At 38.5% G+C, this 1,117,921-nt stretch overlaps 8 protein-coding genes and 3 long non-coding RNA genes across 17 annotated transcripts in view; 7 read left to right on the top strand and 4 right to left on the bottom strand.

Annotated features, from left to right (window-relative positions):
- Nucleotides 1–2,646: 2,646 nt before the first annotated feature.
- Nucleotides 2,647–12,256, top strand: POGLUT2 (protein O-glucosyltransferase 2). Of its 2 annotated transcripts, none has more exons than XM_066176426.1 (10): nt 2,647–2,871; nt 4,310–4,515; nt 4,925–5,130; nt 6,399–6,476; nt 8,551–8,723; nt 9,674–9,911; nt 10,488–10,697; nt 11,063–11,152; nt 11,684–11,788; nt 12,000–12,256. In XM_066176426.1, exons 1-10 carry the CDS (start codon nt 2,696–2,698, stop codon nt 12,015–12,017), a joined length of 1,500 nt encoding a protein of 499 aa, XP_066032523.1. In that variant the 5' UTR covers nt 2,647–2,695; the 3' UTR covers nt 12,018–12,256. The 2 variants fall into 2 exon arrangements, with proteins under 2 accessions (XP_066032523.1, XP_066032524.1); XM_066176427.1 differs by having other exon boundaries at nt 2,842–2,871; nt 4,344–4,515.
- A 1,050-nt stretch (nt 12,257–13,306) lies between these two features.
- TEX30 (testis expressed 30) lies at nt 13,307–18,705 on the bottom strand. The gene is made up of 5 exons (XM_066176425.1): nt 18,650–18,705; nt 17,548–17,778; nt 16,069–16,120; nt 14,790–14,998; nt 13,307–13,692 (listed from the first exon to the last, which is right to left on the bottom strand). Exons 1-5 carry the CDS (start codon nt 18,665–18,667, stop codon nt 13,519–13,521), a joined length of 684 nt encoding a protein of 227 aa, XP_066032522.1. The 5' UTR covers nt 18,668–18,705; the 3' UTR covers nt 13,307–13,518.
- Nucleotides 17,656–18,326, top strand: LOC136285357 (uncharacterized). The gene is made up of 3 exons (XR_010719429.1): nt 17,656–17,745; nt 17,932–17,985; nt 18,089–18,326. It is a non-coding gene; the product is annotated as an uncharacterized lncRNA (long non-coding RNA).
- A 32,533-nt stretch (nt 18,706–51,238) lies between the features above and the next one.
- Nucleotides 51,239–59,459, top strand: METTL21C (methyltransferase 21C, AARS1 lysine). The gene is made up of 7 exons (XM_066176423.1): nt 51,239–51,310; nt 51,395–51,469; nt 51,568–51,644; nt 55,431–55,582; nt 56,455–56,597; nt 58,146–58,263; nt 58,800–59,459. The coding sequence occupies exons 1-7, from the start codon at nt 51,239–51,241 to the stop codon at nt 59,192–59,194; spliced, it is 1,032 nt and encodes a 343-aa protein (XP_066032520.1). The 3' UTR covers nt 59,195–59,459.
- Nucleotides 59,460–59,545: 86 nt separating this feature from the next.
- On the bottom strand, nt 59,546–110,162 carry TPP2 (tripeptidyl peptidase 2). 2 transcript variants are annotated; one of them, XM_066176421.1, is made up of 30 exons: nt 109,929–110,162; nt 103,998–104,126; nt 102,199–102,294; nt 101,676–101,780; nt 100,893–101,017; nt 100,014–100,177; nt 98,657–98,811; nt 97,565–97,641; nt 96,909–97,036; nt 94,961–95,060; nt 92,818–92,966; nt 92,581–92,696; nt 90,843–91,011; nt 88,815–88,972; nt 88,229–88,305; nt 87,301–87,407; nt 86,378–86,532; nt 85,179–85,295; nt 83,526–83,626; nt 81,503–81,599; nt 81,079–81,216; nt 79,026–79,270; nt 78,746–78,824; nt 76,840–76,878; nt 70,116–70,267; nt 69,921–70,017; nt 68,972–69,102; nt 67,498–67,705; nt 61,074–61,193; nt 59,546–60,449 (listed from the first exon to the last, which is right to left on the bottom strand). In XM_066176421.1, the coding sequence occupies exons 1-30, from the start codon at nt 110,088–110,090 to the stop codon at nt 60,360–60,362; spliced, it is 3,786 nt and encodes a 1,261-aa protein (XP_066032518.1). In that variant the 5' UTR covers nt 110,091–110,162; the 3' UTR covers nt 59,546–60,359. The 2 variants fall into 2 exon arrangements, with proteins under 2 accessions (XP_066032518.1, XP_066032519.1); XM_066176422.1 differs by lacking the exon at nt 76,840–76,878 and having other exon boundaries at nt 109,929–110,161.
- Nucleotides 110,163–180,658: 70,496 nt separating this feature from the next.
- On the top strand, nt 180,659–565,907 carry FGF14 (fibroblast growth factor 14). 5 transcript variants are annotated; one of them, XM_066176418.1, is made up of 6 exons: nt 438,341–438,519; nt 439,130–439,146; nt 470,279–470,389; nt 478,552–478,655; nt 556,317–556,515; nt 559,038–565,907. In XM_066176418.1, exons 1-6 carry the CDS (start codon nt 438,341–438,343, stop codon nt 559,172–559,174), a joined length of 747 nt encoding a protein of 248 aa, XP_066032515.1. In that variant the 3' UTR covers nt 559,175–565,907. The 5 variants fall into 5 exon arrangements, with proteins under 5 accessions (XP_066032513.1, XP_066032515.1, XP_066032514.1 ...); XM_066176416.1 differs by lacking the exons at nt 438,341–438,519; nt 439,130–439,146 and adding an exon at nt 180,659–180,866; XM_066176417.1 differs by lacking the exon at nt 439,130–439,146 and having other exon boundaries at nt 438,341–438,533.
- On the bottom strand, nt 565,718–694,690 carry ITGBL1 (integrin subunit beta like 1). The gene is made up of 11 exons (XM_066176414.1): nt 694,284–694,690; nt 692,800–693,011; nt 640,604–640,750; nt 637,611–637,733; nt 634,322–634,462; nt 631,460–631,600; nt 627,063–627,209; nt 583,764–583,880; nt 573,583–573,729; nt 568,595–568,708; nt 565,718–567,121 (listed from the first exon to the last, which is right to left on the bottom strand). The coding sequence occupies exons 1-11, from the start codon at nt 694,364–694,366 to the stop codon at nt 567,030–567,032; spliced, it is 1,464 nt and encodes a 487-aa protein (XP_066032511.1). The 5' UTR covers nt 694,367–694,690; the 3' UTR covers nt 565,718–567,029.
- Nucleotides 694,590–696,725, top strand: LOC136285353 (uncharacterized). Its single transcript, XR_010719428.1, has 3 exons — nt 694,590–694,840; nt 695,110–695,214; nt 696,512–696,725. It is a non-coding gene; the product is annotated as an uncharacterized lncRNA (long non-coding RNA).
- Nucleotides 696,726–706,668: 9,943 nt separating this feature from the next.
- Nucleotides 706,669–944,755, top strand: NALCN (sodium leak channel, non-selective). Its single transcript, XM_066176413.1, has 44 exons — nt 706,669–706,812; nt 713,811–713,957; nt 716,247–716,429; nt 733,779–733,862; nt 735,428–735,567; nt 736,332–736,460; nt 755,044–755,198; nt 785,340–785,482; nt 785,606–785,710; nt 788,360–788,446; nt 825,436–825,567; nt 831,129–831,296; nt 835,696–835,887; nt 843,576–843,713; nt 848,834–848,908; nt 877,618–877,754; nt 879,677–879,818; nt 894,531–894,604; nt 904,505–904,606; nt 905,043–905,112; nt 906,358–906,449; nt 906,611–906,733; nt 909,172–909,228; nt 909,620–909,740; nt 909,842–909,973; nt 911,669–911,836; nt 912,991–913,095; nt 913,811–913,917; nt 915,859–915,979; nt 916,066–916,164; nt 919,548–919,641; nt 920,180–920,286; nt 920,689–920,763; nt 929,630–929,749; nt 930,744–930,812; nt 932,971–933,119; nt 933,815–933,908; nt 934,736–934,868; nt 935,388–935,503; nt 937,793–937,950; nt 938,601–938,751; nt 940,324–940,473; nt 941,151–941,265; nt 942,537–944,755. Exons 2-44 carry the CDS (start codon nt 713,850–713,852, stop codon nt 942,728–942,730), a joined length of 5,214 nt encoding a protein of 1,737 aa, XP_066032510.1. The 5' UTR covers nt 706,669–706,812; nt 713,811–713,849; the 3' UTR covers nt 942,731–944,755.
- Nucleotides 779,281–834,643, bottom strand: LOC136285350 (uncharacterized). The gene is made up of 6 exons (XR_010719427.1): nt 834,495–834,643; nt 796,934–796,979; nt 792,315–792,344; nt 784,060–784,178; nt 782,464–782,527; nt 779,281–780,889 (listed from the first exon to the last, which is right to left on the bottom strand). It is a non-coding gene; the product is annotated as an uncharacterized lncRNA (long non-coding RNA).
- Nucleotides 944,756–1,106,758: 162,003 nt separating the features above from the next.
- Nucleotides 1,106,759–1,117,921, top strand: part of TMTC4 (transmembrane O-mannosyltransferase targeting cadherins 4) — a 54,262-nt gene continuing 43,099 nt past the window's right edge. Inside the window, exons 1-4 of the mRNA XM_066176412.1 lie at nt 1,106,759–1,106,854; nt 1,109,151–1,109,366; nt 1,113,950–1,114,065; nt 1,116,131–1,116,347. Of these exons, the coding sequence (XP_066032509.1) occupies nt 1,109,205–1,109,366; nt 1,113,950–1,114,065; nt 1,116,131–1,116,347 (495 nt within the window). The 5' untranslated portion in view covers nt 1,106,759–1,106,854; nt 1,109,151–1,109,204. The remainder of the gene's footprint in view (nt 1,106,855–1,109,150; nt 1,109,367–1,113,949; nt 1,114,066–1,116,130; nt 1,116,348–1,117,921) is intronic.

The raw sequence follows: 1,117,921 nt of genomic DNA, 5'->3' as shown, positions 1-1,117,921 counted from the left end.
GGGCTCGGCGCGGAGTAGTGAAAAACAGGCTGAAGGCAGATGGGCCTGCGCAGCCTCCAGAAGGGACGGCTGAGAGGGGATCCCATCAATGCCTGTAAGTATTGAAGGGAGGGTGCCAAGAGGACAGAGCCAGGCTCTGCTCGGTAGCGCCGAGCAATAGGACGAGAGGCAACGGGCAGAGACTGATGCGCAGGAAATTCGATCGGAATATGAGGATGAACTTCTTTATTGTGCAGGTGACCAAGCACTGGAACAGATTGACCAGAGAGGTTGTGGAGTCTCCCTCACTGGAGATACTGAAGATTTGTCTGGATGCAGCCCTGTGCAACGTGTTGTGGGCTCCCCCTGCCTGGGCAGGGAGCTTGGACCAGATGACCTTTTATTTGCACCAGGGTTCTCTTGGTTCCCCTGACAGTAGTAAGAAAGATGTAACAACAATGCTTCTGTAAAACTGTATGAAGGAGCAAAAGTTTATTTCAGGTAACACTGTCTGGAACTGCTGACAATATTTGTCATCTTATCCTTCACTGCAGTCAACATGAACTAACACAGTGACACTGAAGATACAACTGGAGCTGTTCTGGTACTGCCGCAAATATGTAAAATTAATTGGTTTTTTAATATTCAGATTTATTTTATAACAAAATTGTTGTAAAATTTTAAATAAAATATCAAAAGTTATGTGATGATAAAAGATATCCTTCTGATTCACTCCTGGCAATTACAACACTGCCCTCAGTCCACAGAACCTCTACTCCCAACAATGCTTTCTGTGAGAGGTGCTTCTATTAATGGAAAAAAACCCAGAATCTATTATCTCCTCAATTGTTAGTGTTATTTGATAGTTCTCAGTAGTTAGGCAGAGCTGAGTTGACAAAGTGCTCGAGCAGTTGTGGGCACAGCCGTGTTTGCCATCTGCTGGACATGAGAAGGTCTAGATCACATTCAGTAGTTTATGTGGTTTCATCCTGAGGCAACCTGCCCCTTGTAATGGAGAGCATCCCTTACGCCTTTGCCAGCTGGAAGCCTGTTGAGCCTTAGTCGGCCAACAGCCTTTGATTTAATTTAAAAAATCTGCCTCCAAAGCGTTCTTAACTGAGCCAAATTATAGGCATTAGGATAGCAGCGATGTTGGCTTTCCCAGCCAAGACTAAAATTAGGTTGCATGATTTATCTTATAACTTGTTTGGGTGCTGACAAATAGTGCCAAATCTCTGCACAGATTCCCTGAGCTGCACTTATGTGGGGGGAAAAAAAGCTGGAGGAGAGAACATCAGGAGGGTGGAAGTGTGTCACCTTTACTTCATCGCTCCTGTGCTTTTTTTAACATGTCAGTGCCATCCTGCTGAGAGGAGGAAGGTTGATCTGTGAATTCTACAGCTATCAATTTTTTTTTTCAATAAAAAAACATCTTTGAAGTTCTCTTCCACTAGAGGAGACTGGCTTCTCTCATACAGCAAAATATAAGCTGAGGAGTGTGATTTCTGCCTGTAAAACACATCAGGAGAGTAAAGATGGGTAAAGGAGAGGAGCTAAAGGGTCATAGATAAACAATAGAGCCTGTGTGAATTTTTAAACTGGAAATTCCAAGTCTTATAACTGTTGAATGTCTTGAAAACTCATGTCAATGAGAACATAACAGGGCAAAAACAGTGTCTTTAAAAGCTGGAGCTTGGTAATATTTAGAGTGTTTTGTCATGAGGTTGTTGATTAGAAGACTCTCTTCATTGACTCAAGTTGTCATTTCTCAGCTTGCAATTTTCTCCAAGCAAGGGATTTTTGTGTGCTTTTCTCTAAGCATATTTGCAGTATTTCAAAATGTAAAATACAAAATCTCTTAGAAATTCATGAGTCCTAGCTGATGAGTTTCAATTTTCTGTATTGTTTGCCTTAACAAGAGAGGAGCAATAGAGAGCCAGGTTGAAAGTATCTTGGAGGTCTTTTCCAACCTAAATGATTCTGTTCGTAGTTAAGGACAGCGTTGGTGTTTGGGACTAGCTCTCTGCAATCGGAGACTGGATTATTTCACAAAGGGCCATGGAATCCCCAAAGGCCGGCACTGGGCAATTGCCCAGGTGGCAGTGGGTGAGGTGCCCCCTCATCTCTGCTCCAGACAATCCCAGACCTGCACTACCGGCAGCCACACATCACAGAGTCACAGAACTCTTAGGGGAGGGAGGGACCTCGGGAGATCATCTAATCCAAGCCCCCTGCCAAGGCAGCGTCACCTGGAGCAGGTGGCTTGGGAACAGGTGAATGGAATGCGTTCCTTCCAGAGAGGAAGACTCCACGGCCTCCATGGGCAGCCTGTTCCACGGCTTTGCCACCCTCAGCGCAAAAAAGCTCTTCACCTTCAGCTGCTCTGGGGAGGATTTTGAAAACACATTTTCCTGATTGTAAATTCCACTTCCCACGCTAATGTTTGGGAACGGAGTGAAGGGAGGCTGGTGGGCGGGGAAGAACTTCAGCTCCTGTGGCAGGGGTTAAGCAGCAGCTCAGAGATGTCCGGATCCTATGTCAGGAACGCTTTCCACGCGCTGGGTCCCAGCAGCTCCCGGGGGCCCCTCCTCAGCGCCGCCCCGCGATGCCGCGGCCCCGCCCCATGGAGCCGCGCCGGGGGCGGGACTGCCCGGCGGCGGGCCGGGGGCAGGAGGCCGGTGCCGGCGGTGTCCGTCCGTCGGGGGCAGCGCTGCCGATGCGTGCGCTGTGGCCGCTGTGCCTCGCCCTGGGAGCCGCGGCGGCGGCGGCCGAGGGCGGGGGCGGGCGGCCGAGCGCCGAGCTCAGCGCCGTGTGGGGGCCCGGGCTGCGCGCCGCGGCCGCGCTCCCCGCACGGTACTTCTATGTGCAGGCCGTGGACGCCCAAGGGCTGAGGTGAGGGCGGCGGCGGCTTTTCGGGGAGATTCCGGGCAGGGTCAAACCGAGAGGGTTGCGATTTGCACGCAGAAAGAGCAGGCTAAACGGTCTCTACGTGACTCTTTCTGGATATCACTTGGCAAGAGCTAATTAATCTTTTCAAGGAGCATCAAATAACGACGCGAGGGGGTGAGATAAGAGGTTGAAACCGTTCAGCAGCAAAACATATGTGTTAGTCAGTGGAAAAATTCATGATTTATTCTCCTTTGTCAAAACTTCAGCAGTGACTAATACATTTAATTTTGTTAGACTGAGGCATCCTGTTTGTTTCCACTGTTGGGAAAAGAAGTATTTCTCCTGTGTGCTGAGGCACAAGATCAGTAGAATCATTCAGGAGTTACTCCATGGCCCAATAGGTGAACTTCGTAGGAATGAAATAGGATGAGGAGCAATGGCCATAAACTAAAATACAAGAGATTTCACCTCACCATGAGGAAAAACTTTCCCCTGAGGGTGGCAGAGGACTGGAACAGGCTGCCCAGGGAGGTTGTGGGATCTCCCTCTCTGGAGACATTGCAAACCCCCTGGACACGTTCTTGTGTCACCTGCTGCAGGTGACTCTGCTGCAGCAGGGAGACTGGACTAGATGATCTCTGGTGGTCCTTTCCAACCTTTACAACTCTGTGATTCTGTGATTTTCAGAGGATACTCATTGCTTTCCATTTATTTAGGAAAACTGGTCATACAGTCTAGGTAGGAGCTCAGAATGCTCGATCAAGGTCATCCAGATCAAGTGCACCGTGACTTGTGTGAGTATGGAAGCTGCCAATTCAGCTTAACGTGGATAGTAAATATTTCTTGCATTTAATTGAACTGGCAGTTCTCAAGTATGTCAGGTCTAGTTTTAGGAAAGGTGGTGGGAGTAGCTGAACTAAGGAGTTACAGCCCAAGAGCCTGGTCACTGCCTGGAAGAAAGGTGGAAGGAAGCTGACAGCATTTTGCCTGCACCAACTTTGTTAATACCTCAATGATACGTGATAACTTCATGAGTATTCAGATTATTTTATTTGGTTTTATGGAGGCTTTTCTGTGTTTGGTGTATGGTTAATTTTACCAAAATATCTCATTTACACATTGAATTATGTGATCCCCCTATGTTTTTCCCTGTTTTTTTTCCCCATATAAGCTACCATAATGATTAAGAAATTTAACTTTGTTCTTTACTTCTTGAAATAATACCTGGAAAATAAGGTAATCTGAAAACATTTGGTTTCTTAATGTAAAATAAGAGACTTATTGACCTGTCAAAGTGAACATGAGGATGTGCTTGTAGAGGCCTAACATGGCTCAGAGAAGATTCACTGGAAATCTGTTGACTTGCAAAGGAATGGACCAGACTAAGAAATCTGTTGTACATTTCCTTTGTTTATTAAGTTCCCACTTATTCTCTGGGTAGGTTCACTTCATCACCAGGTGAAAATGCATTCCAGGTGAAGATCACTGCTCCTGAAGAACAGTTCACTCGTGTTGGTGTGCAAGTATTGGACAGGAAAGATGGTTCCTTCCTCGTGAGGTACAGGATGTATGCAAGCTACAAAAGCCTGAGGATAGAAGTCAAAACTGGGGATAAGCATGTTGCAAAGTCTCCATATATTTTAAAAGGTAAGAGGCACCACTACACACAGGTTTCCTCTCATGGCTCACAAAGTGTATCCCAGAATGTCTTCTACTACAAGCATAGGATTCTTTGGGACCTCAGTACTTCTCTGGACTAACAAATCCCATTGGAATTATGGATTCATTATATGCATCCTACACACAGTATTCAAAATAATAAAAGGAAGGAAATGCTGTGAAGCTGTTGCGTAATACAAGTAGAGGGCTCACGCAGAAGCTGATGTAGGTTGACATGACTCCATTAGAGTTAAAAAAAAAATCAGACATGTCCACTTAGAGTTGCTGAAGTTTTGGCCCTAAGCAATGAATGTTCAGTGCCTGACCCAGTTCTGTGATCTCAACAGCTCAATATTATGACTTATTAAAAATAAAATAATAATTGTGTTTCCAATAGGACCTATTTACCATGAAAACTGTGACTGCCCTCAGGAGGAAAGTAGTGCATGGCTGGAGGAGATGAACTGCCCTCAAACCATTTCACAGATTCAGAGAGACCTAGCAAATTTTCCCATTGTTGACCCAGATAAGATTGCAAAAGAAATTCCACAGAGGTTTGGACAAAGACAGAGTTTATGTCACTACACCATCAAAGACAATGAGGTATGGAATCTGGTGGATCTGAAATCCATATGGGAGTTTGGTGGCAAGCCATGTTAACTGGGCAGTTTGTTTGTTCCCAGTTGTAAAAGCTTCTTGTAGTGTGTTCTTTGAGAACAAGACTTTGCTTGCTTCTCTGTCCTTGAATACTTTGCAGTTTGTGTGTGAGCTCAGCAATGTCTGTCCTACTTTGTAAGTGCTTTTTTGTCCACGTTACAACTGAAACACTGTGAAAGCAAATTACTTTCCAGGCAATCAATATGAGTACTGGGCACACACCCAAGTCTCCTAAATGCTAATTCAGTTTCCTGTTCTCTGGGCAATGCTGCTGTGAGGTTTCAGGATCATCTAATTTGAAGTGCATCAATAAATTACATTGTGCATAATTCTGAGGTAAAGAAATACCACTTTTAGGTGCAGTGAGGATCAGACTTACAATTCTTTATAACAAAGCTGTACTCACTTCAGTGGAGGTGTAGTGGTTTGAAAGCAAAACAAATGAGAGGTTCTAAGTCAGAGATACAATTTAATAGGAAAAAAGGAAAGAAAATAAAATAAAATAGATGCAATAATACAAAAGACCACTGACAGAGTCAGAATACAACCTGAGCGGAGTGATGGAAGCAGTCCAGATGAGGTGGTTTTCCTGAAGCAGTGATCCTGTAGAAAGGTCTGGTAGCTCGGGCCCTCTGGGAATCCAGTGGGTAAGCACTGGTGTTCAGAGTCTCAGCTTATGTCCAGGCTGGAATGCTTGGTTCCTCTCTCTGGGTGGAGCATCTCACAATGGGATGGTGAGTCATGTGAGAAGGCCTGATGGGCCCATTAACAGGAGGTAGTCCAGGAGGGGGTTATCTGTGAGTCGTGTGGCAAAGGTGCTGATGGGCCCATTAACAGAAGATAAGGCAGAGTGGAGGAGGCAGGGAGCACTGCCTCACCTGGTTTCAACAGTTCATGAAGATGGTGATAAAATATACTTCAACCCAGGACAGTAGGTTTTTATGAAAATCAGAAGAATGGAAATAGGCAAGAGTTTCTGTTTCCATGAAACAGACCTCAAACATCTGCAAAAGCAAGCAGAGCTTGTAGGGGGTTTTTTTGGTCACTTTTCTGTGTTTCTATTTTCTGAGATTACTATTGCTTCCCAGCTGATTGATAAATCTATACAGCCATATAATCTGTCTGACTAGTTACTATGCAATTAAAACAGCTCTTAATTGTGGCAGCCATTCTCTGAAATGAAATCACCCAGTAAAACTTTTGTTTATTTTCAGGTTTATATAAAGACATATGGGGAACATGTTGGCTTTAGAATTTTCATGGATGCCATATTGCTTTCTTTGACAAGAAAAGTGAGTACATCTGTACAGCCACCTATTCTGCATGTCTTAATTTATAGAAGCCCTGGCTTAAATACATGTCAGCATATTTGTTGCTGTTTCTGTTAAAATACTCTTGTTCACTGATTCATTATGGAAGGGTCATGGATTTTCCTTGTTTGAAGATGTCATGTTCTAGAATGCCATCTGATTGAGTATCACAAAAGTTAATTGAATAAGCAGGCTTTTATAGGTGAGTTTGATAAGCCAAGACAGGGTGTGTTGGTTTGGGGTTTTTTTTTTCCTGTAGAATAAATAAATCATCCTGTAGCATCCAATAGAAAATTCTGTCTCTGTAGGTATATTGCTGCAAAAAGCTGAACACAAGTTAACATAACATGTTAAAGAAATACCAAGTAACCTTTCCACTATCCTCAGGATTAGTAATGGATCAGCTATGCTACTTTGTCTGCCTTTGGGTGTCATGCTTTAAGGATTGCTCAGTTGCTAACATTGCTGAACTAACATTGCACAGGAAAATAGGACAGATGACTAAATGTACATTAATTTCATCAACACTGTCTACAGGAGGACATGATGTCTAAGGGAAGACATTAATGTAGGCTAACAGTGTCTAAAAGATTGTTCTCTGGAAGATGGAAGTAAACTTTTCTTGGTGTCAGTAATGTTGGACAAGAAATAATGGAGTTAAATTTCATGTAAGGACTTTAGACTAGAAGTTGAAAAAGGATTTCTAGCTCCAGAACCAGAAACTGTTTACAGATCTAGAAAACACAGTTTGTCTCAGTCCCATTAAATACCATTATATAAGAATTTTTATTAGGATAGTATCACTGAGTGACACTAGGTAGCTGTTTGGAGAAGCAGATTTAAGCTGCTGAGTGATTCTGCTGCTGAGGATGTGTAGAAAATACCATTGTAGGGTTTATGCCCATTACTACCATTAGATGGCACCGTCGTAATGAAGTTTAGTGCTGAGCATTAGACTGTAGCAAACACCCTTTGAAGGGAAAAGAATATCTTCCACCATTTAGAAGAGTGTTTGATATTTGGCAAATTATTAATTTCTTTTCCTTTGAAAGAGGCAACTGAGGGGGATGTATTGGAGATGTACATTTTTTTAAAAATGAAATGAAGAGAGTGAACTGAGATAACGACATTAGTTCTGCACTGATCTTATACGCGCCTTCAGGGTACTGTAAAGCACAGCCATATGTCATGTTTTGCTTTTTGCTCTCCAAACTGAACTATCCCACCAGCTTCAGTATTTCCTCACAAGGCAGCTGGTCTTTTCTTTGGAAAACTACAAAGCTGCCTTTCTTTGTACCTTTTCTTACTTCACTTGAAAATACCCAAACCACACACAATGCTTAATATAGGGGTGCATCACAGTTTCATAAAGCAGCAGAACTGTGCCCTCTGTCCTGCTTCCTGGCCATCAACAGCATTTTCCTTGCTTTTTTGGCTGTGACAGTAATTTCAGGTATGGTTCCACACTACCAAATATTTTAAATAAGTGATGATGTTATGCTTAATAATTAATCGAAGCACTGACTAAATGTGGTCTTCCCGTCATGGCTGTTTATTTTTGTTTCTTCTCTTCTGTTGTATTCAGGCATCCTGCAGACACAGGGTGAGTCAGATCACTGATGTGACAGAAAACTGATTTACCAGCCAGCATCAATTTTTCATATAGTAACAAGGTGATCTAACTTACCTGGGGACTATATAGTTGCTGACTAGGTCCCAGTGCTAGCCTGATAAAAAGATTGTGTGGCCAGTCATATAACAGGAAACTGTCCTCTAACAAGTGTGCTCCTATGCCTTATGTGACTTTGTACAAATCTTTTTTTTTTTTTTTTTTTTTTTTTTTTTTTTTTTTTTTTTAATACTGTTTTGTAGGCTTTACTCTGTGGTCTCAGTACTTCTAACAGGTTTCTAAATGTCAAGGATTTATTACAGGTACATTAAGTGTATTAGACACCTGGCTATTTTTCCTCTTAGTGAGGTTGTTTTCAAAATGCAAGATGCCAGCAGAATACTGTTTTGTGTTAAACTGCATTTGTGCCTACTTGCTTCTGTCTAGGTAAAAATGCCAGATGTAGAATTTTTTGTTAATTTGGGGGACTGGCCTCTGGAGAAAAGGAAGCCTCCACAGAACCTGCACCCAATCTTCTCATGGTGTGGGTCCAGTGAGTCAAAAGACATTGTCATGCCAACATATGACCTAACAGACTCAGTTTTGGAGACTATGGGACGGTAAGAAATGGCTTAAACTTTTCACAAAATTCACAGTGAATTATCTTCCATAGAGGTCTGTGTGTTAACAGTACATTAACTGTTTTCATTTACCCATGGAGACGCTGGCACCCTAGGTAGGCAGTGACTAATCAATATATTAACATGATACTTCACTGTTTCATTTCAAATATCTAAATTTATCTAAACATTGTTCAAATCACTGAAAATAGCACTTAAGAGTGTTTCAAGACTAGACATTTGATATGTTTGCTTTGTTTCTGCCACCATGAACTTGTTGACAACTGGCCAGGTGTCTTTTTAGCCTGATTTTGAATCCTTTTTTTGTGTACCTTTCAAAACCCAACATAGCTATTGGGAATTCTCAAACTAGGAGCTAGCATCTCCCACTTTGATTACTGACCATAACTAGCCTTGGTGACTGCTCTGTTCTGTCTTGAAGCACTACAAATACAGCTTGCTTCTAAGAAATCTTTGTAATCCATCTTGAACTTGTTTATCATTTTGCTGCATTTAGTTCAGGTTCCTTTTTTTTTTTGTGTCAGGACTTTTTCTAAATTTGCTATCCCTTGCCTTCCCAGTTTATATGTTTAATTTCTTAACATTTTTAAGGATGTGCAATATGTTTTATCAGGCAAGTTACACTACCTTGCATCACCTTCTCTGGCAACCATTTCCACTTCTACCCATTTTTTCCCATGACAGCTGACAGATATTGTTTCCACATGCCATGTTGTTGAATGATGCGGTCATGCCACACGCCTGTGAACTTAACATTCATTATCTGTTTCTATTGCTGCAAATGATTGATACAGTAACACATCATGGTGTGCTCACAACTTGCCTTCATCTTTGCTCTCTGCCTATAGGTACTGTGAACTCTTGTAAGAAACTGCACTTTAAAAAGATTCCAGTAGGCTTCACTGTTAAATCACTTCTTTCTCCTGCAGAGTCAGCCTGGATATGATGTCAGTCCAAGCAAACACTGGCCCATCGTGGGAAGACAAGAATACCACAGCCTTCTGGAGAGGACGTGACAGCCGCAAAGAAAGGCTTGAGCTTGTAAAACTCAGCAGGAAATATCCAGAGATCATCGATGCTGCTTTCACAAACTTTTTCTTCTTTAAACATGATGAAAGCCTCTATGGCCCTATCGTTAAGCACATTTCATTTTTTGATTTTTTTAAGGTAAGCCACTAATCATTTTTCATAGAACTCAGTTCTCACTGTTTCCCATTGTCAAATAACTTAGTATGTATTATTGAAAATATAGTGATTTTCAGTTTTTCAGGACACCACCAGTAACAAGCATGACTAGACATCCCTTCCAGTGGTATTAACTGCTATGTAGCTCTTACCCTCAGGATAGTAATGTCTGATTTACATCTAAAGGTTCTGTAGAACCTCGTGTAATCCATGTAACTTCAAGTTCCTTTTTATCTCTTTTTCCTGATTCAGCGATCAGGACTACTAACATAACTAACATAGTGGGAAAATCAGTGGATGAAGTGGCACATCTACCCTCACATCCGAGGATGAGCACCTAAGAATTCCTGGAGAACTTAATTGATGAAGCTCTGTGTACCCTGCACTGTGATGATTCCAAACTAGATAATAAAAGCTTCTTAGACATTGATGCTTGCCTAGCCAGTCCTACCAGTCTCAATATCGGCAAGTCAGTAGCACCAGTGCCCTCAGAATACAACCTAAACAAGCCACTAGGATCTTGTGGTTTTTAATAACTTCTGGTCCTTTTCTTTCCAGTATAAATACCAAATTAACATTGATGGCACAGTGGCAGCATACAGATTGCCTTACTTACTAGCAGGAAACAGTGTGGTGCTAAAGCAAGACTCCATCTACTATGAGCACTTTTATAACGAGCTGCAGCCATGGAAACATTACATCCCATTTAAAAGTGACCTGAGTGATCTTCTAGAAAAACTACAGTGGGCAAAAGATCATGATGAAGAGGTAAAATACGCATTTAGAAGTACGCAGTAATGTTTCTAGAAGAGAACAAAAAATTAATTTCTTTAAAACAAAGCAAAAAAAAAAAACTAGAAGGACTTGAAATTTATTTTCATCAACTCTACAAACAAGAAAAACACTTAAAATGCATATTATTGTCCTTAATTTGAAATCAAATTGAACTTCAGGAAAAAAAAAAAAAGTATTTTCCTAACAATACCTTAACTTCTAAAAAGAATGTTTTATTTGAGTTATCCTAAACTGGCAACATCATTTGTAACTCCAGAACCAACAGTAGCACCCTGAAATAAATACTAGTTCTGGGCAATAAAAAAAAAAATAAACCAAACTTTCATTTCCTTTGACAGGCAAAAAATATTGCAAAATCTGGACAAGAATTTGCAAGAAACAATCTCATGGGAGACCACATTTTTTGTTACTATGTCAAACTTTTCCAGGTCAGTATATTTTTAATGGCTACTGGCACAGAAATAGAAATCACACAGCAAGAATTTAGGGCAACAGAGCTGCTGGAAATTGGCCAGCCTGGTCTTGAAGCCATGAAGCAAGCAGCAGCAATTAAAATCTTCATTTGGTTTACAAACATTGTATTCAATTATAACCTATGAAACCCCTTAAGACTACACTGGCTCTTTGAGAGGCGGTGGGATCCCATAAATCTTGATCTAATCTGCCGGAATATGTTGCCCACAGTGATCAAAGAATTCCACATCAGACGCGCACCCTGCGAACCACAGCTGAAAATATCTGTGCATTAGCACCGAGATACCAAACTCCAGGGAGGCACCCAAAGGGGCTGCCGTCTGCAGCTGTGCTCCCCCACCCTGTCTGTGACAGGCTGCAGGAACACATTGTGTAGCCCCAGAGTTAGTGCAGAGTGGCTCGGCTGAGTTGGAACAGTATTGGCAACCAGATGTACAGCCTAAAAAATTTGTGACTTAACGATGCCTTCCTTTTCTTAAAACTAGGAATATGCCAGCTTGCAAGTGAGTGAACCAAAAATCAGAGATGGAATGGAGAAGGTGCAGCAGCCTGATGATGACCTTTTCCCATGCACCTGCCACAGAAAAAAGGTACAGTACATGCAGAGTTAAATCTAAAGTGCTGAGTTCTTACTCAGCCCCGCTGGAGCAGGGCTGCTCAGTGCCCCACAGTATCAGTTATCAGGCCAGGCCATTAACACCTATCGAACTTAGAAACACTTCTTGATGTATTTGCAGGACTAGACAGTGAAAAATTAGGCTTCCATTTAACTGAAACATGTTTCTTCCTTTTTGACTGCAGGCCAAAGATGAACTCTGACAAAGTAAATTCTTTTCAGTATTTACCTACATTCAGACTGTCTTCTTAAAGAAAGAAGAGAACTCTGGATTAGTATGGCCGTGGATAATGTCAGTGGGTATTTTAAAGTTTACCATTTCATGATTAACATATGGAAAAAAACAAAGCACTCCCAATTTCCTTTTTATCATGCAGTGGTGGCAGAGCCTTATTCAAACACATTTTTATAATTTCTTTTTAAAATAAAACCCATGTTTATATCAGTCATGTGTTCCTGTCCTGAGTTACCTTGGAAATGCAGATACTTTTTGCTCATGTTTGTTTATAGTCTTTTCACAAGCATGAAATTGTTCTGCAAAAAAGGGCAGATGAGATTTGCACATCTTCCCCCCCTACTGTCTGTCTGTCTATCTACCTATCCCATCCAAAGGCATCTTTTTTCAGACCATAACTTTGCCCCTTCTGAGACAATCTCAATAATGCTGTGGGGTTCATAATAAATCTTGTTACCCTGAAGGAAAACCACAATTCCAATATTGCTGTAAGCTTGGTTATACCAACAGGTTTCTCACAGCCCATAATGAGAAAGGCTGCAGCTGCCAGCACACACAAAGTGTTTCATTTGCTCTCCAGTATCAGAGCTCAGAGGGGACCCAAGTTCCTCCTGTTAATGGGTAGTGAGGTGCAGACCCTGGCCTGCCTCTTTGGAGCCCTCTGGATAGAAGGCTGATGGTGTGACATGTCACAATGGATGCAGAACTGGTTCCTGCTCCAGGAGTTCCTCCATCACTAAACACAATTTGTCTATCACTTTTTATTGATCAGAGAGCCCCTGTGATCAGTCCTGTACACAAAGGACATTGGTGAAGGGGAATTCTCAAAACTGAACCATGTTTTTTGCTCCTTATGCTCAGCTGTGCCTGCATTACCTCCTCCTCCTCCCCACACAGGCAGAATCTGGCTCCCTAAGTGGCAGACACTCCAAACAACCAGAGATTCCTCTCCCTGCCTCGCTGGTTTGGAAGCACCTGGGAAGGCCAGGATACAGCACCAAGGCAAAGTAGTACACCAGGCTAGCTAGCCTCAGGGGCTGTGCTGGCAGAACCCCACAAATCAGTAGGTTTTAACTGCAAGTGAGTACAGCATCAGTTAAATACTCAGAAACTGAAGAACCCTAAAGATATGCTGTCCAAGTAGATTTTTTCCAGTACATTACTTCAAATATTAGTCCAAAGCATTACTTAATCCTCTGCATTCCCAAGTGTTGTTTGGTTATTTGCATAGAAACACAGAGAACAATGCTGCCATGATCTATTTTCTCTCCTCCAAGTAGTTCTTTATTGTTTTGTGTATTTTTTTCATTCATACAAAGCTTTATTTGCATTTGCACTTAGACCTCTGAAAAGATCAGTTTTTTTTAAAAAATATGCCTTTAAAAAATAACAAATCCCTCATTTGCCATATTTGGAAAAAAAAAAAACAAACCAAAAACTAAATGAAGATGCTGCTTGAACACTGCAAGTTATTTGTGCTGCAGTGGAACATTCTCTCTAAGCCAAGAAAAAACTTGTGCATTTATTTCTTCCATGACATCGCTTGTTGTTCTTCCTTTGACTGCCATCCCATGGTTTGCTTTATCAATCCAATGGATTTTTTTAGGGGCTTTCATTTTGCTCACCACACCTTCTAGCAATTGCTGTGGAGAAAACAGGAATGCAAATATTAGAGAATATGCTGCTACAAACTCTGAAACACCTAGATGGCTCTTGCTTTGCCTGTGTAAGGCAAAATAGGCAGCTCCTAAAAACCAAATGGATCTGTATGCACATGAAAAACACCGTGATGGGAAATGGGATGTATTCTCTATTCAGGAAATGAATACTGGGACCTGCTTAAAGTTTCCCCCCCACTCAAACAGAGAAGAGCAGAAAATTAGAACTTAAAAGGAGTCAATTTTTACTGTCAGAGGGTAGTGCTGGCAATAAAATGACAGAAGACAGACTTGTCTGCAGAGACTGAGTAGCAATGTAATTCCTAAGGGACTGGCTTTGACCCTGTTGAACTTTCTCAGCAAACAGATCAAAGAACCAGCTCACAAAGTCAAGGATTTCCCCATTAAGAGGGCACTCCAAGGATCTGCTGGTCACTGGCCCAGTATTTTGGCCACAACTCCTCACAAAAGCACTATGACTCCTTAGAAACTGTCCAAGCACGGAAAATGCCAATTGCACATAGCCCCAAATTCACACTGACCTGTTCAAGAACAATAGATACCTGTCTGCAAGCAAACAAGGCAGAAGAGCACTCTTGCCCTGCCTCTGCACACCTGCTTTTCATCTCTACAAAAATATCACTTTCCACCACAGAAGCCTGACTTGGGGGTAGAACTGCTTTGCTAGAAGCATTTGCCATGAAAATGTGACCAATGTGAAACTGGTGACACAGCGCAGGTTTAGTAAGTTGAAATGGTTAAAACAAAATAAAAATAACTCGCTCCTTCCATAGGCCACTTTTCATTTGTACAATCCTACCAACACCATTTAAATCAGTGGTATTTCAGTGGCCCAAAGATGAGCTTGCTAAAGTGACAAATCAAGCATAAGCCTTTAAGTTTTAAGCAGCAAAAGAAAGCACTACCAGGCTTCCTTGTGTCTGATGAAGTTGCCTACCCAAGGCTTCCTTCAGAAGACACCAATTTAGGGAAGGCTGTTAATCAGGTGAAATCCAGGCATCACTGAGGCTCACTGCTCCTCCACACTGCCCTTTCATAGCAGGATTTACGAGGGTACTCACTTTTTCACACATCTCATCTGCTGATCCTGAGACAAACAGCACTGGGCAGCTGATCAGTAATAAATCCTCATCCCGGAGCTTGGACTGCAGTTTTGGTCGATGCAATGGGTAAGACAAACACAGGAGTCCTTGAATGAAACCGTCATCATCATCATCCTGGCTCAGCTGACGTATCACAGAGGCAGCAGCTCGTGAGCCCATGGAACGGCCTTTCTCCCGTGCAGAAATACAGGAAAAAAGTCTTATCTGCTCACCTCATCCACATTCTGATTCAGTAAACAACTCCCAAAACCAAGCCAACCCCGTGTATTTCAATGGTACAAAATCCTAGGGATGTTCTACTCCATGAAACACATGAATCCTAATTTCAACAATTTCTGCTAAGATATTTGTCTAGTTGTAACATTTACATCCCTGTTTCAAAAAGAAGGGGAAAAGAAAATATAAACGGATAGGGATCCTTTGTAATACTGGAAGGAACAACAGCCCATCCTGGGGCCAAGGGAAGAGAGGGACTGCTCCTATGCTGCAGAGCCTGGAAATTTGAGATAGCTACAATATTATCCTGCATTGTTATTTTCATGCAACCTCAATTTGCTCAAATTCAGAACAAAATTCTGTGCTCAATTTCACTTTCCTCACAAAAAAAAATCCAGCAAGTGTTTATGCACACCTTGAACTTCAGCCTAAAAGTAGAAGGTAAGGGAAAAAAATGTGAACTTGTAACATAAAGTCAGACAGTAACAGCAAGGGAATATCAAAATACCTCCTCAAAGAGGAGGCATATGAGCTGACAGTGCGCTGTAACTGAGTGTTACAAGTGGCTGATTCTTACAGCAGCACAGATTTGGTTTCACTTAAAAAGAAAACTTAGAATTTCCCCTATCAAGATATTCCTAATCACTCCCATCTATCCCCCTTTTCACATAACACAGCTGACTTTTTTTTTAATCTAGGTTTTAATTACCAAAACCTGTTCCGGGAAAACTGTTTTCCATGCATCAGTAAGCAGAATTGATCAAGACCTGCAGTAATAAAGTGCACATGGAAAATCAGAAAACTCATGCCCTGTAATTTCTAAGTGACAAGGAAGTTTTCTCCCAAAGTACCTGGAAAATACAATCTATTGCTCTTTCTTTCCTCCTCTGCAGTAAGATCTATGGTGTTATAAGGAGGGCTCATTCACTTCTCACCAAAGTGGGATAGGCTTGGAATACTTAGAGATCGCTATTATTAGAGACAGTATAAGAGAGAAAATTATTGATAATAAAAACAATACCTGCAAGGAAAACACCAGAAAGTTTATAATCATCAGAAAGTTTTAAGTATTCCTAAAGAAATAAGAGAAAGAAGCATTTCAATTCAGAATTAAGACAGCTGGGAAGTGGGGATCTCTTCTCTTCATAGCTACTACACAGACAATAGGAAGGTCTTTCAGCATTGCAGATTAAATAAAGAACGGATACATACAAGGTGCTCTCTTGGGGTTTATCACACAAATGGTTTCCTAACATTTTGCAGCAACAACATAAGCATAACCAATTTCCCATTAGCTCTCGGTAAGTCTAAAATATCAGGTGCCCTATCACGTTCCCAAAACATAAGTGATTACTGTGTATCAACTCAGTTATAGTAACAGAGCCCAGGCACACTCTGGGCCCATCAAAAGGCAAAGCAGGTTGGCAAACATGCCCTTCATTGAGCTTATGTATTTCCAATTAAAAGTTTGTGACATGATCAGCTCAACAGAAAAGATAAAATTTAGCTACATTTTTTAAGGTTTTAGGAGATAACTAACCAGATGCTATCTTTGCAGATGCCTTAAAATTACCTTTAAATAGCAGCATATTAATATAAACACATGAACAACGTTATACTTCTTCCAAAAAGAACAGAGATCTACATTAAAGACAACAAAGTCTGACTTCAAATTAATGTACATATAATCACAATGACATCATACAAAATTCCTTTAGAACTGGACTTGTTCCGCTATAAAAATGCCTCATGCTTGATGTAAAGTTCCTATGCCCCATTTAAAGTCCCTAGATAATGAGGAAGAAAATCCCACTCCTTCCTCCATGCTCCAGATCAGGGGGATAATCTTAAGCTGATAGTCTTGCAACAAAAGGCTGCTTATTTTAACAAAACCTAGGTACCTAAGGACATCTTTTGTAAGGTAGCAGCAGAAAGAGATAAACACATGCAGATAACATTTTTAACTGATTTTGGAATCAAAGATTACTTTGTTTCTAAGGCTGTCATATGCTAATTCCAACCTCTCCCTTCAAATCCTGCTGTGGCCCAGTCCCTGACTCCCCCAAAAGCCTATTTCTCCCACCTGAGAACACTCTAAGGCCCAGCACAATTCTCAGATCAACTTCCTCTCAAAACTGCTTCCACAGCTATCTCTTTTCATCTCCCTCCCCTCACCAAGCCCTCCCAGATCACCCAGCTCATTTCCATCCTACATTCTTCCATTTTTTTTTTAAGCTGTAAGTTTTCCCATGAAACACCCTTGCCTTTTGTCAAGCTTTTCTTTGTCCCTGAGGTCAAACCCACACACTTGTGGCAGCTGTTCCAGCTGTTGCCCATCTAAGGACTGTTTCTGTTCACACACAGGGCTCCACTTACCTCAACATTGGTTCTGATTTTCCCACTGTTGCCTGACTAATCTCTGGCTGTAATTTAAGAAACCTGGAAGAGAACACTCATGGATCTAGGCTTTGGTCTAAGAATTTGGTCACTCACTCCTTACCACAACTGCTTTGAAAGCTTTAGTCCTGTAGGCAACATTAAGGCCTTTACAAGTAAACCGCAGGCACAGAACTCCATGGGATGCAAGATGGGCTGCCAAGGACACTAAGTGAGGGAAATTCATGTCTCCTCCAGCTCCATGAGTAAGAATCACTCCATATGTTGGTTTCTTCTCTGGGACAGAAAAGATAGCATCAAGGTATTTGTTCTCAAAAGGTATTTTCACTTTAACCTAGAAATGAAACAAAACCCAATCTTATTGGAGGAAAAAAAAAAAAAGAGAGATGTCCCCAAGTATACACATCTACACATTATTACAAAGAAAAATGAGACAATTAAGAAGTAAACCGAAATTTCAAGCCTGTTTTTATTTCTTCTGTTTAAGAGTACTAAATGAGCAACTGCACCTCTGGTTCAAAGATCTTCCATACAAAAATGGGTAAGTCACTTTACAACTCCACTTCTTATGTTCTGCATTAGAAAATGAAGCTTCAAAGCATAAACTAATATGATTCTGACCCTCTCTCTGTATCTATGCCTAGCTTTTCCAGACCTAACCAGCTGCCTAAACCATAAGAATATGTCACTAAGACACAGCCTAGCAAACATTTTGAAATCACACAGTGGTAACCACTGAGTGAAGCAGCAGCCTGCACAGAGGCAAGGACAGAACCTTCCCCAGGGACAGAAGGCAGCACAGGTTCAGCCAAAGCTCCAGGGGGACACAGGGCCTCCATCAGCACAGACAGCTGGAGGAGCTGATCCAGACACAAGCCCTGCTCATGTTCTGCGGAGTGAAAGGGGACGAGGTGCTCAGCGGCCTTGCTGACCCGCTGCCCCACAGCCCCCGGAGGCGGCGGGCAGATGCCCCGCAAGGGGCTGGCGGAAGACACGCGGGACAGCCAGAGGCCTGCACACAGCGCTGCGGCCGCCCACCAGCCATGGAGACACCTCTCCTGGGCAGGCAGAAGCAGCAGCGCACCCACCCCGCCCCCCCTTGAGCAGCTCCAGGGCCTCGTCAAACGGGAAGGGCAGCTGCCACGGGCCGCAGGAGCGCACACATCCCCAAGGCTGCAGGCACCAGACCACAGCGGCGGCCATACCTCCACCTGCCCGCTCATGCCGGCCGTGACGTCACGTGAGCGACAGTCCCCCGCGCCAGTCCCGCCCCGCGGCCCGGCTGCCGCAGCGCTGATTGGTCAGTTCCATCTTAGTCCCGCCCCGCGGGGCGGGGAGGGGTAGCGGCCTGCGCCGGGGCTCGGGAGTTGTGGGTGGACGTGGGTTGGGCCGTGCTAAATAAATAAAACATCCGTAAATTGGTAAAGCCCCGCATAAATTGTTTTTATTCACCCGTGTGTACAAAAGCTCCACGGTCTGCTAGGTGGTAATTCGGTACAAATAAAGCAAATTGCTCAGGGATTGCTCGGAAAGTTAGGTTCCTACTGACTTCAAGGAGTACAGATGAAATGCTTATGGTGAGTTACAGAATCACAGAACCATTTAAGTTGGAAACGACCCCTGAGACCATCGAGTCCAAACGACGACTGAACACCACCACGTCCACAAGACTGCAGCACTGAGTGCCACATCCAGTCATTTCTTGTGCACCTTCCAGGGATGGCAGCTCCACCACCTTCCTTGGGCAGTCCACTGCAATGCTTTGAAACCCTTTCCATGAAGAAATTGCTCCTCATGTCCAGCCTGAACCTCCCCTGGCACTGCCTGAGGCCGTTTTCTCTTGTCCTGTTGCTGGCGGCTTGGGAGGAGAGACCAGCCCCCCCACCTGGCTACAGCCTCCTTTCAGGTGGTCGTAGGCAGTGATAAGGTCGCCCCTTTTCTCCCCTCCATCTCCCTCAGCTGCTGCTCAAAAGACTTGTGCTCCACACCCTTCACCAGCTCTGTTGCCGTTTTCTTGGCTTGCTCAAGCACCTCAATGCCTGTGCGGAAGTGAGGAGCCCAGAATGGGACATGGGATTCAGGGTGTGGACTCAGAAGTGCCTAGTACAGAGGGAAAGGTTAGATGTCCAGAGTGACATCAGGGAATTTTTTTTGGCAGCTGTCAGCACACTCGATCTGTGTGACATTGAGAAGCAGGGGAAAGACAGTCAGTGGCTGGTTTTCTAGGTGCCAACACACATCTGTCCCCTGGACTGTGCTCTGTTGTACTGTAAATAACTTACTGTGTTCAAAACACAGCCATCAACTGGTGGAAGACAGCACCAACAATATACAATAGTGGTTGCAATATTTATATATTGAGTATTTCACAGGCCAAAAAAAATTTCCAAAATCCTCTATTGCAAAGTATTTTGCCAGAGCACGTTTCCTTCCAGTATCAGTGTATAAAACTCATTCATATCAATTAAGATGCCCTATTACTTAGCTGATTGAAGATGTCATCACCAAGCAGAACTTTGTTTTTCATATGTTCACCTGCTGGAAAATAAGCACACTTTGGCTTCTGCTCTGAGTGTCTGACTGTCAGCCTGCCAGCTGGACATTGTCAAACACTGGGATTGAAATATTGCAGCCCTCTGAGAAGTGAACCTGGCAGGGTAGCTCAGGTTCTGAGTTGCTGTCTCAGTGACCATCCTGCTGCCTTGCAGGCCAATTCCCAGTCCAGGCATTATCATAAGAAGTGTGAAAGACAGAAGTAGAGAACCTGGGAGATTTACAGGGAGATTTATTTGTCTGGATTTCTATCTTGCCTGGAAGATGTCAAATTAAAGTGAGTTGCAGAAGGGTTAATCTGAGTGAAAGGCATTGGCACAGCCTGCGGCAATTGTGCACCTTCCAGTGGGAGCTGAACCACAGATGGTGTCCAGGCAGCTGCTCCTGAAGCTGTAGCTCACATCTGAGGAGTCCAGCAGACTAAGGAAATGTCAGATTAATTTATCTTGATTGGAGATCACATTATTCTAGTTAGTAGTTCCCACCAGTTAAGCCTATGTGAATAAGATACTTGGCAAAAGTGGACTGAGGAGATTTGTTGTCCCAAAGTAGTTACAACCTCAATCTAGAAAATAGGCATACAAGAAGAAGGTTAAGAAAAACTTCCTTCTTATTAATTTCTGAGTTTTTTCATCACTGCTTTCGTTTCTATACCTAATGGGTGTTTATGTGCTCTGGTATAGTTTATATTTTTGGTGCTGTTTTGCTCCTTTCTTGGTTTGCTTTTTGCATTCTCTTTCTTTTTAATTTTTCCTCTCTCTTCCATCCACCTGCTGTATTTGTCCTGCTTTACTCACATATTGTCTCCAGAGCAGTCCCTGAGGGACATGTATCCCATTAAGTCTACTCATGTGTAACCCCTTCCCACTGGAAAACTACTTTCCTAAGCTTTCTGCATAGGGCAAGCTTACTTCTTATTTTCTCTGTTCGTTTTCTTGGCCCCAATCTCCTTTCAACACTTGAAATTCTTCTGTGCAGAAGCACAGTCTTTGAGGTAGGGTAGCGAATACCCAGCAGAGTGGAGAACAACACAGGTGCCAGGCTGGATGGGGCCCGGAACAACCTGGTCTAGTGGGAGATGTCCCTCCTCACAGCAGAAGGGCTGGAACCTTAAGGTCCCTTCCAACGCAAACCGTTCTGCGGTTCTGTGATAAAATGAATGTGTGATGAAGGAGAGACTCATCATTCTTTAATCCTCTGGTCCGTGGCAATAGGGTTGGATCAGTACATTTTTGCCACACTTTTCCTGCTGTAACTTTCTTTCTGGAAGATATTGACCCCAAGTATTGCTAGTATGTCAAAGGCTAGGAAATTATATTATAAATACATATATTAGATTCCAACTCATGGGTAAATTCTTTATGATGGATAAACTCTGGATTTATTGAGTTCTGCAAATCTGATAAAAATGCATTAATTAACATGCAAATGATTTTTTTAAAATTTGGCATCATAAAGTAATTCTTATATTAAACTATTCTCGACGAGGTCTTTCTGGTGTAGGGGAACATTTAAATAGATTCTTGTTGATTTTCAAGTGTGCTGAGTAACTACTCCAAAATCCAGTTGTATTCCCTTCCAGGAGTGTTGAAAATCCTTATGCTTTTTTTTTACACACTTAAATATGAATTAATATTCTAATTTAAAGCTTCCAAAAAAACCAATTATGAATCTTTTCTCAACTTCTGAATCAATATTTTTAATTTAACATCTAAGAAAACATGGTTTCTTAGGAGCGTGGCATCATTTCATAACTTTAACCTTACATCACTCCTGGAAACAGAAGTTTATTCTGGAAATGACATAGTGCATAATAATGCAAGTCTGTCACCAAATATGAAAATCATTGAAGGTATGTGATTTGCCATTTCTCAATGGGAATATATGTTGAGTGTTATAATAACCTATGCACTGCTGTAAGCACCTCTGACAGATTTGATATGCCAAAGGCAGCTGCGTGTGAAGAAACAGTGGCTGTTTATCAAAGAATGACATTATCCCCGGTCTAAACTTGGGACCTGATAACTTTCAGTAGCACATCAGACAATCCATGTTCTTGTTTTTGGATTATAAATACAGCATTTCATACCGGAGACTTAGATTAACACACAATGGGAACAACAGAGATGACCTTTTCCATTAATCTTTTGTTGGAATAGATTTGTTCAGAGGAATAATTATAAAAGTATAAAAACATATGTTGGGGAATGTTCTGTATTTCAGTGTAAAATAAATAACAGTTTAAGGACATTAGGATCAGAAACATTTTTGTCTTTTCTTAAACTTTTTAATAGAAGACCATAAAAATTGTTTGTTTGTTTTAGGCTGGAGACACACATATTTGTTCCAAAAGTTCAGCTTTCCCTCTAAATTAAATCTTGCCTTTTGAGCAAGAACCTTCTTTTTATTTCTTTTCCTGAGGATGTGGACACTCACCAGTACATGGACATGCTATGTTCACAGGTATCAAAAGTAACCTTTAATAATTTTCTGAAAGTGATCAGCCAACTATTACCTGATTAGCCAGTATAGTTTCCTGTGTTTTAAAGTGGTGATATCCATAACACTGCCTAATTTTTAGCTATTGCATCACACTTCTTGAGGGTCTGAAGAAGTTTTGAGGTCCTCCATGAAAGAGGAAGTGTTGGGCAGGTGATAAGCAGAACCACTCTAACATGTAAAAAAAATACAGGACTTTAGCAGGGCATCTGTGAATCCCCATGTCTCCATGATGATCTGTAGAACTTGGTCACTGGCACTGGATGACTTTCTCCAGGAAGGGTGAAGGAGTAAGCCCGCCTGTTTTTAGTCTATTTGGACTGTAATGTTTCAGTAACACGCTTACTACACTTACTTAGTGTGTTACTGATACGCAATGTATAATGTATAATAAATATATTATGTGCATGTGCTTTTTTTCATAGTTTTTTTCATAGTTTTATGAAACTATGCCATGTACAGAGAACTGGTGCCTTTTGTAGCACTATATAGGTCAAAAACTCTGGGAGCACAGATAATGTCAGGTGACAAATGTGCAGTGTGTAAAAACTTCTCTCCCTGCGCACGAGTCTCTTTGGGAACATTTCTGGCTTTGTAGTTGTGGTGCTAAATGGAAGTTCCTTACTTTAATTAAGGAAGGTGTCATCACAACACATGCTTCTGCATGGCAAATTTGAATGCTATACATTTCTGAGAGTCTTTTGTTAGGGATTTTGAATTCCCTCATTGTTCTTGATTAATGCAACCACTTTGTTTTCCAGTGGCAGCTATTCCAGTTTTTGCGTGTGCTGGGACTGCACGGGGCACTGCTGGCAGGACGTCACTCTGGTTATTCTCTCCCCTTGGCTGACTGTGAACTGACCTGGCCACAAGCCAGTGGAACAAACCTTTCTGTTCTCATGGCTGCAAGGAAAGAATTAATAGTTTTGGCATGCGCATACAGTCTTTGAATGCTGAGCTCAATTCCATGTCTGTTTTTGTTCTGCAGTTTCACTCTACCTGTTGCTTTTTTAAAAGGTTAGCATGGTTAGGGATGGTAAAGAATATTATTGCTGCTGCTAGGGTTACTTCTGCAGTGGACGCTGTTTTCAGATTTGAGTCTCTTTAACATTTAATTCTCAGTTCAAAGATCAGATACCCTCTGCGGTGATGTCATCAATTATCCAAGTAAGTTACTTATCTGGAGTTTATTGATAGTTATAATTGTAAACATCATGCTATAGACCCTAAATATGGGCACTGTGTACATTTTGCATCTTGCTGCAAGATCCTAGGTCATTTTCACTTCTGTTAATATGATTGTTAGGAGATGCAGGAAGTGACATTGCACTTGTCTTTGCCTTTAATTCCCACATAGGTTCACCGAAATTAAGCCCTTTGTTTTTCCGTAAGTTGTCAGAATGAGTAGCTGCAGAGGCTCTGCAGATACATGTTTTACCTTCCTCAACGATCATTCCTCCAGGTCACTTCTTTCATTTAAGCAGACAGAATCACAGAACCACAGAATCATTTAGGCTGGAAATGATCTCTGAGACCATTGATTCCAACCTTTAGCTGAACACCATCATGTCAACTAGACCATGGCACTGAGTGCCACGTCCACTTGAAGGGATGATAACTCCACCACCTACCTGAGCAGCCCATTCCAATGCAATCACCCTTTCAGTGAAGAATTCTTCCAGATGGCAAACCTGAACCTCTCCTGGTTCAGCCTGAGGCCGTGTCATCTCATCCTGTCACCAACCCCCAACCTGGCTACAGCCTCCTGTCAGGTGGCTGTAGAGAGCAAGAAGGTGTCCTCTGAGCATCCTTCTCTGCAGGCTAAACAACCCCAGGCCCCTCAGCTGCTCCTCATAAGACTAACTTATGATGTTTCTCTTTTCCAAATCAGTCCGGGAATTCCTTTTAGTCTCACATTAACTGTACAGTAAGAAGTACCTTATCTACTCTGGAGTCCAAGATATTTCTAAACGTAGTGAGTTCAAGAAAAGAGTGCAAGGAACTCTATCTGATTTATTCTTCTCTTCCAACAGAATATCAGCCTCAGTTTCATTACTCAAAAATATTTTCTGGTTTTGCATGTGTGCTGTTGAAAGTTATTGTATGCTGTGACTCTAGTCTGATAAAAAGAAGCAGTGGCAAAGTGTAATAAAGTCAACATCTATTTCTGTTCACAAAATCTACTACACTGGGGTAGGAGGAAAAAATTATTTGATTTCACATAATTTATCAAATCCATTCTGGATATTGTTCCGCTGTTAGTAGATTTCAGTGTACACAGAGAGTGTGTATTTGCTTAGTGCCTAGAACTGAAGTCAAACCAAAATGTCTGATTATTACCTTTTTATTTTTCCCTTTTATCTTACATGCTGTCATGAATTTACATGTGTACTGGGATCTAGTTTGCTACCAGCTATATACATTTGAATATAAACATTCATACTCATATACATGCACTCTAGAAGTGTTACCAGCAAGGAAATGAGCCTGAAGACTGACACATACTGCTGTGGTTGGCCCTAAGCAGGATTTTTAAAGAACTGCTACTTCTCAGAGCAGTCTTCTAGCTCATTATGTGTTCATAGGATAGTTCATACATCTTCTAACTGTGCTCAGTGAGTCTTAGGTGGAGTAATGCTTGCAAGGCTGTTGCCAGCTCTTTTAAATCCTCCTGGTGTCATGCAAAGCTGCACTCAGTGCTCAACCAACTAGTGAATTCATCTCAGGAATGGCTTGGGTTAAAAAACCTTAAAGATCATCCAGTTCCTGCCCCCCCAACAAGGGCAGGAACACCTTCCACTAGACCAGGTTGTTCAGAGCCCCATCTAAGCCAGCCTTTAACACTGACAGTGATGGAATATCCACTTTGGGCAACCTGTCCCAGTGCCTCACTACCCTTGCAGTGAAGAATTTATTCCTAACAGCCAATCTAAACCTAGTCTCTTTCAGCTTAAAGCCATTGCCCTTTGTCCTATCGCTACATGTCCTTGCAAATCCACGTAAAAGGACGTTCTTAAGTCTTGCATTTTGTGCCATATCTAAAACCAGTCTGAGCATATCTGGGGAAATGATATTTGACCACCCTTCTTTCTTATCTGCAATCTCCCTCCCAAGGAAAGACCAGCCAGAAACATTTTTCAGGATCTTTCAGTCCTGATCAATTCTCACCTCAGTTCTCAAAAGTGTAAGATTTTCTTCACATCTTTTACAGCTTCCTGGAAAGCAATGGTTAAACACGGCCTGAGTGATCTCTCCCACACCTGTTCATTCTCTGCAGTTTTGGTTGTAAAATTTTCAACAGAGATGCGTGGAAACTATAACGTTAATTGGTAACAAAACTAAGAATGCTCTTCCAATAAGACTAAAAGACCTGCTCTCATCATACTGGGCTTTTTGTGCCCTGCAGTCACTCAGCTGGAACTCGTGGGAGTTAATGGGTCAAAGCTGTTTTAATGCTGTATGGATATGGCTCTTGCAGCCATTGCAAAGACTTTGATAGGCTGGAAGACTCAGGAATGGTGCAACAATATGTGTGTTACTACATATTGTACATGGACTCATTTAAAATCTATAATTTAAACAAAACTGAGCCTCATAAGTACTTCTCTGATACACCATTAAGTGTGTCCTGACCTATTTCCCCTCTGAGAATTTCCTGCTAGGTGTAGTAAACCATGTCAGGTATCTGACCTCCACTTGAAGATGTGTTGCATGTCAAAAAGTTTCTTTTACAAGGGTGCTTTGATTGCCAAGTAGAAGATCTTTCACAAGATGCTGTGGGGGCTACAGATTGCTGAAGTCCACATGACAGCTTTTAGCCCCAGACGTGTCTGGCTCTTCTTCTTCTCAGCTCTTATAAAGCAATAGATTATATGACATGGATAAGTTCAAGAAGATGACAAGAAGAAAGGTGAAGCACAGGATTTCATCCGCTATGCGTACTCCTAAGACCCTGTAGCATTACAAGACTTTTATTTATGTGGGATTGGTCATCCCAGGGTTAACCTTTGAACTTTTGGACATACACCATTGTCTTGACAACCTCAATACTGCAGCAAGCAAAACCCTTTGGAGATTGGATCTAAAACCACAGGTCTCTCAAATGTCTGTTCCACAATTAATCTCATTAAGTGAAAAACAAATACAAAAAAAGAAGATCATTACACTGCAGCATTCTGGGAAGACTCTAAGGATAGTAACATTACACTCACGAGTTGGAGGACTTGTTTTCATGGGGAATTCATAGGTCTTTGCCAATTGCAGCAAATCAGACAGAGGATGTCTGAGCAATGACATCAGGCACACTGTGGAGTCAAGAGGCAAGTTGGTGATAAAGTCAGAAGGAGGCAGGCTTGGCAAACTGCATCATGCCCATGCCAGCTTGTGCCAGGGCACAGGCGAGGTTTTGGCCGTGTGCTTGATAGTGTGATGGACAGAGACAGAGCTAATGAAAGGGGTGGTGAAAAGATGACCTAGGGAAAGGTCATGTGCAGGATGGAATTTATGGTGCTATTTATTTTGTGCTTTAATTGCTGCTTTCAGTCCTTCCAATTCTATATGCTCCCTGTGGGTTTTATTTTGATTTTGGGGTTGTGGGTTGCTGCTTGGTTTTAGTGGGTTTTCTTTCGTTTTGTTTTGGATTTTGTTTATTTGTCTTGTTGATGATTGTTTTTCTTGTTGTTGTTGTTTTTCCCCAAAGAAAATAACTGCAGGGTTTCTGGCCAGTGAGTTTAGAATATTGATCCTTAAGAAAATGAGCCATCTCCAGGTTAGGGGAAGCCCTAAGAGGAGCCCTAAGAGAGGATCTCAAAGCCCTCAGTTTGGATCAAGATCAGATTTAGCCCAGAGTAGAACTGTATCCAAATCAGGCTTAGGACCCAATGGTGGCAAACTGTGTTTATGAACTTGTCATTCTCTTAGATGCTGTTTTCCCTTTGAGCTCTTGGCCTTGGCTAAATGCTGAGCGGAAGTTATAGGCCCTCATGTGGTCAGTAATTAATTTGTATCTGCAAAAAAGGAGGTCAGATCAATTGATCAGTGAGGTAGGTCAGTTGATTTGTCAAAGAAGAGTTGGATGAAAGTAATGGTTTTGCATTGATTTTGCATCAACCTGTTAGAATTCTCAAAATCTTCCTTTCAATATTTACTAGTGGAAATGAAATGCAGCAGAAATCTATCTCCATAGATCTTTGTCATCTGCAGTTAAGTATTTTTTACACGGCAAAGGCATTTTCCTAGGACTGCAGAAATGAGAGAATCCAGCTATGTCATCTAGCCCTATTCCTGCCAGTGCAGCATTATATGACATTTCCAATTGTCAGGATCTTTAAAGACTACATGATGGCAGCAGCCCTTGTGTTTGCAGTGACCCAGCCCACAGAGGAGATGGAAGAGGCTGTGCCAGTTCAGGCACAGTAGATAATTTTGTTTAGTCCCTGCAGCTGTCTCACTCCTGTAATTTTCTATCAAAGGGTATCATTAAGATCAGCTGTTTGTCCTCTCTCACTCTGCCTAGAGGAAGTGTGCAACCAACCTAATGCCATTTTTTTGAAATGGATTGCTTGTTTTCTCTTTGCACAAACAGTGCAGGGTAGTGCATGTTTAATGTTCATATGACAAAGTGTTTATGTGCAAGGTCCCAGTCCCAGATCTCACCTGCATAGTAATGAATCGCTGGCCCACAAGGTTTAATATAGACCTGCACTTACAGTTTCACAATGTTTTTATTCAGCTCTCGAGAGCATTCCTCCTTTTGTTTGGCAGGGAAAGCAAATTTTCTGCAGACTGGCACACATGATGGGCACCCGAACTGGCCTGACCTGAGCAGGGTGTGCTGACTTTTGACCAGGCAGGGCCCTCAGGTGACTCCAGCCAAATCATTGAAGGAGAAGCTGGAGGATGCAGCATGTCATTTTGGGTTTTTGTCTTTCATAGACTGTTCTCTCTCTGTCCTCTTTCTGATTTGTTTCAGTGGTGCATTGTAGGGAGGAGTTTGGTTTCTGCCACTCTACTATTCCTTGACACTTGCAGTCCCATCTCCGTATTTTGGAGTAGCAGAGTGGTAGGAAATATCACATTGTCATCTCTTAAATATGTCCCAACATTGTTTGCTACCAAAGAAGTGAAACTGGATAGTTGGCAATCAAATGATCAGCAACAAAGTGTCTCTTCTGCCAGCCCACTCTACTGGTTATGCTCTGTGTGTAACCGAGGGGTTTCACCTGCAGACCTTGCCAGGAGCCTCTGATTCTGGGCAATATGAAGGCAGAGATTTCATAGTTTCATGAAGATCTACTCCCTTAAATTCCTGTGCCTATGGATTCTTGTTCTGACCTCCTTTCACAAGTTTTCTAGTTTTATTGTCTGAGGCTGATAATACTTCAAATGTGTCAGGTGTTGCTTTGCCTCCTCTGGTTGTTACATCCTTTTCTTTAGCTTTCCAAGGACACTCACCACAACTCACTCTTTCTTTCTTTCTTTCTTTCTTTCTTTCTTTCTTTCTTTCTTTTCTTTCTGTCTTCTTTCTTTCTTTCTTTCTTTCTTTCTTCTCTTTCTTTCTTCTTCCTTTCCTTTCCTTCTTTCCTTTCCTTTCCTTTCCTTTCCTTTCCTTTTCCTTTCCTTTTCCTTTCCTTTCCTTTCCTTTCCTTTCCTTTCCTTTCCTTTCCTTTCCTTTTCCTTTCCTTTTCCTTTCCTTTCCTTTCCTTTCCTTTCCTTTCCTTTCCTTTCCTTTCCTTTCCTTTCCTTTTCCTTTCCTTTCCTTTCCTTTTCCTTTCCTTTCCTTTCCTTTCCTTTCCTTTTCCTTTCCTTTCCTTTCCTTTCCTTTCCTTTCCTTTCCTTTCCTTTCCTTTCCTTTCCTTTCCTTTCCTTTCCTTAAGAGCCTTGAATTCTCTACTGCCTGTAGCTTTTTTTTTAACATCAGCTTGAAGGTTTATTCATGTGCTACGTGTGCCGACAGTTTCCCATGCTACGTGCAGGCAATTAGCCTGCACTATTCCTGCTCATTCTGTGGGTTATTGGTCCAGCAGAAGCACCAAAGGAACCCCAGTGGTAGCTGTATTGGTAAAGCTAACACACGCTGAAAGTCAGGTGTTCATCTGCATGGATGGCCTATTTCTGGCTCTGCATCCTGAAGTGCATGGTCTTCCCAGAGCCTACTGAGTTCCTGTCTTAGCCAGAACTTCAGGATTCCTTCTGCATCTTACAGATGTTGAGAAATTGCTGAGAAAAAATCAAGGGGAAAAAAATGACTGAAATATTAATCAAGAAGGTCTTCTATTTCCCAGTTTACTCCTTCCAGTCCCTAACCAGCTGTGAAAATAAGACTGCATCTTTGGCAGATATATGTACATTCGTTTAAATCCACAATTTATATGACACCAGGTCTTTTAACTAATCTGTAGGCAATTGATGAAAGGATTTTCCAAGCCACAAGGACAGGTTAGAGCATCTTGAGCCTCAAGGGACCACAGGGATCATCCTTAATGCATTCTGTTCTGTGCAGAGGAGGCACAAATGGACACTTTCAATACGAACACATTGGTGGCATATGTTCACAGTCTTGGAACTTCCCATTCTTCACTTGCAGTGTTAATGTTGTGCTTATTGCAGCCAATAAAATACAGCAGGAAAAAACCCCAAAATCAAACATCCCTTTTCATGTTTATATTTATACCATTTAAGCTTTGGTCAAAAACTTAATGGGGTGCTTTTTCAAATACCAGCCCATGGGAATACTCACACAAATGTGCAGATGTGCTGATGCATATACAAAACAGAACTTTTTTTTAAAGCTTATACCAGAATTCTTACAAGTTCATGGGCTGCAGGATGAAACAAACTTTCCTCTGGACAGCCTAGCACAAATTCAGCATTCAGGTCTCATTAAAGCCCCAGTCTGAGAGGATAAATAGCATTAAATGTTGCAGAAGCCCTCATGCCACATCTCTGCAAGGGGAGTGGGTGGAGTTCATTTACTGTGAAGTAATGCTTGTGTTAATAGTTAGAGGTAGGATGACCAGGAATCCATGCCTGGAGAACCTGTGATCTTGATGATTTCAGTGCCCTCTCTGGCATCCTGTGAAAAATCTCACATGACAGCTTTGAAGGTGGCTGGATCCCTTGCCAGTCAGCTGCTCCCTTTAGAAAATTCTTCCCCAGATATTCTCTGGATGGCAGAAATCCCCATCAAAACACTCGTCAGAAGGGAAAGAGCAGTGGCACTGCGTCAACAGCCTGGGGAGTACCCTCATTTCAGATGAGTCTGTGAAAAACACTGCTAGGTCAGTAACATCAACCCATTAAAATGTTGCAGCACTGGAGCTCAGGTTAAACTGCTCAGTTCATTTCTGGGGTAGGGATGAAGCCTAGACTGCACCCCAGGCTCCTAGGGGAAGCTTGTCCCTAGTGCTTAGACGAATGAGCTGGAAGGTACATCTATGGGACAGAAACACCTACAGAGTGACATCCTTTGGGATCAATCCGTCAGGATTATATAAATAAATAAGTATTTGTGCAAGGGACACTACCTTTATGAAAGGCATCTGGTCTGCAGCTTAGGTAAAAGGGCTGTGGAGGTGAGGACAGCAACTCTCCATGTGCCCCACAGGATTTATGGATAACTTTGGAAAATGCCTGCAGCACCTGGGCAAGGCCATGCTCACCAGCAGCAATGCCCTCCTTGCATGAAGCACACAGATGCTGCAGGATCAATGTCCCCCAGGTAATGTGACTTCTCAGAGCTGTTCCTGAGGCCATGCTTGAAATACGTAGTGTTGGTAAGCAGCCTGTGAGGCAGCTCTGTGAGCAAGAGGTCAGCAAGTGAGGGAGTTCTCTCTGCTGATACAAGACTGCGTCTGATGACATATTTGAGATAGAAGAGGCCTGAGTAGCACAAAGCCCTTCTCAGTATCCTCTTCCCTAAGACTTGCAATGTGTAGCTCTGGAGGAGCCTCCCACCCTATTGCCAGCATGTTCCAAACAGTAATTTCAGGCTGCTTGGCCTAGCAGGATTTGAAATGATGTCAGGATATGATTAATAAATTTCCATTTGCTTGCAGGAAGGGCAAGGAAAGCAGTGCTGGGAACAGCTGTGGAAGATTGTCAAAAGCATGAGGTGACATCCATCATGGCTATGGTTGAGTGTCCCTCCAGGCAGCAGAGTGGGACTTGAAAAAGTCTGACTGGATCTTACTCCACAGTTCCCAGTCCCTGGATGGACTCTCCTTTTCTGGACAAGCGGGCACTGACATGTTGTCCTCATCAGCCTGAGTGCCATTAGCAGTCAGTCAGGAGACCTGACAAACCTCTTGGTGGCAGGAGGCAGCTCCAGTGTGCTGAGGCCTCTGTGATGGCTGTGGAGGAGGAGATGATGGCTGGTTTCACCTTTGTTTCAGTTGCTGGAGAAGAAGGACATTCTGCCTCCACTCTCCTGGGGCCTCCTGGGTGAGTGAAAGCACTCCAGCTTGCTGAGGCCAGGACACCCCAAACCTGTGTGAGGGAGTGAAGACAAAAGCACTCACAGGCACATGTAGCAGATTTTCTTTTGTTGCTGCTTATTATGAGAAGTCAGGAAGTGGACTGTTCTCAGGGTATTTTTGACCATGCAGGCCTTCTCACTCAGCAGTAATCTAATCCCCAGAGAGGCAGGGGGATCCTATATACTGAGGTGCAGAGGGTAATGCCTGCTGCCATTCTTTGTGTCAGCCTTTTTAACTTGCTCAGCAGCTTGCCACAGACTGAAAAAAGCAAGCATAAAAAGCCATGCCAAAGAATGTGTAAAATGGAATAAAAATGGGGGAAGGTAAATTGTGTTTCTGAAACTTAGTGAGGTGTCAGATATTGATCAAGATAACTTTAGTTTTTGACAGTGCTAGACAGTTTAATTTCCCCGCTTGTATATTAGCAAAATCTTTCTGGGTATAATGTCTCTTTTACTTTGGAGGAATAGCAATGCATTAAAAAAGTCCTCATTCTCAATTTAATAAAAAAACTTCTCACCATGATTTTACATATTTCGAAGCTGATTTTAAAAATCCCTCTTTCCCAGGAACAAAGATTTCCCAGCTTATGGAAAGGCAACATCAGTTTTTCCTTGGTTGCAAAGCTCATTTTTTGCTATACTTGGATATTAACACCTCTGACAAGGCAATGCTCTGGCACTGAACTGGCAGGTCGATAGTTGAGCTCATGACAGGGCTGCAAAGTGCTTCTGACTTCAGGTTTCAGTTTCCCAGGGGAGGCCCATGCCAGGGTATTCCCTCTTTCCTCAGAGGTGTGGGGAGCAGCATCAGGAGTGTGCCTGGCTCTGTCAGGTGTCCAGCTTCAGTGTATTTCCTGGTACCACAGGGATGCACAGTTAAAAGATATGGATATCTGTGTGTGCTTGTTGTGAGATATTATAGAATATCTTGATCAGGAAGGGATCCACAAGGATCACTGAATTTCCTGCTGCTGGCCCTGCACAGGACAGCCCCAGGAGTCACGCCATGTGCCTGAGTGCATTGTCCAAACGCTTCTTGAAATCTGGCAGGCTTGGTGCCATGAAAAATCCATTCCTAATGTTCAACCTAAACCTCTCCTGACACAGCTTCCTGCTGTTCCCTCATGTGTGTCAAAGACTTTGTGCATCCCTTTCTTAAAGAAATGTGTGTGTGTGTGTGGGTGTGTGGGTGCGGAGTCCATGTACACACATATGGATATACATATTTCAACGTAAACTTGATTTCTGTTAGGTGTATGAACAGTCACTGAATGTGATAGTGAGGCTACTCCTCATGGGTTATGCATCTGAAGCACACTGAGGTAAGGAAACATGTTATTCCCAACACTTTCAGGATCCTTCTGTACAGTAAAGTCAAAAGATTTTAGAAGAAGTTGCTGAGGGAGGCTGGGAAGCTCCAGGATGTCAGAATAGTTACTTGGGAATGGTTGCACTCTGTGATAGAAATAAACATTTACAGGCTCTTTTAAAGTAAGGAATAACCTTAAATGAAATGAAGACCCCTAAATGCATCCGCAGTTTATTAAACAGCTGCTTTCCAGGCCATATTTATCTGAAGAAGGAACTACTTACATCACATCCACATCAGATGCAAAGGAGTTCACATCTGGAGGGCAAGGTCAAACATAAGCTGGTAGGCACATTCATAACTTCAACAGGCATTACATGATGGTTATGGCTACCCATGCTTGAGTCATGGGCTACATGTGTACCACTGTGACCTTTGTCAAATGAGAACTTGGGGTGCTGGCTTAGTGACATAAAATAATGGAAGTAGGTGGCTTAGTTTGTACAGTGAGCTTTATTCTAACAGGACTGTGTTTCCATTCCAGCACAGATGTGTCCCACTGCCCAGGATTCTTTGAATCAGAGGTGTTACAGAATGTGTATATTAAAGTCTATAATGGAAAGGATTCATTGCTTCCCTCCTTGCCTGTGTCTGAAAGAGGAAATCCCTGTCTAGATGTGACAGCTGCATGGGATGAAAGGACACTTGGCTGTGGCAAGCTCACTATGTTGAATGCTTTACAGGCAGACAGTCACTACTGAGGAAAACTAAACACTATATGACCCAACAGGAAGTCATTGACAGTAGAAAGTGAAAATGAATAATGCAGTTGCTGAGGTACCAAATCAGCAGGCTTGGGCGGGTCAGAGTCTCTGGTCTGCTGAGGCCAGGTTGCATTGTGGGTACAATAAGTAGTGCCCTTTCAGTTTTTTTAAAATTACATTTTAGTCTTGTCTTTCCATCAGGAAACTACAGTTCTCTTTCCATAGAGAACTGATAATCCTAGTGCCTGGAATCTCACCCCACCTGGGTGAGATGGTATGACTGGTCTGGCAGCCCAGCAGAAAAGGCAGCCTGACTTAGTCACTGTCCTCTTGCACTAGAAGTGCCACAATAGACGTGACCAATGATTGGGTACCTGGTCGGGGGTCAAAATGCAGGCCTTTAACGCAGGGAGAGGGTAAGATTAGAAAAGCTGCTATTCCTGTGAAACAAGGCTTTGCTTATGTTACACTGTGCCAGTGGAATTTTCTAGCCAAGAAATGAGGAGAGTGTTCTGGGAACACAGCAGAGTAAGAGGGAGGATGGGGAAGAAATGGACAAGTGAGGTGACTTCTCAACATCTCTATTGCTGTCAATGTACAATGCAAATGTGTTGTAGCTGTACTGAATCTGGCTGGCAGAGGGGCTGCAGCACTCCTGCACAGGACAAACCCTCAAGCCACAGGCTTCATTCCTGGTGTGTGAATACCCCACCGACTGATTTAAATGAGGCAGCTGCAGGACTCTTGGTGGGGTGGGAGCCTCTGTGCCAGCACAGAACCGTGAGTGGAAATGGGAATGTGGCTCATCTTCCTTCTTAACTTCTGTTCCTCTTCCCACTGCTTCCCACCACACAGTGCCAGTGTTTCCTTGCCCTTAGGTGCTGGTCAGCCACTGTGGCACACACAAACACTCTCCAGGAGAAGACCCCTCTCCTGTGGGTAGAGGCTTACCAAGCTCAGTGATGTCACAGTCAGTGAGTGCCAGGGCCACACAAAGGCTGGGAGGTGACTGGGAAGGCAGGCACAGCCGTGGGGACCAAAACTTCCTGCTTGCAGTAGTGGGAGCACCAAGGGCATCCACTTTTTGATGTGGAGTTGGGTGAATAGATGGGTTCTACTCTGCCAAGCTCCCAAGCACCTGGATTGCTGATGGCTCCTTGTGGAAAAACCCTTGAGCTGGTGGGAACCATCCCAGGTGCCCATTCAGGCTGTCCCCTCCTGCCTTACGGGGAGCTGAGTAGGTCAGGCCTAGTGATTGCAGTCAATCGAGTGATTGGAATTTTGATACTTGACTTAAGAGGGTCTCATGGCTCATTTGAAACTTAGCCTGAGCTAATTAATTCAGCAGTTCAGAATTAACCTGTCTGGCTCTGGGTGTCTTGGAGGGAAAGGATAAGGAAAGCTCATCTCTCCCATTCTGTGCTCTCACCTGGCACACGCTGTGAGGTGTGTCTTAGCTGGCTCTGGCCCAGCTCTGCCTTGTCTGCCGAGGGGTGAGGCATAAAGATTTCCTAAGTGCTTTCCTGTGAGTTATTTTGGCTCTGCCAAAAGGCCTATTGTTTTGTGTTCAACTACTGTCATTGTTCCCCTGGATTAAAAACCAGAGCAGGTTCTCCCTGCACCTGCTGGGCACTGTTTGGTTAATCTCAGGTACTCAGCCCAGCCAGCTCTGGCAGCAAGAGCAGAGCCTGCAGGGCCACCATCTCTTCCCTCCTGTCCCTGGGGGAGACATGAAGTGAGGCAGCCCCTGGCCTTTGCTTCACTTCTGTCCCACCTTTCAGCAATGCTTTAGAGCCCTAAGGATAGGAAGGGGGTGTAGACAGGGAACACCAGGCATTTCAATGTTTCTGGTAAATTGGGACTCACAACGGAAAAGAAAATAAATAGCACATTTGTATCCAGAGATCAGAGCAATGGAATAAGAACACAAATTATTAAACAACCATCAGCCCAATGCTATAATTGGTATTATATATATTATGTAAACCATTATATATATTATATATAATTATTTCCTTCTTACGCTTAACAGCTACTTTCTGATTTTTCCTCCTCTGGATGAGGCAGGCTGTTGCTCTCTTGCTAGCTTTATGATTTTTAACTTGGCTTCTGCAATGAAATAAAAAACCAGTCCTCACTTTAAAAATATGTGGTCATGTTTCTTAAATGAAACAGTGTGATGCTGAGAGTACCAAGACTGTAACTCAAGTTGCTGATCACAAACTGCCAAAGTGATTTTTCTTTCAGGATATTGCCTTTCACTGAACCTGAAGATTGACTTACAATCTGTTGGACCAAACATATCTGTTGGACCATGGATATCTGTTACATTTAGGAAGAGTGATTAGCAAACACTGGCAAGGCATTCTCCTAAGTAATATGACACCATTGCTCACTGCTGAGTTTAAATGAAAAGAGAAATATTACATGCCACAAGCCTAGCTGTATGCAGGTTTTGCTTCTGTTGTTTATTACATATTTCCAAAGTAGCAGATAAGAATTCTGGTGTTTTCAGAGCTGTATTTAAGAATCAACAAATCAAAGATCCTTATTAAGGGAGCTTCTTCTATTCAGAGCAGCAAAGGCAGATGTTAAGTTAGAAGTGCAGGAAAAAAAAACTTTAAATCACTGCAGGATAAGAAGTGGTTTTGTAGAAATTGTCCCCTTCAACTGACAACAGAGGCTATAGTTGCTTTGTCATTAAAAAAAATAATTTAAAAAATAGAAAGTGCTATTCTTTTAAAGGTATTTTGTACTGCTTTGGCTATTGCTGTCCTGGTCCTAGGAAGCAGCTGACTTTAAGGAGCTGTGCTACAAGGCTCAAGAGAGTCATGCCAGCAGCACTGCTCTTAGGAAGATGGGTTTTGTCACCAAGAACAAAGGCAATGACCAGCTGGTCCTGAATTCTCCCATAAGTCAAGCAGCAGAGAAACATTTTTCTAGTCAGACCACACACAAACCAGGGACATGGCTTTCTGCAGGAGAGTGGCCACTCTAAGAGGATGCTCTTTGACAAGTCTTCCTGTTTGTGCAGGTGTATCAGAGCTCATGAGACTGGTTAGGTGGTAGCCTTTAGAAGAGAGTCCCTAGCAGTCTGGTGTTCAAAAGAAGGGCTTAAAATTATGGAATAGCTTGAATGTGCATGGGGAAGCTGAAAGAGTTGGTAGAGGCAACCTTATCCTCATTAGCAACATCTTAAATCACTGCATGAATGTCCTTTCTCATGTTTCCTGCACAGATGCTGGAGATAATTCTGAGTCTATAAAACTTTGCTGGATATAGCTCTGTTTGCAGGCTCTCATTCCAGTTTTGAGGAGTAAGTACATTCTTGTCCGGTCTTCATAGTGATATAGTTTGGAAAAAACAACATGCCAAAGCAGTTATCTTCCATGTGGTCCTCCTTCAGCATAGATGGCTGCAATATCTGTGCCCGCCAAGTGAGTCACACACTCACACCTTTCAGTTTACAAACATTTTGAAATGTCGTGGGGATGGGAGTACGGTGTCTGCCTACCTATGCTATTTTTTCTCTTTAAATGAGCATTTGCCCTTTAATCTTACTAAGCAGCACAGTTTAACTCAGAGGACACTCAACCATGGAACTTGTTGGCTCATAAGGGGTTGGAGCAACTTCTTGCCATATGAGTCTCAGTCTGGTGAGGTACCAAGGATATGGAAAGGTGTCAAGTAATGCCACCTCATGCTCAAACACAGTTGTGGTTGTCATTCAGCAATGTGCTTGCATGTATTTTTCAATTTAATCTTATTGGGTTTAATGGGATTTGGAGTGTCCCCAGTGTTTGTGCTACAGCTGTGCAATCATCTGACTTGGAGCTTCAACCAGAGGCTGTACAAAAGCAAACTGTGCAAACTTGCTGTCACCCTTGCACCCAGCACCTGTGACACTCTGCTCCTCACAGACCTCAGTAAAATGAAGACTGCACCTCTTGGCTGGTCTTGAAAACCAGGTTAATCAAATGTCTGCCAGGAATGGCTCAGGTGTACTTTCTCCTGCCTTGGACTGGAAGAATGACCTTCCACAAGCAATTGCAACCCAATTTTCTGAAATTTCTAGAAAATTATACCACCTAGTTATGGTTAGACTATTAGGTGGATGACAACTACAGCTACTGGCTAGTAGCCAAAATTAAAACAAATCTTAATTATTCAGATTTTTCTGTAGCTGTTAAACTTTTCTAACTTTACTTATGTATCATTTCCAAGAGGAGAAGACTTGGGGGAAAACGAATGTTTTCCTGTTGGAATGAGAATGCATTTCAACTTACTGATTAGAGGACATACTTTCCATCCCATTTTACCTGTCACTTCTCTCAAGTGTTGACACAGAAAAAAAGTCTAAACCATAACAGGCAATCATAAGCCTCTTGGGCAGCCAAGTCCAAAATGCCAATCTCGTGAACTCCCGCCCTAAGCTGTTGATTGTCTCTGGCTAAATCTGCCCTGTAGCTCTGTTTCTGTGGTAGAACTTCCATCTCATCAGATGCTGGCCATAGATGCAATTAGTCAAATCCAAATGTTTTTGTCTGAACAAAAAAAAAAAAAATCTCTGGTGAATTTCCTAGAGACACCTTCCCATCTCTTTCACCTTGCAAGAGAAAGATTTAATTTTAAATCTACTTTTTGCCTCCTGTCATACTTTGCTTTTGAATCCCTAGTTGAACAAATTTGTGACATACTTATCTAGGTGACAAGGGATTCTCAAGCCTCTTTCACATCAGGGGTGCAGTTACAACAAGAAGGATTGTTAAAAACTGTCTTAAAAATAATCATCACCCTGTGAGCTGGATTGTCATTTGGGGAGGTAAGAGAAGGATGAAATAAGAGACAGTTGCACCCATAAATCACCTAGTTGTCGCTTTCATTTCCCAAATCTTGTTATTTTTCCAGTGAGATAGCTTTATTTTGGGAATAAGGCTTGTATCTTATCTTAAAATTTAATACTTTAATCAGCAGAAATCTGTTTGATGCAGTCAAGAGAGCCTGGGGGAGGAATTAGATGCCCTACCAGCACAGACGGGTTTCAGCTCTTTAATGTTGGCTCTTCCTGCCATTTGATACTCCAGGGCAGATGAGACATCTGCACAGGGGTGGTAGACATGATGCAAGATGCAGAAAGCCCACGTTCTTTTTGGTGAAGCAACTGGATGCCAGCTGGGATACTCCACAACTCCTAAAATAGCATTAGACACTTGCTTTTAGTCTCCTGAATCCCGGGTTTAGAGAGTTTAATTATTTCTAGATTCTATAATTATACAGACTAGATTTCCATGGACTGGAGTGAACTGAACTCCCACATTGATGCCTGAGTTTAGATGTTCTCACCTGGTATTGAATCTCTTCTCCCAGCAGGATTAAGTGGCCTAAATATTGGTGTCTAGAACAAGTGAGTCTTTCATTAGTAAATTTGACGACACTAGGCTGGGAGCATGTGTTGGTCTGTTGGAAGGTAGGAGGGCTCTGCAGAGAGACCTGGAATGGTTGGATGGATGGGCAGAGTACAATAAGATGAAGTTTAATAAGTCCAAGTGTCAAGTCCTGCATTTTGGCCACAATAACCCCCTGCAACGTTATAGGCTGGGGACAGTGTGGCTGGACAGTGCCCAAGCAGAAAGGGACCTGGGGGTACTGGTCAATAACCGACTAAACAGGAGCCAACAGTGTGTCCTGGTGGCCAAGAAGGCAACAGCATCCTGGCCTGGATCAGGAATAGTGTGATCGGCTGGAGCAGGGAGGTCATTCTTCTCCTGTACTCAGCACTGGTGAGGCCACACTTCAAGTGCTGTGTCCAGCTCTGGCCCCTCAGTTTAGGAAGGACATTGAGACGCTTGAGCGTATCCAGAGGAGATGACAAGGCTGGTGAGGGGCTTGGAACACAAACCCTGTGAGAAACGACTGAGGGAGCTGGGGTTGTTTAGCCTGGAGAAGACTCAGGGGTGACCTTATCCCTCTCTACAACTTCCTGAAAGGTGGTTGTAGTCAGGTGGGGGTTGGTCTCTTTCTCCAGGCAGCAACTGACAGAATGAGAGGACACAGTCTTCAGCTGCACCAAGGGAAATATAGGTTGGATACTAGGAAAAAGTTTTTCATGGAAAGTGTGATAAAGTGCTGGAATGGTCTGCCTGGGGAGGTGGTGGAGTCACCATCCCTGGATGTGTTTAAAAAAAGATTGGATATGGCACTCGGTGCCACGGTTTAGTTGAGGTCTTAGGGCATGGGTTGGACTCGATGATCTTGAAGGTCTCTTCTAACCTGGTAATTCTGTGAAATGAAACCTTCTTCCCAAGGTGATGAAAGATTTCCATTGTCAGTTTGACACAAGCACATGAGTGATGCAGGAGAGCAAAGATGACACCCAAGCTTAAAAAGGTTTGGGCAAACTTGTTATTTGAGAGCACATTTCTGTGCTCTCACATCGTCCTCTGCCTCTGTGACATTGCAGAATCTGGTCAGTGAGGACTGAAAAAGCCCATCACAAATGCCTTTGCAATTGATACTTCTACAAGTGCATGGCAGGAGGACCAACAGCTGAGAGAGAACCACATCCATCAGCAATGGGCAAGCACCCCAGGCTGCTCACTGCCTCCTGAAACACGTGCAGGGGGAAGCCACTCCATCTGTGGAGGAGCTTTACTGTTTAGTTTGCATGGCACTACCACTAACAATGTTCTTTAGAAGAGCTACATTGCAGAAGTGATAATTAAAACCAAAGCAAGACTATTATTCTTCTAATTGAATTTCATAACTCATGCATGGATAACTGCCTAGGAAACTAGGCATAACTGCATAACATCCATAATAGCTATTTCCATTTTAAACAGCTGGAGAGAACTCCTTGCAATCTTAGCAGTCCATTTCAGTGTTTGACCAGAAACAACATAAAAATATCCACAAACAGCACAGTTGTTGTGGAGATAAGTGAGTAATATTTTCCCCACAGAGAGGATTCATGAAGAGCAGTGACAGCAGGGCAGGTCACAAACACTCAGACAAGTTTGAGCATCACTCCCTGCCACCCAAGGACACAGGAGCAGAAAGGCAGAGCACCTGCCAGTGGCAGCAAGCATGCAGACAGGAAGGCTGGAGCTCTGGGATGGAGGAGAGGATGAGCAAGCAACAAAAACCCGGGTTTGGAACACCAGATGTAACTGTCCAGGATTGTTACTACTGTAGCACTGGATTTGCCTGTGCTCTGTGGCACGAAATTGTTACTCATGGCATACATTTCATTTGAAGATAATTTCCCAAACTGCACAGCTGCCCCTCCTCTGAGCTTCTGCCTGTGCTGCACTGCTGCAATTTCAATCCTTAAAGGGCTTTGAAAACAACTGTGGTTTTGACCAACTAGCATGAAAATGGAGGCCTTGGACCTCATCCTGGGAGGGGAGGAAGCCAACAAAGTATTTGTGGGGCCCATCACCGGCATGAAATGCATAAAGTAACCCCTCATCTTTTTGGTGGTGCTGGCAGGGAATCATTTTAACCTTGATTAATAGCTATCCCAGAATATCTTTTCTGAATAGCCTTCCAAAAGCTGCCAGGCAAATCTTTCATAGTTCTAAGCACAGCTGGTGCTTTCCAGATAACGTAATTCTGCTTTTTCTGGGCCATTCCTAACATATTACAGGCACACTGCATGGCTGCAGAGGCAGTGGCACAACAAAAGATTTGCCAAGGCTGACTTCCTCTTTGGGACTGAGTTCCTGGGCCATCTGGCCTCTCACCTTCACAAAACACACCAATAAAGTAGGTGAAGCTGAGAAAATAAGCTAAGATTCAGCTGGCCCTCTGATAAAATAAAAAAAGCCAACTATCTCCCTTCAAAAAGTCAGACTTTAATTTATGTCTCTAATTTGTGCTTCTGTGGACTAAAACCAGGAACTAATTTTGATGTCCTAAAGAAATCATGTTGCATACATTGCCAGCAGTTCCCTCTTTAGTGAGCTAGTAAGGACTTAATGATCATTTCTGACTGATGATGTTTGTTAAACATCCATATTGCAATCCTTTTAAACTTCTACAGAGCCAAATCAGCATCCTATTCCCACCTACGAGATGGACAGCACAGCACACCTGTGAAGCAGGTGCACAGCAAGACACAGCAGATAAGGATACACTGAATTTATAGCCCATTTATAGCTCCAGCTACCAGTTAAAAAGACGTGATGATAAACACTAGAGCTCATTCGATTTTTTAAAAATAAATATTATTAGTGACTCAGGATTAAATTCTGCAGTTCTTGCTTGGACAAATCTGCTGAGCTTTCAGATGTGGCATACAGTAGCACAGAGGTGTTGATTAAATCTGAGTGAAACTGGAGGTCTCAAAACAATCCCTTTTGCACCCAGACTCATTCTATTGATGGGAAAAAGGAGAAGCAAGAAAAAACTTTAAAACTCAAAAAAAAAAAAAAAAAAAAAAAAAAAAAAAAAAAAAAGAAGAGGCATAATGCCAAATATACAAGAGCACTCATAAAGATAAACTTGAGAAAAAATATGAAGTATATTTTTTGCAGTCCAAGGCAAAAAAGCCCACTGTCTCCAGTGACAGAAATTTACCTTATGGTAACCATCTGACATTTCCACTATGGTTTCAGTAATGTCATCAAGAGTCTGAGCACTGATTTAGGCACAAAGCTGCTTTGGTTTGCACACACAATAGTTAAGGAAACACACTTTGTATTTGTATTGTGCATCTGTATGGTGAAGCTCGTGCATGTCCAGGTTTGTTAAAAATCACTGGGATTAATGGTGGGCTTGGCAGTGCTGGGTTAACAATTAGACTCAATCTTAGAGGTCCTTTTCAGCCTTAATGATTCCAGGATTCTAAGTCAATAGAGATTCTTCCATGTAATTCTTTTTTAAATACTTCTAGTATTAGTCTGCAAAGTCTGATTTCTGAAAACTTATTCCTGTTACAAAACAAATTGTTTCATTATAATATTGGTTGAGCTACTCATTAGTCATTCATTTGAAATGACTTTAAATACACTTTTATTTTTCTTCTAGAGAAACACCACATTTTTCACAAGTGGAAGAGAATCAAGGAGTTTCTTCAGTGGAGTACCATTAATCAGAATCTGCATTCTTGTTATTCAGCCCAACCCTCACCCCAACAAAACCCTCATTGGCTTCAACAGCTTTACCTGAATAAGTATTTGAAGAATTTATTGCTTGGCAAATATTATTACAGCAGGGGATAATTTCATATCCCACAAAAAAAAAAACCCCAAAACAAACCCAAACAAACAAACAAAAAATCCAAACAAAACAAGAACAACAACAAAACACACACAAAACTCCCAAAACAAACAAACAAACAAAACCCCACAAACCCAAAACCCAACAAAACAAAAAATCAAGTAGCCCAAGAAAAACAACAAAGTAAGCCAAAGCCTGTAGCCCTGAGAGTGTTCATCCTTGACTCAGCCAGTTTCAGTTGGTCCCTCATTTGTGTATATAGTAACCAGCCCCAAACAGATCGAGTAAGGGCAGCCCCTGCTGTTAAACTTCCAGTTCAGCATATTAAGACCATCACAATCTTAGCTCTATAAAAAGCCACATGGAATTAGTTCAAGATCTTTCCTTGCCATTAGGAAAAAATAGCAGATGGCATTGAGTCCTTCTCTAAACAACTGGCTGAGAAATGGTAGAGGGACCACAGGAGGTAAGACAACACCCCATGGCAAGGGAGGGGGCTCCTCGGTGAAGAGCTTTGAGAGAGTTCAGATGAAAGTTCAGCTTCAGTGACTTCTCTCTTGGGAGCAGCAGCTCTCCAAATAGGTGGGATGAATAAGCAGATGAGAAAGAGGTGGCACCAAAGGGAAAAATCTGTCCCTATTTAAAACAGAGGAGAACTGAGATCAATGACGAAATTCAAATTAAAACAATAAGGCAAACAGCTTCAGATTTTGAAAAAATAATTACAGAAGGCTTGAATATATCCTTAAAACTCATTGTTGAGGGAAGTTGAAGTGGGTGAATTTATAATTAAACAGGAATTAATCAGTGTCAAAAAAAAAAAGAAATTCATGGATGAGTTACATTGCCTCTGCTGTCAAGATATGAAAATGAGAGCAAAGGGTCTGATTTGCCCTTGACTTCTTGCAGTAAAATGCACTTTTCACATCCAGCAGTGCCAATACAGATTGTGCCTCTCTGTTCCTTCCCTGCCTTCTCTCTGCAGTTGTACTTCTCTGGCCAACCTCTTCATGCAAGTGCATGGCATCTAAATGATCTTTAGCATGATAAGAGACACTCACAGAAGCTGGGTAAAAAACTCAACAAGGAAATTACTAGTTAAAAAAAACCCAAACAACCTGTTAATTCTGGTATTACAATGTGTGGTCAAATAATACTTAAGGGCTCTTCACTTAAAGAAAAGTGAAGGAAGGTCCTACTCAGCCCACCAAAAAATTTTGACTCACCTGTCCCCTTATTTTTCTTGCAAGACAGGAAGAGCTCTTGGTTCAACAGACAACATAAATGGACCCAGAAGGTACAGAACCCATCTATCATCACATGAATGAGATTCTTTAGGCTCATCCAGAGCAGTTTAAGTTACAGAGGAAGGTTAGATTATGGAAATAAGCACTCAGTTTAGAGTCCCATTCCTCACCATCTTGGCTTTTGTGATAAGTCCAAGTGATGCAGCACTGGTTTCCCCAAAAGCTTTGCTAATGAGCTGCAGTGCTTGCGCTGCCAGGGAAGGACAGAGAAGGCATTAAATGCACTATACACAGCTAACAGCAGCCAGGAGCTGGTGACAAGGTGAGCACAGCCTGGTGTCCCTCCTCTCAGCATAAAATCTTGGAGCATTTCTTCACTCTTTCATGCTCCTGAACATAAAGATCCCCTATGTGTCAGCACAATTTAAAATTATTACTTAAAATCACGGAATGGTTTGAGTTGGAAGGGACACGAAGATCATCTAGTTCCAACCCTGCTGCCACGAGCAGGGACACCTTTCACTAGACCACATTGCTCAGAGCCCCATTCATTCAAGGCTGGAGGCCTCAAACACCTCCAGTGGTGGGGCATCCACGGCTTCTCTGGGCAACTTGTTCCAGGTTACTTACCTAGCAACACTCAGCTTTGCTCCCTACTTTGAGACGTGTGTCATCTCATTGTATGTGCAAATAAGGTTAAGCCTGATGAACATGAAACATTGAATCAACTAAAAAAAAAAAATAAAAATTTGTCAAGCACTGAAACCGGCTGCCCAGCGAAGTGGTTGAGTCACCATCCCTGAGCCAAAGAAGGCAAGCAAAAGAAGACATCTACCTAGGAGAATGGATTTCTTATTCTAAAAATAATGAAGACAGTGTGTTTGGTTTGAGGTTCACATTCAGTGTTATCCTACACTTTTCACAGCCCTTTTTCAGGAACGCCACTAGAATTTACTTTAGGTATTAGTGACCTTAAGCTGAGAATTCATTCCACAGCCATAATGAATTGGAAAAAAAAAAAGCCAAACACTAAAGATCATGCTTTGGGCTGGAAGAGATCTTTAAAGGTCATCTACTGCAATCCCTCCTGCAATGAGCAGGGACATCTTGAGCTAGATCAGGTTGCTTAGAGCTCTGTCCAACCTGACCTTGAATGTTTCCACAGATGGGGATCTGTTGGTCCCCCAGCATGTATTGGCACCAGGGGTTGCCCTGACCCAGATGCAGCATCTTTAACTTGATCTTGTTAAATCTCATGAGGTTCCCATGGGCCCACATCTCAAGCTTGTCCATGTTCCTCTGGATGGCATCACATCCTTCAGGTGTATCAACTGCACCATTCAGCTTGGTGACAGCTCCAAATTTGCTGAGAGTGCACTCGACCCCTTTGTCTATGTCATTAAGAAGATATTAATTAACACTTGTCCCAATACGGACCTCTGAGGGACTCCACTTGTCCCCAATGCCCATCTGGGCATTGAGCCATTGACCATTACCCTCTGAATGTGACCATCCAACCAATTCCTTAGCCACAGAACAGTTCACCCATCAAATCCATCTCTCTCCAATTCAGAAAGGGTTGTTCTTGGGGACCTCATCAGAGATTTTACCATAGTCCAGATAAATGACATCTGTAGCCCTTCCCTTGTCCACTGATGCAGTCACTCCATCATAGAAGGCCACTGGGTTGGTCACGCAGGACTTGCCCTTGGTGAAGCTGTGCTGGCTGTCTCAAATCATCTCCGTCCTCCGTGTGCCTTAGCAGAGCTTCTAGGACAATCTGCTCCATGATTTTCCCAGGCACAGAGGTGAGGCTGAGAGGTTGGTAGTTCCCAGGGTCCTCCTTTCTACCCTTTTAAAGATGGGCACTGTATTTCCCTTTTTCCAGTCACCTGGAACTTCACCTGACTTTTTAAGTGTCATGGGGAGTGGCTTGGCAACTACATCAGCCATTTCCATCAGGACTCTGGGATGCATCTCCTGGGATCCCATAGACTCATGCTCAATCAGATTCCTCATGTGGTCACAAACCTGATCTTCACTAATAGTGGGAAGCATGTTGCTCCCTGTCTTGTGGTCCACTCACTTGAGAGGTGTGGGAAGAGAGGCTGTCAGTGAAGACTGAGGTAGAAACATTGTCGAGTACCTCAGCCTTCTCTTCAGCTGTTGTTACCAGTGTGTCAGCCTTGCTTGTCGTGAGTGATAGCTTCTTTGATCCTCCTTTTCTGGCTGAGATATCTACAGGAGTCCTTCTTGTTCTCTGCATCCCTTACAAAGCTGGGCTCCAGCTTTGCCTTGGCCTTCCTCACCTCATCCCTATACAGCCAGACTGTATCCCTGTACTCTTTCCAGGACACGTGCTCTTGATTCCACTGTCCACATGTTTCCTTCTTGCCCTTTAGTTTAACCAGCATGTCCCAACTCAGCCACACCAGTCTCTTGCTTTCTTGGCCCAGTATCTTGCTCCTGGGAATCTCAATCTCTTGCACTCTGTGGAAGGTGTCCCTAAAGATCTACCAGGTCTGTACTGCTTCCTTGTCCCTGAGGGCACTTTCACAGAGGGTCCTATTTACTAACTCCTTCAAGAGCTGAAAGTTGGCTTTCCTGAAGTTTGTTTTCCTGAGGTTGAGGGGCCTAACTTTACTGCTGACCTGACCCATGTCTCTCAGGATTGCAAACTCCACCAGCACATGATCACTGCAGCCGAGGCTGCCTCCAATACTGACATCCCAGAGTAGCCTGCTTGTGTGGGTGACCACCAGATCTAATATCACATCCCCTCTGATAGGGCTGGCTATTACATAGGTCAGGAAGTTATCCTGCACGCATTCTAGGAGTCTCCTGGATTGCCTACAGCCACTGTGCAGCTTTCCAAGCGGATTTCAGGATGGTTCAAGTCTCCTTTGGACAGGCAGGACAAAAGCCTGTGAGCACAATGCCTCCTGTAGCTGGAGAAAGAAGGGTTCATCGATAGGCTCCCCTTGATCTGGGGCCTGTAGGCACCAACAAGTTTCTCTTTGCTGCCTTGGTCTCTGGTTCTTGTCCCAGGCTTTTGACTTGCTCATGTCTGTTCTTAAGAGACAACTCTCCACACTCAATCCAGCTCTTGGTGTAGAGGGCAGTCCCAGCACCCCTCCTTTCTCCCCTGTCCCTGCTAAACAGCCTGTAGCCATCAACAGTTGCACTCCAGTCATGGGATTCATCCCACCAAGTTCCAGTAGTGGCAGCTAGGTCATAGATTTCCAACAGCACAGTGGCTTCCAACTCCTTCTGTCTGTTTCCCCTGCTGCCTGCTTTGGTGTAAAGGCACCTCAGCTGAGCTGTTGGCCATGTCGAAAAATCCCTTAATTCCTGTGAGATATTTCACTGTTGTTTCCCTGTCAGGGATTCAGCCTGGAACAAATTCACTTTGCAGTTGTTTATCCTTCAGCAGATCATGCCAAGACCATGCTGTAGACATTTAGCTGGCTGCTGACAGATATCTCCAGCAATAAGAATGAGGAGAATCTGTCCTAGAAGTGTGACAGCCATTTTTCATCAGTCATTCACCAGGTCACCCAGGACCTCCAGCAAATCCTGCAGGAGCTCCAAGACTATGAATGTTTAAATCAAAGACCTGAGGCACACACTGAAAACATGAGATAATATCTGAATTCCTGTAGTGGATAAAACAATGTTCCTTTTTCAGTTTTTTTTGGTTGCTTAGTTGGTTGATTGGATTTTTTCCATTTCCTTATAAAAATGCAACAATCCCTTTGAGTTTTTGATTAGTGGTTTTGCAGGTATATAGCTATGGTATATAGTAGTCTCTGGCTCCATGAAGATTTCTTTCCTAGGTGCTACTGAGTTAAGAGACTGTGTATTATGTGGTACTTGTCAGCACTGAATTTCATTTATCATACTATCACCTCTCATGACATGCCAGAGATCCTTCTGGAACTCTGCAGCTTATTATTCTTTTCACTGTCTTGAATAATTCTACATTATTGTCACCACATTACTTTCCACTACCTTTTAGGAATACACTCAGCAGCACAGGTCCTTCTGGGTCATTGAAAACCTGACCATTTATAGCCTCCTTGCTGTTAAATTATTAAAACAAAATATAAAACTCCTTATCCTGACAAAACTCAATTTCTGTAAGGATCTTTAGTGAGTGACCTAGGCAAAGCTTGTGGAAAACCACATACACTGTAAACTGGAGGACCATTCATGACATGCCTGTAGACACTGCCAAAGAACACACAAAACCTTCTTTACAATACTTCTTATTTATCACCAGCACTGCTGTTCCTCTCAGTTTAACCAGCAGAGATGTCAGACTTACTTACCCCACTGTTCCCTATATGCCTCCAAGGCTCCCTTAGAAATACAACTCACATTTGTACAATTTCCTGTGCTTGGTTACCAAGCCTACTTTCACATGCAAGCACTACACTTTGGTTTGGAGCTAGTAATACCACTGTGGAATTCTGAGTAATTACCATCTGATCATGTTCATCTGTGGTTATCAGTTTAATTCAGAAGAACATCATTTAACTCCACTGGTTTAACTCTGCTGTCTTTTGGCACAAATCTGGCAGGCTACTTGCTCCTGATGGGTTTAATGACTGTAACATTTTCATTCTTGTTTATCACAACCTTTTAAAGTTTTGATAATTTTACATCATTTTTATGCTGTAATTGGTACTAGTAACAGCAGAGGAACTTTTAAATTTGTTTTAAAATATTCCAATAATAGGAATATAGTTTTACTCTGCCTGTACACTGAAGAGAATGCTTCTGCTGAGTTCAGTGACACAGTCAGGAAAAATACTCTTCCCAGCTTTCCTGATAGTTAGCACTGAATGGGAAAAAGACCCATACTACCAATTAGGTTTCACATGACCATACTTCACACGGCCCCAAACCTACGCAAGCTACACAGTTCACACTAAAATTCTGAAAATACTTGAAGTTTGTTTTACTTCATCACATTTGGCAGTCTGTTGCATTTTGTCTTCCACCCATGGTCTAGATGGCAAAATCCCATGAGTGTTTAGAGAAACAGAAAAGCTAACCAAATAATTCAGAGATTCGTGGAGTTGGATGTTGAATTGATAACTGAAAAATGCCCTTTTACACATAAAACTGAGGTGCTGTATTGCCCTCAGCCTGCCCATTCACAGAAGTCTGGAGAAATTTTAATTCCATGGGACCACCCCTCCAGACAACAGTCATTTTCAATGTTGAACAAGAAATATTTGGAGATTGAGTGTGGAATCAAAAGTATTTACAGAAAGTATATAGTAAATATACGCCAACAAAAGCTAAATTTCAGAGTATCAGTGTTGATTCCTCCATGAGTTATAAACAAGAAATTAAGCCATGCCTGTATGATTCATAAATAAGCGGTAACACTGTCCCTACAGATTCCACCCTTGCTACAAGAGACAGAGTAAGCCAATTCCTCAGATTTCATTTAACAAATAAACTGTTTATGTCCAGCATCAGTCCCTTTCCAAAGCTTAGGATAGAGCTCTGATAGCAGCACCAGTCTGAGCTGCATTCATCCCTGGTGACAAATACAATAAATATTTTCAGCAGGAACATGCCTGCTGAAAGGACCACATCTTAAAAAAAGTCATGGCAGTCATTCCAACAGCAGCCTATCTTCATTTCCAATAACAGCTATTCACCTACCTCAGGACCACTCACTTGCACTTGATTGTAAAATCAGGCAAGTCTGTGGAATGCAAAGTTTACAATATCAAATTAATACAGTTGGTATCTTAATACCAGTTCCCAAGTATAAATTAAAAATTATCTTTTAACAATCAAATTTCAGAGGAAAGAAGCTAGTGAGCATTTGAACATGGAGCCAAGTGTTTCCTATCCTTGCTGTGACTCCTAGAGACACACAGCAGCCCATGCATGGAACAGCTGCCGTTACACAAAAGGTTAATTTTTTTAACTCTGCCACTCTTCAGGAGAGCATTTTCTAAATTCAAAAGTTTTTCACCCCAAAATGAAAATGCCTATAAATTGAGTTAAAATCCACATTTCCTCTGCCTCCCCCATTTCTTTTGCCAGCCTTCATCCATTCATTAGCCAGGGGTTATTTTCTAGCTTTATGACTTTCAAAGTAGCTTTTAAATTTTTCTGTCTTCTAATGGGATTGAATTTCTTTTGGCAGAATCTTTGCAAAGAGGGAGAAGGGAGGGCAGAAGGGCAGCAAAGGAATAAATGCATATAAACCTCTCCAATTCTTGAAATGTCTAAGGAATACACATCTGGTTCATCTTCAACATCTATGACATCCATCTGTTTTAAAATAATCAGCTGGAAGATCTTCTGATAAAAGTGGGATTTCCATTTGTTTTTCAGTGGATACAATATTTCTATGGTCATGACCTGCAGTGAAGATGATGAGAAAGTTGTTTTTTCCTTAGGACTGACACTTCCCCATTCTGTTGGTGACTCAGGGCAGGGAGGGTACCCAGAGCTTCCCCAGCCAGACGCTCAGCAGGGCAAGGAAGAGCTGACCTTTTCCTACTAGTGGGAGCTTCATGAACTTTTCCCTGCACTTGGGCTGCTGCCAGGTTGCCACACTCATTATTTATGCACGAGTTTGCCCACAGTGAGTTGCTTGCTTGGTTCAGCTCTGCTGACGTAAGGCGAACACAGGGAACAAACGCGTCATCTGCAAAAGCAGAACCAGTCTGAAGGAGCCGAGAAAGGTTCGTATGCTTGGGACTTCAAAGTCTAAGAGAGTTTTGATTTTGTACTGCACATGTGGAAGACTTAAGTGTAACATGGTAAGTTCTTTGAGCACTGCCTGGTAATGTTACTCTAAATAACCTGCCATCTGACTGGCTGGAGGGGAAAGTTATTCTTTTCAGGTGCACGCCTGTATAAAAAACCTCTGGAGTGTGCATCCACCCACGGGAAGCTTCCCATGCCCTCTGCCACATCAGGTACTCACACAGCTGCCCAGCTAGCCTTGTCTGATGTGCCTTTGTGTTCCCTGCTAACTAACAACAGAAATATCTTTCTCTGAATTCTTGTATTTCAGGTCAGCTCTGTGAGCCAACAGAATCCAGCTCTCTGTTTCCTGCGGAGTGACGGTCACTGCTGGCTTGCGGTATTTGGGTGGGTTTACCTTGTAGATTCAAAAATCACCTGGATTTACTATAGTGATGTTCCTAACATTGACATTTCCTTTATTTCCTAGCATCTGTATTGTTGGTGGGTTTTTTTTTAAACTTAGTGCACGGTAACATGAGAAAATGGCATGAGCTCTAAGAAACAGATGTTAATGTATGGTACAAGTATGGTTAAGCCCGATCTTGCAAAGAACAGGCTGCAATTGCATTTTCCATGTCAGCAAATGAAATTGGCTTTTGCCCAAATATTTCAACTAACACAGACTACACTGAGCGACTCTGTGCTGAGATGAAACACATTTCAGCAGAGTTGTGTTTACAGCTCAAGACCCAGTGACACAGCACTGCTCACTAACCTACTTTTTTTTTGGCCACGTAATTGGATATTAAAAACTTTCTGAGCAATTGATTTCAGCAGTTTAAGAAGCACAATGTTTATTCTTACAGGGGATAAATTGTTACCGTAAGGTTTATCATCATCTTAAAATTTTCTCCTAAGTGTTACCTTGTTAATTTTATGTAATATTGTCAAATAGATACACTTCTGTGAATTATTCTTTCTTCCTTAGGTTATGAAGAAATCAAATGTGATTTTCTAAGTTTTGTTCACAACAGCTTAAGATTATTTAATGAAGACTAATTTGGAAAAAACCTGCTAATATTCAGAAAGAGCCAACATTTTTCTAAGGGAACAGGTTTTGCTTGCAACATTATCAAACCAAAATTCTTTTAAAGGTATATAGTTTTTAGTAAAATATGGATCAGACAAATGTCAAAACAGTGAGAAATGGTTTTTTTTTAATAATTCTATGAGCACAGCAGCAACTTGAACATATTACACATAGGAAATGCAATAATGCAAACACCACCTATTTACAAACAGCTTCTCAATATTCACTTGTGCCTGTAGCCTTCAGGAACATTTTGTCATTTGAAATGATAAACAAAGCTGTGCATCATTAAGGCCAAGACGCTAATATACTTGAATTCTTGAATTTATAAGACTAAAACTGTCCTACAGTTTGCAGCTATAAAAAGACTTATTCTTAACTCCTATGAAATATGTCATTGAATAATTATGGCAGTAGAATGAACATGCATATATATACATATATACACAATTATAAACTCCTTTCTGCTTAGCAAAAGCTACACCTCTACCAGATTTTATTATAGCATCAAGAAACTCCAGCCAAAAACCAGAGTCCAGTGTGTCAGGTGACATACAAACAAAGAGTGCAGAGTGTTTATCCCCCCAAATCACCACCTAGGAGCTCAGGCAACTTATGGACTTAAGGATCACACAAGCAGCAGGGTAACCACTGGTGTGGATTTTAGGCCTCCTGATCATTTTAATGGACTTAGAAAAGCTGGCCAGGTTTCTTTACAAATATTTAAGCAGACTCCCCTTTTAGGGGAACTCAAAGGACAAAAGTGAGGGAAAGCATAATGATTTTTAATTTGAAAATGTAACATAACATGTCTAATCGAGTTAGAGCTCAGTCTGAATGAGTGATAATAGGGTACACATATATATCAGGATCAGAGACAATTTTATTTGCTGCAGGTACTTAATAGCTGATCAACAAGTTTGTATTTATTAAGCATGTTTTCAAGCTATTTTCTGAGATTCACTGCCACCCACAGCCAACTGCAATTTTGGCCTGTTGTAGTAAGAACTTGTTTAAGCAAGGAAAAAAATACAGGGGGATCAATTTCCGCCCAAACTGACAAATTAAGAGTTTACTCATTAAACAAGCCTTCTGGTTTTATACAAAGTAGAGTACTGGACAAGGTAAAGTTTTCTCCTGCCAGAATTGGCTTTTACACTTAAATAGCACAAATCATGCTACAAGAGCCTTACAAAAAACCCCACCAAAACAAATACTCACCTCAAGCCCCCTCTCACTACATGAGAATGTAGTGCTCTGCAGGTTTCAACATAAAATGTTCAGAAGACTATGTTTTCAACCAAATATCTTCTGGCTGTAGCCATCACCAGTTCTGACAGATTCTTCTCTTTTCATTATATACCTTCCCAATTGCACAAGTCTGAAAATATTTTTCACAGAGATTTCCTAAAACATTAAAACATGAGCAGATTTTATTCTAGCTTAAGGCATGAAAAGGAGACATTTCTCAAATCCAGGAGCCTACTTTTGATTGAATGAAAAAAAACCAACATTGCTGTTGGAAGGAGGCACATGGTGGTGACACATGGAACGTGAACATGGATGCACTCACTCATGTCAGGGAATGCAGTGATTGCACCATTAACTTCAGTGTCTTACCTACCATTGTTGTACCTCAAATCACACACCATGAGGGAAAGCCAGATCTTGTTACAAGCCAGATGGAGGCTCTCTGGAGAAAAAAAAAAAAAAAAAAGGAAAAAAAAGAAAAAGGTGCAGAAATCGATTTAAAGCACTTTAAAGCACTCTTTTCTGTACCAGTACAAAATCACTGCCAAGATGAAGCAAATGCAGTGTGAGAGGAATTAGAACAGAAATCCTGTCCTTGTGAATAAACACAGCAGCAATAAGGAATATATCAGGTATCAGTAGAATTGCAATGGAGTCAATATCATGTGCAAATTAAATCACTCACATAAGTCAGCAGTCACACTGCTCCTTAAAAAACTACCTGCAGGCATTGCTAAACATCTTGGCCACTGCAAAAGATTTATCCCTTCCAGTGAGGATATGTAAAACAGCCTGCTGCTCTATGATGCAACCCAAATGATACAACACTTCATCTGCAGAGCCTGTGGCTGGAGAGAGCAAATATGCAGTCTCAAAACTGAGCAGAATGGATAAATGTTTTTATCATAAAAACACAGCTCACTCCAGCCATCATGTTATGTGGGAAAGGTGAACTTGTACAGCCTCTGGCCAGAGCAAGTTAGGAACCTTTTGCCCTTTACATACAGATGTGTCTATATCTATACCTATATCTCCACGCACTCACACATACATGCATATACATAAGTGCTTCACTGAAGAAAACTAGTCAAGCAAAGAATTTCACTGACCTACATCTCTCCAAGCAAATCTGTATCAAGTCCTGTTCCTGCTTTATTGATGTCAGCTGGTATCAATCAGTTCCTTCTTAGACTGGGTGCTGCCCTGTACACTGGGGATGTACAGAGAGAGTTATCCCAAAAGCCTTACGGACTCAGTCTTCTCTCTGCAATGATTCCCTGACTATCATCTTCATCATCTGCAGTTCACTGCATTTCACTGTAATTGAGTTAGCTGTTCTGCAGGAAAAGACAGGCAACTTTATGCAAGAAGACAAAATCAAGAGCACTGACTGCAGCAAACGAAATAGTTTTATCTCTGGAATCATAAGTCCCAAGTTTTTTGAAAATAGTAAATTACAGATAAAAAGTCACAGATCTTAAAAGACAGTTATCTTTCTCAGCTATTGCTTCAGCTTATAAGAGTAGCTCAATTTTCAGGCTGACTAGTGGGATCAATTCAGTGACATAATCCTAAGCTTCTGCATAAATGATAAAACACAACAATAAAAATGATAAATGAGAGAGAACAAAAATTCTGACAGCACTACTACATTCCCAGAAACAGCTCGTACCACCCAGTGGAGTGAGGATGTCACATCTCATCCCGTTTCTTCAATCCATCACTGAAAAAAAAAACCCCAAAAGGCCAGCAAAGACCACCTAAATTACTCACTGTCTTTTTCCAGTCGTATTTCATATAAGAGAGTGCCTGCAAGATTTTCTAAGATTATTTTTCCCCTTCTGTTTCAGCTCTTCTGCCATGATCTCTGCACAGCAGCCACCATTCCCCAACAAAATTCAAAGAACAATGGACTGCCAATCTGAGGAGGATGAAACCTGTGAAGAGCAGTATGACTCTGAAAACTGCATTTGCAGTTCTGAGCATGCAGATTCTGATGCAGGTTTAATCAAATTTAAATATTGCAGTTTCTATGGCATGCTAGCATATCATACTTTGGTTTTTATCAGTCTTCAAATAGTAGATGTCATCATTTAAATTTGGCTTTGATATCAAATTTTCCCCATTATTTCCCCTTATGTTTGCATATTATCAGATCAAATCTACAAAAAAATACCCCTCTATATCCATAATTAAGAAATATATTTAAAAAGGCCTTTGAATTTTACTTAGACAACTGAGAATTGTTTCACAATTACAATCTCTTACAAAAGAGATATGGTTAAAATACGCATTGATTGGGCTAGCACTGTTGAAGCTGTGGTATTACAGATTTCAACAGGCTAAACTGCTCCAACAGCTACTAAGGATTCCAGGCAGGGATCAGCTGAAATCCCTGCAAGCCAGAGCAAAGTTTTCCCTTGCAGTTAATTCTACACACATCCTTGCAATGAAACTTCAGTCATTCAGAACAGTGTCCTTGTTTTCAAAGAGATCAGATGAAACAGCCATCTGAAAAACCTCACCCAAGAGCCTCCTTTCTGGGATGAGACATCCTAGGACAACTGTAGCACTGACTTGTTTTTTGTTAAAAAACGGCCACTAAGAAAGAGCTAGGTTTTCTTCAGTGTAGGATGTAAATCCTGTGTCCTTATGTAAAAAGCAGCTTGCTGTTCCAGAGGTGCTGGCCTCACAAACAAAATCTACAGCACAAACACCAAAATACAAGCTAACTTGGTCCTGAAATTTTTCTAGCTGTTATTAGCAGAGTTTTATATTTGAAGTCCACGTGCCCACATATCATTTTTGTAAAATACTTTTTGCCCTTCAACAAGTTGCACACAAACCCATGAAATTTCAACTTTTCTCTCACAGGCTCACCAGTAACTCTTAAAATACTGCAGAACTGGGTTCCTAGAGTTTCACACTATTTTGACAAGGAGCACTATACGTATGTTGGCCACCAGATTGTCATTCAGGAGTCCATAGAACATTTTGGAGCTGTGGTATGGCCAGGGGTAAGTACACAAGACCACACACAAAAAGCTCACGTGACACAAGAGCAAACCAGGACAGCAGCACACAAATATTAGGGAAGCTTTCTTAGATGACACTTCTGACAATGGACGCTTCCCTATGCAGAATAAAGTTCTTCAGCAGAAAGCTCTGCCTTGGGGTAATTTGCAAGTTCATGCAGAAAGGGCTATGGCATCAAAGCATTTGTACATTGGATGTAGGGAATGAAAAAAAAAAATTCAGTAAGGGAACTCAGGAAGAAACATTCAGCTTCCTCCATGCTTCCAATCAGTCACTGCTGTGAAGTAAATAATCAGCAGTAGAAAAAGAGAGGCTGAAAAAGGAAACTGTGAGAGATTAAAAAAAATAAGAGACATTATAATGACTAAATATGCTTCTTTTAAAGAAAAATCTGGAAGTTTCATTACAGTATGGAAAATCATACTTGTAAGCAGTTCTTCAGTCTCTGCTTCTCCTACTCTTTAAAAACAGAATTTTACACAGAATAAGAAAACTGCCTTTGACAGAAGAGAGGGTCAACTGATAAAGACAAGAAAATCAGGATTTCAAAATCTTTTAGATCCACATTTATTTAAAAAGCTCACAAGAAAATGGCAGACAATTTCAAAACAATAGAGAGAGAGAGCATATGGGTGGGTGAAACAGTATCTTATTTTGAAATGTCAGATCATCAATTCGCACATTAATCAAGTGTCAGAATGCAGATGGTAAAACTCTCCAAGAAAATTGAGAGGTTGCACAAATTGGACCGGTGATTCATTAGCTGTCAGCTTTCCCAGAGCAGGAAGACAGTGTTGCATTATGAAAAGCACAGGAGTTAAAACAGTAACACAACTCTAAAGAGAAGCAAAAAGGGGAAGACAGTTTCTTTGGCATCAGTTTGTGTTGTTAATAAACAGCCCAGTTATGTTCTACTAACTGACAAAATCTTTACAAAGGCCTGATAATATTTTTATACAGTGCTGTTTTGTTTTTTTCAAAGGTTATATCATTAAACAAGCGTTGAGTTTGTAAATAACCAATTTTTAATATTTTCTTTGCTAAAAAAGTTGAAACAAAAAAAAGGTTTTTCAAACATCTCTGCTGAAGCCTAAATTTACTTTATGATAGTGGTAGTATAGCCTAACATTTATGATAATAAAGCCGAACATGATTTCCTATGTATTGTTTAACTTTGCTGTTCTGACTGTATGGTTCACATCTTAACACTGCCTATCCTTGTGGGTCCCTTCCAACTCCGCTTATTCTGTGATTCTGTCTTGAGCTGTTAGAGGACTCATGCAGGAGTGTGTAGTAAATCCATATCACATAATTCCTATCACATAAACTTAAAACTAAACTGCTTTAGTTCTTTCTTATATTAAAAAAACCCAGGATACATCCCAATTCTTCCCATCTTACAGTTTTGCTACACCCTTCCGTGTTTCTCATTATAGTAAAAAAACCCAACACCTTTGTATAAAAACATCTAATGAATTTTTGTGCAACTTAGTTGTTACCCTCTTATGGATATGTGTTAACCATTTTAGGCACTGGCTTTATCTCAATATCTGGAATCAAATCAAGAACAATTCAACCTCAAAGACAAAAAGGTTTTGGAAATTGGTGCTGGAACAGGCTTGCTTTCCATTGTGGCCTGTATCTTAGGTTGGTAAATTTGTATTTCCTTTCGGATTTCCAGTGAGCTCTGCCGTTGTCACTTTAAGGCAATGAAACAACAGTTGAAGTAAATTTTGTCACCGTTTGTTTGTTTTTAATGAAAATTATTGTAAAATACTGTTTTGTTAACTAAACTACCCTAGTTATTGGGGAGGGGCAGGCTGGACCACTTATGTAGATAAAGCTTCATACATGTTGAACTACATACCTAAGAATTTTGCCCTGTCTCAAGTGAAAGGATGAGAGGAAATAGCCCTAAGTTGTGCCAGGGGAGTTCAGATTTGATATTAGGAAAGTTTTTATTTTATGGAAAGGGTGGCTGGGCACTCTTGAAATAAGTTGACCAGGGAGGTGGTAGAGTCACTGTCTCTGGAAGCATCCAAGAGGTCTCTGGATGTGGGACTTGGGGATATGGTTCAGGGGTGATTATGGTAGTGCTGGGTTCATGGTTGGACAAATGATCTTGAAGGTCTCTTCCAACCTTAGTGATTCTGTGAATTGAAACAAACTCATGTTTTCTTTAGGAGCTCATGTTACAGCTACTGATTTGCCTGAAGTTCTTGACAATCTCTCATATAACATTTCAAGAAACACACAGAACTTGAATATGCACAAACCTGAAGTGAGAAAACTGGTATGGGGAGAAGGCCTCAATGAAGACTTTCCTGTATCAACTTACCATTATGATTTCGTACTGGCAACTGATGTTGTGTACCATCACGGAGCTCTGGACCCTCTGCTAGCAACAATGGTGTACTTTTGTAAGCCAGGAACAGTATTACTATGGGCAAATAAATTCAGATTCAGTACAGACTACGAATTTTTGGAAAAAGTTTGCAATATATTTAACACAACCATTCTAGCAGAATTTCCAGAATCAAATGTCAAGCTGCTTAAAGCCACAGTAAGAAAGAATTAAAGAGAAAACTATTACTGATCTTGATTTAGTGGCAGCACCTCAAAGACTGGAATGCTTTCCAAGATTATGTTTCACCTTCTGTGCATTTATGGTTATAAAGCTGCAGTTACATCTGAGTTTTGCATTGCAAGTATTAAAAAACCCAGCAAGGCAAAACATACAGCAGTTTGTCTCTGGTTGATACATATGACCTGTTAAAACTGACCAACTCCCCTCCACTGAAGGAACAATGTTAGTAAGAAGGCTCTAACAAAAAGCATTGATATTCTGGGCTGCACTGAACCTCTGCTGTTTGTAAGCTGCTTTCTTTCAGCAAGTTTTATTTAGGTACTCATCCAGAAACCAATACAATTTTTAGCTTCAGTATTTTTATTCATTATAAAAATCTCTTAAAATATCAGAGTGAACATGGTGGTTTTTTGATCTTCAACTTTGCACATTTATTCTGCTGTGTTTTATATTTTTAACATTAATAAACATCTATGTATAGCTTTACAATATCTGATCAAGATGTAACTGTCTGGCACTTTTATACATGTATCAGCCTGTCCTGATACTCAGCTTCATCAGGATTTCTGAGTTTGCCTGAAATCACTCCAAAATGAAGAGTTTTGAAAATTTACAAGAGTACCTAGGCATCAGCAATTCTGAGAAACATTGTAACATTTTGAGAGGTTGAATTTTTCTTAAAAACATTAAATGTAAACTCTTGCAAACAATACAGGTGTCCATTATTTTCTTCTAGTAAGATTTTAGCTACTCTTGAAGTAGCTTTAAGGCCTTCATACAATTGAAATTAAGATCAAACATGTTAAAATTCAGTGTACCATAAAAAATACAGAACTTTTACAGGTTTGCAGTTAAAAGTAACAGTTCAGAACCTAACACACATGCAGTAATTCTTTCCAAACAAATTCCAAATCCTTGATGTTGGCTGTTCTGGCACATCCATTGCCAGCAATGGGATGCACAATAAGGAAACTCCCTGATGACAGGAGTTAGGTTAACAGGTATTAAGCCATACCCAGGTGCCTTTACTGATAAATACACACAATTTAATAATCAGCATTCAGTAATGAAAACATGCGTTCGAATAAAAAGTCAAACTTCTCTTTTCCTATCCTGTCCCATATAAAATCATCTTAATTTTAAAATTGTTGATTCTCTAGAATACACAATAATCAGGTGGATACATGACAGGAAGCCAATTTGCAGTGAAAGTTGCGCAATGAGTCCATCCAAGCAACTTCATTAGCTGCAGAAAAAAAAACACACATTAAAAAAAATGGGTCTTAGTCTTTTTAACATCTAAATCTAAACAAACACTGCACTGATACCAACATTTTACTAAAAATGTCTATTATCAGAAAGACAACAGACTAGAAATCTGGTAAGCTTTGAATTTCTCAGTCCTGAAAGGGGGACCCCTCCTCCCCACTGTATATGACCCACATTCTTTCAACATAATGCACAAGAATTTAATCTTAGGAATTCCCATTAATTCTCCATTAAGTTCGACAAGCACTAATTATTATTAATAATAATAAAAAGTAACAGTGGTTAAACAGGAACATAAGGGGATTTTCATGCAGATATTTTTGACTAAGTTGTCTCTCCTTTATGCCCCAAAGTAAGTTCCAAAAAGTAAATCTACTAGAAACAAGTTACTCACAAACAAGTTATTCTAGAAAAAGGAAGGAAAAAAAAAATCACTGTTTAAAATGAAGGCTGAGTTACAAAACCTGGATAAAGTTAAAATGTTACATTTAGTGCTTTCTAAAATGAGAAGAGTACAAAAAAATCCAGAAGACTTATATCTTACTTCTGAAAGCTTATGCAGCATGAACACAGCCCCATTACTTGACCAAACACTCCTTACCTGAATGCAGTTTTTTAAGTTGTCCTTTGTTGGCTTTTCTTCTGCAAGTTTTGTGGCAAACTTGAGACCTCTTCCATACATTTTGTTTACCAATGCATGCTTATAGGCAAAAGTCAAAACCTATAATGCAAATTAAAAAAAACCCAAAGCAAATTAGGCACTTTAGTATCTTACAAGGCTTTAAGTAATATCAAATTCTGTTCAGGTAGCAGAAATGATTCAAAGTAAAATATTTACACGAGATATTTGCAGTATAACAGATGATTCACAGTCGTAGTAATAAACATGAACTTCCTAGAGACTATTTCTGACTTCACAAACATATTTGACTTCAGAAGTTATGTAACACAGATGTCACTATTTTAATTTTTTGTCACATTTCTAGCTTCTTTGGATTTTCATTCTCTACAGGCAACTGTATGGCATATTAAAAAGATAATTAAGGAATCACCAACCAGGCAGGTATACTTTTGACCCAGAGAAGCAAAAACAAAATTGAGAATTTTAACTCCTAGCCAGTCACAAACTTACTGTAGAAACAAGTATGAATGTACACAGTGAATGATATATACAGACAAAGACAGAGAAATGTACATAATTATAAACAAGCAATGAAGACACGTAAGCATGAAGACAAGCCTCAGGTTTCAGGTCAGCTCCTCACTACTGGTAATTTTTTAAAAAGAGATTATAAAAAACGCTCCTTCTTGATAATATTATTTCTAAAAAGCCAGCTTACAGTCCTTATCAATGCAGTAGTTCATGTGAGAAAATGAATGTGTCTGCCTAAGACCTAATGTAAAATAAATCAGGGTCTTAACACCCAAACACTGACAGCATTCAGGGTGTTGCAAGATGGTTCAAACCATTTCACCAGCTGCAGCACTAAGACAAATCAAGACACTTTCATTTATTCCCTTTGGAATACTCATAGTAAACAAGATATTTTTTTGATTGTTTACTGAAGAGTGACATAGCAGTAAAGCTGGTGAACATGGTGGTGTGTCTGTTGTTGGCCATGTTTATGAAATCTTTTATTAGAGCTTGCTATTTATTCCCCCTCATTCATTTCAACATTTTTCCTTTGCTCTGACTCCACAATCAAGGTTGAAGATTTCCCACTTAAAATATCCCACTAAGAAAAGCTAACAAAAACCCTTCAAAGATATTCAGAAATACATTTTGCATTACAGAAAAAAATATTTCTCAAGAATATAAACATTAAGGAACCAGAGATCTGAATCTTGCAAGGAGTGAAGAACCTGTCTAGTTTTAGCAGCCTGAACATTTCTACTTAATGTTAACCACATGCACAAGTCTTTTCAGGATCAATAAATAGTTAAAATATAGAAAAGAAATAAACTTAATTATCAAGCAAGTCAAGGTGTAATTTTGAAAGTTCAAGATACTATGCCAAAGTACTCAAGAGCTGCTCATTCTTCTTCTGTCTTCAAATACTTATTTTGCTGTGTTGAAACAGTCACTTAAGCTGTTGTAGCTTACAACACACACATATATGCAACAATGAGCATACAGCACCATTCACATATACAATTTTCCAAATATTTCTATTGGAAAAATACTCCGCATGCTGCATTCTCAATCCAATTATTTTGGATATTTTCCTAAAGCAAAACACATTAGCAAACATTTCTGAATAAGTGCTCAGTGGATCCATTAGCAGATTTGGTTGGCTAAACTAAACTTAAAAAAAAATTCTCTTCTGTAAAAGATGAAAGAACCACAAAACAAAACAAAACAAAAGGAAAAAAAAAATCAAATGAAAAATGCATTGGAGCTCTCAGCAAATATAACATTTCGGAGGCTAACCAGAAATAATGTCACTGCTCTATGAAGAAAGCTCTTACCTGACCCTGTAAGTTTTGAATGGCTACTGAACATCAGTGATAAAGGCAGGAGGAAAGCCACTTGACAGCATTTCTTTCGTAACAGGGCTTCCTAGAGTTTTTGCGGCAAGAAAACAAAGCATTTTACGAAATACCCTTGCCCCGGCCAAATAAAAGGTTGGGTATTTCTAAATGAGAAAAAGGTTCTCTGCTGAACCAAAAGGTTGAAAACAATGCTCCAAGAGCCCTTGACAGTAATTTCTGTCCTAATGTTCAGGAAAAACCCCCAATCAACTGTATACAAGTTCAGCAAAACTACTAAAACTTCATTAGCGCTTTAGAAGTTACGAACAATGCATGAGTTGCTTTACAATCAGAATTTGTTTACAAACAAAAGATGTTAGTTAAGAAATAGTACTTTACAACTTGCACACATATTGGCCAAATTAAGCCTTACAGATAAAATACTGCAAGCTTTATAAGATCCCAGAAGTAAAAGTTATGATTCCTTGATATGTGTAAGGAAAATATAAACTGGAGTGCTATTAAGATATAAGAGAGAAAACAGCTGCTATCTGAATGTATAAAACCATCAAGTAAACCTACTTGTAGCATCCAAAACCAAACTGTTAGATGAAAGAATAGTAATGACTTTGGAGTATTTGATATTATTTCATAACTATATAATGAAATAATAAATTATGTAATAAATATAATGAAGGCCAGCTTTTGCATAAGAAGCAATAGGGGCCAGAAATTGTACAAAGAGCAATAAAAGGATATTGAGAAAAGGCAATGTGTACTTCTGGGATACTAGGGGGGGGGGAAAAAATCATCACTGTTAGATACTTTATTCCCCAAGCTAATGGCCTGGAATATTACATGTGCTAGGAGCCAAACCCATGAAAGTGTTTGGATGTCCACCTCCTAACTAGCTGCCTAACTTGCCATTGGCTATTAAGATGCATATTTAGGACAGTAAAACGCTGAAATGATCTCTCCAAAGACTTTTGTGGGGCTGAAGTTTTTCAAAGCTAAAAAACACTCTTTAAAAGAGTGTGTTTGAATCAAGAAATACTAAAACACCTAATGAAACTTTTCTAGTAGCCTAATGTCGTTACCTATGGAAATGGACTTACAGAATAAATTAATTCATCATTTAAAGAGCTGATTAAAATAAACTTACATTTACATATAGTTAAACCACTAGGTTAAACAATACAATCTTTAGGTAACATACTCCAGCTATCTGTAAGAACACTGAAGTTGTAATGTTTACAATTCCTAACAAACGAGCTTTTTAAGTTACATATACATCTATAGGAATAAACTAGGCTTTCTTAGCTATGTTTGCTGATTTTTCTCTGCTCTATCAACTGCCCTATTACAAATAAAAACTACATTAATAAGAGAAAAAATATTCATTTTCAAGGGAGCAAGGGAATCAAATATCCAGGAACACATTCTTGGCAGTGACTGAATAAAATCAGCTGGAAGCTGCATCTGACAATGCAAACAGTATCAGGAAAAACAATCCAGGCTAAAGATATTTAAAGGTAAGATCGAAAGGTATGGGCCTTTCACTTGTTTTTAAACTTATTTTTAAGTGTGACTTTTTGCTTTTCCCCCCACAGCTAATAAAGGTTGAGGGACATTACATTTTACAGACTGGTCATTCCCAATAACAAACACACAACATCCTACTACTCTCCAGTAGCAGTCGTGTTTAAAACTGAGGATTCTGGCCTACAAAATTTAAAGCCATGCTCTGGAAAAAGACCTAAAACGCTATAATAAACATGTTAGCATAATCAATCAAATACTTGCTGAATGAAGCTGTCTTAACTGGAGTTTATTTGAAATGCTTTTTTGTACACAGGGGACAAATATTTTCTTCCATGTTTAGTTTAAAGTGAACCTTCAGACAACAGCTGAGGAGAGTATGAACAAATGCACTTACTACTAAAATTAAAGTTACTTCCCTACATACTTGCTACAATATAGCGAGACAAGCAGGTTACTTTTATGACAAACAGACAATTCAAAGGAACTACCAAATGCCGTGTGGTGCTCAGGTGCTACATCTGCAGAGGAGAGATGAAATAAGGGACAGTAAGAAGAAACACAGAAAAGTGATGATGCTCCTGATTCCACTTTAGAAACATCCTAAACGAAAACATGGTCTCTCTTGGTTTTCAAAAATTTACTTAGCCCTCTAATTACTGACAGCTGCATGAACTTTATAGGAAGCTTAGAACTAAACACACTTAGAGCAATGCTTCTATCTGAAGTAATATATATACACATAACTGAATGATCAGTGCACTATTTAAATGCCTGATTTCCATCCTTTCTCACCCAGATGTTCCATCTTTTGAGTGTCAGTATTACACAGCCATGTCTACATAAAAGAAGAGCTCCACATTTTCATTTCCAACACACTGTTTCAGAATAAGCTGGCTGTCTCTTGGTACCTCTCCTCTGAAGGCCATTCACACAAGGTCTATCCTCTACCTGACTTGACTACTCCACTTGCAACCTGTGCTGGTTTAGGATGGGCTAATTCGTATTCTTCATGGTAGCTGGTAGGGGCTGTGCTTCAGATTTGTGCTGCGGTGTTGGTAACTCAGAAATGTTTTAGCTGATGCTGAGCAGAGTCCAGACCTCTTCTGCATCTCATCCCACTCCACCAGTGAGAAGGCTGGTGGTGCACAAGGAGCTGGGAGTGAATACAGCCAGGACAGCTGACCCCAACTGACCAAAGCGATATCCCACATCATGTGACACCATACTCAGCATATAAAGCTGGGTAAGAAGAAGAAAGGGGGGAGGTTTGGAGAGATGGTGTTTGTCTTCCCAAAATGTGGTTGCATGTGATGGAGCCTCGCTTTCCTGGAGATGGCTGAACACCTGCCAGCCCATGGGAAGTGGTGAATTTTGGTAGCAAATTCCTTGTTTTGTTTTGCTTGTGTGCAAGGCTTTTATTCTACCTACTGAACTGTTTTTGCTGCCTGCAAGTAGCTCTGTAGGTCTCATGACAGTCGATCAGTTTAGATTTTAATTTGAGCAATAAAACTCAAAAAAGTAGGAAAAAGACAACAAGCATATTACATAAACAAGACGGAAATTATTTCCATATGAAATGCTACAAAAATCTAGAGAAGTTTTGATCTTTTAGTACCAATTTAACAATACAGAAGAATCAATTTTCAGAGCAAAACCTGAATATACACTTTGACAAATCCATGGTTAAGACAGTTAAAGAGAGAAGTTCAATTCCTAATCCACAGAACTCAAATCAGAGTTACTTATTCCAGGCCCAGACCACACTGCTCAACAATGCTATCTGTCTTGATATAAAAGCCAAAGAGTGAAACTCCCAACAAAATGTCTGTATTGGCATTCTTCTACTGAAATTACTCCCATCAGCTTTAAAAAATAAAAAACAGGAGACAGAATTAAACTAGGGGTTACTACGCTGGAACAAAGTATTGCATTTACAAACAGACAGCAAGAAAATCATATGCCAAACAATATGGTTGAAGCACAAAATCTGCTACCACATGATATTATCATCAGTTAATGATTAGAGGAGATATGCTGAAAAGATGTATGCGTACAAGGACATATACATTAAAGTGAGAAGGGTAAGCACCATCAACCTTCTTGATCAGGCCTTCACCTAAAGCACACGTTCTTACTGAAAGTTTATCTATTGTCAAGAAGTTAAATATTTTATTTCGTTTTTTTTCTCTACTCTTAAAAGTTTTTCTTTTGTAACTATCTGAAGTGCTTTGCCAATTTTACATAATTATCAACAAATACCCAAGTCACTCTATCTTCTACTAAAACACAGCTATATGTGACAGTTAAGTTCAGAAACTAATTAACACTGATAGCTCAAAGGTTAAAAATACAAAGTCATAACCTCTCTAAATTAAAAGCAACGTAACTAATCACCTACAGTGGATTTTTTTTTTTTTTCATTCTGGAATTGCTGTCTTGAATGAAGGAGAAAAAAAAATTCAGCTCTCAGGATCAGGAACTCTGAAATATCAGAAGTCTGTGCTAATAAATATGTAAGTGTAATTATTTCCAAGGGTTTCTTCCTTTACCTCTACAGACATTACTGACAGCAAAACACAAAACTTCTCTTGTTCATAGTGTGGAAGAGGCTACAGCTTGCAGGACTGAACAGGGTAGGGATTCTGTACACTTCTGGGTATACAGCTACAAGAGTGCAGAGGTTAATCAAAAATATTCCCTGGAAAGTACAGAAAGAAGCAATTCAATAAAGGAAGCAGCTTTTCCTGCGGAAATCTGGTACTGCCTTACACCCTTCCCTTAACCTCTACATTCACTTGAACAGAGATGGGCTTACCATGGATTTGACAGGCTTGGCAAAATCTCTGTGGAAAAAGGTCATAAAGGAAGCACAACAACAGGGACATCATGGAAAAGTAGAAGGGAGGAATGTACAAGGCTGTGCACACAAAGGCAGTGCATAATTCCAGAAGAAACCATCAGAAAACCCAACATGCAAATGAAAAAAAAAAAAACCTGCTCTGGTCTCTTACCTTGCTGTCAGAAAGATCAGTCCATTTTGTTGTTTCCCAGAATGTCTCTGTCAAAGCTTCTGAGCAGCTATCATGATCCTCATCTTTGCCTTCTGCATCACTGGAAGCAGCCCCTTCTTGGGTCTGCAGATGAAGAAGTTGGTCAGCCAGAGCACTTCCCTTTCGACAAAGTGCATCCACTAAAGTACTCTTCTGTTTCTCCATTTCACTAGGGAGAAAAAAACCAAAAACAGTATGAAAAATATTCAGAATCTTTTGCAGATACTTACTTAAGAACAGAAACAGTGCTAACTCAGTTTAAGCTAAAAAGTTTACGGTAGTTAGTACACACAAGGCTATTTACTATAAATTAAACTAACCATAAAAGATTACCTAAAGACACTATGCATTAAAGATACCCAATCATTCTTCTAAGTATGAAATGCTTTAGATGACTCAAGGCAAGGGCAACACAGCACTCAAAGTCAGTCAGCATCCAGAAATACAGCTTTATAGTTCCTGGCATTATAAACAGAGAGTCAAATCCACCACTAACATAAGCAGATATAATTCTGCTGACATCAAAGGAATTGCATCCATTTAAAGCACCATTGAATTTGGTGTTTAATTTCAGATGTTATATTCAAAACATATGACCTAGTGGATCAACTTACAAGAAATGTTTAGAATTAAGTTTATTATGTCAAGGCTTTACTTTTATATCAGCAATTCTAGAATTACACACAAATCTGGATTCAAGAGAGCTAGAACAGACAGGCTAGCTTTACAACTGAAATCTAGTATTTTATAGATAATCATCAAAGATCCAACTCCCATTTTAAGGGCCTAATATTTAGATCTTCTTCTGTTACTAAAACAGCACCATGCTACACACAGCAAAATCCATCACTTCTTCTCCAGACTAAAGTGTCACCTACAAAATACTATCTTCCTAAGGATAAACATATTGATAATACAAAGGAACAATCTAAAACTGAAGAACAATGGGTCTCAAAAATACTTGGAAGCATGGTCACCATGCTTTTCACAAATGAAATCTCTTGCAAGTAGTTACTTCTTAGGCTGCTCTAAATTTTGTCTTCAAATACAGATGGGAAAGGTTGCAAAATATAAAGGAAAGGCAAGTAGCATTCAAAACAGATACTTCTACTAATACTCCAGTGGTCCCTCTGAGGGAGGGATTAAACTTGACACAACTTAATATCCCATTTTTCTGATACATTCAAATCCTGAAAGAACCCTGGTTTATTTTATTGAATAAGTCAACAATTGGAAGTTTCAGTGTCCTTGCATTTCTGGAGATATAGTAAGAGAACACAAGAATTGTGTTGTCATATTTTAAACTACCTGTGCCACAAAAAAAAAAATACAAGTTATCAAAAAAAAGATACAGTCATTCCATTTCTTACATGCAGAGACAAAGTACATAGACTACAGAAATAGGATGCAGGAAAATTATTTACTGGGTAGGTACTTTTTTATAGTAGTTGCATCAGGCCTGGGATCAGTCTTCATGGCAAAATATACCGCTAATGCTGTTTGATCAATATGAGAGATTACTGTATTTGCAGCTTCAACGATTTCATCAAGTCTTTTCATTCGTTCCTAAAAGATGAACAATAGAAAGATGTTGAGCACCATGAAATCACACTACTTCACTGCTGACTCTTCTAACATTAGGGTGATTACAAAGCTATGCAGAAATAACATTTGATAATTCAACACACTCTTTTCTCCACTTTGTTCAAATTTCGCTTAAAACACCCCAGAAAGTTTTCAAGATTTCCTGCATACTTAGTCCACTTCACTGAAAACAAACTGTGAAATATGAGGATGGAATATGCAAAATGCAGAGTTTACAGAAAGAAAATCACCTTTCAGTACAAATCAGTACTCTTATATAATGTAGCAGTTAATCAATTCAGAAATAAATATGAAATCAAAACCAAATGAAAAGAAAAATTTTCATTTTCAAAAAAATGTCCCATTTTTGAGGACAATGTTGGAAGCTTGATTTAGCTGTGTCACTTTATGGGGTTACTGTCCTCAGCTGTCTGAGTCATGTTGCTGGAGAAATTACCAGTCCAGAAGAGGAACAGAATAGGATGTATGCTTGTCTCAGCAGCCGCCATTCAGAATAAAACTGCTGTAGACTAAATAAGTAAGAAAACCTAAAATGTGTTTAACTGAACAAGGCATAACTTGATGAGCAAACACACTTTGGCTAAGAATACTTTCTTTTATTCTGCTGTGGGATTAGGTAAATCACAGTCAAGGGAGGCACCTTTCACTCTAATTAGAAATTTCTGCTTTTTAATACTGTGTACAGTCACTTCACGTTCAAATGTACACAAAGAAAGACTTCGTTGTTTAGGCTACACGGGTGTATTGAGACAGATCAAGTTGAAGAAGTGTTAAATAACCTTTTCAGAATCCAGCTGATGAAGTCTTGCAACATACAGAGGAAGATGATTAGGAAATGCTTCTTTCAACTCACTATACATGTCAGTGGTATCCAGCCTAGAAGAGAGGAGGATAAAGCATAAAAATACAGATTCTGAGTATTTTTGTCAACGTCAAGCTGCTTCAAGCTTGTGTAGTAATGACAGCAGACATACTTGGTCATCCACTGTATTTTTAGGTCTCTTAAAGCTTCAGCAAATTCTTCTTTTGCATCTTTTTCTTTTTCCTGTTCTTTTTCTTTCTCTTTGCTGCCATTTTTACTCTTTGATGGTGATGGTATCAGATGATAATGAACAGTAAGGACATCCTGGAGATGGGAGAAGAGACACATACTCAGAGGGATACACTACACTTTTTTTGATGTCATATGAAAGCTAAATCATAGCCAGCAACTACTGTGAGCTACACATACAGTGAGTAAGGGTACTGAGAGCAAAGATACTAGACAGTAAAAATTCAGGAACTGCTTTAAGTTTTTATTCTAAGCAACACAAGGATGTAAATATTAAAAGAGCACACTAGGTATAAGAAAAGAAAGCCTACAATTTAGTCACTTGGACATTTTTACATTCACATAATTTTACATAATATTAGTTAGGGAATAAGGAAGGTGGTTTTCTGTTTGTTGATAAAAAAGCAAATAACTTGGTTAAAAGGGCAAGTGAAAAAAGTCAGAGCTCCTATCCTACAAATCTGGCAATAAACAAATTCTTAAAGATGGCTGAATTCTAAAAAAATAATACCACAGTAGGATAAACATGAAACATGTCACAGGATATGTTTATTCCTCTCAAGACACTATTTCTTCCATGTGCATACTGAATTAGCTGATGCATCCACAGTCAACTTATTTCCAGTTTGCTGCCACAGACTTTCCAGTTTCGCCTGTATCTCAGCTCTAATTAAGTAGACACAACAGCAACTTTTTTTTAAACTTTAAATGGTAGCATAGAAATATCACTATAGTTTGAGTTCATGTTATACTAGTCAATAACCACAATGAGAAAATTAGTTACAGCTATTTAAAAGGAAAATCTTAACTCAGACTATGTTCTTGAAGTCCATTTCCTGACAATTTACATATGAGTTTGAAAATAAGGTAGCAGTAGATCCCACCCATTGCTTCTCAAACATCAAACTGCAGGGTGAGGCCATTTGGTCCTTTTGGTTTTAATGTTGCAATCTTTAAACAAGCCTCTCCCTGAACAGTGAGGGCACATGTCCCATTACTTTACATACAAGGTACTTCAGAGAAATCACATAAATTCAAATCCTCTAGATACCACTATTCTATTGCAACATAATGAGTGCAAAATATTGAGTTGCATGCTCAATTACTGTGGCAATATAATTATTCTTACCAATTGCTCCAGAATACATTTGTGGGAATGCTTCCCATAAACCCAGGTCAGTGCTGTGTAGTAAAATGAACCCTTGTGTACAAGATGAAGTTAAAGTTACTTGAATAGCACATAAAATGGTGACAGAAACTGCAATAATGGACTTCAACACTGCACTTCTGAAACATTCAAAAACCATGCTGCAAAAAAATTTTATTTGAACTTATAGTTCAAATAGACCAGCATCTTGCTGTGGGTTACTGAACACAATACTGGTAAAAGTGATTTCAATACTCCCTTAAAACAATTTTTACAGCTACTTATACATATTACTAGTATGAAATCACAGAATCACGACAACGACATTTAAATACTTTTTTTTAAAAAACTAGTTTAGACAACTAATCTGCATGGAAGTGTAGTTTTCACAGGGACTATCCTGCACACATGCATTGCAAATATAAAGTGCACAACCTAATGAGGCTAAATGAGCTCATTATACATAATATAATACACCTAAATGAGCCTCCAGCAAGACCTAGGCCAGAGCATGACAAAACAGGTGACGAAGTAAGTACACACAGGAAGATACAGAGGTCAGGAACATGGTGTGGGGATCACTAAGGTAATTAGAATAGTAGAAAGCAACAATATAATTCACAAAAGCAAACCAAACATTTTAAGAAGTCTAAGAAGCTAGTTCAGCACAAAAATCTCAATTTACAGTATTTTCTAAAAGATATCCTCTATGGAGGCTAGTATTTTCCTAAGAAAGAAACCTGCCTTCCTAAAGGAATATTCTTCCAAGAGTTGAGGATTTTCTTTCTGAAAGTCCATTTTCATTTCACTTGGCAGCATATTTTTGGAGTTACATTTCTAGATGACCTCTTCATTCTCAAGCCCTGTCTATATAAGAAGGCTCTACAACTCTGGTTTAAGTTTCAAACCAAACATAATAGGATTAACAAAATCCCACTTATGTGGATGAACACTTGCATTTTGAGAGACTAACCCTATGTAGCTAAACCATCAACAGTAAAATGTCATCTCCCCATTCTCTCACAGAGGTACTTTTGGTCTCATGAGGTTCTGCAAGCCTTACAAGCCATGACCACTGAAAGGAAAACAATGGACTTCAGACCCAGGCACCTTCCTCTCTCAGAAGAGCTTACAGAGCAGACTTCTCCACAAACCTAAAACTCATTTCATGGGATTAATGAAAATTAGGCTATTATCACATTTGCCTAACTATTACAGGGCATTAAGATGGACTGAAGGCTTCTTTATTTATTTTATCTGCAAACACTAGGATCTTTTATAACACTTGGTAACTCCCTAGGTACCAGAAGATCTCAGAATGACACAGTCATTGCCAATACAGAAACATTCATCATTAGAGACTAAGGAGAAGAAAGGCAGCTCTACATGATTCAGCACTCCAATCTGTCTTCTTTCTCAAACAGACAGAGAAAAACAAGTGAGCATATTATCCACTGAAAAAATTACTTAAAGGAAACTTTCAAATTCATCCTCTAAAAAGAGATGCAGTATTGGGAAATTGGGAAGCATACAGGATATGCACTTTGGTCAGTGTACTTTGTGGAGTCTCGTAAGCCTCACTGGGTTTATTTTTAACTGTACTTCAAACTACACACAAAAACAAGCACAGTGCCATCAAAACAGTCACCTCTTAAAAGAGCTTAATTAACAGTTAATTTGGCTTCAAGATTTCAATTTAGATTTGTGTCTGGTGTTTTAACATCTAGTACTTTATATGTAAAACACATATAAAACTACTGTTATTTCCACTTCAAAGCATTCACAGCAAAACTAACCACAGGGAAAAAAACTCCCTCCAGTAACACATCCCAGGTCTCATTTTCCATTTAATAAGTATCTTCTTATTAAAGCCTATCTGCACATACAGATGAATATACATATGGAATTTGAATCTGCTTTAAGATGCATACAATTTGTGCAGTGTTGCTTATTTTTATGGTAACTCTCATTTAATGGGAAATTAATTAAGCTTCTTGAAGTTACCAGGCAGGCTTACACAAAATTGTATCAAGACACATACTTCATCCTAGTTTTGAACACCTCATGATTAAAGAAGGATAGTGTCTTAATGCTCAAAGGAAGTCACCCTTTTACATGTGACTTCACAATGGTATTTCTAAGTCTTCCACTAGTACTTACCAATATCTGCATAATGCATTTTTTGCTTTAAATTGGAAGAAAGAATAGCAGAATAGGGAAAAAGGTGTAGAAACTTTCCAACCCTTGGCTAAACGTTATACATTGCTGTTCAAAAGCTGCATTATGTAAACCAACAAAAAATTATTCTCAGAGACCCAAGAAAGTCAATGATATGTTTTTCATTCTAACTATGTTCTGGACAAAGCTTGGAGACAAGAGAAAAAAGTAATCAGATTGTAACTGCATTACAAATGAAAACAAAGACACCTGTTTATTATGTGGGGAGAACCCCTTGACATTGTTGTACAGTTATAAAAGAATTAACTATCTTTGGAAAACTAGGCTGCTATTTCCTGGCATAACCACAAACTGCTTTTATGCAAAACAGAGATGAGATGCAGTCAGATGGATTGAAACCTGCTCAACGTCCAGGCCCAGAGGGTCATCAGTGACACGCAGCTGGAGGTCACTAACTAATTGTGTGCCCTAGGGGTCAATTCTAGATTGAACCCTGGTTGATGCCTTCACTGATTACCTGGATGATGGGCAGAAGACACCCCCAGCACATTTGCCAGCGGCACCAAACTGGGAGGAGTGGCTCGTATGCCAGGGAATCTGCTGCCATCCAGAGGGATCTCAAAAGGCTGCAGAAATGGGCTCAACAGGAGCCTCATGAAGTTCAACAAAGAGAAGTGCAAGATCTGGAAAAGAATAAATCCAGACACACTACATGCTGGGGGCCATCCAGTAGGAAAGCAGCTTGGCATCCTGGTGGACAACAGTTTGAACATGAGCCAGTAGTGTGCTCTTGTGGCAAAGAAGGCTACTAATCTTACAAGAGGGCTTGGACCCATCTCTGAAAAATACGAAAAATCTACACATACTTTTTTGACTGACTGCATCACTGAAGAAATATATAAACAAGTTTTATGTGCTGGAAAACATCTTAACTGCATGTAAACTTACGACAGGGCAGAGTAAATACCAAAATTTTTAAACTAGAAAGGCCTCTGAGTCGCATTCTCAGAAAAATGCATTAATTATTGGAGCTCTTACAGAACAACGCTCTGAAATACACTGTGTTTTGTTTCACAGAATATGCTGAGTTGGAAGGCCTCAAAGGATCATCAAGTCCAGCTTCTGGCCCTGCACTGCACTATACCCACTATCACACCATGTGCCTGAAAGCACTGTCCAAACGCTTCTTGAACTCTGTCACGCTGGTGCTTTGACCACTTCCCTGGGGAGCTGTTTCCAGTGCCCAACCACTCTCTGGGCAAAGAATCTTTTCTTAATATCCAACCTAAACCTCCCCTGACACAACTTCAGGCCACTTCAGGTCCTGCCACTGGTCACCACAGAGAGGAGACCAGTGCCCATGGCCCCACTTTACCTTGTGAGGAAGTTGTGACTGCAATGAGGTCTCCCCTCAGTCTCCTCCAGGCTGAACAGACCAAGTGACCTCAGCCGCACCTCATAAAGCTTCCCCTCAAGGCCCTTCACCATTTTTGCTGCCCTCCTCTGGACACTCTCTAATAGTTCCACGTCTTCCTGATATTGTGGCACCCAAAACTGCACACAATATTCAAGATGAGGCTGTCCCAGCATAGAGCAGGGCAGGACAATCCCACTGGTGCTGCTGTGCCTGATGTCTCCCAGGACACACTTGCCCCTCCCGGCTGCCAGGGCACTGCTGAATCATGTTCAACTTGCCACTGACCAGGAGCTCCAGGTCCCTTTCCATGGCACAGCTTTCCAGCATCTCATTCCCCAGTCTGTCCAGGGTTGCCCCATCCCAGGTGCAGAATCCAGCACTTTCCCTTGCTGAACTTCACATGGGTTGTGACTGCCCAGCCCCTGTTTTGTGGAGGCCTGTCTGCAGGGCCTCCCCCGCCCTCAAGGGAGACAACAGCTCCTCCCAGTTCGTCTGCAGACTTGCTCAGTATCTCTTCCAGTCCTGTGTTCAAGCCATTTATGAAGACGCTGAAGAGCACAGGGCTGAAGATGGCGTCCTGCATTAATCCCCTAGTTTATGTGCTGCTAGTACACTGATGAGTAATAGATGGAAGTGACAAGAAGGACAGTTTTTATTTTGGCTTGGGTGGTTTTACTGCTCAGATCTGAATACAAATCTCTGTTCAAAAACCAAAAAAAAACCCAGAAAACCCCCAACAAAACCAACCAACCAACCCCCAAAACCCACAACCTCTGGAATCTGTTTAATAGGTTTTGTTATTTGAATTGTATTATTTATTATTAGAGTTTAATTCCCTTGTTAGAAATTCACTTAGTGAAGTTCTTATACCCTATTTACTAGGAAGGCATGCATTCACATGGGATTTCAAATTATCTTACTGAAAGTGACCTGCATGATTTCCAGGCATGAAAATAAAACTCAGAATATACACTAAAATCTCTCTTGGAATGCCTAACTTCATTCCCACATGGTTATTACACCAAGACCAGAGTAAGTTAGGAGGTTCAGCTTCCAGCTTACTATTCAAAAAATAATGGAATACAATTATAAACTATGTTATTCGTGGTTCTCAGGTCTTATTTCTAACAGGAACCCTGACTAATTTGCATGTCACTCCAGGACAAAATACCTTGAAATCAGCAGGAATTAAATGCCTTTACAATTTAAGAACAAGAAAAAACCCAGTAACCTTATGTAGGTTGTCTAGTGAAATATATTTTTGCATTTTTAAACAAGCTATTTCACACTGACTGCTGGCAAGATATTCTATTACCTGATGTGAAAATACAAGAAAACACAATATTAAAGTGAAAGTCACCCCACTTTCTAAACTATCTTATACATGCCCCAAAATGCATTCTGTGAATACTACTACCTGCTACATGACTGCATAAACTCTAGCTTCCTACTGTATGTTTTTTATGACTGTAAAGAAGACAATTCTCAATTGAGTAGACTGGGAATACAGTTAGATATTCAATTATTCAACTCTTAAGTGTTATGTTCACATTTGATTTTCAATCTGCAGACAATAGGCAGAAACACTTGCCACAGAAAGTCTTTACCACAAACACTGAACATTCCTGAGTACTTAACAAGAAAAATTGCAGACCACTAACAACACATGCGTTTTTACAGCACTTATTGCAGAAGTATACAGATGCTCACATGTCTCTCAGCTATATGTTACAGTAGTGTTTTATCATTCTACCAGTAAACATATTTAAGGTGCTGAAGTAAGTAACTGAGGTCTAAGCAAGTAGATGAAGGAGACAAGTTAAAAACCAAGACTGGTAGACAAATTCTTTAAGTCATATGCAAAAAGACTTCAGTATATCTTTTTCAAAAACTAACATTCAGTACCTTTTTAAATTTTCCTTGTCGCTTTGCTGCAGACTGCCCCTGGGAGTTAGAATAACATACTGTAAGAAAACATGCACACACCACATAGGATGGAGACACCTTCTCTGTACAATTATAGTTATACTTCTAACCTACAGATTTCCAACTTTTAGAGATTCACATCTGTGATCAAACATGCTCTTAAAGCATGCTCTTTTAGGTTTTTAAAATGAACAAACCAATGCATCACTGTATATACAATCCATTACTCCTGCAATATAAGCAAGTGTTGTTAACCACTTAGCTTCAATTAATAAATTACAGAAATTCAGTCTCAAAATTTTAGATTTTTGACTGTTTAGTGGCATTGTTTTTTTCATAATAAATATAGACAAATTAGATACATTTTCCCCTACCTTGCATCCATCCACTGACTTAGAGACAACTTTGCTGCCTAGTCCTCCTTTTTTGTCTCCTGGTACATACTGAGATTCACTAAAGGCAGCAGAAAGTATCAGATGCTATTTGATACCATCCTTTTTCCATTGAAATATGACCATAACAGTAATGCCTTGCGCTATGACATGAGAAACATCTCAGCTGGAATTTCTTTCTGTGTAAGATCTTAAGTATTCTCCATCACATTAAATTTGACAGACTGTATCTACCTATCTCCTGCTTCTTATCCCAGAAATCACTGTACATAGCCACTTAGTCTGGTTTTAAATAAAACATGCAAGATTGCAACCAATAGTTCAAGGAAGTGCACAATTCTAGCTAGGGAAACTAAATTACACTAGTGTAATGGATTTATCATGGATTTTATAAAAGCACATTTGAAACCTCATAGGAATCACAAAGAAATATAAACTAGGTATTTCTGAGTTCCTAGTTACTGGGTTTTTCCTGATACATAAATTCTCCTGATACATCCTCACCTGCAGTTACATGCAATCTGCCCCAAAAGTACAACCAATTCAGACTGAATTAACTAAACGTTTATGCTCAGCAAGATATAAACCTACTCACCGAAACTTATTTTCTATGAAGACATACTCTAGTTTTCTAAGTGTTGTTTAGTCACATCTAGTGAGATATGGACATAGATCAACTACTTCTGAGTACTAACGATCACTAGGATTGACTAAAATTTAGTCTCAGGCTTAAAATCTGTTTAAAAACAGCTAAGGGAATCTTCTAAACACTGTAGCACCAGATACACAGAAAAGTGACATAGTTACTATAATCACTGTTGCATTACAGTCATACAAGTTAAAAAACTTTCACAGCATGCTGTGTTATGAGCAAAAAAAGATCCTTCATCTTTTTTTTTCTAGTCTCAAACACAGAGCTCTTATACCATTCTGTTGAAGCATACAATCATACTAGTGGTTGACAACATCAGTGTGTAGCAGGTAAGAAAATCTGTTTATGTATTTGAGTCAGCAAAATTTCTACTACTTGGTAACAGCAACATTTATGTGTTTAGAAAACACGGTTCTTGCTGAATATTGCATGCATGCAATGAAGACTATTACAGAACCAACATGCACATAACACTCTATGCACCTGTTTTTCATTCAAAATTTACATTAAGCTAGAGAGTTACATAAGGTCAATTTTAAAGGCTCCACACCAACAAGAATGCAGTTGTTTCTAGAAATAAAAGATTTCAGAGCAAAATAATTAAAAATCAAAATTCAGAAAATGCAATTATATTTGAAATTAGAAGATGAAAATAATAACAGAACTATTTAGAAGTTATGCTGACTTTATAATGAAACAACTGCTTCTAAAATGTGTTATGTTACCAAACCTAATGCTCTTTAAAATACTAATCCCATACAATACAGCACTTTCTGGCATGCCATTTGCTTGCTAGAAAAAATTTCAGAAAAAATCCCCATCATCCACTCCATATACTCACAGCTTTCTTTCCAAGTTCTGTTTTAGACAGAGTAAGACTTCCTGCAAGATAACAGCCCGGTCCTGCTCCTTTTGGTATTCTGTTCAAAGAAAGTAAGCTCAGTGTTATAACCAGGTTCACTAAGGTTCCATGGAAACTACAATAAAGAAGCCAAACAGGGGAAGAGCAACACGAGGAATTACCAAGCCTGGACAGGCAGACATCGTTCAAGTATCATTTTAGTGAGGTGCAGAAGCAGCTGCCTAGATGCAGATGAGCGAAACAACACGTGGTAACTTACTTGTCATCAGGAAGAGATGTAACAAAGAATGGCTGACTGTGTTTTGGTGGTAAAGTCAAACTGTTGGACTTCTTCTTCCCTAAGAGTGCAAGGCTATGGTTTTCATAAATATCTAAGCTCAAGGTACTAGACAACCTATGAGAAACAATAAATGGCAGGTCTTTGATGCGATCCAGCTCACTGTTCTGCTCATGACGGATTTGTAACCGAATAGTGTAATCTCCTTTTTCCAGCTTCACAGAATACTGAAAGAAAGAAGTTCCCATAAATGTCACGATTAAGTATTTCACCACTCATAAAAAAATCCTCCAAACCCCAGAAATAAGACTGTCGTGTTCTTGATCCATATAACTCTAGCCATTTAAACTATACTAGATTGCTTGGTTTTGCAATCTCCTGAAAACAAGAGTACTTTTAAGACATGATAGCAGCCAAAACATATTGGTATTGACTGGAAAAAAAAAAAAGTTTTCAGACCACAAAACAGACTGACATAATTTGTTCCTATTTTAATACTGTTTTAACTGTTAAAATAATAATGAGAACTCCTGTTAAGCTTTCAGTGGAAAACCTCTGCAGGTTCGCCTTAATATACTTTCAATTTACTATGTTGGGGTGCTTTGCAGTTTAGATCACAGAATATCTCCTGTCTCAAACACTGTAACAATTTTCACACCAAGGGACCTAGTATTCCTGTGAGAGGCAGTTTAAAAAGCTGACAGACTCTTTGTCCTGAGCTTGTTACTTAGGAATATGCAGAAAACATAATCTCCATTACTTAAAAACTCAAAAAAACAAAACAAAACAAAGAATCCCTCCCCACCCCAAATCACCCAAGAAAAAACCTACAGACTCTGAAATGTTTAGTTTTGAAAACACAGTCTCATTTTTATCAACCAACAGGGCAACGTGTGGCTGTTTTGAGCAGTAGTATGCTACGCCTCCTTTCTGATACTGCTGCAGTAATACAGAAGGCAGCCCTGAGTAGAAAGGAACAGTAAGTCAGAACTACCCTGCTCCCAGAACCTCTCTCTCCTGGACTAGTGTCATGCTTCCTGTTGGTATTTCTTCCTGGATTAAATAATTTTGAATTGCTTTAGAATTGTCATATGATGTACAACACCAGAGATTTACAGCATCATAGTCTACCAGGTCAAAGCACTATGGTGATGTCTACATTTCACAGCATCTTAAAAATGCAGGTTAAGGAACAGAAGTTTACACAATATAAATTGTTTTCAGAAATTGCAATCTTTAAAGCATGTCTCTTGAAACTATCTTTTGTACACTTCCAGAATGATCAGCCTATCAAAATAAACATTACTTTGATGATGTTCAACTGTGATTTTAGGTTGGTAAAAAACAGTTTCAAAACAAAAAATTATGAAAAATGTGTCTTTTATGACCTTTTTTCCTTTTATTTTTATTTCTCTCTACTTCCCCCATGACCTAGACACACAGTCTGTTACAGCAGAAAGATTCCCATTAAGGGTAGAGTATCTACAAGTGTTGGGCAAAAAACTCCCTTTCAAAGATGGCAACAGGAAGCAAACAAAGCTGAAGCATGAAAAAGGCTGTTTGAAGATATCAACAGCACAGAGGACAGCATTCATGAGTACAGAAGCCTCTATTCTATCAACACACAAGTCAAGACTACAGGAAAAATAATGGATCCTTTCCACCTTGGACAGAGAAATTTAAGGTATTGCCTTTGTAAAAAAACCAAAACAAAGAACAACACTATTTTAAATTTGTTTCTTGAAAAGCACCAGGCAAAAACACAAGAAATCAGAAGTTAACAGCTTTTCCTCTTTCTCCTTCCTCAGGAGAGAAAAAAAAAAATCATGTTCTATTTTATGGACACATATTTGTCTTTTTTTGATACAAATACATCACCATTGAACCTTGTATGTCTTCTTGTGGATATATAAGAACATGAAAACTATGCATCAGAAAATGTGGAGAGCCAACAGGAGGCCTCAGAGGTGAAAAAGAATGAACACTTTCATAGCTTGCAGTAAACAAAAGGTAAAATAAATACATTACTCTGTACCTGGTGTGGATAGGCATCTCCTGAACCCATCTGTCTTTTGTTCTGGTCAAAAATAATCCAGAGTTGACTATCAAACTCAGATTCGTACAACAATTCACAAAGAAGTGGACAGCTTGGAGTTACTTCTCCACTCTTAGGCTATTAAAAGAAAAGTAAAGGCATATAATCTACTACAGAATACAACAAGTACAGTCCTTACATGCATATTCAAAAAGATAACTGAACTGTAGCCTGTTTCAAAAAACAGTAGCTTTCAAAGTGGACCAAATCAGAATTTTGACTATAGAGAATCTAGAGTGAGACTCCATACCTCCTCTCTCAGAGAAAGCCAGTTTAAATTAAGGCCTGGTTTTAGAAAACATGCTGTGTTTATTAATAATTTAAAAAAACCCCCAAAAAACCACACAACTACAATAACCCTTACCTGATGGAAGTTATAGGTCAAAATCATCTCATACAGTTGACGATTATTTGGTAAAATATCTCTGGAGCCCAAAGGTTTTATTTTTGCACTCACCGGTCTGCAGTTAAACAACAAAAGGTTCTCTTGAGAAACACATATCCTCTATCAACATTTGTCTAGCTTAAGTAGAAACATGTTCTGAGGTACAACAGAATTCAGCACATGCCATAACATCTCATCTATTGTAACTATCCAAGCAGCATAAATTCCTCAGTTAAAATTTACGTCAATCCAAAAACAAGATTTAATGACACTACAGACACTTCCAAAAAAAAAAATCGAAGCCAAAATAGTAAACGTGTCTAAATGCTCAAAATTACAGGCCACTAAAAAGTTTAAGGAAAAAAAAAATCAGGTTATATTTCTAATATCCATGCTGAAAACAATACTTGTATTTGTAACTGAAAGATTAATGGGACTGCAATTAAAAGACAGAACAATTGATAATTCCTTGTTACAGAAGGTTGTGTCTTCAGAGAATGTACGAAGCCTTACAGCAATCTGAGCTGGAACACAGAAGAATGTACACTACAGAGTGTTTATGTTAACTGAGATACAGTTGGGAAAAGCAGCCAAAGTTCAGGGCAGCCAAACATCTTAGACCTCAAACGTCAAAGAATACAAACAAAATAATAATGATATAGGAAAAAAACCTAAGCTTCAGAAATAAAGAATAGCAGAATCAAGGTGGTCTGGCATCATTTAAATTTACATTTCATTCATTAGATCAGATAAATTCTGATCATGTAGTTAGAGGTTGTCTCTAAGGTTCTGCCAGCTCTTTCATCAACAAGAGCACAGACTAGTCACCCAGTAAAATATGGGTGCTGGGTCAGACCACAAGTCCATTTAACCCACGTTTCGTACTCTAGCAGACACTAGATAGACTGCTGACAGAAGTCTTAAGAACTGAGGAATATCACACATGATATGTTCCCCTAACATTCACCCTGGTCTCCAAGCATTTGAAATAAGAGACAGAATGAAATGCCATTCGGCAATTTTCCCTGTGTTGTGACTCATTAGTTCATTCAAGGGACACTATTCCTACCTTAATTTAAATACATAAATATTTCTCCACAGTTTACTTAATTGCAGTTCATTTACTGTCAGATGAGTGCCTTACAAAGAGTAAAGAGCATTTCCATTCTTCCAACCAAGAATGAAGCCAAGCTACATTAAGGGACTGTTTTATTTTCTCCTTTAGGGTACATCAAATGGATTATTTCTGAATCTAACATTAGGCGATATGTTTATTAAACTCCTGGCAACCTCAATTCCAGTTACACCAAGGTCTCCACCGACAGGCCCAAATAATGGAAAACTCTGGATCAATGACCACTGTGAAACTGTCTGTCCCACATTTCAGAAGTATCACTTGAACCACATGGCATTTCTTTATCCTTCTGAAGCGACCAATTTTAATCACTGCTGCACTGGTTAGAAATTTTCCAGTAAAGTTCTTACTCCAAATCAGCATGTGTCAAACTAACACGGTAAACACAGCTTTCCAGAAAAAAATCTGCACCAGATTCTACAGGAACGCTTTTAACCAAGCAAGAGAGAAAGCACAGTCTTCCCAGGTCAAAATTTGGCAGGATCCCAAGCAGCCACTTCAAAAAACACCCCTCAAAAAACCAAAACAAAACGAAAAAAACAAGACAACAAACAGTAGCATGGAATAACCCCAATAACGCTACCATATTTTTCTTTAGATATTAAGTGTCTTTTACCTCTAAGTGTTTGCAAGCAGTGGAATATTTGTGTAAATTTTTCTTCTTTCAAATTAGCTTAAGGAAAGTAATTTGTATGGGAAAATTGACTGTAAAGAAGAGAATGTTGAGAAATTATTGGTGCTTCCAAAGCTACTTTGAATTTGACAGGAATATTTTTGTAATCCTGAATTTCACTGCTAATATGTTACTGTTTTAACTCTACATTTGAGTTTTCCCAGTCTCCCCAAACAGTTCCCCAGAAACTCTACCTGAGTGTTTGAACCCAGCTTTTCAGATTTATGCATGGAGCAATATCTTCATATTTCAGCAGGGACTGAACATCAAACCGTACGATGCCTTCTGAAGCATGCTACGAGAAGAGTACAGAACAATTATGTTTCTGTGCACTTACAACATCAGATGGGGACCACCTGTTAGGACCCTCAAAAACACAATGTAAGCTGTAATTGTTTATACTTTAACAATAATTTTGAAAGTGTCACAAGTGCATCTCTATTTTACAACAGCATGTAATACTGGGACTTGCAAAACTTATACAGATAAAACTTAAGCTCTGGTGGTTCATTTTTTTTCTGTTCCTAATTTGAATACTTTGTGCAGAACTGGTAGGTCATACTTCAGGCAGGACTGCATTTGTTTGTGTATTTAGGATGATTTACTTTCAATATGTAATTCAATATACATAATATAGAATATTAAAACAAGTATTTTATGGTGCTTCCTAGGACTATCATTACAGAATAGATTAACTCTGCAAAAGAGAAACAACACTGCATACACAGACTTGATGATGGGCAAAATAATTTGAAAAATTTATTTCTAGCAGTGTCCCATGACAAAGACACTAGTATATGAGCACTCCTGAAATTTATTTTATGAAAGTTACTGGTGCTCATAAAGGAAGAGCAAGACTACTTGTATTCTCTGATTTTTCACTGTCCATTGTTCATTCAGTATAATCCTGCTGGGTTGAGGGCAGCTTCTGTGCACATCATCACCAACAGCTCTTTCTTTTCCTGTTCTACCAGTTCAAGACCTGGTACCTTAACACACTGCCCCCACTCTTTCTTCTTCAGTTTATTCAGCACTTAGAGCCTGAACACATCCAAATTCACCCATGGAATGGCTACAATTTGCTCTGGTCTTAAGCAGAAAAAAAGGCAGGAGCCAAAACAGATTAGCATGGTGCTGCTTTATGTAGGTACCAGCTCTCAAAGAGCTCTCTCCTGACGGAGGCAGTCACAAGCCCAGCCAGGCTGCATAAGACAGCAAAGAACACAGAACCAAGACAAAGTACTGTGGATATCACACTAACATTTTAAGCAAGTTTTTTAATCCTTTATTATCACAGACCATTAGGAATCATGACACTGCCCCACCCACTGTACCTTCAACTGCCCTAAATGATGAATCTCAAGCCAATCACCACATCTCAACAGAACACTGAATAGAAAATAAATTTTAACAAAATTTTACTCTGAATATGGGATTGAGTGCTGTTGTTTTAGCAATGGTAGTCTAGATATTCAAGAACTGTGGTCTTGAAGCGAAGTTTATTTACATAAAACACTTGGTACTGTGAGCATATTTTTATTTTCAGCCTTTTAGTATGTTTTTTCTACTGGTGCTGAGTTCAGGTTTTTTGTTTGGGTTTTTCCCCCGTTTTTCACTACTGGTTTATAAGGAAAAGATATAGAAGAAAAATCATAAATAATGGTAACTGGCATTTCTCTGGGACTGAACTCCTATTTAACATTTTTTAAGAGAGAACATGAAAGTCTCACATACAAAAATATTTTCACTGTTTCTAAATACAGGCAAGAAGGAAGGAAAGCCGTTTTTTTTTCTGAGAAACCATAGGATTTCACAATAATTCAACATAAGCACTCTGGAAAACTTACCATATTTAGCTGAGGAGCACCACAAAGGACACCATGAAAAGAGATTGTGTAATTAATGCTAACATCGCTAAGGCTTGCCCACCACCGAGCAACACAAAATTCAATGGTTTTTCCAGCCTGGGTAACAAAAGCACAAAGTTAGACTCCAGGTCCCATCTTCCTCTTCTATTGACCCCAGCCTCCCTAAACCCAAGCCAAAAAAAAAAAAAATCAGAGTACAACTCAAAAAAGACCTTTTATGTCCAGTTTACTCCAATTGTACAGATTTGTACAGTACCAAGAAAGACATTATTTGGTTCAGAAAACACAAGACAATTCCAACAAAACAGCACGACTGACAAATGCTTCAAAACAAAGAGTGCCAGGGTATACCCTATACAGAAAGGTACTCCTTTCAAATGTTCAGTCTTCCATTCTTATCCCTCAAACTAGGCGTGTGTGTCCCCTAAAAAATGAACTTTAGAAAAAAAGATCTCACTCTCTCTAAGTAAGAGGACACAACTTGAGAGGTTTGGGTTAGCTTTGGTTTTGCCTGGTTGGTGGGGTTTTCTGGGTTTTTCTTGTTTCAGTTTTTAAATAACACAATGAAATAATGTATCAATGGGACCAACACACCTTATGGTCCCCCACAGGCTATTTCCACAGAGGGTAAGGGACTGAATTGCACAGAAATTTGTAACTACTCTTTGGGCATAAGAGCTATACAACTAAACTGAGCAAAGCAGAGGACGAACCTGAGAAGGAGACTCTGTTATCCACACCCCTGAACTCCTGGCTCATTCCCTGACTGTTTTGGACTCTTGAGCTAGCATTATCTAAGCTAAGACTCCTGTACTTAGGATGTGTCAATGTGAGCCAGTCAGTTACCCTGGGTTCAAGAGGAAGATTAACCACTGAAGGCAAAATATGCTCAACTATTCAACAAGTCATAGCTCCTATCTGAAATGGAAACAAACTGCTTTATATAAACAAGTACAAACAAACTGAAGATACTAATATGTAGTGACTGTATTGCTAAATAACTCAGAAACATCAGCTATTAGAGATATTTTCAAAACTGAAAATCTGATATGTTAACTACTCTAACAAACATACAGTGTCTTGGGTTTCTGGTTTTTCTTAGGGAAAAAAATCCCAAATAAGTTATGTTATACTGCACTGATACATTACTTTATTTAGCCCACCCTGAGGTAACTTACTAAGACAGGAAATGCTTCAGTCACTGAGCCTTTTTCTGGTAAGGATGAAAATTTGTAGAACTCATGACTTCTGTATGCTTTTTGTTTCACGAGCTGAACGGCATGAAGCACAAACTTGGCAGTCACATCAGCTGAACATGAACACACTGTCACTTCTAGATTAAAGAAAAAGAAATTTAGTCTGAAGACACAAGAATCTTAGAAACAGAGATTCACCAGAGAAACACTAGTTACACAAGTAATTTGTAATTTAAAAAGCTATGCATTGCTCCAAGTGGGTAATGTGAAAAATGCATATATATCAGTTCATTTCAAAAGCCCTTTCAGCTTTAAGGAAAACCAGCTAAGTTCAGAGAATGATTAAATGGTCAAAATTAATCAGACAGTACAGATGTATCATCTGTATAGGACAGACTTCTGAATTCCAAATTAAGAGTCTTATCACTAACTTCAGTCTAAACAAAAGATTTTTGAAAGTATTATTGTTTAGTAATCTCACAAAGACAAGGAAAAAAAACCCCTTTTTTCCTTCTTGAAAAATTTTGAGCTTTTTATCCATTGTGAAAAATCACATTTTCTTCAGTTATGACTTCTTTCAACACTACATCCATAGACCTTATAAACTAGGTAAGCCTCAGACAGTGATACGTTCCAATAAACATGGGGCATTCCCCAGGTATATACAACCACTTCAGATTGTTATTAGCTGCTTTCTTTAAGACTTAGAATCAAGATCCTACTACATCAAAAAAACATGAAATAATTCAAAATTACTCATCTAAGAGCTCAAAAATCAAACAAATACTTACATATTCATGGGCCAAAACCTTCAGTATTTATTCAGGCAGAACTCAAAATTATTTAAACCTTGTCAAGTCTGACAGAGGAATTTTTTATTTCGTTAATGTGGTTATTTTCCTTACCAGCCCATGTAGCTCCCTGTGGAACGTCAATGAAGTGCCTTCGGATCTGACCAGGTTTAAAATGAACATCTGTGTATGTCAGGTCATAGCTTGATGATTCATCTACTCTGTATGTCAAACGGTAAACACAAACAGTAGTCAAACAAGCTGTGAAGTCATTTTTGAAGCATTTCAAAATGCAATAATACTCTAAGAATGTGTACAATGAGGATATTTAGTCTTTAACACCAATTACTTTAATCCTACTAATACAGAATCTGACAGCACAATGCACCCAAAAGATTTAAAATATCAGCTCCACCATATTATGTCTTCCCCGCTTCCCTGAAATTACAGTGCCTAAACAGAAATATCACAAAATCCTCATTTTCAGTGGATCCGCTCTTCCTGACTGAGTGAATTGCCACTGAAGAGAGCTAAGGTATGGAAGCAGCAATATTTCCACGAAGGAGTTAGAGAACAGTTACTTTGTCTTTCCCCCTCAGGGCAGATTATCCACCTAACAGGTTTAATAAAATACTCTCCTTCCTTATCAACATCACTTAAGTCTTATGTTTAAACCAATAATGGGAGCAATACCAACTCTAAACTCACTCTATTGAAGTCATGATCAAAGATCATCCCAACGTATACAGTGGCCAAATAATGCCCTCTGGCTCTATGTACCCTAGTTCACCAGGCAAAAATGAAAAACCAAACTCCAGCTGACCTACACATATAAACAGTACATTTACTGATACTTTGGTCAACAAGTCAGAAGGCATCCGATGGACCAGGAAGCTGCTGCCACTGTGGCAAAGCCTTCCAGGACACACTGCCGTCACGACCAAAACCATAAAAAATGTCCCAGCTGCCTAAGTCTGCAGTAAAAGTCTTTTCAGGTGTTTGTAGACTGCCCAGGAACTCTCAGAGTTCTGGATTTACTCACCTTGTTGGTATAACAACAGTGACTGGAACTCTGAACAGAGGGCCTGCATTAGGCATTGCTGTATCATATCCACACACCTAACAAAATGAAATACAACAACTCAAAATCTTTGGTCAAAATCAAACTATAGAAGATAGCATTCAACTTAAACTAGTTGCTGAGTATTTTGAATCTTTGTAGTTGTCACTGAGAAGAAAACGTCATTTGACCACTGTCATTCTAGAAACAGTAAAATACCAACAATCACTGAGGGGAAAAAAAAATTTCCCATTTTGATTCATTTCACCAGAGGAAAAAAACTTAATCAATGATTATTTATTTGGCTTATGTTTTCTATATGGTTTTATTTTTCAAGCACAGATGTTCAAAGTTTGACAGGCACGTGCTCGACATCATCATATAGCACAACTATTGCTGAACCCTGGCTTCAGTCTGTATAGTGAAATACAGTGTGGCATTATTTTCTGGTCTGTAAAGCTCAGAGATTTTACTTCCTTAAAAATTATTTCTATAAAAAGTTGATAGAGACCCCATAAAGGTACACAAGGGCAAAAAAGTCTTACTCAGAGCACCAGTACTTCCATACCTCTGTATAATGTACTCCTCCCCTCAGGCCACGTGGATCCACACGAATATTTATGTGTCGACACTGGTTCATGAGTTCTAAATGACTAGGACACTGGACCCATGGTGCATTTGAAGTTAAAGCTAAATGAAGCTGGAGAGATATTCTTTCAGTGTTTTCTGTCAGAAAACAAATTATAAAAACAATTCAGTAACACAAATATGTGCACATAGTCCACTGTAACAGTATTTGCCATTAAAATGTACACACTGGTAAAATATAATAGGAATCAATTCCCTGGGGCCCCTGGATCTGATTCTGCACAAAGGGAGTATTCTACATTACTTCTTTTAACTTGAAAAAACCAGAATAACAGTAAAATAAAGGTGGTACCCAGCTTTGATATTCCTCTCCCCTGAAACAGTCAAACCTGACAAAGTCAAACGTAGGTTGGTGAGCAATGCTTCAGTTACTCACAGCTTAGTATGGAAGCACATATAAACTTCCTTCTACAGATGAAGTGTTGCAGAGAAATACAATAAAAAAGCAATCACATTGATTCTGAGTGCTATGCCAACTACCAAACTACATTATAAAGCATACTAAGCAAGAGGTGAAGTCTGTTAAAATTATTATGATAATCTAGTCAGATTTTGCAGTCAATCTGGCATATTCTGTAAATTAGCTTCTATGCCAAAAATGCTATGTACTAAGCACAGCTTCCAGAAAAACAACCAGGGCAGTTTAAATGTTTTATTTATTAGCAGCTTCCTCCTGCTCAAAAGATGAATGACACTGAAGAATTTTTTCCTGTTTCTTAGTCCTAATTAAGCTTATCTTGATTTTCAGACATTTCATCACATCAAGATTAAGCAGAGAAAAGAACACTACTATAACTACAGGAGAAGCAATAAAAGCTTCAAGAGAGCTTCAACAGACAAACTGAGCAATCAGCCTCCCTGAATTCTTACACTTTCTCAAGACTCAGACTTATTGAGGACACCAGGCACAGCACAAAAATAACTAGGGAAAACAGGTACTAGGGAAAACTAGGGAAACAACATCTACAACTACTATGCGCCAGTCATCCATTGCAAATACCTAATTGTTTTTAGATTGCCTATTTCCTCAGAAGTCTGGTGAACAATTATTTTGTGTCACATGTTAAATTTAAAATGTACCAATTGCAATGTAAGCTGTCAAGCAGTAAAGTTATTCAGAGTCAGTAACCTGGCCCAATCCATACCCTTCCTGCCTCTATATAAGCTCATCCCTTTGTCTCATGCCAACCTTCTTACTGATCATTGGTTTTAGGAAAGGAATAAACTCATTAACAAGCCCTCAAATGGCTCACTTTTTGAATACAACATAATTCAGTCTCTCACTGACTTCCAATTTTTATTAAATAAAGCAGGGCGTAAAGGTTTGTAGAAAAAAAAAGTCAAAACTTTATTTTGATCTGCACAAGTTATTTTTACCCTTTTAGTAATAAAATCTATATAAATTCCTGTACTGCCTTTATATATCTTTATTAATTATTAGATACGGAATGGAAATCTAATTCATTAAACAATATCTTTCTTAGGTTGTGAAAACTCAGATGAAGTCCAAATCTAAAATTTATAGTCTTTTAGTAACTGAGAAACTTACTTTTGGTTATCAACCTTTGCCAAGAGTTATCTACAACACAAACCCTGGAGTTCTGTGATTTCATGAAAAATCATGGATCTATGATTATTGCTTTCAGTTTCTCCCTAGCCCCCCAATTTGACTTTAAATTTCTATAGAACAAAGAGAGATCTCTTTTTCTTCAGTGAGAGGAGGCATGAAACAACAGTCTCCCCAAAAAACATGAAAGTCCTGCAGATGTAAGTGTAAGGCTGGAATGAAAAAGTTGCTTATTTGCACATCCTCCTTTACCATGAAACTTTGGGTTACACTGACTCCTCTTACAGTACAGCTTCCTCTCACTACCTATTATCACAGATTTTTGCTTCAAGTTGACATTTGTATTTCTCTGCATCTCCACCTACAAAAGCTCTTTCCTACCTGTATTCTCAGGAAAGACAGGTTCTATGCCAACCCCATGATCAGATGGTGCCGCTATCTGGGCTGGATCTCTGAGGTAGATTCCACGGTTGCTGCCGACAGTAACTGTGAAGCCAATGTTACTTGTGAATGATGAATTCTGAATGAGGTAGTCATAAGCTTTATCAACCTGTTAGAAAGAGCAAGTTCTAAATTAACAAATTTCAACTTAATAGCAATTTATGCATATTCTCTTCAATATGAAGTGTTGAGCAAGCACAGCAACAGTGAAGTACCTTACATGCTACCTGTGCAACATGTGATTGCATGACACTCAGTACAGAAAATGGGGAATTTTCACAGTCTGCAATGGCCACAGAGAGCCCAGAAAGCCAACAACATTTAAAAAACCAAACAAGGCCAAGTTGTCTTTGCTATAAATCCATCAAAAGATTCCTATTCAGAGATGATTTTGAAGAAGAGGACTTCAAGGCCCAAACCTACTCTTCTAACTTAGGTGACTTATTCATAGGTGGAGCAACACTAGTTAAAACATTTAAAACTTTTACACAGTACTTGAGCAATTCAAAAGAGCCAAGCAATGGAATACTCATACAAGTTTTATATATTGATATGAAGTAAAAGAATCAGCTCATGAAATCCAGCCCTGGGTCTAAGTACATGAGCACTCACAATAAACTCACATGACAAATTCACTTTCTTGTTTAAAAAAAGACACCCTTCTACCTCACTTGCTATTTTACTGACTACAAAAATCTTAAATTCTCTTATACCTGACAGCAAGGCACCTTCACCAACACAGGCTAGGGTGCTCTCCTTTGAGACAAGTGGATATACAACACCTCATCTCTCAGATAAACTCGAATCCCATTTTAACATACAATTTAATCACAGGCTACTAAAACACGAAGTGTGATTGGTGCATTTTATTTATTTGATATGGCTACCACCACTGCTGCCTTCTGTATCAAACTCAGCATTACAGACTTGCTTAACAGGCATTGCCTACTAGGTTCTATCATCTCCACAACATGAGTTTTGGGCTAAGTATTTAATATCTGGCATCTTAAAGCACAAGAGAAAAATCTTAGTACTTCTATTAGACTAGGACAGGAGTGACTGCAGGCAAAAACCAGACCCAGCTCTGTAAGAACATAAGCTTATGCATAGGAAGACACCCAGTCAGTATGCCTTCATCATACAGAGGATCACATCATGGATTTTCAAGCTACTCTGAAGCCCACAGGAAACGATGAGCACTCAGACTGCTTAGGGCAGGCCTGCAGCAAAGTCACTGTATAACTGCAGCTGTACATCTTTCTGAACCAGCGTGGGTATCTGTTTTCACTGGCCAGAACTTAAAGTTCCAGTTTTTGTCTGGAATATACATCAAAACATATCTGGATGTTAGGACAGAATTTAGGCACCCAAATCCATGTGTGGGTGATAAAAACCTACATCCCACTTTTCTGTCCACGTATCTTTTTTGATCACTCTAAGAATGTGTCCAGTTATCACATTTATTTTACAGTAACTTCATGCCAAAGCTGCAAGAACCTTCTCATTCCTCCTCCCCTCCCACTACATTCCCTCCCTCTCCCCCAGAGAGATTTGAGAATCAAGTAGCATGGAACAAACTGTGTGAGATCACCTCAAAAGCTGCTTTTCTGTTTTTTTGTGGGTTAGTTTTTTACCAGCAGTTATTTATATTACACAGGGTTTTTTTGCTTGCAAGTACCTGAATAATACCATGTCCTTGTGCAAATACTTCTATGTTTTCAGCTTTCACTGCAGTATTTTCTAATGCTCTTCTGACAGAATGAACAGTGTAATGAACATTATTAGCTTTGAGTCCTGAAATTAAAAATAAGGGTGTTACTGGATACAACAAAAAATTGAAAAGGGACAGGATTTTTTTAAAAGGAAAAAGTATCTTTTAGATGCTGCATCTATGTTTAACATTGTAGCACTTTACCTGACAATACTAAGGCAATGCCTCCACATGCATTGGGAGAAGACATGGATGTGCCATTCATGAGTTGTGTTCCTCGCAGAGTCCAGTTGGGAACAGAAGCAATAGCACCTCCTGGGGCACTGATACTTACTCCAAGGGCTCCATCAGTGCTAATGATAAAGAGCAATGGTTAAAACACCAACTTTTTTTTTTTTTTTGCATGCTTTAAGATAAAGTTGTCGGTACATTTAAAAAAAAAGGTTCACTTTAGACAATATTCACTACATTTTACTTCACAAAGTCCATTAACCCATAAAACCTAAGAAAAAGCATACCACCAAGTAACAATTTAAAATGTCATGTTAATCATCAGCTGTGCCTGTTTTACAGTGAGAGGCTTCTCAATTTCCACAGTGAGAGGTTTCTAAATATCCTCCACCAGGCTTCAGTTTGGCCAGCCGAATACTTTCTGGGATTTGAATTGCAAAATGCACACAAACCAACATATTAAACGCTTCAATAAATAAATTAGTATTCCACATACCTTATTCAATGGTTATTACTTCCAAAGAAAAATAGTAAAAGGGGGAGGAAGGCTAGAAAAGATTCAAAACCTAGACTTCTAATTTTGCATGCTGACAGTTCACTACCAGGTCAAATTTTGAATTACAAGCCTGAGACAAGAGGGCAAGAGGGGAATACATAGAAAGTCAAAAGGTAGGTCAGGATCAGCTGGGCCTGATCCCTATACCCCACATTTTCTTTCACAAGCATATTTAAGAAAAGACCAACTGCGTTACTATGGCACAGTTAGAATAGCACCTAGTTTTCAGCTCCAGGAGCCAGATAAGCTCCATCTTCCTTGCTCTGGACAGACAAAAATGGAATGTCCTGCTTGAATAAGGACAGCCCTGTCTCTGAGCTATTAAGTTCTGTAGAGAAGCAGGGTATTTTAGGGTACTTATATCTTACACAAACAATTTCATATGTCAAAAATCTGTCTGAAATCAGACTATTCCAAATATGATAGTGCAATGTGATATTTGGAGGTATTTTATGATAGCTGTATATAAACCCATAAAAAGGTTCTGCATCCCAACACCTCCGGACAAGCAGTCCTAAGCACATCTCCCCGAAAGCCTCTACTGCTTACTAGGACAGACTAATCCCTACATCAAGACTGCTCTAGCAAACTTCAGGAACTCTCCAGTCATGTGGATACTGCACCCTAAACAAGGAGAATCCTCCTTGGGCCAGACTTGGCCCTTCAGCTGACTATTTTACAGGGCACAGCAACTAATCACACAAAAAGCAATCCATCTATGTGTGTATATCAATCAAAATAAATTACAAATCGATCTGCCTTTCTCAGCTGAAGGCAGAGAGCACACTTCTCTTTACCCTATACAAAACATTACAATTCTTCACAGTAAGATTCCTGAAACAATATACTTGTCTGTAAATATTCAAACATAACAGCTAGAGAACAATTCCAAAGTCTAAACACAGGCAGGAACTCAAGAAGAGATGTTACTATCGCTTTCTTTGTCTATCACATTATTATTAGATGCTTCTAAGACATGAAATAAAAATTGGAGTTTACATTGCCCTTAAAATTTCTTTAAGAGACATTTCAGAAAATTTTCTGTAGTGTAAGGTATAAAGCAAATTTTTCTGCCTACTCACACCTCTACTGAACTTGAGTAAGTTACTTGAGTAAGTTATGCCATCACAGCAATGTCACTGAAGCCAGAAGTACCACCACTGCAGTAACAGCATTTATTTTAATCTTCATCACTCACAGCACATTCAATTTCACTACACCAACTTTATGAAATAAATGCTATAGAAAAAAGTAAACTAAAAAAACAAATCCAAAGAAATTTCCAAACAACCTTTCAGTAACTTTTATCATCTTTGAATAGATCTGCATCCAAATACTTTCCTGGAAAATACATGCTGTGCTGAGGCAGTTTCATGCTATTCCCTCTTCTCCAGGAGTTCTAGAGCCCAATATACAAAGGTGTTACCAGAACAGCATGCTAGTTATGCTCTTTTCACAGGAACGAAATACTTTTATTTTGTTATTAGTGACCAATTTTGGATTTTGAATTGTATCATCTGAACATCAAAGTAATCAATCTGTTCTTGGAATATAACCTACCTAGGCCCTCTGGATGACCATGTGTACTGATTTGCTGGCAGTTTTTCTCTCAAAGAGTATTCAGCTACCATCATGTCAGGTGACACGTAGGCACCAACACCTGTAAAAAAACATTCAAACGTTTTAGATATAATATGAATTTTTATTAAAAACTAAAGTAAAATACTTCTGTGGTTTAAATTCTTTATGAGAAGAATTCTTGCTTGACATTTAAAATGAAAACACACATTTTCCATCTCATCAAATCCAGATATTTTTGCAAGGCAACTGTAAAGCATCACATTATGCAGTAACAATACTGATGGGCACACTGTATAATAGTAAATACCATGCAAACTTCTCGGTTTCACTTTTATTCAGCTGGAATATAACCTTCTACACTTCTTTCACAATGGGTAACTTGTAGATGTCTTCTCCTCCTCCTCCTCTCTAACACTTTCCTCTGTTTACACTGCTCTGCCAGAAACTGCACCTCGGAGCAATCCATGTGAATCAGTTCATGTTCAGGTGGCTCCCAGCTAAACCCCCTGGAGCACATGGCCACATCCACACATCTCAGTCAGGAGAGTCTTTACTGGCTATCAGCTCCAAGCCCACAGAGTATGTAAATGACTACAGCAAAGCCTGATAAAGTAGAAGAGAATGCCAAGCATGCATACTGCAGCCATGTCATCTACCTATTTGAAATGGTAACACTTCACTTTGTTTACCGCACAAGCATTACCAGGGTGGTACAAAACTACCACAGCAAGCTGACGAATTTGGCAAGGCCCACGTCTCTGTCTGTGTGAACTAAGCCAACCTGTCAGCTGTATTTTGCTTTACCCTCAAAAAACAAAAACTCTATCTGGTTCACTCCAGATGGAGAACAGGAGCAAGCTACTTGGCATGTGGAATGAATAATCACCCAGCCTCTAGAGTGATACAACTAAGCCAAATCGACAGAGTAGATGCACTTTAAGAGCAAAGCCAGTGTAGACCTGAAAAGAGCTTGTTAGGTCCAGTTCCAACCCCCAGTCTCAGTAGTGAATTAACAGATTAACTTTCAGAAAGTAATCAGTGTTAATTCTACCAGCTGCCCTGGAATAGCAGCTCTCCAGCTTTCAAGGTTTCATGCTAGTCTCCTTTACACACTGGTCTCCTTGCATAAGAATTCTCAGACTTAAAAAGCATCTTGTGTAATGCACTAGTGAGACAATAAAGGATTTATATAAAAATTAAGACTAAGGAAGTTACCCCTAAATGCTAGATATTTTGCTAAATTTTATAATTCAATCTTTCACTCAAATATCAAAACCATATATTAGCCCATCAGAAAAAGAATTTTAATAACAGTACTAGACTTGCACAGCAGTGGCACTGCATCTGGAAAATTTCCTCCCCTGCAAGGACTTGTCTAGATCCTGACATGGGATTATTTTCTATCCAAATTAAAAACAACTGTTTCACTAAAAATAAAAATCAGTATCTGATGAAGATAGATGACCCAAAACTGTACTTCTGACAATTCAGAATGCATTGCAAGACTTTTCAGAAGATTAATTAAAATCCAACTTACAATTACATTTTTAAAAGTTGCATTTACCACCTGCTATTGGATGGAGCAAAGTGGTGTGCTTAGACAGTTGTAACTGAAAAACTAATCCTGAAATATTCAAATAACTTAGACCACAGATTTCTTTTGCAAATTTTATTCAAGGCCACATCAAATCAAGGCCATTTGCCTCCCACCTCTTTTCTACATAAGTAAGGTCTTGAATTGTAAGAAGATAACAATCTAAATTTGAACACCTAAGCTTAGAGCAAGTGCATCTCTCAGAATTAACGTTGTAGCCCAGCAGGCAATTTTTTAGATTCAGTTCAGCAATCACATAAGTAACAAAAGTACAAAGTTTGAAAAGCCAGAAGTTGAATACTGTAAAAATTCTTTTCTAAATGAATTATTTACCTATTACACTAGAGGTAGTTCCACCAGGACATCCAACTGTAGAAAGGCAAGGACCATTATTTCCTGCACTTGAAACATAGATTACATTGTGTTTCCACACTGCTTCATTAATCACTTCACAAATTCTCCTAAAGTAAGAGAAAGAAATGAATCATTTACTCAACAATATTGCTTTCTTCCCCAGGACAAAGCTCCCATTTCTAGTACAACCTCTGACCATTCACCAAATGAGGAATATCATGCAGCCCGCTTCCCACACCTAGCAGAGGCGGTTCCAGCAGAGAAGCTGACCACAAAAATATCTTCTGGTTTCAAAAAGGAGAGACAACAATGTAGTGATCCTAGGTCTTCAAAAAATACCCCCCAGATCATGTAGTGTTGCAACTATAAAAGTTCTTTATTATGCTGAAATACTATTTGTATTCATATTATAAATCTGTGCATTATGTATTTGTGTACATATTTTAAGTTGAAAGCTTTTTTAATGAGTTTACTTCTTTCAAAGTCAGTTTAAAATTTATACTGCACAGTTTCTAACATATGAATCACATGAGCCTGGATGATTCACTCTTAGCCACTAGCTGACTTACAGAAAGCTCAACAAATACAATTCCACCTCTGGGAAATTAAAATATTTGAACCACAGTACTACTCACCCAGAATTTGGCCAGTGTGTTGCTTCTCCATAGCTGTAGTTGACAAGATCACATTTGTATTTTATTGTTTCTATCATCTGATAAAGTAAAAATGAAAGTCAAAATTTGTACTAGTCAAAGAATGCAAGTGACTTCAGAAATGATGGAAAACATCTGCTTAAATTGATTTGTTACACATCTAAGAGAGATAGATAAATCTCTTGAATCTAGAAAATAATTTACTGCAGCCAGTTAAGTGCTATTTTCCCAAAGAACAAAGAAAATTTAAAAAACCTACTCCCTGAAAAACCTTACTCTTGCCATGTTCCCAGCCATAAATTAAGAAATTACCCGAAGAGAAAACTGCAGGCAGCAGACATCATCAGTATTGTCTCAAGAACATAAAATTCCTTCCTCTGCAGTTTGGTTGAACTCCAAAAAGTTGCAAAAAAGTCACTGCTCATGGTGCTACATCAAAATATCCTATGGACCACAAATATAGTCCTCTATTTTCAGATCCTTTTCTTGTGTAAGATTTTTCCTTATCAACTCATTACACAGAAAAGGTCTTGGGTCTTTCATCATTAAAAAGAATGATATTGTTCCTCACTCTTAAGAAAAAGTTAACACAAACACAGCAACATAGGTAGATACTCGTCTCTATTCTAGATTCCTATGTCTTCTATATTTATATGAGTAACTATAAAAGATTGACAAGACAACTTCAAGCAAGTATGCACTTAACTTCTCTCAGGCATCAAGCTAGTCAGACTGCAAGTTTGTTAGCCTGGAGAAACTCTAAGTGCTATATGCAACAGAAGTCTTGTTTTATATTAAAACTCTAGTCTTACAATATGCTTTAAAATACATTCCAGCTGTTTTAAGGGGTTTTGGCTGTGTTATTTTTGCTTGAGAGTGTGGGGGTTTTTTTTTGGTTTTTTTTTTTTTTTTTGGGGGGGGGGGGGGTGGCAGCCTGGTTGCTTTTTTAATCGTTGGTAATACTGTAGAACCATAAAAACAAAGCCTATAAACAAGCAGAGCATGAAGTTCCACAATATTCTACACATTCAAGTCACACTGCTGAGATTATCATTTATTCAGTGAAATACCCACAGCTCTTATTAGACCAGTGCCAGTTTCCATTGTACTTAGTCTTGTATCACCAATCTTGATTGCAAGAATCTGAGCTCCAGGAGCTACACCATTCCGTTCTGGTTCTTCTGGAAAGTATCCAGCTGCAATACTAGCCACATGTGTTCCATGTGCTCCTGTGCAAATGAAAAGTATGTATTTTTGGTGGACTTCATTTATAAGAATTCAATATGCTACAGCTCAATTAATTTTCACTTATGGGCTGTAAGCATGTAAATCCAGTCAGTGGCCAGTCACCAGTGCTGCTGATACCAAAAGGGTGACAGTGTTCACCAGGACTCAGCAGTGGAGGCAGCCCTGTTTAATATTTTTTTGATGATCTGGACAAGGGGATTGAGAGACCCTCAGCCACTGTGCAGACAACAACAGGCTGGGCAGGAGTGCTGTCAGCTGGAGGACAGGAAGGCTCTACAAAGTGATATAGACAGGCTGGACCAATAGGCTGAGGCCAATTGTACGAGGTTCAACAAAGCCAACAGCTTTTTAAGGAGAGAAAGGAGACAGCAGGAAGAGAGGAACAAAGTATTAACTTAATTCCACTAATAAAAGATACTTTGAAGGCTCAACACCTCCTACTCAAAGCTATGAATATTACACCTGAAACAACTCAGATAGGAGCGATTAAGAAGAGAAAACAGAACTGCACAGAAACATAGAAAGGAACATCTCAAACCAGTTACCATCTATTTAGAAACCTGAACTGCTTACGTAGCTCTACTGAGATGGGATAGTTTCACGAGGAATTAAGAGCATTCTTCAATGCAAATGCATCCATACTATCCTAATCTCTCAGTTTGCTTCCAAAACAAAACATGATTATTTAAAGAATGCTCTAAAACAGGTTCAGAGTGGTTGGAGCGACAGCTACAATGACACAACAAAAAAAGTTTGCATAAACATAAATTAAGATCAATACCCATTTTGTTCATTGATATTATATTTAAGATTCTTAAAGTATACAAGTACAAAAGAGAGCAACTAAAAATCAATCAATCATCACTCTACATTTAACAAACAAAACCAAAAAGGTTTTTTGAAAGAAGGTTCCCTTTAGTATGCACATTCTGTGTGTACATATTGAAGTACATAAAGTTAACAATACTTCAGACAAAAATGCAAGCAAATTTGGGAGTGAGCTGTCCTGATAGATTTAGTTCAGGAAATATGAGTATTGATCTTAAAAGCCATTAAAACAAATTCTGTACCACAACAGCTGCCTTGAGCCATCCCAAGTATCAGAAACAGGACCCAATACAAATTACTGCTTCTCATGATACCTACTTAGCAGCAAAATGTTCTTAGGATTATTTTCATTTACCTCCACTTGTCACAATGGAAAGGAGGTTTCCATCATCATATATATTCACAGAATAATTCAACATCTCAGATGTTCCAAAAGATCCATATTCCTGAGCCTCCTTGTAGGTTCTCAGCACTGTACAGTTACTCAAGTCACCACTCTCACTTGTATCTATGCAGGCTCTGTTGACAAAAACAAACAAACAGGCAATGTCCCAGCTGCTGCAAACTTGGGTTCCCTACCCCCTCCCAACTGAGCACAGCACAAAGACTTCAAGAAGTTTGGTTCTGTATTTATGGTATCTTTAAATAGTTCTTTAAGCAACTACTTTAAAACTTGGTTGCTTATACTTCAGATTCAGAAACCAAAAAGTTATCTAAATACACTGATTTTCAAACACTACTAAATTCAAATAAATCTCTATTTGAAAAGCAAGAGTATGAAAATTCATGCAGGTTCAAGGAAGAAGTCTTACTAAAGGCAGAAGTTCAGTGCTGGTACACAAATATTTGAAGTTCTACTGCTTTGTACGATGCACATTATCAGTCAAGAAATGTGCCATGTTACATCCTGAAGTCTGTGCACAGACACCTGTTTTGTTTTGGCTATTTTTTTTTCATATCACCAAAGGGTAGTGAGAACAGTTTTATTCAGCTTCAGAAGAAAAATCCCATAAGCTTACACTCATATCACACTGTCTTCAATAAGACTTTATTCTACCCCATCTTCACTTGGGAACAGAATTTTGTCAAGAAACTCAACTGATATAGCAGGATTATTTTAAAGCGAAAAATACTTAAAACTTCTACAAAAGAGGGCAGGTATAAAAGATAACAAGTCTTCAATGCAAGATATTGTTTTATGCAAAGGAGATTTTAGACAAGTTTAGTCATTTACCTCCAAGTCTCACCGTCATTCCACACTACACAATCATATACTGGGCCAGGATCACTGTATTTTTTCTCAAAAGAATTCAATAATTCCACTTGATTTTGAAGTTCTTCCTTTATTAGTTTATTTACCTAATAAGGCAAACAAAATTCAGTAAGAGTATTTCCAAAATTATTACAAGATAGGTAATCCTACATTCTTTTCTAGTGAAATACATCTTTTCCATTACTTTCGCAGGAATGTTAGGCTATCCTAGGAGTCACAAACATCTAGAAGTTCAATGGCTTTCAACAGTGCACTATCTATTTTTGGCCTGTTATGTACAACTACTTCTAATTTCTGTAAACTTAACATTTAAAGCCATTATTTTCTTAAAGACTGTTACATGATAAAGTAGTATCTGAGGCATTTCTAGTACTTCATTGAAATGGTATACAGTTTACAAAAGAAAGAATATGTTTAGAAAATTCCATCTTTGAACACAGCAAAGATGGTGGCCTCAAAAAATAGCACATTAAATTAAAACTTACTGAAAATATCCAACAAATTTTTTGAAGTACTATCATTTTCACATTTGACACCAACTCTCAGAAGTGAACAACACTAAGCAAACTAAACAACCATGCATGTAAAGCCTTATAAAATTAATCAGAAGATACACTGGTAAGTTATCTGTCAAAATACTCACAACTACCTTTCCTTTACTCATCTAATGAAGCATTCTAATCCTGTCAACCAGTAACAAATTGTTGCAAAGAACAAGTTTTTAAATTTAGACTTAATGTAAACCTGTGAGGGAGAGGTATGAGCAGCATCAAATTCTTCTTGCTTCCTACAGGCTTCTGCTAGAGCCAGCCTGTGAACAGGATCCCAGAGCTTTTCCTTACGCTCTTTCTGTGAAATAAAACAGAGGTTCCTCAATATACTAAGAAATAAATGTCAAAGTATGAAGAATATAAAGATAATTCGAAAATTCTGATTTGAGATAATGGTTAAAAAAGTGCCATACAATAGTATAAATAAGTAGAAATTGCCACACAATTTCAAAAAAAAAAAAGGGTATCAGTAATTTCTGTACTTTTTGCCTCAATGGACCACTGTGAGGAGGAGCACTAAGCCACCGCCTGTGCTCTGAAAAAAATCACAGAAGAAATGGATGAAGTAAATAATAAAAATCAGAGAGAACAGTGCTCAGCGGCTGGTTAGCAGTCTAAGGATGTTAGCAAATCACGTGCTGTGGTGCTCTAACAAAATTAAGAAACAACTGTAAAGTATGACTATATACCAGAAAGAAAAGACAATTCCTCCTTACCTGAATCCTCTCCTTAAGGGCTTTAGGATAGATATCATAGCCATTTTTTATGCCAATGTGATATTTGCCTGAAGGATTTACCCAATTTGCTGGAATCTACAGGAAAGTATATTTAGAGATAGATTAACTAATGGCATTAAAAAAACTCCATAAACAAAAAAGCCCAACACTGTAAGAGAGCTTAGCAGAACAAACCTGCAAATACTGCCAATTTAATTCCCTGTCTCCATAACAGTAACTACTGCACTGTTCCAACATGACATGGCATTTTCAATCCAACTCCCAAAAAATCAATATCAGTTCCTGTGACACTGCCACTGAACATCTTTAAGCATTAGTTGCTCTGATAGTCTACTTTCAAAATACAAAGCCCCAGCTTTACTGAATTTACAGCAGGGCAAAGGTCTGGGGAAATGATAGTACTGTAAATGAAACCTAACATGAGTATGGTTGGCAGTAATGACAAACATCTGAATACCTCATTTCACATCTTGCTGCAATTTAGACTCAGTATATCAGGATCTGCTCATCCTAGTAACAGGAAAAGAGCAACAGATTCAGCCTTACAATCACCTTCCGTGCAAAATTAAGAAGAAAGCTGACAGCATGAAGAGATCCAAAAATGTGATGCCCCACATCACATCATCAATCCAATCAGGAAATCAAGAACATGTTAGCAACATCAGCTCTGTGTACCCAAGACCTCTACTAGATTTAGTGTCCGCTCTGAAAACCTACACCGTTTCTGTTCTGTGCATAGTGAGAATTCAGTGAGTCTACAACTAGGCTCTCACTATTTTTCAGTCTCTAAATCTATCCACCATGAGCTTAACACAATTCCTCTTGTAGTTTATGCAAATGTGGAAAATACTAGCACTTTTAAAGACACAGCTGTGTCTGATCTTTATAAAGCATATTTAGCACATTTTCTACAGCCCATTTTCAAAGCTTTATCAAATACTGTTTCAAACAAATAATTAGATCATTGTCAAGCCCCCCAAAATGTCCTGCGCACACCCCTATTCAGCTACAGCAAATATTAGAAATAAAGACATATAAAAATGTAAGAAACACTAAGCAATCTGCATGAAGATGAGCAAATGCAGCATTAGGTTTGGGTAAGATCAGGTTTGCTGGTTTAGGTTGGGCTAGGGTTGATTTTCTTCACAGTAACTGATATGGGGCTATTTTGGATTTGTGCTGAACACTCTTAAAAACTCAGGGATGTTTTTGTTGTTGCTGGGCAGTGCTTGCACCGAGTCAAAGCTTTTTCCCCCTTCTAGGCTTTTTCTCTCACCCATCACAAACAGTGTGCCAGCTGGAGAGGCACAAGGATTTGGGAGGGGACATAGCTGGGACAACTGATTGCAACTGAGCACAGGGATACTCCATACCACATGGCATCATGGTCAGCATGTAAAGCTGGGGAAAGAAGGAAAACAGGAGGGTCATCCAGAGTGATAGCATTTATACTCAAGTTATTTCCTGGAGATGCCTGAACACCTGCTTGCCCATGGGAAGTGGCAAATGGATCCCTTGTTTTTTTCCTTTGCTTGCATGCAAGGCTTTTGTTTTACCTATTAAACTGACTTTATCTTAATGTAAAAGTTCTCAATTTCATTCTTCTGATTCTCTTCTCTCCATATTGCCAAGGGAAGCTCTATGGTGCTTAGCTGTCAGCTGGGTTTAAACCACAACATCTGGTTAAAAGAAATTAAGTTCCGTAAACACCAAAACAGGTGCTAAATTAAGCAAAGAAGATGATGTCCAGTGGTGTCTCTGTACCACCAAATACTCACCTTTAAATTTCTTCCAGAAAGACCAGTAATTTCTCCATCTTTAGGTTCCACAATGGTACATGTTGTTACATCACCACTGCCTGTAGTGTCAATTATATCAATTATCTTCGGTTTCCCATCAGTTGTAATCTGAAAATATGAGCACAGAAAAATTGAAAATGTACTTGATTACCCTTTAGCACATAAACCAGGAAAGTTTTGTTGTAAAAAATATCAACTAGCTTTCTCAGACACCCAACATTTAACTGAAGGACATAAAACCAACTCAAACTCAAGACAAATTTTCAAAGAACTAAGATGAACATGTCCATCTTTCTGGTTCATACAAATCCACCTATTTCTAAGAAAGATTTAGAAGAGAAACAAGTAAAAACACTGTATCAACAAAGCACAGACAGCCTCAATTTAAAACCAAGCCTAAATTTGCAAAAAACGTATTTGCAAGAGCTACTATTTGTTTTCATATTATTTTCTGTGTTGCTTCTGACCCCTCATTCTGGACAAATTTTATAGTAATGAATGCACAAGTAAGAAAATGAAAGGTGCTGAAGTACAGGCTCTCACAAGCCGAAGTCTCTTAACTGAGTCTAAAGGAAGCTAAAGGGAACACAAGTTATTATTGCCTTATTCTTCCTGTTTCAAAGATTCTGCTTTGCGTTTTAATCCATCTGAACTGTTAGTATCTATGACTATAAGGAGTCTGGAAAGATGTCATAGCAGCCTCCCAGGACTTAAAGAGGGCCTACAAGAAACCAGGAAGCAACTTTTTACATGGCACAGGCAGTGATAAGACAAGGAGGAATGGCTTTAAACTAAAGGAGACTATCAGACTAGTTATAAGGAAGAAATTTTTCTCTGTGAGAACAGTGAAGCACTGGAACAGGTTGCCCAGAGAGGTGGTGGACGCCCCATCCCTGGAAACATTCATGGTCAGGTTGGATGGGGTTCTGAGCAATCTGATCTAATTGTCCCTGCTCCTCACAGGGAGGTTGGACAAGATGGCCTTTCAAGGTCCCTTCCAACCCAAACCATTCTATGAATTGATCATATATACATGTATTTACAAGTTCTATAGCAAAGACTGATTAAAAAAAAATAAATAAATCATCTTCCTAGTATCTCCTATACATTAACTACACTGAAAGTGAAAAAATGCTTCATATTCAGAAAAGCAGCAACATTTGTTTTTTTCTACCCTTTATATATGTGGTATTGTTGCCTTTATTCTCTATCAATAATTTGGATGTTAGACATAAGGGTGGAAGGTTGTTCCAATAATGCTCTAGAATTGTGGATTCAGTTACAGAGAGCTATCAACACATTCAAACTGTTTCATAAAAGTCACTCTGATGCTGCCAAAAGGACAAGAGTCAGGTTCTTATCACATCTCAGCACACAAGGATGGGCTGCTTCCAGGGTCTCAAATTCTCATGGCTTAAAAAAGCCAAACAACAAACAAAAACCAATACAACCTAAAAAACAACCTCCCAAAAATTCAACAACAGGAAACCAACCCAGAAGTGATAAGCAACACTCCCAATGAAAACAGGCTTAAACAGTTTAAAAAAAATCAAAAGAACCAACCCCAAATATTCCAAATGCACATCAACCATAAAAACAGCATCAATTTTGTTTCCCAGAAGGTAACAAATGCTGCATTTGAATAGGCTTGCTAGGGAAGAACTTTCATTTACAAACCAACACTCTACTCTGTTTACAGAAATTCAAGTTCACTGAAGAAAATCTTTGAGGCATCTTAACCTGGTGAAACACTGACTGAACAACAGTTACACAGTAGTAAAGTTTACTTGGGGAACAGTGTGTAGGCACTAAACCATATACTTTTCAAGCATTCATAATTAATGTCTTCAATGTTGGCCGCAATTAATATAAAAGTCAAGAGCTGCTCAAACACTAAAGCGACTGCAAAAGCCAAACCCGAAATTAGCTGCACTGGACGTTTTTCAATATGCCCCTAATCAAAGTCAACTATTCAGTGATCAAAGTACAAGAAAACAAGAAAGAAAATGTAATCTAAGGTGACTGGTTTGAAGGAGGCAAGTTATACAGCAACAGGTGGCCAGAACACAGATTTATGCTGCAGCAAGCTTGGGTAGCTGTAGAAGTTGTCTCCTAGCCTGAAAGACAAGGTATAACTCCTACACTCTACGGCTCTGCCTCCTAGCTGAAACCTAGCAGGCCCACACATGCACATGAGTTTGTACTGCCAGAACCAACAAATCAGAGCCTTTCAGTCAGACACAAGAAACTGAGAGTTTCAGCTGGTGTAAGGTTCAATTCCTAACAGCAGCAATCCAGACAGGTCCACGGTAATTTAGCACAAGTAACCGATACGGCGGCTCCTGCTGCCCTGAACTGCTCTTGGGCACGCTGCCCACCTGCAGCAACGCCAGAGCAAAACTCAAGAGTTCAGCTCAGTTTTCTTTTCCCAGTCTTGTAATTCTGAGTTTAAAATAATAAAAAATAATCAAGTGACCTTGATGAATTCCCTTATGTGAACAGAAGAGTCCTGAAGTAATTAATTGATTAAAGACAGGAGGTACATTTTAGAATCTTTCGCATTAAAATTAAAAAATGAGAATTTTTATACTATTAAAAGTATTTCATACTGTATTTAGAAAAAATATCCCCAATCCTGCCTTAATCATCATGGCTTACCTATAGGCATTTGAAAAACAAATTAGTAGTTTAAAACTGAAAACTGCTGTTTATACATTTCTGCTTGAAGTCTGAAAATCCTATTTACATGTTAGTTCTAACTTTGTAAAGCAGATAAATTAGACTGAGAACACTAAAATTAATCTATGTGCATAATCCTGACAACTGATCAGTCATAACAGAAGTAGAGGAGCACCAATACCTATGACAATCACAACAGAAAAGGGAAAGCCAGATGCATTTGAGCATATTTTTGCCAGCCCATACAATTACTGACTCCAACTGACAGCTACTGCAGCCACAACAGATGAACAAGTTCTTCAGCACTTTGGTCACGGGACAGCTGATCATCATCATCACAATCACAAATAAAATAAGCTAATTTTTTTCAACTCAGTACTGAAAAGCAAGCAAAACCAAACTAGCTGCTATTGCTAAAAAGTTTCCACAAGCTAATGCTAGTAAATATTAATTCCAAATGCTAGTTCACAAAATAAATAAATATGCAAGAAGTGAAACGAATTGACTTATCTATCATGAAACATGGGAGGCCACAATAGGAATGGAAAGGACAGGGTGGAGCTGGGCAAAGACTGTACATATCCAACCACTCCATTAAACACACCTAAAATTTCATCAGTCACTGTGCCTTAATGAGGAATTACAAACCATGACTTAGCAGACAGTAGGAAATACATTCGACCAAGAGGACTGAAAAGGGAAAAAAAACTTCACATGAAAGAAGCAGACAAACTAAACTTTACAGTTGGTGTCAACTGGTGGAGAAGCCATGGAAGAGGAGGTGAAAGGAATTCCCCAGAGGGCATTGGTTACAAGAGATTCATAAAGAAAAGGAAAATAAGTACAAGCTAGATTAATGTTTTACGTATTAAAAAACCCCCAACCAACAGGCAACAGATCTAATTAAGTTTGTTAAGCTTAACAACTATTCTCTCTATAGCAGCAAGCATCCAGGGAAGAATAAAAACATAATGTTTCTGTGTTAAACTGTCCCCAAACCTTTCTGTCCCTGGAAATGGGAACAAACAGTGCTATCGATGTTTACAAACCAGGTCACAGAATCAACAAACAAAGGAACCCCACCCAGGAATGAAAGACTGGGGAGCAGCAAAGAAATTAACTGTTTTGTTTTGACTAAAAACTCCACTATATTCAAAATAGGGTAGCTCATTTTAGCCTGTAATAATTATTGTCATTAACCGGAACTCAAAGTTGTAATACCTATTAACCTTGTTACAGATAATGTCTCCTCTTCCCTCTAAGCAACTAATTCAACTCTTACAGATCTAACTCCACGTCAGGCCAGGAACTGACAAGAAGACTGACAGTAAGAAAAATCAGTAGCAGCAAAGAGAGGGGTGTAAAAAGAAAATTCCAGAAATTGGCCCCAGGTTAGAAACTACTTGCAGTACAGCTATGCTGTGTCACTGCCTGTGCACAGGACACTGATTCATTGCATCCAGGCAAAATGTAAACTGGCAAATACTCCAGAGAGTGAGGACATTCTCTTGCTGAAGAAACACCTACAAAGCTATTCTAGACTGGGCATTGCCTATGCCTCCTTTATAATTCCCTGTGCAGTAAGTCTCCCCAAGCTGTAATTTAGAAAGCCCCTTTAGCCAGGTCTATTAAGTGGAACTGTGGAAAGATCACACAACTTCTTTACACGTTTTTCTAACAACCCTGCAAACTTACTTCTCTCACCCACTGCAACATGAATTCCACATGGTGCCCTCCAAATCTCTTACTTCTTTTACAAATCTTTTACTGCACTACCTGAAATTTTATCCTGAGCGTTAAGAAAACAGGTTGGAGAAAACTGATATGGTCAAGACGGAGATCATGATGCTTTATAAATATCCCTTACGAGCCTTGTTTATAGCAGAACAAAGCTTCCCACTACTGCCAATAAATTCATATTGGGATTTTGTTGTTGCTGCTGACCACTATTCATTCATAACCTCTAGAAACTAAGGGGGTTTTGCTTTCATATGTGAAACTTCAGAACTATGCACATCATTCAATTTATATTCACATCTTCCTAATTGTCTTCCATTACTTTGTGCTCTGCCCACGGTATTATCAGGCTTTCCTTTTGGCTGGCTTTCATTAAGCTTACCAATAACTCTTCCACTTACTCACAACTTCTTTCCAAAAGCACCAGCTTCATTTCAGCTTAAATCAATCAAAGTTACAGCTGCCTATTCCTTCCTTCCACACAACCTGCCCTCTTACCTCACCCTCTAGTTTAACCGAATTCCATAAGGAGTCATTCCAGAACAAGGAACTAACGACCTGCCAGGGTCAGGTCCCTGAATGAGGTCACTTAGCAGTCAATTCTACACCAAAGAAAGGGTAGAAACCAACACAAGTCCTGCTTAGTCAAAACAAAACAAAGGGTTCAGCGTCCAAGTGAGTTGCATACAACTCTGAATCATTCTTCACCGACTCTTCTGCCATCACTCAGAGAAAACATGTTGACAAGAAATCAAAAGCAGCAGTGACACAAAACGCTGCATGCAAACTTAGAAGATAAAGAAATGTTAAGAGACAAGAGTTAAAAGAAGTAAGTGCTGAGAAATGTCCAAACTGATATGACACACAGAAATTTACAAAACCGACATAGAGACACAAAGTTGGCAGATCAAAAAAAAGAGCTGGCAGAATCGAATTTGATACAGGCTGTTGCTGCAATAAAACGCACGAGAAATTAAGAGAAAGACGGGCATGAAAATTGTGCCAGAAATACACTTCTCATGTAAAAGACCTAGGCGGCTGTGCGTAGCCTCGAGCTACCTGCTGCCGAAGTACTGCTAAGGTTTAACAAAAACACAAAGCGTTCTTTTGTAATGAGCTCTGCGTGAGAGAAGGCAGCCCAAGAGATTCAAGTGCCAGAACACGCCTGTGGACGGCTTAGGAGGAGGATCCTCACAGCGGCACCCCAGTGACCGCTACGGAGCCCCCGGCCACGGCACCTCCCCGCCCTCCCGCACCCGAGCCCCGCTCACGCGTGCTGGGCGGGAACGCCGAGCGAGCACACAGCCACGCGTCCGCGCCGCGGGGACAGTCCCCGCCACAGCCCGCCGGGGCCTCCCCTGCCCTCGCCGCCCGAGTGCCATGGCCGCCCCCGTACTCGTCCCCGTCCTCCCGGGGTCGGCCCGGCGGGACCCGGGAACTCCTCGCCGGCCACGGCCGTGGCCGTGACCCAGGGCCGCCGCCATCCCGCTCTACCTGCATGCCGGGCGCCCCGGGGTCCACGCCGGTGTCCAGCACGGCCAGCAGCACCCCCCGCCCGTCGAAGTCGGGGAAGCGGGCGAGGAAGGCGGAGGCGCCGGTCTCCTTTTTGGGCAGGAGCCCGTGGAACGGGAACGGCTCCTCGGCGGCGGCCGCCATGGCGCGAGACCGGGGCGCGGGGCCGGTGGGGCGGGGGGGACAGGCTGCGAGAGGCCACGGGAGGGCGGCGCATGCGCGGTGCCGCCCCACCGGCCCGCGGGGACGCGCACCCCCTCGCGGCCCGCGGCGCGAGCAGCACCAAAGCTAAACTGACCAATAGAGGGCCGAGGAGGGCGGGGCCTGCTGTGGAGGCAGCCAATCACGGGAGGGACGTGTTCCACGCGCCGGGGTTGTGGCGGCCACGTACGGCGGCGGCGGCGGGAGCCGAGGGCACCTTCCAGCGCCGCTCCCCGCGGGCGGGGCCCTGCGGCCTCCGCGGGCCCGGGGCCGCCCCGCCTCAGGGCTCCCCGCCGGCCTCGGGCTGCCGCCTCGGGCCTTCCCGCGGCGGTGCGCGGGGTCCTCCGAATCGAAAACGGAATCACGGAATCACTTAGGTTGGAAAAGACCGCTGAGATCATCAAGTCCGAGCTATGACCGAACGCCACCATGTCAACCAGACCACGGCACTGAGTGCCAAGTCCAGCCTTGCCTTAAACACGTCCAGGGACGGTGACTCCGCTATCTCTCTGGGCAGTCCATTCCAGTATCTAATCACACTTTCTGTGACGAATTTCTTCTTGGTGTCCAAACGGAACCTCTTCTGGCACACGTCTTGAGGCCGTTTCCTCTCCTGTCGCTGGTTGCCCGGGAAGACAGGCCGATCCCCCACCTGGCTGCACCCTCCTGTCAGACGATGGTAGAGAGCACTAAAGTCACCTCTGAGCCTCCTTTACTCAAATAACCCTTGTGCAAACATTTACTTAGTGATTTTTTTTCTTCTTCTTCTGCTGATTCATTGTTCAGGACAAACAGGTGCCGTGGTGGCCGTACCAATGCAACTGTTTAGCAAAGAGCAGAAAAAACTCCCAAAACCAAAAACCAACCAACCAAAAACCCCAAACAAACAAAACCCCAACCACACAAAAACAAACAGCAACAACAAAAAAAAACCGAGGAAGGAAACACACAAGAAATCTCCAACAAGACAAACAAAAAACCCCCCACCACCAACAACAACCTAACCCAAAAGACTACCTAAAGAGGGGAAAAAAACCAAAGAAACCGAACCCAAACCAAAAAGGCTAGCTAAAGGCTATAGGGAGCTCAAAATAAAAATTTTGGTGAAGTTGTTAAGGGAAAATCTCAACTTTGAACAGAGGTCAGAGGTTCCAAAGGTATTTTTATAGCTTTCATGCTCACATACAAACTTGCAAAAGAACTTGAGCTCTGGAGTACCGGAAAACATACACACAGAATGCCTTTTGGCAAGGTGCCTTGTTTGTAGTGCTGACATGTGCCTCTTCAGCCATTTTAGCCGGTAAAAGTGTAAACCTGGTTGATTTCTGGGGGATCACTTTGCTTTCTTCAGGCAAGTTTCTATTTGGAGTCACCTTGGCAGACAAAGGTGTTGGTGAATCAACATGTTCCCTGTAAAGCAATGGGGATTTTGACTTCCAAAAGTTTTTCTGTGTATGTGTTTGTATTTCACAGGTTTGATGAGATTATTATGGGATGTTTGTCAGACATTAATCTTCATTGAAATGGAGCTGGCATTTGTTCTTTCTCTAGGAGCTGGAACAGGGGTATTTCATTTATTTTCCCCATTTTGTCAGCTATCGTCAGCATTGTCTTCCAACTCACTAATGGCTTTAGAGATCCACATGATTTTTATTCAAGTACTAAAATAAACCTGAAGAGCACTGCCCTAAAAAGGCACAGTATTTTAAAAAATGTGAAAGCTGTACCATATGAACGTAGTATGTAACTCAATCTGCTCACCACTTTGGTTTTCAATCATAAATCAAAATTTTACATTTTGATGTCTAGATACCATGTGCTTCACTTTCTTTGAATGCTGATGGTGTCTGACTGCTATAATAAGATTTTTTTAAAATTACATAAAACTTTGACTGATCTTACCACAGTGGAGAGAATTATTCTGACAGGATGGTTGTTCATTTGTTTAATACCTAATTCTCTGCCCATTTAAGTTTAGTTTTGCTTTTGTTTATCATTGCTAGTGCATCTCAATGGGAGAATCTTGTATTTCTGGCAGCATGTTAACATGAACAGAAGTCTCATTTGTCCTATTCCTAGTATACCTTGAGGCACTAAACTACAACAAATTCTCAAAATATTTCACATCCCATTCAATGAAAAAGCTGCATGTTAGTATTTGGAAACATTTATTACTAGCCCTGAGAATTTCTTCCCTGTTCCGTTGCCTTGGTCTCAAAGTTATACCACAAACAACTCATCTAATTAGCAGGTACATATTGTTCAGGTATGTATAAATTATATGCAGTGCCAAGTAGCAGGGCAGGTTCTGCAGGAAAACCCAGGATTTGAGGAAGGTGTGCCAATCAACTTTCAACAGACTTGAAAGAAAGAAAAAATGTAATTTCTGTGACAATCTTCAAAATGTAACTATTTTGTTAATTGTATGATTACAACTGTAGTGTTAGGACATGAGCTTAAGGATAAAGTTGTGCATCTTACTGAGACTCTGCAGATCCTGAGCAAGCTGAGAATTTTTGAATTTTAAACTTAATTCTGCTCTTCTCTTGTTTCTTATGTTTGGTGTGCTAGGTTAACAGTTGGACTAACACTCCCAAGTCCTCCACTAAAGCATGTCTTTAAGCACCACATCTATACCTATCTATTCAAATACTTCCAGGGAGGGTGACTCAACCACTTCCATCATGGCCAGCCTGTTCCAGATGGGGAAAAGCTTTTTCTCAGGACCTGTGGCAATAAGGCAACTAAAAGAGGGTAGATTCAGACTAGATATGAGAAAAGTTTGTTTTACAATGAGAGTGGGGAAATATTGTAATAGCTTGCCCACAAGAGGTGGTGGATGCCCCATCCCTCGAAACCTTTAAGGTTACGTTTGATGAGGCTCTGAGCAACCTGATCTAGTTGGAGATGTCCTTGCTCATTGCGGGGAGATTGGACTAGGTGTCCTTTCAAAGTCCCTTCCAGAACAAACCATTCTATGATTCTGTGAACATCTGACCAGTTAGCTGAATTCCCATGGGCATGTGATGCTCCACACAGATTCTTCTCTGAATACTCCCAGTATGGATGTTCTTCTAGGTCTACATCTGAGACTTGGCAAAGCTGTTCCGATGTTGACAGCCATGAATGATTCCTCATATTGCTCATGTGTCAGGCCTGTCAGGATGTGGAGCTGGACAACAATCACCTTTGATTTCATGTGCAGCCTAATGCACTGTGGATGAGAAAGCTGAGGGCACCTACTGCATTTTCTGCCTGGTGTTACATCCAGAAGTCCCATTCTGGGCCTCAAATCTCTTTTCTGTCTGAGCATACATCTTTCTGCAAATGAAATGCTCTAGCTGCTGCATGGTTCTCTCTGAGTCAGGCAGTTCTGTTTTGCATGGAAACATCCCAAAGTGAACCCGAAACAACATGACCTAATATCTTTCTAGTACAGGCTTTTACATGAACATAGAAGTACTGCGCTGTTTGTTCTTTCTCTAATTAATGTTAAGTTATTCTATTCAAAGTATCAATTGGAGTTGCACATGAACTCTTTAAATTTCAGTTGCAGCAATTACCCTAGTCACTGTGTTTCAGTTTTCACCCACTCCTTCTTTCAACCCTGCCTCAGTTACAACATGTGGAGAGGAGGAATCATCCTACCAGTTAGAACGTGAGAGGATGTGTTTGATCAAATTGTATTAGGCAAGGCAGGCACTTCAGTGTTCTGAGCGAGGTCATTAATTACCAAGGTACTCAGCAGAGACCCTTCCTTATTCCCCCTTTATGAGAGAGGACTGGTTTCAGGGAGTAATGGGGATAGATGATCTTTTAACAGGGTGGATGTCGAGATTTGACTTAATTCCTGCCATTGCCTTCTGTCTCCCTTCTTTTCCCACTGGCTCCTGTTATTGCTGTGTAAGCATAAAACAACACTAATCCTGCAGAAGAAGCAGTTTCCCGCTCCTTCCCAGCCTCATCGTTGGCTCTTCACTCTCATTCTTCTGCTTTCCCAGTCACTTGTGCTGGTGTGGCTTTGTGATGGAACTGATAAAGAAATAAACCTGGCTGAAAATTATCCCACATAAGCAGTTGGGAGCTGATACCTGAGACAGGCTCCTGAACCACTTCTTCCATGCTTATGCTGGTGCAGGGTGGAGATGATCCAGCACAGTACTCCTCAGTTAAACACACCATGGAACTAAGGTACTTCGTGAGGGAACTTGGCCACTGCATGTGGCCCACAACACACTCTGTCAGGGAAACTGCGTTTACAGGATTTGGGGTTTTTTTACTGGGTCCTGTACTGAGACTTCTACAAAGTGTCTGGAGAGCTACGAGCCTGTGTAAATTTTGTGTGTATCTATTTAATAAAGATTTTCCGAGAAGACACCACCCCAGTTCTTTTTTCTTTGTTTGCTGCTGAACAGTTCAGCATGCCAAGGATATCAAATCTGCAGAGTGGACTGTTTGACGCTCTTTCTTCACAGAGAGGAAAACATTTACTCATCTTTTAGTTTTGTTAACTAATCCTCCTTAATGGACAATTTATCTTCAGCTTTGTCTTCAGGAAGTTATTTACTTGGTGAGGTCAATTTGTCATGTCTTTCCCCTGATAAATATAAAACGAAAAGATCATTGCATACGTATAAAATTATGAGATCATTAGTGAACAACATCTGGCATTACTCTCCAGCATAATCACATCTCAGATATGTCTGTCGGAGTTACCAGAATGAATTCTTATTGTTCTCTGTCATGGACTCTTGAGGTCTAGCTAATGTCTTTAGGATGTGTTTTCATTTACAAACTTGTTTTAAATTGTCTGAAATCATATCAATATGCAGAGGATATAATAAGAGGATGTAAAAATAAAGGTAAGTTCGTATATTGCTTTAAACATTTTCTCAATAATGCTGCTCAAAGAAGTTATTAGTCCTGAAAATTCAAGAATTTAGGGTTCATTTAGCACTGGCCTCAGCAAAAAGCTGCAGCTGCAGTTCAGTATTGGAAAATTTAGTGGTTTTCTGTGGCAAAGTTGTTAATAGGGTTGCATTTAAAAAACACATTTCTGTGAGAACAGAGTCACTCTTTAACTATGCTGCATAAATGAGCAAAGAAATTACTGACTATAAATACATACTTGTTATTTCTAGAGCTGAGCATGCATATTCATTTTCTATGTTTCTCTGAAGCTTAAAACATAGTTCAGTCTTTTTCTCAGACTTGGCCTTGTATAACTTGCAGAGATTTGTGATAGAAATACAAAGATTAGAATGAATTACGGATGGAATTGTATGTATATAAAAGCACCAAAAGTAACAATATCAAACAAAGGTTAAAGAACGTCATGCAGTGATAACCAAGGACACAGTTAACATCAGCCAAAGGGGTGAACAACGAGGAATCCATTGTTTGTGGCGAGACCAGGAGGCCTGAGTTCTCATGGGGCCACAGCGTGACAACATTTAAGTAGAAGACTAGAACTCTGCTAGCAGGAGGATGACAGCAAGGTTTTAGCCACAAAGATAGTTAAATCAGGATACACAGTCTGTGGGTATCAATCTTTCAAGAAGTATATGGAGGAGTCTTTAAACAAGATTCTGAAGCGTAAGTTTATGCCATAGTGACTAGCTCACTAAGTGAATTAAAGCTATGTCTAAACCCCATTGTCAGCAAGAGGAATCCAAGAGGTTTAATTGGAAGTTGATAGCTAATGTCCCTTGTCCCTGTGTCATGTATAAGTGAAATTGGCCAGACCACTGGGATGCACACATCTTGGTGCAAGTGAACTTGAGAATGCAGAAGAACAATCCATGAGATAATGAATAAAAATGGTCAAAATTGGTTTCATTTAACATAGGTAGCATCTTCTTCCTCCAGCTGGTTTCACACTGATTTTTGTTGTTTTAAATTTTTGTTGTGTCAGGAATACTGTATTAATAGGGTGATTGCCACAGCAGTTAGTATTTCAAGTGCTATTCTGTTACATGAAAGTCACTTTGGAGTTTATAGGCTTTTAATTAGTTGGATTTTGTAAGACACCACAACTGCCTTTCTTTTTTAAATGTATGAAGTACAAATACACTTATGCAGACAAAATTATGTCATTGTTTGACCCCAGCTGACTGCTAAGCCAAATGCAGACTCTCACTCACTCCTCACTGCTGGGGTAGGGGAAAGAATCAGAAAGGTAAAATTGAGAAAACTTATGTGTTGAGATAAAGGCAGTTTAATAGGTAAAGCAAAAGCCATGCACACAAGCAAAGGAGAACGAAGCATTCATTCACCACTTGCCGTGGGCAGGCAGGTGAAAGCTGGACATCACACACAACAGGTACTTGGGAAAACAAACACCATCACTCCAAATGTCCCCCACTTCCTCCTTCCTCACAGGCTTCACATGCTGAGCAAGACACCAGACAGTATGAGATATCCCTGTGGTCAGTTTGGATCAGCTGTCCTGGCTATGTCCTCTCCCAGCTTCTTGTGCACCCCCAGCGTGCTCACTGGTGGGGTGAGGTGAGGGGCAGGAAAGGCCTTATAGACTCACAGCATCTCCCGAGTTGGATAGCATCCACAAGAATCATCAAGTGCAGCTTCTGACCCTGCACAGGACAACCCCCCAAAAAAGGCTTGACTCTGTGTAACCACTGCTCAGCAGTAGCTGATATATCCTTGTGTTATTAGCACTGTGTTCAGCACAAATCTAAAATACAGCCCCATAGCAGAGCAGCTACTAGAATGAAAATTAACTCAACCCCAGCCAAAACCAGCAGACTTTTACAAATTGAAGTGCAACAATTAATGCTTATTTATGATGGAATAGAAATCCTTCCAAGCTCTTTCTGTAGATTTCCAATGTCTGTTTAAACTCCAAGCCCCCACCTTAGAAAGGGCTAAAAAATACATCATGTATCTGCATACATATATGAAATAGGTACATATTCCCTATAATGGAACTCAGGAGCTTTTTGTCTGAGAAATGCTTTATGCATTTGAAAGTAAATATAGGAGGCATTTGAAGCTATGTTTTCTTAGTCAGAAACTACATAATATGGCAGCCAGGAATATTTCCAGATTTTTCCATAAGCAATTTTACGATGTTTTTTGGCAATATTTTTGGTTGTTTTTTTTTTTTTAAGTTGGTGAGCCTACAATAAAATGGAAACATCATCTGAGATCTAAAGTTCTAGTTCTTATCTCTAAGGGATAAATTTGAATATCAAATGTCTTTCTTTGGCTTACTTAAATAGGAAGTGGGCATTGGTTGAATTTTGGTAGTCAGGATTAACAAATGTACTTTAAGGACCAACGTACCCTGAAATAAAAGAAAAAGAAATCTTCATCATGGTAAGAGAAGTTATGTGAATTCCCTATAATATAAGAGGTGCCTTTTGTGAAATATCTCTCCAAATGGCAGCAGTGGTGTCCCTATGCCCTTCATAATTCTTTCTTTGTCGTTGTACACCATGCAGTAGTACAAATACTAAGTGACAGTTTGCCTCTCTTTTAAAGCAGAGGCAAACTTGTTACAACATGTAGCAACACATGACATTGGAAAGTAATTTCCCTAATTTTTTTAGTGACTACTTGAACACATTACTAGTCCTCAGTGGGGATATTTCTGTCTCTATTGAGGGTCATAGGGAGTCAAGTCTGTGACTTGAAATAATACGTTGACAGTGGTGAGGTGATGGCTATCTAGTGTGTGTTTTTAATTTGTATCTGATTTAAAAATATGAATAATTCTAAAACCAAGTTTTTCAGACTGCAGTCTCTTCAACAATGTAGTCATCTGGAGGTTTAATGGCTGGGATGTGTTTCTGTTTTGCAAAACATGAAAACAACACCCTCTCAGTCACTGGTTTTGAGTAATGTCATGAATTAGATACTTGTTAAAGTTCTCCTCTTGAGGGCAGCAACCATTCAGAATGAAACGCCACTCATGTCTCTTAATAGTGTGATAAAGAATATCCTGGATTTGAAGTAGACCAGAGTTAGTTTGTCCCTTGCAGAGGTTTAGAGAAGGATTCACTTACAGCTCTACAATTCTTTTACAAAGCCTGAAAGTTCAAGTGAAAAACACAGCATATGAAATCAAGGCTTCAGCTTATAAACCAGCTGAGAAATAAAGGAACCAAGAAGAAACATATAAAATCATAGAATCATCAAGGCTGGAAGTGACCCTTAAGACCATCAAGTCCAACTGTCAACCCATCCCTACCATCCAAAAGTTCCAGCCTAAGTTCTCTGTTAAACTAGATCAGCCTTTTCTTCCAATGACTTATCTTTCCACACATGAGGATGGCCTGCTCCTGAATATTGAACAATTCTTTTTTAAAGTATACCCAGCCTTCCTGAACTCCTTTGCCCTTCAGGACTGAATCCCAAAGGGCTCTGTCAATCAATGTCCTAACCAGGCCAGTCTGCCTGCTGGAGGTCCAAAGTGGAATTTCTGCCGGTGCTTCTCCTTATTTCACCCCTTATAGAAAACACTAATATTTCATGGTCATTATGCTCAAGATGCCCATTGACCAGCACATAATCCACTTGTCCTTCTTTGTTCACAAAGGTCTAGCAGGGTACCTCTGCTGGTAGGCTCCTTCACCAGTTGTGTTAGGAAATTGTGTCCCATACACCTCAGGAACCTCTTAGACTGCTTCCTCTCTAGTGTGTTGTACTCTCAGTAGACATCTGCCAAATGTGTTTCTGTGAGTACCAGGGCCAGCAATCATGAGATTTCTGCCAGCCACTTGTAGAATGTCTCATCAGCCTGTTCATCCTGGTTGGGTGACCTATAACAGACTCCCACCATGATGTATGTCCTGCTGAACTTCTTCCGTGATCTTTACCCATAGGCACTCAACGTTGTCATCTTCATCATCATCCATTCCAATACAATCAAAACACTCTGTAATTTACAGTAATGTAAATCTGTAATGTACAGTAATTTACTCTGCAATGCACTCCTCTCTTACTTCACCTGTCTCTTCTCTAAAGCTCATAGCCATCCAAAACCAGTCATTGTCATAAAGTTTAAAAGGAGCTTTTCAACATGACTTCATAATAATGGAGCTCGATTGAAGTTGATCTGAGGAGCTCAAGGTGGCTTGGGCGTTTCTGATGGTTCAGGAACATATTCACACATGCCCAGCCAAGAAGGATGACACCTGTGGCTATGTTCTGTTTACTGTGTCTTTATCATGGACACCGTAAAATATCTCCAAACAGAGAAAAGGAAACAACTACCAACCAGACAGCAAAAACTACTGACATATGTTGTGGGTTTGCCTATTTATTGCTTGTACGTCTCCCATGTGGCTCCATTCTTCAGTGAGGTCTCCTACTGCAAAACCAGTAAATAAAACTTATTGCAGTGGTCAGTAAGCCTGTGATAGGTTTCAGGAAATATTTCTGCACCTCAACACAACACCTGTCTCTGTTACTTCTTGTGCTGGTCAATGTGCTGCGCCAACATCATTGTGCAAACTCAACTGTCATAGGCAAATTCAAGGCAAATGTAAAGAAATAGTCTTTCTTTCCTCATTCATTAGTTAATAAAATAATACTTTGAACTGATGCACTGAAAATCACTGTGAATTCTGTGTAGTCTTTGAATGAAGCTAGATAAAAAGTTAAATTAGATAAGTTTAAGTGTAACCTTTACTACTGGCAATGCTACAAATACACATTGGTATGTCTCATTTTATTGTTGCCTAGATTTTATTAATAACTCTGTTTCAGAACTTCTCTTTGCTTTTGGCCCAGAATGTATGCCTGAGCTAGGAATGACCTGCTTCCCTTGAATTTACTTCAGGTACTAGAAAACATAATGCTCTTCAAACTTGGAGAGTGATGCAGAGATCCTGGTAATTATGAAAGGAGTTTCATTCTCCTCTGCTTGTTCTTTGGCTTATTTCCAGCTTCCAGGAAAGCTGGATATCATTCTCAGTATGGTATTTCTGGTTTGTTCCAAATCACATTCTCAAGGAGTACTTACTTGCAGTCTTGTAGCAAGAATTTATACTCTGATGTGTTATCCAAATCCCATACCTCAAATCCCCAAGTAGGTTACATCTATTTGAATTCTTCACTCGTGCTATTGGAGGCTTCATGATAACACAGAGAAAATAAGGGGGAAAGATCTGAAAAGAGTATCGTGTAGGCCAAAGGAATAAAACTCGGTGTGAATGAAGTGAAGAGCAGTGAGTATCCATGTAGGCTTGTGAAGGAAACCTGACCTTGCAGGGTATTCCATATGGTGTGCAGGGTGAGCTGCATCTAGGCTGGTGAGAGAGCCTAGCCCCCATCATATGGAGCCTCCTCCTGCCTGTGCCTGGGAGACAGGCCAGAGGGCAGGATCAGGATTGGGTGGATCATCACTTCATCCTGCATAGGGCTGGACTGGGGACCCACACTCTCCCTTGTTCGTACAGAGTGCCATACACTCTCTTTTGTTGAGGAGCTCAAAGACTGGATGCTGCTGGTCATTCTTCATTGGAAATTAAGGCACTGATGGCCCTGGGACAGTCAGAAGGCCAGGTACTGTGGCAGGTGACTGTGCTGGAAGCTGGGGAAATCAGTACTGCCTCCATGAAATCCTTCAGAATGCTGGCCATGGGACCCCTGTGTGATCCCCAGAAAGGTTTCTTTTTCCCTTTCCTTGTCTGGGTGGATCCCTCTTTTGCAAGAAGAACAACTTATCCAGGCTAATCAAGATTTTTGTCCCTATTCATGCCCTGAAGATTTAGTTTAAGGAAATGTCGTATGTGTCTGCTTGCTGTAATATATGGCAAGCCTCTGCTTTCAAGGATATAAAAACCTCAAATCTTTGATTGGTCTGGCTATCTTACCATTTTACATATTACAGCTGACTAGATTAATAAATGGCATTATAAAATGCAAAAATCAAAATGTTTTCCGTGCCCATAGGAGTATTTTTAGTGCTTTCTGACATTTTTCCTTACCTCTATTTGTGTTGTAGCATTTTTTGCTCTAACAAAATTCAGAATTATAAAGTATTGATTTTTGCAGACATATGTGTGCCTTTCTTATATGGATATTTCAAATTTTATCAATGTGCCTACAACTTAATTCGAAAATAATAGCATTTGATACTCAATATAAAAAATGTCTCTCAGATTAGCCGTGCAACGTGTATAGATATAATTAACTTTATGGCCACTAGATGTCAATGTTGCTCTGTGTATGCATGACTGAAGCATCTCAGCTCTAAATCGTAGTCTCCTAAAAAAATCTGTGGTATAATTCTACAGCTTTCTAGTGCTCTGTCCTTAATGCTATACATTGAGTATTCACCATTTCTCTTAACAATTACACCTTAGAATTTGTAAGGCAATGACAACACATTATTTCATTATTTTGAAGTTTTAACCATTAGATCTTTGTATTAGAAGAAAGATATTATTTCTAGAAAAATAAACTGGTTAATCAATTAGTAGATTTTTGCATGGAAGATCTGCTAGATGGTTTTTCATTCTTTGGTTTGATTAGATGCTCAAAATATTTTACAGTTTAGATACAACTGAAAAGTGAAAAACACATCTCTTCATCTGCCAATTTATTTCCTCTGACTCCAAAATAACCCTTAGGCTAATTAAAAATGCATTCGATAATTTTAAATTTTTTTCCATCACACCAATGAGATGCCTATTTGTTCTTCCTAGATAACTAGCCCAAAATGTCTCCTGGAGTCAGTCTTCTATATATTCCTGCCCATGAATTAGTGAGGAACATGCGTGGTCAGCAAAGTGGAATCACAAAGGAAAATTGCAGATCATTGTGAGGTAAGAACCAGTTTGGAATGGGATTCAAAAACTTTAGAATCCTTAAAAATAAAGGAGCTACTTTACATGAGCTTTAAGAGGTTGTGAGGCATAGGCATTACATGTTGATTTTTAGGTCAGTGCAGACAGTCCACAGATTTTAAAATATTTTTTGTTAACAGCAAAGGTGAAACTTCAGAGAAGATTAAATTCATGCCTATTTTCTCTTTTTCTCCCACTACACATCACATTGGATAGTCTGACTCCCATCTCCTCAAGCTTCCTATAGATACTGGGGTAGCTGTGCAGTCCAAAAAAAGCTTCCCAAAGCCATCTCTGCCCCAGGCTGGACAAGACCTCTCTCCCAGGGACTGTGCTTAAGACCTGACCATCACTGAACTTGCTGCAGTTTATTGATGCCTTTCCTGTGTTGGAGAACAGTATCTAGATGTAGGTAGTGAGTGCTGAGCAGAAGGGGACAACCAATGCATCCCTGATCTCTTGGCTGTGATCCAGGGATGCAGCCCCATATGCCTTTGGCAGTCTCCACTGCCAGGGGATGCTGGTGGTTCCTGTTCAAGTAATTTGTTGGAATAAGAAACACAGCACAGGAATAAGTTCTCAGCTCTTTTAATTTTAGGAATTCATAAGTGAGTTCTGCATGGATCTATGTGAAACATGTACATGCACCTGGAGAAGGGAAGTGGCAAAGTAAAAGTTTTCAGATGATACTTGGTTCTTGAGGTAAATGAAGGAGGAGTGTATCATACATAAATCATTCAGGGGAATGAGGGTAAAGAAAGAGTGTATCATATATAAAATGCAGCATTATACATATATGTATGTATATCTACTCAGAAGTGCCATTTTGAAAAGTTCTGGATGCATTGATGAAAACACTAAATCTATGCCTGACAGAAGTCAAAACCCTAAATATTAAATTGCTAGCAGGTACAGAGAGTGAGGCAGAATGTCATTCTGCCATAGCTGTATGGTTCATTACATACAGTTCTGCTTGCTTCATCCCAAAAAAGGAAGAATAAAACAAAATGTTCAGGGGGGAGAAATAAGAGGACAGAAGTGGAAGAAGCTTCAGAGAAGAGCTACAAATATGACCAAGTTCATGGATTGCTCAGTAAACTGAGATGCTGGAAGTAGTCTGGAAAAGAGGGAAATTGGGGGCATAAAGCAGAAGTCTAAACAGCTGAATAATGTGCTGAAAGTGAATAGGAGTAAGTTCTGCTCTGTATCCCCCAGTGCAAAACCTGGCATGCAGCAAATAAAACTGGATGTATATTTCTGCACACAGAATCCATTTTCATGGCATGTTGTGGCTATTAAAATTTTAAGGGATCAGAGACCTCATGGTTCTTAGTCAAGTAGCAGTTATTAATGCTTATAAACCACTGACTGTACACAGGCCACAAAAATTTGGAGGAGTTTATTGTACAGGCGAAACATCCTATATGTTCATTGTGTTCTTTCATATTTCCTTGAGCATTCCCCCTTTTTACTGCCAAGGACAAGGTACTGGGCTAAAGGGACCTCCAGTGTGAGTCAGCGTGGCTACTGTTATTTCATTTTTTAAATAAAAAAATGCATAATATGAAGAAATTAAGAGTGACTTCTGTAAAGACTGCTTCATGAAAATTCAAAAGTTTATTTCTTACCTGACTATTGAAGGCCCTATAAAATGGCATTATAAGGAAAAAATAACTGTAAGAAAATCGTACAATAAAAATCCATATTAAAATACTATCTAGTATAGTGTCATAAAGACCAGTAATTACAAAATTAATGAAAATTATATTTCTTAATAATTTTCAAAATGCTAAGTGTGGATCTACTACTGGATGCCTTACAATTAAGATTATGAATACGGACTGTGTACTAGAACATGGCTTCCAAGATGGTTTGCAGAAGCCCTCATGTAATTCCACTGGTTATCCACCCAAAAAAGAGGGGTTTGGTCTATCAGTTGGAAATGACTCTTTGATCCAGTTCTTCCCTTTTAGTGTTTTGACTGCAGACAAGGAATTTATATATTTTTCTTAGAAGGTTCAATTTGTCCTTTAAAAATAAATATTCCACATGTTCACACTGTTTTTGTTTCTTTGTCTTAAATTTTTTTGCAGTATTATCTTTACCTCTGCATGCCTTTACATTTCAGAACTCTTGTTGTCTGTCCTAAGGGAGACACTCCTTTTCAGAATTTTGTGAGAAGTTATTGTTATTGGTTTTTTTGTCTCATCATCATCTTGTATATCAGTTTTTCCAGATTAAAATACAACCCAAATACCAAATCCTATATTATTTTATCAACAAAGAACCATTTTTTCCTCTGAGAAATACTCATGTTTGCCCCAGCTTTTAAGATATATGTAGGTTTTTTCATTCCTGTTATAAAATTATGCTAGAATGGAATAGAATAGAATAGAATAGAATAGAATAGAATAGAATAGAATAGAATAGAATAGAATAGAATCATAGGATCATTAAAGCTGGAAAAGATCTCCAAGATCCTGGGGTCCAACCTTGGACTGAAACCACTTTGCCACCTAAACCATAGCACAAAGTGCCATGTCCAGTTGTTTCTTGAACACTTCCAAGGATGTTGACTCCACCACTTTCCTGGAAAGTCTATTTTAATGCCTGAAAAGCCTTTCAACAAAGAAAATCTTCCTGATGTCCAAGCGGAAAGATTTTTTTTTTGTCCCTTTTGTGATTAAATAAAATTAAGCGCAACGGGAGTTTTGTCACATTAGTACTGCAAGTATAAATTACTGTAACAGATTGTGACAGGCTAGTGTTAATGACAGGTTAGTAATTTTTAGTGTAACAAGATAGTTAATGAAAACAGAGGAAAAATATAAAACAAATGTAGATCTCATTTTTCTCACCACTATGAGAGATGAACACTCTTGGTGCCAGTTTCACTACAGCTTTAATACAAGTTTCAAACTTTATTGGCAGTCCCTGGGCTTCAAACAGCAAAATATTGGGTTCTGTTTCTGACATGTTTGTAAGCCTATAATATGACATCTTGCAGGGAAGGCTACCTTTCATCTCCCTTTGGGCAGCTTAGAGCTCCAGGTATCCCATTGAGGGTCTTCCATACTTGTGTGCTGTGAAGTCTGCTCAGTCACCAGTTTGGGTTTTTTTCCTTTCCTGCCAGCAAGAGCAATGGATAAAATCTCAGCGGTCCCCATAGTTTTTCTCAGTCCTGTGACTAAACTCTTCAAAGTCCTACTGTAAATGACCCACCTTCCCATTTGTGAACAGTATTAAAAAGCCCAAATAAATTGTTTAGATGTAGAAAAATGCTCTACCCATGACAATTTTCAAAATATTCAGAGTAATCAATCACTTCCTTTGGAGACTATGGGGAAAATTATCACCATCACCTATTAGCAACTCTTCTGCTGCCTACCACCACTCTCCAAAAACCTCACAGGATTTCACAAGATGTCAACTAATTAGATATTGCCATGTGTCTGAACCAGCATCTAATCCCTCTCCTTCCTTCTGGCTCATGGCATGTCATCTGCGCTCTAATTTGACTAACTGATCGTGTTCTGCCTGATTATATGGCATTAAGGAAAAGGATTAGGGGAAAGAGGACAGTGAGAGAATTAAAACTGAGACATCTCTTGAAATATGCCTGGAGGAGTTGTGGGAACAGTAAAAATCCATTGAGTGAAATTATATCTTCCAGGTGATAACTATAAAATAAAGACATTTTTCAAAGTCAAAAATGAGAGTTAAAGCCACCCATTTTGGAGAAATGAGATTTGAGATGTTCCTTATGTGGACTGGGTGAGGCTCTGTCAAAGCAATCCTAAAACATGGATGCATTTTGCCTTGAGCAATCTCAAGAAGCATCTCTCTGCAATTAACTTTCTAAAGGAATGCATTGAATGGCTGTGGTTAAATTGTCTTGAATTTCAGTTAGGTATTAAAGCCACTGGGCTAGAAGCCAGTCACTCTCCACACTCTCAACTTAATTTTCACAGGATGGGGTGAACGGATTTAAAGCCACCACTGCTGACTGAGAAGTCTTGCTTCCTTTTCAGCCTGCCTTGTTGCCTTCTCCAGCATCTGTGCTACTCCTGCTGAGCTTTTGGAAACAAATTTGTATTGCTACAGCAGCACAAAGCAAACAGGATTTTTCTTTTGTTTGTTTGCCTGTTGTTTGTTTGGGCTTTGGTCTGTTTTATTATGGGAAGGGAACAGGACAGAACAGCAAATCCACAAATCCACCAACCTTTTTGGTGGTGAGAAGCTATTAATGAGGGAAGCTGTCTGTCAGGGAGAATGAACCCGAGAAGTCCAACGAGACGTAGTTGTTGCTGAGTGTGTTTAAATGGCAGGTGCTGGCTGGGAGCACTGAGACCTCCAACTCTCAACCCCTGATGAAGAGAGAGAGTTTCTGTCGTGTGCACACTGATGGCATTTCCCAAGCTTATGTCAAGCCTGTCTGGCACCTGCAAAAACGCAACATGACTTGAAGGCTTAGGGTTTCAAGTAGCTTTGGGACTTGTTAAAGGGGAAAGCCCAGGCCCCTGCAGCCCCTCAGCATGGGCTTTGCCTTTCCTGCAGCATTAAAAGTATGGGCTTGGTGGGCTTAGATGGGTTTGCTGATCATCTCACCCACCCTGGAGGAAGGGTCACATGGACACAGAGCAGATCAGTCCACCCAGGCCTTCCTGGGGAATGGCCCAATGCAATCTCCATCTCACAGCACTGTGTGCTGGTTTGGGCTGGGATAGTGTTCTTCACAGTATCTGGTAGGGGCTGGTTTTGATTTGTCCTGAAAACAGTATTGACAACTCAGGGATGTTTTAGCTGTTGCTGAGCAGTGCTTGCACAGAGGCCTTTTCTGCCTCTCACCTCACCAGGGAGTAGGTTGGGGTGCACAAGGAGTTGGGATGGGACACAGCCAGGACAGCTGACCCCAAGTGACCACAGGGATATCCCATACCATAGGGCACTGTGCCCAGAATATCAAACTGGAGCAAGAAGGAAAGGGGGAAGTTAGGAGTGATGGTGTTTGTCTTTCCAAGTCATGTTGCACATGATGGAGCCCATCTTTCCTGGGTATGGCTGAACACCTGTCTGCCCATGCAATGGACAGTGAATGGATTTCTTGTTTTACTTTGCTTGTGTGGGTGGCTTTTCTTTTACCCATCAAACTATTTCTCACTTATACTCTTCTGATTGTCTCCCCCTTCCCTCTCTGGGAGAGTGAGCAGCAGTTGCACGAGGCTGATCTGCTGACTGAGGTTAAACCATGACAACAGACTGGAATGAAATGTGGGCCAAGGCTCACTGTAGACAGCTTGGACTAAAACAAAGAGAAGACAGCAAAGCAGTGATCTGGTTTGCCCAGCAATCTGCTTTGCCAGCAGTGGAAGGGAGTGACTGCTTGTCATAACTCTTTATGTTCACAAGAAAATGGTGAAGACCAGCTGTTTATTACCCTAAGCCTTTCCATGGACATTTACAGACCTTTGGGTAAACGTGCCTTGTAAGCACCAACAGCACTTGCTCAACTTCTTCCTCTCCCGCTCTCATCAGCCACATCACAGCAGTGATCCTTGTGTCCTGGCAAGGTCTGCCTCATCTTGCGGTTCAGGCACCTATAGATCAGTGTTGTCCCTGTGTTTCTGGACCTCACTAAATTGCTACTATCTAACTCAGAGCTGACCCGGGCTTCAGGTCTGTGACAGATAAGAAAAGCCAAGTTTTATGTTTTGTAAGAGCTAAGTATGGAACACCTTTAAATTATTAAACTGTTGCGTGCTATTAATGGGTTAATCTGGGAGACATGGCAAGGACAGATGAATAAAACTAAAGTTTTAGCTGCCATTTTCAGTATCTACTTAGAGAGGGATGTTCGTGTTTAACCAAGCAGGGCTGCATAGCCAAACTTACATCTATCCACTACAGATGCTGAGCTCATTGCAGATACCTGCTCTTCAGAAGGTGTGAACCTGAGCTGCAGGTAATGTAGTGTACAACATCTCTGAACTGCAATTAAGGGAATTCATATGTTTCATGGTGTGCTTCTGCTGAAGCTACAAGCAAAATAAATGACTGAATGAATAAAGTCTCTTTATGTCAGTGGAGACCGAATTATCTAACAAATTAACAATAAATACCTTGCTAAATTAAATCTTATTTTCTTCAAATAGCCACAAGGAGTGTGAATATTCAGCGTCAAGCTAAGTGTCTAGAAACAAAGACATCTTAGACAAACGCCAAAAATTGCAAACAAGGTATCATTTGACATCCTGATATTCAGATAAGAGTATATGAATGTGATTCAGACTTTACATAAGCATTCTCTTTTCTCTTTGAAGGAAATCAAAGGCACATCTCAAAGCAAAATGGTGCTTCAAGTCAAAATTATTATACTAGTAAAATAGGATTTTATAATGAAATATACTTGTATCTTTCTATACAACACATGCTTCCTCTCAATGAGGTACAACCTACTGCTCACAATATTACATTGCCCATAGCTATTTCCTCTTCTCCCCTATGGATATACACATAGATGTATGCATGCTTTCCTATCTAACATGGAGATACTCTCATCCAGTGCTTTCACACATCCTCAAGGGCTTTTTCAACTAATGGAACATGCTGCATCCTTAGGCTGACATGAAATATTCAACACCTTACAGAGGTTATGCAATGCCTTTTTTTATATGTAATTAAACTACTCTGGTTTACATGGATTAAAAAATTCATAAATACTTCACTCAGTTAAATTTACTAGTGCAATGGAGTCACTCCATGCAAACACTGGATAACTTTCTCATGGTGGCAGGGACCTTTTTTTTCCCTTTCCCCCAGAATAACATGAAGAGACTGATGTGAAAGTTGTCATCCTTTTGTACCTTTTTTTTTCTAATTACAGAAGCAACAGTGTCTGAAGCAAGTTGTCTGTAAACAGTAATCCAACTGATTTACTGGATGCTTTGTCCCCTCATTTGCTTTCCCCTGTATGTCCTAGCTCTTAGTCCCCAGACCTCAATGCTCCTTTGCCAGAGGCAACTCTACTGCAGGTCTCTATCTGAAGGCTGGCTCCCAAGCTATCACCAAACCAGGTGTATTGCTGCTGAATTTTGCCAGACATTTTTTGAGTGGGAAAATTAATATAAGCCCCTTTCCAGAACCACCAATTTTCATATGGTTTACTAGACTTCTCTTATTTTTTCAGGTTTTGCTAAAAATGCCCAGTGGATTCAATGGTTTTTGGTGAGTGTGGGACACACTTGGATGCACAAGCAGGTAGGCAGAAAATCTAAATTTTTTTGGCCTTGAGAAAGCCAACCCAGGAAAGAGAAGAGATATAAAATCCTGTTCAGGCCAAACTACATCTATTTATTAAGAGGGCCTGGGAATAGAGATCCTACTGTGGGGAACCACTCTATTGTGGACAGGTAATTCTGTCTGTAATTACAAGTGCTTTTCTTGTTTCAGTTACTGCTAGAAATAGCGTACAGGCTAACTGATTCTATGGACTGATCAAAAAGGACAGAAATACTTCCATCTCTTATACAACATAAAGATTTAAAAAAAAAAAACAAAAAAAAAAAAAAACGGAAATAGTAAATGGTTCTCCAAGCAGCAGTACTGTTGGATTCTGGTTTGCCTGGTATCTGATATATTTAAGACTTCACCTAGTCTGTCAAAATGAATTAAGATTGACTGGTGGCTTCAAAAATTATTAGACAGTGAACAAACGGAGAGGTGAACACAGAGGTGGATAGGCAAGACAAAAATACCTCTCCTCTCCAATATATACCTAATCAAAGTTTAATTAAAGTTTCTCATGAAAGTCACCTGGATGAGAATCCTGATTTATGCTCCCATGATTTAATCATATCATCATCTGACTTTCTGACTGAGAAGTTTAACTATTATTCTAAGTGTAGAGCAACCCCACTAAGTTTCTTGCCTAAGCATCAGAAGTCCTCAGGTGCTGGTTTTCCAAGCTGAGAGTAATATTTTAGAAATAAGTGTGTAATGGATTTTATTTCCTCCCCCATGATGACTTGTCCCCCATTACTAAGTTACATGAATGAATATGTTCTGTTCATAAAGAGTGACCACGCAAAACAATTCATAAGTCAGAGACAAATCCTGAATTCAGTTATCAGAAGCTGCCTCACTTTTCTTTTTCTTTCAGCTTGCTCTCTTTAATTACATTTTAAAATCAGAATAATGTTTATTATAAGGTCCTTAGTGACTTTGTACTGAGTAAAAGTGATGGAGAAGTTGTTCTGGGTGTGGGCAAGAGAGGGAACAAGCCCATGCAGGGCTTTTCCCGGACCTCAATACAAAGGGCTTGACAACAAAAGTATCAATAATATAACTGCTTTAATAAGACAGACTAGAAAGAAATGTATGTAGTGAGTAGACGTTATGTTTTTTCAGACAGAGGGCACAGGTGTTAATACAGCATCAGAGCTAAAACTGAATGGAATTTCCCCGTCATGCTATGCAGAGCTGTTCATGCCTGTGGAGGGAAGGTCTTCCTTGTCATCCATTTGAGCAATTGTATAATACAATAATTGTACTGTATGCAAGAAAACTACTGTATTCCTACAGGATGCTCACACATTGACCCTTTTTTTAGATTAAGTCAAGGCCAGGCAGGTGCTGTGTTCGATCAGCAGAGTCAGGTAGAAGCTGCCTGCAGGCTCCCCTGATACCATGAGCTGGTGGAGCAAATCCTGCACTCAGTGGACATAGATGGTACAACAGGGCCCGGAGGCCACGCTGGACATTCAGCCCAGTGTATACTGGCCTGTGCCTGCTCAAGTGTGGTGCTTCTCACTCCCTCCTCAATGAGCAGTGCTCTCCTGATCAGGTTCAATGCACACCACCCCTTGATCCATGTGGAGTTTACCTTTCCCAAAGCTATAAGTTGCATATTATATTAATAACATGGGGACTTCTCAAGCCCTAAGCGTGAGCCCTAACAGAGCAGATGAATCCTGTCCAAGATCACTGACTCCTTGAATGCAAAGTCTTCAGCAAAGTTCCCTGTACAGATGTGTGTCTTATAAGGTTTTCCTCTGCACCTTCCATTTAAAAATAAATTGGTACATATGAAGTGTGCATGAATCATTTAAAAATGTCACCAGGGAGTTACATTAAAGGGTAATGTAATACTCTGTAGAAATTAGAAATAAATCCCCTAGCACAGAAAACTGCTGTACTGCAGAACAGCAATTACAAGCAAACAAAGGGAAACAATAAGATTCTTGAATATTCTGGCTGTATCTCCAAACCTAATTAGTTCAGCCTCGAACAACATCAAAGAGTGCTTCATTAATGAACCTCTGAATCATCTGTACTCATCTGTGACTGATAACCATGACTCAGTTCTACCAGTGACGAGGATGAGGTGGTTTGGTAATAAAGACATTAAATTGCCCACTATCTCCAGGCTCTGCCATGAGCTTGCACGGGCAGGCTGTCATCTCTGCATCTCAGTTTTTCAGTGAAAGGCAGTATTCCTCAGTACTGTGACATTTATATTTCTCATAGAATGGATCATGCATTGCAATGAGCCTTGAGCCCAGCAGAGTCTCCTAGGTAGTCCTGGAGCACTTGAGAATGCAGAGAAAACATTCGCAGATGGGGGTCGTCAAATGCAGAATGACCTAATGCTCCAGATATTTCACAAGGAAGAGATTTTGGAAGCGTCTAAGTTGTAGCAGTTGGAATATCAGGAACATGGTTTTAAGGAAATTATATTTAGGAGTTCATAGGAGAAGAATGAATAAAGGGGAAGAAGTAGTGAGCAGAGCTAAGTTTAAATGAAGAGAGAAAAGACTGGGGTAACTCAGGGAAAGAAAATAAAGTTGCTATCAGATTATGCAGAGGGAGATGAATGAGAAAAGTGAACAGAGTTATTCTGATAGAGAAACCAGAGAAAGCTGTTTAACGAACAGAGGAAAAGACTACCTCAGATAGTTAATTAAAACAGTACTGCTCCTGTACGATACTAGGTAAAACTAATAACTACAGATGCCGTTGTATTCAGAATTATACTGATGACAACAGTACATTTTAGCTGCTTCTTTTCTTGCAGAGACACATCAATAATGCATACTTTAATTACATTCAACTACATAACCTCTGTATTTGAGCAGTGACACTTCGGTGATGGATAGAGACGTCCATCAATTTGTCATTTTGCCGAGTACAGTACAGGGACAAGCCTAACTTACCTGTATAGGGCTATGAGTGCTACTCTCTAAAGGAAAACTTGAATGTATGCATTAAAAAGTGCTTTCCGTTGAATATTAGGAAGTCCCTAAGATAAACACTAGGATGAATTCTGGCCTCCTCATTGTAACTAAGATATACTGTTAGATGTATCTGAAGCACAAACAGTCCAAAGAGTGACCACAAAACAGAAAAAAAGAGACGATGCTTCTACGAAAAAAAATGTTGCAAAATCAAAGATCTGCTAACCTGAAAATTAGCAAAAATAATGAAAATATAACACTTCAGGAAAACATTATTACAGTTTCAGAAATTTACATACTCTAAGCAGGTTTATCTGATTTTTCTAATGCTCTGGTAAGTCCATCACGAAAACAAAGCTGAAGCTGTCTTTACATCACATCTTTTCGAGTGGCATCAACAATTCTGCACAGGTTTTTTTGCATATTGGCATATACCCCCTACACTGCTGTACTGCTAACACACTTTTCACAATACAAGAATGGTAAGATTGCCTGCCTGAGAAGCTGTCAGGCAAAATCCTGTTTACTCTAGCATGTCATAAAATCCAAGTATAACAAACTTTTCTGTCAGTTTTAGATTTTGAATATAGCTGAATCTGACATCAGTTCCCTATATAACAAATTTTGACTGTCAGTTTAGATATTTTAAAATTTACTTGTTGTGAAACTAAATTGAGATAGCAATGTTGGCTTTTCATTTCTTTTAAGTATGAAATCTAAGGTTAAAATTTCTTCAACCACAAGTACTCTAACTGGAGAGCAGTAACTGATTGCTGTTTGACACCTGAAACAATCCTGCATGGCAGGAATAAAAGTTATTTATTGCTTTCCTTTTTTTTTTTTCTTTTTTTTTTTTTTTTTTTTGCTTGACTGCAGACAAAGGCATGCTTTTCAGATTTTGCTTCTGGTGCAAAGGATTTATTTAAATGTGAAATACTGGAGGTGGACTATATAGGCTATGTCTGTGACATCTAGGAGAATAGGAGAATAGGTAGGAGAATTTCCAAAATCATCTTATCATCTTCAGGACATGATGGCATACAGCTTGTGTTGGCCTAGAGACTGTCTTGTGTGGAGGTAGGAGTGTTGAAGAGTGTCTGCTTTTGTACAGTTGGGCATTTGGTCTCTGTCACTCCCTTCAGTCCTTGCAACAACTTCATATCGTGGAGCTTCCCACACCCACAGGTTGTCTTCATGGACTTCTGGGGTCTGATGCAGCTCAGGGCCCACCACACCCTCATGCACACAATCCCTTAAAAACGGCCAAAGGGCGAGATGCAGCTTTTCCATTTCTGGGTGCTAGTGATGTTAATTCAAGGGTAAACTCCCAGGAAGGAGTTGTTCCCTTCCCTCCTGCACAAAAATTTTGAAGCTGGACAACCCAGGCGTCTACAGAGGCCAGAGCCTCACTCATGATGGACATTGTCATATGTGTCAGAAACATTGTTCAGAGCGGGCTCCATGACATAGAATGGCCCCACCAGGGACAGTCAGCATGTGATACTTTCAGACCCCCTACTTCTGCCATGCACTAACCCCCTTGGCAGCCCCCCAGATTTCTGCCAGACTTCTCTAGTCCTTCAGCTAAGCTGCTTTATGTGCTTCAATCCCTGCAAAGTCCAAGTCATAGAAGGCAAGGCCTCTCTTCGTATAGGGAAATCTCCATGAGGGTGCCTCATATGGGGTCAGAGCGACTCCATGACAAAATGGCAGTATGAACAGCACCCCTAATTACTGTTCACTCAAGGTTTTCCCACTCCCCTTCCGGGATGTCTGCCAAGCCCTCCTCACCTCCTAGCTCACAGCTGAGTGAAAGCTTTGCAGGCATTGTGGAGTCATGCATGGCCCTGATGGAGCCTGTGGTGCCATTTGTGCAAGGAAGCTCTCCTATCAATGGAGCTTTCAGACACTTCTGTGTCTATAAGTGCTCACTGCCTGTGCCAAATTCTAGTTCCTTTTAGACACATGTAAGCTGCTAAATCTAGGAAACTTCTGTGTGCAAAGAGATGTTTGGAGAAGAGACTACTTCTGAGTGTTAGCTTTCAGACAACTTTCTGGGGTACGGAGTTTCCTGACTCCTCCAACCTACTTCCCACCTTCGTTTCTGCATTTCTGAGAGATACCTCTAGGCTATCACCTGATGTCAATGTGGAAACACTGCAGAAAACTGAGCCAGATTTATTGGTTATGCCCCTTCTACCACTGAGATGTCCCAGACCAGTCAATGAAGTAGAAGGGACCACAGGAGACGTAAATCCTAGACTCAGTTACTTGTTTGTAAGGCCAAGACTTTTGACACTAGTGGAACAAACATGAAAAGTCTCTATTGGAAGCTATCTATGTAAAGAAAACTTTCAGTGCTGAAGAGATCTTAAGGAAGTTGGTTTATGTCAGTCCTGTTATTCTCTGCTAGGGAACTGGATATCTAATATTAAGTTTTACTTTACTTCACTCCTCTAATAAAATTGTCTTATGGTCAAGTTTCTTCTCCTTTCATTTCCAGACTGCAAGAACCACCAATCAGACACAAATGTGGCATTGTCCCCTCTATCAGAGCACTGTAACATCTTATTTTATGCTTGCTCTCTCATCTTTCCTTGAAAGCCCATTCATGTTGGCTTTTGTTTTTGTTGAACATCCTCAATCTTCCCTTTCTACAAGTCTGAGTTCAGAGAACTTGAAGCATTTATCATCATGTGAGATTGCACTGGAGTGATGTGAGGTGTTACCACTGAATAATTTTTCATTCTCAGTAATCCATCATATGAAGTCAGACAGTGAAAGCAGCACAAGTTTTGTGTGGCAGCAACAAAGTTCTGCAGTGACAGAAAAATAAGATGAAAAGATCATATAGTAAATCTTGTAATTCTTTATTCATCCTTAACCTTGAATATAAATACCAAATGGACCCTTCTCCCCATATTGAGGTAGTGAAGAAAGAGTGGGGACTTTTTGTAAATGAAAAGGAAGATGCTGGTGACTAAAATCTTCTATTGCTTTTTCCTGTCAATAGTATTCCAGACAGAATACAAATTCAACAAGGCCAGAATTTTTGGTCAGTGAGACATGGCAGTAGATGCATGGAATTGCAGTGAGTTTGTGGGGGAAAACGACTGATCAGCTCAAGCTATTTCATGTGGAGTGGAAGTCCACTAGAACAGACGAGTGCTAAAATGGATGGGTGTCTTCTCTTCTGTATGACTCCCTCCTGGGAACTAAAAGTACAATTAGGACAAAAAGTGCTGTTCTCAGGAAGGTAGAATAGTCATTCAGTGTTCAAGTGAGCAGGAAAAAAAATGTGTTTTGTAATGATTGTTTCATTCTCTGCAACTCTTGTGGTGCAGAATCACTCATTAATATTTGGTCTGTCATTTAAATCTAAGACAAATATTTTAATCAGAACATTATTCTTGCTGAAGTTTAAACATAGAACCAAGGAAGGTTAAAAACCATCTCATGTCATGAATGCTTTGATATTAAAAATAAATCTTGTAGAAGTAAAAGCTATAGGAAAAGTGCAATTTGAAGCAAACACATAAACCATCATGTACAAGTGCCAAAATTATCAATATCCTTCAGATTTAAAAGGATAAATTGCTCTCCACAGCAATACAGCCTGAAAATGCTGTGGCTCCTATCCACTAGGCAATGACCCAGCGAAGCATTATTGGACTGGAAGGCTGGAGATATAGGGACACGTTCCTTAATGGACTCTAAGAAAATTACAAAGCAGAGGGAAGGTAATAGAAGGAAACACAGTAGGTGGCTGGCCCAACAGTGGTTGCTGTCTTTGCTTCCTTCCATAGTCAGTGGAGAGAGGAGGAAGGTCCTGCCAGGCCAGCTGGGAACAGGAACATGCCATGATGTATTCTCCATTGTCCACACCTCCACTCCTTAATCTAAGAGCTACATTAAAAACTTCCAAAAGGGGGAGAAAGGCAGAGAAATGAACAAAGTATGAAAATGGATGGAGAGCAACAGAGAGGCAGTACAAGCCAGAAGAGCACTTGAATGAGAAGGCTGACAGTTACACAGCAACTTGGTTTTGCTTCTCTCAATAGGAGAGAGCAGAGTTAATGCTTTACCTTGTAAGAGGTAAGGAGCCAGTCGAGGATCTCAGATCTCATGTTAACTGTAGTTTGGGGCAGAATTGAATGAATGTTTCAAATTGAACAATTGTAAGAAGAAAATGTTCAGTGAGAGAGACTAGAGACTGTAAACTTGGAAAAAACCCAAAGAATTAAAAATGACATTAAGTTTTTCTGGTGGAGATGTAAAGAAAAGGATGGATTTTGAAGGATGTTGAAAATGTAAAGTTGACCATGAGAAGCCTAAGACAGATCAGAGAACCGCACAGCTGGTAATTTGAATTACTGGAAATACATCTAAAATGCCAGTGACAATTACATAAAAGAGGGACAGGAAGGAAGAAAATTCAATTTCAGTTGCGTTAAGCTTAGGAAGTACAGCCCTAAACAATATTCTCATGTCTCCACCGTGAGGGTCACAGAGTATGGCATACCATGTACCTAATGCTGGCTTTTATCTTGCATTTAAAATTTAGGCAGATAGGGCCTCCTCCTGAAGGCTTTTAAAAGTACACTCCACTCCACTAGATATACAATTTACAAGAACTGATGAGCTAGGAACATAAAATTGAGGCAAAAATCTGGTTTCTGAGTTATTCAGTCTAGATTCATGTACCTCGTCCTGCTCCCCTTTGCCCCAATATTTGGGCTGTGGAGTAGACATAGGTCTATGAAGCAAGATTCCACAAAGGAAGGAGAATCAAAAATATATGCCAGCAATATGCTGATTGAGGAATAGACTGCAGAGCAGACAGGATATGACATCGAGGAATGATGAAACAGGGAGAATCTGGTGAAAAGAGTCAGTGACAAGAGCAGGAAGAGATACTTTTGTACCTCAGTTACTCAGAAGGATGACAATGCCTTCAAAAACAAGTCAAAATTTGATTTCAGTAGAGCTTAGCAGAGGATCCCAAGTTTTTTGTGCCCTGGATAGATCAGTTAAGCAAAGAATGGTTGTACCTTAGTAATTCAACTAATCTGAGTCACATAAATTCAGATCCAGTTCTAAATTTCCCTTGCCCACTTTGAAGGGTATTTCCATTTGGATTTGATTCAGTACTATTATTACTTTTAATGGAACTCCAGTGTATATTGAGATCTGGTGATATTAATAATTTTAACGGCATTTTGATTCACATTTAATGCTTATTAAAGAAGGGGATGTATAGGATTCATTTGAATTGGAACTTATTTTGTCAGTAAGCTATAGCACTTACAATCAATTAGATCAGCTCATGTATACATTTGTCAATACTATGAAGATAAATGAAAGCTGATCATGTAGATTAGAGAGTAAAATTTGGTTGCAGTTCTGTAGACAAAGCTACCCCTCTGCAAAGCATCGAAGGCAACTTCTCTAAAGGAAGCAATTTTTTTTTATTCCACAAAAAAAACCTGTTAGAAGTCTAATGCATCAGAGATGGTTCCTGCGGAAGTGCAGTTTGGTAAAAATCTGTTGAGAAAGTCAGTCTACCATGTTTTCACAGCAGTTTTCACTATTCACTACTGTTATGGTGAACTGCAAAGTAGCAGTGTATAATCACATCCTGCTCTGACGTAAAAATGGGATTTTTAAATTTAAAATAGCAGTTCTCACATTGCCTTCTCACCAGCAGAATATTTTTAGCAGTACAGCATACCATGGTGCTCCATGCTATGATCTGTAATACTAAAATTCAAAGAGTAAAGAAAGGAGATGCCTTAACTATGAAGTACATATGTTATTGATTATTTTACTCTAAAGTATTGACCTCCATAGGAACATTGTCATCAGAAATTAGGTGTGATAGCTTAGAAATAATATTTAATCAGTGGAAGCCTTTTTAGAGTCAGCCTGAAGAAAATACATGAGATCACCACACCTTTCAAAAAACCTCCAGTCTATCCCATTTGTGTAGACTTAAAATCAGTGGGAAGTAACTAAATGACACATCAATTTTTAATGAAAAATATTTTAGCTAAATATATTTCTTTGGGAAGCTACAACAAAATGAATTATACAGTTCTTTCACTGTACAACTCAAAAGAGAATACTTAATAACACTATGCAGCATGAATTGTGCTTGCATAGAGATTTTCACAGGATGTCTTAAGGAAAATTACACATAAAGAGTAAAAACCCACAAATTTAGATCATTGAGTGGAAGCTAAGGAGAATAAATAAAATTTAGGGCTGGATTTATAGTCAGAAATTGAATCAACAGAACAAACCTCAGTAGGCAATATGCTCCAGATGTGAGAAATAGTACCCCAGCAAATCTCTGGCTTCCAACAAATGTTGTCATACCATTAAAACAGCTGAAAAAATATAGCACAGTTATTACCATAGTGACATTCTGCCACATATGTGAACAAAAGGCTGTGGGTTGTGCTAGGTTAAAATAGCACAAGAAATGAAAAGTAATATAGCACTTTTCATAACAGACATACTGGCTGAAAAATGGAATGATGAACAAGAAGATACTAAACAGTGGTAATCTGTCTTGGTTAAACATGTGTGTTGAGGTCCTTGTAACAAACCAAAAATGGACTAGTAACAGTGATTCCAAAAGGAGTAAAGTTTCTGGACCTGTTGGTGTTTATGTATCAGATGATAATGCAAAGCTGAGTTTTAATCTCAGCAAGCCTCTGAGATAGTGACTTCCCAAGAAGATCCATGGTTTTCTAGATACTTTATACACTGGTGTCATATAAATGTAATGTTTTCACTAACCAATAACTAAGCACTCTGTCCTAAGTAATAGAGTTGTGACCCAGAAAATTTTGAACTATCACAATGCTCAGTAATTTAAATAAGTCTTTAATCAAAACTTTTAAACCTTTGAACACAACTGGGAAGGTATGCATCAGAAACCAAATGTGATATGACAAACACCTCTAACAATACTCCAACCACATTGTATGACAAAACATTCTCTCTTCCTTTGCCAGCAACCTGTAGCTGAGTTTTTCTAAGCTGGCCCTTTCTTCACTGCCTCCTGCACGAGGCTCAGATACATGACCAGATTGCTGCAGGGTACGACGTTAGTACACGTCTGCTGAGAAGCAAGAGGCACTGGTGCACACATTCCTGGGTGCACACATTCCATGGCAATGTGCAGGAAGCCCCTTGCTGCTATTCTTCCTCACTGTAGGCTACATTGTATGCTATTGCATGGCACTTGTCTTGAGCTGGGGCACGTGTGTCAGCTCAGCCATCCGGCTGTTACAGTGACTGTGTCTGAGCTGGGGCACTGACACTTCCACACTTGCTTCTAGCTGATGGTTGTGACAGCTTCCCAATTAATGTCACAAAGCACTCAGGACATCAATCATTGTATCTACCCAGAAAAATCACAGATGTTAAACTTAAGGAAATTTATCAGCAAACTAGTTGATTACTCTCCAAATTCCAAGAGTTACTATTAGGGGAAAAATACCCCTACCAAACTCACAAAACTCTACAAATATGTGTGGATGGAAAAAGAAAAGAGCTAAACATTTCCTTTTCATGTGAGGCTGAATGCGACTGGAAAGCTGAAGGGACAGGAATTTTGTAGTGTTTTATCATTAATTTGGAGGGCCATGCTTTTGCCTCCTTGCAGCCGGATAGGTGACATTAAATGGTTACGGTAGGATGGTATCACACAAAAAATGGGTAATTCTACCTGCCTCTCTAGGTCTGATATATTTTCCTTTGGAAGAGTGGTTTGCACAAAATCATGGAACATCAATGTTTGAAGGAGAACAATTGAAGTTCTACTGAATCTGTGGTTACTTTTCGTCATGATTAATCAGAATGTCAAAATATAAGGGTAGTTGATTTACTAAAAGGGGAAAGAACATAAAAGATAGCATATTAAAATTTACATCAAAATGTCAATAAATCAGAGATGGAAAGTGAAATTTTGTGGCTTTACCAGAAGAAAAACAAAAATAATCTATTAATTTTGCATCCAGTAATACACAAACATATATTAATTTAAACACAAAATACTACTATCATGGTAGATACAGCTTGTTTCAGATAAAACCAATCTGCTTTGCTGTCTCCAATGTGTGGTATTGCACAGGCAATGTGTGGTTCCATAGGGAATACAGAATATGAATTCATCCATCTCCCCAGGGCTGGAACTTTAGCAGATGATGAAATGTACATGACTTAATCAACAAAACTTTTGTGGTCTCTATATGGGTGAATATTGAAAGGCTCACCATGGCTAGACCTTGCATTAGCATGAATGAATCAAGCAACAGTAAGTCAATAAAGTCATCTACAGAAGGGGTTTTTTTTTTTTTTTGGTTGGTTGGTTGGTTGGTTTTGGGTTTTTTTTCTTTAATGTCAAACATGATATTTTTTTTGCGAAATTAGGAAGAAGAATTGCAGGTTTCCTTATGGACGTGTTATATTACTTTGACAATTTACCTACAGCTATAGGAACAAACATAATATTATGAAATGTTGCTGAATAATAACAGCCAATTTGCTGCACAGTTAACCTGTCAAAGTCATTCTTTTACCATGGTATTTTATTAAATAATTAAAAAATTGATCACAAAAAGAATAATAGAGCATAGTACTGATAATTAGCACTTTGTGAGAAACTGAAGTGTTTAAGATGTTTGTTTCTTGTGAAGCATCTTTTCTGATTTACTTGTGGAGTTATAAAGGGCAGTAATGATGCTTCAGAAATCTGTTTCATTCTTTCATTGAAGGATGAGGATTTAATTTTTAGAAGAGAGTACTGAGAGTTGAAAGGCCTGGATATTTGAGGAAATTTCTTCATATCTCAAAGTCTTGATGCCACCCATTTCCTCAGTAATCTTTGGAAAGTGCCAACTACATGAAATTAAACACTGACAAAAATACTGTTCTTAAAAAAAATTCCTTATGTCTGATACTTACAGAGTTGATTCACCATTAGCTGGGGATTAAAAAAAAACTGAATGGCTTTCTGCTGCGTGAGTTTTCTTCCAGACTTCCTCTTTCTCCTCACACATTTCACAAATGTTACAGTAGCAGGATTTGTAAGTTCATTAACAGAGGCCTTAATTGTGGCTTCATTATAACTAGTGAGAGAAACATCTGGAAAAGTTGGGCCAGCAGTACCTTAGTATAACTTTGCAGTTTCTGTATTAAGGCACACAAGTTACATGAGCTTAAACACTCAAATGTTATCAGTATTACTAATGTTAAAACTGAAACCTGAGTTGATATCATCTCCATTTCATTCCTGATGGAACCCTTAATCCTGACATCCCTCCCAAAACAAGAAGAATGTCAGGTCTTAATAAACTCACAGGAGTGTTACAAGTCTCCAAGATTTTGTAAAATGCTTTGAAAATATCCGAAGTTTAATGCTAAATTAATGCTAACAGTCCTTATTACAATAATTATTAACTGTTTACAGTTTTAATCAGGTTGCTAAATGCCCTGCTCGTTGCAAAGAGGCCGGAAAAAGTTCAATTTGTTGCATAATCAGCTATCTGCTCTTCAGTACACAAGCTAAATATAGTAGAAGATGTCAGCTACTAAATATGTAAGACTTGACGAAACAGCTCCTCTCTAACCTCAATTCTTCCAAACAAGTGTTATCAAATTCTGCAGAATTTTAACTTTATTTAAATATCAGTATGGAAATAAACAGGCTCATGCCTGTGTAATTTAGATGAAAACCCACTTTACATGACCAGAGCAATGCTGTCTTCCTTGATGTTACAGGCACACAGCTGCCCGTGATTCTGTTGCAGTTTCCAGCTTTCCAAAGTGTTATGGTTGGATGAGGTCCTTGACACTTATATCTGTCCTAGATGTCTATTTTAGAATAGATGAATTGGTGCTGCCAGGATTGCTGTGGACAGTGGCAATGCTGGGATCCCTGGGGACAACTGAGCAACTGAGAAAACTTGGGTCAGAATCATCCTCCATAAGCTTGGAGGAGCTTTGAAGAAGAGTCACAGTCTGGAACTATTTACAGCAGCAGGAGATTCAAAATAGGATGAGAAGAGAAAGACAAGAAAGACAAGCTGTGGCTTCCTGCTCAACAATTAATAGTTTTGCGTTTCCAAAACCAAAGGTGGGAGAAGCAGAAAGAGAACGCTCCATCTGGCTTGAAGCAGTTGGGAGAGCTGACGGGAAAGAAGGACTTTCGATTATTTATCAGACTCCTGCTGAAAAATGCAAATAAAGGGTTTCTCCAGCAGTGACAAAAGCCAACAGCTTCTTAAGAATCCATGTGTTACATATTAAGGAGGGGAGACCTGATATTCCCTCAGACCAATAAGAGCTTTTGTTCGGAATCAGTTTTATACAAAGTGAGAAAAATGAGAAAATTTTAGCCTAGCCCACAGAGTTGGCAGATGTGAATGGACTATTAACCTTTTGTTTATTTGTTTGCACAGGTTTGGATTTGCCTACTATGAATTCAGATTCAGCATAGTATCCTCATTATTCTTGGAGAATGACATTAAAGTGTCAGATGACACCTGCAAATGAAGGTGAATATTTTTGGAACTGCTTGTGTTTCTTTGCCCTTCATCTGATAGTGAGGAGGGTAATAGTGAATAACTCTAGTTGGGATGGGATTAATTTTGAATTCAGACACTCAAATTCTAGACATGTGCAGAAGGGTCACTCAGGTAGTGGTAAAAGGTCTCAATCGCATTTCCTTCTGGATTTAGTTCAAGACATAAATATTATCTGCATGTACCCAGATGCAAGAAACGAGTAGGCTGTTTCCAGACCTTAAAGATAATACTAAAAAGAGCTGTAAGTTGAGGTAAAACTTAACTCCAAAGAAAGCAAACCTTGCCAAGAAATGCAGGTATGATTAACTGCAGTAACAGTGATCGAATGGACAATTATCAGACTCAAATAAGGAAAATTATTAGGAAAGTGCAGTGCTCATAATAACCATTTTTAGATTTTTATATAGGGTTATCACCAACAGGAGATGTATATAAGAAATTGTAGGCATAGATGACAGTACCTCCTACAGTTCAATTTTCCTGACACATTCCTGTAGAAGAGACTGTTTCCAGTTACTTAAAATTTTACCAAAGATTAACCAAAGTTCTGGACTAATTCTTTTCCCCAGGATTTAAATGTATACTTTTTGACAAGATTTTATGTAAGAATGACCCTAGGGACAAACTCTTTGTCTTTCTGCTATTAAAATTATATTTGTGAAGAGTTTATTAATGCTCCTACACTGTAAAGAAGTACCTTCAAGTTTATTGGTAGAGTGTGTTTTTTCTCCCATAAGGATCTATACAAATTTAAACATTTAGAAAATCACCAAACATTCTTTGTTTGGTAGTAAGGCAATTGAATTTTACCATTGCTGTGGCTGAAGTTATTACCTGTACAATGCACTGGATAGAGGGATCTAGAGGGTTCTCTGCATCCCACAAAATGAGTGTTGTGGGTTCACTTTAGAAAGAGATGCTGCATTGAGAACCCAAGACAAGCATTGTGATCCTCCTCTGGCTAGCACTCCAGAATTGTTTCAATAGTATCTCACATTAACTTTTATGAAGCTGTCCTCAATGCCTGCATGTCATGGGCTGCAAAACTCTAACAGCTTTGAAATACCATAATCTGATTTTGTCAGACTGAGCACCAAAATCAGTGGTGCTGATACCAATTTACGCCTGGATGTCTATGCCTAAACAATAAAGGCCAGATTTGCCTCCAGCTTCAGGCGGCACATTCATATCCAGCCATGTCTGGCCTTTACATTAAGATAAGATCTCTGTCTGTGTTCCCTCCATTCCCTGCCCACAGGGTCATTTTCTGTAGAAGAAAAGGCAGGGCAGAAACCATAGGATGCTCAGTAGTTTGGTGTGATGGTCAGGAAGCAAAATTGGGAACTTCTCTGAATCATGATCTGTTTCCTGTCCCTTTATGTGCAAATAGCTTCTAAAACCTCTTCCACCTTCTCTTCTCATCTCCCTTGAATTTGGCTCTACATGCTCAAGCTGTTTGTGGTGCTGCCCAGCTCTGTCATCTGGGAGAAGATGGCTGGGAAGGAGGTAGGTCATAGAGAGTGGTCTTACCCATCCCTTAACTTGGCCTTTGCTTTTAAGCCCAGGGTTAATTGATCATTATGCTTGACCCTTTTAAGCCCCAGGGTTAACAAGACCTTATGTTTGTGACTGAACTACACAATGGGAAAGGCAGTTCTCACTCTGGTACCACATAAGGCCTGGCCTCGCTTTGCTGACTTATGTTCCTAAACTGACTTTGACCCTGCCTTGTTGCAGTGAGCTGTCCTGGCCCTCTGAACACTGGTCTAACCTGGGTGACTACTCCTGGACTTGCTCTGCTCCTCTGTGAGTGCTGTGGGTCTCCAGCAGGTGGGTCACAGTCCTGCCACACTGCCACCAGCTCCCTGCCTGCAAAGGTAGCACCTGCCCTGCTTGTTCCCTGTCAAAGATTGTGGTCTGATGTAAAGAGCAGCACATACCATTAACACATAAACTCTCCCATCCACATTGAGATGGTTGGTTGGCAGCCATAATGGACTTTAAACACAACCTAGATTTAGAAAAAAACAAAACAAACATTCACACAAGAGAAGGTAGTACCAAACATACCAGAAGTCCAAATATCCAGACAAGGATCCAATGAAACTTACTATTAGTCTTGTAGTTCACTGCTGTTTCTCCCGGCAGTGTGGAGTTTGGGAAAGTCAAGAGGGATTGAAGCTCTTTCCACACAAGAGCTGAATAATAAAACTGCTCTGATGAAACTGGCCACCTTGCAGGGGATCTTCAGATATCTGAAACTAAAGTTAGAGGTCACTTAAACCTTATGGACACAGAGAGAGCATAGGCTTTACAAGTGAAGCAAGCTGAAAGAAAAATATAGGAACACAGAAGCAGTTTTGTCAACCAGTACATACCTTTTAAAGTTAAATATGGAAAAGCATTAATTCTAAGGACTTAAACAGCACAGTTGCCTGTCTCAAACATTGTTAAGGCCACAGAAGGAGTTTGCCATGAGATAAGCAGAGAATGGAGCAACAGGATGGCTTAGCTCCAGGCCTGGTGGAAATGAGATCTGGTTAGCTCATCCTGGTTCACACACCTGGACAAAAAATCCCACTGTGGCAAAGTATGTAAAGAAGCACTGGCTCATACACATTTCACCGATCAAATAAAGATGACCTCAAGTTATGGGACAGGTAGATGACATCTGCAACCACCAATGAACACCAAAGCCCCCCAGAATATGCTTCTGTGAATACATGGAACTCAAACTGTAAATTAAGCCACAGCAAGAACTTGAGATGGGAAAAATGTGGTACTATTGTCCAGGTTTTGACTCAGACTTATGGGGAGGTTCACAGAGCTTGGGGAGAAGAATCTGTCACTGATAATGGACACAGAAATTTCAGAATTTAGGGGCCAGGAGGAAAGCCAACTCAGGAACTGTGCTAAAATCAGTTCTTACGGGTAAAAGGTAATTCTGTGGGAGATTGTGACCAGTGACTCATAGCCCACAACCCAAGAAACAAACCAAAAGAAGAGAACGACTGAGTGTGTGGACTAATTAGCATAAGAATGAGAGAATTAGCATTAGAAGTGAGGGAATCATTTAACAAGTAGAATAAAATAACTATGCATTCAATGAGCATTAGTTCCTCTGTTTGCTAAATCGTATAAATAGTGAAAAATTTTGAGTGACATTGGGTGGCCCAGCATCAAGAAGCCCAGGGCAAAAAAGAACCAGTGGGATGCCACTGGATCCATGGGTGGCAACTTTTTTCCTCCTTCTCCTTCTCCTTCTCCTTCTCCTTCTCCTTCTCCTTCTCCTTCTCCTTCTCCTTCTCCTTCTCCTTCTCCTTCTCCTTCTCCTTCTCCTTCTCCTTCTCCTTCTCCTTCTCCTTCTCCTTCTCCTTCTCCTTCTCCTTCTCCTTCTCCTTCTCCTTCTCCTTCTCCTTCTCTTTTTTTTCTTCTCTCTCTCTTTCACCCCCCTCCATCCCCCCCTCTTTGATTTCCCTCTGTCCCTCTACCTCTCATTTACTGTTAAATAAGATCTGTCCTACTGATTTCAGCATTTGGTCTCATTTACACCTTAATCCGGGCAGAGGCATCTTTCACTATTCAGATCTTAACAATAATGTCTGCCTTGTTTGCACATAGATATTACCAGGACACCCTGTGGGATCAGCACAAAGCAGCGGCAGAGAACGATAATCATTCTGTTAACGTGAGTACACTCACACAGCTTTGAAAATACCGCATTAGCATACATGAGAAAATACTACAAATTTCCAAAATTCAGCTGACCAAATGTGCAACTGTACTCACTACTCAATGGAGACGCATCAGCCATTTACCAGGAGCTACTGGCAGCAGGTATTGTTCGTACTAGCCCTAGATAGCCCTAGATGCTAGCACTAGACTACTGAAGTGCAAGTGTAAATAGTGAAGAAAAGAAGAGAATAAAGAAGAACAATTTGAGGATTTGACTAACAGATTCAATGTCTAAACAAAATGATTGATTTTTTTCCAGACAAATGAGTTTTACAAAATCAAAAAGTTAGCAAACACCATTAAGTTTATCAAAAGGTTTCAGCTCTTCATTGTGAGATGCTTCTTGGAAAGTCCAAATTCTATGTGCTTTCATGAGAGGGACCATTCACAAGCTGAAATCAGACTGTGTCAATCTCTGCATTAAACTCTTCTGGCACCTGTATATTCCTGAGCCATGAACTGCACTTGAAAGTGACTGAACTTTGGCTGCCTGATAACCTCCACACAATATAAAAAATGAGAAAAGTAGAAATTTTATGGAGTTACTTATAAGCTTATCTCCTCCAGAAAGCCTCATTTTTTAAGTCAGTCAGTAGCAGAAGTCAATCCAAACCTGACAGTGACACTATTCTTGTAGAATAGCGTGTGCTAATGCATCTGGAAGCAAAGAGAAAGTAATGTCAAACTCCAATATGTGCTAGCAAAAAGAAATCCAAAGAAGAAAAGAAGCCGCTGGTAGTTTTCTTTTCACTTGAAATTCTATTTATTTTGTTAAATCATTGAGTTACAACTAGAAAATCAGAGTAAGCTCTTGTTCTCTCTCCTCCAAGGCAAAGGGTAGTCTTGAACATGCCTTGAAAGCTGACAATTTGGAAAAAAAACAACCCACATCTCACTGAGCACAGTGTTTAAGACCCACAAATCTATCACTGTAGCAAAGTGCTCTGTCCCTTTCCTCACATTGGCTGACACCTGACTGTTGTTTAGAGCTGGTACTCCACACTTAAGGCCAACATGGAGCTGTATGTTATCCTTCCATGCCTACTATGTCTTCCTTTCTTTCTCACTAGACTGGCCTAATAAGCTGTTTGCTCTCTCTCCTTCTCTATGTTCCTTACGCTTGGCACTTGGTCTGCAGATCTCAATTCTTTCAGTCTTTTGACTTTCCTTGCCCGCTGCCCTGCTTCTGTTTTTTGTGCTGTCAGTCCCAGCCCTAGTTCAACTTCATCTCTCATCTACCCATTGAGTTTATTTCTGAACCTTCTCTCTATTTCCTGCATGGTACACTTTTTCTAATCGCAATCATATTTTCTTCTCTAACATTTTCTCTACTCAAGGTCTTCTTTTGCAGCCAGTCTTTTCAAATTCGGGACAAAAAGTAGTACCCCTAAAACCCTTTCTCCCACTTGTTTCTTTCAGCTAATCTAAATTGAGATAACTGTTCAACATTTTGAAGACAGCAAGTTCCTACAAGTATTTCCTGTTAGGTGGGGAAACAACCAATCCATGAGCAGAAAAGGGAGTTTGTTTCTTCAGTATCCAAGTGCCAGATTAGCTGAGTTCTCATATAGGAGATCTGCTGACCAATTTTAAGGAGATTTTGACTCCTGCTGATGTATTTGAAAACCAAACAAGTCTGAGAAACTAAAAAGGCTTTAGTAGAAATTTAGTACAAGCAAATGTAAATATCTGTAGCAGTCTTCTGTTGTTTCACTCTAATGAAGGTTAGGAAGAAGAAAGACATAAATTCAATATAGATAATAAATTGATAAAAAAATAAGCAAGTATAAATACATAATAATTAGCTATACATTAGTTATATAGCTAAACATACAAAATTAAAAATATATCAGTTATAGTAATGCAGTCCTATCCCTTAAATGTCCCAGTTCAAGAGAGGGGAAGAATTTTTTTTTTTTACTTTCATGGCTGTTTTACACTTATCCCACTTTATGCTTGCACAGTGCCTCATGCAACAGAATTCTGCTCTGCCCGGACACTAAAATAAGAAATAAAATTATTATGTATCCACAATTCCACAAAGAATAACAATGAAGAACAGTAATTTACAGTACTGCATTTATAATTTCCTCCTGTTTTATATCACTACTGGAAGTGAAAAAGGTGAGGTTGAAACAGGAACTCTGAGCCTCAAAGAACAGCACTGCCATTCTTCATTCAAAGCCTTTATCAGAGACAGAAAGGGAGCAATTGAGTAAGACAGTTTTCATCACATGCTGCTTCACCAAACAGGCTTTTGACATAGTCATATTTTGTATTCCCCAAAATAGCACTTCAGCCTGCTTCAGTTTATGAACTTGTTTTTTTTAACTCCTTTGAATTTAATTAGGCTATTCATCAGTTTGGTAAATGAAAAGAACCTTTTAAAAGGAGAGCAGTGATTGATTTTTAAAGTGCTATAATCACTCCATCTAGCTATTAAAAATACTTTCCAATATATTTCAAAGTATATTAATATTCACTTTTTAAAATACAACATCTTCTGTCCTTATTTTAATATATAACCAAGAAGCTACCATATCCCTAGGTGAAGTTCTTTACCCAGCAAAGCTCCTGTATAAAGCTCCCCTTAACATCTATTCTTCATGTGAACCTTGCTGACACAGGAGAAAATTTCGGGAGTCAAATAAATTGTCCTACAGAGTCTGGATCTGGGTCTGAATGAACTCACATGCAAACTAAAGGTATATGACTATACCAGCACATTTCCCACTAGTACAAACTACCAAACTACCATTTTCTGCACCTAAATAACAGTTTGAGAGGGGCCTCAAGCATTTCCTTGTGTGACTGCACTGAGTAATGTTGAAAAACTGCAGAAAAAGGGAAGCCCAGAACTGGCTAATTTGCCAGCGACCCTGAGGAATCATGTGTAATTCAAGTCTCTCATTTTGCAGAGTCTTGTACCAAATTGCATCAGAAAACTGCTTTATATACTGCAGCATTTGTAACTTACTTAGTCCCAGGTATGGAATTCACCTCTGAAATCTGTGTATTCTAAATGTTTTCAGCCATAGATGGTGTTACAGACATGTCTCTGCTGCAGAAACAGAGGTTGTTGCCTCAAAGGGAAGGAGTTACTATTCAGACGATCAGTGTGATGGTTTGCAACTTTTATGTTCTTGGCAAGGCCCAAACCCAACAGCTCAATCATCAGGAGCATTGCCTGTGTGACAAGGCTGACTGACCTCCGGGTGTATTGTCACCACCACAAATCTGACTGCTGAGACCTCTGACAAATACAATGAGTACAGTTCTGCTGCGTGAAATGCCTGCAACTCTGCCTGGGGCTGGCCAGCTCTGGAGAGAGAACAAATACTTGCACTCTGAGAGGCTGGTCCTCTGCAACCAACAAATGCTGTCATGTAATGAAAGGAAAGGCAGTGGGACACCTTCAGAGTCTCATTTCCATACAGCAAATGCTTCATAGCACTCCTGCACCCCTTTTCTGTACCAGCCTGAGTAATTTACTTCACTGTCTCTCACTTCAGCTGTCTGTCCTCCTCATTTATCCCTCTGCATAGGATCAGCTCTTTTCCATCTATCAGTAGAGTGTAATCCTTCACTTTCCCTATGTATTTTTCTCTTGCTTTGTCATTAATAGCATTTCTTCTCCATGTGTTCCTTCACATTACTTTGTTGCTGTTCCTCACCTTACCTTACCTTACCTTACCTTACCTTACCTTACCTTACCTTACCTTACCTTACCTTACCTTACCTTACCTTAACCTTCCTTTAACTTGCCTTTGTTCCAACTTGACTTGATCAACATACAGGCAGACTTGATCCCATTCCAGCCACAGCCCGTAGCCAACTGAAACCCCGCATGACCCATGAGGAGAGTGGAGTGATGCGGTGCACACCAGCAACCTGCCATACTTTTAGCAAACAAGAATATATTCTACTCAGCCCATGGATATTAAAAATTACAAAATGTGTGTGGGAGTGTAATTGCCATTCCTCTCATTTTACTGTTGGGTTTAAAGCATGTTAAATTGACCACTATAAAAGTATTTCAATTATGCCATTAACAGCAAAAAGAAATCCAGTCATGAGTCACACCAGTAAATTTTAGGGAAGACAAACAGACTCATACTGTGTGCACACAGACCTTTTCTATTGATATAATACTTGATAATCCTGAAGTGTCTGACTCAGTGTTGCATGTAGAGAGAGCTCAGGAGCCTTCTAGTGCTCAGGGATGCTCTCACAGCAACTTTGACCACAGGTATTCTCCCACAAAGGAGCCTGGGGGGAGTGAAGCACAAGGCAAGTGCCCTCCCAGCATGCAGAGCAGGAGGAGATGGTGGCACCAGCCTAGGCAGGGTGTTTTGCAAGAGCATCAGTGGATGATTTGGGCCTTGAGAAATGAAGCAGGCTTATAAAACTGAGAACTGTAGCCCAAGCATTTTTCTTTTATGAGAAAACAGCGTGCAAAGGGACACGTAACCGCAGCTTTTACTGAGGTTTATACTCCTCTGTCACACATCTGCAAAAGAACTGTGCTTTTGTTTTGGGAGGGAATTCCAGCTCCTTTCAATGAAGAGCACTGAACAGCAAGTGAACTCTCTTCACTCTACTACTTTTTATCTGATAGATCTAAATAATTCACATAATAGCTACAAAAAATCCCAGAAAGCAAAAGTGTTTTAAAATTTGCTTCCATTTACGTACTTCAGGCTTCAGTGAAACACAGTGAAACCTGTAAAATACAGGCCTATTTAAGCTGAAAGAGGACAATTTTGGGGGTTCTTTCTCAAAATACTTTAACTCTCAGAGCAGACTGCTCTGAGTGATCCTTTTTTCCCTCAATTTCGTTGCTACAAATAGCAAACTCTTCTGCCTCCAAGCTGCATCACCTTGAGAGAACAAATGCTGTTTACAGGATTCAGAACACTACACATGCCATCAAAATATTACAATGCATTTCAAGTCTGAAGACAACACCATGGAAATATGCCCCAAGAATGCCAGAGGTAATGAAAGGCTGATGAATAGTACATGAGATGGAGGAGCCCTGCTCAGTCGATTTTTTTTTTTTTTTTTTTTTTTTTTTGGGAAAGCTGATATATTTTCCTTTTTTTCCCCCCCAAAGAATAAGCTTTTTTCATTCATTACAATTTAGTCCCTCTGTTATGCATACCATGCCCATACTGGTTGCAGGATGTGTAGTGCTTAAAATGGATTCTGGTTGCAAAATTAATTCCTGCTTTCATTCAGATTACAGGAAGTTTTAGATACATTTTTTTTAATATGATTGACGCAGATACCTTGATTAGTCTGTTAAAATCATTGGATTCTGTTCTTACATAACAAAAATAAATTTTAGAGGTTGTAATTATTTTCTTAACAGTAAACCATTTCCAGACATTTAATAAATTAGCCATTAATGAGGCCAATAAACTTCTAACATGAGAAATTAAAGGGATCATTGTATCAAGTCAGCTTAATTTAGCAATTTTCTTGTACATACATCTTCAGTGTCTAACAAAGGCAATTCTTCTCAAGCAAGTGCCAAATTTTCCTGTATAGACAATTAAGGTGCATCATTGACTTTTATGATTTCCAGAGGGAGAGAGATGCCGTCTCTCAGAGCTGAATGGCCTGGACCCTGAGTGATGTAAAGCAGGAAGAGACTTACTCTATGAGATCCTATTATATTGAAACATTTTTGCTTGCAACTTTAACTAGATAATTACCTCTACTTAGAAGATTTTTAAAAGGAGCATTTTAGCAAGCTCTGGAGCTCTTTATGCTCGTACACACTTTCAGTTTGTTGCCTTTAGCTGCTGGAGAGTTAAGAGAAGGCACTCTTTCATCATGCCACATTTTGCAGAGAAGAGCTGCATGTCAAGGATTCATCCCTGACATCCTACATTGTGCTTCATGACATCCATTTGTACCAGGCTTGTTGTATTCTATCTCATGACCTGGGATAATGAGGTGTATGGCTGGTGTGCCAGGACTTGATGTGTTGCAGCATGGCATTATCTGCCTTGGGAAATGTGAAATGAAGGCATTATCTGCAAAAATATAATTAAGGAAAAGGCTTCTTAGCCCTTAATAGCAGAGCATGAACACTACCAAGACTGCTGCTGTTTTTTGAAAAGAAAGAGAATAACTAATGCCATATGGAAATGGTTTTATTCTTCTTTGGTTGGAGGAAGCATTTTGGAGAATACAGAGCCTCAAGAAATATAGAATGAGCTGAAGCAACTGAAATCAAGGTTATATAGTTCTCTTGAAAACCTAACTGAGCCTTTGTGTTGGAATAATGTGTTATTATATTTTCACATCACCTGCAACCCAGTAAAAGGAGTTATTCCTTGAAAATAAGTATTCAGAGAATTCATATCCTCACAAAGGAATCATGTCATGAGAATCAAAAGCAAAAGGTTTGCTGGATGATCAGAATTTGGCAATAAATTTTTCTTGTACTACCAGCTCATGAAATCTGCCTACACTGCTGCTGAAATCAGAGGGCTTTTTTCATAGAAAAAACACAGTCATGTAATTCGTGGTTATACACACAAAAATGCACCACTAATCATGTGTTCTTATGACTAATGGGAATGTTATTGTCTGTAAGGCAGTGGCAAGTAGAAGCAGCCCTGATATGGATTTGGCATCCATATCATTTACCATCCTGGAATGAGGTTACACAAACCAAAGGATGACATGTGCTTGGGAAAGCTTACAACCTAACTTGACATAACTAATCAATGAACATCATTGGTAACAAATAGGGGGGAACATGGAGAGAAAGAATACAATGCAGAGAATAAGAACCATATTATATAAGTGAGCAGAAATGCTCATTACTTTTCTTTCTCGAGGACCTTTGAGAAAGATAAAGCTAAATGTCTGTTGAGCCTCATTGTATGGGAGGATATGAGAGATGGGCAATTCCAAAACCAAGGTATTGGCAGGGATGCTGCACTTCCCATGAGAGATCAATGTTTGACAAAACCCTAGAACGTGGTTTAGCAAAGGAGAATACAAGGGGGAAAGATAAAGCAAAATGTCCCAAAGGTGAAAATATTTGCAGGATCAGAACCTCGTTTTTTTATGCTCTACAGAGTCCTTTATATTGTGTTTAGTGCAATTTAAAAGCCATCCTCTCCCTTTAGTTATGGGATGAAGCTGTATAGAGATGATGAGGCTAGTTGTGCTAATGAGGTGAACACTATTTGCTCTCATTGGCCCATCAGGGCAAGAATATGTGAATTCCATTTTTGGGGTATGACAGAATAGAGTCTGTTGAAGGTACAGCCGCACTTATTTTTAAAATCCCTGTATTAACATCTAGGTTAGTGTGAGTGAGTGCTTTTATAAATCAGAATTAGACTGTGAGCATATACATTCTTCTGTAGTCCTTTCCTCAAAGGAATGAAGCACACACATACCTCTGATAGGATGGCTTTAGGCCCCACATTTCAAGAACACCAGCTGACCCATTGCTGCTTCTTATGGTCAGAAATAACTTCTTGAAGTAGCACATATAAGTGGAGTTAACTGGCTCTAATTAGGGTAATATTGTCAGTCAAGAGTGCATTGATAACATCTTAACAGGTTCCTCACATTGGTTATGTATATCATCTCTCCTTTAGGTTTTAAATGTTCAGTTCTGACTTTTTGAAGGCACTTAAATACAAGAACCATGCAAAACACAATGTCCCACTGCCTGAAGTCCTAAATATTGATGACAGCACAACTGAAAAAAAGGCAGCAGTTCTAATTTTGTCCTGTCTTTATCTTGCATGTGTTGTTGGACATCCTGTAATTGTCAAAGCAGTCCATTGACAGATTCCAGTAAAGTGAAATTGCTTTCTCAACAGTTACAAAATAGCATTCACCAGGCTTTGGAGAAAATAGCTGAAAATTGGTGACATGAGTGCTCCAAAACAGTCACTGATATAAAAGAATTGAATACTTAAGGTGCTATACTCTGTTACCCACCAACATGCACAGAAGATATCTGTTGTCCAATGCAGCAAATGTTGAATAAATTGACTTTGCTGCAGAATATAATTATTTCTGTTAATAACAGTCATTAAAGACATTCCAGGCTCTGACTTTTTTACATCTGTTGAACTTTCATTTTTTTTAATAATATATGGAAATTTAGCCAATAATATTGAATTCACACTGAACCCTTTCACAGATAAGGTCTTTTACATGAAGAAGGGATGCAAATTTTAAAATGAGTTTTCAAGGTTTTCATGATACACTGTTATATTACTGTATAATTATTTTGAAAGCAGAAATTGAGAAAATTCACACCCAGGGTAGTGGAGTCTGTATTTAAGCTTTAAGCAAGGGTTCAATTCACACTTTGACAGTGTACAAGTCCTCAGAGTTGACCATGCAAGAATGAGGGTATGCCCAGATGAAAGGATGCAATTATATCCCTCAGCTCAGGGGTCCTGGACCACCTTTGCCCTCGTGGCATTCCATCATCTGCCCACATGCCCTAGATGAGCTCTGCCCATCCCATGGAAGCTCCCTTTCTTTGTACTGCACAAATCATGTAACTTCATGCTTTGAACTGTCTGTCATTTAGAAAAATGTTCAAGTGAAATGGGCATTAAATTACCTCACTGAGAATGTCACTGATCAATTGTTGGTGTTAGTCTATTGTTAGAAATGCCACATTGGTTCTGGTAATTTCTAATATATATCTTTTCACACCAGCCTGTAGAAGTGAGCTGCAGCTTCTGCAGGTATTTACATTACAATATACCGGATTTATCCAGAGGAAACAGCGAGAACAAAGAGCTACATTTATCTTTCACCTTGGCATGGGCACATATATCTTATGCTAGACCCTGCATGAAAAAAAATTTCAGAGGGAATCAGGAACGGATCGAAGGAAACTCACTGAAAAGATTCCTCCCACAATTTTCGCAGGAAGTCACAGAATATGTGTAAGATATTTTTAAAAGCCTTTTTACTACTTCCGTTCTTTTTCTGGTGGTTCACTTCTCAGCTGACAAAGTAATTTATTAACTGTCCTTAAAAAGTTCCATTTCATTGAACAAATGATAAATATCAAAACCTAAAGTCTGACCCAACATCAATATCAAACATTTGCAGACTGGGTTTATTTTTCAAAGAATATACAAAAGGAGAATGAATGAATGAATGAATACTCAATATAAGAACAAATTAGAAAAGAATTATTGCTAGCCACAGTGACTGGAAGACTCAACTCGCTGTCTGAATTCCACTAGAGGCAGATGATTATCACATTTGAAAATTGTGAATTTCAATTCCTCCCCTGGATAAAGAGCATCCATGAAGAAGGAAATGTTTTAATTAGCCAAATAAAGCAAAACACTAACCTGTGTCCTACTACTTCGCCTTCTCCTACGCCTTCATTCACCTTGGGAATGTCATGTGACAATTGGTGTTGTCACTTCTGTTAAAATTACAGAGAGGTGTGACTTGGTGCTCCTGCAAGTAACTACAACAGGGAAGATGGTGTCGTTCCCAAATACACACATCCACACACCACAGACACACACACATTGAGTGCAAAGGAATAAACTGGGAAGCAGTCAGAATTCATTCATTCATAGAAAATGTGATTTCCTGCTGTTCATGAATGCCATTAGTTTTATTTATGCCATTTATAACTCCTTCATTGTATTTTAAGCTCCAGCCTTCCTAAATTGATCTTCTTTTCATTTCAACTACTGTTTAAATAAAAAAATACATGTAAATATGAAATTTTTCACAGTTTTTATTCTACTCAGTTTACATCTTGCTAATGCTTGTTGAACTGGCTGTCAGAGCAGTTAAGAATGGAAAGGATCAAATAGTACCCAGCTGCAGTGACACGTGGCAATTCACTACACCTACCTGTGTCAGTCAATTCAAGCCAACAGTCCTAGAAGAAGAATGGAAAATCCACATGATCAAGTGAGACTTCTTGCAACAGCACCATTACCTCATTTCATAGACATAAATTTTCATTCACTCCTTGGAAGCTGGTGGAGGGCTGAAGAGGTCCAAAACCCTCCAGAACAGATTCAGAAATTTTGTAGCCTGTAGTTTCTTAAATTGCACTTCAGTACCAGTAGCCGAAGAACAAATGGTGCATGAGTTTCATCTGTGGGACTGTACATACCGTTTTCCCCAAGCAAACCCTAGTCACTACCAGCAGATGATTTAACAGCATAAGCCAGAATACCTTTAGGCTCTTGGAAGCACAGCTACTCTGAACATTTCCTGGTGTCCATATGGCACAGCAGCATGCAACAGAAACAAACTCAATTTTCAGAAAGAATCTGGAAAACCATTCAAGGAGAAAGGTTTTTTGAGTAGAAGCAAAGGGTCAGGAGTGGAGATCCTGTAGTCAAAGAAGCAAGAAGCTTGAGGCAGTCAGGGCAGATTCCTCCACTGGAATACACACTTCCCAGGTGGAAAGATGACCAGAGAAAAGGCAGGTTTGAACCAAAACTAAGTATTAAGGGTTTTCCGGATTTATCTCTGAGCTCAACTTCTAAAGGAACCATTGCACAAAAATATACACCTTAGTAAATTAAATATTAAAATTTGATTCTACTTAAGCTTCTCAGAAAGATGAACTAGAGGAAAATTTTTGCAGCTCAAGAAATACTGAAGATACTTATTTTCAGTTACTCTTGTATAGGTCTCTACTGTGTCAGAACTGGCCGAGACAGAGAAGCCCCTGCACAAAAGCAAGGAGAGGATAAGAAAGAGGAGAATGGCATTCTTCAGTGAGACAAAAATAGAGCATAGACAGAAAAAAATGAGTTTCTGACCTGTTTTTTCTTCTGTGAGATACCAGATTGGTAAACAGTAAGTGTGGCTTGTCTCCCTGGCACTAGCTGAAGGCCAAAGATAGCACATCGACCTTCTCCAGGGTCTGCTGGGACTGGAGTAACCTTCAGGGTCAGGCTTGTCAGATTTGCTGATATCACAGGAGATTGTCTCCATGGCTAAAACACAGGCTGCTGTCATATATCTTTTTGCTGCTTATCCAAGTGACCATGAAGAAAAAAAATCAATTTAGTTTCTCTGAAGCAGTACTGCACAAAATTCATGTGGTTGGAAAAGTGTATGGCTAAATGGTGTTAGGATTTGTCATAAGAATAAATGCATTTAATTATGCAGTCTAGTTCTCCACCAATTTTTAGATTCCTACATAATAATAAGAAACTCAATTTATGAGAACAGCTACAGTGTCAGGACATTGACAGAGCCTGTGACAGGTGCTTCTGGGGAGGGCAAACCAGAAAGAATCAAGAGTAATAGTGCTATGCAGACTGGAAAATTTCAAAGGCAAACCCTCTGCTTCAAAGGACCATACTCAATAAGCTCAGAACACTGAAGTCACAAGGAAGAGAACCCTGTTCCTGAGCAATTCCATGTGTCATCCAGGTCCAGCTTAGTCACAACCAACTCACACCAGTGTTTCAACCCTCAGTATCCATAGCTGGATACCTTCTCCACAATATTAATTATCAGGGTTACTTTATTCCTTAGGCTTTGCCAGAAAAGTGAGGACTGTCTCTGTTCCTGAAAGTTTTTGAGGCCAAGCTGGATGAGACTTTGACTCCAGATCTACTGGAAGGGGTCCCTGCCCATGGCAGTGAGGTTGGACTCAAAGAGCTTTAAAAGTTCTTTCCAACCCAAACCATTCTGTCAGATTCTTCCGTTCTATGACTTCTGCTTTAACCTCCTCAAATAAAGTCAGAATACAATTATAATACTTCAGCTTCAAATTTGAATGGTGGAGACAACTCTATCATTTTGGTTTGTCTTGATTTTATTGGTTTCAGAGATCAGATCCTTTTGAGATGATTAGTTTTCAGTCTGAGAGCTTCTGGTAGGGACCCATCATTTAGAACTGAAAAAAATCATCAGAAATGCAAAATCCCATGGAGCCACACTCCCCACTGATATCTCGGTAGAAAGAATACATATTCTTCTAAAAGAAAAACGCTCTTTTAAGATCATATGATTGCAGGAAAGATTTTTAAGTGTGCAAAAATCATTTAAGGATCTATTTTCTGGAGAGATATGGTGGAAATCATGTGTCTAACTAGCATTTGTATCTTCTGAAATTTTCCTCTTCTGTGAATATTCAGTTATTCAATTTGCCAGCATAGATGAACAATTTCATGATCTACTTAGGCAAGCATATTGTACTGAAACCTGAAATGGTTGCAAATTATATGTATAGCTATTTTATTTTTTTAAATCTGGAAGCAGTCCTTTCATGTAGTTGCTGCTGATTATTAAAGGAGAAAAACATGTTCTTTACATTTCATATAGGTGTTAATGAAGTGATGATAAATAGGTTCTGAAATATCTATCATAAATGGCTGTCTTTGAGTTTTAATTTTTCTTCTTTTTTGGAGAAGAAGTGTCCAATTATTTTCTGTGTTTTTCCTGATGGTAAAATATATCCACTTTATCACATAGCTCAAATAAGATTGCTTTGTTAACTACATGCATTGAAAAATATTTTACTCTAATCTGACATGACATTATTATAAAACTATAATTTTATAAATTATCTTGAGAAATATCTCTAGCAACATAAATCTGTTTTTCTTCAAACCATTTGGATGAGATATGTTTTGGACACACTGGAACTTTTTTGAACTTTGCATCTAAATTTTAAGTCATCTACTTTGTCAGGAAGCTAAATACATTTCCCTGTAAGTAGTGCACTTTACAGGTTTCAAATGTGTTTTCAAAACTACCTCTGGCAAAATCTTTGCTATCAAACATGGCATGTATTCAGCTTTTTTCTTCCTTTTGGTTCTGAGCCTCTCTCCAAGAAGAAGAGTGAGGTAGTCAATATTTCTTCTCTGTTTGATTTTTTCCTTGACCTGTCCTTGAATCTTAAAATGTTGTGATTTCTTTTTGGAGAAGCTGTAATAAGTTCACAATGACATATCAGTTAAGTAGTTCGTTCTGGTTTCTTTTTAAAATATAATATAAAAACACCCTAATTCACCACTTTCACAATGACTACAAATGGAATTTCTTCCCCCCCCACCCCCCCAAATATTTTTAAGAAATCTTTTTCCAGAACTTAGAAACAAATTGAGTGGGTTTTTTTGCTTACTCAATGGCCATCTTTATCACTTTCCTTTCAGCTTTCAGTGTCACACTGCCCTTAGAGATATCAGCATCACCCTTGAACAAGGTGATGCTCCTCCTTGACTGAGGAAAAAAGAGGGAGCATCAAAGGGCAGGGGAGAGATTCAATATTGCCTTTGCACAAAGGAGCAACACGCCACAGCAATAGTTCTACAATAGCTGTACTTCTGTGCTGCAGCAATGTGCTGTGCTACTGTAATATGCTGGACTACCATAGCAGCTCTGCTATCCTCGCTTCCAGAGGAAGAGTCATAAAATGAAATTGCTAAAAATAACTCTTCAGATGAGAAGCTGTTCCTATTCAGCTTATAAAAAGGAGGCTGAGATAAGATCTTGCGTAGCTACTCATACATGTAGGGGGAAAAAAAGATCTTACAAGTGTGTAGTTCTGGCTTTTAGGAAAGAAAGTAAAACTGGAAGTCGATTCAGTATTATATAACATGAGACAACCAGATCCAATGAGCAGAAGTCAGGCAAATTCACCTTGACATATGATGCAGTTTTCTAACAGGGAAGATGATAAATTAACACTGATTTTGGAGGGTGGTGCAGTCACTATAATTGGAGGGTGACGTTAGTTGCTGTCCTAAAGATAGGATTCGATCCAGCTTCTGAGAGAGTGAAGATAGCACAGGCAGGTACCAACGTAAGCCTAAGAGGTTGTGGTCCTTTCCTTGGACTTTGTGGCTTTAAATACCACTCTGCCATTCACTTCCAGCCACATATTCCTGGGGTAAGGAAGGTACATCAGTCCTGCCTGTGCAGTGCCACAGAAGTGGCAGGTCTGCAATAAATTACTGTAATTTGTTCCCAAGGTTCCTCATTTCAAATTTTGGTCAAATTTTCTTTTCTCCATTTTCCTCCCTTATTCTAAGACATCAGACTTTTACTGGAGCAGGACAACAGATGAACTGGTATTCTGAAATGTACCTGTCAAAAGATGGATGATTGACATTTACTTAAAGTCAAACCAAACATCAAATTTGGGATTATAGAGAAATGCTTCTGAGAAGAGAAATATATTCATACTGGAAAGACTCATGGCACTTTTAGCAATTTAAGTAAAAGAGGTCCTTTCAGTTGTAGTAGATTCCCTTCGCTGTAGACTGATGCCTCAATCTTGTCTGTTCCCACTCTGTGGTACAAAAGGCTTTAGTTGCTTGAGGATTGAAATATTTAAGTCTAATTGAAGTCATTGTGTTCAGAATGGAATGTGTGGGTGACATTTACAAGCCTTTAATACATGAGAAGTCAGTTTAAGTAATTTAACAGTCATCTCTGGCCTCTGAAGATGACATACTCCATGAAATGGTGAAATCACTACTTCTCTTAATTGATCTCCCTCATAAATACAGCATCAAATTCAGCCATCTGGTGTCATTTGTTACCCTAAATGTTTTTGCTTACTGAGAGCCTTTTGGGCCCTTCTTAATCCCATCTTCCTTTCAGTTTCTCCTACAAGGTGTGCACCCTGCCAGCGTGGGTGGGCAGAGCCTCTCTGCATCCTCATGGGGGAATCTGTGGGTCTCTCAGCCAGGAGCAGGGAACTGTTTCACTAAGCCATGCATGACTTCTACAACATCTGGAGATAGCATACAAGATCCCAGAATCATCCTGAAACTGGTACTTCCACCAGAAGCTAAAGGGTTTAGACTCTTAGCTATGAGCAGGAAAAGGGTGTCACATCTTATGGGACTTACTAAGTTTGTCTATGATACCAAATTGAGAGGAGCTTCTGACTCCTTCGAAGGCAGAGGGGCTCTGCAGAGAGACCTTGAAATAGTTGAGGGTTGGGCAATCACCAGCCACTGGGAATGGGACAACCCCGGATATATGGTACAGAGAGGGGAATGAGATGCTGGAAAGCAGTGCCATGGAAAGGGACCTGGAGCTCGTGGTCAGTGGCAAGTGGAACATGAGTCAGCAGTGCCCTGGCGGCTGGGAGGGCCAAGTGTGTCCTGGGATACATCAGGCACAGCAGCACCAGTGGGATTGTCCCGCTCTGCTCTGCACTGGGGCAGCCTCACCTTGAATATTGTGTGCGGTTCTGGGTGCCTCAGTATAAGGAAGATATGAAATCATTAGAGAGTGTCCAGAGAAGGGCAACAAAGATGGTGATGGGCTTTGAAGGAAAACCTTATGAGGAGTGGCTGAAGTCACTTGGTCTGTCCAGCCTAGAGAAGACTGAGGGGAGACCTCATTGCAGTCTGCAACTTCCTTGAGAGGAGAAGAGAAGGGGCAGACACTGATCTCTTCACTGTAGTGACAGGACCAAATTGAGTGACAGGAAGATGTGCCTCAGGGAGGTGTGGGCTGGATATTAGGAAAAGACTTTTCACCCACAGAGTGATTGGACATTGGAACAGGCTCCCCAATCCTTACAGAATTCAAGAAGTGTGTTTGGACAATGCTCTCAGGCACATGGTGTGGATCTTGGGATTGTCCTGTTCAGGGTCAGGAATTGTACTCAATGATCCTTCTGGGTCCCTTTTAACTCTGCATATTCTATGATTCTACAAAAGAAAGTAAGAGCCCAGCAGCTAAGAAGCTCTGAGTGCTTGTCTTCATGATTCCAAGAAAAGGAGCTTCCAGAAGCTATAAATACATTCATAAAGCAAAGATAAATGGAGAAGACACAAGCAATCACAGGAACAATCCTTCTTACACAGGGAAGAGGTCTCCAGCACCTTTAGCATGTCTGCATCGGAAAAGTAAACAATTGATAATGGGATCTGCTTTATCACTTCTCTCCAGAACTAGTACAGTTGTCCAACACCACAGATTCAGCTCTACTAGGACCTGTTTTATCTGGATGATCTACACCCTCACCTTGGGGCATTGCTTTCCATCCCTTTTCCTAAAAGACCAAAATCCCACTCCTTGTTTTTGGTCATGCCTTCAAAACTTGATCCAAGATAAATCCCCTTGGAATAGACTTTTCAATCAGGATTAAGGAAAAAAAAAAAAAAAAAAAAAAAAAAAAAAAAAAAAAAAAAGACATCTTGAGATTAAAAAACAGCCTGTCATATACAATCCCATTAGTCATAGCATCCCAGAACTCCACTCCCTGCCTGAGACTCCTTTGAGCTAGAGCGGGTAGAACACTGAATAAAATACTGCCATGTCACAGACACTTACAATTCTTTGAGCATTATCTTAAAAAAGCCAGGGAGTCTGGTAGATAGTGTCTTATATTTACTTTGTGCTGTACAAACAGGCTAAAGAAAGTACAGGGAGTGGACAGTCAGGTTGGTTCCTCGATTCCTTGGAAGTCAATGAATCATTTCACTGTATCCTGAAAGCAAATATACACTTATATACAAACATACATATACAAACATATATACCATCTGATGTGACACAGAGTGGTTTTACAATGAGAGTTTTAAAGTACTTATTATAATAAGTTCTGTGGAAGGGGAGTCTGTGCAAGCAAAACACAATGTGTCTAACTTGACGTATTTGGCCTGGCAGGAGAAAAGAGAGTGCCTACATTTCCTTTAGAGTTAATGGTGCAGGGTAGGTGTCTCTGAAGGCAGCGGAAGGGAGATGCAGCCTCACTAAGTCAGATCTTTATCTTTCTTCATTAGTTACACAGAGACTAAAATGTTAGATGACTTTGCCTCTTTAGAATCCACTCCACATAGTTCTCTTTGAAGATACCAACCTAATAAAGCATGACCAGCTCTTTTTAAAAAATAAAATGATAACCATTTTGTCCCACTTTTCTATCACATAGATAGAAACAGAGCAATTTGCTCCAGAGTGGGACAGCCTTGGCTGTGCACTCTGATAGATCCAGGGAAGTTTGTCTTCATCTTTCCTAGGAGGATCTCCTAACAGGTTCTGGGGTAATAAATAGAGGAGAGTATCTCCTCTCTTTGTTCTAATGTGGAAAGGTACCAGGTGAAAAAGGACAGTCATGGAGTTTCGTATTTGCACACTGTTATCTAGGAATTTCTGTGTGTAAATTCTGTCATTTTTGATGTGATTCCCCACCTCTTTTCCGGGAAACAACACAGATATGCCAGGTGATTGAGACTTCTCCCTTTCCAAGTTGCAAGCAATAGCTTAACAGCTATTTGTGTAGTCAGCCATGCCTGTAAGTTGCTAATATACATGAATGGGCTATGGCCCGGGGTGGAGGAGGGCATAATGTATGTAACACAAAGAGTAAAAGCTGTAACATATCCCCTGAGCTTTAGCTACTAAGAGAGGTAGCTAACTTACCTCACAGGGACTGGTGCTCTTCCCTTTGCAGTGATGTGCTATCTGCAAGTTTATTGGCTGGCTTTCTTCAAGCCTTTCTAACCATTATGAATAAAATCACATATCCATCATAATATCTGAGACGTTCATAAAACAACATTTTCCACAGCAACTCAGTGGTGAACAAGATCAAGCAGAGAATCAGAGCTGTTTTTGCAAAGGAGAAAAATACAACTATCATTTTAAGATTGCAGGTTAGGAGGGCCATTCCTCCCTTCCTTCTCCAGCTGTCAAAAATAAAATCCAGTTTGTCATAAAAGTCTCCTGTGTGTGAGTTTGCATGAATGGGGTCTACAGGGACACATAGACTTGGATGGAGAAAGAGTTACTGAAAACAGCCATTCAAAGGCAGGTGATGAAACTGAAAGGGGGCATGTGAGGGTCTCCCAAGAGCTGAGGAAATCCCAATCCTCCTCCAAGCCCATAAGAATGAATAAACTCTTAACACCACAAGTCAGTGGAATTTGAGAGTGGCTGCCCATGGGCCCCATCTTCAGCAGTGGGTGAGGTGTCTCAAAGGACGGGGTTGCCTCCCTGCAAAGGCTGTGATCAAGCATAACCCTGCCCCACGGGGCCGGGAGCCTCAGAGGGTGCCAAGCCAGGCTGACCCCGATGCCCTCAGAGCGAGCATGTGGCTGGGCAGTCGATGGATAATTGTGGCAGTCTGCCTCTGTTAAGAGTAATGGCTTCAGTTATACTGAATATCAGATACTAGCAGGGCTTTATCTACTCTGATTTGGCAGCAAGGAATGTTCAAAACTTCCAGCCTATTTTATACTAAAAACCATCCTTTTTTTTCCCTGCAAAATTACTTTTTCTTTTCTCAGCCTTTCACTTTTAAGGCTGTCTTTACTACCATTTGGGGTTTTCAGTCATTTATAATTATTGCTGTTTTTTTAATTTACTTCACTGGAAAAACTGTAGATGCGGGAAGAAAAGGCATCTTGTCAAAGCATTAAATGTCCTTGTTTTGTTTTTCAGGGATAAATAAAAAAATGTGACTTCAATTTAAACAGAGGGCTTGTCTGAAAAGAACCAACACTTGTCACTTAGCTCTGTTAGGAAATAATTGAGAGGCCTCCTTGAGCATACTATGATAGGAACAAATCGATACAGCTGCGCAACTGCCCACATGTTCTGGGTAGAAGAGGGCAGCAGATGGATTGTACAAGCTGCTTCTTTTCGCAAGATTCACAGGCATTTTAGGCTTGGAAATAAGCTCAGGTTAGTCTATTAGGAAATGAATAAATTGTGAGATCACTTCAGAGGCTTTTTGTAAAACTGAATCTTCAGCAATCCTAAATATAAATCCACATTCCTTGGTACCAATCTTGTCCTGCCCTATCTATGGTTAGAGTTTGTCTGTATATGGGAATTTAGCTACAAGATAAAATAGTCCTTTATATAAATATCTTATGAGTCAGTCCCAGCTGTAACTTCGAAGTGGTGAAGTCGTTAAGTAAATGCTGTTAAGAGAAATGTTAAATGAGCTATGATTTCTTCACAAGAAAATGCTTTTATGGCATTTGATAAAAGAAAAAAGGTTTTAAAAAAGTACCATTGAACCCCATGTCATGCTGCACAAATGACTATTTGAAAAGTAACAGGGTTAAAATAAGATAAGAATCAACATGTCTGGCATAGCTCCCCTGATAGGTTTACATCAGTCACACTGTGGTATCCTATGATGCTTCAGTAGATGAAATCTTACAATATTTTCATTATAAGAGAAAAGGATCTTCTATGAATATGAGAAATGATGTACCCTGTGCATAATGTGTTTCTGTCTGTAGATAAATCTTTGTATTATTAGCTCATCAAACTTAATCTGTTATTCTATTATTAAAACTGGTTAAATTATTAATATAATTTTTAATCAGTTGAATTAATGCTTATAATGGTGGCTTGTGGTAACTTTAATTTCTACTTTTTCTCCCTATGAATATTAAAAAAAATTATAATTAAAAGACACACCATATTTCTAAGTTTCTTTTCCCATCTGTGGTATTTCCTGGAAATATAAGTTATGCATTTTTTATTTTCTGTCACAAAACAGTTAATTCCTTTGTAGCTGCATCAAAACTGGACTGCCTGGGGAGAAAGCCAATTTCATCAGCAATTAAAAAGGTCATTCTTTTAGGTTTTAAAATATACTGAGTAACATTTTTTACAGGCCATATGTTAAAATAGAACCATGTTCTGATAACTGATCATCATGTACACTGGCTTCATGGGATTCTAATTTTTATTGTTCTTTAATGGTTTTATTCCACATGTGTTGCTTTATAACCAAAGTGTGCTTGCTAGCTATGCTGTGTTTCTTAGGTTTATAAAGACAGCTTGGGAAACAACCTCCATCAGCAACAAATTTTGTTTCAGTTTCATTGCCTTGTTTAGATGTTCCTGGATGCCACTGAATTGTCTTCTAAGCTGCCAGTAGCTTAAAACCAGTAAAAGAGCCTTGTTCCTTTGTGGTCACACCTGGCCTGCGTTGCTGACACTATCAGAGAGCTTAGAAGCACTCCCTTTTGATCTGATGCCTTTATGTAAGGCCCATTACAGGATGAGGATGGTTGCCTCACAAGCAGTGACATGGAGAAGGTGTTTAACACGTTGTTTGCCTTTGCCTTCAACACAGATGATGGACCAAGGGCGTCTCCAACCCTGAGCTGGAGGACCATGACTGCGGGACTGATCAACCTCCAGGTGATCCTGAACTTGTGAGGGATCTGCTGCTCCAGCAAGATCCCTACAAATTGATGGGGCCTGATGGGATACATCCAAGAATCCTCAAAGAGTAGCTGATGTCATCAGAAAACCTCTCTCAATGGTTTTGAGCTGTCTTGGGAATCTGGAGATGTCTCAGCTGACTGGAAGCTGGTAAATGTTGTCCTGATTTTCAACAAGGGCAAGAAGGAGAACTCTGGAAATTACATGCCTGTCAGCCTCACTTCAGTGCCTGGTAAATTTATGGAGAAGATTGTTCTGTGAGATCTCATTGCACTTTACAACTTCATCAAGAGCGGAAGAGGAGGGGAAGGTACTGACCTCTTCTCTGTGGTGATCAGTGACAGGACCTGAGAAAATGGCCTGAACTTGTTTCAGGGAAAGTTTAGGTTGGCTATTAGAAAAAGGTTCTTCATCCAGATGGTGGTTTGGCAGTGGAACAGCTCCCCAGAGAAGTAATCACAGCACCAGCCTGACAGAGTTCCAGATGCCTTTGGACAATGCCCTTGGGCACATGGTGTGTGACTCTTGGGGATTGTGCTGTGCAGGGACAGGAGTTGAACTTGATGATCCTTGTGGGTGCCTTCTAAGTCAGCTTATTCAGTGATTCTGTGATTCTGTGAACTGTCTTGGTTTTGGTCGTTAAACCACAACAGTAACCAAATCAGCATTGAGAACAGATCTGTGACTGATGGCACTCCTGGTGTCCCTATGATGGAAGCAGATTAAGTTCACACTTTCAAGTCAGGAGGCACTGTACAAAGAAAAGGTGTGCCCATTTTCCAGGATACAAATTGAGGAACGGGTCAGTTACAAAACTAGGTTCCCTTCTTTAGAAATGAAAACTGGACAGAAAGTCAGGCAGAAAAGAGAAATGGCTGCAAAACCCAAGACTCCAGACCAGAGGGGAAGGCAACAGAAACAACGAAGATGAGGTATGAGCATAAGCAAAGCCCATGAAATCTGACCTCTTTCCCAGGAGGGTAGGTGGAAGTTGAGTGTTGTGTGAGGGTCAGCACTGTGAGTTACTGAGACTGACCTGCTCAGTGGCTTAATTGCACCTGTACATGCAAATGACATCAGCTCTCTCAGGAGAGAGGTGAGGGTTAGTGGGGTAACCTGCTTGGGCTAGCTGGCCACCATCAAGCAGCAAGGAACAGAGAAACACTGCAGTGGTGGGAATTAGGAAATGTGGCTATCTGAATCATTGTTTGTACCACTGCAGGGCCATTTTCCAAAGCCTTTACTTTTTATGGCTATGACAGGAAACCCTTTACATGGAACAGGTAATAATACTAGGAAATTGTGCCAAAATGGTCCTTAGCTTTTTTGATGAGGTTTAGATCTGGAGACAAGCACTGCTGCTACAAGTTGCACTGTCCAACTTTCTGCAGAGCCTGCCTATGTTCTTTGAAACACCACTTTCAGCAAATGCAGCCTGTGCTACCAGAACTGTTCAGTTGGAGAGAGATTATTTCCAATTTGTTTCTTTGAATATAAGTAAGTGTCAATTTGGTCAGAGTCACACCCTTGTTTAACAAAAGAGAAATGAGAATTCAATAGTCATGTTTCCTCTAGGATGAAAACCTATACCTTCTAAATACGGTGACTTAAATTTAAAGCATCTGAGCTTCAAGATGATAGTAGGAAAATATTATTCACTAACACTAGTTAATCTGTAAATGTTTTCTGAGTGTTCAGAAATTGTGTAGGTCCATGTAGCAGTTGGTGAGTAGTACTATTTCTCTCATGTGAATCCCTGCAGATGCTAGGGTAAGGAATGTTTATCTCAGAAGCTGCTCCCTGTCTCAGAAGTGCGTAGTCAGGCTTTGTGAGGTCCTGAGAAAGAAGCAGGACCAGACAGTATCACACTGGAGACATCACTATTCCAGTGGATGTGAAGAGGGGCTTTCCTTTTCCACCTACATAAGCACATAAGGGGAACACACAGAATAACTGCCAAGCTGCCATGGACAATTAAATACTTGATCTGGTGTGATAGGTTCTGAATGATGTAGGTCTGGGAATAAGATGTTTAATGCATTCTTGGGATAGCTCTGATTAAAAAAACAAACACCTCTAAAAATTAACTTAGATTTTGTAAAGAACAAGGTAATTGAAGCAGATCTTTGTATGGGATCCAAATAATTATCACACTGAGAAAAACCATGCCTGAGGTTGAGCTATTGAGTGCAGGGTTGTGAGATGAGAGTTGAGATGGGAATACTGTATGTCCAAGTGCATTTTTGGTCATGTGTTTTTCCAATATTGTCTCATTCAGTCGTTCAGCTTGAAGTTGACGAAGAGAAGAAAGAATGAAGAGGTGAGTGCATAAAGGGGCCCTGAAATTTTGGTCCTACTTTCAGGCATCCTGAGACAAATCTTTGCAAGCTGCTTGCATCTGTGTACAGGGAAGAAATTGTCTCACAGCAGCAGACAATGGAGAAGTAATAAAAAAATTAAATTAGATAAAATTAGTTTAAATAATAAGAAAGAATACAGAGGAAATGATCTCAGAGGCAGGTGCCCTTTTGAGAAAGTAGCTTTATTAGATTTTGATTTAATTTATTAAAGCTAGGCTGATGGTGTCCTTTTTTAATGCTGTGTGGAACGTTATCTTTTACTCCTGTTGATGGACAACGACAAAAAGCAGTGCATTTAAAATTGAGTGTGGCTAGAGGGAGGAACTGAAAGTTTTGTTCTGTTTTTCATCTTCTCTCCATATTTTAGCCCTGTGTGTCAGTTGATACCTGATAAATAGGCTCACCACAGAAAAGCAACTAAGTCTTACAATTTTATGATACCTTGTGGTAACTAACTTGGAAATAACCTCTAAAACACAATGAGACTTAGATTTGCTGCCTAAATAGTAGGGAAAAAAAAAAAAAGGAAAAATTATAAGTCTAGTAGTTATTTTAGTTAAAGATTTTTCAAGTCTAACATGTTTTCAGTTGTCTAACATATTTTAACTTCCTGTCTCTTTCAAATGAAATCCAAAAAAATATTATGGGTTCTTTCTATGCTTAGATCAAGGATGACCTAAACATTCTTTTTATCAAGCCATACTTCTTGGTCTTACTTCCTTACAAAGCATGTTTTAAGAAGGAAGAAATGGGGCCCTCATTCATAAACCAAACTCCTTCCATTTTCAAATGGCAATATGCCTATACAAGCTCTGGGCACATAGCAGCAGGGCTCCGCCCGTTTTTTTTCTACTTGGTGTCTCATCAGTCCCAATGCAATTTCATTTCTTTTTAATATAGGGTTTATGAAGATACTTGCAAATGAAGCAAACTCAAATTTTCCCATATATATATATTGCTCTCTGCATTGTTCTGTGACTCCACAAGAGTTTGTGAATGGTGTGAACAAAGGTGAGTATAAACCAGAGCAGGAAACTATTGAATCAACCCGTGCTGACTATTTACTTTCCTCTGTGTCATTCCAATACATTCCAGGGATAGTTAGATCTAGATGTCTAGATATCTAGACAAGTCTGTTACTTCCTACAGTCTTATTCTCAGAAGATGCTTCCTCAGCCTCCACTCCTGCTGACTTCTCACCCTGGAAAGTTTAGAAAATGTTCTTTGCTGCTCCAATTCAGACAGTCATGAGATGGGATTCAGAACACACAAGGAATATATATGAATAAAAAAATATGGGACTCTTGGTTATTTATTAAAGAGCACAACTATTTTCTGCTTTGCCTGGTTTTCCACAGCAATATTTTCATCCTTGCCATCTGTCACTTAAATTGGATTCTTTCTAGAACTCTATTGAAACCTAATACATGTTGGAGGTGGGATTAATAAATATAATCAGTAATCTATTCACTCTTAAATGACTTCTACTAGCCTTATCTTGCCACCATGCAATGTGAAAATGAGCCTTAACTGAAGAACTAATAGCAGAAGTTTTGCACCTGCTGCAACATCCGAACATACATTAATATTGGTTAAGCTGATTTCTGTGTTTCTTGATTTTGCTGGTCTAGATGTGATTTCAGACGTGTAAATGGGGTTAAGCAAATGGCTTTAGTTGTTTTTAATGCTTTGTTGCTTTATCTTTTAGATGAAAGTCAATGAACCGCTGCCCCTGAGCAGTACATTTTTTTCCTTTAAAAAATGGTAGCAGAATGGCTCAGATGTCTCTACAGAGGATGGTAAGACCATTATTCGAAGCAATCTTCTGCTTTTAACTTGTATCCCTAATCAGAGATAACAACTCTAGTGATTCAACAATGATTCCAAATTATTAAGGATGCATATGGGAAACAAACTTGGGCATTTTTTTTCCAACAATGCTCACATTTTATCATACCTCATTTTGAGGTACGTTTTTCTATGGTTCTGTGACACCTGAACACATGCTGGTATGTTCTATGCCACAGCATAATCATTTAGTGTAACATAAATGCAAGATCTAAGAGGTGAAGTAGATACATTGTCAGTCTCTTGTAATTTATTATTTACAACATGCTCTCATTCATTTGCAGTACAAAAGTACATCACCATGTGCTCTAATTTATTAAAGAGTAGACTGTTGCCTCTAAGGCCCATGCATCAAGTACAAAGTAAAGCTTTTAAGCGAAAAATTTTTGGTGATTTCTGTGCAAACTCTGTGCAGTACAAGCGGCTACTCAAAAAAAAAAAAAAAAGAAAAAAAGTTAATCTAGCTGAAAAGCTGATGAGTTGCCCAGATCAGACCTGAAACTAATAATTTGGTTGGGAAAAGAATATGAAAAAGGTGTGAACAACTCTAAGTAAATATTTTTCCTTTGGGAAAAAAAAATTAAAAAGTTGTTTAGAAAGATGTTCTAGATCAACAGCTTTTTCAGCACAAACATCTACTAAATACAAAGAGAAAGATATGAAGAAAGAAGTTATGTGTGTTTTATTTGGCATCTTCCATTCTAAGGTAAGATTTGGTTTATTTTGCTCTCATCATTTTTACTGGAGGTTTTTTGTTTCTTTTTTTTTTTTTTTTTTGAATAACAAAATTAAATCCATTCTAGACCCTTCTCTTTTTCCATAAAATATATATTCGCCAAAAAAAAAAAAGGACTTAAGACATTATTCTAATTTATAGATATGCCTTGCTACTTTATTCTTGCAGAATAGAAAACGTTAACGTGTGAATTCCTTCCAGATTAAAACCTTTCATACACTAGAGAGACAAGTGAGAACGGCTGACTGTAAATCAGGGTAGAAAATGCCTTTGGAAAAAACCTTGCTTTCCAATGCTCTGTGGTCACCTATTTACACCTCTTCTATAGCCACTTATACCTAAGCAGAATAAATGTAACATAATGATGAATCTGAGGTCTGGTCTTACTCAATCATTTACAACTCTCTCTGTATGTGATAGCACAAGGAGAAAAGCAAAGGGGGGCTTGACTTCTGCATGGTGCAAATCTCTGCCTTCAACAGCAACAGTATTGAGAAAATATGTGGAAAGGACAAGCGTCAAAGAGGGACCACCCCTGAAATCAGTCAGAAGACTGTAATGCCAAAATCTGTAGGAGAAAAAAAAAAATTCAACTAGTAAAAAGCAAAAATGCTAACTGGAAAATGTTGACTTGAAGAACATGGAATAATAATCGTAGGACCTGCTTTCTTTTCTCACTGAAGAAGCTGTGCTAACATTTTCAAGCTGGATATTTACATCAACTTTGCCACAAAGCAATCTAAATAAATGTCCCAATTTTCAGATTTGATGTACTGTTGCAGTTTTTCTTGGCTCCAGAAAGATCAAGAAGACCTCAGAAGATCAAGCTGTTTATGTAGGAGGTGATTATAGTAGAAAGTGAAACTGATGTGGCTTAACTTGCACATGCAGAAATCAGCATGTCCACACAGAGGGCATTTTTCAGGAGTTGATGTCTGTCTGCCTATTTTTTTATTCATTTGATTGCCAGTATGATAATTTTTGAAATTAGACCAACTTGTTTTCATTCTCTGTTCATTGGCACATCACCTATATGTAATGAAGGACTGGACTCAACTTGCAGATTAAGGCTTTTAAACATAATCTCTATGATGGAAAGCTAGGCAGAAGGGTCAGTGAAATCAATAGTGGTTTTCACCTGATGCAGTGCAAAGCAGACCTAGTGTCTGTTTTGAGAGGAGCAGGAAAACACTAGACTACAGTCTACTCTAAATTCTTGACACTCCGTTCACTGTGCTAAGGAAATCTCATTGACTCTCTTGGGAACAGAGACAGCTATCTCACATATAGACGTATATAGATTATGTGCAAATACATGTAGACCTCTTGCATTTAGATATTTTAAACTGGGAACTGAAATCTACTCACAATCACTACCATCAGGCATAAAAGTTTTATTTCAGCCTTGAATAGTCTCTTTATACAACCATTGTAGAATAATTGTATTCCTTAGACGTTAAAAAAAATGTCCTATTACAGCTGTCCCCAACAATGATCATATGTTAACATGCTCTCAAAACTAGAGCATATAGAAAAATTACACAGTAGAAAGCACAGCTTAAGAGCCAAAGAATAGATAGTTTTTCTGTTGTAGTCTTTACCAAGAAAAGAGTTTTTTTATTTAAGCAGGAAGAAAATGCAAAAGTGGGTCAGCTGTGGGGACAGATTTCCAAATCTCAGTTGTGTCTCAGTGGCACAGCAAAATTGCCTGTCAAGGTACTCAAACTAAATCTGAATTAGTTCTGTCTTGGGTACGCCTTGGATCCTTTTATGGTCAAGGGAAAAAAAAAAAAGGGGAATAAGTATCTTTATTCCTCTTGATTGCTTCAGCTCTGGAAATGATTTGTGATAATAAAATCTGGTATGTAGAGAGTTTGCACTGAAAAAAATCCAAATGACAACTCTTGACACTGTCTCTGCTTACTAAGCTCTTTAATTCATTTATCTGCTTTGTGGTTTTTTTTGGTCTTACTTATGTGGGCAATTCACAGATTTTTGTGTCATTACATCAGACATATACATAACACAGAAGAAAGAAAAAGCTCCAGTCAATGCCTGGCTCATGTGTGCTTTGCTGTACTGGACTGTTGTTACAGAAAATAGCAATGACAGGTCATAGGGATTAGATTATCATTCTCTTTATGCTGAAGAGAGCCCCTTGCTTCCAGCTCTACAACTTTGGCCACTGGTTAATTTTGCAGGTGGGCTTGATTCCATTCTCTGTATAACCAGTAGAAGATAAAGATACTCAGGTAGGATTTCCCTTGTCTCTCACAGCAAAGTCTCTAATTTTTCAGTGAGATCATTTTCTATGTCAGGCAACTATATAGGTGAGTTGACTTCTATCTCCAGCTATTTCTTACTTATCTATTTGAAAGCTACTGTTTATCTTATGAGTTTGATATTGCTGGCTGAGTTTGATGCACTACATAATCAAGTCAAGCCTGGAAAATAATTTGTTCTAAAGAAAGACACATGTACTTTTGATTAAGCTTTTGAATGGTTTGGATTCTATTCCTTTAGGGGACTCTGATTTCTTCTTGTGGATGATGATTATTGTTTTGGAGAACATGTGTTGATAAGAAAACACTGCAGATTAAAACACTTCAGGAAAAAAGTCCTCTGTGTCCAGCAGGTAGATGTTTGCAAATCCCCCTAGTCTGCTTTGATGGCAAACAGATTTGCTCTGTTCTCTGGTGACCCAATTCCCATAGAAAGAGTGCTGCATTGTCTTCACACTTCACCATGATTTGTTTAAATAGCCTGGCAGCCCACCACACCACCTTTCATGCCCACTGCTTTAATTGGCGCAGCTGCTGCCTTAGGGTGCCCTACTAAATGTGCCAAGGCAAAGACAAACAATTTGCAAATGTGTTCAAGCTTGTCACCACTGTACTTCTCTCTATCTCTGCAGGAACCGAGTCCCTGCTTCCTGTATCAATAGCACTCTCATTCAGATTGATATGTACTTTATACTTGTTGGATCATGAAGGTCAAGGTATCATGCTAACCCTATGTTTTCATCAATGTTTGCTGTTTGTCTGTTCTAAGTATCTTTCAGAGACTTTTTGCTTCTACTGCTCAGGTCAGTGAAAAAAATCACTGTAGTATCTTCTCCTTTCCCAAACAGTTTGATTTCCTCACGTTTTTCAAATACTATAAACTGCAACATAAAATCTCTGCGGAAGCAGATTTATTTTCTTCCACTTAGCCACTTAAAGCCTTTTGCTGTCCTTCACTGACACCATTTTTAATTTGGCCACAGAGCTGTAGCACAAATGCTTTGCCCTTTAGGAACTATAAAAGTTTCACCAGTCAGTCCTTATAGCAATTACACATATCTGAAATTAAATCAAGCAGCTACAGATACCAGACCATTGTATCACCTAAACAACTTAGACTAAGCTATTTTAAGTCTTTCCTCTGTCCTAAAACCTGCAATATTTGCTTAGTTTCACAGTTAACTGCTTCTTCAATGCCATTGTCCTTAAGTCCACGAGACATTTCTTGCAGTTTATTTATCTTAACTGTACCTGCTTCCTCAATGTTTTTATATTTCTCAAATTACTATCCTCTGACCTGTACTACATGCTGCTGCATTTTATGAAATTCCTGTTATTGAAGGAAAAGAGGGCAAATCTGCCTTTGAAAGCAGTGCCTCGACCAGGTTTGTTTAAAAATTAATTCCTTCTGCTCTATTACCCATAGCTGTATTTTGTTTGAATGATCACAAAGATCTCAGATTTTCTACAGTATATGGTCTCTGCAATGACAGATTTGTGTTTCCACAGAGCAAAAAACTGAAGAGTTAGCCTTGCAATTTAAACAGGGATGCTTCCCAGCCTCATGCCATAACCAGAGGGCTTTACAACTGCTTGTATATAACAGAGTAGCCAGGGCTCTGCTCTCAAAGTTTTGGTGTGTTGAGGAGGCTCTGTGCTAAAGCCATCAGGAGTTGGTACCAGGGCAGCCCCCAGCAGCACAGCCAGCACAGCCAAAACACGTCTGCGGGCTGAAAAGCTCCATCAGCAAATCCCTCACCACTTCCTAGCCCCTGCCCAGTGCCCTAAGGGCTTTCACTGCCATATGGGTGCCACAGGTCAGGCAGATGCCAGTATGGCTATGGCAACCTGCTTGAGCAAGTCCGCTCCATGTCTGAGGGGAGGAATTTTAATGGGCTTCCTGAAGACAAATCCTGCATTCAAATCTACATGGCAGCATACGCTACCCCATTTGCTGACCCTGCACTCTGCCAGGTCTCCTGCATTTAGCCTCTCCTTTGGGGGAAGCAGGGGGGGTACACACCCAAGTGGACTGATACATGATTATGGCCACTGGATCTTACATTTGCTAGGGAATATGTTCATGTAGTTAAGGCACGCAGGAGCATTTCTGTTCCTTTGAACGTTGCTCACGTGTTTTACAGACTAATGAATGGATCACATTTTGTCTAATGTGGGACAATATCTGAGCTGTCTCAATCCAGCCGCTTCTTCCAATTTAAGTCTTTTATTCTCCCCTGCAAAAATAGATTAAGTCCAGGCACACTCTTTATGTTTTACCAGACCCAGCATGCCAGAGTCCTGACCCTTGAATAAAGCTCCTTTTCCACATTGCTACATAAAAATCAACAAATTGTTCAGTAAAGAAAACTTGGCACTTCCTTGTAAAGCCTCTCATGGAGCTTCCCGTCCAAAACAGGGTACCAGGCCAGGGCTTCTGATCTGGATTTCTAACCACTTCATGTATCACTAGATCCACATCACACTCATATCCCATCCACCACCAGGTTCATGTTTCATAAAATCCTATTATTCTCTATGGAAACAGTAGGATTCCTTCCACAATTGCTCCTGCTGAACATTGGGACCTTAGGCCTCCACTGAGCAGGCAGCTTCAGGCTTTTTCTCCTATGCACTTAGCTCATTCTTTCCCACACAAGCAATGCTGTCATGAGATACCAGCTTGGTAGGACAGAGCCAGGCAATTGAGGACAGCACTCATGCTCATGAAAATATCCACTTGCTTTAGTAAACTGAAATAATCCCAGGCCCTCTGTGTATGTTCAGCTTTATACAGGCTACTCAACCAGGCATCACCTCTACAGGGCACCAGTGCATCACCAGTTTAGGGCACTGTTCACCTGAGCTGCCACAAGAACTCCTTGCAGCTCTTTCACCACTGTGGAACAACGTGAAAATCCGGATATTTGGTAGCTTCTTTTTGTCTATATGGAACAATGGATGCGGCCAACATCTGCTTGTAAGAATATGGTCTATTCCCCATTTTCTCTCTTCCTTTCTCAGATAAGACGTTACCCTTCTAGTCCTGCAGAAATTGGTACTGGGCTGGAACTGGTGGATCAGCATGTTCAAATTTGTTCAAACTCATACTCTTCATTCACTCGGGGCAAGTGCACCTATATGCTGAATCAAGGGAGATTGACAATCCCTCCTTCTTCCCTTTCCCACTAGGAACCAGATGACATTTCCAAAAAGGCTCAGTACCTTTATCTCTCTTACCCTTGATACTTGGGAACTCCTTTCTGATGTTCTCTCTGTGGAATAGTCAATAAACTCTACTATGAAATATGATGGTTTCATCCTCCCTTTCTCCTCCAGACACTGCCCCTGGCATAAAAGAGGAAGAGGTGAAGGTTTTCAGAACCAGCAGTCTCCATGGATAGCCAGAGTCTACAGGTAAAAACATTTTGTTTGGGATACAACTTGTAGGCAAGATGCCTAAACTGAACTGTGTGTGTGTCTGTGTATAAACTGAGTATCTATGCCCCCATGCAATCAATAAGAATTCAGAAGCTCCATAAAATAGCTTATCCATAGGGAGCAACCACTGTCCTTTTGAGATTCTCTAGGATGCACTGTGTGGTCTCCACCTGCAGCTCTATACGGGCCTTGGTCTCCCATAGATCCAGAATCAGATCTTCCATGCCTGAATTTGTAAAATATCCTAGTACATCTCATCTAGGATGGCTCTAGAAGTCTGAGTTCTTTTGGTTTGTGGGTGTCCTTTTGTGGTTTTTTGTGGTTTTGTTTTTGTTTTTTTCACATTAGGTCAACTCTTCTTTCAAAAGCCTAATCTTGCCATGACTTTGACTTTGCATGAAGAGGAATCCTGAATAAATTCTTGCTCTTGCTCAGGTATTTCTTTTCAGGCCTGCCATGTTTTGGGGGCCTTTTTAAAGCCATTAAGTTATCAGACAGGCAAGGTATTTATTTGTGGTCTCAATTGAGATACGGAATTTCTGCTTCTGTTATAATTCTGATAAACCCTAAATCACGTTCCTACCATCGGAACCAGCCCCCTTGGGTTCCATAGCCACAATTCCTGACAACTGAATAACAATGAGATGCTGCAGAGAAGTTTTATTCTCATTTAGAAAGTCGGCAGTTACATGCTAGCCAGAGGGATGCATATACCAATTACTTGGGTGGGAAGCTGCTAAATGACTTTTTGTTTTCCACAGATCACAGACTGTGCCCAGCTACATATTGTTGGCTCCCGTGGTCAAGAAAAGATAGACACAGACCACAGATATCTTGGGAATACTCTAGATCAGTTTTATGTTTTGTGGAGAGTTGTGACTTACGAGCTACCATGAATAGTACCAGGGCTGTTGTGAACTCCCAGCCAGCTGGCTGCAAGGTGGCCGAGCCAGCTTGTCTTCCCGGCAGCCTGTGGAACATCCACACGCCAGGCAGGACAGTGCATCAGCTCAACAGGCAACACAGACAAGGCGATGGAACAAGAGACCAAGGCACTTCTTTGCAACAAGCAGTATCACCTCTGTACCTTTGCCTCAGTCTAACTTTTCTTACATTTAATCTATCAAGCTTTGCTTCCTTTTTTTTTGTACAAACTTGGGTGCTCAGAGGTAGGAACTCTCCAAAGTTCTGCAAACTCTGTGTACTACTTCTCACAATATAGCACTTCATTCCTGTGTGCAATTCTTCACCTTTGTAAAACAGGGTACTGATACTTAAATATAATGTAGATGAGGATCTAGTAATCAAGCTGCTCATCTATATGTATAAATCCAGAATCTTAATGAAATTAAAACTATTGAAAATTTCTGTTTCCTGGTGGCTTTTTTTTTGGTGTGCTGACCAAATGTTTACTATAAGCATTTCTCAGTGTCGATAAGCAACAGATCCCAGCAAGGCAGAGAAAGCACACACACAAACCTCTGCATTTTTCATATTTTAGTCTTACACTTCCTTGAACAATGACAGCTTCCATGGGTTCAGGAGAAAACACCAACATCTGACCATGTCTAAAGGAATGTGAATATTATTAGAGATTCCATACATGAAAACAGTGTCCTGGTACTTCCAGTTTGTACTCTGATATTGGAAAAAGTGAATGGTCAAAGAGCAAACCTTTCTTCAAAGAGGTAAAGATGATCATGAAGATATAGGTTACTTTGGCAGTGAAGGAGAGAAGAAAGAGAGAGGGTGGAGGCGGAGATGGAGAGAGCGAAAGGGACAAGGAGAGGGTGATGGAGAGGGTGATGTTCACTGTCCTGTGTTCTCCCACCTGCTTTCTCCTTCCATCCTCTTCTCAGCAGCTCCTTTTTTTATTACTACGTCGTAGTATTTTCCCTCATTCGTTCATGCTCTCTATCAGATCTCCCAACATCTTCCAGCATCCAAACAGTCCCCAGAGCTTCTACAGGGGAGAGGGAGAACATGGGCATCAACTTACAGCTCTTCCAGTGTCACTACTACCACGCGTGGGTGCAACCGCTCCGGGCTCGGCTGGTGCAGCCCTCTGGCAGAGGCCAGGGCAGCGCTCCCTGGGCGGGCCTATGGAGAGCACTGACTGGTGCTGCTCAGGAGCCGGTCCGTCTGTCCATGGCCGTGTTGTCAACCCGGCTGTGCAGCAGGTGCTTTGTGGAGCTATGTTAGCTCCTCTGCCTCTCTGGGGATTTGTTGTACTTGGGAACCCCAGTCCTGGCCCAGGACTCCACCGTTTCATGGTATCATCACACCATGAGACATACGGCGCTTGCCTCTGCTGGGGCAACCCCCAGATGTCACCAGGACACTTTCTAGGTTTGATGCCAGCAGGTCGCAGAAAGAAAAACCCCTCTCGGGCTGATTTATTCTGTTCGCGACTGCGTTGGTCATCCGTGACCGTTAAGACCATGGCATGGCCGAGACGGGCACGAACCACACTCGGGGGAGGGACAGATTTCAGGGGCCGGGGCACTTCGGGTGATGGGGACAGGGCTGCGCGCTCGGCGGCCGGCCCCGGGGCATCCCGCCCGTCCTGCCCGCGGGCGGTGCCGGGCCGGGCCGGGCCGCACGTGGCTACGTGACGGCGATCGGGGCCGGCGGGGCTCGGCGGCTCCTCCTCCCCCGGCGCCCGCCGGCGACTGGGCGCCGAGGCTGCGGCGGGCGGCGCGGGGCGGGGGTGCTGCCTCCTGCGCGGCGGAGCGGGCGCAGCGGCAGCCGGGGCCGGAGGCGAGCGGCCCGCGCGGGCGAGGGCGGGCGGCGTCGCGGGGCGGCGGCGGGGGCTGCGGGGCATCGGCGGGGGCTGCGGGCGGGGTCCGCGCCCGCGGCCGGCAGCGGTCTCTGCGCCTCAGCCGGGCTTCGCCGGGTGCTGGCGGTGCGCTCTCCCGCCGCGGGGCTGCACAATGGCAGTCGTTCAGTAGGATGGATCCTGCCGTGGCTTTTGTTCTGCAGATCCACCCATCCTCCTAGCAGTCAAGTACCAGGCTATGGTTTTCTCTCTGGGGATCTTTCTTCCGCGTTCTGCTGGTGTCTCCGATGAGGTTTTGGCCTCGGCTGGGATTTCACTACCTTACTTTTCGTTTGGCTTCACGCTGAAAAAAGGGATTTCTTATATTTGCTCTCCACGCTCTTGGTTATAATCCAGTGTTGGTCTAGGGGGAACAACCGTTCAGCCTGGCTGAAAAAAAAGCATCCGTTGAAAAGTCTCAAAGAAATATACCACGTGAGGAAAAAAAACTGGGAGAAGATCGGAATATAATCGTTTTTTCTATGATAAAACTGGTGCCCCTCTTCAGGAGAACTGATCTCAATTTATTATTATGCAACCACAAGGATCTCTTCTTTCTCAGGGTGTATAAGCTGCTGGATTGCTTTTCGCCCAAATCAATGTGGTTTCTTTGGAACATTTTCAGCAAAGGATCGCATATGCTGCAGTGTCTTTGTGGCAAGAGTCTTAAGAAAAACAAGAACCCAACTGGTAAGCAATCCATTGCAATGCGTTGTTTTTCTTTAATGCTACCCTGTCTGTTGCTCGCCGAGGTAGATCTGCAATCCTGTTGAGGGGAGAAGGGGGGATATATCGAGGCCAGCACGGACATGCATGTGCATACGTGTATGAATAAGCAAGGAGCGGTTTGTATTAGCTTCAGCCCCTGTCACCACCGAAAAGGGGTAAAAAAATAACATCAAAGGCGACCCTCGCCCAGCCGGCATCTCCTAGTTCCTATGTGCTATTTCCAAGGAGGAAACTTTTATATCACTACCATTCTTGAGGGGAAAGCTGTGGAGCCCCCCACTCCCGACTCCGATGCAAGCCCCCCCAGTCAGTTTTGGGAAGAGGAGACTGGGTCTCCTGTGCTGGTGTTAGCCGGCCCTGCCTGCGGTGGGTGAGTGTGCCGGGGCTCGGGTCCTGCACAGCACTTTCTGAATAGCTTGCAGTATGTCACATCACACGCACACACACCCACCCACCGCCTCGCTCGGCTTTCTAAAGTGAAGCCAGACACCCCCCTCCCCCGGCCCGGGGGCTCCCCGTTATCACTCACCCCCGGCACTCTAGGCCGGGGGGGTGGTGGGTGGTGAGGAAAGGGGACGGACACTTTCTTGGGGCTTGTGCCCAGACGGCAAACTCAGCCAGCTCTGCCGAGTGGCAGCAGCAACACCGCCGGGTTGGCTGTGCCGCTCCTCCGCCTCTCGCTGCCGGGATGACCCCTCTGTGCCACACACCGGTGTCTCTGCGTCCCTCTCTATGTCTGCCTGGCAGCCGGGATCATGCGCTTCGGTTCAGCCCGGCTCCGAGGGGGAAACTTGCAGTACATTACATAAGAAATGCAAATGCAGGTGCTCTGGGCCGCCTGGTCCCTGAGGGTCACGCTGCTGCTGTTGCATCCCTCTTGCTCGGGGCGTCCGTGCGGCCAAGCCCGCGGCTTGGCGAGCAAGGTGGGCGAGAAGCGATGCTCGGCGGGCGGGGGAACCAGGAGCTTTTCTGAGGAAATACCGGCCCTTCCCGCCGGCCTCTGGTCCCCGCAGCCGCCTTGCCCGCTCACCCCGGCCGGCAGGTTGTCTGCAAGCACTTGGGTGCCTGGGGAGGCGAGAGCCGCTGGAGCCCGGGCTGCGAGGGGAGGGATGCCGTGTGTGCGCGCTGGTGTGTGTGTGTGTGTGCCGGCTGCCCTGCAGTGGCAGCTCCCGAGCAGGAGGCTCCTGACGCTGGCACTGCAGTGTAGTAGATCATAGGCTCTCGTTGCCTGACACCCCAACATCAAAAAGCAGCAGCCCTGGCAGCCCGCACCCCTCTCCTTAAAGGCAGCCGGGGTGCCGGCTGACGCTTTGCTCAGCTCAGGTCCGGTGCGGAGTCTAGGTGGGCACCTCGGTGGATTTACCCTTCCCCGCCCCCGGCTTCCGTTTGCCAGCTCGTCTCGCCCCTTTCCCCTCCGCCGCTGCCGCAGCAGTGAAAAGCAGCCACTTAGCATACCAAAGAGGCTGAAATGCCCCGCCGGAGGCTGCGCTCAGCCTCCCTCAAAGTGCCCTTCGTTTCACTCGTCCCTTAGCACTGCAGCCAGTCGGGGGCCACTTCCCAGCCGTGTGCCCCCCGGGGCGGGATGGGCCAGACAGGGCCAGGGCTGCCGACCACCTCCTCTCAGCCCCTGGGGATGCCCCTCTCCGCCTGCCCGGGGCACGCACGCAGGGGCCGCGACCGCGGGGAGAGAGCAGAACGGCGGCGTGGCCCTGCCTGCCCTGCCCGCCGCCGTGGCTCCCCAGCCCCCGGGGAGCAGCTCCAGCGCCGTGGTGCTCTGGGCAAGAGGCGATGCCCCTGAGGAAGGGATTTGGAGGGGGTGCGGCAGGGGGAGGAAGAAGGCTGGTTGTTTCTAGGCCTCTTTCAATTTCCATACCGGGGGTTCAGGCGAATACCCCTCCGCACACACACCGTGGTCCACCCCTAAGGATTCGTGCCCTTTCCTTGCGGAGGGCAAGCTGTCAATACCTCGGCACCTGGAGCCGAGTTGTGTCCCTAGGACTGCCCGGCCACCGCAGCACATCTTTCCACCTCCCCGGGGACTTTGCCGCACTTAGCTACTCCCTCTGCATGGGACGAGTGGATTTGGGTGGCAGGAGCGGCACTACACTCCGCCGCCACCCTGCCTGCCAAGGGCTGGACTGGCCCGAGGAGGGCTGACCCCCTCTTCCGAGGGAGTGGAGGGAGCACGTCTAAGCAAGCGAGGTGGGCAGGGGGAGGGGAGCGGGCTGGGGGCGCGAAGTGGGGCCCTGGGGGTGCTCCCCCTCCGGCCAGGTCCGCGGTCTCGCTGCCCGCCCGCACAGTCTGCGCTGCTCTGCTCCGCTCCGGCTCGATCCCGTCAGAGCAGCCAGGACGCCGAGCCTAGCCGAGCCGCACGCCCCGTCCTGGCACTCCGCTCCGGGAGCGCCGAACTGCGGCTATCTGTCTGAGGAGGCTAATAATCCGCTTGGCCGGATTAGCTGGTAGCTCGGTCACAAGAGCTGTTGCTCTGACGGCAGATCATCTCCATCAAGGCCGGGGTCGCCCGCGGGAGCCCAGGGAGCCGGTGCCGCGATGTCCATCCTCGCCTGGTGCCCCCGGGCCGTGGGGCTCCCCCTCTGCGGCAGCTCGCAGACCCCCATCCATCCCCGCTGCGGCACAGGGCGCCGCTACCGCCCCCGGCCCCTTTTGCCCGCCAAACTTTTCGGGAGCCGCTGGGCTTTTCAGTCTCAAAAGGCATCAAATGAGCGAGCATCTGCCGCTGATCCAACCGTGTGGAAAATCCAGCAGGTTAGGCAGCTAACGCTGGCTGTAATTGCAGTTTATTTAGCTATTTTCGGCCTGCTGCACTTTTTTTGGTCCCTTCTGAGAGCTGGTCTATTTCCAGAAACGGGACTGGATGGCTCCTTTCCAAATATTCTCTGTTTTGCGTTTTCTCCTCACCGCTGGCTGCAGCCCCCCTCCATGTGCGGACCCCCTCCCGGGCTCCCCTGCCATCCCCGGGGGCTTGCCCCGCCGGCACCAGTAACTCGAAGTTCCAGAGACGGGGGACAAGTGCGGCAGGGAGGGATGGGGAGTCCGAAGGGCTGTGTGTAACCCTCTGGCAGGGTTGCATCAGGAGGCTTTGGTTTTATGGTTGGCTGAAACCCTTGGTTTCAAATTTGATATCCTCGATAGAGGAGCTGCGTTTGATTGCTGCAATTATTAACTTCTTTACGTTTCTTCATAAGGAAAAAGAAACTTTGGGAATCAATAGGTGTGGCTGTGTTTTCAGCTACTGAATTTTTTTGAGTGTTCCTGAGTTTAATGGTACTAAAATCAATGAAGCCCCACATGCCTGCAGTGTTCTGTCTCTCGTGAAAATGTTTGCCATGTGTCAGGTTTCCTGGGCCTCACTTGCTTTTTGCAATTATTTCTATCTAACTGCCCTTCTTGCTTGTCATACACACAGAGAAGACTTTAAAAAGTGCAGGACCAAAGGGACTTTTTCTCACAAAAAGTTAAAAACTGCTCCAAACCACAAGTCCTGAACCAGGGCTTGTTAAAATAAGACACTGTCTTCCTGGCTTTCCCACCGCCATCCCCAGCCTCCAAACTCGGTATTTTCAGCTAGGGAATGGCAAAGTCATGGGGAGAATTTGGGGCCAGAGGAGAAGTGGGGATGGAGATTACCTCTGGTTGCTTTTTGAAGCAACTCCAGCAAGTGAATAGATTTTTTTTTTTTCCCGAATGACTACTGTTTGGGTGCCCACAGGAGGTGTGTTGGCTGGAGTACTTAATGCCCCCATGGCGGGAATTGCTATCACATTTCACTCCTGGTGGCAACCCAACAGAGGATGGATCAGGTTTCCTCTCCATTCATTACCAAGGAGAAGCATCAACGCAGTCAGGGATGTTGACAGGAGAGTAGATGGCAATTGACATTACTATAAATATATTACTGATGGAGGATTTAGTTTAGGAAATTAGTATCAATCTCACATCAATTTCAAATGCAAAACCTGTTTAAAAAGCAATACGCCTGAAATCCAGGCTGCAGCTGAACTGGAATCTCTGCATAGTCCCATGTTAATTTCCTACTCCATAAAATAGCTTGGCTGGTATTTCCTGGTTGCTAATAATTTTGAAAAAGTTTCTAAGCACAGCCATGTGAGGATCTGTTTGAAATGAAAGTTTGTGTCCTGCCCATATGTGCCTTATCTGAATTCTTAAAAAATTTGGCCTCCCCAATGCTTTCCTTACTCACAGAAAACAAACCTCCCACTAAAAGACAAAGACAGTAAGAGCTCTGGGATCAGGTCCTTGAAGTTTCTTTCGTGTAGGTCTGAAAAGCAGCTCTGACTGCTTAAATACCATAATTCCTGCAATGGGAATTGAGGCATGGTCTGTTTCTCTTGCTCAAATGTAAAACTGCCTATTTACATGTATTTCACCTATTGAAGTTTTGTCCTCTATGGAATACATTTTCTGAATTTATACAAATTTAATTATTCTTGATCAAATTAAATTGCATACTCTACTTATTAAGGGGTGAAATTTATGCCTGCTCATGCATCTCCCTACTGTAATAAAATGTTTGCACCTAGTTCAATGTCTGCTAATGACAGGCCATTTATAAATGAATTCAAATATAAAAAGGATGACTTAGGTTTAAGAAAAATACAAAAAATATATTTACAGATACCATTGGTTTAAATATTTATGTGTATGCATTTTTCGTTTGAGCTTGATGGTTATTCTATTTAACCTTCTTGGATTATATTAAGTATATTAATTTTAAGCTAAAGTTCCTATTGACTTCAAATCTAAAAAAGGAGTGATTTAGACATTCAGAATTTGCCCCTTTGTAAAGATTTTCTGTCCAGTAAATGCCTGTAAAAATATAATCTGGAGATGAGACAGTTGCTTGAAATTGGAAACCAGTTTTTCAAGAGGACTTCATGAATCTAAAGAAATGGGAATTGGGCCCTTACACTGACTGAGGGTGCATTTTGTAGCTGGTGGGATCCCTACTGAGGTTTTCATAGGAACTGTCAACATTTAGGATAAAATACTCTGAGTCTAGGTTGCAGATGAATAAATGAAGTGATTGTGTGCAAATTAAACTGAATATTTACAGATGTTTGCCAAATGTGCCTCTAAACAGTGAGTCCTGCTGGAGCATGTTTCACTCAGTCAAGGATGATCTTATTGCTTGGGGAGCAGTGATTTGTTTCTATGCCTAGTTCTGGTTTAGATGGTTTCTGTGATTTTGGACACACCATTAATTACCTATGCCTCCCCTTCCTGCTTGCTAGAAATTGCAGACAACGTCTGAACACTGCACAAGTGTGCTGTTGGCCCTTTTGTTTGTTTTTCGCATTTCAGTGAATGATAGCTTTTCAAAGATAAATTACTAGTTTACTGAACAACTCACTGAGTAACAAAACATTGAAGGATCATAAAACTTTACAATCTCTGTTGTGAAAAGACATTGCTGAGATGTAGTGCAAGCCTTGATGTACAATTAATGTATCCAAGAGCTACTTGCCACTGTAGAGAAAGAGTGTATATGTGTATACAGCAGAAGAACAGTTTACCTGGAAATAAACTTTGTAGGACTGCACCCAAGTTTAGTTCAGAAAGAGACCCCTTCTTGCACAGTGTGCTTCTATTGTCAAAGCAAATTAAGCTGGGAAAAAATCTTTTTATTGGAGACCATATAATCAAGTGCTTAAAAGAGTATATTCATCTTCAGACTGGCTATTACAATAAAATATTTATTGTGTTTTTGAAGTGGATCCATACAGTAGATCCACCAAGAAGTACTGAAAATAATAATTGCAAAGGGAACTGATGGTGTTTGGTACCATGATGGACTGAGCACACAGCAAGCAAAATGTAAGTGATATGATGTTTTTAATATAGTCTGCAGCAATGATAAATAGCATGTTAATAATTAACAAAGATGTTATCCCAAACAGGAGCACACTGAATCTGAAGAACTTTTTGAGGCCAGAACCTCAAAAATCATTAAGTGAAAGGCATTTAATGGATACATGGAATGCAGGCTTGGTGTATTTGTAGCATATGCTGTTAGAAGCATTCACATTAAGTAGTAGCAAGGAAAGTAAACAGTTACTGGTGAAACTCATTGAGGAGTCAGAATAATAATATCTGTAGAAATATTCAATGCAGAAGCCAGATTAATAACACCTTCTGCAGTAAAATTCAATGACTAGTTTAGGTACCATACTGTGGTGAACACAATCAACATTTTAATAGTTTCTGAGTTAGTATTGAATGGTTGTGTGGGTCAAATGACAATAGGTAGCACACAGTTGCTGGCAGAAATTGTTAGTCTAATTTTAATGTCTGTATTTTGTTGTTTCATTCTGACACATGCATATTTGACTTTTAACTGGAAACAGCATGAGGAATTGCACTGAACAAGTTTGGCGCTTGCATATGGTAGGCACTGTCTCAGAAATTACGTGACTTAATCTTTTGGTGGCACTAAAATGAACCTGGACCTATCAGACAGTGGAATCAAACCGAGATTAAACATTTTAATTCCATTGGAATTTTTTGGCTTTTGCTCGAGGACAGTGATACAAATAAACTGTAATTCTCTATGGAAAACGTTGTTCTAAGGAGATTCCCAAAAGGCCTGTATTTTACTGAGCTGAGGGAGCTTTTCACTGAAATTCATTGTGTCATCCATGTTTTTTTGTGTATGGTTTTGTCATCTGGAAAGATAGGAACATAGTGAGGGTACAGAATGTGCAGGATTTGTGTCTTAGCTGTTGAGGATGTCCTGTCTCCATCTCTGGGCATTAGGTGGTGTAAGAAAAAACACAAGACATGGGCAAACCTTTGGGTTTGATCCTTCCCCTAATCTGTCCTCTCAGTTTTCAGCTGTCACTGGACTATGAAGTTGGAGCTTGTATTGAGGTCATTGTGTGTAGTAGCTTCTGAAAGAGCTACGCAACTTCAGTTATCAAACAGAATTTCTATTTTGGACTTCAAAAAACTTTGCATGGCAGTGAGCTCTACATGACCATGTGCTGTGTAGAAAGGATGTGGAGGGGTTTGCACTTTCTGTGGGTACTCCTTGGTCCTTCTGTTGAAAAACGACGGCTAACACAGCTATTCCTGCCCTCTGTGTTTACTGAATATGGAGAGCTTTCCAGGTGAAAAGCACTTCTTTCACGGTGCCTTCTGCTTCCTTGAACTCTCCTGAAATCCTGGACATTTCTATCATCTTGGTTCCTGTGCATTATAACTTGCCTTTGCTGAGGGTATAGGAGGACAAAAATGAGGCAGCAGCTGATACAACCCTTTGCATGTGCTGCTTTTGTCCAGCTAAAAGAAGTTAATTTCTATGGATTTTCTAGGCCTGTGGGATAAGGAAGTATCTCCTGAAAAGGGCATGTTTTCACAATGTCCTTTCTCTTGAGGGAAGAAGTGGAATATTACTCCCTTGAAGAAGCTTTTAAAGAATTAAGCTCTAGTGTGACTGAAAACTAGAATTTCCTGCCATTGTTGAATAGTTTGAACAGGAGAGACAGCTTGAGTATAAAAGCAGACTTCTGTTTGCATATAAATCTCTTGCTTCTCACCAATGCTAGCAAAGGAAATATACAGGAATTTCATTGTCCTTTAATGAAGTTTGAGATGAAAATGCTAATTTAAAGAAGTTTGCCAGACTTGTTACTCTTTCAGTAAATGTACTTCTAAGCATGTCCCGCTTCAGTCAAACAAAATGTCCAGATTAAACAGTTCCCAGTTCATGCTTCTCATTAAAGAAGTGTACTATGGAGCACTACCATAGCTCAGTAGTTTCTACACATACCACTCTTTGCTGTATAGGTACATTTATTGACATTGAATAAGATGAAGAGGAACCACCGGTGCAAAACATAGGGGAAAATACATGAAAAAAAAAATTAGATATAGGAAAAATGTGGAAAAACTATATATCAGGGAAATATTAAAAACATCATTTAAATCATTAACACAGTAGTATCTCATAGAGTAACCTATCAGAATTATTTTAATGAGGATTAATTTGTAGTATTAATGACACAAAGAGCCACTTTCCAGTTCTGATATTCTTGGAACTGGAAATTGCAAGTCAAACCCAGACAGTTAATAGTTCCTGAGAAACTGAACCTAAATATGATGCAGGCAGATTATTCCACTAGGAGATCAACCCAAGATCTCAGAAGTGAACTATCTTTATGATTTCTAAAACCCAGATGCAATTTTGTGGCTTGGACTCTCACTAAAATCCATATTTTAAAGTAGCATTAACAAGTAGATTAAAGTTTGTAAAGCTTTGCACCCGTGAGAGACTTCTCCCTAGTAATTTGCTGGTTTAAATCCTTTTTTTGTGTGTGTGTGTTTGTTCCCATGTGAAGGAGACTTTCTGCCTCAAAAAATCTGGTTACACAGAGTTTCATAACCAATATTTTCTAGTCTCCCAGCTTTACTCAGATGTTTATTATCTCTATGAAAATGACCTTGATACATCCCAAACTCTGTGATCTCTGTTATAACCTCTCACATCTCTTTACATATTTTCACCTTCTCCTTGTGCAATCATCTCACCTTTTTACTTTGGATAAGGTCTTTGAGGAAAATTAGTCCTTAATTGTATTTCTTTGACATATTTTTAAGTCCTCTCCACCACTTTGTATAATTAGCTAGTGGCCATGGGCAGAACAACTGCACAGGCTTATTTTATTAATGAAATAATAGGTATTTAGGATGGATGAAGGGTAGGCTGATGGACTAACCTTTTTTTATTGGGCATGAACTGTATACATTGTTGTTTTCCCACTTGCTGCTAATTTACAGTAGCAGAATAATAGCAGAAGTAAAGGAATGCAGAGGCCATAAAGCAACTGTGATTGATTAGGAAAAGACAGTAAAATCAGCAAGAGGGTTTAGAAGACCTAAGAGCAAATGTTATCCTTTTCATTTGTTTTGAGGATCATTTGTGGATAATACTTGCTTGAGGATAAAATGGTTTGTGTGAGATTCTGCTGTTAAAGGAGGACTCCTCAGCATCCAGGGAAATTTTCTGGATGTTATTGCTCAGCATTTCTTGTTTGTGTTGGTAGGGAGTTGGTTCCAGCTTTGTGGAAGCTTTGTGTGTTCACTTAGGTGCTATGTATCTCCTTGAAGCTTGTGGCCATGGCACCCTGCAGAAGAGATCCCAGACAGCTGCAAAACCTGTGTGGATGCAAGGCATGCCCCGTATGTCCATACCCTCAGCAGGGTACGGCCAGAGTAAACCTGTGGTTTAGATCTTGCTCACTTTTGATTCACCTTGTTCACCTTAGAAGTCACTTTTGATGGCCTAGTTTAGAGATGTTGTATGAGAGGATTGTAACCTGCCACTTCAGCGCAACATGTTCCAGGATTTCTGCTGACCAAGGATATTAGTAGCAGAGCCAGTGACTATGTGTTTCTAAACCCTGTGTTCTCAGCTGGTGAGCTCTGGCTATATGCACAAAGTTTTGAAATATGGCAGAGATGAGTTCTCTTCCCTTTGAAACTTGTAGAATGGTATCTTCCATGGAACAGGGTATCTGAAAGCAGTATGGGATTATTTTACAGCAAATAAGTCATTATGTAGAGTTTGTATGGAAGAGCCACATTTTTTGAAGGTGATCTTATTTTGTTTTCAAACTGGACTTTAAACTCGGATAATGTTTGTGGAATAGTGAAAATATAATAGAAAAAAAAACTTGATGTAGTTTCCTATGTAATACATACCTGGGTAAAATAAAAAAAGTTTACTCATGATAGAAGAAATTTCCACCAGAGAAGTGGGAATAGAGGAATTGTGATTTTCTGTTCTAGTGTCTTTCTTAATTTTGATTCATTTTTGCAGTTTATGTGAAATGATGTATTTGAAGCATTACTGACATGGAGATGAATCCAGTGTGCCACAGTAAGATATTCTCTCCTGACTGAAAGTTTTCTGTGAAAGAATGTCTTTGAAGACATTGGCTTTCTTCGTGCTTCAACATCATGGATGTTGATTTTGACCATGCCCATACACCATTAATGAAAACACTCTCCAAGTGGTTCCTCAGGATAGCTACATAAATATGGTGCTCTCATAAAGAAAAAAAAAAAAAGTCTTTAAGTAAAATGAGAAAAAAAACCAATTGAACATAAGTATATGAAGGTGAATATCATGGTGGTTTTTACTGTAGGGTTACTAAGTTTCTCTTAGATTCTGGATGAGAATGTTTTTATTCCAGTGCCAGCTGCCATTGAATGAAAGTGGAAGTTTAAGTTTTGGACCTTACAACTAAAGCAGAAATAAGTTGTACATTGTTCAGTCTGGGTTAAAACCTTTTAAAAAAGTATCAGGAGTAACAGCAAAACAAGGGTTTGTTGTGTTTTCTGGAGCTCCTTTTTCTTAGATTTCAGTGGCTGTCTGGAGTAACTGTGGTCTTGGTTGGCTGCCAAAAAGAACACCTGCTAATAGATTTAAGACAGAAGATGAGGAGAAGATAAATACTAAGCCCTTGTAGTCATATATGTAGGTTAAGAATTTGGGGGTGGAACTTGCTGTAGTTAGAACAAAAGTAAGTCAGAATGTGATGTTAGCACATTAGGTGAGGTTTTATCAGGGGCTATGTGGATGATCTGTGAATAGTGTGGGATGCTCTCTCTCCCACTTATTCTCAGGGGGAGATGAAAAACCAGAATGACAAAAGAAATTATAAAGTAAATAATAAAGGGATTAAAGGAGTCTGCAGTCATTTAGACAGGTTAGTGATAGAGAGTCCGACAGGCAAGCAGAATTTAGAAATTGTTGAAGCTATTTATCAATTGAAGAGCAAATAGATCTGAAATTTAAGGACATTTTCATGGAAAACATCTCTTTCTAGAAGTGTTTCTTTCCAAGGACATATAAGAGAGTTATATTTGAGAGTCCAGCTTCTCTCAATTTATTCCATTTATAGCTATCTTGCTAAAGGTGAGATATCCCTGTAAACATTGCTTTGCTATTATACATGAAGGTGCTCCCACACTCCCCTGAGTCTACCAGCTGTCACTGCACAGCTCTGAAAAAGTGGCCTCTGGGGTGACCTTAGGCTGAGTGTCCAGGGCCTCCTGCCTTCCTGCTGTCACATGGATGCCCTGAGAGCCTCCTGTCTGGCAGCCCTCGATGCTTTGGGCCTGCATGTGTGTGTGGAGTCCTGTGTGTGCTGCAGCTGCCAGGGCTAATGCCTGTTGGCTCACCTGCAGGAGAGATGATGGCACAGGAGTCAGCTCTTGAGGGCAGCCCTCAAGCTAAACTGAGACAGCCTGTGTAGTTGCCACAGCAACTGCTGGGGAGAGGAAATGTGTTATCCCCCTCCAAACTGTTTTACAGTGCAACTTTTAAAATGCAGGATAGGTACTTCCATGGATCTCAAGCTGTGTAAATCATTGTGCAAGACACCATGTCCTGGACGGTACAAATTATAGAAGAAGTTACTATAGGTTCAGTATTAATTTGCATTTTTCTTCCGATAGCTTATTAAGTTCACAGTCAAACAGGTCAGGAATGTTGGGTGCCATTCAGTCCTGGTAAATGACCACAAATCTGCATCAAGAAGCCTACATGGGAGATCTTCAAGTAACTTCAAAGGGAAAGCCAGTCTCTTCTTTTCGTCAACAGATGGCAAATCAGAATTGTGAGTAAGAACTGTCCACCTTCAGTTTGGCATTGATATCATTCTCCCACCTTAAACTCCTCCTAGTTGTTTAGGAACAGAAGACTGAATTTATTTTGCTTAATTAAAAATGGCCGGGGATTGATCCAAGTCCAAGTGGCTCTGGCGGGCTCATGTCCTCACCACTTACAGTTGCCACCCTCCCTGGCAGATTAGCTTGGAGAGAGCTCACTGAGGTGGTGCCTAGGCCTTAAGGAAGAGTGTGGATGACTAGGGCTCTAGTCCTGCTTTAATTTAACAATCTGAACACAGCCAAAGAGGATCAGAAAAAGCCTTTCTTACTCCCAGTAAGAAAAGTTAAGGCAAGCTCTGCTTGCAGGGTGGTTTACATGTGCTCCCATCTTCAGAGAGGAACCTGGACTAATAACAGCATAACACCATCCTGGACCAGCTTAGGGGTTATTAGAGCTTCAGTAAAGTGGATGAATCCCAGCTTCATCCTTTGAGTAAGTAGCACCTAGAAAGGGGCTTCTTATGGGCCCTTGGTTAACCTTGTGCGAAGCTGTGGAGGAGGAAGAGCAGAGTGTACCTGCTTCTGAGCAAGTCTGGCAGCTGAGCAGCAGAGACCTGAGTCTGCAGGGAATGAATCATAACAAGTTTCTGAGGAGGATGAACCAGACAGGAAGGAAAACTCAATCTTGCTGGGGAAAGGATCATATCTCCTTTTTTTTCTCTCTTTCACAAGAAGAAGATGGAGTTCCAGGGCAAGAAAGAGATGAAGGATAGGAGATTTCCTCTGTCTCTGAATATTTTTTTTTCTTCTGCTTCACTGTCTTGTACTTCCTTTCCTTCTCACTGACCTTATTTGGGATCATCCCTTCATTTGTGTGAGCATGTGCAACAAAACTTGTCAGCACTATCAGTCATCTCAGTAACCTGTTGCCTTACTGCCCACCCACTTTCTATTTTCTGAGCTACATGGGCATCAACCTGAATTGTTGCTGCACATACTTCTTGTTCTTCCTTTAATTAAAGGATATGTATTCCTCCCTACATGGCCACCAGTTGCTCTCTTCCCTTATATAGTTGTGAGGAGATGAGTAAGGAAATAGCTTTTTTCTGATTATTGATGCTTTAAATATGTTGGCAGACTAAATCTGGTCACAGTGAATTTAAGGGGTCTGGCTTATAGTCTGACAATATGGTCCAGAATATTTGTGTGTTTTTCTTAATGAAAATTAGACAGCATAGAGCAGTTTGCATTTGGTTTTTGTTTGGATGGTGGTTTTTTAAAATAGTTTCAGGGAAAATCAGTTTGTGGCAGTTGGAATCCTTTGATTCTTCTCTGTGAGGATGCACAGTGTATATTTACTTATGCATTTAATGCTAAATGTGAAAAGATTGAATGTAAGCAGTAAATTCTTCTTTTTTCATCAATCCCTTGAAGACCGCTTAAGGTGACTGTTCCTTTACAAGTTGAGTATCTGAAAAAAACCCAAATATCAGTGCTTATTCTGGGGCTAAGAAGGGTGTTGAATTTAACAGAGATTTTTATGTTTTCATTGCTTACAATAAAAGCATTTATGAAAAGCCCTTATGATGGGACACATTTATGTTTTGCTTTAAAATAAGGCACAGTGGGGGGCTGTATTCATCCTGTTAGCTTGTAAGAAAAGGCTGGGATTTCTGAAACTGTTCTAAACACCCTGAATTTGAAAGTCAAGTCAAATCTTCTAAGCCAGTAAAGTCCTCTTAGCAATAGAGGAATAAAGGACTTTCAGTATATATATATATATATATATATATATACACTTCTCAGTGTATTAGGTATCTTGGAAACTTTCTTCTGTTAGTAGAACATTAATGTACCATGTCTGGGGCTTTTCATATGTCCTGGCAATTGAGACAACTTGGGCCAAACTAATTGCATGGAGGTTCTTTTCAAGATTGAAAGTACCTTATTTGCAGTCCTACTTCTAGGCTGGAGAAATTAAGTTCTTTGGTGTTTCTGCGTTTATAGTGCTTTTCTCTTTTGTCATGCTAATTGAAAGCACCATCTTTAATCCTTCTTCTAGGAAGTTTCTTGCTATTTGCTTTTTATGGCAGTGCTCCACTGTCATATTCAGGTCATCAAAGATGTGTTTTACGGGAGGTTAAAGGAAGCATTCTCTCCATGGCCAGAACATGGGACTATTCTTGTGGCGGTAAATGATCTTTACTCTCAGAAAAAAAAAAAAAAAAAAAGAAAAAAAAAAAAAAAAGAGGTTTTTTCACCTTGGCACACTGCTTTGGGTTTTAAAATACTCAAATCCTTTTTTGCTAATCCCCCACTCTGTGGCTTTTCTAAGGGAAGGTTCCTCTTTCTGTGGAAGACAAAATTTTTCTTTTACAGATTAAATAGTTCTGCCCTTAATTTACTATTACTTGACTAATTCTTACAACATCATCTTCAGTCTGCTTCTTTTTCTTGTCATTTTATCTTAGAGTGACTAATTTGCAGAACAAGCATGCCCTCCCATTTGCACTCAAGGGCATTAACTAATCTAGTTAACAAACTAATCTAGGTCTAGAGAAAACAAATAGAACAAGAAGCAAATGAGCAGCTGAGAATGAGCAACAATTTCCTTCCACGTGGACATGGTTCTCTTGGGTTTTCCTCTGGAGAGAACTGAGCTTTTTCTCAGAATCCCCAAGTTCTTAGTTTTGTCATTGCCCAGTTAGGTACAGGCAACAGTGAAAACCAGAACAAACTGGAGGTTACACAAATAGATTTCAGAAGTCTCAATGTGTCTTCAATGAAGGACCTCAAAGCAAATTTATTAAATGAAAAGCTGACTTGGCAGGAAGTTCTAATCCTTTTGAAAAATACTTCTAAAAAAAGGAATATCAGAGAATGAAAGTTCAAACTGCCTACATTGCAGTATACAAATTAGTAAGCGAGTCACCTGGTAGTCTCCTTGTCCCTGGTACATGGCACTAATGTTTCCTCCCTCAGGGGTATGTACAGTACCCTAAGTCCCTGACAGAGTGTTATCACTTTTTTTAAAGTTTTTTTGTTGTTGTTTTTAATGCAGTACAGAAAGATCTGGCTAGTATAGAAATATGTGACATCAGTAGATCTTAGCAGTACTTTTTGAAGAATAGTTAAACAAATATTCATTCTTTTGAGGTTAGATATGGTGGTGAGTATACAGAGCTTCTGAAGAAGCACTGGTGGAAAGTCCAGTATGTAAAATGCCGCCCACTAAACTGCAATACTCAATAATTATGAAATAAAGGTCCATCACTCAAACAAAACGCAGCAATTTTTGCTTTAAGTTCATTGATATTTACCTAGGAGGGCAGTAAAGCCAAAAAACTCCATTATCTTAATGTGGTACCCTCTGTAAGTCCATAATAAGCCTTTTGAACTGAGAATATATTGAAACAGGCAGCTGAGGTAGTGAAACTGTTTTCTGGAGTGTTTATAGGAACCAATTATATGCAATTTGTTTAGATTAGTGGTGAGCAGTTCTACATTAACAATTGTCTTAGTGCTAGTAAGTAGGAGTGCCTGGAATGTGGCGCTTTGCATCCTCAACTCCGTATCTGCACTTTCAACACACCCATAGCAAGAGGATGGAGCTGAATCTTTTCTGCTCAGATTTTTTTACAAGCTCTTCTTCTTTTTTTCTGTTTTGTTCTGGGCAAATTGTTACTTCTCTTTGTACAAGATAATTAATTTGCTGTTGCTCCTATATTTCCTGTAATAACCTTTTTAAAAGGCACCATTTCTGTCAGAATATCCCATGGCTAATGACTGGGCAGATTGTTCTTACCCCTAGATGCTGTTACCTAATTAGAGATTATCCTGTTAGACATCACTTTAAGCTGTATTTCCTTTTCTTAGCCCACAGAGAACATAGAATCACAGAACAGTTGGGGGTGGAAAGGACCTCTGGAGATCATCTAACTCCTCTGCTAAAACAGGGTCTTCTAGAGTGAATTGCACAGGATCATGTCCAGTCAGGTTTTGAATACCTCCAGAGATGGAGACTTGAGCATGGGAAAATTATTTGTCAGTGCTGTGACCTCTACTGCGTCCATCTACTTACCTTCCTCCTTCTGCTTTCGTCTCTCTCCCCACCTTCCTTTCGAACAAATTTATTAGACAAAGAGTGAAAATCCTGCTTTATAGCACTGAGTGGGGAAATTTTTCCACCTGGAGATGGCATTTGGAGCTTAGTTTCCTCACCACTCTCTCTGCTTCTGTGGATACTGTGCAAAGCTCCTGTCAGTTCACATCCTTTGCTGTAGTGCAGAGCTCCAGCAGCACTGTGTGTTTCCCTGTATTTTAAACTGTGATGGATTTAAAGAAGACTGAGAGCTAGGACACTAATGCTGGGCTCCATGAGAGAGCTCATGGTCTTGCTCCTGTTTTCCTTTAGTGCTGAGAGGAAGTAACCAGTGACAGCGTTCAACACCTTAGTGGCAGTGACCATCTCTTGAGCACAGTGTGTGGCCCCATCACCTGGTAAGTTTCAGCATGGAGGTTTTTCCTAACAGGAGAAGCCTTTTCCTTAGGAGTGAAGAGGTTCTGAACTTTGACTTAATGGTACTCTGAGGCAAATACTGCCCTTTTGAGACCAAGATTCACTCAGAACAAATCAGGGTGTATTTGAATAACAGATGGGGTGGGAAAATGCTTCTGAAGTTTCTCTACAGAGAGCACAAGATCTGCTCACTGTACCATCCAGCCTGTGTGCAGAGGGATTTGTGTGAGTGGAATAGAGGGAGGAAAGAACAAAGGCAGTAAATCCGCTGGTAGGCAGGCGTTCAGCAAAGGAGTTTCACATTTTGTGGCTGAGAATACAGATTTTTGTGTCTTATTACAGGAAGTTCTCTTCTTTAAAATGTGATAAAAAGAATTAGTTTTTGTTTTATTATAAAGAGCCCTTCTGCTCATCCATATACTATACTGACAGTATTCACTGTATTATCCTCTTCCTGCTCTTCCCAACTCATGGGTACCATGAGAGTGTTAGTATTTACTAAAGGATATTTATTTGATTCTTTTTCATCATGCATAAGCCATTTCAGTTGTGTCCACTCAACTTTGCTCCACTTTTGGCAGTACTGTAATGAGGGTTTAAGATGATAATGTCAAAACAGAACCCAATTAGCCATATTTATGATGGATGTACAAAGAACTCTTAGAGAACAATTTTGGTATTACTTCCCTGATATTTCATAGTTTGGCATATACAAAAAAGCATGAAGGATTTGTCAGAAGATGCTGGTTCAATTAGATTTTGGGCTTTTTGCAGGCAATTTTTAGTTCAAAAATTCTAGTGAAAATCTGAGAAATAAATAGGTTAATGCATTATACAAATTCTCATTCTGCTGTTAACAGATCTCAAAATGTTCCTGAAGCTGAAGTGTAATGGCAGGATAAGGCTCAGGGCCTAGTTATCGTATCTTGGAAAATCAGCTGTGTTAAAAAAGAATTCCATTTGTTCGGGAGTATTCAGCTTCAAACCAAAGGTTTTTTCTGTAAGTGTGAACATTGCCCTTGGCTTGGATGAGTCTTGGGAAGAAAATTTTCCTATGATTATTTAATGAATGGGAACTATTCGATCAGCAACAATATGAAATGGGAGGTGCCACTTGCCTATTTGGTTTTTTTGGTTAGTATTACCATTCACTTTTTTAACCGGCTTTTCCCAACTGTATAGTCTTACCAATGCATTTCAGTGTGTTGAGAGGTTTAATGATGAGCTCAGTCATTCAAAGATCATATTAAGTCAATAATAGAGTGCTCAAGGCCTATCTATGTCTCACATTTTAGCCAATGAAGATGCTAACTACAAATTCACTGTTTTTGAGATGAATTGTTTCTGTAAATAATCCACTTATTTGATTAATCCTTGAGAAATGAAGAAATTATTAGTTCTGAGTCTATTCTATTCTATCCTATTCCTTTCATTTATTACCATTTTAACTTACAGGTTTTTTATTTGCATAAACAGGAAAATACTTCAGTAGGAGAAAAGTATTTCGTCTTAGTAATGTCTTTTAAAAGCTAGAAACTACTCACTGTTTATTCTAGCTAACCTTGATGCTAAGTAAATTTCTATGTTATTTTTCATCAGTCTTTGTAAATGTTCCAGAGGTAACAGGAAGGTAATGCTTCATTTGTCTTATCAGTGGCTTTTTCTCTCTTATCAACAAAATAGGTCACAGTACCTATAGGAGTGGAGGGCCTAGAGCCATGGTCATATACGTCTTCACTTTTAGAACCAAGACTGGGAACCTGTCTTGCTTGGAATACTTTTTCAGGGACAAAAATTATTTAGAAAAATGTCACCATACAGTTAAAATAGGGTTTTAGATGGTCACTGGTCTTCATCCCAGCACCCTACTGTACTTAACTGCTTTCTGTCCAAATTCAGGTTCTCCCATATGTAGTGACAAAGGGTAAGATTTTATTATTGAGTCCTCTGCTTTGGCATAGTGTTGCCATGGTCATGAAAAAAAAGCACAAAAATTACATGCTGACTCTGCCAGATATATCCAAAGAAAATCCCTGTGCAATAATGTGCACTCATTCAAGTTGTGCTATTCATATGGTAAGGGTGAGATTATACTTTATTTCTGCACTTGGCATGCCAAGGACAAAGTAGTGCTTAGCTCATTCTCTCCCTCATCTTCCTGCGGAGTGGCTGGCACAAACGTATTTCTTCTATTCTGGGCATAGAGAGATGTCCAGGAGTTTGATTTTTGACAAGGTGGGAAGAGCCATGTCTCTGCTGTTTCTGCAGCAGCCAGAAGGCCAGAGGTAGAGCCATGGGCTGCAGGATGTAGAATAATACTGTGTTTCTTCCAGTTACAATAAATCCATCTCTTGTGTCACATGGAGTGCTGCAATCCTGCTGATTAAAAGGGCACCTAATTCACCGATTCCTAATGGCACGTGGGATACAACTGCAAAGCCAGTACTCTGCTTTAATGTGGATAGCAATTAAAGTTGACAACTCAACCTAATTTTTTTTTTGTAATATTTTTTGAAGTGTCATTAGACACTTTCTGCTCCTCATTCGTCCCTGTGCTGTAATCGTGAGTTCTACTTAAATGACAATTGAAGTTTCCTCTTTCCCTCATTTCCTCCGCTCAGTTGACAATATACATGACTGTCAAATGTTGCAGAAGTTAAAATAATAAGTTACAGGATGTTGTTTAAAATATTTGACAAATAGTGACTTTTAATGGCACCTACTTGTATGTTTAAGCAGGTTAATTAATGGTGAGGGATTTTAGCGTCCAGAATTTGGGCTGTAATTCACATAGAGTTGCTAACATACAGTATTTACACAAGTGGAAGCAAATTACCTGTTCTACTGCACTCTGAGCACCTGTTCAAAGACGGATGTGGTTGATATCCAAATGACTTGAACACAGCACATGCGATGTGGGCAGAAAGACTGAAGTGTATTTTTAGCTGTTTATGCTTGAGTGAGAGCAACTTTGGAAATCAACAAAGTGAGGAACAAAGAACCGCCTCCTGCCTGTTGCAGAATTGGGATCACTCCTTTTTCTAGTATTTCTGTTTTTTTTTTTTTTCAGATCAGTTCCTTGACTGTGGTCATGGCACAAAGCTAATGCACAGGCATATGATATAAATAAATATTTTCACTGGAGACATGCATTTCTTGTCTGAATGGCTGAGATGGCAGTGGGAGAACAAAGAAAAGAAGTCATGCCCCAGTTCCTTTGGCTGCAACCTTCCCTCTATGAGCATGTGAAAGGAAATTGCCCAGGAGTCATAAGCATGTCACTATCTGATGTGGACACAATGTTGAAAATTCTCCTATGTTAAAGCTACTGGATCTGCAGCAAGATATCAACAGCCGCAGGAGAAAAAATAGCCACATCCTCACCATAGAGAGTGTCTTAGTTGATGAAAACTGAAAGGCTTTCTTTCACATCAGTGATGTTGTGGAGATTTCCTTCTGTCACAACAACACTTACTTCCTAGAAGGACTGCCACATAATGTAATATCTGAAACAAGCGCATTACCTTTTTTTTTCTGTATGAATAGAAGTAATCAGAAGAACTCAGGAATATTTTGCAACTGTAGTGATTTTTAGGAGAAAAGGGTAGAAGTTTTTGACAGGTTTCATTGATAATTCCAAGCATTTTGATATTTTTGAGAGGGCAAAAAGTATAAAGGTAATGCGTGCCATGGAGATTATAAGATGCGTAGTAGTTTTACTTTTTTGTTTTCCCCTTTAAAATTAGGTCTATTTAAATGCATTCATTAAGTGCTGTGCTGAAGGCTCTGAGAGAACAGGGCATGCACCAGGAGCTTTGTATTCCTTTGGTCACTACGTGGTATATAGAAATTCCAGTTTGTAACGTGCAGGCTTTTTTCAGTTGCACTGTAGAAAATACAGCCAATAAAAATTAATTTCTTTAATTTTTTGTATCCATCCCTGATCATAAATTATTATGCAGGTGTTATTTATTACGTCCAAAATTTCTGTGGGCTAAAGTAGTCTTACTAACCTCTATCTATTTAGAAATAAGAAAAGAAGGACTAGAAAAGCGTAATGATTTAACATTTTTGTATAATGCTCTTTCTAAGAAACTTATTTCTCAATGGCTTAACCTTAAAACCATCCTTTGCTCACTAGCTTTAATACTCTGGCATCCAGATATCTGAAAAAATGTAAATAGCTCCCAGGGATGTGAGGCAAGTTAAACCTGATGCATGTAAGCACAGGGCTTGTTTTCAGCTTGTTTTTGTTGCTGCCTGATGATATTTGTCAATATATCATTAAAACAAACAAATAAATTAAAATTCATTAAAAGGAGCTGCAAAATCAAGCATTCAAATGTTAGTTAGGTCTAATTGACTTTAGAAAGCCGTAATGCCTCGAATACTTCAGCAGGATTAAATCCTGTAGTTTTGAAGGGCGTTGTACCAGGGAGAAGTAAGAAGCCCGAGTATAAAGCAATCTCGGGTGTGTAGAGTGGTTAACTTTCTCCTTAACTGATCTCCCTTATATGTATCAATTTTGTTTGAGTGAGGGGCTTTAATTATTTGACTGCCTATTGTTTTTTTCTTTGTCTTTGCTGCCTGAGCACTAGAGCCATACAGTAGGGACTACCTCATGGGCAGCTTGGGAAAGGAGATAGAAGCAACCAGAGAGAAAATTCTCCTTACTCACCAATCAAAATCCTGGGCTGAAGCATGCACAGCACAGCCAGAGATTTTAGTAGCTGAATTCCAGTAAGTCTGTCAGAAGAACACAGTCTGGAGTTTTCTGTGGTGCTTCTACAGCATCTGGATGTGCTAGACCTTTTCAGGGGATTGACTGAGAGTTTTTTTAAATATGGGCAAGATGTTTCCAGACAGCTCAAGCTGACAATAATAAGTCTCAGGAGGACTTATTAACTCAGGTGTGATTAGAAATCAAGCTGTCTCTGTGTACTTGTGCTGCACCGTGGCCAAGTGAATAATGTTTCCTATTACGTGGTGTACTGAAGAGTGCAATACATAAACATCCAAGTGGCTACCACCAAAGCTGTCTAGATCCTTCTGAAACTGGTACTCATCTGGAGCTAAAAAACCCCTGATGAATCAAACTGATGCCATGTAACCTCATGCTGTTTTGTCACTGGTGTGAGCATAACTTTCCATATGCAGAAAGTAATTAATGTAGGTGCCAGTTCCGTACCAGGAGTTCAGTGTCCAAACACTTTTCAGGGTTGAGGACTGCCGCCTCCTTAACTGCAGAGACTCTGAGGACTTTGACAAGAGAAATGGTTGCAGTTGTAGTTTGAATTTACTGCTGCTGTTTTAAAGTGACAAAAGTATCCAGGATTCATAATTCATTTCTTCCCAGATTTTCTTTATTTTTTTCTATTGTTTCCTGCTTTATCACTTACATGTCAACGTTACCAGGCACAGTATTTTCTTAGTGGCAAAACTTTATGCTCTGTTTTTATGAACTAAAGCGTAAATTTTCACCACAAAGAAAATGAACTATGGTGACCATGTTATTTAAAGTTGTAAGGGGATAATAAAAAATGAAAGGTGATGTTTCACTGCAGAAGCAAATGGATTTTATTTATGACACTGGGAATGAGTTATTGGTTTTTGTTTTCTACCCCCTAATAGGAAGTCTTTATGGAAGGCTTATTTTTATCATAGAATCATAGAATATGCTGAGTTGGAAGAGACCCTTCAGGATCGACTCCAACTCCTGACCCTGCACAGCACCATCCCCAAGGGACTCACCATGTGCCTGCGGGCATTGCCCAAACACCTTTTGAATGCTGATGCTGTAACCACTTCCCTGAGGAGCCTGTTCCAGTGTCCCACCACCCTCTGAAAAAGCTCTCTCTGATATCCAGCCTAAACTTTGCCTGACTCAGCTTCATGCCATTTCCCTGAGTCCTGTCACTGGCTATAAGAGATCTGTACGTACCCTTCTGCTTCCGTTCTTGAGGAAGTTGTGACTGCAGTGAGCTCTCCCCTCAGTCTCCTCCAGGCTGAACAGATGAGGAGACCTCAGCTGTCCTTTTTAAGGCTTCTTCTCCAGACCCTTCACCATCTCTGTGGCCCTGCTTCGGACACTCTCTAATAGCTTAATATCTAACTGCTTGGTGTTTGTCAAATGTACATAGGCACCTATATATCAAAGTACTGGCAAAAAAGTCAGTGTAACCACAGCAATGTTTCCCTTTGTGCACGTTCTGAAATGAAGCCTGTTTTTTCCTCTCTTGTTCTTTTCAGAAGTGTTACACAAACACACCCAGGACCTTGTATGGAAGTCCTGAAATGAAATCTGTTTTTTTTTTTTTTTTTAACTAGTGCTTTTAAAAATGGCGTCAGCCCTCAGATATTTCACTTTGAGCAAAGTACAGCATTCAAAATTCTGCTTGAATTACTGTAAAAAAAAATGTAACCAATTTGATACAGCTTTTCTTATGGCAGTATTTGGCAGTTTGCACAATGCACATTTATGGAATAAAGAATGCATGCCTCTGGAACCACAGGAGAAGGGAAAGGAGAGCTTTTAGTCTTGCCTAACACATGGATGTACATTGTTTTGTGTTGCTTCCCTATTGTTTTTTATTCTTTGTCTTCACTGTCTGAGCACCGAGCTTTGCCTGAGCACTGGAGCTGTGCAGTAGGGACATGTGCTGAAGAGTCTGCTTGTTGAGCCATGGGTGCCAGGAAGGCACTGAGGAAAGTGGGGTGTAGGTGAAATGAAGGCAGGTGGTTTGATCTTGGAAACCAGGTGGTTTTTGCTTTTGCTGGAAGTTTCTGGTTGTTGTGAGGACTCAGTGATTGGGAAGATGGCTCAGATGGGCTTGCTTATGTTTGACTGGGAAGAAAGCTCTGATCCAGGTTTGGGAATGGGGTGAGTTGGAAAGGCATTGTCATATGCAATAGCTTGGCACGTAAAGATGCAGACTGGATCCTTCCTCTTGTGTTGAAAGTGTTTGTTCTTCCTTACTTTGACTTCACTGGGGAGAAGGGATGGGTTGGGATGCATCCATGTGGCTGCTGGGTTAAAGGGGCCAAGATGTCAGCTGAGGCTGCCATGTGAAATAGATGTTTGGCAGCCCCAGTCACAGTCTGAAATACAGCATTTGTCATTCAAGCTTTCACAGGTAAAGGTGAAACAACAGCATGTCAGAACCAAATTCTTCTGCAGGGTCAAAAAATGTGACCTCAACTCTCCTACCTCAATCTTCCTGCAATGCCCAGTTCCCAGTGTCAGAAAATAAGTCTTGGTCTGTCTGGCAAACATGAAAATCTTGTTTGAGTTCACTATAGCTCTTACACTCTAGGTTGGATGGCAATTACGTTTTTGGCCTTCTGACACCAGCTGTGTAGTTGAGCCAGAGCAGGTCTCCCATCTGTGCCTAGATGTAAAACCCTGGCTCCTTTCCTGTATCGTGATCTCAGTAGTTTGAACTCAGGCTAAGGGCATGTAGGGGATATATAAAACTGCCCCTGAGAATTACTTCCATAAGCTTTGATTAACCAGTTTTTTTCTAGGGAAGTGGGTGGAAGAAGAGGACTAACTGTAGGGAAGTGATCTATTTCATTCTCTGGCTGCTTAAATAAAGATGAAGCTGTCAAATTCCTTTTTCACTCCTATTACTGTTTTTCTCTTTTTGCTTATAACTCCCAAGCAATGTGAAATAAAATGTTACAGTTTCAAAGGAAAATTGGATTATACCCACTTGGAGGGAGGGAAGGAAGAAGAAAACAGGCTTTATATTTTGACAGAATTCAATCCAGACTTTAAAAAAATAAAATGAATAATTTTGCAATATTTTGTAAGACTGTGTTTTCTAAAGACACAGCTAATCAGATATGCATGCAAATTTAACACGGGTTGCCAACTCTCATGAATTCTTTTTTTTTTTTTTTTTTTTTTCCTACAATTATGCGGCGTAAAAATTGGCCTCTTGTGAGAAGTTGCTGACAGCTCAGCAGTTCTGCTTCAGTGCTGGCTGCAGAGGGTGGGATGGCTGCCAGTGCAGGAAAGTGGAAGATGGCTCTGGACTGGCATGCGGGATGCTTCCAGTGGAGGCAGATGTTGCATAGCCTGCACCAGTTTCTGCTGTCCCAGGAGTGACAACCTGTGTGGCAAACCAAGAGGCCTGCTGCGTCTCCTCACCCATCCTTTCCTATTACATAGGATGAAGTGAGGGAAAGAAAAGCAAAGCAGAAAGCGTAGCAGGTGCCCAGAATCTCTGTATTTTCCCATTTTACCCTCTATTTGCATGTAATCAGATCCCAGAGGAAAAAAGGGGAGGTGATGGAAGGGATAAGAACAGTTTCGAAATAATATTCCTAATAATATTAGTTTTGCTTGTGGGCTATAATCCTGTGAGTTTGGCAAGGCTATGTGTGTGTATAGATATACACACCCCTGTATAATTTGATAAAATTTGCAAGTTGAAAGAAAATGGGAGGCAATAAAGCATTTTAGAGTATTTCTCCACTACTGTGATATTTAAGTGCCGAAGACATAGCTATACTTTTATTAATTTGGTCCCTTATTTATTTGAACTTTGTACAAAATACCCAGTTACCACTTCTAGGTAGCAGTCTATTGATATTAAAAATCCTATGCACAAGTTTACTGCATTTAGAAGAGAGATATAGTGTAGTTCATTTTTCTGTTATATTCTCACACATGCTCATATTTATTTCAAGACAAGAACAAATCCTATTTATCCAGTATTTTTACCTGTAGTAGGTTCTGATGAATGGCTGTGTGAGCCAACAAAGTCTGTACAGAGATTTGGTCAATACAGTGATTTGGTTTGTGCCGAACAATGGCTGGAAGACAGACCTTCATGGCCTCACTTGTCTCATTACAGGGTTCCTCTTGGCTCCACGGTCAGGCTGGGAAATTCAAGCCATGTTAGACAGGTAGCTGAAATGAAGACAACTTGTTCGTTTTTACCAGTCTGCAAATAAGAGTGAGAGCTAGGTGCTGGAGTAATGAATGCTAGGCTGACTCCTTTGCTGTTGGGCACAGGGTGAGGCCTCCTGCAGTTGTGCAGAGCACAGATACCAAATCTGACCATCTACCTACTGCACTGTCATTTTGCACAGCTGTGAATTGCCTGTGGCACGGGGTGAGGACCGGCAACTGAAACAACGTATGGGCTGGGTATGTGCCACAAGGACCTGAAGCAGATTTGCTTTACTGCCATGTGGCACTGTCATCTGCAACATGACACTGTTCCCCAAGTCCTTGGGATGGAGGCTGGGTGTGTAGTACGGCGTCTGTGGCACCATGCTGCAGCTCCAGGCTCAGAGCCCACGTTACGCCCAACCTGGAGCTGCTACGCCTCCTGAGTCTCTACCTAACAGGGAACATCCCATTATGGGAAGCTTTTTGGGTGTTGCAGGGGAGAGTTGTCACATGTTGTAATTGAAATGGTGAGATTTGTTGCTCGAGCTATAATTCCCAAAGTGTGAATGTTTTGAAGCAACTAATTTTAACTTAAAGACCAAAGATTTGAAGACTATTTTTAACTTGAAGACTTGATTCTCTTTGTGCTAGGAAACTAAAGATGGATACAGTCAAAGGATGTTATAAATACAGTGTGCCTATTCTAACTCCTCGCTTTCTATTTTGATCGCATAATGAGTATTCAACCTGAGTGATTTGTATTGTAAGGGAATGTTGACTTTTTTTGCAAGTTATAATTGAAATTAAAAAGGGAGAGACGTAAAACCTCAACTTTGTACTAGATGAGTGGTTATATTATGGCTTGAAAAAGATAATGGTCCAGAAAGCATGTATGGTACTGCAGCCTTTGTACATATTTAAGAGGGGTCTTTGAGGCCAGACAGCATATCAAAGCTGATGAATACAAAATGGATCACTTATGTATTTGCTAAGAAATCACTAATGTTTGAAATTAAGTGTGTGTCACATCAAGACAGTAGCTCGTATTTTTAATTTACACATACAGAAGAGAAGCAGAATTATTTTAATTTCATGTCAAACACGCCGTATTTTTCATCTTTGGAACTTTATAGTCAGTCAGATTTCAATTGTGTATAGCCACTTGAATTTGTGCTCAAAGACAGAAGAGAGCTCAGTGAAGCTGTTTTACTCTTATCTCCTGCTGTAGGTAGCTTGAATCTTTTCAGAACATGGTTACTCAGTGAAGTAGTTAAAAAAAATTCTTTTTACAGATTATTAGGACATATTAATGAAAAGTAAATATGGAATTCAGACTCATGAGTGAACATGCTGCAGATCAGATGAGCTATGCTTGTGAAATCAGCAAAAGATACATTCAGTTTAAGCTCAGTCAAATTAACTTTAATTTTGAATTGTGAGTATTCAACTTCTGATACATCCTTGCGATGAGCAGCTTATCTGTAGGAGAAGATGCAAATGCATAAAACATGCTCAAAAGAATTTTGAACAATGAATGCATTTATGGAAAACATGTTCTGTTCCTAGGCAATTCTTGTTGAGTAATAAGTGCTAAATTTGACTTAATTGCTGGCTATTATTATTCCTTACTGTTTCATGTGGTAAAACCATTGAAAATGACCCAATTTTGTGAATTGAGGATTAAATGAAAAGAAAGTGAAATAGCAAGGATGATTTATTTCATTTTGTTCTGAGAAAAGCTTTCTAATCCACTGTGTAAAAATGAGTTGAATTCAAAATATCTTGGTAAACCTTCTCTGAAAAACAGAAACTTTAATATATTGTAATGGCATGAGATTAGATGCAGCAGTGCAGTCAGTATGTGCAACCAGCAGTGAGAGAATGACTTTTGCTCTGAATTTTACCCAGGACACCTCATTTGATCTACTTCTAGCTGGGCAGTGATCATTAGGGCTAACTAAGATTAGTCCAGTTGGACAAGCATGGTAAAAAAATTAAGCTGTATTTAGGTAGCGAGTACATCTCTCACTGCTTTGGTAGCTCTTTGTTCCGTGTACATGAGCAGGTGTAGATGGGCATGTACAAGACACAGAAAAGCTGTAGCTGCATACTATACCTGTGGCTACTTTACAGTGTTTCTCCCCTAGGAAAATGACATTTATCAGTTATCGTACCTAAGCAAAGCACTGCATTTGTGGACTAAGGGAAAATGACTGACCACAGTCATATCTTTTGTTGCTGCTCTTTTCAACATGGAATACATTAAAGATTGTTAATGTTTAGTGTATCTTATAAAAATGTATCAGTATATAATTACAGCATTGTAACATATATATGTAACATTATGTACTATACATTATATTAGCCATGTCATCTTTTTTCTAAAATAGAAATTTTATATTGCCAAGCTAACTGTTATGATTTCTCAGAAAGAGGCTAATGGGTTGTTAGAGATCATCGAAAGAAATGTGACTTGCTCTGAAAGTGGAAGGTGAACCCCATCTCTGGTGTTGATGCAATTCACTGAGAAAAACTTTAATGTAGAAGGTTCCATTCTGCCAGAAGAATAAAATTATTTGCCAAATCCTTACAGTTTTTGAACTATGAGATATCTTGATGCTCAGTCATGGAGATCTTTAAAAATAGGGATTAGGGCCTTGAACCTGATATTGCATGGAAAATGCATGTAATCCAAAACCAAATCTGATAATCAAGATGGGTATGGAGATGTGCTCCATTAAGGTGTCTCACCTGCTATTCACTCTTCTGTAGAGATTAGGTTGCTGATCTGCAGCTGAGTGGTGATGAAACTGCAAACATTCTAGGGGAGCGCAGGCCTCCCCAGCTGAGAAGTGAATGAATCTGTTTCATTGTAGTAAGGAAAATCAAGGGAAGTCTACTGTCATCCTTTTTCCAGACAGACCTTTGTGCTGCTGGTCTCTGTGTGTGTACACACATGCTCTCACACACATAAACATATGTATGTATTTATATGTGCATCATCTTTTTACAGCCAGTCTGGAAGGCAATGTGAAGAATTTAATGAGATTCTATGTGCCATGACTTGTGCATACGTAGAGCTTTGTGGCAGAAGGTAGTTTTTATGGTGCTCTACAGCTTGATTATGCATTGGTGCCTTTGAACACAATTCCTGAACACGGTTTGACATGTCGAGAGGTGCAATTAAAAGGTGAGCTTTCAGATTAGCTGTTCATAAGAATTGGAAGAGGAGGGTGAGCCTTATTGAATTTACATTTATAAGTGTGTGCAACTGCAGGTTTGATAGAAATAAATGTAGTTATAATTAAAATGGTCTTTCTATAACATTTTCTGTTCATGCAATTAGAAAAAGAAGGCTAACCTTTCTGTGAATCTTTCTTGAAGAATGGCTTCCTTAGGGAGAAACTGAAATCCCTATTTTAACTCCCAGGCTTAATTACAGTTGCATGTAGCCTACATGGCAAACCTCTCCTTTTATTCTGCCTTTGTTTTTGCATTAATTGTTGGAAAAGATATCTTCTTTATATGGCTAGGTGAAAAGTCATAGAACAGAGCATCACCCCTCCATAGCTGAGACAGTTCTGGAAAATAAATGAACAGGATTACAATAAGTAGTCATCAAAAAAGGCTGAAGCTCTTATTTTGAGTTTTAAAAGCTTGCATTTTTTTCTTAAATGCGGGGATCTTGATGGGCAGTGGGCCAAGATTTTGAGTTTCATTTAATATAATCTGGAATAAGTAGTCTAAATCAGAGAGGAGTCATGACCGTTAGAGTAACATGCAGCTGACATAAGCAAAGAGACCTTTCAGACTGTGGGTTGGAACCTTTAACCAGAGATGAAATAATTTCTCTGTTAATGCCTTAACCTTATGTCCCTTACATGACTAATGTAAAAACTTGTAGCATACTAATATTTTAGATGCATTATGAAAATACTATTGTGTATTTCTTTTGCTTTATTCATTAGAAAACATTGTTATGTAGCCAAGTTAAGTTCCCAACAAGCCCTATTTACTTTTATATTAACAGGAGATTTTATGGATTAGTTTGTAACTAGGGGCTTGATTCTCTTTGCCATTGTCTCTTGCTGATTTAATTCTCTAAGAGACAGTGAAAATAATCGATTCCTGAGAGAGTGAAACCAAAAGAGTCACACCTGCACACATGAAATCATCCATGAAGGCTGCTATAAAAATTTCTCACTAGAGGGCAGGCTCAAATACATGATTAATATTGATTTTGGTTTTTTTTTTTAGTATATAAATGTATAACTCAGGTGTGTTCAAGATTTCCCTTTCTCCTGAAGTTACAGTTAATGAGATACTTCTGTCAGAAGGCAGTTCTGGTGCTGCAGAAGAGCTGCATTTACTACATCTGAGGGGGAGGTGAGATTCATATGCTGTGATTCATGGTGTGACTCTTGGGGATGGTGCTGTGCTGGGCTGGGAGCTGGACTCGATGATCCTTGTGGGTGCTTTCCAACTCAGCTTATTCTGTGATCCTGTGATCCTGTGATTACTGACTGGCGCAATGTGGAGGGGGAAGGACAAGGCCAACCCTTTTTTTTTTTTTTTTTTGAGGGCTCAAAGTGCATGTGATGTGTGTGTGGGCAATGAAGTTCAGGCCAGTTGCTGACTGTAGGCACCCGCTGTGTGCTGAGCTCACAGGCTGCCCCTGGAGGTTATGCAGGCTCCATCCTTGGAGGTATTCTGAAGATAACTGGACAATGCCCTGAGGAACCTGCCATGATGTTGGAGCTGACCATGCTGTGTGGGGGAGGTTGGACCAGAAACCTTCTGAGGTGCCTTCCAATCCCGATTGTGCTCTGGTCCTGTTTAGTGACCAGCAGCCGACTGCTGTTAGCTGTCCTGTGGCAGTAGCACAATCTCCTGCCTGTGGGCAGGACCCTGTGTTCACACAGCCAGGGGGGTTCTCCAGTCATATCCTCACACACAGCTTCAGCCATGGAGCACACCAGCAGTCCAGTGGGAATTTAAACTTAAATACAACCTCTTCCTTACAGTAAATGGTTGGTGTTGGCACTGTGTAAGAAATGAACTGGATCTTAGCATGACTTGGAAAAATCTCAGGATTTTCCAAAATGCTGCCAGACTGTCATAGATCTGACAGGTCATTTTTCCCAACAGACAGTGCTGGAATATTATTTTCTACTTTTTTTTATTTAGATCTCATTCTTAGTATTTGGAAGCAGTAGGACACAATTTTTTCTATATTTCGTCTAGCAAACTCTCACACATTGGTTATCACTGCATTAGGTTAGTCAATTCCAATTGGTTGCACTTACAAGTTTTTTTTCTTTTTTTAATTATCAGGCAAAAATATTATTCCCCATAAAGTTCATTTAAACTGTATTTTGTTTGAAATAAATATTCAGGAGTGGTTTTTCCGCTTGGCTCTCAGATGAATATAAATATGGTTCTGTTGCAAAGTGTTCTTTGCCTCGGGCCCTTTTTTTTATAATATTGCACTTAGAGTATAAATAATTCAACAAGTAGACATATCAATAGATGCTGACAGTTTTGGCCATCAGGCACAAAGAAAATAAAATAAATTCTTTATTTAAATAAGGCAATTCTAAACATGGGACTTTTTTTTTTTTAATGTTTAGGGATCAAGTGGCATTCAGGTGGTTCTCTTCCTTTTATGAATTCCACTGAAATTTCCCTTTTTCACTTTACAGGGAGTTCCTAAGTTCAGTTAAATTGTGCAAGAAATATTTTGCCTTAATTTGCTTTTAAACATCATCTATATATCAGATTCTATGAAGTAGCTACATCTCCACCATAGCTTATTTTTTTAGTAACATGATGATGTAGGTAATAGAATGAACCTATTACTTACTTGCACTTGAATGCACTTGAATGCCAAAAGTTTTGTATGAAAGCCTTTCTTTTTTATCACCTTTATCATTTAAATTTTCATAAATATGAATTTCCTTTTTATTTTCCAGCACAGTTGTTTATCTTATCTGAATAAGTAAGATATCCAGCCTCATACAGACAAGTTCAATGCATATCTGTAAGCAGAAATCTTCCAGGCTAGTATTTAGATAATATGGATGCAGATAACAACAGTTTAAATCACTCCATGTACTGATGGTGTGTTCACTGAAAAATCAGATATATTTGAAAATATAACATTAAATTGTTTAAAAGTATTGGGAAGCATAGATAACGGTACCTTTGCATCTGTGTCCGTTTCAATATAGCTGAAGTATAAAGGGAGAGATCCTAAAGGACAAAGGGTATTGCAAACTTGATGATGTCTTCACACCAAAGGAAGGTGATATGAAGAAGCTTCATTCTGTGCAGCACCTCATACAAAGTCTGCTAGAGTTTATAACAGATCCTTAAAATTTCTGTGGATTTTACTTCAAGCTTGTGAACCATATGTAATACACTAGATCTGGGGATTTGCCTGTTGAGTTGCAGGTCTGGAACCTACTAATAGCTTTCACTTTAGGGTTGGCAAAATATTTACAGAAATTGCCAGTGTCTGCTAGAACACTTTGATGCTTTGCCATGGAAATATACTTAATGCAGCATGTTAGGGTTTTTTGTTTGTTTTCATGGATTATTTGTTCACAGAAGATAGGGCATATCATCCCAGTTTTGTAAGAAACTGAACTCTTACTGACATTTATAGGAGTAGAAGTCACTCAGTACTTTATAACACTCAGTATCTTGCAATATCACAGTTTATGTTGTTGGAACAAAATATGACAGGATAAATTGAATGGGATTTAAACAGTGTATGCCATTACCAGTTCTTGTGTTGGAAAGAGGAGTGGTGAGCAAAGCTTAATGCAATGAAGCCAAAGCTTGGTTTCAAGCACAGCTGTCAGTAGTTCTGATGATAAAGCTGTCCAAAGAATGGCAATTCTTACTGGCAAATACTTTCCTGCTTGTCAGAGACTTGCAGCTTGGCTAAGTTATCTAGCAGTGTTCATGACCAGGCTGAAAAATGTTAGACTCAGGATCATCGCTGCATATGTTTCCTTTACAGATTCAAGGATTGGATTTTAAGGGACTAGTATGGTGTTGTCATGGAAATTAATCAGGAAAAGAAAGTCAGGGTTGGGAACACAATACATAGGAGAAGTCCATGGTTTTAATTTGGTATAACTGCAGTGTGATATACTGTGTACTACAACTAGTACATGACATTTTCAAGCAATAGGCAATATTTACAGTATCCTTTTGGGATGCTTATTTACTGGCTCCTTGAAGCTTGTGGTTATTTCCCAATAGAAGTATTCTGTAATGTTGTAATAGAAGAATACTCATTTAACACATTAACTAACAGAATTTACACTTTATTTTAAAAATTGGAACTCTGCATTAGTCACACCATAATTTTGTGAATGTCTTTATCTGAATTGTGGGAGACAAACAGAGATCAAACACTATAATTCTAAATGTTGCAGAGTGGGGTATTTTGGTGTTTGAAATTTGTGAAGTTTTGTTATTGTGTTAGATTATATGCTTGAATCAAAATAACAAAAAAAAATTCAAACCACAATGGGCCCCCCAAAAGCCACTTTCTGATAACTCTGAGACCTAACCTGCACATGCAGGCAAAAAGAAATTCAGAGATTTGGGGAACACAGCATCTTCTGTGTCTGAAGAGTATAACAAACCCAGCTGTTCAGAAAATCCTTGTAAAAAAACAGATAAAAAAGTGAATTACCACTAATCCACTTTGAGGCTACTGATAATGTGGATTGACACATGGTTTGTACCAAAATTTCAAATTTAAACATCAGAAATCACGCTGGATGTAACATGAAGGATGGTAGCTGGCACAGCAGGGACAAAGTATGTTCCTCTTACTTCTGCTGATTTTCTGGTGGGTTGGGATAAACAAAGCAGCTCTCTTACGTCCCCCACTACAAGAGGAGGATGCCTTTTTACCTCAGAGTGGTATTGAAAGGATAAATATGTGCTGGATGATGTGCTCAGAAGTGATGCAAGATGTTACTGTATTTATGCTATGACTTCTGCAAAGTCTTTTCCTTTTGACTTGGGTAGGATGGTGCCATTCTAATACAGACAAATGCTAATAATTTATTAAAGTACATGGGTTTGGATACAGTTTTTTGAGGACTTCAGCTTCTTGCCTTCACACCAGAGTGTGCACATTTGAAAAAAAACAATAGATTTGCCTCAGCTGTGAAATAACTTGTGGTTGGGAGCCGCATTGATTGCTTGACAAGGCGGAGCAATGCCTCAGGGGTTTCTGTGCATCACATGTGTGTTTTGTGAAATCTGTTTCTGGAACTACTGCTGTGCTGTATTTCTGTGACTAAAGAAAGGGACAAAGAAAACATGACAGAAGTCAGCACTGCTGTTGGAAACCCACTGGAGTGTAAAGGATCAGAATATTGTATGGATATCCCTATATCAATATCATGTTATGAGTTATGGAACTCATTTTGGAGTAAAATGTGCCTATGCGGGTCATTTAGCAACCTTAATCTCATTTTATAGGAGAGTAATTTATAAATGTCACAATCTCTGAAGAAATGAAATTGCTTTGTATATACTTTGTTTATATAGGGTTCACTCACAGGCAAAGCATTGCATGTATTGTAATTTATTAGTGCTATGTTCATCATTCACTCTAATTTAAAGCTTATAACTGAGCATTGCCAGCAGTCTTTACAACGATAAGAAGGAAAGTCTGAAAATGGTACATACTTTTTTTTTTTTTTTTGGTACTTTCTTCCAGTTGTTTCAGGCTCTGAATGTCTCTGAATGTGTCTTCTCAAAGATCATGCAATCTTATAATTTATTGACAGGTACAGCAGATTTCAGGTGCATTGCAGGTACTTTGCCTGCGTTTCCTTAAGGCCACGCAAAGCTGTAAATATCAGAATTAATTTGATTGCATACATACTGCTTATGTTTTAATTATTCTTAGCAGTAATCTGTCTATTTCAGTGGCAATACCCAAATGCCCGTGATTCGAAATGTGTAATTCATAGCATTTTATGATGTATTCAAAACTCATGGGCGGCATATAATACCCACGGTTAAAGCGTCATAGTGCTTAGTACACTATTAGTTTTTTAAGCTTTTTAAAGGCTTCTGCCATTAAATGTATTTCCTATTATTGATGTTTAGCCTATATATTCAGTAACCAATGCTTTACAATTACTAGGAGTTTCTTGTTTCTAATTGACATATATTTTCTAAATACTTATACAATTTACATTCTTAATTTTTAGTTCATTCCTTTTAATTGCTTTGTTAACATTTGTAATAATGCTAAATATTGTGTCCTTGCACAGGGTTGAACAATGTCAAAGCAACGCCTTAAGTGAACAATTCCATGCTGCTGAAGCACTGTATTACACAGTAGGCGACTAAGCAAAGCACGTGCATTACTCTGCTTATTTAGTTTCAGTCACAATTTCCTTTCTGGAAAACAGTGTATTTTGATTTTCATCTTTCCTATTGCTGTAGCTGCTGCTGTTCCTTTTTTTAATATTATCATTTGTACTGTATTGTCTGGTCAAAGTCAGGCTTTGTCACTAGCAATGTTTTGCACCTGTATACTTAAATAATATCCCTAAGTCATTTGTTATTTTATTATCCATGAAAAATTGCAGCCTCTTTTCTTCATCCACTTGCAAGCTGCTGTGTCCGTCATTCATCCTCATTCTTTTGAAAAAAGCTGAAAACTGGGTGTGTGTTTCCACCTTCCCCAGTGTCTGGGGAGAAAGATCAAACAGGTATCTGCTGTCGGGTCAGTCCTGCTTGCTTTTGAGGAAATGACCAGCAATTAGGTGCATGGGCATCGATTTTGGTGGGGCCACACAGATGAAATGTAGAGCTGAAGATCTTCAGTGAGCTCAAGGCTAGCATACAAGGCTAGCTCAGGCTGCTGTACACACCTCTACCTGTGGAAAGTTGATTGTATTTCTCTGAAGTAGGACAGGAGTGCCAAGGACTCTTTGGAAACATGCAGGTAGCATAATACTTGGTTTATGGAAGTCTCTTCTCTGTTCTCACAGTTGTCCACACTCAGGCTTTTTGTATATTTCTCTCAGAGAGGAGGTGAATATACCAGTAAACCAAGAAATGTGTTTATGTCCATGTGGGTGTATATAAAATCTTGAATCTGTCATTGGTTTCCAAAGAAGAGAAGAATTTTCCATAGAAACCCTGATAGCAATAAGACTGAAAACTGTGATTTCTTTGCAGAAAATTATAGAACTATGGAGGCATAAATCTGTGTTAAAGATTAAAAAGACCATTTTGGAGTCTGCAACTGCAATAGCAGTGTTTGCTTTGGATCAAAGCAATTCTATATTAAAGGGGTCTTTTGGTGGCTTTTAGGAAACTTTGCTTTTTTGTGTAACAGCTTCATTTCTACAGTAATTTCTGAAAAAAAAAAAAGGCGTGAAAACTCATAGCTATTTTCCTGTTTCAGGTTCTGACAAGAAATATGATGACTCATGTGATTTGTACCTTGTACAGAAGGGAAAAGAGAGACAAAAAAATCACAAAAGTAGCTTGAGCTTAACAACTGGCTTTGTCTTGGCTGTGTCCATTGGTGAGCATCAATAATGCCAGGAGGATCTTTTCTGTCTTCCTGCTTTCTGCCTATCTCAGCATTCATAGGCATTACTTTATGCATTTCCTTCTTCACTTGTTGGTAATCAGATCAAGTAATATAGTTATGCTTTGATCTGTAGAGCCCAAGTGCTCAGAAAGAAAAGCAAAGGTGGATCTTTCTCTGCTTATGGCTTCATTTCAGTATTACTCAGGTACATCACACAACATAAAAAATGTATGTCAGTGACAATTACTGTCTCTACTTCCAAAATAGTAACAGACCTATACAATTCTTTTGATTTCCTTGGGGACAGTAGATTTTACAATTTTCTGTGAGGGTTGATCTTTTTTTTCTATTCTAGGAGTTATTTCCAGTGATGTCAATGTAGAGTTCAAATGCTTTTATGAATTTCACTGTTGAAAATGGCAGCCCTATTGCTGTAGTGGATACGGGTGTTCTGGAGGATCACATGAAGTTAGTTTCATGACACTCAGCTTCTAAGGAAGAGAGTTTGATACTATGGAATTTAACTCATCATTTAACAGGGCAGGCAGGTAGTGATGCACTTAATCACATGCTATTGATTTCTCTGTTCTGACTGAATTAGTTCCTTTAAAGATTAGAAGCATCATAAAGAGATAGGTGGATTTTAAAGGCTGCTGAAAACTATAGCTATGTAAATAGTATGAAGACCTTACATTTGAGGGCATTCAAGCTCAGCTTTCATTAGACGAGATCAAGTCCCACCTTCTTTAAGCCCAGGAAAGAGGAAGGTATTTTTATTGTAGTGGTTCCAGTTAGATATTCAGAAGCAGAAATAAATTCAAGTGAACAGCCTAGTTACTGAAGGTCTTCATGATCTCAGGGCAGAAATTCATTGTAGTCAGTGTTGTTAGGGAAGAATTTGAGCACTTCCATCTGCTTTTCTCCTTGTGGGCATCATTTTAGTCTTCCTAAGATTCAGCTCTTCAGGAGTCTGAGCCAGCAATGCAAAGTATATTGACCAGGAAACAGTTACTAGCAGGTTTTTGTGAACCATACTAGGCTTTATTCATGTGTGTATGTTGGAGACAATGTTCCATACTCAGGAAAGCTGGTTGCCTCAGCCTGGCAAATGCAAGAGTTTCCAGTAGGAATGAGGACATTGCGATCATGGACAAATCTGCAGTGCAGCATCCTCTTTCCAGGTTTTCATGTGGATGAGCTGAAAGAGAAGAAAATAACACTCCATTAGGGGGCTTATAATACTCCATTAGGAGGCTTATATTTATTGTATTATTCTTGACAGGAGAATGCCTTTTGGTTTAGTGAGGGAGCTGAAGGGACTTTTATCTCTCCCACTCAATTAATGATAGCCCCTGGGCTGTAATACAGTGCTTGTTGTAGATGTCTTACTCTGGCAAACTCCTGGCATGCTGCTGAAGGTTCCAAGACAGACTACTGAAGAAGCTATTTGCACCAAATTCATGGTTACTGTTCAACTCCCTTGTTAAATGTTGCTTGATTCCTTCTGTGTACTGCCAAAGAAGCATGAAAGTCTTGAATACAGATGAAGAATTTAAGCAGTGCTGTGGATGAGTTTCATATGTACTGAGGGCATATGCAAAATGATTGTAAGCATGACAAGGTTGGCTGAATTAAGAATTCTGAATTAATTTATCATCTGTCTGATTCCTCTAACAGCCTTGGAATGTTTGCTTTTTCATAGCAAATACTTGTAGCTGCCATAGCTTTACTGTTTTATTTTCAATCCACTGTGGCTAGTCAGAAAAAAAAATTAGCATCACATTCTTTCCCTCTTCTTGTTTATGTCTATGTCTTTGGCTCAGAGAGTATTTTGCAACAAAGAACTCCACTGAGTCACAGCAACATGATGGTTACCTCATCACAGTGTGACACAACATCTTGTAAATGCACAGGTGGTATGGTACCTTCTTAGATTGAATGCCACATAGCTAAGAATCCATTTGTAACATTTTACTTATTGCAATCCAGTGATTCATACTGGAATAAAAACAAAGTGCAACCTACTGCAGAGAGCATCCAAAGAGCCACCATCAACTGCAAGAGAAAAATCAAGGGCTAAGCATGGAAAGCAATGAGATAAACATAAGGAGCCAGTCAAAAACGTGCACATTGCTTATGCTTCAAAATAAGTCCCTATTCTACAACATGGTTTGTTTTGTAAAATACAGGTTTTGTGTCTTGTGTTTATTTCTTAAAATAATAATAAAAAAAAGAACTAGACATTTGATAGGCCTTGGCTGATTGTGAATCTATTGATACATGTCTCTGCCTCTCACAATGCTCATTTCTGCTTCCTTGCCCCTCTGCTCCCCAAACCTTTGCTAGTAATCATATGTTGGAGGTGTGAATGGCTTGAGCAAATATCAGAAACCCAGACTTCTCTCTTGGACGCACAAAGCTTTATGATTTTACTGCTCTAAGGGCACCTTCTGGCCATGAGTTGCTTCTAGAAAAGATGTCTATTATCTACTCATTTGGCCAGTAGCTAAACACATGCATTTAAAAACCCCTCCTGCTTGCCAAGGCACATCCTCCTGTAGTATGGGATTCAAACGCCAGTCATAGCGGCTTTAATGAAATTAACTCTTTTCCAAGAACAAGTAAACTATTCTAGGATTTTTACTTGCTATTACTGTTAAGAATGTGTCAGAATTTTCACTGCAGAAATGTTTCATGTTTTGATGGAAAATAATTTTCATCTGTCTGAAATTTGGTGTACTAGCTCAGCCCTTAATTAGACATCTAAATAAACAGATTGGTTTTATCAAAATATTCATCATACTATTCAGCACACTATAAAAGTAGAAACCATTGCACCAAGATTTGGTTTTCATCACTTTTGGAAATATGTCACTTACATTTGACATAGAAAGGTGACTCTGAACAATCATATTTTAAAAGTTTGAAATTTAGTGCATAATAATATGTGGTTCAGGGCTCCTGTGTCAAGAAGACACCATCCTAAAATAATCTACTCTACCAGCAAGCACGTCTTTGTCTATGGCTGTTTTTTATTGCAATGCCCTGGCCTTTTATTGCAATGGCCTTTTTAAAAAAAATTTATTTAGACATTGGAAAACTGGTTGCTCCTGCACTTGAAATAGATTTTTTTCTACCTCTTTCGAAGCTGTGTCAAATGTTCTACATTACAACCTGCACTGTCAAAACATCATCAGTGTCTTGACACAGTTTTAAAGTGGGAAGTCTCAGCAGCTGAATGCAGATTGGCAGTGCAAGTAATGCTATCTGGGGACAAAGAAGTGAAAGAGAGAGGTTGAGGGATTTCAGTAACATATCGTTCTGATCTGGGTTCAAGATAAAAATGAGAAAGTTTACTAATTTTCTAGGTGCTACCTGATACATGCTAGTTTCCTTGGATTGAGGGGTCTTTGAATTGTTGTCAGCAGATCTCAGGAAGTCTTTGAGGCTACAGTAAGTGCCACAAAGCTGTCCTGTGGAAGCAATCAGATTTGTCTTTACTGACATCTCTGCTGGTTCTAATATAGCACAGTAGACACTTTAGGTCTTAAGTGGTTCCCCAGAGCCTCAAACTCTGTCATGCTGTTGGCTGAAATGAAAAATCATGGAGTAAGACATAGAGGTAAGAAAGACAAAGAGAAAGATCCAAATATGCTTAAGAGGGTCTAGCAATGACTTTTGGAGACTTTTCATAGCGTGCTGTGAAAGTTGCTGTTTTTTGCTTTTCAACTAGAATGGAACAGAAAGTGATTTCAAGAGAAGACAAGTCAAATGAAATAGTCACAGGTACAAAATGGTAGAAAAACTTTTTACCTTCACAAGTCTCACAGGGTAGGAAGTAAAATCCTCATTCAGGGTACCACAGGCTATGAAAATGAGGCTTAAACTTAGACCAAATCTACCTGGAAACATGGTGACATCCTAATTACAACAACATATCGTAGTTATAGTACAACAGCTTAATTTTCATTATTAGGTAATAAAAGATGGGCTTTGTCCTGCAGCAGTGTTCTTCTGGCAATGACTCATCCTCAGTTCCCAGATGCAGGCACAGAGGACACCCTCTTCATCCCAGAAATGGCATCTTTAGAGAAGCTAAGATTTAGCACAAAAGGGCTGGATGACTGCTTGCTAAAGTTTATTGACATCTTTCAGGTTGTATAAATGTTATACTTTTGATAAGTTAATAAATTTAAAGATCTCATATATTTTTTTCCTGCAGTGCTTGTATTACTTGACTTTGGTTTATTTGTCCCATTCTGCAATTAATGTTTTAGGTAACAGTCTTCTGTGGATTGCTTCATTTCATTCCAGAGCTCGTTTGGTGAATAGTTTTACATTCCTTCTCATTTAAGAGTCATCATTTCTCTTCTGCCTATAACTCAATGTGGTGGTAGGCATTCTGCTTAGTTGTTTGGGAGGAATGTCAAGGTTTGAAAGCAATACTTTGGCCCAGGCTGGTTAGGAGCTGCTAGTTAGACTGAACAAAATATTTTTTCATAGCCTTCTTAGGCTCCTTCTCTGCAAGTGCTAGCTATGTAGGTTTGTAGTGCTGAAGCAGGTCAAAGGGCTGTGCCAAGTATATGTAGGAAGGTGTGGGAACATTGCTTTAGAAATATTGAGTCAGACAGAGTAGTGAAAGCTGGCAGCATATGCCAGAACTAAAGGCAAGGTAACTCAACACAAAAAGTCCGTCTGCTTAATGTAATTGTTGATTGATGGCTTTGGTATGCTGTGGCTGAAGAAATCAGCCTAATAAGCACATAGTGGTTGCCTCGATGTGCTTAAGAGAAGGACATGATACGATTAATTTCTGTCAGAAATGGTCTGTAGCTTCAAAGTCTTTCATTATTTCTACTCTAAGAAACTAAAAATTAGAAGGTCATCCTGTACAAGCATTTTGAAGAAGTAAAGGAAACGAGGAGTGTGCAGCTGTAGCATTTCTTTTGTTTTATTCAATTTTTTTTTTTAAGGGGCATCCTGACCCATATGTAAGAAGTTGTATGTATAAGAACTTGACCTGCCATGTAACATGCCATGGAGATTGCTGGTTCAATTTCTCTTTAAGGCCTGACAGCCCTTTTTTTTTTTCATTTAAATGATCAAAATGAAGTGTCAGTTTAATGGAATAGATATGTCAAATTTTGTTGTTTTTCCTGCCCTTTTTATGACAGAAAAAAAGAGAAATTCTTGGATGTTTTACTTGATTTATCTTTTTAGCAGCTGGGGTTGCTTAATCACACAGCTATACTTTACTAGAATCTCCATATGGCATATGAATGTAGGAAAAGCAAACTATACATCACATGATTTCTCCTCTATAATTTATAGACTAGAATATAATAGAGAGGGTCAAAAGAATTCAATGGAATAGACTGTTTCAGTTGGAAGGGCAGACACCATCTATGTAGTCCTGCTGCCTGACCAATTTGAGACTGACCAAAAGGTAAAACGTATTTTTAAGTACATTGTTGAAATGTCTCTTAGACGCTGGCAGTCTTGGGGCATCAACCACCTCACTAGGAATCCCCTTCCAGAGTCTGAGCACCCTCTCGGTTACAAAATGCTTCCTAGAGTCCAGTCTAAACTTCCACATGCACAGCTGTGAACCATTCCCACATGTCCTATCACTGAGACCAGGGAGAAGAGATCAACACCTCCCTCTCCATTTCCCTTCCTCAGGAAACTGTAGCAAGCAATGAACTCTTCTTTCAGCCCCTTTTCTCCAGAGCAAACCAGCCTATGAGGGCTTTAGTCTTCCACCTCTGTTTCTCCAGCTTCCTCTGGAAGCATTCTGTGGTCTTCACATCCTTCTTAATTTATGGGAACCTAGGCTTGCTTTGATTTATTTTCTTTTCCCAAAAGTTGCATTTTTCTATTTCTTTCCTTTCATCACCTTCCCTTTGCTCTTCTGTTCTCTCCTTGTTCTAACTTTTTTATTTTATTCTTTAGATATGGCTACACTCATTTTTACACAGTAGCTGTTGATCTAATAGTGTTACCGGAAGGTGAGAAGCTGAAACAATGAGCAGTGCGTCACTGGTAGCTTTGACCTTATTTCCTTTTAATTCTATTCTTATAGTCTGCGTAAAAATCACTCAGAGGAGTTTGAAGAGGACACACCTGTGTACTTTTTCAACCTATTTGCACATGTGAAGGTGGCTGAGGAAATCTCTGGACATGGCTTCCAGTTCCCACCTTCCCACCTCAGCTTGTGATTGTTCGGGTACAGGCAGTCTGTGGATCCATTCTGCTCACAAAGACTGAGAAATAAGCTGTGTTAAAGATAATTTTTCAGAAAAAGTGCACAACTGATGCATCTAAGAGCTGTGGCAGATGTACAGGGACCTTAAGCCAAAGCAGGCTTTGGCATTTCTTAAAATGACTTTGCCTCTGAGAACAACTGTTTGTGGAACTACATCCTGACATGGAGAAACACACACAAACACACAAAGATGTCCCTCGTGCAGTAATGCAGGGACTGTACAGTTCCCTACCACCCCTTCTACTATGCTGCACAAAGCAGGTATCTACGGGGACCTCCCTTTGGCAGGTGGGACCAGCCCTTCTGTTTTGCACATCTGAACTGCAGCAGCCTGAGCAGCATGGTCTGGTGGCAGGGAATGGCAGCTGGAAGGACAGGCTGTGACAGGAACCCCCCATGGGGGTCCCAGTACTGCCCACCTGGGGCTTGGGATGCCTGCCAGAGGGCTGTTTGCAGGGGACACTTCTTTTCCCACACATCCTGCTTTGAGGCTTTCTAGAGACATTCAAAGTGTTCCACCTTGGAAACCAGTGTTTTTAAGGAGACTCTGGAGTGATAAGAAGTAGCAGGACTTAATGCCACTACCATAGGAAAGAAAAACCTTTGACAAAACATTTCTAGGGTGTTTTTTTTTTTTTTTTTTTTTTTTTTTTCTCCTCATAATACTGTAAAGCATTTGTTTAATAAGAACTGTTTTCACCCATGATAATCTTTTTTCTTCTGTTTGGACTTGCACTTCAATATCTGTCCTTGAGACCTTTCCATTCATTGTTTCTTTTAAACTAGGACTTTATGTTCTGAAACTACTAATGTCAAAATAGGTCAAAATAATATTAATCATCTTCCAAGATACTATTACAGTGACATATACATAGTTTTTTAGAATAGCTCCCTGCATGAAGGAAGTAAAAGAGCTGAGATGACCTTTTCTATTATTGCTGTTTGTTTTTCTCTGGTGATTGTTGAATATTTGTACACTTAGCAGAGTTGTCTGGTTTCTAAAACAGCTTCTTCATGTATGAAATGAAACCCTTTTTTTCCTTTTTAGTATTTTTTTCTTAAAAGTGAAATAATAAAACATCTCATAAATTAAGACCAAATTAAATTGTATTTGTGGTAGAGTCATTAATAGTAGGAACACAATATCTGTATTACACCATTAAAAAACCCGAGAAGAAATGCAAAGACATTTGGCTTTTAGACAATGTTTTCTGCTGTACATTCTCAGATCAGATGCAGGCTCATAGCAGATTTTTGTGCAGGTTGATGGCAAGAGATCACTAGGCAAAAGTAATATATCACCTTCATATGTTACTTTGGTCACCTGAAGCATGTGTTGACAGAGAGAACTGTAAAATGTATTCCCCTGTGTGGTTTTTCCTTCCTTCCATTTTCTTCTTATCACTTTCACTGATAGAAAATCATGTCTCATTTGAAATCCTCAAAATTTCTTAAAAATCTGCCTTGAAAACTGCCTACTGACTAGGTTAATATAAAAGAAATATCTATCTTAGCTGTTGATAAAGTGTTTTTTAAAAGTGTTTCTCACTGTGATATCTAGATGCTGAAACTTGATTAGGAAAATTACCAAGATTCACTGGCTTCTGGAAGGGGCAATAATGGGTTTGAATGCTGTGAGATAGCATGATTTCATGAGATTTACAGAGAGTCACAAATGTAAGTCACTTGAGAAACAATTTAGAAAGAGAGAAATTGAGAAACAATTTCTGAGCATTTGCTATCAAGCTACTCATGTTTCTAGAATTTTACTGATTAGAAGAACTTAAATACCCAAGATATGAAATACTGAAGATGTGGTATTTTTAGTTTATAACAGTGAACAAGGAAAGTATGGAAAAAACCCAAACCTGCAGTAGTAATCCTTTGAAATTTTGACTATTAGCTCTTCTCTCCACTCTGTGCTCAAAGTCTGAGTGATCAAATACTGGCTGTAGGTTTCAGAACAGCAGGACCTTCCTGGCACTTTAGAGGAGGTCCCTCACTTACCTGCAGAACCTGAGACTGAAATTCTTCCTGAGATGGAGCTAGTCCATTGAGGGATCATGGTCACACATGGGATGCACTGCAGAGTCCTTACTCTGCTGAAATCACCATCAGAAGCCATCCTCATGCGTGTCAGTGGCTGTTGGGGTGAAAAACTCACCAAAACACCTGACCGATGGGGTTGAGTCCCAGTGCTGACCACAGTGTTAATTGTTGTTAATCTAGGTTAACTATAAATAATGCTTGCCTTTTCAGAAAGACTAAAATCTGTTCAGTTTGAAGCATTAACAGAAAAATCTTTTGCTGCTTGACAAAGAGAGAAAAAGCACTACATGCAATATTTAATATTATGTTTTTCTGATTAGCATTGCAAATTTTATTGATTTCTTTGTAAGATTAATAAAGTTTAAATATCCTTTAGGTTTTGAGAAAAATTTCTTTGTTTCTTGTTTCTTCTGAATATCTATCAATGTTCAGGCCAGGTAAATATTTTTAGATCAAACTATGGTGTCAGAGAGACACAAGGCAGTACTTTATGTATGGGGTTTCATTAGTACTCTTGCCAGAGGTTAAACTTTCCAACTGGTTGTTATTCTCAAATTTTAAACCACATTTGAATATAGATTCTACTGGCAGAAGTGACTGTAGAGGGCACACATACACACACACACACACACACACACACATCTATTTAAACTCACATAAATGTAGTTTAAGAGGTGAAGAGACCTCCTGTTCTTCTTTGTTATCTACAGTTTTGTCCTTGCATCACTGGTACGTAGTTCTTTATATTGTCAGGCATGAGTAAGTCAGCTGAAAATGGTTTAATACCAGAAGAGGCTCTCAAAAGAAGTGTTTTAGTAGATTTATTGCACTGTGTATTATGCACTTTTTTGGTTTCAACGAGGATGCATCATATTAAAATGCAGTGTCCATGTGTCTTTGGAAATGGGATAACTTAGAGGATGGGAGCTGAATGGATGATAGAAAAGGTAGCTGATAATAGAAGATTTTGCAGGGAAAAAAATCATCTTTTTTGGTCCAGAATTAGTGCATTGTCTGTTAGTACAAAATTTCATGTAGTATTTAAAATTATTTGGTGTAGTAGCGATAGAGAGTTTGGATTTGGGGTCTTTTTCCCCCAAAATGTGATCAATCTGGCCATGTAAACTTCACAGTCAAGAAATGAGTGGAGTCAATGCATTCTGATGTCTGTTTGTTGCATCCAAATGTGTTTTATAACTTCTGCATTTTTGAAATAAATTTCCAATTTTTTTTTTTCAGTCCGTCTATGTATATTTGGGTTTTTTCCCCTCTCAGGTTCTCTCTTGTCCTGTCAGGGAAACTGAGGTTTATACCAAGATCCAGTATAAATTAATCTTATTTTATTTGCCTATGTAATCTCTGATTTCTCATGAATTATTCATCTATGGTTTTGATTCTGTTAGTTTAAATGGGAATAGAAATGGGACTCAGCTATTCAAGTTTTTAATCATGGAAAAATGATAGATACAGCGATTATCATCTTGCTTCAACATTATTTTTTGTTTTTCAGAGGTGTAAGCAATAAAATTCTAGTTATGGACATTTTCTAATATTTTTAATAAGGTCTAGAAATTTATATGATGTTTCACATAATTAAATTTCAGTCCCAGGAGAAACTTCATAAGGTTTACTGGAAACAATTAAAAGTTAATTCCTTAAGCAATAAACAAATTTGCCCTCGAACTGGTTTGCAATAATGTCTAAATTAATTCATAATAAAGTAAAAAAAAAAAAAAGGTGACATTCTTGACTGCTTTCCAAAGCTCTTACCTGAAAAGGAAGGGGAGAGAGTCTTTTTTTTTTTTTTCAGATAAAATATAAGTTATATGAGGAAATGTTGTTCCCAAGCAATTACAGAATTTCATCCAGAAATTCCATACCAAAATTTCAGTTCCTTAAATATAAATAAATGAAACAGAGCATTAGAGTCTGGCATAGATATTTCAGGCATTTTTTTAAAGGTTGTGTGATGCTTATAATTCTTTCTCTCCAGGAATTAACTCCCACTGCTCTTACTCCAGGTGGAATGCAATGTGTTTATAAATTTATAAAATATGTGTTTATAATTATGAAATGTATTTATAAATTAGTTTGGACTTCACTAGGAAAGTCTGCTATTGCTCAAAACTGAAATCAGTTTAAAAATTAATCTAGTATTAAACCATTGAATAGCTGCTTTTTCTAGTGCCCACCTGTGAACAAAAGAAGCAGCCAGTAATTGTTCTTTTGGCAAAGACATTGGAGGTGTGCTGAAACCAAAACAAGAAAAGGATTTTTAATGCCATTTTGTAAGTTTTGCTTTTGGACAGGAGTGTGGGAGGAAAACAGCTGTTAATCGGTGAAAGACAAGGTCCACTAGAATAATATTTGGGAAGCAAGAACAGAGGTTTGAGGCACTGATGTGATTGAACAGGGTACATTTGGAAGCTCAGTTTTTCACCTCCCGTCATCTCACCAGCAGCTTTCAGCTGACTGCCTGGCTGATGGCTGATGTCTAGGCCAGTAGAGAGATCTCGAGAAAGTCTGCCTCTTCTCTGTCTTGGCTGCACAGAGCTGTGTGATGCTGGTGATGGAAAGCAGAAGAATTTGTGTAGCTGTCTGTCCAGTGTCTGCCAGAAATTTTACTGGCTCCCAGTGGCCATCTGACGGGCTGTGAGTTACCGATGAGGTTTATCCAGATCTTCCCTCCTATTTTTTGCATTGCTTAAGGAGATACATGAGAAACATGGGAGAGAGAGATGGTTTTTCCCTGTAGTAGGGGGGATTTTCTGGTACAGGGTGTAAAACAGTGATGGAACTATGTGGGGAAACTGGCCTTTTCACAAAAGGGCTAAGGATGAGCCGCCAGCACAGAACTACAGATTGGTCTTGAAGCCATTCAGCTTGTTCTACTTTCAGTGCAGGTTTGTATAATCTATCACCATGCTGAATGGTTTTTTCTCTTCTTCGGTTTTTTTTTGTAGAGGCAAGGGAAGGGAGGAATAAGTTGGGTTGTAGCTCTTCTGACTTCATTTCTGGTAGTAAAAAGATTGTACAGAATGTCCTAAGAATAATGAACATATACATCTTAGAAGTGTAAATATAATTTATTTCAAGAAAGCAAAAGTATATTTTAATAGAATAGAGTAGAATACAATGCAAGATAATATTTCTGTTGTAGGGGACCTACAACAATCATCTGGTCCAAGTGCCTGACCAATTCAGAGGTGACCGAAAGTTAAAGTGCATTGCTAAGGGCATTGCCCAAATGCCTCTTACATGCTGACAGACACTGGGAATCAACCAACCCTACATGATGCTGTTCCGGTTTTCAACCACCCTGTTGGCAAAGAAATGCTTTTTAATTTTCAGTCGAATCTTGCCATTTGAACTCTGGTGTTGTACTTCCATGGGGACGGGCTGGTGCATCAGTGACACATTGTTCTGAAGCAGGTCCTCAGTTCGGAGCTGGGGTGTCTTGCTCTGCTCCTATGAAAAAGTGTGGGAGCTCAGGCCTTGATTCAAGAGGTTCTGGGCTCCATGAGCTGACTCATCTGAGGACATACACTACTTGAATCCTGAGTGAGGTGACTTATGACACAAATCAAGTGTCTTTTACTTAAAAAAATATTTTGTAGAAGCTGTCTTGAAAGTGACTGAAATGAGACCTTTTTTATATTGTCAGATGACAAGAAAAGGATAAAGAAATGCAGCATGCATTTTCTTAGGAAAAATATGCATCAGGGTGTGGGCAAAAGAAAGTGGGATCCAATCTTGGTATTTGGTTTTGGAAATTTCAAAGGCTTTAGAGCCAAAAATTTTATTCAGTGTCAGGACATCCTACAAAGATCTGCAAGGGGTAAGCAGATGGATGTTCAGTGTGTTCCTTTTCCCACTCCCTTGTTGAGTTTGGACCAGTTTTTATGACAATTAGCATGCACCCAGAATAACAAGCTTTAAAAAGCTGAAGGGAAAGAAGAAGCTTAAGCGTATGTTAGAATATTCTGAGTAGACATAAAAACAAGAAGGAGGTTTTGCCTCTTTTCTTGGTCTAGACATGATAGAATTAAACCTCTAAATTTGATCTGGTAGTCCTAATTTAGTTTCATAGCTGGTGGATGGAAATGGGCAATTTCAGACAGTGTTTCTTTTGACCATTTTTAGACACATTGTTTGGACTGAGCTGGATTCCTCTTTGCAAGTGCTGGTTTATTTCCATTGGATAAGGAGTGATCAGGCTGATTTGCTCAGACCTGGATGTCTAACATTGTATTCCTGTGTTATACCATGTGAATTTTATCGGGATTGTAGGGGAAAGCTGATCAATGACTTGATCAAGAAATGTGTTTTATCATGATAATTTCATTCTAGCCCATCGGCAGTTACTGCGTGACTCAACACAAGGACTAGTCAATATTTCCCTGCCTCATTCTCAAAGGTAGACTGTTTCCATGCAAAAATAAAAATCAAACCAAGAAAGAAAGAAAATATAAGCAGCTTTGAAAGACAAAGATGAAGAGAGAGGAGATCACTAGAAAGGAAACGTAAGGTTTCCATTAGAAAATGTGAGACCTCGTTGTCTAAAGTGATTATTTCTCAACAGATCCTTATTAATAAACTGAGACAGAATAGTACCAACTTGCTTACAATTTTGGTTCACGTGCAGCACTGTGACAGGCTGCCACACAGGATTACTGGAGTCTGGGCAGGGTTTTACAGTGCCACATTCTCCCACTTACCTGTTTCCTAAACTTAGCTTTATGAGCACACTTTGTGGCACTATGGGCTGTTTCCTCTGAACATTATTTAAATTTATTGGAGTCTTAGCCCCTGGGAAACAGGTTCTCATGAGAAACTAAAATATCTAGTGCAGAGGGACCTCTAAGGAATATTGTGCAGTGTTCAATGTTACCTCTGCACCAAAACTTAAATCCTAGCACTGTGAATGCAGCAGAAGACTTGCCACACATATTTAGTGTAGGTATCAAATTCCTGTGTTGACTTGAAACATTAGGGTTTTTTCTGCTGAGATTAAAACATGTTCAATGAATTGTTAACGGAATGTATTATAAAGAGGATACATTGTCCCACAACACAAGGTTATGTGTCCTGATTGTATATTGCAAATATTTGGGCACAATATGACCTTGATTATCTTGTTTGCTGTTTTGTCTCTTGGGGCTTTCTCCTTCGCATTGACCTGTATTTGTAGTTCCCTCTGGGAAATGTGGGGGAAGAAAAGAGGTAGGCCTTGCGTAGTACATGCACACATTTACCTGACACAAAGTTATTTTTCTGCGTACTGACTTGGACTGTATTCCTGGACCCTTCATCTCTCTGTGGCATCCTTTATCTTCCCTCTCAAGGCCCTGCATTATCTGTCGTTTACTGCTAAGACCCAGTTGGACCAGGATGCTCAACTGTATCTTTAATTTTTTAAATTTTCAACCAAGCATTTTTGACTTTCCCCTTAATCTAGGAAAGGCTACTTCCTAAACTTTTTCAAAACTCTTTATGAACCTTTATGTGGACAATTAAAGTGCTATCAAAAAAGTGTTTTTTCTTTGTGAACTATAAATTCTAGCCTCTAAAGCAGAAGAGCAAACTCCAGATTTATGCAACATTTCATTCAAAATTTTCTTTTCATTTTATGGCTATTTAGTCTTGTTTATCACCCTTTATCACTATCACTATAAATCAAGAAAGTGGATATAAGATTTACTTTCTCATGCATTCTCTCTCTTTAAAAAATTTGTTTAGGATTTTTTTGTTCATTTTCCCCTACCTCATTGAAGTATCTCCCACTTAACACCTTAATATCTTTATTCACCATATCTTCTGGTTTTAATATATATGTAAGCTCTACAGGCTTGGGGTGGAGGGAATTACCTGCATTCTCTGTTGCTCTTCTTCCCTTTCAGAGAACAAAATATGGTGTTCCAATTAAGCCTGTGCTGGTTCACACACAAGCTTTATAATCGAATCCAAAATTACTTTTTCTTCAGATTGTATCCCTGCATTGCTTGTTTTATTGATTTGCAGGGTGAGCAAGCGTCTTCACTGAACTCTTCTGCAGGATGTCCATGTTCTTCTCTCTTGAACATTCTATCTGTGATAATTTCTTCCTATTGACTACTTATTTCTATTGCCTAAGATTAAGTACCTATTCTCTGACGCATATAAATACTCACTCCTTTCCCATTTCTCTTTTCATTCTTCTTTGGTACTATTTAAAGATATAAATATTGGTATTTTACCACCTAAACTATTTAAAAAGCCCAAGTTTTCTTCATACTGTAGTTAAAGTGTTTAGTGTATTCACTCTCCTTCTGTGTCTTTTTGATGATTTCTTCACTTTTGTTTTAAAAAAATACTCCTCTCAGAAGACTGGTGCAACAATGTCCTTTTATGCTATGATTAATCCATGGAGGAAATTTAACTTAATTGTTTTTTGTCGCTGTTACTTAGTGGTTTGAAATTATTTCTTAAACTGATTACAGTATCTTTAAACAGAGAAACCTGAGAATAGCTCCAATTCCTGCACACTGTGAAAGAAGCTGTTCTAAGGAGAATTATATAATCTCTAATAATTTTAGAGATTAGGCGTATGTCACATATTTTGCGTGTGGAGCTGAAATATCTTATGGTTCTTTTTCTTTTATATCCCTTAACTTTATGAAATTGACTTCATTCTCTTGGTCATTGGCTCTTGAAATGTAAGTACTACAGGTGAACCAGGACTTCTGGTAAATGATGGAAAAAAGCTCAGTGGGCCCTTCCAGAAGCTCCCTTAGTACACTGAAGTGGATCTCATCTGGCCCCATAGGGTCATGTGTGTCTGAGTGGTGGGACATTTATTTTCCATTTAACAGATTAAGGACTAAAGAAATGTTGGCAAAAGTGTCAATCCAACATGGCTGCAAATATAAAATATATTTATAAAATATAAAATTGTTAGCATGATTCAGGACAAATACATTGTTCAAAGAATATTTTTTCTTGTGCTTGAAAAAAAAATTGGGCATTGTATTCTTACTACTTGAAAATAACTTAGACATTTGAATTCTGGTTCATAGGCAATTAGGATGGTAAACAATGTCTTCTAGGGAAAGGCAGTTTTAAATCACCAGAACTTGTAAGTTGATTGGAAAGCTATCTGCAACCCTGGATTTAACTCTCAATGCATATCAGAAAAATAGTGCATTTGAGAGAATTATCACAGGGAAACACTGCTTCAGCATCAGAGAAAAGTAGGTTTTCTGATATGGGTAACCATAAATGGGTATCAGCACTGGGCAAAATAATGAAAAAGTTGATACTGGATGTAATTAATAATGTCTTAGAGGGTAAGAAGTCAGTTAATACCAACACAGTTTTATGGAAAACAAATCTCATCAAACAACCTTTATTTCATTTTGAAGAAATTACAAATTAGTTGAAAAGATTAAAAGAAAGCTGTATAGGTGAAATCAAGTTTCTTAAAGCTATTGTTTGTTTCTACATATCATTCTAGTTTTTTTGGGTTTTGGGACCTGAGAAGCTGCTTGTTTTGTTTCCATTAACTTTCAAGATGAAATTTAAGTTATTGTTGATTTAATACAATCAAAAAGAAATAGATCATGTCGGGAGAGCTGCAGCTTCTGGGAAGTGTGATCACAGGGCATGACTTGGATTGTTTGGGAAGGCCTGTCTGCTAGAGCAAATCTACTCTGGGACATAGGATGGAGACTCTGTAGAAAGGTAAGTTTCCAAAAGCAGCGTGGGCATCAGGGTAAGGGAGGGAATTCGGCCCCTCTGCTCTGCCCTGGTGAGAACTTATGTGCAGTGCTGCATCCAGCTCTGGGGTTCCCACCATACTAAGAACATGGAGCTGCTGGAGAAAATCCAGAGGAGGCCACCAAGATGATTACAGGGATGAAGCACATCTCCTGTGAGGAAAGGCTGAGGGGATTTGGATTGTTTGACCTGGAGAAGATTTTGGAGTGACCTAATTGCAAGCTTCCAGTACCTGAAGGGAGCCTGCAAGAAAGATGGAGATGAGCTTCCAGCAAGGGTATATGGTGATAGGACAATGGGAATGGCTTTGAACTGAAATCAGATATTAGGAAAACATTCTTTCCTGTGAGAGTGACTATGCACTGAAACAGATTACCTAGTGAAATTTTGGATGCTCAATCCCTTGAAGTGTTTAAAGCCAGGTTGAGCAAACTGGTCTAGCAGATGTCCCTGTCCATGTAGGCAGGTTGGAACTAGAGGGCTTTTGTGATCCCTTCCAACCCAACCCAATCTATGAATCTATTCTATGATTCAAAGGCATAGGAGAAACTAATATCTGGTTGCTGAAACTGGACAAAGTCCAAAATACACATAATTTTGTTAATGATCAAAATGCCTGATAGATGGAACAAATTATTAAGAACTGTATTTTCTGCTTCCTTATGTCTTCAAATCTAGACACAGTACTTTTCTGGAAAACATGCATATGTTAAAACAAAATTATTTAATTTGGTAGCTTTTCTAAATTGGAATTCTCCTTGAGTCACCAGACACCACTCAAGGCACAGAGAAAGGTTTGTTTTATCTTTGTCCACACTAGGCAAGGGTCTGTATGCTGTCTTTTTAGCTAATGCTGTGAATAACCTCTCCTAGGTTGTTTTGTTTTGTTTTCTATCTTTTTTTTTTTTTTTTTTTTTTTTTTTTAATGCTAGGCTGGTACCCTACTATGAAAATGGATGCATTGTCATAGCTTTAGTCATTGAAAGGAAGGAATTGATACTAGTAACAGAGGAATTTTCCTCTTGTATAGCCTGCCTCCCTTTCTGTAATTCCCCTTTTCCTTTTGGACATCACTAACCTGAGAGTTTACTCTACATTATGCTTTGGAAATGCAGATATCTCAGGAGACACAAAATTAGCTTTATTTAAATCCAAGTCTTTTCTTCAATTAGAGTTTTGAATTAAAGGCTATGAGAGAATTTTTAAAGAAATTTCTAAGCGATTTGACTTTTCTTTATGCTTTCGTCTTTTTTTCTCCAGCACCGATATGGCTGATATGTCTGCCCACACGCATAACAGAAAATCCACCCTAGAAGCGGATGTAGGCTTTTTGGCCTCAAAGATTAGGCACATTAAAATTAAACACATTTGTTGCCTTTCATCTTGTTTAATGTATCTTACATGCTACAGGGTTTCAAAGTGACATTTCTCTATAAGCTCTTTGACAGACGCTCACATTTCTTCTGACCTTACTTCTAGAACATACCCTTATTTAATAAGGGGTCTTTGTGATTTCCTATATTAGAAAGCTGAAAAAGGATTTGTCAGAACACCATTTCTTTGCAGACATTCCTAGGGAAAATAAGCTCATCTAGGTTCCTTTCATGTTTATCAGCTGGGTAGATGAACCCATCACTTTAGTGGTGTCATCAGTTTAGACTACAACACTCATATCCAGGAAGCTTTTTGTCTCAATCATTAGGTTTTGACTGTGTTATCACCTCTAATTAAAAACACAACATTAAATTTGTGTTAACAAAGATGTGTGCACATACTAATTTTACTTTTAGGGGTTTTAATGCGTTAGAGTATCAGAGGGAGGCTGTACCTGTACTTTGTACTTTTCTTGGTGGATTGTTTGTTATATAAGTATTTTTCCTGCTTTTACCCAAAACTACTAGAAGGAAACAAATGCCTTAGTAGGCAATTTCTATTTTCTTCTCCCCTAAATGCCTTCATTTTGGCAGGGAAGAACCATCTGCACAGTACTGTAATTTCTTCCCACTAATGTATGCTCTGATGAGAAACATAGAGGAGAAAATCAGTCCCTTTTATAGACAGATTTAGGGGGTGGTATTAGCTTGACTAGAAGCCTCCTCACTTCACTTTTTTAAAGCTTCATAGTAATAGTGTTTGCCATAGGTGTCTCCTGTGTCTAGGTGGCCTTGCCAGTTGCATGAAAAGTGATTAATGACAACTCCTACTATTTGCATTTTGAATTTTACATTTTGTGTGCAGGCTCATGTTGCAACGGCTTTTGCAAATAATTTCTAGCTGTAACCAATGAATGCTTAGACAGGTCCAGTCACATTAAAATCTAGATACTTTATGTGATGTCTTCATTTCTTTTAATTTGAATCTTGGCATTGTATTTTAGATTTCTCTTTGAATATGAAGTTCAGAATTCTGAATTAGCCTTATTTAGTCTTACGTTTTAAAAACTCTGTTCCCCTTTCTGCTTTACAAATCAATACCAGATCTATTATTCTTTCAAGTAATCTTTCAGCCATTAGGAATTCTCATCTTTTCTGTCTCCATACTCAAAACATGTCCCAGTTTAACAAAAACTTCTGTGAGTTCAAGCTCTTCTGTGTTGATATAACATGGAAGATGGTCAGATATTTAAATACTTCCAATGGGAAATATAAAACAAATTCATATAGGCAATAAGAAGATATGGTTTTGAAACTTAAGGAAGACTGTGATTGTCCAAATCTGAAAACAAGGAGTGTTTTTTCAAGAGCTCCTTTTCATTATTTTATAATAAATTTACAGATCTCCTGTTTCCTGTGAGCAAGGGGTAAGTTTAGGAACAAAAAACTGTTGCATTTGGGTATTTCCTAATCACGGTGGCCTTGGAGGGTTTATAGACTCCTTGATTTGATTTGAGGCCTTGCCTTCTATAGGCACCGTATGTACACTTACACTTGCTTCCTTTTAAGGAGAAAGGCTTGCCTTTCAATACATCCAAAAGGATGCATTTAAGATACATATTACAGAATCATGGGGAAATTTAGGTTGGATGGGGCCTCTGGAATTCATCTGGTTCAATTCCTGCTCAAAGTGGCCTGAGCAGATAAGGTTGCTCAGGGTCAATGTTGAATATTTCCAAGGATGCCAGTAACCTGTCTGGGCCACCTGGTTCAACATTTGAACTCCTTTTGTATATTAGCAGACAAATGAAGGTGTTTAATAGAAAGGCTCATCGTTTGCACAGATTGGCATTACAGAGCATCTTTTTCTGGGGTACTACATCTTCAACCTCAGTGAATCAAGGGAATTTCTCACCTTTCTTTACCACTGTCAGGGCAATGCGTTCCTGTTTTTTCATGGATAAACCATACACTGGAGTAGCAGAGGTCTCGGTGATGCCTCACTTTACTTCCTTCCTGTCAGTTGAGTTATCTGTACACTGGCAGGGCAGACCCATTAAAGTTTTGTCTATCATTTTGTAAGGCCAAATTTTGTATGTTGTTTGTGATCCTCTGGAGGCATTTTTATCTGTCTTATTTTTAGTTTGGATAATGTCTGATCAAAGGAAACAGGGTTAAGGTTGATGCAGGAGAAACACTCCTTAAGGTAATTCTGTGGTTACTCAGGAGAGCATCACTTCAGAAAAATGTTAGAGTATAGGGAAAAATGAGGTGTGCTCGGCAAATTAAAGAGTTTTAAAATAATTGGTGCAACAGCAGAACAGCCACACAGATTTTTTAACATGCTCTGGAATAAACTTACAGGGAATTATACAGATACAAATTGGAAATATATAGGTACAAGATGGAATTATACATACAAGTACAAGTCATACAAGATAGAAGTCACTTGAAAAAAGGGAGGGAGGGAGGGAGGGAGGGAGGGAGGGAAGGAAGGAAGGAAGGAAGGAAGGAAGGAAGGAAGGAAGGAAGGAAGGAAGGAAGGAAGGAAGGAAGGAAGGAAGGAAGGAAGGAAGGAAGGAAGGAAGGAAGGAAGGAAGGAAGGAAGGGAAAGAAAGGGAAAGAAAGGGAAAGAAAGGGAAAGAAAGAAAAAGGAAGGAAGGAAAAGGAAGGAAGACCCTGGCTTTGGAAGGGGCAGAAAGATCTTTTCTTTCAGTGTGCTATGCTGAGGAAATGGCATGCTGTTTGTTTACTAATAACAACAGAAAGGTCAAATATTGTTCCTTTTTCTGTCAGCAGTTTGTTCTGCCTGCTGCTGCCCCTAGAAAATTCCTAGGGCCTACATTGAGAGAATGAAGGTCATGTAGTAAGTTCATATCAAAAAGATGGTGATGTTTGCTTCAAGATGTTACTTAGGAAATTACAGGCAAAATGAGTACATCTTGTAATTTGATTATAGGTGATGTGTGTCATGGATCACAAGGTCAAAGGCATTGGAACAAATTCCTTCCAATTTTAACACATTTTCTAGTATTTTAATATTTATAAGTAAAGTGTTAAGACTGTACAAAGTTTGTGTAGAGTGCTTGCAACAAGGTTGAAACTTTTCAGTCAGCTGGTGCCACACAAAGGTCTACAAAGATCCCATACTTTCCCTGTGCATTTCCACTTCAGTGCCAACTTCCTTATGTGGAGCCTGGAAGAGGAGGTACGTGGGACCTTGTTGTATGTGGGGCAAATCAGTAAAGCTTTTATTTTTTCTCTTCCTGGGAACAATGTGGAGGATTCTGTGCTCTGTGTCAATTAATATTATTCTAGTGACAAGTGAGGGGGTTTTTTCCACTGTTAAGAATATGACTGAAGATCAATGATAAGGTTTTTTAAAGAATATAGGAATAGCAGAAGCAGAGAAGTCATGAAGGGGGAAAAAAGTGATTTAAAAGATTGTGACCACTCAGTTCAGAAAGGCTATGGAGAATAAAGAATGCAAAGTGCTGAGAAAGGTAAATTGAAAGCTCTGATTACTCAGAGATGCAGGGACAAGCAAACTACTGGACAACTAAAAGAAAAGCAAATTAAATATTTGTACTGTAAGAAACTCATGTATATCAACAATTCAAATGGATAGCAGTAAAGAAATAAATTAGGTTTTAAAAGGTTTATACAAAGTATAAAGCAATCAGACACACCGCAGAGATTAGAAAGTAACACCAGTAACTGGGCTGGTCCCTCAGCCATGACCTTCAGCACTGTGGCAGCAGCCTACATGCTGGGGATCCACCTCTGTGACTGGAAAATTCCAAATCAACACTTTGAGGCATGAGCCAAACTTTAATTAGTACTGAGGGATTAGAAAGATTTTTTTTTTTTTCCCCTAAAGAGTAATTTAAAAATTCCTTTTGTCGTTAACTGAAGAGCTCCGAGGGTGCTGCTGTAGGAGACGTTCCTGGAATAGTCACACCACCAGACAGGCCTTTCTTACTGTTTCTGGGCTGTGCTGGAGCACAAGCTCTGTGTGTTTAAAATGGAGCTCAAGCCTATTTAGTAGTGCAGTGTGATAATTACAGTGTCACCACGATGCTCTTGAAATAGGATTTAAAATTCTGCAAACTCTCACAGCAGCTTTCATAGGACCAGATGCTTTAGCTCAATCTGTGTTGACTCAGCTCTAGTGAAAACCGCTTGAAGTTTTTGCAGTTGACAAGGAAGAAGTTGCTGTCTCCGGGAAAGAAAAAAAATTAACCTCCTTTTGCAGGTTTAAGAAACTGCAATTTTATTTTGTGAAAAATCTTTTTGAATAGACTTTCACTATTCTGTGTGAACAAAAACCTTGAACTGGCTTTATAATCACTAAAATGGACAAAAAAAAGTGTTGTTTTTCTTTTATAGATTTAGACACTCTTTTCAGTTATGTAAATATTTATCAAACACACGTGACCAGATTTCAGTTGCAGAATCATAAAAAACAAGTTAAAGATCTCTTCTAGGTTCCAGATCTATCAGTATTCTCAGTATCCCTCTCCCTCATCCATGTAGCTCCTTTCAGCTGGAGTGTAGCTTGTCAGAGACAAGCAAAAATGACAAGCAAAAATGATCACATGTGACTTTAATCACTCAGGCTTTCCATCATTTCATGGTGGATGACATTATCTGAGTGCAAAATGCAAGAAGATATTTGTTACTGTAAATTATTTGTTAAAGTTATTGATACTTTCAAAATTTCATACAGTGCTTTTTGGGGGGAGATTTGTTTGAAGGAAGGGATCATGACTTCCCTGTCAAGTGTCATTAAGATGTAAATCATTGATTCCTTAGAAAGAACAAACATGATTTAGTCAGTGATGATTCACTCTGAACTATATATGACCAATATTCTTGAAAGGCTTGTCTTTTTTTCCCTTTTTGCTTCTGTTTTGAGTTGGTAAAAATTGGAATAATTTTTTATACAATAAGTCATCGCAGCTTCCTGACAGTTCAGATAATTTTTGTAGCATTCTGTCATCCAGAGGATTTGATGCATTTGGTATGAATAGAGATGGGAACATTTTGTAAGTTATAACCGCAAGATAATTTATTCACACGGAGAAGGCATTGTGTTTGATAACTGATAAATTTCGTTCTGTTTTCATGATAAAAGCAAAAATGGGTGTGTGGATTGCAGCTGCTTGCTTAATACTGTTAGTGATGACTAAGGAGTGAATGGATCTTTCTGTGGGTTATGTACTCAGTTTAAAAGCTCTCCACACTCTGCCCATAACACTTTATTAAAAAAAAAAAATTAAACAAGAACCCATGAAAGAGAGATCTTTTTCTTTTTGAATCACTTCTTTTAGATAAGTGTAACAGCCAGATAAAGATCTGGCAAGAAGTATTTGAACAGTATGTCTAGGAATAATTTTAAAAGTAAGCTCTGAATCATGTCTGTATTTAAATGAAACTAAATATTATGTTTATTTAGACTAAGAGATTCTCATTTAGGAAACCATGAAGGGAAGGGTTGAATATTTAGCTCACACTAATTAGGAGCTTGCTTGGAATTATGATAATTATTAACAACTGAAGGAAGTAGTGAGACAGATCTTTTTTCTCCATACACTAGGGGTTAGTGCTTCCTAAAATTGAGCTTTGACTGAAACAGTGATAGCCTACATAAGCAGACAGTCCATAGGGCATTTGAGTAGTTTCTTAGCCTGGGATTGACTATTGGCTCAGCAAAATTCTAAGTGTATGCTTATCCTCTGTGACGGTGTTTGGAATGCACCACATTTACACCTACTTATATTCTCTTTAAATGGAGCAGCAGAAAAAGCCCAGAAAGAAGAAGAAGATGGGTGAGTCCATAAAGATAATCTCCAGCAAACAAAGAAAAGGAGATATTTCAAAAAATGTGGGCTTGGGTGTTTTGGGGTTGGTTGGGTTTGGGTTCTTCTTCTTCTTTTTTTTTTTTTTTTTTTTAAGGCAAACACAGTATCAGAGTAGAAGAAAAACCTTTTATCACATAAGCCCAGAGGTATCTTATCATCTCCAGGGAGAATGAGGTTGTGTTGGCATCACTGGTTTTCCTCCCTAGACCCAAGACAAGGCAAATGCAAGGAACAGACATTGGCATTAAGGTGGTAATGGGAGATTTCCCCTTTTATTCCCTTGCATGGGAACAAAGTCTGTCACAAGTTTACCCCAATCCAGAAAATAAACCAACAAAGAAAACCAAATATCTGGTTGATTATGATGGGGAACAATGTTAAAAGAGGTAGGTGGAAGAATCCCACCACAACAAAAACACTCCCTGGTATTCCTCAGACCCTGAGCTTCATCCTGTGATCAGGCACATAACACCACAGACAGCCTGTATATCTCCTACTGCCCACATTTTTCTTCACTCTTTTTTATCATAATAATAATGATAAAACATATAATAATCATAATAATTTAATACCTTGGCTACCTCAGGTGTAGGATGGAAGAATTATTCCCATCATCTGGTAAAGCACATTATCTGGTCAAGTAGAAAGTGTCAGAACAGCATTGTTGAATACTTCTGTTGGGTTATTTTCTACAAGGCATTCTATTTTTCTCTACGTTTTCTTACCACTTTACCTTTATTCACAGGATGTTTTGGCTTCTTGAGGGCCTTTTGTATTTTCCATAATACCTGAATGGTTTCACAGATTTACAAAAAAAAAATTTCTTTGGTGTTAATCAAAGATTAGACTTGGACAGATCAGGCTTGGACAATAATTGCTGCAGACTGGCTGAGCTGTACAGATCTACCTATGTGTGATGGTGATGTGTAAATGGCAGGGAGAAAGGAGAGAGACAAGAGATTTTTAATAATAATTTTGTGACACTTTGACAGGAGGCATTTGAAAGAGTAGAAAAACCCATTGGTAATGTGAAAGTGGTTCTGTCCATTTCCAAATCCTTTTGTGCTCATTTGTTTTCCTTATATGTGATACTGGCAGCATCCACTTCTGTCTGAAAAAAAATGGACAAGTATGTGCTTCCAGGTCTGGAAGCAGTTCCAGGAAGTTTGGAGAAAAATTGATTCCAGGAAAAACCTACCTGTACATTCAGGTAGTGTTTCTCATCTTGTTCTTCCGTATGATTTTCATCATCTCAGAAGATATTTTGTAGAATTCCAAATCTGGTGATGCAACAAGGCTGGTAGCAGTGCTGACAGCAATCAATACAGTAATTCTGTGACAGTGGAGGGCCTCAAATACTCCTGGAGAGATAACTTATGAAAATGTTACTAGAAACCACAGTTTAGCAAGAAAAGTGTTGAAGCAAAAGCTTCCAGCAGTCCTATTTCAATGCACTTGCAAGCCTAGTTTCTTCTTGGTTCTGCCTCCCAGGCACAGGGGAAGTCCTGCAGTGTTGGCGACTTCCGTACGTAGCACATCTGCTCTGCCTGACTGTGCACGATGAGTCCTGCAACCCAGTTACCATCTCTGTTTTGTGAGGGAGCAGCTCAGATATTTCTTCATGCACTCCAAAGCACCATGAGAGAACTAGAGCAATCCTTTTCAGCTGTTGATTTCTATATTAATAAATAAGTATAGAGGTTTATAATGTTTGCTGCATTTGCCTAACAGAAAGTCATTTTGTAATTATGGAAAAGGTACACTGAACTGCATGATCTTTATGCCCAAACACTTTGGACTTACATGAAAAGAAGAAACAAATAATATTTTACTGGTCTTTACTGCTTCTCTGGTCTGCAGATAACACTAAGATTACAGCTGTGAACTGAGGAGTTTTTCAGAAATACTGAAATTTTTCACATTAATCTCTATTGAAACTGTTAAAAATTTAGTGTTTTTGTTAGGTAAATCATTCAATGGATACCATATCATTTATCATTTTCTGAGATAGCTGAGGCATATATATGAAGTTTGAAGGGTCCATTAGCTCATATATTGCAATATTGTGTTGACTGACAGGAGATTAAAAGACAAATAACAGTCCTGATCACTCAGCTGACCTCATTCCATGTCATTCAGTTATGGGAGACTCTGTCTAGGAAACCTGTGCAATGATAATTGCATTGTTTAATAAACGGATTGCAAAGAAGCGTGTTTAGCTTCTAATATGAGTGTTAAGGTAGGGCATTGCCTACCATGGTCAGAGTTTCCCATGCTTCCTTGTGCTGTGTGGATGTGAAGCCAGGGCAAAGCCATTCCTTACAAAAGCCGTGTCTGTAGGTAACCCCAAGTGGGTCTGGCATAGAAGGAAGCAGTAAACACTGTCATTTCAGGCACCAGAATTGCTGGAAGAAGTGTAAAGTTGAGAACAGTATGATTTGCAGCAATCTCTGGTATTTCTGCCTTTGTCAAACAGCTCTGGTAAGAGAGGATGGTCCCATCACACAGAACAGCATTCTACTCTGCCTGCAAAGATGTAAGGCTCTATCATGCTTGTCTCCTGGAAACACAAGATCATTTAAAATATTTCTATAGGGAATTATTTTATTATGACTTTATTAATGAAATAGTACTGACTTTTGTTTTCAAACCCCTAGAAAAAGAGGTTTTTACCTTTTCTCTTGCCAAACTACTTTATGACTGGACCCAAGGTATTTTTTCTGGAAAGATACATACATTGGCTTCTTACTCATTTAATCCTAACATTTAATTGATTTTTCTTCATTTTATCTTAAATCAACTCTTTTCACAAATTGGCTTTAGTAATCTTCAAACATTTGTAGGACACTGACTGGGTCCCCAAGAGAAGCAGCTATTTTATAGTGAATGCATGTAGCTCTTTTTCACTCTAAACAACTTTGTGGTGGTTTCACTCTAAACCACTTTCCCTCTTATCCTCTTTTTCTGATTTAGCTTTGGTAACATGTTGCCACTAATTGAATCTGAGGATTCAAAGGAAATTACACTCCAGTACTAAAGAAAGGCACTCACCAATTGCTAAGGAAGGTGTTTTAAAAGGATAGGAAGTGATTCAGTCACCAAGATAATCTGGAAAGAAATAATCTTTTACTTTACTAACTTTAAGCTCAGTATCAGTAAAGACCTTTATTTTTTTAAATCTTTCAAAATTCAGGAGTGGCTGAGTTGAAAGTTACATATGCCTTCCATTTCTTAAGTAAACTTGCAAGATTGCTTACATCTCCTTTATTTTAATATCCTTCCTAAAAATTCAAATGTTATGGATTTTTTTTTCCTACCTTTTCCTATTTCCAAGGTAATTTGTAAATTTATTTTTATGGAGTGTCACTCTCTGATGAGGTGCAATAACACCAAAGATATGGCAAATTCCATTTTTTTTTTCTTTTAAAATAAACTTTCTGTTTTGGAATAAATAGTTTCTTGCTTTTTTCTATTATTCATGTGCTTCCATGTGTTGCATGTATCTTATGTAAATCCACAATATTTCAATTTTTTTTTTTTTCTTAATCTGATACTTAGTTTGGAAAAATGTGGTTAAAATTACAAAGCATGTATTTTGGAGCTGAATCTTTCAGGAGAGATTTTTTCCTAGTACCTTCATGAGTTCCACAGCAGATTTTATCACCAGAACAAGATTGCAAAGGGTACTGTTAGGGAGTCCTAGAGAAAAAAACTTCATGGTCCTTTCTTCTCCTTCCTGGGTGGAAAGGATGAGATCCTCAGCAGATATAAACAGTGGAAGTTCTGCTGTAGCTTTAAGCAGTATAAAATTATGTTAAGGTCCATTTTAGCACTGCAGAAAACAATATAGAGGTGCCGTGAATTCAAGAGCATATACTAGTCCTTTGCAGAATGAGCCTGTTTAATCTGGGGTAACAGTAACTACGTACGTGCCATTTTGTTGATCTGGGCACGAGCAGAATGTTGAATACTTAAAAAAATGCATCAATTTTACCACATCCCAAAGCAAACAGCCTGTTCTTTTCAGAGGCAAGCGTCCCAGGATGGGAAGACTATGCTTGTGCAGTGTGGGTCTGACCCATATTTATGAAATGGACATTTGCCTATGGTTTTCTGAACATGTGGCCATCTGGCCAGGGCTCCTGCTACTGTACTGTTTCAGCCTGGCAAACACTCAGACTGCTCTCATGGACACCTTTGGCTGTTGTGTTGCTATATTGTCTAGGTGGAAAGAGAGGTGTGTGTAGAGCACATGTACTCTGTGATATTTGTCTTATGTTTTGCAGGATAATGCTTGATGAGGTGAGCCAGACAAAAAATTGCTACTTTTGTTTAGCATCTGAACAGGGAGCGAGAGCACTCAAGGTGTCATGGCAGGTCAGAAAGTGAACAGCTTCCTGAAAGTAAACAGGAGATTTTTAGACTTGGCTACAACTTGGATTTGATGATATCAAAACTTTAGACTAATTGACACTGAAAATCTGATGTTTTCAAGAGCTCAGTTGCAGCAGAGTTGTTCTGTTCCATTTCCTTTTCTTAGTCATTCCTGAATTTTTAAACTTGGACCCTAATTTGTACACTTTGGTTGTAGATGTATAAAAATCTGCTTTTGCTCTCAAATGCTGAGGCCAAGGATAACACTGATGTGGTGAGTGACTGAATCTCTGTTCTGAGAAATATTTTATCTGAGGTATTGCTGAGATAGATTATCAGTGCTTCTGGGGAGATTTTTGCATTTCTGCCTATAATGTATCACCTGTACTGATAAATCTGTTCTTGCTGTAGTCGACAGTATCACTTTTTCAGACAAGAGCTTGATTTTTTCTAAGACTTGTTTATTTTCTAAAATAAAAAATAATCATTATGCTGGTCTAGCTCCAAGAAAAAAGAGTCTCAGCTCTAGTCAGTTATTCAAAGCCTGTTGATGCCTGTGTTCAATAGCAAATAGTTAAAATGGGGCCAGTTCCTAAATTTTTTATGCCCTTGGTTCCCAGATGAGCTGGGTACTTTAGATTCACATGTACAAGAGAGCACTAAATAAATACATTTCAGTAAATATACATATAACTTTTTTGTTCTTGTGGGATATATAAAATATTTCATGATTTGCTTTGTGTAAACTGAAAACTTAGCAAGAATATCAAAATGTTTTCAAGAAATTACTTCAAACAAGCCTATGTGGGTTGTGAAAATGAAACATATCAGGTGTTGCATAAAAACTGAACTCCATGGGGCTTGTGCTTTTCCTCTTATTTTCCCAAAATGCTGAGAAAATTGAGTGTTTATTTGTTTTCTGAAGAAGCCTATCCATAGAAGGACATCATTCAAAATAGGTAAAAATTCCTGAAAATATTTTTTCTGTTGGTATAACAATAGTAAGGGAGACACTAGAGACATTTATTTTGCTCTTGTGCATTTTAGTACCCTAAACTCTAATATAGATAAGCTGAAATCTTGGTGAAGCAGAGGAAATGTTTTGCTACCTAAGTTTCTTCTGCAGCTTCAAGAACACATAAGGTCTATGAGTGGAATCCATTTTGCTTGATTTTTGAAATCTGTAAGGCTGAATGTGAGCTATTTCTCCTAAGCTATTTTTGCAATCACTAAAGAGAAAAAGACAACTCTAGAAGATGGTACTTGCCATACCAAAATAGACACCTGTGTTTTACCAAATGAATAATTAATATCTGATGTAAAAATATGAATGCCTAATTTTAAACTACAAACTAAGCTAAGTTAGATGTAGTCCAGCCTAAGTCAGGAAACTATTCTTCTAGTTCAGTAGCACCCATGTAAGGAGTTCAAGTAATATTTTACCTTCAGTGGGTAAAGTTCAAAACCAACCCTTTAAGTGGTAAAGTTCGTTTACCTTTGTGCAGTTTGTTGTTGAGGCAGTAGGCCAGGCAGGTATTTACAAGGTGAGGATGCACTATGGCTTTTTAAAGAGTGTCATTTTACTGTGGAAAGTTGTATTTGGTAGTTCTTATCTAAAAATCAAAAAACCAGTGTTAATAAAATGCAAATTCAAATTAAGAATGTTATAACAAACACAAAACTGCTGAGAAATGTTCCCTATGAAATCCCTGCCTGCCAAAGTTTAACCTAAGACAAATTTAATGTTTGACAAAGGCAAGTCTTTGCTTAGTCTGATATACAATTTGATTTTCGTAAGGTAGTAGTGCCTGGCATGTGGATAAAGGGAATCCTTTTGTAGTATTCTTTTAAAATTACTTTCCTAAGAGTGCTTGTGCATTTGATTATCTTCTATTTTCTTATTAAACTGATGTTAAGAAAATGTTAAAATCTTTTTAACTCATGCCGTGGATTCTTTACCATCTTATTCATATGAGAGAAAAAGTGTAGCTTATAATTAGCTTTAGGTGCAGATAGAGAAAAATCTCACTTTCCAGATTGCACGTTCCTTAAAAAGTTCAGGTGCATAAAGTGGCTCTTTGCCATGCAGGTCTGACTTGCTTTGCAGGACCAGAGAGAAAGAAATGCATGCCTACAAAGGAAATTGTGACATAGTAAAGAGAAATGAGAGCTTGTCTAAATTAGCCCTCTATTACTACTGGAATATAAATCAGCATTCAGTCTGAGGGTCTTTTTTCATCACCAGTGTGTCTGTGTTCCCAGAGCTCCTGTACTGCCACTGGCTCTTCCGTGTCTGTGTTGGACAGGAGGACTGGGGAGTGCAGTGCAAAGGACTGTGATGGCTTGGATTCACCTGAGCCTGGATCAAACTATTCAGATTTTAAAATAGGGCCAAAGCAGGAGTGGGGAGGGGAAGAGAAAACACATATGCACCCTCCATACAGCAAGAGGAGAAGGCAGCAACAGTAAGTACCTCCCCATACAGCTCTGAAGGGAAGACTCTGTTTGGTTGCATATCCAACAACATTGCTGCCCATTCTCTGCCCCTTTGGGCCAGCACAGAATTAGGTCGAGTGCAGGGGCTGAAGTGGTCTGCCTGCCAGAGCCCAGGGACATGGCTTGGGAAATCTTTTGAATCAGATAAGACAGCAAACAGTAGCAGCTGGGAAATGTCTCTGTAGTTTAAGAGCTTCAATACGTAATCACAGTACAAATGAGTGATCTGGCCAAATCACAGTACAAATGAGATTAGTGGATTGTTACATCGTGCTACTTGATTTTTCTTTACTAATATATTTACTTACTTGGAGGCTGCAATAGAACACTGCTTTTAAGGTATTTCCTTACCAGACATTTTACACAAGGACAGTGTGCCTTGTCTGTTGCTTTTAAGCTGTATTTTATAAAAATAACTGTATTAAAAAATAAGTAATACTGAGAAATTTTCTAGTGTGTGTGTATTAAGCTTTCTGAAGAGAGTGATTTTTCTTATCCTGATAGAGGTGATCATGGTTGGCATGTGAACATCAAATGAAAGAAGGTGCTCCAAAGGAAAGCAGGAGGGATCAGTCACTCTCTATGATAGGTCAACTTATTCCTGCCCTACAGTCAGAATAAATCAGTTTTCTTCTCATTGATTCTGCTTCTCTGTAGTTTTAAGTTGTCCCAAGGCTTAGTTTATTTAAACATACGTTGCGTGACACTGGACATCTGATGTGACTCCTTAGCACTGTGGGCTTTCTCCCTTCAGGCAGGATTCAGAGAGCATTGCTGAGAATCTTATGCAATGTTATCTTCAAGGGAAAAATACTTCAAATTTTCTGCTTTCTAATGAAAAAAAAATGTTTTGAGGAGCATGTAGCAATTTGCTGAAAATGTTTTTGCGCCAGTGAAAATGTTTATCTAAGTTGCCTGCCAGGTTTGTCTGCAGAAATGCTAATGCTATTTTATGAGATGATTTTGAGCTTTGAGGTGGGTTGGAATGGACTGCTGCCATGTTATGCATTTCTTCACCCTTCACAGGAGCCTGATACAATTCCATACCATTGCAGAGGTCTCTACATGTTACTGTAATACCACTTCTTAAAAGTTAAGGTTTCCTTTTCTTTTTTTTGGATTCAGGTTAATGAATCATGTTAGTTTTCTTAGTGTTTTAGATGCTTACTCTTATAATGACATGAGTTTGTATGGCTTTCTTTCTCTTCTCATATTTTCAGAAGTCCAAACAAATTTCCCTCTGGCATTCAAGTGAATTTTACACTAGGAGAAACTAAGAAGAAAAGAGGTCTCATCATTCTTTACTGTTCTGATATATATATATAGACTAGATAAATTCAAGGAAATAGTGCTAACTGAGGAACTCAAACATTTATTCATCCTCAGCACTCAAATTTATCTTGTAATTAACTGATTTCACTGTTCTTAAGGCTTGTACAAGGTGAAAAATATTGATGACAAAGAAGGTAGCCTTGAGGTGGTTGTCTCTGAGCTAAGATCAGATGCTCATGAGTCCTCAGAATACAAAAAAAAATGGCATTTCTGACATTTATCCCTTTCTTCCATTTTTCTGTCCTTCATGCTTTGAGTTTCTTCTCTTTTCCCACATTTTTACTGTCTTTTCCCCATCATAGAGGGAAAAAGTTCCAAAACTTAAACACAAACACAGGTAGCAGCCATGAGCACTGTTTACATAGAAGCTAGGTGAGTGCTTTGTGAGCATCCAGCAGCTGTGGAGCTGATAAGGCAGGATTCAGGGGAAGCAGATGAATTATACTTAAACACTGTTGAAAGTTCACTAATATGTCCCTTTCAGGGACATCAGTTTTCTTAACCTCCCACCTGCTTCAGGTGGCTGACCTTGAATAAATATCCACTGCTACAAATAATTTGCTTGCTTCTGGCAATTTTTGGTACTCTGTCCTCTTCAGTACAAAATATGCAGCCACCCACTGCATTTTCAAATGATGTGCAAATTTCATGAGTAAGAGTAAAATGTTTGGTCCCACAGCAGTAAAGGTTTTGTTTATAGTTCTTAAAGGTCTAGGACATATGCTTAGCAAATATTACCTAATTAGAAGCCTGCTATCAGAAGGATAGTACACTTAAAAGCTGTGACATTTTTATAAGTGAGATTTTCTCTGTATGTGTATATCGGGCTACCTCTCAATGTTAAGCATTTGAACTTATTTTGACTGAAAGATCTTCTTTAAAAAAACACATCCTAAGCAACATTTATAATTTTAGGAATGCTTACATAAAATATTAAATGCATTTGGTTTTCAGAAATTAATGAAAGAAAGCTCAATAGCAATAGCTGTCCAAGCAAACATACCCAGTGTAGTAGAATGATAAAAACACATCTTATAAAGCTAAGGCAAGATAACAATTTCTAAAGGAAGTAAAACAATTGAGTCCCTATTGTTTAATATTTATTGTCTCTATTTTATACTCCAATGCCTTTCTAGTTAACCAGAAAATTTAAAAGAACTAAATAAACCCAGGGCAATGCAGGAACCCCTGTATGTGTGTGTATGTGTAGAAAGATAAAAAAGTGGTAAATTGCTGCATGGAAAAGTGATGTAACTGTGATTTACTTGTAATACTTTCAATTTACAGGCTACTTGAGATGGCTTGTAAGCTGCCTCTTAACAGGAGATAACACAATAACACTTGTCTAGACTTTCTCTTCTTGAGACATGTTCTCTATCGAAAGGGCAAGGAGGAACTTATTTTTATTTAATACTCTTGGGTTTCCTCCTTCCAGGGGCATGAGAATGTGTTATTCGAGAGCTTCATAACTTCCTGTGCTGTGTTTCCACCAGATGACAACAAATCCCGGAAATGTGTCATGCATGTCATCCTCCCTTCTACTATTCCCTTCTATTACCTACCTACCCCATGTATGTAATAGAAAAGAATAGTAAAAGGGAGGATGACATGCATAGAGCTGCTGTTCTAACAGCAGTGACTGCTTAATGATATGAGGGATGCTCAGTTTGCAGTAATGTCAACCCATGTATCCAGAAAAAAGCAGTGAACCCACATGCACCCTTGACCCTGGTGTGTGAGACTGAGCACTTGCCTGCAACTTCTGACTCTTCCGACTCTCAGGTGAGAGCTAAGATTCACTGCCTCTTCCCAGAAACCCAGCGGTTCTCACATAACGTGGAAGTGTAGCTGCTACTGCCTTTGGGCTGGGAACAGGGCTAGGTGCTTTCTCATGTTTCCTTCTGAGGGAGTCCTCAGGCGCTGAGCTCCTCTGAACATGAACTTTCATTTCCCTCATGCCCACTAGAACCACAGCAGTTTCTGAACAGCTAAGGCGTTTTTTAAAAAAGGCTCAGTTCCCTGATCTTGTCAGTGTGCCCTGTTTCTTTTCTGCCGTGAGGGTGAGCTATGCAGGAAGCAGTTTGCAATACCTTGTCTATTTGTGATCCATTATAGCCTGTGTACCTGTAAGGGGATCACTGAGACTTAGCAGAAGCCATTAATGCACTTATGCCTCCATTTACTTGCTCTTTTTGCTAAAATCCTCTGCTTTGGAGTCAGATGAAGATTATACATATCATTGTTGGAATGTGTAAAACATTTACAGGATCAGAATTTGATTCCTATGCAAGCATGAGGCTCAGAGATATAAACAGCATTCAGTGAATCTGCCTGCTTTGACTGAATAGCACGAGAAAAGAACAGATAAGGTACTTTAAGAAACAGATCTTCTCTAATCTAATCTACTCTGTGTATAATTTGATTTTATTCAGACTCAGAGGAAAGGTAATTTTTTTTTGACATCGTTACAGAAGCCAGATCAGCAGTGTTTCCACCCTGAACACAGTGTATTTTAATTAGTTTAATAGCCTAAAGGCTGCAAATATAAGTCCCTTGATGTGAAAGATGAGGAGTCAGGAAAAGGAGATGTCACAAAGCATGTCCATACATAGCCTACAGGGTAGTAGTCACCAACTTCTGAGGATCCTGTTGGGAATACTCCACCCTTCTAAGGGTTTTACAGACACCCTTACTAAGTCTCATCAAAACTACTGTAGCATATTTAGGCCTCCAAGCAGCTGACTCAGCAGGACCCCTAAACAACTTCTATCAAGGCCCCCCCAGTTTGGTTATAAAGTCCATCAAATAAGCAAAATGAGAACTAAGCAAAGAGAAACCTTTTCCAGGAAATGGCATATTCTAGCCTGTAAGATTCTCAATCCTCCTACATAATTTGGCAGCAGAATTAAAGGACTTTCAATTCATTTTTGGGGATGCAGATCTGATCTTAATCTTATTGGCAAGGTGCCCCCTTTGTATAGGGCAAACCCTTCTCCTTTTCTGTACTTCCTTCTGCAGCAAGGGTCTGCATCCTCAGAGTGCTGGTTCCAAGACTTTTTTCATGTTTTTCAGACACCAAGGCTACATCTACTGCTAAATAAAAGAACACCAAGGATCTTGATAACCACTTTTTTTAGGATTAGCTTTGCCAGAGCTGGCTGGCTGGCTGGCAGCAGCATGGTACCTGTTATTGGTTCTTCTCTGGGCCCTGCGTGGGGAATGTGTGGCTGCCTTTCAGAGCAGCATTTTGATGTGTGATACTCAGGCTGCTGCAATCCCTGGCTAAGGAGCATGTGCTTAACGCTGCAGAACTTGGGTCATAGTTCGCATGGTCTTTGTTTCTGTTTGGCACAGTTTGAACTTTATAAAGTGTCCACAGAAGAGTAACTAGAGTTTTTTTAGAGAGGAGAGTAAATCCAGGATTCAGTTGTGTGATGAAATATCAAAAAAGTGATGGGAAGACTTCTGTGATTTAGCTGTGTAGGTGTACCACAAGAATCTGGCAAGTTGCGATACAATGTTCCAAGCCTCCCTTTGAGCTGTGTGGTTGAGGTGGCAATGTAGGCTCTGGAGATTTTTTAATTTTGTTGCAAGAAAAGTATCTGGGGGAAGTTCACATTAACCCGGCTGCCCTAAGCACCAGCACTTCTTCCTACAGTCATGACCTGTAGCACTTACGGCTGGATCTTCCCTTGACTGTTTTCCCATTCTGGGGCTTTCATCTACATCTAAGTCTTTTGAATAGCCTGTCTCTTTGTCTATGCCTTCTGAATATGTTGCATCTCCACTTGGTAGCATATGTGTAGTATATGCTTTCTACTGTTTACCCTCAGTCCTAGGCTTTTCTCATTACTGCAACCTTTCAAATTTTGTTGTGATGATCAAATCAGGAAGTCCAAGCAGCTTGAAAAAGTGTAATTTTTGTCTTTCACTTATCTCTCTGGATTTTGAGTCCTTTGCAAACTGCACCTTGGTAGGAATAAGTAGATGATATGTAACTGTTCCACCCAAGGGCTTTCCAGCCATGTATAGTGATTTCTGATGTCTCAGATTCTTACAGTGAGCTTTGAGCCTTTTTACACTACAGTTTATGATTCCCACTGACCTTTAAGAGAGACTTGTAAAACAGTCATTACAATTTTTCTGCTGGGACAGATTTTATTTTGCTTTCTGCCATAACATATTGAAGGTAAAATGGAAAAATAAAGTTGTTTTTGTTGCTATCCCTCAGCAAGTATTTGGCATTTTATCTCATGGCTGAGAAAAAAGTCAAGGTTGTGCTATTCAGTTCCTCACTATTATCCCATTGCCCGGTTGGGCATTAGTGTGAGATATCACTGGGAACTTTGTGTGGCAAAATCTGCAAGCAGATCTCTTTTCTTTTACAGTGTCTGAAGGGAATACAGAAGGCAGTGTCTTCATGTATATTATTTAACACTGTTGATAACAGTTACAGTCCTGTTCAGAAATGGTCAATATAAATCTCTGATTTAAGTAACTTGTGGCAAAGAGGTCAGCTGATTTATGTGTGGAAAATTCTGGGTTTGTATATTAAGAGGTATCCTGCTCTTGACATGCATTCCTTTTCTTTTCCTCCAAGTGTAGAAGGTGATTTTTCAAGGTTCTTGATGTCTTCTTCTAATTTCCCATTCACAGCTACTAGAATTGATAATGGATGAAATGTAGACCTTCATTTTGTGTGTAGATTAAAATGTACTAAGGCTGTAACTCTTCTGACGGAATCAGAATTCACAATCATCACTGAAAAGAGGTTCTTTTGGTCCCCGTCTTCAAGGCATCTGAAAGGCATCTTAAAGAAGAGGTTCCAGCTGGCTTATGACCGCTCTGGCCAGTATTTCTTTGCTTCCTAAGATGAATCAAACACTGTAGTATGAGCAATAGTTTTGACAATTATAGTTTAGTAACATATTTTGCCTGAAAGGCAAATTGGTTCAGTAGAGGAATAAAGGTTAATTATTTGATGGACAAACTTTGTAGTATAAAATATAAAGCTTCAAGAAATTTTAGATTTTCTGCTCATTTTTCGTCATAAGATGAATAAAAAATGGACTGTTGCAGCAAGATCAGTGTAAGGAGTGTCTACTAATTGCTCTCATCCTGAACTGTAGTTCATTCTTTTGTACACTTAATCAGGATTTTGCAGTCTTCATCTTTAGACAAACTGTTAAAGCTTGAAGATGCTTGTCCACCTTGATTAAGAATGGGAATGCAGAGAATATTTTCAAATTAATGTAATAATATATCATTCTCCAGTATAACAGGAGCTTCATAATCAGTCTGGAACTACTGAGTAATAAGGGGGTTTATGTGTGTGTCTGCTTGTTTGTTTATTTTTAACATTCTTATAAGCCCAAAAACCACCCTTTTTTCCCCCCAAGAATTCCTTATCTTCTGTTAACCTCAAATCTGCCAAACTGTTAGCAGCTAAGCAACCTTTCACTATAGTCTGATCTGGGAAGAAAGGATTTTCTAAGCTTCCTTTTCACCAAAGGCAATTTTTCTCATGCAATTTTGCCAATCTCTGTCTTTCTCTCTTGACCTTCCGAAAAGCTGCAAGGGGATCTCACTAGCTAGCTTGATGTCTTGATCTGGATCTTGAGATGTAGGCCCAAGGGGATCTCAAGAAGTTTAACAAAACCAAGTGCAAGGTTCTGCACCTGGGCTGGGGCAACCCCTGGTGACAACACAGGATGGGGGATGGACAGGCTGAGAGCAGCTCTGTGAGGGCTTGGGGCTGCTGGTGGATGAGAGCCTGCCCGGCCATGACCTGGCCATGTGCATTTGCAGCCCAGAAAGCCAATCATATCCTGGATGGCACCAAAAGCAGGGAGACCAGCAGGTCAAGGCAGGTGGTTTTGCCCCTCTTCTCCACCTGCAGGGCTGCATCTAGCACAAGAAAGATATTATTGGAGCAAGTCCAGAGGAGGACTTGGTGAAGGACGCCAAGATGAATAGAGGCATGAAGCACCTCTCCTATGAGGAATGGCTGAGAGAATTGGGACTATTCAGTCTGGAGAAAAGAAGAATTTGGAACAACCTAATGGCTGCCTTCCAGTACCTGAAGGGAGCCTACAAGAAAGATGGAGAGGATCTTTTTACAGGGCCATGTAGCGACAGGACAAGGGGAATATGGCTTCAAAGTGAAAGAGAGTAAGTTTAGATTAGATATTAAGAAGTTCTTTACTGTGAGAGTGGTGGGGCACTGAAACAGGTTGCCCAGAGCAGTTCTGAATGCCCCATCCCTGAAATGTTTAAGGCCAGGTTGGATGGGACTTTGAGCAATGCCTTATGTTCTATAGTTCTAAGAAATCTGTTCAGCTAGTCCTGCTGCAGCTAAATAGCTGTCCCCATCCCCACTTCTTCCAAAAGCTCAGTAGTCACTACTGAGTCCTTACAGATGCCTTTCCTCCCTGCCATGACTCTGTCACCTCCTCCAGGTTTCATATATGACCTCTAGTCAGATAGTTTTGGTCAGAGGTTTGGATTTCAGGGGTCAAGTATTTTCCAGGATTTTCTTTTCAGAGTGAATGGTCCAGCTGGTATCAAAGGGTGCCCCTCCCGGCCTCCTGCAAAGTCTCTCTCCAATCACTGAGTTAAACCACCACTTTAAATACACACTTCAATTCTCAGCCAGATCCTCTTCAACGATGAGGAAACTATGGTTCCTAGTAGTGAATTCACTTGGTAGCATATCCAGGGGTTTTTGTGTTCCTAATGGAAATGACAGGACAAGCACAAAATGGCTATTAGATCATCTAGTATGGCGTTTTTACTTTGACGTGAATTATTCCATCCACATTCCATCCAACTGACATCCAAGGCAGGGTCAGGCAGCAGAGACGTCCAGAGTACATATGTCAATTCTCAATTTATATAGATTTAGTATTTCATTTACCAGACATCATTAGTAGCATTGTCCTTGCCAGCTGCTTGCCTAGATGAGAACTGTGCATTCAATCAACAACAGAAGTAGGGATATGCCTTTACAAATAGTAGAACAGGACAAAAAGAGATATTGGAGCTGACTGGCTTATCTTGAAAATCTGTACATTTGTGTGTTTTCTTTTCTCCCAATATTATGCTGACACTGTATCAAGTGTCTGCCCTAAATACATAGGAGAATTGGGAGGAAAAAATTACGTAAGTGAAAGACTAGAATTTACTGTTGCCTTTGAGGAAATAGTGAGTTTGACTTGTTCCTTACAGACATAATTTATTGAGATGAAATTATTCATTGCTTAGTCTATGCTTTTTGCTGGGATTTTTTGTCCCTTTCATTGTGGATCCCCATTTCTTTTCTTTCTTTTTCTTTAAGGGCTTGATTCAATGAAAAGACAAATTGGTCCTCCCCTGCATGTTTCAAATCTCAAATGATGCAGGATGCTCCAAGCCATATGGAAGATATATACTTTGATATGCTGGGAATATCAGAGTTTATACACATGATTTACAATACAGCTGGAATTGCTAGAGCTAAGAGGAGATGAGGATGACAGATATGCTGAATAATAAAATGTATTTCATGTCAAAAGAATACAGAAGTGACAATTGCTCATGCATCTTATTTCCTGTGTGTGGTTTGCTGCAATCTCTCAATGAAGAGCTAGAAAAAAAATGAATAAATTAACAGGATGCATTCTGCGGCTGATTGCAGGACATTGTATTCCAAACCAACAGCCATCAATAACAAAAGAGGGTAAATATCAAATTGCACCCCTTCACAACGGATCCCTAGCTAATTTAGTGATCATAAATGGTGCTGCAAAGGGATGTTTCCCTGCCATATGGTGCTCTGCAAACAAAAACACACTTGCCTTAAACTTCCTTTATTTTGGGAACACTCCAGTTCTGACATTCTTTCTTGTTTTCTCTTTGACAAAAAAAAAAAAAAAAAAAAAAAAAAAAAAAAGGCTTGTGGTCTCTTAATGACTTCATGACTTCAACATAACCCTGTAGTTTTGGCTATGTTATAGACAGGGTGGGCTGGGGTCCTGTGAATGCACTGTTGGCCCAAAGTGGTACTATGAGGGGGTTTGGGTTTTCCTATGGCTCCCTGAGATGCTGGAGACACCCAGCACCCCCTTTTCAGGAAGTCCAACTTTCATTTAGTACAAGAGGCTATAGATCCAGGATCTGGTTTACTTCTGTGTGTGCTGAAATCCCCTTCTTCCTCTCACTTAGAGCTGGAGGAGAGTCTATCTTTAAAAAATTCAACTTTGTTTTCTAGTTTAGCTCAGTAGGAGACCTTAATAGCTGGAATGATGTTACTTGTCTCATAATGGTTTACTTTTTATTTTTAAACTCCTCAGCTTCATTTTCCTGACCTAACCAGCTTCTTGGATGGTGTTCTCATTAAACAGAAGATTTTTCAATATTCAAGAATATCCATTACTTAGTGATGCCAGCACTGCCTTAGATTTCATATATAAATGGAAGTAAAAATAATAATAGATACGTCAGGTTATTATAAAAATTAAAATACAAGCTGTCATTTAAAAAAGGTATACTCAGGGAGCTCATAAAATCAGACTGGTTTCCACACCTTCATAATACAGTGTTCATATGACCCCACAGTAATTATATTTTATGAACTCCACCACATCAAACTGTGAACACGTCTTAAATTTCTGGATATTCTATTACCACCTGCAGCTTTTCAAACAGAGAAACCTAATAAATTATCAGCAGAGGGATTCAGGCAGTTGCAGAAAGAGAGCAACTGTGGTATTCATAAAGTCTAGTAAAAATGATTTTATCAATAGCTGTGGTAAAGCAGGGAATTTCCTGGGGTTCAGCCATTGTACAACAACTGTTTACTGTAGAGGATGACCAGTCCATTGACAGGTCTGAACAAGCTGAAATTAATATGATTTCAGTCCCTGGACGCAGCTGAAATTCATATAGAGGCTCCCTGTGCCTCAGGCACTTTTGTGTGCACTCTGGCCTTGTCTTTTTAAATGCTGTATCAGGATGATATGTAGGCTCCAAAATTACCTACTGTCACTGAAAGTATTGCCCTTTACTTCCCGTGACCTTTTTCAGCTGTAAGAACCCATGCATTTTGGACTTTTATTTTTTATTGTTGTTTGCCAGTCTGAGCCCTCATGTTGCCAGCACCAGAGTAACCATTCAGATGGACAGGCAAAACTGCATGTTTTGGTGGGACTGACTTTAGTTCCAGTTAAAATCAATTCTACTAGTTCAAAGAATGTCTTTTCTTGTTGACACTGGAAGATATGTTGTTGAAGGCAAAAAACCCAGCAGATTATATTTACCTGTACTGAGGAAAAACCCAGGAAGAGTGTCAGAGTGATGCCTGAATCCCTTGTCTTAAGCCGCTTATGAGAGAATCCATGGAAATAGATCCTTGTATATTATAAAATATTCACTAGCAAAACCAAGTCAATTTAGACAATATGCTAATTATTCCACCATTTACCCTCAAAGAAAAGTACAAAAAAAAAAAAAAAAAAAAAAGAACATTGAGAAACATGAAAGAAGTCATAAATGTATTTTATCTGCTGAAGACTTCTTCTTGTCTTTCCTATAGATGCTATGGACATAATCAAAACCTTTTTTTTTTCCTTTTTGTCACAAATTATTTTATAGACTTCTGAAAGAAAGTCCCAGATGGGACAGAAATGTTATAGAATTATCAATGTACAGGAATGTACATTTTTCCTCACAATGTAGCCCTTGCACTCTCAGCGTCTGATTCAGGATCACAGGATGTTGATGTTATGGAGGTTGTTCAATTAATCACAAATAACATGGAAGAAGAATGAAACTTTGTGCCTGTGTGTTGTTAATTACAAATAACTTGATTTCAATTTATTTTGCACTGTATTTTATTTGTTTGAAAACATTAAAAATGCAAGTTTAGAAGGCAGTAGTTGGCCATGAGAAGGTATTCAGTTTGCCTATGTATTAAGGGGTAAACCTGGTAAACCTCTCTTGGGGATTTTTAAAGGCACTTACTCCATTGATTGTATCAGCCTCTTTAACAGTTCAGTTGTGAAAAGTGAAAGTTTAGCAGTGCTTTAAAACATACATGCAAGTTAGAGAGGCCAGATTCCTGCCTCCTGCTTGCTTTTCATAACAATGCATATAGCTTTGGTTATTTTTTTATTGAAGGAGAAAGATATGATCTGAGCGGGCTCAGATATTCCTAAACTAGTGTTCATCTAAGTCTGACAAGGAGATGCAGAAGCACAGATACACAGCTACAATCTTTTATTGCTGTACTTAAGCGTTATCAGCACCTGAGCTCTGCTTCTGCCTGTGTCGTACAGATTTGGCCAGGGAAAGTGCAGTATACAAATACTTAAACTGTCCCTGGAAACAGCCATTATTGGCTGACCAAATTACCACCATTTGTGCAGTTGGTTCTCATTAGCCATATGTGAGCACGCAGATCTCTCTATTCAGGCTCAGTATTCCCTTTCCGTCCTGTGTGGGAATTTTTGGGCTATTCTCAGCAAAAGTAGTGCATTGATTTCCAAGTCTCTTCAGAAGAAACTTGAACATGTACATAAGAGGCATGAGAAGATGATGGGACTGTAACTGTACTGAGATATTTTAATTTTCTCCCCTTTACTTCTCTCCATACTTTCACATCTTCTTTGTAAACTCCCTGCTTTAAGCTTAGAAGTAATAAAAGCAATGATGACTTCTTTCTTCTTCCCATACTCCCTCTTCACAACTACTCTCAGGAATAGAAAAGTGTTTTGTATCATCATTCCACCTCACCTTTAGGCAGAGCAGCTGTCCCTTGCAATCACTTATACAGAAAGGAAAATAGTTTTCTTGGCTTTGTGTTCTGCAGTTAAAGCCTGGTGATTACACAGATATTGTACAATTGTTACTAGTTGTGTCATTTTTATAGGCTGAACAATTCTGTTTCTCCTACTGTAGGGCAACTTGCATTTAAGGTAGGGGCTAAGGCTGCCATCTCTTGTGACTTTTTGGTACAGAGGAATGAAGATTATTCCTCTGGAGGAAGTTGTTTCTCAGTATTATTCAGTCCTTTCTGATCTGTCTGTATAGTATGCAGATGCAGCAATGTCAGATCTAATGCAGATGCTTTGTTCTGTGTCTTACAAGTACCTGTACCTGACTGAGTAAAGTCAGATGGCTTTTGTGTAGAGGATATGTTCTGATTATAATCTCCATCATTTGTTCTGTTGTGGTGCCTTGAGATCTTGAGAACTTTAACTTCATAATAGAAATATTTGAACTGAATGTTGTAAGACAGGTACATGGGCTCTTGAAGTTGACTTTGATGCTGTTGTGGTAATAAAAATAGTAATACTCAGCAGACCATCAATATCAAATATTTTTCCATGACAACATGTAGCATTATCTGTAGTGGAAAACCACCTTGCCCTTTGGCTTGTCATATTACAAGGACCTACTTTATGTTTGGCTAGTTTATGGTTTACATTTCTCCTGGCCTTACTCTTGGTGTCGGTCTTCAGCAGACACTGGAAGTACGAGGTATCATAGGGAAATCCTCACAGCTGTCTGCAGCTTCACAGTGGATCTACACTCCAGTCCCTTTGAACAGAATTTGCTGAGGTAGAACACAGAAGCTGTCATTCTAAAAGGCTATAAAAAGAATATGACTACATATATGTGTAGTGGGGGTAATAATAACTATTTGCATTGCATTTTTGGTTCCATATTTAGGACAATTTGCCATTCAGAATATCTTTAATTTTCCGATTTCCTCCCTTTCCTTTAAAACATAGAAAACTTGCACAAAATCTTAGTGTTGTAACAAGCTGATTATATCAGCTGCACTCCCAAAACATTGATATTTTAGTCAAAATTAGTGTGATACCTTAAGCATTTGAGATAAAGCAGCGCCAGGGTCTGAACCATGTATAGGAGGTATGACTGATGCTTTGTAATATCTATGTGGCATTGGCTTTTAGTCCTCTACATCTGCCTTCAAAATGTATGATTGCAGTGGGATCCAAGGGCTGTGTTCCTCTCTGTCATTTCAAGCAACAAAAATTCTGAAAACAAAGGGAAGTTTAACTCTTCTTTGGTTTGCTTTGGCACCTTAAAAGATTATGTCATTAACCTCGATGGAACATTTCATGACACCGGTTCACATTCAGAAATGTCTGGTGTATTTTTGTCTCCTTGTCAGATCATTTTGAGACAGCACACATTTGGACAGACTTTGAGCTTCACGATCAAGTGTAAGCATCCCATTAATGCTCATTTTTCTCTGAGAAGATTGATCGTCCTTGCTGACCTCACCACCCATTTTACAAGTAGGAGAATGTTTAAATGACTGGCCTCCATGAGATGACCTGACAAGTTCCTTGTAGCCTGTCAGGTTGCCTTGCTTTGGAAAAGGATTGAGCATGAATTATTTTCTCTCTGAGCCTAATGCTTGTGGGAAGGTTGGCAATGGATACTGCAACATTATTGCAACATTTCAGAATCTTTTGAAAAAAGAAAATGAGAATCTGGAAGAATTTCTTGTTAGCCTTTGTTTCCAAGCAGAAACCCCTATATTTCAAGATCCTTTTGAATCCTGTATACTTTCTTTATCTCACCCTATTGCACTGTATCATAATAGGTAGCAACTCCTGTTGCTGCCTTTGCCTCTGTAAAGTGACTTCTGCTGCATGTCTCTCCCATGTTACTGCAAAGGAGAAAGCCAGGCTTGTGCTGGCATCAGTGCAAGAGTGAGGAATGTGTAACAGTATTATATCTGGCAAGTCATATGGATGCCTTGTTTGATCACATCAATCACTGACTTTGTGGCTGAGACTTTTTAATGATAGTACCAAGCACATTCCAGGAATCTGACTGAAACAGAAAAGGCTGGACCCAAAAGGATTTTCTGAGCATCTAAATGTGTCTCACACAGAATTCAGAGAAGTTGTGATGTGGATACTGCTGTTCATCTCCTCCCTACTCTAGGAAGGGCAGTATAAGTTCTTCTCTCTTGGACTACAGAATTTCTTGGGCATCTGTAGTCTAACTTCTGTGAATGTAAAGGCTCTATGATAATTGATATGATCAAATGGCTTGCACTTAAGCAACATTTGGATCCAAAGCTTCTTCTCCTTTACCCTCTGGAGCACTGCTAATCTGATCTGAACACATTGAGCTGCTCAGGCAGCAAGGAGCAAATGTTGGTTCAGTTTCCTAGTGAGCCAAACCTTCCAACTCCCAGGAAATTGCCCAGTACCACTTGGTAGGAACAGCTCAGTAAAGAAATGGGAAGCTTCTCTTCTTTCTGACTTCCTGTTTCCATGCAAAGCAAGCTGTTTACCATATTTGAGGGAGCTACTGTGGTTCCAGACTGAGCTGAAAAATGTTCATCTAATGTCATTAAAATTAATCTTCAGAGCAGGATCTGGCATTTGCCCGCTCTCAGGTGTGTATTGCAGCTACAAAATACAGTGTTTCTAGTTTTCAGGTGGCACTGCCTGGTATGAGGTGGGATAATTGTTGTAAGTGAAAAAATGGATTGAGCTGTGAATGCCATGAGGGGGCAGATAAGTGGATGCACTCATGTGCGTGGATGAGTATCCCAAGGTGAGTTGCTGAACTCTTGAGCAGAAACCTGCTACTTGCTGGCTGCAACCAGTGTAAGTTGCTTGTAAACTTTGATAAAACCTAGACTAAAAAAAAAGTGTCTTGTCCTCAGTTCTTCTAAGAGAAACATGAGCCAGGAACAACAATTCGGTGTCTGATCACACACTTCTGCACTTAGATCAGGAAAATTCAGGGCTTGGAGTGCTGGAAAGAAGAGCTGATGTCAGTAAGGGTTTCTGAAAAGGAAAAAGTCTCTGAAAAAAGAAGAGATCCTGGAAAGATGAAGGTGAAGGACTTGGTTGGAAGAAAGATAATGGAAGTGATCCTGAAGCCCAGAAATCTCACAAAGACCCAACTGGAGATGGATGCCAGGAGACACCCATGGACCTTGTCTTGTAGCAACCAACATGGAGTGACATGGTAGGAGCTAATGTGACTTTCTGCCTGACTGTCCTGAACCAGCAGCAATATTCCTGCTGGAAACAGAGGGCAAGGTCTAGTAGCTACGGCAGTGAGGGCGATGGGAGCAGTGGAAGTGTGACTGCCTCATAATCAAGTAGAGTAAAACTCTTGTCTTAGTGGTTGTTAAGTAAACCTCAGCACACAAACCCTCAAGGGGATGCTGTTCACTCTGTCATTGCACTCTGAATCATGGATCCTGTGGCTGTCGGGGTCCTGGTGACTTGGAGCAGTCTTACAACTGCAACTCTACCTTTCCTTAGGGAGCAGGAATTTCTGAAGCTGGAAGGATTTTTGACCACATCCATTTTGCCTCTGTCATTCATTAGCAAAGCCTACAGCTATTTCAGGCCAGGAACTCATATGAAGTTAGCATTTTCTACTAAAACTGGGTCTTTGGAAGGGCTTATAATTATCTAACTCAATGATGCGACCTGAACTTTTGTAAGACAGATGGTTTTAAATATAAAAATACACTTCCTGTAGATACATAATATATTTTTGACTTATTTCTCCTCTCCTCTCCTATGTGAGTGACAAGTATTTAAAACTTGCAGATACCTCAGTACAACTATAGCATGGCATTCTCATTTTCTTCACCTTTCTTTCCTTCCCCCTTACTTTTATGTCTTACATTTCTCTGCTTTGTAATCCCCCTTATTCTTTCTCACTGTTCTACCATATCGTCAGGTATCCTCTTTCCTTAAGTGCTAGAAGGCTTTTATGAATGCAAGTCCATTGTCACGGAAGAGTCTGTGAAATACTTCCTATGTCTATCTATACTCTTCATTGAGGATCTATAAGCAGAAAAATTCAGTGCACTGTCAAAGGAGGAAAGGCATGTATTTTCTTTAGTTATGGAAAATCACTAGCAACAAATTTAGCTTGTCTATAATAATGCCATTGGTGTTCTGCAGGTTATTCCATTTTATTTGATTAAATTTCCTGACAGAGATACATCTGGTAGAAGTCACAGAACTTGTAAAACTATTGGACTGATGGTGCCATATAAGTAATGAGCAGTGTTTTGGTATCAAAATGAGAACAGAAAGAGGCCATATGGGACACTGCTAGTAACACCACTGGAGGTACTTCTGGCATGAGAAGTGTACATGTGCTAGAATTAGGTCATGCTCCTTGTCCAGCTTCTAGCACAAAATTGTCTGACCCTGGCACTTACCCCAGTGCACCTGAGGGAGAGTGATCTGGCCTGGCATCTGTCATCAGTTTTAAATCTTAAAATCGAGATTTATGATAGTCTGTGGAAAAATCAGTGCCTCGAGCAGATCTGCTGTGGTCTGCATTACCTTTCCTGAGGGTGTCTGTGATTCTTGACAGAGTCTTGGTTGTTAGTAAGAAAAACAGGAAACTGGAGGGCGTTTATTTGAGGGAAAAAAAAATCTTACAGGGTTACTCTAAGTAGAACATTATAAGAAGATATGTCCCTATAAAGAAAGACTCAGAGTGCACAAGCTGGGTATCCCAGCTCTGAGAGACACAGACTTAGGGATTTTTTTCAGTCCTTTGCTGCAGCACAGACCAGAGGTCAGCAGCTGAAGTCATCTTGGTACTTCTAACTGACTGGCTACTTGCCATTGCAAAAGTATTGGATGTTGTCTACATGTCAAAATCTCCTGTTCTCTACATATAACAGGTGATTTCTCAGCCTCTTTGTAGATTGAATTTCTTATGTCTTTACTGGTAAATAAAGTGAGCCAGGAGATGGCCTCTGGCCATGAAGACAACTTGTACAGCTTGCTTTGCATCCTTCGAGTGATGATCTTCCTTTTGAAAACAAGGCTGCACACACCTAGCTAAAGCCTTGTAAGAAACAGCATCAACATTTTAATACTCTGAAAGAAAGTTTGCCAATGCCCAGACCTGTATATTTATGGCCAATCTGTGCATGTTTATCTAACCAAAGTCTCGGGACCTTTTCTAGAGGTGTTCGTTAGCCAGCTAACATGCAAAATGTACCTGACAAGATCTGTTTGTTCCTGATTAGGGATATGGAGAATGCCAGGACAATCTAAACATAAGAATAAATGGGCACGTAAAAGCTGTAATAACCCACAGGTGCAATGTAAAGTGTGTATGTGGCTTCTGAATAGACCTTCTTGATATCCTGCATCCTCTGCCTGTATGTTGGATTGGGATTTGGATTTTAGATGCTGGGATTACCATGGTTGATAAAATTACCTGGCTGGTAGGGGAGGCAAATATTATATGTTTCTTCTCTGAAGAGGCTTCTCTGTGAGTTCTGTTACTAAAGCTCTTGTAGAATTAATCAGATTTCTATGTGTTAACTGCACAATCATTGATATATGTATTATAAGTATTTCAACACTTTTTTCTTTAGTTCCTGCAGCGTAACATGACATTTATACTATTTATTGCCCAGCTGATCCTACCTCTTGTAAAACCTTGTGATCCTCTATAACAGAAAGTCCTTGTGGGCCTAATGGCAATGGTGCAGATGAAGAAACTGTCTTTTTGCTCACAAAAGGAAGCTTCTGTGCAGTGAAAACCACATTTTTTTTAAATTTTTTCTTCTGCAGATCACGTAATGTTGGATATATAACAATGAATGGATACCACAGCAAAATATTACACCCTTTTAAGATGATTAAATGAATGCCTTCCCTGACTGATGAACAGCTTAATGCTAGAAATAACTTAGGAGGCTTTTTTATGTCAGCCTGCTTGTAGAGAGAGTGTGGCAGTGTTTTAAGTAGTGCAGTATGTTCTGTGAGTTTGGTGCAGTGCAGCAAGCTTGTATAATATTAGCATCATCTTGATGTTACATTTGGATCTTAACTTAGAGAAATGGAAAGCATCCAGTGTTTTGCCTTTCTTTTCTGTGTCTCTACCCCATGTCTTCTTTTCTTAAAAATAAAATTGCAGCTTAAAAAATGAGTTCCAGTATAACATTGCTACCAGCAAACCCATGCTGGGGTTTGATTTCTGTCTAGATGGTTAAAGAGTTTTGACCAAACTTTGGGATAACCCTGGGAATTAATGGATCTAAATTGTGTTTTAGTCCCGTGTAAGTAGGGAACAGGATGGTAGGATGCTACTGTGCTTTTCTCAGTTCAATATTCTTAAAAAACAGTTTTAGGGTCAGATTCATTCATTGTCAAGTATTATCAAAATTGCCAGAGGTGGTAGTTCTTGCACTACTAGTATTTTATACTCTGCTTTCTCTGAAATCTTTGGAAACGTCCATATAATTCATTTTCGTTTGGCTACCCGGTTTGATATTTTCTCACTTGCATTTGTTTCAGTGTAGTAGGACTCCACAACCAAATTCTTGACTTCTGGAATGTGAAACTCTTAAAAGAGTAGAAGTCTTTACCTTCTGTCTTTGAGATTTTTCCTGCAGTAAAGGTGTGTTTTTCCAGACCTTTTTCTGTGGATCTGCTTAGTCTCACAGTAATCTTTTCTGCTTACTCATAAAGGGGCAATCTAATTTAGATGGCTGTTTCTCTTGAAAGGTAATTTTTTTATCTGCCAATTCTACCCTTTATTTTTTTGGAATGAAGTCATCTTTTTCATATAAGGACTAAAAATAATGAAGATTTAATTTATAATTTATTTGTCCAGGCAGAATAAAGCCCTTTTTTTTTTTTCTTTTGTTATCAGGATTATTTCTGAATTAATGCACCCAGAACACAGTCAGCACTCACCTTTCTTATTTTCCTCAGTTCCTGCCATAATCATTCATTAAACTGCATCTTTTAAATGTAAATATACTGCAACAAAGTAAAAGTGTTTTATGACCATAAATCTCATGGGTATTGTTGCTAGGCTGTTTATGCACACTGTGATTATTCTGCAGCTCTTAGGAGGGGTAACAGTGATGCAGTAATTTATAATCTCAAAAAATATAATTTACCAATCATAAGATTCAAATGCCTTTCAATAATAAAATCTTAGGGATTTTTTTGGCAGTGCATCTGTCCCTCAGTATTTTCTGATGTCAAATGAATGGTAGGAAAAAGAAAAATGGGTCAGGTAGGATCTTTCTGGTATATTGAATATATCACTATACGATATTTTATAAATGTTGTTACATATTTTCAATCACTTTGCACCCTACTCTTTTTTTTTTTTTTCAATTTCTCTCTCCTTTTAAAAAAATCTATTTATTATTTCAAATCCTAATCTCCTTTCAGTTTCTTGAATCTAACTACTACCTGCAGAAGCAGCAATTTCTGATTCAGTTCATTGTTATGTAGTTTCTACTAAAGGAAGTTCATTCTTAAATGATTCCTGTAAATTAGCTTTCCAGCAGAAAATGAGTCTTGATGTTGGATGCTGCACCAAAATCTGATGATGCAAAGACATCTGGGCTAAGGCAGAAAGGAGATTTAAAGCTGACTTTTTTTCTTCTGAACTCATTCTGCTCTCCCACACACATACATGCAGAGTTTCTCTCCTCTGCCTCCTAGAACATTTTCCACCTCCTTTCTTTCTTACTTCCCCCCCCCCCCCCCCCCCCAATAAATGTCTTAAAACTGGAATTAGAGACTGGTTACAGTCATGTTGCATTGATTGTAAAAAGAAGCTTTGACTGCCCTGCCCAGGGAGCAAAAATCCGCATTTCTCAAAGGACATGGCATGTGGTGGTAATGAAGAAAATAATATTGAAATTCCACTCAAACCTCTAATCTCTATTTTTGATAGCTTCTTATTTTCAAAGTTTTCATTTAAACTTATATTTCTAGTACTTTTAACACTGAGTGTAAAGGATACTGAATTTAAAGACAGTTTGCTCCTCTGTTAAAAAAGACAGTTTTTTTCTTGACTGTGCTTGGATATGTTCCCCACAGGATGAAAGCTGCATGCTTTCTTTAGCTAAGATACTGCAGAGCCCTAGTGAACATAAGGGGGTTTTATACCTCCCAGACAGAACACAGATCAAAGGATAGATTCGGGCGGAGCCTGGAAGTCATAAAATATTTTTAAAACTACCGGAGTCTAGTCTTCATCAGTACTTCATCTCAGAAGTAGCTACCACAAAAATACAGATGGGTTTCTGCTGACAAAAGGCCGTGTGAAAGAAATAGAATCTGTCTGATATTCAGAAAACTTCTAAATGTTAGCAGCCTTGAATGCAAAGGCTTGGGAAGAGCTGCTGACTATTCCAATGGTTCCTTGCTTGGAATGCCACCTTTGAAGGCATTATGCTTGTTTGTTCCAGAGGAAGGACCCAGCTGATGCTGTTACAATCCCCAAAAGTGTGAGCCAAGTGCAACTTACATCTGCCATTCAGAAAGGTGATGCCAGATGTTCAGAAAGAAAGCTTTAAAAATGCCACTAAGATCTCTTCTCAATTAACTGTAATTTTGAATTCACGTGATTCTGAACCTCTGCCTTTCTCAATAGCAGTATTATATTTTTTTTTCTTCTCAAGCTCTCTTAAGGAATTTTACCATCCTCTGAAGAAATAGCAATTTTTTCTCTGTGTCACTTAAAGGAATTAATTTTAGGAAGACTTTTGCATTACTAAATATCTTCTTTGGTCCCTTTGAGGTTTTCAAGGTTTAAATGTTTTGCATCTGCTGGCCCTTTTTTGTGGATATCTCTTTGTGGTACACAGCAAAGACTTAATGTTAATTAGATCATGGCAGACAGACCGATATGATGGTTAAGAAAAATATCCCTTTTCTATTATCTAAGACATCTAGATATGTGGTATAAAATCGAGATGACTCCTCCATTGTCTGATCTTGGCCAAATTTTCTAGCAGTACTTTGGTGCAGGTAAGGCTTTGGGTCTCTGGACACAGTTCATCTTTGCTTTTGTCCAGTGTCAAGCTAAACGTGGCTAAAGATTTGGGAACTTTGGGAGAATATACCTCCAGTATTTTATGATATCTATTTTCAATTTATTTCTGAGAGAAAAAAATATATTATTTAATTATAGTGGACAAAGATTTTCTTATTCATTTGTCCTATGACCATTTGGAAAGCTCAATCTGTCAAACGTTTGTAGAACAACATGAAGCAGTTCAAGCATTTAATAAATCTCCTCTTCAAGGTAAAATGCAGCCTGAGAAGAATGTTTTGGATAAAAATCAGCTACAAATCTTTAATGCAGAGAGGCTCTTTTCTCTTATTTTGGTCTGAAATGTGACAAGGGACTGAACAACTCTGTCTAGTAAAATCTGGATTTTTCCTTCTTCATTAGCACTCTCAAGAAATTTTCATCCAGTCTCAGCCGGCCATATGCAGAAGTATGGGAAGGTAATTTGTACTCTGGTGCTGATTTATTCTTAGTCACTAAGAAGATGCTGGAATGAAGGTGCCAAATCAGTGAGCAAAATGGGCACCCCGACAGGTATGGGCTGAATGCAAATTTTGTAGGAGAACTGCGGTGAAAGACTGCTCCTAAACATCTCCCTAACTTTCAAAACTGGGACTACAGGTTGGGTGCTGATTGATCTAACAAAAAAGAGATATTAAATTCTGAAGAAACCATAGATATTTGTGCCCTAAATTTGAATTCTGATTTATTTTTTTATTTTGGTTGGCCGTTCTTTCTTTTCCCAAAAATACCCTGCCATTCAAAGTTGAGCAGCATATATTTAATTTGAGATAAATATGGTATTAGGTATTGTGTAGTTAGATACATACAGGAATTTAAGAATACCCTAAACCAGTCTAAATTTCCTCTTCAAATTTATTAACAGATTACTTAAATATGAAAAGATAAATAAAAATTAAATGTATGCAATATTAAAGGCAGGCAGATTACGGAGGTGAATGCAACGTTTTCAGGGTGCAGAATCTCAAGTCTGTTGAACGTGAGGGATGAAAGAAAGAACATCTGAAATTATTAAAGTCTACATTTTGATATTACAAGAATTTTCTTAGTCAATCTGTTCATATTTATATTCAGTGCTACCATGGTGGTAACATCACACTGGTGAGTCAAAGTACAAAAAGAGAAGCTTTACTTTTTCAGAAGTGAGTAGGAGAGCAGTTTTCATGCATCTGCAGAGATAGCAGTAAGACTTACTGGAGTTTGTGCAGAATAAATTTCTCAATCGCTGGCGAATGACTGTCAGATATAGGGCAGCATGCAAAACAAGCAGATCACAAACCCAACCCCAGCACAGCTCAAGAACAGAATTCTTGAAACTTCTGCAGTAATAACATTATAAAATAAGAAAATACAGTACGTAATAAAGAAGATTCTGGAGTAAGTATCTTGGTTCACTCATATTATGCATAATTATTCACACTGATGAATTAACCATGGTGAAAAATAAAGTACTGCTGTTTGCCACACAGTAGGATAGAAACTTTATGAATAGTCAATCATGTAACACTTCTTAAAATTAATTATTTGTTTCAAAGGATATACTTTTCTCTGTGACCACTGATGCCTCAGACCAAGGAAACACCAAAATTTTTCTATATTATTTGGTGTTACATAATGTCAATGAAAAGAATCTGTTGTTTCCTTGGTTATATTTTAAAATAATTAGTAATATCTTAAAATATACAAATGCATAATGTATAAACTTTTTCCAGTTTTGACAGGGTATCTTCATCTGCAGCTAAGAATACTTCTATTTGTAGACACTATCTGAAGACACTATCTTGTCTAGAGATAAGTGAAATGTAGGAAGAACATTAATTTCCAGGTATTTACCAGGTTTTTTGCACCAGCATTCAGCAAAGCCAAACATCCTCCATGGAAAGCTGTGTAGTAAATATTTTTATTTCCTTGTTGTTATCAGCTCCAAAAGCGTCAGACCTGTTTATATGAAATTTCCTCTGGCCTCTTTCACGCTCTTCAGCCCACAATCAAAAGCATATAAAAATATTTTCCAAGTGGTTTAAGTTGCTTTCTACTTTGTATGAAGACACAAATTTAAAAATTCTTAATGAAAGACGGAGATGAAGAGATGCTGCCAATGACATAATACTAATTTCTATTTCTGTCACAATATATTTAAAGTTTTTCTGAAGGAATTTGGCAACTAGATAAAACCCCCCTATTTTATACATGACAAAGTTTCTGACATAATATAGTCATCCGAAGAGTTAATAGTAGTTAGTCCTTCCCGAAAAAAAAAATCTGGCTATTATTTTTTCAGTATATACATGTTGTGAAGCAGCAAGACATAGATACTTTAATTCTGCAGTGTATTAGCACATAAATGTCTGCCTCCAAACTGTAATTTCAACAGGAAAACGTACCTTAACTTGATTTAGCTATTTGCTCTTATCTTGATTTTAGTAATTCTGAAGTTATGGTGTTCAGTCTTGCCTCAAACACAGCAGTGGGAAGTTATCTAAAGAGATCTGGACAGACTGCACAACCTGCTGAATATTGATTCTGTTAAGCCTGAGCTCCCAATTAAAGTTCAGTTTTTCATACAGACAGTCTTGTGGATGAAGAAAGATGTATTCAAATAAATTAAAACTGATAAGGGCTACTTTAAGTAATAAATTTATTTCTTTTTAATTATTGAACTCTCTGTTTGTAAGCTTTGGAAGTGTACATTTCAGGAAAAGAACATGTTATACGGCATTTCTTGGACAGATCATATTTTATTTCATTGTCTTTTTCCATCCAAGGAATAATTTGCCTCCACTTTGACCTTATCAAAATAAGAATTAGTGGTAAATTATTATACTGGGGAAAATCCAATAATCAATAGGAAAATCTTCCTCAGGCTTAACTACCTGCAATAAACACATCCTGGAAATGATAGAAATTGATGTTTAAAAAGAAAATACAATGCGATTTTGGGGTTTTTACTTCAGCAAAAACAAAATCAGATCATGAACTAAAGGAACTCATCAGATACACAGCATGCAAAATGCAGATATACAGCATACATAGAGCAAAAGGAAATAAATAATTTATTTTTAATGGTAAATTCTCATTTGTTTCATAGCAATTTAAAAATAAAATGTAAACGTTGGCTGTACAAATAAAAGCCTTCTTTGAAAGGGTTTATCTTTAGGATGACATCATGCTGAAATGCATCACTTTTTTGTAAGCTGATTCATTTGACTTCTATTATTTTATTAACTGATTATTTACGCCTTTATGAAATTTTCTTCTAAAGAGGTTTGGTGCTAATTTGTTTCTTGTAGCATTACTGTTTAATTATGCAATCAACTTCGTGTCTACCTGCTGGTGGAAAAAAAAGAAGTGACAGCCTTACACAATGTGTTAATTTAAAACTACAAAATATCAACTTGAACTAAAAACCCCAAACGGGTTTAAAATACACCTGAGGATTGTTAATGGTGTGATTTTTATGTTAGCACAGCTCCATTGCTTGGGTATAACTCATGTTTTCTTGCATAGAATACAAAAGAATTTTTTCAAATAAAGCATTATTTAACTGGGTAATCCTTCTGGGGACTTGTAAAATCCCTGAAAATCTCATGTTTAAGTTTGACCAGATTTTTCTTCCTTTACTCAAGTCAAATAATGTCTCTTATCCTTTAAAATTCTTACTGTAATCCCTGAGATCACTTGCAGGATAAAGTGATGCCTATGCTCCCAAGAATGTGAGAATTCTCAACATATTATCCTTTCAAAAGTGTAGCACATAAAGTCAGTAAATTTCTTCAAAAGAGAAGAGCTTAGACATGTCTGCAGCATACCAACAATTTAAGGATTTCTGGGACAACATATGGAATCAATTCCCAAGTTGTGGACCTCTTTTAAAAAGAAAAAAGTCCTGGTAACTTTTTTTTTTTTCCCTGTATTGAGAAACCTGAAAAAACATCAGTGAGAGCAATTCTCTTCAAAACCTCAAAATGCAGTCCAGAGTAGCTCATTTTGGTTACACAATGTAGAAGAAAACAGAGCTACCAAACATTTTCGAGCCCTGGGTCTCAAATTATTTTACACCTCTCTCCACCTACAAAGTAAGTGGAATCATAGCTATAAGGAGTTTAAAGGCTTGAAAATTTATAAGCAATGAAAAGGCACCCAAACCCTCTTTTACATACCTCTCGAGTATATGTAATATGTTGCTGTGGAAAAAAAAAATTTATAACTTCTTTTTACCCCTTTTTCATGTGACATTTTCAAGCTTTTCATCATGAACATGAAGACTATACATTTATTATACTTTTTAATAAAGGGCTCTCATTGTAATGTACTATTCTAATTTCAAAATTTGAAGGAAAAAAGCTCCAAAATACTGAAAGAATTTTTATAAAGTAAGGAACAATTGAGTTACTTTATTACTGGTTTGCTATGGAATTTCTAGCTTCAGGAAAGGCCACAGTTTGTGGCAGTAGAGGAGTAAAGAACTTTCTCTGTTCTTGCATTTAACTTACTTTTTCAATTAAGGATCTTAAAAAAAATCAATGGTTTAAAAATGAATTGTTCATACAGTTAATCATCCCACTGAAATGGGGTCTGGCATTCTTTCATTTGATACTTCAGTAATCTTTGGAAAGCTTAAATCTTCTCACAATATGTTTCAGTTATTGGCCTAATTAACATACAGCTTTACATGATTGAGTGATCAGTGCAAATTAGATGCCAACGGGGCCATTGACCTAATGTGCAGACAATCCCCGAACTAGATCCTCAAAAATTTTAATGACTTCAGAGTGTGGAGTTAGCACCATGTAGCACTGTGTGGCTGAGCTCTGGGGTTAAAAATATTTCTCCTGCAGTTAAGAAAGTGGAGAGGACTTGAGTGTGCCCAAAACACTTCATGGTGTCTCACTCCTATCAATGAATGGATCAGGAGAAGGAAGATGAAAAGTGACCTCAGTCATTATTGTTATACCATGGCAGAAGTTAAAATGATGTTTTGAAGTGAACCGTCCCTTTCTTTGGGAAAGTCAGCCCTTTTATGATACTCATTTTACTGGAAAGGGGTGAGGGGAGATAACATTAAATTTACATATTTGTAACAAATGAAAAAGTGTTTATACTTCTGATGGAAAAAAAAAATCTCTGAGCATTTGTAATTATTTGGTGGACTATTACCTTAAAACTGTTCACAGGTGTTGATGACGAGTTTTCAGCAGGGGGCAGAGCCAAGGGTATTTGCAAAGCCAGAGCCAAAGCCAAGTGGGTATCTTGGCTCTGCTTAACTCCTTTCTAGGACTTATTTTGAGAAATACTAGGCCTGATGCCATTGGATAAGGGTCAGAAACATTTCTGTTACTAAAATTTGGGGAGGAGGGATATGAAAACACACTTCAAAATGCATGCAAGAATGCCTGTTTGGTTTTTGTCTGTGACACCTGCCTGTGATGGTGTGTTTTAAGAATAGCTAAGCTATGTGATACGTAAAAGTGTGGCTTGCCTTGTTAGAAACTTTACAGTTTAAGCAGTTGTTTGAGCTGCTTACCTTATGTCCTTACAACAGTCATGCAGAACCTTCTTCCCTGACTTCCCAGTTTACTCCATTATAAGCTAGACCTGTCACCCAGGGGTGACAAGTGGCACAGTCTACCAGGCCCACTCTTACCCAGGAAGTACCTGGACCACCAAGTCTTTGCAGGTGTCTGAAAGCATGAATGACATCAGTTTTTGGGGTTTTTTTTCCCTGATATTAAATGACCAATTGAATCACATCCCATTTGTTAAAAGGTCTTCTTGGCAACTGAAGCCAAAATATTCTTTGTAACACTTCAGAATGAATAAGTGTGCACTTCAAAACACCAGCATAGGGTTGTCTTTCATTTTTTTGCCCCTGTGTACAGCTTCACAAAAGGAGACTTATTGGAAGAGGCTTCTCATGTTTTCCATTTATTTATTTATTCACTTGTTCATCCATTCATTCACGTATTTTGAAAAGACTCTGTTAATTTAATTTGTGCATAGCAGATAAAATTAATTACTGCACTGCAGATAATAGCACATAAAGGTCATCCTCAGAATTGTGTTTCACTTTTGTGTCTTTATCATGCTTTGAAGATAATGGTTTGATGTTGTTTGTACACTGTGGAGTGCACTTCTATCCCTTGGGAAGCATACTGAGAAAACAAATAATAGTAACAGAACAGCACAGCAAAGCTGTTCTGCAGTGTTTGTCCCTGCTTTAAAAGTCTCAGCTGCTTAAAGCAGTGCCTGTTGACAGTGCAGAGTTCCTTAGTCCGTAAACATGAGGGTATCGATCTGAAGACACTGAAATTGATGTATCTGTGTGTGTGAGAAAAGGAATGTGCTGTTCTGGCAGCTATTAAATTATTCACAATGATTTGTTGCTGTGGTGCATTTTTGCAGCATTCTTCCTGTGCATCCTCTTCTCACCCAGTGCTAGATTAGTCAGTTTTCAATGGGTCTGAGATCATAGAAAGGTGTTTTGTTTATCAAATGTTTTTCCCTATACACAGTGCAGGAGTATAAATGAGGTTGCTTGGGAGAAAAGTGTTAGATTACATCAGTATTCACACAGAATTGCTACCTGTGGACAAGTGCTGTGGGTTTACTAATGGTCACAGAGCATATGGTTCAGCTTCCCCACACTGAACTGGGTGACAAATGAGGCACATCCTCAATGAAGATGCAGACAGCAAGCAGCATGTGTTCAGGGCCTGCTTTGGGAGAGATTTCATTTTTTCTTTTCGTATCTGTGAGCAGGGTGAGATTTAATTGTCACATGACGGAGTTAGCTGGGTGTCATCAAGATTTTTGTTCATACCGTGGGCCTGTGTAGTCCCTGTGCTGGAGGTGGTCTGACAAGCCAAGGCTCCTGGGCCAGGAGAGGTGTGTACATGTGCCCTGCACACGTAATCCCAGCCCTGGTTGTGGTGTGGCTCTGTTGCCTCCCTGCTGGCTGCAAAGCAGGGACTGTGGCAGGGAAGGGTGAAGATGAGGAGCGAGGAGTGATATGAGGAACTCGGGGGTTGAAGCTTGATAAGAGCTTAAGCTCCCTTTCTTCTTCTTCTTGGAAATTAGCTCCTGATGTTTGTTAGAGGTATGTTGCTGCTAAGAGGTGATTGTATAGCTTAGAAAAGCATTTTTTGGATACATGTAAAGAATATGAGAAAGAAAGGTGGCCCCATTACAGCTTATCTTCTAATAAGGAGTCTGTAGAGTTCAAGTAATTTGTGACCTGTGAAAAAGCAACAAATCTTAATTTTAAAGATGCTCTTTTTCAACTAAAATCCAGAGTACACATTTTAAGTCATCTGGGAGGCTTGGTAGTTTGTTAGGAATGGTAATAATGTTTGAAAATTTCTCCTTGTAGATATTGCCCAATTCAGATTGTTTAATGCTGTGCAAAACTCTAAGTAATTTATCCAATATCTTATTGAAACTGTGATGATTTGCATACAGCTTTCACTGGAAAGATGTCTACTTAGTTTTTCATTAATTAGCAGTTAATGTTCGAAGTATGGTTTAGAGAAAGAACTGGAGTCCTAACAGTAGTCATGACTACAACATCTTGGTGGACTACTGTGAAAGGCATCTGTTTATGGCCATGCAGTTGTGGGGAATATGGCAATCTTTTTATCAAGGTCACAGTCATTCTTCAGAAAAACTGAGATAACTCTCAGTACACCAACCCAGTATCCAAATAATATGGCTTGCAAAGAAATTAATTATAGAAATTTAAAGAGAAGAAAACACCATCTAGTGCGTAACTTCAGCTGTTGTGGGTGATGGGATAGGTTCTTTCTAGGAATATATAAGCTATTATTGTGGTTTAAGCCCAGCTGACAACTAGGCACCATCAGCCACTCACTCAACCTCCCTCTCTTCTCCCCTTGTGCCCTGGTGGACAGGGGAGGATAATCAAAAGTAAGACTTGAGGGTTTAAGTAAGAATAGTTTAATAATTGAAAAAAAAAAGTAAAATATAATAAAGATAGTAAATAATTTTAATAGTGGTAATAAAAAAGGAAAGGGAAAAAATCCAAACATGTGATGCACAATACAGTTGCTCATGAACTGCTGGCTGATACAGGCTCTGTTTCTGAACCCAGATTGGCCCCCCTTCCATGAAACTCTGCCAGTTTATATACTGGACATGGTGTTCTAAGGTGTGGAATATCCCTTTTGCCAGCTCAGATTACCTGTCCTAGCTATGCTCCCTCCCATTGAGGTGTTTTTTTTCTGGTGGACCTCCTCAATGGCAGAGCAGGAGGGCCAAAAAAAAAAAAAAAAAAAAAAAAAAAAAAAAAAAAAAAAATCTTGATTTACTATGAACTTGACTTATAAAACTCAAAACATCAGAGTGTTGTCCATGTCATTCTCATTCTGTATCCAAAACACAGCACTGAGAAGAAATTAACTCTATCCCAGCTGAAACCAGGAAAGCCATAAAAAAGAGATACCCCACTTTGCGTTATGAACAAGTGTTGTATAGGACAGAGGTGTTAAATTTGAAGTGTTTAGAGCGCATCTGGGTGATCTGCAACCAGGAAAGGATGCAGTATAACCAAAGTACTTGTAATAGGCTACAAAATATTTTGAATTACCTCTGATGCCTTTGATAATTACAATGTGATCCTTGGCTATTGATAGATGTATTTCAAAGGAGACATAGCACTGAGTCTTGAGGACATTGTTAGTGGTGATGAGATTGCTCATAATCAGTAAGTGATTCATCATGCTCTTAAAAGCCAGTTGGGGAAGCCAGAAATACAGAAGAAAACCTCAAAGGAATGGTGTCACTGTGTGTCACATTACTCATATCATTAGATGTATTCTCGTAATAGCTTTTTGTCTGGAAATAATTCTTCATGACAAGCAATATTTGTGTCATTAAATGTTTGTGCCATGTAATAGGACCCAGACTTGAAGAGTGTAAGAGAAAAATTAGTGAGATATTTTGAAGCTCAGATTCACGCTCCAACTTTTTTCAGTGAAAGGACAATAAGATGAACATGTAATTAGAAAAAAAATTCCAAAGTAAACTACTTTTTTTTTTTCCATCCCTAATTTCCTACATTTATTTAGAACAAATTCAGTGTGTTTTGACAGTTGTTGCCCTGCCAATAGATTATTGCTGTCCAAAAGGGAAACGCATTTCTCCTGTAAGTGCCCCTTCAATTTCGAGAAGTAGCTCTTTACACAGTGGTTACTAAATCTAAAGGTAATAAAAGCCACTGTGTAATTTTGACAACCTTTCAATGATTTTTAAGAGGTCCAACTGTTCTGAAGCAATGGAACTTAGCTGTTCAGGTTGATGTGTTCAAGTTTATTCTTGTTGTTAGTTTTTTTTTCCTGTAAACAACTGTACAGAGTGGTTCTTCCAGGGTTGGTTTATGCTCGGTAGCTACTCAGTGACTGGAGAATCTGTAGGGTGCTTTCTTCTTCACCAACTGACCCCATCCATTTCCTAAAAGGAAATTGTCAAATCAAAAGCAGTGCAAAAAAAAGGAGATTATTTTAAAATCCAGAATGGCTTAAAAATAATCAGTGATCAGCTGGTTGGTCCGTTTGTTTGCCAAGGCTGCACCCCAAAAAGGCTGTTTGTGAGTGAAGGCCCAGCAGTGGTTTAAATGAAAGCTGGGCACTCACCTATCTGTGAGGATCTGAGCCTTGTTGTGGATGGACAGAAAAAGATAAACCCCTTAAAAGTAGTGTCTTTCAGATACTGTGCATCTCTTGAAGGTGTGCCAGAGACTAAGTCATTTAGTGAGGTTATTTGATCTGTTTTCTTTTCTCATGAAAATAGATAAAAGTGCACTTCCTCCTGCAAATCTGCACAGCAGAGCTCATTTGGGCAAAATTTCATTGTTCCATACCCAATAATTCTCAAGTCTAAAGAGAAACAGTAGGAACACCGTAGGTTCAGGCCTATTCAACACCACAGGAAGCTGAATTGCTTCCAGAGAGCTTTCTTTGTCTCCTGGCAGACTCCCCGAGACAGGATATTATGGGAAGACACCTCTGTCCCTCCTCCACCGCCCATCTTCAGCCCTTTATGTAAGAGATTCTTCACTCTTTTGTTTTTGCAGCAAAGAGGTGGCTCTGTGGAGTCCCTGGGTGGGGGGGGGCACTTTCAGAGCTTTGCTCCCCAGCAGGGTGTGCAGGAGCTGTGAGTATTAAACATTAGGGGACCCATACAACTGCCCCAAAGCAGGGGGCTGTGGCACATCCGTGGACAACCTGTGGCTCTTTGTAGGTCCAAGAACAAAACTCCCCTGTGAAACAACACCAACACCTGGTGGTCCCATGAGGGGCAGTAGGCAGCACATGCTCATCCCTCCAGCCCTTCCAGGGGACTGGAATTAGGTCTCCTTGTGGCAAGCCCCAAATGAAATACTGGGCTGTGCTTTCTCCAGGGCAAGCACAGGCACCATAAGCTTTTAATGCGCTTCCTGCCAAACCAGGCCATAGGCCTGCTCATCACCTTGCTTGATCCACTCGTTGCAAAAGAAGACTAAGGGTAACCAGCTGGGTCTAGGCTGGGAGGATTTTCTTTGCATCAGCACAAGACAGGCAGCTGTGGTTGTAAGGGAAATTGTGTGAAGCATACCTAATCTCTCCTACTCACACGTATCTGCTGATGCCTTAGAAAGGCATCTGGCTTTTAGATACCAAATCACATTATCCAGCATGCTGGGCAATATATCTCGTACTGCTCTGAGCTCTGCTCCACCACCAGAGCGCAAGAAGTGCTGAAATCCAGGTGCTGAAGCAGTCAGCCCCTTCTTGAGGTGATCACAAATAGAAACAAGCGTCTTTATGTTATTTCCAGCCACCCATAATTTGAGTCAGAACTCTTTTCAGTCTGACCTGAAATAGCAGTATCACTTTGTATCTTCAGTACTATCTCTTCTGTGTTTCTGAATGTGACAGTTGTTCCCACTCATATGGAGGAAAGAAGTACATCTGCACCCCAACGTGCCATGGTAAGAGCAGAGGACTCATAAATTCCTAAATTCCTATTGGGCTCATAAGGCTGATGATAAACCTTTCTCCAAACTCATGAGACGGTATCACCTAATCTAGCACAACAGCTTTTGTCACTGCCATGGCATCAACTAACTCTGGGCTTCATCTTCAATTTTAAACTTGGAAGATTTATGTCTCAGTGAAGTCTTGGATGTGCCAGTTTTCTTCCTAAAAGCCTCTGTCTCCACTAGATGAGGCAATGCTGAATATTTTAGACCCTGTGAGGCTTTTGTGCCTTCACAGCTAGATTGGTCCAAAAAAACTGATGAATTTGTGCTGATAGTTGGTTTAAGAATTTATTCTGCTTACTCTGGTGAAATCATTATAGCTATGCTATCACAGATCAGTTGCTACAAGTGAGGCCTTGCCTACTAAAACGCTCTAAAATGGCTACTATTTTTGTACCAGAAAAAAATTTGTAGTTAGATTTGGACCACTTCTGCTAGTTGAGATCTGCAGACAACTGTTCTTTTTTGGAGCAGAGCTCAGTGCTAAACCTTAGGACACACATTTGGATTCACTGCCCAGATTTGGTTAGTTAGGAATCTCTGTTCAACTATCCCTCTTTTTCCCTAAACTTTGGAGATATGGGAAGTTCTTTGGTAAGCACCTTGGAATAGGAACAGAAGATCGTTGAAGAAAGAAATGAGAGTTTCTTAACAGTATCTGGAATTTGATGGGAAACACTCTCCTTTCATCATTACCTGTATTCCTGTTTTCTTGCTAAAGTCTCTTGCCTTTGCAAATAGCAAGGTTACAAGAAATTGAAATTTCTTCCTGGCTAATATGGATTTTTAAACTCATGACTGAATAGATGTTACAGTGAGTTTTTAAATGTTTCCATTAGCACAACTCTTCTGTTATACTGCAGGTGTTCACCCAGAAGGGATGCCAGTTGCCCTCCTGTTTGATGCTGCAATCTGCAATTGCAGTGTGTTGTTGAATGCTTGGCAATGCCACAAAAAGCAGTTTCTGCCTTTTTACACCATGGAACAGATACTGATCACCACATTTCCTTCCAAGTACTGTCATGCTCAAACCTTCTCTCTTTAACCTTGAAAAGTCAGGATCACACAGACCAGTACATTCTACTGCATAACTCATAAGGGAATCTAATAAATGTATTAGCATTTCCTTCACTTTTTTTTTCAGTGGAGTACTTCACAAGAAAACTTTGCTTATAAACCTTCCTGTGAGCTTGGTGGCAAAGTAATATCACACTGGACATATAGTTGGGACACCTTTGAAGGGAACTCTAAATTTGGTGAGGGAAGGTGTCTAAACTTCATAAGCATCTGTAATGGACTTTACATTTTGTGCAATTGGAGTGCTCAGTGATTATTAGACAGCTGTTAGGCAGAGATTTAAGGCTTAATGTAGGTTTCACTGTGTTTGGTTTGACAGAGGCCAAGCAATTTTTGTGTAACTTTTATAAGCTGATTCAAACACTTCATGCAGGCATGCTGTCCAAGTTTTCTTATTACAATTGTGCATAATAACAATACAATTATATGAAAGTGATAGTACTTGGGTAATCACAGTACTGGGAGCATTTTTCCTTTATTCTGAAGAGCAGAGAAGTGGAAAAGTGCTGGATATGGGGAATAATATTTGCCCTTGCAGAACACTCTCCTTCCACTGGATTTGCATACAGCTCGTCATACCTTTTATGCATCCCACTTATGCTATGTCCAGTTCAGCAGGAGAACTACTTCTGTTTGATGTTGGGGAACCAATCTGAACTAAGAAAAATTAGTTTTGGTTATTCTTGTGGGAGAGTGTGCATAAGCATACAATGTTTTTTCTCTGATTGCCCCAGTCTCTTAATATTCAAGTAGTACTTAGCATTGGTCTGACTGGTGGGAAGATCCCCAGGGTACAGGGGGACAAACACGCTGGCTGTAAACATTCAACTTTCTAGATAAGCAGTATTTTCTGTAGTGGCTTTATTCTCATGCTGTAGGTCTCTTCTGTGGCCCTGGGCATTAGGAAGTTTGCCTGTGCCACAGCTCCTTCCAGGCCTCTGCAAAAGATCCTAAGCAAAACTGCCCACGGAATACATGGCTGCTCAGCACCATAGAGTACATAAGGCAACAAAAATGCTCACTTGTTTCAAGACTGATTTTAACCTATGTGACTTGGGCAGCCTCCTTTTCTTTTACCCTGCCAAAATATGCTCTAGATGCTGAGTAATGGGGTCTTACTTGGTGATCAAAAATTTTGCCCACCCATTCCAACTCTTCCTGCAAAGACTGGTGAAACCCAAAGCATGACTTGTTGACTCCTCATGTGTAGTTTCATCTGGTCTGGACTTCCTTTTCTTTCTTCTAGTGAAGTCCTCCTTCAGTGAAATTGTACTGAAAATAGGTGTTGGCTTCTGCTCCAGCACCTCTTTGTGTAACTGCTGAGTGCTGGATGCTGAAGTGAGGATGTCTGAACTTCTCCTTCCAAAGAAGCTGCTTAGACCTCCAAAAGTATTAATTACATAATATTTAATATGTAAACCCATGTCATTTTCCACCTGGTTAATACTGAGGTTGCCTATACTTGCCTGTTACTGCGTTTAACAAAAAATACAACACAGTTCTGAATTTTATGTATCATGAACAATTTTTGGCTAGCTTATACTGTTTTTTGAGACTTTATGTACCTTAGCAGATGGTGTTAAAGTTTCTGTGAGTAGTTTAATTTAATTTCTTCCCACCTTCTTAGCATTACCCTTTGCTTTGAATTATTTGCTTGCAAACTAGCTGACACAAACTAGTTGAACACACTGATGACAATGGATTGTAGTAAAAATATAAATTTTAAGATGTCAAGATTTAAGCATTTGACTGTTTTTAAGGAAAAACTTTTCAAGAATGTGTCAACCTCTTTCTTACAAGTTATTAAAAATAGCAATAATAATTTAAAAATCCATTATAGTGTTATATGATAGATATTCCTGAAATTTGGCTGCATATTATCTTGGACACACTCACATTGAAAGGGAGAAACACAAAGATAAACTTTATCATATTCCAATTCTGCAAAAACATCTTTTTGTGTGGGATCCAGAGAGTTAGGGCCTTTATCAACAAAAATGCTGGGAACAGATTTTTACTCAGTTATGTCAGAATCTCATTTTCAGACATCTAAATATGTAGCATTTTCCAAGGTGTACAGTGTGTGCTATTAATATGGTTCAGAAATATCTGTAGGCATTTAATTCTGAAAGTTAATTATTTCAGGCAGGAACAATATAGATGTGAAGTGCCATTAAATGTACTGCTGGCTAATATAAAAGAAGACTTTTAGGAGACTTTTTGGAGTCCTGGTTAAAGTTAAATAGGACACTTCATGGTGTCTCAGACAGTGAATTCAGGATCTGACACAGTGGGTGCTTCCAAGGATTGATCACTTTTGTAGTCATGTACATATCAAAGCATGTACATTGCATCCAATCATACTAACTTAATTTTAGACAGTAAAAAAAAAATTCTACATACTAAATTACTTGCATAAGCACACCAATATAGTGAAAAAATTCATGGTTATATGTTCTAAAAATAGTATTCTTGTTTCCCTATCTGTTATTAATGGAAATCTCCACAGCTTACAATCTTGTATTTCCTGCATCATTTGCTGCAGTATAGAATGTCATGCTTTTAACAATCTGAATTTGTCAATATATGGAATAGTTTCACAAGGTAGTGTTGATGACAGTGGTGTGTGAGTTAAAAAAACCCATAGCTTAAGAACCTTAAGTTTCAGGTGATTTTTTTGGTTAACTTCCCTGGAGCCCAAACCTGAATCCAATTGAATTTTAATAATGTAAATAAATAAAAAGAAATTAATGCACTCCAACTGATGGCAAAAAAATATTCCTTCTCTCATGATTGCAAAATATCCTAATATTTCTCTTCTTTTAGAACTTTCTGTGCCTTTCAGCAGCTATCTTTTACACTCCTGCAACTTTTCAATCTGCTTTTCCACAACTACCGTTCCACTCCTTCTCAGCTCCATTAAAAAGCATCTTCTTAGTTCAGCAGTGAAGCATTAACTTCTTTTACCTGGGCACCAGCATCATTTGCCATCAAATAAAAAACCCTGGTCCAACTACTTTGATAGAGTTACACAGGTTTCTGGTTTTATAAAAAAGGAACAGCTATATTTAGCTACAGCTACATTTACTGAACTGCAGCCTGAAGCTGAAATCAGTTTTCATTTTGATGTTCTGTTTTTCCCCAGCTATAGTACTGGCTTTCAATACTGGCTCGACATAAAAAAGACCAAATTCATGCTGGAAGCAGACATTAGTGTCTTCTGAAAATTTCAAAATGAAAAGAAACTCATCTTTGCGTCATCCTTGTCTAAAGTTCTGACTTTAAACTGTCCATCTCCACGGCTCAAAATAGCCTCGTATTGATATGCCAGAATGATTGTCCTGGCACACCTCTATGGTAACTGCACTATAGGAACATCAGTTGTATCTGAGCAAGGCCCCTAGTGGTTCTGCAGTCTAGAGTGTGTGGTTCAGTTCTTGCCTCACTAGTGGGAGTTTTTTCCCTGCTGCAGAAGCACGAGAACATTATTCTAAGTATGCCCATGGAAATATACAGGGAAAGCTATAAATATGAACATATTAATTAAATGCTTATATGCTCTGACATTTAAAGACACTCAGTAGTAGTCAAAGCTTATATGGCTGTGAACAACTCGGTCTATTATAATTTTTCCTTTTATTTACAAGGAATGTTGCCTATCTCTCCTGAGCATTCATTTTTTTTCTTCTTGCAGTTGCTATCAAAGGTAAATTGAGACCATTTTTTGCTCCTTTCTGTATAACTATAGAGCTAAGATGGGGTTTGTATTGGTATTTTGACTTGCCCATGGTGTTTTTTTAATTTTGCCTGGAGAAGAAATACAGAGTTTATCTTAAGTCACTGTGAACATATAGTTTCAGTAGAGTCTTCTCATTTAAAGAGCTTCAGATATCTTTCTCATGAACAGGGTGTAGAAAAAAGAATCAAAAAATATCTGAGTAGGAAAAAAACCCTAAACAAACCAACGAAAGAACAACTAGCAAAGCTTAAATACATAATGACATCCTTTGTATTACCTAGGAGATACACATAGTGGAAGCATTCAGTTGCAAAATCTCATGCGCTTTAGCATTTTTAAAATGTTAATAAAATGTTATAGGGACATTACTGGTATTTTTATACCCACACGTACCTTTTACTGGTACTGCTGTACCTGTTTTGCCCTTCATACTTGGTCTAATAAAAGACCATGAGTAGTTACAATGAATAATACATTTGAAAAATGCTGTCCTTCTTTTTCCTTAGCCAGTTGCATGTTCTTCCACTTTTCCAGCACTTACTTGCCTGTGGCTTTTCCAAGACAGCCGCACAGTATGATAGGCTTCATCCAAAGTAGCATTCGTTCTTTCATCTCTATTTTCTCGGTAGTTTTTATTATGGTATCGTCACTGCTTTCTGTTTATACAGACAGTTTTTCTCTATCTTCCTAAAGGTGCATTTGGAAAGGGATCTCAGTATCACAGTCATTACTGAAATCATTAATTTAATCTCTCTTTCCATTTATTAAAATATCTTCATCTTTTTGTAGTTCCTCAGTTTAATGTTTACAAAAGCTCCTATTCCTCTTAACCTCTGTGGAATAAGAAAAAAAACGTAAAAACTACACTATAAGTCATGGGGTTTTTTTCTTTTCTCTTTTCTTCCACTGATTTTCACTCAGATTTACTGGTCTGTTAGCGTGAGACTCTCATCACCAGGTTTCTCATGAATACCAGAACACCTCTGTCTAAATTTTCTGCTCAACTGTGCATCCATAACTGAATGCATTAACATCACAGAAGTCAATAAATATTTAATTAATAGCAATATATGGGATTGAGGGGTCAGAATTTGTTGCAAGTAGGTGTTGTCATCAAACAGAGCTTAATAAAGAGGACTTTTACCTAAGATGGGCTTCAATTTTAGGCTACTGATTCCCTTAAATTAATTTAATCTGCCAAACTATTTTCATAGAAATACAAGAGGACAGAGTTGGATACCTGAGAAGTATCCAAAGGCAGAGCCATTTTGCTGGAATTTGTGTATTTATGTTAGACAGGTGTGTTATCCTTCTGCAGGAATTTCCTGTTCTCCATTTGCAACATGAAGAACTTTTTTATTTCCTTGGATAACGGCTTCATCACCTGAAGTTTGAGTGCAAGTTATCTGCTGGGGTCTGGCAGATTGTGCCAACAAGGCTCAGCACAGGCACAAAATCTTGCTTCAGAGCAGCGTAGTTTTCTTTGCAAAATGGATGTGAAGTTTTACTGTAGATTGCCCAAGATCTGTGCTCAGCTCCAGCTCAGCCTACACCGTCACTTACATGGTTTAAGAATTGTACATGGCCCAAGCACCTGTGTTAAGAAAGCAGAACAGACTGCCCTAGGAAGTCAGTGGGGAAGGAATTAAATTTCCTTGTCAGAGAGCAACTGGGATTGTCTTTGTTTTCACTTGAATTTCAGAGCCCTTTTTTATTATTATTATTATTTTTTTCAGCTTGGATAAGCTCAATGCATATTTAAAGAATGGTACAAGAGATAATATTTAAGTGTGGAAAACTGTGAAAACAATTTAAACAAGTCTTTCAGTTAAGCTTGAAAATTGCTTCCTGGCATGTATCCAAACAAGAAAAGCACACAGAAATGCCTGCCGTTTTATATCCAGTCCATTATTTTTGGAATAACAATAGCTGAAAGAATAAAACTCTAACTGAAGATGCATATACATGTGCTTTCACATGTGCTTACAGTAACAGATGCAAGCTTTTACTCTTTTGCAACTGCTTATCTCCATTGTTTTTCAACTGTGTATTGACATGTTGGTAAGAAGAACTTTTGCTTAAATGAGAAATGTCAATTATTGTTGCAGGTAGTTACCAATGGAAAATAACACTCTCGATTCTGAGCTGTTTCATGATCAACAAATATTTGCTCTGTAGAGATTAATTTCAATGCAGATTAAGCTTAATGCATTTTCTGTTTAATTATCTGGTTTTGTAAATGGCAGGCACAAAGCCTCTGGGTTATGGCGCACAGCAAAAGAACTTTTCTAGATAGACTTAAAAGGACTATGTTGCCCACAGGCATTGAATTCAGCACTGATTAGGAAATTTTCTTAAGGTTCTAGTCCTTAAAGCAATATAAAATCAGAAATTCACTTAAAGTATTTAATATATTCTTAGCTCTAGGGCCTGCAAGAGAAAAGTCAGGAAATGATTCAAAAGTTCTGTTTCAATGTTCAAAAAATAGAAAGCACCCAAATTCTCCCACCTAAACTCTGCCTAAAAGTTTGTGGGGAACTGGTTCAAAAATTATGGAACCAGTAATAATGTGAAGGGTGTGGGAGATGCTTGGGCTTTCGCACACATGCTCACACACCCAATGTATTGATGAATTTCCTCTTCAGAAAAAGAGAGAACTATTCTTTGCCACAAGAGTGGGGGACCTGCTGATACTGAGTAGATAACAGGCTGTAATGCTATAGAAAGAATGAAAAAGCTGTACTGCTTGTTCAATCAAATAAATTAAAAGAAGGAGAAACAGAAACAATGAGTACTGAAGGAAATAATCACTGGTCCCAGGGCTTTCTGCATAGTGGTGTCATACTGGCATTGGAGAGATTTGCATTGGCTAGAAATCTTGAACACCTGCCCCAATTCTGAAAGCCATTCATAATCAATAGGGAAAATTAAAAAGAATTTTTAGTTGTTGAATTTTTTTTACTCTGCTGGTTAAGATTCTATGGACTGAGTTTTTCATAACCTTAGTATAGCTTCAGAGATACCGAATGGGGAGATGAGGCAAAGAAATAGTTATTTAAGTTATTTGATTGTGTTGATACTTGCACATGTGCACAAATAGACTTGAAGAACTCAGGGAGAAATCTGAGAGAGATGATAATTCACAGCAATATATATAATAACTAATGTACATTTTTATTTCTGACACTTAAGGACAAAGAATATTAAGCAAAAGCACTGACTAAAAAGGCTGAAGGAAAATAGCTTGATGACACTCAAAATGGACTTGGAAGATTATTGCTGCTATTTCTTCTGGGCAAATTTTGTGCAACTAAACCCCACACAGCCACTCACTCACTCACTGTCCCTGCATCAGGATGTGGGAGAGAACTGGAAGAGTAAAAGTGAGAAAACTCACAGGGTGCGATAAAGGCAGTTCAATAGGTAAAACAAAATCCATGCATACAAGCCAAGCAAAGAATTCATTCACTGCTTCCCATGGATAGGCAGATGTTTCCATCTCCAGGAAATCTGGGGTCCATCGTGCCTAATGGCATCTTAGGAAGACAAACACCATCATCCCAAACTTCCCCCTCTTCTTCCTTCTTTTCCCAGTTTTATATGCTGGCCGTGACACCATATGTTATGGGACTTCCCTCTGGTCAGTTGGGGTCAGATGTCCTGGCTGTGTCCCCTCCCAGCTCCTTGTGCATCCCCCAGCCTGCTCCCTGGTGGGGTGGGAAGCAGGAAAGGCCTTGACTCTGTGCAAGTGCCGCTCAGCAATAATGTAATCATCCCTGACTTATCAACATCAGTTTTCCAGCACAAATCCAAAACACAGCCCCACTCCAGCTCCTGTGAAGAAAATTAACTCTCCCACAGTCAACACCATCACTGCAGATAACTTTAGCAGATAGCTGTAGACAGGATTGTAAGAGACAGGATAACGGTGTTGGCACATGGCCATTGGAGAGCACTTAGCAGTATCAGTTTGCTCCAAGTCCCATCAGTTGTATGCTGATACAAAGATGCCATTTGTTTCGTTTCCCAAGAATGCATTTGGCCAACCTCAATCAGCTGCAATCTCATCTTTTTATTCTGGTGGCTGCATGAACTGTGAATAAATTTTATTGTTATAGATGTCAATCTCCTCAACAAATCTCATCTAAGCAATCTCATGCAAAATAATATCCTTCCAGTTCATTCTTTTTTCAATTTCCCACTTAACAAAACATGAGGCTGTCCTGGAAACTCAAAAATCTAGTAGAAAGGAATTATCTCCTGAGAACTTTTTGACAATTTGCACCTTTTCTTTCCTCATTGAACTGATCTACAGAGCAGTCCTATTCCACCAGATTGCAAAAGAAATTGCTGATTGTGACACACAGTTATGGTATTTTAGCATGAGTGATAGTAGGTACTTCTTCTGATGGATAAATATGATTTATGTAAGATGTCTGTTGGACATTGTTGTTTTTCAGTAAGAGACCCTGAGTTATGCCAGTTTAAAAATGTCTTAACAGTCAGGTTTTGAGAAATGGTGTGAAGCTGAGTTTCAATTTTTTTTTTTTTTTCTGGAGGCAGCCACTCTATGAAAGGTAAAGACAGTACCTAGTACCTGTCCCTTAAGTGTAGGAAATCAAATGTCTTTCTGGTTTTCTTACCTAAACAAGGGGCAGAGATTTGAAGCAGCCCCAGTATGCCAATTACAGGCTTTTAATAAAATCTTTTAATGTTTGTTTTGGACACATTTCTTTTTATTGATCATTCAAATGACTGGCAGTACTCTTGTTCCTTAGTGCTGAATAATAAAACTATATAGAGACAGTTAAGTTAAAAAAATATTTTGCCATGGAGCTACACTCAAGCATTCTTACTCTATTGAAATTATTGTTCCATTCATGTGTCTGACACTTTCTTCTCAAGAGGAGAAAAGCATGTTGAATCCAATGATGATAATTTTTGCTACCTTATAGTTACACTTGCAGATCTCATAAAATGATAGGAAAATTCATTGGAGTTGCAGGTTTTGAAATATACTTTACCATGAAATAGGCTGTAATCCTGCAAGCGTGCACTTAACTGAATGTAAATTAATAGTTCCATTTATTTCAGCAATACTTCCCATATACATAAAATTAAAATAACATCCTAATTTTCATAGATGAACGAACACAGAATGGTTTGGGTTGGAAGGGACCTTAGAGTCCACCTAGTTCCAACCCTTTGGGAAGTAACATGGGCAGGATCCCTTCCATTAGACCAGGTTCTTCAGAGCCCCATCCAGGTCACTGAACACTTCCAGATGGTTTCCATTTTGTACGGTTAAAATCTAAGACTACTCTATGCTTTTGTTTTTCATAAGGGCTGGATGAGTTGATGACTTGGGGTTGGAAAAATAAGGCTTAGAAACAGAAAAAAAACCAATCATATATTATAGAGACAGTAGTTATTCTGTTTATTGTATGCTTTTCACTCTTAAATGGTAGCTACTCTTTAGGCACTAGGAAAACTTCACAGCGATTAGGATTTCATACAGAATTTTAAATATTTTATAGATTTATTTTTACCTTCATTTCTTTTTCTTTCAGCTACACATAGTGAGATTTAAAATATGTATTTTCAGATCAAAAGAAAAGTGATTGGATGCTCTTCCTTTCCCCAAATTGCCTTGTTCTTCAGAACAGCTTTATTCCTTTACAGATTGTAGGAGTCTGTTCATTCCTTAATGAATTATGTATTCATGAGGCACTGTCTTTGTTTTGTGAAGTTGTCTGTGCTGCTGTTTTGTGTTGCTGCATAGTATTGTGACCTCTAACATGTGTGAAACACTGTTGACTTTTTTTTTTTTTTTTTTTTTGCCTGAAGTGGCTCCCCTCGGAAGAAAAAAAGATGCAGTTTCTTCATTCGTGCAGCTTCCTTCTGTAAACTTGCATGCTTCATTTTAATAATGTCTAAATCGCTATTACTATGCTACTGTAATATATTCAGTATTACAGTAGGGTTCTAGAAGATTAGAATAATTTTTGAGGGAAAAAACGCACAAATTTGTTCTTATTTCAAAAGGAGACAGAAGTGTTAAGCCTTTACATTACATTTTGTCACTTCTGCAGACCGTTTCCTCCAAGAGCAACAAGCTAACATGCTTTTCAGTGTGCACAGTGCAGATAAATGCTAATAAAATATCTGGTCATGGTGTGGAGTAGGGTGTACAAGCTGTTTCAAGCAGAGAAATGGTTAACATAAGCACTGGCAAGACAGCAGATGGGATGATGAAATGCAGCTGCAAGGGATAAATGCACTCAGGAGAAGGCTGCAGAGGAGGGGAAGTGCCTAAGGAAGTAGGGAGAGCACTTAGAGGAGTGCTGGTAGAAGGGCATGCTGTGAGGTTCAAGGTGACATGAGCCTCTGAAATTAGGGAATAGGAAAACAGTTATGTGGAGGGGAAAAAATGAAGATGCACTTTTGGGAATGGGTTTGAGGATGAGTAAATAAAAGCCCTTTTTTCCTAGCAAGGCTGCTCCTGGCAAGGATGAGTCTCAGAAGTCAACCTGTTTGTAAGGGCGTGGGTAGGGTTCAGCTCCCCAGACTTCAAAAGTCTTTTATGTGACACAAGTTTGCATTTGAGCTTGTTGGTGTTGGCCCCTTCACTGTCAATGGAAAGAAACAGATGCTTTTAGGGCATGATTCATCTGACCTATTTTCAACACCTGCCTTAGGAGGAGTTGAATCATACCCTAGAACTGTTTCTGTCAATTGACTATAAAGAGAGCCTAGGGCAACTAATTCAGATTTAAATACCTATATAATAGATATCTTGGCTTGGCCAGGTATAAATGGTCCCAAAGAATACCATGTAAGTGCAGAAGTTAGTGTTAGGATGTCATCATTGCGACAGCTCTAGAGCATGAGCACTACAGAAGTTTCTCTGGATTTACCTTGAACTCCACTGCTTTTTTTCTATACAGGAAATGGACAGTTGGGAGGAGGTGGCACAGCCACCCATTGCCACTGCATGTATGCTGAGGTCTGATGGCTGCTGCAGAAGCCTATGGCTCTGCCAATTGCCCCAAAGCTCTGCTGATTCTTAGGAATTGCTTCCCTTAGATCTTCAGGCGAGAAATTCTCAAAGGAGAGAGAGGGAAAGAAACTCTCTAGGTCCTTCCTAACAGTGAAATTTGGCAAGGCGACCAAGTTTTTCTATGTGCTAGACTATCTCACAGCACCATTTTATAGGAGCACTTCACTAATTAGGAGGAAGAATGGAAATTTTGCTGTGGAAGGGACAAGGTGATCTTGCAGTGAGATTTTTTTACATGAGGGAGGTAAGGTTATCTTCACATCAGCTATTTTTCCCATGAAAATATGCTCAGTTCTGTCTGAATGGCAAGCTTCCACATACCTCAGTTTGCCTAAGTTTGATTTGGTGTTTGTGGACATCTCACACAATGTCACTGTGTTACAGATTCCTAGCTGGGAAATCAAGATTGCTACTATAGCCCTCACTTGCAAAGATGAATTGTCCTGAAGCCTTTGTTTAGCATAAATGATGGCAGTCCTCAAAAAACCCATGAGGAAATTAGTGGCAGTTTTTTCAAACTAGGGGTTGAATAATTTTTACACTGGGTTAAGCATCCAACAATAATTAAATGTTGCATAAATGTTCATCAAATGTCCACCATGGAACTGATGTATTTACAAAGGCATTGTAGAAAAACATTTTGAAGAAATGGGCTCTCCTAACTCTAGCATATCTGAAAGAATGGGCCCACCTAATTCTTCAGCATTTCCTAAAGGCCGAATATGAGTGAGTGACTTTGCAACCATATTAATATTCTTTGATGAAACAGCTTCCTGGATGGATGAGGGGAAAGCAGTGGATATTGTCTACTTTGAGTTCAGCAGGGCTTTTGACACTGTTTCACAAGATCCTCATGGGCAAACTCTGGAAGAATGAGTGGACAGTGAGGTGGGTTAAGAACTGTCTGAACAGCAGATCCCAGAGGGTTGTAGTCAGTGGCACAGGCTCTTATTGGAGAGCTGTCACTGTCAGTTCCCCTCCAAGGTTAAATTGTGGGCTCAGGCTTGTTTAACTTGTTCATCAGTGGCTTGGATGAAGGGACAGATGTCTCCTCAGCAAGTTCACTGATGACACAAATCTGGGAGCAGTGGCTGATACCCCAGAAATCTGTGCAGCACTTCAGAAGGATCTTGGCAGGCGGGGGAGATGGGCAGAGAGGAACAATCTGAAATTCAGAGAACGCAAATGCAGGGTCCTGAACCTGGGGAAGCAAAATCCAAGGCTGGGAGCCAACCTGCTGGAAAGCAGGTCTGCAGACAATGACCTGGCAACCCTGGTGGACACCAAAATGTCCATGAGCCAGCAGGGCTTTTTAGGACGAGCATTGCCATGAGGTTGAGGGAGGTGATCCTGCACCTCTACTCAGCCCTGTTGAGGCCACATCTGGTGAGGCCACTTCCAGATCTGGTCTGCTCAGTACAAGAGAGACAGGACCTCCTGGAGTGGGTCCAGTGGAGAGTGACAAAGATGATGAAGGGGCTGGAGCATCTCTCTTATGGGTAAAAGCAGAGGGAGCTGGGCCTGTTCAGCCTTGAGAAGAGACAACTGAGACAGGACCTCATTGATGTTTATCAGTGTTGAAGAGAGGGTGCCAAGAGGATGGAGCCAGGGCTGTGCTTGGCAGTGCTGAGCAATGGGACGAGAAGCATTGGACAGAGACTGATGCACGGGAAGTTCCACCTGAACACGAGGATGAATTTCTTTACTGTGCGAGTGACTGAGCTCTGGAACAGACTGAGCGGACAGGCTGTGGAGTCTCCCTCAGTGGAGACACTCAAGAACCATCTAAGCACAATTCTATGCTCTGGGATGACCCTGCCTGAGCAGGGAGGTTGGACTAGATGACCTGCTGTGGCCCCTTGCAACCTGACCCATTCGGTGATTCTGTGATTCTTTAAATTAAACATTTATTTGCAATATCAAAATATCTTAAAAATAAGGTTTATAAGGGTCACAGTAAGGGTGTGCATATAATCTCTAGAAACATAACTTTGAGACTGTGATTCTGTTTATAATATTTCTGCTTAGAAGTGAAATATCTTTTCTTATTATCAAGCTTAAAATCATTGCAATTTTTCTATAAGCTCAACACACACCAAGTTTGACATATATCCTTTTTCTGCAGTAGAAGCTTGAGTATTTGTCAACCCATCAGACTTCGCTAGAGGAAGTAAATTTAGGTCAAAATACAGATCTATATTCTATATTTATTCTTTACATTTACAGTGAGATGATATCATCACTAACTTTATAGATGGCAATATTTGTATAGAAAAATTAAAGGAATTGATTCTTAATTATTTTATAGTTTAGAAAAAGTTCTACCTACTTTTCATATTAATTACCCTATTATTTCATACCCAAAGTACAGGAAAGAAAACTTTTCAATATCACAATTTTTCATTAAACCTCACCTTTAACAAACCAAAGCACAAAGAAACAAGTCCTTCACCATTACTATATTTTTTGGTTTTCAGTCTATGTTTTGCACATTTTCAGATATTGTGCTTTTCTTTCACAGGCAATTCAAGTGAATCAAGAAGAATTAAGTCTTTGCTTAATGAGTAGTAGACAAGCATGTTTTCAGAATTGGAAGAAGTGAATTCAAAGCAGGAAATATTTTTGTCAACACAATATACATTCTCTCCAATTTAAAAGAAAATTGTCCTGATGCTGAAGCTTTCTTATAGCTAAAAGGGAACTCATCCAACCTCCTGTTCTTGTAACGGGAGTAGAGGCAAGCCTGACTAGGAGAAAAATTTTAGATGATCCAAAAGTGTATTCATTGCTTATTGTATTTGCCATACGTATCAAGTTCTCTTTAGTTCCAATGTTGAATGAAAGGACCTGAGGCTTAGATTTTAAAAGACAGGGATATTTAACTGTATGTAATTATTAGAAATATATAAAATATAAATATAAAATATAAAAATTCCCAGATTACAAGACATGCCTCACTGCAGAAGCCAGGTAAAAGAGATGATGTTATTTGATGAAAAGGTTGGCAGAAAGAAGAACTCTCCCATCCAGATAACCAAGTAGTTTAGCAAGGCTGCCTAAAGCTCCAGTTAAAACTGTCTCAGATTGTTTAATATATTTCTCTTTTGCATAAATAAAAGGCAAAGCCAGGAGTACTTCTAAGAAAGCTGACACTGCGTTTTAAAGGTATCTACTTTTATATATAATCACAATTGATACGTTGGTTTAAAATCTATTATTTGAAGGATGAGCCTTTTCGAAGAACAAACTATCAGCTTGTTCTTTGTTGACAGAAGTTTCTGACTCGTTAGCTGAACACAATGTACTTGTGTATTTTTGTTGTTACTTGACGCTACTCATCAATAAGTCATAATATTGTTTCTGACTTCTGACTAAGAAAATATCTGAGGCAGACTTATTTATTACTTTCATCACCTTAAGAAATGAATTGAATATGAAAAATATGTAGGGAAAATGACAATTTCCCATTAATCTGTTCGAGCAAATAGTTGCTACTCAATAGTAGCGAACTCTGCATTAAGAAACATGTGGATGTAAATGAACCTCATACCTGGGATCTTGAATGTTTGTTCGTATTTATATCCAAACTTACATATGTAGAAAAATTTTTTGTTTTCACATGAAACTTCTGGTCACTGTTAAGGCTTCTTTCATTTACAATATGAAATTTATATTTTCCTTTGCTGGGATTTTGCAATGCTGTATCTGAAAAAGGTCTTCATCTTTGGTATCTAGTGGACTTAGTCCACAAGATTGACTTGCAATTGCCAATTAACTTTTTTTCCAGAAGGAAGCTGTAGCATAAGTCTGCCCTGTATTCGATAAACAGGTCTGACACACACTTTAAAGACTTACTTGAGAAATTTGTTGTTAGTGTTTTGTGATAACAACAACAGAAGCTGCATAAGACTTAATAAGCTGAGGGAGTAGAAAAACTTCAAGAAAAGAGAAAAAATAAAGTAATAACTAAAACTTTTGAAGATTTGGAGCTAAGTCCTAATAATTTGTATTCTGGTTAGTACATGGCCTGTCTGTCAAAACCTTTGTAAACTCTCCTGTGACTTTTTTAGAGTGGCAATTTTTATATCACTAAGGACAGGCAAAATGGGTTAAGTGAGTCACTGTCCACCTGGGTGTTTACCTGAAGTCCAATCATAACTGATTTTTTAGTAATTTCATTGCCAATTAAATATAGAATATGAGGGCATTTTTGAATCCCTGTATGGTAAACATCCACTCCCCCTTCTGCAATTCCAGCCAGATAAATGCATACTTTTTGAAACTTTTTTAAAAGTACCTGAGGTGCTTGTGGCGCTCAAGAACAACCTGCTTACAATTTCTGTGTGGTGAGTTTAATGAGTAGGAAGGCAGGTCAAGGTATAACTCTCTCTGGAAGCCAGCAGTTGTACCCATCACTTGTCCTTGTGACCCAGGAGCACAGGAGGAGTGACTGTGATAGTAAGTACTGGTGATCATGCAGATTTTAGTCTGACTTAGCACTGATAGGTGGCTAGGCCTCTTTTTTTCCATTGTGATGTAAATGGACAAACTAAGAGCTGATTTGACAAAATATCCATAACTTTAGAAAAAAAAAATCCAAAGTCTTAAATGCCTTTTTGTGTGATGTGGTGGGACAGTTCTATTTTTTTTCCTTTTTCCTTTTTTTTTTTCAGTTGCTCATAATTGCTTCCCTTTTTGGTTATGAGAGCAACCACTATCATCACTGTAGTAAAACAAGTACATAATAATAACTTTATAGGTATAAAAGTCAAAATGCTATTAGTGCTGAGAGGTGTCATTTTAGCAACTGGGTCTTGTGTGTAAGAACATAATTTTTAATAATATAATTTGTTAATGTTATGTATTCACAAAGTTAATAGTCAATGAAATTTCCCATACACTGTCTTTTTTGAACAGAAATATTTTTGCCTGTCAAGTGCTATGTTATTAAAGAGCATTAGTTAAATTAAAATTCCTCCTAGGCTGGGAGTGTTCACAACACCTAATGGACTTTTTTGCAGTTTGCTTCCAAGTACTTGTCTACTAAAAAGATTACAGGCATATTAAGATGAGTGTGTTTGGGGGGGGAGGGGGGAAATTGTGTGCTTAGAAAATAAAACCACTTTCAGCTGCATGTCTTTTGAGCCATAAATTTATCGTGGAGATGGTAAAGCAAGGTAAGCATCTCTCCTGCCATTGCTGCCGTACTCTGGCAAGGCACTCAGCTGTAGCAAAGGGGAAGTAAGATGGGTGACCGCCCCAGGTACTCTGAAAGAAAAGGCTTAAATAGCAGTGAGGTCTGAGCTTGTCCTGCAAGAAGGGTGGTGTGTCCTCAGTGGCAGGCTGGTGACAGGCAATAGCTGTAAACATCTGGAGGTAGAAATGTGGAGAATCACTCTCTGGAGAAATCAGCTCCCCTCCTTCCCACCCCATCTTTATGTCACAATATTTTCTAACAGTTCTTCTGCAATAACCTACATTTAATGAGAGCTTTGTTACACATTTATGGTCTTGTGCAATTTGATAACTCCTCCAGACAGCAGAGTAACTTTCCACAATACAAGCATATAATTTCCAAAAATTATCAGGGTCTCAGGAGACTTCATCAGTATTTATAAAATGTCTTTAGATGTTTCTGTGAGAGGTGTTTTATACTGTGATAGGTGTTGTGGAACAGGCCCTCCTCACTCCCTCCCTCCCTCCCTCCCTCCCCACTCCAAACAAACATCTCTACAGTGGCAATGAGATTTCTATAGCACTGAGACAATATTTTTTTTGTCAAAGGTCTGTGCCACGTGTTTTATGGGATTCTCTACATTGATATTCAAGTCTTTCTGTGGTAGCATGGCAGAGCTAATCACATCAATACAACACTCTGAACGAGGTCTGAACTAAAGATACCTGATTGACTCCAAGTTACACAGTCATTTTGTCCCACTCTAGTCTCATCCTAAACTGAACTTCTCTCTATTGCCTCCAGTACACAGTACCAGGAGAGCGAAGACACAAAAGAGGCAGTTTGAATTGCTGCCGTCCTCGTGAGACTGCCTCAGTGTTCCTTACCTGCACGTTTTTCAGCTAAACATCTGGCTGGTTCTGCGTGGTTTTTCTTTGAATTGCTGTGCCAGCCTTTGCCATGCCGCATATTCCTTGTTTCATATGAGCAGCAACCAGACTCTGTTTGTTCAGTTGTCTTGTTCTGGATGGGTCACTGAATTGTTTTCTAGACTATGTCTCCTGTCACCTGCATTGAATGGAAACAGTGTTTGGGGCTATGAAGTACAGAGAACTGGCAGCTATACCTGTTTATGGTTTGCATCTTTCAAAGAGAAAGAATTGAGATTGCACTTTCTAGCTTCAATGTGGAAATAAATAGACCCTTTCTAAAAATGTCATATTAGGTTGAAATCAATGGGAACAGCACAGAGGGAGATCATGAGAGTAAATGTTACAAATCCAAATTAGAAATCCTACAGAATATGTTTCATTTTTATAGTTTTCTTTCCTTCTTTCATATATACAGATTTTAATATGCTAATAGCCAAGTTAGTACTTGCTGAAGATGTCAGAATTTTTGAATGATAACATCAGAAAGAAGTCTTGCTTTTATTAAGAAACTGAGGGACATAGCAATTATTTTTTCTTCTTTTATAGCTGGAAGACTAAACCATATCTTGAAAAAATCTGCAGAGGTTAACCCCATGTACAGAAGCTAATTAATAGATTTTTAAAATGACCAACGTTGATTTGACTGGGGGTTTTTGTGGTGGTGGTTTTGGGTGGGGTTTTTTGTTTGTTTGTTTGTGGGGTTTTTGTCGTTGGTTTCTTTGTGGTTTTGTTTGCTTGTTTGTTTGTTTGTTTTTGGTGTTTTTTTGAAAGGACTGTGTGCATTATGTTTCTCACCTGTACCTGTATGAATAACATTATTTGCATAGTTTTCAGCATTCAGTGAACTGCAGCTGTCTACAAATTAATAGCAAAAGGAAACAGATATTTCCTAACTACAAGAAATCTGAAAATCCTTGTTTGGGGCAGGTTAGCCTTTACATTGGTCCAAATAGGACAACCAGTGGGAGAGATTAATTTCTGGAAATGGATGATTCAAATGTGCATGTGCAGCACCATCACCAAAGGAACCTTAGGCAGCCAGGTCATCCCTGCATGACTATATTGGTTCCAGGAAATAGAAGCAGTACTGCTATTAACAGGTACTGTAAATCAGTGTCAAAATGAAAAATCTTGAACAATTAGAAAGTAATAATATTGTACTGTTGAGAAAAAATACTAAGACTCAGCAATAAATTTACTTGAGTGGAAGATCCATATGTCCTCCAATAAAAAGACTCATAAGCCTTCATTTCAGTTAAAGATTTATAACTCATTACCATGAGAGAAAGACTGAACCATAAATTCTGGAGGAAATTTAGAGACTAGCCAGCAAGAATTTCTTTTGGGATTTTTTTTTTGTATGTATACAGATTGAATTATAAAGCTGGCCTCACAACATTATTTTTAAACTTGGTGGTCATATTTTTGTCTTCCAATTTCAGCTTGTTTTGTGAATTTACTTTTTTTTCCGCCCTAAATTACACTTTAGAATATTTCTTCTGATTTAAAGAAAAGTGACTTCTTGACTTTAATAACGTGGCATACCAATGGCTTGCAACCTTTATTAGGAGGGAAGTTCAGATCCATGTTTTCACTTTTGGGTTTTGGGTGTTTTTTGGGAGTGGAAGGCATACTTGGAGAGATTTGGTAACAAGACAAATCTGTACAATGTGTCATCTTCCACAGTATCATGTCTCTAATTGTCAGCTGTAGCAGTTGCTGGAGTCAGGACAAACATACTGTGAACTTTCTTTTCACTAATTATCCCAGATTTCAACAGTCAAAATTTAGGAGGCTTTCCTTTCATACATTCAAGGTGACAAAATAATTGCTAAGGGTCAGAACAGAATACACCTGGAAGATTTCAAAGAAAATAGATTTTTCCCCTAGGCAACATCAACTGCTTTTTAGCATTTCTAACTTTTCAACATCCGGGAATAAACAGTCCTGGAGTTTAGTGTTATGCTAGCATTAATGTGTTGCTGCAATACTAATGCCTTAAAAATAGTTTATTGTTTCTAGACTTCTTTTCCAAAAAAGATTAATAGACAATATTTGTTATGTCTCAGAAAAAATAGAATAAGATATGTTTTTCAATTTCACTGCTGTATTCTCAGGGTTGTAAGTTTGTCTTCATATGCTATTTTCAGTTGATAAATTATATTTTCTCTCTCTTATTATATACAGACCTATATATAGCACGTGGTAACTTCCCCCCTCATATATAAATATATATATAAATAATTTCTTCTATACAAATGTAAATTTTAACGTATTTTTCAAAATCAGGCAAAGGGAACAGGCATTAACCAGGAAGATAATGTACAAAGGAAACAGACCTTTTCTTTCTTTTTCTATAACTTCCAGCCAGCTTTATATGTCTTCAAAGCTCAAGGCAAGGAGTTAAAAACAGCCACTGAGGTCAACAGGTAATTATTAGTAGCAGGCAAGGTAAAATTGTCTATTTTGAATGAAATGTTTTCGTATAAAGACATCAAGAGGGCCTCCAGCTTGCTTTCAGAGCAGGTTTTTACTAGATAGCAGATAAGTACCCTTGAAGAAGCTGCATTCCACAGAGCTGATTCACCTTTCTTCAACAGTGCTGTCATGATGTTTCAGGTGGATTTGAAAGAAGGCTGAGTGGTTGTTCACCTCTGCTTGCCCCCTTTATACCCTGGCCTCTGGGTGCTTGGGAGGGAGAGCTGTATTAAATTTTCCCTCTTCTGTGAAGCAATTGTTGTGCTTTTCAAATTTCTAACTTGCTTTTTGGGCCACATTCAGGTATTAACCCAGTAAAGATAGGGCTCATTTCCAGGAGGGAACACCCTCCTGCTCTTTTCATGTTAAAGCCACCTTGCTCCTTATTTTTGAGAATGCCAGCCAAGTCTTTAACCTATTCCTGCTGGCGTCTGCAATAACTTGTGCTTGTATCAACAATAGTGTGACCAGCAGGATTGGGTCAGATCCACCCTGCCATGCTCAGCACTAGTGAGGCTGCACCTCAAATCCTGAGTTCAGTTTTGCGTCCCTCATGACAAGAAGGACATTGACACGGTGGAGTGTGTCGAGAGAAGGGCTGATGAAGCTGGTGATGGGTCTGGAGCACAAATACTATGAGGAACAGATGAGGGAGCTTGGGGTGTTTAGCCTGGACAAGATGATGCTCAGGGTAAATCTTATCTCTTCCTACAACTACAGGCAGGAAAGGGGGACATGGTCTCTTCTCCCAAGTAACAAGTAATAGCATGAAAGGAAATGGCCACAAGTTCCACAAGGTGAGGTTTAGATTGAATATTAGGAAAAGTTCTTCACAGAAAGGGTTGTGAAGCATTGGAACAGGCTGCCCAGGGAAGTGGTGGGGGTCACCATTTCTGGAGGTATTAAAAGATGTGTAGATGCAGCACCTGAGGACATGGCTTAGTTGTGAACTTGGTAGTGCTATGTTAACAGTTGGACTTGATGACTGTAAAGGTCTTTTACAACCTAAAAACTCCTGTGGCTTTATCATTCTATGATAGTGTATAATTTGTATTTGTATTTTCATTATGCACCACTGACCTATATAGTCATATAGTTACTATTTACATTTTGTTAATGGAGTTACAAGATGCAGGAAAATTGCAAAGGTTTTTCATCCTGACAGAAGTTCTTTTATGTGCAAGTTCATAGCCTTTACATGAAGATCACCTTTCTCCTTCGGATTTATTGTGTCAAGAAGTCTAATCCTAAGTCCAAGTTGTCGGTGTGTATAGGATTTTGTATATAAGTAATTTTCATATTAGTATTTGATAAGTAAGGATACAAATCCTAATTTAGAACATAAATGATATCTTTCATAAATTTAAATTTAATTTTAAAATGCCATTTAGTTTCTGAAAATCAGGTATAGTAATGGCCACTGTAGAAAGGTAAAGACAGACATGTAATAAGTAGCATAGTGTAAGAGGATGAGAAGAATATTTGCATAATATGGATGAAAAAAACCAGAGTTACCATATACAAAATCAAAATCAAAATATTTCTGTGAGTGGAGTATTTGGCAGCTTGTTCTTTTCAATGGCATGCTTATCTAAATCTCCCCTTGTAAATACTTAGAGAATAATTAGTCTGAAATCTGTCATAGTTTTCCTACAAATGCATGCTGCTGATTATTCCAATACATTTTAATTTATTGCAATGCTAAAAGCAGTGTAGCTGGACTGTACTCTTTCTATACTGCTGAAGTAAAAGCTGAAGTAAGTACAAGAAAAATAAAATATATTAGTTATTACATATCTATCACTTTTATAACCTAATTACACTTTTAGTACTTCTTAATGTGTTGGAGTAGAAAAAAATGGTAATGAAAATGCTTGAGTTAATTTTAAATTGAGAGGACCATAGTAGAAGAAAATTTAGAGGGTGACAGTCAGACTGCATCTGGGGAGAAAATTTGGTCGGAAATGACAGGATCAGCTGGCATTTCACTAATTAGTGAGAACCCAGATGGAACAGCTATCTGCTGTTGTGTTCAGAAATTCTATGGTGTAGAGAGGGGAAAAAAAGGAACACCCAAAATTAGTAAATTAATTTTCCTACAAGAAGAAATATATTGAAGTAGTTCCTGTATATCTACCATTGCATTCACAAAATGCAACTCATCAGCTTAACCTGAGTGTAAGAGTTTTTGAAGAGTACAAAACAGTTAAATATCTAGGAAACTATTTATTTTCAATAATGAAACTTCTCCACTCTGAATGGATTTGTGGCTGAAGTTGGTCTCTTATCTCTAGTGAGGTGTTCCATTTGGGTAGATGAATGAATGAACTGTATGGGTAATCATAATGGGTGGACAATATTGAGGTTGTAAAGAAACACCAGGACTAAGTGCAGATCTGTAGCATTTTAACAAAGAGTTTTTTTCCACCTGCCACACCCTTCAAAGCAGTAAGCTGTATAGCAGCAATAATGAATACAGATTTTGGGTTCCTCGTACTGCTTGGAAAGTTTCCCGGGTTTTAGTCCACGTTTATGTGCCCAGAGCCCTAGAGCCCAGTGTAGGCAATACCAATACATCTTGTGCAGGCCACATGTTAATGTTACCTGAGTTATAAAATTGGTGTGGGGCAGGACCAAGTGGTTTGTGTTCATGCTGCAATGAAGCGTACAAAGGTCTGACATTTGGCTACCTATTGCAAATACCCTGGAGCTGCAATATTAGTGATGGAATAAGGTAGGACCATAGAATTATCGTAGAACAGTTCGGGTTGGAAGGAACCTTACCAATCATCCAGTGGCAACAGCCCTGCCATGGGCAGGAAACCTTCCACTAGACCAGGTTGCTCAAAAGCTTGTCCAGCCTGGCCTTGAACACTTCCAGGGATGGGCAAGCTTTTCTGGGCAAGCTATTCCAGTGCCTCACTACTTACAGGATTTCTTCCTTATGTCTAATCTTAACTTGCCCTTTTTCAATTCAAAACCAATCCTTCTTGTCCTATCACTACAAGCCCTTGCAAAAAGTGCCTCTCCAGCCCCTTGTAGGCCCCCTTTAGGTAATGGAATTCTTCTGGAAGGTCTCCTGGAGCCTTCTCAAGGTTGAACAATCTCAATCATCTGAGCCTGTCTTCACAGCAGAGGTATTCCAGCCCTTTGATCATCTTCATGGCCCTCCTCTGGACTTGCTCTGACAGGTTCATGCCCTTTTTATGTTGTGTCCCCCAGAGCTGAGTGCAGGACTCCAGGTGGGGTCTCACACGGCAGAATCCTCTCCCTGGACTGTTGGCTGCTGTTTGGATACATTTGGCTTCCTGGCTGCAAGTGCACATTGTCAGCTCGTGTTGAGTTTCTTGTCAACCAACAGCCCCAGGTCTTTCTTATCAGGGCTGCATCAAGTAGCGTTAGATGGAGTTGTGGGGTCCCTGGTTTCCACTAACGTTTTTTAGGTTTAGGGCTGAAGGAAGTGTGCGACAGCTCCACCAAAGGTCAGTTTGAATTGTCATCAAATCACACCTGGAGTTAATTCATTTACCCTTCTAGAAAAGTCCCTCCATTTTTGTCTGGATCTGACTTTGCTACCCCTCTGCTTCTCTAGCAAATGTATCTGTAGAGACACAAACTTACTCTTGGGTTTGGGCAAATTGCACTGAGCCTATAACACAGAGACATTACCATGAAGTATGCTAAATAGAGTGAGGTGTAATTCTTCATGCAGCTGAAGTGGATCTAAATCATACTGCTGTAGAAGGCGGGGTGTTGACATGGCCACCCCACCTGCCAGCATACTCTGACCTGGGCACACAGCTTGTGCTTGCTTAAACAAAAACCAGTGTGGCCCAGCAAGGCCACCTCACCCACCCAGCTGAAAACCCCCAGCAGAATGGGGATGGACTTTAGTTTCTGGTGGCTGTGCTGCTGCATGAATACCTCTGCACCAGGCCCTCTTGGCAGCTGATGCTGGTGAGACATGCCACAAGGTGGCTGCGTTGTGTCTTCATGATCTGGCATTTGACTTTCCTTGAAACAGCTGTAAATTCAGCCTCATCAGCTCTCCTTTGTAGACAAGCCTTCCAGCTTGATACAGTGCCCCTTTTTTTTTTTTTTTTTTTTTTTTTTTTTTTTTTTTTTTTTTTTTTTAATGTGTGTATTGGGGGGAAGAACAATGTATGCTTTAGTTTTGTAAGTTTGCATCTCAAAAGACTTTTGGATCCTTGATGAAAAAAGTAAGTATTAAATCCACAAAAATCTTACTGATTATAAAACTGAGGATTTGAGGAAGGTGGTAATTGATGTGAGAATTGGTTGCTATTCCAATCAGAGTTATTAAACTTACAGGTTTTTTTGGGCAGGAAGTCAAATCCTTGTTAATATTAATGTCATTTGTAAAGAGTAATGCTCTAATTCCCTTGGGTATCAAACTTAATTAAGTGTACGTGATCTTTAAACTACCTGGCAGGTGGAGTGAATGGAAGCTCTGGTGATTATCACTTGCTTGTTGGACTCACCTTATTGCTCTTTCTTTCAAATCTCAAGTTCTGTTTCTTTCATGATGTTTAATATTTTAAAAAGTGTCAGTTGCAACAATATGTGGAGGGAGCTGACAGGAATTAACTGAAAATGCTATCCTTTTCTTTTTTGTGACCCCGTAAGTGCTGTTATGGAGATTCAAGCTCTTTCTTAGGATGAGGCATAAACGTGTGCAGAATAACACCACCTGGGAGTATCTGTTTAGGATTGCTGCAGGCTGATATTTTCACCTACTATGCACCTAATCATTGCATTAAACAAAATTGTATTCTTTTACTTCCCCTATAACTATTCTTTTCTTCTTCCCCAAGCCTGCATTTTTAATGTTTTGCCTCTTAATTTGATATTTGCATCAAAAGTCTCAGGATTTTTGGTCACAGATGAACACAATACAAAGTAATAGATTTTTCCTGATTGACTTCATCTGATATATCATATGTATGTAAATTTTGTTCATGTGTATAGGATGACAGGTTACTAAGGTTTTGGTGCAATCATTCTCTTTTTTTGACACGGTGAAAATCTGAATAGGGAAAATTTTCTGATTTGTAAATGCAGTATTCATGAACATATAAAAAGACATAATAAGTTAGAGAAATATCACATGAAATAAAGAACAAATGAAGAAAGATGAAACTCTTCATAAAAATCATTCCCTAAGATTTTTTTCCCCATTCCAGTGTTTTTTCATAGTGTCAAACTGGATAAACTTCTTGATTTAATATTCTGTGAAGTTGCCAAAATAGGAAATCAATTAAAAATAAGATGTTGAACAAACTTTTTGAGGGAGACAGAAATTTAAAAAGTTTCTAAAGGAGAAAACAACTAATTTTTAATCCTGCTTTATTTTCATTTTCGATTGAGATTTCAAAAAAATGGATTCAAATCATGGTCCTTTTCCAGAGCATCTCTGTAACTAACGGGGGTTTGCATAGTGCAGATACTACACCTCAATAGAAAGGTCAAATTGCAAGGAAACCTTCAGCGCTCTGGTGTCACCTCTCAGTTCCTTTAGTAAGAGAATGAATGTCCTAAGAGAGAAACAAATTTTAGTTGCCAAATAATATTTTCATATTAAACAAAGCTAAGAAAGCTTTTGGGTTTTGTATTCATTTATTGAATAATAATGCTTAAAGTCTTTATTTTGAAAGAAGCATTAAGTAAAGTTGTTATAATAGAGATTCTTTAGAGAAAATGAAAAGAACTTTTATTCTGATATAAACATTCTGACAGTTTGGGAGGATATTAATGTTTTAGTGAATTGAGGTTTATTATAATGCTATACTTATCAAATCTGTCTCAAATAACTCAGAAGGTATAGCCTTGTAACATGTGCACCTCTTACTTCTTTTATAATTTATTTTATAAGATGTTTGTAGTTCAATTATTTCTGCAACAAACACGAAGTGGATGAAGAAATGTACCTTGCTTTTTCACCCTTTCTTTAATACCTGGAATTTGGATAAGAAGATCCTCACAATTTACTACATTCCAATAATAGTGAATATTTATTTTAAATGTTCTGGCATGGAAAAAGCAAGCTTATTTTTGTCTTATGAAAACACATTAGTCCAGGAAGAATGATTGAATAGCTGTTGTTTCTCTTGAAAGCATAAACTTTATCAAACTCTCATTCACTAGTTGTTTCTTGTCTTCTTGGTGTCAAGTTATGAGAAAAGAAAGCTCCACAGTAGTTATATAGTTTTAATTCCGGTGAAAGAATGATTGCCTTAGCTTAAAACAGAAAAGAAACTATTTCAGTAGCTGAAAACTTCTGAAGGGCAGAATTTCAGGTAGCAGGGCAACTGAGAGGTTCTGTTTCAAATTATTAGGCACTTGAATAGATATAAAAAATTATATTTTTTATTTTTGGGCTATGGAGATTCTTCAGTCACTTACAGCACTGTATGAGAAGTTAAATTCACTGATGTATTTTCAAATTTTTTAGGAAGAGGATTTTGAGGCTTAATCTCTCATTACTGAACTTTTGTGCTTCTAGCTAACATGGTGAAGTTGTACATGTGAATAAATAAGTGAAGCAAATGAGTATTTTGAAGTGGTTCACTTTTCTGCATAAATTATCTCGTTCTGTGGTGCTTGGGGTCCTTTCACTTGCGTGTTCAGCCAGGAAAAGATGAGCAAACCTGTAATAGGAAAATGGCATACAAGAATGAAAGTTTGGGAGGTGCAAAGAAGATGAATTGTTGTAATATAGGTAGTTAGAGACAGGGTCCTGAGGAAGGAATGAAGCAGACATCACTGTGAGACTAAAAGTAAGCAAATTTTCAGGAGCACAAGGGTCTCTTGGATTTGCAGCAGCACTGTGAAAAGCTGTACCAAAGCAAGAGGAGGGTAAAGACCTTTCTAGGATTATATGTTGAGAAGGAACTTTGATACCCAGAAGGGGCTTTTTGTTCCTTAGGTTTTGCAAAATTGCCAGCTCATCCAAACCCCACAGGTACAATCAACTTCTGTGATGAACGATGAAGCGGGCTACTTAGGGTGCTGGCATTTCTCACACCTGCACTGAATCCCTGTCTCAATGTCAATTGTCAATGATCAAGGATCACTGAAAGGCAGCAATGCATGTTATTCCACCAGCACAGCCCCATCTTTCCTTGAGCCCCAGGCCAAAGTGAATTGAAATCTGTGCTGGAACAGCTGCTTTGCACTTTGTGTGAAACAGTTCTACCAATAATAACTGTATGGAAAGCACTATCCTTCAGGAGCAGAAGTAGGGGTCAGACCCAGTCCGTGGTCTTTCTGTGCCTACCAAGTGTGACCAAAAGGTTGTTAAAAATTCAGTCTGAGAGTCATATTTTAAAAGTTTATTTTGTATCCTCTAACTTAGGGACTAGGTTTTGGGTTAGATGCTTCCTTCTTGCTGTTAGTCAATAAAATATTAAATGTTGTAGTTCAAGATTTCAACTTATCTAAACCTGCAATTATTCTCATAGCACTTTATTTTAGAGTTGAATTCTCAACACAAGGTAATAATAATAACCTAACAACCAAGAATTGCTTAATGTAGTAGTGTCCAGGAATGCATAAACCTAGTAATTCTGATATTGTGTCTGTGTGTGCTCACGTAGCGTTTAGATTTCTTTCCTCACCCATCTAAATAAGAGAATCCAGCAGATCTTCAGGGCGTTACCTGGTAGCTGGATTTGGAGCAGGGCTATTTTGATCCTAGAGGTCTCACTAAGTGCTTTGCCCACTGCTCTTCTAAGGTCTGCATACCTCAGCAAGGCTGATTCAAGACTTGCCCTTGCATTAATGTGGTTGTACATTGTCCGAGTGTTTTTATATTGACCATTGTGCACTCAGACTAGGAACACATTTGCAAGACAGAGTTCTTTGGCTACTTCTTGCCAAACTAAAGGTTGTCCTGGAAAGAAAAAGTTTCCCATCATAAAAATTCAGCTACAGCCATGTACATGAGTCACTCTAAGAAGGTTTCTCGTAGTCTAGAAGAGAAAAATAACTGCATTTGAAGAAGGAACTCTGATGGGATTGATTCATCTGACCTGACATTCAGGCAGGTGTTTACAAAGCACATGGTTGATCAGAGTATTACTCAGCTGTGAAAAAATATATACTCCATATTTGTCCCACTTCTTTGTAGATTTTCAGCCAAAAATAAATTTATTTTTGAATTAATGTGTACCATACTCTGTTTGTTTGTAGTACTTTTTTTTTTTTTTTTTTTTTTTTTTTTTTTACAGATCACACTCTTCTACAAACTGCTTTGCTCAAATCAATATTTGCTACATTTATTTTCCAGGGTGTGAGGTGATGCTGTGACATCCTTATATCTTGAAAGTGCTGCTGACATTCATGTCTGTTTAAAATACTGAGTATTTTGCAGCATTGAACTCTGAATACCATTTTACTGTCTTTGATCTCTGCATCTAAGTCTCTCTGCTTGAGGAATCTCTCATTTCTTAACATTATTCTTTTCAGCTTGTGTACTGTTGTTTAGTGAAAGTTTAAAATGTGCATGTAAAGGATTTGTCTGTTGATTGCATTGAGTCCCTTTCACAGCACTCAATAGAGTTGCTTGCACTGTTCCTTTGCATGAACTACCTTTTTCCAAAGGACAACTGAGGAATAAATCGTCCCCTATTCCCCTTTTGCCATACAGGGGTTTATTGATTGCAGTGAAGATAGATATATGCTAAGTAGCATGCAACATTTGTTCTAACAGAGCATTCAGATTAAATTTATGCTAATTTAAATAATCTTTGAATTCAGACATAGTCTGAGCATATATGGAAAGAAAAGGTTTACTTGAAACATAATTACTTATCTTGAGTTACAAACTTCCCAAGTCCTGTGCTTAGTGTTTAAGGCTACATATATAGATATATATATATATAAAGTATATTAGAGAATTAATTAATAAACTGATACATGAAGTCTCTCTTTTATTTTAAAATAAAACCCTAAGATTCTTAGACTTTGAACAAAACTCCCTGCCTGCCTTTCCTAAAGTGAGCCTTGTTGTGTCTACATAATTTTCAGGTAGGAAAAACACTATTTAAGGGATTTGCTGAAAGGCTAGACAACGAAAATATGACACATTGGTGAATAGGCTGGGTGATTTAGTAACAGCAGCCATGGCTAAGGCTGTTAGACCCAATGTCTTCTTGCATCTTAGCACAGGATGAGGACAGGACCAAACTGGCTGCATTCAAGGCTGCTTAGAGACCTGACTGATGTGCTTGTAAGGCTGCCTTCTACCATCTTTTAAGTCAGTGAGACCAGGGTAGGTTCCCAATGAGTGGAAAAGGCAAATGTTGTGCTTGTCTCTGTAAACAGCGAAAAGGATGGTTTGGGGAACTAAAGAGCCTCACTGTGACCCCTGTGGGTGTTTTAGAAAAGGTCTTTTTAGAGCACATTTGTGGGTTCATATAGAAGGTAACTGGGAGCTGCCAGCATTAATTTGCCAAGAATAAATCATGTCTGACATACCCGACTTTCTTTTTTTGATTAATTTATTGAATTGCTGGGCTAGGGAAGAGCAGTGAATGGCATTTACAACTTAAGCAAAGCTTTCTGCACCATCTGCCACTGTATTCTTCTCTCCAAGTTAGGACATTCCAGACTAGATAAGGACTGTCAAATGGGTGAAAAGATGGTCAGGCTAAAGTTCAGTGGTTGTGCTCTACCTGGAGGTAAGTTAGAAGTGCACTGCTGCAGGGGTCTGTCCTGGGTCCTGTCCTGTTCAGTAACTTTGTTGATGTCCAACCAACTTGGAGGAGGAGGTGGAAGGCAGCATCAACAAACTGAAGTCTTCAATATGTTGGAGGGTTGGGTGGCCATCCAGAAGGGTGTAGGTAAACAAGAGGATTCATGAAATCCAACAAGGCCTTATCTGAAGGCCTGCAATAGGGATGGTCAAATTGGTCAGTGCTGTGGTAGGCTGAGGAAGAGTGGCTTATTCAGCCTGGGGCAGAGATGGATGGATTCAGAGGACCTAACCACAGGAGCATGGTGCCTACAGGGAGGGAACTTAGGAGTCTGAGCCAGTCTCTGAGGCAATGTCCACAGACAGAAAAATGGGAAAAGTGTCATCCTTTTATAGGAGTGTATTCTATGTCCTTCTCAGGGGGACACTTGGGCAGTGGGACAGGGCATGCCCATAGAGATTGTGTAGCGTCATTCTTGAGGGTTTCAAGATGTAATACAGTAAAGCCCTGAGCGACTTGCTTGTACCTCAGCGTTCACTCTCATATGAGCAGGAGGTTGGACTATAAACCTTCTGATGTCCCTTCCAACCTGAGTGATTCCATGAATGAAGAGAAATAAAATTATATTTAGCTTTCACAGAATGTAAGGTAATATATCAATTTTTGTGTGCTCAGACAAGATTTTTAAATTGGGAAGTGAAGGATTGAGCTATCTTAATCTGTAAAGTGTGTTCTTTCCAGAGTTTGAGTATCAGTATTAATAGGTGCTGGGTATGCAGAGGCAGAATAGATGAAAAGAAAGAGATTTATCTTCTGAATTGGTGGTGTCTTCACTTCATTTCAATCATAAGAAAGTATTTTACTTAAGAGCTGGAGCCCATACACTTCAATTTCTTGGAGATAAACTGATTCCAGTGTGATTATTTACTGGATGTGTTCCATCGAGTATAGTGTTTAATGTTTCTCTGACTGATTATTCTGACAGAAATTCCTTATGTACTCTTATAAAAATAAAAAGGGAGGTAGGGAGCTTGAGTTAGCAGCCTTCCAAACAACAAAATCATAAATCCACTACTGGGTTGCTTTTCTTCCCTTAAGCCTGACATTGTTTTCTTCTGAGTGAATTTATATCTTTTGAAGGGTGAAGAAAAAAATTGCAACTGTGTTTTGCAAATACAAGAATCTGTGAGCTAGAATAAATTGCCAGCTATTGGCTTGATTCTGAAACTTGAATTCAAGCACATGGTTGGTTAGTCATACAAATATTCCTCAAGTAAGTCAGCACCCTATTCTCAGGTGTTAGGTTTGGCTATGATGTGATGAGCAATTTAAGATATTTCGAGTTGATTTGAATATTACAGTTGTAATATTCAAACACTCATAACACCCTTTGAGTGTTTTGAAAGCACAGACTTTTTTTGTATAGGAAAGGTACATGCTACCAAAAGATGTGGCAATCATATGGAGTATATAAGGTATCATGATGAACAGTCCCCTTCTCCCTACTTGCCATTAAAATAGACAAAATTTTAAAAGACCAAGGCCCTAATCTGGTGTATTCGTTACTGCCTTAGATCTGCCCACAGCTGTCCCTTGAGGCATGCAGAAAGATTTGATAAGCAAACGTTGCCAGATGGCTAATGCTAGAAGGGAACGTTTTCCCACAAACATTGCAGAGTACAGAAATGCTGAGGCGTAGCAGCCTTCTACAGGCGTGGGACTGCTCTGTGCTCATGTATCTCATCTCCTGGAGTGGGGTCACAGGCTCAATCAGCTTTTCCAGGACCCTTGGCACAGCTGATATTAGCATGCATGTTTGTGGTCTTGACTGAATTAAAATGTGAATACACTCTAGGGAATTAAGGTGCCTCTAATGTGCAGGTTCCTCAACATCCTACAGGTAAGCAAGGGTATGGACAGGGAGGAAGAAGGTGTAAAAAGGACAGGAAACTCTGGAAAAGTTGTTAGCCTTGAGTTGATACTGTGCTGGACACACAGTGAGTGAGGACAGGAGCTTGTAAGTGCCAGCTTGTGGGTGTTGGGAGAGCAGCATTTTCTACCTCCTCTGTCCCCATCCCTGCCCTTGCATACAGCTGATGCAGCCAAGCAAGAGTCTGTTGAGTACAGCAAGTGGTCTTTTGTTCCTTCGTTGTTGTGGATGTGTCATCAAAATAAGCTTTTTGCGGTACTAAGGCAGCCTCTAGAGAGGGAATATCACATCCTGCAACATAGTTGTGCTTGGAAAGGCACTTAAATCTTCAAAACAGATGAATGAGGAGAAAATAAATTCAGGTCATTATTGTGTATTTGTAATTTCTTCTTTTAGAAATTGTGTTTGGGGATGAATAAACTAAGAATATTGGGATTAGATATATATAATCACTATATATGATGAGTTTTCCCTATCCTATGATACCATTTCTAGTAGATTTTGGACATTTGCAGAGAAATGGGCCTGATTTTAAAATCTAAGGATTGAGTCTTTAGTTGTAACTTCTTGCCCATCAAGTCTGGAAGTGAAAGCAACTAGTGTATCCATCTATGCTTTACATCCCTAAGGTCTTTCATCGTGTTCAGCATGGATTTTGACAAAGTGGAGGGAATGCAAGGTTTCCTACAAATATTCAGGTCTATGGTTCTTGGGGGAACTCTACCCAACCTGTAGTATAATATTGTGGTCTGAGGTGATGTTAGCATCCCTTCCAAATTTTCAAACTTCTACCTAATTTGTTTGCTACTTTTCACCTCAAAGTAGCTTAAAATTCAGTTCTCAACTGGAGAATTACTATAGACAACATTATACAAATCTTAGACAGCTGAATGCACTCAGTGATCTTGGAGATCTCTTCCAACCTTAATGATTTTATAATTGTATTATTCTAAGTTTTACATCCTTTTCTGAGCATGAGGGGTAACAGTGGAAACTGAGCTGTTGTATACCCGTTGTTTGCAAACACTTTTGTAATATATTTTCTAGCCTTGAGATGTTGGAAATGAAGTAAAACATCAAAGGAAAGCAATAACTTTGGATGGTTGTGTTACTGGAAAGCATCCTGTAATTGCTCCCTAAAACACTTAACCATGAAATTCTTTGCTTCCCAGACTTTATGTAAGCAACAGATCACAGGTCTGCTGAAAAAAAGAAACCTCAGTAAATTGCAGAGGAGTTTTATTGTTGTAACTTATGGAGCATCTCTTTCTTTACTGTTCATCAGGATGACCTTCTTAAGAAGTCAAAAATTCATTTTCTTCAAGGCATGAAAACGATTAACATTTATAGGATGCAGGTGTTTTTCACCACCTTTGAACAGCAGCACATTTGTATCTGTAAGTAGATATTGTTGGAAGATATCGTGTTTCAAGGAAATTTTACTTGTTGGTTGTGAATCACACCTGAAATGAGTGAGTAATTGATAATTTGACAGGCAAGCACCGTTAAGTTACAGAAAAATGTCTCTAAATTTACTGCAATATTAAAATGCTTGTAAAACCAAATTTGAAGCATATTCCCCTAAATGCTAAAACAAATTTTCTGCTACACTTGCAAAAGCAATGAACGTGAACATCTTTATTCACATGAAAACCTTTTTCTTATAATATGAAGTAAAATCTAAAATTAGTAGTCTATTAGGACCACATGACATGTTTCAAATTTTAGCAGTTATTCCTGTAGTCTTTCCTTAGAGGAATAAAATTAGGATAAAAATATCAGCCTAGAACATTATTTTTCACTGTTTGACTTTTGAAGGCAAAGGAAAATATACTGTAAGAATACCTACAGAGCTACCAATTAGTGCCTGGTAAAGCACTGCATAGTGGAAATTACTTGCAGGATGAGGGAGCCAAATACTGGTACAGATCATATTGATAAATAATGTACCTCAGCAGCTTCCTGTGGTGTTTAATCTTAGCTGTTTCAAAATGTTTTCCATAACTGTATGAATAAACCGCTTATTACACGCAGTAAAGAGTATTTCATTATTTTCTCCCCTGCATTTTTTATGGTGGATCATGTAGCATACCTCACCTCTAGAAGAGAAGAAATGGAAAGCCAGCAATGCATGCAAATCACTCTTTCCTAAAAGGTGGAAGGTTACGAATAAGTGGCACAAGTGTAAACAGCATTCTAAGTCTCTTGCAGAAACAGGAGTGGACTGGACCAGTGAGAATTCTACACCCTCATAGTGAAAATGCTTCTGTATTTCAAAGGGAGCCTCAGCTCAGGCCACAGAGCCCCACAGACCACTGCTGAGACCTTGAAGAGTATTCACAGGCGTCAGAAGTGTTTCAGGTACAGTCTTTCTACACAAGGCAGTCAGGCACTTGCAAAAGATTATTTAAATGAGAATTGCAGTCATAGAAACATTAAATGCCTTTGGTTGGAAGGGACCTTCAAACCCCCCTGCCATTCACAGGGACACCTTTGACTAGACCAGGCTAGTCAGAGCCCCATCCAGTCTGGTCTTGAACATTGCCAGGGATGGGGCATCCACAACTTCTCTTGAAAACCTTTTCCAGTACCTCACCACCCTCACAATGAAGAATTCCTTCCTAAAATCCTAATCTAAACTTACTCTCTTTCAGTATGAATCCATTCCCTTCTGTCGTCTCAATACATATTATGGAAAATAGCCTCTCTCCGTCTTTCTTGTAGGTGGTGCATTGCAAGCCACACTTAATTTTTTTTTTTAATAATTTTTGTATTTTTAGGAGAAATCACATAAGGAGTTTTTTTTTTTTTCCTTGTTTTTGCATTGGAAGGTGCTATTTTTAGTAGTTTACAAGTTTAGCAAGTTTAGACACAAAAGGGAAACTATCAATGCTGAGTGCTTGCCTCAGAATATCTTTGGTTTGCTTACTGATTTTTTTTTTTTTTAACCTCAAAGGATGTATGTTTAAGGGAGCAGAAGACATGCAATTCTGAGGAATTTCAAATTATATGTACTTTTGCAGGTCTTTGATGATCTGTAGCTGAATGTGAGTCATCTTAGGTCTGAAATGGTGCCATGTTTTAACCCGTCATGTGCTGAACACCACACAGCTGCTCTCTCACCAACCCAGTGGGATGAGTGAGAAAATTTTGGGAAACAAAAAGTAAAACTCTTGAGCTCACATAGTGACCATTTAATAGGACAGAAATTCTTCTTCTGCACCCCCAGCCTGCTCACTGGTGGGGTGAGTTGAGAGACAGAAAAGGTCTTGTCTCATCCTAAATCCAAAACACAACACTGTACCAGCTACTAGGAAAAAAATCAACACCCATCCATCTGAAACCATGACAATACCCACCCAAAATTTTATGCCATTTCCATCATAGCCAGGTCCCAATATTTCCAACACGTTCTTTCCTATCTTTTGATATATACATGCAGATATAATTCCCTTAGTCTATGGGCTATTCCTCTAAAATTTCCACTGCCCAGATTTATCAAAATTCATTCTTCACTAATCTGGGCAACTATTCCTGTCATGTGATTGACATGAACATATAGGAACTGTTGTAGTGAGGACATACAGTATTATATAGCAGTTAACATAATGTAATTCGAATCACTGGCTGTTACCTGAAATCAAATCTCACTGAGGCACAGATCAGACTTCCCCATCCTTCCTCCTTACCTACCAAGTGCACCCAGGTCCTTGAGAAAAGCCGTCTCACAAATGCGTTTGCCGTTGCCTGAAGCAAGGGTAACCTAGACTGTCTTATGCAGTAAATTTTTATGTGCACTATAGTGACTTTATCCTCTTCCATAATATGTTAAAGTTTTGACTCAGCAAGGCCATTCAGTTGGCAAATTCCTTAGAGTAAACTAACCAGGTGGCTTTTTCTTTATGCGTACCACAATATTTGAAGGTCCCACCACCCATTTCTCTTAGTGTAGTCTTATGATTTGATTTTCCTGGAGACTAGTGTATGATGGGGGATGTCATTTACCCACTCAATGCCGTGCTCTCTGGACCAGGTGTCTATGAGGTTTTTTTTGGATTGAGTACCTGTGTCTGGATCAATTCTTTTTAGGGTGCTGTGTCACCATAAAACTTGTTTTTAAGGCCCAAGATGGTGTTCTTGGTGGTGGTGTGGAGCAAGGGATATGGTTCCAGCCATCTGGTGGTTTCTTCCAATATTGTAAGCACATGCTGCTTGTCTGGGAGGTCTTGAGGAAGTGTGATATAGTCAATGTGCCAGACCTCCCCATATTTATATTTCAGCCATCCTCATTCATACCAGAGAGGTTTTAAGTGCTTGGCCTGCTTGATTGCAGCACATTTCACATTGATGAATAGCCTGTGCAAGAGCAGGTTCAGCCCAACCCATCTATGGGCCCATCTTTATGTCGCAGCTCTTCCTCGATGGCCTGAGGTGTCATGAGCCCACTGGACTCTAAAAAACCCACCCCTTCTTTTGCCAGCTCAGATTCAAATGAGCCACTTCAATTGTAGCAGCCTGACCCACCTGCTGATCTGGTTTTACATTTTTTGGTGGCCCGGCTCTTGAATACAGAAGCATCTACATCTACATGACGCAGTTTTACAGCCAGCAGCAGTATTTTGCCATAATTCAGCAACACAGACGGGTTTAACTCTGTGCTGTCTGTTTCCACTGCTGTAACCACCCTCACAGGACATTTGCCACTATCAATGACTTATTCAAAGTATTGGTCATTTTGCTCATTCAGCAATGTCTAAAGCCAGCTTGATGGCTTTCAGCTCCACAAACTGACTCAATTTACCTTGTCTTTCAGCAGTTTCTGTGACTTGTCATGTGAGATTCCACACAACACCTTTCTACCTTTGATGTTTTCCTACGATAAGACAACCTATCAGCGAATAGGGCATACTGCTTTTTATTTTATGGTAGTTCATTATACAGTGGGGCCCATTCAGCACAGTGTCCAAAAACCCCACAATGCCTAAGAAAGCTTATGTTTTCTTTTTGCTTGTTGGTGAAGACTTTGCCGTTATCTTGTTAATTTCATCCATTGGGATCTGACAACCTCCATCTTGCCATTTTATTCCTAAAAACTGAATGTCTTGTGTAAGCCCATTGACCTTACTTTGTTCTATGGCCAAACTGTCTTTCAGAAAGATTTGGACTGTTGTCTTCCCCTTCTCAAAAAGAGGAAGATGTTTTGATGTGTTGCCCCATACAATAATGACATCCATATGTTGCATGTGTTTCAGAGCTTCACTGTATTCCAGTGCAGTCTGGATCAGACCATGGCAGGTGATAGGGCTGTATTTCCACCCCTGGAACAGTCAATTACAGGTCTTCTGGACACTCATCCAAATGAAAGCAAATTGTGCCCTGCATTCTGCTACCAAAGGGATGGAGAAAAATGCGTTAGCCTACTTGGCTACCTTAATCTCTAATTCCAGGTTACTGGCACCATTATCCCAACATCACAGCAGCCAGATGACAATGTGCTCACCTGGACAGCACTGCAATTCTTTCGCATAACTCACAGCTCACACAGGAATAGGGGTTGGGTAGTTACTCGTCTATAAGATCTACCTCTTCCTTCATCTCCCTATCTTCCTCCTCCTGTTCTTGTGATGTCCCTACATGGGAGTAGTACAGGGTGGGGTTTTTTGCTGCTTTTTTAAAAATAATTTTGCTAATAGTAAGTACCTTTCATATGTGGAAATGAAAGTGCAGTTAATGACTAATATATTTTGCCTGCAAAGAAAACACTGAACTGCAATTTTATAGATAAGTTTCCTTTTTGAATACTCTCCCTTTCAAATACTTGTTATTTGAAATTTTAGCACACCTATACAATGATTTCCAGTGGTAATTTTATGTAAGCTGGGGTGATGTTTAAGATTTGGGCTGTTCTTTGTGTTATCCTGTGGATTGGTCACAAATGTATAGTGCAGACTGAGAAAGCATAAAACCAGATCTCCCTCTAGAGACAGTTTTGGTTTGTATTTTATTGAACTTTAAGCAAAACAACATGAAAGCTTGGTGAAAACCTAACTTCTTTTGGTAAGAAAAAACCTACACCAGTGATGGCAAGCCTGGAGATGGGTCATTTCCAAGTAGGTTCTTCTTCCAAATAAGGATTGGTCATGAAAATTTGTTTTACCCAACTGCCCCTTTCTTCCATCTTCTGTATATTTTTTGAATTTTTTTTCTTTTACTTTTGCCATTTTTTCCTGAATGTTAAAGTTCACTTAGAAGACTGAATCTTCAATACCACTTAAATATGGAGGTCCAAAACAAGCAGGGTATGGCATGTTTGCAAAGGCATGCCAGTTGTAATAGCTGGCTTTGCCAGTTACAAAATGCCCATCAACACAAACACTTTAATTAAAATTCCTCTTTAATTGTTTGTGATATATATTAAAGAATGTGATTTTTTTGGAATGCACCTATAGAGAAATGAAAAAAACCCCTATGTATCCAGCAAACATAGAATTGAAACACTGATCCAGGAACAAAGTGTAGGCAAAGATATCTCGAAAAAGAAGCTGCAGTCAGATTCCAACCCCCACCGCAACAAAACAGCTGATGTGTGAGCTTTAGCAAAGCTGAAGTAGTTTGGCATCGGTGTCTCTTCTGAATATACTTTAATAATGGGAAGGCTTACATAGTAATATTACTTCATTACCTTGGAAATTTCACTGCTAAAATGGGTAACTCTGAAATCCATATAATGTTTGTTTGGTGTTACTAATAATAGTGTAACACTTTCTTACATAGAGGAAGAAACAGAGTTACATTGTGTTGCTATTAATAAACCTAGAGAATTAAAGGCGTTCAAAGTGTCTCTCTCATTGTCGGTAATGAATTCAGAGATCATTTCCCGTATTGAGTAACTGGGAGTGCACCTAGATCAGCTTTTTAGTGGATGTCAAGTCCCTAGAGCCAGCCTCTCTGTTCTACAGATCTGTTCTTGTTACAGGGGACTACATGCTACTGTAGATGTCAATGGGAACTGTGGGCTTCTTTCGTATTAGCACAATTTCATCTGTGCAGGATAGGTGAGAAAGAGGGGAACAGGTGAAGACAAGAAATGGGAATGTTAAATCGGAACTGACTTCCATTTTTGTAGTTTTGTGTTCCTTTTAAAATTCTATTTATTTTTTCTAGAAAGTGTGTGGGTTTATTTTGTTTTGTTGCGATTTTGGTTTTTGTCTTTTTTGTTGTTGTTGTTCTTAATGGGTAAAAGTCCTGCTTGAGTGTCTTTTACTATGTTTAGAACAAATGACCATTTGACCGTTCCCTTAGGTACTGGGGAAGGGACGGAGGAGAAAAAGTTAGTTGAGATGGACTGCTGGTTTAATTTTTTTTTTTCTTAAGACAAAATGTACTAGAAGAAAGAAGCAAAAATAGAAAAAGCCATTCTTGTCTCAGGTGCTGGAAAGACGTAGGCAGAACACATGGTCTCATCAGCTGCTCTGTGATGTGGTGAACCTGTAGCAGGATTGATCTGTTGAGACTATTATTGAATTACCTCAATTGTCACAAATTCACAGAAATATTGTCCTGTAAAAGAGATGGCCTTGCATGTCAATATGAGACTGTCAGGAGAGAAATAGGCAGCAGTACAAACCAGGTATCTCCCAGGACCTGCTCAAGATTTGGCCAAAGGACATGAGTGTGGTAGTAAATCTACATCCCACCTCTCTGCCAAGCCTTACTGGGACAGCACTCGTAAAGTAGGAGATTCCTCACTGTCCTGATGGGTCTATGGCTCTGGGAAAGGATGAAAGGGGTAGTGAAGCGTGTTCATCCTCTTAGTTTCCTTGCTTCCACAGTTTTCCTTCCCACATAGTCTTCTTCCATCTCTCCTCTGACCCCCAAACCAGCGATAAATTAGTCAAAAATAAGATAAAATTTATTTTCTTCTTTTGGATCCTTTATTGTTGTTCCTTTACTCACTTGTCACAATTTTTATTCTTTCTGTCAAAAGTATTAATTTTTTTTTTTCAGATTAGATCTGCTGTCCTGCTCCACTTTTGTGCCTTAATCCATTAATATCAGGATGTTGGGATGCACTATGAGTCTTCACACAGTTTTCAAGAGGGCAATCTGAATAATACATACTCTTATATGGTGGTCCTTATTTTAACTAGGTGTCTTGTAAAGTTGTAGTGGTCACTCCTTTGAAATAGTGTTTTTAACTTTAAGGATGTTTGTATCTCAGCTGGGATAGCCAGGTCACCTGGTTTTAGATATTTAACACGGATTTACACTGTGGCTTTCTGAGCAAGAAAGATGAACCCTGAATGTGGAGGATTTCTGAATTATCTTTGAATTCATAAAAAGCCCCACAAAAGGATATTCCAAAATGACATATCATAGTGAGGCACTTAGAATCTCAAAGCTAGTTGGTATAATGATTTCTTTCCTAGCTCTGGTCTGTCAATTGCTCTCAGTCCTGCCTCTCTCCTCAGGGAAAGTTCAACCATCAGTATTGACATGATTTGAACATGGCGCTGTGTTCCTGAACCTTATTTTTTTTCTCTACTTGCTCTTTCCCACTCCTCTTCTGCTGTCCTGTCCCACTGTGTTCTTTCTGTTACTTTATTTGGTATAATATAATGAAGAATGGGCTCTGGAAAGAAATCTCTGGGCAATAAAGCCTTTTTTTAAAAAACCATGTGCATAAAGCAAAAATAACAAAAACTGTCTAAAGAAGCTGTTAGTGTGAATGTATTTATTTACCTTTGGGGGAAAAGCTTAACTGTGCTGCAGGACTTCAGGACTACAATAGACAGTAATTTCTATTTGAGTAGAACATCTGTTTCTCTTTTGAAATATGGGACAATCTGAACCCCAGGTTGTCAGCTGCTTTTACAAGTTTCAGGGGGAAAAAAAAAAGGAAGAAAAAGATAGACCAGCTATTTTTGAACCATTTATCAGTCAATAATCCAAATCCCTTTCAGGAATGGGGTTAAAGCATACCTACAGTATAAGTGAATACAGTGGAACAGCTTCTGAGTGGTGCCAGTACAGTGTGGGTTAGAAACTTTGACTCAGAACTATGTTCCTGGAGGTAAGGGGAATAGGGTCATTTCACAAGTAAGGAGAGACAGCATGGGAAGGAAAGAGATTTTCCAGCACATCCTGCGGTAGCTCTTGTAAGTTTATGACTTTCCACTTCTTGGGACTGGGCTGCCCTGGCATCCCTGTTGCTATGCAGCCCTAGTGTCCAGCTGTACTCACCCAGCCAGTGCTGAGCTGTGCACACACCACCGGTGGTCGCCCACATCCCCTGGGGTGGGGGAATCGCTCACATGACTGGAATCAGGAACTGATCTGTGGGCTGATTCCTCTGTTTGGAGACTGGCTGGGAGGAGAGGAGATGCTACGGAGATGTGATTCATTCCTGATAACGAGTGGGTGAAACTCGAGCAGGCAGAAAAGCTGTGATTCAATGAAGCTCCTGTACGAAGGGAGGACAAGGAAGAGAGCAGCCAGCAAGGGTGCTTTGAGAATGAGCTAGCGTGTACCATTTAAAAAACTATACCATTGTGTCCCCTTGAAATAAGTTTTTTGGAGGCAATCACAGCTCTTTATAACACCCAAATGTTACAGTAAAAATATGTTCCTTAGTGCATGAAGACATTTCTCCCTACAATTTCCTTGATTTGCTAGATAATGGATTTATTCACACATTGTATGAAAAAATACAGACTAAAAATAAATAAATCACCTCATTAAAAAGCATGTGGAAACATTTTTCAAAATTTGATCAGAATGTTATTTTCTCTGCTGCAGTAAGTTCACTATTGTAAACCTGCAGGGGGAAGAAATAAGCAAAGAGAAATCATACAGCATGCTGCCAACTTCATAGATCTTGGGTGGGATGAATCAGACAGAGAAATGAAACCCAGAGTTGGAAGTCTATTTAGCATCTTAGAAGAAAAGTTGCTGATGAAGAAGGAACAGAAGAAATAGGCATAGAAAAAAAATTATAAAAATTTAAATACCTGAACTTGTTTACTTGCATATCTCCCACCCTGACACTTTTTATCTGTAGCTTTTCTTTTTAAGTACCAAGTTTCTCTCAATTTCATGAGCAGGAGCAATAGACTATGCAGAGCTTCATGGGTATTTCAAGGGGTTGGCACCAACCAAACAGTCGTGCTTATGAATTTCAGTGTAGCATCAGATTGCCAGAGGGTGTAGTCTCTAGGGCAGAGACTATTAGCCCTTCATTTGTGCTTTGTTGAGCCTATTTTAGATATTATCCCTGGGCAGACAAGGGCTCTGTTCTGCGGTTGCAAGGCTCTGGCTGACAGGACGCTGACACTGCGGCACCGCTGCGTGATTACCCTCTTGTGCTGCCAGATTCCAAGGAGTGCTGATAAGAGTCAAGCATGGACTTCATTTCCTGGACTTGGGAGTGAGATGTGGGTCAAAAGAGCTTTGCCTTGGCATTTTCACTTGCTGTATTTCTAGCCCTCACCTTATAACACTATATATATATATATATATATGTATATATATATATATATATATATATATATTCTTTTTCAGTGATGTGAATTAATTTGTTGCTAGCCAGTTTGTCATTTCAAGATAACAAATACATTTTAGGACTGTTATTTAACAGGTAGCTGTATAGAACTCATATCTGGAAATCAAGATTAATATTAACATGTCCATGCATAATATTAGTTTATATTTAGACAAAGTCAGCAGGCATTTCTTTAAGAACTAAATACCTATAAAGTTAATTATTCATTTTCTTGCTTCTAGACAACAGTGTCCTGATCTTTCTTCCAAGTTCTTGGAAAGCAGTAGTGATAGAAAGTATACATCATGAAGGAAAAATGAGTGGCCAAATGAAACTGTAAAATACTACCTTGTAGGCAGTATCCTATTATTCACAGGCACGGCTATTAATATGAGGAAAAAATTTTCCACGTACACTTCAATAGAGGCAACCAGATGCAGCACGTTATTTATTATCATGGGGCAAGTTATATGATGTGCAAATATTTTGGCAGCTTGGAAGACTTCTGCTTTCTCATATTTATGACCATATCCTTCTCTTAAGGGATAACAGAAATATGGACTGTTTCTCTCACCTAGCAATATTGATCAGTGAAGCTACTGTTTCCATGAATTTATTTAAAAGTGCCTTTTCTGGAAGCTTCTTCTTTTGGAAAAAAAAAATACATATGTATGTAAAACTGATGTAATACCTTATATCTTAATTTAAAAGCCTGGAGTGTTCATACAAAACAATTACAGTACACTATAGAAATTTACACAGTGGACAGAGTGAAAGTTTATGGGTGCTCTAAGTAAGTTGAGAAAATCCAGAGTCCAAGGCTTGTATTCCTGAAATGAAAATTTTTATTTAGGAATCAGTATGTATTAAAATGCTTCATTTGAAAATAATTTTAAGCTCTTAATATAACTACAACATAGAAATCCACTATATCAGTGCTGCTTTGTATTCTTTGTGTATCTGTAATACTTTGTATGTTTAGGGAGTCTTTCAATGAGGTTTCTGAGCATGTTAGCCCATGCTGAGAATTCACCTTCCTCTGAGCATTTTGGAAAAAAAACTTTCTTTAAAAAGCATTGAGAAGCCCACTGATACTGCACTTGGAGCATTGGGTTTGGTGTTAGTACTGTAAATCTAAATGATTGTACTGTAAATGTCGACCCATTTGCAGAATTCTTCTGACCTTAGCAATCTGTACTTCATGGCCCTTTTTGTCTGCATTCAGTAAAGCTTTCTATTTTAATCAAAACAGTTATGGTGGCAGACTGCACACTTGGGCTTGGCATGTGGAGCTGTTTTGTCAGGGCATCCTGTTCTCACATTCGAAGTAGAAGCTCAGTGCAAGCACTGCTAAAAACACATGAGGAAGCTGATCTGGGTATTCTCTATTCGGGGCATGAAAGTGTCAGAAAGGAGTTTCTGCAGAGCATGGAGAAATAAAGTCTGTGATAAAGGTTCAAGGGAAGATTGTGAGATTGCGTGGTGGCTGTTTTCATGGCAAAGTCCTGAGTACTTTGGCAAAGGTGCAGGGAGTTACTGCTGCCTCAGCAACAGCCTGGTTAGCTGGATACCAATAGCAGGATGGGAGGCACGCTGTTCACGTGGGTAGAAGCCCATGGGAGGCTGAAAAAATCTGTGATTAGACAGGGAGTCTGGTTGTCGGCAACCATTGCTCCTGGCACACAGCATGTCTCCAGATTGCTGTGCTAGTAAGGGCTCAGGTGTCTTCACACTAGAGTTAGCAGCTGTAGGCTGGGTTGAGCATTAGCTTAGCTGGCCATTGGTGCAGGTTCAGTAATTCCACGGCAGTATCTTTTCCCTGTACACTCTGGTTGTTCTTTCTGTTCATTTTATTGATTTGCACACAGGTCTCCTAAACCTGGACTCTGTTTCTTTAGAGATTGGTATTATTTGAAGAGCGAGAATCCAAATTCAGGTTTCTTGGTTCTTGCTGTCCCTTTAGGGCTCCACTGTATTACCTCTGACCGTGGAAGGCTAAATGTATGAGGTGTCTACTCCCCCTGGACTGTCTTAGAGAGCCTAGTATTTGCAGCTTGCCCAGGTGCGAGTGTGGTGGCTTGAGCAAATCTCCAGCTTCAGGAATTAGCTTAGCTGCCCACAGTTATTTCAAAAACAGCAAACCTAGTTCTAATTTAAATTTCTTGGCTTTGTTACCTTATTTTAGAACTTTCCAGAAGTATGCTTTTCTGCTGTGCTTTATAGAAATAAGTCTACTTATGATTTTGTATTTTCTTCATGGAATTTGATGGCTGTTTTCAGAGAGAGTACGGGTCTCACAGGATAATCCAGTCCTGAAGCAAAAACTAGCTGTTGTTTTTGGTGGTGGTTTTTTTTTTTTTTTTTTTTTTTTTTTTTTTTTTTTTTTTTTTAACTGTTGCCAACCACAATCCAATGCTACAGAAGACAAGCAGAGCAGTGCCTGAGAGAAGTGCAGTGAAGGCATTTTTGTCATTTGGAAAGCACAGAAACTAATGATTCTCTTCTTTCAAATAGAAGTTTTCCCCAAAGGAAACTACTAGGACAACTAGCTGGTGTTTGTAATTGTGTACACCTCATTTAAAGTAATCTTTATCTTGATTTTGAAAAGGTTAGAGGGAAGAAGGAAAAATGGTGCTGATTGAAAGCAGAGTTTTGGGTTGGACATTTTTGTTGGTTTGTTTCTTTGTTTCTTTGTTTCTTTGCTTTGCCTATAGTGATGCCATTCAAATTTCACTGGCAGTCCTTGTCCCTCTGAGCAGAGGTATTGCAAAGCACAGATCTTCAAATGTACCAACAATGTAAATGGATAGATCCAGTAAATACAATCCTGAGAACAAGGGTGAATTTTTGATCTTGCTGGGATGGGGGTGGGAGAAATCATAACTGCTTGCCAGTGAAGAATTTGAAAAAGAGGCAAGTCTGGGAAACTCCAAGTCTCCTAAGGAAAAAATAATAATGGCTTTCAACATCATTCTTTAGTAGTCAGTCCCTAGAAAATAAAATTATTAAAAGATAAGACACTTTAATACTTTTCTTGTCATAGTATTTTGCAAAAAAAAGGTTTTTAATAACACAGCATAGAAACCAGTCAATTTAGAGAAGATGGGAATTAACATGAAAAATTCCAATCAGAAATGGGTGAAGGATACGGAGACCAGTTGGGACTGAGAGAAATGTTACTAATAGTTGCTGGACTGTGTGCATAAATATGCAGGTGAATAAAAGCTTAGATTAAAAGACAGAAATACATTAATTGCCATTGGTTTTTTCCAGTTGGAGGGAATAAAAATAGTTAAGTCACAGATACTGAGTTTTGTTACCTCAGTTTTAGGCTAACTTCATACTTCTCAGAAAAATCTTGTACCTTATCATATTAGTTATATTAGTAATTTCTGTGGTTTTTTTATTATTTCCACTACAAATTAATCTTTATTTTCCACTCAATTCATTTGTGACTGAGAGTCGTGTAACATGTAACATTATTTGTGTAATTTATCCCTTTCTAAAACAAAATCAGAAATAAAGAAGCAAATGGATTAGCAATTCTCTGTACTTAAATGGAAGAAGGAATATTGTTAAACAGTCATTATAATATCCATTTGAGCCTTCCAGAGCTATTAAAAACTTACATTTCACATTCAATATTAGCACACACATGCTGCAGACTACACGTGTGTGCTGTGCTAGCAATTGAATGGGTACTATCTGCATGAATGTCATTTTCACTATTTAATTAGATGCTTCTGAATGTAAACCTAAAATTCTTTTTTTTTTTCCCTCAGTGGGGATCTCTGCAGCTTGGAGGAACTTGTATCCTGTTTTTCTATTCTCTGGTTTAGGGGTCAGGAGGGACAGTAAAGCTCCTAAAAAAGATTTAAGTTCATCACTATTCAGAGGAACATTGTGCCTGACAGTAATTTGCTCAAGTTTTTCTCACGTGTCTTTTAGATGGCTGATTCTTGCTTCCAAGTAATTTTAAAAATATTTTTCCTGTCTTGACTGGGTTGAAAGTTTCTTAATAAATTGGTCAAGCCATGACTTTTCCTTTGGAAAGAAAAATTTCAAAAATCTTAGGAGATATTTTCTAAGATTTTCTGTAATCATTTAGTCCAAAAGTTCAGCAGAAAGCATGAAATAACTGTGATAAAGAAGATGGAAGCAAATGTCTTTGTAAAGGGTATAAAAAACCAAACCAGGTCAACTCGATGGGTTCAGTTGAACATGGTTTGGCTTGCTTTTACTTTGACCTTCTTCCTTCTCAACCAAGTATCTCAGTCTTACCTGATATAATTAATCCTTCCATCTATGACATTACTCAGTGTTTAGGGATTACAGACAACCCAAAATCTAGCAGAATCAGTGAACTGAAGAACAGTCTCTTCATATCATGTTTCTCACTAGAAATATCTGTAGGGATTTTTAGTTGATAAACTATAGATGGACCTAAAAGTAGACATTGCATCAGTGTGGGGTAACGCTGATGTGAATATTTCTGAACTTTGGAGGGTTCTAAAGCACACATCTTTCCTAAGTACATCTTGTCTAAAACTGAATTATTGCAAGCTCCAGGCAAGGAACAGGTAATACTTATATTGCCTCTGGAGCAGACCAAAAGTGAAATTAACTCTCATGTCCAAAGACTCGTGCCAAGTTTTTGACTATTATATTGTAATAGTGGAGGTGTGCTTTCTCCAGTCATCCATCTATTCCAGCCCTTGAACAGTTCTTCACAAGTTATTGAAAGACACTTCTGAAAGATAATCCCATAGTCTGTATCATTCACAAGGAAAGGCTTCCTGCCTAGGCTGTATACCTTCATGGTTTTGGATAGTTCTTCTCCCTGCCAAAACCTCCTGAGTATGCCCTTTTCATGGATTTTTTCTTTTGTTTTACACCTCTGACTGCATCATTCACTTGTGTTATTGAATGAAAGAGATAAGCACTTAAATCTTTCTATTTAGGTAGTTCTCAAATCAGATGGATAAATCATGTGTTATTGCAGAATGTTAACTTTTGAATTCTTAATGGTTTACAGTTTTCACAGCTCCTCTAAGAAATTAGAATTCAGAAGCAAGAAGGGATCATTTGTGACTGATTAATTTCTTGATTCTCTCAGAATGTGATGCATGGATCGCTCATCAATTTTATGGGGTAATGTTTCATGCCACTTATAAATATCTCATTATCTTCTCTACGCAAACACGTGTATCAGAAATACTGCAGTTGAATGCAAGCAGGATTTATATTTCCCTCGAGAAAATTAAAACTTCAGACTCATTATAGCATCCCTAGACCCAGTTGGCTGGCATACCAAGCATCACCTGGTTTGCTGAGTGCTTCTTATGGGTTGAGGCTGGCAGTAAATGTATGCTAATCAGGGTATTAGGCAAGTATTTGGCTAAGTCACAGGCAAATAAATGGTTTTTTCTTATTTTTTTATGGGAATTTCTTGCCTTTCTCCCTTTTACTGTATGATAAAAGTTGAATTAATACATGAGGAAAAAGCAATGCTTTACTTGTAGGGCTTGTTTACACAAGCAAGAGCCATGCAAATGGCTTGAACATACTTGTTATTTTCAGCTTTTTACTACTGCTAATTTTCATCCCAAATATTCCGTAAATACATGTTTAATCAAAACCAGAGGTATAGTAAGATAGATAATTGGTGATTTTTGCAAAGAAGACTGGAAAAACCTCAATTTTTTGGAAAACCCATAATTTCACAGAGGCATTATTGATTATGACAGTTATTTTTATGGATCTACGATCACAACAATCAGACAGTATCAAGTGCTAGGAATGTATAGGAAAATAACAGAAAACTATAAAAGAACAAAGTGTATGTTTTCAGGTCTGTGGTTTATCCATAACTTGAACACTGTATTGTTCATATTCTCTCTTCTCAGAAAGGTCATATTGCAGAAAAGGAAATAATCATGAAATGCCAATGAACAGTCAAAGGCAAGGAACGGCTTCCATACAAGCTGTGACTTGGTGGTCTGTCCATATTTATTGGGTTCCCACTGCAAAGTTTTGGAAGCAGGGTGAACTGCAGAGGTGGCTTCTCCTAGAAGATGCCAGAAGGTTCCCACGTCTGATAGAGCAATGTCACCTGGCTCCAAGACAGACCTGCCACTAGAGACCAGGCCCGCTTGTGATGATGGTAGTGATTCTGGGATAATGTATTTCAGAAACAGCAAAAACCGCTGCGAAAAAGCATCTGGGAGAGACCTGTGAGAATATGTGAGAGAAGCAGCTGTGAATACATGAAGAATGTGAGGGAGGACGTGCTCCAGGCACCATAGCAAATATTCCCCTGCAGCCCATGGTGAGCCCCTGCACTCCATGGAGGTCCGTAGTGGAACAGATATCTGGAGGATCCCATGCCAGGGAAGGTGGGGTACCAAAGGAGACTATGACTCCATGGGAAGATCATGCTGGAGCAGGCTCCTGGCAGAACCTGTGAGGGCACAGAGAGAAGAGCCCATGGTCAAGCAGGTTTTCTGGCAGGACTTGTGACCCTAAGGGGGGCCTTCACTGGAGCAGCCTGTTCCCAAAGGACTGCACCCAGTGGAAGGGTTCCCTAAGAACTGCAGCCTGTGGGAAGCAGTTCATGATGGACTGTATCCCATGAGAGTGAGCCCATGCTTGAAGAGTTGAGGAGGAAGGATCAGCAAAGACAATGCATAAGAAGTTGACTAAAACCCCCATTCTCCATCTCCCTCTTCTGCTCACAGGGAAAAAGGTAGAGACGTCTGGAGGGAAGTCAAACCTGGGAAGAAAAGGGAGAGAAGGAGAAGTTTTTAGGTTTTATCTTATTTCTTAGCTATCTTATTGTGTTTAATTGTTAATTAATTAAATTAATTACCATAAGTCAAGTTTTTCCCACAAGAAAAACGGAAGTGTGATCCTTCCCTGTCCTCATTTCTACCCATAAGCTTTTTTTTTTTTTTTTTTTTTTTTTTTTTGGCTTTATTTATTTTTTTCCCTCCAATTTTGTCCTCTATCCTTTTTTAGGGAGAGGGAAATGATAGAGCAGCTTGGCAAGCAACCAACAGCCAGCCAAGGTTAACCCACAACAGATGCCACAAATAGATGATATGGAGATGGCAGATATGGAGGAGACAGGCACATAATAATTCTAAAATCATGAATGCCATGGCAAAAGGAGACACTGCATGCTGCCTCTTTAAATACAAGAACTAGGGGCATGAAATTAATCTGAGAAGTTCTTTACAAAACAGAAATAAAGGAAGTTTTTCATGGAATTGGAATCAGAACTGAGGAGCTTGCTGATAAGCAACGTTGTGAGTGATTAAAGGTTACGTGGTCTCTAGGAGGAAATGGACAAGTGCTTGGAATAAGCATCTATTTGGGTTAGTAACCCAGAAATCACATCAAAGTCTGTAAATTATCCCAGTGGAAAACATCGGGAAGCTAGGAAAATACTCAGAGGAATCCTTTTCAGGTAAGGTTATGGATGGGGCTCTGAGCAACCTGATCTAGTGATCTAATGAAAGGGATCTGTCCCTGCCCATGGCAGAGTTTTATTAGATGATTTTTAAAGGTTCCTTCCAACCTACACCATTCTATGATTCTATGTGGTTGTCCCTGTTTTCAGTCTCATCAAGTGGGTGGCTATAGCCATAGAAACAGAATACAAATGCAGATGAGTCCCTGGACTTACAAAATGCTAATATTATTAAGAGGAAAAATAAGAATGAAACTTATAGATAGCTATACTTAGAAAAGATGGGTCTCACTCAAATTTCTGGAAGGAAAAGTCCAATGTGCATAGTTAAGGGAAAAGAAAGGGGATGAAGATTCCTCCTGGAAAACGCATCAGCTCTGACATCCCCCTTGTCCATACAAGCAGACATCTGGGCAGACAAATAGTGAGCAGGGTTTGAAAGCGCTACTCTGAAAAGGCTGTACAAACACTGAGAAGTACAACCTTTCAACATATTGAGAATAGGAGCAAAGTGCAACACACAAAAAATTCTCTTTTCTAGGCCATTTCTAGTAAACTTTCTTCAAAGTTCAGGTCATTTAGGTAAACCTGCACCAATGAAAGAAACAAGCAAAGAGGCAAACACTCCAACACATGAAAGAAAAGACATTGGAATTACCTCAATGACTGTGAGCAACCTATTTTCAGGCAGGCATTTTGGCATTATTTATTGCATTAGTAATAAATAGTTACGTTAGTATTTTCATTTTGCTTTGAATAATAACTTTTTTTTCTTTTCACCTGTTGCATTCAATCTTCTGTTGAATTAATAATCCAAAATTAGTGTCTGAAGGAGTGTTCTGTGAGGGACATGGGGGCTGAAATTCTTACACCACAGTCTAAACTATTATTTCAAGTATTGAAAAATAGATTAGTCATATTCTTACTGATGAAGATAAAATTACATCTGTATTTCTTAAAATATAAGGTCTCTTTCATTAACTTTTATGAATTTTCCCTATATATAATCAAATAATCATTTAGGTGGGAAAAGACCTGTAAGATCATTGAGTCCAACTATAAAATTAACTCTGCCAATTCAACCACTAAACCATTTCCCCGAGTGCCACATCTGCGCATCTTTTAAATACCTCCAGGGACGGTGACTCCACTACTTCCTTGAGCAACCTCTTCCAGTGCTTGATAACTCTCTGATGAATAAATTATTCCTAACATCCAATCTAAACCTCGCCTGGCCCCACTTGAGGCTATTTCCTTTTGTCCTGCCACTTGTTGCCTGGGAGAAGGGACCTTGCTACAATCTCCTGTCAGGCAGTTGTAGAGAATGTTAAAGTGCCACTCATGGTCTCTTTTTCTTCAGGCTAAACAACACTGGTTCCCTCAGCTGCTCCTCATAAGACTTGTGCTCCTGACCCTTCACCACCTCTGTTGTTTTTCTTTGGGTATGCAAATCTAATTACCATCTAAGCAGCTTTGAAAAACTCAGCTTGCATTTACCCTTTCCAAGTATTTTGGCAGTTTTGTATGGAAAGGTTACTCACTACTGCTGGTAAATGCTGATTTCATCCCTGATTTCTCTTAGAACTGCTTACTGTATGCTAGAGGGTTTTTGCAGTTTACTACTCATTGCTGTAAAGTAACTGTAAAATATGACAGAATTCAGAGGTATCCTTTACAGAGTCCACCCAAAATAAGAGTTTCAGCATGGAATTGTGTCCAGCTTTTTTTTTACAGTGAACACTAATACAAAGAACTTATTTTATTCTCTGCAATTCTGTCCTTTGTCATGTTGCTCGAGTACTTTGATCAGCCGTTTGCCTTACAGACTTTGCCAAACTTCTCGCTACTTATGTGTTTGAAGAAAGATTTTCTATTTAGTTTAATTCCCTTTGACAGTTGCACTTCAAACCCTATTTTTGGCTCTCTTGGTTATGTTTTTATATTTAATGTGCCACGGTTCATGATAACTTCATTTTTCTTAGGTTTGACACAGCTTTAGTCTTCTGATGGAAAACTTGTTTCTAATTACCTCCCTAACCTGCTGTTCAGTCATCATGAGTTTTATACCCTTTCTAAAAATACTTTCAAAAAAATCTGTGGTATGCATTCATCAGTGTTCCTCCTTCAATAATCTCCACGCTGACTGTCAGGTTTTAATTCTCTTAGCTGCCCACTTTAAACAAGTTTTTTTTGTCTTTCTGTGGCTCTACCTCCTGAAATAGAGCAAAACTGTGGTGTATCCCTTTCTCTGTTGTTGCTCTTGTAAGGGTAGAGTTTGTCTTGATTCACATGTGCAGTTTTGAGCCAAGTCACGTGTCATAGTGAGGACAAGGTTAAGAGAAGTGTCCCAGTTTGTGGGCTGCCTTCACAGCTGCTACAGGATGTACTAATCGATTGCCTTGTAAAAATGTGTTCTCTGTGTCATGTTCCAGTGTGAATCTTCATAAGGGTAATTACTACTGTTCTGCCGTTTTCTGCACTTTCTGCCTCCAATCTCCCATGGAATAGCAGTTAGTGCTGCCATCCTGTCTAGGTGGTCACTAATGTCTTATGTTCTTCCTATTTAGGCCTTGAATTTTGGTCTCTAAGGACATCAGAACACTTGATCAGGTAGATAGTCTGTCAGTTTTGATTTTTATTAAATTGTGTTTCTCCAATCCAGTGACTGTGGGGAGGATGAGTGTAGACATGAGAATGTGAGACAGGAAGGCAGCAGCAACAGAGTTCAGTGAAAGGAGCTCTTGCTTCAGGAATACGCCCAGATTTTCTCCACAGTCAGAGAAGCTAGAGGAGCTCTTCTAAATAACATTTTGTCCTACGTTCTTTAAAATAAGACTAGCCAATTTATTCTCAAACTTAGATTGGCTGCTTCTTAGTTATTTTTCCAATGGCAAAATATACATTGGAGGTCTTGCTAATGAGGGATTTAAGTGCCTAAACTGTGTCTTCAGGGAATAGAGGTCTGTGATGTAGACTGATTGGTTTGCTCTCCTTTCTCCTGCTGAAAGTGGTCCAATTAAACCTTGTAATTGTTGAGGACAGAGGTCCTTAGCTGGTAGGGCTCACAAGGGGAGGGAAACAAATGGGATACCTTGGTTCTTGTGCTTGGTCTAAGGACCTACTTTTATATGAAGTAGTTAACGAGTAATTGAAATCCTTGGAACAGAGATTGTCTGTCAATAAATTAACTTTACATCTTAGCTCTCTCAGTCTTGCACCAGTACTGCTTAAGCTTGGAAGCACAGGTCCAGGTGCATGAAGGATTTTGAAATCTAGATTTTGAGGGCTATAAGTTTTACTTTTTTCAGGGATAATGGAACATTTCTTTGCATAAAGAGAGAGAGAGATACATGAGATTGGAAGAAATACAATGAAAGTTGTATTTTTATGCCTTATGCTTATAAAAGTACTTAATTCCCCTTAAGTAGCTCAGAAGAGATATTTTAGTAATTTAAGAGGTACATACCAGTTACATGGATTCAGCAACAGAAATAACTGGGTTCGTGTAACATATAAAGCTTAATAAGTGACTAATTCAAGACTTTTTCTGTGAGACAGTGAGCCATATGTGCCACTCCATCTGGGAAAGTGCACTCACTAAACCATCTCTGGTTTGAAGATAAGGCAAACTATGGCAGCCTATGACAGCTGATGAACAGCCTATAAGTACATAGAAGATGCTTCAGCAGCTGCTGTGACTTAGCAAATTTAAAATCAACTTCTTATGCATTGGAAGTAGAAAGTACTTTTTTTACTTTATTTTATGTTCCAAATAATATGTCTTTGCAAGTTTTGGTCAATTTCAAATTTAGCAGACATTCCACAGAGTACTAGTATTACTGCCTGAATTGTTTTATGCTAGGCTAGAAGTAGCTCCTTGTGGGCTTCCTAAGAACAGAGTGTGCTGTTTTGTTCTGGATCTTTTTTATGACCGTACTCAGAGGAAGTACTTAATGGGTGGCAATTCACAGATTTGAAGTCAGTTTTCAGTGTACATGATTCTGTGGACTACATTTCAAAACAACATCATAGGGCTGTAAATTATTTCCTTTAAAGACAGAAAAAATAGAAAATTTTATACTGCTTTTACTTAGGAAAAATATGAAGCTTCCACTGGTAGGTGTGCTCCTGTTTAAGAATCCAGTGAAGCTGCTTAAACTGACAACTTCCACTACAGTCAGAATTATTCTTATCTGCGATCTCATGTATCAAAGCATTTATATTCTTTTGCTTCATTTCATGTCATGTAAATTTTCATTCTGAAGTGTCTGGGAAGCTTTCTGGAGTTCAGAAAGAATTGTGACTAGCATCCATCTTATCTATTCTTGCATCTATTCCTTACGGGAAAAATGAAAATAATGGAGATGCTTTGAGTTTATAAATGAAGTCAAAGCTGAAAATAGCTTTTGCACATAGAGATGCCCTTTTGTTATTCAGGAAATGCATTCCAAACAGTTAGCCCTGGAGAAAATGATGCCTCTAGTGCAGATGAGCTTTACCCTCACTGTAGAAAATTTCAGCATGTCAGAGTAGCACTGCTGTTGGCAACGTTGCTAATGTTGGCCTTTCACTTATCCTTGCTTGAAACAATGATGTACTTGAAGACAATAACAGAGTCCTTGGGTGAGAATAAATATTGTACAGAGAACTGGTTCAGGAAGCAGAGGACAGTTTTGCTTCCCAAACAATAGAAAATTATATTTGAAGGAGGTTCTATAGCATTTTGAACTTCCTAGTGTTTTCTAAGTGCTGAAGGCTATGAAACCAAATCTGCTGTGTTACCTCACTCAGCTCTGAATTCTTCATGAGATAATATGGTCACTGCCCACTGGCGTGAAATGAGGGACTTCATGTCACTACAGGAGAGCAATGCAGCTGACAGACTGATGTCACTACTGGCTGCCTCCAGCAAAAAGGATTATTTCAGGCTGACTTCTAGGTCTATCCTGATAGAACACCAGCTGTAATGCCATGCTTTGACTAAATAGAAATACTACTTAGCTAAGAAACAAGATCTAGCTGTTTTCTGGCTAGAGGAATTGCTTTTCTGGAATGAGTAACTTGCAGCAGTCTGGCCATTAGAAGAAGCATAAGGATTAGTCTGTCACCTTCCCATATCCTGCACTTGATCTAAATAAACAAATAAATAGCATCCCTCCAAATATCCAAGAATTAGTCTCTCCAATACAGTTTTTTCTCCTAAGCTGTGTACGTGTTAGTTTTAACCCTGTGGGAGTTGCTTTTCTATAACCATGTCTGGAATTTGGCCCTTAATAGTGACTGAGTCTTCACTCTGTAATGTAGGTCAAGAGAAGAAATTAAATGATGACATTGTGCTTGCTTGCTGTGGCATCCCCCAGGAGTTGGTATGGTCCCTACTGATTGCCTTGAATCATTAATCAAAGGGAAGCTGCATTGCACAGCCTACAATATATTCTCAGCAGGCACATGCATTGATGATGCTGCACCATGAAAAAGATTTAATTGCATTGACAGTACATTTTTTTCACAGTTTAGAGTGTTTATCAAAATTGTGCTTGTAGCATCTAAAAATACTGTAATTAATGCAGCTTTTGGCCTCTTCACACACTGTTTTCTTTTTAGTTTCTTCTGTTAAAGAAGACAGCTGTTTGCTAGGAAAACAAATTCATCTCTTTTCCTTCTCTCTCTCGCCTCCTGTTTTGTATCTGAGTGCATCAGTAGGAGGCTCACAGTTTGTTGTAAATGTTCATTCACAGTTTCTGCAGATTCCTACATTCATATTCACAAAGGCAGAATATTTCAAGATGTCCTTCCTATCGAGTTACTGCCACTTCACATCAGACATGAGGAATATAAAATATGGGCATTGCTTCCAGAGGCAAAACAATGGAAACAAAAAAAACCAAAAACCAAAACCAAACAAACAAAAAAACCCACCCCAAACCCAAACGATAAGGTACAAACCCCACTGTTCTCGAGGAGAATGTGACTATTTGGATCAGCCATTTCTTCATTGTTAAACTGTTTCCTTTCATTGCTGATCTAAGGGTGGCTTGTGGATATTAACTTGTAGAGTATATTACAGAACAAGGAAAGCAAACCTTCTTTGATAAGATAAAGCATCTGCAAGAGAGGGGGAGGGAGATGCTTGTGAGTCGGCTTCTGACACCACTAGGCAGCTGTTCCTTGGCTCCTGGGCAGACCAGGACAGTGTTTTCCTTTCTCCTCTTAAATATTCAGGCTGTGAGAGCAGGAAAGGACATGAAAGCATGGGTCAGCACCAGAAGCTGTTGTTCCTGTGCTGGGCAACCCATGTGCATGTGGGGACCTGCAACCCCATAAGAAACCCAACCTACTTAGTGGTGAGCAGACTCGGAGCGAGGGAGCATCATCTGCTGTCCTTTGCAAGAGCAAAGGGAAAGAGTTAAAGAAGACACGGCGAAAAAAATTATATATTTGGGCATTAAGGAAAAAGACACTTAACATCTGTTTTCCCCACACCTCTACAGAAAAATTGTATTATCATGACTCATTTTTGTCATCCATCTGCTACCATTAACTATGGTAAAATGCTCTGTAGCTTCAGACATCCTCATCAGGTTTTAAAATGTTTCAGTTCTACATATTGCCTTGTAAATCTTGTATTACAGTGAAGAAGACTGTGTTTGTAGCAGAGCTTTTCAAGGCTGCAATTTCACTGAAATTACTATTATTACCTTATAGACTGCAATAGTAAAGCTCAAGTGGTGCAGTATATGAAATCCTAAGGTTAAATAAAGGATTTTACCATGACATCACACTGGACTTTGTACTTCTGCTGCTGATGTAGGACTTGAGCTTCTATTAAAACAGGAGCCTATTGAACATCTTTATCATTGTCTGGCATAAAAGCCTGCACTGTGTACACACACAGTGTGAAGGTTCAAGATCAGAGACTAAGTGGAAGTATCTTGAGTATATCAAATGCTTTCTACTCTGTGAATAAAGATATCTGGAGTCAAGCTACCCTTACGCTGCTAGTTGGTGATGTATGTGAGAATGGGATTCACAAGTGATAGCAGAACCAGAAATGGTCCTGTGGTGAAGCCTGCACTTAAGCCTGTAAGCACCACAAAGTGAATTAATCAGGAAAACATATGAAGCAATAAAAAAAAAAATCATTAAAGAAAAAACATTCATAATAGTTAACAGAGAAAATTAATGAAAAATAAATGTATTATAAGTAATTAAGATTTTAATGAAAGTTCATTTAAACCATTTTTTCTCCTTCAGTATATTAAAGCAGTAGTAAGTATAGGATGGAAGAGCTTGAAAATTTCTGGATGGTTGTCTTCAAGGATATTTATTGAGCAGACAGATTGTTTAAGCTCCTGGTTGCTGTAATCTTCCAGAGAGGATTGAGTTTAATGTATTTGGAAAAGATCAGGCTGCTTTCTTTTCCAGTACAAGCTTTACTCTTAGAAATGCTGTTTTACAGATTAGATTAAATTTAATGCATTTAAATATTGAGTTTTGAAATCATTGAAGAAACAAGGTGTCCCTAGAATAGAAGATGCAGGTTTTGCTGAGGATGCAGAAGACGCAGTTCTTTTCATTTCATTCATCACCAAGACAGCATTAAAGTGCAGAGGCTATGTCACTGCTAATAAAATTACATGAGGGGTGAAGAAACATGGACCCAACATTCTGTACCTGATTACAGATCAACTGTTGAAATTACCATTGGCCTTTACATTGTAAGATCTTTTTTCTTGTATAATGTGGAGAATAACGGCTCTATCTTATTAAATTTCCTTTGTCTATGATTTGGAAAACCACAGAAAAACTATTTTGTAACTGAAAAGTATTTTCAGCTTTCAAAAAGCGTGGTACAGTAGAGTGGTGGATAAATAGGAAAGAATCCTTCCTTTGCATTGAGCTGCTGAGATTTTTCCAGCCTTTCAAAGAGGCTGTCACTAAGGATGAGAATTCTGACATTTGAAAGCCCTCTTACCTGCTGATGGAGGAAAGTGCAGAGACTGACTTGTCTCTTCCCCAGCCATGCCCAGCTGCCTTCACTTCTTAGCAGAGACACCCTTGTCTTTCAGATTAGCAGAGAAACAGAAATGGCAGAAAGGGAAACCTTGGTCACTGAAGCTTACCCTAAATCTTTGTGGATCTTTGAGTGAGTAGCAGCTTTTTTAGCTACCTGTCTGTCATCCTCCTTTTTCACAGTGTCCCCCAGATGGGGGCAATGAGGCAAGCCCGGGGCACCCCAGGTGCCTTCAGAAAGCTGCCCACAGCCCACGAGGACCTGCTGTGCTGAGGGCAAAGGCTCTGCTTGCAGCCCAGTATCTAGCCACCTGCAAATGCCCTGACCCACTGCATGAACACTCGTGTCTCTCCTCTTTCCCCAATTCACACGGGGTAAATGTCTTCCATGGCACAGCCACGGGGATGTTATGATTCCATCTCACTGCAACCGTGTATTCCTGGCTCTAGTGTCACAGTCATCAGTAAAAGAGCAGTAAATAACGGGTGGGGTCAGCCCGAAAGGGAAGCCGCAGTTGGCAGCTGACTGCTCACTCTTTGTTCAACACAGGATCATCTTCACACAGGCAGGCTCAACTTTTTCCTGCTGTCCTTGTACCTTCTGTGGTCCAGCAATTTACAGAGCCTTTGAGAAAGACTATCAATTTTAATGAAAATACAGGGATAAACCAACAATTTAAGTTCAACTCTAATATTACTGTAGTAACTCTAATATTACTGCTAGCTTGTTTCATTTAAGCTGGCTTTTGTTCTGTGCTATTTTAAAAACTCTTAGTAACTTCAAATGCTAAAACACAGGTGCTCTTACTGATTTTTAAGCTGTTTAACTTACATTGCAACTGTTAAAATATTCCGGTCTAATTTTACCATTGAGATGAAGTTTGGGTTGTAACTCCACAAGAATCAGTTCTGGAAAAGCAGAAACCAGGGCAGGTTGCAAACAGTTCCTATCAAGAAGCCATTCAGATAACTGCAGGGCCAATTGCTTTGCAAAAAGCCAAATTGTTATTTTCAATAACTAACTCCTGCACACTATGTTTGCAGGTTACAACATGGAGTAATAAAAAGTCATCCAAGGCTGATGATTTTTATACTGAAAAAAAAATATGGAAAGGCTGATTTCTTTTTCGTGGGGTATGCACTTTGAGGAAAATAGCTTTAAAGAATTTACTGTGTAAAATTTTCTTCCTGCCCTTAAACACAGAAGAGAAATTTTGAGAGATCTTTCAGATATTGAAATCGGTAGATTTCTAATGTTGCTAAGGGTTTTTATTCCTTGTATAAATCATACACTAAGCTCCTTTAGCAGTCACAGGAGTTATGGGCAGTGCTGAATGCTTTATCTCTTTTTCCTTACTAGCCTAACACATAATTTTGTGTGTATGAATGATATATGAAAGTCCTTAGTTAAAAGAAATGTAAAGTTTTTTCAGCAAAACCAACCGACATTTACTACAGCATCTATGATATTTTGCTTTTCCTTCATTCATTTAATAATTTTCACTCATTCAAATGGTGTGAAATGTCTTGGCATACCGGAATACAGTTGTGAAACACAAGGAATTTACCTGAAGTCACATCTCTTCCCTTGAAATATAGAAACAAACTTATACCCGTACTACTTTCAAGGGAAAAGGGGAAATAAACCAAACCAAACCAAACCAAAACAAAACAACAAACAAACAAACAAATAAAACCCCAATAATAGACCAATTAAAAAAGAAATTAGATTTCTAAGACTGAAAGCTTCTCTTGTCCTTGTAATACTGTGGCCATGGGTTTTGGCAGTCTAATAGCACAAGGTGCTGTTTGTGGAGTGGCAGTGCTTACTGTCCTGAAAATCAGACTCCAGATCCTTTCATCACTCTTTGATACACTGGTTAATTGCATAAGCTGGGTCGTTGAACTAATACTCCATAACCACTGGGCTAATAATAGTGGGTCACAACCCTTTCTTAGCCTCATTTGGACATTCATGTGGTTTCTGTCGTTTTTGATCCTAACATAAATGTATTAATCCTTCTACAGCAACTTATCTTGAGCATATGTGTGCAAACTTCTCTTGTCACTCATCCCTGAGCATTTCAGCTGGTGCTTTCACTGCTACTCACCACTGTAACCAAGATTGCTACAGGGCTTTCTGTTGCTGCATTACCCCTGCACAAACAATTATTATTGACATCCAGACTAAGATCATTTTCTCAGCCAGAGATCATTACTTAAACTGTCATTTTTCTCCTGTCTTGCTGAATACAATGCCGTCACCCCTACCCAAAGACTTGTCAAACTATGTTGTGTCTCTCAGGCACCCAGTACCTTTCAAGACTCCAGTAACAGTGGCAAACTCTCTCAACAAGCTAGAGCCACTCCTTGCATCGGCAGTAGGATTGTTTCTGTATCTCCTGGCTAATTATACCTAATTCTGCTGTCTCCCAAAGGGTTGAGCAAGTGATTCTGCTCAATCTTAAAGCCTAAATATTCCTCAGATAGTGAAGCTGCAAGTGTTGAGTTTGTATTGCTGGAGATCTCCTGCTTTTGGTTTCAACACTTGACTCTTGAGATCTCTTTGATTTCTAGCATACAGGTTTGCCAACTTGTGCATGAAGATGGTTCTTGGTTTCTTATTCCATTTGGCTTTATCTTCTCCCAGGCATTCAATTTTTAATTTGAAACAAAATTGTTCTAATTCCAATGTCATCTTCATGACTCCTGCAGAATTCCTGGAAAAATAAAAACACGAAAAACCTTGTGTGTTATCCTGCAGTCAAGTCCCATATACAGAACTGCAGGGGTCCATCTTGTCTTTACTTTCCACTTGCTTGTATGTCTTCAGGATCTGTATTAACAAGCATTAAAGCTGCTTGCATCTTGTACTTTTGTACATATTTGCCTTCTCCTTTTTATTAGATTCCTTGGGGTCCACTCCCTCCTGAAGAGTATTCCCAGCCCTGCCAACCTGTTCTTCTGAATCCAGACTGTTTATGTTAGCAGGGTTCAAAGAACCCATAACCATGTGCAAGGGACGAGTGGATCCTCCAGCACTGCAGTTTTGAATGTTAGCTCACCCTAATTGGACTGCATCTCCCTCTGGCACTCATCTAAAAACTACAGACAATAGCTGCTTTTAACATCTGTCTCTGGACCCATATGGCTTTTGTTCTTTCAAAAAAAGCCCTGCAGACACCATTTCCAGCTGCTTTAACACACCTCAACTCTGGCTGTATGCACAGTTCATTTGCTGTGGCTGGTGTTTCTCGTGGGTTGCACATGAACCATTTTGTGGCTGCACAGGCTGTTTCAGACAGGTAATTTTACCTGCATTGGTCAACTGGGGGCAATTTGTGTTCACAAGGAGCAGTACCAGGTGGACAGGGATCATTCCAAACCCCTCTGTGCCAGTCATCAAGACCCTGCTTTGCTAGCTGTCTTCTGGTTTGTACCGCTCTATCCATTTTACCTGTCATTTCTGTGTAAGCTTCTCAGTTATCTTCTTGTAAGAGTTGTGATTCTCACCTTCTCTTCTCCTATCCTCCCCAGTTTCCCAGCACCACTTGTAACAGTTACCTTAGCCAACTAAGTTTACTTTTTTCCCCCCCTCACATTTTGTGATATCTGAAATTTCTTTTTTTGGTCTTTCCTTCCACCCTCACCATCCGCTCCTCGCAGCAGCAGATTTTAGCTCTTCTGCAGCAGAGGTACATTCCCCAGCCTTGTATTCCCCAGTGTGATCCCCACAGCAATTTTTTCCTTCCGTAATGCCCTGCTCTTATCTTCACATTGCTCTCACTAGCTGCCCAACATTCCTCTAGCCCAGGCTACCCTCCCCGTTAACTCCTCCCTTACCACAAACAATCCACTCTTCCCAAGACTCTCAGAAACTTACACAGCTTTATTTTAAAGACTCTGAAAAGCCTCACATGTCTAGGCATGAGGATAAAAATGTACTGCCTGTTCTTCTACCATAGAAGCCATGGTAGTCTCTCTCCTTTAGAGGTCATGGCTGTATTTGCTGCTGGGTTTGAAAAGTCCTTCACAGTCCTGCTTTGGCATACATGACATGGGTTATGACCTTTTTACCAACTTGGTATTTGAATGTTCTTGTTTGCTGTGTGTGACAGTGATACAATTTCTATTTCTGCTCCACTCAGGCTCCCACATTCTTGCTCTCATAGCCTCGGTTGTTGAGTTCTCCACATTCTCTACCAACTTGTTACATGAAAAAAGAGGCCTCTTGGTGTTTGCAGGACTCATCTGGTGCAGAGTGGCTGAAAAAGAACAGGACTGATTTTTTGCTTCTTTTACTAAGCAAAATTGAAAGAAACAGATAATTGCTAGCATTTGTGTTGTGCTAGGCATCTTTGGGGGTTTCATTCATGTGTTTCAATATGCACAAAGCCTCAGGGAGGAGACGATTAAAGAATAAACAATTTTCGACTGGATTCTCAAATGGTAGGTGGACTCTTCCATATGGTGCTCACTGTGGTGTCTATGTACTGTTTTACCTTCATGTTGCTCTTTCTATAATCCTGTTTCACAGGAAAACACTTTTTATGTGGTCTAATCAAGTTGGTCTTTTAGCACAATTGACTTTTCATATAGTTATGTGTACGACACTATATTATGTTTTGGTGAAATGTTGTTTTGTAAGGTGGCCTTAGTTTTGCAGCAACTTTTCAACCTACTCTATCTCAAAGCATTTAGTTCCACTAATCCTTTAAGATCCCAAGAGTCCATAGCAGCTGCATTCTGCAGTGGAAATAGTTGTGGTCAGCAGCAGTAACCAGGATTTCCTGTGCTGGACATTGTCCACTTGCAGTAAAAATTAAGTGGAACTGAAGTGGTTTGTAGGCTCTTTTAGCTGCCACAGTTCATGAGAACTGTAATTGTATTTCTCATTTAAAGCTTTTGAATATTAACAAATCTGTCAAGACATTGGAACTATTATGAAGTTTCATTAATTCTTTCTTTAGCAGGGAAGAGCTTGGCATGGAAACTACAGGTAAAATGGCTCTGGAGTAAGAAGAAAAAAGTTTGGTTTACTTAAAGTTCTGTTGTGAGTTCTGAAGTGGGTCTGTCTATTGATTGTTAGTCCTATACTCAGCTCTACAGGGGGCCTGCTTATAAGCATTACTACACAAGAGTAAATTTCATCATGTTTTTTATCTTGTCGCTGTGCAATTTGCCATTCAGTTTTATCAAGATTGAGAAAACCTATGGAATTAGTGAATTGAACATAATTTCCCATGTATGGAAGCACTTTCAGTTTTTTATTACTTGCCATCACAATCATATTTGGCTTACACTTAGCAAATATCCTCTGTAATGTGCTGGTTTTCAGCTGCTCCTAATAGACCTAAAATTGTGAAGACATTTTTGTTCTCTTGCTGCCAGTTTTGACAAGGAATATACACTGAATTTGCTTTGTATTTTACACATGCTTTGGTCAGCCAAACTGATTTCATCTCCCTCCATTTTTCCTTATGGTTGACAAATGTGCAATTCTTGAAGCCTGAGGTTATTACACACCCTTTTCCCACCTGCAACTGATATATTGGGCGTAAATCACCAGAGATTATTCCTTGCAGGTTTGCTCTGTAGGACCCCCAGGAGTCTTAGTGGTATTTGTGGGTGGAAGAAACTGCAATGCCTGTCTCAGTTTACCAGAGCTTTCTGATTAACGGTGGTTAAAGTTCACCAATTAACACAACTTGATTTAGGAATTCCAAAGTAATAGGGAAATTGCTACAAATCAGATAACTTGGTCATCTTAACCAGCTACAGATTTTAAAAAAATTATTAGGAAAGGGAAGATTTTGTTGATGAAAATGGAAACTAAAAATTTGCACATATTAGTATGGAAATTACTATGGTTTACTCCTTAACTGTTTCATACTGGCTAATCTTCGAGGGTGGACATCTGAAGTTCTTAGGATCAGGAATGATGTAGTACTGCCAATGGAGAAGCTTTTAACCTGGAATCTCCTTCTTTCTTTTGAGAGAAAAGAGAAAGACTATAGATAGGGAAGGTTAATATAGCTCATTTCTTATGAATTCCCTGTGCTCGTTGCCTTTGTATCCCTGCTGCTCAAGACGGAATGCCTTTTCCTTCTGAGGTTTCCTCCCGGAGGTTATAGCAAAGTTAGAAGGAGCCTTGTGAATGGTCACAAAGATGTCACCAGAACTATGAGAGTTTTTATTACTTTTTTCATTTCTTTTCTCTCTTTTTGTGGAAGAGATTCGCATGTGAGTTGCATGGTTTGCGTTCATGACTTTTATTAGAAGGTGGCTTTGAATTTTGGGATGATTTATCATATGCATAATCACATGTGTATCTAGCAACATATCTGAAATCTGTTTCACTCTGTCTCCAACCCATGCATTTTAAACATGATACACAAATGAGTATTTACACTGAAAAGTCAAGTCTGGATTAGTTTGCATCATATCGTCCTGTTTAATTTTGGACAACATTCTGAAAACAAGAAATATCCTTTCATCATGCATCTGCCTAAAAAACTAGTGACTCACAGGGTGCCAACAGGGACTTTGTCCCGAAAACTGAAGCTTGCTATTAAAATTTGACAGATTATTCCTTGGAAAAAAAAACAAACACAACAAAACGACAAACCAAACCAAACCAAACAAAAAACCAAAACAACGACAACAAAACCCCCAAACAAACAAGCAAATCCCCACCCCCAACAAAACAAAAACAAAAACAAAAACAAAAACAAAAACAAAAACTAAAACTAAAACAAAAACAAACCAAAAAAAAAAAGTAAAAAAGGCAGAATACCAGCAGTCATTATCAGAAGTGTGTGTTTCAGATAGCATTTGCATCACTGAACCATAAAAACCCACCTTTCCTTATGGAAAACAAGGGTATATGTTTCCTGGTTTTGGTAGCCAATGATTCTGACCCCTCAAAAATTTTGTTTTGTTTTACAGTTAGAATATTATCTTACAGCAAGAATATTTTGCTGTACATGCATTAAATGCACTTCTCTTCATTGAGTATGCTGCCATTATTGGTTGAATAGAAGCACTATGATTTGAACTCTTCTAACAGCTCAATTGATTTTATTTCTTTTTAATAACCTTAAACTCCACACTTTCTCTGTTTTGATTTTACGTGGTTTCATTTTTACTTAGTTTGCTTCTTCTTTTGCATTGACAAAGAGTTTCAATGTTTCCCCGCATCAACCGCAGAAGTTATTGGTCCATCTGGGCTTTTACATGATACCTGCAGATTCCTAGGAACTGACTTTAAAAAACAAAAGAGAACTTCAAGAAACTACTTGAGTGTACTTAGGTGAAGATGTAAGAAAAAATTCTGATTACAGACAGAAACTCTGACAGTGTTTGTTTTCCATCCAAGCCCTTGGTATTATCTCATATCATGCACACTCCTCCCAAACTGGAATAACCGTTTAATTTTATTTCATTCCCTTTCAAGGGATCTAACCCTCATTCTACAGATTCTCTAGATAATGATGTATGATATGCTACTGGGCAAATGGAAGCCCAAAACAAGAAACTGAAAAAAAGAAAGGGCAGCTTAGTGTTTTCAGGAAGGAATTTTTGATTCCACGCTGGTTAAGGCTTAACATCAGAAAACCCCAAAACACCTAAAACCTCAAAGGCTATGTTCAGAATGTGTATAGCTGTAACCAAGAGTTTAGCTGTGATTTTTGGGGGGTTTTTTTGTTTGTTTGTTTGTTTGGTTTTTTTTGTTTTGGTTTGGTTTTGGTTTTTTTTAGGCTGGGCAGGTGGATGGCACATGGCACCCCAACCAGACCCCTGAAAAGGTCACTTGCTTCAAGTAGCACACATCATTCACCCAAACTCTGGAATTTATTCCTCTCAACTCTCATCCACAGTATTCCCCTTTTATTAAAGTTTATCTTGTTTAATTAGCCAGGTTCTCTCCTCACATCTTTCTTCTCCGTTCTAGGGTCTCTCATTTCATATTCATATTTGTACCATTTTGTTAACCCTAACAAATTTATCTGTATGGGTGAAAATATTAAACCCCCTTTTCTTGAGTCTCTCTCCTATTCTCCATTATCAGAAGTCCTCTTCCTTCGAATGTGAGGTCATCATAGCTTTGCATCTTTCAACATATGTTTTCCTTTGGCTTTGATTTCAAGTTGTTTTCCTTTGGCTTTGATTTAAAGTCAGAAGTTCCCTTACAAAGCTTCATATATATGATATTTTTTCTTTATGCTCTGATATTTGCCTTTACTTGTTTTCACCAGAATGCTTTAGAAATAAGATTTTTTACCGGTAGTGGCTAGAAACAAACTATTATATATTCCCCTCTCATATCTAGACACATACTATTTGTAGTAAACTAAATTAAGAAAAAAAAACCAAAACATGGTAACAAGAATACAAATCTTAGTCTTTCCGAGGTACCTTCTGAAATGCTGTTGACGATGAGGACAACAGCCTCCTGGGATAATAAAAGTAACTTTTTTTCACTTTTTTTTTTTTTTTTCCCCTCAGTAAGCATTTTGCTCCTCTTTCTTAATGTATTATCACTGTGAAGATATCTCTTTGCAGTTTTTTTTCAAGATATCTCATATTTCCTCCTGGTTTCAGACAGGGTGAAATCTATAATGGAATTTTGTAGAAAATTTGATTCATTGCTGTGTTACTCTGCCTAAAGCCACTCTAACTCTGTCCAGCAAAATTGAATTGGACCAATTCCTGGGAAAATTGCTATTATAAGAGTCATGTGAAACTAGTGCAGTAATACATCAGACCTATTCTCTTTTTAGTTGTTTTCCTGCGTTGCTCTTGATGCTGCTCCTAGTGGTGCACTTAGTAACTCCTGGCATTCTGAATGCTATCTTTGTAGATTTCCTGGGTGCCTTGAGCAGCCATCTAGTAAAATGTGCTGTGGTTTGTTATTTACATGGCATTTAACCATGCCTTCATAAGCTTCAGAAATATAACGGAGACCAACACTTTCTGGTGAGCAGCACACTAAAGCCAAGTTGTACAGCATGCTGTATCCAACTGTTAAAGAAATGGAATCTATATTTAACTGTAGGGAACTTCCATTGCAAAATAAGAAAGTTAATTCTTACTTTTGCCTTGTATGATTTTTAGTTTCCTGGGGGTTTTTTGGGTTTTTTTTTCAAAAGGATGAGTCAACCTCAGCAGTTGCTTTGAACTTTTTACCTTAATTCTCTTGCCATTTCTGGTTTAGATAGTCTTTGCAGACATTCCATCTTGTGAGGGGTTTTTTACTTCAAATTACGGGAATGGGAATGCTGGGAATGGAGTCATATTGACAAGTTCCCCAGCATAATATACAAAGGATTAAGGCAAAGCTGTTAATTTTCTCTGCTTCCATTGATGCAATTTGGAATCATCATGACGCTGACAAAGGAGACTATTTAATGACATTGTTCTGTTGCTATTTATAAATGACGTCTTATTTAAATTTAGAACACAACCTTCCTGGGTGGAAAACTGCCATCTTGTGTATCCACACACAGTGCAGGGCAAGGGATCCAGTCTGACCACTGTCAATATTGCTGCTGCAATACAGACAGCAATAATGACAACAGCACTGAGCTGTCCTTAGGGCTCAGTTCAGCAACCTTGTTACTTCTGGGCCTATGCACTCAGCAGTACATGGAGTTTTACAGAGAATTTGTGTTTAAATGTATGTGTTCATCAGGAGTTTTGGGGCATCTGTTGTTTGTATTGAGGTACATCAGCGCCCCAAGGGGTGTTTCCCAGCTACACCCAGGCAGCACCTTGGGGTGCATGGAAGATGTCTGCCTTTTTCTTTCCTCTTCTCTTCTGCTGTCTTGGTTTGAAAGGCAGGTGTCTGCTAGGGAAGGCAGGAGCCTCCCTTGGAATGGAGAAGGTAGACCCCCTCCCTCCAAATTATTATAATTTTGAAATTAAGGGGCTCACAGGCAAGGATATGAGGCGTAGGAATAACAGTTCTTTACTAATGTGTGTAGAAGGCAAACAAACAATAACTATGGCATTAATAACAAAACACTAGAAACCTTGTGACGGCCTTCTTGGCTGAGACGAGAAGGGGGTAGAGGAGAGGCTTTGCTTCACAAAACCCTGGGGGCAGTCTGGTCTTGGCTGCAGGACTCTGAGGAGCACCAAGCTGGAACGGCAGGAATGAGCAGGAATCCCGGGCTGGGGATGAGATGTATCAGAAGCTCCACGGTGGTAGCTGGAACTTCGGGATGTCCGCACAGGGCAGGGGATGCGGGGCTACAGTGTAACAAAGACCCAGAGCAGTGCTGAAGATGCAGTGGGATTGGGACAGCAGCGGCCCAGCTCCAGAAGGGTGGGAAAAGTCAGGATTCCTGGACACACAGGCAGAGGGTGGTAGGTTCCTAGGTAGGACTGGACTCCAGTGGTGACAGTGAATTCTCCCCGCAGCAAGCAACAGCTTGGCTGTCCTCCTTCCAATGCCGAGAGTGAGAGGGAGAGGTTGCCCCCCAGCCTCATCCTTCTCCTGCCCCCAAAACTCATTGTATCTCTCCTCTAGGAGAGAAACTCCCAGAGACAAAAGAAGTGCAGCCAGGTGATACACTCCTCTCCCCACCTTAACAACTTCTTTTGTTTTTTCTTGAGTACCCGTAAGTACCCAAGTAGTTAGCTTCCTAGCAAATTATGGGAAAAAAAATCTATAAGTAAAAAAAAAAAAAAAAGGAAAAAAAAAACCTCCCGACCCCCCAACACCTGCCAACCCTCTCCTTCTTCCCCTGGGAAGCTGGCTGGGCCAAGGAGAGGTGGGCATGTGAGGAGCACTGGGCTTTTTCTGAGCAAGCACTGCAGTTTTGGTGTAACTTAGGGAATCTTTGTGTTTGCATGGCTCCCTGAAAGGTAAGATGATAAAAAGTAAGGGTTGCTGCTTTGATGCAAAGTCACAGAGAGGAAATTATAGATATTAAGTAGGACTATTTGTAGCCCAAACTAGATATTTTGTATATTGTAGTCAGCTCCTCTCAATCCGGGGGAAGTCTCAATAAAGTATGTAAGACTTGAAGTCTTGAATTCAGCTCTGCTTTTACTATTCCAAATTCATGTAATTTGCTAGAAGTAGTGATCTTCATCTATGTAGAGCAGGCAATCCTTGCACTGATAGTGATTTTTCAAGGATATAGTAAAAAACATCCAACAGGTAGTTGGTAGTTGCCACTTTTTATTTAAGTTGATAGGGAAGAGTACATTTATGAAGACTTATGAAAGATCTTTATCTAATCTGTAAATGCAATATGCTAGAGGCACTTATCACTATTTCAAAGCACCTTATATTTGTAAACAGTGCTTCATAAAAATTGTTTGAAATGGTCATTTGCCCCGAATAAGAGATGCAGGAATCAGAAAAATCATGAACTTATCCAGGCATTTTGAGCCACATTTGCTCCATGTGGGAGAGATGGCTTGTCCCAAGTCTAAACTTAAGTATCAGGTATGAGGTAATTGATATTCAACACTGGTTACATGAAAAGAGTACAGTCACATAAATCACAATAATTTGACCACCTTGGATTAACAAATTACTGCCTGCCAACTAAGCAGCACTAATGTGCCAGGTAAAAGTCACGAAGATGATTTTTTTACAGTTAGTGTAAGTTTATTATAATTATTCTTGGAACATGCAATAAAAAGCTACATTAATGTTCAACTTCTCTTGACACAATATCTACTTGAACTCTTAAGACATCACAAATTGCTTATGTGTAAATCCATAATATCAGTGTGTCCTTTTCCTTTAAATAAACTCTTCTTGTATATGAGAGTTCACATGACAGTTCAGAATCTGCTGTTTGCATTATTACAAAATGGGTTTTCTATCTTTTGACTGTGGTAGTTGTAGAGGTATTGCATTTGTAAAATGATAAGAATGATAAGAACAGAAAAAAAATTCCATGTTTGGAAGCAATTTTCGGGAAACAGGGATGTGCTCTAACTACCACTAGTATGCATTTTTTTTTGTTCAGGATTGGAAAGGGATTTAACTACCACTAGTTCTGAAAATTATAAACTTGCACTGCTGTAATTGACTTTGCTGTGGATGCTTGCAGTGGACATAGTGGATATTCCTGATTTTCAGGTTTTTTACATGCATTTGAAAAACTCTTAAACTAGTATAGAAAAACCCAAGTTCAAAGTCAAGAATTCAATACCTGTCTGAATAAACAGGTGAAATCTTGCACTACAGGGATCAGTTATAAAATTTCTATAAATTCAGTGGACCCAGGACTTTACCTCTAACTTAAACTTCAGAGGCTATGTACAGAGGATAGGTGTAACTTCATCTTTACTAAATGTATTCCAACTTATCTACTTCACTGGCTGGTCATTTACATCACTGCTAGTTTATTAATCAGTAAGTGATATTAAACTGTGAAGACTTTGAAAGATCTGAAAACTTCTTTCTAACTCTGGAACATGGAAAATATTTCCTTAATTTCAGCCTCTCTCTTTAGACTGTCACACCACAAATTCATATCTTTGCCAGAAGTGCAGACTTTTGGACTGTTGAAATATGCCTCTGGCACTGATGGCTGCAGAAGATGTTCAGAGACTGCTTGCTTAGAACCATTTTTCTTTTTGAAGGGGGCTTGCTCTTATTTAAGGGGCATGCCATAAAAGTCTAGCTTAGCTGCAGGATCTGTCCACGCTCATCCAGTTTTATGATGTGTGCCCTTTTTTTTGTTCATAGTTCATTACGAAGTTTCTCTTTTCAAATTCAGATGTGGAAATGAAGACAGATGATGAAACGTGATGTTCAGTACAGCTTGTGTCACAGTGCAGCAGTGCCTTCTTGCACTTGTGTTTGCTCAGATTTCAATAATTGGAAACAGGACTTTTATCATTCCAAAATGTGGTGAACCTTCTCCCTGGATATCCACTAACAAGTTGTGGGAAGGTCTTCCCAGCCTTTGTCATGGGTAGGAGTGGGAGCTTCAGACAAAGTTAGAGAAGCCCTGTTGTTGAACCTTGAGGTTCAGAAAACACCTTTGTGTTCTAAACTCCTTCTGAGAGAGGAGCCTGGGTCCAATCAGCCACAGATTGTCAGTGATTTAAGGAACCTTGGCCTGCAAGATTAAAGATATAAGTCAGATATATTTATATAAAATGAATTATTTATTATGACAAATGATTAGACAAAAGATCTCATTCAGATTTTTTTACCTCAGAATAAAAGCTGAAACTACTAGTAGTGTCTTGTATATTGTAGTGTAGACCACAATATCAAAGTAATTTTGTGCTAATGCTAGCAAAAATAAACCATTATTAAGTAGAGATTGATGTAACTCACCTAGTCAGGTAACGTCTAAGATGACTGGAAAAAGTGAAACTTTATCCCTATCTTTAAAAATGGGTAGAAAGGAGGACCCAGGCAGCTATCAACCTGTCAGCCTCAACCTCTGTGGCTAGAAAAATTGTGGAACAGATACCTCCTAGACACTATGGTAAGGCGTGTGGAGAACAGGGAGGCAATTTGAGACAGTCAGCACAGCTTCACAAGGGCAAGTCCTGTCTGACCAACCCAGTGGCCTTCTATGATGGAGTGACTGCATCAGTGGAGAAGCGAAGAGCTACAGCAGTCATTTATCTGAACTTCTGTAAAGCCTTTGGCACTGTCCCCCGCAACATCCTTCTCTAAATTGGAGAGAGATGGATTTGATGGGTCGGCTGTTGAGTGGATAAGAAATTGGTCAGACAGTTGGATCCAGAGGACAGTGATCTATGGCTCAGAGTCCCAATGACCCTCAGAGGTCTGAATTGGGACCAGTGTTATTTAATACCTTCATTAATGACATAGGCAAAGAGATTGAGTGCACCCTCAGGAAATTTGTGGATGTCACCAAGCTGAATGATGCTGTTGACACACCTGAAGGATGTGATGCCATCCAGAGGGACATGGACAAGCTCGAGAAGTGGGCCCATGGGAATCTTCTGGGGTTTAACAAGAGCAAGTGTAAGGTGCTTCACCCAGGTTAGATGAGTCTTTGAGCAACCTGGCTTAGTGAAAGGTTGGAAATAGATGGTCTTTGAGGCCCCTTCCTACCCAAGCCATTCTAAAATTCTATGATTTAATGACAATGTTACCTGTAGACAGAGAAAACAGATCACCTCCTTCTGCCTACAGCATGCCTCCATGCCTAAGCAACAAAACCACTGCCTTCCAACAGTTTTTTATATCCTGGAGAAATTTGATCCTCAGGATCTATTAATTTTGTAGCTTGGAGATTGCATCCAGTATTCATTCCTAGTTTTTAAGTACATAATCTGAAGCACTACTTTGGTATTTGAGACATTAAAAAAATCCCAGCTGTGTCTGTGCCGCTGTAAAACCAGTGAAGGGGTAGGGCATAGGGTAGGAGATTTTAGATAAGGTGAAAAAATGGCCCCGTAATGACTTCAATTATATGGACAGCACATCTAGGGAGGTAGGGAAAATAGGGCAGCTGTAATAAGTGAAAGGGAAAGTAGCTTACTGGCTATTATCAAAGCCCATAAAAGGAGGTGAATGGGTGGGCAGCCAGATTTGTTGAAACAGGTGTTAGTTACAGACCAAGAGCTGGATGGGGAAACCCAGCAGTACAGTGAAACTGAGGGAAGATAGCATGTCCAAAATGAAATGGTAATAAACAGAAATGAGCTCTGTTTTGCTGAAGTCAAATAGTAGCAGGGGCTAATAGCAATGAGGGTGAAAAAACAGTTTCAGAAAATGGAAAGGAAGCTCATCCCTTTAATAGTAAAGTTACTGAATTATCATGTTCAGAGATGAGGCATGGACAAAAACAGTGAGTTTCCTTAAGAACAAATGAGCTCCTGATGGGCACCAACATAAGCCAAGCTTGCACATCCACTGTTCATCTTACCATTCAAGCTCCTGTGGGCTTGCCTGAACTCTGGTTTAAGTGAAATAGCATTTTAGATAAGCAAACTTATACTGAGGACCAGCCTTTCCAGGGAGTTCTGGTAGTGGGATTAATTTCACTGACCTGAAGTTTAAGTGATAGCACCATCTATTTTTTAAGTGTGATGAGTCTCCTTCAGTACGTCTGTTCCAAAGTTAGCCAATAAACTTTGCCTGGTGGTGCTGGGAGAGGGCAGGCACTCCTGGAAGACAGTATATCCTAATTCTTCTACTCCTACTTTGGAGGGGATGAACTGTCTCTGAGACAGGCTTTTGTTTTGGTTTTTTTTTTCCTTTTTCTCTGGGTGTAGAAAAACCCTGAAATACTGTCACTAATGAGGGGTGTGGTTCAGGTCCAAACTGAGACATTCAAGAGGATGCCAACAGGAACAAATGCCTGGGCACCTGTTAGAGACAGTGGAGAAGCAGTAAATATGCCTGGTGGAACAGAGGCTGCTGTTCAGGTGGTCGGAACCGATGGTTACTCATGGTGAGGTGACTCTCCTTCTCTCCCCACTGGAGACACTGAGTAGACACTGACACTGACCAGAATGTGAATGATTACAAAGGGACTACAGGAATCCAAAGTCAGGTGTCTGAATTGAGACCTGTAATCCAGCGTAGATGCCTAACTTCTAAGTTACTGAGCAAATTGAAGTGAATTAAGGCATAGAAGAACAATAAAAGCCTTTTATCTTCATTCCTAGCTCAGGATTTTACTTTTCCAAAATGTAGGTTTTCTCATTTCCCTGCTTTTACCGTAACATCTGCCTTTAACATTTCATTGCATTTCCATTAAATTAAAAATGTACCTATAACTACAAAAGGAAAAAAAAATAGTAACAGAACAAAGTCTGTATTTTCAGATGTTGAGGTGAAAGTATGAATTACCATAAAATAGGCAGACATTATTTTACACATTCATTTTTAAATTTTCCACAGACTTGAAACTTGTCAATCTTTACCCAGAATACATCTTCCCTTGAACAGTTTGCCTACATGCTCTGCTAGTGGGGAGGGGTTTTTCCTTCTTTCCTCTTTAGCATACATTCTGGTAACTGAATGAATGATATAGGTGACTGGCAGTCTTTTCCTCTGCTTAAATGTTGACTTATTACTTGAATCTGGAGCTTGGTCTGAGAATTGGGCCCTACTCTTGCAAAAGATATATGTGTATTCTCTACATTTTATGACATGAATAGTTCCACTGAGAACAGTGCAGTGTAAAAATTAAAGAGCTATAAATCTTTGCAAGATGAGGCTGTGGCAAGAAAAAATTAACTAAATGCTTATAGTGAATCAAAAGTAGACATATGTTAGGTTGGTAAGTTTGTTAGATCTGTCTGATATATTGGTGCTCTTACATTAAGGCATTTAATTTGTTTGAATTAATGAACCATCATATTCTATCATTTGTCTAATAAGAATAATTTGGTGGGTTTTTTCTCCTTTCTTTAAAGAAATCCATTTGCCAGTAATGAAAGCTTTAAGGTGAATAAACAGTGCTAATTAAAAAAAAAGTTATAATTTATTATTATGCATTCAGTTTCTTTGCTCAAGTTCTCACACAGATGAAAGGCAGTTGCGTATGTACAAAATTATTTTTTAAAAAGTTTGAGAAGTGTCCTTGTTTGCCCATGCATCAGTGCTTCTATTCCAAATATGCTTTGATTTCTGTTTGGATCTTGGTAGGAAATGCCAAAATACCAACCTTTCTACATGATAGCTGTCAGGTTAAATTTACATTTGAAAAGTTGCTGTGATCTTACTGGCTTTTTATAAATTATTTTTATTCTTATTAGGAGTGCTAGCTCTACTGGATGTCAAAAACTATTATTTGTAAAAGCCGTTAAAATGCCCAGTCATGTGCAATATCTGAAGTGGCTCGTGTGTCCCACAGTTTCACTTATGATAAGGTATTATAACATGAACTGAAAAGCTAAATTTTTCATGTTTGTAACCTACCTTTGGAGCTTTTCTTCAGTCTGTATAGACTTAATTACGAGATTCTCCCGCTACCCCGTAAACATTCATGGACAGGCGACAATCAAGAAAGCAACTCTGTAACTTTGACATGCTTTGTGTACAGATACCTGTTAACATTTTGTGCCTGTCACAGAGCTGATAGATGCAAGAAACAGAATGGAGGATCTATTCTATAGAAAATCTTCTGAAAGAGCTTTACCACCTGTGTGTTCCTGTCAGGGGATGGTAATGCAGGAATAGTTGCTGTCTGCTTTTGCAGGCACTGCTGCTCCTGTCAGCTCTTGGTACAGGCATTTATCATCCTTCTTTCTACCTTGTTTCTAAGCAAGCAGCATGCATTCTGGTTTCATTGTATGGTTAAACATACAATGTTTATATAATCACTTTGCTAGTAATTTTTTTGGCCTTCAGTTCATATTTTGGGGGGGTTTTTTGACTTGGTTTAAAACAGGCTTATATTTTCTTGAGCTGACATGGTGAAAAAAATGAAATTTGAAACTCTTTAGAGGCAGGACACTTGCAGAGACCTGCTTCTTCTGTTGATTGTTATCACTAATACAAAAAATATGGTTGTTTGTTGAATCTTTATCATGAAGATTTTTTTCTTTGGAAATTCTTCTTAGCAGAAATCAGATGAGAAATATGAAGTTGCACTAGCAGTATGATGTCCCTTTTAAAAATTTGTATCCTTGGTTTAATGATGTGCTATTACATAAAGTTTAATAGGAGGTGCAATACCTTAAGGTGTAAAAAACATACTCAAGTGTCTCATATAATTGAAGGTTCATCTGTCTGTTTTCACACAATCCTAACACACAAAGGCAAATTAAATGTATACCAAAGACTGCATTTATGGTAGAAAACTTTGAGATAAGTTTTAGCTTTAGTTTTAATTTAGAAAGTCTGTCACTGGTCAGCAAGTTGTTGCCCTAGATAGGTACAAGAACAAACTGTGGAAGCAGCATGTGCTAAGAAGTTGTAATGGTGGGGATTTTAGAACTTGTTTGATAACCTTTTATTACAGTACATGGACTCAGATCCTTCCCTCGGGTTCTAATGGGAAGATCCCACACCCAGGTCTACCTACCTCTCATTCAACCTTCCAGCATCTCACTTCAGCTTTTACTTCCACAATAAAGTTAGTCATCAGTCCCCTGGATAATACAATGGGATTTGAGATAAAACAGTAATTGTCCCACAGTAGCTTTCTTCGGTTTCAGTCTCTCTTTTGTGATGCCTGGAGCCTTGGAGGAAGATGCAAGCCCATGAAGATGGCACTTTACTGCAACTGTAATTACCAATAGGGATGCCTGTATTACCCTTTCCACTTAGTCATTTTGGAGGCATGTCTTTTTGAGTAAAAAGGAGGGGATTTCCATGTAGAAGGAGCCTATAAGTGTTCTTTAATAGATGTGATTCTGAAGAATTGGAGTTTTTCAGTAATTTGTCAAAACACACCAAATGAAGCGAGGGGTGATATCATATTTTTCTTGCTGTAGCAATGACTTATTTTCTCTGGGAATGAAGCTGGGTGACTTTAGACAGAACTGTGTCTCTCTCTCTGCTGCATTATTTGATATATGTTAGATTAAGAAGAGCTGGTTTTAACCAGTTGTATCTTGGCTGTCACAACTATGATAGATGTGCTGGTGAAATACAGCATCCATGAGCCATTTGGCTTACCAGCACCTATAATTTAAAAGATACTCTCCACTCCTCCCTGTTATTTCTTCTGTGTGTAATGTTTTCAGCCTTTTTAATTTCAGTGCCACTTAATACATTAGCAACTTTTAGAAAGACATGTTATCTTCTAATACTCTCTTGAACAGACTCTCAGATCTCTGCCTTTTTTCCCCAGTTGTGATGGGTAATATTGAATTTCTTTATGAAGAGGAGATGCTGCACCATTAAGCACAGATGATTCTCCCTTCTCTGGTGTCCTGTAGAATAGTTAATTTCTCTCTGCAGCCAAATCTGAGAGGGAGTAATGCTTGTTCCTTTTCCCTGTGCGTACTGATTGTTTCTCAACACAATGTTCATTAAAACTCCCTTTGTCTGACCACTTTTCTAAACCCAACATCCTTTATAAAAGAATGGAGGAGGTCTCACTTCCACTAGGGCAAGGCATATCCCTGTTCCCAGATCCAGTTTACTGAGGAATGATCTGGTATACCACGATTGCAGCTTTAGTTCCTTTAATGGTCTGTGCTAATACATCATTATTGTTAAGATACTGGACAACTACCACTGTTGAAGTAGTATTTGGCTACAGGAATACATTCTCTCAGTGATTTGTTATTGGAAACATAAGGTTTACAGGAGCACCACTGTTCTCATGTAAAACCTAGTAACTGTCGTAAACCCAAAATGTGTGCAGCAAACTGTGGCCATTTTATAATTCTTCTACCAAACACTTGGCAAGTAATTCTAAAAGAAAGAAACTGAAACCATGTAAATATAAAGAATATCTTTATAGAGTAAATTTGAGTATTTTTTGACAGTTGCACTAATGAAACAATCTAAGCAGTAAGAGAAATAATATTAAACCATGTTAATGAAACTGCAGAATTTGAAAAAGACCATTTCTTTTTCCAAATGGAAATTTCACTAGATTTGGTACTTAATATTTTTTTTTTCCCTGAGGCTACTTAGTGGGCTTTGTGTTAGAAATTGTTGGGATGGAGAAGCAAAGCAGGATCTGAGCTGAATGGGTCTTTTGAAAGGACTTGCTGCTTTGAATTCAGTCTTTATGCAATCCTTAGACTTGTTTTATTACCTTGATACTGTTTGAAATTAATTTTTTGAAAAAGATCATGGTAAGAACAATGTTTAAATTTGACGGATTGTGTGGTTCCCATCCTTCCTCAATGGTTTAGCAAGATGAGTGGACATAAGATGAATGGACATAAGTCTTTCATGAAGTCTTAAAATGGATGATGTAGAATTGGTTTAGATCTCTGTTTTCATTGAATGTCTGTACACTGTGGGATTTTTTTTTTAACAGACTTATTGAGTCATGTATTATTTTCTTTCTTTGTGGGAAATGAGCATATTTGTATTATTGTCACAAATAACTTGCTATCAAAATAATCTCACACTTCTGCAGAATTGGCAGGGGGAGTTTTGGAAGGGTGAGAGTTTGGAATTGAAACTGTTATTTGCTGATATTTTTGGCTTTATACCAGAATTACACTTTTCAGGGTGTTTTTTTTTTTGTGTGTGTGTGTGTGCATGTGTACATGGTTTCAAGTAACATGACGTGTTAAATCTGTGGTGTGTGTCTCTTGGCAGCTACTGTAAAAATTTAGCCCAGAGACACTGCCCTCATCTCAGCCAGCCTGTCAGTGGAGTTCAGCAATCTCACAGGATGAGCACTAGCAACCTGTTTCCAGGGTGTCTTGTAATTTGTTACAGCTCAATAAAACTCTGCATGAGCAGTAAAATATGGGCTGTAAATCTATCCATGGAATCATCTAAGCCTTGCATTTAGAGCAAAGGATAGTAATGGGCTTTGCAGTGTGTCTGTGTGTGCAGAGTTGGCTGGGTCTTCCCATTTTCTTTTTCAGCAGATAGGTTTGGATCTCTGTCCCAAATCCTCTTGGGTCCCGTCATTTATCCAGGTACATATAGAGACCACAGGTCCTATAAGCAAGGGAATTCATTCAGTCTGATATTTTTGTATATATTAATAGTGAAGTTGTCAAGAATTCTAACTGAGAAAAAACTAAAATGTATAAAGTGAAACTCTGTTAGGTGAAGATATAAGTGAAATTAATACACTCTTGTCTTTATAATTCTTTAGTCTGCTGCCTTCTGTAATTATTGGTCAAATGCTTGGAGAAATAATTAAGAAAAATAAATATATTAAAGTATAGCACTTCTTGAATTTAACTACTTTTACTGAAAAGATGTTTCTTCCTGTGAGATCTGTGCTAGAAGGAGCATATACAAAAGACTGATCTCTAGGTCAAAAGACTGTTCATATGACAGAGTTTACCATTTCAGTAATAAATAATGAACATGTCTGAAGGTAACTTAGAAGAATTGGTAAATCTTGTTATCTTCAGACACAGAAAAGCCTTATGCTTACAATACCCAATGGAAATGTAATCTTCCTCTTAAGATCTCACTGTCATTGTGCCTGAAATGTTCTTTTCTAGAGAGAGAGACCTGTAAGCATAAAGCTTTCACACTGTCAGGGGATGGTATCTCTCCCCCAAAGCTGAGCTTTCTCTTTCAAAGGGATGCCATTAATGTTTTGAACACCTACATTTGCATCTCCTGTGAAAATGGATTTAAAAGACAACGAGAGCCTACTCTAGGATTAGAGAGGCATTTCTTTTTGTTTTGCTCTGTTAGACCCAGGAGTATAAGAAATTAGTTATCTCCCAGGTAGAGTGAAAAGCAAGTGAAGCTAATGGTTTGAAACAAATTTTTGTTTTAGAAATCAGCTTTCCTAAGGAAAGGAGAGGAAGGTCAGTAAAGAACTAAAGAAAATAAATAATACCAGAGTAGTGCAAAATGCAATGAAAGGTAAAATGACAACTTTTAAGATTCTGCTTTTTGTTTCGTTTTGTTTTTTTTATTTTTTTGGTTTTGCTTGAGGGTTTGGTTGGTTGGTTGGTTGGTTTTTGGGGTTCTTTTGTTGTTGTTGTTTGGGTTTTTTTGTCCAGGAGAGAGCAACTAATCAATTTGTGCCCACAACAAGACCAGAGTATGGATTCATTTCTAAATTACTCTGAAATTCTTCTGAGTCCCATGTAAAGGAAATTGTGGCCTGTAATCTCCAACAGCATGGTGTTCTTGAGAATATAGACATGTATTTGTAGTTAGCGTGGAGGATCTTTAAGGAAATTAGAGAAGACCCATATTTAAACTCAAGGTGGATACTCTACCGAGTGCCACACTGTATTTTTTGCACTGCCAATTTGAAATTTAAATGAGTAACAGTTTCACACATGTAAGTTATAGACAGAGCCTTTTTTCAGAAGACTGTTGCAATACAAACAGCATATGGCTTGTGCCCTTTGTCACCCTTGTTCTGCAAGTGACTGCTTGACACCAACAGTTACGGTGACCGAGGGACATAAGATCTCTAGAAGTCTGTCACCTTGTGCTAAACTGAGGTTCCAGTGACTGGAGAGCTCTGTAAACTCTCCTGTTTGGGCAAGTGGAAGTGAAAACAAGCTTTATTATGGATCAGCATTTCTGGAGTCTTGAGTTCTTTGAGGCAATAATTAAGTGATGGTTGTAGGAAGAAATTTCTGTGTCAGCATTATTTACTGAGGCAGAAGACATTCAAGCATTTTGTTTCTAGGCTCATTCTTTTAGCACGGGGGACTGGTGCATAATCTGAGCAAAGTTTTAGATTGCCTAGGATTTTGTCTTTTTTGAAGGCATATCTTCAAGCAATATCAGATGAATTCATATGAATTTTACATTTAATAGTGCTTAGAGCCAAAAGTCCTCCTCAGTTATTTATTGCACTAATAACTATTTATTGTACTAATAACTAGACACTTGGTGTCCTGATCCAGCTCCTTTACAAATACTCCTGTGTTTAGCAGTCAATGATGTGATTTCGCCAGCTTTTCTCCTTGAAGATTGAGCAACTTCAGTGTGACCTTGAATTCTGGCATGCATACCCAGATTTGCCTTTTATTGTCATTCTAGTTGTGTGTATCAAAACCAAAACAATGCCCTACTCTCAAACTGGGTAGGGTTTTGGTGAAAGGCTTTTTTTAAATAAATGGGAGCTTAAATTTTTTACTGTTTATTATTTTATGCTTTCTGAAGTATTTCAAAGGGGCTATTTCAACCTAGTCAATCTAAATTCAAACCAGTGCTTCTGTGGTGAAACACAACACATGAAAACAGCACAGTTTTCTCAACAGTTTCTCTTTTTTTGGTTGATTGCTTTTTGGGTTTTTTTCTTTCTTTTAGAAGAACATAAGGTGTTTTTTTTTCTCTGCCCCTCAGATGATCATGTTTTCTATTCGGTTGGTTTTTCCTTACTAAAGAAGGAAAAGAAGAAAAACCTGTTGAGCATATGTTGTAAAACCTCTGCCAGATGCACGAAATAGTCAAGAGTAAAAATAGGGGTAAAAGAAGAAATTCTTTTTCCTGTTGAAACTGCTAAATCTATCCTTAAAGAGACTTGTCACAGTGTGACTGTAAGCTTTTCCTTGAGCACCTAAACCCCAAGGCTGTCCCTGCTATAAATCAGCTTGGAAGGGGATTAGGAAAGGTAGAAAAGTTTTGCATTTTTTCATTGTCTGAGACAATGATGATGTGACAACAACCACTCATTAGGTTTTGATTTTCAGTTTCCTAAATATTTTTCTTGCAATTACACTTGTCTATTTTATACTTGTTGCACTACTGTCAGCACTGTTAAAAGATGAAATTTGCCCATTTTATATGATTTCCTGTAAGCTGTAGCAATGGTCTTAGGGAACAGGATCTAAAAGTCAGTGTTTGGGGTATGGCCAGCTGTTGTGCAGCTGCATCATTGTCTCCCCTGGCAGTGTTGCCTGCAGGGCTTCAGGGGAGACAGGCTGCATGGTACAGCCCATTCCCAGCCTGTGACTCTGGTCCTTGGTCTATGGAGTGCATTGAGGCCAACAACAGCCCCGAAGGGAAAATACCTGAATTCTGGAGCTCACGGAAACAACATACCCCTCCCTGCCTCTAGCTTGTTCCTTAGAAAGATGAGTTGTGGGCACTGCTTGGCATACTGAAATCCGGACCGCTGGTTCCAAGCTGACTTAAGAGTCAGAAGCTCCAAGAAATATGGCTTATTTTTCTTGTTAATGGTATTTCCCACTGCTTAGTTTTTGATGACTTGCACTTGGAGCATGAATCTCTTACTTTATGTCTGATTCTCCTTGGGCATTTTATGCTTGCTCTCAGTCTAGCTCTGAATTTTCTATTCTGCTTTTTGAACAAGATTAAAATAATTACACATTATTTAGACATTGCCATTTAGATATGCCTAATTTAAGACAGCTGTTTCCTTCAGTGGACTATTTTTAAAATCCTTTTATGGATTCAGGCCCAGACATTTTTAAGTTTTGGTCTTCTGATGTCTGGTGTTAGAATATTCTCAGCCACTCTCGTAGATTTAGTGGCAATAAATTATCTTGAGACATTTACGGGAGAGCAAAAAACTGAGTCTGCATCCAAGGCCAGGACTTTAATCAAGGACTCTTTCTGGTGGCATATGGCTTTCTGTGTTGCTCTTCTTGTTCAGCTGATGAGTCTCAGTGCACTACTTTGCAATTAAGCAGGATTCTTCATGTTGTGTTTCTGAAACTAGGATTGGATATCTATTTAGCCAAGCTGGTAGCATCAGTAGTCTGACTATTAGGATAAACTAAAAATCAATAGTTGCCTGACAGTACTTATGTACAAGGCCATCATCAGAAATAATTTTCATTATTTTCATGACCAACAAGTGGCCTGCCAAAGTTGTTTTCAGCTTTTCTGGGGTGCAGCCTCTTCTTACAGCTGATCAAAACTAACTGTGGGTCTAACCCCCCACCTGGACCCTCAGGGACTTGCGGCTTCAGTCCCCTCTGCACTTGTGCAGCATGCAGATGAGTCATATTGATTTCTCTTGTGGATAATTAACTAATGAAAGTGTGGGATCCAGGGTTTCATTAGATCACCAACCTTATCCTATTTGCTCTCCATCCATGTGTTCACAAGATTTAGCAGGAAGCAGAGTAGAAACTTGTTTTTGGCAGGAACATGTGATTAGGTGTAGGCAGGTGTAACACATTACACCTTCTGCCAGAGAAGGCAGATGTTTGTGTTAAGCAACATTGAGTGATGTTATTTTTAGGGTAATATTAAGTAAAATTAGGTAATATTTTTAGAATGGCATTTTTTAGATCCCTTAAATAAATTGGTACCCAACCAGCCTAAGCATAGTACAAACATGTAAGAAAAGGATGATCCACACAGCAGAGCAGTGTTATAATCCTAAGTATAGGTTATAAAAAGTGCTCAAGAAGCTTGAGAAGAAACCAGGAGGAGCGTCAACAATAGGGAATACGGAAGTCTTTCATTCATTATTGATAACTGCACGAGCTCTCTCTTAAGGTTATGTTACTGAAATAAGATATTATGACACATTAATAACTAGTTAAATCAAAGTTTTAACCTGGTTTACCAAGATTTAAACAAAGGTACATTACTTCTGTAATTTTGGACTTTTAAAAACATTTTTTGCTGGCATTATTTTTCATTTTGCTCTTGCAGGATAACAGCTGCTGCAGCACACAATAAAATCTGTGTGGCCCATTTGCTGAAGTATATGGTGAATAGTGTGTACTTTCAGAAGCTACAACATGCTCTTTAGACTTAGTATTTTAAGTGTATTCCTTTTAATAATAGTTTAACCTCAGAGCATGTTTCTGGATAGTACAGGGGAAACATTATGCTACAAGAAAAGAAAAAAAAAAAAAATCCTTCATTTGCTGGTTGCTCAGGGGTCTGTCAGGCCCATATCTCAGCTGAACACCTGCATATCAGAACACCTCGTAGAATTAACACCTGTTTTTATTTTTAGAACCATGCCTTATATCATTCACATAATGTACAATATTTTTGAGACCATAAGACAAAATTACAGTGTGTTTCTACCACATATGCATTGTTTTATCTCAGTTTTCTCAGAAGCTTTGACCTCATGCTCTGTGAATATTAATAAGTGTCCTATCACAATTGCATCTTAACACTTTGAGTCTGGTAAAACCCCCTATATTTATAGAAAGTAATGGGAATTTGTGATCAACAGGCTTTCTCCTTTAGACCTTCCCTGTCCTGGACAGTACCCTTAAAATATTGGGAAGCCAGAATATTAAATGGCTTACAGTTTCAACCTGAGAAAATGTAACTGAATCTGATAAAGGTGATCTAAGGACATCTGAACCATCTGAACTGGGAAAAAGTCTCAATGAACAATTAGGCATATTTTACTGTATCACAAGGTAATTTAGTTCCTTCACTGCAGCATGAAGAAAGCTGCTTTTTGTTAGAAGGATTGGAGATAAACTTTATTTGGTATGCAAACTCAAAAGACGTCAGACCACCACGTGGCACTGAACCAGTAACTATGTGGGTACTGAAACTGTTCTCTCTGAAGTGTGAAAGCCAGATGCTTTTCTTTCTAAGAATGTCAAAAAGAAACATGCCTATTAGCATCTTTCATAAAACAGGTCTTTATTTTTTTTGTTGTTGTTTTTTTAATTATTGTTAACATTCTCTTTTACTTTTGTTCAGTCCCAGAAGGGAATGGGGCCTGATTATGTTTTCACCTGTGCTAGTGTAAATATTTTAATCAAAGTATCTTATCTACAAGCAAACAAATGCTTCTTATATGTAGTGGGCATCTGCATGTGATACTGAAGGTATGTAGTAAAATACCTATTGTATCTGTAGGCATATGATAAAATCTAGTTAGTTATGTGATAGACGCACTGCCACTCTAAAACCAAAAACTGAAAGTGTTTTGCCACTGTAATTGCTTTTTCTTCTTTGTTACGGAGAAGGTACTGTTGGTTAACATTATCATTCTCTCTTGCTTTATGATGGATTTGCTTTTAGCTTGTTTTTCTGAAACTTCATATTGCAGGGATAAAACTAGAAGGTAGCACACCATGAAATCAGAGTCTTAAATATATGGTTAAAAGTTCAATGTCTTCTACAACCTCTGGACGTTTTCTTTCCTGAGTCAGACTCATCTGGCAGTGAATAATGCTTTTCTAAATGATTTATTGCATTACTGATGGAATGAAATATTCTTTGGCTCCATGACTGTTGGGAAGTGGCATGATCATGGCTAAGTACAAACTAAAGAAAAAAAAAGGGGGCAGTGGAGAGGTGAGGGAGGGACTGCCTCTCAGATTCCACTACTGCATGGTTCTTTGAAGAAAAACTTTATTTAGAGTTGGTCTTAACACCCCCCACTAACTCGTATACTTTTGTAACTTTAAATCATATGAGACATTGAACATATGCGTGATATTTTGAGAAGTAGCCGTTTTATATCTTGGCCCAGGCTATATTGGAAGGAATGGAAAATAATTGCAAATCTTTCCCACACCCCAAACATTTTGTCATTGTTTCCTGAATATTTATTATCAGCTTTACTTCTAAAAGAAATCCAGTCCATCGTCCTTTGTTCCTACATCTTCTAGGAAGAGCCTTGGACTGGCACAAACCCTTGAGCAGTAAGCAGAGCTGGAGAATTTCTTCAGGTTACAAACAATCTGGTGGGACTGAGAGGTCCGGGTTAAACCATGTAAAGGGTTCTCTGCTGCAAGTACTTAGTTAAACTTCATTGTAGTATTAACAGTAAGAAAAAAATAAGCAAAAACTCCTTTGTTACACAGGTCCTATGACAAGTCCTGGTTTGTAGAAGTCTCTTTACAAAGATCTTGACAGGAATCTTTACTGAATTGCTACATCATCGATGCAAAAATGAAGCCTTTTCCCAGCTGCTTTAAAATGTCAGGAAATTGTTGCCAGGTACAGCAGAGAGCTAAAGCGCTCTACTTTTCTTTCTCTCAGCAGGTTGCCAGCATTGAGGACTGTTGGGGAGGAAGTTTCTCTAGGTAGTAATAAGTATAATAATAAATGGCTGCTCTCTCTGACACAGAAATGTTCCTTTTTGCTCTGTTTTGGTGACAGAAATAAAAACGAAGAAAGTGAAGGTTTCTAGTAATCCATTTCCTGAAAAAGTCAATCTGATAAATACCCACATCATCCATGCTAACTTTCCCCTCATACTTTTGGACAAAAATGGAGCCTATGATGCTTCTTGCTTGTTTATGTTTTGGCTCTTTAACTGTGGGAGGGCAGATCTATGGTGTGGTGGCAGCTTTTCTCAGTAGTCTAAGTTCTACATCAATTCCTTGTATGGATATAGCTGACTGTTCTGTTCCTTGAGGACTGTAGTTTCATATTTAACTTTTGCCTGTATGGTAGGGAAGCAGGGATTTTGTGTAGTGTCCACCTGTTTTTCTCCTTGTTTGACAGGCTTTAGAAAAACAGTCAAACCTATTTTAGTTTGTTTGTTAATTTGTTTGTTTGTTTTTGATTCTGAGAGTCCTCTCCTTGGTTATGGATTCATTTGGGTATATGTAATTACGTTTAACTTTCTTCCAGATGCCAGCAGTAAAGGTGACCAAGTTCAGGCTTGCTAAGAGCTCTTCTAAACTTAAATCCACGTGACAAAGAGCTTTTCCCAAAGCTGCCTGTGCTCATTTTTTGGTACTGGAAGTTAAAACAGAACCTCTTTGAGTTTCTAACTTTCATTTGAACGTAATTAATATATTTATTAATGTGCAGAAACAGAAAAAGAAATTTTTTTGCTTGAAGGGTAAAGTAGAAGAAAATGGAATGTGAGGAAACTTCCACCAAATATATAATAAAAAAAGCTAAATGTCACTTGTATTCAGGAATCTAGCTCCCTTCATAGATACAACTAAATTCTTTGGTCTCATTCTATCACAAAATAAATAAACCTCTTTGGCAGATTCTTGGCAGTTAAAGACAGCATCCCACACTTTCCTTCCCACTCTTAGTGCTCTTGCACCACCAATCACCACTGAAGGTGCAACAGGCATTTGTGAATTTTTGCAACATTTATGAATTTTTTCAGCATTCCCATTCTGGCTCTCATAGGCTTATTCCAGAAAAGCTATTAAAATAACTAGATAGAAACAAGAAGAATATTTATTTGTCCTCTGGACAGAGTGTCTAGTCAGTGCCCTTTGATGCAAGGGCAGATCCTTTATGAGTTTGAACTAGAGGCCAGTTTGACAGTCTGGCTTCTCCTGCAGAGTCCCTCCCACCAGCTGATTGTGTTGTGTAATAAATGCTCTTACATGATGGCATTACATGAACTTGCAGCTTGAAGTTGGTCCATGATGGAATAGGCTCATCATCCTCTTTTTCCTTTGATTACTGAAAAAAAAAAAAAAAAAGAATTTTCTCAGATCAAGGTGACCCACTTGTCTATTCCTGTCCTGTTGCAGCAGTCTGTGGTATTGCACATAGTCAGAGCTTGAATTCCTGGTAGTACTACAAAATGTCATGTGTAGCTCTGTGTTACCCTCAGTCACATCCAAACTAGATCTGGTGAAATGATGACTTCCACTCAGAGAGGGAACCTCATTCAGTCCCCTTAAACTTTGTAGCACCAGACCACACACAGATCAGAAGTGATCCCTATTTTGATCTATAAACAGGATTGCAAATCCAGGCCTCTCTGTGAGGCTGTTTGAGATTTTTGAAGTTTCCTAAGAAATGCCCTTGAGACTGAAGGGACAAAGTTTTCCTTTAACATTTCCCTTCCTGCTTTAAGGAACAGTGGTGAGTGTGCTGTGAAAGCAAACAATTTCTCCTGAGCACATTGTAAAGGAAAATGATGCAGAAAATAGTCTGTAAAATACAGTGTGTTTTCAGTCTATAAATAAGGCTTTTCATGGGGGAAATAGAAAAACATGTCTCATGATTCCATGAGACCAAGAGGAAAATAAGCTCATGGCCTTGTTTGCTAAATGAAAAGAAAAAAAAAGGGGGGGGGGGTTGGGGGCTGGTAGAAAGCCTTCCCAAACTGAGCTGGGGGTCAGATCTTTGTATGGATTTGAAGGATTGCTTCCTGACCTGCTGCTGCTTCAGTAATTTCACATAATTTATTTCAACATAAATAGCTTCTCCTCCTGGATGCAGTCTCATTTCTTGCACAGTTCCTTTTTCTTAACAGTTTAATCAAACTAATTGTGACAAGCAGTGTATTTGTATAAATATTTAAATGTGAAGCATGAGGATTGAATTATTTATTCTGCAAATGTAAGCTTAATGTAACTATCTTTGGAAACCATCTCATTCTCATATGGTTGTGCAGTTTGGTCATGCATGCTCTCTGCTCAATTCCATGTTTAATGTTGCAAACGGCTCAAATAAATTATATTATTTGCATAAAAGCTAAACAAGATGCCTGAAGAAACAAAACACAGGAGGTACCTTGGATTAGCACATGCAAAAACTACTTGTCTTTCTAAATTCAACCATCAAGGGACCCTAGATTCCTGAAAATGGGTTAACGAAGATACAGATGATGTCATTCATTGTCCAATCTTGTCTCATGCATGAAGAGGCATATGTTCTGGCTAGATTTTTGTCTTGTCTGATTTTGTGACTTGCAGTATTTCTGTACCACTCCTTTCTGGGGGGAGGGGGGGGGAGGGAGAAGAGCTGTATGTAATAGTGCATCACACTGCATAGATGAGTTATTGGTCTTTAGGGAAAACAGCAGTGCCAAACATGAAAAAGATATCACGCCACAAAGCATGCCACAACCCAGCCAGTGGGTGACTGGTAGAGTCTCTTGCTTAACTGCATGCATTAAAGGGTGGCTTAACAGTGCAGAAATATTTCTTCCTTGCACTTTTCATCCCAAGACTGGAATCAGCTGGCCCCAGCTGCCATCCCAGCAGCAGAGGTTACACTCCAGCTGCTGCTGCTGCTCCCCTGGGCTTCAGCCACCAAGCCAAGAGCTGTTTCAGCAGCCATGCTTCAGAAGAGAGGCAGGGAGGAGGAGACCAGGTGCGAGAGGGGGAATAGATCTGGTGGCATAGATATGAATCAGTATTTGGTGTGCTTATTTTCACCTTCATTAGGCACTGCAGCAACAGGGTCAGTATCTCTAGACTGAACCTTGTGCCTCCTTACCTTACACTTCTAATTTACTGGGATCAGGGCAAAAAACCTCAAGGGTATTACAGTGAGCTGAAACTAGTTAACAACAGTATACTCCAGGCTCAGAAAGAGCAGTAGAGAATGTGTTTCCCAATCCTGTCCCTCCAACTCCCCAAGTATTCTTCCTTTAGAAGTTGTGGAAGCATTTTCTTAGGGGACAATGTTCATCTCCCACTGATGGCCCCTGCTGCTGATATCGTCTGCAGCGTGTTTGGGAAACACTTTTACTTTCTCACTTCTTTGCTGTAGAAAAGAGCTGAAGAAAAATAATTCTGTTCTGCTTTTGAAGACACCTTATTATGACGAATTTCTTGTTTAATTAATTCAGGATGTCAGCCCTACTTCAGACAGGTTTACTGGTTAATGTCAACATTGGGAGTTTTCAGTGGGAGGTGAAGCGTAATCCCAAGGAATTATGCTACAGAAACCATTGGGTAGATACAAATCCCTTCTGAGCTCCTTTTTTTTTAACTTGTATTTTTATTTTCTCTGAATAAAATTTGTACTGATTCTCAGTTGTCTTGATCAGAGACCCAGAGAAGCCAATTTTCCTGGGCACAGCTTGTTGTGGGACTGCAGTTTTATTCACAAGCAGCCAGGTTTTGCGACAATCTTATTGTTTGAACCCCAGAAACCTGTCCTAGTGCTTGTACTCAGATCAAGTGCTGAAGGTACGAATTATTTCTAGTTAGCTCTTACTCTAGTATCTCACTTGCCTTTGTCAAAAACCATCAAATTTTACCAAAATCAAGCATGTCTCCAAACTTTTGATGGGGTTTTCTAGGACCTAATTTATTTTTTAAAATGAGACAAGTCTCTCTTGGAATAAGTGGCATTTCAGAGTTCAGGCTATTTCTTCGATATGTGAGAAACCTAGGCACATGTGCTTGTGTTAGATGTACACTTCTGCAGTGCCTTTCTGGCTCATGTGCTTTTGGTGGAGAGGAGACTTTTTCACGAGATGTCAAAACTCTGAAAATTGAGGGAAAGAACTTTCAATACCTTTTTGTGATTTTTTTAAAATTTTTTTTATTTTTCATCCAGCTCTGCTTCTGTCCTTCAGATGATTTTATTTTCTGAAAAGAAATTGTGTGGCTATTTCTAGAGTTGCTTCTGGGCTTAATGACATAATTTACTCAGTTTAGCAGAGCTGCAGAAGTCTGAATTAACAAACCACTGTGCTCTGGTGCTAGAGCTAAATCAACAAAGAGTGTTTTCAGTGAAGTATTGCTACTTTTTTTCTCCAAGGTTTCTTTCACTGGCAGGGTATCAATAGGGGAAGGAGAGATATTGAATGTACAGATCAGAGCACAGCTAAAATTTTACTATATTACAGTTTTAGAGGACCTTTATTTCTCTGTGCCACAGCTGCTGATCATTTCCATTAGAACTGAATTTCCTACAAAGATGCCAGTTTTAATTGTACTTTTTTAAAAACCCAGCTCTGCCTCGGAGATTAACTTCTCTCAAAGGAAATACCTGTTTCAGTCACGTGTTGGCAGAGGATGCTTTACAACACCCACAGCAGCATTTTGGGGATGTTGAGAGAGCATGAGCATGAACTGAGCACGTCATGCAGAAAGCTGCAGGAAGAAGGGCTTTGGCAGCACCTGGCCAAAGCTGTCTGAAGCCCTGTTGGTTTTTCTTTTCTCATTAGGGACAAAGACAGACACCTCCTCAGAGGACAGAGCAGAACACCTCTGGGTTACCCCCCTTATTTGTTCCTGCTACTTTGCAGGTATAAAAGAGCCAAATAGCCTCCTTGTGTTTTTCTCGTTAAACAATTAAAATTTTCTGCTATTCAATTCCTATCTAGCTGAAAAATATTTTCATTAAGAAGGTGTAGAAATTAGACATTTGTCTTGTATGATGAGACAAGGAAACCACTGTGAAACTCTTCAACCCAAAGCTATGTGATGAAAAGGAAAGTATTCTATTGAATCCTGTGCTATTTCAAATGACAGCAAAATTTTGGCCATAATGCTGAAGTAGTAGAATTTATGCTTAGATCTCATTTACTTAAAAAGAAAACCCAAGAAACCAACCGATATTTCTGCTTAATTTACACAAAAATTTTTGATAGATACCCCGTAAAGAAATTGTTCCAAAATAAACCAGTACTACTCTTCTTTTGAAGAAACATAAAATTAAATAATAGATGTGAAGGTACAAAGGTCATTTTGATGGCTTCCAGAAGAAAACTTTTTCTGACCAATTAGCCTGTTTACACAGCTTCTTCTCTGGGCTGCAGCTTGTCTCAAGCCACTTACAGACTATGGCTGCCCAGAGCAGCAGTCTGTGGGTTTTCTCACTTCTTTCATCTCACTTCTTGAAGTTGGGGTACTGTTAACTTCAGCTGGGTCTGAAGATGAATCAAACTAATTGTGACAAGGCATAAATGATGATTGGCACACATTTTTCAACGGGAAGGAAGAAGTTAGGAAAATATGACACAAGCTTTGGAGGGCGTAGCTCTTGTGGGCTGTGTGCTGCTATACTCCTGTCTGTTTTTAGCTCAGTTAGACAGTCCCTCGAGGGAATGAAACTTCTTACTTTTATAAAAATGAGAATATTTTTGTATCCCATCATTAATTTTTTTTAGTCTTACATTATTATATTTTCCTTTTGTGTTTATATTTAATCTCTTGACAAAAATTATGAAATTCTTCTATGCTAGAACCCCAACTGATAAACTAGTTTAGCCAGAGAATTTCAATATGGATTTTCTTTTAAAACAGATTGGATTTTCAAGCTTTCTTTGAGTAAGGAAATAATTCCATAGTAGAACAATATGCTCTATAACATCAAAAAGAAATCTGTAAGCTTCCATATTATGATAAATTAAACTGAATGTGAAGGTGACAAGGCAAATGTGGTTGCTTTTGTAATAGATGCAGTTTATATACCATTATATGCCATGACACTGTGACTGGTTTTGTTAAAGGAAATTATAACAATGGAGAAATGTTGCAGGAAGCCTTGAAAACAGGCAGGGCTTTTGGGGGTGGATAAAGGAAACTGGAAAATAAATTAAGCCTGTGTTTGGGGATTGCTGGTAAACAGCAGTTGTCTTACTCAAATGTTAATATTTTTTTCATCATACCAAGAGTACATCATGTTTACTTGAAGTGCTGTTGGGACACTTCACTGTCTTTCATGGCAGCTTGCAAAATTGCAAGATTGAGTTCTTTATGCTGTGCTGACATATTATGTGACTGCTTCTCAAATGGTAAAATTGACACAGTCAGAAATTAATGTCTGTTACAGGCTATTTGTTTTGCAATTGTTAAACCAGCATATACCTGTCAAATCTTCCAAAATATTTCAGATTGAGATTTTTTTAAAAAATCGTAACTGCACTGAAATTCTGAAAGCCTGTTTTATTTTCCTAAAAGGAGATGGAAAATGACAAAATTCTGAAATTTAAAGTACTTCTTTATATGCAGGGTTGTTAGTATAAATTCCATTAATTTAATAGAATATATTCTATGTACAAGTGATAGCTGATGTGACTGACGTTACCCAGACTCCTAAGGAATATTAAATAATGAGAATAAATTAATTTAGGAAGAGAAGAGTGAGTGACTGGAGCAGTTAGACACTCTAGTAAAGATTATGTGCATAGCAAGTAGTTCAGTTAACGTATGAGCTCTGACATATCAGAATTTCTGCACTGATATCAGTTTGAATTATAAAGTTACTACGCATGATGGAGAAAAGGCAGAAATAATGAATTGTTTTGCTTTAAGGAAAGCTGGGAAAACGTGAGAGCACTAGTGCCAGATTACCTAATTAAGAAGTCTGAGGGGAAGTTAAACATCAGCTGAAAAACAAAGAGTATTTTTCTACATGTAGATTTGGTAATTTATACTAAAGATGTTCAGAAAAACTGACTACAAAGTTCTGAGTCAGTGACAAAGTTAAAAAATTCTGATGCTAATGGTGAATGTATGACAGATGGAAAATGCAACGGGTCAGTACACTTTATTTCTTTTTAAAGTAAGAACAGACTTGTAGAGAACACTGCAACCAGGTTAGTTTGCTACCAGAGCTTAAAGACAGCACAGGAGATGCAGTGACTAAGATATCAGAGGGTGAAATTTACTTGAGTCAGTGAGCATAATTTTATGAAGAATGGGACCTGTCACAAAAACATCAGTGATACCATGTCATGCAGATATAACAATGCTGCCTGCTGACAATATTTCAGAGTTTTTGTTAGGCTCTTGATTCAGTATCACTTGTATTTTGATTTTAACAGTCCCATGATGCAATGATTTGGTCCCCTTATTAAGATTTGTAATTTAATGGGCCTTCTTAAATATACAGTGGGTTTTTTCTACATTGCTTAAACTCCTTATTATAACCTCAGCTAGTTTTTCTTTAATGACAGAGTTTAATTTTGAGGCCCCTGAGGCAAAGAAACAGAAACTTCAAAAACTTGGAGTCTTTCCGCATTTAATCAATATTTTTTGAAAGTCTGAAGCTGATGGACTATATTTTATATCAATTTGTAGTTAAATATTAAAGGAAAAAAATATGTTTTGCAACATTTCAATATTATGTTAGATAATATTGATATTATATAACTGGTAGTAGCTATTAGAGATTTTATGGAAATCCGTTCTTAGTTTCAGTTCTGCATCCCAGTCAAAATTTTCTGTTAGATAAGAAGTCAGCCAAATATCTTAAGTGAAGACTTATTCAAGACTTCTGTTTGCCAAAATATCTGTTAAATTGACTTGCCTTTCATTGCAAACTGCAAGAGTTGACATTTGGATGTACTTTGTCAAGTGAACACTCTTAACATCCTTGGTGTGTTGACACAAGTTGTTTGACTGTGAATGGAGGAAAAGCAGCGCAGAGAACATCCCTTCCTTACAGGAAAACACAGAGGTCAGTAAGTGACACTGAGTGCTTGAATCTTGGTGCTTTCCCACACACTGAACAACTGCTTGGGAACCTGGATCATCAGCTATTCACAAAAACTTTGCAAGTTTCTGGAATAAGGTTGAAAGTGAGATAGTAAAATGGAAACATGCTTTATATGCCTTATTAACAGGTTGAGACAATTCATTTGTAGGATACTCTGTACATTTTTCTGGAGAAAAACCCCAAAACATAGATCAGTGTAGAAAAAACAATTTTTTTCCTCAACGTTTTCTACACAAGAGTAGCCTGTTGCATTCCTTTTTCCCATGCATCAATCATCTTAGATTATTTTTCATCCATTCTATATATGCTTAGGAGCTGCATAACAAATGATCAGTGTAGATTCTTGTTTATAGTACACCAGCTGGCAGGATTTATAAAGGTCTGCCTGATCCGTGTTGATTTGTAAGGCAGTGACTTTACTCTGTCATGCTGCTTAGTCTTCAAGGTGTTACTATCATATGCAAAAGGTAAAAACAGATTTCAGGATAGTGACATGCTTCAGTAATATGTCTGTTATTTCATTCTTTGGTATTCTAAATAGCCTTTTTATTGACAAGTTTTAATATTTAATACAGAAATCCTCAGTGGACCACCACAGATTCTTAAAAGAACATGATGCTGAAGAATAACAGTAGGAAAATACTGGCAAAGACAACAACTCTTATTAAAACCGAACATTATACCACCATTTGTGATCTGTGATATAACAACCTGTTGGGCTTATCCTTTGCTCACTGAAAACAAAAAGTTTCCACAGTGCTATCTAATGTGCCTCAGAGATTTCTTGAATCTGAAATGTCATCTCTGGCAGACAAACTTCAGAGAGGAAAGATTTATTAAAATCTTTTGAGGGAATAACTAAGTAAAAACTCTGATTCTATCCACAGCAATAGAAGAATGGTTATTTACCTCCTCTTTCATTCTTTTGTTATTAATTTCTAGTGTTTGGCAAACCTCTGAAATAATTTTGATAAAACCACAGATGCGTTGGAGAATGTCATCTTGGTCACCCTGAAACACGAATGTTACAATCTGGAGGTCCTTGAGGGAGCTCATGCACTGAAAGAGGCAGGAAACTCTTCTAAGCAGGTCCAGCCTGCCCCAGCTACTGCCAGAGTGGCAGAGTGGCTTTTGTCAGCTGCCTGCCTACCTCTGTCATGCTTTCTTGAAATGCTTGAGTCAGTCAGAGGGTGAGAGAAAGAAGTGACTCACAACTGTCACCTCAAGCACAGTCCTTCTGAGAGGTTAAGGCATCCTGGTGTTGTCCACAGCCCCTGAGGCTGAGACAGGCACCTTTTGGCCTCTGTTCCCCATACATTCATGTTCTTTAACTTGCAGAGATTTCTCAGGAGATGATGCTAGTTAGACTCAGATGTTATATGAAGATGCATATATTTATCGCTTTTAAATATGTGATGTAATAACAATTAAATTCTAGAATGCAGTTCTATTTCAAAATACTCAGTGTTAAATTCAGAATTTCATTGGTATATGTAGATTCTTTGTATGATTTTTAAAACTTCAAGTTTGTAAGGATCTTGTGTTTTCTTTAGGGTGCGATTAATGTACAAAACTAAAGAGCAATATATGTATAAATAAAAGTACCCAACTCTGTTAAAAGGTGTGTCTTCAAAATATTTCTAGAAAGAGTTAGCAGTGAATGTTCCCCCGGAATTTAGTGCTAATCATTAAGTTGGGAAAAATTAGGTATCTACTACTTGCAGCTAGGTGCAGCCTATTTGTAACACGTTTGGCAGGAGAGACTAGCACAATACAGTTCCCTCAGAGTACAATATACCCGAGGAGTTTTTTTTTACTTTAGAAAAAAATGTGGGAAGGATGCTCTGTTTCAACCTCCTTGCTTGTATTCAGAATCTCACCTGCTCACTTGACCAAAAAACTAATCTATATTTTTACTCTGTAAAGGGGTTGAACTGAATTCTAGTCCACCTTATACATCACCAGAATAGTTCTTCAAATAATGCCTGTTATTTCTGAGTAAAAACAGTATTATTCTGCACAGGGTTTGTGCACCATCCAGTCCAAATTTTGTTGCTACTACAAGCTCCTCCACTTCTCTTCTTGGGTAACTGATTAATTATGTCTTTGCCATAACAATTTGTAGTATCTTCTTCCTTCCATTCTGATATTTGTGGCAGAGAAAATTTACCCTCTCCAAAACTCTGAATTCATCCTTTGCACCTGTATTTAAGGGATTTAATGTCTGCAAGCTGGAAAGCCAATATTAGCTTGGTTACTGTGGTAACAGACTCATTTTCAGCACCCTGTAATGAATGCTGCTAGAAGCAGCACTGCTATTCTTGAATTTTATTTATGTAAATGTGTTTTAAACACCTTTCTCCCATATCATATCTCCTGCTAATAATCTCCAAATATGAAGGTACTGGAATTTGAGGCTTCGTCATAAAGTTCAGGTTTCCTTGTGGTGGTGCTTTTGGGTAATATAAACTCATATGCTTTTGCAGAACTTTGGCCTATCACCCCAGTTATACCATAATGAAAATCTACCCTCGGAACTGGGTGCCTCATTGAAGTTTCGCTCCTCTTGTCTGTTTTACAGAAACTCGTGGATTAAAAAGCCTTATGCCCTCTTGGTTTTTATCCACACTTTTTGAGAGACTGAAGGTGCCTGCCTATCAATGCCTTTGAAACTGGGCATATATCTCAGTTTAATAATGATGTTGTTGGAGACGGGAACATTGTTCCCTGGATTTCTTGTAAAGCAATAAAAACTCTATAAATCACATCACAAAAAGCCAAACAAAAAACCCCCCAAAAAATATTAAAAAGGATTGCTCATCATTTATAAATCTTCCAGTACCTTTATGGGATGCTTTTGTTTTCACTCTCGGTGCTTAAGTCTTTTTGGAGTTAAGTTTTCACAAATTTCACAGAAGTTTACTCATACCAAAACCTAGAGACAATATTCTGCAAGCATAACCACCTTGAAACACAAACCAAATTTGTTAGTAACAAGAGAAACAATTAATACAACACTTAAAACACGGGTAAAAACATTATAGTATTTGTTGACCACTAGGCCTTTCTTAGAGGGACTAATTTATTTTAACTACAGAACAGCTGAATACGGGAAATAAAACCAGCATAATTGTCAGTGTCATAATTACTTTCCAATATGTGAACAATCCTTAAGGGATTTATACAAAGATTACAGAAAGTTAATTATGAGAGCATGATGTAGGAATGAAATACAGATGCCTGCATTAAATTAGTTCGTTGCTCAGAAGAATTTTAGAGGATGTTCCCTACCCAGTAACATCCTCATGAACTCAGAACGACACAAGCCTGGCCCTCAGGCAGAGGGAGGTTGGGGCGGATATGGTGGTTCACTACAATTACTCAATCTTTAAACGACAAACCTACCAGCCGTGCTAGTAGCACCAGTATGTTTTTCCTGCCCGCTGTGACAAATGCTTTCTATAACTTGGCAGGATTATCACTGAAGTATTTCTCCTTTGCGTGAGGATTTTGTCTCCTCTGACCACACCTGAAAACATGCTACGAGACAATATTTTAAAAAGATATGTTTGAATTTGAGCACAGGGGTCTCCAGGGTCAGCCCCAGCTCACCTTCTTTCACATTGCAGTACTTCTCTCAGAGTTTGTAGGTACAGTAGGAGGGAGGGACAAAAGCAGCAACGGCTGTATCAGAGTATTGCTTAGCACCACAGAATGATACTTAGGAAATTCAGGTTATCTATTCAGTACAGGAGTGGGTTTTTTTCACTTTCTTGCTTTTCTCCTGGAAATCTCTAGTAACATTTCTTCTCACTTGCTGCTCCACTTAACTTGCAGAGAAGCAAGTGACTTAACTTAAGAGTTAATTAGTATTACCTTAAGAGTTAATAATGTGTTAGTTTTACCAGAAACGTGCAGGCCATTTAAACAAAACCGAGCCCCTTTTTTTTATTCTGCAGTCGTAGTCTGTATTTTAAAGTGATGCTAGACATTTGCTAGAAACAAGGATCAGACATCTTATTCTGTAACAGCATCTAACTTTCTGTCCTCTGAGATTCACATTTTAAATTTTCTAGTTAAAGGTAAATATACTCACCAAAGAGTCTTTTTCTTAGATGGGAGGACTTTTCACTAACCCTAGAGAAACAAATTGTCAAAAAATTCCTCAGCTGCTTTATGTTGTGCTGCAGCATGTGTGGATTATGAGGGCTAAAGTGCTGTTATGTTCAACTTTCTTCCAGAAGGTGATGCTTGCTGGGGACACGCACACAAGTGCAGCAATTTGGTATGGCTGGCACTGCAGCACGCAGAATTCATCAAAGAGGATGATCTGTGCCTCTACTGCAGTGATCGTACACATGCTCTGCCAAGTACCATTGCCTACTGGCTCAAACAACTTTAAACATTCATAGGATAGTGTACAGGGATCTGGGTTTTTTTATTCACAGCAGAGAAATGATGGGTGTCAGTTCTGGAGGGCCAGCAAAGCTCTGTGATAAATTGCTGGTTAGAGCAGAGGCCTTATGTGCATATGGAGAGCAGCAGAAAATGCATCAGCAATACTTTCTCTTGGGGGGATCAGTGAAAAGACACAGGGTGAACAGATGTCTCTGGCTTCTGCGGGCTTTTGCTAAGTTCCTCACTCAGACTGTTTAGGACTGAATCTGCTCACAGACCTTGGCACAAAGCAACCTGTGCCAGAGCAAGCCTGTACTCTCTCTGCTCGTGCTTCTTCACTGGCCAGGAGGGGCCAAATCCTGCCTGACAGGGGACCAGGAGCTTCTGTCTTTCTGCTGTTCCAATTCATTTTTGTCTCACTGATTATGCTGTTGTCTGCACTCATGACACAGATCGTGCGAAGCTGTGATTGAATCGTGGGAAGTGATGCCCAGAAATTATTTCCCATGCCCAGAAATGGAGAGGCTGGAGCAGGGCAGACTCCAGGGCTGTACCACTGCTTCTTTATTGAGGCTAGTTTTGGTACACATTCAAAATTTTAAATTTTACTAGGAGACAGAACACAGTCTAATCTTGTTCTACTGCTTTCATGGCCTTGGCAGACTGCATTATGTTGCAGATAAAAAGCTAAAAACCTGAATTTAATGTGTGATTCTTCAGATAAACTCTCTGAAAGCACACTTCTGCAAAATTGAATAGATGGTGAGGTTCAGGTTGTAAATTATGCTGTTCTTCTACTCGAAACAGAGATTTATATCAGGATGTGAAGGGAATAGGGAGTTGTTTAAATATTCTGAAACATCTTAAAATTGTAACAATCTTAAAAATACTGTGCTTTAGGGAGTATAAATATCTGGGAGTGATAATGAAAATATTGGTGGTAACTGCGTTTGAAAATTATGGATATGAGTAAAATCTTGTGTGTAGATATTGGAGGTTATCATGTGCTTAATATGATCTTGATGTGGAATTGGGATAGGAAAAAGAAGATAAAGAAACTTCTCCTTACCTATGTCCATTCATAGAATATTTATTTCTTTATTTTTTATTAGTAGGCTATCTCTGCTTCCCTCCTTCCATCCACAGAAAAGTACTTCAGGGAACAATTAAAAGCATTTGATTCTGCTTTGTGTATTTTTTAACAATAAATTAATTCATTTTTCCAATGCTTGTGTCAGTTAACTATTTTAAGTTCAAAACCGAAGCTCAGCATCTCACCTCCTTACTTTGAGAAGATAATGAATGGGGAGTTTTTCCTTGCTAATAAAATTTAAGAAGTGATTGTAGGTGTTGTCTCATTTCAAATTCCCAAGTCATTACTGAGAATGAAGTAATTTGGTAGTATTGGTATAATGAGTAAGGGAAAAATTGATAGTGTTACAGAGGCTTCTTTGGGTCCTTGATAGCAAGAGGGCATGGAGTCTGATATTTTTGTGGTGTTTTGTTTGTTTGTTGTTTTGGTTTTTCTTGCTTATTTTTATCTAGTATTGATAGCATCTGCTTAGCCCTGAAGTCTGGTTTTGCCACTGCCACGAGTATCACGATGACCTCAGTCAGGATTGGCCTGTAAAAATCTTACAGTGTCTCTCGCAGTCCTGCATACTGCATAACTGCAGATATCAACATAGATCTCTGCTTTAGTATGTCTCATTGATATGATTTATTCCTAAGCACCCTTGCTTCAAGAAAGTGGTCTTGGGTGACCACTGATCAGTCACCCCTCCTCCAAAAAAGCACTAACAGTGAATCCTGAAGGACTACCTAGCTAGGCACATTTACTGTGTGGGGCACTGTATCACAAGAGCCAATTTGAGTTTCAGTGCAGGACTGTGAGGCACTGGGACATGCTCACAGCTTCTAGACAGAGATCGAGGAGTAGGAGGAGCAGCCATAGAGTTCCTAATGACATATTGCAGAGCCAGTGCAGTGTGAAAGCTGCAATTACTTCTGTGTACCGGTAAGAAATCCTCATGAGTATCTGCCTCCTGCAACATCCAGGGCCTTCTGTCTCCAGTGACATATCTGTTGTCCTGGCTGCTGAGGGACGTATGAAGCTTACTCTAATGGACACCAAAGCAGTTCACTGCCCAGCCGAATGAACTGTGCAAGCAGCAGAGTTTTCTCGTGGAACCTCATTGTGTTATAGAAGCCTGTGGCGTGACTAACACCAGCCCATTGCAAGTTGCACGAACAGTTGTAATATTTAAATTCAAATACTACTTGATGTCAAATTTTCAAGGGAATGAAACAAGCTGCCAGCTTCCAACATTAACAATTTCTTGTGTTTCTCTTTTTCCCTGATGAAGAATTCTGTCATAGTAACACAGAACCATCATGCGTTTTATTTAAACAACTGAGAGAGAAAATTTGTAATCAATGAAAATAGAAGTTAAAGTGTCAGCAGTAAGACCTCCACTACAAAAAAAGTGACAACTGAAAAAAAAGAGAAATTTTATTGTTTTGTGGTTAAGCCTTTATTTGCCCCATTTCAAGGTTTTCTGGTAATAAAGCAGTATGTATTTATAAGGCAGTAACAACCCTCGACTTAATGGCAGGATATACTTGAAGAAAAAAATAATTTCTTTTTAACACCTTTTCTAATGAGCTGTCTGCCATAGGGAAATTGATCCTAGAAATGTGAACAATTGATAAAAGACTGTTGTATTTTCTCTGTCATAGGAGAGAAATGATATACGTATGTAAAAGACACAAAAATGGGACTAGTTTAAAAATAGGGTGATTTTGTTTGAAGGCATTTGCTTCCTCCCTCTGCTGTTTATTTTATTTTAGGATGCGTTCCACAGTTTTCACCCTCACCTTCTGGAACTTGTACATCTCTTTAAAGCAAATTGTTGTAAAGCATATTTAGTGTCTCCAGTATTAATACCAAGCTACATTATTCATCGAAATTTCTACTAGCATCCAGTAAGTGATTTAAAGGAATGCTACCTCAAATAAAACCTGCTCATTTAAAAATAGCACATTTCAAGACCCTGATTTTATTGCCTTTTGATCAGGTTTTTTTGCCTTGGGAGAGTTATCAGTGGGGTTTTTTTGTTCGTTGCCTTTTGTTTTGAGAGAAGAGCCAACCAATTGGAAAGAAGTGCAATGCTCTCCATGTGCAGACCTTTCTCTAAAGCTCATTTGGATGTGTTTGATCCTTCCAGTAATGGTTTTGGTTCAGCATGCTGGTCAATGGGATGTACACATGGCAGTGTCCATCTCATGCGTGTTGTATTCTTTGTGACCACGGTTTTGTTTTGGTTTGGGCGGTTTTTTTGGTTTTTGGGTTTTTTTATTTTTTGTGTGGTTTTTTTTTTTTTTTGGTTTGGTTTGGTTTTGGTTTTTTCAGGGTTTTTTTTGTTTGTTTGTTTGGGGGTTTTAGGGTTTTTTTGAGGGGGGGTTTGGGGGGGGGTTTGGTTTTTGTTTTTTGGGGTTTTTTAAATTATTATTATTTCTATTGTGCTGACTTGGTCTGTTTTCCTAAAAGAAACACTGACTTTTGCTATTCTAAAGCAAATATCTCTTGTAAACAGGCTCCTGATGGACCTTAAAATATACTAGCATATGATCAGCAGCAGGACACTCACTGCTGGCACACTGTGGGAGCATGATTGTCCTTCCTGCATGCTCCTCATGCTTCCTGGTTCAGACTTGTGCTGAGAGGAGGAGGGAGAGGCAAGCTGAAGTCCTCTGTGCTTCCCTGCTGCCACACGTGGCACATGCCATGTAGCACATGCCGTGTAGCACAGTGATGGCTTCCGCAGAGACCAGAGCTGTGCTCCCTTTTTTATCTAGATGGGAATTTACTGTTTGGGTTTGATGATCTTGGTTATATTTATATGGTCATCTAAAGGCAGGTATGTAGGCAGCATTACGTAGCACGTTCAAATTTACTTGTTCAAACCAGAAATCCATCCAACTCTGTTTGCCATCACTCAATAGTAGAAAATTGGAAAACATTAAGAACAGGGTGCGCAGGTAGAGATGCTTTTCCAGAGAGTAGTTTTCCACTAACAGGAAGTTTATGTGCTTCTTGAGTCAGAGGCACTTTTATAGTTTTATAATAGTATACTTATAGACTTTTATAGTTTGATTCAGAAATTTTGCCTGAGTGCTGGTCAAATCAACCTTCAAGTCTGTTGATGTCTTGATTCATCTACAGCATTCAGTGACAAAGAGCTTGACCCTGAGATTTAGTTTCTTTCATGCCTGTCCTCTCACAGCTTCAGCTGGTGTCAGAGTTCTCATGCACTTGCTCTTTTTATATGTTCTCTGTGGCACTTTTGAGTTTACAGAAAACTTATCCTCCCCAGAGACAGCAGTAGTGCTCTCCATGCTGATCCTAGTTTATGCAACGCTTCTAGGTAAAGCAATTAAAATGCTGGGTTTTTTCTGGCATTTCCCAATATTTTCATCAGAATGTATTCTGAACTTTTACCGAAAATCCAGAACATGTTACGAGAATGGAAGCAACCAGTGTCTGAGTTTGGGGATTTTTTTTTTTCCTATATCAACTGTTTCTTGGATCTGACTGATGCATTTTCTTTAAAAGAAAAACACAAGCATCATATTCCACCAACCCCATCCAACCTGACCCCTACCCTCCCCTCTGAAAAAAGAAAGGAAACTAGCTGTGCATCCCAACAAAATCTTCCTAAATTTCATTTTCCTTGCATGGGATCTAAATTTTAGGCTGCTCCATTAGGAAAAAAAAAAATTTGTTTTACTTTTATAGTTCTGCATGTATGTATGAGAGTGCATGAATAATAACAAAATTTTTCAGCAGTTGCTATGGAAAACAGTTTTGTGTGGTGAATCATACCTTGACTTTTGTTGAATAAAGTCATCCTACTTATTTTGTAATAATTTTAATTACAAGCATTTGTTGAAAATTAAAATGTTAAGAAGTAGGATGTATGTTTAAGTGAATACACTTTAAAGAAGATGCTTTTTTTGTTGTCCATTGGATGACGTGTGGCATTTTTAGTGCCACTCCAGAAAAAGAAAAGATATCATAGAATCCTAGAATAGCAGGTTGGAAGGCACCTTACAGATCATCTGGTCCAAATTTCTTGGTGAAAGCACAGTCTAGAAAAGATGGCCCAGGACCCTGTCCAGGCAAACCTTAAAAGTGCTCCATTCTGGAGAATCCACTACTTCCCTAGGGAAACTGTTCCAATGGTTGATTGTTCTCAATGCCAAAAATTTTCACCTTCTGCCCAATTGGAATCTCCCCAGCAGAAATTTGTACCCATTGCCCCTCAGCTTTCCCATATGACTATTTGCAAAAAGTGAGTCTCCACTTTCTTTTTAGTCGTCCTTTAAATAATGGAACATGGTAATGAGGTCTCCCCTAAGCATTCCTTTCTCAAGGCTGAGCAACCCCAGTTCTCTCAGCCTTTCCTCATATGGCAGGCTTCCCAGTCCTCTGATCATCCTTGGTATAAAGTTCTTTGAAGTATAAGTGGTATGTAGAAACATTTGGGAGGGGTGGTTTCCCTGTCCATAGGACATGTCAGAATTTAAATTCATTCTGTTCTGCAGCACAGCTGAATGACTGGAGATGAGCTAGCTGGCACGTGCATATGTCTCAGAATAGCTAATCATCCAGTTAAGGCCTAACTGCAATTTGTTTGCCATTTTACTATATTTAGTCGTTGGACCAAAAAAAGGCTGGTAATCAAAATCCACTGGGGAGAACAAGGTTAAAAGGTTTTGCATGAAGTGGATGTTATATGGGGTGGCCATATAGCATGCGTTGCACTTACTGGAGATGTGATTTAAGTATTACTTCTCCAGTCTGCCTTTTTTCCCCATTTTTTTTTCTTTCCACTTCCCATAAAAATAAAATTAAAAATCCATTCTTGTGAAAAGTGAAAAATATATTCCAGCCAAATATTTAGATTTGGCAAATGATTATTTCGACATCTTTTGACATCTGCTCCATATTGCTAAGTTTTTTAAAAATTTATTTTTAAAAAGACAATATCACCCTTCAATTCACGAAGATACTGCTGATAGGTTGCTTTTAGACCACTAAGTGAAATAAACAGGTTGTAGAAGAAAACTCCTAATTTCAATTAACATTTCTGAACACGGGGTAAGTTGGTTTAAATAGCCAGTAATAAGGAGTGGAAGGTTGTCATAGCAGACTAGTGTTTTACAAGTCAATTTGTGGTAAATAAACCCTTAAGTCTTTATTTTTTTTTTTTTCATTCCCCATCAACTCCCTTTACTGATTTTATCAAATCTGATATATGTAACCTTTAGAGAAAGGACAAAGAAGCCAAAATCCGACAGAGCCATCTTCACACCTATTCCTTCCCCTATACACATTTCTTCTTTTTGAAGTTGGTTCATTAAAACCTTGACATTTGCAGCTGGAATGAAAAATAAGAACTGTTAAAAGAAGGTCATATTCATTTAGACCTGTTAAATCCTTTTTATTTTTTACTCATGCATGTTATAAAAAATTCAGCAAGTTATCCAGCTGGGAAATTTAAGTTGTCCTAGCACTTATGAAAGAGAAACTAAAATAATGAAAGATGGACATGCATGTGAATAAAACAAGAAATTCCTGGCAGTATTAGATGCAGTTCAGCATCTGAACTGCAGAAAGCTTATAACTTAATTTTATTTAGAGGATAAACTAAATGCAGGTCTTGAAAGATGTTAGTGTCTGTCTTACACCTCTACTTATGTAATAGCTGTTCTTCATCATCAGAAAAAAAACAACAAAACAAAACAAAAAGCCAAATGAATCACATATAATTTCCATTTTAATCTTTTCACATTTCAGCCTTTTTTTTTCATTTTCTTGAGCATCCTTTTCCAAGTTTTAATTAAATATATCTATAAATGTTTCCATAATCTTTCCATTATTTTTTTCCTGTATGGAATCTGAACATATTTGTCTTCACCTGAATTATCTCTATAAAGCTGCAGGATTCTCTTCCTACCATCCCAAACCCATCAAGACCTTCCTTTTTGAGTCCTAAAAATCACATAAAATTTGTAAGGAATGGAAAACTGAGACTGGAACTCTGAGCCTTATCCCTTCTAATTTCATGCCCTTTGTGATATTCTTCTCATTATTCTTGTTTCAGATAGAGCTCCTCTAGCTCATTTATTTTTCTCTTGTTAACAGAAGGAAAAACGTTTGGTGATAATTAGTGATGCATGGATTCAAGTCTTCAAATAGTATATATCTCAGTGATCTAATAGCAATTGGATTTCTTGTCTCAGGATATCACTTTATTATTCTAATTTCTTGTTTCGGCATAAGCTGAAGTAAACAAACAAACAAACAAAGAAACAAAACCCAACAACAATGAAGCATTATGGAAATAAATAACTGTGATGCACTGGATTTACCCTGAAAATTTGTGAAGTTAGGCTGGTAAAAATACTTGAATCCAAGTTAATCCAATGATGCATGAGTTGGATTAACAGAATTTATATTAATGAATAATTTCTAGATTAACAGAATTTGTATTAATTAATCTGTATACAGGAAGAAGACTATTGTGCAAAGTAAATTCAATTTTCCCTTTTTATGTTCTTTTTTTTCTTTTTATTTAATGTTTTAAATGTCATTTTTTATGTAGACTGTCTAACCAATAATACTTTTTTATATTTGCTAATGATTCAGCAATAAGTATTATATATTACCTAATAACCTGAAAATAGCTGATCTTACAATTTATTGAATGTTATGAGTATAATGTGCGGTCCTTATTTTTATTTCCAAATAAAACTTCTTCAACAGTAAGTAAATAAAAAGGAGTACTGGTGGGTTCTATTTCTTTTTTAACAGAAAAAGAATGGCATGTATTGATCAGGATTGTTGCAGCGTTATGGTAGTTTCAATAATGTATCTTCTGTTCCAGATTATTGAATCTTTCTCAGAGCTCTCTGTTGTGTCATAACATTCTGTAAGTGTAATTGAAAAGGTGCAATCATTGTCTTCCTTAGGGTGTTTTACAGGTTTGTTATTTTGCTAGTGCATTTAGAAGAAAACCAGAATAGCTTATTGGACAACTCCTTTAGTTTTAGTTATGCTTCTTATTCAACATTGCCTAGAAGAATTTAAAACTTTGGCTGTAGTGATAAAAACCATAATACCACTGTTGGATCAAATTCAGTTGAGTGGGACAAAGTGTGGAAAATAACAAAAAGATGGTGAAGCAACACAGAGGAGATGGAGTGTGTGTACTTTGTTTCATTGTTTTGATGGGTTGCTTTTCCAAACACACACCTCACCTGAATCATAGTGGGTTGGTGGAGATGAGGCATTGAAAAAAGCTGTAAGCACGTTCAGAGGAATACAATCTTAATTTTTATCATTCACATTTTGAGATTTCTTCATGGGAAAAAATGCCAAACCATTGGACATTGAAAACTGTTTTTATGTGCCAACAGATGAAAAAAGTTTACAATTTCCAAAGGCACATCCAGAAACTAGCTGAAAATGCATTTTTTTAAGTTTAAATTCTGAATGCCTCTATATTATGTATATGCCATTTGACAAGTGAAATAAGGATCTACGTTAAGATTACAAGTTTGCAATGCTTTTGCTCTAACAGAGCATATGAAAGTTGGTAGGTTGGTTGGTGGGTTTGTTCCTTTCTGCAAATGCTTGTTTTCATTAGACAGTGTTCTTTTCTTTTTTCATTACATTTCAGACGATTAATACCAATGTTTTTTTCTGAAATATGATTCTCTATGGGCATAAATATGTGAACTCATAGGATCATGAAAACATAGAATGATTTGGTTGGGAAGCGAGTTTAAAGATCATCTCGTTCCAGCTCCACTGCTGCAGGCAGTGACACCTTCCAGTAGACTCGGTTGCTCAAACTTGGATAAATAAAAAAACCCCGAAACCCAAACCATTAAAGCCTGACTTTCTCAAACGTTTTATATTTCAAATAATATTGTGGGTATTTATCTGTATAGCTATACACATCAATATTTATCTACTGCAGATAAAATAAAGATGATTTTTGAAATAGCCAAGACATTTTTTTCAGGGTCCACGTGAACATTGTAGCTACATTCTGCTAACCCTTGTCAAGCCTCTGTCTGTTGAACTTGTCAAAAGACAAAGGATTCAGCCAGAATCTCCTTTGTAGTATCTTTTCCTATATGCCTGTTGACTGCTTTATCCATCCACTCTCTGAACCTACTTTTCAAGTCTCAAAAAATAGTTTAGATTAAATTAATTTTATTTCTTTGGTGTGCTTTTTCCTCTCACTTTGCCAAAAAGCAGTTGGGGCAAAAAATAAGAAAATATAGGAGGAGTCAGAAGTATTTTTAATGCAAGCAGCCATATATGTTGTCAAGATCATGGACTGCCAGAATAAAATTACATTTTCAGTGGTAAACAGGCCATGATAATTTGTGTGCCTTAAGTGCATAAAGGACAGTGTGCTTTCCCTTATATGCTCTCTTCGACCGCCAGTAAAAATCTTTTTTTTTTTTTTTAATTACAAAATACTCATTTGTAATTAACACTTATAAGCCTATTTTTTGAAGAGACAAAAAGCCATGAAAATTTAGAAAACAGGAATAACTGGATTTTGAGGACCTGTCTCATGATGGCATTTAAAGATATTCGTTTTTGTGCGACATGTAAAACCTATATAAAACCTATATATAAACCTACATATAAAAATATTTATATGTACTTCCAGAACATATACAAATAATGCTATTTTAACACTAGTAAAAACCCCACAAAATTGGTTTGTTGGGGGTTTTTTTACTAATTATGTGTTTTCTGGGATTTTTGCCCTTAACCATATTTAGCACCATTCTTTCCTACCTTTTCATCCCTTCCTTTTTCCATTTCTTTATACCTGAAAATATAGTTTTTTCAGATACAACTGCACAAGACTCTTTTAAATGCAGCATTGTATTCTCATAAACAAAATCTGGCTTTATTCCAAAGCTAAAAAAGTGTTTTCTGTGGCTTCTCACAGTGGCTGCATGACTGTATGACCTATACGAGATTGGTCTCTGATTTTTCTCTTCTTTCTGCTTTTTTCACATATTATTGAATATAGATGAGTAGATGCAAGTTTGAATTATCGCAATTTTTCTTCATTGAGCACTCTATACATTTAAATGAAGTGTTTAACTGCATAATATTTCCATTACATGACCGAAAACAGGATCACAAGCATTTTAAACAAGCTCTTTTTGGTTTTCTTAAAAATGCTCAATCATTTCTGTTTAATGACTTGCTCTGAGATTGCTCCAAATTTTTATTAACTAAAATTAATCCCCCTAAATACGTAAATCATCATCTCTCAACTTTTGCTCCCGTGTTAAAGTAGATATTTCACATCTATTCCTTGTAACCTCATACTGAATATGTAGCAAGGCAAAATTATGAGGCAGTAAATTGCATAGATCAGTGCATGCAAAGGTATGCGTGCTTGCATACATCAGTTTGGCTCGTGACATGGTTTGTGTTTTTCCACCACCATGATGTGCAAGTCTCCTGTTCCTTGCACGTGGTCCTCTCCCTCTTTCCTGAGCAGAGGCACCAGGCGAGGGGGCGTATGGAGTGGGGTGGATGCAGTCAAGGAGGAGGCTGGAGAGAGCACAAAACAACCCCCGTGCTTTGTGCACCCCATCATCATTTCTGTTCTCTTAAAATTATCCTTGGCACTTCCCTGGCCAGATAAGAGTGATTTTTTCCAAACCCTTTTATCAACGGGGCTTTTATTTTAGTGTTTCCAAGTTTATCTGATATCAGAAACCGTATCTCTACTTATCAGGGACAAAAACATCAGTTAATGTGAAATTGTAAACACCATGCTGGCAGTGCTGAATTTATAATATTGCTTACAGTGCTCTTCTGAATGATGTTACAAAACCCCACATAAATGGTGTATCAAAGATGCATTTAACTGTGGAAGACAAACAGTGATTTACTGCTGTGTGCAATGGTGCTTCGCTCATTGTGGGGAATAGCTGGGTGTTGTGGTTTTCTGAAAGGCCGGAATGCATTTGAAATGTTTCAGACTTTAATGTTAATAATAATAATAATACTGAGTCACAAAACTGAAGGTGGGGAATCTTAGCAATATAGAAAAAAATTGCACACGGGACTTTCTCATATTACCTAGGCATTGAGACTTCTGTTCAAATTCAGTATGTGTCACTTTCTCCATAAACATTGCAGCTAATATGTGTTTCTGGACAGATGGGTGCAATAAATAATGGTTGCAATTTCAGAGAACCTGTTATACCTACCAAAGGTGTTCTTATGAAAACGTTATTTACAGAGTGTAATTAACCTCCTGCCTTTTTAGGTTCCTGCTGCATACAAGTAACTGAAACAAATAGCTTTGTTATAATGATCTTCCTGCACTTTCTTCCTTCTCATTCACCTTAAAAAGTTGCCACAATTTTCACCTTTTCATGTTTCCTATATTATTTGCAAAATTTTACTATTTTGGCTTCACTCAAATCTGAAGATCATTTTGTCACGTTGTAATTGCCAGGAATTTAAGAATACAATGACTGGGAAACTTGTGCAGAGTTTCACCCTCTTATTATCGCAGGCAGCACAGCTATCCATTTTTCATTTTTTCCCATGTCAGAAATTGATATTTTTCTTCTTTTTCATTACTCTTCTGAGTAAGATGTTCTAAAATAACACTAGTCTGATATCTAAAAGGTTGGGTTTCTTTTTCTCCACAATCCATTTGCTCCTCCATAACTTACATTCATATATTCTTCAGCCAATTATGTTGTACTTTTATCCTAAAGGAATGTTTAAAACTTCGAATACTTTTGAAGAGTCAATTTTTTCACAAAATCAAGTCCTTGTTTACTGGAAGAGTATATAAGCTCTCAATTGATTTTAATTTTAAAATAAAACCTCAAATTATTTTTTTATTTTGTATTCAATACAAGTGTTCAGGCTTCTCACCTTTAGGGTCCAATTCATGGTACAACACTGAGTTATAGCTCAAAACAAAGAGCATATCTGCTGTCTTTGCAATGATATATAACTTAAATATTTTTGCTAGAACATGAATGTCCTTTGCCCATGAATGTCTTTTGGTGGACCAAAGTTGTCAAGTCAGTGATGCTATTTTGACTGTGCTTGCTGGACAACTTCAGATTTGCCTTCCCAGTTTTGGTTTCTAGGAGAGATTTAAAGACTGAGAAAATACACGTCTCTGGGAGGGGAGAATGGAGAATAAGAAATAGATTGGTGAGCTTAAATGAGATAATGGAAAAGCTGTAAAAAGATGGAAGGATGAAAGAGAAGGGGTTTATGAAGACAGCAAGGATTACAACAGTTATACCCACCCCCCATCACAAAAAATCCAGTGAAAATGGAATAAAGAGTTTTATTGTCATTTATCTTGTACCCTTTGTCAGTGACCAACAAATACTTGTTAAGATGCTATTCCTTCGTGTCTAAAATCCTGATAATGATGTGCCTAACTGCTGTGTCCAAGGCCCCAGATTTGGCTCACGCTGATGGGTCTGATTTCTGTTGTCCTAGTGTCTCTTGCTGTTTTTTACCTGACCCTAAATTGCAGGGAGAGCTAAGCCTTCTGATAACTCCTGGTCCATCAAGAGAATGAAAGAGGTGTAGACAAAGAATTACCGGAGCTCTGGAAGATGAAGGAGAATTCAGACATTTTTTCTGTGAAGCTTAGACTGTTATCCTCAGCAGCAAGGCAGTTGGTTTATACTGGATTTTGGAGGCAAGGCTTTTAAGGAATTTACAGGAATGCAAAATTTAACGTGATTAATGATGTTTAATAATTTTACATTTTGGAAGGTGCTCAGGAGTGCTTCATATTGTGGATTCTGTACAGAAATACATGTGACTGGTTGCACTCCTTGAACTCTTACCTCCTCATAATTTCAGACATGATAACTGTGTATTTTCTCTCAAATTACTTTGGGTGATGAACACTTAATGTCCATTTTGGAGTTTGACCAAATTGTAGGTCTTTATAGCATATGAAGTCTTATAAAGGTCTTATGAGAAGCATATAAAGGTCTCATGAGAAGAAAATTCTTAATTTCTTCTATTTTCTCCTGGTTGCTATTTTTCATGTGAGTGGGGATAGCGCAATTGTTGACATGTCTTGTTTTTATCACATGCTTTGACCAGAATGAATAGCTAAATATTTTTATTCCTTTTCTTCTGATAATGGTAAATTAATAACATCTGGGTAACTTTCACTCTGTAGTAAATTGATTCCCTCTATAGTAAAATTACATATTTTTTTAAGCTTCATTAAATACCTTGTGTTTTTGCTCTTCATAGAAAGAATTTTTTTTTTAACCCTCAATCAATGGAAAGAATTTTACAAATAATATAATCTCTTGGGTTTTGTTTAGTTGGGATTTGAGAAAGTGGAATTGAGAGGTACTCTAAATGAAAATATAAAGAGGTATCACTTCCAGTCTTAATTTGGGCCGATTTTCTTAGAGTATCTTGCTAGGATGAATTTGGGCCCAAATGAGGAAGAGAGTAGTTATGCACACTGAAGGTGTATGCACAGAAGAAAACATTTTGTGAATGCTCCTTGGCATTGAACTGTAAATCATGCTTAACACAGAGAGAAACACGGCCGATAGTCAAATTCTTCAAATACAGCAGTTCTCCCAATTACTAATAACAAAAGGAAAAAAAAGAAAAAAAAAATCATCTGACAGGCTGCTGAAATTCTACTTCAGAAATCCCATGAAAGAGGCATTATGAGTCTGAAAAAGTTGCATTCACATGCTTCAAGTGACTTAACATGTGGTAGTTTCACAGTGGGCTGAGTTTGTCCATGTGAGGACAACATGTCCAGAAGGTTTAGTGTTCTTGCACATAGAGTCTCCTTGAAGTGTGGCAGCATCATCCCTCTATGTCAATAACAGCTGATTTCCTCTTGCTTTAGTTCAGGAACAGCTCATTTGTCACTTTTCCTGCTGCCAGCTAAGAAGGACATATTCTCTGGGAAGAGAAAGATCTTATAGCTTTTCTCTTCTTCTTCTTCTTCTTTCTTTTTTTTTTTTTTTATTTTTTTTTTAACTCCTTAATATATTCAAAGAATTTCCTAGTAGTATGAGAAAATTTTAGTAAGATTTGGAAAACTTATTTTCATGTAGAACTCAGTGAAAAATTTGAAACTGGGTAGAATTTGGAAGTTTTCTGTTCCCCAGAGCCAAAGATAGTAGTTTACAAGAGAATAATTTAACTATATTTTACACTGCATTTTTAAAAGTGCTGAAATCAAGAGAATGTGCTGAAACTGTTGTGCAAGATATTGATTAAGATGAAATACTGCTGGTAAAAAACTCTGGTTCATTTATCAACCTAAATTTGATGTTGAATATAATGATTAAAACCCTAAAATTTAGATGCAATTCTTTCATAATTGTCCGGTGGTCATCCTTTTGATTTTCCTAATACTTAGGTGTTAACTGTGATGATACATAGTGAGTATCCATGCAGGATTTGTAATTTGAACCTTCAGCAACCTATATCCTACTATAACTCTTTGCATATGTGTAAGTACAGAAGAGGTTCCTTCTGCATCAGCAGGGGGGAGTGATGGGGGTGGTGACATTTAACATTTAAGATGTTAGCTAAAGTTCTCAGCTGTACTTCAGTGTCAATATTACTCTTCCTCTAAGTGTTGGATTTAGTTTGTCTTCATGCTACAGAAACAAGTTCCTAGTTCTAATGGATGTGTGTGTGATTGATTTGCTACAATCAGATTGCTCAAAGAAGAAAAGTAAGTGTTTATCTTTCCTTGTTTACAAAATTTTTATTTTTTATGTTTTTAATCACCTTTAAAAGGGAAGACATTTGACTTACGATTTTTTAGCTACAATATTCCAGACTGAGATGTTGATGTTATTAAATTAAGTGTTTTTCTTTTTTGCATGGTAGAAATCTTTTTTCCAGGTTACTTTATATTTTTGAGATGAAAATGGAAAAACAGAACAAATGCTGTTGTTTTCTAACCCCCCCTAAGACTCTCAGAGGTCTCTTTAAATTGAAGACCCAACAGGTCATCTTGAGAAGTGCTAAGAGGTCTACAGATATTGCAGGGCACTCTTCAATTTGCAGGCCCCGACTCCTTCAGCTTCAAAATGCTTATCCTCTTTCTTGCAGTGCCCAGTGCTGCTTCCCTTGAACTGCTTTGTTCAGGGATTAATTTTCCTCTCTGGTGATCGCATAATGCTGGATTTAATCCAGCTCTGAGTCCTTGCCACAGTTGGAATATTCTACAATGTTCTTGGGATAACATCAGAAATCTGAACATTTGAGCAGATTTTTTCCCTGGCCAATTCAATATCAGTCTGCTGCAGAAATTTAAGGGAGACTGTGGACAGTCTGGCATAGGACCTCCCTGACTGTCAACTGTTGCAGAGGTCAAGAATGGAGATTACTGTCATCCTTAAAAATATCTGTCCTATATTCCTCTGAGGAACCTCCACCAATGGATTGGTTGGAAACACTGTTGGCTTCAGAAACTCGTGATGTGGCAGGACCCATTTCCTAAGCTGCTGCACATCACCCGGCTCTTTGTTCATGTTCCCTGATATATAAACAAGGGTCATATGTGAGAAGAGGGAAAGCACACCCTGCACACATATTGGGGTGCTGAACTCTCCCATTCCCAGGTGTTTACAAATGTTATCCATTGCTTAATGATCCACAGGATGGCAGGAGCAGTGTTACAGGTCAGGGAGGATCACATACATCTTGGGGCTCATCTGTAAGAATATGGACAGCCTGTCTTTGGGCAGTTTTGCTGCAGAAAGTTTATTACATGGATAGTTACTATGCTGACTGATACGAAGTGAAATTCTGTTATGTTTGCCTTGTTGAGAAATTTTGAGATTCTTTGAGGTGGAAATCCATTCAAAGCTTTTTCTGTGAAATATTCAATAGTGGGATATGAAACCAGATTACATTATACTCTTTTGAAGGACATCTGGTAAGGAAATTAGAATCTTCCATCAGACTAGGGTAATAAAGTATTTAACCCAGATGATTATTTTGTTCTACATGTTAGAAGCTATCATGCTTTGTTCGCTTGGTAAATATACTTTCAGAAGCTCTGAGTACATTTAGGTGAGCAGGTTCTTGCTTTGCATCTTAATTTGATTAAGTCTTATGCTGTCCTTCCTCATAATTTCACAAAGGTAAGAGTGTGTAGCAGGCTATATCTTTTTTCCCACTTGTTGTGTTTGCAGAGCTGCACATAATGCTGGAAATATTGATCAGGTCCTAATTAATTACAGTACTGCTAAGGTGATTTTGTTTTGATGGAAGAAGATTAGGTTTCCTAAACTAGATTTTTCTTTTTTAAAACACTGGCAAAATACTCCAATCTTATATAGCTATCAAAATAAGACATCAATTTTTTGGAATATGCTAAATATGTCAGCTGCTAAGCATTTTGGAAAATCTTTCTCGGTACCTGAGTGGAAGCTGGGAAATTACAAAAATCATGCACAAAGAATCTCTTAATGGCTTTTCTTTTTACAACTATCATGTGGAGGAGATAGATCAGTATTCATTTATTCACTTTTTGGAGAACTATAACAAATCCAAGTGAGTGTGCACAAATCTAGTCTGTAATCATTAGTCCATGTTACAGCATGTTACAACTTACAAAGTTTTAGTAATACTTAGCCTAAAAAGAAGGGGCTTTAAAATGTACAAAAGGCACGTTAATACTTAATTTTCCGTGGAGTTTATGGTTCTGAGCTTATTCTTGAGACTTTTTTAGTAGTAGAACAAAGATTAAAAAAAAAAAATAAAATAGATTAGGAAAGAAACCAGACATTTGTCATTGTGCACAATGTGTTGGACCCGTAATAATTGCTGATGCAAGTTAGGTAGCACTCAACAGCTGTCTGATATGCAGACTGGACAAAATGCCAACCCTGGATTCAAGCTGTTACAGACCAACATAATGTGTTCTTATTACTTCAGCACATAATATACTTTAAAGGAAAAGTAGCCAAGCAATGTACTCAGGGCACATAATCAACACTTCTAAAACTGATAGTAGTTAACTTAGCTCGTATTCTAGTGCTTGGGAGGTGTTACAAGTTAAAAACCAGCCTAGTTCTTACATGTTATTGTGAATTATCATAGCATAGAGAAAGACCTCAGTATTCAAATGCAGTTCCCCAACCTTAGGCATTTATTGTGTGTCTAAACACACAGATGTATTGTATATTTTTATAGCTTTCAAAAACTATTTTTGGCAGTCAGAATAGTGTGCTGGTGAGACCTACAGAGAAATGAGATTTCTAGAAAGATGTTGAGGTTTCATTTATTTCTCTGCTTTCTACTTACTCTGTGGATGTTTCTTTCATGTATTTCTTCTTTTTGAGACTAATTACAGGTTTTTTAAAAATCTATTTTCAGCTCTTTCAAATGCCTGCTTCCCTCATCTGCTAATTGTCTTCTATTTTAATTTCTTCTGATGTTAGTCTCCCCCGACACACACAGGCATGCACGCACACACACACCCCCACACCCACACACTTTCTGTTATTCTGTTGTCTCCAATTCCTTGCTCTCCTCCAAGTGTAAGTCCTCACTCTGTTCATATGGGGGTTCAGCTTGTGTAGCTGGAAATAAGACTTTCTCCTCCAGATTAGGTATCTTGTCATCAACACTTTTGACTTTCATGTGGAACCAACATGTAACTCTCTATCTTCTCATCACGTGTTCCTGCTTTTCTTTTTTATAGCAGATTTTGCATCTTTTCTCTAGAGTATTTTCTCTTGTCTTTCATGATGGCCATTGTATATTATTTGGGGGTGGTTTTATAACTATTTTATCAGATTCACGCCTAGATTACTGGTTTACATTAAAAAGATAATCATTCATTGCTTATTCTCAAACACGCAAAAAAGTATGTTTATATTGTCAGAAAGTCAAAATATTACAAGTAAGTGTTTTTATCTTGATGTGAAATTAAAAACTCAAGTAACCTTTCCAAATAAATGATGGACAAAGAGCCACAACTGAATAACTTTGTGCCAAGATTGTATAGTTAGACGTGTTACTTGTACTGTAGCAGTACCACAAAGGCCCGGTTGCAGTCCAGAAATACACTGTGTGCTGTAAAAGCAAGCAAAGTGGCTTGTCATGCTCTAGCTTTCGTACAACTGGGGAATCACATCCTTCTGTGAAGCAGCATCTCTCTTAAATACATCAGTGTAGGAAATATAATGGAGGTTAGCAGCAATATTGTGTTATTCTAGTATTTGTTGTATGAGCCTAGTAGCATAATTTTTTTTTCTGAGTTTTTTGTTTTCCTTTGGTGCCCAGAACCATATCCCATAAGACTTGCATTTAACTATAGTGCTTATATCCTAGAAGTTCATGCTATCTTCTTTCTTCTATCTTCCCCAAGACATCTTGTATGTAATTGTCTTCATGTAAAAATGGCTTAAAACAATAAACATGATATTATCAAGCCATAATTGTTTCCAAAGCAAACTGGGGAGAGCAAAAGGTGCTCATTTATAAATGAAGTAAACTCATTTAGTTATACGGCTGCATTTCTACAGCTGGTATTTGGTTGAGGCATTGCCTGTCCGCAGTACTTGTGAGTGATTAACTGTGGTGACTAGGCAATAATCATCATTTATATTGCAATTTTTGAGCAGTTATGTGCATACATGATAACTTTGATTGTTCTATAAGGGCTGTTGAGCCAGAGGAGGTTAGTTACCTTTCCAAAATTTTTGAAATGTCTACAGTTCACTGTAAGCTCCAATATGTACATTTATAGTGAGCTAACGAGTACACAAGCCTAGCTGGCCCAAACATTAAATACCCAGTCTAGAATCTATTAACCCTTATTTTCACTGTAAGGATAAGAATTTAAAAATAAAAGGACTCTGGAGAAACACAATTGTGTGGTCTCATGAAGGCTTGTTTACATGCCCATCTGAAATGTGTCTGAAAAATGTCTGGTCTTTATCATTTAGTAAATGCTACTATTGTTGTAGATTTATAGTTTTTTTACTTTCTGAGCAGTATTGTTATAGAAGTAAAGGCCTGAAAACCAAACTCCGTATTCTCATTCTAGTATGTGTTTTCTCCCTTTTATTTTCCTTCCTTTCTTACACCTCCAACATGTAAGATGCTGCTGTTGGGTGGTAATTGCAGTACTGCTCTCTCCGCTCATCTTTCAGAGATAGCTGAACCTTACATTTTCTGTCCTATCTTTCAGACTGCATCTTAATTTTATTTTCATATGTTACTTCTTACCTTGGCCCGCAAAATAACTTTCCTTACAACAAGCAAAATTGCTCCACAAATTTGAAATGAGGAAACAGGGAGAAAATTGCATAGTGGGGAATATGAACAGTTCAGTTGCACGCCACACTAGCCCACTGGTTCGCTTAACGCTTGGGCTTCTGAGCTGAAGGCTTTGGCTTTTAAAAGACAACAGGGTGCTCAGGCATGAGGTGTATCTCTTCTTGTGCATGCCTCAAAGATACCTGAGGGGAAAAAGAAATCATATTCAAACTTTTGTCAACATCATTGGCTCATGTGTCACAGGTTGCCCGTCGCTTGCAGAAGTGTGGAAATTACAGTGTTCTATCTTTGAGCACTGCATTTTGCCCCAGAAACATCCAGTATCAGTGATATCCTGGCAGAGAAGTTGGCTTGCAGTAGCTGTCTCATTTCCTCGTTCTGCTTCTTAATGTTCCAGGGTTCATTAGTTAGTTTTTGGTAGGTTTTTCCTTTTTGTTTTCTATTTTTAAAAATCTTTTCTCCTCCTTTTTCAAATAGACTATCAAGGAAAACCAAAGTTCCAGTATTTGAATGGTATTTTTGGAAGTATGTCTTCTGGTTGTGCTTATGTTAAAATTCAGGCTGCAGATATAGCTGAGCACAGCATCTTTTCAGATTTTGTGAGAAATTTCATTTTTGCTTCTCCCTTTTTTTTTTCTTTTTTTTTTCATGAAATGATCTGTCAGCAGCCTTTTTTTTTTTTTTTTTTTTTTTTTTGGTCCTTTTATGGTCCTTGGGTCTTTTTCTTTTCTTTTGTATTTCTTTCCCCTTCCAAAGTATTCTGGTAGCTGATGTGTTCTTTACAATCAATATAACTGCCCTTCATCTCCATTGTCCTAAAGGTGGTCTTTTTGTAACTGTTCTTATTGTTTAGTCATTCTCTTTTTAAAATAGGCATTCACTTCATACTCTTTATTCTGTGCACATTCACCACTTGCTAAACAGAGCATGTCCCACCTAGAAAAGACTGTCCCTCCTGCAGAAATAGATTTCTTGCTTTTTGTGTCTGTACTGCCTGCTTCTGATCCAGCATTGTGGCTGGCTGCTATGCAGACCAGTGGGACCTGTTCTTCAAATAATTAGATTTACACAGATAAAAATAACTTTACTAAAAAAACCCAATTGCTTTGCAGATTGGTAGGGGTACTTACAAATGGGATAGTTTTGTTCTGAGAAAGAAAAATCTTTCCAGAGCTTTCTATACATATTTTCAAAACCCTTTAGGTTATGATATTTAGTACCAAAAACCAGCTAATTCAGATTTTGATTGAGTACAGTGTTTTAGCTGGTATTTCCAATGTTACACCTTTTGTATGAGGAAATCACTGCAACCCATGAAACTTCTGCAATAAAGCTGCTTAAGTGCAAGCATTTTTTCTGAAGGGGAAAGAAGATGAATTATGTATTTCAAGTCACTTAAAATACGTTTTAATTAAATGTTTAAATAAATTAATATGCTTTGCTGATTTTTTCCTAAGATACAGATTTTGCACCATAGGAATTCCTAATATATAGTTTTGGCTAACTTTTCATTCCAAGGAATCTTCCAGATACCACCAGAGAACAACATCTCTTAATGTGCTCTCTGTGTTTTCATGGCCATTAACATCTCTCTGGTGAAAAAATCATGTGTGTTATCTGGAATGAAGATGACTAAGTGCAGAGTTTACAGGCCTAAGAGCATTATACTCATATTACCAGCTCTGTGTTGTGAAATTTGGGCCTCCTTGGGTACTCTGTACTACATGCTCTGTGCAGGCTTTACTCCAACTAATCTGGACAGGCAGCGTGTATCTGACAGAAGATGATGAAATCTGACTGCTGGGTCTACAAGGATATTGCTGCTGAAAAAAGAAGGGTTTGAAGGGATGGAGTTTGAACGCCCATGGGAAATCCAAGCTTACTGTCTTTTGTCTTCAGTGGCCGTTGTGTATAGCAGGACTTGATGGAACTCCAGGAGCCTATAGGGTCAAAACAGCTTCCACAGACAAAAAGTCAGAAGAGCAACCCCATGTTTTGGGTTTCATTCCAATTCCTTATTGGAATTTCTGCCTTTCTTTTCTGGTAAAAAATCTGTAGGTACAAGGGCAGAGGTGTTGTGTCCTCTGCATCTGTATAGCAATCTATATCATCACAGAATCATAAAGTAATAGAATACTTTGGGTTGGAAAGGAGCTTAACAATTCTTTGGTTCCAACCCCCCTGCCAGAGGCAGGAACACCTGCTAGACAAGGTTGGTCAAAGTCTCATCCAGCTTGGCCTTAAACACTGCCTGGCATGAGGCATCTACAAATTTTCAGGGCAACTCATTCCAGTGCCTCACCACTCGCACAGTGAAAAATTTCTTGCTAACATGAAATTTAAGCCTGCTGTTGTTCAGTTTAAAGCTATTTCCTTTGTTTGCCTGCCCTTGCAAAAAGAGCCTTTGAGCATGGCTGATGGTTCTGGTTCAGGTAAAGCAGACATGAATGGCATATTTGAGCAGCCAGAAATTGCTGGGTATTACAGTAGCTGTATCATTTGCCGGCTACTTGGAACCTCTATAGGATCCAGTTTACCTTGTATTTCCTAACCCAGTGGATCATCTGGTTGTGCTGCATTCTTTTGTTCTCTTGTGATCTGTAGCTTTCCAGTTTTCTTGACTGTCATCAGCAAGTATCTTCTCTTTGCCACATGAAAATAGAAGTTTACAGATTATTTTGTAGCTACAATAAGGCAAACATGTAATTTATTTTGCCTTCTAGTTTAATTCCTCTGTTCTCCAGGAACGACAGTACATTTCTGTTTTCTCACAGGTCCTCTGATTCTGAGTTGATTTCTTTTTTTTTTATAGATTGGGTTATTTAATCTTCAACCAGCCTCAACATTTTCTTCTGTGGGTTTACTACAAAGAAAAAACAGTGATTTTATCTTCTCTTGGATTTTGCTTCTTCCATCATACTACTGTTTCCTCTTGCTCTTTCTACCTGCTGTGACTTAATTATTTATCATCCTAAGGGAGAGTTCATAAGGGGTTGAAGAATTTTAATTTTAAATGTTCAAACCTTTACATCTTGTGTAGGTAAAATTTTTATAAAAATCATTTAAGAAAAAGACCACTCTCTAAAGTTTGCAAGCTTCCCAGTACTGTAACATTTCAAAATGTACAGCTTAACTATATTCCAGTTTCTATGGCTTAGTGAATGAACTGTAACTCCTATGGGAAGTGATATAGAAGGATAATTTCTGATTTTCTTGGAACCAGACAATTTATGATCCAGAACTAGCAGTTAGAAGATGCATTCATTGAACATGTCAGGAAACTTTGTTTCTAAAGCTTGTCCTGTTGTAATATTTGACCAGTGATTGCACAAGTATCTAATTTGCCCTCTCCTCCTCTTTGGCTTTTTTTCCTACTTTAATGTGTATGAAAGTAGTGCCATAACCTGCTGCAGAAACGTATGTATTTCAACAAATATTCTTTCAATCTTCTTGAACTTACCTACAGTTCTGGTAATAATTACATCCTTTTTGGCTTATAGTTGCAACATCAGTTTCTCTTTATATTTTTTAGCATTGGCGCTGTTTTACATCTGTTGAGGTCTCTTATTTTAGGATGGCTTTGTTATCAAGTGATCTCTGACTGGGTGTTAATTCCTCCTTCCAGTAAGATCATCAAAAAACTCTCTTTAATGTTCAAGAAGTTTCTGTGCCTGCTGTATTCCAGATGTGACACTAAGCAAGTATATTCCTTATTTCAAAATATGAATATTCCAAAATATTCAACATAAAAAAGTTTCTTTGAGCCCTATAATTTCCTTCTACACAAACAGCCATTGGAGTCAAAATTCATTCAATTCATTCTTTTTCTCAACTAATTACTTCCAGATGAACTGTGTGTGGTTTTCTCCCTCAATTTTCAGCATTACACATGAACTGCTATACCTCTTAGTTGCTTAAGAGCAATCAGATGTACTTGCATCATCCCTGACCTAGATCACACTCATATGGAGAAGAAGAGGTCTATTTCATTCCATGAGAAAGGAAGTTTTTAGTGATGCTAGAAATAAGCACTGCTATGAAAATACTCAATTGGGTACAGAAAATCTTTGGTATGTACCTGTTCATAAGTAGCCCATTGGAAGCATTTTAGTCTTCAAGACCAAGGACTGAGGTAGCAATATTTGTTATATGCAAATCTGAGATTTGATCCTTCATATAGTTCTTGCCACTGTTGTTATCAAGACCTGATGCTTAAGACATAATTTCATTGAAGAATTCTTCAGACTGGCAATTTAGACAGTCCTGTGTCCCAGTTTCATTTCTTACCACTTCTGCTTGTTTATGGAATCTTGTTTTGTAGAATGGGAGGAGACAGAAATTAGAAAGGTCTAAATTCCGTACTAGTAATTGTCTTTGTCATAGTCTGGTTTTCTGCCATCCTATCTTCCTCTCTCTTTCCCCTTTTTACATTATGCTGACTTCCTCCATAATAGTATATTTCCTTATTCTAAAAAAATTTTCTTTTTCTTTTTTTATGGACTGCAAAGGGGAGAAAGGGTGGAAGTTTTCTGTATGTAATACCCCTGTGATTGACAGTCTTTTTGCCTCCTGCTTCCTAGTAGGTAGATAACGCTTGCTGTATGGGATCTTGTTTTGTAGGGTGGAAGAAGAGGGAGGACTACAACAAACACATATAGTGGTATGTAATTTTCCCTTTCTCCTTTGTCTCTCCGTACTCACCAGTCTTAACGCAGAATTTTTTGAATCACATGGTGATACACTGTACTACTATTTGCTGCTTTTTATAAAAACACATCTTCCCAGTTTTTGTTAGTTAAACCCCTGCAGCATTTTAAGAAATTATGCCTACACAAAGGTAGTACAACACAAAGGTAGTGAATCAAACTATGCTTACTCTTGGACACAAATTGACTGAACTTAAACTGACCAAGTTCTTTAGCACATTGCAATATGACAAGTCTTCTAGTCATCCAGTATCTTTAAAAAGATTTAACAGGCTAATGTACATGGAGATTTCGGAGAAAACAGCTGTGATGGGGAAAGAGTAATCATCCTATTTAAACTAAAATCAGCTACATGCATAGACTGCTATCTTTTTGTAAAGCTAATACTATAGAGCTGATAGAGAATTGCCTGATTTTCTGGATCAAGTTTCATCAAAATGTTTCATCAAAATTCAACTTAAATTCTAGTTGCAGAATCTTAGTTTGAATGATGCAAGGAGATGGTACTCATCTAGGCATAATACAGATTATCTAGAGGTAAAGGGATCATTTTTGTAAAATAAAGGGGAAGATTGCTACTAGACAGAGAAATTGAATTATTTCTAAGGGTAGGACAGCCCTTTAGAAAGTACTGTGCAGTGTAGTGTTCGAACGTTTCACTCAAAAAGGCAGAAGTTGTTCAAAAGTCATTGTCATTTGGTGTGGGTTTTGGTGAGATTATTTTCTGCCATAGAGTTCTCATCTTTGCCCTCTCATTAAAAAGGTACAAGTTGTTTATCAGAGAGATACATACAACATCAGAGCTGTAGCAAAAAAAAAAAAATGGGGAAAGGCTTTATTGAATTTAGTTATCAAAAGGAATAGAGAAAAGCAAATGATGTGTCAAAAACTTGTTTCAAGGAAGATACGATGTTCACTAGACGTATTTTTCTTTGCATTGTTCTGGATTGTTGGTTCACTATTGACTGAGAAGGAACATGTCTTCTCAGTGAATCATTCCTAGTTTCTATGACACCCCTAAGATCTGCACAGTACAGCTACAGCAAAAACAAGTCATATTTTCAAGGTCTGAATAGCTGTGATAATTAGGAAACAAGAGCTGCATTTGTATTTACCATGATGATGGGAAAGCTTTTCCATTGCAGTTGAAAGCAAGAACAGAACACAGTACATTCTCAACAGCACAGTAAATCTGCACTTCTTTCGGTAACAGTACATAAGTGATCGGATCCTGTACATTAACTGATCTGCACAGATTGTGTGTCAAAAAACTAAATGGAAAAGGTAGAATACATTTTATCTGTCTGATACTCAGTAAAATAGAACTTTTTTTTCCTGTGAGAAAAACATGTTATAGTGGATTACTTTAATCCTCAGCATGTTGTTATTGTTTATGGACTGACACAATGCAAGATTATTTTTTTCTTTCTACTGTGAAACCAGAAACAAAGGGATTTTGTGTGATCTCTCTGTGGTCGGTCCATTTAAGAGGAATATAGTGCGTAGACCCTGGCTGGATGCCAGGCACCCACTGAACCCACTCTATCACTCCCCTCCACAGCTGGACAGGGGAGAGAAAATATAACAGGAGGTTCATGGGTTGAGTTTAGGACAAGGAGGCATCACTCCCCAAATAGTATCCCAGGCAAAACAGACTTGGGGATATTAATTGAATTTATTACTAACAAAATCAGAGCAGGATAATAAGAAGTAAAAGAAATCTTAAAAATCACCTTCCTCCCATACCTTCCTCCTTCACAGCTCTACCTTCTACCCTGCAGCAGTGCAGGGAGATGGGGAATGGGGGTTATGGTCGGTTCATCAGGCATCGTTCCTGGAACTGTTCAGGGAAGGAGTCCTTCCCCTGCTCCAGCATGGGGTTCCTCCCACAACCAACAGTTCTCCATAAACTGCTCAAATGTGGATCACTCTTCCATAGAGTGCAGCCCTTCAGGGACAAGGTGCCCCCATGTGCGTTTTCCACAGGGTCACAAGTCCTGGCAGGAAGCATGCACCAACATGGGCTCCATGGGTCTGCAAGTCCCAGACAGGAGCCTGCTCCAGCACAGACTTCTCCTGGGTTCACAGCCTCATCTCAAGCATCCACCTGCTACAGTGTGGGCTCCTCCACAGTCTGCAGGTGGATCTCTGCACTCCCATTCACCTCCATGGACTGCAGGGGCACAGATGCCTCACCATGGTGTTCACCATGGGCTGCATGGGAGTCTCAGCTCCACCATTTGGAACTCCTCCTCTCCTTCCTTCTTCACTGGCCTTAGTGTTTGACAGCTGTTCCTCTCATTCTCTCTTCTCAGAGAGCAATTACATCTATCCAATACTTTTTCCCCATTATCTTATCTTATCTTATCTTATCTTATCTTATCTTATCTTATCTTATTATCTCAGAGGCATTACTATCATTCCTGTTTGGCTAGGCCTTGGCCAGAAGTGGGTCCATCATGGAGCCAGCTGGCGTTGGCTCTGCTGGACATGGGGAAAGCTTCTGGCAGCTCCTTACAGGAGCCACCCCTGTGTTCCCCAGCTGCTAAAATCTGGCCACACAAACCCAATACAAGGAAATTCCGACTTTCAGTGGAGAGATTCTTCTCAGACTAGGGTAAAACCTAAATTGACATAGTCAACATGGAGCAAAACTACTCCATCATGATGGAAAAATGAGTCCCCAAAGTGTATTTCATTTAAATAACTGTATATTGTGGAAAAATACGAAATAAGATGATAAAGAACTAATTAAGATCTAGAGGTTTTGTACTGTTGGCATTTGCAAAAAAAAAGTTAATTGCTTTTATTCTGAGGTTCATAACATTATCATTAATTTTCATGATAACTTTATTGCATAGACATGACACATATTGAATAGAGCTGTCTGTTTGATAGAAAATGCATGGGCTACTAAGATGCCAACAATAATGGCACTTTAAAAGTTTCAAAAGGATGAATAATTATTATGGATTAAGTTAAATTTGAGCTGGGTGCAGAGGGGTTTTTTCTTTTTTTTTTTTTTTTCTTTTAATGGGATTGTGATTCATCTATGTAATAAAAAAAAAAATCATCTGTCCATGCAGCACAAAACGCTGTCCATTTTAGTTTCAAGAGTAGTTCTTGACCTGGAGTGGAGGGGTCACAACCTCCAGGTTATACTGGTACATAATATCTTTATGTTGGCATGTGAATGAAAGATATTGTAATGGGAATGGGTGTGGAGCAGTGATTCTTTTATCACTTGGAGTGAAGAGGAATAGTGGTATTTGGGGACTCGTAGAGAGTCCTTTGTAACTCTGCATCACCTAGAAATCTGTGCTAGCAGCAAAGACTCCAGTATCCATTTTGTCTGATTTGTAAATAAAACATATATGTTGCAGCTTCTCAGTCTTGTATTTGTTGTTTTCTGCATAAAAAATTTTGCAACAATGCTCCTAATGTGGTGAATTAGATACATTAGTTTGATAAGAATACAAAACCCTTATAAGCAACACTTTCCTGTGGGCATAAATAAATACTTAGTAGAAGGTGTGTGGGTGTATTTTCTTCCATTTCCTAGATTCTCATAATTTTTCTGTTATAAGTAATGAAATAGAACACTTAACAATACTGAGGGGTAGGTTTTGAGACTGAATGTATACATTATGAAGTTAATTTAAAAAAATTCTAGTTCTTCAGTCATATAGAATTTTTGCAGTGTAAATTAGAAAGATTTCATGGTTTGAATTGCATCAGTACCTGAAAACTGCTGTTCTAGTATAACAAATCAGATTATTTGGAGTCCTATGCTGATGTATATTTATTTTGAAGCTGATATATACTTTTGGTTGGCTGTCCTTTGACCTGTAGCCTAAAATTTTCTTGCCTTATACTAAATATATTATGTTTATTTTACAATGTGATTGTTGCCTGTAAAACAATATTTGGCCCTCTGCTTCTGACATTTTAGTTTAAAATGAGTATAACAAGTTTGTAAATATGCCCATTCATTTTATTCCTGCCTTTTTTTGGACAGATCCCAGAGGGACACAAACAGGGTTATGATTCAGCTTAGCACCCTTTATCCTCACTAAGGTACAGGGCTGCTTATTCATGCTCAATAGAGAAAGGGACTGGCCCTACCAGAAGCTGATACTTCCTAACAATCTGAGCAGATTTAGATACTTGTCTTAACAGCATTCTTATGGCGTGGGTGTGCAGTAAATTATTATTTCACAAATCCATTCAATAAATATATAGGTCCAAAAGTTCTGCTGGTTTTGTTCATGTGACTTTTAGATAATTTCTTCTGCCTGTGTAAATAAATATGTTTATTAAATTTTCTCTATAAAAGAGACTGGAAGACACAAAGTTTCTCATTTAAAGATCACCTTTTTTCCCAAAGGAAAGAACTATGCACTTTATTTATACACTTTGTGTATGTAACACAAAGAAGGATAAGTTATCTTCAATAAAAGGTAAATTTCTTTACCTTATAAAGAAGAAAATAAACACTTTATCCTTTTGTCTAAGGAACTCCATGCTATTATTCTGTTTTCTGGTTGGGAAATTGGTAATGGTCTTCCTCATAGACTGACCTTTCCGAAGTTACCTTACATATGCTAACCTTCTCTAAAAAGACAGACTAGATATTTAATAGTGAATTTTCTTCTCAGTCTTTTCAAAACATAGTTTATCTCATGTTTAATAAATTGGAAACATATATCTTCAGTGATATATAAAAAAAATCTTACCCAAAAAATAGTCCGTTATAAAAGAAGGGAAGCTTGCAGCAATGTTAAAAAACAACCAACCAAAACAAAACAAAACAAAACAAAACAAAAAACCCACCTACATTTTGTAAAATTGTTGTTTGGGAGTTGTTTTGAGATACCGATCCTGAGAAGTGTTGAATCATCAAAGATAGCCACACATTTAGTAATTTCTCTAAGGTAACTTACAGAGTTCTCACTGAAAAATATGAATAATTTAATGCTGTGCAGCATAGGACTCAATATTTCAGGTTTCTTTTTCAGATTCTTTCTCAAGTTTCCACAGTAAATATTCTCAGTTTAAAACACAGGTGTTCTGCAAAGATTTCAAAACCTACAGTACTGGCCTAGAATTTAAGTGTCGTTACAGTTTCTCCACTCTCCTTTTGTGACCATCAACAGATTTTTTCCACCAACGTTTCTGGTCAAGCTACATGCTGCTGTCTCCTCTGTTTCCAAATGTCAGTCTATGACACACTCTCAATATTTTTTTTTTTTTCTCCTGAAAGCATTTACTTTCAGGGCCAAAAAAGTATCACTGAGGTAGACATTTGTCTTGTATATGAACACACATTGAAAGCAAATAATTTGCTTATAAAGGAGCCTATCTTGTATGTTCATTGCAGAGAGCAGAACAGAACTCTCTAGTCTTATGCTCTGGACTTTGAAGGGAGAAATCAACAGTGGTACATGCTTGAATGAGGGATCTGGAAAAAAGTAGTCCCATGCTACACTCTTCAGGTACACCAAATAACTAGATTCGCAAAATAGAAGCATGACCAAAGAAGTTTGTTCTGATTAAATATTTGGTAGGACTTCGACTATTTCTAACAGAAAATAATACTAATTTTATACTTGTGATGCAATTATACTGTTCTCTGGTTTAGAGGAGAATTCAGAAAAGTTACTGATATGTCAAGATACAGACATAAGGGAGGCCTGTGTTTGAAAGAACTCTTTCTACTATATTTGTCCAGCCTGGATCATGGTCAGTACAAACCCAATTGTTGCTGTTCCTCTGAGTTCTTACCTTATTTATTTGGCTTAATAACTGTGATTACATTATTTTAATTTGACCCACAGAGTATAGAATGTTAAACATGCTTATTAGATGTATTAGAGTCAAATGATTTACCATGGAAACCGAGGGTTTCCCTGTCTTCATGCAATACTCTTGGAAAACATCTTACCAATAATGGAGTTCATTTTGCCATCTGCTGTAATATCAATGAATTTTAGAGAAGCAAAGGAGGTGAGATGGGGTATGTGGTTTTTAAAATGAGTTCTTGAAAAAAATTGGAAAATAAACAGTGTCTATCAAAGGCAAAAGGACAACTGGTTAGCTTTGTAGCTCAATCATTTTTCACACTGTTACTTATCCCCTCCTTTAAGTTATCAATATCACATGACTAATTTTACAGAGGTTCTGACTGGAACTCTGAAAAGTCGGTAAGAGCTGGGGCAGTCAGCTTTCTAAAAATAACTGGCCTGATTTTTATACTTTAGAGGAATTTTCACTCAGGCAAAAAAATTTTCACTGCCAGATGGTGATGGAAACATTACTACAGCAAGCGAATGTTAACAAAGATGCACTCAGCAAAGCAAATTGTTGCCATAGCAACAGGATGCTAAGCATTTTCATATAAATAAATAAATAAAATTAGAGAGTATTATTTAGATACCACAATGGCTTAAACCCCCCAAAAGACTGGCATGATTTTTTCTTTTTGGAAATAGATGTGTTTTTTCTACATTTTGCTTAAAACTTCATTACAACACTTTCTTGCTGACTAGGTGCAGTTTTTTTCAACCTAAATACCCATTTCATCTGTATTCATTTTTATTCCAGAACAAATTCTGTTATTTAGTCCCTTTCCTCTCTACATTCTTCCAACACATTTTTACAACATAACAGTACATAGGATTTTCAAACACTCTTTAGGGTTTGGTAGCAGGATATGACAAGCAGCAAAATTAATATTAGTGTTGTAAGAGCTTCTCAGTATCCTCAGCCAGTGACTGCCCTCCCACTGCTAGTTGCCACACAGAATTTCATAGAAATGTGGCTACACTGAATTTGGTCTCAAATTTGGTGTTTTGGCCCACCAAAAAGAGGGCTAAATGAAACCTTGGAGGAGGGAAGAGTTTGCGGTGCACAGAAATGTTAAAGCAGGCGTACTTTCAAAAAAGGAAGCAGTAGGGATGTATTTGTCAGGCACATCGCCAGCTTTAGTACTGGAGGGGTGGGCTGTGGTAGTTGTGTTTTTTCTCAAAGTCTTGTAAAAAGTTGTTTGAACCACACTGAAATTTGCAGAACATTTACAAACTCCCATATTTACACCAAGCAGGGAATGGAGGGGAAGAGTAGAGAAAGGGGAGAATGCACATCTTCCTTTCTTAATCATCATATACCACTTCTTTAAACAAAAATTTCAATCCACTAAATCAAGAACACAATAGGCTAAGGCTAATGTGGAGGGTTTTAGAGGAAAGAGATTTCTCATCTTTAGAAATGAGAGCAAATGGCTCAGTGGAACAATTTCTTGGTGTATTTGAAAAGCGTCCTGACAAAGGCATGACGATGTAGAGATTTGGCATGTGGTGGTTCTTGAACCAGTTTGAAAACTTGTTGGTTCATGTAGGAAGTGTGGCAATTCTATTGCCCTTGGGACCAAATCATTTTCTGTTTAATGTGTTCTCCACCAGCCTGAACATATGGAATATTGATGTTGCTCCCATAGTTAGGCTCTCTTTCCTGCGGGATCACACTGTGTGTTGTATTGGCACCATCTGTCTCTATTTTAAATATTTAGATTAATGATCTAACACTAATCCAATGTCTCAAACTATTAATTGCTCTAGATGCGTAGAGAAAGACAATGAAAAAATTATTTCCTCCAGGAAAACTCGCTCTAATTTGATTTTTCACTTAAAATATTTTTTAGATCAGGGCCAAATACTCTTATGCAGTTGGAGCAAGCGAAGTGTTCAGACGTGAATAATCCATGAATATACATAATAAATCATAGTTAATTACATTTTGATGTCTGGATAGAATCCAGTATGTTTTGTCAAGTCTCATAGGGAAACTGCAAAGGCTATTTATGCATCATTTCATAAACTGTTTCACCACCAGGCCTCATTCTTTTCTTCAGGCATGTTTTAAAGTAGGCATCACTTGTTAAGACCAGCACTACTTCAGAGGAAACACAAATTTCAATATAAAACACCAAAGAATAATCCAATGAGGTTTCACTCAGTATATCCAAAAATATTTCCCCTCCTCTTGGGTTTGTCTTTTCTCACGATGTAATAAATTTACTCCATTGATACCTGTTGATAATATGTTATATTTGGTAGTGTTAAGTGCAACCTCTTACCTTCTTTACGGAAGTACAATTATAAAATTTACAAATAACTTTTCATCTGTAGAATGTCAGCATCAAATCTTGAGTGAATGTGGTACTTGCCTTTTACAATTTGTTAGCATTTAAGAATCATAATGCATAGTTGTCCTGAAGAATTGATTTGCCATCTGTCTGCAGTGTGCACCCACATACACACCTTTAAAAAATGTAATGCTGTTCCTTAATGATATACAAGCCTATTCTAGCTTTTTCGCTTGATCCTTTGCTTGCTTGGTCATTATTTGGGATGCAGCCTTCAAAAATTTGACTTTTAATTACTTATTACTTGTCTTCTTTGCAATACTAAGTACCTCATTTTCTGTGGTTGCATAAATGTGTGAAGCTGAAGATTTCAATTATATTTCCAACTAGGGCAAGAGTAAAATCCAGAGAAAACAAGGTATTTATTTTTTTTTTAAGAGTAAAAGTCATTATATATATAAACACATTGCTACTTTAGCCATTTACTAAAAGCATTTATTTAATGTAGAAATGAGAGAATATATTTCTCTTAGCCTAAAAATCAGACATTCTTTTCAGTCACTAATTTTCATGAATATTTGGTCATTATGACATACATACTTAGTCTTGCTAAGATAATGCTTTAGTTTAGTAAAAAAAAAAAAAATTTCTTACACATGTAATTTTCTTCATTGTAAGAGACAATAAATTAATTCAGCTTTATTTGTCATGCAGGCCTGCAATCCCAAACAAATTTAATTAGGTAAATCTCACTGAACCAGTATCAGGAGGGTTTTGGAAATGGATGCTATAGCATGACAATAGTATTTTAATTTTTGATCACTGGCCATAAATCTGCGTTGGTATTAGGTAGATATTACTGCTGACTCCAAACTGTGTGAAGTCTTGAAAAAGATGTCTCCCCTGAAGTATTTAGACATCCATGTCGCAAGTACAGCCATCTCTTGGGCCAATTACTTCCTTCAGTGGGCTCCTGATCTCCAAAAATATTTGGTTTCTTAGCTGAGGCATCGCAGTCCTTCTTCCTCGGGGTTCTCCTCCCTTTCCTATTGATATCGGCAGAGCATTGCTGAAAGCCTCAACCGTTCATGCCACTTTCCCACTGTCAGTATTTTTGTGTCCCTCATTAAATAAATTATTTCTCACACAGTTTGATATCGAATTTCTGAACCTACTCAGAGAGAGTTTCTTTAGATGGAAACATCTTTTTGGTGTTTTACACAATATAGGTGGTTTTCTATTTGGTGCTATATACATGATTAAAATAGTTTGAAATGAAAATTAAATTTCATCCATCACAAATTGTCAAAGTTGGATTGCATTATCTAAAATTATTACTTTAAAAAACCACTTTTACTATTTTGGAGTAAAAAAAAGTTGAAACTGGAAAAATAATGATTGGTAATATGTGGATATATTTGAGGGCCCTAGAAAGTATATAATATGCAGGACACTTGCATTAATAACAGCTTTGGTGGCAGCAAGGATGGTGGAGGAAGAAGGTGGGAAAGCAGGCTTATCATCTGTTTTGGGGGGGGCACTTAGACTATTAAATAACATGGGTAGGTGCCATCAGAATAATTTTTATAAGTATTTTTAACTTCAGCCATAGATTTTATTTTGTGTTTTACCAGACAGTGTTCTCATAATTTGTTTGATAAATACCAACTGTTTAATTTCATTTGCCTGGTAGATTCAGTAAAACTTTCGTAAAAGGAATTTAGATCAGATAAATATCTGTATTCATTCTGTTTCTATTGAAAAAAAAAAAGAAGGAAACATATATGTTTGTTAAATGATGAAATCTATGTGACAGCTTGTGATTTTTTAATTCCACGTACTTTTGCTATTGCAAAAACAAGGCACTGCTTTGTTATTTTTCTAGTTCTAACTGTAGCTGCTCAAACGTAACATTATCAAAGTTGTACTAAGTGGTAGAGGTTTAACTTAAGATATTTGTGCATGAAAGTAGTGCTCACTTTCTCTCAAAATATGAAACATGAGGTGGTAGCCTGGCTGCCCTGTATGAAAAATTGTATTTTCTTCCTTGTGACAACCTTGCCTTTATTTTGTGTCATCAGGCTCATTATAGGTACTTAAGCTTTCAAAATGTTAGGAAGGTGCATTTCCTGAAGAAAAGTGTCTTCTTGCAGTGTTTTCTCACAGTGTTTTAGAAGTAGCTGACTGCATCATCATCACCACCATGTTCCTGGTTCCTCACCCTCACCTTGTGTTTTACAGACAACTTTGCTCCCTGTCTGGGGATCCTGGGGACCATCCTGGGCTTGGACAGTTCTGCCAGTGTTGCTGTGAAGAAAGGGGGCATTGAGCAAACCACATAGGCACACAGTGTGTAGTTTGGGCCTAGCTAGAAGACAACCAACTAAAATTGGAGCTGACTAGCTTTTGTGTTTAGGCAGTGTAAAGATGCATGGGAGAATCAGGCTCATATCCCAAGTTTCTGCACTGAGTCCTGCTGTGAGCCCCTCTGTTTGCCAAGCTGACTTTGTTTATGTTTGTATCCAATACTTCTAAGTGTAGGGCTGGATCCAAACATTTAGGCATTTGATAGTCCAGTGTCAAAGAGCCTACAGAACCTGGATTAGTTAAAAATTTTAATAACTTAGGGTTTGGACCTAATGTCTAGTGCTTCACTAAAGACAACAGACTTCTTGTAAATGAGTCAAGAATTTCCATTTGTCTTCTCTGAATGAAGTTCTTCATTACAGCGTATTTCTGCTTACATAGTTTTATTAAAGCAATGTAATAATAGCTCAAGGTTGCAAATTGTTGGAAGCCTCATGAGTTTTAAAATCCCAAAGAATGTCACTATTTTTTTCTTTAGTTCTTCTTTCTTCATATTCTTGGAACTTTTTTTTCTTTATTTTTAAGAATTTTACTTAAAGGAAGCCAAATATAAGATTCCACTCTTGTGCATGCACATGCCAGCAGCTTCAGTTCTCTCACAACAGTTTCCAGACAACCCAGCTGGCATTTTTTCCTATTGTTCATTCTAAAAATGTGTCTCACATTTGCATTATTCCATATTTTGGATTATAAAAAATTATTATGAAGTCAAAGTTCAAACCATATTCAAAACTTTTAAATAAAGACTCTATCCATTTCTTGCTGACCTTTATAATTGTGTGCTTAGTGAATTAAATAGAAAAAGTGCTTCACTATCACAGGAACAGTTTGATGCTGAGTGTTCTTTAAAATCATCTCATTTACATCAGTAGCCTTTTTTCCCTGCTCAATTCAATTAAGTATTTTGAAATGAAATATTATATCTAATGGAAAAATTGTGGTAGCTGTTTTTCAAAATACCTTTCATATTTGTAAAATAAAAGTTACACCAAAATACACCCTTTTCTAGTTTTAAAGCCATATTTAGCAATTTAGAAAAGGAAATACTAATATTTAAACTTCAAATAATTCTGAGTGTGTGATGCATTTCATTATATCAGAAACTGTTTTGAAAACAAGTACAGAAATGCTCGGCAGTCACATTTACTTGTAAAAACAGAGCTACCTTAAAATATCAAGTCTCCTGCAAAATTATTGAGTGAGATTTGATAACCATAGAGGAAAATATTTGAACTAGTGTCTTTATTTCTCTTGATGTACAGTTTTACCTCAGATCATTCCCTGATTAGCTGCACTGGGCAGAAGATTTAACTTTTCATCAGTTTGGGTAAATGAATTTTGAATTTTGGCAATTAACTTCAAATGACTATATGTGTGTGCATATAATATATATTTTATCGGAAAAATCTTCAATTATTCTCTAAATAATGGTATTTATATACCAGATATAAAAGTCTTTTCAATTTGAGGTTTACTGCAGTAAGCATGTTTTCGTTGTGCCTTTTAAAGATATTTCATTTTAAAAGCATTTAGCCTGTCCCAAAGTTTTATTTTTGCTTATAGTGCCCTCACCTGTAACTTAGGGCCAACTGCAGAACTTCAGCAGTAAAAATAGCTATTTTTTTCTTTGAATCATAGCTTGTCTTGTTTTGACAGTCAGAATAAGTGAATGTGTTCCAGCTGACTTCTAGTAGTTTGCAATATTACACTTGAAATAGTACTGTGGTTTTTAGTGTACCCTAAGCACAGCTTACTTTTATGTCAAACCTCAGCTGTGTACTTACTCTAGAATGGAACCTGCAAACACTAATGAAACAATTAATTCATACTTTAACTTCAAATACCATCCTTAATTTAATTTTTTATCAAGTTGTGGGATAAAACAGATCAAAATAGAAAACAACTAGGGTAGGAAAAAAAAAATCAGTGTAGCTGTATTTTTGCTGCTTTTTAATTTTTTCTTTTCTCACTTCTATCACCTTCCCAAAAAAATCTCTCGAGTTCACAAGAATGATAAGCACACTTTTCAAAAACAAACTTCATTTAGGCAACTTTTCAGAAACAAAGAAAACCAGGACGGCTAACCAATTTAGTCTGAATCCTTTCACCTGGATTTTTTAAAATTTAAGATTGTATAGAACAATTCTAGTAGTGTTCATTTATATCTGAACACAGACTTAAGGGGATAGGCCTATAGGATGTAAAAACAGTTTTCTCATTCTCAGGTGATCTCGGTTTGGTACACAGATAGCAGGGGACACTTCAGTTTGCACTCTGACTCCCAGTTAAGTACACAGACGCAAGGTGATAGCTGATGGAGTACAAATATTTTTCTAATTCCAGATCTGGGTTGCAATGGCTTTTGTTTGACAGGGGAATTTGAATCTGGGAGGATCTTGCGTTATAGGTTCCCAGGATTCCTTTTTTGGAGGAACTTTTCTCTCTACACTGGTTTTCCAGGCTATGGATCTTCAGCACCTATGTTGCCAATAAGGCTACAGAAGCAACTGGGGGCACAGTTGTGGAATGCCAGGTGAAAATTAAAAAAAAAAATCTTGTGTTGTTCTTTTTTAAGTGGAAAATTTATCACACAAAAATTCAAGATTTTGGTCTGATGAAAAATGGTGTAAGGTGAGAAATGGTGTAATGAGGACTGAGCCTACAGATCAATCACTGGAATTAAAAAGGTTCAGATTTCGGCAAAATTTGCAGACAGATTTCTTTGAGTATGTTTTCCAGTCAGAAGCTGACTGTAATTTGGGGTTGCTCTTGACTAACTCTTTCTCTGAAGCTGAAACCTATATCCTATAAATCAAAGATTGCGCCCTTGCATACCTGCACATTCTCTTTCCCTCCTCCCCTTCCCTGCAAAATCACCGTTCCATTCATCTTGTTCATACTAACCTTAATATTTTGCTTCCAAATTTCTGCTCTGTCAACAGTGGAGTGTTTAAGCTCTTCTTGGGCCTGATTACACAATAGAAGGTTGTGATTAAGGACAAATATCTGATCTTCATGCAGATATATTTCAGGGAGGCATTTCAGGGACATGGGAGAATGGATATGTGGAATATTACACGCATTGCTTCCTGTCTGTTTGATATATGTGTATGAATATTTATGCATGGTTACCCTTCTCATCTAATACCTCTGTGTCTTGGGCCAGGACCCCACTGTGCTGAGGCTGTTCCAAACAGTCTTTCCATGTCTGAAAGCCAAAATTAATGGGATATGTGGGATCACAGCCAATCTAAATTTAGTTTTCACCATATGTATTCCACTGCCACAGATTTAAATTATCCCCCACCCCCTCTTTTTTTTTTTTCTTCTATTTGTAGTTTTGTTCTACTTCCCAGTTCTCAAGCATTAACATTATGCTACAATAGCTGGACAATGAAAAGTGAGGACATATTTTTTAAAGACAGTTCTTTCAAGAAATTCTTATTTTGTGATTTTTTTTCTCAACTTAGGTTGTTCAAAAGGTTTCTTTACATCTTCCTTATGAGCTAATTTACACAGGCAATGATTCCTATAAATATCATTTGTTATGTCTATCTTCCTCAACACTCATTCCAATCACTCTTTTTTTGATTTTCAAAACATGAGGTTATATTACAAATGATGTATGAGCTGCTGACTATTAGTTTATGTATGATTTATTTAGTAAACACTGGGAATTTATATAGGTACAACAGATGGAAAAGGGCTCAGTGATTTCTACTGTCCTGTAGCATGACTGACATTATTAACCTTGGCAAGGATTTTGGGTTGGCCTTCCAAATTGGAGATTATCAGCCCTTGCAAGTGTTGGTGGGTAGGTTGTTACCCTAAAAGCATTGCCTCAGGAGCCTGCCTTGGAAAGCCTTGGCCTCAGTCGAGAGGCTAAAAACTGGGATGATGAACACATGGCCTTCTGCTAGGAAAGTGAGCTTCTTGTTTATGTGATGGAAGAGTTGAGGAGTTTCTTTGGAAATTTCCTTTAAATTGCTTTAGAAATTATTGACCAGTGCAAGCTAAGTATGATTTCTGTTCAAAAGACATTTTTAAAATTGAAATTAATTTGCAAACATCTAGTTCAAGAGCAAGATATTTTTTATAGCTAAACACACACACAAAAAATCATATTCTTTTGGACTTAAATGTGCAATAACATTGGGTTTTGTATGCCCATGCATGCCTGCCATTGTAGCTAGAACTTCTATAATGTGTCATTGACTGGAACAGCCAATGTTGATGTTTTCTGAGGTGCAGCAAGTTTTGTTTCTTCTCTTAATAACCATTGTAACAGCTAGCCTACAGATAACTTCCTGTTGAATATTTCTCTAAAGGCACGACGACTCCCATAGGATAACCCTTTAAGGGCATGACTCCTTTTGTGACAAGTCTCCAACAAATAACATCTTTATTTTAGAAAAGTCAAGAAAGCCTAAAAATCTAATTCTGGAAATACGTCAGAAATTTCTATTTGTTTTTCCTTTTCAAAGGCAAGTTCAAACTTCTTCATTTTGATAAATCGAAATCAGTATGGTATTAAGATTTAAACCTTCCATTAAATTAAGTCTTTACAAAAATTTTTTAAAAAGCTGAAGGAATTTATTTCATGCTTTTAGAGAAGGACTAGGAAAAGATTCTGACATGGAAAACACATCTGACATAATACCTGCATTCATAGTTCTTTTGTTCTATCAAAGTAATGCATTTCAGCAAAACACTGGACTAGTAAATAACATCCTTTAAGAACCAATGCATTTTGGTTTTTGTCTACCTTTGTAAACAAATAGATTTGAATTCACCTCCTTCTGGTTCTGATTTCTTTGACTGTTCTTCCTTGGACAAGGTGCTAAGTGATGACCAAATAAATTGGCAGGCTAACTTTTGCCAAGAATATGTAGGGGGTTCCTGCCTACTTTTTAGGGCTTTAATTATATTTACTTGCATATTCTAAGAAAGTTCATTTTTCCAGAACACTCATTTACAATTTATGAAGTGACACTGACCTTCTGAAAATAACAACATATTCTTTCTTTCCCCCTTACTTAAAAATGTTCAATGAGAAATTTCTTATTCAAAGTAGAATATTGCATTTTTACTATGTGAGTTTTGAAATTTAATTTACCTGTTGTGGTTTGAAAGCAAAACAAATGAGAGGCTCCAAGTCAGAGATACAATTTAATAGGAAGAAAGGAAAAAAAGTAAAATAAAATAGATGCAATAATACAAAAGACCACTGACAGAGTCAGAATACAACCTGAACAGAGTGATGGAAGCAGTCCAGATGAGGTGGTCTTCCTGAAGCAGTGATCCTGTAGAAAGGTCTGGTAGCTGTGGTCCTTTGGGAATCCAGTGCATAAGGGCCCCCTGTACTGTCCCAAACCCCAGATTATATCCAGGTGAGAACGCTTGGTTCCTCCCCCCGGGCAGGGCATCTCACAATGGGATGATGAGTCATGCAGGGGGTCCTTGATGGCCCATTAAACAGAGACAGCTCCCAGAGGGAGTTATCTATGAGTCATGGGCAAGGCATCTGATGGGCCATTAACAGAAGATAATGGCCCAGAGGGAGGGGGTCTGGGAAAACACTGCCCCACCTGGATTCAACAGTTCATGAAGATGGTGATAGAACACTTTGTGCACATCCTGTACTACAACCCAGGATATTACCTCAAAACAATCTCAGCTATAGCTTCTTAAAATTTTCTTACGAAAAACCCCGAATTTTTTCCTGAGTATAACTTCTACGTCAAGGAATGTTTTATATAATAAAGTCTCATCGATATATCTGACTTACATAAACACAATTAGTTTGTAAGCAGTCCTTAGCAGAGAACTCTATAATTTCATGATCACTGTGCCCCAAGAGGCCTGCAACCACCACATCTCCCACAGCCCGTCTCTATTTGCAAACAACAGATCTAACATGGTCCCTTCCCTGGTGGGCTCACCCACCACCTGTGACAAAAAGTTATCCTCCACACGCTCTAAAATTCCTCGACTGCTTTTGTTCTGCTGTATTAAGTTCCCAGCAGATGTTTGGTAAGTTAAAGTCCCCTACAAGAACAAGGGCTGGTGATCCTGAAACTTTCTCTACTTGTACACCCCATCTTCCTGGTTGGGTGGTGGATAACAGACTCTCAGTAGGATGTCAGCCTTGTTGGCCTTTCCCTTAATTCTTACCCATAGGCATTCAACTTCACCATCGTTAGTTTCAATTTCCATGGCATTGAGAGTCTCTCTTACATAAAGTGCCACTCCTTCACCTCTTCTCCCTTTCCTGTCTCTTTTGAAGAGCTTGTAGCCATCCAGCGCAGTTGCTCCAGCTATTTGAATTATCCCACCATGTTTCTGTAATGGCAACTACATCATAGCTTTACCTCTGCACCATGGCCTCCAGCTCCTGTTGTTTGTTACCCATGCTGCGTGCATTAGTCTACATGCACCTCAGCTGGGCTGCTGATTTCACTCTAACTCAGGCTTACCACTCTTGGGCCTGCTTCCAGAGAGCCCAGCTGCATCCCCTTCCTCCTTCAAACATAGTTTAAAGCCCTCTCAGGGAGCTTAAAACCTTCTGCCCTTAACAGAGAGATGGAGCCCATCCTGTTCCAGCAGGCCAGGTGCCGTAAAATTGCTCCATGATCAAAGAACCCAAAATTCTGCTGATGACACCAATCCTTGAGCCACCTGTTGGTAATGCAGGCTCTCCTATTCCTTTCATTGTTTTTTTCTGCCACCAAAGAGACTGAGCAGAACACTACCTGTGCTCCTGCCCTATCAACCGCTTGACCCAGTGCTCTAAAGTCTCTTTTAGTTGCCCTGACACTCCTCTTTTCAATCTCATCACTGCCAGCCTGGAGTATCAGCAGTGAATAATAATCAGAGGGCTGAATCAGCCCAGGGAGCCTCTTGGTAATATCCCATACCCAGGCACAACAGAGGCAGCAGACATTCTGATCTAATCTAAAATTTTAAACCTGCCAGTGATTTGAAAAAACACCAAACCCAAAAGGAAATTAGGAGACAGGTCTGGCTTATTGCCAACCCACTGATGCCAGATTTTGAGCCAAATGTTCAGAAAACATGTGGTTTTTACCAGCTAAATTTCTATATGTGTAACTATGACTGTATTCCACTTCACTGTGGAAATAAAAAAGCCTCACTTAATGGTTAACCTCACTATTGTCTGAGTGTTTTAGTCCATTGTTTGCTTTCAATTTTTCTGCATACGTGTTTAAAGAAAACCTTTCTGATATGCTTTAGTTCATGTTATCCACAATAATTTTTAAACCTCCCATTCCTGATATATGTGTATTCCTACATTTTGTGCAATGTAAAATCTTGATGAACTGTCTAATGAAAGTCTTTGACATTTCTTTTAATTCATAGTATAAGATCTTGTGAGTGAGCTCAAAGGTAAGATATTCTCACGTAGTCATCAGTAGGTGTGAAGCCATCAATTAGGTGTAAATTATCTTAATTCAGCAAAATGTGTAGCACAGCAGTGCCTTTTTGAATGCCTAGCTGAATAAAACAGTTCTTCCGGAAGTTGTTTTCAGGTTTTATTTATTTTAAAGTATCTTAAATTATAAATTATTTTTAATTATTTTGAGGAAATATCCCTCAAATGATTTTTTTTTTGTTGTTTTGGTTCTTAGACTGTTAAAGTTAGATGTGTGCAGAGCCTTTTAAACACTGGGTTTATTTCTCATGGGATGCCTCTGTTCATTCATTTTATATAAACCAAACCTGAGCTGACTTTAGAAAGTCCAAACACTTTCATCTACGCTTCAGCCTGAGTGTAAAATTCTTTAATGAATATTTGGACTCAAAGTATTTGAGAAACAAATCAAATTTCTTTAAAAAGAAAATGTGTTTTTCTATATAAAGGCTATAGCAAATTAAGAAGATTTGCTATTATTTTAGAGTGATAACATAATAAACAACCTTCTTCTCAAGGATGATACTTTAAAAACAACTATGCTAACTTTTATTTGCAAACCTCTTTTCTGACATATTTTATATATTTATTTTACATAAATGGGAAACTATTTCCTTCATGGTTTTTAGTAACTATTATTATGTCTTCTTCCTTCCTTAGGATCCCCCCCCTTCTCTTTTTGCCCTACTTTTATTTATATTACTTAAGACAAACTCAGTATTACTACTTCATACCAGGCAGATGTTTGGGGTCCAGGCATTTAAAAGCACACCTTTTTTCAGGAAATGCCACAAATTTTCTCATCACTGAAGCCTTTTCTTATAAAGGACAGCTATTTCAGCATATGTAACTTTTGGACACAAATTTCGAATGGTTTTCATTAAACTAACCATGTAACGTGCCCTGATCCCCCACAACAGAAAAGCAGAAACCATGTACAATGCAGTAATTTTTTCCTTTTCTCATATTTCCTGCTGCACAAATAAGTTTTTGAGCTGAAATAGCAAGCAGCTCTACCCCGACTGCCTCAACAGAGATAAACATTTCTAAACACATTCAAAATAAATTTGGAGTACTGTAATTGGAAGCTATTTTTGGTCTGATCTATCAAAATCATTGACATTTTCCCATTGATTCCATGAAAAGTCACTTCATTAGTACTATCACTGTAATAAAAATAAGCACTTTTTATGAACTGGGCTGGTATGAAACAGGTTTTCAACATTGTAACAAAAAGAAATATGCAGTTTCTGTGTCTCACACAGCCCACTCATTGAATCTGCGTGTTTGGAATTATTGGGGAAACAGGTCAGTGAACAATTTAAGATAATCATATAATCATAAAGGTTGAAAAAGACCTCCAAGATTATTGAGTTCAATCCCTGACTAAACACCCCTATATCAACTACACCACAGAACTAATGGACACGTCGAGTTGTTTCATGAATACTTCCAGGGATGATTCCTCCATCACTTCCCCGGGCAGGCCATTTCAATGCTTCCTTTCAGCGAAGAAATTCTTCCCAATGTCCAACCAGAACCTCCTGTGGCACAGCTGGAGGCCATTTCTTTTTGTCCTGTCACTTGTAGATTCAGAGAAGATGCCAAACCCCACCTTGCTACAACCTACTATAAATTATCTGAATTCATAAGTAGGTTACTAAAGCCAGTCATTTTCCACAAAGGGAAAGCCAAGATAGGACCACAGAACCACAGATCTTCACAGGACTTGTCCCATGGAATGACAGCTTTTGTGCCAAGTATCGGTGAATTCCAGTGCAGAAGTCAAACGTTAAAAGATTTGTACTACAGAAGTCATGACTGAGACTTGGGCCAGACTGCTCTATATTTTCTCAGAAAGCTGAGATCACATACAGAGTAAATGAAAATATTTACATTTATTCAAAATATTTAACATTTATGCTATAGCTTTGTTTTCTAAAAGTAACTTAGTAGCTGGTCAAGTAATCTCAATGCTGAACTATAGAAGAACATTTGTGAACATAATACAATAGTCTGAAAATTCCTTGAGTCTACAGCATCTCCTTTCTCTCAAAATAGAAAGTCTTTAAATCATTGTATGTCCCTGGCATTGACTTTGAAATAGCCCAGAAATTTGCATGAGATACTGTGTTTTTACAAAAAAACCTCAGAAACATTAAAGTAGCTTTCCATTGATTTTTCGAATGCAACTCAATTATTTTAAATGTTTATGAAGTCCTTGTGATAGAATATTACAGTCATAGACTTCCAGTAGCAGTAACACTTCTGCTAAAAATAGCCAGACCAACCTGCTAACTTCAGAAGTCTGAGCATGCAAAAACACTTTACATTTTAAGACATTTAAGGCATTTTAAGAAAATATACTAAGCTTTTATAAAGCCATTCATCCAGGAGGACTTAGGTTCTTTGTGGTCTCACATTCCTCTCCTCTGCCCTCCAGCACTGTGACTACATGGTGAGCAGGATCAGCATGAATATCCAGCAGATTAACCTGCTGAAACTAATGCTATTTTTTTTTCTATTGGATGTGTGAGCTGCTCTTACTCCCCCTAAAGCAGTTGGTCACTTGGAAGAGGGAAGCAGTGCTCAACTAAAAGACCTAGAGACTAGTAGATAAATCAAATTAAAATGGAACTTCATTTTGTTCAGGAACTGAATATCTATCTAAACAGACACAAAGCAAATGCAAAGAGAGATGTGCTCTTGGCTAAGACCTTTCATCTTCACAGAATGACCATATCTTCTGTGACCAGCAAATTGCATTTCTATACCTCTAATCACCTCTAATCAAAAACAAGACATGGATCCATATTCTTAGCTCTTCATTGCTGAACTCTACCTATTGCCCCTTCCAGAATTTTAAAGCTGAGGATAAGTTGCATAAGAGGGGAGAAGTTGTCTGAAAATATTCAATGTCTTGGTGGGAACATTCACTAAATAATATTTCTTTTGTGCATCTTGCTGACATCGACATGGCAATTAATTTTGCTTCTACTGCACCATTATATGCAAGAAATGAGGAATGGCTAGATGTTCTCAAATTGCCTGTCAACATTTTAATTTCTAGCTCTTTGGTTTGTTAATGGTTAAGACACTTGCTGTGAATCTTTCTCATTAAATTGATTTCTAACACAGGTATCTGGCAGTATTCCTTGAATTTAAACCTTTTGTTTTTTTATGTCAGAAAAAAAAAAGATTTTCTGGGTTTCTGCTAACTAGAATATAATCCTTTTTTATGCTAACATATTAAACTCTGCATTCAGATAAAATTTTATTTGAACCATGGAAACATCATCTTTCACAACAACAGGGAAATTTAATGTCAAAAGACAATTCCTTCTGCATTCAAAAATATTGTAGATATTTATTGATATTCAGAATAATGACTGGTATTGCTAACTTTTTTGTAGGCAGCATGGACAGTTGAGATTTTCACAAATGACCATCAAATGAGATCCCTTGAGTTTTGTGTATCTAATTTAAAATTAATTTTAAAGCCATGGCAACTCCACCTGTAAAACATTCCAAAGTTGTCACCACTGAGAATTAGTTCCTTTCATGCATTTTTTCTTTTAATGCTTACTTGTTTAACTAAAATGAAAATACTCAGTTTTTTCATGTGACTTTTAAATGTGACATTTCACTGGTATTAGAGTGCAAAGGCAGTATCCCTGTCAAGCAAAAAAAAAAAAAAAAGTGAATAAAATTTGTTTCATATGCAATTCCTTGTCTGTATTAACAAAATAAAATTTTAGTTCTTTTCTTCAATAGTGCTATAAACTACTCTGAAATTGTTTGTATTTATTCACTTGGTACTTACAGCCAGAGCCTTTTCTGGAGGTTAGGCTCAGAACCTTCTTTGTTACTTTAAATGTTAGATTTATTTAATTTCTCCTGCCATCGTGCACAGCTAGCACAGAATAAAATTATGCTCATCTTTTAAAATAGCCTCTGCAGTTACAGATTTACTTACTTTGGACTATAGGTAGGGATGTATAGATGTCTGTATAGATAAAGAGATCTTATCTATTTGTCTTTTGCAGACAGGAGGGGTTTGGGAATGACAGTTCACAAAACAGAGAATGAGAAGGGACAATCTCTTTCTTCTGTTCAGGCTGTAGCCCTGTGCAGCAAGTACCTTCTAAGAGAAGGCAGCAGCAGGTAAATTGGTAGCCTTGTAACAAAAGAAAGAGGTTTCTTGGCTTTCATTTTCTATTAGTAGGGCAGTTCTTTACCCTGTCCAGTGAGTGCTTAGTCTAAAAATCCCTTAGAGGATGGGTGAATAACTTACAGGATTTCGAATTCTGAAGGGAAAGGCAAAGATTGTGGGCAGAGGGAAAACATAAGAGAGGGTAAAAAATTGGAGGCAGAAGGTAGTGAGACAGAAAACACATTCAATAATTTCTGCCGCCGTTAAGTACTGGAAGGATGCCTGATGGCATGTGATTCACAAAGATTAATAACTCAGATAATTAATAAAATATTACCAAATTAACCAAGAGCATAATAATCCTCAAAGGTTGTTTATCATTCTTACAGCTCAGGATAGTAAAAAAATAAAGTTAAATTAAATCATTTGTATTGTCCCTTAATCCCTGAGTTCTTCTTACAATGAATTTAGCATGTCCAGAAAATGACTCCTGCAAGATTTGAATGCAATGATTTCCGTGGGAAATTATTTAGCTAAAATAGATTGTCTTGGTTTAGATAGACAGATATCTGCCAGGGAGGGCTGGAGTCTCCCTTAAAATGTAAGCCCCTCCCTCCCTTTTCCAAATTATCATAAATTTGCAATTAAAAGGTTGTCAGGCAAAGATTTTGGGAATAGGTATAGCAGTTCTTTACTAGGGATATAAAAATACAGATGTTGTAGTACAGAAGAATAAGCAGACAAATAAATAAACAAGAAATCCTAGAAAACCCTGACAGAGTCAGAAATACAACCTGACACCCTGTTGGTCAGGGTGTTGGAAGCAGTCCAAAGTAAGCCCTCCTGGAGTGGCAGATGTGCTTCTGTTGGAGTAGAGATGGTCCCGTTGAAGAAAAAGGGTCCAGTAATGGTGAGATGGGTCCGGTCTTCCTCCAGGGATTCGGTGGAAAAACTGGATACGTAGTGGGACTGTGGCTCCTTTTTATCTAGGTTAAGATGGTTTGGCTCCTCCTCCCTGTGTGGAGCAGCTTACAATAGTGCACTGTAATGTGTAATGTCATTGATGAGCTCTTAATGGTCCATTAGCAGAAGACATTCCCATGGAAGTAGTGAAACAATGAAGAGAGATAAGTAGCACTCCACCATCTGATAAGTGACACTGACCCATTTGAGCAAAGATAAGCAATTCTGCTCCACCCAGATGGAATAGAATAATATGCTCTTTACAAAACCCATGACATAGATGCAGCTAATGAATTTTAATTTCTCTCTGCACTTTTCATTTGAGTATCTTCCTACTGTATCTACAGAAAGTTGTGACATTTGTGACCATATAAGCACAAAGACAAGTAGACTGTGCTAAAAAAAATCAATGTTCCCTCTCGTGTTTCACACCAGCTTGATGATCTTAAAGGTCTTTTCCAACTTAAACAGTTCTGTGGTTCAACACACAAATGTCAGTGTGTCAACTGCAGCTTGACACAACATGAGTGCTCCAAGGCAAAGCAGCTTCACCCTGCTTCATGTCTTCTCTGATTCTGGTCTGAACCTGACCTTCAGCAGAGAAAGAACATCTTCTGCAGTGTCTCTCTCACACCTGGGGAGACAGAGACAGAAAAGAAGAGAAGGAATAGTTGGCAAAATGTAAAAATGTAGTTAGCAATAAATAGTTAGCAATATGTAAAAATACAGGATTGAAAGAGTGAAGATAACCTATCTGCAGATTGGACAAAATAGGCTTGTAAAATATTTGAACCTAAATTGAGATCAGAGCTCCTTAAAGGAAGCTGGACGCAAAAAAAGTTCCTGTTGTACCAAAGCTGTTGAATGCTTCCCTCTCGTTTCAACTAATTCTGTGTGCAAAAAAGTACATGGACACTAGATTTTGTTAATATGTTAGAATGTTGTTTAAGTATAATCAGAAGAGAAAGGAGATCTGCCTTGGGATGTTTTCAGGCGTCACTGAATAACCAGGAGAAATGATCAGAGCTACAATACAAAACATTAAGGTTCCAACATATATAACTGAATGGTGGTGATCCCTTATGATTTATATTGTTACAGTGCCTCACATTATAACTGTTTTACATAATCTTTTATTTAGCACCCTTGCTGGCTTTTGTGAGAAAATTTAAATGGCCTAATAATTTCTGATGGGCAAGAGCATTATAAGCTGGAAAAAATGAAAATCCAGGATATTTCAGCTGATGCTGAAATACAGAAAGCCTATTTCAAACAGCCACTTATTAGCTACTGAAAACTGATAACTTTTTAAATAATTTTGAAAATTTCTTTTCTAAAAAGCTTATCTCAAACTTTTTTTTGTTGGAATAAACCCCTAGAGGAACTTAAATACTTCATAGTGTTTGAAACATCAGAGGTGCATTTCAGAAAGGCAGGATTAGGCTTAGGAGTCTAAATCTAAAAGCTAGTTTTAAGGCCAGTGAAAGAGGAATAGGATCTTGCATTCAACAGCTCAGAATCTGTGTTGGAAAAATGCCTGTACATACAGGATGCTGAATACCGCTGCTAACTGAAACTCTGTGACAATTCATGGTAAGGTAGCTGTTTTATGAAGGGGATTTTCCCAGAAAATCCACCAGTCTGCCTTAATTTTTTTATGAGAACAAAAGATCCTAGTTTTTGTTTGGAATTAATCAGAAAAAGGCACAGCAAGGCTTCTCCATGAGTAATCACCCTATCTTTCATTAGATGATACGTTATTCCTTCTTGTCTATTGCCAAGTTGTTAGTGACGACTGAAATTGTTAAAACATTCCCTCTAACTTTGCTATATATCATAAGTTATGATATATATTTCCATTGCAATAAGATCAGGTTTGTTGATTGGTAGCAGCATGACACTCTGAAATTTTTTTCTTTTTTCTTTTTTCTTTTTTCTTTTTTTTTTTCTTTTTTCTTTTTTCTTTTTTCTTTTTTCTTTTTTCTTTTGTTAAATAAATAAGTACAAATTTTCTAACAATTTTTGTCACATACTATTACTTTTGTAAAGAAAAAAATGGCCAATTTATTTTTTCAATCTTCAAAAGAGATTTGTTCTTTCAGTTCAAAAAGGCTTTTCTGTAGCTTCATTTGTTTTCCTCAATACTTGGACAGTCTTCATTTAGTAATGATAGATTTGAAATTTCCTTAGATCACTAAATTGGTCACAGATTTCTTTCAATAACATCTTAATTTATATTATTTTCTAGTCTTTCCCATGTTTGTATGTTTTCGCATGTGTCAGTATACATATATAGAAATTTAATTCCTTTATCCTTGTAAAAAAGTTCTGAGATCCTTTAAAGACACATTTCCATCTTGTACCTATCTTTTCATTTAGATTCACTCCTGATAGGCTATCTGAGGTTTTGTTTTCTTGACTCCAGTCTTTCATTTCCCCTTTGGCAGTGGGAAAATTGTGTGTTGCTGTGTGTTTCATTTCATATATAAATCTATGCCTTTCTAAAGCATAAATATTAAAAAAAAAAAAAAAAAGTAAAACGGTAAGAAATTACATCCTGTGATGATCTTTGGAGAAATGTTTTGAGTTTGAGAACTAAAATGCTTAAGCTTTGTCAGGCAACAGCTGGTATTAATATTTGAGCCTGTGTAGATCATTGATAGATTATCTTCCTGTAGAGGGAAAGTTTGAATGTCACAGTTCATAAATCAAGAGCATCATAAAGTAATATTTTGAAATATACTGGAAGTGGTAAAGATGATCTGTGCTTCAGAAAATCCCATGCCATGTGAAGCATGTAAGAAGCAGTCAAGGTTTAAATTGCCAACAGTTCCACGTGTTCAAATGTGCTGACTTATAATCATAAATAATTTCAGAAATAAATTGTGCTCAGGCACCTTATCAGATAAAATATTTTTAATCCTTTTTTGCATACATTTTAGGGTTAAAAGATCCTCTTGTAAAGCAGAAGTGTTTTTATGTCTTGGGAAAAAGAAAAAAATTAGATTTAGAAGTATCTATATGCTGTTCAGATCAAGGTCTGTGCTGTTGGTCTTTTTTTTTTTTTTTTTTAATTAGGACATTTGCTTTTAAAGCTGATTCAATGCAAAGTTCATCTGCCTGTATCCAAGGTTTTAGTAGTGAATTTAAAAATGTGAGTGGCATCAAAGCACTATTATTTTGTATGACACAATAGCAAACAAAATCACGAAAAACTTACTTATATGAGTGATAATTAGAGAGTGGTATTCTACCTGTGTAAAACTGCAGTGGTAATTATAAGCTTTTGTCTTTTCTTCACAATAATATATGGTATGGACATTGTCTTCTTGCTTTAAGGTCCAGAAAGGGCTTTGCTTTGTTTCTAGAGAGAGAATATTATCAAAGGAGTTAAGGTTCACAGTAATTTGTCTGCCAGATTGTTCTGCTTTTAATGATTTCTGTTCTTCCTTGTTAGTCTAGCATAGCCAGAACCTCTCTCTTATTATTTACAGAGCACAGTTTGGATTGTATCAAAGAGAGCTTCCACTCATCAAGCTGTTTCCTGGTATTAATTTAGCTCTTCCTCCCTACATCTCTAGCTAAATCAAGTTTCCACAGAGTTTAAACTAAGTCTCAAATTATCAAAATAAGTAACAAAAAGCCCTGAGACTTGTGGTGATAAATTTTAATTTATGTTTGTCTCTGTAAGTACAAGACCTACCTGAACACAGATGGGCAATGCAAGGAAGGCTTACATTTTGCTAATAAATGTGTCCCAGGGGATTGAATTTGAAGAGAAACCTTGTCCTCCAGTAGCGAGTTCAGTTTTAAGGTGGATGGCTTGGGAAAAGGGGGATTTGGGAGGGGACCGTGTTCTGCTTACCGCTGTCCAAGGCTGAGCAGGTTGAAGGGCGGATGTGACTGGAAGAAAATTTCAGCAGTCTCTGAGTCTAGTCCAAATATTCAGTGTTGCTCTTCATGTACTGACTGATGGCCTCTAAGTCACTTTTATACACAAAATAAAAGACTGAAAAAGTCATTGACCAAGTGGATACTCCAGGTTCTCAGAGATTGGAATGCAGCCTGCTAGAAGATAAATCTCACACCAATATGTCTGAAGTTCCCAGCTTTCTGGGAGGCAATTTCACAGTAGACTTGGGAAGATCTCAAATGATCCTACCACTGAAAACAACTGATTTTCCATATGACAAAAAGCGTCGTTCGGATGGATATTGTGGGTGTCCTGTGTACACATGGCAGCAGACTGCTGGGGCCTGTTTATGAAGTTTCAGCTGCATTAGGCAAAAAATAGGCTAATTATGCTACTAAGATACTCTACATTCTTACATGAGGAAACTGCATTTATTTAAGTGTTAGGCTGATAGGCATTTTAGGAGGAGCCTAATGAATCATTTGAATACTGACATAAGTAGGTGATTGCTGTAACTTTTGTAATAGTGCCTAAGATATGTGATTAAACCTGTGCATGGCTTTTTTTTTTAAATGCTTAGACTTACTTTCTATTTTTAAGAGGAATGGAAACTGTCTTCCAGATAGCTAGGCTGATTTCTAGTAAACCTTCTGCAACTCTTTGTGTTGGTCCTATAGCTATCTAATTTTTCATCCTAACCAAAATCCTAGTCTTCTACTTAATGTCAAAGTCCCTGTAAAAATAACAGTGTGTAAAATATATCCTTTGCAGATCTTGAACAATTGTATTATTCAACAAATGGTACAAGATACTGAAGTAAATATTCTCCTTAGAATTTTTTTGCTTGCTTATCTCATTATTTGCAGAAATTTTATAGAAAAATGCAAAGTACAGTTTCATTCTCATAATCATTCTATGAAAAATACAAAGAAAGAATTATTTTTATCTCAGAACATCTTCTACAACTTGAAATTATTATGGTTAAGATAAAAACCAACTCCATGTTTTTAAGTCTATATTTATTTGCCCTAAAATTACTTAATTTTTTAAATTTTTTTTTTTTTTTTTTAAATGAAAGGGGCAGTGTGCTATTACACATGTTGAAAATTATTCCTACCACACAATGTTTACTCAGCTTGTTTCTGGTACAAATAACCCCACTTTTTTTCTTTATTACTTGCAGTTCAAGGAATAAAGAAAAACATACCAGTATGTGTTGCAAGATATTCCTCAGCCAATATATCAGTGAATAACTAGACAAACAGTGTCCACTGCTGGCAAATCAGATAATTGCACTGCACATCAGAGAGATATGATGTTGAAAGGTTTTGATGATTCAAGTCTTAACTGTCAGATATTTTCTCTTGACTTTGTAAGACTGGGCTGTAAAATCACTATATTAGAAGTATTTATGCTATTACCACTAATAATAAATGCTATAGTATTTGAATTATTAGCCAGGAATATAACCACAGGAACATGAGCAGGTACTGCAATTTTTTTCAGGATTTAAAAATCATTCTATTATTCATTAGATTCCATCTATCATGTCTACAGAATAAATAAAAGATAGCAAAAATCTATGAATTTTTTCTTGATGTTCTAGATCATATAAGTAACAAGATGGGCAAGCAGAAGTTCTTAAATTCCTTTTTTTCTCTTTAGGTCAAAGTATTCATTACTGATTTTGTTAGGTTTTTTTAAAGACAAAGAAGTATAGAAGAAATCAATGTTTCTGTTTTGGAAGAAGTAAAATGGAAATGCTAATACAGCAAGTTGCTGATACAGCAAGTTTCAACTACTGTTGATGAAGCTAGAGCTGAATTAAACTGATTATCAAAGAGAGAAGAGAAGGCTGATATCTGAAAAATTTCCTCCTGGCATTAATTTTTTGTAATAGATAATATTCATTTGCATCTTTTGCTTATCAATAGTGTGTTAATGCAAAGAAAAACTTTCTATCAAAGAAAATAATATAGAGTGAAAGAAACATTGAGGGGGAGAAAGGAAAAATCTGTTCCTATGCTAAAATAAACAAATATTAGCTTGTCAGACACTTCTGAAAATCTAGATTAACTAAAAAGAAGTTAGCCATACTTGTTTTTCAGAGATTTATGGCTGTCATTAATTTATTGCATTCAGTAAAAGTATTAGAAAATGCACAGAATTTTCTGGTTTTTTGGAAAGGGGAACAGAATATGGGACTTTTTCCAGAGAATATTGATTGTGTTTGAACCCCAAAGGAAGGAACATGTCTATGTGATTAGATCTGAGAGGGAATCAAGGCTTACCCTTTGGATGAATGTGGCATTAGCCAGAATAGTTCTATATCTAGGTTTTCTCCCTTCAGTACCCAGAGAAATGCTGTATGACCTTCCCTCTTGAACAAGAAAAGAACGGGATGCTAGTTTTTTGGTTTTTTTTTTTTTTTTTCCTAGTAAATGTCTTGAAAATAGTATCAAAGGGATTGCAATGCAAAAGTTATTAAAAAAATAAATGGTAGAATTGCAAACAAAGATAACCATCTGAAAGTTATTTTGTGAAATTATTAACACTGTCAATTTTAGGTCACATAGCAGAAAATAAGACCATTTTTCCCCTATATTATTTGGCAGGGAATATTTTTCAAGCTTTCTTCCAAGAAACAAAGTAGTGTTGTGGATGTGTTTGTGTGTGCATGTGTGCAGTCAAGCGCATGGGTAGACATGCTCCATTTATTCCTGTCACTGGTAAAAAACACTTTTTATACTTAACAGATTATTAGATGTATCTTCAGGGGAATCATCCTTCTTCTTCTCAAGATAGCAGTTTATGTACATCTCTGCTCATACTATCTTTTCTGTTCAGTGTTCTATTTTAATGGGTGTAAAGTGCTTATTGTCTTGGACCTCCGTGAGATGGTCAAAATCCAACATCTTCCTTGTTCTAAGGGTTCAGAAATATTGCACATTTTTTTCTCATATTGACATGTGTTTTCATATTCATTCCAAGGGAAGCAAGAAATCCACTTGTAAGTATGTTCTAGGTGCAGGAAATCCTCATTGGAGAGTACAATGAAACAGGTATAGCAGCTTAAATGCTCTGCCAGCTGTACTGTCTCCAGAGCAAATTCACTGTAGAGACTGAATTTCTTAGGAACAGTGTTTCCTTTGTTTCTGTAGAACAAAATTAAGCAGACTCATCTTACAGGGACTTTCAGTTACTCAAGAGAATAACAGCAAAGTCTGTTGCATATTTCAGAAGTCAGGCAAAGCAGACAAGTCCTGCTGTGGCCAGATAAGTAAATGCAACAGATGTTTGGCTTAAGCTGTGCATATTAATGAAGAAGCTCTCCATGCTGTTTTTAGGCCTCTAAATCTTAAAATGCTCCCTGCAGCTGTGTGGACTAAAGATGGGGGGGGGGGGGGGGGTGTTTGTGTTTTTCTTTCTGGCTTTTCTGGCTTGTGTCACCAAAACCTTCTTTGAAGCAGTCTTGTGGCAGATCTGCTATTAGCTTCAGTAGGAACAAAATTAATGGTAATGTGTATCTGTTATTAGTTATTATGAATCCCTCTTTTTAAATTTTTATTTATTTCATTTTTAAAGGTAAAATCTTATATATGTCACTGCAGAAACCACAATGTATTTAAATTTTAATTACTTTTTTGGATTTTACACTGAAAGTGATCTTGATTCTTTTTTTAATTTTACTTCTTCCTTCACTGTTGTTGTTAACTGTTTAAAAGAGACTTACTGGCTTTAGGTTTTGGCCCTGAGAGAGCTATTTGGGAATTCTCATATGATCTGTGTGTTGTTCAGACACTCCTGTCAACACAGCTGGTTTCTTTTGTTCACCTGGTCTCAAAAGAAGTGGCATCAGACGTAGAGGATAGATAGAGTGAAAAACAGGAAGAGTCATAAAAGATGTCACAGGAGCTTTGCTAAAAGTTAGCAGCTGTAATCATGCATTTTATCTGGCTGAATGATCAATTGTTAAAAATAGTGTTAAGAATCTTCATCCACCTTTTTCGCCTGTTGAAGGATGAAGACTTAGCCTTGGAATAAAAAATGAAACTCTGAATTAAAGCAGGTATTTTTCTTGACACAGGACTATTCATGAAACTCATTACTGTGGGATGATCAGTGAAATTTACCATTAGAAAGGGAAGGGGGACAGCAAAGTCAAAAAAAGTAAAAGCAAACCCAAGCAGTCTAAGAATTATATAATATCAAAAGAGTAAACCAATATCTAATGTAGAGGTAGTCAGTCCTTTGAGATACAGATGTATCTCAAGAAATATGTGAAAGAAATGAATTAAATATGTGAAGGAAGTGAATAGTCAATGCAGAAGAAATACTGCACCTGAGCTGCTACAGGCAGCATCATAGGTGTTATGTATTTGAATAGTTTTATGTATTTGAATAGGACGTTTTGATAACCTGCCTAACCAGTCATCTAATGCTGGACTTCCTTGCTTGGTGCATTAATTTATTCTCGTAAATACAGGAATTATGTTTTAATTCCTTTCTTATGGGTTGGATACATAAGGTCAAATAAGTCCAAAGCCTGTGAAGAAATTAGCTAAAATATGTGCAGTCCTTTGAACAACATATTGGAAGCTTACTTTTGAACGGATTCACCTGACCTATTTAAGCAAGTGACTCCACAGGACCTCCTATGTATTTAGTAAATTTTAATAGGCATGATTTTGGCTCCTTGAGCACATTGTGAATGCTGAGACTGAAAGCTGAGTGCTTTTGCCATGAAGTGTGGAAGGACAGAAATCCAAATTCTGTGAAGCATATTATCATGTTGAACAAATTTTGTTCCTAATGTTCTTCAAAGTCTAATCAATGAGCATCAAGGGTTCAGGGTGTTAAAGATTTTAAATTTCAGTGCTTCATAATACATTTCTTTTTGAGGAATTAACAATAACATATAAGGAGAATTAAATATCCAGATTAATAGACAAGAACACATAAAACTGACTTCATTGAAACTGTTTAAAGCTCATTGCACAAACACAACATACTAGTCTTTTTACAAATGTGGAATGCATATAAACTATCGGAAAAGGGAGCTCTTATCTATATTTTAGTATGTTCATACTGGTCTGCTCATGAAAAATGTGGTCTTTTAAATTGTCAAACATTTTTCTAGCTTATTCAGTTTTGTTCAATTAAACACTCACCAACCTATATAATAAGCCATAGATTGTATGTTTCACCTTGTTCAAGTCATTATTTCTCATGCTCCATCTTTATCCCCCAAGAAAAATAAATCAAAAATTGAATGTTACTGTTGCTTACCGACACCCATCCTCCCCATACGTGCACTCTGTGTGCCTTGGGAAGATATCAGTTTGCAGTTACATTAATAATCTTATTTGTAGGACTGCATCACATTTATTTATGGTATTTGGGGGAGTGAAGGTGTCTTAGTATGTACATTTGATGTAGACATTTTAATTATGGTCCACCAAAACTACCAGCAACTTTCAATATTTTTTTAATCAGAAGCAGCAAATCAGAATCACAACTTCAGCTGGAAACAGTACTTTGGCAATCAGACTGCAGTCTGATCAGAAGCACCTCATGGCTGATTAAAAAAATCCAGCACAATTTAGAAACAAGTAATTTTTCCACTCCTGAAATATCTCTTCTTGAAATAATAAATTTTCCCTGTGGTCTAGATGTACTTTTATGCCATTATACCTTTTAATTTTTAGGTCTAAGTTGGTACTTTTACCCCTAGACCATCCTTTCTATTTTGACTGGTATAGGATGGGGCTAATACCTTTATTACTATAGAACACAAGATCTTCCAGAGGGAAAAAAACCCAAATATTTTCAAAGACACAAAACAATCTTCAACTCTGCAGAGTCTGAAAGAGCATCTAAAGTCACTATACTTTATTAATGACTTCTAGAATGTAAGCTGACTTTAGCTCATCATCTTCTAGTGTATTTAATTGGACAAGTGAGCTTTGTGTGCCCTGCTCTTTGCAAGCAAGTGCAATAAAAACTTCACCACAGCTCATGAAACTTAAACATATCTAGTAGTAATGTAATAGTCTGATATTTCACACTTGCAGAATAAATATGCTTGATATATTTTGGCATATATGAAAATTTATGTCAAAGATCTTTGGCCTTTATTTAATTTATTTTGGTTCAGTTTTGATATCAATAATGGTTTTTGGGAGGAGAAAATATGTGTGGAGTGTGTGCACATGCCTACATACCTGTAGAAAGATATTTTTGTTTATATTGAAATGGTTTATGAAAGGAAGATCTCTGTACAGTTTCCGTGACTGCATTGAACAAATATTACGCTGTAGCTTGTAATATTATCCAAGTTATTGCAAAATATATAATAAGTTAAAAAAAAAAAAAAGGAAAAGGAAAAGACCCACAGCCCATAATGTGTAAAGATGACATTTTAAGTTCTATAAATTTCATAGTTTATGGATCTAGGTTAGGATAGACTATGAAGCATTGAATAGCATTTTTCCTAGTGAAATTCCTTATAAAAGCATTTTATTTATCTCTAGTTCTTGCACATACACAAATACCAACGGTGTATATTTTAATACTGAACTTTGAGGCCTGAAAAGGTCACATTGAAATTTACATGTTAAATTAGCTGAATGGAACATTGTTTGTTCCCAGGAACAAGAAAAAAAAATGGGATTAATAATGTTTCATACCCTAACATATAATAAAGCAAGTATTTTATACACATTTTATATACATTGAATTTTTACTCTAAAATTCATCCAAGAAATAAATTTTATAGATTCTATAAAATTTTTTTTAGAAAATTCCTGAAATACATAATTAATTACCAGTTAGAAATGAACAGATGGGAGAATAGAAAACACTGAAAATCTTTTCTCCCCCTCTTTGGCTTTTAATCATTTGTTTTCATATCCAGAGTTTTGTTAATCAGAAATAAAACTCTGTTTTAATGTAGCAAATGTCATAACTAAGATACATCCATTTGTCCTAAATGCATATCCTTATGCCGTTCCTAGTCTTTAAGGTAACTGCTATGTTCATACTTGTACAATCCATCTGTTAGCAGAACCTTCGCTTTGACTAGAATTGCACAACATTTTATCACAGGTTAGGACACCAGATGGCTCTCTTGAGTTTTCTTTGTAAAACCCCAAGCTGTAAACAACCGCTCTGCATTTCTGAGATGTGAGTACAAAGCTATTTTTTCTTTTTTATGATCTCTGGAGTAGAAAACACATTTTCTCTTTGTCTATAGGCATACCACCCATTTTCACCCTCTCTCTTGCTTTTCTTTGCCATCACCCTGAGCATCATGTTGTTGAGAAATGTCAGTGTGTTTTGGCAAAGGCCCACTATCTGAAGGAAGATATAGAAAGGAACAATAGTAGTAGATAGCATATAATGCATAGCATAGTCGGGTACTATAAAGAGGAACTCGAGACCCACACCTTTTTGTAGAGAGTTTCTCATGCAAATGTTAGGGTTATATGTATGTATCATGCCTCTGCATTCCTGAGAAAATGAGAGAGAGTGGGTGGCTGGCCTCTATTCCACTCTACTCCCTCTCATTCATTCCTTTGTTTGGAGCCAGCAGCCAAGTCGAGTTGACTTTGGGCTGTGTCCCTGTCCCCCGCGGTGGCGACGGGGTGTCTCGGTGCCATGTGCGGCCGGGCGCTGCTCCGCTGTCCGTGGTGCTGCAGGCAGGAGCAGACCGGGACGGGACCGGTCCCTGGCAGGGGCAGGCCCACCGGGGCGGCTCTGAGGAGCGCTTCCCTCTTGAGGGGTCTTAAGAAAGGCCACTCCTTGTCTTGTCCACTTTTGAGAAGGAAGGAAAAAGCAAGTAGTATGCAAAAATACTACACTGAATTTTAATTTTTTTTTAATAACCACCTCCCTAATTGCATTAGTTAAGGCAATTGTAACCGTTGTAAGGAAATTGCTGCTCTGTAAAAATTGCCAGATAGAAAATCCAATGAGTCTTAGCTGAATCTCTTTAGAGACACTTTTAAATAGAATTAAAATGTATTATCCAGATCCGATTGTGCATGTTCTGTTCCTAGTTGGTCTAGTATTAATACAAAATCCCTGTATACTGGAGTTCCCACCATACACTTTTGCCCTCTGTATAAAAATAGCACTTTGTAGATTAAAGGATTTAGGGGGGAAATGGTCAATATCGAAGAAGCTGAAGCCTCTGCTGAAACAAGAACCTGTTCTTACATACTAGGTTCTGTATTGCAAAGCAGTGAATTTTTCTGGATGGACATTTACACTTCCAAGCCTGTTTAAAAAAACAAACAAACAAAAAACCAACCAACCAACCAAACAAACCAAAAAAGCAAAACAAAAAAAAATCCACAAGACCATCTAATAAGAAATTAGAGTAGTGTGAAAACAGTATAAAAATAGGCATGACATGCTAATTGCCTGTGCGAGCATCTGCCTTTCTTTATAGGCTAACTTCATATTTTTCTGTGTAGCTGCTTGTTTCCTTCCTCTGCTTTCCTCTGGCTAGCTACAACTTCAGGAAGTTTAACCATTAGGCTTGCAGAAAGTAAATCCGAAAAACTTTGGGCCATTATTTGAAAAGGGAGACGAGCCAGGAGGAAAAGATGGAAGGAAAGAAGTGGGATGTCTTATGGTTTTTACTATTTGCAGTGTCTTGTGAACTTCTCAGGGCAGATACTTCTTAGGCATTCTGTGTCTAGTGAGCTTGGCTGGTGCTTCCTTAAGTGCTCCAAGACATAGCCTATAATTTTACACGGTGCTGGTGATCAGTAAATCCACCTGCTGTGGCTGCTTGTGGGTGCCCCATCCCTTTGGTATTTGGGTTGAAGGTCCCCTCCGCCCCGTAGGTGTGCTTCTTCCTCACGGCTCCAAAACCTTCCCATGCGGCAGAGCCCTGTCTCCCTCCAGACTTCACCTCCTGCTCGGTGCGTTCCTGGACCGCGGTCCGAGGAGGGGCGGGCGGGCGCTCCTGCCCAGCCGCGGGCGGGCTGGCCGGCGGAGGGGCTGCCCGGGGCAGGGTGTCCCTGGCGGAACGCGGTGTCGCCTCGCCCGCCTGCCCTGTCCCCCCGGCTTCCCGGCCTGGGGACGGGGACAGGGGCCGGTGTCACCGCTGGGGGCGGCGGGGGCAGCCGGCAGGGAGCCGCTGCCGGGGAGCTGGAGAGAGGGTGCGTGCGAGGGATCCTCGGTGTGCCAGGGCGGGAGAAAGAGGACGGGGAGGCCCATACGCCCCTCCGGCAGCGCGCAGGGCCCTTCTTCCCCCGGGAAGGGAGCCCCGCACGAAGCCACCCGGAAACCCTAACGGGGGGCAGAGGCAGCTGGCGGCGGATCCACCGGGAACCTCCCGGTTCCCACCAGAAAACCACATCAGCATCACCCCGTCCCTCCGCCTCTCTCCCCCTGTGCTGTTTTCTTCTGCCTTTTCCCATTCCCCCTCCTCCACTGCTTGCACCCTCGCCGCCCCTCGCCTTGGGGAGGACAAAAAAAGCTCCAGCGGTGCGTGCCTCTGTGTGTGTGTGTGCGTGTGTGTGTGTGCGTGTGTAGGGGAGGCTGGAGCGGGGTGGGACCGAGGAGCTGTGATTACAGCTCTCCCCGGAGCAGAAGATTGCTCTCTCCAGATGCTGATTTCTGAAGCACTTGGCAATCATCAGGCGGGAGCCGGGAAGAGGCGGCGGTAGCCGCCCCGGCCGTGGCGATGGCAGCGACGGGCGAGCGGGCGGCGGCGGCTCGGGGCTGAGGGGCAGCCCCCGGGAGGCGAGGCTGCCTGGCGGACCCGACCCGACCGACCCGACCCGACCGGAGCCGAGCGGGCACGGCTCTGCCCCGAGTCCCGCTCGCTCCGCTCCGCTCCGCGCCGATCCGCCAGCCCGCCCGCAGCCCCCGCCCGAGCAGGTGCCCCTGCGCCGGGACACGGCGGGGGGACGGCGGGGCACCCATGCGGTGACCCTCGGCGGCGGCAGCTCCCGCCGGCCGCAGGGTGCGGGTGCCCCTCCGCAGCCGCGCCTGGGGCCGGAGGAGGCTCCCGCTCGCCCGCGCCCCCGGGGATGGGTTCCCGCCGGGGCTGAGCGCCTCGCCGCCTCCCTCCTCCCTGCCCGGCGTGGGCGAGCCGGCGAGCAGCTATGGCAGCGGCCATCGCCAGCGGCTTGATCCGCCAGAAGCGGCAGGCGAGGGAGCAGCACTGGGACCGGCCCTCGGCCAGCAGGAGGCGGAACAGCCCCAACAAGAACCGCGGGCTCTGCAATGGCAACCTGGTGGACATCTTCTCCAAGGTCCGCATCTTCGGGCTCAAGAAGCGGCGGTTGCGGCGCCAAGGTGCGTCCCTGTGGCCGGGCCCGCCCGCGGGCTCTCGGGGGGCGGGCGGGAGGGGGCAACCTGTGGCCAGAAACTTCCCGGGCCGGGCGCCGCCCCGGGTCCTGCCAGCCGGCGGCTCCCGGCTCTCCGGCGGCGGGCGAAGGGCTCCGCGGGCTGAGGAGAGCGGCAGCCTGCGGACCTTCGGTCGGGGCCCCCGGGGCCAGCCCGGCTGTCTGGCCGGGGTCAGGGCAGGAAGCCCCTGGGGGTGCCCTGCTCGCCGCCCCGCGCCTTCCCGTCTCGCTTGTGTTCCTCTCTGAAGGACAAAGAGCGCACTGTGCTTTGGGTGTCCGGGGGCCGTCGGTCGCCAGCCCTTTCCCTGAGCCACCAAAATGGTTTTGGCAGGTGCAGCCCGGCTGTAGTGAAGGGGTCCCGCTTCCTACTGCTCGGTGATTTCCCAGTCAGCACAGTGAGAAGTGAGGCAGATGTGGGAGAGCTCGGCATCCCTGTGGGTGCCCAGGTGCAGGTCCACCTGCCTGTTGCCCTTTCCCAGCCAGGGCCTTGCCTTGCAGACCAGCAGGTTTTGCAGGCAGTTCTTCTTCAGGGTAAATGAGCAGGAGTCAACGGAGAAAACCTGGTGCCTTGGTGATTGCATTCTATTCAGTACTTAGTTTTAGAACCCAAGAAATAAAAGGAGTAAAATGGTGCTGCAGTGACTTCTCTAATTTTTGTTTTTAATTTTGTGGTATGCAACAGCATTCAGAAATGGTAATGACTTACTCTGTGTCCTTAGGAAACAAGTAGTTTTATAACAAAAGGGTTACATTGTGAAAAGTGAAAATGTTAAATATCACTTGAAACATGGCTAATACCTTCCAGTCAATTATAAAATACCCTCTGTTACATTATACGGAATGCCACCATGTGTTGTGGTTTGGTATGTATACTACAGCTCCTCTTTAGGTTGGGTTGGAAGATCATTTTAAGCATAATCAGGGAACTGTCCTGATGCTTCCTCCTTCTTTTCCATGGTTCACATTTGAAAAAGCATAAATCAACAAAATGCACACAATTTTATTTTTGCATGGCTTCCTTGCAGTAAAATTATTTATTGTAACTCCTAATGCAAGCCAAATCTTGCCGTTTTTAGATAGGACAGAGATACACTGAAGATGAACAGGAAAATGCCAGCAAAATTTATGGGTTTTTGTTGTTGTTGTTGTTGTTGTTGTTTTTAGCAGTCTCTATGTGCTTTAAAAGAATAGAGTATCTGGTTCATGATGGTGGATTTTTTCGTAAGTGATACTCTTTAGGAAAACAAGTTTAGGGAGATTTGCTAACTGAGCAATGGTGCTTGACCACCTGTGCAGTCTTGTTTGGGGGGAAAACTCTGTATTTGACAATATTACCATCTGAGGAAGACTTGTCTGCCTTGCAGCACTGAGATGCCAAACATTTTTTTAGGTGAGAAAGGGCTTTAGAGAGACCTTTGAATTCATCCTTTTTCATTCATTCATTTTTCATAAGGCACTTTGTCACATTCTTGAATAAGAGATCTGAATTAGAACATAACTCTGCTGTTAACCAGTGCCACTGACACAGACCATATCAGCAAGAATAATCAGAACAAGGGTTATTCACCAGTAAAATCTGCAGTATCAGACCCCTGAGTTTATTTTCCTTCACGATGAGACATGGTGATATTTATCCATTGGTTTACATTAAGGTCTCAGAATTTCTGCTCATCTGTAAGAATTCCTGCTGAAAAAATACTCTCATAGCTTTCACCATCGATGTTCCTGATGCACAAAGTGATACATGAAATACCTGTGGATTCAAAGTTGCATTCTATTTAAGAGAGAATCTGAAGAAACAATCAAGCTGAAGTCATTACTTAAACATCTTATGCAGGATAGTTTTGAGTGAATAATCATTCGTAAAAAAACCCAAACAAACCACATTTTAGAAGGCTGATTGCTTTAAAATGCATTATAAGAGTTACAAAATGAACATTTATCAGAGTGTGGTTTTAGTTTTTCTAAACTGAGTTAAATGACCAGTGAATTCGTCACTGAAATCATACTGTCAAATCCATTAAAATAAGTCTTTGCCAAGCAAAATAGGATGAATTTCAAAACATCTGTTGTCAGAAAGGTGCTATGGGATTTTGACAAATAAACCTTGTGTAAGTGATACAGAGTGTCACAAGAGCATTGTGAAAAATGAGCTAATCTAGATGTGACAAACCATCTGTAGCATTCTCATACAATTCAATGGAGGAGTAGAATTATATGTAAATTTTTTTATGTAGAGCAGTAAAAGAAAAACTCTTTTTCTTGGAATAAAGAAGTGTTTTGCTTTGCGCTTACATGTGAAAAATAACTGTCTTCCCATCTTTGAAACAGTCAGGCAGCAAAAACTAGTGATGATGCCTTTTTAATAAAAAGCCCACATTTAACCTTGTACATATATGCATATGAATTAGGTAAATAGATATACACAATATATGCACACATACCAATGTGTCGGCAAACTTTAAAAATTATTCCTGATTTTTAAATTCTTTTAAAATGCCTGTTAGTACTGTTCTTTTTTAGTGGGATTTATGTTAGAAAAAAATGAAGTTATTATGGATGCATAAAGTGCTTCAATCGTATGTACCCTGAGGAATTTTTTTTCTGTCATTGTGAAAAATTCTCTGTTCATGGTCCTTCCTTTAGGGGCATACTAAAATATCAACAGAAGTGTGCTTTGGGAGACTAACATGTAGAAATGGTAGCATTAAAGATACCTCCTCTGAGTGAGGAGCTCAATCAGAATACAGAGCAATATTTGTATTTACTTATATTTTTGCTGTAATGATAGATGCCGTGGTAGTTTTAAACAGCCTTTCTAAGACTTTGATTAATGAATGAAACTGCTAAAGTGATTTCTGTGGGAGACTTGTCTGCTAATCTGAGTGGATGAAACCATTTTCATTTACTGAACATCTTTGGTTCATACTGTTAGTATTATGATATTTCAAATTTATTTAATTTTTATTTTATTCTACCTGTTACCTGAGGAACAAATCACTGTCATTAATTTCTGAATAACCATGAAGCCAAGATCTTGCCTATCTGGTGCCAGACATCAATCAATTTTGAATCATCCTCTCTTGCATTGCAGGTTGTTTAGTTATAATAGTTTAATTTATGTTAATATAATCACAAATGGGAGAATTGACAGATATTTTGTTTTCATGTGAAATAACCTTATCTAACCTGGGGCTACACAATAAAAAGAAGAAAATAAATGTCACTTCACCTCATGCATCTACAAAGCACAGAGATTAAAACACATGCTTTTGTCACTGGTGCAAATTCAAACTTCTTAGCCTGTATTTTCATCTACATATCTAGCTGCTTTGCTAATCTGAAGAATCTTCATTTGGTTAATTAGATCTCTTGGGAGTATTCTACTGAAAAATATTCAACATTTAAATGTATTAAAAACCAAGTGTGATGTTTACTGTTTCTCTGTGCTAATACCACATTAAGACTTTTAAATTTATACATAGAGTGTATGAATTTCGGAATGTCTTGGCCCCTGATTTTGTACATTAATATTTATAAGAAAGAGAAACCTAGGGAACATGTTCAGAAAATGCACTGATTAGATTTTACTGCATCTACAAAGGTAATTTAATTCTCCAAAGAAAGCATTTTTGGAAAATTCATCAGTAGATCAGCTAATGTTTTTTGGCAGATGTGGGAGTGGCCCATAATTTCAGATATAATTCCCAATATACACAGTGCCCTAAGTAGTTTCTAGTTCTCCTACTTGTGGAATGAAGTGGAACTGGAATGGAGACCTGTGCTTGTGAGTGTACATGACTCATTTCCCAAAGCTTAAGAAGTCACATCAACTCCCACCAGTAAGCTCCAGCACTGGATGATCTGCCTTGCTCAAAGTTTCACCAGACCAAAACAGGTGTCTGTGCTTTCCTATGAGATTGTCCTCAGAAATAATTCTTCTTGGCAGTTCACTGAACTCCACTGCTCCTGCATTGTCTGGGTGCAAGGCTGTCTATTTGTCAAGGTGTTGAACTGATGTTGCTTGTTTTTCATTACTTTTCTTCAAATGAAATTGATTAACCCACAGCCCTTTTGGAAGTATAAACACAGTCTTAAAAGTCTATATAAGAAATCATTAATTGTTTTCCTTCATTGTTAACCTGTTCACAGGACTGCAAGATAATCAAAAACTGAAGCTGTGTAAATATGCTATATTTAATGCAAAATATTCTAAGCATGCTTAAAAATATTTTTGAAAACATGACTTTCTAGACTCAGTCTCATGCTTTCTTTCCCATGCATTCAGTTTTTCACATAAACCCTTGCTTGCTAATGGAAGCTTTAAAAAGAAATACAGTAATGGGTGGGATGAAATTTTTATTCAAAACTGGTACTGGTAGCTCTAAATGTGATGAATGAGTTGGCTTTGAGAGCAAATGGGAAAAAATAGCTTGAAAATGGTAACATAATTTTAGGGATTATTGATTTTTACAAATATCTCAAACAGGGGTGATAGAATAGTAGGCATTTAATGTACAGATAGTGCTGTAGCAGGGTCATTTCAGAATATCTTTCATTGCTTTTGAATGTCTTCACTTAGGAATTGGCGATTTAACTCTTCATTAGAAAATGAACTCTTCAAGCTTGAGTGATCTTCTGGATCTCTAAAGTTCCGGCAGTTTCAGTCCACATATAGTCTTGTAAGATAAATCCCTTATTGTGTCTATTAAATGTATTGTAGAACTAAATTATCTGGTTATTATAGGTATTAAAAGAGATTGCAATACAGGTGGTTTCTGATTCCTGGTGATGTACCAATAGAAATGTTATAGGTGAGGTCAGGTTTCTATACTGTATTTAAAGACAAAATCCTGTCTTTAAACAATATATAATCTATTAACAGACGTAAGTTTTTATTGTTTCAGGCTCTGATTTGAATCAAACAAAATCCAGAACTTAAAATTTGTTTTGAATGATGAGTTTTCCAGTCAGAAGCTTACAAATGGAAGTAATTCATTTCAACATTGAGATAACACTCAAAAAGTTTATTGCAGAGCATTTTTCTGCTGAAGTCTTTTGATTTAGGCTCCAAGCATAGTTTTGAAGATTCTCAACTGTGCATCCCCATTTTTCATAATGAGTAAACAGAGGTCCGTCTTGATCACGTGTGAGCTCCTTTCTGCCTTAGGCAAGTATTGGAGTTAGTGACAGACAGGAAGATGAACTCCTGGCATGTACTCTGTGCCATCAGCTTTTTCTGAAACCCTTTGAAGCTGGCACACTTTTGTTCTCAAGGGTTGTTGTTGTTGTTTGTTTATTATCATTATTACTCATATCTCAAATCTTATGCTCTGTCATACACTGAGAGGTGTGAAAATAGAAAGAATATTGCTATTCCATGGTAGAAAAGGATGAGAAAATTAATAAAGCTTTAAATTCCTTTTACTATGTAAAGGAATATTTCTTTATATTCCTTTACTATGAAAGCAACATGCTTTCATTACATTGTAGACAGTAACGTTTCTGTACTTTAGGGGTTTTAGTCTATCATTTCAGTTATATAAATAAGATAACCTGCTGAGGTCCAGTGTAGATATTCCAATTTATTTTTCTATGGGACTGAAAATTAGGGAGCATATGCCTTCCTGGTGTCAAGGAAGAACCTAGCTGCTTTTTATTTAGGAATATATATTTGCATTAAGTTAGAGATGGGAAGGAGTAGAGTCCAGGACTACCAAGATCTGATTCTATGTTATAAACTATAGCTGTTTTCAGCAATAGGTAACATTACCTAAACTTATATTTTGGTAAAGGAATACATAACCAAAAAAAAAAAAAAATTGTAATTCAAAGGAAATCTAGCATAAGACTGGAAAGATTAAATGGTAAAAGCTTTGTATAAAATTTAGATAGATGGATTGTGTTGAAAAAAAAGTTACAGAAACCTTGTTCCTACAAGGTTTTTAAGATTCCTGGTTTTTATGGTTGCCATTTTGTAGTGGTGAGTAGAAGCTAATAAGCATGATATTGAATGTTCAGTCAGATTCTCATAAATCAAGCTAGAGTAAGGTGACTGAAATAGGACTGTGAAGAATATCCTTTTTCTGGGATATAAAGTATAATCCCTAGGATGTATCTAAATTAAACAATTTAATTACATCTGTGATCTTGATTCTAATCCCTTATCCAGGTGCAGAACTTTTGAAAGGCATTGGAGTTACTGTGCTATAAAACTACTGTAAATTGAACCATGACTGGACAGCCGATCGGCAGTAATCAGCACAAATAAATGATTGAATTCAGCATTTAGAAAAACATTAGATCAAGCATTTTGCTTCATGTATGAAGAATTGAGCTTTATGAAACAGAAGCGCGCAACCTGTTCTCTCTGGAGAAGTTAATTTTTAAAATATAGATGTATAAACACCATCATTTACTATCATTTCCATTGCAAAACCCGCCTTTTCTACTTTATTTTGCAAATTCCAAGATGTATCCAAGTTACTAAATGTAGCTACTCTTTCTTTAGTACTGTGGGGCCTGGCTCCAGAAAGGATGTAGTTGAGGTTGTTAGATTGTTTTCAGTGGTTTTTTGGGGAAAACCACAGAAGGGAAGGGAAGGGAAGGGAAGGGAAGGGAAGGGAAGGGAAGGGAAGGGAAGGGAAGGGAAGGGAAGGGAAGGGAAGGGAAGGGAAGGGAAGGGAAGGGAAGGGAAGGGAAGGGAAGGGAAGGGAAGGGAAGGGAAGGGAAGGGAAGGGAAGGGAAGGGAAGGGAAGGGAAGGGAGGAAGGGAGGAAGGGAGGAAGGGAGGAAGGAAGATTACTCTGCATTTTAATGGTTCTTTTTACAGGTGAATATAAGTGGAATTTCATGTCCTAATGAAAAGGGACTTTTTGAGCCTCAAGGCATTTTTATTACTGAATTTCAAAGTCACTCAGCACACAGCAGATATGTCAGGCTTAAGAAAAGGTCAGCAGGTTTCTTTTTGGTAAAGATTCTTGTGGAATTATGAGCCTAGGGGTGGGAGCTCAAACCAGGGTCTCGCTTAATGCAATAATGTGTTATAGGTGTTTCTTGTTTGGTTTTGATAAGCATTTGCACTCCCTGAGTAGTAGAGAGAGACTTCCTTACTTACCATTTAAAACTAGAGCAATGGCTGGGAGGGAGTTTAGTAAATTTACCATGCTTTTATTTTAGTGTTTTCTGTAGTGTGAAAGAGAGTTTTCTGTGAGAGATTCTTCAGATTTCTGTGATCATAAGTACTAACTTTATGGCTTATATATACCTACTTATCTAAAAGCATTGCATATACTTAATTCTTAGATCATGACAATGCTCTTTTTTTAAAGTATGTTCTACAATGAACCAAGTGAAGGTTCATATGATTTCTTTCCAATTTTGCAGCAGATTTTTTCATACAACAGCAGACTTAACTTTTGTGATTAAAATGGTGTGTGTGAAGCTTATTGGTAATTCGTAAAGAACAGTCTGTTAGCTAGAATAGAAAGTAAATAGGTGTTTACATTTGTTTTTGTTTTAATCCTTATTTCTTCTTTGTTTTGTTTTGAGGAATAATCTTGTAACAAATTGGTATGTTCAGAAGTGTGGTGAAGTAAGAACTTTTTCCAGTCACTCCTTCTTGTAACTCTGTAGTTCATAGATTATATATTATTCCAAAATCTTTCAATATTTACAGAGTGGTTAGTTGTTCACACACTTACTGCTTTATGCATTGTGAATATTACAGCTTGGGCAGATGCTCCTCTAATTTTCATCAGTGTAGTTTATATATAACTGAGACTTGGATTCCTCTACCTTAATTAGTGGTTTGTATCTCTTCATGTGAAATTCTGATGAGTTGAAAAATTTGCCACTGTAATCTGTATACCAGCAACTATAAAATAAATGAACTCTTAAACTTCATTGCTCTATTTTCTTCTTTCACTTTTCTTGCTGTGTAATCAGAACAGTTCCTTCTATGTAATCAAAGCAAATACACATAAAATGTGTAATATTTGGTTCCAAACAGCATTTTAAACTGTATTATTAAAGCCAACTAAAATAAGATTCCAGCAACTATTGAATCTCTTTCTATGGCATTAGAAGAAACTTGCATGGTAGGGAGGGCTTTGCAACAGCAAAATTTAGCAAGTCTCCCCTTGTGTCCAGAGCAAGTTTTGTCTTATCAGAGGTCTGGTCAGCTTGTACATGGAAGTACACTTGTGGCATCAGTCCTGAGGACTAGCCATGCTTGCCATCAGGCAGGCAGAGGCATGATTACAAGATGAAGACCTAAATATGGTTGTGTAAGGACACACAATAAATTAATAATGAATTCCTCCCACTAGTAATTCCTTTTCATCATCTTATAAATTATCTGGGATCATGAATGTGCCAAGAAGTAGGAATAATTATAAAATAGCACAGAATACTTTACAATTTTTTTAATAGAAAACTATTCCTGGGGCTGAAAATTTGAAAGCCAACTTTTTTTTGCTTCTATCAAGTGTTATTGAACTTACCTTGTGTATGTTTTAAGGATTTGAAAATTTATATGTTCCTCCTGAGGTACTCATTAGAAAATTATTGATAGTGAGCAATATACATCATCATCATCATCATCATTATCATCATCATCAGTTCTTACTAGGAGGCAAGTATTTTTGTCATCTGAACAGTTTTATTCTTTCTTTGGATCTTGCTTTGTATTTACTTTCTTTTACTCTTTGGATAATCAAGTTTTGTGTTTATCACAAACACTGGAGACTGATGGATGTATTACTTACACATCTTTCACAAAAAAAAAAAAATCAAGACCATATCTTAACCTTCTCATTAACATAGTTTGGGCTTGCTTAAAATAACATTCTGAATTCTGAGAAAAAAAGGTTTTATCTTTTATTTTATTTTTTATTTTTTTGTGCAGAGATTAGTGTATGACTGAACTCTTCAAGGCATTGGATTGGGAAATCCAACTTCATTATTTCTTCCAGTTATATTTAAATTTTCTGACAAAGTAGAAATATCTGTCATTGCAGTTAATGTATCTACAGACTTCTGCTAAATAAATGAGAAACCTGCTTCCATGGAGCATCAGTAATGATTTTTTGAGGCAATATTTAAGGAAAAAGAGATAAAAGTTTTTTAATTTCAGCTCTCAAGTCAGATGTCCCCAAATCTGCAATTTCTGTACAACTAAGAACTTTAGCATTTTAGCACTTCGGTAGATGTAAATTAATTAATTAAATTCTGTTGTCTAAGCTGCTTATGTGTGCTAAACAACTGCAAGGTTGTGATGTTACTACCCTAAAACCAGATCTTTTGATGTAATGCACATGATTTGGGGGATGTTTGCAAACTTAATATGTACTGCTCTGTATAAAAAATATTCTGTTGCAAGTTTTATATAAAATAAGAAAAAAAATGCATGTAAATAAATCAAAATGAGTGGATGGCTCAGATTTATATACACTATGACACTTTGAAAACCCCAGATGCTACTAATAATACCACTGTAGAGATAATTGAATCCAAACCACAAAAAGGAAGAAAACCTAAACATTTCCATTAGCCATTAGTTCTCTATTTTAGAGAGTTTTTTTTTGTTTTGAAAGTGTTTTTCTGTTAACAAGAGACAAACAGACTCATCCAGTGTTCATAAAGTTAAAAGTTACAGAAATCAATGCAGGTTAAGCCTGATTAATCTTCTTGTAATTAAACTAAGGTATGAATAGTCATTTGTATCTCATTGTTGTGATGACAAAGTGATTGGTTCAAGCCAATAGCCATCTCAGGGCCACTTATATTCAGTATAATTCAATCAATTAATTAATAATCATCCTGTTTACCAGTGGTTTAAGTTGCAAACATAATGGTTGAAATTAACTGGCGCTGTAAGCAAACAGTTCTGTTTGAATTACTGGTGCATGTTTTTAGGTCAATGGATGAGCATTGTGAGCAGGCTGTGTTCAAAATTTGTCAGGGATAATCAGTCAATAATTCAGGATCTGAGTAACTAAAACTCTCCGCTTTTCAGAGCTTAAATAAAAACAGCTAAAAATAGTTTAAGCAGCCTCAGTGTCAGAAGTGTGAAGACCACAATGAATCTCATCTTAAAAATTGTTTATGCTTAGAGATCCTTAACTATAATTTTGTCAGCTCATTACCAACTTCACACAGTATTGTTATTTTGGTTTTCACAGTTTGCATTTGTTTCAAATGCAGGGAGGGATGCAAGGAAATCAGCCTGTTTTCTCCTCTTTGCTGAGTGTTTAGGTATAAGTAGTACATGACTTGAAGACTAGTTTTGGGGAATGAACTGGTGGCAAATTGTTAATGGTGCTTTAACTAAAACATTCACTGAAAATTTTGGCTAAATTTTCAGAAGTTTCAATCATGTTAAGGTGTGGAAAGGGAAAGAAAGTTAAATGCACCTGAGCAACCTAGCTAGAGATCTTAGTACTTCTAGATTAAACAGACAGGTAGAGACAAGGTAATTTTTAGAAGTTTTTATTATTTCTGTTCTGGTATTAGCATCCATCAAGGACATAATAGGAGTTGTTTGAAGCACTTTCTTTGAATTGAATGAACTTTGAATTTAAGTAGTATGATAACTTCAGAACTTTAGTTCCTAGCTATGATGGGTGTACCAGCTACATCTCGAGCCTGAAACAGCAAAAAGGTTTTGCTTCCTTTTAGGTATTTTTGTTGCAATCAACTGTATAAAGATGACCCAAACTACAATAAACATGATCTGATTTAGAAACAGTCTTTAACTTCTTGCTACTTATTTTTATTCTACTTAGTCTATTTAGTTTTTGACTGTGCAATATTTACATGCATAATGGTGTTTGTTCTAACTGGTTTCCAGATAGTTGTGTGTGATTACATAGGGAAAATTTAGGTGTTTGCTGTTGATTTTCCAGGGCTGTTCAGATGTGACACCAGAGGACTAATGGCACAACTCACATCCTGAGTCCAATAGATTGTGGCATACTGAGTTCTTTTTTAGGGATATGTCATAGCTGTGTAGGAAGTGAAAAAATGTTTCTTCACTTCTGCCATAATATCAGCAATGTCTTGCACAGTGGCTTTAGTATGCTGACAGCTCTGTGAGTCCTGAGTGCCTCCAGTTGGTTATTGGGTTGAATTTTTATCTCTGAGGGGGCTTTTTTCTTTTTGTTAAGTAAAATGAAAATTACACAGTTTTGGACTCTACTGGCTACTGCCATGGAAACAGAAAAGTATCTTTGGTGGAAAACTATCAAAATACCAGTATTATTATTTTTGTATCCTTTGTTGAGCTTTGAGGGAATATTTTCATGATGAATTGGACCTCGGTCTTTTTGCGCACTGGATACAGTTGGGCTTTCCACATTTTGATTGTATGGGTAGTAATGTTTATTCTGTTTTTGTAGGGAGGCATTGGATCAGTGTTTTTTAAACTACTGGTGCAGGTCATCAGTGAGCTAATTCTAAATCATACTAGTTTTTCTGTTTATATGCACTTGTTTCTAAGCTTCTGTTTAGAGGAAGATGAAAAAATTGTATAGATTTTCTTAATTGGGGTCATTCAGACTGTATTTAGAGCAAGACAGAAATTTTCCTATTTTCATTGCCTCAGAGGAAGAAGAAATATGAATTTTTATAGCTCTGAAAGCCCTTTGCCATCACCTTTGCCTGTAAACTTCAGCAGAGATGCTTTTGAAAGGGAACAGGATTGTTTTCCAGCCATCCCAACATGCAGTTGTGCAGTCCTGCCATTTGGAATCACAAGGATTGCATTGCCACCCTTCTTCATTGCAAAGATAAGGCTGAATTAAAGTTTGCTAGGAAGCTGTTGCTCACTCATTAAGGTTAAATCAATCAGCACTGGATCTCACATCTTGTTCTAATGGGAGCACTGAAACAGACACCCTAGAGCTTATATCCCACTTGGGTAACTATGTGCCCTAAAATCAAGTTAGAAAAAAACAGTACAAGGGAAGAAGTTCTTTTGACTATCCTAGCAATAGGATGGAGCTGCAGATGCATCACACATGCAGATGAGTTATGCTATTAAATGTTAAGGTTGCTAGGTATTAATGCTCTGGGTATTTCTGTGACTGCTGTGGCAAGTAGGTAAGGTGCGAATGTTGCTTCCATGAGCATTTGCATTCTTGAGTAGAAGAATATGACACTGATGTAGGCAAGGCCATAGTTATTGTTATCTGTGCTGTGACAAAGCTTAAACCATTGCAAGGCACAATGCCTTATGTCCACACCTTGAGACTACTCAAAACCCAAAAATAGAGCAGTAGTCTTTTGTGGTCTTCTCACTAAGAAGCTCCAAACAGGACATAGTGCACTGGAAACTGCTCTGGCTTCTGAAAAGCTTTAGCTTGAAAATCAGAGTAGCAGCAATACCAACAACTTATTAAACAAAGCTGTTCAGAAAATGACTCTTCTGTCATCTGGGAATGCAAACCGACATTTAGGTTTGTGGAATTTTTCACTGCAAAGCATACTGTATTTTCTGTTTTGTCAGAATAGTATTTCCAGTCAAAGCCTGTTTTGACAGACACATCCTGACTTACCATATTGGTAAAACACCTGATTACCCAAGGAGGGAGATGGAATGGGGGGGAAAACTCTGACAAATGTGCTATTCATATCTTGTTCCGTCTGCAAAACTATGGCAGATATACCAGACTTATTCAAAGAGTGCTCTACATGAATTATTCGGGCTTTAACTTTTATGTCATTGGTTCTGTAATGCCTCATATCTGCCATGGTCCAGCAGTTTCTTACATTGAAACACCACCAAGGGGAGTAACAGTTGTTTTGTGACAACCAACTACCTGACTGACAGCAATTAATGTAATCTCAGTGCAGTGAGGTTGGCAGTGAAGTAAAGCTGTACTGTCCTGAACTTCAGGCCTACCCCTGTATCCCCAGTATATTTCACTGAGCTTGTTTTTCTTAAAGCTTTCTATTACTAAAATAGGCAGATACTTGAAATTCGTTTCAATTCTGTAAAGGGAAAATAAAATATAACCACTTTGTTCTGGGACTGCAATTTTGGAATGTGCTAATGACTACAACCAACTTTTGTACAGGTTTTGGTAAGCAAGATCAGAGATTTTGATTCCATTTCACTAATTTCTATAAGTGCAGAAGTCATATAAATCTTTCAAGACTGAGTTTTTAATTTTAGAACATGGAGCTGCAGAAGTTGCTTCTTATTTGGAGTTCACCACTGCAACTAGCAAGCAAGACTGTGAGACCAGACAATAAGTCCATAAGAAGTAGTCCTGGAAGTAGTACATACATGAATCAAAAACATATCTTCCTTTATGTTCATGTACACTTTGAATATAAGGAAATATACGTGTGGATTCATTGAACTGCTGTGGCCTATTAGAAATAAATGCTGTTTCATGTGAAGGTTTTATTTGAATGGAAATTTTAAAAAAACCAACCCCTCCCCTCACCTGAGCCTATACAAGGATCAAGCTATTATTTATCTCATAAAGAATCGTAATTGATTTAAAATATAACTAAAATTATTTTGTTGATGGAAGTTTTACTGAGTGCTTACTAAAATGGGTCATGTTTGACATCCAGACAGGTTTCAGTACATGGCATTGGTCTTCTAGATTGTGTTCTTAGGGGAGCTGCACTATCAAACATTAGCAAACCTGCCAAACTTCAGATATGGAAGTACAGTAACATGTGACGTTTAATATCAAGGGCTGTGTAGGTTAGAAAGATCTAGTCATCTTTGATCTAGTCATCTAGGGAAGCAGAGATATGTATGGTACTTGGTTTATAAAACTGAGATAAAAGTATTTTTTAAGAAATTAGCTTCATTTATCTAGGCTTTATTTTTAGCAGCCAAATATAAGCTTTGTAAGGGTTTGTGCTTTCACATAATGACAAAGGAGTGATGACAGTGGTAAGTCACCTGTGCTAGAGGGGGTAGAATGTGCACACATGTTGGTACTAATTTTGAGATTGTCTACTGCTGTTGTAGCAGTAATGAAACTCTGCCCTAATGAATATGAGATCTGGGTAATTTATTTTGTGGCTTCTTCAAGTGACCTTCTGTTGCGCTATGTTTAGTTTTGCATTTTGCTTTGTTTTTTTATGCTTGTAACTATAATTGCTTTAAAAAAAAAAAGAAGCAGTTCTTTAAGGCTCTGTATCATCATCAAGGAAAGGAGAAAAGAATAAACCAGATATTTTATGATGAGCAAGTAATATGAAATTGTCACATATTTCTTCCTAGTCAAATGAGCCACATTTTTTTTCTGGCCTTCTGGTAGAGGTTGTTGGACTGATACTTTGATTTTGCCTGAAACGGTTTTACTGGACTGTCGGGTTTGGCCAAATTCCAAGCTGCCATTAAAACAGGAGAGCTTTGTTAAAATTTCTGTTGGAAAACAGTCTTAAGGCTGGAGATTTTTGGGAGTTTTTTTAACCCCTGGGCATAAAAAGCAGCTCTGCAGCTCAAACACTTTTCTCTCATGTGGACATTTCAAGTCTTGAGTTCCTACTCACTTTGATTCAGATAAAAAGCCTTTAACCCCAGCCTGTATTGGTTGCCAAACTGATAATTATTCCTGTATGAGTAACCCTGGAAATTTTTTTTCTTTCCTTTTAATTTTTTTTTTTTGAAGAAACCTTTATTCTGGGCTTTATCCTGAAAAAGTATTTCACAATAGGAACATTATTTTCTGCTTAGTTCTGTCTGAAAAGCTTTTTCAAAATACATTGACATAGTCAGATAACAGGTGACTGATGTTTATTACAAATGCCAGGACATTAACAGAGAGGGTTGGTGGTGTGGAGCAATGGCAGTTGTAGGCAGATAAAGCAAAAAAAAATTGCTTCAATATCTTAGAGCCACTTTTCTGTTAAACAAAGACATAAACTTTGACCCCCTTGAGGTTGGTTTTATGCATTTTCCCACATCCACATGCTGATATTAGACACCAGTTGATTATTTTAATACCTGTGGCACATGTTCCTGTATGCTATAGAGGGGAGCTAGAACCTTTATGCAATATGCTTTTTTTGTTTGAAAGATCTCATAAACTTATTTCTTCAAGGGACTGCATAAGACAGGTGTCAGGTAGGATGGGAAGTAATTTAACTTCTAGAATGCTGTGGGTGAGTGTCACAAAGGCAGAGGGGCTCTTCTTCTTAAGGTATGTCATTCAAGGGAGCTTAAACCATTATCACATATTTGTGTAGAATCATGACTTTAGGTAGTCATTTTAATTTCTTTGGAGAGAAACAGAGTTATTTAGCACCTTTTCCTTTTCTTCCTGTTAGGAAATAATTTCTTGTAAAGTCCAGTTTTGAAAAAGTTCTGCCTTAAGGATGGCATTTCAAGCCATTTCCATATTGGCTGGATTCAGATGACTCACAACCTTTTTCAGACAAGTTTTGTAGCAATCATCTGTAACATCATTGATTATTCGTTGAGGTCATTTACCATTGAATCTGAGTGTTCTTCTAGGATATTTTGATTCTGCTGAAGTTCCAGGAAAAGCAAAGTATGTTTTCCAACGAGTGAATAGGTGGCCATGGATCTACTCTAGACCCTTGAGATCAGGTTCACCTAATTGAATGAAAATTCTTGCTATGGAGATACCAAAACTTGGGTAACTTACAGGTTCATGTTTTGACTAACATGCAATTAATTAAAAATACTGATTTCTAGGAAGTAATTAGTGATACTCTGAAATAGATGGATCCACTAGTTGTGAAGGGAGCCAGGGACGACTGCATCGGATGTAGAAGTCGTAATGACTTTAGTTATAGAGTCTGCTCTAGATGTAGTCTTTCTCTAGTTCCTGAAATGCTGCACAGCAGGCCTGAGGAGAGCTGAGACCCACAATATTACTGTAGATCCACAAATAAAGCTGTATTCCTCTTTACAGCCTCCCAGTTTCCAGTGCCTGGACAGACGGAGGCTGCCTGATGGATCCGGGAGCCTGAACCTTTGGGAGCCTTCCCTTGCACTGAAATGGCAGCTTAGAATGTCCTGCTCTCAGCAGAGCTGAGGAGAAAACTGGATTCTTCTCTCACAGAGAAGTCAGATTTCTTAAGAACAAGGAGTATTTTAGGGTGCAATAAATATATTTTGAAATGTAAAATTTCCTACCATTTACCTGGGGTTGTCTCCCTTCCATTTCTATCATCCAAAATGTTCTGATTATCTTAATTATAGCTCTTGTCACTAAAATTTACTGTCTTTTGTCATGCCTGGAGTATAGATATTTCTGTGATAGAAACAAGAAGCATTTAGTAATGTTTGGCTATTTAGGAGATTTTGAGACCTTCAACATTTTAGATTTTTCTGTTGTCCCAACAATATGTAAAATAATTTGCTTACTAACTTCCAATTTACTCAACTTTAAATTAAGGTTGCCCAGAAAAATGGTGGATGCCCCATCCCTGTCTTTGTGTTTAGGCCAGGTTGGATGGGGTTTTGAACAAGCTGCTGTAGTAGAAGGTGTCCCCTGCCTATGGCAGTGGGATTGGAACTACGTGAACTACGTGATCTTTAAATTCCTTTCTAACGCAAACCATTCTATGGTTCTATGAAATGTCTTATAAAGTCTGTTTTTCAAAAAGTCTTAGAGCTATTTATGGTTTACAAAAACTGCCATTAAAATAATTTGTGACTTTTCAGAGGAGGTAATTCCTCTGAGAAATTATGTATTCTGAACAACACATATCCAGTAGTTAACATGAATTAACCAAAACATAATTTTAGAAGCAAATTGTTTGATTTGAAATTGTTTGGAAACAGTTGACAAGGGTTTCTTTTTATTTTTTCCCCCTTCCAGTTGCATTCATCAGTAGATGACATTTTGCTACTCAGATAGGAAGTTTCTAATAAATGATGTCTATTTGCACTGACATCTTTTTATTTTATTAAGAGTAGCAAGCCTTTTCCCCTTCACTTCCCCCCACTTTAAATTCCTCTTTTAAAATCCTTCAGTTTGCCTCAATGGGACTAATATTGCTTTACAGAAACAAACAAACACAATCAGTGTATAACTCAGGGCCTCTGACATGCTTGTAAATAGTGCTTTCTGTTCACCCAGTTATTAATTGTGTCTTTTCCAGTCCTATGAAGTCCTTCTGTATAGCCTGGCAGGGACATCTGCATACTGGACTAGAAAGCAGAAAACCACATTTGAATTGCTGCATTGGACAAACTGTTCACTCTCTTAGTTCTTTTATTTGGTTGTCTGTAAAATGAGGGTGATTCTCATCCCTTGTGTTTAGGTATGGCCTGGAAATCTGCTGGCAGCAGAGTCTTTTTACTGTGACTTTCCAGTATGAGGCTTATTGTCCTCCAGGAACATGCCCCTGTTCTCTGGACCAGCCCAGTCCCCTCCAGAGTGGAGCCTGATCCACGCTCCTCTCCTGGCTGAGTCCTCTCTGCTTTGCCCACAGGGTTGTCCCCACCTTCTTCATGTTGCTGGAATCTGAGTAACGTATTCACTAGAGTCTACATGTTGTAATTAACAGGGAACATTAAAAATCTTGTAGATACTACAGGTTTTTTAACCTAAATAAAGCTTGTCTTTGAACTTGAAAAATAATTTCAATTAATAGTCTATGGACTTTAAAATATATATTTCAAATATTCAAAGCTAACCGTGTTCTGAAATTAAAGAATGCTAAATAGAAACACAGAGGCAACTTTTGATACAGTTTTAGGCGGAAATTAAAAACTAGCTTTGATTTTCTTTACATTAGAGATGGATATCTGGAGATTTCAGGAGGCAGCCAGGCAAATTCTATGGAAGACACTTGTCCTCTCTCAGCACATGACCCTTTCCCAGTGAGAGGGCATAGGTTCTGCTCTTATGAGAATCTGAATCTGGTAGTAATACTCTGCTTCTTTGGTGTCTCTGTGTTTCTAAATTAGGCCAAATACCAGTATTCCAAATGCTTATCACAAGTTCTTTAGATTTCGGGTCCGTTCATATACATCAGAACTAGAACCAAAAGCCTCAGAATCAGTCCCATTGACTCAGGTGGAAAAGATTTATGCGCCTCTGCTTTAGCTAGATTATTTGGTGGGACATGAGTGTTTCAAGGTACTTTTCTTTGCAATATAGAACTCAAAGACACAGAAGAGTCTTCACGGACTTTAACCATGTTTCTCCTCATTGTGGAAAGATGTGAACCTGGGAACAGTCTGCAGTAAAGCTTTTGTTTTCAGATAGATATTTCACAATTTTGAATTTTTTTCCCGAGTTTTGAAGCAGGTCTTTTTTTCATGTTGCCAATCAGTTGAACTTTACAGTTTTAACTGTCTTTGTATTGAACAAAATATTTCAATTCTAAGGAAACAAAGGATTTAAACTCTGAGTTTATGACAATTTTGTTTGTTTTGGTGTGACCAGGTGTGTTTTTCTGCAAAATACACAGTGAAAAATATGGTAGGTGGATTTTGTGGCAGCACAAAGCTGACAAGTGCCTGAGTCAGAGTCCTGGGAGCTTTTACTTTCCCCTTTTCCTTCTCTTCCTTCTCTGGTAAACCCACACTTTGCATACAGGTAGAAATAATTTCTTAGAAACATCAATTGTCACCCACTTGATGAGGCTGCTGCCGCAGATTTTAATGAAGAACCTAATAAAGCATAATGAAGGCTAATCCTCACTTTGTGTCGAGAAAGGAGTTTGGCTTGTGTGTCAGATCTGAAGAGTTATGTTGGACATTTCTGCTGCTTTTGAGTTGAGAAACAGAGAACTATATCAAAGGTCTCTGAAAAACAAGACTTCTGCTACAAACTGAGCTTCATTGAAAAGGAAGTAAATTAATTTCAGATAGCTTTCTAAATTAGTAATGTCCTGTTTGTTTGTTTGTTCTTCCCGACTGCCCATGGGGGGATGGAGAATCTTAAATTTATGTCCTGATTAAAAGTAGAAGTGCTAGGTGTTTCAGCTACGCTGCGTTGCTGCTGAAGCGTGTGTAATTCTGCACTGGAGATGTGTTAGGATACGAAGACACATGGCATTTCACTTGCAGGTGAAATTAGAGATGAAGCACCAGCAAGACCTCTGCTTATGGTCCAGAGGATCAGTCCTTGGACTGCTCCCTGGAGAGCCTGAGTAAGAGCATGTGAGGGTTAGAAAGTGAAAGAGGATAGGCAGCTCAATCCCAGCATTGGGAAACTAAGGAAATCTGATACATTCAGTTGAGAGCTGTCCTTAGGACGTTATCACAGAGTAAAATTTGTGGCACTTGTTGCAACTGCTCAGTGCTCTGGGCCAATGCCACTGCAGCATCACCAGGCACAGGCAGAAGTTGCTGTGGAAATCCCAGGGACAAATTTTCTACTTTTCAATATCTGTAATCTTTCAGTTTTTAATAGCATTTGAGTTGTTGGTATAATAAATGTGCAGGAAATATAAGAGATTTAAAGAGGGTTTAGTATTAATACACAGAAAATGTTGTAATTTCTTCTTTAGAGGCATATCTGTTGGCTCTCCTGAATGCTGGTGGAAGACACCTCAGTCTTGACTGGCTCTCAAGTTATTGCAGTGGCACATGGATCTGGAGAATGAAATTGCTTTTGATTTCTGTTTAAAACATGCTGTTGAAACCTGTATGTTCTGTAAAGTGGTTTTCAGGACAAACTTCAAATTGAAGGGTGAAGTGGAAGGCCTGATGTGAGAAAAATCAGCAGCTGATAGCTGAGGATGCTGAGCAAACTAGTTTAAATTTAGTTGTGCCCATATGGTTTGCATGTTTGTAGTATAGGTAGGTTTCCTAACACACCATAAGAGTGAATGAGCAGCTGTCTGGAGCTGGCCATAATTCTAGTCCAACCAGAATAGTCTGATGGGGTTGGAGTTGAGTCTTGGGGGTGAAAGACTTTTCTGAAGTGTAGAGAGCACTAGTGTCTCCACAGTGTGAACAGGTCTGAAGAGCGCGTGATAGATGTTTTGAGTGCATAAGTAAGCTCTCTCAGGTGTAGTTAATTCAGTGCATTTTTGGTCTGTCCTTCAGAGCGAGCTACCTCTTTCTCACTACTCCATCTTGAAAAAGTTAAAGATCACTAGCTCAGGAGGTGTCCATACATGGTTAGAGGAATGTCACCTGTTACTCTATTGAGAGATGCCAAAAAATGAGGTCTGGAATTTGCCACATTTAGTATCTTCAGACATAATTTGAGATCTGTAAGAAATTAAGAGATGATGCCAGACTTGATAAGGAATGATGATGCTGTTAACTCTTTTAGCCAAGCAGACAGTGAAGGAAGAAGTCATAGTTACAGCAGCCTTGAGCAATATGTTTTGGTTTGGAGTTTTTGTCAGTTTTGTATTACACATCTTGAGAGAAAATACACATTTGAAACTGCCATGGTTCTTCAGTCTGACACAGTGCTCTGCAAAATGCATTTGATGGCTGGATGGTTGATGAAGTTGCTGGTGGGTTTGGATCTTTTTACTGATATAACTGTGTGATACAACCTGAAATTATAGACTGCACTGCATTTTCTAGTAGCTACAAGGTGGGGTTTGTATCTTTTGTTAAGTTCACAGCCTGAAAAGAATCTATTTCTATAAACTTGTGAAGAAGGACATATGTGACTGAAGGCAAATCAGTTGTATTTATTTAAGCTTACAAATCTTTGTTATTAAAGTGAAGATGTGATTGGGCAGCAGGGTAGAGGGCTATGTTCTTATGTCCTCTTGAATAGTCACTATTGTTGGGCATGCAGAGCTGGAAAACAACACCTGAACAAGAATACAGCTGGGAAACACTAGAGGAATGAGAGCACAGAAGGTAGGGAGTGAAAGACAGCATGTGAGAAACAGTGGAAGGCAGGCTTGCAATCTGAACACGTTAAGAAAGTATGCATGGTAGATGCATGGCCCTTTCTCCACGATGAGGGAGCTGCACCGGAGGCAAAGCAGGATGTAAAAAAACCCCAGATCACTAAATCACTGCAAAATTTCACTAGATGGGATGGGAGATTCCTTATTAAACTCTTATTTTTAATTTCATTTTCAGGTTACATTTTTAAAAGCTATATGTTCTGGTCTGTGTTGTAATAAAATTTAGATTTAGAGACTGAAAGATCTGTCAGTGTTTTTGAGGTATTTTTGGGCATCATCAAGACATGAACCAACTTTTGAGCTCCTCTGAAACCTAGCAGGTATTTTCAATATTGTGATATGTTATAGAATAGTATTTTCAATCTTGGGATATGTTAGAGAATACTTTCATTTTCTGTAGGTGGCAGTGAGTGACTGGGTAGTCTCTGCTCAGTGTGTCACCACTATAATTTCAAAAGATTCAGAACTGGAAGATTTACTCCTTATTAGTGAATACTCAAGTTGATGTGAACTGATTCTGCACGTTTTTTCATAGATGCTATGAGTATAGTTCTGATTATTTTCTGGTTAGTAGCTAAATATCTGGACTAAATAGTGTTTCCAAAACAGGGTAATCTAAGCAGGATAAACAGTTTGATTTTATTTGGGGTTCTTTTGGTTTGTTTTTTTTCCTCTAGGGCCATTAGGTCAAATAAATGGAATTTGCCAGTTTTAGTCATGCCTTTCTGTTCTTGCTAGAGTCAGTCTTGAAAAAAGAAGTTCCAGAGAAGCAAAGTTGTTTGTGCTGAAGTCCCTCAAAGAGGTTTGAGTTGAGTGACTGCCTGTCACAGTTTCCTGTGATTGTCCTGTATCATTAGTGTCAAATTCTGCTGATTTCCTTAAAGCCCAAATCCTGGGGTCATGTAACTTCTTAATAGTTTGTTTTCTTGCTGTGTATTCCAAGTTTTCTTGGATAGCAGAGATGAGGAGAAGACAAAAAAGCCTTGAAGGTGTGGCCCAAGTTAACCTCAAACTCAAAAGTAAGCAGAGAGTAGCTTCAGTAAAAAGGCCTGGTTTTGTCATATTGATGATAGAAGAAATTACTCTCTTATTCAGAATTCAAAAAGATTCAGACTGTGTTCTTCAAGTGCAGGGGATTATTTTCTTGTCTCTGTTTGAAAATCAGTTTTTCAAGCTTCTACTCTTAGGATTTCTGAATTGTGTTTAATACCACTGATTACAAAGCCTTGCAATCTGCAGGCTGAATGGACTTTTTTCTTTCTCACAGGGAGAATTTGAGAAAAAAATTATCTCAGGAAACCAAAGCAGCCATGCATTGCTTCTCTTTCTGTCTGTCCATCTCATGTATTCTCACAAAGAAAACAAGTGCTTGTGCATATAGTAGAATAAAATATGGGGAATAGTCTGCTATTTCTTCCCTGGTTAAAGTGCATTCCCAGCTAATACTTAGTTACACTGCAAAAAAGAAAGATATTCATCTTAATATGACTTGCTATTTTCTGGTTCAAAATGTTCTTACTTATCCGCTTCTGGTAACTCATGACATTTCTTGAGTATATAATTTATTAAAAAATAAATAAATGAGAAAAGCAGAACACCCTCAATTATACTTTTTTTGTAATACTGCCTCACTTCTGTTGCTGTTAGTGTTTTTGGAGTTTGTAAGTGAAAACATCCACTCTTTTTGAAAGAGGAATGTAATGCTATTTAAAATGCTAAAAAAATTGTTAATGACACTGTATGAGTAGTGATATTAAAAATTCTTTTGTAGCTCTTCTATAAGAATTAATGCCAGTGCATTCATACTTTCCTAGACAAATAAATATTTTTCTAAGTAAAATAAAGCATTGTATTCATCCTAACAGCACAAACTTCCACTTGCCTGATGGAACCTCTGTAATCTTGCTTTATACAGAAACAATAATGTTCTTAACTAATAAAAAATATGGAAATATGTTTATTTCTATTTCACAATGGGATTATCCATTTCTCAATCAATATTCCTTTGGATTCGTGTATCTCCAGTAATATTACTTCTTCATTAAGAGGACTGAAATGCAATTTTCACTTAACAGATCTCATTTTGCTGTGATTTATTTGTAACAAAACAAATCTTGTCTTTTTGTCAAATTGTAAACAAATTTTGTCTTTGTAAACAAATCTGTTCAGACGGTGTTGGTGAATGACATGGTTTGACAACGAGGATTTATGGTAAAGCATAAGGATTAAATACTAATTTATAAAAATGCATAGGGTTCTACTAAGGAAAATTCTTACTTTCCTACTTTTTTAAAGGTAGTGAGTCGGTTTATTGATCCAAACTTTTTCACAGTAAATGTTTTTCTGTCTGATATAAAGAAGAAATCCTTTTGTTTTGTACATTATTGAACACTAAACTGACATGTAATTGTTTTATCAACACCTTTCTTTTCTTTTAAATGAGTTTTTAAAATTTGAAATTGGTTTATCTTCAGTTACTGCTTAATGCTTTTATTTTGTTAATCAGGTGTTTACATTTCTGCACTAAATTGTTAGTACTGATTAAAAAGAATAACTCCTGTTTCTTTTTTGCTTTCTGATTTATATATTTAAACCTGCACAAATCTCAACTCAGTCTACTCAACTCAACAAACTGTCATGTGGAAGTGGCAACTTTTGATTTTTGTAATTTTATAAAATGTAGTAATGCATCTGTGGTGCCAGTAAAAAAATGAGACTGCTGCATTAGGAGATATTTGAAATCTGCTGCACCTGAAATCAGGAAAGCTTTAAAGTTGTTCAGCTATCAAATAAAATTGAATCTTTGCTCTGCAATGTGTCTCTGACATATCTTATGAGAAAAAAAAAATCTTATAGGGAGTGGCTGTGGGAGTAGGGGCTATATAGGCTGGAGAAGAGGAGGCTCACAGGGACTCTCACTCTCTACGACCACCTGAAAGGAGTCTGTAGCCAGGTGGGGCTCAGCCTCTTCTCCCAGGTTTTGTCAGGGCAAAAGAAAATGTCCTCAAGTTGTGCCAGGGAAGGTGTAGGCTGGATATTAGAAAAAAAATTTCTTCACTGGAAGGGTGAAAGCATTGAAACAAGCAGGCTGCCCCAGGGAGTCACCATCCCTGGAAGTATTTACAAGATGTAGATGTGGCACTAAGGAACATGGTGGCAGACATGGCAGTGCTGGGTTAGGTAAGACTTAACATCTTAAAGATCTTTCCAAACTACAAGAGTCTATGATTGTGTATTTTGCAATTTCTAGTTATCACTTCCTAACTAGGAAAAATTCTTTGCCCCAGTTCATTGGCAGTGCAAGTTCTGCTTTTCTCCAATTTTTAGACTAGTCGGTAAACCAAAATTTCTTGAATGTAATGTGAATTGCTTATTTCAATATTTTGAGCCATTGGTAAGAAAATAAGACTAAATATAAATAAAAGACTAAATATGTTCTTGACAAGCTTTTTTCAGATATGATGGTTTTGTATATCTAAGCAGAGGGAATATACTTCATTTTGTGGACTTTTATGTATTCAAGAATTAAAAAAGGTTAATAACAACTTAAAGTCCGCTGCTACTTGGTATTATGGAAGCTTCCTGAATATAACAATAGAAAATGGAATGTGGTGTAGGATTCAATACTTAGCGTTAAAATTATCCTGTTATCCTCCCTCCATTAACAATTACCCTGATGGCTTTGAATACTTATAAAATAGACTCTTTGGGCACTTTGAAATTTAGTTCTAAGTCAGTTGGTGAAAGAATTAGAAGCTGACTTCAGATATTGCTTAGTAATGCACCATGCAAGGAGATAAGTAGTAAAGCTTGTGAAAATAAATGCAATGTTTAAATATTGACTTCTAAAAATAGAAATTATTTAGGAAGGGGAGTATCAAAATCAGTCTTCGGTAAGTTAGATGCTATGTGAAATATATTCAGCTACATATGTAAAGGTCGTCTATGCCCATCCTATTGTGCTTTCAATATTTAGTGACATTTTCAGAGAAACCTCATTCTTAAATCCCATTTATTTACTGATTCCAAGGGCAGTGCATTAGTCAATTTTTTTACATAGGTTAAATGGTAATAGAAGCTTTCATGCTGTTGTGCTTTGGTATTTTTTGAGTGTGAGCAAAATTACATTTAGTGCTTGACAAAGGCTTTTCATGGAAAGATAACAAAGTAGAGATTATTGCAAATTGAAGACGCAGAAATTACTTAATTCTATTGCTTGATGCCTTTTTCTTTTCAAGAGAAACATTAAGCAGTATTTTGTATAATGTTAACATTTTGCTGTTGGAATTTAGAATCAAGAATGTGCCGGGCAGAACTAAGATGGTTGGGTACAGGAACAGCTCCAAAACATAAAACTAGAATGTTATCCACATAAAAGTAGAATGAATTTTATCCACGTTAATAAAGTTCAGTAAGATATATTTGGTATTTTTTGGGCTTATGTAAAGTGAAAAGAACAAATAAAAACTGTAATAGCAAGACTTCTCTAACATGGAATATAGACAGTAGAATTTTTAGTGTTTCAAAGTAAATTGAGAAAGTGAATATAGTTACAAAGATGGGGCTGTTTCATTAGTAGAAGATGATAATTTTTAGTTAAATATATTAAACTGTGACTGGTGCTATCCAAGTAAGCTTGGAAGTAGAGACCAGCTCCTTCTCAATATTCCTGTGAATAATATAAACTAAGATATCATTTAGATATTAAGAAATTGGAGATCTTTGGATTTTAGTGTAGTAGAAGAAACATGGTTCAAAAGTGGAAGGCAGGAATTTCCCAACAAATCCATGTATTTCAAGATTAGAACCATCAGATTTATACAGTCCGGTAGGAAAGGAAATGCAAATTATTAAACTAATTTACTAAAATTAAACTACCGTGCTCATGTAAAATTGTGATTTTGTAACAAAGTATTTTCTGAACAACCTAATCTTCCCTTTCCAACAAATACTCTCCAAAAATAATATGTCTGGTAAAGGATGCTGTTAATTGTTAACACTGTAGACAAGTCTATTAAATCAAATCACCGAGTAAGTCTGAACAGATATAAATTATCCCAGCTAGCAGCCAAGTTCCTGTAATTCTATTGATGATCAGATTTGTTCAAGTAAAGCCATATAGCAAGAAACAAGTCTTATGTAGTTTGAAATGCTATGTGAGACCCAGAGACAAAGTGTCAGCGCCCACAAATGGAAGGGAGCACATTTTGCTGTTAACATAAAAACGTTTGCAACACAAAGGCGAGGATGCCAGCACAAAAGGGGGCTTTTAAGAAAAGCAACCATTTTGCAGAACTCCAACCCACTTTCATAGTTTACCGGGAAATTTCACAAACGCTGTGGAAGTGCCAGTGACAATGACAGCGCAGGAACGTGGGAGGACTCTCTGTCTCCTCGCCGTGCTCTCAAAGCAAGGTTCTGCAGGAGATGAGCTTGTGATGTGAGACATAAACGGACAAAAAGTAGAGTTAAAAATAAACACCAAAGTTGAGTGCCCTGTAATCATCATGAGAACGGAAAAATAAGTGAGCAAAGAGAAAGCCACCTCATTTCAGAACAAGTACTATTATTACTTATGGGAACAGGGAATAATGGAAGCTATTGCTTCTCTGAGTTCACATTATGTGCTTTTCCCTTCTGCCCTGAATAGAGCAAAACTTTCTTTCAAAAATATTTTCCCTCAAGTTTTTAATTAAAGTTCAGATTTCTGATGCATATTGTGAGATATTGAAATATTATTAAAATGAGAGAGCACTAGCATATAAAATAAATGGTCATATTTTATCATTTCCTGTTAACAATGAGAGAAAGTAAAAACACGATCAGAAATTTGGATGCATTGAGACACCAGGTGATAGGACAATCTAATGAAGAAGTTAGGAGTGTATAAAGCTTTTGATTGCAAGAGTTGTATCACTGGAACAGCTGAAGACTTTAATAAGGAAGGATGGGTTTAGATGCCTATTTAGGATTTTATCACCTTTAAATAAGGTACAAAGTTCTGCATTTAGAATTCCCCATTGGCAGTGTACTTGCTTCAGGAAGCTTGCCGTTACAATTGTATAACACACATTTCAGAGGACCCTGCACTTTTATGTGCTGGAATGACAGTGCAAGACTTGGCAAAAAAATGGCAAAATGTAATGTGATCATCTGCAGTGACTGTACCTGTTTGAGTACTGTTGCAATTGAACAGAAGCAGTACACTTGAGAAGAAGATGACTTTTGAAAATTGGGAAAATCATTACAGCAGGAACTGAAATACCTGAAATGAGAATCCAAAAAAGAAAATGTAATTTTTACGTGGAATTTTTTCCCTGCTTCCAGAGTTGAATTGCTTAGTGGAAAGTTTCTAAAATACTAAGCACTACAGAGACATGTTTAAAGTTTTAAAAAGTATCCAGACATTAATCTGAAGCAACAATAAGTTTCTCTGCAGAAGTCAGTGAGGAATTGAAGATGTCTTGAACTGTGGTATAGTGGATGGGGTCTAACCTGCCGGCGGGGGGGGGGGGGGGGGGTGTAGTTAATTATTATACTAAGTAGAGAGCTTCAGCAAGAGAGATGGCTAGAATTCCAGTCCAACACATCCTACACACACACGCTACTGTTGGAGTACTCTGGTGTGACAAGTCAGGAAAAGGGGCATTTTGCAGTTCTCAGGTCTTACAAAGTAATAGGGAGATGTGTCTGGAGTGAATGAGACACTCTGGACTTTGGGTGGGTATTTTACTTCCCAGGTTCAAAAGGAATTTGGTGGTTGCAGGATTTTGGGGGGTTGACTTTTTAAAAAAATCTGAATATGGACTATAATGGGGTTTTATAATATTTCAATGAAGTTTAATAGATGAGGGAAAAGATTCCTAACAAATGTTGACCATCAGCGAGCAAGACATGACAGCCAAGTCAAGGTGACTATCAGAGTACCAAAAATCTTAAATAAAAAATGCTCTGGTTTTTTTCTGGACCAATATGAGTGGTACTTTTTGTACTAAAATATCCAAAAGTGAAAACTGCCGGCTGAAAGTGCAAAGAATAAAGGACGAGTAAAACATGAAGGACATGGGGCTGTTACCATGAGTTTGATACTCTGCCATCTGAGCAGAATGTACCTCTAAATATTGGCTTTTACTTAGCTCACTGAGCGACTAATTTTGTGACAGGCTGGTAGCTGAGTGGATGGTGCAGTTTATTCTCTGTAAGAATGTAGGGCTGATGTGAGACTACCCCATTAAGCATTAGCTTGTCAGCAGGCTTTTATTTGGTACCTTTGCACAGAAGAGGGACAAGATAAATAATGACAGTAAAAAAACGCCTTTCTCTGGTAAATTTTTTTTAATTTAAAATTCATCTATGTCTTAACTCTCATATTTAATAAGTTTTTCCCTAGTTTATTTTAAATCTATAAAGTTTCTAAATACATCTGTCCTGGCACTGTGTTGGAGTGGGGAAGTGCACGCAAAGCAATTCTCTCTGTGAACAGAAAATATTCACAATTCAATACATAAAGTGTCATAATTGTGCTAGAACAAGAGCTGCACTCAGCCTGTCATGAATTAATGCCAAAGCCATTTTTGTAGCCACTATTTGAGAGAGAAGACATCTTAATTAAACTCTGCCTTTGTTGAGGACATCAGGAAAGCTACTGACAGAGCGTTCACGCTAACTGCAATCATGCATCCTGCCATCACCACTGACAAGGAAAAAAGCAAGAAAAGTGGGCTGCAAGTGGCTGCTGTCACACAGATTGCTGTGAAAAAGGGGCTTGAGGAGCTGTGTCTTTGTCCATTCAGTATGGTTTTGAATTTTAAGAGACAACCTCTAATAATGACAAGTCAGAATAATTTTTTCCCAATGCAGGGCATTGCTGACATGTCATGCTGAACTCTTCAACCTCAGAAGTCAAGGCACAAAGAAAGATTGATAAAAATCATTAGGAGATGTTGAACTGTTCCATAAATTTTGATGCATGGTGGAGATTGCTTTTTTTAGTTTCATTTCCCCTGAGATCAAGGTGTTTAAAATTAAATAGAATTTTTATTCACAAAATAACCTCTCTGTGGCACCTAGGACTTAAAGAGAACTAGTTGCAAAATTTCTATGATAAAATCATGAAAGCCAGGAGCTCTTTGGTGGGGTTGTCTGCTCTCATCCTGTTTCTGGTTTATTTTTTGCTGTATTTTCTTGCCACTATCTTTTTCTTACATGTGGGAAGATAAAAGTGAGTGTGGGGGTTAAAGGGTAAGAATAAATGCTGGTCTGTCTGTCACAGTGGTGAGAGTTAAAAAAAGGTGACACACCCAGTACACCAGTGGACAGGCGGCACCAGTCTTCTGCTGTTGTTTCTGGGCATTGCTGCTCACTCCTGCTGTCTAGCAGACAGAAAAAAAAATAATTAAAAAGTGTGGTCAACAAGGGTTTGAGAAGCTCATTTGTAAATCATCTGAAGCTAAGACTGTTCCTGTAATATTATTAAGAGACAAAGGGTAGATAAAATGCTACAGAAATACAGGGTCTAGCAGATTTCTCTTCTCTGCTTGCAGCTCAGGTGTCTCGAAAAGGACCTGAAAGGGTAATTTATCTTTCTGCCAGGAGAAGAGATAAACTTCTTGCCTGACAGGATTGTCTGCTTCATCTTGGAGATATTTACCTTGAAGCTGCATGGAGTAGTCTTTGTGACTATTGCTTATTATGACTTGCATCAAGATTGATGTGTCATTTCACTTTCATGGAGATATAACTTTGGATAGCTGGCAAAGCAGGGTTAATTTTAAATAATGGTTTTGATGAAAACGAATGATTATTAGAAAGTATATTTAATTTGTCAATTTAGAAAAATGAATAGAATGAATATAAAGAACAACATTGAAAGTGACTTCTAAGTTTGGAATTTTTCCCTTAAAGCAGTAGATGTAAACAGCTGGTGACAGTGAGTAGACTGTACTTTGCCTTCCTATGAAACTCCTTTGCACTAGAAAATGTTGATTAAAAATCATTTAATTATGCTTCCGTGGGTATGGAAAGTGTTTTTCAACATGATACTTTTCCTGTAAATAATTTTAAAAGATCTAGTTTTAATAATATTTTTATTATACTTCTACTTAGTCTTTAAAGATGTCTTTTTAATGAGTGTTAAGCAAGTGTTTAAAATTGTCAATTTGAAGTACACATTGAAAGCATACATTGGCAGGAATAGTGCCTGTGTAAAAGGAACTCACTTTTCTTTTTTAAATTATGAAAATGCTTTTGAATCACCTGATGAAGTTGGTGGAGACAGTACATTCAAAAGAATTATAGTTTAACATGTTTAAAAATTTTAAAAATATTTGTTTCTGAGTATTCATATATAAAGCCAAACTTTTGATAATGTAAAAATTAACAGAAAGTAGAATTTTCAGTTAAAAAAGGTTTTAAAAATTTAAGTTGTAGTATGCTTATATGCTGATCTTCAATTGTCCATATTATTTATTTCCATACCTCAGATGTCTTAGTGTTACTATTTATAGTTACAATTTTTTATTATCTTTACAGTTTATCTTGTATTTTTAATTTAGATGGGCTTATTGTTTAATATGACTTTGTAATTTGGATATTCAATAAAAACATAACATTTGCAGAATAATTTCGTAGAACTGAGCCTCTATAGAAATTTCTCTACATACCATTTAGAGGCAGTTTTGTTTATCACTGTTTGTTTTCATGTCCCCTTAGGATAGATGCTCTAAGTAACCCAGCATGATTAATTATGAGAGCAATTATACACAAATTTTGTATTCTGCCCACAGGCTTGCATGAAAATACTTTCTGTCTTCCTTCAAAGTTCACATGTTTGTTTTATTATATATCTGTATCGAAGTATTTAAGAATTTAATTCATTATTGCAGAGCTAAGCATGATATAATATAGATATTTTAATGCCAATGTTCTCACAAATTTATGTACTGGCTGCCTGGAACTGGGCCTAATAGTTAATGTTTAACAGTATTAATACTGATATCGCACAGAGGTAGTTCTGTCGAATTTTTTTTAAAGATGTGATGCCTTCTTTCCCTGAACTGGTTGTGCAACAGCTCAGTTTGTGGTTTGGTAAGGCAACATCTGAATCAAAAAGTTTGTGACTCAGCACTCCCTGCCCAATTCTTGGCACTTTTCATAAATGCAGAGTATTAAATGAAGTACCTTCATTGTTCCAGCTACCTGGATTTCCCATAGCTTTAGCTTACTGAGAGTTTTTTCAGCTTTTTCTTTCTGCTGAAGAAAGGTTGTGTCTTGTCCTGATTGTGGTTGTTATTCCCTGGAGGGTGGGAGAGGGCAGGTGAGTGGGTTCTGCTTCTAGCTTGGTTAAAATATTCTGGGAACTTCAGATGGTACTGTTACGAATTACACCAAATAAGTTTACCACTTTTGATAGGAAAGGAAACAGAACTTTTCCTCAGTCTCCTTAAAACTTATGTGCAGTACAGTAAGTTGCCAACATATATGAAACCAGGAGGGTTTTTCAAATGTTTTGTTAGTTTCTATAATGGGCAGTAGTTGTTGCTGAAGCCTAAAATTTTTGCAGGGCTTAATATGGTTTAAGCTTTTGACTGTGGGTATTTCGGGTGTTCTTTTTTTCTCTGTTTTACCTGTATTAATTATAATGAAGGATGTTGGAGGCAGAGAACAGGACACAGAACTGACCTAACAACACTCTGCAGAGAGATTTTTCTCCATCTCCATCAGCACAAATCCTGTTGTAGTACTTACTTTTAAGACAGCATTGCTGCTTCACCAAACATCCTCCTACAGTGACAGCAGTAGGGATAACTCTTGGAAAAAGTTTTGAGGCTAGTGACAAAATATGTTTGTCTTTCAGATCCCCAGCTCAAGGGTATAGTGACCAGGTTATATTGCAGGCAAGGCTACTACTTGCAAATGCACCCCGATGGAAGTCTCGATGGAACCAAGGATGACAGCAGTAATTCTAGTAAGTGACTGCCCCAGGGGAATGTGTTAACCGCACATGCAGATCGCACCGCTCGGATGTGTATGCACAGGCACCCTGCTCATGCCTGCCTTTGGAGGGTTTCGGAATGTCTGTTGTCCCAGGGAGGAGGGTTCTGTCCCTCCAAAGCGTCATGACCACCAGCATGGCTCGTGCAGGACTTTGGCCTAAATGTGTTGCCTCTGAAGGGCAAGGTGTGAGTGCTCATGGACCTTAGGAGGGAGACATTTAGGCCAATGAATGTCTTCTGGTAATTCTATAAAAGTGGTGAAATAATATTAAAAGAATATTTTTTTCATAAAGACTCTTTATCTAAGAAAAATTTCTTATCTTCTAATAAATAACTAAGAAATAACAAGACATGGAAACTAAATTTCTCAGAAAAAACTGAAATTATGAGCAAATGAATGCATGCCAAACTATCAGAGACCTTCATAAAACACATGCTAAATTACCTTGCTAAAGGTACTAAAAATTCTGGGGCTAAAAATCCTATGCTAGCCAGAATTCCAATGATGTTAAGCGATTTTCTGCCACTGGAGAGATGGCAAAAGTGGCAGTTTTTAAAAATGTTCCAAACAAAAGAGGCCTTGAAAGGCCATGTGGGTTGCTGCTTTGGTATGCTTTTCCTATGATACTGCTACGTATTTTTGTTCAATGAGCATATATATATATGTTTGATAACTTCAGCTGCAAATGGTAATTAAACAAACCTATTCTTAGTCTAGAAACAGTTGATTTGTGTTTTGTCTATTTTGATTATCATTATGTATTTGAGTAACATTTCTGTGTCATCTTGAATTTTATTTTAAGCACTTTTAATACACAAGATTTCTCTTCTTACTATGCATACATAAATAACCCCTTAGTTTCCCTAAAAATGTTGAAATTAGGCTATAGAAATTAAGGTATTTGAGGTTTCTGCCTTACATTGGTAAGGTCTGTATTTTAATTGATGCGCAGCTGTCATTTAAAACACCTTTCATCAGCAGATAGCATGATTATCTTTTAATGTTTGTTTTGGAGGTTTTTTTAATCGAGAAAAATTGGTTAATATATTTTCAAGTGTATCTCTCTGCTTGCTTTCCAAGTGTTTTTGTTCCCCTTCCATGCCCTCTCTGTCCCACCCCATCCTTGTTTCTTTTCTTCCCTCTGTGTGTTCATCTCTCATTCCCACTTCAGTACTGGAGTACATACTAAGTACATACTGGAGTACATACCTTAAACAAGACAAGATAATTCTCACTTGTTACAGAACCTTTGCCTAGATGAGGTCTAAGAACTGTCTTAGGGTACAAGTGTGTATCTCTCTCCCTTTGCCCATCTCTCTTATTTTCAGCTTCAGCGAGAAGGTGTGTATGACTGCAACAATTTTGTAGTGCTTTATTGTTATTTCTGAGAGGATTTTTAACTCTTAAATCTCTACAGATTTGGAGTCTTTTCAAAGCTAGACCACAGTGCCTTACTTTTCTCTTTTTGATGTTGTCAGCTTCACAAATTGTCCTCTCTTTTTCTTTGTTATTCTTTCTTTCCCTTCTTCTATGCATTTCTGATTTTCCAGCTCTCTGTCCATCTCCCTTATTCTTCTTTTTCCAAAATGCAAAATGAATAGTCTATATTATAAGTATTCTGAGATATTGAACTTCTCCAAACTCAACCAAATTTCATAAAGAAATATTGTGTATATTGCATAAATATTGTTATATAATTTGTTTTACTCCAAAATTATTTTTTGGCTAAAAAGGTGTGGGGGTTTTTTTCCACAGAGGCTTTTTTTTTTTTTCTTTAACTGGTGGGTTTATTTTTTTCTTAACTACTCCAATTTTCCAATATTTTCTAGTAAAGACAGTTTAAAACAGAAGAATGCAAAATTAATGTGTTTGCCAGGAAGTCTACAGTCTACATCTGAAATTTTGTTGGTATATGGATCAACATTATATATGAAAAGATTTACCTATTTAGTATATTCATTATTGTATGAATATGTGTTTGTTTCTTTTGTGCTGCCAGTCTTCTTTTTTCTTTTTCCACTCTGTTGCTTTTCATTTCCTGATAAACATTTTTTTTTCCCTATTGCTTTTGCTTATTGCAGCACATGTTGTTTTTCCTTCTCTCTTTCATTTTCAAACAATAATTTTCTCATGGTTAGAACTTCTGGTGTTTTGATATTTTGTGAGCTCCTTAGCATGACAATATCTGTCTGAGGCTTACAAGTGAGTAACTTTTTTTGGGAGAAAATCCTGCTTCTGACTGTAGTGCTTGCAGGCTGCCCATTTAATGTGCCAAGTGGGTGAAGGGACGGACACGTATCAGCTGTCTGTAGGACAGATAGAGTACTTACCTGCATGGTAAGAATGACTTCCATTCAAAGTGTTCTTCTTAAAAAAAAAGGAAATACAGGCTGCCAAATGGTGTGCATCTCTGCCAGCCTTCCACCTGACTTCTGCACTGTTCACTGTCCCTGAACAGAGCCCACTGAGTAAATGGGTGTCAGAGAAGCCAGAGGGAGTGAGGACCGAGGGAGAGAAAAAAGATGCAGTTTCTTTTTTGTCTTCAGCAAAGAAACTGTTTGAAGCTTAGTCATGCTGCTACTTTTTGTGCTATTGTCATGTATTCTGTGTCAAGAAGTTGGAGAAGTACAAAAATTTTGTACTCATTTTACATGTATGTTAGTAAACATAAGTTTACACTTTTGGAGTCACAGAATTGTAGAGATGTAGCTCCAAATAAGATTTAGATTCACTTCTATCTGAAGTCAAAATGAGTTGTACCAGTGGGTTTAATCAGCTGCTTATTGTCCCAGTTTCTGTATAGGCTAGAGACTGCAGAGAGAGATGACAAGATTTTTAGTGCATCACTGTGTGCAAACACTTGCATGAAAAAAAAGAAAGACATGATGTGTAATTGCATCCCTGAATGTACTTTCGTCTGCTCATGTTGATAGCCATGATATTAGAACCCAGCCTAAACAGAGCGACAGGCTTCAGTTCATTGCTGTAATTTCTTTTCATAACTTTTCCAAGATAAGGATGTTTCATGAAACAATGGTAATCAATACACTTATTGGTTAATGATGCTGAGTTTCCTTAAATCACTTCACCAAACCAAGGCTGTTAGCCAAACAATCCTGTGTGTATAGTCTGTATTTTTTTTTCCCCCACTCTCAGTGATATCTTGTTTTAGCTATTTTTTTTTTTCATTTAATTTATCTAATGCCTTTCAATTTCTGCTTTGCTTTTGTGTCTTGCTGGTAGCAAAGGCAGGAGTTACTGTGGTTAAAGCTTTGGTTACTGAGGTCCTACTCAGTGTAGCTGTCACACTCTAATTTTCTTGGATTTTACAGGTGCAAATGCAGCTTGCTTCATTGGCCTCATCATTATTATTTAGGAAAAACAAGCTACTACACAGAAATCATAGAGATAGAAATGATTTCCATATGTGCATGTAGTAACAAGCATTACCTTCTCCTCCTGTCCTCACCAAAACCAGCTCATTTTTAGGCTTTGGTCTATCTTCAAAGTTGTGTCTCATGAATGAAGGGTTGGTTCAGTAGGAAGACTAATTAATTTGAGAAGAAGACAATTCCAACTTCTTAATTTCTGAGATTGAAACCCTGAATCTTTCAGCTCTATAGCCTGTTTTAATTCACCTAGAGCCAACAACCACTAAAAAAATGCAACACTTATGATGATACTTTCCTTAATAGGTGGCAGACCTGATTGTAAGACTCAAATGTTGCAATTTGTACCCCTTTTACAGTTGTGTTTATAGCATGTTTATAATATTCTCTAAAAGAGAATTACTCATTGATAATCTTATTTCATAAGACATAAGACTTATAATTTCATTGATAAATGGAGAAGTGAACATTATCCAAGAAACTTTGACTTGGCTATGCTGTACACATCTTTTATTATGCTGTAACATGCTTTACCTCCTTTGTGGTGCTTGGTACCTGGTAGAGTTTCTCTTCAAGAAATCCTGCAACCATTTAATATTCCTTTATTTTCATCTTTTAATGCATACTTCTAATGTTCTATTTATATTGTCCAAATTTAATGTGGAAGTATTAACTTTCTTATGTCTTTATAAAATATCTACCACTAATTTTGGTTTCAAGGTACTCACAAAATAACCTTTACAGCACCCTTGTAAGGTAAAGGAAATAATTAGATAGAAATAAAGCACATAAGGATTAGGAAAAAAGCACCTGAAGTGCTGTTAAATTTGGATTAATGAATGTTAATTTTGGATTACTGCACTGAAATATCAGCAGCCTGATGCTTGCACTGGTTTTTACTGAAGTTTGTCTTCAAAGAATTATACAGGCATTTACTCATCTATTTACACCACCTCTGGGAGTTAGGTAAGCCTGTTTCTCCCACTGGGATAATCTTAGTCTGACAGGTCGATGTTCAGTCATACTTAAAAAAAAGTTTTAATTATGTCTTCTGTAAGATTGGGCAGGTAGAATGGGTTTGCTCCATAAGAAATGGATGGAAAAACCTCTAAACACCAAACTCCTTGCAGTCATTGCTAATCTAAAAGATGTTTTGATGAAGTTGTCATTTTTGCCTGTGGGCCTGCAGATGAAAATAAATTGAAGAAATAGTTGACTTGATCTGATTGGAGATTTGGTGCTGTGGAAAGTTTTGTTAGCTGTCACAAGAGCAGTGTGCATGCAGAAGAGACAGCTAGTTCATAACTCTTAAGCAATCAGTCTATAGCAAGATTCTTGAGAAAAACAGTGATCTGTAATAGCAATTTCCTTTTAGCTACAAGTCAGCTGTACCTAAATAGACTTTCATAAGTATAATATGGAAATATCTGATTTCAGACATTTCAGATTTCAGTGTAATGGACTGTGATGATATGATGTAGAAGAAGGAAAAAGTTTTATGGTGGTTTTGTGTTTTGCTCAAGAAAGGATTGATTGCTTATAAAAAAAAAGTGGACTCAAACTTTTGCTAAAAGTTTTTGAGGATTGGAATCTAACTCAGATTTGGAGTTCCTGCAAGTCTCCTCCATGAAACCTAAAAAAATAACCCTTTTTCATGTCAATTGTTCCTGATAACTGTCCCCACCCCTATTTTCTGATCTTTTTTGTGGTGGGAGTAGGCTTGCAGACTTAGGAAAAGGAGGAGAACCCAAATGCTTTATAGCTGTGGTTTAGATAGAATACAGAGCAAAATTAAGGAAGTGTGCACAGTCTTAGCATTGACAAGGAGAAAGGGTTTTGCTTGCACCATTTTTGCCGATCAGTCCCCTTGTCTTCCCTGATGCTTCCACATTTTACTTATATTTGGAATTGCCAGGCTTTCTACTTCAGCATGCAGTATGGGAACACTGAGCACCAGGCACCGCTATATTTCCTGGGCTGCTGGAGGGTGCCCCCTCCCCTCAGCTCATCTGTGGACTCACTGAACTGGCTTTAGGCACATAAAGATGTTCAGGGACCTCACTCCCCACTCGCCAGATTTTGGGTTCAGATCATTTTCTTAAAGAGAGAAGGAAACAGGGGACATGGCTCTTTTTAGCGACCCTCTCAGATAGGAACAAATGTTTGGCTGTGCAGAACTGGAATGCCAACAGACTCTAGAAGGCTTGCTGCTTTTCTCAGAGCAGGTTTTTCCTAGAGTGAGGTATAGCACAAGTGAATCCTAGGAATGTTTGAAATGTGTAATTGAACACAAAGGTCTTTCTCAGTGAAGAGTACTGCTCAGTCAGGTTCTGGAGGAAATCGAATTTCTTTTGGCCTACTTCAAAGTGCATTAAAACCACATGCTGTGCCTTATTGGTGCATGTTTTGCTGACCCCAGTATGAAACACATTGCTGAACATTTGTCAATCAATAGCTGAATGTAGACTGGCCTCCCTAGTTTCACTCAAGTCTGAAGGATTCTGTGAAACTTATTGAATATTCTAAATGTGCAGAATTGTAGCATTTCAGGTCACACTCTAAAATTTTAAGGATTTAGACTAATTACAGGAGCTCTCAAAATCTCCAGTTAAAATTTGCTGTTGGTTAAAGATGCATTACGTGCCCTCCACAGTGCTTTCTGAATTCACCAGCAACTATAAACCACTTCAGTAACTTTATAGGCTGCACCAAACACTGCTGTGTTACAGACCTGTAATTCTTGTTCAGTGTTGGTTGGATTTTTTTTCTAGCTTTGGTGCTTTATTTTTATTATTAATATGGCAAATAATATCTACATTTCAGAAGTTTTGACTGAACCACTATGACGAGGAGTTAGTTTCCATTAGCTGATTTAGCTCACGTGGCTGACTTGTCTTTTGTGTTCATCTTTTTCCTTTATATAAGTATTGTTTTTTTTCTCTTCCTGGTGTGCCCTCTATTGTTTCTTCAGTCCCTTTAGCATCGTGTTCATATGCAGGTTTTCTCCTGGAATTTCTTTTCTTCTAGGAAAAATCCAAGTTTAATTGCCCTCTAATACTTAGTTTTGCTATGACAGACTTCGCCTACACAACCCACGACAGTGATTTTGCTGGTTTTGACGTTGTTTCATTTGAGGATAATGACTTTATAACTAATTTTTGACTTCCAAATTTTATTGAACTAAAAGCCCTCAAGCCATGCAGTCTTTAGCCCATGGATACTCTTAGTAGATCTTTTCTGTGAGTGCCATATTTCCCTGTTTTACATTTATTAGAGAGGGAACCTTATCTGTACCAAATATTTTTTTAGTGAACAGTACTGTAATATCCTAGCGTAATGAAGAATTCTGGAAATGACAAAAATTAAAATGTTATGTATTTGTGCTAATTATTGTCATCTCTTATATTTTCTTTGTAAGCCTGCCAAATTGTTTTCAGTTCTTCTAGAGCTCTTTTGAATATACTTTTCTTTCTACCACTCTAGGAAGAACGCTGCTACAATTCCTACCTTTATATTGGCTTTGTGTATTCCTAAAATTTTCTGATGTTACACATTCTTTTTCTGCGTGACAATACCAAAGGAAAGGTGTCTCTTTTTTTAATACATGCCTATATTTCTATATATATTGACTACTATAGGTAGTCTACCTATGGTTTTTTCCTCAGTTGTAAAGACTTGATCATATTCATCATAAACAAACTGGATTTTGTCCTTTGACCAAACAGGAATTTTCACACCTTGAGAAATGTATTTATCTACTGCAATTATATGATCCTTTTTCTCTTGATTTGGGCTTTAGCTCTGGCATTCTGATTACAAATAGCCTCATACATTTCTCTTTTTGCTCACACCTATGGATGTCCTTCTTAAATTTTGAAGAACTCCCTGTAGGTGTTACTGTGTTCCTGAGACATGACTTGGTAGAAACATAGTCCCCACTGATTATGTTGAACACACAGGTTGTGCTTTTGCTTTTCATCCAAGGACTTGGGAGTCCTTGGCTCATCCAGAGTGGGAAAACATTTAGTATTAACTCTGTCTCATCCAAGTCTATTCTTCCAGGACTTATGTGTGCTTTGCATCTAATTCTGTAGCATGAGTCAGTAAATGTAATATAGGTGTGTGCTGTCATAAGTTTTAGAAGAATTGGTTCATGCCACTTTCTTATACAACTTTTGTTTTTCTGTGGTGAGACTGGTAAACTCCCACTTCACACTGGTCTTTTTTCAAACAGTAATCAAAGTTGTGGCTGTTGGGTTTACTACAGAGGTATATAGTATTTCTAGGGTATTTATTATTAGGTGATTTTCTAATTATTTTCTAATTATTAACCAAAGTTTCGTATTCTGTTCAATAACACTTATGCACATTTAGAGTCAAGCACATATTTCAATGCTTTTATGAACTATGGTAAGCTTCTGTCATTACCTGACATCAGTGTCTTACTTCTGGTATCAAATATGTCATTCAAAAAGCAAAGAAAAAAAGATTGTGAAATCACAGATCCTTTGACATCAGTCTTTAATGAGGGTACCTCTTAATCGAAATCCATAAAAATGCCCAGGAAAATAAAGAACTACTTGCCAGAATCAAAGAAGTAAGATTTTTCTGAATTAGTCTAATTTTTAAAAGAATAAAAAATGATACAGGAGCTATTTTTCTTTCTTTTCTTTGCTAATGCTGTTTATTAGACCATTGTATTAACTGTAGCGTATTTATGTCTGGTCATGCTTTTTCTTCACAGCTTTATTCAACCTTATACCAGTGGGGCTCCGAGTTGTCGCTATCCAGGGTGTAAAGACTGGGTTGTATATAGCCCTAAATGGAGAAGGTTTCCTCTACACATCAGTAAGTACCTTGCTGAACTCTGTTTAGGAGGCACAGGTGAAGTTGAAATCTACACAGGAACGAGACACCTGCCCATTTTTAAGAAGTTCTGTGATGTCTGTATATGTTGCACTCAGCATGCTTGTGTGTAGCATTATCTATAAATGGGACACAGTAGAAATTACTGTGTACTAGGTATGAAAGTCTGAATGTAAACAATCCTAAAAAAACACATACCATAGAGCTCTTTTCCTGGCAGGTGTAGTGGTAGAGTGCCATGTGCCACAAAGATTATAATTTTGAATTCAATTCTTTAGTATTTTTAAATAAAGACCGGCAATTACTTTCTTAGTGACTTGTTTCTCAGAATCCAAAAACCACTCTAACCATTTTTTTATTGATGAAATTTATGAGTGTAACTTCCACCTAAAAGGTCAGTAGCAGCCTTATACTTTATCACCATAATCTTGTAACTGTATGCTTAGTGTTATTGATATTTTCCATCAGATATAAGGAAAATAAAGAGTTCTGTGAGGGACTGTAACCCCTGTAGAATGATCAAAGTTTAAAAAAAAAAGTCTTTTGAGTCACAAAGAAGAATGCTGTATAAAGTAACTTGAAAGACCTCAGATTGTTTCTGATATTTCAAATGATTTGATGCTAATCACTCAGTGTGTTGTGAATATAAAATTCCTCAGTTTTGGATAAATTTTGGGTCTTAACTGCCTTTGAAAGGCAAACAGACTTTAATGTGAACAGGCAGTTCTGTCAGGTATTAACAAGGTGGCTTAAAGGATTTTTCATTACTATATTTTTATTGACATCTATGTCAAATTTATTTACATAGTGCTTTTTTCATTTTTTGCATCACATAGTTCTTAATTCCCAGCTCAGTTACAATACACTGCTTTGTTTTCAATGTCCGTTGAAAGGAAATTGGAAAGATTAAGTTTCTGATGCCCTGAGGGAAAGTGTTCTGTTTGTTTCAAACATACAATTGTCTTGCAAAAGCTAATTAGAAAGAAAAAACGGAACTAATCTTGAATGCCAATGTCAAGACAAAGAGAAAATTCCTCCTCATAAAATGCCTGCTGGAAACTCCAGCAGTATCATCTACATTTTTTTACATCTGTTCAAAATAAAAATTCTGTCACAGGAAAACATGCAATATTTGCTATCAGAAGGAAGAAGAAAACTTGAACAAAAAACCTAGAGCTATTAGCGAAAATGCGTTACTGACTTTCCAGTTCCATTGCATTGTGGGGGGAGTTAATTTCTAGATCATGGCATGTAGAGCATTTTTTTTAATGTGTTGGCACAATGAAGAGTACATTCTTGCCCAGCACTGTTCCTGAAGTGAGTTCTCCGTCCTCCAGAAAGAAATACAAATTTCAGAAGATGTGATGTTTCCTGATGGTTAATTTTGCAGGGGACCACACATGTACAAATTGTGATAGGCACTGTTTTTATGTATTATTCTGGAAATGATTCAAGTTAAATGAAGTTAAGTGAGGCAAGGAAATGAGTATTTTTATAATGTCCTGCTTACTCTTCCTTGTGCAGAGAATGAAAGATGAGTAGCCCATTAAATGACAAATTTGACACATTAGAAAATACAGCAGAAGACTTTGTTATGTCTACAAAATGATTTTCAACTTAAACTTTTTTCAAGTAGAAAAATGACAACAGTTGATCAAAAATTTAAAGGTAGTGGTTTCAAAACATCCGTGCTGTAATACAGGTTTGTTTGTTTCATATTAATGTATTGACAACACTGGTAATATATTTTTGTCTCAGCAATTGCCTGTTTTCACTTTAAAGACTAATGCATTTGAATATAAAATGACAAAGCATCAGAGAGAAGTCTGTCTTCTCCTGAGGATCAAGATGAAGAAATATGTATGCAGAATTATGTATCACCATTTGTAGAAAAATATTTTTAACCAATCACTTTCTGTTGCTGTCTTGGTGGACTTTTTGACTCTTTTTCACATCTGTGTATCTGTTGCACCTAAATGCAGAAGTTCTGTATTATGTGTCCCATGTTTTTCCCTTGGCTCTTTAGGAGAGAATAGGAGAAGAAAATTTTGTATGCCACCTGCCATCACTGAAAAAGACTGCTGCATAATGGGAATGCTAGTTAAAATGTATATATATATTTATATATATATATATAAAATGTATTTATATTTATTACCAAATTCTTATAAGGATTTAAAAAAAGGAGGCATGCCCTGTAGACCAAGTAGCATTTTTAGTCCAAGTTGAGACTGAAGTTCAGTATATTCCTTCTCTGAGAATAGCTCGGTGCCCCTTCTTCCCATCATTTTCATATTCACAGTATATGAAACCTATATCTTGTGAGAATACCCTACATGTTGATGCCTCTCTTCCGAGACTGAAGGCCCCAACTCAATTATTTTTATCATAAGGTTCACATCACATTGACTAGTTAAGCAACAGCACTGAACGGAAAAGTATTACGTGTGAAGCTGCTCTGTTTAAGAAGAAAACAAAGGTACAGTGGCAGACTAGTTTTGCATACAGATTATCAAATGAAAATTTGCATTGTTTCTTGCCTTTTTAAAATGCCTTTTTTATGACTGTTTGCATCAGTTTGAGAGTCGCTCTTTTTCCCCTTTATTCTGCCATATTTAAGATTTTTTAAGTATTTCTCAGAATTAGAACTAGAAAAATGTGCAGAAACTTCATAGAAGTGTGTTTTGTCAGTATTTCTTGAAATAGAAACAGGAGGACAGCAAATTGTGTAGGCAGATCAGTCTCAAGAACTTTTCATACCTATTTTTCCTGCTGCAGCACTTGAGATTTATATTCTGTCCTTTGAGAATTGATTGAGCCAGGGTCTCTAACATACAGCATCAAAGTCTTGTCAAATAAAGGAGAAGAAGAATCTTTGGAGTTTGATAGGGTTTTGCAAAATTCCTGAGAGAAATTTTCCAGGGTTTTTTTGCAAAATCATAACCTGATTTTTTCTATGCATTTAAAGTAATTATTGTAATACCATAATACATTTTTTCTATTATGTGAAATACGAGAAAAAGAGCCTTTTCATGTTGTGTTTTTTCCTTGTTCTTTTAAGGGTTAGCTCACTTAATGATTATCCACTAAACTCACCTTCTTTCAAGCTTTGGATTGCTGTGTCCAACTTTATTTTTCAGTGTGTGTATATATACATATACTTGTATCTGTATATTGATATATATCTAGTCATAAGTAGCATAGGTTTACCTACTGGAAGCTTCCCAGTTCTACATGTATGTTAGTGAGCAATGAGAATTATAAAAGTGAGTTGAAATTTATTTTAGATGGTTTAATGAACTGTGAATAATTTAATATTTATGACTGACTAAATAACTGTGAAAGATAATTGGAGAATCTGGATTTTTCCACAAAGAGCCATGTCTGTTACTAGCAAGATTTTTGAAATAATAGTTATGGACTTCATATATTAAAGTCAAAAATTGTGCCTTATTCCTTTCTCCCTTTTGAAAGGGTGAGCAAGGTGAGTTTTCATTTCCAGGTTTTGTCTTGTCAAAATCAAGAGGAATGAAACGACTCCATGCATTGAAAAAGGGAGCACAGCAGCAGGGATTCTCCATGGGGAGCAGGTATTGCCTGCAGCAGGAAGATGGCAGTGCAGTACTTGGCAGAAGCTTTTGTTGGGTTTGATGTTAATTTTGATCAACTCCCTTTGCAAGTGGTTCATTAGTTCAACTTCCAGGGGGCTGCAGGTTTTGTTTTGCTTCTAGGATTTCCTGCTGTCTTAGCAGGATGAATTCAGAGGTAAAACTTATGATATGTTAGTCCATTTTATGATTCCCATTTTCCTGTGATGAGGATACGAGTGTCTCCTGGATTTACATCAATAATTTTTCCCCAGAATTACTTGATGTATCTGGGAGTGTTTGGAAGGACTACTGGCTCCCTTTTCCATCACAGGAGCAGTTTGACACAGTACTGCCTGTATCTGGTGGGTATCAGAGTAACAGAAAAGGGAAAATCCAAAATGTAGGCAAGGAAAAATCCTGTCTAGAACATCTTAACCTGCTTGCGTTTTCTTCTTTGTGTTTCCTGTTTCACCATTTTTTCTGCCAATTTTCTGAGACCAGAGATGTGGACTAAACCAGAGAGTTAACCTGTGATACTGTCCAGAAGCAGGTATCAAAGTCATCGGAAATCACTGCATGGTTTGTTAGTAAGACTGATGCCTTAAAAGATGACTGAGCTTGCAGGGGCAGGTCTGACCTCCCTGGTCCCCTCTTCCACCATTGTGTGCTGTGTCTCCAGAGGTCCTCTTCTGGGTATAGGGTAGTGGGAATCTCACTGGTAGGATGCAGAAAGTACTGGAAAGACATGGCTGCATTTCTGGGAGGTTCTAAAAACTTTTTGAAAAGTATTTCAGAATTAGGAATGTCACACTACAAACTTAACAGAATCACCTTCTTGTGAGGTGGGGGTTTGTTTTTTTGATCTGCCACAGTACACAGTGTTGAGGGTGTTGGAAGGGTGTTGGCTGGGGCAGCATTTCTGTTGCAGTAAGATATCAGTCTGTGTCACAGCCTTCATGAAAGGGAGAGAACATCAATATCTATTGCTGAGAAGTGTATTTGTTCTATCTCTCCGGCAACTCTCACCTGAAAAAAAAAAGGCTTTGAGGATTTCTCCTGACATTTCAGCAGCTTCCCAGTGCTGTTATTTCTGCCACTTCTTTAAGCCCACATAATTGACCTCTCTGAGGAGAACAAAATTCAGCCTCAAGGAAGAACATAGGAGCACCTTCAGAGAAGCCTGGAAAAGAGTGACAACTGCAGTAGTCTGTATTTCTAATATTCTAATCAAAGTCAAATGAAAATAAATTTTGTCTAGCTTTTCATAGAGTCTCACTTTATGCTTTGGAATAGCAAAGCTTAGCATGTGCATAACTTTGAAGGTTCAAAGGTGCATAAAACCTTACATTAAATAAAGCAGGAGGGAGTTTTAACTAGACAAAACCAAAGAAGAAATGTGATGTTTTAAAATTTTAATTTTTTTTACAAGAATAATCAGTAAGGGGTTAATGGTGACATCAGGACAACATTGTTATGACAGTAGTTGACCTGTGTTTTGGCAAAGATCATTCTCCAGCTTGCAAAGTATTGCAGAAATAGTTTGGAATATATCTGTTTAAAGAAAAAGTAACAAATAGAGCTTGCTCTGTGATTTAAAAGATGTAGACTTTTATTTCTAGTGGTCTAAAGTATGCTAAATATCAGAAAAGGGTAAATCTCACTGCTCTTGAGGTAACAGGTTTTGTAAATGTAAGCACATCAGAGTGGAGTGTCTCATAATATTGTGATCAGTAGAAAACATTATTTTCTTTCTTATGTCAGACTTGTGCTTTAGGGTCTCAACCTGCTCCCACACATTTATCTTCCAGCATAGTCTTTACTAAGAAAAGGATAGGACTTTATTTCACTTGTCATTATCTGTATCTTGGAAGTATTCTGGCTCATTACAGAGAGAGGAAAATAGGTATTTTTAATTATTTGAAAACCACAGCTGCTGGTAAGGACTTTTGAAAACTGATTATGTGATATTTTTAAGAGTGTAAAGGCATAGACTTTATGCAAACTCCCTTATTTCAAGGGTTTACCACTAAAGTACTTCCTTATGCTAAAGTGCTTCCATATTCCTTACATATGTATACCAATTCTGCATTCCCAGTTATTTTTTATTCAATTTGAGATCAGTTAGAAAGTGACCTATATTTGCTTCATATTGAAAAAAAAATTTTGAGAGGGATACAGCATGTTTCAGGGCTGTGTTCCTCTGTAAACTAGGCTGCATCTCTCAAAAGGTAAACAAGTTCAGCACGTTCCAGAAGTTGAAATACACTGACATAGAGGAGGAAAACATCTGCATGGTTTATGCTTGTTTATATCTCTTTTTGGAGGTAGATAATTTGTCTCTCAGGTTGCGTTCCCAAAATAAATACATAAAATTGCTAATGAATTTATTTATTCTATGGTAGCACTTAAGGAACAACGGATAACATAGCCCTGCTGTATTGTTCAAAAGAGTGTCAGATGTCCCTGCTACAGCATGTAGTAGAAAATGGGTACAATATACACAGTAAGTCCATGATTTTTTTCAGTGGGTTAGGTTTTCAGTACATTTTTGACTGAATGTGCTGAAGCCAGTGCTTTCACACACAAGATAAGGTTAAAAAAAGGAGGAAAGCAGAGACACATGAGAGTTTGATAGGGCAGGAAAGAACTGAGAAAGGAAGAGATGAATGGAATGAGGCTGACATGAGGAGACTGTGACAAGAGTGGGCATAAGAAAGTGGATAAATAGCATAGTGGAACAGAACAGTATTGTAGAAACCCTACAATGATACCATCATTGCAGAAATATTTAGCATGATATCACTGTTCAAGTCTCGTGCTTACATTACTACCTTACTGAGGTGTTCCCAGTTTTATTTGAACTAAGGTTCATAAACCATATCGTTTAATGAAAAATGCTACTTTGAATATATAAGGATACAGTATTTTAGTGTGACTTCTTACTCTATGGCTGTAGTTTCGTCCTGGAATATTAAGTGCTGTATTTGGGGTAATAACAGAACTTGACTTAAAACTTGCAGCACTGTTTCTTGCCACTTAAACCTAATATGTATGTCCTGTTTGTTCCATTAATGTCTACAGTATCCAGGATCTAGCTGAATTTTTATCTGTAAGAAACAGTTTCATATTTGCTTTAATTATTCATTTTCCTTTCTCATATATATTTCTCATATCCCTGTGCAAAAAATTTCTTACTATATGTGTTCTCTCTCCCTCGGATGTATATAAATGCCCCAGATTAAAAGTTGCTCTTCTAAACTTGACAAAGCATGGATGATCATAGAGTCTGTAGCTGTGGCTTGATATTTTTCAATAATTGTATGACAAGTAAGAGTAATTGTGGGTAGGTATGCTAAAATGAGGTAATCTAATCTCATGCTTCAGGAAGTAGGATGACTTCCGCAGGAGTCAATGTTTTCCCCATTGTGTGGCATCTCAGAATGCAGTTGCTCAGAAGGAAGTTTGTCTCTGAACTGTTGTGCAATGGTCACAACTAAAGGCTGAGCACAGGCTTGATGGACCAGCAGTTTAATCAAGTCTGTCAAATTTCTGCTTCTGGCAATTCTGTCTCCCATGGTAGCATCCCTGTATTTTTGACCAATGTTTGTTTTGTTGCATAAATACAACTACAGTATTCTGGATGTTTCTTTATTCTCTGTTTTGTTGCTCTTAGAAATTTGGGGTTGTCTGTAATTGTAAATGTTGAATGCATCTCACTCTCTATTGTATACCACTCTTGACTTCTGTTCTCTTACTTCCCTTCTAGTTGTCACATCCCAAGCTAAAAGGATCATGTTTGAAATTTCTAATTTTCCATTCATTACTGTTCAATGTTACTCATTCATTGCATCCAAGTAAGGAAAGAGGCTACCATGGACATGGAATCTCTCAAATTTTAGACAATTATCAAAAACCTGTTTTCAAAACAAACTCTTATTACTTGTTTCCATCAGGTGTTAATGAATATTGAAAATATTAAAGACAATTTTTGGAGGATTTTATGGTAAGTTGAAATCCATTTTATAATAAGTGGGGTTCTTCCAGTGTAGAGAAGACATCTTATTGCATCGTCAAGAGGTGTAGGTAAGAAAAAAACCCTAGCTTTCTGTGGAGTAGAACACAGACGCATGTGGTGCTGTCACTTCTGTAACTGCATGGTTAATGTATATTCTGCTATTCAGGGCTATTTCCAAAAGATACATGTCTAGACAGAAAGACAAACAGAAATTTACTGAGAGCTTTTAGATATATAGTCTATTTTCAAAAAAAATGTTTCTGTTAGTCTGAAGAATTACTTTATTCAGGCAAAAATTTGCTTTCATTATGTGAGAACCCACATTACCTTGCAGAAATGAAATAGTCAAATGCATATTTTGTGACTTTTATTTTTAAACTTCTCTAAAAATTTTAAATACCTTTATAAGAATATTCAGTTTGTATCTGATAATGTCAAGACAAAAGATGAGAATACTATTTACCTAGGTAATTAAAGAAAATTATGCAAGCATCCTATAATTTCAGGGAACTTTCTAAGGTACCCCCCATATCCTATAATAAGAGGGTGTGGGCTCAAGTATGTGTGTATTAAATTATCATCATATTCTTTACATCACAATTCTATTTCATGTGTGGTCCTTATGATCTTAGACTTTAAAAGAAGATATTTTTAAAATGTTACTGTAGTGTAAAACTCTATACAACAGAGCTTTGCATAGAAGATAGAGTTCTGTAAATATCAGATGTTGACAAAAGCCATAGATGCATTTGATGACTGATTTATACACAGTATCCATTACATTTTAGTAACAGGTTTCCTATTATTCTTGATTTTTAAGGGTCATGTTTCACCTTGCCATCATACACATTTATTTTATTGTTGTAGCATATTCATTTTTTCATTTGGAGAGGCAAATGTGTAGCTAAGCTTAGTGAATGATGGTCAGTGATAAATTTATATCTCCTGAATTCTTCCCATATGCCATGTGTCCCTGTGAAAAAATTTGGGATATTTCTGATTCTAAGGCAGCTTTAGCCATGGGCTGGATCCTGCATGGAAACGACCATCTGGGTAGGCCCATAGAAATGCTGATTCTGCATGTCCTGACTAATGAGCCCTTACCTTGGCCTCTCACGTGTTGGCAGAGCTTGTTAATCTGGGACCTGCCTGAGGGTGTTCATACTCCCCTCTCTTTCGTCTGCATGCCAAAGGGGACAGAGGCTGCTTCCATCACGTTTCCCCACAGGATTTTCTGTGACCAGGGACACAATCTGTGTGTAGCTTTGCAGAACTATGACAGCCTGTGGGCGAATATGTCCACGGGAAAGGCTGAGATTATCCCTGAAGCCTTGTCATTCCCGGGGAACTAAGCCTCAGAAAGGAGAACTAGGGGCCACATTTTGTTTCCTTTTAGGTAAATTTGAAGCTATTTGTTGATTAGAGTTCATTTACAATGTAAATAACTGTGATAACACTGATTTTTATGTGTCTATACAAAACCGACTAGGAAAGCAAGGGTCCAGAAACTTGAACATAGCTAACATCGAGTCTTGGTTTCCCTCTTGGTTTGTCAGATTCCTAAGTCCTCCTCTTTACCTGCTGGCAACTTTCACTAACAGTGTTCCTTGGTGTATTCCAGTAGAGAGTGAATGATCTTAAATGCTCATTATGCTCATTTAGACAAATTTCATAGTTCCCGTACAAGGCCAGGAGTTGAATAGGATGTGACTCTTTCTTGCCTTCTCCTTTTTCCCTCATTTGGAACCATTTAGTCTGAGGCAGTTTTAGGTGGAAACAGACATCCAAAATGCACGTATGAGGTTCATTTGGCTTGTTACTTGCCCAGGCACTAGTTGAGGCACAGCATAGAATAACTCCTAGCAATGGTGGAACCTTTTCTGCCCGCAGCTTAGTGTAATTAAAAATTCCAATTTTAAATTTCTAAAATGCTGCCCAAATATTGAAGGGATCTGAAATTTTTAGGTGTACCAAGTGCTGGTCTAGTTCTGATACTAATTACAATTGCTGATCTCATAGGTATCAGGATTGGCATAACAGAGCATTTTCAGAAATCCCTCTTGGAAGCATTAAACTGGTGAGTTTGTTATGCAGTGTTTATTCAGCATATTCTATTCACTGTCAGATGAGAAGCTCTCTTGACTGATTCCTGTTGATTTGACAAGGATCCTTGTTTTTTAGCAGACTACAAATACAGCCTTGGGGACATATTTTCTCTCCCCAAGGGTGTCTCACAAGGAATTGTAAATCTGTAGAAAAAAACAGTGGTCAAACCTGAATTTTACTGCAGCAAAAACATTAGAGTAGGGGCGAGTAGGCAAGTCACCCCATTGTGCTTGAATTCAGATGTGAGTCGTCTCTACGTTCTGTTCTGATATATTTGTCACTAGACGTTTTGTAATAAAAAGTAGCATGATGCCACTACCTGGAAAACCACGAACACCTGGACTTAATAGACAGGATTTGCAGGAAAACCTTGTACTTTGAGTAAGTGAAAAAAACTCTGAAGGCTTAGTTCCTTCTGCGCCCCCATGGCTTTCTTTTTCCAATAGCACATCATGTTATGGAAGGCTTCAGCTTATTAACAGACAGATAAGATTTTTTAGCATTACCAGACATTTACATGGTATTACTTAATCTTTAGTGTGATCGTGTCTGCAAAACTGGAAACAATATTTGAACATGAAAATGAAATACTGGTACTTTGTGACTCCACAGATGTACAGAGCTCAAGACCCAAAGTTTTCCACAAAAGAGATGTGATTGCCTAATTCACCATGGAATTGTTTACTTATTACAGATTTGCCTAACGGCTGGTGAATTTTAAAAAGATAGAGAAAGGGTTTTAAACCACAGGCACAAAACAAAATATAGCCAACATTTCAAAAGCAAAATATGTACTCTTTTTCATGTCCCTCTTGGCCAGCATGTGACTTCCATGTTGTGACTGATGTCCCCTGAGCAGTTATACCCTTTCACATTGCAGTTCAGGCTACAGGCCAAAACTTAGCACAGCCCAGATCATCAGGAAAGAAAATAATATTATGAAAATATCTCCTCTTAGAAGTAGCTTAGATGATATTAGGAATAGGTGGAAGTATTAGATTTTTTTTATCTATTTGCCAAGGATTGCTACTTTTTATCCCCCCAGTATTTTGTATTACTGGAGGAGTATGGCTTGATGAGGAAGACAAAAAGAAAAAAGAAAACAGAAAAAAAGAAAAAGAACAAGGAAAAGAAATAAGAGAAAGAAAAAGAAAAAAATCTTGGAAAAAAAAAAGAAAAAAAAAGCTATTTCCCTTAATACTTAACAGAAAAAGAAAAAGAAAAAGAAATAAGGGTTTAAATTTTATAAAATTTTAGTTAAAAAGTAGACCTGCCTGGGATTAACTAAATTCCAAAATTCTTGTTGGTATTTTTTTCTTTACCCTAGGATGGGTTTAGATGTTCCCTACCAAGGGTAGTAAAAAATACATGTTAGTGTGATAATGACAGAATAGTCTAGTCAGACAATAAAGTAAAGTATAATTAATACAGAACCATCTGGAAACACAATCTCTGTAGAGTTTCTTTTGGTTTTACAGTGGCACAGAATGGCTTTTAGATTTGGTAGCAGTTTTTCCATTTGTTCCAGTGGGATCTGAAGCTATTGGTCTGTACTTCAGTAGGTAGGATTTGCGTAAGTGTAAGCATCGTTCTCATTCAGCTTCTGGAACAGAATATATCAGCGAAATATCCTTCATTTTATTCAGTACACAAATGCTTTTAGTAGAATGCATTTTTAATTTCAAGCTGCTTTCAACCTTGTACTTTCCTCTTCCCCTCCCTCCACCCCTTTTTTCTCTGGAGAAATTCTTTTAAGTGTTAGGATAACACAGGAAGATGCAGCATTTAATATTCTGTTTCAACATTTAGTTGTTCATGAGGAGGACTGAGTTGACTATTCTCTTCTTGACATTTGAAGATCAGGATTGTGCCCTTGTCTCTTCATTTTCAAGTATCTATTGGCACCAGCAGCAAAGGAGATGAAGGAATCAGCCTTTCAGGCACTGGAAATGACAACTTCAGGAAGCATCAGCTGAGGCTATTCTATTACCCCTTTAGCATTCATCTGACCATTGAAAGTGGCTGAAGAATAGCATTTGAAAACAGAATAAAGGATAAAATTGCTATTTCCCTTAATACTTTACAGAAATTTCACTGCATCTTTGACAGGTGTCAGCATCCTGCCCGGTGCTCAGAACTGTGAAAGTCACTTTTCTTCAATTGACATGATTAGAGTAGAAGATAGGTGAACTGATTTTTGATTTTCAGGGATTGTCATGTGGAGGTGACTGCTCTATAGATGGAATATGAGGAATAGTGGGGTAGTATCTAAACTGCTTTGTTCAACTCACAGCTTTGGATGTGCAAGTATGACATTGAGAAAAAAGGAGACAGAGGAAAGGATTAGGATAGATGATCCACAGGTAGATTATATTAGGTTCACTTCAAACTCTACCAATCATATGAAAACAGTCTCACTATATGAAAGCAATCTCATAGTGAATATTTTCAGAAACTAGCCATGATAAAAATAGCCTCATTTGACATTGTTGGAGTTACGCTAATAGGAAGTGCAGGAACATGGGCCGTGTTAGATACAGACCAAGATGCAACATTCACACTAAATGACCTTTTATTCTGGAAGATCACAGATTTTATTAGTTGTGAAGAGGCATGCTCAGTTTTATTTGTTTGTAGATACTTCAAACTCAGAAACATAGCATGGAGTTCTGCAGTCTTGGTCTTAAAAATTGCACTATAACTTTGTTATCCTCCTGACTTCCATAGACACATTTTTTGTATGAGCCTACAGTGGTAGAAGCTTCATTAAGAGATTTGAACAATAAAACTACTCATGGTAATGTAAAGAAAATTTTGATTCATTGTTTATCTGAATAGTCAAAAAATACCTCCATGAGTTAGCTGTTGACATAGATATTGCTGAATAAAGGAATGATGTAAAGCAATTGTGACACTCTAGGCATTCAAGGTATTAAAAAAAATTAAAAGTACTTTGAGAGAGATGCTCTGAATTCATCTAGGTAGTTATTTTTTTAATAAAGTAAATAATCCAAAAATGCAGAAAACAGAAACAATTACTCAACCAAATTTTCAAGACTTTTAGGAATGGAGAGAATGCTAAAATATTCCCATAATTTTTAGTAAAAATCTAGATAATCAGAAGAAAAGAAATTCATAAGTATATTTTAAAAGGCTGTTATTTTTTATATGCATAAGGGGGTGTGTTAGTGCATATATTTATAATTAAAGTCATATTTTTGTGAAAGAGATGGACTTCAGAAGTTCAATAAATAGGTTTCTTCATATGTAATTTCTTTTCTTCTAAATTGAAAAAACCTCCTTTTCTTCACTTTCTTCGCTTTGTCAAAAGAAATGTTGGAAAATGCCCACATCTATTTTCTCTCTTTTTTTTTGTCAAGTCCTATTTGTTAAAGAAGTTCTATACTGTTTTTCCGTTGTCTCTGGATGGAAGAAGGAATTTTATTTGTCATTTCATGGCCTGATGATTTTTCTAAAGTTTTCCAACTCAGTTCCCATCACTGGTAGACAGCAGGGGGTCCTCTAGCTATGCTTAAGATTTTTAGTAGTATCTTCCTGTTAATGTCAACTTGATATCACTCTGTGATTGGAGTGACCTGAAAAGCCAGCTCTGCTGGATAAGTCCTTATTAAGGTGGCATACTGTTCTCTTATTACAAAATAAGTATCTAATTTCAACTGTAAAAAGGCTATCAAATAAATAGATTTATTTATTTATTGTATTGTATGACTAGGTAAAACAATTAACAAATAATCAACAATTTAAAAAATAATAAAATCAACAATTCAAAAATAATAACAATTAAAAAATAAATATTTTCATTAACATCTTGTTCTTTTTCACATTCCATTCTAAACATCAGTGTTGAAATATTGATAGGAAAGCAGGCTTTTGTAGGCCAGGTTATTAAAATGATAATCTTATAATAAAGGAATATTTATTATATATTATATATTACAAATATTATTCTTAATAAAGGAATATGCCAAGGATTTCTAACACACTTCAGTAGTTTTCATGCTTTTGGGTAGCCTCAGTGAGGGGGGAGCACTGTTGCTTCCATAAGTGAAACCAGAGCCTTAGCAGTGACAATAAACGGACGTAATACCAGAGTGATAGAAACTTATTTTGTTGACAAATGCCACCTGATGACCCCCAAAAATTTGACACGCAGAAATGAATGTGGCTTTGTTAACCCCATGTGTGCTGTACAAGAATACCAGTAAGCTTTCTTGTCTTCTTTTTAAAAATTTATAAAATTTCGGAAGCAGTTTAATTGAAAAGAGTTTAATTGACCATGGTGACGGAAGTATATATGAAGTGTCAATTATGAAGCAGCGATATGAGATATGTGAATATGTAACCGTCAAAGCTACTCTGCGCAGAGCTTCTAGATGTGTTCTCTAGAGTGTTTCAGTCCAGGCTCTGACAGGATTTGGAAGCAGGTTTCTGAATTTCCCATTGCATTCTTGGTTTTGGAAGTCATAATAAATTCATCGTAGCACTATAGCATGTGGTTTGAATGTAGTCAGAAAGCATTCTGTCACGTGGGAAATGTCTACAGAAATTATTGACAGATTCAAACGAGTCCAGGTAACTCTATGGTAGAATGTTTTTAACAAAACTGTGAAATTCTTTCTGCACCAATCCTGATACAGTCTGCAGTGTGGAATACCGTGATTTCTGCCACTAAACCATGGCAAAATGGCATTGTTCACCCACATGCTGTCTCCAGAAATGTGTCTTTTACAATAGATTCTGTAAATCTACTTTTACAGTAGATTCTGTAAAAGTCCTATCATTTTAACAAAATGGTGAACAGTGGCAGAATTGTGAGAAAATGTCTTTTTGTGGTTTGTTTGGTGGGGGCTAAAACTACATGCTCAAAATAGCTGTTTAAAAATGAGCTTTTTGTCTCCTCTTTTTTATTTTCTAGTTCTGGGAACTATTTCTTCCCTCAAGCCTGTTTTGTTAACTAACTGGATTACTTAAACACAGGGACTAAGTTGTAATTCCTTCCAGAGGAATTTTATATTGAGCCACCTTACCACAATGCACATAAAACTTAACTTTCACAACCTGATCTGGCTCTTTTGGTCTTGACCATGGATATCTCCTAGCTATGCTGTAGATGAAAGCAAAGCAGGATCAGGTACATATATTTGATATTTTCTACTGAATCTTGGAAAAGTTTCCCTAAATAAGACTCTCTTCTAGTCTGCTAGGTGCAACTTCTGCAGAGGAGAACAGTAAAAAAAGTGATATTGAACAGATCAAACATCATTTCAGATGTCAGATTTAGTATACATATTGAATAATACATAATGATTTCAAAATAACATAATTTAAAAATATAAAATCCATATTGCGTGGGTAGCAATTAAGTGAAATGCAATGAGGCGAAAAGCATTCCAGGCCATATTCTGTTAAAGGTTCTTTAGACTTGGCACCTACTCCTTGATACCATCAAAGGTGATTTGAAATGTAAATAATACTTAGAAAAAGAGCTATACTTTTATTCAGACCCCTATACTTAATTAGTGACATAACTTGCAAAGTTTTTGTATTTGAAAGGTGTTAGTTCAATAAAATTGAACAGGGTTCTTTTTTTTGAGAGATGTACTTAGTAGTTTCTCTTTCATCTTAAAAGTAATGTAATAATAAAAGATTTAAGGTTGAAACTGAAAGGACACTTTTATTTCTATTTCTTTATATTAAAATGGCTTTATATCTATCCTGTGCAACAAAGTTAACAAAAATACTATCCTAGAATTAAAGTATTTTTTCTAAGATGCTGAAAAAATTAAGTAACATCTCTAGGGAAGTGTTAGTGTGACATTGCAAGAGACCTGTCCTCTCTTGTCAAAACTTCTGGCCCTAGGGAGCTTGTTTATCTTCTTGAATGCTTTTCTTAAGTGTCGTTCACCATGTGCATAGTGTATTATATGCATTTTACTTTGGACTTCAAGAATGTGTCTCAACATCACTTGTTTGAATCCTCATATAACCACATGGGTAATTTTTCCACTTTCTGTATTTTCAAATGCTGTATGACAGGGAATATAAAAATATTTTGAGTATATCACTCCTTTTACTTCAAAGAATGGCTTTGAATATTTTACTAAATATATGTTGAAAAACAGTGTCTACTAGTTGTCTAGAAGACACTAAAATGTCCTAAAAATGGCCTGGTACTCAAAGCAGTATTAAGATATTCAAAGCAAATTTATGGGTTTTTTTGCCAAAAAAACACAGGTATATAGAGGAGCAAAGAGGAGTATAGGACTCCTATAGGAGTGTTTTCTCTTTTTTTTGTCTTTTGGTCCCTATTTTGCTTAAAAAATTGCTGAGAAGATAATGAAATCAGAAATATCCCCTAAGTTGTTTTGTTTTTTTAAAAAGTCGATATTCGAGCCTAATTAACAGCCCTGTATTGTGGGGAAAATCCATTCTGCAGTATTCCTGCAGTTGAAATGCTTAGTGCAATGTAGTATTAGGCTGCAAACATATTCCTGAGTGGGTTTAAATCAGTGAGTATTATGCAAAACCCAGTAACAAAAGATTTTCCAAGGAAAGTTCACGTGTAACAGAGCATCCAATTTTCTACTTTTGTTCCTTAAGACTACTGCTTCCTTTCCAAGAGGAAATAGAGTGTACATGAAGAATGGCTAAACTTTTAAACTGTAAGAATGGCAGAGCCAAAGATAAATGCAGTTTTCTCTAATAGAATTATGTATACATATGCATACACATGGAGTTAGAAAACTTAACCAAGAGGATTTTCCATTATGTATAATCATTTTCATTGCTGTTCAAAGGAACACTGTTGTTACAGTGGTCAGGGAAAAAGAAAAGACCTTTCAGCAAGAATGCCTTCAGGATATACTGTATCACCTTGCCAGTAGTACGATGTGGGCTACCTTAGTAAAAACCTTAATAAAAAATAAAAATGCCTTAACAAAAAAATACTGTAATATAAAATTTCCTGTTAGCTTGGAAATGTAAGAGGGTAATGGGAATGCATTTTTCTAACACCCAACTCTGTGTGGCTCTTCAAAACAATTACCAGGAAAAGGTAGGAAGCAGACTAGTGCAACTGTAACCCCATATATACAAAATAGAAATTGCTACAGAGATTGCTTTGAAATGAGAATGACCTATGAATAGAAAGATCATAAAAACAAATGTTACAGGAGGTATATGATGTGAAAATATGTGAATAAATATATATCTTTTTTTTTTCTGTTGAGATCTGAAAGGTAATTTTTGAATTTTACCTACAGAGTGCATGTTTATTGCGTAAACTTAAATGCTATCTATAGCATGAATAGAAGTCGCATTAGTCTGTAATATAGCTTTTCCTTTGTTTTTCCTTTTCTCTTTACATACTGTTGAAAAATCTTTTCCATGGTATTGCTTTCTTAAGTGTGCTTTCAGCTTAACCATTTTTAGTGTAGAAATTGATCAGTTAAAAAAGTTTGTCTAATGTAAATTCTTAGAAAAAAGTTTTGTCATGTGTTCACGGTATTTGAAGGTCTGCTTCAGAGCATTAAAAAACTAAGTAGAATCTTTTAATAATTTTTGGTACCATAGATTTTCGGCTAATTTCCTCTAATACTCTCTTTTCCATGCTAATAAGACAATAATTGTGCTAATAACTTAATAACTGTTACAAATTGTAGAACAAATGAAAACAAGGCTATGAAGAAGCATTTGGACTCTAAAGCACGTGGTGTGACTCTTGGGGACAGTTCTGTGAAGTGCCTGGAGTTAGACTCCAGTGATCCTTGTGGGTCTCTTCCAAATCAGGATTTTCTATGATTCTTTGATTCTGTATGGGCTTGTGGTGAACTGATCTGTCAGAGAGGGAAATTAACTCATACTCCAAAAGGTAGAACGCAGCCTGTTGGGCTGCTTTTGGCCTCCTGGTCTGGAACACTCATGTCCTCTGAGCCTCTTCTCCTTCCCTCCTCTCCCCAATTTTGTCAACCACAAATATTTTCATTACAACCGTAAATATTGGTAGTATTTATACATTCTTTTTAAAAAGGAGTCATTTGCTACATGAACTGTTGATATTCGGTCAATAAACAGAACCTAGTACTCTGAAGATCTGCAGAGCGGTAGTTACAGCACTAATATCAATCCCCATATTTCTTATCCCTATCCTTACAAAATACAGCTTAGAGCTTTATTTTGAATCATCACATACAAAAACAAGAAAATAGGAAGGGAAGTAGGAATGATTCAAAATAGAAATTAAATCCAGAAAGCAGCATGGAGCATAGAAGATCCTTCTAATAATATTTTGTCCACTTCCTTTCTTTTTTATCTGATTTTCTCAGTGGTTCCTACTTGTTGTTTTGCTAGTTTCTTGACCAAAGCTAGAGTCATAGTAGACATTCATTTTCATTTGAGTGTGCAAAGCTAAAAATGTAGAGAGAAAAATCTTTACTCTCAAATGTTCTAAATAGTTTTTAAGTAGTCTTCAGTGCTGTCCATTTTTCCAAGAAGGTCTAGACCTTCATTTTTATCCTTGAGAGAGCGAAATGAAATGAAACTATCTAGTCTAAATTATTTCTCAGAAAACAATGCATGCAATGGCCTTCATTTCATGTCCAGCAGAGCTCAAAGAAAAAGAAATGAGTGGCTGCTGCGCCTGGTTGGAATCTCATGGATCAGCAGCACAGGTTTGTAGCTACAACGTAGGTAGCTCATAACCTCCTTCAGCAGCTCCAAAGGCCCAAACATAAATATGTTCATTTCAGATAAAACTCCCTCTAAATTCAACTGGAAGCAAAGCCCAGATAAGAGTGAATACTTTTGAAAGTTCCACTTCCCATATCATTAAATGGAATGATGAAACAGTTTCCTGTTTTCTGGTGTAATGAGGTTATCACAGAAAATGAGTTACCACAACAAAAGGACTCAAAAGTAGTTGAGCTTCTAACACTTTGAAAAAGTAATCCATTTATTGCTGTGATTTACAGCTCGGTTTTCCTGGCATTAGTTTGATTGTGAGGTCTGAGAAGCTTTAATATATTCTTGAGAGGTGATGTTTTTATGAAGTGAGAGACAATAATAACAGTACTTGTTTAGTTCAGTAAGCTGTTTAAGAGTAAATTTATGTTTTAGTTTAACATTCTGTGTTTGGGTATAGTTTATATTTTCTTCAAGATTTCCAGTAGCCTTTCTCTATATTGTGCTGAGTGCATTTTAGTTTGAGTTGCTTTTCACTGTAAGGAGCAAATAACGTTCAGAAAGGGAATGGCATGATGGCCAGATGACAGTTCAGAAATGGCATAATAATCCTACCACTAGTACAATATTTCATGCTACTGAAAGGGGGAAAAGTTAGAAAACCACAAGAAAACAATTTTGATAAGCTGTGTTAAGACTTGAAAAATATTTCACTGAAGTCATGGATGAAATTTTAAATGCTGCATACTCTTTCATTTTTTCACATCTTCGAAAAAACCACCAAAATAATAATCGTCAATAAGGGAAATTTTATCACAAGTAAGAAGTGAACTAACTTCCAGGAGATTCCACTAGCATGGTGTATAACAGTAATAACTGAAGAATATATTCCTTGAGGAACTTTGCCTGTGAAATCTCATGTGACTTTTACTGCGTTCTAAAGTATGTCTTCCTAAGAAGCTTCAGTTTAACCTTGATTTGTGCACCACTTCTTCATTCCCCTCTGACTTATTTTCTAGCAAAAACTAGAAATAGTTTTAATGCCTATAAATTCTCTTGAGAGCAGTTTAATATGATATGGCTGTGTAGTAGGGCACAACCTTTGAGGTTGCTGTGAAGGTAAAGAATATTTTAGAAATATTACAGAGATTAGGAAGCAATCGGATAAATGGTTGTGACTTCAAGACTTAAAAAGCCTCCACAAAAAAAAAAAAAAAAAAAAAAAAAAAAAAAAAAAAAAAAGCATGAGTGTTTGACCTTTTTTTAAATTGACCAAAATGTTTCAGAACAAAATAGTATTGTGTAAAGGAGGTGCTTGAATTTTGGATGTGTGCAATAAAAGATAAATCGTCAAAGTTCATGTGCAGTCAAACATTTTGGAGCCACACAAACCCACTGCACCAGTTTTCTCTGTTACCACAAGTAGGTTAGAAAATAATTGAGGTAATCCAGTGCTATGAGTTTTCTTGATGTTTTTACATTGCTTTAGTGGTGTGCAAGTATAGAAGCTTCAAGAAGTGAAATTATGTAGGCATTGGCATGGAATATAACTATTACCATTGGAAGACAAGTCTGCATCCTCGGACTAATAGAGACTGGCAATGAAGACACTCATCTCTAACCTTACTTTCTTCAAAATAATATTCAGTAGTTTTCATGAACCAAGTTCAAGAATTTATGATTGAAACAATATTTCAATGAGTGTGGTGGTTTTCTGCAGCTTCATTGTAGAACATAAATTTACCTTGATTTTGTTTGCTGCAGAGTAACAAAGTTTGTCTAGCATACTAGACCCCAGTATTTTTGGGGTGTAGAATTACTACTGAGCCGATTGTTCTCCATACAGACATAGATTAGGAGATATGTTACTGAAGATTACTACTGAATTGGTACTTAATTATTCAGAGGCTATCATCCAGGTAATTAAACTGTCTGAATTACACTTAATTTGAACGACAATTCTAGAGCAGGTAGTTCTTTCTAAACTGGGAGTCTTCATTGAGTGATAAATCTGGTGTCACTTTTGTTTTTATTTGCAATATAAATTCTTTATACGCTGAGGTGTGATTCTTGTCGCACAAAATTACTCAGTGTCATGGTGGCAGTGCTTTCTTGATAGGCTTGTAAAGTCAGTTCATAAAGACTGCATGTTCTTTGTGTTAAGTGGTAAATTTAAGGTTTTCATTAAGCCATAAACTAGAGATTGTTTTGGAGATTTTGGGGTGGTTTTTTCAGCAGAGCAGTATACTGTAATTGTAGTCACCATGAAAGAAACAAATTATATAGAAGTTTTAGCTGTCTGTGTAGTTCAGCTTGCTAAATTCCCAAACGCTTTCTCCATTGTGCATAGCAAACTGATTTAAACATTTAATTGAAAACTTGAAAATTCCACAATTAAAAGTCAAGAACCAAATTATAATAGCCCTGCATCCTTTACCCACAACTAATCATCTAGTTTGTGCAAGTCACAAATAAAGACAGTGCCCAATATCTTCTAAGACTTCTGTGAAGAAATGCATTCATGTTAAAAACATTGTTCTTCAGTGAAAGAGACCTGCCTCCACCCTACTCCACCTCCCTTGTAAATGTTACTGCTCTTATAAGAAAGGAAGGGATGCAATGGGCCAAGCATTTTATTTTATATAAGCGACCAGCACACTAGGAACATACCTGAATATGATTTACAGGTTTGGACTTTTTTTTTTTTCCCCCTTTTTAAAGAAAACAGTCATAGTGATTTTCTCTGTACCATAGGTTTTCTGTTTTGTTGTTGTAGGCTTGGATAGTTTTTTTCTTTTTTTCTCTTTCTACAGTAATATTATTTTGGCTGCTGTCTTGTGTTACAGGTCTAGATGGACTTTGTTCCAATACGACCCTTCTCTGTGAATCCTTATTCAATGGGATTGCAGCCGGGTTTATACTGCTGCGATTCTGCTGTCTGCTGTGTGCTTACTATCTACACAGCATGAAGCAGGCAGAGTAAAGGAAGTATTTAGAGATTTTTTTTTTTTGCGTCCATATCCACATCTGCTATACCTCTGTGAAGTTTCTGGTTTTTTCTGTTCCCCCAGATTGTAATCTCAGCAACAGCAGTATTCTGTATCTTTGGTAATAACCAACAGCTGGCATCATGCTAGATACCACTCCTTGATGGTGCAAAGATATTTTTCATACTTTGTAGGTACAGAATTCAATATAAAACTTTAAATTGCAGCTTCAAGAGGTGGGTTTCTAAAATTCAGTTTCTCAACTGAGCAACAGCTTCCTGTGCTTTTTGCTCTTAAAGGAAACATAACTCATTTATTTGTTCTATGGTAATTATCCAAGAGCTGTATTAGTGTATAATTTAAGATCTCCTTTGTCAAAGTGATGCCACCTTGGCTGTTATCTGAGCTTTCTGGTCCTGGTGTTTCTCCTTGTGAGAGCAGTCCCAGGAGACAGGGATGGATGCCAGGGAGATTTCTGCCTCTTAGAAGGATGTGCCTTTACTCTTGCAAAACAGAGTCGCCATGTGGGGGGGTGGGGGGGTGGGCACAGGGGTCAACCTATTCTTCACCTGTGAAGAATCTGTGATCACTTTTGCAGAGCACCTGTCTTGCTGAGACCTTGATCCAGGAAGGTAACACAGGGCAGGAGCCACAGGGGGATGTGCAGTCAGGTTGCTGTTCCTCTGTGCTGTCCTGTGGGATACCTGCTGTGGTGCATTCCCAGGCCTTGTGGTCTCAGGCTGTGGATCCTTGTTGCTCAGGCTATTTCTGAGAGGACAGGTACACAAGTGACTGCTGTCTGTAACCAGCCACAGAGGCTGTAAACAGCCCATTTTGCTTTTTACTCCCCCTTCCAAAGAATCATTATACCGCTGCCAGGGCTGACAGTGCTGCATTAAGATAGATGGCACACATCACATACTTAGCTTTCTGCACTAGCTCTAGGAAATCCTACTAGTATTTTCAAATTTTCTGTTTATGTTTTAATTAGCATGATTTTAAGAATGACACACCTGGTTTTGTACATGCAGCCATGCAAGGGAAATGCAGTAATTTATTTCTAAGGATGCTGCAGTTTTAGCTCAAAACATGACTAAAGAGTGCTCCTAATGTAGCACTGACAGTGGCTATGATTGTATTTAGGTTTCTTTTTAACTAGAGCTACTTGTTACATTTTGTTCAGGTCTTAATCAATGATTCATATAATTCTTTCTGATCCTTTTTTTTTTTTTTTTACCAAAAGCATAAAACATGCATAGAAGATTTGATGTGGAACTTTTCTTATAATTTTTTTCACATAGAAAAATAAAGAAATGTTGTGCAATAAAAATATATTTTTATTAACACTTATATAATATATATAATCTTAACATATGTTCTCCTTTTTTGGTGTGAAATATTCTCTATTAAATAGCAAAAACAATTGGAACAACAGAAGGTGTATATAATGTGTATAACAATTTGTGAGGACATGACTTAAGCAATAAAAAGAAAAGGAAGTCATTAGTTCAGAACAAGCAATGGCACAGTTATTATTATGGATCTAATTAAAATCATTTGCCTTTTTGTACATATGAAAAATCAATTTGTACTTTTCATGCACACAGAAATCTATGCACTATAGTGAGGATTTCATAAAGAAAAGTCCTTCTGCCTCTCGGTTTAAAATTTTTAGATGCAGCTAACTTTAAAGAGACTCAGTAGTACTTCCTTTCTGATAAAAGAACAGATTTATTTTATAGAATCTGGGGCAGTTTCATGATTTGTTTGTGGTTTAATGAGGGTGTTGTGGTAAAGGAAACCATTATTACTGGTAACAATCACATTAATTTCAAATGGTTGAAGCAAAGCAATTCAGTGAGCAAAATTTGCAAATCAGTGCTGTAAAAATGATTTGTTGTGCTTGAGTTGAACAGTTGATGTGTTTGTTGCCTATAAAACTGAGATACAGTACATAGTGCAATGATGTGTAAGTGGATATATAGTAAATAGAAATAGATGGGTTTTTTTCTTGCATGTATTTCTTTTCAGCACCTATCAAAGATGCATATGTGTTTTATGTAATAAAGATAGTATCCTTAAGCGTATTTTTTCATTAATGCTTTAACATTTCAGAGAGAATGGACTTAACTCAAAGTAAAGCAACAGATTAATGTGACACTTAAAAACAGTAACTGTTAGACAGTAGTGACAACTGATTTTGCATCTTTTAGAAGAATACAAAGGTGCAAAACTGACTACCTTAATTATTTGGTGTGTTTGAGGACAACCAAGTCAATTGTTTTGCATTATCCTCATACCTTGGCATCTGATTTCAATCTCATGTTTTCACATATTTACCATAGTAAATTAGGTACCTTTTTCATTTCCTTTTTTTGCTCTCGAGTTTTGACTGGGATGAGTAACCAAGAACTTTGTAAGGAGGAAGACTGGCAAGTTTGATAAAATTGATTTTGCAGACTTTGTGATTGTTCAGATTTGGCTTTATTAAGCTAATAGATAGTATCTTTTTCACTTTTTTCTATATAGAAGTGTTTCAATGTTTGCTTTTGTTCTGGAAAAACATCTGCCTGTCCCATTGCTAACATTTAAATCAAATTCTATTTCTAATGTTTTGTCTATTAACTTTATGAACTACTAAATTTCAAGATTTGAAGTGAAAAGAAGAAATTTTAAATATCTTTGCCAACCTACCCTGTTGAAAGCAGTTCTTTTCTTCTGTTTGATGTTTTATTCAAATCTCTACAAATCCACAGATTTGTGGGTTTTCAAAGCATTTATTTTTGTCATCAACTATGACCGTTAATGAACTGGATGCCCTTCAGAATTCAAAACAAAACAGTTACTTTCCTTCTCCAGTGTGCTTTGCAAACATGAATTGGTCAATTCTAGCATTAGGGTTACCACCTTCATTGTTTAGCAAGTACTGTAAATAGAATCTTTGTGGTCTGAGATTCCAGATCTGTGAGACTCCAGATTGCAGAGCTGTCATAGTGGAGCATAGCAGAGAAGTGGGAGATCTCCACACAGCCTCAGGTGTTGTGATGTAGGATTCAATTAGCTCTTCTGTATTGCACAGCTGTTCAGGCTTTTTCCAAATATTCAGTTTGGACAAGATATTCCATTACTCCTTGTGAACAGACTGCAAAAGAATCTGAGAGATGATTTTAAGCGGGAGGAGAAAGGAGGTTGGTTCTCATTCATGTGAGAAAAACTGACCCAAATTTAAGCAATTTCTAGTACTACTGACATCACGGCATTTGACCTCCATGTCTGAGCCTTTGTGATGTTGCAGTTCTTGCCTCTGACTTCCCATTTGATCTTAAAACCTTCCTTGGCAAAATAGACCAGATGCCAGTTGTCTTATGGTGTTTTCTTCCTTCTGTATTCTATTGAAAATATAATTCAAGCCAAACCTTATTTCCCAGATTTCATGCACCATTAGAAATAGTTGCATTATTAAATTAAGAATTCCAGATAGAAGAAAACAAGAAATGGTTTCACCAGCATGTTTATTAAAAGTTCCTGTAGTTTTGGTACAAAGCTACACTGATACCCTATGTATCCTTCTGCAAAGGGCTCCTCCAAACAGTAAGAGCAGTATCTGTAATAATTTGATTCCACATACAGCACCTTCCGTGAGAAAACAAGACAAAACTTCATTGACTTAATGGTGTGAAAATCTCTCTAGTGTACTTAGGTTTATAATTGATAAGAAAATTTTAGTCTTTCTGTGAACAAACTGTGAAATTAATAAAAAAACCTACATTGAGATCTTTATGTAAAATTTCATATTTTCATTTATAAATGCCTTGTAAAAAGTTCTTCTTAACCATTAATCTTTATCTCAAGAAAAACATTACAGAGAACTCCTGCATATGGTAGGGAATCTGATATGCTGAGACTTCATAGCACAGTTGCATATCTACAGAGATATTGCTAGAAGCATTCACTGAATTTCACAATCACACTCTTGTGCATGATAAGTATTTGAAATCTGAGCTAAACATTCTTCACAGCTCTTAGTGAGACATGCTGCCTCAAGTATTTGAATTCAGCAACAGGATTTTTTTTAGTCACTAAATCTCTATTCTAGTGATCATCTTTAGGGTTGAACTGAGTTGAGTTCAGGACTCTACTTACACCTGGATGTGAGTAAATTTCAGTTAATCTCTGTTAGTGTTTTGTCTTTCTGTTGCATAGTTTTGGAAAGGACTGAGTATAAGTAGAGAAATGTGAATAGAAAAAATACATTTCCCCAGTGACCAGTTGAACTACAATTTTGTGCCTTGAATTTCTATTTGCAGCTAAAGGAGCAGATTTAACTCGTGAAGCCCAAGCCAGTTAACATCTCCTCATCATTGCTCATTCCGAACAAACGGTACCAAATATCAGCATATAGCAAGGCCATGCCTGATTGGGAAACTTCCTTCCCTGGGTCACACTCACCATTCCCTCACAATGTCCTTTGCTCCTGTTTAAGGCTCAGCTAACTTCACATTTTCTGTATTCTCTTCAGGAGTGTTAAAACTTGGTTGTTAAGCCATGTCATAGGAATTTCCTGTAAGCTAAACCACTGGCTCTCCAGAACTTGATGAAATTATATATTTTTTCATATGTTTAGAGTTTTCTATGTCATACTGTATTGTACATGTCAAAACAGAGCTTGCTTCAGAAGATGAAATAAAAGGCCAAAAATCAATAAATCTTCTCACAGTTTGCCACTAGGGACCATTATACAGTGTTTATTAGTTGTCTTTCTTACCCTTCAGATGAAAGAAATAACAAGTCTGTTGAGCCTTGGTGTGTCAGACTGCTCTGTTGCCTGCCTGTGCTGCCTGCTGTGAGGTATCGGCACTGCCGGCGTGAGCAGCAGCACTCCAGCCATGCTGGGGAGGCATCTGCTGTGGGCTGGGTGTTGGTTCATGACACACTGGGACATCTTCTCACAAAACATTTTTTGTAGCCCTTTTTTATCAACTTTCATGCTTCCTCAGCAGGACCACTGATGATTCAGTGCTAGGTACTATAACACAAGCCACTGAAGAAGAGTAGGCTTGCGGGCACTTTGGGCTTGGGGTGTGTCAGAAGGCAGGTTTACTGCACATGGCTGAGTGGCTCTTTCTCTCCCTCGTGGCTGGGACTGTGAGGAGTCCCCAGACATGTTTCAGTCTTGGAATTTCTCATCTGTCCCCTGCTTAACTGAGATGCTCCCTGCTACATCCAGATCAGGTAATCAATGCACACAGTTATAACCCATTTGTCTGAAAAAACAATTTTTTTATCATCAGAGAGACAAATGAAAAACACAACCATGAGAAATTCTGAGATATGAAAGCATAAGTTGATTTTTTTTTCTCTCATAATTTTTTTCTGTCTTTTTTAATACTTCCCTACTAAATTTTCTGGTTTGACTTTCATGCTGATTTTTAAATTCCAGTTTTACAGATCATTGATAAGCGATGTGGATTAAAGAAATCATATTTGGATCTTTCATGGACAAGAAAACTGACACTTTCTTACCTTAAAATAGTAGTAACTAAAAAGTGTTTGCTTAGTAATTCATGCAAACAGTGTAAATGTGAAGAAGATAACATTTCTCCCGAGGGAAGTGTTAGAATACTGAAATCTTAAATCTGTGGTCACAGCACCAGCCTGACAGAGTTCATGGAGCATTTGGCCAATGCTCTCAGGCACGTGGTGTGATTCTTGGGGGTGAGCCTGCAGGGCCAGGAGTTGGACTCGATGATCCTTGTGGGTGCCATACAACTCAGCATATTCTGTAATTCTGTGATTTTATTTAGGCTGGTGAAAAAGGAGGTAATTTAGTCTCTAAGCCTGGAGGAGTCCAACACACATTTTATCCTAACAAAAATGTATCACAAAAGAAAACTGGTTACATGTCTGTTTGTTTAAATAGCTGTTTAAAATTTCCTTTATATTTGTGATAATTTTCATTATGACTTTTTTTATAGACTTGGGAAGTGGTGGGCTGGAAGCCATTATCAAACTTGGTAATGAAGACTAGAGGCAAAAATCTGAGACAAAGCAGGCAAGTGAGCAAAATTAAAAGAGAAGTTAAAAATGGTCCTTGTTTCAGCTATTCTCTGTGCACTGAAAAGGCTTCAAATAGATTTTTTCTCTTGAGATCTAGGCCAAAATAGACAATCTGAAGTTGAAATTGTCACCACTAACCTACACTTTTCCTGCACATCACAGGTGATATTTACAGTCTCAAAGTTGTTTAAACATGTCTGTATTCTGTAAAATCTTTTAACGTGAAGGAGAAATCAGTATAGAAGACAAAGCTGCAGTAGTGTCTCATTATCCAAAAATGCACCTGGGCTTCCATGTAAATCTCTCTTTAAAGTGATGTGAACTTTTTATTTGCTTTGTGACTGTATCAAAGCTTAATATATTTCATTCCTGTAATGTGTTCTGTAAAGCATCAGACACATTAGGTTTCCTGATATATTTTTGCTACTTTCTTTCTGACATCTTACCATCCCATGAGGCAAATGACTAATCTGCACTGGCATATTCCCTGGTGACTTTGTATTGGCAGAATTAATTCACATCTCAAGTCCCTTCACACTCTGTTCTGTAGAGAAGTAGTTAGATGGAACAGGTGTGCCAAAGGTCTGAATAAAGTCCAAAGGGCAAAATTATGGGTGAAAAGGTTAAGGAATGAGAAACAGTTTTGTTTCCATTTGTTCCTAATTGAAACATGGCTATCAGGAACAGGATGTGCCCTGGAGTAATGGGAAGTCAAAATGACCCAGCAAGTCCCTGAAAACTGCAGTAACCAACCTCTACAGATAATTGGAAAAAATCCTGAGAGCTCTTCCTTAACTGTTGCTAGCAGAAGTGACTGGTATCTCTGTGACAGGATCCCAAGCAAGAGGAGGGATATTCCCTAGGGTGTGCTCTGGCATCTTAGTCCAGATTAACGACACCTTTCAACACCTCCCATGCACCAAACCTCCCTTTTCTCTGCTATTTTAAAGATGTTATAGAGGACAAAATCCAGTCTATTCATGCATCTGGCAATTGAAAAGAAAGAGGAAAAAAAAAAAGGTTAATGGTTCACTATTTACCACCTTTATTACTGGAAATATTCAACACCACTATCTGCTCTTTATTCTCCACCCTGCCGGTACATGGTGTTTTTTGCTCTCATGCACCCAGAGCATTATGGCAGCACTGCCTGATAGAATGGTGGTGGAGATGAGTCCCAGAACTTCTTTCCCTCCTGGTTCCACTCACCCTAAGCAGAGCTGCATCTGTGTAATGGCAGCTTACTCAGACACTGGCTATGGCAATGCTTTCTGAAAAAGCACATTGGAATTCTCAGCTGCGGAGTTCCACCTGAAGAATTCTTGTGCAGTTCCCTGATGCCCATCTTTTCATAATTAAGCCATCACACTCTGTTATGAATTCTCTACAACCCAGCAGTAGGGAAATTCTACCTCTAGAAAATCAGTTTAGGCTGATAAAATAGAATTTTTAGATCAGTTTGGGGAAGAATTAACACATATAAATCTATCCAGATTTGGGTGTGTCTGCCTAGTCTTGATGAATTTTTGTTACATAACTTTTTTGATACACAGATCTCCAGCATAAAAGCCCTCTGAAATGAGCTCTCTAAGAAGATATCTAAGGCTATATAGAGAATGATGATTAATAAAGTCTCCTCCTCTCTTTCCTCCCTCCATCCATCTGGAACAAAACTGTGGCAGACTAGAGAGAGCAATACACATTACTTATTTTCTGTCATTATGATCTGGGTAGATTTATTTGGAATCTCTTGAGAGGATGCAGAACAAGAACATTTTGATTTTGCTTTTTGATTTTGTCAGAGAAGCATTTTCTGCTTATATCCCAAAATACAGATTTAGGTTTTCTTGTACGCTAGGGCAATCAGGAATCACTTTAAGGTCAATAGAAGCTTTTCTGTGAGTTAAAATCTCATTGCTTCCAAGTATTGTGTCTTGCTACCTTTGAGGAGTGGGATTGGAGGGTTTCCAGATTCTCCCTGGATCACAGCACCGAATTTAGCTCTTAAAGGCATTCATTATCATACTGTTTTCAAAAGCAAAGGAGTGTTAGGGCTCCTGCTTAACCTTTTACTAATGATAATTTAGACATCTTTCAGAATGAAGAGTAGCACACTTTTAATATTATCATTTTACAATCCCTAGTACATTCTTGATATATTCTTCCTCATAAGAAAATTTATGCATACCAGCTCACCCAATTGCAAGGTATAAATATTTTGATTAATATATGTGTAATGTAACATATATGACCAGCGTTTGTTCATCAGTCCTGAATTTGATGTGGATATTTGAATAAATTGGAGAGATCATTGAATTTAATTTTTTCTCCTCAGAGTTTTCTATCCCTTCATTCTTAGAGGAGCAGCATTGACTTATGTTCAAGATAATTAACAGGTTAATGAAACACAAAAGCAGCCTATTTTCCATCAGTAAAGTATCCATGAACCATGAAGCAATGAGCCAAATATTTGTACTAATATAGTGCAGTTTGTTCTATACATGCTCATAGAAGGAGCCTTGTAACCCCAGGGATTTCCCCATGCACAGAGTAACTGGGTAAAGCTGTAATCCAGAAATTATTTCTCAATTACTTTAAATTTGGAGACTGTACAGTCTTTTGATTGACAGGTGTACCAGTGCGTTTTGAAACTGCCATTGCAGATGTAGGGATTTACCTTCATTTGTTACTGACATTGTGATATTTTAGTACACTCAGTAGAAGATAGTGTTCCCTAGTAATTAGTCTATATTAGAGTCTTGATTCATATTACTAAACAGTCAGCAAGTCAAACTTTTAAATCAGTAGGAGTGAAAAATACTAACATACCTCTTAAAAGTATTTTATTTTGTGATAAAGCATTTTTATCTACTTCAGGTTATTTGTTGCATGTTGTTACATAATAAAGGGAATAGTTCACATTCATTCTTCTAGGATTTCCAAAGACACAGCATGTATTATTTATTTTTTAATCCAGCATAGGTCAAAATCCAACTGCTGCCACTTGCAAGTACTCATCAGTGTTCTAAAATGTTGTGCTAATAAAATATCTGGTAGGCACAACTTCTAGCTTTTGAATGGTTTTCTGTTTCTTTAATATTTTAATCTTTTTCTAAGGCACTCATTTCTCACAAGAATGATTTACCATCGTAGAAATTAATTGCAGCATTGCGTACCCTACTGTCCTAATATTGCCAGGCATGTAGCATTGTGTCACGCTGTAAAAGAGCTGCTCTCAGGGTGTGGTAGGTGATGAGGATCAAACTTCCTAAAATTTCATTTTTCCATATTATTCATTATGGGGATTTTTTAAAGCATCCAGCCACTATCTCCAACTTGTTTCCGGACCGCTGTTTCTCAAAATAGCTTTCACTCTCTTTACAACTTCCTCATCAGAAGCTTCTATTTTGGAAAAAATGAACTAAGATACTTTGTTTTAAAATATGTGTAACCAATTCTTTTGTTTTCCTTCATTTAAAGCAACTAGTAGAGCAGTCAATCATGCTGTGTTGGGAATTAGATCATTTGAGAAATGTATGATGAAGACAGCAAATGGAAGTCAACAGGTGACACAGGCATTTACATACCATACAAATTGCTTATGGTGGAGTAGTAATTGTGAGCCCATTAAATACTCAGTAGCAAATGTGGGAAAATGCAGCCACATTTCGGCTGTTGCAGAATTTTCAAAGAGGAGGATGTAATTCCTGAAACTGTACATCATGCTCTTCCTATCCCTGGAATTCCATCATCTTGATATGAGCAAGAGCTGGCTTGATGATGGAAATACAGCTTGCTTTCCTGCCTAGATTTGGACAGCAGTAATTATTTTGGTATCAGAAAATTCAGTATAAGCATGTTTATGATCCACAGACAGCAAATTTCAAGGCCAAGCAGGAGTATTGAGTGCCATTACTATCCCAACAGCAACTCTTTTGGGGCCAGATTTGTCTCTACCTCATGAAACTGTAACAGAGATGACACAGAATTATTTCCTGTCAGAGCAGGCACAAGCTGGTTTGGTAGCAGAAGTATCTCAGGATGATATCCAGATCCTAACACACCAAATATTGCTGCTGTTGCTGCAAGAAGTTGCAGAACTAACAATGCCTAGATGAGCTACTCAGAAGTGATCTGCTGGGGCAGAGTAGCACAGAAAGGCAGATACACACTCAGTGTGGCACACATTGTTGCTCACTGGAGCATGGGGACATTGCATAATAACGTGGGCCAGTGGTTTGGGCCAGCACCTCCTCCTCCACCACCATCTGAACACAAGAAGAGTCTTTGTTTTCCTTCCTCCCCCACAGTAAGACAAAATTAATTTTCTTTTTGGGAAAAATTGAGACAACAAATCAGTCATTACTCCAGAAAAAATTAAATAACTGTGCACTGGTATAAAAAAATCTAAAATTAATCTCAGAAGAACTGTTGCTGTTGTTTTGTTCTTACAACATTCTGTAATTTGTCTGATTACTGAACCAAAGTGCAACAGGCAAGCAGTTTCCTTTGCACTTGACCTTTTGGTCTTGAATACAAAAACACATGTATTTTCAGGTAGAAACACTACTTTTGAGGAGTTCTTATTAGTATGTTTGCAATGTGGCATAGTCTAAGTATTCAGTTTCTGTATGCTTTACTGATGAACTGAGATTTTCACCACACTTTAACTTACTTGAATCAGTAATATTCCATATACATTTCTATTTGTTTTCTTTGTGAGCATGTTTACTTTTTGACTACATTGTAAACCTCTGATAAAAGGTTTTCTTTGTGAATCCAGGCTTTCTTTGGTTGACTTTATTGGGTTGGGGTTTTTTTTGGAAGACATAATAAGAAAACCATAGCCTACAACAAATACCACCACATACTAAATTTCAGGGAATGACTTGTTTGGCACACGATGCTTTTGGCTTCATAGGCTGAGATTGATTAACAATTTTTCACCCTGTGTACCTTCATTTACCACATACATGCCCCAGAAACAAAGTGGCTACCTTGAAATAGGGAGTCTTTGTTTCTGACATTTACAGTGGGGAGAGAAGTGTTTGGACATTGTGATGGGACACCGAATCAAATGCTGAAGCAATAAGGAATGATCTTTTATCTTATTTTTTTAATGTTTGTGGTATAGAGAGTTGTAAACTGCTGGTTTCCTTTTCCATCTTTCTCCATAGTTTTTTAGAGTCTGAAAGAGCTCATGGTCTTTTATGGGCTCTTCATCTTGTGTGTTTCCATGCTCTATGAACTCTTCCTTGCCTTTTGATACTGGGTAGTCTTTCCCTGGGTGTTGCAAGAGAATTCCTTATTCCTGGAATGGCACTGATTCCTGTACAAGATGGTACTAAGCCCTACACAGCATTGTGGCAGCACTCCTTTGTTTATGTCCTTTGTTTTCATTTTTCAGATCTTGGCTTTTTCCATGTAATGAAAACATCTTCCATTAGATTTTGTGTCTTTTTTTAAATGTCCAAAGGAACATCTATACTCCCTCTGATTGCTGGCAGCTGACGTTCTGTACTGTTTCATTATATCCTCAGACTGAAAAAACAGCCTGGATACCTTTCCTTATCTAGGGCGGTAGCATCCACTTGTGGTTATCCCCTTGATGACCTAGGCAAAGAAGGGGCATTTCCAAGACACAGTGACATCTGAAAGCTTGTGAATTTAAAGTCATTTAATCCTTAGGTAGCAGAGTTAGAAAATCCAGCCAGCAGCACCAATGTTATGGACACAATGGCACTGCAATGTTGGTAGTGGAGCTGTTTGTGCTGCCAGACACCTACATAGACCATCACCATGAACACGTGTCAATGAAAGGGTCACATAACTCCAGGATTGCTATTACTTTAACTTTGTCAGAGTTCAGCTATCAGGACTGAAATTAGAGTAGAATACTAGTATGCCCTGGACCATGCTGATAGAAGATACTTTACAGCACAAACCATATCTGATATATTTTCTGGAAGAAATCTCTCTCAAGATAATTCCTCAAATAGTTCTCAGCCTAGATTTCTCTCTTTAGATGTCCTTGGTTGCTTCATAATCTTTCTTTTGGGGGACTGTTTGATACCAGTCCCCAGGCTGCTTGTGTTCCTATCCCACTGATGCCAGCTCTTGTTCAAAGGACATTTGTAGCAGCTCTTTAATTCTGTGTGGGGAGCAGAAGCCTTTGAAATGGATGGAGTTGTGGTGAACTGTCAGAAAAGAGCTTTAAAGAAACACTTTTCCAGTATTTAGAATACTGTTAGCATTTTGCATAATTTAAACATTTGGGTAGTCATGTTTTACTTATTTGAATGCTGCTTACTGTGACATGCCTTGCAGTAGAGCTGTGAAGGGAGCAGTGATATTTCAAAATAACCCAGCTTACTTGGGCAATATGAAATTCTGTGTAAAGGAGATGATCTGAGGGGATTAGGCTGTGCTCATACATCCCTAAAAGTATTAGACAAGAGAAGCAAGTAAAAATATCAATTTATTTCCTTCTTTCCCACTCCTTTCTTTGCTATTTCTTCTAGACAGGTCTGTCCTCACACCACTGAGTGGGAAGCAAAGGTTCTCATGGTTCAGAGGGTATTCTGTGGTTTTGAAAACTGCAAGTGAAATTAGGAAGAAGGAAGGAGCCAGAGGAATTTCAGCAGTGAATTTTCTAGAATTAAGAGTAAACATGACTGAAAGGGATAAACAGTTTTGTAAATCTAGCTGCATATTCTGAAGGGTCTGCCCAGGAGTATTCTGACATCCTATAGCCCTCAGCTACCTTTCATGAATCAGCATGCTGAAGGTATCTATATATGGACTGACATATCATTTCACTGCTTAATCTAATTTTCTAAAAATTAAAAAAAAAAAAAAAAAAAAGTTTCCCAAAAGACCCAAGCCTGCCCTCTAGTTGATTCATTACCAGTCCTGCAGATAAAATTAGGGACTCTTTTCCTTGCTTAAGGATTGTCTATTTTTGTGCTTGGGGAATTTGCACTGCCAGAGGAAAACAGCAACTGGTTCTGTCGTCCTTTTGGAGATACCTTTTGGCTGAGCTTCCTGATCACAGATTTTTGACAGTGCAGTTCAGATAACTTGAACCTGGAGTAATGAAAGGAAAATGGTTTAAAGAGAAAACCTGAAGCATTTCTACAAGCTTATGGACTGAGGAAGGACCAGCAGCTGAATTTACCTTCACAGTGGTATAAAAGCTGTGGAGGGCCAGTGCCAATTGCCTATGTCTCTTCATCTCTTTAATTGCTAAGATGTTAAAACTGGGCACTTGCTGTGCAAGAGAACTGCAGGAAAACCTTGTGTATGGGACCTGGACAGGAAGGATTTGTTATGTAATAATGCAGGGCATCACCTAAATTCAAATCTGTCACCCCCCTTGACTTGGTACCATCATGTTTGATTTCAGGTAAAAGCCAGTGATGAGTAAAGTGTGTTATTTTAAACCTGTGGTTGTGTAGGGTGTCATGCCTTATTACACCAAGAAACAGCCCAGGTTTTCCCCAGACTTTAGATATCTCATTGGCATGCTTAACTCATGAGTTCAGTCCTTCTATCCCCCTATGCAGTGAGATGGAGGATAGAGGAGTCACCAGAAAGTCTCTTGATTAGGCTAAATTTGTTTTCTGAACCTTCAAAGTACAGGTCCAACTTGGATGTCATTGGTGCAATGAATTCCGGCATAATCAATCTTTTTACTAGGGCTGGACATCAGTGCTGAGATGATGAGATACACACACTCAACTAGCTCATCTTTTTTACCATCCATTTGAATCATAATGCTCTTGAAATGGTTGTGATTACTTTGTACTTTCTACATTAAAACTATAATCTATTCCACCAAAACTAAAACCTATATTTAATCAAAAAATTTTGAGATCTCCTACAAAAGGTTTAGCAGTAATTACATCTAGTTTCCAAAAATAATTTTTAAAAAACCCTTAAGTCTCAAATATGTATTTTTTTGTTTTCTTCAGCTATCAGTTTCAATAAGTTTCACCCACAAAAGAGATGTCTTTTCTTCTAGTGCTTCATCTTTGACACTTGTTCCTCCTTGAAAAAATTGCAGTCAGTCCACTGTGTGCCATTTGGTTTGACAGGGTCAAAAACTTCTGAAAATCTGAAGCCATAGGTTGCCATCCTTCTATTGCCTCCCTTTGTAGTGGCACCCCACAGGTGGCTGTGCAGCACCCTCAGTGCTCACAGGAATGAGTGCTGCTCAATTACCCACACACTGATCCTCACTATTTCTCTACTTGTTCAGACTGTATCAATATGAGGATTAAAAAAAATTCATAAAAATGTAAAGTTTCAACATAAGCATGAGACTGAAGTTATGACAATAAATTGGCAATGGTAAATCTACCCGCAAGTCATCAGGCAGAATACATGAAGTAATTTTAAAAATGTATTAAATATATTAATAGCACAAAAATTCCTGCTTTGGATTAACTAATAGAAAATTTACAAGAAAAATTGTGTGAAAACAACAAGATCTACATAGTCTTCTAGCTAGTTGTCAGTCCCATTTCAAAACACCTCTCTATTGTAACAACTCAGTCTTGCCATAATTGCAGCTCTTTCTTGATATAAACATTTAAGCATCTAGTGAGATATGGGACACATTTTAAACTTTATCCTCTAAAGCACTCTAAAGGATAAATCCTTTAAAAATGGATTTAGCAGCATCTCAGTTTGATAGATATTTATGATATAAAAGACCTATCCCACCTGCTATTCTCTTTTGTCAAATAGGATTATTCTTATTCTTGGTTCCTTGATAATACTTTAGTAAATGGATAGTGTTCATTTAGACATATAAATTCTGTATTCTTTCCAGAATTTTTTCTTTTATTTTTAGTATTTGGCCACAGTTAATGGCTTAAATATATTTAGTGTACAGAATTTAAATAAAATAGGAATGGCAGCTGTCCAATATACCAGTGTAGGTTAGCATAATTACCACTAATAAAGAAGATAACAAGTCTATTACCTAATATTAATTCTTAGACAATGTGTACAATTAAATGTAGGACAATAAAGAGGAGTTTAATGGTTGAAAAGGCATTAGTCCAGCTAGTTTATCAATATCTGGTTTTAATTTTAGAAATGTGAATCCTGTTATTTTTAATTATGTCTGTTTCTATCTCCTTGAGCACTCCTTTTTCTACATATGTATTTGGATGTGGAATTTTTGATTTTGTTCTCTCCTCATCAATTTTTCTATGTTTGTTTTAAAAAGTATGAATGAGTGAATGAACCCTTTCAACCACCTCTGTGCGTTTCTTCCAAAATTGCTCCCATTTAGCAGCATGGATGGCTTCAAGCTGCATAGGATACTCTCAAGAGTATAATCAGCAAAGTCATGTGGTTTAAGAAATCAGTTCTATGAGTACAGCAATATATAACCAAGATCTCAAATAATTAATAAAAAAGTTGTGCTACACATGCCTTTCTCTTCCATTCCTACGAACCAAGTCTCTTTGGGACTTACACGGGGAAAAGAACTTCAAAACTGAACTTTCAATTAGCTCTTAACAGAGGATAGTAATATAGGGCAATCCTCAGATCTGGGGATAAGTTGCTCTTGGTAAGTTATTGTTCCTTTGCACTATATCCCCAATCCCATGAAGATCTAGAGAAACTTTCAATTTAGTATAAACTGTGAAATTAATTAGTGTTGCTATTCTGTTAGATTACTTATGACATTCCTAATTAAAATTTGAATTAGTACTGTTGTCTGTACTTCCCTACTGAAAACAATTAATGCAAACTATGAAAGTGAGAAATACCTGAGCACCAAAAATGAGTATATTTTATATTTTTATTATTGTGAATGACCTATATGAATGACCAAAAAATACCTATTTTTCATTTAAAACTTTTTGAACAATGACATCAGAACTCTTTTTTGCATTTTTTATTGAATTTTTTTTCTGACTTTCTCTGTGGTGGTACAGAGGAAACCTTGGATGACACTTTCAGTATAGAACCAGACATGGTACTGCAAATACAGAAATAATGTAAAATTCATGAACAAAGTTATAGAAAATACAGAATAATAGAAATAGAAAAATGCAAAGGTGATAAATGCAAATGATAAGGCCATCCCAAGATTTGATGAGATTGATGCTTGCTTTAGGATGGAAATGAACTGGGAAGCCTGAGTTTTTGATTTTGTGATGTTTGAGCTGCATTTTTCCCTGAATTGAGAATGGTTTAGAAATGATCTGCAATAGTGCTCTTTCTTTGCACTCCCCAGACTTCTGCATCCTCTGGAGCATAAAATCTATCTTGAAAAGCTTCTCTCTGTTAGAATGGAGAGGTTATATCCCAATTGCAATTTGCTTTTTCCCTCTCATAAGATAACCAGAAATAATATCCAATTTCTCGTGGTTTTGCGACCTCTTGGGACTTAGTAAAATTGAAGCATTTTGTTGAATTTTTGCAGAGGTATATTTTTATCAGATACTCTGTCATATCAAGTTATTTCTTGCAAAGCTATGATGTGGACTCCTTTCTTGGTTGAGTAGATACTGCTGTGGCTTGAACAGTTTTAGTCAGAGAGTATTTCTATATGGGCATGCAATAAATTTTAGAAACATTTTCTGAGTTCATGGTATAACCTGTGATGATAAGTCATGTTAGTATAAGTTGCAAAAATATTTTTTTCACATCTGAAGGCTTTACACTCTTATCCTGGAAGCCAAAGGTGCCTTCATGACTGTACAATAGAGATTTAGTAAGAATGGAATATAAAAAGTATTTTTATTTTTAACATTCAGATCTTGTTTAAAATAATAACATAAATAAGGAAGAATTGATTTTAAAGTTGCTCAGTGGTTTTTTCTAGGAATATTTATATCCTTATCCACATACAGCAAACTTCTTTGATAAATGGGATATGATTACCAAAAGATGCAATAATTGAATTCTAAGCTCTTCTATGAATTGAGTACTGGTGTTATCCTACTCTGGAATACTAAAAAAAGAACATCTACTTTTGGAACTGCTGGTGGTATGCTGTGCATTTGTCTATAAGGTGGATGGTGAGTAGTCAAACTTTACCTATATCTCAAGAAATTAAATTATGAGCTATACCTAATTCAACATTCACATATCTGTATAGTAGGAGAAGGGAATACAGGTGACCTCACCCCTGATAAGTAACAGCTGTGTAAATTAATCAATACAGCCTTGTCCCTGATGAGTCACAGCTATATCCAATAAGGATGAGTGAGATAAAAGAGGGGGGTTGGATGGTAAGGGTAGGAATCTTGAGGAGCATGAGGGAGGGAGTCATGAAGCAGGATCCTGGGGAGGGAGTTGCTGCTTTGAGGTCAGTTTGTATCTGCAGTTAGAACCTGGTTTTGGAACCTGCAGCCACAGTCTAGCTGGGTAAAAGCCTGCAGTTGCAGTCTTCAAACCGACACCTGCAGTCATAGTTTAGCAGGCAATAACCAGCTGTCAGAGGCTGCAAGGGAAACCTACAGCAGGAGCTTGCTGCAGCCAGAGTCAGTAAATATTGGACTTACGACTAAGATGTGAAGAGGAAAAAGTCAGGACCCTTTTTATGCTGTGCACAAAAAGAAGTCTGTGTCTCGGCTTCTTTTTACCCTCTAATAAGAGGGCTGCTGCATCATGTATTAGTACTATATGTGTAGTCAGTATGCTGTTTCTCAAAAAAATGTTGAGCCTGATTTCAGAACTGTTATCACAGAGGTTATAGACTGGAGCTGGCCCAGAGCACAAGGCGAAACTAGCTCAAAATTATTCAGTCTCTTGTTTAGGCATCCTCTTAACATTTACCAGTTACTTGGTAAACATTAAGGGGATGCCTACCTATCAATTTTGTATCAATTAGTTCCTCCTTTTTAAAATAGGGTGATAACACCATGGATGTTAGGGGAGGGAAGATCAGAAACATTTCCTCGAAGTGTAGGGCACAGCCTGTGACACACAATACAACCCCATTCAGACAGCCTTTTTGACCAGTGAACATTGAATCAGTCCTCAAAGATATGTGATATACATCTTCCAAAGAGAACTGTGATGAAAGAATAGATAAATGCAATGCTGGCCAGCTCCACAGCTGCTTATTGCCATCCTTCCAAAGGTGAAAGAATGGGCATCAGAAATGAAAACACCATTCTATCACTGACCTGATTGTGTTGTGTAGAGAGATCAAGCCACCTCCCTTTGGTTTTGGTTTATTAAGTCCAGACTATGTAAGCCCTGCAAAAGCTTTTGCCAAAGCACTATGCACTGAGAATTCATGCTAAATTCGTGTCTACTAAACTTATGTCCTGTTAAAAGTTTGTTTCTTGGAAGTAAGATAAAAGTATCATAAAATTATGATTCTTAATCTTTGTTTCAGAATTTTTATTTTCATTTGGTCCCTGTATAGCTGGGTCTCTATGTGACTGTGCTAAGGTGTTTTGTCTCAATTTTACCCTCTTACAAGCAGTTCACCCAGTACCTTTCTCATTTTTCCGGGGTGTTTTCCAGGAGAGAGATCATTGAGACGTGTCTAAATTTTTTCAGTCAAAATTCTGTAAAGTAGCAAGTAAGATGTTTTTACAAGTTGAAATATACTATGTACAGACACATTTTCTTTTCCTTTGTCAGCTACCAAAGTTAAGGTAATTAATAAATTGGTATTTCTCTGAAAAAAAAACCCTAAATATTTTCCATAGTATAATGTTTAATTGACTAGTTAAATGCCTAAATTTTAATTACTAATTAAATCCAATACAATTTTTGTTCTCATTGGTTCTTTTCTTGCCTGGTGATTGATGCACCTGGTTGTTGCTGTGTTAACTGACATGCAGTCAGTCCATTTGCCCTTTTCAAATATTGGCACAGCTTTAGAATGAGAACTTCCCTATTAATACCTATTTGTATTAAAAATGAGAATGCTTGCTGGAGATCCATCTTAGCCAGCTCTTTCACTTTTTAGAAGAATAATGTATGTTCAGTTCTTTTGTGCAAAAATAGCTGTCAGGTGTTTGTAAAGATTTCTGTGATGGTTTGATATATATACAAAATATAGAGGATGTGGTTCTTGCTTGAAAGATTTTACAAGATGTATTACTTGTCAGTCATGCATATTCACACATACCTACAAACACATCCTTTCTTCTCCATGGGGAGAAACAGTGATGTTACATTCTCTCTCTTACCAGAGAGAAAAGAGGGACTGACAAGAGAAGTCTCCTGCTCATTAAGTAAATTGCATGGTGAGCACCATTTCAACAAACCTGGAATGATCCCCATGTTTCCGTGCCCTGAGAAAATTGTCTAGGTTTTTAGTATTTTGTAGTCTATAGGGTAGCTTAGTTTCCGGGGCTATTGGCTGATTTCTGTGTCGCTGGAGTCAGGACTTCAATGGGCCCACACTTTCTCCCTAGCTGCAAGTCAGCAGAGACTCAGCAGCCCATTGGGAGCATGTATATTTTATGTCTTGATGAAAGCAGACTTCTTGCACATTTATTATGCACTTAATTTTGTGTGACAGGTTGCATTCATTTTGCTGTTGTGATTTTTCAGAAAAGGAGCCTTTCAGTAACTGCCAGAAAGCTTTCCATTTGTGTTGTACCATGTGGAGTTTGGTACAGGTTCATGGATCGGCCTGGCACACATTACAGAAATCAGCAGAAAATTTGGATTCGGTGAATCCAATGTACCAATATAATGTGTCTAATGTAAAAGCAGGATTAAATATCCAATAAGCAATAGGGAAGTATATATAGCTTTCCAGGTGGGAAACTATTACCAGATCCAATATTGCATGCAATCTTCAAAGCAGTTCTAATTTACCTGATAAATTCAAAAATTTTTAAAATAAGTGGATACAAAACCATTGACCAAATAGAGTATCCATAATAATTGATATTGCAATCAATCAGAACAATATCATATGGTGAATTTTAAGGGCTGGTTTTATGATGGGACTGAGTCTTAGAAATTCTTTGATGTCATCTTTATTTCCATATCCCCTAGGAACTATTCAAACAGAAAGATTAGATCTAGCAATTTACCCACTCTGTGAGCTTTCCTGTGTTTGGTTACTTTGAAACCTCTGTAAGCTTTGTATAAAACCTGAAGGAGGAGGAAAGTAGAAGGGCAGGGAGATGTGTACAAAACAGTGCCATGGTGAGACACCAGTATAAATTTTGTGGTCTTTAGTATAAATTCTGTGGTCTTTAGTCTTTCTCTGCTTTCTGCCTCTGAAGTGGAAGCTGGAGACAAATACTGGTGAGTGACCAGTAACATGTTAAAAAGGCTAAGCAGCTTCCAAATGATTTTTTGACCATATAAAAGCAGAGGTTCTTTATGGCTGCAAAAAAATTTCTGAATGGTCTCTATATACACATTTATGTCAATCCTTATTCTATTTTGGCAATTAAATTGTATCTTTACAATACCTTCTCTTTGTCTGTCTGAACAAGAAGCAATTAATTTCTTGTTGAAATTCAGAAAAACTACCTGGTATGTTACGCCACAAACTGCATCTCTAATCCTTAAAAAAGAACTGTGTGGGCACATGATTTCACCTAAATAAAGGGCTTTTGGGGGAAGTCAAGGGACTCCATGTGGGTGTAGTGATCTACATTTATGCACCTTTGGACCTCAAGACTCAGGAAATTTAAGGCATTAGAAGCTCTATTTGCTTGAGTACTTCCATTAATATTGGTAAGACTATTCACAGTAATATACACCAAGCTCCGAAACAAATCGAGACCAGCCCCTACAGTATTTAAAGTTTCTGCAGTTCTGGCACCTTGCCACTGAACTTTTTTATTCTTGCATAAACAAAGGATGCATCTGCGAGTCTGAAAGCAATGGTCACTTCTGCAGGATCAACATCTGTTGAATGCATAAGGCCATAGATTTTGTGCATGCCCCTATCATTTGTCAGGTTTCTCTTCTCCTTCAGGAAAAGCCCAAGGACAGTGACAGTGATACCTGTTGGTAAACAGGTGATCTCTGAATGCTGACAGCTGTAGTGTAAAATCCCTGTTATGGATAACCTTGCCATATTGTTTGACTTTGAAAGGAGTGTCTGTCCTTTTCTAAATTGAATGATTGGATGGAAATTGTCATTCTTAATATGTTTACATTACATTTATTGAGCAATCCCTTTATGAAGGGTGAAGACAATGCAGTCTCAAACATGGACTTTGTTACAATTCATCAAAGAAAATCCCCTTGCAATGTCACAGCTCCTCTGTGGCATGGCAGGTGGCACCAGGAGCTGTAAGTACTCAGCATGGAGGAAGGAATCATTTAAAGTCAGTGCAAAAAGATTAAAGGGAGAAAAATTCAAATTAGGACTTATCTAAGGCCAGGAAATGCCTCAAGGTATTTTCTGTGGAATTTCAGTATTTTGCGCTGTCTGGTAATACACCGTATGAGGTCTTCCAGTAATCAGGGATTCTCCTCCCCTGGTATCCTCATGCCCCTTTTCCTGTTGCCTAGATTTCATCATCCTGATGATTTAAAGACAACAGAAAAACATTTTGAGAGATCTTTTCTGCTTTCATGAATCTTCTCTGACCAATTTCTGCCTTTCTGTTGAAGTTAAAAGCATGGTTGGTGGCAGAATCTGTATTGCTGACTGTGGTTTTGAATGACCCACATATTCTTTGGCTAGTCAGTAAGTGAAAAGAGAAGTAAAACAAGTGTAAACTATAGACAAAAATCTATTGTATGGCCAGGGAACATGTGATGTACCGTATCGTTGCCTGCCTTTTATGGTCCATTATTCCAGTGAATGATTTCCATCAATGCAAGTGCTTCCACAAAATTCAATTTCATTACTAAACTATGGTCAATATCCTGGTCACAAGAACAGGCAGCCAGAGTCTGTGGCTGTCACATGGAGGGCTCCATGTACGTGTTGGGAAGTGCTGGGGGCCTGTGTCCTGATAGTTTCAGTGACAAGCCAGGTTTGATGTGCCATTCGGCAAAGGTCAACTCTCGTCTTCTCTCACGTGGTGCTAGAAGAATGCTTAAAAAGCCATGTTTGACTGAAATATCTGTACCATGGCTGTTTATTTCCTGAATCTTTAACTTGCAAAAAATTTACATGACTGTCCAGTCTTCTCTAATGCCTGACCCACACTTTTTTTTGTTTGTTTTTCTGCCATGTAAAACTCTGTAATCAGTGCTGCATTTTATAATGAAAAAACCTGTATGAATTCTGGTACTTAAGGACAATATTTCCTTATTTAAGATTGCATATTTTAGACACCTTTCCAAACTCTCATTATGAGCTTTTACTTTTATTTTCATTCCGAATAGATATTTTTAATTCAAAAGAAGAAAGTATCTAAGAAATATCATATTAAACTTCTAATGCAAGTTGAACTGATTCTAAAAAAATAACATTAATGTATTAATAACAGATCATAACCCCTTACAAATGAGAGCTAATTTTGTTTTTATACAGGCATCACATTTACTAGGAGGATACTTTTTGTTAAGGGCAATTAGTTACATATTAAATTGAAGTAACGCCTCTTTTCAGATTTTATGGCCTCAGATTCATTTTGCTTTTTGGAGGTGATGTTGGAAATAGCAAGCTGAGTTATTTCTCTATTTTCAAGGGCTACTGGAAACAGTAGAGACAGCCAGGTGAGGAGGTTAAAATAAGGATAAAACACTTGCTTGGTGAACCATGATAGACAAAAGAAAAAGGGTTTTGCCTTATCCAGTAGATTGAAGCAGTTTCGTGTTCAAAGCTGGTGCAGAGAAAATCGCTTGGGATCAAGAAAGGAGTTTTCGCATTCTAGGGAGAACATAAGCTTCTTGGTTTTTTTCCTTGTAAGAATATTAAAATTTCTTTTTATAATCCAATGTGAATCAGCATATAACATTTTACACTAGAAAAACAATTTGCTCATCAGAAGCTAATGGACCTGAAAGCCATTCTCTGAAAAGGAAGCTCAGCTGATGACTGAGGGGAGTTTTTTTAAAATGTGCATATATGTCTTAGTGGTGCTACCTAAATAAGTCATGTCAGTCAATCTTCTTCCAGCTAGAAAAATAGTTGCAGAACAATGGCTATATGTAATTGATAGCAATTGGAAACAGCCTGGAGTCACAGGAGCCAGAAACATAAAGTACTTGAAGAAGAAACTGCTCTCCCATCCTAAAGGAAAAGCCAACTTTTCCTTTAGTTTCTTTCAAAGCCAAAATTTGGCAGTTACACTGGCCACCCTTGACCACTTGAAGCACTGAAGCTTCCTTAAGACTTTGTTTTCCAGGCATGGCTTTCCCTTGAACTTCTTCTAATTTTTAAATTATTAATATTTTTCAAAGGGCTTTTATTGTTGTTGGTTTTTTCTGAAGTATCTAACAGTAGACAGCTACTCTATGGTGGAGGTAATCTCATGGTTGTATTTGCTTACTTCGTGTGGAGTAACAGTGACATCCAGTGGTTGGCTGTTTCAGCCAGATGTATAAATCACTGTTCCAGGCAGTATTTTAGTGAGTGCACTTCTGCCAATGCTTCCTTTTTAGGGCTTCCAGTGGGTGAGAGATGAGGGGAAAGAGAAATGAAATTTATAGTGCAAGAGATTTACTCAGAGAGTTTCAGCAAGTGTTGTGCTGAAGTGAGAGAAAAGTATTTATGATTTTAAAATAATTTTTGTGTGTGTGTGTGTTCATTTCTGTGGTTTAAAATCAGTTCCTGCAGCTCTGGAAGGTTGCTTCATGACATTTTGAATTTTACTTTGTATCTGAAGTTCATAGAATCATAGAATGTCTCTACCACATAACTATGCAGCTGTGCACATAAAAGAAGACATTTTCCTTTGCCATCTGCAATTAATAATCTTGTCATTGAATAGGGGAAAGGGAGAGAAGATAATGGGAAGAATTTTTCATCTCTTTTCTTTCTGGTATGACATATGTTTATTCTGATGACTTGTGAAACTAAAGCCTCTGTTATTATATATAAAATAAGCATCCCAGTAACTGCATTCATTCTATACTGTGCAACTTGTTGGACCATTTTTTTGGTTGTCAAATCTTGAAGGAAGCTCTTAAGCATGAAGAGAAACTTTTATTATTGTTCATCTGAAGCAGTCATGTTGAAAGGCATCTAAACACAAATTCTTTGCAGTGTGTTACTGTGCAATTTTTCTTGTAGACCGTATTTGCTTCCATTCTAAATAGATGATCTGTCAACTAGAAATGCAAACCCAAATAGCTTTTATTATATATATATATATATATATAACTCACTTATTTTCACTCTTGTCTCACATTCTGTAATAGTATCTTAATAAGTTCTCAGTAGTAATTATTTCCTTGGTCAGTAAGGAAAAAAAACAGTGGTGGTACCTCTGCACCTCCCTTGCTGAATGCTAAAGGTTTTTTTGTGCACCCAGTAAGAAATCTTTGTTCTGAAATACAAAAGCATTTGAAATCGTGTCTAAGCTTTGAAAAGATTGAAGTGCTGGTGCATGGCTTTTGAGTTATGGCAGGGATCATTCCTGAAATAGTGCCCAAAGTGATTAATATGAGGTAGATGGAAATGCCTACAGAGTAATGAAGAAGTGCTTCTTTATGGTCCCCCTTGGTGATGTGACTAAAGAAGTCAACACATTGCAAATCAAAACAGGCAACGTCCCCATAAGTTCAAGCCAAATACTGGGAAGCCTGTGAATTTTATTACCAGCTAAGTAAATAAGAAACATTGATTTAATTTTGAGAAAGTAGCAGTATGTTTCTGTTCTCTCATGTTTGTGTATTTTCCTGCTTCCCTAAGTACCTTGGTTCCAGTAGTCCATGATGAAATTTCTTGTTATAGGTTACAAAAGAAAACTTTGAACAAAAAAAGCCCTTGTAGACATTTCAAAATCCAGTGATTTGTGATCAATCTCTTCCAGGGTTAAAATGAACAATACTTTTCCGTTAAAGGCTGAGAACTGTCAGATTTACTGCAAAGTCCCCTAAGGCTGGAAATAGTGTTTTCAGCTGTGTGTGCAGTGAAATATTTCCTGTGGAGGTGTCTGAGGAGACATGTCAGCAGTTGTTTGGGGAAAATCTTGTGTCTGTCCAAGTCTTTGCACATGTGCAAGCTGATCTTAAAAAAAAAAAAAAAGAAAAAAGAAAAAAAAATCTTTTAGCCCTTCATTGGTGCACTTGGCTGCTTAGTTTAATTTTATAGATATCTTTCAATTCAAAATCTAAGGGAAAAAATGGTGTTTGCTGTTCCTGGCTTCAGTTGCCATCAGGATGTAAATCCTTCAGTGCAGTCAGGTAGGTGATCTTGTGGGGAGATGCACTTCAGGGCTGATTTGCTAATGTGTGAAAAAGAAGAGAGGTGGTTGACTTGCTCCCGTACTTTTGGTGCAGATGGAGACATCTGTCTAATGAAATTCTTTCAACATGAAGTGTATGTTTCTTTAAAAGCTACTTCACGGCATATCATGCATAGGAGGTGTAGTCTGAAAAAGCACTTTTCTTAATTAGAGTGAAAGTAATACTTTAAATAAAAGGGGGTTTCCACTTGCATTTCATCTATGGCAAGCTAAAATTATCTTCTGCTCAAAATGCTGTCTTTTCTTCTGTTTTGAAAACCGGTTGCAGCACTCCAATACTTTTCAATTCTTGCTTCATAAAAAGTGAAAGCAGTGAAATGCAAAAGGCTCTAATGTACCAAGAAATCTTTAGTAAATTGTCATTTGGTTAACAACTACTATAAAAAGGGTCACTGGGTTTCAATATACAGATACAATTCTGACTTGCTAATCTGTTTAATACCAAAACTCTCTTATCCAAATCTACAGCAGTTTCAATCCAGCGTTACTAGCACTAGTCGTAATTTAATAAAAATGTTTGGTCAGAAGGGCATTTTAGAGATATTTTTAGGTTTCCTCAGTGTATTTGACTGGATTTCCCTGAATTCTTTGCACCTCCGTAACATACAGGCCGTTATTCATTTGGTCTGTTTCCAAGCTGGCATATCTAAAACACAGTTCTGTCTGAACTTTTTTTTTTAATAATGTGAAAAAAAAAAAAACTTCAGATATCTGTTTCTTTCTTATTTTAACCTTGAGCTTTGATCTTTAGTGACAGTTCAGATTTAAAAATCACTTCCTAGTGGATCACATCAGTAGGATGATTGAAGGGAATTGGAACCCAAGCTGTTTACTCGGTTGGCCATCAGAAAGTTTCCCTTCCAGGGAAGCATTTCAATTAATGTTATACAAACCACAATGAGAGTGGAGACCAGCCTCCAGCCATATATGCGGGTGTCAGTTAAAATCAGATGTCAAACATGGCTTTTCATTACAGACCTACAGCTGCAAATCTGTGGTATTGGAAGCATGCTGGTGATTTCAGCTTCACTTTGGCAACCCATGATACCTGAAAGTGAAGTGAGGCCCTACAGGTAAAGGTTTGTGCATGGGTTCCATGTGCACTGCAAATGCAGAAGGTTTGTTTGCTCATCAACCAGAAGTCTAACGGGTAAACAGACTTTTGTTCCTCTTCACTGTATCTTTAAATGATGGAAATGGTATTCTGCAGAGGGTAAACACAGGGTAAAGATGCCTTAGAGGTCTTCCAGCTCCTCCAGCTGTTTCCTCTATATATCCTGCTTGCAACCACAAGCTCCCCCTTTGGGCAGTTCTTTTGGACAGCATGTTAATGTTTGAGCGTAGACTTTCTTTTTATTAATTTTTTTGTATTTCACCTCCTGGTTATTCACAGATCTCAGTCTCATCTGCAAAGTCCTCAATTTATCAACACAAATGTTTATCAGATTTCTTAGATTATTTTTGAGGCACTTTTGAACAGTGATTCAAAAAAGGAGGACCATCATGTTTTCCAGACAAGGGTAAAAAAATTGTCAAGTTGACATTGATATGGTATTGTGGAATCTTCCAAATTTGATTGTTTGAATAGTTCGAGAGAGAAAATAAAAGAATGAAAGTTCAATTCAGTTGGAAGTGACAATAGTATTCCAGGTAGAAAAAAGTTCATCTTTCATTTCTGGGTTGAGTGTTCTGTTTACTCTTCCATTTAGCAAGCATCATAGTAGCACATCACTCTTTTCGCTTAGTGATTGATGCTTTCTATAGCAGTATTCTCAATATTTCAATTTTTACTTTGAAAAATAGAAAAGAAAAAAGATTTCATTCAACAGCAGAAATTTACAGGCAAAAGTATGTAATTTCCAATTACAGGCAATTTTCAATTTTTGTATTCACTCAAGAGGCAATTAGGTGTTTTATATTTTCCTAATTTGTCCCTTTCACTTGACCAAGACAAAAATAGGGGTTTTTTAATTTGAATTCTTGATGCAGTTTGAGGATCATAACAGCAACGGGCCTGAAATATTTAAAATCTACCATTGCTGAAGCAAAACTATTCCTGAAAGCACAAGTGTAAAATCATCTTGACACGGTACCCTGAACTGCACCCTTGGAAGCAAGGGTACCTGTGAAGCATTTTTGCAAACTGCAAAGTCAGTCAGCAAAAAAATTAAAGCAAAGAGTGTTTAGCTACATAAATAGAATCATAGAATCATAGGTTGGAAGGGATCTTTGAGATCATCTGGTTCCACCCCCCTGCCATGGGCAGGGATGCCACCAACCAGACCAAAAACAGTACTGAGAAGTAGCTGCAATAGATTTAATTTCTGGTGATAAAGAGATTTCTAAACATGAAATTTATGGTTGTGTTAAAATTTTGGTAGTCTTGTTCCCCTGCAGTGCGTATTCCATTCATTTCTAAAGCTTAGAACACCAAAAATTTGGATAACCACTGTAAACTTAGCCCCAAAGACCCCATTTCTGTACAGCATACATTTGATAATTATAATCCAGAGCTAATTTTGGGGGGGTTCTGGGTGCAGTCTTTGGAGCGCATGCAAATTGAAGAGCAAAACACTTACGTTTAAAAATATAGTATATTCATTAATACAGAATTGTCCCTTGAGAACTGTTTTTCTATTTGTATAGAAATGAGCCTGTATTATTTACACAAATATTTCTCTTCAGTGTACATACCTACATGTATCTGCAGAGAAATAGTCCTTTAAAACCCTCAATTTTTTTCCCATTAATTATAGAAAAGTACTTTGGACTATTTGAATTCCTCGTTGCACAAAGCTGAACTTATTTTTTCATTTCCTTTTCAGAACTTGTTTGAAGAAGGTGCTGATAAAGGTTAGATAAAGTGTTAATTGGATTACAATGTATTTGTGAGAGAGATGAAGTGGGAAGACCAAGTTCTTGCTCTGAAAAAAGAGTGGAAGTGACTGCATGTCCCGGACTATGATAATGTAATTTAGTTCAAGTAATTACAGGGCATTTTTCACTTACAGGATAAGTATATTGGCTCCTACTTGAGCTCTTTTGCTCTGCTGTAATGACAAACAGTGCCTTCTAATTAAGTTTATTCATATTTGACTGGGCATTTCTCCACTTAAGAGCAACACTTATTGTCATCAAGCCGAGATTCAGCTGCCTTTGTCTCATTTTTGTCACTGGGCCATAATGGTTTTAGGAGATGCTGTGGTGCCATACAGGGAGCTCAAGAGCTGCTGGACAATATTTAGGTTAGTTTAAACTAAACTGTTCTTTAGAAAGTCTCCAAATTCAAATGCCTAAAGTGTAGAAGATCCGACATCCTCATTCAAGTCTTCTGTTCAGTGTGGGGTTTGTAGCAACACAGGAGTTCTAAGTTTGTTTGGTCTTCTTCATTGTTATGGGATTTTATTTATTTATTATTGAAAAGAGATGTTTAATTATCAAACTATTTTAAATTAGTAGCCAACTTTGACTGTGTTATTCTGAAATGAAAATTACTGCAAGTAAACAACTCTGAACTAGCAAATCTTTTGACTGTAGAAAAATCTAATATGACAAATCTGTAAATTATTTAAACCAGGGTAAATGGCTTTATAATGCTCTACATTGCTGTAGAGACTATTGCCCCTGTTTGTCAGTATGCCTGGGCAGTATTTGTGAGAGCATCCAAAGCAGACATGATTTGTCTTGTATGAATGTAAATAGCATTGCTGTTCTGATCTGGGGTCACTGGGGCATTCTCTGCTCCTGGGAAAATCTCTTACAATTAATTAATCTAGCACATGCTTGTTAAAGATTCAGAAGAGGGATGCAATTTCCAGCTAAACCCATGGTGAGATTAGTGTGGAATTTGTCAGGTAAGGCTGGGACAGTTTTGTACCATGACCAGGAGGACTTTTGTGTCGGGGCTGCCTTGACCACCTTGTCGTCTGAGAAGCTGGTTCAGACACTTTTCTATAGGTTTGGGTTCAAAATCTTTCCCAACCTTATCCCTTCTTGATGAAAACCTGAGGTGAACAGGAACTTTTTTCAAATATAAGTAATCAATTGAAGTGGGCTTCTTAATTGCTACTTCAGTGTAGTCCCACCGCTCTGCTTCTTATGCTTCCTATGACCTTTCCAATACTTTGACATTTATGCATAACATTTAAGAAAAGATTGCTGATAATGGTAAGTAGTAGGTATGTGGTGATAGCTGCCTGCCCAAGAGATTTATTGGCTCCTACTGAGGAACACCATGATAAATTTAGGACCAGTCGGTGAGGAGGAAATAATGATAATTAGAAGCTCCCCAATTATTTGGCTCTGAAAACTACAAGGCAGGAAAGGAAAAGGGGTCAGTAGTAGTGAAAGCATTGAAATAAGACTACTAATGATGATGAGTTGTCAGATTGAATCCTGGTTCCAGTAAGACCATTGCTGATCAGTGCAGTTTGAGGAAAAAGCAGCAGGTTTTTGGCCGGTGCCAGCTCAGATGTCACCAGGACCAGCCATTGACATAACTTTTGGGAGCTGTCCTTCTTCCCAAATATGCATGAGTTAACTTTAAGTATGTTGCCCTTTTTCTCTGTATGTTACTGCCAGAAATGGATGTTTAAGTGCAATTTTCTGCCTAAAGTTTCACTGGTAACACTGGTTTTCAAGTTGGGTGGTTGTGAGCCAGAAACAAGGTGGAAATGAAGAGCATGCATTTTTTTAATAAGATGCATAAACACACAGGTGGGACACAGAGACCACCATAATCAAAGGCGGACTGATGAGGAGGAGGGAGTTCCTCTGCACTTGGATTTTCATGTGATCTCTGTCTCTAGGAAACCACATCTTTTAAATGTGGTAATTATTAATAACTTAATAATAAAATTAATTTATAATCATCGTTTTATGCAAGCTTCTATCTAGAAGATAAATTTTCTGTCCAGAAAGAATCTCTGTCTTCCAATTAAATCACAGTATCTCATGTCTCTCTCAACACACTTGCCTGTGTATGTTGGTTTCTGAAATACTGAGCAGTGTGGGGAATGATTAATAGGATGTTTTGTTCCAGCAGTATGATTTTTTTTTGTAGAGACAGTTCCAGTTGATATTAATGCCAGTGACCAGAGCAAAAACTGGTGTCGGTTCCTGTTTGGCTGCCACACATAAGAGGAAGTATTAGTGATGCCATACAATTGTGGAACAAGCTTTTGCTTACATGGAATCATGGTTTCTTTAGATAGCTTGTGTACTACAAGTTGGGAAGACAGGGAGAGATGAGTTAGCACAGACCTCTCCCAGTCTGTGTGCTGCTGCATGTCCTGCAGGGAGCAGACACTGCTTGCTGTCTGTATTCCCTGTCACCCGCAAGCAGTGACCAGACTGCTGCCCAGGACTTCTTACTTGCCTTAGACTAGCTCACAGGTTTCCAGTCTCTGTGGACTGAGCATGTTCTTCTTCTCCACCTGCCTAAAATTGCATGCCTGTCATGCACTATTAAATAACAATCTAAACCGTAAATGATCCTAGAAAAGAAATTGTGATAACTGTTGTATTTTGGCTGTTGGGGTACTCGGTGTAATCCATCTAACTCCTTTATGGGTGAATAGGGATCCAGTTTTACATCTCCTGTAAAATTATTTACTCTTAGAGTCTTGGAAACACTTCCAAGGCTGCAGTTGCTATGGTGATAGATGTAGTATGGAGATGTAGATAGATTGCCTGAGAAATCCTAGCCAATCATCTTTAAACTTCACTTATCACAAACCAAACAGCTGTCATTTGTTGGGTTTTTTTTTTCTTTCTCTTTCACAAACTGTATTATGCCTGATCCTATAATTGAAGCCTTGTGGGCCCTATTCATAGGGTTTGAGCACAAATCCTGTCGTCTGGACCCTATGGTCCTTCTATCTGAACACAATTTAGAGCATGAGCCAATGGTTATTTAATATACTTTTTAAAATAGTTAAATATACTTTTTTGATAATTAGTTTATTTGACATATAGGGATATTTCTGCCTTTTTCTCTGTTGCAGTATGCACTCAATGAAGCTGAGTAGTAAACACCAGCACCACTTCAAGCCTTGAGATTCCTTGATGCCAATTTTTTTAATGCACCCAGCATCTTTATTTTTAGAGAAGTGTCTGTGCTAGATGCTGTTGGATTGCTGGCAGTATAGATCCCTGTGATACTAAACACATAATAAGAGAAACTGTACATTCATTTGTATAAATTATTAAAGGACACGCTACTTACAGTTGTAACACTTGGTCACATGTTTACTATTCAGTACTTTCTCCACACCAAATAGCTTTGGAGTTTTCATCTGAACTTCAGCAATTAGCATGAGATGATTGTCCTATGAAATCATCCTATGCATTCTTTATGACCAGTAAAAGACAAATAGTCTTACTTATCTTCAGCTCATAGGTTACAAGGGGTCTCTCTGTGGAGGTACACCTGTCTTTCAACAGGCTGCAAAAGACTTGATAGTTAAAGTTATGCCAGAGACATGCTTTATATCTACTGCTACTGGATATATATTTATTCTAGTGTAGAGGGCATTTCCTATGTTCCAGGAGGATGTAGATACAGTACATTGAATCATAGAATGATTTGAGTTGGAAGGGACTTTAAAGATTATCTAATTCCAACCCCCTTGCCACAGGTAGGGACACCCTCCGCTAGACCATGTTGTTCAGAGCCCTGCCCCACCTGGCCGTGAACACTTTTAGGGATGAGGCATCCACAATTTCTCTGGTCAGCCTCTCCTTGTACCTCATCCCTCTCACAGTAAAGAACTTGTCCCTAATATCTAATCTAAACCTACTGTCTTTCACTTTAAAGGCATTCCCTTTTGCCCTATCACTAAACATTAGTGTAAAAAGTTGGTCTGCACATCTCTCATAGCCCCCCTTAGGTACTAGAAGGGCTCTGGAAGCTCTCACTGCAAACTACTCTTCTCCAGGCTGAACAACCCCAACTTTCTCAATCTCCTGTCTTTAGAGGAGCGATGCTACAGCTCTCTTATCAGCTTCGTGGACATCCTTTGGACTTTCTCTAAGAGGTCCATATCCTTCTTTTGCTGGGGACCCCAAAGCTGAACAGAGGACTCAAGCAGGGACTCATGAGAGTGGAGTGGAGGAGAGGAATCACCTCTCCTGATGCTCTCAGTGTTCCTACTCTTACTTGGTGCTTTTTTTATCTCTCTGACATGAGCAGAGGATTTTTTCAGTGACAACTAGTATCAATAAATTAAATCCTTTCTGAATAGTTCCTGTGGATTATTTTTCTTAAGATGTTTGAGTTATTTCCTAGAAGACTGAAGCTGAGCAAGAGACATTGCAAGAAAAACAAGCTGGAATTGGAGCTCAGTAGTGGGGAGGCAGAACAGCACTGAAAGGTGTTCCCCAGGGCTGCAGCAGCAAGCCTGCCCTAATGTAGGTCATTGCTTAGAATGAAACTCTTCCTCAGGGCGTCTGTGGAAAAAGAGACAAGCAGGAAAATTTGGCTGATGCAAATGTAGTCTGAGGAAATAACAGATTTACAACCACTGTTTCAAACAGCATCATCCAAGGCCACACAGCAGCTATTTAATATTGAGGTATAAGCAGAATTCTCAGTGAATAAATATTCTGCAATGATTGTAGTTAGCAGTACATGGATAAATATCCTGCAAAGAATGTAGATAGCAGTAAATGGAGGCAAAAAAATCATCTGGAGCAAGGGCCTGGAGCGAAAGCTGTGCAGTCATAATATGTTTTTAATGTCTTTGCTGCCAAAAGCCTCAGACAGCTGGATAATGACTCATCAGAAAGCCTCTTGGAGTAATTCCACAGTCCTGCGAACCCCTAGATTTGGGCTCTTTTTTTCCCCTAAAAAATGCCATCAGCTAGTTAGTTTCACACTGGTTGGCTGAGCAGCATGGATTAGCATGGGGAAAAAGTCAAATAATGAGATGGTTTATTTTGTCACTGCGCTGGAGAATATAGGACAGCTGGAAAAATGTGTCAGAGTGTGATGCTTTGCTCCAGGAGTTCCGCGAAAGTATCGCTTGGCGAGCGGCCACAAGGGCACTCAGCACAGCACTCCTCCCAGGGCTGGGCAAATCTACCTCATGATGGAGGTTTCAGGGAGAAGATGCTGATCCTTATCAAAGCCAGGATTCTTTAATTTGTGAAAGTATTTAATTAAGACCAGCAGCAAGCCTGCTGGGTAGAGCTGCAGTTAGTTTGCCACTCTTAGGGTGTGAACAGTAATTTTAATTTCATTTATTTACCCTTGTGTGCCAGGAGCGAGATCAAAATGGTCTTTTACACAGTGAATGTGACACAGGATTGTTATTCTTGCAAAATGCACTTTGAAAATGTTCAAACACCCCAGAAAGAGACCAGTTTTTTTGTCTTCATAGAGTTAATAGCACACCATCCACTTAGATTTATTATAGATTAGGGCAGGAGAGCTCAGAAATTTGCAGGAAAGAAACCTCACTTTGCTGCTTATGTACTTGGTCTAAGGGTGGCTCCATTTTTGCAATAGCCTGCTGTTCTTTTATTTCTTTAACTGTAAATTGTATACACCTGCACTCTGGTTTGCTTCTGATCTGAGAATTTTCTCCTGATGTGCTTCACAAAAAGATGCTCATTTGCTCCCTCCCACACTTTCAGAATAACAACTTTGCTACTTTGTCCTGTTTTGAGGGAGTTTTTGTTAGCTAAATCTGCTCTCAAGCATTATGAGGTGATTGTCTCTGAAACAGTAATTTTTCTGCACTGAAAAATTATAATAAAGTTTGGCTACAGTCCTAGTCTCTGACTGTAAGTCATTGCAAAGCTGATTTCTCTATGTGCTGCTGCACATATGCTGCAAAATCCTTGACAGGCTTTATATCCTAGGCACAAAAATTATCACAGTTAACATTTAGCTTTTTGGCTGTGGAAGACTTCAGGAAGGGTCCTGCACTTTCCCATCTTACTGTTTCCGTGTCTCTGCTGTTGTTGAACAAAGTGATGCATGGGCAAGTCTGTGTTTTCCCATCCATTTTATTCTTTAGTACTGCTATGAGTAAAATGGTGGTATCTAATAATAAAGTAATTTTTCTGAACATCTTGGAATCAGATTTTCATGTGGGTGATGAGTCCAGGGCCCAGTTGGATTGGGTGCTTTCAGAGGCTGTGTTTCCCCATAGTCCCAGGCTCAGGTGATGCCCTCACCAAGACGTGGAGAGGTGCAGGACATTGGAACTGAATTAAGGGATTTGATGAGCACAGGTGGGAAGGGGCTGCAGGCACTTAGATGAAGCAAGAGTGGTACAGAAAAGAGAATAAATAAGATAAGGTAAGCCCAGAGTGTTAAGCAGGCTTAGAAAGATTTTATCTGAGTGGGTATTTTAGAAGATGCAAATATGCCTTTGCTTTTACTTCACAGGGTTTTTAATCTCGGGATCTGTCTTTGCTTGTGTTGCAGCAGGAAGATAGGAACAGCAGCATTTACTCAGTTCTTTGAAGTACCTAAAAACATATGATGCAAAAACCTGCCTTGGTGTTTCTCAGTTTTGACTGAAATACATTTGAATACTACCTATATATTTAAGCTATATTAATGATGTAATATTAATAGAATTTAAAGGAAAGATTATTTTAAGCTGATACTAAATTTTGCCAAACAAACAGAATTCTCAAAAATTTATTCAGCCTCAGCGATATGTTGTTTTAAAAGCGGTAAGTGATTAGGAAAGTAGGTTGCTTCTATTTCTTATGATATTATGAAGGTTATTAACAATATAGTGAATAGCAATATCAAGGCTGGTACTCTGCAGAAGTTCATCACAAATTTTAAAAAATTTCAGTGTACAGATAAATAATTATTTATTATTATTTCCACAAATTAAATATTTTTTAAATCTTAATTTCTTCCTAAAGCTATAAAATTAATCAGGAAAGCAACGTGAACAGAAAATGGTGGCATGCCTTTTTTTGTCTGAGAAATTTGCTTCTGATTTTCTTCAGAAGCAGAAAGAAGGTATGTCAACTGATACTTAGAGTGTAGGGTTTGCCACTAAAATATTTTAAATTACACTAAATAATTTTAAATTACGTGAATAACTACTGTTGTGTGGCATCAACTCCACTGAGTATTCTTACTCTTTTATTAATATTGGATCTCTGTGATTTTTAGATCCCGCTTGATCTTTCTAGCTTTTCCTTTTATTCTTGATAATTCAGTTAAGAGGGAACATTTATTTTGGAGGAAATTTCCTATGTTTAAAGTGAACACTTAAAATTTGAAGAGTTTGCGTTCACAGTATAGTAATTGTCATCACATAAAAACTGATTTAAATATGGCCTGAGTTAGAAATGCCTTACAAAGTTGTTATTGCATAACCACTTTGTTGTTGTTGTTACAGCACTGTACTGTTCCTCACAAGTAATTGGAAAACATTGATTTGAAAATGATGAGATCTGAAAACAGAGAGCAAGTATCAAGTTTGATTTAATTTTTTTCTTTCCTTCCTTGTCAACAATGTAGAAAATAAACTAATAGCAGGGGAAAAAGCATTAGCAGCATCCTCTCATATCTGACTCTCTTTCAAGTACTGGTTGGACCTGAAACCGCTTTTAACCTGAGTTATGCTGGAAGTCTGCTGCTACAGCTGAACAAGTAAAGCTCCAGGCAGGCCAGGATATGCCCAAATAGAGACTGACAAGTCATGAGTACTGTTCACCAGCCCAACACCCAGCCAGTGGCCTGATGGAAGCAATGTGGCCACCCTTACCTGCCTGCACTTTTGGAAATCACAGCAGGGTCTCCTTTGCTTCTGAAGAAGGATGGGGAAACCCATTATTTCAGTCTTATTCTTGTGGCTAGTAATAAGCATCTAGGGTTGATTGGAAGAGGACATACCTTCATCCTCCTCCACACAGCCCCTTCTGTTGCAGGGCTTTTCTGAACAAGTAGTTCTTAGCAGTACATTGCAGTAAAATGATTCAGCTCACCTCTCCAAAGAGGTCAACCTTTCTCTGTGTACTCAGGCCTCGTTTGCTTATCAGTAAAAATCCCAAGAGGTGCTGCAGTTTTCTTTGCAACTATAAGGGAACCCCTGAAACCTGTTCTTAATGAGGACATCAGAATCCAAAGGGAAATTATAAAAGAACTCAAGTATATTTAATGATGACTTTAAATGCTGTACCAGCTCATCTAGAGGCAGAGATGACTGTGGGTTTCGATGTTCACACAGAAAAGAGGGACACCAAGTGACCAAGTAACAGCATGGTGCTTATAGCTTGTTCAGTGAAGCCTGGGCTTACCTTTGACAATTGAGTGCCATGTTCTGATTTAGAAGTAATAGCATCTCTTTCTCCTGCTAATACATCAGATCTGACTGACTTTTTATGTCACTGATGCATTTAAGCACTGAGGCATTCAGAACCCAAACAGAGCATTGCTCAGGGCATCTAAACCACTTAATGCTACAATAGGAAATAGTTTTGTGTGTTCCGTGGGTTAGTTACTGCCTGTTCCACTTCAGGAGTTTCATTTTTCTCTCAAAAAGTTATTGTAAATCACTTTAATGAACTGGAACTTAAAATCAATTATTTCTTAATAATTGAAATAATATCCTAATATCCTGTAGTTTTGGTCTCATACACTATCTCATATATTTAGATTTCTATCCTAATAAGCTGTGTCCCAATCCAAATACCTCTCAGTGGGTTTGTAAGGAGGTATACAAGAAGCAAGGCACATACACATCACTGGAGGAAGAACCTCATTTAATTCAGATTCCCGATGACCTCAGAAATACCATTCAGTTATGCCTAGACTGGCATCTGTGCAATAGACAGAGGCAGTGGAAGGAAATATTTTAGCAAGGATTATATTTGAAGAGCATGTAATTTTTGGGATGGAAAAAGGGCTCCTTATTTTGCCAAAACAGATGTTTAAATAATAATGCTTTCTCTGTTACAAATAAACTGTAAGATATTTTTTGCCATTGAGGAAATGGAGATCTGACCTTTCACAAGAAAAAAAATTATCATCTTGTAGTATGAGGAAAACAGAAACACAGGAAAAAATACAAATTTAATTTAACAAAAGGAAGGGACTTTGAAAAAATCCTATATTGTTTAAAAACTTTCAAACTTTATTTTTTGTGTTTTGGTTTTAGATTAGCGGCTGTATTCTCTCTCTCTTTTTTTTTCCTTCTTTTTTTTTAACAGCACAGCTGACCTAGTTCCCTTCACTGTCATTCACATCATGTGCAGCTTACTTACTCATGCAGAGTAGTATTTTGTGAGACCAGTTTTCACTTTGGAATAAATATCTGAGTTATGAAAGGATAGAGGAGAAGTGTGTCCCAATCCAGGCATTGCAAATCTCACAGTTTTCCACTGTGACTTTCTCAGTGGCAGATAAAGGTGAGGCCATGTCCATGACTGCTTAAGGGTGCCAGCATTGATAGATACACGGAGTACTTCACAGAGTACCTCTATTCAGAAAATGGTGGTTTTTATAAATTTTAGTTTATGTATATGTATGAGTGTCCTTCTAACATCAGGTATACTAATAGGGGGTTTTGACATTTATAAATGTTAGTAAGTTGGGTCTTTATTATCCAAAGCACTGGAGAGTTTTTAAGGCTGCTTTTTCATCCATAGAAAATAAACATTATAAGAACTCTTGAGTGTTGTAAGGCCTCTCTAGTCTTCATGGTGAACATTTTTCTGAAAGTAATGTACCTGCAGCTTCTGAGCCTTGGAAACAATTGGAGTGCCCAACAACAGGGATTAAACGCAGATGAGACTCTCCAGACGAGTAATGTGTTCCTGATTTTTATTTTAATAAAATAAATTACAGGTCATAAAATTTTATGTTTCTCTAACTAATTTCATAAATGACAATAATATAAATATTATATTTAGAAAAATAAACACATTAAGGACTGTAAATTATTTCAGGGTATTTTTACTCAGTTCTGTCGATTTTCCATTTTGCTCATTGGCCCTGAGGATTGACTCCTGATAAAAGTTCCAGCAAGTCAGGGAAATACTCAGGCTATTCAAATACATAAAATTGTGCTAATATTATATTTTTGCACAGTGCTTAGCATTTCATAGAAATGGATGTACACCGAATGTTGTTAAGGAATGATTGCACCCTTTTTTTCCATTTTATACTTGGGTTTTCCTTTTGGAGCAGTGAATTAAAAATGAAGAAGAATATATTTCATGCAACACAAGTGGCAATTTATTTACTTTTAAATGTGGTGATGCCTACAGAAGCCTTTTATCCTGAGAATTAAACAAGGAGTGACCTATGACCAAAAATACTCCCCAAAAGCTAAAAAGAGGTAAAAATTAAATTGTTCGAGGACATGATTTTAGAACTGGAGTCTTATTAAAACATAATAAAGACATGGCCAAGATAATGAACGTCTGGCATCTGCTGCGTTTCAGTAAAGGGAGAGAGACCCTATTTTAGTATTCATAAATTGAGCCATGACCTGGCCAGGAACATGTTCCTTCATCTACCCACCCTGACTGATGAACTTCCTGGAAGAATCCAAAGGGAAATGATGTTGAACATCTGTCATGGCTCAATCCATCATTTGTCTGGGAGGCTCAGGTCCCTGTTTACAGCTGCTGTGCCCAGTGGCCAGTTCCAAGCAGATCACAATACCTGTGGGCTGTGCATGCCCAGGGAAGGTGCCAGGGAAAGAGGCTGCTCCCTGCTCCAGGGCCAACTCACTGCTTCCCCCATGGCAGGAACAAGGATCCCCAGCAGGAGGCAGGCTGCTCCGGCAGAAATTGCCTTTAATGACATCCCTGTAGTGTCCTCACAGTGTGACCTGTTTATCCTAAACTTGGGGCTTTAATTAAGGGCCTTTGAAGCTCACTCTGCAGGCTGGCTGCCACTTTTAGGTGATAGTGGGCATGGAATGATGCTGATGTGAGCATCCAGACAGAAATGTTAGGTATTTACTGGTTGGTATTTTGAGAAGTCTCTGGCCAGGGGTAGGTGTATAATTCTTCCTTTAATCTCAGTGTTAAATTTATCATTTAACCAAAGAGAGTAACTCACCTTCAGTACTAAAATCCAGTAAACTTTTATCAGATACATGTAGCCAGGTACCTAAAATATTAATTCTTATCTTCCAATGACGATCCTGAGTATTTTTGTTTCAGTTTTCTGTGGGGTGTAATATTTCAAAATTTTACCTCTAATTTGTAAATCAATATAGATGGGGTTTGAATCAGTCATATCGAATAGATAGACAAGCTTAGGTACCAGAAAACTTTTTTGTAAAAGTTAGGCAAACTTGTTGTACAAGTCGTGAGCCTCACTAGTGTCAGGCAAGAGACAGATTCTATGTGAGTAGAGAAGGGAGATTTTTTTTTTCTCCAGTATCACAGCACTTCATTATTATTATTGATAAGAGTAAATAATTAAATACTTACAATAGCATTCTGGAGGCAGTGATAGGTTGGAAAAACAAAGCAGAGAGGGTTTTTGTCCCCTTTTCTTTGTAAGCATGACTCCATTTACTTCATTTCAGTTCCTGGAAAAGCTTTGCTAACACAAATTGATCGGCTGGGGCAGGGGGTGGATGGTTCTCCCCGGGATATCACTTCAGAGCAGCAGGAACTTCCTGCTCACTTCAGAGCTCCGATAAAGTGTTTTATACAGAACCCTTTTACAGTGTCAGGCTGCAACCTGTGGCAACTTAGTTGTCCTATGAACATACCCTTTCCCATTCCAGATCTGGGTAAGTGTACTGCATGGATTCAGTTTGGGAAGAAGGCTAACAAAGCTGGGAGATCCTTATTATCTGCTTGTCTTTCCATCCTGGGGTCAGTGTCTGTCCTAGCATCTCCTGAAGAAAGCTGGCTCAGTGGTTTTTAAAAAGGGAGGAGTGGCAGGAAGATTTGACAGCTAAAGTGCTCCCCATCTGCCAAAAAAATGAGGCAGAGCTGCAGCATGTCCAGACCTGAGTATCAGGATGTCCTCAGGCCCACCTGAAGACCATTTTATATGTTTAGCTGATCCCAGGTACTTCTTTAATGATTATGAGTGCCAATCTGCAGTGATAAAATTAACAAGAAGTTCTACTTCACTGGATATATGGGAGGAGAGGTTTCTATAAGCAATATTTTTATATCTGTTCATTCACCCACAGTGTCTCAGCCCAAATGAACTCTGCTTTTGATTGCTATGACTTGAGACCTTGAACATCTGTACCGCTTTTTCTCTGTCCTATAGCACAACTTTGTCCCTTGCGCTTCTCCTGATCTATTTTTTAATTCTGAACTCAATTAGTGGATTTCCTTTTTCTTAAACACTTACACTGATGAAGCACCAATAGAAAATCTATTCACCCCCACATTAAAAACATTTGAGGATTGATTTGCAACCACAGCTCTGAATTGCATTTGATCTGCTTATGTGTTTAGACCTGGACTGGTTTTTTAAAAGTTTGATAGTGAGATATTGAACTCTTTGTTGAGTGTTGTACATGAGGGATAGATCGGACAGCATAGGGACAACAGTGACAACCAGTGGTGAAAATGCTCCTGCCCATTCTTGGGGCTTCTTGAGGAGGCCTAGCACTGGCAAGCAGAGTACTTCAGCTGGATTGAGAAATGGGACTGATTTTGTGAGTTTAGGGAAAAACGTTTCTGAGTAGATTGTCACAGTTCTATATTTGGGGCACCAAAATTCCTGGCCTGATTTTCAGAAGTACCAGAGCAGCTGAGAGTGAAGCAGAGGTTTCCCAGTACTGCATAGCTGACCATCTGGCCTCCAGGTATTGCTGTTAGAAGATAATCTCAAAATCAGAGATCACCTTCGAGAATGCTGGCTTTAATCTCAATTTTACAGGTTTTTCTAGATGTACTCCAAAGGTTTTTTCCCCACTTATTTATTTGAAATGAAAGAGGAGTACATTTAGATCAGATATTTAGAAGAAATTATTTACCCTCAGGGTGGTGAGGCACAGAAACAGGTTGCCCAGAGAAGTCATAGATGCCCCATATCTGGAAGTGTTCACAACCAGGTAGAGTGGGGCTTTGAGCAACCTGATCCAATGGAAGATGTCCCTGCCCATGGCAAAGTGGGTTGGAACTGGATGAACTTCAAGGTTTCTTCTGACCCAAATCACTCCATGATTCTGTGATTCTCTTTGCTGACAATGGTGGGTGGAAATACTAGTGCAGAACTTTGAAGAGAAAGAGCTTAACAGAAATGAAAACGACAAAAATGTTTTCTGTTTGTCTTTCTGTGAAATACCAGCTTTGTTATTGATGTAAATCACACGGAATGTAAACAACATGTTCTTGTTACTGCGGGGGACTGTGTGCCTCAGCAGAAACTGTGAGTGCTATTCACAGTGACTCCCTCTTCTCTAATTGTTGATCTCATGCAAGTACATAAAAGAATTAAAGTTTATTCACTGAAATTAGTGACTTGTGTAGGCAGGTATATCTAAGGCCTCTGATTTTATGTTTACTGGCAGCATTGTTTCAGTTGCTGCTTTTTTCCCATGGAAGAGTTCAACTCCCAGGCTGAAGGATTTCCAGAAGCAGCAGAGGAGGCACACCTGTGTAAGCACGACTGCAGAGGCAGCTCCCTGCAGTAGCAGTCATCCCTTAATCACTGACACAGCATCGTGTCTGTGCACATCCTGAAAAAGAGGGTTTCTCCTTTTTCTTAGCAGTCTCATTTGGAATGTCACAGCCTGTTACTGGCAGCCTGATTCACACCCTGAGATTTCCCAAATATCTTGGTGCTTCCTGCTGACACCTCTGAATGCTTGGTGAAATACTGAATGTGCAAAGGGATGTATCAGTACAGAGCATCAGGTCTAAATGCCAAGGAGATATTCCATTGTTGGGGACCCAGACAAACTGTGCTATGAACCAATCTCTAAATTTAGATTTCAAAGGAAATGTTCATTTTTTTTACTTAATATTAAGACTGTGTTATTGTTTGGAAAAAAACCCAACCAGTTGCTGCTCCCAGTTTTTTTAAGCACTGGTAGGTGTGCCAAATGATTGTTATTGAGTTAACGTATAAGAATAGTATTTTTTTTTCCAACTGTTTGAGACATTCAGTGAATAAAGAAATAACCGTGGATTAGCCAAGTGATATATCTCTACCAAGCTGTTGCCAATTATACAGTAGAAAACTGCCCACATTTCAAAAAAATATCTAGATGTTTTGGTTTGCTTGGGGGGTTTTCTTGTTTATTTGTTCTTAGTTAATTCAAAAGTACAATTAAAAAGACCTGACAGGCAAACTAGAGAGGCAGAAGGAGCTGCCACCTGCTGTAAGTTTTGGATGCTCAATTACATGATCAGTTGGTTGATTTCTCCTATGACTCTGCAATCTCAATTTTGTTACATGAAATATAGCAGCTTCCAACCCTTTATGAACAGATTTGATCTCCTTAGTGTTATTTTCCCACCCTTTATATCCTATCCATTACAGAAAGCAGGTATTTGAACAGAACAATAATGGGTAATAGTCTCTAAACTTCAGTGGGGTTTTTCAGCAGCTATCTGAAATCTTTGCAAAAGAATGGAAGTGGGATGAATAAAGTCCTGAGGAAACACCACTGATGATATGTTAAAACTCATACCTAAAAAAAAGAGAAAAAGAAGAAAAAGAAAAAAAAAAAGAAATCAGGGCAGCCAAGTACAGACAATAGTTTATAATTTGGGATAGCTTTCATTGTTGAAGTCAAAGCTCCCTTTCTGTGTCCACTCTTTCATTTGTTCTTGCCCAAGTCATTGTTTTCATGTATTTTAAATTGTGTGTGTTCCGTTCTGACCTTGGCCCTTGTGGATCATGGACATAGACAATGTGTTGCTCATTTGTGAGTTATCCCACTCCTGCAGGCTGGCCCCTGGCATGGGGTGTGCCAGTGCTGCAGAGGGCATGGCTGGAGATGTGGCAGCACTGGGCAGTCCCTCGGGGCCCCTGCGAGTTAGCACAAGTGAGATCAGCCCTGACAGCACTGAGTCACACCAACTGCTCCAGACCCAGTCAAAAGGTCACATTTGCCTGCCTCTTCAGTGGAGCTCATGTATCCAAAAAATCATGTTGTGTAAGGAATTACAAGCAGCAAGGCAAAAATAATCTGTTGATTATACAAAGGAACATTACCGGGAGTTTTCAGGGAAAAGAAATACGTCCATATCTAATTCTTTAATACAAGCATGGGAACCAAGTTCAGTTGTGACGAGTAAAGTATTTAAAAATAGGCTCTTATACACAGGCATACATGGGACTACTTGTATCTATCTGGACCAATGTAAAAGGTAGAAACTAAGAGAAATGTAAACAAATGGAACAGGAGTTTAAGTCTAAACACAGGTCTTTCATCTGCATTTTTGCTTATTTAAAGAATTTAGTGATATAATCCAATGGGAATTACAGCAGAACATATATGTAATTTTGATAGATTTTATGAACGTGCATCATGCAATGCCTTTAGGACAGGGGGAGAAATTGGAAATCCAGATAAAGCTAAGGATAAGCAAATTGCATGTTTATAGCTCTAAACATGAAAGTTGAAGCAGGCAGTCAAACCTAAGGTCAAAGTAAACAGTTACATTCCTCTGCATCAGGACAAGGAGTTCCTCTGCCCTGTAGCAATATTTTAATATGCTGATGGTTTGATTATTGAGAGAGAAAGATTCAAAAGGTTCTTGAAAGACTTGAAGGGAATGGACAAAAAAAATCCCAGAATTTTGTAAGCAAGGAGGCAGCTGAGATCAGGGAGACTACAGAGGCATCAATCACCAGGCATCAGCTGGGGCTCACTAACTCACTGGCTGAGGTTCAGCCTCTTTCCAGTTCTTTTGAATTGTTTCTTGAAGTTCCGAATTTGTGTGCAGTATGGCTTGATGCACACCTTTCTTGTGACAGGAACATATGAAAACTGTCCTCAGCTTTGGTGAACCAGTAAAAAAGTGTGCTTCCAAGAAACTTAGAAATCAAAATACCTGATATTTTCACCTTCATGCTTTTTGCTTTAGAAATCAGGGGGCTATTTCTAAGACCTTGAAACTGTCTTTTCTTTGTGTTTAGCAGTTTGTCCCTGCGTCTTACAGATGATGTAGCAGGGACCATGTTAGTATGTGTACCCATTGTCTCTTTTACCAGTTGAGGGCTGGTTACACGTCGCCTTACTGTTTTGAATTGGCTAGAGTTTTGACCCTGATCCTCCAACTGTTTTTATGCGCAGTTCAATAGTAATACATGCTTTCTAATTCAGTTTATCCTTGCAATTAGCCACTCAAGTCTATAGATAATGTGTTTTTATTGCCATGTTGAGAATGAGGAAGATCTTTCATTTTTCAGGAATGTAGTTGATGTAAATTAAATTCCAAGCAGCCATAAAAGCAATCGTAACCTCAAGTAAAACCTCATTGCTTTCTTGGAAATGTAATCACAACAGCTGAACCTCTTTGAAGAAGCTGTTAAGTTTTACAGTCTGCCTTCCTCAGGAGTAGATTAAAAGGGTTAAAAGTTGGATATTTTCATCTCATTATTAACCAGGATAGTTCATGGATAGATTGAAGCTGCTCTAGAATAAATATGTTGTGTCCATGCGACACTAAGTGCTGACTTTCTCAGGATGGCTATAGGAATATCCTACAAGAGACTGAGTTTCTTAGTGGCTTGATAAAACCGACTTTTAAAGAAATTATCCAATTTCTAGGACCTTAAGTAAGTAGTGGCATTGATTATAACACAGTTGCCAGCAGCTCTGGATAAAAATCTTGCTTTGTTTCTTGCTATGAAAACTACTTGATATAACTACTTCCAATTTTTTTTTTTTTTTTTTTTTTTTTTTTTTTTTTTTTTTGGTTCTGCAATGCATCTTTTAACACTGAGGCAAATAAAGAGCCATAACCCTTTGCTGCCACTCTAATTTTTGCACCTTTATGGGTTTTTCCAGGCACCTATATGCATCTTGTACATAATCAACCTTAAAAGCTTGCTGCTAAAGGAGGAATTTTATCTGAGCATCAGAATGTAGCTATAAACACCTTGGAGTTACCCATCCATATCAAAAACAAGCATCACTACTGAGTATGTTAGGAGTTGCATGTAATCATCTCCTTTCTAATGAGATACATTAAATTTCTGGGGTTTTAGCATATAAACATATACCCAAAAGTGTCTGAATTGTTTCTTTTCACAATTTCGAACTGGTTAATGGTGTGATGCCTTTTCACAAAAATACTTTTTAGTGGCTGACATTTTATTTCCCATTAATTGTTTAGTTAAAATAAGAGACATAATGGATTTTCTTTTGTACTGATTCATGATAGTTCTTGAATGTTTGGGTGTGAGTCTCTGTACTTCAAGTTTCTTCTGATAATGGATACTTGAAGTAACAATTATGTAGATGTGTGAAAATTAAATAATAATAGGAACATATTTTTAGATCTCTAGATGAAATGAAATATTTTAAGTGAACATTGATATTTTCATTATATATATATATATATATATATATATATGTATATGTATATATGAATATTTCCCATGCTAGAAAGACTTTTAGCGTTTGTGTTTACTTTTATTAATTTCAGGAGAGGCATGTTTGCTCTTGTGTTATATTTTCTGGACGGATATTTCATGGTAGGCAACAGTTTGTTGGGTGTTCCATCCTATGTGCACTGCATTTTTATTTTTAAGTGGAACAGGGCTATAGGCATCTATCTCTATGAAAGAATGAAAATGGATAAAACAGGAAATGGTACAGAATATTTAAGAGCTTGTCAGCCTGTCAGGTTTTGGCTGTCTTTCTGGTTTGATGTCCATCATTTTCTTTCCTCTCATAGAAAATGAGAGAATGAAGAAGAATAGAGAATGGATTTAGAGCCCTTTGTCTTTATATGTGAAAGCTGCTTTAGAAGGAAATGGAGAAAGCCTGTTGAGTATTTAGTTGTGCTTTCGAAGCAAGACAAAGATGGGCAAAAAAATGCACAGTGAAGGAAAGAAGAAATTGATGGCTTCTCCTAAAACACATATTTGTTGTATAACAAGAGCTAAATAACAAAAATCTGTAAGTTGTCTCTGTTCCCTTTACTTCCCAGCCTTCAGTGATCAACTGCAGCTTATACTGAATTGTGAAACTAAGAGGAGACGTAGCTAATGCATTTTCTCAAAGATGTGATGACATTCATTACACAATAGTTTTGCCTTACACAAGTCTCCTCAGACTCAGGTTCCTCTGAATTTACCTTTCATGTTCTTCTTATGAACACTGAATGTAAAACCCCAGAAGGATGAGAAAGAGACATTAGCAAGAATGTCATATAATAACCATATAAATACAATTTCATAAAACCTACCCTCCTGAGTTTTATTTGTTCCAGCCCCTGTCTTTTATAATAGTTGATTTTTAGACAGTATAATTCATACACTGACAGGTCATAAAGAAAGGCTGCAAGCAGAAAAACAGGCTCACAACTGTAAAGAAAAAAAGAGATCAAAAAGAGTACACTAAAGTAGGCCACTTCATATAGCTTGAGTGTTCTTGCAACTTTTTCTAGCTTCTCAGCTTGTAAATTACACCCATTTTGAACTTTCATAAGTTCACACATCTTTTGGAAGGAACATGTAGAACTGAAAGGGCCTAAATTATACCTTGAAAAATACCTCTAAATTTGCACCTATTTATGTTTACTTTTGCATTTGTACATAGTTGTGGACATGTCATACTATCATACTGAGAGAGTATATACACCGTATATATGAAAATATACCATCCCATTTGATGTTGCATAATCGTGGCAAAAACTGTAATAATTTTTCTTTATCCAATATTTCAGTGTATTAGAGAGAAGCAGAGATTTCCTTGTGGTAAACAACTAGAAAAAGTCATCCTTCTTAGTTCTTTTTGGGTACTTGGCCATTCCAATAACTATTTCTGTTTTTTTCTTTATAGTTTGTTTTATTTGAGGCATTTGCATTGCAGAAGATTGTCTACAGTGATGACTGCAAGTGTCTGGATAAACTTGTGTCCAAAAATTCCACTGTCATTTGGAAAGGTTTGGTCTATGACTGAGTGTCTCTGTATTCCTCCTGCATTATTCATCCAGGGACAGAAGAGTAGATTGATGGGCAACTGGAGAAGAATTTCTTCCCCAGCCCATCGTGGTTTGTTTCAACAGCTATGTTGTTAAATCCTTCCTTTCAGTCTCTTAATTTAGTGCTGTCCCATTTTTCCCTTGGCATTGACCTTTTCTAGATGAGAGCCTGGTGCTGTCAACAAGCTGATGCATTATGGCTGTTCTGAGTGGAAGTGACCATCAAATATAGGCTGGTTTACTCATCTTCTTCTCCAAAACCTCCCATGACAGTACTGGAAGAAAATATTCCCTACAATGCACACATTTTCTCTTAGTCATGCCTTGGGGCATCTGCCTTTCTGATTGATACTGGGTTTCTTTAATCACAGGCGCTGTACAGAACATAAAATATGTCTCTCTGTGTTGATACAGCAAGGAGTTATTGTTGCTGTTAAAGCCGAAGCCTTACAGCAATTTCTACTGCATATTTGAATCTTAAGGGAAGGTAGATGCTGAGGATTAGGTGGGGAGGAGATTATGCACTGGGAGAACGAATATCTCATTTCAGTGATACAAGGATTCTGGCTGTGTTTCCTTTAAAGCCAAAGATCTACCCAAGCAAAAAATTGCACATTTCTGTGAAAGTTCAGAGTTGAAATGAAGCAGAAAATAACTTCTCTCTCCTTCATGTGTCTGTGGGGATACTTGACCATACGCTATAACATGTGATGTCTCTTGGTGGGCTGCAGACCATTCCCAGACCAAACCCATAGGTACAAATTTGGCTTCTCAATAATATTTCTAAGATAATTTTTGCTTCTTTGATTCAGGGGAAGCTGCACTTTTTTAGTGGTTCTACTCTTGAGCATTTAGTGATGTATTCTAGTTTTGGAATGAGTGTCATAAAGACAGTTTTGAAAATTATAACTTTTCCAGGCTGCTGCCCCAAACTTTCTCTTGTTTTTAAACAACCTCCACTCACTCATTCTCAGTGTGAGGGTTATGTTTCTGATCTTCATGATGGGCTGCATTTCACAAACATTAGGTCATTTTTTCGGTCAAATTGTCTAACTTTAAATAACATATATGGGAAATGCTCATATCAAGGAAATTTGTTCTATCTCAGCTGCGTCCCACTGAGTTGATGACTGTGAATTGTAGATAGCAGTCAAAAGATTACTACCAGAGCACTGCTCGTAACATAATAGTAGCTTCTATGTAAGAAGGAGAGAGAAGCATATGACTTCTCCTGGCTAGTATATATATATATATATATATATATATATATATATATATATATATATATGTAGTAAATTTGGATCATTCTTGCAGTTTTTATTTAAAATATTCTTGTATCTGACATCATTGTTTCATCTTTCAAATGGTAAGTTTATGAAAGAGCATGTGTTCTGTGCTCTGCTTTCCATTAAAAAATATTATTGCCTTTAATAAATTATAGATTAATATGGCCATAGCTTCTAGTTGTAAGAAAGGCAACCTATCTGTTTTGAAGTAAGGAAATTTTTGTAAACCAAGATGCTATGTTCTGGTTTTGCCTTATCACTCTCTACAACTACCTGAAAGGAGGTTCGAGGAAGGTGGGGGTTAGCCCAGCCTCTTCTCCCAGACAAACAGACACAGGACAAGAGGAAATGGCCTTAAACTGCACCAGGGAAGGCTCATGTTGGACATCAGAAAGAATTCCTTCACTGAAAGGGTGGTTAAGCATTTGAATGGAAGTGGTGGAGTCACCATTCCTGGAATTGTTCAAGAAATGACTGGATGTGCCACTTGGTGCTGTGGTTTAGTTGACATGGTGGTGTTCAGTCAAAGGTTAAAATTGATGATCTTCCAACTTTAATGATTCTGTGATTCCAACCTGGACATAAACTTGGGCTTTGATCACTGTTAAGGTTGTTGGACTAGATGATCTCCAGAGGTCCCTTGTAACCCTAACTCTTTTGTGATTCTGTGATACTCTTAAACACACAGATATCTGTTCAAGCTATTTTTGTTAGCTTATCTTTATTTATATTATGTGAATTTTATTCATGACCTTATTTTAGGTGCTTATGAATGTACATGAATAAAAGAATTGCTACATGATCAATATTACCATTCATATCCCTGCTAATTAGAATCCTAGTTAAGGATTCGAGTTCTAATATTTGCAATAACATTAATTTACATTGACTTTTGCCTAAATTTAGTCAAAAGTGGTTTATTTCTTTACAAGCAGTTTTAGCCACATTTTCAAGACTTTAAAGAACTTGAAAATGAGATACAGACATCGTAGCTAAAAGTTTTCTTTTACATGCTGACATTTTAATGTACTCTCAGTGATTCTTTAACCAGCAAGAATCGTCCCTGATTTTTACCTGAATCATAGCAAGTCCTCTTTCTTCATAACTTTCTTCTTTTTAAAGACCACATTTAGTAATCATCAGAAATAGAAATAACATTATCTTAAAAGAGACAATTACGGCATTCTCTGACTGTTGCAATATATTGAGGAAATTTTATGTCAGAAAATGGTGGAAAGTGTTTGAAAGGGGATGTGAGTGTTTGCTACTTTCATAGGACATCTCTGTGATTGTCAGCTTCAGCTATTACTGCCTTTACTTTTGAAGTTAGTAATTTGACTCCAAAGCTTGCAGTGGCAGCTAAAGTCTTGTGTCCTTGCTATCTTACTTGGACAGTTTGCACACAGAAAATTCTGCCAATTTTACTTGTTCTTGTTCTGATGTTAAAAAATTATGTTTGTATTAGGGGGTTTTTTAAGGCCCAGATACACTAAATGTCTTCTCAACCTGCAGGAAATAGAATATAAATTTCTCCTTAATTCATAAGGTGTGTAACCATGTGTTGCTGTGTTTTCTGCCATTCAAGGAGGAGCTCATGCTCAAGATGGGTTCAAACTGCAGACTTTGAGCCATCTTAAGTGTTGAGGAAATCTGATGTTATGGACAGGAAATATTAAGTGGTTCTTTTGTTTTCTTTGGCAAGCATTTGTCAAATAGGTTTACTGTAATAAGGTAGTCTAACTCACTAATTCAATGGGCAGCAAGTCACTGCAATATCGATTTAAGTATATTCTGAGTTTCATGTGCAGGAGAAGCCTCCAGATCTTACAGGTTTTGCTGCACAAATGTCTGTGACAAGGCCTTTTGCTGTTCCATCTCACTGTGGCTGTTTTCTGGGATCTCATCACTTCACACTTTGATCACTGCAGCATCCTCCCCTCCTGCACTGAGGAATACAGTGCTACCCCCACAATCTCCGTTCACATCTCTGCCACAAAGTTCATTTCCCATCTTCACTATTTTAACTTCTCTTCTCTTTTGAGTGCATTTTCCTCATTAAGCAAACTTCTTCTTTTCAACCTTAAGACCAGACTTCATGAGTCATTTCCAACCTTTCTATCCACTGTTAAAATGTCATTTCCTTCTTTTTTATGTTGGTTCTTTTTGTGTTGCTAGCCTCTAACTCTCAAAACACTTTTGTGCTGACTCTGTGCTACTTTTCTCTCTCTGCAGAAGTTTCCCATAAGCCTCCACTAAGCTCATGTTGCCCTTTCGGCAGCCTGTCCTTAAGAACCCTTTGTCATTATTTCTAGAAAAAAAAAAAAATTGATAACCACCTACTTCCATGCTGATACCATTGATTGGGTGTGTTGGGGTTTTTAGATTGTGAGGTGTTTGCATCACTTGGCTTGTACTTCAAAAGCTCTGAGATCCTGTTCCATAACTTGTACTTTTGGGTGCAAATAATGAATAGTATCAGGGTATTTTACAGTGCTTTATTAGACTGACTGTTCCTTGCCTGGAACTTTCTTTGAGTTTGTATTGCAATTGTGTTTTCTGCATGGCACCAAGGAGAAACTGAAGCTAGTCGAGCCTACTGCTGTGCTTTTGCTGCCTGGTTGATGAACAAGTCCTGTTGTTCCCATCTCCAGGGGAGTCCATTGCCTCCTGGTTTGATGCTGGCTACAATTCAAGAGGATATCTGCTAGCTTTATCACTTCTGTGAGCTGTAGCTAATGCCCTTCCTTCATATGTTTCAGAATAAAACACAAAACTAAAGAGGCTTAAAGGTTCAGGACTAGAAAATAGGAAACTTTTGTGGGAGCCCTTACTTTTGGTACAGCTGGCCATTGTAGAGCCAGGTTCTTACCCTGTCCCTCAAGGTGTGCAATGGAAGGTTATTTTTTGTTTAGTCCCAACAGTTCATTATTGATTTACTGAACAGAAATATAATTTAAAACTGCAGGTGTCCATTTAATGTTTAAACAATATCTGGAAGCTATGTTGCCAGTTGTGTTGTCATGCTAGTTTTGCTTTGTAACTTTGTGGTTTGCAGCCTATTTCTTCTTTCTGAGAATTGGACTAGGCAAACACTGTGCTTTGTGGGGTTTATTTTAATTGAAAGGTCGTAATTAAGAATGGATGCGTGCAATTTCTCTAAAGCTAACTGGAACAGACTAAATTGTGAAATCATGGCAATGAGAAGTTACACTACTGATCCATTCAAATATTTTCAATTACTCAGTGGCTTGTGGGACAATAAAGTTTGCTGTAGTTTGATTCTGAATGATAGCCCCTTGCTACTGTGCCATATTATTGATTGGCATTGAGGCTTAACTTCATCATGTCAGACCTCAGCTTTTGATTGACAGGAAGACATTACTTGGTAAGGAATTCATCTCAGTTGTCATCTGAATTTCTTTCCAACAACCCTTATATCTTTATGTTCACACCGCAAGTAACCTGAGCTCTGCTGTTCAGAAACTCCCAGATTTGAGAAGTGGATAATGGTTCTTTTTATTTTATTTTATTTCTTTTGTGTTTTGTTCTTCTATGAAAGTAGATTCTGATAGCACCACATGATTCCATGAGGGAAAACCCCATCATTTTGAATATTATGATGCTAAGATTTGGCAATGCTGGTGGGGGCCCCAGAACTAAGAACTGCAATGACTGAAATTTTGGTTCCACGAGTTTGAACTCACAATCTTTAATTAGCAATTAATGCTACTGCCACTAGATTAAAATTAAATTAAAATGTCTCCAAATAGGACTGACATAAATAAAAAAATTGATGAGATTCTAGAAAAACATCCAAGTGAAAATTCTTCTCAGCAAAGTGCAGTTTAATGCATCCTTTACTTCTCTGGGACTCAGGACACTGTATCAGATTGCAGTTCACAGCCAAAACCCATTCCTGGGGTTTTGGAAATTGGCAGCTGACATACACTTTATTTCTCAAATGTTGCTTTGACAGGATAAAACCATTTTTTATATAAAACTGCAGGTTAAATCTGGGCTCACCTTGAAAGAGAAATCCTGAGCACAAATTCTTGTTTGCAAGTCATGTCAAGTTTTGCAGTTTATTCATTCACTTCTTAATACAAAATGTCCTGGGATCAAAACCCAAAAAGTCATTCTTGCAGGGAAGATCTAAATTATTCATGTCAGCCAGATGCAGATTTGGATTCCTTCAGGTTGGATACAGATAGGGAAGTAGCCTAGAGGAGTGTCCTCACCACTCAGTTTCCCCCATAAAGCACCCTGTACTGCCTTTACCCCCAACAACAGGTTTAAATAAAGTCGCCTGTGGAATTTTTTAATTTTTAAGTCAGTGCTGTTAGCACATTATTAATTTTCTGGGTGTTCTCACTGGGTTCAGTCTAAGATATGCAGACCTGGATTTGACCTTGCTACATGCAAAAACATCTTAGGTGTTACGGATACTTTGCTGTAGAAAATATAGTAGCAATTTTCAGCCAGGTGAGATGGTGTCTGAGGCAAGACTTCAGGCACCACTCTTAACTTAGAAATATTCAATTGCACCTGAGCCCCAGGGAAGGGGACCATTTCAGAAGTCATCTTTTGACTAACTCTTTCCTTAGAGGAGCTGGTGTCTGCAGTTCAGTATAGTAATTGTCAGGTGCCTAATTTTCATTAATGAATACTCCCCACACTGCTGGAACTGTTAGTCTGCTTTAAATAAACATATATTTAAGAGACTTTTTGACTGAGAGTTTAACACAGTCAGAATAGCCTCCTAATATACTGGATGAATGTAAACCCTGTCCAAAGCTGTTGCCCTACCCAGACATCTGGAGTAGGATAGCTGCAGTAGTTTTACGCAGACTACAGTATTTGTGTTTGACTCTTCCTTGTTATTAAAAAAAAAAAAAAAAAAAAAAAAGAAAAAAAAAAAAAGAAAAGAAAATCAGACTATTATTATGGTTTTCTTAACTACATAGTAGTAATGATGCCAGTTTGTCCAGTTTATTAGTCTGCAACCATGAGTAGCCAAGTAATTAAGTAATTTCATTGACATAATCTATCTATCTATCTATCTATCTATCCATCTATCTATCTATCTATCCATCTATCTATCTTTTAACTTGGTAAAGTAAATGCCTACCACTTCATATACTGTGAACTGTCAGAAACACTACTGCTATGCCAAAGAAATGAGAAAGGAAAGAGACTGGTTTGATTCAGGGAAGGGATATGAATTGAAGGAACCTTGTTTAAGTATCATAATGGATATTGTTAGAGAAAGCGTACAAATAGTGTTTAGAGGCAGCCAAGCAGCTCTAGTACAGAGGAACATAGAACGACAAACAGCTTTTGTTTATAGCACAAAAAAATGTGAGTATTGGCTAAGAAGTAGTGTTTATGGTAATTGAGCCTTACAAGGAAGTAAAACTTCGTGGGGAACACAGGGGGTAGCATTTTCAGTGAAGTAGGCAATAAGGAGAGCTGTGTAGGCATTTCCTGATTAGCATCTGCTGTTTCAACAGCCAAGGAACATGACTTGCATGTAAATGTTTGTGCTAGGCTTTAAGAGGCATTCCCTCTAGCATGCCTCCCTGCCTTCTGGTTTTATTTTGAGTCTCCTTGAGCCCTGTGTGACTTGAAATCAGTGGAGGAGAAAGGAGAGTAACACAAACAACAGATGTCTTAAAGTTTTGAACAGAGAGAGAAAAAGCCCCATGGCAAAGGAGAAGGTGCAGTTAAGGTGTTTTCCTGTCATTTGTATTCAGTGCCTCTAGTACAGACTCTATTTGCATTTTTGCATATATATATATATATATACATATCTATATATATGCCGTTGATATGCAGTTGTACACATGGGGGGTAAAGAAGTGGTAGTGCAAAAAGATGCCCATTGCTCAATTCAGAATTTTTTTTGCATCCTGTAAGAGTGTGACCTATAGACGCTAAGTGTACTGGCTGACACAGACAAAGCAACCTATTTTAGGGCAGGCTCATGAATTATTTCCCAGCTGTTCCCTGCTTTTACTCTCTTGCTGCATAAAATGCATTATTTTTTTTTTTTCAATCTGAAGTTCAAAGATTGGGAATGCTGTAGTGTGCCTGGTGTTCATCCAGACAGCTTTTCTCACAGGTGGTAACTTAAGCCATGGCAATACAAATACCATGTACCCCACCACATTAGGAGAACTAGGTTGTGCGCTAAGTGACAGTGCACATTTAGAAGAGTCAAATCAATGCTTTTTGGTATGGGGAACTGTGTCTTTAAGGACTTTGATTTCCAGAAAGTAAATTCTGTGGTAGAAACAGCTGTGAAATTCTTACAATATATAGGCAGCTGGGGTTGGCATAGAGACCCTGAAAATACATTGCCTGCTGGGTGTTAACTCAGTACTGCATGGGGCCAGGAACAAAAAGAAATGGAAAAAAAAACCCACTGTGAATGGAGAAGTGAAAAGATGTGACGTTTCCAGATTTTTTTTTCTTTGCTTTTTTTGGAAAGATAACTAAAGGAAATATAAAGAGTATTCAGGGCTGAGAACTTTGAGCTCTGAAATCTTAGCAAGCTACTTCCCCCTTTCCCATATCTACCTCCTCCTTTAATGTCTTATTCCTTCTACAGGCTTCAGCAGATGGGTCCACAGACGGAAAATCACATTCACACAGAATCCTATTTTCTTGTGACATCTTAAAAATATATTTACTTGCTTATTAACTTGCTGGGTTTTTTCAAAGAATTTTGGTAATCTCTATCTCCATGGATGATAACACTGGTTATTTTGTTAGTTACTTTTTTATTATTTTTTTTTAATTACTTGGCTACTGGACTACAGAAGTTTGTGTTTAGATTAACCTATATAGAGTTTAGGACAACTGCCATTACAGAATGGGACTTCTGAAAAAAAAAAAAATCCATTTTTGGAATGAATTCTGAGGATGCCAGTAGGAAATATTATTCTTTGACCAGAAATCTGTACATCAGAATGGTATTTCCCTGTGGTGGTATTTTCCAGGACTACAGGGAATGCTATATAATACAATATGTTGGTAGCAGCATTTTAAGCATCAAATATTAGTTGTTGTAAATGAGAGGGAGCCTGCTGCATTCAGTTCAAATGGAACAACTTATATCTCATTAATGCTCTTTTAGTATTAACTTTCTTAATCTTTATAAGGATATCCTATCAGAAAAATAAGCATGACCATAATTATGCCTGTATTTTAAATAGTGCTTTTATGTCTGTGTGGCTCTCTTTCTACTTTAAAAATATACTATCTCTGTTGCACAGATGCGTAAACTGAGGCATGCATGGTAAGTGAAATAAGTTCACTGGTGGTCTTCCAGAGAAAGACAGAATTCCTTGTCTTAAAAGCAGAAAACCTTATATATATATATATATATATATATATATTATATATAAAACTTATCACAAGGTATTTGTAAGTTAACAAAACAAATCCTGCATTTTAGAGATACCATTTAACTTTTTTTTTTTCTTCCCACAGGAACTTTTTACACCAGAGTGCAAATTCAAGGAGTCTGTTTTTGAAAATTATTATGTAATCTACTCATCCATGCTCTACAGACAACAGGAGTCTGGGAGGGCCTGGTTCTTGGGGCTGAACAAAGAAGGGCAGGTCATGAAAGGAAACAGAGTGAAGAAAACAAAACCAGCAGCTCATTTTCTACCCAAGCCATTGGAAGGTAAGGCTCAGTCCATCTCTGGCACACTCTCCTATAGATCTCACAAGAGGAGGGAGTGGTTTCCAAAATGCCCTTACTGAATGTGCATGCCCCACACAGGGGCCAATCCCAATGCCACTCCCAAAGTTTCATGGGAGTTTTGTGCTTCCGTGTAGTGATGGTACAAAGGGCATATGTAAAAACATTTTTACAGGGTCTTAGAGGTCATTCTACAAGAAAAGAACTCTTTTGTGGAAGAGCATTGTGCTGCTTTTAAAATATTGTGTTGTAAGGAGAAAAGCTGTTGTGAGTCTTGCAGTGAGAAAATAGTCCTTTCATTAGGCAAAATGAAATAATGAATATTGTAGAATGATTGGAAATTATAAAGGGAATGGATGAAATATCAGAATTTCAAAGTAGAAGATTTCTAATACAAAATACAAAGGTCTCTTTATGAAATAAGTCATGATGTACTACTTTGCCAGGTGGTATAATGTACACAACTCATGTAAGTTGGCCTTTAAACTAAGATAGGAGCAAATAACAATCACAATAACCTTACACACCAAAATGACACCACATTCTCTGAAAAATCCATTTTTATCTTGGAAATTTTGTGTTATCCTATGTATTCTTCAGGCCTTTATAAACCTATGTGCCCTTTGCTTCTTGTCCAACAACTACTCATGGTTCTAGTTACTGCGTATAGCCTCAGTCATTCTGAAAACTATCTAATTTCTTACCATCTGAAAACACATACATGAGTAATGCTTTGGTTAGCAGTCCAATTCCTTTTGATATTTAACTTCAAATTTTTGATTGAAGGATCAGTGTGTCAAGTACTTTAGTTTCATCATATAGAAATCTTCAGAATAATCTCACATTTATTTGAAGACAGGCTGATGCCTTATGCTTTCCCTGTCTTGTGAAAGTTTACAGTTGTTTCCTAAGCTCTCAACAATACTAATAATTTATATCTTGATCCCTCTAAATTAAATTAAGACTTACAGGGAGGGAATGCCACTGCATTTTTTAAAGCAATGCAAATTTGTATGTACTAAGAAAGGATTTACCTTTTTAAAATAATGTTTGGATGATCAGACTCCATCAAAACAGCTTAGACAATGCTTAGAAATAACTTGATTTACATTGCCTATGAGAATCATTAAATATGACAGCTCTGCTATATAATTCCTTACTTTATAGTTCCATTTCATGTTGTTCAACGTAATCATTTTGTAGGTCACAGTGTTATTTCACCAAGCTCTTTTAATTAATCAGCCAAGTGCCCTAAACACATTTATGGGCCATTCTGAAGATATAGATCATAACCAGCCTTATGTACTCTAGAGAAGACATTTAATTTCAGTCTTTCAGAAGCTATAAAAGGATTTAGATTATGTCACTGGAAATGTTAGAACAAGTATTTGATTAGTTAATTATGCTATGGGGCCCTTTACATTTATTATGAAACTTCACACCATTGAAGATCAAGGTCAGTACTTTGATGCTCCAGCCTCCTACTCTAATTAGACACGGAATGAAGGAATTGTACTCTCTGTGGTAGCACACATGCAGTCCAGAAATCAGTGTGATAATTCCTTTGACTGCTGTGACACCTCTTTTAACATTGCTCTGATATAAATAAATGCAAGTGAAGTTAGGTATAAGTGGAAATATTACCTGATACAGTGACATGGAAAATGAAATTGAATTATCCAAGAGCATTAATCATTAAGGCAGCTTAATGCTGGAACTGTGTAATTGAATACATGCATTTCCCTCAAAGGATTTGAAGTGGTTATATAGAGACTGAAGACCAGGGAAAAACTTCTAATTCCTCTAAGAATTCAGTTAATAGTTTAATTTGGAGTTTTCTGCACTTCTCCACATTCAGTGGAGATCAGTGGCTGTATATATATATCAGTATATGATTTTGGAAATGAGGAAGGAAAACGCCCAAACCTCTTTTGTACTCTCCACATATCCTGGACATTTCTTCAGGACACACCTGGAGAAGAGACCATGGCCAAATTCCACAGATTTGGGAGACTGATGTACATGTAACTTCATAGAACTGGACCCTAGCCTAATCTTGCAATGTATGACTAAGAAAGAACACTTAAGACTAGACCACTGTATTGTATGATCCCATTTTTTAATTATAAATCTGTCTTATCACATTTTACTTCTAAATGCTCGCATCCTTATTTAATGTTTATTTAATGATTGCATATACCTACATGTGTACACACATGTATATTTTTGTATGCCTTATGCAAAGTTTTTCATTTCCAAGAAGCTGTAATATCCATAGTATCCAAGCAAGAATGCAGTTTCCTACTGCATTTTTAAGTCAGATGCAGAAGTGTGAGAATTTTGGAGGGTCAAGTAATTCTATCAGTGATGCAAAACCAGTGTCTGTCAAAATAAAGCTTCCCATGTATGCAAGAGGAGCATAGAAAATTAATGCTATATGAGATGAACTCTCATATGTGAGACATTGCTAAAAATGCTTCTCCTTTTCTCTTCCTTCCCCTCAGTTGCCATGTATCGAGAACCATCTTTGCATGATATTGGAGAAACAGTGCCAAAGGCTGGGGTAACTCCAAGTAAAAGCACAAGTGCATCTGCAATAATGAATGGCGGCAAACCAGTGAACAAGAGCAAGACGACATAGCCAGATCCTCACAGGTGTTGTGACTTTGCTGAGTCCCAAGTACAGTTGAGTGATTTATCCTTGCCAGACTTCCCCTCGGCAGTGTCTGTGGATCAGCTTGTGGCAGGCAAGTCACCAGCTTGCCCACTGCTGTTTCTGAACTGAGTTGTTGCAAGTGGATAAATCTCAACATGTAGCTCCACCACAACGAGAAGACACCTGGACGAACCAGCTAAACTCAGACCATGGAATGCCCTACCAGATATTGGAATGCCTTTTTAATATCTTTTCTGTGACTGTGACACTTCATGTGAATGACATACTTCACAAGTACACTTGATACCTTGCCTGCTGACAATTGCCCATAATCCCTTTTTGAGTCCAGTTTCAGCAAAATCCATGTGTTTAAGTTCTATTTTGTAGCACACAAATAATCAAGTAATTTCTAGTTAGATGCTGTAAACCTGTGCTATTATGGATTTCTCTTCTTCCCTTTTTTATAAGGCTGCTCGCTCCACTGTTTGTGACCTTTTGCAGGGATTGTGTTTCTCTATAACTTAAGTGTTGCCGGTGGCTTAGTTTTGAAAGCAATCAGGGAATCAGGAAGCCTTCAAAAATCTATTATTACAAATTATATCTATAAAGAATAGGATTGTTGTCTCTGGCTTAAAATATTGATTAAATGTGAATACTCTTTAGTAACAGATACTGTGCTTCTGAGGTTGGCATTAAAGTGGAGGGAAGAGTGTCAAACACAACCAACGGGGAGTTTTCTGAAGCATGTGTTTGGCATCCCCCTATAGTTTCTTTTTGTGTGTGTGTTTTATACATATCACAGGCTTACTGGTAATGGTAACATTTGCCTTGCCCAGCGAGCAAGACCCACTCATTTTTGGAAAAGTGGGTCCAAAGAATTTTGTAGGCCTTGTAGGTCTGAATTAAGGCTCATTTTTCATCTACTAAATCTTCATTGTTTGAAAAACAACCACCAACAATAAAAGACTAAAAAAGTAAGACTAATCAGAATTGCGCTACCTGAATCCATTTCAAATATAATCCTTTCCTGTTTTTAAGGAACTGAACTTAATGCCATTGTTATTTTTGGCTGAATCCCACATCTACTTAGCAAAGCATGGGCAAGGATGTTGTTGTGTTCTTTTTTGCAGCACCAATGCAAAGGGTAGTTACAAATTATAGTTTAATATTTCTGGTGTTTTAAAAAAAAAGTTTTAAAACTGGACGTATTACAAAACTTTATTTTCATTTTTAGCTAAGCATGCAAAGTCCGGTCCTATGTATTTCACTGGTATCCCAGTATGTACCTCCACCCAGCTTCCTAGGATAACATGCCCACCAAATTGCTAGATTGAAGGTGCCTTGCCTTGATCTCTATATACTGTACTTTCTCCTACATGAACCTAGAAGAAATCAAAAACATCATAAAATTGAAGCCTTGGATCATATTACCAGAAACAACATCAACCCTTTGAGTTTGTCACTTGTGAACAATTAAGCCAGTGTTGCGGGGGATGAAGGAGGGCGGGGGAAAGATTTAGAGAATGCCAGAGAGATGCCACTGAAGTTTTTGCACGCTTAGTCACAGGCTTTCAGAAGATGAAAAATACGGGCACTCTCTGTATGCTTAAGAAGGAATTTGTTTCTTAGAAATGGCAGCAAAGATCAAACTGTATATCAATCTGGCAAACTGTGTGGCAACACTCTCTTGGCCTCTTGCTGTTACCTTGATATTTAAAGACAAAAAGAGGAAGCCATCCGTTCCTTTTTTAGCATTGTATTTCTCGCAATTTGTTTTATCACATCTTTGTGCTGAAATCCCTAACAGAGACTGCTGATTATTTCAAAGTCCCTGCCTGCTCAGCTGAACAGTCTGATTCAGTCTGAATGAACTCTTCATACTAGTTTTCAAATGTGTTCTGTTTTTATAAGCAACATTTAGTGCACTCTTCAAGGAGGCTACTGTAAAGCTGCTAAATTCTAGATGAACTTTTTCTGTAGGTCAGATTTCTTTTTGTATGTGTGATATGAGAACAGCAAGATAATGCTTGATGTTGGGTCTTTCTAGGGAGGGAATGAGTTAAGCATGAAGCCCTCTATCCATGTAGAGAAAAAAAAAATACAAACCTAATCTAAAACTGTGATAAAAATGCAAAGAAACTTTGACTTAAGACTGTGCCCTTGCCTGCTAGCACTAAATCTGTGTGCGTGGGGAAAACAACACTTTATTAAAAACTTTGGTGTGCCATTCTCATCCCATCTGGTCCAGTGGGATTTGTGCACCATCCCTGAGAAAACAAAATCAAACCAAAGCAACTCAGATGGTGAGCTGGGGGACCCATGGGAGGCAGCAGCCTTGATGCTGTACTGTCGGCCGGGTCCCGCCGTGGCCCCAGGCCTTCTGACAATTGTAAGAGGAGAACTTCACAATATTTCAAGTAAGATAAAACAGCTGAAGGCGACATTCTCTCTCACCTGATTCATGAGGAGGGAATACATGAGTTCATGTCCCATTCAGTTGTCTTTTTACTCACCCAGTGTAAGAGCCTGAGGAGAGACAGGGCTGGAAACCTGGCTGAGCCATGCAAAGAGGATCTGGTTCATTGCCTAATCCTATATAAGTATTGTTTTCAACATTAACCTTTTGGTCCTGAGAAACTATGATCTGTGAACCAGTTTGGGAGGCTATAATTAAGGCCATATTTAATTTCTTTAAGCAGTTAGTACATACTGGAAATACAGGTTGGTTTTTTTGGTTTTGTGGGGGGTTTTTTGGGGGTTTTTTTTTTTGTTTGTTTGTTTTTTGGGGTTTTTGTTTGTTGGTTGGTTTTTTGGTTTTGGGGATTTTTTTTTGTTGTTGTTGTTGTTTCTGTGGATTAAATTCACATGAGTGTTCGATCCAATGAATCAATGTCCTGATTTTTTTTCTACAATCTGTTTAAACATAACAAAGGTATCTTTGTGCTTTGTTTAATCCCTTTTAATTTTGTCTTGTCTCATCTGTTGCATGGGAAGAGTACGACAAGGATGAACTAACTGCATGTTGTAGGTTGTGTCTGTCAAAGAACTGTTGGTCAGTGTTACAAATTTACATACATATATGCAAAGAGTTTGTCTGCATTGTACAGTTTGTGTTTATTCTTATTTGTTGTATACACAGATTCAACATGATGAATAAAACATTTATATGAAGGCATACTGGAAACCAACAAAAAAGTTTATGTAAGAAGCAGACTGTGCAAAGCATCATTGCACTGGCCACAGGGTGGTGAAACTTCATGTAAATAGGTTGGCAAACTCAGTTCTCCCCCTTTACCATGCCAAAGAAAATTTCAGCTCCTTAATACAATACCTCTCTTGCTGTTCTCCAGGATGAGACTTCACCATTTTCTTCCCTCTAAAATTAATTTTGCTGTTAAGTGAAAGCTGTTTTCAACTGTCTGTTACTACTAAAGTACTGTATAGTAAACCTGATGGAATCAATTTGTATTTACAGATTGGGGTTTTTGTACTTACATGTGCAGCTGTCCGTGAATCTGCAGCGTTCCAGGTCTTTTGCATGCTTGCATTGTATTTTGTTCTTCTGGGTTTTCTCTAATGTCTGAGAGACTGTTCACACTGCAATCCAACCTCATCTTGCCATTTTATATGTTAACACTGCACAAAGTCATTTTCTTCTCTTTTTTGATCTGTATTTCAGCTACAGTTCTATTTGGCAAAATCAGTCACACCTGCACAATTTTAGAGATCCAGTTTTGAAGAGATATGAACTTCTTCAACAAAGCACTATTTTGCTGTACTTCAAATATATTATAAATACACAAGAATCCTTATGAGATTGCTCACATGATAGAGCCTACGGAAGGGTCTCTAGCTCCTTTTAAGTGCTTTGTAGTTCACATAACAGAGCTTTTGCTTCATTTGCTGGGTTTTTTAACCATTCTCAATTGATTTTTTAACATACTGTCATTTTCATAAATGTTGGTTCTTAATAAACCCCTCCCAGGCCCTCCCCTTACCAGATATAAAGTAAAGCAATTCACTTTGACTATGGTATATACCTGAAACAATACTAAGAACCCTGGCTTTACATATATATATATATATATATATATATAAATGTATGGGGAAACTTTTTGTCTTGGTTTAAAACTAGTTTAAGCAATGAGGTATGAAAGCAGGCAGTTTGGTCCATGCAGTAAAAGTACATCATGATGATCCATCTGTTTATTGGTATAAAGAATACATTATTCAGCTACATTCAAATGGGAGTGGAAGCAAAATTAGACTACATAAGAAGGTTCTCTTTCTTTTAAATGGCCCTTTAGATAAATTCATGTTTCATGCGACGCATTCTAAAATGTTTAATAACGAGGGGTTTTTTTTCTGTTATGACTAATCCAAATGCTATGACTTATTTTTAAAGATGAAATAAATTTTTCTGTTCAATTACTTAGTCACAGAAATATTCAACTTCATCCCAGTGTCATTTAGCTGTATCATTTAGCTACAAAGTGAGATGTCATTCTGCAAAGAAGCAAGGGCAATGCATCGGAAAAGTGAGAGCAAGTACATGATAAAATGCATCTATGTGTTTCTAAGAAAGAATATAGCCAGCGGAAAAAGCAAGGATCACAAGCAGGTTAATAAATTATAGAAGCAAATAAATCCACAGGTTTTTTATAGGTGATATTACAGATATGTTATACACAATAGGCATAATCCTGCAAGTCTATTATAGAAGCACTGGCACACTTCTGGATTGTGTTCTTTCTCACATAAGAAGAAAACAAGGCTAAAGTATCTTTTTGTTTATAAGGTTTATCAATCTAATCAGTAAAAAGTTCCCTTTTAGCCAATTTGGTTTTGTCTTTTGCCACAGGCCTGGAAGCAGGTTTTTACAGTCACTAGCTATGAAGAATCAAGCCGTAAGTTTCACTTCCTGATGCCTCTTCCTGCATTTACAGTTTATGTATCTGGAATTCCCATCACAGGGAATGAGATTAGGGAAAAAAGATAACAATTTATTAACACAGCTATTATATTCAAATATGTGGAAAAATAATCTTATTCACTCTGATTTCATTTTTCTAGAGAGGAAATGAGCCACTAAACAGATATGCTGGGTGTCACATCACCAGTTACCTCAGCGTAAAGATCAGGGGAAATGTTCAAGCAACGTTATAGGAAACAGAGGAAAAATTGGAAAAGAATTAATGTGTACATTACATTTTTAGTAGTCTTATCTAATACTTTAAGGTTTATAGTAATAGCACCATTTTGTTTGATAATTGCATTTAAATGAACCACTGAGAGTAGCTGTCTCAGATATTCTGATTTTTTTCTGTATGTAAGTTAACAAACAACTTTAATAACACTTTTTGAAATGCTATGGCTACATAATCCATCCAGTAGTCAAAAAAGCTGGAGTTGATTGGTTTTAAAAAAATCAAAGTGGAAATAAAGAATACTTTATAAGTATATAAATTTAAAATTAAAGCAAACAACAAAGTATAATGCATCAAATATGAAACTAACACCACCTAAAGAATTGTGCTTTTATATATGAATATCTGAAATATCACAGGTGATCTGCAGTATACATAAATGTTTTGATGCCATGAAACAAGTCAAAAACATCTACTGACACCAGATAAGAGTTTTGATTATCTAGTACTTTCTTAATACTAATCAAAATGGAAGGAAAGCAAGGAGAACTTTGTATTCTTCACTGTTTACACTCTGATTCAGCAGATGAATGTATAAGCAAAAAAACCCAGTGATTATGAGATGATTCAGGTCAGCGGTATTCATTATTCATAAATATAAATAAAAGCAACAATTTGTGCTCTCCAGACACTAGGGTTGGCAAAATGCATATCTGCTAAAACTTAAGAAAATATTCCTGTTGAGCTCCATGGAGTTTAAGGGTTTAAACTATAAAATATAAATTAAAATTTCAAGATGATTTTTACTTTGAAGATTCTTTATGCTTTATGAATACAGTTTTGAGCTCTGCCTGATACTTTGGTTATCTGATAAGAGAGGAGCTAGTAGCTTTGGGATGTATGTCTAGTTATTTACCTGCATAGCTTATATATAAGTTGGCTGTTTGGTAATGGTACTCCCTGAGAATATGGGCTTCACCAAGCTTCATTTTTAGAAAGAAAGAATCCAGGTTAAAGGAGGAAAAAAAAGTGGTGGTTAAACAGCAAGTTATATGGGATGGGGGAATACTAAAGCAATTAAATATATTACTTTGAAATTTTGCAATCTATTACATGTTCTGTACCATTGTATTTTCTTATTTCAAAACTGTCCTTTCTAAAAGAGAAGTAATTTCTAGACTACTAATGGAAATACTTTTTTTTGGTTCATACATAGTTCCATTATTTCTGAGTCATGTACCTCTTCAAAATCAGGACCTTGGCACCTACACCACAATGTTAAAGTTTGGTATCTAAAAGAAGTATTTTTGAGCCATTTAATCAATTTCTTGCTCAATTATGGTTTCTCAAAATGTAAACACTTTTGAAACTAAAATGTATGTTTCTTTTTTTTTTTTTGCTCTGAAGAATTCAAGGGCTGCCAAATCTACATGTACAAAAAAATAAGAGACTCATATGTAAATAAGTTAGGGAAGTCCCAATTGTTGTGCATCATTCATAACTCAATGTGAGTTTCACACTGAGCAGCATTTCACCATTGGAAAATAAAAATAAAATTTTTGTTCATACCACTGCTTTGTTTGTATTTACTGCATTAAAACTTTATTCACTTTTTTGACATTGTCCAAACATCTTTGGCTGAGACCAAGCTACTGCATAGCACAGATGACTTTTCAAGTCAGTTGACATTCAGGTTCCCTGCTTCTATGAAAGCAGTTAAATTCAATGAATTCCATGTGTGACAGGGCAATCTGTCCTGAATAGTGATTTCTACTAGTAGACAGAATTTCCATCCTAAAATTTACTAATATAAAAAATTTTCATTTGCTTTACACGTAGGAGGAAACTGCAGACACATAGAACTGTACAATAGAAGAACATGTGAGTTGCAGAATACATATGCAGAATAGGCAATCATGCTTTTATATCTTTATTAGTTTCATTCCATATGTTTCTATAGATTATGTACTTGAAAGCATTGTAATATGTAGATTAGGTAACCAACTTACTGACCTATCAACCACAGAAACTAAAAGTTCTCTTGTGGAAAAGGGTCCATTCAAACATTTTGGGTCTTCAGCCTATGAGTGTCATGTAATTGGACCATAGTTACACAATTATTTGACCAAATTAAAAAAAATATTTTTATAGGTTTCTTTACAGTTCCTCTCATTTTATGAGTTGGTTCATAATCAGGATTGTTGGAAAGAAAAAAAAAAAGGGCCAAATAATCTATTTTTCAAACACCATAAAACAAATCAGACTAATTAATTGACAAATACTCAACTAGTGCTACTCTTCTACAGGTGTATTGTTGCATACTGATAAGGAGACATGACAACCAAGTAAATAACCTTAAAAAAGGGTTTTCTTATACCTTTGACTCAGGTTGCTCAAAGAAATAGTTATTATAGGTATAATATCGGTCCCACTGAATTTACAAAAAATCTCTGGAGAAGTTCCATAGGACCGATATTTTATGACTTCACCCTCTAGAGCTCAGGCTGTCCTGCTCCCTTGTTCTGATGCATTTCTTAATGGAGCAGATCCTCAAATGTGTTCTAAGGTATTTGCAATCATGAATGTGTGTGTGCATGCATACCCACACCCAGACACTTCTGAAATTAAATGTCCTAGCAGCCTAAAAAAAAAGAAAACAAACAAAAAAACTCCTCAATCTTTGACATCCTTCATTAAGGGTATTCTCTCCCCAGCCAGATTTCACAAGCATTTCCATTCCATCCTTCCCAGCACTCACAGTTTCCACAGCTACAAACACCGTTACCTAGAATAGAATGAATAAAGGGCAATTAACATATTGAAATGTACTACATTAAAATGTGTTTTATGGGAAGTAAAAAGCTCTGCTACAGTAGATGCATTGTTCCTTTATTGCTCCCCTACCCCTTTTTCCTTTGGAAGGAAGCAATTACATTGCATTAAGAAGCCACCCCACACCTATACTTACAAGGCATTAATAGCATGTTCTCAATAATTCCATCAGTGGTATTGCAAATACTGAAATTGTGTATGGTGAAGTGTAATTTTGTACACCAGTGTTTGTACCCAGCTGGTGAGGCTAAGTGTTCACACTGTGCCTCCAGGTACAAAGAAAAAGAAGATTCCTTTTAACTATTACTCAAAAAGAAAAAAGCAACAAAAGCTACCAACAGAATAGCAATAAAACCATGACTTTGAACATGAAAAGCTTTAAACCTAAATCTCATAAGTGTTATACAAATAAATCCTATCTCAAACTCTCTATTAAGTGAAAAATGTCACTGTTCCTGCAGCAGGGAAATAGTTGAGACACATCTATTAATTTTATTTGAATATTTTTTATGACCCTTGGATGCTCAGCTTGAGAGCTGTATAGCCTTTGTATCTATGTAAACTCCTCTTCCTTCTGACTTTATGAAGATCCATGATGAGGCATTAGAGTTACAGATACAGCTCCTGTTCCTGGAGCTGGTTGACTCCAGAAAATGACCCTTGCTAACAGGGCTAGCTGGAAGATACAATTTACTAGTGTCAGCCTTCCCACTCTCACTCTAATTGGCTTGCAGAGTTCTTCCGCATCTAATAATTGCTCAGCAAAGATTTTTCTAAAATTAAGGTTTGTAACAGGAAGCAGCCAGTGAGTTAATTTAGCAATTCCTATGTTGCTTCTTGTCACTATGCTTGTCACGATGGTTTGTTGGCAGCCTGCCCATTTCTATCGACATCTGCCACCTGCATATTCAGATGAGGTTAAGGTGAAGCTGCTTGAATGACTTACCATCACATCATAAAAAAAGCTATCAGCTATTCCAGACTCCCACTGACAATTGTCTGATTGCTAGGAAGCTCTGTTATCCCAGACAACTATTCCCCTAACTCACCAGTGAATTTTGTCTGTGCCTTAAATGCATTACACACATGGAATTCCAGTAAAAAAACAAAAGCTAAGGAAACCTCGTGATCGTAATGCTGACAACTGTGTCCTTTGCCACAAAACAGTAACTTGTCGTCTATTACAGAGAGAATTGTTGATGGATTCCTTAGCTGGCTTACTTATTTAAATTCAGGCTTTTAACTGTTGTTTAGAAACCTTAAGTTGATCATGGCGTTGCATGAAGAAACAATTATAGCAGGTTTGAATAACCAGCAAATGCGCTTCCTCCATCAGTGGGGAAAGAAGGAGCTGAGCTTTGTCTAACATAATTCCCATCAACTCAGTTTGTTTCCTGAAGCAATTAAGTGTTAGCCTGTACTGCACCTGTGCAAATGAGACCATCGTGTTTGTCACAGTCTCTGTCATCACATTCACAGAAATCACCCGAAATGTACCATTCCTGGGGTGAACAGATGCACTTTCCACAGTGGCAGGAGCCTGAAATCACAAAAATTATTACTCACAGTCAGAGAGTACTGGCACATTCAGACTAGAAAATAACAACCCAAATCACACATATGCACCCATACGCACATGTGCATGTGCACAAAATTGCTGCCTAAGAGGCTGTGGCATAAAAGAAAATAATCAAGCTAAAAGCCTTTTGAATGAAAGGATTCTTTTGGCATGAGATAGAGTACGGTGCGATGTTGTTACTACTGATGCTTTGATCCTGCTATTTCAATTAATCAGGACTCACATTTTGAAGTTTTCTTTTAGTTTCAGAGACCTACAATCAGGGCTTCCCTTCCCAGTAACTGTTTTGGGTTTTTTTGGGTTTGTTTTTTTTTTTAAACCAGCAAAGATCAAATTGTCCCCAACCCATTGTTACTGAAGGCAGTAAAATCACACCCAGGAAGAAAATATAGTCTTCCTCATTTAAAGGTTTTAGGGGTGAGTTCACAAAAGACCAGCAGTGCCCAAGACTACCACCTATAAATCCCCAAAATCCACTTCACCACAAACGAAGCTTCTCCAGCCCCCATGGAATTACTGAACATTTGGTCTAGGTCAGAAAGGGTTTGTACACACTTGGCAGCTCAGCAATTGGCTCGTTCCTGCAGTGTGCCCTAAGGCCCTTTGTTGGAACAAGTTGCTCTCCCTCTCCTCAAGGAAGTCAGGCCACACCTTCACATGCAAAGCAGGGACTGGAAGGTCAAGTTCAGGTGATGCCATAACCCAGGGAGCACAAGAAACCTCCCTTGAAGAGAAGACTCTGAGGCATTCTCACCTTCAAGAGAAGGTTCATGGCTCTGAATCCTGGACAGTGACAGGAACCCCTGGACAATCATGTGTCAGGAAGCCTATAGCCAGAGAAGTGTGTGAGAGAGGCTTTCCTGCAACTAGAAATGCCACAAGGAGATGGTAGTTCTTCCTGAATGATTCCAGCACTTGGCTGAAGAGACTTGGCTTTTAAAAGATCGCATCTTCAGCAGCCTATAAAGATTTCAAACACTGAAGTGGGGATCTTACTAACTGCTAATCAAAAATCCTTTTGTGGACCTAGCCTTAAGAAGGGGTAAGAGCAGAAATCAATGTTTAAAAAAAATAAATTAAAAAACCCAGATTAATCATAACAAAGAATATGTGCAAAATTTTCAACTACAAGGGGCTGAGTTAAAAAAAAAGAAAAGTCATCAAAGAAGCTTTTGACCTTTTACAGAAGATGCTTAAAAATGAGTTAAATGCACCTGAAAATCCTAGCCTCCTGTGGTATTTCCAGAATGATTCCATTAAAACATCACCAATGAGTTGAATGCATTATTAAAGATAAAATAGAAGGAAGCTTGGTTATGTCAGCATATAACCTAAACAGAATTCATAGGTTACTCAACAGGGCCTGAGCCAAAGCCTATAAAATTGTCCTTTTCCATTTTTCCAGTTCTTTCAGTGACCTCTGAATAAAATCCATAGTAACAACTCTAATACACTTAAAGAAAAAAGTTGCATCCGTTGATATCAACCAATTTTCCATTGCTTTTCCCATAAATACTGAAGCTTAATTCTTGAAAACTTCAGAACAGCTTCAGCAGAGTATCATATTTTTAATTAAATATGTAATTTAATGCTTATTTTAAATTCACAAAAATTAACTCATTGCCTAATTTTAGGGAAATGCTTTAGCTTGTAACATATGGAAGATGTAAATATATTCAGGAAGAGCTAGTGATTAGAACATTTGAGGATGGAAGTATTTGATTAAGCATCTACTTTTTCTGTGAGTTCTGAGTACTACTTACTGAGCCAGTGGCCTAGAAAATACTGACATTCCCTACAAGGATCAAAAATGCCATTGTATAAGGAGGCAGTGGAGGATAGCATACATATCATGGGGTTACTCTTTTAAGAGGTACACTAAGATACACTTGAGAGTAATTTAAACCAGATACCTCTGTTTATGCAAACTGCAAGGTACCGACATCTGAAAATAACGAGGAATAGTATGAGTATTTTAGTGAAATTAAAGCAGTTATTAAGAGTATTACATTGTAAGAAGCCTGAAGTGATTCTGCATAAGCAAGCACTGATTCTGCTACTGAGGGATGCTCTCGATGTTTAAAACTGTTTTGCAGAAGATACAGCAAATTTAACACCAAGTCAAGCAAGGAAGATAAGGCTCCAAAATACAAAATCTGTTAGGGAAATGAATTTATGGAGTCTTTTCCCTGAACAGGGCATGCTGCTCTGGGAGACTCCTCAGTTTAATTGAGTCTAATGAGTTGCAGGGTGTTTCCTGGGATCCCAGCCAGATCCTCTTGGATGGGATTTGGCTCATTACCTTGCCCACATCCTGCACCGTTACAGTCACCATGTACAGCCCTATCTTTACTGCCAGGGAGGCAGCAGCGTGGTGGGTGTTGCTGTTTTCCTTGGGCAGAGCTTTTGCTACAGGTGGCACAGTCAGCGAGCCAAGATTCTGAAAACAGCCTAGGAATGTGGATGGCCAACTTTGCTTATATTAGCAGAGTGCAATTTTCTGATAGTGTTCAGCAGTTATCTGCTGAAAAACAGGACTCTTCACAGTCTATTAAAACCTACATACAGAAACTCAAGCTAGCCTCAGTCCATTTTAGCATTTGCATATCATGGCTAGATTTCCAACAAAAATGGAATAACCACCAATAGTGCACAGGTTCGAAATTCCCTTTTATTTGACCAGTAATCATTACATTTTTCTCACTGTAGGTAATCAGAAATAAAAATTTGCTATTTTGGTTGCTGGATAGTTGCTTCACTATCTATGAACAGTGTTTTAAACTATGAATATCCAGTAAGACATGATTTCCAGGTACACATCTTAGCATCAAGAATAGATTTGCAAAAAAAAAACCAAAAACGGATAGCAATGGAAGTTTCAAGTAATTAGACTTACTATTACACTTACTAAAGACAATTAGTCTTTGCCTGTGATCCCCATCCTGCTCAGAGAAAAGGCAGGAGATTCTTGGTTGTTTACTGGCCATACACTACTGAAGATGTCTTATGGGGGTGATTTCTCTTTTGAGACAAGCACTTACATGTGAATTGGTGTTCCTACAATAAAGCTGCTAATGCATCTAATTTGACACAGCTTTTTTATATTGACAGTCCTCAGGGCAACCTTTCATGACGTTGGAAGCCGATATGTGCTCAGGGGCCAAAGATACTTAACCAAAAAAACCCCACCACTGCTGCTAAGTATCGATTTAGGGTCACAGAATCACAGAATGGGTCAAGTTGGAAAGGACACTAGAGCACCTTCCAGGCTGCTACAGATGATACAAGTGACCAGATCCCAAACCACGCCCCAGCAGCATAGCCAACAGAGGCAAAAAATCCTTGATATCTCTGCAAATTCTTGATGAATTATCTACTCCCAAAGCCTCAAAGTAAATTGCACCCTTGAAACACATGTTTAAAGCTAATTGTTCTCACAGTAAGAACCACAGGCTGGAATAAATAGTTCTCAGCCATCCTTAGAAAAAGATAGCAGATAATACAAATATATTAAAAACCATCATAATTTTTCGAACTTACATAGAATCTTACATAAAACATTTTATTGATACCAAGCATATTCCCTCATCCTCATGGTTTATATACAAAATCTCAGTGAGGCTCGTATTAAGAGAAAAAAGTTAATTTCTTCAGTAAAACAGAGTAATTTCCATTTCTCCAGTAACTCACCATCCTCTTACATATATACTAATGTAAAGATAGTCCCATCTGGAAAAAACAGAGAAACAGTGCAACTTTCTCATTTTTTATGACATTGCATCAACTGAGGGGGGGCGGGGGGGGGATGGGACCTCAAAACAAAATGAAATGGTGCAATAGGGAGAATTCTGATAATGATAATACAGATGGATGAAGACTGGGCTGGGAAACCCCACTTAAATTTCCTTTTCACTGAAATAAAAGTCACCAAAGGGAAAACTGGAAATCTGCCTGGTGTAGAAAGCTCCTAACTGGTTTTTTCCAGCTGGCAGATTTCTTTCCTGTCTATGCAAGGGACATAAAAATAAAGGAAATGGCACACAGAGTCTGGATTGAGTGCATCCTAGGCTCCAACCAGTCTCTTTCTTGTCTACCCTTTTTCAGAAATATTATATACAAAAATAGGCAATTTGCACTACAGGGGAGCTAAAAAGCCCTCTTTCCATTAATGCAATTTCCTAGCCTGAAGGACTGCAAGGTAAGAACCTCAGAGAATAATTTCAGATAATTATTAAGATTTTCTAACTTTTATTCTTCCCTGTTGCAATTTTTTTAGAGCTGAACTGAAGCTGATGCAACCACGTGAATGAAAATTAGTAAATGAGAAAGTCTGCAGGATTCATTTGTGGGGGTTGCAGACATCTACTTTTCCTTTGTGGCTGTTTTGGGAAGCAGAGTGATTAAGGATACCAAATTGCTTTTAAAAATTTCCTCCATTTACTGTTGTCCAATATACTGCATTTGCCATCTTCCCCACTGGAGTGTTACTGTGGGTGGTACCTTTTTCCCCCAAAGTGAAAGGAGCACTAACAGTTAGTTTATAATGTACAGGTGTTCCACACAGACCATCAGTTAAACACATACAGGAAATTATATGCTACTAACAAATTGCATAGGAGAGCAATGCTGCTGAACGCGTATGGCTGGGGTGGGTGTCTGACAAAATGGATGTAAGTGCATTATAGACCAGCCTTTAACATCCTTTTAATAATGAGTGCCTTTGAAAGACAGGGTTTCTAAACAACGCCCCCCTGCCATGCACATTAATCTTCCAGAAGGTGATTCTTTTCCTCTGTCAGGCACTGACACAGGGCAGCCCAGCTGCCAGATCTTACCCTTCCCGGAGCATAATACGCCATCCGCTGACTCGCAGAGACTTCTGCTCTCCTCCTCCGTCATGTTGCACTTCCTTGAGTGCTGGCACAACTTTCCAAACCACCCATCCTGGCAAATGCATCGGCCACACGAGCAGATACCATGGCCTGTAAGGACACCAAGGTTGGTTATGAGCAAGACAAGCAGAAACCCGTGACTGTGGTCACAGCTTCAGACCTCTTCAGTATGAAGTGTGTGCTATGGGACAGAAACACTGATGGGTGGAGTGCACAGCTTCCCAGCCAGATGGCCTTCTCCAGTCCTCTCCTTCTTGTTAAACAGAGTGCCCTAATGATGGCCAGAAAAAAAGTGAGAGATAGGTCAAAGAAACCCTAAAACATGGGTCAGAAATGGGTGCTAGAAGTCATAATTCACATTTTAAAGAAGGGGAGGGGAAAGATAAAACATAATTTTCAAAAAAATTATTTGTAAAAAATTATTTTAAAAATTAAAATATGTTGAATAATAAACTGAGTGGAAAATTTGGCCAGGAAAAAGGGAAAACTGACAACAAATATAGACAAGAATAGAGGAATGGAGAATAGAAGTAAAAAAGAAGTAAGAAATGTCTCCCAGGCAGAATTACATTTTTCAGCTTTGAATAATATTTCTGCATCAGAGACAATAATTCCTTAGCTAATCAGTTACCTAGGAAGCAAATTATACATACCAGTGACTTTTGTCCTGTCCTATCTGCTATGTAGGGCAAGAGAGTAGAAATGAAGGACTGAGATAATTTGGGAGCATGGACTGGGAAGAAGGGAACAAGCAGTAGAAGTATCTGGGAAAGCATCAAGCTGTCGGACGCAGGGAAGCAAACCAGCAATTTTGTTTTCCTGATTAGTGGGTTTCTTAGGAGCCTCCAGTGCAACTTGATTTTGTAAACTCTGAGGCAACACTGGTAGAAGGCCAGAGGAAAGACAAACCTGGTAGTTTGCTGTAAGTGAAATTCATTCAAGTTTACTGATGGTCAAATACTTTACAAATTTTAATTACAAAAATACTGGAAGTAGCTCCAAAGTCTTGAAGCTGTCTTTTCCAGTGTCAAAAAATTCAAAATAATTTTTGTATACCAGACTCTGTATTGATCTTTGCAGTTTTTATCATATTATTGATGTCTATTATATTTTTATCATATTTATCATATTATTACACACCTATAAAGGCTCAGTTAACAACAACACAGTCTTACTATAGCAGTATTTCCACCCACTTCTAAAAACTGATAACTAGCAATGATAAAGTTTGATCCTACTTGAACTTTTGTGTCAGACTGGGAAACAAGAACAACTACACGACAACCCAAAATACAAGAGGTAGAAAACAAGCATATGTACTTTCCTTTCTTTGCCCCTTCCAGATAGAAGTCATGCAATTGTCTATATTAACTAACTAAAATTAAGCATCTGTCACAGCATCTCTATCTACCTTATTTATTTTTAATTAGTAGCATAGAGATTAGAACTCAGATTAGATTAGCGTAGCCAATTAATGGATGTCACTGCTGCAAAATTATTTCTGAAGATACAAACCCCTCTACTCTTTTAGCAGTGAATAGTATGAAATCCATGGCAATTTCATTGAGAAAGTAATTTTAAGGCATTTTTCTTGTAGTCATTATGTGTTACTGAATGAAAAGACTGATCATTTCTGTAAAGCCTTTACACAAGTCATATAAAAAGGTAATGAATAATCTAAAAATTTGCAGCAAACACTTGCAGTTTACCACATATAATTTGACTTGCATTTTTCTGTAATGAAAATTACTCTCTTCCTTTATGCCATGTAAGTCCTCAAAACATAAAGGATCCTTTTGTCTCAAATAATCCATTAAAAAAAATAATAATTGTTCCTCCTTGACACCAGCTTGGGCAGCTGCAGCTTTTTGGATGCCTCATCCATCGGGGTGGCAAGTGTACAAGTGTTCAGCCCACTGCTTGTTAACTCTAAGATATCTCATGCAAGTGTGGTAGCCAGAAAGAAACTTCTTTACATGGTCTAGTTGTGAATATCCTCCTCCAGAGGAGGGTAGGGGTAGAAAGAAAGGGGTAATCTGAATAGTTAAATCAGTATTTTATCATGTTAAGCAATTCATTTTGGCTGGACTTCTTCAATTGAAGATTTTTCTTTACCCCTAACTATATAGATTAAGCAGATTTACTGAGAAGTGTTAATCTATCAATATTTCAGACCTAACATAAAACAGTTAAAATCACAAACAAATTACATTGCAAATGCTTATTCATAAAAAGTCATGTTAATGAACTTTAAATAATCAACAATGTTTAAAAAAAATTCTCAAAGAATAAAGACTTTGATGAAGGAGAGGCAAAGAAGACAAAAAGATGGTGTCAAATACTCTGTCATTTTGTTCAGAATTATAAGGCGAATAACCACAAGATTTAAATGTGAAATATGAATTCCACAGAAAAGCAAGCTGTGACAGACTACTAGTAGGGGCTCATTATAACCCAAATCAACCCGAATCAAACTGGACACCAGGATGAATTATTTCTTGCCATGCCTGGAATTCAAATTGTGTTGTTGTGGGAAACTTCGGCTTAGGACTACTCATGCAGCCGTTGTTGGTGTTCTCCAAAAACCCGCATGATCATTTTGTAATACAAAAGGTACTGCTAAAGGGGAGCACCAGCACAATGAAAAAGGTGAAGTAATCATTACAGAGGAAGCTGGTTCTTATTTACAGAGTAACTATTACAGACAGATGATGTTCTAGAAGGGCAAACTGAGGCCAGACCCAAGCAAAATTTGGCACCTTGGGAACAGAAGTTTCTCAAACTAACACAATATAATGTATTTTAAATGGATGAAAAATAAAAAGTTTTAAAAGTGAAATAAGGATATGAGAAACTGCACCATAACAAAGGATCCCTGATATAGAACACAAGAGAAAATGAAACAAATATTTTCTCTGTATTTAAATAGAAACAGGATTTCCATTTTATTTTTTCTTTTAAATTGCAGGACTTTCCATTATATTATTAGCAGAAGAGAATATTAAACTACATATATCTGCAAGAAATATTTCTAGGTGAGCAGGCTCCATTACCCTGCCCAAATATGCTAAATGAGCTGCTAAAAACATCCTTGGAACACTGATTTTTATTATTTGATTTTTTTTATTGAATACCAGAAGACCAGAACAGTTGTAACAACTGCATTTGGAGAAACCTAACATAAATGTGAAGTAAAATACTGACTGTCTATTGTATTTTCAAAGTAGGTCAGTTAATCTTCTCTAAGTCTAATGAAGGTGGACTGTGGCTCCCGTTTGAGTAACACAACAGTCGAGCAGTTCAGTAACACCTTCAAGTGAAACACTGCAGCAAAAAGGGACAATGCCACTCTCACACCTACCTACCCAGAAAAAAGTGAGGAGGCACAGAATTAGAGCATTGATGAGATGGTGTTGAAGTCCTGCAGCTCTGTGATATCCATGTTTGAAGAGATTTTTGCAAAACTTGGAAGGGTACTAAAAAGTTCTGAGGAATTCAGTGGGTTTCAGAACGGGTACTCTCAAACTACCAGAGAAGGACAAAGCAAGAGAGAAAACCTGATACCACACGAGATCATGTAAGAAATGAACCAGCATTTCAAACAAGGGTGATGACTATTAGAACAAACTTTCAAGTGATGTTGTCATGGGTTACGCATGTCTTAGGAGTTCAGAGAGCATGGCCTGCTCAGAGACAGGCTGCTGCTGCACACAGTGCACAGACTTCAATGCAGGGGAAGCATAGCAGTGGTGTAATAGCTATTTATAGCCTAATGGAAGAGGTTCAACAGAAAAGCCCCTTTTGGATTCACAAAATTAATATCTATTAATCAGCTTAAATGTTAATGTACTAGCAATTCCTTTACTGCTCATTCGAGCAGAAGGATTAAATTAAAATGCTTTTTGCAAACCTTAATCACATTTTATGCTATCTGAAAAGCTAAACAAACTAAGTTCTCTGTGCATCTAGGTAAAGTGTTGACTTTTCGTACACCTACACAAATGTCTGGGTGACCAGGACAGAAATCTGTAGTGCTTTTAAAAGAAAAACTAGAAAAATTAAAATTAATTTAATTCAGACTATGCAATGCCATTAGTACCTGTATTAGCTACAGTAGTCACTCTTGTAACTAATACCTACCGATCAAATTTTCAAATTTAACTGTTGCTGCCCCTGGATGTGCCTCAGAGCTAGGATGAAACAGTTAAACACAAGCACACAGGCATTGAATCATTAACTCTCCTCTTAGTATTGCCAAAATGAAACCGTAATTCACATTAATTTTAATCCAGTTAGACTATGAGTTCTCCAATATTAATACCACAATTTTCACCTTTGTTAGCACCAGTTTTACTCAGTAAACATGTGTATGAACTGTTGGTTTGGTTTTCTGGGATTTTTTTGGTGGTTTTTTTTCACCCCAGAATACATTGCGTTTTTCAATAACAAATACTGCAATAAAAATTCTCCATTAAGTAATAGATATAGAGAGAGAATATATCTGTCTAGCATATTCACTATCTATATTTGGCATATATACTGAATTCCGTAACAATTATATGTTCTTCAGATTCCTCTGTCAAAAGAATATGGTCGCTGCTTTAAAGACTTTTCGAGAGAACAGTTGAAAGAGCTGTTGGGTAGGATATAAACTTTTGTTTTAACATGGTAGGAACCTCAGAGAAATTAGAGATTCAATTCAGATGCCAAATAGCATTGGACATGCCCTAAGGCATCAAGATCACCCTCATGATGGCAGCAGCCAGGCAGGCACCCCTGTGTCCTGGTGGAGCCAAGCTGGGGTCAGGCAAGGGTAGTCTTAGGGATCACAGGTGATAAAAGGTGCTTTAATTTACTTGGTTGAAGATTTTGAAATTATGTGCCATATAGTTGGAAAAGCCACGGCTGGCTCAGGAGTCATATTTCTGAATTCTCAGAGCAGTCAGTACCAAAACTTGTCTCTGTTTGGGAAATTGACAGGTAATATTTCTCTTTCCTAATTTTTTTTTTTTTTTACATATATGAGAGAGTTCCACAAATGTCTTGTATACTTCTGTTTCTGTGGATCAACATTAGTGCAAGAAATGAGGAAACTCTCTGACAGCAACTGTACCATACTTAGCTTTGCTTAATGAAGCATATAATTAATCAAAGCTCTCTCATCTCTGTGGTTATGGTCTTATTGGTCACCATAAGAACATGTTATCTGAAAATATCATGCTTCTGCTTCACTGAACAGATGACAAAAATAAATGTCATTCATGATTTCTGCCGTAAGGACCTAGAACTTTCACAAAAAAAGATTTTACATTTCCTGTTGTACATCTTATATTCAAAAAAAGAAGAAAAAAAGGCAGTACTTCCTCTGAATCCAATTATTTAGCCCAGCTGGATAGTAATGAATTTTTTTTTATTCAAAGGACAATAGCAATTAGGGGCAACTTATACCAGACTTTTGAGAGGGAGCTTTACCATTGTACATCCTGGCAATGACTCTGCAATCCTAGAACCCATTACTATAAGAATGTGATATAGAAGTTTCTGTCTCAGTTTCAAAAGTTTAAATCATTGGAAAGATGGGAATTGTGGATTCAGGTATATATATGCCTTATAAACTCCAGATTTTCCCTTCTTTAGTACTTAATACTGGTTCAAATAATGTATGGATGAAAATGTGTAAGTAAGCGCCAGAAGAAACACCAGAATGAGGTCAAATGCATGACCTGCACTGATAACCAACAACAAATTCACAGGAGTTAACTTAGGAATGTGTTATTTTGTCAAAATCAGAAGATCTGTACTTTCATTAAACAATAAGATGAATGTCATGTTGACTTGTTGGCAGAAGAGTGTGTGCTCAACAACAAAAGATGTCAGTGCAGACACAGCACATAACTTGTATCACTCTTTTCCTCATAACCCCAACAAGAACAGCTTTGTCCCATGAATGTCAAAAATCAGGAAGCACAGACAACAGGCACCAGACTTGCCTGAAGTTTACAGAGATAAAAAAAAGCAAACTGTGAGTCAAAAGGCTGACCCTAATTTTTGGGTCCTAAATAAATAAAAGATGTATTTAAAGACCAGTTTGTTATTGTCAGTCAAGAAGAACAAAAGAGACCTAACAGGAATTTGATGGGTGGCATCCCTCATCCACGTTGTGTGTCATACACAAGGAATCCTGACCAAACTGTTAAATGCAGGCACTTTGATGCTTGTATTTGGGTGTGAGAATGCAAGAAGATGAAATCAACAAAAGGACATGTCTGAGTGGTGAAAATTAATTTACTTGTGGATTTCTTAAAAAAAATACTAACTTCCCCTCCCATAAAATCTCAAGCAGAGTTTTTGCTACACTGTTTTCTTACACTTAGAGAAGAGAGAGGTGTGAAGGTAAATCTGAGTAAGGAGGGAAATATTAATTACCTCAGCATTTGCTCCAAGCGTAAGTCAACTCTTCCAGCTTCTAGAAGGCTTTAAAGTATAACTAGAATTTCAAACTAATGAGAACTAATGCCTTTTACCAAAAGGCGCTCTTTGACGCAATTTCAGGACTCCCTGAAGTGTTAGGATTGCATTTTGGTGAGGACTGTATTTTCATGTGCTCTGGTCAAAACAATTAGTTTAAAAGTCCTCAAAGTGGAATTGCTCATTCGAAAATAAAGAAATCAGACTTACAGTATTCCACTGTCACCAGTCAAGAACTGGTTTACTGGAATGATCAGTCTTAGTTGTTTCTTAGTGTTAAAGACAGTGCAAACATTTATGAATAAACATTAAAAGGTCCTATCTAATCTAAATCTTCTCTAAAGGTAATCTCTAATCTTATCTAAAGCTAATGGTTTTATTGATGGCCCACTATTTGAAGCAGAGTGATATATTGATGCAATACAAAATGGGTGCACCCATAGAAATATGTATGTCTTGTTATGAGTCACATTTTACAAGTTTAAACCTTTACAAGTGATCCTAGTTTCAACCAACTTTCTACTATTTTTGTTTGGCTTGGTTTTGTTACAGAGTTTTTAATCAGCATAATTACACAGGAACTTGTGGTATTCAGAGGACCCCAAAGGTTTTGTTTTATTCCTTCAATAAATAGGCTATTACTTGGCTGTGACAAGAACCCATAGCTAGGCCACTAATTGTCCACAGGACAAATTGAAGTGAATGGAGTTAGGAGCATTATTAAATCCATTTCAAATTGATCTTTACTGTTGTTCTGAGTTCTTGTTGTCCCCCTGCCTTCAATCCTGAAAGAGAAAATAATTGTAATGGACAACAGTGAGGTGGAGCAGCCAATGATGAAATCACTGGAAAATATGACAGGACACAGAAAGGAAACAAATACCACTAGAAAGCTTAGGATGCATCTGCAGCAAGCAGCACAGCCATAACCTCAGAGGGCGGAGAGAAGTATGTCTCACCAGGATACAGGATGAGTAAATACAAGCCTCATGTGAAAAAGAGGCACAGTGTTGCCAAGGACTTGTACTGGCAAACCTGTGATTCTCTGGTCATGTGTGTGCACCAAAAACCACTTAACTTGCACATGAAAGATTCAAAGAACCAAGTGACGCCAAAGGAAATGGGATGTTATATATTTCTGTGGATCAATACTGTCGTATACCTGGGAAAATCTTACATAATCAAAAAACCTGAACAGTAGGGAAAGGCCCATTAGGTAAAACATATTTGTCTTGAAAAGGCTGCATGAGACATCTTCTCCAGTCTTATTAAGCCTATGTACAGTGCCACAGACAAAAGAAGAGGAGCATGAAGGAAAGACTTGGAAAGCAGATCAAGGAAGGTGAATCCACTCCACTCTGGTGAGACCCCACCTGGAGTACTGTGTCCAGTTCTGTGGTCCCTTGTAGAAGAAAGACATAATTCTGCTGGAACAGGTCCAGAGAATATCCCCAAAAATGGTCAGAGGGATGTAGCATCCCTCTTATGAGGAATGGCTGAGACCATTGAGATTGTTTAGCCTGAAGAAGAGAAGGCTCTGGAGAGACCATACTGTGACCTTTCCATGTTATAAAGGGAGAGTATAAAAAAGACTGAGAGAGATTTTTTTACCAAGGTCTGTTGTGACAGAACGAAGGATAATGGTTTTATTCTGAAATATAATGGGTTTAGCTTGGACATAAGGAAGAGATTTTTTCATGATTGGGGTGTTGAGACTTGCAACAGGTTGCCAAGAGCTGTAGATTCCCCGCTCCTGAAAATGTTCAAGGCCAGGTTGGATGAGGCTCTGAGCAGCCTGGTCTTAGTGAAAGGTTCCGTGCCCATGTCAGGGGTGGTAGGACTAGATGATCTCTAAAGTTCCCCTTCAACCCAAACTATGCTGTGATTCCATAATTATATGAATCAATTTCTAACAGTGGAGTGCTGTGAAATCTATGCCGAGTCCTCCTGCAACCTCTGTCTTTGTGGAGACATTAAGTCTCTATTCTTGGTACTGCGTTGATGGACAGCTGAATTTTTAAGCAAATGACTCACTACAATCATGCAGAAACATGGCCATGGGGTCTCATTCAGTTGTACCCTAATTTATCATAGCTTTCAACTCATGTCTGTCTGTCGTTGCATGGACAGCTGGTCTGGAAAGCAAGCTATTAATCAGTCTCTGCTGGTTGGAGAAGGCCAGTAACAATTTTTATTCAAATCATTTATGTTGTCATTCACATTTCTCATTTTAGCATGCATTTAATGTCTAAACACTGGTCTTCCTTCTTGGTGCTTACAGGCACTCAGTGCTCACTGTCAGACCCCACACAGTCCAGCTTATGAAGCTCTGAAGACAGATTTACTAGCAAGGGTTTATGTCCTCACTGTGATTGCTTAGGCAGCAACTGTGATAGAAAAATAGCAATGAAAAGAGGACAAGGAAAGAGGAAAAACTTAGCAGTTCAGCAAGATATTTCAGGAAGTTCAGGCTGAGATAGAAACACCGCCAAACCCAAAAGAGAGGGAGATGTAATAATGTAAAATATGAGTGATATAAACAGAATAGATATTTTTAGCATGGATGATGACGAATTTTATTTCCCAACTATTTAATTTCTAACAAATATGAAGCAGATTTTCAGCGCTTCTCAGTGCTTTAATGTCCTGTACATGAATTTAATATCAATTTTTTTTCCATACACTCATATTATTGAATTACTCTGAACGCTGTAAACTATTTTTATGGCTGGTTAGATATTCAAACCAAAATTTTGTTATATAGGCAAAATATATGTCTATATTCTGCATGGGAGACACCTTGAATAAATATTCTCTCTAGTCAGGGAATGTACATGAGGATCACGAAGCAATACATTCTTTATCCTACACAGAGATTAGGAATACAATACAACGTGCCTTTGTTCATACCAACAACTTTGTTAATATTTAGAATCAAAGAGTAATTTTAAAAATGAAACACACAAAATCTAGAAAGAGATCATTAAGGATAAATATTATTCGCCTGCTTATAAAATGCCATGTGGTATGCATGCACTTACATATCCAAAACTACCTTGAAATACTGCTAAAACACCAACATACTTTACTGAAATATCACAACATAAGGTTTTCACTGTCAACACTAAAATAAACCATCTGCATCTACAATTACTATGACACTGTCTCTCAAGCATTTTTCATTCTTTTATAACATATTTTGCTACTTTTTTAGAGAACAGGCATATCACTGTCAGTGAATACAAAATATTTAAAAGTTTTGCTGGTCATTAGTACCTTTAGGTTTATTACAACACCCTCAATAAAGCATCAGTTGTACTAAACACAACGTAAGGTTACCTAACATTTTAGGTTTTTGTTTAAGTGTCTGTATTCTTTAATGAATACTGATGGAACTTAGGATACACGACAGCACTTGCTTTTATATGTTAGCGTTCCTGAAGTCTTAAAATAAATATTCTCTAACATGTTCAATACTTCTAGTGCTTGTTTCTTACAAAACTCTGCCATCTTATTATCAATCAATGATGCAAAAATAGTGTATAGTGACATTATACTACGAAATCAAGGGGAACAGAAAGCTATATACTGTCAAGATTTAGTTCTGTTATGTTGTTAAATTATGCTATGTTATGTGATATTAGGTGAACACCTACCCCCACAGACATTGCCATCTGCATTTTCACACTGTCGATCATCACATTCACAGTTTTTGCCATGAACTCTGTTGTCTCCTGGAGGGAAGCAAGTGCATTGGCCACATTCACATCTCCCTGTAAGAAAAAATAATTGTTAGAGTCACGATTTCAGTAAAATAAAATAAATTGAATCCCAAATTTATGCCACATCCTAACCCCAAAGACAAACTACAAGACATACTGTATTAATTAAAGTATAGCAAATAAACACAATTAAAAAACAAACAAACCAATGAAAACACATCAAAACAAAACTATTCCTCCTCCATGGCAACCAGATGGAAAGGATATCGCTGTTATAATCTTAGTGGAAACAGCAACAATAAGCAATCACTGGCACTGCATGTTTTTCATATCTGAACTTAGCATAACTGAGCTGGGCCATGCTTATCCACATAATTAACCTCTATAATTGATCTAAAATATTTAGCACATATCTCAGAAACACCAAGACAAATGTGATCAGAATTAGTCTATGCACAGAGCTATCTAAGATATTCTCTATTTAGGTAGAAAAATAATTCCTCAAATACTCTGCCAAGCTTTTTGGAAACAAAATCACTGTAATTTTTCTTGTATAGATCTGAGGAAATAAGCACAACCTCTGACACAGTCTCCCCTTCCATCCATCTATTTACAGAAGAGCTCCCCAGAGCTTAAAGGAACTACAGATTTATCCAAGCTCCCACCCATCTTCACTCCAAACCCCTAAGACTAGTGAGTACTAAATGGTCAGATGTGGAAAAAATTAATATCTAGGACAGTCTTACATTGCACATATCTGAGACAAACTCAGTTCAGGAAATGGGCCCTAACTTCTAAGAATTTGCCTCTGTATGTTTTTTAGTTATTTTATGCAATGCTGGTGAAAGAATATTCTAAATATGGCATAAATCATGGACCAAACTCATACATTTGATGGCCTTGGGAAGGGATAATGTGTGTACAACATGGCCACCAGAGACATGGACTAGGATGCACAAAACCTGCCCTTATTGATTTAATTTAGTCACAGCATCAGTGAAACTCAACTTGGGCCTGGTCACTGCTCTACTGGCTGCAACCCCCAAATTTATAGTATTGCTGGAAAGTAAAAAATATCCTCCAAGTACAGCCGTTCATTATGCAACCAGACAGTTCACAACACACTGCATTATTTTTTTCCAGCATTGTCTGAAATATTTGACTGAATGGGAAAGGACTGTTAATGAAAACCTCAGTGAAGGTTTTCTAACTGTAGGTGACAATAACACCTTTGAGGGTAAGATACTGACAGACAATTATTAATATTCTTCTTTTCCCAACTTTTAACCTTATTTTGTTATATTTGTTTGTGGGACTTTGGGGCTTGTTTTTTGTTGGGCTTTTTGGGGGTTGGGTTGTTGGGTTTTTTGTTTTTTTTTTTTTGGGGGGGGGGGTTTGGTGTGTGTGTTTGTGGTTTTTTGTTTGCTTGTTTGTTTTTTTAAGAAAACAGTTTAATTGAGTTGGATTAGGGAGAGATAATTTTACTTATGGAAAAAAAAAATTCTAAACTCATTTTATAACTTCTATACTCTTCATCTTCCCAAGCCTCAATGTACATTGCATTTCTGAGCTGACATTTTATGCACCAGGATTCAATCTAGAAGGACATAAAGTGCAAGAATTTTAGAAAAGACATACTCCTAAAAAGAATTAGAGTAAATACTTCTTAATACCTTTACTATATGAATAGTTTAAAAACTATGTTGCATTGACAATTATATGAGGATACTTGTTTCAGAAAGAAACTTTTTATAGGAAGTGCATCTACCACATAATGAAAGTTGTGCTTAGTAATCATGTCAAAATTTAAGATATGATTGTCTACAGAAGAAATGATGCTATTTGCCTGCATTCTCTAAGCTATCATTATTTGTCAAGCACAGCCACATTAGAAGTTGGAAATAAAAAATCTTTAGTGCCTAAATTTATTGAGTTTAATTTGGCTCTTTTTATGCCTTCACCTTAGGTAACCTGATCACTTTCACAGAAGTGCCACATTACCCTGTCCCAAGGAACAGACAGTAACCCATAGGTTGAGAGGCACCTGATAAGCAGGACCCATCTGTTGTGGAGACTGTAACGTAAACAAAAGCAGAATCTTCAGCAGTGGTCTCCTGGCCAGCCATTGCTATAATAAGGATGCCTGAAGATGGTAAAATCATTCCAAACAAGCTGCTTTGACTAGAGGAGTCCTTAGAGATGGAAAATCGTCCAGAGGAATGAGCAAAGAAAGGTCTTATAATGAGGGTCTCTCATGTTCTGTAACTAAGCATTATCTTCAGTAATTGTTAATTTAATAAGTCATAGTCCAGTGGCTGGTCCCTTGTGCTGCAATGGGAACAGGCTCCTCTCAGTCCCTGCTGCAATTAATATTTATTCATTTTAGTTAATGTACAACAGTTTCACCAGCAGAAAAATGGAGGGAAGCCCATCCCTAGGCAGACTGGGTACATTTTTGTCATGTAAGAGATATAAGATCAGAGGGAATTTAGGCCCTACTTTCTCAATCTGCGCCTCGAATGTTTGGGGTTTTTTTTGCCTGGCTCCCACCTAAGTTCAGGGTATGATTTAGATCATCTGACTGCAGGCCTCAGTAGAATTGAAACTGTCCTTAAAATAGACAGAAACCTCAGTCAGCAAGTGCCCTAGAGAAGGATTTCTTTGAGTTATTTCTTTATTTTTAAATATTCAAAAATACAGTTATAGTAGTTTATTACACTGCTGCTGAAATTGATACTCAAATTATTAGTTTGGTTATTTTTAAAAATGTTACAAAATCAGCACGGGAAATTAATTTAATGGTATCCCTAAACTGCAAGTTTGTACTGGCTATAAAAATATTCTTCCTCCAAAAGTAGTGAGATTTTGGTTAGACTATGTAAATTTGGCTCACTCTAAGGAGACAATTTAACAAGGAATTAAAGTCCTGTTGCTTCTCAACAGCTAACTATATAGTATGTATCTGCTGCTGAAATATCAGAAGCCGTACCTTATTCTGTGATCTTCTTTTCTTAGCTATTGTGATAAAATACTTATCAAACAAATCCAATCATTCGAAAGTAATTTGAAGCTCACGTTAAACTGAAAAGGGATCCGCACTTTACTAAACATACCCTTTCTTTGTATAGAATAATAGGTTTACCATAGCAACCTGATTATACATGGAAAGCTACTGCCATACATCCTAAATTCTCTTTAAATTCCAAGGCATACAGAAACAGTTAAACATGGGATGACTATAATTTTCTGCACCTTCTCAACCATCTGTGCAAGAGCTACACTTTATGAGCAAAAAGAAACCAGTTGACCTCAGATACTTTACAGCAAGCGGCTTCCACTCTTCCTCGCTAAACAGGGAGAGTAAATGTCATATTCTAATGGCTTCAGATGAAGGAAGCTTTACAATGGAAGTTGTATGAGCCATTAGCACTGAAATGCTTAAGCTACTTACTGCAATGCAAGATGCTAAGAATAGAATAATTATACAAGACATTTGCCTACAGTCTTAATATTTCCTCACACTTCTTCATCCCATTGATGTTAATAGAAGTATTAACTTATGAATAATAATTTTTAGTACTTGAAAAGTGACAAAAGATCAGCTTAGGTTGGGTTTTTTGTTTTTAAAGGGAATTAAAGTGCCATATCTCATCAAAACACAAGTTCACTAGATAACTGACTCTAAATTTAAAAAAGCCATAAGCTTTTAGCTTTTGATTTTTATTCCCCATATACATAGCACTTTTTCATTCAACATGCATAAAAACATAACTAAACAGTGTCTAGATTTACATTAAACCTGTTCACGTGCAAATTGCTCTGATCAGGAGCTGCTTTCATTCAAACTAACTTCCCATTGCCTATATGGATTGAATGCAAGTCTCCTTTGTACAGGTAATTTTAAAACACTGTGCTAGAAGTATGTAATTTGTGTAACAAAGCATTTTTACCCTGCTATTGCCAGCAAAGTAAGAGACAGTAACAGCTTTCAATGTAAAAATAAACACTGAATATAACAAGATATACTTCATTGTCTTTCCCTGCCTGTAACTCTATAACATAAAGGATTTTTCTGTGCAGGATGATGAATTTTTATTTTATAAATGAAAAAAAAAACAACCAACCTTTTTTTTTTTTTTTTTTAATGCACAAGGAATAGAGTGTCAAATTGCACTGAGACTGTGGTAAAAGCAAGACAGTTTTATTTGGTATGTCAAAAAAATGGTGTTTCAGGCTACTGATAAATAGGAGGGAATCTGCATTTAGTAAGGATTTTTCTGCCCCATGGCTGTCCCAGGCTTAACACCTGAAAGCATTACCTATCAGAAATTGCAATTTCTTATCACATAATCTCAGCCAACTTGAGTACATTCAGTAAAGCTGCTGTGTCTTTCTGCCAACAGAACTCATTTCATGCTGGATGTAAGAAAGATGATCTAAAACAATGTTCAGAAATGGCAAATCGGAGAAGGGGGATGGGAAGATTCGTACAGAAGATCACAAAGTTCAGTGGATATAAAAGGTAAGGGGAAGCAGATGTGGCTGAAGGAAGCAATAGCAAGTAGCAGATTCAAGTAAGGCAAAAGAAAATCCACTGATTGAGTGGTGGAGGGAATAAAAGTCCAGTAAAGGGGAAAAAACTTTAAAATTGGCAAACCATAAAATTTGCAAACAAAACTCAACATTTGGCAAAAATAGGGTGGGCAATATCATTGTGCCTTGCTCAGTCTGAGGTGTTCACAGCAGCACACGCCAGCTGAGTTTGATCAATGTGTAGAAATCTAGACTCAAGCAAGAAACGGCTACAGACATCTCAGTGGCCATGCATTGTGTGTTTTGTATGTCCTGTTCCAAAAATTATCAGGAATTAATTCCCATCTAAAATGGTTTTTAAAAAATCATATAAAAATATTGTAGTGACTAGACAAAAAATAATTCTGCCTTATACGTGAAAGGATCCTTGGGTTTTAAAATGCTGGCAATTCTTGCATCTGGTTGGTTGGGTGGTTTATGATGTGTCAGAAAAAGGGAACCTTTGGAAGCATCTGCAGTATGTGCAAAAGTATCCTTAGAACCTCTTTAAATGCATGAATATCTGGCTAATTTCACCCAAATGATGAAAACCTGGGGATTAGTTTCTTACAAGGACTTTAGGCAAGCAAGGTATGAACCTGTACCTGTAGCTATGATGGAAAAAAAATTTCCTCTTCTCAAAAAGTTTTATGAACTTATATCAGTACAAGATACAAGAACCACAAAGGATTTCTTCTCTTGCACAGGATTTCTCTGCTAGGCTATTAGGGGCTTGGGGTGAAGGACTTGTTTTTGTGGAGCTAATTTGAAAATTAGGTGACAATTTAGTGTTCCACAAAATGTTCAAGCAAGAAGCACTTTTTAAAATCTTTTTTTGCAACGCATAATGACAAATAAATTTATGCATTTATCTTCTCATCCATAAGAAAAAACACTTGGCAGTTATTACAAGAACAAGTTGTTTGGGTTTGGATTGGGAACTAGCTTTCTCTCTCTAAATCAGTATACAGAAAGTAAACATGCCTTGGGTCTACTCATAAAAAGAGATTATTTGCAGCATGACTGACCCATGACCTCGACTAAAGATATAAAAGCTCCAGAGAAGGGCTTAGCTGAATCATACCAATATAAAATGAAATTAAAATGGCTTTAATAAATCTAAAGTAATTTCTAAACTTCAGACTTTTGTGCACCTTTTTTTCAAGAATTTTGTACACCAAAGTAAACTTTTAGCAGCAACTTCTGAGAGTTTTATTTAAATAACATGAACAGTAGCTGGCATATATAATTGGGTTAAATATCTGTATTTTTCTTAGTCTTACTGGTCACCTCTCAGCTGAAATAACTGCATCAGCTACTACATTCAGCACTACTGACAGGTCTGAGATAAATGGATATAAATGTATGTAAATATTTGGCCTAAGAAAAACAGCAGAAATTCACAAATTAAGAAAGTCTTTTGTTAAAGCTGCCTGAGAATTTCCACTACTGTGTGATTTATCAAGTTGTTCACTAGTACAAAGTACCAAGATTTCCCTTATACAATAGCTATCATGGGCATATTTTTTTAGACAGCAAAAGGTATGTTTCTTTTTGTTTTTTTAAAAATTGAATTGCTTTATGATGTGAAAGAGCACCAAAAAAGGTCTGTCAGTTTAGTTTGTCCTTAAGAGTATAAAACCTCAAAACACAAAAGCCCCAAATAGCCCTAAGACAAAAAGATCTCAAGAAATAAAAGTATGCTATCCCAAAAAATGCAAATTTCACAACAATGCAAGCAACTGAATATCCAGTATTGTAAAAGCAAGTGTTATCCAAGAGCAACTTCAAACAGCTGAGACCTGTCCCCCAGCTTTGGAACACACATGATGTATGACTGGAAGTCTAATTGCACAGTTGGCATATGGCACCTGAAGTAAATGCTTTTTCTATGTGACGGGTTACTAGTGAAATACTTCCTTAGATAATTCCACTCAACAGCACCACTTTATAGACTTAGCATCAGATAGTCTTTTAGAGCTCCTGCCAGTCAGCAATATTGATTTTATCTCCTTTTCCATGCTGCCTTTCTTTCTATTTTTTGTTTTTCATTTTTTCCCCTCCCTCTCTTCAAAAATTTTGGTAAGAAGTACTGCTGCACTGCTAGTTTCCTTTTCAGATTGTCAGCTTGACATCTGCTATCATCATCAAGCTGATATGTCTCCTCCATCTGCCTGCTCTCAGTAGCCCTGCTTTGAGGATGCACTCAAAAGCTCCTATTACATTTCTGCACAGCCAACAGGGAATTTCTTTCTTGAGGAGTTCCAGGAGAGGAATCATCCAGAACACCCCTGCCCACTTTGTAGGAGCAGAATTTTAGCCGCATGCATCACATTTCCTGGTGTCATCTTCCTCAGTTTCTCACACTGGGGGTGCATCCTTCACAGTTCACTCACTATATTAAGGGGACAAGTAGGACTAGGAAAGCAATTACTTCTCCCTTTGAAAGAAAGGTGATAGTCAAAGTCACCACACAGAGGAGAGATGTGTGGAGAAGACAAGAAAGAAGGTGGCAAAACAGTTTCTAAAGAAATGTGTTGTTAAGGCAGAGAACAGTGGAAATTGAAGGGGAGGAGAAGGAATACATTGGGGAAAAAGAGAAAAATTGACAGCATGGCAAATTTCACTCTGAAGATGTACAAATCCTAGAATTCAGGTAGCCATCATCTGATTTTTAAATTCTCTTCCTCTGCCCATCTCTTTTTCATTCCTGCCCCCCCCACAAATGCTTTCAAAAACTCAAACTATGAAGAAAAAATACCGCAAAGAGACGCTACTAAATCAAGCAAAGGATACAAAGCATTCTACTAAAACAAACATCTCCATAGAATATTAAAAATGAAGTTATGTTTGATTTAAAGGATCTGACCTAAGAATGCTTCCTCTTCACCTTGACAACTATCAGGAAAAGTAAGTCTCATTTCCTTTTCAACCTATTCAGCTGCCTGATGCTTAGCATAAGCTGCTACGAAATATTTTCTAGCAAAAGCCAAACATAATAAAGAGGTACAATCCCACACTGAAAGATGCATGAAACACAAGGCCATTGTTCAAGAAGCCATGATAGCTTTTCAGCCATTTAGAGCTTTATACATTTGACAGCCTTATCATCCAGAGGACTGACTGCTCACCCCATTTTTTTACATGATCTGCCAGGTAAAGAGTCATAGCACTAATTCCACAGAGGTATTTAATTTGCAGATTAATTTACTAGAAAATGTCAACTGCTTTGTGGAAATTTAATCACCAAAATGTTAACCTCGTTCACTTCCTGCTGATGCCTGTTGTTTATTAGATAGTAAAATTCAAGATATTTTAGGGTTGTAATAGAAGCCTCTCTATTAAAACATTTAAACTCCTAAGTGGTCTGCTCTTTGAAGTTTTAGCTAAGATTAAAGTACTTAATAACAATAAAACAACAATATGAAAAGATTCAACTGCATAGCAACCATCAATACTATTTGCAGATAACAGACTGCTAAGTTCAGAAACCATGGCAACAAATGACATCACACTGTATCTACCTTATTGATTAGCTTTCACCTCAAGACTTTTTCCAGAAATGAAAGACATTTCCTAGCAACTGCTTAATCTACTGAGTTGTTCCAAGCTAAAATGCTCTTACCCTTACTCTGAAGCAAATTTTTCCTTTTTTGCTGCCAACTGGCCAGATTGTGTATCCTCTTGTTACAAGGCTCCCTAATCAGTTGTAGAGATGATTTAAGAGCCTTATGGCTCTTAAAATCTTTGCCCCAAATTTAATGGCATTTGTGATATTATGCTTTTTCCCAGCACCCAAAAAGTCTGGCTCTGTGGAAAACTATCCAATATGGAATGAAAAAATAAGCTTTTGAAGAAGTTTGAATGAAGGAGTAACAGCTTTTTAAATGCAAAGTTTATCTTCAGAAAACAACGCAATCCTTCACTTCCCCACTCTATGATTTGAAGTATTAGTAGTAAATTCTTCATTGCAAATAAGCCTGGGTTTACAGATTTCAAGAAGAGTGCATAGCAATGCACAGTTGCCCAAGGGTTCACAAAGGACCAGCCAGGCACATTATGTATCACTCTACAGGTATGTACTTGTTTAAAGTCCTTGAAGGTAATTACCTCTTTGCTCATCTGTCTTGATACAACCTCATGAGCAGGCAAGGACACTGGAAAGACTGAGTTGGAGAGAACAGAAATAATTAGGAGCCACGTATATTTGTATTCAGCCTCCTGTTTGAATGACCTGAATAAAACCAAGCGAATTGAACCACATGCAACAAGTAATTAAAGCCTACCAGTGACAGCTCCCCTATTTCCACCACAAAAAAGATGTATTTGAGATCATTCTCCAAAAACAACAGTGTTCCTGACAAATACAATGGTCCTGTGAAACACTAAAATTTAGGCAATTTTTTTTCACTTAGTTAACTCGAACTCCTACGAAGAGATCAATACTGACACAATTACAAATACCTTAATATTCTTGGTAATTCGGAGAGAAAAAAAATCAGGTTTATAGTGTGAATTAGCCCCAAAATTTCTTGAAGGATCACTGCTAATGATGTGCTCCTGCCAAAATTTCTGCCTTGGCTGGAACTGACCGTTATTTTGCTGGTTTGCCACAATCAACAGATTAATCTGTGTGTTTAAGTTGTAGATGCAAAATGCAGCAGTCTTGTTTTGCAGCCAACCTGGCTCTTCCATATCACCTGCATTTATTCCTGACCCACTCTGCCACCAACTGCTCTGTGTCTGTTCTCAGTGGGGCAGCCCACTGAAAAAAGTGATATCTGGAAGGGTCTCAGCCCTTGGCCAGTGTCAAGCACTGGACAGGAGAGGAGGGAGCACCATCAATGGGCAAAAGAGGTGCTTGAAACTGAATGGAAACCAAGGACCAGGGAGTGAGAAAGTATTTTCCCATTAAATTTCCAGAGACTTTTAGACTATGGCACAAGAAGAACTTCTGGGAGTGCCACAGAAGTTTTATATAACCTTCAATTCTTTCCACAGTTTCTCTCAAAAGGGAGGAGAAAGAAAGAGTCCCCAGCATTCCCCAGAAAACATTAAAAGCCCTCCAGCAGCTAGAGAATTCAAAATCCATGACCAGTCATTATTACCTTGAAAACTTCAGTCAACAAGATTTTGAGGAAAATTTTAGTCATATGCATGATATTAAATATTGTATCTCTTTTGGTTTATGACTAATTATTTCTGTCTTTAAAAGTTACTGTTTAAAAAGTGATACTGTTATCAACACTGATACATGGAAAAACTACAGATGAAAGTAAGATTAACAAAATGTCAATTTTTTTAGAGCATTGGAAACATTCTGAAGTCAAACGAAACAAAAATAGTAAAACTAAGGTCTATTATATAAATCAGAGAGTAAGACGATCTTTTATAACTGATTTAAAATGTTAAGACTGTAAAGCCTGATAAGTACCGTAGGGAATTCTAAGCTAAATTGAAAACATCTATCCTCTTCAGTTTTTGAAATAAGTATAGATACTATGCAAAGTACTGCTTTGTCAATCTCCTCAGTCATCATGTAAGAATACAAAGACAATGCAAACAATTCTTTCTACAGATCAATTGCACTATTAAATATTTAAAACTTCATCAGAAATGAGATTGCTGGCTAGGAAAAAAAAGCAATCCTTTCAAGGAAAAAGCAATATTCACTGTAATAGTCTAGCAAAAAAGTACCTGCCAAGCCAAAGAACAACTGAGCAGATAAGTGTGGGCCTATCCAGTGAATCTTGAAGGTTTTTAACTTTCTACATAGAAAAAGAATGCATCAAAGCTACCTGCTGTAGCAATTTGTGTACATTTTCTCCCCCAGAGTACTTTTTCTAAGCACATCCAGTAATATTTAAACTAAATCAGATTATTTCCCACTAATGAATGCATGGAGAACACAGTGTTCCCAAAGACAGCAGTTACTATTACAGAAATCTAAAGGTAAATGCAACTTCCTATCCCCTCTATCTACTTAGGAACAGTCATTCCAGGGAAGAGGAACATAAACCATGTTTTTGAAATAAATCCTGTATAGGTTTATTTCAGTACATTTTTAACCTTAACTAAAGCTCACTGGTAAAACAGTGAAAGTCAACAAAGCTGAAACACAATGGAGATGTCAATTTAAAGGTGGGAGAAGTTCCTGGGAGGTATTTCTTTCTTTTTAAGTGCTTTTACACTTAAAGGTAGCGTCTTGGTTTGGAAAGACAGGTATCTGCCAGGGAAAGCTGGAGCTTCCCTTGGGATGGTGAATGTAACCCCCCCCCCCCAAATTATTATAATTTTACAATTAGGGGCTTTCAGGCAAAGATATGGGGACAGGAACAACAGTTCTTTACTAGGAATATTAAAAATATAAATGTAGTAGTACAAAAAAATTAGCAAACAAACAAGCAAAAATCTTAGAAACCTTGACAGTGTCAGAATACGACCTGACACCCTGTTGGTCAGGGTGTTGGAAGCAGTCTAAATAAATCTTCCTGGAGTAACAGATGTGGTTCTGTTGGAGTAGAGATGATCCTGTAGAAGGGTCCAGTGGTGGTTAGATGGGTCCAGTCTTCCTCTGAAATCCAGTGGAAAACAGACTGTCCTGCTGTGCTGAATTTCAGCTTTTCTCTAGCTAGGAATGCTTGGCTCCTCTCACTGGGTGGAGCATCTCACACTGGGATAATCTAATTATATCACTCATGTGGTGAGCCTTAATGGTCCATTAACAGAAGATATCCCCTGGAGGGAGGATGGGTTGTGGAAGAGATAAAGAACATTGCTCCACCTGGTTTTAAAAGCTGGTCCATTAACAGAAGATACCCGCCCCCTGCCCCCCCCCCCCCCCCCCCCCCGACTTAAAAGAAAAAACACCTCTTCAACTCGTTTCAACAGACTGGGAATAGAATACATGCTTTTGATATATTGCAACCTAAGGTAGGAGCAGGAAAAATTATCTGAATGGTTTCAGAGGCAGCAGAAAATGGTACATGATGAGAAGACTATTAAAACAACCTTTTACATTATGGCAAGTATGTTCTAGAATATGTTCATGTAAGAAATGTAACCTAAGTTCCACCAAAGAAAGTATACCCACACTAATGGCAGAGATAAAGATGAAGGCTTAATTTGGATGGATAATGAAATTATTTGTGAGTAGAGTTAAGGCCAGATATACTGAAAACTCGTAAATCTGGTAAAAAGGAAGATTTGACAACGCATACCTAGATGAGATATACTTAGATGAGATGAATGGAAAACATTTGGTCATGAAGTCAGGACACATAAACAAAACCATTTACACAGAAGAATTAAGCTTGAAGGATAAGTTCAGAGTGCTCCAAACACCCTGAGAAATTAAGATTCAAAATGGAAGGAAAGAAGAGCAAAGATGCCTTCAAATGATTGAATTACAAAATCTTTTAGGTTGGAAAAGACCGCCAAGAACACCAAGTCCAACCACTAACCCATCACTGCCAAGGCCACCACTAAAATGCCTCTCTAAGTGCAACAGGTCTATGTCTTTTTAATACCTTCAGGGATGGTGACTCAACCACTTCCCTGGGCAGCCAGTTCCCCTGCCTGACCACCCTTTCAGTGAAGAAACTTTTCCAAATACTCTGTCTAAAACTTTCCCTGGTGCAACTTTAGGCCGTTTCCTCTTGTTCTACTGCTTGTTTCTTTGGAGAAGAGACAAATTTGCTACAACTTCTTTATGGGCAGTTGTAGAGAGCAAGGAGGTCTGCTCTCATCCCTGAGGAACAGGCAAGGAAGGCAGGTAAGCAGCAGAGCTCACAAAAGAATAAGTGGGTATTGGTGAGAGAATACAAAGAGAATTGATCAGCCAAAAGAAAGAACAAAGTAAGAAGGAGAGCCTGTGACTGATACTTCACAAAATTAAGCGAATTAATCTCAAAAATATAAAGGTATGCCAAAGGCATGAGGATGAGTAATTCTGAGAAAGATGTTCCAGCAAATGGAAATCTGAGTGTTTTCAGGAAAATCTTTCCAATTTGAAGAAAACTGACATTAAAAGAGAATTAAACACAATAGTTAGGTCAAGTAGTGGTGTGAAGAGAGAGAAATGCTACCTTATCCTCTAAAAGCAAAAGAACTTCTTTCCAAGTCAAAATGAATTTGTCTAAAGAAAAAGCCAATATATTTTCCATAATATATAATCAGACTCCATTTCCATAGAAAAACCACTCAGATTAATCAAGACATTCACCTTGCTGAAGTATGAAGCAATATATCATTTTACACACCACTGAGCCAAGAGAAAGAAACACTATTTTCTGTACCACCATGGTTGAAAACTTTACCAGCTTTAGCAGTTTTTGTCTGAGAACAATTTTTCTGTCACTGCTATGGCCACCCTACCTCTTAACGATGCTTAAAGTTTTAGCTTTCATGTTTTTCAGATTCTGTGCTGCCTAGGTGTGTAGTTATGAGCCTCATATTAAATGCTAGTAAAGCTCTCTTCACAGAGTAGGTAGACAAAACAAATCCTTTTCCTGATGAAGACCAAGGACAAGTTTCAGGCCCAGAAGCATAAACAGTGGACAGAAGGGAGGTACAAGAAGGATGAGACCTCACAAACTGAAGCTATAACTGGACAATTAAACCCCAAAATGCAAATGGACCAAAACTTACACAGAAGTGTGAGACCTTGTGACTCGCTGTCCATTTTGTGACCATTCTAAGTCCACCGTGGGTGCAGCCCTGGTCAAGCTCTTGTCGTGCCCAAGGTGTATCCTAAAAGCCTTTTCAATAAATATCTACTTTGTTCTCTGGCTCTGTTCAGTCTCTGTTTCAGGTCAGCCATCCCCAGGCACCATTACACACTTGCACAAAACCACCCTCGGGATCATGGTGCATGGTTGCACCTTCTGAGCTTCACCTTGGAGCTGAATTCAAGCAACCATTAGCAATCCACCTGCTTGTCTACAAGAAAGAAGTAGGATTACAGCCCCTGAGAAGCAGAGCAATAGCAACCAGCATATTAAAAGCAGTCAGCATGCAAAGTGGTGTTATGAAAAAACTCCACATCCCCACATTCCCCGTAGAAAGGGCAGGTGTCTGTCTCTGGAGAAAAACTCAGCTGCAAAGCCTGGGCTTCAGTTCACAACAACCACTGGAGATGAACCACAAAGTTTTGCAACACGTGTAAAGTAGTATTGTTGTTCATGGCTTTCACTGTGAGAGATTGAAGTGATATAAAAGAACAGGCAGGAGGCAATTCCTAGAGGGGATAAACATTGTTCCAGCACTAGGATGCCATCTCTGAGTTCAGCATGCCATGAATTAGTGCTAAAGCTGTTTGCTCATATGGATTTTTACAGACTATCAAAAATTCATCACAGCCCTTTTCCAGGAAATGTCAGATTTCTGTTTAGCAAATACAAAAAAAAAAAAAAAAATCCTAAACAAACAGCCAACCAACCAAACCCAAAACACCCCAACACCAAACAAACAAACAAACAAAAACAAAAAGAAAAACAAACCCAAACAAACAAACCCACTCCAAATTATGGCTAACCAGATAGAACACATTAGTTTGACAATCCCTGTCATACCTGATTTCGGTTGAAAATCAGGCCTGGATGGAGTATTCCATACTTGCTGTAAACATTTTATTATAGAAACAAAAAACAGTTTAAATATGTGAAAACTGCTTTAAACACAGAAAGAATGTGGGATCCACTTTTACTGCTCTTCTAGAGAAAAGTACTCTAAATAACTCAGACGTATAAAAGCAAGAGTTTAATGCTTAATATTTAATAAGTTTAATGCTTAATACTTAAAAAGCAATTAATTCAATAAATCTGTTGTCCAAGCTAATAAAATTTTGTTTTGTTTTATTTGTTTGTTTATAGCAGCAAGCAGTAATGACCTAAAGAGCATTTATTTCTTCAAAGAAGGTGGTTTGTCTCCTCTTTGCCAATAGAATCATAAGGAAATTTTATTTAAGCCTCCCCTCATTAGCTCCATGCAACTGAAAAACTGATGTGTTATTAAATTCCTGTGCAGCAAGATGTAAGGTTTCAGCAACTGCTTGGATTTTAACCCTTCTCCCCAGGAATGTGAGTTATGGCAGAGCACTGACAGTAGCAAATCAGAGTCTGCCACAGAAGAATTACTAATTTTGTTGCTATTTTCATTTCCCCCTTCCTGGAGTGGGAAGGCTAGTGAGGCTTGGTACTGAGGGAGTGGGAAGAAATAAGGAAAATAATCAGTAGAACTCATTATTTTTCTGTGAGAAATAGTGGGAGGCATAAGTTACAGGGGGTGGAAATGGTAGATCAGACAAGGGCAGAAACTGATACTCAGTTGTGAGAGGGAAAAAGAGCAGTGGAGACATCAGCTGAAAACAAGCAGCAACCACATGTAGCATGACATCAGTAGCATGCAAAACACACCAAAACTCCTGCAGTGCATACACAAACACAGAAATGAAGCATTTATTTTAAAAAGTGAATCACTCTCTACTTCCTTCCCAAGAGCAGCAGCCCTGCCTCCCCCCCAGCAGCAAGGCTGCGTGCATTTCAGCAGCACTGCCAGAGACATCAGGACTCTCCACTTTGCATAGTAATAGTCTGGCTTTCAGAAGCTTTGATGGTAAAAGGGGTCAACAGGCAAAGCATCAGCAGGCAACTGCCAGAGCAGGCTGTGTTGCAGCAGACCTGGATAGTCTGGCAGCGTTGCTTTCAGGATCCAGAGCCCGAGCACAGGCAGATCACAATGACAGAATTTAATATCTTCCTTGAAGCCTTCATTACCAGCACTGCTACTTAAATGAATGACTCATTCATACATCCTGTCTCAAAGATCACAACAGGAAATATTACACCCATCTCTATCTGTTTCTCCACTACTTTATTTATAGCTGTAATTAATGAAAAAGAAATGTATTTTCCAAAGAACTTTCATGGCACAATGGAATAGTATCCACAATCTGAATAGTTTACACAGTGTAAGCAATACATATTAAACCATACATACAACCCTGCCTCACTTTAGTATCTAACTGAAAGACAACCCAGGCTTACCCAAAAAGTCAGTATTGTTGAGCCTAGGTTCAGTGTTTAGAAGACCAATAAAATCAGTACACAAAACAAAACAAGCCCCATCTCAAATGTCTAGAGACAAGCCGAGTGCAATGCTTTGATATGACAGGGGGAAATGATTTTAAAATAAAAGAGGGTAAAATCAGATTAGATGTAAAGAAGCCATTTTTTAATATGAGGGTGGTGAAACATTGGAACAGGTTGAACATGTCTCTGCTCACTGTAAAGGGGTTGGACTAAATGACCTTCAGAGGTTCCTTCCAACTAAAATGAGTCTATGATTCTATGCTTCTGGGTCTATACAGCAAATGCAATCATTTTCATAAGCATTTTTTCCCCCAAAAGAGCTTGATCTGAAAATTGGTAGTACAGATGAATGCAGGTATTTTCTTTATGTAAACCCCATGCAAGACCACATGCATGCAAATGTTTCTTAAAGGCAAAATGCAAAAAAAATGCTGAACTTTCACAGCATGCTGCATCAAAATCACGTGATCACATGACTTATGACACAGAAATTCAATATAATTCTAGGGAAAATAACCCCACCACTATTTTAAAATGTCAAATTAATAACTCCCAAATGGAGAAAAATTTGGAATGGCAGATACAGTAGTGTGTGCATACAAACCAGCAACACCATGAAATCTGCTCGCAAGTCAAATGGTGCAATTCTGTGTTTCACAGAATCATAAAATGTTTTGGGTTGGGAGGGACCTTAAAGATCATCTGGTTCCAACCTTCCTGGTGTAGGCAAGGATACCTCCCACTAGACCAGAGTGTTCAGAATGCTGTCCAACTTGGCCTTGAACACTTTCAGGGATGGGGCATCCACAATTTCTCTGGGCAACCTGTGCCAGTGCCTCACCACCCTCACAGAAAAGGAAGTCTTCCTTACATCTGATGTAAATCTACTCTCTTCCACTTTAAAGCCGACACCCCTTGTCCTATCACTACCGGTTCTTGTAAAAAGTTTCAAACAGAACAAGCCCTGGATGCACTGAAAATAAAGGGTAAGAAATTCCATGTCAGCCTTCACCCCATCCTCCTGCTTCTGCTAGGAAGTAGATAAAAGCTTTAATGATTGATCTGTATAATATTTCCAAACAAATCTGTATCCAGAACTAAGTTATCAGCACGAACACAGATGCTTAGCAGAGTTCAACAACTCAAGCATGCTGCTACACTAATGTGGTTTCATTTCTGGAACTAGATCTTGCATGGCATGGCTAACACTAGGAAACACAAACCCAAGACTTTCTGTAGAAGACTCTGTGGAGAAACTCTTAGTAATGCTGAAGAGTTTTGAGCTCCTTCATGGTCTATGTTCCTAATGAAATCATATATTTTTCTGAAGAATCATATTAATGCCATGACAGTGGCACATGCCATAAAAAAGCCCTTGATTAGATGCAGTCCATGGTAACTAGGGAGATTTGTCTGGAACTCAAGCTATGTGGAAGCTCACATATTTGGTTTTTTTGCATATAGATACTTAGTGAAAATAAACTCAAATTTAAGAATGTCTGTGGCTCCAAATTCATTAGCAGAGTAAAGCCCCACTGGGCAGCACATAGGCTAATCTAAACTGGCCAACAAGGATCTATGCTTCCAAAACCTGAAAAACAGAAGGAGCAGCTCTCCTAAGGCCCCCCTTCAGCTCCCCTCTTCCTGCAAATGTTAAGTCCAGGCAGTTGTGGTTAGTGCCTGCTGCAAGGGAACAAATTCCTGAGTAGTTAAGTGATGAGTGACTATCCAGTTTTCATGTACTTGTTAACACAAGTAAAAAAGGAAACACAGCAAAAGATAAATTAACAGTAATGTCAGCATAGATATGTAAACCAGAGAGATACACACACTGAAGAGTGCTTTAGCTTTTCCTTTTCATTGACATACATAACACTACTCTCAGATGTTAGCCTGTTAAAATGAATTTACACCATCTCAAATAAGAAAAGAGATGGACAAAGTATTCTACTCCTATGGGACTGCAATACATTATCTTTAATTGAAATTAATTCATTTGTATTAATGGAAAAATGAAACTGTTACCATGAAGCCATGCTGCAAAATTCAACAGATTAATGTGTCCTTGTGGGAAAGTCTTTTCAGCTAAGTTACAGTGTCATCAACAGGGATCACAAAATAATAGAGCTGGGAAGGCACCCCTTGAGATCATCCAGTACAACCCCCTCCCTAGCACAGGGTGACCTACAGCTGGCTGCCCAGGGCAGTGCCCAGTTTGGTTTTAAATGACCCCAGAGGTGGAGATCACATAAAATCTCTAGGCAAGCTTTTCCAGTGTGTGGTCACCCTCATCCTAAAACACTTTTCTTTCATTTTAAACTTTTTCCTCTGCTGAATTACCATGGCACCAAGATGCTCACGGCTTTCCATTACACAGAAAATCAGAAAATTTCAAGATGAATTATTAAGATATTTCTCACCTATAGGAGGTGAAGAAAAATATATTTATTGATTAATTAGTGATCATTGAGGGAGTTCTGGGAAAAATCAATACAGGCTTCCCAAAAGCTTATGGTGGAACTACACAATACACATCTGCACTCAACACTTTCTGATTCATTTTAAAAAAAAAAAAAAACAAAAAAAACCCCAAAAACAAACAAAAAAACCCCAAAACAACCTGGGAAATGGAAAATTTATAGAACTCAATATGCCCACCCTACAATTCTTTGAAAATGTTTTGCAAAGGCTTTATACTCTTTGTTAATAAGAGGTTATGCTTTTTCCAAATACATAAATTAGGACCAGAATCACTACAGCAAGATATTTTATTTACTTCTAAGTAACACAGAAATCAATTATTAAGAGTGTAGCTGTTGCCAGCTACCTTTAAAACAGTGATACTTGCACTTCAAGTAATTTATTTTTCTTGCCCCACTGGGTGCAGGATCCTCAGAAAAAAAGCTCAGAGTAAGAAATGGCACCCATCTAGAAAGAAATACTCATATATTATCAAAATTGGGCTCCACATTGTTGCTGTTCACAACACAAAAGAACCACACTCAGTCAGGTTGAGAGGTGAGCAGAGAAAGAGGAAGTTTATTATGACTTGGGGTTTAAATAGGATTTGGAATGTGATCAAGGCTTGGGGGATGAGAGGAACACCTCTCAGACCCCAGTGGTCAAACCAGCAGTCCATCATAGACTGGAATGGAAACAATCTTATTTATGTTACATGCATGAGAAACTCCAGTAGAAATATGTAAACAAAATCAGAAGGCTGGAGAATCAGGGTAACATCACATTTATTCTAAATATGTTCCCTAGGGAAAATGAAAGTTTGTAAGACATCCCATCAGAAATTAGCCAAGAATGAAACTATGACAGCATAAATCTTCCTAAATATGCTATAAAGATATTTCAAGTTATTTTTCAGTTTTATTTGATCAAAGAATCAAATAGGTTGCACAAAAAGATATTCAGCATTCTCATTTTGAGTCAGTCAGTAGCACTGACTGTAATTAATACCTGATTATTTGTCTATGCTCTAGCATAAGATCTACTGTAGAATCTCAAGACAAGTTCAGAGAATGACAAAATCATGAAGTTTGGAAGAGACCTTCAAGATCATCTGTCATACTGTCAACTTAGCACAACCATAATCCCCCCTAGACCATATCCCCAGGTGCCACATTCCAACATCTCTTGAGCACTTTCAGAGACAGGGACTCCACCACCTCCATCATCAACTTATTCCAACACCCAACCACTTTGCAGTGATTTTTTTTTTAAGGTATTATCTAATCTTCCCCTGGTACAACTTAAGACAATTTCCCTTTGTCGTTTCATTTGAGAAATGGTAGAAGACACTGACCCCACCACACTACAACCTCCTTTCAGGTAGTTGTAGAGAGCAGTGAGGTCCTCTCTGAGCCCGAATATTTACCTTCTCTGGACAACATTGCTTCCCTCAGCTGCTCCTCACAGCATATGTTTTCTAGACCCTTCCCCAGCTCTCATGCTCTTCTGTGGACACACTCCAGCACCTCACTGTCCTCTTTGAAGTGAGAGGCCCAGAACTGGACACATTACTTGTGGTGTGACCTCACCTATTGCCAAGTACAATGGAATGATCACTGCCCTGGTCCTGCTGGCCACACTTTCCTTGATACAGGTCAACATGCCACTGATGTCCTTGGCCACCTGAGCAGGCTGCTGACTCATGGTCAGACAGCTGTCAATAGCTTTAGGTGAGCAGCTCTCAAACCACTCTTGCCCAAGCCTGTAGCATTGCATGGGGTTGTTTTGAACCAAGGGCAGGACCCATCACTGTGCATTGTTGACCTTCATACCTTTGGCCTTGGCCCATCAATCCAGTCAGTCCACATCTGTCTGCAGTCTTCCAGCCCCCTGGCAGATCAACACTCCTGCTCAACTCGGTGTCATCGGGAAACAGATTGAGGGTGCACTCGATCCCTTCACCCAGCTTGTCAATAAAGATATTAAACAGGACTAACTGGTCCCAGTACTGAGACCTGGGAAACAACACTGGTGACCAGCTGCCAGCAGGATGTAACTCCACTCACCACCACACTCTGGGCCCAGCCATTCAGTGAGTTTTTCACCCAGTGAAGAGTGCACCCATCCAAGTTTTGAACATCCAGTTTTTCCAGCAGAATGCTGTGGCATTCAAGCACACCAATGCACATCTCAAAACAAAACAAAACAAAACAAAACAAAACAAAACCAAAAAAAAAAAAATGGAAAAAAAGAAGTGTATTCTAGGAGACACAAGTAAAATTTCTGGCAAGAGAAGCATGACAGTAGAATAAAGCCTCTAAAATACAAAAGCTTAGCAATTCCAAATAACACAATTCAGATCTTATCAGAGCTTTGTATAGCAGGATTTATAGCTGAACACACACAAATTGTGCCAAAGTGTCATTGCTACTGTGTTTGTTCACTTACATACAACTATTTTGTTATCATTGTAAGCAATATATAGAAAAAACTAAAATCACTAGAAACAGAGTATTTATTATTTTAAAGCAAAATGCTCTAACCTGTAGAGTTTATCATGAGACTGCAGGTTAAAGACATCAGCCATTTTTCATTCTGCAGTAAATTTATTTCATATCCTGCCCATGTTATTGGAATAAAAAGGGCTGTGGGAAGTGTCAAATTCAAGTATCACTTGAATGAAAAGAATTGCTCAGTATACCTCCATTTTTTAATCTGCAGAAGATTATTCAGGAGCATGGGTTAACTCCTACCAAGCGTTGTTTCTGTGTTGCAGTGTGCAGATGAAACAGCAATAGAAGTGTTCTTTTCTCTCTCTTTTGAACAAATTATTTCAGTGAATTATTCCTGTATAATACCAGGATGAATTATAAATACTAGCATCAAAAAAACAGTAATAGTCTAAGAATGAGGGCAGGGGCTTCCACAATACAGCCAATTGAATTACTTCAAATTAATAGTATGAGTCATCAACAGTCATGAACAAATTAGGAAGCTACCTTATCACTGTTCATTGTACAGAGAAAGGTGCACTGATTCATTAAGTCAAAAAATAAGGAAATATAGAGGGCAGAAGGATGTAGTAGAAGCCCACAGCTCTCACTGCATGGTCTGGGCAAGGCAGTTATCTGGATTCATCTTCTTTCCAGGAAATAAGGGATATAGAAAGTGATAGTGTCCTGGCTCTGCTGACTCCTTGCAGCATGCTAAGAAACACAACTTGTCTCCGTGAGAGAAGGATCTCATTACACCATCTGTAATCAGCACCGGTCAGGCATTGCCCAAGCCCATTAAGGAGCCCAGTGAACAGCTGTATCTCCTGCTGCTACTTCTGCTCCTCCTTAGAGACTTTTCAGAAGACATTCTGGCCCAAGACTTAGATAAATCATAGAGGAGGAAGGACAGGAAATTATCTGTTGTTATTCAAATCTTGAGATCTTTGCCCTTGAGCTTCTTCATTTTTTCTTCAAACCAAAGCATTTCTGTACATTGTCTTTCATAAAGTTATGGTCTTCCTGATATCTGACTCAATAATTAATGTGTAAAGTTATTGCTTGCATGCATAATCTTTCTGTCTCATGAATATGTGAAGGAGGAAAGATTATAAGTTGTCAAATGCTTCCAGAGCCTCTTTCCATGACAGAATGATAGATCCCAATGCTGTATTTAAAACACAGCTGAATAGATAAAAATAGTGTTTAACTTTTATAGTCATTATGAACCACAGTAATTTATTGAACCCTTCAATCAGCTGAGGAAACAAAAGATTGGGAATGGGTGAATGACTCATTTCTTTTCATGCTGTGTGCACTGATGCTCCAGTAACTTGATGCTCTAAAGGCTAAATAAGACTGCACAAATGTATCACTGAAATGAAGCAAACAAAGCACATCATAAACAAAAACAAATCAGTGGAAAGCACTGAGGGAAACTCCAACTAGTGGTTGGCTCTTAATTAGCTGTATCCACAGGATGTGTCTGAAATAGTTGAGAAGACAAATGTAGCTTTCACAGCGATTCAGGGAAAAAAAAAGTTTCAATAGAAACAAAAAGTCTAAGTAAATAGGCTCAGATATTTCTGCACCCAACAACTTGACTAAGGAATATGTTTTGCACTCCTTTTCTCTCTTTTCCCTACCCACAGAAGGAATTCAGATGTCACGTTAACACAAAGCAGTTTGTCTGTAACCTCACAATATATACTGATGAAAGGCATAATCTATTTATATTTACAGAAGACACTGATTTTTGTGTTACTCTGTTTATAAATTGGAACCACCTGTTACAGAGTATCTGTAAAGTTGGTTGCTTGAATTAATCTGCCAAAACACACAGAGATCCTGATTCAGCATAAACATAGTATATCTGATCCTGTATCCCTTCACTAACCACGAAGAGTGTTGGAAGATTCATAAGAATTCAGTTTGCTATGACAAACTCTGTGTTACAAAACTCAGCTCCTTACCATGCATCTCTCACAGAATAACAGGACTCCTGCAAGATTGCCTATAGATCCAAAAGCAGGCATAACAATCATAAAAAATCAGATGAGAAAAGGGCACATATAATTAATGAATTATTACCACTCCTGCTTGGTTGAATGTACAGAGAAGCCCAATTCTTTCCAGGTGTCAAAGCAGTAAGCTGCCAGGAAGGTAAAACAAAAGGAAAAAAAAAAAAAAAAAGCAGGGGGAGGGGGTAATCACTCCTTGCCTTGTTCCATCCGCAAAATTTTCTCCATCTCTCCCCATGGAATTCAAACAATTAGAAAGATCATTGTAACACCTTCAAATGAAGGTCAAAACTCTGAAAGAGGTGTAAACACTTCTCATTGACTCCAAAGAATGGAAACACGATCATCATTACGGGCAGTGTTTGGAATGAAGCTATGAATATGTAATCTTACATGATTTTGCATACACTGATGTTGTAGGTTAAATTGAAAACATCATTGCCATTGATGCATTTGAAATTTGCATTAATAAAATAATTCTTTTCAGTTGCTATCAAATTGCACTTAAAAATAATTCTACAAGAGGTTTCATTTTGTTTTGAAATTTTTGCTCTTCCTTATGGTATCCCTAAGTCCTCTTTGAATCAACTGACAGAAGCTATAAGGCATGAACTAAAAAATCAAATAGATAATCATGTTGAAATTTCTCATCCAGGTACCTGGTCTGTCTTCATTACTAGAACTGCCCAATATTTCTTTGTCAAAAGTGTTCATGGCATCAAATACAAACCCAAATCACACTAAATAAAAAGCAGCAAAAGAAATTCCTAACAGTAAATATGAAGCTAGCAATAAATGTATCATGCAATCTAATTAATCTGTGTTGTTTTGAAATATTAATTACTGTAATTACTCCTCATGGATCCATCAAGATGGTAGGCAATTATGAAGGTTCTTGAACCCCATTATGGGCATTGAAAGCAGATGTTACTCAGTATTTCAGATTAGAAGTTCAAAATATTCCATCATGTGGCTTTTAATATCTGATAATGCATTTCTTACAGGGGAATATCAGGCCTCAGAATAAAACTCAGAGCACAAAAAGTGACATTATAACACAGAAGACAAGAGAATAGTTAAAATCTCAGGTACACTAATCCTGAGAAGGGAATGTTCTCTTTCGTTCCCATGTGCCCTGAATTATTGACAGTGGAACAGAACAATCCCTCCTTAAACAGGAAACCTCTTCAGACAGAAGTCACCACTTGTTGCCACATAGGCTTACAATGCTTAAAGAAATACTGCTGTAACTCCCCAATGGAGAGCAGAAGCACTAAGAGAATACAAATGATGATTGTGCAATTGAAATGGAGCCGGTGACTAAATGCAGAGCCTAAATATAAACCACAGTTTCATTTATTGAACATAGAGACAGAGTAGAATCATTAGCCTGCCATTATGCATCTACTTGCACACAAATAGTGCCATTTAAAAGACTCATTGTGCAGTATTTTATCCTTCCTTAACACTAATGTGGTGTCTTTGGAAGCAAATATTAAAAGGGATCTGAGCTATCTGAGTCTGAAGAAAGAGGTTACCTTGAAGCTACCTGCAAACCACAAAACCATCCTGTGGTGTATTTCTTTGTGAAATTCACAGCATTGCATACATTGTAAGTGTAAAAAACTGCATGGCAAACTTTGCTAAAGGCCCAGTTAGAATTGCCATTATTTGGGGCCTTTTGGAATGGAGAACAGGTTCCACTAATCACATTAATTAATGATGCTTAGCATAGTACAGAATCATCTTTTGCTATTGTTAGAAATATTCACCTTGTTTCTTAATCTACCATTCTTTCCTATTCTGTTAGCTACTTAGCACTAATTGTAAAGAAATTCCGACTTTGGTACTACTTGACCTTATTTCAAACATACTAGTACTCAAAAACAAGCACAGTGCAATAAATATACAGTGCAATGAAAGTACATCTCCTGAATGATGATTTTGGATTGCTTATTTAGAATATTCAGATATTTCTTTTTATGTGACTCCAAGACCATGCAGAACGTAGTTGTAATGAAATTCCATGGAAGTATTGACAGTTTGTGCTTTTACCTACCTGTATCACTCAGACCAGGTACTAATAGTCATTATTCAGTCTTAGTCCACAACAGCAATCACCACTGTTACAGAAAATTTTATGCAATGATTTTTAGTCTTGATTTCATCTTGATTTAAGGATAACTACCATTTGACAAATGAATCAATTAAAACATCATTGATTTTGTGTAAACAAGGAAACTTTTTTTCCCTTTCCTAGTGGGCCAGCCCCAGAATTAATGCTTATTTATTTTTTTAAATCTTGTAGGGAGTAAAGGAGATGGTATCAATGACTTGTCGGGTAATTGGATTGCAAATGGTTATAGTAAGAAAAGTTCTTTAGAATCAAAATGCAGTCAGAGAAAGTGCTGGTTTCATCTTCCAAATGAGAGTCATAGACTTTTCTTGAAGATACAGCTTCATTCATAAATAAAATAGAAACTAATGACCTCAGCACACGTATGTATGGAATCCAAACATCTGAATTGTGAACTGTTTGTTCAAAGTTAAATTCAGTGGGCAAAACAGACCCAACTTGGAGAAACTTAATTTTAATTATAAAAATAATATAAATATTTAACTACTAGTAATGAATATTTAATATATGGTAATAATAAATAGATATTTGATTACTAATCTGGGTACACGGGAACAAAAAGGCAAACATTAAAACTAAACATATCTTATCCCTTTCCCATGTTCAGCTTCACTACTTCACTCAGAAGACTTCTCTCCTTCCCTGCCACAAGAGGCACAGGGGGACAGGGCAAAGGAAGTTCTAGTCAGGTCATCTCTGCGTACTTCCTCCTCACATTTCTCCCCTGCTCCAGTGCGGATCCTCCATGGGCTTCAGTGGATGTATGCTCTGCCATGGAGCACCTTCATCTCCTTCTCCTCCTCCTTCTTCTCCTCCTTCTCCTTCTCCTTCTCCTTCTCCTTCTCCTTCTCCTTCTCCTTCTCCTTCTCCTTCTCCTTCTCCTTCTCCTTCTCCTTCTCCTTCTCCTTCTCCTTCTCCTTCTCCTTCTCCTTCTCCTTCTCCTTCTCCTTCTCCTTCTCCTTCTCCTTCTCCTTCTCCTTCTCCTCCTTCTCCTTTCCCTTCCCCTTCTCCTCCTTCCCCTTCCTTTTCTCTTCCCTAACCACACTGCTGAACCTCACTCATTGTTTCCGTCTTCCCTGTCTATCATTTTCCGACCTTTCTTAAATACACTTTCCCAGTGGCACCACCTCCTGTGTCAGAGGGCCTGAGCTGTGCCCTGTGGAGGGTTGGCCTGGAACCGACCCCACCTCACAGGGGCTGTACCTGCAACTCCCACCACCACTTTGACACCTGCACCCTGTACAGGAGAAAAAGAGAAGGATATTTTCCAGTATTTTTTGCATTACAATTTCTTCTTATATTTCAAAGTCTATTTTACATTATTTGGAGTTTATCCTAATTTTTTTTAACTGCTTTACTACTGACCTGCATGTATATATTCAGATACAGCAGGAACACTTCACCTTGTCATAAATGTTTCTACATTCAGCCCCCACTGTCTCCAACGGAGTTGTAAAAAGCTGAATGAAAATTTATATCATACATTGATTACATGACTTTTTTTATTGATGATAGTGCCTTACACTGAAACATTTCTGCCATTATTAAGCAAATCATATTCTAGAAATACATCATTAATATGAAAATTCAGCAAAAACTACTCGAAAAAATATAGAGCACAATGCATTTAGGATTCTGACAAAAGAGTTTAGAAACTGTAACGTGTTCTCTGTAATATAATGGAGAGTGCATTGCCTTTAGCACCACACAGTCCTTACTGACATAAAGTAATTCCATGTTAAGATTGTAATCAGGTCCCCAACTGACTTATTTACTTGCCTCTGGAAGAAGACTGAAAAATTCATTCTATTTTCTGAGCCAAGCTTTGCCCTAAATTTAAAATAATAAAAGTGCAGCAATATTGAGATTCTGTGAATGTTTGTGTAAGTAAATTCCACTTATCTGTTCACAGAAATTAATTCTTATAGAGGCACATGCAAGAGAAATGAAAATTAAGATTTACATTTGAAAATATGATGCCTGCAAGTCCTCCACCCTAACTATGACTAAATCCTCCAGCATTGGAAATCTAGTCATGTTAATGTCCAAAGAAAACCTGCTGTATGGGAGGTGATATAGCCTTTTTCTAGCTCATAAAATATAGCTGTCAAGAAGTCACCCCTCTCTGAGGAGAGAAATTTCTAATTTACAGGATTTTAAGAAGTATAAATAATTATAGCACTCCATTATCTAAATGATCTACTGTTCCACAATCCTTTTAAATTAATCTAGAAGAGATTATGTCACTTTGCTGATTCATGTGTAACACTCTGAAGCCTATAACACCAAGCTAGATGGACAAGATGGAATAATACCCGAAAATGTCACAATATCAAATTTGTGATGAAATGAGTCATACCCATTGAGAAAGAACCACATTTAGCACCTCAGAAAAAGCTCTTCAGAAATACAGATACATGCTATATGACAAAATGACAGTCCATATGCACTCGCACATCGGTGAGTACTATTCATAAGGTCATTTACTTAGTGTGAGTTATTGTTCACACCTAAAGGAGCCTCAGATCTTATTTAAGATATTACTTACCACTGGCTATATTTGCATGTCCTGTTTGCATTACAGCTAGACCTAGCTAACCCAAACACATCATGCCAAGTTTCACAACTGTTTGCTGTAATGAAAATAGCCTTAATTATCACAAGTTAAGCACAGAAGCAAGTAAAACTGCTCAACAAGAGAATGAATCCTTGTAATCACTTTTCTTTCTACAGAGTACCTGTGTATTAGATGATTCTTGAAAGTTTGTCATCTGATAAATGATCTGATCTCAATAAAAATTGATACAACTTGCAAGTTTACTGATGTTCAAGCTTCTTTCCCAGAAGACTGATGACCTTTTCAAGACCCTCATAAGCTTGACAGTGCTCAACATCATGAATGAAATGAGAGGTTTCTCTGAAACTCCTGTCACCTACTGTAAATATGTTCACTAAGATGACCCAAGAGTGGAACTGCAATTAATGTCTGAAGTGTGGTGTACGAGATAATTCTACAGGTGACTGATTTTCACACAACTTGCTTTGATTTAGGTGCAACTGTTCATCATAATGCACTTAATTTCAGACCTCTGGAAAACATGTGTTATTATTAGTTAACACATTTGTATTTGTAATGCCCTTCCTTCTGTCCTTTTGGAGCTTTTTTTTTCCCTGCATCTTACTTGGTTGACATTGCCACCAAAGAACTCTTAAGGCTTAGGAAATGACAGAGCCATATTTACACTTCTTACAATTTACCTTTATTCACCATTATCATTTTTGCAGTGTTAATTATTGAAAATTCTTATAAAGTTATGATTGTATGTTTATTATTCAATTACTATTCCTCTGTAGCCTCACAAAAACTGGACAAATACTTTCTTGACCATAAGATCATGGTGATATCTCCAGTCAAAAATCAGCCACCTGCGACAAGTCAGTGTAGGAAACCTATAAAAAAATGATTGCTTCATATATACAAGACCGAGGCCTCTAAGTTTATTACTTCTTGCAAATATCTCTACTATATGATAATCAATGATGCATCACATTCCAGTTGCTAAGGGATCAGCTAAGGCCACACAGAACTATCAAAAAATATCTTGGAATCTGTGATGTGAAAAAAAAGATCGCTAAGACAAAATAAAGTTCTGGCTGTTCAGATTAGATATCCCATTCTTTATACATCCAGAAGAAGAGGGGAAAAGATCAGCATATTTCTTGCTTATGGTAACAGCTTTTAAGTATTAAAACATACTGAAATTAATAAAACAAAACTATTACTCATCTGGGCACAAGCTCAAAAAAACGTTACTAGAGGTAAAAACTGAAATTAAAAGATCCAGAATTCATAACATTTGCATGCCAACTCATGTTAGATATCAATCCAAAAATGATAAAACAGATTAGTAGTCTGCGCTTTTTGGCAGAGGCATGGATTAGGATATTAATTTAAATTTAGTTGACAAATATTGAATTGCGCCTCTAAGTCAACAGGTAAGCAGAAAATAGAATTGTAGTATGTCATTACATACATAGAAATGTCTGCATTTATTTGTGGTATTTCTGGTTTATATTAAATCTCTTTATCTTCAGAGTTCATTCAAAGCTTATATGAAACTTTGAAGGGTGGGGGACATTTTGAGCTACTCTTCAGTTATGCTCCAGTGCATGTTCTGTATAAAAATCCGAACCTTTGTGCAGTGGGGTATAAATACTTTACTTAACATAAAATTAATGTGACTCCTTATGTGTTGAAGTAGTATTTTCTCTAAGAAAATACATTTTCTGAAGGTCATTTCCAATGATAACTGGGTAAATGGAATAATCTCTGGGTGGCAACTCATTACTGATGACCTGAGTATTCTTTCCATGGGCACTTTGTTAACAATCATAAACATAGTTAAAATATCTTTCTTCTTCCCTGGCTCTCAGCTTGATCCTCTAACTACAGGGTCATGACAAGAATCACCATTGCAACCAGGTCACAACCCACAGGACTTCTGATAGTCCTGGGAATAATAGATTTTTCTTCCAGTAAGCACAAGTGTGCAGTTAGGTAAAAGTCTAATTTTTTTCTTCAGAATTAGAGGCTGTAAGCCTGTCCAGGTCAATTGACCTGATGACACAGAAGGTCTTCCAACTTAGTTCTTTGGTTTGACAAAGACAGCTGTACATCATTAAGGGCTGAAGGTCACTGCAATTCAAGGGCTAGGTTTAGAAACTGAGCCATCGCTGGTATGAATTCATTATTTCATAGATACACATTTGTTGTCACTAACAGTCCATAGCTGGAAAGTGTTCTGCATTTGGCAGTACCTCCTCCAGCCAGAGCAGGCTCATTTGCCCAGAATCTGAGAGGCTGATGCTCACTCCCGGGTATAGATCACTTTTACAGGCACAACGTGACGGAATGTGTCCACATGTGATAACAAACTGAAGTGTACTCTATTCCAGTATCCCAGCTGGGAAAATTACAATTTTAGTCCACACACCTTCAGGGTTGTATGGCTTCTATTTATCATTGGTGCCTGTGAAATAAACATTCAGCACAGGCAAAAGTCACAATGTTAAATATCGGGATTATGCACTGGAATATGCAATACATTTTGAATTTTAATGGATCTTGAAATATCTTATACACTTCAGTTGTTCATTTTTCATTGCGAAGCTCATGGATTCCAATATGATTAATGCATGAAAAATCTCCTGGTTAGATTCCATCAACATACCTTTCTTTGACAGCAACCCTCTTATTTCAATATGCATTGAAACAGGTCACAAAATTTCTGATGCCAATATGCATCTCCTTGTTAACTTTACTGGGCTTTGGGTTAAGCATTCAAATAGAGAAAAATACCCCACCAAATTTCTAAAGAGCTATAAACTACACCTGGTCTTGGGTCACTGAGTTATTTCCTCAGTTCTGCCACAGATCTACAACAGAATAAATGGTTGTGTCTATAGTCTGTAGGTTTTGCAGACAGCAAGCAGTAGGGGAGAAAAATATTTTTTAAAGAAGTTTTCTAGAATTAAAGCAGCAATAACATTTAACTCAAAACTTCATTAAATATCCTAGCTTCCAAAAGAGGGCAAGAAAAACCCTTTCCTCTTCCTTATCCAAAATAAAAGTCAAAATTACTGATTTTAATCGCATCATTACATTATTCCATAATTACTTTCATTTTGGCAAGAAAAGAAAAACAAAACCAGTAAGACTGCTTTGCTGAATTAAAGTAAGGAATTCTGACAGGCATTTCAAAATAGCAGGCATTTCCATGAATACTCTGAAGAGCAAATGTCTATCATCCACCTTCCCTCCCTAAAAAAAGAAAAAAACCCAAAAAGAACCTGACAAAAAGCTTTCAAACTAGTTATTTAGTTAATATAAAGAATGCCATCTACCGGCAATAACAATAAGTAGCACTGTTTGTAAGTTGCTAGGTGGGGTAAGGTTGCCACTTTCACACACGGCAAACAAGTATTAAGGTCATTTCTTTAAAAAGAAATCTCTAAATTAGAAAGAAGGTGTTATGTTCCAGGTTTCTCTTCAATGTCTATTCTTAATCGCTGCCTTATGTTTGGAAACAAGCCCCTGGTGAGAAATAACAGACCGGGTTCACAATCCACTGAGAAAGAAAAAAATTTTGTGAGTGTGGTTCCATAGCCTTATAAACATACATATTAGTGGCATAGTAATGGACACTCTCACAATGAGAAGAAACACATATACAGCAATCAAAGGGTAGTTATTAACAAATTAACTCCTACAGACAGTTCCTATGGTGGCCTGCATCAATGAGGCAGAAAATGCTGGTAAAAGATTCTTGACTAAACTGATAAAGAGACCACCACCAGACACGCAGTTTCACGTTTAATATGCAGCTCTACAAATTTTCAAGAACATTCACTGTTAAGCGCCGTCATTTTGACACATGTAATTAGGCAATGACTGATTTATAATAACTAGATACTACTTATTTATTATAGTACATATGAGAAAGAAAGGATGCACATATTGCACTTCATAAAAAATTAGGAGTAGCATGTCTTCAGATATTCTGTGTTTAAAACCACAACTATGACCTATGAGAGAAAATAAAAATCCCATAAACCAACCAACCAACAAAAAATCCAAAACAACCAAAAAATCCAAAGGTACAAATAATACCAATAGTGTTTATTATCAGATTTTCCTGCCTCTATCTTCTTCTATGTCTCAGAGGGGCCAGATTTAGCAAGGATTATTATGTTTATGAAACAGCAGCTTCTTGAATCCGGTATTTATCTGTCTTTCTGAAAAGTTGTATAATGTAAGACAGTTGTTTTGCTTGGTTTTAGCCAACACTGTGCTTTAAATTATAGAACTGGAGAGCTGAGGTAACAATAAATTTTACTGAAAGTATGATTTAATCCGAGGCACTTATTTTTTGGGGTCATGTCTTCCTTTATTGGCTTTAGAAGTGTGATTAAGACAACAAACTAAAAAGAACAAAGACATGGACAAATATCTGACTTCAAGTATGCCATAAAATAATTTTCCTAACAAAACTGACAAAGCTGTCTTCTTAAAGTATTCTGAGCACTGGACAAATGAAGGTGGCAAGGAAAGGGCAGAACATTTGAACCTACAGGCCCATTAAAAAAACTTCAGCAGTTCCTGTGAAAGAAGTGCATTAGTGGCATTCAGGAAACAAAATGACATAATGCATTACAGCAATTTCTAGTTCCTCTTTGTGAAATCCTGTCTCAGAAAGAGAACCACAAAATTCTGGGACAAAGATTTTGACTAGGAAGAAGACTTTTTTTAGCAATTTCTCAGTATGGAGATTAGCTTTCAGCCTGACTTTTCCTGACTTTGAAGTGTCCCTGAACTTTGCACAAGTTTTCTCCAAACATAAATTGTAGAAAACAAATTTATCTTAGAGTTATTGCCCAAGATTTCATATAAATATTCAGACTTATATCTAACAAACATTTTTAAAAGTATTCAGGCTTTTATTTATTAACTATACTTCCCACTATTCACTGATAACTGCAAAAACTCTCAATGAGAGATCAAAACCCAGTATTTCCCCCAGCTGCACTTCTCTCCATATTCCTTGTTTCCATTTAAAATATTTAGTCTGGTCTGTACTGAGGTCTCACAATACACAAATATCTCTAAAAGAAGGGAAACAATTCCATACATCTCTCTCTCAAGGGGCTTATGCTGTCATTTCAGTTTTTCTATGCAAAGCAAGGATGCAATTGCTTAAAAAATCACAAGGAACAAAATACTTTAAAGTACTATTCACAAAAAAACGTTGCTGAGCTTTGTAAATAGGTGTTTGATGGACTTTTAAAACTCTAAAGAACACCTTTTTACAGACATTCTTACTTAACAGCAATTTACAAGATTTACTTTTTAGTTTTATCAGAACAGAAAATGCTTTTGCAAGATATTGGGGTTTTTTCCTTATAAATCATATATTGATCACTATGTATGCTCACACAAAAGAAGAAACCTCTGAAAGTAATACAGTAGAAATTCATCTTAAATATCAAGGTCATGTTGACTTGAATTCAGCATTTGCTACATGTATTAACTTCTAAAAGTTTGTTGAAAGAACGATGGACTTTTGCTCTTGATAGAAATCCTACATACTTTGAAAATGAGATTAAATGACTTAATGAAGTACCTTTATAGAGTTCTGACTCTTAGAAATACCTGTATCTCTAATGTACCAGTCAGTGCTTCATGCAAAGTTGGCAAACAGCACTTCAGAATTTAATAAAGCAGAACATAATTATTGATATAAACATGGAGTTATTTTTCGCCACCAGAAAAATAAAGTTGGCTTAGCTTTTTATTGCCTTTCTTCCTAACAGAATTTAAGGAAATTTTTAATCTTTGTCTCTATGTGTTTCAAATACCTTACTGATATGCAGTTACAATGGGAGTGGAATAACTCACTGCGTAACATAAGTGCAACATAGCAAAATACTTGCAGAAAAATAAGGAACTCCTCAAACAAGAAATTATGAAACAGATAAGCAAGTAAGCATTGATTAGGTTAGAACCTGGTCAGGTTTAAATCCAGTTAAGCAAAAGGGTGATGTGTCATTTTTACCACAGAAAGTTGGACCTCTAGAATTATTTCATCAAGCCCAGGATTCCTTTCCAAAAAGCAGATCCTAGAAAAACACATCACGGTATTCACCAACAATCTGAATACTTGCAATTCTTAACAGTTTTCAGCTTAAAAATTGGTTTTGTTTGAATTTTCAGTATCTTTCAGGTATTTTTAAGTCAAAAATTTTACAAGCACAAAATACAGAAGAAATCAAATTACTCAATCAGCCAATCACACTATACAAAATCAATTTTCGGTCAGAACTGATCCACTTATTTTACACAAGTTGCTGTCTTGAAGGCACAGAGCAAGTAACAGGTTCAGAGGAAGCAGTGGGTCCTTGACACTGTATGCTGGAAACTCTTCTCTTTCTTTATCTTTTCCTGAAGGCTTCCTAAATACCACACTAACCTCAGTGACAGAAAGAAATTCAATCTTCATGAGACTAACCACAGTAGAGTATATGATAGATGTCTCTTTACTTGTGAACTAAATGGGATTGGGACAGTTCCCTGGCACTGTGTCCAATTGGAATGGAAGAAATGGCATCTGTACCATCGAAGTGTTTTCCATGAAGGCAGACTCATCCAGACTGCCTACTGAGACCAGGGACTAGCCCACACTAATTCCTGAACTATTATCAGGAATTGTTTGGAGAGAATACTAGCTGGGACAGGGCAAAAGTGGCCCAGTGGCTTTTCTATCAATCCAACTTTAGACAAGCAGGTTTCAGTGCCTTGGGGCAATCCATAGAACTATTTTACTTAGTAGTATAGATGTCACTGCCAAGGCACCTCAAAACCTTCTACAAATGACAAGGATTCAGGAAAAAGATTCTTCTCTGTGTATCAACAGCAGAGGTTCCTTGCTCCAGTAGACTTCTATTACCTTTAATTATATTGCAGTAAGACATTACATTTGGGGTAAATAATTTTGTTAATTTCTATGATTCATAGAACCCAAATGCAGGCATCTAAAGGTTAGCCCGATAGTATTTTTTTTAAGGACAGTAGGATAAAGTACGAATTACGACAATTCATCTTATAGCAACACAGAAATATAGAAGGAATGGGCAAATCACTTCTGATTTAGAAATACTATCATTTCACCAAAATCAAAGGCTGAATCAAAGGCATATTTTTGTCTAGATAAATTTAAGACGAACCTCACCCAGAACATTCCTCTGTGTTTACAATATCTAGCATCTATTTAACATGATGACTTGACTGTTGTGCACACACAAGTCAGTTCTGCATTTCCAAATGCAAGTTGACTCATGCACTTATGTTTCAATATACATGCATTTCTTATGGTGATGAGTAAATATTTTGGACAATACAGACCTTAATCTCAGTTTTTGCCACACTGTACAACTTCATGACTTTACAGGAGATATTTGTTCTAGTAAACAAGCAGTGAAATCTAATCAGCTCTCACATAAACATGTGCACACATCTCAATTGCTTGTTTTTTTCAACAGAGATTCTTTTGGAATGTCTCTTGATACTGTGATTAAACTAAGAATGCTTGATATACCAAAGTCATGAGAGAACGTACTTAAAGGTACTTCCACTTTCAATGGTTGTGTAGCTTCCACAAATGCAAAATGAATTTACATCTATATCTCATGTTGGAGGCATTGCAAAAGCATTCCTTCTTACAATTACGTTTGCACATTGCAATGAATAATTTTTTCGTCAGTGTGAATTATTCCCATATCTCTGCAAGTACTCAAGACGTTCACAAATCCTGACTTCTGGTCAGACATCACTTTCTGAAGTGAACCAAAGTAGGACGACAATTTGGAGCAGCAAAAATCTAAGCTACTTCAAAAATTATTATTAATTTTAATTGGTTATATCTTCACTGACGGGAATGCACAGCTAACATTCTACCTCCTTACAAATCAGTTTACTATAACAAAAGCAAGTATATTTAATGTATGTTAGTCATCCTTCAGCAGAAACTAAAGAAACTTCACTTTGAATCTCTGACTGTCAGGATTTACCGCTTAAGAGCACACAGTTTCTCTGTCCAGCATTGACAACAATATATTTGTTTTCAAGGCTCCACAAGCACATGCCATCCATCAGAGGCATTGATGTGCTGTGAGTCTATCTGCAGCTCACTATCTAATCAAATGAAAGAGACAGACCAGAAAAAAGATTTAGAGGAAGTCTAGCATAAATGAGTGTCAGTCCAGCCTTTGATTAGGTAATAGCAATTATGATAATTACAGCAATACTACTGGAAAACATTCTAAAATTGCCAGCCTGTAGCAAAGTGTAGCACTTGCAAGAATCCACTTATGCCTGAACATTTTGAATACTAACCATGTTCTTTCAGTTGTAAACAGCATGATTTGGCTGCCTAATTTAAACCAGTGATCTATTAAAAATATTAATATATAGATGAATATATATTAATATATAGGTGAATTCTCCTAAAAGTGTAGATAGTCATCATCTACAGTTATAAATCTCACAAATAGAATAAGCATTGAAAATTTAACCCTAATTCACACACAGTATGAGGCAACAATATTATTTTGCTGATACCGTTTTTCTGGAAAACAATTTCAATATTGAGACTTTTAGATAATATAAACAATAGGTAAATATAGGGGAGTTTTGCCCCTTTGCTTTGCACTTTGTATGATTTTCCTTGTTCTGCTAAAGAAATCAAGTTCAAACAATTTGAAAAAAAAAGCGACGCCTGAAAAAAGGGCTAACTATGTCAAAAGATACACTAACAATCACTGAATACTGAGTTTTAGAGCAGCAAATGAGAGTAACACTAATTGAAATGGGGAGATAAAGGTAAAGAAAATTAATCAAGACTGGGAAATGGAAGACACTATGTACAGAAGATAGCTAGTTTTCAGAAAAAGGCAGTTCTGGCCTTCAAGGTCTTTCACAGATCTCTTTCACAGATGAAAGAGGTCTTTGCTGAAGAAAGAATTACGATCAAGAGAACAGGAATGAGGAAGACAACATCACACACAAAAAGAGGTTGTCCAGAGGTTGTAGCACTTCAGAGGCACTGCCTGAGAGAATAAGAGGTATTTTTCACGTGGTCAGTGTTTACAGCCATCAGAAAAACACATTCCTCTCTGAGCAGTAAGTCTACTATTTTATAGATTTTGGCCTTTTGTACCCTAAACATTATCACCCTTCAGATTAACCTTACCTAAACCACTGCTCCCAAATACACTCCAAAAGTCATCTGGATCATTAGAAACAGAACCATGTCAGCTGGCTGTGATTAGCAAAGCCTCCAACCTTGAGGCTTCCTTCAGCTCTAAGACTGCAAAGCTTCTTTTACATCTTTTCTTGATCAGGTGGACTGTAGCAGACACCTACCACACTCATAATAAGTAATTATATATTAATATGAATAATCAGATATATCATATGTAAATAATTTATCTGGCCTCTTCCATTTTCATTTAAACATCAGAATCTGTTTTGCCCTTTACTGCCTTTCATATTGGTGAGAACAAAATGAAATTTATTTTAATGAAAACGTGCCATATTGAATAAGAGCATGTCAAATTATTCTCTTTGGTGAAGTGGTATCCATGGTTGTTACTCTACCAGCCACTGATGCCATGGTTTAAATATTCCTTTCTTATACTGGGTTTTTATCCCACAGCCTTTATTCCTAAGTATCATTCTAAACCAGATATATTATTTTTCCTCAATTCTTTACTGCTTCTCAAAATTATCACCATGAAAACATGTTAGAAAATTCAGAACAGTAAAAAATTCTATTACAGAATTACCTCACTCTTAGAATACCACCTACATCTCAGAAACAGGCATCTTCCAACACACCCTGCTTCTACCAGAACAGTTTAAGAAAGCACTTATGCAGAAACAAAGTACTTTATGAACCTTTTTTTTTTTACTACTGAGTTATAAGCACTGCAAGTAAGGGTTCACTGAAGAAAAGAAATATTCTTCCCTTGATTCCTCTGTCCCTACTTGATGTCTCCCAAAACTACAACAGTATAAAGTAAAAGCAACAGCAAGAAGTGCTGTAGGTGGGTCACAAATAAGTACCTTTCTCTATAGACAAAAACTGAAGTGCTGAGCTCCTGAATGTCAAAAAAAAAAAAAAAAAAAAAAAACCAGAAAAATTAAAATTTTAAATTTGGAAGCTTTCCTAAAAATATGGCTTCCAGAGGATCCTGCTTCAATTAAGAGAGAAAGGCTCAAACAGAGTCTGAATCAGAGAAGCTGTTTAAAATCAGTGATCTTAACTATTGATAAACAAATCTAAAAGGAGGGGGATGCAAATATTTATTTCTATTCTTTTTCTTAGACTTCAACAGAAAACAAGTGGAGTGCGGAGTGCCAGTCCAGCCTGTAAGAGTATTCCAAATTGTATAACAAATACTGTTATGCCAGCTCATTCAGCCTTAAAGTAATAGCATAGCAAGAATGCCTCTCTGCTTGAAGCACACAGATGTAGAAAGGAGCTCGATCTCAAAGTTGATGAGATGAAAGCTAGAGATGTGACACATGACTTGAATTTGTGTTCTGTTCTTGTTACACCAGCTAATAATGCTACTCACTGCCAGCCTGTCGACTATAGTGCTTTAATTAAGACCTCCTTCAGAATGCAGGGGTCATGCAAAATGAATGAAAACAGCATGCCAAATTCAGAGATGATGTACATTAGAGTAATTCACACTTCAATTAAACAGCACAATTTGCATAATAAGGGGCTGCAGTAAAGAGCTAGTAGCAGGGGTAGTAACCTAGATTTTACCTTAGGATTGTTTACACTTTTCTGCTCTGACCCCATCCTGTCATGTAGAAAGTACAGTGAATTATTCAAATAGGAACGTCTATATCCCCTTACTAAGTCAACAAGCCACAGGCTTTAGAAGCAATGCTTTTCTATAAGCATCTACTAGATATAGGAAATCTTTTCATCAGTTTTGGCAATATCATACTAGAGGGAGACCCTGAAGTCGTTAACTAATAACTGCACTCAGAACAAAACAACCAGAACTGTAAGGTTGTGAAAGTATACTCAATGAGGTTCCAGTGGTAATAGAACAGAACTAGCTCTCATGATGTGGCACATGCCACCAGCCGCCCTTCTACCCTTTTGAGGCATCATACCCAACTGTAGGGACTTACCTGTTGTAGAGATGAAAAGATCAGGATTGCCACATTACAGTTGTTAAGGATTTTAAAATCTTGAACATATACTGAATGATGTCGTACAAAGGTTTATATGAAGCTATAGTACTTAATGATGCAACCCAAAATTATTTACAAGCTGAATATTTTATGTCATATATTCCATCAGTCATGTAAGACTTCACAAAGGTCAGAAGACACTTGCATAGTTACCCCTGGTTTTAGGCAGCTTATTAGCATATTTTCTTAATCTAGGTTCCATCCACTCTTGTCACTACACAGATAAGATTATTTCATGTGTGCTTCTCTTTCCTTATGTGCAAGTTCTCCATGTTGTATCAACAGGAATCTACAGCAGTTGATACAACAGCTTTTATGCAACGAGATGTTTCAGAGCAGCATAAACTGTATTCCAAACAATAGGACACATAGGAAGCACCAGAAAAGGATTGAGTCTTTGCAGAAAGCACTGACCAATGGCTCTGCTCTTTGGAGTCATCACTGACCTTTGCTTTCAGACTTCAGGAGATGGTATCTTGCCAGGCTGACAATAGCATTACAGAACACAAGGCATTGATTCACTGTCTTAGTTCACCACAAAGAATCTTTAAGAATGCATTGAACACTGTTGCTCTTCCATTAAGTCAATCAAAATCTAATAATTTTAAATAGAGAAGAAACAGCAAAGTTACTGCTGTCAGTAAACTTTCAAAATGCCAGGCAATCTTTGAACAAATGATTTAGAATTTTGAAAATGGCATTTAAGGGCCTTTTCAAAAACAGCAGAAATCTTTTTAAGTACAGAATCAAAAAATCCCTTCATTTAGCCAGCGCTAGAGCATGAGTGTAAGGAGAAATTTCACCAATAAAGAAAGAGTTTCATTTTCTCCATGTGGCAAATAAACCAAAGCAATTATAGAAAATACATTTAAATACTAAAAAATAGTATCAATAAGAAGATTTTTCATTTATCTGACTTTGAAAATCTGCCATGGAATGGCTGTATTCACCAAGGTTAAGGGAGGAAAACAAGATTATTTTTAAAAACATCTCTCATCTATTATTCTCAAAACCTACTCTTTTTATTTTCAATTCTTTTCCTGAAAGCTTTTTTATTAAAACTATTTTTAAATCTTCTTTGTACCTGAAGGGGAAACTCAAGTGAGTGAAGTGCATTTTAAAGAGAAAAGTGGTTTGTCTTTTCCCTTAATCCTGACAACAATATAGTATCTCTTTATTTCAAACCATAATAATTTTTGGGATGTTTTTTCTCTGACACTGATCTTGCTGTACAATGTGTTCTTAAAAGTAACAGATTTTCACTGTGAAAAAATGAAAGCATTACATCTACAGTTAAAAGTCATGCAGCAAGTTTTTTTAAAAAAAGCAACACTCTTGGGAATAAAACTGTAGAAGGAATTCTACACTTTATATGAATGAAGATGCCTAGAATCACTCCTCATCCTCAAAAGACTTTTGTAGGGAGAGTAATTTTTGGAAAGTACTTAATGTGTTTTTATTCCCAAAATTTTCTTGTGATCTTCTCTCACCTTATATATAGCAGGAACTACTGACAGCATAGACAGCCTGGCTGATGTAACTGAGAGAGTTTATTATTGCTCTGTCTTTATAACACCATTTCAGCATGTAGACATTTTCCTTTACTACTCAGCATGTCAATATAAAGCCTTCTCTCTCCTTCACCTACTGAAGCAGCTAAGAAACATAAGATCATGGTGTAATATTTTTTTGGCAGCCTCTCTACTCTCCCCACATGTTGAGCAGCACCCATGAAACAGCTTGTTATTCCTGTGAGTGGGGAACATCAAGAAGGGAATTACAGTCTGAAAACAAAGTTCACTGTTTCATCTACCCTCAAAAGAGCAAAATATAGACTGAAAAATTAAAATTTATAGCATTTTATAGATAGTAATTATCTAGTTGTGTTCTTCATAAACTCTTTTTAATTATCTAAGATTTTTAATACAACTTTTATGTACCCCTGATGCATTTAAGGTTACAAAAAACACTTTCACCTTTTTTTTTCCCTATACCTTTTTTCTCTTGCTGAGATTACATGACTAATAGTTAAGGGAATCCAGCATTCTCAAAATCTGGGCGGGATGTCCCAATTCCCTTAGTTTCCATTGCTATAAACAACAACAACAACAACAAAGTATCTAAATATAAAAACAAAAGGGACAGATGAACACAAAACATTCTTTAAGGAAACACAATACATGGATAAATCATAAAACCATGCACCTGCACATCTGAGCATTCTGTTGTGTATCCTACTCTGTACATGAACTGCCTCACCAAAGATCCCACTAAATAAGGACATTGAGCACTCAACTTCTTTGGCAGTACAGTGGATTACTGACCTGGGCAAGGATAACTGTCCTTGTACCACCATTTTCCAATGGAAAAGAATATTTCCTTTTCAGACTTTCCTTTCCTCATTACACAATCTTCTCTAAGGACATCAGAAAAATTTGGGATGTTTTAAAGTCTATGGCCTTTCCCATTCCTGAAGACTTGAAAGAGATTGTGTTTTGCTGGAAAACCTTATCTTGATTTATTTGCTTGTGTCACACTTCTGCCCATGACAAGTAGTGGGATTTCCAAATGACACCAAATTTTACCATGCAAGTCCAATAATGATTTTTCATAGGAAGTAACCCCTACTTAATCAGTTCAGAAACTTTCTCACACCTTTTTCTTTTTTTTTTTTTTTTTTTTTTTTTTCTTAAATCCAAAATGTCACGGAAGAAAGGGAAATCCATGGAGTCCAGGGTAAAAAAAAAATACACTGTCCAGGATAACACAGATAAGTAGACTAAAATATCTTCCCAATGTCTTAAGGAAAGTTGTTCACAGAACTAAAACAAGATACTGCTTTGCATTTTTAAATGGAAGTTTACACAGGGAATTTTTTTTTCAAGCCTGGAATGTAGAATCTCTTGTTCCTTCATTACAGCAGCTGTCTATCACACTATGCCCTAAATCGACATGTGTGCCTTTCGCACTCCTTGAACACCTTAGTGATCTCTTCCTGTTTGGAAGTAAAAGTTCACTGAAAGCCTCTACCAATTAAGCCTTTTGTTCCCATAGATACTGATTTTGAAAATTTTGACCAACAGACCACTCAGCCAAATTATTTCACCTGAAAATTACCTATTTCACTGCCAGGATCTCAGCAGGAGAACACTGCCAGCATCATTAGGTGTTTTTTCAGAAAGCCAAAAGGGTAGAATTATTGTCATTAATATTAAAATCTTAACATTTACTCTTCTTATTATACTTAATTTTAAAATTTAAATACTATATATTTATTCAAATTAAACTAGTTTTTTATTATTTTCATTCTTCCTCTGCCATTTGTCTCTCATAGAGGATAATGAAAATAAATTATAGAATTGACTCCAAGCTCTCAAGATATACAACTTTTACTGAAGCAGATGAAAGAAGAGACATTCAGCGTCCATAAGGACAGGGGAAAATGATCCAGTATTAAAAAATTAAAAAGTGGATCAAAAAATCAATGCTCCTTTCTTTTAGTTATCATTCTTGTAAACATAAAAAATAAAATGCAGTTACTTCTCTACAGATGCCCATTTTTCAACTAACATAGCAAAAAATTCTGTTGCAAAATTTTAGCAGGAAAAGAGAGAGATAATTAACTGGAAAACTGCAGCTTAACTAAGAAAAGAGCAAGCAACTGTCTGTTATTACATAGTTCTTTTAAGATACTCCTAATGCAACATTTAGGAAGTAAATAAGCTGCTACACAATTACAGGGAGAAAATAGTACAATTATCACAGAGATAATTTGGGTGGACAGCCTACAATTTTTGACTATGTTAAATAGTATTAGTGAAAGAATAAATCACAAATTAACTGACATTAAGGGTCAAATGCAGTAATTCAAGAGAAGCTTTAGGCCTTTCCCAGAAAATATTTAAATGGACAGAATTCATAACAACTTCAATTTCCAGTTCTAGCAATATTCTGTCTCATGTTTACTGTTCTCTCTTCTCTCTGCAGAAAACCACATTTCATGCAGTGACAGAGGAAAATTAGCAGGTCCTTTTCCGAGAAAAATTGCTTGCAATGTGTATGTTAAGCGTATGTATGACTTAGTATATATTTTTAGTCAAAGCTTTTGAAAAGGCTACAGTGTCATAAATAAATGCTTTGAAATTAAAAGCCAGTGGCCATCTAGCAAACTGGGCTAGATGCACAGTTGCATTTTATAGAAGTCAGTCCTGCACTTAATGGGAAGTTTCTTAGTCAGAGTAAACACAAACAGTCCTTATCATAATGGTACCACAACATTTTACACAGGCTGAAAATCTCATGCTGCTTTTGTCAAAAAATGCACAGAACAAATTCATATTTTTAATGTATCTTTAGTAAAGACTTAAGTATGGGAATTTTCAAAACACTCTTGAAAACATCCAAAACAAATATTAAGACATGTCAAATAAAACACAAAACTGGAAAAACAGGTGACCTTTGTATTCTTCTTCCCCCTTCTCCTAACTCACAAGTTATACAGGTTTTATTCATGCACAGTAAGCCAAGAAGGTACACATTTTTCAATACTAATAATGCTAGACAACTGTATAAAATATTTTAATGGAAGTACATTTAAAAGGCATGAAAATTCTTCCAGAAATGTGCTTACCTCTTCCAGAGCAAGGTAAATTAGAATTTCCTTGGCACTTCTTAGTGCTTTCTTCAACTGACATTGGACATGAAAGTGGATGTTCACACTTTTTCCCAGTCCATCCTTCTTTACAGTCACATCTTCCACAATTACACTGTCCATGACCTTTAAGATGAATACAATTCAAGATTAACCTCTATTTTGATGAGATATAAAAACTCTTAATTGGATGAACTTTATCAAAGTTGGGGCTTCATTCAGTAATGAGACTGGCAGAAAAATACAACCAATCTACTAGATCTACTTTTGTTTCTGAAAATAGCACTGGTCTACCATTTCATTTGAGCCATATTCCCTTTTCTGATTTTTCTTTAAGGGATGTTTTGCCATTTAGCACATGATCTAATGCAAAAGGGTGGAAAAGAGATTAAAAGTATACATTTCACCACTGTTTGGAAAAATGGAATGTCAGAAGGCAATATTTCATTTATTTTTATCTTCTTTTTCTACCTTGGTTGCAGCATTTTCTCTAAGAAATATATCAATACCATTCCTTATCTACTTACAATCAAAAAGATCCACTAGAGACAAATAATATCACATCAATTCCAAGGCTCAAACCAGTGCCTTCTACTAAACAGGGATATACAAACAATAAAATATTGAAATATTGAAATAATCAATTCTCATTCCAATAGGACAGTTGGATGTGGTTTTTGCTATCTCACTGCATGTCTGGGACTATTCCCTGCATGTGCATTGCCTCTATATAAATGCAAACATATGCAATTTTTCTTGAGTTTTTCTCAAGAAAAACTAAGAAAATAAAAGATAATTGTTCTTCCTCCTCTTTATGTTCTTTGAAAAAAAAAATTGAGATTCTGGCAATACAAACTGTTCCTGAGAAAAGCCTAAGAATCAGCAAAACAACACTCCTTGCCACAAAATCAAATATCTATTTTCATGAGCTCAGACAGCAGGTTAGATCTGTCACAATTTTCACACAGTCATCATTCACTGGACACAGGACCAAAGTATTTCTCCAATGTCCATTTCTCTATCCATGTTCTTCTTGAAAACCATAGTAACAGAGATTTTTCTATCTCTAACCATACTTGCATTTTAGGACTTTTCAATTTGCAAAACATTTTATTAGTTCACAAGGAGAAAATGGGAGGAAGCAAGCATCCTAGGAGTCATCAGATTACTCCCCAGAATACAAGCCTTACTAATTTCACAAAATAACTTTTCCTTACATTAGTTATTTTTTTTTCCTTGTAAAACATTACAGGCTTTCTCTTGTTTAGGGGATGAGTTTAGATTAGATTATTAGGAAGAAATTTTTTACTGTGGGGATGATGAGGCTCTGGAACATGTTGCCTAGAGAAGCTGTGGATGCCCCACCCCTGGAAGTATTCAAGGGAAGCCTGGATGAGGATTTGAGCAACCCAGTCTAGTGGAACATGTCCCTGCCTATGCCAGATGATTTTAAGGTTCCTTCCAGCGCAAACCATTCTGTGATCCCATGATTCTTTCCTTTGCTTTCATGTGTACCTGCTGTCAGGTTGTGAATTGGATTTATAATTCCTGACCCAGATAGATACTTATGAGAGGATTATGTACTTTCATACAATAGTTTCTTCGCTAAAGCCACAGCAAAGTAACTAATGAAATGTGTGAACATACGATTTTTTTTTGCGGAAGCATGTTTTCTCTCTGTGTCAAGTCATAAAAGCTTTTATCTCTTTAAATGAAGATAATCACTTTAATGCCGAGTAGAATTCTGAAAGACAATAATTCAGTAACATTCTGAATAGCACTTCAGGTGATAAAAGTAGTCCAGTTGTCAATATGACATACTGTGAAATAACAGTCACCTCAAGCCATATGAAGCTTCTGGAGGGAGCTGCCCTTGTGCGATGTTAAATCCTCACATCAGGGCTGTCAATTCCTGTCATTTGTATTTTATTAAATAAACATAGAATTTCATTCAGTCACAGTAAAATGCTTTACATGAAAACAGGATTTCCGATAATTTCTCCATGCTATTCAGGACAAAGTGGTTTTCTGTCTCTACCTATTAGGTAGACAGAACAAGACAAGAAAATTTTATATCCTCTCTGTTTGATGAAGGTTTTAAGAGAGATGGATTATTTTCCCTAATCTAACTAATCGCTCTTGGATTCATCCCAAATCAATTTCCAAATAATTGTGAGAAACAATGAGGATATTTTACAGACACACTTAATGCCTGCACACTTGTGCAATAAGTAAATTAATTTCATATAAGCACTTAAAAAACCTGTCCCAATACAATTCCTCTATTAAATCTTTGATTTAATTTCAGATTCTGCCTGACTACCACAATAAACCAAAATTAAAACATATGCATCTTTTTATTTCTGAAAAAAGCCTAAACAGCAGGACTAGAAGACATTGTTCATACTGCTTCATGTGCAAATAGATTTTTTTTTTTTGTACAATCTATTTTAGGAATGTATACTTGGATGGCCAGTTAAGACTAAATTAGGCTTTTCTAAAACGGAACAGAAAGAGAATGGATAAAAACAATTAGTACTAAAATTTTTGATGAGTGGATGGAAAAAATAAAACTACACTTCAACTTGAGATTTAGTCACATCAAGCAGATGAGTTCCTCCTTTTATATCTAAGTTTCCTCATTTACAGTTATGTTTGAGTAATGAAGAACTATGTACCAGTCCTTAATCCAATGTCAAATGGCAACATCTTCCCCCCATCGCCTTTGTAACTGCCTGTACTTTCTTATCTTCTGCTTTCTCACAACCATTGCTATCCTGGGCAGCAGCAGCTGCAAAGGCAATAATGTCCAGGAAAGGGGCAGTTCAAGCATGACCTTTTCAGTTTTACTGCACCAGTTGTAGATGCCACAGATTTGCTTTAATCTAATTTAGGTTTAAAACTCTTGTGTTCACCCTTAACTACAGAATGCATTTACCTTGTTGATTTGTAGCTTTGTATTCTTTAGTTGATGCTGATACTTTGATCAGTCCCTGAGTGCTAAAAACTCTGACAGCAATACAGTGATACATTCAAAAATTGACAACAAAGTCAATCTTCCTGCTGCTCTCATGACTGCACACAGTTCTACATCATTCCAGTTCATTCATTAAATGAACCTATATAATATCTGGAAGTGGTTGAACAGTAACTAGTAAATTAAGTCACTGAATATTTACAGAAAAGCTTCTTCATTTCCCCCACCCCCCCCGCCGATTTTATTAGTTAGCGATTCCTCTAAATTTATTTTACAAAAAAACCCACAACAGTTGAGAAACTTTTCCCTTTTTAAACAGGCAAAGAAAAGGCTGAGAATCCTATATACCATGCTGGTTTCAGCTTTCTTTCTCTATTACAGACAACTCCTATGATCTTTCTATGGGGCATCCCTCACTTTAGGAATAGGAGGAAAATATATCCCATCATTATTGTCCTTGATGTGACTGCATTCTTCCTGTTATTAATTAGGCCAGACCAGATTTCTACAGGATGCATTCAAGCTGACAACCTCCAATCTGTAAAGTCCCTTTGAAATCATGTTCATTTGCTTTTACAGAGTTCCTGTGTGTACAAATTGCATGGTATGTATTGAACAAAATCCTTCTCTCCTGCCTAGTAGCATCTTTATTAGAATTCGTACAAAAGTGCATACAAAGTCTCTCTCAGAATCCCAGCTTTCGTTAGCTGATACACGAAACATCTAAACTGCAAACCACAGATGGATGGATGGATGGATGGATGGATGGATGGATGGATGGATGGATGGATGTCAACTGTTTTGAATATAATGCTCTGAAGTACAAGTAGAAGAAAAAGGAAGATGGATGTGTCTAAGATGTACAGTCTGAGCTACAGCTACAGCCGGGCCACACATTCATATTTTTCAAGTATTGATGCTCTACTTGTTCTCATGCCAATTTGTATTCTCAGGGGACTATTTTTCATTGACTCATTTATTTACTCTTCCTTGAATTTCTTCTTCTTGATTATCATCTCCCTGTCATACAAAATGAAATAACAAACACAATCTGATCTAATGAACTTTCAAATTCCAATTTCCCCAAGAAAATATCTGTATTTTAAATTTTCAACCATTATCCAATTTGTGTTAGGTTACAAAAAACACTCCCTAAGAAGGGAGACAGGCACCTAAAATAATCTAATATTCACAGAATTTTGTAAATGGCATGGAAAAAAATACAGAATTATGTCTTTTAATTTAAAAAGCCCTCTCCAAGACCCCTCCTGCCCCCCAAGCTTGGTATATTTTTAAGATAGGAAAATGAGAATTGGAGCACTAGAGAAGAGGAAGATCAGACCAGTTTAAAGGTTTTTTATGAAACTACATATAAATCCCCTTTAAACAGAAATCTTACCTGAACAGAAGTCATCAGAATATCTATCATATACTGCTTTGCAGTTTCTTTCATCACACTCACAAGTATCCCCATGAATATCTCCCCAGTCACCAGTTGGGTCCACATCATGGCATGTACATTCCCCACATACACATGTGCCTAAAAATTGAAAAACAAACAAACAAACAAAAAACAAACAACCCCACAGAGATAGAAGATTAACTGTGGAATTTAGAGTAAGAGCACTTTGATTACAGGAATTTACACTTGTAAATTTTTGACTCTCACAGAAATACAGTTTCAAAGCTTCAAGTGACAATCATGAGTGTGTGCTCACCTTCTGTGATTTGAAACCTTCTATGATTATTTAGTAGCAATACTTTATACAGACAAATTGGCTTCCTGTTCATGTTTCTTTTTGCTGTTGAGCCTTGCTAGGAGTCAACAAAAAAATGTAGCTCTCAGAACAATTGTACATCTTTGACATCAACAGTAATTTGCCCTGTCAGTAATGACAATAAAAATCAATTCTGTTTAAATGACTTGGGCTTGGGCACAGGGGATAATTAATGGTTGTTAAAGCATAAACATTTAAACTACAAGAGAATCCAAACTAACACAGCTGAAAATGTCTAGGAGGTCATTCTTCACCTAAGAAGAACAGCAACACAGATCTACGGGAAAGGATACTTCTCCACTTTTCCCAAGCCAATATTCAGGAAACATCCTGTTGCTTACAATATGAAGGAATGTGAGTATGACAGAAATCAGATTTGTGTATTTTACTAATATGCAGAGAGTCTGCACCCTACTTATTTAGAAAAATCTGAACAAAAACCCCCAACCAAACAAAAAAAAGGTATTTTGCTTATTCAGAAATCCAAATATGCTTCAAGGCAACACACTCACTACTTTTTTGAGATGCTAACAGGCTTGTAGAGGCAGCCTGACCTTACTGACGTATGCAGTTCATTTCTTGCAGAGTGGCCTCACCTTCTGCTACTCTGCCAACATCTTTGTCATCTTATTTAGGTTACTCTAAACAATATAATGCATTTGAGGACAACAGGACAGGATGACTAAATAGTACACATAGATATGGGCACATTTTCTAATAAAAGGAGGAGGTCTACACAATCGAGCATGCATGACATGAACAGGAAGAGCTACAGCCCTGTATAATGCTAAAAACCCTGAGACAGCCCTCAAGAAATTTGTGCCTAATTTTTTATATTTCACAATTGAGTGACATTACTGAAGAAGAAAAAAACCATCCAACCAACCAACCAAAAGAGGAAATGCCTCTGGAGACTGATTAATCCTCCCAGAAACAACTTCAAAATTAATTTAGATCAGCTGTCCTCGATGTCAGAATGCAGAACATAATCACACCAAAGTTAAAAAAATCTAAATTTTCACATGTGGTCTAAACTGGTTGACTAGACAGGGCAGGGGAAAAGATAAGAACTATTTATCCATCTTAGTACTGAAGGAGGGTAGGCAGCAAGGTTAGCCTTGATATTTGATTTTTAGAAGGCTCAAGACTGACAAGATGAACTGTACTTATATCACAAGATGCATAAATACAGAAAATTGGGTAAGTAGGACAAAATGGAGCAGAAATATTTTGTTGGAAAGCAACTTCATGTCGTCAGAAGCCTACAAAATTCTAATGAAGATAAAATCACAAACACATGAAAGGCTAAAGGCATGGAAATATCACACAAATGTACCTTTGTATTGGAGGCTGCAGCTACTCAGAATATCAGCTATGCTAGTCACAAAATTTCTCCTGTCGCAATGCCAGTTTAAAGAAATAATCACACATTAAAATTTCAAATTTGATTAAAAGCTTGCTTTGACGAGAAATTCTTTGCCAAGAAATTAGTTTCTCAGTGCAAAGAAAGCATCTGATATGAAGACACTTTGATATCTATTATTTCCAGAACTACAAGAAAATTTTATGCTGAAGTCCCAAGACTAAACGAGCCTACATGATCTCTGTATTTGAGCCAAACTTTCAATTTCCTCCTAATTATGAGAAGAGAGTTTTCTAAATGCTCTCAGGATGATTAGATGTTCACAATACAGCAGGTTTTGTCAGTAAAGATGTTTTTAAGAGAGGTATCTATGTGACTCTTGCTGATGTACTACTATAATTAATCTGTACTATTGCCAAAAAAACACCCTATTTTTTTTTAACTCCTTGTTCAATGCAGCCAAAGACAGCAGCTAGTGAAAAGCAACCTTATTTTGTGGGGGTTTTTTCTTTTATTTTTCCCCAAATAGCAAAATTAGAAGGAAGTATAAGGTAAAATTCAAATTCCAAAACTGTATGCAGAAAAAACCTCATGTAGTTAGAAAAACTGTGTGAAGTCTACCTTTCCATCTCTATACATTCCACAGCATTGTTACTGAACACTTCACAGATTTTTTTTTCAGTTGTAGTGGAAATAAAAAGCTTCATATTTTCATTTTTTCCATTCCATCGTGAGTCCTTAGTCTTTTTTATGAGTGAATTGATATACAGTTCTGTGACCATACAGCACCAATCCATTCAAAGTCAAAAATCTGGTGACATTTTATTTTGCAAGATAAGTCTCTACCAAAACAGATATTTAATAATTAAAAAAATATCCTGCTCAGTCTTACTACAAAAATAGAGAATGGGAACAACTTGAGTTTGCTTAATCAAGAAGTGGATGTGGATTTGTGTAAGTTTATACCTAAACACAGGTATCTATCCACTTGGAAGTGCATATCCAGAGCTGAAATAAGTGATAACAAGTAGAAACTCTAAGCAAACACAATCAAAATGCATAGAGTAAAACAAAAGCCAACTATGCAAATATGTGTAGAAGGTCCATGCAAATGACACACCTCTGTTGCTGCAGATTTTGCCATCTGGAGATGTGCATCTTTTCTTGATCTCCCAGGGGGTGATGTCACACTGGAATTCACATTTATCTCCATGCCAACCAGCCTCACAGTAACAGTTTCCACAGTAACACTTTCCATGGCCTTAAGCCAAAACAAATTTTGTACAATGAGAAAGAGGGAAGTTTTTAAAAGGCATTACAATTTAACTGTTTTGATCTTTTCTTTTAAAAACTTTTACTGCTAGATTCAGAATAGAAACAATTTATAGACCATGTATGAATACATAAGATCAGACAAAGGATATCTGAACTATACTTTTCCCCTCTATTTTAGAACTGGTTTTCCTTTAATTAAACCTAATCAATAAACACTAACTGGCATCATAATTTTTATATTTGTACACTTTTTTTAACTTTATAGGTAAATTTTGAAGACTGTAATAGTTAAAATTTAAGCACAGCTTTACACAGGTAGGACACATACTTGGCATGCCTGAAAACACACTGTGTGTTCTTGTCTCCTCGGATAGTTGCAGTAAAGACATCTTGATTTATTACACACCAACTATGTTGTATATGGCCTCCCCTCTTCTTCCCCTCTGTCAAGCAGATTTTAGAACATGGCTAACCCAGTTCATTAAAGAGAAATCTTTTCAAAATTACTCTTTCAGATGTTCATTTAAAATAACAGACATATCCCCAAAAAGATGGTCACATCATCCAAGTCTGGGTGAAACCAGCTTCAGAACATTTTCATCTGTAAGGCTTGTGAGCCATGTGCTTCATGGCACAAAGCTTTTAAATTAAGTAGTTGCAACTCTTACTAATCTTAGAGCCAAAAGTTAATTCTTTAATAGAAGGATCAAGTCACAATCTTGTTCTTTCTTCCTTTGAGCTTAGTAGACATGGCCACCTCTATCACAATCTGGTCAATTTATACTCATGATTATGAAGACTGCAAATTGTTGAATACAATTTTTTCCTGCTTTTTAAACTACACATGGAGTTTTCATTACATTTGGTTAAATGTCAAAAACCAATTAATTTAATTAGATAATTAAACAACAAAGACAATAAAAATATTATGAAAAAGTTGATCATGAACAAGTAGCAATAAATAAAAGAAAAAACTTTAAAGGAGTATAATAATTTGATCTAGAGGCAATTTTCACAGATTAAAATATCAATACTTCATTCTTCACTCACACTTCTATATCCCTCAAATAAATATGAATTAAATGATAAAATTTGCATCTTGCTCTTGGCAGGAGAAAAAAAATCACTCCCTTAGAGTAAAGAGCTTTAGTTTAAAAAAAAAAAAAAAAAAAAAAAAAAAAAGAAAAGAAAAAAGATCAGGACCAGAATTTAATTTGTTAGAAGATAGGATACTTTTTGAAAAATAAGCTGTAACTTGACTCTAAAGTCTATGTAACCTCAAATAAAAAGTGATAGTCAACTGACTGATAAAACTCCAACTGAAGCTGGAAAAGCTTAACACATCTTCGCAACTACGCCCTTCCTATGAACTGCTTTGCTTAAAAAATGCAGTGCCCTTGTGCAAATATTAAAATGTATGTCATCTGTATCTCAACATGGCATTGATTGTTTTTCCAGGATAAAATCCCAGCTCAAAGTTTGAGGAAAGGACGTGCCTTCACCCTTCAGTTCATGTGCTGTCATATACATTTTTTCTGGACAAGGCTTGCTTCAATGTATGATTTTGTACTGAAAAATTTTGTTAAGGAAAAAAGCAACATATAACACTCGTAAGTTCTGTGCATAAACTTTTCAGCTTACAATAACCCAACCAAGTCAAGCAAACCATGAGGTTATAACTTATACTTTACTTTAGAAGACTCCAAAACTGTCATGAGGTATCATGACTTTTATACTGATCAATCATTGACTTTAAAGACTTGAATCTACCAACACTTTCTGTCCCTTTATATCAGCATATATATATTTGAACTTCCACACATACAAGACTATTTTTATACACAGATGCACTTGGTCTTTTGGGGAATATGGGATGAGTGGATGAGACAACGGAAAATAAAAGCTAAGCAAAAGTTAACAATATAAATCAGCAGTAAAACACTTGTGAGAGAAAAAACAAACAAACAAAACCAGACAAAAACAGCAGTAGGAGAATTTACTGGAACTAAATGAATGGCAATTTCTTACCGTATTTGGTACCATGTGGAATGGTTAGAGGCAAATATAAATGGAATAACTGGCACATAAAAATTGATGCCCTCTACTCATTTTATTTTAGGCTATTACTGGAAATGTTATACTCTGCCCCTGAATCTGGACTTCAGAGGACGATTCTGCACACCCTCATGTAAAATTCTGACTTAATCCTAGGATTTAAAAAAAAAAAAAGTTCTTTTTGCCTTCAAAGGCACTTAAATAAATAGAATTTGCTTTGCTGTCTGTGTAAGGAAAAGACAGGGAAAGCTATTTTACACAAATACCCTGTTTCTTCATACACACACAGAGGAAGCACTACCACCAAATATGAATAGTCTAGGAGCAGATTGGAACTCTCTTGTTGGCATATGGACACAATCTGCATATGTGTAACTTGAACAATGTTTGTAGCACCTTCCAGCTCAAGGACAAGCCTCCTTCACAACATAGACAACAGCATTTATAATGTCATAAATGGTGTGTGTTGCACAGTATTTAACTGCCAGGTTCCTGCCTTATAATGAAATGAAAGAACAGTTTGAGTTTTGATTGCTTTTCTATCCATCAGCAGAATTCATTCCATCTTATTTTCTTGCCTTTCCTATCGCAGATGAAATTTTTTCTTATTCATTCCTTTCTCTTCTTATCTTCCCGCTTCTGAGTTGTCATCCTACATTTTTCCTGATATTTTTAATTTTTGCTTCCCTGAAAAAATTCCTAATCATCTATTTCCTGGTTTTGTTTCTTTTTTCATATGTTGTCCATTCTACTCCCTCTCATCTGTGCCATGAAGCCTTCACATATTTCACTGAAGACAGATACACTAAGCTATGAATTACCTTAGTGAATTACCTTGTACAATCCTGTTTGCAGTTCTTCCAAAAAGAGGAGAATGTCACAGGATTTATTCATTCTTTAACCTTATGCTTAGCTCATTTTTGCATCTGAAATTTGCACTTACAATATGTAATACGAAGTCTTGAAATTAGAGTTACTTTTATTTTAAGTCATGTATTCAGTATTTTGTAGAACCATGCAATTAAATATCAGCCTGCATTAATCTTCATCACTTTTCTTGTGCTCACTAAAATACATACCTGTACAAATCTCTCCTGTTTCATCATCAATGCACTCTCTGTCATCACATTCACAAAATTTGCCATATACCAGTTCATTTCCTTCTGAGTTTGCACATTTGCACCTGCCACACTGACATGTGCCTGTAAACATTTAAGAGGTATTACTCAATGACTGCAGTTTATAGAAACAGTTTCATTAGTCTGTCAGAGATGGTACATATTCTGAGAAGGTTGAAATGTAAAGATCATCCGCAGAAATAAAGACAGGCACAGAAATTACCCATGTCAACAAAAAGCCTAGTCTTAGCTGTACAGAGATAGAGCATTCAAGTGCCTTGGAAGTGTAAAGCTGGTTTTTTTCACAGCATAAACCACAAATAAACAAACAAAAAAAACTGCCAGAAAACCACCCCAACCCCCCCCCCCTCAACTTTCTGACATAATAAAAAACCAGAGCACTCAAGCAATGAAAAGGATGCAGATGGATCTGTAAACAGATCTCTATTTCACACATTTTCTCTTTGGTGTTTTGAGGAGGGTTGCCCCTCAGCTCAGTAGCTGCTTCCCTCCATGACCTGCCTTCTTCAATAGCAAAAAATTGTTTTATTGCTCCATGGGAAAGAATCGCCTCTTTTCCCTCAGAGGGTCTATTTGACCTGAGGTCATAAATAAATGTATGGATGACTTCCACAGTCAAAAAAAATCACAAATACATTAAAATGACATTAGAAACAGAAGTATTACTATGCTGCTCATATAAGAAACCCCTTTTCCCTTACCTCTGTCCCTACCTTTATCAAAATTGAAAGGGTGTGAACTTCATGCAATATCACATTACTGGGGCCTTGTGGTCAGTGGTCTCAAACAAGTTGTTTCAATAATCAATGGCATCACTATGCCAGCAAGCACAGATTTTTAAAAAAAATCACTTCACAACATTCATACTCTCTACATGACATCCATATGTATTTTTGAAAACATGGTTATTGGCATCAGAGAAGTTCTCCAAAACAGAAGTTTCATGCTGATATTACACAAGATTGCAGAAACCAGTCGATGTTTTTACCCTTACAAATTTTACCCTTACAAGAAGAACATGATCTTTAATAAACATCATGTTAAACAAAAGAACAGAAATATTGGGCTATGCAACAGACATGGCCATTCTAAAAGAGCAAATTTTAAAACTGTTTGCAAGAGCTAATACAGTAAGGTAATAATAATAATACAACTGATAATACAACATAAGTAACCGACAGAACTAGAATTATTTGCTACAATTACTTAGTAAACAAATACAAACACAATTTTGGAGAAAACTGACATGATTATAGATAATTCCTTAACAGGAAAGAAGATAAAAAAGAAAATTGATTCCTATACTGGGTATCTAAAAAGGTCAGAGAGACAGTTTATCATAAAGATGTTCATTCCTTCCACTGCCAAAAGAGAAAATTGCTCACATAGAGAACCTCAGTTTAGGTAGGATGCCCTAGTTGTTCTGACAAATGATTAGGAACAAATTCAGAAAAGTGAAATTTTAGGTGGATCTTGATTGGTTATTGAAAAAAAATACAATAAATTATTATCTGCGTGACAGCAGGGCACTGTTTTTGTAACAGTTCATGTCATCCCTTCCTATCTTTGACTGGCAATTAAAAAAAAGAGCCCAAACCCCAGCAACAGTGTTAGCAGATCAAAAGGCAATCCCACCAAGACAAAATACAGCCCACCAAAGTTACCCCGAACCCCCTAGTCAGTCTCATTGGAATTCCTACCCTGTTTAATATCAGCAGAAGCAAAACCATTTATTCTTCTGATGATGCCACAAACTCTTTCCCCTAAGCTACTTGGAGTGGTTGTTATGTCCATTTTCCTGTGAAGGCTGGGGCCACTTCTAACCAAGGAAAGAGAGAGGTTCTTTTTCCTGTGAAGGCTGGGGCCACTTCTAACCAAGGAAAGAGAGAGGTTCTTTTTTTAAAATTTTGACTAGGTGCAATGAACTATACTTATTTTTGAAAGTCAGTTTCTCATTTAGCTATCTCTCATGCCCCTCTCGATAGCAAGTTTCATACATCTATTGTTTTAAATTAAGTTTTACTCAGTACGCTCCATAATAATAGTTTTACACTAAACTGGTTTCTTATCCTGTACCAGCTTCTTTCTAACAAGTCCCACAAATACTTGAGATTCTTTGCTGCTGAGAGCAACTAACTTGTGAGAAATTTGCTTGTATGAAAATATGTGGATTACAACAGAAGTTAAAGACCAGCAAGAATGAGCAGAAGTGGGGTTCTTGAAGCATTCTTTCACTTGGAGGTCAATGTAACAGAAAAACCAGAAGGCAATTTCTGGTCTCAAAACTCGATTGGTAGAAAACGCCCTTTAAAATTATACCATTCTTCAATGCAGTCTTCTAAAAGCCATTTGGTTTTCCTCTGATTTCTTTTTTCAAGGAAAAGACTTTCTATTTAAGTCTGTTATAAAACTAAAAAATTAAGAGAAGAGAGTGTTATCATATCAGAACAGTGAAGATGGAAATGCTCCTTTAAATGGTTCAGCACATCTTCTACAACTGATTTTAATAATCACAGGTACAATTCGAAAGTGTCTCAAAAAGTTGCACAGCTTATAAAGGCTTGGAAAAAATATTTTCAAATGCCATTTCTGCATTCTGTAAACGCAAATACTTGATAGAAATTACATCACTTCCTGTGTTAATGCCATTACAACATTCTGATGATGAAAATAAACCACAGTTGCAGTTTCATCAACTCAAAACATCTATGGATAATAGAATGTACCAGAGTACTAAAGTAGGTGTTTCTAATCAGTGTACATCATGTGCACAGAAATAAGCCTATAGGAAAATTAGACATTTTAGTATACCTAAAGTTACATTTCAATCTCTCAAAACATACTCCACAAAATTATTAGTTAGAAATGACAATGATTCTCAAGATAACACTGGGAGAGCCCTAAGGTATCAAAAGCAACAAAAGACATCTTACCTGCACCAGAACAGATGATATCTTGAGAATTCTTGCACATTTCATTGCTTTTCTTCCGTGTAAGATTGCAAGTAGTTGGATACTGACAAGCTTCACCATACCAGCCTTCATCACATTTGCACTTCCCACAGTCACACCTTCCATGGCCTAGCAAAGGAAGGAAAGAGTGTGTCAAGTCCCTTTTTCTTTTTTTCATTCAGAAATTGGTATTTTCTTCTCCAGGTTTTAAAATAGATTCCATCAATTACATTTTTAAATGAATATGACTAACAGATCAATTTAACAGAGTTCATATGTAATTAAAAATAGAAGGGAGACAGCCAGCACATGGCTCCACCAAGGGCAAGGCCTGCTTGACCCTTCTGTGATGGAGTGACTACATCAGTGGGCAAGGGAAGAGCTACAGACATCATTCATCTGAACTTCTGTAGAGCACTTGACACTCTCCCCAACATCCTTCTCCAAGCTGGAGAGAGACAGATTTCATGGGTGAACTGTTAAGAGCATATAGACTTGGTTGGGTACCCAGTCACATTGAGGGGCCAGTGGTCAACTACGCAGAGTCCTGGAGGACACCACTGATAGGTGGAGTCCCTCAGGGGTCTCCACTGGGAGCAGTGCTATTTAATATATTCTTGATGACATAGACAAAGGGATTGAGTGCACCTTCAGCAAATCTGGAGATGTCACCAAGCTGAGTCATGCAGTTGTCACACCTGAAGGATGTGATGCTATCCAGAGAAACACAGCCCTGAGAAGAAGGTCTCTTGGAATCTCATGAGGTTTAACAAGACCAAGTGCAAGGTGCTGCAACTGGGTTGGGGCAATCCCCAGTATTAACACAGGTTGGGAGATGAACAGATCCAGAGCAGCCCTGCCCTGAAGGACTTGGGTGGGCTGGTGGATGAGAGGCTGGGCAATTTTCACTATTTATGCTGCATACTAAGTATCATTTTTCACACTAACTTCCAGGTGCAAATTTTTATCACTTCATTCTTTAGCATTCCTATACAAGTATAAGTCACAAATGTGAAAACAATTGCACCTCTTTTAAATCAGAGCATTAGGTTTTAGAATAAATATATTTTGAATATATATCTAATTTACAGAATATTCCCTTCCTATCACTGCATCTTAAAAACAGAATCTAATTGCAGTCTATTTTAAATGCATCTGTTCCTGTGGTTAGAGTCAACTGCATGAAAAATACAAGCCCAGTCTGCTACCAGTAAAAAGGAATTTAAGTAACTACTGTAAATGACAATTTTAATTAGAAAAGGTTGTTTCTTTTGTTGTTCAAGAAAACTTTGCTCACCTTCCAATACAGTCCTAAGACAAGATAGAGCTCAACAGGTGCAAAAAACATAAAACAAAAACATAAGAGAACATGATAGTCCTTATTTTAAAACATGAGTTGCCACCTTGAAAATTGCTGAATAGCTCATTGGTAAATGACAAGAAAAAAACCCGGATATAAAATACAGAATAAAAACCTACTCTAGTGACTACTGTGCTTCACTGACAGACAACAGCATAAGCCATTCCAGAAAGTGGTGGCAAATCATAGGCTAGCTTACAAAAATGTAAAGAAAGAACATAACTGTTTTCCTTCCTTTGAAGGATTATTTGTCACAATGACTTTGCATTCTCTATGCTAGGAACTCTTGTGATTTAACAGTTTGATGTCTGCTGGTGAAGAAAAGATATTCTAATAAAAGTAGGAGCCATTTTCCTATTCCCATGTCTAAATGACAGAGTAAAGCAGAAGCCACTCCATTATTATGGTACAGCAGCACTAACCTCTCTCAGTTAGACATGCGCTAATCTAACACATGATGCATGAAGGAAATAAATAATTTCACTTAAAATGGAACACAATCTATTTGAAGAAAATTTAAAAAAACTTCTATGAAAATGGTTATACAGAGCAGTTTCCTGGCCTTATTTAACAAGAAAACACACACACACAAAAAAAAAATATTTAAACTTTGATAAGTAATGAAAGATCATTTGCATGTAACTGAAAGAAACTGTCCAGAACCTAACTCATATAAATTTGTAAGATTGCACATGTGATTTTCACTTTAACCATCCCTTAAAATATATTAATTTTGGCATTTGGATTTTTTTTTTTAATTGTAAAGGAATGGCAATATTCTGCTCAAAAATTTGGGTGAGAGGACAATGTTGATGTGTAGAAGGCCATAACTGCCTGCAATAGCTTTTATACCTTGCTGCATCTTCCCTGTCACATGGATGATGCAATTGACCTGCAAGTCAGTTTGACATTGGAATCCCTTTCCTGTTAATCTCCAACACCCACATGTACCAATATTATTGGCTCCCTCATGACAAAAATAATGATGTGATGAAGTATAAACCAAGTATGTGATAAATTGTAAGAAAATTAGAGAAAGCAAAAAGTTTTCTGACTGGATTTAGATTCCTTTTAGACAGGTTTTTGCAGGATCCCATTTGTTGTGCATAAATTTCTGCATTATTTAGAAAGCAAATAATGTTATTAAATAGTAAATAAGGAGTAACTAGCACAATGAAAGCTATGAGGTGAGATTACAACTTCCCAGAAAATAAATTTTAGCAATTAAGGGTAGACTCAGGTATTTGAGGATGTAGCACAGAACATGAGAAAAGTGAGGACCTCACAAAATAGTTGGTCGAGAAAGCTGTATCTGATATGATGACACATTCATTCCATTTTAAAATAAGTAACAGTAACACAAATAAATGCTAAACACAAATAAATCAGAACTTCACTAAAAAAAACCCACAACAAAACTAAAACAACACCAATAAAAAACCCAAACAAACAAAAAACCAAAACCAAAACAAAACAAACAAAAACCCCAAAAACAAAAACCCCAAAAACCAAACCAAAACAAAAAAACCACCAAAACCAAAACAAAACAAAGCAAAAAAAACCACCCCAAAAAAACAGAAAACAAGGAAAATAGGGAACATGTAAGAAAATGCAGTAATTCCTTTAAGAAAAAGACTGGCTGAGGACTGAAAAATGCAGCTTCAAACATAGAGAGAAACCTTTTATAACAAAGGACTCAATTTCTAACTAGATGAGCAGTCACCTCAGAGAGTATATCTGGATTATGCAGAAAGCTTGTAGGATGGAACATAAAATTAATATGCTGGGAAAACTGTCAGATGTCAGAAAATATATGAAGAAAGTGAGAACAGAAAATGTTAGGGAGGGTCAGGTCTTGCAAAATAGCAAGTACTAAAATGCACTTTCATCAACCAAATAAAAAGAAAACAGGAAAAAGAGTGGCTTCACCAAGCAGCAAAAACCACTTAAGATTAAAGACAATTTACAGGCAGTCCAAAACAAAATTAATATGGGGATGCTGACTACTAGAAGCAAATGCAGTGTGGCTAATGACACACTCTCTGGAAATGAAAATTACTCATCTAAGATGAGAGGAAAACAAAGATATAGAACTATTTTTAAGGAAGTGTCTAGACCAAGAGGGCAAGACCCCATAACCTCCATTTGAGAGTACTTAAAATACTTGTACATGAAAGGGCAGTTCAGCCTCAAAGACTTTTAATGAATCTACCAGGCTGGCAATCAAATGTCTGAAAAAAACCCCTAGCTTTCATTTCTTTTAATCAAAAGGAGTGCAGACAACATAAAATCAAGTGCTTGTGACCTCATGAGCTGTTCCAGGATTTGAAATAAACCATGAAGCATTGCATAGCTAGAAACATTGAAGTAATGAAAGTAGAATATAATGAATAACAAATTTACCCCAAAATAGACTACCATTATGCCAAAATAACTTGGCATATATTTTTATGAGATAATGAATTTTGTAAGAAAAGGAACATAGGAAATCCATGCGATAGGATCATACATGCTGGATACAATGGCACTCATGAAAAGAAAAATATTCTGGACAAAATGCTCTAGAAATGCAAAAGAACCACAACATAGTTAATAGGAAGGAAACAACATTAGGACAAAAAGGCGTATTACTGGAATAGAAGAAGATGTCTGGCTATGTTTCAAATGATGTTTTTGGAACTGTGTGTGTTCTACTGATACTGATAAAGAAATACAGATAACACAAACAACATTTGGCAATAACAAACCTGTAAATCCTCATTAGAGAGGTGAAGACAAAAGATCATACAAAAATAACTGGACTGATAACCTGAAGGATTGAGGTAGTAAAAGTGGATTGAGACTGGAAATACAAGCACAGGATTACACACTAGGGGCAAGGAAATGATGTCAAAGGCTAATACCTCTCCAGCTGGAAACAAGAAGAATATGACTGCATATTGACATCAGCTCTGGAAATATGGTGTGACCAAGCCTTTAGCTGGCAGGGTCTGAGACGTACCCATTGAAGATTTATCATTAGGGACAGGAGTAACAAATCTCCATTTGAAATTATACACACAATTTATGGGATATGGTCCTGAGCCAAGTTTATTCTTGAAAACTGCCATTAGGTCTCTAAACCTTGGAAGACTGAGTCAAGCTAGGCAGGGAAAACATTTGTAGAATTTTAGTCACTTGCAAAGTTACAATTGGTTGGAAATTAAAACATCTGAACAGGAAGATGGTAATTTAAACCACAAGCATTTGGCTCTGATCACATACTTTTGTGTTTGGACACTTGACCTCAACCTAAGTGTCTTCTAAAAATAATTTTCTACTACACATTTGCATGCCTAGAGGTCCAAGAGCAAAGATACAAAGGTAAAATCTCTGACGAAAACTTCTGATTCCGTATCTCTATTGCACGTATTCAGGACATCAATTTGGAAGCCTTCTTTTGCTGAGCTCTGTGTATAATCCATCATGAGAGACAGGCACTTCTGCAGAGTGATTCAGGTCCTGTGTGGGCTGAACAGTCCTCAGAGGTTGTCTGTCTTTTTTCACTAAACTGCTGGAAAGCTAGGACTTTGGAGTTTGATGCATCACTAGATATGTTTGCATGCGAACACAGATCACTCATTTATGTTCTTCTGCTTCACTTATTTGTACAATATTGAATGTCAGGGTTTAAATATTCTGACATTTTAAATAAAAAAGGAGCATGATTTCAGCTTAGTTATAGGTTGAACTGCATTTATTTATAAAAAAACCATTACAATAAATAATTATTGGATGGACCAGAAACTAAGATTGAACATTGCTTTCATTTTTATGTGTCCATAGAAATTGCAGCATTCAGCAGTGCTACTGGGTTTTTTGTGCATCTTACTGGAAAATATTCTCTCCACCTTTGTACCATTTTTCTTTAACTTTTTTATTACATACTAATGTTCCTGTGACTGAAATCTGCTACATCCTTGTGCTTAAACTTTCCATAGGCAGTGAAATCAGTCAAAACAAACTACTTGGTTTGTCACCTCCCATGCTCTTGCTAAGAGCATGTGTAAATGTATGCATGTTTATTTGCCATGACTATCTTTTCTACAGAGCAGTGGTGGGGCACAAAAATGTAGACTCCTTAACAGAAAACAAAAATAAGAAAAGACTGATCTTGACGTTAAGACCTTGAATTGAAAGAAAGGTGACTAGGTTCAACTCCTGTATCTTTTATTTTCTGGATAACCTCCAGCAGACAAAAACATCACCAAGAATCCAAGTGATGAGCTTAAAACCTCTTTATAAATAAAATATTGATAATTTACTTTTTCATAGAAATTTTAGTATGGATAAACTTCTTGGTACTTAAGAGCTTTCAGATGTTACATATGAATAGAGGTAGCTAGTTTATAAACAAACAGCCCAATGAGGCAACATGCTACCTTTTAAATTACAGTCACCATTTTTCTCAGCTAGATGAATAATCCTGAATTCCTGACAGGAATAGTCTCCCTTTCTAGAAGGAACTGTGAAGCTATGGTCATGTGATTATTAAACTGCCAAAGCTTTAAAATAAATTCTTGGCTCATTAAGTAAACACAACTGGAAATACTGCCTTTGGAATAATATCTATTTATGTCCTTCTGCCACATTAGCTATAGCAAAGTAACCCTCACGTCAAAAGATATGTCTTACTTGCGTGTGAAGATCCAGGCTATTCAGTCAGAGACTAAAATACACTCAGTTGCCCTTGCTGTCACATGTTTGTGATAACTAAAGCCCAACCATTCTATGTAACAACAAAACTGAGGGCAGTTCTCAATTCAAAATTGTAATGGAATCAACTTTCTACAGGCAGGTGAGATGCTTATGCTAAGATAAGGATTTGTCTCTCAAGCATGAAGTCAGTCATCAGAAGAAAATCAGCAGCTGGCATGATAAATGAATTAGGCACATTACTATGCATTTTTAGTAACCCCTGCGTGATTCCTGAAGTGCTTTAAAATCTAAAAAAGCCAATTCATCGAACAGGTAAAGAAATATGAAGAATTTGTTGTTATGGATTCCAAATTCTGACTGGGATATTAGATATGAAGGTTAATTCATAAGATTCTGAGTTGTAAGAGTTGAAAATCTTGAAAAAAAAAATAAAAACATTGTTCTGCACTTTCAACCTAGACCAGTACAGTGAAGATGTTTTTAATATTTCTTTCCAACTGGATGACTTTCTTACCAACAGTTAGTGAAATTGATTTTGCTAGTTTACACCAATGTAAAGCTAGTGAAAACATCTCAGATTACACTAAAATAGGATTTGCAACATGGACTATTCTATTTAGTTGCATTTGAGATTCTTGATAACAGTGCCTTGAACTCAGAAGAAGCATTTCTCTAAATCGCCTTTTTCAGAATTGTTAGAACTGCAGTTTTAGGGGAGGAAAAATAAGTTTGCATTATTACTTTTTTTTCTATCTCTGAATGCCTAATTAATCCCTTTTTAGGGTTGGGGTCGTGGTTGTCTATGTTGCACTACCTCCAATGAAAACCAGGGGTTCTCAACCTCTGCAGTGTACCCTAGGGCTTTTGCCCCTGCTGAAAGGAGGTTCAGCAACGCTGGGGTTTGCACAAGAATACTGCCTCCTCCTTCACATCACAACTTGTTACTCTCCCTGTGCTGACAGGATGAGGTTAAACTATGGATTGACCAAGGATACTGGTTGGAATTTAGAAACAATGCTCAAAAAAGCCAGGGGGAAATTTCAAGGGAAAAGCTGCCCAATGATAATAGAACATTTCAAGCCAGTTTTGTCACTGAAGCTCCTTTATCAACAAGCCACAGTCCTGATAAGAATTTAAACAGAGATTTTAAAAGCAATACAGTAGGCCCAGAGACCTTTAAGGATGAAAATAAATTTAACCTTATTTATTTCCCAAAAGGCTATTAAAAATGAAAAGAAAACCCACTGCATTGGAACATAGATGCTCTCACATTAAACCAATTTATCCACATTTATTTAGGGTGTCCAGACCTTGAAGTATCCCAGAGTAAGAGACAAAACCACTGAGCAGTGAGCTGTGGGGTGCCTGAGAGACTGAGTCACACTGACAAGAGCACACAAGCACTGTTTGCCTCTCAGCGCTCTGTAGTGATTGGATTCCCCAAGTGCATTAAAGTTTCTCTGAAATGGATTTTCAGAGTTAAAATGGAAACTGACGACAAATCGCCTCAATCTAGTTATTACTGGAAGCACTATAACAATGAAAACATCATAAATGTTGTTAAATCATAATTCCAGCAGAGGTATGGGTAAAACCTAAACAAATGACTGTAGATACCTCCTAAGGAGAAGCAAATAAAATTCCTCTTCCACTTGTGTTGTGTGTTTCAGGGATGGCTTAGAACAATGTTTTAGTAAACAAATATCAAATAGTGTTCTAAAATGAAAAAAATCCATCAGAACCTACATTAAAATATAGAAAAATTATCAGACATAGGTGTGAGGGCATGACTGCTGATGGTATTTAATTTTCAGGTTATAAATCAACTAGACACAGTGGCTAGTTCTGTTACATATACTCTAAAGTATTATTTACAGTAATAACATCTTTGTTTCATGTTGACAAGTGTCAATGCGAATTCAGAAGTTTATAAATCTCCTAATCATTTCCCAATACAAGTTATGTAAATAAGATGAATTAAAAGTACTATTGCTAAATTTGGAGAGAAAAAGTACTAGCATTTGCAGAAGAGTATTTTAAAGAAACACTTAAAATTTGCATCAACATCATACATAACATGTATTAGATAAATACACTAATAAGAATCTATGGATCAAATCAAACAATACCTTAAAGTCGGAATCTTTAGAAATGAAAATAGACTAGAAAATTAAATTAAAAAAAAAAAAAATTGAAAAATTGCTGCCCCCTGGAAGGTATGAATACTCTCCACTACTGAGACTATAGTTATCTTTCTCTGCCCAAAGAGGTCATCATGAATGATTACACTTAGTCTTGGAATTTAAAGCTATACTTACTGACAATTGTAATTTCACTGACAAGATTAGAAAGCAAATAAAAGCAATGCTTATAAAAGATTTTTATTGCATACACTGGTCATAATACTGGGATTATTTTAATATATGCTACTCTAATCCTGTATTTCAGAATTTTAGAACAACAGTTTTTGAAAGAGGCCTGGAAGGATTTTCACTCTTTTACATAGTCTATTACTCCATATAATTTTTTGAATTTTTCCTTCTCAAATATCTGTCTCAGCAAGAAGCAGATACAGGTGAGCTTGTCTCCTGTGCTCTTGATATTTCTCTGCACACAACCCTTTGTTTCAGGTCATATAATTGTGTAGCCCTTTCTACGTCTGCATCCTGCTTCTTCTTAAATGCTTAACAAGGTATTAGAAACTAATGTTTTCAGAAAATAAATACAGAAACAGTATAATGTGTAATAATTCTTTTTAATATATAAGACGTCCAGATGACATAAAACAAATGGTTTTGGAAGGTAATTTCTTGGAAAATTCTAAATCTTTTTTTATCGTTAAAAAAAAAAAAGAGCAAGAGATGGAAGTTTTCGAAACATTTCTACTCCAATTTCATTGTTTCCAGTTGCAACACATGGCAGGGGTAATACACAGTTTTAGAACTCTTAGGTTCGGGACAGTGCTCTGAGACCAAATGGTCTTTCACATAGCTTGAGTCTTTTACCTGAAATTTATATAAAACTCACAGTTGTACTTGTAAAAAAAAACCTTTGTGTTTCATTACTACACGTGTACTTAGCATTAAAAACTTTGTGCCTATATGTACATACGTATACCTCAAGAATCAAAGACAACACACATTTTTCCTCTACCTGTAGAAAGAGGGTCCAAAATAAAAGGAAGAATAAATTATACTGCTGATTAGTGACATCGCTTTTTCTCCTCTTGACTATGGATTCAAATTCCCTGTAAAGTGAACTGACTCAATTTTAGTAAAAAATCAATTGGATATTTGGAATGCTTAAAATGAAGGAAGGCAACACTCAGCTGAATCAGCTCTAGTTTGTTACCCTGGAGGTGGCACAAGCTGATATCATTTTAAATGTGACTCACGCTGTTTAGACAGATGATATAAATATCTCAGGGAGACAGAGATAAATTAGTTTTATCCATCAAAACAGTCTAGAGTCAAGGTTTCCATTAATAATTCAATTTTTCTGTGAAAGATTTCCTACTTATTTTTAACCAAATGGTTTCTTTTTTTTTTTTTTGAAGTTCAGAAATAATCAACTTTTAACTAAGAAGATCTTTAAATAGGCAGAGTGAGTATTCTTTAGCTTTTCAAGAAGACTGCTATTCCATATGTTACTTTCCCAGTGTAGACTTCTGCACAAAATTATACGTGAGAGATGAACAATTCCTTTCTCTGAGATAACTTTTGGAGAAGTTACCCCTCATGTGATGGGGGAGAGAATCAGAATGGTAAAACTGGAGAAAACTTGTGGGTTGAGATAAAGACTGTTTAATAGGTAAAGTAAAAGCTGCGCACACAAACAAGGTAAAATAAGAAATTCAATCATCACTTCCCATTGTTAGGCAGGCGTTCAGCCATCCTCAGGAAAGCTGGTCTGCATCACACATGACAGTGCTTTGGGAAGAGAAATGTCATCACTCTGAACATTCCTCCTTCTTCTCCAAACTTTATATGCTGAGCGTGACGCCATATGGGATATGCCCATGGTCAGCTGGAATCAGCTGTCCTGGCTGTGTCCCCTCCTCCCAGCTCCTTGTGCACCCCCAGCCTGCTCCCTGGTGGGGTGAGAGGCAGAAAAGGCCTTGACTCTGTGCAAGCACTTCTCAGCAACAGCTGAAACATCCCTGTGTTGTCAATGCTGTTACCAGCACAGATACAAAACGCAGCCACATACCAAGTACTGTAAGGAAAATCATCCACAAAAAAGCCAATAAAACCCCATTTCCTGAGTCTAGTCAGTTTGGTGTGTGCTTCAGGTTGATTAACAAATGTCCCAAATACCCTTTGCTGGCTTCTTCCATGGTCTGTGGCTACACATAACCTTTTGGGCTCTCTAAGTCTAAAAGTGATGAACCAAACCTGACTGAAGGAGAATTTCTGGCTCCCTGTGAAATTGAAAATATCACCATCCCCGTATGAAAAACACACAAATGCTGCAGGGTTTTGGTTGGGGGGTTTTTTGTTGGGTTTTTTTTGGTTGTTTTTTTTTTTTTTTTTTCTTTTTTTTTTTTGTTTTTTGTTTTTTTAAAGGAGAGGGCACACCGGATGAGCTCAGATTGGCTGTATAACATTTAATTTGTTACATATGGAATAAGTGGCCACCTGTGTGGCTTTGCCTTGTTCTTAAAAGTTCCCATGTGAACATCCTTTTGTTTGACAGTCAAAATGGCCCATACTGGTTACCTCTGAGAAAATTCTGTGAAAGGACTGAAGGTCACCACACTGGTGAACCTCAGTGCAGACAGAGTTCAGGCAGCCTGACACGCCTTGATTAGAAGTCCTTCTGATGCTGCACAACTTAGGGAGATGTAACATTTTTATCTGTACTATTCCTTTTTTTCTTGTGTATCTCCAATAAAAGATAACAATAAAAGATATTTTAAACAATACCTTATGGAGTCTGAGAGCCTTTTTTACTAGGATTAACAACAAATACTAGCACAGGTATGTTACAATTCTCTTTAGCATTCTCTAATGAAATCCCAGACCCTCTTCCATTTCTGGTTATCTGCTGGTCAACAAAGCCCCCGTTAAACATGCCAGTTACAGAAACATGCAGAAATACATGGAACAAGCCAGCTGGGTAAGGCAGCTCGAAAGAGTACAAAAATGAGTCAAATACTATTTACAGCATGGTAAATCTAGTGGCCAAAGGGTCAAAATTACAAGACTGGCACAATCTTGAGCTGCACACAGGAGAAGCTATACCTAAGTAAAGCCAACACACTGAACAAGGCCTGTTTGACGACCATGTAGCCACCACTGAGTCAAAAGCTAAAAGCTTTGCTCTGTATCTCCTTTGCATTGTGAGCTGAAGGGCAGAAAAGGGGACATACCCTCACAAAACAACTACAAGCCTCCTACAATGACTACACTTAAAAGAAATTTATCAGCATCATAAAAGTTATTGTTATTCAGTAATTGTGCTTAAGAAATGACTGACTGGTGATCCAAAGACTTATATTTTCAAACCCAGGATCTCCTAGATCGTGTGCTTTCTTATCTGAAATAATAATATAAAGTGCTATCTCTTAAAGATAGATTGTTAATATTTGTTTTCCAAGTTCTATGTGCTTTACAAAACAATTTATCCATAATTTCATGATAAATACAGTTAATTGAAATGGATAATTTTATTTAACTGTGTTAACATGGTGTTTTTACATATGTAGGAAATTAAGCGATTGCACATTCTTCCTATAGCTCAAGATCATAAGTATATTTAACTATGTCCTTTAGAATTGTGTCTGGTAGGAAATCTGGCCCCTTTCTCTTCAAAACAATGCAGATACACACAACACAGAAAACAGAAATGGGAAACAGCAGCTTGTCACAGATTTAAATTGTTAAATACTACTTAGTAATCCCTGAAATTGAGTCACTAATGTCTCCAAAACTTTTGCTAGCATATGGGGAAAACTCATTACAAAAATGAGAGGTGTATAAAACTGGGGTATTCAAGCTTGCACTAACATTTAAAAACAAACTGAGCATTGCACATGGCTTGAATAGACCATTTGTGGAGAAAAAAAACATGGGTGTCTCAAAGTCTCATTTTAGAAAGCTTTGAAAATACCTGACACATATAAGGGCTACATCTCAACATTCCAATGAAGATCAAGGATGAAAAATTAAATACAATTCTGAGTATATAAAGTTGTGCCCACATGAATCTACTGCCAAATGTTAAACAAATGCTTCTCATTATTTGTTTTGGCTATACTCATCTCCCATTGTACTGCCAAGTATTAGGTTTCTCTTCCCTTGCTTTTTGAATACTAATCGTCTCTCAACATTGTCTAATTTTTTTCCCTATGCTTTTAGAAAAGATAAATATTTGTGAAGTTTTAGCTTGCTCAGAGATTGCAGTGTTTTCTTTATCAGCTTTAAGAAGAATATGAAGTTCAGCAAAATAAAGATGGATCTTGTTTCCTAGAACGTGCCTCAGGTTGACAGTTGACCTACTGCAGCACCTGTTATCATCACATTCTTCCAAGTACAGACTTACCAATTTACCAAGTTTTGTACTGGCTCCTCAGTGAAATTAAAATAGACTTCACTTTCCAAAACATGGTATATGGTATCTGGGAAACTTAATTCCTCAGCTAACAGAGGCTAAAATATGTTGCAATTGCACTGTCTTCAAGAAAAGGTCAGGTCTGTATCGGCAACATCCTCACTTCTGAAAATATTCCTCATCCAGTGACTTGATTCCATCAGAAGGAAGGCTTAGCAAACGGAATAATAGGAGGATTGGTGAAGAAATCAGGCATTCAAAATAGGATTCTTTAAGAATTCATTGCACTTTCTTTACAAATAGGAGGACTGCCAGAGAGAAGGAGGTGGTGGGGAGGAAAAAAAGATTACTTTTTTCCAGATGGGTCACAGAATCATAGAATCATGGAATATTCTGAGTTGGAAGGGACCAACAAGAATCATTGAGGTCCAGCTCCTGTCCCTGCACAGGACCACCACAAGAATCACACCATGTGGCTGAGCATTGCCCAAATGCTTCTTGAACTCTGTCAGAACTCACATTTTACCACCCCCTCAGGTCCTGTCACTTGTCTCTACAGGGATCAGCATCTGCCCTTGCTCTCCCCATCATGAGGAAGTTCTAACTGCAGTGAGGTCTCCCCTCAGTCTCCTTCAGGCTGAAGAAACGAAATGACTTCAGCTGCTCCTCGTATTGATTTCCCTCCAGACCCCTTTTTGGACACTTTCTAATAGCTTTATATCAGTAGTTTATTTAAAGTAATGTAATTATATAATAGATAGATAGATAGATAGATAGATAGATAGATAGATAGATAGATAATTTATTTTGAGACAATTATGAAAGCACTAAAGCCAGTGGCTCCAGCAAGCGGCTTGATTTGATTTAAAATGTACGCCTGGAAAAAATAAGTCTTTAGCAGTACTTAAAATATTCTTGTTTTTAGACCCCTAGACATTGCCCAGATAATGCGATCATTTTCAGAAAACTCATACATTTTGTGAAATATATAATAGAACTGATTTCTTCAGTTGCCTTTACATACAGCTCATGGCACCTCACAGTTCTCCACAGCACAGTCTGAAAAACAATGTAGGCATATTAGTAAGATACAGAGGTTACTAACTTAAGTGCCTTGGGTACGTCACCATAATTGGGTGGGTAAACACGCTCAGACCTTTCTGTAAAAGGTCAGACAACTTAGGAAGAAGCCTTTGCAGAGTAGGAGCTATTATATTACTTATTCTTTGCATCAAATTACTTAAAGAGCCACACAAAAAATCCTCCTTGCCCAGAGAAACAGTGAGAAAATAGCTGGCAGGTGGGAATAGAGCTCCAACTGTGATAGTATGCACAGATTACCACCCTTTTTAAAAAAGAGTAATCAGCACAGTATTATACATTTTTAAAATACCAGAGACTGCAATTCATGGCAAACTGAAATTAACTCTATTTTTATTTCTTGGTTCAAAATAAATCAGGGAAATCTTCTCAATTAAAAGAACATAATGGATAGGAGGTGAACAGATTGTTTTATTTGCTTTTAAAACATTGTTCCAGATTCTTAGTGTAAAAAGATTATTTCTAGGTGTGGGTGGCATAATTGAGCTTCTCAGTCTCTTTATGTTGTTATTCCCCTCAATGCACATTGAAATGGAGTGCAAATACATAATGAATTTAGAAAAAAGCCATCCAAACAACTGAATTACATTTTCTGTTCCTTACAAAGTTTGAAGTACAGGCTAAAATATATCCCAAAGTTCTGAAGTAATTTCAGGTGAAGTCCTGAGTTCTTTAAATTTCAGATATTTATATAGTTCTATTACCATATCATCTTAGCATATCACAATCTATTATCAGGTGTTTGTGTGGCCATTTACATTCAAAATTCCCAGAAACCATGGTGAAAAATATTACCCAGGTTTTACAGATACAGAATAAAACATCCTGGAAGACCTATAAAACAAGTGAGTTTAGCCAATGTTCCCAAGGTGTTCAAGATGAGCCAGACCCTGTCTTTACACTCAGATCACAGAACTCAGTGGGCTTGTCCCTGCACTTAGCACTGTGTATTTCTTTCTTAGAGAGTAGGTAGCCAGGAAGGAATGGAAGAGAACATACAGAATGAGTACTGTAAGCAGGGAGGGATGCAGAAGAAACTGGCCTGATGAAGTCAATGGCAAAATTCACATTGATTTTCTCATGTCTGGTTTCAATCTCTAGTTTAATCACTCTTGCTCATGACAGAGGTGTCCTCTCATCTAATGAAACCATCAGAGGATCTTCAAAAGCTCAATCACAGCAGCAAGAAAGGAAGGCTGTTCTAACAAAAGATGCTAGGTACCTTTTGATAACAAATCTCTCACATGCACAGACAAAAGGGCACATTCTGTCAGCTTTCAAAAGATAAAATTCCTAAGAACTTTGGTTGCAATAAAAGAAAAAGTGAAGAGAAAAAAACCTCTTTAAAATTACAAATACAGTAAACAAGACTCTCATTGTTCTTCTGAGTTTGAGGTTAAGATAATGAACATTTTAAAAGACACAATAGAAAGAAAAGGAGCCAAACAGTTAAAGAAGTTTCAGCAAGTCATCTTGATAATAGAAGAGTACTTTTCTTTTCGTTCCCTAGGATTTTTACACTTTTAAAACATTTTGAGGAAGAAGATGGGAGTGAAAGGTCTAGAAACTCTAAAAGGAACAAGTATGGACAGTTCAGAAACCAAGGATAAAAACAAGCTATTTTTGCTTTCAACTGAGACACACTAATAGGAACTAATAGGAACACAACGTGTACTGCACTCATAATTTTTCTTTTCATGCTGGTTATTCATGCCTCTTCAAGCTTGACATAATCACAAACCCATTCCAGTTACAGACCTTGACTAGTCAGCAAATTAAATGGTTATTAATAGAATTTTTAAAAAGAGACAAAAAACTAACTTGGAGAAAACCTTATTAAAGTCACAGAAACCAAGAATAATGCACCTAATAACGGTTAAAATAGGATTTTGAAAAACATTAACAACTCTAAGTTTCCCGTTCTCCTTTTAGGGAGCATAGCTTTGTTACCCAGAGCTTCCCCAATGTGCAACCCTGGCTAGCTTTCATACTCTGGAAAATCAATTATCACAGAAATTAATAATGTCTGTTTATTATGGATATGTTAGTTGTTTTAAGAAGCAGATCAATTTGAAAGATAGATTAGACAAGGACAACAAACTCACGCCAATACTGAAACTTATGAATGTGGATTAAGTTAAGACTGACTGTGATGGCTTAGACAAAAAGTGTACACGAATGCAAGCTCAACATAACTACTTTGTAAATAGTATTTAAAATGTTAAAAGCTAAGATGAATGTTTTTATTTTTAATAAATTCTTTTAGTCGAGGCTTGCCATAGGAAAAAAGAAAAAAGATAGACGTACAGGCTGAAAGGGGAACTTTTAGTATTGGAGAGGGAAGGAAGGGATAGGAACCAGGAGAAAATGTCAATTGCTTTAAATGGCTGTGGCAGTAGGGGTAGGCAGAGGATAGTATTAAATAGAACATGTGTAAGGAACCTAGAAGCAAATGAAGAAAAAATGAAAAAGTTCAAGGAAATGAAAAAGGAAACCAAGGAGAGAAAAAGAGGCAGGGCCAGGTGAGTAGAAAGGACTGGGATATAATATGGACCACAGACAATAAAACCACTACTGAAAAGAGGATTCAGAAGAAACAAAAGAAGGGAAGGTGAGAAAATACAGACAATTGTTTAAACATTTACTCAAAATAAAGAGTGAAAGAAGAAGGAAGAAAGCAATGACATGGAAAATGCAAAGGAAAAAAACAAAAGAAACATAAAAAAACCTTGGCAGAAAGAATCAACAGTGTCAGTCAAAAGGATGAGATGTGATCACATCAAGAATCAATTCAGGTCTTGCAGAAGATAGTCCCAAACAGAATGCAATTTCCCTAAAGGAAATGCCTTTATAACAAGAAGAATTAACAAATCAATAGAAGAACTGTTTAATTTTCTTGCCATTAGTTCAAATTCATGTTCTCTGCAAAAAACGTGTGAATGACAATCACTGAGCAAAGCAGAATCTCATTCATATTACAGTTGCCAATCAAAGCTACAAAGCTACAATACGTATTCAACTGGGGTCTTTGGTAGATACCTACAATATAGAAGTCCAGAAGTCCAAGTCAGATCATAGTAAAATAAACTTTTGATTTTTATTTGAATATAAATTAGTAAATCTTTCTCTGTTACAAGTGTTTTAAAATAAAGGTATACATAATCATGTGATTTTCTTGGAAAATATTCATCTTCATGAATTCATTTTGAATACTGCTTGGTTTAATCCCAATTCGACAGTGGATATTTTTTAAAATCTTGGAAAGGCTTTAAGATCAGACAAACAGATGTAAATTATCACGTGTTTCTAATTTCTTCTACATGGCTGACCTAACTGCATATGTAATATTCAAACACTATTTTCTCTCATCTAAAAAGACTGATTATTGCTACTTTGTATTGTGTCAGGAATACCTTGAAGGATGTCTTGCAGTGACCTCTCCAGTCCACCACCACAAGCACACAATCATTTCTCTTTCACTTCAGTGTCCATGGGATGGAACAGAGATGAAGCAAATGCTGAACCTACTGAAGAGACTGGCTAAATTCCTTTCCTACATCCACAACTCTCACAGGGTTGTGCTGATTTTCAAGCACCCTAATTTTGTGCATTATAAAGCCATTGTGTATTTGGTTAATTCCAACTGAAATCAATGGTCTTGAGAGGTGCTCAGTACATCCCAGAAAAAAGCTCCCCCAGAATGCTGGGATTTTTTTTCCCACATGGGGCTGACTGCCCACACAAGCAGCGGGGTTTACATTTTGTGGGCATAAATTATTGGTTAGGAAAAGAAGTTTATATTCATTTTAGAAATACATCACAGGCAAACTGCATTGGAAGCAATTTAGCATTCCTACTAGTTAAACTGCCGGATTACTTCTAAGTGCTGTTTGGTAGGCACATTTTGCCTAGCAACAAGTGCCAGATGTCATTCCATTTCCTGCATTCACAATAGAGGTCCATAAATTGCTTCAGGTTTAAGCATTCTGGAATTATAGCTGCTGCTCAGAATTTATTTAGTCACACAATATCTTGCATACAAATACTGTATATAATCTCTTTACACAGATGAACACGTCTAAAGATAAACATGTGGGGGGTTGTTGCTTTGTTTTTCTCTCCAAATGCTTGTGGTTTTCCATAGGAAAAGTTACATTACTTAGAGACGTTTGACAAGGGCATGTAGCAATAGGACAAGGGAACACAGCTATAAAGTATTTGAAAGTAGATTTAGATTAGAAATTCAGAAAAAAATCTTTACAGTGATGGCACTGGAACAGGCTGACCAGAGAAGATGTGGATGCTCCATCCTGGGACCTGTCCAAGGCCAAACTGGATGGGGCTCTGAGCAATCTGTTCTAATGGAAGAAGTCCTTGCCCATGGCAGGGGGGGGCTGGAACTAGATGATCTTTAATGTCCCTTCCAATCCAGGCCATTCTATGGTTTTGTGATATTAGCAAAAATACTTTGAATAACACATATTTAGAATGAGATACCAATATACTGACATAACTAGATTCCAAGGAGACTGCAACAAACGGAAAACTATTTAAAAACTTAGAAGGTAAGGCAGAAATTTGGTAATACATAAATATGGCAGGGAACAAACCAAATACTAATTTTTATTGGTGCACTGAGAGTTTGAAGGTAACTCTAGGTGGAAAATACTGCCTGCTAGCAGAAACCAAAAAAAAACCTTAGTATGAAAAGCACTGGCAGGAAGAGTATTCCTTAAAAAAAACAGGGAGTATTGATCATAAACACAGAATTCGAAAATATTATAGGATATATATTCTGCATGAAAGTAAGATATCTTGAAAGAATAGAGGTCTGGAAACACCTGTAATCAAGAAGAAACTAAAAAATATTTAGAAAATATCACCCAGGTAGGCCATGTGGTCTGGATATTAATCTTTGTATCAGGTAGGTGGGTATTTAGTTGTTTAGTGACTGGAATGAAAGATCATAGAGGAAAGGATACCACAATATTTGTGTGAAGTGAAAAGAAAGTTGCCACAGATGGTGGAGAAAAATGTAGGGATCAGACTCAGGAAAGAAATAAGTTAAAAAACAGACCAGTACTGCAGAACTGTGCAGAACTTATTACTAAGTTATCAAACTAAAAATTTTTTTTGTTTCCATACTCAACTTTTTAACAGGGATATCATGTGGACCCAAAGGCAGTAAAACTACCTAAAAGAATTTAAGTTTATCTTACTATCCCAGATAATGCTGAGGCATTTCTTTTCAATTTAAGAGATGATACCTCCCTTGGCACCTACGATAGAGCAAGATGACAATTTTGAACAGAGTATTTCCAGGTCTATCAGGTTGGAAATTCTCATCACCGGACAAATAATGTTATTATTCTGAAGTTAAAAAAATTCCAAAGGAGCAAATAAACCACATTTCTCTCCCCTGCCAACACTAATACTCAGAGTTTTCTGATCTTCAGGTAATATATGTTTCATGATATTTTTTATAACAGAAATAGAAATAATAGTTTGCGATATTACTAAAGTTGGTAATCTAAATAAAAATAAGTACTAGCAGGGACAGTACACAATATCCCACCCAGCATTTTTACATGTGTATCTGGTGCTTATTTTCTCCATGGATGTTTAAAAGATAGAGCAGTTTATAAAGTCTTTGAAGACAAAGCTAAATATTATACATTATTCTTCTGGCATTAAGCAAGTCAGAAAGGTCATCTGGAAGTTTTTCCAATGCTTTTTCAAACAAATAATTTCCACATACAGATATGTACATCCCCCCACATATATAAAATATAGGTACCTATTTACCTATAAAAATAATTATACTTTAGTTAGCACAAAAAAGGTATACATTTGGCAAAGGCATTGCAAAAAGAATAGGACATAGCTAAAATGGAAGACTAATACGTATTTACCATGCTGCCATAAAATGTCAAAATAATTTTTTAAACATTTCTAAAAATATATTAGGAAAATAAGCCTCCACCACACATCAATAATGGGTAAAGCAGAAAAATGTAGTGGGTCTGTTTAAAATTCTCTTGAAATAGAAAGTGGGATTTTTTCTGTAATCAGAAGATTTCAAGAAAAGCAATTAGAGCAAGTTGAGTTTTATTCTTTTTCTTAGTATATTCTCTTTTTCAACCTCTCACTTTTGCAATGACTTTTCTTAAACTACTTTTCTTTGGAAGGAAATTGAGAGATCAAATGTGAATGGCAACAGGATCTTATAATGCATACTTTTTTATTAATTAATTCAATATAGGGACTATCTTCTTTTTTCACACAATGGCTGCCTTAAAAGAGCAATGCAATTCAGTTAACTTGCATTTTATACTGATTTTTTGCCTCTGCAAAAAATCAAAAGAGAGCTGCACTGAAAAGTCAAGAGTTTCTGATCTAGCAGTTGTAGCTGGAATGTTGTCAGAAACAACATCAAAGACTTTCCTGAAGTCCAGACATTCAATACCCACAGTATTTTCCCCTCATCTACACAATGGGTTACCCTGCTATAGAAAGAGATAAAATTGGTCAAGCAGGACTTGCCTTCTCTAAACCCATGCTGATTTGGCCTGGTCCCCTGGTTGTCCTGCTCGTGCTCATGATGGCACTCAGGATGATCTGCTCCATGACCTTCCCCAGCCCTGAAGTCAGACTGACAGGCTCCCCAGACCCTCCTTCCAGCCTTTCTGGTAGATGGGCATCACATCTGCTGACTTCGAGACAACTAGTACGCCCCTGGTTGGTCAGGGCTGCTGGTAAACAATGGAAAGTGGCTTGGAAAGAAATTCTCACATTCTTTGGCCCTTTGGAAATGCTTTTCATCTATGTTAGTATGGGCAGTCTTGCAAAATACCTCCAGACCTTCCAGGAACAATATATAACAGGTCAAGATGCTTTAAGTTGGACTACACATGGGAATGTGTGTAGGAGTAAGCAATATCAAAATTTTCTCTCTTTATAAGAACAGCAATACTATTAAGACTTTGCAGATTGTAAATGGCAGAATGCTGAAAGCACAGATCTGGCTACTCAGCTTGTTTAAAATAGGGATAAAGGTATGATTGAGATACAATAATCAAATCCTGCCATAAATTTGTGGCAGCTAATGGCGACTCAATTCTTAATCAAGTTATAATACCTTTTTCTTCATGCTTTAAGCTGTTTCAGCATGCATTTACCCACCCCCCCTGCCCCCCACACTGCACAGCCAGGATCGCTCCCTTTTACTATTTCTGGCAGAAATAGACCAGTGAGAGAACCCTTCCAAACATATTAACCCACTTAGAAGGAAGGGAACACCAGGACTTGAATAAAGATGTCTGCATGATCTTGTGCTGACCTGAACACAGGAGACTTCCCACAGGCTATTAAGCTACAAAGCCAAGGTGAAGTCATACTTCCTATGCCATGGCTTTCATTTGCAGTGAAAGCTTTCAAAATAAAAAATAGTCTTGTTGAAATCAGATTTCAACCTTAGGATCTTGTGTCACCCACATCCCAGCACATTCTGTCCTGGTACTCTAGCTCAGTCTCTCTGAAGCAGACAGAAAGGAAAAAGCACCAGGGAACAAAAATCATGCTATTTTCAGGAGCAGTTTCCACCCTAATTTCACCAGTGCAGGATAGAAACCTCTCACAATTCTAGCTTCCCACTTCTGTTCCAAGAATTTACTTATCCAATGGTCTGAAACTTCCATGAGTGTCAATTGATGCATAGCAACTTTACAGGCTCCTGAAAGAAAGAGAGGACAGGCCATTCTGCAGAGCCTCTTCCTTTGCAGAAGTCAAGAAATTTTTGTTTCAAATGAAAACATGAGGGGTCATTGTGAGCTTACAGCAGTAAGAAAAGCTAGAGAGGCTGTACATACTGATTTGACCTGCCATCTGCATTTGTGACTTTCTGCAAATGATTTGGTTTTTAAGATAGGTATTTATTGTATGGATCAATCATGGATTTTTGCACAGGAGTCTGCAGATACCCACAATTTTCTGGCCTTGCAAACTCCTGCAGCCACACATATGAATCTAAGGTTTGCTTTGATGCTTCAGTGGCTTTTCTCACCTTTTTAGTATAAGTTTGCAATTTTAGATGTTTAATTTTCCAAGTATTGAACCAGTGAAATTAGCCCATTGTAACATGCCATGGAAATCAGGTAAATCCAACATTTGACATGTGCTTTACAGAGGACGATTGCTCCAGTAAAGTGAGTTTCAATTAATGCATTGTTGGGTTTTATTTGAATGTTTTAAACTTCCAGCTGTTTGTGTTTGTCCCTATTGTTTTGGACTTAGTTTTTTTCTACTAAGCTTCTCCTCTGATGACTAGAATGAATAGCAATACAGAGATTAAAGTGGAAACCCAGTCCTTTGCATGTCCCATCAGTGAGAATGTCTGCTTACATATAATTACTAGCCTTGGGTGTCAAAGATATCCAGATGTCATCATTTTAACATGATCCCTGTAAGTTTAAAAACAGGACAAGACTACAAGGGAAAAATTTCTAATGCTAGACATGCAAAAATGGACAAATCTAAATGTCCTGCTTAAAAAACACCAGAACTCTGACATTCGAAAAACCTTTGCTTTGCTTTACATTTAAATTTTTGTCTCAGGTAAGTCTTTCTATATAACTCTGCCTTGCTATTTTTTCTCCAGAGGTTAAAATAAATCTCCCGGATTTCTATAGAATTACATCATATGACTTCCTGCTGACACTGAATTGAAACATATAGTATTCTCTCCTGTAGAGTCTTCAAGCTATAATAATCTTCCATGGCACTCCCCCATCTCAGCGGATATTTATCTAATAGTCTAAAAATTAGCATTTAAAATGTAAATTGCTTCCTGACTAATGATGAAAATTACGAGTTAAATGTGCAAGAATTATTTATAAATTGCAACAGCACATTAATTTTCTCTTCATCCTATAAAAATACGGCAGCCAATGAGGAATTTCAGAGCAATTAGTAAGGTAGACTACACAAATCTGTGCAAGTCAAGCTTTTGTAGTTTGTACTCCATGTTTTTTTGATCTCTAATGGTAAAGAGTGTCAAATTTCTTCACCTAAGAAAACCTGATAGATGAATTCACCGTCAGTGGTTTTCTTAAGCTTTCAAAGTGGATAATTAGCTTCTGCAAAGATTCAGCAAGGAAAAACATAACAGTTATAGTGGTATCAAGCTTAATATACAAACATTACCACAAATAGTGGCACAATTTAGCAATATGTATTTTTTCCCATTGGTTCTAACACTTAGAGTTTTCTTAGGTTCACACATTGGAAGATGAATGAAGCACCTCATTTTCAGTATGATTCAGACTAGTTAACACAGTTCTTACAAGTTAAAGTACAACAAACCTATATAATATTACTGCATTGCACAGAAAAAAAAAAAAAAAAAAAAAAGGTATGCATACAGTTTCTTCTCAACAGAGAAATTGGATTCCCAAAATATTTCTCCAGCTGTGGTTCTGGCTCCCCATTCATTGCCTTGAAAGCCACAAAACTTGATACTTTTCTCCAGCTTTTAGTCTGAGACTCGGTCCAAGAAACACCTGCAGAACTGCCCTACTAGGAATGAATCCTGAGTGCTCATACTTCAAGATCTTTCAAAATCCAGAGATCAACTCTTTCCCTTGCTTCAGTTCTAGTAGGATGTAAGAGAAAATTAGAGCTGATCCAATGTAGCAGATCACAATTTATTTCAAAAGAATAAGATTAAATTAAAGTCAATACCTTTAAAGAGCAATAGAAAGGTTAGTGAATAAGATAAATATGGAAAGCATGTAAACAATATAGTCAGACAATTAGGAGATAAAAATGCTACAGTGACATTTTACAGCCAGTTTTAAAAAGGCAGATTAATTTTTAGTGTCATACTCCACATTAATACCTCTGCTGGCCCCAAGTAATCACTTTCGCAACAAACTGGAGCTTTGTACAAACTTTTATTCCATGGACATCTACTTTAGATTGAATTAATTAATCATCAGTATTCATTTATACTGAAGTGCCTATGTCTAGAAGTGAAAGAGGGAGGATGTTTTCAAAAAGAAAGAAAAAAGTCTGAAAAAAGCAAGATAACGTAAATGTTTTTGTATACTGTTTTAAAAGTAAATTAAAGCTGCATTTGCTTGTTTTTCCATCACTTTTTGCAGCAGTTATGCTAAGGGCACAGCTATTTTCATAGCACCACAAGGAACATACTTTCACATTGGTAACGTATTTTTGAATAATTGCTCCAGTGTATTCGGAATAAAAGCATTCAAAAGCGGCTACACAGGGTTACTTTCACCTTTCCTAAATCTGAATATATGAGACCTTGCTCCAACACCGTTTTTCTATCCACTGACAGTTCACTAAGTACAGCAGCACAGCACATGTTTACATACAGATGAGATGGGAGTGCTGCCAAGTCACAGAATCATAGCATCTTAGCATTGTTATGGTTGAAAAATGTCTGTAGGACCACTGAGTCCAAATAGCTACCATTTAAACAACTTAAAATATTAATCTCAATTTTTTTAAAGGCAGATCAACTGAAGACCACTGAACTGAGTTTCATTACAAAAAGCTGAAACAAGCCTGTGAGTCCTCACAAAATCTTTTCCAGCCTTCCTGCTTTTTCACCATGTAGCATTTACATAAATCTTTAGCTACCACAGTTTAGAAATTGTCTGCTACTCAACAGTTTTATGGACAGGAAAGTCATGGTTTGTGGGTCTTGGATGAAGCATCCGGTCAGCCTGTGTACTGCACAGCCCTAAAACATAAAGGAACTCTGCATGGACTGTGCTGCAAAATGGGAGAGAAATAGCAGGTGTAATCATGAAGATGGATGTTCAGTGGACGCAACCAGATGAATCGTCTGGCTGTAATAAACGAGGCTAAGGAATTACATGCTGAAGAAATTGCCTAAACCCCTTACAATCCCATTCATATCAAGCCTTGCCACCTGGTCTTGGCATTTGAAACAGAATCTGCATCAGAAGGGATTAACATTGCCTCTGGGGCTAGTCAAATTTATTCTAGCAAACTAATGTGAAGCAAATAACCCACCCTGAGGGCATTTATAAGAATGAGACAAAAGAGATCAAAATTTGAATATCCAGCAGGATTATGCTACTCATCATTTTAATGGGAAAGAAGAACTCACTATAGAAATCATATTAAAAAGTAAGAAAGTTAGCACAACCTAACAGGCCATAATCATCTCTCACTATAAACAGACCTAATTTGTAAAAGCAAATGGCATAAGGCACTCAGCTCCCCTTGCTTTTCCAAGAACACCACCCTGTGTTTTTCCAGGAACAGCCATATAAAAGAACAGTGTAGGTGTACAGAACAAAATTATTTGGAGCATTCTGTCAATAGGAAATGATCAATTGATGGGGTACTTGGTTGGAAAATATTAGCAAATTTTATCCATCTGTGATGTTGAAAATGCCTGAACATATCTATTATTTCTTGTCAGTGTACTCAGAGTAGATAATGTTCTTCACAGAGACAGATAGAGTTCACAGGCACTGTATATTACCATGATACTTGTTATTGGTCAGTTTTATTGGAAGAATTACTATCAGAAGTTCCCCACATTCAGACATCTATTTTTTCTGAAAAGCTATTTTACTTTTTCAGCATAAAGTATAGACTGAGAAATTTTGTCACATGTCCTGGGGCTTTCTCATGGGCCTTGGTGACTACATTTACAAGAAATTTACATATAGCAGTACACTGAGATATATTTTGTGCAAATACTGTCAGAACATAACGCCTTCCAGGACAGTGAGTATCACAGTTGTTAGAGTTTGGACAGCACACGTCATCATACTAATTAAAATTTTCAGCTATTTTGTATGCTACATGAAAACAGAAAGAAGTTATTTTTATTTTTAATTTTATTGAATAAGTTATACTACATCCAGACTTTTCATTCCAGTCATCTGTGCTCTTTCAGTGATATTCCAAGATGAACTTCCAGTGAATAAACATTGACTTAGTACATTTGAATTAATGCCTTTATCATTAAAAGAAAATCAGAAAAAAAAAATGGCATTAAGGAATTTGAGTCAATCTGCCAAGAAAAGCCAAGTCATAAGGCAAATGAGGAGACAGTTCTGAAGCTGGCAACATATTTGTCTGAAGATTCTGCCAAATAACCAGATGTTTCTGCTACACAAGTGCACTCAAAACTCAGCACAGGAATCCTACCAGAACTTAGTATAGTACAAAATAATTGACCAATGTTTAATCTGGGGAAAAGTGTTCATTTCAGACCATGCTTTCACCAAGTGTTGACAAGAAAGCTTAGAATAATCACAGGAGAAAGGAAGTAACCAAACAACTAATTGATAAATGCATTTTTTATTCACTGTAACCACTGTCACTCTGTAAGAAGAAATTGAAAAAGAAATCCATTACTGCAATACTTAAAAAAAGATTTCTGAGATTAAACAGAAAAATAACTAAGCCAAGTACACCAGTATTTCTGTAGAGTAACAGAAATATTGAAAGAACTCTAGAACACATTAGCCTACAAAAACTAGAAAATCAGTTCAGAGGTGTATGACTTTACAGTCTTTGCAAAATCACAGCATTTAGTGATAACAATAGGATTGTTTCTTTGACAAAATTGCAAGACACTTTCCTACAGCCATTCCAATGGAGAAAAATTAGAAGTACTGCCCTTGATTTTCATTCTTCCTTTTCTCTGCAGTGAAATAGTAAAGGTATTAAAAAAATTAAAACTTCAAGTGGCCGTTGGTGTGACTCTTTCACTGTTCTCTGCAGCAGTACAAGCTGAATATCTTTTGTTGGCAAAATATAACTAATAATGCTAAGACAGCTTACAGCTTAGCTTGAGTTCCTATGCCTCTAATTACCAAACACCAATTAGGAGGTGTTTTCTTTCTTTAATGTTTGAAGTAGTTATACTTTTCCATGGGAAAAGGGACAAATCTTATAATGGCAACAAGTACAACAGAAGTGATTTCAAGCAAATATAAACACTAATTTGAGTCCCCAATGACCACAAAAAAATTAAGACCTAACCTTTGGCATAAACTCTGAAGGCCTTTGTGAATAAAATATGTCCAGCACTGAAAGGAAAAGAGGTATGGGTTTTCAAAGTTCATAGGACTCTGTTTCTAGGAGTGCAGTACTTTTGCACATGATATGTACACATTGAAGTTAGGTTTAAAAGACCTTTAACACTTACTGAAGTTTATCCAAGTTACAAGGATTCTACCAGCTACTTCATTTCTAAAGCAGTCATGAAAACTAGAGGAATAACTGGATCTGTCTTTAAAATTAATTTAGATCTTTGTTTAGAAGTAAGAGCCATTCCTCCTTCATCAGTAAGATCTGGAGCCCCAGGTCTTGCCCCTTACACACAGAGCAACACAGTTACACTTCATAAGCTCCAGGTCTCCCCTATATCACATGGAAGAGAAGTGGGGTCAGTAGTCTGAGGGCTGGACCAACTCAGCGCTCTCCTCATGTCTCAGATCTGTAACTTTGGCCAGCATCAAACAAGCCTTGAAAGCAGGTTAGGCCACCAAACTGTGACCTCCATTCTCTGCCACAGCAATCTCCTGCTTCTCTCTCCTGGGGCTGCTGTGTGGCTCAGCAACAGCCAGCTCTGGCTCAGTTTATCATTGAAGATAACTCCCAGCTTCTCATCTGCTACCAGGGCACTGATCATCTTCTCTGAGTGCCAGAAGTCAAAAGTTTCTAGGCTTTGTCATCATTTTCCAGTTGGAAAAACGCAAACTCTACCTGCCTCTCTTTCAGTACAGCTGTATACCCTGGTTCTTGTAGCTACACGGTGTTGGATAAGATCTGGTCTTTTTTATCACCTCTGATGCTGTACAGCTGCTGACTTCCTGCAGTGCCTTTACTTGGTAACATCCTCCACCTGCAGCCAAGGGCACCATCTCCCCAGCCCCTGCCTTAGCAAGAGGCTCAGGGCACCTGGAGAACTGCACTCTCTTTTGGGACCATTGTCTGACCTAAGGCTTCTGATGTTCCAGAAACAGTTTCTCCAGTCAGTGCTGATAACAATGGAGCCCTGTGGTGCGTCACCACCAGCACCCAGCACGTGGTTTTACTGCAGTTTCCTGAAAGCTCATTAACATCAAAAAGGCGTGCTTACCATTCTAAGCCTGATGCAGAAGCAGTCCTGTTACCATCATTCACCTCTGGGTTGATTAGTGAATCAATGAATTCATGATTTGCATTGAAAACACTTAGTGTGCCCTGTATATTCCTTAGCAGACTGCCTGTGAGCATCTTAAAGAAAGTCACGATTCCTGGCTTGTTCTTTCAAATGGCGTCCCTAGTTCATTTCAGTCTCACTGCTATCATCCCGCTGTGACAGCACCTACAACTTCAGTGTTTTCCCAGCTTATGTGAGGGGTTTATTTGCATATCCATAAATTCTAGCTAAAATTGACACAAAGATGACTGAGAGGCTGGTGGTGCAAAGTGTATCCCTGGTAAATATAAAAATATACACAGCATCCAAAACCAGAAGTTCTTTCGTGAAAATGTTCTTTCCTGCTCGACTTGTGACTTCCCCAAGTTTGTATCTACTGATGTCATCAACTTATTCAACTAAGAGAGAGTCTAAATTGTGAATTTAGAGACATCAAAAAAACACACATTCTTTCATACACTAACTTAAAAGCTTTTCCATGGTCCAGCACTCACACAAAGATGCTCTCAGGTAACAGTATTCCAACAATGCCCACTGTGAAAAATTTTGGGCAAATCCAAAAGGTCTAAAGAACTGTTTATGGTGCAATCCTCTACAGAGGACTTAGGGGTCCTTCCTCTCCACCATCTTCCAGGACACATCCTTTGTTTAGCCTGCATCAGGCAAATGACTACATCCAAGCTCAGGCTTAAAAAGAAAAGGAAAAAAAAAAACATTAACATCTCAGAACTCTGGGCAGGCCACTAAGCAAAATTCATCCTTCATCCAAATGTACTGGAATTACTACTTCTCTCAACTGAAAAAAAAAAAAAAAAAAAAAAAAAAAAGCCAGTTAAATAGGAGCAGAATTTATCTTCTTGTCTGCATGTACTTGAGTATATAATCATTCCTTCAGTCCTATGCACTAGACTTTGTTCAGGTCTAAAGTCCAACAGCCATTAACCATCTGGCTAAATCATCATTCACATGTATTGCCTGAACAGCTACTCCTTTGCAGACGCAGCTTTTACCTCTCCTTCTGTGGCTTCTCTCCTTGCATCAGCATCAAAGGTCTTCTGTTTGAGCTCCCTGAAAAGCTTTTTTCTATCTAGAATTATATACAGACAATGCTACAAAAAGCCTCCTACAGCCAACACCTTGTTGCCTCTTGCCTTTTCATGTCTCTCAGAAGTTCAGAAGGGTCAGTTTCCTCTGGGTGCTTGGAAGCAAAAGCATTTGCCCTGTACTGCCCAGTGCTGCACCTTTCTATCCTCATTTGAAAAATGCTGACAAAAGGCCTGATCATTGCCATGGAAACACTTTACCCAGTATCCTTGTAAATCTATTTGCCAAGGGAGGCATGGGTCTGCAAAGCATTAACACACTCTCACCTCCTAAACAGCCAACACATACTTTCCTCAAACAAAATGCTCTTGCCACTGTTTTAAAATCAATGCCACAAGCTTCTTTTTTTTTTCTTTTTTTTTTTTTTTTTTTTTTTTTTCCCACCCTAGGAACTGCAAGTGCTGCTCGGACCCAGTAATTCCAATTTGCACAAGCAAGATTTAATTTCCTTCTCACCTCAATCAGAAAGTATAAACTGGCCCTGCAGCAAGGCTGGAACACCACCTATTGGTGAAAAGGCCACTGGTTGGAACCTTTACTATACACCCACTTTTGTTACTTCCGAGGACAAACCTCTAGGACCCTCTGAGCTGAAACATGTGAGAAATTGAGATGATAATGAGGATGATGCAGCCTGAAACTGCCAGATGCCCTCCCAGAAGCTGGCCCACCACCCATTCTTCCCTTGACTGGGAAGTGATGGCTTTCTACCACAGAATATCTCCCCAGGTAGTGTTTTCTACTGCCCCTCTTTCCACCACTCCCACTAACTATATTTACAAGTTAATGATTTGCTTCTATATTACATCACTTGTATTTTCTCTCCTGTGCTCTGAAACAAGCTTCCTACAAACAGATACCACTGTGTTTCTTTCTGTACTCCTACAGGGGTTTTGGACATTTAAAAGGATTCAATAACCATCCCCATCTAATAACTCATCAATTTAATTTATCAGAATCTTTCCATAATCTGTCAGACTGTTTTCTTCCTCACTGTTTCTATGGAATCTAATTGAACAGTATGTCAAAAATTTGAAAGTTTATCCATTAGCCCTGTTAAACTAATTAAAGTGCATAACAAAATCAAAAGGGATAAATCATACCCTTTTCCATAAAAAATTAATTATTTTACCTCAGCATTATTTTTTTCTTGATTCAGACACGAAATTAAAGGCTAATTTTTAAAAATTTTATTCAGTGCCATATTAATTTCCAATTTTCATATTCAGTAGTTCATTATATTCATAAATGATTTTTAATGTGCAACTTTTCTGGATATACACAGAAAGTCCACTGTGAATGGTCAGTGCTAATTTCAACCAGTGTTTTCTTCTCTGCTTATACTACCAAGTAATTTTCTCAAAGAATCCATACACGGCATATCAGTAGGATGCAATCATCTTTCTTGTAATAATTGTTGTTAAAAGGATTATTTTATGAGTTAACCAAGTAATGTCCACACAATGGCCACTTTCCATGAAAGCCATGCAAGATACAGTCTTTATTTAATATCTGCCTCTAAAGAAAAGTCTGGGTGTTAAAAGCTGGACATTTCCTACTCCCTACCCTAAGTCAATATTACAAATTTAGTGATGAAAAGAAAATTTTGGTCCTTTTGCTACTTCTCTTATCACTCTTGAGTTTTCCTGGCCCTTTGGAGCTATTTCCCCTAATCATCAAGCACCAGATCCATGAGCAGAACATGGATCCTTGGTGAGAGTCAGACAAATCACTATTCTAGTGTTATATGCCCTGATCATCCTGATTCACAAAACTAAGACGTCCCCTAAGGGTAAATAAAGCATAAAGAACCCCGGCTGTCTACAGAGCAATGCTGTAAAGCTGATTTCTCCTTAAAAGAGGAGTATATTCAGTAAACTCATAGATTTACAGTGGAGATCTTTAAGCCTGAACTGCAGAAGCCAGATGTACTTGACCATGTACTCAAGGACCTATCCTTGACTGAAGAGTCACTTCACCTGAGCCAGAACAACCTCTAAAGCTAGAATGTGTAAGGCACGCCCATGGTGATGGCTTGAACTCATGGCTCTTTACTGACAAAATTCTGTCCACTATGCCCCCAATAAACTTCTGCCAAAGATAAAGAGAAGCAAAAACATGCATAATTTCACAGGTGGCTCACTTCAGTTGCTGCGCTGTGCAACACAGTCCTTTGAGCTGACTGCAGGTATAAGGATGCCTCCTATAACACAGACATAAGGAAATAGGAACTTTTATGTCACATATTTTAGGCACAATACTGAAAAAGCAAGGATAACAACTGCAAATAACAAATCTATCTAAGGGTGAACAAAGCAGTGCAGGCACAATGTGAATTGTGAACTCTTGTCCCAGGTAGCTTCATACTCATTCCCAGGGACTGACTTAAAACACCACCTCAGTCCCTGGGTCAATGACTCAAGCCAATTCGAGCCAGAAAAGTGGCATTCTGAAGAAGAAAACCCTCTCAGTTCTTCAAAGGGCAGACAAATTTTGAGCTGCATGAGGGCATCACATGTACTACTTTTTTAGTATGCATCTGTGGTCATCTCTTCTCTATATAGCAAAGGATTTTTTGAAAAAGTATTAATACACTTTAAAAACAACGGGTCGTATCTTGTTGATTCAATCGAATTTGAGTTTATCTAGGGAATCATTCTTTATCCCACACCATGTGCATCATTCTTGGTCCTATCACTCAGACTCTCTTTACTGCACATTTTTTTTTGAACTGTGAATTCCTATAGTTCTATTTAATGCTTCTCTGATTATGTACTAATAGTAATGCTGGAAAATATCTTTATCAACCATTCTGCCAGTCTCACTGTCTTGTAAATTTTAAGCAATATCCAATGCCATGTTAAATCAGCAAGTCCCTTTGAGAAAACAAATTGATTAGTGATGGTTAGTAGAAGTTCACTCGAAATACACCAATAAAATGTGAATAAATTCCAAAAATAAGAGCCTGCTTCTGAGACTGCTTAATGTAAACAATAATGATGGTAAAATTCCCATCTAAATTGGAAGATTTTCAATAACAAAACAAATACAACACAAAATTAAGATGTCCCAGCTAAACAAGCACTTCAAACAATCAAGCTTGTAATTTTTTTCAAAGAATGAAGTCAAGTTAATTTGAAGAAAATTAATTTTTAAAAATCCATAAAACCAGGTTAACAATTATAAACTATATTATTATTCGTTAGTTCTTTATCAACCCGACCGTAAGACAGTCTTTCTCTTATTTCATCCCAAACTTAGAACACCTTATGGGTCACCGGGATCACTTGACTTAGACTTTTTAACATTACATTTTATATATCATCTTTAGTTCTAATAAAATAATGGGTAAGCTGAGAATTACCTTACAATTCTGGTGTGCATGTTTTCACACTTAAATTTTAAATGATTTCATTTTAATCTTAAAATGCTTTTTCCTAAAAAAAAGTTTAATTTGGCCCTTGATAATAAAGTGTTGAGATGGTCTTTTTTAATCATCACATGATAGTTTGCAACTCTTTCCAAATACAGAATATTAATACCCATTGAACAAATTCACTTTTTCTGCCAAAGTACTCAACACTGCTAAGAACTGCCACCGTGTTCTTAATAAGACACTTTTTAACTACCATAGTCAAAAATAACACATCTTTAACAACTGAAAGATGGGTTATTTTCAAATTGTTTCCCAAGGCAGCGGTCACAGTGGTAGTACTCTATTTAATTATATAGTGTTCTGCAGAAGTGGGACAGATACATTATTTGTAAAAGATATAAAATAGTATAGGAGTAGGTGTTACTTGTCTTTCCTGTGAACAATTCTTGGTATCCAAAGTGTTGTGGGGGATTTTTTAAACAACTTATAAATGAAACTGCCTAAATTTTTAGTATACTATTTACCTGCTTTATTTTATACTTCAAGTATTTTGATTTAATGTTTGTAGACAATTTAATGCATCAAAGCTGTTTAAACTTACAGGTAATAAGTCTTTCAGTATTTATGTTTATCTTTGTCTCTCCTGACTAAATTCTGTAAGAAGTCATGTCTTCTAATTAGAGGGAAAGAAATGGATAAGGGAAAAAGGAAACAGCAGAGTGTTAAAATTTCTTTCACTCCCAAGGTACTATTTGACCTATGAATTTATTTTTCTCATACTTGCCAACAATTTTGTATTAATTTTTTTAAATAATAATGAGTCTGTATGCTACATATATTTTAATTAGACTGTTGACCAATTTTACTTTTTCTATTCAGTTCTATTGGTATCTCGTATTGGCTAGAAAGTATTTTAGTACCTTTTAGGGCAATATTTCTAAACACAACTACATTTAACTTCAGTTTACAGTAAAAGTCAAGGCAATAAATAGCAGAAAGGTTTAACCAACAAAACCAACCCGGGCTTAATCTGGATTAAGGCAGATCAAATCTTAAATCAATAAGGTAGAAAGAATTAAAAATGCAACTTCTGTAAAAAAAAAAGGAAACAACAAACAACCATTATAAACTTAGAGTATCTAAGTTAGGTACATTTTTTCTAGGCTTTATTTGCATAATCCAGCCAATAATGGCGTAATATACAATTCCTTCCATTACCCTAGATGTAACAATGCAAAGTATGGTCCCAACAAATAGAGCAACTTTCAAACAAGGTGAAAATTATATTTTTCCAAGAAAAGTGTGAGATATAACTGGCAAGAGTAAGAATTTTAATTTAAGCATGCTTCATGTGAATAGACTGACAGGAGTGAAGACAATAAAATGCTCTGTAGGTGTCAGTGCTTAATAAAACAAAGTAGCATCAAAGGAAAACACGTTACTTAAAAGATAGTAAAGCCTAGCTTTCTCCTAAGTTTTAAATGCTTTTAAAAGTTGTTAATGTTTATTGACAGTTTTCAGTCTGACACATTTTCAAAAGTGCTATATACATTTTACATCCACATATAAATTCATTACCCTTCATTCAAGAGGCTGAAGTGATCATTTTGTAAAGTCTGTGGCTTTTCTCAAAGTACTGTTCCTTCTAGTTAATATCAGTAGTTTTTCTTTCTTTTTTTTTTTTTTTATTTTTTTCCATTAAAAGCAGTGTGGATTTCTGAATATTTGAGCACTACAGAGTTTCTGCTTTCCTCTTCAAAGCTGGGAAAAACGTACCTTTGTTTTATTCAACTGATTCACATAAAAAGTAGACTTTTCTTAAACCTTTTTTTTTTTAATGACACTAGGGTAAGGATAAGAGATGCTCCTAAACGTAACTGCTTAGCTTGGCAAGGGTTTTGCTACACACTTTTATCTTGTAACTTTTCAGTATTCTATTTTACATCAAAAACCTGTACACAGAAATCCCTGGGAGCATCCTGTCAGTTTCCAATAGTAAATTACAGCATACATCCAATAATGCTGAAGCAAGGTTAGCACTATATCTCAGAAATACTAGACAAATAATTAAAAGGTAAATGCAAGTAGACAAAAAAAGAAAAAAGCTCCATGCCCCAAGGTGGCTGCCTTTGTGTGCTCACCACCTTCACTTCAGCATGTGTGATGCAGCCCAACAATAACCCATCCTTTTGGGTCACCTCCATTAACTTCCTTGCAGCTGGAGGTCTTAATTTTTTCATGGCCTTAACATCTGTTCCACTTAGGGAAGCCACCTAGAGCATCCCCCTGAAGGGGAACTGCCTTGACTTAGTTTCTTAGTACTGGGGAGGGGAAAGTTTGTGCCACCTACTGTTCCTGCCTCCAGCTCATGGCATTCAGTTCAGGCAGGAAATCGGTTTTTAGTTGCTGCCAAACTGGAACCTCACACAGCAATAAGTTCATAGTGCCATCCAGAACTTTGTAATAAAACTAATCTTGAGCACCTCTTCATATTTACTGAGCAATGAAATATCATGCCAGAATTAAAGGGTGTTTCTGAAAATAGTTTGAATGTGAATCAGAGGATATTTCAGCAGATCCAATGGAGTAATTACAGGGTAGGAAGAGCAAACAGACTGTAATAGATAAGTGAGACAGGCAATCATAGACAAACTGTTTACTTCCCTGCTGATGGATGAATAGAGGAAAGGGTCACTTAGGTGTTTTTTTTTATTTAACTTTTTTTTCTGGCAGGTTTATTCTTAAAATCAGGATTAACAGACAAGACCAGATTGAGCAATTTTCTTAACATGAAACAGTTCTGTGGAAGTCTTCAACCACCATACAAAATAGTTCTTATTATGGGAGGATAGCAATTATGTCCCACTTATAACAGGAAGGATAAGACACAGGGTTAACTAAACCTATCCCACAGTCAAATTGAGCCGGGGCAACAAGACCTTCCAATTCTTAGTCATGTTTTATGCAGTGGCAAAGCAGCTGGCTTTGCTAGGCTGTAATCAAGTGCTAAGAAAAAACTTTTGACTAAAGCTCCCAAAAACTATGAGTTTTGGAGTGAGTCTTGGAGTCATTAAGCCTTTTGTGACCAGTGGTAAACCAGCTTGATAAAGGCATGATCTTACTAGGCATGAAGTTTGAAACACAGATAGTAGTTTTCTGACTTCATTTTACGTCAACAGGGACATATTTGGACACAAGCAATACACCCAAATTTTCTTTTTTGGTTTTTTTTCATTTGAATGACGAAATTTTCATGTTCATTCCTTCAGTGTATTTCAACTTATGAACTCTTAAGTTCTTCAAACTTCAAAATGGCTTCACACTCATAAGGAAGTTTAACCCTCTGCTTTCTGTCACATGCCATGTGCCATCTACCACTCATCTTCCAACAGGAATGCCCAACAGTTCATCACACACTCCACAGAGAAACCTGGGAACAATCACTGCAACCAGGTAGCATATATGTAATAGCAAAAGCCAAGTCTCCTAGTGGCTTGAGAGGTTAAAGAAATATGAGAAATGCAAAGTAACCTGGTGCAGATGGACCGATTTTCTGTTAATGAGGTAGGCAGAACTACCTTAATTAACAGATTTTCCTTAAAAGACAATCCACAATACTTTTTACTCTTCTGTGCATGTTTTTATCCTGATGTAAACTAGAGATCTTTATTAAAACAAACAAAACCCTCCCAGGATAAAATTATTTTTTTCATTTAAAAAATGGAAAAATAAATCAGTTTAGTTTCATAAGCCACCTCTCCTCATGTCAGAAATTATTTTTAACTGTTCCTAATTTTTTCAAATGAGTCAGATAATTAAGCATTATTTCAACAAAAGCTAATATGTTCTGATTTTTTTTTCTCTTGTCACACAGGCATACTTTGAATTCATGCGTATGACAACCCTGAGCAGCAACTCTGAAGACAGCCCTCCTTCAGCAGGAGGCTGGACTGGCCAGTCTCCACAAGTCTCTTCCTAAATAATTCTCTGATCCTATTCTGGTAAACTGGCTACAAACTAGACCATTCTTTCTGTTTTCACCATTTATCTAATGCTGCCAAAAAAAGACGGTAAAAAAAATTTCTAGACAAGTCATACTTTGGGCCAAAAAAAATATTATTGTATATTTATAATAAAAGGCACATAGGAAAAGAGATTTGCTTCAGAGGGGTTTCTGACAAATGTACACGTTTTTTCATTTTTCTCCTGCCAATATTTCGGCTTGACCATCTGAACCAGCATTTTACACAAAGCAAAAAAACCCTAAACCAACCAACCAACCAACCAAAAACTAACAAAAACAAAACCAAGAAAACTCCAACTGATTAAGTCTGACATGTGATAAGTTCCTGGTGGGGAGTAGAACTGGATATTTTTGATCTGAATATCAGAAACCAGCACTAAAATTCTTCTTTTGCTCGTGAAGTTTAGTTTGCCTGTAATGCTGAGTGTGTGACACAATCAAAATCATGACACAAAGACAGCTACTCTTAACAGCAGTGAGAAGAAGAGCCTGGAAATTCCATCGCAGCACAGCTCACAGTAATATTGTGGAAGTTTAATTTCCCTAACCCCGTCATTTCTGGTGTCTGAAAAACAAATACCAATGTACCCTTGGTTACCTGCACCTAATTCCCTTTTGCATGTGCTAATTTTACTGTGACCACTATAAACACTACAGGCAAAGTAACTGAAGTTTTTCAGGCAGGCAGAGCAATGAAGCAAAATGACTGTTGTTTTTATTAGGTATTAAAAGCTGTATTGATTCCCATCTACTTCCTCTTCATTTCATCCTCTACGATGAAATCCTCTCTTTCATCCTCTGATGAAATCCTCCTGATCATTCTGTAGGATGAACAGTTGCCTCTAGGCATCCTCCATACAATTTGTTCCAATATCAGTGTTTCTGTCAATTCCCTGCTCATCTACCAACTGCACAATTGTTTATGACATTCTGAGAACCATTTTCATTACTCAGGAACCAAAAAATACGTCTTGAAATTTCATGGCAATATTACTAGCTTAAAATGTTTACAGGCCCACAAATCTACTCAGCAGACTGTACAGCTCTGCATCACTTTTCAGTCCCTAGGATTTGTAAACCAGAGAGCATTCTTACAGTATTTGCAAAGCAGCAAAGATGATCAAATTTCTCAGTCATTCTAAAACACAGGTGGAAATACATTTGGGAGAAAACACATAATTCAAGAGCTGAACTGATATAAATGGTATGCAATACACTCTCTTCTATAGCACATCCATGTGTTTGGAAATTACCCGAAAAGATTAACTGAAATCTCTATACATCACTAGAACAATGTCTTGAAAAGAAAAAAACAAGTGGTTTCAAGATGCATTTGCAGATCAAGTAGCTCCTGACAGAACTAATCTTGCTTATTGCCTCTGAAACTGTTTGAAAGCCAGGTATGTCGAAGTGCCCGCTTGGTCAACATACACTAGAACAGAAAAAGAACACTGCAGCAACAGAAAAACTCCATGAAAGAACAGCAGAACAGATGGCCCTTACAGGCATCAAAGATGCTTATATTCAATTTACAAACCAAGGAATCTTTGCTTTTGAGGTTTCCATCTCAAAACAACAAAAAATCAGTGAAGTCTGACTTCACTGATTTGTCTCTAGAGAAACCAGAAGAAATACTCTTAGTTTTCAGATGGTGATGCTCTGCTCACCAAGTCCCTCCACCCCATTCAGACTGCATCTTGTTTAGTTTTCAAACTTGTAAGTTTCAAAAGCTACGGTGCAAGTATTACTTTTAAATGCTTATTTGACACATTCCAGTCTTTTGGGTGGGGAATGAAAAGAAGAAAATTAATTTGAATTGCATTTCTATTATATAAGGTGTATAAAAGTGCTGTTATTATTAAAGCACTACCTTGGAAGAAACCAGTACTGGGGGGAATGAATGATTATATTGAACTATGCTTATTTCCTCGCTCGTTTTATTTTAATGTCAAAACATATAATGCCAATACAATATGTTTCAACACAGCAGTCAAACAAATCATCTTTTTTGGCTCTCTCTTACATTTCTTCTAGAAATGAATCTTGCTTATCCAAGTGTCTAAAATAGGATTTCCCTGCCTAGCAGTTTGCCTCGAAAGGCATTAGTATTTCCTTATTGATTTTTGGCATCTGTCAGTTTAGTCTCTCTTTTCTATACCACATGCACAATGTCTTCAGGCATTTGTCTCCTCCATTTGCAGGGAGAATGAAATCACTGAGTTAGGAATTTTATGAATGTTACCATCACAAAATTAAGTTACTGTTAAAAACTGTTGCTGCTATAACAGACCTATATTTTCCTCTTCTGAGGAACACTTTGTACTCCGTGAGGTTTCATACATTCCAGCTGCCACTTGTATATGAAGTTTTTACATTTGTTTCCAGGCTTTGATCCTTTTCTTCTCACTTTCACTACATTAAATGTTCTACGTGCATTTTGATTCTTTTTCAGCCAAGAAGTAAGACACAGCAGAGTGGAACTCTTGGCTTCTGATGCTTGCCAGAAGGTGTTAGGAGGTATGTAGCCAATGTAATGCTCAGTCTGATCTGTTTTTGAGAAAGGATTTAAAAATTCAAACTGACAGTTCAGAATAGAAACAAGTGCTGGAGGTTTTGACACTGCTATGACCACAAAAAAAGAAAAGAAAAAAAAAATGAAAAAAATAAAGAAGAAAAAAAGTTTGATTAAGGAAAGCAAGTATTTATTATAAAGGTGTCAAGTAGATGACCAAATGAAACTTTAGCTTTTAGGTAAGAAAGTCACTCTGTATATAGAGACATTAAAGTAGGGACGAAATTAGAAAAACTATATGACTCACTGAAAGACATTTAAAACCACTTATGTGACTCACATGGGGAGAAAAGACAGATCAAGAGGGTACAGTGGGAATGTGTATTATGTGAAGACAATTGCACTACTCAACATCAGCTTCTGTCACTACACTGGTGAGGTGGCAATTTTGTCACATAGCACAGATGGAATAGCATCACCCATTAAAAGTACTGCTTTTCTTCTGAGGTTAACCCAATAAAAAATTTTAAGCACCACAAAGTTATTTGATTTTATAGAATATACAGCCAGAAATGCAGATGCTTCCCTTACAGCACTTTCTGATTGCATTGCTTCTCAGCAGCAAAAGTTGAATGACACAGTATCCACCCAGACCAAAACACAGCCCCAGGAAGGGCCTGTCCAAAGGGATGTGGGAAACACTGGGCAAAAGGAGAAGTCAGTCAGTAACGTTTTCATGTTCATTGGATACAGGAGAAAAGGAGAAGACTGGGGAAGCTTTCTGTGGGTGGAATTCCCCATTTCCTTCCTACAAATGTGCACAAGTGTGATGAATACCATATGCCTAGGGAATGCATGAAGATCAAGATAATGAAAGAAGAAGAAATATTCATCCAGACCTGTGCTGTATGCTGTGTACATAGAATTATCCTGTGTATACTTGGGTGATTTAGCTGAAGAAGGGAATGGAGGGGCAATTTCCCAAAGTGATATGAAAGGAATCAGGTTGATGGAATGGAAGTGTTGTCCCCCAACAATGGCAACATCTTTTGACTTGTCATAAATCTAAGTAATGTTTTCAGCTATCAATACAGTGTTCAGTTCATTGCTGTCCAAGAATAATTAACTTTCTAGAAGGCATAATTTTGCACTGAGACAGTATAGGGAACAGACATTGTCATGACAGCAGTTAAAAGAATAGCAATATACTACTACTTGCTTCCCGTTTCATTATCCAACAAAACATTTTTACCTATTTGCTTCCAGGGAAAAATGCAGAACATACATGATTCCTGTTTAAGTAGGAATTATGTTATTTTCTGTTTAATGGACCCAACAAGAATTAAGAGCTTCTAGAATATAATTTTTAACATGGTCTATATTGGGCAACATCAAACTGCAGGGTAACCATTCTGTTTCACTTGGTGTTTTGTTCATTTTGCTGTAACTCCATAAGGTCAGTAGTTGACTAATAATCCATTTGTTAAAGCAATTTAAAAAATATAAATATTTCTGTTCAATGCTTTGACTGTTATTTTTCCATCAAATTTCAAGGACTGGATAAAATATGTTTTCCATGACTCTGACCTTGTTACAGAAGTCCATCCACCATTTGTATCTAGAAACAGAAATTTATGCCTTTCTATTGAAAAGATGCCTGAACTCCAAATAAGCAAGCTTGTTCTCAGAATCATTTCTACTTAGGCACTCCACAGTGTACACTTAAAAATGTGGTCGTTTAAAAACTTCAAACACACTCATATTTTATGAAGTATTATAAACACCATAGAAAATGAAAATATTTAGTATTAATAGATTAAAATCAATGGTTGTTCATCAATTTCAATAAATTATTACATTTAGAAACATAATAGCATGACAAAAACTATGCTTATACTACCACAGATCCTCCTCACTAAGGCAGAGCATCAAACCGAGAATTGGTTTCACAGCAGCATCAAATAAAAACAGCCTCAAAGAGACCTCTGGAAGAGATCATCTGGTCCACTTCTTTGTCTGGACTCACAAACAAGGGTGTGTTGATCCTTCCTGACTTGTCCAACCTGTCCTTAAACCCCCAGCCACAGAGATTCCACAGTCTCCCTAAGACAAGCTCTTTACTATGGTCAAAAGCATTCCATCCCTTAGGAATAAGAAGTACAATGAACAGATTGTTTGGAGAAATTAAAACAAACTGTAAAATTTCAGTGTGCTCTGTCACCTCTTTTAGGCAGGGGAAAAGGGTGAAGCAAGTAGAAATGACGATACAGGAGTGTACACTTGATTTATGCCTATTTTAAAGTTGCTGTGGTTTAGATTCATATCCCAACAAGCTCCCCTACAACTGAAATATACCTGCAAGAAGAAAGCATGAGCTAAGAAACAGTGTTTGATTACACACAATTGTGGTTAATTTCTACAAAGTCTGTGAATACCTAAGGCAGTCCAGCTTCTCTTGACATGCCTCCTTTAAGATTCCTGGGACACAAGAGCAGAGGTTATTAGTTGGAGAAGGAGCCACCAGGGAGTGTAAAGAGAGCCAAGGTGGATCTGACTTCCTGCCAGGTCCTCATGAAAACAACTGTTCTTTGATGAGCCAAAGGAATGGATTAGGACAACTGTGAGGACCAGCGCCAAGGAACTGAGCCAGATAGAGACCACCCAAAAAGCAGAAAAAGCTCTGTGAAGAGGAAATGGAGTAAGTGAAACAAATTGGCAATTGGATATAACCAAAATTTTGAGAGCAGGGATGGAAACCACAGCTCATGCAGAAAGAGATGGAGGAAAAGCCAAGACAACACCTGAAACGCAAAAATACAAAAAACTGGAAGCCCATGAAAGGCCAGAGGAATTATGATCTTATTTCAAAAAGCTTGATGCATGATGTTCCAGAGAGCGTAAGATTATTTTTAAAACCTTTCAGCTCCTTTGGTAGGCACCCATAAAATAAAAGGGAGTCTGCGGTCACTGTACTATTTAAATATTATCCTTCAAGATATTATCCAGCAAGAACTTCATTCAGAAATTCTCATGTGAGTTGACCTTTTGAAACCACCTACAGAGAAATCATGTTGTATTTTCTGGACAATATCTGTGAATAAAAGCTATTCTAACCTGTATGTAAGTGTACCAGACATACATTAAAAGCAGTTGACACATTTAGAATTGAATTTCCTCATTTACAAAAAGTCATATACAAAAGTTTTAGGATGGTGAGAGGAGAGGGTGTTGAGGCTTAGCCTGCTCATCCAATTACAAAATCTTAATTTTATTATGACTTTCCAAACCAAGTGACCATTTAATAAAACTTGGGCTAGATCTCTCAGTGTAAACAGTTCTTTCATTTATACTACTGAGTCTAAACCTTTGAAAGATGGGTTTTCATTTATCAGAATATTTTCTCACAGAACTCTTATTCCTGCTAAGTCCAACTCTGACACCCTGGAGAAAAAATATTTTGGTCAATGTCCTGTGAAGCTACTACTAAGTAACGTATAACTCTTTGAAGTAGCACAATACACAGAAGAAAAACAAAACAGAAAATCATGTAAAATGCTGTCAAGATTAAAGCATTCACAGCTTTGGAGATGTCGTTGTTATTATTGTTTTACCATTACCACTTGCTGGTAAATGACAGGGTCTGTATTTTGCTGTTGTAATTTTGTCTGCTATAACCTAGAGATTTTGGTGAAACAAGGGCCAGAACTGCTGTGAGACCAATTCTCTGTTGGCATAACTTTATTGATATCATTAGACTACTGAAAACACTGGCTTCTGTTTAGCTTGGGGGGGGAAAAAAAAAAAAAAAAAAAAAAAAAAAAAAGGCAGCTACACCATCTGCTTTTATTAAAACATATTTTTAACCTGAAGAGTAGAGACAAGTGACAGGATCCACTCCTAAATCTAACAAAGTACATGACTGGGGTTTGGTAGTTTTGCCAATCCCATCTCAAATCAATTTTTTGTTGCATTTTTGTATCATGTACACAAAGTTTGTAGGAAGTTAAACATTATAAACCTCGAAGAGACAATTATTTTTTATTGTGATACACAAATCTACGCCACATTTAAGTCTCTCTGTTTATTACCGATGTCAATGATATGCTCTAACATTTCTCTGCTACGCTTCAATTAATTAAGAGGCCTTGGGGGAAAAAAAGGCAGTAAGAAATGTTCCAGTACTTCTCACTGCAGGATGATGCCCTAAGGCCCTGTGAATGAGAAACAAATATGTTCTAGAAAGAGAAAAAAGTTCACTGTATCTGGGTTTGCTGGACAAAAGTATTTCCACAAATGCCAACTGCAAGCACACTCACATAAATGGAAAGTAGTTGTACCCACTGCAATAACTCCTACGTTCTCCATTCTCACCCAGAAAAACTGGATGTAGCTGACAGGCAATTTTCCTTCACTTATAGATAGCTGGCACCTTGATCTCTTCCTAAGCACAGCCTGTTAGTTGTGCTTCATTATACTTCCTGTGTCTTTGATGAGAATTAGCTCTGGCTTGAAACAGAAGCAAGAATGAAACAAAATTATTTCAAGACCGTCATTAGAAGCACCAGTGCCACAACAGTACTTCAATCAAGTGCTTCAAGACCATTTTCTGATTTTAAATATATTTCTTACTGATTATCTGCTTCCCACAGAATTTACCTGACTACAAAGGCACCAGAAAAAAAAACCTAAATAAATCTGTAATACTTCTATGATTCTGTAACAGGTCTCAGACTTACCTCTGCATGTTAGACTACAAATGTACAATTTATTCACTGCCTCTATTCTTTCCAGTTTAAATACTGTTTGAGAAAGGACTGAATCCATCAAGGCAATCAGGCTAAAAGTGTGGTATGTTCTGCAGGACAGCATAAGTGTTGTTTTCATGTAAAGTATATAGTGATTAAAAGGCACAATTCTGCAAAAGCATTCAGGAGAACCACCGTGCACTATGTTCTTATATGACTTTCTGTCATGGCATCACCACCATCCAGCATGATTTAGTCCTTACACAAGTACGCTCATGAGATGGAATTGGTTGTTCTCCATTTCAGTTCTTTCCTGTTCCTAAAGTGAGAGGTCTGAACTCCAATAATCCTTCAAAGCATGACTTTACAAACCGCTCTTTTGAGAACTGTGCTCTGGAACACAACCCACCAGGCATGTCACTGCACCTACAGTTCTCTGTGGGATTGACCTGCTACAAACTCACTTTCCTATTTATATGTGGAACACTTTTAAGCTGGAAACACACTGAGTATTTCCATAAAACCAAGTTGCTCTCACTTGGATAATACACATAGAAATCAACAATTATTGCACACATAATGCATAGGTAGTTCTTAGGAAAAAGAATACATGACTATTTTTTGTAGGAAATAGTATTTTGTAGGACCGAAACATGAAACATAAAATGTGGGTTTGCCACAACCTTAACTGATAGTTTCAATACCAACATATTTTATTCTTACACCTCACAGGAACTTGGTGGTTTGAGAGTCCCTACGAAGGACTCAGATACTTGGGTTCTCTTCTGAGTCTCACTATCAGCCTCAGATGATCAGGAGGTACATCCTCAACTTCCCTTCTCTTCAATATCAGAAGAAAAACACATGCCTGCTAGTAATTTGTTTCAAGAACTGCAAAGAAAGGTGGATATGAGAGCTGGATGCTGTGACCATCACAGTTCAGTTCCATATACCAGGCATGGTCCCCTCATCTGAAGTGGGGCTTGCATTTTTGGGAAGAACCACATTACACACAGGAAATACAGACATAGAAACGGTTTGGATTTTGTAAATTTAGCTCTTGTTCACAGAATACCCATTCATTATTCACCTCTTAAAAAATGCCTGTATCTTCATCTGCTGAAAAGACATTCAGATTACATACCAACTCTACTTGTTGGTAACTTCCAAACTGGTAAGGACGGACAAGAAATGAGTCTGGATGTTTCAGGAAGTGGAAAGGAACAGCGTTTTCTGAAGAAGAGGGACTTTTGGTTTCTGAGACTCAATGAGCTTGGACCATTGAGTTTCACAAGTATCCAGTTACTTTCTGCAAAATATTGTTTAAAACACTTGGAGTAAGGAAATGGGGTGCCAAGAAACCTCTGTTACCTGACACTGCTGTGACACCAAACTGTTTGCCATGCGTGTTCCCAGCATTTCAGGCAAATGAATGGACTAAGGTAAATGATTAACATTTTTTCTTGCTTTAAACATGGTACCAAGTTTGTAAACTAAACCATTTCAAATATCAGGAAGTAACCATTTTCCTCCTGCTGTTGCTGTATAAGTTCATTGGAGAAAACCATAATGAATATAAAATTAAAAGATGAATAGGACTCCTCAGTAAAGGTCGTCAGATTTAGCATTTCTTACCTGTCAACCACACAGCTTCAAGATTTAAATAACTTTAACACAGCCTTTTAATTAACTAGGAAATTATATGCAAAACAGGAAAAATACTTAAATGAGCTATTTTTACATTCAGTAGCCTCTATCTGTGGATCATAAAAGCTAACATCCCTAATACTTAAAATGACAGACACTACTTGGTTGAAAAGACTTAACAGGACCTGCTAGAGGCAGACAACTGGAAAAAGCATGCCTGAGAAAGGTAGACGTAGACTTCGGCAGTCTCTTTGGGGCACAGGAGGATTCTCCCCCAGCCCGCTCACAATTTCCCCAGCCCAGAATTGCCCCCAGGAACAAAACATTGTGACCAGGTGCTCTAGCTAGAACAGCTGCTGCTGCATGGAGCTGCCAAGGCAACAGCTTTCGGCTGTGATGTTTTCCAAATCACAAAGTACTCAGCTCACTGTTGACAGTGTCAGAGCAGGAACTCCCAGTGACCTTTCCCACAAAAATGACCCAAATATGACTCCAAAAGCTCTGAATCCCACTCTTTAGGTCACTGGGTGTCCCAGCTTATATTATTGATGCTACCCAAGTGGACAGGCAGAAGGTCAAAGCAGCTCATTCAAGAAAGGGGACAGCTGCAACTCCAGTTAAAGTCTCTTGAATCTTTATTCTTCTACATATAAGAATATGGTCATGCAACTGCTCAAGTTGGTGTTCCAGCCCACTCTTAATGTACAAAATGTATATAAACCCCTATCTGCAAAAATTATTCCCTCTGTCACTAAGAAATGAAGCTTTTAAATAATTTTTAAAAACAGTGTTTGAAAGAAGAACAAGGTTTTTTTCCCTTCATAGTCCTTCCATCTCCAAAGGAAATTTGAATCCAGCAATACAACCGTGGTTCACCATAACACACCATAGCATGGCCTCGACCACCACACCCTCCAGTTAAAATACGTAAGTTCTGGTACCACGTATATACTATGGGGTCCTTCTTTGCATGGCCAAAGTCAAAGTCCAGTATTTTTTAGGCACAAATTGCCCCTTTTCTGGGACAGCCTTAGCAACGTGTCCTCTCCTCTCAGAAAAGCTTGTGGAAACTTTTTTTTATCAGTGATTTGTTCTTTTTCAAGACAAACTACTTGGGAACGATAACACTGACAGGTGTACAGCGCAGTGCCATAAGTGATGATTGTTTCAATTCCTTGACAGGACCAGCTACCAACAATAAATTTTTTAATAAGCAGAGAAAATAATACCAAGACAGTCAGTTTGTCCAAAAAAGGCTGTCATAAGAACACACACTGAAACACTGATAAAGCAGGTAAAATAATTAATAAACACTTCTGTAACATTAAATACACCATCTATTTTCTATTCACCATATCTTTTTCATAATAACAATGCTGAAATGCAGATTTTAATAGAAGGACACAGTCTGTGTAAGCCATTTTTTCATAAAGAGCACTCTTTTAAATAAATAAAAATATACTTCAGCTCATTATCAGCCTGTGAGGAGAATAAAAGTTCAAACACACTTCAGAACACTTATTTGCATTGGCAAAAGTCACACATAGGTGTTTTTTTTTTCTCTGCAGTGGATAAGTAAGTCACCCCGGGACACGAAGGACAAAAGGTGAAGGAGATGCTGCTCTCCACCTTGTTTTGCTGTTGGTGCCAGCCTGACGGGCTACATTTCAGCTCAGCTAGGTGTCATAAAAGCCTTTCACTTCCATGTGCCCAACACACTCACTTTTACCTTTTATACTAACACCTACTTTCCATCAGTAGCATCTACAGATAAAGGTGCTCAAAATGAGGGCTAAGCAACTAGGTATGTATCATTTAATAAGTTACTTTTAAAATGCTTCCCTTCCATTAATCTCCCCTGCAGTTTTTGTGTCTAAGCTTCCTCCTGCCTCACTCACCACTGCTATGAACCATTTGGAACCACAGCAACTGTCGATGTATCAAAGGCTGATTTCATCTAGATCAGGTACCAACAGCACAACAGCACAAACCTGAGAATAATACAGGCTTAGCTTGTGCTTTCTGTGTCTGCTGGGACCTCAAGCACTTAGCAAGGCAATGAACCTGCAATGAGGTCTATGCTATCACGATTTCACTTCTACGAGAACCTGAGGAACCTGTTTTGAGATGAATATGGATGCTATTATCACACCTACACATCCCTGCTCTGGGAGGAAATGTTGCAAAATGCCAAGTTCTGAAGTCTGGACTAAAGCAAAATAGGTCAGAGCAGAACTGCAATCTCCATTTTCACCAGTAGCCTCCTGCCCTGTTTTTAACTTGGTCTTTTAAGGAGGCTCTGTCTCCAGTGGCCACATGACCCACAGATGAATCTTTGCAAACATGGCCTCTGACAGAGAAGAGGCTTATGCCTGTTCTCAAAATCCAGGGCTTTGAATTTCCCTCTGGATCAAGTGGCAATCAACGCAGGTCACAGGCTGACATTTCTTCACACTTTTAGAAAGAAATGCTGCTCAATGAACAATCAGCGTGTCAGACCTCCCTTCAGCATGAATACAAAAGCACAGTTGTTAGAGCCTTTCCAGTTCAACTTCCATAGCACAGCCTAAAGACACTATTCAGCTTCTGTGCAAAGAGCAGTCCTCAGCCCAAAACTGTCTTCTTAATTCCATCTTCAAATTTCTAATTCTCTCAAACTTGTATATAGTACTATACATCCAATAAACTCCCATGGATGCATACATATTACATTAATATTTTAATCTGGATTTATCTTTTATTTCTACATCTAATCCTGGTCAATTTAATTTTTCACTTGTGTTCTCCACATACTTTAAAACCTCACAGATCAGAAAATAAATGGCACTTTTATTCTTTTGTCCTTCATGTTACGTATGATAACACCTCTGGCTGTGAAAACCTACAACTAACACTGGCATTATATTGCTGAACCAGTCTTAAAATAGGTACAGCACCCACAGCAACCACAGCTTTGGCGAAAGAAACAGAAAAATCTTTCATTGGCCTGAAAAGCAGCAAGTTCCACAGCAACTGCTCATGGAAAATCACACTGTGCCACCATTTTTCAGTAGGTATAAAAGGTACTTCAGTTGAGAAGAAAAATGGTTTATAAAATCTTAATAACTATGAAAAAGACAAAGACAACAAATAGAGATCTGAGCAAAGACAAACCTTCTTCATATGTTGCTGTTTATGTCGTCACCAAATTGCATGTGTCTTTTGATCTCACCAACTACAAGTAGTGCAATCATACTGTCACATGTCCCAGCTGGAAGTTCTTGTGGTCCATTCTCTAAGAACATCTAAAGTGTTCCCACTTCGGCTGGCCAAGGAAGTCTACGCTTAGTTTTGTTTTTCTATCCTAATTAACCACAGATACAGTAAAAAAGATAAGTAAAAAAACCAAACCAACCAAACAAAAAACTCAAAACCAAACAGAAACACAAACAAACAAACAAAAAAACCACACCAAAAAATCAGTAAAATTGTTTTTCCACTATACTGCAGAATCCCCACAGAGAAATAGGTATCAAGCAGTGATATGAAAGGAATTAATCCTGTATTCCACTTTCCCTCACACACAATATGGGCTCCACTTATGCTAAGAAAGCCTGAGGCAATATGCAACTGTCTGAGGTCAGAACTACCATCTGCAAATAAACAGCAACAAGTATATTGTCTGCTCTGAATGAGACATAAATCCTTTGGGGATCTGACTTTTTTTGATTCAGTCTTCCTGCTCTTAGCTCATCTCCTTGAAGATCAGCAATAAAAGATAAAATAAAGATGTCCCTGACATTGCAAAGAGAATGACAGGGCAGTATCTATTTGATTTCCTCTACACCCCACGATACATTAAGCAAAAAAAGGCTACAGAGGAGGACACGAGACTCAGTGACTCATACCACAGTACTTGGTTTCTCTCTTCTTGTTTCTGACTCCATGAGGGACCACCTGTTACTTTATCAATCCCAGTGGGATAATAGGCAAGAAAATTATTGGAACTCCCTCTAAAGCACCTGGAAACATAATGGGAGAGAAATATAGCAAAGAAGTCCCAAGGGAAAATAAAAGGAGAGAAACATTTAAATCTGCTCTTATTTATTACTCACGGCATAATCTCTTTCCCATTTTTATAAAAGGTTTATGAGAAAAAGCAAATCAATCAGATGGACATCTGACATTTTCTTTACCTTCAGGCCCTCTCTCTCCAGAATAAGATCGTTCAACAACTGGTCCAGAAAGTGGATCTGACACAGAAGGTGTCTTTAAGATATTGAGCTGCATATTGAGTTGCGCAACTAAATCTTTTGTTTAGCTTTGGACAGGCAAGGGAAGCGGAGGCATGTCTGACTTGACTGGCAGGGAAACACAGCTATCTTTGGCATTCGTGACTCAAACAACTCTGCCTGTCCATTTCTGAATGTGAACATCACTGGTGATAAGACATCAGTCACCTGAAAAAGGAATCACTCTGGCAGTTTGAAAAGTAGATTGTTTTAAACAGCATTAGCCTCAAATACCATGGCTTTCTAGAGAGATATTGAAAGAGTGTCTAGAAGTTCTCCATGTGGTACCCGTCAGCAGTTACTGTGTTGCCTATGTCAGGAGAGATCCACAATTAAATGGGACAGCAAATGTCAAAATAAAAACATGAAAAAGAAAATTAAAGCAGGAAACAGAAACAGAACTGCAGTAAGACATTATGACTATGCACTTAAAAGGAAACACAACTCCATCATTAAGTAAAAAAATGGCACAAAAAATGCAAAGAAAGGGAAATATGTCATACACTGGAAATGGGCCTGGTGATGTAACGTTAAGAAACATCACTGAATGCAGTTCACTGAATAATTGGGTAGGGGAAAATATCATTCATACAACATAAGGTCCAGTCTCCTGCCAGTTATCCTAGATCTGACCTTCTTTTCTATGCTCCCTTTCTTCTATACAGAAACAATTTTAGTCACTAAAAACGTGGGGGAAAAATGAAGAGGGCAACAAAAGCCTGAAAGGAGGTGTTTCACCAACATGATCTCAGCTCTGAAAGGATTACCTGGGGCTGCTCCCCGGAAGTGCTGGGCAGCCCTGGACTGCAACAAAGTCAGGTGAATTTTTAGCATAATTGTCAAAAAGCTCAAACGAAGCAAGCCAATCTCCTACCCGCTTCACAGTTACTTCCCTCCCTAGGACTTTGTACTGAATTTTTTTACTACTTATGTTTTTTCCAGAAAAGAGAATTCAAATTATTTCACATCTCAGTGGTAGCGTGGTAACGCAGCTTCAATACTCCAGCTAGGAGTGACAAAGTGACAAGTACAGAAAATTGTTTTTAAAAAAACATTTAATCACTTAGCATTCACATTTTTGAACTGCTGCAAGAAGTGCTACCCAAAAGCTAAATATTGTTAAGAGATCTCTTGACTCTGTTTGTTCTGACAGCACACTTTACCACCAAAGTCCTGACAAAATTTGCAGCCACTGTTCATGATATTAACAGGAACATGATGGAGGAATTTATAGCTGAATATTAAAACTGGAAGAGCTTTCAGTTTCCCTTTATGCAATTAACCCAGCAACAACAGCAAGCACTTTGAAATCACACAACCAACCCAAAAATTCATGTTTAGGACAGAAATGCACTGAAATGCTAAGATATTTCTTATGTAGGGGAATTTAACGCTGCTAACTGCAGAGTCTATAAATCAGTTTCTCTACAGACCTCTAAAGTGATAGGTGCCAAATATAAATCTTTTTCTCATAATCCCATTCTTGGTCCTTTCATGTTATTACTGGACTTCCTGGATAAATTGTTGCTAAAATAAGTTTGGTCCTTTTTTCCTACAAAATTTGCCAAACTAACTTCTGGAATGCATTTGTATTGTCCTCTTACTAGAAGAATTTCTGTAACATTCCCATTGACCTAATTGCAGGTTTTGGCCTGAAAAGATGACACGTTTCTGTGAATATGGTAAAGCTGTTGAAACAGGGATACTAGAAATGAAGTACCCTTCTGGCCCCTTTCATCAAGCTCCAGGCTGAATCCCCTTAGGAATGTGATGGCATTTCTTCTCCCTGCTTTTTTCTAAAATCCTATTCTAAGCTGCTTAAAAAAAAAAAGAAAAAGAAAAACGAAGGGAAAAAAGAAATCTGACCGAAATAACCCAGAAACTTAAGTAAAGACAGCTGGGAAGATGAAAGAGTGATAATGTTTAGATGCAAACCAAGCAACATGTTCCAACAACTGGCAGGGACTAAATTTTGTCCCAGAAATGTATGTTATTAAAGAATACAGTGTCAGTGGGGAAATCCCTGAAACCACAATACAATTACATTGTTTTAAGTCTTTATTTGGAAAGTATTATCATTACTTAGAGAAAAACAGAGTTATCATGTTTATATAGTAAATATAAGTGTGGTATATCTTACAGCAAGACCTTTTTCTTACAGCAGGAGAAGGAAAAAATAATAATCAGGACAAAATTGATTGTTTGGAGATAGTTTAAAGCCAGGGTAGATAGCATAAGCCATCATTAGGCAAGCAATTCAAATGAACACATATATAATAATGTGAGCAATACTGCATACCGTATTAGATTTAAAACACAGTTTGCAGCGTGTCCAACCCTAGAGCAGATGAATCTTGCTCTAGGCTAAGTCCCATTTTATGGCAGATTCAGTGCCTGTAGCTTGTATCCTTTAATCCGCAAAATCCTTGGATGCACCGACAATTCCGTTTAGAGTCATGTTTCAGGGATCCATATGTAATCATGTCTCTACTGTATCAGTGTGCTGTGTTCCTGGTTTTAATATATACTCCTAATTTTCTAAGCTTCTGTCAGTATCAGGGCTTCCTTACCTGCACAGATTTTCCCGTCGTAGGTCTCGCACACCCAGTCATGGCACTCGCAGAGCGGACCATAGTATTTGCCAGACTCAGTCACCTGGCAGATGCAGACTCCACACTCACATCTGCCTCTGCCACTGCACAGCTTCCCCCCTGGAGCACGGCACCTGAGCTCCGACTCAGTCCGGGACAGCCGGCAGGAAGCAGGAATACCCAAACCGCTCCTGTGGGGAACAGCAAACAGAATAAGCTGGGGTCCAGGGGCCGCAGCTCAGAGCCAATGAGAGCCTGGCTCATTTGAAACCACCCTCCTGCCACTGGATTCAGCCAATACCCAGAATATTGGTCTTACCACCTCTTCAGCTATGGTTCCAAATTATTACTTGCCTCAAATCACTGAATTTTCTTTGTTTTCATCAGAAATCTCATTGCTAGCCACAAGATTGCTCGTACTTTATTTTACCTACCCTTTTAACTACATTGGTCTCATCTACTTTCCCATCAGGCATATCTGGTATATATGCATAGACATGTATGGTTTGATTATCCATCATGAAACATTTTGATCTTAATTATTGCAAAAAGTTTAGAGACATCATATACATCCAAACATCTGGGTAACATAACAGGAATGTTTATCACACAGCATACTTAAGGTTATTTCTAATAAAATATGTTTGCCAAAGTAATCCTTCTGGTTGTCAGATACATATGATCCATGCTTTCAATGGAAAAGGAAACCAAAGTAATGATGGCTTTCCATTCAACACTGCAGGTTGCGGCTGTGGTTTCAGTAAAGGCAGCAGAATCCAACTCCAGATCTGCAGATTTGCAGATCTGCCATGTAATTATACCATGAACCGGAGCATATGGAGATCAGGACTTTCAGGACATAGAGAAAATCACGTTTAGTCTCATCAGGAGTTGAACCACAGGAAAAAAAGACAGGACTGCTCAGGCAAAAAATCGGTCTTCACAATGCTAAGGAAGGAATACTGAAGATGTAGATGAATAGAACCTGCCCTTCTCACATAGTAAATTTTGCAAGGCTCTGGAGCAGAGGAGCTGCTGGCCCTAGGAGCCAGTGTGCGCTGGCTGTGGTAGAGATGGAGTGTGAAGGGCAGCGCACCTTGCTGTGCCAGGACACCAAAGTGCAGCCATAAGCAGGGTTCTTCGGGGAGGCGCCTGCTCCACTCAGGCAGCAGAATTCAGAGGTTTGGGTGCAAAGAATCATCATTAGCCAGCTCTTCCCCCTTCACTGCTTTCACAGTGCGCATCTTAGGTATCAAATGCGTTGTTGCACATAACTGCAGTCTGCACGGGCACCTACCTACTGAGGTTCCCAGTGACCCAGAGCGCTGCCCTGTGTCACATTTAAGCAGGCAGAGGAAAAGCTAACAAACTGCTCCAAAGCTCCTTCTGCAACCCCAGCTTCCACACTCCTGGCACCTCAAAGTCAGTCGCACCCCCCCGTGAGAGCCGAGCGGCGCACTTACCGCGGGGCCGACGGCCCGGCCGGCAGCGCGGGGCCCGGCAGCAGCAGCAGCAGCACCAGCCCCAGCAGCCCCGGCGCCGACATGGTGCACCTGGAGCGCTCCTGCAGACGGGCGGACAGACAGCCGGACAGAGCCGGCAGGCACGCGGAGAGCTGCGGGCTGGACAAGCCCGGCTCCAGCGCTGCTCCCCCCGTGCTGCAGTGGCTCTGATTAGCTGCCTGGGAGCGGGATTTGGGCAGCACTCTGGGAAGGAGGCCGGTGCCAAACCCCGAAGTTTACAGTCTAGGCAGGGAAGTAATTAGAAACAGTTGCGCAGCCAGATGGTTTATTTTGATGTTTTAAAAGTGGCCCGTTCACAGATGTGAACGAACTGTCTCATTCTCAAAGTACAGGCAACGTAAATATTTGAGGTATGTGTATCTCCCTCTGTCCTTTGACAGACGGCTGCTTGGGATAATCTGTGAAACTTGTACCGAGGAGGAGACAGGACCAGCGCTCCCCAGCCACAGCATCCCCGCCTGCCTGCTGGAGCACCTCCCTGGCGCCTGCCTCCCCAGGTCCGTCCCTTCCCTCCTTCCCCTAAGGTCACCTGCTCACGTCACAGCACCGTGCGACACTGCAGGCTGCCAGCCTACACCAGCATGAGTGACTGCACATTAAAAGTATTATTAGTTAGCTGTTTCCTAATACCTTATTAAAACACAGTCCAATACTTCATCTCAGCAGTGAGAGATTTTTGAATTGATTTAAAATTAAGCTAAAAGGAAGGATAGTCTCAAAATGAATCAACTTTGGCAGATATGGCCACATGCGCTTCTTTATGCAGCAGAGAAGTTTTTGATCCCTCTGGCTGTCCTGGGAAATTGCTGATTGCCTGATACCTCCTAGGATGGAAAGCTCTTTAAGAAGGAAACTTTGACCACACAGGATGGTAAGTTAGAGGTGTCCTAGTCTACAGACACCCGTATGTATTTTTAAAGCAGGCAGGTGACAGAAGGCGCTTTCACTGGTTCCAAAGCCTGCATTGGAGATTAAAGCCCTCAGCAACTTTCTCAGAATGAAAAGCTCTTGCTTTAATTTCACATTAAATATCTAATATATCACTGATTATACTGCCCCAGAAAGCACTTTAAGATTTACTTAAAATTCTCTGACTTAGAGCCTTCCTTTCCTATGAGTTTAAGTGGACGTCTTACATTTTACATAGTGAACTCAAGGCTACAATTTACAGCATTCCTGATAACTAGTTCTGCTAGTTATCATCCTGCAAAAAAAAAAAAAAATGCATCAAGCATTTGACTTTGTTCTCTTGTCCTTATAGATGACAAAAGAACCTTTAAAGTCTACTTTGGGGCCTGATTTCAGTCAAGTAATCACTCCATTGGAGGATAAAACTATATGGAAACACAAAAGAAGAGACTGGACAAAATCTGCTCTAGCATATTTGTATACATACATTCTTATTCCCTGAAGATATACAGGTTAAACCCAAACACTGTTCCAATGGACTATTAAAACACAGGACTAATATTGTGCTTTAGTAAGTTATCTTGAAGTTGTGAAGTGCAAAACTTCATTATCTACTCACAGTGTACTAACTTCTTTATGACACATAATTTTACCCTAAAATACAAGCAAGTAGAATTAGAATGTAAAAAAAAATGTAAAAGCCTCATATACAGCTGTTGCATATCAAATCTATTTTTACCAGTTTTGCTGCCCTTTCTAGTATATTTCATATTGCAAATGTGTTAAAATGTTTTCTTAATCAACACAGATCATAAAAATCCTGTATTGAGTGATCTGTTGGCTTCAGTCCTGTGATTGTTTATGGTCCTGCTAACCGCATGCATTTGACTTACTTTGATGGATCTAGTGAAAAGGGAAGTAATATTGGCAGGCATTTATTTCTGACAGTCCTTGAAATTTGAAATCCATGTTTAATGCAGTACAATGGATTCTATTAGTGTGATAGTTTTTGAAATGTATTTATAATGCTGCAGTAAAGAATATTTATAAATTAAAGCCCTTTAGATTACAGAAAGGAGCACTTTAAAGAACAATGTGATTGTCAGAAATTGTACCGCCTAAAGTCTCAATTTAGAGAGGAATAAATAGAAAGCTTTGCATTTTAAACCACAATAATTCCCTTTTAGCACCATATTTATGTTTAATCCACAAATTTAAAGGCTGCCATCTGTTCATCTTCTTCCTTTTTCCCTGAGCAGACTGTTGCTGAGAAGTATTCAGAAGACTTTCAAGCAGACTACAAACTATAACTTCAAATGTATGAGGAGAAGACATTCACCGTGATATGATGAACTTATCACTGTCTTATTTATTTACATTTGTGATGTTTTGAAGAAATACACACCTTTTGGCTGTGGACCTTTTGGATTTGGAGAAGGCATACTTACACAGCTGAAGGATGCAGTATTTGAAATGTGCACTCAGAGCTTAAATTTAATAAATGCTTTCATGTGTACCTGTCTCTAATACAATATCTCAGTTCTCCCTTAATGGATTTTAATCTTTTCTCAGGTTATTATTTAATCATTTAAGCCTAGAAGGTTTTTATGCATGCATGTATATACATGTATTAAAAAAATATATATATACATATACCTATGATATGTATGAATTCAGGAGCTAACTGGCTTCCAAACAGACCCTAAATTCAATTTAAAAGGAGTCAATCTCTTTGTAAATGGGAACCTGACATGCTGCCTTGAGACCTGCTCACTTCCTTTCAGCCACTCCTGTACACAATCCTAAGGAACTTCATTCTCTACTGGGTAACAGACACCTACACAAAGCACAGCACTCATAAAATGCTGCTTTTCCTGTGTATTGGAGTTTCAGATTAAGGCTCTAGACCTGTAGGTGCTTGGTAAATGTATGGTTTACAAGTGTAATGCCACTGCTTGCAGAGTAAAGGTAGAAAAGAGAAAGTCAACATATTGCTGACGAGTAGGAGAAGCTGGAACACACCTGCTAATACTAAACAGCCTTTTCAAAATAGGCAATAAATAATATTTGTCAGACTCAAAATTACTTCAAATAAAGATATGGAATAAAAAAAACAGGTTCTGTTAAGCACACTTACACGTAAACCTCATTTTTTGAGTGTATACCTGTTACTGTTCTTGATAAAAGTTCGCAGGATTAGGTAGAGAGATTGGGATAAACATTTTCCCTGCAATTTATGTATCAGTAGACGAACCACGCAATTTCCTATCCAAACTGGTGAAGTTTATTTTTGAGATTTCATAGTCTTCTGAACGGTGTAAAAACTAAGCTGCAAGCCTGGGGGTAGACAAGATAATTCATGGGCAGTGATTTTTTTGATTTTTTTTTAAGGCAAGCAATATCGCTACTTCAACTTTGCCAGAATTATTTTTATAATAAATCAAATAAGAATAATATTAAAAAATAATGAAAAAAAACCATAAGAAAAAAGCTTCTTTACTGTAAGAGTGGTCTCATGCTGGAGCAGAATGCCCAGCAATGTGGTAGAATCTTCACCATTGGACATAATCAAAAGCCATCTGGACAGCGTTTGGGCAACATACTTTAGGCTTTCCCTGCTCTGGGCAGGTGGTTTAGACTAGACCATCTCCAGAGATCCTTTCCAACCTCAAACATTCCATAATTCTATGACTCTGATGGCATAATGTGCTATTGAACAAGGTTTGATTCTGTTTGGAGAGGCAGATGGACTCTGCCTACTCCTTTATTAAAGCCTCCTAGTGAACATTCTAATTTTGTTGTCACTTTAATAAAGCCATCAGCTTTGCAAAACACATTCCATGCCATTCTTAAGGATTTTCTTCTTAATAAAACGTATCAAAATGCACATAAAGTGAACAGTCTAAGCTTAAAAAATGAAAACCATCAAAACCCATCAAATATTCCTCCTGGGTTTCCATCAAAGCCATTTTAGTAACAGCATCAGTTTGTACGAGTGAAGACTGAGGCATTCAAATGCAGAGGCATTCAGTTACATCAAAACTTTATAAAATTAAGCAGAAGTTGAAAATCCCACATATCAAACAAGTTACTGTTCCTCCATAAAATGTGGAACAAGGAGAACTGTAAGTTTCCAGTAATTCTTCTGTCAAGGATATACAATCACTAAACAAGACTGCTGTAAAGATCTAAGAAAAACCACTTTAACAGCCATGAAGCAAAGTACTAGGTGGAGTTAACTAAAATCTGTCTAAACAGAACAGTTCACTGTGCTGGTGAATGTCCTCCATGGAAGGGAGCAGGAGACAGAGTACACCAGTGCTGTACAGACCGGAAAACCTTGCGTTAATTTTGCTGACATGACATGGAATCTGGGACAGCTGATGGTATCACACAGGGAATACAAACAGCTTTTGGAGTTACAGGACCAAGGCTAGAACAAGATAAAAGCTGAGCTGGTTTGAATGTAGCTGGCCTGAATAGTACAGAATATAAGCTACCCAAACAGTTCATAGGCCAACATTAATCAAGATGTTATTTTGTTATACTCTAGGGTAAAACCTTAGCTTACTCCTTCATGCCTCAGTTGAAACTTTAAATAGCTGGTAGGTCTTTTTTTTGTTCAGTGTTTGCTAGTGAATTCCCCTACACAGCAATAATACCCTGCTTTCACAGAGGCTTTAAAGAAGCAGAAGATATTTAAGCATGATCTTGCAAGAAAGCTCAAAATTCCAGCAACAATAATGCATTTTAAAATCCAGTCTACTACATTCTTAACTGTTCAGCATTTCATTCAGAAAGCAAGTAAAGCTCTGTTATAAGCTGAGCTAACAGTATTGTTGAAGAGTCCAAGAAGGGAAATAAGAAATGTAATTTTTCACCATAAATTATTACCTTATGGTCAATTTGTGCCTTATTTCTCAAAGGGACAAGGTTTCTTGATGCTGGGAATCTTGAAAAATCAAAAATAGTGGGAAATACTATTTTATTTGTGATCTTTTTAACTATTTACCTGAATAAGGAGCAATGAAGGATCATTCTCATCATTTTGACCAAAGAGCTGTTCCTAAGGATAGCAAACTAAAAAAATAGATGCTGCTGACTTCTTCAGGGCAGAACTGCAGTAACTCAGGTTGAGTGCCTAAATTGAACACATGCACGCCAGATTCTCCAGGGCAACTGCAATCATCTTATATGGTTTCAATGCTCTGTCTTGCACTGCTTGCTGTTAAACCGAAAATGAGAGAAGAAATTAAGAAAAAGGAAGTGTGGGGAAACACCACTATAACCCTTCTTCTGAGAGCTCCATACCTACTGAAAGCAAACTATGTCTAACTTGAGACTTGAGACTCTCCTTAAAGTGTGAAATTAAGAAAAACACACTCCATCTCCTTCATTCTGGTTCATCAATGTTGACAGAAGTCACAGACACTCAAGAATGTGAGTTTTTAACCCATCCCAGTCAAAGTTACTCATGAACATTAGCTCGGCGTCTCTTGCTGTCATTTGTCTGATGTTGCTCTGTGACCATTTCTGTTATGGTTACACGCTTCTGAGTAAAGCCACTACTAGCCAGAGCCATAAAGGGCAGATAGGTGGAAGCCAACTGGGCTGCTCACCTCATCTGATTCACGTGGGGCCCCAATAATACCAGGGTGCTGCTCAGCATGCGCAGAGCAGAACTTCAGACTATGGGAGAACTTTGTGGTAACCACCGTTAAGATGACTGAGCACTTGGACACCCTGAGGCTAAAGAGCAACAGGCAGAAATTTAGCAGCTTCTGACTTGTATTCTATGCCAAAATGATTAAGTCTTACTTTGGGTCTGAAGTTTAATTCTGAATTGCTAAATGATATTTTGTGACCTTTTTTTACAAGCTCAAGCATAATTTCAAAATGAATATTTCATGAATTCTTTTAGTCATTATAGGCAGTCTGAAATCTGATCAAGCCCTGTGTTCTTTCATAGGTGGTAAATCAAATTTCAACAATGGCAATCCCAATAAGATCAGCTCCTTGGGATGTTTTTAAAATTTGTTTACATTACTCTTCAACTACTTAAGAGACACTTAGGGAAAGTAAGGATAATAAAGCAAATAAAGTTCAAATAAATTCAGAAGTAAAACCAAGGCTTGAAGGCTATTGAAATTCAGTAAGGAAACATGTAGAATAAATAGATGCTTTGAATTCCCCATTTTTTTAGGAGTGAGCAGGTCTAGGAAACTTTGCTTTGTTAATTACCTTTAATCAAGGAAGATCTTACTGTGTTTGCAGATTATGTAGCAGAAATGAAAGTTATAGCTAAGGTTGAGAATTCTCTGTGCAAATCTTATGAAATTTTCCAAAATTTTCTTTTAAATGGACATTTTTGCCATGGTCAATTTCAAACGTGTTGAAGCTTGAAAGAAGAATAGGGAAATTCCTTTGTCTGGCCTTGATTTGTAGAGATAAGAGGTAAATCTTTACTAAGAAATATCTTTTCTTTTGACTTATTTAACATTACCGTAAAGTAACATTGTAAGATTAACTCCAAAATTCTGTCTTTATCTATATGTTTATGACTTGCTTTGTAGGTCAGTGTGAATTTTCTAAATTAGAATTAAAACAGACTTCAGCCCTAAAATTAAACATTTTACAGACTTTAAAGGACTAACAAGTTCTTTGCAAAATTATATCAGCAATTTTATAGATACCTGTTTTCCAGTTCATCCTCACATGCCTGCTATATGCCACTCAAGTTCTAAAATGTTCATAATTGCTTTTCATGTGCCAGGTGTGAAAGTCAATTTCTGGTTAAATAAATAGCAAAGCAAGAAAGGGCTTTTTCTTGCAAACAGGAGATCTTCACCATCTGCACAATTCTACGAATGAAAGACTACTGTTTCACCTTAGCACACAGGCAGCTCCATCAAGGTATCACGGGCTAAACCCTTCTTCCAGCATTAGCATCACCTCATGCAAGTTGTGCTCACAGACAGGTTGTCAAAGAGAGTTCACTCTTCTGCTGCAAGTATGGGTCCCCATTAGCAGCTTGTGCTTCACAGAGTGAGGGCAGGTAGTAACAATATGTTACCAAGTACAACACCAGGTAAAAGGACATGTGCCAAATACATAAGGAAACGTTCTATATAATACAACCACATGTAAGGAAATGAAACCCTTCTTTTTGGGAACTCATTAAACAGTATCTAAATTACTGCAGCGTATTTTGAACCCCCCTCCAACACATGACAGATGCTAACATGTGAATTTAGTGGCAGGCCACCAAGGTGGTTGGAACTGGAGCACTTGCTCCATGAGGAGAGGCTGAAGGAGCTTGGCTATTTTAGCCTGCAAGAAGGATGGGTTTGGGGACACCTAGGAGCAGTCTGCCAGATTCTCTGAGGAAGCTGTCAAGAGGACAAAGTTGGGCTATTCCCAAGGGTGCATTGCAGGAGGAGAGACAGATGAAAAGAAAGGGTCCAAGTGCATGTCAGGAAAAAATCTTTCAGCACGAGGACAGTCCAGTACAGAAACAGGCTTACCAGGGAGGCTGTGCAGTCTCTATCTTGGGAGGTTTTCAAGACCCAAACGGATAAAGCCTTGAGCAAGCTGGTGTGATCTCATCTCTGAGCCTGGTTTCAGCAGATCAGTCAGACCAGATGGCCTCCTGAGGTCCCTTCCAACTGGAAAATTGTTCTATCGAGAATTATTTTTCAGAGACCAGTATATTCATAGAAAAAAAATGTTACACAAAAGTCACATCTGCTGGCAAATGTTGATTTCCTTTGTTTAGATATAGCTGCAATGTTTCACTCTTTGCAACTGTCAGTTTTCATTTATGAGATGCTATCAACAGCATAATGCTGCCTAGCAACTTATTCCAAGTAATGAAACGTTAAGTGGGGAGGAAGAGACAAAATGGGAAGAGTATTATTTGTCAGCACAATTATTCTTAAATTGTTTTGCTCTCCAAATTTTTTCTCATGAAACATCAGCTGACTGCTATCAAAACCAGAAAACACTAAAATTAGGTGCTTAAATTTACTGGAATTGCTAATCCTGGTAATACATGTAAGTAGTGCTGGTAGGACTGCATCTGTAATCCTGAGGCCAGCTCCCTAACTGGCTTATTAGTTTTGGTTGCCAGCATCAAATAGATATAATTTAAATGAACCTAATACAATTTATGCCATACACTTTCCTTCAGCTTTCTGGGTTATTTTGCTAAGGGCTTTGTCTTTTGAACCATTTTCCACATCTTCACCATCTCTGGAAAGTTATAGGCTCACATTATTCCCTATAATCCAGTTTCATCTAAACATAAATTTGACACAAATTTACTTTTTTAAAAAATTTGTTCAAGAAGATAAAATACAGATTGGAACATATCAATATGATTTACAGAAACAATTTTCCAAGTATTTCTTTATCTGTTTATTTATAGTATCTCTTTCATAGAATCATTCAGGATGGAAAAGATCCCTAAGACCATTTACCCCAACAAGTGAAGATATTTTTATGAATTTATTTCACTGTGGAGCTCGAGTCTGGGCTTTTACATGGCTCTTCAGTAATTTTGAAATTAACCAGACCACCCAGTGAAGTAGGGGCAAAGAAGTGCACTAGTACTAAAAAAAGCCCTAAGATGTACAAATAGGGTTTCTTACCAAAATAAGCAACCTATCCTAGCACTTGAAGGGCATAATGAAAAACAAAAACAAACCCCAAACCAACCAAGAAACAAGAAAGCTGAAGCCCGAAGTAAAGCCCTACAAAACTGCCGCAGCAAGAGGCGCCTCGGCCCGCGCTGCTGTCGGCAGAGGAGCAGTGCGGGCTCAGCCCGAGCGACCGCCCGGCGGGCTCCGTCCTGTGCCGGGCACCACTCGTGTGCTTCGGGGCGCAGCGAGCGCAGTTCCGAGCCGCTTTGGGGTGTTTTGCGAGACGGGACCGCCGTGGGGATCACCTCCGGCGGCGGGGCCGCTAAGCCACCTCTCTTCCCAGGCGGATTCTTGATTAAGGCGGGCGTCTGTTCGTTCCGAGGCGCCCGTGCGCGGTCGGCATCGTCTCCTCCGCACCTGCTCCCTCCCCGCCCGCCCCCGCCGCCGTTGCCGAGAGACTGAGCGCGGCCGCCGCCGGGCGGGCCCCGCCGCCCCGATCCATCGCGGGGAGGGCGGCGTGCGAGGCTGGCACAGCACCGCAACACCCGCACACCCGCGGGGGCCGCTCCCGACCGCGCCATGAAGGGAGATGCTGGCGGTAGGTCGGCGGCGGCGGGCGCGGCTCGCTGTCGGAGCGCGGTGGGGCCCCGCGCCTCCCCGGCCCCCTCTCCGGCCCTTCGGTGCCGGCGGCCGCCGCGGCTGTGCCGGGAACGCTGGCGGCTCCCAGGGAAGGGACGGGCGCGGACAGAGGCCCGCCTGGCTCCGCCGCAGGGGGAAGGGGCGGCGGCGCCCTCCGCATCGCCCGCCCCGGCCCTCCTTCCCCCGCGGTGGGAGGGGGCGCTCCGGGCCCTCCGCCGCCGGCCTTACCCCGCGCCCCGGGGCCCTCCGCAGCCTCGTCACTAAGGCGCTGCGGGGCCGTGCGGCCAACAGGCCTCTTCGGGGGGCACTCATTTCATGGGATGGTTGTGGACGGGGACTGGGGTGGCCGCGGAGAGCTCTCTCCCCGAGGGGAGCGTTCGGCTGGTTCGCAGGGGTTGCGGGCTTGGCGTGGTTGGAGGGAGCAATGTACCCGGGCCTGGGCTAAATCTATTTAACATGCAGTGTCAGGGGTTCGTACATCGAATAGAGTGAGATGCTTAATATTTGTTTGTTATTGACATCTTTTTAGTTTAGTACTCACAGTAAAATCAGAGACCTATTTCTAGAAAGGATCAGGTTTTCTGATGGCCTTAACATGCAAACGTGGCTTTTAAGTCATCTATGATTTGGTAGGTTAACCATTGTTGCATCCAGGCATATATTTATACCGAGAAAACACTAACTAAATGCTGTTTGAGTCTTTTGTGTTTGTCTTAAGCATCGTCAGTATCCTGAATCATTTTGTTGTTCCTTTTCGTTTTCCTTTCCTTCCCAGCAGCCCCACTCCACCTGCTCTCTGAGTGACCGGCAGAGAAATGATACATATTAACAATGAATTACAAAAGCTGAAGTTTCTTAACTTCGGGGAGGGGGCGGGAAATCACATTTCTTTGAGGTGGTCTCACTGAATGCTAGAAGTTTCCAGCTCTCAAGTATATACATATGCCTTTGGAGAATTTTAGGAGCAGTTGGGTTTGTTTTCATTTGGTGGAGTTGTTTTTTTTTTTTGTTTTACCACGTGAGCTTGGTAACTTTCAAAACTATAACGATTGGCATGTCATTTGTGCTTTAGTCTTCTTGTTTGGTGCATCTGTTGTATTTTAATCTGAAATGTGGTCCATCACAGTTCATTGTCATTTAAGCTATACCGCCTGGAAACATAACTTACTCTGATTTAACTTATTTCCAGCTACAGGATACTGCTGGTACCATGAACACTATGTAGATCTGTATGGCATTCATCCAAACCTAAGTATTGTGTCAAAGACATTTTGTGTCTTAAGCCTTCACAGTTAAAGATGAATACTATCACACTGTGCTGTAGGGACTAATGGGCTGCTGGACCTGGCCCTAGGAGACTTCTACAGATAAGAATCTCTTCTTGAGGCATGAGTATCTCATGATGAGATAAAACTGGTACTGGCTTCTGGGGAGTTGGGTTTCCTCTCCACCTGCCTAGGTATTTAGGAGTTGAGTCTGTTACAAATAAGATTTCTGATGTGCTTATGAGTGAACTAGAGATGTTGCATTCAAAAATAATTTTTACTGTGCTGCTAATAGAATGCTTCCATGGTTGGATCTCCTATGGGTTTTGACCACAAAATCTTTTGGGAATAAAGAGCAAAGTCAGCCTAATGTGGGTGTTACAAGTTGAATCATATTTTCTTTCTCTTTCAACCTTTTTCAACCTTTCTCTGTTCTCCCTTTCATTACCTTCATAGCATCTTTTATTTCAACTGAAGCTTCCTGGATTGGTTAAATACTGATAAATATCTTGCTTTGCAAAATACCAGTCCTAAACTACAATTGCAAATTTTCTTGGTTCTACTAGGTAATTTCTTTTTCCTTTCTTTATTTTCTGGGATATTTTCATCCATTATCTCTTGTCTTTTTTTTCTTTTTTTTTTTTTTTTTTTTTTTTTTGGTCTCCCTTCATGGTGAGGACAATCAAGTAGGGAAACAAGTTGCTCAAACAGCCTCCTTTGTTGAAGGTTTTCAAGACCAGACTGGAGTAATCTGGGTAAATGCAATAGCCTGTGCTGTCACCAGAGTTAATACTGCTTGAGGAGGAGGTACAACTGGAAACCTTCTGAGGTCACAGAACCAAATGTTGGTTTTGGTTGTAAGAGACCTTAAATATCATCTAGTTCCAGCCCCACTGCTGTGGGCAGGGACACCTTCCATTAAACAAGATTGCTCAAAGCCCTATCCAGCCTGACCTTGAATACTGACAGGGATGGGACATCCGCAACTTCTCTGGGAAACCTGTTCCTGTGCCTCAGCACCCTCACAGTAAAGAATTTCTTCCTAATATCTAATCTAAACTTCCTTTATCTTAAGGTCATTTGCCCTTGTCCTTTCACTACATATCTCTGTGAAGGTCCCTCCCCAGGGACTGTAACCCCCTTTAGGTACTGGAACACTGCTCTGTGGTCTCCCTGGCTGAACAGCTCCAACTTGCTCAGCCTGTCTTCATAGGAGAGGTGCTCCAGCCCATCTTTGTGGCCTCCTCTGGATTCATTCCAGCAGATCAATGTCTTGTGTTGCAGGCTCTGGAGCTGGGTCCCTGGAGAGCCTTGGTGGTGTCTCACAAGAGCAGAGTTGAGGTCCTTCCAACTTGAACTGACTTATGATTCTATGAACTCAGTTTTCCTTCTTTTTTCCTTCTCTCCAAAATAATGCCTTTGCTTACAGTACCTTAAGTACCAGAGGTTATGGTGCAACTTCTAGAAACTGCCCTGCAGCAAGGGCATGTCAATTAGTTTGTTTCAAAGGGGAGATAAGAAGATACAAATAGAAAAAGTCCTAATTCTGTTTTCTGGATTTCAAGTTTAAAATATATAGGCATTAACTTTCTTGATGGCAGTTTCTTAAAAGAATAGAAAAGGAAGAATTTGGGAAGGAAAGATGATCAAGAATATATATTTTAGAAAAAATTGTAACAAATCAAAAAGAATATAAGCACCATTTGTTTTAATTTTTATGTATTTAAATAGTGAAAAGATGCATATACAAGGTTCTAGGCACACTAGCATGTAATTAATGATACAACATGTAGGAGAAGGGAATACAGGTGACCTCGCCCCTGATAAGTAACAGCTGTGTTAATTAACCAGTTCAGCCTAGCCCCTGATAAGTCCCAGCTCTATTCAATAAAGGTAAGTGTGATGAAAGGGAGTGGGTTAGCTGGTGAGGGGACATCTTGAAGGAGGAGGAACCTTGAGGAAGAAGGAATGAGAGGATCGTGGGAAATCCTGAGGAGAGAAAATCAGTGCTGTGAGGTCAGTCTGGGTCTGCTGTTAGAGCCTCTTGTTGTCAGCCTGCAGCCATAGTCTAGCTAGGTAAAAGCCTGCAGTCATAGTCTGCAAACTAATACATACAGTTACCGTTTAGCAGGCAATAACCAGCAGTCAAAGGCTGCAAGGGAAACCTACAGCAGGAGCCTGCTGTAGCCAGAGTCAGGGGACAGTTTGAGTCAGGATGGCTGATCTGTAAAGAGGAATAAACCAGGACCCTTTTCATGCTGTGTGTCACAAGAAGTCTGTGTCGGCCGATTTTTACCCTCTAGCAAGAGGGCTACTGCAACACAGCAAAATCCTAGAAACATTAAAATAACTACTTAAGCAGGCATGCTGCTAGCTGTCTACCTACAGAGAGGCTCCTTTCCACCCCTATATCTTTCTGAGAAGGAAGCCTTCATTCCTTTCTTTAAAACCCTGAAAAATTGATCCACAGTACTCAGAGCAGGTTACTGAATTTGGAGTATTATAGAGAGAGGATGGGTTGCTCCCTGAATCCTCTCAAACAGTCACCTGGTAGTGCCTGTCCCCTTACTTTCACAGAAGGCTAAACACAATTTCCACCTGGATGTGGGTAATGCTGCAAAAGCAAATTCCAGAACACTGCTCTCTCTTTTTTTTCCAGCATGATTCTTACTAAGGATGTTGCTACATGACTTTTTGTCAGCAATGAGCTCTGACATATATTTATATCAACTACATTGCAGTTGACCAATCCTAGGTCAGTAAGTGGTGGATAGGTGGCCCACAGTCAAAGTGAGCTTTTGAAGTAAACCAGCTGTTAAACTGTGCAAATGTATTTGTGAAGGAAGCACACTGCCATTGGTATTTTCTCTGCATATAATTACTGTGCATTCAGTGGCCATCGTTACATTTTAACATTTTATCACCCATTCTGACAGTGTAATTGTAGGACTTGGAAAGGTATCATTGCTGACTGGTCTTGCCAACAACCAGCCTGTTAGGGGGAAGTGGAGGGTGCTCACCAGACTTGTGCCTTGGTTTCCACTGAAAAAAAAGCACTGTTTGCTTTTGCTTTTTGCTGACGACTTGTACAGGGAAGTAGCTGCTTCGTGCTTGGATGTGTTCCATGTTGGGCATACATGGGAAGCTGGGGCTTTGGAATGTGAGAGTGTACCTCCTCTTTATTTCAAAGGTCACTTTGGAGTACCAGGATCTCTATTTTGTATGTAAAAGAAGTGTAGTGGAATGTGACATAAGCATCATTGGAAAAATCATCTTCAGTGGTTCTAGCTTTTTTTTTTTCCACTCAACCAAATCTCTTAATTAAAAAAAAAAAACCAAACCAAAAAAAAAACCCCAAAACCCAAACAAACAAAAAAAACCACAAAACAAAACAAAAAAACCACCTGGGAAAGCTAAGCAATTCTGTTTTCTGTTTAAAATTAAAAAGTTTAATTTGTGGCTGCCTTTGTATGCAATGAGATATTTGATTCTGCTTGCTGAGTATTATTTTGGTGACATCTGAGAGGAAGAATTTATATGTAAGAAATAAACATTGTAAGAACATGGCCCTTAGTTGATAATAAGGCAAAACACAGGAAATGGGATGTGAGCAAAGAGCTGAAGTGTAAACACCTGTTTTCAGACTAGGTGTTCTTATATTGGCAGCCTCAAGCAATTTTTAAACCTTTCTCAGTTGTAAAACTCAGTCCTGGTATTTTTAGTCTGGGATCCTGTTAGTAAGTACATCATCAGTTATTCTTTCCTGCCTATATCAAAATGATTTGAAAATGTGAATGTAACTGATTTTGGGGATATTTCCTTCAGTGTACCTTCTTTGTGGTGAAACAGCATTGTTTTTAATAAATACTAAGGTTTGGTCAGTTATTAGCAGTGTATCATACTTAAATAACAAAGAGATCTTTCAGAACATTTCATCAGATGTAATAGTGATACCACACAGAGAAAAAGGTACTGAAATAAGCTCATACTTGAAATTAGTTATGAGTTAATAGCATCTGTGGTGGCATGTGCCATGTGATTGTATCCATGGGAATTCTGTCTTTACCCTTCTAAAATAAATATACTGTTATAAATATATATACTGTTGTGTATACAACTTGCTCACTTCAGATTTTTGCTACATGAAAACAAATACTAAAATGCCATTTAACTGTACCTGTACCCAAAATCAGGAACCTGTGGTTGCAGGGATCTGGCAATAGAGAAACAGTGTCAATTTGCAAACAAGGGAAGGAGAAGGCTAATGATGAAACAATGGGAACCTGGATTTTTCCTATAGCCATGTAATGCATGCTGAAGTTAAGAGCAATCCATTTCTTTAAGGTGACCTGTACTTTGGAGCTTTTTTAACGTATAATATGGAAATGGGGTTTTGTCATCATGCTGTGTGTATGGGTGTTCACATCATTTTCCTGTCACCCATTTTAGCTCTCACATTTGTTATTATTGTCTTGGAGTGTGTGTGCCACTTTCTGTGTCCCTGCTCTGGGAGAAGTTGGAAGCGGAGTTGACGTTTTCAAAGAAGAGAGAGTTGAAGAGAGTGCTTGTAGGTGGCCTGCCTTGGGAGGATCTTCAGGCAGTGCTCACATGATCTCAGGTGACAAAGTCTATAGGCAGTGAGAAAAAAAGTATGTTGGAAGCCAGGCATTGCTGATTCCAAGGATTTGTCTGATTTTTGAACTTTCTCTCCATAAGTGGTAGGTAGGAATATCTGCTTCGTTTTCCTGTTTATATTTCTGTGAAGTCATTTTTCAGCTGCCTTCTTTGTCAGACAGAGCCTTTATAAGCATGTTTTCCTGACTTCGTGATACAGATCTTTTGAGCAGATTATGCTACATACACTGAGCTTGCTTTATAAATGAGACTCAGATTTCTCAGCTTTTGATGTTGTGGAGGATCAGCTACTTTTTAAAATTTGTCTTTTGATTTTTTTGGGAACTGCATATTTCCATCAGAAGGAGTGTCTTGCACTTAGTGGGAATATTGCGAACTGGGTTATACCTTCTTTTGACTCTTTTTTGCAAATTGGATTATACCTTTTCCCCCCCCCCCACTCCCCCGAAGTGCACAGTGAGTCTTATGTCCACCTCAGCCATTGTCCTGGCATACTTTCATTTCAGAAGAAGCTGCAAATTTAGTGCGTGCGGGTGGTTTAGAAAGTGTAGAGGTTGCAGAACATGCCTGCAATTTCAGAGATAGAAAGGAAGAGAACAAGGCTGCCGTAGTGGATCTGAAGAGGCTCAGAGTGTGAGTAATGTCTGTTTAGTTTTATTCCTTTTAATTTGCCGTTGTTTCTAAAAATAGAGGAGAAATTTAAAAGACACTATGTTGCTCCCTGAAAAGGTTGACACCTGCAAGGTGAGTTTTCATTGCTACTTTAAGAAAGTACTCCAAAGAAATGTGAAGTGGTTGTAGCCCCAAAACTCCATATTTTCCTGTCTTAAAGCCTGTCTTTGCCCTGCACCCAGTATGTCTTAAACACACTGCAGCTAGAAATACATCCTAGGGAATGTATTAAGCCTTTCACATTAATAACAGGTTGTGATCAAAGAAAGACCTAATGACGTGTGTTGGAATCAATGCTGGAACTGCAGGAGTGGATTTGTATCAGGGTTAGGGAGGACTCCATCCTCCCCATTAGCCCAGCTTGGTGTGCTGCTCACTGCGTGTCACATGCTGGAAGGAGCTCGTGCGCAGCTCCCCTTCTCTTCATCCTTTAGCTGGTTTTTCCCTGAAGAAACATGTGCAAAAAGGATTAGTAGTCCAAGGGTTAAAATTCTTTACACAAATGACAGAGTCCTGAAACTGTAGCACATGGAAAAGCCTGCATCCCCTGGTAAATTAAAAGTAGTGAGAACAGCAAAAAAAGTTGCATAAAAGCTTGAAAGCAGCTATGCTATATTTTGGAAAATCTTGCTAAAGACCATTTACAAAATATTACTGGTTTGTCATCTTCAGTCTGGATTTTTGTGTGCATTTCTGGTCATTTCAATAGAGAAGAAAGCAAGCTGATTCTTATATTCCATAACATTTCTTCACTTCCAGTTGGTTTTAAATACATGGAGATTTTTTTTTTTTATTCAAGGCTGCCTCTTAAAAATAAGAATTCTAATCTCTTTAGTCACAACACTGATTAGCTCAGTTGGTCAGAGCATGATGCTAGTAATACCAAGGCTGTGGGTTTGATATCCATATGTGCCATTTACTTAAGAGCTAGACATGATGATCCTTCTGGGTCCCTTCCAACTCAGAATATTCTGTGATTTCTGTGTTTTAAGTACGTGGACTGAATCCATTGTGGGAATTTATTATGAATATCTGAAATTCATGTTATTTTCTGTGCCTGGACCAATTAAAACTTACTCGAACAAAGAGGCACTGGGTAAAATGAAAAGTGGGAATTTTATTAGAAGGGTATAGCTAATCTTCCTACACATCAAATATATAAATAAGAAATAGTGAAAAAAAGCATAAAAACATCTTAATCTTTCTAATGGACTGTTGATAATTATTTGCTTTCTTACACAAATGGACATAGCTTGTTATTTAGATCATCATTTATTTAAAAAAAAAAAAAAACTCAATAAGTGGCAAACAAAAATAGGTTTTTTCATATCCTGAACCTTTTCTCATAATGACTGATTGCACTTATCTTATTAATTCTTTGTGTATTGCTACATCTTTTCTTAAAAGCTTACTAGAGCACAATAGTAGCCATTACCAGAAATAGTAAACATAAAATTAGTATTTTGTTATTTCACTGATTAGCTTTTGAGTAACAATTTCCAAAAGAACATACGTGTAAGAAACATTTTAGGCAGTGTTTTTTTTCCCTAAGATTTTGGGAAATGCAGCTCCCAAGGCATTGCAGTAACTCCTCATCACTATGCTAAATGTAGCCATTTTAAGGTTTCACCACCACAAAAAGCACACCATCGGCTCTGAGACTTGAAGCATTTCTGGTTGTGCTTTGGTCTAAGTAGAGAAAAAAGGTCAATCTATTACAACTGGGAAATAAATAGGAGAAAATGGAAAAAAAAATCCAAATAGGAGGCAGTAGTGAATTCAGTTATAAAATGAAAGTGGGAGCATGAACCTTGAGCATGAACATGGAGAGAGCATGCAATTTCTGTGAATTATATTTCATTCTTCATTTGTTAGAGAAGGGTTATTAATGTATTTGTTTTATTGTATTTGCATGTTTTTAGTGACAGCTTACCAGTTTTACTTGTGCTAAGGTTGCTGTGAATGACCGTTTAAAATTAATATAGGTGTCAGAAGTTATCCCTTTTTTGGTTCCTTTATATTATTTCTGTTTGTTTTTTTAAAAAAAAATTAGTTATTGCATAATGTCAGCTCCTCCAGTTGGGAACATTAGTACTAGACCTCAGGCCTGTTACTGTGTGGTTTGTACAAAAAGCAATGGTTCAGACTTGGTTTTGCAGAAACAGGAACTGACCTCTTGAATCTGAAAGAGAAAACAGAGCAGGGATAGACTTTGAGGGACTTGGAATATGATTAAGGGTTTACATTTGCCATAACAGCTAAAAAGAAGAGACAGGTAAGGAAGCAAGCACAGTGTTTGGACATGAAGCAGCAGCCCATGGGATTGAAAAGGCCAGCTGAGACCAAGCACATGGGCACTGCTGCAGTCCTGAGCCCACTGTTGCCTCCAGGTAATAGAGGACAGTGTTTCCTGCGTTCATGTTTCAGGTGTCATTGTGATACTTGGGACTGTAATTAGAAGGGCCTGTAGTGACACGACAAGGGAGCAAATGGAAAAGGGAAGATTTAGGTTGGACATAAGGAAGAAATTAGTTACGATGAAAGTGGTGAGACATACAAACTGGCTGTTCAGAGAAGTTGTAGTAGCTGTATCGTTGAAAAGTGGACAAGGCTTTCAGCAACCTGATCTAGTGAAAGATATCCCTGCCCATGGCAGGGGAGTTGGGTAAGGTTATCTTTAAAGGTTTCTTTGAAATCAAACCATTCTATGATTCTATCTTATACTAGTTTTGATGAACTTTTGGTTGTCACAGAGCAGTGTCACTTGCAAACAGTTGGTCCAGGACAAGGTTCCAAGATCTTGCTTTCTTCCTCCTCTTCACTTTGCTAGAAAAAAAAAAAAAAAAATCTCTAAGGGGTTGTATTTCATGAAGAATAGAATTGTATTTCATGGGCAGACAGTTACTTCTCAGGAGAGTGTATCTTCCTCATCTGTTTGGATTTGTTTAGACTCTGAGATCCATGAACTGTATCTGTGAGAGTCAATACTAACATCTAACTCACCTTACTGCTCTCATGGCGTGTCCCCTAGTTGTGCCTCAGATGGCTGAGCATACAGAAGGCTCAGTCAGTGTCACCCATGCAGGGATGTCCAGACTTGGCCTGACCTTGCAGACACAACGTATTTTCCTTAGTCTTTCCATGTGCCAACGCATGCCCCACAGACAGCCAGCTGTCTGGCTGTTGGATAGATAATTGTTAACATCAAAAAATTATTAGAAAAACACATGTTAGTAGGAGTATATAGCAAAAAGGCTCTTCTGATTTCAGTAAATAACATTAACATCTATTGGCTGCTTAACATTGCCTGTTTCCCTTTGGCATGTTGGGATTTCTCTTAGCCTAGTATAATAAATGGAAATGTCACCATTTAATTAAATGGCTCCAGGTCAAATTCATCCAATGATTACTCTGTGTTGAAGTTCACAGCAATAGCATTCTTTGCATATTAGAACAAATTTTCTGTCAACATTGCTAAGTTTCTGGTAATTGTGTTGCATACCTTTGTGTAGTTTTTTTTGTAAACGAATGAGAGTCATGTCAGTGATTTATATTAAATAAAATCAAAATCCTATTAATCAGTAAGTACAAAAGAAGTGCGCATGAAAACAAAATGCTTTAGGTTATTTATAAAACAGTTCAAAATGCATTATAAAATTGCTGAAGTGAAATAATGTTTTCTGTTTTTTTTTTTTTTTCTCACCAAGGAGGTTTCATGATTATAGATAAGAGAAGTTAACTTCAGGATGCTAAAAAGGAAACAGAGTTCAAGGGTGGAAGCCCAGCCAGTTACGGATTTTGGTCCCGATGAATCTTTGTCAGATAATGCAGATATTCTATGGATTAACAAACCAGTAGGTATCTTTTCATGTAATTACTAGTTTTAAGTTAAATGTAACTTGAATTGTTGAAATATGACTTCCACAAAAAATTCTGAATTAGATATTAGTCAGAAAAAATTTTCAACTATAGTTGTTAGTGTACCAGTTTATTGTTTTAAAAACATCAAAGACTAAATAAAATTGTTTCTTTTGGCTGTTGCAAAATTATGGGATGATTTAACAGTATTTTCCAACCAGTTCATCTGATTGATTCTTTTAAAACAGCCATCCTTTCAAGGTTTGTGGTTCCTAACATGTTCTTTAAGATTACAAGTTAATAAAATAAACCTGTGAAAAGGATGTTAAAAAGCGAATTTTGTTCCTCAGGTGGTAGCCAGCAATAAGCACTTTTGACTTTCAAACCTCTCCTTTTGAAACATTTATGAATATAAAAGTGTTGTTACTTCGGTTGTTTATTCAAAGTACAGCTCTCATTTTTCTGGGACCATTTAACCAAAAACCTGTCTTGAGAAAAAGAGAGGTGTAAAAGTGTCTAGCAGCTTTAAACTGGCAGAAATTTCATTAGGAGTGGAGTTATTATTAGACTGTACAGTATTAAGAAAATGTCTTTACCATGTAAATATAGTTATTACGACTGAGTTATTTATTCAGCAGTGAGCATGGATCTGGGATTCCAATATTGAGAATGATTTCTGATTTTGCAGAGAAGGCATTTTAACATTTCTCTTAGTGTATAATTTTTTACTTTATAAAAGCAGGAAGTAAAATATTCTGACATAATACCTGTTGTTAGAATTGCATTCATTTAAGGAAACCATTATTTTATTTGTAGTAAGGATGTCAGATTCCCTCAGCTTTGCTGCTGAGCTTAACACCTAGAACTATTTAGCATGAATTATTATATGAGTGTTGTCTGTTGTTTAAGTAGAATCTTTAGATTGGCTGCTGTAATAAATTCAAAATTTCATTGCAGAAATATATGATGGGTATTTACTTACATTTCTTATCACACAATGCACGAGGTTTTCATGGAATAATTTTTTCTTGTCATGCTGATGGACTAGCTGTATATTGCTTAGTGTTTGTAGTACTGACACTTTACCGTGGCAGAGAACAAGTTTTGTATCAGCCACACTTTAATACTTGTTTTAATTGTTTCAATTGAAACAAGGTTCAAAACAAAGTGCATGTTAAAGGGATGTTGGAGATCATTCATCAGGTGCTTTCTGCTTCCAAATTATTAATCTGGGCTCAGAGTATGCAAATGATAGAGCTATTCAATTTGGGTCAGGTATCATTACATGTAAGTGAGTGAACAATCAGCATTAAATTAGGTGGCTGTTCTTAAAATCTTCTTGTCTGAGGCATGCTGTAAATGAGTGTACAGTTTTTCCCCAGATGAAAATTTTTGAAAAATGTACTGAAGTGTTTTTTGTTTAAAGATTCTTTTCTTGCTGAAGTATCTTTTCCTTTTTGTTACGATAGGTGTGACCTTATAAACTGTGATTCAATAACTTGCTGACTTCAAGATGTTTCAATCATGTTTTGATTTAAAAGAAAAAAGTCAAACCCCAAACCTCTGTATTGGTACATTCTGTTTTTTATTACACCTTCCTCTGACTGGCAATGAGGAGTGGGACTGAGTCCTAATTAGTTATAGAAATAAACTGCTCTAAAGCAACAAAACTTGATTGAAACAAAAGGGAATCCTGAGAGAAGTAGATGTCTGTGTTATATTCTCTTATATTTATTCTTCTTACGTTTATTCTTATCATACCTGGAAGGATGCTTTTAATCCTATGACTCTCATTTAATTTTTTGAGTTGTGAACTGATTTAAAAATCATTTCTTCTTAAGTGTTGAACTAAAATTTTCCACAAATATTTTATTTAATCTATCCACCCAAATTATAATTTCAACTAATTTTTTCTTATTGCCTGCCCGTAAATGTGATGAGTTGTCATTTGAAAAGAAATTGAATTACAAGTGGCACAAAGTAGAAATGATGCACTCCTAGTTCTCTGTTTCATGGTTGTTAATTCATGTTTTCTGGATTATAGAACCTCACAAATTAACTAATAAAATCATATACATGTCTATTTGTATAATAGCAATTTAGAAGTGCTTTTTTTTTCGTTGAAGACCTTTCATTTGTGGATTGTAGTGTAAAAGGACACAGATGTGCATTTATGAAAGAGTGCCAGGACATGTTATGGAAGCTAAATATTCGAGGGTTTTTTGAACATCAAGGCAATCTTGCAGTATCTCATGTTTGGATTTTGGGGTTTTTTTTCTTTTCAGTGGGTGCACTCTTTACTACGAATTTGTGCCATCATCAGTGTTATTTCTGTGTGTATGAACACTCCAAAAACCTTCGAGCATTATCCGCCTCTCCAGTATGTGACATTTGCTCTTGATACTCTGTTGATGTTTCTTTACACTGCAGAGATGATAGCAAAAATGCATATCCGTGGGATAGTTAAGGTAAGCATTTAAACAGTATTCTCTGTGTGCTTCCAGTGATCTGAATGTATGCTAATGACATTTGGTATTTGTTTTTTAACTTGCCAGCTCTTCTTGCTATGATTGTTTTTAACTGCAGGCAACACCATGGTGTATAAACTGAAAAGATAGATGGATAAAAATGTAGCTTTACTGCTTATTTTATCCACGCATAACAGAATGCAAGCATTCATAATAAAGGTTTCCTATTAAGAAAACAGATTGTTTCATTTTATTAGTATAAAGACTGAAAGGAAAAATAAGCTATGTACATATTAGCAAGAATATTTTGTAAGTGTCTGTTGGTCCATATATGGACTTAGAATTTTGATTTTTCATTTCATATGTCTGGATGTGTTGTTGTATGGTTACTTTACTTAGATAAGAACATGAGTTCACTCTTACTGTGAGCTAGGAGAGAAAGTGATCTTTCTTTGAATACTTTTTACCTTGATGTAGTCCATGTTGGTAAACAAAATGCATCTCTTATCGTATGTCTGCTATTGTTGGTGGATTGTGTAAGTGGACTGGAGGCTGCAAAACTGCAGAATATTTTAGTAATCATTATTTGGTACTGTTATTTTATGGATTGTTTCTAGTCTTCTGCAAAAAGATACAAATTCGGCTTTCATGTATAAAATCCATTTGCAGACCTTACTGACAATGCAATTATGGCACTACTGCACATAATAGATAATGTGTGTTATGTTATCCTTGCTTTTAACTCCTTAAAGGTCAGGTAACTCCAGAGGCAATTGATGTTGTACTTAAAATCTTATTTTTTTCTGAGTTTGCAGATAGCAAACTCGAAAAAACTGAGCTATTGTGTCCTCATGAATATTAAATTATTAATGATTAAATTATTAAACTAATAATGAATATTAATAGTAAAAGTTTAATTGTTATAAATATTAATATTTAGAAAGTTACTGAAATAAGATGATTCTGAGAAAATCTTCATGGGTTGTGTAAAACCAGAGTAATCCTTTGTCAAGCGGTGTTTCTGGCTCCTTCCCAAGCTCTCTTATTCAGAGATGTCCATGAAAAAAGTGAAGATGTGGACACAAGGTTATGTGTGGGGAATTAGTGACCATCGTGAACATTTGAACAATGTTGGAATAAAAAGTTCCTATTACAACCATTACAGCCTTTTCAAAGAAGAGGAAATGTAGATATTAATGCAGAGAGAGAGAGGGAGGGGTGGCCAGCAGTGTGACTTTTGTATGAGGCTTGATTTCTGAGCTTTTGAATATGCCAACTTCACTCATAGTTAACACCTAGGGGCTATGAAAGATATGCTGCTCCATAGCCTATTGTGTTTACTGGGTTGTTTAAATTTGTGGGTTTGGGAGAAAAAAAAGTTAAGGATTGCCATTGTCCTTATTGGGGACTTCACCTTGCGAGAAATTATGTGGGAGCATCATATAACTGGTACATCCTGGGCAAAAAGATTCTTAAAAACACTGGATCACAACTTTATGGAACAGATCCTAAGGGAGGTGACTCAGAAAGATGCCCTCCTTGATCTACTGCTTGTCAACAGAGTCCATCTCATGAGTGAAGTGGAGATCGGCAGCCATCTTGGCAAGAGTTTAAAATCTCTGTTGACAGGAGGAAAAATGACAGCAAAAGCTCAGCTCTGGACATGAGAAGAGCAGACTTCAGGGTGTTCAGGGAATTAGTAAGTGAGGTCCCCTGGGAAAATGTTTTTTGGATATGCTGGGGTCTGTCAGTTCTGGTCATTTTTTAAACATCATCTCCTAATGACACAGGACCAGGCAATTCTCAAATGTCAGAAGTCGAGGAGACAAGGCAGAAGGCCAGCTTGGCTGTAAAGTCTTCTCTTGGAAATAAGGCAATAAAGGAAAGATGTATGACCAGTGGAAGCAAGGTCAGGGGAAATGGGAAGATGCTGCTTGTCACTGTAGGGAGAAAATTCATGGGCCAAAGATCAGCTGGAGTTAAACCTGCCAGAACTGTGGGGGACAATAAAAAGAGTTTTTTCAAGTATATTAATGGCAATAGGAAGTGTAAGCATAACATCAACCCTTAACAGGATGAGAATGGTCACCTCCCAAACAGGGTTATGTGCAAGGCAGAGGTGTTTAACACATTCTTTGCCTCCGTGTTCAACACGGATGATGGACCGAGGGGATCTCAGCCTCTAAACTGGAGAACCATGACTGCGAGAATGGTCACCTCCCAGGTGTCTTTGAAAATGTTCAGCTCCAGCTGGATCCCTACAAATCTATGGAGCCTGATGGGTTATATCAAGGAATCCGCAAAGAGCTGCTGATGTGACCACAAAACCTCTCACAATGATTTTTGAGTGGTCTTGGGAATCTGGAGATGTGCCAGCTGACTGGAAGCTGGCAAACATTGTCCTGATTTTCAGCAAGGGCAAGAAGGAGCATCCCAGAAACTACAGGCCTTTCAGGCTCCCTTGAGTGTCTGGTGGTTATGGAGAAGATTATTCTGGGAGATACTGAAAAAACACCTGAAAGACATTGCCAGCATGGCTTTGTGGGGGGAAAGTCCTGTTTATCAAATCTGATTTCCTTTTATGAGAAGGTAGCCCACCTAGTTGATCAAGGGAAGTGAGTGGATGTAATCTTTTTGGATTTCAGTAAAGCTTTCAGTGCTGTCTCTCCCAGGATCCTTCTGAACAAAATACCCAGCACACAGCGGGACAAACAGATCATGTGATGGGTGAGCATCTGGCTCATGAGTCAGGCACAGAGGGTTACATTGAATGGGGTGACATCCGATAGGTGACCTGTGATTAGTGGGGTTCCACAGGGCTCCATCCTCAGCCCTGTGCTCTTCAACATCTTTATTAAGTACTTGAACACAGGACTGAAAGGAATACTGAGCAAGTCTGCAGACAGGACTAAACGGAGGGGAGCCATTGTCTCCCTTGAGGGCAGGGGAGGCCCTGCAGAGAGGCCTCGACAAAACAGGGGCTGGGCAGTCACAACCCATACAAATTTCAACAAGGGAAAGTGCTGGATTCTGCACCTGGGATGGGGCAACCCTGGATATACGGTACAGAGAGGGGAATGAGATGCTGGAAAGCAGTGCCATGGAAAGGGACCTGGGCATCAAGGTCTACAGAAAGCTGAACATGACTCAGCAGTTTTGAGTGCCACAATATAAGAGATTAAACTATCAGAGATTGTCCAAAGGAGGGCAACAGAAATGGTGAAGGGCCTTGAGGGGAAGCTGTGTGGGGAGCAGCTGAGGTCACTTGGTCTGTCCAGCCTGGAAAAGAGGAGACTGGTGGGATGGGAGACCTCATTGCAGTCTACAACTCCTTCATGAGGGGAAGAGAAGGGGCAGACACTGATCTCTTCTCTCTGGTGACCAGTGACAGGACCTGAGGGAATGGCCTGAAGTTGTGTCAGGGATGGCTTAGGTTGGATATTGTCACCCAGAGGGTGTTTGGTCACTGGAACAGACTCCCCAGGGAAGTGGTCACAAGCACCAGCCTGACAGAGTTCAGGAAGAGTGTGGACAGTGTGCTCAGGCACATGGTGTGACTCTCAGGGCTGTCCTTTTCAGGGCTGGGAATTGGACTCAGTGATCCTTATGGTGCCCTTCCGACTCAGCTTACTCTTTAATAATAGAGTAGAATAGTTTGAAGGGACCATTGGAAGGGAATTACAATCATAAATCATGATCTAGTCCAACTGCCTGACCAATTCAGGGCTGACCAAAACTTAAGGTATTTTACTAAGTGCATTGTCCAAATGCCTCTTAAACACAGGGTTTGGGCATCAATCATCTCTGTAGGAAGTCTGTGCCGGTGTTTAACCACCCTTTTTATGAAATGCTTCCTAATTACCAGTTTGAACCTTCTGTGACACAGTTTTGAACCATTCCCACACATCTTGTCACCAGGCATGAGGGAAGTCAGCACCTCATTCTCCACTTCCTCCCTTCAGGAAGCTGTAGGAAGCAACAAGGTTATGCCTCAGCCTCCTGTTCTCTGAACTAGACAGACCTAGAGTCCTTAGCCACTCTCCACAAGACGAAGTTGTCTCTGATTGTTGTATGATGAGCTTGTCTTTGAAGCATGTCTGATGAGTCTGGTCACACAGAATTAATAGCTGCCTGGAGTTGGTCCCATTGCCTCATTTCATGTTATAAATGTGTAGATAAAACAGATTATTTCTTTTGTGCACTGATATTTTGCTCTTCATTTATTAGATAAAAATACAGTAAAATATTAGGTAAAACCACTCTTATGCAAGGAGAGTTCAAGTAGAAAATGGTTGCATTTATTATTTTAACAATTAAGGATTTGATTAAAACCTCATGTCCTCATTCATCAGTAAATATAATTACACTGAAATTAAGTGCCTTCTTTGGAGCCATTTGGGGAACCACAGAATAGCTTAGATGTAAGGGACCTCCAGACATCATCAGGGCTGACCTGCTGCCCAAAGCAGGTCCAATTAGATAGCATTGCCCATGGCGTGGGTTGTCCAGATGAATCTCAGACTCCTCCAAGTATGAATACTCCACAAGCTCTTTAAACAGCCTATTCCAGTGCTTGACCAACATTATGCAAAAAAAATTCTGGTAATGATTAATCAAAATTTTCCATTTTTCTTTCAATGCAGTTCAGTGAATAATCCTTTTTAGTGAAGTATTTGACATATCCTTTTGATTATTGTTTCCAGGGAAAATATTTGTTTAATATTATAATTTTGCCAAGAGCATATTGATCCATGGACTGCCAAAGATAGTGGCAAACGAAGTAAATGAGGCACTGGGTAGAAACCTATTTGCATTTATTAAAGATGTTTGTATATGGAAGATCTTTATATAAGGCAATTTGTTACTGCAATGTCCTAATTTAAATTCATTTAAGTCTTTTAGTGAGCGTAGTATCGATAAATGCATTGCTGTATGGTTCTACTGAACTTTATCATGAATCAGTATTTCTGTAAATGCTTTAGGAATTGAATTGCTGAAAAAACCTTTGAACCATGATTAATACAAAATTACAGTCCAGCAAGAAACCTAATTTATGGAGAAGTTAGGCACCATCCACTTAAGTCCCAATTAATAACAATGTAAGTATAGCTGAGCTAGGAAGATTTTTGAAAATGTCTAAATAACACCTCTGAGGACAAATGAAAAATACTCTTTGGTTTCTAGGGTGTTTTAGAACAGAAAAGTAGTTTCTGAAACAGTTTGCCTTTTGTCTGTAAAAAGTTTCCCTTTTCCCTGTGTAAACTAAGCAACAAAAGAAACCAGTGCCTCCATCCAAGAGTTTTGTTATCCCAGAAGAAAAGTTAAAATGAAATGTTGCAGTGGTATTGTGTTTTTTATTACTCATGTTTCCTTCTGGGTTATTGTTGCTGTGCCAGTAAAATCTATCCAAGCATTGGGCTGCCCATGCAGCTATTGCCACATGTCATGAACAACTGAGCTAACAGTTTTAATACACTGTCTGTCTTTACTTTGAAACTTGTATCTGAAAAATTAAATACAGGCTGTAATTTCTTACTGATTGAAATATCATTAAAAACATTCCAGTACAGTCTGCCAGTAATGTTGTCTGTAATGTTGCATTGTATAAAATATATTTTACAAGCAGTAAGAATTTGCAGTGGTTTGTGAAGTATTATATGAGACGGAGACAGAATTAGAGCAAGTCACTTTGTTTCTTCGGACATATTCTTGCATTCCAAACAATAATCTTCTATATTGAATTTAAAAAAAAAAAAAAAAAATTCTATATTGAAGAATGATGGCTTGGGATAGTAAATGTAATTTTAAAAATGTAATAGTGCCTAGTTTAAGCTTACTGAATTCAATTTGATATTGATATTTTCATGATCTTTTCAGTTCAGAATTCCACTTCCTTCAACTGATCCTAGATGCTCTTTAGTTCCCAGAATATAAACAGGGTTCAGTGACTCTCAGTTTCTGATTCCTGTCGTGTTTCATGCTCCTTGGTCAGAAAGAGCTTTGCAAGAATCAGCTGCGTTAAGGAAGTACTGTCTGTCAAATGAAAGCAGATCAATCTCCTTCACTTTATCATCGATAAAATTTAAAGTGCTTTCCAAATTACATGCAGTTTATGTCTACTGCATAACTTACTGATTGATTGGCAGGCTTCTGAGAGCACCGTGAAGGAACTACTCTTTGGGTCTGTCAAAATAGTTCATGAGTCAACCTGGAACTTAACTGACAAGTCTTACGGTCCCTCAGAATCAAGGCTCACATTGATGTGCCCACTCATATGTCACATAAGAGCATGACTCTATGTGCTTGACACAAGTCTGTTCTCTGATTTAAGGAAAGTTTCCAGAATTATCCCCTCCTCGAAAAAGGAGCTGGGGTGGAATTGAAGAAATGAAGGATAACTTTCAAGTCTAAAACAGATGTGTTATTAGTGGAGCATTGGACTTCTCAGAGAAAGAGGACATCCTAACCTGTGACAGAAGGTCTTTATTTCTTTTAATCAGTGGAATGAAAAAAATTAACCTTATGCTTTCTAGTAATATGCCTTCTAAAGGTCATCTCACATAGGTATGACCAAGGTAAGGATACCTTACTTCTAATAAAGGTAAAAGATACCTTTAAAGCATTTGCTTTCAGCTTGCATATGGGGAGACAGAGAAATATTATTCCAGGTAAATTGTTTGTATTAGACACAGTTGCAGTATTATATATAATAAAATAACCAAAGAGGAAAATGTGCCAAAAATTATAACATAAAACCAAGTAACAGTTAGCTCAGATGATAGTTCAGCCTTTAGGGAATGAAAGATGAGTGGATATAGTTTCATTCCATAGACACTGTTAGGGTATATGAAATTTTCTTCGTTAGACTGTATCTTCCTTGCAGCTTCTAATCACTGTCATAATGATATGAGAGAACCTACACTGAAATCATGTTGTGAAAAAGAGGCCTAGTTTACCCTACTCCTCCATTAAGTGTGTTATATTGTAAAAAAAAAAAGCGGGAGTTCCTTTTCCTGTCTGTTAAAAAAGCCTCTTTGACACTTAATGCTGAAATTGAGAATGTTTTTGTATACAACACAAGCACTGCACTAAATTCAATAGAAATATCTTTCTTTTTTTTCTTTACTGTGCAGTTGTGACACATGTCAGCTAACAAAGGAGATTGCAAAGTCATAAGTAAGGGTCCTTAACATTTTCCCCATTGTTAAATCAATTACATTTACAGCAAAACTTTTGTACTAACTGAAATAGTTGTGAGTGGATTTGTCAGTCTCATTTCAGTAGCGCTGTGTGCTCTTCACTGACTTCAGAGCTCCTGCAAGGGGCAGAAGTGAATGGTTACACCATTAGCTTTCCGCATTCTTGGTGAATTCAGGCAGGAACTGAAACTAAGCTTCATCTGCTACCAAAAAAGTCACAAAGAGATGGGAGCAATTTCACTTGCTTCTGTCTAGTACTTAGGGCAACAGATTACTTAGTTAACTGAAATCAGTGGCTTCCAGCATGTCAGGTGTTTCCAGGCAGCATTTGTCGTGTTCAAAGAGAACATTTTCCTCATCATTTCCTCATCATTTTTCTGATAGATGCTTTGGTTGCTGTAGTTGCTGTCTGCTCAAGAGGAGGGAATTGAGGATGGAGCTTACAAAAAATATTTTTTTACTTAAAATAGGAAAAGAAAAATAATATTCATCAGCACTAATTTGAGGAATTGCAGTGGTCTGCAGTTAGTTGTTTGTGTCTAAAGTAGGCTCTTCCAAAGTATAATTTATCTGGTGCTTTTTTTCCATTGATAGAAAGGGGAGCTTGAAGTACATAGGCTAACACCTCACCTGTAGGTATCTCACAGTCAGCAGTTTCTCTAACTCATATATTTATTGTCAGTGGACAGGTGGAGACTACAGAAAGTATACACACAATGTGATATTAAATTCTTTTTTTAGCATTTATGGCATTAACTCATTCATGCTTAAATGAATTTTATCCATAATCATCCTAATTCATGAGTTTGTCCTGAGTTATCAGTTACAGAACTGATGTTTCCTGCACTTTATTACAAGTTTCTGTTTTGCATTCTTTTCAATAGTTTTAATATTAATTAACATGCCATTTTCATCAAACAAGAATGGAGAAACTACAAAATTTGTATGATCTTTCTGATAAGTGATGGAAATATTAATAGTATTATGGTGAAACACTGTCAACTGGCTTACCAGCTTTTGGTAACTTTGTCAAGGTTGTTTCTATCACATTACAGACTGAAAATAGAAGATTGAAATTTTGAAATTAATTTTATTTCATGACTTTAGAAGTGCTGTATACCCACAGTTTCTAAATGAGTTAAGGATCAGGAAGTTGTGTTCTTTTCAAAGGTTGGATAGTAAAACAGAATATATGGCTCCTGTTGTCCAGCAATAGCATGCTCTGATGTGCTTATGATATCTCTGCTGAAAGCTCAGTCTCAGGATGTGCAAGTCACAAACAAAAGTGAGAACTTTGATGGCAGGGACATAACCAGTGGAGTAAGGATAAGAAAATTTTGGGATGCTTTGACTAAACAGAGTGAAGGGGAAAAAATAGAAAACTATTTACCTGTGGTCACAAAAAGTTCAAAAAGCAAACACAAAAAAGACCATTTGTCATAAGATTTGAGTTTCTGTTTTACCTTATCCCTTCTGATTACAAGATGAAAACTACTTATCCTTGTGAGAAATTATTTTACAAGCATAGATATATATTAAAAGACATGTGTATATTAAAAATGGATTTTTGTCCTGTGTATAATGTTGTTGGAAACCTAGATGTGTAGTGCAGGTCCTATTCTATCCTGTGCTGGCAAGGAATATGTTATTTCAAATTGGTTTAAAACTTATTACTGGAATATTTTGATATTGGAGCTGTGATTGTTGGTTTTAAATATTATTTAATATAAAAAGTATTTCTATCCATTATTTGAATATGACAGTCTACAAAAGTTGATTCTTCTGTCTCACCTTCTTCCTGTGTTTGTTAGCTGCTTTGCTAAGTGTCCACGACCATCGACCGTCGTAAGGACATCTGTTACCAGGCTACTGGGATTGTGTTGCTCGTAAAATGTTCTGATGCTGTTTCCAGTCATAGGAAATTAAAGAAATTAAAACTGATTATCATGAGGAAAAGAAATTTGAAGTTGCCTGCAGCATGCTGCTAGTTGGGAGTTACTGCCTGTGGGCCAGGGAAGGTTAGAGACCATGGCACTGGAATATACGCACCTGTTTCTATGGTTACTTGTGTCTGGTTTTATTGGAGTGTTTATTACAGGAAAGTAATGACTCATATTACACAGTGGGGATTTTTGCACCATTTTTGCATTAACACATTGGAAAATCAAATGCCTTTAAATTACTTGGTGAAAGTACATAAGCAGTATTTCTAAAATAAAAATGGTATTTATTCCACCTGATCCAGGAGTCATGGAAGTTTTTAATGAGAAATTATTCTGGGGCATGGATTGAAGTCTGTGTCCATATAATAAAATACTTAGTGACTTACCATGGTGATCAAAATCTAACCTAAACATTACGAAGAAAAACTATACTGCACACTGACTTTCCTAATGTTGCTAGAAATTGCTTTTTCAATATACAGACCACTAAGATGAACAAAACTTTATTTTTTGGTAATGTTATCTTTTTCCCTCTCTAATAGCACTTTCAAGGATTACTTTCTTGCTATTCTTCATGAAAACAGCTATTATTGAGAGAGATTCTAATGTATTACTTCATATCAGAGTAAAATGATACAAATATTGGGAAAGCAGTGAAACCAGCATACCGGATAACGTGTTTTCAGGTAGCAAGAGAGGGAAATTCATTCCTAATGTGCCTTTTTGTGTTTAAATTTGCATTTTCAAGGAAGTCTGCTATAACCAAAAAATTCTATTTTATTCCCATGTTGTCTTCTCTCTTAATTTGAGAGGATCAAACAAGGCATGTAGATAAACAAATCTTAATGACATCCAAATCCCTGTTGAAGGGAATAAGAACATTTCTGTGCAACTGTATTTTCATGAAAATGATGAAATTCGTTTGGGATTTTTAAGGGAGTAAGCTGAATGTAAAATTGGATTTCATAGTATTGGACTCTCCACCATTAATATGAATATGGCTTTCTTACAGCTATACTAGGATTTTTGTCTCAATAGAGTTTTCCTGGTCTCTGTAGTAAAAAAATGTGTTCTTCAGCTTTCTATAATGCCAATTACCAAATAATACAATCCTCTTTTTAGAAAGTGCCTCCTTCATATGTATTCCAAATCTCTTCATTGTGGGTTTTTTTCTGTTGAATGAGAGCTTTGAGTGTCAATCATAAATCTGAGTTTTGTCATGTTAGATGAGACTGTTTGCATATTAAATCTCCCTGTTCGACCTCCAGGTAATATTTGATTCTTCAAAGTAAAAGCTTTTACCTTCAGACATTTGGATCCCAATCTGCCCCTATCATCTACCATATACACTGGAGCTAGGGGAGGGCAGAATACTGCTGCATGAAGCACAGCAGTGTTTATTTCACATCGCCTCTGTGAGACTGCTGAGTCCTTCCAAGCATGAGCAGATGTCCATGCATGTGGAACTAGATATAGAACTGGAGTTAACCCCAAAAAACTGTCATTTGCAGGAGATTGGCTTAGATGCCCATAACCAGGGAACAGTCTAGGCTGGAAGGAACCTGAAGAGGTAGTGTGGACCAACCTCTTGCTCAAAGCAAGGCTAGATTTGGGGGTCCTATGAAATTGAGTCTGAAATATTCCTAGAAAAAGACATGCTAGCATTCATCTGGGCATCGTGATTGGATGTTCAACTGTTCTCAAAGTGGAGATTTTTTTTCTGTGCACTTCCTGGAAACAATGAGTGCTGTTCCATGGAGGGGAGTCCTGATCAGTCACTTCTTGAGCTGCTGAACCCTTAAGACATCTGGGGAAGCTGAGTCAGCTAGTAAGGTAATACCTGGGGCACTGGATGCAGATGGCTAATGAGCAGATGGAGAAGGAAATGAAATTCAGGCTTTCAGTGCAGTAACCCATAAAATCTCTGCATGGCATGTTGGCACCCAGCTGCAATGGTAAGGTGGTGTATCAAGAGAGCAGCAATATAATACACCTGCAAAGCTCCCTTTCCCAAGGGTTTCAGAGCCACATTTCTGTTGGGCATTAGCATCTCTTCGCTACGGGCTAGATAAAAAGAGTGTGCCTGGAGGCTCTGAATAGTGGTCAATCCAAAATACTCGATACTCAGTTGAAATGAGATGCTCTACAATGTTGTAGGTGACACAGGTGGTGTGTTGTGGCATTCCTTTCCATTGTTATGTGGAAACAGTTATTCCCTTTGATGCTTTTATACTTGATGAAGTGAGTTATGTAACACTTTGATGCTTGTCCCTGGGGGCTTTTTTGGTGGCTTTTTTAATTTTGTTTGTTTGTTTGTTTGTTTTTTGTTTTGTTTTTTTTTGGGGGGGTGTGGTTTTCTTTTTGTTTGTTTTGTAGGGTTGGTTTGTTTGTTTAACTTAACAGTGTTGTTTAAAGCACTGGTTTTTAACTCTTGCTAATTTTCCTACCCCCTTTTTTTTTACAGTAAACTCTGTTATAGTATTATTAGCAAGTAAAATGGTCATTGTTTGTCTGTATGAAAGTCTTGTTATTCTTCAATGCCAGAATTATTTCTTCCTTTTTAGTCTTTTTGGTGTTCAGTTGTTTGGTTTTTTCCTGTTAAAAACAGTGTATGAAATGTGAAGACTATAGCTTAATATCCGCCCAGTATGATATGAAACATGAAATACTAAATTTGGTGTAATTAATTACATATATTGACAAAAATCTATTCTGCCTTAAAAACAGGTTTGAAACTGTTCTTTAGTGAATAGTTCTTTAGCTTTGTATCTTCATTGGTGATTCCTAAAACAATCTGAAAATCTCAACAAATTCAGTTCAAAATCAATTGTTGTAATGACTGCAAAGGATGAAGTAGTGTTTCTTCAGTGATCATAGGGGGTTTTTGTAATGATCAATTGAAACTATGCCGTTGTGTGTCTGTAGCATGTGTGGCATCACTCTCTTACCCAAAGGACCAGCAAGAGCTGTGTTTCATTTTATTCATTAAAAATAGAGTAATTTTGGGGTTTGTGCTGTAACATCTAATGATTTTTTCAATGTTTTTCAAGCATAGAATGCAAGACTACTCTCAATATTACATTATCTGTTAGGAAAAAGATAAATTACGTACTATGTGATGTGTTACTTAAAACATTTGATGGTGGAGCAGTTCAGTACAATGCATGAGGAGTTACAAATTGAACTTGTTTAATTCAGTGATGATAAAGTGATATTCTACTCATTGTAGCCATTCAGAGTTAAGTTTGACACAGAAACTGTAATTCCATTGGCTGTTTCAAAACAGTTGCTTTTATGTGAGTATATTTTAAATAAGTTCCCTCTATGAATGAAGATACTTTATCATAAAGAACATATGTAGAAAATGAGAAGCTGTGTCATTCCCACACACATACATTGTTTCTTTCTTCCCCATAATATAGACTTTTAAAGTAAATATATTTTGGGTTATTTTGAAGTGATCCAATCACTGTTGTAGAGGACTAACTTAGAGGTAAACCACCCATTTTAAAATATGTCAGTTTTTCTTTAGTTATTAGCATGGTCCTAACTAAGCAATTCACAATTTCCTTTGTTTCCTGCCCTGTGTTCCCAACCTTTGTTTGCCACACGAGAACATTAGAGAAATAATTTTATTTTGAGGGATGGAAAAGGTGAATTGAGAGTAGAAGTCAGGCACAGTTTTACTTCTTGATTAGGCCATATTTCTTCATTGTCTCTACTGTGTGAGTAAAATACTGAAAGTGTTTTTCAGGTTGGGGGCTTGACTGGATTGTCCATATCGTTCTGCTGCTAAGCAGACTATAAAGTGCAGGTTTTTGAGTAAATAGGGAAAGTTTGAAGCTGAGCCAAAAATATAAGGAATGTATGCATAGTCTGTGACCAGGTAGGAGATACGTACCATCTGTGTGTGTATATATGTATCTGCATATGCAAGGAAAGAGAGAGGTTAGGCAAGGTGCCCCCTTGAGCTCTGATTTAATTTTGTGTCCCACTTACAGCTCTGTGGCCAGCAGTGTTTGTGTGGAGTCAGAGTGTGAGGGAGGGAAGATTGGTTTCCCTAACTCAGCTGTGCTTTCTCTTCTAGCTTACTTTTTTTGTGTTATAATGAACACTGTGTCTGGAGGAAAAAAAATACACTCCCAAATTCTTATTCCCTCTATTCCTTCCATCTCATCCTGTGCTTTTTGCTGCTCCTAAAATCTCCATAAATGTCAGCCGTAATGCTTGTTTGTAGTGCTTTACAAAGTAGCCCTCAGGATGATCTGAAGGGTGTACCAGAGCTGATGATGTGCTTTGTTTACCACTACCAGCACATGCAGGATCCAGTAATCATGACTGAATAGCACAGTAGCTCATTGTTACTGAGCTTGCTGGTCTCTCTGCATTCTTTCAGCTATCCTCTTTGTCACAGGCTGTGAGGAAAAGTGGGAGACTAAGTCTCTAATGAGAAATCCAACACTGCAGGATTCCTTTCCAAATTATGGTAAATCTGATTATTCACGGCAAATATCATATTACTTCTTTTTTTTTGCTTTCAGACAGAGTCAGCTGGAAAGAGGCAGGAGGGAAGGCTTGAGAGAACAGGTTGTTGTCAGAGATGAAAGAGAAACAAAAATTCCTGAAGGCAAGCGGGGAGACAGAGGAGACTGTTGATTTGCAGAGATTTGCTGTTCATCCCAAGGTGTTCCGGCGGTGTTAAGAGACAAGCAGGACAGAAATTACCTCGGGGATGTCTGTGCTATCATCTAGCTAAGCTGTCTACCTTACCACTGAGATACTGAAATTTCTTGAGAAAATTAGCAGACATAATCAATCTTCAAGTGGATTGCTTTATGCAGTTTGGGTGTTAATTTCATAGAGTATTTTGTTTTTAGTGAGGTTGATAATGAAATAAGCATTTATTAAAGAATTGCAGTCTGTCTAGTCTTCCCTTCTCATATGAGATAAACTGTAATGGCTCTCATGGAGTGACTAAGTGTTATTAGTTCTGTCTGTGGTTCTCTGAATATTTTGCACTGACCCAAATTTTCAATGCGTTAGGTCTTAATTTTTTTTTTTTCCAAGTGAACTTGTATAATGATTGTTCAAGGCACCTAATATTGGCAATAGGCATTTTATTTTTCATGTGCTCAGCACAATTGAGAAAGTGGATTTTCCGGCACCTTGTGGTGATTTATTTTGGAGGAGTGACAAATTATTTTGTTGTCTAGATAGGCTGTAACTCATGTTGCTGGAGAAGCTTTCAGGACTTGCTGTGCACATCAAGAATCCACTATCCACTGTAGGCAGTGGGAAGTCAGCAACTTTAATGACATTAAGAGGTTTGGATTAGTCTCCGCACGTGGTTTCTTGTCTACAGTACTAATCTTTCATGTTCTAGAATAGTGCATTCAGAAAAAAATCACTAAATAAAACTTCATCAATAATTCTCAGATTTCAGCAGACCATGAAAAATGGTTGTGGGGTAAACACATTGCAATACTTCAGCTATTTTAGGTACAATGTCACCAGAGGTATTTAAATGTCATTTATCGGTATTCCTTTTCAAGTCTAAGAGCTGCCATTGACCATGTGTGTGGTATTTCAGCCCAAAGATTTTTTCAAATGTGAATGAAAGTCACTGTTCATTGCTATTAATACATGAAGTTCTAGCTTGTGTTTAGCCAGAATTAGTTTTTGCATGGAAATAGCACATATATACTGATTTTTGCATTAAGCAGAATGGCGTCTTGCCTTAAAAATGCTTCCAACAGCAACTAACATCCAACATGTCAATGCACATTATAAAAGTGTTAAAGATTCTCCACCACATCCACTGCCAGACGAATGGCAAGCATTAATAGGATTTAGCCAAAGCCTCTCTTCATGTAAAGTGGAGAGGTCCAGGAGCTCCCCTAAAAGGAGTAGTGTCTTCAGAAGTAATTCAGGTGCGCTGAGTTTCTGTGGGTGATCCACTGAAAGCCACCCTGGCTGGGAGGATGTTGGGGTAGAAGCAGGCCTGGTGTGACAGTGAGAGCAGTGAGGTGGTGCAGCAGCCTAACTGGTGAGAAGACTGAAAGGGTCATGACATCTTCCTTTGTAAGGAGAAAACAGCAAAGCTGCTTTAATCATACCATACCTATTGTGAAGAGAAAAAGCAGTTTCTAAAAAAAGATTTTGCTTTCAGTGAGAACTTTGTAGGTTATTCAGAGGAGGGTGAATATAGGGACTCCTGCCCAAGTTCATGCTCAGATCTGCACAGCACAACTCAGGGAAGACTTTCTGTTTAGACAAAGGGTGCTTAAGAGAGGAAAAGTAATTTTCAAGGAGTTCTTCAGCAAGAGAAAGACCAATCAGCGTTTTTGTTCAGAGCCACAATTGAAGGACTCAAGTTGCATGTTGATACAAATCTCATTGGAGATTTGTTCCAGATTAAGAGATTTAGAGTGTGAATAGCTGATCTCTGTGGAGAAATAACGTTTCTGCTTCACAGATACTGAGCGTAACCACTAAATAGCTGAGTTCTCTCAGTCCTGAGTCAAGAGTTAACTGACTAGCCCAGAATTTGCTTTCTTCAGAAAAGACAGACTAAAAATATGATGCAAAAGTTCCTGTTCTGTTGTTTCCCTGATTTGCAGTCTTCCTCTTCATAGTTCATGAATTGAGAACTTCAACATCCTGATTTGTTAGAAAATTCTTGTCTGAAAATATGCCAGAGTTCTCTGTCCTCTATTTCTGGTTAGAAAATCACTGTGTTTTCCTAATTCCCTTACAGTTCACTTCCACCCTGAGGAATTTTTGCAACTGAAATAAATTTTTAAAACATTTTTTTTCTATTTACACAATATATCATGCTGTCACCTACTCCACGGAATGATAAATCATTTTTAGAATAGTACATGTCACTGAAAATATTAGATTAAACAAAACCATCTTGTCTGTGCTTTTAGAATCAGTGATAATGCTGAGACTTAAAAATATTTAAATAACTATAACTGAGATATAGAAAAATGTTTATAAAGCCAGGAATCACATATGAGGCCAAAGTCCAGTAATGGCTTCAAGACTCTCAAGACATGACAATAATTTTTGCCCAATTATACCTGTGAAAAGTGGATGTCAAACTTTGTTATTTGCACCTGGAAGATCATTTAAGAGGACCCAAAGAGTCCTCCTAAGGCAGGGAAGGTTCTATTAAATCTGTTGTGAGAAACTTCATTTTAAAAAGTGTGATTTTGTGCCCTGAGATGCACTGTCATTATCTCTGCATATATTTCTACATGAATGGGATATCCACTTTCCTTAGGTGTATTTTTGTCTAGCCTCCCTTTCAACAAGCTTTGTCTCTCTACATGCATTTGTTCCCCAGCTTCTTCTGTGCTCCATGTGGTACTCAAAGCTAACACTCAGCCAAAATCTTATCTAATTAATGCAGATATTTTTCAGTTCAGTGTTTGAAGTGAAGTGTCAGGCATTAGCAGCCCAGCAAAGAAGTGTTTTTATAGTTTGCAGTAGAGGGCCTGTGTCGCACGTTGTCAGGAATGGTGTGAAACATGAGGATATTGAAACATGTAAACTGGGACAGAGGTTGAGAATAGTGCAGTATAAAAGAAACTGAGCTTGGATGCAGAATTCTCCATGCTGCCTTTTAGGAGTGATCTCTGGATTGCACTGTCACAGAAACCACGCTCTGATGTTGTTACAGTGGTTACTATCAAATGTTTTTGGAATAGCAAGGCTTCTCCAGAGCATGGAAAATGATTGAAAACTTACAAAGAAATGAATGTAAAATGATACTGATTTAATTGAAGCTGTTAGGTTGAAATAGTGAAATAATTGTCTAGCACAGTACTAGATTGCTAGCATTTTACACTGATCTTCCTGTGTAAGTATTTTGTAATGGGAAATACAATGGAAAAGTAAGTCCAGTGTTCATTTTTTGTGCGTTTTTTGATTTACAGCAAAGTCTTTGTAAGTTCTTTTTGACAGAAACTCAGAAATATCACACAAGAATGAAGTTAATATTTATTCATGCACATGATGTGTATATATGTTTCCAGCATATTCTAATCCAGATACTAGGCTTTTGGAGTCTTTCAAAAGTGGCCTTTTAAATGTGCACAGGAAAGACTTCTTCTTCTTTTCCTTCCAAGAACTCTTGCTTATGATATTTGTAAATTCTGACAATAAACAAAAATTAACCTCTTAGCTTTCCTTTCTTGTAGGGTGATAGCTCCTATGTAAAGGATCGTTGGTGTGTGTTTGATGGATTCATGGTCTTTTGTCTTTGGGTGTCACTGGTTTTACAGGTAATCATTTCACTTCCTTTTACAATTAATAGTTCCTTAATTGTGAAAAATACGTGGCCCAATCAAATAAATGTGAGTTGTGGAAGTAGAGTTGTATACAGATCAAATTGTTTTAAAAAAAAGTGCTGAATTCAATAGATTTATAATTGCACATTGTAGCATATCTACATTAGTAGTAGAATTTATCTTGATTATTTTTTCTTACTTGAACAGAAGTTTTTTTAACATAAACCCTGTGCAGTCAGGAGAGAGAAGATCTTCACAGAGGCATTTATCTCTTACTCCACATGACAGTTATGCTCATTTCCTTCCAGTGAATCTAGTAGAGTGTCATGGTGACTAGCTCAGGCACCTAAAGGGAGAATTATTCCAATGGTAGATGTTTGCCATTCTGTAATTGTAATGATTTAGTGAATGGAGTGGTTTCATGCAGTATCACTCAAACCTAACGAAACATTTTCCGAAATTCATGTTAAAGCACAATGAAAAAACCCAAAACATTTGGAAACTGTTTGATAAGTTTTTATAAAGGAGGGAACTTGGACATATTGCAAAAAATTGCAGTGTTAAGGTATAGGTGAAATTTTGTCCTGGAAATGAATGAGTCCTTAACTGTAGCAGGTTTTCTGGATAAGAACAGGTTTAAAACTCAGACACTGAGCTTACAGTATCATAAGGATTGTAAAAGTTCTGTAGGGATTGCTGTTAGGCACTTATAAATGTCTGACAAATTTAAGACATGCTGTAATTTTCTGCTTTTTACACAGGGGAGACTTTGGTACACTTGTCCACATGCAGAATGAAGGTTGATCATTACAGATAAGGACTCTAGATTATCCAGTTTATGCATTGCCAGGTTCCCCATTTTCTTAGTACTTTGAGCAAACATTAAACCAAGCAGTTGCTCTCCAAGAGTGAAGGACAAGGGTTTAAACAAGACATTTGCACCCAATCATTCAGCTAAATATTCTTTATTGAGTGCATAACCTGTCAGTGTTTGAGGAAATGGTTCCCTATTCTGTGCCTTGGTTGAAATTTATATTGTAACTGGAGTCTAGAAGAAGATGTTGCAGAGTCTTGTCATGCACTTGGAATTAAATGGAAAATTTATAATCATGTTGCAACTTGATAGGCAGTCTGTGTACATGTACTTTTATATCATAGTAAAAATGTTAGTGCTGTGCCAGATTAAGAGATACTTATTTTCATATTTTGAGACATATATTAATTACTAATAATATTGTGGGGAACATGTGGGTTAGGCTAGCACAGAAATAGGCAGCTGGCACAAGCTTGCAGTCTTCTTGAGTTGTTGGAGACTCAAACATTATGGACACGGGCAGAATATATTTTGTGAATTTCATTAGGGTAATTTAGAAGTGAATGAAGTATTTACAAAGACTTTTCTTTTTAAAAATTGTGGTAGAAATAAACTGTAAAATAAGTCAAGACTGTAAATGAATAAAAACCAACATGTATAGCATTAATACTTTCTAAAGCTCTGGAAGTGAACGCAGGTGCAGGACATGGTCATCAAGACAAACAACTGATTCTTTTCTTTGTAGGTGTTTGAAATAGCTGAAATAGTTGACCAAATGTCACCTTGGGGCATGTTACGGATTCCACGACCACTCATTATGATTCGAGCATTCCGAATATATTTTCGTTTTGAGCTGCCAAGAACTAGGATAACAAATATCTTGAAGTAAGTAAGGCTCTTGTCTGAAAAATAACAGAGCTTATTTCAGTTTTGACTTAGAAGACTGACTGCATAGTCAATCAGTGATCGTTCATGCTTAATGGGGATTTTCCTCCTGAGTTTTAGTTCTGGCCAAAAAATTCTTGCTATTTTCCATATTTAAAGAAATCATCAAGTTTTATAGGAAACAATCAGAATTTTCAAATGTTTAAATAAATTTTAAAGTATTTTGCTAATAACTGTAGCCAGCAATTTTCAACCAATGGCAGTAAATTCTGTTCCATTAATATGGCCATTTAATAATCAAGGTGAATACCCTAAGTAGGGTAGTATTTATAAATAACAGTACATGACCACATGCCCTGACCATTCCAGGTATGAGTGTGCATGTATTGCTGCATATACAGAGATGCAGACAAACACGTGTAAATGTGCTTGGTGTTTATTCGGTATCAAGTTTATTTCATCACTGTATCTTGTCCGTATGAGTCATTAAATACTATTTTACAAAAGCCAGATTTTATGCATTTTATTTGGGTATTGTTGTTCTACCCTTTGCAGTTTTCTGCTGGTTTAATTACCCTAACTTAGGGGTTTAGAAAAAAATCACAGCCCCCTTTTATATTTTTGTGAGAGAACAGTTTTAAGGACAAATTTTCTGCAGGATGAAATACTGCTCTCTTTGCATGAGCATATTTTCTCTTCTGGAGCTTTTCAGAGGAGGTGTCACATTGTCTATGCTTTCAGTGACCTGTTTATCTTTTTGCCAGGCGTTCTGGAGAGCAAATATGGAGCGTTTCAATTTTCCTTCTGTTCTTTCTTCTACTGTATGGGATCCTGGGAGTGCAGATGTTTGGAACTTTTACATACCATTGTGTGACTGATGACACGCAGCCAGGGTGAGTTTTCCTGTGCAGGCATGATGTGGGTCTGTTCTTTCATTGCATGTGTTTTATTTTAGTTGGCATCAGTAGATGTAAAATGGACTTAATAGATTAAAAGCAGTCCAGCAAAATACATTAAGGCAAATTGAGGAAACAAAAATAGTAAGAATTATGAAAAATACAAATTTTAACTGTGACAGAGAGATTACAATTTGTGGCATTAGGCTACGGTCGGACTTCGGGGGCTGAGTGACCGTGTATGTCGGGTGGGGTAGAGCGGTGACAGAGCAGGAAAGGAGAGGGGACTTTTAAGAGTGTTGCCACTTGTGGCTGACCTGGGTCACTGGCGATTCATCAGCTTTTGCACTCTCCTGTCTTTTCCAAGAATGTCTTTTTATGGGGCCAGACCTAAAGAAGCGCTGGAATCATAGAATCACTGAATAGTTTGGGCTGGAAGGGACATTTAATGGCCATCTAGTCCAACCTCCCTGCAATGAGCAGGGACTTCTTCACCTAGATCAAGTTGCTCTATCCAACCTGACCTTGCATGTTTCCAGGGATGGGGCATCCACCACCTCTCTTGGCAACCTCTTTCAGTATCTCAGGCCCTTTCTGAATTAAGAGATATCTGGGACCTAATGCTCAGATTCAAAGACCCTTTTCTCCCCAGCCTTTTGCTAAATACTGATGATAAATATTTTACGCTGGTAATTGAGTATACATCACATTCTAGATTCAACATGTACTTAACCACAAGATTATCTTGAAGTACAGTGGAGACTCTTAAGTCACTGAGATGGCTCATAAAATCACAGATAATATGCTTACCTGTCCTGTTGAATTGAGGGCTTGACTGTGTCCTTGAGTACAATTACACTGTGAGACTATTACATCTGTTTCTTTGTTTGGTCCCTATTCCTTTGGATCCTGTTCCTTTGGATAGGAAGATGCTGGCTCTGGAGTTGTGGCCTTTGTTTTAGTCAAAATTGGATCCTTTTATTCCTGTGTTGAATTTTTCAGAACATAAAATTATTAGGGTAAGCATTATAAGAAAGCAGAACACCACTTAATTTGCTAGTGAGCTGAATAAAATGTCTGATGATTGCAAAACTCTGTGTGAAAGCTTTTTTCTAAACTAGAACCTAAAAAATATCAAATACAAAATTAGAAGTGGCAGAAATAAAAAAGGTTAATTTAAAAAATTATTTGAGAATATGCTATACTAAATGCCAAAATATGATATTTTGTTAAATTTTAAAAAATTACTTTGGGTCATTTTCCTAATTATTTAATCAATAATATAGTAAAATATGGAGCTGATCTTTGTATACTTCATGCACATAAGTTCTTTCATTCTAACCACTCCTCTCTTTTTTAAGAGAAAATCTTTATAGCACAGATTTTTTGACAGTTTCCTGTAGACATGGGGAAAAAAATTCTTTGTAAAAAATTTGCATGTGGTAATGAGAAGGTCTGCAGTTCTGTGAGTTACAGAATGTTGTTTGAAAAAACAAGTGGAATACACAATGCAGGAAAGATTGGGCATCAGCTTGTGTCACTGAATATAACTTTTCCTTGAAATCAGCAGAAAAAGATGAAATGTGACACAATAATGTTTGCCATATGAAAATTCAAGTTTGTAACTTTAAGGCTGCCCATAAAAATTTTGGCTAATTTTTTCTGCATGTGTTGGGTTGCTCTCTGAATAAGGCATTATTTTTTTTTAAAAAATGGTATACAGGAACCTTTCAATTTTAGGTTTTTGAATTCTGGATTACAGGATGACCTTTAAAGGGGTGAATATCCAGTGTATAAAACAAAATTTAAAACCTGCCTAAATAGGGTTTAAGTTGGAAAAGTCGAGTATGCAGAACTAAGGGAATTTTAGACTTTAGGTTGAACAGCTAGCCTTAACTCCTTTTTCTTTCAATATCATCAAGTATATGTTTTTAGCTGTATAAATTTTAGAAATCTAATTTAAGTTACTTTTATAGTACCTGGGATAGGCACCTTCAGCAAGCAGTTAATCGCTTTTGCCATCTCCAGATCAGACTTATAATTTTAAATGGCTCCCATGATTGTGTATGATGACTATTACATTGGACACCACTTTTTTCTCTGAAAGTGTTCCCCCAATTATCCTGATGAATTGTGCTCCTCCAAAGAACAACATAATTTTTTCTTTATTGTTGACATGTGGATGTATACCTCAGTTTTGACACACTACTCATTCCTACTCTGAAAATACTAATTTCCTCTTCTTGTCTGTAAGACTCATCATTATATTTTGTGAAGAATTACACCTTTTTGTTCCTTTTTTGAGTTTTGAGGAATGCAGTGCAGAAGCTCAGGTAGGAGTTTGGGTGTGCCTTCTTCATGTAGGTCAGGGCTGACCTTCCTGAAGTTAGCTTCAGAATTTATCATTCCCACCATAGGCTAGGAAAATAAATATAGAGAAATAAATAACAGTTCTGGTGCAAAAAGAGGAAATATGGACAGATACTGATCCAAAATATAGTTAGAAAGAAGGGGACATGTCACTTCTGAATCCAGGAAAATTTATTAGCTGGTTGTAGTACAGTACAGAAGTATGAAAATTGCCTTGCCAAATTTTACTTTTGTCTTTGAGGTTCAGTTTCTCAATTTTATAATGACCGTTAAACATTCCTTTCAGAGGTTGAGTCTGTCTGTTTCAGGTGGCTCAGTTCCAGGCAGCGGGGAGTGGCCAAAGTTTACTGCACTTGTCCTTAAATAACCAGTCCTTAATGAGCCACAGCTGTAAATTTTCAGTATGTTTTCAAACCAGATCCCGGGCTCCCAAGTCAAGATTAGAAAAATGAAAAGCATCCAATTAGAGACCACCTGTGAGAACTTTAATTTTAGGTGATTTGCCTCTTATTATGCAGAACTCCATGGCAAGCAGGAAGGGTAAAATCTTATTTTTGTGGTCATGGCTTCATCTATTTCTGATATTTTAGAAATCACTCTTAAGTCTATTGCCCTATGAATTATTATTATGAGGGAGTCAATTTTCTTTTGAAAATGGTATCTTAAAATCTTCCTATTCTTTTTTATTTGAAAGGACATGGTATCCTCATCAGACACTTATTGCCTTTTTGACTGCTGCAAGTTGTTTTGTCTTTCCATCCTTCTCAATGCCCACACTACCTGACCTCCTGTCTCTCCACCTCCTCAGTCATTTTCTGATGTTAACTCTGACAAACAAAAGTACTGAAGTGAGCTAACCACAGTCTGAGTTTTCATTCTATCTGAGAAATCAGCAGAATCTGACTTGCTTACAAAGGCTTAAGAGTTTATTGTTGTTCTTTGATAAGTCCTTTTTTCCTTTATTCATCATCTTCCTTATGAGGAACGTTGTCTTCTTCTTGGACAATTTTATTACTCTCTTTCCTCCTGATTATGACATCTTTTTCCAACTATGTTGTAAAAACTTTTTTCCTGGTGATATCTCCAACCAATATATCTTTTTCTGTCAAGAATTGGTGTATCATGAGGATATCCATAGTATGGATCTTCTTTAGTTGCTTAAATAGTGAAATGTTTGAAATGTAATCTACATATAATCCAATTATCTTGATAAATCTATATATTATATACAGTTTGAAAGGGTTGGGGGTTTTTTTGTTATATCTGAGATTAATTTCAGAGATATACAATATAAGGTGAAAATCGTTGTGTTCCCAGACGTACTGTAATTTACTCTTGGTAACCTCCTGTATACAAAAGGTACTTTCACACAGTACAGGAGAGAGAATTTTTTTCAAAATCATTGCTGTAGCTACTTAGTGCTTTCTTTATTTTTACTCCCAAGATACGTTTGACTACACGAGAATGATTCTAAAGTGCATGATCGGTTTATATGTATTCCACAACAGTAAATTTTCCTTTTGTAAATCTCAGTCTGCACTGGAGCTAGAGGAAAGGAAGCCTCATCAAAAAAGAAAAACCTAATATGGCTAACTGCCAAAAATTGTAGTACTTACATATTTATTTTCCCAAAGTCATTCTTTAAAGGTGCCTTTTTTTTAACACTTTTGATAAGGTAAAGGCTGAATATTTCTGTAGACCAGTCTGCCCTGTCACCATGGCAGTCAATTTAAAATCCTTTTTTCCAAAGTTTCTTGTTTAAAGCAGGAGATGCCCTGGAAAACAGATAAGAAAAATAATTACTGGGTAATGGAAAGATCTAAGAGGCTCTGGTCATCCATCCATCTGTCTGTGGATAGGCCATGAAAATGTCAGAAAACAGCTTCAAAGATTCTGAAGCTGAAAGTTCACCACAATATCTAATAGAGGAAATAAATATGATTAAAAAGAACCAAAGAAATTTGAGATACTGTCTTACATCAGCAATGGGAAAGTGAGATTGAGTAATCAGGTTTCTGAAAAAGGGAAGAAATCAAAGCCCTAGCTTGAAAAATCAATGTAACAGGAATTCTTTAACAGAGCACAATCATTTATTGATTTTAGTGAACAACCAGATTTGCTTTAATATTGTCTTTGGGATTTATTCACAATCTCTCTTACTGATAGCATGTCTCTAGTATAAACTCCTCAGAGACAAGAGATATGGAAAAAAATTTACTTTTCCGGGCCTGACGTTGTTTAAACTCCAAACAAAAGCAATTAAAATACAGCATCAGTCAAAAAGGGAAGTAATTCAGTTTAAATGAAATCACGTCAGAATGGATGAGAGTGCTAATGAGGTGACCAGTATTGGTGCCCAGGGGAAAGAGCCTTCAGGAGTTGGGCTCTCATCACTTTCAGGGGGCATGTGATTTCTGAGCACAAATCCTGTTTTTCGTTAGAATTGTTATATAGATAGTTACCAAAATTAATTACGCTGTTGATTGATTTAACACAGATTTTACATAGGTTTTGGTTATCCAGCTCGGTTTTAAACAAAAAGGTGACCTTTTCATGATGGTCTAGGATAGAATGATGAGAACCCAATTACCTCAGTTCCTGCTGGCTCAGTAATGACATGTACTTGTCTGTATTAAGATTTGGAGCCACTTAAGTTTATACAATTCTCTGTCTCAGTGCAGACATCAGAGTTGATTGAATTTCTTCTCAGCCTGTCAATCTTTATGAGATTTTTTTTTTTGAGAAAAGGTCTTTTTGAGTAAAATGGAGTGAATTTTAAAGATTATTGGGAAATTGGCTCACTGTAAATACAAGAGCTTAAATAACATAAATACCTAATCTCCTCTTAGCTGTAGGGGAAGTTTTATATTGAGCCACAAGATTTTTACGTGATAATTGCTGTACAGAAATAAGGTCTGGTGAGTACTGAGCTTTCCATGGAAACCTGCAGGGGTCCAGGCTGCCAGAAGTCAGAGTATCCTCCCGTGTATCACAAAATTGAGGGAAAGGCCAGACATTCCCAAAAAAACGGAATCCCAAGACTGACCTCCACTGAACGTACCTGATGGGTGATGGGGTAGTGTTTGATTTCTTAAATATAAAGGAAGCTAGGAAAGTTTGGTTCTTTATATTGCAAACCAGGTGACTGCTTTCAGTTTTGTATTGTTTTCTGGAAGCTGAATGTGATGCCTAAATTTGATTCCTCTCCCAATTCTTTGGATTAATGCAGTTCAATAAGGCCTGGGGAAATGCTGGAATATTCATCCATCCTGAGATATTTTTGAGCAGACTGAAGCTATCATCTCAGCTATTTTATTAGTTCTGAGAACTTGTGGGGAGGATGGGTGGGAAGCAGGAAAACAGTAGAAGTTTGGAAAAGGAGGAAGGAGACAGGACAAGAAAAGCCAGGGAATTATGTTAGGAATACTGAAAACTTCTTTCCCTGAAAGAATCCTGTGGTGAATAAACAAACAAAAAATTTTGTAAGCAGTTGGAAGAAAACAAGGAAGTGAGTAGGAGCTAATATGGATTTCTAAAGCATAAACCGTGTCAAACAAATATAATTGCCTATGGCAGTATAACAGCCATGTGAATTGGATGTCATATTTCTTTAGTCTAGAAAGCCTTCTCACAGGACATTTTCATAAGCTGGCAGGAGAAACATGGTTAAGGTGAAAATAATCATAGAATAGGTCCAAAACTGCTTAAAAAACATGCTCAGTGAGATGCTATTAATGTCAGAACAGAAAGGACAGGGATTCATGTAAGTCTGCCATGTGCTTCCTGGAATTTCATTAACATCCTGCATGGTGGCGCATAGAACACACTTATTACACTGAGGATGATGTGAGGTTGGGAAGGACATGTTTCGGAAAGCAAGATTAGAATGAAAATGGTCTTAAAAAATTGAAGACATGCTCTGAAAAGTTGGATGAAAGGCAGGAGGGACAATATATTGCACTTAGGAAAAAACAGTGTACAAATACAGCATAGTGAGTGATGTGGAAAAGGTAGTTCTCCATAAAATGATTTAGAAGCATAATGGAGGAGCAGAGATCAGCAGTACTGTGCTCTTGGAAAAATATAAAATTATAATATCTTGCAATATATAGTCATTCTCTGGAGAGAATCTAAAGGGGACAAATATATGCAGAGAGAAAGCAGAGCTGATAAAGACTGTTCAGCAGTTTTTTAACTTCAAAAAAAGTGGTGGACATATCTCAGATTTTGCATGGATAAGCGCTTCTGCACAGAGTAAACTGGTCTCTCTTTCTGTAATACACTAGAATAATAAGTACCTGTATGAAATTTCAGGGTGAAAATTTCATGTTAGATAGGATATTAGGAAAAAAGCTTCAGTGGCAGGGATAAAGTTGCACCTGTCTATTTCTTAGAGGGGCTCCCAGTTTTGCTCCTGAGGATCTTTAAAACAGGCTGTGGAAAGTTCTCTTGGGAAAAGTAGAAATAGTCTGGGGCAGAGAATCATATTTAATGTCCTGTTGAGTGTTCATATCCAACCTTATTTTTCTGTTATTTTATGTGGTCCCTCTTGACATAACAAAAGGTAAGGTATTGTTATCCTGGGCATCTGAAGAGCTATTTGCCTCCTTTGCTACATCTCTTTTAAAGGGAGACACATTGGAAGTGAGGAGAATTGGATGCAGAGCTATTGTACATTAAGACAAAAATGAGAGAGTGGCTTCCTGAAGTTTTTGTTTTCACTTCCTTTGTGTACCAACTTAGGTGAGAGCCTGTTCATGAATGTTTCAACCTCATTTTTCATCCTATCCCACATGGTATGTCCAAACCTCCCACTAAAATGTGCCTTTTACTATCAGAGGTGCTATTATTAGTGTACCAGTTATGTAAAATATGTTTCTGCTTAGTCTTTACATACATCTCCTTTCCCTATCACTGCTCTTTCTGCTGCTTATGTAGTAGGGCCCTCACTCTCCTGCTCTTTCTTTCATGTAAGATAGAAGAGTTTTTAATAAATTTCAGGAAAAGACCCCAAGTCCAACATCACTCCTTAGTATAGAAGAACTGCCTTTATACTCAGTGAACTACACTGTTTGTACTTGACACAAATGCATACCACATTTGCTCTTTTCAGGTGCCTGAAATGCTTGCCACCCTTTTGTCCTTGTTGTAGCAGGCTGTGCTGGATTCACTGATGTGTAATTTGACCAGTTTTCTTCACAAATTTGTACATCACTGCCACCTTCTTCCTTTCAGCTCCTTGTCTTCATCTTCAGTTTCCCTCAAATAAAGGCTTAGCATCCTCATGCCTTCTCCTTATTAGGAATGCCAGCCAAGGCAGCAGGGACAAGAGTCATTACCTGTTACAGCTTAGCCTTTTGTGCTGTCTGCCTCTTCTCTTGATTGTCATGGCCACTGTCCAGCAGCAGCATTAAAACTACAATCCAAACCAACTTATTGTACATCTTCTACCTCGCAGTGTAATGAGAAGGGCTTTTCAGCTGCTATTTGGGGGCAAAGCTTTGGTTACAGACTGTCAATCCCTCATTCAGTTTTTCTTTAGAGCAGGAGGTGGGCTGTAGGCTTGAAGGCTAGAGCAATTTGGTATTTTACATTTGGGTCTCTTGGAAACCCAGCAATATTTTAGATCCCTGAAAAAGTTATTTGACCTTACTGTAGGTCTGCAGCTGCATATTTTGATGATACTTCTGTTTTTAATGCCCTGAGAGAGAAGCCCTTTCTCCAGATAAAATAGCGATCCAGTTGTGGCAATAAGTCTTCCTGCCTGCTTTGAGTACCAGCCATGCTATCAAATGGATATATCAAGCTGCTTTCTCCCAGGAAAAGTGAGAGCTTTGGCAGATGGGCCCGATCAGATGCCCAGTCACCAAATGCTAAATTGTTTCCTTTTCGAGCTAGCTGGATGTTGTTGAAAGTTTTTTCTTAGGTGCTCAGTGGTAGCAGCCCCTTCTGCTGGGCTTAGTCAAATCTCCTGCCACTACAGAAGTTTGTGACTGGCATGTGTAAAAGCATTTGATGGAGGCATCCTCTGTGTGGCCTTGACACTTTGCAACACAACCTTTAAAAAGGAATTGGTTTTGCATGTTGTTCAGATTTGGATTCAGGACAGTATTTTTTTTGTCATGCTGAAGATCACCCTGTCTGGTGCCTAACAAAAAGGTCTAGTAAGATAAAACTGCATGGTGCAGTGGTCCAAAGAAAGAGTCAGGAAAACCTCCCCCACTCACTGGTTGTAGCTAATTTTGCTTTGAGGGTGAGGCATCCAAAAGTGCTTGTAGGCTTTGATGGAAGTAATTCCCAGATTCAGTCTTGGGATTTTTAAAATCTATAATGCAGATTATTGGCCCTGTGTTTTCCCCATGGTGGTTAGACAGCACCTTAGAAAATATTTTTCTGTATTTCATCCAGAGAAGTCTGAAACATAACCTTAGGGTTTTTTGACCTGGTCCTGAACATACTTTAAAATGAACTTGGATACAGTCTTCAGCTTAGGTTGTCTCATACATTTCAGTTTATGATTTTGCAATTTAAACAAGAGAGGGTTTTTTTACTCTTTCTTTTTAATTCTATAAATAAATACTGTATTGGATTACAATAGTACTATATGGATGAGATCACTTCAACTTGTAAATAAGTAATTTAATATACCTCAGTGACATGCAGATTCATGCAAGCTAGCTAGATTTGATTCTAACTCTTCCTGTTTATTTCTTGTATATTAAGCACTTAGAATGACAGCCTGCTTCACTGTGTAAATGCCATTAATTCGTGTGGTTTTGATGTCTCTGAAACAAGCTTTGCATTAGCGTACATATCGTGCAATTGCCATTTGGATTCAGCTCCATCATGACTGATTGTTGCAGTCACAAAAATGGGGTGTCATAGAGTTATGTCGAGGAATTTGATGAAATCTCAAAATAGTACTGTTTGTGCATGCTACTTTATAAACAAATGCATACTGGAACTTCTGAAATTTTCTTTTTGAGCTTTTTTTCCTAGCGCCTGCATGTACATTTCAGCACTATCCATAGGATATATTTCTTCTTTTACTCATTTTTCTGTGGCGAACTTCAGTGACTTTGTTACTTTGAAACGTAATGGCTGAGTAAGTTGAATTTGATTTCCTCTAATGCCAGTAGCAAGTGTTCAAACCAATAGCTTGTCAAATTTGTTGAGTAGCTATAACCATCCTGTTTTCATTTGGGCAATGACAGTATTGCCTTTGTGTAACATAAGTGATCTGCCATGTGGACAGAATCATCTGACTTTGATGTTAGCACCTGTGCTAGGAACGTAAATGCCCTGAATTTCTTCTCTGGCTGTCAGAGAGAGAAAGGTTCCTCAGGAGTGTGGATGAACCCACTGACCTCGTACCTCTGGACATGTATTTCTCTCTCTGTGTCTTCATTGCCTAAAACGAGGTAGGGTAGTCGGGACATCAGAGCTGCAGTCTTTACTTTTGCAGTTCCTTCTAGGGGTTCAGCGAAGAGGTATTGCATTTTTGAACTTTTGCACCCTGAAGTGTGAGACAAGGTCAATAATTTAATCTGTTCAAAATTCCTGTGCAATGAGTAGCAGTAGAAGGAATATCAAAGGTACATTTTTAGATTCTAATTTAGGTTACATGTGAAATGAAAACTACAATCAAAATCAAACCAAATTTTACTCAGTGTTGCTGCCGCATGTCATAGGCAGTCTGATGTAATGATGCCTTATTAATGAATATGGGCAGGAGAAGAAAGTAAGACTATTACTTTTCTTAATTTGTTGAATAAAGTTGTAAATAATTTTCTTCTCGTAAAATTGGCCAAAAAAAAGTAGGAATATCCAAGTTCTATCCACGTACTCCAACTTAGACCCTAAAGATTGTGAAAAACTCCCCAATACTGAAGCCTGAACAGATAAATAGTGAATAAAAGATCTAAACTGAATTGCAAGATATTAAAAAAAAAGTTACCTCGGGAAAAATTGCTGAAAGAAAATATATTAGCAGCAGTAAAATATTACAGTATCTATATATTGAATTTAAAATTAAAAGTACCTATTGGATCATCTAGAAAGACTTCAATTTGTTTCTCTTCTGTGAAATCTTATACCTTGTGTCTAAATCCAGTCTCTCTCCTTAGTGTGTATCTATTCTTGACTAGTTTGCAGAACAGTCATAAGCAAGGGAAATTCTTGTTTCTTACAAAAAACATTTCACTGTTAAAAAATGTTCCTGTTTCATCATTTTAATTTGTCTGTCTTCAACTGGCTTTTCTATTCTTATTATACTTCTTTATGCCAGATTACAGAGAACCTTAATTCCTAGTATTTTTTCTGTATGAATCCACTTACAACAATTGAAGCACTGATATGCTTTTTCATAAACTAACACTATTTATCTCTTTAGGTCTTTTATGCAAACCATGTTCATCAGTGTTGTCATTTTCATTTTTTTCTATGATTTCCTCAGTTTTTCAAATACTAATCTGTGATCAAAAATATGTATGTAATATTTTCCATAATTTGTATGAGTGTCATACAGAGAGGAACATTAATTCTTTATTGCTTTTGTGTGTACAGTCTGGGGAAGCAGTTTTTTTCTTGTCATGATGTTATTGGGACCAATATGAGAGGATGCCTTGTTATATCCCCTCATCTCAAACTTTTATGTGGCACCTATATTCTGTAACACAGTATTTCCATCCTGTTACCCCTTTTAATCCATAGGCCATGAGCCATAAGATTTGCTTTCAGTGATCCTGCGTTTATAACTTTGCATTTGGCTCTATTAAATGACATTTGGTTTGTCTGTTTGATCAAGTTGACCAAATAATTCTGATAACTTGTCATAATGCCTTATTCTTATTGTTATTTATATTTTTATCCTTATTTTATATGTTTCTGCCTCATTGATTCTGGTAGATCATGGTGATTATTTCACTGGCAAGTATTTTTTTTTGACATGTCAGTTAATCAGTTTTCAGCCCATTTAGCTGGTGCTTTATTGATATTACATAGTGCCAGCTTTTTAATCAGTCATGTGTTACTGAATGAATTGCTTTACAAAGTCCAAGCTAGGCAATTTTATTTGACAAATCTATAATCTTATAAAAATCATGTTATTATGATGAGAATTATTTTCTCTAGATCCATTCTGGCTGCCATTTATTACATTAATGTTCTTTACTCTTTACCAATTAGACTTTTTATCAGCTTTCTCTTTCTTTTGTCTAGCTTGATGTCAGGCTAAGCAGTTGGGCTGCCTGTTTTTTAAAAATTAATGGCACATTAGCATTCTTCCGGAATTTCCCTGCTATTTAAAGATTTATTAAAAATTAATAGAAGAGATGCCCTCAGTTATTTGGGCTTGTTGATTTGAATATAATTATCCCTAGCAGATGCTGTCTGATATTCTTCTCAGTTACTAATTCTTGATTAGTAGAAGCTGTGTTTGCCAAGCTAAAATGTAAAATATGGAATGTTGCCAAAGCTTAAGCTTTGTGTTTATGTTGTTCATAAAGCCATGAGTCTTTAAGCATACCCTATCTTATCTTTTAATGTGATAAAAGTAATGAATAGATATAAGAGACAATCTGTTACCAGGAAAAGTTGAAAGCTTTATAGTTATAATTACAGATATAATTATGAGAAACATTAAATATGGATGAAGTTTTCACACTTAGAGTTTAAAAGATAACACAGATTTTGTTGTTGATTTAAAACCAGGAAACTGGCTCTGAAAGTATGGTACATGAGACTTTCGATTTAAATTTGACCAAAAGTAAAACATAACATTTAAAAATGACCCCTGAGAATGCTAAGATTATAAAATGTCAGAGGAAGGATTCTAAACTAATCTGTAGTCCTGAAAACAGAGAGGTACTACCTGAAATTTCTGCTTTCACCAGTGATTCTGGATAACAGTTACAGGATTCTCTGGAACCTGTAATGACTCCAGTGGCAGCATGGTTCTAAGCTGCCATCTCTTTCTGCAGAAATTAGAAGATGTATCAGTAGAACTCAATTGCGGTATGGTGCCATTTCACTGAAGTTAACAATTACATATGTCTGATGACAGTGACAGGAGAGTTCACTCACACCGAGTGCACATTGAAAAAAATTATGCCCAATCATAATGATGAGCTTCTACTACAAATTTTAGAAATATATAAATATCAGTGATTTATTCATTAATATTGCCCTTGCTAAGCTGAGGTCATAATGGAATAACAGTTATGAAAATGGTAAATAGAAAACTTCATTAGAAAGCTGTTGCAATTATTATAGCACAATATTATAATTATTCTAACAATTGTGCAGGAGCAGCTGTTATTATTGTTAAGCCTGTAAAAAGAGCACTAGTGTAAGGAAGTAGTCTAGGAGCCATCTGTTAACAGCAGTTGTATGTTCAGAGTTTCCCACTTAGAGAAGGAGAAGGAGAAAAGGACTTGATTGGATGAGCACCTTAAGAAATAAGATATGGCTTTGGGAATAAGAGACACATTTAAAAGGAAAAAGCAAAGGAAATTTTCCTAGGTGCCTAGATTGTTTTCATGGTCACTATGCAAAAAATAAACTTTAACCTTTCTCCATTTTACTTTTTGCAAGGAATCAGGTAAAAAAGCAAGCAATTTTCCATCTAGGCTTCCTATCTTTCAAGTTCCCAGAGCTTCTGAAAACAAATGTAATTTGGAATGCTAAATAAAAATTCTAATATTTTTTACTACCTAATGGTATCATCAGGTGTATAGTAATAGCCATGAACTATCTGAGATTTTGAGAGGATAAATTCTAATTAGAAAAGTAATTTAAAACTTCCCTTTTGCACAATGTTTCTGTATAATATTGTCATAAGAATCTTAATCGGAGATTCTCTCTTTTTTATTGGTACAAAATTGCAGCCATTAATTACAGTTATGCCATGAGTATTTTTTTCTTTTTATCTCTGTAAATCCTCCTCCTTAAGGAAAGTGTTTTGGTTGGAGAACAACGTTATATGCTCTATAACTGGCTGGAGGTACAGGGGGAAAACAAACTAAGGCTGATGACTTGGCTGATCATAAGAAGTGCAATTTTTTTTTTTAACTTGATGCACTTACCCATGGGCAGGCATTTGGTATTACTAATGTATCCAAGACACTCAAGTAGGATACAGGGCTCTCAGAGACCTACAACCTCCCAGATCAGCATCTAAATGTTGAGGACTACCATGAGGCATCCCCAAGGCACCAGTAATCAGTGGGAGGAAAATAAAACTGAGTTACAAGTTTTGGCTATTTGCATGGACTCAGTTGTGGGAGGGAGCTTTAAATCTAGAATGTGAAGTGTTGGTGACTAAACAATTTATTCAGCATTTGGTGTGAAAATCTGTTCTTTTGTATGATTCAATAAATTAGAAATATATTTGTAAAAACGAAGTTTTTATTTGCTACCCTAGCAATTAGAATTCACAATATCAGATTTGTGACCTGAGACGTTCCACTACCATTAATATACATCTGTACATATTTTGCTTTTATATTTTGTTGTTTCAAAAAAGACTCCAAAACATTATTAAAAAAAGACTGCTCATGACAAAGCTGACCTTACTTTCCCACTATGAATTCAGCTTGTAAATTACATCTCATTTCATAAAATATCTTTGATACTTTATCTTTGATACAAGATAAAATTTAATGCCTTAAAAAATAGGTTCATGGGCTATAATAATTGTGTTGAATGGTGCAGGGAAGCTGTTTCATGGTAGTAGATCACCCTGATTTTCAGAATAAAGACAAATTAATTAGATACCATTGACCTATATATGTAAGAGAGCAGTATATTAATATTCATCACATGATTTATTTAAAGTCAGTGTGGAAACACAGTATTACTTCATCAGAATGCATTTATTGAGAGATCCTACCCCAGCATCCATTTAATTTGAGCTTCAGGAACAACTTTGATGTACCACGGAGTTCTCTGGATTTATTTAAAGCTTATTGCTACAGTCTCACTAGCTTGGTGCTTTTTCCTTGTGTTCTGGCAATATGGCAAAGCAGAAGCATCCCTTCTGAAACAAGGAACGGATTATTTTTTTTTCGGAATTGCATGTTCAGAGTTAGATGTCTAGCAGAAGTAACAACTATAATTCTTGATATCTAAAAGACAAATCTTTTATCAGTTATTTGATCTAAGCTTATTTCTGTATTAGTACTTTCTATACAACAGTGTCCATTTTGTGTTTAGGTTCTATCACTTTCTGAATTCCTTCATTGACATTAAATCACAGTTATTGAGACTAACCTTTAAAGTTTACAGAACTGCATAATCTTTCTCTGTTCTCAAAGGTTTTTGTTGTCCTTCATCATATGCTTGGCGTGATTTTCATGAAGCTGGGTTCATAGGGTCCCCCAGGTCACTAATGGAAATGGATAGCACAGAACACGGTGCCAATTCCTCTGAGCCCCAGCTAATGTATTGCTCCCTCTTTGGAGGCTGCATGGTTGCTACTTACTTGCTTCATAATCTACCAGCCATTTTGTATGTCTGCTAGAGTATTTTTAACATATAGTAGCTCTCCAGCAGCTGGGTAGTGCCTGGTTTTGTACAGGGACAGACATAGGGTTCCTTTTAACGAATACAGAAAATCCTTCAGCTCCAGTTAAGTCATTTTTACTTATTAACTTCTTTACCTAATCAACCGTTTGAAATGATTTTTTATTACTTTCTCAATAAGTATACTTCTTAGGTTTTGTTTTGGGTATTTTTTAGATTTTCTGGATCTGGAAACTACACAAGAAGCTTTTTAATTTTGAATGGCTTTCTGATGATATCTTAGAAAATTAATAGAACACCAGAATAAAAAAAAAAAAAATCCCCTTTTTTCCCCATCTCTATTTTCAGCAGAGAAAGCCAGGCTAGCAGAAAACAGGAAGCTAGAAGCTACCACAGTAATTTGTCTTTTAAGGTGTGAAAAACTGTCTTTGAAGAACTCCCCTAATAAGGAGAAGGTGCTAAAAGAAGGATTGTTCTCACATGAGCACATGGTGATTTAAAGACCAGTTTTGTAACAGATGCAATGGAAAATAGGCACAGTACTCCCAAGAGACAGGAATTCAGGTCCTTCCTGTGGTGTACATATGTATGCAATCATAACACTCTTCAGGCACTTAAAAATGTGTCAGAGTAACAGACCTATGTCTTTTGCAACAATCTTGTTATTGAAGGATGCCTATCAAGTGAGGTGGAGTCAATTATCTCCTTCTGCATCCTTGTCATTCCTGTGGAGAACTAATTTCTCAGCTCGCCTGTTGGGTTGATGCTGCGTTCTACAGACATTGAATACTCTGCATAGGAGTATTATTGGTCTGTTGGGATGAGTTATTTCTTCATTAATCTTTCCAGGAGCCCTGTTCAGGAAGACATTTAAGCACATTGCCTAATTGAACTTCTGAGATGCTTAAAACGAGTTATGTGCTGAATCAGCATCTCAGTACTTGATATTGAGTATGGCCTATAAAGGAATAACATTTAAATCATCTTATATTGAAAACATCTGGTGATAATCTAGCCACTTGTAGATATCTAATATTCTCTAGTCCATGTGTACTAGTGTATGCTTATTTACTGTCTTGAGGCAGAGCACCACTTGTCAAGTGACAGTGATCCAACAAGGCCTGTATCTGTACAGGTATCATAAGCAGAGACTCTCCATTTTTAGCCTAAGTCATACTCAGTGTGCAGAGACAACTTTTTTTCCGTTCAGAAGGGGGTTAAATTAAAATAATTATCTTAGTTTAAATGAAGGACTTTAAATGAATGCTTTGCATTGCAGTGATTGAGAGCCAGCAACGTTTTTTAATAATATGCCCTCATGCTGCTGGCCTCTTGGGGTTTGAGGAATTTTCTAATGCAAGCCATAGTGTGTAATTCATTAGCTACCAGTAGCTGGGGCTCTGAATTTGCCTGAGCCAAGGAATTAATTTTAATTTCTAAAAATACATATAAAATATTGTTTTATCTTAATCCTATATATGGTAATGGCTTTTGGATGGAAGTATTATAGATCTACCATAAAGCATGCAACTGGGTATGGATTAACATCTTCTAGTTTAAAGGAATTAGGGTGAACAGATTAATTTTTAAATACTTGAGTGACATGTGCTGAGCATGTTTACAGACATGGAACAAATACACATATGCTTGTGTATCTGTTTTTAGTTAAGCACACTGCTAAATTTCAGGGTGTTCTTTAAAACTCCATCTGGAACTCTACATGTCCGTGTGTGCATCCATGCAGACATATATGTCTCTCTGGTGTCATAAAGAAATGACTAAGGGATATATGCCACACTTGTTATTTTTCTGCATTTATAATTCCCTAGGAAAAATTTTGTAGGATGCTTTGGTTTCACACTGACAGATTTCAAATAATGTAATGCTATTCCATGCAGTGCATAAAAGCAATAAAAAAAAGTAATTAAAGCTTTTGTTCACCCAGTTCAGTTGTCAAAATGCATCTGTGAGTTAGATTAAAGGAAAAAGGACTTTCAGAAGAACAATAAGATAGTAATTATATTAAAGGGCAAGCTGAAAATTTCACCTTTTCTGTGGACAAGCAAGATAATTTAAAATTATGTCTTTTAAGACACTGGTTGATGCCTCAGGATAACAGAAGGAATACTATAACATTTTTTTCATAACTTTCAGCAATTCATTTTGTGTGTTTTTATATCAAAAGTCTGTGCTGTAACCAGGAAGTCAAAATCAACCTGAACATGAATGGAAAATGCCACTGACTGTTTGTTTTTTTTTTCTCAGACCAGAACTAACTGTGATTAGCTTTTCACATCTGATTTGAAATTGCCCTAGGACTGAACCAAAAATCAGGGTTTTCATATGCTGGATAAGAGAATACAAGCAGGGAGAAAAACAGTTGTTGCTTAGCTGTGTGCACTTTCAGCAGAGTTGGAGCCTTATTTGGACCTTTTTTCTCTTTGGTTTGCTCAGCAGCCCCATAGCACAAGTAACATGAATCCCCACTTTTGTGCTGTGTTGCTTTGCAGACCCTGGCAGGGACCTGCTCAGGGTGGAGGGGGTAGTTTGCTAAGGTTACCTCTTAGCAAAACTGCTTCTACACTACTTCTGGGAAAATGGGGTGATCAGTCACCCCAAAAAGGACTGTGTATTGTGATTATTAACTGGGCATTGTAAGTGATTAGGGGGAATCAACTACTTGAGCTTCCCTTTCCCAAAGTCTGGGAATACTTGGATAACCCATATTTATGTGTCCATGCCACAGGCATATATTTAATAGAAGAGACAGCAGCAAACTTGTCCTCCCTCTCTTTTTAGCTTCTATGGCCCTTAGCACTGGGCCTACATAAATCCCATTGTGGTTCAGTGTGACAAAGCCTCCAGCAGCTCATCCACAGCTGCCAGAAAAACTGGGAAACAAGTGATGCTCAGCCTTCGACAACAGTAAAAAATGGCCAATGCTGTGACATTGTGTTGGGGCACTGGCCCTTGTCTCATGACCTTTCTATTTAAAAATGTTACTGTCACTTACATAAATCAGGTTGAACCAGTTCAAACCAGTTCCAATTTTTTCACCTCTTCTACCAAATCATTACTGGACTGACCTAAAAGTAAGTCAGATCTGTTACAGTCACAGCAGCACCTAGATACTAATTGCATGCAGTGGTTTGACTTCTTTCCCGTGACCCTTCACCTGTGGTGGAAACGTGTCCTGACCAAATTACAAGAAGCTGAATACATACTCTGGTGACAAGTTATCCACAAGGATCCTTTTAAGGAGAGTCAAAGCAGGCACAGGTAATGCCTTTGTAAGTCAAAGTCAGAGGATTGACTGCAGTTGAACATACTCTCAGGATCTGCAAAGGAGCCTGAGACATTGTCTTCAAATTGCATTAAAGAGCAGTTGGAGCAGCTGAATGTTAACTCTTCCATTTCTTGTAGAGTCTCCATTTTTTGGGGTCTCTAGGCATTTGTATGAAATTTCTGCCAGTAGTATTTGTACTGTCATTGCATAAGGATGAAGTTTTAGGAGTGTGTTAGCTTGCCCTTTACAGTAAGTGCTTAATGAAAATAGTGTATACCAAAAAACATCAGATAGTAAAAATAACAGCTGATGAACTTCTCACTTTAGTCCTCTGACTTTCAAATGTTTAGTTTTGCTATGAACGGTGTTTATGTAACAACCTAATTTTTTTATTTTTCACAGAAATGTAACCTGGAATAATTTAGCTATCCCAGACACCCACTGTTCCAGAGAGCTAGAAGAAGGTTACCAGTGCCCACCTGGATTTAAATGCATGGACCTTGAAGATCTGGGACTAAGCAGGCAAGAGCTGGGCTACAGTGGCTTTAATGAGATAGGTCTGTCCTACTGGTAAAATCCATTTCAGTATCCATTTAAAAATGTTTTTGAAATTGATGGAAGAGATAGTTCATGTCCGTGCTAAAAAGGCATCAAGTGCAATCAGTATTCTACTCAAGTAGAGCACATGCCAGAAAGAGCTGTGCTATTTGCTTTGCAGTTATGATATATTTTTACATCCCAGGATTTAAATACCTTTAAAACAATGTCTTTATAAGGAGTCAGCTGTTGATTATCACCAGTATGCAAATGTGATGACTAATTTCTGTTTTGTTTTTGATTTATTTTACAGCATAAAATCCCTTCTGTTTGTCTAATTTTAGTAGTAATTCCCATGAAAAAAAAATCTTTTTTTTTCATCTAGGATTACTTTGATAATCATCTTGTTACTAAGGAGAAGATAGGAGAAAAAATGATATAATGTATCTGTGGCATTCTTGATCCAAACTGTGTAAGTCAGAGCAGCCAGAAAAGTGTTTGAGAGTCAGGCAGATTTTGCGATACAGGTGCAATTTGTGTTCTGTCCGAAACACTGCAGTTACCAGGAGAATACGTTCTCTGACAGCTGCAATGTATTGTGCCACGCCCATGAGGATATGAGTGTAGAACACAAAAGCAGGAAAGGTGGCAAGAACATGGGCAGCTGTGGTAAGATCCACGTCCTGATGGAAAATATGCAGTTACTCTGTCAGAGTATTGTGGTTATTTCACATTTATTGAGCAGACAAAGGTCCAACAGGAGCCTGCAGCTGTAAATTTTCATTTCAGGACAGGCAGGGAAGTACCTTCAAAAGATAGAGCATACCCACAGGCTGAATTCCTTCTGATGCATCGCTTTGACTCTGATAAGTTTTTTTGGGTTATTTTCTTTTCATTTTTCTGGGTTGAGCTGCAGACTGTTATCCTGGCTTCAGCTGAATTTGAAGGTAATGAAAAGGTTTAATGACTGAATGACTGAAATAAAAAAAATTTTTTTTTAGTCTTGAGAGCCTTTGTGGCTGAAATTGCTTCAGTTCCTGAATATTCAGGTTTCTGGATATACACAATAAGCCAGAGAGTTACAAGGAAGTCTCAGAGTACTGCTACAGGTATTCTGTGGTACCTCGTAATTAATGAACAAAAATTGCCATTTGTGTCCTTTTTTTTTTTTTTTTGTGAGAAAAGGAGAAAAACCTGATTTCAGCCAAGCACCATTCTGTACCTTCTGAGAGTCAGCAGCATACTGTTTGTTCAGTACTGTTCGATAGATAACACCGTAGATAGTACCAAATTTTCTATAATTTTTTTCTTCTGTAGATCTCAAAGGATAATCCTGTCTGATCTCTCAGTCAACCTTCAGATTTGCTGTCATGCCTGGATGAACATGGGCTGAGTTCACAGTAGAACTTAAAACCATCCACATTCAAGTTTTGTAGTTCCAGGTAGTTTGGGAGGAGAGCATGAGATAGGGGTATTTCCAGAATAATTAGGCCTCAGATTGAAATCACCGTTCTAATCTTTTGAGAAAAAAAAATTTGTGGCATTGAAGGGTGTTGTTCTATCTGCCTGCCTGGTCACCAGGGAAAAGTAGTTGCAATGTCTTAGACAAGCTTCAATGGGTAGAAGAGTTGAATGACAACCAGAATGCTTAATAAAAGAGGCCAACTTGTTTTTAATGATAAGGGCAGGTGGCAAAGACAGGTGGAATAGTTTGTCCATAGATGCCTTCAAAACAGGTTAAAAAACCAGAACTGAAGCTCTGGTCTCCTGAGTTACAGTGCTATCTATGCCTTATCAGTATGTATTTTTGAGTATTGCATTTCAAAGCTCAGAGATTACTAACAGACCTAGGAGACTTGTAATTGATAAATTGTTTTATCTAGAAATCGGTAACCAGGATATAATAGCTCTCAGAACAGCAGCCAGAAGTTAAATTGAATATCAGTTGAAGACTGATAATTAAACTTTAAAATACTGAGTAAAATACAGAAGCTTTCCCAAAAAAATAAGCTTCCTCAAATTAGGGTTGTTATAAACAGGATTATAACCAGCAAATTCATCAATATTTTATAAATATCCATTTTGTGATGCACCTTTGTTTTCTAGTTATCAGGTAAGTAATGAAATAAATATTTTCTGTGTAATTATACTATTTTTTGTACATTCATTGGTGTTTCATTTGCAGATATTATGATGCAGCCTCTCCTGTTGGATCCTCAGATCTATCATTACAAAAATCACAACAGCATGCAGTTTGGAAGCTACTGTATAATTAGTAACTCTTAATTTGTGGCATATAAGTACAAGCTGTGAATATTTGAATTTGATAATTTCTGTTATTTTTCTTCTCTTGAAAGGAAAAAGGTGGGATTTTTCCAGTTTTATTACTGGATGAAGACCAAACTGTCCTAATCAGATAAAAGTAAATACAGTTTTTAATATTGTGAATATGACAATTAGGTAGCTTTATATTTGGAAAATACATTGATTTTGGCTGTGCCCTGGTCCCATTTTTATAAGTGGCTTTGACTTTAAAGGATGAAGATTGGAAAGATGATAGTGCAAGTTTTGGTACTTATTTAAGTAAATAAAATAGATTTATTTCCCAAGTTTTCTATTTTTAGTTTTGAGGTGTTCTATTTATCTGGTTTATGTATGTTTCCATTTAAGTATATACATATTTTTTGAGGAAGAACATAGCTATAGACTACTGATAAGCATGGCTTGAAGACATCTTGTCAAGATAATTTAGGCATCTCCTTCTGGTGAGAAGCAGACTTCATAATCTTTCCAGGCAACTTATTGCGTTGCTTCATTGTCTGTCCTTTTAGGAAGATTTTCCTAAAGTAGAACGTGAATCTCTCTTCTTAATGGAATTTAAGGTCATAATTTCCCACGTTATTTGCTACTGGCATAGCCAAAACCTAAAAAAAAAGCTTGTCTTCATCTTTCATTATGCCTTCCATATAGTTTAAAATGTTTCAGTCTTTTGCTAGAAGACTTTTATTTTATACCTTAAGTTGTTCTTACTGTCCTTCTCCAGACCTTCTCTGGATGATCCACCAGTTATTTGAAATGCAGTATTGTCAGAGTACCCCAGCAGAGCCATTATTTTATGCAGTTTTAAGCTCTGTTACAATTTCTGCATCTCAGTGAGATGTTTTCCATTTTCAGAATAGCATGTTGCAGGTGATCCATGTTTTTCTAGTTTATTACAGCTGATGTCCTACTGAAAGAGCTGCCATCAATGTTTCCATCCTTTATTTGTTTATTTATATATTTATTTTAAAATGTAGACCCTTACATTTGTCTCTGTTGAATAGCATACTCTACTTTTTTTTTTCCAGACTATTTCTTCAATTTGCAAGATCTTCAGGAGTTTTCATTCCCTCCTCCTGGTTACTTGCACTGCCTTTTAGCTTACTTTTATCTGAAATTATATGAGTATAATCTATTTTCTATCAACCTGGTCAAGAGTGAAAAAATAAATAGAACCAGACCAAGATTTGATTTGAAGACTGTAACTTTGTTTAACAGTCTTCTTTTCTGACAGTGTTTCATTAATAGCTGCTCATAAGGACACCTAACAAATGGTTTTGCACCCATCATAGAGCAGTGTCATGTAACATATTCCTGTGTGTTGTCACGGTGAGAAAATGTTACAAGCCTTTAAATGCCTTTTAAAATATGTAGACCATCAAGTGTTTGCTTTGTCTTTACAAAACTTGCCCCCATTAAACATTTGTACAGCAATGATACAAGAAGATTTGTGCCATAGGTTCTCAAGTGCCTGACCCTTCAATGTATATTAATAACATGATACTTACACAGGATGCATGTGAAGATCATTTTTCCAACATGGGCCACATCAGCATATTTGTACAGCTAATGCCTCTGTCCTTTAATGTTCAAATTTCTAGATTGCATGTAGAATGAAATAAACACCAATTAGTACTGCCAACTTTGCAAGTGTAATCTCTAAGAGTGAAATTACTAAAATCCAGGGAAGCTCTGTCTGGCAGTACCTCTGGAAAAGTTATAAGCAGAAGTCACAGAGGCCTATCTCATAACTGTTCATAAAGCTGAAGAATTAATGAAATATGAACCAATTAGCTAAGCTCCCAGTAGCTCAAATCCTTTTGTTTGTGAAGTTCTGAAATGAGAGGAAGAAATAGTAAGGAAAGAATAAAATACTCCTCTAGGTGAGCTGACTTCAGCTGTTTCAGGTTCCACCTGATGGGAGGCTATAGGCTGCTTTCCCATAGTAAATTGCTCATGAACTCAGTAGAGACCCAAGTACTCTTGCCAGTTAGACACAGAACTTGACTTCTTAAGTAGGTTTTGTTCTTACACAGTGTGAGCCGTAATATAAAATTGAATCTTTTATTCTTCAGGATGCCTTAAAGATTTTTTGAATGCTACCTGTGGGGCTGAGTGGAAGTAAGAGAAAGGATTTGAATGAAAAACTTGGCTGGCTGTGTGGATGTAGGTAGCAAAATTCCCTACTATTGTCTATACCTGTATGGTACTGTCAAGCTCTTCACTTTCTCAGACTTCTTAGCTGGTTTTGATTTGGGCTTCTATAAAAGGTTGATGTTTTCTTCATCTTAGAACAGCCTTCAGCCTTGTCTCCCACTGAGAGCATCAGGTACATTTACAGCTACCCTGTTTCTTTTTCCTGATTTTATTCTCCTCTTCTCTATTTTTCCTACCTGTGTTTAATTGCGTAGGGTGTAGCTGAGAGTGTGACAGTATTATGAAGTGTGTAAAAAAAACTTAAGCTAAATATTGAGTAAAAAAAGAATTTTGTGAACAGACAGTAGTAATTGTAAAGATTGTTAGTCATATGGTTGCATTTGTTTTAAGTATTTGCATCTGATATACCTAAAAAGCATAAATATATTTGTAGAATTGAGTAAGAGCATACAGATTTTGGGAATTGGAGGGCTGTGACAAGTACTTCTACATTCCCTCTCACTGTTTATCTGAGTGTACATCTGGCTTTAGTCAATATTTAACACAGCAGTAACTGCTATCAGGGCCACATTAAGGATGCTGGCAGAGATGTCTGTGTGGGTGCTGATGAAAAGGGTGATTCCTAGATGCAAATGTGCCAGAATCCCCCCTATTGTTGGATCCTGTACAGATTTCCTCCTTACCTGCACTTTCCATACAGTACAGAGTCTTTTGCATTCAGGTTTTTGTAACATCAGCTAGTAATCATTCCACATGCCTCATGGGTGCAATCATCTGCAATCATCTGCAGATGTAGACTTGCAGCACATCACTGATTTTACTCTTCAGATCATTCTGGAGAAGGTCTTTCTGTGATTTACAGTGCTACATACTGCCTCAAATAGTCTCAAAAGGAAAAGGAAGTCCTAAATAAAGATACCTAAAGGTTTAAAAATATTCTACAAAGTAAGCAAGAGAAGTTTTAGGCCATGAGCAATGATTCTGAAAGAAGAAGGAGATCTAATTCCTATCATCAACCCATCTGCCAACTGCTAGGACCAGTACCCTATTAGATGAGACTAATTACTTCTTGTAACTGCAAAGAGTGTTTGACAAAGATTACCATATTAATGGCCATTTAACATAAAGGACATAAACACACATATTCTATCTTGAAGACAACAAAATTTCGATGGTAAGGAGTGCTTCAAAGTCCAAATACAAAGACTACATCTGTGTTAAACCTTACTGGCCCTACAGTAGAAGTGAACACTGTTCATTGGCACAGTGAGCCAAAAAAATCATCTGATTTATGAAAGCAACATAGCTTTGGATTTCAGATGTTTCCTGCTTTTATTAAAAGGGCTTCTTCTTTATATTGTGGGACCCAGAAATTACATATGAGAGCCTTTTTAAAACCGGTAACTATGTGAAAAAAGTTTCTATGTCACTGTGAGAAATGTCTGCCATGGCTAGATTAAAAGTGAACCTAATTTCATTTTTGTGAGAGGAGACGTCACAATGGGGCCAAATTTCCTCAGTTCGCCTGTAGATGTTGTTTTAATAAAATACTCATGCAGTGATCAAAGTAACCCCTTTGTTTACACATAACTTGAAATTTTATCTACCAAACATGGGAGTTCCTGTGGTTCTCTTAGAAGTTCTCTTATGATGGGGAAAATACTTGTGCATATGCAACGCTTTGGAATTGCAAAGGCATTGCTCTTAGATTGGAAGATTGGGTGGCATTAGGTCTATTGTTCAGAAGGAAGGAATTAAGATTAGTATGCTGTGAATCTGGATCTGCCACAATCCATTAAATATGTTTTCCATGAGAGATTCTACTCTTTCCAAGAAATTGGGTACCTATCTCTTGGATTAGAATTCTGAACGACTACAGAGTTTGTTGAGTGGTGTGATGTCATAAACACTTAACAAAAATCTGGAGAAGGAGGAAGGGTGCTCACACCAGTCTAAAATAAAAGCTGAAAAGTGAGTCTAAATCAGTTGCCAAATTAGGTACTCCTAGAAACTTCAAGCATTCAGAGCTACAAGTCCATTTTTTTATGTGGACATCTATAGCATTAATTTGGTACAAATTCTTAAAGGTAAAGTAGAAGTTCTAGCACTGTGCAACTGCATGTCCCTGAGCTGACCTATGCCTTCCGGTCCTGGTGTGCTCTGCTAAAAAAGGGCTAAATAAAGTCAAGGAGACCGGGTCCTGTGTGGAAATCGGAGCACTGTTTATTGTACAACCTTGAATGTAGACCAGGGATGAGAGCCAAAAATGGGCCAAGGAGCCAGAGTTATATACCAGATAAAAGGGGTGGTTCTGGGGGTCAGGGTCCAACAGGGATAGGGAAAAGTGGTGCAGAGGGGTGGCTATGAAGTGGGGGGATCACTAGTGCGGTCACAGGGGTGGAACACTGCAGCAAAAATAACCCAATGGGTTTCAAGGGAAGGAAGAACATTCTAGGAGGGGTGCAAATATGGTGAACGGGGGGTTAACAGGGCAACATAACAAACCAACGAAACAACGAAACCTAAGAAATATAAGGTGTGTCTGCAAAGGCCAGTGGGTGGAAAGTTTTTCTCACCCTTATCTAAAAGGGTGTATCTCCTGGTGGCAGGCCCCTGGGCCTCTGTAGAAGTGACCCATGTTTTTATATAGTAGTGCAGTGGTCAAAGCAAGAGACCTCCATTCTGGAAGGATGTCCTACTAGCACCTATGCATGGGCTGAGGAGATCATGGTTCCTTCCTTTTCCCTCTGAGTCTGCAGCAGTAGGAATTCCTGCTGCAGGCACCTTAGGAAAACAAGCAATTGGAGGCTGGTTCTAAACTGAGTTCTATAAAGACTTGCTCCTTGTTGTTCTTCTGTGCAATTATTTCCAATTTTTTCTCCATGGACCACCTCACCCTAAGATGGATAAAACCACCTTTAACATTTAGGAGGCTGAATGTTAACAAGACATACCAAGATGAAAGAGAATGCTTGAAAATCTGACTTGAAATTCCAGCTGCAACTGGAAAAGTGCCCTTCACTGGTGGCAGATGCTGACCTTTTAGTTACTCTGTCACTACCTACCCACCTGACCCAGGCAGCTTGGCTCTTGATGGCAGTATTAGCAGCCACTTGGTCTTTCCAGCTTCTTGGCATAGGCAAGAAGGGCCGGTGGATTATGATTGATTAGTTGTCCTGAGCAACTGAGTACTTTACCAGCTCTGAAACTTCAATATCTATGAAAAGCAGTTAATTATGGGTTGATGAATAGAATAAAAGTTATATTATCAGGTTATTTGCTCAGAGTAGGAGTACAGCTGATAGTGAAAAGGATTGCGAGGTTTTTATCAGCCTCCCAACCTGCGTCCTTCCTCCCTCCACTGCCTTTCACACAATCTTGTCTCTGAATGAAGCTGGTGTCATTTTGCACAAAGAAGGCAAGAGATGCAGATCAGCATCACCACCATGGCCCGAATCCCTAGGCTCTGAGTCATTTGGTATCTGGGATAATAGAAAGCAATGAAGGGATGTAATTGTTTAGTCAGAGCCTCCATTTAATTGTACTCATTAAAGGCTGAAAGGTTGAGTTCTTACAAAATAAGCATTGGTTCAGTAATGATTTCATCAGAACTTTCGGTCATACTCTTTTCATCTATGGATTATATGTGTGCTTGATACATGCATTGAGTCTTCTTGCTATTTAACCTAGCAAGTATATCATAGTATTAAATACTTTGATGAAAGGGTCTAATTTATTCCACTAATGCAGCTCTTTGATTCAGGCACTTTTGTGCATGTCTAGTAAGAAGCCCTTCATCCATATCTTCGACCTGTGGAGTTATCATGTGGTAGCATGACAAGTGATAGTGATGTTAATGTGTGAAGGTGTCAGAATGTAATTGGGGAAGTCATTCAGACTGTCTGGTAATAAAACACATATTTTCTAAATGTGAGCCAAAATGACTTAAAGCATGCCCCATTAGTCCACTGATTGAGAAACCACTAGAAATCATTATTTCAGAAATGGTGATAATTTTTTTTTCTTTTCACTGGAATTCCTTCCTAGGCCTTGCAGACAGAGAGCAATAGAGCCCTGACACTAGGTGAGGCACTGTTGTGGATAAGTCTCCACTCAGGGAATTTCTGTTTTACTGCCAATTAACATAGTTAATCACTCATTCGGGTATTAAGAACTAAGGAAGGCAAACAGTTAAGAGACACAAGGAAAATGCCCTTCCTCCTTCTCCTGTTTCATCTTCAGTCATCTCCTCCCAATGTCCTAGTCTCCACTCCTCTGCTCTTGCAGCATCTGAAGTGGGAAGTGATGCAGGAATTAGGAGTAGATCCATAATACCTAAATTTTTTTGCAGCCCCTTCTTTCTTTCTTTCTTTTCAGTTGCTGCTCCTTCCTTATTAAACATTTCCTCTTCTTCAGAATGGACTTAACCATGGGCTGCAGTTCCTTAACAGCTGTCCCTGCTGTGGAGTTTCCCCTACTACCAAAGCCTAGCAGTAATGCCCACTGAAAGCACCTAAATAAACTTAGACACAAAAACCACCTTTACACAGGTCCCCTCAGAAGGTTATACAGGATTTTGGTGCACACAGAGGAGCAAAGAAAACAATCTGTATACCCTGTGCAGGTGAGAACAGTTTGCAGTCCTCATTGTGTTGTTCATCTTGGGAAATAATTCTAGTTATGAGGGACTCCTCTGTGCTGTGAGGCGTGAAACATGGCTGTGTAAATAAGGTGAATAAGTTCACTTTGTTTCTTGGAGATAATGAAGAAATTGAAAGTGTCAACTAAAAAAAATCCCTCTTTGGGATACTAAAGTACTATATGGTTTTAACTGATTTCTGCTCCATAAGGACCTGGTTATAAGGCCATGTTTAGTTTCTCATCAGAAAAATTGTAATAACAGAAGGTTGTGTGAGTTGTTTTTTTCCTTTGGGAATTCGTTTAATTTGGCAGAAAAGGTACTAATGAAATTCAGTGGTTAGAAGTTGAATGTGGACAGATATATTTAGGAAAATATGAACATTCAAAGAAGGTACTGCTTGACCAACTTGTCATCTTGTATGACAAGATGACACAGCGGAAAAGGACCAGGGAGTGTTGACTTTACTTCTGGTTTGATATTTTCCTGTTCCCCGAACATTTCCCCTGTTCTTCCTCCCTGTAGTGAAAAAATGCAGATTTGCAATATATCCAGTTTTCACAGAATACAAAAAAAGCTGTATTTTTCAACATAATTTTCCTTTCTCTTGATGCTCACCTTTGACTCCACTCACTATTTAGCCATTCTTTCCTCTGAAGTTACAAATGCTAGTTTGTGTAGAAGCTTAGCTTCAGAAAGCAATAATGACTATCTTTCTCAAAGGACTTTACCCACAAATGTCCTTCTGCTATGCTCTTCTGTACACTGTCTAATTTTTGCCATCAGGTGAGTCAGAAAGCATTGGAAGCTGTCTTACATTATGCTTGATTATGTTTTTGTTAGCATTAAGTCTTGTACAGGTTACAGGTTAATATGTTTTAGATAAAATTTTCCTTTTACTGAAATCTTCTTGATACATCAAGTAGAAGCTTTTAGGGTACACTTGTCGCGAACCAAAGCAATAAAGGTATATTATCCTTGACAATCTTTTCCTTAGAAATTCAAGATTTTTATTCTGTTTGCCAAGTCATGACATTTTTGATGCCTTGTTAGTATGCTGTCTCTCATGATTTCATGTCACCTAGGCGACTGTGTCACCACTTTTTCCTTTTCTCTAGAAGGCTTCTCTTTTGAGTGCTTTATCCTCCATGTGCATTCAATGCCTTAACTTACTAACTGAATAATTTTAATAGTTTCAGGCATTCTGGTCCACCCTTTTCCCCGTGCTGACATGCCCAATAGTTTAGTTGATTACTTAACCTTGAAATAAAAAATAAAACTGATATAATCTTGGACTGGCAGAACAAAGAGATTTTGCAATGCAGTCTGTAGAAAATTCATTTTGCTACTACAGAATAATCAGACTTGTCTAAGAAGCAAAATAGTATGATTTCATTCTCAAATTGGTGCACCAAGAAAGGAATATTGCTTATGAGCAGAAACAGAAATGAAGACTAGGCAAACTAAATTTATCAGAGTGTGCTTAGATGACACAAATATTCCCAGCCTTGGGAGTGTCCATGGCATGTGCCTATCTTGTATTTCATGGTAAAGCAGAGTCTGGTAAACCAAGAGCTTGCGGACAACAGATAGCAATATTTTTTTCCCTTGGCCTATCCCCATATTCTGCAATGTAGTCATTATGTTTTGATCCTATTTCTGCACCTTTTGAATATGAAATATTAGCAGGAACTTTAAAATTAGCCACATAATTTTCCAAGTGGGTCGTCAGTTCTGCAGTTTCCACAACTGTGCTGTTGTGGGGTGGGATGGTGGTGGTCTACTGCTTCTATGACAAGGATGTACCACCTTATGCTTGTCCCTTGACCCCCTTAAATGAATTCTTATGGATCATTTCTTTATGAACTTCAGCTCAGCTCCAAATAGAGGTGTCTATGTATTATTCAGATATAATGCTGTGAGAACATTTGTGCTGCTACATTGGCAGGGCCCAAAGACACTCAAAATGGGCTGTTGACTCCGCAGAAGTTTTTCTGTACTTGATGTCAGCCCTGTCGTCATTTCTGATTTCATAAATGTATTCTCCATTTAGATTTAGGTTTATTTGATGTTTCATAAAACTTATAATCACACTAACAACTCTTAAGGCATTTCCCAGGATGAGTGGCCAGCAGCAGACTGGTTTTAGGAATGCTGATATCCTCAGTAAGGAAGTTTCTGCTGAGCAGACACTGACCCTTATTTACTGACTTCATTTGGTCATAAATATATATGTGTTGCTTATCTTTTGTATATCACTTGCTTGTAGCTTGACAGGGATCACAACCCTCTGTTAACTATATATATAAGTGACTATCCCCAAAGATACTTTAAAAATGTAGTTTTTCTTCATAGTTATGGAAAAGGTTCATAAAAAGCAGGAAAATGCATGTGATTCACTATTTCTTCCTGCTGAAGATGAGATATAGTAGTTACCAAACAATGTGGCACTGACAGAAATTTTAAGGCAAGTGGCAGTTAGCTCTGATTAGCAAAATTCTATGGCACATGGCAAAATTATTATTGCTATAGGACTGAACAGGCCTTTAAACCCTGAGTGTTCAGTGGAGGACCAATGGGCTTTAACTAAAGGTTGTATCTCAGCTGGTGAACTTGCATGTCTGAGGTTTTGGTTCTGTATACTGTGTTGCCACCTACTGTTGCGACCCTATACCATTATTCCTGCTTGATTTTTGTGGGAGAAAACTATGATATGTGGACAAGAAGGCAGCTGCTGTCCCACTTCCCCACAGCTGAGGCACCATTGTCCTGCCATTCTACAGCACATACTCACTGCTTAAACTGCTTGTACTGTGTGGGTGGGTCCACAGACATGGCTGATGTGTAAATATTGGCTGTTACTCATGGTCATAGTGAGCGCATTGTATTTCTGTGTTAAGGATACCTAAACCCACAGAGGATACTAAGACAATACTTCTGATTTCAGACAACTGAAGAAGTGGCCTGAATTAAAAAAGAAAAACACAAGCAAACAAACAAAATCAAACAACTCCCACCAAATTAACAACACCCCCCCCCCCCCCCGCTTCCTTAGCTATCTGATGTTCCTGTCGGCTTCACTTTTCTCAGTTAAGCCATTCTAGTTTCCTAGTTGATTAAGACTTTTTAAGCAGTGGATTAGGAAAAAAATGTACAAATAATGTGTATTGAGTTAGCTCTTACACTAACAAATGGTACATGAGAAGTTGTAGAGTTTTGGAAACTTAGAGGAATTTGAGCAGCCCTCCAGAATTGTAATTTATTGCTGTGTTAATCCCAAAGTAATTGAGTCTTGCATTAAACCAGGCAATCAGGTGAAACTAATGTGAATAGATTAGTATAGTTGTACTGGCAGCCACAGAAAACTTTGCTGCTGCTGAGTCTTCAATGGAACATACCTTCCCCTGCCATTTCAGGGTGTTCTGTGTTAGTGTTGGTAGATAAATAGGTGGCTCTAGAATGGAACAAAACAAATTTTCAGAAATTTTTACTTTTCCTTTGATTCTCTGTTTTACTTGTAATTGTGGACCTTTCCTGGTGGGCATATTTTGGTACTATATTTACTTTGATATATCACTTGTTATGGTATGCTGCACAGAATTTAATCACCTGTCCAGTGTCTGTGCTGTGCACTTCCTTCTATCTCTCTTTCATTCGCATCTGCTCCTGAAAAAGCAGAAACAGTTTTTTGCACACTGAACCAATATATTTAGGTTAGATTTCACTTTCAAAGTCATTATTTTTGAAGTTTTCTTTCTAATATGCCTTCTAATAAGTACTTGTTACAGTGATGACAAAGATGACAATGTTAAAAAAAAAAAATTCGTATTTGCTGATGTTAGGTGAAAGGCCTATAAACTATCACTGACCATAAGCTGAAAAGATGGAAGAGCAAAGTGTGGCAGAAAGGCAGACTTATTAGAAGGGTAAAAGAAAATGAAAGTTGGGGCAGGTCAAATGCAAGTTTTAATTGCATCTTATTATGTTTTTTTGAACTGTAAGCTGTATCACCTCAGATTACTTGATGCCTTGTTGACATAAAACTTCATGTACTGTTTCTTAATTTATCTGAAGTAGCATAGTCTTAAATTCTATATATGTTTTCTCCTGAGATTGGTAAGGGTTCAAAGTGTAATAAAAAAATAAAGAAACCCCTCCCCCCCCAAAAAAATCAACAACCCCCCCCAAAAAACCAACAATCAAACATAAAAAAACCTCAGTGCAGCAGAGCATTGAAGAGCTCACTAGCACCAGCACAGCTGTTGGGTTCTTAGTGAACCACTTAAGCATCCCCACCCCTTGCTCCTGCTCCTGCTCCTACTCCTGTGCTGCATCTCAAGAGGACAGACATATGTGCTACAGCGTAAGAGTTTGAGGAGCCTGGATTGTGACTTGCTGGGAAATGTGGTGCTGGAGATGTTGCAGCTGGCTCTGCAGGATCCAAGCTCCCAGAGGGCACCCCTAGCTGGGGATAACCTTTGCACTGCATCCCCTGGAAACCCTTCAGCCTGCCAATGCCCACTGCTTCTGTGTGTGAGTTACATGTAGTGTAAATACTATTTCTCATGCTTACTTTCTTCTGCCCCTTCTCTAGCACAGCAAGGCCTCCCAGCATGATTTTATGATACATGTTCTGAGAAGGCAGAGGAGGGAATTTGCTTTTGTACTGCTGCTAAAGTTTATTTATAAACTCCTGTGGAAAGCATGAGATAAACCACTCAAGTCTATTATCTACAATGACATTTCTTTTTCCCCTAGTCCAGAATGCTAACCAAATAGTCAGATAACTTTGTGAGGCTAAGTAAAGCAATGAAGGGACTCATGTGTGCTAGGAATACTGTGGTAAAAGGGAAATAAATGCACACTAAGATCATTTTCTTAATGAGGATTTACGAAGAAAACAAATAGAAAGAGCTGCTTCAAGCAAAACCAACCTCCCAGCCCACCAGTTTTCACTCTGCAAGAGAGTTGAAGAAAGGCTTATGTCAAAGACAATAACTGTTTGTGTGGATAGCTACTCAACAACTCACAGTCTGACAAGGAATGAAGAGCAGTGTGAAAAAATAGAGGAGTTAAAGGTGTGACAGGTGTGTGAACAGGCTAGAAACAAAAGGTGTGACTAATTTCAGCCATGCCAAGGGAGCAGAAAACTCTTAGCCAGTAGACAGAGAATGAAGTCAGGCAATTAGAAACCTGTCATTCCATACCAAGAAAATTAGATCCTATCGGTTTAATTATCAGTCAGTGCCATTAAGACAATATAGCCCTGCATAATGAAAGCTGCAGTTACCGGCTAATAGAGGTAATTGTTTTCACAGTGGAAGATTTTCACTTTCAGACAAGAGCTGCAGGATGTGACCGGTTTACAGGCTTTGACCTTCAGCCCTTGTATAATGCATAGGACACGTGGTTTTTACCTTCTCTCCTGAGATTTGATTATTTTATCCTAGACATAATTTTCATAAAGTTGGTGGAAATGAGCAAAACCACCCCCTAGAAATACAATGTGCAGTACTAATGCAACATGCCCGCTGTTACTGTAATTAGAGCAGCTTACCAAATAATTTTTGATTTAAGACCCTTATATGATAACACAGGGCCAGCTTCCAGCTTGGCTTTCCCACTTCTACTGAGGAATAAGGGGGAATAATGATATTTCAGAAAATCTAGTTCACAGATGGTCACTCTAGAGGGGGGAGCACACACAGAGCAGCAGCTTAGGTGTGACTTTCCAGCACATCAGCTCATCTGTGGTAACTGGCTTCATACATGCTGCTACCCTACAACAAATTTGTAATTCCATGCTCCTTCTTCATTAAATAATGCACAGTCCACTTTATTACTCTGTTACTCAAATATTTAAATATGAATATTTTTTTCTCAAGTGCCTTTTCTCTGTTTTTCTTAGAGACTTTTGGTAGCTGCTGTATTCTATCCCATTGTCAATGTCATGACATTGGCCCATGAAGTTCTTACACAATATCTAGTATGTGTTCAGTGGTATTGGAAAAGATCTAGGTTACAAGCTAAAAGAATAGTATAATATTTTATATCTGCTGTGACATATTGAAATACTTCTTAAAAAACCTGTAAGACCATTCACTTCCAATTACTGCCTTTCTCATAGCAACTGAGAAAGAATAGGAATGACTTGAAAGATCAAAATCTTACCTAAGAATGTTAAATACCTTGTGTATTCTTTACTCTTTCATCATAAGTTTTGGTTGTAAACAAACTGAGAGCTAGATCTTGCAGTGTCTAGCAGGTGATCTGACTAAATCTCCTGAATAAATCTTTAACACATCTGAAACTTTCTGGGGTCTGGCCCAGACTATCAGACCCGTTTGTGCTTCCTCGGGACTTAGCCCGACGGCAACATGAATGGAGAGAGACAGCTTCAATCCAGTTGTCCAAAAAGTAGTTTTAATAGTACAAAAATAACAAACAATAAGGCATCCACTGTATTGGACTGAATCGGATCAAGCAGTACAAGGGGCAAAAGGCACGAGGCCAAAGGCAGAGTTTTGGGTCAGAGGGAGGTACTTACGCACTTTGCTGTGGGAGGGGAGTTAAGGTGTCGTCTGAGGGAAGGGTCCAATGGGGGGCAGGGATTAAGAATATTAAAATTCTTGCACCAAAAATCAACCTATAATAACACTGAGAACTGAGAATTTTCTAGTACCAACTAGCATAGAGAGCATGTCAATCAGCCTTCTCCTTATAGCACTAAGAATGGGGTTTCCCAAGGCATTTTTCCAGGGTTCTCTTCTTCCCTGGGGAAACTGCTCTCTACACACATCTTGCAAATAGTTAGCACTTCTGTATTACTCTATACTTGGGACGCAGTGTTGGGAAATGCATCTTGATCTCTTTGCCACAGTGGCATTTTTGTTCTGTGAATTGTTTCAATATGCAAATAATTGCTGTTTTTCCTAAAATATCTGCAGATATTTTCAGAAAACAGACTGCTTAATTGGTCAAGCTACTTTGGAGGTACTCCTTAATATTGAGCAGATTTTAAGACTTCTTGAAGATATGCAATTCTGTCTCCAGGGTAGGAGTGACTGGCCATGCTGGGAAATGTCAATATACATCTCCCATACTACAGTCAGCCTTTTCCACTGTCATCCAAAAACTCTTTTAGAAGGTTATCCTCTACTTTTCCAACGAATCTGTGCTGCTGCCACCTTGCTGTGGAGAGTACCATTATGATAATTACTTTGTCTCATTTAATTTTTGTGTCAACCCTAAAGTTAAGTGTATCAGTTCACATCCGAAAATGAGTTAACCATACAGCAGTATGACCTTTTTCTTTGCAATATGAAGAATATTGCAGTAACCAAGCTCCAAATTTTGGCACTTAATTTAAACAGCTGCAATGAACTTGGATGACTTTGAGCTCATTTCCAGCTAAGCTGCACACATTTTAAATTAATGATACTGAAAGAATTAAAATTATTTCTTGCATTAAATTTTAAAAAAGTGAAAATAGTTAGCAAATCTACTGTCAGAAGACTTTGTCAGTCATCACTGAGACGGGCATCTAACTGTTCATGGAGCATAGATGCTCTATGATAATACGTACAAGATGAAAAATTCAGAAATCTGTTCTATATCTCGAGGAACTGACTCTGCACATAGCTGATTCATCTTGACAGAAGTTACCCAGGGGCTGACAAATTCAAATAAGATAGATTAGTCACAACAGGACTTCTGTATGTCTCTTCTGATAAACTGTGGTATTATTTTCTTCTAATTACCTGCCTGTGGCAGGTTTTGCATGGTTTTTATACTGGTATGCGTACTACTTACATATCCTTCTGTATTAGCCATTGCTGCATTGTACATGTTAATATTTTTTCTTACATTTGCTTTACATCTGATGGTTTTAGGCCTTTTAATTGGAATTCTGAGGTTCAGTGAAAATTAATTAAATGTCTACCACCATCTCTTTTTGAAGCAAAAAGCTTCAGTTGAATTACTGTTTACTCTTCTTCTCTAGAGCAAAGTCCATAAGTGTTTTCTTTCTCCTATTTTCATTTTTTTGTCATGTAGAATCATAATTCTTTCATTACCTAGATGTTTTCTTTTTGTCCTTGTTATCAAATACAAAACGATGGAGCAATAATGACGATTCGTGGAGGGGTAGTAGCAATGAATGGAAATTGCATACTTTGAGAAACATTTTAAAATTCAGCACTCTACTATTATTATACCATAGCCACGAATACGTATTTCACTGACATTCACAAGGCAAGATGGTAAATGCTCTGGAAATAGCTGAGGATATTCACTGCCGTCATTTGAGCATTAACAAGAATTCTGAAGAGATTTTGGAGTGTCACAGAAGAATATTGGTTTTGAATAGTTGCTCTGGAAAGGTTGTAGTATTAATTTCATAGATGTCTGTATGGTTATTTCAAAATCAGATTAGTCTTTTCAGGCTTTTACCTGGTCGTTTTGTCCACTGAGGAATGCTTCTTCTACTGTATGCTTACTCAAACTGTGGTTAACCTGTTTTCTATAGCAGTTTCACAGGTCTCTTAAACCTAAGTGAAATTAAGTCTTTTAGTTACTTCATACCTGTCTGTTTTGATTCTCTGCTCAAATACTTTACCAAATTTGTCAGATAATGATGTTTTTTGTTATACCACAAAAGCAAGTCTCCATCAGCATGGCTTGCTCCAGATGCTTTCCTTAGAAATGCTATGAAATCCATAACACATATGCTTTCATGGACCTGTGGAGTCTTAATATCTCCAAGAGCTGTTTTTCTTTTTTTTTCCCCCTCCCTTCCTTCTAAATGCGTGTTTGATTCCTTCAGTCCTTAAGTAGTCTTTCGTTTCCATTAAATATAGAAATATAAATAGATTTGACCCACTATGCTGACAGCAGCTTTTAGAGTGTTCAAATTGTTAGAGCTTCTGCAGTGAACATTTTTGACCAAAGTATAGAGATATTGTTTGTTTTATATGCAATTCATTTTCCACAGACAGATGCACAAGTGCACCTGTGTCCACAGTGTCCTCAGGCACAAGGAGGAAGGTGCAACTCAGGAACTGAGTTTTCACTGGAGAATTTCAGTGCAGTTCAGAGTAAACACATACGTTGTAACAAAACCAGACACTGTGCCAAAGAATTACTTTCCCCCGCTTGTTGTCCAGTACTTTATTAAATCACTCTCATTGCTGAGTTCTTCCTGCACAGACCACAGTGTTAATCCTTCCTGCATAACTTCATTGGAAGCATTCTTAGAAATCTTCTCTGTCAGGAAGCCAATGAAAATGAAATTTTATTTTTGTACTATTTTCTACTTGAGGATTCAGCCAAAGCAATTGATCTCTATTGAACCTAAGGGTTTGTTTTTTTCTTGGCCTAAATCATCACATTTTATAGATGAAACCTTGTTTTTCATCTGGAAAGAACCTTGGTCACGCTTTTGTCTATTTCTTGTCACCACAGGGAACTGTGTCATAGCCATTCTTCTTGAAATTGTGAAGTCCTGACTTAGAAAATGAGGCAAAAAAAGGTTAAAAACTCTTTCAGGACTTCTATTTCTCTGATGATTAGAAAATACCTAAATTCAGCCTTCCTCAATTTCATGTCTACTCATTTCAATGCTAGTATTATCCTTTGCCTTTCATTATGGCCAGAGACAAGTACTTAGTGCTGTTTTGCCCTCTGTGTGTTCTATTTTTTGGCAGGCTGAACTTGGGAACCTCATACCGCCATTGGTTGTATTCACACTTAGATATTTGGCCACGTATGTTTCGGAGGCACAGTGCTACTGAGCCATATGCTGTGGAAACATGAACTGTGGAACTGTGTCAGGGGCAGAATTTCCATTAATAAAATCATCTATTTGGCGCTGGTCTGCGGTCTGCAAACAATGTGATGTGGACTGACAGGTATTTACAATGCTCAAGCCTGGTCCATTCTAGAGCTGAATGGTTGATATCCATATGTACAGGAGGTGGTTTTGATCTCCACTGACCCCATGAGTCACCCCCGTGACCCTAAAATATGAATCAATATTATGAGACTTTTCAGTCCAAAGTTTCTGTGAACATTGTGTCACATACTGCTGTTGCAGCCCACCAGGGCTGTGATTTCATAACCCAGTATAGAAGGAATGTATGGCATGTGGGAATGTCAGCCAGTGGAAGATGCTGAGGATGTGAGCCTATTTGGAATAGTACTGAAGTTGTGTGCTGGGGTTGGAGGGAGCCAGACTTGGTGCAGGCACATGCATCCTACAGTAAGGTCAGGGAGCAGGAGCTGCAGTGTTTTACTCCAAAAGTCGCACAGGAAAGCTACTTTGCAGTAACCTCAGGCTGTGGTTGGACATGTTATGAGACCCAAGCAGTAATTGCTCAGGATGAGGGGGAGCACATGAATGTGTTACTGTCAGTGTCCACTGAGGGTGGCACAGAATGCTGAAATTATACCAGCTTAATGCCTTTGGGACAACTTTATGCTGGAAGTAGAAGAGCAGACTTGCTCTGGTGCAAGTTGGGGTGCAGACAGACAATCCAGCTGAAGTGTTCAACCTTTCTTTACAAAATGATGCTCTCAAAAAAAAGAGTGATTTTAAGGGGCAGAGTCAGCTTATAGCAAATCAATACTTCGTGTCAAATAGCTGTGGTGCTTTTAACACAGTAGTCAAAGCCTTACAGAGGTAATTTATCATCAAATCATGTCCTGTGGGATATTTTATTTATTCCCAGTGGGTTTTTACATCTCTTGCTTTACAGAAGTTAGAACCACAACACATTCATGACTTATGAATGCTTCCTTTATGGAAGAAAAATAAAAGTGTTTTATTTGCTGAAAAATACGATTTAACCAGTTCAGAAGCAACAGAACTTGGCTCTGCACCACCACTCCTACAACACTTTCCAGGCAAAACTCTAGTGCAAGGTGCTTTTTTGAACTTTGATCTTCATTTCTTTGTAGTATCTATGTGCAGCCCAAACAAATACAGATTACTTTATCCATGTTAATATATTTTTTTGTTTTAATAACTAGTAAAAATATGGTGCTGCACTGGCTTTAGAGAAATCTTTATTGCTGTAAAATTGGAGAAAATTAGTATGAACGTAAAAAAGATATCTATTTGAAGGTCAAGCTCATTGCCAGGCCACTCCAGGATTGAGTTGCCTGTTCCTATCTTATTTCTTATAAATGCCTAGCTGCTGATGTATTCTTAAAGAGCTCCAAGGAGACAAACTCTCAGTCATTCCAGTGCTTGCTATTGTCTGCTAGCAGTGGTTTCTCCTCTATTACAGTTACCTCTGACTCAAGCACATGAATCCTACTAACGGCATTTAGTTGGTACTTTCATGAGCTTCTTAGGAAAGCAACTGGAAAGGGTTTTAGTGCCAGGGTATCAGAGATCTGCCTGATAGTCAGTTTTGGAAGCAGATATTTCTTTGAGGTTTTCCTGTTGCATTTGTCTTCATTTAGGAAGCCCATTTCCTAGAGTTTGTAGGATTAATGCATCTGGAAACAGTTGTGCTTTTTTTTTTTTCTCATGACTGCATCTCATAGTATTAATCTCGTATTATTTTTTATGTTGCAATTTAATAATTGTTTTGAAAACACCATGTTGATAAAATATACCATTTTCCCAGCATCTTTTATGTTTTATGGGGACTTAAATGGTAGAATCTCAGAACCATAAATTTAACTCTGCTTCTACTAAAGGAATGATAAATTCCTCTTTTGCTTCAAACACTAGCATTTAGGCCAGGGTTGAAAATTTTTAATTTGTGTCGTTCCATGTCTCCAAGATTCTGACTACATCCAGCTATCTGAACATCAGCTCACAGGCCTGACTTTGGGCAGTGCAATTTAAAACTTGGGAACATAATTTTCTTCTCCAAAATATTAGAGAAATGTACTGGCAGAACTTACTAACTAGGATCAGGATTTGTTTCTTGTTATGAAAAATATGGGGCTAAAATGTAACAACACAAAATTTCTACCCAAGCCATGGTAGGATTTGCAGACACATTACTGAGGATAACAACGTATTTATAATGTCCAGCAGTAAATACCCTTATGTATGCTTTTAGAGGTGCCTTTGACTTCAGTGGGGGGAGTGGATAGACCTCCAAGGTTATTTTCTTTTTTAATTGAAGAGGAAGACATAGTCACTGTGAATTAAATGGCATGCAGAAAATCAACCCTGAATTTATGCATAGCACTTGCTTGCACCTTCAGATCTAAAAGCTCTGATTTTATTTCACCCACTTAAAATTATTTTCATATGGAAAATGAGGTCTCTTTAGCTCATCCTTTGATAAAAAAATTGTTTGGAGTAGTTCTGATGTGTATTTCTTGTGAAACTGCTTCACTGAACAATGCCAAAACTTGTTTTTTCATACACAGCCCTTTTTTTTTTCAAACCGCGTGTTCATGTGTCTCAGTAAAAAATGTCGCATTTTCCACTTAAACAAAAAGCTTTGAAGAAAAAATATGTTAAATATCATTGGTCTACAAGAAATTAATGCAGCTTTGAGTCAAAGCACAGAGTTGACACACACCTACTCAAAGAATAAACATCTTTGCAGGTAAACTTGATTCTGAGAAAAAAAGAAAAAGGCCTATCTGAGAACAAAAACCCACATTGATTTGTCAGTGAGAAATCCCAGAAATTTGTTATGTGCATGGGATTATTTTCAGTTGTGCATAAAGATCAGAAAGGAGTTCTGCAGAAGCAGATAATACTGAAAACAAGGTTTAAACAGAGTGTATTAAAACTTTGGAAATTCTCTCTCCCAAGAAATACCTGGCAGTTTATACAGCTTTTCTTGCCAATGGTTTTGATTTTCATCTCCTAATAAGCATGCCAGCTGCTTTAGTCTATTAGTGCTATTCTTCCAAGAATTCTTTTGATAATCAGTAGATGTCTGGTCACGCAAATACTTTCTTTAAGACAGTCCAGAATAAAAGAAGTCAGATGTTACAGGAATTGGTTTTATTTTTAATTTAGCATTTTGTTTTCTAAAGAAAAGGAAAAAAAGTTGATGGCTTTTTGCTGACATCCACATGTGGCTTTCTTTCTTGAAAAAAAATCAGGTTCTGTCTCTTTTGACACCTAGCTCTTTTAAAATCAGAAATCTTTAAGATCACTTCATCTTAGGCATTGTGTTGCTGCTTGAGGAGAGTCTCAGAGACCCTGACTTAATACAGTCATCTGTGAACCAGGACAATATGCTTATCTCATAAAGATGCTGTGGGATTCGATAGTGAGCTATTGGCTTACTAAACCACTTCTCTGTGTCTCCACACTCCCGTAAACTGCACATATTAGGACAGTGGGCAAACCACTCCCTCACATCAACAATGTAGGTGAATGGTTTTCCTTCTAGTGGCATGTAAGTCACCAGGGAGTACTTACTGGTAGATAAACAAGTCTTTGAATGAGTGCCGTTTGGGTTTTCTTGAAACAGTCAATCATAGAGCTCCTTCCTTCCATTTAGGAAGGGAAGTCATTGTCTCTTCAATTGCATTAGTCTCTTAAGATGCATTTGACACTGTATATTTGCTGTTATTCAGATGTGTGGAAGCTAATGAGATTTATAACGCATCAGTTTTTATAATGTCTACTTAACCAGCTTTACTGTCTGTTATATTTTCTTAGAGAAATGCATTGGTCTAAGGGCTGTTACTGTCTTATTTCTGTTCACTGAATACTCAGCAGATCTTGTTAGTTGAGATTTTCTACTGTTGCCCTTTGGTGAAACTTTTATACAAGAATAAAATCTTGTTCAGATGTGCAGTATAGCTGAAGCAAATGAAATTAGGATTCTTTGGGGGGATATATAAAAACATCTTATTTAGGATGACAGCCTTTTTACCAGTGATTGTGGTAAAATCTCATGCAACTGGTTTTGAAAATGTTATCCATTCAAGAGAAAGGGGCTGACCTCTTCATTTTAAGAGAGCAACTACATTCTCAGAGAATCGCCTACAATTCACAGGTGATGCCCAGAGTAACCAAATGAAACTGAAATTGAGCTTCAGGACCAAGCAACTTTGCTGTTTAATGATTGTACTTAAAATGAATTAGGTTGCTCTGTCTGTCACTATTGGGAAAGCTAATGCAACAAGTGAATAGTTCTGATTAACAGTGTATAAAAATTCAGTGCTGAATTTGCATTCTTTATGTCAAGGAAGATTTGCATACCTTGTTTTCTCTCTAACAAAGTAATCTATCACTACCTTGTTTTTATTAGTCATTTCCAGCATTTGACTGAATGACTATCCAAATACATAATATCTGTACTAAGAATTCTGCTCTAAACTTTTCCCTGTAATATGATAACCCTAAAGTGTTCATTAAATTTGAAATGTAACAATTTTGGGGAATTTCTAAATTTTGATTTCTGGGCTGCCACTTTTACTGCATAAATGAATGTAGATGTGTAATGCATTTTAAAAGAAGGAGTAACAGTCCTGTAAAAAGATGGTTCGTTTTCAAAGGATTAAGTTATTAAATCTAGAGATTCAGAGATTCCTCCACTGAACTTCTTTTAATGTTACACAGTTTTGTCATAACACTTACTGTAACAGGCATTGACTCCACTATGACTGTATTTTAAATCAGAGGCGTTTCATTGGAAAGACTGAGGTGGTGGCTGGCCCATTTCACAGCATTTGTAACTCTTCGAGCCAAAGCCTGGGGATTTCTGTATTCTTGGTGTCTAGATCTGGAGAGTATTTTTTACAGTTTGATAAAGAAAAGCATGGCTACAGCTGTGTCCTACTTCTCGGCTTCAGCCTGAACCTCTGCCTGTTCTGTTGAGGATGAGACCCAAAAGATCTGAGAAGAGTTGTGTCTTTAAAAATACCCTCTAGAGCAAAGGAGAGGTGGGAGGCTTGGCTGTGCTGCAGAGCTTCCAGCAAGTGCTGTGTGCTGAAGAGCAGCATTTACTTTATTCTCATCAACTGCCACTAAATTTGTAAAGTTGCCTCCCCACACTCACAAAAGTGATTATAAGACAGACAGTGTATTAGCCTTACAGCTGTGTAATTGCCAAAGGAAAAAGCAGACAGTATTTCTGCACATAAAGCCAGCTTATGAGCTCTGTTGACATTTTGGATACCTATTTGTTAAATTATTTGTGAATCTATAGCTATTGTAACAAAAAAATGGTTTAAGAAAAGCAGATATAAATGCTATTCTGGCTAAGTGTCCATAAACAAAGCACACATAAAGTCATTCTGAAGAATGTTCATCTTTCTTTTACACCATGGACTTGTTCAAAAATATAAAGTAGATTTCTCTTTTCAAAGCATAAAATATTATTACATCAGGGAGCTTAAATACTATTGAATGTAACACATTCATGGTACAACTAAGCATGGACTTCGTAACCCAGAGCACACTCCTATTTAACCCCGTGCAGTCAATACATGTGGCCAGTCTGCTACATTCATATTGGTAAGTTGACTCTTCTGAATATTAAACACATTTCTAAAATACTTGCAAACGGTGCAGACAAGTTCCATTTTTTTTTCCCAAAGCTGACTGCCTTTCTGTCTTTTCATTACTAACTCTGTAGATCAGATGGCATTGATCCTAGAACCTATGCAATGTTTCTTTATCTGCATATCAGTGCTTTCATCTGTACAGTCTCTGTTTATAGTCCTTTCTCATACATAAAAGCTTCATCTTCTCATAAGCAAATGAATTTTCAAAATGAAGAATCAGTGACACATCACTACTGTATGTTTTAAGTCACTACGCTTAGCAAGGATTAAAAGACTGTGTTCAGACTTGCAGTGTGGGGTTTTTCTGCTGTTGTGAATCAGTTTTTCAGTAGCTCAGTAACAGGAAAATGGCACTGGGGCTTGAGGTTTCAACAGAAGAGCAGAGCTTTGGCAAATTTTGTGGGTTTTTTTTTCTTTTCCTCCTAATTTCTGCTGGCTGGCAAACTGGCTGGTGAGAGTTGGTTTGGGAAAATAAAACAAGTTGCTCACTCTGGGACAAGCAAGAAACCCCATGAAACCATTCAGTATTTGATCTTCTGGTTGATTTCAGTCCTGTCTGCCAGCTGCTTCCCAGAGGTGTTAACAACTTTGTCTTTGCATTTCTGGGCAGTTCTTAGTCCTTTCTAGTTTCACTGAAGCAATAGTGTAAAACACTTGGAAAACCCTGACTGCGTGCAATGTTTTACAAATCCCTTAATACTCAAATATAAGATAAATTAAAAGCTGGCTTGTCAGTTGAAATACTCATGCCCTGCAGAAACATGCAGCTTTGTGATTTTATGAGTGAAGGTAAGCAGGGACAGGAACAGGCACGGTAACATTTCCAAAGCTCAGGCAGAGGTCTTTGCTTTATGGGCAGTCGCTCTTGGAGCCGTGTTAAGGAAGGCTGCCTGTCAGCGTGTAGCACAACAGAGTGACATTAGACAGCAGCACCTGCCAGAAGGCAGCTTAGTTTTGCCGGCAAACAGGAGAATCAATCCTTTTGCCGGCGCGCCGACAGGTTGACACAGTCTGTGCTCTCCGGGGTGGGCTCTCCGCCGCCGCCGCCTGATGTTCCAGATGTGCCCGAGGTGCACGACCCCCATCTAGCGGCTGCTGCAAAGTAAGGGAAAGGAGCGCCTCACTGCCTGGCATCTGGTGCTTTTCATGCCTTGCAATGGGTAGTGGGTTAAGCTTTTAATAACAACGCATGGATTTTTACTTGCCTGAATTGTTCCTGATTAAAAAGAAAAACAAGAAACTAAAAAAGCAAACTTTTGGGGGTTGTTTTACATAAAGGGGCCCTCCTGTAAATTTTCTTTTTCAGCATCTTTACAGCAGTCACAAGCAAACTGAGAAAATCTTAACATGGTAAGCCAAGGGAGTCAACAAACGTAAATTACACATGCAGAAATTGCTGGTGGTAATGCATAGCTAAACTTAGTTTTCAGGTTTTGCATCTCATTTGGAATAGCTCCATATAGCACGAAGATATTAATTAATGAAAGAGAACTCCTCAACACCATACCTTCTCCTCCCTAAATAATATGGGATTTTGAATCAAGAAGCACGAGTGCATCATCGAATTAGGAGGAGAGGGTTCTGTTTCCAGAATCAGTGAATTTTCCATGTGGCCTTTTAGCTCTGCTCCTTTAATTCTGCTATAATAAAACTACAGCGTTATTCAGTGCACTCCCTTTCTCATTATGTCCATTTGCAGAATGAACTGGTTATAGAAAAAGATGATGTCACAGAGCATGGTGGTGTCAGAGTCACAGAAACAAGCAGAAAATATGTGTAAAAATAAAATACAGTACATTAAAGTACAGTACATTAAAGTACAGTACATTAAAGACCATCTCTGTGTAGTATTACTATTTTTATGTTAACTTTGAGTCCCTTTTTTAAAAAAATACACACCTTCTATACTCCTTAGTTATTAAAAGATAGGGTTTTGGCAGGATAGATGATTTTACTCCCCTAAGAAAAGTCATCACCTTTTTCCCTGGCTTTTCTAATTCTTTTTTTTTTTCCCCTGGTAATCTATTCATCTGTAGAGCATGGAAGAGCCAGGTTACCTTGCTTCCCGATTAGGCATGGATACCATTAGAATTTTCTTTTATTACAATTTTTTAGGTCTTAAAACAATTTTTTTTCTCCAAGCCCCTTCAGACTAATGTTCCCATCGTCTAGATATGAAAGGCAGATGTATTGAAGAAGAAATAAGCCCTCTGCGGTTTGGTGCTGAATCCTCATATACTAAACATACAATAGCAGTAAGGATACAGTTTGTCTCTGATTGCTGTCTTTCCTATACAGTACTGAGCAAGTGAAAATGTCACATAAATTGAGCAAGATTCAATCTCTTTCCCAGTATTTCACTAAATAGTTATTTTTCTGAACTTTTTCTTTAGTTTTCTTTTTGATATTAACTATGTACAGCTATAAAACATTTCCAAAGGTAGTGGTGTTTCTTGCTTAGATAAAAGTAGTCATTCGAGATTGATACAGGTTATGATGTTGATTTATTGAGTTTTAATCTCTACTGAGAAGTGTTTTTCTTCTTTTTTTGTGTGTGTAACTATCATTGTGTTGAAAGGAATTGTTCTATCTTAACATCAAAGTATGGAATTTATTAGACAAGTTCAAACAAAACACAAAAACCTTCAAAGCGTGTTATTTTATTTTACCTCTTTTGTCATCAGGAAGTTTCTTCCAAATTAATATTGAATGCCATCAAGGTTTAACCATTTACTGAAATAAATAGGAAAATTATCATAAATATTTGCTAGATATTTTTGTATCTCAAATTCAGCAAGTTACCCATGCCAACATGCCTAAGCTGATGAGCAGTGTCATAAAAACCATGTGTTTAACTCTCTTCATGATTCAAAGCTTTTTCGTGGCTGAAAAGTCTCACTGATGCTTGCAGTTATATTGCATCCTAATGTTCAGGACTTCAGCAAGAGGTGACTGCATTCTGAAGTAGTGAGACCTGTTGTGTATTGAATAGCCAGACCCTAGAGGTTTTCAAGTCCTCATTCCCTGTGACACCTGTATTCCCACTGCAGAGGGATCTATGTTCTCATAAGCCCTAACCATGAGACTCGTAGCACTACACTGTCATTACTTAAGCCCTTTGAACCAGTAGGAAAAGACACTTTGTCACTGATAGAATACAGACATCTGTGGAAAACATTAAATTTGCCATTTGATCTGAGGGGCATATGCTAGGTTTCCTTTATGGCAGCATTCCCATGTCTGGTTGTTTGGGATGTATCCTACCATCACTTAAAATTTTGATGCTTTCTCACTCTCCATATGGCTTTGAACATGGTGAGAAAAACAGAGTATGTTGCTGTGAGAGGAGAGTCTTTTAATAACTTACTCATTGGCTTTAGGAAGACGTAGTCCAAAACTAAAGAAATAATCAGAAAAAATCAGGAGAGGAAAAACATGCAGTAAGGTGGATGTTAAGTAAGAGCTACTCTTCTTTTTGAAGGCAAAACATTTCATGGTGTTGCATCCCTTATTCTGCATCCCTTATTATGTATGAAAGAGGATTTCCAGAGCTAGTGAACAGCATGGTTCCTGGCATCAGTAATGAAAGTTTTATTACTTTGTAGTCGCATATGTCAAGCAAGAATGTATATTCTTAAGAGGGGCTGCTTTCTAATAGCCTTAAGAGTACCTCTACCAGTTAAAACTATAGAGACATTTTTACTTTAGTGTCACAGGCAAACTCATTTTAATTGGGTTAATTGTGCATTTTTGTCTATTCACAGTATTGCTTTACTGTGGCAGATGGCCCAGTGATGTGTTATAAATACTTTGCATGACATCCCCTCTATTTTACTTATCTTCACTGTGACTTTCCCATTGGTAATGACTAATGACAGTTTCCTAGCCAGCAACTTTTAATAGATTCCTTTTCTTTCCCTTAATCTCTGCCTGTCCTCAACAGCACTGTTTTGTTCAATAATTTAATCAGTTCAGCAACAGTATATTATTAGACAATTGAACCATTACTTTTTGAATTTTTGAAATGTAAAATACCCATGAAGTAATCACTGATGAATATATCAGTATTGACAGAGACTACTTTTTCTTCTAAAGAAATAAAAAAGGTTTTGCTTTCTATGCTTGAATTCTTTTCCTTTCCTTTTATTTTTGTTTCTTTCCCTTGGTCCTGAGAACCATATGCAGGAAAAAGAAAGGAATCCAATAACTAAAAAACTAACAGTTTTGCCTACCCACCATGCCCTTCTTAACCATTTGACACCTACCTGTCAAAAGTAGGTGTTATACAGAAAAAAATCAGTTTTCCCTCTTTCCTCTCATCAGGGAAGCTTTGTCTGCAGGAGGGACACCCTGAGACAAAACTGGTTTCAGGTTCATCCCATCCCTGTTAGAAGAAAAAAGAACATAGATGTTGCAAATTCAATGGGAAAATAACAGCTTAGAGCTTCTTATAGGCTGGTGTGGTTTTTTGGGAAAGTCCTAGTCTCTGGAATTTCTGCCCAGAACCCCTTATTTCTTTCTATGAAAAGGATATGAAAAGGATCAGATAGTCAGCTTTCTATCTTTATGTTGCTAGCAGCTGCTATGTTTTGCTAAGGGCAATGCTCCTCATGCTCCCTCTCTTTTATCGAAGACATTCCATGAAATGAAGCAGTAGTGGAGCAGAGCTAGCGGGTGGCTGTAGGACAATTCTGTGATTTCACAGCAGTTTGTGAGATTTCACAGTTTAATTTCACAGTTTAATTGTGTTTCTATTTGGAATAAAAAATTGTTTTAAACAAGAATGACTTACAAGCCATAACCAGTCTATGTTTTGAAACTTTCATTGCAGAGATAAGGAGGAAGGCCAAGCTGGCTAACGTACATTATCACTCAGATTTTAGGCTGGGTTTGGACTTTAGGTTAAAATTAGTAGCTTTATAGCTGTGTTTCAAAAGTGGTTTCTGCACAAAAAGGTCTCTCATAACTTTCCTTTCATCTCCTCTCCACCCCCATCAGAGTAATATAGCAAGTTCAACTTAAAAATGTTTTTTCAAGACAACATATGTATATTAATGCAGCTACTACCTGAATTTCAAAACAATTCAGTAGCTTCCTGGAGATGCTTACCTGTGCTTGCTAGTGTCAGGCACCTTCTTGGTCTATTGCTGCCCAGTATTGCTGATAGTAAGAGTGATTTCTTTAACCTACTGAGTGTTGATCCTTGTTAAATCTGCCTTTTCTCAAGGATTCTGCTGAATACAAATGATGGGACAAATTCTGCCTTTGGAGCCATTTGCATACTGCCAGTGAACCCGTCGAAGGGATTATATGTGTGTGATCACGGAGGGAAGGGAGTCAGTCTGGTCTGATACAAAACCAATTCATATTCAGTTGCAAAAGGAAGAAATGTGGAAATGCCCCTGAGAAATTTCTCTTTGAAGGAGGAGAGCTGACACCCTTTAGAAAAAACAAAATTAGGCTAGATAGAAGTTTGTTGTTTGCTGATACTGAAAACTTTCAGGAAGCTTTAATACCAAACATTTTCATTTTTTCCTCTTGACAGGCACAAGCATATTTACTGTTTATGAAGCTGCTTCTCAGGAAGGCTGGGTGTTCCTTATGTACCGAGCAATTGACAGTTTTCCCCGATGGCGTTCATATTTCTATTTCATCACCCTAATTTTCTTTCTGGCCTGGCTTGTTAAGGTACTGAAAAATATGTCTTTTTAAATTGATCTGAAACATAGATCATATTAGAATTAATTTCTTCTCTTTTCTGCTTGCTGAGATTTGTGTCAGCCCTTCTTTCTTGTTTTTTTTTTTTTCCAGAATGTTTTTATTGCAGTCATCATTGAAACATTTGCAGAAATTAGAGTGCAGTTCCAGCAGATGTGGGGGTCCAGGAGCAGTACTACTTCAACTGCCACCACCCAGGTGAGGCACTTGAGATGCTGAGATTCTTTGGCAATTTGATATCATTTACTTCATTAATTAATAATGAGCAAAAAAATTCTAGTCATATATATTTGGCTTTGCATGTTATTACCTATATTCTATACCTGATATACGAATTTTCATTAAAAATTAAATTCTTGGTTGCATTATGTAACAAGTCTTTCTCAAAAATGAATAGAGAAGACTGTAATATGGTTCTCTATATGGCTAGGTATGTTATTGCTGTGTTTGTATTATTTTTAACAAAGTATGATAATGCTTCTTTGTTATGTCATTGGTGGGTTTTAGGAGAGCTGAAATCCCAAAGTTGTAGCTGGAAGAACAGGGGTCAGAATGTAGCTGAAGTGTTTGGGGAGGCTGGTCCTGGAACCGAGAAGGGTGTGCTGAGACCAAGGAAGAATAGGTTGCAGGGGCAGGGAGAGAGCCATGCTCACAGCTGGGGCAGCCACAGAAAGTGAGACCCCAAATACAAATAACAGGTAAGAGGAAGCCATGATAGGAAGGGTGGGCTCGATAGTGGGAAAGAACCCAGTATGAAAGGAAGCTACTGCGTTGGGATTTAAATTCTCTCACTCTTAATTTTAACAATAAGGTTATGTGTCCCAAATGGTCAGAAGACTAGATTTTTCCAGGCTAGTGCAGTTTGCCATCTCTGAGAAGAGCCACTGCCAACTGCATGCAAAAAGCTCTTAGAAAGACAGATATGAGAAATATGCCCATGAGGGAATTTTTTTCTAACCATGTAGCTAGAGATTATTTATTTTCCTAAGCCAAAGGATTTAAGTTTTCAAAATTAATTACTGAATATTTTTATATTCTTTTTGATATTTCTGTAATCCATATGTAAATGTAGTCCTTTTCTGCCGGCTGCTACATTTTTTGCCTCAAATAGACTTTATGGCAATAATTTCTACTCTATATATGTCTTTGTCAAACCAGACTTTGTGATATCAATTTAAAATCTAAAAAAAAAAAGAACTTTTCTACATGACATATGCTTAGCCTGGGGAACTTAATGTTCGTAGGACAAATCCTGAACCATATAGGCTTATCCAGCATACTCTGAACTAGAAGATGGAACAGAGAGTTCAATGTAAGGAAACACAAGAAGCAGCCAACATTAAGAAATTTAAAATATGCAAAATAATGTCATGATGCCAAAGAACACAAACATGTTGAATATAATCTACATCATGCAAATTAAAAATAACTTGCTAGCTGCAGACAAGCAAATGGTTTGAATGGCTGCTTCATACCTCGAGTCAGTGACGTAATGGGATATCAAGAGAGTTCAGGTTACCAAACTGCTAAAGTAATTTATCTTTTTCTGTATTAAGAAGGACAGAAAATATCTTGAAGGATTTCTTGTCCAAAGCACCAGACTAAAGTTAAAACCTGTTCTTGTTTTTTGCCTGAAAATGAGATACTTGCCTTCATTTTCTCACTTCATCCATTACTGAACTGTTCTCTGAACTTTTTCGTATAGAAAAGTAAATGAGTGTCCAGGAGTCAAAGTCTAGGAAGGGGTCTCTACAAAAGGATAAAAAGAGGTTCTTCTAAAGCGCTTTAGCACTGCACTTTAAGGCATAGTAAGAAGAGGAGTAACTGTGGTGATCTTAGTTGGCAACTCTTCCCAGTGCGGAGATGCTAAAAAAAAACTTGGAAGAATTAAAACAGTATTTGGATGTCACTGTCCCCAGTCTAATGAGCACTTCTCTCAAGATGACTTTTAAGCTTCAGCCACACTCCTGTGGCTGTGTTCAGGGGGTTACTCGTTTGAGTGCTGGGTGTCAAAGAAAAGGTGGGAGCGAGGTGGGAACTTTGCCACACTTCATTACATTGTATAAGCAGGTGGCAACTCAAAATGCTTGAACCATTCATTTTCTTTCAAGGACATTTTCAAGGGGAGTGTTAATCACTTTCAGACGTGGTGTCTCACTGTTCCTTATGTCCAGCAGTCTGCATCATTCTGTGTCCTAATTTCTGAGGGGAAAACACAACAAAACACAATGCCTACATCTACTCTTCCAGAGACTGCTGATAAAATGCGAATACCACTGTGGTCGAGAGCCTTTTCCATTGCCATTTTTAGAGCCTGGAAATATCTAGCTATTTACAGGAATCATAAGCTCTGTGAAACAGTACATAAGGACTGTCCAGCTACTTTTGATATGCATCAGTGCAACAAAAATAAAGTTGTTATTGCAGTCCTTGTGGTAAAATAATTTTGCCAGTGAAAAAGATGAGGTTGTCTGCTATTGCCAAATGCACCATGAAACTTATTTATGTGGTCACAATGTATTTGTGTTTTCTTAGCATAAGCTTACCTAAGGAAACTATTCTGAGCAGCTACCACCATCCAATGGTGCTGGTCAAAGATTAACTGAATTGTTTTCTATATTAGGACTAATGGAGACACATTGTGTTCAATGTTACCTGAGTAAAATTCAGACAATTAATGTTGGAAAAAGCATGTTACTTTTTTTTCTGTAACAGAAAGAATCATTCCTCTGTTATTTTAAACTAGCTATCATGAAAATGTATGCTGGTCCTTAAGGGGAATGTATTACATCTCACTTGTATTTATTGCCACATAAAACATTTCTGACAACAATCTTCCCTTTCAAGATGTTTCATGAAGATGCTGCTGGAGGCTGGCAGCTTGTGGCTGTTGATGTGAATAAACCCCAAGGCAGAGCTCCTGCATGTCTACAGGTATGACATTTCTTTTTAAAAAATCAGTGTGTGTAACCAGCATCACTCAAATGTTGCCATAGGAAAATTATGCTGAGAAATAGCTACCATAGTTTTAGTCATATTTTTGTTAAATCCATTGCTTTCGGCAGTGTAGATTTTTTCTTGAAAATCACAGATCAACAAATAAAGATGTACCATGCCCAAAGGGAGAAGATTAGAAAAATACTTCCTGATAAGGTTCTGTTTTGTGTGCTTATGAGAGAAAGATTTAAGATTTTGAAATATAAAATAGTTAATCATGTTCTGTCTCTCAGAATTTATATACAAATATATTCCATTCCTAGGATATTTGCAACATAAATGCTTGTTTATTAAATGCAAAATACAATAACATATGCCAAGAAGCATGACTAATCATAATAAACACAGAAGTACCTAATTTCTCTTCTTCCCTTGTGAAAATAGGCTCACAAAAAAAAAAGGTAGAAACAGCATGTAGGGAGCAAGCCATACATTGTTTGAAACTTCCAGATTTGATATTCCTACTTGGATATAAGTTAATTTGTAAAACTTACTCTCATTGTTTTAATAAATCCAGACTAAGATAAGTAATTTTTTAATAAATCTATTTTTAGAACAGAGCACTGTACAGCAGCTCAAATTTTTATTTGTGAGTTAAATAATGTCATTTCTGGAGAAAAAAAAAAAACTAATTTCAGAATAGAAAGCCAAATCTACTATAGCATTTTCTGGCAATTTTGGTTATGTTTGGTTTAATGTGTAAGCTAAAATACATCTTCTTGTTGGCAGCATGTACATTGCTGAACCCTAAGCTGGCAAACACCTTCAATTCCCACCACAAGCTGTTCATTCTCAAATATCTCTGCTTTGCCAAACCACTGCCATATATTTGATTATAGCATATGTCTTAACAGATAATTTGTCTTCCCAAATTTAATTCTTGATTTTGACACCAACAGGAACATCATTTGTGGTGTTCTCAAGTAACAGTCTCAGGAATGTGGATAGATGGTATGTGGAACTCACGGTAAAAACAAGATGAAAATTAAGATACCATCTGAGTTACCTGGTCTGCCTTTGTGGTGGTTTATTTTTGCCCCTTTTAGGAATCATGTGAACACAGTAAATTGTGTTCCAGTGGACATAAACCTCACGCATTCAACTTTTTATATTTGCCAATCAACTAGCAGTTTTCTTCTTGTTCTTCATCCTTATATGAAATAGGGGAAGCTCTGAACCAGTGCTTTAGTGCCTATTTTAAGACACTAAACTGCATGAACTCCATTAGGTGTCCATTAGTCCAATAGTCCATTAACTATATGAAGTCCATGTCCTAATTTCTATTAGGAAGTTTATCCTTCATGGCATTACTGTCTCTATCAACAAATAAGCTGGATTGAGTTGGTGTTGTTGTCACGGAGGCAGTAAACAGGATTGCTGTTCTGTGTTTTATGTGTCTTATGCACACACTCTAACTTTCAGGTATCAGAAATAAGAGTTGAGCAGTAGGACTGGCTTTGTACAATTTGGAACTTCCATGCATTGGATACCTCTGCATTCATTAATATAAGTATTCTGTGTGATGTAATACTTTTTGTGTTTTTTTAACTGCTGGTCTAGATGTTAGGGTGGTCTAATTATTTTAGAATGTTCTGAGAAATGGATTTTATGTTCTGCATCGGATCATAATGTGAGACTTGCAGAAAGAAGATAGTCTTACCCTTCCTCATTGCTATACTTCCCCCTCACTATGTGCCTGAGCTGGCACAGTATTTATGCACTTGTTCAGGGAATGGAATCAAAGTTGGCAGGGGAAGAGGAGTGAATTTATTATTGATCAGACTCCCTGCAGCTGCATAAATGTTTTTTCTGACACAAGAAAGGGACCAGAACATTAGTGGGAGCAGTCTAGCAATGTGAGAACTGCTTCCTTCAGCAGCAGTGAGCTATAAAGCATGACTACAATAAATTTCCATCTAGTTTATTTTAAATAACATATGGAAATGACTATAAAAATCTGTTATATAATTTTTTTTTTGTTTCTTGTTTTGTATTGGGCCCATATCAGAGAGGTATCTGGTCTACTAGCCTGTGCAGCCAGCTCCTAAGGAACCCCTAAAATACTCAGAGCTGGTGGCTTCCAACCACCCAGGTTCCTCCCAACCACCCAGGTTCCTCTGTGCAACTCTCAGATTTATTCTTATATAATACACATGTGGGATGTGCAGACATGTACCATACGTGTATACACACACATTTAATGGTTCATTCTAACTACTTGTAGGACAATGATGAGATGCAGAGGTGTGGAATGTGAAGGTTGTAGGTGGTGTGGAGATGCGTTTCTCCATGGCCATGGATAGGTTCCAGCTACCTGTAGGAACCTAATGGGGTTCAGAGGTGGTGTGTGGTGGTTGTGGTAGAGTAGTAACTGCTGATTAAATTGTCAAGAGAAACTAAATAGATGTAGCAATGATTTCAACAACATCTCAGCAAAGTTTTAAATAGAAGCAGCAGTCCCTATCTACTGCCTGATTTTAAAGACTTGTGCTTCTGAGATTTGCGGGTTTGCAGGCTAAATTCTGGTAGAAAAATGCTTGTCAAGTTAACTGGAGGAAGTATTTCACACATTTGAGATTAAAGATCTGTCTGTGCCAAGCCCTGCAACCAGGAGTTGCTGATGGCACTGGGGACATCTCTGCAATTCCAGCAGTTCATACTCATATTTTCCCTGACATGAGCCATTTTGCAGGGGCTGTCCTGTGCTGACCATTTAGTTAGACATTGGAATGTAATATATAAACTGATTTCCATCACCTTGTTGCCCTGAAAAAGCATTAACATCCTCTTTCACAGACAGGACCAGAAGCAATGGGCACAACATTAAACAATGGGAGGTTTTCTTTGAACACCAAGAAACAGTTTTTTACTCTGAGGGTGACTAAGTGCTGGCAAGGTTACCCAGGGAAGTGATGGAGTTTCCATGTTTGGAAATATGTAGTAGCTGGAAAACTGTCTCTCAGTGTCCCTGCTTGAGTGATTTTGGTTGCATGAAGACCTGAGCCCAGTGTACATGGGTTGTATGATTCGTGGGGAAGATATAGGAGTGTTTGGGGCAGTATTGGAGGATTGGCTTTGGTGCATGGAGTAAAACCATTCCGCATTTCACCTCAGATGGGCAGAATAGATGTAGACTGTACCTAGCATGTTCTTTCTACCTGGCTTCCTCCATTCTTCTTCCCTCCAGAAAATGCTGAGAGTTAGGTTGGTGATATGGCACACTGAGGGATAAGGATTTGGGAGCTAAACAGGCCAAGACAAACTCACAGTGTAAATACATCCCCCCATGGGATGACAAAGGACATTATGTAGGGAGCCTTCTACCTCTTAAGTACAGTGCCCTATACCCATATGTACAGGGTGTGGCTGACTACCATCACCTTTCCTTCCTCCACTGCGTTAGCTAGGATGAGTAACCACTTGCCTTTAAGCTTTTCACATAAATATGTTGGTGAGATTGCTGAGTAGAAAACAAGCATTTCTTGCTGAACTAAAGAAAATAAGAAGAAACAATTTCTAAGAGAAATTGTAAATGAGAACTTGCAAATGACACAGCTGATCTTGTGTGTTTAAGGTGATCAGCTATGCCGTGAACCATGTTCCGTTTCTCTTTGTTAGGAGTTCCTACAAGAAGATATTTCAGTGTCTTTGGATCTTAGGGACTGACCGACCCTGATTTTATTTGGGAAAAAAACTCCAAACAATTGCTGATTAAAAAATGAAGGCTGGCTAACCAAGCTTGATGCACTTGATTTTTGGCTGTCAAATTCGCTGTATTATAAGCAAATTTGAGACTTCTTCTTACCTTCTTCCAGGCAACAAATGCAAAGAGTATCTGCAAGACAAAAGAGATAGCTATGAGGGTTGTAAGCTGACACTTATTTTGGCAGGATATTAGCTTTGAAACTTAACTCTGGAAGAAAGTACGTATTATTAATAAGTTTGGGAGTGAAAGAGCTCAGCTAAACCCTGTGTCCTTTAATTCTTCCAACTGTTACGGGGTATATATCCTGACAAGCTACAAAAAAAGTGCATACTGTCTCAGTAGGCAACTGTGCAGTACATGGAAAAATGAAGATAAGCATAACACAGAATTCAGCAGAGAATGTTTGGGGTTTTGTAGTTTTTGTTTTTGGTTTTTGTTTGTTTGTTTGGGTTTTTTGTTTTTGTTTAATAAAACCTTCAGCCTTTCTTAAACATGTTGATGTTGTAGAGTCTTAATGCTACATTGGGCTGCTAGAGGATATGGCCCCAGAGTTCTGCCCTACATCTAATTCTGACAGTAAATTTTTTAATTGTTTAAAGTCTGTGTTGCATACCCAGCAGACTCATCCTCTTGTCTCTTATAAGGCATTAAAACCCATCTAAAAATTAAGTCCACAGGACCACTAATACAAGTTATGTAGCATTCCTGACTGAGAACCAAAGTCAGAGACAAAACAGGTAAGTTGCAAAACATGTATTTTACATGCTGAGAGAGGTCATGGAGACTCCATCTCTGGAGACATTAAAAACCCAAGGGACACGTTCCTGTGTCACTGTTCTAGTTCACCTAGAACTTGACAAGGAGGTTGGACTGGATGATCTCCAGAGGTCCCTCCTAACCCTAACTATTCTGTGATTCATTGATTTTATGAGAACATACTACTACCTTTCTAGAGATGACACCTGTGAATATTAGGTAATAATTTTATGGGAAAAATAATGCATAATTTTTTTTTTCCTGGTGCTCATGTAAATGCAGGACCTGTGTTCAGACTCTTACCCATGCAGCAGCCTGTCTATCTCTATCCCAAATATGTCATGTTGACTTTTTTTTGTGACAGGGAATCTGAAGTACTGGAGGGCAGGTTCTGGTAGTCTCATTCTGTCTCCTCCCAGCTTGGAGTAATGCAAAACCCCACTCTCTGTAAGAACGAGCCTGCTTCAGTTGGGATAGTAAAACACTGCCTGACCTCTGGTTGCTCTTTCCTTCACATGTGTCAAATGACAAGCCTCAAATCTATTTAAAATTTAAGAATCTTTCACAAATTTACATCTTTAAATGGTAGGTTAATGTCTGTGAGGACACATGCATCATGTTTGTCCATACTGCAAGATTGGGAAGAAAACAGTTAAGAGCGAGCTGTTATTCAGGGGGAAGAAAGCAGGCCTGGGGAAAGGACCAGCAGGGACATTAGTTTAGATTCACTGAGGACAGGCTGCACTTCAGGAGAAACCAGCTGTGGCAACATAAGCTGAGTCTGGGCTCTTCTGAAAAGGCCCTGGGAGTCTCAGTAGACAGCATACTGAACAGGAGCCAGCGGCCTTCCCTGGCAACAGAGGAGGTCGACAGATTCCTGCGTCATTGTGTGGAAGGAATTATCTCCTGTTTCTCAGCACCGGTAAGCCTGAATCCAGATACTGTGTCTGGTTTTGGGCCCCCTGTACAATATGAATATTGACAAAAAGACTCAAGTTCAACAGAGGGGCTCCAAGGTGTTTGAGAAGCTTACTGTTTTTCTAGTCTCTTTCAATAAAAAATTGTGGATTACAGTATGCAAAAAAAAAAAAAAAAAAAAAAGTATATGGGCAAAATATGTTTGGGTTCTCTAGTGTTATGAGATTAACTTTTTAATTCATAACAGAAAAGGATAGTGGTTCTTACTACTTACATTTATATTTTATTTGTCCTGTTCCCTCCTTCCTCCAGTTGAATGAACTGCAATCATTTCAGCCATCTGAATTCATAACTTCTTTTATTAATTAAATTGAAGTGGACACCAGTTTATATTATCAGACAAGACAGGGAGCTGAGGTGTCCCAGGAGTAAACTTACTGCCCCTTCAGTTGCAGCTGCTACTATGGTTAAGGCCTCTGAAGAAGGCAAGCAAACAGCAGAAGATGGTAACAGCTTTACCTTCCTCATCTGAAGTAGCATAAAGCTTAACAACAGCTCATTTTTGAATCCCCAGCCAGTTTCTGAGAGTTAGCTAGATATTGGAGTATCCATCCCTTTACACTATTCACCACACTTTCACCATTTCTTCCCATACTCTGTGTACAAGTAGAAAATAATGGAAGTCTCTTTGGGTTTTCTTCATAATGCCCAGTATTTACTATCTCCCCATATACAACTGAGGATAGAAAGATGGGATGGGGCTGGACTATATTGTGTATGTTCTTCTGTTGCCAACATGTTTAGTTTCTCTGCAGAGCCTTCCGTTCCTCCTCATTTTTTAACTGTGTTTACTTCACCAAAACTAACAGTTTGCTTTTACATTACACTTGGCATACTCTGCTCCCAAGTCTCCTCAGTAGAACGAATATGGTTGGTTTTCAGTACTCTTTCAGTGCTAAGTACGTCAACTAAAGTGTCCAGGCTTCTGTTAACTGATAATTTCTAGGCTTTCTAAATGAGAATGGGGCATAAAATAATTATGGGGATTTTTTTAATTGCAGCCTCAGAAATGTAGGATTTAGAATCAGTTAATCTTCTTCTGAATAAACTCATATACTCAAATAATAAACTCATTCAAATCAAAACTCAGTTTTAGCTAACTGAAAGAGAAGATCTTTTCCTTCCACTATAAGAGAGTATCCCAGTTAATTGGAAGAAATACATGTATATAATTTAATGAATGCCACTGTAGGTAAGACAGGAATAGGACAGAGTAAGCACACCTTCTGCTGTTGATTCCTAGGTTACACTAAAGGTCAAATTAGTATATAAATAGACTACCGATTTTTCTTGTTCATCAACAATTACTTCCCAAGAAAGAGAAGAAAAGAAAATCCACTTGTGTTCCCTTCTGTTGTTCCTGCAGTGAGAATCCCTAAGTACTGCTTTATTTTATGTCTCTCTCTCATATTGAATATATCCAATCGTGAAACTGCTAAAACACTCAATTCCTTCTTCTTTGGCCATGCCTCCTCCACCCTGTTTTTTTATGCCTTTGGATATTGCTTTTCATCTTTTTGTTTCTCTAGAGTTCTGTAATTTTACAGAATTCTTTAACAAATTGACATAATACGTAGCATGAAGGACTGACCTTTTTTGATACAAAAAGGTATGCTTAAATTTCTGACACTAATCATATGTTCAAAAGTGCTGTAGTAATAATAAGAATGTCGCTTGCTCAGATCATAGCTTTGTGACCTTCTATTTCTTTCTTAGGTGAAGCACATATGATTAAAAGTTAATATAATATCTTTAATTTATTGAAGATTTTACTGTCAGAGTACGAGTGCACATAGAGTTTGTAAGTGACCACTTCCATTCATGCTGACACATCAGACGCAGTGTCCTCAAGCTTTTCCTAAATATCATTCCATCTTCAGCCGTGCATTTCATTTTTGCCCAAATTATTAACGTGAATAGGGAACTGCTGTCTGGCTCACTGTTTCCCACAGGAGCCACAGGGGCAAACTGTTCATAATTTTTCTGTTCATTACAAAACTGTGTATTGAGAAAGCCGAAGATGTCATTACTTGGTGTTAGTAATACCAGCTGCAGTTTCACGCAAGGTATGAGTTGAATCTTTCCAGTTCAGCTTTAAATGAGTTTGTGTACTTTACAAGTCTTTGCAGACAGGAAGACAAAAAGAAGAAAACAGTGACAAAATCATTAGCAACCTGTAAAATTAATAGGAAAAGAAAAGTAAGAGGCACAATGAGCCTTTAAAGGGTAAATACATGCTCAGAGAATTTTTAAAGGCATTTATTCTGAAAACTGGTCCTCAGTTTTTCTTTATTTGTGAACTGAGGGCTTCCTACTGAGCTTGTAGGAGTAACTCATGGTAGGCAAGAAGTTCTAACACACTACAATATGTTAAAGTAATATCAACAACAGCAAAATAATGTGGCAATGTGGGAGCCTCAGCGTGCATTCATGCCAAGTGGTTCATGTTGAAATGGAAAACACAAAGATTATTTTTCAGTAAGAAAAGAAAATCAATTTTTTAAATCAATACCAGTCATAGGGAACAGTGAGAACAAGTAACAAAAGACTGCAAAGCACCTTTGGAAACATTCAAAAGAAAAATGCAATAAATATAAAACCATTATACCAAAATAAAAGCTTCTTTGACCTGCATTAGGATGTGTCATAATCAGAAACCATACTGATTTTTCATGTTGCCACTTGCAGCCACTTCTGTAAAATTAAGGAAAACTTAGGTGACTGAGTTAAAGTTCTTCAAAAACACCATAATAGTGCCCATTTTTTTGCCCTCTTGTCACAGTTTAGTCTGATTTACTTTTAGCTACTATGCTTCTGGATGCAAGAGTCCCTTGTAGATCCCATATGTGTCCATGCATTAGTTCCGCTCTGCCTGTATGCCCTGAAGATAGGCAGGTGGGCTCCCAGGAGAGGCAAGAGGAGTATCTCGTAAAGCCCAGTGTCACCTACCCAGCAGGTTAGACATCCCAAAGCACACTACTCACCAGGTAGGACTCTGGAACTCCTTTGTAAAACCTCTTGGTAGATCAGCTGCCAGAGAAGTAAAGACATGGTTAACCTCCTCATTTGTTTTACCTAATTGAGCAGTTTGGTGTGGCCACCACATGTTTGTGTAAGACAAAGTGAGTTACAAAGGCTCTGCACAGAGCCTATAGGGTGTCTGTCTGAATTACTGTTTGCTCAGACATAGCAGCAGACCTGTGTTGCTCCACGCACTGTTGCAATGTTCTACCTCAGATAGCAAGGCCTCACAGGGTGAAATTCTGCCCTGGTCTGTGGGAATAAGCATCATTATACAAAGACCAAACTAGTAAAACCCAACAGATCTAGCGGGTCCATGGGAATTAGTTGTAGCTGGAAGTAGTTGGATTTGGTGATCCTTATGGATCCCTTCTAACTCAAGATATTCTGTGATTCTAAGTGTCTTCCAAAGCATGTAGTAGGGAGGCTTTTTTGTAAACACACCACACATAAATCATGTTATTCTTTCCTCTATCACTCTCTGCTTTAGAGAGCTGGATATACCTATTTCCCAACTCAACACAGACCTGTCTTACTGAAGTGCCTCTCAAGTAGTTAGTTAGTATGTGTAAATACCACAGTAGCCAAATCTCTCAGGGATATATTTTTCCACAATAAGGAATGTGAACTACAGCAAGAAACCTATTAAGCAGTTTCTCAAGGTCTACAGGAAAACTGTGCTTAGACAATAAATTGAACCCAGATCTCCAGAGTCTGTCTACATTCCCTTAGTCGTTAGGATATTTCCTCTCTCAATGCACAATATAGTGTGTTGAGGAACTAAATTCTGAATAACTCAATACACTAAATAAGTGGTTTCACCAAAGGACAGGCCCAGACTCATGCAACTGCTGAAACAGAACTTTTAATAATATTCCTTTTCATTTTTGGAGCAGTAATGTTTGCAAAGCCCAGAGGAGAATTAATAAAACCAAACTTACTGCACATTTTAATTAAAATTATACAGAGCAGTGGAGAGTCTTGACTGTCTTTTACCAAGAACTCGATCCTTCACAGGATATTTGGTGACAATATACTTAGCTAAGAAAGGTCAGAAGAATGCATATTAATTGAATGTGTCCTAAAGGCAGGATATATATTTTTCAATCTGATTAACTCTTTCATAGATTTAAATTTATGCACCACGTTCCTGAGCAGTAAACTCACCCAAACCCTTTGAAAATAGCTAACATATCTCTTACTAGAGTCTTAATAAATAAAGAATGCATTCAACATATTGCAAAATCTTTAAATGCATGATTTTTTTAGGAATTCTACATTCATTTTAGTTTGGTTAGATAGAACTGAAACAATGGTGAGATTAGTAAAGATGTTTGAGTTTATCCAGATTTTAAAATTTTGCTTTCTTTTCAGAGTATTTTGGTCAATGATTCATATTTAGTACGATTAAAGCCTATTTGGGGTGCAATCCCCAAAAAATAATACTTTATCACATTGCTTTCCTTTTGATTCCTTTTTTTGGATGGATATCCAGGAATGTCATAGATTACTGGAAACCCTGCAATGCTCATAAAACTAGCAGCTAAACAATGCATTTGCCATGTCTTAAAAATTGGCCAGTCCCAGAAATAGGCATATATAGATCATCCTTCTCTGATGAACTCCTCTGAACTCCTGGACACCAGTTTATGCCCTCATTCCCTGTCTTGCACTCCAGCAGTAGGTCATTTAGGGACTTTCTGAAGTGGATGTTAAATTAAGGCCGTTATTTTTAGTAGACATGGATGGATTTATCACCTATCTACTTGTCTAGCCTTTTTTTTTTAACCCATTTATTGTTTTGGCCTCCAGAACTTGTTCATAGGAAGAAGTTACATTAAGTAACAATGCAGTATTTTAATTGATTGCAGTTGCATACTAATTAAATTGTTTTCCTGAAACTATGCAGAAATAACACAAAAGAGTGCAAAGATTATTGGTTGCAATTTTGAGATAAGTGCTCAGTTTCAATAGAACAAAGAATTTAAACAACAGAACTTGACAGTAAGGAACACAAGCTATTGTAACATGCAATCACTAACAAGAGGAGGGCAGACAGGAGTGTCTGAAGACAATAAACACGAGCCATGGGACATGGTTGCTTTTTTTTTTTTGTGCCTGTGTATACAAATAGAACTCCTAAAGCTGAAGAAACATCAGAAAGGGAAGCAGACTTTGAATATCAGTAAAGAGTGTTATAAAAAGACATTTATGTATATGATTACAGGGCTCTGATTTTTAAGACAACTTTTAAATCTTCCCATAGGTAACATTATGATAATAACAACTGTCAATTAACTTATTAGTTACTAGATCCCTACTTTAATTTTGTCTATGCTTTTATTTCTCTGCTATTGCATACATGCATCAAAAAGAAAAATAATTTCTTAAAAAGGGGGATACAGAACTGCATGCATATTGCCAGTTTGCAAGGTCTACAGCCTCCCTCCTAATCTCCATCCTGATCTCCCTCCTTCCTCTTTCTTGCCTGCCTATCTTTGTAACTATTATACCAAACCACATACGTTAACAATGAGTTAGACACAGTTCTTTTACGTTCATAGTTTCATCTCCATAGCTTTCCAATGACTTGCTGAACTGTCTGTTCTTGTTCATTGCAACCAAAGTAAATTAACTAGCCACAGTTTGTAGCAATTTACCTCCCAAAACTAAACAAAAAAAAAGAAAACATGTTATTGTTCTCCCTGATTTGCATTTGAAAAAATAAAGAATAACTTACTCTGTTTGAACATGGAATTTTCCTGCAGACTTAAAAGATTGGAATCACATCAAAAAGACAAAATGGAGAGGTGTTTAACTATGATTAAGCTTATAAAAAGGTAGTGGTTTTCTTTGGCAATAGTTCTTAATAGAGGAGAGCCTGCTGCAGCAGAAAACTTGTTCACATCAGGCCCTTGGAATCTTCTGGGGAGATTTAGGATCAAGTATTTTGAATTTATCTCAGGCAGTAGGTTTTCAAAAATCTTTGTATGTCAGAGTCATATCATACAATCATTGAATTGTTAGGGTTGGAAAAGACCTCTGAGATCATTGAGTCCATCCTATAACCCAGCACTGCCACATTCACTTCTATACCATTTCCCTCAGTCCTTCAGGGGTTTTTGAACACTTTCAGGGATGATGATTCCGTCACTCCCTTGGGCAGCCTGTTCCAATTTCTGTGAAGAAATTCTTCCTCATATCCAATCTAAACTTCCCCTGATGAAACTTAAGGCCATTTCTTCTCATCTTGTCACTTGTCGCTTTGGAGAAGAGACTGGTCCCCACCTCACTACAACCTTGTTTCAGGCAGACTAAATAGTCCCAGCTCCCTCAGCCGTTCCTCGTAAGGCCCTTCCCCAGTTCTGTTGTCCCTCTCTGGACATGCTCCAGCCACCTCAATGTCTTTTCTCTAGTGAGGGGCCCAAAACTGAGCACAGTGTTTGAGGTGTAGCCTAACCAGTGCTGAGTACAGGGAGGCAATCACTGTCCTGGTCCTGCTGGCCAGAGAGAGCGAGTAACTACTGTTGCTGATACAGGCCATTGGCCTTCTTGGCCACCTGGGCTCACTGCCAGCTCTTGTTCAACAGCTCTGGACCAGCATCCCCATGTCCTTTTCTGCTGGGCAGTTTTCCAGCCACTTGCCCCCCCTGCAGCTCTACACAGGTTTGTTGTGACCCAAGTGCAGGACCCAGCACTTGGCCTTGTTGAACCTCATACAACTGGCCTTGGAGCATTGATCCATCCTGTTCAGATCCCTCTGCAGAGCCTTCCTGCCCTCCAGCAGATCAACACTTCTATACTTCCTCTGTTAACGGACTGTGGGTGCACCCAATCCCCTCATCTAGTTAATTGATAAAGGTATTACACAGGACTGGCCCCAACACTGAGCCCTGGGGAGCCCTGCTGGTGACCAGCTGCCAGCTGGATGTAACTCCGTTCACCACCACTTTCTGGGCACAGCCATCCAGCCACAAGGATTGGCTGACACAGTTAGTCAAAGTCTCTGAACTTCTTGTATTTGACAAGCTTAAAGGAGAACTTTTTGTCTAGTCCCTGATTTTCAAATGGGTCCACAGAAAGCCTGCTCTGGAAGAAATAAATCTTATATGAGGAATTTTTATAAATCTTGACCTTCTTTTGTACAGGTCTGTGCAGACATGTTGGGTCTGGCTGAGATGGAGGTAATTTTCCCCACAGAAGCTCTCATGGTGCTGTGCATTGTTAGAAGGGTATTTTGGCTTCTGGCGAGCAGTGCTTTCACAGCATAAAGGCTTTCTACAACATTCACCCTTCAGCAGTAGGCTGGGGTACACAGCCAGGACATCTGACACCAGATGACCAAAGGGATATTCTATACCACAGGGTGTCTGCTCAGCTATAAAAGCTAAGAGAAAGGAGAGGACACAGACATATTTGTTATTACAAAATGTGTCTTCTAGAGAAAATGCTGGGCATGCTGAAGCCCTGCTTCCCAGGAAGTGTCTGGACTTCATCTGCTGATAGGAAGTAGAGAATAAATCTCATGTTTTTATTTGCCTTCACGTGCACATACAGCCTTTACTTGTACTTTAAGTTGCCTTTATCTTGACCAATGAGCTTTTTCTCCCCCCACTCTTTCCAGCTGAGGAGGGGAGTGAGAGTGGCTCAGTTGGAACCTGGCATCCAGGCAGGGTCAATCCACCGCAAAAGTTCACCCATTAGGTAGTGACATTCAGGTCTTAAAACATCATGGTCAAATTAATAAACCAAAAATCTACTACAATAAAAATGTGCAAATTGTTTTAATATTTTTTAAAGACTGCTTCCCTTAAGTGTTTTCCTTGGGTTTTTTTTTTACTTCTGTTCACTTTGACCTAAACAGACTGAACATACCATTTTTCTAGCATTCATTTTAGCAATGGACTTCAGTACAGACTGTAGTCATAATTTGTACTTAGAAATTTTGGGGCACATGAGCGTCAGCGGATTATAGGAGCTATTCAGTAATGCCACTAAAATTGAAGTTCAACTGAGTTTCCTTTAGAAAATTTTACTTCTGGGGTTAAATATGTCCAGTGTTTCAAATCCTATCAGTTTGAAAGCAGGTATTTAAATTGTCATGTGGCCTTTCTTTGCTTAGCACAATTAGAGCAATCAAAGTGTTAGGAGCAGCAGCAGGAGCAGCATGACTTCTTTAGGAGCTGTAACTTGGACAACAAATCTGAGCAAAGTGGAAGACTGCAGAGTCTTAGAATAAAACTAGCAGGGTTTTGGTTTTGGTTTGTTTCCTTCATGCAGGTTGTTTTACCCTGCAGTATTTTCCATATTTCTAATATTTCACAAAGGAGGTCTCTTTTCACTAGGAGTGCAAATAATATCCTGTACTACAGCTCTGCAGATTATTAGTTTGTTCTTTTTAGAATAATTTTTAGATTTTTGAAACCTTTTAAAGCAAATCACTTTGTAATATCTTTGTTTCTCTCAGGGTCTTTTAGCTGACTCTTGAGAATCAGAGTAGTCCTGGTTTATCTCATGTGTCTTTGAGCCCCAAGCAGATGCCAGTTGGAGAACCATAGTGACAGAGCCAATGAGCAATGAGTGACACAGCAATGAGCACTGCCAGAGGGCAGTGGAGGATCTGAATCCAGCGGTGTCCATCACTCTACAGACTGCATTGGACTGTAGGTGTTTGCCTTCCTATTTTATGTATACCAGTGTTTTTAGTGTGAATCACTAAAGCCAGAGTCTGCACCTCCTTTGTCTTCAGTAGGCCTTAATAATATATTTCCGATGTGAAGATTTAAAGAAAAATTAGGTCCTGCTTCAGCAAACATGCAGACTGGATTTTCACAGGTATTTTGCATTTATTAAATCCTACTGAAATCAGCAGAAGACACCTAGAGTTTTCAGAATAGTATTTTCCTATGAGTGTTTTCATTCACATAAATGCAGCTGTTTTACAGAGTATCTGCACAATCATGTCAAAGTCTACCTCCTTTACCCTTTGTGAATTTTTAAATAGCTAAAGAGCTATTTACCTTCCCTATGCATTTTAACAAGTTGAAGGCTGCAGTGCAATTCAGATCTTCAAGCTGATTTCCTCACAGTTTTGTTTTCCCTTCGTGGGATTCCATTTCTTTCCTACTCTTACCTCAGACATTTGAAAAAAGGATCTTTGAGGCCCAACAGGAGCAAAGAGGAAAGCTAACAATGTGGCATATGGACAAAGGTGGCTGGCTTTCTTCATGTTTAATGGATGTGAAGAGATAGCACTGTTTGCAACCATTTGTTAGCATAGATGTACTTTGATTTCTAGCCCTGGATTTAGTTTTGTATTCAGGGTGAGTATTTTGAAGTCTGAGCTCTTTTTCTAAAATCTATTCTTTTAATATTTCTATGCAAAAAAAAAAAAAAAAATCTTTTAATGTTCTTGTCTTAGAACTTTCAGAAAATATATGAAACTGAGCTCTCGCAATGAGAGTGTGCATTCCTTTTTATAGGAAGGCAATATTTACCTTTATTTTTGTAGCTAAAGAAGGAGACTTGGCCTAGAGGCTATTGGACATGGACAGTGGCCTTCTAAACTTCCTTCTCCAGAAAGATCATTCATGCCCACTTTACATAGTGCTTGTCCCTTTTTCTCTTCTGGGGCCCTGTGGCATTCCTGTGTCTTTCAGGCACGGTTATTTCTCTTCTGGGTATCCAAAATAAATTAAGGGTAGTACTGGTGGCTCACCAGAATGGTAATGGTGTGATGCTGAGGTCATGCACTGCATTGCTGTCAGGTTTGATTCCAGAGTGAGTGAGGTTGTTCAAGGGTGCAAAGAATTTTGTTATATTAGCCAATTGGACAGAATGGAGGGAACCATGCTTGGCTCTTTTTTTTAAGGAGAACTCTCTGAAGATGTCCAAACCAGAGCCATGTAGGCAGCTGACAGTTAAGCAGACCGGGCATCGGTTTTCGTGGTTCTTGGCTTTCAGTTTTTTAACAGAATAAAAGTACCAGATGGTAGCAGAGAATGAGTTTTCCTCAAGTAAAAAGTTTTTAACAAATTCTTTCATAACACAGAGGCAAAAACTATACAGGACAATACTTAGACACAAAAAACAAACATTCCTGGTTGTTAGTAAGTATTTTAAAGGAGTGATTACAGAGGCCAGAAAATTTGGATAGGGTAGAGCAGGGTATAGCTTGTATGATACAAGCAACCATGATCATTACAAGGAGTAATGGATACAAAATGAAAGAAGGGAAATTAGGTTAGATGTTAGCAAGAAATTTTTCATAGTGGGGATGCTGAGATATTGAAAGAGGTTACCCAGGGAGACTATGGATGCCCCAGCTCTGGCAGTGTTCAGATCCAAGTTGTATAAGGCCTTGAGCAACCTCATCTAGTGAGAGTTGTCCCTGCCCATGGCAGAGGAGGTTGGGACTAAATAATATTTAAGGTCCATTACAGTCCATTAACATTATATGATTCCATGATTAAAATAAGAAAAAAAATTATGGCTATGAGTATATGTTGTAGATTCTGTGGAAGGGTTTGTGTGGCAGCAGGCAAATACCCTCCAATATTTGCAGCCATTTCCAGGTCAAGCTGGACAAAAATACTAGAAATTAATTCCACATTGGTAGGGATAAGGGTATAGTGCTGCAGGTTGTCATTTTACTCTCTTGTGAAATGAACCACCTTTCAGTGGTGTCCAGCAACGGACAAGGAGTGGCCATAGACTAAAATATAAAAAGTTCTGCCCCAACATGAGGAAGAACTTCCTGACATTGAGGGTGGCAGGAACAGACTGCCCAGGGAGGTTGTGGAGTCTCTGGAAATATTCAAAACCCACACGGGCAAATTCCTACATAAGCTGCTCTAGGTGATCCTGCCTTGACAGGGGAGTTGGACTAGATAATATCCAGACCCTAACAATTCTGTGCTCCAGTGATTCTTTGAGAAAGGCAAAAACTAATCACAGCTGTAAAACCAGCACTCAGCCGGTTGTGTGTTGTGTTCTTTCCCCAGCTGAGCCTTTTGTCCTTACCGGGAGCCTTGATAGTTCCACCTCAGTTTAGTATAGGGCTGTTACTTGGGCTTCCTTTTGTCAGGACAGTGGGCAAAACACTACCATATTCTTTCTTCATAAACAGTAACCAGTTGTTCCTATGCGCAGGAATGGGCATTTAACTTACTTCAGTTATATAAAAATTGTTTGTCCAACTGAGGCATAGAGGGCTATATTTAGTGGAGAGAAGCAAACGCCTTCTTTGCTAGTTGTTGTATGGACCTACAGATCACAGTTGCCTATCTTAAACATTGTTAGGGCCACAGAAGGATTTTGCCATTAGATAAGCACAGAATGGAGCAACAGGATGGTCTAACTCCAAGCCTGGAAGAAGTGAGGTCTGGCTAGCACATCTTGGGTGATACATCAAGACAAAAATTCCCACTGTGGCAAGCTGCATAAAGAAGCAACTGCCTGTACGCATACTACTGCTCCAATGAAGATTACCCCACATTATGGGAAAGATGGCATCTGAGATCACTGAAGCCCCATGGATGCCTGAAACTCAGATTGTAAATTAAGCCACTATGGCAAGAGTTTGAGATAAGAGAAAGGTGGTACTGCTGTTCAAGTGCTATCTCAGACCTTGGGAGATGTAAACAAATCTGGGGGAGAAGAATGCATCTCTGATAATGTACATAAAGAATGCAGCCACAAGGAAAGCCAACACAGCAACTGTGCTAAAATCAGCTTTGGATAAAGAGTAGTTCCAGAGGGGAGTGATCACGATGACCAACTTATGGCCCATCTTCCCCAGAAACTCACCAACCCAAAAGATGAGAAACACTGAGAATGCAGACCAATTACCTCTAGAGGCAAGGGAATAATTTAGCCAAAGAGCATTAATTACTTTAATAGTGACAAGCTTGAATGACCTCAGGACCCCCTAGCACCAAGAAGCCCAGGGTGAAAAAAGATCAATGAGATGCTGCTGGATCTATGAGTGGTGGTTGTCTTCTTGATCTCTCTCTCTCTTTCTCCTCTCCCCACCCTCCTTTCCCTTCTATTTCTTTCTATCTCTCTACCTCAAATTTTATTGTTAAATAAAATCAGTACTATTGACTTGGACATATGGTATTGTTTGCACCTTAATTCATGCAGAGGCATCTCTTAATAATCACACACTCTTTACAGTTGTGACAGATTCTTCTATTTTTATAGACCTAGGCCCACAACATATTTCAATTGCGGTGTTTTGGGAACTCTCATAATTAATTTCCATAATCAGTCATTTTCATTGAGTCTTCACTTCATCCTTTGGGTAGCAGCCTGAAACATCGTACTTTAAGTGCCATATATTATTTTGCCATTAATGCCACCTGGTGCATATATTATATGTGGTGACATTTTATTAATTGCCCATTACCAAGAGTGTATATAAATAATTTCCTTTTCTCTGTCATAAACGTTTCAGAAGGTTTGGCTGAGGAAAGAAGATATATGCACTAGTGGGCTTGATTTCAAAAGGTGTTTGACTACAGACACTGCTAATATAGCGGAGTTGGCAGTACATGTGCCGTGCGTCTGTATTTCTGGCCTTTGCTTCCCTGGTCCTAGATAACTGAGAGGAGGAACTGAAACACTAATTAGTGAAAGCAGACTGTACTTCCAATTCCCTCCCTCATCCTCTCTTTAGCTGCATAAACCTTTGCCATCCAGTCTGTTATTCTGTTGGCTCAGAACTATCATCCTGAATATCTCAATTTGCTTCAGTAACCTATAAGCCATTTCTCTTTTACTGAGAAACTCCCTCCCACTGACTATTCATGGTTGTTTGCAAGAGAAGTCTGACTATTTTTACACTCAGTAGGTCCATTTCATCCTCTGCCCAAAGTAAAATTTCCTAATGTTTCATAGCACAGAAGTCACTACCAATAGATCTATTCACAGACGCTTAAATTCTTATTTCTTTCTTCTTTAGCCGGGGTTCGGCAACCTTTGGTCTGCGTTGTCTGTCCTGAGCCAAGGCTGATAACTCCACTGCTTAGAACTACTCTCCCTCATCCCTTAGGTTGGTGCCACTTAATCAGAATTTACAAGTATGCTCCTCCACTCACATGCATACACATTGGTACAGCTTTATGCATATCAGTCGCTGAAACAGGACAGAAACAATGCAAACAACTGGAAGATCTCTGAGCAAGTTTGTTATGGGTGAACAATCTCATTTTTTGTCTCTGGGAGTCAATCTGAACAATTTCTTCTGGGGAGAGTCTTGCTTTTCTGCTGAATTCTTGCCTTTGTATGCTTTGTGGAACCACAATGGCTCCTGTGCTGCTGCCAGTCCAGAAGGGTTTCTGTGGGAAGAGGTAGAACTGTTTCTTTTTCAAGGATACTACTGAACATGCTTCACATGAAGATTGCAAAGGATGCGGATGCACGGAATGTGGATGAAGTCAGGCAAGGCATAGCTGTGTTACAGCTTTGGTGTCTTCCAATTTATGTCAGGAGACTTAGAGGTGGCAGTGAGTAGCATCCTTCAAGAAGTGATAGGAGTGACTTCCTAGGGGATAGAGCAAATTGAGTGGAGTTTATTTTAGCTGAGACTGTCGTGGAGCAGACTAAAACCAAAGCTGCAGTAAAGATCTGCCTGCAATGATACTTGGGCAGAGAGGTGTGTGAGACACAGAAACACCAATGTTGGCTTGTCAGTCCTACAGCTGAATATTCTGAGGCAGGCTGTTATTCACTGATTGAGCTGTGAAAGAGGATGATTCACTGCTCTTTTACTGGATTTCTGAGAGGAAATTGATGGGGGATTCTCAGCGTATTGCAGGGCTAAATAGAGTCAAACACTAATGCTTGATCTTCTTCTAACTGTTCCTCAGAGAAGAGGTGAGGAGGGAAGGGCATGTGATGAGACTAGCACAGGTTTTTTTTCCACTCTTCCGCCAGATTTTTTCCCTTTCTGTTTAGGGGAAGTGCAGAACAGAAGAAATACAACCTTTGCACCATCAAACTCAGTGGGAGTTTTGCCACTGACTGCTCTGCAGAAGGATTTAATTTCTAATGTTTTAAATATGGAACAATGTGTTTGTTTGATACGTAGCTTTGTTTCAATCTGCCATTTTTAATGACTACAGTCTTGAAACATAAAAATACCAAAAAACCCTGATGTGAAAGAGTCATCCGCTTGTTAAGCGTTCCTTCTTCAAAGCATGAAGATTTAGGGATATATGGGGGAAAATAGCTGTTTATTTATTCCAGCTATAAATATAATGAAAAAAGGGAGTTCCTTAAATTTGCTTTACTACCTATTTCTAACATCAAACACATTTCTAGGGTACAGCCTTGTTCTCAGAACTAATGATGTGCTATGATTCAGCAATTCCAAGAATTTCTTTTGAATATTTCGTATACTTAAGTGAAGCTTACATGTTTAAATCCACTTGACTGCTTTAAAACTTTTCAACATATGAATGTGATGTGTTTCCATAAACCAGTAAGGAGTTTATATTGAGACAGGTAAGTGTATGTATGACTCACGTTGTATGCCATGAACTTATTTGTTTTTGTGGATTGTGATTATGCAAGTGTATTCAACAAAAAACATTATGGACTTGCATCATCATTGAAATGACAGGATGGTAAACCAGTGTAGTTACTTTTGCAGATCACTTGGAAAAAACTGCCTGTAGTAATGCTGGCACTGAAGTTCCTGTTTGACATAATGCTCCCCCCACCCCCCAAATTGTAAAGTAATGTACAATATAACCTGTACACACTGTTTCAGTTCAGCATTAATCATATATACAACCAGTAAGGTTAATCCTGCTGGTTGTTTAAAAGAATAAGATACAGTGTGCAAAGGGTGAACAATGGAATAAAACTGCGGCTTAGAAGGGGATGTATGGCAGTGATAGATACCATTTTAATTTTAATGATTTTATTCTTTGCACTGGTGGGATAGCAATATTAGCTAGAAATTAATTTTAAAAAGACTTAAAAGCCTTAGGGGTGGGAATGAGAGCAAGAATAGATAGCTATGCATAGGTATGGTTGTACAGACATAGGCATAAAAGGAATGGAATTTATTTGGCAGTCTTATGAGCCTGGCAATTAAATGTACTGATAGGAGTTGATCACCTTAGGTACTCTATAATCAAAAGAAAAAGGCATCAACAAGAGGCAATTCATGTAATTTTAAGACAATCATTGATGATAACTCAAAACATTGTTCATTTAAGTGTTAAGATTCCAGCTGAATTCACAGTGAAGATACTGAATAACATATTGTAGCAATGCATTTTCAGTGAGCCTTACTCTTCATGTAGGTCTGAGCTGCCATCATGGTCATAATGAGAAGCATTCAGTTTTGGAGGTATTTCAGTTCCATAATTAAAGGGATGGTTTTCAAAAAGGAAATTTTTTTCTCATACTTGATATAGTCAAAATTATATAAATCTATCACTTAAAAAATCTGGAATTTCTGTATTTTCCCATTTTTCAGGAATGATTATAACTGAAAATGCTACTCAGTGATATATATTAATGTGACAATTTTTAAAAGTGCTATAGGTCATCTTTGGAAAAATAAAATAAACTGAGTGATTTTCAAATAAGAAAACATCTAAATTTGCAGAACTTGCACCAATATTGTCAGACATGTTATTAGTTTGTTTTATCATTTAATTACAGTATTCTACTTTTCTAAAGTCTTATGAGATACCTTGGAATTCCATTGAGAATTATCAAATAAGAATTATATATTACAAATATGGGACAACAGCATTTTTCTATCAAAGGATATTCCTTTGTTGTTCAAAAAAATGTTTGATGCTCCTATTTTTAAAGAAATCCTTTGAAGTTCACTTCAATAGAAACTCTTGCCATACAAACCAGACAAGATTTAGTTTACTAATTAGCTGCTTCATTTTGATTTAGCATATAACAAAATCAAATCACAATTATAGATTTTTATTAATTAAACTCTTAAAAACATCTGCATATGTGCTGATGGCAAACTTTTAACCTGCCTTCTTTTATTTAATTTTCTTTCTTATAAATTCCCAATCTGATTTAATGCTCTGTGTTTTCAGGCAGACAATGCACTCACCAGCTAAAGAGCAGGAGCTAGAATTGAGGCTCGTACAAATCCTTTTTGTAGAATGAGTTTCATGGCCCATGACCAGCAATTCCCCTACAAGATCCCCCCACAGTTCTGTCAAACACGTACAAAGTTCACCATGGCACAAAACCCATTTTTCCTCCTTTGCTCTTATTCTGCTTTTCTGTGCTTCCCTGGTGTGAACATTTCTTAAATCCCTCCCCATATGCTTTCACATCAAGAAAGTATTTCTGAAGGCAAAATTAATTAAAGGACATATGGGAATAATTTTTGAAAGGATGGGTTATAGGGAGAAAAACTTTTGGGTTTTTTCAAGAGTTCAGGAATTTGTAGGAAAGGAAAATTATGTATTTTCTTTACCCTCCCTTACTTAACTTCTTTCTATCCATGTCTCTTCTCAGTATTGAGGACATGGCCTAGGAGTTTATAATTTTCATCCAAAACCATAATTACCTTATGTGTCTCTACTGTCTTTACTGCTTGATCCATCCTATTTATTTTGCGTTATCCCATCCATCTCTAACGTGACTTGAGCAAGAGCTGCTTCACTGAATGCCACTAAAGCTGTCAGTGTTACAAGTCAGCTCTACATGCAACTGAACTGCTCTTTTAGTTTGCTGGGTATCAATGAGCAGAAGATAACACAGCTCTGTGAAGCTGAAATGGTGAAAGGAGTCCAAAAATTGCCTTGTGCACCTTTACACACAATCTCCCAGCCTTTGAAAGAAGACTTGATAATACCTGCATTTGGTGCATCTGTTGGTTTGTCTTTAGGACCTGCTTGTTTTATGCTCCAAGTTTGATCATAGTTATGAACACTACACATTATGCTTATTTCTTTTTATTTGGCATCTGAATTTTGATATCTTATTTGGAAAAACATCAAAAAAACTCCATTGGAAATTTTGTGGATGTTTCTAGAATGTAACCAGAATGTTGCAGTCTCCTCTGTCCTATGACTCCAGCATCTCCAGATTTACAAGACATGATTCTTATGTGGTCCAGTCCAAATCCAACCTTAAGATCACGACTTTTTTAGAAAGTGGGGAAAAAATTTCTTCTGCTATTCTCTGAGATGGAAGCAATTAAAACCAATCAATGTATTTTCATTCTGGGATGCTACTGTGTTTCATCCAAACCACATTAAACTGAGTAGTCATCCCATATCCATTTGGTTAGACAAGTCTAACCACTGGTTTTCCCTTATTGAAGGAAAAAGGGATATCACAGCTTGGCTGCAGTTAAGGTAGTCTGGCAGATGAAGCTGAAGACCAGATGCTTTGCAAGAAAAAGGGAAGTATAAAGCCAATCAATGCCCCTTGCCCTCAGGATTAATGGCAATCAAAATCTCTGATTAGCTCTGCTATCCCCCTGCCCAAGGCAATAGAGCCTAAATTGTCAGCAGTTTCTAGTGCTATTTCAGGTAGGGAGAAATACTTCTGTGATTCCTTTCTGTGTGTCAAATTTTGTTTGATTGGAAGCCACTTTACTAGAAAGTAGGTTTTGAGCCTAAGTGCAAAAAATATGTTTTTGCTTCTAATTATTCATCTGATCACTTCTTTAATGGAGCATTTGATTTATTTCAAAGTAATCTCTGCTTTTTATATGTAAATCACGAGTTTGAGAGTGTGCTAATTAAATTATGCAAGGAAAAACTGTTCTAATCAAAAGGTGGAAAATCTATTAAAATGTTTGGTATTTATTTATATAGGCTTCCAAAGGAGGTAGCAATTGGTAGTCTGAACTACACTGTACACCATGTCCCCAAGACCAATGCAGTACATACAATAACTTATAAGATTAATGTACTCTGTGAGGCAAGGCATTGCAATCAGAAACCAATAATCAATACAAATGACCAATATGACCCAGGAAAAAAATTTCATTAATTCCAGGTAAATTAGAATTGTCTTACTTTCTTAATTGCGGAAGCCAATAGTAGATAAAAATGGCCAGTCTGACCCAGGAAAATATTTTCATTAATTCGGGGTAGAGTTGTCTTAATTGCCTAAAGCTCACATTTGGCAGTTTTGAGTTCAGAAAGGAAGTTATCAAAGTACTGAAGTATTCTAATTTTTCTAATGCTGATCAAGCAGTTCTCTAAGTTTTAAACAGCTCAACAATACCAAAGCTGTGAAAAAGCACTGAAATTTAGCTCAGCTATCTAAAGAATTTCAAAGCGCACATGATAATAATCATTGTACTAAGATAAAAAGCTGCAATAAGAACCAAGAGATTTTAAGGAGCTGTAGCTGTATAGAAAACTTTTCCATGAAGGATGGTTTTATCTTAGTATGTTTTCCAGGAAATACAATGATAAAAGGAAGAAGAACCACTAAAAAATGTTTCCTTCCATAAATACTTGCTTTTAAGAATCTAATTTTCCAGGTTCTCATGCTGTTTGGAAATACTGACAGCACATAGTCCAAGGATAGAACTAGATGCTTCCACATGTATATTTTGATGTTAGAAAAGAAATTTAAATGGACTTCTTTTTTTTCTGTTTCTGTGTCAGAAAAGTAAAAGATTCTTTGAAGCATTTGGATTTAATTTTGTTTCACCATCACTTATTCAAAATTAAGAAAATTGTTCCCCATCTCTCTTCTTCTTTTCTGTTAAATTGTTGGATCAGTAGTGCTTTCTCAGTAGTTGGTAGTTTAAAATAGTGCTTTATCATTGTACAAGAGGTTGCAGGCAAATAGAAATTCAGTCTTGGCTTATCGTGAATTGCTCTCTATGTTGTTTTTTCATGAGCCCAGAAGAAAAGATACGCCCTAAAGTCTTCCTAACACCAAGATTTACATTTTCAGACCACCAACCCATTCTGAGTACTGTAAACTCTCTCCTGTCTCTTGTCACTTTATGCTGTCAGCAGAACACCCACCTAAGTCATTCATGAGACATGAACACTACTGTGAGGAGAGCTGGGCTATAGCACAGGTGGCCAGCACTGAGCCTTGTCCCCTCCAGAGCATCTGCAGAGTTAGTAGATACCAACTTTGATATGAGCAACCTGCTCATTGGGGTTGACACAGCCAGGTGGCTACACTGAAACAGAATCTGCACTGAATTCTTGACCAAGTGGTTTAAACTGTGAGGGAGCAAAAAAAAAGGAAAGGCAGGTGGTGTATTTTACCACTCTCTGAGCATGGCTGCACCTGTCTTGGCACATGGGTAATTTCCTAAAAATAATGTAAAGAATTCTGAAGGATTTCATGATGATCCTAAATACTAATAGCGGAATGAGTTACATTGCTTACATTACAGTCTACTGCTCTTTCAGCTCATGAGTTAATCATTATAATAACAGCAACCTTTTCCTTCATATTTTATAAAACAGCTAGTAAATCTACAGTACAATAACAAAATCATTCTAATTAATTGAGAAATAAAAGGCCAGAGAAAAAAGAGGCAGTGAAAATGGCTGATTCACACCTGGTTAATAATGACATTTCAGAGACATGATTCTTGAATTGAAATGTAAGTGAAAGAGTAAGTAGTCTATTGAAGCAATTTCAGGGAGGCCTTCCTGGTGAGATCTTCAAAGGCATATAATTCAAGGAACAAGTGTTATTTGAAAATTGTTGGAAGTGAAGTTCCTAGAGTTCTAAAATGTAAAAGTTACAGAAATTTTGAAAGCATTGAAAAAAATTACAGCACAGGTAGGGTCCAGATTCTTTCCATTGTCACTCACCTTCCCTGAAATCTGGGGGAAAGTTGAAGCCCCTGTAATAAGCAATTACTTGTCATAATTATGTATTGTGTGTATCTGAAGGAGTGAAGCAATATATTATGTATCACAGCTCATAAATGGCACAGCCTCTAAATAGTGGCAAATATATTTAGTATTAGAGGTGGAGCTGTCTTGCTGCAGACTAAGCCAAACATTACTACTTTTTTCTTTTTCTTTTGGGATCAATATATTCTTTTCAAAATATAAATATGAAAAGATAGGAAATATCAATATTGTTGACATACAGAAAATTGAAGGCTATATTTAGAAGAATCTGATGGAGGAGGTACAACTGACACTGAAGAAGGCTTCAAGTATCAGCACCTTGTTATATAAGTCTTTCATGCCTTTTCTGTGTAGCCTTCCATGGGCAACTCTGGCTCTTTCTCTCCTCCTTCCTTCTGCAGTTCCAGCTCGCTCCTTCCTGTCCCTAGCACAGCCACCTAACCCTGTCTGTCCCTCATACAGTGGCTTACCTGAGCTGTCCCTCACACGACCTCCTGTCCCTTCCTCCTCACACCACAACCAGCAGACTCCAACTGACTCTTTACCAGCTAACTCACTCTTTTATCACACCCATAGCTGTGAGGGCAAGGCTGTTCCCACTCTGGTAATTGACACAGCTGCAATATATCGGGGGTAAGATTGCCTTCAGCACTGTCTCTCTCTGTCCTCCCACAGATTCCGCAACCATATGTAAACACAGATAATGCTATAATGCAAATAGTCAATCAGCTGGAGTTTTCAGAGAAGAAATTAGAAAATACAGATTAAATACGTCACATGCATCCATTAAAAGGTGATTGGCTGAGGACAGTATCAGCAATTTGCTATAAATATGGCTTGCCCTATAAGTGTCTATTTATAAAAACATATATATGCACGCATATAGTGTTTATATAGTTATGTATTTATGTTGTGTTTATCCATAATGTGAGCAGGTGGGAGTGTGTCTATGCCTCTTCCTGTACCTGAGATTCTCAGACTCGCTAAGGTTGGAAGGCACCACAGTGGGACTTCTGGTCCAACCTCCCTGCTCAAGCAGGATCACACCAGAGCATGTTGCAGAGGAACGTGTCCAGAGAGTTCTTAAATATCTCCAGTGAAGGAGACTCCACAACTTCTCTGAGCAACCTGTTTCAGTGTGTGGTCACCCACAAAGGTTAAATGCATTAGGGTTAACACATATAAAATGCATTAAGGTAAATGCCTTTTAATATATATAAAATGCACTCAAGTTAAATGCATTTAGCATTGTGATTTTAGGCTAGTTCAGTATTTTTTATTGTGAGAGGAAAAGAACTTTTACACTTTCTCTTTGCAAATACGCTAGGACGAGGGAGCATATTAATCCCCATAGGACAGGTAGGTGACTAATCACACCTTAGTAAAGTAGAGAGTGAATGTCCACCCTACAGCTTTGATGAAGTCACTAGATATAAAAGAAAAATTAATTTGGTCTATTTAATTGCACATTTTAGTCATTAATTATTTTGACTCATATTTTCTGAATTGATCTGTATTGCTATATTTAGGAAAAAGAATAAAACTTCATATTATTTGGGTTCTGTTTTGCATTTCATACTATGTAGCTTTAGAGAAAATTACTGCTGAGGTGATGATACTTATTAACAGTTCTAAAATTCTGACAGGTAGGTAACAATTTCTATGCATTGTTGTTATTGTGAACAATTTAAGTAGTATTTTTAGATTTCTTTTATGTTGCAGCAGCTGCTCTCAATTTCTCTAAGTCAGATTGCAGTTGCTGAAAGGCCACTTACTTCCTCTCTTCTTGCAAAGAAAATGACACACTGTGTTAGCTGATTTATAAACTGGTGGGGAGGAGGGTCGTTTAGTTTCAAAGAAGCCATTATTTCATGTATTTTTAGGGCAGAAGAGTCACCATTTTCTTTTTGACTGTTCTGTTAGAAGTTTGTGGGAGGAGAAAAGTGGCTGCTGTTAGTAAGAGGCGTACATAAGTGTATGTATGCTACTGCTTTATTCTGTTGTTGAAGCATGTGAATTAACAGGATGCAGCTAGTCTGAAAGAGGCATATGCAACACATTCTTTAGCCCTATAACAGAAATAGAAATTTGGCTTTCAAATCTAGGATGTAAGGGGAAAAATGCATCTAATTTCTGACAAAAACTTCAGACTTAAAGGCTTGGTTACTCAAAAAACTCTTAAGAGTTTTTAATTTCTCTTCATTAGGCTTTTTATCATTATTTCCATTTGTTTACTTCCTAAGTGTATTTTCTCATTCTTGCTATGCTATTGACTTTATTTTGTTCCTTTGATCAGAATTCAATTTACCTTTTTTTTAAGTAGCTTTTAATTTTCAAATCAAAATTACCTATGGTAAAAGGCAGAAGAGTCTGTGTAAATATGACAGATTGGTGACTCACATGTATTTTCAAATATTACAGAGACATTTAGACTATTGGAAGATCTCAATTATTTCTGATTTTTTAATGATTTTAGCTGTACCATGACATCTGAAAATTACATTTATTGCCTTAAAACCATATTGTGGTAGCACAGAATCCTATGTTAACTGATTGGAGAGCATATTTACGTGTCCTGAAATGTTACCATTATTCAGTAATAGTCCCATATCCAGCTTGTTTTGAGGCTGCAGGGTGGGAGACCCTGTGAAAACACAGATATGATGGCTACCTTAAGTTTTGCATCCTAATCAGATGTGGTAGAAGGTGGAAAGAGAAGCACAGAAAAGTGAAACTTGTAGAATATTTTATTAGCCACTATAGACAGTTTACTGTCTATAGTGCTCTTTCTGCTAGGCCAGTGTCATATCTGCTGCAGTCAGAAAACATTTATAGAAAAGTTTCTGAATGCATATTCTAAAACTTGCAGGAGTTATGATGTTTGTGTTTTGAGGACCATTTTCCTCCCTTGACTATCACCATACCACCTAAAGTATCTCCTGCAGCTGATAGCAAAGATTCTGTGCTGAGATGATCTGAAAGTAACATGGAGTTTCTAAGGAGATTTTTCATTGAACTGTGGATCTTAAAGGGTCTTTACATTCATCTCTACTCACTACCCTAAGAACTTCCTCTCCACCATCATGAAAACATTAAAGCAAACCTCTGTATACAAAATTGCTGAAGAATCACCCTGCTCTCATTGTACTGGGACAATCGGCCTGTACTGTAAAGGCAAGACTGCCTCCTTGACATCACCAAACATCTGAGTTGTGGTTCTGACTTACTTCCTTTGCAGTATCTAAAAGCCACCTCTTCCTGCATCTTTAAAACTCATCCTTCACCTTGTTTACTTTATTTAAATTGAATTCATCTAGCAGTGAAGTTCCTCTCAAATAGGGTAGATGGTATCTTCGATTTACAATGTTTCTTAATGTCCCACACTGATATATTACTGCATCAATATAAGTTTTTAAAAAGCTTGTTCCCATAAAATTTCTGCTTAATGCTTTATAATTTTCAGAAATGTTCAGATTGCAGAGCATGGGAATAATTGCTAAATGCTCCTCACATGCATATCTTTGTCAGGCAGTCATAAAGTAAGTTGAAAGCAAAATGGTTTATGGAAAATTAGTTACATAGCTTGTAAAATGCTCTACAATGTACTGCAAACAAAAGGGAACATTTTCTGCAATTTCACAATTTTGTACTTGCTCAGATGGCCATTAACCAACAAGATGAAAATCAAATTTATCCTATTCATGCTATGAATTATCTGTGATTAGCAGTGTATAGAATGTGATTTTCTAAAGCTTCTTTCATATTCAAGGTATCTTCAAGCACTTTGGGAAAAAAAAAAAAAAGACGAAATAAACACCATAAGTATACTAAACATGTATAGGGTAAAAAAACTTGCCCTTTTCTTTAGGCCAGGATTGAATCTTTGCTTAGTGACTCTTAGAAATCTTGTGTTATAGAATCCTAAAGTCAAGGGGATTTTGCTATTTCTAGTCTTGTGTATTATAATAGTTTCTGAGGCTTTTGATGTATCCTGCTTTCAAAATTGAATCAAGAATGACTGGCAATCATGTTCCTTTCTTAGTGGTATAAATTCTATGCATACACCTTAAACTGACCCTGTTCTATATAACCCATAATCCTTTTATATGTATTTAGGAATCATGGGCCAACCTCTGAAATGTCCAGAAAGAATGAGAATTTACTTGCAATACTTTCATTTTATTATTATTTGACCTAGAGTTTTCCAAGCTGCTGTAATGAACTTGAGTCATGGTTTGTTACGTCTTCTGAGCAAGTCTTCTCTATTCTGTGATGCCCACATAACTCCAGCTAATTGCGCTTTATGAAGTGAATGAGTACCATAAGATTTGCAGTTCTGTTCCAGAATGCATCTCCACACATTGTGATTCTGTGCATACAAATAAGCTAGGACTTGCATTTGCCTTCATGTCACTGCAGTAGTAGGATCTAGGCTCCAATAGGCCCATAAGTAAAGAAGGCTGGATTAGCACAAATGTGAGATTTTCCGTTGCTGCTCAGTAGTATCGCCCAACTCTTTTGTGCACATCTAAACAACTTTAACAAATCAAAGTCTATTCTAACTACCAGAAAGGATGGTCTTCCAGTAGGCATGTATAGATAGGAGTACAAATAACATACAGCATCATTATAATGATAGGTGTGAACTTAACCACAGTGATCACATAGCCCGTATAAGGTCTTTAAACATGTATAGCTGGAAGCTTGGCTGGAATCTTTTAGCAGGATCAAGCTTCCTTGTGCAAATAGCAAAAGCCAATAAAGACAAAAAGAGAATAAGAAACTTGCCAGAGCCATTCTGTTATAACACAGAGGAGGAGATGCTATTGGTTTATGAAGTATTAAAGTATATCTAAAATATAAAGAAATTCAGATACAACTGTGTTTTTGCCATTGATGAATGCACAATTCAAAAGTATCAAAAACTGAAGAGAAAGCTGCTTACCCATATAGTGATCATCAAAGTCTTTTAGTTAAATGATGTTTACACTGTTCATTAATTGGTTTGGTACTTTCAACAGCTACCCTGCCAGTTTGACAATTATGCAGTCTAAGCTTTTCACACACTAAATTGCCAAAATAAGCAAAGCTTTTCTACATATCAGATCCTCACCATGTCTTACTCATTACTAATAAGTTTGATGGCTTTGGAGATAATTTTTTATTCTTAAATACTATTTGTTCTCTTCTTTTTTTTTTTTTTTTTTTTTTTTTTTTTTTTTTTTTTTTAAGACTACCACCAAGACTGTTAGTATTATCAGATGCAGTCTAAATTTCTGCAGGTCTGAATCCTGAGCCCTTTGAAGACACCTCTTCCAAGGTTTCACGTCATAATATTAAACATTATCAGCTGGGTCAGTTTTGGGTTAGTAATATCAGGGTAATATGGGCCATGGATTCTTTAATTTTTAAGTCTGTCAGACCCTACAAGTTTGCAACATTTACCATCATGCTTAGTAAGTAAGACCTTTTATGGAATTGGAACAAAAATCCTATATGAAGGATGGTGATACAAAGAGTGACCTGATGTACATATCAAGGGCCCAAAAGGAATCTAGCATTAGGAAAAGGTAGTTTCATATTCAATAATTCCAGTTTTCTTAGTGACTGCATTTCGCATGGGCCACTGCTTTTCTGAGCCAGTGTCTGTGGCTCTGGCTATGCTAAGTGGCAGCTGCTGTGTACGTTCTCCAGGGAAGGGAGCTGGCAAAGGCAAATTTATGTCACTCATCTTCCTCTGCCATGCAGGAATGTGGGAGGAGCATTAAGGCAATGTACATCATTCTGATACCACTGTAGTGAAAAAAGACTGCTCTAGGCTGTGCGTTGTAATGCTCTGTAAGACTGTGTGGGCCCAGTAGTCTCCACCTGTCAGCAATTGCAGTGTCATTACTTGAGTTTTTGGGTGAATCCGGGATATTTAATACAGTTTTTCACTCAGAGTTCCTCAGCTGCACCAAGCATGTTCCTAATGTTAAATAAGTGAGTAGTATTTTAGAAGTCTTTTTTGCATTCTTGAAATTCTCATCTGAGCACAAAGTCCTTGGCTCCTTTGTGTATTTCCAAATTATTAAAGAATTTGGATGGTTAACAGTTTGCCATGTACTGAGTTTTATGGCCACTGCATCTCTAATGCACTGTGCCATACAGGTTCTTCGGTGTCCTGGACACTGAGAATTAGCATCCTGCATGAAGTCAGATGCCAGCATTATACGTAATTCATAGTAAATGTAAAAATTCATCACTGTTGTAGTTGATTGATGGCAGCAGTGGGGCATTTCATTTGAGATTTCTTCAACACAGCTAATCTTAAATCCAGTTTAATATTAGATACAATTTACCATGTATCTGGCTGACAGCAACATCAGAATATTTCTTTCATCTCATTTCTACACAGCTTAGGAAACACACATCCAAGGGCTAAAAAAGGTCATTAAATTAAACAAGAACAAAAATTGGCATTATGTCTCCTCTTTCAAGTTTGCATGGAGAATTTTCCATGCCTATGTGCTCTGAAAAGGGCTGTAATCCAAATGATACACTGCTGATCTGATGATCCAAAATGATTTTCAAAGCTTGGACAAGAGCTGTGGACTAAATTCAGCTTTCATTAAGACCTCATTCCAAATACAGAAATACGTAAAGAGGCAGTGGATTCTCATGGTTGAACATAGCAGCAGAGGTGTGAATGAACTGTTCTAAGGGTGCAAATACAAATTAAAATTCTGTGATGCGGAAAGAACAAACTAAGGCAGAATAGAGTAGGGGAAAGCTGGGCACAGTAAGTGTGTGGATCAGAGTATTGTGGTTGATCTCCTAAAGATACAGCAGTCTGTCTGAAAGGCCAACAGGAAAGCTGCTTATCATGCACAGCATTCATGAGCAGCTAGATTCTGACAAGATGTAGAAAAAAATCAAAAAACACAGATACCAATCTTGCCCCCATGAACTGGCCAGTCCTGGGATTTAAAAATAATGATTTTTTTTTAAAATCTCCTCAGCATAGCGTTTTTGCTCTGTGTGTGGTAGAGGTACTTGCTCAGATGTCTCCACCCTTGCTGGCCCTTTGTGCTCTCTGTCTCTCTGCCAGCATTTAGGTGCTTTTATTGTTCCTCACCACCGCTATCTCTTGATTTGTTGCCTCAGCCAGCTATTCCTGCCTTTACATTGCCTGTGCCTGCCTTGCATCCTGTCTGAGCCTCCTTCCTTATTATCTTAATGTTGAATCCTGTTATGCCAGTGTAATACTTTCTATTAGCTAAATAGTCTTCTTTCAGTTTAATTGGGAAGGCAACCTTGACAACAAGTTTTATTGAATCTTACTGAAAAATAGAAGGTGCTGCAGAGAGTCCAGAGAAGGGCAAGGACCCTGGTGAATGGACTGGAGCACAAGTCTTATGAGGAGTGGCTGAGGGAACTTGGGATGTGTAGCCTGGAGAACAGGAGGCTCAGGGAGGACCATATTCCTCTCTGTAACTACATGTAAGGAGGTTTTAGCAAGGTGGGGGTCAGTCTCTTCTCCAGGTTTCAAGTGACAGGATGCGAGGAATGGCTTCAAATTGCACCATGGTAGGTTTAAATTAGATATTAGAAGAAATTTCTTAATGGAAAAGGTTGTCAAACATTGGAATAGACCACCCAAGGAAGTGGTAGAGTCACCATCCCTGGAATTTTTTAAAAAAATGTGGCTATGTCACTTGAGGAAACAGTTTAATGGTGAACATGGTGGTGGTGCTGGGTTAGACTTGATGGTCTTAACAGTCTTTTCCAACTTTAGCATTCTGTGATTCTGTGAATCAAACTATGAACCAAACCATGATTAGGATATTATTTCTATTATTGCAATTTATTTTCCAGGATTAAATATGCCACTGCAAAATCTTTTTATGACTGGTTCTGGTTCTGGCCAGGACAAGATTGGTCTTTGCAGTGGCCAGAACGGGGCATGGCTAGAATCTGGAGGTTATTTTATACCACCTCATGTCATTGCTGGGGTCAGGGGGAAAGGAGTTTCTTGCAACAAGAAGGAGGCTTTCCTTCCAGAGGGAGTGGCAGAGGGAGTGCTCAGTTAATGCTGATTCTGAACATTTTTAGTGTGATTCACTCACCTCTCTTGTACACTTGTTATCAATGTTGTTGCTGTAACTGTTCATTTTCTTATCTCGTTACCATCTCCAGTATATTGTTCTTAGCCCATGATCTTTCCTTTTGTGCCTCCAATTCTCCTCTTCAGCCGCCAGCAGGGAGGGGGACGGAGGAGTGAGCAAGTTGCAGTGTGGTTTGGAGCAAATCAGTGGCAGCCCTGAACTGAGGAGTAGCATCCCTAAATCACCAGTGTCCAAAGATGGAGACTAGATGACCAAATGTGCATATATGTACATGCATATCAAGACAGTTTATGCATTTTTATTTTTCCTGTATTACCATTTTGCTTCCATGTGAAAGGAGATAAAAGTGCTTTTTGCTGCCTCACTTGCTAGTTTCTTTTAGCAAGTACTTCCACATATGAGACAGAATACTTCATTATTATGATGGAAATTTTGACACCATTAAAAATACAGTGTAAAATATGCAGAGAGACTCTCTGGTTAGAATTTGTGTGAAATGGAAAGGTAAAGAATAAAATGATGCCTGTTTTGAATTATACTGAAAAAAATGCATGCCAGTAGACCTACCTTTAATTATTGTATTCTTATAGCTTGCCTTGTGGATTAAAAATAAAAGCAAGACCTTATTTAGCCACTATTTTGGTGACTTACCTGTGCTTTAGGTATTACTAACCCTTGCTTGTTCTGTAAATTTCTGAATGTAAGCCTTATCTCCTGAACCTCCTTTTCTAGAATAGAATATACAACCATTTTATGTCACTAGGGTCAAAAGGAAGCCAACTTGCATGGGAAGTGTTTGAGCTGTCTTCTGTCTGCAATGCTACCTGTAACTCACACAAAAAGTCCAGATATTAAGAGACAAGACGCAATTCTATCAGCTCGTATGCTTGTAAATATGTTCTTAGCCTCCATTCAGCTACAATTTAAGTAAGCTATCTTAAACTCCAGTGAAATTCAAGAGGGGGTGTACTCTTCAGTAGGCAGGCACAGGGCTTTGCTAAAAGCTGAACAAGTACTAGTCCTTGCAGCCTCTCATACATCCCACAATGTGTTCTAATTTCATCAAAAAAGAAACACACAACAACCCTGTATGAAGAGTAGCTTGGTTAAGGCTCTGACCGCAGGCAGGGTTAAATATAAAATGTCAATGCTGACAATTCTTCGTGAATATAACAATCTCAGCTCATTCAAGATTTTGACAGTATTTTACAACTATATATATGAATTTTCTAATGTATTAATATGTCTTACATATGTAAAAATGTGTGTTTCTTAAATTTTGCATACTTCTGAAGCAGATGATCTTTGAGATTCCTTTCAACCTAAACGGTTTCATGACTCTTTGAGTTTCACATTCACAAGCCTCGGTTCTCCTGGAGCAGTCTAACTGCTCTGTTAGAAGGACAATACAGCAGAAAACAGTCCAGGTTTCTGTACTGGAGTGGTGGTAGCTTTCTAAAATGTGTATTGATGAGATCAGATGTTTTGTAGGGACCTCATACTTGCCAGGAAGGAGAAATTGGTCAGGTTGTGAGATTCAGGAGCAGTCTTTATTGCAATGACCATGAGAATGTGGAGTTCAGGAACCTTCAAAGAAGGAACAAAGCCAAAAGATAGGAGCCCAACCATGGTGTTCAGACTTTTTCATGTTCAGGTATCTGCTTGGAAGAATCCCATAAATATACAGTCCTAGAGATTAGAGGTACCAGAAGAACTGGTTGATTTTCAAGGATCCTCCTCCTTGAAGTTAAAAAATGGTCTCCTTCCAAGTGCAGGAAATCAAACAAACATGGCAGGAGGTCCACATAATTGAACCGGTAGCTCTGGACAAAACTCGGAATTAAAAAGGAAGCATACGAGAGATGGAATCAGGGCCAAGTGGCCCAGGAGGAATACAAATACCCTGTCTGAGAGTGGAGGTATGGGACTGAATGTTCCCTGACATGGAAGGCAACAAGAAGGGCTTCTACATATGTAAGAGAAGCAAAAGCAAGACTAGAAAAATGTGGGGCTGCTGTTGAAATGATTAGGAGACCTTGCAAGGCAAGGCAATGGCGTAGAAATGGTTGAGGCCTTTTTCACCCATCTTGATAGGTAAGACTGACCTTCAGGAATCTCAAGCCTCTGAGTTTTGGGAGAAAGTCTGGAGCCATGATGAACAGCTGAACAAAACAAAAGACTCTTCCACTGTGAAGGTTGTCAAACAGTGGAACAGGTTGCACAGACAGGTTGCAGAGCCTTCATCTGTCAAGATGCTCAAACTCTGACTGAACAAAGTTCTGGAATACCTGCTCTGACTCACTCTGCTTAAGCAGGCAGCACCAGACTAGATTATATCAAGAAGTCCTTTCCAACATAAATAATTATGTGATTATGTGAACATAATACCAGTACAGGTACGCAGAATCTTTAGGGAAAAGATGGAAGGAGGCAGAGTTCTTCTACATTTTGAGTTCTATTTTTCCTGAAATTTTGTTAGGCACTTTTACATATAAACTCAGGAACAAATAAAAATGGCCTTTTCCACTGGAAGTACAACTTACACACAAACAGAAGAAACCATAATGGTACATAACTTACTCATATTAAAGATCTGAACTGTATTACTTGTGGAAATTTATAAAACAATGTCAATATTAGTGGCCATTCATTCAAAGATTTTTTTTTAATGTAAAATAACAATATCTTCTGTGTTTGACTCTAGCTTCTATTGTGGCTGACCCAGTGAGAGAAGTGGTTAAGTTTTCAGCGTAAATCATAAGTCTATTGTCTTTGTGGTGGAGGCTTAGAAGTTACTTCTTTGAACTTCTGCATGCATCTTACGTATCTTATCAGGAATGTTTTGGCATCTCACAGATGTAAACTCCTGGACACTGCTCTGTGTCTCTATTTCTCTTATCTCATGTGTGGGTGCGGCAGCAGTGATATACTGAATCAGCATTAAGTACAGAGATATGTGAATTATCTGTGAGTACTTCATAGCTCATAGGCCCAGATGTGTGTATCTACTATATGTAGATGTGTTTTATTCATTTAGGTGACAGTTTAACATCAGATGAATTCTATAAAACATGTGTTTCTTGAGCTAAAGCAGTGCACAAGATAGAATTGATGTAACATTTTCCTGAACAATAAGTCATTGAGATTTGCATGAATAAATTATAATGCAGGAGTATTAAACAAGGCCAAATGACCTTGATAGATGTGCTCTTTATGCTTTAAAACATACTAAAATAATGGATATCATATTAAATTATAAACCTTCAGTAAGAAGCCAATTGACAAATAAAAACTAAAAAGTACAAAAGACATCTCAAAACCTGCACATGTAAACCAGTTGAAGCAATCTATTAAAACATACTTTAAAGAGTCATAAATTAGAATTATATAAAGAAGCTTTAAAATGACATATTATTATAGCTGATTATGTTTTGACAATATAGTAGATCTTTAAAATGCACATGGTTTGACTCCTTTTGATGATAAAATTTACTTTTTCTTTTGTAGAAAATGATGAGGTCATCTGTGTTTCATATGTTCATACTAAGCATGGTTGCTGTCGATGTGATTGTTGCTGCTAGCAACTACTATAAAGGAGAAAATTTCAAGAGACAATATGATGAATTTTACCTTGCTGAGGTGAGTATGCTGAAACGACTATCTGGGTAATTTTCAAGATAAGCTAAAGTAAAAAATGTGACTGTCAAGAACATTTTAGTGTGTAATTTTTTTATTCCCTGAAGCATTCCAAGAGTACTTTGCTAACTTGTTCAACTTTCTCTGTCTGACAATGGCTGACAGCCCTATCTTACAACCTTTTGAAAGGTAATTTCCTCAAACAAAATGTTAGTGGTAGTGAGCTGAGACTTAAGTATACCATATGCAGGCAATGCATGGCTGCTGAGTTGCTATCTTTCTCTAGCAGGAGTGTAACATTCGTAAGACTTTAACTTTTAAAAGATAACAAAACACTGTATTTAAAAAGTGTAATATAGAACATCTTCCTAAATACTCTTTATTTGATATACATATACTTAACTGCCGGAAGGTCCTTAAGCATAACCAAAATAATGTTACAAATAGTCTGGCTTCAGCAATCACAAGAGCACATCACAAAAAAAAAAAAAAAAACAAAAAAAAACCCACAAAAAACCAAGAAAAAAATTTCCAATCATGAATTTTGTAAAGGAGGAGTCTGTGCTCCTGAACTAGTGAATTGGAGGTACAGGTAACATTCTGAAAAGGACCTGCTTGAGTCATTAGCTGGTCAAAGATCTTACTGTAGAGCATGCACTGGAGATCCTAAAACCTTGCCTGGATAGGGCAAATTTCTACTTTATGCTTACTGCAGTTTCCCTGGCTTCAGTGGTTACACAGTCTTTTGGAGCCAGAGGGGTCATTCTTAGACTAGAGTGAATGAGAGCAGAATGTTCATAGTTGTTTCTCTGGTTTTGGTTGTTGTGTGATTTTCTATGTCTAAATATATTTTATATTCAGACTCACATTCCCAGCTTTAAACCCTTTAGTCCATAACAGTACAATACTGTATGGATCTCCTTTTTTTAAGGAAGGTTGAGTTGATGCGTATTTTTTATCTTCGTTTTAGAATTTATATCTGATCTCATAAAATCATATGAAGTTGAGAGTTCTCCAGTTCTGGGACAGAAGTGAGAGCAAAAGCACCTGTTAAAAACAGCACTAGAGTCCAAACATTTAAAAAAGTGCAGATTATAAAGCCAGCAGTGCTGCATCATTCTTCATTGTCTCTCGTGCTGCTGGGGATTGCTGTAGTTTGTATGAATATTGAGTTAATGTTGGTGTGAACAACAATTACTAGAATAATTGTGAAATGTGTTGTCTTTATTTTATCTCAAGTTCTAAGACTATTTTAAAAACAACATGAACATAAAAATTATTATCCTGAAAATAAGACATTGGAATAAAACCAGCAAATGCTGGGTTGTCTTTTAGAGTGCTCCACAGATCTTAGAGTAGAATTGAGGACAAGAAAACTCACCTTAATCTCCATCATGATTTAGCACCAGCAAACAGCTCAGCCCCATGCATCCTCTTGTTCAGTCTCCCTCAATGGGATGGGGCAGAGAATGGTCAAAATAAAAGTGAGAGAGCTCATAGGTTGATATAAAAGCAGTTTAATAGGTAAAGCAAAAGTCATGCACACAAGCAAAGCAAAGCAAGGGATTCATTCACCAATTTGCATGGACAGGGAAATCATCTCCAGGAAAGCTGGGCTCCATCAGCCGTAACAGTAACTTGGGCAGACAAACAGCTTCATTTTAAATATTCCCCCCCTTAGTTCTGCTTCCTCTATCCTTTTATGCTGGGCACAATGCCCTGTAGCACAGGATATCCTTGTGTTCAGTTGGGGTCAGCTGTCCTGGCTGTTTCCTCTCCCCATTCCTTGTGCACCCCCTGCCTGCTCCCTGGTGGGGTGAGAGGCAGAAAATGCCTCTGTACAAGCACTGCTCAGCAACAGCTGAAACATCCCTGTGTTACCAACACTGTTTGCAGCACAAATCCAAAATAACACCATAGAAACTATGATGGGGAAAATTAAGTCTGTCACAGGCAGATCCAGTACAATATCCTTGGCTGGAAACAAATAATTAAGTCAGCATTAAAGCCTGAGGCCATGAACTCTTCACAGCAGACATTTTTGCTTTGTGCTCAGGATACAGCAAGTGGAGCCTGCGTTCTTGACAAAATAGCATTAATTCTATTTATATTCAAAATAGGGAACATTGCATGTCCTATTTCTATTTTGGCTCTGAATATACAGTATAATTATGCTTTTATTAATCAGTGCTAGAAACAATCTCTTCGATATTTATTTCAAGTATAAAGTTTGCAGGGTTTGTTTTGGGGTTTTTTTCAGTAGAAACACTTGCCAGGGTTTATTCAAGGTGAATATATAATGTAGACTAGTGTATTATAATTCTGTCCTATAAGCAATGTCCAGTTTTCTTTAACAATACATTTTTCTCTTTCTGCATAGTTTAGATAATTGATTTCTTAGTGGAGAGGTTGTCAGAAAACTCGTTTGCCTTCTTACGTTTCCAAGTATGTGAAGTAAAGTATTCTGGGATAGAGAAAGTTGAGATTTTTTATTTGTAAAGCATTTCTTATGTCCATTGTTTGGATTTCCTGGGTTTGTGTTTCTTTTTTTTTTTTTTTTTAATCCTGTGATGCTTTTACTAGAGGCATTATAAAAATCAAACAAAACCCTAGTATGTTATAGGAGGAACAAAATATCAGAAGAGCAGAAGAATAGAAAAATCCGGAGAGAGAGGAAAAATCAATAAGCTGGTGTCATTTTCTATTTGGTTGTTATGAAACTTGTTCTTTGTAGCACAAAAGGTGTACAAAGGAAATATTTTTCAGAGCATTGAAGAAGCTGAATATTCAAACAGTGCAGGTTATTCCACAGTTTGTTTGCTTGGTGAAGAAGACCAGTTGGAGAAGGATGCACTGCTGTTGCTCTGTCTTTTCCATTAGAGTAGGCTGTAGAAAGCTTTCCCTTCACTGGGAGCTGACTATAACAGCCAACTGCAGTGAGAATTCACTTTGCTAAAGGAAATGACCAGATAGACTACAGCATGCATATCTGTCCGTAATCCCACTGATCCTACTTGGAAGAATTCTAATCTTTTCCTGACAGCTTGATAACCTTTCAAGTAAGACACTGTTACAAAGAAATAAAAAATGAGTCTGTCACTGTTGGTTGCTGACTGGTAGTGAGCTGTGCCTCTGCCAAAAAGAAGTGTTGAGTGGCTACTAGCAGAAGGTCATGCTGATGAAAGTGGAATTAATACCATAAGGTTTCCAGGTGACCAAATGGGACATGACTATCAGGGAAATGGTCCATTTCTGTTTGCTCCTCTTTGGCCTCCCCAAAGCAGAATTGGCAACATAGTGGAGAGTGGCTGCTTGGCAACTGCTTATGTGTTACACCTGCTTTTTCTGCTCTGGCTTCTTATGTGAATTTGCTTTTGTCTTGTCTCTACAGCAATGAAAGGAATTATTCCAGATTTTAAAAAAAACCTCACAAAACTATGAAATTGTATTGCATTTCATACCTAACAAAAAGTTCTAGTCAGATATTCTGAATCTTCTCCTGTAATTAATTACAAGGAAGGAAAAAAATACAAGCTCTGTCAGCAGGAAGACAGGTGTATAAATGTAATCAGATGTTATGCAAACCATTTGATACATTTTTAAGTGCCAGTAGTTTGAATTCATTTGACAAGTATGTGAAATGCAAATGATTCTGCCCACACATTTTTAGAATAAATTAAAATACACTTAACATCATATTTGTTAGACTTGTTCTAATAGGAAGCCTATGTGCTCTGAAGTGTGTATGTGTGTATTTAAATGACACTGTTATTCCACCTGCTCTGAGTTGAATCCCAGCTGCCTTCTAACCACTGTTCCATTTTGCCTAATTCAATGCCCTTCTTCTTTTAGGACTCAGATGGTGTGTCATTAAAAGTGAGCTTTACTTTTAAGATTTTTTGCTAAAACATTTTCCTTGTGTCTTAGAAATTTTCATGTTAAGGAGTAGTCTCTTCAAACTTGTCTCATTGTTCTTCTAGAGCTCTTTGACATTCCAGAACACAGGCTGAAAAACTGGACAGATCCATTTGAGGATAACAGCACAAATGTATCCCTACACTGTCTGTGATTGAAAGCACACAAATGTTTCTTAGTAGTTTTTCTTTCCTAAGAAAAGGAAAATCTCCAGAAGTGATTTTTTGAGTGCTGTGAAGCATTTTGCCTCAATTTAATAATTCTGCGGACATTTAAAGCCTGATAACTATTTTACATGCCTTGAGGAAGCCAAATAGTATAGCTGGTAACACTGCTTTTAAATAGCTGTGTGGACTAGGGGAATAAACAAATGGCATACACTGCAGTGTTTCATTTCCACCTCCACTCTTGCTTGTGACAGTCCTGTAGACGTAAAATGCATAAAATTTTATTTAGCTATCTCACAGCCTACCTCTTTCATGTCGATAAACATATTTTTTATGTACTGTAGAGTTTAAGTTTTAAATAACATAAATAGTTAAAGAAGCATCCCAGAAATTTTCATTGTCAGGGTCAAGATTAAAATCTTAGTCTGTAACTTCTTTATCCCCTGCCAAATTCAGTAGACCTCATGGCCCACAGTCAATTAGTCTCTCCCTCTTAACAGACTAATAATGCTTGTCCTCAACGGAGATTTAAGCTGCATTTTCTTTATTTGTACTGCACTTTGAAAGTATTAATTGTATTTAGATGTGACCTGATGTTACTTTAGGGTCCCTTTTAAGCCTCAGTGTGTGTAAAGGGTCAGAGAAGAATATTTCTGAGTCACAGAAAAGCATTTCCATTGAATATCCTGGCTGTTGGAAAGTGTGGAAGAGAGCAGCTGAGAGTATGTACAGTGGTAAAATAAGAAGGCACATGAGGAAGTGTGCCTAGCCAGAAGGATTTTTTGTAGAGAGAGAAGTAAGAGAAATCTTGAAAATGTACACCTATGCTTTTGTTCAAACTGTACAATATGCATTTTATTGTGCAAATATTTCAAGATAGGCCTCTGGAAGAATCACAAAGATATTCCCTACAAGTAGATTTCTTGCCTTATAGCTTCCCACCATGTGCAAGTTCTTTAACATCATTGTGAAAATGAGCTAGTTCTGGACTGACTTTGAATTTCCTCTCCTTTTTAAATTTTGCTTTATATGCTTAAAAACCGTTACTTTTTTTCTACCTCTTTTGGTTGTTGTATTAATATAGATGTTTTAGAAAATTGAAGTAGCAGTTTTCAAACTTTGGGGTCTTTCCTAGATCTTTTAAAATTCCTCAGAAATCTTATACATGTTGCTTCATATTTTGAAAAAGTCAGAAGTCATCATATTTTTTAATATATGTATTTAAAGTGAAAGATCATCTGGATAGATTTATTACTTTATGCTTTCCAAATCATGAAATCTACTCATCTGTGTTGAGTCTAGAAAATTTTATTAAATGAAATCTATAATTGTTTATTCTGTTTAGAATATAATTGGTTTTGTCAAACAGTATGAAGATCTTTATCTTTGCCGTACAAAGCGCTGATAGACATCATGACATAGAAACTTCTAATTTAATTCAGTGTTTTGAATGCATCTTTTTTATTTTATATATCCGTCTAGGTTGCTTTTACAGTTCTGTTTGATTTAGAAGCTCTTCTGAAGATCTGGTGTTTGGGTTTCACAGGATACATCAGCTCATCTCTTCACAAGTTTGAGTTGCTGCTTGTAATTGGAACCACTCTTCATATTTATCCAGATCTCTATCACTCTCAATTTACATATTTTCAGGTATGATCAGCTACTTTTACTTTTTACTCTATATACCAAATTAAAACATTACCCATCCACATTTCACACAAATTTCAATTTTGTCACAGTATTGACTCATTTTGAGGCTAACTTTAAAGTAATAAATCTCTGTTTGTAGCTATTTTCATTGAGTGGATTTACAAAAATAAGATTTCTTCTAACTTTGCTGAGAAGTCCTTTCTATTATCAATAACTCCCATTTCTTATCTGACCTGCACTGTTCAGTAAGTTCTGGTTTGTTTCTTCATTGTTCTTCACTGAGCCTTGACCTTTTGCATAGCTGTTTACAACATCACCTTCCTGTTGTGTTGACCACTACTTTCCTGGCTGCTCTCCCTGAGGCCTCAGTTCACTTGCTGTTGCTTCTCCAAATCATCATCTCTGTGGCAGTCACATGCTAAGCTAAGTTACTGTGGATCTTCTGAGGTAATTTCTCCAGAATCATCCTAGACCTGGGTTTTTTAGTCTCCAGCCATTCCTTATCTAGAGGGAAAATGTGTTTATTGAGGCTTTTCCTGCATTTTCACTTGGGGGAAGAGCAGGAAAGAGAGACAAAAAAGGACTAATTAATTCTGACTTATGATTCTTCTTGTAAGCCAGCCCAACCAATTCCCCATTCATCCTCCTTCAAGTGCTTAAGGCTGATCCAGTTTTGGGAGAAAGCACTGGGATTCATTACGTGTTATGTTCCATGGTGCTAAAGAAAGGGTTTTTTTAAAAAAACACATTTATTAAAGGATTCATATCTGCCCATTATTCAGCAATGGATTGGCATGGTGAATAAGTAATACCCAATAAGGGAAAATAATAAATCATCAGACAGAGTCCTGTCAATACATGTGATTAGTTATAGTGACACATATTGTAACCATGAATACAGCATGGGTGAAGCAGTCTCCCCAAGTGGGGGTTGAAACATAATGGCCTTTTCAGATTTCTGCAAATGTCATCCTGTATTTTTTCTAAATGGTTCTGCAAACCTTCTCAAGAAAGCTTTCAGGATGAAAAAATCTATTTTGTTTTCACCTGATATCATTTGAAGACTTTTAAGTCATTATAGCTTTGATTTTGCTGTCCAAATATATAGAATGTTGTTACTTAATGCAGCATGATACATCCAAGGTGCAAGGAAGGATGATCTGTCAGGAGTATGCAGTCAGCAACTTAGTTAATAATTAGTTCATATTTATTAGGACATAGTCTACTCATGACTGGTGGTTTCTTCGTAAGAATTTACGGCATAAACTATGAATGTTGGATTAAATGGATGACATCATCACTAACTCATATGATTGAAAGTATAGTTAAAGTGTGGGCAGATGCTGATAAAATAATAAGTCTTTTCTTTTTAATGTATTTAATTAGTTTAGTGGAGCAGTGGTGGTGGTGGTGGTAATTTTATAATTACACAGTGCTAGCTTTTATGACAGAAAATTTCAAGATGTGATTTTTTTTTTTCCAAAATATATGGAAGACATACGTTTTACAAGCAGAAACACCTGCTACACTGAAATATTTGGGTTGTATTTTGCAATCCAAATCCCCTAGGAGGCAAATAGTTGGAAGGTTGCAGAATACCTTTGATGTCAGCATGTAAGGTACACACCATATTCCTTCACAGTTAAGTTCTGGGCAAGCTAGATAACACATTTTCAAATCAACCAAGGTCAAAAAGTCTTTTTCACATGAATATGTCTTAATGTTAGGCAGATTTCCAGGCATTTAGGTATTCATGATGACAGGGTAAATATGTTCCTTGTCAGCCAACAAAACAGATTACTGAAAACAGAAGTCCTTCTTGACACATTCCAGGATAGCAAGCAAGAATTATTGTTTGGCTTGTCTAGTCCTCCTTGCATACATTTCAGTATGCATTATTCATTGGTCTATATCATTACCTTTTGCCAACACATCACTCAGTCTTTACTACATTGGCTACTGTCCACCCTCCCACCTCCCTTCCTTGCATTCACTGTGAATTCATTCAAGACACTTTGCAAAGCCCTCCATGAAAGACTACAGCAAAGGACTGTTACATAGCTGTATCTGTAGGACATAAAATTAGTGGAGAAATGATTTTGCATATTATTGCAGAGATCTGTAAAGAACCAGCATAAAAGGAAGAGGTTTAAACAGAATTTAACCTACACTGTCCTGAAGAGATGGTATTGTATTTGTGCTTGGGGAAAATACTGCTGAGTCATTTTCTGAATAACTATCATTCCTTGCAGGAGATGTAGCCATTACTCGTAAGAAAGCTGTGGTTTCTTTTTCATATTGTTAATTTTGATTTGTTTTTAGTACATTTTTATATTTAGTCCAAATAGTTCATCTTCTACAGCTCCTAAATTTAATACAATTTGCAATCCAATTACACAAAATGCATAAATTCATTAGAATGTACTTTTGCTAGATTCAATTTGTTAGCTAATGAAAATAAATGAAGAAACCAAATAGTATCAATAAGATTAGTGTGTTGCTTAAAGGTCAATTAAAGTTCCCCAAAGAAAGGGGAAAAAAGTAAGGCAGATAATTGAGTTTGTCTAAAACACCGCTCAGAATACCAACTACCATGAAATCTTCTCCCCACTGGGGTCTGTGTTGAAGCTATTATTGATGGGAGCAGAGCTAACATTTACACCATGAGTAAATCTTGTAAGAAGGTACAGTGTTTACATTTTAATAGTACTTGGAAATCTCACTCATCTCACTGTCTGCCTTGGTAGCCAGTTTCGTGTACTCAGATTATATGTAATGTAGTCATGATACCAATAGGAAAGAATGGACTTTGTCTCACCTTGTGCTGTTGTTGTGGAAATTAAGCTGTCTAGTGTAACCACTGAATCTAGGACCCTTGTTTGCCACTGAAGACAGTGGACGCTTATCCCATCTCACGTAAGGGCTCTGGTATGTTTGGAATAGGTTGCTCTCTTGAGTTGACTGTCTCTCTCTCCCCTTTGGTGGTCAAATCTAGATAACAGGCATATTCTGCATACCTTACAAATGGGTAGGGAGATGAGCTTCTTGTGAAATCCAAAGGTATACATCATTAGCAAGCTACAATGAACTCACTGTATGAATAACTTCTGTCATACTCATTTTTTTTTCCAAAAACAGCATAGCAATTGTATTTGACTTGTATACAAGGTCAGACAATAATTGTACTGTAATTCCTACCTTCCAGTTTCAGTATGATTCTTGCGGAAATCCAGGTGATGCCTTGGAATAGAGAGCCTTTTTCTTCCTCAGAACTGCAGAATCTCAGTTGCCCCCATATGCTGCTGTCTGTTGTCTTCAGCAACGACTGTTGCTACCACTGCCTCTTGTCGATTCTGATGTTTGTGTCACTGTGTCAACACCAAGGGCAGAAATAGGAGAATCAGAGCTGTCAGCAGCTCTTTCAAAGTAGACTCAGCAGTGAATGGGTCAGGAGTTCCACACAAGATCAAAGTTTTGCTGCCAGTTCTGAGAGGTGTCAGATATGTCAGAGGCAAACAATGCTGTTGTGAGATACTGAGTTTCTCTGATGCTGAGAAATACAACCCATAATCTCCCATGTTACATACAATATGAAATAGCAAAATATGTTCATTACCAAATTTGCTAGGTTATGTGGTATGTAATGCCAAACAATTTTGCTTCACGTCTCTGAAACAGAAGGACGATCTGTGAAAGAAGACTTGGTAGTTCTTTGTGTGAATATGTAACCTGGTATAACAAACATCATAAAATCAGAAAAATTGAAGTTGCAAGTCGCCTTTCAAAGCCATCTCATCGAGCCCGCTGCTCAAAGCAGGGCTTTCATCAGACTGTTCAGGACCCTATCCATTTAGATTAAGAATGAAATTTTAACAGTGATGATAATCAAACTGGAGCCATTTAGCTAGCACGTCAGTACATTCTCAGTTGCTAAATCTAGACTGATGTGCTTTGACTCCTGCCTGGAGGCTTTCTTATGTTTGGTAACACACAATAAACCTCCTTTGGTCTCTAATTCCACATTACATTCATATTTAATATCTGTGGTGTGGTTTTTTTATTTCTTTGTTCCCTTTGTTACCCCAAAAGTGGCTTCACTCAATTGCATTTCTGCAATGACTCATGATCAGTGAGTTGGCTACAGCCTTGGAGACTGGGTCCTCCCATGCCTGTACTATCATCCCATGCCTGTATGCCTCAATGCTGCTTATGTTCCTGGTTTTGTGGTTTTAACCTAACACACAACTTGTCATCTATTACAAGTGGTGGCAACTTGATATTTATTGGTCTACAAGGCTGCAGGTCCCTTTTTGGCTATTAATGTCTGATATTTTGAAAGTTTTTGATTAATGTGAAAATCAAATAATTGATACAGCTATATTTTTCTCTTTCTTTGCAGGTTCTTAGAGTAGTTCGGCTTATAAAGATTTCTCCTGCTTTAGAGGATTTTGTGTATAAGATATTTGGACCAGGAAAAAAACTTGGGAGTTTGGTAGTATTTACTGCCAGCCTTTTGATCGTAATGTCAGCAATCAGTTTACAGATGTTTTGCTTTGTGGAAGAACTGGATAGATTTACAACCTTTCCAAGGGCAAGTATAAAAAGCACTGATTATTCACTGCTTGTCACTATTTTCTTATCGTGGATATTTTTGTTCCGTTGACGGCGGTCTTGGCAGTGTTTGGTGAATGATTGGACTCAGTGGTCTTAAAGGTCCTTTCCATCCTAATGATTCTGTGATTCTTTTGGGGTTTAACCTGGCCAATAGAGCTAAACATTCCACAGCCATTTGTTCAGTCCTCCCCCTGCAGTAGGATAGAGGAGAGAATTGGGGGGAAAAAAGAAAAATTTGTGGGCTGAAATAAAGAAATTATAGTAGGATGGAAATGAAAAGGGAGACAATAATGATAAAATAATTAGAATATACAAAATCAGTGGCTGACAATGCCATTGTTCAGTATTTGTTGACTGATGCTCAGCCAGCTTGCAATCTGCAGCCCATAAACCAGCTTTCTCATAGTTTATATAGTGACCATGTTGCCATATGAGACAGGATATCCCTTTGGTCATTTGGGATCACTTGTCCTGGCTGTTTCCCTTCACAACCTCTTGTGATCCCTCAGCTTGTTCACTGGTGGGGTGAGAGACAGGGAAGGCTCCAACTCAGTGCAAGACTGCTCAGCACCAACTAAAACATCAGGGTATTATCAACATCACTCTCATCTTAAATCCAAAATATAGCACTGCGCCAGCTACTAGGAAGAAAATTAGTTCTATCCCAGCCCAAACCAGGACAGATTCTATCATATTTGTTATTATATTAGCAGTCTTCCTTTCCTTCTGAGAAGCACGAAGCAGTTTATCTCCATATGTATAGATTAAAAAAATATATTTTTCTGGTGTAATAGTCTTTCTGTAGTCCTTCTGTAGTGAAAATCATCTTTCCTTGTGGTATTTTATTTCTACTGTCAGGGGAACACAGAGAAATTTTACCATGATGATGACACAGCACAGCATATGGCTTAACAATACTTAACAGTACTCTGTCATTACAGGAAGAGTATTCATGTCCTACCATGAATATTAGCCCGGGAATTTATATAAAATATGTTTACACATGATTTATATCTTCGGATTAATAAAGCGTTGTTCTTGATTTGTACAGGAATACTTGCTTTACACAGGGTTATAAAACCTGTCTGCATTAACAAAATAAGTGTTTGCCTTTTGGATATAAATAATGGATATTTATGGGCGTTACGTTAATTCAGAACAGAACACTGAAAATCAGTGGAAATTGGAGCTAATGTATTTATTGAAGCACACTATTCTGAATGAAAATAGTGCAATTTCTTTAATAGTGGATTAGACTGAATGTACATGGATTGGTTCCAGTGACAATTTATTTGTTTCTGTCATTCCAGTTTGGTTATCCAATGTATCTATTTTAGTGAAAGTGCATTGGTTGGAACAATTAAATAACAATGAATAAGGCAGCCTCAAGGGTCATGTATTTAGCGAACAAAATGGCTAAACAACAATTTGTAATTATCAAGCTGAACTTGATGTATGGGAAGCTGGCCATCCAATGTGAGACAAAAATGCCTACCCACAGGGAATAATGTAACACCATGCTTTCTATTTTGGAAAACATGCTTAGAAAAGCAGCCACTAGAATTAGATATTCAGTATCATTCATTAAATGATGGAGAAAAAAATAAAACAAAACTTAAGCTTTCCTAATTAAGTCAGGTCTCCAAATTAGGTAATATTACCTCCATATTCTATTCTCAATTCCCATGTACAACTTTTGAAAAAAAACTACAGGTTTAAAATCACCATGGAATTCTGTTTTAGAATTATTTTATTATTTATGTAAAATGTCAGTGAATGTTCTGAAATAATAATTGTAGTATGATCATAATAAGACAGGATTGCAATCACCTTCACATTTTAACCAGATAAATTGATAGAAGTACCTGAGAAAGATCCACTTGCAATGAAAAATGACCAATTTAAATCAATGCATTAGTAAAGTTTTGGATTATTTGAGCATTTTACTCTGCTGCCATTTAAGCTTCAATAAGGGCTTCTAGCATGTAGAGTTTTAACAGATATATGTAAATCCTAAATACATGTTGAAAGAGTGAGAAAATATTCAAAATATACAGTGTTTTTACAAACAGAAAATGTCTTTACTAGTCTTCTATTTTATGGCTTAAGTGCTGGAAAAAGAGAAGAGCTGTTAGCAAAAATAGAAATGTTCCAGCAATACTGAATTGAAATATTTTCAATATTTTTCATATGATAGCCAGAAGCATGAGTCCCTCATTATTTTTTATTGTATTCATATTCTCCTTGTTATATTTATTTCAGAAGTGTAAAATTTACAGTATGTGGTTTCTTTTTGTAGTGTTAAAGCATCCCTTCTTAGATTAAAAGTCAGTGAAAATTTTGTGCTCAAAATTGTGATTGATGGTGTGAAATAGTGGCATCCCTCTGAAGGTGTGTGTCTTCCTAGCAAAGTCTGGGAGTTCTCAAATTTTCTTCCCTGAAGAAAGATCACTGAATCAGTTTGCAATAAGTCAATCATAATTATTTTCTAAACATTCCTGAAAGCATGCCATATAACATACGAGATTTTTATGAAGCCTGCAGTACCAGAATTTGCTAAGATAAATTATTAGGAGCTTATCCTCAAAGAAAAGCAAACCTTAAATAGCCAGGACTGTTGCTGTGAGTTTTTTCAGTTACAAATACAGAGAGGACAAGCATTATAACAATAATGGTGACACTAGAGGGTAAATTTTGAGTTTGTACATTAAAGTGCTTTCTGCACTGAAACAGACAAAACCTAAAATCATTTTGAAACTAAGTGCTTTATAAGAGGGCACAGTATGGGTTTTGGAACAAATAGACCTCCTCCTTTTGCTAATGCCTCTAAATTGCATGTTTTCACATGGTTTCCTGATGAAAATCAATAGGCACAAGCTCACTGTTGCCATAGCTACTAATTTCACCCTTCTTTTGGCCATTACAGCTTGCCAAATGGACTGGATTTCTCTCTAATACTATGTACAAAAATATAGATGTTTGCTTTACTGTTTTTAACCGTCTGCTATCTCTTATTTTTGCACGTCTTCTTGGGCTGCACATACTGAGCCATGAGGAAGGACAGGTGGCTGGGCCCCTTGAAGAAGGCATAGGTGTAAGGTAGCTGCTGAGAAAAATCACTGTATGGAGAACAAAACACATTATTAGTGTCTCTGACTTCCATGCCCTGGTTTCTTTTGGAGTTTGCGGCCCTGTGCTCACTGCTCTGTCTTAATTTACAAAGTTGGGAATGCTGCCCTTCTTTTAAATGGGTCAACATAAGATGAAAGCCAGGCCCAACTTATCATAACAATTCCCCAGTTTTCACAAAACCAAGTGTCTGCTCCTAGCCTTGACCTTGGAAAAAGTTCATGATGTGAAATATTTGTTCAACCTAAGCAACACCCATTAAAATGATCAACAATGCAGTCTTAATTCTCCAATGCAGTTAAAATCTCAGTATCACTGCCAAATTTTTAATGGATGGCTACTCTTCTTTCAGGGCGCTACTGAGTCCTCATGACTGTGCCAGGAGGAAAACGTATGTTTCTGCTGGTAGAACAGTTTTCAAGGATGTTTTAGCAATGTCCTAAATCCCATTAACTTAATTTGCAAAAGCAACCCCTATGATTGTAGAAGTGCTTTTATAAATTAGGTCAGTGGAATTTGGTCCCTAAAATTTTGTGGGCAAGTACCAGTTAAAAGACAAGTACATCATAACTGTAGGTTGCAATTTGTGTGGCACCACCCCTGTAACAGTTGGACAAGATGTCAGAACTGGCACTTTGGCTCATATAGTCTACCAAACTTTTGCCAATCTTACACTATAAATAAAAAGGTAGTTTGACTTCCATCATCAAAACAGCTCATTAAGTAATAGGGCATAAATACTCAAAGAAATTGACAGTCTTTTCTATAACACAGATTAATTCAGAAAATCACCATTTGCATAAATTTCTGTCTCGTCTTCACAGATGTTGATTCTGTCAGCTAGTTGCATTTCAAATTAATTTTAAAATAAACAGTGGGAGGTACACCTTTCAGCTAAAAATAACTTGCTCCAGTGAAGATTGCTTGATGCAAAGAACATATTCATTGTGCACTGCCTTATTTACTTAAGACTAATGTTTTGCATTATACTGGAATTTAATGTCATAATAAAATGCTTAAATTATATTGAAAGGCAATTTTATAAAACTATATGCTTTATGGACTGCTGGTTTGGATGGAAGATTAGATTTTTTGATATTAAAAGAATATCTTCTCCACATTAATCCATTACTAATTGTATTAATGGTGAGTCAACAACAGAGTACTGAAAGAATTTTTATACCTTGAAGAATTAGGTTTGGTTTTTTTTTTTTGAAAAGCAGTAAGCTGTGGTATTTAAGTGTGATTCAGAAGAAAGGATACTACACTTGTTCAGTTATTCAGTCCCTCAGATGTTTTTAAAGCCAGCAGTGAGGTGTATTATTTAGTGTAGTGCCTAGTGCCCACCTTATGTTTCAGCAAGGAGTGCCACACCAATCGGGTACTATGGCCACTGGCTCTGAGTTCAAGCAAATGACAGCTGCCTGATTTTGCTTCAGCTCCCCATTACAAAGGCAACCTGAGACCTGAGAAGCAGTGCTGCGCACTGCTGGGGTCCTTGTCTTCTTCACCCTAAAGCCCCCCTGGCAGATCTAAAGGAGGCTGAATTTTCTGCTTGTTTCATGCATGCTCATCTGGCTACAAAGGGCCTTTCCTAGATAAAGATCCCCAATGTTTCTTTCTGTGCATGTCTTGCATGGGAAGCAAATTATTTTTTTTTACAAGGAAAAGAATTAATAATGAGAGTTTTTAATTTTGCGCAGTGCAGGGTCAGTGCGCGTGGCTGGGAAGGGACACTCATTTGAAGGGAGGATGCGGCTGCAGGTTGGCAATGTGCTGGTTAAAGCCAAGATCACTGGCAGAAACATAAAGCAGAAGGGCATTGTGCAAATTTCAGCCCTTGTGCTTGGCCTCTTCAAATACATGGCATACCAAAGACTTCAGCCACCGTAAAGAATTTTAGTTGCCAGAATTTTAGTTTAGAATTTTAGAAAGTAGTTGCCAGTGGTTTTTTTCTGCTGTTTCTGGTTCATCTAGCCTTTGTCCTCTGTGGGATCTGCGCATCCAGAAGAAAGCCTGGGACTTTACATTTGGTCAAGATGTTTCTGGTGTAGAAATGTTTCTGATGCTTAACTTCTCTCTGAATGTGTGTGATTGCTCATTTGGATGCCATGATCTGCTCTATGTTCATCTCAGCTTCACTTCTTGTAATTTGGACTTGTAGGTTTAAGCATCTCTCAGAGTTTGATTAGTGTAGTTAATTCTGAAAAGCAACTGTAAAAATAACTCGCAGACTTCTTGGTCTTAACTGAGTAGGGCGTTTGTGCTTTTGTCTGCTTCAGAGTGTCACAGAACACAGCAGCAATAAGAAACAAGTTGGACTTTGATGAGGGGCTTTTTTGTGTGAGTCAGCAGGCAAATTACTTTTGAAACCCTCAGCAGCTAAATGTTTGTGAACCCTGTAACAGAGTAAAAATTCACAGTTCTTCCTCCAAATATAACCTAGAGGCAACATGTTTCAGTTCTGGCACTTCAAAATATGTATTACTTAAATCTACAGAGGAAAAACGCTTTAGTGCTAGGATCCTTTTCTGTGGTTAGTGGAGGAATGGACAGGCAGTATCAATGGTCTTCTAATACTGCTTAGTTGTCAGCTTCTTTTCTGCTTCCAGCGAATTTTCTCCAAGGCAATCCCTGGGTACAGACATGGAAATTGTCCTCGCACACTGGGTGCTCCAAAAAGGCAGTGTCTTTTATGCAGTGCCTGCATAACAAGATGCACTGGATTAGATTGTCCCTACCTTACCCAGCCCTGTCACACCATCTCAGCATGCTTTGTAACTGCAGGCCCTCCTTTCAAATTTTAAGCATATAGCCCTTGATATACACTTGATTTCATGATACAGAAACAGCATGTAGCAAGTCGTGCCACATCCTCCTTATTATTTCAGATAGTTTGAACCAGTTTCTTGTCCCCAAATATTAATGATTGTTAGCCATAGGGATCTCACACAGAGCCAAAACAAAGTGCTGTGTGTGCATGCACATGAACAGTCTTCTCTGAAGTAAATTTGCTTTTACTGCAGGTGAGAAGTCACAATCTGGAGTGGACTCCCCTAGGGGTGGGGATATAACCTTAACGGTTCCAATTGCATTGGAAGAAACATCTTAGAGAAATCGTTTTGTTTGAAAAGCTCCATCATGAACTTGAAAAAGAGCCCAAGCAAAGTATTTTCCTGTGGTTTATAATAACAATATAAACTTGAAGTCTTCCACACAGTTATTTTTGCCCCCAGCTTTAAAAATTAATTAGAACCATTTCACTGTGTCCCAAGCACATATGTTTGTATAGCTACATGTTTTGAACTTTTCCAGCACAGGTTTTGGCATAGGGTAAGTTGATGAGAAGGGCTGTCTGAATACTGTTTTCTCTCAGGTTTTATGAGAAAAATCCTTTTTGTGCCATCACAACTAATGTGTTAATCTGCTGCTGCTGGGCACACTGAGCACAGATCTAATACATCCTTGTAACTGTAAACATTTTGAATTCTAGGAATCCTGTTAGCTGTAAGGTGCATTGTTGTTTTCCGTTTCTAACAACTTTTTTGTTATGCGTAACCTTCAGTAAGATACCAGCTTTGATCCTTGCTGTCTGGAAAAAGGATACTTAGAAAGTCATGCAAAAGCAAAAGAAACTTAGGCAATAGTTTGGCCTAATTGAGACAGTTGAGACTGTCAAGATATTTCACTTTGATACTATACTCAAATTTCTGTTTCCTAGGCAGTGTGCATTACTCAGTGTCTGTGTAGGATGTACATCTTGCAGTTACACATTGCTCAAGTTGAGTTCAGTTCTGGTTGGTGCTTCAGGCCCCAGCTGGGGTTTCAAAGGTGTCTGGGTTCTAGGCTTATCCAATTTCGTATGTTCCTATTGCTAAATAAACAATTTTTTTGAAACACTGTCATTATTTGCTCTATTTTTGACGTGTATATCTGGTCTCAAGGAATTGGAAACTGTTACAGGAGTAGTTCCACAAAAAATGCTATTTACAAAATATAGAGGAAAAGTCTGACTGGCTGAATCAAGTGCAGGTACCGAGACCTTACAGAGACCTTGTTTTGGTTAGTGTCATCTGTGGAGTGCCTCAAATGCTTCTGCTATTAAGATAACATAATTTATGGTCACATGTAATTATAATGCTTTATTATAGGTATATTTAGAGAGAGGAAATGTGGAAGAAAAAGCATAATCAAAAAATTCCAATACAGTATAATATTGAAAACAACTCTGTTGCACAGAATATTTATCCTATTTTTTCAGCCATTAAGGAAACCAAAAGGTTCTTTGTATGGACTAACGAAGCTAGGACTGTGTTACAAATTGAAGATTACAGTTCTGTCAAAGATAGAGCTATTTGTTTCTGCTTTAGCTCATGAGTAGCCTTTTACTTGGCTTTAAAAGTTAAACGCATTTGTTAAGGTTTAAAAAAGTAAACCAAAACAGGTGTGCGTCTCTGTTAAATCAGTTTTAAGAATGTGTAAATAAACCCATATTGCTATAATTTGTTAATATGTTTGCAATTCTATTTCTTGCAGGCATTCATGTCAATGTTTCAGATTCTTACACAGGAAGGATGGGTGGATGTCATGGATCAGACGCTGAATGCTGTAGGACATATGTGGGCACCAGTAGTTGCTATTTATTTTATACTATATCATCTTTTTGCTACTCTGGTAAGTTTTCACTTGCATATGTGCTGTACTTCATTCAATTTTGAACTACTCTCTTAGCTCTTCTATCACTTATTATTCTCAGTTAAAACTAATTGTGATGCTCATTTTTAGCATAGGCAGCTTTTAGCATGGATGTGGTAGAATAAATTTACCCTTCAACCATGTGACACGAGGTGGTGGACTTTGCTCTGGTGGGAGGTGTTGTTCTTCTTAGATCCAAGTCACACAGCCAGACTAACAATATAATTGTTATCTGTCTTGTACCTTCACAGCTCTGATGATTTCGGAGTTGATTTTATTTATCATGTAATACTGGTCTCCTCAGCCTTTGTTGCATTCTCTTTCCAACAGCAATTAAAGTGAGAAGTGTAAAACCTTAACTGGTCATCCCTACTGTCCTGTTGCCTGATAGAAAATCAATGCATGGAAAATATATGATATAGTATATCAATATGATGAGAAGTGATACAGCAGTTCCTGCATATTAACAGAAATGTGGATTAAATAAAAATAAAAAAAAACCCAACAGGTTTTTTCTGTGTGCATTTCAAATGGGATTATTACATTCTTTTATAGAGAAAATGGGAAGGAAAGCGTCTCCTTGGTTATCCTGTATCAATAAGGGCTTGTTACTTTATTTGAATACCAACACAAAGAAAATACCACAATTAGGAAAATAACCATTTTATGCACCCTTAATTCACTCCTACTATTGCTCATTTTGTATTTTCCTTTCACTGCAGGTTTGATGCGCTTAGTCTTATTTTCACATTTTTCATTCCATTTTCTTTCTTTGCTCAGATATCTACTTGCATAAGGTACTAACTGTATTAATACAATCTCCACCAGCTTCTATCTACTTCTTTTACTTTACAGTATATCCCATTTCCCTTCTAAAGACTGAATAATTGAACTACAATTGTGGGTGCAGTGGATTCCTTCATATGGACTGGAAACTCGACCACTTTATAAATGCCAAAAAAATGCATTTCATGCTCTTAGAGCTACTTAATCACCTCTATGTATAAGCCAAACAAATGTATGTATCAGAATATATATATATATATGACATGTAACTTGCTCACAAGGGTCAGAAAATACAACTTTTCATGCTGGAGTGGTCTTTTTAAACTCCTTGGGGATTGAGGTTATAAAGCAAAACAGAAGTTAGTTTTTGTCATAAATTTGAAAGGAGATATTGATAAGAGAATCTTATTGATGTTTTTTTGATTCTTTATCAAGAACATTTTCTAATCAGGAATTCATTTTTACTTCTTACATGAGTACTAAGCAAGTCCATAAAGTAAAATAGTGTTAAGTGACCTCTCTACTACAAATTCACATCTTAATTGAGAAATAATTTAGCTGTAAGAGCAATTTTAGTATTCTGTTTTGTGTTTCCTATTTTGAAAGAGTCATCTGGGACTTCTCTATTGGTTTACTGAAAGCACTGATTTTGCTAGGAGTGAAGTCACTTTTTGGTACACCATCCTCAGTCCTTTGCATGGAGTTTGCATTTAAATTCACAGTCTGCTTTGCTCCATAAAGTTACACTTTTCTTCTCATTCACCTATGAAAATTCTACATGAATGAAGAAACCCTACAAAGACAACTTTGCAGAATTATCTGGGCTTACAAAATTGTGGTTTCAATTCTAAGATCTTCCTCAGACCTTGGAGGGGAAAACTATGTAGGACAGAGTTGTCTGTAGGCAAAAGAAATTTAAAAGAAAACAACATGGAACTGGCAAGGGAGCATGAAAATGGTTGGGCGGCTACTAAAACCTAAAAGAAGCATTCTAAGAATAAACAGCTATCAGTGAATAACAAGAGTAAATTCAAATGAAGAAATTATTTTCACCAACCAGAAAAGGGTGGTCAATTAGAATTGAGAATGATAATTTCAGGTATTTGGCATGGCAGACAGCAGAGACTTGGAAAGAAATTAATAGGTTTCACATAAGAAGGCAGAGAAAAACTGAAGCTCAAAGAAGACTCGCTCTCTTGGAAACAAGGACTGTTATTAGTTGAGGGGAAGGGGAAGTTAAACAAATAACAAGTTTGCATTTAACTTTTCTTTTGTGGTACATTGTCTTTGGTTCTTGTTGGAAAAAAAACAAAAAGAGAGTTAATGAAAGTCTTGCCTTGATACTTATCAGTGCATGAATCAGCAAGACCGTTAGGGGGGATATATTTATTGAGTTCTATACTTCTTTTTAGCATGGAACTGAACTTCCTTAACTGATATGCTTTGAGCAGTATGTACTGAGTATCATAGAATGAACAGGATACCAGAAGAAGGAAAACACCATACTGTAAAATCCTAACAGAATTATAGCACAATTCTTTATTAGCATAATCTTTGATTGGGGATCGAAGTAGTTTTCGTAAATGCTTGTTGGTCGAAAGGAATGACAAAAGTCAGATTGTCCACTAACAATCAGAAAGTTCCAGTTAGCGTGGCAATCAGTATGTTAGTCCTTGACCTACTATATAAGCACGTGGCAGTGGGTTTTGGATAATGAAGTAAGGTGAAAGGGAAGAGACATTAAAGAGGTATAGATAAATTAAAGAAAGAAAGAGAGACAGAAAAAGAGACAGACAAAGAGAGAGCAAAAGAGATCACTAGTGCTGCTTCCAGTGTTCATCCAGCTGGAGGGATGCAGAGCCTGCTTTCCAGTAGCATCAATCTATCTCATGAGATGTTCAGAATCCTGGGGATGATTATCCAGCGAGTAAGTGTTGAACCATCCATAGCAGTATGGCCAATGAGGAGTTCAGGGCACTGGAGGGTGCTGCCTGGGCTTGGAGAGGACCCTTTTTATGGACAGGTTTCTCTCTTTCTATGCTAATTAATTATCGTGCATGGTCTGTTCTTCCAGGCCTTTCTGGAAATGGGTTAGAGGGCTTTGGGGGTCTTTGGTGGTGTCAACCCCACCCTCTAGTCCATGCCTGTGCCATGGCCACGTCCATGTCAAGTCATTCGTGCACTTGTGCTGTACTGTGTTGTGTTTTTCCTGGTGGAAAACTGCTGCCCTGTCTCTGCCTCACACCTGTTCTCCATCAAAACCTTGTTCTTTTTCATGGCATTTTAATACCTATAGTTCTTGATTATTATCAACGATTTTTGCCTGTCATTACTAATATAACTGGCTCCACAGCCATCCAGTTGTCGGTATGTGAGACATACACATTCACCTCTTCTTCTGTGAATTGAGGGCTCAACCAAATTTCACTTTGGACCACTGTTTATAGGATCATTAGAGAGTGGGCTTTAGTCATAGTAATTTTCCATCCTGGCCACAATTTGAGTCAGTAACTTTCTTTGAAGGTTCAACAACAGAAAATAATATTCCTCTTGGCTGTTTTGCAGGAAAGAAAAATATGTTTCCCAGGCTTTTAACTTAAAATCAGGTGCTCGTTAGACGCATGTTAATTCCTGGGAGCAGTCAGTGTTTCTGATAAGCTCAAGAGGCGCTTAGTCAGAGTGCAATTCATCAAGGCTGAGGCCTAATGAGCAGATTATAGTGGGATGAGGGGGTGCACCACCACAGGCTATCCTGAAACTAAAGTCAACTTCTTTGGGCCTCTACATTGCACTAGGTATTATGTATTTTTCCAGAATTCTGTCTTGCATAACTGTTCTGAATGCCATCTTTACTTCCACTGTTCATTGTCATTGGATCACTGAAAATTATACGATGTATCGCTTATGTGGCACATGCAATATCACTTTGAATAGCTGCAGAAAATTCTACGTGTTGCTAAAACCAGCTTCTTTTTTCTGAATTTTTCTTTCTGAGCACTGACATTTTTTTAATTTATGGGCCAGTCCTTCCTATGGTTTCTTTACCTTTATAGTTCATGGAGCAAAAGTCCTGCCTTGGAATAAGGTCCACTCAACTTAGATGCAGTTTGAGTTCCAAACTCCTTGCCTGGTATATTAAGCCACTGGTTTATTAAGCCACACTTCTGTATGGGTGGGAATAAATTTCCAGTGTGACAGGAAGAGTTACATTTCATTTAGAAGTAGTGGTGGAAGGATGTGTTTGCTCTGGTTGTCACTCAGTGGTCCAAGACCAAAGAAAAATTCTAGGCCTGTAATTCTTTTCTAAAAAAGAGTTAGGATACCTTCTGGTACCTCTCTGGTGTATCAGAAATTGGTGCTTGTCTGTAGAAGTTCAATGTGTTTGAGGATGTTTGCTTCAAACTTCAGAGACTAACACCTTGGCAGTTGCCAGCAGCTGTTGACTTATGTATGTGTACATATTTACTGCCTTAGATAGAAGTCGTCCGATAATATATGCTGAACAGTGGTATCCTCCTTTATATACCATACTCCTGATTCTGTCTGCTTCTAAGCTATATCAGTCACATTTTCGGCTTCTTCGGCCTCTGGTCAGCATCTGTATGCAAGGGAAATGTAATATTCTGATACTGATACACACTTTTTTTCTCCCTGGGATTCTTCCTCCTAAAAACTTGCCTAATCAATATCTAATGTAGAGTAAATGGAGGCACTTGATTTTCCTCTTCTGTGACATGAGTTTCCTATATATGTGATGCATGCAAATAGTGAAGCAGCTTACTTTTCTTCCAAAGTGGAGTTAGCTACTTTTCACAGAGGTACTTTCAGCTTAAAGGAAGTCCATAAAGTAAGTGACTGTCAGGTGACTAAAAAGTCACACTTTAATTGAAAACCACCTTAGCTTTACAAGATATTTTAGGATTTTTCTTTGTATTTATTTTTTTTATTTTTGTTGTTATTGCTATTATTGTTGTTGTTGTTGTTGTTTGTTATTATTTCTGATTATTTAATCTTCTCTTAATGCGAAGTACATTTTAATGAGTATATTGTTAAAAATACATAATGCATTGGTCACGTAACCTAGAATTCATCATTTTTAAGCTCATACTAATTGTATGGTAAGATAAAAAACAATATACTACTTGCAAAATGGCTAGCAGATATATAGTAGCAGGTGATACTAGTTCAACAAATTTCAAAGGCAAGAATCCCATTTACATGAGGGATGGGGTTTCATTTTTCCATGTTGTTTAACAATACTTCTTAAGAAAAATAAGATAAGCTTTAACAAATCACTTAAAATTGTTTTGTAGATTCTACTCAGCTTGTTTGTTGCTGTTATTTTGGACAACTTGGAACTTGATGAAGATCTAAAGAAACTTAAACAAGTAAGAACATGTTTTTATTGTGCTTGAAAATAGTTTCAGTAAGGCATTTTACTGGTATTTTGTGTGGCAAAAGATGGGAAAATGAATTGAACAGTACATGTGGAACTGTATAACAGTATTTTGTTAGATAGTTTACTATCACACAACCTTAAGGAAATATTAAGACATCATGAAAGAGATGTAGAAACTGGGTTTAGTATTCAATAAAATTCAATTTAGATACTCTTGTAATTAAAAAAAAAAAAATCACAGCTAGGCCATCTTTTTGCTTGTAAACTGGTGAAAGATATCCCTGCCCTTTTTATATCAGCACAGCACAACTCCACTGCAGGGGAGGGTAATGGGAGAGGGTCCACAGTTAGGAAGCAGTAGAGCACACTCTGGTCAGTGTGTTAGGGGAGGACTAAAGATGCTTGGAAGAGTTAACTTGATTGATTCTCCTCATTTGGGGACCAAGAAGTCATTCTCTCATGCCTGAAAACCCAAATGTCAATCACATAAAACAACTGTAAATAGAGAATTCATGTTGGCCTTTTAGACCTTGTGCACAAACCACCAGAGGGGAAGGTATTTATAGCTTTTAAATAAATATATAGCTGTACTTTAATCTGTACAAAGAGAAGGAAAGTCATCAACATTTCCCTATTTCATGCATGAAACAGCATGAGCTAACACATGGGAACTTCTGTAATACTTGGCTTATAGCCATCATTTGCTGCTTTTGTTCATCTTTCATGTGCATCAGCAATTGCCATAGAATTATGTTTGTTCACTTCTCGAAGAATAATCACCCAGAAAATTGAGATATTTTACACTGAAGTTCTACATGAAAATATAATACACTTTTCATTTTTCTTTATAGAATTCAATGCAGAAATCAATGCTGCTTTTGCTATTGCATTATTAAATATCCATATGTATTGCAAACTTGAAATAAGTTAAGAGGACAAGTATTTTCTGTGACAGTGAAACACAAATACTGTATTTCAGTTGATGAGTTTACATAAGTGAGAGATCTTACACAAGACTTTGGGATGGTTGGATAGTTTTTTGTATGCAAAACTCAGTAGGCCAAATCAAAGGCATTCATTTTTCTCTTTACTAATCTCAAGAGGTAAAATGATCTGGAATGAAAATGTCTGAGATGTATAGTAAGCAATGTCATATCATACTGATAATCTTACAGGAAATTTTTCGTAGTGTCTGCATGAGTTAGGAGCACAAATCAATTTTCCAAAGTGAAGAGCTTGAGATGTGAAATCCAGTGGTTTTTGTGTGAAATGTAGCATCTTTGATTCATAAACCACTTTAAAAGTCCACACCTTTGCTTATTAAATGGCAGCAGCATGGCTTTGTGATGTAGCCGCCTGCTTTGAAAGTGGTGAACAGAAAGCAATAATGAGAGGCCACCACTAGCAATGCTTGCCACATTTCAGTCTGAATTTTTATTAGCCTGGTAGGAACTCTGTCTCTGTGATAGCAATAGAGAACACTTAAATGAAAGACATAAATATAATTTTTAAAAAAATCTCTCAACTTCGTCGCTTTGAGTTTGCAGCAGCATAACTACTTGAGAGTGGTGCTGGGCCAGAACAAAACTGCTGCCCCAGCCACCAGACCTTCTAGGTACTATGCCACTGACAAACTTGTCTCCAAGACGCAAGAGAGCATTTAACCAGAGCACAGCCATTTGCCACTGGACATACCAGCTGAGTTGACTGGCATCATGATATATGGATTCTACATGCATTTTAATGCATATAATACACCATTCTGACACACAACAATGTCCAAGGTGGCTGACACTGGTTCATTTGTACTTACATTTTTGAAATGTTTTCTTCAACAGTAGTGTCTCCTCATAGAGACACTCAGTTCTATTGAATGCATTCTCTTCTGGTATTTTATGCAAACAAATGAATGTTTTACAAAGTGTTGCATATTTTTAAAATGCCTAAGGTGCAAGAAGGCAAGGGGTTAGCTCGTGGAGCTCAATGACATGAGATTACTGGGAGGAATGTACAACTGCTTCAGTGTCTAGAACAGAAAATATTTCCTGTGGGATAAATATGATGGTATCACAGGTTCAGTGCTGATGGTGACTGTGCTCTACTCTGCTGAAATATTGGTTGTCTTATCTCAGAAGATAAAGCTAAAAGAGTTTTTTAATTGAATGATATTTTGAAATTTCAATTTAAAAATGGACTTCAAGAAGAAGCAGGTTTGTAAGGTAATTGTTATGTTTTTATCAAGGCCATTTCTATAAAAAAATAAATCTGTATTGCTGCACAGAAAATTTTTTGATGTTTATAATTAAAAGATGAATGGTGTTCCAAGAGAAGTCAAATAGTGCAAGCTATTAATGTAAAAGACATTGATTGGTTGAAAAATATGAAATTGTAATGCTTTCCATCCTTGGGGATATATTTTTTCTTTGCCTTTATGGGTTGTAAAGCTCAAGTCCCAGGGCATTTTCAGATTATGAAATACTGAATGATTTTCTAGAAAGGAGGGAGAATATATTTGTGCCAGAAATCACACCTACCTAATAATCCCGTTTGAGCTATGTTCTTCTTAATTATGACTTAATTTCTTTTCTGGAACTTGATAAAAAAAATGTATTACTTTCAGACTATTGGGAAAGGACTCATTAGTTAATATTTGCAATGTGCTCTAGAATGTAAAATGATATGTAAACACTTGGTATTCGCATTGCTTCAGTAAATGTATTTAAATATGAATAAATAAAAGCAAAAATGCATTAAATGACTAAGAGATTCTAAGTAAGATTATAATATAATTTATTTAAGAGAAAGTAAACCTCTAGAATTAAATATTCCAGTGCAAATTTAGTTAAGGATATATGTCATGTTTCAGGTTTTAATTACCCCATTACATAATATTAATTTCCAAAGTCTGGCATCAGTACAAAGAGTTGATAGAGCTCATTTTAATTAGCCACTAGTCCATTTATTGTTCAGTGTGTGATCCTGTGCATTATTTATTGCACAATATTCAGGCTTAGCTACAAAGACAAAACTATTAATCTCCTTTCTGTCTTTTTTATGGTACCGCTCATAAGTATGTAGAACAAACATAAAACTTGCAAAAGATTAATTTAAGTGATTTACTTAGTGGCACAGGTACACATAAGAATAGAACCTGCTTTTCCAAGACACCATTCATCTGGTGTAAGAGCAGAATCATTCTTTGTATCCTTACAGCTCTGTTTATTTGCAATGCATCTCCCAACCTCTGCCACATCTAATCCTCTTGTCTGTGTCTACCATCATAGCTCAATTGAAAGGTGTTTGTACTATAGATCATAGTCACCACCTCTCTGTGCAATAAACTTGACCCTCTGGAGCAATCCAGACTGACCCTAACACCCTACTGAGTCTCCAGGTGTGACATTGATCTGCTCATCCTCCCATGAGGCCCTTTTCTCTGGTGTTCAGCACATCAGTTATACAGATTATATCAAACTTAGGCACAAGAAATCTATCAGCTACAATCCTGACTTCCTTCTCATTCATGCCTTTCTTCTCCCCCTTCTCGCCAAACTATTGTCACAAAGTTAAAAAGAAGTGGAGAGGATTTCTTTGATGTCTTTTGCCTTTTGTAGTAAAGTGTTGACTTTCTTTTTAGCAATTCATCACCCTTAACAGATTTTGAAGCATGACTTTCTCTTGCAGCAGCTGTTTTAACTTTTCCCATTTTTTTTTCACATATTTACTGATTCCATTGTTACATATTTCTATCAATTTTCCTAGATATGAAATCAGACTGATCAGGTTTTCACTTCTCATGCTTTATCCCGAATCCCTCTTTTAAAGTTAATCACATTTGCCACTTTCCTTTCCTCTCACTCCAGTTTATTTAGGTGACAAATTATCTACCACTGCTGTATGTCAGCCTTGCTATATCTGAGATCCTTTAGAAGTCCTGAGAGAGTGCTGTCAGGTGTTAGGGAGTAGCAAATTGACCTTGTGTCAGTTATCTTCCAAAAGCTTTTCTCCTGATGTTTTTGTAGATCAGTCTTTGGCACTGTTTAGGGCCTTCTTTGACCCTGTCTGTGGCCAACACTGTTTAACTTCTTGCTTTCGTTTTATTTTTCAGAACACACTCAATTATTAGTCTGTTGCTCTTTTAGACTTCCTTCTTTCCTTATGTCCTTAAAAGCTTTCTTATTAGAGTTTATTCCTTTAGAAACTAGTCCCTCAAAGTCTTTCATGATCTGCCATTATTTTTATACAAAAAACCGCTAAAATTTATGTTGGGGTTTTTTTTCTCTATTCTTTGTTTAGCATTTCGCTTTCTTTTCTGAAACATCCCCATTTACTTTTAAGTCTTCTTTGCACTCCATTTGACATTGCTTGTCTTGTTGACCTTCTTGGAGTTTTTCTGTAGCTGGGAGATGTAGTCTGCTAATAAAACAGGGTATTTAAAGCTACTCCATACGTTTCCCCTCTTCCCAGTTTCTGTCATTTGTCCATTCCTTTGAATTTCTTTTCAAAAGCTTTATGATTTTAATTAATTTTTAAATTTAAATTCAGTGCAATAGATAGATTTGACCTTCTACTTGTAAAGTAAAATCTGAATTTAAGACCTGTTTTATCACTGTTACAGAAGAGCTTTTTGACATTTATGCCATGAAATAGATCTTGCTCAGTACTAAACCATGAGATACTTCTTCACTTAGGTGTTCTCTGGCTACGTAAGTCAGCAAGGAGTCACTTATGAGTAAAAAGTTAATATCTTTCTTCTGCCCTTCCCTAAACATACATGAGGGTAAACAAAGGCTTCCCAGTGTTATTACTGCTTGTCTTTTGGCTTTGAATACAATTTTGCATTTTGAAATTACTTTATAATTCTCGTTTACACATGTGCAGAATATTTCTTCCAGTTCAAAAGACAGTTTCACTGCACGTGGATCCTGTGCTGTTTTTATGTGCATTTACTTTATTCACTGCATTGACTGAAGAATTTCTGTAACATACACCACCAGTCTTTTACTGATGCCGGGTATTCTCCATCTGGATAATACGTTGCCTGTTCTGCGTAGTCTGATTCTGTAGGATTATACTGCCTACCAAGTTTCCGAGATGTGTTTTGTGTCAACATTGTGGAGTTTTTAATAACAGAAATTCTTATGCAACTATGGGGGGTTTATTATTAATATAAAAGCCTGTATATGTATTATTCTTGTCTAGTTTTATGTCCTCTCCTTAATATGACTTTATTTGTTGTGTATTTTTGTTTCCTATCAGAATTTTACAAACTTTTAGGATTCCCGTAGCTTCATCCTATATGGAGAATCTAATGTTTGCCTTGTTGGCTACTCCATTCTGGGCTTACTCTGCTGTTTTAGTACCTGCTCCTTTAACAGCTTTTGCAGCCAGTGAAGTTCCTTAAAAATTTTATGAAGGTTTAAACACCTGGGTAGAATTCATCTCGTTTCACCAATATATTATAACATTGTATGTGCAGTTTGAAATATTCATGTGGATTTCCTTCTCTAGTCACTGAAGAGTAGCAGATACTTTTGGAGGGCAGTTTTGAGAGACATACTTTTTTTTTAAAGGGAAGCTACAAGAAAATTTGAAGCCAGCCATGAGATTATCCTCAAGCCACCCCCGCTGTGTGAACTGTCCTTCATCTGCAGCATAGTCTGTGGCTTACAGCAATGAAACCTGTATGGCGCTGCTTCTCAAATGCATATCCCAGCTTTCCTGGGAAAGCAGAAAGGAAATGACTACTCTGTCTTTGATCTGTTCTTATATCTCAGAACCCTTTGGCTGGTCCTTGTCAGAAAAAGGGTACTGGACAGATGGACCTTTGAGCTAACCTAGTGCACTCATTCTTACACCCCTGGTGTTTCATAATCTGAACTAAATTTCAGAAAAAAATTGCAAATAGCATGAGAATGAACCCATTGGTGGCTAAAACCATGTGCATGGCCACTGTTTTATAATTCCACAAGGGAAAGAGCAAGCATCTCAAGCATCTCTGAGCATGAGCCATGGTCTAACTTCCATGACCAGTCTTACCTCTGTAATTCTATTTCCTGGAATTCCACTGTAAAATACATATATTCTTATATCTGTATATAATTTTAACAATATTAAAATATAAAATTTTCTTTTTTTTACCTTATGCTTGTGATAACAAACTCAGCTTACCTCACTGACTTTGGAGGGTTTATCTTAGAGTTTGTGTCAGACAAGATTGTTGTCCCTATTTTACTACTGGACAATCAAAGCTGAAGTGACATCCATAAGTTCATACACAAATTCCCAGTATGATGAGGAATCAAAAAAAGTCTGGTTTAGGTCTTAGGCTCCTTGAGTCAATCAGGAACATATGTCCACTTTTAAATTGTTGAAATCTCACGTAAGTGTAGTTCTCTGCTTCAAGAGAAAATCTCTTAAAGAGGATCAGCTTTCTGTCATATCACACATGTGCTGTCTGTGCTCTCTAGCGCACACTCACAACACCAGTACAGATGGCATCCATTACTAAAAATATTTTCCCCATGCCTTACTACCTGACAACAGAAATCCTTCGAGGAGTAAACAACAATATGCAGTAGGGACATTTTTTCTTCTCATTCGATTAAATTTACACTCTCACCAGTAAAGCTACTTGTCAGTTGTCCATGCTCCTTTCCCTCCAGCCCTGCTCCACACCATGAAATATGTGTAAGATCTTTTTCTTCCCCTAAATCCATATCAAAGCAGCAAGTGCTGCAGAGGTGTATATATATACCTATATATCATGGTATATATCTATTGCTACTTATAGTATACATATATATATTTAAAATGAGCTGCCTTTAGAATTATATTTGAAAAGTAGCACATTTTTACCATGCTCATTTTTCCTCTTAATCTCACTTTTAACTCTTCTATGTTGAAAACAGACTTTTATAAAGAACCTAGGAGATAGTGGTAGATTCTTTGCTGGTTTTGTCTGTTGAGATAGGTTCTTGTTTTCAACAATGTTCAATGTCTGAACGCTTCAATTTGTTGCCAGTGGTTCAGGGTCACATTTTGAAATGCTTAGAAGCTTTGCAAAAAAGAGGCAGTTAAGAAAACTTTTAGTGGTTTTGCAGAACTTTCACAGCAAATGCATAAAAGAAATAAAAGAAATTGATTATACAATCTGTCTCATAAGAAGGCACAATTGCAGTAGAAGAAAGTAAATTAGGATTTGAGTGCCATCAAAAATAGCAGAACTATCAAGGAATCTCATTCTATAATGCTTGGGGGGTTTTGGTGGTTGTGGTGATGGTGATGGAGGCAAAGGGGAGGTCTAGACTGTGATCTGCTCCCACCTAATTGTCCAGGATTAATGCAGCTGAGGACAGACATCTTTGAAAATAATTTTAAAAACTTAATAAATATTAAGTGTTAATCCCTCTTATCTTAAAATCTACTTTATTTTTTCTGTTCTTGTTGTCAGGGAAACATAGCAATTAATACTTTTTTTTTATCACAACACAGTTACTTTTCCTTCTTCGCTACTCAAATTTAAAAATCCTTGATTTATAGTAAGACTTTTGGCAGCTTACTATCTAAAGGGAGATTATCTGATTCTGAACATTGGTAAAGATAGTTCTGGCACATGTATTCTAAATATGAACTTTACACTGCTTCCCTTTTATGCAAGAATATATAAGTAGAATTTTGGTTAATTTTAGTCAAGACAAAGCAAGTCAGTCTCTAAAGAGATAGTGCTGAGTCTTTCTACATTTTTCTTTAAAGTGCATTTGAATAAAAGTTTCAAAACAAATATTTATATCAAGTAGAATAAAATATTTTTACTGTTGCATGACTGATCACCACAGTATCCTATTGATTTTGGAAAACTCACAGATACTTGTTTGCTTGTAGAGTTGGAATCTTTATTAACTAAAGCAGCATTTATATGCCAAACAATCCAAACTTACATCTCCAGAGCAAACATAAAATCTTCTTACTGTGATTCCTGTAGCATTCAGCTGTTTGTCTCTAAGCCAAAGAGAAGAAGGACAATTGCTACTTCTGATCCTAAATTCATGTGCAATCATTTGTTGATTTTGCAATTATTACTTTGATTTCACTGTCTGTGCTTTTCATTACTATCTCAGAGCAATTGGATTCACATTTTTAATCCATGGGAAAGAAATCTCCCCAGAATAAAAAACTTCATGCACTTAAAATGCAATTATTTTTAAGAATGAAGTAAGATTATCTTCTGACATACACTGAAAAAAATAAATCATGATAATACTGTATGCTAATGCAGTAAGCATCATAATAAAATTTTAATGTATTTATATTTAATCCAACTAGGAGTTTAGAAGCAACTATCTTCAAGTTTTGAGCACTTATATTCAAGGAAAAAAAATTCTCACTCATTTAGATAAAGGCTGGAATTTTCTAAAGTGTCAAAGGACAGGATTCATGTCACTTTTTTAGCCGTGCAAAAAGTTAGGCATGTAGTCTGAACTACATCTGCAGTTGCCTGTAGTCATAGTTACCCTCCAGGGAATGATTCATCTGAACCAAGTAGGGTGCTCCTTTTTTTCTGTTACAGGGGAAGTCTAGACAGTTAATTAGGCAAAATTCCTTATTTTCAGTGGATAACGTTGAATGACATAAATATCCAAGTTTAATGAATTAGGAACCTGTATTTCATTGACATTTAATCATATGGGTGCTTTCACATTAATGAATCCAAAAATCATAGTGTGTAACAGCAGGCACCTTACTGAAGTGCCTAGGCTGGGATCCTAATTTAGGTTAGGGACTTAGATGATAATAGCAACAAAGAAGGATAAAAGTCGGCGTTCAAAGCTGGTCATCTCTCTTCACTCACAGCAGAAAACAAAGCCTGCATTTGTGAATTTAGGTTCATAAAAATAACACTTCCCTAGCATTGGCACTCCAGTTAATTTTTTAAGGGAACATGGCACAAATTTGACAGGATCTTTGTAGAGGTTCCTGACCTCCACCTGGTTGGTTCAGAAGGCAAGTACAGACCCTGTCTCAGTTGTGGAGCAAAAGGTATGCTGAGAGGCAAAAGCGGTGTGGTCTGTGTGAAACCAGACATTCACCATTTGCTATGGGAATATGTCAGAAATGTTGCTGTCGTACATTTTAATGTATCCAGCTAAGACTTTGTAGTTATGTTTGGTCTTAAAAGACAAAGACACAAATAATTGCTTCCCCAGAGAATGAGGCTCTCATTGCTGTGCCAGTGATGTTGAGGATATCCATCTTATATTCTCTGCAATGATATGTTAACAAGTGTTGCTGCATCGATATCAAGATACTGAAATTCCTTTTCTTGTATTTTCTATGTTGTTCCAGTATTATTCTTGCCAACGTGCTTATCACCTTTATCCACTCACCACCATTATGGTTCCCATTTTCTCAGCTACTGCTTTTTTTTCTTTCACATCCAGAAACAGTTAGTGCCATCTTTTCTTTACATTAGACCATACATTTCTTAGTGCCAGTGATCACTTCTCCATGATCATTGTCAAAGGAGTTTACACATCCATCAACTGTTGGAAATTTGCAAAAAAACTGTCTATTTATTAGGAGAGCTTCCATAAATCCATGGATGAAACACTGGTTTCCTTGAATCTCTCATTTTTAAGGGTATTTCTCATTTTTTAAGTTGGCTCTTTTTCTGGGAATGTTCACTCCTCTCTTTTCTGGACTAAAATATCCTTCTAATAATCTTTTGTAAGTGTTTCTGTGTCCCAAGAATATACCTATTGCTGAAATTCATGATGTGAGAGAAAGCTTTCACACAAACTAGGTTTCCAACACGAAAGTTATGCTGGCAAAGAGATAAAAATGTTTTAATAATGTTTTCCAGAATGAAATACAGAAGTCAGGTCTGCAACCTAATCTTCCATCAGCATTTTTTGTCTCTCTCACACATAGCATGTTTCTGCTTTCAGTGCTTGGGATGGTTGCAGATTTTAATTCATTTCTTGGTTTGGGGATTGTTGTTGTTGTTGTTCTGTTGAAATCAGATACCAGGAAGAGAAGTCCAAGGTTTTACTGCTGACCTCTTGAGTATATATTTATGATGATTGGTGAAGCAGTCAATCTGTATGTTTATGCATTTTCATTTTTTATTTGCTTTTTTCACTATTTCTAAAAACTAAGCTGTGAAATTTGGTTTCTATACACTCTTGCCCTTCAGATATTCATAATGTCTTCATGTAAAGCAGTTCTAACAACTGAAACAACTCACTTCTCTAGTGAAAATGCATGCTATTTTTATAGCTTCTGCTAGATGCTCCTGGTTCTGGGTTGAAGTATATTCTATCACCATCTTCATGAACTGTTGAAAGCAGGTGAGGCAGTGCTCCCTGCCTCCTCCACTCTGGCTTATCTTCTGTTAATGGGCCCATCAGCACCTTGCCACATGATTCACAAATAACTCCCTCCTGGCCTATCTCCTGTTAATGGGCCCATCAGGCCTTATCACATGACTCACCATCCCATAGTGAGATGCTCTTCCCAGAGAAAGGAACCAAGCATTCCAGCCTAGATATAAGCTGAGACTCTGAACACCAGAGCAGCGCTTACCTGCTGAACTCCCAGAATACGAGAACTACTGCTGAATCTTCAGACCCATTATTTCTACAGGATCACTGCTTCAACAAAACCACTCTGCTTAGACTGCTACCACCATAGAGTGTCAAGTTGTATTCTTTTTCAGTGTTCTTGTACTATTGCATTTCTTTATTTCTTTTAATTTTTTTCCCTATAAAATTATAATTCTGACTTACGATCTCCCGCTGGTTTGATTTCAAACTAGTATACTCCTGCTGCTGCCTTTTTATATCATTGTCTGTAGAACAAATAAAGGGAGCAACCTGAACTAAGTGCAGTGCTTATTTTTCTTTAACTTTTAACTGTGGTCTTCTAAGAATAAATATTTCTTCATTCATCGATTAGTTTTGTCAAGAAGTCTTCATAATAAAGCCCCTGTGAGAGCCTTGCAGAGGTGAGAGCTAACAGAAAGGTGTCTTCAACAGAACTGGTGATAGAAAGATGAGTTAAAATCTGACTGTCAGTGGAACTGAAGTCCATGTTCTCCAGTACCATGACTGAGGCCAAGTTCTACCTAACCTTGGTTCTGGGGGGAGAAGAAAGCTTCTCTGGTCTGAAGCTTAATTGAATGTACAATTCTAGCATCATGGAATGTCAGAAGTAGTACAAAAATAAAAGCTTTTATTAATGTGGATTTAGAAGTTGAGAAAATATAATCAAGCTGCTTGCAATGGCTTTAGGAACTGAAACTGTTAATGGTGTCTGTTATTTTTAATCTTTGAATTGTGATATCAACAGATGTGCATAAAGCTTCTCTAAAAAACCTTCGTGATTTCAGAAGAAAATTTTTTTTCTGGTTCAGTTCTAGGAGATCAAACTTTCCCAGCTCATTTGCTGAAGCTACAGCTTGTAGAATAATTCAGGAGTTGTAAAAGATTTTCTCCATGAGAGCCACGATGTGATTTACATTTATATTTGGCACCACTCTTTTTTTTTGTTTGTTTCAAATGTGTTTGCCTTGAAAAATTGACTTGTAATCTTGTAATGCATGTAAGTATTAGTGAAAATAAGTGGAAAAATACTTGTGGAAACTTGTTGAAAATTGCGATTTGTAAGAGATGGTAAGAGTTTCAATAGACACCTTTTTATCTTTAAGATGTGACTGAGAATGCCTATTTTCATGCATAAGTGTGGGAATTTCCCTGACTCTCCCTAAGCTCACAATAATGTGACAATTTTGATTAAGCTTGAGCAGGGGCAGGAGAAAGTCATAAGATCATTCACAACGATAATAGAGAATCATTAAGGTTGGAAGATCATCTGGTCCAACCCCCTTGCCAGGGCAAAAAAGTAGAGTTTTAATATTTATCTTCCAAAACATAGAAAAATACTCTGTATCAGATATATTTTGGTTATACAGTCAGTACCTTGGGGTAGTTAAAAAGCTTGCAATGTGCTACATTCCATTCTGCACTAAAAATAGCATGAATTCAGGGAGGATGAGGTACCCTCTAGTCAATAGTATAAGCAATTATGTTCAGGGCAAAAAAGCACTGATCAAAATGTCAGGACAAGCTCTTCTTTCTGAAGTTGTTTCCATGTTCTTTGAAAAGAGTATAAGAAATTTTAGACCTCCTGAGTGCACTTGCACATGCTTGTTTTTCTTTCTATGCATCTGATTATCATATGCCAAATGTGTATTTTGGGTCTGTTTACCATAAAAATATTGTATATATTTTTGCTCTCTAATACAAGCAGCCTGTGGTTTTGGAACCACACAGAGATACAGCAATGTGCCAACCATTTCAGAATCAGTGAAATTTTTCTCCATTTCAGGTCCTGCAAATACCATTGGTACACATGCATATGTCAATGCAGGTGTGCACACACACACCCACACACAAACTTGTCAAATATGCAGAGTTTTTCAAAGTGATTGATTTTTCCAGTTTGCAGAACAGTTCCCTTTTAAAATCATGCCCGTTTATGAAAGTACTGAATATATTCCCAAATCTTGAAAATGTATGTGTATGCGTTAAATTCTTCTTTAAAACAAAAACCTTAAATCCTTAACATCTCCAATAGTGCCTCTAATGAGCTTTCTTCTGTTTAGCACTTTTTTCCCCTATTCAGCATGTCTTAATCCCACAGTATTATTTTATCAATTTTCAGTAATGAAATGATACGGAGTAACCACATATTTTGTTTGTAATGGCAGTGGATTGTCCTACTGAAGACTTTTATTTTGGTTGATGCCTTAAGTTTTAGCTTTCATATTTTTCGGATTCTGTGCTGCCTTGGTGTGTTTAACTCTGAACTTCATATTAGGTGTTAGTAAGTTCTCTTCACAGGGTAGGTTGACAAACTTTTCCAGCTTGAGACCAAGGAGAACTTTTACAAGCTTCAGACCCAAAAAGCATAAACAACGGGGAACTAAAGACAGCAAACTGGGAGGATCGGACTTCATAACCTCAATCTGTAATTGGACAATTAACCCCGATATGCAAATGGACCAAAGACTTATAAAAGTGTGAAACCTCATGTCTGGTCGTCCATTTTGTGATCTTTTTCGTTCCATCTTAATTGTAGCCCTGGCCAGGCTCTTGTATCCCCAGGGTGTATCCTTTAAGGCCTTTTGATAAATACCCGCTTTATTCTCTCAGCTCTGTCTAGTCAAGGCTTCATGGTAACCCAGGTGTACTGTGTTTAAATGTAAATCCTTTCAGACCTCTACCCTAAAATTACTTCTCCTTAAGCATAGTGTTGCTCGGTATTCAACATGATGGTCACTGACACCAGAAGAAAGCCTCTTGCATCCTAGTAACCCACAGCTTCGTGCCTCTCTAATAGCTCTAATTATATCACTAAATCACAGACTACTCTGAGCTGGAAGGGACTCACAGGGATCATCGACTCCAGCTCTTTCAGTGAATAGCCCATACTGGGATTGAACCTGGAACCTTAGCATTATTGGCACTATGCTCTATCACTGTCAGTGTCAACTGAAAGCAGAGCCAAAGCAATCACAATTGTTTGGCAGTTTCTTGTGATCAGTGATTGGTAGAATTTCACCATATATGTTTCTGGTTAAAAAAAAGTGCCAAAATCCAGTACAAAAATTTATTATGAAGTTTACTGAGAAAGAATCTCTAGGCTTGGAATAAACCAACAGGTCTGCTGGATGAAAGGATGAAAGCAAAGGTCTTCCTGGATCAATGTCTTGTTCCTGACAGTCACCAGAAAAATATGTTTAAGAACTAACAAAAGAAAAGGGAAATCACGAAGTGTTATTTGTTTCCCTAATGATACTTTATATTAGAGTAATAGTCACTTTCCAGGGACACAGGAACTTCCAGTGTCCAACATGGTGTATCTTTGTCTAGTAGTTCCTGATGGATTTTTTTTCTTGCCTGCCTGTTAAATCTATTTTCAAATCCATGCATATTCCAGCATTTACTGCCTGCAGTAACAAAGATAAATTTAACAATGCACCTTTGTAAAAAGATAGGTTTTTTTCAACTAATGAGCCTTCCACTTGATTTTTTCATTTGATGCCCTCTAGCCTGCGATGTTCAGTCATTCCAGTCAAATGCTTCCTCAGTGCTCTGTCTTTCCTACAGTGCCTGTTATTACGTCCTGTGTTTTCTGTCTTTGTGTACCTTTACATTTAGCTTTAGAATCAGACCAAAGTTCCTTTTCACTGAATAATTCTAAGTGATCACATTTTGCAAGAAACTTTGGCAGTTAAACTAATCCGTCTTGGAAACCGACATGTTTAGTATTTCTTACAAACCCCCTCTTTTATTGTTGCTTTTTCAAAGTAAATATGTCAGCATGTGAAATTACTAGGATAGAATTTCTGTAATATCTTTTCTTGAAAGTTTTCTTGTTTTATTTTTAACAAATTCAAAATATCTAGTCCATAATAGAAAAAGTACTAGGAAGTCCTGTCTTCCTGCATGCAGCAGCTTGCTGATACTTAACTGGTCCTGTTTTTCATGGATTTAATTTTTTTGCTTTCTCTTTGTCTTTATTTGCTCTCCTCTGATCTCTTTTCAGGTGAGGAAGCTTAGTATTTGAAAGCAAGGTGTTTATAGGGGAAGTCCAGGCCATCCTTATTCATTCAGAAGACAGTTCTGATGTTACTCCTATTAATACCAATGAGTGTCACTATCCTGGTGATGCAGATATCATTTTGACAGACCTATTAACAACTCCTTATTCAGTGAGGAGCAAAACTGTACTCACACTTTATGACCCAGTTTTATTTTTCAGTTTGCAGGAGCTCTTCTCCCCCTCTGCTCCCTTCTCTCCCAATTCTTATTAAGTAGAACCAGAGCACATAGTTCACTACTGCTTTTAATTGATACCACGAGCAGTGACAGGTCAGACACTGGTAATTGGCTTTTCGAGTCGTGGCTCTGAAAGCCGTGTTGAGTGCTACCTCAGAAGTGACATTTTGTCTGTAAGTAGAGGAGGAGTTGGAAAAGACAGAATTTGGAATGCTGAACACGTTTGGTCAGAATACATTGCCGGAGCCTTGTGCCTTTCACCCAGCACCTCCAGGCATTCAGAAGATCCAGCAAGGCACCAATGACAATTTCAGCAGTTGCATCACTTTCAAATTTTGTGTGCTGAGGCTTCAGCATTAAGGTGGGAGTTTCAGCATAGGGATTTTTCATGAACATATTGTGTGAACAAGGTGTTATAATTGGTATATCTAATTCAAACACATTTGGCATAAAATTTTATATATGTGAATTTGTGTGTGAAAATCACAGAGCTTTCTTAAGCCTAGCTAGAGTTACTTGCCTCCAGAGTATTTTTATTCTGAGAACAGTGCTTGAGGTAATTCTAAATGGGAAATAACTATAAAATAGAATGAAAATGAAAAATTACCTTTTCATTATATCTGATTCCATGTGAATGGATTTTTAACAAGTGATAGGGAAGATAAGTGTCGAGCACATTTCATTAACCAGTGAAAAGTACAGTAATGGTTCCACAGTGAAATTTATGTACAACGTAAAATGCATAAAACCCTTCTTTTCATCATAGAGGGAAGATAGAATTTTCACAAAATTCAAGTTGATCCCCCGTTCCTGGGACATATGCAGAACATTTAAAAAGGCATTATATCAAAAGCAGTAAGCTTTACACAGATTTTGTCCATTTCTAGAAGACAAGGCAACCTTTTAAGACTGGAAAATAAGGTCATCTGTAAAACTACTTGTGCTAGACTCTTTCTTTTTTAATAACTAAATAAGTTTTGAAAGTTCCTTGATGGCTGTAATTTCAAGGCACCAGTGTTGTTTGATTTTTTTTCCTACCTCTTACCTCATCTGTCACCTTTTTAAAAAACAGCATAAATGAATCACAAATTCTGGGTGATAGGTTTTATTTGTAATGGTGAAATAAACACCTAAGTATTAATTCAGAAGTTGCCCATTCCTCCTATATGCTATGTGCCAAAAAACCTCAAAAAATTCAGGAGGGTTTCTCCTGGAGAAAGGTTTTATGGTATAAAATGGTATAAAATAGAGACCTTTGGATATTCAAGCCAAGGATCATATTCAAAGCACACATTTTCCAAGGAGGCAGGATGGGAGTTGTATTTGCTGTGAATGTGGGAATAGCAGTAACAAAAATGTAAATGTAAACTTCTGCAGTTTCATTTGTATCACCAGGGAATAAAATGCTTACTTTGCTTTTATATCACCAGGAGCTAATTTAATCTTTATTTTTTGTTTTATTTAGTTGATAGCAAATGAAAATGCAAGTGATTATCAGGGCACATCGGTGATTCTAGATGCTCCATCCTTTGAATTAAGAGACAGTCCTGCAGCAATTTGGAATGAAGGTCTTATGTAGCATTGCTTGTTACTTTGATAGCAGTTGGATTCTTGAAAATCCTGGCTGAGTTTGACTTTGTGCCCTTCTGTGCCACAGAAGTCTGCATTGCCTCTTCTGAACTGTGTTTTGGGCCCATAGGAGCCTGTGGATCTATGCACTTGTGCACACGTGGTAATTAATATATGCATTCTTGAAAAAAAGTAGAGGCCTGGCCTTTGCATGCGATTTGAGTCCTGCTTCATAAAAAACAGGTAGCAGCTTAGAAGAACTGATTAATTATATTTTTACTGCATTTTTTTGGCACCTGAGTCTGACAGTCACATCTTTTGCACTTAGAATTCAGAGGACTTCTCCTTTTATAGTTCAACAAGAATGGAATGGGCACTCTTTTAAAAATGTGACAGAAGATGAGGAAGCCTGCAGGGTTTTCCTGCATAACATCCAATGAGTGGGAGCACTATTTCAGAATGAACGGAGAATTCTTACACATATCTTTCTCTTTAAAGAAACAGTCCAGAACCACAAAGACACAAAGAAAACAATCTCCATCTCTTGTGAAGGGGAATAACAGCACTCAGGAATCTAGCCCTGGCTAAAATTTCATCAGCAAACTTGTGTGGGAGAAAGGGCAGCTAGTAACATAAAATAATTTCTGTTTTCATCTAGCCCAGCCAAGAAGGTTTCTGAAGTAGTTTGGATCAGCCTTTGTGACCTTCCAGTTATCACTTGTATAGGTTTGTCTCTGCGCATCCTTTAGTAAAATAAATCTTCTATCTGAATTTCTGCACTGGAAAAGTACTGTGTAAGTGTAATGAATCTAAAACTCAGGCCACTTATGTCAAATTAAATGTTCTACCTCTAGTTCAAATTGAACAAACCAACCATCCACAAAAAGGCAAGGGACAGCTAATTTGTGGAAAGACAAAGTCTCTCCTTTTTAAAGAAATGTCCTGGATTTTGGCCTCAGATGCATCTGTGAATTTTTTCTCAACTTCAGTTGCATTTTCTAAGTAAGGATATTTGATTGTAAAAATTACTCCACTGTGTGGCCGGCAAATGCTTGGATTTGAAGTTGCATTCATTATCTTCTCAGAGAATCCAATGGAGCCCAGTAATGATTTGAAAAAAGTAGACGTTATTAAGAGATGATTTGTGCCTATGCACAACAGTAAAACTGAAGAGCATAACTATCGGTTTTCCTGCACTTCATATCTATCAGCAAATCATAGAATCATAGAAATGTCTGTGCTGGACAGGACTTCTGAAGAACACCTGGTCCAACTACATGAGGTTACCCTGAGTCCTATCAGGTCAGCTCCTGGACATCTCCAGTAACAAAATTTCCTTGGCTTGTCCAGGAAACTTATGCCAGTGGTTGTCTTCATAATGAAGAATTTCTTTGTTCTATCTAGAGAGACTCTTTATCATTAGGCAAATGGTTTATTCTTTGCTTCCTGTCTTGTGACTAGGTCTCTTTATGAAGAGTGTTCCTTTATTTTCTCTAGAAGGACATTACAGAAAAAATTTTCTGCAGCCTCTCCACAGACTCTCTCCAGTGTGGCAATCCCAAATGAATCCAATTACATGGAGATCAGATCGAGTGTACAGCCACATGCATATTTAGCTGAATACATTTAAGGAAACAAATGCACATGATAATGGTGTTCATAATAAAAGCACTTGGAAAAAAGTACAAAAAAAGTACTGTGCACTGTTGTTGATGTTTGCTTACACCTGTGAACAAGAATAATGAATTCATTATCACATTTGGTACTTATGTAAGTGGATTTTTAGGAATATTTATATGGTGTCTCATCTGAATTGTGTTCCATGTTTCAAATGAAACATTCTTGTCCTAACTACAGTAGTTCATCTTTTTGATCTTTGTAGAGATCATATGTGTGTTAGAAGACACTGTAATATTGGCCTGTGCCAGCAAAGTTTTACATTTACAAGATTGTCCAAACACACTGTAGCACACCTGAAAAGAAGAAAACACAGGTTTGTATTGCCACAGCCAACAGAAACAAAATGCCTTCTGCTGCACAAGCACCTACATCACAATTTGTGAACAAATATTTTTCAGCGTCTACACAAAGTTGCTTCCATCTCAGGCAGCACACACAAATTCATGTGGATCACATAGGTTGGATTTGAAAATTGGAATTAGGTTCACGTAGCAAAGGTATGTGTCAAGGTTTAACCCCAGCCACACAGTTGCTCCCTCACTCTAAGAATCAGAAAAGTAAAAATGAGAAAACTCATGGATTGAGATATAGTTTAATAGGTAAAGCAAAACCCATACATGCAAGCAAAGCAAAATAAGGATTCATTCACTATTTCCCATGGGCAGGCAGGTGTACAGCCATCCCTATGAAAGCCATCTTCTGTCACATGTAACAGTGACTTGGGAAGAGAGACACCATCATTCCAAACATCCCCCCATCCTTCTTCTTTCCCCTGCTTTATATACTGAGCATGATGCCATATGGTCTGGAATATTCCTTTGGTCAGCTGGGGTCAGGTCCCAACCTCTTGTGCATCCCCAGCCTCCTTGCTGGGGGAGTGGGGTGAGAGGCAGAGGAGGCCTTCATTCTGTTGAAGTGCTGCACAGCAATAAGGAAAGCATCCCTGCGTTGTCAGCACTGCTTGCAGCGAGAATGCTAAACAGCCCCATGTCAGCCACTATGAAGGAAATTAACTCTACCCCAGCCAAAACCAATACAGTGTATTTCCTGCCATGCAGATGAAACTAGTGAGTCAAGTTGGATATGCCTTCTGTCCTTTCTAGTTTAGTGATGATCTGTCTCATGTAATACCCCATACAATGCATATAGCAGTCTATACAAATCACATGGTATAGAAGTCTTCCATATATGGGAAAAATTTCAGGCTTTCTGTATATAGATACTAAGAGGACCTAGGTAAAAGTTATCTTCCTTTGTTAAACTATGGGCAGGGACATACACATTCTCTGCAGATTGAGCCATTTGTCCCTATGACCTCTCTACTCTTTAACATTTTAAATACCTCTCGCTGCCTGTACCCAGATAGAAAGTCAAGATGATTTCCTCAGTCATTCACAACCTGGTTCACTGAATGTCTTCAGCTCTTTTTTACATAAATGGTAGCTGCCCGTGTTGAGAACCTTTGAAATTCTGCCCACAATTACAATTTTCCCAGATTGTTTCTGTTTTCATGTGAACCTGGCAGGGCAGATGAAGATGTATGTCTCAGCTACATTTAGGTGAAAACCATTTGCAAAGCTACCTCCAGGAATCTTCCTTTGTATAGAAACTAGAAGAGGAAAATAAATATTGAATATCTCTGAATCTTGAAGATGAATACATTGTAACTAGTCAATACTGAATGTTTATATTTGTACAAGAGCAGAATTCATACATCTTGTGCTTTTGTTCACTTGAAAATATTTTAGTTGCTTATTGTTCATCACTTATATAGTTTATAACAAATAATGATGCCTTGTTTACATGAAGTGTCAAAAAGTTTCCCCCCGGTGAAATGGAGCATGTAATGCATTTTCTATTGTAATGGATATGTTTTTTTGTAACTCACTAACCTTTGTATGGAAACAAAAACATATCTGCTACTTACCCCAAGAGAAAAATAATGACTATGAAAATTGTATTTTTCATATTCATTATGGCATTTGTATGTGAAATAGCTATTAAAAGAAGAGTTAGTCATGTTAGCATTAAATTTATGTTTCATTTCATTATCTTTTCTAAACTATCCATCAAAACATGCCCCTGAACTGTTTTAAAATAAAGGTGTGGTTTATCTTATCTAAGATAAGATAGATATTGACAGCGTTAGGTCAGTGGTTTGACTCTATGCTCATAGAGGTCTTTTCTAACCTAAATGATGCTGTGAATCTGTAAACTATTTTATCTTCTTTACACTAGAACATCTTCTCAAAGATAGTAATTTAGCCAATCTGTACCAAGAGAGAAAGCTGTCCAGGATGTGCTCTCTGTCCTTAAAGCTGGCCAGCTGGCACAGCTTGACTTATACATAAAGTTATTTTCCTCTCCCAAAACTACCTACCATTTAAAAGGAAGTGCCCCTGCTGCCTACAGGGAACATGCCCAGTTGGGATAAGTGCCAAACTATTCTCAGGCATGAACAAGGAGAGTGCTAGCTGCCCAAGGCAGAAAGCATGCAGTTTGTCTTGCTAACAGTGTAACACAATGGGTGATCCTATGCCAGTTCTTAGGCCCGTAGCCCACTGCTGGTTCAGCGGTAGCCTTACACTGCCCCTGTAATCAGTGGAGGAGTTACCCTGAGGTGACAGTCCATCTTGCTTGACTTACTTTTGAGTTAGTATGGGATGAGCCAATATCTGGAGATACCTTTTCCAGCTGAATATAAGAAGTGCCTAGATGATTGTACAGCTTACTTCCCATTTGCAGGACTGTAATTAGCTGAGATGAATGCTGCCATAGTGTTCTGGGGTGACTGTGAGATGCTTGTATCCCCAGTTGTCTCTTCTGTTTATGCTGGGTATTAAGTTCTGCACCTTTTAGACTGGCCCTGAGAGCGAAAGGAGGGAAGGAAGAAGCGCGGAGTTTGTTCTCAGAAACTGCACTCACTCCTCTGCTTTCGGCTCCTGGACTCTGTTGTCTATGGACAGACAGTGAGAGAGACCTCTCCTGTGCTTTTTAGTTAGTTTTTAGCTAGCTGAGGCAAAGAATTTCCATGGACTGTTTCTTTTCTTTTTCTTGGAACTGTTTAAACCTGGACTGAAAAACCCAGAAAAAGCCCAGATCTCACGCCTGCGGCCTACCAGGGCCTGGCCCTTGGAATTTTCCAGCACTGGAGGGACTGATAAGAGACTGGGAGAGCTGAGCTACACCCCAGGGCAAGGACTTTCCCAATTTTGCCATCTCACTTCAGAACAGCAAGAGGTTTTTTATTTAATTTTGTTCATTTTTTATACTTGTGAACACTTTGCTCCTTGAATAAAAAAATATTTTCCACTTTTTGTCTAAGAAAATTTTTTCCTGAACCAGCTTGGGGAAGGGCCACTTGAATTTTCTTTCTAGAGGGACTCCATTTGGAGGTTTCCTCAAAAAATTTGCCCTAGATCAGGACATGTACATTTATACTGCAGCCTGGATACATCCTGCCTAGCACTGGGAGTCAGGCATCTGATTTAAAGAACATACTGGATTCAAGTTCCCTATTTAGTCCATGGAAAAAAATTAAATACATGTGAAATAAATAGCCAACACAAGATTTGAGCTGACCTCTTCAAGTGTCTCTTCATCACTTTTAGCTATAAAAAGACATAATGAAATGAATTTAGGTGGCTACTTTAGTCTAAAGGCAGGAAGGTTGAATCTGGTCCAGAAAGCACATTCCTGGGGTCTGATTACAAACTCTGACTACACAGAATCTTGGATTTCCCATTTTCTTTTGATTGAATAGTACTTGTCCCTGCAGAGGCAAAAATACTTTAAAATAAGGCTGAAGTATAAACCATGTAGCAATGTTTGCCAGTCTGTAGTTGGTATGAAGTAATAGCTCTGAAAAATTGATCTTATTTATCTCAGTTGATTACAGAGAAACTATGAAAATTTGGATTCCTGTCATCTTTTAGATAAATAGACTATATCTTAGCCAAATTTTGCTAGATAAGTTTTCCACTATTTGAATTGGAATCATATCTTTTCAGCAGCATTTGTTCTTGAAGAACTGATAGGAGGTACATTTCTGGAAGAAAGTTATTAAAAATGCCACATTTGTGAAATCTTACTCAATGTCTATTAAATTTGGAAGACTTAATGCAAAACTGAAGGAAAAGTTACCTAAATCAACAACCAGGATATAGCAGTCACAGCACCAAACCACACTACACACAGCATATAAACCCTGTTACAGAGAGAAGTTGTTTATTAAAAAAAACAGATCTTCTGCCTGTGAGAAATGCATGTAATCTGGTTCCTCCATCTGTCAGGAACTTTTTTCAGTTTATTTTGCTTTTATCAACAGTGCAGTCTCTACTCTGAATGCCAGCACCACTAAGATTATAGCTTCTGGTATATTTCACTGAAAATTCCTCATGGCAGTGCTGAACATGGTTAAAATCAATTTAGGTTCTGTTTAACCATACCTACGTGGGAGATTTTTTTATTGCTTGCAAGATCCCCTTTGTTTAGGTGCACCCAAAGGGTAAAATTCACTACTGATACATCTAAGCAGTAAAACAGGACGAGAGAGCAAGCTTAAACATGGAACCCTTTTCTGTGCAAGCTGCAAAACCCTTCCCTCACTGCTGCCTCTCTCCTGTAGCTCCAGGTAGTTCAAGTAATATTTTACTTGATATAGTTCAAGTAATGTTTTGATTGAGAGACTGCTTGCAAAGAAAGAGGCGACAAGGCTCCACCAGGTTGGACTCTGAGACACGCAGTTCTCTAGGGCTCTCCCACCTGCCACCAAACTGCCTCTCAATTAGGCAATGAACAACCCAAATGTAATCCTACAGAACTCCACACAAATCTCACATGTTGTTTCAGATGCCTTGAAGAATTGGAAAACCTGGAGAAAAAAACCTGGTGTAATTATGTCTCAGGGCCACCACACAGGGCCTAGAAGAACCAAGAGGCAACTGTTATGGCTTGAAGACACCATGTGCCATGTGACTTTAAGCAATGGATTAGGCTTTTGTCAGTCTTTTATAGCACTGTAAACATACTAATAAGATCTACCCTTCATAAATATTTCTTTTAAACGTTGTGTTAGTTTTACCCGAATTCTATTTATCCAATTTTTTACACTAATTTCCAGCTTGATTTTACCTTGCTTTTGTTTTATGGTGCAGGGTACTCAAACAAAATCAACATTTTTCTTCATTGTAAATGAAATTGCAGGTGTAAATAATAGTATCTGAACATCTGATTTGTGTTGAATTTTAAGTCAAATTTAGGTACTAAACTGTTGTTACAATTTGATGCCAAATCTGAGTGTGTGATGTGACAGCTTACCCATATGCATGTCTTCTTTTAATATAGCCCATTCATGTCCAAAAATCTGCCAGGTCCATATGATTTCAGAATAACAGAAAGGAAAAAAGAAGCTCATTTAATTTGCCTTTCTGATTTTTAGTGTTTTAAATTATGTCATTTAATGCAAATTACTTCGCTTTCATTCAAAGCTCCCTTTTACAAGCCAAAGGTGATGGTAAATCGGAGAACTTGGATAAATTTAAAAAATCTGCAAAGCTGTTGGTTGGGTGCTGGTATCAGTTTGTAATGTCTTTCATCCATGTGCACTCTTGTGCTTAAAGTGTTTGGTGTTGGAGCACATGATAACCTGCTAAGCATGCAACACAGATACTGTATTGTCATTTTATTCTTCAAATGCAGCCCCTAAAGAAGATTTGCAGTGAAAAATGTTGATATTTAGCAGTGCACTGTAATGTACCAAACAATATTCATTTAAAATCATCCACTACTGGACCTCCTGAACTTTGGCAAAAGGTTTGAACTTTTCAGTCACCATGAAATTATTCTAGGCTGCTGGCCAGCTCCTAAGTAGGTTATGTGGACATCAGTGACAAAGGTTTTAATTTGGAATTACTCATTTCAGCCTGCCAACTAAAATGAAAGAGTTAGAGCATTGCCGTATATTTTTTTGGTCGTTTGATTTCATTGAAATACTTGCAGAGCGTTTGAGTGAATTTCACATGCACTTGCCTCATGCACCATATGAAAACTGCATCTTTCACTCTTTCAGTTTTGCACATTACTGGCTCCTTTTCCATGATCAGAACTAAATGAATAGACAACAAAATAATTGGAACGGGTAGGTCTTACCTTTTAGATATGGTTAATTCTGTATCTCCTTTAGCATGTTCTCGCCAAAGTGTAGATGGCTTTGAAACTCATTGACTGTGTTAAATTTGATCTTTTGCTTTGTTTTGGCAAGATCAATTCTTTTGAGGTTGTTTCTGTCCCTAAATGCAAATCAGGGGTATTAAGAGATACTCATGTTAGTTTACCCTTCGAACAAGTGATCTTGTTCATATTACCAGACCCTGGAGCGCTCCCACCTTTCAGACTGTCAGCTTCCACCTGAGAAAATCAGACACTTCTCACATCCTGCTTCAACAGGAGAGGATGTCAGCTGGAGGGCAGGTGTGACACTGCCTTGCATTCACCTGAATATCTGAAATGCACTGTGGCATGTCTCTTCTGCCACACACAGGGAGAGATTATGGAAATGCAGCTCTCCTAATCAGCTCCTGATGATTGTCTCATTCCAATTCTCTAGTGATTTTTCAGCAACCCTGCTATTAAAGAAGTTGCAGTATGTACTTTAAAAGAACTCACTACTTTCACCCTGACCACATTTACAGTGGTTACTATCGGGCAGAAACCCTTTTTCTCATGCACAGTCATTACCTGCTGTCTCCTTTATTGTGCCCTGCCTTTCCCAGTCTTCCACTTTCCCCACCATTTGTCTTACTGCGTATATTTAGGACAACCACTTACAAGTTCTCCTCATTTCTAAGGGGCTAGATCTTAATGATACTAAAGGTGATTTTGGCAATCACATTTTTCTAAGGAAGCTGTGAAGTCAAAAATACATTTACAACTGAAGCTGCAATAAAGTAGTATGGGTGAGACTATACCACGTAACACCTGTGCTGTTGGACAGAATTGTTACAATAAAGCAGTGTCTGCTGCCACCCCATTCACACTGTGTGCAGGTCAGGAGGGTTTTCTTCAGAACAGATTCAGTCTCACACTGGACTATCGGTCCCATCACACATGGGGTTCAAAGCCATCCTAAGGACCAGCCATTGCCTGTGATCCTTAAGCCCAGACTGCATTTTTGCATAACCAAGGTGGAGCCTGCGGTTTTGTTCCCTTCAAGAAGAATCTGGTTTTCTTTACCAACACAGCACAAAAACTGAACCAGAAGACAAGAAATGCTGATGATTCAGACTTCAAACTGCTCCAAACCAAATGGAGACATAGCCATAATGCCTTTCTGTGAGAAAAGGATCACACAAACATTCTCTTCACCTGTAAGTCTGCCTTTCTCACAGCTGTCTTCTGGCTTGATCTAAGACAATTGTGTGAACAGATTAGGGAGAGCTTGGTGCTCAGGGACCTGTAAGTATTATTCAAACAACCACAAGAATCCAAAATTAATATATCCTCTCTAACATTCCTCACCATTTAGGTACTATTTGGTAAAGTGCACTGATATGTGTTCAAAGTGGACAGTTGTACTGTATGCATTGTGCCCTTAAATCTGCTTCAGTAAACTCAAGCAGCATGTAAGCAGTGAGATAGACAAAAATTTCTTCAATGACTTTACAGATGTTAATGTTTCTACCATGAAAAAGAGAATTAAGCCAGGCCAAGCTGACAAAATATTTTTGAACATTCCCAGTAGGCTCTTGGGCTGCAGACGGAGGACTATGCAGAGCAAATCAGGCCAGTGTGCATTTCTATGTCAATAGTAAGAGTAATACATAAAACCTAAAAATCATAGAGAAGAATGTTTGGATATTTTATTTGAGTTTATTGGGTTATTTGGGTCTAGCTGTTGCTAGAAACATTCTGTGCTATCATAGCCACATTTCAAATAATTCTGTATCTTTAAAAATACATCTTTGTCAAGTGTTAAAAAAAGGTAAAATATAAAGGTTCTAGGCAGCAATACAAAACAGGATGTGTGTCATGTGGAGCAACAATTACACCCTAAGTACACAGAGAAGAACTCAGGGAAGCTAAATGCCTCACACTCCCCAATAGGTAATATTATCACAGCATGAGTAATTGGAGATATTCAATAGAACTGTCTTGACTTTAGGTTTTTTTTAAAGCCTATCTTAAATCATTCTCCTATCCCCTTTTTACCTTTTGAGCTATACAGTTTTCTGCTTTCAAGCTCTCCCTGCTCTAAGTTCTGCACTAAGACTTCAGACAACATTGCAGTGCTCTCTATTCTATATACAGTGACTTAAGAAAACAGGAGTTCATAGCTGTAAGTGACATTGTCTGTGCCAAAAAAATATGCATATTTATGCAGTGTTTTCTTATTGAAAAACAATTCAGAAACAGTCAGAAACTGGAAACCTTTTTTTCCTCTAAAAAATAATTGCTTCCTGAAGCTTTCAACAGCAAAATGTTGCAGAAAAGCCCTGATAGATTATCTAATTAATTTCCTTTTCAGTGAACAATTTCTTTTGGCAATGCTCTGACATTTCAGGGGTTCTGACTAGTCTGATTTTGAAATGATGAGGCACTTCCCTCTGGAGATCTTTCAGAACACTAAGAGATTTCCCCATAAGGCTAGTAATCTTTATTCTCATCCTAGAAATTCTGTTTCTGAATTCAGTTCTCTCATTCCTTTATTTGGTGTACACTGTTGTTGTAATTCTTGAAGTAATTTGTTTTCAAATATTTCTTACATAAATTTACTCCATCTCCCCTGCTCTTAGTTTATTATCAGTTATGGTAAATGGGGAATAAATATTGGGAGCCTTTACTCTTTCTCTTCTTTTTTGTCCCTTGTCCCAGTTGGTTTACACAGCCCTCCCCTGGTTTCATGGCCCTCTTCAGCGCTATTTTCTCTTGTCAGTGAGAAAATGGTAAGACGGCATTTAGAAATTAATGCATACCCAGATCTGTTCTCTTCAAAGCAGCACAGAGAGGAGCTGGAAACTTCTGTATCATTTTTCATATCTGCAATATCTAACCCACAGAGCTTGGTTGTGAACATAACCTTTGGCTGGTAATGCAACTGGTGCCCAAATTGGCCTTTTGATGCTATATTGAAGTCCAAGTTCTTGTTTAGTTTTTGCTCTTATTCCTTATCTAGATTTTTTTCAGTCTCTTCTTTCCTGCCATTGTTTCTGAATCTGTCCTTTCCTTGTCCAATGTGGTATTTGCAACTCTTCACATTTTAATATCATGTGTGCTAATGTCATCATTTCTTCCTTTTAAGGATCATTAATGAAGCAGTGAAACAGGACTGGACACAGTACAGATTTATGCAACATTTCCCTTTTATTCTGAATCAGCTTTACCATTAATCATTTGTCTTTGTTTGTAGCTGTTCAGCTTTCTTCAGTTTTCAGTCCATGTGACAACTTCTATCCAAGAGAATATGAATTGATTTTCAGTTCTAGCTGTCCTGTGGCTGGAAGTGGTGATGTTGCTGATAGCGTGACAGTGCAGCAGAGCAGTTTTTCCTCTACAGCATGCTGTGGGGAGCATGCATTTCACTAGGCAGGGCAAACGAGAGTTAAAGCTCTGTCTGAATTCCAGGGCAATTGCTCCTGGTAAAAATCTGTAGCTGATGTCTATCAACAGTATTCCCTGCAGGTGCTGATGGTTAAAATATCTTTTAAAATTTAAGCTTCTAAACCTTTGCTTACAAGCAGGGGTGAGAAGAAGAATTGAAATTTTAGTTGGATGCTTGCTGAAATAGTTTACAATACACATACAGTTTAAAATAAATGTGAAAATTAATTTCACTGCTTCTTTTTGTCTTGGTATTTTGTGGCAATAAATCACCTGAATTGTTACGTAAGGTAATCAGTATTCAGGAATCATATCTCTATATCATATCTGCTTTTCTTATGTCATTTATTTTACCATCACCTGTCCGCATAGATAGATGTATCTGCCTTTTCTGTACTTGGATGGATTGAATTATTCCATTAAATGACTGTTTGTGGATAATTATAAATGCAATATTTGTTATACGATTTGCCATAGCTGAATATCAGTGATGTAGATGAAGTCTTTTGAGTTCTTTGTCATTACTTGTAATACTCATCTAAATTGTAATTTTCCTGTTATTTTGTGCTCTGGGAGCTAGATTCTCTTAAAATTTCTGGCTTTTAAAGTGCTGTGTTGTCTTTGAGTATCAAGGAGCTGTCAGCATATACAGGAAGATGTGCCTAGTAAAAAAAGATCATGGGTGTTTATTTGATGTAAGTGTTAGAATCTATGAACAAATCATAGATATAAGCATATTGAATAGGGCACAAATATGCTTTGTATTTTAAAATTAAAACTATTTTCAATCCTCCCATTTTATGTCTTTCAGTTAAAGGCATAGTATTGTTAGGCATATGTAACCTTCTGTCACAGGCTATTAACTTGTGTCAAATTTACCTTCTGTAGGTCTTTGCTGCCATCTTCTGTTTCTTTAAATGATTGCCACTGTTATTTGGAGTGTGAAAAATGAGTGTGATATTACAGAGCAAAATTTCTCTTTCTGTTATTTTTTTTTCTTTGTTTTCAGCTAAAGCAAAGTGAAGCTAATGCAGATACAAAGGAGAAGCTTCCCTTACGTCTACGCATCTTTGAAAAATTTCCAAATAGGCCACAAATGGTGAAAATCTCAAAGCTTCCTTCAGATTTCACTGTTCCAAAAATCAGGTATTGAAATATTTCCTTTGCTAGCATGCTGTAAACTTTTCTGGGGCCACATAATACTCAAAATATTTAAGTTTTTTTCGTGTGTGTCAGGCAGATAGTTCAGAAAATAAGAAATGAAACAGAATTACCATAGGCATTCAAAAGATGTGGCATTTAGGGTATACCTCATTTCTCTCATTTGGGGGAAAGCAATCCTAGCATTCCTTATATGTTATTCATGAAAGCTGCTAGATTGATCAGAACTGAGAGAAGTACAATATAATTGAAAGGTGTGTTGTTTCTCCTCTTTCATTTGGACTTTAGTTTCTTGACTCACATGGACAACTAACAGTCTAATGGATTCTCATGTAGGTTTTTAAAGCTAGAGTAGGCTGGTAGCAAATCATTAGAGAGGGCAAATCAGACCATCTAATACCAGTTAGCCTGTGATGACCTTGTCCCTTATTTGTATTTGCTTAGTTACCACTTTCCTGTGAAACTCATTTAACTAAAGATCAGATGCTCAGGGATCTACTAGTTCGTTCTTTACTGTGAGGGTGGTGAGGCACTGGAACAGGTTGCCCAGAGAAGCTGCAGGTGCTCCATCCCTGGAAGTGTTCAAGGCCAGGCTGGATGGAGCTCTGAACAACCTGGTCTAGTGGAAGGTGACCCTGCACATGGCAGACAGAATGGAAGAAGATGATCTCTAAGGTTCCTTCCACCCAAACCATTCCAAGAATCTGTGTTCATCAGTTAGAATACAATTATTTTTCCTTGGTGTCAAAAAAATCTGACAGAAATCCAAGGGCTGTTCTAGTATATACAAGCTGCAAAGTCTGCTGAAATGGCACAAGGTGGCTGAAGAGATGCTCTCCATGCCTGTTTCAATGTCCTCAACAAGCACACGCCAGAAGAGAAGATGATTTGAAAGACTGCTGCCATTGTTCTGAGTTTCCCGAGGTTACATTTCTTTTGATTAAATTCACAAGGAAGCTAAGTCAACTGGTTTGACATGTTTGTAGTACCTTAGCTGAATGAAAGGAATAGTGCTGGTAAGAAGGGTCAGGAAAAGCAACCTTCCAAACCTCAAGGAAACAATCACAGGTGTTTTACTTTTAGTATCAAAGTACCATTTGGTTATAAATGGAGGGCACTCTTCTCCTGGCCTTAATCTTTGTTGGTATTTCTTTCTAGCTGTGTTTCTCCCAGCATATTCTGTACTCACTCACGATCCTATTAACTACTGAAACAGACTTCAAACTAGCACTAGGAAATCATATCTTTAAATCTGAAGCTGTTTGTTGTACTATGTAGAAATATCTCTCAAGAGAAAAATTAGTTTTGACATAGTTTACACTGAAAAGAGGCAACTCTATTGAACTTAAAACACGGTAGGATGAATGTATATTTGTTGTAAACAGAAATGCTTCTGCTTTTTAAACATGGCATATGTGAGGCACAGAATTGCTGAAACGCCTTAATACTGACATTCAAAGCAGTTATATGAACAGATGTTGTTTGAAATCTTCAAGAAAGAATTTCATGCAGAGAGTATGTTTCCTTTGGATTATATCAGCATTTGATTTACATTGAAGTAACAACTTGCTGTTTAATGAGCTCAAAAGAGCTGAAAACTGCAAACGGCACGTGAAGTATTTAGCACTTTAATTGATGAATAAATAATAAAAATCTTTTTTTTTTTTTAATCTACATGCAAGAGATCCAAGTCTCAGTTCAGTTAGGGATTTCTCTAATAAATGAATTCAAGTGTTATCAGTTGTTCTGGCACTCTGTTCATTATACATCTATACCCCAGTACAACTTTTTCTCAGGAGTTTATCCATCTCTGCCCTAGTGAATTTTTTGTGATATGTCATAAGGAGAAACAAATATTAACTCCTCTTGGGGTTTTAATGTGTCAATATCCTCTATTTGTTCACAAGGGAAAGTTTTATGAAGCAGTTTATTGATCGCCAGCAACAAGATACCAGCTGTTTGCTGCGAAGGCTTCCTTCAGCATCTTCTTCCTCATGTGACCACTCTAAAAGATCAGCAATTGAAGAAAACAGATATATTGATCAAAAGGTAAATAAAGAGTATAGGGTAGTATATATCTTGCCTAGAGTATTGTGAGAAAAGGCATCAGATTATTCAGCTTGTTAAACTACATTAAAGGTGAAGAAAGCTAGAATGATTGAACATAGGCTAAAATGTTATGTCTAATTTAGTCTAAAACAGCAGAGTGTTTAATAGCAGATCCTCTTCTGGTTTAAATTTTCCTGTCTCCTTTGAATTCAAGATTTGATACAGTATTTGTTTATGAATACATAATCTGAAGCAATTTTTTTTAAATAGTTTTGCTGTTAAGCACTGAGAAGCTAGTGGAAAATTAAAGTTTCTGAATATCACAGTGGATTTTTGAGTGCCTTGATACTATTGCAACCTTGAAAAAACACGTCACTGAAGGAAGTGTGAAGGAAGTGTGAAGGAAGGAATCGAGCCTAAATGGACGTCATCTGCTTCAACAAGCAGAGCATAAAAATTGGATAAATTATTAAGATCTCTGTGTAATCACTGACGGTGGAAAAAAATTTAAAAATTATTCTAATTATTTAGATGATATTACCCTATCTGTAAGTCTGGGAATCACTAGAAAACAGACCCTGAACACATATATGTGATACCCATTGTGCTGAAAGCTGTTAGTCTCCCATGGATGGTTGGTTTGAAAAACGCTAACACTGCTTGGAATGATGACCATGATGATGATGATGATGCAGTATAAGTGAACATATGTGACTTCTGACGTCTTATAGAATTAAAGGGACAGAAAAAAAAGTTTATGTACATCATGGAAGATAGTGGTTTCCCAGATTTCTAGTGGCATCTACATAGATATCGGTCCTTGATGACTTGTATTATTGCATGATTTAGTGACATTTTTACAGAGAAAAGAAAAGTACTTTCAGTACCGTTATGTTTCAGTATTGTTTCAGTATTGTTCATTGTTGAATCCTCTTTGAATATTAACATCTGTGTTTTCTAAATACGTTTTAAGTTACAGAATCACAGACAAGAAAAAAACGTCTATGCATTGCTGTTATATAGTATAACTGGCTTTCCTAGTGTGTGTTTGCAGCCATAACCCAAGCCAGCATTCATACTGGCAGAGCTGCAGAGTTGGGAGGCAGAACTGGGAAAGGAGAGTTGGAAAAATCATTATTCTTCTGCTAATGAATGAAAATAGACAATTTGTAAGCTAGTGTTCATTGCCATCCCTAGTTCTGTGCAAGAAACCATTCTTGTGGCCGATGTGTTCTATGGCATCAGTAAGCCAAAGCTGAGCCGCATGACCTGGGAGGGAGGACTGTGGCAAAATATGGCATATCGGGCTGAGAAGGCTGTAAGAAGGAGTGAAGCCTAAATGGACATCATCTGCTTTAATAAGCACAGCAGGAAAAGTGGATAAGTTACTAAATGATCAGCCTAGGGGCTAGCAGACCTATGCCAAATATCACTAATAATGGATCTCAAACACTATGCCAGGGTAATCAGAGTACATTTCTACCATGTAATGAAGAGATGAACAAAGACCTTAAAGTTGTCTCAGCCACACAGGTAAGTACACGGTATGCAATGCAGAGCTGTGCAGTGGCTCAGTAGATCTGTTTACATGAATATAATTTAGGTATATTAAATCCATCTTAATTCCTTTTGCTTGCTGTTTATAAAAGCGAATTGTTACTGTGTTTGAAGACAGATGAATACATGGCACAGTTTATTCAATGAGATCTTGCAATATGGAAACAGAATGCTGCATTCTTTTCAAATTTTCTCTTCCCTTCAAAAGCAAATATGCTTTATCTGACTTTAATTTTTTGAATTTAAATGAGCATTTGCAAATTGGCTTTGCACTATTCAACCTGGTTTAAGCACATACTTTAGGATCCCCATGCTTCAAGGGTAGAAACAATGATGAATAATTTTTCTGATAAATGCAGCTTAAAACAAGGTATTTACACATTCCTATTAACAGGAGAAAACACCTAGAAGGATTTTTGAAAGTAATTGCTCTAGCTTTCTGTAGTTACAGTTGCCAAGGCAACCTTACTTTTGTATGAACAAATCTTAAAAATATCCTTAAAACAAGCTTGGAATGACTGGTTGTGCTTAAGTATTAACCTTACATCCGTTCTTTACTATTTTGTAAAAAAGAAGCATGACAAAACATTTTACTGATCTCAGTGCCTGGCAGGATGCCTTCTCCCTGCTCCTGTTAGCAGTGGGATGACTGCAGACACTTTTCACATGCTTTTACATTGTAGTTGATGAAAAAAGTGGAATTAAAAGGTAGAATTAAAAGGTGAGATCCTGCTGGCAGATCTGACTCTGTGGTAGCTGAACTGTGGCTAGTCCCTCCAGTTACTCCTGGACTTAAGTCACAATCTCTGTGTTCCACACTGCTGAATTGATAGGAAGCCCTTACATTCCCTTATCATTTTCCCCTACTTCCACTTCAGCAATATTCCTTTTTTCTTTCTCTAAAAATCTGCCACTATATGGTTTTGTGTTCAGAATCAATCTGCCCCATAATTTGTGATAATCAATAAAGCAGATTTTATATATGTTCTCTTACAGAATGAATTTAGTTAGTGTTTTCAGTATTACAATTATTATAATTATCCACTTCCTTTAAAAGTTGTTTTAAGGTGTAAAGGGGGAGTAGATTTTCTCTGCATTCTTCCTTTTTTTTAAGGTGTTCTACCTTCTCAAAAGAATTGGAAAAAGTATTTTTGGTGTAAATCACTGTAACCATGACTACAATCCATTTGATATGATTTTCATCTATGCCAAATCAAAAGAGCAGCTTTGGGAAACAGATTTCTCTGCTATACTCCTTTTTTCTAGTCAAATCCGTGAGTTTTTTCTAACTCTTCCGAATTTTTAAACTGTTGGGAAAGTTATAAACTAACCAAACATTATTATAAAAAAATCACTTTTTGATACCTAAATGCCCTTTACATTTTATCCATCCCCTAAGGGTTCTCTGTCAGTGTGTGGAGTCTGAGTCGGTGTGTGGATACAGATTGTACCATGTTTTCCCTTCTACATCCAACACCAGCAACACCTGGGTTCTCCCACATACAGATGCTTGATAGGCAGCTTAGCAGAGAGCTTTGTTTGAGTTGTTCATTATTATCTGTAACATTTTGTGTGTAAAACTAAGATTCTCTGGGGCTCTCTGAACTTAACACTGCTGGAAATGCAGGATGATCATTTTTTCTCTCCACTTGAGGTCCTGCAGAGCAAGTTTACTTAAACTCAGTGATCTTGCCACAGATGTACCCCCTCTGCGTGCCGACTTAGTCTGTCCTGTTGTGGTCTGCAGGCCATGAGTTGAAGAACCCATGGTCAAATTAGAGAAACCAGGACTGTTCAGATCAGTGAGCATTCCCCTGTTGTAGTAGAAAGCACTGTGGAGGTATTTTCTGCTGAGAGAAGGAAGAATTCTTGGAAAAAGCATGAGATTAAAAGAGGGATTTAGGGTATTAAATGTATATTGAAGATGGGGGAAAAGGGGAGTTTTAGGGACTGAGAGGGAAGTGTTCTTTTATACTTCTACACTTGTATGAAAATTATTCACAGTGTGCTTGGAATTTCCTTAGATAACCAATATTTTGGTAAATTCTTGGCCAGAAGAACTGGATGAAGTATGGAAACATAATTTTAGTGTGAGTGGGTGGATGAGAAGAAAGGAAGTTGGCAGAAAATATGGACATCTCAGTGGCTATCACATAGCCTGAGGCATAGTTGCAGCAAGTTTCAGGGGGTCGAAGAATTAAATTAACCCAGGATTTATGACAAATCAGGTGTCCAGTGAAATTCATCTGAGTTGGCTGTAGAACATTGGCTTTGACTTCTTAACTTCAAGACTGGAATCAGAGGGGCACAGAAACCCTTCAAAGTGCTTTCCTAAGAGACATTCAACTTTTAGAAAACCTTGCAGAAAATTATTGTGAGATGGACACTTCTGAACAGGTTACTTATCCCTGGCCATACAACAGAGCAGGTGGCTGTTAGATTGAAGTTCAAAGCTGACAGACTCATGTTTATGGTTCAATATGTACACGTAATGCAGATAACTTTTGTGCACTTTTACAGTGGCAAAGCAGGAGTGAATTACCAAAGAAAGCGTTTAATATATGCATGTACTTTATAGTTCAGACTTGGAGCATCTCCCACTTATTTAAAGGAATGTAATCAAGTCAGCTCCCTTATTTCCAGATTTATAAGATTAATTGGATAGTAGCAAAAGTCTCTTCTCTTTTTTCTCTCCTTTCTATCATCCTATTTCTTTTCTGATTCCTTTCACATGTATGAGTTTTGGTTTTAGTTCTGTAAGCAGTGCAGTAAGTAGTCATTCCTTCGTCTGGTGGGAGCCAGATGCAGCACTAAGGTCTAGCTCCTGGGAAAGCTTTACCTCCCACACCATATGGCTCTCCCATTGATTTCCTGCTTACAGCAGAATGTACTTTTGGGAAGGGAGGTTGTGGTCAGGAAGTGACAGCTGATCTCAGAGGTAGCCAGAGCCATTACCATGGAGGACTGTGAATGTTCAGCAGCCGACCTTGTGGTGGAATCTGTGTTGAACATATTTTGTTAATATCATAGGCACCACTTCTGTGAGCTGCTGAGACATGCCCCCTAATCTTGATGTTTTTGTTTAATCTGAATATATGTTCTATGTTGGCGTTTTTTCTGATCTGTGCTCAGTTTCTTTAACTACTCTGTTTCTTGAGAAGAAAAAGACAATCTTCTGAGAGTTTTCCAAAAGGACTTTGCCTTTCAGAAAGTATTTGTAGTTGCAAAAGCTAAAATAGCCTTGCAGGTTCTCTAAGGCATTTATTTTAGTATGGAAGACAGAGTGTCCCAAGATACCTTTCAGAAAACCATCAGGCGTGAAGACATGCTCATATATTTCATTTGTACTTTTCTTCCTTGAATCTAAGGATATAATATTTATTCATAAATAAAAATTTCCAGAATTTCTGTTTCTTATTTTAATAAACTTATATCCCAAGTTAATCAACCTCTCTGAACTTTATTTTGAGCATTCAGTTGTGCAAAGCAGAATTTTGGCAGAAAAGATACAGTAGTGTTGTGTTCCTGATTATTCTTTTTTGTAAGTAATTTGAAAAAATAATTTTATGACAATAATTTTGAATATAGAAGGAACTAATAAAGTATAATTGCACCTGTATTCCAAGTAGAAAACATTATTAATTTTTAAATACTACTAGATACTACTTTTTGTTCTGTAGTATTTTTCTATAATGCAGAATTTCATGCATACCAACGAAAATCATTCAAACTTTTTCTTCATTTTCTTAATTTGTCTGAATTGAGTTCTTTCCTATAATTTCAGTTTCTATGTACCACTTGTTAATTAAACACAGCCAAGTGCTTCAAGTCTTACTTATTTCTGTCATTCACAGGATAATGCCAAAATCTATCTTGTTATGACATTCAGAAAAGTCATTAAAACAATGTACCTGCTGGAATGATAATGGCTTATGGATCCAGCATTTTCTTGTCCATTACAGTCATGATTTTCAAAGTTGATTTTTGAGCCATGTCTGTTCTCATAATTTCTTTCGAATGAACTTAATACAGTGATGTATTTCAGGTTTACTGAAAATCGGCTGACCTCTTTGACTCTTTTGCGTTTTCATGATTTTATTTCTTTCATATAAAATGGGTATGTAAAAATGTCCCTGTGTCTAAATAACCATTAATCAATATGAAGAATTTTACCCAATACACATCTGAGCTGGTAATATTTTACTTCTCTGACCATGTTTGACTTCAGAGTGAAGACACCACTGCAATAGTAGCAAGACTGTTCTGTTGTGGTCTGTCTCTGACTTCAGATGACAGATATTCAAATATTCAGATATTTTAAATATCTTTGTCACTCTTGCCTCTGCATAGTATGTTCAAAAGTCTTCCTGAAAAAATGCCAGTTTTCAATTACATTTTGAGAGAAAGGAGGCCAGGGACTGGGTACTTTGCCATTTTCAAAAAGAACCATAATTCAGGACTTCCTTCTGGCATTTGCTTTCTACTTCATCAGTTATACACTAAAATATTTCAAGTGTTTAATGCAAAGGCTGTGAAGATATATTAAAATGCAAGGATATAATCATACTTCTCTTTTTCTTCAATCAAACAAAATACAAACATGACAAAAGTTTTAGTGCAATTGTACTGTAACAAGGAGCACACACTTTGGTGTGGAGGAAAGAGTTGATGAGGGATTGAGTTACAGGAAAGCTCTTCTGTTTGAACCTTCTACATTGGTTTTTCCTGCTTCTACCAAAGAATCCAGATCTCTGTCTCCAGGCCCTTCAGTCTCCTCCATCCAGTCACAGGACTCGTTCACTTGAACTGATTAACAATAGTAGTGATCACTGCTTTCTAGTGAAGGCAGATGCATGTGCTTGTACAACCAGAAGTAATAGTTTTCCTTACCTCTCCCTTGAAACTCCCTGTCCCTATCTTCCATTCCCAGTCTAGCTCAGCCTGACAGTCCCTTCTTCCCTAGAGCATCAAGGTCCCTAGCTCAAAGTGTGGAGAGGAGCCTTCTCCTCCAGCACTGCACACCCAGCTGAATGTGTAAAAACCCCACATCAGCTTGGCCAGGAGTCCACAGTTCCACTTGTTGTTGGCTGCCACAAGTAATCTATGCTGTGCTCTTTATCAACTTTTCACAGGGTCTCCCTGACTCCTGCACTGAGTAGACAGAAAACAAAAGGACGCAAACCTACCCAAGGCTGCATTTGCTAAAATGATCAGAGGGATGAATTGCCTCTCCTATGAGAATGAGCTGAAAAAGGGTTTTTCAGCCTGGAGAAAGAAGCTTCTGGGGAAACCTTATAGCAACCTTTCAGTAGGTGAAGAGGGCTTATCGTATGGGGCCAGACTTTTTTACAAGGGCCTGTAGCAATAGGAGAAGGGGTAATGGTTTTAAACTAAACAAGGGTAGAGTCAGGCTAGATATAAGGAAAAGAGAATTATGATGGCAGTGGTAAAACAGTGAAACAAGTTGCCCAGCAAGATGGTGAGTTCCCCATCCTGAAAACATTCACTTCCAGATTGGATGGGGCTCTAAGCAACCTGATCTAGTTGAAGATGTTCCTGCACATTGCAGAGGGATTTGACCAGATGATCTTTCAAGGTCCCTTCCAACCCAAACCATTTTATACTTTTACAAAAAATCTACCCATTCAACCTATGAAAGTTTAAAACTTAGGTATACCAAAGCAGAAAAACCCCGCCATGTTATTATAAGGCATGAAAGAGAGGGATTCTTCTCCATGGAGCTGCTCCTCCATGTGTCTGAGATGGACTATCCCCCCTTTAGGTCTTTGGAGATTTTGTGAGTGCTAGTATCACCCTTGTCCACATTCTCAGACCTAATTGAAAAAAGTTCTTGGTTATGAAAAGACATGCAGATTTTCCAGACCAGTAGTCAACTAATTAGAAGAACTTTACCTTCCTTGAGACAGTGGCAGCAATCAAGGGCTACAAAATGAAGCAAGGCTATTTCAGGTCGAAGACTCCCAAGAGTTAAGGAGATTATGGCCACTTCTCATTCTAGACATCTGATCCAAATGGACAGCCTTTCAGTCCTTTTGGTACTTATCTAATGCTAGACCACTTTCTTGACTGTCTAGTGAGCCTGTTTCTTACATAGGACAACCTCAAAAAGGGCCAGATTTTCAAAGCCCAAATGAAAATACTTAGTTCTACTTTGAGAGAGGGAATGGATTAGTGATCTCTAGACGTCCCTTGTAATTGCAGCCTTTATGCAAAGTTTTCAAAAGAGCTTAAGATATTCCCTGCTACCTATAGGATTTAGTCGCTTAACTTGCCTAAATTTTTGTGAACATTTTGTAAGGTATCTACCAAAAACTTGCAGTCTGGCCTTCCATCACTCTTCATGTGACTTTTGTCACGCACATTTTGAAAGAGTCCAATCTCTTCAAATCAAAAATGCATTAGCAGAATGTTGTTGAACAAATACTTGCATTTGAGAGGCTACACAGCAAACTCCTGTGGGCCAGGAATATCCTATGTTTTATGGAATGTTCAAGCTTTTAACAGATTCTTCCCAAATATTTCCTTGCTCTTTCATAAACAATATTCTGATACATTGCTTATTGTACTGACTCTTCATATTTTCCCTAAAAGCTGTACATGTTTAAATAACAATATAGTACCTAACAATCTGTTCATTCTGCAAGTCTACGTAAACCATCCATTGGCATACAACAAATTCCAAACTGAAACAGAGACTTTGGATGATTTTCTTTTTCCTTCCTTGGAACTTCTGGCATGGCACAGCAGACTATTCCCATATGTTCCTGCAGTTTCCTATAAGAGCATTATTGACAACACTAGGCCAAAATTCCTTATTTTCATATAACACTTAAGAAATTACCTTAGAAAACTGTTCTGCATCCACTGCTTTTTTTTTCTACTGTCAAGAGAACATTTCAGATATTCATATTTCATGATTTATTTATGACCTTGTCTCACCTTGTGTTCCCAAACACCCAGCAACACTTGTCTCTTCTGCCAACTTTGAAGTAGTCTGATACAAAAATCATACACTACATCACCACAGATTTTACCTGTTGATAGCATACAATTCTTTATACAATTCAAGTTGAAAATAATTGCTCTATGGAGCATTTGCTGAGGTCTGGGCACTGTAAACATGTTGCTGGAGAAATACATCAAGCCTTGTTAAACCAAAATATACATCATTTCTCGAAACATAAAACCATTCAGCCATGTCTTAGAGGGTATAAATTGGCATTGATTCCCCTGACGTTAGCAGTGCTGTGCCATTATATCTAGTATGTAGGACTGGTCTAGAGTCATTTCCTGACACTTCACAAAGATGTTTTCCTGTGTTTCTTTGCTTTTGATCTTATGCCAAGGATTTTCTTCTTCCAGTGTAGAAAGCCTGGATTTTTGAAATAAACATTATTGAAAATGTCTGCAGTACCTTTTCAAAGCAGCGGGTGGCACTTGCAGAGCAACAATGTTCTGTGATTTAGCTTATTTTACAGCGGTTGCTTTGTCCTTGTCGACAAATGGGATTTCATGGGATGTAGCATTTAGACCAAGTTCACTCTGACTGAACTGAATTAATTTGTCTGCCTAAAGTCTGTCCTGCCAACAGCAGCAGAGAAGGGTGTCGACATTCGTGGAAGAGAAGCACTACCTGCAGATTTCCTAAATCTGTGGTCATGTCTTTGTAAATAAACTCAAAGAAATGTGAGAACCAAGATACAAGCTTTATTCATGGTTTAGTAGCAGCACATTTTATCCATCTAAAACCTTTTCATCCAGGAAGTACTATTGGGAATTTGCTGACCTGCCACTGCAGGTCCTTGCAGTTTAAAGTAACGTGCAAGAGTTCTATGAAGCATACTGCTGAAAACATATTTTAGAGTAATCAGATGCTGTTAGGTGATTTCAAGACAGTGTCATATGCTAAAAAATAATCTTTAGCAGAAAGCTGTATGGCACTGTGGTTTCTGCATGAAGCATACTTATAGATGGTATAGAGAAGTAAATAAATAAATAAATAAGGGCTAATAAAGATACACTGAGGGTGTCCTCACAGTACAGCACAATCTGTAATAAAAAAACCCAGCAGGCTAAACAGATGTACCCTAAAATAACCTCAGTAGAGTGTACTGTACTTATTTAATTTCACATTGTCTGATTGAGTAATGTCTTTTGTATGTTAACACTGTTTATAATTTCCTCTGCAACATTCCAGAACTCGGCAGGTATCGAAAGTTTTAATTGCCAGCCTCATTCTACACCAGCATGAGGCATCTAGACATTATTAAACAAAATACTGATCATCACCCCCATTTTCTGCTTTTACAGTCCCGTTGCATTTGCCTGGTGTGCTATGCAAATTTGGAAAATTAAATGGGAAGTAGTTTAGTTCATTTATCTAATATAGAAATAAGGATGCATATTTTAAAAATCTACAGTAATGTTTGATTTTCTTCAGCATGCATATTGACATATGTGTGTTGCTGTTTGACTCCTTTGAATATGAGAAATAGTTCAGTTGTGCTTATCTGAAAATATTTTCTTGTATTGCTTCTTCTGGATATTTTTAAATCGAGAAAAATTCAGCAGTGTTCTGCTGAAGAAGGGGCTCCTGATTCCTAAAGAGAAAAGAGAGAGAAAGGAGTACCATTGTCTTCAAAAGTCGTAATCCTTGGAAGCGCCTAGGTTGTTTTGTGAATTCCATTTTGAACCACTGAGATCACTAGGCACAAACTCTAGGATCTTGTATATGCCTATGTATTCCTGGATTAAAGAATGGATACCTGACTCCAGTCTAAATGCCATCCCAGTCCAGACACAGACAGGATCATAAAAAATCCTTGAAACTTCACCTAAGCTGCAGTCCATTGGGTGTGCTTAGGCCAAGCTCAGTGCCCAAGGATGTCCTGTCTCAGCTGCAAGTTTCACAGCTAGTCCTGAAAAAAAAAGTAAAGGAAATATAAATGTACCCTGCACAAATAATGTGATGCAACATCCTGTTCTCATAACTTTCTCCATTCCTATGACTTCTTAGGCATGGAGGGTGTCACGATCCGCTCACACAAGCGGGGTTCGTGATGGTTCGTTTTAGGGATCTCAGAGCACGAAAGACACAGCGGGGGACAAACTCAGTTTATTCAATCACAAATGCACCTTTATTTAGTGCCAACAAATGCGATAGTAGGGAGAGAAAAAGCGAATAGTTAGAAAAACAGAAAAGAGGGGAAGGGGATTATAGCTACCAACATGGAGGGTCGAGTCCTCGAGGCTTTTGAAGATGCCTATAGACGCGAGTTTGTCCAGTGGGGTGATCACAAAAGTGAGCGGGGGTCTCCAGGGTTTTTATAGTCCTCTCCGAAGCGACAGGCAGTTGGCCAAACAGGTGGGGGAAATCATTGCAGTGTGTTCATTTAGAGAACTCAGAACAAGTTGGTCGTCAGCAGGTACAGCGTCAACCAGTACAAGTCAGCAGGCACAGTCACTTCACCGTGACTTGCCCATTGTTTCTGCTCAGGTTCTGATGTTCCGATATGCGTGCTGTGTTTTTCCATCGAACACACCTGCAGGCAGCACTTGGCCAACATCCCACCTCAGCCAGGCCAGAACTCCTGTATTGAGATTTTAAAGTCCCTTTTAGGGGTTTCAGTCTCTGTCCTTGACGATGGTCGTGAGGCAGATGAGGGATCTTCGGACCATCTCTTACAGAGGGGAAGCCATGTGAGGAGCAGCTGGAGTCACTTGATCTCTTCTGCCTGGAGGAGAGTGAGAGGAAACCTCATCACAGTCTATAACATCCTCATGAGGGAAAGAGGAGGGCAGGCACTGATCTCTTCTCTGTGGTGACCAGTGACAGGACCAGAGGGAATGGCCTGGAGGTGTGTCAGGAGAGGTTTAGATTGGAAATTAGAAAAAGGTTTTTCCCCCAGAGGGTGGTGGGGCTCTGAAATAGGCTCCCCATGGAAGTGGTCACAGCACCAGCCTGACAGTGTTCAAGAAGTGTAAGACAACACTCTCAGGTACATGGTGTGACTACTCAGGTGTCCTGTGCAGGGACAGGAGTTGGACTTCCTGATCTTTTGGGTTCCTTCCAATTCAGTGTATTCTGTGATTCTATAATTCTGTTACTTATTTGTTCAAGCATCACTAAATAAAATTCAGGAACAGCTTTGAAAATGCGAACAGAACCCAGTCTTTTCTCTCCCATTTCAGTGGCTCCAGAGATGTGCTCCTTCCTACAGCTTCCCTTCACCTCTCTGGCTGATGCACCTCTGGCTGTGTGACAGCCAAATATCTTAGTACAGCACTGCTCTTGCACATCCACAGCAGATAACTACGGTGTTTATTGAAGGCATTAGGCACAGTGTGTCAAACCATTTCCAGCTGGGGTGGCATAGGGATTTAGCAGTGGTTTTATGCAAAAAAATAGACCACTATCTGCTTTGTTCATCTTGCTTCCTAGGGCAAGGGTTCAGCATCCCTGGTAGTATGTAAGTAGCCCTTGTCCTAGGCCTGCCAGCACCCTTTGTTTAGATGTGCTTCTTGTTGGCAGTAGGTAGTTTAACATTTGGCTTGCTGAAGCACTAAGTGACCACTCGACATCCTTGTCGAGTCTTTGGAAATACAGACTCCTCATTTCTGCTTTCCCAGGGCATGTTCCTTTGTTGAGGACCTGGGTGAATTTCCTTGTTTGGGCCACAGCCTTTAAGGCCAAGGTGTTCTGTCACCTAATTTAAACACTGGAAAGAAGTAGTCTGTGACAGATATGAGCTGTAGAAAATTTCAAGAAAAATTTATATGACTCAGCTATTTTTTTTTCTGAAATCCGATGGGCAAAAACTAGAAAATTGGTAGAAAATTAATGCTTCATATGTTTGAAATCTTTTCAGTTTCTAAGATGTTAACAAGAACTGTTACTAGAAATAAATGGACGTAACACTTTACTAGGTAGCCATGCCTTTTTTCTCTGATGTTTCATTCTAAAGCATTTATTTGTAACAGGAAAAAAGAACTGACACAAAACTAGTTTACCACCCTCATTATTCTCATAAGTCTGAGCCCTAAAAAATTATTAGCTAACATCTTGTAAAATATGTGCTCCTGTGATTTAGAGGCTTCTTTCTGCAATTCTGCTAAGGGGAAAAAGGTTACACAGGATTCCACTGACATTAATTTCACTGCCATTAGAAAAAGAATGTATGTGAAAGGGTTGCCATTGCTTTCCGCATTATATCAGATGTATCTAAATCCATAATAAAGTACAATGCTGATAAATTCACTAAACCTGTGTCAGGGTACTGCAAATGAGTTAAAACCTACACAAATGTGTTTCAGTATATGACATATTTATACCTACAGATTATTACTATAGTGGTATATTACTTCCCTGTCTGACCATCCAGGAGCCCCTTTGGCAGTCACTCTTGCATCGCCTGAGCTGGTACTAAGTCCCCTCTCCAGTGACACACCCTGCACTTACACAGTCACACCAGGTTTCCCAAAGCAGAGTCCCACACATCCAGATCCTTTAAATTATTTAATCTTGGTACAATAACTGACTAATGAAATAGCAGCTTGAGCTGGGTGCCACTAAAAAGAGATCCCAAGCAAAGGCACCCTGGGCATTTATACCTTCACAGACTAAGGAAGCAAAAGTCTAGGGTTATCAGCTCCTGTCATGTCTTTGAGTGCCACAGGTCCCTGTGGCCTTTGTTAGGCAAAGAGTCATCAGTTCACAGCCTCTTGCCTTGGGCTCAGGCTCCTGCACCCCCAGAGCTCAACCTGCAGCTCATGCTGCAGCTGCACACCCAGCTGCTTGCACTGGATGTATTCCTCAGCAGGTATATCTCATACTAGGATTTTCAGTTTATTTTTGTGTTAACTATATCCAGGCAATGGAAATTTTCCTTGTTTATATTCAAATATTCAGCAAGTTTATTACTCTTTCTGTAATTGTAACTGAAACTCCAATACCTTATTTTCCAAACTACATTCTGAAGTGTTGCATACCTCATTTCCATTTTCAAGTTACCAGTTGTTTAAGGAATGCACAGATCCTCAAAATAGGGGTGTTTTCAAAGCATCTTTGTTATTACTTCTACAGGTTGTACAGAGAAGAGCTAGGACATGAGAAAGGTTAAATGGGCCACACTTGTAAAGGCAAGGGGTCGGAAAGACATTGTGGCTTACTCTTACAATTTTAAACAGGTTTAAAAAGCAGTATCTATTTTATTAAGTACAGCCAGTATAATTAACAGGTCTTTAAGATATTTCCTAGGCTTCTGTTTCTCTGCAAAGTAAGATCTTACTGTGATTCAGAGTCAATATGAGTCTTCAGAGAAGTTCTGGCAAAATTATTTGTCAAATGACTCTGGATTTAAGCTAGTTTTTTAGAAAATTTAAAGAACATTTGAAGAAATGTGCTTAAAGATTCATTTTCAGATTGATCAAAACCAGGACACTGATTGCTAAGTTTCCAAATCTCTCTCAACATATTCTTCAAGATAACGATCTCAAACAGTTGACAGATTTAAGTCTTAAAATGTGCCAGAGGCTTTCTGTTCATCACAGGTGCAATTCCTGAGCTAAATTCTTCAGCTGTGGTTTGCTCCTTGATTTGCCATGTTTGTTAATCACTTGCTTGTTTTTTCATGTATCTTCAGTCCTTTCATTTCATGTTCAGGAAGTCCTGTTCACAAGAAGATTTCTGAAACACTGTTCATGACCAGAGGCAAGCATAAGCATATTTTGCTCAACACATTTTTTCTGTGCATCTGTGGGGGGAAAAAAAGACATTGAAATGATACATCTGAGCTTTTTTTGCTAGCTCTCTTGTACAATCAAGACATCCCCAGAGTATGATCCAGCCTAGTCAAAATCCAAATGGAGGAGTAGCAAAACAGTGTGATTTGGCCAATTGGAGAAGAAATGTGTAATACAGCAAATTTGTGCTAGACAGAAAAACTGTCTGCTTCTTTCTATGCAGAACTACCTAAGGACTGGGATTGGAAGGCCAAAAGATGTACATAAGCATTTTGATTGTTTTCCACCATCCTTTTTATGCACTCAGCATCATTGTATTTAATTGGTCTGTCACATACACATTATGTTTTGAGACAATTAAAAAGTATGCTGTCTTTTTTCTTAATTTTACAGCTCCGTAAATCTGTTTTCAGCATCAGAGCAAGAAACCTTCTGGAAAAAGAGACAGCAATCAATAAAATTCTAAGGTAAGATTCAGATGTGATTTGATATTGTTTTGACTGTCATCTGAATTCTCACAACCTTGTTTATCACAAATGTTACTGGATGTATAATATTCTTAATTGTGTATCCCTTTGTAGTACATCTGTTGCCTTCATTATCAAAGATAAATTGTTCTTTGGCTATTTTATATGCTTGTACAGCAAAAAGAGAGGGATTATACTTCTTCAGTATATATTTCAACTGTATCATGCAGTAAGATAATGTTTCAGCTCTTTTCACTTCTTCCTTCTAAATTAACCAAACCGTGTCTGTTCATAAGGGGTGTTATTTTCCCTTAAGAATTCTAGCCTGGTTCTTACAAATGTGTGCACATAAATGTTTGCAGGGATTGTGCATTAGAAAGCATAGACTACAGCTAGTCATATTCAAAGTACCAGATGGACAGTGAAGAAGATTTCAGAACAATGACTTCTGTAGAAAGATTTCCTGAATGTTTTAATAATGACCACCCCTTTTGGTATTCCATATCAAGTAACTAGTCAGCACTGTAAGTGAATAATGCAAGCCTAAGTCTCCAACACCCTTTTCTGAGTTATTATTTAGGTAACTCCGTGCTGCAGTTTTTCATGCCACTGTTGGTTTTACATTAGAATGACTGTTCTCAATATAAGGTGCATTAATAATGCAAACGATTTATAGGCCACTGTTTTTATATTTTTGTTTGAGTTTTGTCAGTGAGAGGTCCCTGGTAAATACACAGTATTAATAGGAATACTCATCTGAAAAGTACAGATTAAGTAAGGCAATGTTTTACGAGGAGCAGTGGCCTAGGGGTGCTGTGTGATTTCTGAATTTTGAAGTTTCTTGAATACCATTTGAGAAGTTTTGCCGCTCTGGTTCTTTTAATATTCTCTAAGAATGCAGCAAGGGGGGGACTGTAGAAATTAACAGGAAACTTCTTCTGTCTTTAAACCCGTGTAACGACAACATAAACAATGACTGATTCAAATGGATACTCATTGTAAAAATATTATTAATAAATGTAAATGCAATATTGTAAGTATTAAATCTTAACAAAATTTAGTCCACTATTTGTAAGCATTTCTTTCAGTTGTGTGCCTTGATTTTACATTAATTACTCTTACAGATAGAATGAGCCAAATACTTCTAAAAATACAGGTTTAGATACAGGCATCCTGGCTGTATTTCAGTAAAACATTTGTAATGAAATTCTGTGTTATATGAGAACTGTGAAATGTTATTGACACCTCCAGGGTTCCACAAATGTCAGTTTGTTTGGTGTGTTTCATACACTATACTGCAGAGGAAGAATGTAGACAAAAGAAAAAACCCTGCTTTTATATTTCCAAATATTAAAAAAAAAAAAAAAACAAACACTTGATATCATAGAAGCTCTGTTCCTTCTTAGATAGGAAAAAAATTTAATTCTGGAAATTGAAAGTCAGATTTCTCCCATCAGCACAGGATGAAGGAGAAGTCTGAAATAGTGGGGGGTAGAATCTGAGCAAACCATTGTTTTGACTTCACTAAGTTCTCAGACATACAAGGACAGAACCAGAGATCAGTCCTGCCGGTTACAATCCTGCTGAATTCCACTTGGTCCTTCAGATCATGGCTTCTGCCAAAGCCTTGTATGTAAAAGGGCTTCTTATAAATTCACCTGAATTCCTCTGAAGTTTCAGAGGCAGAAGAATAAAGTTTTCATTTACTAATCTAGTGCTTTATTTTTAATTATCTATTTACTCTGTTATTTTAATCTACATTTACTGAGTTTTTTAATCTATTTCCTGGATCATCAGCAATAAACTTTGAGGAACCTGTCAAGTAAGAAAAACATGGATCTCATGTCCTCTAATGCTTTCTTGGGCTGATTGTAAGTCATTTACAAAGAGCCTTCTCTCTCTGGAGAAAAAGAACAAATACTGTTTATTGTTCCTTGTTATTGAATCAAAATTGTTAAATAAAATCTGATCTAAAGACACTTGCGATGCATTTGTTCCAGCATAAGAGGATTGTGTTCATGGCATATCTGGTGGGCAAACTGATAGAGCTTGCCAGTGATGGGCTGACAGGTCCTGAGCACTGCCAGTGTTTCCATGTTAATGACAGTGACAGCACTGTTGACGCAGGGGAATTTTACAAACAGGAAAAGAAGTGATAAGATTTGCAGCTGAAACTTTAGTTTCAGTTTAAGTAACACAGGAAAATTCAAACTTTCAACACATGAGAGATTCTAGTTCTTATTTTTGGTTTAGTTGTAAATTCTGTAAGCTCCTTCATAAAATTTGGTGACTCTCAGCTATCCAGAGTATCTGACAAAAAAAGAAATGGCATTTATGCCAAGAACAATAAGAGAGAACTCAGAGTGGCCCTTCTGAAAAGATTGCTTCTAGCACAATTTCAATTTTTGTCTACCTGAATTAAGAAGCATTTTTCTAAAGCAATACCTCTATATAGTAAAGCTGCCCATGGGCAACTTCAACTTGATAAAATTGCTGTGCTGAAAGGGAATTTTAATTCTGTTCCAGCCTAAGTCCACCTGTGGCCTCCCCCCCCTTCCACTACTTTTTAAACCTTGCCAAATTATTTTTTAATCAAATCGTGAATGTTTCAATATAACCAACTGTATAGAAGGACCATGCATTACATGGATACATGAAGGTGCCATAGGTACCTTCATATCTCTCTTGTGCATCCTTCTCTATCCAAATTTCATTTTTCCCTTTTACGTGCTGAACTGCAGCTTGCCATCTTTTTTCCCAAGATGAGGAAGAAGGACATTAATAGCCCTTGACCATCAAGAGAGATGGTTCATGCGCTCAGTCCTAGGTGTCTCACCTGCTCATCTGCTGTTACATTATGCAGCAAAACTGATGTCTTGGGTATCTTTGTTTTCCTGCAGCTTTCTTGCCGTGCCCCCAGGGAAGTGTCTCATTTCTGAGCATCCTGGTTTAGAAGGCAATGTACACCTTGCCTCCTTGAGGTCTTTGTCCAATTAGACATGGGAACCAAGTCAAGGATGTAGTAACTACTGTCCCGGTACTTTGACTCTGATCTGGGCTTTGCATCACCATTACCATCGGCAGAGCACAAAGGCTTTAACTCTTCACATAAACCCATTCTGAGGTGGGGACTTCAACCTTGAAAAATGAAATAAAGTACAAGTGAGTTGGAGACATTTAGAACAACTTTTTCAAAACAAGGTCCTTTTTAATAGTGCCTCTGAATTGCAAACAGCTCCATTCCTGTCTGAAAATTGCAATGCATTTCCCTCAGCAGCAATAACCACTTCTAGCAAATTTACTTTCTCCTGCATATCCTCAGTGCTTCACACTTTTCTCTCACTCTGTGTTGCTGCAAGCACTGCTTTTCCTCTTAAAACTGGGCTTTTTGCCTGTGGTTCTTCTGACCCTCATTCCTTGCTCGATCATTATCTAAGAATGGGGTCTGGTCCTTTATTACTCCCACTGGCTTTCTAAAGTAGAGAGAGTAGAGCAGGTCCAGTCAAAATGTTGTGTATAAATCAGTTCATTCTCTCCAATGCTGAGGATAAGTTGTAAACAGCACAGAATGGTGGGGAAAATGAGCAAATTAAAAGTAATCTCACATAGTTCAAAATATAATCAAAATGTCAATAGTGCAAAAGCTGATTCTGGTGTGTGCTGAACTGTGTTCCACAGAATCAGAGAATAGTTGAGATTGGAAGGGACGTCTGGAGGTCGTCTAGTCCAACCTTCCTGCTTGAGCAGGACCACCCAGAACATGGTGCCTAGAACCACATCCAGACACCTTTTGAATATCTCCAGGGAAGGAGACTCTACAACATATATATAAAATATTTATTGTGACAGTTTGGGAAACTTTTTTTTTTTTTCGAACGGGCAGCTTTTTATTTGCTTTTTGTTACAGCTGATGCTACAGTCAAACCATAAACTGATGCTAGGGGTGTGAAGTACGACTTTCACTATTCTAGACAAGATTTCTCTGATGTGTTTCCTGGTCATGAGGGAGTAACATAACTCATGCTAAAGTGGAACCTTCAGTTTCATAAACAACTAACTGAATGAAGTGCATTTGTCTTTTGTTTGAACCTGGGAATGCTGGGGTGGGGATGGGGAGAGGAGCATGTGGAAGGGAGAGAGGGGAGAAAGAATTGCTTAAGTATCCTATTCTAGTTTGTTAATATGCTAGAAGATAATTCAGACTTTGTTCATACAAATATTTCTGCAAAATACAGTGATTTCTAGGAAAGGTGTAAAGTTTGTCTCTAAATAAAATATCCCTGAAGACTAATACAGAGAATGGGAAAAGATCTTTTTAACCTAAATGATTTTATGATTCTATGATCCTCAAAGATATACCTTTGGTATCCTTTATTAGAAATTTTCCTTTCTTAAATAACTGATTTGTAGTTACTACAAGTTATTACTTAGTTGGTTCTGACTTGCAACAAATTTCTTGGCATATTTTTTTTCTCTCTTAAGAGTATGATTTCTTTCTTCATAACTTTGAGGGTTTGACCCCATGCATTTCTCAGAACAAATGTTCCAGGAAAGTTCCATTGATGATTCTTGTCATCCCATGCAAAATCCAGACTTAGTTACCACCTTCCTAAATGTCTACAAGTGTACGGCATCACTGGATTTCACCTGCCTGATGCAAAGACAAGCAAAAATAAATACTGAAATGCACATATCCTTTGGAAAGAAATTACTCTGTTTCATGGGGTTTGTGCCACATGAACACCATATTATGGATCACTGCAAAGCACAGTTGTGAAGAAGAGGTTTTGGGCTATGGAATCTCCAACACTGCAGGTATGGAATTGATCACATTTTGAGAGGGGTGGTAGACTGGATAGCCACTTGTGGTTTCTTTTTCTGCGTTACTTTTATTGATTCTTCTACAGTCCAATAAAATTCGTTAATATATAAACATCTGTGAGAAGAGAAGCTGAAACAGCAAGGCAAGAATGATAATCAATAAAAATTGCTAAAGGAAAGAAAGTCTCCTACCATAGCTCAACTCACTGGGCAGTCACTAAAGAAAATAAGTGACTATTTGGTTTTTTGCTTTAGAGACAAAAGGAGGGAAAAAAGAAAAAACATGGAAAAGAAAAAAACCTGACTTATCCGAGATGCTTTAATAATCCATTTTATTTCACCAGCCAGATTCAGATTTCTTTAAAAAATATTATCTGTTTCCCACAAAGTACAGTAGTGTAGATGTGGTGAAAATATGCATTTATTATGCTTGCTTTTCAAAAATGCCTTAATGAATTAAATTTTTAAATGTAAGGAAAAAACACTATAACCCCTCTCAGGTGGATTCCCCATGAATCTTAGGCTGTCACATTTAACCAAATATTCCAAGTTATATGGAATTATAATGAGAGCATAGAAAGATTTAGTAAAGATAGAGAGTCCTAGATGATGCTAAGAACTGTGCCGAAGTGCACCACGTGGGGGTTTGGTGCTACCTTCAGGGAACTCGCGTCCCGTTTTCCAGATAGCTCTAGCACCGAGCTCGCATTAAAAGGTGCAGTTCGGGATGCAGAGATACCTTTCTGTTCCAGTGGGTCTTTGCCTTGGGCAGAAGCATGGTGGTGGCAAGGAATGAAGAGAGGACTCTTGTGGGGTTCAACTGGGGGTTATTTCACCCAGAGAGGGAACCCACCAAAGGCGAGTTTCCCCCTCTGCTTTCACCTTAAGTACCAGGGTGGGGACAGGGGAAGGGTACAGGTCTGGAACCAATCCCAAAGAGGGGGGGAGTGACCCAGGACAAAAGGACCATCAGTAGAACAATTCAATACATAAAAAGGGGATGGGAGAACCAAGAACCTGCCGAATCACATAACGTCCCCACTAGAATCTTCCAGGCTTCAGGGCAGGGTTGCAAAGTGATGGATAGGACTCATAATTCGGGAAATACCAAAAAGGAGTTTAACATGGGGTACATAGGACAAACCATTGTAAAACAAAGAACAAAAGCTTGCAGAAACTTGGTAAAACCCGAAAAGCACCACAACAGCACCACACTACTAAGGCTTCAGTGTGAGCACGTTTCAGGGAGAAAAACAAAAGTACATTGTAATATATGCAGTTGCTACAATTACTGCATAAATACTCGCTCATTAAAAGACAGAAAAAAACCCCAAAGCAGTGTAATGCTAGAATGCAAGATGAGTGAACACTTATTGCAGGAAAGGATGCCTGACTAAAAAGTTCAAGTGTGAGCCACATGATTACCCTCTGCAAGAGACCTCAGAATATTCATGAAAGGTATAGTATTTTGAATTATTGATCAAAACCTTTAACATTTTACACTTGGTCAAAGAATGTTACTGAACACTTTGTTCACAACTTATTTTTCAGGAATTCCAAAGCATGAAATAGTTTGAAGGACTTCAAATATGTTGACCTCCTAATTGGTTGCAGGTAATACAAGCTAGGTGGTACAAACTACATGGTATCCCAGTATTCTCTTGTTCTGTGTGATCTTCACCTGGCTTTCTGATTACTTAAAAAATTGCAATTTCTCTTTCAGGATATTTTATTACATTTGCACTTTTCAAGACAAATTTGGAGCATGTGGTTTGCAGCTGCTGTACTGTGTTCAGAGTTCTGCAAAGTGAGTACAAAGTACAGAAGGCTGACATACTTCTTGTCTCTTTTCCTTTGTTTCATTCCTTCCTTATTCCTCCACAGGTGAAAATAAACCTATCTAATATTTCAGAGAGGTGGTATAGGAAGATGAAAAGGGCAATTTTAGCTAAAAAGGGTAATTTTGCCTCTGTTTTTTGAAGGTCAAAAGATTCTGACCAGCTACAGTTACATAAAAATGTATCAAGGCAAGAAAAGTGTTTTTTGTAACTCCAATTTTCAAACCACATAGGAGTGAATTTTTAACACAGTGGCAGGTTGATTGTGCCTGGTGTGGGATTCAACTCCAGGTAGCCAAATCTACCTGTGAACTAAGGGATGAGCTCTACCATGTAGCAGACAGAGGTCTAATCAATAAAGGTAATAGAGCCCAGTGAGATCTTTACTGACTGTTTTGTCCTTAGATGCCTACTTTTTGGCTACTTTAATACCTTCCAAACATCATTAATTAAATTAATCGACGAAGCACTCAATGAAGTTGTTCGAGTATGAACATCCAGTAATGCATGAGATGCCAGAGGATGTCCAAAACATCCTCTGGAAGATGGCAGGTAATACACAAATTTGTAGGGCTATTGTACCCTGCTGGAGGAGCAGCTGGAAGCGAAGCAAAATACTCCAAGGCATGGCGGGTGGTGCTGGCCATCTCTGTAGAGCCAGTTTCATTGGGCCCTATGTCTCCACTGGCTAGAAGTTGGCTAAAAGCCTGGACACGTGGCTCACAGGCAGGCACTGAGAGGAAACATGTACATGCCTGCAGTGAGGACACAAACCCTATTGCAGACTTTAAAACTGGTAATTCTGCAATTCTGAAAAATTCATGGCACCTGCCATCTTTTACAAAAGTCCCCAAAGATCTGCAAATCTAGGTGTTTAAGAAGCTGAAAAACACCCAGATTCTAAGTGAAAAGGATAACTAAGCATGGCTCTTACTAAGAGTTCATAGAAGGAAGATTAATTCCCAAGGCACTAATTCCCATAAAATTCTTACAAGGAAGATTAATTCCCAAGGCGCTAATTCCCATAAAGTGGGGAATACTGGGAGAGAGGCTGTCAAAGGTAGACAAGGCCTTTTCAGCAATCTTTTTCTCTGGAACTATAAAAATTTTCTTCACAATTAATGATAAAAATTTCTGATCTCTGTACTAAACAACTGGTATTTCATTATTTCTCTGTTGACTTCACAAGAGCTTCAGGGCTTCCAGAGGTATTGAAATTGAGGCAATGGATGTAAATGCTGAGTACAGATTTAGGAATCTAACTTAGCCCTCATAAATACTAAGTCTTTCTATAGGTGTTACTTCTTATGCATGCTTATTCTGCCATAGTATGCCCATAGTATATGTGTCTGTCTATTTCACAATATTATTAACAATCAAATAAGCCATCTTGTTCATTATTCAGGTAAAGAATTTATTGCTTGAGCATTTAAAGTTCTCTTTTATTATGAACACTAAGTGTTTATGTAACTTGGAATTCAAGTTGCTATGTACAAGAGCATGAAAAATTTATATACAAGTTACTTTCTGACATCAAGAAAATAATTTTTAGCTAATAGAAGCAGAGCATACTAATTTATGTCTTCAGGGGAAAAAAGAGATAAGTTACCCTCTTTGTCACACCAAAAAGCCTCTATACAGAATCCAGACCCTAGAACCTGTCATTCTCTGTGCTGGGAAAAAATGGATCATCATTTAAATGGAGTGATGTAGGATCTATTTTTAGGAAATATTACTTTCCTTTTTTTTTCCTTTTATTCAGTCAAAAATAGAAAAGGTATTCAAATAACTTGGTTGTTTTCTGACAGTGTTACCAGTGTTTTCTGACAGTGGTATCATCATCCACAATAAAATGCTTAAAATCCTTTTGTATAAAAATGTTCATGATTTCTCTAAGATGAGCTGTGTTTTATAAGACATGCAGTAATTTTCTTATATGTCATGATACTTCAGTTCAGTGTACTGTAACCTAATGCTTTCTGTAACAAGTGAAGCACAATGTATTTTCTAGCATGCTAATCTGATTGGCAGTGGTGACACTGACAAGCATTCTAAGCTTCTCATTTTTGTTCCAGATATCACTTTGGATTCCTGCTTGTATCATTTATGAGTTTACGTGCAAAAGAAGGAGAAAAAGTGGAGAAGAATGAAAAACAAAGCCATGGTGGGGAAAGAACATGCCATGGACACCTTTTGCTGTCAAGCATGATCATCCCATGCTGCTAAGGCATTTATCTAAGCCTTATAGACTGGCAGATAGAGTGGTTACACAAAGGGTGTATAGTTTTTTTCATCTTTTGAGAAAAAATGAAGATTCAGTTCAATAAAAAGTATGGAATATTACCAGCTGGGTCTTGTGTTTTTCTAAATGGTCTCATAACACAAAATGAGCAATAAGGAGTGCACACTGTAAACTTTAAATTGAACCATTTTGGAAAGTTAAAATATGTTTCCAGTGTTGAAATTCTGTATCTCAGCCATCAGAGGGATCTGTGTGAGCTCTTTTAGTGGAAACCTCTCTTTTTCTTAAGCAAATCAATTTCATTGTGGCAATTAAAATAAAGATACACTTGCTCTGTTTAGCTGTTGCACACTTACTGGCCAACAAATACTCATTTCTGCCAAAATGTGTAAAATGTGTTGCCAAAATTAAGGGGGGGGGGGGGAGCAAACAAGCGAAAAATCCACACAACAAAGTGCTGCAAGTTGACTGCATTCCCAGAGAGCAGGCATTTCATATTACACAATATCAGCAATGTGCAGCTTTTCATTTTATACTGGATATGGTTCCAGTTGTTTTGAATGCTCCAAGTTATGTTCTAGGTCCTAAGTGTGTATGTATAGCCCTGAAAGGGACTAAAATTGCTGTTGCACTTGTTCTATTCCCTTCCTTATTGCGGAGAAACTGGTTTTACTGATTGTTAGTGTGTTGCTTGACCCCTTTCACACTTAATGAAGTCCTGAGGGACCAAATATTCTACAGCAAACTGGCAAAATGTCATAGATGGTCCTTGCTAAGGCATGGAGAAGGTTCATCAGATGACCAGTTGTGTTGCAGAGTGGGGATACATTGCTTTAGAAATACTTTCATTCAAAGGCCATTGCTCTTGTATTGTTATTCTCTATTGTTCTTGAAGTACTTGCTCCCTACAAGGCGAAGCTGATTTCTCCGAATGCGCTACTTTTGAAATTGTCATTTATACTGAAAACTCTTTGTCATCATCTTTACATTTCTTTGTAGGGCCTGCACTAGACAACGCATGCTGAGCGGATCATTTGAGGGGCAGCCAGCAAAGGAAAGGTCAATATTGAGTGTCCAGCATCATATACGACAAGAACGCAGGTAAAAATGGACAGAAGGGATGGTTTTAAAATATTCTTAAAATAAAGGTGAAAAAAGGAGTTAAATTTGAGCAATCCCTAACATGTGAAAAGCCAAAACCACTTACTTGTACGAAGAACTGAATTCATTCTTCACTGTAACCGTAATGAAATTCATTGTACTGTATAAATGGAAAAAAATGCCTTTTTATTTCAAATGTCATTTCCTTTGCAGACTACAAAGCTATCAATTTAAAGATCAGAAGGACAGAAATTGGCTTATGTTAGACTCAATTGAAAACAATTGAAAAGCATATAAGCTTCTGATGTTAGCAAGAGAAAAATGATAAGAATTTTAGATATCGGGTGGCTGGAAAGAAGCGCTTTGTAGTGGTCATCTTATAAAGGTCAAAATTTCATGTTGAGATGTATTGTTAAATTCATTATGATTGTTTCAGGTCACTGAGACATGGTTCGAACAGCCAGCGAATCAGCAGAGGAAAATCTCTTGAAACTTTGACTCAAGATGTAAGTCCTCATAGAAATGCTGGTTTCAGTTTGAGAATATAAGAAATTAGAATATATACTATCAAATAAATGCTTGTGTAAGACTAACTCTATTTATGAAGTTGCTTGCAATTTGTCTTTTGAAATCTTGAGAGGAATTCATATGGCAGATGCTGTAACTGCATTAGAATTATCCTCAGAATAATTGACATGGTTATTTCACTGATTGACTCATGGTTTTGGAACGTTTGCTGAGATAGGTTCACTGAATCTGTAGACAGTGCATTAGGAACACAACAATTGCTACCCGGGACACCTTAAAAGCATTACTCTGGAATTATACAAACCGCTCATGCTGGCAAAACAGCACTTCAAAATTTCTCATGAAAGTTTAACAATATTTTCCAAGTAGCAGAACTGTCAGACAAAGGGACCTAAGACTAAAAGGGAGAATAGTAATCATGGATTTCACTGTGGTGTAATTTCATGCAGTTAAGTGTGTTTTCATTTCTGCTAATTCATACAATGTTTTGTGGATCTCTGTGGCAATGAAATTTCAAGATGCAATATTAGTCAGCCCATTTCCAAACTATCTCAGTCTATGAAGGTAACTAAAGCAGATGTGGCTTTGCTAGTATCTAACAGCAAGGATAACACCCAGCATTACCGCACAGGAGTGCTTCAAAGACTTATATAAATCAGAATAGTAATGCTGATTGCTCCCTCCACTGCCTCCTCTCAGACAACATCCTGCCTCCCCCCTTCCCTCCCTCCCTCCCTCCCTCCCTCCCTCCCTCCCTCCCTCCCTCCCTCCCTCCCCATCATTCCTGCATTCAGCAGTCACTACCTGTATGATCTGTGTGCCTTGCAGCCTGGCAGCCATGCAGCTGGCTTGAGAAGCTGAAAGGGTGTCTAAAGCCTTTTATTTCCCAGCCTTTGCCCTTAGTAACTTTGATTGTATTCATTCCAGTTCAGAGAGGTTGTCTGGTCTTACAGGACCTCTGTTTTTAAAGTTAAAAGTTAGATTGGATGGAGCCTCAAGCATGAAATTAGAATTGAAATTAGCCTTGATGAAAATAAGGAGCCATGTACTGCAGATAGAAAATACTGTGCAATATGCTTGACTGAGTTGATGTGCAGTACATTTGGAAATAAAGATCTTTCATTTGAATATTTCTATGTGAAATACCATATCTTGCTTTCATCTGAAACATTAAAAAACAACAACCCTTAGACCTCAATTAAAAGGAATCATTTTGCTTCTAGCACTCCAACACCGTGAGATATAGAAATGCACAGAGAGAAGACAGTGAGATAAAGATGATCCAAGAAAAAAAGGAACAAGCTGAAATGAAAAGGTATTTAAAAATCAAAAGCCTGAGTGCACATTTTCTGTGTTAACTATTCTCTGTATGAAGTTAAAAGTATTAAGACTCAACGTGAAAAAAAGAACAAAGTGTAAGGGATATTTTTGCCAGGGATAATGTGTAACACTTAGTAATGTACGTTTTTTCAAAAGGAAAGTCCAGGAGGAGGAGCTGCGAGAGAATCATCCATATTTTGATAAACCCCTTTTCATAGTTGGCCGTGAGCACAGATTCAGGAACTTCTGCCGAGTGGTGGTACGGGCTCGCTTTAATGCGTAAGTTCATTTCATAGCAACGTTGGTTCCAACAGGTGCTTACCTCCATGTCCTCAGAAATCAAGCTCTAATTTTCCTTTTACAAGGAAAACTGCACATAGTGTGGTCAACCACACATGCTGGCAGCCAGCTTTCTGTAGTGTAGTCTTGCTGCTGGAGGAAAGGAAGCAATAAAATGCTGTGTTAGGGCAGATGTGTTTGAGCAGTCTGTGACACTGAGATGGACAAAACTGTGGTGAAACTGCAGGCATGAGCTAAGAGGAAAGGCTAGTCTTTCCCACTTTTGGATGTTTGGGAATCAGCTTGCTATTCCCTTCTTATTCCTCATCATAAGGCAAGAAGTTGTTATACACCAATAGTTACTCATAGAACAGAAAAAGGTGAAGAGAAATTAATTGCACCCATGCTCACTCAAATACCCTGTAGCCCATAATAAGGGACTCAGAATGGGCTAGGGAGGTGTTTAGCAGTGAGAGATAGAAGGTGAAAAGCTGAAAACAAATGAAAACCAGGGCACTCAGCAATTAAGCTGTAGGTATATGTGAGTGTGGCAAACAGAGATCCGTGTGCAAGCAGCTTTCTATAAAATCATCTCTTCTTTTAAACCTCTGTCTCTTGCTGGCACCCTGATTTTAAAGGGTTAATGCATGTCCTTGCATAGAGCAGTGCAAGACTCAAGACAGGTTAAGGCCATGAACTTGGCACTTAGATGGACTGGTTTCAGCAGCTGCTTTACCATTGATTTTCTCTGTGCCCCTCAACAACTTACTTCTAGTTAGCATGACAGGACAGTTAGATACTCAGTTTTAACAAATGCTATACTTAAGTTTCTGCCACCTTTGTAGAGACATGTCCTTGAGCTAGTCCCCACTTTTCTATGCAACTGCTAACTTGATTGTAGTGCACTGGTCCATGAAGCAGTTTCAAATTAAAACAGAAAAACAAAACACACAGTCAATCAAATACACTTAGCAAGTACTTGTCAGGGCCTCTTAGCATTGTTGAGTGCCCAGCGGTAACAGGATATTTATGTTAAAACAGTTTAAATAAAATGTTTGCATTTATATGAATAAACTGATTTTCTTAAACAGTCTTCTTTTTTTCATTTACTTAAATCCTCCCTGCTTTATTTGTTGTGCCATCTAGCTTACCAAGTAAGATGTTCTAGGTGTCTTTTTCAAACTGATAGGATACATATTTTCTTCTAATAAAAAAAGGCTGAGGAATGCTGCTATGTACAATGTAGGGAGAGGCATGAGTTTAAGAAGCAAAAGTCAGTGATTTCAGTGGGAAGGCACATAATGAAGTGTGTTCTGTATGCTTACTGGTGTAAGTGGATGAACCTGGCCTGTGGAAGATGTCTCTTGTTTTCCTTGTATGTCTTGTGCATTCCTGTAATTCATAATCATGAAATCTCTCTGGTGGTAATTCCTCAAGTCTGTTCAGTCCATTTTTCACTTTAAGCTCAGCAAGGAAGTAATGGCAATTTCACATCCCAATGGCTAGAGCCCTCCAATGAAATATAGGATATGTCAGTGCAGATCCTGTCTTGGCATGATTTCCTACGGGAGTTGGAAGATAAGTTAAAGTGCCTATAACCAGTGGGTCAGGGGAGGCTTCTTGGAAAGTGTTCTTGTAGTTTCTCCCTCACCACTCATTCCGTTTCGGATAAAATTGATAAATAATTGCTGCAGCAGGAACTTAATTCATGTCACCTAGATATGTGCGTATTACTTAGAGAGTAGTTCTCACTCTTTGCCTAATGGGTGTTTGGATATGGCAGGTGGAGCACAGCAATTACATGGGAAAATTCAGATACAGAGAATCTAAAACTATTAATCAGAAAAAGATTAAAGAAGTAATGAAAGACATAGAGTTTGTGGATGGATTTGTGTGTATGGGTGGCTGGGTGTGTGTGTTAACTGAGGGTATCATATGATCACAGAATCATAGAGTGGTTTGAGCTGCAAGGGGCCTTAAGGATCATCTAGTTCCAACCTCTCTGCCTTGGACAGGGACACCTTTTACTAGGCCAGGTTGCTCAGAGCCTCTTCCAGCCATGGTCCAAGAAGTTTTGAAGTAATTGTACAGAGCATTTTGGTACCTTAAATTCAGTAGCAGGTTATCCCCCTTATTCCCAAGAAAATTACAAGATTAAGTCCTTGTTTACAAAATCAAGACCCAAAAAAACTGTCAGTTCAAAGAATCTTAGAGGAGTTACGGGTATGCAATGAGTTAAACTGATCCTAGCTGTGTTGATAATATGACTGAAATTGCATAGAATTAAATGAAACTTATACAGACATTTAAAATAAAGACAGCATAAAATGGAGCCTTGATTTTGGACAGAAATTACTTTGAGTTGATGGATGCATGGTATAATTATAATGCTGACTAAAATAAAATGTAAATGACTGTATTCTTTCTTCTTTTTATAGTTCTAAAACAGATCCTGTTACTGGAGCTGTGAAAAATACCAAATATCATCAGCTTTAGTAAGCACTGCAAAAGTAACTTTGCTTGGTCTCATAAGCCTGCAATATAAGTGTGTGTGCACACATGCATGGATGTGTGTAAATGTGCATGCACATGTGTATGTCTTGGTTTTTTGTGAGGTTTTTTTTTTCCCAAAAAAGGCTTTTCTTACCATGGAGTTGTTCAGGGAGAAGAATGGACAGAAAGAGAATTTTTTAATCAGACTTTTCTTCTTCACTTGCATGTAACTTCTCTAGTTTTACTATGCATTTCTGAAATGCTGAAATCTTTGACATTTCTCACATCAATTTATTTTTGATAGGAAAGCACTTAACTGTAGTGTAGGCACAAAGCAAATCCACAGAGCTAAGGGCAGTTCTCTAATGGCATTTCCTTGTGTGTCGTTCACAGTGACTTGCTGGGTTTGGTTACTTACCTGGACTGGGTCATGATCATTGTTACGATCTGTTCCTGCATTTCCATGATGTTTGAATCCCCTTTTAGAAGAGTTATGCATGCTCCAACACTCCAGGTACTGCCACTGAATCATTTTACAGTTATTGAACCACAGTCACCTTGCTTTTTTCCACTGCCCATTCCTAATTTATGGTTGTTCTCTGCTTTTTTTTTCAGATTGCTGAATATGTTTTTGTAATATTCATGAGCATTGAGCTTAATCTGAAGATTATGGCAGATGGCTTGTTCTTTACACCAACAGCTGTCATTAGGGACTTTGGAGGAGTTATGGACATATTTATATATCTTGTAAGTTTTTATATTTATGGAAGGTTTTTGTGGCATTTTTAATTCTGATATATTTGGTTATAGAAATTTTTTGTAGTGTGAAAAAGTTTGGCTCTGTACCCTGATGCAAATCCAGTTGTGATGCATGGATGTGATAAACACCTGACCATTTAGTGTAGGATCACTGTATTGTCCCTTTTAATTCTTTATTTATTGATATGTTTAAAGTATCAGATCTGATTTTTCTTCAGAGTAAACTGGAGAACTCTGACCTTGTTTCAGCATTTTTATGCAGGAGAATGTTAATTTTACCTGTTTCATAGATATTAATTGCTTCTTCCCCTCTCAACAGTATTCCTGTTTTATTGAAGGTGTTTCAAAAGCCTTTACCATTTGAAAGAGGGCACATCTTTGTTGCTGGTGTTGCTATAGAAGAAAGCAAAGAAACCTATATCCCGTATCTATCAGAAGTGGTTCTCAGGGAAAAACGTTTCTCAACAGTTCTCAAATTTTTGGGGGGAAATCTCTTGCATTCCATTAAAATACAAGAGGAAGCTGTCCATTTCCTCTTCACACATGACAGTAAACACCACATCATGTCAAAACCAGTGCTCAGTATAATAGAGTATGAAATATTTTCTAACTGAAGAAATTACTGAGAAAAATGGCTTTGATGGATTTAGACTAAATCTTTCAGAGATTAATCCACCAGGCAGATGTGCTGCATAAAATTTGTCATGATCAATTTGTATCAAAGATTCTTTTGTTAGCACAAATAAAAATATGCATTCTTGTACAAACTCCTACTCTAGTATGCATAATTCCTATGTGCTTTGGTTTCTTGAAATCTCTCTGAATCCCTCTGCTTGTCTGAAGGAAAGATTTTGGTGGTGTAGTTCAGATATTCTAGATGTGGCTTTGTCAATCTTAAAAGACTGTGAAATAAAGTCAGGACTGTCAAGGCTGTTTGTTTTGGTGGGGTGGCTGTCTTTTATCACTTTTTTTTAACAAATTATATCAAGCTTTAAATAATTGGTGATATCATCTTGATCCTCAAGTCTTTGTGCACTTACTTCTTTGTAATACTCTCACCTCTGTCCCGCTATGATAACACTGGCTTTTAAAAAATAAGAAGCACTTAAGAGATGTTAAATTAATAAACATTTGTCAGTGATTGTTCAGGTTACGTGACACAACTATGCTGTTTGAAAACACTTCCAGAAACATATCATTCGTGTAGTGAAACCACGTGGTGACAAAACCACTTATGCCTGTAACAAAGTGGTAGGAAAAACTGTCAGGAAAGCTGCTAACAGACTTTCCAGGTGAGGATTTCTCAGTTCCAGGATAGAATCTCTGAAATTTCAAGGAGGGAGAGAAATAATGCTGCCTGCTCCAAGAATATAGTTTGTGTCCCTGTTTTGAATCAGCCAAATTGATTTCTTCTTTTGGAACTATTCCATCTAATTAAGCAAATGAAATCAATTGTGAGTCAAAGGGGGAGACAACAACAAAACTGATGGCCATTATTTAGAACAATAAGCTAGGACATACAAGATCTAAGCCCTTTTTCTAAATTAGATGCTCTTTTGCCTTATTCTTTCCTTTAATTTTAAGGGAGAGAAGTGTTCATTGACCTTCTGTGCTGTGTCTATGCCAAGTAAGACATTGTAAGCCTGACCCTTCTTTGCCTCTTCCTGTTCCTGCCACCTCCAGGTGAGTTTGATATTCCTGTGCTGGATGCCTCAGAACGTCCCTGCCAAATCTGGAGCTCAGCTCTTAATGGTGCTCCGCTGCCTGCGACCTCTTCGGATTTTCAAACTGGTCCCTCAGATGAGGAAAGTGGTCCGAGAGCTGTTTAGTGGCTTTAAGGAAATATTTTTGGTATGTGCCAATTATTTTTTTTCTTGTGCAAATACATGAAGGAGTAGTAAGATAACATTTTGATATAAAAGCCATGTTTTCTATTCTTTTCACCATTGTTGTCTGTTTATTTTTTATTGTGGTATCACTGCAGATGACCACACAGCAGGCTAAAAATTAGAATATAAGTAACTCATACGTAGTAAAGCTGTTGTAATAATTCTTTTTGAAATTATGTTACTTGTTTAGCATACTTTTACTCATAATTACATAGGAGGACTACTAAAAATAAATCTACCCCTTTTTCACAGTTCTGGTTGGTAAAGGAAGAGGAGAAGTAGTGAAAGGCAGCTCTGCAAGAACAAAAGTAAACCTGGTTTCTGAGCTGCAGGTCTCTACCATCAAGCTTTTTGAGAGGCAGCCAAAAACAATACTGCTGTTCATCACAGATCTGGATCCTATTCTTATGTCATTGTAGTTATTATTAGGATCATGGCCATGCTTATAATAATAAGAAAAACAATGGAGTCTGTGATTGCTTGATCAGACATAATCTGTTGTCTTGGGACCCTTATGTGATATTGGTCAGCAATATAAGCAACAGCCATTTTATTCTTTAACAGAAGGCTTTATTAGGTCAGGTTGTTATAAAACATTAAGCTACAAAATATTTGCAGAGAGTAATAAAGCAAGAACAAAAAGTATGAAGCTAGTTGACATTTCATAAATACTGTATTCTATTAAAGATATTTACATCTTAATTTGCTCATGCTTATCTTTATTGGAGCTATCCTGGAATTAAATATCTGACAATGGCTTAATCAGATTAATTAGCCTGAATCAGCAAAACAGAAGCAGCACATATGCAAGTACTCAAGCAATTTCTTCAAAGTGAGTGGCAATTCTTACACATACAGAGTTTAGCAAGGTGGTACACTGAGCGCGACAGAGCCTTTATCCTTATCTGCAATTCTTAGATCCTGTGTTAAAAATAAGACTAAGATAACACTGGTCCTGGTTATCTGGACCAGAACCTAAAGAAACGTGTCTGTCATAAAAGCCGTATCTCCAGGTTTATACCACAAAACAATCTTCCCTGCAGTTCACCAGGGGATCTGACCCCCTTCTCAAGTCTGCAGAAGAAGAACTTGACAAGTCCAACTTCATCTTTACAGGTTTCTATTCTTTTGCTGACGTTAATGCTTGTTTTCGCAAGCTTTGGAGTGCAGCTATTTGCTGGGAAACTGGCTAAATGCAATGACCCTCACATCATCTCTAGGGTAAGAACTGCTTTTCTGCTTCAGAATAATGGTATGTTGTGCCATTTTTGCCTGCTGGAGAAAGCAAGAAGGGCAATCAGAGCTATCATCTGAGAAACAGATCTTGGGCATTTTCTTGTTCAGAGGCAAGATGATGGAGAGAAAGGTGATTAAGGGGTCAGCAAATGAGGGTAAGGATGAGTTTCCATATAAAAAGTAAAGCAGGTCCAAATATTGGGGACTGTCTAAAAAAAAAAAGTTGTCAAATGAATGCCATGTTACCTGCAAAGGACTCATGGAGGTTTTTTTAATCATGGAAAATAACACCTTTGCATTCCAAACAACTGAAAAACAGGTTAGACTGCTAGAGGTCCAAATCACTGGGGATGCCATGTGGGTTAGATGGAGAAAGTTTTCTGTGTTTCTTACTCCGTTTGGAGAAATACCATCTTGATCTAAAGAGACCAGTGGTCTTTAGGAAAGAGGTGAAAAGCTACATAGCCTTGCAAATTGAAAAGCACTGTTAGTCCTGAAGGAAAAGGGTATATAGAACACTTACTAAGATGAATTTTTTATTTGGGTAAAGGTCCATGACCATTAATCGCAGGCTTAAAAATAACCCTTCATTTCTGTGTATATTGCTTTCCCATCATGGCAAATGTGCTGTTTATGCTGGCATGTTGGCATCTCTCACAGGCTTCTGTTTAATCTCAGGCTGTGTTTTATTTCATTATAGGAAGATTGTCATGGCATCTTCAGAATAAATGTAAGTGTTTCCAAAAATCTCAATTTAAAATTAAGACCTGGAGAGAAAAAGCCTGGATTTTGGGTGCCCCGAGTCTGGTGAGTTGCTACACTTTGGCCTGTGTTTCTTCAAAAATGCAACTGTTGGTGTAGAAAAAATGGCTCAAATGTGATGACGTTAAATTACTGGTGGAGGGGTTTTATTGTAATTCAAATGATACTTAGAGTAAAAATTCTGGCATATTTAGTAAAAAGCCAGATATATGAAGTTTTCCACACTTAACCTCCACTTCATAAACCAGAAAGGAAGGAAAAAACCTTCTAGGTACTGAACCTATATAGGAATTAGATTTGATTTGGGTATTATTACAGTGGGAGTTATTTTCTTGAAAAGTATCATCACTTTGTTATTCTTTAGTACTCTTATGAAGGCAACCTGAGAGCCATAAAGCAACAATAGAACCTAAAAATAAATAGGAAAAGATAGGAAGGAAGAGAAATTGAAATCAACCTGCCTACAGCTACCCATAAAAACAAATTATTATATCATGTCTAAAAGCAGTCTTTCTCTTCTCTGGTCATCAACCATGCCAGCTAGCAGTTTCTCTCTTTTTCCAGTGCAAGGAATCCTTGTGGTCTATCTGGTGTAGAAGTGCAGAAAAACTTTTTTAAAAGCTAATGTATGTTTTTTATTAGTATTCTATAAAGTCCATTTAATATTTCCCAACACCTGAATGGGCAAAACTCACTCTTTTTAATTGGTTTTCTTTTTCACTTGGTTGGCGTTTTGCAAAATCAGCTAATCAGCCACAATTATTTTAATTGGCCATGTGTGTGGATAAAGAATGTACCAGCAGTGGTAGATTCGGAGCCACCCTACACTAATGAAATAGTACGCTGAGATTTGAACACTCAGTGAAACTCTGACATCTGCAGAAGTCTTTGTTTCTGTATGCTTCAGAGAAATTCTTCTTCAAGTAAGCAAATTGAATCCTGTTCAGCTTGATCCAGAAATAAGCAAAAACTGTCTTAATCAGCATAACTGCAAGCTTTGGGGAATGTTTTGTTATTGCAGAAAAATGTTTTACCACAAAGACATTTATACCACCTGTTGGCTGTCAGGCCAGATTTTCAAGAGCCAGATGTCAGTATAAGGACTGCATTAAAAAGAACTATCTACATCTGAAGCTCTCTTTTCACTGAATGGATAGATTCAAGAAGCACCAAATATTAATAAGTCTTCTGGAATACAACTATTTACCTTATAAAGTGTTGAAAAGTCATTGGGCTCTTTGGATTATCTGCCTTGGATTGTAGAGACAGAGCAACGTGCTGCCCTAGCCCAAGGAGAATACATTTAATGTTCAGCTGGAAAAATTCTCTTGAATCTCAAGTCATAGAAGAAGTCAGAGCACATGTGTAGGAAAGCTGAGAATATGTGATGTCCTCTCAGTAAGTTTTGCTTTATGCTATCAATTCCTCATGGTAATGAAACAGGACATTTTCTCAACAATCTTCCTGACCATGACCATGGGTTAGGGAATTATTTCCTGCAGGTAAATTTATTTTAGAATCTGGCCAATACCATCAGATCATTTTTTTTCCATGAATGATGTATTTTTCGTATTGCATTGGCAAAAGCTTTAAAATGCAGTAACATGGAGTTATAGAATGGTTTGGGTTGGAAGGAATTTCAAAGATTTTCTAGTTTCAATCCCCCCTGCCATAAGCAGGGACACCTCACACTACACCAGGTTGCTCAAAGCCCCATCCAGCCTGGCCTTGAACGTGTTATAAGCTTTATTGCTGTGAGTCAGATTCTGAGTAAGAAAATAAAACATACATAGGGATCTAATAAATTAGGTTTACATATTTATTGCTGTTGCCATTGTTTTCTTATTCCTGATATGGAACTTTGATATGTTTCAGAGGCTTTCACCCCAACTTTGCAAGGTATTTTAGTGTTACACTAAAAAGAATCAAAGTAACAAATAGAACAACTTTACTGCTGGTTACACCTATTTGTGTACTGCATTTCAGGGCAAATCCTCGGAATTTCAATTTTGACAATGTGGGCAATGCGATGCTGGCACTATTCGAAGTTCTGTCATTAAAAGGCTGGGTGGAAGTCAGAGATGTTATTATTCATCGTGTTGGGCCGGTAAGGAAACACATCAGATTCTTTGCATTCTACAACAAATAACTATGGAGTTTTTTTAACTATTAATCTTATTTTTGTCTATTCAGATCCATGGAATCTACATCCATGTTTTTGTATTCCTTGGCTGCATGATTGGACTGACCCTTTTTGTTGGAGTTGTCATCGCTAATTTTAATGAAAACAAGGTACTAAGTGACGTGGTTTATTCTGAGTGAGAAGGTTTTTTGTGTAGAATTGGCTCTTTGAGAATCCTGAAACTGATATTACACTGTCTATGTTACCTGGTAATGCTACCTTCAGTAGTGGCTTACCAATCTTACATTTTTCAATACACCTGATCCATACTTGCTAGAAAGTTGAAGCCTGTGATGACAGCAACCATCACACACTCCATCAAAGCTGTTAGAATTTATTTCTAGTGCAACTGTGCTGCTAGATGGAGATTGAACATAAAGCACTGTGTATTTACAGATGCTGCTTAGTTTGATGTAGCCATACATGTGGTGGCAGATAAAAAGATGTGTTATGCTTGCCTATGTTGAAACTGAGGGGTCTCTTTAGAGTCCTGCCGTTGCAGTATTTCAGATCCAAAGTAAAACTGTGTGTTTTTTTCTTTACAAACCACAGAGTACATTGTAAAATGATTGTCCATCACTCAAATAAAAAGGTATCTAGTGTTCTAGGCAAGTTCACTTGGGCTTTTTGGATTACCCTGAAAAGTAGAAAAACCTGCCCTCAGGAGAATTGTTTCAAAGCAGCTCAAGTCTACACTTGTTAAAAGGTAGAATCCTCTGGATGGGTCTGCTGCACACACTGCACAACCTTAAATCTGAGGGATTTTTCTGAGCCTCTTGTGGTGCCTCTGAGGCATCGAGACAAAATTATTTTCATCGTTCAGTTCAAAGTCACAAAAATAATGAGATATGATTTTTACCCCTCATGGCTCTGAAAGGAAAGGATGATTACATGCTATGGGGCATGGAGATGTGCAACAGCCCAGTGAGCTTGTGCTGGAGCTGGGTGCTGGCTGTGGCCCTGACCCAAGCCCAGTAGCAAACACAACCCTTGAGTTTGTCCATCAGGGAAACCTCTTGACTCCTTCCGGAAGGGAGTCAAGCAGCACGTTACTGTGCATTAATGTGGGCAAGCAAGGCATCGTGAAGTGGGGCCAAGCAGATTGTGAGCAAAATAAATAGCCTAAAATCTCTTCTATTCTGAAGGTATTTTATTGTTTGCATAACGTCAGTGTAATTTTGGTAAGATGAAGTGCAGTCATTCCAGTTAAAATATATCTGTTCTAGAGAACAAGGCGCAATGTACTAATAATTTCTTTTCTTATTCACTGAATTTTGGCTGTGAATTAACAAAGCTGAAATTTCTATAGTATGAGAACTCCACTAGATTTTTATAGATGATTTTTTCACTTTTTGTTCAGCTGTGCAATATTACTTTTCCTTCAAATTTTCAAATACAGAAAGCTTTATGCTTTTTGTCCTTGCTGGCTAGTAACAGTTCCCTGTAAATTACACTGAGCAGGCACATTCAGGCAATATTTCTATAGAATTCACATCATACTTAAAGTATAAATCTTTTATTTCTTCTGGTTCAGCTTCTTCAGTTGTTTCTTAGTAACCTGTGGTGGCATGTAGTGTTTGTTTTTCTTTCTTTTTTCTTGACTACTTATTACTTTTTATATATTTACTATAGAGAAAAGAAAATGTTTTCAGATTTGAGCTGAAAATGTTAATTAAGTAGGCAAGAGTTTCAGCCCAGTTAATATTCAAGTAGACTGAAGAAATGTCCAGAAACGAAAAAAAAAAAAAAATGCAGAGAGATGGCTGGCAATTAGCCCAGAAAGGAGAGAGCAAAACAATCCACAGTGTAAGGTTCAGTCACATTTTCTTAAAACTAGTTACTTGACCAATGTATTAGTGTTTAAAGTAGATATTTTCTACAGAAAGTTCATGGCTGATATATAGTTAGAACTATTACAGGAGTTGTTGATGAGGATCAGAGTTGGACAATTACTGAACAAACTATTTTACATATAAAAAGAAAAAAAATGTGATCATTTCAAATATGCTATAGTTTTTTTTATGAGTTGTTGGAACTGCAAATGTGGGAAGGTTGGACTGGGAAGTACCACAGCAAACTCTGGCCTCTGTCCTTGGTTGTCCCAGTGACAGGGCAATAGCCCAAATTACCCCAACCCCATTTCAATCCCCAGCTATCACTTGTCACAGCTTTCAAGTGCCAGGAGTTCAGACAGCAGTGAAGATGTGAACGACTGAAATATTAGCTGGCACTTTGAGCTGAAGTCCAACAGCAAGCACAGCTCCTCCAGCCCTAGACCAGCTCACAGTGCTCTGCTCTGAGGTTCCTTTATGATGTTCCAGCTTGTGGAACTGGCAGTTTCTGAGCAACAGAGCAATTTGGCACCACTAGATTTTACATAAGTCCACTTTTTTGCCACCTTTTGTCTTGTTTGCAGTGAAGGCTCTCCAAGAATATAAACCAGATATGCTCCTTGGTATGAATGTGTTGCCTTTTAATATAAGTGTTTCTAAATGGTGGCGTTTGGGTCTGACAGGAGTAGTCAGCATCTTTACATCTGTCACTTTGTCCACATTGTGTTGGAAGGCACCTCTTCCCAGGGTACCATCTAGGGACACAGCTCCATACAGAGATTTTGTTCATTAGGAGGGAGAAATCCTTACTTTATCAGTTGCACAGTCAGCCATAGTTCCAGCATCTACACAAGCCAATACCCAGGTAAGGGCAAAGATCATGCCAACCCTCATCCAGCTGAGTGCAGCTCCTTTCTGACAGGGACAGGACCCAAGTGTCTGGGAGACAGACTTTTGACATTTACCTTGAAAATGTCTCTTTGTTTTTGTAACTCTAGAAGCCTTCTGTGAGATTTTACAGTTCTCTAAAGTGATAAGGAACTCACTTTGTTTTTAAGGTCATTTTAGATAGTGTTGAATTCTGGTTTAAGTTTGCTATGTTATGTGAACATTTATCCATATTACCAGCTACCAGCATCCACCCTAAAGGTGTGTCTTCATGTCTCTTCGTGCTTCCTCTGTGGAGAGCTCTTGTAGATTCATAGCATACTATTATTTTATTTCAATTACACCCCAAGCAGAAGAGCTGTGGAGAGCAGCAGTGGTCTCCGGGAGGGCTCCTTCCCTGAAGAAATTAGTGGCAGTAGCGAGCCACAAAATTTTCTGCTGCAAAGTCCAGACAAAATCCACCACTCTGCTTCCTGGCAAATGATGTTCAGTCAGATGGAAGACCTCCTGCAGTGTTTTATTGCCCACACTGGGCTGCTGCTACAAAGAGCAGCAACTGTGCCTGCTGAGCTGAGTCCCAGAAACTCACAGCTAATGTGTCCAGAAATCCTCTTGAGTAACAGCTGATACTTCAGACTCTTTTCCCCAAGCAGTGTGTTATTTAAGGGAAGTTGTGTATGTAACTTTATTTCAGGCACCAAAGAGAATGTTGTTTTCATGTTGCAGTGCTGTTAAATGACAAAAGCTTTATATGCTTCTCTTTGTTTATTAAGGGGACAGCTTTACTGACTGTAGATCAGAGACGTTGGGAAGATCTGAAAAGCAGACTGAAGATAGCACAACCTCTTCATCTCCCACCTCGCCCGGGTATCAAAGATATTTTGATTTTATTCATGTTGAGCCCTAGTGTTCATAATTCCCCAGGAGTCTGTGATTCAAATTAAAACTGTAATCGTGAGGCCACTAGGAGGTTGTGCATAAGTTAATGTGGAAATGGGCTCCAACTACAGATCTCTCCATAAGGCTATTAAAATCGACCCAAAAAAGGTTGTACTTCGATGGTTTTGGGATAAGCCTTAATGAAAAATGGATTTCTAAATGAAAAATATTTAGAATATTGCAGTTGGCTGTAATGATATGAATGGAATGTATTAACCTGACAACAGTTGAATGATGCACTTGCCCTAAAAGTACCAAAGCTTTCATGCAACACTGGTGTTCAGTATTTGAAATTATATGTTCAGAAGCTCCATTTGATATGGAAAATTGTGGCAGAAAATTAGAAATGTATTTTGAAAATGGGAAAGGATTATTTTGCCTCTAATGAACATGGAAAATATGTCAAGAAATAGGGTGGAAATGTTATTGTGTATTTTAAACTCTCCTCCTCAAACTCCTTTTTCAGATAACGATGGCTTTAGAGCGAAGATGTATGATATAACTCAGCATCCATTTTTTAAGAGAACTATTGCTGTACTTGTTCTGGCCCAGTCTGTGTTGTTATCAGTTAAGGTAATTGTGTTTCTTTTAAGCATTTTATTACAGTAGTACAGCATGTGTTTGCACATTTCCTAACACCAATTAATGATCAATTGAGCCATTAGTGTGATGAATGCAAGGAAACATGATTTCTAGATACAGCAGTCTTAGTTGGCAGAGATCACTGTAGATTAATTGTAATTTGTGGAGCTCAGTCAGTTTCTGCCTTTTTGTAGTCTGGTCCACTATTTTTAATTTCTAGTTAAGATGTAAATCAGAGAGAGAAGAGCACACCAAGATGACATTCCTGTCTGGGTATATTTTCAAGTGAAATTTATTCATTAACAAAACCCTCAAGAAAAGTTAAGGCAGTGAGGAGGCATTTATTTTGTTTAAGCACTTTTCTTCTATGAATGGATTATGCTTGCTTTTCAGTGGGATGCTGCAGATCCAGTGACTGTGCCTTTAGCAACAATGTCTGTTGTTTTCACCTTCATTTTTGTCCTTGAGGTAATGTATTTTATGACTTCTTGAGATTAAGACTTGTATGTATATATTTAATTTTGTCTTTAGGGATGCTTCTCCTTCTTCACTAGGGTGTTTATTTCTGAATGTGTACATTCAGGGTTCTCCATGTCACTTGTCTTTAAACATGTGTTGTAAGAAGAAAATTTTAGTGTGTTGTGGTCATACTTCTCTACAACACTGAGCTTTGTGTCTTTTATATATACTCAAGCCTGAGTATTTAAGTGTGCTTTGGTGAACCCAGTGAACTCTTTTCTTGCAGAACATCTCATATTACATTCCCTCCATACAACAAAAGGTCTGTGTTGTCTCACAGAAGTTCTGCTTCATCCATTTGTGTTTTGCCTCATGCGTTAATCCCCACTGTTCTGTAACTGTGACAAAATCAAACCTCTCTCAGCTTTGTTTTGGTTTAAATATCATATTTCATTTTTATATCTTTTAATAAGCTACACCCCGGCTCCAGTATTGTCTTTTTCTGCACAAGTCTGGCTCCAGTGTGGTAGCAGTTCTCTATTTCTGATATTATTATTAAAAACTCTGCAAGGTGTATGTAGTAGTTTGAAGGCAAAACAAATGAGAGGCTCCAAGTCAGAGATACAATTTAATAGGAAAAAAAAGAAAAAAAGGAAAGAAAGTAAAATAAAATCGATGCAATAATACAAAAGACCGCTGACAGAGTCAGAATACAACCTGAGCGTAGTGATGGAAGCAGTTCAGATGAGGTGGTCTTCTTGAAGCAGTGATCTTGTAGAAAGGTCTGGTAGCTCGGGTCCTCTGGGAATTCAGTGGGTAAGCGCTCTTCTGGTGTTCAGAGTCTCAGCTTATATCTAGGCTGAAATGCTTGGTTTCTCCCTCTGGGCGGAGCATCCCACAATGGGATGGTGAGTCATGTGATAAGGCCTGATGGGCCCATTAACAGGAGGTAGTCCAGGAGGGGGTTATCTGTGAGCTGTGTAGCAAAGGTGCTGATGGGCCCATTAACAGAAGATAAGCCAGAGTGGAGGAGGCAGGGAGCACTGCCTCACCTGGTTTCAACAGTTCATGAAGATGGTGATAGAATATACTTCAACCCAGGACATTATCCACCCCTTATTCTATTACCATCTACATCATCCTAAATCAATACCTTCCTACACACACACACATATATATATATAATGAAATCCTACACACAGTTCTCACTTAAAATAAGGTCTCCTTGTGGTACACAGTGGGTGTCCCCATCCTTTTGCATCACCCACCAAGTGTAACCAGGTCCTTGTGCAAAGACAACCCCACGGATGGGTTTGCCCTTGCCTGAGGTGGGATTAATCTAAACAGTCTTTCCTAACATACCTCTCATGTGTACCACAGGGACCCTATCTTTATCCACTGTATGCAAGGATTCAGACTGGGCAGGACCAGCTCGATTGATGGACCCTCGGGTATTGACCATCCAGGTGGCCTTCGCTAAGTTCTGTTCCCAATTTTTGAAGGTCCTTCCACCAAGTGCCTTAAGGGTAGTTTTAAGCAGTCTATTGCAGCGTTCCACCTTCCCAGCAGCTGGTGCATGGTATGGGATATGGTATATCCATTCGATTCTGTGTTCTGTGGCCCAAGTGCTTATGAGGCCATTCTTGAAATGAGTCTTGTTGTCTGACTCAATTCTCTCAGGGGTGCCATGTCTCCACAGGACCTGCTTTTCCAGGCTCAAGATGGTGTTCCGGGCAGTAGCATGAGGCACAGGGTAGGTCTCCAGCCATCTAGTGGTTGCTTCCACCATGGTGAGCACGTAGCGCTTGCCTTGGCGGGTTTGGGGAAGGGTGATGTAGTCAATTTGCCAGGTTTCCTCATACCTATACTTTGACCATCGTCTGCCATATCACAGAGGCTTCACTCGCTTGGCCTGTTTGATCGCAGCACAGGTCTCGCAGTCATGGATAGCCTGGGAGATGCTGTCTATAGTAATGTCCACCCCTCGGTCACGAGCCCATCGATATGTTGCATCTCTCCCTTGATGACCAGAGGCATCATGAGCCCAACGAGCTAGGAATAATTTTCCTTTGTGCTGCCAGTCTAGATCAACCTGAGATACTTTCACCTTGGCAGCTCGATCCACCTGCTCGTTGTTGTGATGTTCTTCATTAGCCTGACTCTTGGGTACGTGCACATCCACGTGTCGAACCTTCACGGTCAGCCTTTCTACTCGGGTGGCGATGTCCTGCCAAATCTCAGCAGCCCAGATGGGTTTCCCTCTGCGCTGCCAGTTGGCCTTTCTCCAGCGGTCCAGCCATCCCTACAGAGCATTAGCTACCATCCATGAGTCAGTGTAGAGATAGAGCCTTGGCCACTTCTCTCGTTCAGCAATATCTAAAGCCAGCTGGACAGCTTTAAGCTCTGCGACCTGACTCGATCCACTTTCTCCCTCGGTAGCTTGTGCAACTCGTCGTGTGGGGCTCCATACAGCAGCTTTTCACTTCCGGTTAGTACTTACAATTCGGCAGGAACCATCGGTGAAAAGGGCATATCGTCTCTCACTCTCTGGTAGCTTGTTATATGGTGGGGCTTCCTCGGCCCGTGTCACTTGCTCCTCCTCTTCTTCAGAGGATAATCCAAAGGTCTCACCTTCAGGCCAGTTTGTTATAATTTCCAGAATTTCAGGGCGATTCAGGTTTCCAATACGGGCGCGCTGCGTGATCAGGGCGATCTATTTGCTCCACGTGGTGTCGGTGGCGTGATGTGTGGTAGGAACCTTTCCTTTGAACATCCACCCCAGCACCGGTAGTCGAGGTGCCAGAAGCAGCTGTGCTTCAGTACCAATCACCTCTGAGGCAGCTTGGACTTTTTCATAGGCGGCTAAGATTTCCTTCTCTGTGGGAGTGTAGTTGGCTTCGGATCTTCTGTAGCTTCGGCTCCAGAATCTCAGTGGTCGTCTTCGAGTCTCACCCGGCACCTTCTGCCAAAGGCTTTATGACAGACCGTGGCTCTCGGCTGCAGAGTAAAGCACATTCTTCACCTTTGATCTCGTCCTGACTGGGCCAAGGGCTACCGCATGAGCGATTTCCTGCTTGATCTGGGCGAAAGCTTGCTGCTGTTCTGGGCCCCAGTGGAAATCGTTCTTCTTGCGGGTAACCAGGTAGAGAGGGCTCACGATTTGGCTATACTCGGGAATGTGCATCCTCCAGAAGCCTATGGCACCTAGGAAAGCTTGTGTTTCCTTCTTGTTGGTCGGTGGAGACATTGCAGTGATCTTATTGATGACTTCAGTGGGAATCTGACGCCGTCCATCTTGCCACTTCACTCCCAGAAACTGGATCTCTCGAGCAGGTCCCTTGACTTTGCTCCTCTTGATGGCGAAGCCGGCCTTCAGGAGAATCTGAACGATCTTCTCTCTCTTCTCAAAGACTTCTGTTGCAGTGTTTCCCCACACGATAATGTCGTCAATGTATTGCAGGTGTTCTGGAGCCTCACTCTTTTCCAGTGCAGCCTGGATCAGTCCATGGCAAATGGTGGGACTGTGCTTCCACCCCTGGGGCAGTCGGTTCCAGGTGTACTGCACGCCCCTCCAGGTGAAGGCAAACTGAGGCCTGCATTCTGCTGCCAGAGGAATGGAGAAAAAGGCATTTGCAATATCAATGGTCGCATACTATTTTGCTGCCTTGGATTCCAGCTCATACTGAAGCTCCAACATGTCTGGTACGGCAGCGCTCAGTGGTGGTGTGACTTCATTCAGGCCACGGTAATCCACTGTCAGTCTCCATTCTCCGCTGGACTTACGCACGGGCCATATAGGGCTATTAAAGGGTGAACGAGCCTTGCTTACTACCTCTTGGCTCTCCAGCTCACGAATCATCTTATGGATGGGGACCACAGAGTCTTTGTCAGTGCGATATTGCCTACGGTGCACTGTTGCTCGGGCGATCGGCACCTGTTGTTCTTCAACTTTCAGTAGTCCCACAGCAGAGGGGTCGTCTGAGAGTCCAGGCAAGGTACTCAGTTGTCTGATGCCTTCTGTCTTTAGAGCAGCTATGCCAAAAACCCAGCGGTATCCTCTTGGGTCTTTGAAATACTCATTTCTGAGATAGTCTATGCCTAAAATGCATGGGGCCTCTGGACCAGTCACAATGGGGTGTTTTTGCCATTCTTTCCCAGTTAGACTTACTTCAGCTTCCAGTACAGTCAGCTCCTGGGATCCTCCTGTCACCCCAGAAATGGAAATGGGTTCTGCTCCCACGTACCTTGATGGCATCAGAGTACACTGAGCACCGGTATCAACCAGAGCCGTATATCTTTGTGGGTCAGATGTTCCAGGCCATCGGATCCACACAGTCCAGTAGATCCGATTGTCCCTTTCCTCTACCTGGCTAGAGGCAGGGCCCCCCTATTCCTGGTCATGGCATACATTGCTCTCTTCTTGTAAATATGTTTCTGAGGTTCCTTCAAGAGGATCAGTCATATCATCATTCCTGTACCGTCTGGAGTTCTGTGCACGAGAGACCGGAGCAACATTGATTCTAGATGGGCTCTTTGTGGTAGGTGTTTCTCTTTTCAGTTCACGTACCCGGGCTGCTAAGGAGGAGGTAGGTTTTCCATCTCACTTCCTCATGTCTTCTCCATGCTCCCGAAGAAAAGACCAGAGGTTACCTCGGGGTGTGTATCCTCTCTCCCTGGCTGGGGAGTGCCTGCTCCTAATGGCAGAGACTCTCATTGGCTCTGGCTGGATATGGTAAATTTCTTCCTTAAGTTCTTTTTTCAGTTTCTGATGGCCTTCTTCAATCAAGTTCCGGACTTGCTCAGCCAGTCTTGTTTCCACAGACGAGACATGGGTACGAACTGGGGCAGTGACAGTGTCCTCGTAAATTCTTAGTTTATTAGCCAAGACACCTACCCTGTCCTCACCTTCCCTCCATTGCAGTGTTGCCAGGTAACGTGAGTACATCTCGGGTCCAAGCCGTGCAAATCTCAACCACATCCGTGATGTGCACTGGACACCATCTGGGTTTTTAGGAAATCTCTCATCTTCTGAAAAAAGGATTTCCAACACAGCCAATTCCCTCAGGCATCGGATACCTTGTTCTATTGTGTTCCATTTTCCTTGGTGCACTTGGAGGTCTTCTTTACAAAGGTATCTATCCTTCACACTTGTTAGCAGTCGCTGCCAGAGGCTGAGAGGTTCTTGGCTTTTCCCAATCCCCTGGTCAATGACCACATCCCGGGACAACGATCCCAGTTGCCTGGCCTCACTTCCATCCAGAATGGTGTCATTGGCTGCAGCGTCCCAGATGCGGAGCAGCCAGGTCAGGATGGACTCGTTGGTCTGGCGGGTGAATTCCCTTCGCAGGTCACGCAGCTCACCCAGAGATAGAGAGCGAGTGATGATTTCTGGCTCTGTCTCTTCTGCTGATTGTGAAGGTCCTGCTGCACCCTCATCAGTCACTATGCGGACTGATTTGGTCCTTGATTTCTTCTTCTGAACGGGGGCAACTGCTACTGGTTTAGGCTGTTCCAGTTCGGTGATGGTTTGTGTGGAGATGCTGATGGCACTCTTAGTCCCTTTCTCCTCTGTGACAGTCTGCGTAGATGTGGACACTGTTGCCTTGCCTTTGGTTCCTTTCACCTCTGTGACACTCTGTGTAGACACTGATATCGTTGCTCTGCTTCTTTTTCCCTCTTCCTCTTCCTTCAGAACACGCTGTATCACACCATGTAGTGTTTTGATTCTAAGCATGGTGCGGGCCGTGCAGAGAAGACAAAGCAGGACTAACAACAACATCATGCTGTCCTTGGCATCCAGAGGGTATTCCATATTTTCAAAAACTGCTGTGTCATGCCTGAAAAGCTGGAAAAAATCATTCTTCACCCCTCCCCACAGGGGCTGGGTGAGATTGTTGAGGCCCCAGATGTAGCATCCTAGACCAGAACAAGAAAACAAAAGTGGGTGTATATTCTGAATAATGTTCATTGCCTCAGAGTTTATCAAGCAATGGACATAATAGACTACTAAAGCAATTTTAGTACCATAACCTGGTCTACGCAGGAGCATTAAGACTGGCAGATAGTACCCCAGTTGTGGAAAAATATAGAGAGATAGATATAAGACACATGTAAGCATGTTGAGCATCATAGCGAACAGGTGTCTTCTTAAATACAAAATTGTAATTTTGACTTTTCTCAGTGCCTTATGCCCCACGTTGGGCGCCAAAAAATGTAGTAGTTTGAAGGCAAAACAAATGAGAGGCTCCAAGTCAGAGATACAATTTAATAGGAAAAAAAAAGAAAAAAAGGAAAGAAAGTAAAATAAAATCGATGCAATAATACAAAAGACCGCTGACAGAGTCAGAATACAACCTGAGCGTAGTGATGGAAGCAGTTCAGATGAGGTGGTCTTCTTGAAGCAGTGATCTTGTAGAAAGGTCTGGTAGCTCGGGTCCTCTGGGAATTCAGTGGGTAAGCGCTCTTCTGGTGTTCAGAGTCTCAGCTTATATCTAGGCTGGAATGCTTGGTTTCTCCCTCTGGGCGGAGCATCCCACAATGGGATGGTGAGTCATGTGATAAGGCCTGATGGGCCCATTAACAGGAGGTAGTCCAGGAGGGGGTTATCTGTGAGCTGTGTAGCAAAGGTGCTGATGGCCCATTAACAGAAGATAAGCCAGAGTGGAGGAGGCAGGGAGCACTGCCTCACCTGGTTTCAACAGTTCATGAAGATGGTGATAGAATATACTTCAACCCAGGACAGTGTATTTAGCCTATTTCCATAAGGCTGGAATCTAATGATTTAAACACATTTTGAAAAACATTTACTTTTTTAATGTGTAAGGATATCCATTTAGCAATAAAGAAAATGCTTCCTCTGTGGTTAGGATCGTACGTAATTCTTTATAAATTTTTGGTTGACTATTCTTTTCAGTCCCCTCTGAATAGCTGATACTGACCACTATCAGAAACAGGATTGTAGACTACATTTCCCACTGCTCTAATCCAATCTGACAGTTCCTATGTTCCATTGATAGGTTTTGCCAGTAGTGATGAATAAACAATGAAGTGAGTACCTTGTAGCAGCTGTACCTAGAGTATGTCCATGTTGTTGCTTCTTTTTTCCCTACCCAGGAGAAATCGGTATCTCTGGAGAGACTGAGCAAACACAGAAAAGTTTTATTTGTGTCATACACGGGCAGGTTTTAATTTACCTAGTAACTATGTCTTTGGAAATACTTTTTTCTTTTATGCTGCCAGGGGAAACAAATACACTTCTAGAATTTCAAAGGAACTTTGTCAGAGCCAAGACAAATTTGTTGACTGTCTCGATAGGCAAGCTATCACACTGTGAGTGCACACAATTCATGGAGAGATGAAGCAGCTTCCTGCTCAGGATCTTCCTTAATGCAGCATGGTCTGCTTTCTGCATAGCTGATGGCCCTGTGTCCAATCTAACTCCTGATTCAGCCTTAAACCTCTACTGTCCATATCATATGTATGTGATATAGAAAATAGGAAGAATTTGAAGATCTCACTTTTGTTACCACACTGATGATGACAGAGTAAAGGGAGATGTGATTATTTTATTTCCATGGTGTGGTATTCTGTTCAAGATTATAGATGCCTGAAGCTAGGTGTTTAAACTCTACATGTGAAGTAGGTGTTTAAGCTGTTACTGTGATCAAGGGAGATGAAGGGTGAGATTCAGTTACCTCCACCAGCCACTCCAGAAGGCCAGGGATGCTTACAGGTCTTATGTCATCCCTGCCAGTCCCATCCATCCATCTTCAGTTCTCTAGGGAATCTCAGGTAACTGAAGGCAAGATAACTTAAGTAACTCAAATGGTAATTAGAGATTCAGACCATATTGTTCACTTTAGTCAGGCTTCAGAAAACACTATAAGGCAAAAAGCTAACTGGAAAATCAGCCTTTTACTTCAAGCAAGTGCTCTCATATCTGGTTTTGTTTTCAGAAATGTTAAATGGCAGGGTTGCAAGGTGGGATAGAAAAAAATAATATAATGAATGCCTGACATTTATAGCCTTTATCCAATAACTCCTAACCTGCTCTGAGAATTAATATGACCTGTGTGTGAGAAACTCTTAGATTCCCTCTACATGCATCGCTCTATTTTGGTATCTGTTACCTGATGTGACTATTTCTGTAACTATTAGTATCTATTCTTGAGCTTCTTATCTGCATTCCTGTTACCTAAATTGGAAATATCCAGCACTTTGGAAGCTGTCTTTTCCTAGGTACATTGTCAAATATACTGCCTTTACTGTTCTTAGCTTTTTTTTTCTTACACGCTGCTGAGTACAGATGGTGATGAGTACAGAGTATTCCTTAAAGCAAGAAATATTTGCAATATAGGAAATCTTTTTAATGAATTTATACTGTAGATGCTGCAGAACACAATCATATTCCTGAGTTTAGATGTGCTTATGTGATTTTTGCTTGCTTACAGACAGCTAGGTAGGATACTGCTACCTTTATTAGCTACACGTTATTGACATGACTTGTTTAACTTCAAGCAGCCTTAAGCCCACATTCACCTCAGCAATCTATACATTTAGCATTCACTCTGAGCTGATTAGCTGCACTCCTGTCTTTGATACTTGATGGAGACAGAGAGACAATTCAGAATGCTGTTCATCCCTTGGCCTTGGTCGTCCATGGTCTTACACAAGTACCAGTTTTCCTCCACCTAAGGGAAGCTAATATTATCCAGTTAGCCCACATGGAATATTAAGGTGAGGTGATACCTGCCCCTTGTTGTTTGAAACTATTTAATAAAATGAACCCAATCAAACATTTTGGAGAATGGAAGAGGATCTCATGGCACGGAATAATAATTTCTTCATTGCAAGTCAGAAATTCTTTTATCCATAGGTCACAATGAAGATTATTGCCATGTCACCTTCTGGCTTCTGGCAAAGCAGAAGAAATCGGTATGATCTCTTGGTGACATCTCTTGGAGTTATATGGGTCATACTGCACTTTGCCTTACTGGTAAGATATACAAAATGCAATTCCAGTGATTAAAATGATTTTGTCTTTAAGCACCAGCAGAATGATTGCTGCTATATGACCAGATAAATCTTTGAGATTTTAATAAGGCTGAAATATGTCTGAAAGAAACTAAGCTTGATTCTAAGAATGAATCATTGTCTTGGACAATCATGTAGTGCAAAAATTGTCTTACTGATGCAAGTTAGTCTGTAAATGTGGTAGGAAACAAGTCTGTAGGAGGGATGTAAGTGAGAAAAGGAAGGAGCCTGAAGAGAGTGAGAGCTCTTGCTAACAAAGGTCTTACAAGCATGAAGGAAGAAAGAGCCAAGGCACAGAATACCAATAGGAGTAGAGGACTGGAAGAAGGCATAGGTTCAAAACTGCTGAACAACACAAACCCTCCCAAACCCAACAGTGATTCTGTACCACTGGTTTTGGTTAAGGAACAGGGTTTAATTCAAGAAGACATGAAGGAGAGAGGAGAGGAAGTGAGCTCACCCTTCATTTCACACCAGTTTTTTAAATTTGACGACAGTCCTGGTTTCTTTATGTAGAGCAGAAGGAGGAAGGAATGGTTGACTTGTCATCATGACAAGTTGTCAAAGTCACAGTCCTATAATGTCTGCAGGATTCTCTTGTCTGCCCCAAGTTCTGTATGAAGGAAAACCTGTTTTGTATGGCTAGTCATTTTGCCCTGACATTCGCAGTTTTTCCCCGCTACTATGTAGTTTGGAAGGCCTGAGGAGTTTCTGTAACCCAGCAGCTTCCTAGACAAGTACACTGGGCCTGATGGATGTAATTAATAGAGGACTGAAAGGTTTTTGACTTGATGTGTGGGGAGGTTGGGGTTGTGTTCTTTATATTGTTGCTAATAGTTTATGATTTCTCTTATTTCATATGGGGACTGCCCTACATTACTAAAAAATCAGTTATCAAAGTCTGTTCAAGAGATTTGTGGGGACCATGTATTAAGTCTTTTGTGTTTGTGTTCCAGAATGCATACACATACATGATGGGGGCATGTGTGATTGTCTTCAGGTTTTTCTCCATTTGTGGGAAGCATGTAAGTATAAATTAGAAACTACAATTATTGCAATGCTCATGTATAGATTAAAGGACTAGGTGCTGTGCATCTCTTGTTCAAATTCTGTAAGGCTCTGTTTTCTAGGCGAAAAAATAAAAATAAAAAAAAAAAGATTTAAACAGCCAAACTACAACTTTACATTCTGTCATTTAAATATCAGGATTTTAAGTAGATTGTATAATAGTGCTACTGGAAAAGCAGAACTTTTACAGAAAACAAAGTGGAGCTGCAATACCACAGCTTTTAAAAATGCTCTCTACAACTCTGAACATACATTATGCTTCTTTCAGCCCTTTCCATTTCAGTGAGGTGTGATGGGCATGCTCTTTATTTATTTTTGCTGCAACACTGTTGTAGCGGTGGTTGAATGTATTTATCTTGTTATGATAGTGCTCTCTTTAAAAAGTTTATTTTTCCAGAGTGCAGGTCTGTGTCTTTTGTCTCTACAATGTATGTCTTGTCACAGTAAAGGATTTATATTCAATTTAAAAACAATTTTGGGCCAAGATGTTCTTCTGGAAACACTGGGATGGTGACAAAGCAAGTCACTTCTCAAGTTTACATTTCTTTTCTGTTTGGATTTACTCTAGTGCAATTGAGAATAGACTGGCAGAATAAGAATAAGCAGAGAACAAACACATTTATTTAACAAGTGGTGACGCTGCATTCCCTTGCTGTAGAACTTCTTAGACTGTCCAAATATTTTCTGTGAAGTCTGACATATTAAAGTAAATGTGATGAAAAAAACTGCTCTACTAGGTTCCAGGGTTAAGAACAGTAAGTTAAAGGGTTTGTTCAGTAAAGATAAAAAGTTTTCTTTCAATCAGACTACACAGAGCCTGTAGAGCCTTGGAAGTCAAATGAAAAATCCTTGCTTCTCCTATGCAGCCAGGCAAAGTGATTGCCTTCAAAGCTCTGATGGATTCTAAAATTTTTTTCAAGATTTTAACCTAGTCATTTTTACTTTCATGTTACCAGCTGTATTAGTTTCACTAATTTACCCATCCTGATGCAATGTGATGCCCAAAGGTCAGCAGAAATTTGGCATAATAATAAAGAAAAATTACACCCTCAGTCCCATTAAAGGGAATTTTTTATCATATCCAAAGTATTAAAGAGTATTAGTACAATCTAGGGCAATAAATTTATGACAATAAAATGTAAAATATACATGCATGGGAAAGTTATATCTATTATCAAGGCACATAGCCTATGAAATTTTCAAAATTAAGCTCTAATTTTGTGTTCTTTGGCTAACTTTGCAGGATCACAGACTCACAAAGTGGTTTGGGTTGGAAGGGACCCTAAAGACCATCTCATTCCAACCTTCCTGCCATGGACAGAGACACCTGCTACTAGACCAAGTTACTCAAAGCCCCATTCAACCTGTCCTTGAACACCTCCAGGGTTGGGGCATCCACAGCTTGTCTGGGCAATTTGTTTCAGTGCCTCACCACACTCACAGTGAATAATCTCTTCCCAATATCCAATCTAAGCCTAACATGTTTCAGCTTAAAGCCACTTGCCCTTGTTATGTCACTACATGCTCTTGTAAAAAGTCCAGCTCTCCTGTCACCCCGACTTAGATAACGGAAGGCTTCTGGAAGGTGTCCCTGGTTACTAAATTCCATGAGAAATTACTGACTTAAAGGAGCTGTACTGATCTTAAGGAAATCTCCTTCTCTATACATGAAAGTATTCCTTTCGGTAGGCTGCAGTATGTGTGTCTTCTGTCTAACAGTCAGGATCACTTTCACAGATGCCCGAAGTAGTTTACTGCACCACTGTTCACGCAATGCCAATCTGATACTTCAGGAGAATACTGATCCTAGAAAGATGTAGTGTAAGCCTATGCTGAACCATCACGGTAATATCCTACACTGTATTATCCTATATATACTTTTTGAGGAGGAACATCTTGACCTTGTAAATGAGGAAGATATGCTGATGTCTATAACAAGTAAAAAGCACACACGGTTCAAATCATGTTCATATTATACCATTTTACTGAGCTCATCCTTTAATGAATGTGTCTAAAGGATTTGTTGTCAAAATGACAAGTGCAAGAACTCTCTTTTATGTTATATCTTTGCTTTCCTGAATGTTGTCATAGATTGCTTTTTCTCTGTCTTTCCAGGTAACACTAAAAATGCTTCTCCTGACTGTGGTTGTCAGCATGTACAAGAGTTTCTTCATCATAGTGGGCATGTTCTTACTGCTTCTTTGTTATGCTTTTGCTGGAGTTGTGTTATTTGGTACAGTGAAATATGGAGAGAACATTAACAGGTACAGTATGGAGTTCCCACCTCACAGGGATGTTCTTTAAACAGCCTGAAGAAATCACATTCTGCTAGAAAAGTTCATCTGTGCTGAAAGACAGATCTGCAGGTCTGGCTGAAGAGCTGTAAACAGAATTTCTGATAGGAGACACTGAGCCATCTTTTCAGTCCTTGTGCGTTGGACCAAATGACACCTGATCCAACCCAGAGCAGACAGAGAGCTATTCTTCATTATGCCATCTGAAATATGCTTCTAGAGCAGTACTGTGCTAGGCCACAAGATGCTGAAACACGGTGTACCTACTGGATCCTACTGGCATCACCCAAAAACAAGATCCATAAACCAGGCTGATACACAAAGGAGAGAGTTCTTTGAACTGGCTGTTAGCTGGAGATTGCCCAGTCATCATCAGGCTTACAAAAGAAAATGGAGACAGGAAATGGGAACTGGCCTTGAGTTTTCTTTGGCTCTCTGATAAAATGAGCTAAAATACTCAGATCTGTGTCTGAGCTAGAGTTCAGTTATTGTATCTTAAGTCATTAAATAAATAATTCAATGGGCTGATTCAAATAATACCATAACTATTTTTAGTTTAAAATAGTAGAACTGTAGAAAATGGAGACTTTTTTTTCTTGCCAATGTTTTAATACTGGGAAGTGAAATGATCTCTCAATCTCTCTCTCTCTCTTCCTTTAAAACAGACATGCAAATTTTTCATCAGCTGGCAAGGCTATTACTGTACTCTTCAGAATAGTCACTGGAGAAGACTGGAACAAAATTATGCATGACTGCATGGTAATTACAATACTTCCAGAGATAAGTAAACTAGAAATGAGAGATACCCTTCCATCTCAAACTGTTTTCAGTATCTTAGCTTTGTACAAGGGATGTTGGGATTGCCTTTATCTCTTCAAGAAAATAATGTTCTCAGAACATGAAGCACAAGTTGCAGTTCCAGTCTCATACTCACAGTATAGTATTTCATGGAACTAGGCAATTAGATGATTTAAAAACAAAAATAAACAGATAGTTTCAAAATAAGAAATGCAATAACTCACTTTTTCACTATTATCTCTGCTCTGACTGGGGCAAGGTGTCTTTTCAGAATAACCTTATCTTTAATTCCTGCACTTTGGCTCGTTCCATGTGAGTTATAGTCTTGGTGGCCTCAAAATTTCACCTTGGATCATTATATTTTGCCCAAATAAATGTTTGTCTGTACTTCCCATTGCAAGGAAGATCATATGCCTCTTCTTTTTAAAATTAATGAGCAGGGAAGAAACAGTTTGAAAGCCACTATGCTTCAAAGCACCAGGTTGTTCCTGTACAGTGGCATAATGCACAATGTGGCCTCTGTGTGGTAGTAAGATCTGTGCCTCAGCCTTTTTTGGCATACCTCTCTCTCATGACTTCTGTCTATTAAAAGAAGAAAATCAACCTGCCCATAATAATGACCACAGTATTATTCCCTAACTGGGAAGCCTTAAAGAAATAATAGTCTTAAATATTATATTGATTGCAGAGAAATTAATAATCTCTTTTTATTGTTGTTATTTTACTTTGTTTTCCTTTGTTTGTTTTTTTGGGGTTTTGTTTTTGTTTTTTGGGGGGTTTTTTTGAAGGTTCAACCTCCATTTTGTACACCAGATAACAGCACCTACTGGAAAACAGACTGTGGAAATTATGCTGGTGCTCTCATGTATTTCTGTTCTTTCTATGTCATCATTGCATACATCATGCTAAATTTGCTTGTTGGTAAGTGAAAATAGGCATTAATAACAACAAGGTACATTTTGGCATGCAGTATCTTAGATGTGAGTCTGTTCTGCTGTTCAGGTATGAGGCTGCCTTGTACTTTCAATGTTACCTTGCATGCTTATAGTGATTTTGATACTACTTTGGCATGGGAATGTTAAATCTCAGGAAGTTTGGGAATGAAAACTTTTGGAACAAAGAGATATGTTCTATTTTTAGAGTAGAGTTGCCCTAAAGAGCACTGTTTTTTAAGCTTTTATTTCTTCAGTGAACCTTTGTTCAAACATCATTGGAATTCACTTAGTTGATCTTAAATGTTAGATTAGGCATCTCGCCAGCGTTTAAGGTACAGCTTTTAAAAAGCGTGGTGAATATTGATGTGGCAAGACAGTATATTATGCATTCAAAATCCCTGTCTGAGCATACAGTCATTTATTAATGTGGAGTTTGCACAACAGAATTAGATGTTACAATGTAACTACAGGCTTTAAGGATGTGTTTTGTTCTTGTGGTTTTCAGCTATCATTGTGGAGAATTTCTCACTGTTTTACTCAACTGAAGAAGATCAGCTTTTAAGTTATAATGATCTAAGGCATTTTCAAATTATATGGAACATGGTTGATGACAAAAGAGAGGTAAGAAAGAATAATTTATTGATAATAAGCACAGAGATACAGTAAATTTCCAGGTTTTCCTGAAAGGGAATATGGGGAAGAAAAAGTGTGTTGACAAAATTTTCTGAGCAGTTACTATTCAGTTTGAGAAGTGAGTGTGATCTAATGTTGTTGATGGCCCTTCAAATACCAACCTGTATTCTGTGAAGTGCTAATAATAGGAGATTTACAAACCAGTGTACCTATTTATAGGATCAATATAATAGCATCTTTCCTCCCAGCTCCCTGAGAGTTGTTCCCTTGGAAGTCTACAGATTCATATCCATGTTTTGTGTCTGATCTTCAGAAGGTCTTTGCTGAGATTTCAGCACTGTCTCCTGTAAAATTCTTATGGAGAGGCTAATCAAGTATGGGCTAGGTGAGGAGACAATGAAGTGGACTGAAAATTGTCTGCATAGCCAGGCCCAGAGGGTGAAGGGTCAGAAAGGTTCTAGATGGAGGCCAGTAACTCCTTGTATGCCCCAGGGATCAATACTGGGTCCAGTCCTGTTCAACATCCTCATTTATGACATGGACAGAGTGGCAGAGGGCACCCCCAGCCCATTTGCTGGTGACACCAAGCTGGGCAGAATGGATGATATGCCACAGAGTCATGGTGCCATCCACAGGGACCTTCATAGGCTGGAGAAATGGGCTCACAGATGACTCATGAAGTTCAGCAAGGAGAACTGCAAAGCCTTGCACCTGGAGAAGAATAAACCAAGGCACAGTACATGGTGAGGCCACTCAGCTGGAAAGTACCTTGGCAGTAAAAGAGCTGAGAGCCCCAATGGACACAAAGTTGAACATGAGCCACCACAGCGCTTGTAGAAAAGAGGGCCAATGGTATCCTGGGCTGCATTAGACCAAGTATGTCAGCAGGCCAAGACAGAGAGGGTCCTTCTGCTCAGCTCAGCACTGGTGAAGCCACAGCTTTGGTTCTGGGCTCTTCTGTACACAGAGACACAGACATAATGGAGAGAGTCCAGCAAAGGGACACAAAGATGATGAAGAACTGGAGCGTGTCTCCTGAGAGGAAAGACTGAGAAAACTAGCACTGTTCAGCCTGGAGAAGGCTCAGGGGAATGCCGTCAATGTATATAAATATCTGCAGGGAGGGTGCAAAGAGGACAGAGCCAGACACTGCTCAGTGATGCCCAGTGTCAGGGCTGGAGGAAACAGGCTCAACCTGAAACACAAGTTACCTCTGAACATCAGGAAACTCTTTTTCACTGTGAGGGTGACCGAGCACTGACACAGGCTGCCCAGAGAGGTTGAGGAGTCTCCATCTTTCGGGATGTTCAAAAGTCATCTGGACCTGATCCTGGGAAATTGGCTTTAGGAGACCCTGCTTAAGCAGAGGGGTAAGACAAGGTGAGCTCCAGAGTTTCCTTCCAACTTCAGCCATTCTGTGGTTCTGAAATGAGAATAACATCTGGGAGACTTAGCTGCTCAGATGCTCACAGAAATTAAATCATCATCTGAATGATTCATGACATCACTGAGTTTTGAATGCAAACAACATTATGGTGAAAGTAGTTGGTTGTCCGTAGTTGGCACATGGCTGTGCTGGAGAGGGAAGCTGAAGTCTGTACTCATGGGAGTAGAGAGTCCTGAATCCATCATGCCCAGCACTGACAGAATGTCTCTGATGTGGAACACCTTACAGCAAAAATAATTCTGATGAGGCTCATTTACGAGAACAAAAAATATTTGAAGGTTGTGAATAGCACCGTTTCAGAGGGAAGTACTTTCAATCTTAATTTTGTAACAACAGATAGAAATTGTTGTCACCAAAAGTGCAGGATGTGCTGCCTCTTAGAGCAGATAACCTTTAAAAAGCCAGTAAACCCTCAACATTCTCCTGTTGATTCAGAGATGCACAGAGAAGGGCACAGGTTTACAGCAAATTACAGACATGGCTATAAATGTTTAAACTATGGTTTAATTTCCATTTTACAAAGGCAGCTCTTTGGGAACATGATTCTAATTACAGATGAATGCAAATGGGGAAACTAAATCCCCAAGCAATTTTGAAAAATTCTGGCAAAATTAACAGCGTAGATTCTCGTTGTATAAGAGTCAAATAACCACAAAGACTTCTGTGAATTTGCTGAAGAGCTGGCTGAATGTGTACATTCTTAGCAGTGTGTTCACAGTGACTTAAATATGCTAGGAGAAATAGCTTTTCTCTCACTGATGAAGTTGAATGTCTGAGTTGGTTATTAGATTACAGTAATAATTTACTATCAATTATGCAATTTAACACAGGGTGTAATCCCTACCTTCCGAGTGAAATTCCTGCTGAGGCTTCTGCGAGGCAGGCTGGAGGTGGATCTTGACAAGGACAAGCTGCTGTTCAAGCATATGTGCTATGAAATGGAACGGCTCCACAATGGTGGTGATGTCACTTTTCATGATGTGCTCAGGTACCCTGATATTTTCTCCGCGTTTTTAGAATAGATATAACAGCCTGTGTTTATTTCCAGGCTAACAGGTAGCCATTAGGCGTAGGAGAAGGCAAGACTGGTAGCCACAGAGGCACTGAAATTTTAAATGTTTTACAAAAATTAGATTTCCCTTTTTCTTTCTTGCAAAAATATTAGTGACAGCAAACACAGGTCCTAGGGAATCAGCTCTAAGTAATTATAACATTTTCATTGCAGGAGGTTTGTCACAAACTACAGTCAGATGTTCCTCTTGTATCCCAACTAATGAAATGTACCTTCAAGTGTAGCAACATGACAGTGAGCCTGACTAGAAATAAAATAGAAATGGGAACATTATCCAAGCGTAAACACTTAGGGGGGGAAAAACCAAAGCACCAAAAATGCCCTAATTGCTCTTAGTTCAGCGGTTCACCGGTATTGGATAGGTGGATGTAGGTGATAAGGTCTTTGTTTTGAGCACAATAAGTCTCTTCTAGAATCATCTTAGCAATTTTTTAGCTTCAAATGTGAATTTACTCTGCAGACCTGCATTATGCATTTTCGCACTAAGGTCTAAAGTATGAGCTTTGGTTCTCAAAAAAATGCAAAGACACCAGCATTTAAAAATAAATAAATTGTGTTCCTTCCAGCATGCTTTCATACAGGTCTGTTGATATCAGAAAAAGTCTTCAACTGGAAGAGCTGCTTGCTAGGGAACAACTGGAATACACCATAGAAGAGGAGGTGGCCAAACAGACCATACGAATGTGGCTGAAAAAGTGTTTAAAGCGAATCAGAGCAGTAAGTCAAGCTAAGGCACTATCTAAATGATTGCATAAATTGAACTGCTCAACAGTGCTGGAATCTGCTGTCCCTGTGCTTCATTTACGTTGAAGTCACGATAATTCTTATTTGAAGCATGTAGCGGTCGCTAATTGAGCAAAAAAAAAAGTTTGTTACGGCTCTACAAAAATAGAGCTGTTTGTTATAGCTCTACAGTGCTACAAAAATAAGGCAAAAACTCTCTTCCTGCCCAAGCTTTATCTGTCTTTTCAATAGAGCAGGAAGATGGGAGACCAAAGTCAAAGGAATAAAGCAAAAAATAATGTACTTCATAGGCCTAATCCTTCCTCACAAAATGTAATGGTGTAATTTCCTTGCCTCTGCTGGCAGATGAAAAACCTGTAGATGAAGCCTGTATTAAGATAAATCATTTGAGTGAGCCATTACAGTTACTGTGTGTGCAAATGAACAGAAGGTCTGCATGGAAAGCAAGTGTATGGACCAAGTCACCACCTGGTTGCATTGATGACCAATTTTTCAGTTCCTATGAGTCTGACTCCAGGTTTTGACACATATATTTTTTGTTTTTATAAAAAATTACTTCTTGTGATAGGAGATTTTTCATAGTGATCTGTGATTGTGGCATCTGTCTTCTCTTTGTAAATTTACAAAAATACTTAGATGGACATTTTGAATATAATGTGCATTCCAGCTGAAACATTGGTGTTCAATGATACATAGTTTCATTTTGATTTCATCTCTGTAATAATAATGGCAGTAAATTTAATCTCAGCTCTCAGTTCTGGGTTTGTTCAACTCTGTTGTTCATTTCATTATGATATTGAACTACACTGTGCTAAAGTAAATATGCTATTCATTTCACTCTAATAATATGGTTCAAATCATTTCACATTCTATGAACCTTTTATAAACTGAATGTAATTATGGAAGTTAAGATGTATTTTCAAATTCCCTTGTTATTCTCTGAGTCTCCCTAGAGGGATCATGTGAAAACTACCCAGGAAAGTGAAACCCTTCCTAAGTGCTGTTTATTTTAATTTAAAAGCAAATTAGATTGTAAAATCATAATGGTGGTGGGTTTGTTTTTCTATTTGTACTGTAAATCTATACTTAGTCCCAAGGTTTTTGCTACTATTTTATTCAGTCTTGTTGACAGCCCACTCCAAAGTCTATACAAGAAATAAGAATTTTTTCATTGGCTTAATGTAATTCCCTGTGAATCTCTACCAATTTCTTGGTTTCTTTTTCTTTGCAAGAACTTTTAACTGATAAATTCAAAACTTTGTTTGTGTTTAAACTCTAGGTTTAAACCAACAATTGAGCAACGTGCCTTCCACTTAATGTAGTTCATAAATTTTATCCTCTGTTCCCTAAGGGTTAGAAATATGCTGGTATTCACTTTATTTAAATAGCAACATCTAATTCATGGATCTTTATCGATGCACCTGGGATCCACAGCTGGTGCTCACTGTTCAGTTGAATATTTGGAATGCTTTAAAAAAAAGTCAAACACATTGGTGTGACACAGCAATGAGAACATTTTTTTCATCACATATTGTTCCTTGATAGAAACAGCAGCAGTCGTGCAGTATTATCCACAGCCTACGAGAGAGCCAACAGCAGGAGTTGAGCCGATTTCTGAATCCTCCCAGCATTGAGACAACACAGCCAAGTGAAGATATGAATGCTATTAATCAAGATAACAGTGCACAGCCAGAGGTATGTTATCCAGGAAACTATCAGCCACTCATAACAAATTCAGAAAACTTCCATGTTTCTTATGTGTTCTTTTTTAAACATCTTTTTAACTGAAAAAAAATTAGAAACAATACCTTGTTTTGCTTCAGCCTTTGCCATCAGATGTAAGGGCAGGATGCTCTAAGGCAGAAATTCCTCAACATATTTAGCTGTCCTGCTATCAACATAAAGGGCAAATTCAGCTGTACACCTCTGGCAGCCCCAGCTTTCAGCTCTTGCATGAGCTGTGTGCAGGCTTGGGGATGTGAAGCTTTCCAGTTCAGGCATTCTGAAGTGGTATTTACACTGAGAATGAGAACACTGGGTATGCTGGAACCCCTGAGCAGGAGTCCTGGGCTCTTCCAGGATAGGGAATATAGAAAGTACAATGAAAGGGCTGCTTTCTACAACCAGGTAGGCTGAGAATAATTTCATACCCTTTCATAAAAACAATGGCATTGAGAACCCACATGACCTTTTTGCTTTTGTCTGTTAGTAGTAGTTTTCTGGGATATTAAAGAGCAGAAAGCATGCTGCCCTCACCAATGGCAATATGTTTTGTTTGTAGTCATGGATAAAGCTTGAAACAGAATAGAAAGATATCCCTTCCTAGTGTTACCTAGGGGAGCTACAACTGAGATTCTTTTTTCTCTCTTCAGACCAGTAGCCAGCAGCAGCTCCTTAGCCCAACACTTTCTGACAGAGGTGGCTATAGACAAGACACTGGAGATCCTGTGAAACAGCGGAAAATTGGACAATGGCGCTTGCCATCAGGTAAGTGAAAAAAGTTTGTCAGTAAAGTCCTCACAAGCGAAATTGCTGTTGTGCAATAACAAGGCCAAGAGAGGCTTCATGAGTCACAACTCTCCCTCCTGGCTGCTGCTTGCACCCACATCAGGGCTTTCTTGTCCTCATGCCTGTTGGAATAAAGCAGTTTCTCCCTTTCTTCACAATTTGGAAGGTTTGGAAGATGGGCTCAAGCACTGCCTTGTGCAAATGGTTACATTTTTTTATTTTTCAGACATTTACTCAGGGCTTTTTACATCAGTCAGTCCTATTCTGAATCAGAGTGCTGCCCCCAAAGGCTGCCTCTGTTCAGACCCTAATCATATCTAAGTGGAAGCAGGAGAGACAGTAATGCTGTTCTGCTGACTACCATTGACCCTACTTTTGTTGCCAGTGTACTTGTCCAAGAAACAGGATAATTTAATAGAAAGCTTTCAATCCATGATTTCCATTTAAATTTCACTGAGCAGAAAACATCAACATTCTATTGGAAAAGAGAGAAAGAGTGAAAGAGGAAGCATGGTAAGAAGGAGTCATGCTACTGTGGTCAACTGCATAGGTTTTTCAAGTGAGAAATCTTGAAAGAATGAATAGCCCAGGGTTTCCTTTCTTAGCAGTGATCTGATATGTGTCAGTTTTGAACATTCTTCAGTGGATGGTCCTAAAAAGGAGGGTGTCATTTCCATGCACAATACAGCTGACAGATAAGCAGTCTGCCTCCAGTCCAGCAAAGACAGATATTTAAGATTATGAATAGTATAATTAAGATCAGCTGTGGGGTTTATATACTTAGTGGTTTAGTGCCATACCAGCAACTTGTACTGGCTTCAACCCCTAGGCCATTGTAAAGTATCACTTTCTAGATGTAGCTGCCACTCCTAAAAGCACTTCCCCACCCTCACATTTACTACTTTCACCGTTTTGCCAGCAGGCCAGCTTATGTAAGTACTGCCTAAATAATTTAGCTTGCAATTAGCTGGAGAAGAAGAGACCTCTTGCATCAGTTATCCCAGCAAAGGAAATGAGGCACTGCTCAGTTAATCTGCCCTACCAGCAGATTGGTGGGAGAAGTGTGAACATCTGGAGCTGGGAAAAAAAAAAAAAAAAACACAAACAAATTAGAACAGATCCCTACTCTTTCTAAACTAAATCAGTTTAAAGGTGCCCTAGTCTAGCTAGTTCTCTATACCTGAATTCTAAGCAAAAATGTTCAAGAATCAGATCTACTCTAATACAGACCTTTCTGTTTAATTTCCTAGCCCCCAAACCAATAAGCCATTCAGTGTCTTCAGTCAATCTCCGTTTTGGTGGACGTTCAACTGTGAAATCTGTTGCATGCAAAATGAATCCCATGTCCGATGCTGCTTCCTGTGGATCAGAAGTCAAGAAATGGTGGACAAGACAATTAACTGTAGAGAGTGATGAGAGTGGAGAGGATCTTCTGGATATCTGAGAAGCATTTAAGTCATACCACAATCTAATTTTCTATGTTTAGAATTAAAGATGCTGTGTGATGTATGATTTCTTTAAAATCAATGTCATAAATTTTCTCTTAGGCTTATTCTCCTGCCATATGAAGTGTAGCACACACTTCTGTGTTAGAATTGACTTTTGTAGGTACTAAATGTACTCTAAGAAACCTGTATACTATAGCAGTACTAACAAAGCCAGAAAGACTATATTGCCTTTAGCAGACAGAGCACTGAAAGATGTCATGTATTCTGTAGAATCGTAGTGAAAATTTGATATACACCTCTGTGTTTTCCTCCAACCTTTACCATAATTTAAAGTGGCAACACTTTACAATACAGGGATAATATATTTCTTCTCGTTGCGTTTTCCCTCAGTTCTTACTTAGCAAAGTTTCTTTAGAAAAATTTTATTATTCACAAATGACCTGAAGAGGTCAGCACTGACTTCATGTTCAAGGGAAGTATTTTTACTAAGTACAGATACTGAATTACAATTCTAAGCTTTCTCTGGACCTTTTTTAAAATATGCAAGATACAAGATTACTCATTTTAAAATCAGAGGGTGAAAGATTGGCTTTTAAAATGTAAATATCTTTGAGATTTGGTTAATTATGCAAAGAACTTGATTTTCACAGAGAAAACGGGGTGGGGGAAAAGGAGAAAAAATGCATTAAAAACTGTGCATTGAAGCATCCAGCAGAAGACTTTCACATGAAAGACATGGGTTTATGCTTCATTTTCAGCATATACTAGTTACATATATGTGTGATGTCATTATTCTTCTTTTAATTGGGTCCCATTTTTCTTGTGTAGTCGTAAGATTTTCTTCTTGTCTGTGATAAAAATTAGCATGTTGGGGATTCTAATTACAAAATAGTATTGTATGTTTTTAAAAATACGTTCAGTTTTGCCTGTATAGGTAGAATTTTACTTACGCGTGTTATGGCTCATGCTACAGGCCCACAAAGGTAAGGCATGGCACTGTTCTGTGGCTGAGTACCTTTGTCCCTTTTATCCCAACAAAACATATGTGACGTGTTAGCCTTCACTTGTTTTATGAGCCACCAGTAGCACTACATTGTCGCCAGTGAAAAAGCAGCTATCGCTTTCAGAAAAGCTTTTCCAGTGAAAGACCAATGCTATACGGATATGGAGGTGAAGAAGGAAAGCCGCAAAACACAACCGTGTTTGCTAGTTTCAGAATCTAAGGCTGTCAAAAAATGTGAGGTAAAATTGTGCCCTTCGCTCAGGGAAGAACTAAGAGGTTGCAGATTTTGTTGCTTGGCCCCGGACTAGGTTTTATAGCATAGCTGGGACCTTTCTGTTACCATTGTTTCCTATGGAAATGATAGTTTGCTCTAACATGGCCTGATGTGAGATCTTGTAAGAGGCTCACGGTTTATTTACATCACCACTTCAAAAAGATATCCTTTCAAAAGCAGACAAAAGCCAGTGTTTTGCAATTTTTTCTGGCCAAGGTATTAATTTAAAGTGGTCAGAATACAACAGTGAAAACACACAGATGCCTTCACCAAAAATGCAAAATTAGTTTTGGCCATGAAATACAGCTTTCTTGGCATCTGTCAATGTTTTTTCCCAGTGTATGGTTGAACACTGTTTAGATTTTTTCTTTCCTAAAATAATCATATTGAACACATCTGTATTTTGTGGGGGGTTTATGTGTTTTGGGGTATATTTAAGTTTAAATCTAGTCAGCTGTAACTCTATAGTAAAAGAATATGTGCATTCTCTTGTTTACTAAATCATTAACCACCAACAAAACTTCACATGCAAATCCATTTCTTTGTTATGTTTTGTGCTTGTTTAAGTTGAGCTTTTGTATATATAACAAAAAGATAAATATTGGGTTAATAAAAGAGAGTATCTTTGACAGTTCAATAATACACTGAACTGCAGATCACTCTTGCTCCAAGCCTTCTTTTTAAAGAATCTGGCAAACATTTTTTCCTTGCCTTACAGTACACTGTCAATAAAAGTGAGTTGCTTTAAGCAATATTCCTCCCTATGGTTTTCATTGTAACTGCATTGGTTATTTGTGGCTCATCCCTGATTATGCTGCTTAGTAACAATCTCTGTGGTTTGTACTGGATTATGTAGAGGTGCTTTCAAACTCTTTCAATTGAGGGTCTTTGGTTTTTTTACTCCAGCAACTGACCTCATCAGTACTGCCACAAGGGGTCTCAGTCAAAAGATGGGACTAAATAGGACTATTCATTATTTATTTTTATTTATCCCACTTTTTCTTCGTTTGCTTCAGAGCCTGGATGTGAATGTGTGTGTGTGCCATTTTAATTTTGCAGATATAGGAACTGGAATGAAATTACAAAGATATGAAAATAGTATATACACAGGCACACAAGCAAACAGTTTAAGGTGAAAACCTCTCTAGCACAGCACTGCCAGCATAACTAAAGAAGGTCCTACTCTGCAGCAGAGAAACCAATGCACGTTTGCATATGAAGGTGAAGAAGCAGAGAAGAGAGTTGAAGAATGACTGGAGTTCAAAGAGCTTGCACCAACAATGGAGAGACACAAAGAGGAAATAGTGTGTCAGGAAGTCAGAGTCAGTCTAGACAGCCTTAGAGAAAATTTCAAACAGGAACGGATCCTAAACAAAGGTAAACAAAAAATTGCTAGGGAAATATTACTACCTGCAGAGTTGTCCTTTACAAATGAAAAAAGGAAATTGTTTAGGTTTCTTTTCATCCACTAAGAAAGATCTGCTTCACAGGAAGCAAGTTGAAAAAGTGTTCATAGCTTTGTTGGACAAAAAGTGTAGTGCATATTGTCAATGCTCAAATAAAAACCTGCTTGTGGGAAGTCTGAGAACACACAGCAAAGATGTATGTCAATATCATTCCAAAGTCAGGTCAGATTTCAGACAATCACTTTTTTAATGAAGAAACTAATAACCTGAAACCATTTGCTTTTGGAAGACATCCAACTGAATTAAGAACTGAAAACATAAAGTATGCTTTTACAACCTGAAAATACCATCTTTGTTTTAACTAATGTGGAGCAATCAGGCTTAAACATGTTCAAAATAACATTACATTCAGTATTGTCTGCATTCAAAGACCAGTATCACAGCTTCTGAGAAGCCAAAGAAGATTAAATGCCAAGAGCAAGTGAATAACTTTGTGAGAATAATCTGTTTTGTTCTCTTCTTTTATTCACAACATGCCCATGCAGATTAGAGTGTCTATGAATAACTGAAGTAGAAGTGTTTGCACTGTTGTAAGAGTGCATTTGGAGGACCAGCAAGCAACCTCCCATCCAAAATGTCCATTCCTTTTGCAATATTTCCACAGTCAAAAACAAACACTGGCCTGAGCTGAGTTGTCTATCAAAATTTCCAATAGGATTATCTCAGTCTCCCTGAATCTAGCTTTCATTGGCTGAATTCATTCCTGCTGTTGAAGGCAATTTAGTCACACCACAGATGAACTTGCCACAATGCATAGGCTGATGCTGGGAAGTTGGCTGCCCTGGTTTGTTCAATTGCTCTGAAACACAAAGGGAGCTTCACTAGAATTCAATTAACCTTCCTCTTCATCCCAAGGGTGCTGGTGTCAGACCCCATTAGCAGCTGTTGCCCATTGTTCTCAATGAAGAACCTCTAAGCACGACGTTATTAACCCATCAGTGAGCTAAGTGTATGGGCAGTGGCACTTTATCCCCCTTCCACAGGTTCCTGTCTCAGATGCTTATTCCAGTACCCTTACTGGTTTCATACTTTCATCTGACATGGATATGTGTCCTGGGGAATTTCCAGAGGGACCCCATTCTGAGATTTTCTCGCAAATTTGCCCTAAACCAGGACAGTGAACTACCTGAGCACCTAGAAAATGTGTTTCATACAAGGGTATCTTACTGGAAACACAAGGAATGTCTTTAGTACGTGTAGAAAAGGAAGAAGAAAACCCAAAACACTATCCATCAACCTGAAGAGCTGTTGAAATTAGCCTCTTCTTCTTTCTGAATTTGGGTGTCAACTAAAAGTGGTACAAGCCTACAGTGTCTCAGTTACTTTATTTCAGGAAAGCTTTTGCCGAGTTTGGAAAAAAACTGACTTATACCAGGCAGATATCAGTGTGTCCTAGAGACTTGGGCAGTCAGGTTCTGACTGGGTCCTCCACATGTTGGAAGTCACTCTGGTGGGATTGCTGTTGGTAAGTTCATCTTCCCCCAAAGGTAAAGGAAGAGAGTTGGCCCTTGAGTTCATTGGCAGAGAAGCTGGATGCTACATCATCTCTCATGCCCTGTTTTCTGGTTTCCTTTAATGTTTTGCGGTCCAATTTCATGTAGGGTGGAAAGTGTCTAAGCATATTCTCCAATCTCTCACAAGAAATGGGGGATTCAACAGTTCTGATTTCACTATGATGTATATGATGCCAGTTTATAAGGGTAGTAAGTATTGCTTTTTTTTCTCAGCACTTATTCCACAGAACTATGTGTTTTACAGATCAATTATTTGTCCTCTCAGATTTCCTAAATTCATACTATCTGGGGAATCTCTTCATGGGACATATAAAAATGGGGAGAAATAACAAAGGGAAAAAAAAGGAAAAAGAAAACGGGGGAAAAAAAGGAAAATGAAAAGAAAAAAAAATTAAGAAAAGAAAAAGAAAAAGAGAAAAAAGAGAAAAAAGAGAAAAAGTACTTACCTGAGGTTTTAGTTTTTGGGTGTTTTCCCTTTTTCATGTTAGTGCTGTTTAAAAATAAATAAATCTCTGTTTCTAGGTGAAGACAAGCTTCTCAGTTGTTCTGACCAATCTAAGAAAACAAAAATAGTTTTACTTTTTTTCCTAATGTCTCCATTTTTCAAATGTACCTCTTTTGAAATGAAGAGCTTTCACATTCTGTCTCTACTTTAAATTTTTAAATCTCCTCAAAACCTATTTCCTGTATTTGACTAAAAATTATCAATATTTTGGTTATGAAAAACTGATTTTCCCCATAAATTTTTATCATGCATAAAAATTCACCCAATTTTTTTTTTTTTAAGTCCCCCATGAAAAGGTTCATCTGGCTGAAAAACTGGTCATGACCCAGGAATGTGAGCTTCCATCCCAGAAAGCAAACCGTATCCTGGGCTGCATCAATTGCAGTGTGACCAGCAGGTAGGAGGGCATTCTGCCCCTCCACTGTGCTCTGGTGAGATCCCACCTGGAGTGCTGTGTCCAGCTCTAGGGTCCCTGACACAAACAAGACATGGACCTGTTGAAGCAAATCCAAAGGAGGGCTACAGAAATGATCAGAGGGCTGGAGCACTTTTCCTATGAAAAGTGCTGGGCCTGTTCAGCCTTAAGAAGAGAAGGCTCAGGGGAGACTTTATAGCACCTTCCAGTACCTAAAGCAGGATGATAAGTAAGGCAGAGAGAGGCATTTTATCAAGGCCTGTAGTGATAAGACAAGGGTTAATGGCCTTAAACTGAAAGTGGGTAGATTTAAATTAGATATTAGCAAGAAATTATTCACTTTGAAGGTGGTGAGGAACTGAAACCGGTTGCCTAGAGAAGTTGTGGATTCCCCATCCCTGGGAATGTTCAAGGCCAGGTTGGATCAGTCTTTCAGCAACTTGTTCCACTAGAAGGTATCTCTGCCTATGACCAGGGGCTTGAACTAGATCATCTTTTAAGATCCTTCCAGGTCAAACCATTCTATGTTTACTGTATTTTTTTACCTGGCATATGGAAAAATGGCACCCAGGAGAAAGATGAACACTGCCTTAGTTATCACTATGCTGAAAACTGCACAACATGAGTATTTTACTCTTTACAGAAATTTATTCAGAGAAAATGTTGGTTTGCTGACATCACTGGGTCTTCTTCTCAAGTAATTCAAGTATTTCAAGAACTTAACATCACCAAGGAGAAAACCAAATCACTCTTTCCAGTCCCTTCTCAGCTGCCTTCCGAGTCCTCCAGTGCAACCAGACACTTGGTGGTGCATTTTAAAATGCTTGTAGGCATTGCTGGCCTTGGCCACTCAGCTGTTGGAGACAACCACTCCCTTCTCAAAGCTGGTAGATGCCTGTGCCTCTGTCCTCCATGACAAAACTCTGCTTTTTCACTGTACCCACAGTGGGAAGGAGTTAAAGCTCTAAAAATGTCATCAGAGGCTGAAAAGATGCATGTCCCCTCAGGCTGCTCCACCAGGGGAGGGACACCTCTGTCATGGTGGTACTTGGGCAGCCAAGAGCAGCCAACAGACACAGAAAGGTTGGTCTAAGCTTTCTTGCCAACACTTTCAGATCAGTGATACTAAGTCTATAATTTATCCACTCCTATGCTGCAGACAATCCTGAGGGTGTGATCCATTGACAAGTTTGGCTGCTGTGATTAAGAAGGTGTCAAATGGTTGTTTGTAGCCAGCTCCAGCTCTTTCACCAGAAAGTACAATGCTCTGAACTTGGGCAGTTTGCTCTTCACCTAGTTGCTTTTTCTGAGCTCTATAAAATGCTCCAGATTAAAAAATCCAGGGATTAAAACATTCATCTTAATTGCATCAGCAACAGCAAGAATATTTATCTGATGCTCACCTGTAGATGTATTTCAACCTTATATGCATTCATCAATTCAGTGTGTATCTGTAAGGGATTATCTACGTGAGGAAGTTGCACCAGCTTAAATTTAACCTGTTATTGCAAATTGATTTCTCTAAATCACTTTGAACACCTGTGGAAATGCTTATTTCAGTTTAAAGATTTTTTTTTATACTGATCTATGTTTAAACCCAAATAACCTTGCTTTTATTCTAATGGCAAGAGTGCTCCCACAGGTCTACACATCAGCCCTCCTAATACCCACACCTTTAATTTTCTGGTGCTAAGTCCTTTGCGTAGAGGAGGCCCTTTTTATGGTCTCTGGCAGCAGCTGAGATGATCACTAGATGGTGTCTCAGGAGCAGCCGTCTCCCTGCTGCCTGATCATCCTTGGAATCCAGTGCCAGGGCAGCCCTGGCTCTGCCATGTGACACTTCAACTGATTTGCCACAAGATACTGTTGGGTATTACACCAAGAACCACCCGTGAGGAGTCATTTCAGATGAGTCTGTATTGAGTGTGATTCCCTCCACCTCGTGCAGTCCTTAGATATGGTGTGAGCAGCTCTTTAACCCCCAATATTTCTACAGGCCTTCCTGCCATGCCACAGAGCATACAGGACGTCCTCTGTTTCACGCTATGGCTGGTGCAATACATTCCTTGCCTTATCCCAGATGACTGAGCTGAACAAAGCACACATCTAGACACCAACAGTTAACTTGGGTTCCGATTGCTTTCACCAAACCCTTTCTACTTTCAAGTAAATCAGTGCTTTTCATCAGAAGGTTTTTGTACAGTCTCTAAGACCTGTTTTCTGAGCTAATCTAAGTACGGAGTTTTGATATATGAACAGTCATCCACAGTTGTAATAAAACATTATATTCCCCTGGAGATGGGAAGTCAGAGTTACCAAAAACAGACCATCTCAACAATTTCTGATAGCTGAGCCTTCTAAGCAAGGTATCACAGAACTATGATGTGTAAACTCTTTTTTAACACTAGAGGGCTGGTGTTACTTTACACTGGTCTCTGCACACATTGACACAAGATAAAGTAGCTTGATCCTCCTTGTGGCAGTGGTTTAATATTGGTTCAATTATTTTGGTTTGTAGAGTGTTTAGACACTGCAGTGACAAGATATTTCTACCATCATTATATGACAAGGGACCTTTCATTGACCTTATACTACTTCTAGAAAAACTGCTTGATTTTGTTTGTTGGAAGCATGACTTTTTGGGAAACTAATGACATTTGAATTCCCACTTGTATATGATGTGCACAGAAGTTGTAATAGAAGATTGAGTTACCAACAGCATTCCGTTTTCTGTATCTCCAGTGACTATGATATTTGCAAGTCAGATGGAATGCAGTTTAAATTTGCATATCAATTCTCAGAAAAATTCAGGAGTGCGACCATTTTCAAAATCCAGACACTAAAGCTGAAAAAACAAATAGCAAAGGATTCCAAAAGCCTTATGGCACAAAATAAATACATGTTGCACTTCTTGGACACAGAAATCCTGCTCAGTAATTTGAACAGTTTTTCATGGCGCCTATTTTTGTTTCTGGATTTTCTTTGCCTGGCTGCAAGTATCCACATATGTTCACTTACAAGCTGTGGTTAGATGAAAAACACCATAACAGATTATATTTGTTGATGGATAGTTAATAATTTTGAGAAATATTTGAAAGTACAGCTTGCTTTTTGTGCTTTATCAAGAAAATAGGGAGAGCTTGGGGTAATCACAGAATGATGCACAATATCTACTAAAAGCAGAATGAAGTTTCCCTGCAGCTGCAGTGAGCCCGTGGTGTCCCTCTTTAATGGACAGATGCAATGGACTTTGGACTAATGTGGTTCATTTCCACTTCAGATGCCCACATGTGTGCAGCTCCCAGCTTGTCCAGTTATGGTTCACCCACACTCAGTTACATGCCCACATCTTCACTTCAAATTACATTCTGGGCTTCCTCCTCAAGGGTTCATCTAACGTGAACCACAAGAGTTCCTGCCATATCAAAATATTTCTAGGGTAAACTCTCAACAAGGGATTAGTCAGCTTGAACTGTGCATGAATTTCATTGGAAAACTCCAGTGCACCTCTACATCTGGAAATTGCTGCAAGTGCACTTCAAAGTGGTGCCCAGGAAGCAGCCCACAATCTGTGAGCACACAAGGCACCGCTACCTTGCAGGGAGGGCAGGTTTGCTCTTGTGATTGTCTTTTGCGTTTGGCATCACTGTTAAGCACTGCCTGCATTGCTCAGCTTTTGTGTTCTGGGGAAGCAACAAGAGAGATATTCTTCTTTCCTGTGTGTAGTGGGATACCTATCAGCAGGAAATGTAATCTGGAGCCCAAATCAGTGTAAAAACTTTCTAATTTTCTTTCCATTCCAACATTTAGTTGGGAAGGAGGAGCTGAGGGTCAGCCCGTGTGTAGGAATTGCTGGAAATTTCTGTGATCATTCTGTTGATAAATGCAAGCAGGCTGCAGCAAAGTTAGAGTTGTGCAGTGGTGAGAGGACTGAGGCAGCAAAGGCACAGAGGAAGGACGAAGGAGAGAAAGATCACAGAATCATAGAATGGTTTGGGTTGAAAGGAACCTTAAAAATCATCTAGTTCCAATGCCACCATCCATGGGCAGGGACACCTTCCACTAGATGAGGTTGCTCAGAGCCCCATCCCACCCGACCTTTAACACATCCAGGGATGAGGCATCCACAGTCTCTGGGCAACTCGTTCCCATGTATCACTTTCCTCAACCCACAAAGGAGAGGCTGAGGAGACTCTGGATTTTTTTTTTTCCTGGGTGTGTCTACTTGACAAAGCCCTGCAATGGCTGCAAGTCCTAAAGCTGTGCAACGGACAGCAGCTAGAATGTAAGATGCATAAAATAATTTTTCAGGAAATCTTCACAGAGCTCTCCTGCAGATATTAATTTTCTTTCCATCTTTAGAAGTGAGTAGGCAGGGTCTTGCAGGAGCCTACTGTTCCTTTGTCATTACTAAGTTGTAGTTAGCTTGCATGGGGCTGGTCCTTAAGGTGCCAGGGATGTCACGGTAGTGGCGGGTGCAGCCATGAAGGGGGTACCCAACTCAAGGGTCATTGTGGTAGTCAGTGGGCTTTAGGGGTTGTTTGCAAAGGACATGTGACCACACTGGGACCAGAGTCACACATGGTAGTAAGGGTGAGTTCACACATCAGCAGTGCAAGGCTGGGTAATCAGAGACAACCGTTGCCTCAGATGTGTCTCCAGTAACTTCTGTTTAAAATCATAGGGAACAATTCAGGAAGACAGGTCATGCCACTGTTTATCACAGTGCTGTCCCCAAAGCTGAGGTGTGGAAATAAGAGGGAAACATATGTTCTCCAGGCAGGAGAAAAGTAACCTGCAAAGCTGTATCATCTCTGTGCCAAGTCAGAGCTTTAATTGGCACAAAAATTATCTTCCCTAACACCTGCAAGTGAGAGCATAGTACACTGCAAAATTAATAGTCAGAGGGAGAATTAATTCCTTAGAGAACAAAGGGAAAACATTTCCTCTTGTAGATGATGATGTATCAGATATCTCAGGCTGCTTCAAAGGCAAGAGCATTACTGGAATCAAGAACCAGAACTGTGACACCCTACTTTATTTCAGGTGTGAACCGCCTGAATAAAAGTGCTCTCCCTCAAACAAAGGAATCTGGCTGAAGCTGCACAAGCTTGTCAGCACAGAGATTAGTCAGGTGAGAAGTAGTGATATACAAGCACCACTGAAAATGAATCTGGGATATGTGCAGATAGTGGAAAAGAGAGTGAGTTTGGTCTCTAAGCTTTTCTGTTCCAGAGCAGTGGGTGAAAGATGTTGAAAGCAAAAGCAGCAATTCTCTAACATGACAGTCTTCTAACTGAAGGTGCTTTCTGCTGTCTCTTACGTGTGTCGTGTGTGTTTCCTCCCTTGTTTTTCACAATGGGGTCAAACAAGAATCATAGGCTTATAGAATCATAGACTGGTTTGGTTTGAAAGGGACATAGGCAGAAACACCCTTCATTAGGCCAGGTTGCCCAAAGTCCATCAAAATACCCTTGTACACTTCCAGAGATGGGGCATCCACAACTGCTCTGGCAACCTGTTCCAGTGCCACATCACTGAATTCTTTCCAGATATCCAATCTAAATTTCAGTTTAAGGATGTCATCTTCATTCAATCACTTAACACCTTCACAATGAATGCTGTTCTGTTCCTGGAAAACTGTATCAGTAAACCATTGCAAAGTGTATACAAGTTTTACCTCTTTTTCCTGAAACACACAGAATTACAGCTTACCAGCACTGAAAGTTTTCAGGAAGGCTCTTGGAAATATTTCTTCCTTTATATGTTTTTTCTTCAATTGCCATCTCACCCCAAGGAATAGCATTGTGTAGCATAGCCCCTGTGCCCAGAGTGGAGGCTGGCCTGGGTCTCGGCACACACAGCCGCCCACTGCCCCGGGAGTGGATGAGTGGCAGCTCCACCTTCAGCAGGAGGGTGCCAGGCAGGAGGTCTGCCCCGGGGACTGCACCTTGGAGCCCTTTTCAGGAGGCATCTGGACTCTGCCCAGCTCCAGCTGGCGCAGAATTACTCGGCACCTAATTGCAACAACCCGGTGACAGCCCAGTGAGAGGAGTTCCTCATTAAACATGATGGTCTGGATGCTACGGCTGGCACAGCACACTCTTAAATGGTTATTGCTGGAAACAGTGAGTGCATACCAGGGGAAAGATCACTCTATAAATGTGCTATTTCTTACACTCTTTCTCCAAGCATCTGTCATTGCTCTCTTGCCAAAGACAGGATATTGGATCTTTAGATTGGCTCAGTGAAGCCAATCTTCTGGTTTTATGGTTAGGTCTGTAACAGTAACTACAAGAAAATCTTTAAATACTCAAGTGTTAAAAATCTTTTAATAGTATTTGTGCATTCTTTTTGGTCTTATGAAGTAGTAAACAATACAAGGAAGATGCAACAGTATTAATCAGGACCATCCTACTAGCAGTATTTGCTTTCTATTTCCACTATATTACAGTAATATTTCATGGGACTATAATTAATATATATTGAAATGCCACATAAAGTAGAAGACAAGCCTTTTCTAGTACAGTTTGTTGTACTACTACAGTGAACAATAGTTCTCATGTTGTGTGGCACATAGTGGTAAAGCTTTTTGCCTTTTTACTGAGATGAGACAGAGTAAAGAATAGGTCTAGCCAGCAGAAATCTGTCTGATCTACAAGTAAAACAAAAGGCCTGAAAAGACTGCACAGCTCCCAGGGACATTTAACAAGGTCCACTTAACAAGGGATTGGATGTGTGGCCTCCTGATTTCAGAAATGTGCTTTTTCATCCCTTTCTTCACCTTGCTTTTTGAGTCTTGTAAGCCAGCTGCCATGAATGTGGTTCGGTGATTTGGGAAACCAATGGCTCATCATTTGCCAAACAGAGGTGCAGTAACAAATTTTGCCTTGCATTTGTTTGTACTATGAAGGTCTCAAATGTTTCCTGTCCACTAGATAAAACACCTCTGGCCAAGCTACCACCAACACAAATGGATCCTTGCTTATCTTTCCTTAATACATTCATACCTGATGTGTCCTATGGCTTCACTGTGCTTGCCTGAGGCAACCTGTCATTGATTGCATCCTCTTGGGCATGATGCCTCCCTGAAGAAGCAAACTGTGTGATCTCAGTGAATATATGGCTGTGGCTTCTCTGGCAGGAGTAGTAAACCTTTGCTACATGGACCTGTAATTAACGTTTCACTCCTAGTGTCACAAATAATAAAAATTGACCCAAAGTGACTGCAGCAGTTTTTTAATTGCTACTCTCCTCCTGTGAATCTCTGTTAGTAGCAACAGACAAAACAAGGCAGCATAGAAGCAGATTTTAGAGGGTTTTTTTTATTATACATTGCTGTTTCCTGTTGATGAGGGGCACTACAGGCCATGTAAACATAAATGCAATATAAGCTAACAAACATGAAAGCCCTGGCCACTGTTCCTTCGCTGAGATAAGTGATGAAAGAACCCAGTTAAAACAACCTTTAAAGAAGATTTGCTTTAAATTTACTCTGACTTTGCAAAAGTCAAGCCTTTCAGGCTCCAAATAATAATTATTTTAGCATCTCCTTGTTTTCAGAGAAAGCTCTCCTTGCCAAGAATTGTACTTTTTTCTATCTATATCTGGGAGACACACAAAAGCAAAGCTTTTTATTTGACAGTTTCTGCTAAGCTCAGGTCTCCTTGATGCTGTAAAATGCATAGAAAGAGAAAATCTTTCCCCAAAGGACTTTAAGGCCCAGAATCTTTAAATTCCTGTGGAGAAAAGTCTGGGACCACACCACTGTGAACATGGAGAGCCTTGACACAAGCAGGAATTGAGCATTTTTTAAAATGCTCTTGCAGATATGTGTCCAGTTGTCAGGTGTCCGGGCACTGGAGGAAACACCTGCAAAAGCCACTGGCACAAAGAAGTGCTGCAGATCTCTTATGTCATAATCCAGGTCCCCAGTGATGCTCATGCCCTGCTCACGTGTGCTGGGCTCTAAAGCTTTTTCAGCTTCCTTTCAGCAATCCACAGCCTGCTGCCTCTCCAGGAACTGTGTTCTGTGATACTGCCTGCCTAGGAGAACTTTCCCAAATCCCTGAGCAGAAGTGCTCCTGCCCTGTCAAAGTGTTAGGTAATGCTCACAGCCCCACCACTGCCTTGCTCCCATCCACTTCAAAGGAAGGCTTACAGTGCCTACTTTCAACTAGAAGTGTCTTTCACCAAAATTGGCTCCTTTTGAAGCACTGGAAGACATCTCAGCACTCATCTCTGGGCCACAGGAAGTGGCCATGGAAAGCTATGGAAAAGTTTTCACTTACGGAAGTCTGAAGGTACCTGTGGCTGTATAGTGACTGAGGATTGTCCCTTAGCAGTCTGCAGTTTATGGGGGTAAACATGACACAACTCAGCTGGGTGGGGTTCTCAACTTACCAGACAGTGCCTCTGCTGAGTGGGAGACTTACCCAAGTGCTTCCTACTCCACAAACCTCTGCCACAAGGGCCCTTCCTCCTTCTGTGTCCTCCCACACACAGAAATATCTGGGGTTTTTGGCACAGCCCCAAGTTCAAAGCTCAGCTTGGGCACTGACTCTCTCAACAGCAGCCAAATACTGTGTGGCCTTTTTTAAGCAACAGACCAAGGGCAGACCCTCACAGAATCATAGAATGGTCTGGATTGGAAGGGGGCCCTAGAGATCATCTAGTTCCAATCCCCACCATCACAGGATGCCATACAGCAGTACAACATCATTGTGTGAGTCCAACATGGGCCCCATCTGACATGCAAAATATGCATAAACAACAAGAGTCATCTTGAAAGAAGTTTGTCTGTGGCAACCCGAAACATGTCAGTTTAATCAGCTTCTGAGCTCCAGTGAAAAACTGCCTTGAATCTATGGATAAATTCTGTCCTATTACTAGCTAGACTTCCAGCTCAAGTGGTCTGTTCCTCAAAAACATAGTCCTGGAACAACATAATCTGCAGTACGAACCTGAATCTTAGGAGTCCAACTTCAGCAGGAATATTTCCTAATTTTGCCATATGCTTTTAAATAAAACTACTTCTCATCCAGCTGACTTACCCTGCCCAAGCTGAGAAATGACCCACACACATAAATCTCTTTCCATAGTTCATTGTTTTTGATCTCTATTTACATCCACACACAATTATTTGCATCTACATTTTAAAAGCAGAACTTAGAGTAAAAAGGTTATTAAGTTCCAGAACCTCCTATCTCAGAGCAGTCTTATAAGGTCCCTGACTATCAACAGCAGCTTGCTGCTTGTTTTCATTATGCTGACATGTAAGTTTATCCAAAGATTGAACTGGAGATTTGTTGCACTCATAAATTTGCCAGGATGTCTGCCAGAGCCATAACATGCTCCCAACTATCTGAAAGTCATCAGTGAACTCTGAGAAGGCAATATCTTTAAAACCAAAGCTAACAGTAAATATTTGCACTTTATATAAATATAATAAAATGTATAAAAATACTCAGATTAGTTTCTTGATGTGGTTTGAAAAGGTGATGATATGAAAATTATGGAAACTATTTTCCCCTTCTCAGGTAGACCAAGTTGATTCACTAGCCCTAGGTAAGAAAATGTTGCGTGTTAGGCAAACAGTCAAAACTGGATGCTATATGCAGAAATCCAGGACACTTAAAAACTGGAGGTGAATCCAGTATGAAAAAAGCATGTCTGTGAAGGCACCTCCGGGCTTATGGCAGTTTGGGAGGAGCAGTAGCAGTTCCAGGACTTCTCTAGCAGTGGCAAAAAGAAATTGTGACTTAACTTTGACACCTTACCCTAAATTTTGGAGATACCTAGGCAAGGTAATATCCCCAGCTTGTGGGCAATCAAACAGAGCACAGCATCAGCACTGTTTGTGCCAGGGAAGACTTTGGTTATTTAGCCATGCATGGAAAAGATTTTTTTTTTCTCAGCTGAGAACCAATGAAGATCCTGAGAAGAGAGAGCTGATCCCCTACCTCCATGGGAGTTTTGTTGACATATGGAGATTCTTGAAACAGAAAGCTTCTCCAATGATCCTGGTCAGAAGAAGAGGACACAGCTATGAGGAGCAGCTTGTGTTCTGAGGGAGAGGCTGCTGCCTCCCAGTAGGACTATAAATGAGCATAAGCAGTTCACAGATACAAAGCCACAAATTACTTCTTTACTTATCACACGAGCTATCAAAGAGGCTCCCCTGGGATGACACATGGACACTGGCAGTGTACCATGCAGAGTTAAGCACTCTCGCATGCAAACTAAAGCAATAATCTGTTCTTCCTTTTGTTTGATAAAAATCTATGTTAGTGTAGCTAAATTTCCAGATGAAGATTTAACTTTCTTCTGAAGAGTTTCTCTCTCCCCTTGGAAGTCATCTTGCATCAGGTGTGGGAGATAGATAACGGCCAAGGAAAATTTGGCTTCAGCTCTCAAGTGAAGCTAACTGTGTCCCACTGCATGTAAAATCCTGTGTAACAATGCATTTATTGGTTTTCATCCAGAAATTTTTCCTACTGTTGCTAGCATTGCCCCCCAGCTGAGAGTCTGGCTTCCATGCAGCTATCACACCAAGCTGTTCCTCCAGCCTTGAAGAATTCCTTGAAAAATGGATTTAGGATGCCCACAAGTCTGCCTGGATGTTGGAGCTTTCTACCAAGCCTCCAGTGCTGCAGCCTGTGAAATAGCTGTTATTCAGACTAATGAACATTGCTTTTCCAAGCACTGGTGGGTAAAAAGTGGCCATGAATAAATTTAGGATGGAAATTAAACATATATTTCTAAGCCTTGGAAAAAAGGTATTTCTGCAAAAGTCTTTTGTTGTAGCAGTGGTAGCTAAATCCTGAAATACTTCAATTAAAAATAAAAAGTTCAATCAGTTTATGCTCTCCCTGCAAAACACAGTGTTTCCCACACTGTGTTGCCAGGCCCAAGTTCCAACAGAAGCACATCAACACTTCTGGGTCGCTCAGTGGGGGCTACAAAGCACAAAGCAAAATAACACATGGTAAGCCTTGTTACATGAGGTCACAGGTGTGGCAATCACACCCTGATGTTTCAAGTAAGGAACCTGGATTAAGTCAAACAGCAGAGATGGTGCTCTGGAAATGCCGGGGCCCAGGGCTGCGGTTCAGCAGGCTGGGGGAGCAGCAGGGCTACCCATGAGGCTGAGGCACCCACACCTTGCACTGCAGGACACCCACTGCCAAGGAGACTGCAAGATGGCATGGGATTAAAACATCCTGGGGTTTGCCATAGAAGGATCTTCAGAAATTTCGGGGCATTCATTAAGGTTTTTTCTACATCTAGTGCTGTGATTTGCCTGTTGTGTTTGTCTTGAATGTATGTTTCAGTGGTTTCTTGTTTCCTTACATGTCAATAATAAGTAAATAGGCCACTTTTATCTAGACTGGGTTTAAGAACCACAGGATGGCATCTCCCTATGGCATAGCAGTTGAAAAGATGGTGCCTATGTAAAATATTTTACAATGATGGGTAAATCAGATGGAGAAGTACAAGAGACCACAAGCTGAAATGATGCTTCCAGACACAGCATTGGGCAGAGGTCTCTGCTCAGCTGCAGCCTGACCACTGTCAGTTTTGCTGCTGGCACTGTAATAGAGGAAGGTTTTAAGAAGGGATTAACCACCAGAGCATCTTTATTCTGCATCCTTTTGTGCTTTTGTTCTTTCTCTGCTGGCTCAAAACCAGCAGGTAAGTAGCCTGTATTATTGTCGGAGTTTTTCTTGATGTTACTGATGATCTGCAGCAGCACAATGGGAACAGGCAGAGCCTTGCAGAGTATAGCTCCAAAGAAACAAAACTAGGAAAATCAATGTTTGCTAATAGAGAAAAGAAAATCATCTGCTCTGAAAGGAACTGACTCGTGGAATGGGGTCTGTGGTTCCTGCCTTGGCTCCTGTAGGCAATCACCTATGTTTAAAAGAAGGAAAGAAAGATAAGAGGATGGTAAAATGCTGCTCCATGAATTAGGGTAAGTACTCTGTCCATTCTGGGATGTTTCAGCTTCACCTGCAGAGTCTGCTTAAGTCAAAGCAGTTTGTGTGATGTATTTTCATTTTATATCCAAATAGCTGAACATTACCTTTTGTGTCCCCCTCAGGTGTGCAATGGCAGTGAGCTAACCCGTGTCTAAAGCAGCACCAAGGGGAAGAGGTAAAATACTATTCCTAATTTGTGGCAATGGAGAAAAAATGTCCTTTCTTTCTTTTATATTATTGTCAACGCATGGAGCTTGTGTGAATGGACTACTCAGGATGGGGTGGCTAGTTCTTATTCAGAAGTGTGCACTATACAGGATTATCGATTTCTACTCTGCTTGGAGATAAAAAACAGAATAAGCAGGAAGCAGTTTTCACACTTGACCTCATGCATGTTCAGCCCCTGAATTGTTTCCAAGCATTTTCTCCTGCATCCATTTTTAACCTTTGGGTACCGCTGTCTTTATGCACTCAGCAAGGGCACTCCACACACAGTTATCTTCTCCTAACCAGCAGTTAATTTGGCTTTGCAAAATGTACCACATCCAACCCCGAATTATTAAATCAATGGGTTTTTTTAAGAAATCATTAATCATTTTACTTCTGCTTGTCTGCTTGATTTTGTCTGGTTTTCTACACGCCCATCCATGTTATACTAAGCAGCAGTTTTGAATTATGCCTATTTTTTCATCTTCTGTTATTAAAAAAGGACTAATGATGGTGCTGACATAGTTCTGGAAGAGGAAAATGATTAATTAGAGCATACATCAATAATCACTTGGCTTTCTCTTACTGCAATGTAGTAGTAAAGGTTTCAGCAACTTTAGAAATAAAAGCCTATTGAAAAAAGTAACAGTCCCTTTTTATTGAGAAGAACACTTACATTACAAATTTATTTTAAAACATACAGTGTTCTTACTTGCTCTTCAATTTCAAAATCAGTGATTTTATATAAAAGCAATTTTCCTTTCTCACATATATAGTTGATATACAATTGTGTGTTATATAGCGTAGGAAAGGATGCAGAATTATACCTGTAAATGGAGAGTTTGTTTCAAATACTCCCTCTTGTTTTGTATTGGGGGTTTTGTAGTGTCCCATTATTACTTGTTCACAGTATCAAATGAACACATATGACATACACAATCCCTCAGGACATCAAACCATATATTTCTTTAATTATATTCAAATGTGGTTCAGCCTTGTACATGCACATACTGATAATTTGTCACCCACTATTGCTCACCTTCATGTTTTGAAGCTCTTGGTCAACCAGCCCTGCTCGAGGTGCAGCAGTAGCCAGCTTATCCTGCCAGAAAAAAGATTTGTAATTCAAGGTCAATATACTTGGAAGCAGTTCTGAAGTGTTTTGCCATCATCCTTTCCACTTACAGCAAACATACCTGAAATGCCAAGATGTAAACGTAAAAGTCTGAAATCATAAGAAAAGAGAAAAATATATACTTGATAAACTTTACAAACATAAGTACGCAAGCGCTTGGGATTAGTGTATGTCATTTAATGTGAAACCTCATTTTGTGTTCTAAGATACAACAAAAAGTTAAGGAACAATGGCAACATTTTTGGATGGCTTCCTTTTGGCCTTGAATTATTTTTTTAATGAATATTTTTCCTGGGTTGATACTTTAACTCCTCAATTATTTTAATCCAGCTAGCCCCAATACTAGCAGACATTTACGAAAGAAACATGGATTTGCTACAGAAAAAGAAGCTGGTGTTTTAGGCAAGTAAATAATTCCATCTAGTTCCTATTGGGTTTTTGTTGGTGTCATATTTCTGTGAACAACAGGACATTTTTAAAATATAAAACAACAATTGAATTGTCACAGTATGGGTGGCATTTCAGTTCTGCACCACTTCCTCACTGGACCAGAAGATAAAAGGTTGAAATATTAAGGGACATGGATCCAGACATGCTTCATCTGTTAGCATCCCAGCGTGGCACCAGAAACGGGCTTCGGAGAAAGAAACATTAAATTGAAGTTCCCAGGGATGTTAACCCTTGTGTCACTGTTCTTTACCTTCATCCCACATGTTCCTTTCCTCAGAAAGTGGGGGCAATGCCATTGTGGAAGCAAACACCATTTTGAATTATGCTGGCGAATTTGGATCAAAAAGTGTGATGTGGAGACTACTGATGACCTCCACGCCTCTCCAAGGGTTAATATTCATAGGGACTCCTCACAGAATCTCAACTTTGCAACCAAACCCTTGCATGTCCAAGCTTTTTGACGTCATCTTTCTTTTTCTATTACTTTTATTTTTCCCCTGTGGTTTCTGTCGCAGCTGAAACCCCAGATCTTCTCTGTAGCCCTTCGCCAGCTCTCTCCCTGTTGGATTTCATCTGGCAGCTGCGGGACATCTCCTCGCTTGTATCTCTGCCTTCACCTTACTGTAGCAAAGACAAAACTAGCTCCAGTTTTACACCCTTTACTTCCAACACCCTTTTCCTTTTCTGAACAGCTTTCTTGGCTGAGATGCCTGATCTGTAACTTTATCCCAAGAGGTATTTGAAATTTGCTTTCAACACGTAGTTGAGAGGAATGAGAGCATTTGCCAGTTTGTTTGGGAGTACGTGAAGCCTGAAGGTGGCCCCTGCAGTTGAAACGAATCCCCTCTGTGTGGTCTGGCATAGCCCAAAATTCTGACACTTCTAATTTTCCTAATAGAAAGGCAGCCCAGATTATTTAGGCATTGCTCATCCCCTGTATCTCCATTGTGTAAGGATATAATGTTGTTTCTGAGAAGGTCCTGTTTGCAAACCAAAAAGAATTAGTCTCTTCTTTAAAGCTAGACTGAAGCCCTGTTTCTAATTGTTTCAAGATAGGAGTGAGGAAATTAAATGGAACAGAAATGTAATGTGAATATAGCCTTTCAACTTCTTGAGAATCTTAAGTAAAATGTAAAATGCTTTTTGAAAAGGTCAGGTAGTAGAAGCTATCAGTTTTAATAAGGCATTCCTCTCCTCTGTTGAGGCAAAAGTGCCCATATGCAGCAACCTCCAACCAGAAGTAGACAAAGCAAAAACCTGTGGTGTATTTAAATACTATTGGAAATCATGAAAAAATACACTTTCATGGAGTAGGAAATTTATTGCTTAAATGAAATCATATAAAGGGAAGGTCACACTCAGTCTCAGTAAGGCTGAATGACAAGAATGAAAAAGAAGCTGAGTTCTGTGGACTGAATTTTCAGAGCAGTGCCTGGGCAACAGATTTTTAGGACTCCATCTTTTGCATGCACGGAGAAAATTCATCTCAGCGGCACAGAGCAAAGCACCTGCAATCTGAATTTCTGAACTTCTATTTGCAATGGTGATCAGGTACCTGCACAAAACTCATCATCAATTCAGTGGTCCCTGGAGAGTCATGTTAATTAGAAAAGCCTGGTCTCAGGCAGTAACAGCAGAGGTCATGGCTCCAATGCAGACTGCCCCACCAGACTCTGCAAGGTTTAATTGATCAGTTTACACAGGCTAGACTGATTTTTGCCTATAACATTTAACTTCTTTGTCCTTCTACCAACCCATTTATTAGCAGGCCTTTGTGCAATAAATATAGTTGTCCATTTTCTTTGAAGCTTGCCTTTTCTTACTCCACACATTTACAAGAAGCATTTAACTACTAACAAGAAGTAATTGAAGATAAAACCGGGTTTTCTTGACTCATTCTTGTTATTTGTGCAAAGACATCCAATATTAATAAAATTATGCCACCCAACCTAATGAATGACGGAATCCCTCAATGTATTTCTATTATTTGTTGACAAGTCTTAAAAAGTCATTTCAATATGAAAAGTAAAGTGAATGTGTGGCATGATCAAGTTATTTTTCTCTGCCTGCAAACATGGTTATTCAGCTCCATCATACTCCAAATAATACATAAACCCTCACTACACAGTTGCCAATAGTGTCAATAATGGAGCTAATTACATCTCTTGCCAGAGTTATTGTGCTCCTTGGGCACCTTCTTGCACCTACTGCCAGTGCTATCAGTGGAGACGGAAGAATGAGAAGACATTTCCTCAATAAGACAGCAAAGGAATGAGGAAGGGTTGTCTGAGAAAACAAATAGCTTGGATATATAAAAAAGCATGGCTTTTTGTTTGGGCTGCTGAGGTGAACCAGATAAGAGTCCTTGCCAACAGACAAAACAAGATTTATGTAGATTTCAGTGGGTCCAGAGTTTCACTTCAGAAAGAGAAACACAGTGTAAGAAAAAAGAGCATCTCCAGAGGATTTTAAAAAGTGGACAGCATACAGAATGCAGTTAATAATGGCAGAGCAAAAATTACAACTGCTTCTCTGTATTATTTAAAGAGAAATTCAACTTCTCTTATTCTCATAGTTTTATTCCAGAACTCTTCAATGAAAATCATTTTTGAAAGGACCTTATGTCTTTGGGTCCTTGTCAGAAACAGACCCAAGTCACATTGCAGAGCTCTAGTTAATGTTTTAAGGTGATTGCTTCATCACTTACAAAAGGATGTATAATGGCCATTTTAGTCTTTCTGTCCATTTTTAAAGACCTTGTTTTACAAATTGAGTGTGGGATCCCTGCAGACTTAATGAACAAAATTCATTCTCAAGATTACATATTATTGTCATCATCTAGCTGTCATCTTGTTGGCTGTGTTGTATGTTCAGTCATTATTTTCTTTCTCTAATTTATTGGGTGAGGCATTTTTCAGTGTACCAGGCAAGCAAAATCATCAACTTTCCCCCTGGCTAACGGGTAGCAGTACTAGCCATGCACAGCAAGCCTCTGATTTTAAGGAACCAAAAACATCCTGTCTCTTCTCAACTGTGCTGTTATTGTACTCTGGTTAAAAGTGGACGGAAGGGTAGTAACAAGGCTAAGAAAGGACTGGAAAATGCTTACAGCAACTGTCTTCTTCCAAATGTTTTACAAATAATAAAGTGAGACATAAAGATTGTGATGGCTCCTTCTTTCAATGTTCGATGACTCTCACTTCCAGCTTATGCAGTGTTTCTGATGGCTGCACCACAAGAGGTTTCTGCAGCCACAATATAATCCCTGAACACCAAAAGTTTGTGTTTTCTGGCTGCATGGCATGAGCAGGGCTCAGACTCACTCAGGTTCCTCTAAGACATCAACTCTAAAGTTTATTTCTGAATAGAATTTTTTAAAAATTCTGGAGTGGAAATCCATGTTCTCTTCTTTGTCACTCTTGAAGCGACAATTAAAAAAAATAGTTCTTGCCAGTTATAAGATTTCTGTTTCTCTGTGATTATTTCTGAGAGTCTATGTAATTGTACAATTAATCCAATTAACTAAATCTTTTTCACAATAGCTTTGTAGCATGGCTTTGTGTTTGTGGGTGGGCAGCTGTTGCCGCAGCTTGCTGGGGCAGGTCTCAGAATTACAGCAGAGAGAAAGAATTATATTCATGAATCATTCACTTCTACCCTGGGGTATAATAAGTAAGAATTCTTGTGATAACCAGTTATCTGGCTGAGCTGGAAGAATAGAACATGTTAAACCTTCACAATTCTGTTGTTCACCTACGAGGTGGTAGAAATCACTTCTAACTCCCCAGTTAACAAGGATCTGTAACAACTCAATTCTTGGCATTAATTTTGCTCTATCCTTTGTGGTATTTTTTTCATCACTGACTCACTTCATGCTGAGAAAATCCCTTCCCTTTTTGATTTTTTTTCAAGGTATACTTAACTTCTGGGATTCCAGTTTAGTCAGGGCAGGTTTCTGCTTTATCATTACAAGGCAGAGTAAAACCTCCCTGTCTGTGTGCTGGGAAGACTAGACTAGGAGATTTCCCTCATGAAATATAGCAACCTTCAGAGCTACACTGGGGGAGACATAGCTTTTTTAAGGAATACTTGGAGGACTCAAACATACGTAAGTTTAGTATCACAGGACTCTCTGGAGCACAGGAATCCTTCAAATATCAGGAGGTGATGTTCAGACAGCACAGGGAGGACACCAGACATGTCTGCTGGGTAAAAGCAGCACAGCCAGGCCAAATATGTCATAATAACCTCAGCAAACAGCAAAACCTCAAACCTTCACCTTCAGTTTAATGGCTCACACCAAGCATCTACTACTGTTCCACACACCAGCAGGCACTGGGTGTGATCCTGTGGGGCTAGCAGAGGCTCGAGACTTACAGACATGTGAGCCTCAGGGAAAAACAAGGAAGATCTGGATGGAGACCCACATCAACAAAAGCAGTCTGACTTCAGTGTTTTAAAACATATGCTTTCTTCCCTGAGTTCTCCATCTTCCCTTTTTAACTATGATCTTCAAGCTTAGAGGTCTTTCCATCTCTCAGCTACCTGAGACTTATCCACAGATTCTTGTGCTGGAGTTTAATATCACTATTTGGTACTTTAGAAAATGGCATTAGCATTTATTAGCATGCATTAGCCTTAATAAAAAGCTACAATATATTTGCTGTTTTGTTTCTTCAGACATGATCCACTGATCTGAAACAATTTTGAAACTCCCATAGCAAAACTATAATACAAAGGTCACACTGTAGCAAGCAAATTAGAAGCATGCTCGTATTTTTACATAAAATGCATATGCAAAGAGGCAGATATCCATCTTGCCATTGAAAACCCATAATTTGGTGTGCTTCTCTAATAATTCATTTGGGAATTTAGAAAATGTGCAATACAGATTTCAAAATACATCACTGAACTGAAAGAATACACTGACATACAAAGACAAAAAGTAATAACCTGGAAACTGAGCCAACAAAATCCCCAGCCATTGTTTATGCAATCATTGCCTTTTCTTTTTTCTTACACAAAGGAGAATGTCTCATTTTTGTTCGTACAGATGTAACATCTTGTAGTACAAATACCACTGGATGAAATATCTACGTGAGATTTAAACTGCACATGTTTGCACCTTATAGCAACCAAACGTAGATTCTCTTCACAGCTTAAGACAGTTCAAGGTGTGAGCTGCATCTCCTAGTTCCAAATAACCTCCATGGAAATCTGGACAACATGCTACAAATCGATTCATTTTTCCATGTTCTGTTCTCTGGTTTCATGGGAGATGCCCTAGGGCATCCCAAACTACCTCCACAACATGACCTCAGAGCATGAGCATCACATCAGCACAGTCAGTCCAACTCAGGTGTCTCAGATGCTTCAGGGCATCAGAGAAACCTGTTACATCTGTGTTTAGAATACCTTAACAGACACTCCTTAAGTGGTGTGTGGAGAGGGATTTGTCAGGCACCCACACATTACCTGACCGATTTCAGATGTCCAGATCCCAGAAGGGGCTGGGATGCTCATCAGTATCCCAGATTGGTACACAGGGTGGGCAGGCACGACTCAAACTCACGGACGACTGCTCTTTCTGAAAAAAACTCTGGAGACTCACTGACCTAAAATGACTCTACAGCTCAGTGTTTATCCAAGGCAATTCCCCCAGAATTCTCCAAGGCCTATAACAGAGGCTTGACACACAGTACATAAGCAGACACAGAAGCACAGACAGACACTTCAATTTATTGAATTCAACCTCCATGGTCAACCCTCCAAAAAAAGTTAAATAACTTTTTTAAAGGTCATGTTAAATAGTCAAGGGTCTTTTTTGTTCATAAAAAGAAAAACTAATGAAAAACAGATTTAATCATATTTTTCAAGCTGTGGCTCGCTGAAAGCCAGAAAATTCTCACAGATTTACCATGCCTTAAACACAGAATTATCCTCCCTACTTTAAAGAAGCGAGACATGAGAAATGCCCACATTCTTCTGCTCAATGTACAAAGCTAAGACAGATAAAGTGGAGCAGGACAACTTCCTTATACAGGGCTTCTCTTAGAAAGAAGGAAAAGAAGCCTCATTCCTCAAAAAACATGTTCAAAAAGGCAACTAGAGTGCAGCCTGAGAGCCCTGTCCACAAGGGTAAAGGGAAAAGGGAAAAGGGTAAGGAAAAGGGTAAGGAAAGAAAAGGCAAGGCAAGGCAAAAGGCAAGGAGAAATATCAAGACGTTAATTTCACAGAAGAAACCTAATGGTAATGACACATCCAGAATAATAGCTCATAAAAAATAAGGAAATAAAAAAGCTTTTTATTACTTATGGGGTTTTTTTTTTTTTCCTTTAAAACTTCTGGCTTCTAACTCAAGATCACTTACAGGAGTGTGATTTGTGAATTCTGAACATTTGGGGTCAGCTGTATTAAGACACATATGTAACAACAAAAATGAAGGATGATCAGAACAGCGTAATGTGTCTTCAGGTTTTACATCTGATGAATTTCCCTCAAAGACAAAAACATTAAAGGGAACATCACTGGTAGTAAAAAGCTGGGTATTTGGATGCCTGCCATGCCCAATTCCCCAGTGACACTGAAGTGCCTGAGATAATGCAGAACAGTACCTCACAAGACTTGCTTTAACTCTCTTCCACTGCATGTAAATGTTTCTTTGTCCTCCTATGGCCACCACTTAAAAAGCTGAGTGGTTGTCTTACCCAAGTGTTTCATATATGTAAGGTTGGGAAGTTATTACAAATAAGTCCTGTTTCATAAAATCACAGAATCACAGAACGGTTTGGGTAGGGAAGGACCTTAAAGATCATCCAGTTCCAACTCCCCTGCCATAGGCAGGGACACCTTCCATTAGACCAGGTTGTTCAAAGCCCTGTCCAATCTGGCCAACACTTCCAGGCATGAGGTGTACACAATTTCTTTGGGGAGGTTTCCCCTACTTAATGCTGAAATGGATGCACAATTTCTGTCCATTAATATGTAAAGTCCCATCTTCCTCTCTTAAAGATGGATGAATGGCAATATAATCTGATCTAATGACTTCATTCTCACCAAATGGATATGGAGGCAGATTTTCCAGTGACTGGATGCAGAACATCAGAATGTGACTCTGCCACCCTGGACAGCAGTAATGTTCCTGCAAGGGTTTGACATGGTCTCAGTGATGATATGAGCTGTTAGGTGGTGTCAGCTCATCCAGAAAAAGCAAAACAGGGAATAGCAGCTATTTAGGAGACTCCAAGCTGTAATTTCAGCGTTCTGTAGAATAAGAAGCCATCACTCTCTTTCATTTAGTCCCTCCTTAACAACAGAACTGCCAGGCAGGATCACACCAATTTTCCACAAAGTCCAGAGCCTTGACTTCCTCTCCTAGTCACACCTGCCTATGCTTCACTTTTGCACAGAGGAGAGGAGAAGTGCATGCCTTGAAGCTGCCAGTCCAGAAACAACAGAATTTTCCTGAGGCCATGTGTTTCGCCTAGGGTCTATGTGGATCAAATGGACTGAATCCCTCACAAAACAAGATGTTCTGAACTGATACATTACCTGTCTTCCCAGTCTGGGGGGTTGATCATTTGCTACTGATAACTTCTGAAGCTATTCAAGTTACCTGGATGAATAACTTGTTCAGGTAATTGAATAGTCCACGTTATCAAAATTTAAGGACTATTGCTTAAAGGCATTCTATATTTTTAAATTACTTTAGAGTGATTGCTTACATTTGACAGTAAATAGTTGCTGTTTAGAGCGGACAGGTTTTTTTCACACAAAACAATAAGTGCCTGTTTCCAGGGGACAGAGTATTCTATGAGCCAATCATTAGTACAAAACAACCCAAAAAGTAACTTTTGCCTAGGTAGTAACAATAAAGATCTGATTGCACATGTGTTGCACAGACAGGACACCCATAGATTCTGAATAAACATATGTCTTTGAAAACACATTTTCTATAAATTAAAACAACTGTTGGCATAGCTCATTATTTTAAATGTGGTTCAAAAATACTCTAAAATTAAAGTCTGCAGAAATCATCTGGGCAAGAAACCCCTTGCTTTAAAAAATGGGTTAAGCACTGATATTTAATTAAAAAAAAATTAAACAAATCAATGCTTAAAGATTGGATGCCTAAAGAGTGGAGTAAAGGAAATACCACAGATATGGATAAGGAAAGCAGCCAATACTGCTAAAGGCACTAAAAGCCTCTCAAAATATACTCAGAAGAAAACAAGTATCCTTTCAAGTAATATAAATGCAAATGGCAAAAATGGAAAGCAATGGTATAAAAATATTCATTTTATATCCTATTCTATCTTTTAAATCAGACAAGAAGAGGTATCCTGCCTATTTGATGCTGATAGAGAATGCTGCTATTGACATCAAAAAGTGGTAGGGAAGTATTTGATAAAGTTCACATTTTATGTTGCACAAAGAGAGATGATCTATATCTGAAAGGGAAGTAGGGAAGAACATTCCTGAAAGTATTGTTTCGTTTTGGACTGATATTGGAAAGCAGGGACATTTGCAGTGGCAGTTCAGAATATCAAAATGCAAGTCAAAAAGGTATACAGATATACTGAAAAATATTGATAGTACTTCAGGGATTTGGTAAAACTAGCGAAACTCGTGAGCATAACTGATGTAATTACAACTGTTAAGTGAGTGCAGAGGGTTTACAATCTGGTTTGACTGATATGAAAACAGAAAACAAACAAAACCACAAGTTAACCCTTGGCTAACAGTGGGCTCTGTCAATAGGTAAAGGCTGAGAAGGAGATTGTTGAAGATATGAGAAAAAATTAAGAAAAACTTTATGTATTTATCAATCACACATTTATAAGGAGTGAGGAGTTTTTGATTTACCAGTGTTTCAAAGTTCCCCAAGTGTGCTAAATCCTTCTTTTAGAATAAACCTATGGTTTACCAACCTATAAACTCTGCTCCATCCATGGAAATAGATTAGGAATAGAGATTGGAGTTGTAAGAAACTATGACATTGAGACAAGACATCCTCATACCTAAGTCAGAAAGAAGAGGCCCTTGACAGGTATTCTAGGAGCTGTCTGACATGGGAGACCCTGAGAGGTGGACCATGGTGCATATGTACATCTTACCATATGAGAAGCAATGAAAAATACTTCCTGGGGGCGCTTCCTGGGGGCACACATGATTGGGTGCAGCGTCCATGTGAGGTGGCTCTGCTAATTCTACATCAGAATTATGTCATGCCCTTCACAATAGTTTCTCCTAAAATCTTCATACCCCTAGTTATTGAGGAAGGTCAGGAAAGATAATAAGGTCCAAGCGAGGAATTCTGAAGATATTGAATGATTCAAGGGTCTGAAAGCTAACATAAAGAACTCTGGTGAGAAAATGTAGAGTTGAAGTGGGGCTCTACCTTTTGTCTGTGAGGTGCTGGTTTAAATTACACTGTAATGTGTTTTGACTGTAAGGCATTGCTTCTGACGGACTTCCCACCCAAGAGATCCAAAGCGGGTGGTTTACCTCAACTCAGCTCTCAATAAGAGTGCAATCAGTCTCCGAACTCCACTGCTCCTACCACCACAAATTGCAGACTCCATCAGGAGATCAACAATTTATCTGTCACAGAAAAGTGGCATCTTACTGCTAAAGGCAGGCTTGTCAGATCAGCACTGAAAAACCTGTCCTTCTGCTCCCTGTGCTGCACCTGCTCTGTGGATAATGAGAGGACTTCAGGCTCCAGGACTGTCAGACTGACATCTTTGACAAGGTAGGTCTGAATCCTGTGGCAATGAGGGAATTGTCTGGGTTTATTTTTTTTATTTTATTTTTCTTTTTTTCTTTTTTCCTTTTTTTTTTTTTTTTAAGGAAACGCTTATTGCTACAATTGAGTAACTTGTTCATGTAATTGAATAGTCCATGTTATCAAAATTTAAGGACTATTACTTAAAGGCATTGTATATTTTTAAATTACTTTAGAGTGATTGCTTACATTTGACAGTAAATAACTGTTGTTTAGAGCAGACAGTTTTTTCTCACACAAAACAATAAGTGCCTGTTTCGGGGACAGAGTATTCTATGACCCAATCATTGTCCAGCCCCACAAACAGTACATTGTCCTTACCTGTAATCCAGCTTTCTGCTCCTCAGAGATGACACAGACTGCCTGGGATGCACTTATACATGCTCTGGCTGTTCTGCTGACTTCCAGCATTAAAATCCTTTGCCTCAGCCTGCACAACAGATTTTGCCACAGAAATGACAAATGTCACCTTGCACTGCTGATGTTCACCCAACACATCACCACAAAGGTTTTCTCCCTGAACCCATGACTTTGCCATTTCACTCTGTCCACACAATCTTTCAGCAGCTCTGCTGTGTCAGCCACAGGTCATGTGTGCCTTCCTCCTCTGCAGCCCCCTCTTCCTCCTCCCTCCCTCACTACAAGCAAGTCCTGGAGAAATGCTTGGCCAGCTACTTCTCATGCATCTCAGCATTCTTCTGTCTCTTTAAGGTGTCTTGTCTGCAGATATTAAAATTGCAGTTTTTGAGGAAAGGGACCATTTCTTTGTTCTGTATTTGTGTAACACACAGTGACAGAAATGCCTCCTCTTTCTAGCTGCTTTGGTAATACAAATTAAACAAGAGTAGTGACATGGCTTCCTAATTACCCTGCTTTCTTCCCCACATCAGCAGCAATTTCGAGCAGATGAATTTTGTAATGACAGAATTAAGGGTGGGCCCCCTACTAAGTGTAATTTTTTTGTCCTTTGTGCCTGAAAGCTTCTGGGCATGGGTCTTTAAAGAGATAACGGCACTGTGAACTCAAAACCTAGATTTGTCTGCAGCTTCTCCAGGTCCTTAGAGTGATCGGGGGACGTTTCTCTTCCCCTTCTTTTACTTATTTTTTCCCAGAACAGTGTCAACCTCATTTTCCTGCTACAGCCCTCTAGAAGGAGGCTCTGGGTCTCTCCCCCTTCACTCTCCCACTGGGGTAGGCAACTCCTGCTGGTGCCATCAGCCATGTCCTAGGCAAAGGCCACTCATGTGTTGCACTTTTAGCACTGGCTGCACTGCCATGCTACAGCTATTAAATGTTCTGCCACATTGCACTTTTAAAAATGTGCAACTTCTGCTTTGATCTTGGCAGCCTGAAACAGTGATTTAAATGCCTCCTACCTCCTTTCCTGAGTCAATGCTTCAGCATCACTGCAAAGAAGCACAGCTGGCTGACAGCTCTTCGGGCGTCAGTCTCCTGAAACAAGTCCCAGAGAGAGGGAAATATGGCATTATGCCCTGCTTGCTTTTAAGACCTGAAACACACAGGAGCTCAAATGACTATTCCTTCAAAGCTCTCCTTTTATAAATGATCAGCTTTCTGAATATGGTAGGAGTCCTTGATGCTGTTCTTACCCCAACAGTTACCTTCCAAAGAGGAACAGCTCTCCTGTGCTGTTTGCTGGATTTTTTTTTTTATTTTTTTTTTTTTTTTTTTGCCTGGTAGGCATTTGGGTTCAGGTACTCCCCTTTGGTAATGTGGATGAGGGGGTCTGTGGTTCTTCCTGGGGCAGCCCTCCTAAACTGTTTTCTCTCTTCAAGGAGCTCAACAGCTCCCCAGAGGAGAAGCCTGCACCAGTACTGAACAAAATGTCAATTGCCATTCAGCTCAAAGTTCTCATGTAAACCAGACTGCCTTTTCAAAGGCACATTCAACCTTAATTTTTATTGCTGCTAGCTGAAACTGAAGTGAAAGAGTCCATGAATCAGCAAACTAATTGCCTTTTGTATTAGCTGGGGATATTTAGCATGAGTGCATAACTAAGTAAATATTGAGATTAGTGCTCTCAGGAGTAGGTACTTTCAGCAGATGTTTTGGATACAACTGCATGTGAATTGATGGCAAGCGAGGCATATAAAAGAGGAAACATATGTAATATGAAGTTGACTGCAGTTAAGGAGTATTTTAAGTAAGAATCAAGACCAAAAGAAGCTTAGTGGTCACAAAATATTTAATATAAAGCCGTTTCTTTTTTTTTTTCTCAGATGAAATTAATGGGAACTTAGGATACTAAGATAAATTTCAGTTGGACCTGACGCCTCAAATACCTTTGTTATTGAGACCCCTGCTCCTACAGAAAACTCCTACAGAGCTGTGTTTGTTTCACTTGACATTGTCTGTTGTCTTTTTGAAACAAAAGTTTATTTAATCTAGTCCGTTGTTTCTGATGAGATTTGAGAAATGACACTAAAATCACTACACAGTTGATGTGGAGGCAGATGCACAGTGCTAGGCAGCAGCAGTACTGAGCAGCTGTGCGGACAGCTTCTCCCACAGACCCAGAATACAGATGCAGAAAAGGCCATCCTCGAACCTTCAGCTGGGAATTTGGCCTGCAAAGGAAAATGTCCCTACATACTGACATATATGAAAATTAACAGGGGTCTTGGCCCAATGGCTTCCTGGTGGCATGGCTAAATCTCTGATGAAACCGGACACACTAAATATTATTCCCATTTTGTAATGCAATGAGCTTTGCCTAGAGAAACCCAGGCTGCGATACTAGCTTTTCAGTTTTACATAAAATTTACATTCTTATAAATATAGGGGTTGCCACACAGAACTAAACCAAAATCCTATTTCCTCCATTGGCTTGTCCCTGACAATAGCCAGGAAGCAATATACCCCCAAGAGGTATAAGTGCAGCAGAATGTCTCCTACTAAGCCAGCAGGAACCCTTTCTTGCACAAGCAGTCATTTAGGGCCTGACAAGGCTTGCTAGGTACCTTTTTCAAGGAGCCTTCTCTGAATTGCAGCAATTTACCTGACTAGGCTTTTCATTATGTAGTAAGTTTGCCATGCATATGTGTGCTACGCAGTTTTTAAAAGCTGCATATTTTACAGCTACAGCTCATAATTTGACAAGGCTTTTAGCTTGGTCAAATGAAAACAACTCCCCACAAAACAAGCACAGTTACTTCTTTTCAGCAAATACTGTTTCCCTGCCAAATTCCACTCACACCCTCAAGCCTTTTCACTCATCTCATATAATTTCATATACAGCCACTTAAAATTTGGGCTCTTTTTAAATCACACTGAACTTGGAAATGCCTCATCAATTTTGCCTGTCTCTATCACTCCACCCCCTTAGGGCAGAAAAGAAATATTTGAGTCATTTTTACTTTTACCTACCTGATTCTGCAGAGGAACACTTGCATAAGCCCTTAGCAATGCTCCACTGGGTTCTTAAAGGAGGTTTCTAGAAATAGAAGCATTTGAAAATTTTCAGTAACAAAAAAACAAGGTCAAAATTAAGTCTTCAGTAACTTTAACCAATGGGGTTAACCTCTCTCTCTTAAATGATGGAAGGACCCAGAGATGTAAATTGGAAGGTAGACAAGTAAATGGTCAAGTGTGATGTGTTGAGGTTGGTTGCTATGCCTTAATGAAGATAAATCAATGCACCCTTTGTGAAAGATGACTACTTACCCTGGGAGATTCATCTGTTACTGTGCACTGATAGTCTCTGATTCTTGTTATTGCAAGCTTGATTTGCTGAAAATAAAGGTGTGTTGAAAGCCAGGAATATTAGACTTGCATTTATTATGATGTTGAATCTAATTGACTGACAGAACTATGAAAGCTTTGAAATGAAAACTGTAGGGACTCATTAACATAACGAGCATAAATCTAACTGTAAATCTTCATTGCATTTGACTATTTTATTGAGGATCAGAAAAATAAATGATCTGTGGTCTGTTACATACCAAATCGTTTCCATCTAATTCTTTGTCAAAAAACCATCCCAAAGAGAGATTGAGCCAGCAGTGTCTGAGCCATAGCCTTCTACAGCTTATCAAGGCAATGATAAAGCACAGTAGCTATTCATCATTTTTAAGGCGGAACAGTAAATCAGAGAGTGTCGTCTTCATTTGAGTAAAACTTCCAGTCACTTCAGCATGAGATTGTTTTAAAAAAATTTGCCAAATGTAGCCCTTGGACAAAACAACCTACCAACCCCAGAAAAGTTACAGAGCATAACTACGTGAGTCATATAACATAAGAACTACCCTTCTTAAGTGCTTAATGGCTTTTTGCCACCAAGTGGACATTTTGCAGTACAGACTAGTGGGGAAGAACACTCTGATCATGCTGATTAAAATGCAAAATTATTGTATACAGGTTGATTTTGGTTGAGCCAAGTCTTGTGGCCATGAAGCCTCTGAACCATTGTGGTTTAGAGTGGCTGCAGATCTGAACAGATTGCTTCTATATCCTTTCTGCATAATTCAAATCAATTTAACTTGGGAGCTTCTATTCACTCTCTGAAAAGGAAAAAACCAAAAGCAGCACAGCACCATCCTTGGGAACAAAATGATTCCTCCCCTTACAGAAGATTTTCCTAATGAAACACTTAATCTAAAAGGAATATATTCTGACCTTTTTTCCATAGCAGAAGCTGACTGAAAACTTGTCTCAACAATGGCAAGGATTGGGACTGTCCAACTAATAGGTAAACCCAACACCTGTGCAGGAAATCTGTTGCATATGTCCTGCTTTCCTGTCTGAGTTCAAAGGACTGCTCCGTCTACCACAATATCTTTGCTAAGAGAGAAGCTGGATGAAAAGTAAGCAGAAGTTTGCTACTACTGAAATTGCTTTGAAGCTGTTGAGGAACCTTGAACCTGAAAATTATGCAGTGAGAGGTACAAAGTGCATTCTTTATAGCTGACTTTATGGTCAAGTACAGCTGTCTAGTCAGAGAATTCAACCAGTGAGAACCTTTGATCAAAGAAGATGGATGTGCATTGAGAAAATCCTTGCAATCAAATGGCAGCAAGTTGTGTATGATCCTGTGCTGGTTTGGGCTGGAACAGAGTTAATTTTCTTTGCAGTAGCTGGCATGAGACAATTTGGATTTGAGCTGCAAACAGTGTTGATCTCTCAGGGATGTCTTAACTGTTGCTGAGCAGTGCTTGCATAGAGTCAAGGTTTTTCTGCCTCTCACCACACCAGTGATCAGGCTGGGGGTGCACAAGGAGTTGGGAGGGACACAGCCAGGACAGCTGACCCCAGGTGACCACGGAGATATCCCAAACCATATGGCATATTACTCAGCATATAAAGTTGGGGGAAGTAAAAGGAAGGGGGGATATATAGAATGTTGTTGTTTTTCTTCCCAAGTCACCATTGCAGATAATGGAGCCCAGTTTACCTGGGGATGCCTGAACACCTGCCTGCCCATGGGAAGTGGTGAATGAATCCCTTGCTTTGCTTTGCTTTGCTTTGCTTTGCTTTGCTTTGCTTTGCTTTGCTTTGCTTTGCTTTGCTTTGCTTTGCTTTGCTTTGCTTTGCTTTGCTTTGCTTTGCTTTGCTTGTGTGCACAGCTTTTCTTCAACTATTGAACTGTCTTTATCTCAATCCATGAGTTGTCTCACTTTTTCTGTGGTTTCTGATTTTCTCTCCCATTCCACCAGGGCATTGAGTAAGTAGTTAGGAGTGGCTGATCTGCTGGGTGGGGTCAAACCACATCAGACCCTCACCACTGTTTCATATCCAGGAGCACAAATAAAACTGTTTCCAAAAGACCACACACTTTGGTTGTTCTTTTATTAACCAATAGAAGTTACTGGTCATTCCTGATCTATGATGGTTTGCTAACCCAGCAAATTCTCTACAAGCAGCTGTCAAAAGGTCACCTAAATCTCAGCATAAAACAGGAAAATACTGAGGCATTGAAGAGATGTAACTCACAACATCCTCCATACCTATCATAAGGAAATGGAAAAATGAAAGCTTTTCATGCTAGGAAAAATCATTGATGAAGTCAAGGCACACCTAGCTAATAAAACACAGAAATACATCAAGTTTCTATGGGTTTGACTTTTATCCTGTTTTTATTTCAGTGGATGTGTATGAACTTGAATTGATTGGCATTTTTTTGAACATCTTCATTTCTTATTTGACTATAAACACAGAGACAGTGAAGATTAAAAAAAACTAACAAAAAATCACAATCATAATTTTAAACAATTTTTCAGAATCTGGATCACTTTCTTCATCCAATTTAGAGCATAAACATACATTTATCTCAGCTATCTGAACAAAATTCAGAAGAGGGGATTAGCTTGCCTCCAGCGGACTCGTATGTGTTGATGGGTTTGAGAGGACGTAAGAATGTCTTTAGTCAGCTTTATCACGAGAAAAATCATTGCGTCCAACAACTCCTTACTGTTAACACTTATAGCTAATGTGATTAGACTTTCTTAACCTTCAAGTGAACTTGTCAACAGAACAGAATAAAGACAAAGAAAAGCAATGCAGAAATACAAAGGAGCTACTTTTGTTTAAATTGCTGTTCTGTTCCCAGGAAATAATTGAGAAATGGATGTGTATTAATAACTATGCTGGAAGAACTGGACAAAAGAAAACCTGCCTTTTTAATTATTAAGGTTTTTGTTAGCCATAGGTACGCTTGGTCATGCCTTCTCAGGAAAAGGACCATACAGCCTGTTCTGTTTCTGCACAAAGAGGTAACTTGGCATTCTCAATTATTAGGCATCACTCAAATTGGCAAAGTGAGAGATTAGTTTATTTTTGTTACTGAGTTTGCTGAGCCATGAAGAAGTGTCATAAAGATATTTTAACCTCAGTTTCAATGTGATTTTGAAGAAACTGAGTTGTCTGTTTTGGAAGAAAGTATGTACTGCTAATGCATCTTTTACAACTAGGATAATGCTGCAGGTAATTAAGTCAAACATTCACTTTTTGTGCAATCTAATTGATAACATCCTTTTCACTATTGACTTAAACCTGTGCAGATGAAGCTAAGAGGAAAGCCCAGTTGCAATATTAAGGCTCCAATTCACATTGAACTTTTGATAACCCTCAATGAAATCTAATTGAAATTTCAAGTGTGTATTCCCCTCACACAGTAAATGTGCTCTGTGCTGCTGTAGAGTTAACTTGAGCATTGTTTTTAAATGCTCATTTAGACTAATGTCGGGATAGCAATTATTTTAAATTCCTGACCCATTTCAGCCTGTTTTTCTGTGGAGGCAGTCTTGCATGACCAGTCTAAATGGGATTCAACCAACCTAACTGCAGGTATCCTTATTGCATATCTGTTATGATTGGTTGTAATTTCTGTGAAATCACACTACTTAGCAAAGTAGCAATTATAAAAAGCAAGACAAAGGCTACTGCCAAAGTCCCTCCATTTGCAGGCCTCAGAGAAGCCACACAGATTTGGTAAAATTACGGGGTGAACAGGGGCAACTAGTCTCCCAGACTGGGCATCTGTCATGGGTATGAATCTTCAGTAACTAAGGTGAGAGTAAACTTAGCCTTGGAAGCCTTAGCTTTACAATATAAATGTTTGCACCTGAATTAATCACTGGAGACTCCCTTTTTCATGACAAAAAAATTAAGAAATTAAGGATGCTGTTTATCTATGACAAAAGGATGATTCAGTTTCTGGGCTCCCAGGTTATCTTACCTGAAGACAGCATTGTTATTCAAAATCTTACAAAGTATTTGCAAGAGATTATGAAAGTAAAGAATGAGGAGTGAATGCAAATATTAAGAGAAGAAGAGGGAGACAAAGCTCATGTAATAGAATAAATACTTACTTCCAGAAAATCATATGAATGTTTGGAAACAAATACTGGATAAATTCACAGGAAATGCATAGCGTCTGGTCATAGCTCCCCCAAAAAAACTCTATTTCTATTAACTCCTTCTGGCAGACTGTAGTTTGGATGCTTTTCTGTACAAAAATTAGGCCAAGTATTGCAGTATGTCCATAATAAGTTATTCTTACTTTCCCAGTCAAAGGGGAAGATTCATCTCACCCAGTTTATATCCTCTAAGAATTAGCATCTCCTATAGTTACAGGAAAGAGACAGGAGAATCCAAACTGATATTCATCCTAGCTATGGAGGGTTGTCTAGACTCATTGGAGGGAAGACAGCACAGATGCTAAGCTGGGGACAGGAGGGGGCTTGGTGCCCATCATTTCAACACCATCACATCTCACGTGGGCACATCATGACACTGCACTTTCAAACCCCTGTCCAAAGAAGGGATGAGCTGCCTTCTTCAGAGCCTCTTTCCCTCTATTGATTGCAAAAGGAGTTTAAATTTATGCATTAAACCCATCCATAGATGGTGAAGATTAGTTGAAGAAATTGCATCCAGATTTAATCAAAATGAAGATACCCTGAGAAAGACAACCAGTGCTCTCAGCATGTTTCACCATGTTCACCTTTCCACAGGGAAGGACAAAATGAATGCTCCAAGGAACATTTACTTACCCACTGTAAAGAATGAAACTTTTTTTCTTTTCTCTAATGGGACTCCTCTATGGCTTGCTCAGCAGCAGCATTCAGGGAAGGTATGTAGTGATACTCAGCTCTCCAGGCCGACTGCAAAATCCCAGTCAACTGTCTAACATTATACTTGTGGATTGCACACACACCAACTTCTTACAAGTAAAATATGCCCATTCACTACACCATTTCTTTTTCTGATAATTGTAATCTGATTAAAACAAAATTTGCCTCAACCATCACTAGTTAGAACTACAGAGGATTTTTTTAGGATTAGATCTGGGCATGCAGACGGCAGAAAGAAGGTATTTCTGTAAGGTCTAGCTGGTATTCTGTCATGGAAGCAGAACAGATCTGTAATTAGACCTTTCATAAGAAATCTGACAACAATGACACAGTAATTTATGCACCTTAAAAATTTCTGGAGCGCCTTACTCAGATGGAGCAAGATGGAGATTGGATGGAATCCTTTCAGATGGATACTCACCTCACTTATGCTCCTTTCTCAACTCCACCAACTTGGATTGTTTATATCTTATATGTTCACACTAGGGTAAGTGAAACTTAAGCGAACATTAGTTCATTTGGGAAGGGATGGGATTTCTTGTGAGGATCCTCCTTTTCTACAGTGTTCTACCATTCATAGACTAAACTACAGTATCACGACGAGCATATGCACTGACTGAAAAATAAAATAATCATACACTGAGAAAAAGGAAATGGAGGAAATGAACAAACAAAATTAGAATATAAAGCAGAAAGATTAGACGCACAAATGTGTACTTCAAATGTGCTGAAATTTTGACAAATCAGAGTGTTGCAGTATCTGCTGCCAGTTGTAACCGGAATCTGAAGGATGGAAACAGGAAAGTGTGCTGGGGAAATGCTCCATTCACGTTCGATTTGAGTTTTCTGAAAAAAAAAATGTTTATCTTTAATAGACAAATTTGACTAGTAGTTGCACAGATGCTGGCACCAGATCAAGTAATGAACCCTAAAAAAACAGAGAGTAAAATAACAAAACAGCTTTCAGTCTTCTGCTTGGAGATAAAAGAAAAGAAGACATAGATCTAATGCAGGAGAGAGAAGAGTAAATATTTTTTCTGTAAGGCTGCTTGCATAGACTCATGAAATGCCTTCTATAACTCCTAACAATTACTGGCTCTCTCCCACCATTCCTGGAGGCTGACATTGATCATCAACTGAACAATTGCTGCTAATAATTCATTTGGTTGTGTTCCAAATAATAGTGAGTAGCAAGACAGTCATGGAGTTGTATATATGAGAAGACACAGGAATATTTCCCTAGTTACTAACCAGTTCAGAAAATCCCTGAAGACACATTTTAAAACCAAACCAAAGCGAAGCAAAACAGAGGAGGAATATATGAAATGAAAATTCTCTGAAGAAAGGTCTTTTCCATACACAGGTCAATAACACCATTTGCAATGAAGCATGATCAGGTTTCAAAGAGTTATTACACGAGAAATCATCCAAAGTACATGGTATCTCAGTCCAATACTTTCCAATTGACTAACTACAGACAGACTTCTGAAATCAATACCTGTTACTGGTTTTGAAACTTTCTTCTTTAGTCTACATATAGATTCAGAGACTAACATTTGGACTGAAATCAATGAGAGAAACAAAAAACAGACTACAAAATTAAATTATTTTCATTTATAGTGTTCTAGAATGCAAAATACACCATTTCATGTGAAGATTCAAATAAAATATTATCCTGATCTATTCTGGATTTACAGTCAGGCCCTTCCTAACATTGAAAACACAGTTCAGAAAAGTATTGGAAAAGCAGTGGAGCAGTCCGTAAGAATTCAAATGTATTCACAAAAGGTCCAATGCTAAGCATTCTCATGTCAGTGGGAGACCCGTTTCTCTAACCAGGAATTGTTATATTGTCCCAGCTAATCTGTTTCTATCTTTTGTAAGATGTATTCCTGAGAAGATTTTCCAGTAGTTGCCTAAGCTTAGGTACCTCAGCACCAAACTTTTAAAAATGTAAGTGTGTAAAGTGAACTTAAGACAAATAATGGTCTTACCAAGAGTTCAAGTGACAATATCCATGTATTTTACAAATTGATATATAAAGCTTTTATGCTGCCTTTGGCTGAAGTAATAAGCCACAGAGCTCACACAAGTTTGGGGTCCTTTGACAGTTAATTTATAAGTGACAACTCAGAACAAGTCACTAAGACTTCAGGTCCCTCAGTGCCAAAAAGCAATTAGCTTGAACCTACATGAGTTTGTTTGCTGTTAAAGACAATCTGAACTGCTTTATATACCTGGTAGAACATCATCCTTTCAACACCGTGCAAATCAGCTTTCTTTGAAGACTTGCATAAGTCTATTGTAAATCAAAGCCAGAGCTTTTCTCAGAGGAATTAAGTGAAATCTAGGGACTGAATTTGGCCTATACTTTTAATCACCTGAAAAATTAAAAATGCCATCTCTTCCAGACACAAATTTGTCAACTCCTTTCAAATGAAACATTTACAATAAACCCTAACAACACAGTAAATCATAATGAATAACTCTAAAACCAAGAATTAATTAAACTCATATGTGAATTCTTTTATAACAGAAGTACAGAGGTGTTCAGATCTCCATAGCCAATGAATGTAGAAATTAATTCAAGCTCTACCATCCCCAGCAGTCTTTTAACAATGCATGGGTAGTTTGATATAATGACAGGTTTTATTTTATTTCACAGTATTTTATTTCACAGCTGAATCAGTGTTCTAGGAAGTCTCCTAGCATGTAGTGGTCCTAGCATTTAATTTTAAAAAAAGAATGAGGTGATGATACAAGTTTTACTTCAGCCTTTGACCTTTTGTTGTTTATACACACCATCACTGAATTTCTGGATTGCATGTAGGTCACTCCTCCCAATTAAAACATTGTGAACTATAAAGCACTTCACTGGCAAATGAAGGGAATTTCCTTTTGAACATGCATAAAGAGCACAGTGACTTGAACAAGGTGTTCCAGTGTTTTAGTCACAAGGTCAGACTGAGAAATAATTTTCTTCTACATCTTCATTCTTTCTTTATTCACTGGATCTCGCTGCTTTAGTATAATAGAAAACCTGTGGGACAAACTTCTGAACAGCAACCCCTAGCACGGAGTGACTGTATTTGTTGAGCATAACACTTTCAGATGGAAGTGAAAAAGTTAGAAACTGTAATCTTCAATCAGCATGAAATGGCAGTCACTTGAAGTCATGCCAATACAATAAAGAAATAATTGGGTCATTGCATTTTCCAATTTCTAACACAAAAACATTGAATTAAGGAAGAAAATTCATTTCTATCAAATACAATGCTGTTAATTTCACTCTGAAGACATTTGTCAGTGTTTCAGCCTCAGTGTCACTCTCTCTGCTCTCCTAGTCTCACACCAGCAAAAAATTGCCAGTCCTACTTAACTGCAGCCCCATTTCAGCTTTTCATTTTCTCTAATTTCTCTCTCAGTGGAATAAAGAGTTACCCAGGAATATTTTCTGAGACATTCCATTCATAGATTATAGACGTGAAAATACAAACTGTGGCCAATTTTTAAAATCCCACTTTTGCAACTCTCTCTAACTTAGTAAGATAAAAAGGCACCTTTACTTAAAAGCCACAGACTTCAAACCTATGTGTATAGAACTTGCCTTTGAAAAGCATATCCAAACATCAGTGTCTATACTTGGTTACAAGCCTACCTTTAGGCTGGCTTGCAAGTTTTAATATTTGGTAGAAACACGCAGAGATAAAATACATCTTTTCTCCTTTTTTAACAGAGATTTCTTGTCTTCATAGTTTTATGAATTCTTACAGCACTTTTAAGCACACCCAAGTAAAGTGAGATCTGTGTGATTTGCCGTCAAATCTCACATCTATCAATGAGACAAATATCCTTTCTGTCATAACCACACTGTTTGGGTTTTTTCTCTCATATCTAATAAATGCCTTTGGGATTTGGAGATAATCTATGGTAATATATGACCTGCTGATATTCCACAATTGGTAAACAGAGAAAATTATAATCAAAAAATCTCAGAGGGAAAAAAAGGGCACTTGTTATTTATCAATTTGTATAGAATTTACACAAAAAGATCAGGATGAAATTTCTGTACTTCTAGATAAAGATAGTACAATTCTCCAGCAGAGATGAGAGATGAATGCCTTAGGATATAGCCTCTCTTGCTGCACATTCCAATCTCTCTTACTGTTAATGGAATTGCATACACTTACTGAAATGCAAAACCACATCTCTGCTGGTGTCTAAACAAGGAAATAAAAAGTGTGTTTATTACCAAAAGAGAGTTTGTACAGATAATGCATGGGACTGACATTCCTAAGGGTGTTCTTATGACACTTGTATTACCTTGATGGACAATCTGTGTTGTCAGGACCTTGAAGGAGGTACTGCATTCCTTATCAGCACTAACAGTCTAAATGATGCTTACTCTGTAATTGGCAGATGAATTAGGACTTTCTTTTACAAATAGCAGGAGATATTTGTAGAAGTTCACAGGCAATAGTTTTGGGAGGAGCTGTTGTCTCCCTCAAAGGCAGAGAGGCCCTGCAGAGAGACTTCAACAAATTAAAGGCCTGGGTAATAACCAACCATATTAAATTCAACAAGAGAAAGTGCCAGATTCTGCACCTAGAGTGGGAATACTGTGGATGTATACTAGGACTGGGGAATGAGATTCTGGAAAGCAGTCCAGCGTAAAGAGCTAAAAGTGTGAGACTCATACCCAGGATGGCACAGTAAGTGAAATGGCAGTACAGGGTTCAGTATAAAGCACTGCACTGCACACACACAGCTGGCTTGGAAAATATCCTTCGGACCTACTAATTTGTGTTGGCAGATAGAGTTGTTTTGTACAAGAAATATAATATCCAAGATCACCAGTGACCAATTGCTGCTGTGGATTTGGGGACCAGGGCACTGTGGGGACCTCAGGGGTGAGTGTTCCAGGTAGAGCAGGGACACCAACAGCCTCTGACACTTCTGGGAAGCAACAAGCTGGGCTTCCAGTCTGAGCAGAGTTAGCAGAGATGCAGAGCTGAGCACAGACACTCCTGCAGCTTTGCTGGAGCTGGGATGGAACATGGCTGAGCTGAAATGGGGCCCAGGATCCTGGGTGGATGGTCCCAGGTTGGACCCACAGAGGTAATAAGGCCTGGTGTTAACCTCAGGACCATGCACTTTATCTCAGAAGAAGTTTTTAATAACACTAGAAGCTTCCTCAGTGAATCCTATTAGTGCCCTAGATCTATTAGGGAGCTGACTGGAGAAAGCCAAGACACACGAGTCTCTGTGCCATGAAATCTCTACATAGCCATGTACATTTTCCAACTGTCATCAGCTTCCCTACTTTGCTACAGCCAAACACAGCTACAAGTGAGGTTCTGACAGTCAGCCTGGAAGTGACACTACTACCCAAAGCCTGAACTGTACAAGCATTTTTAGGCCACAGAAATGCTTTCCTTTTCTCTATCCAGCTCTAGAGATGCTGACTATCCCTTGTCAGAAACCATTGCCCAATGTGACAGTGGAACAGCGCCGTAATTCTTCTCAAGCAAACTCAGACTGATTGTCTTAGACAGTTTAAATCTTTGGCTGAAGATTACCTGACTGGTTTTGCCTGTAGCAAATTAGGAAACTCATGCATGTGTCACTTTGCAGGTCTGTAGTCCCAGAGCTTCCTCTAACATAAATGCCTGCCTTGGATGTTTATATATATATAAAAAAAATGGAAGCGTCTGCTTTCATCTGTTAGGACCTGTGGCTCTGTTAGCAACATTTATCTTGTTATCTCACTGTATTGCAGCTCTACTGAGCAACAGAGAGCACGTAAAGAGCTCACCTCTGTTCTTCCCTCCTGATAATGGTGGGAACAGAGGCAACTTTACCTGGAGAGAGTTGAAGAGAACTGGATGATTTTCCATCACCTGTTCTAACATTTGGTGACTATAATTCAGTTGTTGTGACACAAAGCCCACTGGTTTTTCCAGATCCACCATCCACAGGTAGCAATCATGACCAATGTATGTGTCTCCATCTGGACTCAAGATTCTGAATTACCTTCTCATTCCTGAAAAGAAAATCTTGGTACCCTGGAGTTACCCTCAAAACTTTTTTGGAGAGTGTTGGACCCTGCCACATATGTCACACCTACTGGTTTATCTCCATTATGTCATTGAGACATGAACAAAGGTCTGTAAACTGCCTTCTTTCCTGAGGAAAGCAACAGGCAACCTCCGAATGGCTGGCATCCATAACAAGTAGGTACAGGACACACAGAAAGGAATTTCTGCTATGTACACCAAGGAAGCAGAGGCAATGAAGAGAGCAGATAGACCTATGGGCCTTTTCAAAGCTACCAAATTAATAGTGGCCAGGTTTGAAGGGGAAAGATCCTTTCTTTAAAAAATGGTGTTTGGGCATGAAGTAAGCCCTAATAACCAAACTAGAAATTATAACTTTTTCTTTTCCTCCTTGGTGATCAAAATTGGTGCTTTCTGAGATGTCTAAGATTACTCAGACTTCATTTATATAAAGGGTAGCTCCTCTCTGGGGCCCCAGCCAGAATATTCAAAGAGAGATAGAAGACATAAAAGTAGGCTACCTCCTGGCTTGGCTTATTAGAAAATCTATCATTCTGGTGTGAATGGGATCTATTAGACTTAGTTGATGCTCATAGTACAAGCTCTTCTCCTATTTTCACAGCCATGTTCTTCATTTATCTCTTAATTAACTTTTCAGAGCACATCAATGGAAAACAACCCATCTTTTTCTCATGCTTCAAAAACCCCTATTTAATATTTCCTGTCAGAGGCTCAAGGTCTGTTTGGCACTCTGCATTTAGCACTCTGCAGTTCTCTGTAAGAGCATGACAGTTGTCAAAGTGTGTTAAAGAGATTTGATTCATATAATAATCCTATAAAAATGGAACTTGAAATATATTTCAGATAAGAAGTGAAAAATTTGGGGAAACTCTTGGACTTCATAAGGTAGCTCAGTGACCAAATTATCTTTTTCATTGCTGTGGGTGCTGCAGTCAGAATTCTGCAGCCTGCTTTTCCCTGCCAGCTCTGTACCCCCTCACTCAGGCTTTAAAAGCACCATTTTCCAGACTCTCCTGAGCTGGCTTTTCTCCTTTTTGCTCTAATACTATTGCTCTCATGCTGCTATTCTCATGACCTTTCATCTCCAAACTCTCCTAAATGTCATTAGAGATTCTTTTTGTTGTTGGCATAAGAATCCCACTTTCTTTCCCCCATCTCCTACCCTTGGTTGTAGTGTTTGATTTACATTGAGACAATAAAGCCATTCAGAGGGACCTTGGCTGACTTTAGAGATGGACTCATTCAAAACACATGAAGTTCAACAAAGCAAAGTGCAAGGTTCTATACCTGGTTCATGGTAATCCCAGGCACATCTGCAGGCTGGGCCTGTAGAGATGTGATTGAGAGCAGTCCTGTGGAGAAAGGTTTGGGGTTCGTGGGTGATGAAAAACTCACCATAAACTGGCAGTGTGAGCTCACGGCCCAGAAAGCCAAGTAAATCCTGGGCTGCATCAAAAGTGGAGTGGCCAGTGGGTTGGAGGTGATTCTCCCCCTCTGCCCTGCTCTTGAGAGACTCCCCCTGGAGCACTGCATCCAGTTCTGGTACCACCAGCAGAGGAAGGACAGGGAACTGGTGGAGCAAGTCCAGAGAAGGAGCACAAGGTGGATAAGAGGACTGGAGCATCTCCCCTATGGAAGACAGGCTGAGGAAATCAGGGCTGTTCAGCCTGGAGAAGAGAAGGTTGTGTGGAGACTTCATGGAAGCCTTCCAGTATCTGAAGGGGGCACACAGGGAAGCCAAAGAGGGACTCTTTGTCAGGAATTATAGTGATAGGGCAAGGAGTAATGGTTTCAAATTGAAAGAGGGGAAATTTAGGTTAGATATTAGGAAGAAATTCTTTACTGTGAGAGTGGTGAGACACTGGAGCAGGCTGCCCAGGGAGGTTGTGGATGCCCCAACCCTGGCAGTGTTCAGAGCCAAGTTGGATAAGGCCTTGAGCAGCCTGGTCCAGTGGAAGGTGTGCCTGTCCATGGCAGGAAGGGTTGGGACTAGATACTCTTTAAGGTCTGTTCCAACCTTTTAACATTCTATGTTTCTATGGTAATACGTATGCACTGAGCTTTGCAGCCAAGAGTAGCACCTACTCCTCATCAAAGCATATTTCTTTCACTGCTAATAGCATTGTAAGCAAGACAACAAAAGAGGGTTTGATCAGGTTCTGAAAAAAGAAAATGCAGTCACTCTAGGAAACTTTTGGTGGGGAGAAGGGATCCAGATGCACAGGAGAGGGCATCTGCAGAGAGCATTTGTCAAGGGAGCCTCATTACTTTTTGCCCTGGATGGACCTAGGGAAAGCCTTTCTGCTTTATTTTTCAACTTGCTCTCTTTCCTATTTCCAATATTCTTCCCCCAAAGTAACTTTCAGGACTACAGCCTATGTATGTTTGTAGCTACAGATCCTGCTTAGAAGTCTTAGACATGTGAACCTGTCTCAGCATCCTTTATGAAGCAATAACAAAGCCATGTCTCCAGTGTTAGAGATATCATCTTTCTTGGTAGACTTGTGGAGTTCCCGAGTAGAATATAGTGGGGATTAGAGAAAAAAGCAATTAGAAGACTCAGAGCAGAGGAGACAGCTTCAGATCAGGATTCAGGGCTTGGAAGTAAAATCAAGAAAATGCAGAAGTTCACTGAACTATGGGATCATAAACCATTAAGATGATATAGAGCTAGGACAAAACTTCCAGTTAAAAGCCTAAAAAATGCAGTCAGACAGAGTTTGTGAAAAACAGCATGAAAATTGTTCAAAGGGTAGAAACACAGACATTAGAAATGTTCAGTCTTCAGACAGCTTTTGTGTTTTTAAGACGCAAAATCATTTTATGAAAGTCTGGAGACATAGACTGACTACTGAAAAAGAAACAAAGTGAAAATGCTGTAATAATCTATATCACTGCTAACAAGGCTTCACAAACAGTCAAGACCTCTCCGAGCAAGGAATCAAGAGAATTTGTTCTGTCAACTCTATAGGATGAAGTTACATCCAGGGAATACAATAACATATAATTATTAACATATTAACTTCTAATTATTACCATTATTAGCATGTTAAAATCAAAATAAAATTATCAATTATGAAGGTTTGGTAAAATTCAGTGTTTATTTCTGTTGAAAATTAACACTTATAACCAATGCTTCAATCTTGTTCTTTGTATTTGGTGTAATAGTTAACAGAATGATTTCAAACATATTTGTTCACATTCTATACAGCAATAATCTTGCCTGCCTGTGGAAGTGCTGTGAAAGTAATTTCAAAGTTATTTGAAGAGTGTCACCGTGACACATTGTGAGCAAATGACCGAACATGAAAAGGATTGTCTGCCTCTGACTGGAAAGAAGCAATACATGCTTCATCCTGTACCAGGCACAACACGAGAAATACACTTCCATGTCCTGCTCTTTCCTTTCAACCAATGCCACAGCAAAGAATGAATGCAGCAACAAAGAAAGGTGCCAGACCTGTGCTGTCAGTCCTGGCACAGTCCAAACCTGGGAACTGCTTGGTAGCGATACAAATCCTGTGCTAACTAATCCCAAGTGCTAACTGTAGTACCCTATATCTCCCACATATGTTACATCATAGCAAGCAGCATTTCTCAATGAAATTTGTAATTCCCTTTTGCTTCTCTTTTTTAATTAATTCAGATCCTTAGCGTATTTTCTTGATTTTTCTGAGGTGATAGCCATACTTCTGCAAGTGTCAGCAAACAGAAGTAATTCCACAGTTATCTCCGGGAACAAAATGACACAAGCAAGCAAAGGAATAAATCCCCAGTGTCAGGGGCTGTTCAACTTATTCCACAGAGGCCTACAGCCAATCTGATATAGTTTCTGAGGTCAGTGTACATAAATACTAGTTTATGCTCTTTTCACCCTCCTAATCCCATATCTTGTATGGATTCATTTCCTCCAAATGGGTTTATAAAATGCCTTCAGAGAATATTTAGAGACGAACATCATCATGGAGATTACTGCCCTTTTGTTTCTAAGTTGCTATTCTCTTGCCATAGAATCTGATCTATTTGGTAGCATGGGAACATTCCATTATAAATAATATTACTGCTCTTAGAAGACTTACATGTTTCTTGCTGGCTGTCCCTTAAGGTCCTCAGTATAAATAATATGGGCAAAATCTTTCCAAAAGGCTGAGGTTGTTTTGGGAAGTATTGAGGGATGGATTATAGAAGTATTTTAAGTACTGATACATGTTTTTCACAACTCCTTTGCTCATCCTTTGTCAATATGTTATCACAAAATGAACAGGAGATCATGCATTTACTCACGTCTTTCCACAAGTTCCAGGGCACATAACGAGTGCAAAGGTTTGGCACCAACAAACTATGCAACATGTTTTCTGCCTGTGTTCAACACCTCCAGGCCCTGGAGTTGTCCTCACTTTACTGATAGCTTATTCAAAGGTGTCCAAAATTGTGTGCAAGCATGGAACAAGATTTTAGATTTTGATTCCTGTAAGAAAGACCAGGGTTTGGCTTACAAGCCTGAAGATCTGATCAACAGGAAGTACAAAATTGATCCATTAATTTTTCAACAGAGAACTTAGTTAGCTGGAAGATACTGCATATTATTTTTTTTTTCTAGAACAAAGATGTATGAGAAAAGTAACCAAGTCATACTGTAAGAGAAATTATTCATAAACCATCATGGACAAAATATTACATTTTGGCAAAAATATATATTTTTAATAAAAGCAAGGAAACAAAGGCTCACCTTGAGGCTAAAGTAATACAGAATGAGTCAGGATATAAAGGTTCATTTCCATCACCTGATACTTTATACCTGTGTGACCTTGAAAAGTTCTTATGTAGCTCAGCACTGCTCCCATGGAAGCCAGTGAGAAGTCTCATAACTTTCGGTGGTAAAATAGTTAAGGTGGTAAAATGTGAGACCCTGATGCACTGTAAGATATGTGGAGGGACCTCATAAAGTAGTTGTGGTTCTATCTTGAGTCTAACTGTACACAGTCTATCTGAATTAACTGGCTTCACTATTTTTCATAGCTACGTAGGTAATAAAACCCCAAATGTGCAATGCAATGCAGTACACTGAAGTAAAATAAGACAATATATCAGCAATTATAATGCAGTACAATTTAATTATAAGTATTATATATGATACCCTTACAAAAAGTTAGAAAACAACTTCAAACGCTTTTATATTACAGAAAATGTGATGACCAGCACTCCTGCAGAGTGGGCACAAAAGAGAAGTCCTAACTGAGCTGCGGAAGAACTCATTGTCCAAGATGGTGTACTTACTAAAAGCTCAGGGCACTGTTTTTGCTCATGGAAAGGAAATCCACTGACAGCTACTAAACTCTTAGTAACTATAACACACTCAAATTCTCCCCCAAGCTGCTAGAAATCAGAGGCTCATAGAGGATTCACAGAAGCATCATGTTCTTATATTCTACCAGAATAATACAGACTTAGCCACAGTCAGAGAGAGGATAGAAGCTGCACAGAGCTGTGTGCAGGTATTGAACTTTTATAGGGACCAGTGTGGTCCCTATGATCTTGCAGAGGGAGTCGCTAACTTCAGGCTGTCTTGGGAAATGGATCAGAGTGGAAGTGGGTGCTGTAGGCAATTTAGCACATGGCCATTTTAATCATGTGAGTGAGCCCTCTGAAATCAATAGCATATTTACTACATGACAGAAAGCTCTGAAGCCTGGAAAGGAGAAACAGTCCCTGAGCTGCAAGCAAACCCCAATGAGTGGGTGCATCCACGGGCTGTGAGGGGATGGGGAAGGAGCCATTAGGGAGTTTTGTCTGGGGAGAGACTGTGAGTGACGTGCAGTATGACTGGGAATTTCAGGTCACCATTCTGAAGACAAAGTTATTAAATACTGGCTGATGAAGTCTCCGTGGCCTGGGAAGAGAAAGACTGATGCTGGATGGCCACCAAATGCACAGGGACTATCTTCACGCAGGCCTGGCTGGGGCCATTCACTCTGCTAGTGATGTAGTGCCCCGATTTATGCAGAGAGAAATCTTCCAAAGTGACAGACCTTGCTGAGACTGGCATACTAATCAAACAGAAGGTACCAACTCTCAACTGAGCATAATTTTCTAGACTGACAGATTATTTCTTTCATTTAATGCTTTTGCCTGAAGATTTCCATTTTAGTCATGTTTTCTTTAGAGTGCAATCACAGAAAATGAAAGAAAGCTGTGAGGTAGATGTTCCTACAGTGTGAAGGCTGGTGCAGAGGGTTCCCTGTTTATCGGATATCTTATTTATTAAAGGTGTGATCAGAGTACTGAAGCTTCATACAATCTTGGTTCAGGGGCCAAGGTCCAAGGGGCCTTACAGTGCTGCACTACATTCCTTCAGAAAAAATAATGTTCACATTTGCCTTGAAAGTAGTAATATCTAGTGGAATTATACAGCAGGTGTGCTGGCTGAGTTCAGCTGTAAAGAAAAGTAATCTGTTCAGGCTGCCCTCAGGTCTGTTCTTCCCATTTGATGTCAATTGGCCATAAAAGAGAACTTTCTCTGTGAATCATCAGATGACATTAGGGGACCTAATAATCTGCGTAATTATTTTAGACAAAAAAACTTTACTGGGATTTTTCTCCTCAGATAAAATAACTTGCAATAAAGAAAAGGACATAATTAACATTTAAGACACTATTTTTTTCTGTCATGCAACCTCATAGGAAATTAAATGGTTGCACTTCATAGACCTGTAATGGTAAGCAAATCTCTGCACAGATGCTATTCTATTGAAGGTTGAAGTAGGAATAATATTTTGGACCCACTGAAAAAAAAATTGCTGTTCTTTCAGTGAGGTAGATCATAAAATGCTCTTAATTTACAAAAACTGCAACAAAAATGGTGGATATTTAGTATGCAAAAATAGCATAGTTACTTCAAAATTATTCTCAGGAGAAGGCACGGCAATTTTATGCCTTCAGGAAGTTTCAAGTGTTTATTTTCAGCGTGCAAAATCAAGACATAAAAATATTGTTGACTTTTATGTGAGTTAAGGTAGGTGCGGGTCTGGGTTGCCCAAGGAAGTGGAGAGAGTTCAAGGTCTCTGCGTAATGAAAAAAAAAGGCATTAAAAAAAAAAAAAGCAAGATTTAAAATCTTTTTTTTACATCTCTTTACTCATCCCTCTGATACTGCCTTAAATATCAGGTCTCCACTATGCAAACAATGTGTATTTTATGTATTTTTTTCCTTCTCTTGATGTGAGCTGAACTTTTGTCTCAAGCTCACTCTTCACAGTAGTGGAGTAAACAATGTTTTTTTCATTATTGAGGACAATGATTGAAGACAGGTGATCTGTACTGTTCTGTGATTACATTTATAAAGCATTCAGTAAATAAATCACAGAATGTGTTCTGCCTCCAAATGCAAAATTAAGTTCAGGCTTTTTGAACACCATTGCTGCTCTGCATTTCAGAAGAGATTTCAGTGAAATTAATTAACTCAAAGACCCAGGAGGTGTCTCCAGTAACTATCCAATACAGGAAGTAACTATTTCCCATTCATCCTGTCTCAGAGGACAGCAGTGAAGACTGAGCACTGAGTCCCTTAAAACCAGCTATCCTCTGAAAAATGCAACCTATATTAACAAGAGATAAGATCAATTATTTTTATTACTAATATTTTGACATTTTTACTGCATGATCATATAACTCTCTAAATCTCCAGTATGTTTTCTGCCTCCATACATGTTCCTTAAATGTGAACTAAAACCTTTATAAAAATTGATTAAAACTGATGTCATGATCAATAGGTTAGTGTCTATTATGAAATATAATCTTCAAGATTGCATTGATTTCCCTGAAATACCACATATCTTCTTGGCACCTGAGAGCATAGAATACGAACCTGGGAATACACCATCATCAAATACACCTTTGCAGCTGTCAGAAAAGGTCTGGAGTTAGTGACACTGGTTGGAATAGCAGTCTGGGGGGTAGCCACAGATCTCTTCTGGTTTCACAAAATATGATGGATATGCATCAGAGCATTGCTAACTATTTTGGTCCATTTCTCCCCTATACTCCTTGTGACTTCTGAATCTCTCACTTGGAGAAAACATCAAAATGACACTGATAAAAAATACACAACTATTCACAGCCTATTTTTAGTGTTCGACAAATGTTTGGGGTTTTTTTTTCCTTTTACTTGTTCTGCATCTGACGATTAACACAGCAGGTCAAATAAAACATTTACGGACATTTCAAAAGCAGGTACTTTTGCCATTGTTGAGATCTGTCAGAAGCAAAGACCCCAGCAAGATATTCTATGCTGAAACCTGTGTCTGGCTTTTTGTGTATGTGTGTGAAAATGTTCAGCTAAGATAGTACGAGTGCTTCCTCACAAACCCATCTGGCAAAGGACAAAAAGAGGTTCCTTTCCAGGGCAGTTCAGCCTACATGCCTGACAATTACCTGACAACAAGAAAAGTAATCTGCTGGAGTTGTCTCTTTCTCTCTACAGACTCAACGTGCTCACAGAACACTTACTTTAAATGTATGTGTCATTTTTGAAAGGAAGACAAAAAGAGATAAGAAGAATCCCTTCAAGAATTCTTCAGTTCAACTTCTAACATGAAGGGAAGGTGAAAACAAAGACCACTTATTAAGATTTTTTTGCCTATATGTTAGAAATCTTAGTTCTGAGTGTGTCTAATGTTATCCAGTAGTTTTCATTACAAGATCTGTTCTAGAGAGGTTGTTGGTTGCATTAATTCAATGAAGAATTGCTGTGACACTAACAGACAAAACAACATTGGTAAGGTATTGGTTTACTTTGGTTTAAATGGAGCTGAAGTGGGATTCCTTCTGAAATAGTCCATAAAGAGTCCATAAATAAGCCATTTTAAACATTCCTTCTGGAATGCAGAATGAAGAACTCATTTGCTCCAAATGCCAATAAATTAACATCAAAGAAAAGATTACGGAATTTTTTTTCTGTGTACTGAATACTTAAATGTCAAAGCATGTTATTTGGGTGTCAGTTGTTTCTTTGTTTCTTTTATAAAAGATGAAACATAAAAAACCCCCAAAACTGAGTTTGAATGTTTTCTGCATTTTCCCTGGCAGGATAGCCAATGCTGAGTCAATTAAAGAAATATTACCTGATACATCTCTGTTGACTTTCATTGGAAAGACACTTCAGATGCTAGCTCAGTCACAGAGGCAAGGTATTGTTTCCAAGCTGTCTTCATGATATAATGATGCTTAGTATCATTATTTTATCATGCTGTATTTTGATTTTTTTGGTGGTTTGGTTTGGTTTTTTTAGCAGCAGCTTCTAGAATGGAAAAGGGCATGATTTGTGCTTTTAAAAAAGGCAGTTTTCTCAACAGTAGGAATGCAATGGTCTCTTTGTTAAGGAAATGAAAAGAAGTAAGAATCCGGCTCTGAAAATCAGTGAAACTTGACATTTTGTTCACTGCTAATAAGAAAACACTCTGCAAACATCAGATAAAGCTAATCTAGAAGATAGGAAAGGCTGGTGACATAGATAATATAAAACAATAACTAAATCAGATAACAGAATATTAGTTTGAATTTCTACGCTAGGCGATGGAACAGGACAGGAAAACCAAATTTCATTTTAGAATCCTGATAAATTCATGTTCTTCCCAAGCTTTCAGCAGACAGGGTTTATAGAATTCTGGCATCTGAGTGTGGTGGCTGTACCTTTCTCATTATTAGCAATATCCAGCCATGACAGATGTCTACTGCAAAGCCCAGAAAACATTTGTTAAGTAAAGATTTTTTTTTCCCCCTTCTCTTATTACTTAAGTTGTGTGGTTTTGGATGTAGAATTGGGTGGAGGCAGAGGAAGCAATTTACTTATTTAGAAAAATAAGGTGATTTCCTAACAATTCAAACTGTATTTTCAGCATAATAACACTATAAATGTACAAATTTTACTCTTAATCTAGACGTAATTACAATATTTATGATTTACTGGTTTACGCTGCTTATTTTTATAGTTTTGGAACATGTTCAGTGTCTCTATTACAGCTTTGGGATTTTCTTTTTCAGTTTGAGCACTGCAAGCTTTGCATCACCCATAAAAAATTAGGCCTTTTCTTAATCATTAGAAAAGAATTAGAATTTTTTTAGGCTTCCAACTATTACTGCAATTTTATATTTGATAAACATCAAATCTGCAAATACCTACTCAGCCTTAATATCTGCAAGTAACCTCAGTGGACTTGACAAGTAGGATTTGAAGGATACTCCGTGGCATCATAGCAACCTTCCTGTTGACTTAAAAGAAATTCAGGTCAGTTATCATAAGAAAAATTGGAGACAAGAGGGAGTTCCTCAATCATGTCTCAATCATTTGTTCATTTCTTAGAAATCTTGTGTCAAGTACAATGTCACAGAACGCAAAGGCTTATCTCTAAATGCAGCTTTCTTAGAAAGATAGCCTGGGGCCACTAATTACTAGAATGGTATTGCATTGTATTGCATTGTACATGATCTATCAATATTTGAAACACAGTCTTAAAAGACATGTTTACTGTTATTATTGAGGATAATGTGACTGTCTATTCCTACTCTTGAGCACCACCTGCTTTTTGTGACCAGTGCTGACCACAGAAGAGCCCCAAGTTAACTACATTAAATCCTACATGGAAGTGTCATGTGGAGACAACATTTGATGGGTCACTTTTTCTTACTGAGGATCCATCAGGCTCAGCACCACAGCTCCCATCCTGCTTGCATTGCCAGGGCTCAGCACATTCACTCACCAGGCTGAGACAGAAGCCCCACTGAGCAGCCCTGAGCTGTCTCCTGGCTGCTGAAAGACAGCCACAACCAGCCTAAGCTGTGTCAGACAAAAATGCTCATTCTGTAGAGGAATGTTGTCTTTGTCACTTCCAATTGCCTGCTGATCCTTGAAGAAGCTGGTATTGATTCATCCTGCTGTCAGCCCAACATCCAGCTTCTCCAGACTAAGCAAGCAGAAACAGAAATGAGACAAAGGCTAACTACACACTCAGCTTAAGCTGTCACCTGAAAACAGACAGTTGTGGATGTGGGCTGCAAGGAAGAATGGGAACAGCCATTCCCAGTACAGCCAACAGTACTGCCTATGATTGATCATCTGCTTTCAATGTTATTCCCATCTGCTGGGATCTCTCTACAGCATTTGACTGTAGGATGAGCTATGGTGATGCCTTCTTAAAGTAGGGCTCCAGAAGTCTGCTAAATCAGTTTAAATCTGTTCTGAAGTATTGAAAAAAGAGACTCTACCTCTCTTTTCAATGTCTCCCAATATTTACTCTTACTCTTTTCATATTATTCATTTACTTAGAACTACTAGCTAAACAATCAATTTGGTAGAAAAGCAAAGGAGAATATTCTGAAAGGATTGCAGAGATGGGGATTCATATCCGCAGAGGTAAATTCAAGTCCCCACACTGTTTTCTTTACTGACACTAAGCTCCTCTGTAGTTGCATTCCTAAGAAGTCAAGTTAGTTCTGTGTGGTTATGGAATTGCATCATATCATTTGTCTATTATCTTTCCTTTCCTATAAATGCCTTTATTACTTCCATATGGACAAAAGCAATGAAATAACCTAGATTTCAACAAGGACAGAATATTCAGCAGTAATCTTCAGCAATACAACATTCTGGAAGAATATAAAACCTTTCTTCTACTTTCTGACTGCCTTTCTAGAAAATAATGTACAAGGCTCAAGTTCTTGCACTTCTTTAAGGCTTCTTCTCTTTAAGCCAGCTGCAGGCTGACTACATAGCTGACAATTCTGTTCTGCTGGCATAAGGCGCTTTTCTATTATAAGTGTATAGCTTTCGTGTTTCAGACAAGCAGCTTACTCAAGGGACTGGAGGATGCAGGACTACATAGACTGAACTAACTTGGAAAATAAGGATTGTCACAGAACTCAGCACCTGCTGCATCTTGGATGTCTCTTAAGAGCAAATAGAGGCTGACTTGCAAAGCAGAAGAAAGACTCCAAGTGTGTCCCATGCAACATAAATACATCACTGCACAGGTTATTCTTTTCCCAGTGGAAAAAAATAAAAGAAAAAGTCATCTCAGTATGAGGGATGTTAAGTATGCTGCTTAATAAACTTTGAAAAAATGCTGGACTTCTTTTCATAGTGAGACTACTATAAAGACAAGGACAGGACAGGAGAGCACAGCACACCACAGGAGAGTGGAATGGAATGGAATAATGGAATGGAATGGAATGGAATGGAATGGAATGGAATGGAATGGAATGGAATGGAATGGAATGGAATAGAATAGAATAGAATAGAATAGAATAGAATAGAATAGAATAGAATAGAATAGAATAGAATAGAATAGAATAGACCATCCTCTAGCCAAGACACTTGGTATTTAATGCAGTTCAGGATGTCACTTCAGTGGCTTTGCTTTAATATCAACACAGACATTGATCTTCACGCCCTCGGTCCTTAGTGTGAAGTGAGAGCATCTGTACTCACCAGAAGAATCCTAATTCTGTACTGCCTTACAGTCATGAATGCAAAGTGAGCATGGATGTCATGGTGATGCTGGGTTTTTAACAGCCTTGGAACTCTCTTTGCTAAAGTGGAACTGACTGCTCGAAGGGAAAGGCAATGAAGATCCAAATCTCAGTGGTGTTGGGAGAAATGTTCCTGTCATCTTAGTTACACAGAGAAGCTGAAAGTTTGCCTTTGTCTGTCAGTTCAAGTAGGTTTCATGACTCAGTTGTTTTAGTAGAATAGCAAAAAGAATGTGGGCTGATGTTTAACCATTTGCACAGGTAAAGAAAGTTACCATTAAAGAAGTATAACCAAGCAATTTAATCAAAATGCTTTGTTACTTAAATAGAAAATTATGAATCTAATGCTGATTACAAACTAAGTCCCTACTTTGAAGACTGCGTAAAAACAGATTCACTACTTGGATTCAAACTCAAAAGGTGACAGGTTAGGATCATCCAATTGTGTTTTTTTTTGGTTTTCTGCATTTCAGCTTGAAACAGCAGTGAGTGTTTTTCAACGAATAAAGAAAACAATCTAACTGTTGTATTACTTTGAACTTTTCATTCTTTACAAAATTAGAGGGTGTGCCTTTTTTACAATTCGAATTTTATCTGAAGTGGTAAAAAAGTGGTAAATGTCAAAGTTTATCATTGTTAAAAGCCGAAAGCAATATGTCCTAGGTTTGGCAGGTTGCTTTTGTTTATCTCATTAGCTGATCATGCTTTACTTTAATTGCATAAAGTCAATACACAGTTTGAGAGACTGTGTTACATTATCAGCATCAATAGCAGGTGTCATAATTATATGGTGAATAAAAATATATTGCCTACACAACTGTATAGGCAACAAGCAAGTAGCTCCTGCAGCAAGCATCACAGGACTGCAACCAGAGGGTGGGGTATGGGACCAAGTCTGATGAACCCCCAGCTGAGACCCAACCATGAAACAAAATTAAACTTGGGTCTATATCATGTACTCTCACACTTCGCTCCATTTTCTGTGGGAAGGTTTTAGTAGTCAAGCCTGGATGGAAAGGTTACATACCCTGATAGTTGTCCCAGTGTGAAAATTGGAGCTCCTGGATGCCAGGGAACACTGTGTAGGGCAGCAATCCTTACCACACATAGCTATAATGGCTGATGGGTATTAGAAAATTTCTGTTCATCTTTAAGGGCCATTAACACTGACAGTCACTGACATTTTAATCAATATAAGAAAATTTAGCTGTATTGCCTCTTGAGAGCCTGGCCCTACTCTCTTGCACAGCCAAATTGTCTATGTATGCTGTAACAACACATTCTTTAACTTCTAAGTACTGTGTATGCATTACACTAGATAAATTTTAACTAGCTACTGTTAAATTTGTCATTAGAGAAAATGAGTAACAGAGCTGTGAAATATGAAAGCTCTTCTAAAAATGCAATTTTGGAGAATTAATTTACCTCTTCAAAAAGAATATTGAAATAATAATCAACATACCACAATTAAAGACTGGCATTGCTGATAGGATTTGCAGAGCCATAAAAAAACTCCAGAGTTAAACCCTTCCTTATTTATTGGATTACTTAATTCTTTGGCAGATTGCTATGTGCTAAAATTCATGAGTTTATTAAAAAGAATTGCAATTTTATGTATGTCATGCATCCCAACAGAATTCAACTAGATTTTCTCTTGTGTCATTTGTTAAAGGAGTATCAGAGGAGTTATTGTAAAGAAAAAATCAGTTTAGTTCTCAGGTACCTCGGTTCTCCACTGAGCACAGGGCTTACTGGACAGCATGTTTGAGAGTTCAAACATTCATGCTATGAAATGCCTCCAAATCCAACCTTAGCCCCAGCTGAATGGGTTTTTTTATCATTTCCTTTTTATTTGTGATTCACCACATTTATTAAGATAAAAGCCTGCATTGCAGAAACAGTCTAAAGTATACCCCCTACATACAAACTGATCTCCAGATTACCAACAAAATTGCTGCCTTTGTATACTTATGGGCTGATGTGATAACTGAAAATAACTTCCATTAGGACTGTAAAAACTCCAGCTGATACCAAATGAATTTCATTTGATACCAGCAGAGAAAAATATTGGCTACTGAGATATTCTGTCTTCATGGTTATTTACAGTTAGCCATAATCTGTGTACTATTCAGGAATCAGAAGTCCCCAGATGTTTTGCTTTACATCATGTGGTTAAACACAAGCTTTTCCCCGTCTGGATAACTAACATTCATATATTCATATGGAATTTTTCTCTTTTGCCCAGTATGGTTCCTGTATCTTTCATTCATTGCAAAAAACCAATTTTTGTAAAGGGGATATAGTAGCTTGACCACCACTTATTTTGATTTTATTTTACTTCTTCAGAATTTCCTGAAAACATTGCTCTTCAGATTCATGGAAGGTGGAAGAAGCTAGTGTTACAGGCTATGGGGAAATTATGTTTTCCTTGGTATCCTGCTAAACCATGTTGCACATGCAGAACCAGGCCACTTTTTAAAGACAAGACCAAGATGCCACACAAATATCTAATATCACTGCATCCCTAAGTAAGTGATTATGTACATCATCCACTGAAGGGTGAGTCACAGAGATTATGTTAGTGCATCTCAGTGGATCAGGAAAAAAAACATAACCTGATGGGTAATTGGAATGCTCTGGTGTTGTTGTATAGCTCCAAAACTTTCTTTCAAAGCACAGGGAAGCTTTTTGGTTGCCATGAAAATACCACTGTGAAACAATGCTGTTTGATCCAGTTGCAGATTACTCTCAGTTTGCCTTTGCTGTGCAATTAGTGACTCGGGGTCAAAAAAAAAAAAAAAAAAAAAAAAAAGCAAGCCCAAAAATATGAACCAAAGCCATAGTTAAAATTATTTGCTATCTTTTTCTTTATGAAAGAAGAAGGTCATAAAAGGAGAAGTCAGTGGATTGATTAAATGTAAAGTTCTTGTAATTTAAAGATAGCTTTTCTTTTTTTGTAGTTCACTTATTTTTCTCTTGGTTTCATCCTTCAGTGTAAGTATAATTAACAATTTTATTTCTTCAAAGACTGTTTACATTGGGTTCATTTTTTATAACTTTCTTCTATTTCTCTATTTTTTTTAATATGTATTTTTATTTTTTCTGTTTCTATTTTTCAGTTTTGTGTTGTTCATCTATCTGGTAAACAGCAGGCTTCAAATGAAACCAAATTATTTCAATCTTCCTTATGGTCAGAAAAGCAATAAAGATACTTTCAGACAGAAGCCTATCCCATGTAAAAGTAGATACCTACAACATGGGGGATATGGAGTCCTCTGGAAGGTATGACTTTGCTGCCTACAGCATAAGCCGAAATAATAAGCTCTTAACAGAGATTTTTTTTTTTTCCCCATGAGTCCTGGTGGATGAGATGAATTCCACATGACACAGTTTGTTTCATGGTTTTTTTCCAACAGGCCCAGTGATATAGGAAATTATATAATTTAAACTTGTTTGGCCAAAAGTAAATGTGTGTCCTGGACTGGTAATTATGGAAGTCTCTTCCAGTTCCTTATGAGCTACCTTTCCTATTTACAGATCCAGAAGGCCTTAAAATCTTGGGGTTTTATTTCTTCTCATCCTCTTTATTGTTTCCTTAAAAAGAATTCTAGACATAAACCCACATTTAGATCACACTTAATCCCAGCTATGTGAACCCTATTTCTGCAGTGAGGTCTCAACTTCTGCTCCCCCAGAAATCAGCAAAGCTTAAAATTATTCTGATTTTCTGAAAACTAAGCCAGAAAACAAGTCTAGAGAACTTTGTGCATTTTTAAAAAATTAATCTTTCGTACTCAGATGCCTGAATAAGCTTGATCCTGCATCCAGAGGTTGCTGAGGACACAACACAAATGTTGTAGCATGGCTGTTGTCTTCCATCACAGATGCTTTCCTACCATGGGGGACAAGTGTCTGTTTCTATCATGGGATGGAGTACAGAGATCTTCAGTCAAACCCTGGGTGAACTATTATTAAATCCATATGGCAACCCAGCACCGATGTCACTGAGGTCCCACGAAGGATGCACGACTTGGCTGAGATAAAACTGTAAATTGATACATCTACAGTCAACAACTTTAACACTTACAAATGTAACCTTGAGTACATCCGATAGCAGAGAGTTTCCCACTGATTTTGTCTAAACTTTTTCTGAAGGAACTTTCAAAAATTTTTCATCTGTCTCCTTCATTGACAGACTTTTCAAAACAGGGTTTTTTCAGTGGCAGTCACTATAAAATCTTCTTAGCTGTTTAAATATTTGTGGTTTGGCTTTGTTTAGTAGTTATAGGATAATCTTTTCAGTATAAACTTCATGACCACCCAGAAATAACAGATGAATTGCTTATACCAACGTCGGAAAAATAAACAAATTCTACAGTTTCTTTGCTCTTAGGAATACTGCTAGGATATTTATTTCTCCAGGCTTCTGACTTAGATTTACCAGGGCAAATAATGGCTCTGGGCCTTTCTGCTGAAACATCTTCTGTATGCAGTTTTAGCCTTCAAAAGGAATTGAAGTTTCTCTGTTCCCTGATAAAAACTAAACAAAACAAAAAAAAAAGACTAAAACACCCGAACAAAAGAAATCAGGCAGCTTGAATATTTGCAGGTTTTTAGGTTGGTTTCAGTTGTTGCAACTTAAGAAATGAAATTTTCTTTTGGTCTCAACTCATAGTTTGAGTTGAGACCAAAAGAAAAGTAAGCAACTCATAGTCTGCTGCCTCATAGAGCTCTACTTACTACAGATCATCTATAATGAGTTTCTAACCATGACAATTTAGGACCTTGCAACCTGTCATTAATTTTGCTACCACAGTGTTCAAGGAACTGGAGCCAAGAAGTTTTTCCTCTTAGAGATTTGTTATAGAAAACTGTGATAGTGAAAAAAGAATGAATATAGCACTGTAGTTCTTTATTTCAACATCGGTGTCTTTATTTCTCTAGTATAGGACCCCTGTCGTGTTTTATTTCAACACTGTTGAAACAGAGAACCAGCTTTGAAACCAGTTTCATGAGGTCCAAAAAGTAGAACAGGACAGAGCTGCCTTAGTCTTAAAGATAAAGTGAGGAAGTTTAAATTTATTGATCTACTTCAGCACTGAAAAGGGATCTTGTAGAGAAGTAGATGAGGCCTAAGTCATAACCCAGGATATGTAACCTTTGGGTTATATACTCATGAAAATATGTGATGACTTTTATGATCCCAAAAGTGGAATGAGATTTATCCCTGACACGTATTTTCTCCAGAATCTGTTAATGTTTGTGCTGCCAAATCCCCTGTACTGAGCCACTCAATGACCTTCAAAATGCCTGGTACCAAGGTCCATTCAGCTGACAGCTGGCCAATTTTCCAAGATAATGACAATGGAGAAGTAGAGATGCATATTGTCTCTTAGGCAGCTTAAGCTATATTTACCGTTGAGTAAGTGTTTTGTTTCTATGGAAAAGAGAGAATGGGAGTCCTTTAAGCTCTGATCAGATTGACAGATTGGAAACATAATGCTGAAAGATTGCTTACCCTGCAGCTAAGCCTGTATTTTTAAAATGAGGTTATACACCGAAAAGTGATGGAATAAATGGTCCAAATTTTATTTTATTATTTATTTGGATTTATGAGTATATAAAAAGCGGGTAAACTGTGTTTTGACATTTTAAAACCCCCACAAATCAAACTACAAAGGGAAAATGAACAGCAAGTACCATTATGTACCAGAGAGTGGTAAGGAGGCAATCATCATAAAAGATCGCAGAGTATGTTATTCTCTGGCTTTCCCAGCCTGAATCACTCCTGAAACCAAGGAAAAATCATTATTTCTGTGGGACACTAGTTTCTTATGGATCTAGAGTACATTCAGGTGTTCCCCTTTCCTGTCTTTGCTTAGAGCAGCTCTACTGTTTTCCCCATTTCTCTGTCAATACAGAAAGAAGTAATGTTGATTTTGATCACTGTTTAAATTCCATTCAGATCCTGCCAGAAAAGTCAACCTCCTTATAACTTTTGCAGCTACAGCAAGATAAACATTCCCAAGCACAGCAGGTGATACTAGAAATTAATTAATCATTCTGTCAAGGATGGGCATGCCCAGGAACAACAAGTTCACAAGCTTTCTTTGGTTTTGCAGTGCTAACAGTATATATCTTATATAAGTATATAAGGGCTAAGATATATATCTTAGATAACATAAAAAAGGAAGGAGGTACAAACAGCCTGAAAAAAATTCATTTTCTACCATCACCACTCTCCAGAGAATTATGTTCTCTACCACAAAAACCAATCGATACTCAAAGACAACTACACAGGTCTCTAAGAGAGAATTCAAATTGAGCAGAATTTTGTGGCCTACCAACAATTCCCAGTTCTGGGAATTCCTCGTTTACCAGAAAAAAAAAAAAAAAAGAAAAAAAAATCTCAATCTTGTATGGGGTAGCATCTCTTTTCTAGATCCTTCCTCAATCCAGATTTTTTATTTTTTACAAACACAGTGTATTTCTGTGACGATTAGGAGAGATGTCATTCACATAAACAATTGTTTGGCATCTGAAAACTGTTGTTTCATGAATATCTAGGGGCCATTTTCACACTACTTAAAGTAATGACCCTGGTAACTGGCAAACATACCTGAGCTCAAGAGACCAAAGAATGGTTCAGATCAATAGGCATCCAGGGCTGTCAGTGTCAGTTCCTCAAGTGGCCAGTGAAGAAAAGGAGTTCTGATGCCTGTTGGACACTTGAAGTTGTCACTTCATGTACATTTGTCATCATTTCTCTCTGCCACCCACTTCAGCAGATGCTAAGATCTCCCAGTCATGGGTGATGTGTATCTCTCCTCCCCCTCTTGAACTTTGTGTAACAGCAATGACCAGTGGTGAAGATCATTATTTAACTCTGATTGCCTGCTGATTACAGATCTAGATTAGCATAACCATCTAACAGGAAAGAACAGGCACTTTCAATAGCCAGGTCCTTTTGCTTATCTCAGGCATTTAAAGTATCGGTCTTACCTGAGATGAACCCTGGACTCATCCACCTCAATCTCCTTCTTAACTATTGTCTTGGGTTGAAGTATATTCTATCACCATCTTCATGAACTGTTGAAACCAGGTGAGGCAGTGCTCCCTGCCTCCTCCACTCTGGCTTATCTTCTGTTAATGGGCCATCAGCACCTTTGCTACACAGCTCACAGATAACCCCCTCCTGGACTACCTCCTGTTAATGGGCCCATCAGGCCTTATCACATGACTCACCATCCCATTGTGGGATGCTCCGACCAGAGGGAGAAACCAAGCATTCCAGCCTGGATATAAGCTGAGACTCTGAACACCAGAGGGGCGCTTACCCACTGGATTCCCAGAGGACCCGAGCTACCAGACCTTTCTACAGGATCACTGCTTCAGGAAGACCACCTCATCTGGACTGCTTCCATCACTACGCTCAGGTTGTATTCTGACTCTGTCAGTGGTCTTTTGTATTATTGCATCGATTTTATTTTACTTTCTTTCCTTTTTTTTTTTTTTTTCCTATTAAATTGTATTTCTGACTTGGAGCCTCTCATTTGTTTTGCCTTCAAACTACTACATTTTTGGCGCCCAACGTGGGGCACAAGGCACTGAGAAAAGTCAGAATTACAATTTTGTATTGAAGAAGACACCTGTTCGCTATGATGCTCAACATGCTTACATGTGTCTTATATCTATCTCTCTATATTTTTCCACAACTGGGGTACTATCTGCCAGTCTTAATGCTCCTGCGTAGACCAGGGTATGGTACTAAAATTGCTTTAGTGGTCTATTATGTCCATTGCTTGATAAACTCTGAGGCAATGAACATTATTCAGAATATACACCCACTTTTGTTTTCTTGTTCTGGTCTAGGATGCTACATCTGGGGCCTCAACAATCTCACCCAGCCCCTGTGGGGAGGGGTGAAGAATGATTTTTTCCAGCTTTTCAGGCATGACACAGCAGTTTTTGAAAATATGGAATACCCTCTGGATGCCAAGGACAGCATGATGTTGTTGTTAGTCCTGCTTTGTCTTCTCTGCACGGCCCGCACCATGCTTAGAATCAAAACACTACATGGTGTGATACAGCGTGTTCTGAAGGAAGAGGAAGAAGGAAAAAGAAGCAGAGCAACGATATCAGTGTCTACACAGAGTGTCACAGAGGCAAAAGGAACCAAAGGCAAGGCAACAGTGTCCTCATCTACACAGACCGTCACAGAGGAGAAAGAAGTCAAAAGTGAGGCAACAGTGTCCACATCTATGCAGACTGTCACAGAGGAGAAAAGGACTAAGGGTGCCATCAGCATCTCCACACAAACCATCACCGAACCGGAACAGCCTAAACCAGTAGCAGTTGCCCCCGTTCAGAAGAAGAAATCAAGGACCAAATCAGTCCGCATAGTGACTGATGAGGGTGCAGCAGGACCTTCACAATCAGTAGAAGAGACAGAGCCAGAGATCATCACTCGCTCTCTATCTCTGGGTGAGCTGCGTGACCTGCGAAGGGAATTCACCCGCCAGACCAACGAGTCCATCCTGACCTGGCTGCCCCGCATCTGGGACGCTGCAGCCAATGACACCATTCTGGATGGAAGTGAGGCCAGGCAACTGGGATCGTTGTCCCGGGATGTGGTCATTGACCAGGGGATTGGGAAAAGCCAAGAACCTCTCAGCCTTTGGCAGCGACTGCTAACAAGTGTGAAGGATAGATACCTTTGTAAAGAAGACCTCCAAGTGCACCAAGGAAAATGGAACACAATAGAACAAGGTATCCGATGCCTGAGGGAATTAGCTGTGTTGGAAATCCTTTTTTCAGAAGATGAGAGATTTCCTAAAAACCCAGATGGTGTCCAGTGCACATCACGGATGTGGTTGAGATTTGCACGGCTTGGACCCGAGATGTACTCACGTTACCTGGCAACACTGCAATGGAGGGAAGGTGAGGACAGGGTAGGTGTCTTGGCTAATAAACTAAGAATTTACGAGGACACTGTCACTGCTCCAGTTTCGTACCCATGTCTCGTCTGTGGAAACAAGACTGGCTGAGCAAGTCCGGAACTTGATTGAAAAAGGCCATCAGAAACTGAAAAAAGAACTTAAGGAAGAAATTTACCATATCCAGCCAGAGCCAATGAGAGTCTCTGCCATTAGGAGCAGGCGCTCCCCAGCCAGGGAGAGAGGATACACACCCCGAGGTAACCTCTGGTCTTTTCTTCGGGAGCATGGAGAAGACATGAGGAAGTGGGATGGAAAACCCACCTCCTCCTTAGCAGCCCGGGTACGTGAACTGAAAAGAGAAACACCTACCACAAAGAGCCCATCTAGAATCAATGTTGCTCCGGTCTCTCGTGCACAGAACTCCAGACGGTACAGAAATGATGATATGACTGATCCTCTTGAAGGAACCTCAGAAACATATTTACAAGAAGAGAGCAATGTATGCCATGACCAGGAATAGGGGGGCCCTGCCTCTAGCCAGGTAGAGGAAAGGGACAATCGGATCTACTGGACTGTGTGGATCCGATGGCCTGGAACATCTGACCCACAAAGATATACGGCTCTGGTTGATACCGGTGCTCAGTGTACTCTGATGCCATCAAGGTACGTGGGAGCAAAACCCATTTCCATTTCTGGGGTGACAGGAGGATCCCAGGAGCTGACTGTACTGGAAGCTGAAGTAAGTCTAACTGGGAAAGAATGGCAGAAACACCCCATTGTGACTGGTCCAGAGGCCCCATGCATTTTGGGCATAGACTATCTCAGAAATGGGTATTTCAAAGACCCAAGAGGATACCGCTGGGTTTTTGGCATAGCTGCTCTAGAGACAGAAGGCATCAGACAACTGAGTACCTTGCCTGGACTCTCAGACGACCCCTCTGCTGTGGGACTACTGAAAGTTGAAGAACAACAGGTGCCGATCGCCCGAGCAACAGTGCACCGTAGGCAATATCGCACCGACAGAGACTCTGTGGTCCCCATCCATAAGATGATTCGTGAGCTGGAGAGCCAAGGGGTGGTAAGCAAGGCTCGTTCACCCTTTAATAGCCCTATATGGCCCGTGCGTAAGTCCAGCGGAGAATGGAGACTGACAGTGGATTACCGTGGCCTGAATGAAGTCACACCACCACAGAGCGCTGCCGTACCAGACATGTTGGAGCTTCAGTATGAGCTAGAATCCAAGGCAGCAAAATGGTATGCGACCATTGATATTGCAAATGCCTTTTTCTCCATTCCTCTGGCAGCAGAATGCAAGCCTCAGTTTGCCTTCACCTGGAGGGGCGTGCAGTACACCTGGAACCGACTGCCCCAGAGGTGGAAGCACAGTCCCACCATTTGCCATGGACTGATCCAGGCTGCACTGGAAAAGGGTGAGGCTCCAGAACACCTGCAATACATTGACGACATTATCGTGTGGGGAAACACTGCAACAGAAGTCTTTGAGAAGGGAGAGAAGATCATTCAGATTCTCCTGAAGGCCGGCTTCGCCATCAAGAGGAGCAAAGTCAAGAGACCTGCTCGAGAGATCCAGTTTCTGGGAGTGAAGTGGCAAGATGGACGGCGTCAGATTCCCACTGAGGTCATCAATAAGATCACTGCAATGTCTCCACCGACCAACAAGAAGGAAACACAAGCTTTCCTAGGTGCCATAGGCTTCTGGAGGATGCACATTCCCGAGTATAGCCAAATCGTGAGCCCTCTCTACCTGGTTACCCGCAAGAAGAACGATTTCCACTGGGGCCCAGAACAGCAGCAAGCTTTCGCCCAGATCAAGCAGGAAATCGCTCATGCGGTAGCCCTTAGCCCAGTCAGGACAGGATCAGAGGTGAAGAATGTGCTTTACTCTGCAGCCGGGAGCCATGGTCTGTCATGGAGCCTTTGGCAGAAGGTGCCGGGTGAGACTCAAAGACGACCACTGGGATTCTGAAGCCGAAGCTACAGAGGATCCGAAGCCAACTACACTCCCACAGAGAAAGAAATCTTAGCCGCCTATGAAGGAGTCCAAGCTGCCTCAGAGGTGATTGGTACTGAAGCACAGCTGCTTCTGGCACCTCGACTACCGGTGCTGGGGTGGATGTTCAAAGGAAAGGTTCCTACCACACATCACGCCACCGACACCACGTGGAGCAAATGGATCGCCCTGATCACGCAGCGCGCCCGTATTGGAAACCTGAATCGCCCTGGGATTCTGAAAATTATAACAAACTGGCCTGAAGGTGAGACCTTTGAATTATCCTCTGAAGAAGAGGAGGAGCAAGTGACACGGGCCAAAGAAGCCCCACCATATAACGAGCTACCAGAGAGTGAGAGACGATATGCCCTTTTCACCGACGGTTCCTGCCGAATTGTAGGTACTAACCGGAAGTGGAAAGCTGCTGTATGGAGCCCCACACGACGAGTTGCACAAGCTACCGAGGGAGAAGGTGGATCGAGTCAGGTCGCAGAGCTTAAAGCTGTCCAGCTGGCTTTGGATATTGCTGAACGAGAGAAGTGGCCAAGGTTCTATCTCTACACTGACTCATGGATGGTAGCTAATGCTCTGTGGAGATGGCTGGACCGCTGGAGAAAGGCCAACTGGCAGCGCAGAGGGAAACCCATCTGGGCTGCTAAGATTTGGCAGGACATCGCCACCCGAGTAAAAAGGCTGACCGTGAAGGTTCGACATGTGGATGCGCACGTACCCAAGAGTCAGGCTAATGAAGAACATCACAACAACGAGCAGGTGGATCGAGCTGCCAAGGTGAAAGTATCTCAGGTTGATCTAGACTGGCAGCACAAAGGAGAATTATTCCTAGCTCGTTGGGCTCATGATGCCTCTGGTCATCAAGGGAGAGATGCAACATATCGATGGGCTCGTGACCGAGGGGTGGACATTACTATGGACAGCATCTCCCAGGCTATCCATGACTGCGAGACCTGTGCTGCGATCAAACAGGCCAAGCGAGTGAAGCCTCTGTGGTATGGCGGACGATGGTCAAAGTATAGGTATGGGGAAGCCTGGCAAATTGACTACATCACCCTTCCCCAAACCCGCCAAGGCAAGCGCTACGTGCTCACCATAGTGGAAGCAACCACTGGATGGCTGGAGACCTACCCTGTGCCTCATGCTACTGCCCAGAACACCATCTTGGGCCTGGAAAAGCAAGTCCTGTGAAGACATGGCACCCCTGAGAGAATTGAGTCAGACAACAGGACTCATTTCAAAAATGGCCTCATAAGTACTTGGGCCAGAGAACACGGAATCGAATGGATATACCATATCCCATACCATGCACCAGCTGCTGGGAAAGTAGAACGCTGCAATAGACTGCTTAAAACTACCCTTAAGGCACTTGGTGAAGAGACCTTCAAAAATTGAGAACAGAACTTAGCGAAAGCCACCTGGATGGTCAATACCCGAGGGTCCATCAATCGAGCTGGTCCTGCCCAGTCTGAATCCTTGCATACAGTGGATGGAGATAGGGTCCCTGTGGTACACATGAGAGGTATGTTAGGAAAGACTGTTTGAATTAATCCCACCTCGGGCAAGGGCAAACCCAACCGTGGGGTTGTCTTTGCACAAGGACCTAGTTACACTTGGTAGGTGATGCAAAAGGATGGGGACACCCACTGTGTACCACAAGGAGACCTTATTTTAAGTGAGAACTGTGTGTAGGATTTCATTATATATATATGTGTGTGTGTGTGTAGTTTAAGGAAGGTATTGATTTGGGATGATGTAAATGGTAATAGAATAAGGGGTGGATAATGTCCTGGGTTGAAGTATATTCTATCACCATCTTCATGAACTGTTGAAACCAGGTGAGGCAGTGCTCCCTGCCTCCTCCACTCTGGCTTATCTTCTGTTAATGGGCCATCAGCACCTTTGCTACACAGCTCACAGATAACCCCCTCCTGGACTACCTCCTGTTAATGGGCCCATCAGGCCTTATCACATGACTCACCATCCCATTGTGGGATGCTCCGACCAGAGGGAGAAACCAAGCATTCCAGCCTGGATATAAGCTGAGACTCTGAACACCAGAGGGGCGCTTACCCACTGGATTCCCAGAGGACCCGAGCTACCAGACCTTTCTACAGGATCACTGCTTCAGGAAGACCACCTCATCTGGACTGCTTCCATCACTACGCTCAGGTTGTATTCTGACTCTGTCAGTGGTCTTTTGTATTATTGCATCAATTTTATTTTACTTTCTTTCCTTTTTTCTTTTTTCCTATTAAATTGTATCTCTAACTTAGAGCCTCTCATTTGTTTTGCCTTCAAACTACTACAACTATTAAGTGAGACAACAGGTTTAGTCCACACCTTATCCTTGGACACATAAGGAGATTTTAGCATGACCCCAGTTCTGTTAAATTACCAACAGTTCTAACACACAAATTTATTTACTCAGACATTTGGTAGATACATTTGTTCTCAAGCCAAGATTAAATTGTTATATTGTCAATAGACTGAAACAGTTTTCTAATATTTGCTTTCTAGAGACCTCTTGTTTTAATCTATTCAATTATTGATTAATGGATATTCTCAAGGAGTTACTGAAGTCAATGAAAGGTCAAATCAGCCTCAAGTCTTGCACAACTGTGCCTTACACTGTTCACATACACTAAAACTTCAGTCATACAGATAGTTTCACTTTTACTTTATCCTGTTTCCAGTGCTAATTAATCCAGATTACATTATTGAACTGGTCAAAAAGATGGTTTTGTTTATTCTTTGTTCTGGGACACTGACCTTTAGGGTGAGTTCTGTAAAATAGCAGGCTCTGTAATATATGTATTACTTTAGGGTGTTTAATTTCACAGCAAAAGAAAGTGAGAAATATGAAGAAATACCCACATAATAAGTAATACCACATGCCTATAGGATATGTGTGCATTTGAACATGAAAACTCCAGAACTATTTACTGGACTTCGAAAATGGTAAAAAAAATAAACTTACTCTTTACCCAATTTAGCTTTCCTGAATGGGGAAACATCCTTTACTTTTGCATTTGCCACGAAACCTGGTGTGACTCAGAATTCAACAGCAGTTCCTCAGGATGGTTATCTCATGGAGATCAGCAGAACTCCACTGCATTTGTAGAAGTGTATAAGACAAATAGGATGATTTTTTCTAAAATTTTTATTATCATTGTTTAAAATTTCATATAATACAAGTGTCCATTTGGCTTCCTTGACTTGCTGCGTTCACTTTTCTAGTTGTGTAGAGCTGTCTTTTAAATAAAACTCTTCAGCTCTTCTCTTTTTTACATCTACCACTTTCTGCCATGAGGGTTCTGCTCTCCAGTGTTCCTTGAAGTACAACCAATCTCGGCCATTTTCCATATTCTTCTTGCTCATCCCATTCCTGTCACCTGCTTTTGCCCTTTCTAAGCTACTCTCTTTGCTCAGGGTTCTCCTGAAAACGGAAGTCTAGCACTATGACTGTAATATCTTAGCATAAGTGTCCAGTTAAAATTATACTGATCTCACCACCTCTCCCCATGACTTCCTCTATATTTAGGCTGTTTTCACCTTTATACAAAAAGCTTGGATCCATATGGAATAATATGGTCTCTGCATTTTACTTGGAGTCCTTGACTCCAGTCCCACAACAGTTGCTGAACTCACACAGGCAACAGAACGGTGTTATTTGTTAATGCAATAGAGAGAAAGAACATGATTTTCCACAGTCTCCTTGGTTTTGGTGGTGCCTGACTTAAGTATGTGTCAGAAGTAAGTTCTTGGTTCTCAGTGAGAGGGGATGGTCTTTCTACCCAATATAGATGCCAGAACACTTGGAAAGAACCCTTCGTGTATTTCTCATGTGAGGAAATAAAGGACTTGAAATCTGGTTTTGGTAAATATTTAATGCTTCCATTGAGAGTACAAGAAAACAAAAGGAATACTGAGCTTTTCTGTCAGGTCACAGGTGTGTTCTCCTGTGCCCCTCCTGAGAATAAACAGCCCCTAGTGCTGCCCTGGGATGATGTGAGCTATAGCTGGCCATTTTTCAGACAGAAATGCAGGAGACCCAGAGTTATTTAAGGAACCAGGGCAATGTCAGCAGTAAGTTGTCACCTCACCAGATTCTTGTCTGTCCCAGTGATGGCTGGAGAGGAGCACCCCCTCAGATGAGCTTGCCTCAGCCTTTTGATCATTCCTTTTGAGTTTCTCCCACTCTGGATGAGTGCTGTAGTTGCTAGACCTCTGCATACGAGGTGAGAAATGTTATGATGCAGGTCAAGCCTGGATGTACCCAGCTTTTTGGCATTCTGTAGGAATTTAAACAAGTACCTGCTACAGCTTTAAGGGAAAAAAGTAGGCACCCATCTCTCAAGAAACAGTCATTTCAGGGAGACTGTTCACTGACAACTAATAATAAACACCAGAAGAGCTTTCAAATTAACTAGGGAAGTACCTACAGAGCTGAGGTACATAAAGCAGTATCAAGCAATCCTGCAAAGGGAAGGGACCAGGTTGCTGTCTCACCCCAGGGTACGTTTTAATCACTGCTACTGAGTATTGTTGCCTCCAAGGTCAAATACGCCAGGACAGTTTTATTCATGTCTGCCTCTCACATCAAACATGAACATATCTGCATATCATTTTTAATGCAGGGCAGGTTTTGATTCCTTGACTACTCGCTGATTGCTGTGACTTCTGTGAAACATGGTGAACGTGGGTACTGGCAGAAAAATAGGCTCTTTGGAGGAAGATTATGTTGCTAATGGGCAAAACCCATCATTTCCTTAAAAAAAATGTACAAATTCACAGCACATCACAAATATTTCCTTAAACCTAGCATACTGATGTGGAAAAAAACCTCTTAAATAGCTGAGAAAAAATGTGTTTACTTTGCACTGTCAGGACATTGAACCATAAAATGCCTCAACTTATTTAAATCTGTGCACAGCAACATAAAATGTACTTAACCCCAGATGTTGCAGAAATATGATCTGCAAACTAGTAGCAGCATATTTAGAGACTGGATATCATAGCAAACAAACTTACTCACACAAGAGTTCCCTTTTTGTTTGTATGGTAGTTGCTTTTGTTTCTAGGTTGGAAAAAGGCTAAACAGAGAATATTTGATTAGAGAAAATGAACTCCCATTAGCACTGAGATACACAACAGTGCAACACCCTGGCTCTGCTACAGCATGACACCAAATGAAGCCACAATGGAATTAAGTTTTCCATACAGAGAGAAACACACATGTTTTGTTCACTGTCCTACGCCCCAAATTCACATGGGGAGAGGAGGCACTTCTCACCATGTGAAAACTGTTAAAAGCATGTGAAAACAAATGTTTTTAATTGAAATTGTCATTGCGGAGCTAGACTGCTGTCTGGGGTATCTTGCTGAAAAGTGACAGCAACAGCAGGGTAACAATGTAAGAGATTGTAAAACCAGTTTCCATTATGCACTAATTCAGGGACCACATATGGGATGCTATCACGTTGTTTATTTTAAGACTTAACACTGGGGGTGGGAAGTCTCTCGTTGGTGCAAGGCTGAGAGTTGGGGAGGAAGCACAATCCAGTTTGGGGACCGGAAATTTGTGCTCCTCTGCTGCTGACCTGCTGTGTAGCCTTGTGCCACTGATGTCCTCCTCCCTCCCTGTGTCTCCACTCAAGCTCTGTGATTTTTCTGTCTCTTGACATCACCATTTCCTTGTGGATGGAGGCAATCTTTTGTAGTTCTGCTTAAGTACCAATGCAATATCATTGTGAATAATAACAAATAATAATTTGCAATAAATTGTCTGTGAAAGGTCTCACTTCCTCTCCAAATTCATAGCAGGACAGTCTGACAGAGAGCTGTCAATCCTGGAACAATTCTTCCTAAAGGATAATATTTCTTTATTTGTATTCAAAAAATTCTTTTTTATATTTGCTTCTTTTTACTCAGTGAAGTCTTGGAAATTTGACAATGTAAGTTTTGTTCACTCAGGCCCGGGAGCTGTAGATGTGTGTTGCTGCTGAGCACACATCAGCAAAGAGCCCAGGCACAGGGTCAAGCTGTCTTCTTCAGCTCACCCAGAGAAGATCAAAGCTGTGACACATCAGCCCTACCTCTCTTTCTCACCAGAATATTTATAGCCAAACCATGTTCTTTAAGGTTTCTAAAGCTGATGCTGGTATCTGGATGTCAAGCTCAAAGCTGAGAGCTGATGTGTGCAATGGTTCTCCAGCACTTCTCTTTCAGCTCCTGCTTCAGACTTTAAAGCTCCCTCGAAACCCAACGTCATCTAGTTTTCTTCTGGTTTTACACAAATTAACCCAGCAAAGCATGAAGGGAGTTGAACTCCAGAATGAGAAGCATTTTGATTTTTTGCTTCTATAAATCAGACAAAAAAAGCTTTATCTCTTTAAAGGAAGATGGGGAAAGCAACTCTTGCTAAGCCAGACTGATCTTTCTGAAATTAGAAGACAAAGGTATTGCTAATTCAGCCAAAATGGTCTCAGTGACATGAGTAAGCCTGATGATATGTTCAGGCAGGCCAAAACTATCTGCTTCTTCATCAGTTCACAACACGAACAAACTAAAAGCAAGCCATTTCTGTTTCAGAAAGAATCAAAGAATTAGTGCAATTTTATATTCCTATTCAGAGAACTATATAACACTCACACTACCACTGAATTCATACACAGCCTCGCTTCTCCTGTATGCTCTCACTTCCCTAGTTCTTGAAATATTAAGATCTTGAGAGCATCCTTGGGATTCTTGGTTTAAACACTACATGAGCTAATTAGGTTTGTATATATCTGTAATGCAATGTTCGAGTGAGGTGCCTCCTCATTGTGCACTTATGCATCTTTGATTTGGACATGGGAATGCTTTGGGCATGTGGTGGTTTGCAGACTGTTCAGTAGTCATTCACTTATGGCAAGAATTTTCCTGCTGCCTCTTCCTCCTGGGATGGGGAAGGCCAATCCCCAGGCTTCAATGGGGCTCAGAGCCCTGCTCAAGATGTGCACTCTGGTCGTGCACCATGTTGAAGGTAGCAACAAAGCCTGACCAGACACTGTCTCTCCTGTCCCTGTGCCTGCTTTCTACAGGAATGGAAGCTTTGAAAATACAAGGAGTTACATGCAGCTTTCCTCATGTTAGTGTCTGGGGAAGCTGAACATGGGGCAGCTCACTTTTGCACTTCTGTTTAAACATATCCTGAGTCTCTTCCTCATCACCCCCCTTCTAAGGGAGTAGTCTTGCTCCCCCAAGTAGTCTCTTCTATCTTTGTCCCTCAAGTCACATTTTGAGCACATATCCCCCTGCCTACTGAGGATGCTTCTAATTTTAATTCTAAAACCATCTCCCTTTGACACAGATTTGTGTCTTCACACTTTTGTAATGGAAAATTATGAGCAGAAATAAATAATCATGAGTCTCTGGTACCAGAAAGAATTTTTCCCCTAAAGGAAGGGATCCTCAGCATTTTCAGTTGTCTGCATAATTAATTTTTTTGTGTCCCTCATTTGAAGTCTCTGTCACACTTTGCAAATCCACACCAGGGCACTGCAGCTATTGCTGTAGGGCACAAGCCATTTATATTCTCCAAGTCCCATTTTGGAAGCCTCAGTCCCACTGAGTAGATATTATACATTCAAGGAATCTCACTGATACCAAAATGACTAACTGTGTGAGTGCAACTCACAGCATCAATAGGCTACGTGACCTACTCAGTAAATTAGTATTGCTCTGCAAATGCATTGCAAAGTGATGTAGAGACTGTGTATTGCGGAAGGAATGGGTTGAATCACCATCACCTTTACCTCACAACTGGTTGAGGTGGGGGAGGAGGGGCTGTTTCAGCTTGATATTCCCTGAAAGATTTTTACTGGTTCAAACAGGAAATATGTACATATTGGGGAATAGTAAACAAGGGTCTGAGTACAGAAAGCTGGATTGAGATAAGACGAGTGAGTGCTGAGTAGATTTAATCTTCACATAGTTTGTTTCACTTCCTCCAGTTTATATGTGTATGATTTTTAATATTAATCAAACTGCAAAATTCGGCACCAGACATGAAATATTAAGCATCCTATGAAAATGGTAGGCTTTGTGAATGTTGTTGAAAAGTCAGTCAAATTCAGAATAACATCTAAAAACACCTTTCAGCTTTTCCCTCTGCTTCCACAAGTGTCTGTAGTATCTTATTATTCACATATTCACATTATGCCACTGCCTACTCTCTAACTGCAAATGCAGAATTCATAGGCTGACATTTTTTCATTACTTATATCCACTTCAGAAATAGCTCAAATTGAACTCTATTTTCTATGACATAAATTACTTTGGCTTTGAGTTCATAACTATAAAGTGTGTTATTTTTGCCACGACTGTCACATGGTATTTCTCATCTTTTTCTAGAGCCTCTGTTCTACATAAAGCGTGAATAAATTTGGTTTGGTTTGTTTTGACTTGACTTGCTTTGTATTGTTGTCTTCATTTTTTTTTAAGTCAGAACTCACGTTGTGCATTCTGACCAGGGCAATAATGGGTTTTGCTGTCCTTCTTTTGAAACAAGCATTACTAACCTAGGGTCTTCCCCAAATTTAATTTTCATTTCCCTAAAACTGCTGCTATGCTATGGCTCCTTTTAGATTGACCTCACTGAACTCAGCTGCTATTTCTTATGCATTTCCTCTACCAGAGCTTTGGTTTATTTAAACAATAGAAAGAAAGCGCTGCCTCTACCTTTTTCCCCGTGAGAGGAGACTCTACTCCATAATTATGAATAATTCCCCAAAGATGGTGATGTGATTGGGTTAGCAACTAAAATATTTGAGGAAAGATAACCTGGGTTGATTTTAAAAAATAATAGTTCAATAGATTTTAAGGTTGTCAAAACTGCTCTGATTATATGGGTCACAGTCCTACAAAGCAGTAGTCTAATTCCTATCTAAGTTAAACAGTATATTTTTGAAGCCAAATCACTTCTGAATTAAAGATACATCCCTTGGTAAATCACTGCAACAATTAATTACCTTTGCTACTTAAAACTGTGAATCCTCCTCAAAATGTCAAGCTTTGGCTGGCAGTCCAAACACATACACAAGCTCTTGCTTCTTCTGCAGGGTTAGCAATTCACTGGTGTCAGATACTCCCTTCCTCTCTACGGGGGTTCAAAGGCTGCTCTCAGCTCAGCTTTGAATCTTCTTTTTCATGGTAAAGGGGCTGCTTCCACAAGACTCTTATGCCAGAGTATATTTTCCATACTTGTAATTGCAGATGTTTGTTCCTAAAATCCTTTTAGATTCCTGAAATTATCTTTTCTAAAATCTCTCCAGTTTTCATCTTCTCTATTTCTATTTTGCTTTCCTTTTAAGCCTGGCACTATCATGGAGCACAGTATTCTGCAAACAATTCTGCTTCTGATGTAGGGGAGGGTAGGGGGGAATACACACTCCCCCCATTCTGCATGACATCCTGCTGTTTACACCTCCTTGGCTCGCATCTACGCTCTCAGCTAGCACATCACAGTTGGAGCTCGTGTTCAGTTTGCTAACCAATGAGACTGGCCATAAAAACTTAAAATGTAACTGCTTCTTGATAGAAGATTTTGAGACTAATTTTCTTGCCTTACTCCATGCTCCAATACACACACATATGTAAAAGACACAGAAAATAAAATGCATCAGCTGCAACTTGCTGCTGTAATACCACTTGGGTACGAAAGCTGGTTTTCTCCCCTGTGTCCTCAGTGGATGAGGTTTCCCAGTCCAGCCAAGAGCTGAGAAGAGGATACAAATGTGATGACAGGAACCAGAACAGGAGAAACTAAGCCCTTTTTCCAGCAGGGCTCTAATGCCATGCTTCTGCCATGCACGTGTTTTTCTGTCAAGAGGAACAGCAGTGGTGTGTCATGGCACTGTCAGACCTAAAGTACAAAGTGTCTCAGCAGTGTAATGTCATCCAAAACCCAAACATCATGGTGTTCAACAGACAGGTGTGAGAAGTAGGCTTTGCCATTCAGACACTCCCACCAAAGGTTTTCCCAATTCATGAACAGGTCTACCACTATACCTTTGGACCTCTCCAAAGTCTCCATTGCTCAAAGTGCTTCTCCATTCATCGGGGCACACAACCCTTCTGAAATGTGGTTACAGGTTTGGAAACAGATATTTGGACTGGATATACAAAGTGCAAGGCAGAAAATGCTACTCCCAGGATAAACTCCCTACTCTGTTATCACTTTCTTCCATTCCTATTTTCTTTTATTTAGCTGAGCTGACATTTTTTCCTGACATGTTCTCTTCAAAGTTGACTGACTGTTTATTCTTTACTTCTCTCACTTTGTTTTCACCCACTTTCTTCACGTCTCTATATGCCTTTGAGAATAAATATTTGCATCTTCAGTATGAGTGCCTAATTCCAGTATGGGTTATGAAAATAACAACCAAGTGACTGTTGGTTCATGTCAAGTCAGCCACACTGCACTGATTCAGTTTGCACACATTATGCAAGCTTTAAAAAAACCTCTCATTATATATATTATAAGACGTGGACTTTTTCATTGGCACACTCTGGAAGCCATAGTATGGAAAGTTAACTTTCAGAGGAAGCTGAGAACAAATGGCAGTCCAGCAGAGTTTTAGGTAAAATTCCCTTGTGTTTATTTCTCTCTTGTAATTCTTGACAGAATTTGCTTTCACTTTTGCGTGTGTGTGTGTGTATTCATGTTTATAGTTTTGCATATTGTCTTTAAAAGAGATGTATTAAAAGTTAAAAAAAAAAAGTCAGGAAGAAGCAGGCAATTATTTTTGCCATGAACAGCTAAATATCAATCTCTGTGCCCGTTTGCCTTGTGAGTCAATATGGCCCTGACTCAGCAAAGTTCCCATCCACACACTAAACTAAGCTTGCAAATAGTCTCATTGACTTTACTTCGCCATATGTTCAAGTTTGACTGAATCAAGACTGCTAACAGATGTACACAACCTTACTAAATACAAAACTGAGGAAAACAAGGTGCCTGGCTTCCTCAACAGTCTGAAAATCAGGCAGGAGCTTTAGAAAGGTTGATCACATGCTTGAGGTTTGGAGCTGAAATCAACCAAAAAAATCAGGTTTTTCTTTTCAAGAACCCCTTTCCCTTCCTGACCCTGATATTGACATCCTGCATAACTGCAAATCCAGATTCAAACTGTTCTGTCTTGGTTTTACAAAATCTGCATCAAAAGGTTTTGCAAAACCAAAGCTAAAGTCAGCATAGCCTGTCTGCTGCAGTTTGTCTAATGCTGGAAATGGTGGCATAAATAAGATTGGCCTCTGCAACTTAGATGCCTTTGATCCCAACTCCTCCCATTAGCTTTCACTCATAAACTGTCTCAGACCACCCCACAGTTTTTATAATTATGTCTCCAAAGGTTTGACTTCAGTAGAGGATTCAAGGCATTCACTAGTTTTTTTCTTTAGTTACCCCTTGAATAAAAACCTGTCATCTTCAGCTGAAACCACAACCAGCTCTGCTTCCTAAAGAAAAGCAAAATGTGAATGGATGGAAAATGACAGAAGAATGACAGTCTTTAGAGAACATAAGATAGCTTTTAAAAAGGCATCTGAATTTTCTTGCTTTGTAGCTCTGAACCCTAAAATGTTTGGGCCTAAAATACTAAAACAAAACCTGAGAAATCAGAGCACCAAGTTTTGTACTGCTTTATAACCCAGTTCATCTCATCTGACCTGACACTCGTTGGGAAGCCAGCTCCAAGAGTAAAGGCCAGGGACCATATCATCAGTTAAACCCAGAGCAATGGACTGTGTGACTGCAGCATTTTGAAAAATCTCTGATTTTGCAATTAAAGTTCAAGGGTGGTCAAAATAAAGAGAATTATGTCAATCAGGAGCAGCTAATGAATACCTGCGAGTCTTCCAACTACAACTCCATAAAGACTAATTGTGTTGTATGGTAGAGGGTTGCAATGTAATTATGGAAGATATTTTCTGACAGTTGAGAAAGTAGCAAGACATAGAAAGTGTTCTGTACCAGGACGGGAAGAGGCACAGGACAGACTGCTGAGCACCACCAGTGATCTCAGGAGAGATCCCCTAGGGTACTGGGGATCCTTAGGTTGATGCAATGGATTGAGTTCCTTTTCAGCTGGGACAGTCATGTCCAGACAGGCCCTGAGCATTATTTGCAAGGGTTGGAAAAAGAGCTCTTTGCATCTCTCAGATTCTGTCGACCAGGTGCGTGATTCAGTTGCTTACACTTAGGTAACTGGACTAATTTTGAGGTATCTTGTTTGTCACTGAGCAGATTTTCAAGGTGTAATAAATTGTGTGATACACCTGGTACCTGCAGAGAATTATTTTGGATATTCTATGGCATCTCAGAATGCACTAATCAACCACCTACACATATAGACAGCTACCATTTCCCTAGACATCCACTGGCTGTAGCAGGAGCTTGTACTCACTGCTCACAAGTAGAGACACAGACACATGGATTTGAGTTTCTTTATAATTGAGCTGAATCCCATTCTTGCTGGCCCAGTAACCTTCGTCGTGCCCAAAACACACACACACTAGAAGGGCTAAAAGATGAATGCTCACTGACTTTTGCTCACTTTTGAAAGGGCTCTTCAGAGTCAGCATACTAATTAAATTGCTTGCAACTCCTTTCACTTTCTTTTTTTTTCCTCTGTCCTCCTGTCCCTGTGCTCCATCAGTTATTTCAACTCCTTTCCTTCTTCCTTCTTCACTTCTTGTATGCATTGCCCTCTATACATAGAATGGCCATCCTCCTTCAGACCCTGTGCACTGAATTGTGCCACAGCCCATAGAAACTAGCAAGGCTGCTTAGCAATCCAGCCAGTCAAGGACTGCTAGAGAGCATCTCCCACAGTGCTGAGGTCCTTGTTTAGCCAGCTGGGTGGTACTTCTGACATTGCCTCAGCTGAGGAACACCTTTGGTCTTAGTCCAGATTAAGGACCGATCAAAGGCTCTTGCATGAAACAAGGTGCCACACAAGAGAAAAAAGTGCAGCAACCAAGGTTTTGAAGATTTATAGGATTCAGATATCCCTGCTCTTGGCATATCCTGTCAGCTAAATCTAGGCATTTCCTGGTCCCTGGGCCAGCTCGTTTCTATGTCATTTGGAGATACTGAACTTCGATATTTTCAAGTGTCATGATACCATGTTGTGAAGGTATTTGAGCAATCACTGAGATAGGCATTTGAAGTGCACATCACTATAATTCTCTTCTGGGGTGACTAGACCTGTTGAGGAAAAAAATACACAGGAGCACTGAAACATGTGGGTAAAAAGTAATATGCAAATTGTGAATCAGTGATTCAGTTCTTCCAGGTATTCCGTTTTCATTGGGTATAAAGCTGCTTAAGACTATGTGTAGATTAAAAATGTGGACCATTTCCTGGTACTTGGGTATATGTCTCAGCGGTGTCCCCACTCCAGAAAGGTCAAGATCCCTTGGTGCATCTCGGTTTCCACAGAGAGGAAATGAATAGCTGTGCATTGGAAAAGAAATATGCAATCCAGAGAGCAGCAGCCCAGGATGATGGGTGCAGCAATCCAGATTCAGACTGTCTCCTGAACCTTTGGATTTTTAATCATTGAAATCAAAAGCTCCCACAAGCAAAGAGTGCACTGCTTTGTGTGCACAGTGCAGAGCAAACTGCCAGTGCTGAGTAAATAATACATAACAAGTTTTATACCCAGGACTTAAAGTGTCTATCAGTTCTCTCATGGCAGCTCCTTATTTGCTTACTGTGGGAACTGAGTGACATTTGAATGAGTGCATCCAGGCAGCAAGGCAGTCTGGGGAGCTCTACCATCCTTCCTGCCAGCTCCTGGTTCTAGCACTTGATTCATGACAAATGGGTGACATTTGGTTCCAGCCTCAAGCAAACCACAACAGAGGCATAGATTTGACTCTTCAGAGGGATTTCTAGGGGCGTAAGAGGAGGCATTTATCTAGGGCTATAATAGTTCTGAATACACTGTAAGTACTGCTGCACCATCATCCTTGGTCTGGCATTTGCAGGGGAGTTTTCCTGAATCCTGGAACTCAAAATAGGGGCAATATGTGCATTTTAAATGATTTCTCATTTGTAATTTGCACCGACATTATACGCGATACTTTCATTCAAAATGAAGTAAATGAGGTGAAATAGTTCGCTCAGTATTTCTTGTTTTAAAAGTTAGAAAAGAATTATTCATAGGCCTGAAAAGAACTTCTTACACCACCAAATCCTGTTTCCTGCTGCATCTTTCAATCATGTCATTTTATCTCTTTCTTCAGCTGTTTGTGCTGTATCTTGAATCTACTCAGGCCTCTTGCAGCCTCTGTTCCTACAGGGAAGCAGCTCCAGACCTGGGGAAGCAGCTCCAGACCCTCATGCTTCCTCTGCTTAAAAACCTATTAATTTGAAGATGATATATAGCACTAGCTTGTTTGTACTTCTTCGCTCTGCTCTCTGCCTTGTCTTCTGCCTTACAGAATCCGGTTTCCCTGAGATCCTTGAAAGCAGCAATCAGTCTCTGTTCCACTTGGCTCAGCAAGCTCAGGTCCAGTTTGCTTTTATCTCATCTTCAGCCAAACAACTGCCAAACAAAAAATGTACAAGCAGCTGCGCTCCATTGGGAATTTGTACCTGGGAGAGAAAGCCACCTTTCTAGTAAGACCATGCCACAGTAGGACATTTTCACTTGCCTCTCTGGGGAAGGAGTGTCAATCCCCTGAAAACATCATAAAAATGAGTTCTTGCAAGAACGCAGAAGAGCCAGGGTGCAGATCCATACCATGCATTCCTTGCTAGTTTTCCTGTATTTTTCCTCTGTGGCTCTATTCTCATTTTCACGCTTGCAGCTGATTACTTATCTAGAAGTGTCCCCTCATTCTGGGGGCAGCTGTGAAGATGGCTCCATACATCAGTCAATATTCCCACAGACAAACTCATCATTTACACCAAGCCTGGTTTCTCTGTCTGAAGCCCCAAGAGAATAGTCCCTCCTGATATAAAGGTTTGTGTGATGCCTGTCTTTTGCACCGAGCTGTGAAATGGGCAAGATTTTCCTTTCGTGCTCTACATCTGCACAAAAATCACTGGAAGCCTGTGTAGGATTTAACATGTTAATAGACTAGCACAGATTTTTACTAGAGCTGTAAAATCAACACTTCTGCTGCAGGTTTAAGCTTCTATTTTTCAACATATACAAAGAATATATTTCTGGATTTAATGTTCGTCATGAGAACGTGACAGCCAGAGCTTCCTTCTGTAAGAAAAATACAATTATGACTTATTTTAGAATGCTCTTTTTCAAAGGATTATCACAGATATGATCAAATCATAGAAGGTTGTTAAAAATACATGTCACTCCAGACACTTCAACCTACACCATGTTTTCAACAATTCATGTTCTGAGTGGAAAGTTACCTTTGCCATGCTCAATATTATCTGCCATATCTGAATAGATTTATTTTATATTCTTATCTTGCAGTCTTTAAGTTTGTGTTTCACTTCTCTTGCAATTAAATATTTCTCTTCTCTTGCAATTAAGTCTTTCTTTTTCTTGGGTTGGATTTTGATTGCTCCTTTTTTCTTCCCCAAACATGTATAGCACAACTGGTAGTGAAAAAAAAAAAGGTCCACTTACCCATAGGTGATAAAAATTCACAGTAAAGTCACAGATGTAGCAGAGTGAGAATTACTGTAGCAGCAGGAACAGAAGATAAAAGAGGATTACATATGATGAAATGTAGTAATTGACTAGAAGTCACTGAAAAATACCAGATGGATGTCACTATTCCACACAGCTCTAATTTGCCTGTAGACTTTATTGAGCTTCACTTGAGCTTTGCTTTTAGTATTTTCCTGAGTGTAATTGGGGTTTATTGATATGCTATTATGGGCCAGTTTATATGTGACCATAAAAAAATACAGTTTGAGGCCCCAGTTTAACCAGGAAAACAGTAGTATTCTGCTTAGCTGAAGACAGTCACATTAATGACTGCAATAAGATAAATTCCTGTTTTCTCCCTCAGACCTTTGCACAGAGTATGAACAGTAAATGGTTCACACTGCATTTAAATTGCAGAAGCATTTTCAGTGAGGGATTGCTGCATAAAAAGATCAGGCATGTAATTTCAGATACTGCCAAAAGAAGCTTATATGGGATTTTGATTCTGGTTTTGTGTATAAAGAAAACAAATCTACATACTATAATGACTTGCCAAAGCCAGTTTGGAGCTCTGCTTAGTTATCAAGAATTTCTTTTTCTATTTATTTTAGCATTAAGGTCAGGGGAGAAAGGGAATACTTGAGTTTTGCTCTTTTTTATCTCCTTCCACCTGGCAGGGTTTGAAATAAAAGGTAGTGAGGGACTACTAGCTCACTCTCTTCTGAATGAGTGGGAGAGCCCTGCTACTTTTCTGGTTTGGCTGCAGAAATTGTACCTCAGTGGGCAGGAATTTGATATTACTTGGTACCTAACTCAAATCTTTCTGCCTTTCTGGCAAAGGATTAGAGCATCACATATGGGAAGAAAAGACACCTCACCTGAGTGACCCACTGTGAAAGATTTTCACAAGGGCCTGAAGTATAGTGTTTTGGGTAGATGAAACCAACACTCACCTCTGCACCTGCCCTTCTGCCACCCTCTACTGCAGGGTGGCATGCACCATTTTGCCTTATCTCTCCCAAAAATCATTCGAACAAACACTTCAACATGGAATTTGTACAGGTCTCTTGCAGGGAGGCTGCTAAGCCAGATGGGCAGTAGACGAGACTCTGATGTGGCACTTCTAAAATAGCAAAACATGGGGAGATCCCAGGCTCTGGTCACTGGCTGAGCCAGGAGCTAAGTCCAAGATCAGGTCAGAGGAAAAGCAGCTCCTGCAAGTGTCTAGCACAGGGCAGGCAGCTACAGGCACCTGTTAGCCGTGGCCTGAGGAGCAGTACTGCAGCACCAGCACTGCTGGACATGCCAGCAAGCCCTCCCACTGCTACAGAGGTCTGTCTCCTTCTGTCCATAATTACTTCCTCTAAATCACTGAATTGGCACCACTTGTCAGCTCTCCATTCCCGATGCACAGGCTTGCACAAGTGTTCTGCCTTCACATGGCTCTCCTAAAAATGAGCAAAAGGGAAGTGCTTTCCACCCTCTGGTAACCTGCTTCAAATCCTTCTTCTTAAAGCTTTCATTTAAACTATGCTTTGACTGTAAGGCACTACATTGGCCATTTTGCTCACACAGGAAAGAAAACACAATTGTTGCAGTTTAATTCTCATGTATTGATTTCCTTTTATCCTCATAAAGACTCTTCCTCTGTTTGAACCCTGGAAGACAAGCTGGGAACACCAAGCAGTATAGCTCTCCTCTAGTGTGTGTGCTACATGTTCAAAATTCCACTTCTTTTACTTCCCCCCTGCCAGGGCACCTGCATTTCTGACAATTACCACTCTGGTTACAGTTTTTTCTTCTTTTTTACACCCAGTCAGCAGGGTGACCTTTAAATACATCCAAACCTTTGCTGAAGGTTGATTAGACTACCCATGCCCCTAGCTGACCACCATGTCACTAACCAAATCAAGGTGCACCATAGCTGTGGCCACTGCCATTGAGTCACTAATTAAAATTTTTCACTAATTCTACGGTAGATTATGTGTAATGTGTGATGTGTTTTATTCATCTTTCAGCAAAAAGAAAAAAAAAATTTTCCTTTTAAAATATCTTTAATTAGTGGTAGATTGTAGCCATAAAGTGTATGGTAATTGAGAACTTGCTTGTTTATACAAATTAAATAGTGGGAGGCTACCACACATGCTTGCCCTTAAACCTACTTGAATAAATTATATTTATATAATATAAAATAATGATAGTGCACCAGGACACATGTAATTTTCATTTATGCAAATAGGTTCTCTACAGGAAGAATGTGTTGTTCTAGCTGTGACATTGTCCAGACTGTGCATGTTACCACTGAATGTTCTTCAGGGTACAAACACATCTTAGTATGGGGGCTTTGTTTCCACTATAGATATTTTAGTTGAGATCAGAAATGCCATTATATAAAATGTTAAAAAAGAGTTTACAAATTCACCATTTCAATCATTATTTACATATTTGCAGCAAATCAAAAATAAATTTTTGCTGAAAAACCCATATTTTTAAGAGTTCATTTGACTGAAATTAAAAATACTGTTTCTGTTTAAAGGCCCTACCCCATTTCTAGAGAAAGAATCCAGGGCAACTTCCTAAAATACATAATTTGAAATACATAAAGCCAAATATTTGTTTAAACAAATAAAGAAAACAAGCATTTGTATTCAGATTTTTTTCTGTAATATATTTCTTAAGAAAGTTTCTTGGTGACAGTGAAGCAACCTTGTAAAGTAGTTTGATAGTGTAGGATATGTATCACAGCTTTAGAGGGGACACTCCATACAGGAAAACTGTAGAATAAATCATGTTTCTTCTCCACAGTTTTCACATTCAACAAAGTACTGTATCTTCTTAGACACACAAAACTATTTTCTTATTGTCTCTCTAACTTCAGTTTGCTGTTCAAGAGGACACATATTGTCTGCATATTTGAGAAAACACCATTTGCATTGCTGGTAGTAAATTAAAAGCTGTCACAAGAACACATAATAAATAGATAAAATGCATAGTTCAACACTTGAAGATGAAGCTGTAAACACCAGCAAGCTGTCACCTTGACATTTGCTTGCATTAATCTGGAAGCCAATTTAAATATCTTCGACTGTTCACTTCAGTGCATTGTCACTGCCTTTCTCTAGAAGGATACATTTAAAAAAATTCTACTGTGAGAGCAGAAAAAATAATTTCCAACTAATTTGCAGCCCCACTGCAAATAAAAAGTTCTACTCTGTAGAAACCCATGTAAAAAAGTAATTGTAAGAAGCTGAGCATAATAATAAATTTTTGAAAGGGACGAAGAGCTGAACTGGAGCGACATCCATATGTCAGATGTTAACTGTTTCATTAGAGGGCTTGGAAATAGAAGTATCTTTAGTCCTTTCTCTTGATCCTCTCATATAGATGAGCTCCTATGTACTCATGTATAGCCCCACACTATTGGATAAGCCACAGAACGGGTTTTGGCACCAGCATTAATTATTCTCCAATGACAGCCCCAGCTGCACCAGGTAGCTGCTCATTAGCATGCTACCCTACTGCCAAGGGAGGGATTAGATAAAAACAGACACCAGAGAGGAGATAAAAGAAGGTGAATGGGGAGAAAGGCCTTTTAACTGTTTGCCTCTCTTTCCTCTGAGTATCTCCCTCCCAAACTACCTTAAGTCAAGTGGCTGACATACGGGTTGCAGTGCTGGTGGAGATGCAGTATACCCGTCTCAAGAGCAGTTATTTGGTGCTTTTCACTTTGTCTTTGCCTTCCACAATAGTGGCAAGAAGACAGATTATTTCAAGTACCTCCACAGTTATGGCAGAGTGAACGTGCCTTGTTGCTAATAATAGAAATAATTGTTTTTCCAAGTTCTGTTTCTTGTTTGGAGCCAATTCTATCAAATTTAATGACATCACATGTTCAGAAAAGAATATAATTAACTTTTTCCTGGCTTGAGTAAAAAAAGCAAAATTGTTCTCTCATCGATCAAAAAGAAGTCAGTGAAAAGACAGCTGATTATGACGCGCACATGGTAACGTCTAATCTAATATTCCACTTTATGAGGGAGAGAAGGATCAGACATGAAGTTTATATCATAATCATATCAAATAAATACATTCCTACAGTCTTGTCTGCAGTGCTGCAATGGAATTGGGATGACAGATCCAGTATTTATGAAGTCTGACAGAGGAACACAGCTCAAGGGGTTTTGATATATGCTGGCACAAATAGATCCTTTTTATTTTATTTTGCTGCTTGGATCAGACATAAATTTATCACTCTGATTAGTACGCATTTATGTCAGCAAATTCATAATGCTATAAAGCATTTCTTTCCCAACATTTCTGTTTTCACAGCTTTGGAGATTTTCAGGGAAACAGGGAAAGCTAGAAGGATATTTGTATTTTATAGCAGACAATTTTCAACAAGAACAGTAGGCAAAACCAACTTGCAAGCTCATAACCACCATTTAAGCAGATTTGTAGCTCATTTAGGAAAGCTAAGAGACCTTTCTTTTGATCTGTAATCATAAATAACTCATTATATAATAACATGATTTTGCTTCTATGCTTCACCATGGGGATAATAGGCAGGCTGCTTCTTTATGTAACTCTAAGCAATTTTGAGTCTCTGTGTAGAAAAAGATAGCTTCAGAGCACGCATTGCTCACAAACATGTCTGGTCCCCATCTTAAACACAATCAAATTTTCTAGTAAGTATCAGCAGAATGGTGCTGCTTGGAAGATATTTACAGTGATGTTGTTTAAAGGGTTTCATTCTTCTGATGTATGGTGTCATAAGCAACCTATCTGCAAAATACATTGTTGGAGCATCAATCCTTATTATATACAGCAGATGTAGGAGTAACGGAATAGTGGCACTTCCTAGTTCAGAACATACCATTCCCCCTTGGTTTTAAATCAACTGTTAACCATGCAGAGGGCCCTTATTTTGCTCACTGAATTTTGGCCTGCCTTGTATATCAGCACTGATCAGATTATTTTAGGGACATGGGGCTCCTGGTCAGTGGCAAGTGGAACATGATTCAGCAGTGCCCTGGCAGCCAGGAGGGCCAAGCGTGTCCTGGGAGCATCAGGCACAGCAGCACCAGTGGGATTGTCCCGCCCTGCTCTGCACTGGGGCAGCCTCACCTTGAATATTGTGTACAGTTTTGGGTGCCACAATGTAAGAAAGACATTAAACTATTAGGGAGTGTCCAGAGGAGGGCAACAAAGATGGTGAAGGGCCTTGAGGTGAAGTTGTATAAGAAGCAGCTGAGGTCACTTGGTCTGTTCGGCCTGGGAAAGAGACTAAGGAGAGACCTCATTGCAGTCTGCAACTTCCTTGTGAGGGGAAGAGAAGGGGCAGACACTGATCTCTTCTCTGTAGTGACCAGTGACAGAACCCAAGGAAATGGTCTGAAGTTGAGTCAGGAGAGGTTTAGATTGAAAGAGATTAGAAAAAGGTTCTTCACCCAAAGAGTGTTTGGGCACTGGAACTGGCTCAAGATGCATGTGGAAAATGCCCTTGAGCCCATGATACTGTGGGATGACTCTTGGGTCCTGTGCAGGGCCGGAAGTTGAACTCAATGATTCTTATGGGTCCCGTCCAACTCTGCTTATTCTGATTCTCTGATACTTCTGCTATGAAACCTTTCACTTGGCTTGCAATTTGATTAGCAGCTCCGAAGACTAGAGATGAACTGATGAACAGATACACATTTTCTAATGTTTGCTGCAAAGTAGTCTTTCACTCTTGCAGGATAAGTAATTCTATGAGCATCTGATATGACAAAGCCTCAATTTTTTTGCCATTTGTGTCCTCTGATATTATTTGTGTTTGCCAAATTATACAAGTACTTTCCATTAACACCACAAATACAGACAATGTCTTCCCACAAAATACATTGGCAGTGATCTTTGGACTGACACATTCAGCGATGCCAAGAAGCCAGAGGGATCAGACAAAAGCCAGGGGTGAATTTGCAGCCGCTCATACTCCCATTTCTTATCCACCCAAATGCCCATTTTTATAAAACTGGTAAAAACATAATTACTTTTGAGACCTCTGCCTCTCTGTCAAAACTGGCTGAAAACAGCTACCGAGTTCAAGAGTTATTAAGAGTGAGGAGAGAGACCCACGGACAGAAGAAGGGATCATTCCAGGCTTGTTTCCATGGGAAATCAAGATACAAATGTTCAGGGGAAAAGTGTGGGTTAACACAGTCTACAGCCTGAATGAGAAGAGCTGGGAATGAGCCAGGCTCTCTCCAACAGGAAAAGCTGTCAAGACTGCTAAGAAAAGGATGGCATAGGGGAGAATGGCAGAGGGTCAGCCAGGAGAAGGAGAACTGCTGGAGTTCCCAAAACAGGATCAAGCACTTGCAGATGAACTCTGCTACACTGTCCAGACTAATAAAACTCTTCACAGCAGTTGTTGGCAAAGCAGAGAGGGACACCAAAACCTTCTGGCTCAGTTCAGCTGCCAGCAGCAGAAGCCCTGGAAATCAGCCATTCTCACTTACATGCTCTCCATCCCAAAAGGGGAATGGGAAAGGGCTCCTGTGCCATCCCTGTATCTTGCTCAGCCATTCCCAAGCACTTGATAGCTTTATGATTGATGTTCAAAATTACTTTTTCCTGTGTAGCTTCTCAGACACTCATCACAGGGCAGACAGACTGCCCTCACAGGCAGGGTTTCTCTTCATGTACACTTCTGGCTTCCAAGAAACTCCAAGCTCTAAGCAAAGCTTTTCCCTCTCTTAGAGGTCTCAACAGATATTTCTCCTGGGTGGTGCCGCAGCTACCCAGTGAGATGAGAAATTTTGCTAAAACCCTCTTTTAGAGAAAACTCATGATCTTCACTATTTTTGAGACTTCCAGTCTACACACTGGTTTCGTGTGTTCTGTCTGTGCTCTGTCACAAATCGTGTCTGTGTTCAGTTCACATAGACCTAGCTTTTTTGGAAAGTAATGCTATAGAAATACAGAAACCCCCTCTGATCTAGGTAGTTTTATCATAATTCTCCCGGTGCTTCCTACTAAAAGATCAAGTTTTCTATCTGATTTCCAAATAAGCCCATGTATCTCAGAATGCATTATCTGCTTGAGTTCATATTTATAATATCTTGATTTTTAATTTGATATTTTAAGGAAAGATTTTGCAAAGAAAAGAAAACTCATTCCATGCCTGATTTCTTTTTAAAGTTAAAAACACCTGCATTAACAAAGAGAGTGGAGTATCTTTGCAGATTGATTCAAGCTTGAATCTGGTATTTTTCTGCTAATTAAAGCCATTAATCCAAAAAGATTATTATGGACAGTAAATCTTTTCAATGTGAAATATTTTTCTTTGATAATGAATTGCCTGTTACCTGAAAAATCTATCCTGTGCTGTTTTGTTTTTCAGCTTGGCACAGCAGCCTGAATATTATCTCCAATTTTTTATCCAATTTTTCTAATTAGTTGTCTGTACAGAATGCATTTTTCCTCAGTCTTTTAGAATTGCTTCTGTCAACTCTGGCCCTTCTGTCTGGATTTGAGCCTTTGACGAGGATGTGCATTGCCCTCTGCATTCATTACCCAGTGAGGGGAATTGCGGGCAGGATAAGTCTGGATTGAAACCGCATTTTTGAATCACATGTCACAGCACCAAAGAGAAGTAAAGTGGGGGAAATGCAGTGCAGCCTGCCTGTAGGTTGTCAGTGTTTATGCATTCATTGTACTGATGGTACAACTTTGTGGCTGTCTGCTGCTGAATATCCTTTCATCTTCATCTCTCCTGCCTAGTGACGTGTGCTAAGAGACTTAATCAGCTCTGTCCAGATGGATGCTAATGAAGGAGACATTATACAAAACACTATTATAAATTCTTACTCACATCTCATTTTCTTTTGTCTCACTCTATTTTTAGAGCTGATTTCTGGAGATGCAATTACAATCCTGATATTTATCAAGCAGTCAACATCTGAAGGTGCTATTTCATGTCCACCCACTCTGATTTTTATCTGCCAACAGCTAATGAACGAGTCCTACACATATTTTTCATCTGTCCCATAATAATACTGACCTTGTGTGACATTTAAATAACAAACAATACCGAAAACAAGTGATGTTTTTAGATCTCAGTAAAGATGTCTTCTTATCTACATACTAGGGCAGACATTTTTACAGGAGATTCTTTGCACTCACACATGGGCAGCAGTAGCGCATAAATATTCAGGACAACAACTGGAAAATATTTCAGGTTCCAATTTCAGGAGACATTAGAAAGGAGCAAGTGGTTCTGTGAGATGCTAATAAAGTCTGATTACTGTCAAACTTGAATATTGTAGTTGACTGATCTTGGTCCCTAAGAAGCTGCAAGCACCAGTGAAGCTATTGTCAAAATTGGGACATTTACAGTTCATCTCTCCTGTTTATTTTTTATGGTGTCAGTAAAGGACAATGTCACACCAACTAGGCCTCAAGAGGACTTCTCTAGTCAGCACCCATCCTCACAATGTTCAAAGAAATGCAATGACCTTTGGAATGTTTATCCTTTTGCGAAACAACTGAAGCTGTCAATGATGTCCAGAAATAATTTAGAGGGAAAAGAGGCAACAGGATGGGCTCATACATGAAGATTTGACAGCCTTGCGCAAAACTGTGAACACCAGGCAAAGTGTAACTTGTGAAGTCAGGCCACACCATGGAAACTTCCTAACAGCATGCTTGTACTTCTATACTAAACACAACTGTTTAAACTTTGGGCTTGCTTTTGATTCAAAAGATGACATTTCATACAAAAGAACACTTGTTCTTCTCATGCTGGGATTTCTTTTCACTGCTGACTTAGAAGTAGATATACCTCCTGAAAAAGGCAAAAACTTGTATTTTGTGATGCTCTAACTGCTGGGATCAGGAGGAAAGGAAGGAAGAGAGTTGAGTCCAATGATTACTGTGCTCCTGTAACTGTAAGAAAAAAAGAGACAAGCTTGTTTTTGACAAAAGTGACCTCTGATGTTCTGAGGAAAGAGAAATGGGAGTACAGGCAGTTCTGGTAGCAAAATCTGAGTTAAGATTTCCTAATTTTTTTCCCATTCTTTGGTTGCTTAAAACTTTGTCTGACTCAAACTTCTTGGGCTGGCCTTTCTGCAACTGTACCTATATCTGTTGACAAACAATCATGCCACAGCCAGGTGGACATAAAGGATGACTCCACCTTAATTTCTTACTTTAGGAATCTGTGTGTAGTGTCCCATCTATTGAAGAAGAGCTTGGTATTATCATGGAAATTAACTAATTGAGGTCAAAGTGACACTTTTGCCTTCTGAAATTTGCCCCATATTTGGCCATGTAATGGGTGGAGAAATCTTGTCTTGCCCTGATTGTTCCCTCCAAACAGGTTTATGCTGCCATGAACCAGCAAGAAGTACCTCCCTTTTTATTTTTGGGGTTACTATTTGTTAGCTGCTAGCCCCGTTGATTTCTTATTTTTATTTCCTTCAAATACTTGTGCTCCACTGGGGGCTGAAAAAGAACAGACAGTGGCCAAATTTCCTCCCTGGTAAAGCTGCCAGCTTGAGAAATACAAGAAGGCAACCAGACTAGGTGATTTCTGGTCAAGGAATGGCTCTCTCACAACCTTTAAATTATTCACAAGCACTCTTTGTAAATTATTAAGTTCCTAGTTCTTAGATTTAGTTCTTTGAGTTTACAGGATTCATGTTCAGATGCTCACATCTGTAGCTGGCTGCTGTTCATCTCACTCAGGATGGCAGCTCAGCTCTTCAGCGTTAAGCATCCTAGTCTTGCGTCCATTATAATTTTCTTTTGGCTTCTCTGCTCTTTAAAAAGAAAACTACCAAAGGCAGTCAAGGGAAAGGGAGGGCAAAGTACTTACATCAACACTTAACCATGCCTCAGACCACTCTGATTCCTCCACTCATCCCAAAAGTCTGCTCAGCCCTCTACTGTTAAATACCAGTGATTTCAGTACCTCCAGTGCAAGTAAAAAAAAAAAGCAAATTTGGCTTTTTTCAGGCCAGCCCTGTGCTGGGATACTCAGAATACCATATCCCAAGCTTGGCGTCTGCAGGCTGGAGGACAGAGACACTACTCTAAATTCCTGCAGATACCAAGTGAGATAAGTACAGACATGTTCATGTCCCTTTTCCTCCTTCTCTATACATAGATGTTAATTAGTAAACAGCAAAATTTTAGTGTGCTACCTATCCACACTGCTTAGTCAGTATTGTAATTCACCTGAAAAGGTCAGTGAGGATTATTGTCCCACTGGAAGACACCTAGAGATTCATGCCAGCATTTAAAATGTGGATGTCATGAGCCACATTGTATTTCATTGAAATGACATTTTAGAATCTCTTACTGCTGGTAAGGGAAGGGCAACAATGTCATCCTTCACAGCAATATTGTGAGGGAGAGATTATCTGCTGTCAGCTCCACACATCTCAAGTCTCCCTTTGAATCATCCAATGTTGACAATAGAGAAAGGTACCACAGTGAGTTAGGTGGATTGCAAGTTTGACCTGGCTTGGCATTTCTTGTCCCCTTGCTTTCCCAGAGGTGCTGAGTATCCACAGCATCCATGCAGGTATCCAGAATTTTATCATGCTTGTCTTGGGGCACTTGAAATGCAACAGACTTAAGCAGGGGAAGAGCTTTGTCTAGAAGTATCATGAATGGGACCCTGAAACCCAGAAAACTGCTGCCTCAGGCTTGGTAATGCTGCCTGCATTTTCAGAATAAGCTAGCATTTCTTTCTGTCACTCTTCTTTGATGGACTCTTTGCTTCTCCTATTCTAATTCTCTGTTGGGTATTGGCTTTTCTTGGCATGTTTATGTTCTCAGCCTTCTCTCTCTCTGTTGAGATTTTGCTCCCAGTGTAGATGAAACTTGCTCCTTGACAAAGGCTTGCCTCTCTCTACCTCTTGATGTATACACTTTTCTTGGTGTCTAACTTTGCCTCCTTATAGCTCTTCTTCCAGATGTTTGCTGCATGTCCTTTGTATTCCTTTCATACGTCACATTCAGTTCAACTTACATCACAAACTGTGATTAGAGAGGTTTGGAAAACTGCTGTGACAGGTTATTAACCCAGCCAAGAGCTGCCAAACTGAATCTTTGGTTATACTGCAGTAGTACCCTACTTATCTTTTCAGTGCATTAATGTCACAAAAAAGTTATTCCCCATTTGTTCAGACTCCTTAAAAATCCACCCATCTAGCCTCACTTATAAGCTGGATCCCTGTAGCTGTGGCTGGCCTAAGACAAACAGCAAGAGCTCATGCCCAAGCAGCTTCAGCAATGCTGACTTTGATCTCAAAGGAGCTGCAAAGCAATATGAGGAATACAATAGAATTTTGGAGCAGTCAGAATTCCTTATTTCTGAGAATTTCTTCTCCACAATTTCTATATATACTTTTGTGAGCAGCTTTTTCCACGCACCTCCCCAGGGATAGAAATCCTTATTCTGCAACACTAGAAATGCTTTCCCTGTATCAGAGGATCTGAATTTGCCTGTGACACATCCTCAGTAGGTCCCAGGTGTGCTGAGTGAGGAGCTCTCCCCACCTTGTTCACATTCCATTGGCTGCCGTTACTCTTTTTTTGGAGGATAAATTAGGGACCAACAACACAAGGAGTGCAGTGGGTCCAAGGACCCTCCACCTGGCAGGCAGATGATGACAAGTAGCTCTTCACCATCTGGGAATGACAAACCATCAAGTAACTCTGCTGAAACAAGATGTGTGTTCCCAGCCTCAGTAGTGCCACACCAGGCAGAGGCAAATCTTTGGAGTTAATCCACTGTTTCTCCTTATTTCGAGTCTCAAAATGCAGCACTGTGCTGAATAGAGCTAGGCAATGGCACAGTCTTGCGAGCAGGCTGCAGTTCTCCCACGTTTCCAATAAACTGAGTCAATTAGCAGTTCCTCCCCAGGGCTGCTCGGAGGATTTCTGATCTGTTTGTACAAGAGTAAACAGTCTGAAAATCAGAAAACAACATTGTCATGTTGGTCAAAAGCTGGTATCAACAAACTGATTGGTCCCAAGTAAACAAAGCCTTTTTAGGGCTTAATTAAATTTTATTTATCTTCTGTTGATCCTCATTTATTTTCCACATCCTTTCAGTTTTTAGGTTTTGATGGACAAAGGTAGAAGCATGAAAAAATACCAAAATTCAAAAACCACATTCATGACATTTTATGTTTTCAGTCTCAGAAAGAAGCAGAAAACAGGGAGGAGATTTTTCTGAAAATGCCTCATTTCAGGCTTTCACATACAGGCTTTTCAGATATGAATTAGTGCCCCTGTTGGACTATAATCTGAAATAAACACCTTTTTTAATATACATTGTCAGAAGAGATGAGGAATAATCAGAAGCCCAGTGATTACAGCAGGAAAATACATGGATTACTAAACCATCTCATATCCACTCATTTATGTTTGTGTCATGATCTCATTTTGCAAAATTCTCAGCCCTGTCAGGTTCTGCTCTAGTTGTTAAGCAATGTGGTGACTGCACTGAAGAGTGAAGCTGTTAGCTCTTCCCACTTCTGAAGCTGAGTTGTTTGTTTGGCATAGGATTCTTTCAGAGAGCTGCAAGTCAATCTCACTCAGATGCTGAACTTCACCTTGTTCAGACACGGACCACAAAGAGAAATGAATATACAGGAGATACTTAAACTGAATTAGTCTTGTTTTTTTCCACATGACATAGTTAATAGATATTGTTTATTTCCACCTTCAGGCTACACAGGAAGTCATTGTCAGGCAGGCCGCTGCGGAAGCTGTGTGCTTGCTAACAGAAAAACACCCAGCCCTTCTAACATATCCTCTCCCTTCTTATAGGTAAGCATTTATACCCCCATTTGTATGCCCAAAATGAGAGTATATGTCAATTTGCTGGTCTCTGCATCTCCAGACTGACCAGACAGGAGAACCATGGTTCATCATGCAATGGAGAGCCCACCAGAGAATGGTTTATCTGCAAGACAGTGTGAGAAGGTAAGAGTAGAGTAGAAGAGAGTAGATGTGCACAGGAGCTCAAGGCAATCCTGCTGCCTTTCCATTGGTTCTGGCTCAAGGCTCACTTTGTGGGACAGAAGTGAAGTAGTTTAAGAAGCAGATAGCAGAAAGTCCAGTCCCTCCACCCTTTCCCATAACTACTCCCTGCCTCACTTCCTCAGCAGAAATGACACAGGGTTTGGTACCACATGATATGATCAGTAGGTTTCCTTCAATTTACAGCCATTTGACTCAACTGGCAGAGCCAAAAAAAAATTTCAGCCTCCAAGTTCTTGTAGAGCTCCTTGAAGTGATAAAAAAACCCTAAACTTTACTTCAACAAGTTTCAAAGCTGCGAATTAAGTCACACACTTTGAGGATGGTGCCTATCTGCTGCCTGTTGCTGACAGAATATGCAGGCAGGCTTAGGACAAAGTGTTGCCTTGTCTCGTAATCAAGGAACATGCCTGAAGGATTATGGTTACATATGGCCACTGAAAATCAGACTAGGAGGGAACATCAGAACTGTGAGGAGAGAGGGGCAGCATGGGAGACCTTGTGTGGGTCTCTCAAGAGGGTTTGGGATAGGGAGTTCCACCATTGCCACAGTAAGCCTTTCTCAGGTTTTTGTTTGTTGGTTGGTTGGTTGGGTTTTGGGGGGTTTTGGGGTTTTTTTGGCTTCTAGTTACAGAAAAAGTGGCCCTTAAAGAGAGAAACTTTGAAAGAATATTTGATTGCATTTATATAACAGGGGTTGAGTAAAATCCCCTTAATACTTTCTCTCCTAGCTGGTGGAAACTAGGAATTAATGACAAACACTCTCAGAAGACTAGAGTCCAGACTGGCACCAGACTGTGCTGACTGATATTTGTTTGGACTTTTTTTTCTTTATTACTGAACTTAGACACAATTTTAAAGAGAAAAAATCAAACAGTGACAATCCATTTTTTAGACCTTTTCTTTCAAGGTATGATAATTTTTCTGTTTCAGGTTTCTATTTACCATAAAAGGGACATTAAGAACTGTTAGCTCAAAAAAAAAAAAAAAAATCAATGAGGAAGGGATCACACTGTTCTGGCAAAAACTCAATGTGCTTGAACTTGTAGAGATAAATGATTCAGTGTGGTCCTCTATTTTCTTGCCAGGTCTACCACAAATCTTTCATCTTTTGCTGCTTGGCCTCTCTCTTTATTTAGGCTACTAACCTTACAGATTAAAAAAAAAAAAAAATCCTTTTGGCCTTATGGTATTGTCTTCTTCAGGAAAAAAAACAAACCCAAAAATCTTATTAAAATGGGGGAATTGTTGCCTTCCTATAGAAAAAAGAACATCATACTTATCTTAAAGCCTGAAATTTGATCAAGAACCCTTCAAGCAATCCTCACCCAGTTATAGCAGTGGAGGGTAATAACAGCACCATTGTTACCTGGCCAGCAGCAATTGTTATTAGTGGTGACAGCATCTCTCTGCTGTCAGCTAGAGTGACAATAACATATCATTTGCTGGAGATTGGGACAATGGCAAACTGTATTTATTGCAAAGACAGCAAGATAACAGGCTATTGTTGAGTTAAATACTTTTTTTTTTTTCCCCAGGAAACAGAAGAACATTATCTTGTCTATAATATTCTGCAATAAGGAAAGCTAAGGGCCTATGAGTGCTTTTTATATTCCTGTATTAATCTTTCTGGTCATTCGGACACATTACTTAGTGAGTCTCCCAGATGTTATGAATGGCCTAGAGGGCAGATTCAAAGCATCCAGTTTTGTGAGGTAATTAAATGTTAATGTAATGGATAATCCTATTTTTACAAGCTACACAGGAAGACTGCTCATTGACTATACTCTGAGATCAACTCCAAAAAAATAATTTGAGTGAGGAAGTTCACAAGGGAGGCTTTTAGTGCAGCTGCTCTACAAAATTTTCAGACAGAATCGTTTCAAAGTATTTTTCACAAAATTAAGAGGAGTCATTTACAATAATAATGCACCAGGCTGAGTAAAAATACATGCTCTAGCTAACACTGATGATTGCAAAATAAAACCTGTTAGCAGAAAGTTGCTCACAAATAGGACAAGAAATGGCTATTTTCCTATTTTGTCTTCAAACAAAAACCCAACACATCTTCCAGTACTTGGAAACATCTGTTGCCTGTCTTCCATTTAGTCTATTTTCAGAGTTTGTATTTTGGTGTCTTATCTACATTTTTTTTCTTGCAGAAGACTGTGTACTGAAATTCAGTATTTTATAAGTAAAGATATCTAAAAAGCATAAGATGCTGCAATAATGGCAATGGAGTGAAAAGACAACTGTTATTATCATGGCATATCAGGCATGTGCTAAGCCAAGCAGATCAGCTCACTTCACTGAGACTTGTAGGGAACTGTGTTTTCAATTGTGCTAACCAGAAGATTAGAAGAACAGAAACCCCAGAGATACTAAGCTGGCATCTGGGTGTCTTGCTTCCCCGCCTGCTTGATTTTTATTCTGAGGGAAGAAGAGACATTTAAAGTGAACAAAATACAAGGAAGGCAACTCCAAAAGTGACATTCATCCTTTTTATTTACTTAAATAAGAAACAGCTAATCATCAGCATTTAATATAATGACTTTCCTAGTCATAGCATGGTGATGCAAAGGAATATCAGATCTGAAGTAAAGTGAAATTTTAGTGAAGCCACAAAGGGATTCCAGTCACATTCTATACCAGGATATTGAAAATCACTTTATTTAATACCATTTGGAAAATAGCACTGATAACCCAACTGTACATATTGGTTACCAGCACAAAAATAATGAATGTGTCAACATGGAAATAGCAGCAGCAGCTATGCTGATTGTATTAGTCACATGGAGGCAGAGTGCAGTGCCAGGGCTCACAGAGCCAAAACCAGCTATCCCTCGTGTCTCAATAGCTGTGGACATTTGGGTGTCCATACTTTCCTATTTCAAAGCCAGACAGTCCTTCATTGTGAGGAAGTCTGGTAAGCTTTTATAGACCTAATCAACACAAACCCTACAATTCCATTCTAGTACAGCCTAGTACATTAGCAAACATTGAGGGAAAAAGTAGAATCCAATGATAGAATCCAATCCTAAAATTGGTAAGGACAGAGTTCCCAATTTTAAATTACATTGGAACTTCAATTATTTTACTGTATGCCTTGGGCTACCTGTGCAGGCCTGCCAGCTGATTACTGATGTGTCCACCTTTTGTCCTAAATCTAGCAATGCCCTTGACACTCTGAAAACTACTATTAAGAAGGAGAAATCCTCCTTCATTAAGTTTATTAACCATGTTGAAATGTTTATCATTGGCAGGGACCTACCTGGAAGGTGTTCATTCCCTAGGTAAGTAAGGGAAATACACTCTGAATTCGTTTAGTTGGACTGTGCAATGTAGTAGCTCTATAATGTCCCCTGCCTTGGATTATTCCTTCTTCTCTAAAATTAAGAGGAATCATATTTATCCTACAGATCATTGTCAAGCACTACCACAGACTCAGTTTTTACCCTTTTAAGGAAGTGGTTCCATTTTGCACCAGTGGGTGTTGAAGAAATGAGCTCAGTTACTGGGCTGAGCCTTCTTCCTATTTCAAAGTATTAGGGGTATCTGAGGCTTAATGGCATCAGACTTTCCGAACAGAACAATTAGTCACACTAATAGCTGAAATATCCTGGGCTTGAATGCTGCCTTAGCATATACTGGAATAGTTTCACAAAAAGAATATTGAGACAGACTTAGAAGCACAAGTTTTTATTTGTGGGGTCTTTGCCTATTTGCCTCCACTGACTTCAAGGTTGGTACCAAGAACTAAAAAAGTTGATGATGGTTTTTAACGAGTCCTTTTCCATAGTTCTGATACTTTTTATCCAAACCCCTGACTGTTCCCACTAATAGCACTGACTGGTGAATATTTTGATCAGCTGCAGGTCATACACAAACATCTGTTGCCAATCTTTGTGCATGCACATAATTGAGTAATACTTACTGTTTGTTATTATTATCGATGCTGTTATTTAATAAGTTTTGGTTTTCCTCTGAGGTAAATTAGAAGCTTCAAATTAAGAACTATGAGAATGCGGCTATAAAAGAGACAATTCCACACAGGTAGCAATTTCTTCACATGAGAAATTGGTCATAACAGTCATAAAATCTCATAGAATGGTTTGGGATAAAAGGGGTCTTAAATATCACCTAGTTTCAACCTTCCCACCATGGGCAGGAACACCTTTCACTGGACCAGGTTGCTCAGAGCCCCATCCAACCACACCTTGAACAAGAGGATTTGCAGGTGGGAATAACAACAACAGCATGAGAGCTACATCAGAAAAAGTCATACTAAAGGGCTGCAGAAAGAAAAGCACGGCATTTCAAAGACTAGGGCACTGAGCAAGCATAATGTTCATAACCAGAGGAAAGTAGATTTTACAAGTGCAGATTTTCTTAGTTGTAAGACAACTGAGAAGTTCGAAAATGGTGAATGTTAGAATACCTCTTACATCAGTTTGATGGTCACCTTTTTGTTCTGTATTCTGTACTGAATCCACTTACAAAGTATGAAATGATGAGTACATTCTGGGCCATTTGAAGAAACAGCAAGTTGACCTAAATTCTATTAACTAAGCTGATCTCAGAATTGGAAATGCTGCTCTGCACCTGCAGAAGCAGGGAGTTTTTCCTTCACGGCTTTGAATGCTTGCAGATCATCATTGAATTCAGGGAATATGCCAGAAAGTTGTTTCTTGTATCACAAAAATCCCACATTTTGCTCAGAAAAAGCTCAGTAAGAAAGGCTACAGCAGGGTCCAAACATTGTGCATTGTCAATGTGGCAAGCCACAAATCTAAAAGAAAGAGTAAAACATAGTCTTGTCTTGCCTGCAAAGTTCCCTGGCCCTGTAGCAGATGGTTGAGTGCATGCACCATCAGATTGGTGTTTTCTAATCATTTTCCTCTTCATCCAGTTTATAGCAAATGGCAGCTATTTCAGCCCTTTTAACATGTCTGGTTTTGAGGAAGAAAGGGCTCCATGCTATATTTACAGAGATCTTAGATAGTTCTAATAATCCAAGTGGAAAAGTGATTTTGATGGCTTGGGGCCAAGCCATCAATGGGGCCATTGCAAGAGTTGTCACAGACTGCAAGAGGAAGGACAAATATGGTGTGGAATTTGTGAAGATTGCCAGAGCTTCAACACTTCTCAGCTGATGTAAAGCACAAAGCAGACTGATGAGTTTAGTAAGTGCTGTTAAAGTTTTAAGGGACTGGTCAAAGTGTGTGTATGTCTGTGAAAGCACAATCTGATTCTATGGAAAACTGAAAGCATGCTTCAAAAACACAACTAATTTAGTCATTTCAACCTTCCAGAGTGTAGTAGTTTGAAGGCAAAACAAATGAGAGGCTCCAAGTCAGAGATACAATTTAATAGGAAAAAAGAAAAAAAGGAAAGAAAGTAAAATAAAATCGATGCAATAATACAAAAGACCACTGACAGAGTCAGAATACAACCTGAGCGTAGTGATGGAAGCAGTCCAGATGAGGTGGTCTTCCTGAGGCAGTGATCCTGTAGAAAGGTCTGGTAGCTCGGGTCCTCTGGGAATCCAGTGGGTAAGCGCCCCTCTGGTGTTCAGAGTCTCAGCTTATATCCAGGCTGGAATGCTTGGTTTCTCCCTCTGGGCGGAGCATCCCACAATGGGATGGTGAGTCATGTGATAAGGCCTGATGGGCCCATTAACAGGAGGTAGTCCAGGAGGGGGTTATCTGTGAGCTGTGTAGCAAAGGTGCTGATGGCCCATTAACAGAAGATAAGCCAGAGTGGAGGAGGCAGGGAGCACTGCCTCACCTGGTTTCAACAGTTCATGAAGATGGTGATAGAATATACTTCAACCCAGGACATTATCCACCCCTTATTCTATTACCATCTACATCATCCCAAATCAATACCTTCCTTAAACTACACACACACACACATATATATATAATGAAATCCTACACACAGTTCTCACTTAAAATAAGGTCTCCTTGTGGTACACAGTGGGTGTCCCCATCCTTTTGCATCACCCACCAAGTGTAACCAGGTCCTTGTGCAAAGACAACCCCACGGATGGGTTTGCCCTTGCCCGAGGTGGGATTAATCCAAACAGTCTTTCCTAACATACCTCTCATGTGTACCACAGGGACCCTATCTCCATCCACTGTATGCAAGGATTCAGACTGGGCAGGACCAGCTCGATTGATGGACCCTCGGGTATTGACCATCCAGGTGGCCTTCGCTAAGTTCTGTTCCCAATTTTTGAAGGTCCCTCCACCAAGTGCCTTAAGGGTAGTTTTAAGCAGTCCATTGCAGCGTTCCACCTTCCCAGCAGCTGGTGCATGGTATGGGATATGGTATATCCATTCGATTCCGTGTTCTGTGGCCCAAGTGCTTATGAGGCCATTCTTGAAATGAGTCCCGTTGTCTGACTCAATTCTCTCAGGGGTGCCATGTCTCCACAGGACCTGCTTTTCCAGGCCCAAGATGGTGTTCCAGGCAGTAGCATGAGGCACAGGGTAGGTCTCCAGCCATCCAGTGGTTGCTTCCACCATGGTGAGCACGTAGCGCTTGCCTTGGCGGGTTTGGGGAAGGGTGATGTAGTCAATTTGCCAGGCTTCCCCATACCTATACTTTGACCATCGTCCGCCATACCACAGAGGCTTCACTCGCTTGGCCTGTTTGATCGCAGCACAGGTCTCGCAGTCATGGATAGCCTGGGAGATGCTGTCCATAGTAATGTCCACCCCTCGGTCACGAGCCCATCGATATGTTGCATCTCTCCCTTGATGACCAGAGGCATCATGAGCCCAACGAGCTAGGAATAATTCTCCTTTGTGCTGCCAGTCTAGATCAACCTGAGATACTTTCACCTTGGCAGCTCGATCCACCTGCTCATTGTTATGATGTTCTTCATTAGCCCGACTCTTGGGTACGTGCGCATCCACGTGTCGAACCTTCATGGTCAGCCTTTCTACTCGGGTGGCAATGTCCTGCCAAATCTCAGCAGCCCAGATGGGTTTCCCTCTGCGCTGCCAGTTGGCCTTTCTCCGGCGGTCCAGCCATCCCCACAGAGCATTAGCTACCATCCATGAGTCAGTGTAGAGATAGAGCCTTGGCCACTTCTCTCGTTCAGCAATATCCAAAGCCAGCTGGACAGCTTTAAGCTCTGCGACCTGACTCGATCCACCTTCTCCCTCGGTAGCTTGTGCAACTCGTCGTGTGGGGCTCCATACAGCAGCTTTCCATTTCCGGTTAGCACCTACAATTCGGCAGGAACCGTCGGTGAAAAGGGCATATCGTCTCTCGCTCTCTGGTAGCTCGTTATATGGTGGGGCTTCCTCGGCCCGTGTCACTTGCTCCTCCTCTTCTTCAGAGGATAATCCAAAGGTCTCACCTTCAGGCCAGTTTGTTATAATTTCCAGAATCCCAGGGCGATTCAGGTTTCCAATACGGGCGCGCTGCGTGATCAGGGCGATCCATTTGCTCCACGTGGTGTCGGTGGCGTGATGTGTGGTAGGAACCTTTCCCTTGAACATCCACCCCAGCACCGGTAGTCGAGGTGCCAGAAGCAGCTGTGCTTCAGTACCAATCACCTCTGAGGCAGCTTGGACTCCTTCATAGGCGGCTAAGATTTCCTTCTCTGTGGGAGTGTAGTTGGCTTCGGATCCTCTGTAGCTTCGGCTCCAGAATCCCAGTGGTCGTCCCCGAGTCTCACCCGGCACCTTCTGCCAAAGGCTCCATGACAGACCGTGGCTCCCGGCTGCAGAGTAAAGCACATTCTTCACCTCTGATCCCGTCCTGACTGGGCCAAGGGCTACCGCATGAGCGATTTCCTGCTTGATCTGGGCGAAAGCTTGCTGCTGTTCTGGGCCCCAGTGGAAATCGTTCTTCTTGCGGGTAACCAGGTAGAGAGGGCTCACGATTTGGCTATACTCGGGAATGTGCATCCTCCAGAAGCCTATGGCACCTAGGAAAGCTTGTGTTTCCTTCTTGTTGGTCGGTGGAGACATTGCAGTGATCTTATTGATGACTTCAGTGGGAATCTGACGCCGTCCATCTTGTCACTTCACTCCCAGAAACTGGATCTCTCGAGCAGGTCCCTTGACTTTGCTCCTCTTGATGGCGAAGCCGGCCTTCAGGAGAATCTGAATGATCTTCTCTCCCTTCTCAAAGACTTCTGTTGCAGTGTTTCCCCACACGATAATGTCGTCAATGTATTGCAGGTGTTCTGGAGCCTCACCCTTTTCCAGTGCAGCCTGGATCAGTCCATGGCAAATGGTGGGACTGTGCTTCCACCCCTGGGGCAGTCGGTTCCAGGTGTACTGCACGCCCCTCCAGGTGAAGGCAAACTGAGGCCTGCATTCTGCTGCCAGAGGAATGGAGAAAAAGGCATTTGCAATATCAATGGTCGCATACCATTTTGCTGCCTTGGATTCCAGCTCATACTGAAGCTCCAACATGTCTGGTATGGCAGCGCTCAGTGGTGGTGTGACTTCATTCAGGCCACGGTAATCCACTGTCAGTCTCCATTCTCCGCTGGACTTACGCACGGGCCATATAGGGCTATTAAAGGGTGAACGAGCCTTGCTTACCACCCCTTGGCTTTCCAGCTCACGAATCATCTTATGGATGGGGACCACAGAGTCTCTGTCGGTGCGATATTGCCGACGGTGCACTGTTGCTCGGGCGATCGGCACCTGTTGTTCTTCAACTTTCAGTAGTCCCACAGCAGAGGGGTCGTCTGAGAGTCCAGGCAAGGTACTCAGTTGTCTGATGCCTTCTGTCTCTAGAGCAGCTATGCCAAAAACCCAGCGGTATCCTCTTGGGTCTTTGAAATACCCATTTCTGAGATAGTCTATGCCCAAAATGCATGGGGCCTCTGGACCAGTCACAATGGGGTGTTTCTGCCATTCTTTCCCAGTTAGACTTACTTCAGCTTCCAGTACAGTCAGCTCCTGGGATCCTCCTGTCACTCCAGAAATGGAAATGGGTTCTGCTCCCACGTACCTTGATGGCATCAGAGTACACTGAGCACCCGTATCAACCAGAGCCGTATATCTTTGTGGGTCAGATGTTCCAGGCCATCGGATCCACACAGTCCAGTAGATCCGATTGTCCCTTTCCTCTACCTGGCTAGAGGCAGGGCCCCCCTATTCCTGGTCATGGCATACATTGCTCTCTTCTTGTAAATATGTTTCTGAGGTTCCTTCAAGAGGATCAGTCATATCATCATTCCTGTACCGTCTGGAGTTCTGTGCACGAGAGACCGGAGCAACATTAATTCTAGATGGGCTCTTTGTGGTAGGTGTTTCTCTTTTCAGTTCACGTACCCGGGCTGCTAAGGAGGAGGTGGGTTTTCCATCCCACTTCCTCATGTCTTCTCCATGCTCCCGAAGAAAAGACCAGAGGTTACCTCGGGGTGTGTATCCTCTCTCCCTGGCTGGGGAGCGCCTGCTCCTAATGGCAGAGACTCTCATTGGCTCTGGCTGGATATGGTAAATTTCTTCCTTAAGTTCTTTTTTCAGTTTCTGATGGCCTTCTTCAATCAAGTTCCGGACTTGCTCAGCCAGTCTTGTCTCCACAGACGAGACATGGGTACGAACTGGGGCAGTGACAGTGTCCTCGTAAATTCTTAGTTTATTAGCCAAGACACCTACCCTGTCCTCACCTTCCCTCCATTGCAGTGTTGCCAGGTAACGTGAGTACATCTCGGGTCCAAGCCGTGCAAATCTCAACCACATCCGTGATGTGCACTGGACACCATCTGGGTTTTTAGGAAATCTCTCATCTTCTGAAAAAATGATTTCCAACACAGCCAATTCCCTCAGGCATCGGATACCTTGTTCTATTGTGTTCCATTTTCCTTGGTGCACTTGGAGGTCTTCTTTACAAAGGTATCTATCCTTCACACTTGTTAGCAGTCGCTGCCAGAGGCTGAGAGGTTCTTGGCTTTTCCCAATCCCCTGGTCAATGACCACATCCCGGGACAATGATCCCAGTTGCCTGGCCTCACTTCCATCCAGAATGGTGTCATTGGCTGCAGCGTCCCAGATGCGGAGCAGCCAGGTCAGGATGGACTCGTTGGTCTGGCGGGTGAATTCCCTTCGCAGGTCACGCAGCTCACCCAGAGATAGAGAGCGAGTGATGATTTCTGGCTCTGTCTCTTCTGCTGATTGTGAAGGTCCTGCCGCACCCTCATCAGTCACTATGCGGACTGATTTGGTCCTTGATTTCTTCTTCTGAACGGGGGCAACTGCTACTGGTTTAGGCTGTTCCGGTTCAGTGATGGTTTGTGTGGAGATGCTGATGGCACCCTTAGTCCCTTTCTCCTCTGTGACAGTCTGCATAGATGTGGACACTGTTGCCTCACTTTTGGCTTCTTTCTCCTCTGTGACGGTCTGTGTAGATGAGGACACTGTTGCCTTGCCTTTGGTTCCTTTCACCTCTGTGACACTCTGTGTAGACACTGATATCGTTGCTCTGCTTCTTTTTCCCTCTTCCTCTTCCTTCAGAACACGCTGTATCACACCATGTAGTGTTTTGATTCTAAGCATGGTGCGGGCCGTGCAGAGAAGACAAAGCAGGACTAACAACAACATCATGCTGTCCTTGGCATCCAGAGGGTATTCCATATTTTCAAAAACTGCTGTGTCATGCCTGAAAAGCTGGAAAAAATCATTCTTCACCCCTCCCCACAGGGGCTGGGTGAGATTGTTGAGGCCCCAGATGTAGCATCCTAGACCAGAACAAGAAAACAAAAGTGGGTGTATATTCTGAATAATGTTCATTGCCTCAGAGTTTATCAAGCAATGGACATAATAGACTACTAAAGCAATTTTAGTACCATACCCTGGTCTACGCAGGAGCATTAAGACTGGCAGATAGTACCCCAGTTGTGGAAAAATATAGAGAGATAGATATAAGACACATGTAAGCATGTTGAGCATCATAGCGAACAGGTGTCTTCTTCAATACAAAATTGTAATTCTGACTTTTCTCAGTGCCTTGTGCCCCACGTTTGGCGCCAAAATTGTAGTAGTTTGAAGGCAAAACAAATGAGAGGCTCCAAGTCAGAGATACAATTTAATAGGAAAAAAGAAAAAAAAGGAAAGAAAGTAAAATAAAATCGATGCAATAATACAAAAGACCGCTGACAGAGTCAGAATACAACCTGAGCGTAGTGATGGAAGCAGTCCAGATGAGGTGGTCTTCCTGAGGCAGTGATCCTGTAGAAAGGTCTGGTAGCTCGGGTCCTCTGGGAATCCAGTGGGTAAGTGCCCCTCTGGTGTTCAGAGTCTCAGCTTATATCCAGGCTGGAATGCTTGGTTTCTCCCTCTGGGCGGAGCATCCCACAATGGGATGGTGAGTCATGTGATAAGGCCTGATGGGCCCATTAACAGGAGGTAGTCCAGGAGGGGGTTATCTGTGAGCTGTGTAGCAAAGGTGCTGATGGCCCATTAACAGAAGATAAGCCAGAGTGGAGGAGGCAGGGAGCACTGCCTCACCTGGTTTCAACAGTTCATGAAGATGGTGATAGAATATACTTCAACCCAGGACACAGAGCATGGCTTTTCCATTTGCATTTCTGCCAGGTACCCCAGCAAGAAACACTAATAATAGCAATTGCTATCAACCATAGTAACAACCAAACAACCTGTGAATGGTAACCCTGAACAGAATAAACGAAAACAAAAAAGACTTGCTCTAACAAAGACAAAAAATGAATCCTGTTAGACTGAATTCAAACCATATACAGAGACTGCACAGACTCTACACTTTTTGCTGTGAAAGAGGTGTTGCTGGAATTGATGAATTGCACGAAATCAGCACAAAAATAGCATCAAGTGTAATGCAAAATGCACTAAGGAGAGCATTACTATATAGAGTCACAGGCTATAAATCTATATGCCGTCAGGAGCAAACTGGTCCCATCCACAGATGAGCCTTGTGCAACACGACATATTGATATCCAAATTAGAAGTAGAACATCTTTGTTCATCACACTGCTCATTCCAGACTTATCACCCATGCCGTAATGTGGTAACATTCAGAAACTGATGACCAAACTACTCTGATTCTGTGATGCTACAGCATTTTCAAAATGTTTTGGAAATTTTATCTAATTGAGTCTTACACAGTCCCAGTGCAATAGGTAAGTGTTACCTGTATTTGTAGGGATGGGGAAAATGTTTAGATATTTGCTCAGTGCTTTAAAGGGAAAGAAAAATTCCTGATAGAAGAGGAAGCCCTCACTAGGATGGTCTCACTGCTGCTGAATGTGCAGGAACAGAGTCCTAATGTTACCAAAGTGACTTGGCCATTCATGCTATGGCACTGAAGAACACAAATGATTATTAGCTTTTCTAAGACTGCAGAGTCTCACACTTTCAGGCTGTCACACCTTCCATATCAAGATTATTTGATTTTTTAAACCAGGTGAAGGGATATCTTGGAAATGCACAATTCCAATATCTTGGGAAAGCTTCCTTAGGTAGAGTTGCCATGAAATATATAAGCAACTAAAAAACAATTTTCTCTTCCTTCAAAAGCTCTCCTTTACCATGCTGAGAAACTGTTCTCATTGTCTAGCAGAAAAAAAAAAAAAACCCAACTCCAAAAGACCTGATTTCATTCAGCTTGGGATCTTAACACCAACAATGCAAACAAGAACAGGGAAATATTAGACCTTAGCACTTGAGCACTTGAGAAACAATAGGAATTTTGATCTTATTGCAAATTGAGAATTAATATTTCAGTTTATAGAAACCAACAGGATCAAAGAAAAAAGTGGTAGGTAATCATGGAAAATAAACATATTTCCTTCCCTTTCACCTATAAATGTAATTCATACTTATCTAACCATAGACAAAATGATTAAAACATACTTGTTTCAGTTGTGGTGTCTGCTCCTATGGTTGTATGTGAGACAGATTCACATTGTATATAATTTCTACAGACCCAGTTACTTATACTATCCTGTTAAGCTGCTGCAGCACATTTAGGAGATGGAGCATAGGAATTTTTTTTTCCCTCTTCAAACAATTTTGCCAAAAAGCATTTTTTTTAATAGAGCAAGAAATCCTTGAATTTTGCTTGAATTTGACAGACAGTTTTGATTTTAAATGTCAAGAGACATGCAAATCCAGAGTGAAATAAAGTGAACAAGAATAAAAAGGCAGAAGCAAGTAACCTTCTCCAGCCTCCTGATCATTCTCCTTGCTGGTGAATGAGCAGTTTGAAACAGCCCCACTATGTTCTTTCTTACCATCATACTTGTTTCTGCCCTGTTCTTTTGAATTTCACACTTCCATTTTCTGTTGCTCTCCTTTTTTAGAGATTTCCAAAAAAGCAACAAATATGAATCTGTTGAGCAGGTAAATCAGAACCATGAGGGTGGAAAGCAGTTACAGACTGTTGCCCTTACTCCTTCTGCTCTTTCTGCATTTTTTTAATCGATACGGCTTACCATTCTTAAATTCCTGAAGACACTGTTTTCTTGTTATATTCATCCTTAAAACAGGCTAGAGGCTGCACGCATCGTCTGTTCTACAGATTGCATCTTGACCCTAATTTTATAAAAGCTCAAATGAAATGTCTTGAATGAAAAGTTTGAGCCCAACAGTTGCATTCCCCCATTTCAGGTACTTAACCTTCATTTCAGGCAAGTGTATATAACCTCTTCCTTCTGTCACACATTAGTCATACATTTGAGATGACTGGACAGTTTAGAAAACAACTGAAAATACGAAAGGCTTGAAATGCACATAGCAAAAGGGGTTTCACAGCTTAAAACCTTTCAAATCACACAAATTTTAATTAGTACAACTATAAAGAAAATCACTAAGCCTATAGAGGTGGATGTCAGGTGCATGTCTGCTGAGGTCATGCTTCTTAATAGTTTGCAGGTCACTTTCTCTGTGCCCTGAGTGATGCAGCTTGAAGATGACCCTTGAAAAGTCTTTCTCAGATGTCAGAATACTTACTTTTCTGAAATTTAGACAAATCATCAGTCCCTTGCTCCAAATGCTTCTGGAAAATCATCAGAAAGGCTAAGGAAGTGTCACTGGCATCACATCCACATGTAACGATTGGATGGCAGAGAGTAACTGCAAAACTGAAGCAGAGAGTTGATTAACAGGTCATAGTGGCCTAAAAAAAAAAATATTTTATTTTATTTTTTACGAGACTTTTGGAGGGTGTTGTTGAAGCCTTCTCATTTAGCTTTTTTTTTTTTTTCATTTGGCAGCTCTTGGAACTACTGTCTATAATTTCAGCTCCATCTCTAAACAGAGCAGACTCTCATGTCAGTGTACACGATTCTCAGCAAAAAAAACCATCTTTTTATGCTTCTTAGCATTTATTGTATTGGTACAATCAAATAATTCATAACATCACCCACTGTTCCTCGCTCTTTGAGTTTTCCCATCAGACAGTTGCCTTGTTTGTTTCTTTTTTCTTCTGGATAGATAGAAATTGCAACCAGTATGTGTACTGGCCAGCCTTTGGGAAAGGGAACAAGCACCTCTAACCTCTTTCTTCTTTGTATCTAGAATGTCCTTTGGAACAGGGCTGGCAGCCACCACTCCAGGCCCCATGATAGATCTTGTTTTTCCTCTCTATCATGCTTTTAAAACTCCCTAGCTTACAAATTCATGTAAGGGTTTTACACCATTTACTGAATTGCGAGTATGTGGGTTAAAAGCTGTATACCATAGTCTTATTTTTAACTACAATAGTTATAGTAAACTCCATTTTATGATAAAGAATTATGTCTTCCCAGTGGAGAGGTTTCAGTTGCCTTCCAGCCAGTCTCTCGCAGGCAGATCCTCAGTCTGAGCCTACTCACTTATGAAAATCACATCTTGGAAATAAGATGCAAACAGTAATAAAAAAATTTAAATCTGCAGAGAGCAGCCTGAACTCAGCATGAAGTGCTTTGTATATAAGGAAGTAGGTAACTATCTCCTTCCAGTCCATGAAATAAAGTTTGGTATACATGAGGCACAGCAAACAGAATTTTAAAAAGTCTGTATCTTTAGAATACCAGATCACCTCAGAAGTAATTAACAGTTTATCACGTAGCAACAGGGGTTATTACAGAGCACCAGTTCTACTATAAGCATTCATACAGGCTTCCCAAAATCCCAGCTCGTAGCACACACAAAAAGAAAGTGACCTTGAGGTCAGAAGCAAATTGCTGTTATACATCACCAAGGACAGAATGTCAAGTACCATATTTATGTGTGAAGTGGAAAGGAATTAATGAACAGAATTCAGACAGTGTATGTTCTCTGGAGCAATACAAATGAATGATGTCTTGCAACAATTATTGAAGCAGACCGATTCAGGTAGGAATTACTAACATATTAACATGGTAAATGATTTGTCAACTATCATGACTTTAAAATGCGTAACAAAAAGTTTGCATTATTTTATTCACAGGTTTTTAGCAAGTTTTTCCCTTTCCAAATAAACATTCAGTTGTGAAGAGGTTGTTCAGCAATCATGGGCATTATGCACAGTGCTCAAAACTTAGACTGCTAATGCAATATCCAATGTTATATAACAAGTTCCTCAGTATTTTGAATGAGGCTGACATAAATAATTCATGCCTGCGTGTTCAATTGTCAGTGCAAATGACACTCAATGTCTCCTAAGTTTTACCACTTGATTTTTTTTAATTCTGAATAACCTGTTCTTTACTGCAGGCCAGATTTTGTCACTCCTGCTGCTATTCATAGAGGTTTCTGCACAGATAAATTTAATCAGTATCAGTGATGAACAAATTTGGCAAAAGACAAGAAAAAGACATCCTTTACAGGAACAAACACTGTAAAAAATCTCCTAAAATCCCTGGCACTGAACTATCTTAGAATTTGGGAAGGAAGAATTTACAGTTTTAGGTGCCTACTTTCAATGCACCTAGCAATGTGACTTCTTTCTAGTGCTGCCTCAAGGAGAGGAGAATATATTTTATTACATTTTTTAACAGACAAAAAAATACTATGCAGGCCTGTGGTTATGTAGACAGAGTAAAAATTGTCTTTGCTTTTTTTTTTTTAACTGAGAAGGGAAATCTTTTAGGCAAAGCTAAATTGCCAGTCATTCCCAGAGAAAGTAACCAGTTGAGGATAAAACTGGGTGTTAAAAGTGTGGTGGTGGGTACCACACAGTATCAAGCCATCTGTGCAGTTGCTGTTATAATTTCCCTCTCTTTCTCTATTTCCTCAACTGCAACTGCTCATTTTAGTAAAACAAGCATGTAGCATTGACATTTATGCTGAGATAAGTTAAAATCTATGCTGTACTTTTGTGAAATGATGTGTGAAAAATCAAGACCAAGTTTGTAAAGTAATTTCACAAGAAACAAATGTGAGATTGCTTTATAACATCATCAGGAAACCAGGTATAAAAAAGCCATAGACATAATAGAATGAAAGTCCTCAAGAACAATGGACAAGTAGATGTTTTGGAAGCAAAGAACATGGTATTTTTTTGAGCCTCCAGTGAACATAAGTTGAAACTGAAACCATCTGCATATAAGAAAACAATCAAATATCAGGTCAACAGTTCCCACCTTTCAAAACTGTTGGTTTAAGTCAAACAGCTCCCGCTGACTGAAGTCTTTTGTGCAGTTCTGGGGATTTTTGTGCATTGTGTGAGAAGTTTATGAGAGAGAGAGAGAGATTCTGGAATGAAAGAGTGCCTGCCTAAACTTTCAGTGATTTGCCTTCATGCACCTCCAAGGTAATGAAGCGTGAGTTCAAAAGGTCAGATTTCACACAAGTCAGCATGGAAGCCAGGAGGGAAAATTCACATTTGAAGCTCTACTTTTCAGAGCCGTTTGCATATAAATGGTTCCAAAGAAAATAAACAAAAGAAATCCAACCTAATTTAGTTATGAAGGCTGTCAACAATTGCTGCAGTTGAAGGGGCTTCAAATGTAGTTGACCTGACTACATTATCAAGTCTAAACTGTGCTTCTGTTTGTTTGCTTTGTCCCCTGGATATGTACAAATGTGACTTTCTGGTGAAACATTCTTCCTGAGACAGAGAAAAGTGAGAATCAATCCTTCAACAGACTGTAAAAAAAAAAAAAATCAATATTTTTCAACAAATCTGACACTTATTTATGGAGCTGTAAAAGGATTAAATAAATGGTAATATTTTTCTTGACTTATACGCAACTTCTATGACTTGTAAAGCATATGGCTGCTATGTGCATTATGCCAGTATTCTGCCAACAAAAGTTCCCCTAATAATGAAGAACTTTCTCCAAGATTCAAATGCTTCTTGTACTCTCAGGAATTATTTTATTTGCTAGGCAAAGTTTCCTCCCTGCCTTCAAGAAATTTTCACTCTTTCTGTAATATTAATGTAATTCTTCTCTCTCTTCATTGTAAAATCTGGAAGGAAAGAACATTTCTGCTCTAATCTTTTGTCACCTGAACATTCAATTAAAAGACTCAAATCTCTCCAAAAAAAGCATTAACTTTGGCAAGTACCCCAGCACACTCAGGAAATCACAAAGAAAATATCCTACAATAGACCTCTGTTTACTAAAACTACAAGGGCAGACCTCATTACCTTGCTTATTCTTGGTTTTCAGTGTTTTCAATTTTTTCACTGCTGCAAAATAGGGAATGCAGCTCTTGTATATGACTAGGTCATACATTTTTCCATATGTCATACAGAGAGCACACATACTTGATAATTGATGGAAGTGGAGTCATCCTCAGATCTAGAGAGTCCTCAGTCATCAATATCATCAGTGAACCTAAATAAGTGAACCCAGGAAGCATCTTCACATTATTTTTCTGTGCAGCCTGGTCTGCCAGACCGCTTGAACTTGTCCATAATTGTGCATCGTCAGTGACAGCTACATTGAAGTAAAGAATTTGTAAGTCTACCTGGATCAGTGGCATAAGTCCTGCATAAAAAGTGTATCCATGAGCGTCAGAGCCTATCCCACCATAATAAGAAATGTGTCTGAACTCAGTAAATTACCCTGAAGAAGGCTGACTTCCCTCTGTGTATTTCCACTGATACCAAGTGAATATTGTTCTTTTACATTTGCCTGTCAGAATGCCCCATTCAGATGGAGGAATTTGAGTGGCAGGTCGCTAGCAAGACTCTCAAAGTGGTATAGGCACATTCATAGGCACTTAGCAGAAGTCAGTAGATGTTTCATTTGAACAATTTTTTCTTTGTTGTACTTTCTGGCATGAGGAAGTGTGGTATGTAAGCAGTTAAATTATTTTGCCTTCTCCCCCACCCCCCTTTGTCATCTAACTTTTTTTAAAGATTTTGAACTGAGAGTACAAATTTTTCTTTATGCCGAGTCTTTCCTACAAGAAAGACTTAGGCTAATTCTGAAAGAAGACTCAAGGGACAATGGTTCCTATAGACTAATCACAACCTCAGGGAATTGGCATATCTATCTTGCATGTTGCTATGCCCCACAGATGCAATTATCTCACACCAGCTGCACAATTTATTGTGACTGTTAATGAAGGACTAATACATGTGCAGAATTATATAGTTAAATCCAAAAGCAGCCACATATAAAAGACCAGCAACATTTACATGCAATTATTGAACTAGTCAAAATATATTTTTCTGTAGACCTGGAGACCTCACTTACGCAATGATGATACCTCTGTAATATTACTTGTGTAAGCAAGGATAAAGGATCAGGTCCCTACTAACCAACTTGAAGAACCAATTGCAGCAGCATCCAGAAGTTGCAATTTAATGAAGTGTCAGTTATAAACTGCCAATTTAAAATGGATTAGGTATTCAGATTCACAACAAAAATCCTCTCTGGGGAGAATCCTGGCCTACTTAATTCACAGGCATGGAAATGATTAAATTGTAAAATACCTCTGCATGAAGAAATCATTGGAGAAATTGTTCCTAATATACTTTCCGGAAAATATTAAAAGTTTCATTTTTAAAAATATTTATGTAAATATAAAAACTGAAAAAGTCACAAAATCTGATTGCTGTATAAAATAAAAGTTTTAATGTTTCAGTACTCATCTTCTACAAAATAAGAGTATGCAGATTCATCATAAACATCTTTGCCACTTTCTTCTTTACCTCCAAATTTCCCCTTGGCTTTCAAATTTCCTTAGTCAAATTCTCCTACTACCTCTTTCCCCCTTTCTGCCACCTGTCCAGTGAGGACCTGCATGCAATCTTATAACAGCCACACCTTTGCTACAATGGAGTAAGATAAGTAAATACATTTTTTTTCCCAGCTATTGGTGAGAGGAGGACAAATAACCTCTGTAACTGAAATGTATTGACTCTAGTCTGTGTGAACTGGCACACATACATATACATGCACTATTACACCTGTATGAAGCCAGAACCTCAAAGCCAGGAAATTGAATCAAAAACTGTGGGACCTGAAATGTTGGTTACATTTCTTTGGCACTTGGATGTTTCAAATACCTTTACTGTAAAGAAAAAGAAAATACTAAGATGCTCCTGACGTTAATGAAACAGAAATCAGCTGCTGCTTTTTTTTCATACTCAGAGAAATTTCCTTGGACCATGTAATTAACCTGAAAAATGAACAATGTTCAATTTACTCAAATTAATTTTCCCTAATGTGTAAAAACACAAGGAATTTATTACAGATTAAGTAAAGATTTGGCAATCACAAGATTACACTTTTTTTTTTTACAGATCATTTTGCATGGACTTCTGGGCTGTAGGCTATTTTCTAGACTACACTTGTAGACTTCACAGACTTCAAGGCTGACGTGGACTAGATGGCAAGGCATGCAACAGGAATAAGCTCTGTAAAATGTATTGCATTTGATGTCTTCCACTTCAGACCATCCTTCATCCTGGAATCAAATGTGGATAGATATGAAGAGTCCTTCACAACACGGTATTCAAACAGAATCCTAAAAGCTTATCTCCATCTGTTTTGAGTGGATCTTCTGGAGGTAGCAATTTCAGTATGTAATTTTTCAATGACTTATCTGTTTCAATTGGTCATCACATGTGCACTGGCTCCACTTGCAGCAAAAAAAAAAATTCTACTGATCCTTGCTGAATTATTTAAGATACAAGATTTTAAAGAGATGAGGTAGTGCAGAATGTAGCTGGGATCCAAGAAAGCCCATCTTAAACAGGTACATGTGTAAATCTAATTATTCCATTTGAAAAGACACCAAGTGCAGTACCAAAATGCAGAAGATTGAATGAAGGGTATTTCTTTAGTCCAATACAATAAAAAAATTTTAAAAAACTTAATCTGTGGCATCAGTTTTCAAACTACCTGTCTTTTTTAGGTACTCATTTAGCATATGAAGTAACAGCTCACATCCATCCTTCTTTTCAATAGCAGACCTCATATGTCTTGAATAGAGGAGCTCCATTGTCTTGTTCCCCAGGTGTCATCCAAAATTCTACAGATTATTCTGAGCTGTGGAAATAAGTAGTAAAATTTTCTCATTTCTACCACTGAAGGTGTTCCACTGCGTAGAAAGAAACCCTCAAATTTACCAGCACAAATACAATGAAAAAGGGGGCATGATGCTCAGCCCCAGTGAAAGAACCCTGGTCTCCAGTTTCTGTTTCACATCTCATTTTATTTGATGATTCACTGGTTTTTTAACATGAAGTACAAAACTGGTTCACTGGTTTGGCTTTGTTTGGACAGCATTTTTGAGCTTCCATGGTTTTGCTGTTGGCAGATGTGACCTCATTAACAACCTCATTGTTCATGTTGGCAAGTGGCTAAAGTTCACTTTTTGTTAAATGCATCAGTCTGCTCACCCAACTGTAAAAAATAAAATAAAATAAGCACCAAAGTTACACCCAAATATATTATTGAAATTAATAAAAAGGAAAGCAATATAATGACATATCCAAATAAACATAATGTATTTTTAATTTGAATCTACATTTGCAAAGCTGGTGCTTTACCTGAAAAGCCTGTAAAACTTACCAGAGCTAAAAACTCCATGAACATTGACAGGTTCTGACACTAATGGTTTAAAAACTGATTGCAATGAACAATGAAAAATTCCTCAGAAATCCAGGACAATGCATTACAAGCAGTTGTACAGCTTCATAAACCAGAAAGGGAGTCAAAAGAAATTTCATAAGCCAGAAAGAAGCCATACCTTCCAAATGGAAGGTAATGCTGATGAAAGCTGATAGTCTGTCACTGGGGAAGAACAAAATTTATCTGTGTTGGGACATTCCCAACATCTACAGAATTTTCAGCCTGTACCTCTTAGTCAGTGCTGTCTGCAGGTGATGAAGGACAAGGGGAAAAAACAATCTTATGGGTGTTAATATCTTGCCTAAACCTTTCCAAAATAATGCATTTCTAGAAGAAAATCCTGCAGCTTTAGAATTCTAGCCTTACCCGTCTTTGAAAAGCAGATATCTTAGGGGAAGTTCACATTTGCAGTCCTTAGTGTTGGAACACTATCCCCACAGAGATCCAGAAACACACAGACACAAACACCATGGCCACTGTCAGGCTGACAAGTAACTTGTCAATCAAAACTGGTCAAGCAAGAGGTGACACCAGGCTGTCAGATGTGGTTTCAGGCAACATGAGAAGTCTGCATCTTGTACAGCAGGACCTGATACATTACTAAAATAAAAGAGTCCAAAAGTGGGGCAGGACTCATAAAATTGGCAAAATTACAAGAAATGCAACTACACAGTGAAAGAGACCATAGTGAGGAGACACCTGAGCTAACAAAAACCTGCAATAGTGAGTGGCAACACTGCAGCTGGACTTCTCACAGACCTCAGCAAAGCAGATCTGGACACACAGTTGCTAACATTCAGTAGTGGGAAGTGTTCAGCTGCATGTAGTACTGCAGTAAATGATTCACTGTCTCAGACCTCTGTAAACTCAAACATCTCCATTTCATGTATAGACACAAGTAGTGAGATTAAATAACTATCAATTTAGACTTGCCTTCAGACATGCAACTCTTGTTTCTTTTATTAAACTGTGAGAAGAATAGTAAAACAAACTAATCCAGAGGAAATAAAATTGCTCAGAGGAATAATTATAGCAACTTTCACCTCAACAGCTGGGGTCACTGGTTCAAAATCATTCAAATCACTTGTGACTGAAAGTCATTACCAGTTGACTCCACTCAATGAGCTTGTGCTTCAGGTCAGAGTAATAATTACTGCAGGACTAAAACCACCATTACTGGCTCCATTAGTAAGGAGAGAGAGAAAAAGAGCGGAAGAGAAGAAGTAGCAGTCTCAGTCTCATTAGTGCTGCTTTCCAATCAAGAATGAGAGGAGAAAATACTTTGAAGAATCCTGCACACCTGAGGCCTGATTTAGCTGCCCAAACAAAGCACCATTTGCAATACTCCAGAATATTGCACCTGCACTGCATCTGCATCTCCAAAAGGACATGGGTCTCCCTTGGATCTTACCTATCACATCTACCAGTGCTATGCAGATATGATAAATAGCCAGCCTCATCTTGGCCCTAACACTAGGCGTCCATTTGGGGTCAGTTGAGTTCTGCCCTTTTTTTTCTACCCTCCCTCCAGTGTACCCAAATAGAAACTCCAGCTTCAAAAACTATGGTGTTATTAATAAATTGAAGTCTTCCCTTTGCCCTGATTTTTGTGTTTGTCAATCAACAAAAACCACACAGATACTGGGAAATACTGTCAGAAAATATGTGCATATAAATGATGAAAAACAGGTATCCAGCAGTCATCCCCCCGGAGACCCATTTTGCTAAAGATTCCCTATAGCCTGATATCTGTTGTTTACAGCAATTTACCTATATCTGGGATGGTTCTTTTCCTTATAGAAAGTGATATCTGAGCATTTCTATATCACAGAAACAAACTGAAGAAGCTGAGCTGAGGAGCTGCTCTAGGAAGGGTAGCCAGGCTAGGAGTGAGATTTATGACAGCTCAGTGTGGCTGGACATGCTGATGGCTGTCTGGTACATGAACTACAGTGTAATACAGCAGAACTAGGATGTTAAACCCACTGTTCTGTCAAGTCAATGATAGACACAGATGAGGCCAGGTGAAAAGTACCAATTTACATCAGACGAAAGGAAAACCATGGTGGAAAACAAAACCTTTAAGAGATGTGTTTCTTATGTTTTCAAAAGGAGCTCTATGAAAATACCAAATATTAATGACCATGAATCCAGAGGGCTACGAATAGAAAGCAGTGTTTTAAAAACAGGGACAAATGTGTGAATACTGTATTAAAGATTTATTAGAGAACATCTCTCTTCATAGCAATTTCTGGTAGCTTTTAAAAATACATTTTCTTATATGACTTATTCCTTATAGCCAGATACCACTCATAATAACATGTACTCATAATAACAGGATGGTCTTATTAACATTCCATATTTAAAAGATCAGCTGACATGTTCAATTGGGTCTTTTAATATTGTGACAATTTTTCTAATGGTTGCTATTTTAATTTCTCTGTCTTTTTTAAAATATCACTCTCTTAAATATTTATCACTCTCTTTAAGCATGGTGTTTTAATCCTACATAAATTCCTTAGATTTTAAGAGAAGATTATTACAACACATCAAACATATGGGCTCATTTCAGCTCCCAGTGTACATAAAATTAGTCAAAACAAAACACTACCTATTCGTTACCAAAACATGTGGTGCAGTCAGTAATTTCTGCTCAGAAGTATCATGGGACTAATTTAGCAAGAACAATACATATTTTTTTCTCACCTCACTCTTATGTCTATAGATCACACAGCAGAAGCCAGAACTGCTAGATGAAGTTCACCGTCTCTTCCTCACTCTATTCCTCACTTATATTTCTTTCAAGGTTGTCTCCACTTAGAAAACAACAATTGCTTTCAGAGACTGGGAAATCTATTTTCAGAATTTATACTGCCTTTTGGAATTACAGAAATAGATAAATCTTGTGACACTGGTGGAAGCAAAAACTTCAAACTATATAGACATAGTATTGAAAACCTGAGATAATTCCAGAGTCTTTCTCACAATAAAGAAATTTTTTTTCTGTGTCTATATGAGAAGGGGAAAAAAGCCTATGGGAGCATCTGAGTTCAACGCCTTTCTGTTAGAAGAGAAAACACATTTGCTCTCCAGAGAGTAAATTCAAGCACTGAGCTTGGGATCATCAGTGAGAGCCTCCCTTTCCCCTGACTCTGTTTTGGGACACCTCAAAAATTGCCTTCATGACAATGTCCAGGGACATTTACTTGCCCCCGAGCTCTCACAATGTAGTTATAAAGAAGACATACATTGGTTTTGCCACCTTCTATCCATGCAGCCTTCAATTGCTACTCTAGCAGGCTCTGCACTCTCAGGATCCTCACACCACATCCTGGAACAGATAAAACACACATTTAGATTTATATTGTAAAAATACTACAACCTACATTACTTCTATTTCTTTGAACTGGAAAAAGTAGACCAAATACTTATTGCATTTGAGGGCAACAGGAGGGTCATGCTAAAAGCAAAGGACTCCAGTACCCTAATGCAGCACAGAGGAGAAGCATCTGGCCCACCCAGAGGACAGCCTTTTGAGCAAGGGGATGCAGCATGGCATGGGAATGATCCTCACCCTGTCACCATCAGGGGCATGGGCACAGCCAAGGAAGAAGGCAGAGCTCTTCCTCACAACATTCAGTTCACTTTCCTTCCTGGAGAAGCAGGAGCCACCAGCAGTCTCCTAAATGAGCTCTGCTCTTTGGGCTGCCAGTCCCCCACTCATGCTGGCAGAGCATAAAGCCAGCAGGCTGAAGTATTAACTATGACCTAATTAGTTTAATGTTCACTGGGATAAATGTAAAGCAGAACTAGCCAATTCATGAAATTTGGGCTGACTTTGAGAAGGATGCAAGGCCCACGGGCCCACTCCTGTGCCTGCCTGTGAAAGGACACACAGGACAAACGGATGCCAAATCAAACTGGAACTCACCAATGATGTGTGCTGGCATTTCATGGCTGTGCAAGGTTTCAGGCCAGAAAGCAGATCTTAAACACAGCTTTTAAAGACAAAAATACTACTTTATCTGCTTAGGAGCACCTTTATCTGCTTAGGAGCATATTTCCCATTTAGCACAACTCTACAACTGTCTGTGAACAGTGAAAAACTGGAAAGGAAGATTGAAAGAAATCTTTGACATTCATAAGTCAGGAATTATAGAGTAAGTCTGATATGACAAAATCAAAGCAAAAATGAGTCCTAACATGACCAGTTTTAAAAGAAAAATGCTTTTGTGTGCACACGTGCGTGTGTTCGATTTACTCATATTTTTTCACAAGATTTTCTGAGTAAAAAGAATCCGAGGATCGTGTTGCTGGGGAAACTGAAATGATGGTCTAATCTTCTAAGAAAGTGTGAAACATAGAATTAGCACCATTGAATTGAATTTAATAACACTGTGCAACATCAGACCTAGCTTTAAATCAATATTTAATTTTCTCAGCCATATTACAGAGCAGTTGTAGCCATTATATCTCCAGGGAATACCAACCACCCCACAGAGGGTCAGCCTACCCAAGTAATATTTTGCAGGATCTTCTAGTGGATAGGTGACAAAATATTCTTTCAGAGTTTGTAGCTGCCGCTTCCATAAATACTTCATTTTTTACATTCTGGAGACATCCCTAATGTTCTACTGTATTTGGGTTTACCCACTTAAGCTCGGTGATACTTATGGCATATGACACCTATTATTTCTAAAACTAGACAAAACATAACCCACTTTTGGAAAACAACAAAAATAATAACCACTAATGTGAGTGCCTAAAAATAAGCTTCTATAACCACTGCTTTCAAGAAGGTTACTTTCAAATGAAAGTCACAGCTGAGCTTTAGATTATTTATAGAAAAAATCTGCTGCTTGAAGTTCTTCCATCTTATATTTCAATCCAGTTTTCACTTGGAAGTACCCCACAAGCACAAGCAAAATTAAATTGCATGGATCATAAGATGCGCTTTCACCCTTGCCTCGAAAAGAAACTGAAAATACTTTGTGGCAGCAGCAGAGATGCCATTTCCTGAATGATGTTCTGCTGCTGCAGCATGCAGCCAAAGCAGAGAGCACTGTCACATACCAGGACATCAGCAGATCACACCAGGGGTGGTATCAGCAGCAGAGGCTCATGCAAAGTTGCTGCCAGGCCTTCCAATTAACTGCATCAAATTCATAGGGTCCTTGAGCAGAGAACTGTGACAGCTTGATGCAACAACTCAGTTCTCTGCTAATACACAAGGAGAGGCTCATCCATCGCGTCACTTGGCACACAGGTGTGCATCCAAGAGTCCATTCAGGCTGTGTCCCAGGGCACAACCTCCTCACAGGTTCCCACATATGTGGCAGAATTGTGCTGGTACAAAATGAGCCAGTGCTGAATGCACTCAAATGGACACAAGCCTGGCTAAGGTGAGAACTGCAGCATCTGCAATTAAGCAGCTTGAGGCTGGGAGTGGAATTTGCACTGCTTATAGCCCTTTCTGAATTTGAACAAAGTTATTTGATCTTCAGGGATTCATGGATTTGCTAAATTATTCTTGCACAGGCAAACAGAAACACTTGTGTAGAGTGCTTGGTGCTGCAAGGAGCAATGATTTCACTCAGTCAATAACATCACAGACTGGCAGAAGAATGTAGATCAGGTTATGTCCTGGCAGAAGAAAAATTTCATAGTGCTCCCTTTGCTAGCAGGCTGAGTTTATACATAAGAGCTAACTTGCAACTTGGTGTATTCTGCAAAAGAAAGCCTGATATCTGCCATAGAGTTTTGACCAACAGCAACCAGACAGCATTTAATTTTTGGGAATTCTCTTCCTCATGTCAGAGAAGGAGCCTTCTCTTTTTAGATAATGCTTGATTTTTAGCAATCAGATTTATGAAGTGCCTGATAGAGACATTTGAAAATTTCTTGACAAGTATATATGTTTCATGAACCCAAAAGTCAGAGATATAATAGAATGTTACAGGGATCATTGACGGACTTGTATGCAGAGATTGCACTGTACATACTGGTTTATCTGTAATTGTTGGACAAGCAGATTAGTCCCTTATTTGCATAAGCTATAAAATTATCCTAGAAGAAAAGTACTCCAAATTGTCAACTAAAAAGACTTGGTTCTCCATTGGTTTGGCAAGAAATGAAGAGAGAAATTATAGAAGAGCAGATGGTAGAAGAGATACACCAACGTGTTGTATGCAACAGCAAAGAAAAATGGGAATCTTGTAGGAACAAAATACACTTTATCTGCCTAAAAGTTATAAGCAAGGGAGACCTGTGGTTCAATACATGAGAAAATGGAAGCTTGCAGAACTGACAAATAAGCAGATCTTGTTCTGGATTTCTTTCTACCACTGAAAACAATGAAAAACAATCTATAGAAGTAGCTGCCTTGGACTATAAGAAGGGATTTAAATTACTCATGCTACATTTACTTTTCATATTCAATAATTAGCAAGCAATCTTTGAGCAACCCTGAGAGTAGCTGGTAATATTTCCACAACAGAGCACAGTATCTGTGAGAGTTCCTACAGCCTCAAGAGCCAGATTCCAGACCTGGAAAAAATTACGGATAGTGCACATGTGCATGGAAAAGTTTTGAAAATTAAAACAAAGGATATTGCGTGCAATTGTTCACATTCAGATAAGTCTGAGTGAAGGGATGTTCCTCTTTCACATGCCTGAAAAATTATATCCAAAGTCACTTTAATGCTGGCAACAGCATGGCCTCAATGGAACACAGTCCTCATTTACTGTATTTAAATATTGTAGCTAGGGGATTCTCTTAAATATTCATTGTTTGTTCAGCCGAATTTTTATTTATGGGATTTATTGAGGTTTTCATGCTTTTAAGAATTTGGTCTTTTCCCAGCTATTTTGTGCTATGTTATGTGGAAAGTAAATGAATAATCTCTACAGCTTCAACCTCAAACACTTAATCATATGAAAGAAACATATAACCACACATCCCCAGTATCATAATTTGAAAAGGAATCAGCATACTTCTTGCAGTGCTGGGATTCCTGGTTAAGAATAGTAATACTGGGTCGAAAGAACTGAGATTACATCCTGTCATGCAGTCAAACAAAAAATTATCATCTATTGTAGTTTAATTATGTTTGAAATTTTAGGTTTCTTGTCTTTTTTACATTTTTAAACCCAGAAACAAGTAGCACCACAGACAAGACGCAACTTCATGGCACTCAGTACTTATGACACTAAATTGTTGTGAGTCAATATTCTTCCTGGGTAGTGGACATTAGATGCATATTTATTATTTGAAAACATGTTGCAAACCACTTGAATAAAGAATAACTAAATTCATTTGTTCTACACAGACAGGAACAGAAAAATTTCAGCCTGAGACTTTGAGGAAGGATGTTCATTGTAGTTAATATATGACCTCAGCAACATTGATATATATACAAGAAATGCATCCTTTTAAGAGAAGGTATTTTATCACACTTCCACAACCACATGAAATAACGAGACAGGCAACTAGGCAGAGAAACTAGAAAAGAGACTTTAAGTGTCCCTTCTGTTTACTTCAAGCAGTACACTAAGCCCCAAAACCTAAGACTATGCCAATCCAAACACACAGAAGTACCTGGAGGTTTTTCAGAGAAATAGGGCCAGAACAAACCACACTTGAAATGATCAACATTTCAACTGGAATAAATGTTCTCCAGTATCTTTGAAAACAGATGCTTGACTCTGTTCTTCAAACATCTGAAAGCATTTTATACAGACACAGCCTCTGCCTGGACACTTTTATACTGAAAGGTCCTAATCATCTCATTCATTCTGACTTGCTTTGTAGTTTTTGGACTTAGGTGAACACACTGCTGTTCATTTTTCCATAGTGGAAATTAACAACTCAAGAACCCAATTATAATAATAACTTGAGGGCACCTTTTATTTATAAGGTAACATGCATAATCTGGACTAAAAGATTCTGTGGCTGAAGGCCAAGGACTTCATTACCCAGAATGTGGTTATTACAGATTATTATACTCAATGTTTAATTAAATATTGAAATCTTAAAAGATAGATGTGGGAGAAAGTTTGCTTTCTTCCTTTACCCTCCTTCAGCCATGCCCTTTAGTCTCTTGATGCACTTCTTTTTATACCATATCTATTTTACGTTACCTTCTGATCTTCTGTGTGCAGTTTCCTTTTATTTCCATAGACTTTGGTGACAGCTGAAAAAAGGGGGTTAGATTGTATCTTTCAAAGTGGAAAACACTTTGACCACCCAGAGAATTACAATTTTTTAGCTGAACTTGTAGATACTAATAGACAATTGAAGTGTTTGCATATTCACAGTAAAGCACCATAGAAAAAATCATTATGGGATTAGAAAGACTTGAGCATGGAAAGAGGTAGGCTTGTCACTGAAGGTAGATAACATGAATAACCTAATCCCAGTTCTTGCCAGTGTAAGTACAGGACACTTCATATAACTAGGTCTAGCTGCATGCCTGGTTTTAGAAGGCCGTCATTAGATGAGATGAATCCCATCTCTGCTATGAGTCATTCTTGGACTCCATTTCCTTGATCTGTAACAAATACAGCCTCAAATTCTCCCACAATATACAGCAGATGAAATGCAAGCCACTCAACCAAGTGTGTTCAGCAGAACTCTCAAGTGATGGCTGTATTGGAAGCTGCTTAGGAAAGTGTTATCAAGCATGAGAGCAATGGGCAGTTTCAGGGACTGTACCTGAAGCACATCAAATGAATATTGATGATGAAAGCTGATGAAAGAGTTGAAAGTCAACTGGCAATTATCCTCCTGGTGATGAAGATAGCACAAGTTTTCTCTTTTTTGTTACAAGGTCACAAGCATCGCCACACAGATGAAAACAAAGGGTCCAGTAACATAGTGGGAGGAAATGTTAACCAAAGACAGCAAGGTGCTGATCATAGATGACTATGTCACCATTGTGCTCATCAGCAGTATTTAAGAAATAAAAATCTAGCAACAAAACCAACTGAGATCTGTTTTCCCTCCACAGCTGGAATGCTGATATTTCCACAGGAATAAGAAAATGAGTTCCTGTCCTCCTCTGCCAGTGATTCAGTAGGCTTTCCAAGATGAAAAATATTTTTGTATCCCTGTGACCCTTTGAGTGCATGCTGATATCCAACTCAAGTCTCTGGCAGCTGCAGAGATTTAATGCCTCTCAAGATAACAATTTGTTGCCAACAAGATCAGTAATTTATATAAGGAAGAGATGTTTCAAAAATGCCATGGAAAACTGAATATTAATAGGAGTCATGTACACAAATAATTTCCACATTTAAACCAATTTACTCTCTAAAATGGCACATGAAGAAGCAACTGGAAAAAAGGTAGAAAATGGATTTCAACTTATCTTCATTCACTCACTCATGACACCCGCACTTTGGACTCACTCATACCCTTATCTGAGAGAAACTACAGAAATACAACTGCAGTATTTGGATAATGTCTAATGAACAGGACTCTGAGCTAATACAAATGGTGGCAACAGAACCTCAAAACAGAAGTGAATTTCACTGTTTGAAATGGTGAAGGCGTGTATGGTGCATCAGCACAGCGTCTGTGGAGCCCTACAGAAGCAAACAAAAAAAAGCATACAGGAACCAACACCAAACATGATACAGGTTCCCAGTAGTGGCACAACCAGGAAAGATCGGAAAATTATGTTTTAGATTAATTCCAAAGAAGAGTTTAAGTGGATATACAAGAGAGATGGAGATGGACTTTGCAAATGAGGCTGCTGCCACAAAAATCTTGAGTAAGCAATATCTCTGAAAGAAGGAAAAATGAAACTTTAAGTTTAGAAGTGATCAACAGTTGAAGAAAACTCTAACATTCAAGCCAAGTATTGAAAGGAAAAAATTTACAAGAAAAAAACTTCTTTAATTTATCTAAGGTGGAGGTGGATTTTAACAACCTCCTCTACTCAATTATATTTCCACTGAAGAACCAGCTCTAGGCAACTCAGTCTGTAGGTAGGATACTTTCTTTACTTTTCTTTGCTTTCCCTGTCTCACCTGTATCCACATTTATTCTACATCCCCTCCTCCACTTTTAGAGCACTTAAAACTCTCTGCAACCAGCTTTAGTCACTCTACACATACACCTCAGCAGGTGAGCTGTAAAATGAAACTATCTTGTCAGAAATCTTCCCAGTTACCCACAGCTGTCACACGTGTGAGTGAGCCTGTGCTTTTAATAGTGTTTCCTTTCTGTCTAAGTGAGGATCCTTAGCCTGAACAGAGCACTTTCCACCTGACCCAGATTCACCCACACTGAAAGCTGAAATGTGCGCAATATCCTACTGAAATACAGGAGCAATATGAGAGGAGTCACTGTGGTTTTGTCCACCTGTCACTCTACCCCTCATAGTTCTCTGCTTTTCATTTTCCCTCTGGGTTTTTCACTTCTCCAAACCACTGCTACTCGACCTGTGACACTGACAGCCAAGAGCAGGCTCTGCTCAGAGATCTGCATGCTCCCCAGGAAACATGAAGTGTGGCAGTCGAGCCTCCAGCAGGGAGCAGGGGTTTTAAACGAAAAGGCAGTTGCGAAGCCATTTGGATGATTTATATTTCTTTTGGTTTCAAAACACACATGTATTTCAAAGTTTTCTCTCTGGATATTTAACCCACATGGGCAAGTAGTCATGCAAAGAGAGCCTATCAATTCTATTGTGCATAAATTCTACTTGAGTTAATCTCAGAGCTCAAGCTAAAGGCCAGCTCATATGCCTGGCAGAAAAAGACATTTAACTTCTGGCAGTGGAACAGTTATTTGTCTACAGAGTCAATAATTTATAGGGGAAAGAGAGGCTGCATAAAACCTAGAGTAAGAGAAAAACAGTAAAAGCTCTAATAAAAATGCAGAAAATAAATCACTCTTCGTTCCTCTATGCTAGAAATTTAATTCAAAGATTCTTACATCCAGCTTAATGGAAATAAACCACCCAGATTATAACTCCCTGTGGCATGCACATGCAAGTACTAAGTTCTTTTCCAATTGTCTCAGCAAGCAGTTGTTCTGTGAGGGCAAAGAAGTAGGTGAACAAGGAAGTTTTAAGATTAAAGCATACTTTGAGACTAAGGAATCTGATATAATCTACATTGACCTTGCCTTTAGCTGACCTTGTCAGTATCTCCATAGGAGAACTCTGTTTATTCAATGCAATTTTGTTTGGTTGGGTCAAACAACCAAACTTTCCCACTTGAAGATCAGAGGTAACAGCAGAGTGACCTGGTTTCAGGAGACAAAGGCAAGGTGTCAGGAAATTAGTACTGATGCCTGAGTTTCAACATGAAAAGTTCCAATCTGTGGTGATCTCAGTCAGCTGGATCAGTGGAACCTGGATCTTACACTGGCACTGCAAAGATTCTACCCATCCAATATTTCAGAAGAAAGATGTAGCAGATGCTTCATGTGCAAAAACTTTCCTTGCTTCTTCCCTCTTTGAAAAAACTTCTTCATATAAACAACAATCCAGGTTAGAGCTAGTAGTGCTAGAAATTTTTCAGGGTATTGTGCAGTATTTGAAATTGCTTTGTCCAACATAATATGAAATTAAATAGCACAGGATAATTAAAAAATTATCAAAACTGCGGGCACAGAAAATGCTAGCCAACTGTAAACAAATGGCCCAGATTTCAGATGGCAAAAATATGAACAATTGCCTTCAGAAAAAATCATAGAGGGAAAGGAAGGTAGATGATGGTAGAAGGATAGCAGATACTAGGCCTATGCCTTATGCCATCCTTGTTTGAAACAAAAGGGGAATATGTGAATAATAGGAAAAGCTAGGGCATCCTACACTTTGTTTGCCCTAGGTGAAATTTCTTGACCCTTAATCTCTCCTTGAGATGCCTTAAAATCACAGAATAAAACAGATTGGAAAAGATCTCTGAGATCATCATGTCTAACCTGTGACCAAACACCATCATGTCAACTAGACCACAGCACTAAATGCCACATCCAGCCTTTAATCCTTAAACACCTCCATGGACAGTGACTCCATCACCTCCCAGAGAAGCCCATTTTAATGTCTAATCACTCTTTCTGTGAAGAAATTCTTCCTAGTCACCAACATAAGCCTTCCCTGCTGCAGCTTGAGGCCATTTCTTCTTGTGCTGTCACTTGAGAGAGGAGGTCAACCCTCACCTGGCTACACCTCCTTTCAGGTGTTTGTAGAGAGCAATAAGGTCTTCCCCAAGACCCCTTTTCTCCAGGCTAAACAACCCCAGCTCCCTCAGCTGCTCCTTACAGGACATGCTCCAGACCCTTTTCCAGCTCCATTGCTCTTCTCTGAACTCCCTCCAGCACCTCCTCAAGGTCCTTCCTGAATTCAGGGGCACAGAGCTGGACACAGTACCTGAGGTGTGGCCCTACCAGTGCTGAGTACAGGGGGACAATAACTGCCCTGGTCCTGCTGGCCACATTATTGCTGGTACAGGCCAGGATCCCACCGGCCTTGGCCACCTGGCCACACACTGGTTCATGGTCAGCCACTATCAACAAGCACCTCCAGTTCCTTTTCTGCCTGGCCACTGTCCAATCACTCTGTCACCAAACTGTAGTGCTGCATAGGGTTGTTGTGACTGAAATGCAGGACCCAGCACTTTTTGAACCTCACCCTGCTGGTCTCAACCCATCCAGGCAGCCTGTCCAGATCCCTCTGCAGAGCCTTCCTACCCTGCAGCAGATCAAAATCTGACTCAACTTAGTGTTGTCCATCAATTTGTTAAGGGGTAGACTCAATCCCCTCATCCAGATCATCAGTGAAGATATCAAACAGGACTGGCCCCAGCACAGACCCCTGAGGGACACCACTGGTGACTGCTGGATGGCAGCACTGTTCACCACCACTCTCTGGGCCCGGCCATCCAGCCAGTTCCTAACCCAGCAAAGAGTGCTCCTGTCCAAGCTGTGGGCTACCAGCTTTTCCAGGAATATGCCAAAGGAGATCGTGCCAAAGTGTTTGATGACAAGCAATGTCCAAAATATGGTATAAAGATGAAGTTAGCGCATGTCACATCTTACTTGAGCTGGTGCACTGTGCTAACCTGCTAAATATGAAATAGACACAGCCATATAATAAATCAAAACCTACTCTCTTTAACTTGTGCAAGCAAACCCAAATAGCATCAGGGGATGCAGCCAGACAGCACTGTTCACAGAAACACAGTGTTAGCTTCCACAGACCCTGAGCAGGTAAAGCGTTGCCTGCAAATGGCCAGACTCACCCCCAAATATTTGTAAGTACTTGGACATGTTCATACAAGGTAGCTTCAGGCTGTGCATTAAGACCAAAACAAAGAGACATCCATGACTTTCAGAGGAGCTGATGTTATGAGTAAAGTCAGCTGACTTCTCTTTGTCTGAAAGAAATGTATTCTGTTTATAGTAAGATACTTGTGGTGGCACCAGTGGGGCAGGCACTATGCAGAGTAAAAATAAAGGCACATAAACACTCACAGTTCACAGAGAAAAAGAAAAGGATGAAAGATAATTACACGCAGAAACTCATGGTCTTAATCATGGCCTATGTTCCTCCAATGATGTGAAAGTAGAAGAGGTCTATAAACCATCTGTTTATATTTCTGCAAATGGAAATTATTTCTTGGTGATGCAGCTTTTGTCCAGCAGCTCTGTCCACATGTCACTCATGCACTCTAAGGGTGATCTGGTAGTGAGGCAAATAGTGGTAAGGATAGGATAATGGCCAAAGCAATCTGTGCTATAGCTTGAGCTGCAAAAAAGATTTGGTGATTACTTGTAATACCAGCTTATGCTAATACTACAGTAACTCCTAGGAGCACTAAAACCTTACAGATGCAAAACCAGTACAAGATCATCCTCAATTTCTCTTGGCAAAACTTGGAATCAAAAATTAAACAGAAAGCGACACGCTATCTAAGTATAGTGATGACTGCAGTGTTTAAATAGCCTTCTATTTGTAATGAAATACATAAAGCTTATCCCAACTATTCATTAGACTAATGAATAATTAGCAACTAATTCTGTTCCTCTATTCCTCTTGGAAAAAGTCACCTGATGCCAGATATCGAATTACATATTGTAGAAGGAGAGTTAAGTTACCTTGCAACTGTCAGTGCTGGAGGTAGATATTCAGCAGTGTACAAAGTATCACTACCTCACAGTCACTGCAGTTTTACAGAGTAGGCTTTATTTGTCATATCTGAAAAAGAAAATTTGCAGCTGCATGAGCTGACATAAATATTCAAACTGTTAATGCATTAACACAAGTGACAGTACCAGATTGCAAAGCTTAGCATAAAATCACAAACAACTAAATATGGTGTACAGCGTTGCTTCTCTGAGCAATCAAAAACCTTGCATAATATTATAGCACAGCTGGTTAGTAGCTCGTGCCATGTAATTTAAGTCTCCTTAATAGATAAGAAGAACTTTGAGGCATTCTCTAATGAAATATCCCTTTGGTTCCAACAGTATAAGGGAATAAGTTGTCTCTTAGGTTTTCTCTGTTTCCAGGCTCATTGATTCATGACAGAGAAAGTAATGATTTCTGCACATTATTATAAGCATTTTCACATTTATCATACAAAATGAAAAATGGGTAATATTCCATGCCCTTGAGCAGCTGAGCAATGTATATTTTAGGTCAAATATTTGATGGTATGTGAGTGAAAATTATTAGCTTACATATTCAGAGCAGTGCAAAAGGAAGAGACAATAAAAGTTTTTTCATTACAGGAATTAGGCAAAACCAGCACACTTGACTTGTTGTGAGAGGTGATACTGTCCCAGAAAAAACTTTATTACCTGTCATGTTGAGATCCAGAGCCATAAAAATCTCATTTCCCCTTGTAATTTCTGACATGCTCAGTAGCCTTAGTAATTGAAGTACACTCCTAGGACTTTTTTAGCAGGCTGAGATAGCTCACCATCTAACTACTGGCAATTAAAATCAGTAATGTGAATGGAAAAAAGGAATTAATTAATCAGCAGTATATTAGATAAGTAACAAATAACAAAAATAATGTTTTGGTGCAGAAGCAAAAATTTCAATACAAAATGTGCCATATAAAGTGTGCAAAAATAACAGGGTGCAAAAAGTGTTCTTGAGACTAGACTGCAGTATGTGTTCCCACACATAAAATAAATCATGTGCACCTTCCCAGCATTCAGATGTGAAAAAAACTGCTTGGAGCTATGATAACAACTGAATGTTTCATTCTGTGAAGAACTAATATTTTCAGCAACAGTAACCAGCACTTTATGAAGATCAGATAAATCATTGCAATAAATATGAGCTAAAGAAGAGCACACAGTATGTTTTCTTAATTTATTCATTTATCTATTCATAATATACATTGATGCATTGACGTTAAGGCATATAAAACATGAAAAGAAACAGGTGTGTGGGGCTGTGGAGCTTTTGCTTTGTTTTGATCATTAAATTCTAACAATAGAGCCAAGATTAAATTATGTACTTCCATTTGCAAAAAATATAATATAAAAACATTCTGTTCTGGTACAAAAAATAAGTGGTAAATTAATTGCTTCACTAAGCCATTGTGTAGACTCTTTGAAACACATGTTGAAGCCATACACTATTCATAGAATACCCTGGAGAACAATGTGTTATGCTTAAGTAATGATGAATTTTATGCTGGCCACTGCATTAGCCGTCAGTTAAGTATTTTCTTAGTTAGACCCTTGAGAATTTAGCAAGTAATTAATGATCATGAAAGATGAGAAAATTCATTATGGGCCATACATATCTTTCCAAGATATGTCATTATTCAGATTTGTCATAAAGCAGCACCTTATTGCATTAAAAACTTAGCACCAAGAGCTATAGGCTTAACAAATAAATTTACAAAGAGACAGGAACACTGAAATATAAAAGGCCATAACACACACATTTCATAAGGCCATGACAGCCTCGAGGCAGTGTGTCTGCCCAGGTGGAGCTCCTCTGCCTTCACAGGAGCTCTACTAGAAGGGCAAGCTGCCTCAAAACAAGAAACAAACAGGATTAGGCATTGCAATCCAAATTACTTACAAGAGGTGCTGAAGAGGATAATGAACCTAAGCATCCTCAGCAATATTCTAAATATAAATTGGAGCAAGAGTTTGAATTTTGGTATGTGGGTGCATTTTATAAACTGAAGCAGCTACAACACAAGAAGCATAGTGAATGTTGTCTCTACAGTGCCACACAGGGTGTGACCTTGAAAACAAATTCAGTCTATCCATATTTACCGCCCACCTACCTTGCTTGATCATATTAGGCAGACTAAACAGCTGGTACTCTTCCTACTAGTGCCCCAACGTCACGTCCCCGAATTCAGATCACTTAGACGGGAAATGGGAACACCAGGTAGCAGGAAAATGAGGACACATCACTGCTTTCTCCCCCCCTCTCTCCCTCTCTTCCTCCCTCCCTCCTTCTTCTCCTCCACTGAAATAAACTTGTAACCTGAAGAGGCATGCTTATTATCTCCATGATTCTGTCATTTTTACGTTTTGTTCTGTCTTGGTACACTTACCACACAAAAAAAAAAAAAACAAACAAAAACCCCAAAAACTAAAAAACAAAAACACATTCTTAAAATAGTACAATAAAAAAAAGCTACCTACTTCCACTACAAATCATTTAACAAAAAACCTAAAAATCCAAAAGAAAGTAAAACCCCATAGGCATCTGCTATTTTCTTTATATCAGCCTACCTCTTTGGGAGTTTGAAGTGATAATAATCTGTCACCGGTAGGGACACGGAAGAACCACACTCAGGTTCAGAGGTGAGCAGAGAAAAAAGAGAGTTTATTATGATTTGGGATTTAAATAGGATTTGGAGTTTGACCAAGGACTGGGAGATGAGAGGAACACCTTTCTGACCCCAGTGGTCAGTTCACCAGTCCATCACAGACTGGTATGACAACAATCTACTTGTTTATGTTACATTCGTGAGAGACTCCACTAGAAATATGTAAACAGTCATCAGAAGGCTAAAGAATCAGGGAGACAGTAATCCACAAAATGCTATTCTTGTGGAGAATAATTCCTCCCATACATACAAAGCGACACAAAATGAAATTTGGTAGTGCACATAAAAGACTATTTTCAATCAGGGAAATGTCGCCTGGAGAACTACATTTTTTGCTTCTTCTGTTGCTGTCATGCTGGTTCTTGAAAATCTGGGCCATCATTCAACCTGTAGGTTCTGCTGTGCTGTTTCATAGAGAACTGCTTGGGTTCTGTGAGAGCTGATCCAGTTTTAGCCAAGTGCACAGAGTGTTCCACAAAGGGCAATAAATCTCTGTGCTGCTTGTCTGCTGTTTGATCTTTTTGATTAATGTTATATGATAAAGGTGATGTTCAGGAAAAACAGTTCCTAAGAAATCGGCTCGGTCTAGAAAACTCATTTATGCTACCCTTCAGTTACATCAAAGAAAACCTGGCACAGAGCTAATAACAGTCACCTTTACAGAAACACCCTGATAGTCTGATTTTAAATGGAGAAGATCATGGGCCTGTTTCTCCAGAGAGATGACAAGATTTTCTCTTGAAAATCAACGTACTGATTGGAGGAAGTCTCCACAACCTGTCCAGATGATGTGTGTTCATTTGATGACCCAGGTGCAAACATACAGAAATCAATAACAACCACCAGGTATTTAGAAACAGATGGCAAGCACCTTACTTGACTGGTCATAATTCTCAGAATATATTCACAAGCTGTTATATACTGACCAGCAGTATGTTGTCTTCACTGGAGTGCTCACTGAGATAATAATCTGTTCTTATAGTCAGCTTCACTGATGGAAAAAAGACCTAAACAAAGGGTCCACACACAATGCCATAAATAAGGATCAGAGGATCAGCCCCAAAGCCACTCTTCTGAGAGGTGAAGTCAGAGAGCAGAAGTACAGGTGGGAGCTGAGCCAACAGCTGAGCAGACCCCAGATTGAGCCCTCCCCAGTGAGCGCCATCCCACAGGGCATAAGTGTGGGGGCCAGAGCCAGGGACCAGGAACAGGATCCATGGACAGACAAGGTAAACAATAAGCCAGAACTCATAGTGTAGCTTAGGGTCAGGGCTATGTGCCCAGGGCTGAGTCAAAATAAGGCTCCTGGACTGTGGGAAAGAGGATGCCTAGGTGGGGATTTCAGGTGTGGCTGCTCAGGCCATTTAGGACCTACCAGAACCATTCTCCCCGGTGTCACTGGAGTTGTGACTTTGAGAAAAATAATTTTCCTTGGTAGCTTCCAGTTTTCTGCTGTTTCTTGCCAAAAGGCCAACGTACATACAGGAAATATATGAAAATTAAAAACAGACTCCAGCTCATGTGTTCTTGTAAAGTCTGATAAATTAGAGACACGTGGTCAGCTTCTTTGCTTTTTTTAACCTTGTTAATGCCATATCTATAATGAAAATTTACCTACAGAAAATTAGGGAAATCCTACCACTAATATTCATTAAGAAGCTTATATACACTTAAGTTTTTTATTGTTAGAGGTACCCTTAGTATAGGCCAAGGTGACCAAGATTTTAGGAGGAACCAGGGTCTCAGCAAAAGCTCGAGTAGTCATTGGCCCAAAGACGGACATGGAATCTAGAAGGAAAATTTTGGTTATAATGAGAGCCAAGATGACCTGTTTAATATTTTCTTTTCTTTCCTAAATCCTATATTCCTTTTTATCTGTAAGGGGATGAAATAATACTTTAACATGGCATGTTTATTGGCTTCCTGAAAAAATTTGTTATGCATAATATCTGTGTTTGTCTACTGATCTGGAACACAGGCAGTAGATTGCCCTGGTATGCTCTAGGAATCTCTTACCCTGATATTTTGCTTACTCTTTGCCTGCTGAATTATTTACTGCCTTTCTATGTGAGAAAAATGTATGGATTAACAATGACCCTGCCTATCTTGTCAAAACCAAGATCTCTAGATCCATGTTACAGCCTTACTTTTGACTCAAGCCTCTGTCAGGGTCACAAAGACTCAAAGGGTCTTCACCACTTACCTACTCTGTCAAATGTATTTCATTATTTCCATTCTGACAAGACAAATTAATAAAGCCATTGTTTAGATTTGTTTACCATTTTTTTGATCAGTAACTATGTTCAATGTGAACATTCATTGCCAGCCAGAGATGGGATAATTAGAATAGGAATAAAAGTGCTTTTAATAAATTGCCCTGCAAACAGGAGTAATCTCGGGGACAGAATTAGGAAACCACTTTCTTCTGAATCCAGAGAACATCCCTCTGTTGTATGCCAAAAAGGAAAAAAATGAAACAGTGCAAAGCCAGACACTTAAACTATCATTTTATTAAAAGAAATTACAAGAGTGCATAAGATGTAGGCCACAAAAGGGGACTGGAAAATGTGATTTGTGAAAAATTAATTCTTCTCATCATCCTGTAGCTACATGAAGCAATATAGTTTAATTGGCTGGATGCGAGAACCTATATTTTGCCTCCTTTCCTACTCCCCTTTTAACTGCAGTGTTAGCCTTCTTTTATGAGACCAAAGATGGCAGGGTACCAGCACAGTGAGGAAGAAAATACCTTACCATACATGTAGTGTGGGGGCTCAGCCAGGGGGCTGAGTCTTACCAGAATGAAAGGGGGAGGGCAGAATAATATTCTTGTATTGCAAATTATCCAGGAAGAATTCACATCCACAAGGACCATTGTGAGGGCACAGAAAACCTAAAATAAACCATAATTAAAGCATAGGAAACTACTGGTTCCCTAAGGAAAGAAAAATCCAAGAAATAAGAAAAAAGTGCTGTCTTTTTTGGTGAGGGGCCTTTCCACCAACTAAAAATAAAAGTAAATACGACCCCCTTTTTTTCATAATCAAGAAGGGGAAAGACAAGTAAAAAAATGTGTTACAAACTACTTAGGCAACATTTATTGGCAAGAGCTCTGTATTGTGAGGAGGCCTGAACCTCTGATCCAGAGCAAGGATCATGAATTCTCTGTGGAAAGAGAAAGAATGTTCCAAGTCCTGACAACTGTAGTTTGATTGAATAAAACATCGCAATAAATAATGTCCTATCCAGTTTTCCCTAAGCTTCTATTTTAGGAAATACAGAAGTATGTTTCTGGACTAATATAATGTAAAGATTCAATAATTAAATATTTAAGTAGATGTGCATTTGAAGTCATGGCTTCCAGGTCTCCACAGCAGCCAGCCACTGAGATACAAAGCAACACTTCTGAACAGCTTTTCTGAGCAACAATTTCAAGACCTTTTGTATCAGATCACAGATAGTTCATATTTTTAAGACATCCTTTATTATCAAAAATTATCATTTTGTCACAATTCTCATAAATACTTCTTTTATTAGTAACAGTAAAGTACTGTAGGGAACATTGAAGGAGATGCTGAGGATATTTAAAGTACTGTGAATGTGAGAACCAGAAAGGAGAAGAGCAAGACCCACACAGGGGTAGGCACAGGAACAGAGATGTGTATGCTCCAAGTGGGAGGGATGAACGGTGTGAGAGCTATACCAAATACTTCATTTTTAATTTGTCCAACTTCTCAGTGAACAACTTTATCAGTAACCAGCAAAGACAAATTTAGAAGTTCTCTCAGAAGTTGTCTGCTATGCATTAGCAGGTAAAATATGACATCGACGCTCTTTTATATCTATTTTATTTTAAATTCAGATGTCTTCTGATATCAATTGTTATATAAAAGGATGGGTTTGCCATTAAAGAAATACACTAACTCCATGTTTAAATTCCCAGCTGCTGCACCACTGATTTTCTGTTTCCAGTAAAGAGAAACTTTACTGGAATTCTAGTTAGGAATTAGTTTAAATTTCACCTTTTCCCTGGTTTAGATGGAGAAAAACATTAGCATAAGAACTTGCCTGAAATGGAATATAATCAATGAGGTCCAATAGGATTAATTCATCTAACTTACCTTGCCTGCAAACCACAGCATAGTTAAGGTGGAAGCTACATTATATTGGACCTTTATAAGCCAAGACTGACCCAGGTCAAAGTAGTTCAAAATTAAGCATTATTGCAGGTAGTTTAAAAGCCCAAAATAACACTTGGCAAAACAGTGTGTATTTTGAAAAAAATTTTTTTTAAAACAAAGGGCATTTGGAATAAATTCCAAGCCATTTCTTTTTATTTCCTTCATTGGTATAGGGAGAAGTGAAAAAAAACAACCTAAGATAGCAAAAAATTTTAATCAAACCCAAATGAGATGTTTTATCTCCCTTTATTCTTTAGCATATTTCTAATGTTATTACTACTTTTAGCCAAAATAAATCAAGGTGAATTTTGTTAAATGCAGTAGTGAAGCGTGATTTTGGAACATAATTGAAAGAGCACTTTGAAAACATCAGAACAAAGCATTTCCATTTTTCAGAAAGAATCCCCATTTCACAAACATTTTAAATCAGATCAAACCTGCAATTTTCCTGTAAAAGTACTGTTCACCTAAGAAGTGGTCCTGACCTGCACCCTTGGGCATTCCTACACCAGGCTGGAGAGCGGGAGCTTTGCTGACCCTTCCACAGGGTAAAGGGGGACATCACCTGTGAACTCTTCCCACCCTGAAGAGTAGACAGTGAAGGGATTCAGCTCTAGACCATGTCTGTACTGGAGGACTGAGGTAGCACAAGCTGCCCCTGACCACATATGTCTACACAAACATATGTGTGTCTGTGTGTATGAGCACATGGATGCTTCACAAACACCCACACACAGATATCATAGGCACACACACATAAGGACTTGCTGCTGCTTTAGCCTTATTTGAAGCCAAGAGCATGACACAAGGACGTGGTGCCAGGAAACACAGTGATAGCTCAGAAAAAAAGTCCTCTCTACTGCCAACAGACACAGCAGAAGTAGATTATCTTGCACGAGTTTCCATGGTAAACTAAATTAATGAAAAATGCCTCATTTCTGAATTGCATCACCAGAGAGCAATTGTAATGGAAGTAACAATGAGATATGTAGGTGATAATATTCTTCCTCCTCAATGCACCAGAATGGGAGGAACATATCCCTGTTGTGCAGTAAATGCCAATACATGTAGTCAAAGTGTTTATTGTTTTGAAGCCCTCAGGAAATTTGGGTAAAAACTAAAGCCAATTTTTCGATTGGATCATTCACTGAAATGAATGTTCATTATAACACAAAGAAATGAAACAATGCAAGGCCATTTTAAATTTAAATATATTTTAGCAAGTAGAGCAAGGACTGCTACATTATTCTCTCGGTAGGGTGTGAGCTGCTGTATCAGTAAGCATCTGTTCTTTGTAATTCCTCCAGTCAGAATCCGATGATTTAGTAAATATGCAAAGAGCTGTACTTCTGAAAATTAACATTTTTCCTGAGGTCTTTGTTTCTAGTTCCTATACAGCAGATGGCACTGGTGGAATAAGAAGTTATGATGCTTGACAACTTGTAGAAGCCCTTCAGAAGGCCCAGTCAGGTTCTGAATGCCCGCAGGAACGGGCATCCCACAAACTACTTGGGCAAATAGTCTCTACATTTTACAAGCCTTACCACCCAGGAAATTAATGTTTTCTTATGCCTAAATGGAATTTGCTCTGTTTCAGTTTGTGTCCATTGTCTCTTGTCACTGGATACCACATTAAAGAGCCTGGAGCTCCCTTCCTTGCACCCTTGAAGTATTCATGTATGTTGATAAGACCCCCACATGAATCTTCTCCAGGTGGAAGAGTCACAGTTCTCTCAGCTTCTTCTCATGTGTTATATGCTCCCAACTCCATAATCATTTTTGAGATCTTCTGCTGGACTAACTCCAGCATGTTCATATGTCTCTTATACAGAAGAGCCCAGAACTGGACCCAATGCTCCAGATGCTGACTAGAGAGGAAAGATTACCAACCCTGATATGCTGGCAAATGCTTTTCCGGATGTAGCCCAGGGCGATTTTGGCTTTCCTTGCTGCAAGAACATATCGTCTGTGAAGATCCCCAAGTCCTTTTCTGCAAAGACCCTTGCATTTACCTTTGCTGAATTTCATGAGATTCCTGTGTCTCCTGCCTGTTGAAGCCCCTATGAACTGGTAGCACAACCACCACATCTAATAGCCAATCCTCCAAGCTTTTTACCATCTGCAAGTCTGCTGAGGCTGCACTCTGTCCCACTATCCAGGCTATCAATGTTAATGTCAAACAATACTGGTCCCAGTACCAATGGTGGTACAAGGTCCTTCTCAAGGCAGACACTGTGCTGCTGACCACATCACTTGAAGACTGATACTTAAGCCAGGTTTCAGGCCACCTTATTGTTCCTTTATCTAGTCTGTATTTCAACATTTTTTCTGCAAGATTTTTACAGCAGACAGGTTTGAAAGCCTTGCTTACCTCAAGATCCACTACTCTTCTCCTTGCCCTCCAAGCCAGTCATGGAATCATAGAAGGCTATTAGGATTATGATGTATGATTTCCCCTTCATAAATTCTTGCAATATAAACCAAATCACCTCCTTGTCTTTATTATGTTAGGCAAAGCTTTTCAGGATTAGCTGCTCCAACGCCTTTCCAGGGACTGAGATGAGGTCATCCAGCCTGCAGTTCCTAGGTCTGTCCTTCTTGCCCATGGCTTAAATTTGGCAAAATAAATTACACCTTTCTTCTGAATTAATGTGGATACTCCCTTCCTCCATGCTTAGATGCAACATCTCAAAGTTAAAATAAAACATATTCTTTTGTTTTGAACATATTTTTCTGTTTTTCACCATTTATGAAGTGCTGAATAGTTACTTAAGGAGCCTTCAGATATTTCACACTACTGAGAGAATGCTGGGGTTCTGGGACAGTTCCAAGTGACTGCAGCTGCAAGAAATGTGGTGGTATTTTAGAAGAAATCATCTGTGATACTTCAGAAAGGTTGTGGTTTGTCAGGTAGGCATGTGGGCTTCCCTAGGATGACACTTATTTTATTGCCATTGTCCTGGCAATGACTACCATTGGCCAAATGCTGCCAGGAAAAGGCTACAAAACTCAAGGAAAAATCCTTTGACTGAAGACTGAACTGACTGCTGAGTCAAAAAAAAGTACATCCTATGCCCTCACAAGGCTGTGTTTAGGAGGGACTTGAAGTCATTCAAGGTAGAGAGACGGAAGAAAAAAGATGGATGGTGAATTTCCTTTAGTGTCACTATGAAACTAGACCTTCCTTGGGATTTACAAAATATGCTGTCCATCTCAAATTTTATTTATTTTTATTTATGCAGTTTTTAATGAGAAGGGTTTTTCCTTTAGGAGAGAAAGTAAATCCCCAGAGGTGTTACATAAGGTTATATGGTGCTTGGAAACTTCTGGAGCATTCACCCTTGGCATTAAATCCTAATTCAGAATTTTCCAGCATTTATTAGCACTTTAAATATTACAGCCCAACTGATTTCTTTTTATGTTTAATACTGGTGTTAAAAAAGGGAAGCCAGATGGAACCTTTCACTTGCAAGTGCACTTTAAAAGCATTTTGATAGAAGAAGATCTCAAACAACTTACAACTTTCTATTCTGACATGCCAACATGTGAGTGAAAGAACAGCGCCAGAGCAATTTCCTCACGACCTAGACGAAACACAGTTGAGATTGCCAAGTGTTCTTAAGTGCAAGAATTTATTTAGGCAGCCTCAGGAAGGAGATAAAGGGCACAAAAGGACAAATGGCAATTCATACATATACTCTACCACTTTAGGGTATTTACCATGCATTATACATGCAGTACACTATTTTGGAAGAATTTCCACTCAGCTTTTTCACAGGACACACAATTGACAGGACTGGGAAATCATTCGTAGGTCTTTATTCTCTGCTGGACTTTGGGACTGCACAGGCTCATCTTCACTGCATGTCACTGTGTTGAGCGAAAAAGTGGGCAACCTCTTGGCTTCACTAATACTCTGGTGCCAGGTAACACATGTACAGTTTCCCCAAACACTGTTTTGGCAGTTACTTCACGAGCATCTGCTGCCCACAGTTAGGGGCTAGCTGTCTTCCCCCACAGCTGCTGATAGCAGCAGGCAACTCGTGTCTTCACCTTCTTCTGCAAGTTCAGTTCCCTCTGTCAGCTTGAGGTCTATGGCTTAGGGCAGCAAAGAGCAGCTACCACAGAAAAGGTGAGAGCAGAGCTGTTGTGGTCAGTGCAGCAGTGTAAAAAGATGATTCAGTGACTTTCTCCAATGCTTCAGTCCATTCTGCTGGAGACAGTCCAAATTTTCAGAATTCATGAGAATAGCTGGCATTGCTAAAAGACGTGATAGGAGTAACGGTGTATGTTAAAATTTTCACCTAAGCCTTGTTGAAAAATTGATGAGTTTTGAGAAAGAAAGCCGATGGCAAATTACAGTGAAGAAAATGTTTAACTGGACTTCCATTCTAACATCATGTTAAAGACAGACAGCTTTTCTGAACTCTCATGTAACAATGTCAGGAGTGATGTGAAGTCCAAAGGAATAAGAAAATGGCATTAAATATAGTCTGTTCCTATTCTTGCTATGATAGCTGAACCCCATCAAGGCATTCACACAGAGCTACAGAATCCCCTCCTCCTCAGAACAAAAACACACAATAGAGATGTTTGGTGTTACAGATGAGAAGTGAAAAAACAAAGGAAAATAGCCCGAGGTATACTAAATTTTTCTCCAAAATATATACCCAGCAGGGATGAGTATGAATCATCACACAGAAAGGCACAGAAATTATAAGCCACCCTGTGCTAGTTTTGTTTCACTTGACTTTAAATTTGCTGGAAAATCGTTTTGGTTTTTTTGTTTTAAACACCAGAGCCATTGTTTTCTCATTGTATGCTCACTTGGGTTACTTTCAGCCTTCAAAGTTTTCTGAAATACAAGCCATAAAAAACAAGTCATTCTTTGTTCACTCTCATAAATCATCACGCAACCAAATCATTGCCCTGCTACCTGCAGGTGACTGATTGGAAAAAACTAGTTCTGACACTGAAGAGATTATGTTGAAGAACAGGGCTTAAGAAAACAGAGCCTGATGTGGAAAAAGAAAAGGTTAACTTCCTCCCCGTTAACTTTTGGGGCACAGAATTCTAACACATCAATTTCAAACTGATGCTTTACGTCAAAAATCTGTACATTAGAGTAGGGTTCCACTCTTCTGAGGGGCGGGAACGAGAGTTTTACAAAGGAGCTGAGATTCAGATGTCTTCACTTTATCCTCTGTGCCATGTATAGAGCAAGATGCCATGTCAGAGTAGTACAGAATGTTCACCACTGGTTGAACTCTCACCAGGACTGAGTTTCTAGATGCCTGCATGTCAAAAGTGCTAAGACACCCTGATAGCTCACTTGTCTATGAGCAATAAGAATATTCAGCAGTCCATCACCTAGAAATCATCCACAAAGTATAAGAGTGAGCTCTAAAATGCTGAGTCAGATGCCTGCAGTCTATAGAAGAGGCATATGGTCTACGCAAGCTTTGCAATAGCCAAATCACTGAAGTGGTAATATGTTAATTAGGTAAAATTATACATATTACTCACTGGAGTAATATGTAAAAACCTGCACTTTGAGCAATGCCAAGTGAGAGAAACGGGGAATTTTGCAGAACTTGGATTTTTAATGAAAGCATTGAACCAATGTGAAAGGGATTCAGAGATAAAAAACATCTTTTGACTGAAGTACCTAAGTTACACACATACATGTAATGGATTACCTTTCAAATCTACGTGTCAACGAGATAGCCATGCTCCATTTATACTCAAAGGAGAGATGTGAGCACTCCTAGAAAGATTAATTTATCTACTTATCAGTATCGATCTTGAGATAAACCAAGTCACAAATCACATTATTAGCACTCCTATAAATAGTTTCTAGACAACAGATTAGCTTGGTTAGAGCACAGTGCTAATAATGCCAAGCTCATAGGTTTGTTCCTCATTAGGGCCATTCTCTTAAGAGCTGGGCTCATTGATCCTTGTGGGTCCCTTCCACCTCAGAATATTTTGTGATTCTGTGTAACTATTCAGATATTGATTTTTGTATTCATAGTATCATAGATCGGTTTGGGATAGAAAAGACCTGTAAAAGTCATCTTTTAAACCCCCTCCCCCTGCAGAGAGCAGGGACATCTTCAAGCAGACCATGTTACTCAGAGCCCCATCCAAATTGACCTGGAATACTTCGAAGGATGGGGCATCTGCAGCCTCTGGGCCACATTTGAACAGATGACTCTCATCGTCCCATCAGATTGAAAAGATGGTCATGAAACAATTTGCCTGAGATCAGGAACAGATTAATTATTATAGCATTTACCAGATCAGTAGGAGACTTGCATTTTATTTTTGCAACAGTAAAAACCCAGTGTTTGGTTTTGTAACCTGCTGAGAGAAGTGAACTTTAATCTCTCATCTCTTAATACAGGTGGGCCACAGTTCAAGCAAGTAACAGGGAGTAAGCCAGTGGCAATATCCCTGAAATGGAATTACAGTCATCTGGATTCCTCTCAGCACCTCCCTGAGGGAAACAATCGTGATTAAAATAGGGCAACAAAACTTAAAGCTAGATCTAGGTCCCTTCTTTGGTTCTTGTTAAAAAACACTGCTGGCAAGCAAGACATTCTTAGCACACCCTTTCAACCTCTCTGACTCTGTAATTCTTTGCTGCCCCTGAAGAATAAAGAGTGCCTTTCTCACAAGCAGATGGTTAAGTTCTGCACTGGTCGCATTGCATACCTCTCAGGCATGTGAGCAGCTATGCCATTGACCAGAAAATAGGCTTGTCCATTCTGCTCCTATATGCTGACTTTGAAATGTGGCAATACTGACTGTTAATTTGTTAGGTATAATTAGAAAAAGCTTAGAGACACTGCAGTCTTCAGGGACCTTAGAGAAGCCCAGGCAGAGAACAAGTTCCCAAATGTTCAGTTCAGCCACAGTAGGAGTTTTCTTAACTATGCAGAAGAGAAAAACTCTGGAGGTTTTATTGCTTTTTAGTTACAGAAATGATTGAACAGATCTTTTTTTTTTTTCCTGTCATAATTAGATATCTGTTTTTCAAAATACGTTTTGGGCACCTAGGCAAGATTTTCAGAATTTTTAATAATATTTGATTGTTCCTTCATTAAATTTCATCTCATTCCCACTGTACTGTTATCAAGCTCATCTAATTTTTCATGTATACTCATTCTCTTCCCTATCAACAGCGTGACCCAGTTCCGTATTAGATATCATTAGTTCAATCCTACTTTTCATGCCAAAATCATTAAAGAAAATACTCAAATGAACTCCAAGGATGATTCATGAAAAATGGCCTAGTAGTCCACTTCAACCCATTACATATTTTTCTCAATATTGCTCATTTCCATTTCCACTTTAAACAACTCCCTAACTATCTCAAAGTTTGTACCTCCGTGTTATTAACGAGGACTTTCCTACGGGCATCGTTTCAGATGCTTTACTCATAAATTAGTCTGTCTCAGTGGGACTGCTTCCATTTAGCTTCAGATGTCTTTAGAGTGGTCATCTACATCTGAGCTAGTCACCCCTGGCTAACTATGCAGTCAATGGAGAGAAACAAGCACTTGTAGGTGTGATTCATCTGACTTATTTTAGATATTTATTTCAGGATAGGATGAATCATACCCTAAAAGGAACTATTTTTTAGAACTGCTAAAAAAAGAAAGCATGAGGTGAGTAGTTCAGAAATAGAGGTCACCAGACCGGACACATGCATTTAGTCAGATCCATCCCATCATTTATTACTAAACAAATTTGATCCTTCATATCTTTCTGCTTTGTAAAACCTGTTATCCAAAAAACAAATTCAGTTATTCAGACATAAACCTCACTTGACAAAATTTATTCTAATTTATACCATTTTCTTTTATCTTTATGTCATACATTATTCTTTCCTTCATAATTTTATCTTGCATGCTCTTGATGTTACCCTTGATGTTACCTGAGGTCTGTTGCTGCTCAGTACTTTCACCCTGAATAAATAAACCACAAGGTGTTTTGCTCCAATCTGCAAAGCAGATTTTTTTCTGCATTCATTCAAATTTGTACTTTATTAATTTTTATTTATTATTATGTGTTTACTTATACATAATTATATGCTACATAATATCGATCTTCTTTTCTTTTTGCTTCTGTTTTACATTTTCTGGTAAAGTGCTGAATATTCTGAAAGTTAAGCCCAAGCAATGCCAGAAGCTTGGAACACAAGAGACTCATTACGAGATATGGTTTGAAAGGATGTGCTGTCCTTTTGTAACATTTCAATTGTGTGTCTTTAGTCCCAACTTTGAAATAACTAGTAAAGGCAATAAATGCAGTTAAGCATTCATTTTACATCCAGTGAATCACAATAGTTATTGAAATCAAAAAACATGGAAGGGGTAGAATGTAAAATTATTTAGAAATACGTAACACCAGAGCTGTAAACAACTTCACTCCCTAAATTCTCCTTATTGTGAAGGCTCTTTGCAAACAGATGCACTCGAAAATGATCTCTCTGATGCTTAGTAAATTAATTTCAATTTGACTTTATTAATGCCAAATAGGTATCCTTATTAACAACACATATTCATCACTTGATTGCCATATTTATAAGAAATAATAAACTGCAAGCATTTAGCATAACATTCCAATGATTAAAGACTAGAGTAGGGAGGGGGATTTTCATACTCTGAACAGTCAAGAATCATGCATAATGTAATAGCATATTTTTCAGCTGGTGTCAGCAGGCCAGATTTCAAGAGATATTTAAAATGTGTTTTTATTAACAAGAGAAAAAGGTCTTTTAACTGATCTGAAGCAATTTCTGTGTTAGAAGCTGAAGAGGCTATCATTATAAAACGTAATGGTAAACAGAGAATCCTGACAGAGAACATCCTAGTAAACTGGTTTCCCCTGTATTTGATCTGTATTTAGTGAGGAACTGATACAAAGCTCATTTGAGAGTCAGTTGAAAATCTCCTGCTGAAGCAAATGGATTTTGGACCAATGCTGGACTGCAAAAGTAAGGTAGCTGAAATTATCCACCAATCATGTATATATTTGGTGTTAAAATGAGAGATGAGACTAACCTACAAATTTGAAAATATTGTGGAATTTTTCTGGGTTATTTTCCCTATATGACCAACCCCAACGGCCCTCAAGGCTTTGGATCTGTGATTTTATTCTGAAGCAATACAGAAATAGGGGGCAGGTATAAAGTGTAGCATGTAGAGGCTTCTTTGGACCTCTCAGTAAATATTAATTCACACATCAAAGCCTGGTTTATTAAATACTATGGGTTAATAACATAAGGAGCACTTAAAAAATACATGGATGAAAATTTTTATGGGAAACCAAATGATCAGAAAACACTGGTAGTGAAAACACATTCTAGAAATGTCTCAGAGCTTCCTATGAGCAAAGCTAGAGAAGCCAGTTCATTCACAAATGGTTTTTTTAACATTCACCTCATGTAAGAGTGAATCACTTCTGTATTATCAGTAATTCACTCATCTACCTTTTATAGATTAATATAATTTAGCATTTATAATAAATTATTACATATATTAAGCTGATTATATATCAGGGTTAAAATAATAGAAGAGTTATGCTTTGCAGGAGTACTTTGCTATCAAGTCAGTGCTCATGCTGGGGTTTCCATCTGCAGACTATCTCAAGCTGTTCTTCATCTTTAAACTTGGGTAAATTAGATTCATCCAAAATAGGTTAACTACCTAACAACACTATTTTGGGCAAAACCATAAATTTTTCATTCAAACTTCTAATCTCTCCTTTCTATTTGTTTTTATCCCTTGGTTAATATTGTAATAATAATTTTTAATATATTTCATATTATTGAAGATATTAACTCTTAATGTGCTATCTGTATTGCATTATTCTGTAATATTGTATTGTATTGTGTATTTAAGATTTTTAGTAAAAATTAAAAATATTTGTTACACTGAGAGACTTTCATCAGAGGCTGACTCCTGGAATGCGCTTTGGGAGGATCCCAAGACTGAAAAATGGCTCACAGTTTCTAGTGTCAAAAGGGGACAGGCTTTGTCATATTATGATTTAGCTTCTGCCAATGCAAATCTCTAAAATAAGTCTGGGGATCTACGGGTACCTTTTATTCTTCCTGTTGAATATAAAGAAGCACAGAATGAGTAGCTCAGATGTAGATCAAGAGCTACATGTGATCAGTTACACCAACCTCACTTCAACCTGTCTGTTGTCTAAAGGTCTTCTTAGAAGGGGAAATAAAAGTCCCATTCAAAACTTTACTCCACATCTTCAGGAGCAGTTCCAGCAGAGAGGAAGAGGAATGAATGGGACACTTTGTGCTCTCCAAGAGTTTGCAATTCTACCAGTCTGACAAGGTGCTAAAATTTTCAGAGTGACATTGCTTACCTTGAGGAATTGTAAATTCTGAGACAATTAGGATAATACTTTTAAGCACAAAATTCCTTAAGGGGTGCAATCTTTGCCAAAGACAAGGCAGATTAAAATATGCATTTACTCTACATAGCCTGTTGATAACCAGAAACCTCTCTGGAGCTTGAGAACAGGTACAACAGGAAGATCCAGCAGCTAACTGTGAAACAAAGAGTTTGTGTGGTAGTTAACCAAGAGAAAAATGTTTTGTCTGAAATGCTGTGTAAGAACACTTGTGAGCACAGTTTGATTTGCCTATCCTTCATTTACAGTGTACCCAACAGCTTCCTGTGCTCATGTGTCCCCAGGAATGCTGATCGAGCAAGCGTGAGATAAAATGTAGGCTTTCAAATGATCTGCAGGGCGTGTTCCACCAAGTTCACACTGACAGACTGGTCTGCCTGACTCGTAAATTTAGTCTTGATAGTTAGGCCTCAAGTCACTGATTTGCTTCCAGTGCATCACTTGAACACACTTGGTCATGATCTGGAAATGAATGACTGCTCAAAGTATTCTGCCTTGGCAGCGTTCCTGCTGCAAAAAGAAAATCCCTCGCCTTTTTAGGAGTTGTGTGGAAACAAGTGATTGTGACCCAAATCTTTAGATCTAACTCAGACCCAAACTCAAAGAGCAATAGCAAATCTACAGCTTAGTCTCTTCTGTAACTTTGAGCATATTTAGCAATGTGACTTGCTTAAGATGTTATACGCTTCAGAGTCAGAAGCATAAATTTATCTGAAGGGTCATTCAGAATACACAGTCTGGTTGAAAGTCCAACACAGTACTTGTTTACTCAATGCCGTGGGCAGTGCTGTCAAAATCACATTTCTGATGCTGATAAGAACAAAAAAGCACTTGCTCTTTTCTGCTTCTCTTCTTTTTTCTTGGGTTTTTTTTTTTTTTTTTGGGAGAGTTGGGGTGCCTTAAATTTAGCCCATGATAAAAGGCCTGGGCAACCCTTTCTAGATTGCTGTTAATGCAGAGTGGAATTGAGGGTTATTTATAGCCTTTGCGACTTTAAGCAGCCATTGTGATTGAAACAGAGACCTTCCTAATTCATTCTTCATCATCCTATAGTTGTTTTCGTCTGACCTAATTATCTGTGACTGCAGGTGTCAGTCTTTCTTAATGTGCTGGAATTGTGTGCTAGGAAAAAACATCACAAGAGCTTCGAATATTCGGATTCCCAGACAGACAATCTATAGAGCCTTTTATTTGCTTTCCATGTGCATCACTGGTGGTTTAAAAACTATACAAAGTAAAGTATGGCTTTTTTCAATCAAACAAGGTTATTCCTGGCTAAGCTTGGTGCTATAAGGCCCGTAACAGAACACAGGAACTCTGTTAGCATCTATGGTTTAGCAAAGTATTTAAAGGGAAGAAGTCACTAAGCAGACAGACTGCAACAGGCTAAGTTTGCAGCAGCTATTGTGCAATGCTGAAAGGCGATTCTACAAAAAAAAAAAAAAAAAAAAAAAAAAAAAAAAAAAAAAGCCATTCTGTAAATCTGGGGTAAATATGGGATTGCTACTCTAGTGAGACGGTCAGGATGTACAATTTTACATGGCAATCATCCAGAGTAAAGATGCAGCTTGCAACATGGGGTTGAAGAAGACAGGACAGCGCTCTACTCAGCACCCTATAGTTGGGTAAATAGTGAAATCACACTCAGCTCCACTCTTGCCAAAATATGCTGATGGTAGGAAGGTAGTACCCAGCTTTTCTATTAGTCACTCACTGGAGAGATGGGGACTCAGGCTGCACTGTAGATACATGAAGTGGAATCAGAAGAATTCTCCCCTCTTTGTTACAACCTACCTGCTGCTTTTACTCTGTTCAATGTGCTACCCCTTCTTTCATTATTAAACTCACTCATTAAATTAATCACTTGTTAGTGAAAAAGTACCATTCTCAGACAGCTTAATTTTCCACACTTTTTGGAGTGATAAGGAAATTTTGCATGTCTATGAAGTTTATTGTGGTCATTTCTACTGAACCAAAATCTGCGCACCTTGAGCAAATATTTGGTTTAGGGTTAAGTACTTTCATGCACAATATATTTTCTTATATTCATTTATTATGTATTTTATTCTTCCTGTAGACTACAGCAAAAAATCTTCCACCGATGCACATCCTTTCCCTTAAACAATGTAAGACTGACCTGGCTTATATTCAGCCTCTGCCCGTGGCTGCAGCAGCCAACCCTCACCAAATGCAATAGCACATACTCTGACTCTCAGGCAGCTTTTTTTATGCTGTTTTGTTATTTATGATCCACCTACCATGCAGGGTGGGATGGGGGGGAGGGTACCCCTCCTCAATTAAAAAGTGCAAGCAAAATTCTGGTGTTAAATTCTGCTGATCCCTTAGCACTTCCACAGCTGTGCTCACAACCAACCAAGTCTGTCAGCGAGGTACACAAACTAGCCCTTTGCAGATGATATGGAACATGGGAATCCTATAGTGGGAGCTATCTCATTTTATAACAGAGCATACAGATAGTAAAGGTGCCTTCCATGCTCAACTTTACCTTTCCAGAGTCAGGTACTGATCCTTTCCTGCTTCCTACTTCCCTTAACTTCACCACCCCTATGGCAACGAATGAGGAAGGTGGTGTTCTAGATGTACTGTGGATAATGTCTTCTGGGAAAGAGTTAGCCTGGGCTGACTGCTGGTGGTTCTGCCTGTGTGCCTGTGAGGCCCCTTACCTCCCACTACTGAAGGGAACTAATGAGATGCAGCACACATCAGAGAGAGGGAAAGCACAGGCAGACCCTTCAGCTGTCACATAGCCTTTATTTTGATATTCCAACTCACCAGGATCACTATTCTGTCTTAGGAAAAAACCATTTGCTGTCACTTATCTTTTGTTTTTCTGAGCATACCAGTGCACTTTTGGAGATCTATGAAACAGCTACCCCTGGGAAATAATTTTGTTGCTGGAGTTATCTCAACAGTAGAACTGTTTGTACCATTTAGCACCCCACACACATACCAACTATTCTTTTTCTCGCTACATTGCAGCATGGTTTACTGGGAAAAATCTATTATCCTGGACCACCATTACAAAGACTTTCCTACTTTTCAGCAGGATTGGCTCTAATGTCTGTCTATGGGGGAGAATCTGGTGGCAGATTAATCTGATTCTGCTGCTAAGAAGAAACTTCATACACTGCTGTACATACAATTTTACCTAACTATGCTCCTTGCCACCATCTAGTGGGTGGCTAGACATTTTGTTTATACCTAAAAATTACTGGGTTATCTTTTGGAGATATAGAAAAAATATAGAAGTATAGAAATACTTTGCATATGTGCCATACTTAAATATGTTTCTCAAAAATAGTTTCTCTGATAGCCGGTTCAGTAATTGCTATATCTGTTTTATCTGCTACATATTTTCATCATAAGAATACAGCTGAAAGTCAAATATGGTAAGTCTTTGCTCTGTATTTAGTTCATCGAAGCTGTCTTTGAAAACCTCAGCCTACTGAAAACCCTTAGGAATGTATGACTGTTTTCAGATGGAGCCACTACTTGCTTCAATTTTGGCTTCTGTAACAGAACTTATTGCGTATGTGCAATGTGCATATATTGCATATACCAAATGTGAATATACAAAGAGAAACCAAGTCAAGATGACTTACTGAAATTTACTTCTGACTTCAGTCAGTTAAAACCACTATCTGGCTTTTCATACATACACTTGTGTATAAGTTCCCCTGCAGCACTTCTGACTCCCACTAAACTGAAAGCTTAACAAGGCACAGGAAATACAGATGGAGTCTTAAGAATGCACTTACTGTTCAGGAAAGTGTTTTGCTCTGTTGTCCAGCTGGAGTCCCAACCTCCTGTTACACTAACAAGCACTTTCCAGATGGATCTATCAATACAAATTCAATCCTCTGAAATCACAGTCAGTTGTGTAATAGACATTGAGTATTGGGAGTCACAAAACTTTCACTCTGTTGCAATGATAAAGCTTAAAACCTCTACTGCCAAAGTCACAAAAACTGCAGTGTACTGCAGAAAAGAACAGCAGTATGACGAATGCTCCAAAATAACAATGAAGTTTTTAGGAGATAGTTAAAAAGCTGCTTGTATACCCTTCCAAGCTTGTTCCCAGAACTCTTTTCAGCAATCGTTACAGTTACATAGATAGATAGATAGATAGATAGATAGATAGATAGATAGATAGATAAATGTGTGTCTGTACATGTCTATGTATACATGTCTACACACATGCATATGTTTTCCTGCACTTCATCTACTGTGACTTACTGATGATTCCTTATCCATTCTTATTCACAGTGATAAAGATTTCCTCAATTCTTCCAGTGGACCTTGACAGTCTTTCTCCAGTGAACACACAGCATCACCAGCTTAAATGGCACTTTGGGACCTGCTATAAGAACTCTTTCCTTGCTTACATATGACTTAATTATTACTGGTAAAACAATACTGAATGAATTTATGGTGAGTACACTTTCTCATGTTTAAAAACCAGTAATTCATAATTTGCTACCATTTCAACAGGCAAAACAAGGTTCCCTCCTTCCAAAACCTGACAATTGTCAACAACAAAAACAAAACTGGTATACACATCTAAAGCAAGCAATTTTCATAGAATCATAGAATCATAGAATCATAGAATCATAAAATCATAGAATCATAGAATCATAGAATGCTTTGTGTTGGAAGACACCTTAAAGCCCATCTAGTTCCAACCCCCCCAACTTTCCACAAGACCAGGCTGCACCTTCCACGAGACCAGGTTAAATTCCCATCCAACTTGGTCTAGAAGACTTTCAGAAATGGGGCAGACAGATGTCCCCTGTGCAACCTGCACTAGTGCCTCACCCCTCTCATACTGAAGAAATTCTTCCTAATATCCAGTTTAAGCCTACCCTCTTTCAGTTTTAGGCCACTTCCCCCTGTCCTCTCACCACATGCTCTCACAAGAAGTCCCTCTCAGCTTGTCAGCCCCCTTTAGGTACTGGAGGTCTGTTCTAAGGTCTTCCTGGAGTCTTTTTTCCAGCTGAGTAACCCCAAATCTCTCAGCCTGCCTTCACAGGAGAGGACTATGAAGCCCCTATCTCATCTAACCCCCCCTCATCCTCATGGCTCTTCCCTGGACTCTAACAAGTCCACATCCTCCTTATCTTGGGGGCCTCAGATGTGGACACAGTGCTCCAGATGGGGTCTTATGAGAGGGGAATAGAGGGAATTACCTTCATTGACCTACTGGTCAAAATCCTTTTCATGCAGCCCAGCATACAATTTGTATTTTTGATGCACTAGATGTCCTCTGAACCAAAACTTGTATGAAGTGACAGCAGTGTCCCCTTGGGAAGAGTCTAGAATGCCTAGAAGGACCATAGGTCTGCCTACAAAATCTAGATCTTCCTGTAGAAAGCAGCTCCTCAAGTAGCTGTATTTCTAAGAAAATGTTAGTGCTGCTTCTGTGTTTAAGGAGTTAGAATAATACTCATAACAATAATAATCATATGTGCTGGCTTTCTTTGCTGCTTATGAGAGAAAGAAGTATAAGGCATATTCAAGAACACTTTGTATAGTAGCTGGTTTATTTAGGTAGTTAAATAAAGCCAAAAGATAAAAAATATTAGATGTGACCCAGAGAAAGCATCTTTTCTTACAAGAAACACCTTTTGAATTTGACAGATGGCTTAATGTGAGATCTCAATATACCTTCAACAGCAAAATAAATAAAGGTGGTAATAAAAGTGGATGGCCTAGAAGTATGCTGTTTGCATGGGATTCAGAAAAATTAGTTTTCAGTTTGTGGCAAGAATTTACAGTAGCCTGAAAAGGTTAGGCTTAATCTCTACTGGCAACCAGTAGAGCCACAAAGGAATTTGGAGCAAGAGGAAATTTAGCCATTAGAAAAAAACCTACTCCTTTCCCCACATGTTCCTTTTCATTTCCTCATTGGACAATCAAGATCTTAGGTGGGAAAGGCTAGCCCTGAACTGATAAAAATCAAGCTGAATTTGGCAAGCTTATTGCTCATCTTTCAGCTTTAAGGTGGAAGCAATGATGTGTGAAGGTAGTGCACATGAATGGGGCCAGAAGCTTCAGTACTCAAGAAGCTGAAATCCCTTTTCCAAAACTATTGACTGTACAACAGCATGGGCAGCCACTGAGATGAGTATATCACTATGTTTGGACCATATACAATCTTAATAAATATTTTTATACCATTCCAAAGAAGACTGCAGCCTCTAAAAAATATTTTAGAAAGTCTTTCTCAAAATCTTCTGTGTTTTTTTTTTAATTATTATTATTTTCAAAATGGATAAATACTTAAAATAAATCCAAAAATCTATGAACCACCTCTACCATGCTACTTAAAGGATGTGATAGAGATCATGGTGCACCATTTCAGAATGAGATTTCGTGAAACTAAACACAAAATAATGGTTCCTAAGGGAAAAATAAAATCAACAACATGAGCACAAGCAGTTGCAAAAAAAAATTTTCTTTTTATTGCAGTCAAGAGATATTAATCTTTTGCCACATATTTAAGGGAATGCAACTGCATGAAAGCAAATGTTTAAAAATTCATGTTATAGAACTTTCTGGGACAACATAACTGGAATTATTGCCTGCTATAATTATTGCCTCGGGCCTTAATTTTTGTCTCCTTCTTCTATTTTTCCCATCTCTCTCATTCCACTAAATAGAGGAGAATCAATTCCTCTTCAGGTAACAGTGTACCTGAGTTTGTTGAGTACTGCCCAGTGTTTCAGACAATGTGATATGCTAAAAAACACACACAAATAAAGTATTTTATAATACATTTTCAGAATATGGATTTCCAGTATCAGTTATCGTGATATCCAGAATTTAAGAGTAGTAATACAATTAAACCCCATCTTACTATTTTACATCTGATGGAGTTAGTGGTCATGTATTAGACTTTGCATTTAGTTCTGCTGTTAGTGAGCACCATAACAGCCTTGTAGGAACAGAAGATTTCTCCTTTTGGATTAATTTGGTCCTTCATAAATGTTTGTTTGCCAAAGCTACACAACTGTATTTCCTGACAGCTCCCTGTAGTGTTGAATCAAGGGATAATTTAGGCAAGAAAGTACAGGACAGTGCAAGACAAAATTTTTGCAGTACACCAGAGTGTTGCCATTTGAGGTCAGGGACATGGCATCACCAGGGCTTGATCCTGAACGCAGCAAACTTGCTCAGAGGCAGCTGATAGCTTTCAAAGTGGTTTTCAAACTAAATGTGATTGGAAAAGGAAGACTCAAAAGCTAATGTGAATGTCTGTATGTACCAGCTAGGGCTATAGTTCCGCCTGGCTTGAGTCTTCCCCACCCAAGCGTTGATGCTTTCATACAGCTACTGCCACTGAAGTCAACAAACAGGTTAGGAGCATTTGGCACTTTTCAGAACTGGGTCCTCAAACAGATACTGATAAAAACTTGAAGTGCTGCTGATGCCTTAAGCTCTAGCTTTCACATTTTCAGATTCTGTGCTGCCTAGGGATGTATATTAAGTGCTAGTAAGCTCTCTTCACAGAGTAGGTAGATAAAACAAATCCTTTTCCTGCTGAAGACCAAGGACAAGTTTCAGGCCCAAAAGCATAAACAACAGTGGACTGAAGAGAGAAAACAAGAAAGATGAGACCTCACAACCTGAAGCTACAATTGGACAATTAAACCCCAATATGCAAATGGACCAAAACTTATAAAAGTGTAAGACCTCGTGACCAATCAGCCATTTTGTGACCATTCTTAGTCCACCCTGGGTGTAGCCTGGGCCAGACTCTTGTCCTGCCCAAGGTGGATCCTGGAGGCCTTTCAATAAATACCTGCTTTGTTCTCTAGCTCTGTCCAGTCTCTGTTTCAGGTCAGCCTTCCCAAGGCATCACTGCAAATGCATGTGGGTTGCCAAGGGCTCTTTAAAGCCAGACATCTTTCATAAAAATAACTAATGCTTGGTCTGTGTTTGATCATGTTCCACAGGCCACTGATCTGTGGAACAATCTCTTGATACTTCTGACTCACTTGGAAGGGAATAAATACAAGAATAAGAAACATGAGTAGTAATGTTCTTCCATCAAGATGCAGTCAAGAAATATCTTGTGTCGTTGGATTGTGCCTGAAGGTTTCTACACAAAGTTCAAAGAGACAGACTTGCTGAAAGCTCTCCATATATTTGCCTCAAGGAGTGGGACTGGAGTGCATGGTTGATATTTTTACTTTCAGTTTGCGGACTGGAGCCATTTCTTCTTCTTTTTGACTTTTTTTTTTTTTAATTTATTTACTTTTTTTTAATGTGTTCAAAAAAGAGTGAGAAAATAGGCAGTAAGGTTTTTCTTCATTTTTATTTCTTAGTAAAACAAACTAATAATTGCAAGAGGTGTTTATTATTAGGAAGGCCTTGATTTGTCCTGCATTGAACCATCTATTTTTTGCTGTGGTTACAAGAACAACCTGCTATGCGTAAACCAACCCATATACGTTCTTGTGGGGTATCAACTCTTTTGCAGTCACTGCCCACACACACACACTGCTACTCTGATACACCCCGGGGTAGATGCAAGCAGTGAAGTTATTTTTCCTTTATTATCCTATTGCAGAATCTATCACAGCCCAACAATTCCACAATTGATTTGCTGGCAGCTGAGCCCTGAGGCTTGGAATGTAAATAAGACTCAGAACGAAAGTGATGTGCACTGCAGCAGCCAACACTGAGTACAGGTACTTCATCAATTGACCTGATTTCTGGAAAATCTGCTTGCAACCTTGAAACTTGCTTGCAATTACAATTTTTGCAATAAAATATTAGTCTCCATGGTAATGAGAAGTGCTTTACTAACTCATTTAGGAAAAAAAAATACACAAGGAGATGACAGTATCTCTGAGAAAATGAAATTTTCAACATTATTTCACAGTTGGACAGCTTCATGCAGACTTGTCAACAGATTAGTAGCATTCTTTGCATTTTATATATGGAAAATCAGAGTAATTAATAGCCCTCAGGCCTTCCTTGCAAAAAGGAGATTTAATGAGCTCTGTAGCAGTATCAGAACAGAAGAGCACATAAATAGTTTGCCTCTGTCCATGCAAAAGAACACCACCAGTAGAAGGATGGCCCTGCCTTACTACTTACCAGATCTACTTAATGTTATTAGATAAATGCTGTTCTACCCATTTAAATGTTGCAAAATTCTGGAGCACAAATTATCTCTTTGGGGCAGGGATTCTGTCTTTCTTATGGTTTTTTTTTTGTAATATCTATCACTATGGGGGTCTCACCCACAGGCCTTAGTTAACTAGGGGGAAAAAGAATAATTGCATTTCAGTAGGCACAGAAGAACAAGAAAAATTGTTACAGGCTCTGTAGAAGGCAGGTGCTCAACAGACAATGTGTTGCTCGGGCCAACATTAAAAAAAAAAGGGACTTTTTTACAAGCTACATACACAGGCTTACCAAGCTTGTTGTAAAATCTTTCTGAAAAATTTCCTCACAGGAAACTGTCAAAATAACTGGCAAAAATATTCAACAGTGGGAGGCACAAAACTGAAGTCAGGGTTGGGAGAGAGAAAAGAACTATCCTTTTACTCCCCTCTTAGAGGGTCAGAGAGAGAGGTGCAGAATTCAGTGCATAGCAGCCTGCCCAGGAGTGTCCTATCAATTCCACTTTCCAACAACAAGAAGTTCTCTAGAAGATAATTGGTTAGTTGAAAAACTCAGTCCCTTTTCTCCTGAGATGGAGCTCTCTTGGATGGGCAGAAGAAGAAGAGTACAGTTTGCGTCCAGTGAAACTGTTGGGGTTTTAACATCCTTCTAGCGCAGCCAGTTTTTGTGAAACCTCAGAATTCCTCACTAGAAGGAAAACATTATGTTATAACCAGCTCTGTTGGGTTCTGTTTCTTGTTCTTGCCATTGAATTACTGTCAATCATGAATAAACAACTTTATCTCATTATTTGTCAGGTTTTCCACCTCTAAAGCAAGATGCTTTCCTTTTCCAAGCACTCTAGATGAAAACAACAATAGACTGTACAGATATAGATAAAGTATTCCTTCTTAAATTTGTTATATAGCCATAATTACCACTGAGCAAGAAGGGAAAGAAAGAAAAATGTTATTTACAAATCACAGCTGGAAATTATCTAAAAGCAGCCACTCTAACTACAGTCTACGGTAACTCATAGGTCTTAAATATCTCAGTTCTTTCTTGGGTAGACACTAAAAATGCAAGTATGATCTCATGCTTATAGCCACAATTATATGAAACAAATTTATTTTAGTAAGAAATACAGTTTAATTTCATAAATAAAAACAACAAGAAAAGTTTAAAATAATTTCTGTGGTTTATGTCAGTGTTCCTCTTTGATAGCCTGGCCTGCTGTCGGATGGTGTCTAATAGTTGCCCCTTGGATCACGCTGCTCTTCAGCTGTACCTCAACCACAGACGCATTTTTAAGATTCTTCAATAAAGATTTCAACTTAGAAGTTAGAAACTGGGTTCATGTGAATCATGCACTATTAACTTCTCTTTTTTTTATTGTGTTATAGTATTTCATTGTATTTCCCTAGGGTTCTCACTTTTAGAGATCAAAAATCCCTTTTCCCCCTCCTACTTTTTAAATGTAGGCCTCAGTCATGGAATTCTTTACATGCAGGTGAACTTTCAGGATTTCATGGAAGCCGTTTTTAGGTTTGCTGGTGTGTGGAAATAAAATAAAAGACAAGGTTAGACTCATGGTTGAAAAGTTAAAAAAAAACCAGGAAAAGGTAGAGGCCCCAATTCATTCTTTCTTCTACTTCATGTCATCATAATTTCATACTATTCAGTACAAAATGACATCATCTGACTCATTTACCACATTCATCACTATATTTTATTTAGGCAAATTACTATATGAGTGCAAAATGATGGTCCAATTTGCTAACATTAGGTAATACAAGGAAAGGCAAATAATTTTTCTGGTGCTCTGACCAGGGTTTCAAATGCTTTTCAAGAGAAGCTTCTTTAGATGCTGGAAGGTTTTTGCAGTAAATTATAAATTTCCTAATCTATTAATGTATCACCCAATGCAATTTTATATAGTGTACATTAAAGTTCTAATCAACTTAACCTTAAGATAGATACAGCAGTCTTTAAAAGTGCCTATTTTAATTTATATGTGTGTGTGTGTATGTGTGTGTAGTTTAAACACTATTAAACTGGAGGACAAAAGTAATGAATTACAAATAGATTCTGACAGCAGAGATGCTTGTACAGCCTCTTGATTAGGACAATATAATTTTAAAATGTAAAACTTGGAAACATTCTTAAATCCTAATGTTAGCACATGCAATCATTCAGACTGTGTCTCCAATCTTTTCCTCATACAGCTTTAAATAATTTTTGGAAGGAAATTTGAGAACCTTTGAAAATTATTTAGGAGTTCCACTTTCCATTTAAATATTCTTTTTTTTAATCTTCTGCTTCTTTGTGTCAGGAACAGATAGTTATTTTAATTTCAATGTCTGGCAAAGAGAGGTGTATTTTCTATAACAAAAAGTTATGCAGATGCACAGAGTGAAGTAGTTCAGTATTAATGGTGAATTTGTAGCAAGCTGGCATAACTACCTTGGTACTTTCCTTGAAAGGTTTAGGTTGATTATTGATAGACAGTTCTTTATTTTTCCCATAAAGGCTGAAGTATAGCTTGTACTACATCTAAAGTACTACAATGAGAAGTAGTGATGAGTATTATTATTCAGAGAACAACAGAATAGTGGAATCTTTGTTATCCACAAGTCTTTGACCTACTTTTCATTTTTTATTGAAAATAACACATTCCACAGAGCGTATTTCTCACATTCAGAATTAACTGATTAAAAAATATATTTCTTATCCACTTATTTAGGGGAAGGAGAATGTGTGAACAAGTATATACTTTTAATACAGTTTAAGACTGTGAGCCACAATCCTTCAACTCTACCCTAAACATTTTAGTAGTGGCAAAACATAGTAACAACAAGTCTTCAATGAATCCGCTCGTTCTCAACAAGTCCACAGCAGCAGAGCTAAAGGATTCACTACTTCACTGAAAGCCTCAGTTCGAAAGAAAATTAGAGTTGTAGGGTCTTTCTGTCAATCTTCTTCTAATAACTTCTGTTCCATTTAATCCAGAGTTATCAAAATACAGGAGCCTCAAGCATGTTCAGTTCCTGCATATTTCATAAAAAACCCCATAGTGGCTGTGTAAATGGCAGCAACCTGATAGACACTTTTCACAGAGAGACCCACCTGTCACCAATCCTGCAAGGTGACTGCCTGGCCAGGAAGTCTGGGCAGGCTGTTCACCAGCAAACACACTCATAGCTCTGGTCAGTCATGGAATAAAGTGAACCTGGAACAGGTGGCAAGCCAAAAAGCAAAGTGAGGAATACTGAGGGATCTTAATGAGGATGACTTACATGGGTTACAAAGGGAACCATAGTTAGTAAAGCAAGGAGGTGTTGGAAGATGAGAGACAGAAAAAACAGGAAACAAGACTCCATTCATTGCACTCCTCTTGCAACAATCTTGTTTAACTTCTGTTTCATTTCTCTTTTGCTTTTATGACTCACTTTTGATCAACATTGCAACTGCACCAGGCATATGACTGCCTGTCTCTACATACATATGTGTACTAATAGACACACACACACACACACACACACACACACACATGTACAATACATAACATACAAAACAAGCTGCCGAAGACCTGGTACTTAAAATGCCTCATTTGGTGTAAGTAATTGGGACACCAGCTGTCTAGAGGAAGAGACCATTGAAATACTATTAACAATAGTAGGGGAAATATGCCTATTCTTTATGAAAATATTTGCATATAAAATGCCTGTGCATACCCCAGCCATGGAACAGGTAGGGACCAGAAGGCTACCTACAGGCACAAGCAGTGACTCTCAATGGCCACAGCCACATTTGTAATGGCAAAGTCCAGGCAATGGAGAAAACACAGCTGTTCCAGAAACAACTGTGGTAGCAACTGATAGCCTTTTTAAGCTTCTGAACCATTTTGGTTGAATCCTGCATTACCACAGTCCCTGACATTTCATTCTCTTGTCTGCAGAGTCACTGTGATACTGTCAAGTGCTGATCGGTTGAAATACGTGTTTTGCACACTCCTTTCTTACAAGAGCAAGGCTGGCCTTTGTGCAGATCTGCAGTGGCAGGCTGCTAAAAATAAGGATGCAATAGCCACTTAGGCAGATCAATTTAGCATGCTGAGAAAACTACAGAGCAAGGAGATATTCACTTCATACACACAACCCTCCCAGAAACTGCAGACCAAAAAAAAAAAAAAAAAAAGAAGTTGTATTTAGGAACTGCTTCAAATTGAAATGCTATAATAACCCTCCAAAGAAGCAGACTGAAGATAAATTATGCAACTGTAACTGATTTGAATCAGATTTTGAGGGAACTAGGGAAATCTCCAGAACAGGTATTTGCTCTGCAGTTCTTCATGTTAATTAAAGCAGAACAGAAGGCCATCATAAAAGCTGATCTATTATAAAAATAATAAAGTCCTAAGAAAAAAAATGGTTATTTCTAAATGGAAAATAATGGGAAGCAGAACCTTCTGCCTGTGTTAACTAGTTCATATGGAAATGTTAATCACTATTGTTGTATTGACATAAGTGGTGATGAGGTGATTTATACCATCTGTGCATCTGGCGGTGAGGAAATACATATATTTGACCAGAAATGATGATACCAGCAGACACACTGAACAAATGAAATTCCAGTTATAAAGCACAGATCAAGGATGTGCAGATGTCCAAGAAATGTGAGCAAAGGAGCTACTAAGAAGAGTATGTGATTTGAATGGGTCATTAATAGGAATAAATACATCAGCAAATGTGATAAAGTCAAACTAGCTATGGAACAAAACACAGAAATGTGAAAGTGAGTCAAATACTACAGGTCTGGCAATTGTCACAGTGAGTCTGGTGAAGCATATCTCAACCTTGATTCACAGAACCTTACATATATTTACATATGCTTAAATTAAAATAAATTCTTACATATGGGCAAACTTAAGCATGAACTGAAATTTCATTTACTTCATTATAAGTTATAGAAGATAAGATTGAATACATGATATGTTGCCTTTTCTAACTCAGGAATTTTTTCTAAATTGGGCCCCTCTCTTCTGAGTTAGGGCCCTTCCATTAGCAAATACTAATTAAAAATTCTATAAATATTGTAATCTCAGGAAGATTCTTAAATTTGAGAATTGTTGTTGACAAGAATTTGACTTGATAATACATATGTGTGGCAGTTTGGGGGCGTGGAAGCTGAAACAGTAAGGAAATATCAGGAAATATCAACCAGCACTTCCTAATCATGAAATAATATGGCAAATCAGCTATTTTTAGGAAGTGATATAAACCTCAGTCCTTTGGATTGTAGAAGCAGAAACCTAGAAAACATGTCTTGGTTGATTATCTCATGTTTTACCTTGAATTTATAAGGCAAAATGACCCAAAGGTCATAAAGACATCTTTCACTTTTACCATTTCATGATGACAAATTATGAAACACAAAGCTTCGTCATTTGTGCCGACCTAGATCACCAAGTCAGGGACAAAGCCAGGACAGACAAGATCATTTGAAAGTACACGGCTCAATTTATTGGTTTGCAGGTCTTTGCGTACCTATTTTAGCTCTTGTACCACAGGGACCTGAAGTCTCCAATCAGTTCACAGAGCTTTGCGTGCTTGATGACAGCAGGTCGCCGGCTCTCCACCGCTTCACAAGTGGGGAGCACCTCAGACGCTTTGCGGTAGCTGTTTAACAGGCACAAGTTACAGACTTCCATCTTAAAAGCAGGAGTTCCACATATACAGCTGAATAATATACGAGCCTGGCAATTGTGCTGTCTCAGCTGCTGCCTCTCACCCAGCTGAGCTGCCCGTGTTGCAGAGCAGATGTTCCAAAGCAGGTGTCAGCAGCTGGGGTGGCAGCCACCAAAGCCCTCCCTCCCAAAGCAGCGTTTCCACTGGAGAGTTAAAGCCTCAAAGGAGTCATGAAATAACCTTGTTAATTTGACGTTTGATAATGCAAACATCTTTAAAAATCCCACTCCAAATCGTATGTCACTCCCTGGCACACAGCCAGGAGTTCTCATACAATTTCAACATATTAAGATTTTGATGGGGGATTTTAAGAGAAGCTTCTGCCGAACATTTGGTGCCACCAGTTCAGTGTTTAATCACTTTCTTGCGAGGAAATCGCGGTGATATTTAAACATACAAACTAACTACACCTGATACAACCTTTTTGTTGTCTCCTTACAGTACCTGTCCTGCGGAGAGCATCTGCAACAACCCCAGTAGGACGACAGCCTCTTACAGAAAGGCTGGAACGCTCTGCCAGCTCGCCTTTCTACCCGTCCCAGGCGGCGAGAGCCAGACACCCATCCCCGCCACCGCCCCACTGGCTCTGGATCAGCTTCCCGGGGGATTCCCGCTCCGCGCACGCCCGCCGCCGCAGGAACCTCGCAAAGGTGAGAGGCGCGGGGGGCTCGGTGCCCGCTGCTCTCCCGCCCCCGTGCCGGGCGGCCCCCACTCTCCCCGGCTCGCCCGAGCCGCCCCCCACCCCGCGGCCAGCCAGATACGCGGGACAACGACCACCGCCGGGGCACAACGCGCGGGCGCACACCGGGAACGCCGCGTAGGCGACGGCGGGCGCTGCCGGGAGCCCGCCCGGCCCCGCCTGTGCGCGGGGTGCGGAGTTTGGGACGAAGGGGGAGAGACCAGCACCGGCCCCGCGACCACCGCGAGTGAGCGCCCAGCTCCGCCCTCCCGGCCCCGCCTGCCGCGCGTCACCACAGCTGTAGCCAATGGGCACGCGGGGCTGCCTCGGGGGGCGGGGCCATAGAGGGGAGGGGCGGGACGATGGCCAATGGGCTGCGGGGATGTTCCCGGAGGCGCAGCCGCCGCGGCCCCTCCCCCGCCGGCCGCTCCGGCTCGGGGCTCGCCGGGCGGGAGAGTTTCGCTCCCGGGTGGGAGATGCCGCGCGGGCTCCGTGTCCTCGCAGGTAACGCCGCGCGGGGGAGCGGGGGTCTCGCCAGTGCCCCGTCCGCTGGCGGGACCGGCCCGGGGGGGTGAGGGCCGGACGGGACGGGCCACCCCCTACGGCGGAGCCGTCGCCGCCAGGACAAAAGGGGAGCGGCGAGCGGCGAGCAGGGCAGGGCCACCGCCAAAGTCCCGGCGGGGCTCGCCTGCCCCAGAGCCTTAACCCGCAACCGCCGCCGCCTTCCCGGGCGGCTCCTTCCCCGGGACCGCCCGCCGGCTGCCCGGGACGCCCCCAAGTTTGCGAGGCTCCGGGCACGGCCAGCGCCACCTTGGGTGCGATCCACCCCGCGGCGCCGGCGCTCTCCGGCGGGAGGCACCGTGCCCGCCCCGCCGCGGGGCTGCCTGCGGTGTGCGGCGGGCGCTCTCCGGGTCGGCTCGGGCTCGCCTTTCCCTGGAGAGGACGGCGGAGAGGCGCCTCCCCTCCCTCCCTGTGCCCTGCCGCCGGGCAGCGGCTTGTGCCCGCTCCGGGGAGGCGGCGGACCCGCGTGGGTGCCGCGCCGGCCGGGCGGTCACCGCGCTGCCCGGGGGAGGGAGGGCCCTGTGGACCGGCCTCCTGGACCGTGGGGAAGAGGGCTGGCAGCAGCTGTGCGCCGGATAAATAGAGCAAGCGTAATGGGAGAAACTTTCAGAGCGAAATGATTTTTGAGTAGATTAAATATTTTAATTGCGTGGTGCGCGTTGATGCTGTATCCGTGCTGTTGGGAGCAACGCCGTGCACTTCCCTCAGTTAACAGCCACGCTTTCTCTCTTTGTTCCCGTCAAACTACGAGCACAAGGGTGAACTACTCCGAGAAAAGGTTTTGCTCTTAAAGCAGCTGCTTTGCTCAGCCGGGGACCTCCAGCCTCTCAGGCTGCACAGCTCCAGGTTACTGACTTTATCTGAATTTGGGAGCAGTGCCATATGGTCTCCAAAGCGAGGAGGGGAACTGGTGTGGCAGGGTGTACTGCCTGTCCCTGTGCACGTGTGTGTACAGGAATTGGGAATATGCGGGGACCGGAATGTGATACTGCAAAAGGAGAAAGCTACAGAGCGATTGCTGTAGCAGCTCTAATGGTCAGCTCTGTTCCAGAAGCCAGATGGTTGGAGCTGTTTTCCTAGACCGTGCAAAGACATGGAATGCAATGTTTGCAGGCATGCACTGAAGCTATTTTTCTAGATTTTCAGTTTTTCCTTTATGAAGGTATTAAATGCAGTATCTTCAGGAGTGCAGCAGTTGATTTAATAAGCAAATAAATAAGAAGGAACTGAAGATAGGCTACTATATGTGCCTGTCATTCTTTGGGCTTACAAAATAAAGAAATCATATTCTGCCTGGCTTTTACTGCAGTTTTCCGTTCATAGCCCCCTTTCCTTGCTGTTTCTACCAGCACTTGATAATAAAACCACTCACAGTAGTGTCTGAGCACCCGAGAAGCAGAAGCAGGGTAGTAGTCCAGACGGAAGGCTGGCTCTGGAGGATCCAGAGAGACCCATCTGAGTAAAGGTGACTCATGGGTGTAAACCTCCAGCCTTAGAGACTCCACACTGATGTATCACTCGGTGTGCTTGGATCGCAAGGTCTTTTTCATCTGCCCCAACAACCTCTTGAGTCGGTGAATACAGCCATGGAATTTCAGCTGCACTTCAGGTGTGCAGGGTGATTTCATGAACACTATTCCCATCTCAATTCTATAGGTCTTGTTATCTCATTGCTTAAATTGTTGAGATTTAGGGCCTAGTCCATTAACTGCTATCTCCATAGGTCTATCTGTGATGTTTGTATGAATTCCTTGCTTTGGGAATGGGTAAGACTAGGTCCTTTAATTTGATTAACTGAAGGGAATTGAGTTCTTTTGGCAATTGACAATGTTTGCTTTTCAAATGTGGAAGGAAATTATAATGTTTATCACTTTCTACAGAACTTTATAAATACTTCACAGTCCCCCTGATGCATCTGCTTGTATTGCTTGAAAAGAACAGTAAGAAACAGAAAAACAGTGAATTGCTCTAGGTTTTAGAGTTTGTCTGTGCCAAAATTTTACCTTAGTATCTAAGGATTTCTTGTATTTATCTCTGTGCTCCAACCATGAGAAATTCTACCTTCCTCATTTGAAGTACAAAATTATGTTTTGGTATGTTCCAGTAACTATGAGAGGCATTGAGAGAAAAAATGTGAGGTTATATGAAACTTGATCTTTTCTCCCAAGCCAGCTTTCCTTTAAAATTCTTTTTTAGTGAATTAGAGCTGTAACCATGCACTTGTATGTGTTTCTTCCAGATTTTCAACCAACATAATGCTGAAGCTCCTAACTTGGAACAAGCATTTCACAGAATGGCACAAATGGAACCTAATCTGGACCATGACGTATCATGGTTCCTCCTTCCATCATATTGGGCTAAAATGGTTGTGGCGTTAATTTCCTTCCTCTGTTTTGCTAACAGCTATGATGGAGATTTTGTCTTTGATGATTCTGAAGCCATCATCAATAATAAGGTTTGTATCTTTTCCTCACACCCTTTGGCACAAATGGTCATAGGAAAAGAAATAATGCAACAGTTAATCTAAATAGGCCCAAAAGTTTCAGCTTTAGTAAAGAGCTTCTCCTTTAGGTATTACTTGCTTTTTTTAAAATTTCATTTTTCCATTTTGTTTTATTGGGTGTTTTTGTTGTTTTTTTTTAAGTTAAGCCTGAATTAAGGGTACCTGTACATCAAGACTGCCAGTAGGTTTAATTTTATGCTCCTTCCTAAGTCAGTGAGAGTGTACAGTAAACTTTTCTGGTACCCATGGATGTTAATAGGAGATTTTGTTCATTATCTTCTTGGGGTCACAGAATAAGACCAGTGACTAAACTTAATCTGGCTGCAGGTACCTAAGGTATCATTAGGCTATTGTAGGGTGCAGGGTGTCTTCAGGTGTAGTTTGTACCATAAAAATGTTACAGGAACGAGCAAAGCTCCCTTTTTCCTCCTTCCCCCCTTAAAATTCCTGTGACAACAGTATTTTTTTGAGACAGAGGTGGAGTATTCTTGTGTTCCATTTTAAAGCTGACCATACATTGAATGAACAGACATTGAAATGCTTAGAAATTAACATGTGATTCAAACAAACTTCTAGCTGAGATTCTTTTGACTTGAGCAGTGGCGTGTCTTCAGTTGCTGAGATACTTCACAGGATCACATGTAGCAGTGAGTGAGCCTGTGCCCATGGATGGGTATTGGTGTTACAGCTTTTATGCTGTTCTGGAAGGTACTTGTTAAGCATTTAGAAAGAAAAGCACAGGATAAAAATAATCACATTCATCTATTGGTTCTGTCTTCCTGAAGCCATGGGGTTTTACAAAGAGGATAATCTGGAGACTCATACTGCTAGAACACAATTCACTTTTTTTTTCCTTGCACAAGATATAAAGGCAACTTATCAGAAATGTGCCTTTTAGAATCATGCAGAATTACTGTTTCTTTAGACAAATTTCTATTATGCCTGTGTAAGTCATCATACCTTCAGTTATAAATGTATGGGGGAAAAATACAGCTGTCAACATGGAAATAAATCTCAAAGCTTTCAAGAGAATACTGTAGACAAATTAAGAACCTATAGCCTTGTTGTTTTGGGTTTTTTAAAAGTAATATTGTATTTTAGATTGCACAGCTCCTGGTAATGTGTCATTCTGCAAAGTTTTATTTGGGACCTGTTTGTAATATTTTCACTTCCTGAAAGAATGAACAAAAGACTGATGTTGAAACAAGGCAGGTGGTTTTGTTAATGTACAGTTTCCACACTTCTAATCTCTCTCCATTTCTTTCAGTCTTTACTCTAAAAATGTTTCAATTTATCTATGCAACCCACCAATTTGCACCAGGATTCTAGCTGCTAGCAATGCTGAGAAATTCAACCAATTGCTAAAATAAATTAATTCATATGTAGTCTGTATGTTTGAAAAACTGTGAGGCTGATTCTATTTTTCACATCAAAATCCTCTATTATTCCCTAGAAATTAAACGAGAACTTTGTGACAATATCATTTTAACACGTGGGTCATAGGAATAGATGGAAATTCAAAATCCACAAGAAAAATGCAGAGACAATGAGTTTACCAGTTTAATGGGGAGGGAGATTATCTAGCAATGGCACACTTTATTAAACAAAGCATAGCATATTTTATTCCTATTTAATAAGAAAGGCAGCCGTTGAAATAATTTTATAGATTTACTGAGCATTTTTACTGTAGTACTTTCTTGGGTACTACACAGTGCCTTTTCTGTAAATTTACTAGGTGCCATCATCCCAATCTTTTGTTTCTTTTGTTGTTGTTTTAACAAAAGATACACATTTAGTTGACACCATGCCTATTGTATCATGGAACATTCCATTATTGAATTTTATTGGAGTTAAAGGCTGTTTTCCAGATGCTTTCTTATCATTTTAAGCAGCATTTTAACTGGTAAACAACAGTGGCTTTTGTCTTTATTTATTTACTAACTTGGCAAGACAAACAGTTGGATTAAGCAGAGCTTCAGACACAATATGTCATTTCCATAAGCCTTTATATAGAAAAACTGACCTTTCTTCAAATCTTGAACTCTGCTGTCTGTAAGCTGCTGCTAATCAAATATTTAGAGATTATTTGATAGCTACTTTTGGTTTTTAGAGAGAAAATCATATGTAGCTTTTAAACAACTCTATCTCTTGGAGCAAACTGTTCCTATTTTAGGGTAAGTTCACTAAGTAGGAAAATTTCTGTAATAAACTTTCTCACAGAACTTGGATACAAGGGCAAGATACATGATTGAAGATTTTTAGGTCATATGGAAGTGTAATCTAATCACTAAGTAATTCCATGCATTCAGTTTTTCCTGCATTCTTCCGATGGAAGACAAAAGAAGCCTGATTGTAGTGGAACAAGAAATCAAGCCTTCTATATTTCCCATCTCAAGTTATTGAAGACCATCTGTGACATGGAAGACATACTTTTCTTTTTCAGCACTAACATTTATAAAAGCATGTCTTTCTTAGACCTTATGTACATAAGGAGCAGTGCTGCTGGTTGGACAAACAGTGTGAGGGCCACACCACCCTCTGGCAACTGTCCCCTGCAGAGTACAAAGACTTCAATAGATTTTGGTGTACATCCCTGTCTCAGCTTGCCCCTGGAAAAGCTGGCTTTATTGATTTAGTGAGATGCTGGTTGAGAGTGTTCCTGCTCTGAGAGTCAAATTATGACCTTTAGGGTTTGTGCATACCAATGAAGAATGGAACAGGAATTTAGGTGCCTAAGGCTAAAATCGCGGTCCTGGGAGAAGAAAGAAATTTCTAGCTATTACTTGGCAGTTAAAACATCTGTAAGAGCGTGAAGAAATTTTTCACCTTGGTAATTCTTAAGCCCAAGTAGGATCCCCTGTGAATCTTGATTTCTTAAGAATTTCCCTGAGAGTGCTTTAATTGACAGCTGCAGTCTGGGTTTTTTCAGACTGCAGTTTTAGTCCTGCTCTCTTTTCTTTGTATTGATTAGTAACCTGTTAGAGAATACTTTAGTTCATTTGACTGTGTGCTAGGACCTTTGGCCTATTTCCTCTTCCTAATTTTTTTTTAAATCAGTTGTCTAATACTGGCCAAATTTGATCAAGTGATAGAAATGGATCTCTTCTTGGATTTTTTTTTTAATTTGTATTTTTGGATGGATGAAAGTCAGAATATGTTAAGAATATTCTTGTTAAAGAAGCAAGAAAAAATTAGTTATTTTAAGTTCAGTTGAGCAGCAGCCAGTCATGAGGGTCCAGAAATTTGGCTGTAATTTGGGAGTATGTGCAAGCCAAAAATACTAGCTGAGGATGAGATGGAAGGTACTGGAGACCACAGAAGTGCTCAAGATACTATAGAAGCAAGTGAGGTGGTAGCAGCATTGGAGAGGAACTGGAATTAATAAACCAAGGGAATTGCAATGTGGGAATCTTTCAAGTAGATGGAGTTGTAGAAATAATAAGACGGGAGCACCAGGGTTTATAAGACCTTTCATGGGGTTAGCAAGCCTGTTTGTCTACTTACTTGTGTTTGCAGTGTCTTGTTCACCTCCTTTGGTTCATTGGTCTCAAATAATTCTAAGACAGAAGGTGGGGGTAGAGTAACTTGTTGATTGGAGGAGTAATACTGGCTAGCACAGTTTTGTTCTTAGGTTCTGTCTCCAGTGTCTTTAACCTGCATGAACCTTGCGGTAGCATAAATTGGTATTTAATTGCACCAGGGAAGCAGAAGAAGGGCAAGAATATGTTAGGTTGAGCTGCCAAGCTTATCCTCATAGAAAACTGAGGCAGATGCTAGCAAGATCCTTATTTTTCCTCCAAAGTGTATGCTTTCTGTTTAATAGCCTACATTATTTTGATTTTTCATTATCAGCGTGGCTTTGAGATAAAACGGAAGAGCAAGCAGGCAAGACTTTTTCTTTGCAGTCTTTTTTTTTTTTTTTTTACACTCCTATTGCACCCCAGAGTAAAATAATTCATTACCTTTCTGTCTTTTAATCTTTTAGAGCAGTATATAGAGATGTTGATTCTTGATTTCATGTATTAAAACGTCAACTATTGGAATAGTCCTGTGCAAAGTAAGGCTTCAAAAAGAGCTAATTGTTGTTTCCTACCTTTAGTTCCCTTGATTTCGTGCTTTTGTTAGTAGTTATGCTACTGCACTGGTAAAAAATGGCTACTTTGCAGCAGTTTGTAGTTGGCCTTCTCTGCAAGATAACCTACACCTAAAATCAAAGGCTTTTTACAAAATTAAAAGATAAGGAGGTATATTTATTTCATATCTTGGCTATTTACCAGATTATAAACTGATGTGAATATAGCTCTAAATTTCATGTAGTTATGCCTACTTACAGAATCCAGGATCATGGCCTTTACAATGACAGGCATTCAAGATGTGAGCTTCATTGCAAACCTAGGTACCATGGGTTAAATGTCAGTAGTGAGCCAACAAAACTCCTGCTATGTCCACCTTAGTGTGAGCTTGTATTAGTTTGTGGTTTAGCTGCTTTGAATAAAGGAAAAATTTAAAGAATCTGATAATTTGTTTTCTTTTAGGACCTCAGGGCTGAAACCCCACTTGGTGACCTGTGGTATCATGACTTTTGGGGTAGCAAACTCAGCAGCAATACCAGTCATAAGTCATATCGACCGTTAACTGTCCTAACTTTCAGGTGAGACTTGTATTTTTGCTTGTGGTCTGAGTATTTTTTAACCTATATTGACTCAATTGAATTTAGGGGGGAGGTAACAGAAAAGGCAAGAACAAAGTAGCTGGAGGGTAGTTGGATACCTTTCCAGAATACAATTTTTGAGTTCACTGCCTTGATCTCAAATGGTGTTTTATTTTTCCAGTTCTTTCTTTCCCAAAATATTTATTATTTTGACATTCTGTATTTCTATCTACTTTTCAGAGATTTTGTCTTATTGGTCTTCTATACCTGGTACTAGGGGCGGTGTGGTTTAGTATGTCGCATCATCAAGGAACTAGGAGGTGTATGTTCCCTTCACTTAGCCATGCTGCCACTTACACTGCTATTGTAGTTTTTGTTCTCTGCTTTCCTGCTGACCTGTCAAATGGTTTATTTTATAAATAGCACCAAGGTAGTGTGGCCCTTTTCCATCAGCTCACTGTGTAGTCTTCCCACCTCTTCTTTCCAATATTCTAAGATGAGTGTCTGAGAATCTAGTGAAATGTCTGCCTAAATATAACTTGCTGGGTTTGTCAAATAACTAAAGATGTAAGAGGATTACTTTTGTAGATGCTTAGCTCATGTTTTTTGCACAAAGATTTGAGCAAACCATAGACCATGTAGAAATCTGGCACAGTAATGCAGAGAATTTTGAGGACTCAATCTTAATTTCTTTATTTTGCTCTTGTGACTCAATGGTATCAGTGGGGACTTGATGCTCGTTCTAAAATTGCCCATTCTGAGCCAGGGACTAAGTAAATGCAGAAGAAGTGTTTCCACTCTTAGTCCTCATATTCAAGCAAAAACTTTGACCCTTTAGGGCAGTGTCAGTGTTTTGAGTACCTAGTACTGTGGGTTTCACTGTCTGTTGGGCTTTCTTCACATTTTCATCAAGAAAAATAAGGGTAGGACATGTCCGAGTCCTAAACCTATTAAGCCTTCAGTGCGCTACACAGAACATACTTTCCTTTTTTTTTTCTTTCTTTTTTTTTTTCTTTCTTTTTTTTTTTTTTTTCTTTTTTTTTTCTTTTTTTTTTTCTCTTGTCTCTGTGGTATACTCCATCTCTAATAACATTCTGGTTTGTTTAAAGAGTGAACTGGGATACAATCATTACTATATCTGAAAATATAGATGAGCCTGTGGAGATTGTCCATAAAATGCTATTTCCACAAGTAAGAAATTGGTTTCCTTAATTTCCCTGAGCTCCAACCTTTATGTGCATCATATTTATAATAGGTTAAGTTTTTTAATAGGTTTTGTTTATGCCAGATGCAGATTAACCAAAAGAACAGTGTAAAATGCCCTATTCAAACTAAGTTTCTGTGTACCTCACCTACTGATAAAAGTATATGAATAATAGCACAGTGTTTTCCCCTTCTCTTCTCAGCCTCCATTTTACTGCAGAGTTCCTGTCTTGAATAGGGGTTTAAACTGAATTTCCACTTACTCTTCCTTCTGATTCTAATACTTGTATGAAATGTCTCTCTAACCAGTCTCACAAATCAGTTACCAAGATGTGCTGACTACTTTCTGAGTGGATACTGATTGTACCCACATGCTTAGGACGTCTTTCAGAGAATATGTCAGTGGAAATCATAGTCCCACTGCACATTAGTTTCCTTGCTGTGTGGATTTAATTAACATAATTTCATCAAATTGGCGGCTCTTAAGCCCTGGGGTATCCCTCTGTGGGCTGGGTTATTTATCCCCAGGATAAATAACTCCTGTGTTGCAACACTGAAGTTACATTGTTGGCCAAAAGCCAGTTGTAAGTAACTATAAGATTGATTAACATAATGGTACTAAGGTATGTGTTTGGATAGGATAGACACTGTATCCATGTGTGTTCCCTATGAATACCTTGGCCTGATGACTGGGATATTGTTTCTGTGTTGTTGTGGTGGCTAAATGGTAACACCAGGTGAACTGAGATGTCCACTTTATTTTTGTGTGCCTATGTCTGCGATGGGGTTGTTTCGTTTTTCTATTTGTATTTTTCTAACCGCTGTTGTAATTCCTAGCCTCAATATTTTTGTTTCTATATAGAATTAATTACCTGTTTGCTGGAGGCTTCTACCCAGTTGGTTTCCATGTCATCAATATAATACTGCATTGTACTATCTCGGTGTTGATGGTTGATGTGTTTTCCATATTATTGGGTGGATTGCAATTCAGTAATAAAGGAAGACGGCTAAACCTGGCTCCAAAGTCCTCTCTTCTTGCTGCTTTGCTCTTTGCTGTACATCCAGTGCACACCGAGTGTGTAAGTATAATTATCTCGAGATTTTTATTTTAGAAATTCTTGACCATCTTGACTAATTAATTCTGGTGTAGCCTTATACTCTGCAGATTGATTTTATATATTCTTAACACATCTCTTGGCACATGTCTTAATAGAACAATCAAATATTGTGGTTAGTACATCCAAGGCTTGTAATGCCACCAAGCTAGACCTTATTGAGGAAGATAAATCATTCAAATACAATCACTAAAGGAGGATAGCACTATGCTACAGAGTTTCCCTACCTCCTGGACTTCCCTAATTACTTTTCATTTCCATTTGCATTGATAAAAAAGCAAAGAGTTTTAAAATTTGAGTAGGAGCACTCTATGAACTTTGTATGTGACTATTAGAATTCTGCATTCAGTTTTGTATCCGTGCTGCAAGGACAACACTGGAAAAAATGGAGAGTGCTCAGAAGAGCCATGAAAGTGATTAAAGGGCTAGAAATCATCCTGTTTCCTTAGAGATCAAACTGGGTTTATATTTTTAATATGAAGGAGAAGATTAAAGGATTTTTTTTTTAATCACAGTCTGTAATTATGTACATGGGGAACACAGATTTGACAGTAATGGTCCCTTTAATAGTGCAGGCAAAAGCAAAGTTGTAAAGATGCAGAATAGAAGCATGGCACATGTATAGCAATCAGTTAAAATATCTAACCAAAGCAAAGTCCTTGTGTGGGAATTCTGTGAAGAGAAGATGGTGTTCTTAAAAAGCTCTTTTGTGCTCATAGTTAAGAAAATCTTACGGCTTTATGCTAGTGGGCTTGCTGAGTGTCATCACTGATTTCTTGATCTTGTGGTAATGAATAAATGAAATACAAAATTGTCACAAAAAGGGAAATTGGGGGGGGGGGGGGGTGTTTGTTAGAATTTGGAAGGTCTGAGCTAAGAAAAAGTACTAGCTTTAGTTTTGATTTTGTCCTAGCAATGAACAGTGAATCCTACAGTGCACATTCTACATATGTGGCACTGATTTTTCATTTATTCACATTATGCCATGGTTTTGGCTTCTTGCATTTGCTCTGCACATGATTGGTGGGGAAAAAGTTACCGAAAGCTGTGCTCTCAGCTGACTGGAGACCTTGCATTTATTGAAGACTTAGAGATGGTGCAAAGTTATGCATTAGTAATTTGGCACCTTTTCTGGCAGTGTGGCTAAAACATCTTGACAATCGTTCTCTGGTGTTCACTCACCTGCACAATAAATTCTTTGTGAGAGTGCACTGTGTCAGAAGGGCCCCTCATATTTGTTCTTCAAAATCAGTTTTAGATGTCAGAGTGAAGTGAAACAAGTCTTCAGTGCTTTTGATGTTCTGACATATAAAGAGAAATCTCATTTGAGTCTTAACTTTGTACTAGACCTATTATTGACCCCTTTATCAATATCCATAAATTTATTCTTCATTCCATTTGACTCTAAGAACATATTTAAATCAGCATGAGAATATTAATAAGCCCTTTGCCATGTCAAATAAATTACAAGTGATATGGTCCGCTTGCATATTTGAAGACTTGCAAATGTTTCAGGCAAACAGTGGAAGAAGAGGGGG

Source organism: Chamaea fasciata, unplaced genomic scaffold, assembly GCF_029207755.1.
Source record: "Chamaea fasciata isolate MVZ Bird 193981 ecotype frontalis unplaced genomic scaffold, bChaFas1.0.hap1 SCAF_2, whole genome shotgun sequence".
Lineage (NCBI taxonomy): Eukaryota > Metazoa > Chordata > Aves > Passeriformes > Sylviidae > Chamaea > Chamaea fasciata.
Note: the sequence above shows the minus strand (reverse complement) of the source record. Positions and strands in the feature narration are given on the sequence as shown.

Bases quoted from the DNA above. Each gene is read 5' to 3' on its own strand.
- POGLUT2 (XM_066176426.1), top strand. From the start codon at position 2,696: ATGCGTGCGCTGTGGCCGCTGTGCCTCGCCCTGGGAGCCGCGGCGGCG. The intron at 5,131-6,398 runs GTATGGAATCTG...GTTTATTTTCAG, and splicing joins ACACCATCAAAGACAATGAG to GTTTATATAAAGACATATGG. The intron at 10,698-11,062 runs GTAAAATACGCA...TTCCTTTGACAG, and splicing joins CAAAAGATCATGATGAAGAG to GCAAAAAATATTGCAAAATC.
- TEX30 (XM_066176425.1), bottom strand. The intron at 16,121-17,547 runs GTAAGGAGTGAG...TTATTTCTTTAG, and splicing joins AAGCTTTCAAAGCAGTTGTG to GAATACTTAAAACTTTCTGA. The intron at 14,999-16,068 runs GTATTGTTTTTA...CACGGGAGAAAG, and splicing joins TTCTGGTGTTTTCCTTGCAG to GCCGTTCCATGGGCTCACGA.
- METTL21C (XM_066176423.1), top strand. From the start codon at position 51,239: ATGCTTGGGACTTCAAAGTCTAAGAGAGTTTTGATTTTGTACTGCACA. The intron at 51,645-55,430 runs GTGGGTTTACCT...CTTCTGTTTCAG, and splicing joins TGCTGGCTTGCGGTATTTGG to CTCTTCTGCCATGATCTCTG. The intron at 55,583-56,454 runs GTTTAATCAAAT...TTTCTCTCACAG, and splicing joins GCATGCAGATTCTGATGCAG to GCTCACCAGTAACTCTTAAA.
- TPP2 (XM_066176421.1), bottom strand. From the start codon at position 110,090: ATGGCGGCCGCCGCCGAGGAGCCGTTCCCGTTCCACGGGCTCCTGCCC. The intron at 88,306-88,814 runs GTATGGAAGTAC...TCATTTTGTTAG, and splicing joins GAGGAGTACATTATACAGAG to GTGTGTGGATATGATACAGC. The intron at 76,879-78,745 runs GTGAGTATATGG...TCTAACTCCCAG, and splicing joins CAGAACTTGGAAAGAAAGCT to GGGCAGTCTGCAGCAAAGCG.
- FGF14 (XM_066176416.1), top strand. From the start codon at position 180,659: ATGATAAAACTGGTGCCCCTCTTCAGGAGAACTGATCTCAATTTATTA. The intron at 180,867-470,278 runs GTAAGCAATCCA...TTTGTCTTTCAG, and splicing joins GAAAAACAAGAACCCAACTG to ATCCCCAGCTCAAGGGTATA. The intron at 556,516-559,037 runs GTAAGGCTCAGT...CCTTCCCCTCAG, and splicing joins TCTACCCAAGCCATTGGAAG to TTGCCATGTATCGAGAACCA.
- ITGBL1 (XM_066176414.1), bottom strand. From the start codon at position 694,366: ATGTCGGCGCCGGGGCTGCTGGGGCTGGTGCTGCTGCTGCTGCTGCCG. The intron at 583,881-627,062 runs GTAAGCACATTT...TTTTTCTTACAG, and splicing joins TTTACCTTGCTCTGGAAGAG to GGAGATGTGAATGTGGCCAA. The intron at 567,122-568,594 runs GTGCAGTACAGG...ATTCTATTCTAG, and splicing joins CGATGGTCTCATTTGCACAG to GTAACGGTGTTTGTAGCTGT.
- NALCN (XM_066176413.1), top strand. From the start codon at position 713,850: ATGCTAAAAAGGAAACAGAGTTCAAGGGTGGAAGCCCAGCCAGTTACG. The intron at 906,734-909,171 runs GTAAGTTCATTT...TTCTTTTTATAG, and splicing joins GTACGGGCTCGCTTTAATGC to TTCTAAAACAGATCCTGTTA. The intron at 937,951-938,600 runs GTACCCTGATAT...TGTTCCTTCCAG, and splicing joins ACTTTTCATGATGTGCTCAG to CATGCTTTCATACAGGTCTG.